This window comes from Ambystoma mexicanum, chromosome 10 (assembly GCF_040938575.1).
Source record: "Ambystoma mexicanum isolate Mex_15411 chromosome 10, UKY_AmexF1_1, whole genome shotgun sequence".
Taxonomy (NCBI): Eukaryota; Metazoa; Chordata; class Amphibia; order Caudata; family Ambystomatidae; genus Ambystoma; species Ambystoma mexicanum.
The window spans coordinates 738,965,026-739,982,843 of NC_090932.1; the positions used below are offsets into that span (position 1 = coordinate 738,965,026).

The following is a 1,017,818-nucleotide window of genomic DNA, read 5'->3' on the forward strand; positions in this document are numbered from 1 at the left end:
TATTTTACATTGAGTTCATGCAAATACTGTTTGAATTCCTCCCCCCTGAAGGGGGGCCCATTGTCACTTTTAATGGAGGTTGGCAGACCATGGGTTGCGAACATTTTCTCTATGGCCGGGATGACCACCTCCGCTGCTGTGGATTCAACTATTTTGACTTCTGGGTAGCGGGAGTGGTCGTCGATTGCCACCAAAAGGTAGAGGCCTTCCCGTAGCTTGCAGAAATCAATGCTAATGGCCTCCCATCGGGCGCGGCCACGTTCTGCTGACAGAATTGGTTCTGGTTCCGGTGGGGCCCCAGTTATCTGGCATGGTAGGCACGTGCTTATGAGTGTCTCAACCCGGTCATCGATCTGTGGGAACCATACCCTGTGCCTGATCCGAGCTTTTGTCTGTGCCATCCCTTGATGTCCCTCGTGGGCTAATGCCACTATCCTGTCTTGTATGCTCAATGGGATGATGATGCGATTTCCTCTTAGCAGCAGTCCGCTCTCGGTGATTGACAAATCTTGTCGGACGGTGAACATGCCGGATAGAAAACCCTTCGCTTCCACCGTTCTGTTGTGTGTGTGCTTCATGAACGTCTTCCAATTGCCTGAAATGATAGCATCCTTCACTAGGTCACAGCAAGGATCTCTGTGAGTCTCCGACTCAATGTCCTCGATGCTGACGGCCTTTGGCCTCATGGCGCGTACCACCTGGCATATATGCTCCTCGGTCTCTTCCGCCACTTGGACTTCTTGTGGGGTTGCCACTCGAGGATGCCTTGAGAGGAAATCTGCCGGGTTTCCGCTGCCCGGCTGGTAGACCAGTTCAAAATTGTACTGCTGAAGGTGGAGCAGCCATTTGGTGATCCTTGCTGGCGGGTGTGACGACGTACCCATGAAAATGGGTAGTAGGGGTTTATGATCAGTGATCATCGTGAATCGATGTCCATATATGTAGAGATGAAAATGCCGACACCCCCACAGCACGGCGATGGCCTCCTTTTCAATGTGGGAGTATCTCTGTTCTGTCGCCGTGAGGGCTCTCGAAGCGTACGCGATGGGCCTTTTTTCCCCCTCTTTAGTTACTTGCATCAGGATGGCTCCGAGCCCTACTGCGCTCGCATCCACGAACAGTTCTGTGGGGAGCTCAGTGTTGTAGTACGCCATTTTTGTGTCGACGGACAGGGATTCCTTGATGTTTTCAAAGGCCTCCTGGCACTCTTGCCCCCACTCCCATTTGGCATTCAATTTGGTCATTCCGCGTAGGGGTGCAGAAAGAGTGGCCAAGTTTCAGATGAACCTGCTGCAGTAGGTGGCCATGCCCAGGAAGCTGCGTACTTCAGTGGGAGTCATTGGCGGGCTTGGGGCCTGAATGTCTGCGACGTTCTGGGGATCAGGGGAGATGCCTGTGCTGCCGAATTTGTAACCAAAAAAAGTGGTTTCAGATCTGAGGAATTCGCACTTTTCCCTGTGGATGGTTAATCCAGCGTCTTCTAGCCTGCCCAGTAGGGTCTGGAGCCTCTTGAGATGTTCTTCACTGTCAGGAGCGTGAATCAGGATATTGTCGCTCACATTAAGGACACCGGGTATGCCCCTGATGACTTCTTGAATGGTTTGTTGAAAAACTTCGGCCGCTGACGATATCCCGAAGCTCAGGTGTTTGTACCTTCGCAGCCCTAGATGCGTTGAGAAAGTCGTGATGTAGCGAGAATCCCTGTGAAGTTTGAGCTGGTGGTACCCCGCCTTCAGATCAAATTTGGAGAAGACACACGACCCTGTAAGGTCTGCCACGATTTCATCGATCGTCGGTGTGAAGTGGCGTTCCCTTTTAATGGCAGTGTTCGGGAGATGCATGTCTATGCAAATCCGGACTTTTCCGGGCTGTTTGGGCTTCCTTGTTACCACCATTGGAGAGACCCATGGTGTGGGCCCTGTGACCTCCTGTATGATGCTGGCATCTTCCAGTGCTTTGAGTTCTCTCTCCACTTGTTCCCGCATGTGGAATGGTGTTCTCCTGTGCCTTACTGCACTCGGTTGTACCGATTCATCAATATGCAGTCTGATGGTCTTGCCTTTCAAACACCCTATCCCGTCTTGCAGCTTGGGGTATTGACTTAAGATGTTTTCCACCTCTTTTACCTCATCGACTTGGCAGATGAACTTGACCACCCCCAGATCCTCCGCTGCGTCCCCACTCAGAAGGCTCTCGATCCCCGCCTTCACGACCTAGATTTTCGACCATAGCCTGTTTTCGCCGTGGACCAGAGTGGTGCGGAACCTGCCAATGACTGGTAGGGGCTTCCGGCTGCCGTACACAAACAGCAGTGTGTCCGTGCTCTTTAGATCTGGTTGTGGTTTTAGTGTCTGGAATATGCTTGTGGACATGACGTTCACCGAGGCACCCGTGTCGATGGTCATCAGAACCTGCTGGTTTTGGATGGTCACTACGCACTTACGCCTTCGGACAGTCTTTCTCTGTGGTGCTTGACCCTGGTTCAATGCAGACACCAGGTAGATCTTCCTCCCTTTTCTGTCTTTTTCCTTAGCGGGGTCATGGTGCATGCCCGAGACATCATCGCTGTCTTCCTCCGTTGAGGAATTGGCTGCATCGACCCTCCTTGCGCTGCCTTGCTTTTTCTTCTTGGTCGCGTTCTTTTCCTGAGGGTTCTGTGAGGGCTGTGCCGTGGTGCCCACTGACCTGCATACTTTCCCATAGTGGTCCTTCCTGCCACATGCTCCGCATGTGGTACCTTGCGCGGGGCAGTTTCGTCGGCCAAGTCGCGGTCCACCACACCAACCGCATTCCATGGGCCCTGGGACACGTGGTTGCCACTGGTTTTGAGCGTAGCCACCGCCAACCTCGTCCCTTGTGAATTGTCTGTTGGTGATCTGGGACACCATAGCTGTGGTGAGGGCGGGTTGCAGTTTGTGTAGCGTGGCCCCCATGTTGGCAGCCCTGGTGTGTGCCAGTTCCCTTTGTCATCCCAATTCGAGGATCCGTTGGAGGGGAATGCCTCTCTCACTAAGCACCATCTGCCTCAGCTTTTCCGATTGGATGCCATTAATGATTTGCCTCCGGATCTCTTTCTCGACGTTTGTAAATTCACAGGACATGGCTAACTTCCTTAACCGTGTGTGGTAGGCATCCAGTGTTTCATCCTCTGCCTGAATAGTAGTTCAAAATATGAATGTCTCATAGTCCGGGTTTAGTTGTGGGAGGAAGTGCGCCGTTAGGGCATCTTTTGCACTCAGATATGCATCCTGGCCATCGTCAACGTTTAGGGAATTGAAAATGCGGAGTACCTCATCGCCCACGCTTAGCAGCAGGTGCGCCTTCATCTTCCTGGCAGTCGTTATGTCCTTGCATTCCATCGCCATTTTGAACTTTTGGATCCATAGCTGCCACCTGGGTCCACTTGACGACGGGTCTGTGAAGGGGTCGAATGGTTGGACCAGTGCCGATGAACCTCCTTGTGGGCGAGGCTGTGGTGATGACATTGACAGGTTTGCCGTGATTCTTGATGGCGTGCCGGGTCCAGAGGTGGATGTCCCGGTCGCCATGTTGTGGTGCTCTTGTTCTTCCTCGGTGTGGGTCCTTGGGCGAAATCCGCGGATTGTACCACTGCGCAGTGGTGGCCAGATCCGGCGCTCACCTCATGTGCTCCCGTCAGATCAGGCAAGTTATGCCAGTTCCGGGCCTCCCGTGAAGTTTCCTGGAGCTCCAGGTCCCTGGGGAGGTGGATGGGGGACCAGGTGCTTCCACGTCTGGATGGGGGAAGGGGGGCTCCCTTCACCTCGTGCCTGGTGGATGCTGGTATGTTGCATCTGCCCTTGGTGAGCGGATGGCACCGAGAGAGAGAAGGAAAAAAACATTTTGTTTTTTTGGGGTGGGGGTCACGTGTGTGGTGCCCCCCCCCACCGGGTGTCCAAAAATGTATGTGCGATGGTCGTGGGCCATCTGCATTCCGTTGTTCGCTGAGCGCGTGTGTCTTACGAGCTCCACCTCATCGCCATTGTTGCATGGAGGCCCCGCGGCCCCGTGCACGGGGGGACAGGCATAGAGTGAAGATAGGCCACGCGGCCTGTGTCGCAGCTCCGGCGGGAGCTAAATAAACACGCAGCACACACTGGGATGATCTGCCCGGAACTGCCTCCCGTACTCGGGGGCGGGGCTTTTATTGGAGAGCCCTGCGTCACCGCGTAGTGGGACGCAGGGCGGATGCAACACCCTCGTAGCAAGTTAAAGCAAACCCCCTCCCCCACACACACAAAAAAACCCGCATCCAAGTTGAGCTCATTTAAATGTGTGACAGCCAATCAAATGAAGTTTCATTTTTAAAGACACATGGAACCCTTTCACCTTTTACAAAATACTTTGGGGTACAGCAACTGCCTCCATGTTACCAGTCAACCTTCTTGTAACGCAGTAATACATTTGTTTCTCTATTTCCGTGTTTGGGTAATAATATGTGCGCTATATCGCCTGCAGTTCAAGCTTCTTTTCCCTTCCTGTGGGATATACAGACGTGTTATAACCCCATCGCCTTCTAACCCCAAATCCTCCACCTCAGCCACTTGCTGGCAAAGAAGGGTTTAGCACTCCTCAGTGGGTAATTATAGTTTAAGCTGTGTGATGGTGTTACGCTCTGCCACTTGCCTTTACTGGTGGTTAACCTAAGGGTTGTACCGGCAAGACTGCAGGAGAGAGTCACGTAGCTGTCAGGTCAGTGGATTGGTCTCAGCCCAATCAAAGTATTCACCTACCGGCCCACTGTACAAGCAGACTAATTAATGTGTTGCATGCTTTGTCCTGCAGCTGGCCTTAGAGTCACATGAATTACCTGCCACTGCAACAAAGCAGTAGGATCTGTCACCCAAATCTGTAGGCGGTAGGACTTCTTAAAAAGCAGTAACCTACTGCCTAAATCTGTAGTGTTGGCAAGTATGCAAATGTGCGACCCAGGGTACAGCTGCATTTGCTATTTATAAACCCACAAAACCTGCTAAACCTTGCCAAACACAGCATTCAATAGCGCAACGCCTGAATGGGAGGTCCTGCTCTTGTGGCAACTGTTCCTTTCCTGCCTCTTTGCACAGGGGCTACCTGGCTATGGTAAATTGGATACCTCTTGTGGTTGATATTGCCAACATCTCAGTGGGTGTCACTGGATGTTACACCCTTAGAAAGAAGGGAAGTGTTGAGTCGTCCCTGTGATGGGTGAATTAATTTCTATACGAAACAAGGTGGTTCTCCCATTCCTTTAGAGGAAGGCAGTGCTTCATTCACTCACTTGCAGGGTTAACTAATCGCCTGTGTAATGAAAGATTTCCCAGGTGTAGGTTGCTGTGCAAGAATTGTTTAACAGAAAATGGGCCCTGTGTTTTAGTACATCTAGGGTAGGTGCCTCTCTTTTCTTTTACTAAACTTAAAGGTTTTACAGCTGCCAAAGATGAGGAAGAGGCTACCTATGGACCAAGAATAGTCGGAAGGTGGATGCAATGGTGATGTAGAACATTCCATGGGTAGAACTTTGACCCAAGGAAAGAGGATTCTCTGTTTAGCCACTGTGGTGTGAAACTATTGGAGCATAATTTCATTTTTGGGATAATGTTATCTAACTTTGTGTGTCCCCCAAAACTTTGGCTGGTTCCATGTTTTATTTGCCTTTCTTTTTGTAACTAGAGGGGCATCTACTCATTTACTCACAATAGAGGGACGACACTCAACTAATATTCAGGCTGCCCTCTGCGACCTCCTCTCCCTCTCTCATCTCTGATTGCCTAACTGCCATTCAAGATTGGTGTGCCGCCAATGATATTTGTATGAATGCCAGCAAGACGGAGATCCTCCTCATTGGCACACCTTCACCATCCTTTCCCCTCACTCTCTGGATGGCCTCCCTTTCCCCTCCTCCTACCCCCACCTGCGAGGCTAAGAACCTCTGGGTCATCTTTGACTCCACACTTTCCTTCTCCGCCCACATCTCTGATGTCTCTAAAAAGTCAAACTTCCTATTGCACCTCCTCAGAGGTACTCTGCCTTTCCTCTCCTTCCCCCAGAAGCTCATAGTCTCCCAAGCTCTGGTTCTCTCTAGGTTGGACTATTGTAACAGCCTCTTTCTAAATCTACCTGCCTCTACTCTCCGCCCTCTGCAACTAATCCAGAACAGGACTGCGAGACTTGTCCTTGGCCTCAAGACCTGGGATCGTATCTCTCCAGCTCTCAAATCTCTCCATTGGCTCCCAGTGGATACAAGGATTAAATTCAAAACCCTCTACATTGTCCACAAGGCTTTCTGGGCCTCGGTCCAAAATACCTTCAGCTATCCCTCCGCAAAAACCTCCCCTCTCTTCGCTCCTCCACCGCTAACTCCCACATGGTCAGTCGTTTTTCAAAGAAACGAGCTCGGGGTATATCGCTTTCTTTGGCTGGGGCCTCCCTCTGGAATAGCCTCCCTGCCACTCTAAAACTTGAGGAGAACCATCTTTGGTTCGGGAAGCACCTCAAGACCTTCCTCTTTGCTTCTGCCTTCGCTGTCCCTCTCCCCTGCTGATCTGCTCTCTCTTGGCACTGTGCACCTGGCCACCCTCTGTCCCCTAGGCCCACGTACCTGATCAACCTGCCACCCGCCTGCACTGCCTCCTGGCCACCCTTTGCACCAGGGACTGTATCTGTACCCATACAGTGCCCCGCCCCCCATTTTCTTCTTTTTCTGCACTTATTCAGATTTACCCATTGTGCTGCTGCCGTAAACACAGCACTTACCACTTGCTGGCTGCACTACCACTGTTTATTGCCTCTATTTTCTATTTCACTTTATTTATTATTATTTATCTGTTCTCCTTTGCTCTGCACTTTCCACTCTCCCCCTTCCATGCACTTTTCCCCTTTCCCTTTCCCATGCACTTGAGCATTCTCAATGTCACTGGGCCTAGTAAGATTGTTATTGTGTTATCCCCTGTTCCCCTCCCTTGCCCTGTCTCGCTCTGAAACACTTGTGTAGGAGCGCGATACAAATAACTTTTGATATCATATCATAGCATACTGAAGCCCCTTTGTTACTGCAACAGTTTTTGTTATGTGCTGCTCTTAGTATCCCATATGGCTGCCTGTGCAGGTTGTCCACCCATTTTAATCCCACGAGGATTCTAACACGGTGTTGGAGAGTAGACTGGTGGCAGCTGAAATTTAGTTTTGGCTACACCAGGGTGGTAGCATTTTACCACATTAGTAGCCAAATACACTTATATAGTAGAAATTGGGGCATACATGTTAATTAAAAAAAAACCTCCTTGCCATTTTGTTTTGTGCCCTTTCAATCAGTGTTTGGACCACGTGGCATGGGTAGAATGGCAGTTTTCCTGAAGTTGGTTAATCGACAAAGGTGCATTCCTTTTTGGTTTAGAAAGTGGAAACTGGCTCTGAGTTGCACAGGCAACCCAACCTTCGTCCTGTGTTTTGATAGGGCGAAATAATTGGAAGTCTACCCTACCTTTGAGAGACCCCCCTCTTTTTTTAATATTTATGTTTACTCTCCTTTTTTCTCTCTCTCCCAGCAACAGGAAAGGTAAAGGGTGACAACATGTACTACTAAGTCCCACCCATCTTCCTGTCTGTTGTTGATCAAAGTGTCTCTCTGGTTAATTGAGCTCTCTGTGACTCTTGATCAAAGCGCAGTTCTCCCTTTAAGTTTGTGGTGAGAACAGACTTTTGTCTCCCTCAAATCACATACTTCGCCACTCTGAAAGGAGGCCCCCCAGCAGGGGGTGCCTTCTGTAAATAGTTGCCCCAAACATCACATTCACTGCCCTTCATACAGAGGGGTGGAAGCCAGCTTCAAGTTGACACATGCATATCAAAGAGGTTTTAGTGTCCTGCCCTTTCTGTCACTTCTGCGCTCAGGCCTATCACAGGCCTGTTTCAATTAACTCATCAGTATGCGCTGCCACCAGCAGAACTACAGACAATGGAGAGGGCAGATCCATGGGGCCTTTGATCTTTTAAATAGGCTGGCCAAGGCCAGAGGAAGGTATTGCCTTCCCCTTTCCTGGATGCTTTGATGTGCCCGTGGCTGTCACATTCCAGCTAAATGTGACAGGGAGGATTGCACCTGTAGGCTGTCCCCACAATGTGTGCAGATTAGCCCCACACAGTTTCTGAGGTTGATCTCCCATCATTCATTTGAATTACAAAATGTTAAAAAAAAGCCTAGGCGAGCGCACACTCCCAGTGCGTATGGTCGAATTCCTCAGATGGTATCTGTAATGTAAGACAGAATGTTACCAATATGTCCTCATGAAACAAATGATAAAAATGGGAAATGTGTACTACAAAATGTAAGTTTGAAATAGAAATAAAGACAAGTACACCTCAAAATACTTATTCTTTTTCCGAATGTTTGATAACAAATGGGGGTTGAAAAAGCCTCCACACCTGCCTCTGCCAACTACCACCCATCCCCACCCATATTTTCTTTTTGGCTGCGTTGCTTCCAGAAGGCAAGAAGAAATCCATTAGGCCCTTAATTCTATAAGTGTAATCAGCCTTTATTTTATTAAAAATGTATTGTGTAGCCCCCCCGCGCGTGTGCAATCTCACTCTCCTTGCCTTCCCCAAGCCCAGCCTGGTCATTCCCTCCTCCCGCACCCTCCCTTGATTGGTTCCCCTACACCTCTTAACACAGCTTCCCAGGGCAGCCCCGGCAGATAAGGGCCTAAGGCTAATGGCGGTTCCTGAAGCAGCGGCCCCAGACAGTGTTTGCAGGTTTCAGCAGGGGAGGCCAGGGGCCAGCCACTTACATACACCAAACCCCAACCTCTATTCCCCTCCTCCTGTGGCACTCCACCACTTAATAAGCACGCACTTCTGCTTAGGTAGCCCTACACCTAAGTCCAAGAGTATCCTACAGAACCCACAATTACAGCCAACTAGCAGTGGCTGCAAAGTCACCCCACCAGACAAGCAGTTGCAATAGGCCACAGCATCCTGACATAACTCACGACGAATAGGCTGCCATCAACCAGCATCAACGGATAAGGTAGGAATAATGTTCTATCTACAACATATACAGACGTCATACGAAATCGCCTGTACCAAACTGCATTGTGAAGCTTAGGCCTCTCTCCCACTATACAGGACCCTTCTAGGTGTGCTGTATTGAGACTGCATTCAAACTGCATTCTGAAACATAGGCCTCTCTCCCACTATACAGGACTCACAATCTCATGTGTGTTCTCCTGTACCAAACTGCATTGTAAAGCTTAGGCCTCTCTCCCACTATACAGGACCCTTCTAAGTGTGTTCCCCTGTATTTGAAACTGCAATGAAACTGCACTCTGAAACGTAGGCTTCTCACCCACTATACAGGACTCTCAAATCTCAGTGTGTTCTCCTGTACCAAATTACATTGTGAGGCTTCGGCCTCTCTCCCACTATACAGGATCTGTCTAGGCGTGCTCCCCTGTATTTGAAACTGCATTCAAACTGCATTCTGAACTGTAGGCCTCTCTCCCATTATACATGACTCACAATCGTATTGTGTTTTCCTGTACCAAACTGCATTGTGAAGCTCAAGCCTCACTCCCGCTGTGCAGGAACCTTCTAGGTGTACTTCCCACTATCTGAAACTGCATTTCGAAAACTACATCTGAAACTCAGGCCTCTCTCGCACTATACAGGACCCCATTCTAGGTGTGTTCCCCATACCAAATTGCATTGTCAAGCTCAGGACTCTATCCCACTGTACAGGTCTCTCAAGTCTCAGTGTGTTCTCCTGTACCAAACTACATAGCGAATCTTGGGGCCGCTCCACCTCAATACAGAACTCCCGACTCTGGGTGTCCCCTCCCGTCCCAAGCTGCATTGTGGAACGTAGGCCTTCCCGCCGCGTAGAACTCACATCTGGGTGTGTTATCCTGTACCACACTATACCTAGGGGTGCTCACCTGGGCCTGAGCTGCATTTTGGAACCGGAGGCTCTCTGCCTCTGTACACTAGAGCCAACTCTAGGTGTTCCCACCTCTAGCTTGTACTGTCAAACCTGCTACACTGTGAGGTTGAAGCCTCTCCCGCTGTCTGGCTGTTCCAGCCTAGGTGCACAATAGTTGTCTAGGTGTTCAATTGCTGCCTGACACTCTGAGAGGCCTGGACCTTCCTCCCGATATCTATGCGTCTTAAAATGGGGCATTAATTACCACCTACTTCTCCCAAACTAAACTTCCCCTGTCACCTAGGGATCCCTAACCTGATACTTGATCACAGCCTGCCTTCTGCGAAGCCTAAAACCTTTCCCGATAGCTAGGTGTCCCAGTCTTGATCACTGCCTGCCTTTGCGGAACCTGGACCCACCCGCTGCTGTCCAAGGATCAGGAATTGAGCTGTTCAATCATCGCTTGGCTCCCGCCGAAACCTACATCCCTTCAGACATCTGATATCCTACTCCCAAGAGTACAACTCATTGTAAACCACCTGCAAAACCTAGGCTCTCCACCTCTTACTTCCCACCTGTCTGGATATTATCAGTACCTGCCATAATTGAATTCTAAGAACCCGACCCCTCCTGAACAGCCAGCAACCACTAAAGCCAGTAACTACTACCATAATCCCCACCCTAATTTACCACACCCATAGCACATAACCAGCCAGGCCACCCTCCCACGTACAATACTCCCCAGGTCAGCCATCCCGTTGTAAGAGGAACACTCCTACCCAACAAACTGAACAAAGACCATAGCCCACAACCAGCCTCGCCACCCTCCCACGTACAATACTCCCCAGGACAGCCCTCCCATTGTAAGAGGAACAACCCTACCCAACCGACTGAACAAAGACACACCCTCAAAGAACTTCCAGATGCAACAACCTAAGACGATTAAAATCAACACCAACTTGGCACAAGGAACAACCATTGGACAACTGCCTCTATTAACCCAAACCCCAGACCAACTCCCCCTCCAAGGATCTAAAATGCCCCGACGCAGAATTGGATGCCGACAAAGAGAAAAGGAACACAATACAAATAATACGGATGCACAAGCTCAACCGCCCCCAGCAGAAGACGCCTCCAATACAGAACCCACCCCGCCAAACAATACTATCGACAGAACAAACATCGTAAGAGCAAATTCCTTATACCTTACACCGTACCTCGCACCAACCAAAGAATCTAGATACTTCAATGACACCGACATTTCCAGACGGATAAAACCCTCCCCGAACAACCGAACAAAAGAAGAGTGGAACCAACAAGAGAATGCGATGACGCCAACCTCCTTTCCCCCTACATCATAAGAACAGAAGGGCACTATCGATACCCAAATCAAATGACAAGAGATGACGAAGCAATAGAAGTCAGCAAACCAATTATCAATCTCAAAGACCGATTCAACAATGAAGCCGCCTTCACAGAACTTCAACCAATCAGGGTCAACATAAAAGCACCCCGACTAAACACCCACAAATCAAAATCGGGAACAACAAATAAACCAAATCTCACAAAAAGATCTACTGCAATCTAATTAAAGCAAGATCAATGTCAAAATATGCCACTGAAATCTCGGACCACCTAAGTGACAGAGGCATCGACATCCTTTTCGTAACCGAAACATGGCTAGATGACAACTACAACATGACCCTCAATAACTGCCTGCCTGATACCTTCAAGTGCATCCAAGCAAACAGGAAAACCAATAGAGGTGGTATGCTGGCAATCATCCACAAGGAACACGTGGAAATTAAAGCAGAAGACCCATTAAACATCAATAAATGCGAATCCCTAATCATACGTCTATCAACAAAACCAAGAACAAACCTGAAATTCATACTGGTATACAGACCACCAACGTATGATGCAGCCTTCGTAGACACCTTCATAGAAGCAATCTCCAAACTAGCTATCGAGCATAAGCACATGACTATCCTCAGAGACTTCAACATCTGGTCTGATGAAGAAACCACAACTTCACAAAAACGTCTTACCAGCACACTAACAACGATGAAACTACATCAGCTGGTTAAAGGAGCAACCCACATGGCAGGACATATACTGGATGCAATCTTCACCAAGAGAAAATGAATTACCAAAGTGCTACCAATTCAGATCCTCCAGAGCGACCAACTCATCATCCCCTTTTATAATCACACTGCCCTCCCAATAATCAAGAAACAAGAAAAGCTACCGATCAGCATGAAAAGAAACTGGAGAACCATAAGAAACTCCAACTTAATGGAACTACTGGAGATCACCAAAGCACAAGCAACAACTATGGATGAAGCTCACCTAGACACTAAAATAGATATACTTCACAACTGGATCACCACAACAATTGACAAGATCGCCAAAGAAAAACCTTTCGATCCATCCTGCAAAAGAGCAACAGCAAAATGGTTCACATTACTACTAGGTGCCATGAAAAGGAAAAACAAAAACTAGAACTAGAATGGAGGATCAATGATGACTGCAGAAAAAAATTCAAACTTCAACAATGTACCCGGTCATACAAAAAGGAAATACAAAAAGCAAAAATGAAATACTACGACAACAGGATCCTCAAAGCACCAAAAACGAAATAAAAAACCCACCCGGCTGCAACAACGCTCCAATACCATCGAGGAAACTAAGCACTGACCTCACGGACCATTTCAAAAATAAAACCATGACCATCCAACAGACCATACAAAACAGACCATGCAACCACAACACTGAAGACACCCGCCAATGCAAGGAACACCGGAACAAACTATGAAACTTCCCACACATATCAGTGGTGACTTTCGTCAAACTGGCAAATCAAAGCAACAAATCAGGCTCCCCCCACAGATCCCTGCCCCCCTGAAATCTACAAATCAATCCTCTCACAAGGAACACCAATGGAATATTACAGAAACGCCCTCAACCAATTCATCACAACAGGAGGAGTGCCACAATCCTTCAAATCAGCATACATCAAACCACTCCTCAAGGATACAGCGGGAAACGTAGAGGACCTCTCCAATTACAGACCCATCTCCAACATCCCCTACCCAGCTAAACCTCTGGAAACACACATATATAGAACAACCCAAGAAGTCATAGATAGAAGAACACCGCCTATTACACCAGGCACAAGTAGGCTTCAGACCAATGAGAGGAACAGAAACAGCACTTATCCCAATCTGGGATGATCTAAAGGCTAACGCAGACACAAACAACAGCACCGCCCTGATACTTTAAGACCTCTCCGCAGCATTTGACGCAGTTAACCATGACATCCTTATCATGAGACTGGAAGAATTCGGAATCAGTGACAACGCCTTACTATGGATCAGATCCTTCTTAACAAATAGAACAAACACAATATGGATGAATGCTTTCAGATCAAGCCCAAGAGAATCGTCATGCGGAGTTCCACAAGGATCCTCCTTCTCGACACTACTATTCAACATCTACCTGTCTCAACTAATTAAAATCATCGAAAGACATGGCCTCACCTGTTACAACTACGCTGACGACAGACAAATAGTCTATAAAATACAAGACTCACAAGAATAGAACTCAACACTAGAGAACTGCCTTCGTGAAATATACAACTGGATGAACTTAAACTACCTCAAACTCAACCCAGGCAAAACAGAAATAATGATCATCACAAAAAATGGAGTAGACAACCTCTACATCCCATGGCCAACAGAACTTGGTGAAACCCCAGCCCCATCACCGATTGTAAAAAACCTGGGAGTCCTGAAGGACAACAAACTCACCCTAGAGCCACAAGTAAATGCCCTAATCAAGAAATGCTTCTTTCTACTTCGAGCGGCTAAAAGGATCCTACCATTCCTCTCATTCACCAACAAAACAACTATCGTCATCGCTCTCATCATGTCCAGATTAGACTACGCCACTAGCTTATATCTAGGCATGCCTGAATGACTCCTAAATAAACAACAACGCATACAAAATGCGGCGGCCAGAATGATCCTTAAACTACCTCGAAGAGAACACATCACACCAGCGCTGATAACGCTACACTGGTTACCCATCAAACAGCAGATCAAGTTCTAATCAATGTGCATAATGCACAGAGCAACCAACAACCAAGGTGCAGAGTTCCTTAGAAGAAAAATAAATGTACATCACACTACAAGACTACTCAGATCCAGTAGCGACATCGATTTGGAACCCAAATCATACATCAATAGAAAACTCAAAGGCTCCTACTTCTCTCACCTCACGCCAAAACCCTGGAACAAAATACCGAAGAACATACGGAACACAAGAGATCACCTACAATTCAGGAAACTCCTACAATCCTGGCTCTTCACCCAATAACTAGAAAGAATGCCCACAGGGACATACACAACGGAACGAGGCTGAGAGAGGAACCTATCCCTTATTCCCTAAGCATTCGACCCTTAATAGAAGTAAGGATATTACGATTTACAACATATCCACTTATCAATTGAAAGATAGAGCACCTAGAATCATACCAAAGAACATCCACAGACCAATGGGGAAGGAAGGCAAGGAATGTTCCCAGAAATAGCACCTTGGCCCACACTGTAATCACAGGCAGCAATGGACCACTAACAGTAAAAAGATAGGAAGGAGCAGGGAATGATAATAGAACACCACTACCTAGGTAGGGATAATGCTCGCCCACCCGGGTGTACTAAGCTCAATAACTTAGCTGGGGACCTGCCTCGCCAATGCCCTAGAAACTAGAGAGTCAGGAAATGGAAGAGAAAGAATATACCTACCCAATGGGCCACCGACAGTAAATAGATAGGAAGGAACGGGGAATGATAATATAACACCACTATGGAACTAGGGGATAATGCTCACCCTACTGGGTGTACTAAACTCAAATAACTTAGCTAAGAACTAGCCATGGCATCGCCCTAGAACTAGACAGTGAGGAAAGAAAGAGAAAGAATATACCTACCCAGTATGACAACCGGATAAATAAAACAAAACTACAAGGATTAAGAGACATATAACCCACTAACCAAAACCTCAAATTTCCACATACTTAACTCACACAAAAACCCACACAACCACTTCACTCGCAGCAAATCACAAGCCCTTCACCACACTGTAACAACAAACAATCAACACACAGACTGCAAAAACAACAGCACATGAGGACTTGCTTCGATCCTATATTTACACCCAAGCTCAGCGCATGGTGAAAAACCGAACTGAAGCTGCCAACAGGACACCACCTTCTCACTTTCCTATGCCCTCTTCACCCACTAACCCAACCCCACCTGTTTGTTTACCGATCTGCCTGAGCACCTGGAGACCAACTCCGTTGTTGACGGTGTGCTATATAAATACCTTTAACATTAACATTAACATTCCGGGATAGCTCAATTGCTCAACTTTCCCCCACTGAGTGTAAATCAGCCGTCATTGCATTCACGCAAGCCTGCGTCCCCCCGAATGTATTTAAAATGAACACTTCTGCCCTGCCTCGGGCATTGAACTTGGATTGCCAGCACTGCAGGCACCAAACATGCCACTGCACCACTGTAGCACTGCTCGCCTTACAAACCTACACTGCAGCCTGTTACCGTGCTGCCCCTCCACTGACAATAACCAAAATAAAAAAGGCACTGTGTGCTTCTACATCCGTGGGTGCCCTAACTTATCCAAACTGCGGAGCAGTGCCGTTGTGAAAACAGATGGATGCAATCATCCATGCGGTCCGCTGCCAGTGTAATGCCATTTAGCACAAAACCTTCACTAAACACACTGAACGTGCATAGAGCACGACAAAACATGCATATCTTTTGTTCAGGCTAACGGTTTATGTCTTTAAAAGCAAGAAAGGCTAGATCCACACTGTCAGAAAATCCTACCCTGTTAATTACGCTCAGTAAGCAGGCATAGTATTATCTGACAGCAAATGAATGCAAGAGGCATACATCATGTGGCATCAATAGACTCCTTATTAGAAAACACCTCAAAATATGTTGATAATTTTCTGTTCCCTTTTGTGGAAACTTTACCCTCTTATACCAAGGACACAACAGCTTTTTTGAATCAAATTGTACACATTCCTTGGCAACCGGACTTTCTTCTGGTTACATTGGACGTAGTTTCCCTATATACCTGTATTTTACATTCTAAAGGCATAGATGCGGTTAAAAGATTTCTGTCCACCAGATCACTAAGCTATCGAGAACACTCACGTATGCTTTTGGACATGTTGTCTTTTATTCTGACCCACAATTATTTTATGTTTGATTCCACGTATTATAATCAAATCTGCGGAACAGCAATGGGCACAGCAGTAGCCCCAACTTTTGCAAATCTGTACGTGGGTGCATGGGAGGAGGAATTCTTTTCCAATGATAACCAGAAGAAACATACAGACAAAATAATTATGTGGCAAAGATACATGGATGATTTATTCATCATCTGGAATGGAACAGCAAATGAATGGATTTGTTTCTTTCACAGCTTGAACCAAAACCATCAGAATCTGAAATTTACAGAAACAACACAACAAGTCGGAAATAGTCTATTTAGACATAAAAGTGAAAGTTATTGGAAATAGTATAAGCACAGAGCTACACAGAAAAGAAACAAGTACCGATACACTTCTACATGCGACAAGAGCTCACCCACAATGCCTTAAAAATAGCATTCCGTACGGTGAATTCTTAAGGATTAAAAGGAATTGCAGCGAGAATGAATTGTGGGAGATCAATGCATAAAATACTGCAGCAAGATTTCTAATGCGAGGATGTAAGAAAAGAATCATAAGTAAAGCCTATGACCGCAGTTGTAATAAAAGTCAGGAAATTATTCTAGCAAAGAGCTTGCATAAAGAACAGTCAAAAGATCAACAGAAACAGGACTCCATTATTAGATTCATTATGACGTACAATTCCGGAGCTAAAGAAACAAAACAGATTTTCAACAAGCATTGGAATCTTTTGAAACAAGATTTTGACATTAGTCCACATTTGCCGTCACACGCCACAATAACCTATAGGAAGCCACCATCAATACAAACAAAACTGTCACCCAGTATGTTTCAGTCACCCAAAAAACAGAGCACTAATACCTGGTTAACAAAAAGATTAACAGCTTTTTACACTTGTGGTAAATGCAAAGCGTGTCGCTATGGAATAAACACCAAGGCTTTTTTACACCCTCGAACCAAAAAGGAAATCAAGATTAAACAGGATTTGAGGTGTTCCACACAATTTGTCATTTACGTAATTACATGTTCATGTAATTTGTGGTACATTGGTAGCACAAAACTGGAAGCCAAGCTACGGATATTACAACATTTACGTGCAATCAAGAATCATGATATGTCCTATCCACTTGCCAAACATATTGAAGACATTTATCAGAATGATATTGGATCCTTCAAATATTTTGTCATTTACACAGTGGAGGTACACCCAAGAGGTGGGGATAGATTATGAAAATTGACACAAATGGAATCCAGATACATAGTGGATTTTAACACCAAGTTTCCGGGAGGTCACAATCTTGATGAAGAATTATATGTATTCTTGGGATCCTAAAAATATGACTACCATGAAAAATAGACTGTGTTCCCACCATCAGATTAAAAAGAAATTATCTTTATTTTAATATATTTTGTGTGGATAAAAAATTAGTTAGGGTGCATAGTACACTAAGTATGAATCAGACGTCCAAGCATCTGTTTTCAGTTTTTGCATTTGTTTTCTTATTGGTTTTTCTTAAAAGTTTTTTCAATTTACTGCTTTATCACTTGTAAATAGGAGAGAATAATTTGCACTTATAGACAAAGTATGCTGCATTTGCAGGTTCACAATGTGCCAGAATCTTATATCTGTGAAATTCAAAGGGAAATATTTTTTAACAATACGAATAGATTTGATGGGATTTTAAGAATCATGACCAATATCTTCATGAAATAGTGTCAATTCTAATTTTGGAGACCATTTCGTCATTATGTTTACTCTTTGGTTTTAACGTGTGATTTGTTTACCAAGCACTATGCACTTTAACTTTTAACCCTTTTTACTATAAAGTGACTCCATTTATAATATTGTGAGTTAAACTAATAAGTATGTTTTACCTGTTGGTAGTAACATGTGATCCGGGTATAAAGCACAATGCACTTTAAGATTTTTTAACACAAAATAATCTACTAGGGACTTCTACATGCCCTATGTATCACAAGGATAACCTGCAAGGGCAACATACAGTCTCCCATTTTATATTGACACTTATAGAAATCATTTTTTTAAAAAAATATTTTTTCAAATATATAATTTGAGCGTGAAGCCCGCAAGGGTAACACACAGTCTCCCATTTGAATTAATGATTTTTGTACAATCTTCCCCGATTTTGTAATGTTAAAATACAAGTTGGTCAATCTACATTATAGAGGCACCCGCAAGGGTAACACACAGTCTCCAATTAGATGTAATGATCTTTTTTATAAAATCCTCTCGTCTTTCAATGTTAAAACTAAGTTGGGCTAGGTACATCATAGAGGCACCCGCAAGGACAACATACAGTCTCCATTTTAAATTAATGATCTATTCATAGATCTTTTTTCTTTTAAATGTTCAAATCTAGTTGGTCCATTAATATTATAGAGGCACCTGTAAGGGTAACACACAGTCTCCCATCCCAATTTGTGATTTAGCCACAGATTTATAATATTCATAGTATAAGCACATAGCACTTTAATGTTTAGCAGCCCAACAGTGTTCCTATAGCACATAGCACTTTAGTATATAACATCAATTACAATAATAAGGCACTGTGCACTTTAATGTAGTTATATAAACATACAGCTTCTAAGGGTCATCAAGATGTGATTAGTAGCACTGAGCAGTTTATCATACCCACTAGGGACAATGAAACTCAGTGAATACTATAACAAATGCAAAGAAATTATTTTTGCTTTCATCATTTATTGATAAATACTCGAATAGAATGAATGCATTGTTAATAATCCAATATAACATTGTTATCAGTAGTTCCAACCACTTTAGTACGAATCCACTGTGATAATTAAGTGCGGTGAAAATCATGGGATATGTACAACATGTATGCGTCATGTGTATTGTTTAAATGTGAGGCATTAAAATAGAACAAAAGCATTGGCAAAAAACATTTAAAAATGGCCGTCTGTTTTCTATAGAAAAGGTTTGGATAATATACCAACACACAAGAATGCTAAACATTAAAGATGGACTTATACCATTTGTCTATAATAATGCAGTCCTCTCTCCATTGCACATACCAGACGAAGCCCGAGTAGGCTGAGACACGTCGTTCTTTCTTGCATGCTGCTGCTGCCTTCCTTGTCCACATACCTTTTTTACTAATAAAGGACTTTCTGGCTGCACAGCAAACACGGTCTGTGTTTGGATTTATGAGGACTAATGAAGTTTTTCAAGACAATTATAATTACAGCAGGAGTGCTGTTGCACCCAAGACTGAATTCCAGTCTCTGTTTTGTATCATGTTTTCCATGTAAACAAATAATTCGGGAAACCGTGGTCATAATTTATATTTGTATTTGTTTATTATTTATATTGCGCTCCGAACCCCGAGGTAACTGGGCGCTGGAAAACTTGGGTGTTACATGCATAGAAAAAGGAACAACAACAGTTAGGAAGACCAAAGGTTACAATTAGATCGGATGACAAACTTTACAAGTAAGCGCAGGCGAGATAGGTACACATAAAATGGAAGTCTAAATGGCGGCAGCATAGAGACAGAGGCAAGTGCCTCATTGGATAGGCTTGTTACTAAGCCAGCTTTTTATTCCGGATTTTAAGGTTGGGAATGAAGGTTCCAGTCCGTAAGCGAGCGGTATGGAATTCCGGCGCTTGGCTGCTTGGACTGGGAAGCTAGCTCCTCTTGCGGTTTTTAGGTTGAACCTAGGTACTGAGAGGCAATGGGAGAGGGCAGATCTGGTGGGACGAGATGGTTGGTGCATGCTGAATTTATCTGACACGTATTTGGGAGCTGTGTTTTAGAGGCATTTGTGCGTGATTGCCAGGGTGTGAAGAGTAATTCCATTGCAAACTGACAGCCAGTTGGCGTCCGTCTGAGAGTTGAGATGTGGCTGGATATAGGAAGGTTAAGTGCTGCTTTCAGAGAATTATTTTGTAGGAACTGTAGCCTGTTTAGATTCAGTTCAGAGGAGCCTAGGAAAAGTGTGTTGCCGTAGTCAATTTCTGACAATGCTGAGGCTCTAGCAAACGTTAAGCAACTGCTAGTGGACAGGTAGGATTTGCAGCTGTAGATTAACTTGTTAGTGTAAGCTGTGGAGGATGCCACGGAGCTGACTTGTTTCTTATGGGACAGTGTTCAGTCGAGGTAGACCCCCAAGTTTTTATTTCCTTGGCGACTTTGATCATGTTTCCATCAAATACTGAAGGATGTGTACCTTTGGGTTAGTCTGTCCAAGCGTGCCTGGGGGCCGACAATCAGGAGCTCGGTCTTATCATCATTAAGGCACAGACTGTTAGTGACAATCCAGGCCTGGTTTTCTAGGTAGATATCATTAATTAGCTTGGAATCCTCGTCATAGCGGCCAGTGAGAGGGATGAGGACCTGAGTGTCATCTGCATAGTTAGTGTAGAGGACACCCAGGTTATCCGAATGATCGAAGAGGAGCTTTGTGAATATATTATATAGCGTTGGTGACACGTAGGAGCCTTAAGGGACTGCACAATGTATATGGCTCAGATCAGCTGAGGGAGAAAAAACTCTGTAGGTTCGATTGGATAAAAATGTTTTGATCCAATTAGAGGCATTGGTGGAAAAGGCTGCTGCTGTGGTAAGATGTCCAGTTAGGATTTGGTGGTCGACTAAGTCAAAATCCGCAGACAAGTCTAACAGCAGGAAAATCGCTAAATTGCCTTTGTCCTTTGCTTCGTCCATCTGGATTTTCAAATCCAGGAGAGCTGTCTCTGTTCCATGTCTTGGCCTAAAGCCGGATAATCTAAGGATTAATACATTATTTTTAAGATGAAGGGGATGGTCGTAATAGGCCTGTAGTTTTTTGGAATGTTCGGGTTTAGGTTAGGTTTTTTCAAGAGAGGCATGACCCAGGCCTCCTCAAGATTATTAGGTGCTCGACTAGTCTTGAATGATGAGTTTATCAGTGTGGTAATGAAAGGGGATAGCTCTTTAGCTCCTCCTTAATGATGGAAGCTGAGCAGCTGTCTCCTTGACAGTGTGAGGGTTTTAGGTTTTTATTAATGTCTTCCACTTCTTTAGGTGTCACTTGAGAGAACACAAAAGGTGGGCATTGAGGGAGTCTTTGTTCAAGCGCTAGTTTAGCGTGATGGCTATTGGAAAGGTTACTCTTTTCAGATCCTATCTTGTTTTGTAATAACGTTATTTTGTCAGCTAAGGCTTGTTGGATTTTAGTGCACCATGCTGCGTCCTTAATGCAGTCCTCAGTAGGGGGTGCTGGTGATTATAGTTCCTTTAATATGCTAAACAGCTCTTTGGTGCTTGATTTGGCGTTATGGATTCTGGTGTTGTAGGCTTCTTCTTTTGTGGATAGGATAGCAGCTTTGTAGGATGCAGCCGCTGTAGTAAACATGGTTTTGTTATGACTGGTGGGAGATTTTCACCATGTGGTTTCCGCCAACCTTTTGGTGTTCCTTAGGATTTTGAGCTCAGGTGTGAACCACTTGTTGAGATGGGTGATTTGTTTGACTGTTTTTGTTTGGGAGGATCAGAGATGTTTAAGGCTGATTCAAGTGTAGCATTGTACAGGTTGACTAACTTGTTTGAGTCTAGGTTTTTATACTTGGACGCATCCAGGATGTTGTTGATAAGAGCCTGGAGACTGGTAACAGTTTGTAGGCTCTGTGACTGTATGTTTGAAGCCGAGTTGGGAGATGGAGTTTTTTCCAAGGCTCGGGCATGTGTATCATTAGGGTCCTGTAATCCAAGGTTGAGGTCTCCCAGGAGGATGGTTCTGGAATCAGGTTTAGTGTTGGCGGATAGGAGGTTGGTGATGTCTTCATCAAAGGAGGAGATCGCTCCGGGAGGGCGGTAGATGAGATGTACAAGAATAGTTTGTGTGGGTGAAAGGGTGCGTTTGACTGATAAAAGTTCTGCAGAAGGCATGTTGGTGTGGGAGGTGGCTCTGAAGCCCAGGTGGGTTTTTGTGATGAAAGCCACTCCCCCTCCTTTGCCTGAGTTTCTGTCAGCCCTGATAATAGTGTATCCATCAGGAAGGGCTAATGAGATTGCTCGGCCAGCTGCCTGATGGAGCCAAGTTTCCGTAATGGCCAGGAAGTCCAGACGGTTAGCTGTGATAAGGTCAGCAATATTGAGGGCATGGGCCACTAGGGGGTGAGCATTGATGAGTGCTCCTTTGATGGTGGGCAGCAGAGGAGTGGCTAAGGCTCCTCCTGAGCTCGGGTTTACTGAGGATGAAGGTGCTGTGGTCGGTAATAGGGCTGTCGAGATGGTAATGGGTGTCAGTGAGTTAGGAGGCTCAGACGCTACTGCTGAGCAGATGGATGGGAGGCGCTTCTTGGGATTGGGCTGAGTGTATTGAGTGACCATCCGTAAAGTCACCTTGTGGTTGGGGAAGCATGAGCCTAATCTCTTGTTTCTCATGTCGACAGGACATGGGATAAGTGGAGTGGGGGTTGAGACGAAGCGCTGTATCCTTTCAGTAGGACTGAGTAATGGACTGGCTACTGCCTTAGTGAGGGTGCCAACTGCAGCAATGTGATTTTTGCTAGGTTGGAGAGGTGGGAGGAAGTTGGTTGGGGTGATGGTGTGGAATAACGGGAGGAGGGAGACCATGGCAAGGGAACTCTGTGGAAGGTGGCCATGATGGTGCAGGATCAGCCGAGGATAGGATAGGAGAGTTAGGAAAAGGAGCTGCTAAATTATAGTGAGGGTAAAGCGGATGTTGGGGCTAAATCGCAATAGATGCAGAGAACATGATCATGTACTATTAATTGGGCCGGAGCATAATGCTAGTAAACATCAATGTCACAAAGTCTTGTGAGGCCAGGACGCATAAGGTGATAGGCTAGTACAATATACTCATGAGCATCTGATCATTAAACTTGGAATAGTCTGGTACATATTGCTCAGGTATCAGGCGGATGGGGTTGTGCCAGTATAGGCCACGACAGTAGTCTAGTAAGTAGGCATAAGTTAAATGCAGCAATACAGTTGGCAGATGGTCAGGCGTGGTACTGTTGGGTGCAGTGGACTGGCCATAGGCTTATGAAGCCTGACGCTGTGAGCAGATACTTTTTAAACAATTAAGGCAATGTCCAAAACAAATAATGCAGTGACCAGGCAGGCTAACGAAGTCTGACACGGTGAGCAAATACTTCAAAACAATAATAAAGTGTGCAGAACAATTGGTGCAATGTGCAGGCAGGCAGGTTAATGAGATACCTAGCGCCAGTTTAGGCATTGTGATGCCCAAAGGCTTACTTAAAGGTTAGGCTGCGTGACCTTTAAGTAAGCCTGCTTCTGCAGTGCAGTTAGCTTCCTGTTCCTCGGGTCTCACGGATTGTGGCTGGTAGCAAGTGTTCAAGTGTTGGTCGCTGGCTACAGTGTAGCAAGTAGGCATGGCAGGACTTGTAGGCTAGGAACAGTCTCTAGAGGGGTGGGCGTAGTTCGGAGTTGATGGTAACACAGAGATAGTTCATGTAGCAAAGTCTTAGAGGGTGGGCTCCAAGCGCCCTGTGGCAAACAGGGGCAAACAGGGCCTTATCTTAGAGGGCCTTCTCTGATAATCTACACCCTTGCATACAAAATGTTCATTATAACATGAAAAGAATGAAAATAACACACAAATATCAATGAACTAGCCCCACCCCCATCACTCAAGCATGAAGCGGTCTAATTACAAACGTGAACTTTAACTAAATGAAAATAAAACATGGGCTGCTTCAATTTTTTAACAAAAACCAAGCCGATCTCTACACGCGTTGCAAGCTAAAGCAACCCCCCCCCACAAAAAAGGCATCAGTTGAGCTGATTTAAATGTGTGACAGCCAATCAAATGAAGTTTAATTTTTTTTATTTTAATACATTTTTTTTTGAATTTTCGTATAACAATAATATTATTTCAAACACAATGCAGATGTCAATGAGGACTAAGTACACGAAAGAAAGAACATCGAGATGTTCTTAATAACCATACTAGATATATAAAATATGTTCGACAATCAATTTGGTCAAAATTAGAGGATATGGAACCCAATACTAGAGGAAAAACTGCAAAAAGTAACTTCTGCAGAGGTAGTAGGCAGATAGGGGAAGACAGACAAGGAGACAGACAAAAAAAAACACAAAAACAGAAGGGAGACGAGGGAGGGGAGGCATATAAAGACAATATTACAATCAGAATTTCATGAATGCAATAGTAGTGGTATCAGGCATAACCTATAAGTAGATCTGTTAAAAAAGACAAAAGGAGAGTTGAATATACAAGTAGATGTTCAAGTGCCATGCGTAGCTGCATTAAAAGAGTCCAGGTAGCGAATTAAAAAAAAACGTTTAGCATTGTACTTAGAAATAGAGTTTAGATTGTTCACCATGCATAGTTCCATTCTTTGTATGTGGCAGATGTGGTTCCACCATCTCCTAACAGAAAGGGAACGGAAGTCTTTCCAATTGGCTGTAATGAGTTTCAACACAAGGACAATAAATAGATCATACAGTTTGGCGAAGTCAAGTGCGAAATTGGTATCAACAGCCAGGCTTCCTAAAAAGATATTAAAAAAAGATAGTGGAAAATCCACAAAAAAAAATAGTTTAAGGTACTTCCACATATCCTGCCAAAGCCTGAAAATAAAAGGGTAATTAAAAAACATATGTTCATAAGAGGCTGGAGCGTAACCACAAGACCAGCATTTATCATTACCATCAATCTTAGATTTAGCTAGTTTTACAGGAGTAACACTGAAATATATTTCATTTTAGAAAAGAGAAGGGACCATGTGCGGTCCTCAAAAGTGCAACCAAAATCATTTTCCCATCTGAGACGCACATGGCAAACCACAGAAGTTGAGGCAAGAATATCGTAAAATGTAGATGCTCTGATATCGGAGATCATGATAAACTGCAACCATCTAAAAGTGTCTGGTGAGGGAATATCATTAGAAAAGTGATGGAGTGCATCAAGGCAAGAATTTACTAGATTGTTATAATAATTAATGTCTGCATTGGAGAGGGAGAATTTGGTGTTTAATTGTTGAAAAGAGAGAATGGAAGGGCCATGAACAATTTGTTGAATACATCTAATGCCTTTTTTCAACCACGATCTCCGATTCAAGGCTCTATTATTAATCACAATATCCTTATTGTGCCATAGGAAAGGGGAGAGGCACTTTTCAGGAGTTTTAGTATGAGGAAAGAGAAAAATGTGTAGGTCTGAAATGGAGGCTTTAATGGGATCAGAGATAGCCATGGAGGAATGATTAAATATGTAGATAAGGTCAGCAATTTGAAAGGGATGAACCATATGTTTCTCTAAAGTACACCATAGGGCAACATCAGGTATTTCTGGGCATGCAAACCAGCACCGGGATTGCTTCAGAAGAAAAGTGATATAATTTAAAATCAGGGAACCTTACCCCACCCATGGCGTAAGGCCCTTTCAGCTTGGCAATGGCGATCCTTTTACTTTTCCCAATACCCCAGAGAAAATTAAGTAAAATAGAGTAGATGGATTTAAAAAAGGAAGAAGGTAGAGGGAAAGAAAGGAGCTGCAAATAATATAAAACAATGGGGGAGAGCATAAGTGTGATTGTATCAAGCCGTCCCCACCATGAGAGATAAAGGGGGGAGCATCTAGAGGTAAGGTCCTTGAGTTTGTCCAGCAAAATCTGAGTATTGAGTTTGATAGTATCATGGATCGTTGAAGCAAAGCGAATACCTAGATATTTGATAAAGACATTACACAATTTGAAGACAAAGGGGTCAATATCATGTTTGAGACAATAGGGATTTAGGGGTAAGATTTCAGATTTGTCTTTATTAAGTTTATATCCCGATACTTGGCCAAATTGATGTTGAGTATTAAGTAAGTTGGGGAGATGGAGTTTAGGATTCTTAATAAGAATAAGGATGTCATCGGCATATGCTGCAATTTTAAGATATGATGTTCCCCTTGAGATACTAGGAATATTTTTGTTGGATCTAATTAGTTCTAATAGTGGTTCTAGTGAGAGAATATACAGGATTGGGGAGAGATGCCAGCCCTGTCGAGTACCTCTAAGTACAGGGAGAAAGGAGGAAGATTGACCATTGATACAGATGGAGGATTTTGGGGAAGAGTAGAGAAGTTTAACAAGGGAAATAAACTTATCACCACAACCATGCCATACTGTCAAGGGTACCAGGCAGGTAGTTGGGGCAAGCTGGGTGGAGGCTTGGCAGACCTGGCATGGGCACACAAAAAGCCCATAGCAGATACTTCCACTTCATTCCTTCCTAGTGTTTGTAATAAATTCCTGGTTACCACTTCCTGTTGCCAAACAGGAAGGGTATGACAATTCATGAGCACTCTAGTGTTTGGGTGTGGCTGGCTATATAAGCCACACCCAAGATTCTTCCAGTGCTTTGTGTTGCTTACTGTGAGCTGGATCAGCAAAACACTTGCCATGCTCTGGATCAGCCAGCTTCTGCTTACCTGCTCCGGATCATCCTGCTTCAGTTTACCTGCTCCGGAGCATCCTGCTTCAGCTTACCTGCTCCGGAACATCCTACTTCTGTTTACCTGCTCTGGATCCTCCCACTTCTGCTTACCTGCTCCGGATCATTCTGCTTCTGCTTACAGGTACTCTGTGCTTTCTCCACGCCGCAGCTATCTCCGGTCAGGCGGGGACTTCAACACTGGCACCTGTAAGAACAAAGAAGAACAACGTTAGCACGCGCACTTCAATAACGCTGCGCATACTCACTGAATCTTCCCACAACGCTGGAATCCAGGTCAGTTTTACGAGGGCACAAACCCCTACAAAAGAAAGAAGAGACATTAGTCATTGCGCTCGCCCCAATAACGCAGAGACTATTGCACTGCGCTCCCTCTCATAACGCAGTACATACTTACCACAGCCTCCGTGCAAACTTACCAGACCACCAAGTCTCCGGTAGCGCTGAACCCAGACTTGAGGTGCTAATATCACATAATCCACTCCTGCAAGGGAAAAGGGAGAGACCTTACCAGGCGCACTCGAATTTAAGATGCTGCGCTTACCTACCAGCAGCTGACTTATACACGCAGCGCTACTCACCCACAAAATATCTTGGCAAACAAGACAATACGGACAATTCAGGACACTAAACATTCTCCGCGCAACGTTCACTTGTGGAAAAGACTTTCTAGCCAGTGAAGAAACTGGCGCCTTCAACACTCTGCCTCGCTGTGAAAGCATATAACAGCGTGAGGAATCTGAACACAGCCAACAGACATTGGCATCATTTATATGAGTGAATCGTGCCCCTGTGAATGCAGGATTGAGTGCTCACCTTACTAAATATCAAGGTAAGCCCTTAGGGGACATGACAGAACACGTAAAGTGAAGGGAAGGGTCCAGGGGAACCGGATGAATTCAGGTCTGAGTGTATATCTTGTATTTGACAGGAATCCCTCCGGGTGAAAACAGGGGAAGTGAGAACTCGGGGTCAAGGGAGGCTTATCCATCGCTCCTGCAGAGACACAGGTGAGTGTGACACATTGTAAGGATTAAAACATAAAGTCCCAATTGACACTGTCGAAAGCTTTTTCTGCATCTAATGCAATGGCCGCATAACCTTGTTTAGCTTTTTTATCTTTTGCTGCTAGGTGGATGGAATCCAGTAGTAGCCTGTCATTGGAGGAGATGTTGCATCCTTTTACATAGCCAACTTGGTCTGATTAAATCAGCACGGGGAGAGAGGATTCAATTCTGTTGGCTAGAATCTTTGCAAAGATTTTACTTTCAACATTAACGAGGGACATGCGTCGATAATTACTGGGAAGCGTTGGGTCCTTATCTGGTTTAGGGAATAGTATGAGTAGGGCTTCGGAGAATGAACCGGATGAGGATTCATGAGATATAAAGTAGGAAAATAGAGTTTTATATTTGGGTGTAAGGGACTGAGATAGACTTTCATAAAAGTCAGTGGAGAGGCCATCCGGACCAGGGGCTTTTCCCCTGCCCAAACCCTTAATGGCTCAGGTGATCTCTGGAAGTGTAATATCATTATCTAAATGAGAAAGATCAGTTTGAGGGTTAAGAAAATCTGTTAACATTATTGAGAAATGAAACGATATTATTATGAGAAATAGAGTTGTCAGAAGTATATAAATCTTCATAAAACTTTTAAAAACATTTTAGTATATCATCGGGTTGATGATGTGAGGTGCCTGATGTATCCATAATATGGGATATACAACGTTTTTCTTTTTTGTTTTCAAGTAAGAGGCTAGCGCCTTGCCAGCTTTATTGGATGTCTGGTAAACTTTTGTTATATATTTGAGAATGGTCCCTGCGGCTAGATCAGTAATCTCATTGTTAATTTTGAATCGTAGGGCCATGACCTGACGGAGATTATCTGAGTTAGAGTTGTGATAATAATGTTGCTCAGCTAGGGTGAGCTGGGAATAAAGATCATCCAGATGTTTTCTGCGCAATGCTTTTTTTTCCTGTGTAGGCCATGATATGGCCTCTTAGTGAAGCCTTAAACGCATTACAATTATTCACAGCAGAGGTGTCACAGTCTTGGTTATCAGCATAGAATTGTTGAGCAAATGATTGAACGGATTGAACGGATTGAAGGAACTGTGGATCTTGTAATAGGAAGTTATTAAGTTTCCAACAAGATGAGATCTTGTTAACATCTGAAAGACTAAAAGAGGTACATACAGGGGCATGATTAGAAATAATGATGTTGGCGATCTTAGGTCAACTATGGAACTTGTGAGGGTTTTAGTGGAGAAAATGTAATCTAGGCGTGAGAGTGTGTTGTGAGGGGTTGAGTGAAAAGTATAGTCGAGTTGCGTGGGATGGGATAGCCTCCAAGAACCGATAAAACCAGTTTCAGCAGACACCCCAAAAAGGACTTATGAGATCTGGTAGTTTTGAACACACAGCTGGATTTCCGATCCAGAAACAGGTCAAGGACCTGATTGACATCACCACACGTGATTAAATTAGGGGAGCTATTTTTAAGTATCATTTGTTTGACAGAGATCCAGAAATTGGGATCAGGTAGAGTAGGACCACAGATGTTAAGGATGGAAACATGTGTAGACTTCCTGGTCTAGAATTTTTAAAGGTAGTTTCTTACTTATTAATATGGCAACTCCATTTTTCTTGGCAACAGCTAGGCTGGAAATGACTTCTTTGACCCAAAGGGATTTAAGTTTCATAGCTTCTTTGCTCGATAAATGTGTTTCCTGTATACAGGCTACAGATGGATTTAATTTATTAAGGTGAGATAACATCTTACTTCTTTTAATAGGATTATTGCAGCCTTTAATGTTCCATGTAACACAATTAAAAATCATTTAACCATTGGAAAAATTATAGAAGCAAAGCCAGAGACCATGGTGAGTACCTGGAGTCAGTATAGTAGAAATGCATTTATGATAACACATACCCAGGGGATGACACATAAGGAGAGCACATAGGGGATCAGGAAAGGGGGTAGAGGGTCTGATTATAGATTATATAAATAGAAACAAAAAATAAAGAAGAATAGAGAGATCAGACCAGGATATGGGGAAAATGAAGGGAGAAAAATGTGGTAGGGATAGGTGACGCCTGCTGAGTCATCAAAAGGAAAAAAGAACGACCCACAGTGGAAGAAGGACGCTACTACAACACTCGTCCCACCAAGTTATGATAAAAGGATAACAATGGCATCAAGTGAGTTACAACAAGCAAGTAAATGAAAAAAACAATCATGTTATGAAAGAAGTAGAGGCATTAGCAGGAGAGAATGTGTCCATGCCTTCTGTTTTAATAGAGCGTATGAAAGCCCTTAGGTCAGCGGGATCATCAAACACGGCGGTACGACATTCGTGTGTAACTTTAAAGGAACATGGATGGTATAGCCATACGAATATTAAGCTGCTTCAGGGCTGGACGAAAGGATAGGAATACCTTTCTGCGTTGGGCCGTACTTCTGGCAACATCTTGTGAGATGAATAACTTGTTACCATGCCAGATAAGGATTTGCATTCCTTGGCAGTAGATAGGATGTGCTGAAGCTGGGAGTATTCAAGAAAATGTAATATAATTGTTCTGGGGGAGGGATGAGAGGTAGTGGAGACAGTTGGTTGACCAATATGATGAGCATGCTATATATTGAATGCAGTCTCCAGGGGTAGATGAAGTAAGGCTGGTAGAATAGTTTGCAAAAATGCGATGGTGTTAACTCCTTCTGAACCCTCCGGCAGACCTGAAATTCGAAGATTGTTTCATCTGCTATGGTTTTCTAAGTCTTCGTTGTGTTTCTGAAGATCTTTGACAGACTTCTCAAGCTGCGCCACTCTGGGGGAGACATCCTGCCCTAGACCAACTCTTCTTTCCACCTCCTCCATTCTATTTTCGAAGCTCATCCATCTGTCATCTAATTGTTGTAGTTTTAGATTTGCGGTCTCAATGAAAGGTTTAAGGGCTCTAATTTCTGATAGAATGGCTTCAATAGCTGGATAAGAGATAGTTAGCGGGGGTGGTAAATCACTTTTAGGTCTTTTAAGGTTTGTTGAAGAGATATTAGATTCTTTTGTCGAGTGTTTGTGCTGGTAGCCATAGTAGCAGCTTTTAGTGGCAAGATAATATTGAAAGTGGAGACACTAATATAAAGGTGCTAAAACTTGAAGGCCAAACAAGGCATATGAAGAGGAGAACCAAAGGCTGAAGTTCAGCAGAATGGTGGTAGCACCACCACTCATAGTTAGGGACAGCCTTTAGGATGATATGGAATGACGTATTCAATTTAGAGAAGTCACTTGGTGGTCAGCTGTTGAGGTATTATATCTTATAGTTTGCAATTATTATGTCCAGATTATGCTGACTGCCTATCTCCTGTTAATGGAGATCAAATGGAATAGACAGATAATAATAAGGAGCAAACTAAAAACGGGGATGAGTAATGCAGCACCACCAATTGAAATGTTGTATTAAGGCACTGAGCCACAGTGCTCAAACAACTGAATTAACTGTAGCGCAGGTCTGTGTAGCCATCCGCAAGAGAGCACCACAATCCAAGCAAATTCTGTAGTTGCCGGTAATAGTAGAAGAAGAAGCAACGTTTTGGGTCATGAAATTCCACAGCGCATCCAGTTACATATATTGAAATACTGGCGTAATTGTAAACTATTAGGTGACCAAGCAGAGACCTTTGTAAGTAGTCAGAAAGAACATAAATTATCTTAAATAGTCTCAGCCAATGGTTAATGTAGTGAGAGGTTGTAGAACCTAAAAGAGAATGACAATAATATGGGCAATGCCGCTTCCCTGCTTTGAAGTATTATGAGGAGAGGTGGCACACCAATGGAGGCTGCACTGAAGGTGTCCCGCAAACAGCACTACCTTTACATACATAAAATAGTAAATAGAGCGTTGTATAAAACTCTCACTTAGATAAAAGTGTATGCAGTTAGCTTATAGCACCAGTGGTGGTGTTGCTGTGAAGGAGGAGCCGCTAAGGCCAAGGCCGGCACATCACAGTGGGTGTGATGCCGAATGTCTCCTCATGAAGGGCGGTCATACCGGGGAGTAGCTGTCAGTGCGATGGTGTCGGACCATGGAAAAAGCTCCCAAAGGGCGGAACAGCGCCAGAGCTTTAGTGATTGCTCACGGAACGAGCCTGACGTAATCCAGCAATAAAAAGGTTAAAAAAAGCTAAAATAAACAAACTTAATGCCTTAAGTAAATAACGGTGGGATGGAGCAGCTACACAGCCATCTTCCTCAGCCTTCGACCACGCCCCCTGAAGTTTAATTTTTAAAGACACATGGAACCCTTTCACCTGTTTTACTCCCTGAGGCACTATTATGAAAATGAGTGGGCATTTTGTTCCTCCCTTTATTCATCCATTGTGCTGCTGTTTCATACCATGCCCCTTGACTTCACTATGCGAAAGCACCAGCAGTCCCAAAATGCATTTTACCCTTTTATACACAACCCAAAGCTAACAAATGGGCCCACCACTCATATACACTAGCCAATCTACAAGTCCCAGTATGCAACTTGTTAATGTCACAGGTGACACAAGTTCCCTTTCAGACACAAAACCAGATGAAATAACATTTCTCATCTGAGCTTGAGACCAGGAAACATCAACCTCTGCAATCCCCTGCAAAGCCTTTGCTTGCCTTCCGCTGTACGTGACTTTTTATATTTTTCTCCCACATTTGTTACGTAAAGGTAACATTTTGAATCTCAAACTACTAACTAAATGTATTTATTGGAAGAGTGTTTGCATCTTTAAGAAGTTGCAGGCAAAATTCCTTCTTCTGTATAGTTTACAATTAAATTATATAGTTTGGACAGACACATATAAAAAGAAACATATTAAGTCCAAACATTACACTTTCTTTAGACACATGTATGATAAAGTCAAGAGCCCTGATTGTCTATGTGATATTATATTACCTCCATTTCTCTCCTTCTCGTCCCAGTACTTACTTTTGCGGCCCGCCTTCAATAACAGGAACTTTTATACAATTACAATATACAGCCCCTCCCTCCTCCAGGTGGTATAATTCCTGCCTTCAGACTACACTTTCAAACAGAGAAATTGGAATAATGAGGCCCAGCCTCGGTATCTAACATTGCACATAAAACTGTCAGCAAGATAAAGTTCTCTCGTCGTCGTTGCCACAAGGTGACAATTTTTTATCCTCTGGACAAGGACAGCAGCACTGCATGACTTTGAGGGGGCAACAATGGTGGCAGTGTTTGTACTCTCCCCTGCACATGCAACCGAAAACATTGTGCCTGAGTCGTACCAGGCTCCCTGCTAGTCAAAGGGACCCAGATTACTACGGGATAGATCTATTCAACCTCTCTGTTATTGTTGGCATTGAAGGGGTTGTTTATGTTGACACCGAAGGATAGGAAATCTACCTTGCGTCTGGACACTGGTAAGGATGGCCTAGCTGGCTTCAGGACTCACCACAGTTACCTTCATTGATGCTAACGGAACAAGTGGGTGGCGGTTTTGCTGTTACTGTGCAGCTCTTCTCTGAAGTCATGAGCTGCATACATGCCACCATTCTGTGACCAAAAATCTGTAGGAATCTTGAAGTTTCAAAAATAGTAAAAACCATAATGATGGCATTGCAGGAAATGTCACATCAATTTTACCCAATGAAATGGCAAAAAATACAGCTGATAGTTAATACCCTCCGATTATCACCAGCTGCCCAGGCAGGAGGAGCTGAAATATGAAATAGCCACTGAAAAGCTATAAATCCTTTCATGTCAGCAAGTGCCTGTTGTGGAGGAATGGGTGTAAAAAGGCAACACAGTGATAACACTTCTCTATACTCCAAGGGAAGTGATGGCCGCAATGTTTCCCGCAAATATAGCTATTAAGGCATGCGTGCAAAGTGCATATTTAAAGCCCTAGAACTATAAAGAGAAATATAGTGCTGTGTTATTGCTGGCTGGCAACATGGGGCAGTTTTCTGCCCGTCCCCACCCCCCGAGGCTAATGCATGGTCCCTTTCAATAGTAAAGGTGGAAAGCCCCTGATGCCGTCCAGTGTGCTCATGGGCCAGAGAAGTACCATACCTGGGCCCATTCTCACACTCTTCGCGGTCCCAGGATGAGCCAGTGAGACATAAGCCACCCTGGACCCTCACCATCCCATTTCAGTGAAAGGGAACTCTGTCATGCCAGCATTATTTGTCCCAGATACTACAAAGAGTCTGCCTACGATTTCCACTCCCTGTAGGTGGGGCGGGGAGGAGATGTTCAAAATTGTGCCAAAGTTTAATGAACCCTTGTTCTCCAGTGACTGACAGCAATTGTTCACCCGTGGTGAACATTTATGGCCTTAGATGTAAGGTGCTAGGACTGTGCAAAGTTTAGTTGTGGGACTTCTCTTACACACTTGACTTGTGAAGTGTAATGACACAACCTGTCCATATAATTTATTGTAGTGATTATACAAACTTAAGTAATTTACCATGCCTGCAGAGATCATTGTAGATCAGTGCTGGATTAAACTCTGTGGAGGCCCCTAGGCAGTCCAAATGTTGGCCCCCCTTCGCAAAAATAATTGAGAAACGTATTTCATGCAAATCTGTTGTTGATGGCGGATATTTCATTCCTGTGTTGTGTGCATGCAAAATGCTGCTTTTCTGATAAACTCTGCCTTAATATTGGATGCAGAGGGGAGTCTGTGAGATCACTGGGTTTCAATTTGCCTGGCTTGCTCAGCGGATCGCGTCTAGGGGCGCTAGGGATTGGCAGATGCCCGGGCCGCCAGACAGTGGGACACCAATTTAATAATTCATGAGGAAGAAGAAGGGCTTTGGTGGAGCAGGCCGAGTGGGTCATCCGTGGGGAGGGAGAGAGATGTGGTGCGGGGGGGCGGGTCAGGACCCAGGAGCCCTGTGGTGAGCAGCACGCAGTGGGCCGAGGGGTAGAGGCAGTACCTCTCCGATTCTGGCCTTCATTTTGATGTTTTATATCTTTGTCTTCTGTCTCTCTTTCATCTTCACTTCTTCCTGCTCACATGTTCTTGCTTTTTTACTTCTCACAGTTCCTCTTTATCGTGCCCAACCTGTTCCCTCCACTCATTCCATTCTCTAACCCTCTCCTCTTAGCTAGCTGCGTTGTCTCCGCTGCAGCCTTTTCACCCAGTCGATTCTCCCTTTCTCGCCTCTTGCTTGTCCTCTGATGACGACTTACTACTCGTCCCCCTGCTGGTGGCACTGCTCCTGGGCCTGCCTGTGTGCTTCAGCCATGATGTGTCGTAGACTCACTGAGTCTGTGCTTGGGCCCTGGCTGGGGCATGAAAGTAGAAACTGAAAACAATTGAAAATGCTGCAAGTCAGACTCGACCGGGAGGGGTCCACACGCAGACACGGGCAGAGAGAGACCAATAAGATTCTTTTTTTTTTAATGATAACACGGCGCAGGAGCTGCAAATTAAATACAAAATACTATTTAAATCCAAATTAAATACAAAATCCAATAGGCACAGGCGCTTATAGTGAGTGGGGCCCATAGGCCGGTGCCTACTTGGCCTAATGGGTAATCCGGCACTGTTGGAGACAACGGTTTACAGCTAGCAGCTCTATGTATTTACAGCAGAGCTGAGCACACAGTGACTGACCATATTCAGAAGAATTTTGTGAGACACAGACCACTGGCTCGGAGCTCACAGCACAATGAGGCAGGCAGCACAGAGAGAGGCATGGGATGGCAGGCGTCACACTGATGCTCTGACACTGCCGGACCTCAGGGTGCGCAGGGAAGAGTTGAGTGTCTTTTTCACGTTGCCAGGCAGCGCAATTCTATCAATCAAAACAATGGGCCATTAATATGGCCATCTTCAGGATGCTGCTGTGGACCTCAGGCAGTCAGGCCTACGGGAGCTATGATAAATGAAAAATCAGAAGGTTTTGACAGGAATATTGGTAGGCAGTAGGACTGTTTAAAAAGCAGTAGCCTACTGCCTGAATCAGTAGGGTTGGCAAGGGTGGAGCTGCGTGGTGCCGGTTGATTAATGTTTGGCCCAGGATGGAGGACACCCCGTCCCCGGGTGTAGGTAAGCAGTATTTTGCACTACTCCAATGGGGCAGTCGGCTGGAAATGGGCTTGCCAGGGTTTCCTCACACTGCACTACTTCTACAGGGTACTGGGCTGGAGGTTGACTTACACTGTACCCCAGTTCTCCTGCAGGAAACACTTTCCATCACATCTGCAATGGAAGAGCCCATTATGTCAAAAAGAAATAAGAAGAGTCACTTTAATAACACTGCTACAGAACAATGTCCAAAAATCTTTCCACATATCCCTAATATTTAAATCTGTAAAACTGGGTCTAATACATTGAAGCCAATACAGTATGCATTACATCAATGAAACTCATTTCATTTAATTGTTTCATTCACCTAGCACTCACAGCTTTAATTCTTCTTATTCGCTCAAACACAAGTTTCTCTCTGGGGTACATAATGTCCCATTGGCGACATCTTCCCCCATTCAAGTGTCTCTTGAAAAACACTGCTGTGACAAGAATACATACTGATTTTGGGTTTCATTACTTCACCCTTATTACAATATCCTGTTACATACAAATACAAATCATGCCAAATACACAAAACAGTGGTCCAACTAACACTGGTCAGACCTCATCTCCATACCTCTAATCTGAATCAAACAGTACTAGAGAAGTTAATGCTACAGCCCAAACACTCACAGGTTTTATCTTCACAATGAGGAGAGACCTAGCTATGGCCATCACTGTCCTTGGAGTGAGAACTGAACATATTGAGAACCAGAGCTACACCATGAGACCTGACATGTTCTACTAGAATGGAGTTCTACACAAAGAAAACCAGGAGCTGATCTGGCTCTTTAATACCTACCTTGCTCAGCTGGCACTCCTCCTCTCCTCCTTCTACCCCAACATCCAGTGTTATGAAGATGTGTCATGCGCCGCCCGTGGAAGTGTTGGCAACAATGGAGGTACATGTAGGAGGAAGATGCATCAGTTCCATCTAAATTAACAGTCTAGACTTCCACTAACATGGCTGCCGCATCTATATTGGTGGTCAGTGACCTCAGCTCTCCACATTGTATCCATCTATTGGGGAATACGCTGCTAGCTCTCTGTTCCTGGAGTGCCAGATACCTTTTTTGCCTTTAGCATTTCTCTTTCCCGCTCCGGTTCTCTGCCGGAGTTCCTTCTCTGCTTTCCTTGCCTTCACGTGTCTTTACCATCTTAGGTTAGTTTTCTGTCCTTACAGTTCTCAGTCTGTCTGCCGTCCCTCGCAGCGCCTTTGTGTAATTCACCACTCCTCGTGGCTCTGTTGTTTATATTGCTCCCTTGCAAGTGACTATACAGGTGCCAGCAAGGAGCATTCCGTTGTTTTCAGCATGGGCTGCAAGGATCGTTTTGCATCCGCTTTACTATGGACTATCTTTTTTTTTGTTGCAAAACTGTAATCAGCAAGATTACTGGTATCACTGGGTGGCTCCTCCTCCTCACGCAACGTACTTTTTCAAAATGCACTAGCTTGTGCCCCCGTGCGCGCGCCTCCTTGCAAGTGACCACGTAAGTGCCAGCAAGGAGCCTGTTTGTCTGTTGGCCATCTTCGCAGGCGCGTAGGCCCGGGTCTCACTTGTGGTACTTGCTGTATGTTACTTTTCCCCTGTTTGGTTTACTGTAGAAATTCTTCTTAAAAGAAGGGTTTGGGTGTGGTTAGAACGATGTCAACTAAATATTCTCATAGCCGTAGTGGACCCAAAATGAGGAAGGAATCACAAAATGGCTCACGGCCACATGATGATCTAATATCTTTACCGCTAGTGTTTACTCCAGGTGGAGGAGTTATGAAAATGGCCCAGGATATGCCATTACCCCCTTCACCATTGACCCCAACAGATACGGTCATCTTGACAGCAATTGAGAGTGAAAACTCAATATTGCTGATCGAGTCTGGTGTCACTGAGCATAGTCCTCGAGCACGGGAAATGGCGTTCCTCTTGTGTCACCGGGAAAAGGATTTGAGGAAATGCCGGGATCAGTACTTTCTCGTAGTTCAAATCTTCAGGTCTTGGACAAACTTGATAGCTCCCTCCTGGCTCTATCACAATATCCTTTGAGTCAGGGGGGAGTATGGGAGATATCTTCGAGACAGAGTGAGGTAAGAGGGTCAGGAGAGGGGATGGAGAAGGGTGAAGTAGAATCTCTCCAGGTAAACATTTTGGCTGAACTGAAACTTCACACGGTAATGTTGGAAAAATTGATTTTGACAAGGGAAATGAAGAGAGGTACGGATGAGCAGTCCCAAACTCTTAGTACATGGGAAAAGCTGCCTACTATGGGGATTCAAGTTGGGGTGGGGACCTCACCAATAGACTTTATCAGAAAGCCTGCCAGAGTTTCAACTCCATGTTTAGGGGAGTGAAATCAAGATTGCAATAATGCCAATACTAGTACTAGTCCCTGGGGTAAAATCTTGAGCCCAGTGTTTCTCTCCCTTTTAAAAACCAAAGAATCAGTCACAAAGAAAAACAAAAATAATAAGCGTTTGACAGGTAAAGGCCAATACAAGCCTGCCAGGAGTACCTGGTGTAAGCTGATCAAAGAAGACATGGTAAACTCTGAAAGTACATTGCTTCTTGATACATCAGAAGAGGGGGAGTTTATTTGTAGTTGTGAAGGGGGTACCCTCGCAATGGACACTATTTTGGAATACCTGAAAAACAAAAATAAAAATAAAAATCAGAAGGGGCCCAATAAAGGGCAGACTTTTGAAAAACACAAGAGCCACATAAAGGGGGACCTATTCAAATTTTTCCCCAAAAAGTCACTAAATGAGGTAGCGGGGAAGTCGGTTGGCTACCCTGTTTTGTCCGGGTCCCTTCTGGTAAAAGGGGCTGAGGGACAACATGTCAATGGTCCAGAAAAGGTAACGGTTGGTACTTCACCGAAAAGAAATGTTTCAAGTAAGATGGATGTCATCACAATAGTTACACCTATGAAGTTTGTGAATTTGTGTGAAAGAGCACCACTAAGGGAAGAACGGCAGTGTGAAGCGTCCAGGGCTATAGAAAGTTGTCCTAAATATTGTAGCACTCCTATGGGTCGGGGTTTCCCAGCCATAACATCGGAGAAGGCGAGGGGATCTCCTAACTTGAAAATACATGGACAAATTAGTGGCACAAATAAATCAGAGATAAGAGTGGGAGATGATTCTGACATTGAAGACATGATAAAGAAAGTAGTGAGGCAACTAATGGTGGAACTGTCTGAATAGCAAAATCCCCTAACAGCTCAAATGACTATTCCAGATACTCGGATGTTTGAAATAAAAAAACATGAAAGTAAACAAACTCAAGTGGAGAAGCAAAAAATGCCTCTCGACCGAGTGATCTCTTTTGCTCCAGGAATTTCTGGAACCGAGAGCTCTAAGGTTGGAAGTCAAGCCAGCCAGTAAATTTGGACAAAAACAGTGAAGGTGGGATGAGTGAAAAACCATTGGGTACGGTCTGGAAAGATCCAAACAAAGACACTAGTATCAATAGTAAACGCCAACATATCTGGAATCAGTCAGTGAGCCAAACATATTCTAACCACAATCATGATGAGTCAGAAGGGAGACACAAGGGAGCCAAAAAGGCACAGATTAGTGATCTGGAAAATGTACAATGGAGACAATTATTGTTATTATTATTATTATTATTAACCATGCCAACTGGACTATCCCAGTGTCATGGTGTATTACCTTTTTGAATATGGGGGGCCTGAGTCCTTAAACAGGTCTCGAATCTTAAATCTGTTAAACGAGATTCCTACTTTGAGAGCGTTGTCCTCTACGGACATAAAGTTGGTTGACTATATACATCCTGAACGGCACGATCATGTGAGGCTTGTACTGAATACCACTTCAGTGTATGAGGCACTTTTACAACAAACTGAGGTGTTTAACAAATTGGGCTATGACATCTTGTCGTTTTCTCCGGGTTCTTTAAGAGGGGAAAATGACAATATCACTCAAGCGAGAAGGGAGACTAGCTTAGAGGGCGGTATGCCTACAGCATCTAGCAGCTCTCAGGGGAAGGGGGAGGATGTCAAACCCCGGGGTGAACTCCCAACGCTCCTCCTCACCTGTATCCTCAACTGAACTGTCTGGTGTTTTAGTGACCTTCTTCTTGCGTGATTTCTTCTGTTCTTTAGGCCTTTTCTCCTTTTTCTGGTGAATATAGGGACAAGCTCCCTCGGAGGCCACATTGACCGGTAAGGTTAACCAGGCCAGGTGAATTCCAAGGAGCAAGCGCCCAAAAATGCAGGGAAAAAGCCTCCTGGCCTAAAAAACCCTGGTTGATGTGTTGTTGTAGTTGGCCCAAGATTTTTGAAAATAACTGGAGATCTGAATCGGTTCTTTAGTCCATGTAGGTTGCAGTTCTTGCAGGATGTTACGAATAGCTCCAGTAGAATGTTAGGAATAGCTCCGGTGGTAGAATGTTAGGAATAGCTCCGGTAGAAAGTTAGGAATAGCTCTGGAAGAGGGTTGTCAACCGGCAGGGCACAGGAGTCTGACGTTAGAAGTAATGTCTTGCAGATAGTGCAATTCTTCTAAGAAATGCCCCAAAAGTAATAACGTAGCAAAAAGACAGAAAAAAAGAAAAGATGTAAACCGGAAAGAATACAATAGAAACAGAAGCCAAAAGTACACAACGGAAACTCGAAGAGAAAAGGAATCAATTAAGCAGGAAATGCCACTCACGGGCGCCGTACGTTCGGAAGTATACACAAAATACTTATGGCGCCGCGAATAGTATGATGACAGTAAAGAAGCTGTGGCTCCGGAGGAGCAATGAGGAAAAGCCAGCAGCCGCTGAACAAAGGAAACGGACAGAAAGGTAACCACAACCTCCGAAGGCAGATGTCCACGGCGGCCGCGGTTAGAAGGCAGGATGCCAGAGAGTTAAGAAGGAAAGGGAGAAAACTAGGAACCAAAACAGAGTGTGCCGGCTAGTAAAGCATTCCAAAGTTACCTGAAGGAAGTAAACAACACCCGAGTTGTGGAATAGGAAAGCCGGCTGCAGGTAGCACGGGAAAGGAAGAATAACAAGCACGTGAGTACTCTGTGTGAGAACAGAAACTAGCAGCGAATACCATAGACGGATACAACGCACTGAGTGTAGCACTTCCCCTGGTGTTATACAGCTGGCAGCCATCTTGGAGGAAGACTAGACCGTCAAGGTGGAACCATAGGCCGCCATGTTAGGTGTATCTCCATTTCTGCCAGCACTTCCAAGGACGGTGTATGACAGAGGATGACACTAGCTGGCGTTGGTTGGCTCTAACACTTAGAGATTCTATCCACCAGTTGAAAGATCTGAAGGCGAAATTTTAGTAGCTGTGAATTTTCGATCCTCTCTTGAAATGTGAGGGGCCATGCTCATTTGGAAAATTCTATCGATCTTTGTTCTCAGTTTGCAAAATATTTGCTTTTATGCTTTCAGGAGATCTGGATGACTTCTTCATATTCATTGGATGGCTTTGAATGTTATTATGAACTAGCCAAACAGCATACTATAGGACATCCAGCAGTCGGTCTCTTGATTGCTGTGCAGTTGGACATCAATGTTGATTAATATTGGTGAAGGAATCTTGACTCTTAAGTTTGATATCCAGACTCTGAATTGCATTGTACATATACTGTTGATGAATGTTTATTGGTCGCCTAAGAATGACTTGGCATTGGTTCTGGGTCTTGTGAATAACTTTATTGTGGAAGAAATGTCAAACTGTACAGGATTACAAGTTGTAGTTGTGGGTGACTTAAGTGTACACTTGGAAACTCCCCTTCGGCACAAACAGAAGGTACAATCCTGGGTAAAGATAAGGCTCAAGGGTATTGGGCACCAATGTTGCCAGTTAGCTCCATGGGTGGAAAGATGGTAGACAGAAGGAACAGTGGGGTATTTTTTTTCCAAGTTGGGGGCTAATGTCTGCAAGAGAAATGGAAGGTGATTGCTGTAATGTTCCAACCTGGACGGCGGGATTAGGTCATCTGTAATAGACTATATATTCATGACCAAATCTTTGTCTGAAGTTATACTATCATTTAAAATGTTGTCATCTAGTCTGAGTGATCACAGCATGCTGGAATTAGTTTGGGAGTTCGGGGAGAAACCAGAAACCAGCTACTGTAAGACAACTAATGTGTCTAACCAGGCTAAAGCGAGGCTCAGTTGGCACCCCGGGAATATAAGGAACGTTAATGTACTTTTTCAGAAAGAAATTGAAAAAACCACAATAACTGAAAAACGTGTATTGTTTACACACAATGATTTTGGATTGTATACAAACAGATTAATTGGAGCTGTAGACAGTAAAATGATTACTAGATGTCAACGGGTAGTTAAGCATAAACATGGGTATGACAACCTTGTAAGAGAAAAGAAAAATGAATGCAATAGGCTGGTCAGACGGTAGAAAAATTCTGGTCAAAGCATACAAATTGGATGAAAAACCATAAGATGATTTTATTGCAGGAAAAGAATGAAATATTTTTGGCTGCCCTCAAAGATGGCTCGAATAGAAGTTTTTGGCTGTTAATTAATAAATCTAGCAAATTGCCATATCAGAACAAGCATGGTTTGGTCATTTTGGAACAATTTATGGTCAAAATGCTACACCGATAATTTGGGATTAAATTAAGAAGCTATCATGGGATATTAAATTTACAGTAGATGAAATAGAATATCAAATAAAGAATGCAAGTTCCTCTCGGGCTGCAGGACCTAACATCTTATCTAATGTGCTGATGAAGGGGGACAGTGGGATATGGGCTAGAGCTCTAACATTTTTGTTTGATGATATTATAACAACTAAAACAATACTTTCATTTTGGCACTTCTCTTACATTATTCCTATTTATAATAAATGTATTAAACAGGGTGACAAAAAACAACCTAAAAATTATCGCCCTATTGCGATTCTGGACGCTGAATCCAAAATGTTTGCAGGGTTAAATTTGAAAAAAATCAAGGAATGGTGTGACACAAATAACATCTTATCAGGGCAGCAGTTTCGTTTCAGGAAGCAAATTGGAAATGATGCCGGTGGTCTATTACTGAATATTCTACAGCAAAAGGCATGGAGAGTTGGGTCAATTTGCCGGGAAATATATAATCTATACTAATACACCATCATGAGGAGTCGCAGGTTTTAGTACGTTTGAATACTGAGGGTATGTTGACTACCCCAATAAAAATTGTCAATGGTCTGAGACAAGGGTGCATATTTGCACCCACACTATTCAACCTTTATGTGTCAGATGCAGGTTATTGTCTGGATGGGGTTTCTTTTGCACATCCACAAGTCGGTGGGAAGAGAGTCGCATGGTGTGCTTATGCAGAAAACTTCCTCCTCTTTGAATTAACCCCAAAGGGTTTGCAGTATATGATAACAGCTTTTAGTACCTATGTTGAAGAGAACCATTTACGAATAAATGAAAGTAAAACAGTTATTATGGAGGGATTCCAAGATGGCTGCCGACACCAGGTGACGTGTGTCGACGGCGCTCCTGCCTCCTCACCCTTTTCGCGAGGCTCCACCACCCCGTGGGCATTGAGGAGCGGAGAATCCTGCTGACCCGCTCCTTCCCGCAGCTTGTGGCGGCCGTGGTCGTAGCAGTGCGTAGCAGCAGAGAGAGAACGGAGCCTTCCGAACTTGGAGGCTGGCAGCTCGGAGGGGCCTGCGGCGGTGGGCGGGAGAGGAGTCCCGCGCTTGTGCCCCCCGGCGGAGGGAGGAGTAGTGCCTGTGTGGCGTCGGGGGACGGCTGGCGGCTCCTATAGCGGCGCAAGCCTTTCCCCGTCATTCGGGCGGGCGCACCGGAGCTGTTGGTGCTCTTCGGCGGCGGCCGTGGTCGGCCGGACCCAGCTGGGAGAAGCGGGAGACTTGACACCTGACCCTGGTGCGCTGAGTGAACTTGGAGGTGCCGCGGCGGGGGGCACCGCTTGGATCCTCGGTGCCCCTGTCTTGAGGCCGGCCAGCAGTGGGGCCTCCAGTGGAAGCGGGCCCCGATTTGGGCTGGGAAAGAACCACCGGCGTGCTTGCTGGCAGAACAGAGCGGCCCAGGACGGGGACGCGGAGGTGGAGGCCCGTGGTGAGAGTATTGGGCCGGGCGGCGTTCAAGAGTCATCAGGAAGGTGCGGTAAGAGGTGGTGGGTGCGGGGCCCAAGCGGTATCGGGTCTGAAGGGGGTTTGGAGGGGAGCCCCCTGAGCTGGTGATATTGTGGAGGAGAGGGGGGGGCCCTTCTCTGGGCTCGAGGGGCCTCGTGTCATGATCTCTGCTTCCAAAAGGTCAGGGTTTTCCCAACTCCCTTGGAAGCAGATCCATAACCCAGGTTCCGAGTGCCAACCAGTCCCAATTGGGACCTTTTGGACCCAGTCCTGGCGCCAGTGGCACCAGGCTCATAAATATGCCCAGTCCCAGCGCTGGAAGCGCCGGGCTCATAATGCTTGGGTGGACTTACCTGCAGCAGACCATGCTGCTTACTTGCCTGCCAGTTTGGCCTCTGATCCTCTTCTGTTTGGAACTACTTTTCCTGTTGGGTGGGGCAGGAGCCACTCCCTAGATTCAGAATACTGGAACTCTTCTGGAAAGCAGGAACTCTTTTCTTACCTAGGCGTGGCTGTGGAAGGAGACACCTAAGCACTACAGGAGGCTATTTAAACCACACCCGATGGATGAATCTTGCTTTTCGTTATTCTGCATCCTCTGCAGCAGAACGTTCATCGTGTCTTCTGCATCTGATCCTGGGCCTAAGGAAAAAGGCTTACCATCCTGAATCCAGTCTTCAGCAACACCTATAAAGACAAGAAAGAACAGGTTAGCAGTACGGTCTTCAGTGACAGCTCTTCACTTACCTGATCCATCGGCTGTCACCAACGCCTCGCGCTGCATTCCAGCATCTGAAAGACAAAGGCTTACCTACTCTTCGTGCGCTCCGGAGGTCTTCACACTGCATTCCGGCATCTGAAAGACAAAAGCTTACCAACTCTTCGCACGCTCCGGAGGCCTTCGGCGCTGCATCCCGCATCTGAAAGACAAAACAAGGTGCGTTTAAAGACATTGGGGAACTTTAATACTCACGTGCCATTACTCCTTTCCACATCTAACCCAGTGGGTATTCCGGCACCCTGCAGCCGCTCCGAACTTGTACCTGCAAAATAAAAAGACAGTTAGAGCGCATCGTGAAGCAGGCAACAAGCGCTTACTTACGTGCTTCCAGGCGCTTCTATTCTTCACACGGGCTCCATCTTCAACTCACTTCAGCCCGTCATCCGCCATCGCCGGAACCCTGCAAAACAAGAAACATCATTACTAAAGACTTTAAAGACATTAGAATTACTCGAAACTTACCGTTCGTGCAGTAAACGACGGACAGCAGTCCTCTGAAGTCAAGAGGCCTGCTCCCCTTATCCAGTGAAGAAACTGGTTACAGCACCCTGCCCCGAGGCAGATGGAGAGCACGGCGTTCACTTACCTAAGGTGAGAGCGTTAACCTTTGGGGTTCTACAGGAGAAGAGAAAGGGAAGAAGAGAGAGACATTCAATAACCCAGTTCCTTAATCCCATATTTTCTATCTGCAGACATCTTACCCTTCAAGTCAGACATACAGTGCACAGAGGTCCAGCCCAAAGAGCCAGCCGTGTGTTACACATCACCTTTGCAGATACGGTATACGCCCAGTCAAGACCGGCGCCTCTACGGGAATCAGGTGAGCGTTACACCTCGCCCCCGCTGCGCCATCTGAGGACTGGTGCCTGCTCCCCGGGTTCATCACGGAGTAAGGGTGCTACCAGAGCCCACAGCCTCGGAGGAGAGGATTGGGCCGTCTCCTGCAGGCATGGCCACTAAAAACAAAAACAAAGCGGGCAAAAGTGGCTCATCTCAGGGGGATGCCCATGGCCCCATTCTATCCCTGTGTCATGATCCATCGATAACGCCCTTTCTGGTCTTCCTGGTCCCTGGCACGTCGGGGGTTACTCGCTGTAGTACACCCAACATGGCCGTATATACGGAACGCGGTCTATCGACCTTTACGTCCTAGTCAGCACGTTCTATAAATTAGCCACTCCCCTGCGGCTCCACGCGTCTCAACGCTACCGTTAGCTGTGGCTTGACGTGTGTCGTAGTTTGTACTCCTGGAACTGAGTTGCTTCCTGAATTCCCAGAACCCGTTCCTTCTCCTTTCCTTCCCCTCTCCTTGTACCTGTATCCTTCCTCGTTTCACGCCGGCCGCCCCCGAATGCTGCCTTCCTTCCTGGTCTTCCTGGCGTTTCCTTGATCCCGGACGAAGAAGGTGAACGAATCCTGGAATCCGAAAAGACGGCCGAGCGGGTTATACAAGACCCGAACAGCAGGGAAGAAAACCCCAGCGAAGGATTCCACAAAGCAGCGGAAACAGGTGAGAAAAAGTGAAACCTGTGACACCCTGTGGGCGGGCAAGGACTCGGTGGAGGAGCGCAGAACCACACAAGGGGGTGGCATGGACCAGGAGCAGGCGGATACTTCGGAAGGGGCTGCCTCCATCTCAGGGCAAGATCTTCATGGGGAGATGCTCTCACTGCAGGCGTCCCTGGCGAAAACTTTTCAGGAGCAATTTCAATTGATGCGGTCGGACATCAACCAGGCATTGGTGGAGATCAAGCAGGAAGTGAGTCAGCTGGGGGAGAGGGCGGACATTGGGAAAGGCCTGCAGGAGTTGGGCAAGTAGGTCATGGAGATCAGCAAAGTGATCGAGAGGCTTGACACGGCAATGAGGAACTTGGAAATAAGATTGGAAGATATGGAAAACAGGTCTTGAAGGATCAACATCAGGCTGAAGCTTCTGCCGGAGACGGTACAAGATAGTGACCTAAAGGAGTCAGTTCAGGGGATCTTTGCGGAGCTGATGGGAGAGCCCTCGTTGGAACGGATCGAGCTGGATAGAGTCCATAGAGTCGGGCCCCTCAACAAAAACACTAATGCCAGGGCACGTGACGTAATAGCAGCATTCACACGGTACACTCAAAGGGAAGCGATTCTCAGAGCCGCTAGAACAAAAGAACCGGTAAGTTTCAATGGCCAACGCATTGAGCTGTTTCAGGACCTGGCTAGCAGTACTCTGCTCAAAAGGCGATTATGGGGCCCGCTTACCGCGAAGCTTAAAGAGAAAGGGATTAGGTACAGATGGACTTTCCCTTTTGGTCTCGTCTTTGAATGGGCTGTCTCTCAAAAACGAATAACTACGATGCAAGAGGGTGCAGACATTCTGCAAGTGGATCTGGACCAGGAGCCGCACGGGGGTCGGGGTGCGGCGGGCCCGGGGGGCACGCCAGGGGGAGGTAGTGAAGTGTGGTCCAGACCATGGGAATGGTCGGTGGTTGGTGAAGGGAAGAGGAGGAGGCCCGCACGGCGGAGAGCCCCCGGAAAAAGGGGGGGGAACGGGGCCAGTGGGGGAGGAAAGATCTGGGAGCGAGGAGAGTTGAATCGGTCCCCGACAATAAGATGGGGTGGTGGACAAAAAGGTTGTTTTTGGGTCTTTTTGAAGTAGAAGGGAGGGTGGGAGCTAAGAGCAAACATCATGGGATCGGTAAGTGTGTGGAGGTCTAGTGGGGGAGGGGAGGGATGGGATGGCCTGGAGTTAAGGTCTTCAGGGGTTGGGAGGGGGGTGGAGGGAGGGGAGCTGGGGGCGGTTCCTTCGGGTGCTGTCCAAGGGGTAAGGTACACAAGGTCCATGTAGTCAGATGCTGGGCATGGAGCGAACGAGAGGAAGGCGGGCCAGGAGGAGGGGATACAATAGGCGGGAGACGATACTTCATCACAGTTCAAATGGGTGACGCATAACGTGCAGGGCCTAAACACTCCGCTGAAGAGGAAAAAGTTGGAGCAATTTACGAGGCAGGGAAAACCCGACTTTCTGGGGTTGCAAGAAACCCACTTGCTTCGCAAAGATCAACATCGCTTAAAGTTAAGGGGGTTCGATCAGGTTTTCCAAGCGTCTGGCCCAACGAAAGCAGGGGGGGTAGCGCTGGCCATCAGGAGTACGGTGAACTTGCGGATGGAGGATGTTCTAAGGGATAAAGGGGGTAGGTACGTCGTTGTTAGAGGCAAAATTGCAGAAGAAATGTACACAATAGGGGTTATTTATGCGCCAAATACAGGGCAGGATTCCTTCCTCCGTGGCCTTTTGGGGAGACTAGGGGACTGGGCGAGGGGCCAGGCGATCCTACTGGGTGATCTAAATATTGCATGGGACAAGCCTAAGGATAGGTCGGGGCAGTCCGGGGACCGGGGAGGGGGAGCGGTGGCCTCTGCGGAGCTGAGGGACAAGGTGATGAGCATGGGGCTGAGAGATGTTTAGAGGGAATTAAGAGGGGACACGGAGGGCTATACCTTCCTCTCTGAAGTCCAAGGGACACAGTCTAGAATTGACTATATTTGGGTCTCAGCTGATTTAGTAGGCAAGGTCAAGGAGATAGAGGTGGGGCCCATGGGTATAACTGACCACAAAACGCTCACCATGCAGTTGGACCTGGGAGAGAGGAAGAGGGATTTGTGGAGTTGGAAATACCCGGAGTACCTGTTGAGGGATCCCTTGATAAGGGAGGAGCTAGAGGGCAAGATGCGAGAATTCTTTGACAGGAATAAGAGAGGGGACACGGGGGAAGCTATGAGATGGGACGCGTTTAAGGCCATGATGAGGGGGGAAATTATAGCAGCCAAGGCAAAAAGACAGAAACAGTTACAGGTCCTGGAGTCCCATCTGGAGGCTGAGGTCGAGGAGGCGAGAGGCAGGGTGGCGGCGAATCCCAGTAGATCTAATCAGAAGGGCTATAGGAGGGCGGTGGGGCAACTGGGGATCCTCTGCACTAAAAAAGTGGAAGGGGCCCTGCTTCTTGTGCAGCAAAAATTCTATGCTAAGGGGAATAAAGCGGACGCCCTGCTAGCTCGCCTCCTTCGGGGAGCGGCCACAAGGAACACTATCACGGCGCTTAACTCAGATTCGGGGGACAGGCTTACTCGAACGGAGGACGTTCTAGAAGCGATGGCGAAATTTTACGAGTCCTTGTACACGTCGCAGCACCCCTGCGACCAAGCTCAGGAGAAATTCCTGGAAAGGGTTAACTTGGGTAAAATTGTGGGGAAGGCGCAGATCGCTTTTCAATAGAGCATAACGGAAGAGGAAGTGAGGGGGTCATCCGGAAGTTGACCGCAGGTAAGGCCCCGGGCCCCGACGGATACTCCGCGTCTTTTTATAAGACTTTTGCCGGAGTGCTGGTACCGCAGTTGACATACCTCTTCAACTCCTTTAAGGATAGCGGGCAGATCACCCCTTCCATGAAAGAGGCTAAAATCTCTTTAATCTTGAAGGCGGGCAAGGACCCTCTTGAACGATCCTCCTATAGGCCAATAGCGCTTATTAATGTAGACGCTAAAATATACACAAAAATCTTAGCGAACAGACTGGAGGGGCTTCTCCCGGATCTGATCCATCAGGACCAGGCGGGATTTGTGAAGGGGAGGTAGACAGCGGAAAATATCAGAAGGGTGGCCCATCTGGTCGAAAAGGTGGAAAAGACTAGTACCCCGGCGGCACTTTTATCTTTAGACGCTGAAAAAGCGTTCGACCGGGTGGAATGGTCCTTCCTTTTCAAGACCATGGATAAAATGGGGCTAGGGGGCTCCTATCTACAGATGGTTAAGGCGAACTATGAGGGTCCTTGAGCAAGGGTGGTGGTCAATGGAACCCTTTCTAGGCCGTTCCACCTCCAGAGGGGCACAAAGCAAGGATGTCCCCTATCGCCCCTACTTTATGCGATCTATCTGGAGCCCCTCCTGCAGGCAATTCGCGACTCGGAAGGGATATGGGGGATACCGTTTGGGGGTAGGCAACATAAAGTGGCAGCCTTTGCGGACGACATGCTCCTTGCCCTGACCAACCCCATAGAGTCAAGTAGGCAATGCAGGCTGTTGTTGGAGGACTTTGGGGAAGCATCCGGGCTGCGCATAAACATGCATAAATCCGAATTGATGGCCCTGACGTTGGAAAGGGAAGACAGGGAGGCGCTGAGGGAGTCCACGCCTTTTGCCTGGCGCCCAGGGGGCATTACGTATTCGGGAGTGAGAATTACCCCGACCCTAAAGGGGTGGTACGGGGCGAACTTCCCCCCAATCTTGTAAAGAATTAAGAAAGATCTCCTTCATTAGCGAAATCTTCAGATCTCCTGGTTAGGGAGATTGGAAGCTATAAAAATGGTCATTCTTCCGAGGTTGCTTTACCTCTTCCAGGCTGTCCCCCAGGCAGTCCCGGCCGGCTTCTTTAGGGAACTCCAGGTGTTGACGAATGAGTTTATATGGGAGGGGAAGAGGGCAAGGGTGAGTAGGCAGTTGCTTATGGCCCAGAGCAGCCGGGGCGGTCTAGCGCTTCCCAATTTTGTCAGTACTACGAGGCAACCCAGTTGAGGGTGATCAAGGATTGGTTGCGGGAGGGGGAGAGGATTCACTGGGTGCAGATGGACAGGGCGGTTACGAGGCATGAGCTTAGGGAGGTTCTGTGGCTACCCAGACAACACCGGCCGGACCATATGTATTTGAGTTCCATTACCAAATTGGTCGCGGACAATTGGATAGTCTGGTTCGACGTAAGGGCATCACAACATTCCCATCCCCCTTTACCCCTAACTTCAACAATAAAGACTTCACTCCTGGATTGGAAGGGGGGCATTCAGGATCTGGTGGGAGGGTGGCTGTCGGTGGATACGAGACATGTTCATACGTGGGGAGATCAGTACTTTTGTGTATTGTAAAAGGGACTTCGCTTTGGGGGAGGGGGAAAGGCTAAAATACTCTCAGTTACGGCATTGTCTCCTGCACCCCACGAATAAAGAGGCGGCCACGAGACAGCTCACCTCTTTTGAGAAATTCTTGACGACCAATGATGGGTCGAAGGGCCTTATCTCGCAACTTTATAAGATTCTTGATGGGGCAGTCCCAAGGCCACGGTGGGCGTTTATGGGAAGGTGGGAAGGTATAGTGGGCAGGGAAATGGAGCATTTGGAATGGGAACGGCTATGGAAGAAGATGCCTAAACTGGCAAGAGCCTCGCAGATCTGAGAAACCTGGTACAAGATACTATATGGGTGGCATTACACCCCAGCTCGTCTGTGTAGGATCTACCCGTGATTATCGGGGAAATGTTGGAGGGGATGTGGCCAAGAGGGCACTGCGGAGCACATCTGGTGGGGTTGCCCGAAAATAGCCCCGGGAGGACGTTAAACGGGCAATGGTCCGATTGTTTGGATCGTAGGGAAGCATACCTCCGGAATGGTCCCTACTAGGTCTGAGACAAACAGCAGCCACGAAGGGTCCAAGGGGCGGGGAGAGAGCGAGGGTGATGCTCACCTTAGCGGCTATGACAATTATCGCTCAAAGATGGAAAAGTCCTGATGTCCCGCTGTTCCAAGACTAGTTGGGTAAAATTTGGGAGATGGTGGCGTTGGAATGGGCCTCATACGCAATTAATCACGCAATACAGAGCTTTGTGGGGGAGTGGGGGGAGGTCCTCAGTTTTCTTAGGGACGACTTCCGGATGGGCTGGTGCCCGCAACGTCTGAGGCTTTTGGACTTGGAATAATCCTATAGGACCGTCTAGAAGGAGCTTCGATCAGCACACTCTTTGGACAGCATCAGGGGGGTGGGGGGTGGAAAGGGGGGGTTCTTTTGGTGGTTCTTTTGGGGTATGTTATATTTGTTGAAAATTTCAATAAAGAGAATTTAAAAAAAAAAAACAGTTATTATGAAACTGACCAACTGCAAACTTGTGAAGGGCTTTACTTTGTATATAAAAAATTAGAAACTAGAAGTTAAAAACTCAATGAAATATCTGGGATGTCCTATTTTCGATAAATTTAAGAAGTGTCAGTATGAAGAACACCTGCAGAAGAAAATATCTTTAGAAATTATACAAATGAAGAAAGTAGAACAAAAGTATGGAAGATTCACTTTGATCCCACTAACACGGTTCTGTAATTTGAAGGTCATTCCAAAGATTACTTATGTTCTAGAATTATTTCCGGATGGCACTATTACTGACATAAGGAAGTACGAGTCCAAGATATGGAAGACTATACTGTTTTGGCTCCCGAAGTCAGTTCCGATTGAGGCACTGCGGTATGACTTGGGGCTGCTTTATTTGAGTTATCATGTCCTTTGGTGCCAATGGTCACTGTATGAAAAGGTTAGTTGTCGATTCAGTGAATAATCTTTATAGAATTTTGGGGGAGGGATTAAAAGTGGGTCACCTACAGGTTGAAACAGTAATACAACTGCAGACATTATGTACTAAAGCGCTTGAAGATTTGGGACTCACCACTAAAAACCTCATCGCAAATACAGTATGAGTTAAAATGCTAGTACAGTACGCAGGCTGCGCTGCAACGATGGACAAAGTAGCCTCTATGACATTATTTACTCATTTGGTTACACATCAAAAGAAGTTGGGTGGCATGGAGACTTACTTGTGTAGGTTTCCTAACAAATGGTGGAGAAATGCCTTTATGAGATTTCGGTACAAGGTTTGTTTGACAGGAGAAATAGTGGAAATAAGATCGCGGAACAGGTCTCCTGGGTTACAGAACGAAATGTATTCTTGTCGATTTTGCAAAGACAAAGAGATGAAAGAAACACTTGTACATTTACTTTTGTATTGTAAGGTATTACTCCAGCAGCGTATCAATGTGTTTAAAAAGTTTGTTCCAAACTTCGAATTTGTAAACTCTGATGTATTGTTGTGGAATATGTTGCACGGTACATCTGTATCGTTAAAAATTGCTGTGGTTTATTTTTTGTCCCAGATTTGTGGTGTTGTTTCAATTGGGGTGGTTAGTAGTAATGCTGCATAAAGGTTGCCGGGTGAGGAACAACTGGGTAAATAAGCATACCAAAGAATATAACTGAAAGAGGGTGGGGGTTGGTTTTGTCTAAAATATCAAAATTTTATTAAGGAAGAAGGAACCGAAAATACTTTTCTATATTGAAATGAATTTATGTTCGTTTGTGCCATACTTCAGTCTGTAGACTTTTTCTTTTAAATAAGTATTTATGAAGTCTTTTATTCTTTTTTTTCTTTTTTGTAGTTCTTTCTATGAATTAATTGTATCAATGATATAATGATATGTTTTATTTTTGTAGAGATTTGCTTTGCAAATCATAAACAAATAATACACATTTTTTAAAGTTTATCTTGCCGCACCTCGCGGCTCCCTCACTGTCGACCCGCACCCTTGCAGCTTTTCCTTATCTTTTTCTTTCGTTCTTACATTCTCACTTATCCTTTCAAGTGTGCTTCTGACTATCGTGCACCTTGTACTTGGTCCCTCTTTGGGGTCCTGCTCTCTTCTTTTTTAACTTCTTTTTATTGATGGTCTTGGCAGATACAACTCACTTAGCAGTCACAATATCATAAATATATGTTATTGTGTACATTAGAGTTATATTGTAGTACATTAACATTTACATGGCAACATCATCGTCCAAGGACATTTCACAAAAATACGCTCGGAGCGGGGCCCATATGTCCTGGGGCGGCTAGTTACAGTCATCGTATGTTGTTCCTTGCACTCATTCACGTCTGACAGTTCTTGTAGAAAATGTTCAATGCTTGGTGGTAAAGGATTTTTCCAACATGTTCGAATGCACCTTTTCGCAATTACACATGAAACATTAAACCGTTGTCTAATGGTCTCAGCACACTTGCCGATATCCTCGAATAAGTATTTTTGGGGAGTCATGGAGGCCGGGATCTGTGTTATCTCATCTATCACTGTTGCCACTTTTCCCCAAAACTCAGCCACCACCGGGCATTCCCAATACATAGGAAATTACCCACACTGAGGTGCTTTACATTTGGGCAGTCTCCAGTGCCCTCAGTTGTGAATTTAGCTATTTTGGCTGGGGTATAATGAAGTCTGTTGAGGACTTTAAATTGTATCACACGTGGGCCTGCATTCATCAATGCGGTTTTGGTCAGCATGCAGTACCTAGACGATTTCTCATCTGTGATGGTCGTCTTTAAGTCTTTTTCCCATTTAGTCTACACCTCATCCAGTGTGGGGGAGTGTGTCTGTGTCAACGCATACAGGTTTGAGATTCCCAGTCCAGAGCCGGACGTTGCTGCCTGTAAGCATGGATGTACTGGGAGTTCATCTGGGAAGAGTGGCCAGTGTGTGCTAAACACTGATTTCATGCTGTAATATTGGAGTGTTCTGAGCGCCCCTCCCCCCACTATTTCCAGGAATTTGTTCATACTCACAAACTTTGGGAACATGTCATGCATTTTGATTTCCTTGTGTGGATCCCACTGCCATTCTAGTGACTTATCTAGTGTTGGTGGGATGCCAGGGTAATTCCAGTGAGGGACATCTGGGTCATATGTTGTGTCTATTTTTAATCTTTTATATAGTGTGCCCCATACTCGAACCGTAGTTCTCACAGGGTCATAAAGACATGTGTCTTTGTAGTTAGCATTAAAAATAATGGACCGTAGGTCAATAGGGGAAGCAGCGAACTTCTCTAGCCATATGTGGGGTGAGCGGTCAGACAGGTCATACCAGTGTTTAACAAATTGCGCCTGCGCTACATGAAAATACAGTTCAAAGTATGGTGCCACAATTCCCCCGGAGGAGTACGGTTCAACCATTTACTCCCACTTCATACAGGCGGTTTTGCCATCCCAGAGGAACGTTACAGCCATTGAGTGCAGCCGTGTAAAGAAGGCTCTCCCTGGCCATATAGGTATGTTTACAAAGAGATAGAGTGATTTAGGGAGGAAGATCATTTTCAATATGGCTACCTGGGCGTACATTGATATGGGAAGCTTGGCCCAGGTGTGGAGCTTGGCGCTGAGCAGCTGCAGGACTTGTTTGTGATTGTCTGTATATAGTGTCTGTTTATCCATGGGTAGTAGCACTCCCAAATATCGGATATTTTGAGGTGACCATCGAAGTCCTGAGGTTGTTGTCGGGCATGTGGTGGCTGGCGTCAGTGGAAAGAACTCAGATTTCCCTCTGTTGATCTTGTATCCTGAGTATTTAGCGAATTTGTGAATATCAGCTATGACAGATGTCTGGTTGGTTCCAGGATCTCGAATATATAGAAGGGTATCGTCTGCATACAGGGAGATGGATTGGGGCGGACCTGACATTCGTATCCCTTTGTCCCCGTGTTTCTGTCTTACCCATAGTGCCATTGGTTCTATGGTGAGCGCAAATAATATGGGCGAGAACGGGCAGCCTTGTCTGGTGCCTCTGCCCAAAAGGAATAGTTCCTAGACTGTGTGGTTCGTAAGGACTCTGGCGCCCGCTGCTGTGTACAGTCATTTAACGTATTTTACAAAGTTGGGGCCGATTCCAAATTTCTTTAACACTGAGAGTATGTACACCCATGACACCGAGTCGAATGCCTTTTCGGTATCTTGGGTACAGACACCACACTTGCTTGGGGGTTTATTTGCACCATTATACCAAACAATCTGCGTAGGTTTAACGCAGTGTATCTTGTAGGTATAAACCCGCATTGGTCTGGATGGACCAGAGTCAGCATGCTGGGTAGCAGCCTATTTGCAAGTACTTTTGCGAAGACCTTGTCTATAAGACGACATGTCCTGTGGAGGGCGACGGGGTTTCGGTAGCACCGTTATTATTGCTTCCCTCAGTGTTTCAGGGAGAATACGCCATTCCAGTGATTTCTCCCATACCTTTAGCATTATGTGTGCCAGTTCGGTGGGAAACTCCCTGTAAAGTTTGATCCCTAAGCCATCAGATCCTGGCGCTTTCCCAGATGCCAATTCCTTTATTGCTTCGATAATTTCTTCTTCTGTTATTGGTTGTTTAAGAGCCAATTTGGTCTTTAGGGGGAGCGTCGGGAACTCTAGTTCATCAAGGTATTCATGTATATCCAACTCAGATTTTACGTCCCGGTTGGAGTATAATGAAGATTACCCCTGCTAGCTGCGCAGGGAGTATTAATTCTATTAAAGACTAAGGAGGCGAGCATTATGCTTCATCTTCCTTTATTATACTCTTCAGCAGTTCAACAAACACATATAAAACCTTTGAAAAGTGTCCAACAAGCTTTTCTCATTTTCAAACTACAAAATCCATGAGTCCCTGTAGTCCAAGCCCTCTCAGCCAGTCACAACCCACTTCCTGTGCTTGGGCTCCTCCTCTGCTTTTACTTGCTCTGAAACTCTCATAACTTCCATAACTTGATCCTCGCCAACAATGCAAAGTCTTCCTTAACTTAAGAACTCAACTGACGGCGAGTCGCCGACCTCCTGCCTCCTTTTCTGTCTTCAGTTATTCTTCTGCTCTTCCCCTAAAAGGCAATATAATAGTAGATTTTAGGGTGGAGTCTATGTAGTGTACTTACTATCATAAAACAATGCAAATATATATAGACAGTACAATACTCGGGTGGGAATTTAATGCTCGCCTCCTTAGTCTTTAATATAATTAATACTCCCTGCGCAGCTAGCAGGGGTAATCTTCATTCTATGACAAGACTGGAGGCGAGCATTATGCTTGTTCAAAGCTCCCCAACACCGTACCTGCTAAACTCTCTGCTGGTTTAAAATAAAATTCTTTAAACGTGCGCTCACACGACCAATCTGCTGCTAACATGATTTCACTTAAAGACACTCCTGCTCTCACGGCTCTCGAGGCCATAGCTCCTCTGACTGAATGAGCTCTGTACATGCTCACATCCAAACCTGCTACTTGCATAATCTCTTTGACCCATCTTGCTATGGTTGCTGTAGCCACTGCGTGAAAAGGCTTCCTCCATGCTATTAGGAGCTGTGTTGTACCTACCGCCCTAAATTCTGCCGTCCTATTCTCGTATTCCTTAATGCAACATGCAACGCACCATTTTGCATTACTCGGGAAGTGGGGATAATGAACCGTAATGGTCCCTGTCTTGGTCCTCTTGACTATTGAGAAAGTCACTCCTTCCGGACTGAAAGACGTTCTGGTAATCTCCAGTGCCTTCACCTTTGACACTCGCTTGCAGGAGACCAGACATAATAGCATAGCTAGTTTACCCGATAGCTGCTTGAGGGAGAGATACTTAACTGTTGGCCAATCTGATAGGAGTCGTAATACTACTGCCACGTCCCACGTTGACCTATACCTGGGCTCTGGTGGTACTCTAAATTTTGCACCTCTGATGAGCCTTACTATTGCCAGGTGCTCACCTGCCGGGGCTCCCTCTATTGGCATATGACCTGCAGAAATCGCCGATCTATATACTCCTATAGGGCGAAAAGCTCTACCTTCTTGCAACAAGTTCGCTAAGAAATTCAGTATTTCCACTACAGGAGCTGAAATGGGATGAACACTTCTGTACTTACACCAGCTTGTCCATTTAGCCCAAGCTGCGTCATAGCTACTCCTTGTGGATGGAGCCCAGGATTCAGCGATAAGCTCTGCAGCTTGCGTCGAAATTCCTGGCAGTGCCCAGCATCTCCTGATATCCTGCATGTGGCTAGCAGGAGTGTCCCTCTTACTCTCAGAGGATGATATGACCCAGCTGGGTCCATGAGCAGTTGCTCCCCTTCGGGGAGGATCTTGGGTATGTCCGTCACTAACTCCATTAGTGTTGGAAACCATACCTGAGATTTCCACAAGGGCACTACCACCACCAGCTCCGCTTTCTCCCTCCGACATTTCGCTAGAACTCTACTCAGCATTACGAAAGGAGGAAAAGCGTAATGAGGGCCTCCTGTCCACTCTTGCAGGAAGGCATCGGTACCCTGTGCTCCCGGGTCTAGTCTCCAGCTGAAGTAAACTCTCGTCTGAGCGTTGAGCCGGGAAGCAAACAGGTCCGTGTGCAAAGGGCCCCATCTTGTGTTCAGCTTCTGAAACACTGCTGGATCCAGTCTCCAGTCGCTGGAGACTGTGAAATAACACGAGTTCCAATCCGGTACTACGTTCAATGTACCTGGGAGATATTCTGCTGTCACTGATGTTTCTGATCGTAGGCAGAAGTGCCACAAGTCTTTCGCTAGCTCCGCTAGCATTTTGGACCTTGTACCGCCTATGTACTGCCGATATGTTGTCCACCTTCAGCAGGACACAAGATTTCACTCTTTCTCTCGTCAATGCCTTGATCGCGAACGATCCTGCCAGTAGCTCCAGGCAATTTATGTGGAGGCGAAGTTCCTCTACGCTCCACTTCCCTCCGGTCTGAAACGATCCGCATCTGGCACCTCAGCCCTTCCTGCTGGAGTCTGATTCTATAATCAGGTCCAGTCTGTCTCCGAAAATGGCTCGCCCATTCCAGGCATCCATATTCTTCAACCACCACTCTAGCTCCGTAATGGACTCTGGGTCCAGCGGCACTAACTGATGATACTTCAGACCCTGTTGGAGGTGCCTTATCTTCAACCTCTGCAGCGCTCGGTAATGCAAAGGACCTTGGATAGATGCTGCGAGCAGACCCACTATCCTTGCCAAGGTTCTGAGTGATACTTGTCGTTTCTCTAAGCATGCCCTGATCTCTCTCTTGATATCTCTTATCTTTCGAGGCGGAAGCTCCAATGTCGCTTTCTTGGCATCTAGCTCAAAGCCTAGGAAATCTAACCTTTGCGCTGGCGTGGTATCGGACTTCTCTGTATTCACTAGGAATCCCAGTGATCCTAGAAGGTCCTGCACCCATTTTGTCTGGTATACCAGCACCACGCGATCCTCTGCTAGGAATAAGAGATTCTCTAGGTAGATGATCATCCTGACGCCTTTCTCTCTGATCGCTGCCGCTACTGGCTTCATCAGTTTCGTGAAGGCCCAAGGTGCTGATGCAAGCCCGAATGGCATCGTCCTGAATTGCCAAAACCGTCCTTGCCAGCGAAAGCTAGAAACGGTCTGTACTCCTTGAGTACTGGGATCGTCAGGTATGCGTCTTTCAAGTCGAGGCGCGTCAACCAGTCTCCCTCTCTCAGGGAGTCTCTGAGCTGATGGATGCCCTCCATCTTGAAATGTCGGTATATGATCCATCCGTTCAGCTCTTTGAGATTTATAACCGGGCATACTTTCTCCTTCCTGTGTACCAGGAACATGTTGCTCACGAACCTAGGGGTTGACTCGCATCTCTCTATCGCCTGCTTGTGCACTAACTGCGCTAGCTCGCTGTCTAAGCATGCTTGTTCTGCTTGCGCTAGCCCCTGATTCTGAGGTCTGCCCTGCTGTCTTGGCTCTTCTATAAAATCTAGCTGCAAACCTCTGACGGTTTGCAATATCCAGGCATCGTTTGAAAGTGCGCGCCAATTCTCTAAACATGCGCGTCCTCCCCCCTACGGGAGGATACTGACTCACTCTCACCTGGTGTAAAACCTTGTCCTCATCCTGTTCCTCTGGACCTGCGTCCTCTCGAGAATCTCCCCCTGGACGGGAAGAAGGTGTCTTGGCCTTTGTTCTCCCAGTATTGTGCTCTGGGGTTTTGGGATCTTCATCCTCCATGATTGCGACCAGCTGCACGACCCCTGGAGCGGCCGGTCCGGCCAAAAACTCTACTTGGGAAGATTTTGCGAATCGATGCCTGAGCTTTTTCTAGTGACGCATATGTTCCGACAAAGCGTCCCATCTCCTTCCCAAATGTCTCTCCAAACAATAGACCCTGGGCTCCTTCTCCTGCTTCATATGATGCCAAATCACTAAGTTTTGAGTCTATTTTCAGAAGGAGGCCTCTTCTCTTCTCTGACGCGATGGCACAATTCGCATTTCCGAGGAGGCAGACCGCTCTCTGCGCCCAGCCGGCGAGAGCTTTGGGGTCCACTTCCTCCCCGGTATCCTTTGCCCTCTCAGCGTGGTCCATGATCTTGGCTAGTGGTCCAGCTAGGTCCAACCCCTTCTCCTGGCAGCTTCTCCAGGATCTGTCAATGCCTTTGCGGGGATCCTTTGCTGATTTTGAAACAAAAGTTAGCATCTTTGGGTCGAGTTCGGGGGTCTCCGCTACCTTCTCTGGGAGGTCCGGCCACGGACACTCTGCCCGTAGGCGTTGCCTGACATCCTTATCCAGCGCCTTGCGTAACATTGCCGCCATATATTCAGTTACTCGGGGGGATGGTTGCCACTCTGTGGACCTTGGATTCTGGATGCTGTCCGGGTCAAACATGTTGTCATGGGCTTCCAGAAGGTGTTTCTCCTTCCCCGCCCTCTTGCCCCCACTGGGAGCCACCCAGTCGTCGTCTGTGACTTCTTCATCACCCTGCGAGGTCTGATCATCTACTGGCTCCTCTTCCGAGCCTGGGTCTTCTCCAGCGTTATCCTCCCCTGGAGCGGGGGTCATGAGGTGTGGCACTGATTGACGCTGTAGATAAGCCTCTTTCAACTTTGCAAACGCGTCTGTCACCTCCGGGGCCTTACCTTCTGCCCCTTCTAAAGAGCCCTGGGGGTCGTCAGAGGATTTCCTCTTGAGGGCTATTTTACTCCCCTTGCTCCCTTTTTCCAAGGGTTCCGTGGACGTGTGCTTCATGTTTTTGGTGCTTGTACTGGGCTGGGAGAGCATAGTCTCCAATGTCTCCAGTCTCTCCTGTAGGGGCCTGACCCCTTCCGCCACTGCATCTATAAGGGAGGTTCCCAGCACATGCTTAAAACTGTCAGCGAGGTCCTGACACTGCTCCTCCTCGCTCCACTCGGATTCTGACATCCTACTGCTGTGCTGTGTGCCCAAAATACCTGAGACAGGTGTCTTAGCACGCCCACTGCTCCCTTAAGATGTTCTGATCCTAATATGAATGTTTAACTTTTTTTTTTTTTTTATACTTTTCCCTGTGGCTGCACCAACATGAATGTCTTTTGCCTTCCGGCTGCTGCGAGAAAACTCGCTTCTTTGCGCTGTCTTCCTGCTGTCTTAGCAGTGAAAAAGTGCCCAGGACTCTCCTGTCACCTGCCGCACCTTCCTCACAGCTGATATCGCTCAGCTGGTCATTTCGAGCGCTGCGATCGTGTAATCGTTGGATCTGTTGACTTGAAAGTCTTTAATAATGCTCCTGAGAGCTGCCCGTGTCACTCGGCTGCTGCCGTACTACCGGGATACCGTCGCATAAGCGCGACGTTTGGAACCTGCGCGCAAGGAAACTCATGCTAAGCCCCTCCCACCCGCGGGTGGGGGCCTACTCGCGGGAGTGCTATTCGCTACTGTCCCGCGCAGAGCTCCGCCCACCCGCGGGTGGAGGCTACCGCAACGCTCTTCGGCGTGCTTCTAAGATCGCGGGCACCGGCTCCTCCCACGCAAGGGTGGAGGTCGGTCCTCGCGAGTAGCTGCACTCTGCTGCGAAGTCTGCGAGGCTGGCTGCACCCCTGAGGTGGTGAAATTGCGACACGGGGTCGCCAGCCTCGCGGACTGTACCTACGTACTCACCTGCTGAACCTCAGCAGTGAGGTATAATCCTGCGACTGCAACGCGTGTGCTATAAAATATATAAACAATACTGTATTGTACCGTAGTACGCGTGCCTTCCTAACCGCACAGTAAAAACTTCACATTTTCTGTTGCTGAAATACTGACGCGCATTCGAATATACACAATGACCTTCTTTCTTAACATTCAATGACCTTCTTTCTTAAAATTCAATCACCCCCTTCTAGTCCATTCACACAGACACACGGATAGGGAAAATTGTGGTACTTATCTGCTTGAAGAGCAGTAAAAGAAGAGGAGGAGCCCAAGCACAGGAAGTGGGTTGTGACTGGCTGAGAGGGCTTGGACTACAGGGACTCATGGATTTTGTAGTTTGAAAATGAGAAAAGTTTGTTGGACACTTTTCAAAGGTTTTATATGTGTTTTGTTGAACTGCTGAAGAGTATAATAAAGGAAGATGAAGCATAATGCTCGCCTCCAGTCTTGTCATAGAATTCCCTGTAAAATGTAGTAAATTCATTGTTTATGGCCTGTTCTCCTGTGATCACCCCCCCCTGTTGAGTTGATACTCGTGATTAGAGTCTGTTGGCGGTCGGCCTTGATGAGGTTGGCTAGTGATCTGCCTGCTTTGTTGCTTTCCCCACATCTGTGTGCTCAGATTGGAGCTGCGATATATTGGAATCCCTGGTTGCTAACCCGTCAAACTCTTTTATGGGTTTATTTATTTTTGCTAGGGTTGGTCTGTCATGGGTAATACTATAGGTGATTTCCAGCTTTCGGAGTCGGTTCTCGACATCCGCCAGCTCCGTCGGACAGATTTTAACAAGCCTTTCGTTTTTGATATTAGCACCCCCCTTATTCACACCTTGAATGTTTCCCAGAGGTTGGAGTATTTATCAACCGTTCCTGCATTGTTGGTAAAAAATTCCTCTATTTCCATGTGTAGGGACTCGACTACATTTGGGTCTTTTAATATGTTGGAGGCCATTCTCCAGCGTTTTGTAGGTCTTGGGTATCCTCGAATATCAGTTCTTGTGTCACAGGGGAGTGATCAGATAGTGTGCAAGAATGGATTTCGCATTTCCCCAATGAGTCGGAGAGGGCATCGGAGAGTAGCCAATAATCTATACACGATTCTGAATCGTGTACTGTGGAGTGTTATGTGTATTCTCTCGCATCAGGGTGTAATTCCCTCCACCCGTCTATTAATGACAGATGTGGTATGATTAGTGGTATGATTTGGTTCAACACGGTCCTCGCTTTAGCTGGCGCCCTGGTTCTTGTGGAGGACCTATCAAGTAGTGTGTCCAGGACCAGGTTAAAATCCCTCCCCCCATAGAATATTAGAGTCGTCTAGGGTGACGAGTATTCCCAGGACGTTCAGATAATAGCCAGGGTCATGGGTCATCTATGTTAGGGTCATATGTGTTAACTAACGTGATGGATCTACCTGCCAATTTCCCCCATACAATTATAAACTTCCCCAGGGGGTCCTCTTTATGTCCTGGGACCTGGAATCCCAGCGAAGGATGTATTATTGTTATCACTTCTCTAGCCTGAGTGGAGTATTCAGTATGGTATCTTTGCTTACCCCAGGATGGTAATATGTTGGTGTTCCCAGGTCCCTGTGTGTGTTTCCGTTAGGGTTGGCTCTTATACTTCCATGTGTGCTGAGACAGGATTGATGTCACCATCAGAATGTAGGCTGTGAGTGTGGAGTGTGAGGTTGGAATGTTTGGCCTTGAATTGGTTCCAACCCAGGCCGTTACAATATGTGATCCTGGGTGGTGGGAGCCAGCGGGCTTGTGTTCCGGCTCCTGTCCCTTTCCTCTTTATCTCCTAATAACTATGATGACATCTGATCCTTGTAACAGAAGAACCCTAATAAAGTAACCACTATGCGTACCTGGCCCGTGTATCCTGAGTGTCCCTTGGAGTGAACCCTATGACCAAGAGCCGGTCATAACAGTTTCCTGTAGTATGTCTGGCTGTAGCAGCACTGTTCCTAGTCCCACTGGACTGGCATCAACCACTAGTTCTGATTCTCTCTTGGGATCAAAATATGCCATAGTTTCTTCCCCGGTCAGTGCTGCTTTGATAGCGTTGAACGCCTTCTGTTCCTGGGTGGATCATTCCCAAGTGGCATAATTTCTTCTGAGGGCCCTCAGTGGCTCGGAGAGTGAGGCCAGGTCCCGGATAAACCACCCACAATATAGCTTACCATCCCCAGAAACCTTCGAATGTCTGAAGGGGATTCTGGGGGTGCTGCCTCACTAATGTCTCGTACCTTCTCCGGGTCTGGGGAAAGGCCACCAGCAGGGAACACGAATCAGAAGAATTTCGATTCTGTCTTTAAAGAACTTGCACTTCCCTTTGTGAAGTGTCAGGCCTAGGTCTCAGATCCTCTCTAGATTCTTCTCGAGCCTTTTCACGTGCTCTGCCTCGGAGGATGCGAATACAAGAATGTCATCACTTAAGTTTATTACTCCTTTTAGGCCCGCAAGTGCCCCTCGGATCACATTCTGAAAGTCTTCAGCAGCCAACGAGATACCAAAACTCAATCTCTTGTATTGGTATAGGCCCTCATGCGTAGTAAAGGTGGTTATGTAATGGGATTTAGGATGCAGCTCCAGCTGTTGATACCTCGAGCAGAGGTCAAGCTTGGAAAACACCTTGGCACCCTGAAGTTCATCTACGACATAATTGAGCGTCGGTGTCAGGTGGCGCTCACGTTTGATGGCCATATTGGGCAGCCGCATGTCCACACAGATGCACACCGCCCCTGGTTGTTTGGGTTTGGCGGCCACTACTATCAGGGCCACCCAGGGAGTGGGGCCTTCAACCCTCTCAATTATATCCATGTCGATAAGGGTTTGTAGTTCATGTTCTACCTGTGCACTTAGGTGAAATGGGATCCGCAGATGTTTCAGGGCCATCAGTCTCACAGATTCGTCAATGTGAAGACGTATGGGATCTCCCCGTAACTTGCCTACAGCCTTGAATATATCGGCATATCGCTCTGTGAAGTTGTGTATGTCATACAGGTACACAGACATGACAAAGTGCACAATGTTCAGGGCTTCAACGCCACAAAGCTTAACATAGAGTGTGGACTGACCTATGTCACGAAGAACATGGCTTTGTATCAAAGCACATTTCCCTGGCCACCACCCCATCCCAGTTCTATGTCACCAAGGCACGCTTTGATGCTACAACCTTATTCCCCAAATGTGATTGCTGTGCTGGAATGGGTGCATGTGGCATTGGCTGCATTTCAGGCAGAGAAGCAAGTATGCAGCAAAAGAAAGCAGCGCCATTCAATGAACACACAAATTATATGTGATGCTGATCTGACAATGAGAGACTCTTGTGCCAATTGTCTGGTTCCGCCAATGATTCCATGGCCCTGCAAAACAGCACCATGCCACTTAACATGGATGCCCACAGGGGATATCGAACATGCATATTCTGCAAGTAGTGTGGAGGGTCAGAAGAAGGACACTGATAAGATTTTATTTATTAACTAATACATATAAGGCCTGTCTTTTCCTATTGCTATCGGGTGTTCCGTACCTAAATAAATAACCAAGGTGCTTGTCAGTCAACAGGAAATGTCCAAATTAAAGAGTCTGCTGTCCCAACACAATAATCCTAACTGACCCAACCACTATTCAAAACCAACTAATGTCAGGAGAATGACTCCCTTCTCCTGATGATGCAGTGGTCTGCTTGTATTTTTAGACTGTATCTTCTTAATATCCAATTTTTAAATAGTCTCTGGTCACCTTTTGTGTCAAATCTTATAACTCCTTTATAATGACTTTCTGTTTTCCCTTATCCTTAGGGAGTGCTCTCCAAGTGTCTTTTCCAGCACTTTGTTTTGGCTTTTGATCGAGCATGTTTGGTCCTGTGTATCCTTGTGGGATATATTTTCTTAGTTGGGGTATCTCTTCTGGATGATTAATGTTCTCTCTCACTTTCTTTCTTTAGCTTTGGTTTATCCGTGGTATATTTTATGTTAATGGCTTCTCTTGTCTTCTTTTTATTGTTTTTTTCTCTTTGATCTAATCCATTCAGTGCTTTTCGAACACAAACAGATGCTCGCCTTTTCCCAGGGTGTTGTTACCCAATTTGTAATAATCTCTTGCTCAAAGTTTCTTTACTCTTCTTTCCTTGTTTACGACAAATTCTTCAACCTGGTATTTAAGGTTTCGCCCCTTCCACTGGGACGAGTTGCCTTCACTTCATAGCCTCATCTCTCTAATATATTTCTCTCTCTATCTCTTGAATGGCAGACTATTCTCCCCTCTTCCCAGGGTAATCTTATCCACAGTTTAACAGTCTCTTTCACAGGTTTACATATAATACCCTTTTCCTTAGTGTTACAGTTCAGGTTTGTCAACTTTGCATTTTGGACTCTGTCAATTTCACTTTGATGAGTTTCTTCGGTTACATAACGAGTCCCACTTGATCTCCCAATCCTTCCGTTCTCCCCATTACCTTTACTATCACTGGGAATATCTCTGCTGCCTGCAGTTGCTCGGGACCTTCTCTCTCTCTTAGTTTCTCTGTCGGCTTGCTCTCAACAGCGTCTGAGTTTCGCTCCTTTCTCGTCCGGCAATCCAGTGACCCGTCTGGTAACTGGCCCGGTGGCTGATGTTTCTGCGGGGTGGTGTTGGCATAGTCAATCGGGCAGAGTGCCCACCAGGGATCTTCACTGATCATGCCACAACCAGGATTCGTACTCCAGTTTCCTCAGTTCTGCACTGACTGTACACGCTGGGCCTCCAGCATCTGCTCTTTCCATTCAGAGCAGTTCAGAACTTTGTGGGCTCTGTGGCTCCTCGCAGCTCCACCTCTCGCCTGTGTCACGCTTCTCGCATATACATTTCTCATTCTTCTTCTGATTCAACATGTCCTCTATATTCAAGCTTCTCGTCACAGTCGATTGAAAATGTATTCTTAAAGGGACAGATTTTGTTCCTCGATGATCATGGCATACGTTAACTTTGCCTTCAGTCCAGTCTCTTAAATTGTTGTTGTTTTCCCTCTCATATAGACCCATGTATGCCACCATGGGGAATGGCTTAGGGAGTTCCTGACAGGAAATAGAGTTCTTGTCTCCTAAGAAGAAGTCTCTCCCAGAGAGGTCTCACTTGCCTGGACCCCTAAGGAGGATCTTGCAGGGCTGGCTCATCTCCCTAGCCTCAAAGGGGGAAGCTTCCCCTTGGGGAGAAGGGACGCATTCCCTTGATTCATCACAGTAGCAAGACTGACAATAAAATGCACATGTGGAGTAAGTAACAAGAAGGCAATGAGAGGTGTGGCCACAGGACAACGGCCGTACACATGTCATGCATGCATGCCTAAATCCTTGTCATATATGTTGCACATGCCCTTATGATAGCAAGATTCCATGGCCCTGGCCTCCCAAAACCCCTGAGTATTGTGATAGCTGAAGTGCTTTGTAGGCCCTTGGATGTGACTGCAATTGCCATAATGCCTAGCAGAGGATGCCTGAAAAAGGCCATAACCAATAATCACCCCATGCACATGAGTGGGCAAAATAGTCTGGGTTCCAGACATGCAGTAATGTATAGGCCTGCATTCTTGGCCATACCTAAATCTTTGTAGTGCCCAGGAAGGCATTACAATTACAAGAGCAACAAGCAATGCACAGCATTAGTAGCATAGATTACCCGCAACAGTCCAATAAGTGGACATTGAGTATGGGTGATGTTGCAATTGGGATAACGACCTGCAATACATTCACCATGGAGCTCAGTTGGTAGTACTCTTTGGCCATTCCCCATTCTAAGACACACCCACCACCAATGTCATGGAATTATGTATACCTGGCATTAAAAAAAGCCTGGCAACAACATAGAATGATGACCACTTCTACAACAAACACTCCAATCATAAAATACTTGTCTTACCTACATAGATGACTCTGGATATTCTCTGCTGCCATACTGATGACACCCATCAGGAACCTTGCAAACCCACAGGGGGTGGCCTACAACAAGGCAGACAAACAAATAAGGGTGTCTATAGAGCTGTCAGCGTCGGGAACCGCCACCCAGAGTTACTGATGGGGCAGAGGGTGCAGCTGTGGGATTAGAGGCTCCTTTGGAGACTGCCCGCTGCCACATGCACAAGGAACCACAACACTCAGGTTCCTGTGCAGCAGCCTCAGCAGCACACACAGCATCACAGCAGCCAATGCAGGGATGCCGCAGCCAAACCGCAGAAGTAAAGCTGCAGAACATTGCGGCTCAGTGCTTCTCAGCTGGTGTTCCACTCTGTGTGTCACACCCAAAGTGGTGCTGCCTGGCTCCTTCTTCCTCCTGTTTTGTTTTCTAGTTTGACCTGGATTGTCCTGCTTACCTGCCTCTTTGGTTCCCCTGATCGATTTGGTACTTTGGTGTTTTTTTATCCTGTGTGGACTCTTCCTGGACTCCCTCCCGGATCATCCTCGTCAGATTTGCTGATTTTGGATGGATTTTCTCCTTTGTAGGACTTGGACCGCTTCCTGTATTTCCTACTGGATCACCCTGATTGGACTGATTTATTGGTTACTTCTTTTCCTCTGTATTTGGAGTGTTGCTGGATTGTCTCCTGGATTACCCTTGTCTGGATTGGGGCCCTTGTACCTTCTCATCCTCTTCCTTCATCCAGAATGTTCTCCCGCCTGCATTCTTCATATTCCAGGTACCGCTGTTCTCCCCACCTGAAGGTAAGAAAAGGGGTATGTGAGGAATTTGCCTTTGATAATGAAATACTGACTATACTTGTCATCTTTCCTTACAGCTGGGACGAGCCTGGTGGCATTCCTTCCACCTTTTCTCCCAATCTCACTTGTAGGGAGTTCCTTTCCTACCCTCTTATGGCACAGTTGGGAGGAAAGTCTACACCCCCCTAAGCGCAATTCAGTCACTTTGCATCAAGAGTGCAGATTAAGACTGCGTAAGGGAAGATTCCCCAGCCGGGGTACTCATGAAAGGCCTGAGGAAATGCAACAATTGTTAGGGTCTGTGCAATGCTGCATTACATGTGCATAATGAGGAATGACCCCATTCATCCAGAGGAAAGCAACTCTCACGCTGACTCCAATGCTGATGAAGATGCATGTGATCACAGGCCACCTCAAGGAGGACATGGAAGAGAAGGACGCTTCATCCTTCAGGAGCTCATTGAGAACTATTTTCGAAGTCCATATGAATACATTTGAATGCACAATTATTCATCACTAAAATCACATCAATGCAGACATCAAATTACCACTCAATTATTTTGCTTGAAATCTAACTATTTTATTGAACAGGGACATACCCATGTCCACTCACCACCCTCATTCCCATCCTCATCCCCAAAACTCAACCAACACCAACCAGTCTCAGTCCCATGCCCATGCCCACCCACATCCCCAACACTGCTAACTACCCACCACCCTCATCAACAAAACCTATGCTCGCCAAACACCCTCATGCCCAACACCCATGCCCACCAACCACCTTCATCCCCATCAATCATGTACACCCACCACCCTCAACTCCAACATCCATGAACACCCACCACCCTCATCCCCAACACCCATGCCCATCCAACACTGCTGCTGCAAAACCAATGACTCTGCTATGGCAGTCCCTACTTTCATCTGCTCTTGCCATGTCCTGGCGTATGTGCTGGAGAGAGCGACAGTATCCGATGTGATCTATAAACCAAAGTGCTGGGGAGAGAACTGTGAAAATGGCAGAGATGGAGTTGCCTGAAATGCTGGAGTGTGCGCGTAAAAGCTCTCAGTACTGTTTCAGTGCTGGCTGACATGGCCTCAGTAGGCTCTTGCACCCTCTGCCCAACCAGGGTATTGGCAGAACTGCTATCTGGAATCCTTCTGCTCTGCTTCTCCATGGCACTGGGCACCAGTCTAGATGCCCCCTGCACGGCATCCCTCATAGCCTGCGAATTGCACACTTGTTCTTCAGCAATCCTCACCATGTGCTCCTGGCGCTGTTCAATTACATTCATTCTTTACCCTATGATGTCATGGGTATATTGGGGTACCGGGGATGGAAGGTTGTGGGTCTCCTCCCTCCCAGATGCATGTGTGCCATGCACTGCTGTGTCATCATCATCAGTGGTGCAGTCGTAGTCATGATGGTGGTGCCACTGTGGTGCATGACCACTGGATAAGGGTGAGGAATTGTTGGGGGAAATGGAATGGATGGGAGGGTGAGGACTCTGGTGGGTGAGTGTCCATGCTGAAGCTGGCTGGTGCACACAGGGCATAATAACAGGTACAGACTGAACAGAACCCAAGTTTGGTGTGGTTGCAGTGGTGGTCACACGACAGGCCACAGTGGTGGTGTTCACTGTGGTGGTTTTATGCAATAGTGTCCCTGATGCCTGAAGTGGGGATGGTGCTTGTGGTCAGTGTGTCCATGGGCACTGTGAATACAAATGTGGTGGGGGCAGGCAAGGAGATGGCTGTAGCAGACTTGCCTGATTATTTCCCTGACATGGCAGATCCACTCCGTGTGTCCTTGTATGGGTGGCTGGAGGATGGCACTGGGGAGGTGGTAGAAGAAGCTGCAGTGGATGTGCTTGGCCCCTCACCTCTGCTTGCCTGCCTTGGGTTCCTGTTGGGAGAGATGTGACATGCTTTCACTTGGCATGTACTTACAGAAATCCTTATTGTAAACAATCCGACTCATTGTAGGTGGCTGGATGTCCCTCATGTTAGCAAGGGGCAATGACATTACACTTTGGACATTTGTGACTGGCATTCTGGTCACCATGCACACAATGATGGGTATGTTGCTGCTATGGGATGACCTTGCATAGGACGGTTTCGTTTAATCCAAGGGGAAGCCACCCTCTTTGGGACTAGGGAGGTGAGCGTGCTACGCTTAATATCCCCTAGGGGACAGGGTAAGCAGGATCACTCTGGAGCTGACTCACCCTTAGGGGACAGGAAATCACCAGACAGGGACCTTTATCACCATTCCTTCCCCCCAGACACTGACAACTTTGTAGGAAATATAGGAGTAAAAGGGTAGGTTAACCCTAGGGCCCCTTTAATGACTAGCATGGCTTCTGAACCCAATTTTATGCAGACCTCCTCATGGAAAACAAGAAACTGACAAACCAGTTTCCTGGCGGCACATCAAAACAAGAACCCATCAGGAAAAAGTATGCATACAGCCTGCAGAGTTCAAGAGCGCTGAAGTGCACATTGGGAAGAGAGATGCCTGGTGAGAGATAACGTCAGATGTGGCATCATGGTCAGCAATCCAGCTAGGTAAGTGAGAAGAGAAGGCCCTGTAGTCCGAGCTCTGTGGCATGGCTGTCAGAATTACCACAGGATGCCTCAGGGGACCAAGGTAGAGCCCGGAGGAGCCGCCCACTGAGCTCTGCAACAAGCAAGCAGAAGTGGAAAGAATACTCCGGTCAAGGCAGCGTTGGGTGGACGAGTCGCTCGGATGGGTCCATGGCAGGAGGAGGTCCGAGCGGACTGCCTGTCCTCTCTGGGAGCACCGCTGGACAACCCCAGATACGTGGGCACTCCAGGAGAACGGGAAGTGGACGGCAATACGAGAAGGGGACAGAGAAGGAGGCCGAGTTGATTGGGTGGGGAGGTAGCAAGAGGAAAGCCTGGAGATGGGAGAATTCAGAGAAACCTCAGAGTGTGGTGAAAGGAAGAGAAAAGCCCCAGAGTTGGGAGAATACCGAGAACCTCATGAGTGGGGTGGAAGCAAGAGAAGCATCCCTGAGAAGGGAGAATACAGAGAAGCCCAAGATTGGGGAGAAAGTGAGAGAAACACCCCATAGATGGGAGAATACTGACTATCTCCAGAGTGAGGAGAAAGCAAGAGAAAAGTCCCAGAGTGGGGAGAATACAGAAAAGCCCCAAGGTGGGAAACAAGCAAGCAAGCGAAACATCGCTGAAAGGGGGGAATACCAAGAAGCATCAGTGGGGAGGAAGCAGGAAAAATTCCCCGAGAGATGGGAGATTACCGAGAAACCCCAACCCAGAGTGTGGAGAAAGAGCGTGAAAAGCCTGAGAGAGGGAAGAATACAGAGAAATCCCAGAGTGGGACGAGGAAGTGGGAAAGGGGGAAGAAACCTGAGCTGCCCTAGGGTGGTGAGAGGGCATGAAACAAGCCCCAGACGGGAGAGACTACCAAGAGACACTGGGGAGGGGGTGAAAGGACAGAGCCCCAGAGTGGGGGAAGAAGGAAGAAATCCCTGGTTGGGGAGTAAAAGGAGAGCGAGACAGACAGAAAGAACTAGTTGATCCAGGACAGCACTTCAGCAGTACAAGAACTACACAATCGGGGACTGTTGACACAGGCAAGGGCATATGATAAAGGAACACAAGTGTAGTGGTCAGAAGCCTGTAGCCAGCCTCTTTTCAGGTGATGGCCCAAATCCATTTGTTACTTTATGTTTTCTTTTGTTGAGGGATAGGGAAAGAGCTTAGGTTAGACTAGGATTCAGAACAGAGGACTGCATGTATGTTTGGACACCTTGCCATCCTGATGAGCACCTCTTTTTACTTTCTTTATTTAGAAGGGATTAGGTACATCAGTTATCGGAAGAACTAGGTCTTCTTCCTTTAACAAGAATATAAAAGCATGTGAGAAACATGCCTCTTTGTCCATCTCCTGATTCTGATTTACCACACAATGTTCATTGTCTACAATGCATGTGGCTGCTCTGCAGCTCACATGTGTGTATTGGTAATGGTGGACCAGTGTGGATTGTTGGTACTTGCCATGTGCACCCTGATTTGTGTATCTTACATATTCCATTGGACTTGTAATTGCTGCTTATTTGTATAGTCATTCAGAATATGAATGTCTGACAGCATTTGCAGTGACGACAACTATTAGTTTGTGGTCTTCTAGGTCAACTCTCGAATTTTTTTTCGTGTGTGTGTGTGGGGGGGGCGGGGGTGGGTGTGTGTGTGTTTGTGTGTGTGTGTAAGTGACTAAGAGGGGCCATGCCCCACTATTTAGTGTAGGGCCAATGGGTGGTTTGGGGAGTATTCTTTTGTCCCCACCACAATAACACATCCCAAGAGCACAGGACTTCCTCTACTCCTGCTATAGACCCTTTACCCCATTCAATATGTAATGTAAAGGTGGACACCATCGTCTGTTTCCATGTGCCATAGGGAAAATGCTGCACCTCACTGATGAGACCCAACAAGGCCAAAACATGTCTGGGCTTGCTTGTGCAGAGGGGACCTGGTCTAGCAGTTCGGGCTGGGCTGCTATCATTGTTGGCAGTACCTGACTGATTTGCATATGGCTGGACCCCTTTTGCAATGGCGCAGACAGGCTACAAAACGATGGTGTGGAAGGTTGCCCAGAGCAATGCCAGTGGTTCAGATTCATTCAAAACCTTCCACCCATCACTTTTGTGATTATAGTTTGTCTCACTATGTGAGAGAGGGTATGCCCACAGGTGGGTCCCTTACTCGCTGTGCCATAGGGAACCAAGCTGCACCTCAGTGAGGTAGCCCAACAAGGCCGAAACAAGTCTGAGGTTGCCTGTGTTTCATGCAGAGGGGATCTGGCCTAGCATTGGTGGCAGTACCTGACTGATATACGTATGGCTGGACCCTTTTTGCAATGGTGCAGACGGGCTAAAAAGCGATGGTGTGGAATCTTGCCATGAGCAATGCCAGTGGTTCAGATTCGTTCAAAACCTTCTACCGATCACTTTTGTGGTTATAGTTTGTCTCACTATGTGAGAGATGGTATGCCCAGATGTGGGTCCCTTGCTCGCTGCGCCATAGGGATCCAAGCTGCACCTCACTGAGGAGGTCCAACAAGGCCGAAACATGTCTGGGGTTGCTTGTGTTTCCATGCACAGGGGACCTGGCCTAGCAGTTTCGGCTGGGCTGCTATCATTGGTGGCAGTATACGACTGATATGCATATGACTTGACCCCTTTTGCAATGGTGCAGGCGGGCCTAAAAAACGGTGGTGTGGAAGGTTGCCCAGAGCAATCAATGCCAGTGGGTCAGATTGATTCAAAACCTCCAACGCATCACTTTTGTGGTTATACTGTGTCCATGTGAACCTGTGGGAGTAAGGATCTTCAGCAGATCCTACCTGTCCTGCCAACTACCGCCCTATTTCCATCACCCCGTCCCTGGGGAAACTGCTGGAGTTCTGGCCTTGCCCCAACCCAACTCGCACACTGAACTTGTAGATGGTCTCCATGACCATCAATCTGGATTACGAGCATCCAGAGGCACGGAAACTGCTCTTCTAAATACCTGTGAAGTACTGCTCACAGCACTGGACTCCAACTCCCCAGCTGTTCTCATCCTACTCAATCTCTCCTCTGCCTTTGACACGGTCAACCATTCCATCCTCATACAAATATTGCACGATACCCTTTGTATTTCGGAACGGGCAATGGATTGGCTGACATCCTTCCTAACTGACCACTCGTCACAAGTCATCCTGGGCACTCTCCTCTCCTGCCTCCTTCTCCACCTGTGGTGTCCCCCAGGGTTCTACACTCTCCCCTTAGATCTTTAACATCTACCTTGCTCTGCTGGCACGCCTCATATCCTCCTTCTCCCCCAAACTCCAGTGTTATGCAGATGATACACAACTCTTTCACAACTCTTTCACAAACTTCCTGCTGACCCCCTTGCACCTTCCATCATCCCTGACTGCCTATCTGTCATCCAGTCCTGGTGTACCTCCAACGATATCTGTGTCAACGCCTGTAAAACTGAGATCCTTCCCTTTGGGACCCCTGATCCCTCTATCTTCTCTTCACTCTGGCCTACCTCCAAGGGCTCTCCCCCTGTTCCTTCTTCTCAAGCCAGAAACCTTGGAGTCATCTTCGACTCCTCTCTCTCATTCCTCCCTCACACTCAGGACATTGCCAAGAAGTCCCACTTTCAACTATTCCTTCTTAAAGGTATACTCTGTTTTCTCAGTTTCCCCCAGAGGCTCAAAGTGACCCAAGCCCTCATTCTCTCTAGGCTTGACTATTGCAATAGCATCCTCCTGAATCTACCTTCTTCCACCATGCGACCTCTCCAGTTAATCCAGAATAGGGCAGCAAGACTTAACCTTGGCCTTAAGCCCAGGGACCACGTCTCTCCTGCCCTAAAAAGTCTTCACTGGCTCCTGCTTGCTGCTCGGATTAAATTCAAATCCCTCTGCATCATCCACAAGGGTGTCTGGGCCCGGTGACCACACTATCTTCAACTTTATCTCATTGAATATTCTCCCTCTAGACCTCTACATTCCTCTGGCACCAACTATCTGTGTGTAAAGAGTTTTGCTAAACAGAGAGCAGGAGGTCGATCGCTTTCCTCAGCTGGCTCCCTCTTATGGAACAGCCTCCCACTCCCTCTCCGCCTTGAGCAGGATTTCCTTAAATTCCAGAAGCTCCTCAAGACTTTCCTCTTTACCTCCTCCTTCCCATCTTCTCCACTCTTCTAATTTTACAGTTGCTGTGATTGGTGTCCTGGGCCCATATGCATCCTCGGGGCCCCTGACCACCCACACTCAATCACCCCGGCTTCTGTCTACCCTCAGCACTTGCCTTGGTACTCCCTCCGCCCTGGAGGCTCACACTTACACCCAACGCGGCTCCAAGCTGTGTAGCACTAACCACACCATACACTTCATCTGTTGCTCACCCACAAGCACAGACACTCCAGCACCTACCCCCTCTGCCCTCTTCCTTGCTGCTCACAAAGCATAGTAGGCTCCACCTTTTTCCTTTCCTCTCCACTGTTTTTGTTGTGTGTGTATTGTGTGTGTATTTAATGTGTTGCACTCCCTTGTTCCCTCCCTTTGCCCTGTGGGTGCTTTGAAACAGTATGTACTTGCTGTATAAGCGCGTAACAAGCGATCAATAAATAAATAAATAAATAAAGGTATTGAAATGAGAGAAAAGATTTACCACTTTGAGTTCCCAGTGCAATTTCATTCCTACGGGCACTTCAGACCGTAAGCAGAACACAGCGCAGTCGCTGGAATGGTCGCAGATTTTCTGCAGACTTGGGTTTGTGCTTCACCATGTATGTGTGTGATTGAGGTTTCCAAGAGGGCAGACTGACCTATTAAAAACTTAGTCCATGTTGCAGACACACGGCAGGGAAATCATTCAACACATGTGAGCCTTTACCACTTGACCAATGCAAAGCCAAGAACAATAACCACTCACACCTGCAGCCTAAAGATAGCAACCCAGACTGGAGGAGGGGGTGAGGCGCTATGAAAGCTGGAACAAGCAATGTTATTGGGATTTATCCCATAATCCACTGCCAGTTTCATGGTCTCCATGTGCTCTGGAACAGCTGAAAGAGAGGGGGTGGTGAAGTTAGTGAAGAAAGAGTGGACAATGCAAGATAGCTTTGCTGTTGTGTCCATGCATGCAGACTGGAGGCACCCTGAAAGTTGGTTGTGGGGCTGTAGTCTTGTGGTGTTCGATGCATGTTGTGAGGGGTGTTCATTTGTCATGTGTGGGTGACTTGGTTGGTATGCATACTTTGTGCTAGATCATATGCCCCTTCTGGTAATAATGCTGGAAGAAATGCTGGTAACTGGTAGTTCAGGCCCCTACTGACAGTAAAATCACTGATGCACCGGCACTGTTAGCAACGGTGCCAGTGCTTCGTGGAGTCCCGGTGGACTCCACGGAAATGGGAACTTACCATTCTGCCACTGCCCGTAATAGTCCAGTATTACCGGGATATTGGGCGACGGAAATGGTAAGCCAAGCTTGCCAGTAGGCGCCGGTAGCACTGCCGGCCTACCGGAAGTCTCGTAACGAGGCCCAAAGACTTTCTAAAGGAAGTATCCTTTTTTTTGCTACAGCTTAATGCAAGAGATAAGTAGTAACAGGAACACAGACAACCATCAGGCACATCCTTCACTCCTGCCCATCTCTCTCATCTGATCACACTGGAACGCATGCATTCTGCAGAGCACGCTTCATATGTTAACATGCACGCCCTTGCATTCTAGACAGCACATCATTGCAAGGCAGGCGGAAACAAGATCTAAGACCTAACCCATCTTCACTCTTAAAACAACAATGGGAAAGCGCAAAATATGCTCAAAGTAACTCACGAGGCAAGGGGAGTTCACATACAACAAACAGTGTACAGGCTGTAACAGAAGCCCCTCCTCACCCACAAGTACCTCAGCCACCATATACAATTCTAGAACACAATCCAGATGGAAGCATGCCACTTTGTTTACAGACAGCCAACAATCTGAGCCCTCAATACACGCCAACAGAGAAAACATATGCACAGCACACATACCCTCGCTCACAGTGCAATACAACAAACTGAACATGTATTGCTTGTAAACATGTACTCCTAGTGCACCAGCATGCTCTGAATGTGCAGCAAAAATCCTCGACTTGTAGTCATTATCATCTTAGTAGGAATTACGGCGCACCAACCTCTAGTAAGCATAGTGCCCCATTGGGTGGCTTTACTGTCCTTCTGCAGATGCTCCTTCTAGTAAAGAAGATGTACAAAAGGAAATCTTTATTTGTAGTTACATCTTAAGATAGTAGGTAGCTAGTAACAGGAACGCAGACAACTATCATGGCCATCCTTTACTCATGCTGAGTAACTCTCATGTGGCCACACTGGAGCACATCATTTCCACGGACCACACATCATGCAGGAAACATTCAGCACTCATATGTTACAGACAGGGCATAACACATGTTCCCTCTTAAGCCACATAGGAGAACAGGTTGTTAAACATCTCACCCTTATTACCATGGAAGGAAGCCAGGCATTATTTGGCTCCTTAACTTATAAGAGTGATCATTATGAAACACAAGAAGCCTGGAGAGGGCTGAAGGTGGCCAATGTAAATACTCTATATTACATAATTTACAATGTTCTCAATTGCGCATGACTAGTTTGGTGGTATAATAGAAGTTAATGCTGCCAAATGGAACTGCAGTTCCCACTGGTGGTAACTGGCACATCCCCTGTGTCGACATATGGAAATACTACCAATGATGATTTCGTCGTGAGCACAAATAATACATAACTGTTTTTCTTATTTTTTTTAGAAGGGCTACCGTTACTGCTGGTGGAAATTATGTAACGGGACGAAGAAGACTCAGTGGAGGCCCTTGCTGGAAAGCAATGCACTGGCCATCTCATCTTTCTATGGTCACCAATCCTTGAAACAGCCCAAAAACATACCAGTAGACACCGAGAAGAGCATGGGCACTGATGGGCACCAGCAGATAATAACATTCTCTGGAGTAGCAATTTCAATCCTTATGGATAAGGTAGAGAAAGAGGCGGACTGCAATACCAGGTGCACATCAGGTTAGAGATAGAGCCTGCATTGTTTTTCTTTGCCTAATAGCCAATTAAATGTAGTTTCATGTCTGACGCACAAGGAGGCGGCCACGTAGAAAAAGACGGACAGAAGTGGCTGGGACCAATGGCCTGGCATCCCCTATGGAGCAGGTAGCCTATTTATAGGGTCGCAGCAACCAGCCATTTGGATTTTTACATTATTTAATTTACGTCACTGACGAAGCTGTGTGCCTTCATAAAGTGTTGCTCATACGGATATTGCCAGAACATTCTGTGGCAGCAGAGTACTTTGCTGGCCCACTTCTATTTTTGTGGAAATAAAACTTTGTTTTCCTTGCAAGAGGTGTGCTGGGCCATTTTTCCCTAGTAGGTTGTATTTTTTTCTGGTGTGATCATTGAGGGGTTTTTCTACAACCTACAAAGCTACAGATTGTGGAACTTTGGAGCCGCTTCAGATGCTTGCTTGCAGGGTATATGGAAATGGGTGGTTGGATCCATTGCAGACCCTGGAGAGTACAACATAAATGTAATTTGTGCAAACAAGGTAAAACCTCCCAATGTTTTGTGTCTAGATGGTCCCTGCAGGGACTGTGAAATGTTCACCTCGCCTGACCCCATAGAGTCCATTTTAAGGATTATACTTAATCTTCTGGTACGTGTGACACATGCAAGTGAAGAAATTGACATTGGCAGGGCTGAATTGAAGACAGGGTGGGTGATACCCTGCAGATAAAGTGGAGCTGAGAGGTGTGCATTATTAAAACAAGATATCATGCACAAGAGTCGATGGCCTGCACTTCATTCCAACATGGGGTTTAAAATACCCTGCCATATAATAGTGCAGAGTGATTGTCAAAAAGGTAGTAACCACTTCTCTCTACAAATTCCATATACAGTTATTTTAAAAGATGTTCACAGTTTAGTTGTTTTAAGTAATCCGTTTTCAATGATTCTTACATATACTACATAATTATTTATTTAAAACATATTTTCAATCATATTCTATGTAATTACAAATTCATAGAAAATGACAGACAATATTTGAATACAGCACAGAAATATATATTATAATCTTTTTGACGAGTAAATCTTGAGTGGAAGTCTGTGTTCTCCACTACTATGGCAACTCAACGCGGTTCTAGTCAAATCTTGACCCCTCTTCAGGAGATGGAACACTTGTCTTCGAACAAAGATTTTAAATTAAAAAGGTCTTGCTAAAAAGTTGATTAAATAGTTATCAATAAACACTGTATCTCGCAGTATTGAACAAACACAGATAGAAAAACATGAAATGTACATCTGAACCCGTATCACTTGTACTTTCGTACTGCTTGCACACATGACCATAACTTGTGAACGCCTTGTCTACTTTCATTGTGAATGAAACATTGGGCCCACATCATGCCCCTACACAACAGTACCATCATATCCATGGCTCCATTACGGGACGTGCAGCTTACAGTCAGAAAATAGAAAAAACATTGCAAATCCTAATTTGCCAACCAAATTTTTAGGACTTTCTATACAGGCCATACATATATATATATAATATATATAGTAGGTATGGAAAGGTAAGTAAATGTGGGTGGAAAAAGAAATAAAGTTCTGAACAAAAGGGAGAAAGTAAAAGAACGACAAGGTTAATAGTAGGGGCTAAGAAGTGTATGGCGGGTGGCACCTATATCACGGAAAAACGAAAAAGGTTGTCAAAAAATGAAACTTTTTAAATACAACTGGGAAGTGCACCTCGGTCCCCCATGCATTGATGATCATATCCTGTGAGGTGGGGCTGGGTGGGTTGGTGACATCATCTGGCAATGAGTGACTACAGTACAGATGAAACATTCAACAGTACTCTCTGCATCGCTCACTCCCAACACCATGCATCCCTATCCCACCCAACCATGGACCATGTCAGATGGCACAGGTCACACCGGTGGTTGATGATACACACGACCTATGCTATGTACCCATCTGAAATGTGCATCTGTGCCTTGTATAAGATTTCCTAAAGCCAAGCAGCAACTAGCTGCATGCCATTCTAGCAGCAACCAGGAAGGTGAAGGGAGCAACACCTCTGACATGTTGGCAAGGGAACCGCCTCAACTGCAGCAGGGAGCACAAGCAAGGCCCATTTGCCTGCCTGCATCAGTTACCACATCTATGCCTGCCCCAGTTACCAGATATGTGCCTGCCTCCTTCAATGCTGTTGATTCAGAGCTAGGTGGTGTCTACACCTCCCTAGCTGCCCCCAAGCCTTCCGCCCCTGCCAGTGGTCTTAGTAAGAAGGCCAAGAGCCTGGAGCAAACCAAGGCAGCCCTCAGACCAGATACCACGACCACACCCTTTACATAACTCAATGCCATCTTATCCCTCCCTCTCCTTTCTCTGCTGATGCCACACGGTGTTTACTACACAGATGATATGTCACAGTGTGCTAGACCAATCCTTGCCAGGGGAGTGGCACAAAGGTACCATGGAAAGAGGGGTGCAGCATATCTTGAGGACCATTACCCGCAGAATGAGTCATCATTCCGGCACCCTCGCCAGTCCTCCCACACTTGCCTCAGGGCCTTGCTACTGTACTCGGTCAATTACCCATTGAGAATGGCATCTCTCAGCACTTACCCAGTTTCTGACCAACTGGGCGCATCTGTGATTGCCCACCCCGCACTTGTCCTCCCCCCCTCCCCTGTCCTGTACCGTTTGTGCATTTGCACGATCTGAAAAGATTGTCTATCTTTTTCCTCCCTGTCTCCCCTCCTGCACAGTGGCGCCTCTATGCTCTTGGAAAAACTGAAGATTCGTCCTCAGACCTATTTGTGGTTATCTACACTGTTAATTGTATTTATGCACTTACTGTGCCTGGGCAGACTGGTAATCGTTCAGAAACTCAAGGCCTCTGAATGACTGTTTTTTTTCTCCCCTGTTCCCTCCCTCCTTGAGCACCTTGAAACACTTGCCTTGCATATAGGCGGTTTACAAATAAACATTACCATACCATACCATCACATCAGTATTTTGACATGCCTGATGATGATTGTGATAACATTGCCAGTACTGCTGATGTTGGGTCTGTGTGAAGAGACCTCAGAGACCTAACCCCTACCTTGGCAGAGGAGCTACCGCAGACCACCCTTGTTGGCATCTAACATTGGCTCAATAGGATCCATCATAGCCAGAGCATGATGGAAGATTGCTTAGGCAACTCCCCCACCTACAGTCAACGCAAAATACTGTAAGTTGGGCATAACAGTGGTACCGTTGCCACATATCGCACCTGTGCCAGCCCATTGCCGCTTCTACTGGACTACAACATTGGTGTAACAGTGAATGCGTGAGAATAGGGACTCCATGACATTGGGGCTAGAGCATGTGCCTGGTGTGATTGAAAGGATGGAGCGGCCCCTCATTATGTTCAAGTAACTTGTCCATTTGGGGTACACTGCAAGTTCAACCTCTCCCACGCCAAATGAGGCCTCTGTGGTTAGTAGTCCGAGACTCAGGTCCTAAAGGAATGCCAGCATCCAAACCTGCACACCACCACAAAGTGGTGATCAGCCACAAAGACCATTGGTGTAGTATTTTGGGGAGGACAAAATGGGCAGTGGGAGTTGGTCGTCGGAAGTGAGAGTGACAGAAGGTGGTTGCTGCAAGACAGGAGATGGTGTGAGATGTGTGTTGCAAAAGAGGGGTATTAGGAGATGGGTGTTATTTGTTTCATGATGTAGTTAATTAAGGCATAGTCTAGCAACAATGAGCCAAGTAGTATTTCTGGTTATCAAATGTGTTGTGATCTACCACACATGGAAACAAAATTTCCGCAAAGCGAAGTGGGTGCATCAGAAAAGGTTTTCAAGCCGTTCGTGACGTATGATGCTGCCATTACACCCTTCTGGAATCCCACTCTGATGCACCATGTGATCTCAATCCTTCTCTTCAGAAGCCTGGGGTGGATGTCACCCTGTGGAGGCATACTTACATTTCTATGGCTACACATGTTGATCAAAAGCCCTCTATATGCAGTACCAGATTCTCACATGGTGGTGGGGGGCAGGGGGGGGACATTATATATCGGTATTACCCAAATTGTTCGAACACAATTGTTCGAATGACCCAATTGATCGAAAGTCAAGGGTCCGAATTGACCTTTGCACAATTGACCGCATATATATATATATATATATATATATATATATATATATATATATTTATATTTTGCTTTGGATATATATATATATATAAATATAATGGGGGGTTGCAGGGGGTTTCCCCCGCAGATATGTAACAATTGACCTTCACAATTCGGTCAATTGTGCAAAGGTCAATTGTGATTCGAACAATTGTAGTTCGAACAATTCGTATACATCCTATATATCACGTCTTCCAGTGCCCATGGGCCTGGTAGCTGACAACACCCTGAGTCACCTTCATGAGATGTGCTATTTAATGTTCTGAGTCGACATGTCTTTCAATGAAGAGATATTGGTAGGTAATCACCTGGATGCCACAAGACATATATGTGTTGTAAGCAATTCTCCTACTGGGGACAGCCAAGCGGGGTTCGTTGGGGTGTAAGCATGGCTGCCATGTTGCCCATCTTAGATCTGTCACACCTCCAGGAAATGGTGGCTTCAATCAATGTGCTCTGGTACTTGTAGTCCTGTTTTCTCATATGTTGCAATTTGCCCACAAATCTATGCATGCAATGCCGAAGGCCTGCTCTAGCTGTCGATGTGATATCTTACATTGGGCCAATTGGCATCTGGGGTGAAAGGGCGAAAGGATAGGTGTATTGGAATCCTGCACATTCTGGTCAGGCTCACAGTCTACCATTAACACTTGCTTCATTGCCACATGTCCACCCCAGATGCCAATTGGGATTTGAACCTGCGTCGGCAGGCTCGGCACTGATGTCAAAGAGAGCGCTCTACTCGCTGCCATACCTGCTGCCAGCTCTGCCTTTGTCTTGCTGGGTGTTGGACCCTCTGCTGCTGTTGTCCTTGTCTGGGCAACTCAATGAAGAGCAGGAGCTCGTGGAGTTCAATATTACCTGCTGCTACAGGGTGCTCAGTGTGGATACCTGTTTGAGTTTAAATGTGGCTGCTATATGCCTTGTTTGATGTCTTTTTGCGTCACCTGTGCCCTATTTTCCCACATCTGGCTTCATTTACCTCCACAGCATTAACCAATGTCCACATGCAGATTTTAAATGGTCACCCGGCAGACGGTATTATTGAGCTACCTACAACCAATAGTGCAATCCTGGTGCTGATTCAACCTAAATCACAAATATATAAAGAAGTGAAAGATTTTACATTATTTTAGGAAATACAAAATATCAACTGCTTTCTTATAGTGTGCTAGAATGAATGGAAGGTTCGTGGGAAGCGCCTTCCATTTTGATGCATCCTTCTAGAAATAGCACGCCCTTTTCCGTGTTTTCTTTATGGTAGGCAGAGCCAGGTTGCAGCTGCAAGAAAATCTGAAGGCCCTGCATAGCATGTACCATAGACATTCCTTGACGAGGCAGTGAGTGCTTCTTTCCTTCAACAATTCGATGTCAAATATGCAGGGAGTCATTTTGTACCGGGCAAATGGAGGCATAAAAGGAAGGCTTATTGCTTAAATATATTAAGAAGGTAATGGGTGAACCATCATTTAGGCGAGAGGCTTAAAGCATAAAAAGGTGTATAGCATGGCAAGGGATCTCAGAAGCGATCAGGGCTGACAGCAGTTGAAGCTTTTCTGAGCAAGTTGGCCATGCATGGCGCGAATTGTAGTGTTAGACTAAGCGGCCAATTTGTCACACATACCTTGAGAAGGGGTGACGCTTGTAACAAGGATGCATGATCATTCATTTCCAACATTATTTTAAACAGTTCTTTATGTGGGATAGAAGCGTTTGTAATGCGGTCAGTGAAATATTTACTTTCAGCTGGACGGACAGACTTCTTGTAGCCTTTCAGATTTACCATGCACATTTCTTTAAGCGCCAGAAAGTCGTTGTACCTATACTTTCGTTCCGAGGCTCTTGCCATGCCCCTACTCTGTCTCGGTTCTGTGGTGTTCTATGAGAAGGACTATTTGGGGGAGGCCAGCAGTGGAGTCACTTTGCTGAAAATGTTGGGCGGGACATGACATCTTAATGAAAGGGGCTCCTGCCAAATGAGTGGGGCAAAATGGTGTGCACAAAATCTGGGGTGACAAACACCCAGGCCGTCCCTAAAGGTATACCGATAGAGGTCAGAAGGGTGTGCTGTATGAGCCTATCCCTCAAGCTGTTAGATACCCATGGCAGTAAGAAAGGCAAAGTATCTGTAGTATATATACACATTTATACATTTACAAATACTAATTTCCCCCTGCCCCCTCCTATGCAGAGCAATTGCTCTGGGGGCCTACTGCCACAAGTACCTGCAATGAAGATTCTAACCTGGGCCTTCTAAGATAGCTGTCGGGTTTCCTCAGTGTAGCTGTGACTCTCCACCTGCCTCCCAGCTGCTGTCGGAATGGGCCACCTTGCCTGCAAAACCCTGATTGGCATAGGAGCTGGCATGCGAACGCCAGCCGCATCAAAGGGCCATCATCTAAGGGTCTCTACCCCCCTGTCTGGCCCTGTCCAGGCCTGCAAGGGCCGCGTGCCGCAACCTCTGCTCAGACCACCATCTTTCTTTGCTGACTGTCCCGCATCCACTGGTAAGCATGCAACCCCCTGAACTTGGCCTGCTCCATCCTCTCACTGCCACCTCACACTTTCGGACTTCCACGTCTCCTACTATACACCGGGATCAAATCAACTTTCAGAGCACACTCAGTCTTCTAAACTTTTCTCAAGGTCGCCAGCACGCTTCCAATTGCAACGCTTACGGCTTATTGTCTTTCTTTTGCATGCTGATCTCTCAGTTCTCTGTACTTTTGGCTCCTCATCCCTGCTAAAATGTTATCAACTACTCACCCTTATGCAGAGTGCCCTCAGCCACCACCCCACCCTCCTTCTTGTCCTTTCCTCTTTTCTCCCCTGATGAGGTTGCTCGACCAGTCCGATCTATGAAAGCCTCATCAAAACAGGTTCATCCCTGTTCCTCTAAAACCATCAAGGACCACATTAACACCCTCGCTCCAGTCCTTGCTGATTTTTGCAACCACTCCTTTGCCTCAGGATCCCCCCCGAAGCACTCCCTTGTGCATCCTCTTCTCAAGAAACCCACAGCTGATCCTTCTTGTCCGGCTAACTATCACCCAATTCCATCACTCCCTTTTCTGGGCAAACCCCTGGAAAAATTGCCCATCTCTCAGTTTAACCTTCATTCCAATTCTGTTGGCTGTCTCCATGACCACCAGTCTGGCTTCAGAGCTGCCAGAAGCACGGAAACTGCTCTCCTGAACATCCGTGAAGATCTGCTCTTCAACCTTGACTATAACATTCCCTCTGCCCACGTCCTCCTCAATCTCTCTTCTGCCTTCAACACCGGTCAACCATACCATCCTGCTCAACCGTCTCTGTGCTAACCTGGGTATCACTGATCAGGCTCTGGCCTGGCTGACCACTTTCCTCTCTGATCGACCCTCCCAGGTCCAACTTGGGTCCTTCATATCATCTATCTTCCTCTCTACCTGTGGTGTTCCCCAGGGGTCTAACCTCTCACCCTGGCTTTTCAACCAATGCCTTGCAACTCACAACCACTGCATTGCCATTTTCTGCTCAAAATTCCAGTGCTACGCTGACGACACTCAACTCATTTCCAGGCTGCCTTCGGCCACCCCCTCTCCCTCTCTCATCTCTGATTGCCTAACTGCCATTCAAGATTGGTGTGCCGCCAATGATCTTTGTCTGAATGCCAGCAAAACCGAGATCCTCCTCATTGGCACACCTTCACCATCCTTTCCCCTCACTCTCTGGCCGGCCTCCCTTGGCCCTCTTCCTACCCCCACCTGCGAGGCTAAGAACCTCTGGGTCATCTTTGACTCCACACTTTCCTTCTCTGCCCGCATCTCTGATGTCTCTAAAAAGTCAAACTTCCTACTGCACCTCTTCAGAGGTACTCTGCCTTTCCTCTCCTTCCCCCAGAATCTCATGGTCTCCCAAACATTGGTTCACTCTAGGTTGGACTATTGTAACAGCCTCTTTCTAAATCTACCTGCCTCCACTCTCCGTCCCCTGCAACTAATCCAGAACAGGACTGCACGACTTGTCCTTGGCCTCAAGCCCTGGAATCGTATCTCTCCAGCTCTGAAATCTCTCCATTGGCTCCCAGTGGATGCACAGATCAAATTCAAAACCCTGTGCATTGTCCACAAGGCTTTCTGGGGCCTGGGTCCAAAATGCCTTCAGCTATCCCTCCGCAAATACCTCCCCTCTCGAGCTCTACGCTCCTCTACCTCTAACTCCTTCAGGGTCAGTCGATCTTCAAAGAAACAAGCTGGGAGTAAATCTCTGTCTTCGGCTGGGGCCTCCCTCTGGAACAGCCGCCCTGCCACTATAAAACTTGAGGAGAACCATCTCTGGTTCCGGAAGTACCTCAAGACCTTCCTCTTTGCTTCTGCCTTCGCTCCCCCTCTCCCTTGCTGATCGGTTCTCTCTTGGCACCGTGCACCTGGCCACCCTCCGGGCCCAGGTACCTGCTCACCCTGCCACCTTCCCGCACTGGGGTCTGTATCTGTACCCATACAGTCCCCCCCTTTTTATTTACTGCACTTATCAGACCTACCCTGTCTGCTGCCTTAAACCCAGCACTTGCCAATTGCTGGCTGCACTACCACTGTTTGTTGCCCTTATTATTTATTACTTATGTATTCATTTTTATTTATCTGTTTCTCCTTTGAGTCGCACTTTCCACTTTGCCCTCCATCCATGCACTTTTCCCCTCCCCCTCTACCATGCACTTGTGTGTTCTCAATGTCACTGGGTCTAGTAAGATTGTTGTTTTGTTCTCCCCTGTTCCCCTCCCTTGCCTTGTCGCGCTCTGAAACACTTGTGTAGAAGCGCAATAGAAATAAAATATCAATATCAATAACACCACCATGATATGCACACCTTACAGTGCTTTTGTCTGCAAAATTCGGATATAGGTGTTCATACATCTCTGCAACCAATTTTGTTTTTTGTGCTTAGAGTCCATTGTCTGTAAAAGTCAAACTTAGGTATCCATTTTCGTTTTTTGCTTAGGGTGCCTCTAGAGTGCCATTCATCTGGGTGAGACCTCCTCCTATGCTCACCGCTTATTTACTTTCAATTACTTGCAGAGTCCTTACTGTGCGGCAGCCTCTTTGCTGTTGCCCCTCTCTCCATGAGGGTCAACAACAAGCTTGCCAGGCCATGTAATCATACCTATTTGACCCATATGCTGCCTGATGTAGCCCCTGTAACATGAGGAGAGGCTTTGCCAGTCTACGTAATAGTACCACTTTGACTCGTATGCTGCCTGATGTAGCAACTTGTAACATGAGGAAGGGCTTTGCCAGTCTATGTAATTGTACCTATTTGACTCATATGCTGCATGATGTAGCCCTCTGTAACATGAGTTGAGGCTTTGCCAGTCCGTGTACACACATAGTTTTTGGTCTGTAACCATATGCTTATTCTTACACTTCACCAAAGTACTTTGCACTTTCTGTAACTAGAGCCTAGATGCTTGAGCGCTTTGTGCGCTGAAATAAATGCAAATAAATAAATAAATCATGGGAAATCCAAATTTTACATAATGTTTAATCTATTAAACTATTTACACTTTTTTTTTAAATCAAACAACATACATTGTTGCGGAACTGCCCAGTTTTCATGAGCTCAAGACATCTTTTGGTAGAAAGCAACACTTATTCAGGGTTGCATGGTAGGAATCACTATTTCCTTTCCAATCCTCCCTCTTCCTCGGGTCCTGAAAAACCCTCCTGCCAGGACCTGTCAGGGCATTTGAGCTGGTGCTTCGGACTTCCCTTCAGTAGAGCATATTTTCTTTTCACCCCACTTATCCTTGGTCTCTTCTCTGATCCCTTCTCACAAAGGTATGAAAGAGAGCTGATGGGCAACCTGAGTTCAATTATTTGAATTCACCTCCCTGACAGTATCTCATGCAGGTCAAGCCTTGTGTTGTCCAACTTTTAAGACAGGGGTACAAATGAGGAGGCACCCCACCAATTGGGGGGGCACTAAGGACAACTACTAGAAGAGACAGGTGCAGGGCAGCTTCTACTAAAAGATCTCATAAATCAACTACAAGCCTGCAGCAACACAACACCAGTTTAGCGAGTTCAGGTCCACCTTCAATGAAGCCGCCCTGACAGAAAACTTGGGGCTGCTCTGCCAGAATCTGCCTCATGTAGCCCAAGTGTTAGATGTACTCTGTTGCCTTGGGGTGCGGTGTAAGTGCTTCCAAGGGTGTAACCCTAAGTTGTATAGGCTGGTAGTGCATAAAGGGCACTGTATTCAGAGTGCATTGTTGTAGTGTGTTGGAAATGCAATGGTAAGACTAAAGCAGGCACGGCATGCAAAAATACAAAAGTAGTGAGTTGGTATACCTGTAAAGAATAGAACAGAAGGTGGGCTATTCTGCTTCCATAACACTGAATGCCCTAATCTCTTTTGGGAACCTTGAGTAGACACGTGGACACAAGGCAGTCAACATCCTACATTAAGGGCACATATCATTCGACACTTAGCTCCGCCCCTCAGTCCCACCCATACCACTGACAATCCGGCCTCTGTCCATCCCACACCACTGACAATCCAATCCCCAGCACGCAAAGGGGTGGCAGGTTGCAGTTTGGGCAGGGGCCTCCCCAGTGGGGAAACTGCTGCTGGCTGATGTGCACCTTAATTTATGTTCTCCGCGCTATAAAGAGGCGGGCAGCACATGACTACAGCTGCAGAGTGCCAGGCTTCTTTATTCATTTTGTATTTGAGTCCATCTGTTACACTGCAGAAACCATGCCTGCGGCAACCCTCTCCTTGTCCCTGCTGCGTGAGTCTACTTCAATTTTCCTCTTTTACCAAGCCCCACAGTTGCACTGACGAGAGGGAGGACATTCTTCTGTGCTCTCTGGTCCCCAGAGAGCAGTGCCCGGCAGGCCCCAGCATGCTGGTTACTAGTGGGAGAGGCTGGGCCCTGCTTAACTGGAGAAACAGCTTAGTGCCTCGTAACGGGTTTGCGGTAAAACAGATGGCAACTTCATTTTTAGTAACTTCCATTACGCGCATGCAGAGATGGATGTGGTATGGCCCCCAGCGGGTCGTATACCTGGCGGGCCTCCCCACCCCGCTCTAACAGATGGCATAAAGGCACACTGCTCTCCGTTCGGGCTCCGTGCGTGCTCTGAGGCACTACAGGACTTGCTGCATCTATTATCTCCCACACGTGACAGAGTTATGTCACTCCGCTGCGTGTGTTTCTTAAAGGAACTCCACACTCCTCCTTTTTCATAACGAAACAAATAACAAAACATTTTTCGGCATAACTACTTCATAACTAAAACACACAAACAAATCAACTGAGTTCTTCAATTACTTAGAACAGAGGCCAGTGTTTGGCCCATGTGTCCAGCACATAATCTTCCAGGCGAGCAGGTCTCCCCCTCCCTGCCCACTGCTGATACCCCCGGCCTGCTTTCCAGCTTGGCCTCTCCTCACCTGTATCTCCTTTGTCCAGGGAATTCAGATAACGATCAGTCCGCCCACCTTCATCAGACTCTTCTGCACGCCTCCTTCCAGGAGACACTCCCAGCTGGTCGTTGTCCCGAAAACTCTCAAAGAAACTTGCATTTCTCGTGACAGTTGCGGTCCTGTCAGAGGCAGATACCATGGACCCCTTCACAGCTACCACGTTCATGGGATTGTGTTGATATGGCAGGGACAGTTTCCCTTGCGGGTGCCAGTTTCTTACAATTACTTTGTCTCCCGGCACAAGTTGACTGGGTCGGAGTCCTCTTCTCACATCATCACTCTCATTCCTGGACCTCCTTTCCTCCTCCACTCATCTTTAATCACTGCCGGTTCCCAGTCCCCTGCATCTGGCAGAAGACCTCTCGGACATTGGCCGAACAGCGCCTCCGCCGGCGTCACCCCTGTGGAACAATGGGAGCATCGACCGATACTCCTTCAGGAACTGGTAGAGGGCCCTTCTGAGACAATATCCTTGGCCATGGGTGATGCAGAACACCTTGTTGAGAGTCCTCATGAATCTTTCTGCCTCTCCATTCGCCCATGGCCATGCTGGTGTGACCTTCCAATGGTGTATGCCATACTACTGCATGAGTTGACTGAAGCTTTCTGCTTGAAAAGGCAGTCCATTGTCCCAGCACAGCACCTGGGGGAACCCATCAGTTGCGAACACCTTTGCTAACGCTGCTGCCACATCATCGGATGACACAGACTCCAGCAACTCTACCTCTGGCTATCTCGATCACTGATCCACTACCACCAGAAAATGGGTGTCCCTTCCCGTGGAGCCAAACTCTGCATGCAGCGCCTCCCACGGCTGTGTGCTTCGTGGCCTGGATTCAATCATGGGCTCCCTCCGTGTCGGGGCCGCCCTCTGGCACCATACGCAGCCCGCCATAAACTCCTCAACCTTTCTTTCCAGGTCCAGAAACCACACTTTCAGCCCCTGATGACACCAGTGGGCCAGTTCAATCACCTGCTGGACCTTACTTGCAGGTATCACCATCATGTCCCCACTAAACAGCAGACCCGAGTCTGCAAATGCCAACTCAACACGCACTGTCCACAACTGCTCCAACGTCGTACAGGCTTCTTGAGTTCTTCTTCCAAGGCCTTCCAGAAAAGTCTTCCACTCCCCTTTTTGAAGGGCCCCTCTGAGAATGCTAAAGCACTCATCGTCTCCTGAGGCTTTCTCCAACTACTGCATTAGCATGGAGTTGGGAGTGGCGGACTCCATGATGACTTGTACACGTTCCTCAGCCTCCTCCATGTTGCTCACTTCACCAGCCTCCCTGTCCTAGGGTTGTCTAGAAAGGAAGTCGACCGCACTGTTCACACCGGGTCAGTACACAAGCGACACTCCATATTCTAGTAGAGCTAGCATCCACCGCTCAATCCTCACTGGAGGTATGGAAGACGACCCTGCCATGATGGGCAGTAGGGGTTTGCGGTCTGCCACATCCGTCACAGGCCTGCCTAGTACATACAGGTGAAAATATTTGCATCCCCAAAGTACTGCAAGAGATTTGTGCTCAATCTGTGAACATCTCTGCTCCATATCCGAGAGGGCACAAATGCAATGGGTCTCACTTTGCCTCTGGCGTCCACCTGTGTCATAACCAGCCCTTGGCGGAACGGGCTGGTATCAACCACTATTTCCGAGGGGAAGGACGGATAAAAAAATTGCCAATGTGTCCTCAGTCGTGATAGCCATTTTGCTGTCATGAAACGCTGCTTGCTCGAGCGGACCGCAGGGCCAGGTGGTATCTTTTCTTGTGAGGTTCCTCAATGGCTCTGAATGTGTGGCCATATTCCTTATAAATCACCCACAGTAGGTCACCATTCCCAGGAAACTGCGAACCTCAGTTACCATCTCTGGGGGCCTTGCCTCCATGATGTCCTCGACTTTGTGGGGGTCAGGCGACACACCCCCTACCTTGAATACAAATCCAAAGAATTTGATCATGGTCTTTAGGAACTCACAATTTTACTTGTGTAACGCTAGGCCCAGGGCGTGGATGCATTCCAGGGTCTTGACCAGTCGTGCCATATGCTCCACCTCCGATCTTGCAAACACCAAGATATCATAGCTGATATTTATGTCCCACTCCATATCAGACAAGCGGCCCTTGATGATGTTTTGAAAAACCTTGGTGGAGGATGACACAGCGAAGCTAAGACGTTTGTATCTGTATAGCCCTTGCTGCGTCGTAAACCTTGTAATGTATCTGAAATCAGGGTGTAACATGATCTGGTGATACCCAGCCCTCAGATAATGTCATCAATTGTTGGGGTTAAATGTCTTTCCCATTTGATTGCCTTGTTGGGCAGCCGCATGTCCCCGCAAATCCTGATGCATTCAGGTAGCTTGAGCTTCCGAGCAATGACAATAGGTGATACCCAGGGCATTGGACCTTTGACCTTCTCAATGATATTGAGGTTGATAGGATTTGCAAGTTCTTTTTCCACCAGCTACCTTAGATGAAAAGGGACCCTCCTAAGATGTTTCAGGGCGACAGGTCAGATGGACTCGTCAATGTGCAGCTTGATCGGTTCCACCAGCTGTCCGATTCCAACAAAAAGGTCTGCAAACCTTTCTAACACCTCGTGCACATCCTCCCCATACACACTGTAAGCAAAATTCATGATCCCCAAGGCCTCAGCTGCAGCACATCTTAGAAGAGTGCCTGCACTCACATCTGTGACAAAGAACCGGGCCTTGATTGAACTGGTGCCATGCTCTACCTGTGACACAAATGCACCCAACAGCGGAATCGCCTTCATTGCGTCATAGTGCACTCTCGCCATGACATTGACAGAGGCACCTTTGTCTACTAACACTGGAATTGGTGACCCATCCACCCGCACCATACACTTTAGCTGTTCCCTGGCCTTCTCTTTAATCACGCTCACACTGAGCTCACGGTGAGACGCTTCCAGTGCTTTTCTCTTGCTCGCTCTTTTCCCCCCCTTTCAGGGTCCTTCTCCTCTTTTCCTCCTTCCTCTCCGTCTCCCTGGCGGCCCCCCTCATCCGCCGGTTTCTCTCTGCTTTTGCGTTTCGGCGCTTACCTGCTTTCTGCCAGTGTTCTTGCCCTCCTTGTCACTTTTTCTCCGGATGAATCTTCGCTTGGTTTACCTCGAGGATTCCTGTTGCAATTGAATTCTACTATTACTACGGCTACATATCTCATCACAAGCCACGGTCAGCAGTTCTACCGCGATCCTTGGTTTTTTTCCGCCTTCGGGCTTTTTCCCCTTACCCACCTGCACACGGGACCGGAGCCAAGGTGGTAACCAATTCAGAGTTCTACCACGGCTTCGTTCCATGTCAGAGCTCTTACAACGAAGAGTAAAAAGGATTACCTTGCCCACCGACACGGCGTCAGAGCGTCAGACCCTGAAGACTCAGGTGAGGAGAGTGGTGCATCGGGTGGGAAGGCGAAGCTTTCGTACAATACCCCTACGGTAACTTTGAGTCTCACACAAGAGTGTGACAGTTTGCAACGCCAGAAGATACCAATGGCTACTCCCGAACAGCTGCAGGATCAGATACAAGAGCTATGGAAAGCTGTGCAGTCCCTTTCTCAAGAGCTTCAGGCTGTTAAGGCAGAAAATGTTGTATTAAAACAATTGGTTTCAGGTAGAGAACCTCCCCCTCCCCCAGAATTGCCACCTGTGGCCCTACCTTCGGGGAAGTTCGACGGTTCTCCCAAAAAGCTTAAAGAGTTTTTGGAAGCTGCCACTATTTACTTCACTTTCCGCCCTCGCATGTTTTCTTCTGATCAGGCTAAGGTTGGCTTCCTCATTTCGGATATGGTGGGCAATGCCCTTGCATGGGCTACTCCTCTTGTGACAGGAGAGGATCCCGTTCTACAGAATTACGGGAATTTTAAGGCTCTTCTCAGAGAATCCTTTGAAAGACATGAGCTCACCTACACTGCTTGTGAGGATCTTTTGGATGTAAAACAGGGATCATCAGACCTCCTCACTTACATCACTAGGTTTAGGACCCTGGCTGCAGGGGCTGGCTGGCCTGAACAGGCACAATTTGCCGTTTTTCGTAGAGGTCTTAAAGAAGAGATAAAGGACGAATTAGCCCGGTCTCCCCGACCTGCCTCTTTTTCGGATCTTTTATCCTCGGTCCTACAGATTGAACATCGACTCCAGGAGAGACGTAATGAAAAAAGACCTTACAGAGAAAATCCCTCTACCATCGGTACATCATCCAACACTCTTCCTCCATCTTCTAAACAGAGTGAAGAACCTATGCAGATCGGAACCACCCGATCACCACTCACCGCGGAAGAAAGAAGAAGACGGAGAGAAAGAGGTCTTTGTGCCTACTGTGGGTCTGACAAACATCTGCTCAAAGACTGTTCCGAACTACCTCAACGGCGTTCGGGAAACAAATCACCCCGGTTTTAAAAGGGACAGAAAACCAGTGGTTATCTAAATCTTCCAGTCCCTACGTTTCATTGGCAGTATCCACAAAGAAGACGCCAGAAGATCCCAGACTCATGGTTATCAATATCAGCGTGATGATCCAAGACCAGCTCGTAGAGACTTTGGCACTCTTAGACTGCGGAGCAGCCGGTAACTTTGTTGATACCTTATGGGTTGACAAGGTGGGCCTCAAAAGGCTAGCAACACTCGAAGACCAGAAGGTGGAGGGTGTAGATGGTACTCCCTTGTCTTCAGGACCTATAACGCAGACCACCGAGGAGCTAGAAGTCCGGATTTCCGAGCATGTGGAGAGTCCAAAATTCGACATCATTAGAGCTGCCCATTTTCCTGTTATTTTGGGGATCACTTGGCTCAGGAGACATAACCCACAAATAGATTGGGTATCTAATTTGCTACGTTTCGAGTCTGAGTTTTGCAAGAAGCATTGTATTCCTCAACAATCTTATTTACAACTACAGGTCACCCCCGCTTCTTGTCAAGAATCCTCTACTGTCCATAATATGGCACATCTTGGTGAGACTTTCAGAGAGGTTTTCACAGAAGTCAAGCCAGCACCTTTACCACCCCATCGTCCTGAGGACTGTTCTATCGATCTTGAGCCTAACGCCTTGGTTCTGTTCGGTCGTATGTTTTCCTTGTCCAGATCCGAGAAGGAGGTCTTACGAACTTACCTGGACGTGAATCTTCACAATGGCCTCATCCAACCGTCAAAATCTCCTGCCGGGGCTTCCTTATTCTTTATCTCCAAGAGGGATTCCAAAGAATTACGACCTTGCATAGATTATAGAGGTCTCAACAAGGTCACAGTCAGAGACCGCTATCCCATGTCACTCATCACACACATTCTTGAGGCGGTTCAAGGTGCTCACATTTTCACTAAGTTGGATCTTCGCAATGCGTACCATCTATTGCGCATTGCTAAGGGTGATGAATGGAAGACTGCTTTTCGAACACCCTTCGGATTGTTCGAATATAGAGTCATGCCCTTTGGGCTAGTTAACGCTCCCGCAGTTTTCCAAAGATTTATGGACCGCATGTTTTCGGATCTCTTATTTGTTTCAGTGATCATCTATCTAGATGATATTCTTGTATTTTCCATCAACAAGGAAGAACACGAACAGCATGTACGGACAGTACTTACTCGACTTAAGGAGAACAGTTTACTGGCCAAGCCTGAGAAATGCCAATTCGGGGTCTCAAGCATTCCCTATTTGGGGTTTATTTTGTCTGACCGGGGCATCTCCATGGACCCTCGCAAGGTGTCCGCCATTTTGGAGTGGTCTTCTCCCACCTCTGTCAAGGAGGTTCAGAGATTCTTGGGTTTAACTAACTTTTACAGAAGATTTATACCCCGGTTCTCCGAGATGGTGTTACCCATAACAACACTTCTCAAGAAATCTTCTGGAACCTTTGTGTGGTCCTCGGCGGCAGAATCTAGCTTCAGACATCTCAAGACTTTGTTTTGCTCAGCGCCCATATTGCTCCAGGCCGATCAAACTAAACAGTTCATCGTGGAAACTGATGCCTCTTCCGCCGCCATTGGTGCTGCCTTGCTCCAGGAGTTCGAAGGTATTGAACACCCAGTGGCCTACCTCTCTCGCACTCTGACCATCAGTCAACTTCACTATACCGTCCTTGAAAAGGAGTTACTAGCTATGAAATTGGCCTGTGAGGAATGGCGACATCTGCTATTGGGTGCCAGTATTCCCTTCGTCATACGCACGGACCATAAGAATCTAAAGGTCCTGCAGTCCCTCGAATGTGCCAACTCTCGCCAAGCGCGATGGGCTTATTTTTTTTCCCAATACGATTTCACCATTACCTATTTACCAGGCTCTCAGAATGTCCTAGCCAACGCCTTGTCTCGTAAGGAGTTGGTTACTGACTCGGGTCGCCTCTCAACCGAACTTATGTTTCCATCTACTCGCATAGTGGCACCTCTACATACTTTCCTACAGGAGGTCAAAGAGGCTTCCGACTCTGAACCCTGCATCAGAGATAAACGCTTGGCGTCTCAGTTTCGCACCAAAGACGGTCTCTGGTTCTACAAGAACCGACTTTACATACCTTCAGGACATCTCCGCAAGAGGATTCTCTACTGGTGCCACGACAGCCGAGTTGCAGGACCACGAGGCCAGGCTAACACCATTGAACTCATTAAACGCTTGTTTTACTAGCCCAACCTTCAACAAGAAGTCCAGTCCTACATAAAGGCATGCCCGGTTTGCGCTATGGCAAAGAATCCAACAAGCAAACCGTTGGGTCTCCTTACTCAGCCCGACTTACCACAAAGGCCATGGGGGAACTTGTCTACCGACTTCATTGTGGATTTACCCTTATCCGAGTCCTGTTCTTGCATTATGGTAACAGTTGATTCATTTACCAAGATGGCCCATTTCTCTCCATTGGAGGGCTTACCTACGGCTAATCGCATGGCAGAAGTTTTTGCCAGAGATATATTTCGTCTTCATGGCTTGCCCGATAAGATTACTTTGGACCGTGGTAGCCAATATATTTCTAAGTTCTGGAAGGCTTTGTGTTCTCGTTTAGGTATTGACCGTGCTCTTTCCTCTGGGTACCATCCCCAGACTAATGGTCAGACGGAAAGACTCAATTCCACTCTGGAACAATATCTCAGGTGCTACATTAATAGACTCCAGGATAATTGGGTACAACTCCTCCCCACGGCAGAATTCACATACAACAACTCTAAACACTCTGCCACGGGTATCTCTCCCTTTTACTGCAACTACGGACTTCATCCCAAGTCCATTTGGCCCATTGCTTCCCATACCAGTAACTCTCCTGCTACTGAAGCCGCTTTATCGGAAATTTCTGAGGCTCACCGGACAGACAGAGACAGTCTAGCGAGGAGCCTTAGAACCTACAAGACTCTTGCTGATCGACATCGCCAAACTGCCCCCACTTGGACCAAAGGGACGAAGGTATGGCTTTCGACCAAATACCTACCAAGGTGGATCCGTTCCTCCAAGTTGTCTCCTCGATTCCTGGGCCCGTTTCCCATCCTAGAAAGAATCAACCCTGTAGCCTACAAGATTCAACTACCCTCCTACCTACCTACCTACCTCACATTTCTACACACCAAATGGCAACACAATCATTAAGGGAAAACAGTTAAGAGATATACCTCCTTTGCCTTTTGTGGTAACGTGGGCTGAGGGAAGGCTATACTCTCAAGAGGGGTGTGAAAGTGGCCAAGTATCAACCCAAACAGCGAAGTCCAAACAGTCCAAAATGAAGAAGGTTCCAATCATGGTCCGATTAAAATACTATAAAAACCTGCCACGTAGAAAGAACACAAAATATGCAAGCTAGCATGATGCATTACTCAGGGTAATGAGAAAGGGGGAGAAAAGGCAATGAAAACCACAATGTTCAAAGGATATGTACTTGAGTTGCAAACATAGATTAATGTGGCCTAGTCAGTCTCTAGGGGCCAAAACATCCCAAGGGTGCAGATATCAGTCAATTATATCTCTGCAGTGTCTTGGTGGTTCAACCAGGGCTCATGTCGAGGGTACACGCGGGTGGACGGAGTCCACCCACTTTTTTCAGAGGGAGACTCAGTCCCCACCCCCATCTAAAATGAGAAACATTGAATGTCCTCTTTGAATTTATGAATTAAAGCTGACCTCGGGGCTCAAAACACAATTGTCAGGTTTGTAGGCTGGACGCTTCACCACTGCACTATACAACTTGATGAAAAATAACAAACAACAAAAGGTGAAATGTGCCATTTCAGTACTGTAAAATACAGGGAATTTTTGTTATTGTTTAAACCTGCACACCTTTTAACGTTTTCAAAAATACTATTAGAAGAAAATATCCTCTCTTGGTTTTGTGTGTGTGTGTGTTGATTTTATGAAAGGCAAATGCCATTCGTCCTGTGTAATTTAGGTGGTTATGCAAAACCAATTTAATGAAATATGCATATTTCACCTTGATATGCAAATTTCTGGTGACATCACATCCCTTTGCGTTTATTTAGTCCCCCACTTTAATTTTTAGGACTTGACCTCTGGGTTCGACAATGGTGAACCCGGCTTCTCTGTGCCGGTCGGCAGTTCGAGGCAGTACGATATGGAGCAGTCACAGAGGTCCAATGGCAAGCAGATGTCAAAGTGGGGGTTGATCTGAAGAAAACTGCAGTTCATACCATTATTCAGCAATGCGGATTGTGAAGGTCATCAGGTTCGGTTCGGTAGACGAGGTTTGATGTCAGATGGCTGATGACGGGATGCGCAGGCGAGTCGGTTTAATGCAGAGGTTCGAAGAATGCAGTTTATGAAGAACAATGGGATCAATTTGATCGGCAAATCGTTAGGCGATGAAAAAGCTGGAGATCTGAACAGTGGTCAGTGCAGTGGACATGCTGCGGCACTTCGTTTGAGCCAAGGTAACAACATGCTTCATATGTTGCAGTGCAGTGGCATATGGGTTCGAACACGCGGTAGAACGTTTTTAAGTTCGGCAAGTGCCAGAGGCAGCTCGGACGGGTCCTAGTGGTTCAGTTTTGAATGAACATGCTTGAATCACAGCTCGTAGTGGTTCAATGGCAAAATGGCATGACACCTGGCTGTCTTGGTTCTCAGGAGCTGTGAGTTCAACTGCAGGGTCTCAGGGATAAGATGAGTCATTTTCTCAGGCTCCCAAACATGGGGAGGCTGGCGCCCACTTTGCAATGGGTCCTTCAGTACGGTTGAGGTCCTGGGCAGCAGTGCAGCTGGCAGAGATGCAGGTCTTGTGCCACTAGCAGTTTACCCCAATGGTTCCTGGGGTTGGTTAGGGGATAGCAATTGCCTCTGCCTTGGAACACCTGCCTTCACCTCACAACTGGAGGACTTTGTAAAGGACTGCTCTCCCAACAGGGTCCAACAAATTCTTCTTCAAGGTTTGAAGCCCAGAGATTATTCATAAAACGGTGGGAGACCCCTTACTTTAAAGGATAAAGCCCCCAGGTGATTGAACTAAAGCTAGCTTGCTTTAGGGTCCAATCCCTGGTCTTGGAACAAGTGGGCATTGCCTTCTGACTTCACACCCAAAGTGCTTTGTGCTACATGAACGGGAGAGGACAGAAAGAAAAAATAGAGGTAGAGAGAAACAAGATGGTAGGACCTTCCTCTAGCTGTAAAGTGTTCCCTCTGTCTGCATTAACCCGCCCCTTCCCTTCGCAATAGAATCTAAGGTCTTTAGATATGCAGCACCCTGGTGTGAGGATGCTCCTGTTGGGAATGGGTGAGGCCATTGATTTCTGTTTCCAGGACAGCTTCCTGTGGAGTGTACATCTCTCTGGGGACGGTGTTACCTGCCCTGGCAAAGGAACAAAGTGAGGCAATCCCCAAGGCTACAGTCCTGCCAACAGTGACAGTGTCTAGCCTGTCCGGGGAGAATACACATAAACCTTTCACTGCTGAGCTGGGCTCACAAGGCTAACACATGTGTGATATCAGATTGGTGTGGCTTGGATACCTATGAGAGATGCTGACCACCATACCCTAAACTCGGGTATGGCTTATATTTACAGTTTTGTGTGCCACCGTGACTGCAACATCACAGTCATGTAGTGTTTGGAACAGGGGTACATATCTTAAATGCAGCACATGCATCCCAAAGACACTCTCAGCTGGGACCAGCTCTGTGCCACTGGAGAGCTGGTGCTGCAGATTAGGCTACTGATGGAGCAGGGCACAAGTGTACACTATAGTTTTGTCATGGAACTTTATGAAAGGGAAATCTGATCAGCAGATTTCCCTTCCTGAAATGAAATTGCCCACATCATTATCTAAACTAATAACAATCCAAAAAGCTTAGGGTTATACACCGTTGCCAGGTGGCAATTCCTCACACATCTTCCCTGAGCATAGATAGGAAAGTACGGTAAATTGATAGGGAACACCTTTGGACCCATTCAAGTGTGGCAGGCAAGCAAATAGGATCAGAGTGCCACATGCACGGAAAAGGCAAAAAGGGAAAGAGCAAGACCCAGGCAGCCCAGCCCAGCCTGCTTAGCCTGGCCCACCTCTTCAGCCACCCACAGTATCACACACTGTAGTCACCTGCCCAGCACCTGTGGAAGTGTCCCAGGAAGAGCTTCACCTCATTGCATATAGCAAACTGGTGCCAATGCACATTATCAACGAAAGAAGACATACACAGTGGATCTGCCTGCCACTGATCACACCCTGGATGACTCTCCCACTAACCCACTGGATGCCCATCATGCCAACGTTGATCCCATTGACAGCCATCATCCAGTTATTCATCTAGAATGGGTAACTGAACCTTTCACAGTCTGGAGGGCCACAGAGAATGGGAAAGGTGTGCCCCAGGTTGATGTGAAAGAGGCCCAACAGAAGGCCATCCTAATGCGCCTCAGGGACAATGAGTCCAGTATGGAGCGTCAGGATGACATTGCCTCAAGGAACTTGCCAATGATGCAGTTCATCAAATAGGCCATCATATGCCTTGGAAAGAAGGTGGGACAGCACAGTGCTGGTATATGTTCCTTAAAGGGTGCCATGGCTACAGCAGCCCAGCAGAGACAATGGATGAGGGAGTTCACAACACAGGAATTCGAAATGCTGTCTCAAATTCTCAGAAGGCTAGGGCAGCCCCTTGTCCACCTAAGGACTGCTGTGGTTTCACAACCTACACAATCAATGTGTGCAACACCCAGAGGAATCTGAGGTTGAATATTCTTCGTGTGGCTTCCCAACCCATTCCTCCCCCCCCACTTTGGGATGATGCAGAGGGAGGAGTGTGGGGGTATATTGAGGTTATGGTGTTGGAGGTGGAAGGGGTCCGAGAGGTGCATTGGGGTGATGCACTGGGAGGGGGATGGAAGAGTGTTTTGGGGTAATTCAGTGGAGGTGAGCATTGAAGGGTGTGTTTGAGGGATGCTGTCAGAGGGGGAGAGTGGAGGGGTGTTTCAATTAGTGTTCACAGTCATGTTGACGTACTAACAATAAAGGTGTGTTGGATACATGTAAGAATATATAACATCATGTTGCTTTTTTGTCAAAGATTTAATGGTAGTATGCATGAATAGCAGTGCAATCTCTTGAGTATTACATGTGGCATTTTCAGAATGAGTACATCAACAAGGGTTGCCTGAGGAGTACAATCCTACATGCAGGATTGCACGGACAGGTGTACCAACATACATGTGATGTTACTGTTGTAGGGTGTGTGAGAAACCTTAAGGTGTCTCACCCTCTATTCCCCAGGGATCTGTCATCCAGGTGGCCAGGACACAGCCATCGCTTTTGGATCCAGTTCCTGGGGATGGACCAGTGTGGGAGGATCCCCTGGATGAGGGGTCTTCAGGGAGTGGAAGTGGCACACCGGATGGCGAGACACAGTATCCCCTTCCCTGTAACACCTTTACCCCATCCTACCAGGTAGGCTACTTCGGAACTACACCCCAGCCCCCATTTACAACACAAATGCTTTCTCACGGATAGCTCACTTTGAGAGAAAACGGACTAACACCGAGCCATATACCTGGCGTGCCCCAATACAATGGTCAGGCAGGGTCAGGTAATTACTGATCATTGCACACGCCTGACTTCCATCACACTTCCTCACACAGATAAAAGGTGGAGCACGAAAGCACAATCTGAGCGAGGCAAAGCACATGAGGAAGCAGCAGTTCAAAGATGGCAGTTTAATACAAGGCGAAAGATGGCAAGACCGAAGAGGATTGCAAGAAGGGAAGTACCCTTGACCGTAACTTTCATGAGCCTTTGAGGATAGGAAACATAAGACCCGGAATCAAAGCTAAAGAATCCTGCATTGTGTGCCGGAGGTACCCGGGGCTCTCCTGCATCGATAGTCAAGGCGGGGAGAATCGTTTGCCGCTGTGGTACTGTCCTTGGCTGCTACAACAAAGCAGCACCAGTGAATTTGGCAGTGAGGGTGAGTTGGGGAGACTGATACCAGACAGGTCTATATTGAAGCCAAGGTTGCAAGCGGCAACATTGTATAGAGAAAACTGAAGAGGACAGTGTGTGAAGCGAATGCAGCAAGCTGCACAAATGTAATTAAAACAGCAGATGAGTGACTGAACAAACATTATGTTAAGAGGATCTGAGCCTGGGTCAGGGGGAGGGGGATCTGGGGTAAATATAAAATCACCGACATTTAGTAATTGTGAAAATCTGAAAGAGGAAAAGCAAGAGACTTGAGTACAGAAGGCCCTGATGCTAAGGACTGTCGGAAGCGGCCTCAGAGACGAGGAAGAGGTGCGGCTTGACACGTCAGACACGTCAGAGTGAGATCTGAGTGCGGTCCTTTACTCTAGCACGCTGGGCTAGGTTGTGTCGAGCGGTCGCGAGTGGCTCATGAGCACTGTTGGCTTCCCCGGTGCTTTCTTGCTGTATCGGGGAGGTGGGCCCCAAGGAAGCCGCATCTACAGTGCCCCGGAGCGCTCCTCTGGCGTTCGGTGCGACGGCCCAGTGCGACGGTGTCCTTGGAGGACGAACGCACCCCCAAGGATAGGCGGAGGAGCGGAAGGGCTGCGGTGCAACGGCTGGGCTGCGCCGGGCTGCACCAAGTGTGGCATAACGCCGGATTAAACCGGTAGTAAGTAGAGGGGGCTCGGGGCACGGGGTTAGGGCACTGCCCTGGCTCTTTCCCCATAGCAGGCTGGTTTGCTTTGCTTTGCCCAGGTCGCCCCTTGTCTTCTTTTTTCTGGGGCGCCTTACCAAGTAGGGCTTTGAAGCCCAAGGAGTATTGGGAGCTCACCTCAGAGAAGGGTTGGCCAAGGACTAGTCTGTGGTGGTCTTGGAGGTCCCTTAAATAGCGAAATTGCCCTGTGTCCTAAGGGAGAAGGTAACTAAGAAGCTCTTCCCCGGACGTGGGGAAAGTTGCCCGGCATTGGGTTTTGGTAGTATATTGGATATCCTTTAGAGGAAATAATACTGTACTCTGAGGAGGAAGAGACTCGGGAGATTCACCCTGGGGACTGCGGGCTAAGGCCTTTGACCCGGATTATATAGCTTATGTTTCCCCCTCTGTGTGGCCTGGAAGGCACAGTGTAAGCGTTAGGCAGCCCTCCCGGATTCCCCAACCCTTTTTAAGAACTATTCCACTCAGAGATGCAGCGGGGGAAGAGAGCTCCTCATTCAATCTACAATTTGAGGAATAACAAGCCGCAAGCTATGAAGGAGATAAAGGAGTCCAATAGAAAAGGGGGTAAACGTAAGAAGAATGCTAAACATGACCTACCTGTAGCACAAGGAGCCATTACGGAGTTCTTCCCGGTGAACCCTCCCCCTGAGATCAATTCCACTATAATTGACGAAAGGGCAGCACCAGTGAACAGGGATGGCCTGTCTATTAATTCTTCTAACTTGGATGATATTGATAATAATTCCCTCTTGGACCTGTGTCTGACAATACAGAGAGGAATACAGCCTTACACCCCACAGACTATGTCAAGTGGCTTACCGTTTCAGAAAGTAAACAGCACGAATGCTGTTGCAGGGGAGCATAACGATGCGGGATGTTGTGAACGTCTATCTACATCTCCGAACCTTGCAATGGCTTCGATGGAGGATGAGCCGGATCACGAGACAATGGGGGGCATTGGATCCCATCCCAGTTCTACTCAACTAGCTGAGCTCCAAACGTCGGTAGGTGCCCTCCAATTTGCCTTGAAAATATTGCTTCAGATGACGGGTCGTATCCTGGCAAACTCCAATTCCATCTCACTAGCATTGGAACTGAAGGATTTACTGCGCGAGGATGCGGAAGACAATTTATCAGTCGCTCTGCAAATAGCCGAGGAGATGGAAGGTCAGGCATCCGAGAGGAAGGAGAGTGTGGCCCATGAGGCACCGGACAGTAACATCTTGATTGAAGAAGTCCCCATAGAGGCAGCAAACCAAGATCTGGAGCATAGTCCTCGGGGCCCCCTCTCACGGAAACAGCGTAGACTGGCAAAGAAGGCTCTTAAACATAAGCCTGTTAAAACTGGTCTTCAACTCCCTATTGTAGGAACTGGCCCTTCAATTGAAACACGTTCTAAAAATGCTCGGAAAAGAATGATGAGAGCGGCATCACGGGTGGCAATGAAAAAAGGTCCACTCTCAGACTGGCTGATGCCCGAAGAGAAGCCACATGATGTGGACCCCGACATAACAATTGGGGAGGGCGCTGAACCAGAGTTTGAATCAAGCATGTTCATTCAGCCAGAGCCTACACCTGAGGGACGGTTATTGGTGGAACTACTTGAGCATATACCTCCAGAGAAAACGAAGGATGTGCAGGAAACCCATATAAACCGTATATGTTTCATTAAGAATTTATATCCTAGGAACAACAATTCCTGGTTGGCACGCTCAGAGCTACTGACTAGATTATATCACATCCCTCAACTTCGAGTGTTAAAATCAGAGGATTTTTTGTTCATTGAACCCCTGTCGGGCCCTAATCCCAATGTCTCTGCTATACATTGTGTGTTCCTGAACACGGCACAACTGCTTAGGAACCACAAAGAAGAGCTGAGAGCGGTAGATATTGCCATTGATGTGGACCCGCAGGAGAAAGATCTTTCTGTAATCCCAGAAGGACCAGTATTACCACCAAATTCGGTAAATGACCCTAAGATAGTGTCAGGGAGAACCCTCTATTGGCTGAAGTACAACAGGCACTTAAGTCCCTATTGGAGTCTCTTCCCCAGTTGTTACAGAAGCATTGAAGCCTATCATTACTGTCCTGGAACTGTAGAGGCTTCTCCCATCTATTGAGGACAGAGGGCTCTGCAGATCTTCTATCCCATCATAGCTGTGTTTGCCTGCAAGACACTTGGGCATTGGACTCTCTCTATCTGGATGGCTATGTTACATACCAATCACCTGCACAACGGGGAAGCAAGGGACGCCCTTATGGCGGCCTACTCACGGGGGTTGTTAACACCATGATGTCTCGAAAAATTCAATGCAGAGCTGAGGATCAATTATTGGCAGTGGAAGTTATTTACCCCCACGGTGAGGGAAGAGTTAAGTTTCTTCTTATCAACCTTTATAACCCACCTGGAGCAGTAGTAAGTGACTCTCTACAAGAGGCTTTACAGGATCTATTAACCTCCTGGTCATTGGGAACTAGGAATGCCGCAGTCATGGTAGTGGGGGACTTCAATTGTCACATGTCCGATGAAACTCCTATAGCTTCTAATCCAGGCCTCAGCTCCAGATGTCTGATGACGCACGGAAAGAGGGACAAGGAAGGCCTGGGGTGGATGCAACTGTTCGAATCTTGGGACTTGGCTATGATCAATGGCCGCACCTCGGGGGATAGGCCAGGGAAACACACTTGGTCTAACGGATCATCCTGGAGTACATTTGACTATATATTGATGTGCCCCGAGATGCAGTCAAGAGTGGCTGATATGTGGGTAGAGCCCAACAGTTGGAGCGACCATGCGGCATTAATATGTACATTCCAGACCCCGCTTCCTGATACTCCTAAGCTAAACATCGGAAGTATTTCAACTAACTGTTCAGGAACTAGAATAGTTTGGACGGAGAAGAATGTAAGAGCGGCCTCTGAAGCACTTAATCTGGATGTGGCAGATGGTCTGGGTGATTTCCTGTGTATGTCTGTAAATGAAATTGAAGGGTGGATATCAGGGTTTTCAGATCATCATGCCGCTATCAAAAAGGGCTATATTTTGAAAGAGGGAAGTGCTCCTCTCCCGTATAATGGGGAAATTAGGGATGCCAAGAGAGGGCTTAGAAGAATGATACGTAGCTTAAAATGTCAGAACCTTTCTGGAGTCTTATATCGTGAGAAATTAAGAACGGCCAAAAATCGATATAGAGCAGAGATAAAGGGTATTAAGAGAATAGAGAGAAACAATTGCTAACAGCGACTTGTTAAAACTATCTGTTCTAGAAACTCCCGAAGTATATGGGCACTCTTAAATGAGAATAGAGCGAAGGTTAAAGGATCTGTCGCTAATCCAATCAATGAGAAAATATGGGAACAATTCCTCCTTTATCGCAATGCTGAGGAAGATGGGCCCGAGAGTAGCTCAATGGGGAAGCCTCCTATCCTTCCCCCTTTTGACGTTTCGCCTGGGGCAATATATAACAAAATTGTCATCCTCAAGTCTTCTAGAGCTCCCGGCCCAAATGGGATTGCGAATGTAGTGATAAAAAAAACCCCGTCCTTTTGGGCGGACTTATTCTCTGTACTTTTTAATAAGATCTTTGTACTGGGGAAAATCCCCCGATCTTGGCAAACTGCTATTCTGATCCCGGTGTTTAAAAAAGGCAACCGCACAGATCCAAACAATTACAGGCTTTTATCCATGCTGGATGTCACTGGGAAACTTTTTGCCTCTCTTCTGCTCAGTGAAATGCAAAAATGGGTAGCGAACACTGGTATACTCAGTAGATTTCAATGCGGTTTTAGGCGGGGTTTTTCTACATCGCATAACCTTTTGGTAATGGATATATTGCGTACGAGGGCGCTTAGTAGGGGTCAGCCCCCGTTGTACGCACTCTTTATTGATTTTAAGGCCGCTTTTGATTCTATTCCGAGAGCAAGGCTTTGGAACAAGCTAGAAGTGCTGGGTTGTCCTACAGGTTTGTTATATTACCTTAGATTGCTACACCAAGATACATCGGTGTGCCTCAGACTCAACCAGGAGGGCAACTCGACCCGAAATGTGATGCAAAATAGAGGGGTCAAGCAGGGCTGCGTTACAGCGCCTCTCATATACAACCTGTATGTACATGATATCCCTGCGACTCTTGCTGAGGTAAATAACTGCCCACCAAAAATAGGCGAAGTTTTATGTGTGGTGTTGGCGTATGCCGACGATTTGGTAGTCCTCGATAACACCATTGGTGGCCTTAGGCGTTCTGCCCATACTCTCTGGGAGTACGCTAAGATCAACGGCCTGACCATCAATTTGGAGAAGACTAATGTGTTGAGATTCACTAGGAAAAGAGTAACCCGTGTGAATTTGATAGTCCATAAACATTCTATTCTGTACGCCCCGTCCTATCGCTACCTAGGAGTGGAAATGGAGCCCCTAGGTGATTATGCTCTATGCAGACAGGGCCGTGTTACTAGGGCCCTTCAAGTAATCTCACTTATTGCATATTTCACTAATAAACAAGGGGGCTTTACTCTGTGGGGGACCCGCCACCTTTACATGCAAGTTTTCGCACCTATGGTCATATATGGCCTTGAGTCGCTGCTGACGGTAAATCTGGCGTGGCTCCAAGTGTTAGAGGGAAAGTTCTGGCGACGCATGCTGGGGCTTCCCCCGGGTGTGCCGATGGCCCTGATAAGATTAGAGTTGGGCCTCCCTTCACTTAAGGCTATGTTATTGAAAAGAAGAACCGGGTTCTATCTTAAGATGACAAGTGGATCATCCAATCCTCTATTAGTAGTTCTACATCAGGAATTAAGCAAAAAGCATACCACCTCGTCTTTCTATAAAGTTATGGGCAAATTCCTTAATGAAATTGGCTGGACTCATAGAGGGATAAGTGTTACTAAGGAAATGTTAAATGCACTTGGGAAAAAGGTGGACCTGTGGGACTGGCTGGAGAATTTTGCCCATTTAGACACTCTTAAATCATATCACTTTGTGAATTATAGAGTGTATAAGTTCATGAAACCGCAGGCCTACCTTTTTCTCTGTCCCACCAGAAGACTCCGTCGTTTCATCATCTTGTTCCGATTAGAACAATTACCGACCTTATCCATCACAGGAGCACGGGAAAATATTCCTGTAGTAGAACGAACATGCCGGATCTGCAAATCCCCCTTGTGCTCAGAGACAGCCAGGCATCTATTAACTCAATGCCGGGCACTGAAGAAGACAATTGACCATTTCCTGGGTGAATTTGTGCATGATCCGCTCACTATACATGAATTCTCATTCCGGCAGTATTGTACCAATACCTGCAACATGCACTTATTCATAGCACTCTATAATATCTGGCAACAGATAGAACTAGGATTGGGGCTTTAAGTATGCTCAATTATCATTTTACATGGAAGAAGCCATGGTTCCAGCTGGGCTCTCTTAAGTGTATAGGACGAGCGTAGTCACAGGTCTTGCTGTGACCTCTCAGGACTAACAGTGGCAAGATGCATCATATCATATTCATATGATCGAGAGCTGAACTAAGGCTCGGGTTGGAATGGGATCGTCAACTCAAACAAAAGCGGCCTGTATTTGGGAATGCTATGGGTCATTGTGGGACCTAAATATACTGTTTGAAGGGTCCTGGAGGAAAACATGCAAGCTCGTAAAAGTATTTGCAAACAACATAAGGAATGCATCTAATTACTGTTTTTCTCCAGCTTAGATCTCCTTCTTTAATTTTTTTTTTTTTGCACTATATGTTATATGGAGCGTTGATTTATGATTGATGATTTTATGTGTATGATTCTATGTGTATGATTTTATGCTAATGTTTATTAATATATGTGTAAAGTTTGAATTTATTTTCAACCTATATCACATTAAAGAATTTGATTTGAGTTTGATGCTAAGGACTGTGCTGTGCTCGAGTGAACCGCCTTGTCCTGTGCTGAAAACATGGGGAAGGGAGGCCAACGACCTAAACATCCTGACATATCATTTTGTGAACACTTCTTTCTTTTCGTAACACTGCTTAGCACACATTTCTTTTCTATTTAGAGGTAAGGATTGGCAATAGGTTTATTAGTATAGGCCCTTTTATTTTGACAAGACACCACTAGGGCTGCGTTATTATTATTTGATGGCCATAGCTTGCTCCCATCTGTAGATTTAGGATTAAATAGGCATTTTTCAAACCCTTTTTGAAGTTCAATAAACACTTGAACTGTGGTCACTTGTGTCTGTCTTACTGTTGATACCATGCCTTCATGCATACGGTGTCAGAATGGGATGTGATTAAATGATAAAAATTGAGAATCCATGCTGATAATTGTTGTACCACAAGAAGGGGAAAATAGAATTGTTGAACTCCTTGACTCTGACCATGTATTCACTTATAAAGAGGTTTTGTTCTCTCTGCTGCACATCCCAACTGTTCAACAAGACTTGTTCTTTAAAACCCAGTTGTTATTAGACACACTCCCACCCACTCATTATAACATCCAACAGCTGGATCGAATAATATTAAAAACACTGCCAGCCCATGCCTTCATTAGACCTAGTGCCATAAATCCCCCTTCTCCCGAACCTTTATTTTTTGGTACCAAGTTACCATCAGTCCCTGGTCCATCACAGTTAGAGACCAACCTATCTAAGTAATTCCCTTCGGCGGAATCAGTCTCAGAAGAGTCAGACGACTTTGAAAGCTTATGCGAAGGAGTTGAGACCTGCTTCTTTTCAGATTCAGTAAAAAACACAGAAGGACCCTTACTCTACCGTAAGAAATTGCCAACCTAACAGCTGGCATGCCCCAGCTGGCTGCCCATCAAATCCAGGGTGACGCTAGGCTTCACGAAAAGTTGATGAAATTGGTCGAGTTACAAGCCAGACCCCTGCTACCACAGGAGATACTTCAACCATACCTAGAAGGCGAAGATCTGGGCAACCTCTTTCTGAAATTTGAACTATTAGCCGAGCAGTAGGGGTGGGAAGAAAATCTTAAAAGATGTTACTTAGGGCTCCTGTTGAAAGGTGAACTACAAACGGCCTGTCAACTACTTAATCTTGCACAGAGAGCCACCTTTATATCCATAAAAGAAGGGCTATTGAAAATAGTAGGCCAAACCTGTAAATCTATTGGCAAAAAATTGAGGGCCATTAGAATAAATCCTTAAGAAACCCCCCTTGAAATGGGTTAACGTGTTAAGAATACCATCTCTCTTTAGATTAATAACAAAACAATGGAAGAATTGGTAGAAATTATTACTTTAGAACAATTCACCAATTATTTGCCCCCTTTTCTGCAAAAAACTGTATTACAATTAAATCGACCTACCCTAGCCATGGCCATTGAGGCTGCCCAAAACCACTCGGATGCAGCCAAACCCTTTCAATCGGTACATCGAGGTGAGGAACAGAAAGATTACACACCTACTAACCGACCCCCTAGCCCCAGTTAGTAGATAAGGGAGGAGGGTCATATAAAATCAAGGAATGGATACCGAAGGAAAGAATGGAAGCTAAAAGACCTGACCCTTGAAGTAGAGAAGAAAGTAAAAGGGAGGAACATAAAGGAAGCACCCCCCACCCCCCTATCTGCTTTTCATGTAGAGAAACTGGTTATTTGGCCAGACACTGTCTGAAAATTTTAAAAGAAGAGCCTATGGAAATAGGCTGTTCAAAAGGGAAAGAGCGGGAAGAACCAGAAGAAGATCTGGAAACCTTCAGCATATATTTGTGTCCGTCTTCTGCTGACTTCATATATGAAAAGGCCAGGGTAAATGGGAAACAAGTGAAAGCATTAATTGGCTTGTGGTAGCAAGCAAACCGCCATAAGGGCTGATTTGGTCACACCAATGGACCTTGAGAACGCTACCCTAGTTAGAGTTACCTGTGTACACGGGGATAATGAAATATACCCCTAGATACCTGTGTACATTAACATTAGGGGCGAGTCATGTCTGATATCCTCAGCCATCATTCCTGGGCTCCCCAAAGAAGTCATGGATCATTTAATGCGGAAATGATGTCAAAGGTCTTTCCATCTAGCCTGGCCACCACGGAAGGCATTCACTGTACGAAAACATTACTACCGGAAGGACCTGTAGTGGACTCAGACTCAGCAAATGACAAACAAGTCGAAACCAACAAAGCATTCATCATCGGCCTTGAAGGTAACTATACATCTTTGGGGGACAACCGCATCAATCGATCATTTACTACTTGGGCTACTAACACGAATACTGCAACTAAGGATGCTCAAATCGGAGGACATTCTAAGAGTTTCATTAGCAATAAAAAATAACTACAGGGACATATGTTATTTCAGCTCTGAAGCTGTAATGACATTTTTATGGTTGAGCAGAAATGCAATAAAAGACGAAGGAATTACCCTAAGCACCTTTGAAACTGAGGTTGATGCAAAAGAATTTATCACATATGCAATCCCTTGGGTTGAAGAGACCAGAGTCACTCAAGGATATGTCCAGAATCAACAGGGTTGTGTTGATCGTGCAATCCAGGAACTATGAAACATAGCAACAAATACGAATGGTATACCCTGGCTCGGACCAATGTTGAACTCAATATTCAAAGGGAAAGATATGCCGACCAAACCATAGCCATACAATGGCGACAAACTAAGAGTTCTTTCATGGAATTCATGCAGATACCTTAATCAAATGAAATGGCATGCAACGTTATCAAACCTTGATCGACCAGCCATTATATTGCTGCAAGAATCGATGAAAATTGACAAATTCACTTTGCCCAGATACACCACGCATTGCTCTCCTGCCAATAGAACCAACTAAGGTCACCCATCTGTAGGCATCGCAATTGCTGTGGACAATTCTTTAAAGTTCAATTCAAAAATTATATGGGAATCCGGGGATCTTTTGGGGATACTATTGAATACAAATATGATACATATATACCCAAGCATCCCCTGGCAATTATAATTACTACTTTATACTGGAACCCAGCAACCACGACAATCAAAGCTACATTAGATGAGGTAGACAATTGCCTTGAAACTACAACAAAAGAATACCAAGCTGCAGAATTAATATTTGGTGGGGACTTTAACTCCGATTGCAGGAAGCTCTCCGGGGTGGAAGGAAGAAAATTGAATGTATTGTCTAGGAGCAGAGGAAAACAATTTAGAGAATTCCTTAGTGACTGGGATATGTGATGGTCGAGACTGAACGTATCAATACCAGGAGCACATGGAAGGGGGCCAAAAAGTTCGACGATCGATTTCATATTCATAACACATAATCTCTTAACAATAACAATTCCGCTAATAATTAATGAAATAGTATAAAGTGACTATGCTCAAATTCTCATCAATTTGAAACTGAGATGTCCGTCGCTGGAAACCGATCCTTCCGTTGCATTGGCAGAATTAGATCGACCTCTACTATCTTTTAGGTGGAGCCAGAGCCTATGCAATCACTTTGTCAAACAGGTAGCATGGCAAATTGAAAAGCTACATCAGGAAAAAGGAAAATCAATAATAGACATGGCGAACTAACAATCGGAAATAATAAAAGCTGCCTTAGCACATTTTAGTAAAAATCAATTAGATAAGCAACATTTACACCCATATGATCCCACTTGCAAAGCATTGAAGTGGGAAAACAACAAAGCCCTGAGGCAACTGAGAAATATTACAACTGCAGAAAACCATCAGATATCGCGCAACCGGATTTTGAGTGCATACAAACAGGATCTTAAACATGCACGGATATTAAGGCACAATGAGGAAAATTGCGCATTAATAAGAGCCATAACAGATCATGACACGCGCACGATATGGCGCACAATCAAAAGCAATAGCAAACAAACTCCACTAGTCATGCCAAACTGTATATCAGAACAGGTATGGCAAGATTTTATCACTGTGAAATTTCAGCTCCCACACAAATTCATAAATGTCCCACGAATAGTACTTGATTATAATGACATCTGTCGCCTGGATTGGTCAAAAGACGACATTAAGTGGGCCATTTCTAAACTCACCTACTCTAAAGCAGCAAGCACGGAAGCTTTTCCACCATGCTTGTACAAAGCAGACCCAGAACTTTGGGTCGCACTGCTAAAACGAAATTTCAAACCATTATCGATTTGGGAACTATCCCGCTCTCTTGGCTAACTTCAAACATTGTACCAATATTTAAAAAAGGAGATCCTGCTCTACCAAAGAACTATCGCCCAATCTCTTTGATAGACACAGAGGCAAAGATCTTTGCGATCCTGCTACTATACAACCTCGAAAAGCACATTGAAAATAACTCTTCATACTCAAAATACCAAACTGGCTTCCGGATAGGAATGAGCAGCACACTAAACGCCACAGTCATGGCGCATGTGATTACGGGAGCCAAAAAGAAAACCTCGAACCCTGTTTACATCGCCCTGATTGATATGACATCATCATTTGATAATGCTGTGCGGAACCTGCTCTGGAAGAAATTGTCTGATATGGGAATTCCAAAGGTGCTCCTATATTGGTTTATAACATTACACTCTAACACCTCCTATAAAATAAAAATAACAGCAGAAGGAAGAATTACCAAGCAAATTAGTACATTTGTGGGCCTAAAACAAGGATGCAACCTTGCAGCAACCTTTTTTAATCTATACCTTTCAGACCTTGACAGGAAATGGCATGAGGAAAACTTATTTTCCGTGAAGGTCGGTGCTATCCAATTAAAATGGATCACATTCGCTGACGATATTATAATCTTTGACCCAACGCCAGCAGGACTTCAACTAAAACTACAGCTATTTGAAGAATTTGCTATGGATCACAATCTAGTTCCCAAACCTGCAAAAACAGCCATAATGAAATTCAGTCCCAAGCAAATAAAAGGAATATATGAGTGGAAGATTTTGGATACCACGATACCCTGCATTACAAATACGATCTATCTGGGATATAATCTGTCGGAACAAAACTCAAAAGCATACTCTATGCATTGAACATATATCTATGTGATATGAGTGCGATCCTAGATCAATTACAGGGCACTCTGTTGAAGTCCGCTATGCACCTTCCAATGTCTCTGCCTAATGCTATATTACGCCACAAATTAGGTCTAGTGGCTCTATCTGGTCGATGGAAATGGAGAATAGTCACAAATTATGCATAAATATACTTTCCTCAAAAGAACTCCTTGTATGTGGATATGAAAAAAACCCTAGAACTGACCAATTCTGTTTCAATTGCTCATTATCATTCCAGAAGCCGGGCAATATTGAATGAGTTACACATCACGGTTGATGATGTGTACTATCGTCCAGGCTATGCAAAGAAAACATTATTTGAAATGGGTTAGTATTTTACTATAGAACAAATTGTCAAATATAAAATGTACAAGGAATATAATGCGTACATTAAGAAACGTATTCCTCAATATGACTACATTAACCTATTTCCTTGTAATCGCACGAGAGCAGCATTTTTACGGTATAAATTCAACTTATATTACACAAAAGAAAGAACTGTAAATTGGAAGGAAAAAGGGAATAAAAGCATTAGCACTAATTGTCGTTTTCCTTCATGCACTGAACCTAATGAAACTATGAAACACTTGATTTTATACTGTCCTCACTTTAAGACCATTAGAGCAAAATTACTAATGCAATTTGTAGATATACAATATGAAGATTGTTCAAAATTTTTGTGGGCAAGAATGATGCAAGGATCCCACAAACCATTAATATATGCATTGGTAAGTTTGTGTAAATTTATAGAGAAAGAACTTACAATCTATATTAATAATTAAAACCGGGTTGATGTGAAGATATTTTAAGTCGTGTGGTTTACGATACTTTACAATCCTATCATAAGTCATTTGTAATTTGTTTTTAATTGGTGAATTTACACATGTAATTTGCAACCACTCTTGGACCTAAACACCTCGAGGGACAAGAAAGAAATATCTGGTACTTAGGTCGAATGCAAGAATTTGTTGTTGGATGTTATTGGACCATAATGAAATGTAATGAAATTTAATATGTGTTTTATTAAGTTTTATTGAGTGTTAACTGATTTGTAATCTAGATGAAGAATATTATGATGTATGATGCAAATATGTATGTATTTTTGATACATTTTGTAAAGGTTCTATTTTTTGTTACTGAACCAATACCAAATGAAAAAAAAAATCTAAAAGAGGAAAATAACTTATTGTTTATTTGGTAGCATCAGGCCCTCTGAATGAAGAGACTTTGATAATGAAAGAGACTTGAGCACAGAAGGCCCCGATGCTAATGATTGAACTGTATACTCGTGCTAAAGAAGCCAGAGACTGTGCTTCGCTCGAGTGAACCGCCTTGTCCCATGCTGAAAATGTGGGGTAGGTAGGCCAACGGCCTGAACATCCTGACATATCATTTTGTGAACACTTCTTTCTTTTTTGTAACACTGTTTCCCACACATTTCTTTTGTATTTAGAGGTAAGGATTGGCAATAGGTTTATTAGTATAGACCCTTTTATTTTGACAAGACACCACAAGGAATGCATTATTATTTGATGGCCATAGCTTGCCCCCATCTGTAGATTTAGAATTAGATAGGCGTTTTTAAACCCTTTTTGAAGTTCAATAAACACCTGAACTGTGGTCACTTGTGTCTGTCTTACTGTTGATACCATGCCTTCCTTACAGGTGTACCCAATGGCCTCACATCCATACTGCCTCTACTGAAGTTGGTGGCATATCTTTGTGTTTGTGCCACATGAAGCTTCCAACATTCAGTTGACAAGTTGCATGGCATGTCAGTCCAAATTGCTACACTTGCTCGCACAACCTATCCTCTTGGTAACCATTAATGTATTAAAGGGTCTTCAGATGAAATTGCACAGTTCACCAGCATCATATTTGCCCATGGATGCACACATGCCATATAGTAACGAGCACATGCAAGGGAAATCAGGCGACAGCACATCCTCAATGTCTTGAAGACCTGTAGAACCATTCATGGCATTCCTGGTATTGTCAGGAAAATGTTTCACAACCTCTGCATGGTGATCTACCCATCCCACTCATTGCACTGGGGACTGCACCCCTTATTCCTCTTCATTGGCACTCTTTGGAGGGATGTTTACTTAGATGGGCATGGTAGCGTTTCACCTTATACACAAGTTGTGAAATAGCCAACATTTTATCACAATCCGCCCACCCTTCTGTGGTGTGTATATAGATATATCAGTATTCCACCACTTAGAGGAATCTGCCTTTGAGGATTCCGAAGGCCATCTATGTGCTGCTGTGCAGCCTGCTATGGGCTTTGATTTAGCATCGCTCTGTTGACTGCTTTTGGTTGTGAAATGGTGTCAGGAGCCAAACCAGGCAGGAATTCCCTGCATCACTGTTTCTATGGAGGAGAGGGTTCATGTCAATGATTGTGTAAATATTGTTTCCTTTGACATGCCCTTATGGGAGCAAGTAGCAGGGCGTACAGTCCAGACGGTAGAATGTCATGAATTGTGTTGGTAAATTCCCAAGGGGATGGTGTAGCCCTGTGGATGGGTGGCCTCTGCCATCTCCTACTCGCTTGTAGGGTCCTTCATCTCCTAACAGCTTCTTCTCTCCTGTCCTAAACAAGTACGTACAGCTCCTTCATGTGCAGTTGCAGGGCTCTGCTATGCTGCATGGAAGTCTGTGTGTGTTGTGTGAGGTTTGGGTGGACCTTTTCTATCATTTGTGGGGGATTGCCTGCAACTGTGTGCCATTTGGTCATACCTGGCTCTCATTACCACCCCCATCAGTTGGAGATAAAAGTTGGAGGTGTTTTTGGTATTATTTTTGGAGGCGTTGGGATGTACTGCATCCTTTCGTTCTGCTTGTGCGCACCCAGTGTTGAAGGTATCCAGTATATCACTGATACTACAAATATTACATTCTGATACTTTGCTTCCAGGGTTTTCACATGTGGTGTCGAACTCTGAAATATGTGGAATGGTAAAATATGCTGTTTGCAGAAATAGTGTATGTTTTACACAGGACCCACGGTGATCATCAGAGTGTGAGCTTCACATTGAAATAGTGGCTTGGAGAGCCCTTTTCTTTCTCTCTCTCTCTCTCTCTCTCTCTCTCTCTCTCTCTCTCTCTCTCTTTCTCTTTCTCTCTTTCTCTCTCTGTCTCTCTGTCTCTCTTTCTGTCCCCTCCTTGCAGGATGCAGAGGAGATAAGGCAGGACTTCGCTTTTTTCCTTACTGTCTGGCGCCAGAGGCGCCCAAACTCAAGATTGTAGATTCCACACTTGGGTAATAGCAAACACCTATGAAATTCCAAAGGGGAACCTAAAAGGGCTGTCAGGAATGGAACTCCACTGTCCCCAACTCTCCTCAGGTGATTGCCCCATCGGGCACTGTCATGTTGCAGACATCCACATCATAATGTGTGAGGCGGCGCTAGGGTGGGGTGTAGGCTGCAGGAAGTGACGTGATGAGGCAGGAAGCCTTGGGGCATTGTCAAATAAAGATAGAGTTAAAGCCAGTAACGACTGCGTGGGCCTCGTTACTTTATCACGCCCTGCGCATGTAATCATGGTGCCCCCCAGCGAGCACTGGCACTGTTACTCCAGTGCTGAAATTGGCAACGAAGGGGTCGACCCAGACGTCCCAGTGGGCTTGGCAGCTGTGAGAGCTGTCCTGGAAGCTCGCTGCAGGAGCAGCCTGCGTTTGTTTTCAGCCCAGGCAGTGATGGTGAGTCACAGGTTGCAGTGCACTTTACCCTGGAAGCGGCGATGAGAAAAGGTGCCTTACTGAAAGTGCAGCACATGTATATGATGAAATGTAATATATGTGGAAGTAAGATCTCATTCAGGGAAAGAATCCTCAATCTCTCCTGGTGACTAGTAGAGGAGGGGTTATGTATGGGAACTGGTCAAAGAGATCGCTAAGGAACACAGCCCCACATTGGTCTTACAAGTGAACAAAACCCGACTGAATTCTTGATTGACACTGGTGCAACAGTAAATGTCATGAGTGAGGAAGCCTGCAGCCTGCTCCCGCACCCGCTAAGGCTAAAACCATCTACGGTGGACATATTCTGATATGGCTCCAACACACCATTGCCGAGCAAAGAGATGTTCACAACAGTCTGCGCCCACAAGTCCCACACGGCCCGCGTCCAGTTGCACGTGCTCTCCGCCGAAGCCAACAGTGGGTGCATTCTGAGTTTCCGAACAGCCATCGACATGGGCCTTGTCTACATCTTGTACCACATGATGGCCCACACATATCTGAACCCAGATGGTGATGTTGGAAAGGCATTCTCCAACCTCTTCAAAGGTCTTGGCAGCTATGGAATTGCAATGTGCGACTCCACATCGACCCAACGGTCAAACCGGCTGCCCAGCACTATCGGGGCATCCACATAAACATCCAGAAGCAGGTGGAAGAAGAAATCAGGTGCCTACTGGTTCTTAACATCATCGAACCAGCAGTTGGACCCACCCATTCGGTCTCACCAATTGTACCTGTTCCAAAGAAATTGGCAGAAGGGTCCATTCGCCTCTGTGTGGACATGCGCTGACCGAATGTAGCCATACAGTGGGAACTTCACCAGGCCCCCAGAATCACGGACATGATCCACCTCATCAACGGGGCGACCATGTTCTCCAGCTGGAACTCAACAAGGGCTACCATCAGCTGCAGCTTGCCCCAGAGACCCGCTACATTACCACATTTGTGACTCACATGGGACTAGATAGCTATAAAAGGCTAAACTTCGGGATATCCTACGCAGCAGAAATTTTCCAAGCAGAGATCCACCAAGACATCAAACATATCCCGAATTGCCTTAATTACAGCACTGACATTTTGGTATTTGGCAAAACCCCTCAGGAGCATGATGACATCCTGCATTGGGTTTGTATGGTGCTGGAAGCAGCCCGGCTGACCCTCAACAACGATAAATGTGAGTTCAAAAAAATGAACACTGAAATTCTTTGGACACATATTTTCGACACGGACAAAGCTGCGCTGCGCATCCAATGAATGTTTCTGACCTGAGACCATTCTTTGGTCTTGCAAGTTACTGCTTCCGTTATCTGGAGCACTATGCTACGGTGAGAGCCCCACTCCGAGAGCTGGCTAGAGATAACCAGAAGTTCATCTGTTCCCTTGAGTGCGAATCCAGCTTCGAGGCTATTCGAGCAAACATTGCATCTGCCACATATATGGCATATTTCAGTTCATCTAAGGTAACAGAGGTGACTGTCGACCCCAGCCCAGTGGGCCATGGCGAAGTGTTGGCCCAATATGACCCCAAGACCCGGCACATCAAAAGGGTTGTGTCCTAAGCCAACTGCAGCCTGATGACCACAGAACAGAAGTACTCGCAGGCTGAGAAGGAGAGCCTGATGGTCATCTGGGCCTGCAAGCGTTTTCATCTTTTCCTCTTTGGGATGGCTTTCACAGTCGCCATGGACCACCAGGCCCCTCTTAACATCTACGGGAACCCAAAAGCACGACTGCCCCCACACATTGCGAGATGTGGTCTTCGACTCCAAGACTACATGTTCACCATCTGCCACAGACCGGGCAAGTACAAGAACCAGGCCGACTACCTCTCACGTCATCCTGCAGATACCCAACAACCAGAGCACTCCATTGCAGAGGCCTATCTGCACTATGTCATTCACCAGATGAAGCCATTCCCTGTTGCATGGAAAACGCTCGAAGAATCTGCAGCCGACGCAGCCCTTTCCATCATTGCACAGTGCATCGGTCAAGGGAGACAAAAGCACCCAAAGGACATGGCCAAACACCTTGACGGTGCGTCTCAAGAAGACACCAAGAACATGACGCTGTTGCAGGAAGAGCTCACCGTTGCTAAAGACCACATTGTCATGAAAGGGTGCAAGATTGTCCTAACCAAGTCACTGTGCCAGCAAGTCATGGATCTGGCACATGAGGAGCATTGTGGGGTAGTGTCCACAACGAAGCTGCTCTGACAAAAGATATAGATCCCAGGCCTGGACAAGCAAGTTGAAGAAACTCTGAAAAACTGTGCCATTTGCTGTGTAGTAGCACCACCTCCACGGCCAAACCATCTGGGACAGAGTCTGGGAAGAGCTGGCAGTCGATTTCTTTGGACCACTCTGAGATGGAACGTATGCTTTGGTGGTGATGGACGGATATTTAAGATTCCCAGAGGTGCAGATTGTGCCGTCCATGGAAGCGGTGGCTGTCATACCAGCTCTGGACTGCATAGTGACAGCATGTGGTATTCCAAAAGTCATTGGGCCTCATGCCAAGTTTGCAGGGCCGGAAATAAGGGTGGCAGTAAGCTCACCGGCACCCTTGGATCCGGACCAGCAAACTTTGGTTTGCCTGTCGGTGCCACTGTGCCCCACAGGTCTGCCCTGCCGGGCACATCGGTCATGGTAGGCAAAGCCACCACGGAAGCACCGGCACCGTTAACAACGGTGCCGGTGCTTCCATGTCCCCACTCCCACCGAGTCCTATGGGACTCTATGGGAGTAAGGATTAACAAAATTTCCTGCGCCTGAGTTCTTGGCCTCCAGACTTGTAATAGCCCAGGGGCATCGGGAAGTCAGGCCCCAGTACATTTTTATAGGTCTGGCGGCAACCCGCCAGTAGCACCGGCAGGGTTACAGCCGGTCCCCTAATAAGGCCCATTGTCTGACAATGGTCCACCGTTTACCAGCCTGGACTTTGCCAACTTTGCGCAATATATGATATGATTGGTTATTTATAACACGATTAATACCCAGAGGTTTCTAAGCGCGGACCCGGGGACCGAACCTGTGCTGCTCCTTGTCATCTTGCTTCCAAGGCGAGCACGTTGCCGCTGAGCTATCCTCCCGAGACTAATATATGGTGTTCAAGCACCAAATATCACACCCATTTGGCCTCAGGCCTGCGGCATGGTCAAGTGTTTCATGGGGAGTATCAAGAGAACGCTGCAAGTCGCCCACATGTCCCACAAGCCTTTTGAACAGACACTATATGAACTTTTAAGAGACTATCGACACACGCCGCACAGCACCACAGGCAAATGTCTGGCAGACCTTATGTTTGGGCGGAGATTGAGGATTGGGTTACCTCAAGGCCCCCTCGCTCAGGGGTCCACACCCTCTAACCAACAGATCTGAGAGAAGGACTCGAGAGAAAATTAAGATGAAAGTGGCAGCTGATGTGAGAAGGGGTGCTCGAGAAAGTACTGTTGAAGTAGGAGGCAGAGTGGTGGTACGCCAGACACGACGACAGAAAGAAGACTCCAGGTTTGCGCGAGGACCCCTCACTGTCACACATGTGAAGGGCACCATGATTACAGCAGAGGACAATGATGGATGTAATATCACCCGAAATGTATCCCACTTTAGGGAATATAGAGGAGACATGAAAGAGTGTGACAAGCCATGGGATGAGCCCACAGATGCCTTGTCCCAGGGAGAGTCGGTTGATTCTTACTTGGGAGGTGAGGAGGCGTCTGATGAACAATGGAGGGATATGTAGCTCAGCCCCTCTAGACGCAGTTCCGGCTGCACCGTGAGAGGGACAGCCAGTCAGGGCCAGGATCAAACATGTAAGACTTGTTTAAGAAATGGGTTAATATGTTGACTTTGTTTAAGAAGGGGGAAGGTGTCACGTTGCAGACGTCCACATTATTATGCGTGAGGCGGGCAGGTTGCAGTAAGTGATGCGGCGAGGCGGGAAGCCTCGGGCACGGTTAAATAAAGATAGAGTTGAAGCCAGTGACGACTGTGTTGACCTCGTTACTTGATAGCGCCCCGCACATGTAATCTCAGTGCCCCTCAGCGAGCACTGGCACCCTTACTCCGGTGCTGACAGGCACGTGTGCAACATTTCTTTATATGCCGCTCCTTGCACAACACAATATCCAAGGCCACTGAAGATCCAGATGTCCCTTGCCTGGGGACAAAACAAGTCCGCCCAATGTTGTGGTATGGGTCACAGAATTTAAGCCCACATTTGGGTCCAAAAATGAAGGCCTTTACATTTTTCTACAAAAGCTTTTCTTTTTGTTTTTTTTTTTAACAAAAAGTTGATTAACACAGCGCATTTAACACAATACACATTTCAGAAATAGTTAAAGAGACTGGCATTATCTTCCTAAATGACATTACCCACATGTTTTGTTTACATTTTCTCTTCATGCATTTTTCAATATTTGTTCTTCCTCTCATGTGTCTGATTCGTTATTCATAGATGTCACCTGGTTTGCGATAGGGTTAAGCACAGCATTGGATAGCTTTTCGCCTGCGACAGGGTTTCTAACACTCCCTCCCGTGGATGACCGGCAACACTATCACTATTCCACCGAGACCCACCTACAGTGTATTACAGCCCATTTACCTCGCACAGTTCTGCTCTCCGAACATGCACAGATAGAGCTGAAATCAGCCCCATCATTAGGCAGCAGTTGAGATTACAGTGTCTAATCAGTTTTAATGACTGATATTCAGCATTCACCAGTTCTACATGTCTACCACATGAAGTTCTAACTGACACATCTGATGTGCTCTACGGGCTCTTACTTTGGGGGAATGGAATGTTGGTCTGTAATTGCTCCGTGGATGACTTAGTTTTACATTCCTATACATTCATTTCTCTGGTATGTGATGCATGATACATGGATAGATGTTATGTTATTAGGATTGATACCCCACCACCCTGCTGTGTGTATGGTCTCCATGCCTCTGGCGGATCTGAAAGAGAATAGGTGGATTAGGTTTATGGGGCTTGGGGAGGGGAAAAAAGCAATGGCCCTTTGCTCCTGTGTTGATGTGTGCAGAACTGAAGGACCGTGAGCCCTGCATGTCAGTGGGTTTTCTGGATGTAGCTCATGGTGCAAAGGTGCATCGTCCAGGACTGTGGTATGTAGGTTGGTTGAAAAAGTGCCGTATTCAGTTGTTTGCACACTGGTCGGAGGGATGGTAACTGTGTGTGAATGGTTTACATTTAATGTAAGTGCAGTATTTTAGTACTTGAGTAGCTAGTAGGTAGTGTTAGAGGCAGGCTGCAGGGGGGCATTAGGGAGCAGATAGAGTTTCCTTGCTGAATATTGCATGGGAGCTTGGGTGCCATATGGTAACGAACTAGAGTTGATGGCCCTCATGTGAACTGGGGAAGAGATAAAGTGGTGCACGCTGAGTTACAGTGGAAGCCTGTAATCTGTTGGACCTCTGATGGTATAGACACATAGTCGCCTACATTGTGACTATGTTTGCGAGAGCCAAAAATTGTGTTTCCTCAATGATTGACCGATGTTCAAAGGGGGTGAGTATGCCAGGGGCCTCAGTTCAATGTGTTGGTTTGTGTAAAATGCTGAGGACTTCCAGTTGCTAGGTTATATTTTAGTCGCTAACTTGTTGAAAAGCCTAGTCTTTATTATTTCCATGAAATTAAAGCAATCATGGATTGTGCATATTTCCTTTGGCAGCATGGTTCAGAGTTTGGCCATCATGTTGGAGAAAGCCACTGCTCTGCTTCTTTGTCTGCATAGCACTTGGTCTCTGTTAATGTGTCATTTGATATAAGTGTCATTTATGGTTAGTTTGGGTGATTGTCTTGTGGAAGAATTGAGTCCCACTACCCTGTAGGGCTATGTGGGCAATGCAAAGGTCGTTCAAGTGGATTATTTTTTTACCGATAGCCAGTGAAGGGCTCTTAGCGCAGGCATTTTGTGCTCCCTCCTGTTGAGTCCCAGCAATAGCCTTGCTGCTTTGTTCGGAATGCAATTAAGGTTTTTTAGTGAGGTGGTCTGGTATGCTTGACGTTTTCTACAAGGAGGGCCTTTCTCCTGCAGTGTCTGATTTCTTTCTACACAACCTATTGGCTGCTGGTAATGCAGTTTACAACTTTCTCCCACAGGGTTTTATGAAGGCATCATGAATTACAACACAGACAACAGATTCAAGATTAACAAAAAATGCTTTCATTAACTTAAATGTCAGGATGGTTTAAGGCCTAACTTGCCCTATGCTAAGGTGGGATTGCCCTACCTAAAGAAACTAAGGATAGTCTGTGTCAGTAAGTTCAACTTAAAAGTCTGTGTCTAAAACTTCTGCTTTCTCTCACACCTAAAGCAAAACAATGTGTAGGGATGTCAACCATAAACTGAGCAGTGTTCCAAAAGTAAAGTTCAGAGTTATTTCCAGCTCAGGGCTTCTTCTTCAGCTCCCTTTGCCCAAGTACAAACAAGTTCACCAAAGTTTTCAAGTTACCTTCTCTTAGACTCAAGGTAATGCAGTTACATACCTTTCCCAGGGTTCCCTTCCCCAAGTTCAATACAGCCTCATCACAGAAGGTCTCAAGGTTCCCTTCCCCAAGTACAATGTCACAAAAGAAATGGTGTTAATGCTCCGTCCTCAAAGTGATTTCCAACAATTCTTCACAGCTCAGGGTTTCCTCCCCCAAGGTTTGAATGCAACAATAGTAGTTTTCCTTCTTGAAACGTTGCCTATTTATCTTGACCTTTTCCAATACGTTTGGGTTCTCTGGTCTGGGCACAGTTGTCAGACCACACGGTCCACCCATCAGAGGTCACGCAACCACAAACGCTTAGTTCTCCTGCTCACACATAAGCTCTTCTGTATCTTGCCTCTGTGTTTGAGTTTCCTTAACTTGACTTCCTTGTGTCAGCCTTTTAGGTTTTCCATAGAGTACCACATATCTCTAAACCAGTCCTTGGCATCCTTGTTCTGTACACATTCAATGTCTCATTGTATTTCAGGGTCTTATTCACACTTCACTGTTGGAGACCCTTTTTCCTACTTCGTGCTCCGCTTCTTTCAAGTATGTAGGTTACTGTCCTTTCAACATGGTTTGAGGGTTCAATCAGTTTGCTATTCAACAAACAAATGGTTACTCAGACTTGACTTGAACTCTGTAGTCAGAGCCCTTAATTCAACTTGATTTGCTACTTTGTTTCAGTTTGTTGTTCAATATTGGCAATTACTGTTTCTCACGCAACTTGCTTTTCTTGCATTCACCAAGTATCACAGATTCATCTGTAATTGAAGCATGTATTCCTTCGGCACTGCTCTAAGCTTTTGCAGCCTGCCCGGAGCGCTACTGTCTCTGAGTGGTTTTCCCAGCACTCATCAGTCATCGGCTTCCTCCCTCGGTGGCTCTGACTGCTTTTTTTCTTTGCTCTGGTTGCTGTTTCTGTTTCTGCGAGCCATGCTCGCCTGTGAACTGGAGCTTGGCTGCAGCAGGCACCTCCTCTGCTTCTGCGAGGCCAGACACAGCGTCTTCTTGCGCTGTGGCTTTGCCGCAGCTCTGTTTGCTCCCACTTTTCATCAGATTCTCCCCACGGCTTGGGTATATCGGCCGACATCCCGGTTTCACCTTGGCTCCCACCACGGCTGCCTCCAGTCTTCTGGGGTTTCCTGCTATCTACCTCGGCAGTTCCCCAGGTCTCTCTCTTTGTTCACTTCTTGGTTTATCCTTTTATACAGCTGTAGCCCTTCAATAGGCTGCAGGTGTGTACCATTGTCCAATTCTGTCTGACTTTGATTAAGAGGACATGGCTGATCCCCACAGCTTTAAGCGGGCATCTTCCTCGTCCCAGTGTTAAAGTGGACATGGGAGTTGTTAGTGGTCATGACTCCTAGTCGTCTCTTCCACGTCACAGTACTGTTAAAAGATAAAGGTGGGGAAATGAAGGTAGATGATTTCTAATAGACCATAAAGGCTTAGGGGAGGTTGCGTTGACTTTCTAAAGTAAAAGGGGGATACCATGTCACTTCCTGGCACTCACTTAAGGGCACTCCACTCCTTTTCCTCGTCCTTCTAGTACATCTGGACTGATAATATTTCCTGTTATTACAAGAGAGACAGAGGGTATGAGGAGGGTAGAGAAAGAGTGGACATAGTGGCAGCAGTGGAAGAGAGGAGGTTGGACAAGTAGGTAGAAAGTAGTGGAGCGGGAAAGAGATAAAGCGAAAGAGAGAGAGAGGAAAATGAGTGTGAGAGAGTGGGAGAGAGAGAGGGAGGAGGGAGAGAAGTAAGGAATGTGGTGAGATCACGACACAGAGGCAGAGAGGTGTAGAATAAGGAACAATTGGAGTGAGGAGGAGAGAAAGAGAAAGGGAGAGGAGAGAGAGAAAGTCAAGTGGTGAGAACTTGAAGAACTGACCATCAAGACGGGAAGAATCAGAAGACTATGAACTCTTAGGAAGTCCCAGAGGGAGAAAGTTAGAAAAGGCCACAGACTTAAGGCCTTCCTGTAGAAGGAGTCTCAATCAAGATAGTGGGGTGATCGATTGATGGCTGTAACATCTGGGAGATGTTACAGGGAACTATGGATGACTGGGCCACGGTGGAGGGGGCCCACATGGAGGTTGAGAAAGATGTAGGAACCTTCTTAGTGTAGTCATCAAAAAGGTTTCTGGAACACCTACTGAAAATAACAAACCCTGGACTCTTCCTATTTGGTGGTTGAATTCTTGTGGCTATCTGTGACAATTCCCAAACATCTAAAGAGAAAATCAGACAATGTCCATGCTCAATTGTTTACTTTCGCACCATCAAGTTGAGAGTTTATATTAGAGGAACATAACTATGGGTGTCTGATCTTATGTGATCAACAAAGTATATGAGACACTCTCTAATTATCATGTCTGGGACCCATATCAGACCTTTGGAACTATGCCCGGTAGGTGTTTTGGTGTACTCCTTTTTTTTAATCATCTGCCGAATTTCTTTCTCTTGTCTTCCCACTCCCTCCCTGGATTGTATGGAGGGATATAGAGGTTTGAAACCTCTCTTAGTTGTTTTGGGGAATTTTCCTGATCTTCTAGTCCTCTGTCACCCCCTGCAGGTCTCCACTCTATGTGCGCTGTCCTGCCATATTTCCTGAAATGCAGAACATTGAATGGACGCCTAACCAACTTATTTTGTTGAGTGGGTCAGAAGGTGACTAGGGGATGTTGGCACACAGAGGGGTTATCTGCTTCTCTTCCGGCCACAGGAATTTAAATAGGCCCCATATCATTCTTGACTTTCCCTACAACTCCATCCAGACCGTTTGCCTCATCTGCTTGAGTTTTTTCTACTGCAGAGCCCGTCGGCGGAATTTGGGCTCTCGTGAAGCCTTATTATTACAATATTAGTGAACAACCTGCCATTGGCGAATGGAGTTACACTTTCATTCCTCACCACACAATTTTTAACTTACGATTACGTGTATAGTTATTTTCTCTTTTTAATGTTTGTAATGTATGCTCTTTTGCTTTAATTATCTAATTTGTCTCTCTGCAACTTCCTTGTCGTGCCTATCTGCCTCTTGGGAGAGATATGTGGCTTTATGAAAAACAATAAGCATAATGAAACAAGCATAAGCCTGTTCTTCCCCTCTGCAATAAGGACTGTACTAGCATGTAATAGGAGATAAGTCTACAGGTCGTAAATACTAACATAGACATTAGCAATCCATTGTTACAATAGGTTTACAGTATGTACACAAGTCAACATACTCTGCTTTCCAAACAGCTTGACATGTGAACAGGGAAATTAAACATCAGGGCATTCCAACTAACAACTTCCCAATTCATGTAATGTAAATAGATTTCCATCATGCTCCAATGAATTTTGTCTCACAGTAGTTTCACACCTTGATCAAGCATTCGAACCATGCACAACTTACACGGGTACGTGGTATAGTCTGAAAACATTGGTAGGGCCACCCATTTTCACCAGTGACTCATGATAACGAGGCTGCAGAACACAAGACTGGGAAATCATAACTGTCTTCTAGTTAGACTTGAACCACGGTTGTTTCTACATGTGCAATACATGCACATGTTAAACTCTGAGCAGCAATATTTACATCCATCTCTTGGGACACATGCCCAGTATAAGAAGTTATACCTCCATCTAAAACACAAATGACATAGGAGTGTGTCATCAGTTCACTGCATGCCACACGTCGCTCTATACCCTGGCAATGGAAATAGTGTCACAGTGCTCATTCTCTTTATGCAGTATAATGGTTTGCCTCCGAAGAACAAAATCTGGTGAATAAAACATGGACTGAATTGCTCAAGCTCGAAATTTCGCCCCAAAACTTTAAACTACTAAAAGCTGATATGAAAATTGTGAATATGAATGAAATAATGACTGCTTCCAGAATGTAATCAGAACAAACATGACAATAAAAGACCAGCAGGTCTCCTACACCAACCAGCACTACCAACAAGACCCTGGGAAATCATTGCCACAGACTTTATTGTAGAACTACCTTCTTCCAGAGGCTACACGACTATAATGGTTAGCATTGATTTATTCATACATATGGCTCCTTTTATGCCTCTATACAAGCTACCATCCTCATCTGAACTCGCTGGGATTTTTCTAGAACATATATTCTGGCTTTATGGATTACCTTCCAAAATCTTTTCCGACAGAGGACCCCAGTACATATCCCAGTTCTGGAAACAGCTATGTCGTATATTGGGAATTCAACGTGCATTGTCTTCAGGTTATCACCCACGGACCAATGGTGCTACCGAACGACTAAACCAAACCCTGGAAGAGTATCTTCGTTGTTTCGCCACCAAAGTCCAGGATGATTGGTCACTCTTAATACCTGTGGCCAAATTCGCATACAACAATTCGAATCATTCTGCTATCAAGACAAAGTCCTTTCTTCTGTAGTCAAGGATTTCATCCTTCAGTCCTACCATCCGTTCTCCCATATCCTACCCCAGTTCCGGCGGTTGATTCCTGGATTGAAACACTAATCAATGTGCACAAAGAAGCAAAGGAACATCTAGAAAAGGCCCGAAGAGACGTGAAACAATATGCAGACTCCAAAAGAAGGCCTGGGCCTTCCTATTCAATTGGCGAAAAGGTCTGGCTATCCTCAAAACTCCTTCCTCGGCACCTACGACCAAATAAATTGGCTCCCAGGTATTACGGCCCCTTTTCTATAAAGGAAATTGTTAATCCAGTGTTCTTTCGACTCCGACTACCAGAGTCATGGAAAAGGATTCATCCAGTCTTCCACACTTCTTTGTTAAAACCATATGTTCAGCCCTCTCGAACTGCTCCAAGATCTACCCCAGTGATTGTCAATGACCAACTCGAATATGAGGTCTCCAGAATTTGTGACTCTAGGTAACGACGTGGTCAACTTCAGTATTTGGTCAAGTGGAAAGGGTATCCTCCCAGTGAGAACACCTGGGAACCCGTGTCAAACATGAATGCCCCCCGGCTGATACGAAGATACCATCTCATCCATCAAGGCAATCCCAGAGGAGCAAGGTTTCGGAGGAGGCATACTGTCATGAACCGCCGCCTGCGCCCATTCTGGACTTCGTGGTCCCTGACCCATTGAGGACTGAATTCTGTGATCCTTCCAACATGGGCGTTTGGGGCGGAACGCAGCTTTCCAGTCTTTACGCACTACGTTCAACATTCGACAAAACAGACACACCCCCGCGGCTCTGCGCGTCCCAACGCTACCGCTCGGAGCAGTCTGACGTGTGTTGCCAGAGTTCGCTCGGGACTTCCTTCCGAGCCCTGTTTCCCGATTCCTTGAATCTACTTCCTCCCTTTCCTTTCCTCGAACTTACCTTTACGCTTCTTCCGAGATCCTCGCCTGCGCTCGGGTCACGGCGTTCCGTGCCTCCGAGCTCGGACTTTGTCTCCTTCCTGGTTCCTGGTCCTGGACATTCGAATGCCTCCTGGAGTAGGACCGCTATCCCCACGCTGGAACCCGACGACCAGCACACGGGTCTCTACAAATCCCGGACCGGGCGAAAGAAATCATCAAAGAAGGTTGCAAGCAAGGAAAGACAGGTGAGAAGGGGAGAGACTTGTGACAACAAGGGAATCATGGCACAGACGTAATATTTCTTGTTGTAGGCCTTTGACACGGGATGATACCCTGTAAAGAGAGGCACAGGACACCCAGGAAGGGTTTCGGGTGGTTGTGCCGAAGTAAGATGGACAGAATAGTACACACACAGCTGAAAGTAATGAGAACGAAGAGTAGTCAAGTGTAGCAAGGAATAAGGTACAACAGAATGGATTCCCTCTAGGGGTGTATGCAGATATAGGAAAAGAGTATTCCACGGACCTTAGGAAAAACTCTAGCCTTCTGCACAGTTTGCTATAACAGAGGCCCACGCTGTTTGCTCATGACTTGTAACAACAGCTATGGGTGTCTGTAACATAGAAACGAGACAAGGGAAGGGGCAGAGGTTGCCTGATGGAAACCAACAGACAAGCTCTGTACAAAAGGGTCTACAAACAGTACAAGAGAAGATACTTACAGACAAATCCAGAAAAAGGAAGTTGATAGCAAACTAGCAGAAGGAAATGAAGGGAAAGTCGTGTAACAGGATTGGATAGCAGAGGACAGTAAGGAACAAGGTTGAGAGCTCAGAGGAGCAGGAAAGCAATGAGCAAGCCCACAGGAGCAGGGCTGTAAGGTAGAGAGCCCAGAGGGAAAGGGCTTAGGGCAGCGTAGTAAAGCAGGCTGCACGGCAAGGAACCCAGAAGGGCCGGGCAGCAAGGAGTGAGGCCTGAGGGGCAGAGCCGCTGACCGTAGAAGGTTGCAGAGGACTGTAGAGGGCTGCTAGGCTGAGAACCCAGCGGAAAAAGGTAGGTAGTAAGCAGCGCAGCGTGATCGGCTGCAAGGTAGGAAACCCCGAGTACAAGGGCTGTTGGTAGCAGAGAGAAGCTCAGAGGAGCAGGGCCGCTGACTGTAGAAGGTTGCAGAGGACTGTAGAGGGCTGCTAGGCTGAGAACCCAGCGGAAAAAGGTAGGTAGTAAGCAGCGGAGCGTGATCAGCTGCAAGGTAGGAAGCCCAGAGGACAAGGGCTGTAGGCAGCCGGAGTGAGGCAGGCTGCAGAGCAGGGAGCCCAGAGGACAAGGGCTGTAGGCAGCCGGAGTGAGGCAGGCTGCAGTGCAGGGAGCCCAGAGGACAAGGGCTGTAGGCAGCCGGAGTGAGGCAGGCTGCAGAGCAGGAGCCTGGAAGACCAGGGCGGAAGGTAGCAGCTGAGCGTGATCGGCTGCAAGGCAGAAACCCGGAAGGGCAAAGGCGGAGGCTGGAAGGCAGCAGAGCGTGATCGCTGCAATGTAGAGAGCCCGGCAGGGCAAGGGCGGAGGCTGGAAGGCAGCAGAGCGTGATCGGCTGCAATGTAGAGAGCCCGGCAGGGCAAGGGCGGAGGCTGGAAGGCAGCAGAGCGTGATCGGCTGCAATGTAGAGAGCCCGGCAGGGCAAGGGCGTAGGCTGGAAGGCAGCAGAGCGTGATCAGCTGCAATGTAGAGAGCCCGGCAGGGCACTGGATCCAAAGCCGGAGTAAGGAGGAACCGCATACAAGATCCGTAGCTCGAAGCAACAAGGTGCCGAAAAGACTCCTAATGCAAGAGACTGAGCTCCTGCAGGCAGCAGCTTTTATACCTCCCAGCCCAGCACAGAGGCAGGCTAATTGGTCGCACCTGGCTAAGCACACCTGCAGACAATCGGCCACCTCCTTCTCTGTTCCTGAGCTGGTGGAAGCAGAGGAGATCCCTAGGGCTTCTGGGGATTGTAGTTCTGAAGATGGCGAATAGGAATGGCCAGGAAAAGATGGTTATAGCCAAGTGCATTGTGGTAAGTGTAGTTTGTTGGGAAAAATAGAAAAGCACCAAAGTCTCGCAAATGGGAAATAAAGTCCATATTGATCGTAAATGTATGCGCCCAGGGCGCAGGCATGACAGCCTTCATCTGGTAAAAAATTCTTCTGGTCTTGGATTAGAAATCCTTGCTTATGGATTAGTTTGTATTTCAAAATAAGATGTGGGTGAGAGGATACTACTTCCCTTGATGTGTCTTTGATCTTTTGTAAAAGATTTTGTACTACAGACACACATACGGCCTGAGGGAACATAGGTTCCGACCTGAAGGGGGATTTTTCCCCGGCTTCTCTCTGGGATAATGCGTCAGCCATGAAATTCACCTTGCCAGGAATGCAGGAAAAGGTGATGCGAAAAGGTGAGAAGAAATGCCCCCAACAAGCCTGACGACTGTTACAGGTTTGAACGTATTGTAAAATACGCAAGTTATGATGATCAGTTCTTACTTCTACAGGATAACGAGCCCCCAGCAGTAAATGCCTCCACTCTTCAAATGCCCATTTTATTGCTAATAGTTTATTTTCTAACACTGTATAGTTGACAAACGCTTGGGACAGAGTCTTGGATAAGTAGGCTATGTGCTGTTCTGCATTTGTTGCGTCAGCCTAGAGGAGGACTGCACCCAGTTCTTGATGAGCTGCATCTGATTCAACAATGAATCCTCTTTGTTGGTCCGGCATAGCCAAAATTGGTGCTCTCGTAAAGAGTTCTTTCAACTTCTCGAAAGATTGTTGGGTCTCTTGTGACCAAAGAAATGGCACTCCTTTTTTGAGGAGATGCGTGAGTGGTTGAGTAAGAAACGAGAAATGAGGAATAAAACACCTGTAAAAGTTGGCGAAGCCCAAAAACCTTTGGATTACCTTTACAGACCTTGGAGCAGGCCACTCTGTGATGGCGGAGACTTTGGAGGGATCCATGGAAGTACCTTCGCCAGATAGGACGTATCCCAAGTATGTGACAGAAGAGCATTGGAACTCGCATTTTTCAATTTTACAGAAGAGATGATTTTGCTGTAAGCTAGAAAGGACCTCTTGCACATGTCGGATGTGTTCTGAAATAGTAGAAGAGTAAATTAATATGTCATCTAGATAGAGGATTACGTAATGTAAGGAGGTATCCGCAAATATATGGTCCATGAAACGTTGGAAGACAGCTGGGGCATTAGATAATCCAAATGGCATTACTCTGTACTGGAAGTGGCCGAAAGGTGTGCGAAAGGCGGTTTTCCATTCATCACCCGATTTGATACGGATCAAGTGGTAAGCTCCACTCAAATCTAATTTGGTATAAATGCGCGAACCACGTACTGCCTCCAAGATATCTGGAATGAGGGGCATCGGGTACTTATCAGGGATGGTGATCTTATTAAGTCCCCTATAGTCGATGCAGGGGCGAAGTTCTGTAGTGTTCTTTTTGGGTATAAAGAACAACGAAGCAGCCGCCGGGCATGTTGATTCAGTTATAAATCCATTTTGTAGATGTGTATGAAGATATTCTTTGAGGACTTCTTTCTCTTTGGCGGAAAGAATATACATTCTTCCAAATGGAAGAGGACTATCCGGCAATAAATCAATTGCACAATCATCTCTTCGATGCAGAGGGAGTTCCAAGTATTCGGTGTGTGTGAATACAGACTGGTATTGTTGATATTCGGGAGGCACTTGGTTGAGTGATGTGTTAACAGGACTCCACTTACATGTTTCCTGGACTTGTTCTGACGGGGTAGAAATCGGTTTCAGGCATCTTTGGACACAGCGTTCTGAACCTAGGAATAGTGTTCCAGCCGACCAATGAATAAAGGGATTATGTTGTTTGAGCCAGGGTAGACCAAGTATGATGGGATAGTTGGCTGTCTTTATAATGTCTAGATCTATAGCCTCATGATGTGAAGTAATGTTCATGGTTAGGGAGCTAGTCTGATCTATAATAGGTCAAGAATGAGAGGACTGCCATCTCCACTTTCCAAGAGAATGGATAAGGTTTTGGTGATTCTAGGGATGCAATGCTTTTGAGCCCAGGAGTCATCTATACAATTCCCAGCAGCTCCATGATCTACAAGTGCTGGAACATTTTCAAGTCGCATATCACCCCATGAGAGGGAGACCCCTAACACCACCATTCCACTAGCAGATTGAAAGCACTGAGAATCAGCATCTGCACTAAAAAGGGAACTGGTCTTTGTTAGCGTACCCCGCACCGTTGTTCCCCCTACAGCCGGGAACTGTCATTTCCCACCTTTTTAGAAAGGATGATGGGGCATTCTTTTACAGTATGATTATTTGCCCCGCAGTACATGCAGAGTCCGAGTGTTCTTCTTCTAGAGCGTTCCTCCGATGAGAGAGGACCTCGAGTGCTTCCCAGCTGCATTGGTTCCTCAGTTACAACAACAAAATCCCACAAAAACGGCTTCCTCCCTTTCAGGCTATGGGTTTGTCTGTCGCATCTGCCAATTACACATACATGCTACCCATTCAAAATACAGGTAGACACACAAAACTTTAAAAAAAATAACACATATTTTAATGTCTATCACAATCATAAAAAAGCTATACAGCTCAAGTAATACATATAAAAAAGACCCTAATGGTTCATATAAACAAAATAAATTATTTCTTCACCATTTCATAGAGTATACATCTGAAAACCCATACAGTTTGTACAATAGGGCATAATCTGTGGACACACCTTCAATGTGCGTTCTTATTACACTGTTCTATTCTTTTTTGGAGGAGACATAAGTGCCAACGCTAAACATGTGTTTCTAGAATCTATGCTTTCTTTAAACCAGAATACAGTTAAATCAATTTCCTTTGTATTTCTTCATAGATTCTGTCTTCAGGACACTGTTTCTTTATCAAGTAGTCATATTTTAAACGTGTTGTATACCGTGGGCACCCTTGCGTTCCCACTATCAGATTTTCAAAAGCGTCAAGATGATGCATACAAGTCTTTCACTTTATTTTCTTAATGTCTTCTTTCAGTCACTTGTGCTCTAGAGCCGCATATCGCTGACATGTCATGGTCTACCGCCAAAATGAGAAAACCAGTCGCCTTCCTCGTTCTATCAATACTACGTCTCGTAATCTTCAGGACTCTGCAAACCTCTTATTATAAGAGTACACACAGTCCTCGTTTGTTCCCTTTACAAGGCTGCTACACCGAGGCCAACGATCGCGTATCTCACTAGATCACCTGACCGCAAAAACGCGTCTCCTGGTTCCTCGGTTGACATAGCCTTTCCTGGCATTGAAAACCCTTCCAACATTGGTCGAGTGTTCCGTCCCTTCTTTTTCTCCAGATGTCTTTCCTGGAGTCGATAATCTAACTGCATGACTAATAAATTCACTCATATTTTTGTGTCGAGGGACCCTCGAGACTTCATCTTTTAACTCCTCTGTGAGTCCCCGCCTGAAAATGGTTATTAAAGCATCGTCTGCCCAGGCCGTATCGGCAGCCATCTGTTTAAATCTGGTGATATAAATTAAGATATCTTGGGAGCCTTGTTTTAGATCTAAGAGGCGTTCTTGGGAAGCTGTAGTCACTTCCTGTCGCCCGAACATGCTTTTGACGCTATTACAAAAGCCAGGATACAAATCCAGAATTGGATTATTACTAGTGACTAGAGGGGTGGCCCATGCTAAAGCTATTCCTGTCATTTGGAAAATCATATGACCCACCTTATCCCTATCTGTAGGGAAAAAGGCTGCCTTAAAAGCAAATTGTACAGTGCAAGATTCCAGAAATTCTTTAACACGATAGGGGTTTCCATCAAACTTACCAGATGAGAGAGGTCCGGGAGGAACCTCTGAACCCTGGGCTGAACGACCTTGTTGTCTTAGAGTAGCGTTCTCTTGTTTAAGTTGTTGGACCTCTGCAGATAAAGCCTGCATAGCGACCATAAATTGGTGAGCCTGTTGTTCCATTGTGCTAATACTTTCGTATTCCTGATACTTGTAATTTGTAGCGATTGTGGTATAAATATATTTATTTTTTCTTTTTAAAAGGGCGTTGCTATCTGTTAAATCCGTTCCAATGGTCTCATTTGTTTTATATCAATGTGTGTTAATTTATCTCTAGATTACGCTCACATTCACCACAAAGGCACAGTATGAATATCATAATACGAAATCACTAACCTGAAGCTCCACTAATGATTCGGAGAAAGGAGTGATTCATCTGATACTCTCTCCCTGCACCAGTAATATTAGTATAGGGTGAAAACACCAGGGAAACCCTCGTGGGGAAGAAAACCCTTGCTGTTTTTGAGAACGTAGGTGTCGGTGCCAGACGGGTCTCTGAGGTGGGAGTTCAAAAGGAAGGATGTTTGCAGCTATCAGACGGGGGTTGTGCGTCTTCTTCGAGGCTAAAGAGAGAGGAGACAGTTATTCCGGATTCGGGGATAGGAGGAAGGTTCTCAAGCGAAGAAAAGCAATCTTACCCCTGGCTTAGTGTCTTGAACTTAAAGAGAGAATGTGCCGTCGTTTCGACTGCAGCGAGAAACAAGCCTTTGATGGAAACTGAACAGGGTGAGTATGAGAGGAGGTGCAGATGGAAAGATCAGGAGGGTAGAAACAGACGTACCGGAACTTTCGAACAACAGGAGAATTCAAGCTCTGACAGGTTACTGCACTACGAGACCACCAGGGCAACTGGGAAATGTGGTTCGATTCCAGTACGGGTGTGTGTCGGTCTAGGATGAGTAGATAAAGAGGTAAGTAATGTTTGAGAAATGTCTAATTAGTCTCTGAGTACTAAACTGAAAATGAATGCCTACTTGAATTGGGTGAAACCCAGAAGATTTCCTGATGGTTTGTGCTGAGTAGTAGACGCTCGCTATTCACGAAGAAAGGGATAGCGTTCCTAGCGAAAAAGAGAGAAGAGAAAAGTAAAGGCCAGATTCTGCGAAGAAAGAATTTTCATGAGAGTCTAGTAAGCGATACTCACGAAGCGTGGCTCCTGAAAACAGTAGCAACGGGATGCTGTCTCTGATCCGATCCCGGAAGTACCCTTCCTGCTCGAAGGGGAGGAGCTTGATCTTCTGCTTTCAAAACAACTAGAGAAACACTCTGTGGTGTTGCGGCCATCTTAGGAGAAAGGGTCCGTATATCAGAAACAAAACGCCAATGGCGCCATAGCGACCAATTCCTGGGGCCACCTCGAGCATGCATAACAACAACCCCTTATCTTCATTTTCGAATATAGGGAGACTAGTTGATACCTCAGCAGGCAGTGCTCCCCCTTCAGGTGTTCTTCTGGTATTACTAATAGTGCTGAGTGCAATGTGGCCAGTGAACAATAGCCCCTCCATGATGGTGGGAGGTGCAAGTAAGCTTGTTGGCCACAGACAGTAGTAATCCATCATCACCGATGTTTCTTTCTTCATGCCCGTGATCAGGAGAGTTTTATTGCAACGTTTGTTCGAGCCAACAAAGACTGTACCCTTGCTGCGGAAAAAGAATCTATATTCTTCTTCCTTGTGTACTCGCACCAGCTTTTCCATTGTTGAAATCCACGTCAGCTTTGCGATATGCTCTGTCCAGATTTGTGCACAAAGATTGTCCACTCGTGCTATCTTTTCCCTGCTATATGTTACCAGTCCTTCTGCCAAGCAAGGTAGTGTGGTGTCCTGCCATTTATTATTTACATGTTTATGCCCTTCCACCATCAGATATGGTAGCTCCGCATACTTGGTGTCTTTTGAATCGCTGCTGCACTGTACAACATCTGAACCCACCATTTGCAGTTGCACACTATGTGCCTGAAACGTTCCTTTTATTCTGCATATCGCAAGTTGAACTAGGCATTGTGCCTCTTTAATTTGGACTGCTTTCAGTACTGACACCTTGGGAGACCCTGAGGTGTGCGGAATGAGTGAACACACATAACAGCTTCCATTCACAGCGTTTCTTCCCACACCACTCATGTCAGAATACCACGAGTTGGTAAAGTCGTAATGGCAAATATCCTCAAACACATCCAAACCCAGCCTTGATATGTGTCATATCTTCGTATTTCTCTTTTCATTATTCTATACATGCTTTCAGGGATGGCAGCTTTAATAGTGCTATCGGAAATAACATTATATCGTTTCGCATTGGTAGACAATCTACTACTTGCTAAAAAAAACCTTTTCACTGCTCCCCCACTGTTGTTTTGTGCTTGTTAAATTCATTTCCATTATTATTATTAGTGTTGACATTATTACTAAAATATGTAACTCTGCTCATATTATTAACTTTTATATGTTTTGTCCCATTCAGATAATATACAATCCCATTCCCGTTCCCCCCTTTATACGACCTTCCCCATAACACCCTCCTAATTTACAAAGAGATCTATCATGTCAGACCTATTCCCCACACATGGGAAGGCAATGCTGACATACTATTGGCCAAACTGCCTCTCTCTCCTGCCTCTCTCTCATAATAACACAATCAACATTCACGTCATCTACCGGCCCCAGGACTCCCAGCCGATTTACAAGGGCAAATCACTCACCTTCTCAGCAAAACTTTAAAAAATCCACCAAAACCATACTCCTAGGTGATCTCAATCTAGGTTATAATGATCCCAATGACAAAACAGCAATCTCATTCCTTAAGGACCTCTCCAACATAGACTTTGCACAATAAGATATGTCTCCCACCCATTCCAAAGGCAGAACTCTGGACTGGTTGGTCGACCATAATAGCAACTCTTCCATCACCTCGAACACCTTCCACCCATGGACAGATCATAGCTGCATACAATTCATGATCCCCACAGCACCTACTACTAAAACCACAATACACAAATCTGCAACTTTAACAAGAAGCTCCAAAAAAGTAACTGCAGACAACCTACAGCCAATTCTCAACATACCGTGCCTTGCTCCGACATTTTCACAAGACCCAAATATCTTAGCAGATATTCTTTGGGTCACACTCACCAACGCAATCAACACTATTGCTCCTTTAGAAGAAAAAAAAGAAAAAAAGTCCTTCCACTCGAACTCATGGTTCACAGATGACCTCCAAGCTCTACGCAATAACAAACGCCAGGCGCAAAAAACCTGGCTGGCCAACCCTTGCGACGTTACTAAGGATCTATTCAATGACATCGCTGAAAAATAAAAAGATGCCATTTTTAATGCCAAATCAGATGCCTGCAACCGTCGAATATCAGACTCCAAGTCTCACTCAAAAGAACTCTTTACCATCTTTAAGGAGCTTACAGTTCCTCCCATCTCCGCTGACGAGATCATCAAAGAAGCTTGGTGCAAAAGTATCCAAGCCACAATCTGCTAAAAAAATAGACCTTCTACAAAATAAAATCCTTGACCACTACAATACCTTACCAAAATTTAATCAGTCTACACAATCCCCACCAAACGCAAAACCAGTAACTTCCCTAAATTTGCCTTTAATGACGTCTCAGAACTAGAAGCCATAGACATTCTGAAACATCTGAAACCCTAGAGCTGCAAAGGCGATGCATGCCCTCCAAAGTTAATCAATGACTGCTCTAAACAACTTGCTCCACTCATTACCGCCTTCATTAATGCCTCCTTTAAGTCATGCTCTGTCCCTGACAGCCTCAAAGAAGAGTGGGTTCACCCCCTTCTAAAAAAGCCGACTCTAGACCCTACGCTGCTCAACAACTACAGACCCATAACGACAGTCCCTTTCCTTCTAAAAATATTAGACAAAGTGGCACACAGCAAAATCCAACTCTACCTGGAAACAAATTCTATCTTAGGAAACAGACATTCAGGTTTCCATAAAAGTCACGGAACAGAGACTGCTCTGCTGTACCTAAAAAAAAAAATAACTAAGATCCTGGACACAGGTAAACCCGCCCTCCTCCTAGACCTCTCAGCGGCGTTCGATGTAGTGGACCGTAAAACCCTCACCGCACACCTCACTCACTTAGCACATTTCTCAGACCAAACTATTTCATGGATAACATTCTTTCTAGAAGGAAGAGCCATGAAAGTCTTCTCACATACATCTAACGCAGCACCCACCATAATACACTACGGTGTCCCACAGGGCTCATGTACAGCACCCACACTGTACAACCTCTTCACAAAGCTTCTTTTCGATAAACTTGATGCACTTGGAATCGCATATACCAACTATGCAGACGATACCCAAGTGCTCCTTCCCCTAACAGGCTCATATCACACAGACGCCCTAGCTCTAAAACATATATACGCCACCATTCAAGCCTGGATGGCCACAAATGGCCTATGTCTTAAGGGGGATAAGACAGAGATCCTTATTCTTGGCCAAAAGTCTACACTTGCTAAGTTAGATAGTCTCTATGTCAACTCTAACATAGACAACTGCACCATTCCAGTCTTATCTTCTGTGAAAGCACTAGGGGTCCACATTGATGCAACTCTGTCATTGAATAAACAGGTCAGCGCCATTGTGAGCCGTTGCCAGACCTTAAAACCTCGCACAAACCCCATTGAGGGAAAACCTCAAGTACTAAAAATTTAGCAGCAGACTTGGCATCCAGATGTGCACACAGCCCTGCTTCCACCCATCTTGAGAAAGGGCAAACTACTACAATGAGGTACCTAGTTCCATTACAACGCTCACCCATATCCGTGTAATCTATGTGTAATTCACGGAACGGCCCAGTAGGGCGGGGCAAGGTGCCCTGTAACATCCGTAGTGTCATCCCTGTACTGAAACTTTGACATGTGATGCAATGTATGACCAGTTCTGTAATGCTTTCCTGGGTGTTTGGTATAAACCAGTCTTCCTGTATATCTGCTACTATGTGTTGCTTCGAACTATGGGATGGGTAATGTAACTGTTCAAAGGCTACTGCTAGCAGCTCCTGGGGCATTACTGTTTTCCAAGAGCTCTCTTGTCTCCATAAAAGATCTGTCGGAGATGGCTTACAACCTCTCAATGACCACAGCTTTTTCTCCCTTTCAGATGCACTCCCTTGTAGCTCGAGATGGGCAATGCTGTGTAAGGTGCTGGAGGTTCGCCTGCAGATGGGGCAATCACAACGTATTTGGCGGGTGTTTTATTTTGCAGGTATGCCACCATTTTGGTTGCCAAGTCAGTGGCTGCATTCCCCATCAATATTTCATCTGTTCCATGAGTGTGAGCAGCGCACTTGATACCCGTCACAACAGATGGGTGGGATAATGCTTCTATCAATATTTGTAGCAATGCTGCATGCTGCATTGGGGATCCGTCTGCCCTCTGAAACGCTCTGCTCTTCCAGTGGGATAGAATGCTGTGTACTGTTGTTGTGACGTATGCCGATTCCGAATATATTGTGACATAGCTCCCTTTAGACGCTCCTAATGCTTCAATGAGCTCTATGAGTTCAACCGTCTGTGCAGAATAATGCATGTGCAACCTTTACATGACCATCGTCTTATACTCTCCCTCCTCAAGTTGTACCACCGCTGCCACTGTCCATCTTTGCCATCCTGCTGATCAATTGTGGAATACCTGTCAACCAAAAGTATCTCACACTCAATGTGCAGTCCCTTGCTTTGGGAATGTCGTTCTACTCCCCCTCGTATATGGCACAGTCGTGCATCGTTTAATCTTCTGTAGTAGGCATGTCTGTTAAAAAGGTGGCAGGGTTCACTGTTTTGCATCTAACCACATGAATATGAGGTTTAGAAACAATAATCTCATACGCTGAAGATCTTTGTGTAGTCAGAGTAGATTTCAACCTCTCTAGAATGACAAACAAAATATGTTCGCACTTACAACATAACTGAACATCCCATTACAATTGTAGAACTTTTCTCTATCGCCAAAGCAGCAGCTGCTAAAGCTTGTTCACACGTGAACTGGCCGTGCATTACTGCATCCAAAGTGCTGCATTAGTGCTCTTCTGAGTCAATATTGGTGCCATAAACTAACCATCTGAATGTGAAAACAAGTAAAATTCCTGCATGTAATCCTGGGTGTCCAGTACGGGTGCTGAACTAATGACTTCTGTTAAATCATCAAACTGTTTAATAATGTCTGCTGTCCACTGTAACTTGTGGTCCTTTTTTTGTGCTTCCTTAAGGGCCTGCAAAAGTGGCCTTGTGTATGCCTCATAATTTAGAATGCATGCCCCACAGTAGTTGCATAGGCCCAGAAACATCTGTATTTATTTAACTGAGGCGGGTCTGGGGGTGGCGCATACTGATGCTGCCCTATCTGGTAGTATTCTTTTACTGTTTACTGATTTGAACTTCCCCAGATAGAGCACCTCCTGATGACAATATTGTAATTTGGCCTTGTTGACCTTGTACCCCTTATATGCCAGCAATTGTAGAAGTGAAATAGGGTCCCTTGGGCAGTGCTGCACTGTCACTACACACAAGCAGGTCATCCACGTATTGGATAATCATGCTAGGCACCTAAATATTCCCTAAATCAGTATGCAGCATTCTGTTGAATATGCTCGGGCTCTTGCAGTACCTCTGAGGTAACCTAGCATGTTCAAACCGCATCCTGCCCTGTGTAAATGCCGTGAGGTATCTTGAATCAGATAGAGTGGAATTGAGAAGAATGCATTTTTCAAGTCCACTACAGTGACATATGTGGCTTCTTTGGGAATGCTACATAAAATTGTCGCAGGATTTGGAACAACTGGAAATTCTTTCTGCACCACATCATTGATGGGGCGCAAGTCCTGGATCATTCTCCAGTTGCCCCCTGCTGATTTCTTGACAGGGTATATCACCATGTTACACAGAGGCGTTGATGGCACAATGATCCCCTGGTCCAGTAGGGCCTGCATTGACTTTCTAATACCCTCCTCTGCCTACCTCGATAATGTATATTGTCTTACCCTGGACAGCACCGCACCTGGCTTCAGTGTTATACGCACAGGTGTCATGTCTTTCATTAGTGGGTAAACAGAAAACAAATATCGGCTCACAACTAAAAACTTCAGATCAAATATTAACAGTGGTAACAATGTTAGAACATAAAGTGTAAATCGTGTATCGGTGCTCCAGGCTATGCTCTCGCTACTCCCAAGAGAGAGCTGAAAATTCAAGTGCATTAGTTACCACAGAAACCTCTATGGTAAAAGGCCTGCTCACTCAAATCGAGATCAGAGTCTCTTCCTGATCACTTAGTTGTGATTACTAATGTTTTCATTAATAAGTGCATATTCAAGAAAAACATGTAGTTAGTGTGTTTAAAATAAACTGTATTGTAAAATCATTCAGTTTTCCACAAAATATGTAAAGTAAGATGAATTACATCATTCATAGGTACAAGAAGTTGTATCTCCAAAGTTCATTTATACAGAGCAATAACTTGCAAAGAAAAAAGTAAATATAATAGAGCAAAATCTCTGAATTTTTCATCTGTTTGAAAATTCATAACAATATACAATCACATATTTATATACACTACGCGTTTTGGGGTTTCCGTGACCCCTTCTTCAGGTGTAAATGTTGATTGTATTTCTTCACATTCTAAAAAAATATTTGAAAAAAGACAAAATCACTACACTGTCTCATTTACCATGTGAACACCCATGAATTGAAAAGGGCAAAACGGACTTACTTGACTAAATTTAGTAAGTATAAGTTCAATCTGCAACTTCTGAGCTTTAAAGGGCACAAGGTGCAATTGGCATGGTGATATTCTCCTGTGCAGATATTAGTCATTTGTAGCTAGAAAAACAACCATTTTTTTATACAGACCAAGTTATTGTTCTGTATAAATGAACTTTGGAGATACAACTTCTTGTACCTATGAATGATCTAATTCATCTTACTTTACATTTTTTGTGGAAGACTGAATGATTTTAAAATACAGTTTACTCTAAACACACTAACTACATGTTTTTCTTGAATGTGCACTTATTTACGAAAACATTAGTAATCACAACTAAGTGATCAGGAAGAGACTCTGATCTCGATTTGAGTGACCAGGCCTTTTACCATAGAGGTTTCTGTGGTAACTAATGCACATGTCTTTCATTAGACACACATTGTGTGGATTTGTAGTCCACAACTGTGAAGGCACGTGTTGTAAATCTTCGTCGAAAAATAGGGGTGGAGTCAATACTGCCATCTCATTATATCACAGGGGATACAAATCTCTAGTATTATTTCCCCATCTTTGTCATTATTGTCAAACAATTCATTATCCATCAGTACCTTTAGCTGTACTGTTGGATCTACACAGAGCACTGTGCGCCACTCACACCCATCCCTGTCCATTCAAACACGACAACCCTCTTGTTGGAAACCAACAACCCCTGCAAATCCAGCAACAATATCAATCCCGCCACCACCTCAGGTGACACTGCTGTCATTGCGTGTATTATCAACATCGTTCTTATAGAACACATCACAGGCATGGAGCAAACTATACCATGATCTGTAAATTATATCGTCATGTTTAATTTGCTGAGCAGGTCTCTGCCTAGAAAATTAACAGGGGAACTTTCAGAATAAAGTAAGGGCACCTGCAATACCTTCCCTCCCACCTTTATGTCCAGCTCCTCAGTGTATGGAACCTTAGAAATAGCCCCCTGATAAGGGAACATTTCCCTCCATGATACATGATTTAGTTACAAATGAGTCCACCATAAATATGAACTGTTTATTTCCTATCACCTCCCTCACCAAAGTTTCTCTTCAGGGTGGATGGTCGTTGACAAAACCGGACATCCGAGTGCTCTCTGTGGGCTGTCCTAATCAGGGTATGTGTTTGTCCCAGAAAACGAGACGGGTTTGCCCCCATCACTGCTGGTCCTCCAAAGGGAGCGGTATCCCCAATTGGTACCCTGGTCACTGGGGTGGCACTGCCCTGCTGTTGCTGTGGCGGATGCCGCACTTGCATCTCAGCTACTTGAGGCTGCCGATTATATGTTTTGTGTTGCCTCTGTGGATACTCTTGGTTCGTTCTGATACCCTTCACCCTGTTGTGGATACCCTAGTCCTTGGAGCTCCTGGTCCTATTGCTCTGTCCCGTAATCATACCCCACTGCAGGCCTGCTCTGCATTCCCTTGTGAAATGCCCCCACCTTAAACAATTCCAACATTGGGATGGTCCAAACCCACCCCTTTTAGGTCCAAAACCTCCTCCTCTTACTCCTTGGAATCCCCCACTTCCTCGCTGTGGCCCTCCTTGTTGTCACTGTGGGCTGGAATACTGTTGCCCCTGTCCCACTGTCCTTGTCCTCCTTCAGCCCAGAGCGCAGCAATAGTGGCGCTCACAACTTGTTGGGTACTCTCTGTCCCCTCTACCTGTACAGGCATAGACACAGGCACCTGAACGGCAACTTTTGCCAATTTTTTTTCTATCAGCCTCAGAGCTGTTTCCTTCTCCCATTCCTAAATCCTTTTGCAATGATGCACTATTGTGCTCTGTATTTCCGGCCACCCCTTTGCCTCAATACCCACAATGTTATCTAAAGCCTTCTGCACTTCCTTTGGCAAACCTCTCTTAACAATAAAATAGAAGAATGATATTGAACAATCTCACGGTCTTCCCGTCTCACACCCTCCACATTTCTTGCAATTTAAGAATTAATTTTGCTGGATCCTCATCATCTCCCATTGTACACTGCATCAGGGACTGTAAATCAGGGGTATGCAGGAAGGCCCTCCGTAACGCGTCCCATACTTGTGCTCTAATTCCATTAAACGGTGCTCCATCATGTTCATCGTCCCTAGGATATACCCGGATATCCAGCTTTAACCCACACACCCCAGCTTGTTCCCCAATTATAGCAACCATCAAGCTCTTAAAATCAGCTATTGGCAGGGGCACCCCTGCTGTTTGCTTTTCAAATTCAGATATCTACTTGCTGGCCCCTGCTGTGAGCTGTGGGCTGGCCTTAATTACATTGTTCTTATCCATCTGGGGCCAGGGCACATACTGTGTTCTCCCCATCCCCTTATGTATTGGGGCATCTGCATCTTTACCCCACTTCTCATGCCCCTCTTCACACTTCCCCTTTTTCTTACTATCACCATCCGGCCGGTACTATTCCTCAACATGCCCTTCCCCCACGTGCCTACTGCACGAGGGGTACTCTCAACCGCCACTTCACCCTTTCTTATTCTTCACCCTGGTCCTCAGTGAATGAGTCACTACCATACTCCCCTCATCATCTCCCACCACCATATCTGATCCGAAATATGCCAATTTACCCTAGCTTCCATCCTTTTCTACACATACATTTTTTATTCCTCCCTGATTAATCCCAAACAACAAATCTCCTGATTTCCATTCCCCTGATCCATCTTCCGGTGCCCCTACGTCCCTCACCTCTCTTGATGATTCTTTCATCCTGTTCAATATTGTTAACAACCCCGCCAATCTGTTTTCAAGCTCTCTTGAAAACTGACACTCAGGGATGCCGATGCTTCAGCCAGATTTGCGCATTGGGGTGGGGGAGCGGTAGCCTGTGGCATTACCAGTGCTGAAATGGTCCTTACCACAGTAGAAGGGGTCCCTGTCATCACGGGTATATAGATTGGATTTGTGTATGCTTCTGTGGGATTTGCTGTCAAAGGATATAATTCCCTGCACTCCAGTGGCGCCCCACCCTCTCCTTGTACCTTCCTGCATTTTCCATCCCTCTGTCTCTGTGCCGCTACTCCATTCCACTGATGTTCTGTGTCTTCAAACATACACCAGAGATCTAAAATTTCTTTTCTTTTCTGTAGCTGCTTCCCCTTATATTTAGCTACTAAGTTGTGGACATGTATTCCAAGATGCTCTTGTTGGGTGAGCCCTGCCCTGGCCATGGGCAGGAAATCCCCCCTCCTCCTGTCTCTGCAATCCACTGCTTGTAATATTTCTCCACCCTGTCATGATACAGTGGCAGGGCCTTATACATTGGTTCTATTGGTATTCCCCCCTGCTAGTGATGTCTATCTCTTGCTGACCCCGTATATTCTTGGTAACACGCCGCGCATGCTGCCGCTTGCTTGCAACCAAAAGAAAAAAAATCAACCCCACCCTTTTCTATCCCCCTTCCTTCCTTGCACACATACACCACTCCACGAAACCATCCAATGCCACACCACACCGCAACGCACACAATTACCACCCCATCCAGGGCCTGTCCTTTACCCAACAAAACATGAATATAATAGAATACAATAACAATGTAAAATAACAACCACTACTTATTCCAGTCCTATTATAAGACCACTAGTTCTATTTCTGTATTTCTCCTTCAAATAATATGCAGTTTTGTGGCCCTACCTTCCCTTCCTTTCTGAGGAGTGGCTCCCTGCCTTACCTTTGTCTTACGTTATAATTCCTCACCGAAATAGTCTCTTCAAAGTACAAAACCAATAAAAAATAACACACACCACACCCATGTCACATCAACAACCTCATTCTCACACTTACCCATGCATCAGTCCACTACTTATCGCTTACAAGAATCTACTCACATGCTCACCAAACTCCTCCCTCACAGGGTTCCAACACCGGCCTGCACTCTCCTCTGAGCCACGGCTGCTTCAAAGAGCAGAGAGGACTGTTCTTAAAATGGCTGCTACTAAACCACTCGGAACACATGTTTTTTCTGGACCTATCCCTGTAGGTGGGCACTGCTCCTTCTGGAGAAGCTACTTGGAATTCTCTGCAAGTACAGAGGGGGCGCTGAGATCACATCGGGGTCACCAATTGAATGCAAGTCCCTGAACGCTCACATCAGCGAGAATACAACCGCCTAGGGAGGAAAGGCCCAAGTCAATCTTGTTAGGATAACAAGTTTAATCTCACACGCAGATGAGAGCAACAGAAAATAATTCTGCTGCTAAGAAGGTTCTGTCGAAAAGTAGTACAAGCAGAATATTATAAAGAAAGACATTGTCATACATGAAGCAATACGTAGAGTAAAATCCAGCGCAGATGGTTGGTGTGCACCTATAACGGATCTGCCTGCTCATTAAGGGATGCCAGGCCATTAGTTCCAGCCCAATCTGTCTGTCTTCCATCACGTGGGTGCTGCAGTGATCATCTTCTTCTCTCGTCGAAGGTCAAAGAACAAATTAATTATAATCCTACCATATGACTACTTTATCACTCATACTGTGCACTTGGCAGGCCTTAAGACGGGCCCAGAGGAGGTTCTGATGCAATCTAACCTTCACACACACATTTCACTCACTCCTTTCCATGCCATCCGGCTCCAAGGTCTCCATCCTCGTTTGAACTATAAAGTATCCCTCCCAGCACCTCGCAATATAAATCACAAAATTGTCGCTTCAATGATGTGCCCTGTCCGTCCTCTTTGAATATTTCAAGACTTTGGGGTTGGTGGTCAAGGGGCACCTGGTGCCATGGAAATCAGGGGTCTTAGGTTTTAGTCAGTTATATGGGGTGTAACTCATGGTCGCCTGGAGATGGGCCAGTGTGAGATAATGTGCACACCAGGCGCCGGTCTGTGATCATGGCCTTGTAGGGCACATTCCTCTCGAACATCTTTGCAACACTATTAGAACAATGAATAATCATTGTGGTGGTTGGGGGTGTGGGCTGTTCTCATGGGAGCTCGGGCATGGCTGGTGATTTTACTTGTCTCGCAATTTGAGCCCAGTGCATGTAATACCGCATTTGCCACGCAGGCCTTCCCTTCTACCTATGGTTACTAATATCTATGCAAAATAGCAATGCTGCTCGCACCATATGCTCTACTATGTGGATAGACTGTAGTTGGTTATTTTTGGGGTGGGATCCTTCTAATGCTGGGAGGTGGTCTTCTCACCGACCCCCTCTTCCCTTGCCCATCATAGTGCTTCAAATGCATCTTGCCCAACTCTAAAGCGCGTAGGTGGGTGGGGCGGGGCTGCCCCTTCCCAACAGTCTGCCTCAGCCTGCCTGAAAGGAACAATCATGATGCTGAAAGTCCTCAGACCCACTGGGCTCTTGCAAAATCAAGTGGCATGGCTTACAAGGACCATGCGGAAGCAAAGTTCTTACTCGCTCTCATCACAAAAGTAAACGCTGCACAGCTACAGATTTCAGCCCTTAAAATTACACAAGTACGCTCATCAGGTTCATGTTCAATTGCTAATAGATTTGCAAACCAAGAATTCTGCTTTGGCACGAGAAATGACAGCACTCCTGTGTGCTCTATATAGCCTCCTGACACCTAGCATAGTGACTAGCCAGAACTTTATTGCCAGACATCAAGATGGTTTTATTCACCAAAAATATAGATATTAATAAGCCATAACATAATTTCACTTCCACGACCTATAGACGGTAAGGCTTCCATCCACTACAAACGACGACACTCCCAAGTACTAAAGATGGCGCCACACGCAGGCAATGGTTCCAGCTCTGACAGGTTGCCGGATACCCAATGGCCAGGACTGGCTACACTCTAAGCCGGTCTAGAAGGCAGTGTTCATTACCAAGAGATGGCTGCATTCCCAGGCACTAGAGATGTTAGGGTTTCCAGGCATTATATGGTTGCATTCCGAGGCAGTACAGCTGGGGCAACATATCCAGGCCTAAACATTGTTTTATGGCACTATTTAGAATACTATATTCTAAACAAGGGGTAATTTCTTAAAGTATTAATATTGCAGACACAAACTGCAATCCATGAGTATGTGATTAGTGTCGCTCAAAGTGTCAGATTTACAGTATAGCCATGTCACTCGAAAACACCTTGAAAACATTGAAATGTGAAACATATGTGAACTGAAATCTTGGCAGCCCCAGATACATTTAACAAGCAATTAAAAATGGGTGCATGTGTGCTCACATTTGGGTTTTCGGGAATGCTGATGTTTTGTAGGTGGGCTGTCAGGTGTGACATGCTGATGGTGATTTAAAGTGTTCCTGAGGGCAGAATACAAAAACGTTGCGCTTGTTCAAGTCCAGTTGTGCATGGTATTAACACTAGTTTTCCATAAGACAAACCCCCTTTGCTTGCAAATCATTTTTGACCAAGGTAAAGTCTGCCCGAGTGCTCATATGGACCGCTGTTAGCAGTAGGTCAAACTTTGCCCTGATGCAAAAATGCATTGAAAATGTATGTTTCTGGTACTAGAGCAATTTTTGCCCTTGTGTGAATACTAAGGCAATATGCGCCAAGCTGGCGGGCCCAAACTGTAGGTAACGGCCCGCCGCCCGAGTTAAGGGCCAGAGTGCATATCGCCATTAGCACCCGTGTAGTTTCCCTACACGGGTGCTAATGGTGTATATGTGAAAGAAAAAAGAACTTCTGCTCCTAAGATAAGTGAAATGATGTATAATCCTCAGGCTCACATGTAGGTTCCAGTATAATTCCTTTATTACAGCTTCAGTCAGTTACATTAAGATAATACATAGATACCCACTGGCTCCCATCACCCAGGCTGGGGCTCTCCAACTGCCTGCCTCTAGAACCTTCTAACCACACATTCTGTTACTCACACATAAACATTCTCTCAGTCACACCCAACATTCTCTCTTGCATCACAGGCTTCTGCAGTCATCCATTCCAAGAACTATATAAACACATCTCCCTTCCTTCTAGATCTCACCACAACAAAGCACATCACAACACATCTCCCTTCTTAACAATAAGCAACACACACACACACACACAACACACACACACACACACACACAAATATCATCTGCATGCACCAACTACTATGCAAGAACACAAAAGCAAGTGGGAACCATATGTCTTAACCCTCCTACAAAGCAGGAAAGTACCTTTCATCAAATAACACTCCTCCCTAGCACTCTTCAGCATGCATAACCAGAAATCAACATACTTTTTAGTGAGCGGTGCTGCTCTGCAGATACTGCAGCACACCTCGCGGATCCACGCTACAATTGGGTATAGATACACTGCCACACCAAAGTTCTTGGTGCAGACATACCCCCTCACTTCTCAAAACATGTCAATACTAGAACACGTTGGGACACCAAAATCACACTTCATAACTCTCAGATTCACAATGTGTTAAACCATATCCATGTAACATGTGCAGCTGTAAAAAAAAATTAACATTTTGTCATGGCTCTCTCTGAACCTTAATCCTGAAATCCTTCAAAGGAATTAACATGTGTCCACAGTAGAAACAAATTGGTATTTCTGGATGTGCTATTCAATGTGGAGAACAATAGTTTAACATCAAAGTTATTTAGGAAAGAAACAAGATCGAATTCTACTCTGTATGCTATGAGCCATCACCCTATTACACTGAAAAACTCAATTCTCTATAGAGAGTTTCTGAGAGCAAAAAGAGCATGTAGTAAAGAACTAGACTATCAGGCAGAAGCCAAGCAGATTGGCAAAAGATTTGTTCAACGAGGCTACAATAAGAGTGTAGTCACAGACTGATTTAATAAAGCAGAAGTCACAAAAAGATCGGAACTGTTTGTGGCACATGCCAGTAAGAAAAAGGAGAAGTTAAGATTCATAACAGGGTATAATCATCAAGCCAATAATGTTAAACTAATTATGAAGAAATATTGGAATGTGCTCCTGACAGATCCTGACCTTAAAAAGGTGTTAGATGAAGTTCCTAATGTGACATACCGTAAAGCGCCCACATTAAATAATATACTGTCACCAAGTATGGTAGTTACGGAAGCCACAAAGTCAAGCCACTTTATGAAACAAGACCTGGTAGGTTTTCGTAAATGCGCAAATTGTGAAATGTGCAGTTTTGTATCTAAAACTCCATTTGTCAGTTCTAATGGTTTAACATGGAGATACAAACATAAAATGACATGCATGACAAAATTCACAGTATATGCTGTTACGTGTACGTGTGGTCTTCATTATATTGGATCGACTATAGGAATGCTCAAGCTTAGGATTCTTCAACATTATAGAGCCATTAAGAATGGAGATTTGACCAACCCTTTGACAGGACACTTTACAGAGAAACATGGTGGTAATGTGATGGAAATGTCATTTGTAGGTCTTGCTCATGTCCCACAACACAAGAGATTGGGGAACAGAGAACTGAAACTTAGACAATTAGAGACATCTATAATCTGTAAATTTGACACTCTAAGACCAAATGGACACAACATTGATCCAGAGATGTTTATATTTCTCCAATAGATTTGATCTATGTCTATTAGTTTGTATGAGGCATGGGGAACTTGGTTGGCATGCTTATATCCTATTGGTGTTGTTTTCTTAATATGAGGGAATGGTCAATTTCAATGGGCAGTGAAGGTCACACTTGTGTAGTTTTGCATTACAACTCAGGGTTAGTTGCACTAGCACTTTATCATCCAATATAATGTTGGAATTTGAAAACCTGAAGCACTTGCACCTTGCAAATTTTTGTGGTTGCTATGCTGTCCGTTGTCCCTTGCGTTCATTCTCATTCAGAGAGATATCATTAATCATATGGACATGTTGAATGTTAAGGGGAAAAATATGCAAAACATGAGAAATGTATGGACATTCTGTCTCTATTAGTATGCACAAGTCACGGCATGGGACCATGTCTGCTGTGGTGAAGATATGTATTTTGCACAAATAGGAATAATTGTTCAATTGAAATGTACTTTATAGGTGAATGCTGCTTTAGTGTAATTTTAAAATGGAATTTATTTCAAGTATACCTCAGTATTGTGCTAGAGACTGAACTATGCTAGATATAGTATTTCTCCACCAGAGGAAACAATGGAGAGCTATGGATTTAAAAAGGGTTTGTTGCCCTGCCGTGCTTAGCTTGCAGCACAACACTACAAACCCAGGGACATAATGGATAGACTCTCGTCAAGGAGATGAGGTCTACCCATGTTATAGAAAGGTGCACTGGCGCAATTAAAGACAATATTACGTATATTGAAAACAAAGACTTTTAACTAAGGAAATGCGGCGTTGGGCGAATAGCTCATTTCCCCAAAACTCACATATCATGCTGGCATTTAATTTATGGCCAGCGCACTGTGTTCATAGTGAACACACTGACTAATTAGTCACTCCATTATGGCGGCACGCTGAATGTGGTTCACTATGCGGTATTATGTGATCATGTGATCGGATATGATAAGAAGGGGGAGGAGTTGCCCGCCCGAGTTGCTTTCCTTTTGTTTTAAATTTACTATGTTTTCATGGATGTGGAGTTTGATCAGCCTGAGGAAGCTTGGTATATCCAGGCAGAACGCGTGGTGATATTCCACCCTGGATTAGTGTCGCTCAAAGTGTCAGATTTACGGTATGGCCATGTCACTCGAAAACACCTTGAAAACATTGAAATGTGAAACATATGTGAACTGAAATCTTGGCAGCCCCAGATACATTTAACAAGCAATTAAAAATGGGTGCATGTGTGCTCACATTTGGGTTTTCGGGAATGCTGATGTTTTGTAGGTGGGCTGTCAGGTGTGACATGCTGATGGTGATTTAAAGTGTTCCTGAGGGCAGAATACAAAAACGTTGCGCTTGTTCAAGTCCAGTTGTGCATGGTATTAACACTAGTTTTCCATAGGACAAACCCCCTTTGCTTGCAAATCATTTTTGACCAAGGTAAAGTCTGCCCGAGTGCTCATATGGACCGCTGTTGGCAGTAGGTCAAACTTTGCCCTGATGCAAAAATGCATTGAAAATGTATGTTTCTGGTACTAGAGCAATGTTTGCCCTTGTGTGAATACTAAGGCAATATGCGCCAAGCTGGCGGGCCCAAACTGTAGGTAACGGCCCGCCGCCCGAGTTAAGGGCCAAAGTGCATATCGCCATTAGCACCTGTGTAGTTTCCCTACACGGGTGCTAATGGTGTATATGTGAAAGAAAAAAGAACTTCTGCTCCTAAGATAAGTGAAATGATGTATAATCCTCAGGCTCAGATGTAGGTTCCAGTATAATTCCTTTATTACAGTTTCAGTCAGTTACATTAAGATAATACATAGATACCCACTGGCTCCCATCACCCAGGCTGGGGCTCTCCAACTGCCTGCCTCTAGAACCTTCTAACCACACATTCTCTTACTCACACATAAACATTCTCTCAGTCACACCCAACATTCTCTCTTGCATCACAGGCTTCTGCAGTCATCCATTCCAAGAACTATATAAACACATCTCCCTTCCTTCTAGATCTCACCACAACAAAGCACATCACAACACATCTCCCTTCTTAACAATAAGCAACACACACACACACACAACACACACACACACACACACACACAAATATCATCTGCATGCACCAACTACTATGCAAGAACACAAAAGCAAGTGGGAACCATATGTCTTAACCCTCCTACAAAGCAGGAAAGCACCTTTCATCAAATAACACTCCTCCCTAGCACTCTTCAGCATGCATAACCAGAAATCAACATACTTTTTAGTGAGCGGTGCTGCTCTGCAGATACTGCAGCACACCTCGCGGATCCACGCTACAATTGGGTATAGATAAGTGTATCACCAAAGTTCTTGGTGCAGACATACCCCCTCACTTCTCAAAACATGTCAATACTAGAACACGTTGGGACACCAAAATCACACTTCATAACTCTCAGATTCACAATGTGTTAAACCATATCCATTTAACATGTGCAGCTGTAAAAAAAAAATTAACATTTTGTCATGGCTCTCTCTGAACCTTAATCCTGAAATCCTTCAAAGGAATTAACATGTGTCCACAGTAGAAACAAATTGGTATTTCTGGATGTGCTATTCAATGTGGAGAACAATAGTTTAACATCAAAGTTATTTAGGAAAGAAACAAGTTTGAATTCTACTCTGTATGCTATGAGACATCACCCTATTACACTGAAAAACTCGATTCTCTATAGAGAGTTTCTGAGAGCAAAAAGAGCATGTAGTAAAGAACTAGACTATCAGGCAGAAGCCAAGCAGATTGGCAAAAGATTTGTTCAACGAGGCTACAATAAGAGTGTAGTCACAGACTGATTTAATAAAGCAGAGAAGACACAAAAAGATCGGAACTGTTTGTGGCACATGCTGTTACGCCTCGGCAGGCACGGAGGAGGATTATAGCCCTTCGGAAGGGCATGCGTCACATTGCAAATCCATTCTATGCCCACTGGCAACTGCCCTGGAAAATAGTGGCCTCGGCTCACTCCGCGGCGCCCTGCGGCAAGTTGAACTACGATTCCCAGCATTCCGCCTCCCGCTCTCAGCAGATGGGCGATGATACGTGAACCTCGGTTTCGTCCGGTTCCGCCTTTCCCCTTCCCGATTTAAACCGCACAACCAGGAAAGTCGCTGCTTCTGATTAAAGTTGCATCCCGGTGTTTAGAAGTTCCGTCTTCGATCCTACTATAATTACTCGTGTACCAGACCTAATTCCTCCTTCACGGACTGCCTCTGCCTGTCGATTTGGAAAAACTACTGAACCGTGTACCAGACCTATTTCCTCCCTCATGGACTGCCTCTGCCTGCCGATTTGGAAAAACTACTGAACCGTGTACCAGACCTATTTCCTCCCTCACGGACTGCCTCTGCCTGCCGATTTGGTAAACTACTCACCTGTGTACTAGACCTCTTTTTCTCCCTCACGGACTGCCTTTGCCTGTCACCGAAACCATCACCTACAATTCTTATGGTTGTTGTTCCCATCATCTCCACAATCAGACTTCCATTGGACATCCTCCAATAGTGCACAGGGACGCCTTGCAGAGAGTGCACCCACTCGACTCTAGCGCGGCCCTCGTTCCGCCCGGGTTTAGTTCCCTAACTAACCTTCCCCATTTATTATTTTGCACTTCCGTTTTTTGGACTCCTTTGGGATAACTCAGACTCGACAACAACATCCGTGGTAAGGGTTCTCTAATTTATGATTCTATACCTCGTAGCCTAGCGACAACTATCATTAGTGTAGGTTACATTCTCCTTTCTTACTTATAGGTGGTTCCGGTTGCCTTAAACAAGGGGAGGGCATAGCTCAGGTACTACTAGAAAGAAGTATCAAGGGAAAGGATTCTTCTTAAAGTTCCAATTGCTCACCTCTTGTTTTTTCCTTTACAGCTGGGTTCTTGGCGGCGTGTCCTCCCCGCCCTTTTGAGCGATCAGTCCATCTGCCTGGTCCTACCCAGCAGAGGGTCATATCGTTTAAAAGGTCTTGTGCCCTCACAGAGAGAAGGCTAGGTTGGAGGCCCCGACCTAGCTCTTCAATCAATAGTGCAGTCCTGCGTCTTCCGGCCACCGATTGGTTTACTTCCCGTCCGGTGAGTAACACATGCTAGTAAGAAAAAGGAGAAGTTAAGATTCATAACAGGGTATAATCATCAAGACAATAATGTTAAACTAATTATGAAGAACTATTGGAATGTGCTCCTGACAGATCCTGACCTTAAAAAGGTGTTAGATGAAGTTCCTAATGTGACATACCGTAAAGCGCCCACATTAAATAATATACTGTCACCAAGTATGGTAGTTACGGAAGCCACAAAGTCAAGCCACTTTATGAAACAAGACCTGGTAGGTTTTCGTAAATGCGCAAATTGTGAAATGTGCAGTTTTGTATCTAAAACTCCATTTGTCAGTTCTAATGGTTTAACATGGAGATACAAACATAAAATGACATGCATGACAAAATTCACAGTATATGCTATTACGTGTACGTGTGGTCTTCATTATATTGGATCGACTATAGGAATGCTCAAGCTTAGGATTCTTCAACATTATAGAGCCATTAAGAATGGAGATTTGACCAACCCTTTGACAGGACACTTTACAGAGAAACATGGTGGTAATGTGATGGAAATGTCATTTGTAGGTCTTGCTCATGTCCCACAACACAAGAGATTGGGGAACAGAGAACTGAAACTTAGACAATTAGAGACATCTCTAATCTGTAAATTTGACACTCTAAGACCAAATGGACACAACATTGATCCAGAGATGTTTGTATTTCTCCAATAGATTTGATCTATGTCTATTAGTTTGTATGAGACATGGGGAACTTGGTTGGCATGCTTAAATCCTATTGGTGTTGTTTTCTTAATATGAGGGGATAGTCAATTTCAATGGGCAGTGAAGATCACACTTGTGTAGTTTTGCATTACAACTCAGGGTTAGTTGCACTAGCACTTTATCATCCAATATAATGTTGGAATTTGAAAACCTGAAGCACTTGCACCTTGCAAATTTTTGTGGTTGCTATGCTGTCCGTTGTCCCTTGCGTTCATTCTCATTCAGAGAGATATCATTAATCATATGGACATGTTGAATGTTAAGGGGAAAAATATGCAAAACATGAGAAATGTATGGACATTCTGTCTCTATTAGTATGCACAAGTCACGGCATGGGACCATGTCTGCTGTGGTGAAGATATGTATTTTGCACAAATAGGAATAATTGTTCAATTGAAATGTACTTTATAGGTGAATGCTGCTTTAGTGTAATTTTAAAATGGAATTTATTTCATGTATACCTCAGTATTGTGCTAGAGACTGAACTATGCTAGATATAGTATTTCTCCACCAGAGGAAACAATGGAGAGCTATGGATTTAAAAAGGGTTTGATGCCGTGCCGTGCTTAGCTTGCAGCACAACACTACAAACCCAGGGACATAATGGATAGACTCTCGTCAAGGAGATGAGGTCTACCCATGTTATAGAAAGGTGCACTGGCGCAATTAAAGACAATATTACGTATATTGAAAATAAAGTCTTTTAACTAAGGCAATGCGGCGTTGGGCGAATAGCTCATTTCCCCAAAACTCACATATCATGCTGGCATTTAATTTATGGCCAGCGCACTGTGTTCATAGTGAACACACTGACTAATTAGTCACTCCATTATGGCGGCCCGCTGAATGTGGTTCACTATGCGGTATTATGTGATCACGTGATCGGATATGATGAGAAGGGGGAGGAGTTGCCCGCTCGAGTTGCTTTCCTTTTGTTTTAAATTTACTATGTTTTCATGATTGTGGAGTTTGATCAGCCTGAGGAAGCTTGGCATATCCAGGCAGAACGCGTGGTGATTTTCCACCCTGGAGGGTGAGTGTTGTTTAACCTGTATGCCATGGGGAGGTTTTTGACTTATACCTGCCCTTTATTGCATATTTCCACTGTTGTTTTTTTTTTTTGTATAATGAATAAAAACAAAGTGTTTTTGTAAGAAGGTGTTTTGGTCTTGAGTGCTGGGAATTTTTGTGGCATGTTTTGTGGTTTTTTTTGTAGTGCTACAACACTCCATACACATGTGTTTCTATATATATATTACATGGCCTGCGGTGGTGGCCATGTAGTTATGGTTAAGTTGCTAGACCCATAGGAAGAGCACTTTTTGGGCTGCTTATAACTTCGCTCCCCCTGGATGAATCCTCACCAGACTGTGCATAACAAGTATATGGCCCATTCTGAATTATTTTGCAAAGTTTGCTGAGGTTTGGTCCGGGGAGGGGGCAAAGTTATAGGGGGTCCCAAATTTCTTTTTTTCCCATATACTGAATGGAGAAATTTTTTTGATCATGCCCACAGCCCAAACCGCTGTACGGATTTTGACCAAATTTGCGGCAGGAGCGGCGGCTTGGTCCCGAAAGCGGGCTTTTGTAAATTTGGTGAAAATCCGTCCTGTAGTTTTTTCTAAATGACCAAAAAGTGGGTCTCAAAGAATTAGTGATATCTATGTCCGCTCCGCAGACACACTTCCCCGTTTGCTCCGCGGACAGGACACCGATTGGATATTCGGCTTGCGTCATGTCCGCAGACACGCAACGTGTTTGCTGATTGGTTGGGGTGAAGCATGAGGTGCGTCACATTGTTTCGATGCGCCCGCCATATTGGATCCGTGGACAGTGCAGTGTGGAAGTGAGTATAAATCCAATTGTGGGGAGTGTGTTGGTGTGTAGGAGTGCTTAAAGCGGGTGGGGGAGTAAGAGATGGGTCAAATTATGTATTTGTTTAGGTGGGAGAACGCCGTGATGTGTTTGCGGTGTCCGCGGTCACTGCGGTTGTCCGCGGACATACTAAACACTGGGCGCATTACTTTCTATTTTACTTTACTATGATGTTGGTTTTGGGTCGTTAGTAGAGCATTGGGTGAAGAGGGTATGTATTGAAAAGTTTGTGCGTTGGTTGTAATTATTCTTTTAGAATTTTAATTGAAGTGGATAGGTTTTGAGGTGGATGTGTTATGTTTTTGCGTTGCGGTCATTCGGTAGGTGTTTGTTTCTATGGGTGTATTATGCTGCAGTTGTTCTGGCCAGGGCCTAGAGTCTTGGGTGCATGGCCTTTGGCCATGCACCCAAGACTCTAGGCCCTGGCCACAACCACCGCAGCATAATACACTAATGTTGCCAAAACTTTTGACTGTGGTATGTGTGCTGCTTAGGGGATATATTTTCAATGATGGGAGTACTGATTGGCAGTAGTGTAATAGTGTTTATGGGGTAGTGAGATCATCTGTGTTAGTTTGTTTGTTGGATTGTGTTCAGAATGTTGGTATTGAAGACTGTAGGCATTTTGGGTTGTATTTATGTTTATTGGTGAGGTGTTCCTTTGCATGGTTTTGTTATGTTGCAGTGTTTGAGAGTCCAATCATTAAATACTTACTATTTCCTTTGTTGAGGCTGTATGTAGAGTTTTGGCCAGGCCATGCAGTCAAGTTGGCAACAAACACTGCAGCATAAGATACCCATGGAAACATTTTGGATTGTGATCTGTGGTCAGGTGTTTATTTGAATGGGTGTGTTATGCTGTGGTGTTTGTGAGTCCAATCATTATATACTTACTGTTTGTGGTTGTAGGCAGTTTTTTCATGACATGGGTAATTGGAGCAGACATTCTTTTTCAATCTCTGTGATAAAGAAAAGATCACATGTTAGTGTAGGTAGTTTATAATGAGTTATTGCATTGCATAGTAGACATTTCTGTATTTTGTCGACCCTCATAGTTAGTACTTTAGAAGTACTATAGTTCAAACCAGTGTACTGTGCAATTTGCTCAGTTCCTGTATTTGTTTATTAAATCATTGGGTCTGTGGGAAAAAAAATTCATGCTGGATTAAAAAAAAAACTTTCTATGTTGTGATACAATATATTTCTTTCACTGATTTTAGGAGGAGGAATTGAATAGGTGTATAGTTTTTGATTTGGAAGTGGTGGTAGTATTGTTGCAATTAGATAGCAGTTGGTGTATTCTATTTGTTTATTTCTTTTTCCATTTTAGAGAAGGATTGCACTGTCTATGAGAGCTTCTAGGATTCGTTTTCTACAGTAGGTTTAAGGGTTGTGCATGATTTCTCTCCTGTTTTTATAATGTTCTGAAGGACTCTGTGGTGGAACATTTTTTGTAAAATAATTTTTTTGGTGTGCTTACTTGCGGCTATATCAAGATTTATAGGTGAAGTGTTAGCACTAGGGGTAGCTGCAGTCGTGTTAATCACTTTCTGTTTTGTTTTCCATTTTGAAAGAGGAGGCAACATTTCTGTACTGGAAGCTGGTTTTGTTTTGCTTAGTGATTGTATTAGCTGTTTTGTTTGAACTTTTTGTACAAATTCTGCTAGAGGTGGATGCCTATTTTGGAGACTTTTATTTTGTCTACTTTTGCGTTGCTTTCTACGGAGTTGCTTTTTGGTAGGCATTCTTTGGGGTCTGTTGGAGAAAAAAAGAAAGTGTGGGTTGGGATGTTGTGCAGTGTATGTGTGCTTTGTGCATGAGTGTCTGAGTATGATGGTAAGGATGTATGTAGAGGTGTGTAATTGAATAGACAAAACCAAAACTTCAGGGTGAGAGGTCACACAGTTCCAACAATATAACAAAAATGTACCAGTCATTTCTTACTGCATTTCCTTTTACAAAATGTATTTTAATGACATCTAGGTAATGTAATTGGGGATAGAGCACCCTGAGATATTTTAAAAAAAAAAAACAATACAAATAGGTATGAACCAGCGAGACAGGCTGGATCTCAATGTGATAGAAATAGAGGACTGCTACTATTGGTTGATCTTTTCAATTGTGCAGTCACAGGAATAAACATAAACCCACATAAATGGACATATATACAAAGGAACACATAAACAATGTTTCAAATGTGCACTGTGTAAATGGTGATATCGTCGACACAATGGTGTTTCGGCCTAGAAGAGCAGTGCAGCTATGTGAGCAGGCCTTCATCAGGACGTGTGGAGGGATGGAGGTCCCGGGGTCTCTATCGAAGACTTATCCAGTGCTAGGGTAAGTAAGATAATCCATCATGGGTATGGACATCAGTTGGGCATTTTATGCGCCGTTGAGGCAACAGATGTGTACCTCAAATGGTAAGATGTGTCTTCTTGGTTCGAGATGGTATAGACAATCACTGTGAATAGTGGTTCCTGTCCCAGATTGTCGAAACGGGACAGAATATTTTTAACTTAAAGTGTTCGTCTGGGCCAGGCAAGGAAGGGCAGCGTCTCTGGAGACGAACGCCGTGCACGCCATGATGGATTATGGCGTGGATCACCATTTAAACATTGCACATTTGAAACATTGTTTATGTGTTCTTTTGTATATATTTCCATTTATGTGGGTTTATGTTTATTCATGTGACTGCACAATTCAAATGATCAACCAATAGTAGCAGTCCTCTATTTCTATAACATTGAGACCAGCCTGTCTCGCTGGTTCATACCTATTTGTATTGTTTTTAAAAAATATATCTCAGGGTGCTCTATCCCCAATTACATTACCTAGATGTCATTAAAATACATTTTGTAAAAGGAAATGCAGTAAGAAATGACTGGTACATTTTTGTTATATTGTTGGAACTGTGTGACCTCTCACCCTGAAGTTTTGGTTTTGTCTATTCAATAATACCCGCCTGGGTTTTTCAGGGCTCTGCCAGGTGCCCTTTCTCCAATCGAGGTGTGTGATTGTGCAATGGGCTGCTACTTCAGGTTGGGAAGTCTGTTATCGTATTTGTGTGTTACTATACTGTTGTTCAGATGACAATACAAAGTATGCAGCTGCTGAGGGGCAAGCATTAATACTGAACCTAATGCTGCAGGGTGTATACAGTTGTTTGTTCTACAGTACTAAAATTCTACAGTGTTTGAGTAACAGTTAGAACATTATGGCATTATTGCACATACTTTTTTGGATGGAAAGAGTAGGTTTCTTCTGAGTTCTGGTTCGTCTTGTTTTATGTATTCTGCAGGCATATCATCATTCCAAAATGGGAACATTTGTGCAATCTTTTACTTGTGATGGAATGACTTTCACAGATTTTGGTCATGCAATATTTCTCGGTAATATGCAGACCTCAATCAGGAAGTTGTTGTGAAGTCATGTAACAGATCAAATCTGAAAAAAGCCTTTAAAAAAGCCTGATAAAATCTGCACAAATAAAAGAAAAACAAAAAAAGGCTCTTTTCAGAGCCAACCTCAAAGGGGAAGTGGGGCACACTATTTAAATTTTCATTCCCCACTCTCAGATTTTAGGATTTGTCCGCGGACACTGTGGTTGTCTGCAGACAGCGCATATTACATACAGGGATTTTGAGGTTGAGAGGCATGCAAAGGAGACTTAGCAGAGCAAGGGACTGGTCAATAAGGTTTACTGGCTGTGATGTGTAAGGAGAGACTTTGTCAGAAAGTCTTTTTCCTGAGAGGAGAGCAGATGGCTATGGCTCTGTCTTTCAGAAGGCAGATTGTCTGGATTTTGGGAGACTCATGGATAAATTGGTTGGAGGTGCATGCAGATCGCTGTGGAGTGGAGTGGCTGCACATCTTGGATTCCCTCATATGTGGAAGTGGACTGGATTGGAGTACATGGAATGAAGTGGCTGGATTTGGTATCTCTTTGTGCTACTTTGGTGACACAGTGTCATCCAGACATTATAATTATTCATTGTGGAGGGAACAGTTTAGAACATGTCTATGGAATCTCTTTGCAATTTGCAATGAAAGAAGGACTTGGGAAAGTCATGAACATGTTTCCAAACTCCCGAGTAATTTTTTCTCATATTGCGCAGAGTCAAATGTGGCTGCGTTCTTCTTCATTTGGTCCACAAATGGAGAAAGCGAGGCGCAATGTCAGCAGGGCTGTTTGTGCCTTTTTGAGAGATGTTGGCATGTCCTCTTTTCACAATGAAAATATTATGTTTCGTAGTACACACATTTTTCGCAGAGATGGAGTACATCTTACTTATGCTGGCAATCAGATTTTTCTGCCAAACATACAAAATGCATTGCCACCCTTTTTGGAATTATAGCAATCCATTTTGCAGTAGGTGTTGACCATTCGAAGTTTTCGAAACACAAAAAAACAACACAAAAAGGCTCTTTTCAGAGCCACCACTTCCTCCCAGAGAAAAGTGCAATGATTCTGATAGGGCAGCCCCCCAAAAATTTTAGATGTCCACAGACTGTCCACGGACTTCTAAAAATGCACAGGTTCCTGCAGCATTTCATTGACACTTTTATTTTTGAACTGTGAAAGGCGTCTCTGAAAAGAGCCTTTTTTTTTGTTTTTGTTGTTTTGTATTTTTTGTTTTTTTTTCAGACATGACACATAAGGAAAGGAAGGGAAGGAAAAAGGAAGGGGCTCCAACCACGGGGATAAGAAAGGGCAGATGGAGAGAGGAAGATGTAGGGTGGGCCTTATTCAGGTAGTAGGCAGTCCTTCTCATGCTCCCGGACCGCAGCCTCAAAAGCTCTTCGAAGGGTATCCCCCCTGCAGTGTACTGCGTCGCAGTACATACACAATACTGTGACCCTCGAACGGTAAGGGTCAACAGCATCACGTATGGGGTGCAAGGCAGCTGGAGGGATGCGCTGCCTCACAGGAGTGTCTCTTGTGGTGGCAGGAGCGGAAACGTAGGATGCTGCAGGGGAACTCAACCTACTACATTTATCGCAAGGTACAACCTTATAATTAGCCCCACCGTGGAACGACCTTAGGTGTCGCTTCATTGAGGTAGTACCATACCTGTACAAACCCGGTTTGCTGTGACTCAGCACCAACTGGCACTGAGTGCAGCGCACCGTGTTTGCACGAGCTTTCAGTACTCCATCAAGAGTGGCAAACAACCTCCACACCCAAGATTCACGGTGAGTGCTAGTAGTAAGGACTTCCACTACCTCATCCTCATCATCCTCTTCATCCTCCTCTGCATCCTCACACCTGTTCCCCTCTGCAGGTCCTTGGGGAGGTGGTGGTGGTGGAGGGGCTAGGGATGGTGGTGAGGCAGAAGCAACTGCAGCAGGAACAGCCATGGATGCCATCTCCAAGGTTCTCAGGAACCACCAAGAAGTCAGCAATTCAGAATTACAAAACAGCAATCCAGCAATGTGGAGTAGTGTCTCTGCTGGAAGTGCAAAAACAGAATGATACTTCGAACACCAAAAAAGGACTAAAAAAGTTCCAAAACGTATGCAGACCGCTAGGGACATTGTCTGGGACATGTGCAAGGGTGCACTTTCACAGAATAATACCTGTCTAGGTGTCCAGGGGCCTGAACTGTGTCCGCGAACAAGGACCCACGCTTAGTGTGGGTGCAGTCACATGATGACGTTGCGGACACATTCGCGAATGGGACAGGTGTCCGTAGGACACCAAATGCGCGGGGCCGGGTGAACGCATGTGTGGAGGTGTTCTACAGACAGTGTTTGTGTCCCCGAACTAATTACAAGTGTGACACACATGAGGCGGACAGTTACAGACAGGCGCAATGTTCGTTGGACCCAAGGGTGTGATACGCATGCATGCGGGTGTTCTACGGACAGTGTTCAGGTCCCCGAACAAATTAAATGTGCGTCACAACTTTGCGGACAGGTGGACGGTTAATGTGTTCTATGGACATATTAATTCTGGTTGCGGACAATGCGAACAGGGGGTATGTTCTTAGGACACCTTATTTTGAATAGTTGCAGACATGCGGACGGATTTAGTGTCCTGCGGCCACCCCCATTTTGATTACGGACAGTGCGAACAGGTATAGTGTCCTTAGGACACCCCCATTTTGGTTAATTGCGGACATGCGGACATCTTACGTGTCCTAAGGACACCTCCATTTTGATTGCGGACAATGCGAACAGGTATAGTGTCCTTAGGATGGACATCCCGGACACCCGCGCTGTCCACAGACACCCTAACTGCCTTTTTAAAGAAAATAAGACTCAGGGGAATATAGTAAGAGCACACATATTTCATTATTGTATAAAAATATAAAAATTATGAAAGAGAGGGGGAAGCAGAAACTGATACAAATACAGGGGAATTAGTGATTTGTACATGTTGGATAGTAGGGGAGGAAGGGATTGAAGTCTCATCATAATGTTTTTCTTGCTGGGGAGTTTTTGGGGATGGTTGGCTGGGACGTGGAGAAGGGGTACAGGTACATGTGGGACAGTGATATTTAATTTTTTCCTTTATATAGTCCTCCACAAAGTTTTTTAAAAGAATGAAATTTGTCATTAATAGATCAATTTTTTGCTCTACACGCTGCAGCTGATTTTCCAAGCTTTCCGTTTCTGTATTTTTTGTATTGTCTGTATGGTATGTTAACAAAAAATATATGTTAAGTACACATAAAGTAATGGTTATTAATTGGTTTATTTAGAGAAGTGTAGTGTCTACCATTAGTATCACTGTTTTGACTCATTTCGTCCCGAGGAACATTTTCTTCTAGCCAACTCCAAAGTATTAGGCATTTCTGTGTAAAACAAAAATACTTTTAGTGTACCCTAATACAGAAAGTTTATAAATATATAAAATGAATGTAGTGTGCTCATTAGTTTCTTTTTAAGTTTTGCTGTTACTGCTGCGTAGGGGTGCTGTTGATGTTTGCTGTGCAGTTTCTGTGAGGTAATTCTGCTGAAGGCATATTTATTTTCTTTTGGTATGTTGCATATGCTATGTAATTGGGACTGTTGGTGTCTTACATATACAGTTTGCACTTCTTATTTATTATTGAATGTAATGTATTTATGTGCTGCTTTTTGAAGATGTTCAGTGTTTTTATTGCATGATACAACAATGTAAGATACCCCCTGAGTTTTTGGATAGTGTTCATGTTGACCACACCGTCCGCAGACATGCGCACGGTCTGCACACATCAAAATCACTAGCGTGGGACAGGGAGCTCAGTATGTTCTATGTTACATGTATATAAACTAAGGGAATCCTACTAAACACCTATCAAATTCATGCTATCTATATATATATTCACTGAAAAAACTTTGTTAAAGGGGCATTATGGTTAAGTTGAGCTACTAAACACATTTGAAATTCAGTGAAAAAACGTTGTTAAAGGGACGTTATGGTTACAAGTAAAACTGAAAAATCCCAGAAATTCACCAGTTTTGGTAAGCTAAGCAACCATAACTCACGCCACCACCGTGCACTGCTAAGACTAACACCCAGGACATCAAAGATGACATCACAAATGTCATGAATGACATCACTGATGACATCACATGTGCATTTACTTTTCACGAAAAGTCTGTACAAGGGATTCTTATTGTTATGTTGATGAAAGTGTAGATATATAATATATATATATATATATATATATATATATATATATATATATATATATATATGCCTCATTAATCTCCCTCACAGACCACAGTGTGATGTGCATAAATAATATACAAAGGCTACTGGTGGTGCGCTGCACACACTACTTCCGCTTCTTCCACTATAGCATGACATCTCCTTTGCAGAAAATGCGCATGCCCATCCCTCCAGCACTGTACATCAGTTTCATTACGCATGCCGCTGCAAAGATTCTCACGTTGCAAAATAACTTGACTTCCCTTTTCTCACAGCAACAACCCCCGCAGCACTTCTTCATTGTGTCAGGTAGTCATTCACATGTAGCTTTAACACTTGTCACATTGCCAAGTACACCGCCTTGACAATTTCCCATTCGCAATCTCATCAGCAATTTCCAACTACCCAATGTTTTGCTGCGTTATCGTCTGCATTTCTCTTGGCATTCCTCTTGGCAAAACACACAGAACCTCCCGCATCGCTGTGCAAAAGCCTTGGTGAACACTCAACGCCCGTCTGCAGAAATCACATCAGCGAACCCCTTAATCTTCCGGCACCAGCTCTTCAACACCCATGCCATCTTACATCATCACGCACCTTCACGCTCGAAGGTACTTACCTCGAGTGCTGGGTTGGGCTTCCCTTCATGTAATGTAACAGAGCCTTGGTTGACAGCGTGTTACAGTGCTCCCAGGAATTCCTTACCATCACCATCCCGCTCGGCACTCGCTGATGTCATCATTTGTCCACTGGCCAACGGAGCCCAAAGGAGCCCAAAGGAGCTCCAGCTCCCAATTACTTTCCTGACGCGGGCGCATCGTCAGGCGGGACACAGCTGCTATTTGCAGCCTGGCTTGATCATCGTTGCCACGGGTGTCCTCCTTTACTTCCTTGTTCTCTTCGGGCAAACTACGAATTACAGCATATTTAGCATTTTACTTGGTGCTGGACACTGTTTTTATACCTCATACTTCTACAGGAGCCCCACACACCTTTTTTCTTCTGCCCTGGTTAGCGCCTTTGTACCCTGGGACTTCTAGGGTTATCATGTGGGTTGCAGCTCCCCCTTTACTTCGCTCATGATCACCAAAAGGGTCACACTTCCTCCCCTTTTCTCAGCACTGCGTGATCTAGTGGGGCAGCAGCTACCCTTTATACCTTTGCTCACAGCTGAAGCTGCCTTTATACTTCGCCCTGGGCTTAAATGTTCTATGGATCATTCTATTACTTGCTCAGAGCTGCAGCTTCCTTTGAACATCACCAGGGTATCGTACTCATGCTTGGCCCTGGGGTTTCGTCTGCCCTGGTCGTCTGCAGACCCCAAGGTCTTGCACTGGGGACTTGAGCTTCTTTACCCCGGGGACTTCCTGCAACTCCCCCTCTTCTTTGCCCTGGGTGATGGGGCTTACTTGTGGGGGCAGTGGTTCCTCTTTCTTCTTTACCCTTGCAGCAGACTGGTCACCTGCAACTTCTGTTTTACGCCAGGTATGTCCGTTTCCCGTCTTCAAGAAGACCAACTCGTCGCCAGTGAAATGATGCATGATCCTCAGGCTCACAGGTAGGTCCTAGTAGAATTCCTTTATTATAACTTCAGTCAGTTACATTAAGATAATACATAGATAACCATTGGCTCCCATCACCCAGGCTGGGGCTCTCCAACTGCCTGCCTCTAGAACCTTCTCACCACAAATTCTCTTACTCACAAATAAACATTCTCTCAGTCACACCCAACATCCTCGCTTGCATCACAGGCTTCTGCATTCATCCCAAGCACTATATAACAGTAAGTTTTATTTTTTCTTTAAAGAAAACACTCTTAGCACCCGCATAGGAAACTATGCGGGTGCTAAGAGATGAAGTGGGAGCAGGCGAGGGAAGGGGGCGGCGGCTGTACAGGCAGCTCAAAACGCGGGCTTGTACCACACAGTGCAGCCCGCATTCTGAGCCTCGTTATTGGCTGGCGTCCCCTGCAGGGGGCTAATGTGCAAAATTGTACTTGAATTGGTGAAAGGTTTCTGTAATATGGCCCGAGGTACACCAGGTCTGCATCATTTGCCTCCTCCGTGGAGATTTGCTTGTATGGCTAAAAGGCCTGACTTGCTTCCCCACATATATTCATGGGTTATCTGTAATATAGGCCTTTCCTTTGTAGAAACTCATCTCATATTCTGACTAAGGTTTCCTGCGCTCCACAGCACATGTTCAAGCTTGTGAACTAAGCAGTCCTCCAACAACTACTGTATGTTCTGTTAAACGATCTTTGAACTTTTTAAAGAAATGAATGTGACAAAGGGTTGATTAAATGCCAACCACTGCCTTGTACCTTTAATTGGAACATTTAATTGTTCTGTATTTTGTGCTAAAGACTGTTTTAACAATAACCAATAACACCAAATTATAACATTCGATTGAAAGTTTCAGATTGGGCATTTTGCCACGTAAATAATAAATATCAAAGCTGTATCTCACCAATAGAAGCTTTTGGGTTGAATATTGTTTGCCACGATTAATGCTTTGGTATTCATTGTTTTCATTTAGAGGCTAATTAAAATTGCCTTTTGAGGTGTTTAAGCTTTCAGTGCTCGAATCTAGTGCCCCTGTGTGTTTTACATATTTCCAAATAATGATTTATTTAAATAAATACGAATACTTTGGGTCTTCACTGCGTTCATCCTGCATTTCGGAAGAAGAAGACACTCAGGAGAGTGCCCAACCCCACCGCAGTGTATGCGGTTCAACCCGCCTGAGCATCATCCACCCCTTCCTGTACACCCACTAGCACGCTAGTTGCTGATTGGGCTATGAAAGCACCTATAATAGCGCCCGACTGAAGCCAAGATGCGAAGCCAACACCCAAAGGGCGCGACCTAAGGCCAGGTAGTCTCTCTGCAGCTCTCTGCTGCTCAAAGCACGATATGCGAGAGATCTCCTGCCCAACGCGCCCCAGGCAATCCCATCTGGATGACCTGACCGGAAGGCCGCAATCGTCCTGCACCACGATCTGTTCCATGAAAAAGGATTGTGCCCTTTCCATAAATGGTGTCTACCAGGCATTGGTTAACTCCCATACCGACTATATCACGGTGGGTGGCGTCCCCCTCCCAGTCTTAGGCTATGCCGATGATATGGTTTTAATTGCCCGTACCCCCAGAGCTTTACAATGCCTGGTGGATGTCTACACCCAATTTATGGCTTCCCATAAGCTGACTGTGAATTCACAAAAATCAGCAGTTATGGCATTTAAGAGTTCGGGTGTTAGACATCTCAAGATGCGCACGATATGGAGTGGAGGCAAACCTATCCCGAGATTCACCAGATTTCATTATCTCGGAATTTGTTTTACGGAGAATTGGCGAGGGTTTGGCCATAGATAAGCAATGTATGAGGATGAGACAGGCGCTTGGGGGTTTGTCCCGCTTTCAACATAACTGCGTGGGGCACCCAATCAAATTAATTCTCGAAGTATACAGGGCTCAAACAAAAACTGCCACTAATTATGGGGCAGCACTGTGGGGTATGGAAAGGATTCCAAAAATCGAAAATGTGGAGAACTCCTTTCTTAGAAAACTGCTTGGGCTACCACAGTCTGCTCCATACTATGGGACACATTTAGAACTGGGATGTCCACACATTGCCGATGAGTGGCTATTGGCTCCAGTCTCGCATTGGCTGGCACTATGGGCTAACCAGAAAGCTGCTCTTTCACATAAGATCATAAGAGCCCTAGTGAGTAGCTCAGCTGTAAAGAAAATCCCCTGGCTTATGTATATCCAGAAATGCATCAGACAGTTAAATTGTGCTAATCTTGTCTGCCCCTCAATCTTCTTGACCCCCTGTGCGGTCAGGGCATACAAACAAATGTTTAATTTCATTGTGGTGGCAAATAGGGAGTCCGCTGCCTTGGGTATTCTTGCAAACAGAAGGCATATTGTGTTAACATCTGCAGACGCTATTCAGGCGTACTTGCTCCACAGTGATAATCCTGCAGATCGCTGGGTCCTGACCCGAGCCCGGTTTGATTGCTTATGGCTAGGGGCACGAACAAAAAGCTGGACTCATAATGTGCAACCTAGAGCTTGCACCTGCTGTCAGTGGCCATTGGAGGACCTGTTACACTTTGTGTTGTTTTGCCCACATTACACAGACCTAAAACAAAAAACACTTCTGCCACTACTTAGGTCTGCTGGCTTGTCTCAGGCTAGGCCTGCTTTATGTTATCTGCTTTCAGCCGCTACGATGCCAGTGGCCTGGGGCATGGTGGATTACTTGAGAATGGCCTGGTATCGCAGAACTAAATTCACTGTCCAAAATATGATTGAACCCTGAACATTTTATTGAATCGTTTGGACGCTTCCTGTGGATTTTACCTTGATTTACACACATGCACATTTTAATCTTTCTTATATATATGTAATGTTTGTAAGTTTATACCGTGGACTTTTAAAAAAAAAAATGTTGAATTGGATTTTGTATTACTATGCAGTTCTATTTTGTGTATGGTTTATGGATAATTTGCTTCTGAATAAACTTAATATGATGATGATGAAAAAGGATAACGACATCTACAAAGACATCGCCACAGACAAGACTATTTCCTCATGCACACTACAAGGTAAGCGTGCCCTTCTCCAGAATCCGCTACAAATGTCCATGCTGTCACCAGCCCGAGCTCACAACCAACTAATGACAGACGTCCTTACCGGATAGCGCACAATCCGCCTCTGACCATGGCCGAACCAACTAATGATATCCACTCGCAGCATGACACAGCTCAATCTGTTGTGCATAAGACCACCCAAGTCATACGGCTCACTGCCCATTGCTCTGCAACTCTCCATCCAGTTAACCCCACATCCTGCCTCCCCTACTCCTCGCGCCCACATCCCACAGGCCTAAGAAACAAAAGGCTCCGTACTGGAATCAGCAGTACTCCGCTCACTGCTTCACCATCCATCCATATCAGGAATGGTCGACTAGCAAGACATACCTCTGCTGCCTCTACTAAGAGCCTCAAAAGGCACCTACCCATCAATTTATGGAAAACCACTTGCACGCCTCTGTTGCCAAAACCACTACCATCTGAGCCATCCCAGAAAGCATTACCGGCCCTACTTGCTTCTTCCCTAACCCCCACCAATTGCCTTGACACCCAGCAGGCACTGCTTAAAGCAGCCTTTATCAACGCAAGATCGGTGCATGCCCATGTCTTGGACATCCATGATCTTATCATAGCTCACAATCTAGATCTCCTAGCCCTTACTGAAACATGGCTTCATCCTGCTTCTGGCCCTGCACTCGCACTAGCTATCCCAATAGTATTCAACATCTTTAGAGCGGCCAGGCAGAATGCCAGGGGAGGTGGGGTTGCCTTGATTTACAGAGACAATATTAAAATCAGAGACTTTCCTCACAATCTAGAGGGAAATTGTGAACTGCTCTCCCTCGAAATCACCACATCCCATACTAGCTCCATTCTACTGAACCTACTATACCGAGCTGCTGGCCACATTGGCAAGTTTGAGGATGTCTTACTACACCCCATTAACACCAGCCTTAAACCCTCGACTAGATCGATCCTGCTAGGAGACATGAATTTGTGGCTGAATGACCCAACATACATTAACGCCTCCTCGCTAGCTAATGCCCTCAAGGCACTAGGTTTTACACTTAGGATAAACTGCATAACCCACAACCCACAACAAAGGCTGCACCCTGGACTGGTTAGGGGAAATAAACTGTAATATATGTGACATCTCACCATGCCTGTGGTCTGACCACTTCATCATTAACTTCAATATACCTCTAGCTCAGGATGACCGCAATACTGGTATCCCATTACAACCAAACTGTGCGCGAAGCTCCCACAAAATCACCAAACATAGCATATCACCCCTTCTCTCCAACCTCCATCCTGAACACTTGGTACACAGGGCCTATAACCATATGCACTGGGAGATCGGTATACTAAAACTATGGAAACAGCTGTAAATATGGTTTCCCCACTAATACCTCGCAAAGCTAAGTCTATATCCCATACCAATTCTTTGTTCACTGATTATCTTCAGAATTTAAGAGCAATCAAGTGTCAATCTGAAGCAATCTGGATAAAACATCAAACTGAAGCCCAAAAAGAGATGTTCAAATCTGCGGCTAAAACCTACAAACTTGCCATTACCCAAGGCAAGGCCACTTGCTATAATGACAGAATCATAAATACAAAATCAAACCCTAAGGAACTCTTCACGATCCTTAAAGAGCTGAAAGCACCAGCACCAATGTGACTGTCTTTTATCAAAGATAATACCTGGTGTGCAAACATCCAGGAAGTGTGTTAAATAAAATCGCTACCCTGCTAGAAAAAATCCTTGCTAAACAAACATCCCTCAAAGCCCCTCGCCTTGCCTACCACTACCTACCGCCCAAACCCAAGTACCGTTCCATTTCGCCCTGTCACTGAAATGGAAGCATGACAAATATTAAATAACCTAAAACCCTCCAGATGCAAAGGGTACATTTGCCCCGCGTCAGTCATCAAAGACTGCACCAATACCCTCATCCCGTTCATCACCAGCTTCATCAATGCCTCTTTTGCCTCCAGTAGGGTTCCTACCTCACTGAATGAAGTGTGGATCCTACCACTTCTAAAAAAAAAAAAACTCACTTGAACTGGCCTAGGCGAGCAACTACCGACGCATTACAACAGTGCCTTTCCTGCTAAAAATACAAATACAGAGCTACTTAGAATCTAATCAAATCCTAGGCCTGCACCAATCGGGCTTTGGAGCAGGTCACGGAACAGAGTCAGCCCTGTTAGACCTAAAAAAACAGATGACTTCTATTGATGCATGGTGTATAGTGAGAAGAGTGAGTTCCACGCAAGTTAAGTGATGGTGTTCCTAATGTGGTGATCTACACAATTGTTCATATATTGTATGCGAGTCAGTGAGCTCAAACCTTGTTGATGTACGGTTATTACAGGCTACTAACATTAATGTAGGATTCGTAGGCGATATCGATGGTCGGCTTGAGCCATTCAAAGATCTGGTGGGTGTTTATGAGGAGGAAGACACAGCATGGAATATATTGGATTTAAAGGTGAGATATCCAGTAGAAACCTACAAGACAGCACTGGAAATAGCATGCATTCTAGCTAGTTTGGGACTAAGAGCTTGCAATAGCAGCCTCGCCAGCGATCCACCGGCAAGATCAACATTTATTTACGGCAACAAATAATCCCACAGAGATGACATTCTTTTTTTTAGAGAATACATTCTTATTAGTACCAAGTATTGGCCTTTGACCAATGAGATGTTTGTTTACAATCACACTGACAGTGACCATCGACCACTGTGCGCAATATTTAGGACGGGCAAAGTGACACCCAATCTAGCACTTAGTTCTAACATTGGCATACCAGGGAATGCAACCCGAACATTAAAATGGGCAGACATAGTAGAAAGTGAAAGAGAATCCAACATATACCATGCCAAATTACCCTTTCCCGAAATACTCGGCTCAAATAACCTCAGCTATAGTGAGACTGTCACAACATATGAAGCTATGATCTCTTGCATAGCACCATATGTAACAAAACCAGAAAGGTTAGTGCATGCGAAAGCTCTAAAACATAGTAAATGGTTTGATACGGATTGCTGAAAGGCTAAAACCGCACTTAACATGGAGATTGAAAAAAAAAACACAGGCCTGGGAAATTTGACTCTGAGCTCCTTAAGGACATCCGATAAGAGCTTAACCAAATCTAAGAAAAAATGACTTTGTAGAAAATGAATGCCAGGAACTCCTGGTAGCCATAGAAGGTAAAAATAGCTCTGCATTCTGGAGTAAATTTGCAGGCCTATCACTCAGGGAAACAAACACAATCCATGGAAGTATCTCAGAAGAGACATGGAGAATGCCTTTAACCAAACTCTTTGCCTCCCATGGTTACAAACCCATTCTGGAAATATCAGAGTATGTAGGTGATCTTGTAGAGAGAGATAGCCCAGAGTTACCACTTACTGTGAAAGAGGTCGAAGATGCAATTCAGCTTCAAAAATGGGTGAAAGCCCCAGGTCCTGCTATGGCACCTGTTGACTTATTTAAGACAGAAGTAGACCTCTGGGCCCTGGGTCTCCTTACAATCTTCAATGCCGCTGTCAAACAGGGTAGAGTACCCAGCTCTTGGACCGATGTAATCATTTTCCCACTATATAAGAAAGGAGAACGAGATAACCCGCTATTAGCGCCATGGCTGCATCCAAAACCTTACCGACTCCGCCCTGGTGAATGGAGCAATTACCCGTCCATTCCAAGGTTGGCGGGACCGGTAATTCCCCATTCACCAGGGCCCTTCCCCATTCCCATTTGAGCCCCCATAGGGCTCAATGGGAATGGGGAAGGCGCTAATAACGGTACCGTAAATTGCGGTACCGTTATTAGCTCTAAAGTCCCTTTGCGGGTCCTGTCCTTAACGACTGGAAAAACCAGGCGTTAAGGGAGGACCCGCAATGGGAACTCATAGTAGGGCGGTAAGGGATTACCGGCACCGGTGCCCTTACCGGTGCCGGTAATCCCTTACCGCCCACCTCGTAATGAGGCCCCATGTCTCAGCATCACGGAGAGCACTCCATTGGCTTATGATGGAGGACCGAGTAAAGTTCAAGGTGGCGTGCCTTATGGATAAATGCTTCTTTTACGAACTCGCACCTAAATACCCGAGAACCAGAATCCACCATTATCAGCCAACCAGAGATCTCTGGTCTGGAGACAAACTTCTGGTGGATATTCCTCAGGCCGAACTGATTTCGAAGAGGGACAGGAGATTCTCTGTGTTTGGCCCAAAGCTATCGAACCAGCTACTAATTGCCGTACGATCATGCCCATCATTAAAAGGTTTTAGAAAGGAATTTAATACCTTCCTATTTAAAAGAATTTAAGAGGTAGGGGCGAGAACAGCGCTTCACAGTTAAAGGTTGAAATATTGTTACCAGCTGCGCCCGAATGCAGTTTATTATGCTTGGTGCGCGTCTGAAATAACCAAAATCAAAATCAAATCAAAATCCAACTTAGAATGCTGCAGTTAAATGTAAAATATATATGGTCCATCATCATGGCAGGTTTTGTACTACTTGCATGAAGGCATGCTTTATTTCACATTCTACACTCTCTATGTGGTACATTTTTGAACAGCATGCCATTTAACACCATTCTAAGGGAATCTGGCTTTCTGACGTGTCATGCTACAGCATGTTTTTATAAACATAACCTATTATCATGCCAGAACTCGAATTAGTGATATGCACATGAACACCTTATTCAGTGTTCTATGCACTTTAGGTGACATGTCTTTCCATGTTGCGCTGCCAATGAATTTTAATGTAACTTGGTGGATTGGTGTTGAATTATACTGTGTTTTGTACATACTTGTGTATTGTTTTATGGATTAATCTGAAATACATTTTTAGAAACGATGAATGTATGGTGTGTGTATGCAAGTTAGCTCCACCCTTGTTAATAAATGGAATGTTGTTGTAATGGTTTTATTTCAGCAACACAGCCATGAAAACATTTGCAATGAAGAAATCCATAGTGTCGCATATACAAATGTCTACATTTAACATGGTTAAAAATCTTAGTCATAAACCCAACACTAGATATATATAAAAGTCTCTCCAAAATCATGCGGTAAAAACAGCCTGATACTTGTGTAAAACAAATCGGATACAAACCCCCCACGGCAAAGATACTTGGTACCTAATTCCCTCACTTCATGGTTTTTCTAACCTAACGCCATTAAAATGCATTAGAATCCGATTGTAAATGACTAAAACCAATATCCGTATTATTTTGCCATTTTCCCCCATTTTGCAGTAACTTTATAACAACAACCTGATGCAAAATACATCCGTTGTCAAAAGGGAGTTTCACATGCTAGCCATTATAATTCATTTTAGCAATATTCTTTATATCACATTTGAAATCGATTGAGTTTTCTCTCTTAAAAACCAACTCCTAAAAATCTAACGAGAGGTAGCGAATACCACGTGCTGACGTGACCACACGATTGTTTACAAAAAGCCACTGCCTCTTTAGTGTTTCTAAAACTCTCTGTAATACACAGTGGGGTTAAGTTCAGACACCTAAGTCCATAGGTCACAGGAGAAAGCAAAAGGAAGTGGGTAATGTTTTCCTTTTGATCTCCACAAAGTGGGCATATACGTTACTCTCATTCAGTTTCCACTTCTTCGTCATAGGAGCCAACGGTAGAATTCCCAAACTAAATCTCACATACAAACCCCTCTCACGGATAGTCCAAGGCTGGTCCGAATAGTTCTCAAAGCCAACTGCCAATTTATTGGCAAGATATTCTGAGCCAGTCTGCAGAGAGGACGCTTCTTGCAGTAGACACATTTCTGATTTCACTACTGCATCTATTAGTGCCAAACATATTTTGCTATCTATTCCTTGTGTGGTTTCCCACAGCGAACTAGCTCCCAAAGATGACAATAAATTCTTCACATGGCTCACCGACTTATAAATGTAATGTAATATAATTTTTTCATAATGTTGCCATTGGTATGGACTCAAAGCACTGTAGGTGAACATTCTTGTGTGACCGTAGTCCAAATTATGGGAAAATTGGTCAGCAGAGTTTAGAACGCATGTGTGCATTTTTGCCAAAGCGAAGTTGGTTAGGGGTGGCCAGATCCCTATGGGTAGGGTTGGTCAGATCCCTACTACCTACCCATATTGAGCTGGCAAGTGGACGGGTGCTTTGAAGTTGACAAGATAAGAGTGCAATAGTAGTAGACTCATTATATGTCCAGCTAGATCGAATTTTTGTTGTGGGGGATAGCTGCATTCTAATGGCAGAAGCGTTGTGCAATGTGTCTTTGGGAGTGGTGTATGGTTGCAGATGTGTGCGGGTGTGTGCGAAATGAGTATGCTCTGTGATATAGGACTATTTTGGGAAAGCAAAAACCCCCTTTATTAACTGTGTTCTGCATCAATCAGAGGTATTCTGACCCTTTAGTTTTTCCCCGCCCCAAAAACTGTTAAAACGTTTTGAATTTTACTGGGGAGCCGAAATTGAAGCATATTGAAAAGCTATATTAACTTAGGCAAGAGGGTCCGTTTATTATTTATTTTATTTATTTATTTTTCGAATTTGTAAAGTGCACTAAACCCGTAGGCATCAAGGTGCTTTGACAATTCCTATTTTCCCCACAATGACAGGTGTAGCCCTTTTCATTTCTGACACACAGGGCCTCATTACGAGTTTCCTGGTATCCCGCTGGTAATTCTGACAGGATAGTGGGAAACTGTCCTTACTGTCTCCGCCGCCCGATATCCCTGGGATATTACAAGCAGCGGAGTGATGGTAAATTCCCATTCCCTTGCCGTCTCCTAGGATTGCTGGAATAACCGGCACCGGTAAAACCGGTGCCGGTAATTGCTGCATTTCTTTGCCATTAGGGGCCTGATCTAACAGCAGGTCCGATGTGCCAGTCCGGAAAAAATTCCGGAGCACGAATTACAAGCATTTCTTCCAGACCAGCTTGTAATGAGCCCCATATTTCGAATTTGACAACTTTATCAGTACATTTTCTGATCAGTGAGCTAGTGAACACCGCTGCTGTTTAAACATTGTGCACATGAGGTAGTGAGCTCCCCTAATCTTCATTCATGGTGAGAGTTCTGTTCCAAGTTCCACCCTTGTGGAGCAAACAGTTGGAAAATGTGAGGTGCCTGCCTTATATAGGGTGCAAAAATCTCACTCCCTTACTGACAAGTTACTCTAAACATCTTGCATATGGGGACGGTCAAAAGGTCAGCGAGGCATTGCGATAACAGAGAAGGCACAGCAGATCTTTCTGGAAGGATCCAGCCTTTCCCCTGCTAATGCTTACCTGCTTCTGGCAGTTTTGCCCCACCCCCCACTTTTCTCGTGACTCAAGGTGAAAGATGCGCTTTGTTACTCAGTAACGGATGTTACCCCATGACCATTTATTTGTACAGCCCGTTGGCCGACAGCAAGTGGAATGTGAAGCCCTACCCCCAGTCGTCAGCAATGGGACCTGGACACATGGAGAATACTTGTACTACAGACAGCAGCGCAACTGCCTACGAATGATGCAATAGTGTGTCTCTGCCTTCTGGATATGTACGCAGGCAACACAGCTATAATTCTCTTATAGTAGGATCTGTCAACATTGCTGGCAACTAGCTATGAACACGTGGTTTTCTCAACCTAAGGAACAAGACCTACATCTGGATAAATACTTTTCACATATGCTGCTATGTGGACGTAACTTCCACATAGTTTTGGAAAGTGCGATGGAGTACCACCCTTTATTCGAATTAAAAGACGACGGGTGTCAGACAAAAAAACGAAAATGAAGTTTGAGATCCAACACAAAGTGAGTTTGAGGGCCAGTATGGCATGGACTCGAACGGTTCTTTGAGTAGTTGATGTGCCCAGGCCATTGCGCATTATGCAATCATTTGGTGAATGCTGAACGTATGCTGTCATCCAAAAAGAAGAATGGAAGCAAAAGTGACGAAAAACATATGTGTGACATATAACAAAAATACATGTTCGGAAGTTGCCTGTGAATGGGAAGAGGTTGTCGTGCCTGAGTTGCAGAATGGAGTAAATCTTCATTATGTATTCCAGTGTACACACTTTTAAAAAAATGGACTAATCCCACTTTTAAGCAAAGCCAATCGTTTTTGCTTTTGTTCGATGAAAATCATCTGTTTTATTGACAAGTATCGTCATCGTAAGCTCAGGTACTGACTGACAACATAAGCCAAGTATAGACATCACTATAACTTGCCTATGTACTCATACCATTAGCCACTTTCTGCCCTAATAGGAATCATAATGTATGACATCATATGAAGGTTTGTGGGCCCAGCTATAGGATAGAGAATTCAGTATAGTCACCTTAAATGGATCTCGCCCTAATTGCATCATGGGACCTGCGGTCCCCCTTGAACACTCCAGATCAATCTGCTGTATCCTTGTATTCACTGAATGATTTTAAAACACAAAGAATGACCTTTTCTTATGTAACAAACTCAGAGGTGAGGTGCCTTAACACGTGGTATTGCCCTAGCGACCAAGATGAGTACAAGGAGCTTAACGAAGTCCACGACATCATTGCCAGATGGTAATGCCCTTCCGTGAAGGGCATTAGAGCGATTAGTATCCTGAGACAGGCTGAAGGTCAGGAGCTCAGTTTGGAAATTCATTTAGGAGTGAGAGGGAGAAGAGATCAACAAGCAGCTACATGTACGGGATGCCGGTAAGTAAGATGACGGGGACTGCAGCAAAGGACGATGATGTATGGTGTGGGAGTGAGATGTAAGTACAGAGAGCGGAGAGGTTGGTGACGTTGGTCTGACACCGAACTTCAACCAACAAGATTCCTGCATGCAGAGACCAGAGTATTTATCCAATGTAAATAATACATGGTTGAGTGTAAAATCAGTTTTTGAAATTATTCTGTTCTCTTCGCCTCTCCACACCCAACCAGCAACCATAAATGGAATAAAGGAACAGGGGGGAACTCTTAATGATATCTTTCAGGTAGTTGTACAGCTCTGAAGTCAAGTTCCAGTCTCCCCTCATGAGCAATCAAGTAATTGAAGTATCCTTCCTGGGAGGAAAGTAAGAAGGTAGCTCAGGAACCAATCAGTACTCTGTGAGTGTATAAAGGTAGTCTTTATTCATCAGCAGCAGTTACAAGTCAGTTACCATGAGCAGGAGACTATCTAGCAAACCCACCAGTTATTCATCTCCCCTCTGCACCAACTGACACTCTTGGAACTCTCACACCACACTCTGCTGACATCACATACAACAACATTCTACAGTCACTCAGCAGCCAGGATAGTAAGGCAGTTTCGGTAAGAAACCCTTGCGAAAGTGGTGCATGGCTGCCATTCAGAATGGGGGTTGCAGGCCCTGCTGTAATTGCACTTGGGGAGCAAGCAACCCTTTCAATATTTCACAGTAACCATCCCTCACCACTCTGGAGCTACCTCTTGCCTCAAGGACATGCAAGAGGTTGTAGTCCCTGCTTAACCCTGTACTGTAAGGCGCAGAGCACGAGGAATTTTGACTCTGACACTTTTACCCTCAAGTAACATGCGTGTGCTCTACTCTGTCCCTCACGGCACCCACATCAAATGACTGGTCAATCTTCTTATAAAGAATGACTGCGGCCTCAACCGGGTTCTTGCACTTCTTCCACTCATTAAAGTGAGGGAGCCACGCCAGTAACAAAGCCCTTCCACTCATTAAAGTGAAGGGAGCCACGCCAGTAACAGAGCCCTGGACTCTCCTATATTTATAAGCATCTCTTGCAAAGCCACTTCCCACTGTGCTGATGCTAGACTGCAAGGTCTGCTTGATGACTCCATTATATCTCTCTGCCTGGCTATTGCTGCAGGGATGGTGGTCTTGTGGTGTTGGATACCACGCTACCTCAGAAAGCTGACCATTACCACGGAGTACAACGATATCCCACAGTGTGATATTCTGTATTCTGGGAAACCTTCCCTTTCAAAAACTGCTTGCACAAAAAGATGACCTTAGCAGAGCTAAGTGACTCCACAAAACCCACCTCTGACCTCTTGCAATAGTGGTCCATAGTGCTTTGTGGAGGCAAGGCCCCACTTAATATGCTCCCACCTTGTTCCATGTACCACACAGCAGTTCCACTGACTCAATTGAAGGGATCCTCGACCTGAGCCCTTTTTCACTTCCCCTACATACAGCGCACTCTTGCACCAAAAAATCCACCACATGGCCCAAACTGGGCTACCATACTTTTTTAAAAAAAACTTTTTTTATTGAAATTTCAAAGCATAAACAAAACTCAAAAAAACTTTATTAACACACGGCAGCAGTCGATCCTCCCTCCCACTCTTTCCCAAAACGCATTTACCAATAGGCCCATGACATAAACCATCAAGCACAGACATATCAAGGAAAGTAAAAGGAATAAAAGGAAAACTCAGAATCCCCTCATCATCCGGGTTGATTGGGTGATTGATGATCAGCGTCCTCAGAGACTCCCCCAGCATTGGACAGCATATATGTCACATATGGGCCCCAAATGTCTCTAGGTTTAGATGCAGGGTGTGCCATAGTCCCATAGTCCCTCTACAGTTCATGGCAATACGCAATATCCGACTTCCATTGATCAAACCCCGGGAGGCGATTTCTACCCCAGTCCATGGTGACTCGCTGTTTAGCTAATAACAGCAACCCCAACAGCCTTCCGACTAGTTTGGGAAGATCCAAGGTGTAACCAAGTAATCCCACCATAGGGTTCAAAGGCAACTCTTCACCAGCAATGTCCCCAATCAAATCGAATACTTTCACCCAAAAGGAATACATCTTTGGGTAAGACCAAGCCACATGCAAAAAGGTTGTTGGGGAGATCATGCTTCTTTGGCAGGCGTCCGAGGCTTTGGGGAAAAACCTATGCAGATCCACTGGAATTAAGTAACATTTATTTCAACTGAATTAATGCATAGTTTCTGTTAATCGCCACCTTGCACGTTTGCATGCAACAGAACCACCATACCTCGCTAGAAATAGAGATTCCTAAATTCCCTTCTCATTTTACCTTGGCCTCATCGGTCATTCCTGACCTCCCATTTATTATAATAGTGTACAACCGAGAGACCTCTCTGGAGCTGGTCTCTGAACTAATTAACCCATGTAGTGTAGGCGAGGTCGGGGGCTACCACAGGAAGCCAACAAACCGATCCTTCAAACTCACCCGCACCTAAAATACAGGAAGACGTCCAGTGCAGACACCTCCCCTTCGTCTTAAATTCTTCCAAAGTGATAAACGTACCATTGGGAAAAAGATCCTGCCAACGTTCAAACCCCAACCTGACCATACATTGCACAAACCTTTTCTCCCTCGTCAGCGGGATCCCTGGCACATATTTTATCGGGAGGAGAGGTGAGTAAAGAAGATCACCATGTGCTGAGCCCTCAACCCGCTTCCATGCATTGCAGGTTAGGTCCACCATATTATGCGCCCTAGTGTTTAGATGCGGGGAGGTGAGAATAATTTCCCTCAGAAGAGCAGGGGCCACAATCGCTCTTTCAATTTGCACATTAGCTCTATCAGGTTTAGGGTCATATCAATGCAATAGATAGGATGCCTGAGCAGCTGTCCAGTACGCCTCAGGATCTGGTAGCGCTAGACCCTCCTTTTCCAGGGGTGCCACCAGCTTATCCCAACACAGCCGAGCCTGCTGTCCCTGCCAAATAAAGTGAGTTATAACAGTCTTCAATGATTTAAAGAATTTTGCAGGGATTGGTATGGGCACATTGAGAAATGTATATAAAAATGTAGGCAACACAATCATTTTTATGAGTGATATACGCCCGAAAAGGGACAGTGGCAGGTTCAACATCTCTCCAGGAGCTTCTCAGTACTAGCTAACTTAACCGCATAGTTCTCCTGGTAAAGCACTTCAGGAGATCTAGCCACCATCACCCCCAGGTATCGAGTGCTATCAACATGGCACTGAAACTGGAACTGATCACGAAATCTCATGGTGCCATTGGTCATGGGGAACAGTACCAATTATGTGGGGGGAACAGTACCAATTATGTGGGGTTAACAGTAAGTCCAGAGAACTGCCCACCCACCAGAATATCCCTCATGATAGGTGCCAGGTTAACAGCCGGGTTTCTGATGAACAGAATGAGGTTTTCCGCATACAGGGATATCACTAATTTGTGTGTATAGAGCTGCATCCCTCCATCTAGGTGCTTTGAGCGGACCAGCTCCGCAAGTGGCTCTATGGCAAGAGCAAACAACAAGGGGAACAGCGGACACCACTACCGAGTGCCCCGTCCCATCTCAATCAGCCGCAATAGCCTGCCATTCACTCATACCAGTGCCACCTTGCCTTTATATAACAAGGAGACCATCCGAAGAAATTCCACCCATCCCCACGCGCTTCAAGACAGCAAAGAGAAAGGCCATTCAATCGAATCAAAAGCCTTCTCAGCATCGAGAAGGGCTGCTATCACAGAAGACTGCTGTTCCAAAACCGAAAGGAGACCAAATATCCTCTGAAGGCCATAGGACGTCGACCTCCTGGGAATAAACACCACCTGGTCCACCTGCATACACTTGGGCATTATCGGCGCCAGCCTGCTGGCCAGCACTTGGCGAGAATTTTACTGTCACATTTATTAAAGAGATTGGGCGATATGACGCACAGTCTTCCAGGTTTTTTCCAGGCTTCAACAGAAGCACAACCATGGCTGCTCGCATGGATTCTGGTAAAACACTGTCATCCAGCGCCTGTTGATACATGCAGAGCATATGGGGAACCAACACGCTAGCATACTCTTTATAAAAGTCAGGTGAAAGCCCTTCAGGTCCTGCTGCTTTTCCAGCAGGGAGCGATTTTATAGCCTCACGGATCTCACTCTTATTAACGGCCTACTCAACCACCCACATTCATCCTGTGCAAGCCAATACAACCTGATCTGATCAAGGTAGGCATCAAGTGCACTCTGATCTAACATCGCCCTCGAGGAGTACAGAGCGCCATAGAATTCCGTCAGTGCCCCAGATATAGCAATCATTGCCAGAGATTCTCTTTCCATTAGAAAGATAGAGAAATCCCTGCACAACAACAGTGACTACCTCCAATTCAAAATCAACCTTTCTCCCCACTGTACCATTGATGTTCACATTGTCTATCGCCCTTCAGGCCCAATAGGTGACTTTCAAGCCTCTCTCATCCACCTCCTTTCAGACAACCTTAAAAAGAACTCTAAAGCCGTTCTCCTTGGGGATGTCAATTTAGGCCTCCTTGACTGCAAGGACTCAGCGGCTAAATCCCTTGACTCAGCCCTCAAGGCACTAGGCTACAAAAACACCGTCTTCAGCCCTACCCACACCCAGGGACGAACTCTCGACTGGATTGCACAGCACAACTGTCCACTCACCATCACTGGTAACACGCCCACCCCGTGGTCTGACCACCATATCATCACCTTCAGCATCCCCACCACCAGCCCCTCTACCCCGGCACCCCAACCCTTGCCACCCTGCCTCGCAAGAAGCTCCCGTCAGCTCACGAAGGAAAGGTTACTGCCTTTCCTCCAAGGCCCAGCCTTCAGACCTCCTTTCTCCACAGACCCAGAAATACTTGCAACAGCATATGACAGTGCCATCAAAGGAGCCATCAACTCCATTGCCCCACTGAAACCCCGCAAATCCAAACCCACCACCCACTCCAACTCCTGGTTCACCCCAGACCTTCTGACACTCCGCAACGAGAAAAAGGTTGCACGCACACAATGGCAAACATCCCACTCGGACAAAGATAAGATGATCTTCAAAGCCATCTTTACCAAATACAAAAACACAATCACCTAAGCAAAGGCTAAATCCTTCGAATCCAGAATCTCTGAGGCCCAATCTAGCACTAAAGAAATCTTTGCTATCTTCAGGGAACTAGAGACGCCCACTCCTGCCCCCCAGAATTTCAGCAAAGACAAAGCCTGGTGCGACGAAATACAAACTGCCATGCAAGCCAAACTGAACCTCCTCCAAAAGAATATATTAGCCACTAAACAAGCCATGCCTAACACACACATCCCTGTCCCCCCGCCAGCATCCGACCCCCCCAACCTTTCTCTTTCAAACTCATACAGCAAAAAGACATCATCAACATAATGAGGAATATCAAACCCTCTAACTGTAAAGGTGATGCATGCCCAGCTACCCTCATCAAGGACTGCACTGAAGCACTAGCTCCTTTCCTGACAGCCTTTGTCAATGCCTCCTTTGCCACGGGGAAAGTCCCTGCCTCCCTCAAGGAAGCCTGGGTCCGCCCTCTATTAAAAAAACCAACTCTTGATCCCACATCCCCTAACAACTATAGACCCATCACCACTGTCCCATTCCTCCTCAAAATACTGGACAAAGCAGCATATCTGCAGGTTCAGCACTTCATTGAAGAGAATAAACTCTTAGGTCTCTGACAATCTGGCTTCCGCCCCAAACACGGGACTGAAACCGCGCTACTTGACTTGAAAAACCAGAAGGACGACGGCAGAGACATGGGCAAACCAGCACTTCTCCTACTTTTCGACCTATCAGCGGCCTTCGACCTCGTAGACCATGACGTCCTATGCCACCACCTCTATGCCACCGCTAAATTCTCCTCTGAGGCCACAGCATGGATCACGTCCTTCCTACAAGAGAGAACCATGCAAGTATTCTCTGACTTAGCCTCCGCCTCACCCACCATCATCCTCTGTGGTGTGCCCCAAGGCTCCTGCCTCTCCCCCACTCTCTACAACATCTTCACACGACCCCTCTTCCTCATCCTCGACGTCATGGGTATCTCCTACACCAACTACGCTGACGATACCCAGATCCTCCTCACCCTCACTGGCAACTATGACACTGACTCACTGACCCTCAACACCCTCTACAACACCATCCAAGCCTGGATGGCATATAATGGACTATGCCTCAACTCCGACAAGACCAAACTCCTCCTGGTAGGCTCCCCCGACACGCTAAAAAATCTAGACTCCCAATTCAGCCATTTCACCATTGACTCCATTAAAATACCTGTCTCAGACTCGGTCAAAACTCTTGGTGTCTACTTGGATTCCAACCTCTCCATGGACAGACAAGTCAACACAATAGCCTCCTCAGCTGCGTACCACGCCAAACTGATCAACGGAGTCAGACCCTTCCTCTCCAAAGAGAATTGCACAAACATAGCCAGAGCAATCACCGGCTCCAGGCTAGATTACTGCAATGTACTCTTCCTAGGAACCTCCAACAAAAACCCTGAAAGGCTACAAATCATACAGAACAATGCCCTCCGCGCTGCCCAAGGTATCACAAAAAGAGAACACATCTCTGAGGCCAGAAAACTAGCCCATTGGCTACCAATAAAGGAAAGAATCATCTTCAAAGCTTTGACACTGGCCCACAAGTGCATCCACCTCACCGCCCCGGTCTACCTCTCACAAAGAATCTGCCCCGTCTCCTCCTCAAGGCCAACCAGGTCACCATATACCAACATGCTCTGTGTGCCACTAGTAAAAAGAGCCAGAGCTGGAGGATCCAGCTTCCCTTATCTCGCACCATCACACTGGAATGCCCTACCTCCCACAATCCGAGGTGAGCCCTCCCTCATTGCCTTCCGGAAAGCTATGAAAATTATCCTCTTCACATAAGGTCTCTCGCAGAACCATGTTTGCCAATAAACTGCCTGTAATGTAATAACCAAAGATGCATGAGCTGTAATGACTAATCTGTTTGTAGCAATCATAATGTGCCAACGACTGCTACCAATCCTGTACCCCTGTAACTAAGTTCCTGCAAGTAACAGCGCCACAATGCCCCTGGGCTGTCTGTGCGCTAAATAAATAAATAAATAAATATCTCCTTGTCCGTCTGTACCAAGCGTCTTGTACGATCCACGATTGCAGGTATGTGAGACCTTGCCATCTCCAATTTGACCATGTGTGCCAGTAAGGACCCAGTCCTCTGGCCTTCACCATCACCTCACAGCCGCTTTTTTTTTTTTTTAATATATTTTATTAGTTTCATAACATAAGATAACAAAACTGGCATCAGTGGTAATAGGTCAAGCATATCGAAAAAAATAAAGTCCCCAACTCCCCTCCACCCATCCCTCCTCTCCCCTTCCAAGACCACGGTTAGTTCTTCGTTCATCATGAGTCCATGCCCGGGCCTGGGTCGCCTTCCCCGATTGTCTCACCTTCCTGCGACTCTGGATGGAGCAGGGGTACTGTTAAGGCCACCCAACGGTGTAGCTCTTCGCTAGAATCAAGTCTCTGCACTTGGATCGCCGTCTCCCATGCCGCGGTTTCGGCTGTGATCCACTTCGCAAGATCTCCCCACCATAGGGGCATAAGCAGGCCTCTGGGGCTTTTCCACCCCATGGCTATACGCCTTTTGGCCGTTATATATATAAGGTCTCTAAGCTTATTGAGGGGTTTATTCTTCCTGCTGCGCCTATACCCGCCCAGGATACATGCCAAGGGTTTGTCCACTTCAATGTCAATGTCTGCACCAGCCACTCTTTCATTCACTTGTGTCCAGAATTCTCTAATCACTGGGCATCCCCAGAACATGTGGGTGATACCAACCTTGGGCTCACTGCATTTGGGACATTATTGGGTGCCCGCACCGGTAAATCTTGATATAGCTTCCGGGGTGAGGTACGCTCTGTTCATAACATACAGTTGGATGAGCTGTAAGCGGGCGTTTCGGGAGATTTTTTTGTGGCAGTGGGTTATATCACCCCAGGCTTTGTCTTCAAAAACAAGGTTTAATTCGGTCTCCCATTTGTCCCGGCATTTGAGGTCATCTTTGGTGGAGCCCCATAGTAAGGCCTCGTAGATACGTGAGGTTTCGTGGCCCCCCTCAGCAGCGTTCAGTATCGTTTCGATGCATTTGTTTTCATCAGTCTGGTCGATAGCGACAGGCCATCTCCTATTCAAGACCTTTATGACCGCTCTGTGCAACAGAAATTGCCCGGCCGGGAGGCCCGTGGCATCGCAGAGATCCGGGAAGGCCAAAACCGCCTGTTCTTGGATTAGGTCCCCCAGTGTGGCCACCCCGAAGGGCTCCCATTGTGTACGAGTCTCAAGTTGCCCCCAGGAATGGTTGGACATGAGTGCTGCAATGGGGATCTGTGGGGAGTACGGATCCTCGGACCCGACTAGCTTGCAGGCCCTTTTCCAGAGTCGGATCCCCAACTTAACGAGGTAAGGGCAATGTTCGAGGGCACTCTTTCTGGTCCACAGCAAATCCCTAAGTAATAGCTGGGTGAGGGCCGGCTGGAGGAGGCGAATGTCTGTTGTGCTTTCATCGGCCATCCACCGCACAATGTGTCTTAACTGGCTAGCAAGGAAGTAGAGTTCGAAATTGGGGATCTTCAGCCCACCCCTCTCGTATGGTCTCTGGAGAGTCTCCAATGCCACCCTGTGCCTGCCTCCCTGCCAGAGGAAGCCCCTACAGAGTTTGTTGAGGTCTTTAAAGAGCGCGGGGGGATGTAGAAGGGAATGTTAGTGAAGTTATGCAATAGGCGGGGTAGGGCGACCATCTTAAGGAGGCCCGCCCTCCCGGCCACCGAAAGCAGGAGCCGCCCCCAAAACTCCATGGATTTTAAGAGAGAGTCTTTGGCCCTAACGGTGTTAAGAATATGTTCCGTGCCGGGGTTTCGATGTATAGTTATCCCCAAATATTTGAACAATGTCGCCTGCTATTCGAGGTCTAGGGGAGGGAGAGATCCATAATCTTCATTGTGTAGTGCAGCTAGGGGGTAGAGGCAAGATTTACTCTTATTAATCTGGATCCCAGTGTGCTTGTGAAAGCTGTCCAGGGTTTCAAGAATGTAGGGTAGGAGGTGTTCAGGGTCCTGTAAGTACAAGAGGGTGTCATCAGCGTACATAGAGACGAGTTGAGTCGTTCCATCTATTTTAATGCCCCCCATCTCCATATTCCTGTCTCAGGTAGGCTGCTACAGGCTCAGCGGCAATGATGTACAACATGGGGGACAGAGGGCAACCCTGACGGGTGCCTCTGTGTAGGGACCATTTCGCAGAAAAGGTTCTATTGGTTCGTACCCTTGCAGTGGGGTTGGCATAAACCAGCTGGGTCCATTTGAGAAATACGGGGCCTATTCCCATCTTTGCCATGGTAGCATATAGCCATTCCCACCTCACGGAATCAAAAGCTTTGGTGGCATCCAGTGACGCCACTGCAAGTTTCTGTGGTCTTCCCTCGGTACTATAAATGAAGTGATGTAACCTACGCAGGTTCTCAGTGATGGATTGTCCGGGGACATATCCGGTTTGGTCTTGGTGAATCAACAGTGGGATCACTCTGCGTAGTCTGTTAGCGAGCAGTGCTGTGAGGATCTTGCAGTCTACATTTAGCATAGAGAGGGGCCTGTATGAGGCACAATCTGCCCTGTCCTTCCCTGGTTTGAGTAGGGGTATTATCACGGCCTCGCTCAGGGAATCCGGGAGGGCGCCACGCTCCAAGGCCTCATTATAGACCTGAGCTAATATCGGGGCGAGTGTTTCCTCATAGGTTTTATAGAACTCCCCGGGGAGGCCATCCGAGCCTGGGGTTTTCCCAGCTGGTAGCGATCTAATTACCACCCTGACCTCGTCGGGAGTGATGGGCTCGTCAAGGGTCTCAGCCATATGCGAGTCTAGTTTAGGCAAGTTGATGACGTCGAGGGCGTCTTCGATCCCTGTGTCAGAAGGGGGGGTCTCGGAGTACAAGTTGCGATAGTAGTTAGAGTAAACCGAATTAATTTCCTGTTGGGTATGCACGGCAGTGCCGTCTGGTGTGAGTATGTGGCAAATGGGTGGCCTGGGGGTTTCCCTTTTATAGAGCCAGGCTAAGAGTTTCCTGGGTTTGTCCTCCAGGGCATGGACTCTTTCCGTGTGTTTGGCGTAGCTTAGTTTACCTAGGGCTTCCCAGTGCTTTAGGCAGGTTTGTCTAAGTTCGGTAATTTTAAGTAAATGATCAGGGGATGGGTCAGCCCTGCCCTCGAGGGCACACAGGTCTCTCTCGGCTCGTTCCAACAGGGTTGTGATGGATCTCTGGGCACCCCCAGCTACTGCGATCATCTCACCCCTCATGACCACCTTATATGCCTCCCAGGCGGTGCTCATGTATTTAACGCTATGAAGGTTGTTCTGCCAATATTCTTCAGTACCGTCTCTTATGCGCTCTCTGAATGCTGTATCTAGTAAGGCTTCAGCTCTCAATCTCCACGTGGGAATGGGGGGTCTTGGTGGGAACACCTCCCAGGTGACCAACAGGGGAGAGTGATCGGACAGTACCCTCGGCAAATAGTGCGCGTCAACAAACGCAGACTGTTGTATCTGGCTGAGAAAAATATAATCTAGGCTGGTATGCACGACATGTGGTGGGGAGTAGAAGGAGTACTCGCGTTGCTCCAGGTGCTGGTCCCTCCAAATATCACTGAGTTGCAATTGTTGGACTAGTTTGGAAAGTATTTTGGCCGGGGGGGAGGGGTGATCGTGTTTATTGTCGGATCTATCGAGTAGAGGGTCAAGGGTGCAGTTATGGTCGCCTCCCCATATCATAATTCTGTCCATATATGGGGTGAGCCGTGTATAGAGGGAGTGGAAGAAGACAGTTGCGTCGTGGTTGGGTGCGTAAGTACTAACTAGGCATAGCTCTTTGCCCTCAATAGAGCCACAAACCACAACCATCCTCCCCTCGTTGTCCGATTTAGTACTAGTAAGCCTGAAGGGGACCGTGGGGGCAATCCAGATCAAGACCCCTCTGGCATAGGAGGAGTAAGCGGAACCCACTAGGGTGCAACGCCAGGTTTTGGCCAGGGCATCTAGCTTTTTGGCAGTTAGGTGAGTCTCTTGGAGCATGGCGATTCCGACCCTGCATCTCTTCAAGTAGGATTGGACGCGTCGTTGTTTGACGAAGCTGTTCAGGCCTCTGACATTCCAAGTAACAATCTTTACTGTGTCAGCCATGGGTGTTACGTAGACGGACATGTGGGGCCAGCAGGACTCGGGATCTAGTTAGTGCAGCAATGCATATCGAGGGCTTCCGTGGTCTCGGTAATTTCCGTTTGTAGTTCCCAACTGTAATAATAACTCCCTGTTTCCCACCCCCCATTTTAACTGCAAACAACTCAAACATAGAACTAGCCCAGCGAGGTCACCCTCGTTATGACAATCCCGTTTCTGCTCCGTAGGACCGTGCATAGGTCTCCAGGTGCCCTACGGGTGGATATGTACACCCAAAAAAGGGAAGAAATTTTCCAGGGGGTGGAGTGAACCTTGACTCCAGTGTCTCCATGTAAGGATCTGATCAGCTGTGTGGAAGCTCAATTCGCCCGCCGGCGGTGGGTAGAGGCTGCATGATTCCTATCGAGATGGCGGGAGAAACGTTATCTCGGTTTCCGCTTTCTACCATCGACATTAGGTATTTGCAGTCCGTCCATCCAGTCTCTGGCCTGTGCCGGAGTGTCGAACAGGTGTCCCCTATTGTTGTGCAGCACTTTAAGTCTTGAAGGGTACAGGAGCATATAACGCAACCCAGCTGCCTTGAATCTGGCCTTCGTGTGTATAAACTGGGTTCTGTTCATTTGAACCTGGAAGGTATAATCAGGGTAGATAGCGATTGTGGCGGAGTCCCGTTTGATTTGACCACCTGCTCGGGAAAAGGCCAGGATTACCTCTCAGTCCTTGTAGTTAAGAACTTTTGCTATCACCGGCCCGGTTGGGGTACCCGGTGGAGATTTCTTAGCGAGGGATCTGTGGGCCCTTTCAATGGTGAAGCCTTGGGAGAGTTTACCAGCTCCCACCTCCTGTAGCAGGAGGTTCTCTACCTAGTTAGTGGGGTCGGAGCCCTCAGAACCCTCCGGCAGCCAGAGGAGACGAATATTATTACGACAGGCTCTTCCCTCCGCCTCCTCTGCCCTATCTTCCAAGTTCTTGACCCTTTGTTGGAGCTCGTCGACGTCTCAGAGGAGGTGCGTTTTGGATTTGGTATTTTCTTTAACTTGTGTTTCGAGCACCTCAGTCCTGCCGGCTAAGGAGCGGACATCCTGGCGCAGGAGGCACAGGTCTATGGCAACGGAATCGATTTTATGTTCCATCATTGTTTGGAGTAGTCTGATGGCTTTGAGGAGCTGGTTTTTACTGAGTTCGGGTGTCGCCGTTGCCGTAGGGTCTGATTGAACGTCTGTGGTCACTCTAATCGAGCTCTCAAGGTTCGGAGATTCGTGGCTGCGTAAGTGTCCATGGTGGTCTGTCGCTGCTTTGGCCTGCCGTTTTTACCAGCCATCTTGTGAGCACACAGTCCACTCACGCCGAGGGCGCCGGGGGCGCAGGTGGTAGGCCACTAGTCACAGTCACGGAGGGGTGTTTCTCACTGTTGCTGCGGGGCCCACAAGGCAGTACTGCCCGGGGCCGAGGTGAAGGTGTGAGGCTGCTCGGGCGTCCCAGGGGGACCCAGGGGTCGCTGTAGAGGGGGGAGAAGCTTCGGCCCAGTGAGGCGGGAGACAGCGCCCGTTTCAGATGTCAAGGAAGGGGTAATACGCAGGCTGCTCGAAGGTGGTCATGCTCTGATCCCTCGCTGTATTACAATTGTGTGGCACCCCTTTTCCGTGGTGAGAGAGCAGTGGGGCCTTTAGGCAGTGATTTCTGTGCGCCAAGGTGGGGCTCCGCACTTCCGAGGTGGCAGGTGGCGGGGTCAGGGAGTTGCGCAGTGCCCACACCCCGTCCTGTGGGTGTAGTCAATGTTGGGCGGCGGGTCAACTATGGCCGCCCGTGGGCTCACCAGTTCTTGTGGGTGCACAATGCGCCGGGCTTGGGCCGCCCTCGGTGTCGACTGCAGGGCGCAAGGCGGTTCCAGGCGACGGGGGACTACTGGGATCCACTCCTGCGACTCTCCCTGATGTAGATTCGCGTTGGCGGGGGGGGGAGGGGGCTGAGGTCCCAGCAACTCGGGGAGGCCAGCCCCACAGCAGGGGGACGGAGCACTATGCGCCCACGGGTCCTCTATCTCTCCGCTCCCGAAGCACGAGTCAGGGCTGGTTACCCCCCGCCCCGCTTACCTTCACAGCACCGGCCAGCCGCTGGTCTTGTCAGGGCTCTGCGGGGCTCCGCCACGCTCCACGGGCAGGACACTGCTGGATGGAGACCCAGGGGCCGGCCCGCTCCGTCTGCGAGCACAGTTGCTCCGCTTCTCTCCCTCGACCCCGGTGCAGGCTGGCTGCTCCGGCTCCTCTATGCGCTCCGGTGGGCGACGTCCTCTGCGGTGCAGGCGCGCTCCGGTCCCTGGAGACTCAGGACGCGGGAGCCGCCATTTTCGTTCTCTGCTCCGGCACTGCTCACTCGGCATATGACGGTGTTAGTTGTCCCCAGCCGACGGATCAAATGATTGCGGATGGGATCCGGCGGCGAACTGTGCAAGTTGCAACGTTTAAAAGCTAGCGAAAATACATGAAAACAGCTTATGATGGCACATCGGCGCGGAGCTCATAGGAGACACGTCCGCTCTACATGGCAGTTAGCCACGCCCCAGCTGCATTTTTTATTGAGGAACCTAACCTCACGTTCCACTGCATCTCGGTAGAGCTTTAGTTCCTCACGAAACCTAGCTTGCGTTCCATCGTTCACCCTGCATCAGCTTCCAACTCTTTTAATCGAGCTTCACATTCAGCCAGCTCCATCCTTACGGCCTTAAGGACCCCCGCTTCCTTTGCCAAACAGAGCCCGCTGATCACACATTTGAAAACCTGCCAGAAGGTGGAGTGCGGTTACACAGTCCCCTCATTCTCTTGAAAAAACTGGATAACCCCAACCCTAATTTCCTCTCCAAACACAGTGGTACGTAGACCCTCATTTAAAAAATAAACAGCTTCTACCTTGATGTAACTTCCCAGGAACAGATTGAAACGCCAGCACAGGGGAATGGTCAGACAGTGTGCGTGCCAGAATCTCAAATGAGGAGAACCACCCGGACACTCCGGCAGAGACTAAGAAGAAGTCCAGCCTAGAGGCTGAGCCATGTACGAGGACTGAAACATATATCCCCTCGCCATGAAGCAACTTTCAAAATATCCACCAACCCCTCGTTCGCACAGATCTGCCCCAATTTCTCAGATGGCTTCGGCACGCTTCTATAGGGGGATCATGTCCTGTCCAGTGTACAATTGCTTACAGTGTTAAAGTTGCGTGCCCAACAGATCACACTCTCAGAGTACTTGCGTAGATGACTTTCTATGAACTCCAGTGACTCAACTGAGTCAGTGTTGGGACCATAATAGTTCACAAGCGTGAATCCCCTCCCTTGGATCAACCCAGTGAGAATTAAAACCCTCCCTTCCGTGTCCCAAACCACTTCAGTACAGCAGAACCCAACCTCTCCTCTAACTACAATACAGACCCCCCGAGAGTAACTAGAGCATGAAGAGAAATATCTGTGACATCCCCATGCTTTAGCAAATCCAGCCTAATCTGCCGGAGTCAGGTGAGTCTCCTGTATAAATGTGATGTCTTCATGATGCCTCTGCGGCAAATAAGACCGCTAACGTTCAACATCATACACGTAATTCCGTTATTAGTCATCCCACCTCAAAGAAGGAATAGTACAGCCAAGGGACACATTCTCCACCCCCCACAGGCTTCGGCATCCAGTGGCAACGAAGACTTTGTTAAAGGGAAATAGAGCATAGACAGACTACATTTCTGGCGTCCACCTCCACCTACCCACCTGCCTGACCCCATACCAGTGAACAGTGTCTGTCAAGCTGACTGATGTGCGATATAAACCATACCAAGCCAAACAATAAAACCAAACCTCCCCAACTACCCTCACCCCCAACAGCCACCCCAACATGCTAAAAACATTCCCCCCAATCAACCCTACCCCCACCAACAACTTCAATGTGCCAGAAGAACCCCCACTCACTCTGATTCCCCACCTCCCACCCCCACTGACAACCCCAATGCGCCAGTTAAGATCCCACCGCCTCCCCAATACATACCCACCGAGCCGATGCATGGGGGCTATTCAAGGCTTTGCCATCCCCCACCCACATTACACATAACTACTAAGCCCCTTAGGGGATTACCATGCTGTGCCAGTTTTTCTGATCATAGATTATAGCCACCTTTTTTATTTTTCTGCTGGCCAGGCAAATTGAGTTGTTATTCAATGCTGATGTTATATGCAAATTTAAATTTCAAAGAAATGACTCGCCTTACTTCACAACTTTACTCACCGATTTACGAGCACAGGATAACCACAGGCTCTCCTCAGCTACTGCAGATTGCCTTACACTTGTAAACACACTTGCCTACACATGACGCTGCAATAATTATCAGCAGCAGGCAGCTAATAGGTGGCCGATCATCCAGCCAAAAGCAACCCACACTCGACAAGCGGTTCCGCCTCAGTTAGCAGTCGCCCAAGTGTGGCTATTTGTTTATGATGAAGGAGGGCGGTTTGTTGGTAGGTCAAGTTACCTGTGTTGTGTAGGGCCCTCCGGATCACCCGGGCCGCCAAACAGATGCTGTAGGCACGCAGCAGGGTTTGGTGGCACACGCGTTCACGCGGCTGGAGCAGCGCAGGGGCACCCTGCTCCGACACTCAGATCAGTGATCACAAGGATCCACTGCACGACAGCCTGGGGTCACACAGGCTTATGGGGTTTCCTGGGATCACCCAGGCACAGCAGATGGGTCTGTGGGCACACGGGCCAGGCACCTATAAAGGCTATGAGCACATGTTGTAAACGATGAAATAATGAGCAGGAGACAGAGTTGCCGGACAGAGTCTGCCATGGTACTGCCGCATGTGCTGGCATGAGGCTCCCTTTATTAAGGGTACGTCATGACGTATTCATGACTGGGATTCTTAAAGGGGACACCACCACACTCCTCCTTTTCCATAACCAACAGCCGGTCTGATAGCACAAAGAGTAGAGCGATCGCTTTGACATCTGTGCAGAGCCTGCTGACCCAGGTTCGAAACCAGGCAGGGCCCAACTCAGCCTTTCATCCTTCCGAGGTCGATAAATGAGCACCACACACGGTGGGTAATAATAAGCAGCACTCAGATACCTGAGGGTTCGTAGCGCTATATAAATGCTAAATTATTATTATTAAACATAACAATAACCATATGCATCAAACATGCGAACTAACATTACAACCGTGGATGCATTCCAGTCTGTGCACCCCTTCTGATGTCTGGGACAACAGTGCTCTCATTAAATGGTGATCCTAGATCCCTGGGTCAAATTTCTCAATCCGCTTATGTCATGGAGTCTTCCCCCAGTCTCCTTATCGAGCTTTCCCCTTGGATTGATGCTAAAACTCCTACTCATTCTGGTAAAACTCCTGCTCATCCTCCCGTGCACAAAACAGGAAGAAAACATCCTCATCTTCTTCTTCCCAGATGGACCTTCTTTCCTCTGTTGGCGCAAGCTGAGCCACCCATGGTCTGGGCTGTGGCCCTCCCACTCTTGGTCAGATATACTCCCTTGAGGGAGTAGCTGGTGATGGTGCTTGACAGACCCTTGCAAAATGGTCTGCCTTTCCACACCTCCCACATGTGTGTCCTTTGGCCAGACACTCATGAGCGTGCAGTAGGTCTAATCCAAACTGGGGGCAGGATGTGGCACCTCCTGCACCAATGTCCTTCGTGGGCCATTCACCTTTCCTGAAGGACCTGCTTCCCTGTGCCTTCCCTACCACACAGACCTTCTCCAGATTCATCTTCTACATTGACACATCCATAGCAGTTCACGAGATGCCCTATAACCAGGATCCTTGCCAGCGTTATGTCGGACTCTCTGAGGACCTGCCTCCTCAATTTGGCGGAGCTACAGGCAAAGATGACCTCCTGCCTGATCTCATCATTCTCGTTTCCTAACACACATGATATTGCAAGGCGCCTCAGTCTTCCATGGAATGCGTCGAGACTCTCACCATCGTTCTGCTTTGCTAACCTCAGCCTGAACCGCTATTAATCCAGGTTAATGACGGGCATAAAGTACTCATTTAGTACCTCGATGGCAGTTGCATATGAGGGATCTCTGGGCCATCTAAGTGTCTTAAAAAATTTTTGTACTGCTGGACCCACAGGGTATAGCATAGTCAGCCGTTTCGCCTGATCACTGACCTCGTCGGCGTCGAAGTATAGCTCAAGTTTTTCGACCCACGAGGTCCACGGAGACCAAAGGCTGGATGGGGCCCCCACTATGTTGAATTCACTCAACAGTGTCAGTTGTCCCTGTTGATGGTGCGCTCTGCCATCCACTTGTGCTCCACCCCCTTCATCTCCCATGACAATATCAGGGGTTATGTCTCCTCCACGTCGACTGGGTGTACGTTAGGCGGTGCCACTTGAGAAGAATCACCCAATAGCAACTCTGTTTTGTAGAAGTTGTCAAAGTAAGTACCAGTTGTAAGGAAGGCATGGTAACACAAGGATGCATATGACACAAGAGGTACAAGTTTCAAAACCTTTATTAAATTCTTAAGGTTTGGAAAAAAAACTCCTACTTTGCCCCATAGCTATAATGGGAGTAGTCTCTACCATCAAATGATAAAAAAACACAGTCCTAGTCAGTATGTCAAACCATAATGGCCTATACAAAAAAAACTAATGCCTGCCCTATTGCTTATACAGAAAGTATGTAAAGGGGAATGTGTATGTATGCAAAGGAAAGTCAGTGTTAGAACATAAAGGATCAAGATGGCTGAGTCAGCTCTCCTCCCCACATTGGACAGCACGGAGCAAGGCGGCCCCTGTAGACAGGATGACACACTCTGGCTCAGGTTATCAAAATAAGGCAGTTCAAAACATGGGTCGAGGCCCGTTTGGCCTTCCACATTAGAGTCACTTGAATTCCCCCAAAAGTTGTTTTATAGTTCAACAAAATTCACGTGGGTCTCCCTCTGTTGGACTCGGACCTCTCAAGGCATCAATAGTTCACGTAGGTCTCCCACAGTCAGGCTCGGACCTCTCAATCAGAGCACTTGCAGGGGTTCCCTTCGCCAAGCTATATTCACACTCAACAAAAGTACTTGATTCAACGTAGATCTCCCTTGGTCGGGTTAAGACCTCGCAATCACAGCAGTTGCAGGGGTTTCCTTCCCGAAGCTTTATTCTCACTGAACAAAAGTACTTGATTGAACGTAGATCGCCCTTGGGCGGGCCCGGACCTCCCAATCACAGCACTTGTAGGGGTTCCCTTCCCCAAGCTTTATTCACATTTGTTAGGTTTTCCCTTCCCATAACTTATTTCATGTTCTATGTCTCCCTCAGTCAGGCTTAGACCTTTCACCGATGTCAAAGACTTTCGAATGTGCAAGGCTTTTCCACAAACCTCCCCAGGACCACTTCAACTTTCACTTCAGCTCTTTCTTATGAAATTTGCCCCTGTGTCTCTTGGTCTGGATAGTTCCACAACACAATAAGAAAAGTGCAAAAAAGTATTTCTCTTAAAACAATCCCTTTTAACTTCCCCTTTCGTCTGGGCTAATCTTGACTATCGCGTATTTCAAATTTCATTGATATGATATGATATGGCATTTGTAACGCGCCTATCCACAAGGGTTCCCTTTGTTGCTTTATAACAAACATCAAACATTTTGCAGAGACTTTCGATTGGGCTGTTTCCTTTTGCCGGATAACTCTGCTACTCGGTATCACTGGCCTCATAGTTACCGCTGACTTTAAAGTTCACTACAGGTTTGCTTTCTTTCGCGTATCATCCGCACGCGCTATCTTGAATTGTGAGATTCACTGTTGTGGCTTCAATCTTTCCTTGACACAAATTGGCCTTTCATGTCTTTTGCTAACTCTGCGGTTGTGTGTATTATTTTCTGCTCTCTGTGGCTTTGATTCACGAGTCAAGGTTAATACCACAGGCTTGGCCTCGCCTCCCCAACTCTGCCGTTCACCCGGGAGGGTTGCTGGCATCCTTGAAACACAATGCAAGCCTCTGGTTGTCTGGGTTTTGGCTACACAACTACTACACAACTGACTCTCTTGCTGTGAATTCCATCTATCAAGTCATCCAAGCCTGGATGGCGCAGCACGGACTCTGTCTGAATGATGAAAAGACAGAGTTCCTCATTCTCGGCTCACACCAAAGACTTAACAAACTAGACCCCCTGTTTAATTCCTTCACCATTGATGGCAACACTATCAAGGTCTCCAACGATAATAAAACATTAGGTATTTACATTGATTCCACTCTATCCATGGCCAGGCAAACTAACGCAGTCGCCTCTGCAGCTGCCTACACCTGCAAGTTGATCACAGCCAGTCGTCCTTTCTTATCCCCATCCAACTGCACTATACTAGCTAGGACACTGGTACTGTCAAAAATAGATTATTTTAATGCCCTCTATCTAGGCACCAACCTTTGTAACTTAAACAAGTTACAAATTATCCAAAACAATGCCATCAGAGCTGCGTTAAATATTCCCAAGAACCGACATATCTCAGACACCAGACGTAGTATACGCTGGCTCTCAGTATCACAAAGTATCTCCCTGAAAACACTTGCTCTCACTCACAAATGCCTCTCTAACCAGGCACCCAGCAACCTTGCTAACAGATTCGCTCTCCATAGCGTTAACAGACCCCGCAGAACTGCTCAGATTAATTGCCTAACCATACCATGCTTCAACCTTCAGAGAGCTGGCGGGTCCAGTTTCCCAGTAATGGCCGCTAAACTCTGGAACTCGCTTCCTAATCTGCTAAGAGAGGAACCCTCTTTCCTGAGATTCAAAAACATGGCTAAAACCTGGCTTTCCGCCCAAGACTCACCCCCGACCACTCGCCAGCCTCCTTTCATTCGATAGCCACCACCCACCTTTGTGCAAATACGAAACTGTTCATCCTGTACTTTCTGTGTATGTATATAACTGTAAATTACTGTAATGATATTTCTGCCTTTATCATGTTGTAACCTAAGTGATGCGCCTGGATGCCCTTGGGCCTGGTGCGCTTTATAAATAAAATAAATACAAACCAACGGCTAAATGAGATATGAACTTTTTTTTGTTCGATTTCACATGTTAAACAATTGCTAACTTATTGGAATCCCTTTGTTTGACCCCACTGTTCAGATTGGGATCACAATGTATGCCGTGAGCAACTGCCTCATGCTATCAAATAACTGAGCATTTTTTACCATCTCTCAGACATGCCCTGGGTTATTATTGGTTCTCTTTGATGGTAATGTCCTGTGTACACTGTATCATGGCTTATCGGTTATTAGTACATTGTAATTATTGTGATACACCTAGCAATTTGTAACTCGCCATCTGTGACAAATAACACAACATGTCTCAATCTTTTATCAACATGAACCATAAGCCTAATGAGATCACTAAGTAAAGAAGATCATTATTCTCTTGCCCGACTGTTATGATTACATATGCCAAACGTGACACACAGTGTGTATGTTGTTGAGCCCCATTCATCGACAGCACCTCTAACTCTTTTCAACTTATTATTTTTCGAATTCCTCCCGATTGACACCACATTTCTTGTTTTACACCATGACTACTACGAGCCATTCAGTTTGGCACCCTGACCTCCATTTTGTTCCCCATTGTGGCAATGGCTCTTCTATTAGATCAGGTTCCGGCTGTTTTTTCAAATAGTTTTTTCATATTGTTTTTTCAAATTGTATTTCCTAATCGTGTTATATATTGCGATTATTCTGCACCGATTACCCTTTTATGCGAATGACACTGCGGCGCGCTGTGACGCACCCCTACTATTTGGAAGTTGTTGTCACGAGATGACACCCTGTAAAGAGTGGCACAGGACACCCAGGAAGAGTTTTGGGTAGTAGTGCCGAAGTAAGGTGGACAGATAAGTACACACACAGCTGAAAGCAATGAGAACGAAGAGTAAACAAGTGTAGCAAGGAATAAAGTACAACAGAATGGATTCCCTCTAGGGGTGTATGCAGATATAGGAAAAGAGTATTCCACGGACCTTAGGAAAACTCTAGCCTTCTGAACAGTTTGCTATAACAGAGGCCCACGCTGTTTGCTCATAGCTTGGAACAACAGCTATTGGTGTCTGTAATGTAGAAACGAGACAAGGGAAGGGGCAGAGGTTGCCTGACGGAAACCAACAGACAAGCTCTGTACAAAAGGGTCAACAAACAGTACAAGAGAAGATACTAACAGACAAATCCAGGAAAAGGAAGTCGATAGCAAACTAGCAGAAGGAAATGAAGGGAAAGTTGTATAACAGGATTGGATAGCAGAGGACGGTAGGGAACAAGGTTGAGAGCTCAGAGTAGCAGGAAAGCAAAGAGCAAGCCCACAGGAGCAGGGCTGTAAGGTAGAGAGCCCAGAGGGAAAGGGCTTAGGGCAGCGGAGTAAAGCAGGCTGCACGGCAATGAGCCCAGAAGGGCCGGGCAGCAAGGAGTGAGCCCTGGGGGGCAGGGCCGCTGACCGTAGAAGGCTGCAGAGGACTTTAGAGGGCTGCTAGGCTGAGAACCCAGTGGACAAAGGTAGGTAGCAAGCAGCGGAGCGTGATCGGCTGCAAGGTAGGAAGCCCCGAGTACAAGGGCTGTTGGCAACGGAGAGAAGCAGGCTGCGCGGCAAGGAGCCAGAAGGACCGGGCAGCAAGGAGTAAGCTCAGAGGAGCAGGGTAGATGAATGTAGCAGGCAGCAGAGGACTGAAGAGGGCTGCTAGATTGGAAGTCCAGCGGACGAAGGCTGTAGGTTGAAGGCAGCGGAGCGTGATCGGCTGCGAGGCAGGAGCCTGGAAGACAATGGCGGAAGGTAGCAGCTGAACGTGATCGGCTGCAAGGCAGAAGCCCGGAAGGGCAAAGGCGGAGGCTGGAAAGCAGCAGAGCGAGATCGGCTGCAATGTAGAGAGCCCGACAGAGCAAGGGGGCAGGCTGGAAAGCAAAGCAGAGAGCCCGGCAGTGCAAGGGCGGAAGCTGGAAAGCAGCAGAGCGTGATCAGCTGCAATGTAGAGAGCCCGGCAGGGCACTGGATCCAAAGCTGGAGTAAGGAGGAAGCGCATACAAGATCCGTAGCTCGAAGCAACAAGGTGCTGGAAGGACTCTTAATGCAAGAGATTGAGCCCCTGCATGCAGCAGCTTTTATACCGCCCTGCCCAGCACAGAGGCAGGCTAATTGGTTGCACCTGGCTCAGCACACCTGCAGACAATCGGCCACCTCCCTCTCTGTTCCTGAGCTGGTGGAAGCAGAGCAAATCCCTAGGGCTTCTGGGGATTGTAGTTCTGAAGATGACGAATAGGAATGGCCAGGAATAGATGGTTATAGCCAAGTGCATTGTGGTAAGTGTAGTTTGTTGGGAAAAATAGAAAAGCACCAAAGTCTCGCAAATGGAAAATTAAGTCCATATTGATCGCAAATGTATGCGCCCATGGCGCAGGCATGACAGTCGTATCATACATACAGTTCCAGTTTGTCATGCGCTAAAAACCATTGTCTATAAAGTTAGTGTGGTTTTCCAAAAAAAACTGGCGTCCACGCCAGACTGTGACGACTGGGCCACTGATTCATTTCTACACAGCTCTTTCCCGGCCGCCGGGTAAGTATCTCCCCATTCAATCTCAGTTTTAGGCATCTTTGCCGGCACCCGACGCATCACCTTTGACTATCAGCATGTTTTAAAGAATTCCAAGTGCACGTGTCTTTCGGCAGCTAGATTTACGAAGCCTGATCGTCTCACGTCCATTCGAATGCCTCTCCCGAAGAGTTGCTAAGCAACCCTTGCTTCCACAGCCCCGATTCTTTCGACTCTCACCTCGGCAGATCTATGATTGAGTTGTGCTTATATGCCTGACAGTAGAAGTTACTAGGCAACTCGCACGTCCCACGGCACGGCTAGTGAAACTGTTTATGCATTGCTTCACTGCCGTTTAGCTCGTTTCACCTGTATTCTGCCGATGCCTGTACAGCCCTCCCTGTGGCACTACACTGAGAGGCTCTCTCATTGCCCTGCAATGCACTGCGCACCGTCTGATTAACCCAGACTTGAAAAGCAAGTTTTCATCGCCTCGCAGGTGCTGAGATGAATGCCTCTTACAGCACAACCTCATCTTCAAACGCAGGTTGTACGTTTCTAGTATGAACAAGTCGTTTTCTCACTCGGTTTTTTCGAAATGTCCCATTTAGGACCCAGCTGAGGACTGTTGCCTTCAAGCTATGTGCAGTTTTGTCCTGCATACCTCCTAACGAACCTGAATTGAATTCCTTTACCTTTGTTATTACTTACAAGCAGGTAAATTCTAATCTTCTAACACTGAACGTTTTTCATACTTTTAGGGGATTAACACCCCGCTATAATATCACCAACGGCTAATCATAAACCTCCTTCACCCTTTGTAGCCACCTCCAGAGCTTCTGAGAATATACACCGGCACATGTGACAGCTGGCATCATTAGTTTTCCAAGATGCCTTCATCTATCTTTAGGTAGGTGTCAACCTGCAGTCCTTTGTCCACCTTATCCAATAGGGTTTAGATCAGACTTTTTACCATATCTTATACTCGGTTTTCTTTGTTTAGACCTTCTCTACACGTCTCTCGACAACACCGCCCCACTGTGTCCTGAGGAAAGTTCGGAGCATTATACAAATTGTGTCACTCAGAGAATTTGTTGGGAAATTGTATCCGAACTAGAAACACACAATATGTGTCGACAGTAGAAATGTGCTGCTAATGTTTTACAGTACATAGAACACTGTATCTGTTTCTAACTACGTGTATTGAATTGCATGATTTATGTATAGTGAAAGACAATGATCTCCACTTGCTCATTTGCGATTTTACTATGCTTCTTGATTTAGAATAAACTTTGTTTTATCAGTATTTTCTCATTTTGTTAGTGAGCTTATACATGGCTAGTTCAAGTAGCTTCTAGCCTTCTGCAGGTTTTCCAGCACTACCTGTGTGTTGAAGGGAGTGGTACCCTTCACTCTGTCGCTCTTCTGTTCAGCATACAGTATCAACAAAAAGCAAATCACAGAAGCGCCACACTCAAGACCCAAGCCCCGAATGCCCCAGCTTCCTTACGGTGGAGGTGCAAACTGTAGTGATCAATAAATGTGTCAGAGTCAGACCCGATGGGGGGCGACAAATGTCCTGAATATCAACCCCACACGCCTCTGCCCAAGAGGAAGCCATCCTCCGTGTAGACCTGCCCTGTACCCCAGCGAGAAGGAGAGAACCCACAGAAGAATATGCCAAGGAGATGGCATCCTGCACCACTGGATTGTGGGCACAGATGCCTTCACCCCAGGGGTAAGGCCACCAAATGTTACAAATAGGCTGCAGGAGGAACGAAGACCTTACTGCGTTCCAAATAAACCAGGACAGCCCTCCTGTCATCCAGAGTAGACCAGCGGCCCTCCTCCGAGGAGGAGGGAGAGGGGGAAAAAAGGAAGGAAGGACAATCTCCTGTGAGACGTGAAATTTGGTAACCACCTGAGGAAGGAAGAAGGGGTGACACTTAAGGAAAAAGGCATCAGGGGAGACCACTGATGGGGCGCTTTGTAGGAGAGGGTGTCAATCTCACCCAGCCTCCGCGGTGAGGTGATAGTCACCAGGAAGACAGTCTTAAGGGTCAGAATCTTAAGATGCACCTCCTTCAATGGCTCAAAAGGAGAGGACAGCAGAGCCCATAGAACCAAGGGGAGATCCCAGGGGGCAACCCAGAAGCAGAGATAGGCCTGGCCAAAGAGAAACTCTTGAGAAGTCTCCCCACCAAAGAGTGACCACCCACATCAGTACCCCAAAGGAGCGGATGGCAGCCCAAGGAGCACGCAGGGTGGAGACAGAGAGACCCATGTAGAAGCCTTCCTGGAGAAACTGTAGGACGGGAGTCCCAGAACTCAATGTAGAGGAACAGCACTGAGCCAGGCACAGGACATAAAGTGCCCCCAGTGACGCTTGCAGGCCTTCAAGGTGGAAGGACGTTGGTCATGTTGAATGAAGGACACACCTCCACAGTGAGACTCACAGAAACTAGACAAGCCCTCTCAGTTTCAAAGCCCCCCGGCCAGGTTCTTTGGGCCCACCACCCTGTCGGCAGAGAACCAAATCTAGACCCCCTAAGAGAGGAAGCAAGGGTGAAATCACCAGGTCCAGCAGGAGGGGGAAGCAACACCTGCGGAGCCAAAGAGAAGCAACCAAGATAACCTCTGATTGAGAATCCCTGATCCAGGCAGCAACTTCTGGATGAGGGGAAGGGGAGGGAATAAATAAAGAAGCCCCGCTGGCCAAGGCGAGGCCATGGCATCCATCCTCCATGCCCCCGGGGAGTGGAACCTGGAGAAGAACCGGGGAAACTTGGCAGACAGCAGGGAGACAAATAGATGCAGAATCGAAAGACCCCAGCATCCAGCACACACTCTGAAAGACCACAATCCGCAGCACCCAATCCTCTGAAGGGAACATCCTGCTGAGGCAGTCCGCCACCACATTGTCCCGACCTCTGACAGGACGATAAGGACAGAAGGTGAGTATCTGCTCAGGTACACAGAGGGATGGCCAGAGTCCCCAAGAAACATGAGCGGGAGCTCCTCCGACGGTTGACACAGGCAAACAGGGTAGTATTGTCTGATAGCAAGAGGACCACCTCATCTTGCAACACCTAGGCAAAGGCCCTTAGAGCACCGAAGGCTGCCGCTAGCTCCCTCCAGTTGGAAGACCTGGACGCCTCCACGTTGGACAATAGTTCCTGGTGAGTTTGTCCCAAAGACACTGCATCCCACTCCAACTCGCTGGCTTCTGTGGTAATGATGATCAGAGAGAGCAGACAGAGAGGAAACCCCTTTAGAAGATTGGGCAGATGGAGCCACCACTGGAGCGTGTCCCGGAGGGAGGGAACCACTGGAATCGGGGCATTGAAGTCTAGAGAGGATTCCTTCTAGAACCTTTGGACGAGCAGCAAGGAACGAAGATGAAGCCTGGCCCAGGGGACATGGAATATGCAGGCCGCCATTTACCCAAGAGCTTGAAGGAAGTCTCTGGCCGGAGCCACCTTCCGAGAAAGAAGAACCAGGCAGTCCCTCAACTTCCAAGCCCTTGCGAGTGGAAGAAGCACCGACCCCTTGCCATCCAGTACCTGTCCCTGATAAACTGAAGTCATGAGAGGGCTGTAGGTGAGACTTTCTCCAGTTGACGAGGAATCCCAAGGAGTGCAGGAGGGCATAGGTATTCTCTACATGACGAAGCAGAAGGTCCACTGAACGGGCTTTCAGGAGCCAGTCGTCGAGATATGAAAAAACCTGAATCCCTGAACCTTGGTGAAGACACAGGGTGTAGATTTGAGGCTGAATGGCAAGGCTCAGAACTGGAAATGACCCCTCCCCACAGCAAACCTGAGAAACTTCTGATGAGAGGGCCAGATGGCAATGTGAAAGTAAGCATCTTGTAGATCCAAGGATGCCAGGAAATCCAAGCCTCTCACTAGCGGAACAACAAGTTGAAGACATTCCATCTTGAAACGTTGAGTCTGAATGTGAAGGTTCAAGGACTTGAGGTCTAATGTTAAGACAGTATGACCCCCCCTAGGGTTTTGGCACCAGAAACATAATGGGGTATACTCCCAGACCCTGCTCGCTCTGTGGAACCAGTCATATGACCCTCTTGGAGAGCAGGTCCTGTAGGGCCTGATGCATAGTCAACCTTTTGACAGGGTGTCTGGGGAGGGACGTCCGAATTGTGCCAGATGGAAGAGGAGGGGGCCCAAATTACAGCTTGTACCCCCAGCACCCCAGCCGATTGACCCAGGCATCTCCAGAAAGACAAGGACTTCAGTTGACCCGCAACTGGCCTGGCGTTAGGACTTCTGCTGGTGTGGCGGGGAGATCTGACTGGAGCACCATTTCCTTCAAGTCACAAAACGACCCTGTACACTAGAGGGACCCCTAGAATGCAGGGGTGCCTAGAAGTGACAGGCCCCCTGGAAGCAGGAGCTGACTTCCTCTACAACTACCCTGCATGTTTATCAGCTTTAAAAACCCTGTGCACCTTGTCCTCAAGGTTATCCCTGAAAAACATGCGGCCTTCAAAGGGAATCTTCATCGCCGTAGACTTCCGCTGAGAGTCCGTCCTCTAATCCCTGGTGTGAAGGTGCCTGTGACCCGCGACGATGGAACCCATGGACATGGGTTCCATGTAATAATGTCCCCACAAAAATATCGCCATGCAAAAATATCGCCGAAAAATGGCCGCTTTTTGTGGGGACATTATTGCATGGAACATGCGGGGGACACCCCCGCAACCCCCAAACCCTTTTTTTTTCTTTGGCTGCCCCTATCCCCATATATATGGTCACCCATATGATATCGCCACAACCTTTTCCCGGCAATATTATGTACGGCGACCATATATATGGGGATAATATTACCTGATACTTGGACATGGCAGCAGCCTTCACACCATCATACGCAAGGTCTGACAAAAATTCCACTTGAGCCTTGATCGCCTGTAGAAGCGGTGTCGGGTCAGAGCCATCCTCTGCAGCCTTGATGGCAGTCTTTAGGCCCCTGAATGCAGCTTCGGCCGTGTAGGAGGAGTATGTGGCAGAATGCAAGACAAGATGGGCACCCCCATAAGCCTTCTTCAAGGCGCGGTCCACCTTCCTATCAGTTGGGTCCTTGATGGCATCCTCTGCAGACATAGAATACCTCCCCACCACGTTAGGGATGATGTCATCGACCTGTGGAATGGCAGCCTCTTCCCCCTGTAAGGGATATAACTTAGCCAAAAATGTGGGTACCGCAGTCTTGTCAGGTTCAGTCCATTCCCGATTTCAGCCTTCATCTCAGCGAGGCATGGAAGGCCTCTCTTGAGCGTGCATTTGAACTGGGGTGGAGGTGGTCTAGCACCCCCCGACCGGGTCGGCAGAGGCTCAGAGTCAGGAAACCCCATATAGTAGGGCACTTCCAAAACCCAACAGAAACGTGGGAAATCAGTGTTGCCGAGCAACAACCATTCCACACAATGATGCCAAACAGATGCGTGTCCCCACATATACAGGGAACAAGCAATCAAGTTCAGGGCAAGGAAGGGGCCTGAGCCCCAACACAAGAAGTGCAAATCATATCAAAACCAAGCTCCATTGTGCTCTCCCCCATCTCCTTACCTCCACCGGGGTGCAATCACCCCGAGCCAGCAGGTCCAGCAATCCAATCCGCTCTGCGGACAGGAACATCCGGCCCGCCCCTGACCGGGGTGGGCCTCCTCAACCACCATCCTCGGCTATGCCAGCGAAGGTTCCTGTCCAGCAGGGACCCTCCAGAACAAACGTTGCCATGACTGAACGGTCCCCTGCCCAGCAGGGGTCGTTCGACATCAGAGGCGTCATAAACGGTCCATCCCCTGGCTATTCCATGGTAGGGGGACAAAAATTAACTGAACTGTTGTGGCTCTGCGGTAGTGGGCTATTATGCCCAGAGGTGGGAGGTGGTGGGGGCGTGGCTAATGGAAATAAAAATAGAAAAGGGGTTCATGTGGGAGGAGGGCCACCTCATACTTGAGTACTGGGACGCGGAAGAGTGGACGTAGAGGTAATGGACCTTAACCGTATGGATACAAGCCAGTGCGCACAGCCCTAAATACCAGCAATCTACATATAAAACACAAAGACATACTCAACACAACAAACCACACAGACACCATCCCAGGCATTGGACCTTACCCGTACGGATACAAGCCAGTGCACGCAACCTATCCATCTGCAAGCCAACACACATAGATGCCAGTTCCTCCTGGTTCTGGAGCTAGTCTATCATTCTTCCCTCACTAACCACACCAGCCCTCTTTCTTGCAGAGCCACCAGAGTGCCTGGAGACTGTCCTTGGGTGGTATTGGGTGCAGTATAAATAAACATAACATAAAGAGCCAGGTGTGACAGAGAAGCCGTAATATATACCACGGTGGCCTGTCCCTCATTTGCATGTCCGTTAGATCAGAGCTGCCACCCGATACTCTTTGCTTCTACGTGCTCGTGGGGCAATATCGCATTCACATGCAACTGTGGGTTCACAGCACATTGCGTCCTTATATGACTAGAGGTTTGGTCTATGCAAATTGCCCAAATGGGTAAATTGTTTGTGGACGGATCACAGGAGATCAATGTATAAGTGATCCTCGAGTCCAATGGAAAGGTAAGACACCTCTGCTAAGTACCATAAATCCGAATCTCAACCTGATTCATAGCAACAAATGAAAACAAAATCTCAGGGAAACTGGCGTTTTTATCTCTGAGGTTTGCGAAATTACACCGGACAGTTCCTTCCCAATCTGATAAGATAAAATATCTCCTGCAGGTGTGGAAGCGCAGTAAAATGACGAGATCAAATCCCTGCCACCTTAAATACTGCCACGACGAAAACATAACACTTAAGGCACGTGATGAAGACACGTTGCTAGTGCCGTTCCTCTAATAGACGCTAGGCAGTCACTACACTGAGTTGTAAGAATCACTTCCGGTTCAAGATGGCGCCTTCCAGGCCGGTGTTAGCGGGTGGGTTTGTATAGTGTTACACACAGTTACTGTTAAAGTAAATAACTACCGGTGACTGTAGATTGACATACTTACGGACAGAAACCAGGGAGCATAGGTGGAGAAGTGAGAACGTCTCAAGAGCCGAAAGACAGCATGGCAGTGGATAATAATTCACACGCGTGGCTGGGGCATTGACGAAAATCGGGTGCAGGAAAGTGAAGAGCGGTCTGGTGATTAATACTAATAGTAAAGCGGCCCAGGAATAAATGAAATTCGCTCCTAAACAAAGACTGCAGGAGAACGCGGCGAGTGGCCCGTGGAATGTTAAGCTTGTAAATGGGCGAAGATCACTGAAATTATATGCATGTGTTTAAAAATACCTGGGTGAAAAGATGAATTCATTTAACAGCAACACTACTGTATCTTTACTTGTCAGTTGTCTTCCTCTTTATAAATCGTTGGTATAGCCTGTTTAACTGCACTTTATACATCTGAAGTTTACCAAAACTCCAATTTTCAAAATGCCTGTATTTGGGAAATGAAACCCCTGGGATTGAGCGGTGTCTCTTGGTCCCTGTAAGTGGTATAATTTGTGAGCGCATGTACTGGGCTAATGCATACTGGTAGTTTTGTATGTAGTGGTATTTTTACAACTGCCCAATTGTTGCAGCAAGCTAACAGGATGCTATGTAGAATGCTCTGTGAAACCTGGGCGAAGTTTCTCGGTGCATTTCATTTTCATGTCATTTCATTTTGTCATTTGTATTGTGCCTTTAAACATGGGTATGGTTCCAACGTGCTGTAGGTTGAACACCCTCGCAAAGTGTCATTCAAGTTGTAAGTGAAAGAAGATGCATGCATGGGTGTGGCCGCACATTTGGCTAATAACAAAGTGTGGAGTTAACGGAAAAATGAAACGGTTATAATCAAGTGAAGGGCTAGAAATTGTATTTTCGGCAAATTCTGATACATTTGGATTGATAATTTATGGTGGGTGCATGCATCCAGTTATCATTAAGTTGCAACATTCACTTTTAAAAAGCATGCACTGAACACCAGCTGACGTTTTAAAATTACGTAAGTTATTCTTTACACACAAAAAATAATAAACGTATTAGTTGTTAATGCTCCCATTATACTAGCATGCAGTGTAATTTACTTACAATAGTAATTTAGGGCCTCCTTCAAAATGTTTTTAGTAAAACAATAATCCAAATGAATTTGGTTTATTGTATACATACATTCCCACCAAGTAGGAAGGTCGAACACCCTAGAGTGGGGCATGCCTGTGCGAGAATAGTGACTGTTAGTAATTGGAAGCAAAAATAGTTTGCCTATGTTATTTTATTTTGCATTTATATAGCGCCTTATGTACCACTGGTATGATCTCAAGGCGTTGGTAGGTTGAACACCCTCGGGAACCGAAGTTCAAGTCAGTAGAGAGAGAGAGTCATAAGGTGCGTGTGAGCACTGGATATGTGTGCAGCGGTGTTGCATTCCTGTGATAGCTGCTTCTTAGCGGTAGGTGTGGTGGTTGGGAGATTAAGAGTATGTGTTCGTTCTGGCAAGGTTGTTATCCAGCCCGATTCTGGCTGCGTTAGGTCTGAGGAGAACGCCTAGGCTGGAAGGTGTGTACCAGCTGTGTTTTAGTGGGGAGTATGTGGCAGGTGATGGTATGAGAGCAGCTATACCGAATGGTGTCATAGTCAGCTATACCGAATGGTGTCATAGTATCGCTGTGTCCTAGTTGAGTGATGGTGTAAAGGAGAGAGTGAGCGTGGAGAATGTGATAAGGTGGTTTATATCTTGAGATCAAGCACACTCCAGTAGTTCCATGCACTTCAGCCGTTCCGTGCAGTGCAAGCCGTTCCATGCACTCCAAAACATTCTATGCACTCCAGCCATTCTATAACCTTCGGTTGTTTTATGCACTACAGATCGTTCTATGCTCTAGAATCTTTTTTTTCTTTCTTTCAGTGTCAACTCCGTGCTCTGTTGCGTGCGTTCCATCCATGTACTTGACCCGTTCCATCCGCCTACTTGACCCGTTTCATCCTCATACTCGACCCGTTTCATCCGCATACTTCACTCTTTCCCTCATCCCATTTTCTCTGTTCCTTCCACATATTTCATCCGTTCCATCCATACACCTCACCCGTTCCGTACACCCACTTTCACTTGTTCATTCTACCTATTTCAACCGATCCTTCCGCATACTTACCCTGTTCTTTTCACCCATTTTCTTCATTCCTTCTACACATTTCACACGTTCCTTCCACATACACACTTCACCTGTTCCATACATTTCACGTTCCATACATCCACTTTCTCTGTTCCTTCTACCTACTTCACCCGTTCCTTCCACATACATTGCTATTCCATTCACCCACTTCCCCCGATTCTATCCACCCATTTTGCCCGATTCATCCACGTGCTTCATCCATTTCCACATACCTCACCCGTTCCACATACTTGGTCCGCTCCACCCAGCTCGTCCGCTCCACCCATTTCATCCGTTCCACCCACATGCTTCATCAGTTCAAACCTTATACTTCATTTCTGCCACATACTTCACTTGCACCATCCGATCCACTCACATGCTTCATCAGTTCAAACCTTATACTTAATTTCTCCCACATATTTCACTTGCTCCATCCACTTCACCCGTTCCATCCACACACGTGACCCGTTCCTTCCACATACATCTCCCGATTGCTCCATACTCTACACACGCTCCACACTCTAGATCTGTTCCATTCAACATACTTGACCCGTTCCTTCCACCTACATCACCCGTTCCACCGTATACATCACTCGCCTGCGCCGCACTCTATGCCCGCTCTATGCCCGCTCCATGCTCTAGATCCACTACACGCTCTAGACCAGCTCCAGACACTACATTTGCTCCACACCTTCCATTCCACACCCTACATCCACTCGACACCCTATATCTGCTCAAAACCCTACGTCTGCTCCATGCTATCATCTACCCCATAGCCTACCTCTGCTCCACGCTCTCATCTGCTCCATGTTCTCATGTATTCTGTGCTCTCATCCGCTTTACGCTCTCATCCGCTATACGCACATCATCCTCTCCATGGTCATTCATCTGCTTTACCGACTTATGATATGATATGATATGGTATTTGTAACGCGCCTATACACAAGTGTTTCAAGGCGCGACTTCATCTGGTCAACTCACTTCGTCTATTCATCACGCGTAATTCGTTCAACTCATGTCATTTGTTGCATGCACTCGATTCGTCCCATGTTCTCCATCTGTCCCATGCACTACACTTGTTACATGCACTTGAATCGTCTAGTCTATTTGTTTCACTTGTACCATGCCCTATATCCGTTTCATGCACTCTGTGCAATCATCCGTATCATGTATTCATCTTTCCATCCTCTCTACTTTATTCTTCTTGTCCATTTTGTTCCTCTCGTCCATTACATTCATTTAATCAATTTCATTAATTTCAGCCACTTTACTGCATTCGTACAACTTATATTTTTTAACCTGTTCACTGATTTGTTCCACTTTACTCATTCTATTTTGTTTGTCCTTTTAGTTTACATTAGAGGTTATTGGTTTTCGATTTATCGCTTGGAATCAAGATGTTGGAATGATATTTGTTATTGTTATTTATGATCTAGACGTTTGGGCTAGTTGAATTGCTGTTATCCACTTTATTCCTCTCGTCCACTTTGATCTTCTTGTCCTATACATTTATTTCATCCATTTCATTAATTTCAACCGTTTTATTGCTCTTGTACAACTAAATCTTTCTGTTGACTTCACTGCTATGATCCTTTTTACTCATTCTATTTCGTTTGACCTTTTTTAGTTTACCGTAGCGGTTATTATCTTTCGAATTCTTGCTCGGATCATGATGCTGGATTGTTATATAGGATCTGGCATTTTGGGCTAATGTCATTGAGTTGCTGTTTTCCAGTTTGAGTCACGGGTCGGTTTTAGGGGAAGAGCCATGTTTTCAGTAGTTTGCGGAAAGACAGGAGGTCTTCGGTGAGTCGGATGTGGGGTGGGAGTGCGTTCCACAGAGTGGGGGCCAAGGCGGAGAATGATGATCCACCTAACTTGACTGAGTTTGTTTTTGGTATGACTAGGAGGCCGGCTGAGCTTGATTTTAGGGTACGAGCCGGGTGATAGGGTTTTAGTTTGTCTTGAAGATATTGAGGTCCGGTTTTATGCAGTGCTCGGTGAGAAATGCATAAGGTTTTGAAGGTGACCCTTCGGGCAACCGGAAGCCAGTGCAGAGTTTTGAGGGCTGGGGAGATGTGGTCTCTTGGGCCAAGCGCTAGTAGCAGTTTGGCTACAGCGTTTTGTGCTCTTTGTAGTTTATTCAGTTGTTATGCATGCGCTCCGAGGTAGAGGGGGTTAGCATAGTCAAGTCTTGATATAACAATTGATTGGACAGCGGAGAGTCTGTTGGGAAAGGAGAGGTATGGAAAAATGCGCCTTAGAGTTTTCAGGTGGTAGTGGCAGGACTTTGAGACATTGTTATCTTGGTGCGAGAGGGTTAGGTCAGAGTCTAGGGTGCATCCAAGGTTTTTCACTGAATTAGAGGGTGTCGGCGAGTTGCCCATGGTAGTGGGTGTGGAAGAAGTTCGGTGTTGCCACATACCATGATTTCTGTTTTGGAGGGATTTAGCAAGAGGTGGTTTGTGTTCATTCAGAGATCTATGTCCAGGAGGCGAGGTCTGGTCGGCAGTTGGGTTTTGGGTTTAGAAGTTTTAGAATTAGTTGAGTGTCATCGGCGTAGTTGTAGCACAGGATGTTGTGTAAGCGAATTATTCTTGGGAGGGTGGCCATGTAGAGGTTAAACAGGAGGGCTGATAGGCATGCTCCTTGTGGAACTCCGGTGTCGACTGGTCGGGCTTGGGAGCAATATGTGGAGAGTAGGGTTATTTGGTTCCTATTATTGAGGAAGGGATGCTATCCATTTGAGGGCGGTTCCATGAATTCTTAGGGAGTGGAGGCGGTCAAGCAGGATTGAGTGGTTGATTGTGTCGAAGGCGGCGGATAGGTCAAGAAGGATTAATGCGGCGCATCCCGCAGAATCTGCAGTTTTTTTAAGGTCATCCCAGATTGAGGTTAGGGTGGTTTCGGTTCCGTGTTGGGCTCTGAAACCTGATTGAGCGGGGTCTAGGAGATTGTTGGCTTCGACAAAGGTATTTAGTTGGGAGTAGGCGGTTCGGTCAATGAGTTTGGCTAGGAATCTGGTGTTTGAGATGGGGCGGTAGTTTTTGGGCTCGAGAGGGCCGAGGCAAGCTGTTTTTATAAGAGGTTTGACATGAACAGTTTTGAATGTGCGGGAAAAATTCCAGAGGAAAGGGACTCGTTTATTATGGTTCTTGCATGCTGTCCTGCGCAGGTAGATGCAAAAATTTCTTTGAGGGTTGTGACTGGGCAAGGGTCCAGCGGAAAGCCGGATGGTTTGCGGGCAGAGAGATGTTTGAGAAATCGGTCAGTTGATATTGGACTGAAGGAGCCGAACGTTGGTTGGAAAGTGGTCGCAGGCGGTGGGTTGGTTGGTATGGAGGGAGGCTTGCCTGGTGGGTGTATGAGAGAGTTTGTTGGTTAGAGTATTTGTTCTTTCGAGAGCTGTGGTGTAAAAGTGGAGATAGAGTGAGTCACACAGTGATTGTGAGGGGGTCAGGAGGATGGTGATGCATGATGGCTTGGTGAATTCTGTGATGATTTTGTGAAGTTCTTTGCTGGGGTTTGTACAGTTTAGGAATTGGGAATTATAATGGGCTTTTTATGCTTTCTGGATTTCAGCCTTGTATTGGCGAAGGTGCTGGGCCAAGGTCGATCTGCTGAGCAGGGTTTTGTCTTTCCGCCATTTGTGTTCTAGGGATTTATGTAGTTGTTTAGTGGTCTTCAGTTCAGGTGTGAACCATCTAGGGAAAAGGCCACAGCAGGCTGATAGTTTGCAAGAAGGTGTGAGCCGCATTAGTGAGGTGTTGAGTCAAAGGCGTCGGGGGGGGGGGTTAGTTGTTCATGGAGTATGAAGGTAGGGGGTGGAGACTGAAGGAGTGCGTTGGCTAGGTCGAGAAAGATTATTAGTTTCTTCCAGCATTTGCGTAGATCCGGAGGTTCGGGTAAGGGGAGCGGGTTCGGTGAGCGAATGGTGAAAGAGACAATGAAGTGATCGGACCAGATGAGGGGGTGGGAGGATTTATATGTATCAGGTTGTGGGAGCTGAAGATGGCATCAAGTGTGTGTCCTTTATAGTGAGTCGGGCCATTTATGTGGGGTTGGAGGTTAATCGCGTCAAGGCCGTCAACCAGAGAGTGTGTCATAGGGTTGGTGGGAATGTCAAGCCATATTTTGAAATCTCCTAGGAGGGTTAGGTTGGGATGGTTTAGTTGGAGGGTGGCAATAGAGTCGCAGAGGTTGTTTGAGAATTGTCTATTGTAACCAGGCGGTCTGTAGATTATTAGGAAGCTGTGGGAGAACAAAGGGGGGGGGGAGAGAGTTTTACGAGGAGTGATTTGCAGGAAGGAATGGATGGCTGGTTGTCGATGACCGTCACGTGGAAGTGAGATTTGAAGGCAATTGCTATTCCTCCTCCTCTAGAGGGACGGTTTAGTGGGATGAGGGAGTAGTCTGGGAGCAATGCTTCATTGGCGATCGGGGCGAAGTCGTCAGAGAACCAGGTTTCCGTGATAAAGACCAGGTCCGGTTTGTCAGAGGCGAGGAGGTCAAAGATGCTGTGTCTGTTTTTTGCTACAGATCGGGCATTAAAAAGGATGCAATTAACTTCGGTACAGGAGGGTGATGAGGGAGTTGTAGAGGTGGGGATGGGGCTGGAGGTGGTGGAAAATGGGGGTCTTGTGTGGGGGGCATAGTGGTTGATGGGAAGAGTAGGCGGGCAGTTGATTTGGTGGGTTGGGCGGGGAAGGGTTGGACTGGCTTGACGGGTTGACTGGATTTGGAGTTTCGGTTGTGGTCGGTGAGAAATCGAGGGAGAAGGGTTTTAGGTAGGGTGAGGCAGGGGGAGGGTGATGCTGGTCGAGATTGGGAGGATGAGGAGGTGGGTCTAGACAGGAGTGGCGATGAGTACTGAGCAATTGAGGGAGACCAAGTACGTTTCCGCTTCAGTGTTTTTGCTGTGGTTGAAGTGAGAGAGGGTAGGGGGTATGAGGGGGAGAGGGAAGCGGCTACGGTTCTTGCCAGGGCAAGGCGTGCAATTTTTAGGGAGGGGAAGGAGTGGGCTTGTGGGCGGATGATGGTGGCAGTTGATGAGGGGAGTGGGGGGTGTATGGGAGTGGGGGGGGTGTATGGTAGTGGGGATGGGAGTGCTTGGGAGGTGAGGCTGGCTGTTGGTCTGGTGGGTGGGGGAAGCGGGCATGATGATAGTATACGGGTGGGAGGAGGGGATGGGTGTGCTTGGGAGGGGAGGTGAGGCGGGCTGTTGGTTGGGTGGGTGGGGGAGGCGGGTATGATGAGAGTAGGCGGGTGGGAGGAGGGGATGGGAGGAGGAGTGGTCTTAGGATGGTTGGCTCGCCATCGTGCTCCTCTGGCTTGGTGTTTGGATAAGGGGTGGGTGGGGGATGTGGTGGAGGGCAGGATGGCTTGGTGGGGGGTATGGATGGTATGGCAGGCGGGAAGGGAGGTGGGCACGAGGAGGGCACTTTCGTAGGTCTTTGGTGGGTTTGGTGGACTCATGCTTTTGTTAGTTTGAGCTGTGTTATAGTTGGCATTGGATGGTTTCGTTCACACCTTCCCACTACAACTATACCATCGGATGATAACTGTATCACAGGGTTATATTATTCGCCGTTTCTAGGTACAACAATACCACAGGGTGGGATTATTCACTGCTTCTACGTACAACTAAATCACAGTGTCTATTTAGGTTATCTAATTAGCTAATAGGCCGACTTACTAAATGCAATAACACCGCAAATATGCCATTAGGTAGACTTTCTAAGCGGAACTAAGCTATCAATTATATGCTATTATGTACACTTTCTGAATGTAGACTACCCCCACAGAGGTGCTGATAGGCAGACATTCTGAATGCACTTATACCACAGATAAGCTATTTAGAGGGACTTTCTAAATGTGGATAACACTACAGATATGCTATTAGGCAGATTTTATAAATGCAATTATACCACAGATACGCAGTTAGGCAGACTTTCTAAATGCAATTATACCACAGGATGCTATTAGGGACATGTTCTAATGCAACCACTTCTAGGAGCAACTACACCACAGATATGCTATCAGGCAGATTTTCTAAATGCAATTAGTCCAAGATATGCTATTAGGCAGATTTTCTAAATGCAATTACACCATTATATGTTATTAGGCGGACCTTCTAAATGCAGTTACATCTAGATATGCTATCAGGCGGACTTTCTAATTGCAGTTAGACCAGGATATGCTATCAGGTGGATTTTCTACATGCAATTAGACCAAGATATGCTATCAGGCAGATTTTCTAAATGGGCTTACATCAAGTTGTGTTATTAGGCGGTTTGTCTAAATGCAATTAGACCAAGATATGCTACCAGGCAGTCATTTTAAATGCAATTACACCAGGATATGCTACCAGGCAGTTTTTCTAAGTGCAATTACACCAGGATATTAGGCGGACTTTCTAAATGCAATTAGATCAATATATGCTACCAGGCAGTCTTTCTAAGTGCAATTACACCAGGATATGCTAATTAGGCGGGCTTTCTAACTGCAAACTAGAACACAGATATGCTATCAGGTGGACTTCTAAGATATGCTGAAGGGCAGACTTTCTAATTGCAAACTAGAATACAGATATGCTATCAGGTGGATTTTCTAATTGAAATTACACCAAGATATATTACCAGGCAGTCTTTCTAATGCAAACTAGAACACAGATATGCTATCGGGGGGGATTTTCTAAATGCAATTATACCAGGATATGCTATCAGGCGGACATTCTAAATGCAATTACACCATGATATGCTATTAGGCAGTCTTTCTAACTGCAAACTAGAACACAGATATGCTATCAGGCAGACTTTCTAAATCCAATTACACAAAGATATGCTATCGGGCAGTCTTTCTAATGCAAACTAGAACACAGATATGCTATCAGGCGATTTTCTAAATGCAATTACACCAGGATATGCTATTAGGCAGTCTTTCTAACTGCAACTAGAACATCGATATGCTATCAGGGGGATTTTCTAAATGCAATTACACCAAGATGTGCCATCAGGCGGACTTTCTAAATGCGATTACAAGAAGATATGCTACCAGGCAGTCTTTCTAAGTGCAATTACACCAGGATATGCTATTAGGCAGTCTTTCTAACTGCAACTAGAACATCGATATGCTATTAGGCGGATTTTCTAAATGCAATTACACCAGTTTGGAGGTAGGGTAGCAAGGCATGAAGTAATTGCTTCAGTCCCTGCCCTTGCCTCACTTACTTATTGTTGGCTTCTTGCTTCTCCTGCAGATACCTGCAGATACGATCAGAAGTCGTCACATTGGAGCTGTCCTTTGCCTTAGGTCCTTAGCTGATGGGATACCGGGCAGAGGGCTGCCCTGGGAGAGCTGTAAATGGGGCAGAATCTTTCGTCTTGACCAATTGGATCAGGGGTGGGCGGGATGGTTGGTGTGGTGGAGGAAGGGAAGGCCGCTGCAGCCAGGAAGTGGGATCAGTAGATGAATGGAGTCGGGGGAGAGAGGGCCAGCAAGCGGGCTGGGTCGAGGCCTGCAATGTGGATTATTGGGCAAAATCTAGGGGGCAGCCGTGCACCAACAGCAGGGTTCACTCACCTGGGGGCCTGGTTGAAAAAAGTAAAGTACGTGCATGAAAAAGCACAAATCCCAGCTTGTGCAGGATCTTCTTGCGCTCATCCCAGCACAGGTCCAGGAGTGTTGTGGGGCTGTGAACTGGTTGGACAGGCTAGGTGATCAGTATCGGCAACATGTGCTAAATAAGCCACCCATCTCGGAGGTCTTCAGTTAACCCCTGCAGCTCAGCCAGATGATGCCTCCACAAAGGGTGGCCAACAGTCCCGTGTATGTGGGACGTCCCGATTTCAGGGGCTGTGTCCCGTGTCCTGTACACAGTCTATCCGATGGGTAAAAGTCTAGACTTTGCTCCTCTGAAGTAGGATCAGCTGTTGAAAGAATTCGTAGCTCGGACTTCACACTTGTTCGTATTATAGTTCAAAGAGCATGGAAGCTCATCCATCACCTTTCCTGTGAGGTTCTACTTTACAAAAAGAGATATTGGAGCTCAAGGGCATAGATACAGGGGTGCCTGGGAAGGACTATTGTCCATTAGGAGACAGGAATGGTGGGTGATTATAAATGGGAGGGGAGCATAATGCAGCATGCTCTGTTGAATAATGGCTCAAGCAGGATCCCTCATTGCTTTGCATTTTCTGCAGGATCACTCCTATTGCTTTGCATTTTCTTCGTTTAAGCTTGCATACCTTTGTAGGTTGCTACTGTAAATTTTCATTCATGATGGGGAAAAATAAAGCTATAATCATTCCTTTTTGTTTGCAATGTTTCTGTAACAATGTATATGACAGTTTACTTTCGGATGTGATTTGATTCAAGACATTGCTGTAAAGAGTGATGATTTTATTATTTTTAGGGTATTATTTGCACGTGGACCTACCTTTGGGAAGCAACAGTGCTTTATAATCATAGCTGGAGGAACATGATGAAGGAAGTAGAAACAAGGGAGCCGGGAGATAACTGGGTAGGGGGGACAATTTGGTAGCAAGGGATCTACAAGCAATCGGGGGAGGAAACAGTGGGGAGAAGATCACCCATTCTCAGGTAGGGTGGAGAGTGTATGGACCTAGGTGTTAGGCACTAACCATTCATTGAAGAGGGAGGGGCCTTGAGCTCCTTCCAGAACTGTAGAAGTGAGGGGGCAATCTGATGTTGACGGGAGGTGGTTCCAGAGTTTAGGGGCATAGACAGAGATGGCCTTGTTCTTTCCTTCTTGTCAAGTCTGCTCATGGCCTTGCCTCTGGTGGATCGTAGTCCTCTAGAGATGCTGAGTTTCTCAGTGAGGTAGCATGGGGATTTCAGCGTGACAGCCTTGTAGATGATGCAGCAGGATTTTAAGATGATACAGGCGCTGTGGTTATGTGGTCGAATTTGCATAGTCCTTTGAGACATGCTGAAGCATGCAGGACACATCTCGGGGGGAGGTGGGGTGCCAGAGAAGTTGCAGGAAGGCCTTCCAAAAGGCATTATTTAATCTCTTGAAATCCAACCCCCAACAAATATTTATGATATATGTGTGGACAATTGCTTAAATTGCATATTTGACCCAATTCCTGGTTTTGCAATGTATGTGATCTTGGGCAAATAGTTTAATCTCACTGTGCCTGATATGCTAAAACTTGGAGTCTATAGAAGTGATTTCGTTTTCAGTTTTTGCTATTAAAACATCCTCATGGTTTACTGAACTGTAGAGTTGTTACATATTAATAATAGGGAGCATTCACATATTGCACACCCAAAGTTATTTATCTCTTGGCTTAAACGCAGAAAGTTATTTTAATGTAACCAATGATGCCCTAGAGTCTCAAAGACTCCTGACACTTTTTGTGGTGTTATTTTCCGTGATGTCACTTTTGATGATGGCAATACATATTCAAGTTAAGAGATTTGCATGTCTTTTGTCGCATATGGCCTCAGAAGTCCCAGGACAGTCTATAATCGAAAGCTAGCTGGTCAATGCTCTGTATGCATAACGGACAGTATTATTTTGTGCTGTGTTCATGTTAAAATTCCTTTTAACCCAAAAGTTACTTTTAAAGTGCATGGGTGTGGATGAAAGGGGGTGCTGAATTATGCCACCTGAAAGCGTGCGTGCCACAATGCTTCTGATGGCACCACAACTAAAGTGTCCTGCGACTATTTTGTAAGCTTGACCACCCTCCCTTATATTTCCCTTAACATGTCATGCTTTCCTGTAACCTGCAGCTGAAATTGCCAGGAATACTTTTCAAAAAGTTGCTTTCTTTATTCCTGGACCGTGTGCCCTGAGCCTTTCAGGAATGTCTTCCGTTTATAAAGCAGTGCTTTAAGTCAGCTTAAAATAGATGAAGTATCTAAAGCGTCAAGCAAGAATGTTTTGGGGCACTTGGCCTAAAAAGTGTAACTTGAAGGCCACCAGACTTCCCTAGTATGCTCATTTTAAACCCTGTTGCTTACTCATACACCTAGTTGAACGCCACTCTTGTTTTTGTTCTTAACTAATCGGCAGCAAAGGAGGAACTAGGAGTGGGGCAGGCTCCCGCACGTGTTTCTCCACTTGCCTATACCTTCAACCTTTTGGAAAAAAGCTAGTCCCCTTTTCCTTTTCCTTCGACAAGTTCTTGCTTCCCAATTAATGATTCTTCCTCCTGTCCTTAAACCATAGATGCTATCTGTGTTTCCTTTGAAATTTGTATTTTGTTTTTTTTTTTCAACTTGACTTTTATTAATTTTGACATTGGATGCGAACATACAGGTGGATACATATTATGCATTAAGAGCTATTTCACGAAATTGTTCCAGTCCACCTTAACAATATTTAACAACATTATCGTTCATTGTTCCTATAAGAAGAAAATGAAAGCCACTCCCCCCTCCCCCCCCACCCTCCCTCCAATTTCTCGAGTCTCCTTCTTTCGAGGCATTGCTACTTTGAATCGTGGAAGGCTGCGTGACATTCATCTTCAATTGTCTAGGTCATCGATCTCCGGTATGGTCTTGGTCTGTGACAGGCATGGGTTGTTGGCAATGGGTCGTTCGGCGTTCTGCCATTGTTGGCGTAGGTTGGGTGCTAATTTCTTTGCTGTGTTGAGTCATCCGTGGTTGAACGTGAGATATATTGTGCAGTGAAGTCGCACCAGGCTTCCTCTTGTCGTGCGGCTTTGTCATGTAGTATTGCCGTTATTTATTCCATTGTGTAAATGTTTGTGGTGATCTGTATCCAGTCCTTTTTATCAGGTAGGTGTGAGGATTTCCATTTTATCACTAGGGCTGCTCTTGCCGCGAGTAACAGGGGGGATATTAGACCTTTTACCCTGATCAGTTTGCCATCTTCTTCCTCAATACCAAAAAGAATCGGGAGGGGTGACAATTCCCTCTCTATGCCGTCCAGCTGTTTGATCCATCCCAGGACTTCTTGCCAGTAGATGCAGACCTTGGGGCAGGTCCACCACATGTGCCAGTAGTCAGCATTCATACCACATTGTCGCCAGCATCCCGGGCTGGAGGTCTGGAACATTTTGGACAGACTGTATGGATCGTACTGCCATCTGTGGAGCAATTTTATAGCGTGTAATTTATACTGGGCTGCGATTGATATTTTGGATGGCGTCTCACAAATTTTGTCCCAGTCCTGCTGGTCGAACTCTCTGCCGAAGTCTCTTTCACATCTTACCTTGATACAGCTGTTTGGCGTGTCGTCTTTAGTAATTAGAGCCTTGTACATTCGTGCTATGAGGCCTTTGGAGGTGACAGTCGTGTCTAGGATCGTCTCAAAGGGCGTTAGTTCTCTCTGTGTGGTGGCCTTCCATTCCCTTCTGGATAAAACGCCTTTCAGTCGCAGGTACAGGTAGACTGGTATTGGGTGAATTTGGAGGGTTTCCCCTAGTTCCGTTATTGAGATGAATTTCCCTTTTCTCCACAGCTGACCGACTCTCTCGAGGCCGGCATCGAACCAAGATTGATATCTAGCGTGTTCCGGGATTTCTTCTCTGATCCCGGGGGACCAGAGATGGCTTAGGGGCGAAGGCCACGTGGTGACTCCCAACATCGCTTTCCCCTTCTTCCATATGTTCCACATTGTGCCCAGTATCGGGTGGTTGGGCAGTCTTCTCGTAAGTTTCAGTCGGGGGACCCATAGCCATTCTGCCAGAGTTACGGTGGGTAAAATGTTGTTGTCCAGTTGGAACCATTGGCGGTCCTTCCTATCTCGCAGTTGTGGGATTAAAATTCTGAGCTGTGTGGCTTGATAATAGCGTTCTATGTCTGGCAAGCCCACTCCTCCTAGGTACTTTGGGTAATATTAAAACATCGTAGGGGATTCTGGGTTTCTTCCCATTCCACAGAAATTCTAGTATGGCCTTTCTGACTTGTCTGAAGAAATGCTCTGGGATTGTGATGGGCAAGACCTGAAAGGGGTATAGAAACCGCGGGAGGGACACCATTTTGATTAGGTTTAGGCGTCCCATCCAGGAGATTCAGTGGTTTCCATTTCTTTAGATCAGCCTTGAGGGCTTCGAGAAGCGGAGGGAAATTTGCTTCGTAAAGGATATTTTTGTTTTATATAGCGCCTTAATCCAAGGCGCTTTACAGATAACAAGTAACGCATAAAACATGGAACAGTAGAAGCAAAACAGTAAATATGAATCAAACTATAAAATCGGTATTTAGAACAATTTGCAAGTAAGAAGGGAGAGGAGAGGAGAGGAGGGGGTAGAGAAGGATCGAGAGGGAGAGAGTAATGAGTGAAGTGAGCAACAAAAGAGAGTAGGCCATATGAGAGACGGGGACAGATAAAGATAAGGAGAACAGAGAGAGGACAGGATGATCACTCCTTTGTGGGCGTGCAACACAATTCTGGTTTTCAAACGAAAATAACCTTCTTATCAACCGATGGATGAAGCCGACCATAGAGCTTGAACTGCTCACTGAAAGGTGTTTTCGCTGCTTCTTATCTTTACTCCTTCAGGTGTTGCCTTTGTCCATTATTGATACCCAGAGGTGCAAAACAAGACATCACTGTCAAGAACTGGAAAATATACTTTGGACACATTACTTATCAACATAGCTTGTTTTGTTGGGTACCTGTTAATATACACGTCCACACCAAGTAAAATGACAAATCCACCTTTTATTCTCGAATACATTAATCAGATTTTACCCTAAAAAAAATCCATCTAATTACATGGGGTAGAATCAATTGAGCAACCATCTCTGTATTAGAGTGACAATTCTTCATGACCAATATAAACACCATCATTAGTGTGGTACTTTCACAATAATCTGATAAATTGCAGTCTATTTTCAGCTTTTGTTACAAAATTGATTATTTTAATATTACAGGCAGGAGTTTCGGTCATCTCATCAAAGTGAAGTTAATATCTTAATGTGGTGTGTGTTCTATTAAGACCCACAGAGTCCAAGATCAAATACCCAATTAGTGGACGGATTAGGACTTGTAGCTGGGCAAGGAAAGTATCAATAATAGGTTTGAAGCCCGTCCTTGAACTATTTTAAGGGGAGGGATTATCATTAGATTTCTCCCTTAGGATATTGGCATGTAAACTGTCTGCAATTTTAATTGTGCAGAGGTGGCAAAATAAGTAACTTGCACCAAATCTATACATTTCCCTTTTCTCTTTTTTGTTTGAATTCAGGATGGATTCCAACTCAGTCAGGGCTTGCGAGTTTTAATGAATCTGTAGCTGAATCTTATTATTTTATACTTCACATTCTGTTTTTACACCCACACTACTCTATGCAACTATACATTCTCATTTTTCATCTCTCCAACTTTCTCAGTGTCCCACCAACAACAACCTATTTTAGAGGTACAAATGTTAAGTTCGAAGCTACTAGTTAGGCTTAAAAATTCACTTGCATCCTTAGAGCTTAACATACACAAATTGTGAGGCCTGGCATATTCAATGCTTTTGTTATGGGTGTAACTAAATAAACAGTATGTCAAAGTGATTTCCGGCATCTTTGATGTAGAGTTAAATCCAGTTTGCTTACTGGTAAAATGTTTCAAAGCTATTTCATTCTGCTAGTACCAATTTTAGATTAATCAAAAGCATCTGTCTGTGCTCCATTCAGATGGTGAATCCACGGTGCCACCCTTGCTGGGGTAAGGCAGCTCCCTGCCTGTCGGGCATTTATTATTATTATTTTTACCATCCAATCGGTTAATTTGGATTTTATTTGTGATCGCTGGCCTTTAGGCAGGCTTACTGAGACATTTGGACAATTTCAAGCCCTGCATACGATTCTGATGAATTGCATTCTCTCTGGGAGCCAATGAAAGGCATTCAGCACATGTCATATCTGTGACTCTTGTTTGCGCACATGAATATTGATGCTGCCTGTTTTTTGTGTTTCTTCAGAAAGGTGTCCGAATGATTTGGAAAGCCTAAGACACTCAGACAGAATTAGCCCAACACCGAGCCTTTTGTTGGCAATATAACTGCAGAGTTGTGCCTGTGTTGAGTAATTTTTGTTGCCAGACTCATTTAGTGTACTATTTTGATTACACCTTTTACTTGCCTGGACTGATGTGATTCTGTTAAATCGTACACTAGACAGGGCTCACATTTTGCACTAGCCATTGGGGATTAGTAATTGGTTCTTGGTGAGCAGGAAATGGTGTCCTGTTGTTATGTGGCACATTGAATCAAGTGAGTAACTTTGTATGCCTGGCCAGTGGTCTGCAACGTGACATTTTGAATCCTGAATTAGGTTCCTGAATGCGTGCGCCTGGAAAGGACCAGTTTCTTTCACATGATCTCTTTTACTCGTCCTGCTAGTGGGCTCAGGAACAAGGTTGTGGACTTCGAGCATTTTAGGCAATTCCAGTACCATGTTATCCAATGTACCACGTTTGTCCCTGACCGTTTATTTGTTGTCTGCATTCATATTGGTGTTAAAAGAGCAAAGATGTCAGTCAAAGTACCTCAATCTTCATGCAGCTCATGAAATATGCACTATGGTTTGGTGCAAACAATTGGTTTGAAATGAATTGTGATTTCCATATGGAGTGCTTAAAATGTTTTGCGACATGAGTGCACGCACATATATGATGATAAAACTTGCCACTTGATCACTATAATGCACTTTGGAAGACTAATGAATGTAGAAGCATAAGCTATAATTTGGCCGTTTGCTCTCTTGCTTGTCCTTGCACTCTCCTCATTCACTGTCAATATCAGTTGGTGCAACACAGTTGCTTCCTTTTGCCCTCGCTGGATAACGTTTCAGCTTTGTACAATACGAATATTGGCTTAGGTGATCTATTATACTCCTGCACCTCTTCAATTTTAACGACCTACCACATTTCTTTACTACTTTTCTGTAAAATATATGTACAGAAATATCCTTGAACAATAGAAGTGATGGCTGGAAGGTTTCAAATTAATCTTAACCTCTGGCATTGCTCTGAGCAACCTCCAGACCATTGTTCTTCACCTGCCAAACCATTCCAGAAAGGGGAACAACCATAAGAAAATTGGGCTTGATCCTACCCCAAAAGGGGCAGTCCAGCCCAAACTACTTGGTCACACCACTTCTGCATGAGACCACAAGCAGCCCCAGACATGTTTCTGCCTCATTGGGCATCATTAGTAAGGTGTAGCTTAGGTCTCTAGGCCAGCAGGCACGGGACCCACGTCTGGGCATACCCGTGCCACTCTGAGAGACTACAGAAAAACCAGAAGTGATGGCTGGAAGGTTTAAAATGTATCTTAACCTCTGGCAATCGCTCTGGACAACCCTCCAGACCATTGTTCTTTGCCGATTCTCGTATACCTTCAATCCGTTCAGACCGCAGGATAGTAGACATTGGTTGGCAGTGCCATCTTGACTCTTCAAGCTAGTCTGACTGTGCAAGCCTTGTTTGTGTGCAAGACTGACTAGAAGGCCGTGTGGAGAATTCTGATCCACAAGTGAAGGTAATTGAATGCATTGGAATCACCAACCCCAATTTTGCGACCTTTGGGCGGCCTATTGGAAAATAATAATTGTGTATCTAGTCATGGAAAAAAAACACTATATAAACATGCAGGGCCTGCAGTTAGAGCAGAAAGTTGTCAATCCCAGGTGGGCTCTTACTGAAAATGCACTACATATATACAATAATACAGTAATCTAAGTATATAGCCCCAAAGTTTAAACAAAATGTACATAAATGAATGCTTGCGTGAATCAAACGGGAAAGGAGCCTTCGCTGTATAATGCTGGCTTGCCGTATTCAGGATTTGGGCCATGTGCTTTACTGGAGACCTAATTTCTTGGCATTGCACCCTTTTTATTTTCCATTCCCTTTTTTGAGGGTTCTTCCTTAATGACAGATTTCAAATGGATTTTGAGAGGTGGTGTGGATAATACTGTTTTAATATTGACGTATCTGGCAAGCTTTCTGACCTCATTAAAGGAGCTTCTCTAGATCACTCATAGGTGAAAGCTTGTTAGAAAGCACTGCTACTCTCTCCCCTTGTATAGGGTTTGCGTTGGATAGCCTCTTGCAGCACCACATCTTTTTCATTCATGTGAAGCTCATTAGGATTTGTAATGCAATGTCCTCTCTCAACTTCCCCACTCTGTACTCTTTCTGTAATGCTGGTTTTGTTTCAAGCTGTTTCCATGAGCATGTTCTCCACAAATCTGTACATCATAACGTTGGTTTTCTTTATCCCATCTGGCACACTCGACACTCTTAGACAGGTGTCATTCCTTTTCCATAGCCTTCAAACATAGCTCTTTATATTGTTGGTTTTCCTGCGTTATCTCTTTGTGGGAACTGTAGCACATTTTGGTTCTACCAAGCAGTTAGTGAGCCTACTTTCACTTTCTTTCACCTTGAAGTTTAAATTCTTGAGCTCTGTACCTAACACTTCCATAATAGCGTTGATCTCTCCCTCATCGAGCGGAGTCTTCCTCAGCATTCGCTGCCTTTCAGTAATTTAATAGTATTGAGTGCCCCCTCCTACCATCATTCGTTAGCCTGTTGGTGCCACAGTCTACCTGTTTCTTTTTGATGCATGTGACTTGTTTTGATCCTGTTTGATCCAAGCTGCCATCTTCCTGGAGCCAAGTTCAAGTGCTGTAATCTCTGTTATTTCCAGGCACAGCTGACCCAACAGCAGAGCTTGCTGCTATATATTCTTAGTCTCTTCCAGGAAACCCCCATCTGACTGTGCCTTCAATATAATACAAAATGGTGCAAGACATCTTCAAGTGGGCGCTTACATTATGAAGTAGTAAGATGTGATTCTTTTTAAGTTCTCCAATGCCTTTTGTCTTTATGAAGGATATCCAGGCCCAAGTAGCAGTGAGTGGCTATTTGTCAGATCCATTCGAAATTCAGTGCAGGGCTTTCTACGCTGCTATTTGGACCTCTGTTTTTGTCTCTAAGAAAAGCACCCCAAGTACAGGGTCATAACGATAAACATGAAGGAATAATAAGACTTTCATATGTTATACTATCCGTCGCAGAAGTGAAATCTTCCACCAAGCCCCGACTGACTCATTTGGTTAGTTATCTAGATAAAAAGACAATTGGTTGATGTCTAAGTATTATCCTGGTCCTGAGCTATGAAGCAGTCAGGCTTTCAACAGTGGCTGCTAGCTTGGGCTGATGGAATCCTCACCTTCCTGGGGATATCACCTTCATGAGAAACAGTTCTCTGTGAATATCACCCTTGCACTTGAGGGACTGAATCAGAGATTTTGAACAGTCGTCTCTCCCGTTGTGCGACTGGGCTAATATCTATCTTTTGGTCGAAATCCTTACCAATATGCCGGCTCCTTTTTTGTGAGTTTCGTGCCGCTAGCTGCTGAATCCTGTTCTATCGACCAATGTCCTCCTGTACCCGCACCTCCTGCCATTTTGTGTGCTTCCTGGACAGCCTGGTGCTGCAAATATGGAGGGACAAGCCGTCCAGTTCGCTGTACATCCGTGTTTTGGAGTGCTGCCTGGAGGTGGCACCCTTGTGCGCTGGAGCCTCCGGCTGGTGGCACCATGCAGAAATCGGCTTGCTAACTGCACAACAACGTCCAGGATCGGTGGACATCTCTGGGCCGGAGACAGTTTTGGGAGGCCCATGCCGACCCACAGCGGGAGGAGCACCATGCCTGAATGTGTTGGGTGATCACAGTTGGGAGCGGAGCCTACTCCCACACATGGGCCTGCTGCTGGGGGCAGGCCTGGAGCCGCTGGCATAATAATGGGCAGCAATCACTGGTGATCCCCACAGGCCTGAGCAAACTGCGTGGGAATCCTCTGCACAAGCTCAAATACACATGGGCAACGCCTGGATTGGGGCTTCAAATATGGGGGAAAAGTGTGCTAGCAGAGGCTCCCATTCGAGATAAACGCAGCATCCAAGAAGCGGAAAATGTCTACAACCCCTGCCCCAAGCTGGAGCATGGATTTGAGGGCGCTTCTGCACAGCAGGAAACACTCTTCAGCCGATTTTAAGAGATTATGATGTAGCTCAAGGCTGGCATTGGCAAGCAGAACAAGCAAAATGGACACACTCGCTAGCAAAGTCTATCTACTCCAAATGAGGCTAGATAAACATGGTGGTAGGCTGGACGAGAATGTAAATGGGACATCTGACCTGGAGGACGTCTCTGCACCCACCTCATCCAAGATCAATTCAGTGGAGGACACACTGTAGGCTGTGGTAACCTGGCAAATCGTGCCCAGGGGAAAAAGGGAGGATCTCTGCGTTGGAGAAATGCTAGGGCCCACAGAGGGGTTTGTGGAGAAGATGCGCAAGGGACTATTGGTCAGAAAGGATTGTAATCACTGCTCATTGTGGAGAGAGCACATAGAATCCAAGTCACCAGACCAGTTCCAAGGCTCCACTCATCCCTGAGGTCCTTTATTGCTATATTCCTTTATGATCGGGATACGGACACCATTCTAAGACTGGTGAGACTGAAGTATGATCTGAACTTGAAGGAAACCTGATTCAGATATTTACAGATTTATTTGCAGCGTGACATGCATCTCGGAATTCCTTTGCAGGAGTAAACCGCATGTTGTAAGACAAGAAAATTAAATATTCAATGCTGTTTCCTGTCAGATTACGAATATTCAATGAGGGCAAGCTTCAATTTTTGCTTCCAGAATCCACAAGTGAATTTTCCGAAAAGCTATACACTCTGAAACTTCATGCAGGCCAGAACGCCAGGAGAGCGATCGCTACTGGACAACGTAGGACAGAAGGCCTGGCTGGTGTGAATCCATGATGAACAACTGGGTGAAAAGATAGTCCAAATTAAATATAGTGATTATTTAGTTTCGTGTATTCTCACGTGGGTAAATCAGGACCGCTACAACATGGCTACGATGCATATAGATGTACGAGTTGTGGCTGGTGCTATGGTCGAATCAAGCGCCCCCTTCCAGTCACTAACAATGTTTTTTGATGGATGTTTGGGGTGAAGTTTATTCCCGTGAAATGGGGTTGCCCATTAGGGAGTGGACAGGGGGGGGTCATTGGTGTGATGGTTTATTGTTCTTGTTGCAAAGGCTGGTTGCAAGAAGTAGTGCAATGGCTTTGGCTAGGGCTTTGGGCATGCAATATAATAGATATGGCTACAGGGGGATACATTGGTAGGACACCAAGTGCTCTGAGCACACAAGTGTCGGAAGATGCAGGGCCAAGTGGGGATCTGATGGTCTTGCAGGATCTTTTGGGGGTAATTTCATCAGAAAGAGTGCAAACGGCTAGAAATCGAGCAACTATAAAGCTGGCCATAAAATGAACGTGGCGTTCATTCAAGATACTCACTTTACGAATGCCACATAGTTAAAGTTTGGTCCTCAATTGGGATGTCACTGATACTATTCATCCAGCTCGTCCCATGCTCGAGGTGTAGCAATACTGACACACAGCTCCCTGGTATTCAGGCTCCAGGAAATGTCAAAAGAAGAGGGGCAGTTTGTAAAGGTTAGTGGACATATAGACAGTATTCCAATAACTTTTCTTATATGATACAGCCCCAACACTGACACCCAGAATTCTACGATTGAGCTACAGATACTGTTGACGGTGGGAGACTCCGATTGTTTGGGGCAGGGAATTTAACACCATCCTAGACTCCAGGGTAGACGGGTCACCCACTAAAATGCACCCCAGAACCTAGGGCAGCTAATAAAATAAAGCAGTTATGTCAAGTATATGATTTGGTCAATACATGGAGGCTGCAGCACTCTAGCAGAGACCTTCCATTCTTTGGTGCATAACACTGCACAAGCATCAATCTTATCCTAGCCTCCAAAACGGCCGCACATCTAATTGGAGATACTAACTCGCACTTTGAGACCACTATCCTGTGGCTCTGGAGATAGGAATTCCAGGAGCAAACCAGGCATTAAGGGGGCAGTGATTTAAGCCGGACACCCTGAAAGACAAGGCATTTAAAAAGGACCTTCCACTTGAAGTTATGTTCTTCTCTGAGAATGTAGGATTGGTAAAGTCTTATAGTACACTATGGGAGGCTTTTGTGCTAAATAGGTCTGCATCTCCAAAGAGGTTGGCATTCTATGCACAATCGGAGCAAACCTGGCGACAAATTAACAGAAACGTAGAGAGCAGGTGAACTATTATATTGAGTAGAATAGAGAAACTCTGAAAGAATTGGGCAAGTTCAGGGAGAACATAGCAAGGGAAATTAAATTCCTAAGCAAATAACACCAAAAACCTGGAGCATTATTGGCGAAACTGCTTACATTTGGGAAGACATATATTGATGATATTAGTGATGGTAGGGGCTTTCCAAGGGACATCGGAGATTTTTGAAAAAAATGTACAGTGGTCTCTGCATGCCCAAAGAAGAGAGGTCCCCTGCACAAATTCAACATTATCTGCAAGATATCCAGTAATTCTGGTTAATTCCAATTCAGGGAAGGCACTTAATCATGCTATCACAGTAGATGAGATATTGAGGACCATAAATTGCCTTGCAGGTTCTAAATCGGTTCAATGTCGTAATCCTGCATTTTAAAGACTGAACACAAAAAAAGATTTGTTTTTTGGCCGTTTTTGTGCAGGCATAAAAAATGCGGTGTTATTACTTTGAACCTCCCTCCTGTGTATTCTCTTGTTTTCCACTCACCCCCCACCCACTTCCAAACACGTATTCTCCTTACACATTCATACAAACACATACACGCACACAGGCATACCGTTTCAAACTTACCTGTCACTCTTGCGTCAAGTCTGCTGCGTCACACAGACCTGTCAGCCCCTGCACGCACTCGTGCGGCAGGGCTTGACAGTCCGATTTAGAAAGACCGCTCCGTGTAAATCTATCTTTTTTCCATTCGGAAAAAAGAAAAAGGTATTTTGACCTGGGACCTCTGAATCACCCGGCATATGTGATATAGACTTTGGAATTTTACAAAGCCATCTCACACACTCTAGCCCTGCACCCTGTGAAGGTGTACCAAGAGGCTATTGAGACAGGATGTTTGCCCCAACAATGATAGAGGCCAGAATTATACTATTGTTAAAACCAGGAAAGGACCATTGTTCCCATTGGCCTATCTCTCTTATAAATGTGGATAATAAGATCTATCTGAAGTTCCTGGCCAATAGGCTACTCCTGTGCATGCAGAGCCTTGTAATTTTAGATCAAGCAGGATTTATCCACGGAAGACATGTCTTCTGGCCGAAGGCAGTTTTGGGGGATTTTTAATCTGCTCATTGAGGAGGTTTTGGCAATTTCGGTACTCCTAGAGACAGAAAATGCATTTGATTCGATTGAATGAAAATTCTTGTTTGCAGTCTTGTTCAAGCTGGGGTTGGGGGCGGGGGGTTAATTTGTTTATATGCGGTCTATTCTGTACAAGTTCCCCAAGGCTAAGGCGTATATAAACGTTCAATTGTTGGATTCTTTCTCATTCGGTAGGGGCACCAAGCAAGGCTGTGCTCTCTGGCTGCTGCTCTTTGCCCTGGCTATGAAGCAACTTGCGACTCTGCTAAGAGACCAACATTGGCATAGTGGCAGTCACCTATACACCCACAAATTGATTATATTGTTATACGTGGATGACCTGGTGTTATTTGTAAAAAAAATCCCCAGGAGAACCATTCGCCTATAATGCATCAAATAGGTCTGCTTAGGGGGGGATACTCTGGTCGGCGCATCAGTCTTGAGAAGTCTTTTATTTTCCCCTTAACTGAGGGAACTGTGGCGATTGACAATAATGTGGGTTTAAATGGGAAAGCACCAGATACCTTGGGCTAGAAATTGCAAGAGATCCTCTTCTGATTTTCAAGGAGAACTATGGGATAGAGATAGAGAAATTGAAAATACAGGTGCAGAAATGGCGTTGTGTACGTTTGTCTCGAATTGGGAGGATTAAATGATTCTACTCCACAAACTTCTGTATTTGTTTTTAAATGTATCTTTCCCGGGTGCTTTTTGTACTACCTCAGAAGTTTACTGCATGAATTAATATGGGCCGGAAAGCAGGTGAGAGTAAGCTGATAATGCCACTGAAGAAAGGCGGACTTGCTCTGCCAAACTACAAAAATGAGTACATAGCATCACAAGCCCACTTCTATTATTCTGTAACCCGAAGGGCCAGGCAGACCACATGTACAGATTGAGAGAGCAATAGCACCACCGGCTTGGCTACATTTAGTGATTTTACTTGCCCCTGGAAAAAAAAAAGGAATTAAATAAATATTGTAGCCTGAAAGAAGGAAGCAGCCAAACAGGACGTTGTAAATTTATATTCCCCATTATTACCAATGAAATATGTGGCTAGAATGGAAATAACACATGGGAACATTTTTTTTTTTACAGTTGGGCACGAGACTCGGATCACCACGTCCGGTGACTACTTTCTGCAGGGTTCCTTTTTAACACTTGGCGGCCTTCCAAGAAAAAGGGAGGAACCTCTTCACTAGACATTGCTATGTATTTCCGTCTAAGAAATGTGTTCAAAGACAAATTTCCGTAGACAAATAGGGGGATGGGAGGCACAACAGAATGTCAAAGGTTCTCCTGGAACGTGTAGTACTGGGGGACTTATAACTAATTCGTTTAAATTTAGTAAAATGTGCTTCAGGTGCAGCTGAGAAGATCTCGTGGCCACTCAGAATCCAAAAAATGAGACGCAATACAAACACTGGGCGTTGCCGACCAGTAGCCCTGTGCAGCACTCCCAATGGGAAGTAATCTCCAAAGATATTTCACAACCAAGTGGGGTTCAAAAACTCCTAAAGGGAGTCAGTTAGCCCAGGTAGTTGGTAGTATTTAGTGATTTTCACATATGCATATTCAAACTTTCATCCGCAAATTAAATTCACCTCACTGACAAGCAAATCAAGGATTAATTTCTTGTATGTTGAAATCTACATCAAGGGATATAAACTGGAGACCAGGCTCTTTACGAAAGCCACAGACAAATAGCCTTCTACTAGCTACCAGCTTCCATCCCCACAGGACAATAGCCAGTGTACCATTGAGCCAGTTCTTACGGTTCCGGAGAAACATCTCGGAGGACTCTGAATATGTGAGACAAGCAGCCACACTACGTCAAAAGTTCAAGGAAAGAGAATATAATCCATCTACTATCTCAGGAATTGAAGATAATGTGTCCTCCATAGAGAGAGACACTCTACTCACCCCGAAAAATCGAACAAAAGATGACTGCATGGTGTATGTGACCACATATTCAGCTCAAAGTAAGAGAATTAGGAACATCCATAGAAATTGGCCAATGCTACAAATGGACCCTCAAACAAAACCACTCTTCCAACAGCTTCCCATCTTTGCATACAGATTCAGTAAGGCCTTAAGAAGTAGTCTGATCAGAACTGAAACCCCTATGGACAGGCAATTTCCACAAAATACAAAGGGACACAACTGTGTTTTAACTGCCAACATTGCAGCAACATCTTGCCCGGCAACACTATTTCACATCCACATACAGGAAAACTTATTATACTTAAACACTCATGCACCTGTGATTCTACCAATGTTGTCTATGCATTAAAATGTCCTTGTGTGTTCTATTATGTAGGAATTACCACAAGAAAGGTCAAATTGAGATGGACCGAGCATAAATCCAACATACGGACAAAAAATGTCAGATCACCGGTAGCAATGCACTTTATTGAATCAAGACGCTCTATTGCCCAAATGAAACGTATGATTTTGGAACATGTGAAGGTGGGACCAAGAGGGTGAGACATCCATAAGAAACTGTTACAAAGGGAGATCGTATGGATTGATTTATTGGACTGTCTTACTCCCAGGGGTATGAATTGCGAGTTTGACCTTATGTGCTTCCTATAATTTGATTGATTCCTAATGCTCAACCTCTGAGGGTACTGGGGACATCTTGAATACTGTACTACATAGTACTGTACTATGCATGGACATTCGCTTAATACCCCCAGCGAAGTTGGTCACCTAGAGTGTGAACGGTCTAGGAACCAACAGTTATGCGTGTAATTATGTTGCCTACAATGTACACTTTTTGATATATAGCTCTGAACGAATGGTACTTGGCCTATACAAACTCATGCTTTTGTGTGCAGGAGACATGATGTTTACACATCTGTATACTACTTACCTTGTGACCCACATGCAGATAGGTTCGAGGGACTCTCTCGTACGTCCCTGTTGGGTCCCCACTACTCAGCGAGAGGGGGAGCCCCCACACAGTTTACTTTAACTGCGGTGCCCCTCCTCTCGCTATTTAGCCCTTTAAGTGCCATGGGTATTTCTCCCCAGTGCCAGGGCCTTTTTTGGTGGTTTCGGTATGGGGCCATTCAATGGCTTGTAACTTTCCTGTTACATGAGATATCTCGGGCAAATTTGGCTCCTTTTTTTCCCCACATGTAGGCGGTCGTAACGCCATCCAGGAATCCGAGGTTGCTGTAGGGGGGGGTGAGAGAAAATAACCAAAATTGGGGAACTGTTTGGGTTTTTTCAAAAATGCCAATAAACTGATGTACAAAGTAGCCTGTGGTTTTTCCCTTGTAAGACCTAGGAACAAATGGTTTGCTGTGCTGAATTCCCCAATTTCCTGGCTTTCAAGAACAGGTTGAGTGGAAACGGAAAAAAAATATTTTGATGTGGTTATCAACCGTTTTGTGAGAGGTAGGCGATTTTGGCCATTTTTGCCAATTGGATGTGCATAGACGGAATGGAAGAAAAGGGTAGGAAAGCCGATTTGGAGGACGGAAAGGCATATATTTCTGAAAATTAGACAAAATTGCAAGTTTAGGAAGGGGTGATTTGCATAGGTCAGGCAACAACTAGGTAGGGGAAACTGCCATAGATTGGGGGAAAAGCCGGAAAATGACCGAACAAAAAGGTGTGTTGGACATGGTTGGCTTGATACGGCAATGGCTTCTATGAATTTTGAGAAAAGCAATGCTCCGCTACATTCCCCCGACTCTTGCAGTTAGAGTACACATTTTTTGTAGTGTTTTACAAAACAAGAACTACCACAAGCCAAACACTGAGCCATGGTACACAGGAGTTTTACGCTCACGGCCTGAACAGACGCACTTAGCATGTGTAAATCGGGAAAACCAATGTGGTGAGGAACAGCAAGCATACATTTTTTGAAAGAGCACAGTCAGACCTTTTCAAGGGTAGGTGACTTGTGCAGGTTACAAAAGTGTATGGTGCCTAAAGCAGCAACTAAATATAGGTCACATTTGGGAAATGAAAGGGTTGTGTGACAAAGGCACCAAGGTCAAAATGTTATGAAAACCACACAAACACAACACATGGCCTACCGTCCCGCGTTCCCACAGGTGTCCCGATGAAAACGATACCTCACATGTGTGGGTGCACCTACCTGGCCGCCAAGGGGAAAGCATAAAACACAAGTAACCCCAAGTCTGTTTTCAGACCGGAATTTCAGACGCTCTGCCGACCGGCACAACATACAGATATGGGCCTCGGGTGTCCAAGCCACCAAGGAAAACAGGGAATCCCATGCATTTCTGAAAAGAGGACACCCGTGGGAATCCGCAGAGGTATGATTTGCGCACATCGCCCCAGAATTTATTACCCAGACACCCCCGCAAAGTCCGAAATGCGGGGAAAAAAAATGCATTTTCCGCACATTTCGCTCGGCTCACCCATCGAAACACGGCCCCAACAACACATGGCCTACCTTCCCGCATCCCCACACGTGTCCCGATGAAAACGGTACCTCACATGTGTGCGTGCACTTACGGGGGGGCGCAAAAGGAAAAGGGTAACCCACTGGTAACCCCAAGCCTTTCGCCACTGCCCATTTTGTTCATGTGGGCAAGCTACAGATTTGGGCCTAGGGTGTCGCATGGGGTTGCCCGTTTTCCTTGCTGGCATTCATTTGCTAAAAGAGGACACCCGTGGGAATCCACAGAAGTCTGCCTTTGCGCAAATTGCCCCTGTTTTTATTAGCCACAGTCCCTGACAAAGTGTGATATTTGGTGGGAAAAAACACAATGTTCACTTTGTCTGGGGTTCTGGGTAATAAATTCTGGGCCGCTTCGCGGAAGTCAGACCTCTGCGCATTCCCACGAGTGTCCTCTTTTGGGAAATGCATGGGGTTCCGTTTTCCTTGCTGGCTTCGACACCCTAGGCCCAAATCTGTAGGTTGCCCACATGAACAAATTGTGCTGTGGCGAAAGGCTTGGGGTTACCAGCTGGTTACCCTTTTCTTTTTGAGCCCCGGTAGGTGCACCCACATATGTGAGGTACCTTTTTCGTCAGGACACCTGTGGGAACGCGAGAAGGTATGACATCTGCTGTTGGCGACATGTTTCGGTGAGTGGACACAGGGAAATGTCTCTGAAATTGGCTGGAAATTAGGACAATTCTCAGACATTTTGCTCTGGCCACTCACCGAAACACACCGCCAACAACACATGGCCTACCTTCCCGCACCCCCACACGTGTCCCGATGAAAACGGTACCTCACATGTGTGGGTGCACCTACCGGGGGCGCAAAAGGAAAAGGGTAACCCACTGGGAACTCCAACCCTTTCGCCACTGCCCATTTTGTTCATGTGGGCAACCTACAGATTTGGGCCTATGGTGTCGAAGCCAGCAAGGGAAACAGGGAACCACATGCATTTCCCAAAAGAGGATACCCGTGGGAACTCGCACATGGCCAAATTGGAGGGGCGGCCCATCTCATGTAGCCCTCCCCAGGGGCAGATAATGGGGGGGGGGCTGTCCTGCACTCCTCCCTGGGCTCAGGCGTCCGTTCCTAGGAGCAGATATCTGGTCTCAGGGAGGGCTGCATGACATGGCACCCTCTCCATTACGGCTGTGGGGGATGGGGTCAATGCCCCATCCCATTAGAAACTTCCCAGACCCTTTGGGGTGCCCCACAGCCACTCCTAAAAAGCGTTCCACCATTTTCCATTTTTTTCTTCATTTACGAAACTTGCCTTGGTGCAGAGGGGCACATTGGTGTGCCAATCTGGCCCCGGGGTGTCCAAACCTTACTGCCCCACCCACTGGGGTGCCTGTCCCACCATTTTTGGGGGCCCTCTCCCCCTTCACCCCAAATGGGTGGCAGGGGCACCTCATGCAGTCCTCCCTGGGCCTCCTACAAACGGCTGCGTGAGGTACACCCCCCTACATTTGGGGTAGGGGGAGATGGCCCCCAAAAATGCTGGGATAGGCTCCCCAATGCATGGGGCAGTAGGGTTTGGGCACCCTGGGGGCAGATTGGCACACTAATGTGCCCGTCTGCGGCAAGCGAAGTTGGGTAAACAAAGAAAATAATACAAAATCGTAGGCTGCTTTTTAGGGGGGGGGGCTGAGGGCCACCCTAAATTAGCAGCGAATGTTATACTGCAACGGGGGGTGGCACTCACCCCCCCCACCCCAAATGGAAGGCCCCACCTCATGCAAGCCGCCCTGGGGTCAGATATCTGCTCCTAGGAAGGGGCATCTGACCCCAGGGAGGGATGCATGAGGTGGTGCCCCGCCTATCAGACGCCAGGGAGGGATGCATGAGGTGAGGCCCTCCATTTGGGGTGTGGGGGAGAAGGCCACCCCCGTTGCAGTAGAACATTCGCCGGCAATTTAGGGTGGCCCTCAGCCCCCCCCCCCCTAAAAAGCAGCCTATGATTTTGTATTATTTTCTTTGTTAACCCAACTTCGCTTGGCGCAGATGGCCACATTAGTGTGCCAATCTGGCCCGGGGTGTCCAAACCTTACTGCCCCACCCACTGGGGTGCCTGTCCCACCATTTCTGGTGGCCCTCTCCTTACCCACTCCGAATGGAGGGGGGCACATCATGCAGCCCTTTCTAGGAGGCTCAGGGAGGGCTGCATGAGGTGTTCACCCCCCCCACCCCCAGCCATTTGGGGTGGGGAGGGAGAGGGCCACCACAAAAGGTGGGGCAGGACCCCCAATGCATGGGGCAGTAGGGTTTGGGCACCCTGGGGGCGGATTGGCACACTAATGTGCCCATCTGCGCCAAGCAAGTTGGGTAAACAAAATAATACACAATTGTAGGCTGCATTTTGGGGGGGCTGAGGGGCCTCCTAAATTAGCAGCGAATGATGTACTGCAACGGGGGGTGGCCCTCACCCCCCACCCCAAATGGAGGGCCCCACCTCATGCAACCCTCCCTGGCGTCAGATAGGGGAGGCCCCACCTCATGCATCCCTCCCAGAGGTTAGATGCCCCTTCCTAGGAGCAGATATCTGCCCCCAGGGAGGTTGCATGAGGTGGGGCCCTCCATTTGGGGTGGGGGGTGAGGACCATCCCCCATTGCAGTACATCATTCGCTGCCAATTTAGGGTGCCCCTTAGCCCCCCGTAAAAGGCAGCCTACGATTTTGTATTATTTATTTTGTTTACCCAAGTTCGCTTGGCGCAGATGGCCACATTAGTGTGCCAATCTGCCCCCAGGGTGCCCAAACCCTACTGCCCCATCTATTGGGGGCCTGTCCCACCATTTGGGACATGGACATTTTCTCACAAAGACCTCCAGTGATTGTCAGGACACTCTGTCCCCCACAATGTTGGTTGCAGGCTTTTCTCCCGCTGTCTGAGTGCGGGTAGCATAACTGCGACGCACATCGTTACCATGGCAACCGCAGACATGGCTCCGCCACGGATGTTTAAGGGCCACATGAGTTTACTAACTAGTGCTCTCCAAATATAAAGATCTTACAAATTTAACTATTTTAGGACATCCGTTTGGGAATCTCCATTCGTCAACAGTGTGACGATTACCTGAGAGACAGCTCGTTTGGGAATCTCCATTCGTCAACAGTGTGACGATTACCTGAGAGACAGCTGCCAAGTACAGACTTGGAAGTCCCACACGAAGATGGCGTCTTCACTGGGGACGCACATGCGCGGCGTCCATGGAGACCATTTACAAGTAGCAAAGGCTCCTGCTCCTGCTCTGGCTCTGAATTGCCAGGTAAGCGAGGGGGGGACACGATCGGTCCAGACCTTCTTAATTGATACAGGCATACATCTGCAGATGACCAAGTGTCACGGCATCCATAACAGCCGATTGCACTATACCTACATTATCTTCCCGTTATTTATATGACATCATCTTGTATCTAACTTCAAGTTTTTGCTCTCAATGGACGAGAGTTCTGACATCTTTGTTGTGAGTGTACTCTAGTAACTGGCCCTGACCCTAGTTCCCTCTAATTAACAGACATCCATTTGAGAGTCTTTACCCGCCATCACCACTTCGCTTCCTGGGGACTATGAGGTGTTCTCCAGAGCGAATGACTACCAATTCATTCCTTTATTCTACCACTAAGGTTAGTGTGTTTTAATTATTCTTCTACTCCAACTACTCCTCACTCTTAGAGATCTAATAACTATATTCTTATCACTTGTAGGACTAATCTAGAGAAATATCTGAACACACCACATAGGAGTGTTTGTCAATGTTGAAGACTGTTTGAGCAGCATATATTGTATTGCTCAGAACATAACAAGATGCCATGTGACATGATAGAATCTCCACATAGTTATTTTTAAATATTCTTTTAGGTGAATTTGAGCGTTTTTTTCAGCTCAACTCTGTTTCTGTTTTCTGAAATACTCAATTGTACATTCTTGTCTGGAGTTGTATTCCACACTGTGTGCTTAACAGTGTGGTGGAAATTAAATGTGTGATATAAAACACGATTGCTTACCTGTTTTAACCTGCCATGAGTCAGTTTGGTGCTTTCTGGCTTTGTTCTTGCAGGTGGGCAGGAATATGTGAACATTGAAATGTTTTTTATTAAAAATTATTTTGTAATGAAAAAAAAGGAAAAGGTTTGAATATGCATATGTGAAAATAACTAAATGCTACCAACTACCTGGACTAACTGACTCTCTTTAGGAGTTTTTGAACCCCACTTGGTTGTGAAATTTCTTTGGCGATTACTTCCCATTTGGAGTGCAGCACAGGGCTACTGGTCGGCAACGCCCAGTGTTTGTTTTGTATCTCAAAGAAAAATTTCCGTCATAACCAGTCCAACACCCCCCCCCCCATCCCGATCTATACACTACTATACCACACCATAATGGCACATTGTGAAGGTAGATTGGTTTCAAAGCTTTACAGGAGGCTTTTTGCAAGACTCTCGCGACAGGAGGGACACCCTTGAAGCGTAAGTGGGCGAATGTTTTGGGTGTTAATATTCAAGATGCAGAAGGTCAAACATTACTGGGCAAACCAAGTCGATTTTGCTGAATGCCAGGTACAACCGATTTTATTCTGTTTTTTTCAACAGACGTACTACACCCCAGCCAAACTACACAGATGCTACCCAGGGGTCACACATTAATGTACCCACTGCAAAGTCCCACACACTGACTTTATTCATTTAGCTTGGTCATTTGACGCAATCTTTGAGTTTTGGAGCAATGTATTTTCTGTCCTGGGACACATTGTCAAGGAACACAGAATTGTCACCAGTGCTCCAGGTAGGTTTTGAGGTAGGAGTATTTTACTCCCTATTTTTAAACTTTTGATAGTACATCCAATTTTCAAGGGAGTGAAAATGACTTTTCTCTTTGGCAAGAGAGAAACAAGTATGTGACATCAGGTTTCTCTCACAATAAATAGATAAAGCACAGAGTGCAGCAGCACCCTTCCACCAATTGAACAGCTGAGCACGGACTCTGAGATTCCCTTGCATGCAAATAATCTCATGGTCAAATGAGAAGTCAGTAAATTATTGAATGAGCCAATAACCATCTCGTTGTTTAGATGTTAGAAATGAAACCATTTACTTTTTTGTTGTTTTTTTTTTGTTAATATCACAGAAAGCATTCAATATCACACAGTGTGTAATTTCCTTCTCAAAGGCTAAATGCACACAGCCCAGAGAGCAAATGTCTTGTTTTCAGACTTCTTCACTACGGCATGCAATTTGGTAAATTTTTTGGTTAAATAAACTGAACCAGTGCCGAAAAGCATTCGTTTTTTTTGGTGGAGTGCTGGTCGGAAGAAAGAGCTTGTCTTAGCTGTTGCCGTTAACTACCTGGACTATGGGTCCCAGCCTCCCTGCGGAGGTGACTGTTGGGCTCGGCCCCTGGAGCTGCCTCTCTATCGGGGAATAAAGCTACTGCTGAAGTGGCACACACTGCGCGTTGTCGCCACACCATCATCTACCTGTGCGGCAGTGCCAGTCCCCCTCTAGGGGAGCTTTATGTCTTAACTCCACTTAGAGGTAAGCCACCAGCTCCCCTAGAGGGGGTCTTTCATACTTGGCGCTTGCGGCACCACCGCTCGTGTGCTCCCAGTACTGCCAAAGCTGTCTCACACCCTTCGGTGTACGCTATTAATAGAATGACTAGATTCTTCCTAGCACACACTTTGAGTGATTCCGCGATTACTGCTGATTTAGTCGCCCAATTGATGTCCTCACTGGGGTGTTAGGGCTCAAAAACAGCGGAAAGCATTTCCAGAGCCATTCAGATGAGCGACCTGATCAGAACATTTGCTCTGATACAACGGTGATGGCCTCTGATAGCTTGGTCTGTCCCTCCAGGTTACCACAAGGCCCATCGGTCACGGTGATGGCAGATCAGCAGCCTTCGGTCAACTCTGCTCAGGTTGAAATTATGATGCATGTAACCATGAACGAGTCCTTCTACCTGTATTGAATTCAACCATTGACGAGAACGGTGGTGGAGTCACCTCTGAAATCCTTGCTGACTCTTTGGGCACAGCACATGTTAGTAACTCCACCTCTTAGTTTCGGTGGAATCTGAAGGTTCTGTCACCCAGTTTATGTCTCTGGTATCTCTTTTGAAAGTCTTAATTAAGAAATGAGACGCTATCAGTAGTACAATTCACACACCCGTATGTTGACGACAAGAGCTACTTCACAAAAAATGCATAACCCAATTTATAATGTTGCGTGCATTCTGGATACATCTCTAGAAATTGTGCCTGACACGGAGGTTGATCGCTCTTCTCCCCCTTTTTACTGGTGTGGCTCAGAGTTGTATTTTGATGACAATAATACTTGGCACTTTCCATAGCACATAGGAAACATCACATGTTATTGCAAGTGCTACAGCCTCAGTTTCAATTCCTTCAGAATCACAAATTGTTAACTTTGCATTCGGTGGGCCAAAATGTAAAAACAAAGAAACGCAAGAGAGCTGCTAGCACATGTCTCTCCTATCTTGTTCCAAGTTTGGAGCCTCCTCCCACGGGTGCATTTTTATTGATATGCCTGATGAAGAGGCCAGACTGACTCGATATAAAAAGCCGCCACCAAGACTTCGGATAACTTTTGTTCAAATAAGGCCAGTACTCGAAGAAGGGCTAGGAAGAAAAAAAAGTTGGCAGCGCCTGTAAGTAGCTCAAGTTTTTCTACACGTCACCAGACAGAGGACCCCAAAAGATATTCTATCTCTGTCTGGAGTGGTATACAATTAAAGCACCGAGACCTTATACAAACCACACAAAAGTATACATGCTCCTACCACAGCTTTCTTTTTTAATGTGTTTTTATTAATTTTTATATAAACACAAAAAAGAACAGAAAAGCAGTTCCAAGGCCGTGCCTCATACAGTGACATCAGTATTCAAATCACACTACTACATAACTCTACTCCAGACCCTCCGCCCCCCTTACTACTCCATCCCCACACACATGTCCAAAACCCTACTTGGTGTCAATTTTGTCACTACTAATGAAACTGGATACCCTCAAGCTTTACTGAGGTTCTACACCCCTCTCCATCACTCTGGTCTCTACCTCGAACAAGGCTTGTAACACCACTTCCCATGCCATAATCTCAGTTATATTTTCTCCTTGACTAAGCTGTACTGCCCCCCACTATCGGGCACGTCCATGCCTTCCTCCTCGCCTTTGTTCCTGGGGTAAACCTGCTCTGCAGCACCTGGAAACCGTGAAATTCGCTGCAGCGTCATATATGCTCTGTGTAATCTGCAGCTGAATCAATTGCCATCTCGTGTTTCGCGACACCTTCTTATGGTATACCAATACCCCTGCCCATTGTGCGTCTGTGAAAGGGGCTCCCACGTCCTCCACCCCTTTGCTCCTTATTGCCAGGGGGTATGGAAGGCCTATTGGTTAACAGGAAGTCATATATCCTTGGTATGGCGTGCCCCCCTTCCGATTTGTCGTACAAGTATCTACAAAGGCATGCTGTTCTTTCAATTCACTATATGCCAGCTGCCTTCGCATTATTTCCGCATTAATAGTGTTGTGCAACAACTATTGGCCTTTGTCCAAGCCTGTGTGGTCAACCAATTCTTCTAAGGGAATAAATGAGACATCCTGCAATAGATCTCCTATCATGGCCCCCCGTGAGGTTACCAGTGCGCTAGTATCTTTTGTCTCACCTGCGACGCGGCAGCCACTAGTGTGACCAGAGGAATCTGGACCGAAAACGTGTCTGTGAGCCCTCTCACCGCTAATGCTCTAGCCCACATCCTCACTCCCAAGGACACTAAGACAATGATTCATAGAATAAAATAGCGCTGAAAAACGGGCGCTTACGTGCAAAACGCGCGCAAGCGCCCGTTTGTTGATTCATGGAACACATTGCGCATGGCTTACCGGAGACTTGCGCTGAATCCACGCAAGTCCAACACGTCACTACGATACCATGAACGCCATGCGCGAGACCCCCAGCGAAGGCGCATACCGTCTATCGCAGTCACCTAAAAAGGGGGCGGAACACGTGGAATGGGGAACACCAAGCGTAAATGTGGGCGTCACGTGGGAAGTACCACAGAAAATACTTGCAACGCCCACACGCGTGCTAACAGCACATATTCATGGAATTGAACATCGATTGCACCCATGTGGCTCTACGTGCACCTAGGGCCACAGAGCACTTCTATTGCAATCACAAGCACTGGCATTCCATCAACGTGCAGGTTTTATGTGATACCAAGGGAATCATTACCTCTGTATATGCTAACTATCCAGGGTCCACCCATGATGGTTTCATATTAAGAATGTCACCCCTACACCGGGCCCTGGAAGCTGGGAGGCATAGCAACACATGGCTCATTGGTGAGTACAAATGCCTTTGCAAATGAATGCATGTCTCACACAGACAAAACCACACTACTGACAACCCATCTCACCCCTACAGGGGACAGTGCCTACCCTCTGAGCACCTACATGTTGACGCCAATACGGAACCCCACCACACCCCCCCCAGGTAAGATACAACACAGCCCATATTGCAATAAGGGGCATAATGGAGCGCACATTCGGAGTGCTAAAGTCACGCTTCCGCTCCCTTGACCACTCTGGTGGTGAGCTAATATATGCGCCTCCAGTAGTGTGCAGGATCATTGTGGCAGCATGTGTCCTGCACAATGTTGCAAGATGGCGTGGCTTACCGGTGGACATGGTGGTGGCCCCACATCCCCAACCACATGCACGGTGGCTGCGCATGGGAGGGGAAGGGCACATAGGGAGGCTGCCCGTACCCAGCTTGTGGCTTAATTTTTCACCTAAAATCCAACCCCTGCGGAGTGCACCCAGCCCTGGCACATTCCAGGTGATAATCGATGACAAAGGGACAATCATCTGTCCCAACCTTACCACCCTAAGAACCTGTCCATGGAAGTGCCACATTGTGTGCATCCCTTAGAACATAAAGCAACGCAATCTGGTGTGCACAAAAGTAGCACATGGAAGATGTAGCATGTCACTAACACCATGGCAAAGTACACATCTAAATGACGGTATGTCACCTAAACCATCCTACACTCCATGTCACCTGGTCGCCACACCTTGCCATGGCATGCAATGTCAAAAGTGTAAATCAAAGGCCATCACTCAACTCCACTGTCATAAAGTGCTCAACAATCAACGGAACCAGTTCATAAACAAGTCACTTTCACACATAAAACTATCAATGTACACAGGGACACCAATTGGGCAGTACAACACACCAGATACACAGGCCAGAATAGTGAATGTCTGACAGTGACCAATCATAATTGCACAAGTGCCTCAACATGTTGTAACTTGCACATGCCATCCTTCCATCATTTTGGGTGGCCCTGATAACTAAAGTGGGCAGGGAAGCACATACATACCGAAGGCCAACAATAATACAGATAGGCAAGCCAATGCATGAAGATGGAACCTGATTAAAGGATGGATTCCAATGTACAAACAAAAAGGGATGGCAACCATGCACTGGACATACAATCATGAATCCACAGGCCGGACTTGAGACTGGCCACAGATAGAAAGGAAGCCCAATGGGTCTGTGTAAGTTACTGTCACACGCTGTCCTCTTTGCAAGCCCATGGAAAGGTGAAGCAGGAGTGGCATATGTGTCTGGACCCAAGGCACAAACACCAACACAAGACAAGCCTCTATGGGTCCAGCTGGAACCTACAGTGGATGCCCTTGGATGCCACGCAAAGCAGCACACTGTCACATAAATGCACAATAGACAAGAAAAATAAATAAAAGGCCAAGGTGGCCGGGGGCCCTACCCAGGAGGGTGGAGGGACAGGGTGCACATCAACACCCAAATGTGCGGGTGTTGAGATTAAAAAAACAAAACCCCTCCATGGGTTCATGAGCCGCATGGCTATGATGGATTGAGAGAGCTGCCGCTGTTGTCACCACCCTCTGGTGTAGCATTAGAAGGTGGTGGTAGTGTTAAGGGAGGATCACCACACATAGCCATGGCCTGTTCCTCCATGGCATCGGTCATGCGGGACTGATCTGCTTGCATCTGCAACATGATGGCTCGGAGGTCCCCATGCAACACCTCACTGGATGCACAGAGTTCCTCTGTGATGGTATGAGTTCCATCTGCTGCTCAGACCATCTACTGCGGGCTTCCTCAAGTGCAGTCAGTGCAATTCTGAGGGACCTATACTCTTCCCTCAGGGCGTTCCTGTGTCCACGACCCTCTGCATCCAGGGATGCCTGCAGACCCCCCGAGTTCTGCCCATAGGCTCCTGTTGCTGGCCTTCATGTGCCGCCGGTGTGAGCGGCATGTGGACCGCATTGCCTGCAGCTGGAGCTCCACCGGTCTTTCTGGGGGCATCATGGAATATGCCAACCTTTCCATGCCCTGACCCAACATCTCATAGGAAGTCCACTGTTGCCGTGCAACACCATACATGGACTGCTCCCACACAATATTTCCAGCTGACACACGGCCACCGCGTTGGCGGACCCCGCGCCCGTCGGACCCAAGGGAACCTGGCCCTTGATGTGATGTGCCTGTCTGTGGCTGCAGGACTGCATCCCTCCCTTAATCAGCTGTCCCAGGGCCAGGAGCCAATACTGTGGAGCGTGACCCTGCATCCGTAACCACCACAGACTGATGTACCAACACTGACTGGCCCTGTGAGGGGTCTTCACCCCCCTGCAGACATTTTGGACACAACAGCACCCACATTTGATCCACTCACCTGCGACAGTGTTGAAGCCAAATCTGGTTCACCACCAGATCCAAACGAATCATCAGAGGTGGAGTCCTACTGAGTCGGGTCAGGATGGACTGTAGCATCAGTGGATCTTCATGTGCTACCACACCACGTCCTCCACTGGTGGTTGGTAGCGGCTCAGTATCCTGTGCCACCTCCAGCTCCTCCTCTGCATCAAGTGCCTCATCACCTGCACATGTACAGAAAAGGAAATGAAGACCCATGTTAATTGCATAGCTCACTCACACAGCTACCACAATGTTCACATGCAACATATTAACCTGCCATGTCACAAAAAACCACGCAAGTACACTGTGTAAATGTAATGGAATGGAAGGGAAGTGAACTATGAATGCAGCCATGGATGTGTGATCAAGGGCTCAACAGTGCATAGCACCTGCGTCACACACAAGCACCTGACGTGCAATACTCAGATGCCGCATAGACATGAATGAACTACCAAACAGCATGAGACGGATCCTCATGGCTATAGTCCCAGAGCCATATACAATAGTTGTAACATTGCATTACATTGTACTCTCAAAACCAAAATACACAAGTGTCACAATGTGCAACGATGGTAGGGTGTCGGAATAGAGTGAAGACAAGCACACTGATACCATGATGCAAGCTCACATTGACATCACGCCAGTGAGTAGGCATGTTGAAGGGGATACCTGGGTTTGGAAGTGAGAGGGGACACTGCAGAACATGTGAGCACCCTCAATTTCAAACATTAATACGTCACCAGTAATGCAAATGTTGTGGCCTGTTGGCAATGGAAGGGCAAATACACACATCAGGTGAGAAGTGGCGGTAGTGGGTTGTAGGGATACAGTAAACACACATTAAGTGCAAGGGATGGCCGGGATGCAGTGCATGGGTGAAAACGTGGGCTCGGCGGACCGTGTCGAAGATCAGATTGTAGCCAGGTCACTAGTGCATCATCTCAGTCATCATGGACTCCAGCAGGGGAAAGGAGGAGAGAGAGTACAACACATGAGGTAGCCTCAGATGTGCCTAAATACCTGGAGAATATTCACCTCCAGTTCCATAGAGCCAGAGAGGCTGTACCAGAGAGAGGGCCCAGCCAAAGACGGACATCAACCACCAACTCATTGCAATGAGGAGCTACTGACCAAGAGTGATTGTGAAATGGATGAGTGAAGACTATGACAGGTAAGCAAATCTTTAAGATGGAGTTGAAGTAATATTGGCCCCAGGATAACGAAGGACTTGTGGACAATGCACAGGGTTCAGGAAAGAACAGTCGTAGCCACTGGGAGACAGTGGCATCATCACAGTCCTCCTCTTCCTCCCACCATGCCAACGGTGTGCGCCCCTTTCCCGCTGCCTAGCCCCCTAAGGTAGTGTTTGTTCTCAAAAGGCGTCTCACAACTCTGGGTGCGAATCCATGCCTGCCTTCCCTTTGGTGTGTTATAACTTCAAAAACCACCCAAATGTAACTTAGAACTTTAAACAATAGTCCACCGGCGCTTTGCCCGCTTGGGCTCAGGCGCTTCTCCTGTACCCATCTCTACCTTCCTGGGTAACGTGCTGCAGCTCGATGCCTTAAACATGGCATCTTAAATTGCGTTGGGGGCGTGAGGCAGTCTTTACTGGCAGCGATCGCTTGGGCACTTTGTCTGACCTTGTGCCCTACTTCAGCTTGCTTCTGTAGTTTACTTCCAGAATCTCACGTCCTTCTCCTCCCAGCCGTGCAGGAGGCGAAGCATCCAGAGGCTGAGTAGATGGTCTCCACCCGAGACCCCTGCTACGGATCGGCGTGGCTCATGTTTGAGAGCTGCAGTATTCCCTGCGAGTCCATCCAGGTTTGTGCATCCTCAGTGCTCCAAAAAAGTACAACTCTTGGTACGACTCTGATTTGGCTGCCCTTAAACGCAATTGTAGGGCAGCTGAGTGGAAATGGAATTCGTCAGGCGAACCATCTGACCAACTGGCATTCCACCTCCTTCAAAGGCAAAACCGAGACTGCATCCGCTCCAAAAAAAGTCTTTATTCATGTGTGCATCTCTGCGGCATCAAACAAGATGGCCAAACTTTTCAAAGTCTGTAAGGGACTGGCCACTCCTACAGCAGCCTCTTCTTCTATCACACCCACCCATGATCTTTGTTCTGCCCTGGCTGCACATTTTGTCACAAAAACCCAAGACATCCTTTCCTCCCACTCTTCCATGTCACAGCACACACCAACACTTGGAGCTTCCCTTGGCCAAGTACGGTGTATGAAGGCTTCATCCAAATGGTGGACCCCTGTCCTTACCCTTACCCCTACCCTTTCCCCTCCCCTGCAATCTCTCCTTTTCCACTGTAATTTTCCCAACTGCTCCTAAACACTCCCTTGTGCACCCTCTGCTCAGGAAACCCTCTGCCGACCCCTCCATTCCGGAAAACTACCGCCCTATCTCTATCACTCCTTTCTTGGGCAAACTCTTGGAGAAGTTGGCTATCTCTCAGCTGACCCACCACACTGAATCTATTGGTTGCTTTCATGACCATCAGTCGGGCTTTAGAGCATCCAGAGGCACGGAAACTGCTCTCCTGAACAACTGTGAAGACCTGCGCTCAAACCTTGGCACTAACACTCCCTCTGTCCTCATTCTCCTTGACCTCTCCTTTGCCTTTGACACGGTTAACCATAACATCCTGATCCGCATGTCTCTGTGACACCCTGGGAATCACAGGTCACGCTCTGGCATGGTTAACCTCCTTTATCTCCGCCCATCCCAGGTGGAACTCGGAGCCTTTCTCTCAACTATCGCTCTCTCAACCTGTGGCATTTCCCAGGGATCTAACTTATCTCTCTGGTTCTTCAACATCTATATGACTGCTTTGGCATGTGTGATTGCCACTTTCACCTCTAACTTCCAATGCTACTCGGATGACACACAACTATCTTTCAGGCTACCCTCAGCCGTCTCCTCCTCCATGCTCATTCATATCTGACCGTCTGTCCGCTATTCAGTCTTGTTGTGCTGCAAATGACCTCTGCCTCAACGCCAGTAAGAGTGAAATCGTTCGCATTGGGACCCCTGCTCCTCTTTTCCCACTTTCACTCTGGCCGCCCTCCCTTGGCCCTGCACCTGCACCCACCTGCGAGGCTTAAAACCTTGGGGTCATTTCGACTCTACTCTCTCCTTCTCCTCTCTCATTTCGTATATCTCTAAAAAATCTATCCATCAGCTACACCTCCTCAGAGGTACCCTACCCTTTCTCATTTTCCCCCAGCGGCTCACTGTCTCCAGAGCCCTAGTTCTCTCTAAGCTGGACTACTGCAACAGCCTCTTCCTCACCCTCCCGACTTCTGCCCTGCGACCTATGCAACTCATCCAGAACAGAAGCATGAGACTTATCCTTGGCCTCAAGCCCAGGGACTGCATCTCTCTGGCACTGAAATCCCTTCACTTACTCCCTGTGGCTGGAAGGATCAAGTTCAAGACCTTCTGCATCTTTCACACAATGCGTTGTGGGGCCTGGGACCTACCTACCTGCAATGCTGACTCCATAAATACTGTCCCTCTTGAGCCCTCTGCTCATCTTCCTCCAACCTTCTGTGAGTGAGCCGGTTCTCCAAGCAGAGATTTGGAGGGAGATCCTTATCCTCAGCAGGTGCCTCCGTCTGGAACAGCCTCCCTGCTGCTCTATCTTGAGCTTGATCTTCTTAAGTTCCAGAAACTCCTCAAGACCTTGCTCTTCTCCTCTTCCTTCTCTCTCCCTCTGTCCTGCTAACCTAGCTCTCTGTCCTTTCTCACTCTCCCTCCTCTCCCCTACAGCTTGCTGACTGGCTGCTTGGTGTACCTCAGAGTCTCACAGATCCCGGGCACACCCACCAGTCCTCTCTCGCACTTGCCTCAGGGCCCTACACCCCACCCACCCTTAATGCACTTGAGAAATTACCCTAGAGAGTGGCTCTCTCTGCACTTACCCAGTCTCCACCAACTGGGTGCACTGGAACTCGCCGTCCCTGTGACCGTCTGTGCACTTGCACAATCCGAATACACTGCAAATGAAGATAGTCTGTCTGTTTTCCCCTGTCCTCGCCCTAAATGCATTTGATAAAAACTGCATGAATCGCCGGCAGGCCGATTTGCTGTCTCTGCTGTTAAATGTATTGTATGCACTTACTCTGCCTGTGCAGACTATTATTGTCTCAGAATTTCAAGGGCTCTGAGCGTCTGTTGTTTTTCCCCTTACTCCCACCCTCCTTGAGCGGTTTGAAACACTTCCCTGTGTATAGAGCATTTACAATTTACCAAGAAGAGCGACCTTCCATTGTGCAGAACCTTCAGCTTGGCCGGTTAAATTAGCATGCATCACAAGTTTGCTCAGCGTAAGCGTTCCTTGGTTGTGCCGAACGTCGCCCTGCGTCGTTGGACCAATGCAGTATAATCAGGGTAAATTGCTTATTTTGAAGATCCTCTGGTGATAATACCCCCCCTCTCTGGAGAAGGCCAGGATCCTTTCTCTGTCTTTGTAGTTCATGATCCGTACTATTATCGGGGTCTCTTTGCCAGCGACCTGTGTGCTCTCTCTTGACTGTGAATCCTTGCATGAGGGTTCCCTGTCCGACCTCCTGTTGAAGCATCTTCTCAACGTAGGATGTAGGGTCCCTGCCTGTTTCCCCTTCAGGGAGACTGAGTATCTTAACATTGTTCCTTCGTGCCCTACCTTCTGCATCTTCTGCTTGGTGTTCCAGGATTTTTACTCATGCAAGCACGTCCGCTACCTGGGCTTGGGTGGTGGTGATGTTGGCAGTGTTATCTTGCACTTTTATTTCTGCAGTGCCCAGGTGGTCCGCCAGTGCACGCATATCTTGGCGCAGGTGGTCGACGCCCACCATGACCGCGTCAATTTTGTGCTCCAGCGCCATCTGCAAAGTCGCTATTGCTGCCAAGATAGGGCCCTCTTCTTGCTGCGTCACCTGCTGCCTTCTGGTCGTGTCCCCTGGGTTCTCGGGCTATTTTGCATCTCCTCTGCCTTGGCCCGTGCAGGCTTCTATTACTGCTTGTCTTGCCTTCCGTTTGCGGCCCCTATCAGGCATCTGGAGGCTGTGTTCGCGCCTGGTCAGCGTTTGTTGTGTCAGTGCTACCCTCTACCAGGTCCTGGAGTTTAGTGGTGCACTCCCAGGTCAGCCTGGCAGCGTAGGTGGCCTCTAAGGTTTAGTGGAGTGTCCTTGCCGCCCCTTCCAAGGTGGCACAGCGCAGGCTCTGCCCCTCAGCCTACAATATAGCCTTTTTTGCTGTCTCACCCTTTCTGGAATAGCCCTCCCTTCTGAGTTGCGGCTCCCCTCTTTGGGTGAAGGCTTGAGTGGACAGCGCAGGTGGCTTGGACAGTGTATGTTGCTCCCAGGATCACCCTCTGTGTTCCAAGCAGGCCGCGCTTCCTCAATGTAGTGGTCCCACTGCCCAGCTCCTCACCTAATTGTGTTGCTCCTCTCCGGGTACTCCCAGGATCCCATCCACTCCTCCTTTAGCTGTGCAGTGGTTGTGTGCCTTGCTGGCTGAGCGCCAGCTGGATCAGTGCAGGCCCCTCCTGCATCATGCAGGGTACTAGCGCCTTTATCAGGATCCAGGTCCTCAGGCTTGTGGGCTTTCAGCACTCCCTTCCTCTGTGTTCTCGAGTGCCCAGGTGTTGGCCAGCAGGGCCCGGACCCCTCACGTCCCTTGAGGGGTGTCTCTGTGGCCCGCCCACTTACAGGGCTGGTCCCCGCTGTGCGGGCTGGGCAACTCCAATGGAGGGCGGTACGAACCCTCCTTCCCTGCATTTGTCCCGCTCCTGCTGGGACCTAGGCGGTATCCACCTTGCTCTGCACCCCCGCTCCGGGCTCGCACAGCAGGTCTTCCGGGTGTCGGCCGGTGCACGGCTGTGGGTGCTGCACTTCACCCTCTCCGGATCTCGACCCTGGCCTCAGGTGTCACGCACAGCTCACTAGGCAGCCGCGGCCGCCATGATGGATTCCGTCTCTGCAGCTTTGTTCTTCCTCATCTGTTAGGATTTTGCTCTAGTGGTGCTCTGTTCTGGTCAGGGCAGCCTCCGACGTCCCGCCTCGGCAGTTAGGATGTAAAACAGGGACTTTGCCGAGCATATGTTAAGGATCATGGGGGAGCTGGTCTAAAAGACGGCCACACTGCATGGTGGATAGCCACGCCGCCGTCGATTCGTACAAACTTATTGATGGATGCCATAAATCTCTCAGCGTCTCCATTGGCTTGCGGCCAGTACGGTGTGATGTGGTGGTGCTGACTCCCATGTTGTTGATGAAGCATTGAACATCTTTGCTTTTAAACAGAGGACTGTTCATTTTGAGTGATGAGGATATGCAGTGGACAGTAAACATTTTCTCTAACTCTGTTACGACGAAGGCTGCACTAGTGAAGTTGACAGTTCCGACCTCTGTGTATCGTGTATACTCGTCCACGGGCCACCAGGAGGTAAGCTTCATTGGCAATCGTGCACAAGTCTACACTCATCATGTCTCATCGGCGCTCGCTTCTGGGTGGGAAGGCCATGGGCTCTGGGGGTCTACGTCTGCATGTGGCCAGACATGATGTGCAGGTTTTTACAGGGGTTATGACTTTCTGCTGTATTTGCGGCATCCACACGACTTGAGGAAAGCCTGTGTCTTCACGATCCCCTGGCGTTATTCGTGCGCAAACTGGAGTGCTCTCTCTTGTATGTTGGTGGGTATTACACTGCGGTCTCCCTTGAAGATCAGGCCTTCTGGGGAGACTGACAGCTCATGTCGGATCCCGAATAGAGCTTACATCATTTCCTGTGCTTGGGGTGTCTGGTGGGTGATGGCTGTGAGGAAGGTTTTCCATTCGCTATTTAGTATGGCCTCCGTGTTAATTTGGAGACAAGGGGTCTTTGTCTCAACCGCTATTTCCTCCAGCCTCATTGCTTTTGGTTTGGCACAAGCGATTATGTGGCATACATGCTCATCTCTTTTTTTGGCTGCTTCGCATTCGTTGCAATGGTGGATCTGGGCTGTTGAAACAGAAAATCTGCGGGGTTGTTGGCCCCTGCTCGATACTGTACTTCGAGGTCGAACAGCTGCAGTTGGAGCATCCAGCGTTCAATCCTGGCTGGGGGGGTACGGTGCTGACTCCTTGAAGATTGGGACTAAAGGTTGTGAACTGTCAGTATTTTTACTGGGTGGCCTAGGATAGGATAGGTTATCTATAACGCACTTAATACCCAGAGGTTTCTAAGCGAAGCGCGGACCTGGGGATCGAACCCGTGTTGCTCTGTGTCGTCTTGCTTCCAAGGTGAGCACGTTGCCCCTGAGCTATCCTCCCAAGACAAAGGATGTATACATGAAAATGTTTGCAGCCCCATATGATGGTGAGGGCCTCCTTCTCTATGTGGGCATAATTTCTCCCTGGGATTGAGGGCTCTGCTGGCAAAGGCGATGGGAACTGCAGTTCCTTCCCGGTCTGTCTGTTTGAGAACTGCTCCATGGCCAACGGGGCTAGCATCGACCAGTACTTCTGTTTTCCGCGACTTGTCAAAAAGATCCATGGTGGCGTCGCTGGATAGAGTGTCTTTGAGTTTTTGGAAGGCTGTGCTGCCATACCTAGGAAGCTGTGGACCTCTGTTGCGTTGGTGGGGGTCTGGGTGTTTTTGATGTCGGGTATGACGGGATCTGGGGACACCCCTCTTTCATTGAATACGTATCCAAAGTGTGTGGATTTTCCGAATTCGCATTTTTCTTCATGGAGGGTCAGCCCGGATTCTTCTAGTCGCTTCAGTGTTGCAGCTAACCGCCTGTTATGTTCTTCCTCTGTTTTGCCATAGACCAGAATGTCGTCACTGACATTAGTAACTCCAAGGAGGTCCTGTAGTACTTTTCTTAATTTCTTGTTGGAATACCTTAGCTGCGTAGGAAATTCCAAAGTTGAGCCAGCGGTATCTTCTTAGCACAAGGTGCGACGAGAAGGTTGTGATGTACCTTGATTCCTTCGCCCAACAGATCTGATGATACCCTGATCTCATGTCTAATTTGCTGAAAACGGTGGCGCCTGTTGGGTCCACAATAAGTTCATCCACCGTCAGGGTAATGTGCCTTTCCCGCCCTATTGCAACATTAGGCAGGCGCTTGTCAATGCATATGCGTACAGCTTGTGGCTGGTTGGGCTTCGCTGTCATGACCAGGGGGGACACCCAAGGCGTGGGGCCTGTGGTTTTTTCAATTATTCGGAGGTCTTTGAGTTTGTTAAATTCTACCTCGATAGCTGATCTCATGTGGAATGGGACCCTTCGGTGCCGGACAGTCCCTTGATTCCACTGTGGGGTCGATATGAAGTTTCACCGTCCTCCCTTTTAGGCACCTGATACCTTGGAATGGCTTCCTGTGTTTGGCCAGCAGGTGCTCAACTTCTCTGGAGTGGATTGCGAATGTGAATAATATCACCTCTAGTCTTTTGATAGTTGGACAGCTGAGTAGTGTCTCAATTCTGGCATTGACTGCATAAATGCATGTTTTGCAGCTCTTCCTGCTGTACGTGAGGGTGGTTTTGAAGTACCCTGCGACTGGCAGGATTTTTTTTGCGAATAGCTGTATGATCTTGCGCTGCAATGTTGGTCTGGGGTTTAGCTTTTGGAACTTTGTGGTCGGCATTACATTCACTGTGGCACCAGTATAAATCATCATCATCTTCACCGGGATGTCTCCGACTGTTACCATGCAGCTGCGGTTTACTGTTCTGGGGTTGTTTGCGGTGATCCGGCTTGACTGCTGAAATCATGTGACCTTTTTCTCATCTTGATTTTGGGTAGCGGTGTGCACGGTCTGGTGAATGTTCGCTGCCCAATTGGTCGTCATTTCTGCTGCTGCTGTTGGTGTTGTCTCCTTTGACTGCTCGGGCTTGCCATCTGCACGTACTGTGGGTCCGGTTGGGCTGCCTTTGTGGGCGGTGATCTGGTTGCCATGGGCGGAAGGGTTGTGCGTTCCTGGATCTTGGATCGCTTTTCCATTCCTGGGCTTTTCTTTGAGGCAAATGTTCTTTGGCTCTTTGGGAGTTGAGGCATACTGACGCATAGTGGTTGATTTTCCCACACTTGTAGCATGTGGTGCCATATGCCGGGCATAGTTCCCCTTTGTGTAGTTGGCCACCACACCATACGCAATCTCTGGGCATGCTCGCTGCTTGTCCCTGTTTCGGTCTGTTCTGCCGCAGTGCATTGATGGTGGTCATGCTGTTCTGCAGTGTTTCTGTGTCGAGTGGTAGGCGACTGATCATCTGTTCCATTTCTGCCACATGCTCGTCTGTCCTCTCACGTTGACGTCCAATGGTGGGGATTGTGTCTAGTGGGAGATTTGTCTCAGGATGGTTCTACGAAGCTTCTCGGAGGAGAGGCTATGTGTGACTTGTTGTCTAACTGCAAATTCTTCGTCGGGGAAGTCCCACCAGATTGCCATTTCCCGGAGCCGACCATGGAAGTCGTCAATGCTTTCTTGTGGGTGTTGTGTTGCCTGGCTCATTTTGAAGTGTTCACAATCCGGGCTTAGTTGGACTTAAATGTTCTTGTTAGGACAGTTTTCTCAGTCTCATAGTCGTCCTCGGTTCTGCGGTTTGTAAGTGCGTTAAAGAGTCGCAATGCCATGGTGCCAAGGTTGAGCATGAGGAACGTCTGTTTTTCTTTGTCAGTGGTCTTGCGTGATTTTAGGCTCAGTTCTAATTGTTGGATCCATAGCTCCCGCCGGAGCGCTGCCCAGGGGCCAAAGGCTCAAATGGCTTCATGAACGTGCCCTGCATGGTATCTAACTGCATGCTGGTGTCCAGGTTGTGGTTCTGTGGCCTGGCTAGTGTCGCAGCTGGGTCTTCAACCATGGTGTGGCTTTATGCATGTATAGGTGGTGCTGGGTGCACAGGGTAGCACGTGTGCCTGTCGGGGTGCGTATCCCAAGCACTCTGGGCTGGCTCCTCATGGAATGGGCCCTTCTTGGCAGTGTTATGTTGCCTTACACTGATGTTGGGCAGTGTGCTGCCCCTGGTGGCTTTGCAGGGTGAACAGCATGCATGCAGGCCTATGGTATGGGCCTGGGTGGCCAGTCATGCGCTCTTGAGCCTATCCCTGGTGGCGTGTGGTCTGCAGCACTGTGCTTGCTGGCGTGGTATCAGCACCAGTTGTAGGGAATGGGCCCTCCGATGAGTGCTGCACCTTGTGTCTACTCACAGCTTTTCTCTGTTTGTGCTGCAGCTATTTCAGGGGCGTGTCAGCGAGCCAGCGTTGCGCCGCATCTGGTCAGGGGCAGCAGCGGGTGGGCTCTGTCTATGCCTCATCACCAGTGTGAAACTCTGGAGGGCTGGCAGGCCTGGACGCGAAACGGCGGTGATAATGACAGGACACATACACAGCATCAGTGTCGGAGCGCGGAGTCCCTTGGCAGGCTTTCCGGCTCTTTTATTAATCCACTTCACGTGGTCTCTCCCTACCACGTCATCTATCACATCATGTGATCATCACACCCGGTACACCTGCATTTTTATCTGGCTCCTCCCCACCCATGCCCACTCATAAAGATGTTTCCCCCCTTCCCTGACCTTCCTCTCTCCCCACTTAGAACTCCTCCCCGACACTTCTCGCTTTCCTTCTTGGACGTTTTGCATATGAAACGTCAATTGTGCAATTGTTAGACCAATAATTGTAAAATGCAACAAACAAATACAAAAGTGACAGGAATATTCATCCAATCGGTATCTGCGTGACACTGCCATGTAAGGGTGATGCAAAAACACGATTGGGTGGATGCTCGTCAGCGAGGAACAGCAAACCCAAGTATACTTATGCAATTCCGAAAGCCCACAGTAGTAAGATTTTTGTGAAGTTTTGCATAATACCCGCTCTGTCCTTTTAGTAGAATCACGACTGTACTTCATAGCCTTACTGAAATTAATCTGCGTTGCCGTACCTATTTTAATCCTCCAACCATGGGGAGCCCGGTTCCTATTTATAATCCCAGTTAATATTTCAGAAAGTAGGGTTTTGCCAGGTTCTCCTAAGTGCATGGCTACACAGAAATAATTACATGGCTGTTACTTGTGGAAATGTAGAAGAAAATTGTCATAAAACCTACTGCATATGGCTATTCTGGTTTGCTCTTACTTTCATTATTGACTTTAATATTCCAAAAGTACAGAGGCAGCCACCATTTATTTATATTTGCTTTTATTTTTTTATTTTTAGCAATTTTAGCAAAGGTAGATCGATTTTGGCAGATTTCAAGTGTTGGTGTGTATTACTTCCTGCTCTTGTCACAATTAAGTACAACCACAAATTGGAACATTTAGGGTTTTCACGCCACGAAATTAAAACCTGTTTAGCCATCGGGGTTTAAATCCTTTACACTTGTGGTGTGGAAAATGTCAGACTTTTACTTTTTCAGTGGGTCTGGTGGTGCTTTCCTATCTATCGTGCACCTTCTAAACCATTGCATTGTCTTGGACAGTTAAGTGTTCATGAATGTAATACTTATTGTGACCAATTACTTTTTATTTTAGTGTTTCAAATTGTTTGTTGTTCAGCGTAAACTATATTCCTCAAAAAGTAACCTCTAGCTTTCATTGTAGTGTGACTAAGGAAATGTGTGTAGTGCTTGTATTTGCTTGCTTTCGGTCACACACTTTTTTTTTTCTTAAACAGTACGGGGCTCTGAAGGAATCTACTTGGTGAATGGCTCTCCAAGTTTTACAGAGCACGCATCTTTTCCAAGGTAATATTAAGCTTTTGGGAAAAGTGCATTTTACAATGTTTTTTTTAATTTTTGATTGTTTCCGTTAGGAACTGGATAGCTTTGACCTTGTTGTGAAGTTATATATTTAATCCTATGGAATGTTCAGTAATGTTCCTGATTGAATAGCTTGGTTTGATGCTCCAAACATCTTAAAACATAAGTAGCAATCTTTCTGTCTGATTTTTATTTTAATTCTGCAAAAATAATGTGTGTTTGTGTTATTGCTTGATTTTCTGCGAGTTTCACTTTTTTATATTTCCAGTTGCCATTGGTTTCAACAGTGGGGCGGACAGGCAGACCTTTATTGAATTTTCGCCCCTTCTGTTAATGTTACATTAAGACTTGCAATTGTAGCTATGTGTGTTAAAATGTCTCAAATGTATTGGTGAGGCCCAGGCAGTGACGTGAAGTCACCAGAATGGGTAGGGTATTGGGAGTGATGTCATGTGACCATGGACTACCATGACTTCCTAGAAAGTGACATCACAGACTAAAGTACAATAGGTTACAGAACGATAAGCCTTAGTAAGCAAGATAAAATTTGAATATATTTAAAAAGTGTTGATCCAAAACAGACAACAACGTGATATGTTAGGCTATTTACTAGCTTTCATAATCTCCAGATTACTTAATCGGGCATAGAAAGAATTACAGTCTTGGAATAGCAGGACAGTTTCAGAAAATATATATTCTTTAGACACTGCTTCCTGTAAGGTGGCATTGTACTATTAATAGTAAAACTATGTAAAAGGGGCACCACTGTTTTCCAACTCCTTAAACCAAGTGTGAGTGAGTCTTTTTTACACAAAGAAATTACCCCTCACATATCCTAATTTCAGCACTAAGGAAAATAACACACAATGATGTATTTGTCTAGGATGACACAGTAAGTCAGGAAGCCAGGGTTGTTTCCCGGTTCTGCAGTTTGAAATACAGCCAGTAGAACACTGCTAGACCATGTGATGAACCTTGAATGAGACGCAGGCACAGAGGACTCGTAGTGATTGCTGTAGACTTGCAATAATAAAAAGGGTTGAAAAAATGTCCGACTGTCCCTGCGCTTGGAGGTGTTTCCCTACCTCAACCAAAACTAAGTGTCTGTCCAGTGTCATGTCATGTGTCTGAAATCTTACATTGGCCCTCACACTTCAAAAATAACTATAAGGTGCTAGGGGTATTGTCTCTGGCCTAGTACGTGTACAAATGTTCAACTTCAAAAGAAATGGCAAACTCCAACAAAAGGTTCCAAATGAACAAGGTTCACAGATCCAGGGGATAACTCCCTTCTCACTGGTTTTCTTCCAACGCGCAAACAGTACACTTCCTAGGAATTACTCCCTTCCCCAGGTTTCGTTTCACAACACAAAACAGTTCAAGTCCTGGGAATGACACCCTTGCTCAGGTTTCCTTCCACAACAACAGAAACAGTTCAAATAAATCAGAATGTTAAGGGCATATGTCTTCCTTTATGATTCCCTTTTTCCAAAAATAAATGATGTAACTCAAAGGCGATACCCAGACCCGCAGGATGCCTTGTATACTCCCCTGCCAGGCTCCTTTTGATCTTAATATTAACTCAATTCTCTCAAGGGCATGAGTTTCTCGTAGGGCTTTCTTTGTTGTTCACTATCACTTTAATAAAGTTAACTTTGCCTGGTATACTCCTGCCAGGGCTTTTCTTTATATACTTGACTCTCACACTTGGGAACTTGTCTTTGCCTGGTATTCTTCCCTGCCAGGTCATGTATTTCCCCAAACTTTTGACTTGCAGTCTCTTTCAAATACTTGATCTTGCCTGTTATACTCTTCTGCCAGGACTTATATGCAGCTTTCTTTCTTCTTGCCCATAAAAGTTATATTTGCCCATTATCGATTTGAAAATTCTTGTTTGCGTTGCTTTCTGTACTTTCAATTACTTTGTTTCCCTTTCTTACATATGGGACCAGCAACCTGTTTGCGGTCTGTTTCAAAGCCCCTTTGCTCTTTACAGGCTTCACTTAGTGTCTCTTTTGCTATCTGTGTGGAGTGGCATACACCCTCTAGCAACCTTGTAACCCGTTCTCCTTCCGCCAGGCGTACCGGATGATTTAGGGGTCTCTCGTATTTATTGGTTCTCTCTCCTTTCGGGTTTCTGTCCCAGCATGCAGTCCATCAGTTGTTCTTTTGCCATGCCTCGTTCTGTGGTACACGACTCCCTCTGACACTTGCTTTCTGGTGGCGGGCCTCTTGTCATTCGCTTTCCCCTCATGCTGGCAGGATTTTCTCAGCACCGCTCTCCTTGGCGTGCTGGGTTCCAGGGTGCTGACCCGCGTCTCTCCAGCTTGCGGTGTCACTATGCTTCGGGCACTTTTCCTTCCCGTTCCTGTTCTCCTTTTCCTTGTTGTCCACCTGTGTCAGCTGGGGTGAATTTAAGCTTCACAGCAAAGTGGGGCACCTTCCAGAGACTAGACTGTTGCATTGGCTTCTTGGTCTTAGCCATCTTCATTGCTCCGGTCCTCTTCCTCATCCCAGTAACCCCCCATGTATATGGGACTTAAAAACAGTTGTGGGCATATTACTTTGACAGGTATTATCAGTAATGTTTATAGGTAACTGATGGGGAGCTAGCACAATAAGCCATAAAGGCATGAGACATGGAGGGGATATGCCTAAAAGGAAAAGGGGTATGCGTTTTCATCGGACAATGTCATGTTATCCCCGTGAGGGTCGCCACTAACCACGTGGTCCTCCCTCATATAGCTGCTCCCAGGATCAGGTAGCGGCTGCCGTCCCTGGGCCACCTGGGAAGAGGCCACCCCGGAAAAGAAATGATGACATCATTGGATTCATCACAACCATTTTTATCTTAAGTCATTGATTCCTCCTTAGTTGTCTTCAAAGGCTAAACTAGGACTGTGTTTAATAAAGCTGACCTGTAAAGCACCAAATGCCATGGTAAATCAACCTGACAAAAGTAGTCTTTATACAGGTATGTTAGGCAAAATAAGCTGTATTCACTCTAAAAGGACAAAAGAGCAAGACAGAGAATGCCCATCTGTAAGGTCAATACAAGATAATTAAAAAAAGTAGTTGGAATGAATATTCATCTTGGTCGTTTTTCCATAGTATATTATCCAATGCATGGAAGGAAAACAGTGTGTTAAAATCCATGAATAACTATTTGAGATGTTTGCATATGTCAACTCACAATTGAAAATTGATTAGTGTTGTGTTTTGAGATGTTTTCAACAGTTTATACTGTAATATGCAAGACAATGATGGTAATATTGCTAAATAGTCAGATACAAGTTAAAATTTGATAGGTCTCACAAGTTTATTTATAAACTCTATGCGCACAAAGACTCCATTAGCACCCGGGGTGGTAGGAGCGGCCAGTTGGGTTCCAGGAAATGCAGGCTGAAGCTGTGAATCTCAGCCAACGTTCTATGGAACTCGCAGGCTGCCACTCCCGCCGTGGGCTGCCATCGCCCCCCATCCTCCCTTTTTTTCCCCCCTCCAACCTTTACTTTTCCCAATCCCCCTCCACAGTCCCACTTACCAAATTGCCACCGCCGCACCAGCAGAAGCTTCCCGCCTCGCTTTTCCGGCCACCATGGTAATACAAGAGGGGCTCCGTACAGAGTCCTGCCTTCCATGATGGCCATTTTGGATACATATTTTCATTCATTTAACGGGACGCTTTGGTAACCCGGGGGGACGTTAGAACCCTGTTCCAAAGGCTGGAACGGGGGGGTAACGGCCCACAGCCCTCGTTAAACGCCCTCACTTCGCTTGTGCCGTTCTCTCAGGCTACCGAGCCGTTAACCCCATTGCAGCCCTTGGAACGGGGTGCTAATGCCATATTATAGACCTGTCGGTCTATTAGAATGTTCACAATGCAGTCTATATTCCGTGTTCTAGATCACATTCCAAACATTAGGTCTTGAGCAGCACCCTACGTTCATTCTCATTCATTTGCATTTGCGCAACTATATGTGCTCGCTTATTGTCTTACAGGCCTTGGCAGGAGTCATGATTATGGGATAATGACCTTTCCCAACTTGTAGCCCACAGCTTCGTTTGGGGCAATAACTTAGGCCCATGACCCTCTATCATTTACAAGGCTTAATTAATGACCTGTACAGACAATGAAGACTTGGAGCGTTTTTGTAATGAGAACAAATTCTGTCAATGTCCACCTGCAAAACTGCAATTTTCACTTCTTCCCCTATCCTCAGTGTGAAAGAAATGCAAGTATCAGGCTTTGTTTGATAATCCCAAGGTTTAACAATCTACAGGTAATAATAGAAATTTTGCCTGTAACTCCAAACATGGATGTACCAACAAGCGCTTCCACCAGAAAACAAGTGATGTCCGATAGGACCCTTCATGCCTCTAACCAGTATGACTGCAGCATTGTGCAGGCCCAAAACATACGTAGCAAATCTGGGGTTTGCACCTGGTCCATCTACCCCCACATTCTGAATTGAATAGTTCGATTCTGGCAGGGGTATAATAAAATCTGTTAATGATTTGAAAGTAGACTAGTCTATATTTGAAGTTGAAAGACCGTTGTTTTGTTAGTCTGCACACACTCGACCATTGTTCGTTTGTGAACCCTATCTGTAAGTACTGACTCCATTTGAGTCTATCTTTTGACTCTAACTGCAGGGCATTCTGTGGTACTAGGTTATGTAAGCCAGATACCCTTCTCTTCACCGCTGCCGAATTAATTATGTGTGATAAATGTGTGGGGAATGGGTTCCGATTGGAAAAAAAAGGCCATTGTGCCCTGATTGAAGCATGCATACGTTTGTATTGCAATATGTGCAATGCCCCACTCCTAGCCCTGACTCCCTCCCAGTCAATGAAATGACCCTCCACATGTTACCTACCGTGCACACTTGTTCTGCCTGACAGTCTACGATGATCCTGATGTCCGTGCTGTGTCTTGGGGACGGATTGTGCCACAGAGGGATGCTTTTATCATATGGGGCAAGAATCTCCACCTGGCGGAACAGCTTCCTCCATGCAAGAAGTGTGGATCCCACTGGATTTTGTGATGAATTCTGTGGAGTTCTCACAAATACCCTACCTAAAGGTTCCTCCCAGGATGCCAGGGGAAGGCACCCGTTACCTGATCCTGACCCTGGGGGTGGTATTAGTCGGCAGGATCACCTAGGAGGAGAAGGGCCCCCAGGGAATTGGAGGACTCCGTTGGGAGTGAAGCAGTATTTGTCTTCTTCAGAGGGAGGGATTTCCGTGACTGCAGAATATGTAATGGCATGTTGTCGGAGTGAGGTTTCCTTTCCCAAGGCTATACATCTTGTTGGTTGTAAAAATTGTCATAATCCACATAGGAAACAGAACATGAATACTGTGGCTTCTTATACATCTGATTCTCCCTTAAAACGGAATCGATCCTTTATCAAGAGGAAAACTTCCCTTCCCAAAGTTGACCACATTTATAGTAGTTAAAATTCTTGTGATCAACAGGAGATTGAAAGGTGATATCAGAACATTAAAATCTTAATATCTGATGAAGCCAACTCTCCTTTAAATTCGAACCAACCATTGAGCCCTTTTAAAACTCTTGTTGAAGGTGTTAATTAATTATAAGAGTGAAGTGAGTAAAGTTGAAGACAATATTCTGAACAAAAGAAGTTATCAGAACATTACAGACTTTAAGTCCCACAATGCCCAAAGTAGTGGGGCGAGGCAGAGGGATTTAGAGGTATTAGACTACAAGGCGCAATCTAGTGGTTCTAATGATCCACACCTGAGTGGGACCTTTGAATATAGGACCCCCTCAGGTGCAGGCCATTGGAAGTAGAAGGGGGAGTGGTTGCAGTGGAAGATAGGTGATAGAGACGCTGGTGCCGCCTCTCTGCCTCCATCCCACCTTTGATGACCTTGTATGCAGAGGTTTCCTGACGGGATGCGGTGCTGTGAATAGCTTTCCCCCTGGAGAGAGAGGCTTTCCTTATTGTGAGTTGTGCTCCAGTGGACGGTGAGCACTGGAGTGCTTCAGGAGCGAGGAATGCTCCTTTCCCGACCAGCACAGGGTGCAGGAAGTGAACCGAAGCAGTTTGTCATCCAGTAGGCGGCAGAGGACGCAGGAAGGCACTGTGGCAGTGGAGCGAGCGGACGCGTATGCAGCAACCAGTGAGTTCACAACTGTTGGATAATCCCAGTATGCTCCTTAATCGCCCGCTGGCCATTATTGATTATTTTGAATACTGACATAAAGAAGTTGAAGTGGAATGGCAGAACTTTGCGAACAGACAAGAAAGGAACGGTTATGATTATTACTATAAAGGTCAACGTAATTGCCAAAGCCAAGAGCGGGTAATACTGAAGCAAGCTAATTATGACCATTGTTGCCAGAGTGAGGCAGAGGCAATAGTTGAAAAAGACTTCTACAGGTATTGTCCTAAGTGTGCACCGCAAGTGTGTTGGCTGTTGAGCTGGAACGCTTTTCTCTGGCTGCTGCGGTGTTGGGAAACGTTTTTTGCTGTATTCTCGTTGCCATGGACAAGAGGAAGCTTGCTTCTGTCTAACTACGGCAAAACTGCTGTGGACCTTTCTGAAGTAATTTTGAAGACTCTATGTTAGCTATTCTCCATCACTTACCTTCTCCGTGTACTTCTCTGTGGACCCTGGGCAGCTCTCTTATGGTATACTTTCCTTTGTTGTGTTTTAGTTCTCGTGCCGTTACGGTGAGTGGCTCCGCCCACTTTGGCTCGTACGGCTACATGAACGCGGCTCAGGCGCACCCTTGCGCGCACACCAGAAGTGTGCACCGCAAGTGTGTCGGCTGTTGGGCTGTTAGGGTGGCTCGGGTCTGGGTTTGGAAGTTCACTATTTGAGCTGTGTAAGAGCTTGTTGGTTGGGCTGACGGGTGTTGTTTCGGGGAAATAAAATAGAAACTGTGGCGTAGTCGACACGTGTTGCAGGTTGAATTTTGTGAATATCCTTTAAACTGTTATTGCTATATTAGTACTTTGCAACCTGCACAATGAAGAGGAATAAAATTCCCCCACAAGAAAGGAGCCGAGGGCTGATTTTTTTTTTTTTTTGTGGCAGTAAATATCAGGCGAGCAAGTCTCGCACGGGCTGTTGCACTCCTGCTCCCTCTACCTGGTGCAGAGGTGGAGGAATTTTTACAGTTTGCCCAGGATTGTTCGAATGCCCTAAAAAATACCTCAGGCTTGGTAGATGATTTCCAACCATTGTTTTTGGAAGACTCATTAACTGGCACATCTAAGGATATACGTGATTGTTGCTTCTTGCCACACAGCGAATCCTTTTTTGACACGCCTATAATCTTTTCCATTGCTGATTCTCATGGCGAACACAAAACTGACCTAGTCACTGAGGAAGTAAATCCTTGCTGTAATGGGTTTGATCTGTCTACTATGATAGGTATCTTTTTTTATTTTATTATTATTATTATTTTAATAGACTGATTCTAAGCGAATTACGCAAACAGAGCGAAGTTCTTGTAAAAATCTCAATTGATTTTGATGGCGTTGCCAAACATAATCAGCAGCGTATACAAATCAATGTGGAAGACAAGTGATTTGGGGAATCAGTCTGTTAATGAGGAGGACAGGCTATCAGTTGGAAATGCCAACCCCACAAGAGTATCGGCTGATAAGAGGGAAATAATTGTAAAAACCTATTCACATAGTGGGGCGGCGTACGCCCGAGGCTTCAGTGAATGCAGGGCTCAAGGACGGCGTATGCAATGACGTCATTGAGGTGGGACCTGTGGATGGGGGTGGAAACCTTACTACAAAAACTTCAGGGAAAAATGGGGAAACAGAAATAACGATTAGATCTAAAAAATAATTCATCTAGGAAATTTCTTAGGGATGTGGACTTTAAACATCTAATTGAGGAAAAAACTGGTGTAGCGGGGCACTTGAAAGCTCCACAGTTAAAATCACCTACGGTCTGTATGAAGGCTTTGGGGTGCCTGTCTGTTGCACTTTCCACTGATCTTGGCATTCAGAGCTTGTACCTGGATGGTGATGATGCCCTTTCAAATGTCATGAAAAAGAAGAAAGACTTATCTAATTCCGAGAATCTACTTAAACCATCTGAGTCTGGCGTGAATGATATGTTACTTAGGAGGCGAGCGCAAGAAAGGCACAGGGCATTCTAAGACAGGAAAGAAGACATACCTAAATTAGAGAATCCTAAGGAGGGAGAAAAAAGGCCTAGGTTTCACAGTGCAATATAATACTAATAGGTGAATATTATACAAAAACAAGTAGGGGGGGGACCCTGGGATTAAGAGACTGAAAGTTGGACGGGGGTTTGTAGGAAGGGAAGCTTGTGAGCTGTCCTGGTAGATAGAGTGACAACTGGGGTCTCCTGCAGACACAACGGGAGCCGCTACTGTAGGGGGGTACCGGGCAGAGGGCTGCCCAGGGGGTTCAGGAAGAATATGGCACTAGCCAATCACAAAGGAGGGCAGGGAAGCACTACAGAGGATCGGGGAGGGAGGAGTAGGGAGCGGGCCTGGGGCACCGGAGAACAGGGCAATCGGCCCACAATACATCAAAATCCCAACAAGGGGCTCACCAGTGAAGGAGGGGGGGCAGCAGCAGCGGTCTCCCGCTCAGCCAGGTGGAAATGGCGAGCGTGGAGTACCGCTAGCTGCTACCGTCAGCAAGGCCACGCACAGGCCAATCACAGAGGGCGAGGGAGGGTGGGGAAACACAACAGAGGATCGGGGAGGGAGGAGAAGGGAGCGGGCCTGGGGCACCGGAGAACAGGGCAATCGGCCCGCAATGTATCAAAATCCCCACGAGGGGCACACCAATGTAGGAGGGACAGCAGCAGCAGCGGTCTCCCGCTCAGCCAGGTGGAAATGTGCAGGAGGGGCGGCAGCGGTCTCCAAGGGAGGGGGGGACAGCCCTGATAAGTGCTTCTGGCCAAATGAAGTGTCAAGGAGCGCATGTCGTTTGAGCGTACCTTGGTGAAAGGCTTTGTTTATAATCTAATCCAAGATGTAAGATTGGGCCCAAAGCTGCATTTCTCTAGGATTTTGAAGAGGGACGGCCAAGACAGAGAGTCAAAGGCCATCTGCGTGTCGAGAGAGACCACCACTGCATGTGCCTTTGGGTCCACTCGGGACAGCACGTTGAAGAGTCTGTGCAAAATCTGTGATGTGGAGCGTCTCAGGGTGAAATCCAACTGGTCCGGGTGTATTAGATGAGGCATAAGGGGTAAAAGCCTAGTTGCTTTTATTTTGGTGTACATGTTATATCCACATTAATGAGCGATAATGGGCAGTAGGAGCTGCAGTCATCCTCTGGCTTATCAGGTTTTCAAAGTAAAATTATTATGACTTCTCGCAATGATTTAGGTAGTACCCCTTTTGAAAGAGATTCCTCCCAGTGCTGTAAGAGATGCAGGCTAGTAGGTTGCGAAACTCTTTACAGAATTCGGGTCCTACCCAGGTGCGTTACCATTAGGCAAATTCCAGATTGCAGTTTTAATTTCTTATAGCGACATGGGACTTCCGAGTAAGGAGCTGGCCGAACTAGAGAGCAGAGAAATCTCAGTGCCATATAGGTATTGCTCTATTTCGGATTGACCACTTCCTCGAGATGTAAAGTTCTGAATATAACTGATAATGGGTGTCATTTTCATCTGCGCTGGAGTTCAGTACTGTTCCCTCTTCAGACGTTATGAATGGGATTGTTTTGCTACCAGTCTTTCCTAAACAGCTGGGCCAATAATTTACCCAGCCCATTCACCTCGCAATATCGTCTGGCCATCTGAGGCCTCCAGAAATTTTAGTTCCCTTTGGTGCGCTTCGCAGAAAGTGTCTAATACAGTTTTAATTTCCAATTGTAAGTGTGGTGTGTTCTCTGTAGCATGTCTGGTGTCAAGCAATTTCAGCCAGCTTCCTGCAGTGTGGATATCATTCCTCAACGTTTTTAGGATGCCAAATTCAGTAGACATGCGGATCCCCCACACAACTCTTTAAAAGCCTGCCATAAAGAGGTGATGGATGAGATCGACCCTACGTTGTGCTCGAAATATTGAACCATTTGGTCATGCATATTAATAGAAAACGCTGTGTCCAAAAGAGCAAATGCTTTAAATCGCCATGTAGGTTTGCGGCCTCCATCGCTCGAGTGGTTTAAGATCAGCTTGATGGGGGGCTGGGAGGGGAGTGGTTGGAGAAAATTTTGGGGAGGCTGTTGCATGTCCGAACCATATTTAATATCTGCGATGATAAAAGCCACACAATTCTGGAGTGCATGCCATGCACTGAGGGGTAAAATGTGTATTCCCTGCCCCCCTTATATAGGACTTTCCACACGTCCATGTAGTCTCCATCTGTCATGCAATGGTACATGTTACATTAGTCAATGATTGATGCGTTCTGCCTGTCCAATCAAGTGCAACATCTAGAACAGTGTTCTTGTTGCCTCCTCGGATCACTGCGGCCGTGGGCAATCCAATAGATAAAGTGCACAGGTCCTTGAAAAAAGTCAGCATCCTCTATATTCGGGCTGTAAACATTCACCAACAGCACTTCCGCCTTGTTCAGTTTACCATGCACCAGTACATATGTGTATCAATCTTGTTGCCCAGCACTTGAAACTTTTGTGATCTATGTATGAGGGTCATTACTCTTCTGGCGCGGGAAGATTAGGATGTGAAGAACCTCTGATTCCCCCCACTCCCGTAACGTTTCTAAAAAACGCCAGCATGAGCCGCAATAGCATGCACCTTTTGTAAGAACATTACCTGGGTGCCATGCCTCTGAGCGTGTGCCAGTATCTTGCAAGCTCTGGTCACATTGCCCAGACCTCTTATATTCCAGTTAATTAATGTCCCATTGGTTACATTACGTGTCACAGCCATATTGGGCAGCACACAATTGACATCCCTGCTCTGTACCAACATCTCCTTCACATATATCAACCACTAAGTGCCATTTTTTGTTAATGCCACTTGCACCCCAACTAGTCCCCACCCACCCCTGATACTGTGTCAGTGTAACGGTGCCCACCCATACCCATTATTCAAATCAAAAACCAATGCGTTTGCATAGCGGTTAACTGTTTATGAGCACAACACTGGTTGCCTAAAGGTGAGGAGTTATTAGTGTTGTACTATACAAAGACACATTCCCACAATTTAGTAGACAGGATCATAGGATAGCAGGTTGCACAAAATGCGTGTACTATGGCAAGTCAGAAGGAGGACACTGTTAGAATATAATAATGCTTTGTATTTCTCTTAACCATAAGCAAATCCCTTTTTGCGATCAAAACCCTGTTCTTGTAGCAATGTTCAAAAAGGGGTCACATTTAGTTTAGTTTATTATTTGTATAGCGCAGCCTAACCCTGAGGTAGCTAGGCACTTGAACATGGAACATATGTTAGAGATGCAGTACACAAGATGTAGACATTTACAATCATGTTAAAATGTGAGCAACGCAGGGACGTTGATTAGACCGGTTACAGAATGGTCATGGTGGAAGGCAGCAAGATAGTACACGTACAATAGTAAAACGGGCACACATCTTAGTCCGGCTACTAGTGAAGCAGTTCTGAGAGGTAGAGAGATAAGGTTGCTGGGAAAAGAATAGGTACTTCACTTTGGCTCTAAAAGTCCAGGAGGAGGGATCAGCTCTGATGTCTGTTGGGAGTGAGTTCCAGCACTAGCTGCTAGCACCGGAAAGCTCGAACCACCAGCTGTTTTCAGGTTGAACTTGGGTAGGTTAAGGCAGTGTAAATTAGGAGCTCTGGTGTGTCTGGTGGAACTATGCCTTGAGAATGTCAGCTATGTACTGGGGTGCTGTTGACGACAGGCATTTGTGAGTGACGACAAGGGTACGTAGTTTGATTCTGTCACCTACCGGTAACCAGCGTACTGCTTGTCTAATAGTTGAGATGTGATTAGCACGTGGTATGTTTAGAGAGCATTGAAGAGCATTGTTCTGTAGAACCTGCAGTCTGCAGTCTGTTCAAGTTGTGATTAGTGGAACCAAGAAATGTAGTGTTACAATAATCCAGTTTTGACAAGATTAGTGCCCTAGCGAGGGTGAGCCAGCTGTTGGTGGACAGAAAGCGTTTGCATGCATTCATTAGTTTGTTAGTGTAGGCTGTGGTGGAGGCTGTGGAGTTTATTTGCTTTTTAAATGAAAGTGTTGAGTCGAGGTAGACACCAAGGGTTTTGACCTCTGGCAACCTTAATGATATTGCCGTCAACGGTGAAAGATTGATAACGGGGGTCAAGTTTGTGGAGACGGGCTTGTGTGCCGATGACCAGCAGTTCAGTCTGGTCATCTGTTAGACCGAGACTGTGAGTATCCATCTAGGACTGTATTTCTAAATAGATTTTTTTTAAGTTTTATAGTATCTTTTTCATAACATCCTGCGAGGGTAATGAGGACCTGGGGGTCGTCTGCGTAGTTTGTGTACGTGACATCCAGATCATCAAGACGATCAAAAAGGAGCTTAGTAAAGGTATTATAAAGCATAGGTGAAACACAAGACCCTTGGGGGCCTCTGCACTGGATATTGACTGGGTCTGCCGCAGCTGACGGTGAAAAGACCCTAGTTGTCCTGTTAGAAAGGAAAGATTGGATCCAGTTAGTGGCATTGAGAGCGAATGCAGCAGCCGAGGAGTGGTGGTTGGGCAGGATTTGGTGGTCAACCAAGTCAAAAGCTGCAGATAAATCCAACAAGAGCAGGATGACCAAACTGCCCTTGCCTTTAGCTTCATCCATTTTTAGGTCCAGGAGGGCTGTTTACGTCCCAAGCCTGGGTCTAAAGCCGGACTGTCGCCAGCCTAAGAGGTTGTTGTCCTCCAAATATTGCTGGATTTGGAGATGGGACACTCTGTCTAAGATCTTCAGGAGTAAAGGGACAGTCATGATGGATCTGTAGTTGGTCGGTGTGTTGGGGTCCAAGTTGGGTTTTTTGAGTAGGGGCATGACCCAAGCTTCTTTAAGGTTATTGGGAACTGAAGAATTCTAAAAGGAGGAATAAATCACTGCTGTGATGAAGGGTGCCAGTTCTTTGGCGCCTTCCTTGATAACTGACGCTGGGCAGGAGTCTCCTTGGCAGTTAGGTGGTTTGAGGCTCACAATTATGTTTACCACTTCTTCCGCAGTTACTGGGGAGAAGTGGAATGGAGGGCAAGAGGGCAGGTGTGGGCAGTAGGGGCAAGGCTAGCCTTTTTTGACTTAGCTTGCAAAAGTGCTATTTTATCAGATAAGGCCTGCCAGTATTCATAGAGTAAATCAAATGTACATGTGTTTGTGGCTTTTTCTGTCATTATAAGAACGTGTTATGACAGAAGAAGACTGGGTCCATCTACATAACATTGCCCTGTCAAGACTTTAGATTGCGCTACTGAGTGCCCATTTACTAATCTTGCAGCAGCCACGTATTCTCTGTGCTAAATGCACGCCATTTTGTAGCTCCTGCTGCACAGGTGATCCCCAATTGCCTGCCACTTCCCATGCCGAACAGCTTGCTCCTCACTGTATCCCTCCCTCTGTATTATGTGTCCACTACCATAGCCTAAAGTGCTATAGCCTATCCTCCTGCCATTGGATAATGCATCTACTGCTATAGCCTATTCATTCTACCCTCACCGCATCATTGCCATTGCATGTATTAGTATGGGGACAGCCCCACACGTCTCACCACTGCCATAGTTGGGTATCCTACCCCGTACTGTACTTCCTGCAATTGCATATTTACTATGGGGCCCAACCTGCATGTTTGCTTACTGCCATAGCTGAGTAGCGTGCCTTTTTCAAATGCATATCAATGACATTTAAAATCACCCTCGCCTGTACGAGATGGCCATTTCTCTCCGTAACTCAGATGACATCGCCCTACCCCCATTTTACCCTCCCTCTCCTGCCCCAAAAAAATTGCTCCTACTTTTCTTTATTTTTTTATTTTTTGTTTTTAGTGCTTGTGCACCTTTTACAAATATAAAATTCAAACAAAAACAATAGCTCCTACTTTTCCTGTGGATGCCATAACCAGACTTCCGGACTATCTTGCTCACAGACTTTACAGGCTAGGGTCCCGCACCAAACCCCCACTATACCTAAGGCGTGCCCTAGGCCAATGGTTCTGAGGAACCTCATGCCTGCCATACGCTCTTCACGCACCAGATGCCAACTACCCCATGCCCCAACCACCCCTAAAATCACGACTAATTCACCCCTTTAGGGGTCTTGTCACTCCATGACAACATTCACACCACATCTAAGGTCAGCTCATTTCTCCCTATGAATCACTCTACTACTCCCTGCCCACCAGGAGGCCCTTAACCACCTCCTACAGCGCCCTTAGCCTCTCCCTTAACCAATAACAGCACCACTTTCCCTCCTCTCAAATGCACCCTCTTACATGCACGTTCCCTCCCCGCACATACCACCGAGATCCCTGACCTTCTCATCAATCTTGACCTTGACAACTTAGCCATCAGAGTCCTGGCTTCATGATGCAGCCGGTCCTGCTATTGCATTAGCTCTCCCACCTGGCTACAACATTCACAGACCAGACAGACAGCACATGGAAGGGGGTGGAGTTGCTATCATAGTCAAGGAAGCTCTATCCCTCAGAGTAGTCCACTCCCCATTGGAATGATATGTTGATACTATCTCTGCTAAACTTTCCATATCTCCTAACTGCACTATTACCATACATACTGTCTACCGGCCCTCAGACTTTCAGGGTAACCTACTCGATCTCCTAGGGGATAACTATAAAACTTCCACCAAAACCCTTCTACTTGGTGACCTAAACATGGGCCTCAAAGACCCTAAAGATAAATCAGCCAAAACACTTGCAAAGGAACTCAAGGACATGGGTTTTGTGCAAAGTATCACCAGCAAAGGTCAGACCGTTGACTGGGTCGCCGACCACAACTGCTCCGCCATCCTTGGCTCCAACACCCCATGCCCTTGGACTGACCACCAACTCATTCAATTCAACATCCCCAGAGCCACTGCCTCTAAAACACATATGCCTCTACCACCAGTAATGGCTAGAAGTGCGCGGAAACCTACCCAACACAACCTCTTACCCTTTCTTGAGGCACCCGCTCTCAATCCCTCATTCGCCAATGACCCTGGCTTGTTAGCGGAACTTTACAATGATACCCTCAAAAAAGCAGTTGACGCCATTGCCCCACTAGAACCAAAAAAAGCCAAACAATCGATAAACATTTACTCTTTGTACACAGCAGAACTTCAGGCATTACGCACCCTCAAACGCAACGCCTTGACCAAGTGGCAAGCTAATCCTAGTGACTCCTCTAAGGATGAATTCAAAGTCTGCCCACTATAAAATAAAGGCCATTATCCAAGCTAAGGCCAACTCTTTCAACACCAGAATAACAAATGGCAAGTCCAACTCCTGCGTCTAGCTCAGATGACATTGTTTAAGATTGAAGCATCAGCCATGCTCAATAAAATGGACCTTCTGCAAAATAAAATTCTTGCTCACCACAATGCCTTTCCCAAGCCCGGCCCACCCTCGTCGCCTATCAAAAACGCAAAGCTCCAAGACAAGAGCCTATTCTCCTTCAGAGATGTTACCGAAACAGAAGTCATTGACCTCCTCAAACACCTAAAACCTTCCATTTGCAAAGGTGACATATGTCCAGCTAATGTCATTAAAGATTGTGCTGAATCCCTTGCACCCTTTCTTACAGCGTTCATTAATGTCTCATTCACATCTGACCTTGTCCCGCCCTATCTCACAGAAGCTTGGGTACGCCCCCCTCCTAAAAAAAAAATCCCCAAACGATTACCGCCCCATTATCAAGGTTCTGTTTCTCTTAAAAATCCTCTACAATGCAGTCAACAATCAAATCCAGCACTTTCTCTAGTCCAATAGCATCCTTGGTAAGAGGCAATCGGGCTTCTGCCAAGGTCACGGCACAGAATCTGCGCTACTCGACCTAAAAAACAAATAACAAAAATAGTGGACAAAGGCAACCCAGCCCTTCTTCTCCTCGTTAATGTATCTGCTGAATTTGATCTGGTGGACCCCAAGACATGGATGGACCAGTAGACATCTCACCAACGCAGCTTAATTTTCCCAAGAAGCCACTACTTGGATCACTTCCTTCTTAGAGGGAAGAGCCATGAAGATCTTCTCCAACCAGGCTTATGCAATACCAACTACCATCCACTGCAGAGTCCCTTTGGGCTCTTGGACGGCACCAACCTTGTACAATCTGTTCACCAAACCCCTCTTAGACAATCTGGACACCTTCGGCATAGCATACACAAACTATGCTGACGACACTCGGGTCCTCATTCCTCTTTCTGGCTCTTAGGAACAAGACGCCAAGTCTCTTCACAAGATCTACGCCACCATTCAAGCCTGAATGGCAGCTAATGGGCTCTGTCTCAACAAAGACAAAACTAAGATTCTCACAGTCGGCCCTAAAGAAACTCTTAGCAAACTTAGTAAACAATATAGCGCCTTCACCATTGATAACACTATCATCACTGTCTCACCGTCAGTAAAGTCTTTAGGGGTATATTTGGACTCTACGCTCTCCATGTCATGCCAGGTGAGAGCGATCGCCTCCTCTGCCTCATTTACAACTAAACTGATAAATGCAGTTAAACCTTATCTGTCCAAGTAGAACTACCTGCCAATAGCCAGAGCCACCATTGGAGCCAAACTAGACTATTGTAATGTCATACTAGCTGGCACTTCGACAAAAAAAGCAAACCGCTCCAAGTCATCCAAAACACAGCGCTTAGAGCGGCGTTCAACATCCCCAAAAGAAATCACATCTCGCGTGCCAGGCGCGCCCCTCATTGGCTCCCTGTCAAAGAACGGATCACCTTCAAGATGTTAGCCATAACTCGCAAGTGCTTGTCGCTCATAGCCCCCCTACGTGTCTGAGAAAATTGTCAGAGCCACCTCCTCCAGACCTGAGAGCTCGCCACGCCAACCAGCATTGGATGCATCACCACAATAAAAAGGGTCAAAGCAGGAGGCGCCAGCTTCCTTCACATTGCTCCTAAGCAATGGGAATGCCTTACCAAACGCCATCAGGGCAGAGACCTCACACATGTCCTTCAGGAAAACCCTAAAAATATCGCTCTTCAACTAACCCATCCAGTTTTGTATCCTACGGTCCTTTTCCATTAGGCTTTGTTTGTATTACCTGCTCCTGTGAGTCATCCCACCTCCACACACTACTATTAATTTTTACCTTACTGCTATCAGGTTCACTGTAACCACGAACCACAGTCGGGCTGTGTCTTTTTTGTTTGTTTCCCCTGTTCCCTGCCCCAGGTCTGTTCACTTCATGTATCGAAGTAAGCCTGCTTGTAACAGCGCCGCGATACCCTTGGGCTGGTTTGTGCGCTATACAAATGTAAAAAAATAAAATAAAATAAATCTGGAGGGCACGTTTTAGCTGCCTGGCCTTTACTGATAAACTCAGGTGGAATACGAATTAAAGCAGGACCTCCCATTCAGCGAATTGTGAAAAGCTTTTTCAGTATGGTTTAATTCTCTTAGCTGAATGCTATATAAAGGGTGACCACACTAAGCAAAGGCTAGTTACACACTAGTCATAATGTTCAGCCCTTCTATTCTTGTTAAAAGCACAAAAGGTATCTTTTAAAGGTTATGCAAATAGGGTGACCATTGTTCGAACGAGGGGCAGGTGGGTTCTGTGTTTAAGGACCTCAAACATAAGTCACCGACCGTGCACTGGTGGATAAGTATGCGATTGAGCCATAAGCAAAGTTTAGACTCTTGACATAGCACGAACATCTGTTGAATATGCAATATTGTCCTGCCCTCTTGGGATTAGGTGAACTATTGTGCATGTAGTTTAAATATATTTGCGTTATCTTTTGCAAATGAATAACAAATTACCTATGTTGATGCAGGCTTAGTTTTGTATAAAAAAGCGATCTGGTGAACCATTCAGGCACTTCACTTCTCCACTCTCCATGAAATACTGGTTGTCGATGAACATGAAGTCCGCTCGAGTGTAGTATATGTGTGTATTAAACTTTTGCCTTGCAATCTTGAAACTCTGTCTCAGATGCTCTATTTTGGTTGAATTTTAGTGCTTAGAAGTCTCAAAACACGGACTCTCATAGGACATGGTACACAATATTTTATTAAATTAACACTATAGGGTCTAACCTATCACTATGGGTGGTCCCTACCTATGTCACTCACTAAGGTGCTTATCAGACAGTCATGAACGTCCAAAGAAATACGTTGGCTGTATAAAACGACCCTACCACTATGAAAACTAACTTAAGTCAGGAGAATGACTCTTTTCTTCTAAAGGTACTTCTAGTACCTACCAGTCTGTAGGATTCTCTTTAAAACATAATCTGCAAATAGTCTCTTGTGACCTCTTGGATCAGTCTCTTTAGTTCTTAAAATGGGCTGTTGAGTTTTTACTCCTCTTTGGGAATACCTTAGGGGATCGCTTATATGATCTATGCTTCTCGCTGTTGATCTCAGGTTATTCTTACAAGGTATTATTGCTCTATTAGGCTTTCCCTCCTAGTAAATTCTAGTTCAGCTTGTTTTGGTGTACTTGACTTTGTATGTGGCTCAATTGTCTAGTTCCTCTAAACTCTGGCTCATACCTTTCTTTCTCTTTGATATTATTTTCTTTTCATAAGGAATATCAAGTTACTTTCCCCTTTTCCCAGTGTATTACTATCGACTGTTCTCTCATTATTCAGATTTTCAGTAATCCTTTCTCCTGTCTCACTTCATGGGTTTCAAGCCGAACTGTACTGTCCCCCCCCTTCCAGGGTTTTGTTATCCACTGTTCTTTTCTCTCAGTATTCAGATTTTCAAGAATTTTTTCTCTTGTATCACAACATTTTGTGTTCATTTGTTTCCAGGTTAACTCTTTCATATCTTCTACTGAGACGAGTTGCTTGTGCGGTATAATGATTCCCTCTGGGCCTCCCGTGCTTCCCGTTCTCCTGGTTACCTTCGCTCTTGAAAGAGAATGTCTTCGGGAGCCTTGTTCCTCAGGGACCTTCTCTCTGATCATGGACCGCCATAGCCTTTTCTTTGTTGGCGTTTCCCTCCTCGTGCTCTGTCATTTCTTTGCGGTGTCCCTGTGCTCCAATGCGTGACCAGACGCCCTGTGACTCTATATTGCAGGCCCTCAACCGCAAGCTCCCTGTTCCGACGTAGTGCCCTCTCAGGGACCCCAACAATGCGGGCATAGTTCCGATGTGATAGCGACTCAAGGTCATCACACTTCACTTCCTTCATGACTTTAACCAGCGTATTTATGGTTCCTTGTATATTTATGATGGTGTCCTCAGCTGAGCTTATTCTGCCTTCCGCTTCATTAATCCCTTCCTCAAGCTGCGAACGCATGGAGGCGATATTGACTGTAATATCATCCAACTTATTATTGACTGAGTAGAAGCACTGTTGCATGGAGGTGAGGATCTGCTGCAAATCTGGTGGGATCGATGTCTGTTCTCGCAGCTGGCTTCCCTGCCCCTGTGTCGGCCTTCCTGTGTGAGTGGTCCCGGGTTTAGGTTTGGGCTTGGGCACTGAATGGGCATATTTCACCATGCTGTCCTGTTTCTTGCCTGCACATTTAGTCACTTCTCCAACTTGAGTGGTGCAAGGAGAAGCTGCTGTGTGGTGTACATGTCATGATGCCTACCCCCGGGGAACCAGACCAGGTCCAGCAACCCCTGAAGCAGGCATCAAGTTATTTTGAGCAAGCCCAAAAACCCCTGTTAGGGGCTGTTTGGGTGCAGTCCTTGCGCCTATGGCGCCAGGCTCATATGGACAGTCAGTCCTGGCACCATAGGCGCCAGGCTCATAGAGTAGAACTTATCTGATGCAGACCATGCTGCAAGCTTACCTGATGCAGACCATGCTGCAGAGCTCCAAGCCAAAGTAGGCTTGAAAGGGACTATTTTTCCTAGGGACTATTTTTTACTCGGGTGGGGCTGGGGAGGAATACTTACCTGGGACTACTTTGGAGGCTATTTAAACCACGCCCGAAGAGCAGCACACGCTTCGCGTTAATCTGCATCCAGCAGCGTAACGCTCACCGTGTCGGCAAGCCTGCATCCAGTCTTCTGCCACACCTGCCTCTGCAGCTCCTAGAAAAAAGGAGGAACAGAAGGAGAAGAGGTTTGAATAAGAGCAAAACCTTCGATCCTTACCTGAATTCCGGATCCACCGCACCTTCGAGCTGGAAGAAAGAAGCATTTTACGTGAGCCGCCTCGCCTGCTGCAGTGCCGCGCTGAACTCACCGGCCTTCGCAGCATCCTCACGATCCACCGCATCCTTCTGCACGTTCCCGCCGCACTCTGGCACCTAAGGGGAACACAGGAACAGCAAAGGTGAGCCAAGGGAATAAAGAGAGGCAATGGTAACTACCCCCAAAGACTTACCTGATTACCGCCGGGGGACTATTCCTCTTCACGGTTCGGCGCAGTCTCCATTGCATCCTCGCCGTACCCTGACCCCTAAGGGGAACAAAAGGAAAACAAGTTGAGACGAAAGGACAAACAAGGGGAACTCTTCTCACCACAATAGACTTACCTAATTTTACCGCCGGAGGCATTATTCCCCGAACTTCATATTTTCTCTCCACACTTGAATAAGGGAGCAAGCCGCAGGTTACATTCTGGCCTTATTTTATTGAACTGTGTAGGATAAGCCAAATCCTTACCTGAACTCCGTCAGCTACCTCGAGGAACTCTTCGCTGGGGTCAAGCTGCAAACTGCAAGGAATCGGACAAGAGTGAAAGTCAGACATGTGAACTCTTACGAACTACATACTTTTCGGAGTCATTATTGTTCTGGAACTCACCAATTCCTTCGAGCCAGTGAAGAAACTGGTTATCAACGCGCCCCTGCGCTCAATGCAGGATGGAGAGCTCATCTTTTCAAACCATCAGGTGAGACTATAAGAGGGGACATCAAAGGTGATCTGTGGGGAGAACAGCGGGGGTGGGGGGGATTTATGCTCAACTCCACGGGTGGTTAATTCCCTTTCTCCATTTGCAGAAGAATATTCTTACGGGCCAAGCAGACAAAGCTAGATGGGCCAGTCCAATCCGTCATCTTGGCCCTACGCGTCACATTGGTGAAGACCGCAGCTGTCCAGTTCAGATCGACGCCTCTGTGGGAGCCAGGTGAGCGTAACAGTACATTCCTTATCCAGTAAGGCATGTAAAGAAGTGCATGCGTCCTGGGCACTGATGATGATGATGTCCCCCAACAGTAATTGTGGCATGGTCCACTGTGTGTAGTGCTTTGGCATGCCTCTGATCATGCTTCGGGCCATGAGTTTCGCTGCTCCCCAACCGGAGCCTAGGCGGTCCCCCGGTGAATCTGGCCAGCGTCTAGCCAAGTCCCAAAGCATCACAACGCCTTCACTCCCTCCTCCGCTGCGGCCGTCCCCTACTTCGAGCGGGTTCGAGCCACCAGGATGACTGGGAAGCACCATCTGCCACTGTCTGCTCTGCCTCTCGATCCCCCTTAGGGATTGGAATTAGTAGTTGTGATCATCATAAAACTTCAAAATACAAAGATCTGGTGCAAACCTTCCATGAATAAGGGCAACCAGATAATGAGTATAGAGAGGAAAAGAATTCAATTTGCTTTCAAATGTTCACTCAAAGGTTAATCATCAATTTATTCATCTTGATATGATATGGCATTTGTAACGTGCCTATACACAAGTGTTTCAAGGCACGACGAGGCAAGGAAGGGGGAACAGAGGGAGGACAGACGCCGATTTTATTAGGCCAAGTGACATTGAGATCGCACAAGTGCAGCAGAGGGGGGAGGCGAAAAGTGCCTTGGGAAAGGGCATGGGGTAGTGCTGTAAATGGGACCAAAACAATAACAAGAAGTGTGGCCAGCAGGTGGCAGGTGCAATGGTAAGTGCAGACAGCAGGTGTCCAAAAGTTCAGGTAGGGGGACTGTAGGGTTACAGATACAGACCCAATTGCAAGGGTTGCTGGGAGGCAGTGCGGGTGTGCAACTGGGTGGGCAGGGACCTAGGCCCGAAATCAGAGGGTAGCCAGGTGACTAGTGCAGTATCAGACAGGAAATCAGCAGAGGAGAGGAAGAGAGAAAGCAGAAATAAAGAGGAAGGTCTTGAGGTGCTTCTGGAATCGGTGATGTTCTCCTCAAGTTTCAGAGTGGCAGGGAGGCTGTTCCAAAGGGAGGCCCCAGCTGTAACGCTTACCTGAACTCTGCGGGAACACCACTAGCACTCTTCTTAGTGAGCGATGCAATCCTCTAATTAGAAACCTTCCTACAGCGATGGTGTGCCTGTTAATACACAGAAATCCCTCTAAGAAAAGACTTCAAGTTTTCATAAAGCAAGGGCACTAGCTCAATGTTGCAATTGTATTGTAACACTCTTCATCTTTAGCTTCTGCTTGTTTATGGTGGGCTCTCCATCCTGCTTCTGCGCAGGGTCGCTTATTCTGAAGAATGGACTGAGGTTGGACTAAATGGTAGGTGTGTGTGAGTAAAATCAATGACTGGGCAAGGGAGATTATCTGGAACTGTTTATGGGAATTGGCAGAGAGAAACTAGGAGAAAAAGGAACAGGATGTCGGCAACAATTCCAGAGGAACACCTTAGGTTTGTGAAAATACCAGCTAGTCCTATACTGGTTACTGCCTAACAACCAATAAATGAATGGCCTAATTCTTCCCCGTAATAATAGCTGACACAACCTATAATATGGAGAATGCCTTAGGAGGAACGAACCCAGTGTCACTGCCTACCCATCCGGAAACGCACCGCGAAGAGAACACTCGGAGAGCAGTCAAATAAACGTTCTAATATGTATGTGAAAAGTTCTAAAGCGGAACATAAATAACTTGCTCCGCAAGGTGAACGCACATAGGAAAAACATCAACACAATGCCGTGACAGAAAAAACTCTCAATACGCAACAGAACACTTCAAGGCAACAACATCTGTGAAGAATAGTTTCTGTGATAATATGCCATGACTGGAAAAGGCGCTCTATGAACAATGGCGCACTTCAAAGACAGCCAAGAGTAACACCGTCTGCTAGCGGTGACAGGAACAGCTGACGACAGGAATTACTGATGAGGGCACGGAGGACTGCAGAACTGAAACTATGAAGGAAACCAGGAACTAAACTAAACGTAGTAGGGGAAATACTAGAACTGTGATGCTGAGGTGACTGGAAGTATTATGACAGAAATTCCCTCTGACGGAGCGGACCGCAATAAGCGTTAACTGCATAAGCAGAAAGACGCGAAGCGCGGAGCAATCGAGGGGAGTGGCTTAAGTAGGGAATGAGTAAAGATGCCTAGACCCATACAGTGACTTCCACGAACAAATGAGGCGCCCATGTTTGGAAGTCAGGAAGTGACTCCTTTGCTTGCTCCATCACCATTGAGTCTGCACTCAATCCATGAATGGTAGGCGCAGGACCAAGTTTTCTTGGAACTTCTTCTGGGAGTTTTGGCCGTGATCCTGACACCAGCCGAAGAAAGAGATCTACCACCAACTCTTTGCTTGGCAAAGTGACTGACCTTGAGGAAGTAGGAGGTGGAGGAGTGAAGAGCTTGTGTAGGAAGGTATTTACAAAGACCGAGTTGGAGGTATTGAGGTCCCAGGTCCCAGGCCCCAGAAGGCCTTTTGGGTAATGCAGACGGTGTTGAACTTAATCCTTGCAGCCACTGCTAGCCAATGCAGGGATTTCAGTGCTGGAGAGATAAGATCCCTGGGCTTGAGGCCAAGGATAAGTCTTGCAGGCCTGTTCTGGATGAGTTGCAGAGGGCATAGAGTAGAAGCAGGCAGATTTAGAAAGAGGCTGTTGCAGTAGTCCAGCCTAGAGGGAACCAGAGATCTAGAGACAGTGAGCTTCTGGAGGAAGGAGAGGAAAGGAAGAATGCCTCTGAGGTGCAGTTGGTAGTTTGACTTCTTGGAGACATCCGAGATGTGAAGAGAAAAGGAGAGTGTGTAGTTGACGATGACCCTGTGGTTCTTAGCCTCACGGGTGGGGGCAGGAAGAGGGCCAAGGCAGGCCGGACAGAGAGTGACAGGAAAGGAGGGTGCAGGTGTGCCGATCAGGAAACTCTCTATCTTGCTGGCATTAAGGCAGAGATCGTTGGCGGCACACCACTCCTGGATAGCAGACAGTCGGAGATGACAGAAGGAGAAGAGGTGGCAGAGGGAAGCCTGAAAACGAGTGGAGTGTCGTCCGCATAGCACTGAAAGTTGGAGCAGAGAGCATCAATGCGGTGGGCGAGAGGTGCCAGGTATTGTTTGAACAGCCAGGGAGAGAGGTTAGACCCCTGAGGAACACCTCAAGTAGGGAGTGAGATAAAGGAAAGAAAGGACTCAAGTTGGACCTGGGAGGGTCGATCAGAGATGAACTAGGTCAGTCAGGCCAGGGCCTGATCGGTGATACCCAGGTTATCACGGAGACGATTGAGCAGGATGGGATGGTTCACTGTGTTAAAGGCGGAAGAGAGTTTGAGTCAGATAAGGACAGAGGGGAGATTAAAATCAAGGTTGGAGAGCAGGTCATCACGGATGTTCAGGAGAGCAATTTCTGTGCTGCTGGCAGCTCTGAAGCCAGACTGATGGTCATGGAGACAACCAACAGATTCAGTGTGAAGATTAAATTGGGAAATGGACAGCTTTTCCAGGAGTTTGTCCAGGAAAGGAGTGATGGAGATAGTTAGCTGGGCAAGAAGGGTCGGCTGAGGGTTTCTTGAGAAGAGGGTGCACAAGAGAGTGCTTCAGAGGGGAAGGGAAGAAACTAATACCAGTTACCAAATTACAGGTAAGTTTAAAGATGCACACTATATTCAGTGAACAGTAAAGCGTGCATGAATTAATATAGTACAGTACAATTTCAGTGTTAGACAGCAATACTTAAAGAAATAAAACAATACAAACAAATCACAATTCATAACAAACAGCCACCCTACTAAAGTGCAAGACTTAAGTGTTAACTATACTAGAATTGTATAGTCTATGAAGTGAGACTATTATTAACCCAACATGTTTAATTCCTAGCGGTACATTGACCGATATTTTTGGAACTTCTTCAGGGTTTTATTTCTAGAAAATATTCTTTGGTCTTGTAGCAATTGGACTTTATAACACGTGTCTTTTACTCCCTATTTTTCTGTAGCATCCTGTATCATGGAAAGTATACAAACAACATATTAGTAACTGTTGTTCTTCTTCTATTTCAACTAATAAAAATATCACGACTAATGGTCTTAATATAGTACCAAATCAAGCTCACATACTTACCTATTCATAATTCGCTCAGTAGGTATGTAGGAGAAGTTACATTTCTCCAGTGTCTTTCCCCCTATGGAAACATAATGTGGTCCATTCTATACCTAGGAACCAGCCAGTACACATGTTGGCTCTCTACATGTCTTCTCTGTCTTTTTCTAGCTCCTGGGTGCAATTTAAAATACTTTCAGGAATTAATAATAATGAAGCAAGAGTCTGCTACAGGGTGTGAGATTGGATTAGCAGGAACTAAAAGCAGCTCCTATATGTCCAGCATGAACAAGTGACCAGAAGCAACCACAGCGGGACACAGAGCTAGTGCGTAGCTTTCCACTAATCTAACTTTCACAAAAGATTCAAAAATGTCCTTCCCCCCACACCATTATTTTTGACCCCTTATGTTTTAAATGTTTGAAATGTTGCATAGATATATCATAATGTTTATTTAGAGATTGTCCGAAAGGCACAGCGATAAATTCACCCAGGCGTGTTTGTTATGCATCAGTTGGCATGGGGAGCCAAAAGTAGCTCCTGGTAACTGTTGGTGTCAAGCTAACCAGTCTTTTCTAGGCTGCAAGCTGGAGCTAAATGGCTCCCAGCTCCCCTCAATTTCGAACCCTGCACTAGTTTTCAGATAACGGTTCTACTTAATGAACAGAGTAACCCCGGACATGGCCGATTACCTATGTGCTTCCCTAACCTCTCTCCCACTCCAACTGGATAACTTCTCCATCAGCCAATTTGATAATTGGCTCTCTGAAGCTCTTAACCCTCTCGCCCCTGTCACACCCTTCTCCAACAGACAATGCCCCTCCCCGAGACACCATTGACCACCTCTCCCTCATGGACAGACTCCACTCCCTCTGCATCAGTGATGAAGCCTTGAAGTGGATCTCATCCATCCTCTCCAGCAGATCCCAAATAATATACATGCCTCCATTCTCCTCGACTCTACCCCCTGCCACCAACTGAGCATCACAGGGTGCCGCTTTCTCGCCCCTGCTCTTTTACCTCTACCTGAGCCCCCTCCCCGCTATCATCCACTCACGAGGCCTGTCTTGCTACAACTACACAGATGACGCCCCAATAATCGTCATGATATCAAAGGGCCCCTTTAACACCCCCCCTTGCTTCTTGCCTCCCGGAAATGGACTACTGGATGACTGAATACCGTCTCCTTCACAACCCCGGAAAATCGGAAATCCTGATCTGCGTGAAAACCACCCTCTTCCCTCCCTCCACCCCACAGCCGCCCTCTACCTTCACCACATTAAAGAACCTTGGATGCACCATGGACATAGATCGGACACTACCAGATCACATTAACTCTGTGTCAAAATCCTGCTATCTACACCTACGCATCCGCCGACACATCTTCCCCTATCCGACTTTCCCCACACAGAGTTGCTGCAATCACGGGCATCTTCCCTAGACTATGCTAACACTCTATACTTTGGCACCCTGTATCTCAAGCTGCAACGGTTCCAAAACACTGCTGCAGGGCTCATTCTTGCCCTAGGCCCAAGAGAACACCTCACACCCGCTGTTACTGTCTACCGTCGGGCGTCAATCTACCTTCAGGGCTATGTGCATCATCCACTGTGCTCTTCACACCACTAGTCCAGAATATCTACAACACAAGCTCACCTCCCCCCCACATGCCAAATTTATCATCCCATTTGCCAAATCGACCAGAAAAGAGGGATCCTCCTCAACCGTCCAAGCACCCACCATGTGGAACTCTTATCTCCTTCAGCATCCACCTCATTGATGACCACCTTGCCTTCTGGAAAGCACTCAAGACCTGGCTCTTCCCTTCTGCATCTTGACAGACCTAGTCCAGCTCATGGGTGAACTATCACACCCAGACAGGCAGGTGGGGGCTTTGAGTCCCAGGTACATATCGCACTCCATCTCAATGGAGGATAACTGTGTCCCTCCTGGCGCATGGCCACCCACTGTCACTACCCTCAGCCCTGATCCCCACTGGCAAGCCCATTGGCCAGGTGGAATCAGGGCTTGGATCACTAATAAGGCCTGGCATCTACTTCTCAGGCCTCTTGGGGCCAGTCTGGCACCTTTGGCGCCAGACTCATCAGTAAGGAAAGACATCTGCTTGAGGAACTACTTTATTTAGGCTTCCAGCCAACATGGAGGCATCCACATAGCTTGATTCCTAGAGCCAAGCTATGCGGTCTAGTGTTTTGGGTGTGGTGGCCTAGGGACTACTTTACCTGGACTACTTTACAGTGGCTATTTAAACCACACCCGAACAAGACAAAACGCTTTGCGTTACTTTGCTTCTAGCAACGTGACGCTCACCGTGTCCAGCTTTCTCATGAGCCTGGTGAATTCCGGACCTGCAGAAAAACCAAGAACATAGTTAGCAGCAGAATCTTACCTGCATTCATCATCCTTCACTGCTCGCAGCTCCTGGGCAGCTCTGTTGGTGGAGTTCACCGCCTGGATCGAAGGATCTGAGAAAAGGAGAAAGACATCATTAAAGGAGGTAGTGGAGACATTACAACCACAAAGCACTTAGACTTACCTGGTTGGTTGCTTTTCGGCCGGCATAGCTCCGGAACTCCATCTGCGCTGGGAACTCACCGCGACCTACGAAGAGAGAAAAGCACAGGTCAGTGAGGACAAGACATCGCTGCGCTACGCAAAGCGCCTCCTTACCGCATCATAGCGCTATAGCGCGCCATCGTCTCCCGGTGAGAACCAGCATATCCAGTTCTCCAAGTGGACACTCCGCGCTCCTAGGGAGATAAAAAAAAGACATTTAGAACAGAGAAAAGGCATGCAAGAATTACGCCATCAATCGCAATAAGACCTACCTGAAAGACATTCAAAGGGCAGCAGTCAGTGAAGTAACTGGACTGCCGGCGCCCACAAAAGACAACGCGCCCCTGCCCAGAGAGCAGGACGGAGAGCCCACCGATTCCGACAACCAGGTGAGAAGAGAACCTGCAGGGGCTGGAAACACAAGGGAGGTGGGGGAAAACTTAGCTTGGCCGCTCAGTCCTAATATAGTCTTCATTTCCAGGTGGAATCCCATCGACTCCGAGACCACACCAGGGAATCATCGGGAAGGGCACCAACGACCAACTGGCTGGGTGGTGTCCCCGTGGATACCAGGTGAGCGTAACACCCACCCAGATATTTTTTTTTCATATTTTTTTTAATATTTTGTAACGACAATTCAACATGGAAAGAAAGGGGTAAACCAAAACAAATAATCAAAGAAAAAATAACCTTGCACAGATTAGTCTGCAGCCCCTTCCCCTCTCCCTCCTCCCCCAGTAGCTCCGCAGTGATCGTGTTCATAGGAGGTTTGTTCACTTTCGGTTCAGTCCTTGATAGGTATGATGTTTCATCGGGATCCGGGTGTTGATCTCAGGGCTGAGTTTTGTGATGAGATTGAGTCAGTGGTGGACATCAGGTATGCGACATAAGGACCCAAGATATCGGGAGGCCGGGCATGGAATGGTAGTGTTTTCATGGAATTTGTTTGTGTCTTGACAGTACGCCACGTCTTTTAGCCAGTTCTGCAGGTTGGGGAGCGTTTTATTCCACAAAGTTGTGGTAGTTATGCGTGCTATTTACTTTGTGGAAAGGGGCAATGTTGCACCACAGAGTCGTTGTCCACCACAGCCACGGTGAGGGGGCAGGTGTTTCACAATCTCATGTATGTCCGCGGTGCTGTTTGAGAGTTACTATTGAGACATGGATGCTGTGGATCAGCATTACTTAGCGGGTATGATGAGGCCCTAGCCTGTGCCTTTTGTATGGCACGCCGGAGAGTGTGGGCTTTTGGTGTTGTGTTGTTGCCAGTGCGCTTTTCGGGGCTCCCTTGCTGGGCGCTGTTAGGAAATATTTCATAATTGTAGGTAATTTTCCTTCCATGTGGCAACCCCCAAACTTTTTGCTTTTGTTTTACACTCTGATCTAGACTTTGCCGGAGAAGCGCAGCCTTCCGTCGCACTCCTCTGGGCTTTTGCTCCATTCTTACGGGGAAACTGACATGCCCTTAAGACAGTCAGTACCGGGAGACTTTGTTTCCCTTAGTCCTTTCCTCATGTTGCAGCTTTTGAGCAACATGAAACAAGAATGCACCGTAACTTACATTACCGCGCTCTTGGGTCTCTAGTCATTCCAATGGCCCTAGAAACTCTCGCTGGACTTATCATTAAATGTGCAAGTGTGTCACAGACGGGACTGGTGGTAGCTATCGTTTCTTTGTGTTTTGAACCCCTTTTTGCCATGTTAACCGTGCTTCCCGCGTTTGGCCCAAATGGGTGGCCTGGCCTCCAAAATGGCCATGCCACAAGGTTCTTTGTCCTGACCGCTGACCGTCTTGCCCCTTCACCTTCCCCCAGGTTGAGCCGACCCAGGGCAGTCCTTATTTGGTCATGCACTTTCCCGCGAAACAACGCTTTCGCTGGCTTCTGCATGCCTTGTGTGTGCCTCCAGGATGTTGGCTGGGATGTCTGTTCCCAATACACATCCTGGGTGCCAGAGAGTCCATGCCTGGGACCACCGTGGTCTGCGATAGGTCCACGTATGGTGTGAGTGTTTTGTGAGCAGATCTCCCATTGGGTCCTCTCCGTTTTGGCGCGAATGGAACTCTGGATAAGAGGAGGCTGGAAACACCACTACCATGTCGATCTCCTGAGTTCTCACGTGCAACTAAGAAGCTGAGTCGAGGAATCGCTGGTGACCCGCTGAAGGTTTGGCACCCTGCACTGCTGTCGTCCTGTGAGACCCCTCTGCCTTTGATCGAACGAGTAGGCGTGTACTGGCGCTTCGACCCTTTACAATAGTGGGAACAACTATTCTCGGCATCTTCACCAAATCCTGTACGTAAGCCTTCAGAAGCGTCCCTGGGCCAGCCAGTGGACTGACCAGCCTACACAGGAACCTTGCTTTGTCACCGCCGCCTGGCTTACTGCTAATCCCGTGTCCTCGGCACTCTCACACGATTCGTACACTTGGCATCCCCAGGTCTGAAGTGAGACATGTGCTTTGGGAACGGAATACATGCGGTTGCCGAGTTGTCCTGCTATGGTAACAAACCTGTGCATGTTCGCTGCATGTGGGACACCCTCGACCCTGACTCCTGCTGTCGCGGAATCTACACGGCGTCGAGACATCCTGCTGATCGCATCTGAACCTGCCAGTACCGAAACGGAACCGGAGAAGCCTGGGTCTGCCTGCATCGGGGACCGGTGAGTAGTCAATACCCTAACCAGTCGCCCTCCCGCAGGAGCCTGTGGCTCTCCACCGCTGTCGTAAACAGCAACCCTTTTCCGCACTCGCGCCCTGCTTCTGCCCACAAGTGGAGGCCGCGCTTGAGTAGCGGGGAACTGTTCATCATCGTTTTGTTCACCTCTCTGAACTGCCTGATCTCCCTGAAGAGACTCTCCTTTGCCCGTTGGCACCCACGTGTGCAGGTACTTTTGAGCACAAGGCTCCACTCTTCGTAGGGCTCGGACTTCCTTCTAGTTAGGTGGCCTCTGTTGTCGAACTGGGTCTAACGATTACTTGCACTGCCTGTTTTCCTCCCCATCTAGCTGGTCTGCATATTTCGTGCTTCTAACTCTTTAGACCCTTTGGTCTATATATTGTATATACATTGTATTGCTTGTGATGTGTTGGTTTATTGGAGTTTTACCGTGATTCTTTACTATGGTCGATGTTACAAAGGCCTTGTAATAAATGTGTCTATATTTTTAATATAACACCTGTCTGGAGTAATTTGTAAGCGTCCTTGCTTTGTGTGCTCATTGCGGGCTTTGTCACTCTCACCCCTCTTGAGACCTAGTCTTGACCGCCGCAATCGCTACCCTGATTGGTCTGGCTTGTCCAGAGGTTACCCTGTTCCAAGAAACTAAGCTGGCCTTCTGAACCTCTGCTCCTCCAGGACAGAGTTCAGAAATCCGTCTTAACAGGCGCTGGTGTTTCTTCTCTGTTTTGGGGGGAGTTGGCTTAGGTCTGGTGTGCTGTTGCAGGTAGTGGTCCCCCGTGCTTTGTGCTGGGTGGGTGTCAGGGTGGCGCCGTATTAGTGGCCCTTTCTGGGAGACAGCTTAGGAGCTTTTTTGCGCGCACTGTGTAGGCTGCTGGATCTTTGGGTGTCGCCCAGTGATTGGCTTGTGGCATTAGGGGTTTCTTCAGTTCAGTTTGATGCTGTTTGTTCCCAGCCCGTGGTGGTAGGGGTGCTGTAATGGGCTTATGTCTGGACTGCCACCGACTCTGAGATTCTCCCGGTGGGCTGGGGGTTCTGTCGCTTGGCGCGCTGTCTCTGATCCCGGGCTTGGGTTGAGGCTGGCAGCAAAGAGGCACGGTGCGCGCAGTGGCGTCTCAGGGCATGCGGTGCTGGCGCCGTACCTTTTGTTCTCTGGGGTGCCTCAGGTGTTGCTGCTTGGTCTCTGCCAGTGTTCTGGAGCCTCTTGAGGCGCCGAGGGATGGGGGCTCCAGCGTCTCGCCTTCTATATTGGATCCGGCCCTTCTGTCACTGGGAGTCCGTCCACATCGGTTGTGTTGTCTGTCTGGCTGCCGACTCCTCTCCTCCGCGCCCAGCCACCTAAAGAAACCGCCAGCGGAGGGCTGGTCACGGCAATCTGCCGAGTGTTTTTCCTTGGGTAAGCTTCTGTTATGTGCTTTCCGGGTTATGCCTCCCGCCGGGGCCTCCGAACAGGGCTGTCCTGTCCCACTGCTGGGCTCTGCGTCGCTGTCAGGAGAGTACGCCGGGTGATCACTCCGTAGCTCCCAGAGCAGGCAGGCCTCCTGTACATGCGGGGGCTAGCATTTGGAGTTCTGGTTCCGCCTCCTTTGATGGCTGTCTCGCGGGGTCCGAATCGGCGCTCAGCCACTCCTCTGCCCGTGGCCCTCCAAGTCGGCCATGCGAGGTCGGGTTCTGTGGCCTGCAATTTCCTCGGTCGCGTTTTCTGCGTCTGGTTGCTCGGTTTTCTCTCCCGAGGTGTAGTATGCAGCCGGAGTTCCGATGCTGGGTCGGAGTCAGGGGACAAGTACTTTCCTCACCAGATTTGCTGCGATTAAACAGGATTTATGGGGAGCCACACGGGAGCTCGCTAGGGAGTGGCCATCTAGGTAGGCTCTCTAGCGCCCTCTCCCACCCACCCAGATACATCTGCAACAATCCGCTACTCGTACTCAAATTGCACATCACCTCTGCCACTCGAATGCAGCCAAGTCCCATGAAAGAATTCGGTCTAGCTGGAAACATAGTCTCCTTGACCTGCATACTCTATAGACAGTCCATCTCGGCACTCATCCACTAGCCAGATCTTCCCGCAACGGCCGGCTGTCAGGTTGCTCTTGGCTAGACCATGACTCTCGGAAGTCTTGAGATGTCGTGCTCCACCTGCCGAAGGGCCAAGCCCAAGAAACCAATAAACAGCTTGCATGACTAGGGCTGCCAGGCAGGAGTGCTATGGGACCCTGCCCCTCTCCAGCCCCCCATCTGGAATTAATGGCAGAGAAACAGGAGCTATAGAAATGACAAGGAGCTAAATATAAGTAAGTGTCCTGGAAGACACAAGGTAGATGCAATAATAGTGTAACAGAGATAATCAAAGGGGGTTTTACCAGCTACTTTGCAGCTCCTGGGTTCAAGGGAACTCCTGCGAATGATCCAAGTGCCTTTTAAAAGCCTATGTTTTAATCTAAGCCTAATTACATGTGACCATGGAATTAGAAGGCAGTTAGATGCGCGGGTCCTCAGTAACAAGGATACATTACCATTGCGAGACACCACTTAGTGTTACTGAGGTCCTTTTATGTGGAAACAAAAGCATGCAAAGTGAGGCAAGAAGAAAGGGCGTTCCGCTCTGTGACGTCAAGCGTTGCGTCCCGTAGCCGTGGAAGCATTAATGGAGACTGCAGCGTCGGGGATCCCCCAGATGCCACATCACGATCTAGCGGACATGGAAAGACTTCCCGGGTTGCTGTGCCCACCGGGAGGGATGGCGGCCAGTCACTGGTGAGTTGCTGTAGAAACGGACTGTTCGCCCGACTTCAGGCAGGTGCACGTGTGTATCCACGTATTCCGCAGATGGATCCTAACATCTCCAAACCACCCCGCCCACAGGCCACCCCCGTCCCGAGGGACCTGTGGAGGAACATGGCCCCGATTTGCCAGGATATCGATCATGGAATCTCTTAGCCAGGCGTGGTGCCATAACATCATGGTGAGACACCCAAGACAGTTCCTCTACCGCATACCCTTCCCAACGAATCAGATATTGCAGAGTATGACCCCGATATCGAGAATCAACGGTGTACTGCACCTTGTTTTCATCTTGGGCCCCCACGGCAGAAAGAGACGAGAATAGGAACCCTGGGATACACCCAGGGTAGGAAACATGAACAACTGGATGGATTCTATACTGAGAGGGTAATTCCATGGCAATAGGGTTGATGACACAGAGATTAGAAACAGGACTGATACATCGGGGCTTGAATTTCTTGGTACTGGATGGGAGTTTGATATGAGTAGCAGACAACCACACCCGATCGCCGTTCTTGTACGGAGGGGCGGGTATGCTTTTCTTGGCCAAGTAATGCTGAGCATGTTCTCGTGCTAGGTGTAAATGTTTTTGACTGGAACGAAGTGCGGCAGAGATACGCAGTATCTGCTATTTGACAGAAGGTACCCTGTAATCGAATGTTCTCAACATAGGCAGGGAAAGGGGGTGATAACTAAAATATTCATGAAAAGGCATATCGTTCAACAAGATGCTATACGAGTCATTGTAAGCAAATTCTGCCAGTGGAAGATGATCTGCCCACTCTTCCTTGTTTTTCCATGGTATAACATCGCAAGTATTGACCAAAGGTTGATTCACGCTCTCACTCTGACTGTCCGTCTGAGGATGGTAAGCTGTTGAGAGGGGATGTTCGATACCCAATCTTTTACAAACCTCTCTTCAGAAGACCGAAAAACTGTGATCCCCGATTTGTAATCGGGACTCTAGGTATGCCATGTAGACAGGAAACGTGTTGAATAAATAGGCTGGCAAAAACGGGGGCAGAAGGTACATTTTTCAAGGCAATAAAATGTGCTGTTTTTGTAAAAGAGTTGGCAACTGTGAAAATGGAAGTATGACCCTTGTCCGATGGGAGATCAATGATAAAATCCAGTGAACAAGTATGCCAAGGACCTGTGGGGACTGGGTGAGGTAGCAGTAGTCCTTGGGGTCAGTGTCTCAGGACCTTAGCCCAAGCACATGTCCCACACCCTTTAACATAATCCCTGATGCCTTTTCTCATAGTATTCCACCAAGCAATCCTTTGCAGTTTCTTCAAGGTCTTCTTTACACCAACATGCCCTGCTCTGGTAGGTCATGACAATATAGTTTCCTGACTTTATTTTGTAGGTAACCATAGTTTAGTTCTATGAAACAGAAGGCCTTGTTTTTTAGTGTTATCAGGGTCCTGACTGATGAATGAAGCTTTATCTGGGGGAGTGGGGGGCATAGTCCTTCTTAAGGGCTTCTTCATAGGAGGAGAGGGCCGGTGAAAGGACCCCTATGATTTTTTCAGGATGTAATAAGGGTACGCCTTCCACCTCGTCTTCCTCAGGTTTATAAGCCCGTCGGAGGGCATCGGCTTTAGTATTCAAATGACCTGGTTTAAATGGAACAATAAAGTCGAACCTGGCAAAAAAATGTATCCAGAGATTTTGACGCTGCTTCTTGGACCTAGCAGTCTTTAAAAATCCTACATTTTTATGATCAGTGAAGACCGTGATCATGTGACAAGCACTTTCTAATAAATGTCTCCAATTAAGGAAGGCTTCTTTGATAGCCAGCAATGTTTCTGTGTAGGTGAGAAGGTATGGGAGTAATAGGATAGGGGGTGAGATTTTTTGGTATCTGTTTGTGTTAGGATGCCCCCAAGGCAAATTTGGATGCATCTGTTTCTACAACATAGGGGAGGTCAGGTTTGGTTAGTCTCGGAACCGGGGCTGTCGTAAATTTCCTCTTTAAGAGTTGAAATTCTGTTTCTGTGTCCAAGGTCCACAGATATGTGGTGCCTTTTTTCAATAGTTTGGTAAGGCGAACCAGTGTGCCTGAATAATCGGGCATAAACCTTCTGTAAAAATTAGCAAAGACCAAAAATCGTTGTAACTCCTTAACTGAAAGCGGACTAGGCCAGTCTAGAACAGAAGAGATTTTCTTGGAGTCCATTTCAATACCTTCAGGTATCAATATATAACCCATATAGGAAATGCGACACTGATGAAAGAAACATTTGGAGGGTTTTGCGTATAGACGGTGTTTCCTCAAACGTTGAAGTACTACTTTTACTTGACACACATGCAGATCATAGGACGTTGAGAAGAGCAATGTCTCATCAAGCTAAATCACCATGTATATATCTAAAAGATCCCTAAAGATCTAGTTGAGGAAGAATTGAAAAACCATAGGGGCATTGCAAAGGCTGAAGGGCATCACAAGATAATCGAAATGGCTGAATTTGGTGCAGAATGCGGTCTTCCATTTTTCCCCCTTGGCCACTCGGATTAGATTATAGGCCCCTTTTAGATCTAGAGGCAGAGGGTAACAGTTTTTAACTGTGATGTCATTTAGATGCCGATAGTCCACACTGGGCCATAGTTCCTCCTTGTCCTTTTTTGGAATAAAGAAGATGGGGCCCCTGCAGGGGAGGTGAAGTGTCTAATGAACCTGTTAGCAAGATTGGCATCAATATAATATTTGAGATTTCGGTTTTCTTTTTCTGATAATGCGTATATCCGACCATACGGAATCTTAGCATTAGGTAGGAGTTTGATGCAACAGTCATATTCCAGATGCGGCGCAAGTTTATCTGCTTCTTTAGCATCGAAAACATCACTGAATTCTAAATATTTCGGGGGTACCTGGTTCACAAATGATCAGAGCTTGTTGGGGGGGGGGAGAATGGGATTCAATGGCAGGCTTGAATCGCCGGCACAAGCCTGCGCTCCAAGCTGCCTGATGGCTGGCTCTCCCCGCCGCCATCTCCACCTTAAACCCCAACCCTCAGTCCCATTTTATTTTTTTCATCCCCACCCTCTCTACTTACCCTATTTCGGTGGTGGCGGGTGCCGCTGTCGCATTTGCTTCTTCTCTTCTCGTCCTGCAGGCCGCCATGGAAAGGGAAGACGGGGCTCTGTATGGAGCCCCGCTTTCCTTTTCAATGGTGGCCATCTTGGAAAAGGATTTTCCTTCCTATAGAGGGATTTCACGCACGTCCCACTGTAGGAAGGAAAATCCTTCTTTTTTTTTAAATAATTTTTTTTAGCATCCAGGGTTACTCTTTTGGCAACCCAGGGTCCTAATGGCCTTCATAACCCCGTTGCAGGGCCTGGAACAGAGGATAACGGGCCAGAGCCTTTATTATCCACCCTTGCTTTTCTTGGGCCGATAACTTGGGCTGCTGCTCTGGTATCCCCTGTTCCAGGCTGTAACGGGAGATGAACGCCACATTATTTCCTTTTAGCATAACACAAAATGCATCATATTGAGTCTATCTATTTTATTGAGAAATGTAAAGTGTCTATAAGGTTATTTTTTTAGTTCTATTTTTAACTGTGAAAGGTGGTTCCTTAAGGAATCTTGTATTTTTTTTTTTTTGCTAAAAAAAAAGAACAACCTTTCTGAGAGCATTGCAATGGTTGGATTTGGTGTTGTGGCGCATGGAGGTGGTCCCATAGGAGTACTGTCCCGGTAGTCCGCGACTGAGCACTCACTGCATTTTACTTTGGTAGCTTTAGCCTTTGGTACATTCCGAACAGTGGTAAAGAACTGCCACACCCATGATTCTCTGTGGGTGCTAGAGGTAGGCACTTCCTGTACCTTATCTTCTTGCTCCTCTACTTTGTCTTTGGATGTACTGTGCTTTTTTTGTTGTGTAGGTCCTCCAGCTGGTGGTGGTGGTGGTGGTGGTGGTGGTGGTGGTGGTGGTGGTGGGTCTTGGGGAGGAGGGATGGTAATAGCTGATGCCATTTATAAGATAAGTAGTAGTTTTGATAATATTCTTGCAAGTATGTGCTCTGTGCTAGATTGTTAATGGATAATGAGTAATAGGTGTAGAAGCTGTGCAAGGGTACATTTTGATCTTGAAAGTTCATAGATCAGCAGAAAATGCAGTTCCAAACCGTTCGCGAAGCACGGACGCATTCGCGGACACATCATCATGCCGCGTGTGGACACTACCCGAAAAGTCTGCGATGATGAGACATTCGCGGATGTCGACGTACACAGAAAAAGTTGCAAAAAGTGTATAGAAGTGTTCAAAATGATGCTAGAAGGTAGGGAATGGCAGAGTCTTGACGTGAAACTTTGTAAATTGGACAAAATTGTTGCTATATTGGGGTATGATATTAGTAAATTGTAGGATATTAAGGGTGCACTGGTAACCTATGAAATTCACTGAACAAACTTTAGTAAAGGGACGTTATGGTTGCAAGTCAAACCAAAAAAACACAGAATTCACCAGTTATAGTAAGCTAAGCAACCATAACTCGTGCCACCACCGTGCACTGCTAAGAATAATACCCAGGACAAGAAAGATGACATCACACATGTCATTGATGACATCACATATGACATTAATTTGAATAAACCGTCCCTACAAGGGGTTGAGTTTATAATGTTGGAAACAAGATGTTAGGGGTGATTAGGAAAACTATCATGAACTACTTGTGTTAAAGAATGTGTTCATGAAAACAAATGATATTCTAGTGTTAGTAGAGGAACCTAATCATGCATGCATATAGTCAATGGTTGCAGCATGCACCATAGAAGTATAATATTTTTAATCTGGTAATTTCTGAGAGTAAAATAATAAATGCTACCTTGTGTGATTTTTGAGTGAATAGGTAACAATTGAAAACTTGCCACACTTGTGTTAGTTTAGTTTATTATTATTTATATGGCGCACCATACCCTGGGGCATCAGGGCGCAAGCAGACAAGGAAATACTCAACTTAGTTACAAGTACATGAGAGTAGGAAAAAAATACAGAGATATGCTGAGCTTAGTTACAGATATGCTCAGCTAGTTGCAAGTACATGAAAGTAGGAAAAAAAATACAGACATCAACAATGTTACAGTAGGCAGGTATGTACAAGGAGAGGTCAAGGAACAAGGGGAGCAAGGGACATGCTCCTGCATGGTCATAGGAAAGTAATATACTGTTATGTACAGTGTGGGATATCAGGTCAAGCAGGTTAGAGTAGTTAGCTGTCATTGGCTCTCAGCCACCTAGTTAGGTTCTGTCTAAAATTGGCGAAAGGCTGAGGTTCTCTGATGTCATGGGGGAGGGAGTTCCATAATTGCGCAGCCTTGACAGGGAAGCTGTTTCCTCCTATAGTGGAGAGTTTGAAGAGCGGGACTTGGAGGCAGTTTGCGTTGGCTGTTCTAGTTGGTCTGGAAGAGGTTCCCACTAGGTTTAGTAGAAAGAATACATATAAAAACGCAAAATGCATACACATTTGAGGTACATACAGGGAAACTAAAGTAAGGAAGAAAGAAACAGCACCAAAAAATGACAATAACATTAGAGTAAATCATCATGTACACAAATTGTGTGTTTGAGGTATGCTTATTGCCCATGTATGTGCATTATGAGATCAGATTAAACTCTAAGGAAAGTACTTTTAGAACATATAAAAAGGTTAATATGTAGTTTCATAGCACCTTTTTTAAATTTTGCAAATGCTCATGGTCCGTAAAAACAAAAAACTAGCCTAATCATGGCAGTAAACAAAAACAAGTGGTCCAGATATGTGATGCCATCAGTGATGTCATCAATTACATTTATGATGTCATCTTTTATGCCCTGGGTGTTAGTCTTAGCAGTTCAGTGGTGGCGCGAGTTATGGTTGCTTAGATTACCATAACTGGCGAATTTCTGAGATTTTTTGGTTTTACTTGTGACTATGAACGCCACTTTAACATTTGTTCATAGAATTTCATGTTTTTATTGGTGCAATTTAACCATAACGTCCCTTTTTAACAAAGTTTTTTCAGTGAATATATATATATATTCAAAAGATGTTATGGGGTTAATTCTGGTTTAGGCCGAGTCCCTGGAGTACATTTGAATCTCCAGCATAGACTAGGTGTAGCATATAGATCTGTAGCAAATCACAAGATGCAAAAAAGAAAAAGGTGCCGACAACAGACAGAATAGTGAAGGCAGAAGGTCAACGGTATCGCCATCTTTCAGGAGTCTGCTGTAAACAACAGGTTCAAGCTAGGAGTACAAAGTGCAGAGTTGCAAAAGGAAAGGAGCACGAGTGACTATCACAAAGGCACAGTCATGTATCTCGAGGTCAGTAGTGTTGGTGTGTGCGCGTCTGACCTGACAATAGGGTGGGTCCCAAAACCAGCTAGGGAGCAAAATAACCGACCATGAGGGAGGGTATGGTTAAATGAGATGTCATTACTGGATAGCACGAGAAGTGGGTAGGAAGCCGGACACTCATAAAGTTCAGCCATGCCAGGTGGGGAATATTTCAGTGGTAATACAGAGGAGTAAATATCCCATTGGAAACAGTAATGTAAAAAGGCTGATTGTAGTAATCAGACATAAAGGGAAATTATGAGCAATTAAAAAGGGAAGGATATATTTAGAGTTGGGGTTAGTGGGAAGGTAATGAGAGACTTCTATAAGAAGAACTCGGGTATTGGCAAAGCCAATATAACTGGCTTTGCTTTGTAACTTTAGAGGGTAGTATTGTTTTGTAAATCCCCTATTGGCAAACGAAGGTTTACCTACAATTTGCAAAGCCAGGCCATTGATTTTAGCACCTGGGTGGTGGGAAGGCCTTCCGCCGACTACCCTGGCATCCCTAAAATGTGTTTTTTTTTTCAGTGAAATAAACGTAAGTTAAGAATATCCTATTCAACAACACCTATAAAATTCGGTGGATAAGGAGAGTGAGAACAGTCTGAACTCTGAGTCACATATGATGTACATTTTTGATCTCGTTGGTGACTCCTGATGTGATCTCATGTATGTAATTATGGGCTGAGTAGGGGGAATGACTCGGAGATGAGCAATGTCACTTCCCGCATCTGCCGAGTTTCATGCGTTTGGTTGCAATGGATTGGATCGCCTCAAATCTGTTCACTAAAATTCTAAAGTTTTTGTTATGCTATATCTTCTCCAGAAATCTGACCGCTTTGCAACAATTAGGTTAAAAGAACGTAACCCATATCCCCTCCTAGTAAATAACCAGACCCTTCCTGGCCATGGCGTCTGGCCAAGAGGCAGCAATTGGGATTAAAGACTAAATTGCCCTCTTGCCCTGGTCTTCGGCCGTGGCCCTTATCCCCTCACTAATAAATAACCGCGTCCCACCGTCCATGGCCAGTGCTCTCTCTCCTTTATTTCATTTCCATGATATATTCCCCCAAAATGTTCCATGGAAACATATCCATGATGACAGTGGGGTTGCCTTGAATTCCCGATGTCATAGTTCTGCAGTAATGCAGCATTTGCCTGTTAACGTGGTAATGAGATAACGCTTAAAACGGGCCTTTCCCATCCCCACTGCCACTCTATTTGAACACTCCTCGTTTTTTAGGTTCCTCTCAACCCCTCCCCTGTGTAAATGACTCCCGACACTCTCTGATTATGCATTCCCCCACACGCTTTCATGGGGGTCTGCTGTGGGGGAGTGCAGGATGAAACAGCTTTTTTCAACGTAGAAATTGCCAGCCAAATTCGTCCAACGAGTGAAAAGCTATCAGCAGTAGAAATAACAATCGCACACTGATGTCGCACAAGTGGTAGAATGAACCTACAAGCTGTATGTGATGTGTTGGTCTGACCAAGCGGCAGCTGAGTCGTCGTTTTGCCCTAAAAAAACGTATTTAAAACCGCTAGGAATCAAAAGGCATTTTGCAGTGTGCTTGTTAACTTTATTGCTCTGTCATCAACTTCAATATGCGTATTATCTTTTGAATAATAATGTGACAATTATTTCTGAGAAAAATATATATTTCTTATAAATGTGATAAACGCATTACATAATATTGGCTACAAAAGAGTACAACAGAAGATACAAAAAACGGAGCCAACTGGGCGTGTGTGGAGGATCTCTCTTGGCAGAGCTCCAGTACAGGCCTAATTTCTGCCCCCTCCCCCTTCTGGATCACTGGGGTGGAGTGGGGTGGGCATGGCCTTGTGAGGCTATGACCGAGAAGGCAAAGTGTTGAGGAGGCTGGGGAATTCCTCTTTAATCAGAGAGAGAGGCACATGGGGATTTGAAATCAGTGATCGAATCCACCTTAACATTGAGGAGTAGGCGGCAGATGCCGCCCATGAACCCTTCAGTAGGGTCATGTGCTGTAACCAGCTTCCCTGAGAGGGGGATTGCTGTAGTGAAAGGCGGGGAAGAGAAGCTGTCTCTCTCTAAGAGGACAACTGTTAGAGTTGAATCGGGACTGCATGCAGAACTCTCCTAGCACCCCCAACACCCCAAGAGAATAGGAGCAACATTGGCAAGGAAGGAGGTGGAGTGCAACATGTGAGGCCTACGTCCCACTGCTTAGATGACAAAATGGGGCCTCGATTGCTTGAGTGCCGGAGGTTAGCGCTGCTAGATGGATTTGGAGACTCCTAGGCTCTGACTGACCCAGTGGAGCTACCTGTATCGTGCACTCGATCAAATAAATACCGTTACTTTGGAGATAGCCTTTCGGCATCTATCTGGTGTTTTCCCAGTAATGCCTCCTCGCTCAACGTGCCAGTCGGATAGCCGTGCCTTAACAGAGCTGGCCAGGGGGCCATTTGTGAGTTAGCCTTTGTAAGAAACCTGTGCGGATGCACTGGGGCTGGTCTGGGAGAAGACAATGGAGCGCAGCACACATCCCTCACTGTGAATTGGTGGCGTTTTAATATGGCATGCATGAAACTACAACTTTAGTTGAAATGTAATCTATTAATGAAAGGCACTCTCTGAATCATGGAGCAGCTGCTATTTATGGATTGGAATTTGTGTTATGCTTTCATGTGAAAATAACGCTGGAATAAATACTGTTTATGAAACGATTCCCTGATACAAAAAGCACTAGCCGCTTATTCAAGGACTGAGTTTATTTACTAATCTAACTCCAATCCTAGAATATTTGGAAGAGTGCTGGATTGCTGCATGGGTGCAGTAAGAAATAGTTTCGATAACATTATTTATATTGGTGATTTCATCTCTGGGTACCTTTTATTATATTCTTCAAAAACGCTGTGATGGGTTTTCTACTTTTTTGCTGCATTTAATTTATCAAGCAGCATATACCGAATAGAAGATCCAACCTTCACTGCACCTTGCCGAGTTGCACTTGCTTCTAGAAATGGTCGATGATGCTCTATGGAGCATTCCCGTTGATGCACTCTTTCTGCATCACAGAGCAGCTGATTAACCCTGCGTTTTTCTACACACACTGCTTCACGAGCTCTGACAGAGTTAAATCACACTTTACGAGACCGAAAAAGGAAAGGTTAGTGTGATGGTAGGGGTTAAAGGCGAATGGGTAAGCACAATGCAAAAATGAAGGTAAGGTCAGAAAAGGGCTATGGAAAGTATGCTGGCAGGGTAGCAGCAAAACAGCCCCTCCCCTTACTCACAGAATAATAAAAGGGATTTTTGTTGGTACTTGATGGTCTGTGATTTCTTTACAGAACACCATTTCTGGGTGCCGTTTTGAGGGAGATTCTGCATCCTTTTGCCTCATTAACAAGCCTCATCCAGTTTAGGTTATTTCTGCTTTTCTCATAGGCCTGTTCTGGTTGCTGTTACTCCGGAATGGAAAATAATGAAACTCTGTCCTTATGTAAACCTAGGCCGTATTTTATTAGAATAAAGTAGTCTTTAATTTGCATCCTTCCTTTTTCCCCAAAATATGATGCTTGTAGCTTTACCGGCAATGCAGCATAGGAAAAATGTTTGAGCTTGATAGACATTTTTATATCTCTGAAGGTACATGGGTACTTATAGCAGAAAACAATAGAATGTACACTTGGCAAACAATACTTGGAAACCGATGTACCATGAGAGGAGAAATGCGCTTTGTCCATTCATATCTACCACAAGTGTGTTTCTTTTTCAAATAAATATTGCAATTAAAAAATTTACTTAGAAATATAAGCTGCATGTGCTGTAATGTTGATGCATGACTTGTGTATTTTTTGTTTAAACCTGCTTAACTGAGTTGTATTCGCTATAAGTCAGCTAGAACCCCCCCCCCCCCTTTTCCCCACCGGATGCCATCCTGAAAGACAAAGCCTTGTGTAATAAGATCCAAGACACCTTCACCAGCAAAATTATGCAGCTTCAATCTAAAATTCAAACGAAATAAGCCATGCTACCTGTGGCTTGCCACCCACCTTGCCCAGCTTGGGAAGACATACCTCTGTTTACCTTCCATCCTATCCGCATCAGTGCCCTCGTAAACACCATTGCAGGGCTTAAACCATCCCGCTGCAAGGGGGACACATTCCCAGCATCCCTGGCCAAGGAATGCGCTGAACCTTTGCTCCCTCTCATTGCCCCAATCATCAACTCTTCCTCCACAACCTGCTCCATCCCACTTGCACTGAAGGAATTCTGGATCTCACCAGTCCTGAAAAAACCCAGCCTGCCCCAAGAACTACCGCCTCATTACCACAGTCCCCTTCCTCCTCAAAACCATGGACAGAGTGGCATACATACAAATAAATACAACCTTTCCTAGAACACCACCACATTCTAGGCTCCCACCAATCCGGCTTTTGCCCAAAACATGGGAGTGAAACAGCACTCCTTGACTTAAAAAAAAAAAAACAGCTTGACCATGCCAACGATATGGGCACCCGCTCCCTGCTCCTACTGAATGACCGGTCAGCAGCATTCAACCTCTTAAACCACAAGACCCTCTGCCAAGTCTTGACGTGTGCTGCCTACTTCTCCCGTGAAGCCACCAATTGGTTCACCTCATTCCTGTCGAACAGATCCTCTAGAGTTTTGCATGGGAAGCCACTGCGGCCCCTTCACCCAACTGTTCTGGAGTACCCCAAGGTTCATGGGCGTCCCCAAGCGGCTGTTTCACCCCCTCAACTCCCTTGGAATATCGTACACAAACTACGCTGACGACACCCAGATTCTTATAACCCTCTCCAGCGACCAAAGGACAGACCCACTCAGAATCAACAAAACCAACCGATCTTGGATGGCTACACACAGCCTCTGCCTCAATGATGAAAAAACTGAACTTGTTCTCATTGGGCCTGCTGCCTGCTTGAAGAACCTACCCCAGGAGTACAAATCATTCATCATTGACAGCCACACAATAGTTGTTTCCCCTCTGTCAAGAACCTTGGTCTACCTCAAATCTTCTCTAACTTTGACTCGCCAGGCCAACCACATTGCATCAGCATCGGGATATGCTAAAAGGCCAGTAAACCCCCCCCTCCCCCCTCTCTACCACTAATCGCCTGGAAGTTGCCCAGCCACTGGTAGGCTCGAATCTTCACTACTCCAACTCCTTACTCTGCTGCACCTCTGAGAAGAACCGCCGCAAACTACAAACAACTCAAAACAATGCGCTCAGAGCTGCCCTTGACATTGGCAAATGGGACCATATATCTGATGCTAGAAAAGCAGCCCACTGGCTCCCAGTCAAGGTCAGAATAAACTTCCAAATTCTCTCTCTCTTACCCATCAATGTCTTTTGAACGATGCATGCAGATACCTCGAAGACAAACTCAAAAATCACATCTCAGAAAGACCTACAAGATCCACCTACAGACACTGCTAGGTTGTACCAAGGATCAAGCGCTCAAAAGCTGGGTGATCCAGCTTACCAGTCTGGGCACCGTCACTTTGGACCAAGCTTCCCCCTCACTTGATAGGCGAACCCTCCTACATTGTCTTCCGAAAGCATATCAAAACTCTGCTTTTCAACTAACTCCTCCCCACCACTTCTCCACTTTTGTCTATTTGCCTGTAACTAGCGCCTAGATGCCCACTGGCTTTGTACGCTGCTATAAATATACAAATAAATAAAGTGGAAAATATGTTCGATTTTTATTCCAAACAGTACATCATTTTGTCTTCTTTCTGTGCTTGCTCTGATGCAAAGCAAACTGTGTATAAACTGTATGTTCTCAGACATCGTAGGTTCGGCAGACCACGCAAAAGGCATCCTATCTTCAGAAAGGTGCTTTGTTTCCTATAGTGGTCATATCCCTAGGCCCTAGCATCTAGACCTCAAAGTCCCCCATTGATCTCAGGGTGGTGTCTCACATCTTAGAATGCTATGCTAAGACAGGGAAAGGTCCTCTCAAGGATGCATGCTTGTGCTTGGAGGCCACGCCTGCTTCCTTGTCCCTCTGATGCCAAGCCCCTCAGTATTTAATTTGTAGATCAGCTATGTGGATTTCAACTTTTTGCGTTTCATGAGTTTTTTTCACCATAAAAAATCCAACCTAACCGAGCTCCTGGATCTCAGCAAACCACAAGCAACCACCATGGAAGAAGCTGACCTAGACCAAAAAAGTTACCCTACTCCATACCTGGATCGCAACAACTCTAGATGACATCGCCAAAGAAAAGCCCTTCACCCCATCATTTAAGAAAACAACAGCAAAATGGTTCACCCCACTGCTCAGCGCCATGAAAAGAAAAAAAATGAAAACTAGAATCTGAATGAAGGACCAACAACACCACTGCAAACAAATTGAAATTCCTGCAACAGATCTGCTCATATAAAAAGGAAATACAAAAAGAGAAGAGGAAACACTACAACAACCGAATCTTCAGAGCACCAAACGCCCAAAAGAACTCTTCAAAATCATAAACAAAATAAAAAACCCACTGGCCTGCAACAACACGCCAATTCCATCGATGAAACTTTGCGATGACCTAGGAGACCACTTCAAAAGCAAAATAACTTCCATCCAACACACCATACAAAACAGACCAAGCGATCACACCTCAAACCCCGTTGACACCTACGAGGAACATCCAAACAAGCTACGAAGCTTCCCAGAAATATCAGTGGAGACTTTGTCAAACTGGTAAACCAAAGCAACAAATCAGGCTCCCCTGAAGACCCCTGCCCCCCCGGACATATACAAAACAATTCTCAAATAAGGAACCCCCATGGAATACCACAGGAATCTCCTCAACCTCTCAATCTCAACAGGTGAAGTACCACAGGCCTTCAAATCGGCTTACATCAAGCCACTACTCAAAGACACAACAGGAAACGTAGAGGACTTATCCAACTACAGACCCATTTCCAACATACCCTACATAGCCAAACTGCTAGAAACGTACGTCTACAAAATAACCCAAGAATTCATATAAGGAGCAGTGCCTACTTAGACCAGGCACAAGTTGGTTTCAGACCAATGAGAGGAACAGAATCAGCTCTCCTCTCAATATGGGACGACCTAAAAACGAACGCAGACTCGGACAACAGCACCTCCCTGATCCTCCTTGATCTATCCGCAGCATTCGACACAGTCAACCAAGACATCCTCATAAAGAGATTGGAAGGACCAGGAATAACAGACACCGCCATACTATGGATCAAATCCTTCCTAACAAACGGAACCGAAACCGTATGGATGAAACCTTTTAAATCCAAACCTAGAGACTCAACGTGCGGAGTACCACAAGGATCATCTTTCTCCCCGCTTCTATTCAACATCTACATGTACCTATTAATCAAACTCATCAAAAAACACGGCCTCACATGCTACAACTACGCTGACGATACTCAAATAATCTTCAACATACAAGACACCCGAGAAGAAAAGACTACACTAGAGAATTGCCTTCGTGATGCATTCAAATGGATGAACCTCAACCACCTCAAAATCATCCCAGGCAAAACAGAGATAATGATTGTTTCAAAAAAGGGAGGAGACATCAGCTACATCCCCTGGCCAAGAGAGCTCGGCTCCACACCAGCACCATCAACTGTAAAAAACCTAGGGGTCCTGATGGATGATAACCTCACCCTAGAGCCACAAGTAACCGCTCTTCTCAAGAAATGTGTCTTCCTCCTGCGAGCAGCAAAAAGGATCCTACCGTTCCTGTCATTCGCCAACAAAAAACTTATCATCGCTCTGATCATGTCCAGAGTAGATTACACCAATAGGCTATACCTGGGCATGCCCGAACGACTTCTAAAGAAAACTACAACGCATACAAAATGCGGCAGCCAGACTCCTCCTCAAAGTACCCAGAAGAGAACACATCACACCCGTGCTAAAAATACTACACTGGCTGCCGTTAAAACAGCAAATAAAGTTCAAGTCCATGTGCATCACACACAGAGCAATACACAAACAAGGCGCAGAATTCCTAAGCGAAAAACTACGCCTACATCAACCAACAAGAACACTGAGATCAAGCACCGACATCTGCTTGGAACCAAAACCCTATAACAGAAGAAAACTCGGAGGATCCTCTATCTCTCACCAGGCACCGAAAACCTGGAATGACCTACCTAAGAATATACGGAACACAACAAACCACCTAGCGTTCAGGAAACTCCTCAAATCATGGCTCTTCACAGCGTAACCACGACAGCGACGCACTAGAATGCCCACCCCATTAAACAACGATGAAAATAACACTGACGTCAGTCACTCCCAAAATGGACATACACAGAACCCAAAGAACGGACCCCACGACAGACCATAAGATATTATGGGAAATAGCCACAAAAGGAGGTCACCATAGACTGATCACATACTCGGACCGAGACGAAAGCCCTTAAATGACTCATCCACTGCCTCCCGGCCGTACCATATCCAAACCCGAAGCAGACACATTTAGATAGAACGTTTGTGAGAGTAGACCACAACACCAGCTCCAGCACCCAAGGAGGAGAATAGACACCCAACCCACATTAATCAATTCATCAGCATTAGAACACCTACAGCGCTCACTAGAATAGAATGGGGAGGAGCAATTAGAACACTTAAAGAGCGCGTTAGAACAGCACAAGGAGCGCCTCACACAAACCTAAAACCCTGCAAGGCGTAACCCCTTTGCCCACCCTGATGAGATTGGGAGGATTGGCGAGCGCCACACTCAGCGTCCTGAATGTTAGCATGTTAAACCTCATAGAACCCACTAACAAAAAACTCTCACAACCATCTCTCGCACAACAACCCGCACGCACTTCACAACACTGCAACAGCACATGAGGACTGACATCGATCCGATACTTTCACCAAAGCTCAGCACCTGGTGTATACCGAGTTGAAGCTGCCAACAGAACACTACTCCTCTCACTATCCTAGTCCAACTTCACCTACTAACCCATCCCACCTTCTTGTTTGCAGATCCGCCAGTGCGCCTGGGGACCAACTCCGTTGGTGACAGTGCGCGGTACAAATACCTTTCACATTTAACATGAGTACCTCACCATGGATATGTCTGCTACCAAGTTGGATGCTCCAATCGGTTAAGTCGCCTATAAAAACATATACAGTTAAACTTGGATTATATATGTATATGTGCTACATGCCCCTCAAAATCAAAGCTCTCATGATTTTAAATAGTCCATATGTGGGGAAATAGGCTACTGGGTTAATGACATATGAGTGTTTTACATGCAGGTTACCCATACTGGGACTCTGGTGCTGGTAGCCTCATCACCATCCCTCTAGATGTATCTGTCATGCCTAAAAAAGACCAATCTGTTACAGATATGCCTGAAGAATGGTTTCGAAGGGAGAAAGAGATGGAGATGGACCTATCCAAAGTTCTCACAAATGATGCTTTGTGTTTTTGTTGTTGTTTTTTAATATTTTATCATCAAAGCTGTGAATCGGGGTCAGAAACGGCACAGCAATGGCATTTTCTATTTCTGCATTTATTAATACAATTTCTTACATTTAGGTGTTTTGTCATAAATCTTTAACATCTGGGTATTGATCGGACACGTGACATACAATTCTTTCACATGACTTGATGACTGGTAACCTTTATTTCTTGTGCTATTTTAATGCTTCCTTTTAAAGAATGAGTATCCTTCCACCTCTTTTTGTTCATAAAAGATTATTTTCTCCAGCGTACACGTAAAATGTTTACCTTTGCTGAACTGATTACATCATTGTTTTTTATATTCATTATAATCAACGAGTTTAAGGAAATACTGTGGCAATGTTCTTTTTAAACTGAATTTTAGGGGTATAAACTAGAAACGTAATTTCACAAATATTAGAGGCAGAAGTATTTACTGAAAAGAAAATGTGTTGGAATTAATAACTTTACTTGTTGCCTCGTTCTTTTCGTCTGAAAACCGACATACTTGTTACTTTTGCTTAAACTAAAGCAGGGAATGCGGTTTTCTCCATCTTCTCAATAATATTTACTGCTGACAAAATAACCCATTTTGTGCTAGCTGATACTTATCAAGTATGTTCATGTTTGTGTTCAGCTGATCATTATCAACCATTTCCTGAAATGTTTTGAAAAGGTTTCAACCTGTTTTTTTTAACTTTGTCTTGTGGCATATTCTTTTATATGAAATAGTTACTCCCTCCTCAGACAGGCTGGGCATTTTGTAGGGATGTTTTTTTCTAACCCTTTACCAATTTGACATTCCCCCTTTTCCAGTAATTTATTTTCTTGACCCAAATGACATTGCCTTGTGATAAACTCAGGCGCTCATCAACATATGTATCGAGCATAGTTTAAACACTTTAGTTGTTAATGTGCTTTTCAGCTTCATTGCAGCTTAACCAACCAATCACATAAATGCAATTTACAGTTTGAAATAACTACATATTACATTTTAATCTGTTTCAACTGCCCCAAATTGTAGCAGAAAATAACGCACTGGTAGATTTTCATTTGCGCGGATCACACTGTGATAACAGAAGTGTTGGGATGGGGTACCCCAAAACATGTGAATGGCCCAAAGAACGATATTTTGATCTGTGGTTCCTCTTAAAGTACAGCAGCCTTGCCTTTCTAAAGAGTATGCTTTTTCGATTGGTTGGTGGCCACTCACTGGTCATATAACTCCTATCATTTTGAATCTGTTGCATCAGCTTCAGCTGTTAGATATTTATCTTTCCAGAAACCTTTGATTCAATTGCTCCTGCCCTAAAATGTCTCCATTCTAGGGGATTGGGGTCCTCCGACGTATTCCATATCTATGACAGTAATCACCACAGCTGTGCTGCTTCGGAAAATCTTTCGGCGTCTGCGTCCTGCGTCGATACGCTGTCCTCAAGGGCCTCCGTCGAGCTGACGTCACCGGATGTTATAAGTAGGACGCACGACGCCGGTAGCCTCTGTTCCGTTTTTTCCGCTAACGTGTTCGCTTTGGAGATCTCGGCGTGCCTCGACTCTTCTGAGCACGATTCGCGGGAGAGGTCCTGCTCGGGCAAGGGGAATCGTTCTAGTCATGCCCGTTCCAGGTCCCGGTCCTCGACGCCCTCGAGACCGCGTGAACCTGTGAAGTCTTCGAAGAAGAAATCGAGGCCTGCGGCGCTGAGGTCATCAACGGACTCTCTCGAGGCTCCGCCTCCGAGGAAGTCGTCGACGTCATCGGCGCCTAGGCTGTGGAGAGACACGCTCGGGGCTTTGCCCTCGAGGCCTTTGTCGAAGCCGTCGATGCTGTCGGCGCCGTGCTCAACGTCGATTCTGTCAACGCCCTCAACGCCTTTCGAGGCTGTTTTGTCAGAGGTACCCCTTGGCACGGTGGAACCCCCTACAAAGGCTCTGGCCAAGGTGAAAAAAAATGTCTTTATCCCTTATTCTGTGCCCACATTCCAGCCTCTGGATTATATTTCTGAGGTGGATGAGGGTTCTGAAGATGGGTTGGTTCAGGACACGGTACCAGACGAGATTATATCTGGTCATAGCCAGATTGAGGACTTGGGTCAGTCGCTGCACAACGCCAGCGGTCTGGACACCTCTCCCGAGGTTGAGTTATGTAGGCCTGAGCCTGGCACCCATGCCGAGTCCTCGTACCGGCGCCTTATGTCGAGGGTCACTGATTACTTGGGTGGTCTGCGCCACCAGTGGATTTTGTGCAGGATATCCTCGACCAAGGTCCACCGACTGACCCGGTACTGCCTTTCCATATGGCCTTGCATAGAAGGGTGGCAGCGGCTTGGACTGCCCCGGAGCGTCTCCCGACAGTGAACAAGTCTTTGCCGCAAAGATACTGTCCAGCCAGTAGCGACCCTTGCTACTTGACCACGCACCCCACTCCGGAGAGTTTATTGGTGCAGGCGGCTACGGCCCCAGCAAAGCAGGCGTCGTATCCTACCTTTCCTTCTGATAAGGACTACAAGCGTTTTGATGGTTGGGCGAATAAAGTGTTTTCTTCAGGGGGTATGGCTCTTCAGGTGGCCAACTCTGTATGTGCCTTGTCACGTTTCACGCACACTCTGTGGAACTGTATTTCCTTAGCGGCTGAACATATTCCGGAAGGGGACGAACGGGATGGTTTTCTTGATACTATACAGGATGGCAAGGATGCCATGTTTGATTCCGTTCAGTCGGGTCTGGAAATGGCAGACTGTGTCAGCCGGTCCATGGCGGCGAGCACTGTAATACGCAGGTTTGCGTGGTTGCGGAAGTCTGGGTTTGCTCCTGATGTGCAAACCCAGCTCCTCAACATGCCCTTTGATGGTGAACATCTTTTTTTTTTTTTTTAATAATTTTTTATTTTCAAAATAACACAATACAAACCAAACTTGCAGCATTATACATTGCAAACTGTAAACATCAATTAATACCGTATTACTGCACTTAAAACCCCCCCCCCCCCCCCTCCCCCGGGAGCTTATCAGCCTTACAGTTCTGTGTACGCTTGGTGCGGCCGGGCGCCGCCCCTCCTGGAAGCAGCAGGGTCCATTTCCGCGCCAAAGAGTCCCGTGATTAACATTCTCCAAGCCGCCAGGTTGCCCATTTCTTCCTCCCCACAAATACCACACGCTTCCTGCCATACCCCCGTTTCAGCCTCCGCCCACTTCTGCAGGTCCCGCCACCATATCTCTATTCTTGGCCAATGGCGTTGCTTCCAACTCATAGCTATCCTTCTCTTAGCTAGTACATACGCCAGGTCTCTCAGTTTCCCAAGATGTTTGGTGTTCCGTGGTCTAGGGAACCCTCCCAGGAGGCAGGCCCAGGCCGTGTCAATGCGTAGCAGAACCCCCTTATCTGCCAATTTCTGTGCCACTTCCCCCCAAAAGCCTTCAATCACTGGGCAGGACCAGAACATATGTGTCATGCCTGCGTCTACTTCATCGCATTTCGGGCATGCTTGTCTGCCTGCGTTCGCAAACTTAGCTATTCTCTTCGGGGTCATATATGCTCTGTGCGTGATGTACAGCTGTATTTGCTGCAATCTAGCATTCCTGGACACTTTCTTATGGTATCCCATGGCCCGTTCCCACATCCCGTCAGTCATCTGTACCCCCACTTCCGCTTCCCAGTCAAGCCTCAAATCCATCAAATCCTTCCCCACCCGGGTCATCACCACCTCATATAGTCTAGAGATCTCATGCCCGCCCTCTGATATATCATATATCGTTCCGATCAGTGCATCTGGATCTTCCGCCAGCACCGTCTCCGGCCAAGTTTTGCGAATGATCTGTACCAGCCTTAGATATGTAACATATTGGCCCCCGTGCAACCCTGTTTCTTAACCCAGGTCTACGAATTCTCTAATGGCCCCATCCTGCCATATGTCTCCCAGTGTGGCCAGTCCAACCGTTTCCCAATATGTCCTGATAATTTTCCTGAGCTGGCTGTCCCCCATAGTTAGGGCGACCAATGGCACATGCGGGGAACACGGGTGCGGGCTCTCAATCAGCTGGCACATTCTACGCCAAATTCTCCACCCCAGCAGCAACATACCTGGGCATCCTTGCAAGTCCGACCTAGGGACCCAGACAACCTCTTTTAGATAAAACGGGGCGCAGTCCCTCCCAACCAGCCTAGACTCAGGAGTTTCCTCATCAGAGAGCCATCTGGTCACGTATTGCAGTTGGCTGGCCACATAATAGGCCTCAAAGTTTGGCAGCTTGGTGCCTCCCCTATCGTGGAAATTTTGCAGTTTCCACAAGGCTACCCTGTTGCGGATGCCGTGCCACAGGAAGTCCCTGCATACACTATCAAGTTTGACAAAGAACTTCCTGGGTATGAAATATGGTGTATTACTGAAAAAGTGCAAAAGCCTGGGCAGGACCACCATTTTAAGCATCGCCCCCCGGCCCACCATTGCCAGCGGCAGCTTCTCCCAAAACCGCATACTCTCGCGGATTTTCTTTACCGCCGCCTCGGCATTGTGCAAGTGTTCTTCCTTCACAGCATGATATACATCGATTCCGAGGTAGCGGAAAGACTCAGTCGCCCAGGGCACGGGCAACACCGGCAACCGTTCCAGAGGGACTCCAATAAAGCTCCCCAACGGAAACATGCTTGATTTGCTGGGATTAACCGCTATGCCGGACAACTCCGCATACTTTTCCATGACCTCTAAAATGTACTGGAGGTTTTCCTCCGGACACCTCAGGTACAACAACAGGTCGTCAGCATATAAGGATATCAAATGGTTCTCTCCCCCCACCTCGATGCCAACCAGGTCATACTGTTGTCTGAGGTACACCGCCAGGGGCTCCAGGGCCAATATGTACAGCATCGGGGACCACGGGCATCCCTGTCTGGTGCCTCTGCTAAGTCGCCACCTTTTGGATATCACAGATCCCGTGCGCACCCTGGCCAGTGGCTCGCTGTACAGCAGTTTCGCCCACCTCACATAGCCAGGCCCAAACCCGTACCTCTCCAAGGCCGCCAGCAACCACGGCCACCTCACTGAATCAAATGCCTTAACTGCATCTAGGGACACCACCACCATCTCTTCATCGCTTCTATTCCCCTCTTCAATCACCCGGTGAAGTCGCCTGTGATTGTGAGTTATGTTCCTGTTGGGGACATAGCCCGTCTGATCCGGGTGTATCAGTTTACTGATGACCCTACGTAGCCTGTTGGCCAGGACCGCCGTAAGGATCTTGCTGTCCTGGTTCAACATCGACAGCGGCCTATAAGATCCACAGCTTTGTCGGGGTTTATTAGGCTTGGGGAGCGGCCCTATCAGCGCCTCTGAGCGTTTCCGGTAACCGACCCTTCTCGAAAGATTCATTGAACATTTCTAGCATTGGGGGGAGTACCTCTGCTCCATACACTTTATAAAACTCACTAGGGAGTCCGTCCGTGCCCGGGGTCTTACAAGTGGGCAATCCCTTCACTACCTCCTCCAGTTCCTCTAGTGTAATAGGCGCGTCCAGCTCCTCTTTCTTCCTCACTAATCCTGGGCAGCTCTATGTCTTCCAGTGTAGTTCTGATCTCTGCCTGATTTTCTCCCCCTATGTCCTCATACAGTGCTTTATAGTAATCAAGGAAGGCTGCATTAACTCCTTCTTGGGTGTCTACCTCCTCTCCGTCCTCTCTAACCATCATCCTGATCGGGGGCCTAGGGGTTTCTCTCTTATATAGCCAAGCCAGTAGGCGGCCAGTTTTGTCTCCACCCGCATGCTGCCTCTCAACATATTTTCTATAGTTAAGGTTACAAAGCCTCTCCCAAAGCTCCGAACACCGCTGCTGCAACTCAAGTACTAGGTCTGCATCCCCTCCTGCCTTGCTACATTCGCGCTCCAGTTGTCTCTCCGCCTTCTCTAACTCCATCAGAACCCCACCCTGCAGGCCCTTCGACTTGGAAATAGCATCCCCCCGTAACACAACCTTGAATGCCTCCCAAAGTGTGCCCGCCGAATCTACACTGCCCGTGTTAACCTCAAAGTACCGCTGGATCGCCTCCCTGATGTCCTCCCTAAAAACCGTGTCCTTAAGCGCCTCCGCACGGAGGCGCCATGTAGGTATTCGTGCACGAGGGCGGCCATACTGCCAGGTCAGCACTAAGGGCGAGTGGTCCGATAGGACCCTCGCTTTATATTCAATTTGAGTGGTCGCCAACACCACTTCTGACGTGGCAAAAAAATAATCCAATCTCGTGTGTAAGCGCTGTGGGGCAGAGTAGTGAGAATACTGCGAGGTACCAGGGTATTTCAGTCGCCAAACATCCGCCAGCCCAAAGTCGCCCAGTAATGTCTGTAGTACTCTGGCCGCCGGGGTGGGCCGATCAATCCTATCATCGGACCTTTCAGCCCTTGGGTCGAGAACACAGTTAAAATCCCCTCCCCAAATAATCGCTCCCCCCACACATGTGCCCAGACGGGTGCATAGGGTCCTGAAGTATGCGGCAGCATTCTGATTGGGGGCATATGTGTTAATAATGCAAACCTCTCTATCCTCCACCAGGGCTCTGAGCATAACCAACCTGCCCTCCGTGTCCACCTCCTGCCACGTGACTCTGAACGGAACGTGCGGTGCTACCCAGATTAGCACTCCCCTGGCATAGGCAGAGTACGGGGAGCCCACCACCATGCCACTCCACTTTTTCTCAACCAGTTCTAACTTGTGTCGGTTCAGGTGTGTTTCTTGCAATAGTGCGATGTCAATCCTCTGCCTTTTGAGGTACAACATAACTTTATTCCTTTTTAAATAACTGTTAAGTCCCCTAACATTCCAGGTGACAATCTTAAGGTCTCCCATGGCAAGCTCGTTCCCCCCTGTCTCCCATGTAGCGACCCCCAACCGCCCCCATGACACAGATAACGTTTTGGTCCAGTAACCCCCTCATATAAACTCAAACTCCCTTCAACTATATACACAACTAAATCCCAACTCCCCTCCCCCCACCCGTGCCTTCCCCAACATCACACACCCCAACTGCTGCCCAGCTCCAGCTTCAGAGCTCAGGCACATCTAGCTCCGCAAACACCGATCGGCGAACGGAGCCCAGTAGGGTGAGGTCACCCTAGTGGTCACCCAACTAAAACTATTGTGGGGTAGAGCGTATCGCCCCGTAAGGCTCCCAATCAAATAAAAATTCACAGTGTCCTGACAAATAGTGCGGTCATCTGACCTTCTTTACCGAAAGTGTCACACCGACTATATTCAAGTCCCACGAGCCACGCCATCTTGCAACGCCATGTTATGATTCCCGTGTCTCTTCCGAGCCCTTTCTGGGCCGAACTTCTGGTTCCTGGGGGCATCCATGCGCATCGAGCCATCCCATGGCATCCTCCGGAGTTTCAAAAAACAAGGTTTTATGTGCATGGAAGACCTTCAATTTTGCAGGATAGAGTAACATATATTTGTGGCCCGCTTCTCTCAGCCTCCGCTTTACAGACCCAAAGTTCATGCGACTACGCTGTACAGTCAAAGTATAATCTGGATAAGCCGTGATGTTTGCCGCTCCTCTCGTGATCGTCCCTCCTTTGCGGAAGTATTCCAGTATTCCCTCCCGGTCGCGGTAATTAAGGATTTTGGCGATCACAGGCCTAGGCGGGTTCCCGGGAGGTGGCCTCCTAGTTAGGGCTCTATGTGCTCTTTCTACCGCAAATCCTTGAGATAGGGCCCCTCCAGATATCTCCTGTAAGAGCATGGATTCGATGAAATCCGTAGGGTCACGGCCCTCCATCCCCTCCGGTAGGCCCACGATGCGGATGTTATTGCGGCGGGCTCGTCCCTCAGCCTCCTCCGCTCTGCTCTCCAGGTTGCCCATCCTTTGTGTCAGGGCATGCAAGTCGGCCTTATGAGTGGCGCAATCTGCTGTATTCGGGCCAACTTCTTTTTCGAGGGCCTCCGTGCGCTCCGCCAGGGTCCTGACATCTTGTCGTAGCAGATTAACGTCCTCTTGGACCTCTCCAACCTTGCGATCCAGTGCAATCTTCAGTTCCGTAACGGCCAGTTCCAACTTGGATTCCCAGGCCGCCCTCAGTTCCACAATCGCCGCCAGGATTTCTTGGTTGGTGCACGAAGATGTCGTGCCACTCCCAGCCAGCGCTTCCTTACTTTTGGTAGTGTCCTGGCTCGGGGGAGTTCTAGTGAAGTCATCTAAGGTAGACTGTTTCCCCTTCGGCCGCACCGGCCTGTTCGACATGGCTCAGAAAATCGATCGGTTGCTAGAATAGCAAGTTTGTGTACAGTGCACCGTCACAGCTAGGCCACCGCACAACTCGCCTCTATTCCAGTCCCGGGCCCCGGTCGGCCATTTTGAGTCGCCCTTTGTTCACGGAGTCTTTTAACTCATAGCCACCGATCTCCGTCGCTCTTAATCCGATTCTCTCCAAAAGTTCACAATGCGTGGCCAATACCTTCACACACCATCCTGTGTGTCGTCGGTGGTCAGCGATACGTCGTACCGCACATATTTGCCCGGATCGTTGCAGGATCTCGGGAGCTCCTCCAGGACGCGTCCTCCTACATGGCTCTCGTAGCCACGCCCCCCTTGATGGTGAACATCTTTTTGGCAGAAAGGCTGACGAGAGCCCTGAGAGGTTGCAGACCTCAAAAGCTGCAGCAAAGTCGTTGAGCGGTGCAGTTCGCCAACCTCTGCCTTTTTGTCCTAGGGGACCGCAATGGAGGGGAGGTTCCTTTCGTTATTACACTTCCTTTAGTAAATTGAGAGGAGCTGCAAGTCAAAGGGGCCACCGTGGCAGTTCCAGAGGTGGAAAACGGGGTACTCGAGGTGCCAAAGCCTCTCGGGCAGTTGCCTCCTTGCCCTCAGGCAATGCCGCAGCCGCTTCAGCTCAGTCATGAGGCCAGGCCCCATGGTTGGCCGGTTGGGGGAAGGCTGGCGCAGCATCTTGTAGAATGGCGTGCCGTTACTTCAGATGTGTGGGTTCTGGAGATCATAGCCCACGGCTACTGTCTTCCTTTTCGGCAGAGGCCTCACGACAATCCACCAGGGAATCTCTCTTTGAAGAGTCCGGGTACGCTCCTTGCGCAGGAAATAAAAGCCCTGCTGGAGAAAGGCGCCATAGAACTGGTGCCTGTTGCAGAGAGGAACAAGGGATGGTATTCCCCTTATTTTTTGATTTTGAAGAAAGAAGGGGGATTGAGACCCATCATGGACTTGCACGGTTTGAACAAACTCCTCAGGAAGGACAAGTTCAAGATGGTTACTCTCTCTCAAGTCCTCCAGGCCCTTCAACTTCAGGACTGGTTGGTGTCTCTCGACCTCAAGGACGCTTACTTTCATGTGCCGATCCATCCCAAGCACAAGAAATACCTGAGGTTCGTGGTTGGCGACTCGCACTTTCAGTTTCGGGTCCTGCCGTTCGGATTGACCTCCGCCCCAAGGGCTTTCACCAAGCTCATGGTGGTGGTGGCAGCACATCTCAGGAAACGGGGGATTCACATCTACCCCTACCTGGACGATTGGTTGATCAGGGCGAGCTCTCCCGAGCAAGTCCTGGATCATCTGTCCGTCACCTGCCACTCCCTCCACAAGCTGGGCTTCTCCCTCAACTTAAAGAAGTCGCACTTGACGCCAACTCAGCGGCTCCAGTACATCGGAGCAGTGCTCGACACTTCCTTGGGGCAGTGTTTTCCTCCCAGGTGAGGGCTCTTCACATTCAGCAGATGGTACACATGTTTCGACATGCCCAGAGTCTCCCGGCGTTCGAGTTCTTGAGGCTACTCTGCCTCATAACATCCTGCATTCTTCTGGTGACAGAGGCTCGACTGCGGATGAGATCTTTGCAGTGGACTCTGAAGATGCAGTGGTCACATTCCTCCGGCAGGATGTCAGACCCCGTTCAGGTGCTGCCCTCGGTCGCCCAGGACCTTCTGTGGTGGGCCGACAAAGGCAATCTGATGAGGGGGGCTCCATTTTGGCTCCCCTGGCCGGAGGTGACGATCGTGACGGACACATCCCTCACGGGTTGGGGAGCTCATGCCAACGAGTTGACAGTCGGCGGTTGTTGGTCTCCGTCGGAGTCCAGACTCCATATCAATCTGTTGGAGCTGAGGGCCGTCAGGCTTGCCCGCCGACAGTGCAAGGAAAGAATGTTCTGATTCTGACGGACAACACAGTGGCCATGCACTACCTCAACCAAAAGGGGGGGCAGGGTCACTTCCTCTGTGCAGGGAGGCGATGCAGCTCTGGTTCTGGGCCATCCAGCAGGAAATTTCGATCTCGGCAGTTCATCTGGCCGGAGACGAAAACGAGACTGCGGACACTATGAGCAGGCAGAGCACGATTTCTCACGAGTGGGAGCTGGCTCAGGAGATTCTCCTGGAGATCTTCGCCCTTTGGGGGACCCCTCAAGTGGATCTCTTCACCTCCAGTGTCAACCGGAAGTGCAAAAGGTTCTGCTCGCGGGAATTTCCTCCAAGAGGAGCCTTAGAGGGCACGTTCGTGGTTGAGTGGTCCTTCCCACTGCTGTATGCGTTTCCTCCAGTCCCTGTCATCCTGCAAGTGTTGCGGAGTTTATGGAGGTTCGGTTCCCGGATGATCCTCATTGCTCCGGCATGGGCCCTGAGGACGTGGTACCCCGGACCTTCTCGACTTGTCCATCTGCCCTCCACGTCGTCTTCCCTACAGAGACGATTTGCTCTCACGGGACGGGGGTCAGGTTCTCCATTCAGAGGTCGGATCCCTCAACCTTCACGCTTGGCTTCTGAAAGGTTGAGGTATAAGGATTGGGACCTCCCTGAAGACGTGATGGAGGTGTTGCTTTCGGCCAGACGGCCGGCAACAAAGTCCCTGTACCGTTGCCGTTGGAGAAAGTTCTGCGACTGGTGCAGGGTTAAGAATGTGGATCCTTTTTCATGTGACATTCCTGTAGTTCTGTCTTTTTTGCTTTCTTTGGCCCACAGGGGCCTGCAAGTGGGTACCATTAAAGGTTACCTGGCGGTGCTGTCTATATTTAAGTGCTCGTCTGAGAAGTGTTCTTATTTTAAAATCCCTTTAATTTCTCAGTTTCTGAAAGGGCTCACTAATATGTTCCCTCCGTCACCATTCCAGGTGCCCGGTTTGAACCTTGTTCTCAGGTTTCTAATGGGTGCTCCATTTGAGCCTTTACATTCTTGGCCTTTGAGACTGTTAACCCTTAAAACTGTATTTTTAGTTGCGGTCACTTCTGCTCGCTGAGTGAGTGAGTTACAGGCACTTTCAGTTAAGCCACCCTTCACTGTGTTTCATAAGGACAGGGTTTTGTCCTTAGAGTTCGTCCTTCCTTTATTCCAAAGGTGGTGTCGGAATTTCATTTAAGCCAGAAGGTTATTCTTCCAGCATTTTATCCTCCTTCACATCCTGGTTAGGAAGAGGAGAAGCTCCATAGGCTGGATCCCTATGAGAGCTTTAAGCTTCTACATTTCACGCATGTCCCGGGTCAGAGTGGACGATCAGCTCTTTATTGGTTACTCTGGAAGGCGTTTGGGACAAGCTATTACTAAGCAGACTTTGTCTCGATGGATTATCTTGGCAATTTCTGAATGTTACCGCTTGGCGGGTAAGGACCCTCCAGTAGGCTTACGGGCCCATTCGACTATGGGTATGGCTGCCTCTACTGCCCTGCAGAGGGGTGTGCCTATTCGTAACATCTGTGATGCAGCCACCTGGGCTTCGGTCCATACTTTTGTACGTCACTACTCCCTCGATTCTATCCATGGGCAGGATCTGGCCTTTGGCAAGGCGGTCCTTTACTCTGCAATTTGATTGGGCATTCTAAATTTGTATATTCTAAATTCTTTTCCCACCTCCTTACGTTGGTACTGCTTTGGGAGTCTGTCATAGATATGGAATACGTCGGAGCACCCAATCCCCTCGTAGAACAAGTTACTCTCTTACCTGGTAACGTTCTTTCAATGGGATGGTCCGACGACTTATTCCATATCGCTCCCTCCCTGCCTACCCTGCTACAGAATTTCTTATGCGATTGCAGCTTACGTTTCCGCAAGGCTTTCTATGGTCATACTGGCAGAAGATTGGTGCCACACGTTCTGGGAAAAAACTACAACTGAGGCTACGGGCGTCTTGCGTCCTACTTATTACATCCAGGTGACGTCGGCTCGACGGAGGCCCACGAGGACAGCGTATCGACGCAGGACGCAGAAAGATTTTCCGAAGCAGCACAGCTGTGGTGATTACTGTCATAGATATGGAATACGTCGTCGGACCATCCCATCGAAAGAACGTTACCAGGTAAGAGAGTAACTTGTTCTTCTCAATTAATAGACCAAATAATAGATTCAAGACACTTTAATACAGCAAAGCCTAAGAAAAAGGATTTCTCCTCCCTCAACTTGGGCATTACCAAGTCCTCCCCGAAGAGGAACAGAAAATCTTCAAAGCTCAATACATTTACAAATCCATATGAGGGTGTGACATGGTTTGAGAACATTACTAGTTATGGGATCAAAACACACGATTCAGACAAGTTTTCACATACTGTGCAGTTATACTGTTACATGGGAGGCCGAAAATCAAACCTAAACATTGATGGAGTCATCATCTTGCACACGCATTTTACTTTCCATCTACACTGTAGAGCATTTTCTGTTTTGTACACTGGTGGACTCTACTTGCACCTGTTGTGTTTATTGCTGAATTTTCACAATATGTTTTACTGGATCAAATTGGTGAATCCACAAACTTATGAACACTTACTTTGATTTCTGTGGTAAGTAGGAATTTTCAGCTCATATTGTAAATATGCGCCCTTGTGTGTTAATCATCCCTTCTGCGACAACTCGATTTTGTCTTTGTGCCAAAGATGAAACCAAAGAGTAAGGTCAATATTGACCTTAGAAGGCGCTAGCGGAATAATAAAACACCTAACCGCAAATCTCAGTAAGGCGACTTCTGAGGATCCAATATCATCTAATAATGGAGCAAATAGGTGACCCAATGGAAGTATAATCATACAAAATCACTGGCTTTTTAAAGACCAACCTGGAAGCATCCGCACTCAGGGCTAACTCAGAGTATTGCGGATGACATCCCCAAGCCATGACAATGATCCTTAAGTCAGTGTACATAGTTGGCCGCTAATTGAGAACAACAATTCGCTATTAAATATGTGCCGCTAATATGTGCCTGAACCTATGTGGCGACACGACTGGAGGCACTGATCATTTATTGGAGACACAAGAACCGTCACAGGCTTTTGAAAATATCGTAGGTATTAATCTACTTGCATCCCCAGACATCTCTAGTCTGAGAGAGGTCACAACCTCTACGGCAACTTCGGATAGTGAAATAGAACCGTTTACAAAATCAATACTCTCAACATTATTGAAGGGGGTTACAACCACCCACATGAGCACGATCGCTGCAGCGATTGACTGAGTGTTCCCCTCTGTTCGTCAATCGCCAAGGAACAGAGACCTTAATATTGTCCTTGCGACGGTTGTGGGCATCATTTTAGCAAACATTACCGACGCAGAAAAACTGAATTTAAGTAACACGTCCTGGGACTGCTATTCTATTCCGGCATCTACTCCACGCTCTGACCAGAGTTTGAGAAGGGGAACCACTGATTATGAATGTCCTACTACTGTCAGTGAGATCAATGTCAACAGGGAAGCAAACCTCCCCACGTAAGAAAAATCTGCGAGGGTCTCAGATGTACTAATTTTGGAGACACATACCTCACTAGATCTATCTGACCAGTCTGATTACATAGATGGGGATGTGTCTATTGGATGAACAAAAAAAAGGGAGAAGACAAAGAGGTAGGAGGAAAATAAAATATAAGGTTGAAAGAGCTGCAGTCCAGCCCACTGGGAATGTGGGTCACACAAAATAGTTGGACCCCAAAAAAAACCTTCATCTGATTTGGTTAACTTGATCTCCCCTAATCCTTGCCCTAGGAAAATAAATGATTCTTGCAATAAGGGAATGCCCCCTGAAAGACAGGTGGCATTGTCTCCCAGAGGAACCTTGGACAAGTGGGTGCACTTCAAGGAAGCCAATCTTCGCGATGATCAAAGAGAAGGAGGATCTGGACTTTCAATCTCAGGGACCTTTGTAAAACAGGTGGAAGAACATAGAAAGCCAATTGGTCCGACCTTTTAAAAACACAGGGATCTTTTGGAAACAAGGTAAATGGCGACAGTAAAGGGGCCCATGACCCAGGAATGCAACCCATCGGGAAATGGGTAAAATGTCTTGACATCAAGCCCACGATTGAAAGCCCTTTTGTGAATAGAAGCATCCTTTTAAATCTACTAAACCAAGTTCCCTCTTTAGAATCGATTGCAACGACAGACATTGACCATGTAGAATTTCCAGAGTTGGATTGCCAAAAAAAATGGTGACTGGTGGAGTCTGTTTCCCCCCTGGTTGTGGAACTTCTCTGTGCCAACTTTGAAATAATACATAGATTGTGATTCAATTTGATAATTAGCTGTAACCATCTGATGGTTTCAGAACCAACAGAGATTATTGCACCTAAATGGAGTATGGACTCTCATAATAAGAAGGGACATGGAACTGAAAGATCCAGCCTTCTTTCATGCATGATGAAGCCCTCTGCTATTAAACGAGGATGCCACCTTTTTGAAAGATGGATGCCGGGGAAAATTCCCCATCAAGTGTGGTTACAAGCAAGTGCAAAATTCTTTCATGGAACTCAAAGGGCTTCCGTTTGTTTCTGTGTGCTAAATTGGGTTTGAAAGAATTAATGAGTAATGCTATTTTTACTTTACAGGAAACGTTCTCTACCTCCACCTGTGATAGATGGGTATAACCTCATACATCAGTGAGCACGCACCCAGGGTAGAGGGGAGACCGGTGGCAGGCCTTTGCATTTGCGCCAAGTCAGATTTTGGCCTCACAAAATTCGAGGCAGGGCCATATTGTCCTTTTGTGATTTAGCGCAGTGGTAAAATTATTGCCCTCTCACTTAAAAGAGATATTAATAATTAATCTGTATGATCCCCCAGGGAAAGTGCACAGCCTAAAAATTAATTCAGTATGAGATAAAGGCCATATTAGATAATTGGCATGGCACCATGAAAGAACCCCATTCTATCGTCATGGGAGACCTTAATGACCAGAGCATTATTTACCCAGAATCGATTAAATCGGAGTTAAATGAAAATGGCTCTTATACTGCCTCGAAGAGCATCCACAGAACTGCTTTGGAGATAGACAAGAGGAAGCTAATCAGAGAATGGGCAGACTATCTTGCAGAGTTGATCTGAGGTTCATGGAAATGTCCAACGAGAAGGAAGATGTCAAGCTTTACACTTAGTCCAAAAGATGTGCCTTTACTCACCTAGATTACATCTTTGCCAATCACTTAATAAAAAACATATCATCAAATATGTGAGTCATAACGGGTTGAGTCACTGTGCCGTGCTTTTGTTGACTATACTACGATAAAGTAAAAGTTACCCGATAAATGGCTGATATGACGACAAGTTGCAATGGTAACAGATTGGAGTGGATGTATGGAGGGAGAGGAGGGCCCCACTTATATTCAATCTATTAGTAGTAGGATTCTTTGAATGAGTCATATTCAATAATCAAAATGTTTTTGCCTGGAACTGCCAGTCCGTAATGGTCCCATAGCACAAGGACCAGCAAAACTTGAAGTATCCAAAAACAAAGTAACTCTACTTTGTTAGGAATGGCGCTTCTCCATTAGCCCCATGCGTTTGCTGTTGGATTTATAAAATATTAGGTACGCCTAACAGTATTTATCAAAATTAAGTAATTGATTCAAAAAGTGTATCTCTTAAAGCAGGATATGTTTTATTCACATTCCTGAAGTTTTCCTTAAAATAACGTGATTGTGCACATCGACAAATGGGTTTCCATCTTGTATTGCCTATAATACACGAGTGCCAATGCATTTCGGATTAAACCTTCTTCAGGACGGTATTACGGCAAAATCAGTGTTACGTAACTCATATTATATTCATATCTTGTAGAACTTCAGACAACAAACCATAACATTTCAATTGAATCAATATGGAAACACATACCATATCATGTGTAGAAAACATTCATGCGCATAGGAAAAGAAAAACAAAATGGAAACACTGATTAGTTAGCTTGCAGAATGATGCATTCTGTCCGGAGATTTCAATTAATAAACTTGTCCTACCTGAGTCATGTTAAATTCTTGTCTATGTACGTGCCTGTACAAAGATGTATCTATAAGATAGAAAAACCAGGTGTCACCCTACTTCTAGTGTAAAAGAAGACCGCACAATGGGTCTATTGTGCAAGCCATTCTTACCGATCAGCTTCTGCTCGCGAGTCTTGTGAACGGAGAGAGCCGCTGGAAAGCGCCCTCGCGGCGGGTTCACTTTCCTTTTGTATGTAACCATGGAGACGGTACGAGGCGTCGTAGTCCAGCTGGAGTACGTACGCCTTGCGCCCCACCCCCGGGTGCAAGCCATGGGGCGGGGATGTCTCCATGGAAACAAACGCCTTTAGCAGGAATCAATGTACTCGTATTCTACATAAGTTAAAGAGCGTGCGTGTGATGTAACATGTATAAATGCGTGTATCAAAAAAATGCGGTATCATGGGAGGAAGATAGTAAGATTGTATTGTGCTCGGGGAACTAGGCAAGTTTCACCGCGTGAGTATCCGTGGGTGTAGTTAGTTGTGCATGGCATGTACAAAAGCTATACGTTGGTCACAATTGCAAGTCAAGCCAAAACAGGCCACCGGGTAGAGCACCCTTCGGTCCTAGTTGTGTAGTTAGAATATCATGAGTAACAAATATCTGTTCTGCGACTTACACCCATATAACATTACAATGTAACAAGCATTACAAAAAGCACATGAAATTAATTTCTTCGTTGAGCCCCCTTGGAGTCAAGGAGCTCAGGCGGTCAATCCAAAAGGATTCTCTGTGGTCCATCCTTTTCTGAAAGTTCTCGTGGATATCTCTTTTGGTTACCACTTCCAAAATCACAAATCGGATCTGAACCAGGTTGTGTTTTCTGTCATCCTAATGTCTCGCCACAGCTGAATTGGGGTTATTGTTCCTTATGCAGGACCTGTGCTCGTTCCATCTTGTTTAGGCTACCCTTAAGATTTGTGATTTTGGAAGCTGAAAGGCACTGCCGAATGTGCAATAAGGCTACGGAAAACAATTAGGCATGTCTTCATCCAATGTAACCATTATTTAGAGAATTAAAGGTGGAGCTATCGCCGTTTTATACATAACAGTACAGAGTTTGATTCTGATCAGTATTGAAGGGGCGGGGTGCACTGTCATTGCAATAGCGGCATTTCACATATGGAAAGAAGCTATAAAAATTATGGCGGCACAGGGAAAAGTAATATAGAATTGTTGTGAATATATAAGACACGACTGTAGCATAGCATTTTAGTTTATGCTTTAATAAGAAATTAAATGTCTTTCTTTTTTAACTTGGAAATGCCAAAGGGTTTTGCGGAACCATGCAATAAGGAATGTTTGTTTTTATGTCATTGCAATGGAATATGTTATAGAATGTATTGTCTTCATCTTTTTTGATCTTTGTCTTAAGCTAGTGTTGAAGATTGGGGTTTACTAACCAATAAAACAATTTAATTTAAATAAAAAGTTCCTACTGCCATTTCTTTCCCCCAATCTTAGACTTTTCAAATTCACCCCCATTTCATGGAGCTTCACAGTGGTTGTCTGCCAAACTGGCAACCTTAACAAATAATATATGTATTGGACCTCCCATTTAGCTGTTAAGAAACTGATTAAAGGACCACCAATGACCGATTTACAAAATGTATGCTTGGTACTCAGACTGCTAAATTCTCTGACAAGGACAAATGGTCATTCAGGACGTTATGAAGGTTTCAGAAGTAGACAAAGTTCCTTCTTAAGTGGCCTGAGCAGGAATTAGCAGAAGGCGTGTTTCACTTGGGTACTTGGTAGAGGGAGACACCTCTGAGGAAAGCCCCACCCTACAAGGGCCAGTGACTCTGGATCTCTCTCCTTACCCCTTGCAGGGACATGGTGAAGCAAACTGGAGACAAACTAGCTTGTGTCCTCTTTGTCTTCCGCCGTCAATGATTCGATCTGCGCACTGTACCCTTTGCTCTGCTGCTCTTGCCTTTTGCAGAATGAAGTGGACTTGAAGCAAGGCATGGGCATAGCTATGGCTGCTCGTGTGCTTTTACTTTATTCTGCTTGCCCTGTCAAATGCTTCAGTCTTTCCAATATAGTAGATTAAACGTACCAGGTGTTTTTTTGTTTTTCTTAACTATAGAGGCCTATTAGAGTACAACAGGTAGTATGGTGAGTTACTTGTACTTTGTTGCCTAGATAGTCCAGCACTATATTCTTATAAACATTTCTAATATTAAGATATGATTCCAATAATAGCTGGTTACATTTACAAGAATGTTTTATTTGCTTAATAGTTTGCCGCCTTTTTGAATATTTGCATTGTGTCCATTTGCATGCATTTGTGTACAAGATGGATACTCTAATGTAGACACACCTATTTCAAATGAAGAGGAAACACTTTCATACATTGTGAATTGTTGATTAATTCTGGCGTGTTCAATTAAGGCGATTTCCTTTGTGTTTAGGCTGAGATACCTTAGAGCGTCAGTGATATGCCCAGGATCTCGACGTGCTGGACATGCTTTAGGAGGGTAAAAAGATACTTTGGGGTCGAAAGACTCAAAATGTAACAGATCTGGCAGAACAAGACCTGAAGTTCGTGCACCCTGCTAGGTGAAGCTAGATCCCTGAGATTACTATAAGAAATGTTGTGCTTCAATTAACTGCAGCCTGCAGTGTGGAACAATCTTCCCAGCCCAAAGATCATTTTGAATAACCACAAAGATTGACATGAAGAATCCCTATATGTGTGAAAGCTAGCTTCTGTATCACAGATTGCCTTGAAATAAAGTATGAACTAAGATGTGTTGTGGTTCATTTTTGGATTTTATCTTTCAGGGAATCTGGAAAAAGCTGCAAAGTGTATGCATTTAGCAAAGATGGAAAATTATTTGCTTGGAGTAATGGAGAAAAGTAAGTTTTTTTTCTCTTTTGCACATTGGACTGAATTGCTGCTTTTATGATTAAATTGGTGACATGCTCAGTACGACCATAGTAATGTGAGCAAGTTGTGAAGAAAATAAGAAACGTTAAAGTCTCACTTTTTATTCCGTTTACATTTTTTATAAATGGGCCAAAGAATTTTAGTGAAACATTTTCTACACATTTCTCCACTCTGGTATTGTTTAAAGATGATCAATGTACATTTCTCCTTAAATAGAAAGTGTATATAATTTAATTAGGTTAATGTTCATATTTGATCTCCTCTGTTGGGTTGTAGTAGTTCTTTTGGTCCTAAGTACTCAAATTGCTGTGCTTCTAAATGGTGCAAGATGATTTTAAGTACTCTACCGTTGGTGAGCCGATGTACTCTTAAGGTATCCTTTGATGCGTGAATCCCTCGGTTCACTTAGCTCTTGACTCAATTCATGTATTCTTGACAGAAATCAGGAGTTGAGAATGTGTGCCAATTTCTAAGATTCTCCAAGATGCTTTTTATTGGAGCCCTTATTTTGTCCGTTTTTAATCTCGTACTTATGGATCGTTTTCCGACCCACCTCTTATTTTATATGCACATGGTAGAGTCCATGTTTTTGGGGTTATATATTTATTTTTTTCATTTTACACATTGTTAGCTGCAGAAAACAAATTATGCTATTATGTCGAAATTGGCAAATTATTACCAGATTTATTCACACTGGATACATTGAATTATTCACACTGGATATATTGAATTACCATGAGTGCGGTTTGCTTGGAGCAGAGTTCTCTTTGTGATCTGTGGTATTCTGTCACTAGGTAGTCCTTTTTTTCTCATGTGAAAAGACAAATCTATAAACACTAATAACGGAAATGCCTCTTTAAAAAGAAAAAACACTTTGCTGGAAAAATAAGTTTTGTTGGGGCTTGGGCACCAGATTCTTATTGCATGTGGTTATGGGACTCCTAATTTAGAGGCGAAAATCAATCCAGTGTCACAAGTTTAGTCATGATTTTTGAGCAATCGTGTTTTCCTGAAAAAGGCCTACCATGGTACATTTTTACAGATGGACACAAGGACATTATTTCAGTTGTATTACCAAAGTAAGATCGTTCATCCTTAATGGGATGCCTTATTTGACGTTACCCCGGTGTTGTTCTCTTTCTGCTCATTGTATGTTTAACGTTCAAAATTATTTTTAGTCTCTAATATTGCGAATGCTTTTTGATTGATCTATTCTTTTGCCTTTCTACTGGAAGTGAGATGTCCTTTTTTGAACCTATGGGAGTTTCTCAAACCTTTGGGAGTTTGTTAATTTTTACTTTTTATGGATGCATTGAGGTAATTTACAGAGCATAAAACATAATACGTTCCATGATATAGTTTCACTGTTGACTTATTGAGGAAAATATGAATGGGTCTTTTTATACAACGAGGATTTCATGTCTTTACATCTTTCCTTTTATTTCATTGTGTGGTTGTTTGTTTGTTTGTTTATTTATTTGTATAGCGCTCTTGACCCAGGGGTATATGTGCGCTTTGAACATCAGGTTACAGGTAACAGAAGGGGACAATAGTACAGTAGTAGTAAGGCATAAGAAGGTTGACAGGAAGGCAGTTAGTGCATAGATAATAGGCAAACAACATAGGAAACATTTGAACATTAGGTATGCATGCATACATACATGGTTGGTAGGTTATTTGTTGAGTAACTTTGTGAACTCATTGGTGCTGGCGCGTTGCTTTTTTAAGTGTACAAATGCGGAGGGAAACCTCCCAAGCTGACCTCCATTTTTTTTTATATCTGTACAACTGGACCTTAACACGCCCACATGTATATATATTTGTATAAATATGTAAGAAAAACAGTGCCTCTGCACTAATAATTATTACAAAGCTGCAAATACACACCAATGTGCAAACAACGAAGTTAAGATCTGTCCCCACAACTGGTAAGAGGGTGATGCTGCATCCTACTTACTGTGGTTTAAGAAAAAGCAATTCAAAAGGTGCTTTAGAACTGTTTGTTTAGATGGCCCTTTTGAAGATGTGTTGTGCAGCATTTTGGTATAAAGTTAAAGGCAAGGGGTGGTGTCGTTTATAAAATCTGTTAAATCCGTATTTTCTATAAGAATACAAAGACCTAATTGTTCTTTTCAAATGTATTTCGAATTGAACCGCTGAGTTCATAGTGCAACACTTTATATTTATTGTATTTATTTAATGAAAATTACAGGGAAAACAGTGCATTTCTGCCCCAAAAATGCGTACACAATTATTTTACGGTGATTTACGGAGTGGAGGACCAGTGTCCTCAACAATGCATTAGATGATGTGGAAATAAGACCAGATGATGCAGGGGTGGTAGAAACATGAACCAGGGCCAAGGAGTGGAATATTAATGTTTGTGGGTGATATTTGGAATTGTGTGCCGACGCTTGCGTCAGACACTGGTGCATTTTCAAGGCAGAGAAGTAATCTCCAGCATCATTTTATTCTAACATTGTGCGTGATAAAGGCGTTTGTATTTGAGTTGCTAATGGGGGTGTCTTAGAATATCGATCAATGCATTGTTACCAGCACAGATAATGTCAGCAGCATGATGACAGCATTCATGCCTCCTGGGTTGTGCAATCTGTTAAGTTTAATGAGATGCCACATCAATGTACTTGCATTCAGTAGGAATGTATACTCTTTAGTTTCACGGCCACATTATTATTGATGCTGGCGGAATGGGTGGTGGTTTAACTGACCATATATGCACTGTGGCCTCGAACAGAGATTTTCCAGACTTATTGGTGTAGGAAAATATTAATTCTATTAATGACCCAGAAGCAAGCCTTTTTCTTCATTTCTTTATTTAATCTCAATCAGCCAAGTTTCAAACTAATAAAATAAACTCTGAAACTAACCTATCTGTGATACTCTGGGAAACGTTTGTCATTAAAAGAAACGTGGTGACACATGATCGATTCTGCCAGTAACAGTCTTTGTAGATTAAAATGTCCCCATCGGGATCCTTCCCATCAACCCTCCTTTTAAAAAAATCTTTATTCATCATTTTGCAAGAGAACTGCCCACCTCCCATCTTGCTTAGGCCGAAGCCAGAGTCTACAGACGTGGGTTCACCTTATTGTATATGTGAGCTACAAGATGAGTTTTAACTTCAGTTGTCACTAGGAAGTGTGTAATGACTGAGTACCTTGACTCAGAGGGAAAAGCAGGAATGTAGCCCTTGAGTGTGTTTTAGCCTGTAATATAAGATGATTAGCAAAAGGATTAGCAAAATATTGATGGGGGCCTTCTTGTGTACCTAACTGGTCGAGCGTTGTAGAAACACCCTCCACAAATACATCCCCAAGCATACCCACCCCCAATGCCCCAAGGTGTGTTGAAAATTAGGTTCGAAAGTAATATGCAAGCCAGGTGTTTTATAGAGTGGTGAAAGTGGAAAATTAATCTGCAGAACATTTGACTGCAGTGGGTATTGCCTTCAAAGTACTATCCCATGGTTGCAGTACCCCCTTACACATTTTAGCCTCACCTCATGGCATCACCTCATGGCATGCCTGATGGTTTGACATCCTTTCCATAAATAATTGTGGGATATCATTGTGTTCTCCAAACCACCAGACGGCGTACTGCACCTGTGCTGCTTAACAATATTTCTCTACGTTTGGTGCTCTTAGGCCCCCAGATTCATAAGACAGTGCTGGATTATCGTAGGTAATGCTTGGGACCTTCACTATTATTAAGGTATTTAGCCCAGACATAGCTTCGGGAGGCAATGAAGCACTCCTAGAATGAATGAAACAGTGAGGGAAGCAGATATGCAAGGGAGCGGGTAGCTAACAACTCGGGAGGGTGAGGGCTGGCAATTTGGCAGCAAGGGTTCTACAAGCAACCACATGACGAAACGGTGAGGAGCAGATAACCCAGTCTCAGATAGAGTGTGGAGTGTGTGTTGACCTAGGTGTTGGGGAGTAGCCATTCCTTGAACAGAAGGGTCTTGGGCTCCTTACATAAATTTTATAAGTGAGAGGGTGAATCTGGTGTTGATGGGAGCAGGTTCCAGAGTCTTGAGGAGCATGCTGAGTCGGCCTGTCTTTTGGTTCTTTCCTTCCTGCACTGGCTGAGTCCAAGTCTGCACATGTCCTTACTCCTGGTGGACCTTAAGCCTTCGGAGATGCTGAGTTGCTCAGTGAGGTAGCTTGGGGAATTCAGGACGACAGCCTTGTAGATTATGCAGCAGGATTTGAAGATGATACATGCTTGCAGCGGGAGCCAGTACAGTTTGATGAGGGACAGGGTGATGTGGTTGAATTTGTGGAGTATTTTGAGGAGTTGTGCTGCAGCATATCGGACATATCTCGGAGGTACCAGGGTAGTCGCCGAAAGGCCTTACAAAACAGCATTGCCACCATCCAGGTAAGAGAGGGGGTGAGGTCAAGACTCGGACAGCAGATTCCTTGTCATGGGCTGTTTGAAGGAGAGATGTGTGTTGATGTCTAACCCAAGGGATTCGGTGCAGGTGGCCTTGTTTTGTATGACTGCAGTAGATTGAGGATCATATATTTTGACCATGCTTAAACTTTTTGTGGGCAGACAGAACATTTTATTATGTATTGCCATATGGAGAATTATCATTTTTTAATAACTTTATTTAAACAGTTGCGGTATACAACATAGATAGCTTGATGGAACATATTAGTACATTTGGCATTTAGTAATCAGACAAGTGGCTCTCCTCGGGCAGGGGTGTGGGGGTGAAGGTTCTCGATATGCGGTTGTCTTCAGGGAGAGTCTTTTTGTCTGTGGTTGATGAGTTTGGGCTGGGTAGTCCTGTTCATAGTCCAGGACTAGTGTCCATATGTTAGTAAAATGGTGGAGTGTCCCTTCTTTAATTGCTGTGACCTTTTCTGCTACCAGGATATCCCTGATCTTAACCCACCAGAGTTGTAGCAGCGGGCCATCCTGTGTTTTCCATCTATGGGCGAGAGTGATTTTGGCTGCTAGGAGGAGTTGGGTGATTAATCTTGCTTAACTTTGCTGTCGCACCGGTTCTGAGGTAGATCTCCGGGAGAAGTGTCCCTAGTATTATCACCGGGCAGTCCCACCACATGTGAAAGTTGGAGCCGGAGGCCCTGTTAGGCAAGAATTTATGTAGTAACCCTGTGGGAGACTACACAACCCTTGTTCTTTTGGTATTAGATAATCCACCAATTGCCTGTACTACACAAGTTGGTAGTGTGACTGAGCAGCCAGGCTTATCACAAGAGAGAGAGTGTGTGTAGTAGGCCATACCCATTAATATTTTATTTTCGAGGAGTCTGTGATGTAAAAGGGCACATATACTATGAAAAATAGGAATCACAGACTTCCTTCTACTCCTGCGTTATCGTGACTCTATGTAGTCGGTACCAAGCTAGTATCTAAGAGTTAACAATTCGTTTTCCTCTTGTAGACCAAAACAACACAATTTTATGAATATAACAAGGAACTGTATTTTATTCATTTGTGTATCAAAGTTCCTGTTTTTCCAAAAAGTTTCCTTTCTCAACTTAAAAAACATGTAACATATGACAAAATCACATTTGACACAATTACTTTTCACACATTTGTTCTGGGTTAGTTATAACACATGGCATCCGCAGTATGCCATAGAGTAGCAACTACTCTATCTCAATAATTACAGAAGTTCATTTTGTTGATCGGACTTCTTACACAGAGTAACATATAAGGGGATTAAAAAAAACAGAATAATCGCATGTACAGTTGTTGACACAAGGAAAGACAGGCATAGTTTATTCTTGTCTAAAGCATCTAGACTGATGTCATTGGATGTTTGTTAAAGGCCCTAATCCTTGTTTTTAGAATTTTTTAGAGCTCCTCTGCTATACCCCCTTTATTATCTCTGAGAGGTGCTAACTTCCTGTCACCTCTATTGAGTTTGTGGTTTTTGATGGATGTATAGACAAATATAATGTCGACGCAGTGCGCTTCGGCCCATTCGGTGGAGATGGACCACATCCAAACTTTGTGGTCTTGTCGTTTGTAACTGGGCCTTCGTCAGGACAAAGATGGATAAGCTTGGATGGTCCTAAGTCTTTTAACCCCAGGTTAATTTACAATCTTGTTCAGTGGACAAAGCAGAGACCGGGTGTAGTGTAGAGGTGTCGCCTAATCACGCTGCATATCGGTACCTTTCCCTTAGTTCTTTTCGTGTAGTGATTCACGTGCATTAATTTCAGGAGTCTCTCATGCGTTGTCACCCAACTCCTATTGTTTCTTTTCTAGGAACACCATATGGTCTTGTATCACCCTGTGGTAGTTCACGTGGTGGAATCAAGGGTAGCTGCAGTTCATCGTGTTAGTATTTTGGAAACGCCTGCTATTTCTCCTTAGTACCTCTGGGTCCTTTCTTTGCACCGGACATCCACACGTCTGTTTCCTACGGAGGCGATTACCCCATCCGCACCCCAGCCAAATCGCGTGAAAACTCAGCGCGTACCCCGTCCGCACCCCAGCCAAATCGCGTGAAAACTCGGCGCGTACCCTGCCCGCACATCAGCCAAATTGTGTGAAAAATCAGCACGTACCCAGTCCGCACCCCAGCCAAATCGCATGAAAACTCAGCACGTACCCCGTCCGCACTGAGTTTTCTCGCGATTTGGCTGGGGGCGCTGTATGCTGGTCTAGGGATGGCATAGGGGCTTGCGCTGTGTTGGGCATTTTACTTACTTTTTACTGCACGTGGGGGCGTTAGTAGCACTGCTTGATGATCCTTGCACCACGGCTAGTGATGCCTCAGTAAATCCATGAATACGCGTTCCGCGCAATAGTTTCTTTGCGCCATGGCTGGCACACGCTCCTTCTCGGCGCGCATCGCTTGAACCTTTTCTGCGCTGGATTCTATGAACCAGGGCCCAAGTTTGAATCAACCAACTTTGAGCACAGACTCTGTGGAATGAGCCCAATAACTCAATCACTAATCCTAATGTTGGTTTTATATTTGAAGAGAAGGTTTACTGGAGGACGTGTTAATTTTTGATTATATCTGTTAATCTCCATTATGTTTTGTTTCAACCAAATTTTATTGAGACTTCAAAGAAATGACCACAACAGCTGATCATGTTTTCAGTACAGGCTTAAATCTTCAATTGTATAAACTTAAGTAAACAAAAATACTATCTCCATCTTTATCCCAGCCTCCTTTCCTTACCCAAAATTCAAATATTGTTGTCTTTGGAAAATTAAATATGCGCTAATATAGAAATGCATCAACGGAGGATTCTACAAGTAAAATCATTCCATTCCAAAGCCCTGAGCCTATGCCGGCACATCCATCTATTAAAGGGGTAGTTCACTCTGAAATGATATTGTTTAAAAAGATGGGCCATATTCAAAAATATATATATATAACAAATATTTTTCAAGAAAGTTCCTATGTAAAATTTTAAGGAAATGACTCATTTTAAGCACTTGGAGGCATCCATTTTGTGAAATAATGAGCCTCCTGTGCTTAAGTTAAACTCTACTCTTGCGGCAACAATAAAGCAAAAGCCCTCTACTGGGAGCTTTTTCTTATTACAGCCAGAGAGCAGAGAATTCTGTCAGCCCCTGCATGTGTTCCAGGTGAGGTTTTTTTTTCTGCTTGTCTGCTTTCCCGAGCTCTGTCGGCCCGGAGGAGCCCAGGAGACTCAAAGCGAAAGCACCAGCAATTATAAATGCAGCAGGGAGCCCGGGAGACTCAAAACCAAAGGTGCAAATTATGAATACTTTGCTGGACGCCGGCAGAGTACATAATTGCTGTAACATTTGTTTCAGTTCCCCATGCTCAGGAAACTTGAAAACAAAGACACTGCAATTATGAAAACTCGGCCGGCAAAGTATTTATAATTGCTGTGCCTTTCATTTTATGCTTTCTGTACTTCCCTGTGCTTGGGGAGCACAGAAAACGTAAAATGAAAGTGAAGGCATTTACTGTGGCAGCCTCCCCTCTTCATGTTAAGCACTGCTCTCTTTGCAGTAAGCAAAGCTCCCAGTAGGGGAGCTTTTGCTTGATTAGTGCATCGAGAGCAGAGCTTAACATGATCAGAGGATGCTGCTGCTTTTACAAAATGGATGCCCCCATTTCAAGACTTTGAGCCTCATTTCCCCAAAATGTTACATAGGAACTTTCTTTACACACATTTTTTATATATATTTTGATTATGGCCCATATTTTTAAACAAAACTATTTTTGAGTGAACTGCTCCTTTAAGTCCAATTTCATGAATGGCGACCAGATGGCATTGACATAAAAAGAAGCATTATATACATCACTAGTGATTGTATTTCACGGTTAAGAGGTGCCAGACTCTGGTAAAATGCATTGCGTTCAATGGTAAATCTTGTTTACTCCAAAATTGTGGTATACACCATCTTTAAGCTAGCAGACGTTTGGAAGCTAAACTGGGACCCAAACGATCCTAAGCAATGTTTTTTTCTGGACTATAGCCTAGTAACAGGTAGGCTGTGGTAAAGGGGATAGGAAGCCCCCTTATCGCTGAAATGATATATCGAATGTGAAACCAAAAATGTTGCAGAGCGCAGCACTCCAAACATACATGAAAATAGGACCCTCTGTTCCCACATCGCATCCAAGAGAGGACTGATCTGTGAACATACTGTTGATCTAAGTAGCATAGTGTGGCAGGACCATCAATGGGAAAGTTTGAATTGTACATCCAGGGCTGGGACCAATATCGTTGCTGTGCGCAATCCCTTCCAGAATCTCTCAAAGTCCTGTGCAGTTAGTTTGCTAAATCCCTCTGACATGCAGGATGTATTTTTTGGGACCTAATTGTATTGTGATGATCAATATTTTATATAAACTAGAAATGAAACCTTGTTTGAGACAGCTCCTTTTGAGTCTTTTTGATAGGACTGTTGAGTGTAGAACCACCTCATCTTTTATATTAGTACACTGAGCAGTGTCTAAACTGGAAATCCTGGTATCTGGCTTTGCCTTCTTAGCCAAAGTCTGCCTTACGTTCCATTAAATTATTTGACTCCGCCATGAAAGAGAGTCCCAGTTTGCGAAAATCTTCCCACTTGGAATTTGTGTGTCTCTAGACTCAGGGTAAATGATGCATTTTTAAGAATGAGCTCAAATGGAGTGGGAAATAATGATGGCTGGTGCTCTGTTTACATCCCCCCCAGAGAGATTCAACTTGGAAGATTCATGGTCACCAAACCAGTATTTTCTATAATCCTGTTTTAGCACCAAGATTATTCAAGCATGAAATCCCTGCAATGACAATGCAAACTAATTATAAAACAATCTTAAATACACAGAATGTCCTATGACACTTTAAACTTGATTTTAAAAACATCCCTTAATTTGTGTTCCCTCATTAACCCCTTCCCCCACCCCTTTGTTCTTCCACACCTATACCACACTTGGTTCTTGGGCCACTGCGTTCCCAGATTTGACTTTTTTCAAATGCCAGGTGGTATGGCCGTTTGTTGCATATGTACATGACCCATGTCCTCTCCTCAATCAGCTATTATGCCAGCAGAATCAACAGATATTATAATGCAGTTAAGTTACCATAGAACCTTATTTTAAGAAAAATGCCTCTCTTCTATTGCCTCCAATTGTCACTGTAATATTTTCCCTCTGTTTTTGAAAGTCTTTTTCTTCAGGCTGTTCCTTGATATTTTGTTTGTTGTAGAACATGAATTTGCAATGTGAATGCTGGGTGTTATGATGGCTTGGCTTTTAATTAACTCGTGCAATCTCTCTGAACTAAAATAACTTTTTCTTCCTTTAGAATAAACATTGTGAATGTTGCTGATGGCGCACTGCTTCACTCCTTTGATAACCCGAAGGTCGTTGGCCTTGAAATCTCCCCAAAGAACAGTGTCCTTGCTACTTGGCAGACCTATGTTTGTAAGTACCTGTTGATTAAGTTGTCTCGTTTAAAATACGTTTGTAAAAATCGATATTTTAAAGGCAATAGTACGTTTGTGTAGAAAACTGTGAGTAAACTCTCAAGCCGCGTGGCCATTTGTCAGTTATGCAAGCAATGAGCATTGAATTTGTAGGTGCATAGTAAATTGTAAATTACGTGGAAAAACAAACAGCTTGCTTGTCAAAGTGGAATTGCATCAGATGGGCTTTGGTTCCTTGCCGCTTTACACAAAGCAGCATGCGGCCTTAGTCTGATAAACAAACAAGTTCCTCTAATCCTGTACATTTGTGGCGTCCGGTTTGGAATGCGTTCAGCCAACTATTTGCTCCACGCACGAGTTTTGTCTCGTGTTCTGAAGTTTAGCCACGTGATAATCCTTAAATGCTTTGTTTTCTGATGCAACAGCAGTCAAAGCTTTTTTTTAAAGTGTATGCAACTGATGCACTAGCCTTTGCATAGGGAGAAAGCTGAACATTATCCAATATGAAATCTGGGGAAAGGTTAATGGTGCAACCAGATTCATAGTACAATCCCTTTCATCCTTGCATGCCACCGATGTGCAAACACTCGACATTTTGTATAGTATGTATTTTCAGTCAAAGTGGCCAGTAGACTAAGTTTATCGTGCCTGGCGATCGCAGAGGATTTGATGTCCTTAAAAGTGCTCAGCGTGATTAACCAAATTATTAACAAAAAGAAATACCATTTTAAATTGCTCAGAGACTTTGTAGGGTAAGAGGAGGGGATTCCATCGCCATAATTTAAATTTAGTTCCAATCTGGTGCTAAATGAGCTCGGGTGGCGGAGTTATGTTTGCTAAGCACTCTGCCTTTTCAACAGCACAATGGCAGGAAAGCGGGTCACAAAACGGAAAACCTCTTCTAGATCCCTTTTCAGTAAATTCTCACTGATTATAGATACAGAGAAAGCTGCCCCCTCCTCCCCCCACCAGCAGCTTCAGAAATGTGTATTTCTTTACATTATCAAACAGGAAAACGATAGATGTAACCTTCGGGGCAATACACTTTCATTTAGACTTTACTGAGTAGTAATTCTGCCACTGTAAGGTATAGGGCCATACACATCTATATCTATCTTCCTGTGGCAACCAGGAGGAGGACTTGGAACAACGGCATACATGTTTTCTAAGGATTTTTACTAAACATAAAAGAACTTTTAACTTGCCCTATTTCCATGAGGGAATTTCCTACCTATAAACTAAAACTAATGGTGCTTGCCAAAGAAAGAAGTCCTTGGTCCAAAATCCTATCCATCTAATCTGGCCCTACCACTTTGGAAAACTGAACTAAAAGAGAGGGCGGAGCAATGACCTCTACCTTCAGCTTCTGCCTGGCCCTATCACTGGGATGGTCTGTCGATGGTTTCAAGTTCATAACTATCAAAACAAACACGTTCACAGCTGTCTTGCAGGCTTTGTTAGTCCAAATAAAAGTTCCCCTGTATGATTTCCTCTTCCTCCGGAAACGTTTTTTCTCAAGACCTCACCAGGTTCCCTTGTAATACAGTTCTCTTTATCACAGCCTTGTGCTCCTGGAATCCCCAAAGTTGTACAGCCCTACAGCGTTCTGGCACACTTGGTTTCTCTCAATTCCCGTAATGCGCACACAGGGATTTTGCTCACTCAGGATTTCTCAGGCTCCCACAACCTTGTCGGCTTTCCCAACCTTGATACAAAATGTTCGTATTTATTTCACTCTGCTTCACCTTGGACGCTTGCCTGATTGGGTTTCTCAGGTTCCCTTAACCTGGTCGGCTTTCCCAACCTTGATTCACAATGTTTGTACCTTTCTCGTTCTGATGCACGTGGGCACCTGCCCACTTGGGTTTCTCAGGCTCCCATGACTTTGTTGGCTTTCCCAGCCTTGCTTCAAAGTGTTTATACCTCCCAGTGGTAGTCTCTCTGTGGGAGCGTTTGCTTCCTGGTTGCTACTTTTCTTTGCAGCTAATGTCTTTTGGGCATAGAGCTCAGGGAACCAGACTCTCCCCGCGAGCTGGTCACAATGTCTGTTACTGGCTCTGAGCCCACCACAGTGTGTCGTGGTCACACCACCAGAGTAAACCGGTAGTTTTTGCATTTGTCTCTTCCCTCCTCTTCCTCTGACCTGGACTTCGAGGTTGGGGGAAACGCCAGCATTCCGGCATCTGGCTAGCATTGGGGATCGCTTTGCATGCTGCAGCTGGCTCCACGGCCCATTGTGGTTCCGCCCCTTGAGGGCAGAGAGGTAGAGTTGCAGATCCTCCTGCGAGTGGGTACGCCTCCATTTGCACAGCAGCCGACACATTTCTGTTCAGAGAGAGCGTATGAATGGCGTGACCCATGGTTGACGATTCTGAGACTTAGGGGTGAAAGTAAGTAGTGAGAGGAGAATGAGTTGTATAGTAGGGATTGCAGGCTGGAGAAGGCAGTGTTGGTGGAAGAGGTATCGGATGTGAAGAGGGCGAGTAAGAACTGTAGGCCGAAGAGAAAGGGGGAATGGCAGAAGGTTTAAATTTCCTTTTAGTAATAGGTGAAGCAAGTGGGGAGGAAAAGGTCAGTGGGTGGAAAGGAGATGGTGGTGGAAACAATTGAGTGATCAGATATGGATGGTGTGACAGTGTATTAGTGGCTGAGAGAGAGGTGGTGATGAATAAGAGATCCAAAGAGTTACTCCCTGTGTGGGTAGGTAGGTTATGGACAGAGTGGAGAGCATGGTGACTAAGACCAGACTGAAGTTCAGATTTCTGAAAAGTGGTTGGAGAGGAAAGGTTAAGGTCACCCAAGAGCATTAGGTGTTGTTTAGTGGAAAAAGAATCAAGGAGATGCCCAAGGTCATAAAAGAACGGTAAAGTGGGACCAGGTGGGTGATAGATGGAGATGATGTGAACCGAGTGAGGCAGAGCAATAGTAGAGCTGGTCAATTCAAAAGAGGTAGGAGAGGACGTGGCATTGGAGATTTGTGACACATTGAGGCGGAAAGAGAGTAGGTCTCAGACGCCTCAACCTCTGCCATTCAGTCGAGGAGAGTGAACAAAGGTTAGTTTGGAGTCGTGTAGGGCTGCCAGAGTGGCAGTATCAAGTGGAGAAATCCAGGTTTCAGTGATTGCATGAGGGTCTAGGGGCAGAGAGCTGGAGTGAAAGTAGTCAGTGATAAAGGACATTTTGTTGCATACAGTCTGAGCATTCCAGAGTGCAATGTTCAGTTGTGATGTTAGGAAGAGAAGTTGAGTCTCGGAGCAAGAGAGACGAGGTGTATAGGTGTTAGAGGAGGTATGGTTAGCTTGTCGGCTTTGTTTGTTAGAAAGCGAGGGACGAGAAATGGACTAGTGGGAGTTTCAAGTTGTGAGTTTTATAATAGGGATAGGAAAGGAGTAGGTTGAAGGAGGACTGGACAAAGCATAGGGAAAGGTGAGTAGGAGGAGCAGCAGGAAGAGCAGGAGTGGATGCATTATAGGTTAGTAGCACAGTGTAGAGCGATAGCACAGTAATTTGGAAGCTTTGGGTACTCACTGGTGCAAGGAACTAATTGTGGCAACAGTAAAGACAGACACAAGTGATCACAGTTCAAGGGTGTTTATTGAACTTTATAATGGGTGAGATAAACACCTAATCTAAACCTAAATCTTAGATGAGAGCAAGCTACGACCATCCAGTAATAATAAGGCAGTCCTAGTGATGTCGTGTCAAAGAAAGAGGGCCTATACTATGAAAAACCTATTGCCAATCCTTACTACTAAATTACAAAAAGAGTGTGGGATAATGTTCACCAGAAATGAAGAAGTGTTCACAAAATAAGTCAGGATGGTATGGCTGGGTCTCCCTTTGTTACGCTCACCTGGCTCCCACAGAGGCGTCGATCGGAACTGGACAGCTGCGGTCTCCACCATTGTGATGCGTAGGGCTGAGATGACGGACTGGACTGGCCCACCTAGCTTCGTTTGCTTGGCCCATAGGAATATTGTTCTGCAAATGGAGAAAGGAAATTAACCACCCGTGGAGTTGAGCGTAAATCCCCCCACCCCCTCTGTTCTCCCCACAGATCACCTTTGATGTCCCCTCTTATAGTCTCACCTGATGGTATGAAAAGATGAGCTCTCCATCCTGCATTGAGCGCAGGGGCGCATTGATAACCAGTTGCTTCACTGGCTCGAAGGAATTGGTGAGTTCCAGAACAATATTGACTCCGAGATTCCCGGTAAGACGCCGTAAGTATAAAGTTCGTAAGAGTTCAAATGCCGGACTTTCACTCTTGTTCGATTCCTTGCAGGTTGCAGCTTGACCCTAATGAAGAGTTCCTCGTGGCAACCGGTAGTATTCTGGTAAGGATTTGTATTTTCCAACACAGTTCGATAAAATAATGTCAATATGTAACCTATTGCTTTCTCCCTTATTCAGGTGCTGAGAGAAAGTATGAAGTCTTGGGGAATAATACCTCCGGAGGTAAAATCAGGTAAGTCTATTGTGGTGAGGAGGGTTCCCCTTGTTAGTCCCCTTGTTTCACCTTGCTGTCCTTTTGTTGCCCCTTAGGGGCTGGGGTTCGGCGAAGATGCAGTGGAAGCTGCGCCGACCCGTTAAGAGGAATAGTACCCCCGGTGGTAAAATCAGGTAAGTCTATGGGGGGGTAACTAATATTCCTCTGTGTTTTCCCTTGGCTCACCTTGCTGTTCTTGTCTTCTCTTTAGGTGCCGGAGTGCGGCGGGAACATGCAGGAGGATGCGGTGGAATGTGAAGATGCTGCGAAGGCCGGTGAGTTCAGCGCGGCGCTGCAGCAGGCGAGGCAACGCGCATAAAATAACTTCTTTCTTCCAGCTCGAAGGCGCGATGGATCGGGAATTCAGGTAAGGATTAAAGGTATTGCTCTTGTTCTAACCTTTTCTCCTTCTTTCTCCCTTTTTCTAGGAGCTCCAAACTCGAGGCGGGCGTGGCAGAAGGCTGGATGCAGACTTGCAGTCACAGTGAGCGTTACGCTGCTGGATGCAGAATAACGCGAAGCGTGTGCTGCTCTTCTGGCGTGGTTTAAATTGCCCCCAAAGCAGTCCCAGGTAAGTATTCCTCCCCAGCCCCGCCCAAGTAAAAAATAGTCCCTAAGTAAAGTAGTCCCTTCCAAGCCTCTTTTGCCTTGGAGCTCTTGCAGCATGGTCTGCATCAAGTAAGTTTGCAGCATGTTCTGCATCAGGTAAGTTTTAATCTATGAGCCTGGCGCCTATGGCGCCAGGAGTGACTCTCCATATGAGCCTGGCGCCATAGGCGCCAGGACTGGACCCAAATAGCCCCTAGCAGGGGTTGTTGGGCTTGCTTAGGATAACTTGATGCCTGCTTCCGGGGTTGCTGGACGTGGTCTGGGTCCCTGGGGGTAGGCATCATTACACCCTTCTCCACGTTTGAAGCACAGGACAAGACGGGACTCTTGAGCACAGCACACTCCCTGACCTCGTCAACACGAGGTTCACAGTTCAATCATATCAAAACCTTCAGAGGCTAAGTCTCTTTCCTGTAAAAAGTCTTTTGCCTTAGAAGGAGTGCTGATTCAGAATAATAAACAGACGTTCTCTCTGTGATCTTGCACTTTGGGCGATTGCTCTTTGTCCCTCAGGATCTTCTTCCACCGGGCTAAGATCCTCCTCGCAGTTTGGGCCTCCCTCCTTCGGGTTCACAACAGCCTTTCCTTAACACAGTTCATGTATTGCTTCCACAGTTTGTTTTACTCATTTTCATCAGAAAGCAGGGTTTTCCTTCTCCTAGCTTTCTTCTGGCATCCCTCTATCAGGGTCACACTACTTGCCTTATTCCACAGTTCACAATCTTATCAGAAAGCGGGGTTTCCTTCTTCTAGTTTTCCTCTGGTAAGGGGTCAGAGACTTCCGATTGTACTAAGGATATAACGTGACCCTTGTAGGACCACTCTGACCCCTCCCGCCACCCTTTCCTAAGACCTTCTGGTTCTTGTAGTTTCAAAAACAGGTCCCAGTTGGAGTCTTTTGAATGAGCAGCCATGTGGCACCTATACCTCAACTGGGCTTTCTTTAAAGTTCCAATACACAAGTTCTTTCTCTTGCATTCAAAATGTTGCTACTTGCAACCTTGGGCTCAACACAGTTCGGTCTGCTATCGGATTCCTCCGACTCACCGGCTGTGCTGAACCCATTTGCTTCTTTGTTCTGTGAAGTCAAGTATGTTACCACGGTAGCCAGCTTTCCCTTCCGCCTGAGTTATCAATGTGGGAGGCCTCCGTGTCATCTGCGGCTTTGCACACCAGCTGTAATTCTCGGTCTTATGATTTCCTTGTGGAGGATTTGCATCTCTGAGTTGAGAAGGGCAAAGGCGATTCCCCCTTCGTCGTCCTTCCAGGTCTCACCGCATTTCTTCTCGGTTTGAACTACCGGTTTAGTGTAGCTGTCCCCTCGTGCATTCGCCCTTGCTTGAAGTGTGCTTCCATTCTCCGCCTTTTATCTGAGTGGGAATGGTAAAGGGCCATCAGGTATGCATGGTTGTCAATTGTCTGACTGCATGACCTGTGCATTGGGACATGTCAGGTAAACAGCTCTGGTGTTAGTGCGCTGTCTGTTATAATGTAAGAAAGTGTTTGTGTGGGGAAGGGTGGTTTGGGGGGGAGAGCTTCCAAATATCCTACCGGGTAGGATGGGGAAAAGGTGTTACAGGGAAGGGGAAACCCCGTTTCAACCCTCGGTGTCCCACTTCCACTCCCCGAAGACCCCTCGCCCGGGTGATCCTCCCCCACTGGTCCACCCCCAAGAACTAGATTCGATAGCGATGGCCGTGTCCTGGCCATCTGGACGACAGGTCTCCGGGGACTAGCGGGTGAGACACCTTCTGGTTTCTCACACTGGTGCAACAGGGACAAAGGCAAAATCAATGGCTCATAGGTTAAGAGGCAGAGGCTGGTCTTAACCCTTAGCTGTTCCACCCTTCACTGGGATGTCCCTGGCTGGACACCCTTAGGAAGTTCAGAAGGAATGACACAATCTCTTCTCCCCTTATCGCCTAGTCCATCAGTGGTTGGTCTCACTGATATTGTCCCTGCTGTTGCAGGGAATAGGCGATTCCTTCTGATTGGTGTCCTAATTCGTGATTGCCTGTGTTTTTATGTGTAACCCTATATTACAGTACATGTATTTCAGTAAATCTGTATAGTATATTCTCTTTGGGAGCTGGCTCTATTGGGGGACTATACCCATCCACCATCGTTCCTTTCTCATTGAGTGAAGCCCGACTGCCCTGCCATAGCTACCAATACAAAGGGTGGTCTATATTCTGGTTGAAAAACTGTATACCCTTAAGATCGATGGTTTCAGAACCCTCACCAGAGATTCTGTGGACAAATCTCCCTATCAAAGGGCAAACGTTTGCAAGACATTAATGGGCGCATTCACATCCTATGTGCAGGCTGTAAGTTGTCTGATTTGAGAGTCTGAGTGGGGACTATTGCACAGCTAAGAAATGGCTGCCTGAATGTGAAGCTCCGGGCCGGGCTATATCCTGAACAAATATACATCCTAACAGGTGCTACCTTTCATCACGAAAGCAAGAATTACTTGCTTCGGAAGGCTTTGAGCTGAGGTTGTCACGTTTTAAAACGCCTAAGTTCTGTGGTGGCAGAGAAATTCGGACACAAAAGGTTGCTGACGGAGACAGAGAGCATGGCCGCCTGAGCCATCCATAGTGCGAAGCACCCTGCTGAAAGAAAGAACATGGTGCCATGGGCCGAGCTGACAGTAGCGAGGTGCAGTGAGGCCAGGAGTCACCCTCCTTGTCTATGGGCTGATGCAGCCGCCAGCGTTGACGAGAATCGCGGTCGACGGAGCTGAGCAGGTCCTACGTGTGGTGATCAGTGCTGCATCTGCCCCAGCTACGAAGCCCCAATCGATTACAGAGCGGATTACCCCTATTAATGAAGACTGCAACACCACAGTGGGATGGCGCAGCTCTCACTGGGATTTCCGAGTGGCAGCCCCCACAACACACGGGGAGCAACTGCAAGCATAGCATAGCACAGAGGAACGCTGTAGGGGACACGCAATAAGAACATACGCTGAGCTGCAGCTGAACATCTCTGCTGCCTAACAGACCCAACTGATCTTGACATAAGTACCCGCTACCTCGGAAAGACCTGTTGGAGAGTGGTGCTGGAATTTCCTGATGTGGGCTATAACTGCAGGAGGTCGGAGCTGCGCCCAAAGGCCCCCGAAATGGATAATTGCTTGGCCGGCTGATCTGCCATACAACCCTTCAACCTCCATTGGTCTCCCGGGGAGGCACATAGTAACATCCCTGTGTACACCACTGCTGTGGTGGTGTGAGCCACGTCCATACGTTGGACTGTGGATACCGAAAAAGAGCGCCTAAGGCTTGAAAGGTCCAGGAGATCCTGCTGTGAATACCGGACATTGCAGAAAGCCTGATCAGAGCAAGACTTCTATGAGATCTGATGCGGCCATGACCGCTGGAGGTACGTGCTGTGCCCAGGGACCCCCGGAGAGGACAACGGATGGCCCGATTGTCCTGCGTCGACTAGGCAATTGTCCCCTGAATGATAGCCCTCTGCTCTACCCCACCATTGTCCCAGCGTATGCTAAAATACATCCTTGTTCCTATAGAGACCACCAAAAAGAATGTGTACAACAGACGCTGGATATAAGGGGCAGGATATCACTGTACAACTGACGCCCTTGTTTTTTGACCCGAAAACTTGTTCATCGGCTGGTGGAAGGGTTGCCGGAGGGAAGGGAAGAAAAAAAAGATATATATATATATATATATATATATATATATATATATATTTCTGAGGCTTGTGGAATCTGCTTAGATCACATGCTGTGCATAGGCCGACATCTAGTGGAAGCTGCGGAGTATTACAGTTTGTTTTTCGAAAGTCGAAAATGGGCGTCGACACAGGCGTGCCAGTAATACTATCCCTAGTGTGACGTCCACTGTACCCAAGATCCCTCACGCGTCTAGGATCCTCAGATTGTTTTTTTCCGCCATACTGGTCGGAAGCATCTTGCGGAGTTCCCTGGCCTTAGCCATACTTTTGCTGTTATTATAATTATAATTCTTATTCATTCCCTTCCCCACCCCAACGTCGACCCTCGACCTCGACGACGGCTGGAGAAGTCATCGACCGTCGACTGCTGCACGACGGATCTGGGCCTCGGAAGGCCGCTGGCCTCGGCCCGGGCCTAGTAGGCCGCTGGCCTCGGCCCTTACAAGTAGGGAGAGTGGGGGGTGGTACATACTCTTCACTCTTATATATTCCTACACTTAGCAGCCCGCTGCCTTAAGGTGCGTATGGAGGGTACCCCTTTTCAATTCTGCCCCAAGTGCAATCGCAAATACCCTTGGGTCGACAGGCACGCCACGTGCAATCTCTGCTTGCCGAGGGATCACCCCGAAGCGAACTGCAGAGCGTGTAGTAGGTTTAAACCTAAGACACTTAAGGACCGTTCGACAAAGCGTTGGGCCCACCACGCCAGGCAGGAGGCCATGGCAGCGGAGGGCGCCTTCAGCGATGGCAGCGACGCCGTACTTTCGGACGGTGAGGGCATTATGGCGTCGAAAGACAGCCGGCAAGCGCAGGTCCCCGACCTCGGAAGGTCGTCCGGCAGGGCGGCTATGGGGAAGACCCCCGGCGACGCAAGCGCTACACACCTAACACACACTAAACACACTAAGACCAACCGGACCTCGACGACGTCGACTTCCCGGAAAGAGGCACAAAAAGAACGGTCCGACTCGGTGTCCTCTGGGCGCTCTCGATCGAGATCACCTCACGACGCAAGGCAATCATCCACTCTTGCCAAGAGTGCCTCGCTACACACATTAACGGAAGTCGATCGTCGGGAGACGAAGACGACTTCCACCCCCAGGCCGCGCTCCAAGATACCGAGACCGCGGTTAACACCAGTGAGGCCCCACGCCCGAAGCACACAGATACCTCTCCAGACCCTCGGCGCCAGGCGTCGAAAGTCTCTGGGGCCTCCAAGGGACAGGGAAAACATTTTTCCACGCACGGGGAGGGGGGGAAACAGCGTAAAGCACAGCCTTCCACTCCTGTAAAGCCATCCTCTCACCCTAGGCAGACAAGCAAACACAAGTCTACCCTTGAAAAGTCCCATAAATCAGCACCTACTAAAGTAATACCCTGTTCCAGGGAATGGTCCAGTGAAGACATAGACAGGGTTATGTCTAGAATGTCGTCCTTGGCTGATTTTTATGATAAGAACCCAGAACATTTTCTTTCATATAACCCTCAAGGGGCCACACCCTCAGGCTCCTCCGATCCTATCCCGCTAAGTAAAAAGCCCCGGTTCGAAAGACCTGAACCCTTCGACGTTCAGCCTTACTCCACTCCATATTCTACTCCACTCCCCAGTTACCAGGGACAGGTTTTCCCTGAAGAGGACCAGGAGTTTGAAATTATGGAAGAACAAACCGGGACAGATTACTATGCAGATGATGAGGACCTGGAGGAGGGAGAAGATGAGCAGGAAATTTACAGAATAGATTCCCCAGTACAAAGCGAAGCCCCAGTTACCGACTCTCCAGTTGATAACCAGCCCCTCCTTAACGAGGTTCTCGCTCGAGCAGCGGAACATTTCCACATCGACACCCACGGTGTACAGGAGGAAAGGGACTTCGCGGAGGAGTTTGTAGGAGAGAGGAGACCGGTCGCTCAGACCATCCCTATCCTCAAATCCATCCAACGAAGAATAGATCCTTCCCTGGTGAATCCTAACCTCACCAGAGCGGTCAACCCCAGAATTGAAAAGATTTTCCGGGCAGCCCAGTCTGACCCTCTGTATATAAGGGGACATCTTAAACCAGATTCCCTAGTGGTTACCAACACTAGAAAAAGGGCTGGCACGCCCTTATCTTCATCAGAAGCTCCTCCCGACAAGGAGAGCAAAAAACTTTACGGGTTTGGCAGGAAGGTAGCCTCAACGTCCGCCTACCAAGCAAGGATTGCGAATTCCACCACCCTGTTGGCTAGTTACAACTGCCATCAATGGGAAGAAGTCGCGGCGCTCATTGCCTCTGCTCCAGAACCGTTAAAGGGCCAGCTGGCTCGAATCTCGGCAGAGGGGAGAGCCGTGTCTGGTTGCATTTTAAAAGCAACTTTCGACGCCGCGGACAACGCAGGGAGATTGATAGCAGAAGGTACTGTTATCAAGAGACATGCGTGGTTACGGCAGTCGGGATTCAAGACAGAAACCCAGGCTTCTTTAATAGACAAGCCAGTGGAACCCGACCTATTGTTTGGGAAAGCGGTCGAAGACGCACTTAAAAATGCCAAAGATGAATATGAGACTCTCAAATCCCTTGGCCAGCTTACCAACAAACCCCCTAACCAGAGGGGGAACAGTAATTTTCGTCGCCCACGCGGCCAAAATTCACAAAGAGGCAACTATGCCCAGGGACAGGGTACACAATGGAATAACAACCAGCAGTCTACCCAGAGTTACGGCAGGGGTAACAAGAGAGGTCGTGGAAGAGGCAGAGGCAGCCCCAACAAGGGAGGTGGCACGCCCCCACCAAAACAGTGACGCTCAGTTCAAGGTCCCTTGTCACGCAACCCCAGTAGGGGGACGCATTTCCACCTTCACCCAGGCTTGGGAAGGGATCACCTCAGACAGATGGGTGCTGTCAACAGTATCCGCAGGATATTGTATAGAACTACTGCAGCGTCCCCGGAACCATCCTCCACGACAAAGAGTGCACTCCCTAGAGCATCAGAGGATCCTTCTCGAGGAGATCGCCACTCTGCTAGAAAAGGACGCGATAGAACTCGTCCCAGGACACCAGGTAAACAAGGGTATCTATTCAACTTACTTCCTTGTGCCAAAGAAAGATTTGACAATGCGCCCAGTATTGGACTTACGGCCTGCCAACAAGTATGTCAAGCCCCAAAAATTCCGTATGACCACGCTACAAGAGGTAATCCCCCTCCTAAAAAAGGGGGATTACATGGCAACCTTGGATATGAAAGATGCTTATTTTCATATTTCCATGCTCCCAGCGCACAGAAAGTACTTGCGCTTCAAGGTGGACAGTCGCCACTACCAATTCAAGGTACTGCCCTTCGGGATAGCTTCAGCACCAAGGGTATTCACCAAGGTACTGGCGGTGGCAGCTGCACACCTACGCAGGGAGGCAATCCCGGTGTACCCTTATCTGGACGACTGGCTCATAACGGGGGAAACCCCAGGAATTTGCAGGTCAAACATTCAGAGGACTATCGACCTCCTCCACGAATTAGGCTTCTCTATCAACGAGAAAAAGTCAAGTCTGGGGCCAAGCACCTCAAAACAGTTTCTAGGAGCTATCCTAGATACTCAGAAAGGATTGACCTTCCCTTCGGAAGAGAGAATTCGGAATATACTTCTGCAAATTCCGCATTATCAGTCAGGTCAACAGATAACAGTACGCAAAGCTATGCGGTTACTGGGCATGATGGCGTCATGCATTTACCTGGTCCCCCACGCGCGTCTGCGCATGCGTCCCATGCAGGAATGGTTGGCGAAACAGTGGTCTCAGGCAAGTGGTCAGTGGGACGATCTAGTGGTCGTTTCGCCAACACTCGTACAGAGCCTACACTGGTGGACAAGAGAGAATCTCGCAAAGGGGAAACCCTTTTACGATCCCGAAGTACAAGCCGTGGTGACTACAGATGCATGCCTGACTGGGTGGGGAGCTCACCTCCTCCACCACACAGCTCAGGGTCTCTGGTCTCACTCAGTAGCCAAGAACCACATCAATCTGCTAGAGCTTCTGGCAGTATTCCGAGCGCTAAAGGCGTTCGAGCCCCATCTACTGAACTTGTCGGTGCAGATCAGGACGGACAGCACGACAGCCATGTTCTATCTGAACAAGCAAGGGGGGACTTGTTCGCCAAATCTGTCCAAGCTTGCCCAGAAAATCTGGATATGGGTACTCAGACGGAACATCTTCCTGTCATCGCAACATGTTCCAGGGGAGTTCAATTCCCTAGCGGATGCTCTAAGCAGAGACTCCCTCCCAGAAGAACACGAATGGGTCCTTCACAGAGACGTAGTAGAAGATCTCTTCTCTCAGTGGGGTTTCCCCACTATAGACCTATTCGCCACAAGCGAAAACAAACAATGCCCAGGATTTGCATCCAGGTTCCCCCAGCCGGACTCCCAAGGGAATGCCCTGTGGATGAACTGGTCAGGGATGTTTGCGTACGCTTTTCCACCAACTCCTCTCATCAGGAAGGTGGTGTACAAGATGAACAAAGAATCGATGACGCTCATCCTAGTTGCTCCCATGTGGGCGAGACAACCATGGTTTCCACACCTACGCAGGATGGCGGTGTGCGAGCCCATCAGACTCCCAGCCTGGTACAACCTACTGTCCCAGCAACAGGGTCAAACAGTGCATCAGGAACCCAACTCTATGAACCTAGCAGCATGGCTCCTGAAGTCATAGAGTTTGGACATCTCAAATTACCACAGAGGTGTATGGACATTCTAAAGGAGTCCAGGAAACCAAATACAAGGCACTGTTACTTTGATAAGTGGAAAAGATTCGTTATCTGGTGCCAGAATAAACAAATCAACCCGGTTGATTGCACTCCTTCCAACGTTGTGACATACATGCTCCACCTGCTGGATGCAGGGTTGGTTTTTAACTCGCTGAAAGTACACCTGGCAGCCCTCTCGGCTTACACCACATCCCATAACAAGGTCTCGTGGTGGAAAGTACCAGTGGTTAAAGCCTTCATGGAAGGAGTAAAGAGACTTCACCCTCCTATTTCGAACCCACCGCCAGGATGGGACCTCAACGTGGTGCTAGCTAAGCTCATGGGACCCCCATTCGAACCCATGCATAAAAGTAGTCTCAAACACCTGACTTATAAAACGGCCTTCTTAGTAGCCATTACCTCCATAAGAAGGGTCAGTGAAATTCAGGCTCTGTCAGTGCAGGATCCTTTCTTTACTATCCACAAGGACAAACTGGTTTTACGCACACACCCTAGGTTCTCACCTAAATTCATATCCAAGTTCCATGTAAACCAGTCCATCGAGCTTCCGGCTTTCTTCCAAAACCCGCAAAGCTCGGCTGAGGTGAAACTACACACCCTAGATGTGCGTAGGGCGGTCCTATACTATGTAAATAAAACCAGACCGCTAAGGAAAACAGATCAACTGTTTGTCTCCGTAGCTACAGGCAAAGAGGGGGATCGCGTCTCTAAGGGCGCTATCTCGAAGTGGATTATCAACTGTATACAGCTGTTACTCTCTTTCTGAAAAGACTCTGCCTTTTACGCCAAGGGCCCACTCTACTAGAGGCATTGGCGCCACTCTGGCTTTCATTGCAAATGTTCCCCTCGACACCATTTGCAAAGCAGCTACTTGGAGCTCTATTCACACCTTTACTCAGCATTACTGCATTGACACTCATTCCAAGACAGATACACAAGTGGGACAAGCGGTTCTAAGACACCTGTTTGCTCATGACCCTTCTCACATCCCACCTCCTTCTTCTGGTACTGCTCGCTAATCTATGCACAGCATGTGATCTAAGCAGATTCCACAAGCCTCAGAAGGGATACATTACTCACCGTAATCGTATTTCTGATGCTTGTATCTGCTTAGATTCACATGCGACCCACCCTTCCTCCCCTCCGAGAGAAGGCGCATGATTACTTGTAGTCTTACCTTTCTGTCTATCTGCTTGGATTATCTGTACTCACGCTACTCCTCATGCTTCCTCATGTCGGGAAAAAAAGATACAATCTGAGGATCCTAGACGCGTGAGGGATCTTGGGTACAGTGGACGTCACACTAGGGATAGTATTACTGGCACGCCTGTGTCGACGCCCATTTTCGACTTTCGAAAAACAAACTGTAATACTCCGCAGCTTCCACTAGATGTCGGCCTATGCACAGCATGTGAATCTAAGCAGATACAAGCATCAGAAATACGATTACGGTGAGTAATGTATCCCATATATATATATATATATCACAGCCACGCTAGTGGCTGTGTAGTTATGGTTAAGTTGCTGTTTCCATAGGAAGAGAACTTTTTGGGCGGCTTATAACTCCGCTCCTCCTGGACGAATCCTCACCAGACTTTCCAAAAAAAGTATATGGGCCACTCAGAATTGTTTTGCAAAGTTTGGTGAGGTTTGGTCCAGGGGGGGGGGGTCCCAAAACTTTTTTTCCCCCATAGACTGACTGGGGGGAAAACTTTGCGCACGCCTACAGCCCAAACCGCTGGACGGATTTTCACCAAATTTGCGGCAGGAGCAGGGGCTTGGTCCCGAAAGCATGTGAAAATCTGTCCAGTAGTTTTCTTTAAAATGACCAAAAAGTAGGTCTAAAAAAATTAGTGATATCTGTCTGCTCCGCGGAGACGCTTCCCTGTTCGTTCCGCAGGCAGGACACCGATTGGCTAATGGCCATGCGTCATGTCCGCAGACATGCGACGTGTTCGCCGATTGGCTGGAGTGAGGCGTGATGTGCGTCAGATTGTTCCGATGCGCCCGCCATCTTGGATCTGCCAACAGCGTGGCGGCAAACAGAGGCAAAATGCAGTTTTGGGGAGTGTTTTGGTGTGCAAGAGTGCTTGGGAAGGTTTAGGGAGGTAGAGATGGGTGAAATACTGTATGTGTTTAGGTGGCAGGTGCTACTGATGTATTAGCCATGTCCGCAGTGTCCCGGATGTTTGTAATTACTGAAAATGAGGGGTGTCCTAAGGGGATAGTATTCCCGTCCGTGCTGTGCGCAGGCAAGTTGAAACTGTTCTAAGGACACGCGTGGTGTCAGCAGACTTTAAAATTGAGTATATGGCGCAGTTAAAATTTTTCAATCTATGGGTGTGATACTGAGTTATAAGCCACCATGGGTGTGATATGCTGCAGTGGTTGTGGCCAGGGCCTAGAGTCTTGGGTGCCTGGCCACAGGCCGTAGGCCATACACCCAAGACTCTAGGCCCTGTGCACAACCACCTGATAGATATTCGATTCTATGGGTGTGATATGCTGCAGTGGTTGTGGCCAGGGCCTAGAGTCTTGGGTGCATGGCCAAAGGCCATGCACCCAAGACCGAAGTTATAAGCACTGAAGTTATAAGCCACCATGGGTTTCATATACTGCAGTGGTTGTGTCCAGGACCTAGAGTCTTGGGTGCATGGCCATGGGCCATGCACCCAAGACCGAAGTTATAAGCACAGAAGTTCTAAGTCAGCATGGGCGTGATATGGTGCAGTGGTTGTGGTTGTGATATGCTGTGGTGGTTGTGGCCAGGGCTTAGAGTCTTGAATGGACCAGATAGTTCTCTGTCCAAGTCATTTTTTCGGAGTGTGTTGCTTCTTTGAATAAGTACCTGAGTTACTTTGACTAATAGGTTCTTCTTTGGTTGTGGTAATTGATGAAGTATTGGCTTCTTTTACTCTCTTTGGAGGATTTGCAGTCAGATCCTGTTGCATTTCAGTTTGCATTACTTTTCTTTTAAAGCGTTTTCCTTTTTGTGGAACAGGATATGATTTTAGATGGGGGGTGTATAGTGAACGTAGTCTATTGTATTATAAAATGCAAGGAATATCAGTGTTAACTTGCATCAAAGTTGATTAGAAATAGACCCTCAAGTGTATGTAAGCGTGATAATGCAACGTAGCTCATGCCTTCTTTAAAGACTGTGTTACCAATATCTATCAATGCTTTGTCTATGGTAAGACCTCGGTGTAAAGACCGGTAGGGGGTGTCTGTACTTCTGCTCTCTATATGGTAGAGGAGAGGCACAGGAGACCCCAGCCAAGATTCTCTAATATGGTAGCAATGGACGAGCAATCAAGGCCTAGCTTCTCAGGAGGTGATGCAGGCTGGTTCTTAAGTACAGTGTATTCCCCAAGCCCCCACAAAGGAATGTCCACACACTGTATTACTGAAAACACAGTCTTTATATAATTAATTCAAAGGTTATGTACACTTATCACAATAACGCACCTTGTGCTCAGGAAAATCAATAATGGTAAATATCTACAATTCTAAAGTGGTACCACTAGTATCAGACCTCATTAAAGTGCATCCACAAAAATGTCACACAGATCAATAAGTGAAACCAGCAATAGAGGGAAGAGAGAAAATAAGGGGGTTGAACAATAGGCAAAATACTGGCCCCTAACTCTAGACACAGTTCTGTGTGGAGATCCCCCCACCTGGGCAACCTGTAAAAGAAAGAGATCTAACACAAGCCCAGTCCATATGTTGTTCAATAGTCTTATTTTCTCCTACAGTGTTTTTACCCCCCCAATGTACCTGGTGGAGTCGAGTCCTTCGAAGAGGCGTCGACGGATCCTTCTTGAGCGACCCCCTTTCAAGCGGGAGTCACGGATCGTCGAGAGGCGTCGAGAAACGTCGAAGAACTCGGGGTTTGGCGACGGGGAATCGACGGCCCTTCTTGAATGCCTTCCCTTTCAAGCGGGAGGCACGGGGCGTCGAACGTCCGTCGACGAACGAGGTAGAACGATGTCGAAGAGGCGGCAGCTTCGTCCGAGCGGTGCTCGTCGGCGTCCTGCAAGGCGGAGGTGTGCGGGGCACCTCGATGACAATAGTTCTGGACCGCAAAGATTGTAGAGACGGGAGCCCAGCAAGGGCGTCGGGTCGTCCGAGTCTTTGAGGTCATTGGGTGGCGGGAAACCCACCGGCAGGTTTCTCCTCGGCGCATTGGTCGTCCTCGACTTTCTCCGGCAGGATAAGCGGTCGACGATGCGGTCGAGAGAGTCCTTTGATTGAATGTTCTTAGGCAAAGGAGCGGACAGCTCCGGTCGTCGGCGGCACGGCGTCAAGTGCTTCCCGGGGCTGGGCAACACAACTTCGACGGGCCTCCAGCGGTTACACAAACCTGCGAACCCTTGTCGACGGCAATGGACTTCGACGGCGTCGATGTCCGGGTGCTTCACTTCAATCTCCTCGGCGCTCCCGTCTTCCAGGGCGCTTCGGCGAAGATGGAGCGGTGCTCGATGGTCCCTCGGAGCACGGGAAGAGGGCGCCTTACCAGGTCCTCTCTCGGGTCAGTCGTCGACGATTTCGACAGCCTTCGGATCGGTCGAAGCAAATGCCACAGCAAGTCTTCTTCTTCCAGCTGGACGTCGAGGATCAGCAGTTCCAGTTACTCTTAGAGTGGAGACTCAGCTCCAGGATGCTTCTGAACGTTCCTGAACGTTCCTGAACCCTGAACAGTGGTGAGAGGTCCCCAGATATACTATTCTGTCTCTCATCCACACTGCTGGCCTACACTCAGCAGCCAATAATACAGAGGGGCATTCATGCAGTCAGTCAGCCAATCAGGCACACAGTGCATTCAGGCCACACTCCTCCCTTTCAGACACTCACAACAAGGAATGTGGATTGGGACAAGTACCCAGCCATTCAACACTACACACTGCATTCAGGCCAGTTTCGGGCAGGGCTGTCTCAGTCTTTGTCTCACATGCCAGAAACCAGACAACCACAACAAGGAGTGTATATTGGTCACGCACTCCATTCACCCAGGTCCCACCCACAGGAGGTACCCACAACATACAGTCACTGGGAAGGCTCCAGTCAGTCTAGCTGGGCCTTCACAACAATACCATATATGGAACTTCCACCCAACAGCCAGTCAGGGGGAAGGGACAGAGTCAGGGCTTCCCAGGACTTTGGGAAAAACAAGATAACAGGCAATAGAAAGCAAGAGGCCACAGGGGCCATCTTGTTTCCTATCAGGAATCAACTGATTCCAATGGCAGGGCCTGGGTATCCCAAAATGGAGGACACCCAGAGCACCTGTCAAATTCAGCATGGAGCTGCCACCAGCCCATACCCTGCTCTGTGGGCCACCCACAGGTGCCCAAAAACATACACTAGGGGCACAGGGTTGTACCCCTACCCATGGGTGCCATAAGGGTATCCCATGGGTCTGTTCACCAAACCAAAAGAGAGCGCTGCACTGCCTAGGAGTCCCAACTAGACTCCTGGGCAAAAAACATGACAGAACACACGGTAAAAACAGAAAAAGGACAAGGATTCAGAGGCCCTGTCCCTCAGATGCATTTCCAGCATCACACTCGGGATTTATGAATGGTGACTGCATATGCAAGAGTTAGAGTAAATTGTTCTCTGCGTACATACATGTCTTTGAAGAGAAGGAATCGAGCTGTTGAGCGCCCTATCCTTTTTACTTCTGAAAGTTTATCAAAGAGAATATTGACAAACTGAATGTTGTCACGTGGATATGTTTGAAAGCCAACAACTGTACCCAGTGCGCCATTAACTAGTCCTTGCTCCACGTCAAGGTTACGTTTAAGCATTTCTCCAGCATGGGGTCTGGCATGGATTCACATGCTCATGAATATTCCCCGTCGTCAGGCTGGGAATCCTCGGTAAAGAAAAAACCAGTATCAGTTTCGTTTCTGATCTGTCTTTCGTAGTAATAACCAATCACTGGTCTCTGCGTCATACTGACCACAGCCAATGACTGCCCTCTACCTAAGCACCGCCTCTGGCAGCCATCTTCAGATTTTTACCGCACGTTCATGTGTTGGGATCCTCGTGCTATTGCTCTCGAGCGTTAGTGCTATTTTTTCACGTTTTTTTCTCAAAACTTCGTTTTTTCCAGTCAAAAGAGCCTCAAGCTCCACCGACTCTCCATCCGATCAACGGGGACCCGTGTCGGATTCGTCTGCGCCCCTCAAGGGTGAAGATTTCGTCGAGCTACGTTTTGGAGGACTCCAGAAGCTTCTCAGGCCCGGACATGGCCCAGGAGAAGGGAAGCTCGACGCCCGGAAAGCTGTTCAGGGTCTGCCCTGGATGCCAGCTGCAGAACGTCTTTAAGGAGGACGAACATTCCTTTTGTCTCTACTGCTTAGATGAGGACAAGACGCACGTGGAGAAGGACTGTGCGTTTTGCGGCAATATGTCGGAGCGGACCATGAAGGACCGCCACCAACGCCTCGCCAACTGGCTGGAAGGGAAGAGCCCGTCAGGCGAGAAGAAGAGGAAGAAATCCGAGCGGTCTTCTAAGACCTTTGAGGACGCGACGGGGGTCCAACACAAGGCCAAGCACCGCGAGTCCGCTGGCACCGGGAGCGCCGAACGGTCGGGCTCTACGGGCGCCAGGCAGGGCGCACCCTCCCCGGCACCTTCAGCCACGAGCCAACGCTCTGGGTCGGGTAAGAGGAAGGGCGAGCACCCGGCGAAGCTCCTGGAGAGGCCCCGGTCGAGCTCGAAAGCCCCATCGGAGGGGGAGCGAGGCAGTGTCCCCCCCCCCTCAAGGATAAGGCGGTGAGCGCACCTAAGGTGGTGAAGGCCTAAATCCATCCGGCCAAGCCCTCTATCGATACTGTCGCGGCGGCCCTGGCTCAGCCTGTGGAGGCTACACCAGTGGTGGCGACCTCGGGGCTCAGAGTCTCCCTGCCACCTCGGAGGGAGTCCTCTTTTGTGCCCATCGATAGGACCCCCGTGAAATCCCCGGCGGGGAAGAAAAAGGGGGGGCAGGGCGTCGCAGATTCGGCTTCAGAAGAGCTGATCGAGGTCTTAAGCCATGGCCTTGGCGTGGATGAAGACCGGCCCGTCGGGATGGATCCCGACGCAGGTGACGACATCGTCGAGGGTGCCGACGGGGCCCCTGATCGCCCGTCGGATTCCCCGCTGCCAGCGCCGCAAGACAACTCGGCGGCCATTTTGTTGGCTATACAGTCCTTATGCTCAGAGATAAGGACGAGACTACCGTTGCCGACGGAAGAACCTCTCCCGTCGGGGGATCCTGAACCGGGACCTTCTGGTGTTCCCCCGCCCAAGAAAAGGAGGATTCACCCTCCACCTCCTTTTCAGCCGTCGCGATCCGTCCAGCCCTCCTCCCCGTCCACCCGAGGGGATGATACGGGGATTGACACGGCAGCGACGGGTACGGACGACGAGGTATACGACGAGGATCTCCCGTCGTCACCTCCCACCAGGGCTTCTCCGCCCGACGAGATTGGATCGTTCCACTCCATGATCGCCAGGGCATCCGAGCTTTTCCAACTCTGCCCTGAGGAGAAGAAAAAGGAAGGATTCCTTTATCAACGGCGCTAGGCCAAGAGGAAGACGGTCCTCGCGGTGCCTCTACTGGACGACATTTGGGATGAGGGCCTCGCCCTCCTCAAGAACCCTTCCACGACGCCAGCTAGAAGAGACCGGTAAGAGAAGAAGTACCGGGTCCCGGACGCGGCCCCCCTGTGCCTCCGGGCGCAGCCTACCCCGGACTCCGTCGTCTCCGCGGCGGCCAGGAAGAAAGCGGGGGGGGTGCGGCCTCCACATCGACTTCCCCACCGGACGGCGAGGGAAAGAAATTGGACGCTATGGGACGCAGGGTCATCTCGTCTGCAGCGACGACGATTAAAGCGGCCAACGCCTTGGCTATCGTGGCCCGCTACGACAGGGAGCTATGGTACAAACTGGCTCCCCTGCTGGACTTCCTACCGGACGACAAGAGGGCGGATGCCCTGGAGATCCTACAGGAAGGTGAGGTGGCGTCGGACCACGCCATCACTATTGCGACGGACATCGCCGACACTGGGTTTCGCCAGTTGGGCAACGGCGTGTGCCTTAGGCGGCGTGGATGGCTCAAGGCTACGGACTTCCATCAAGACGTACAGACCAGAGTCCTGGACATGCCGTTCGATGGGAACAACCTGTTTGGGAAAACAGTGGACGATTCCCTTCAGGCCATTAAAGCGGACACTGAGACGGCCCGGGCCCTGGGGGTTCTACAGCAACGACGGACGCCCTTTCGGAGCAGCGGAGGCAAGGGCGCCTCCAAAGGTTCCGGCGGCGGTTTCTCTACCTACCGTCAAGCGGCCCGCTCGTCGTCTCAGGAGGCCTACAGAGGACGAGGCAAGTCTGGCGGACCCCGCCGTCGTCGCCAAGGAGGTCAAGGCGGCAAAGCCTCGTCGAAACAGGATTGAACCGGCCGTGGGGTCGGGCCCCCACCGAAGCACCCCGGTGGGAGGCCGGCTGGCGAGCTTCGTCAGCGTGTGGGAGTCCATCTCCACCGACCGTTGGGTGCTGGACGCCTTAGCCCGGGGCCACGCGCTCGAGTTTCAAAGAAGGTGCCCGCGCGTCCCCCCCGTGGCCAGGAAAGAGCTTCACGTCCCTCAGCTTCTCCTGGAGGTAAAGGTGTTGCTCAGGAAGGGCGCCATCGAACTCGTCCCAAAGAGGCTTCGGGGCTCCGGAGTTTACTCGAGATACTTCCTCGTGAAGAAGAAGACGGGAGGATGGCGCCCCATCCTAGACCTGCGACGTCTGAACAAGTTCATCAAGGCGCAGAAGTTCCGGATGGTCACCCTCCAGCACGTCTTGGGTCAGCTGGAGGAAGGAGACTTCCTGTCGTCGTTGGATTTGGAGGATGCCTACTTCCATATTCCCATCCTAAAGGGGCACCGAAAATTCCTCAGGTTTGTGGTCCAAGGGCGTCACTACCAGTTCAAAGCCCTCCCCTTCGGACGGCACCCAGGGTATTTACCAAGTGCCTTGAACCGGTGGCGGCGCAGCTGCGCCGCGAGGGGATCCACGTCTACCCCTACCTGGACGACTGGCTCATCCGAGCCAAGACGAGGGAGCTCGCCGTGGATCACACGGCAAGGACCGTCCAACTTCTCACGGACCTGGGATTCTCTGTGAACTACGCCAAGTCCCACCTGGTACCCGCGCAAAACGCACTGTTTCTGGGAGCGAAGCTCGACACAGTGTCCCTTCTGGCCTCCCCGTCGGAGGAAAGGACCAGGTCCATCCTGGGCAAGGTACAGCGGATGTTGGTTTCCGACGCGGCCAAGGTGAGGTCCATCAAGTCCCTCCTCGGAATGATGTCTTCTTGCATCTACCTCATTCCCATGTGCAGGCTCCGGATGCGCCCGTTGCAGGAGTTCCTGGACGCGCGCTGGATCCAAACGACGGGCGGCTTCGAGGAGGGGATCACACTCGACGAGAGTTTCCGCCGAGCGGTCCGGTGGTGGGGCACCCGCGCGCATCTGACGGCGGGCATGGACTTCCAGACCCCAGACCACCAGGAGACAGTGACCACGGATGCCTCCCTGGAAGGGTGGGGAGCGCACACCGAAAATCTGCACGCGAGAGGCCTTTGGCTCCCGACGGAGAAGTCCCTCCATATCAACGTCCTGGAGCTCTGTGCAGTGTTCTGGGCCCTCAGGTCCTTCCTTCCGTCCCTCAAGGGCAAGGTGGTGAGGATCTTCACCGACAACACCACCACCATGATTTACATCAGGAAACAGGGCGGAACCAGGTCCCCAGCACTGTCCAAGGAGGCGCAGGACCTGTGGCATTGGGCCGTCGCCCAAAGGATGTTTCTGGCAGGGATAAAAAACACCATCGCCGACTCACTCAGCAGGGAGCTGCGCTCGTGCCACGAGTGGGAACTACGGCAGGATCTAGTGGATCGCCTCTTCCGACGGTGGGGCACACCCCAGATCGACCTGTTCGCGACGGCGACGAACTCCAAGTGCCGGAGGTTCGCCAGCAGGTTTCCCCAGGCGAGGAGCATGGGCGATGCTTTCTCGTTCCCCTGGGAGGGCCTGTTCCTCTACGCGTTCCCTCCTTTGCCACTGCTAATCCGGCTCGTCAACCAGCTCAAGAGGTCACGGTACAGGATGATCCTCGTCGCACCTGCGTGGCCGAGGCAGATATGGTTCCCGGACCTTCTGGACTTATCAGCGTCCCCGCCAATCAAGCTGCCGGTGGACGCGGATCTACTCTCCAGGGAAGGAGGCGCCATCCTCCACCACGACCCGAAATCGCTGAACTTGCAGGCCTGGCTCCTGCAGCGCTAGAGTTTGGAGGATACGACATACCGGCCAACTGCAGAGAGGTTCTTGCAAAGGCCAGGGCGTCCTCGACTCTTAAATGCTACGGACACAAATGGAAGAGGTTCTCTGTCTGGTGCCACGCACAGAAGATTAACCCTCTACGGATTACGGCTCCCCAGGTACTGCCGTACCTGCTGACGCTGGCCAAAGCTGGACTGGCACACGCGTCCATCAAGATTCATCTTGCTGCGATCTCCCGATACACCAGAACCACGGGCCGGACGTCCTTGTGGTCTCATCGTCTGGTGAAAGAGTTCATGAAGGGACTGTTCAGATCGTTCCCGCCGGTGAAGGCTCCGGCCCCGGCGTGGGAGCTCAACGTGGTGCTGACCAAGCTCATGGGACCTCCGTTCGAGCCTCTGCACTCGGCCCCGTTGAAGTTTCTGTCGTGGAAAACAGCGTTTCTTGTGGCCATCACCTCCGCACGACGGGTGGGAGAGATCCAGGCCCTTTCCTGCAAGGCCCCGTACTTGACTTTTCACGACACGAGGGTAGTGCTCAGGACGCACCCCTCCTTCATGCCCAAGGTACCGTCGGACTTCCATCTCAACGAACCCTTGGTGTTGCCTGTGTTCTTCCCGTCGCCTTCGTCGCCGGCTGAGAGGACTTTGCACTCGCTGGATGTGGCTAGAGCGCTGAAGTTCTACGTGGACCGCACGAAGTGTTTTCGGAAGACGTCACAACTCTTTGTGAATTTTGGACCTGTCAATCAGGGGAAGGCTCTCTCGTAGGCTTCCATTTCCAGATGGCTCTCCGGCTGTATCATGTACTGTCATCGGTTGGCAAACCGACCGCTGCCTGGCCGTCCGAGAGCCCATTCCACCAGAGCGATCGCAGCCACCACGGCGTTCCTTTCTGGTGTGCTCCTGCTGGACATATGCAGGGCTGCTACGTGGAGGTCGACGCACACCTTCACGAAATTCTACTGCGTCGATCGGGATTCCAGGGAGGAGTCCAGGGTCGGCCAAGCAGTGCTGCGCAACCTGTTCGCCTGAGGTGAGCCTGGTGAGGAGGTAAGATGCTTAATGTTGGGTTTGATGTAATGCTTAATGTTGAGCCTTTGCCACCTCCCGTGGTTGTGCATGTGTGTACTGCTATGTATTCTTTATTCATGAGCATGTGAATCCATGCCAGACCCCATGCTGGAGAAGGAACAAGTTACTTACCTGTAACTGTTGTTCTCCAGCATGGGTCTGGCATGGATTCACATGCGAACCCTCCCGCCTACCCCTCTGCGGCTCTTCACTTGGTCATACTGCCACTTCACGTGCTTCCAAATCTGAAGATGGCTGCCAGAGGCGGTGCTTAGGTAGAGGGCAGTCATTGGCTGTGGTCAGTATGACGCAGAGACCAGTGATTGGTTATTACTACGAAAGACAGATCAGAAACGAAACTGATACTGGTTTTTTCTTTACCGAGGATTCCCAGCCTGACGACGGGGAATATTCATGAGCATGTGAATCCATGCCAGACCCATGCTGGAGAACAACAGTTACAGGTAAATCACTTGTTCCTACTCTAAAGTTTACAGATAATTTTAATATTTTCTCCAACCCAGCTGTGTTGGAGACATAATTTTCTAAGGTATTTAGTCTTGTTGAGGCTTGTTGACACATGGGTAGTGTCATACCATGTACGTCCAGTTTGTCTGTGGAGCAAATTTCAATTATTGGTTGCATTTCTTTTTTCAACATTGTTTCATTGAATTTGGAACAGCCTGAAAGAGTTGGCATTAAGGCCATACAATTGACATTTTTGTGCGCAAATTGTTCCATAACATCAGTAGCACATGAGTTATCGCTATAAAGTGCATGGATGTGCCGGGTTTTTAATATTGCTTGTGCTTCTTGAGATAGTACACCAACTCTAATACTTTTAAAAATGTTGGCGTAAATGAGGTCTGCAGATTGGCGCATGTTTTCTGTTAATTCTCTGTATTGGAAATGTTGCCAAAGGTTGACATTTCCTATGCTGCCAACAGTTTTGCGGCAGAGTTTGTGTCCTAAGGTTTTAGAAATAGGTTCACCTTTCACTGGTGTCAATTGAAGAAGATCTCCGAAAACAATAATGTGTTTTCCTCCAAAGAGTTCTTTGTAGTTACTTCTTGCAGTCTGAGGTGAATCAAAGCCAACATTAGGTTGGAGACCGTGCTCACGTCATCTATTAGTAGCATTTTCATTTGTTTTAATACTCTGCATAGTTCCATTGCAGCTTCTGTAGAAAGTTTGTAATAGTCTAATTTGTTTTGGTATTCTACTGGAAGGAGTAGTAATTGGTGTAAATTGACACCGCCTATGTTGTAGGCAGCTAAACCTGTGGGGGCAGTTACAACAGCTGACAGTTTGTTGTTTGTCAATTGTTGAAGGAACTTGCTGATGATTTTGATTAAGAATGTTTTGCCTGAACCAGCTTCACCACTGACATACAGCAATATAGGTTTGTAATTTTGGCAGGTACATTCTTTATTTTCGTGTGGTACACCATGTGCAATTTCTTTTGTTACTTCTTCAAAAATGGTGCGCTGGTCTTTAAGTTTTGATTGTAGTACAGTTAAGTCTTCTTATCTTCTTCATAGTGACACATAGTGTTTTCTACTTCTGTCATACCCAATTCTGCCTCATTTGCTATTAGTGGCTGTCCCAGTGGTTCTTGGCTTCCTGTTACAGAAGGTGGACTACTGTCGGAAGTGTCCTTATCTAGTTGGGTCTGGAGTTCTTTTTCGTGTTGCTGCTCATTGTGCAACATTGTTTTGTACTGCGTAAAGTTCACATCGGTGATAGTGCTTTCATTTGCTTTGAAAGCGTCTTCATAGCAGTCATAGTTATCTAGTATCTCTTCTTCTTTTCTCCATGGTTTAAAAAGTTGTAGCAGGGACATGTAATATAGTTCTTTCTGTTGAGGAGTTTTTAATGACAATTAGATATGATTAAGCTTTGTTTAGTAAATTTCACTAAGCTGCCTTCCCAATCTGTCACTCTATATCTACCTTTGTTTTCATCTGGTTTTATATTATTTTTGTATGCAAAGTTTTGGGCTGTGTGGTATAGACATATGGTTGCCAATGTGGTACTCCTGTTCGGGTAGTGTGTGTCTAGTAAATTGTTTTTCAAACTGTCTTGGCTGCTGGTATCATTTTTGGCTATTGTTTCTATGTCCTCATATGATTTGAGAACTCTTTTTCTAGATTTGGCAGGACCAAGACTTAGCCATACTATATTTTCCGATTTTCCATGCAAAGCAGTACCGGTTAAACAATCTACAGCTTCATAGGCACCACATTCTCTATGAGAGAGCATTTTTATGCCTAAGCTGTGCAATTTCTGAGATAGTGTTTTCTCTGATGATAGGTCTTTCCAGAGGTCTTGAAGCTCTGTTTTTTCTGCTTTTGTTAAGTAGGCTGTAACATATCTTGCAGAATTGTCTGCAATGTACTGCACATCTATGTTTGCATTCCATAAGAGGGAAATGTCTGCATTGTAATCATTGATATATTTTGATTCTTCTGTTCTTTTTATGTAATGCGTGTTCTTAGGTGATTTACTTTTAACACTATGTCTAACTGAAGACATGAAGTTGTTCACTTCACCTGTTTCTGTAACTGGTCTAGGGAAACCAAAGCAGCATTTGGTGTAGTATTTCCCTTTGTTTTAGTATTTACGACAACAATATTTGCCACATTTGTGTCTTTGAAATTGTACAATTTGTGCATGAAGGTCACTATGTCTCGTTTGTGAAGGGATTTCACAAGCGACATATTTTTGGATGACCTGCAAAACAGTGGCATCGCTGTCCTGACCAAATTTAGGAGCATCTTTAATCCATAAAAGCATGTGGATATGTGGTGCTCCTCTGGCTTGGTATTCTATTCTCCAAAAGAAGTGTTGCACTTCTGCGAGGGGAGGAACAGTTTTATTATAAATAAAGTGTACCATAGCAATGAAAAGATGGTGGAAATATTCTGAAACATTAACAGGATCTAGAGAGCAAAGTTCTCCAGGTGTTAGTATATATGTGTTTGTTTTGTTTTTGTTTGATATGTGAAGGAAATCATGTAAATCTTCCCATGCATATTCTGCACAACTTAATGTAACAAACCAAGTGGGTGGTCCAAGGTTTCTGATCATACAACGTACATCTGCGTGACGTCGGAACCAGTATTCTTTCGTACCACGCAAGTTTGCAAACAGATTTGTTATGCTTGATTGTAAAACCTCATCTTTTTCTTACACTTTTTGTATTAATTGCGTAGCTGACATATTTTGAAAGTGGGTTCCCGATTTCAATATGTGTGCAACTCAGTAACAGAGTTGCTAGTTCACTTTCAAAGAGTAGGTGGAATATGTATTCCACATTTTGTCTAAATCTGGGATACGAATCTTCAGAATACATTCGTAATGAGCGGTATTCTGATGCTGTTATCTGAGTGGGTCTATCATCGTACCTTTCTCCTTTGCCAGTAGGAAATAGTAGAGGAAAAGCATGTGCTTCTATACTTTCTTCCCATATGCTCATTGGTGATCCTTTGGTTTGTCGCATTTGGTACATTTCTAGTGCATGATCTATGCTGTCATTAGAGTGTAATGGATGAATTTTATAATGGTCTAAAATATTGGATACTGCAGCAGGATCCAGAAGTTCAAATTGACCAGTTTCTGGTGACTCTTGAATTATTTCAGTTGTTTCCTTTAAGTTTTCTTCAATATTTATTTCTTTGTAGTATTCATTCTTTCAAATATTGCAAGGCTTGTCTAAGTTTATGTAAGTCCACAAGATGTTGCCACATTTTTTTGTCTTTTGTTGGTACACCATTTACTAGGAATTAAAGATTGCTCTATTGTACATTGCACTTTCAGAGTGTGCACAATTTCTGTCAGATCTAATGGTAAATAAACTACTTTGCCACAAATGCCTTTCACCAATTCAGAGGAAGGTAATTTTGCTGTTTTTGGTTAAAGGCGTATTATTGCTTGAAATGGGTGTACTGTTTGAATTATGATGCTCTCATATAAATTGAGTTGTTGCAGGGGTTTTGGTAGTGGGAATAATTCCAAGTTATTTGTGATAGCACGTGAAGGAGTTTGGTTGTTGTCAAGTTTTGTAGTGCAGTAACTGCAAACTATTAAGGGGTCACTTATTTCGTATTTGTTTTCTGCTAAAATGTAGAGAGCTAATTCAAACAATTTTTGAATCTTCTATTTTGTATGTTACGTCTATAGTTTGTGTTACTTTTGTAAAACGTTCTGCGGACACACACACACACACACATACACCACACCACACCACACCACACGGTTTGGTATTTCAGTGGATGTACTTTTAAATTTTAGTATTCCTTTTTTTTTTATGTGTGTAGTAGAAGGTTGCCATGTGCAGATTTGTTGCTAGTCTGTTCTAAAGCTATTGCATTTTTTAAGTGGCTTTCACTTCCAAAATATTTTCTCTGGATACCGTCGATTTCTTCTTGTAGGTATTTGGGTGTACCATGTAGAAGAGTGTTATTTAAATTGACTAGTTCTAAAGCAGGACTTTTATCATAGTACAGTTTATACACTAGATTTCTTACATTTGAATGATGTATTGCTATCCTTTTGATATCATGGAAGGTGCTTTTACAAGTAGGTCCTGAATGCAGGCTAATGAATGTCCTAGTAGTCCTATGTATTTGCGCACTGGACAGGTATCCATATTTTGCAGCACTTACATTTTAATTTTGTCTTTACCTTTCACATACTGAGTGAGGAACGCGTGTAAAGATTTGAAAGATTTGTTGGGAATGTTACACATTGACGTGCACGGCCATTGGTATACAGACGTTCTGGTTCAGTCGAATGGAGAGGTAATTCTGAGTTTCCTGGGGATATTTTTGTAAGCAGTGTTTCTTGTTCCATGATGGTGGTATTAATTTTTTTCCTAACCTCGTCCACTGCTATGGATGGCAATTGTGTTTGTTTGGTTTTGTTTGTATGCTTCTTCATTAAAATATGTTTCGAGGGGATTGGGTCCTCCGACGTATTCCATATCTATGACATGTAATCACCACAGCTGTGCTGCTTCGGAAACTTTTTTCGGCTCCTGCGTCGATGACGTTGATGCGCAGTCATCGAGGACCTCCTCCGACGTCATCCGATGTGATAAGTAGGACGCACGACGTCCATAGCCTCAGTTCTATTTTTTCCGCGAATGTGTTGCTTCGTGAATCTCGGTTAACGCCTCGACTCTTTGGAGTTCTGTTCTTCGAACCTGTTCGTTTTTGTGAAAAACCTTCGTGTGAAGATGTCTTCTACTTCGTCTTCGACCCCGCGTCCGGGCTTCAAGAAGTGCGGGGAGTGTGGGTCCAAGATGTCGGTGACGGACTCGCACGACGCCTGCCTCTGGTGCCTTGGGGAGGCCCACGACACGGATGACTGTATCGACTGCCAGTCACTCACGTCCAAAGCCTTACGCGAACGTAAGAAGTTGTTGTCGGTAGGTCGGGTGTCCAAGCCCCGGAAGTCGAAGTCTGCTGGGCTTTCGACGGATGATTCGAGGGGTGACTCTCCGCGTCATCGTCGGAAGTCTCGTGGGTCTCCTTCTAGGAGTCGGTCTCGCCACTCCTCAGCCTCTTTGAGGCATTCTCGGAAGCGCCGACACCGGTCGTCTTCCAGGTCCTCTTCGGAGGACTCTGCCCGGCATGTCGCTTACCCCACCAGCCGTGCGACGCCGGAGGAATGGGCTTCCTTCGGGAAGAAAATGCTGGCGATTCTCGAGTCGCAGGGTACTAAGCCGTCCGCGCCCCCGAGTGGGGTCGGTCGTGAGCGGTCGAGAGACACCGCTCGCAAGAGTGGTCGGCACGAGTCACGGGAGAGGTCCCGTTCGGACAAGGAGACTCGTTCTCGACGTACACGTTCCAGGTCCCGGTCCTCGACGCGTTAGAGACCGTGTGCACCTGTGAGGTCTTCGAGGAAGACATCGACGTCTGAGGCGTCGAGGGTGTCGACAGGCTTTCTCGAGGCTCCGGCTCCGAGGAAGTCGTCGAAGCCGTTGACGCTCAGGTCGTCGAAGAAAACGCTCGGGGCTCCGGCTTCGAGGGCTGTGTCGACGCCGCCGATGCTGGCGGTGCTGCATCTGACGTCGACGCCGATCCTCTCGGCGCCGATGCCTGTTCTCTCGACGCCGGCGCCGATTCGCTCGACGCCATCGACGCCTTTCGTGTCGGAGGTACCCCGTGGCACGGGAGAACCCCCTAGAAATGCTCTGGTTAATAGCAAGCACTCTCGGGTGCCTTCTTTTCGCCACCTGGAATATATTTCAGAGGCGGATGAGGATTCTGATGGCCTGGTTCCTAGTCCGGTTCCAGATGAAATTGTCTCAGGCCATAGTCAGTTTGACGATTTGAGGCAGTCACTGCATGATGCCAGTGGACGGGACACCTCTCCAGAGGTGGAGTTTTGTGGGCCTGAGCCTGGCTCTCATGCCGATTCCTCGTACCGGCGCCTTATGGCTAGGGTTTCTGAGTACTTGGGATGGTCTGCTCCCCCAGGGGAGTTTGTGCAGGATGATCTAATGGACATCCTTGATGTTGGTCCCCCAACTGACCCGGTACTGCCGTTCCATATGGCTTTACAGAGAAGGGTGGCGGCGGCTTGGACTGCTCCGGAGAGTCTCCCGGCGGTGGGCAGATCCTTGTCGCGAAATTACCGTCCAGCCAGTAGCGACCCCTGCTACTTGACAAGGCACCCCACTCCGGAGAGTTTGGTGGTGCAGGCGGCCACGGCCCCGGCAAAGCAGGCGTCGTACCCTACCATCCCTCCTGATAGGGACGACAAACGTTTTGATGGCTGGGCGAAGAAAGTGTTTTCTTCTGGTGTTATGGCGCTTCAGGCGGTCAACTCCATTTGTGCCTTGTCTCGTTTCACACACTCTCTGTGGAACTGTGTTGCGTTAGCGGCTGAACATATTCCCGAAGGGAACGAACGGGATGGTTTCCTTGCTATGGTCCAGGATGGTAAGGATGCCATGTGCGAGTCCGTTCAGTCGGGTTTGGACTTAGCTGAATGCATCAGTAGGTCCATGGCGGCGAGCACCGTGATACGCAGGTTTGCGTGGTTGCGGAAGTCGGGGTTTGCTCCTGATGTGCAGTCCTGGCTCCTCAACATGCCCTTTGACGGTGAACACCTTTTTGGCAGCAAGGCTGACGAGAGCCTTGAGAGGTTGCAGACCTCAAAAGCTGCAGCGAAGTCGTTGGGCGCTGCAGTTCGCCAACCTCTGCCTTTTCGTCCTAGGGGACAGCAGTGGAGGGGTGGTTCCTTTCGCTATTACTCGTCCTTCAGTAAAGCGAGAGGATCTGGCAGTCAAAGAGGCCAACGCAGGGGTACCAGAGGTGGACGACAGCGTACCCGTGGTGCCAAGGCCGCTCGAGCAGTTGCCTCTTTGCCCTCAGGTAACGCTGCAGCCGCTCCCACTCAGTCATGAGGCCATGTCCCATGGTTCGTCGGTTGGGGGAAGGCTGGCGCAGCATCTTGTAGAGTGGCAAGCCATTACTTCAGATGAGTGGGTTCTGGAGATCATAACCCACGGCTACTGTCTTCCCTTTCGGCACAGGCCTCGCGACAATCCACCGGGGAACCTCTCTTTGCAGAGTCCGGATCCGCTCCTTGCGTAGGAAATTCAAGCCCTGCTGGAGAAAGGCGCCATAGAACTGGTGCCTGTAGCGGAGAGGAACAAGGGATGGTATTCCCCTTATTTTTTGATTTCGAAGGAGGACGGGGGATTGAGACCCATCATGGACTTGCGAGGTTTGAACAAACTCCTCAGGAAGGACAAGTTCAAGATGGTTACTCTCTCTCTCAAGTCCTCCAGGCCCTTCAGCTTCAGGACTGGTTGGTGTCACTCGACCTCAAGGATGCTTACTTCCATGTGCCGATCCATCCCAAGCACAAGAAGTACCTGAGGTTCGCGGTTGGCGACTCGCACTTTCAGTTTCGGGTCCTGCCGTTCGGATTGACCTCCGCCCCGAGGGTTTTCACCAAGCTCATGGTGGTGGTGGCAGCGCATCTCAGGCAAGCGGGGATTCACGTCTACCCCTACCTGGACGATTGGTTGATCAGGGGAGCTCTCCCGAGCAAGTCCTGGATCATCTGTCCGTCACCTGCCACTCCCTTCACAGGCTGGGCTTCTCCCTCAATTTAAATAAGTCCCATTTGACGCCAACACAGCGGCTCCAGTACATCGGAGCAGTGCTCGACACTTCCCTGGGGCTGTGTTTTCCTCCCCAGGTGAGGGCTCTTCACAGTCAGCAGATGGTGCACAAGTTTCAGCATGCCCAGACGCTCCCAGCGTTCTAGTTCTTGAGGTTGCTCGGCCTCATGGCATCCTGCATTCTTCTGGTGCCAGAGGCTTGCCTGCGGATGAGATCTTTGCAGTGGGCACTCAAGACGCAATGGTCGCAGTCCTCCGGCAGGATGTCGGACCCGGTTCAGGTGCCGCCCTCGGTCACCCGGGACCTTCTGTGGTGGGCCGTCGAAGGCAACTTGATGAAGGGGGCTCCGTTTTGGCTTCCCTGGCCGGAGGTGACGATCGTGACGGATGCATCCCTCACGGGATGGGGAGCTCATGCCAACGGGCTGACAGTCAGCGGTCGTTGGTCTCCGTCGGAGTCCAGACTCCATATCAATCTGTTGGAGCTGAGGGCCGTCAGGCTAGCCCTGAAGGCTTTTCTGCCGACTGTGCGAGGAAAGTGTGTCCTGATCCTGACGGACAACACAGTGGCCATGCACTACCTCAACAAAAGGGGGGGGCAGGGTCACTTCCTCTGTGCAGGGAGGCGATGCAGCTCGAGTTCTGGGCCATCCAGCAGGAAGTCTCGATCTCGCCAGTTCATCTGGCCGGAGACGAAAACGTGACGGCGGACGCTCTGAGCAGGCAGAGCGCGATCTCTCACGAGTGGGAGTTGGCTCAGGAGATTCTCCTGGAGATCTTCGCCCTTTGGGGGACCCCGCAAGTGGATCTCATCGCCTCCAGTGTCAACCGGAAGTGCGAAAGGTTTTGCTCGCAGGAATTTCCTCCAAAAGGAGCCTTAGTAGACGCGTTCGTGGTGGAGTGGTCATTCCCGCTGCTGTACGCGTTTCCTCCCGTCCCCGTCATCCCGCAAGTGCTGCGGAGGTTACGGAAGTTCGGTTCCAGGATGATCCTCATTGCTCCGGCGTGGGCTCGGAGGACGTGGTACCCGGACCTTTTCGACTTGTCCATCTGCCCTCCACGTCGTCTTCCCTACCGAGACGATCTGCTCTCACGGGAGGGGGGGGGGTCAGGTTCTCCATCCAGAGGTCAGATCCCTCAACCTTCACGCTTGGCTTCTGAAAGGTTGAGGTATAAGGATTGGGACCTCCCTGAAGACGTGATGGAGGTGTTGCTTTCGGCCCGAAGGCCAGCAACAAAGTCTCTGTACAGTAGCCGTTGGCGTAAGTTCTGCGACTGGTGCAGAGTTCAGAATGTGGATCCTTTTGCATGCGACATCCCCATGGTTCTGTCCTTTTTACTTTCTTTGGCCCACAGGGGCTTGCAAGTGGGTACCGTTAAAGGTTACCTGGCGGCGCTGTCCATCTTTAAGCGTTCGTCTGAAGAGTGTTCTTACTTTAAAATCCCTTTAATTTCACAGTTTCTGAAAGGGGTCACTAATGTGTTCCCTCCGTCACCTTTCCTGGTGCCCGGTTGGGATTTAAACCTGGTTCTTAAGTTTCTTATGGGTGCTCCGTTTGAGCCTTTACATTCTTGCCCTTTGAGGCTGTTAACTCTGAAAACTGTGTTTTTAGTTGCGGTTACTTCCGCTCGCAGAGTGAGTGAGTTACAGGCACTTTCAGTTAAGCCACCCTTCACTGTATTTCACAAGGACAGGATTGTCCTTAGAGTTCGTCCTTCTTTTCTTCCGAAGGTAGTGACGGAATTTTATTTGGCCCAGAAGGTTGTTCTTCCGGCATTCTATCCTCCTCCGCATCCTGGTAAGGAAGAGGAGAGGCTCCATAGGCTTGATCCTAGGAGAGCTTTAAGCTTTTGTTTCACGCATGTCCCGGGTCAGAGTGGACGATCAACTCTTTATTGGTTACGCTGGATTGCGTTTGGGGCAAGCTGTGACGAAACAGACTTTGTCTCGCTGGATTATTTTGGCCATCTCGGAGTGTTACCGCTTGGCGGGTAAGGACCCACCGGCTGGCTTGCGGGCCCATTCTACCAGGGGTATGGCTGCATCTACTGCCCTGCAGAGGGGTGTTCCTATTCACAGCATCTGTGATGCAGCCACCTGGGCTTCAGTACATACATTTGTACGTCACTATTCCCTCGATTCCATCCGAGGACAGGATCTGGCCTTTGGCAAGGCGGTCCTTTGCTCTGCTATTTGATTGGCTATTCTAAATTTGGATTCTAAATTCTTTCCCTCCTCCTTGCTCTGGTACTGCTTTGGGAGTCTGTCATAGATATGGAATACGTCGGAGGACCCAATCCCCTCGAAGAACAAGTTACTTTCTTACCTGGTAACGTTCTTTTGATGGGATGGTCCGACGACGTATTCCATATCGCTCCCGCCCTGCCTTCCCCGCTGCAGAATTTCTTTTGCGATTGCAGCTTACGTTCCGCAAGGCTTTGTGTCTGACTGGCAGTTGACTAATGTCACACGTTCTGGGGGAAAAAACTACAACTGAGGCTACGGGCGTCGTGCGTCCTACTTATCACATCGGATGACGTCGGAGGAGGTCCTCGACGACGGCGCATCAACGTCATCGACGCAGGACGCAGACGCCGAAAAAAGTTTCCAAAGCAGCACAGCTGTGGTGATTACATGTCATAGATATGGAATACGTCGTCGGACCATCCCATCGAAAGAACGTTACCAGGTAAGAAAGTAACTTGTTCTTCTGTGGTCGTGGTGTGACTCCATTCACCTCCACAGATATTTAAGAAGATATTTTTGTTGACATTCCGTTTATTGAGAAGTTTTTTTTGTAGTTTAGTACTTAGTTTTGTTAGTGGTTTCATCCTGTTTAAAACTAAAATAAATAACTTCCTTTTGAGAACGATTGCACTGTCTACGAGAGCTTCTAGGATTAATTTTCTACGGTAGGTTTTAAGGGTTGTGCATTATTTCGCTCCTGTTTTTATAAGATTCTGAAGGACTCTGTGGTGGAACATTTTTGCTAAAATACTTTTTTTGATATGGTTACTTGCTTGTATATGAAGATTTATGGGAGCAGTTTTAGCAGTAGTGGTAGCCGACTTCTTGTTAAGCATTTTCTGTTTCGTTTTACATTTTGATGGAGGAGGCAACGTTTCTGTACTAGAAGCTTCTTTTGTTTCGCTAAATGACTGCATTAGCTGTTTTGTTTGAACGTTTTGTACAAACTCTGGTAGAGATGGATGCTTATTTTGGACACTTTTATTTTCATTTGCTCTATTTCTGCGTTGCTTTCTACGGTCTTGCTTTTTGGTAGGCATTCTTTGGGTCTGTTGAAAAAAAAATAAGGTATGGGTTGGTCTGTTTTGCAATGTATGTGTGCTGTGTGCATGCATGCGTGTATGAGTTTGATGGGGAAGATGTATGTGGTGGTGTGTGAATGTGCATTGGGCAGTTAAACAGTGGGTTGGGAAGGCTATTATTCTGTTGTATGTTACTACTCTGTGGTTCAGATGAGAGTAGAAAGTGAGCTAGTGGTGGTGAGAACAATTAATAGTAAATTAAATGGTATAAAATTGAAACAGTTCTTTGTTTTCTAGTACTAACATTCTAAGGGTTGAGTATGTTGTTTGTTTTCCAAAAAAACAGGGATTTGTGTGCCATTCTGCCTGCTAATCTCTGTTTAATAAATGGGGATTTGTGGGCAGAATGGTTCAGAAATCGATTTTTTTTTTTTTTTTTTTTGGTGCACAAATTACATGAATGAAACAGTGTTTTTGAGGAACAGTAAGACTATAAAGGTAGTATTGTACTTACTTTTTTTTGTGGAATGAGCAGGTTTCTTCGGATATGTTTGTAGTTTAGATGCTGCCGATTTTCAGGAGAGTGGTCTTCACTGCAATTGTAAAAGGAAGAAGTTAGTAATTTTGTGTGTTTATAGCACTGATGTTAATGTACACGTTGATTTTTATGGTTTTGTGGTAGTATTCTTGTTTGATATCTGAACATTGTGTATGCATGCATTTCATTTGACTACGTGCAGCCTTTATATGTTATTTACAGTATGTTAGTGCAAATGAGTCGAATTTTAAGTTCATGAAATTCACTTGTTTTTTTACAGCTGTGTTGTAGATAGCAGAGAAGTTTGGAAGTTATAATAGATAGGAAAAACTTTAATAATTTCATATTGTAACTAGACATGCGAACAATGGGGAGCACCTGAGAGGGAGATTTCACCACAGCAATCGGGAACATTTATTTTTCTCATACGATTGCATTGGGATTAGCATTAATTTAGGCGGGAGACAGTAAAAAATTGTGACATGTTTCAATGAAAATCTTGAGTCTCGCGTTTAAATCGGGAGCGTTGGCATGTTTGTATTGGCTATGCAGATTTAGTGGCATTACTATACATAACATAAGAGTTGTACATGTACTCTGAATAAAATATGCATGCCTGTATTTTGTAATCATGCATGTGGATATGCATGGAGCTGTAAGCAGAAATCTTCGAGACTTGTACAGTAGTTTTTGTAGTAGGTGCTTTCCAATGATATGAGACTTGTACTCAGAGTGATCAACAGTACATTTGAAGTGCAGAACTCTGATGATGGAGTTAGATGTAGAGGTCTTGGATGTGATTGGTGGATGGTTGTGTGACTGCTTAGCTGTATCCAATGATGGAATGGAATCGTGAGTGATGTGGAAAGTGTAGAAGGGCTGACTAAGAGGTACGTGCCACGGGGACAACGCAATTGTCCGCGGGTAGGACGTGCCACATACGGGGTTTTCTAGCAAATCCAGCATGGAAAGGGGACTGTAGGGATCAGCCAATCAGATGTTGACATTGTTGATTTGTGTAGAAAGAGAGTGTGTGTAGTGAAGATGGCAGAGGTGGAGAAAGTCAGGGTGTTGGTGCTCGGAGATATGTTTGTCCATGGTTTACAGCAGTATTCTCAATGCAGGCATGCAGCAAACAATTTCAATGTTAGAGGAGTGGAGGTGGTGTGGAGCGCTGTGACTGACTGCAATGTAGAGGCAATTCTCCAAGTTTGTAGAGATATGCGTAGGATGAACAATTCCCCATGTGGTAGTTTTGCACTATGGTGCTTTCCATTTGGGCTACGTGAGTTACCCTACTTTGTTGGCAGATGTGGAACAGTTGATTCAAGCAGTAATCAACATCCTTCCAAATGCAAAAGTAATTTTTTCTGGATTAATACCTAGAGCAATATGGGACAACAGTTCTGTGTTTTGTCCTCAGCACAACATTGCTAGGTTTGCAATCAATCGAGGCATGCATGCTTTCATGCTATAAGAGCTGGTATGTTTTTCTGTAACAACGAGAATATTGTTTCGAGTAATTCGGCTTATTTTGAAGCAGATGGTGTTTCTTTATCTTTTTTGGGAAATGCCATGTTCTTTTGGAATGTAAGGGTTGCTTTGGAACAGGTTATGTGAAGATTTTAGTTGTAAAATAAGAAGAAAAAAACCCCCAAAAAATACAAAATAACATGTGTCTGTCAGGCATCTGCAAAAAAACGGCTCTTTTCAGAGCCCACCTTAAAGGGGAAATGGGGAACACTGTTTAAATGTACATTCGCCACGCTCAGATCTTCTACATGTCTGCAGACATGGCGGTAGTCTGCGGACAGCGCGTATTACATACAGGGATTCTGGGGTGGAGAGGCATGAGAATGAGCAGAGCTAGGAATTGGTCAGTACAGTTAAGTGGGTGTGTTGTGTACGGAGAGATTTAGTGAGGACATCTTTTTCCTGAGAGAAGAACAGATAGCTCTGGCTGTGTGTTCTCGAAAGCAGATTATCTGGATTTTGGGAGACTCATGGATACATAGGTTGGAGGTGCATGCAGAACTTTGTGGTGTATCTGCAGATCTTGGATTCCCTCATGTGGAAGTGTACTGGCATGGAGTGCGTGGAATGAAGTGGCTGGACTTGGTACCTCTCTGTGCTACTTTACAGACAGAGCGTCATCCTGACATAATTATAATTCATTGTGTAGGGAACAGTTTAGGACATGTGCCTGGAATTTCTTTGCAATTTGCAATGAAAGGACGACTTGAGAAGGTCATGGACATGTTTCCAAATTCCCAAGTAATGTTTTCTCGTATTGCACAAAGACAAATGTGGCTGTGTTCTTCTTCATTTGGTCCACAAATGGAGACAGCGAGGCGCAATGTCAATAAGGCTGTTTGTGCCTTTCTAAGAGTAGTTCCCATGTCCTCTTTCCACAATGAAAATATTATGTTTCGTAGCACATTCATTTTTCGCAGAGATGAAGTCCATCTTCTATATGCTGGCAATCAGATTTTTCTTTGAAATGTACAAAATGCATTGCAACAACTTTTTTGTAATTATAGTCCTCAATTTTGCATTACATGTTGATGAATCCAAGTTTTTCAAACACACAAAACACCACCAAAAGGCTCTTTTCAGAGCCACCACTTACTCCCAGAGAAAAGTACATTGGTTTTGCTAGGGTTGCACCCCAAAATTGTATCTGTCCGCGGACCTTTAAAAAATGCGCAGGGACCTGCACTGTTTACTTGATAGTTCTATTTTTAAACTGAGAAAGGCGGCTCTGAAAAGAGCCTTTTTTTTAAATTATTTTTGTTGTTTTATATTTTTTTGGCTTTTTTATACACAACACACTAGGAGAGGAGGGGAAAGGAGGGTAAGGAAGGGACACCAACCATGGGGATAAGAAAGGGTTGGTGGAGAGAGGAAGATGTAGGGTGGGCCTTATTATTTAGGTAGGTAGGTCTTCTGGTGGTCGGTTACCGTAGTCTCGAAAGCACTTCGAAGACTCTCCACCCTGCAGAGTACTGCGTCGCTGTACATACCCAATATTGTGACCCTCGAAAGGTAAGGTCAACAGCATCGCGAATGGCCTGTGAAGCAGCTGGAGGGATGCGCTCTCCCACAGAGTGTCTCTTGTGGTGAGAGGATCGGAAACGGAGGATGCTGTGGAGAAACTCAACCTACTACGTTCTTCACAAGGTACAACCTTGCGAATGTCCACACCGTGGAACGAAGTTAGTTGTCGCTTCATGGATGTCGTACCAAAGTTGTACGAACCATGTCTCCCACGACTCAACACCAATTTGCACTGGTTACAGGTGACCTTGTTCGCACATGCTTTTGGTATGTTACCATGACCGGTAAACAACCGCCACACCCAAGACTCCCGGCGAGTGCTGGTAGTAGGGAGTTCCTCATTCTCTTCATCCCCGTTCTCTACATCCTCGCGCGTATTCCCCTCTGCAGGCCCTTGGGGAGGTGGTGGTGGTGGAGGGTTTGGGGGTGGTGTTGAGGCTGATGTAGCAACATTAGGGTTGGTGAGGTAATCTCAGCTACAGCACTAAAGGCAGCAAACGTCAATCTGTAAAATAATTTGGATTGTCTAAGTTCTTTTAAAATGTTGGGCATCCGGAGTCTGCAAATTAGGACACACGCTCAGCGTGGGTGCGGTCACATGATGACGTCGAGAACACGTCCACGAAGGGAACGGGTGTCCGTAGGACAGCAAATGCGCAGAAGAGGTCGTGCGCATGCGCGCAGGTGTTCTACGGACAGTGTTCGGGTCCTGAAACTAATTAAAAGTGCGACACAAGTGAGATGGACAGTTACGGACAGGCGCGATGTTCGCAGGACTTGCGGGTATGGTGCGCATGTGCGTAGATGTTCTGCAGACTGTACAGCCAGGTATAGTGTCCTTAGGACACCTCCATTTTGTTTGACTACGGACATCCTGGACACCGCGCCTGTTCTATGGACAGTGCCATCTTGGTTGCGTACAGCGCAGACAGGTATAGTGTCCTTAGGACACTTCCATTTTGTTCATTTACGGAGAACCCGGACACCTGGTGTGTTCTAAGAACAGTTCCATCTTGGTTGCGAATGGTACAGAGAGGTGTAGTGTCCTAAGGACATCCACATTTTGTTAATTACGGACAGGCCGGACAGGCGCGCTGTCCAGACATTTTACCTGTTTTTAAAAAAATGATAAGATACAAAGAATCTCTTTACAAGATAACATTTTTTTAATTATATGCATATATACAAATTATGAAAGAGAGGGGGAAGCAGAAACTGATACAAAAATAGGGGATTAAGGGATTTAGGGGTTTCGAGAGGATGGATGGGAGGGGATGATGGGATGGAAGTCTCATCCAAACGTCTATTTTGTTCACGGTTTGGGGATAGTTCACTGGGACATGGAGAGGGGAGGGGGCACAGGTACAGGTGGGACAATGGTACTTAATTTTGTCTTTGCTGTGGTCCTCTACTAACTGCTTCAAACTATTGAAATTTTCCTTTAGCATGTCTACCTTCTGTTCAATGCGTTCGAGAGTCTTTTCCATTTGTGTCTTTTGGAGTCACATTTTCAATCTTTGTGGTCTGTAAAAAGTAAGCATATATATGTTAAGTACACATTAGGTAATGATTATAAATTTCCTATGTATTATTATCACTGTCTTCAGACATTTCCCCATGTGGAAAATGTTCTTCCAGCCACTCCAAAGTACTGCACATTTCTGTGTGAAAAACAAAAATATATTATTTATACTGTACCTCACACACAAAGTAGAGCAATCTATACAAAAAATGAAGTTTACTTACTAGTTTCTGGTAAATTGTATTTGTTGTGTTGTGTAGGTCTGTTGCTTCTAGCTCTGCAGTTTCTGTGAGGTAATTATGTTGCAGGTATATCTTTTTTGTTATGGTATCCATTTTATTACATATTGTGTTTCAATGGCTGGTTTATGTGTTAAATATGTAGGTTCCACTGCTTATTTATTAATATATATAATGTGTATATGTGCTGCTTTTTCAACTTGTGTAGTGTTTATATGGTATGATAGAACAATTTCAGATACCCCCTGCATGTTTGGGTAGTGTTGATGTCGTCTGTGACCGTCCGCGGACATCAAAATCATTGGCGGGGTGTTCGGTATGTTCTAAGTTAATTGTATATAAAGTAAGGTAACCCTAGTACACATCCATCAAATTTACACTATAAAAATGTATATTCAGCAAAAGAACTTTGTTAAAGAGATGTTATGGTTAAGTCGCGCTACTAAAAACCTATGAAATTCAGTTAAAAAACTTTGTTAAAGGGAAGTTATGGTTCCAAGTAAAACCAAAAACCCCTCGAAATTCGCCAGTTATGGTACGTTAAGCAACCATAACTCGTGCCACCACCGTGCACTGCTAAGACTAACACCCAGGACATCAAAGATGACATCACAAATGTCATTGATGACATCACAAATGTCATTGATGACATCACTGATGACATCACATGTCTGGCTCCCCCTTTTTTCCTTTACTGACATATGTAGGCTACATGGTTTTCTTCAGTAACAGTCAGGAACTAAACATTGAAAAGGTACTATATTTGTACACTTATCCTTCAAGTATGTTCTTACAGTAATACCCTTAGGGTCCATTCACACCATATGAAACATATACATAGGAGAAGACACAGACTTGAAAGACAGCAATCTTTTCTGTGCATGAAGATAATCAGTAGGGTTATCAGCACTTTCGGATAGTCTGTTGTTTTTTTTATTACTGTACTTTCCCTGTGTATGCTCATATTTGTATACATTGTAGTCAAACTACTTTCCTTAGGGTCCAGTCACATAATGTGATACTTATACATAGGGGAAGTAGCAGCTTTGAAACGGAGCAATCATTTCTCTGCATAAAGATAATCAGCCACGTTATGAACACTTTCTGGTACTACTGCTGCTTTTTTGCTGAGTTCACTTTCCCTGTATATACTCATATTTGTATGTGTTGTTGTCTCTTTGTGTTTTGTCTGTAATAATGCAATTATCTAGTAAGTGGGTTTTATTAGCTACCTATTACATGTTTCACAGTACGCAAAACTCTAATAAGAAAGCAGTTATCATTTCATTATTCAACATGTCAAGATTATGAATAGTGCACCTTCATCATGTATGCTACACAGAATACCTATATTTCTGCATGAGTAGCTTAGTATACTGGATAGAACTTCATAATAGAATGGTAGTTACATCAATGCATTGCTTAATGCACTAATTAGCTCATGATATTTATTCCAATGACCCTTAACACTTTTTTGTATACATTATAAGAATCATCCCTTGTACAGACTTTTCATGAAAAGTAAATGCACATGTGATGTCATCAGTGATGTCATCTTTGATGTCCTGGGTGTTAGTCTTAGCAGTGCACGGTGGTGGCGCGAGTTATGGTTGCTTATCTTACCATAACTGGCGAATTTCAAGGGTTTTTCAGTTTTACTTCGAACCATAACCTCCCGTTAACAAAGTTTTCTTTTTACTGAATTTGATAGGTTTTTAGTAGCGCAACTTAACCATAACGTCCCTTTAACAAAGTTCTTTTGCTAAAGTTCATCGGTTTGTAGTAGTGGCACGTAACCATAATGTAAAGTAACATCTGACTTCATTGCACACCTTGCAGAGAATGCCACATGACCATATGCTGGCGCACAGCACGGTGATGTGTCCGAGAATCCGTACACACTTAACAATAATTTAACAATAAGATGTATGCCTTGTGGACAGTGTGGAAATAATGTTTTTACTGATGTAGGAACTTCCACCTTCAACATTTCCCTTGCACAGCTCCAACACTTATTCGTAGTCAGCCATTAACAATGTAGTACCCAGTACATACTTTTAGCAAAAGTACTAGTTATCTGAAAACGACATGAGCTAAGGCCATCCCTCCTCCCCAAGAAACAGCACCACTGCTGTAATGAAGGAGCATGAGAAACACTGCCCCTACCTTACAAATAACACACGCACAACATTTTCCCCCGTCCACCTAACCACCATATTACTGTTTGGTGCCTCTTTGCTCATTTCCGTCCGCAACTTTCCTTCTTAGCTGTCCTTCCCAAAAAAAAAGCCATCCATAAACAAAGTAAATGTTCCTTTTAAGAACCACCTTTCACAGTTTAAAAATATATTTTTTTAAAATAGCATACACTCTACTTTATATTTCCCAGTAAAGGACATATACGCAATAAGATTTGCCATTAACAATCTAGATTTGCAAAGCAGTAACGTGTGCTACTTAAAAGAGGATTTGTCGTTCTAACCTGGGACGCCTCTGGCGTCCCGGATTAGAAAACAAAATCCTTTTCCAAGATGGCCACCATAGAAAGGGAAGGCGGTTGTTCCATACACTGCCCCTCTTTGCTTTCCATGGCAGCCTGCAAAAAGCAAAAAGGAAGTGCTGTTAACGTATTACAACAAGCACTTTTTTCCTCCCTTTCAAATGTATCCTAATGTCGAAAAACTTTACTACAAAGCCAGTCCCAGGTGGACATGGCCACTGTAATCCTATCTTTTCTCCCTTCTGGTCATGGCCAGTAGCCACATTGTGCGGATCATGACCTTCTACCATGACCCCGACATTCTGCCCACTCCCCATGGCTGCAGCCTACCCCTCAGTCAATAAACGTATACCCCTATGTTTTTTAACTACATTACGACGCTTGTGTAATACGAAAACACATCTCGTCACATAACCAACCCTAATGATATTGTACACTTTTTTTGGATGACGTTCCTCTCCAGCGTAGCCAAATGCACCTATAAGCACCTACGTGCCGTGACGCAGAACCTGCAAATGAACACACAGCGACGTACAACATAGCATGTTACATTTTGAAATAATAAACTGGTTTTTAAAAGAAAACATTAATATTTTAGAGTTTGTAAAGTACTTTTATTTCACAATAAACTGTCTGAGACCATCGGACTATTCCCATTTTCAATCAAATAGTAACTTTGTTTCTTCGGTCGTCATCGAAAATGTTAATCGTGAGGCACACATTGAGCTTTTCGCATACACAAAGTATTCGCTTTCGATAAAGCAACCGCTTCGGACGCACAGTGATTTCCAAGACGTCTGCATGAACTTCAGCCTACACCACCATAAAAGATGTTAATTTACTCCTAATGGCCACTCCAGCCTATGGACAAATGGGTCCGGGCCGGTCGTCCCACAAAACAGTGATGGTTAGGCAGCAGGTCACGTACGTACATCTGGCGTGCAAAGAAGCCATTACTTGGCATCTGGAATCCATGGCAATCACAGTACGGCAGAATGTAGCTGTTCGGAAAACATAACAGAAAATACGTATCAATACCCAAACTTTACCAAACAATTTAAAAAAAGACAAAAAGAACGTGGAAACTGATACACAAATCGATGTGGTCATACATGACATTGGAAAGAAATAATAGCGTTGAACATGGGTGAACCTAGTAATAGCCTACAAACGTCGAGAATCTGCACTCTCCATAAGTAAGTAAAAAAAAAATGACAACTACATAAAAAGATAGTACCTCAATTACATTGCCAAAATTATTGTTCTGGTAATAAAAAATTAAAACTCGTTCCGGTGTAGGGACGTCAAAAGTAAACTTACACAATATTTACTGTCTCCATTGTCTTAGTTAAACCCAGACAGCAATGTACTTGCCCCAAAGAATCTTCTTGAACTGATATTACGTGTGTCTTACAAACGTTTTGAATACATAACCTTATCAAATGGTATTTTTCCAAACTTTCACTCACTGCATTCTTACTGAATTCTCCCTTTCGCTCAAGGTCAAAAAACAATTGACCCTTATGGGTTCATTCGGATGCGTGGGCCTACTGAGCTCGCAATCAAAAAGCAAGCCAAGTGACCTTCACTCAGAATGAAAATACATTCTGACTTTGCAACAACATATCTGAATGCATGCATGAGAACTGCTACTCCCATACATGTGCAGACCCGCTGTTTCAATCAAACAGTGTAGGTGGCTTCCTCAGATTTCAAACTCTAGGACGCCAGTCTGACTGCAATATTATTTTAAATACATTGTAACACAGACGCAGTAAATCTTCACCTAAACTTAGTGGACACTATATTGAGCAGCAACTTCCAATTTACCGTATGACTTTGGTGACAAGAAAACACCACTTTTTGACTTCCTGCTGCCACATCTCATCCCAGCCTCATTAACCCTCACCTTCAGAAACAATATTTCATAAGGTTAACAAGTGCAAAGGTGGGTTGTTTTATATGTGTTAGCGGCGATGTCCGCGTACACCAAAACACGAATGAAAGATGGCGGGCGCAGCAAAAGAATCTGACGCACTTCACGCCATTCAACATCCAATCAGTGAATGCGCCACATGTCCGCGGACATGACGCTACGGATTAGCCAATCGGTATCTTGTCTGCAGAGCAAACAGGGAAGTGTCCGTGGAGTGGACATAGATATCACACATTTTTTGAAACATACTTTTTGGTTGTTTTAAAGAAAACTACTGGACGGATTGGCACCAAATTTACAAAAGCACGCTTTCGGGACTAAGCTCCTGCCGCAAATTTGGTGAAAATCCATCCAGCGGTTTGGGCTGTAGGCGTGGGCAAAGTTTTTCCCCCATTCAGTCTGTGGGAAAAAAAGATGTTTTGGGACCCCCCCCCCTTTAACTTCTCCCCCTGGACCAAACATCACCAAACTTTGCAAACCAATTCACAGTGGCCCATATACTTATTTTGAAAAGTTTGGTGTGGATTCGTCCAGCGGGAGCGGAGTTATAAGCCGCCCAAAAAGTGCTCTTGCTATGGAAACAGCAAATTAACCATAACTACACGGCCACTAATACATACATATTTCTGAGGCTTGTGGAATCTGCTTAGATCATATGCTGTGCATAGGCCGACATCTAGTGGAAGCTGCGGAGTATTACAGTTTGTTTTTCGAAACTCGAAAAAGGGCGTCGACACAGGGCGTGCCAGTAATACTATCTCTAGTGTGACGTCCACTGTACCCATGATCCCTCACGCGTCTAGGACGCTCAGATTGTTTTTTTCCGCCATTCTGGTCGGAAGCATTTCGCAGAGTTCCCTGGCCTTAGCCATACTTTTGCTAAATATTGTTAAATTTACCCATTTCTCCACCCCAACGTCAAGTCACCGAACTTCCACACTCGACGCCGGCCCGGAGAAGAATTCGAACGTCGACAGCTGCACGACAGATTTGGGCCTAGGAAGGCCTCTGGCCTCGGCCCGGGCCTTGGAAGGCTGCTGGCCTCGGCCCTGCAAGTAGGGAGAGTGGGGGTGAACATACTCTACACTCTTTTGGTAGATAGGTACATTCTTATATATTCCTACACTTACAAGCCCGCTGCCATAAGGCGCGTATGGAGGGTACCCCTTTCCAATTCTGCCCCAAGTGCAACCGCAAATACCCTTTGGTCGACAGGCACGCCACGTGCAATTTCTGCTTGTCGAAGGACCAACCCTCGGCGAACTGCAGAGCGTGTAGTAGGTTTAAACCCAAAACACTTAAGGACCGTTCGATTAAGCGTTGAGCCCACCATGCCAGGCGTCAAGAGGCCATGGCAGCGGGGGGCGCCTTCAGCAATGGCAGCGACACCGTGCTTTCGGACAGCGAGGGCATTATGGCATCGAAAGACAGCCAAGCGCAAGTCCCTGACCTCGGAAGGTCGTCCGGCAGGGCGGCTATGGGGAAGACCCCCGGCAACACAAGCGCTTCCCACAGCACTTCCACAAAACACATGAAGTCCAACCGGGACTCGACGCGCACGTCGAGTTCTCGGAAAGAGGCACATAGAGAACGGTCCGAATCAGCGTCCTCTGGGCGTTCTCAATCGCGATCGCCGCATGGCTCCAGGCAATCATCGACTGTTGCCAAGAGTGCCTCGCTCCCCAAGGTAACGGAAGTTCGATCGTCGGAGGACGAAGCCGACTTCCATCCCCAGATCGCACTCCAGGAGTCGGCGCCCGCAGACCGCGATACGGCGGCTCCCGAACCCCTACCTCCACACTCGAAGGATAGGGACACTACCCCCGAACCTCGACGCCAGGCGTCGAAAGGCTCTGTAGGGGCGAAAAAACAGGGAAAACACTCTTCCACTCACGGGGAGGGGGAAAAACAACAAAGGAAGCAGCCTCTGCCTACTTCCAGGTTTTCTGCGATCACAAAACCCCCTACTCAGACAACCAAGTCTAGTCAGGATAAGTCGGAGAAACTTCCAGAAAGGGTCATCCCCAGTTCTAGAGAATAGTCTAGTGATGACATAGACAGGGTCATGTCAAGGCAGATTTTTACGCAAAAAACCCAGAACACTCTCTCTCATATACTCGCGATGGGTCAGCACCCTCAGGCTCTAAGGATCCTATACCTCCAAGTAAAAAGTCCCGGTTTGAAACACCAACACGGTCTTCGGACCCCTTCTATGTACAGCCCTACTCTCAGTATCAAGGAGAGACATCCTTTTGTGAGGATCCAGATTTGGGCATGTTGGAAGAACAAACTGGTACGGGCTACTATGGGGATGATGAGGACCAAGAAGAGGATGAGGACGACCTGGAAACCTACAGAGTAGATTCCCCGGTAGAGAAGGAACCCCCGGTTACCGACTCCCCTGTCGACAACCAACCTCTCCTGAATGAAGTGCTGTCTCGAGCAGCTGAACATTTCCACATTGACACCCAGGGTGCTCAAGAGGAGAGGGACTTTGCCGAAGAGTTAGTGGGAGAAAGGAGGCCTGTTGCTCAGGCCATCCCTATCCTGAAGTCTTTTCAAAGGAGAATAGACCCTTCACTCATAAATCCTAACCTCACCAGAGCAGTGAACCCCAGGATTGAGAAACTTTTCAGGGCAGCCCAAACAGACCCACTGTATATAAGGGGGCATCTGAAGCCGGACTCCCTAGTTGTTACAAACACCCGTAAGAGGGCTGGAACACCCTTGTCATCGTCCGAAGCTCCTCCCGACAAGGAGAGCAAGAAACTGTATGGGTTGGTTAGGAAAGTTGCCTCCACTTCCGTATACCAGGCAAGGATTGCCAACTCCACCACCCTTTTGGCCAGCTACAACTGCCATCAATGGGAAGAAGTCGCGGCACTCATAGACTCTGCCCCAGAACCCTTAAAGAGCCAGTTGGCACGAGTTTCGGCAGAGGGAAGAGCTGTGTCCGGTTGCATTCTAAAGGCAACCTTTGATGCCGCGGATAACGCCGGCAGATTGATAGCAGAAGGAACTGTTGTCAAGAGACACGCTTGGTTAAGGCAGTCTGGATTCAAGGCTGAAACCCAAGCATCATTGTTAGATAAACCGGTGGAGCCGGATCTGTTGTTTGGTAAGGCGGTCGAGGACACGCTGAAAAATGCCAAGGACGAGTATGAAACACTCAAATCCCTAGGCCAACTAACCAATAAACCCCCTAATCAGAGAGGGAATGGCAATTTTCGTCGCCCACTCGGCCAAAATTCCCAGAGAGGATCTAACTATTCCCAGGGGCAGGGTACACCGTGGAGCAATAATAACCAACAGTCTACCCAGGGTTACGGCAGGGGTAATAAGAGAGGACGTGGGAAAGGTAGAGGCAGCCCCAGTAGAGGAGGTGGCACGCCTCCACCAAAACAGTGACGCTCAGTTCAGGGTCCCTTCTCACGCAACCCCAGTAGGGGGACGCATTTCCAACTTCACCCAAGCTTGGGAAGGGATCACATCAGACAGATGGGTGCTGTCCACAGTATCCACAGGGTACTGCATAGAACTGTTAGAGCATCCCCGAAACCATCCTCCACGACAAAGAAAAGAATATATTCTTTGGACCACCAGAAGATCCTCCTCGAGGAGATCGTCAATCTGCTAGCAAAGGACGCGATAGAACTCGTCCCGGGACACCAGGTAAACAAGGGTATTTATTCAACTTACTTCCTTGTGCCAAAAAAAATTTGACAATGCGCCCAGTATTGGATTTACGGCCTGCAAACATGTATGTCAAGCCCCAAAAGTTTCGCATGACTACCCTCCTAAAAAAGGGGGGATTACATGGCAACATTGGACAGTCGGCACTACCAGTTCAAGGTACTGCCCATCGGGATAGCTTCGGCTCCAAGGGTATTCACCAAGATACTGGCGGTGGCGGCAGCACACCTACGCAGGGAGGCAATCCCGGTGTACCCTTACCTGGACGACTGGCTCATCACAGGGGAGACCCCAGTAATTTGCAGAGCAAACATTCAAAGGACAATCGACCTCCTTTTCGTTTGGGTTTCTCAATAAACGAGAAAAAGTCAAGTCTCGTGCCAAGCACATCCAAACAGTTCCTAGGAGCTATCCTAGACAATCAAGAGGGGTTGACCTTTCCTTCTGAGGAAAGAATTCGGAATATACTGCTGCAAATTCCGCAATATCAGTCCGGTTGCCAGTTAACGGTACGCAAAGCAATGCGTTTGCTGGGCATGATGGCGTCATGTATTTACCTGGTCCCCCACGCGCGCCTGCGCATGCGTCCCATGCAAGAATGGGTGGCGAAACAGTGGTCTCAGGCAAGTGGTCAGCCAACACTTGTACAAAGCCTTCACTGGTGGACAAGAGAGAATCTGTCCAAGGGGAAACCCTTTTTACGATCCTGAGATACAGGCGGTAGTCGCAACCGATGCATGTCTGACGGGGTGGGGAGCTCACCATCTCCACCACACAGCTCAGGGTCTCTGGTCGCACTCAGTGGCCAAGAATCACATCAACCTGTTAGAGCTTCTGGCAGTATTCAGAGCACTTCAAGCGTTCGAGCCCTACCTGTTAAATCTGTCAGTGCAAATCCGGACGGACAGCACTACAGCCATGTTCTACCTGAACAAGCAAGGAGGGACTCGGTCGCCAAATCTGTCCAAGCTTGCCCAGAAAATCTGGATATGGGCACTCAGACGGAACATCTTCCTGTCATCGCAACATGTTCCAGGGGATCTCAATTCCCTAGCGGATGCTCTGAGCAGAGACCCCCCTCCAAGAGGAACACGAATGGTGTCTACACAGATAAGTCGTACAAGACATCTTCTCTCAGTGGGGTTTCCCCACTATAGACCTATTCGCCACAAGCGAAAACAGACAATGCCCGGGATGTGTATCCAGGTTCCCCCAACCAGTCTCCCAGGGGAACGCCCTGTGGATGAACTGGTCAGGGATGTTTGCGTACGCTTTCCCACCAACTCCTCTAATCAGGAAGGTGGTCAACAAGATGAACAGAGAGTCGATGACGCTCGTCCTAGTTGCTCCCATGTGGGCAAGACAACCGTGGTTCCCACACTTACGCAGATTGGCGGTGTGCGAACCCATCAAACTTCCGGGCTGGTACAACCTACTGTCCCAGCACCAAGGTCAAACAGTGCATCCCCAACCCAACGAACCTGGCAACATGGCTCCTGAGGTCAAAGAGTTCGGACATCTCAATTTACCACAGAGGTGTATGGACATCCTAAAGGAATCTAGAAAACCTAACACAAGGCACTGCTACTTTGACAAATGGAAGAGATTCGTTATCTGGTGCCAGAATAAACAAATCAACCCAGTTGATTGCACTCCTTCCACTATTTTTACATACATGCCCCACCTGCTGGACGCAGGACTGGTTTTTAACTCACTGAAGGTACACCCGGCAGCCCTGTCAGCATACACCACTTCCCATAACAAGGTGTCCTGATGGAAAGTACCAGTAGTTAAAGCCTTCATGGAAGGAGTAAAGAGACTTCACCCTCCTATTTCAAAACCACCACCAGGATGGGACCTTAACGTGGTGCTATCTAAGCTCATGGGCCCCCCATTCGAGCCCATGCACAAAAGCAGTCTCAAACACCTGACTTACAAAACGGCCTTCTTAGTAGCAATTACATCTATAAGAAGAGCCAGTGAAATTCAGGCTCTGTCAGTGCAAGATCCCTTCTTTACTGTCCATAAAGATAAACTGGTTTTGCGCACACACCCTAGGTTTTCACCTAAGTTTATTTCCAAATTCCACGTGAACCAGTCCATCGAGCTTCCGGCTTTCTTCCAAGACCCACAAAGCTCGGCTGAGGTGAAACTACACACACTAGATGTGCGTAGGGCGATCCTCTACTATGTACTATGACGTCACAGGTCCATTTACTTTTCAGACGAGGGGTTGTGAATGTAATTTTAGCAAAAAAATATCAGGGATTATCGGGACATGTGTAATAAAGTACATACTTCATCACACAATGTAGTGTTTTAAAGAAAATTCCATTGCAGTGTTCTTTCCAGTACAGGAACCTAATCATAGAGAAATGTAGGTATTGGCTGCAGCAGACACCACCAAGGTGCTAAGTTTGTACTTTCCAAAGTTCTATACTAAAAAGGTGAATGTTTCTGTATCACACTTTTCTAGTCTGTGAAACATGTACTAAGTTGCTAATAATGCATCACTTGCTACATATGTCTAGTAATTCACACAAAACATAAATGGACTACAATGCATACAAAGATGGGGCTTACATGTGGAGAGTAAAGTAAGCATACGAGACGCAGTATCATTACCAACTGTGTGTAATCTACATGATTATACTCACGCACAAAAATGGTGTCTGTGTTTCAGGCCTGCTTCTTCCGCTATATATGTACATCATAAAATGTGATTAAATTCTAAGGAAAGTAGTGTAAGAACATGTGAGAATAGCAATATTTATAAATGTAATACCTTTTGAAAGTTAAGTTTCTGACAGTCAGTAAATAAACCCACCTGGCCTAGATATGTCAGTGAACAAAAACGAAGGGGCTACACATGTGATGTCATCAGTGATGTCATCAATGACATTTGTGATGCCATCTTTCATGTCCTGGGTGGTAGCGTTTGCAGGGCACAGTGGTGCGGGCAGTTATGGTTGCTTAGCCTACCATAACTGGCGAATTTCAGGGGTTTTTCGGTTTTACTTTGAACCATAATGTCACGTTTATAAAGTTTTTTTTTTTTTAGTGAATTTCACAAGTTTTTAGAAGGGGAACTTGATCATAACATCTCTTTAACAAAGTTTTTTTTACTGAATATACACTTTCATCAGGTGATTTTGGGAGTGTTATGTACTATAATTTCCTTACTTTATATAGATGTAACATAGAACATACTGAACCCCCTCGCTAATGATATTTGAAAGGCAGGGACTGAGCGCCTGTCTGCGGACGGGCGCGGACGTGGTCAACAGTACCCAAACAGTCGGGGGATATCTGGAATTGTACTATTGTGCTATATGGAAACTGCAGAACTTTGAAAAAGGACACACAAAGACATTATAAGTACTAATAAAAAAATAAGTGAACCTAAACGTCTGAAACAATAATCATGCATTTAATGACCATGTAGAATAAAATGTATTATACCATAACAAAAAGGTATGCCTCCAACGTAATTACCTCACAAAACTGTGCAACCAGGAGGGACAGTAGACGCACACAGTACAATGAAGAGAAATTACAACAAAATAGCAAGTGAACTTCATTTTTCTTGTGTGTGTATTTTATTTGTATGAGACGCAGAAAAAGTAATGTATTTCTGTTGTTTTGACACAGAAATGTGCAGTACTTTGGAGTGGCTGGAGGAGAATTTTGTGCATGGGGAAATGTCGGAAGATAGCGATAATAATGGTACACACTACTCTGCATAAGCAAATTAATGATCAGTATTTTATGGTCATTTAACATATATATATATATATATATATATATATATATATATATATATTTATTTATTTTTAACAGACCAGGTAAAAAAAGAAGAAAGGCCAACAAACAACACAGAGGAAGATAGGCTGAAAAGGATGGAATTGAAAATGGACATACTAAATGACAATTTTAACAATTTTAAGGCAATTTGTGGAGGAATTTGTTAGAGGAAAATATGATATCACTGCCCCCCTTCTCCATTTCCTAGTGAACCATCCCCAAACCTTGAAGAAGAAAAACGTTGTGATGAAACATCCATCCCTTCATCCCCTCACAACTCATCCCCTCAGAACCAGCCCGTATTAAACCCTAATTCCCCTATATTTTTTTCAGTATCTGCTTCCCCCAGTATTTCTTTTGATTTGTGTGTGTGTGTGTGTGTGTGTGTGTGTGTGTGTGTGTGTGTGTGTGTGTGTGTGTGTGTGTGTGTGTGTGTGTGTGTGTGTATGTATGTATGTATGTATGTATGTATGTATGTATGTATTGGAAATGTTCTCATGTTAGTTGCAGTGGAAGGGTGTGAGGCAAAACATTTTTTTTAAAAAGTTAAAATGTTCGCGGACAGCGCGCCTGTTCCAGCTGGCCGTAAACAATAGAATATGGATGTTCTAACGGCAATACACATACCCCTACCAATGGCATCCAAGATGGAACGGATCTTAGAACGCACCATCTGATCAAGTTGTGCGTAAATGAGCAGAATAGGGCGTCCTAAGGAGATTATACCTCTCTGTACTGCTCACAAACAAGATAATTAATGTTCTTAGAACACACCAGGTGTCCGGGATGTCTGTAAATGAACAAAATGGGAGTGTCCTAAGGACACTATACCTGTCCGTACCGTCCGCAGCTAAGATCGAACTGTCCGTAGAACAGGCGCGGTGGCCGGCATGTCTGTAGGCAAACAAAATGGAGGTGTCCCAAGGACACTGTATCTGGCCGTACAGTCAGCAGATCATGTACGTACATGCGCACAACACCCATAAATACTGCGAACAGCGCGCCTGTCCGTAACTGTCCATGTCACTTGTGTCGCACTTTTAATTACTTTCAGGACCCAAACACTGTCAGTAGAACACCCACACCCACACGCATGCGCACGTCCGTTACTCTGCATTTGCTGTCCAGCGGGCACGCATTTCCTTTGCGGATGTGTTTAGGACGTCATCATGTGACCACACCCACGCTGAGCGTGTGGACTCATTTACGCAGTTTGTCTGCTTCCGCAACATTTCAAAAGAACCTATGTAAACATGGTTAATTATTTTACAGTATAAAATTACCATTTCACATGTCCCATACAATGGCCCTACCTTTGAATGTAGTGTTTGGAATTTGTGCAACGCTTTTGAGTGATCAATAAGGTCATGAGCCGCACCCCTCCACCCCTATAAATGGCCACACCCCCGAGCTCATCTTCATTGTGCTTCTGGCTATAGCAGATTCACTTGTGCTGCCTTTACAGCTGTAGCGAACTTTAGCCGACTAATCCTTATGGCATCCATGGCTACTGTTGCTTCATTAGCCTCAGCACTACCCCCAAACCCTCCACCGCCACCACCTCCTCAAGGGCCTGCAGAGGGAAATACGGGTGAAGATATAGAGAGCGAGGAAGAAGAGGAAAAAGAGAATGAGGTGGAGGAACTCGGCACTACAAGCACTCGCCGGGAGTCGGGGGTGTGGCGGTGTCATGATACCTACCCCTGGGGACCCAGACCAAGTCCAGCAACCCCGGAAGCAGGCATCAAGTTATTCCAAGCAAGCCCAACAACCCCTGCTAGGGGCTATTTGGGTGCAGTCCTGGCGCCTATTACCTGATGCAGACCATGCTGCAAACCTACCTGATGCAGACCATGCTGCAAGAGCTCCAAGCCAAAAGAGGCTTGGAAGGGACTACTTTACCTAGGGACTATTTTTTACTCGGGTGGGGTTGGGGAGGAATACTTACCTGGGACTACTTTGGAGGCTATTTAAACCACGCCCGAAGAGCAGCACACGCTTCGCGTTGTTCTGCATCCAGCAGCGTAACGTTCACCGTGCCTGCAAGTCTGCATCCAGTCTTCTGCCACGCCTGCCTCAAGTCTGGAGCTCCTAGAAAAAGGGAGAAAGAAGGAGAAAAGGTTAGAACAAGAGCAATACCTTTGATCCTTACCTGAATTCCCGATCCATCGCGCCTTCGAGCTGGAAGAAAGGTTATTTTATGCGCGTCGCCTCGCCTGCTGCAGCGCCGCGCTGAACTCACTGGCCTTCGCAGCATCTTCACATTCCACCAGCATCCTTCTGCATGTTCCCGCCTCACTCCGGTACCTAAGGGGAAGACAAGAACAGCAAGGTGAGCCAAGGGAATACACAGAGGCAATATTAGTTACCCCCCATAGACTTACCTGATTTTACCACCGGGGGTACTATTCCTCTTCACGGGTCGGCGCAGCTTCCACTGCATCCTCGCCAAACCCCGGCCCCTAAGGGGAAACAAAAGGACAGCAAGGTGAAACAAAGGGACAAACAAGGGGAAACCTCCTCACCACAATAGACTTACCTGATTTTACCGCCGGAGGCATTATTCCCCGTGACTTCATACTTTCTCTCAGCGCCTGAATAAGGGAGAAAGCAACAGGTTACATATTGACATTATTTTATCGAACTGTGTTGGATAATGCAAATCCTTACCTGAATATTACCGGTTGCCATGAGGAACTCTTCGCTAGGGTCAAGCTGCAACCTGCAAGGAATCGGACAGAGTGAAAGTCAGACATTTGAACTCTTACGAACTACATACTTACGGCGTCTTGCCGGGAATCTCAGAGTCAATATTGTTCTGGAACTCACCAATTCCTTCGAGCCAGTGAAGCAACTAGTTATCTACGCGCCCCTGCGCTCAATGCAGGATGGAGTGCTCATCTTTCCAAACCATCAGGTGAGACTATAAGAGGGAACATCATAGGTGATCAGTGGGGTGAACAGCGGGAGTGGGGGGGGGTTAACGCTCAACTCCACGGGTGGTTAATTCCCTTTCTCCATTTGCAGAAGAATATTCCTACGGGCTAAGCAAACGAAGCTAGGTGGGCCAGTCCAGTCCGTCATCTCGGCACTACGCATCACATTGGTGGAGACCGCAGCTGTCCAGTTCAGATCGACGCCCCTGTGGGAGCCAGGTGGACATAACAGGCGGTTGTTTTCCGTTTTTTGGGAACGTACCAAAAGCACGTGCGAACCTGGTCAGGTGTAACCAGTGCCATTTGGTGCTGAGTCGCAGGAGACCTGGTGCATACAGCTTTGGTACGACAACCATGAAGCGACACCTAACTTAGTTGCACAGTGCGGACATTCGCAAGGTGGTACCATGTGAAGAACGTATTAGATTGAGTTCCTCCACAGCATTCTCTATGTCCGATCCTCTCACCACAAGAGACACTCCTGTGGGGGAGCGCATCCCTCCAACTGCCTCACACGCCATTCGCGATGCTGTCGACCCTTACCTTTTCGAGGGTCACAATATTGTGTATGTACTGCGATGCAGTTCTCTGCAGGAGGGAGAGTTTTCAAAGTGCTTTTGAGGCTTCGGTCACAGAGCACCAGAAGAACTGTGCCCTACCTAAGTAAAGGCCACCCTACATCTTTCTCTCTCCACCTGCCCTTTCTTATCCCTATGGTTGGTGTCCCTTCCTAACCCTCCTTTGCCCTCCTCTCCTAGTGTCGCGTGCTGAAAAGCAATAAACTGGAAAACAACAAAAAGTACAAAAAAGGCTCTTTTCAGAGCCGCCTTTCTCAGTTTAACAGTAGAACTATCAAGCAACGGTTGTAGGCCCCCGCGCATTTCTCAAAAAGTCAGCAGACAGTCGTAGGACGCACAAAAATGGAGGGTGCAAGCGGAGCAAAACCAAAGCACCTTTCGCTGGGAGTAAGTGGTGGCTCTGAAAAGAGCCTTTCAGTGGCGTTTTGTGTATTTCGAAAACTATGGATTGGAAAAAATGGATTGCCAAATAGGTGACTATGAATCCAAAAAAGGTCGCAATGCATTTTGTACATTTCAAAGAAAAATCTGATTGCCAGCATATGTGAGATGGACTCCATCTCTGCGAAAAATGAAAGTGCTGCAAAACAAAATGTTTTCATTGTGGAATGAGGACATGCCAACATCTCTTAGAAAGGCACAAACAGCCCTATTAACATTGCGCCTCGCTTTATCCATTTGTGGACCAAATGCAGAAGAACGCAGCCATTTTTGTCATTGTAAAAAAAGTATTTGGCAATTTGCAAACATGTCCATGACCTTTGCAAGTCCTTTCTTCGTTGCAAATTGTCACTGGGATCCGAGATATCCTCGTCAGAGAAAGTTGTTTCCGATTCTCCACCCTCCCCTAGCTCCTCACCTTCTTCTTTCCTTTCCATACCCTTCTCTCCTTTGCTTCTTGGTCGCTAATTTTTTTTGTGTAGATAAGGATGGCCACAGAAAGGATGCCACTGTGCTACCCGAAAATGGTGCCCGGGCCCCCCCTCCGGGAATGCCAAAAAAGGGGAAAAAGCACTAAGGCACAAAAAACCCCTGAGCGACCCCTGAGATGTAGTCTTGAGACGGGGCCAGGCAGAAGAGATGGTCAGTGGAGAAATTCTGGAGGCGCTCCGGAGGAAGGCAGTCCAAGAGATAAAGGGTGATCACTGGGAGTAACCCAGTTCAAGGAAAAAGAACCAGGAGAAGTCAGCAGTCCAATAGCAGACCAAGATCCGGTACACTGGGAAGCAACAGAAGAAGGTGTCCAAGCGGTAGAGTAGACAGTCCGAAATTAACGGACCGGGGTCCGGTACACAGGGAATCCAGCAGGAAGATGAGAGGAAGCAAAGGAGGAGACGGGTAGAGGAAGACAGAACGGAGAAAAGGTAAGGTTTACAGAGTGAAGGTAAGATGGGATGGGGGTGGGCTAGAAGACTGGAAGGAGAGCAAGGGGGAATGAGAGGAACAGAAAAAACAGGGGGAGTAAAAAGCTCAGAGCAATGAGGAGCAGGCATGTAAAAGAGGAGGAACGGAACCCGATAGGGATCGGGAACCGACAGAGAAAATACACGAGCGTGAAAGCTGCGATAAGCACCGAGCGTAGAGCACTCTCGGAAATGGAAACCGGAAGCGTTGCAACGCGTCCGCGATCCGGAAGCGAAAGGCTTTAAACTTCCGAGTTGCGTCAGCGCGCAACACTAGAACGGTGCTAAAGGAGAACGTGACGGGTGAGCGGAGCGTGTGAAGGGCTAGTATCTGCGCCACCAGCGATTCCACAGGCTCCACCCGCCTCGCAGCATGACAGTATGCCCCCTCCTTATAGCTCCTCCGCCTGGTTTAATTGGATGAAATAAATGAAATTTGCGCAGGAGGGAAGGGGCTGTAATATGGGAGATGGGTTCCCAGGAGTTCTCCGAGGATGGGAAGCCTTTCCATTGTACCAAATATTCCAATTTGCCTCTGCGGTACCTGGAGTCGCAAATCTGAGCTACCTCATATTCCTCCTGTGTGGAAGCCAAAGGCATAGTGACTCCCTCAGCTTGACGAGTTCAGGGGTCGACATGAAATCTTTTAGCTGTGATGAATGGAAGACCGGATGGATCCGGTTAAGGGTGGTTGTAAGATTGAGACGAAAGGACACAGGGTTGATTTTTGGTATAATCTTGAAGGGCCCTACGAACTTACGAGAAAGCTTGGATGGATGGGCCCATCGTGGGAGGTATCTCGTGGAAAGCATAACTTGAGTTCCCACTCCGCAGCCAGGGACAGGTTGACAGTGTTTATTGGCTTGAGACCTGTATCGATCTTGCGCTGCCCTAAGGCTTTCCCCTGCCTTCTTATGTATTTCTCTAAGTAGAGGGAGAGAGGAATCTACAGATGGCACGTTGGTAGAGAGACAGGAGATGGGAAGAATAGACCGAGGATGGTAGCCATAGGTACAGAAAAATGGACTGAACCCTAGAGCAGAATGTAAAGAGTTATTGTAGGAGAATTCAGCCAAAGCCAATAATGAGCACCAATTGTCCTGCTGGGAGTTGGCAAAGCACCTCAGGTATTGTTCAAGAGTTCCATTTAGCCGCTCACTTTGTCCATTGGACTGCGGGTGAAAACCCGAAGTGAGAGCTCTTTCAATACCCAGCCGCTCACAGAGGGCTTTCCAAAAGAGGGAGGTGTATTGACTGCCCCTGTCAGAGATGATTTTAGAGGGTATTCCGTGCAATCTGAAGATATCTTGGAGGAACACTTCAGCCATTCTGGCGGCTGTAGGGACTCCGGGCAAAGGGGAAAAGTGAGCCATCTTGGAATATGAATCTACTAGCACTATAATATACGTGCATCCCTGAGAAATGGGCAGATCCACTATGAAATCGGTTGAAACAGAGCTCCAAGGGCCTTCAGGTACTGCACAAGGTTCAAGTAATCCGATCGGTCATTGGCGGGAAGACTTGCTTCGAAGACAGACGATACAAGACTGGACATAACGATCCACATCCTCCTTCATTCTCGGCCAGTAGAAATGTCGTTGTAGATACTCAAGGGTGCCTGTTCCGCCTCGATGGCCTGCAAGTTTAGAGTCATGACATCAGCTCAAGGCCTTCTTGCGAAAGGCGGGCGTGGGTAAGTAGAGTCTGCCCTTTACCAAGTAGAGACCATCTCTTATTTCATACGCCAGATCTTTAGGATGTCTCTCAACCTCAAAACGCCCTCCCGACTCTTACTTTACCTGTCTGAGAAATGTGGAAACCACTCCGATACACTTGGGTTGAGGGAACATGTGTTCAGGAGGAGAGTCTGAATCTGGTGAATAATCACGACGACGTGAAAGAGAATCTGCCAGCACATTAAATCTCCCAGGGATGTAAGTGATGTGGAAATCAAATTGGGCGAAGAAATGAGCCCAACGGGCCTGTCGGGTGTTATAACACTCGAATTGCTTCAGGACCTGCAGGTTCTTATGGTCGGTCCGGATGGTAAATGGATGTCTGCCTCCCTGAAGGAGATGACGCCATTCCACACAGGCAGATTTCATGGCTAGTAATTCACGTTCGATTACAGAGTAGTTTCTTTGACTGTCGTTAAGAGTCTTAGAGAAGTATGCGACTGGATGCTCTACTCCCTGAATTTCTTGAAGTAGGACAGCTCCTATGGCAGCTGATGAGGCGTTGGTTTCAAGGACGAAGGGCAGATCTTGATCGGGCTGCAGTAAGATGGGTGCAGTACAAAATGCATTCTTAACGTCTTTAAAGCTGTCTTCGGCCTCAGCAGACCATCTGAATGGGTTCGAGGACTTCTTGAGAAGTGAAGTAATGGGTAGGATCTTCTGAGAAAAATTAGAAATGAACCTCCGATAAAAGTTAGCCAAACCCAAGAACCTTTGGATTTCTTTTACCGAAGAGGGTGAAGGCCATTCTAGTATGGAAGACACTTTGTTGGGATCCATTGAAATACCCTGGTTAGACAGGATAAACCCCAGATAGGGGATAGACGAAGCTGAAAACATAACATTTAGCGAGTTTGACCGATAAATGGTTATCTCTAAGTCTTCGGAAAACCTCCTTGACATGGCCTTCGTGTTCTTCAGGACTGTTGGAGTATACTAGGATATCGTCGAGATATACTAGAGTGGTTTGACATAACAAATCAGAAAACAGTCTGTCCATAAAACATTGAAAAACTGAAGGTGCATTCACCAACCCGAACGGCATCACTTGATATTCAGAGTCCGAACGGAGTCCGGAAGGCAATTTTCCATTTGTTTCATTTCTGTATACGGAGAAGGAGGTAGGCGTTTCTCAAATCAAGTTTGGTAAAAATCTTGGCTCCGTGGACAGCTTGTATGATTTCTGTTATCAAAGGCATAGGATATCGATCCTTCACAGTGACCTTATTAAGGCCTCTATAGTCAATGCATGGCCTCAATTCCTTGAATTCCTTCTTGGAAATAAAGAACATGGAGGCCCCTGCGGGAGACTTTGAAGGTCTTATGAGGCCATTGGCCATGTTGCTGTTCAAATATTCTCTGAGATATTGTTTCTCCTCTAATGACAATGGAAATATTCTGCAGAATGGTACCAGAGCTCCCGGAGTTAATTCAATGCTACAATCCTCAGGGCGATGTGGAGGTAGCTCGATGGGTTTCTTCTCTGCAACTACCTCCGTAAACTCCTTTAGGTAATGGGGCAAGCAATGGACGGTCTTGGTCCAACAGCTGTTAGTAGTCTTGACCGTTTCAAATTTTGGTTCGGGTAAACACTCAGATTTGCAATAGGTGGACTGAAAATTCAGTACGTTTCTTAACCAGTCAATATTGGGGTTATGCTTGCATAGCCAGCATATTCCCAGGATGATGGGGAAGTGCGCGGCTCTGATGATGTCAAAAACGATCCTTTGAGTGTTGTATCGACAAGGTAAGTTCTTCTGTGGTGTGGGTGATCAAGCCAGAGCTCAATGGTTCACCATCCACCCCTTCTACTTTCTGGCCTTCTTGTTTGGCAATTCTTTTAACACCCTTTTGTTCAGCCCATTGGGTATCTATGAAATTGCCGGCTGCCCCACAATCCAGTAGAGCCAAGGTAGTCACTTCAGTTGACTCTAATTTAAGAGTAACCGTGAGAACCATCAAACGGGAGTCTTCTGAGACTTCCGACGAGGAGACAGATAGAGGAGCATAAGGACTTGGACCAGCCCCTCGGTAGTGAGTCCCAGCACTTACCGAGGGCGAGCGTTTCCCGACCTCCTGGGTGAAACATCCGGGCAGTCACGTAACATGTGTAGATGCCCCGCAATACATGCACAGGCCGCCATCCCTGCGCTGTTTGCATTCCTCTGGTGTGAGCGGGGCTCGAGTCGTTCCAATTTGCATTGGCTCTTCCTTGGTGGTTCGTGGGAAGGGTACGGACGTAGCTGGGTGAGTTTCTGAAAGAGGGGGTACATTTATCTTGGTTCCTTTCTTTTCCATGCGTCGTTCCGCCATGCGGAAGTCAATTCGGAGGGTAGCCGTCAGGAGTTCAGCAAAGGATACGGGTCTTTTAATCCTGGCTAGCTCATCCTTTAAGTCTTCTCTCAGACCTCGCCGGAAAATGGCATACTGAGCCTGCTCCTGCCAACCAGCTTCGCTGCCACCTGTTTAAAGGCGGTAATGTACGTCAGCAGATCTCAATTTCCTTGACGGATATCAAGAAGATCTTCTGATGCCAAGAAAGTGCTTTCTGTATGCAGAAAGGTCCGCTGCATCAAAGCTTTGAACGCGTCATAGTCCTGCAGGACTGTGTCAGGCTGGTTCACAAGCGGGGTGGCCCATGCAAGGGCGTTACCTGTCATATGAGTGATCATAAACCCCACCTTGGCGTGGTCCGAGGCAAAGGTTTGGGGGTGAAATGAGAAGTGTACATTGCAGGCAACCAAGAACTCTTTGACCCTTTTTGGTGAGCCATCAAACTTGCCCGAAACAAGTCGAAGCAGTGGTAAGTCAGTCGAGGGTCGTTCTCTCTGTCATCCTTTGCTGTAGGGTGGCATTAGCGGCTATTAGATTCTGCATCTCCACATTTAGACTCTGGACTGCTGCTACAAGTTCTTGTACTTGCTGCGGCGTAGCCATCGTGATCTCACTCTTTGGGCGTCACAGGGATCAGAGATATCCTCGTCAGAGAACGTTGTTTCCGATTCTCCACCCTCCCCTAGCTCCTTACCTTCTTCTTTCCTTTACGTACCCTTCTCTCCTTTTCTTCTTGGTCGCTCCTTTTTTTTTGGTGTAGATAAGGACGGCCATGGAAGGAAGCCACTGTGCTACCCGAAAAGGGTGCCCGGGGCCCCCCCTCCGGGAACGCCAAAAAAGGGGAAAAAGCACTAAGGCACTAAGGCACAAAAAAACCCTGAGCGTCCCCTGAGATGTAGTCTTGAGGCGGGGCCAGGCAGAAGAGATGGTCAGCTGAGAAATTCTGGAGGAGCTCCGGAGGAAGGCAGTCCAAGAGATAAAGGGCGATCACTGGGAATAACCCAGTTCAAGGAAAAAGAACCAAGTCGGCAGTCCAATAGCAGGCCAAGATCCGGTACACTGGGAAGCAACAGAAGGTGTCCAAGCGGTATAGTAGACAATCCGAAATTAACAGGCCGGGGTCGGTACACAGGGAATCCAGCAGGAAGATGAGAGGAAGCAAAGGAGGAGACGGGTATAGGAAGACAGAACAGAGAAAAGGTAAGGTACACAGAGTGAAGGTAAGATGGGACGGAGGGTGGGCTAGAAGACTGGAAGGAGAGCAAGGGGGAATGAGAGGAACAGAAAAAACAGGGGGGGTAAAAAGCTCAGAGCAATGAGGAGCAGGCAAGTAAAAGAGGAGGAACAGAACCCGATAGGGATCGGGGACCGACAGAGAAAATACACGAGCGTGAAAGCTGCGAAAAGCACCCAGCGTAGAGCACTCTCGGAAATGGAAACCGGAAGCATTGCAACGCGTCCGCGATCCGGAAGCGAAAGGCGTTAAGCTTCCGAGTCGCGTCAGCGCGCAACACTAGAACGGTGCTAAAGAAGAACGTGACGAGTGAGCGGAGCGTGTGACGGGCTAGTATCTGCGCCGCCAGCGGTTCCACAGGCTCCACCCGCCTAGCAGCATGACACAAATTGCAAAGAAATTCCAGAGACATGTCCTAAACTGTTTCCTCCGCAATGAATGATAATTATATCAGGATGAAGCTCTGTCTGTAAAGAAGCACAGAGAGCTACCAAGTCCAGCCACCTCATTCCACGCACGCCTTGCCAGTGCACTTCCACATGAGGAAATCCAAGATCTGCAGATAGACTGCAACTTTCTGCATGCACCATAAACCAATGTATCCATGAGTCTCCCAAAATCCAGATAATCTGTTTTCGAGCACACAGAGCCATGGCTGTCTGGTGTCCTGTCAGGGAGAAGACATTTCCAGTAAATTTCTCCGTTCAGAACACACCCACTGACCTTTACAGACCAATCCCTACCATCGCACATTCTCATGCATCTCCACCCCAGAATCCCCGTTGGTAATACGCGCTGTCTCCAGACTACCGCCATGTCCAGGGACACGTAGAGGATCAGAACGTGACGACTGTACATTTAAATATTATTCCCCTTTTCCCCTTTATGGTGGGCTCTGAAAAGAGGCGTTTCTTTTTTCATTTTTTTTTATTTTTTGGGCAGATGCCTTACCTGGCACCTGTTATTTTGTATTATTTTTAAAATATTTTTTCTTCTTACTTTACTCCTAAAATCATTACAGAATCTTCTCCAAAGCAAGCCTTACATTCCAAAAGAACATGGCATTTCCCAAAGAAGATAACGCAATACCATCTGCTTCAAAATAAGCCGCATTACTGGGAACAATGTTCTCGTGGCTGCAGAAAAACATACCAGCTCGTACCATGAAAGCAAGCATGCCGCGATTGATGTTACACCTCCCAATAGTTTGATAAGGACAGAAAACAGAACTGTTGTCCCATTTTCCTCCTGGGAGTAACCCAGAAAAAATTACTTACACAGTTGGAAAGATGTTAATGACTGCTTGCACCAACTGTTCCAAATCTTCCAACAAAGTACATGAACCCACGTAGCCCAAATGGCAAGCACCGTAGTGCAAAAGTGCCAGATGGGGAGTGGTCATCCTACGCATGTCTCTGCAAACTTGGAGAATTGCTGCAACATTGCGATCACTCTCAGCGCGCCACACCACCTCCACTCCTCCCACATTGAAATTGTGTGCCACATGCCTACTTTCGGAATAGTGCTGTAAATCGTGCACAAAAACATCTCCAAGGACCAAAACCCTGACTCTCTCCACCTCTGCCATCTTCAGTATATGCACCGTCTTTCGACACAAAAGAACAATGTGAACATCTGATTAGCTGATGCCTACAGTCCCCTTTCCGTGCTGGATTTGCTGTAGAACCCCGTATGTTACACGCCCTACCCGCGGACAAGCGCTGTCTACGTGCGGCACGTAACTCTTAGCCAGTCCTTCTACCCTTTCAACATCACTCGCGAATCCATTCCCTCATTGGACACAGCTAAGCAGTCACACAACCAATCCGCCAATCACATGCAACATCTCTACATCTAACTCCGTCATCAAAATTTCGCACTTCAAATGTACTATTGATCACTCTGAATGCAAGTCGCATATCATTGGAAAGCACCTACTTCAAAAACTACTGTGCAAGTGTCGCGGATTTCTACGTACATCTCCATGCATGCACACATGCATGAGTATAAAGTGGACGTATGTATATTTTAATCAGAGAACATGTGCAACCCTTATGATTTCATGTAAAAAAAATTAATGCCACTAAATCTGAATAGCCAATACATACCAACGCTCCCCCTTTATGTGCAAGATTTCCGATTTTTCATTCACAAACCGCACTACTTCTTACTGTCTCCCGCATAACCTATACATACGTAACACTCCCTATTTTAGCGCGAAACTCGATTTTCCATTAGAAAATGTCACAATGTTTTACTGTGTACCGCCTACATTCATGCTACCTCCAATCCGATCGTACAAGAAAAATAAACGCTCCCAATTGATGTGGTGACATCTCCCTCTGAGGGTCTCCCGATTTTTCAGATGCGTACTTATAATATGAAAGTAGTGGATTTCTTCCCATCTACTACAATGACCTATCACTTACAAACCTCTCTGCTATGGACAACACAGCTTAACAAAAACAAGGCATTTTCATAAACTAAAAATTGTACTCATTTGCGAATCACGTTCAACTAACATACTGCAAATAACATACAAAGGCAGTACATAGTGTAGTGAAATGCACACATACACTCTGCTGAGATGTCAAAGGAGAATACTCTGACGAAAGATGCAAAATTAACGTGCACAGTAACATCACTGCTTTAAACACACAGTTACTAACTTCTACTTTTTACAATCACAGTGAAGACTACTCTCCTGAAAATCAACAGCATCTACACTGCAAACGACATATACGAAGAAACCTGGTCAATCCTCAAAAAAAAGTAAGTACAGTATGACCTTTATATTCTTACTGCTCCTCAAAGAGACTGTTTGGGTTATTTATTTTATTTGCGCACCAAAACAAACATTGATTTCCGAACCATTCTACCCACAAATCCCCATTTATTGAACAAAGAATAACGGGCAGAGTGGCTCACAAATCCCTTTGTTTTTGGAACTCAAATAACATACAGAAGCCTTAGAATGTTAGTACTAGAAAAGAAATAGCTGTTTCAATTTTATACCATTATGTTTACTATTAATGCTTCTCCTCACCACTAGCTCACTTTGTACTCTCATCTGAAGCACAGTGTAGTAGTATACAAACATATAATTAGGCTCACCAACTCATTATAACAGGCCAGTGCACATTCACACACCACCACAAACAGCTTCCCCATCAAATTCATGCACTCATCCACACAGCACACATACATTGTACAACAGATCAAACCATGCCTTCTTTTTTTCAACAGACCCCAAAGAATGCCTACCAAAAAGCAAGTCCGTAGAAAGGAACGCAGAAATAGAGCAAATGAAAAGAGCAAATGAAAATAAAGTGTCCCAAGTAAGCATCCATCTATAGCAGAATTTGTAGAGAACGTTGGAACAAAACACCTAATACCGAAACTGTACCACCTCCTATCAAAATGTGGCACGAAACACAAAATGCTTCACAAAATATCGGCTACCAGTACTGCTAACAATGCTCCTATTAATCCTGATATAGTAACAAGAACCCATAGTAAAAAAAGTATTTTAGCAAAAATGCTTCGCCACAGAGTCCTTCATAATCTAATAAGAAGAGGACCGAAATCATCCTCAACACTTAAAATCTACCATAGAAAATGAATCCTACAAGCTCTCGTAGACAGTGCAATCCTTCTCAAAAGGAAGTTGTTTAGATTAGTGTTAAATAGGATGAAACCACTAACAAAACTAATTACTAAACTACAAAAGAAACTTGTCAATAAACGGAATGTGAACAAAAATAACTTCTTAAATATTTGTGGAGGTGAATGGAGTCGCACAACAACCACAGAACCATATTTTAATGAAGAAGCATAGAAACATAATCAAACAAACACAATTGCCATCCATAGCAGTGGACGAGGGTATGAAAAAATCAATAATACCATCATTGAACAAGGAACACTGCTTAGAAAAGTATCCTCTGAAAACTCAGAATTACCTCTCGATTCGACTGAACCAGACAGTCCAGTATACAAATGGCCATGCACATCAATGTGTGACATTCCTAACAAATCTTTGTCAGTTCCTCAATCAGTATGTGAGAGGTAAAGATAAAATTAAAATGAAAGTGCTGGAAAATATGGATATCTGTCCAGTGCGCAAATACGCAGGACTACAAGGACATTCATTAGCCTGCATTTCAGGACCTATTTGCAAAAGCACCTTCCATGATATCAAAAGGATAGCAATACATCATTCAAATGTAAAAGATCTAGTGTATAAAATGTACTATGCTAAAAGTTCAGCTTTAGTATTAGCCAATTTAAATAACACTCTTCTGCATGGTACACCCAAATACCTACAACAAGAAATCAACCGTATCCAGAGAAAATATTTCAGAAGTGAAAGCCACTTACAAAATGCAATCATTTTAGAACAGACTAGCAACCATTCCGCACATAGCAACCTTCTATTACACACATACAAAAAAGAAATAAAGAAAAAAAGAAATAGTAAAATGTAAAAGTGCATCAGCTGAACTACCAAACCGTGTGTGTGTGTTGCTGCAGAACGTTTTACAAAAGAAACACAAAAAATATAGACGTATCATACAAAATAGAAGACAATAAAAATTCCAAATGGTTTGAATTAGCTCTCTACCTTGCAGCAGAAAACAATGACAAATAAGTGAATCCCTAATATGTTGCAGTTACTACACTACAAAATTGGACAACAACCAAACTCCTTCACGTGTGATCACAAATAATTTGGAATTGTTCCCACTACCAAAACCCCTGCAACAACTCAATTTATATGAGAGCATCATAATTCGAACAGTTCACCCATTACAAGCAATTATACGCCTTCAACCAAAAACAGCAAAATGATCTTCCTCTGAATTGGTGAAAGGCATTCATGGCAAAGTAGTTTACTTGCCATTAGATCTAACAGAAAATGTACACGCTCTAGGAGTGCATCGTCCAATACAGCATTCTTTAATTGTCTTGGTAAATGGTGTACCAACAAAAGACAAAACAATTTGGCAACAACTGGTGGACTTACATAAAGTTAGACAAGCCTTGCAATATCTGAAAGACAATAACGAATACTACAAAGAAATAAATATTGAAGAAAGCTTAAGGGAAACAACTGAAGTAATTCAAGAGTCATCAGAAACTGGTCAATTTGAACTTCTGGATCCTGCTGCAGTATCTACTCTTTTGGACCATTACACAATTCATCCATTGCATTCCAATGAAAGCATAGATGATGCACTAGAAACTTAGCAAATGTGACAAACCAAAGGGTCACCAATGAGCATATGGGAAAAAAGTATAGAAGCACATGCTTTTCCACTGCTATTTCTTACTGTCAAAGGCGTAAAATATGATGATAGACCCACTCAGATTACGGCATCAGAATACCTCTCATTACGAATGTATTCGCAAGATCCCAGATTTAGACAAAATGTGGAATACATTTTCCACCTACTCTTTGAAAGTGAACTAACAACCCTATGTTACGGAGTTGCACACATTTTGAAATCTGGAACCCACTTTCAAAATATGTCAGCTACACAATACAAAAAGTACAAGAAAAAGATGATGCTTTACAATCAAGTATAACAAATCTGTTTGCAAACATGCGTGGTACAAAAAAAAGAATACTGGTTCCGACGGCACGGAGATGTATGGTGCATGATCAGAAACCTTGGGCCACCGACTTGGTTTAGTACACTAAGTTATGCAGAATATGCATGGGAAGATTTTCATGAGTTCCTAGGCATATCAAACAACAACAAAACCAACATAGATATATTAACACCTGTAGAACTTTGCTCTCTAGATCCAGTTAATGTGTCAAGATATTTCCATCATCTTTTCATTGCTATGCTACACTTTATTTGTAATAAAACTGTTCCTCCCCTCGGAGAAGTGCAACACTTCTTTTGGAGAAAACAATACCAAGCGAGAGGAGCACCACATATTCACATGCTTTTATGGATCAAAGGTGCACCTAAATTTGGTCACAACAGTGATGCCACTGTTTTGCAGTTCATCCAAAAATGTCACTTGTGAAATCCCTTCACAACAGACACATAGTGACCTGCATGGACAGATTTTACAATTTCAAAGACACAAATGTGGCAAATATTGTTGCATATACAAAAGCGAAGGGAAATACTACACCAAATGCTGCTTTGGTTTCCCTAGACCAGTTACAGAAACGGGTGAAGTGAACAACTTCATGTCTTCAGTTCGACATAGTGTTAAAGGTAAATCACCTAAGAACACGTATTACATAAAAAGAACAGAAGAATCAAAATAAATCAATGATTACAATACAATCATTGCCCTCTTATGGAATGCAAACATAGATGTGCAATACATTGCAGACAATTCCACTGCAGTTGCACGATATGTTACAGCCTACTTAACAAAAGCAGAAAAAACAGAGCTTCAAGACCTCTGGAATGACCTATCATCAGACAAAACACTATCTCAGAAATTGTACAGCCTAGGCATAAAAATGCTCTCTTATAGAGAATGTCGCGCCTATGAAGCGGCAGATTGTTTAACCGGTACTGCTTTGTATGGAAAATCAGACAACGTAGTATGGCTAAGTCTTGGTCCTGCTAAATCTAGAAAAAGAGTTCTAAAATCATATGAGGACATAGAAACAATTTCCAGAAATGATCCCAACAGCCAAGACATTTTAAAAAACAATTTACTGGACACATTCTATCCGAACAGGAGTTGCACTTTGGTAAGCATGTGTCTATACCACATAGGTCAAAACGTTGCATACAAAAATAATATAAAACCCGATGAAAGCAAAGGTACATATAGAGTGACAGATTGTGAAGGCAGCTTAGTGAAACTTAACAAACGAAGCTTAATTAATCATGTCAAATTGTCATTAAAAACTCCTCAAAAGAAAGAACTATATTACATGTCTCTGCTACAACTTTTTAAACCATGGAGAAAAGAGGAAGAAATACTAGATAACTATGACTGCTATGAAGATGCTTTCAAAGCAATTGAAAGCGCTATCATTGATGTGAACTTTACGCAGTACAAAACAATGTTGCACAATGAATAGCAACACGAATAACTACTTCAGGCCCAACTAGATAGGACACTTCCGACAGTAGTCATCCTTCAGTAACAGGAAGCCAAGAACCACTGGGACAGCCACTAATAGCAAATGAGGCAGAATTAGCTATGACAGAAGTGGATACACCATGTTTCACTATGAACAAGCTATAGAAGACTTAACAGTACTACAAGCAAAACTTAACAAAGATCAGCGCACCATTTTTGAAGAAGTAACACAACAAATTGCACATGGTGTACAACACGAAAATAAAGAATGTACCTGCCAAAATTACAAACCTATACTACTATGCGTCAATGGTGAAGCTGATTCAGGCAAAACATTCTTAATCAAAATCATCAGCAAGTTCCTTCAACAATTGACAAACGACAAACTGTCAGCTGTTGTAACTGCCCCCACAGGTTTAGCTGCCTACAACATAGGCGGTGTCACTTTACACTGATTACTACTCCTTCCAGTAGAACACCAAAACAAATGAGATTATTACAAACTTTCTACTGAAGCTGCAATGGAACTACACAGAATATTAAAACAAATGAAAATGCTACTAATAGATGAAGTGAGCATGGTCTCCAACCTAATGTTGGCTTTGATTCACCTCAGATTGCAAGAGGTACGGAAAACAAAGTACGAAGAACTCTTTGCAGGGAAACACATTATCGTTTTCGGAGATCTTCTATAATTGACAACAGTAAAAGGTGAACCTATTTTTAAAACCTTAGGACACAAACTCTGTCGTAAAACTGTTGGCAGCATAGGAAATGTCAATCTTTGGCAACATTTCCAATACAGAGAATTAACAGAAAACATGCGTCAATCTACAGATCTCACTTATGCCAACATTTTAAAAAGTATTAGAGTTGGTGTACTATCTCAAGAAGCACAAGCAATATTGAAAAACCGGCACATTTGTGCCCTTTATGGCGATAATGCATGTGCTACTGATGTTATGGAACAATTAGCGCACAAAAATGTTAATTGTATGGCCTTAATGCCAACTCTTGCAAGCTGTTTCAAATTCAATTAAACAATGTTAAAAAAAGAAATGCAATCAATAATGGAAATTTGCGCCACAGACAAACTAGACGTACATGTTATGACACTACCCATTTGTGAGCAAGCCACAACAAGACGAAATACCTTTAGAAAATTCAATCTCCAACACAGCTGGTTTGGAAAAAAATATTAAAATTATCCTTAAATTGTAGAGTAATGCCTAAACGTAACCTTGACGTGGAGCAAGGGCTAGTTAATGGGGCACTGGGTACAGTTGTTGGCTTTCCAACATACCCACGTGACAACATTCAGTTTGTCAATATTCGCTTTGACAAACTTTTAGAAGTGAAAAGCATAGGGCGCTCAAATGCTCGATTCCTTCTCTTCAAAGACATGTATGTACGTAGAGAACAATTTTCTCTAACACTTGCATATGCAGTCACCATTCATAAATCCAAAGGTCTTACCCTAGACAAAGCATTAATAGATATAGGAGAAACAGTCTTTAAAGAAGGCATGAGCTACGTAGCACTATCATGCTTAAGTACACTTGATGGTCTGTTTCTTATCAACTTGATGCAAGTAAACTGAACGCTGATATTCCTTGCATTTTAGAACACACTGGACTGCTTTCACTGTACACCCCCATCTGAAACAATATCCTGTTCCAGAAAAAGTAAAACGTGGTAAAAGAAAACTAATTCTAACAGAAATGCAACAAAATCTGACGGCAAATCATTCAAATAAAACAAAAGAAGCGAAAATGTCAACAGTTACCACAAGCAAAGAAGAACCTATTAGGGAAAGTAAATCAGGTACTACTTCAAAGAAGGAACAAAAACTCAGAAAAAAGCACTCAGAGACAGAACTAGGTGTTCCATTCAAATTTTCAAATGAAACTGGTGTAAGTTGCTATGCAAATGTAGCAATGAATATTCTATTTCAATTGCCACCAAGTGTTAACAATATTTACTTACACAGTACAGACCATTTGTGTTTGCAAATGTTAGTCCTTCATAGAAACGCAACAAACAATCCTGACTACACGTACAGTGTTCACTGAATAAGACAAGAATTGGACTACTGTGCTGGAATGGTGAGATTCACTATAAGCTCACAAGAAGATCCACAAGAATTTCTAATGTACTTACTACAAGTACTGTAAAACAAAAACATAACTGTAAATGAAATCTTCCGGATTTCATACATATGGAAACATACATGCACTCTCTGTAACAATGTGATACAGGAACAAATCCCAAATTATCGATTTGTATATATATCCATTCCTAATTGGGAATCCATTCCATTTCAGCAACTTGTATGGAATGCAAACCATGGCAGATTATGTGCTATGTGCAATTCAGATAATCACTCCACCTTATGAGACAAACACATAGTAACTACATAATACTTATGCTTCTACGTTACAATTCAGATGGTACCAAAAACAACTGTAAACTGACTGGATTCACACACGGTCAAGTGTCACTTGGAAAGAAAACCTTTACAACAATAGGTATAATCTACCACGCAGGAGCTACAACCAATGCAGGTCACTACACTGCAGATATTAAAAAGAAAAGTGGATGGTTCGAATGTAATAGCACCATTACTCTAAAGCAGAGATTGCCAGCTAATCTTACCAATGCATATTTAATCTTCTTAAAGCCAAAATTTAATAACTAATGTGTACTACAACAGTAACAAAAATTCAATTAAACGACTATAAACAGTTAGAATACGCCAACAGGAATCTAACTGCCCAAGAGTGTATAACAACCACACAGATAAATGAATACCGCAGATCGGTAGGAAAAAATGCACAGTTAGAATACGCCAACAGGTATGTAACTGTTTTTAAAAATCTGCAACAAGCCAACAGACATAACATTAATCAGAAACACTCAAAGAAAACAAATAAATAGTTTGTAGCATAGCAAAGAAAGGGTTTTTTTAATCCAACAAGGATTTTTTCCCCCAGTCCCAAGGATTAGAAAAACAAACACAGAAACTGAGCAAAATGAACAGTACACTGGTTTGTAAACTAAATATGAGGGTCCAAAAAAAAGGTAAAATGTCTATTGTACAATGTAATAAGTCTTCATGAAATACAAACACTAACATGCTCTTTTCTTTTATCACAGAAATTAAAAAAGGATATTTCCGCCAAGTACTAAAGTCACGTAAGAAATATATGGATTTTCAGCAAAGTAAACAGTAAGTATAATTGCACACATATAATTGATCCCCAACAAGGGTGAAACACGTGTATGGAGTTGCTGGTGGTACTCTCGTTCAGGTTGGAATTGCCATTGCATTTCGGTGCTGGACTGCCCCTGGGCAGGACAAAGACTGATATGCAAATGGATATTTCCCATCTGTGAAAGGCACAGTGAGTAAAAGCAGTGGCTGCGAACTCTCAAGTGGTTAATAACCACTGAACAGGTTATCAGGCCTTGTTCTGTCGAGAGAGGGGCGCCCGCTACCTTTGCAAACTAAATTTCAAGGAACCTGGGATTGGTAACCCTAGGTCTCCTGGGGGCAACCAGACGTGGTCTCCCTCTCACTGTGCTTAGAGAGGCATTAGCTTCACCTCACTGATGATCCCCAACAAGGGTGAAGCACGTGTATGGAGTTGCTGGTGGTACTCTCGTTCAGGTTGGAATTGCCATTGCATTTCGGTGCTGGACTGCCCCTGGGCAGGACAAAGACTGATATGCAAATGGATATTTCCCATCTGTGAAAGGCACAGTGAGTAAAAGCAGTGGCTGCAAACTCTCAAGTGGTTAATAACCACTGAACAGGTTATCAGGCCTTGTTCTGTCGAGAGAGGGGCGCCCGCTACCTTTGCAAACTAAATTTCAAGGAACCTGGGATTGGTAACCCTAGGTCTCCTGGGGGCAACCAGACGTGGTCTCCCTCTCACTGTGCTTAGAGAGGCATTAGCTTCACCTCACTGATGATCCCCAACAAGGGTGAAACACGTGTATGGAGTTGCTGGTGGTACTCTCGTTCAGGTTGGAATTGCCATTGCATTTCGGTGCTGGACTGCCCCTGGGCAGGACAAAGACTGATATGCAAATGGATATTTCCCATCTGTGAAAGGCACAGTGAGTAAAAGCAGTGGCTGCGAACTCTCAAGTGGTTAATAACCACTGAACAGGTTATCAGGCCTTGTTCTGTCGAGAGAGGGGCGCCCGCTACCTTTGCAAACTAAATTTCAAGGAACCTGGGATTGGTAACCCTAGGTCTCCTGGGGGCAACCAGACGTGGTCTCCCTCTCACTGTGCTTAGAGAGGCATTAGCTTCACCTCACTGATGATCCCCAACAAGGGTGAAACACGTGTATGGAGTTGCTGGTGGTACTCTCGTTCAGGTTGGAATTGCCATTGCATTTCGGTGCTGGACTGCCCCTGGGCAGGACAAAGACTGATATGCAAATGGATATTTCCCATCTGTGAAAGGCACAGTGAGTAAAAGCAGTGGCTGCGAACTCTCAAGTGGTTAATAACCACTGAACAGGTTATCAGGCCTTGTTCTGTCGAGAGAGGGGCGCCCGCTACCTTTGCAAACATAATTGCACACATGGCATACATATTCCAATCTGCACGTCTAATCTATGGTAGTAATATGGTGCAGTGGCTGTAGGCAGGGCCTACCATCTTTGATGTATAACCTACCACCTACACTCTGCGGCCAAGCAACCAAGGCTATAGGTCATACCCACAACCAGCGCAGCATATCAAAACCATGGTGCTTATAATTTCACTACTTATAAGTTTACTCTTGGGTGCATGGTCTGCAGCCATGCACCTAAGACTGTATGACGTGCACACAACCACCGCACCGCACCACAGCACACCCATGCTGACTTAAAACCTCACTGCTCATGACTTCAGTTTTGGGTGCATGGCCTTTGGCCATGCACCCAAGACTCTCAGTCCTGGCCAGAACCACCACAGCATATCGCACCCATTCTGGCTTCTAACTTCACTATGTATAAATTTGGGTTTGGGTACATGGCCTTCGGCCACGCACCCAAGACTGCAGGCCCTCCCCACAACCACCTAAGTGATGTGTGATACTACGGGTGTATCGATAGCTTTGACATGCTGCAGTGGTTGTGGCCAGGGCCTAGAGTCTTAGGTGTATGTCCATAGATATTTCAATGCATGGGTGTGCAGTGGCTTATAACTCCAGTGCTTATAACTTTGTTCTTGGGTGCATGGCCTTCGGCCATGCACCCAAGACTGTACACACTCCCCACAACCATCTGATCGATGAGCAATACTACAGGTGTATCCATATCTGACATGCTGCAGTGGTTGTGGCCAGGGCCTAGAGTCTTGGAAGTATGGCCTACGGCCATGCACCCAAGACTCTAGGCCCTGGCCACAACCACCGCAGCATATTACACCCATGGACGCTTATAAATCATTACAACACCCATAAAATGAAACATTATAACTGTAGCAAGTGCTTACAACTTTGTTCTGGGGAGCATGGCCTTCGGCCATGCACCCAAGACTGTACACACTCCCCACAACCATCTGATCGATAAGCAATACTACAGGTGTATCCATATCTGTGACATGCTGCGATGTTTGTGGCCAGGGCCTAGAGTCTTGGAAGTATGGCCTACGGCCATGCACCCAAGACACTTGACCCTGACCACAACCACTGCATAATATTACACCCATGGTCGCTTATAAATCATTAGCACACCCATAGAATGAAACATTATAATTACTCCATGTACGCAACTTCAATGTTCGCTAACACCACGCGTGTACTTGGAACAGTTTCAAGTTCCCTGTGCACAGCACAGACTGAAGTACTATGTCATGATGCATACCCCCGGGCATCCAGACCACGTCCATCAGCCCCGGGAGCAGGCATCATGTCACCTTGAGAAAACCCAGCAACAACTGCTAGGGGCTGACTGGGTTCAGTCCTGGCGCCTATGGCGACAGGCTCATATGGGACATCAGTCCTGGCGCCATAGGTGCACACTTACCTGATGCAGACCATGCTGCAAGAAGATCCAAGCCCATGTGAGGCCTGGAAGGGACTACTTTACCTTAGGGACTATTTTGTTACTCGGGTGTGGTCGGGGAGGAATACCGACCTGGGACTGCTTTGGAGGCTATTTAAAGCATGCCCGAAGAGCAGCACACGCTTCGCGTTATTCTGCATCCAGCAGCGTAACTCTCGCCGTGCCAGCAGCAGCATCCAGCCTTCAGCCACGCCCACCTCGAACCTGGAGCACCTAGAAAGAAGCAAAGAGAACAAGAGTATTACCTGATTTCTTACCTGATTCCGGATTCATCGCATCTTCAAACCAGAGGAAAGACTTTGTTTTAAACGCGTCGCATCGCCAGCAGCAGCGCCGCACCATATTCACCGTTCCACGCAGCATCTTTTCGATCCGGCGCTGTCTCCATCTTTACATCGCCGAATCCCGGCACCTAAGGGGGACAAGAAACAACAAGGTGAGCAGAGAGAACAAACAGAGACAATCTCTTTAGCCGCCATATGCTTACCTGATTTTACCGCCGGAGGTATAATTCATCAGCACGCCACATCTTCTTATGCCGCACCTGTAAGATAAGGAGAAAGCAGCAAGTTTAACCCTTGGCATTATTTACCGGACAGTGTTGGGTAACACAGACTTTTACCGGAGCGCTTTCAGCTGTCAATCTTCTTATTGGGTCAAAGCTGCAAGATAAAAGAAGAATTGGACAGGAGTGAATTCAAGACATTTTGAACTCTTACGAACTATATTCTTACGGCTCTTCGCCAGGACCTTTTGGAGTCAGGATTCGTCTACAACTCTTCCAATATCTTCAGGCCAGTGAAGTAACTGGTCATCAACGCGCCCCTGCGTGCTTCGCAGGATGGAGGGCTCATCCTTCAAGAATATAAGGTGAGATTGCTGAGAGGGCGCTTCAGAGGTGATTAGTGGGGAGGACAGTGGGGGTGCTATCACTTGAATCCACAAGTGGCTAAATCCATCTCTCCACTTGTAGGAGAATATTTCTACGGGCCAAGCAGCCAAAATTAGGAGGGCCGATCCAGTCAGTCATCGCTGCACTACGCATCACGTGGGTGGAGGCCGCAGCAGTCCTGGTCCGACCGACGCCCCTGTGGGAGCCAGGTGAGCGTAACAACCATCCTTATGAGACCCCTCATTTTCTGTACTTACAAACATCCCGAACAAGGCGGCCATAGGGAATACATCATTAACACCTACCGCCTGAACAAATACAGTATTTCACCCTACTCTTACTCTCTGAACCTCCCCAAGCACTCTGACACACTAAAACAGTTTTCGAAATAGCATTTTGCCGCTGTGCTGTCGGCAGATCCAAAATGTCGGGCGCATCCAAACAATCTAACGCAGAACAAGCCTCACTGCAGCCAATCGGCAGAGACGTCGCATGTCCGCGGTCATGACGCCAGCCCCTTAACCAATCGGTATCTTGTCCGCGGAGCGAACAGGGAAGTGTGACCGCGGAGCGGACGTAGATAGCACTAATTTTTTTAGACCTACTTTTTGGTCGTTTTACAGAAAACTACTGCATGGATTGTCACCAAATTTACAAAAGCATGCTTTCGGGACCAAGCCCCTGCTGCTTCCGCAAATTTGGTGAAAATCCATCCAGCGATTTGGCCTGTAGACGTGCGCAAAGTTTTTCCCCCATTCAGTCTATGGGGGAAAAAAAGAGGTTTTGGGACCCCCCTGGACCAAAAATCACCAAACTTTGCAAAAAAATTCAGAGTAGCCCATATACTTTTCGCCCAAAACTTGAGGGAGAGGGACCGGGCCAGCTGACTGCTAAGCTATATACAAGTTAGATCCTTTGTGGAATTACTTAGCAAACCAAACTGATAACAGAAAGGCATCCTTGGTGCCACCTATCGACAATGACAAAAGTTGCCAGTGGCAAGAAGATAGGCCCTATGTATTCATTTACCAACTATGCAAATAACAAGGGGGCTCCTGGGAGACACTCTGCCAGACATGAATCCTGGTTTACAAGAGCCTTACCCAGAGGCTTTAGCGCACTATCTTTCACAGAGGAGAAATATTCTAAACACATCAGTCTTTGTCCTGCCCTGGGGCAGTGTTATTTGCATATTGAAACTTTGGGTCTCACCCTAAGTTACTAGGGTTATCCAGACGTGTACCCCTTGCTCACTATTCTTAGAGAGGCACAGCTACACCCTACTGATGAGGTTCAACCAGACCGAAACACGTGTCTGGGGTTGCTGTTAGTACTCTTGTTCAGAGAATTGCCTGTCATTTCGGTGCTGGACTGCCTTAGGGCAGGACAAAGACTGATTTTGGGATATTTCTTTTCTGTGAAAGATAGTGAGCTAAAGACTCTGGGTAAGGCTCTTGTAACCAGGACTCATGTCTGGCAGAAAGTCTCCCAGGACCACCCCCCCTTGTTGTTTTCATTTACCAACTCCCAGACCCCGGCAGCAAACATTGCGGCGCCCACAGGTGGTTATGCCCCATCCTCAAGTGGGAATTCTAGAGAAGAACACCTATTACTGTTCAGACAGGCTTTTTATCGGTAAATGTCAAACTTGATATAGTAGCAATAATTGGGTCACTTAAGGCGAAACTAAAGAAGGAGAGTGCTCGGATATCGGAAATGGAAGCTAGAATAAGTGTGACTGAGGACAAGGTAGATCAGCACGATTGTGACATAACACACTTAAAGGAGGCATTGCTCAAGATAAGAGGAAAATGCAAAGATTTGGACATTTTCCAAGCAGTTCCTGGTGGAGCGGGCCGATCTCACCCTGCCCGTAACGTCCAAACCGGGGGCCCCTCCTCGCACCATCCTAGCAAAGCTGTTGAATTACAGAGACAGAGACTTGATCCTTAGGATGTCCAGAGAGATGGGAACGTTGAGGTATGAGGGAAGTAATATGCACCTGTATCCGGACTTTGCTGCAGGGGTACAGGCCCAGAGGAGGTCATAACGATCCGGTAAAGAAACAGCTCCGACTGCGTCGGATTCCGTATGCTTTGATCTTCCCAGCTAAATTACGGATCTAGCATGGTGGCAGGGCACACTTTTTTGAAAACCCCACTGAAGCTATGAACTATGTTGAATCTTCAATCCAAATTCCCCCCCGGACCCGGGATATAGACCAGAACAGAGTCCCAAGACCTGATGAGGGATCCAGCAAACTGACCTATGTAAGATGTTATATACTTTATGCGTTGCAATGTGAGATGGAGCAATTGGGTAGCATCAATACATGCAAAGTTAGAATTGGCCGGTCGGTGGGAAGCGGTTGTGGCTGACATAGTTGCTGCAGCATACGCGCCTCTGGATGGTTCCCTCCATGGGAGGGGTTCATCATCTAATTGGGGTTGATGGTGTGGGTGGTGGGCTGGGTCCGATTATTGCACAGTTTAAATCACACGAATTAGAGGAGGATTTGCCTGAATTGTTAATCGGGAGTTGTGGCGTGAACAGCTCCCTCAGACAGGCTGTTGGTAAGGCTTGGGGGTGAGTAGGGAGGGGGGGCAAGGTCGGGGTTGTTCGGGGATGTTAAATGTTTTGAAAATAATGGTCATGTTGCGAAGAAATGCAAGAAAAATAAGTGTGCACACAATGTACTGGGTGGACGAGGTCTTTGTAAATGGCAGGTACAAGTCCCATAGGCAAAATTTTGCAGATAAAGCTGCTGACCTGGAATGTCTGGGGCCTTTCCAACCCAGGCAAGGCACGGAAAGTCAATTCATATGTGTCAAGACATGTTCCACAGATCCTGATGTTACAGGAGACACATGCTCTGCAGAAAGTTAACACCATCTTGCCAACACGTGGGGCCCACTACACAGAATATTCGACACAAGCCAGTGGTGTTCTCACTCTTATCCTTCCCTCATTGGTCTTCAGGTTCACGAGAAACAAGGTTGACCCTCTAGGACGATATGTACTTGTGTGGGATGAGATTACCGTGCACCCAACTGTGTTAATATATACTTATGGGCCTAACCTGTATGACTAGAAATTTTACTAGGAAATTGTGGACATGCTTACTCCACTTGATGAGACCTGGGTAATCTGGGGAGGCGACGTTAACACCATCCTTGGCACGTAATTGGATTGATCTTCTACGGCCCCACGGATGCTTACAAAGGCAGCTAACACATTACATCAAATTCTGTTGCATCTGCCCCTCATTGATGTGTGGAGAACACTTCACCCACATGGTAAGGAATTCACGTATTATTCCACAATGCATGACATGGATTCCCAAATAAATTATTGGTTATTAACCACTTCTATTGCCTATATGGTTCAGAGCTGCGATATACTCCCACACACGCTGTCTGACCGCTCCCCAGTCGCTCTTACTCTTGAAATATTTGATCTGCCTCCACGTGCACCACAATGGAGGATGCCTCCTGCAATCCTTGAGGACCCATGTGTGACCGAGGCCTTACATACTGAAATTGCAGAATTTTTTGTCAATAATGTTGGATCCGTCCATACCCATATGGTGCTTTTGGAGACTTTCAAAGTTTGGATCAGGGGTATTATCATGTCCAAATCTACTGAATCACTTAAAAATATTAGAAGAGAACTAGGTCAAATCTGGCAGCTCAGGGAACACGAAAACAATTATAGCACAACACATAAGGATGAGACCCTAGCACGCATTCAGGACCTATTAGGTGAATTCCATAAGTTAGCAGACAGGGAGATATTGTATATGGCCACCCCAGTGAGAGCTTGCAGATATGGAGAGGGGAGGGATCAGGCTTGTATATCACTTGCCAACCTATTAAAAACAGAGAAACTACTGCAACACTATTGCTGGGATTCAAGCTGCAGACGGTACAACCATGACCCGGGAAAAGGATATAAATGACACATTCACACATTTTTATTGCATGCTGTTTTCCAACAGAGATGAGGTCACGGAAGATGAACTTTCTATATATCTAGAGGATTTGGGACTCCCCACTATCTCGCCCGAAACTAAACTCACTCTTGACCAACTGATAGCACAGGATGAGATTGTTAGTGCCATTAAGTCGCTGGCATCCAGGAAGGCTCCTGGATCTGATGGCGTTGGGATTGAGCTATATAAGGAATTCCACCAGGAATTGGCTCATATCGTGTTGGGGGTATGGGAAGAGGCCATGGAGCAGGGCGCACTCACGCCGTCGATGCGTGAAGCCATTATAACTGTGTTGCTCAAACCACACAGACCTCCACTTGACATGGCCTCATACAGGCCTCTGTCATTGATCAATACGAATGCAAACATTTGCGCGAAAATCCTGGCAACAAGGCTTCTCCCCAGTATTCCCCAGTTAGTACATCCGGATCAATCGGGTTTCATTCCCACAAGGTCGACTGCTTTGAATCTCTGCCGCTTATTTGTGGTGATGGCTCAGGTGAGTCCTGAAGCAAAATCTGTAGTGGCTGCCGCCACCCTAGAAGCCGGGAAGACATTTGATCCTGTGCCGTGGAGATGTTTGTTTAAGGTGCTCCGCTGCTTTGGGATGGCCCTTACTTCCTTAGTTGTGTACAACTCCTATATAACAATCCAGGAGCAAGAGTCCTAACCAGCCAAACACTTTCAGCATTATTTCTCCTTGGAAGAGGCACCAGACAGTGCTGCCCCTTTTCCCCCCCATACTCTTTGCCCTTATCGAGACAGGTACATGGACGTAGGGGGATTAGAATAAGCTGGTCTCCACAAATATCATTGTATACTGATAACACACTCCTATATATCCAAGACCCACAACGCAATCTTGACCCCATCATGCAGGACATCCACACATTCTCTCAATATTCCGGCTATAGAATAAATGATTCCAAATCAGAATTGTTTCCTATCACACCCATTACCACACTGCCACCCAACATTGGTGGATTTACATGGGCACCCATTCGCTTCTGATCCCTGGGTATTATGTTATCAGGTGACCGACAATCATTGTATACAGACAATTATGAAATGTACATGCAACAGTTATCTAAAAAGCTGCAGCTATGGGCAAAGCTCACAATCTCACTATATGGGAGGGTAGCAATTTTAAAAATGGTGGTCCTCCCACAGCTGTTATGTTTATTTTGCAATATCCCTTTGTGGCCAGGAAGGACCTTCTTCACCAGGCTTAAATCAATAGCTACTACATTTGTCTTGGGACCTGGGATGGCGAGGATGAACTGGCATAAACTAGCTGAATCATATACAAGTGACGGCCTAGCAGCATCAGATTTTTGAGCTCTACTACTTGGAATCACAAGCCCAATTTGCAAGGCATTGGTGTAATCCTGACAATACGGTTACACACATACCATTCGAGAGGTATGCCGTGTCCCCCACCGACCTAAGTACAGTTATATTTAGTGCACATCATAGAGATTCCTGCGCATTAGACCCGGTTAGTACCACTGTCGGCGCATGGTCAAAAATGTTCGTATAACTAAATATGGAGACGCCCTATGACCGAGAAGCGCCATTATGGTGCTTTCCTAGACTATTACCCACTTTTGATGAGACCCTACAAAAGTCCTGGGATCCTATTAAACAAATGAAAATAGGTGACTTGTATCCTGAGGGAGAATGTCACTCAACGAGACTTTGTAAATACTATTGGGGGTGGATAGTTGAACCTGTTGCAATACCACCGAATGAGGACTGCATTCCACAAGAGATGGCCATCATTCCTGAATCACAAGAATGTGTAAGAGCCATTATGTCTAGGGAGGGTACGAAATGCGATGTGTCCAGGCTGTATGGGTTACTGCAATCTCATGTCCCTTCTCAAAACTCCATTAAATTAAGTTGGGAAACTAGTGTGGGAACCCTGATTGGGGATGACAAATGGCACAAATACTGGCAGCTAACCAAATCAGTATCTTTGAATGCTGGGTTGCGTTTGATTCAGTTCAAAATCCTGAACCAACTACACTACACCCCGCCTAGAATGGCCAAATTCATGCCTGACTGTTATGGCGAATGTTTAAAATGTGGTAGCCCACATGCAGATGCTTTCCATATGTACTGGTCGTGCCCTCTAATTGCATCATTCTGGGGCAGTGTTGCTGAGGCATAAAGGATATGGTTCACATTCCATCCTGTCTGGCTCCGCTTAAGTACCTGTTTGGTGATATTGGTAAATCCTCTGAAACCACAAGAAGGTTGTTTAATTTTACTTGTGCTGTGGCTAAGAAATGCATATTAAAGTGTTGGAAATATAAACATGCACTCAAAATAAATAACTGGCTTCGCGAGTTAACCTATGTTAATGAGGCTGAAAAGCGATTGGTTCTCTCTGTACCCACAACGTGCTGCCCAAAGGACATTTTGACCCCGTTCAGGATGTATCTGTGTGAAATGGCTTCTGATAGTGAAAGTGTTTGAACCCAATATGTTATGCTTGCAGAAAACTTTCAGATGTTGATAAGTTGCACTGTTGCACACTATATGTTTACATCATTGTATTGTGTTGCTGGTAACATGACCATTGAATAAACAAAGTTTTAAAAAGAATTGAGAGTCAGGACACAAGGTATTCATATTCTCAAGTAAAGACATTTATTCAATATTAAAATGAGTTGGGAAAACTGCCTAACTGGCCCTATCCTAGGAGGAATTCCCTCCTTAAAAATCAAAACTAAGGATCAGTCTGTGTCAGGAAGTTAGTAACTGAAAAGCCGTCCTTGTGTCCAAACGTCCTATCCTGACCCTCACACTGAAACAAAACAACAAAGGGTGCAAGGACATATCTTTTTCTTGATGTTGGCAATAATTTTCAAAACCAAAATGTAATAATGATGCCAACACAAATGTTCTACAATATAGAGACCCTTGGATTCAGAGGGTGCGTGCCTTCCCTGGGTTTCTTAAATAGGATGGCAAAATGTCCACTTTACTTATTAGTTACTTTGTTTCTTCACTGGACTCAAAGTTCTTGTTTAAACCACAGGTTTTGCAGCAGTCTTTCTGTAAGATTTCATTCAATCTCGATCACCTGGTATACTCGCCTGCCAGGAATCTTTACCTAACCTCAGCTGGCTGGTGCTAGTTTGCCAGGACTTCTCTTAATTGATTCACAGTTCCTCGGTTATACCAAAATGGCCTATAACATGAGGTACTTGATATATTTGCCTATGGTAACACTTGTTCAAACATCTCCCCCACACTGGTATCTCATGCACTTGTATTGGTTTGGGGGTTTTCTTTGTACTGTGTCTTGTCTGCATACGAACATTCTCCTTATTCTGACTGTATCTTACCTGCATGTAAACATTCTTCTTATGCTCTTCTAATCGTTAGCAATCTCATATTTATCAAACTTGAGCTGGCGCGCTTGTTGGGATGGCCAGGGATCCACAGCTGCTTTGGGTAGACGCACCGGTCTCTTCCAGCATCCCCATACTCTGCCTGTGCCGTTGTGGAACAGTGGATTTGTTCGCTTTCCACTCTGGAGTCTGTGGCAGTCTCTCCAGCGTTCTTTGCGGCACCGCGGTCACACGCTGGCTTCCCCTCTCGCTCTGGACTGACGAACGCTGCCTCAAAGAGTGTCCCGACTTCCAGGAGCTTCTGCGCAGCTCCTCACATCTCTGTGGCTTTTTCTGCTTGTCTGCATCATCCCTCCTTTTGTTCCGGTAACCATCTCTGTGCGTCTCGTGCTCGTGATGCTCTGCCTGGAGTTCACCGGCCATTCCTGCATGCTCGACTTCTGCTTGCGGTCACCATATTTTAAATGTCCCATGCACTGTGGGCTTTGCAAAACAACTATCCTGCACGTTGATCTTTGGGCACTTGTTACTTTGCACACACTCTCTCATCCTCCGCCTCGCGTACCTGAGCGATTATGCGAGTTGGAATCCATGAATGTGATTGGGCTTCTACCTCTCAAATGGTTTTCCTCAGGATGTTTGCAATAAGGCATATTAGAAACAGAAGGTGGTACCTCTGAGTTGTGGCTTTTTGGGCCAATGGTGGAGCTTGACTAGAATGACAATAGGCCATTAGGAACTAGGATATCAAAGAGTCTTCCTCATAGGAAAAGGGGGGAATACCACATCTTGACCAATGGAGCCAAAACGTCTCCTTATAGTTGTCTCCTTGGTAGTTGTCTCCTCCCATGTGATCCTCCCTCATAAAACCACGCCCAGGACCAGGTAGCGGCTGCCATCTCCTGGCCACTTGGCAGGCGGTTACCGCCGGGGGATCAGTGATGACTCCATTGGATTCATCACATGGCTCTCCAATACAAAGTGATTTTCTACTGCAAGTGATCCACTATCTCTCGCACAGTTCGTCTTGCCTATGTTGATTCTGCTTCTGATCAGTCCAATGGTTTCACCTCTAGTATTCTCTCTCTGCCTTTCGCGTTAAGGACTGACCCCTCCGAGTATCTTTTCCAAAGGTGATTGCCTGGTTTGTCTGATTTTCCAGGGCCTGAGCGTCATAGGCTCAACTATGCACTCAGCACCTCCCTTTGTTTCTCGTCTTAGTATGATCTTTAGTAAACCTCAATATTTGTTTTTTTCTGCCCCATGGACATAGCAGGAGTTTCTCTGACAAAATCAGAGCTGTTACGTGGATTGGATGTTGTGACCCTCTTGAGACAGAAATATATGTCTAGTGAAATGCATCAAACCCACCATACAGACATTTGATTCATTGGTGGTGGTTTTTAAGATAAATGAGAGGTTACAAGTACTGACCAATGTGGCTAATTTGTTTCTTCTTTTTTGTAGCGGGTAAAGATGGAGCATCAGGAACACCTAACCTTCAACTCTACTGTCTCAAAACTGGAAAATGTTTACGGTCCTTTATCCAAAAGAAGATGCAGGGCTGGTAAGCAGTGCACAATTCTGACACTTTCACCCACACCTGTAAAGATGTTTTAAAATGCTGTCTTTGTTAACCAGCAATATGTTTTGTGAGTAGATGCTATCAATGTTTGCAAACTTGATTAGTCGCCCTTGCGTTCTAGTTCTCAGAGGGCATCTTACTACATTTCCAGCCGTCCATCAGAGCCCATTTATTTTGTGGAGCATTGATCAATTTAAATGATTGTAACGCATAAAGCCTTGATTTAGCGAATTTCTTTTCACCTCTGAAATTAGTCTTATTTTTAATGGCTTCTTAAACTGGACCAATAAAAGTATGCCCTTAAAAATGAGTAAAAAGCAAGTTGTATATTGTTGATACATGGTCTGCCAAAAGTAAGCATACCAATCATTTAGTAAAAGCAGCATGACAGTAGCAATGATGAGATAGAATAGAACATCTTTTTCATTTTTCATGGGTGTGCACCATTGTGTTGCAACAAAATTTAAGTTTTGTCATTAGAATGTTTACATCATCTTACTTCAAAATGTCTTGAATAGATAGTGATACTGGCCATGTCAGTATCATTTAACGCTTATCTTTTTTACGTTTTGTGAGTTTATATTGTGACCCTTCAACATACAGAACATCTCACCTTTGACAGATGTTACTAACAAGAAAATGTACTAGTAATGTTTTACTGTAATCTATAACATAATTTGGTCTACTTGACACAATTAAGAGATGCTTGCTGATACTAATAAGGTTGATTTATATTATCACTGGTATCCCTAATGCATATTTTTAACCATTTGTAATCTGTAGGTTGATTGATTCAATGCAGAGTTCTGGGAACACCTAGTGGAAAAGCAATCCTTTAGTGCTGGTAAAGTGTCTATATTAGGTTAGAGGAGAGCCAAACAAATGTTCTGCCAAGGGCAGCATTTTGCTAATTCTATCTATGTGTGGTGGTTCTTGTGCTAAAAGAGGTTTCCAACTGTTCATGTACAGTCTTAATGCTGCTACAATATTTGATTCAGATACCAAACTCTGCAGGAAGTTTGCCATTGTTGTCTTGGTTATTCAAAATGTTTTTTTCCTGTTAAACAAGCCTGCCTGAATAGTATGTTTTACAACCGGGCCAGATAGTGTGCAATTCTTTATTAATTAGATGTCTATTCTGGGCTGGCAAAATCTACTAATCCACTCATGTTAGCGAGGAGATTTTACGAAGAGCGAGTGCCATTTGGATGGTACTCGACCTTGCTGGCGAGTAAGGGGATATTTTAAACTTGTGTTTGCTATTTACTGCAAACAAACTTAATTTGTTGTAAATAGCAAATACAAGTTGCACTGTGCATGACTGGCCTTTGGCAGTGGCGTCACTAGAAATCATTATTGGGGTGTGGGGGAAAAATAGAACATGGGGAAGGTGGGGCGGTGGCACATGAGCTGAAGATCATCAGCCCAAACTTGTTTAAATATACCTATAGGTTACCAAACAGGTTTCAAAAATTTGACATTAAGCATGTTCAGAGTAGGTTTAAGACCATCAAAGTTTTCCATCAAGTTAATATACATCCTTAAATGTTAACTCTTGTTCAACAGTTGAAAAAAAAAATCCCTATGCATCCAGCAAGAAACTGCATTCGTTTAACTCCGACATCACTCCCAGCACAGCTTCAAATAATGTGTTGTTGGGGGTGGTATTTAGTAGAAGAGACATCACTTCCAGCTCATCTTTAAATAATAGCACGTCAAAAAGAGAGCTTAACTCGTACCTAATTGTCAAATGATAGTCAGAGACAGTCCGTTTAACAGATGTAATATTGCCTACAGGCACAGAGTTGTAGGAAGAAATAACCTGATTCTTCCTTTCTGCCACTCTTATTATACCTCAGGACTTTACCTATGCATAGTCAGGCTTCACACTGTGCCCTTTTGCTAATCACTAATTTACTTACTGGACGCAATAAAGACAATCGCACCCTTTCACAGTTAGATACTTTATATTTTTCAGTCCCATCAGCAAGAGACGGTCAACTCTATTATTTCAATTACTGAGCAGGAATACAAAACACAACAAAGCATTCACCATAAAGCACATGTACAAAAACATTTTATATTAGCATGACGTTTCAAATGTACAGGTTTTTCTTTTTAACCTCAAGGTTACCAAAAAAATATGAGCATTACTTTTCCAGTGCACTGATGCCCCCCCTCACTTATCATTGGATAGTATGTCTAATTATTGCCTCCTTTGTGTGAAAGGACAAACCCCGACCCAAGACTTCAAACCCTGGCTACTCCATTAATCTTTTGGTACCTTAAAGATTAAGGAAGTGTGCCTTTTGTGTTCACTTTGGCACCCTGCAAAAGGGGGCCTGCTTATTTGTCTGCCTATTTATACTCACCATGCAAATGAGTCTCGTTTTAGGCTGTCCTTCAGAAACACTGTCTCACACTTGGCTTGTGATCTCCCTTTCAGCAGCTAGGCATGCCTCAGCCCGTCTTTGCTAGGATACTGCCCCGGAGTCGAATCACAGCCTTCAACAAACTCCCTGCAGCTTCCTCCTCCAATCCTGCTGATTGGCTGAGCAGGATCACCACCCCTCCTCTCTTCTGACCAGAGGATGCAACATATCTTTTCGGGAATCTTTGGTATTTGACATGTTGCTCATCCGTGGCCAGGAGGTGGGTTTCTTGTAGGCAGACTATCTCGGCCTCTAGTTGGGCGAGGCAGTGTTCCACAGACTTCCATTTTCTGAGGGAATATAAGCCCTGGGCATTCCAGGCGGTCATAGTCAGATTTATTTATGGTGTGAACCCATTTGGGGATGATCTGGATGCGGATGGTGGGTGCTGTTAAACGCTGTCTCTCACCGGCCTGCGCGGGCGGCCGTTGATTGATTTGGGTCCTGTTTTGGTGAATTGTGCCCCATTCAGTGTCCACCCCATTCCTCCCCCCCTCCCCCTCGTAGAACAAAACTTGGTAGTTTGGGCCAACGCATTCTGCTGAGTATGAGGCCCTTGGCCCTCTGCTGTATGGCGGTGATAGCTGCATGTAAGATTAGTGTATTGCTTTGCTTCGGGGGTACGATGTGTAGCTCGCGGTCGCGGCTGTCATCTGGAATTTGGTGGTGCGTGTTTGGTCTGGAGATTCGGGGAGACCGGTGTCGCCCAACTTTAGCCGACTTTACTTGGGCGTTGGCCTCTGAGTGGGGGGCCCCTGATTCTCCTGCGCCGCCCCTCAGTGCGCGACCATGAGCGGTTGGGCTCCTTTGGTTCTTCCTGTTCTGAGGGATCGTCTTCGTTGTTGGTTCCATCTCTCGTGTCTGGATTCAACAGTCTCTCTGCTTTGTGTACTTTGCGTATGTGGCGGACGCTCCCTTCCAGGTGAAGATTAGGGCTGTGGGGAAGCCCCAGTGGTACGGTGTGCCTGTCTCCCTCAGCCATTCTGTGAGTGGTTTTAGTGCTTTTCTTTTCAGAAGTGTGCTTGAGGCGAGATCTTGGTATAGGGAGATAGAAGCATCTCTGAACAGTATTCGTGGAGAGTTTCTTGCCTCCAGCATGATTTCTTCCTTGACTTTGAAATAGTGTAGTCTGGTTAGGACATCTGGCGGGGTTGAGGAGTTGGCCCTAACTCTGGTTCGGTGGACTCTGTCGAGCACCAGGGGGGAGTCGTCCGGTAGTGTCGGGATAAGCGAAAGAGGTTGCTTACATAATGCTCCAAATCCGCCTCCGGTATGAATGTGGGGATACCTCTCAGGCGAATATTATTGCGGTGGGAGCGGTTTTCTGAGTGCTCCTGTTTGAGTTCAAGTGCTTCACACCTAGCTTCTAACATGGCTAGCCTGTCCGCCCCCTTCTCGATCTCACAGCTGTGTTCGCATATGGATGTTGCGACCTCTGCTGTCCTGGTCTCCAGTTCCCCCACTCTCACCTCCAGAAGCGTGATGGTGCTCTTCACCTCTCCGGTGCCCCTCTGGAATTCCTTGGTTAATGCTGTCAGGAGGTCCTGGAGGTCCGATTTCGTGACCGCCTGGTTTGGGACTTCCCGATGTAATTCCACTTGTGTGCTCTCGGCAATTGTTTCACCTAACTCTGGGCGGTCCTCTCTTCTGCATCGATCTGGTGCGGGGGTGGCTAGCAGGGTTGCGATGTCCGCTTGCTTGGCTGACTTTTTGGCCATAGTGGATTCCGGGGTGACACGCGGATTGGCGTGCAGCGTGCTGGGGTTATCGGGGCGAAGGTTAGTCAAGCGTTCAATCGTTAGGCTGGGGCACTGAGCTGTGTCCGTGTGTGCCTGGTTGCCTTTGATGGGACCCTCCACGGGCCGGAGCTCACCGTTGTTAGGAGGTTAACTTTCGAACAAATTGCAAATCATCCAGAACAACCCCATAAGAGCGGCTGTAAACTTCCCGCGAAACCACCACATCTCGGAATCTACATCCAATCTACACTGGCTACCTGTCAAACAGAATATCATTGAAAGCCTTAGGCCTTACCCACAAATGCCTAGCCAACCAAGCCCCCATGTATCTCTGCAGCCGGCTATCCCGCCACGCGCCTACCCGCCCACAAAGAACCGCCCAGACCCACCAATTAACTATACCTAGGTTCAAACTACAAAAAGCGGGTGGATCAAGCTTCCCTGTCCTAGCATCCAAGCTCTGGAATGCTCTCCCCCTCACCATTAGATCAGAAGAATGTTTTAGTGCCTTCAAGGCCAAAACGAAAGCCTGGCTCTTCACTCAGCCTTGAAACTCAGACCTCTTATGTACCCGGGAGCCTTGCCCTAGCAAAGCACCAGTTCTATTCCCTACTTTATAAATATTGTATATTGCTGTATGCTCTGAAGAGTTTGTACTGTATCTACTGAATTTATGTATGCCCGTTATGTAACCATGTCTAAGTTGCGCCCTGATGCCTCCGGGCCGGACGGTGCGCGTTACAAATAAAACAAATACCTCCTTTGATGTTAATGCGAATGATCTGGGCCTGTGGCTATTGGCAGATGACGTGCTTCATGGGCTGTGGGTCAGTTCGGAGTGTCCGTAGCTTTATGATGCCCCTGTGGGCTTGTATGGTGATGGCCCCGGGTCCTTCCTGAGAAAGGTTTGCCCACTGCTCAATTCATTCCCGGGGGTGTGGGTGGGGACGTAGGGGGCCCCGTTGGGCGGGCTAGTCCTCCTGCTATGAGTTTGCAACATGACAGGTGCTAGGACTGCGCGGCTGGCTGGGCCTTCCGCACAGCCCCCTAGCCCACTGTGGAGTTGAGAATCTTCAGACCCCCCGGTCCCAGTTCCTGCGAGGTTTGTATCCTGCAGGTGAGCATTCACTGCCCCTGCAAGATGGGGGTGGGGATAGTGCTGCAGGGGGGGCCCGGCCCGCGTCTGCTTCTGAATCTGGCTTCCCTTCAGCGGTGAGCGCAGGTCGGATGTTGGTGAGGTGGCCCGCCTCACTGTGCTTCACTGGGTTAGTGTATGCCGTATTGATGGAGGCCCGGGGCCGCTGCGGCTGCTCCCGTCTGGGGTTCTGCTGATCCTTGGGCTTCTGCCTCTCACAAGCTGTCGGGGACCGCTGTTAGCTCAGTGGGTGGAGGCGAGGGTTGCTAGCTGTGCCCAGCCACGCTACGGCTCAGTTCCATCTCTGCGCTGGGGGGGTGGGTGACCAGGACCACCCCAACCTCCCGTCTGCTGTTCACTCCCGCGGGTAGGGCTTCGGGGTGGGGGGATCACCTGGCCACAGCTTGCAGCTGCCTGACCCTCCGCCTCTCATCTTAATCACTCAGTGTCTTGCGCTGGGTACTGTAAGTTCTCTGGATACCCTGGGGAGTGAGGTGGGTGCCGACCTCCTCTTCAGTTTCCACTCGTTAGTGGTGCCCCACTGCACTACGGTGCGTCTCTGTTGGTCCCTGTTCCCAGGGGGCGCTCGGTGCGTCTCCGACTCAGGCCCAGTGGCTCCCCTGGTTCGTTGTGGCTCAGAGGTCTAGTGGCCCCCACGCCGGTGTGCAGCGCTGTCTGGTGCAGCCGCTTGCTGCGGGCTGGCGGCGCCTGTTTGTTGTTTGCTATAACGTCTGGGCTCTTTGGCTGGAGCCGTCCATGGCTAGTGCACTCCTCCGCTTGGGTGTAGTGTGCAGCAGGCAGGTGGTTCACCCACTCCGGGGGCTGCTTATGGCTCAGTGCACCTCCGTAGCTGCTAGGCGGGTTTTATGGTGCCGCCCGACGTTTTGAGAGCAGGTAACCTCAGCCCCCTCAGCCCTCCGGTGCCGCTTCAAACTTGATTCGCCATCCGTTCCAGGCGTTGAGAGGTGCCCGGGGTTAGATCTTTTTGTGCAGGGCCACTTTCATCTTCTGGAACCTCGTCGGGATGCTCTATAGAATGCCTATCACCAGAGCATTACGGTTGGATGCATGGCATAAACCGGGAGCTCTTATGGAGCTGATCTGACCATCATGGCTCCAAGCCACGCCCCCACATATGTGAATTTAAATCTGTGCATTTAGGACAATCGATAAATAAACATTAGGACACATCTATAAGACAATTAAAGCATATAGTGCCATAAATAATGGACAGAGTCCTATATTTGCATCTTATGTGGAAGTTATGTGGAAGTTAAATTTGCAGAACGCTTTGTACTAGCTCCCTGTTGCCTAGTGTTATTAGCTCCTGGTCCCTGGTTAATGTTGTATACACAGCAGCTGCTTATCTATTCTTAATTTCGCTCCCTGATTTCCCCAACACACATTCATGATGTCTTTGTTGACAAAATATGCCAGTATAAAAACATTTTCATGCTATGCCCATACATTTCCATGCTGGCTGCACCAATGTATGCCAGTATTCCCATATAAGATCATACTCCTGTTTTCTTTGCACATAATGGCAGTAATGACACACTAAGAAAACATGTCCACTCTTTTCTGCCAATATATAATAGTACCTCACACAAGACCATACTCAAGTTGGCTTTCGCTTTAAAAATGTCATGCCACAGTATGAAACCATGTCCAAACTGGCTGCACTAAAATGCCAATCTAGCCACGTAATAACACTGATCATACAAAATGTCATGCCACATTGAGAAAGGTGTATACTGGCTGCACCAAAATGCCAGTCTAGCAACGTAATACCAGTTATGCTTAATTTATCATAGATGCCTAATACAAATCTAGCTACATAATAACACTTGTCATGCTTGCACACTAGCCCCCTGTGTGTGTGTGTGTGTCTCTCTCTCTCTCTCTCTCTCATATATACATGCTAGTACAAAAATGCAGTGCCTGTGCCCCCTCCCCCTCCAGCGCCTCAGATTCACACAATGTGAGTATTTCTTCATGCATGGCGGTGGGGGTCCAAGGGTCAGGCATGGTATTTTTAACTAAAAATAATCTGGGTAAGACTCTCGAAACCTGGACTTATTGGCCTGCACAAGGACTCCCAGGACCCCCCTTGTTTTTGCATAATTAAAGTTACTTTGTGTCTCACCCTAAGTTATTAGGGTAATCCAGAAGTGTACCCCTTGCTGACTGCTGGCAGAGCTCCACCCTACTGATGAGGTCCAACGAGACTGAAACACGTGTCTGGGATTTCTGTCGGTACTCTTGTTCAGAGCAGAATTGCCTGGCATTTCAGTGCTGGGCTGTGTTCGGGGGTCTATTGGTGTGGGCAGGTGGTCAGGGTGAGTAGGCGATGGGCCAGCTATGGCCAGACGGATGAGAAGGCCTTGTGATGGGGCCTTTGGAGGGGCAGGCATTGCCTGTCAGCTTCCCAAGATTGGGCCATTAATTGCGGGATGCGGCCAATCCGCCTCTAGCCTGGGCCCAGGTTGGGTCAGGCAGTCAAGGTGTTGGACAACTTCATGCGAGGCAGCAGCGGCCATTTTAGCAGGGAGCTTGTGCTCCAGTGATATAAAGGCATACAATGGTAACGGCCTGGTCGGCTTTGCACTGCTGATGCTGGAATTTGTGTTTTCCATGTTAGATGGCATCAAAGGGCAATTTAGCTGTGCAGGATGGAATGAAGTGAGCCCAGTAGGGCTTACCTGGGTAAAGTTGGTCTTCGAGGTGTCCGCATCGGATTGCAGCCACGGACAAGATGGTGCTGCAGGAGTGCCTGCGGTGGTCTACACTCGAATCTGGGTGTAGTCGTTTGTATACACAAATACTTCAAATTGCTCAAGGATTTCAAAAGATAATGCATTGACTGAGGTTCAATGAGTGCATCAGGAGTTACATTCTCTACCACAGCTGCTCTGGCTGAAGGAAATATCATGTCCCCTTCTTTTCCTAGTGATGTTAATCATCTTTTACTGCTGTTCTGGCATCATTTTTCTTCCTCTGTAATCTTTTTTGTGAACTGATGACTGCGGGTCTCTGCCTTTGAGCCAGTTCCTGGGTGCTCAGCTTTCGGCATCTGCAGATTTTTGTGACGTTATTTGAAGTTATTACAAATATTACACAAACGCTTTAAAGAGAATGGGACTGGACTGATACCTGCACCCAAGTTGTTTTGATCTGATAAGGATCTACAACTGAGCACGGATGACTGTTGGGCATCGGCCTTTGAGTCTGTGCACTAGGGTTAATTTGGGGGAAGATTGGGTAGTGCGGCCACTACATTTGACTCTTTTGTATGTTGGAGGCATAGTTTCCTTTTGTTTGTTTATTTATATAGCGCTCCAAACCCAGAGGTATCTAGGCGCGTTAGAAGATTAGATACATACCAATAGGGGGTAAATAAAAGGTAAAGAGAAAAAAAAGGAAAATGTGACCATTTTGATATTATGTCAAAATGTACATTACGGTCGGGTGTAGTATTCCACTTGGAGAGGGGAGAGGCTGCTTCCTCTGTGAACACCCCCAAGCATATGCCTGTCATGACAACAAAAATGCATCTTTCGACTCTAGGGGAAGGTGATGAGGTTCATCATCTTCCTGAGTGGGTGGGAGAGACTAACCATTTGCAATTAAACTTTACTTCTCATGTTGCCAGAACGATTGAAAGAACTTCGCCGGATTTGGGAAACCAATGGACTGAGGAAATTGGCTCTTCCTGTTTCACCCCATCTAATGGCTGATCAGGGAGCGGCAAGAAGGTGGCTGCTTTGACTTTGGGAGTCTCCAACTGCCGAAACAAATTGAAACCAACATCCATGAGATGCATTTTACCAGAAACTTTGCGGTTCATTCTAGTAACTCAGAATCTCTCTCCTACAGGCAAGCATATTCGCTTTCATGCGGTGCAGCCAGCTTCTACTCATAAACTTCCTGATACCTCACTACTATGTCCACACTCAGCACCTTCGAATCTACGACAACAGAAAATATCCACTGATTTGTTTGTTTTTAAATTGCGCCAGGTCCATACTTTTCTGTTTAAGGATGGTTTAAGGAAAAAACAATGGTCTCAATTTTGGGGTTTCTAATATGAGGTATGAATGGTGGGAGGTTGGCACTGTTGGGGTTCCCCCACAGAATTTAAACAAGGCTTTGTCTGCGAATCTGTCTCTTGAACGGAGAGGTACTTCAAAGGAGATTACTGATTTAGAACGTCTGTCGGGATGTGAGGCGGTCAAGTTACTGGTCTCCAGTGCAATACTTATGACAATAACTTGTGAAAGCTACAGACCATTGGAGGCGAATACATTCGGGATCTCACCAGAGTACCAGATTTCTGAATGACAGCATTTATCTGAGTCTCGGGTGGAACCATCAGGGGCAGGGGGGGTTGGGGGGGGGGTCGGTGGGACCAACAAGTCGGCCCTGGCCCAGGAGAGTCCATATGAGTCAAGGGTTTGGGGGTCCCCATTAACTCCCAAAACAACTGGACGGCGAGTAGTGGAAGCTGGAATTGCGAATCAAGGTATGATCAATGAAACTGTGATCAAGAATAAAAACAGAGTCAAGAGACCGTGGTCTGGCCTTCACACAGATAACCAGCAGTACGGGAAATGTCTCAATCCCCAAGCTTAACATCTCCCACAGACGACTTTAGGAACAAATATCCTGTGGTCATTAATCAAGGCCTGACACAAGGAAACACCTCGGGTCAGTTTGCGACAAATGCTAACAAAGAATTAATAGCGTTGTATGAACAGCAAGAACTGGTTTCTAATGCTGTAAGAACTAATACTGCTATTTTGAATTCGCTAAATGAGAAACTGTAATTTGTGGAGGGATTTCTGGGGGGGTCACTCATCCAGAAAGGAGTTTAATTCTGAACCATTTTGCTGTGCCCCTAAATATGGGGCAGGATGTGAAATTAAGGGAATAGTGGCAATACCAAACAACCCAGGAGTGATGGTGGGAGTGGGAGAATGTATCAAGGAACATGCTATTGCTCTCCTGACTCACCTTCACCTTTGGTTGATTGTCTGGTTACCTCACCCATGTTATTGAGTGGGGATTCCTTGATGGAGGATTTGGCAAGGGAGGTGCAGCATAATACGGTGGAGGACTGTGTTGAAGTTCCTGTTGCAAATCATTTCTCTCCTAAATCTTTAAACCACACTGATCAGATGGAATGGATGGGGGGGGTTGTTGCCCCTGATATGGAAATAGTGTCTTGCAGGCAATAATGGGGGAAGAGCCATCACAAGAGGGTGTGGCGAGAGTCTCCTCTTCATTAATTTTACAACAGAGCAGCAGAAAAAAGAGGGTCGCACAGGGTAAAAAAAGAAAGAAAAACTAAAAATCAGTCTCCACCAAGATCGAGATCTGCAAACAACTCCAAAAAACATGTGACTCAATTATCTATAACTGATAACATTATCGTTTTAAATGTGAAATCTAGTGAAATTCTGGGCCAGGGAAGCGGGCAGTTTGGTACATCTAATACACAGGCGTGTGGGTTGCTAATTCAACAAAGAAATGAAGCAGGGGAAAGACAATGCACTGCCTAACATGGGTAGACAAGTGGGTATTCATTCGCTCCATGTGCAGACAGAGAGATGGGTTCTGATCCCATTATTATTGAAGACAGTGAGGCAAATTCTTTGTCTTCAATTATTTCCATCCCTCCGATGGAACAACCTCCACTGCTACTGCAGAATTTCAATCTTTAGCAAGAGGACAACCATCAAAATTAACCTCTTTCTGGGCTTCTGAGTCTATTAATGGTAAAGTCATTGATTTTACTGCGACTTCTCTGTCTCCTCTAATGTGTAACATATTCTCAAACCTGATAAGGCAGATTTATCAATGATTCCATTAGGACAACTACCAGTGGTGACGACTTTGGGGTCTCCTCAGGCAATTTACCATCTATAATTGGTCTACCTCAAGTCACTTCTCAGACACCTTTTGCACAAATTGAAGTGACAGAACTTAGTGGTGAAGACTTGAATTCCACTATTCCCCCTACAAATTGTTCTCCCAAGATATTGAGAAGGGAGGTGAATAAACAAAAGCATGGTATGGTACGTGAAAAGTAAATAATTTACTTTGATTCCTACCTTGTAATATTTGCACTCCAGGGACATCAAATTTATTTATTTCTCTCTGGCTTGTAATAATCGCATGGTGTCTCATTTTTATTCGGACATTGTGGCAAATCTGGTTTGGGGACAGAGGGAGATATTACAAGGTCTAGGCAATGACTTGATTAACTTTGCATCTGGGGATGCAGCCAAGATGTTTTTGGCTCCGCCTATTATTGCACCTCTATTGCCAACGAGCCTGGATGGATTCAACACGTTGGTTTTGACCTCCATCCAATCTGAGTTGCCATCCATCTCTACAACAAAGGCAGGTCAAGATTGGTTATGGGTGGAGTCTGCCATTAAAACCCTCTCTGGGATTAGATTTGCCCCATGGAATGTCTGCAGTTTGAAAAACATCTACGTGTATGGTATGCTTTGGCAGACTTTCACTACTACAATGTTCTTTTCATTCAGGAAAGCATGCATGTGGGTAACTTTACCTTGGAGGGGTACTGCTACTTTTTTGTTCCGGCTTTGATTGGGGAAAAAGAGTAGGCCCAGGGGCTGCATGACGATAGCCATAGACAAATCTTAAATCTAGTGTATGGTTTGCAGGGGAGAAAATCTTGGCGCTACAGGTGATTTTTCCTTATACAGTGACAGAGGCTCTCTTGATCATTGTATATTGGAACCCTTTGAGGGATTCCATAGAAGGTTTTCACTCCCGCCTAACAGATATATTTTACTCCTGGTTGACGGTGGATCATCAGCACGCTATGATTATTGGAGGTGATTTTAATGCCCATTGTGCTGAGGCACAAGGTTACAGCGCGCCTTCCTGCTTTCCCCTTAAGTGTTCACTAACCTTGACGAGGGGGATGCTGTGGAATACTTTTATGTCAGGATGGGATTTGCATCAGTTGGAGGCAACTCGTAGAAAAAATCAGCATATTTACTATTGGCATAGAAGCGAACTGGACTCCTGGATAGATTACTTTTTTGTTTCTTCTTTTATTAAATCCCAATGTAGCAATTTGGATTTTTGTGATCCGGGAGCTAGTTATCATTGATAATTAATTTCAAATGGAATACATCACTTCATACTTATGATCTCTGTCCCATGTTGGTTCCGGTCAAAGTGGATAGAAATGGTTTAACCTGTCGTTGGGATACTAAGCTCTATGCTAAACTGACTAACCATCTATTTCATTCAAATGGATTGTGTCCTCCAACGCATTCCTCATCTTTGACATGTAGTGTCCATAGCTCGGCTGCTTTGGACATTTTTTGGCAGAGGGTGCCCTGCGTCAATGGCGTTGGGTCGATGTCCCTCGAAGGCCTCTGTCGAGGGTGACGTCATCGGATGTTATAAGTAGCACTCACGGCGTCCGTAGCCTCAGTTGTTTTTTCCGCAAACTTGTTTGCTTCGTGAAACTCAGCACGCCTCGTACTTTCTATTTGCTGTGAAGATTTTCTTCAAAATGTCTTTGTCTTCCACTCAGACGACACCTCAGTCCGGGTTCAAGAAATGCTGGGACTGCGCATACAAGATGTCCATCACAGATCCGCATTGTGTCTGCCTATGGTGCATCGGCGGGGGCCATGACACGGACACGTGCTCTAAGTGACAGTCGATTACTGGAAAGGACTTGCGGGAACAAAAGGGCAAACTTAATGTAGGCAAGGTGTCCAAGCCCCATAAGTCCCGACCTGCTGGGACTTAGACCAATGAGTCGAGTTGTGACTCTCCTCAGAGGAAGAAGGCCAAGCGTTCAAGGTCCAGGAGTGGTTCCGGCCACTCGTCCTCGTCGAAGCTCTCGAGAAGAAGGCACCGCTGGTCGCCTTCTTCGTCATCATCTTCAGGCGGCACCCTGAGAGGGTGCGTTGCCCCGCCCAAACATTCGACGCTCGCTGAGTGGAAAGCTTTCCGGGTGAAAATGCTGTGGCCTACTTATGAGGTGATTGCTGTAAAACTGGGTCACCTGAACATTCATTGGCTGACCTTCACGGACGACATTATTTTTGATAGAACTCCGCAGGCCTTCAAATGAAATTGACATTTTTTCACCTTGATAACTTAAAGAATAATCTTAGGGTTGGTGGCTCGAAATCCAAGATAGTGGTTTTCTCATCAAACCGATAACCGAAAACCATGTGGTGGTCCTTGGGGACTGAGAGGGTTGAGCAGGTTGCCTGTATTCGCTATTTAGGCTATACTCCAACTAATACATTGTCGGTTGACATGTGGAGAACCTTGTTGAAAAACAAGATGGGTCCCATACTGTCTCACTTGAAGATGATTTTTAAGAAATTGTGTATTTTCACTTGTTTACCAGTTAGTACTGCCTTGGTAAGATTGAGACAGTCTTATTTTACGGTTTAGACATTGCATCACAAAGCTTGGTCCTTGCCTGAATCATATCCAGGGTATGGTGTGGAAAAATGTATTGGGCCTTTCGAGCACAATTCCATGTGCAATTATTAGTCATGAACTGAATTTGATCTCCCTTAATGCCTAATTCCACTGGAAACAGTTGTCAATTCTTCACACTTCTTTTTCCTTCTCGCAATTCCCTTTTTGAGGATTTCCATCAGATTGACTAAATGTTCTTCAAAATCTGTCATAGGTCTGATGGGGAAGTTGTTGGATCGTATAGGGTCCTCTGAGGTCGAATTGGCTGGAATTCCTGAGGCAGTGAAAGCCAAACTGTTCTGGGATGACTGGCGATTGACTATTGAAGCCCTGGGATCTTATACATCTTACCAATAATATGCCGGGTTTCCTCAAAGGTTTGGTAATCTTTTAGTATATCTTAAATGTTTTCCATGTTCAGAGGCCTGCACTACATACATGCGATTTAGAGTCAACCAGATACAGTCGCAGGACCGGACCAAACATTGGGGTGAAGACCTGCATTCTATGTCATGTCGTTTTTGCAATTTAATCAGCAGCACAGAAACTTTAAAACATTGGATCTTGCACTGTGATACTCGAACTGCAATTAGACTGACTTCTTTTGCCAAAGAAGGGGATAGTTTATCCTCAGACAATTCAAAGGAGATCCTCGGGTCAAGGCTGACGTGCAGGCCCACGCTCCTTTTCTTAAAACACTTAGGTGATGAATGTTGTTACAGAATAGTGTTCACTATGTTTGCCCATGTTTAGGCAGTCAGTTTACCTACCACTGACCTTGATAAAGCACTCTTATAGCGCAAGGCATGTTTCTGCAATACACCCCAAATAAGCATTATATGAAATGCAATAAACAGATGGTACACCCACAACCATTGCGTTCTCAACATTCATTTAGATGTGCCTGTGGTAATACATAGTGTTCCTATTGCACAATACTGCTCTTGAATATTTTGTCTCACTGATAACCTCTCAACACAAAAGAACCGAACCGAGGTGCGTACCCACTTAAGGTAGTCTGTCTCCTGAGTGCCCCACCTCCCACATCTGTCAGACTGTTCTGGTTGCATTTCATGCAAACTGTGGCGCATGTGAAACACCCTGTGAATGTATATGAAGTGGAGATGTGTATGATGCTTGATCAAATTACACTCCACCTGTTGACAAATATGTTAATCTTGCATGCTGATTTCCAATCAGAGTGATTTAGCCTAGAATAGTAACGCCTCTCTTCGGATGTGTTCCTTCTGTTTAAACTTCTCAAAGCGACTAAAGGCACTGTCCTCAAAGATATCCCAAAAACAAGTCATAAACTCGGCCTCGTGTGTTAGAGGCAGACCAGACATACTAGTTAGTCAAAATAGAGGGGCAATTGGGTTCTCCTTCTCACTCGTTGTGCCTGCTTAAACCATGACGTGCAGTGTATGGGTTGAGTTGATACCGCCATCAAAGATTCACTTTTCTCTAAATACAAAAGACTTAGACCTAAGATGTTAATTGAGACTCTTATATCCTTTGCAGAGGGTAATATATTGTGCATGTGTGGATGATAAGAGATGGGTGACAGCGCAATTGGAATTGCATCTAATATGATTTTCACAATGACCTAAGAGCTCAGGGTAACTATGAACGTTATTTGTCTTGATAAATCACTGACCTTTGTATCAAGTTGTCTGTAGTATTCTATATCATGGCTTCATTTGTCCCTAATAGATTTTGGGGAAGCACCAATTTTCGGTAGAGGATTGAACATCTTGTGCCTACGCCAGGCAAGTTTGTTGCATGGGAATACGCTTTGGCTGACTATATATGAACCAGGCACTTATGCTTAGCTGGAACATGAAAAGTATGTGCAAGTCATTACAGTTACTCTCGTTGGTGCCCAAGCACATGATCTTTGGTATGCATGGAGTTTGGGGATAAGTAGGAACCACAGTGCAAGAGTAAGGGAGTGCACGTTTAGAGGTTGAATGCTATTCAAAACGTACTCGCAGATACTGCTTTGGGGGATGACAACCACTGATTTTTTGGTGATAGGCACCTGAAGGTTGCTTGTGCACATTCAGGTGATACCACACTGGACCACATGATTTATTTAGTCTTTGAGGAAGCCAAACGGCAATACAATGTACTGATTTTGTTTTCTTTTTCTCTTATTTTCGTTTCTCTTCCTTCCCTGTTTTTTCTCATTACGATTTTCTATTTACTATTCATTATTCATCTCATCTTTTATGAATACTGATTTAAAAGGACCATGGGTTCGTTTGTTTCATTTTTTCTCTGTGACATATGTATCGAATTGCGAATTGAACATTGAATTGCACGATGTGGGAAAAACATTGGAATAGATTTCTTATCTGGTGCTGACCATTGCTTTGACACTATCTTTATTTTTAAATATGCTTTCAATATTTGATGTGTATTCTTAATATGTGGCATCTTTATTGACTTCAACCAACTATGGTTTATCATGCATACCCCCTCGGACTTCTCCCCCCCCTGTTTTCTTTCCCGTGGAATATGGGATTTTCTGTTTTTGTGAATTTATGGGGCATTTTAACCATTGTTATTCAGAAATGTATTGTATTTCTTGTGTTATATAGGCCCAGCCTTGAAAAGGACCCAAGCGGGTCGAAACATGTGTTTGCTTCTAAGTGGGCAACAAATAAGACCTTTTAATGTGAAATTAAATAATTAACCCAACAGGGGCACTTCATATTCATGGTTGGTATTTCATTTTTAGTTGGTACAAGAACACTCAGCAATCTGGGTTGAACTATCCTGGAGCTTAGCTTTAGGTATCCTTGACGCAGCTAATGCCTTTTCATTGGTAAAATGGCAATGTTTAAAGGGGGTACAGATGATTGACACGGTGTTAGACTTGAGCAGTCAAAAAATAGAGCTTTAAATCTAGAAGAGCTAATCCCCATCAGAACGTAGCAGTCACACGATTTCCCATTTAACCTGTAGTTATTTAACTTGGTAGTTGACAGAAAAATGTTCGGGAAAATCCCTTGGGATTTTGATCAAGAGATAAAGAAATCTGAGCAGCATTACCATTTTAATCAGTGAGACCCTGCCAATAATTGACAAAGGGAGTTTAATCCACCATTGCAGTTAATTGCCCTATCCACAGGACGGCTGACCCAAAGTTGTTTCTAACCATGAGCTATATAGCTCTACTGACAAATTCCCAAAGGTTTCTTACTACCTCTGCCTTACATCTGATCATATCTGTTAATGGGTACATCTTAAAGCAATTAATGTTCAGGCCAGAGAGGTTCACACATTTCTCAACTGCATACAATAGGGGTTAATTGCTGGATTCTTGACAAAAAGAAAAATGTCATCTGCATACAAGAACATTAATTTTATGCTTATAAAAGGGAATTTCCCTAACCTTAATATACCTCAATGGTAGAGCTCACCAGGGCCTCGACTGCAAGGGTGACCATTGGTAGGAAAAAGTAGGGGCAAGTCTACCTAGTGCCCTGTGCCTAGCAACTCTGGCAGCTATCAATCCAATATAGAAGCCGTTTTAAGTTTCATCCCATTCGCTCAAGGACCTCTGTCAGAAAAGGAGGGGGGATGTTTATCTTCCCTTCTTCATTTAGAAATTTTAATATAAAGATGATCACAGTGGGGCGTGGCTAGCGGCCATGGCCTGAGGTCGGCTATCTGTGCAGCTCCCGCATGATCCTGCTCCATTGATACTTGTACTAGCCCAATTTCACACAAAATTGCAAGAAAACAGGGTTTGATGCTGTGTGGACTGGTGCTGCATGCAGGTCGACTTTGAAACACAAAGCATGCAGGAGAGCGTAGTGGTTGAAGATTGCCGCGAGAAGACCCAAGATGGTGGCCACTGTGTCCCAAAGAGTTGTCAGAGAAGCAAGGAGTTAACAGCTCTCTATTGACAAGCGATTGGAGTGACAGAGCGGACCAGAAGGCGGTAAAGTGGGCACGAAGCCAGTCCGCGCGACGGAGTGCCTGTGAGGAGTTCGAAAGAGCTTGAGGTGGAAGTCGGGTGAGGGTGCCTGCCCGCTCGCTCCGGTGAAGGGAGAACGAGAAGTGTTCGCAAGGTGTGTGGGTTGTGTCGGCTCTGTACACCGAGGTGTAGTGAAAACGCCCCGAGGACGAGACAAGAACACGGAGGCACTGGGGCTGGAGGAGCAGTATTGGCATCCTCCCTCGCTGTGAAGTGGTGAAGACTGGGAGGGAACAGTCCAACATTAGCAGACCAAGACTCAAGCTGCTGCTGGACGTACCCCATACAAGTCACCTCGAGACGTAGCATGGTATGAGCGCAGGAGGGGTTGTTGCAGCACTAGGAGGAAGACTGGGTAGAGTTCTTCCTGCGAGTTAAACACCACCACGGACACGCTGTTGTGTCGTCCGCACCAAGTTGGCTCTGTCTACGAATCCAGATGCCTGATGGTAGTCGCAAGGGGAAGGACAGACAGACATATATAGAAGTCTATGTGCGCAAAGAGTAAATAACGTAGCACAGCAGGGAAACTTGGAGGTAATGGCTGCACCATCGCAGGTGACCCTGCAAGAAGAAGGCCCTATACTGGCAGCAATAGCTGCGCTGAAGACGTCATTAGAGCACATTTATTCGGTTATCGTGGATGTCGGTCTACTGCGCCAGGACGTGCGTGCATTGGCAGATCGCTTGAGTACTGTGGAGCGAAGGGTGCAGGATAACAGGACCAACATCGCCAGCACTCGGACCCAAGTGGTTGACGTACTTGAGCGAGGGAAGATCCTAGAACACTGGGCGGAAGACACAGAGGGAAGCGCATGCAGTAACAATGTCAGAATATTAGGGCTCCTTTAAGGAGGGGAGGGCGGAGTTCCTACGGCTTATATTGAGACCATGCTCAAGCAGAAAGTGGGCCCGGGCACACTGATGCAGGGGTTCACTGTTGAGAGAGCACACAGATCTCTGATGAGGAAGCCTCCACCGGGTGCCCCTGCGAGGCAAATCATAGCAAAGATCATGAACTACAAGGACAGGGAAAGGATTTTGACCTTCTTCAGAGAAGGAGGAACTATAACCAGGGGATCGTCAAAGCTGCCAATCTATCCACACTACACTGTGCTAGTCCAATGGCGCAGAGCAATGTTTTTGATCCAACGAAGGATCGCTTAAGACGAGCAAACATGCGCTACATGTTGATTTATCCGGCCAAATTGAAAGTCTTGCATAACGGGAGGTCGCACTTTTTTGAAACCACTACAGAGGCACACTCCTGGATGGACGTGCAGGGGATACTGCAGCCCACGAGCAAGGACAATAACGCGCCCTAATGTGGTGGAAGGGGAGCAGCCTTTAGTTTTTTTTTCATCCTACAGTCCTGCTGCAAAAAGGCTGGTAAATATGAGAAAGAACGCAGGAGCATATGGTACCGGACCAGCATGGGCACCCAGACGGCCGCTGCAGATGCGACTGTAACAAACCCTAGTTGTACTTTAAGATGCCAATTTTGCAGCGTCGAGCAGCTGCACGTCAACCGGAGGGGGGGAGGCGGGGACAGGAGAGGTGGCTGGGCCCGAGCAAGCAATTTACTGCTGGGCTGTTGTTTGGTTGGTAGTTATTGGGTTGTTACAGTTATTGGGGACTGGGGGATGGAGCTACAAAACGACTGGAGCGGCGGTGGGCAGGGGATTTGGGGGGAGGGGGGGGGTTTGTCTGAGGCCAATAGCAAAGGGGGCAGAAGTGCAAGACGTACAGGTGTTAGCAGACAAGTGGAAACGTAGAAATTGGGTGGTCGGAGAGGAATGCATAACAGTGAAAGGTAACAGATTGGGTGTGGCGAGGGGGGTGTGGACACAGGAAGAGCTCTTCGGCAGACTGCTAGGGCGATGGGAATCAAAGGGCCTGTATGCGTGCGGCTTTGGTAGGGCGTAGGGAAGTGACTGTAATCACCTAGAATGTGAGAGGCCTCAATAACTACGTTAAGGGACTGCAAATATGTAGCTACCTGGCTAGGAAGGGTATTCAAATAGCACTGTTGCAAGAAACACACCTGACCGGAGACAGGCAGGTCATGCAGGCTAGAAAGTGGGGAGGCAAGCTATATGGCTCACCTTTCTCGGGATACGCAGTGGAGGTCCTAGTCTGGATTGCTCCGACAGCCCCCTTCCAATTGCTGGAGTTTAAAAAGGATCATAAGGAGAGGCTGGTGGTTGTGCATGAACTGTGGGAAAGCAGGGAAATGTGTGTTGTAAACACCTACGCGCCAAATCACGATGCCACAGTGTTCTTCGGGTCATTGTACTTGTGCAACCATGTATAGAGAGGCGACATGGGTGTGGGGAGGAGATTATAATTGTACCCTTAACCCTGTATTAGACAGATTAGACACCAAACACACACAACGGGCATCACCGGCCAAAGCTCTAGGCAGCCTGCTGCATGATTTGAGATGGGTGGACATATGGAAAGCGAGGCACAGGGAAGAGCGGGCCTACTCACACTTCTCAGCTCCTCACGTGGTACCCATACACACAGATTACATGTTCACAAGATCAGAAAGGCTGGGTGACTTTGTGTACATAGAATATAACGCCAGAACACGATCCAATGCCCCAATGATAGCAACATGGCAGAGTGTGGCCCCGAGACCCTGGATACCTACCTGGTGCCTGAGTGCGGAAGCCATGCAAGATTAGTTGTTTAATGACTACTTGAGAGACCAGATAGAGGAGTACTTTAGTATTCACACAGACAGCATAGCGAAAATGAGCACAGTATGGGACGCATTTAAGGCGGTCCTGCAGGGAAAGGCGATAGTGAAGATGGGAGGCCTAAGAGCAGATATACTAAAAACCCTGGGAGACATCGAGAATGAGATAGCAAGTGCAGAAAAAGTTGAGGGAGGACTGTCTGCTGTGTCGGGGCCAGTGATGGAACTAAGACAATAATGTGTGGGAGCATGGGAAAGACTGGGACGCTTTGACTTTGTGAAAATACACTCAAAATCTGCATGCAGAGGGGGACAAACTGGGGAGACGGCTGGCGTGGCTATGCATGCGGGAAGAACCAAGAGACTGGATTAACGCCATCACTGATGTACACAGGGAGCTAGTCAGAACGCGGGACGGGATAAATGAGGTGGTTTTTAGATTCTACAAAACCCTATACACGGACGAGACAACAGAAAGGAGAGAGGACATAGAGGAGGCCTTGGGGCAAATAGACCTACCGAAATTGGGAGAAGACCAGGTGGATGCACTAGATGCCCCACTGAGACTAGAAGAAATCAGGGAAGTGTTAAGAGAACTCCCGGCCTCCAAGACCCAGGAACTGGATGGACTCCCAGGGGAGTTTTACAAAACATATGTGGGAATACTAGCACCTAGATTGCTCCATGTCTATACAGAAGCATACAAGCTAGGAGTACTACCCAGCAGTCTGAGGGAAGCCACTATCATATCAATCCTTAAACCGGGTAAATCACTGCAATGCTGTGCATCGTACAGGACCATCTCTATGGTGATCCAAGGCTGCAAAATTTTGACGGCAGTATTGGCAAACAGACTGAGGAGAGTAATAGGGGACCTAGTACACACAGACCCAACTGGGTATGTCCAGGGCGGAATACCACATGGAACGTACAGAAACTACACCACGTCATAGACCGCACTAATCATCTGACGGACTTAAGTGCAGTGGCCTCATTAGATGCAGTCAAGGCCTGTGACTCGGTCCGCTGGGACTGGATGGTTGAGGCTCTGGCACATTTCGTAATTGAAAAAGCTTTCGTGAGATGGGTAAAGCCGATATACAAGGCACACAGGGTCCGTGTGAAGACAGGCAGACAGACCTCTGAGGTGTGGGAAGCGCAGAAGGGCACCAAGCAGGGCTGTCCACTATTGCTGATGCTGTATATTCTAGCATTGGAGCCACTGGCTGTGTTCCTCAGGAAGGAGTATGAGGGGGCGGGATAAAGCTAGGCGGAGTGGTGCTCCTAATCTCCTTGTACGCAGATGACATGCTCCTGTATGTAAACAGGCCAGATGACAATTTACCGCACTTGTTGGATGTCATTGACCAGTTTGCTGAGCTATCAGGGATCAGGGTGAATAGGGGGAGGTCCTGCCTGTTCCTGCTTGCAGGGCTTAGAGACCTTGACGAACAGCACCTGTCCCGACTGGGACTTCGTTGGGAGACTAATAACTTTCACTATTTAGGCATTAACGTGTGGCTTGACCCAGTGGCCGAATCCATGAAGTTCTCGAAGAGTCTGGCCCTGGCAGTACCGGGAAAAGCGGCCCTCTTGAAGATGGCCATACTCCCCCACCTCCTGTATTATTTCACTAATGTCCCTTATAACATACGTGCAATCTTCTGAACGTGTTGGTGTGAGACTTCTTGTGAGAGGGAGGGAGAAATAGAATTGCTTAGAGCACCCTACAGAGACACTATGGTGCGGGCGGGATGAAAGTACCCCCATTCGAGTGCTACCTGGTGGGGCAGCTGCAACATGTGGTGCGCTTGCTGGGGGACAAGGCTTCACAGGACATTCTGCTATTACAACCTTTGCTGAAGCAATATTGTTTGAGGGAAGTATTTTGGGTTATGATATCATGATATAATATGATTAGTTATTTATAACAAGCTTAATACCCATAAGTTACTAGGCGTGGCCCTGGGGATCAAACCTGTGTTGCTCTATGTCGTCTTGCTTCCAAGGCGAGCGCGTTGCCCCTGAGCTATCCTCCCGAATACAAGGAGCTTGCTCTAGAGAGACCACCTCTGCTGTTGCAACTGGGGCAAAGACATATGACAGAGATGCTGGAAACACCTAGGTGACTCAGATCCTTTCTCTGTGCCTATTCCCCTGGTGGGAATCATTGGTTAACTGTGAGATGCACTGGTGCAAAATAGAAGACAATGGGAGGACAAGGGAATAGCCACGATTGGGGACCTAATAAGAGAAGATAAAATAAAAGATTTCCAGGCCCTGGTCAGCGAATATGGTATACATGAAGGGCAATTACTGCTATACTTAGGCATGGTCAAGAGAATTGGGAAAAGATGGCTTGGTCCGCAGAGTGAAGTGGGGACCAACGGGAAATTAGACACCATGTACAACGTGTCAGAAGAGGGGACACATGGTCTCTAGACTATATGATTTGTTCCTGGGCAGGTTGGGTGCGCCAGAGCTGAAGGTGCACAGTAAGTGGGAAACGGAATTAGGAAGAGCACTAAGAGATGCGGAATGGGAGAGGGCACTGCTCTACACCAAGCTAATATCAAGAAAGGCCTGGTTTAAACTCGCCCAATTGTATGTCACTCAGAGCATATATGACTCCATACAGGGTGTCCCTCATGGCAAAACGTTGTGACCAGGCCTGTCTCAGATGCACACAGGAGAGAGCGGACCTGATACACATGTTTTGAGTGTGCCCGGTAATATGGACTCTTTGGGGGGACGTAGCGGAGAGGGTGGCACAGGGTGGTATCCAGATTTGGCCCCCAGAGTATGGTCTATTGGGATTGTTCCGTAGGGGTGGGAGACCAAAGGCTCACTTGACCAAAATTAAGGATTTGGTTTGTGTATTAGTGAAACGTAGAATTGCCATGGCGTGGAAATTGTCTGAAAGCCCTAATATAGAAGCCTGGTGGGCGGATCTAAGGCGATGGTCACTAGCAGAGTCAGCTGTATGGTAAGGGAACGCATGAAGGGAATGAGGCTTGGAACGCACTGGTACAGAACATGTTCGACCTGGGAGAAGATGAGACTTCAAGGCTGCATGTTCGTGGGGGGAGCTTGCTGCAAGAGCTGGGATGAACAGATGTGATGGGGGAATATGCAGTTTGGTGGGAAGGAATTGTTGTGGGAAGTGGTTGACCTGCCCGAAAGCTGAGATTGGGGTCAAACGACAACACCGCCCCCCACCCCTTCCCCCGGGGAAACACCTGAATCGATATATGCCTGTATCCCTGGAATGACGGTTCCATGCGTTTATAATGACAACCAAAATAATGGCATACATTTTCAGTGACACTTTAATAACAAAAAAAGACTAATTTCTTTTATTTGGGGGGACCCCCCTCCAATCCACCTGTTTCTTTAGCGGTTTTACCCTCCCCCCAACTACCCTCACCCCTTTTAATCCCTTAACCCACCCCCATATATACTTTTACTAAATAAATCCGACTTTTTTCTTTTTTGTTGTTATTCAGGTGCCATTTAAAATGTGTCGTATTTGTTTTCCTTAATAACACTGCATACCTGGAATGACATGGTGAAGCTAGTCTGTTTGTTGAATAATTTAAAAAAAAATGTTAACAATAAAGACAGTTTTCTCTTCAGTACAGACTAGAGCGCTCCATGTATCATTTAACAGCTACCTTACTTTTCAACTATGATTTTAACCTTTTAGCCATGTTTATAAACTCCTCTGACCCATTACTCTTTCCTATCACATCCATGCTATAGCTCAACATTTGTATACCCCAGCCTTTTTAAAGATGGAAATACCCCTGATAAAAATTGTGCGTACTTCCCAAACAATTGCATTGGACTAAACTGAGCCTGTGTTTGTGTTGAAAAAACATAATTTTGTCTTATGCAGTTTCTCGAAATGCCTGGTCTGTCAACACATCTCTTTGAAACCTCCACCCAGCCCTATTAGCTACATTGGCCTTCAGAGCAATACAAGTCAGTACTGGGCAGTGATAATGTTTTGAAAGGGTGGAACACTCCTCTATATAATGCACCAGCCTATCTAATGGCAATTAGAAGTTGATTCAAGAGGTCACATTCTTCGCTAAGAAATGGAACATCTAGTACCTTGTTGAATTGGGGGTCCTCTAGGTATCGGGCAGCCTAATAAAGTGCCCAAAACATTTTTGCTCACCTGTGATGTTTGAATGCCTTTAGCTCCACATTTAGACATATTCGGTGATATATCAGTGTCTACCTCCATAAAATCTCAGGTTTCTATGTCGTTTTACAGACATTATTTTTTCACAATAATTATTTTTGAAGAAATTATTTTGAAAACACTCATCGAAATGTGTGTTTTTATATTGGGTCGGGGTCCCCCAAACCTTCCCTTTCCTATATTACCCTACCCCAATCCCTCCCAACCCCTTAACCTCCCTCTATGTTTCAATGCATTTTCTTGATATGATACATTTTATTTATAGCGCGCCCATACCCAAGTGTTTCAAAGCACGACGAGGCAGGGGAAGGTTAACAAGGGTGGACAAGACAATGATCTTACTAGGCCCAGTGACATTGAGATCGGGCAAGTGCCGGGGTGGGGAAGGAGGAAAAGTGGCAGGGGAAGGGGAGGAGGAACAAGTGCAGGACATAGGATCTAAACATCAAGAAACAAGAAGTGCGGCCAACAGGTGGCAGTGCAAGGTTAAGTGCAGAACAGCAAGGGAAAGATGGTGCAGGTAGGGGGACTGTAGGGTTACAGATACAGCCCCAAGTGCAGGGTTGCGTGGAGGCAGTGCAGGTGTGCAGCTGAGAGGGCAGGGCTGTGGGCCTTGGCCTGTATTTCAGAGGGTAACCAGTGCAGCAATCAGACAGGAGGTCCGCAGGGAAGACAAAGAGAGAAGGCGGAAGCAAAGAGAAAAGTCTTGAGCTGCTTCTGGAACCAGAGATGGTTCTGCTCAGGTTTCAGAGAGGCAGGGAGTCTGTTCCAGAGGGAGGTGCCCGCAGAAGTGAGAGATCTGCCCCCAGCACGTTGCTTGGAGAAGCGCCTGACCCTCAACGTTTGTTTCTTGACCCAAGTATATTTGCAGATTCAGGTTTAGCGGGAATCTGATGGGGCCGCTGAGTTGTGGCATATGAGCTGTTAGTAGAATTCGTGGTCTTGATGGGTGTCTGATGGGGCATCTGATTCAAACATCCTGAAGTTGGACACAGTGCAACAGGACAGATGTGTTTTCTTTGGTTTTTGCTGGTTTAGCAATTGGATCTCTGTACTTTCCAGTATCAAAGGGAGGCTAGGGGGTATGGGATCTCTGCTTCGTGGTACATGACCTTTGCTGTAATCCCCAAGTTGGGAGTTATCCTGGGTGCACTGTGGAGTGTGATGTTGCATCTATGCTTCTTTCCAGTTTTAAGGGTACCTTAAGTTCCTGTTTTCTAGGTATAGCAGTGGGGTATCTTGCTCATATCCCATATCCTTTGTTGTGTTGTCTGGGTTGGGGATATTGTCCATTGTATTCAGTTTCTTTTATGCCAGCAGCTGCCCTGTTGTAGTAGGTTGGGTATGTCCATACTTCCACCAGTCTCTGCTTCATTTTAGTTGTGTACTAGCATATTTCTTTCCTGTAATTTGTTAGCCAGTTTTTCCAAAGGTTCTGAAAGGTCAATATCTCCTTTTGTGAAGTTTGGGCATGGTGTTTTAGTCTTATTGTATGGAGGGACATTTACCCGACTTACTGGGTTATGCCCTCTTACCCTGTTCAATTAATAAACCGTATACCAAAAGTAATTTCTGCTTATTTTGGGTTTTAGGGTACCTAGAGTTCTTGATTTCATAATGCATGGTGGGGCATCCTGGGCCGTCTTTCTGTGGATGCTATACAGAGTGTATGTACACTATAATTTTTATAATATCATGTGATTAGTAGTCGCATGGCCCAATGTTACTACACACAATGCATTATCGCAAATTTAGAATAAAACAAATATTCAGTTTTTGAAACCATCTGGATATCTTTCATCCAAATCTTTATTTTATTTTTATTTATTTTTTATTTGCGTTTGGTTCAAGTAAACTTGGACCTTTACAAAAGAAGCAATTGTTACAAATACACATAAACAAAACATTAGAAAATAACATCTTCTTTCAATTAATTCATGTGTTCATATGAGTAAATTTGACTATTTACACCTATAAAAAATTTTAAAATACTGGCAGGCATGTTTGGACCCGATTATAACTCGGGCACAACAGACTGCGACTAATTAAAACATCAAATTAAGAATCATAAAATCCCATTTATAAAGGTAAAAGAAATCTCATTAGGTCTCATATCGGGTTATTTCACATTCAATGTAATCACAAAGTTGGAGTAGTGCATATATTAGAGGTTTGTATTCACCAGCCATCATTCTTGCCAGAGTATTTCTTCACAGTGCTCAAAATTTATATTGCAGAATTTCATTAATAGATTAGATCTCCTAATTCTAAAGTAGGGACAGTATAAGATCAGATGTTTCAACGTTTCAGATTGTTCTACACAGGGGAAAAAATGACATTTTCAATCACTTCATGGACAATATCCTTATTCCAGTGTTTTGTCCTTTCACGTGTGTGAAGCAAATTTAATTTAAACCACATATACTTCTTTCTGTAGTTTTGACAAGGGAAAGTCTCAATATAAGAGTATCTAGGAACACGTTTCTTGGTATATTTACAGTACTCATGATACATTTTGTACTTTCCAATTGCTGTGATAGTTTTACACCAGTCCATTTCAAACAGTTTCTTCTTAGCATAGGCTGGTCTAAGCGATAGGTCATCAATTGTTATATTGAGTTCATCGAGACAATGTTGCATTTGACGATGAAAAGTATTGATCGAGGGAGTGTTCGCAAATTGGATATTTGTTTTAAAATCATAATATAAAGAATTGGGTTGAGGGAAGCACATTTTGGAATAGTTACAAAGTTGACGCCATTTCCTTCTTGATGACAGTGCTATTAGACCCAATTCATGTCTTAAGACACAGTTGGGAATGCTTAGTGGAAGGTTCAGTGCTTTTTAACAAGGATCCTTGGAGACTATCTAAGCACTTATCCATCGCCGTAAGACAGTTATCCAATGTGTACAGAAGAAAACTTTCAATTGTCAAGGTCCAGAAGTCTATTATCTGAATTAATGAATGTTTACAATATTTTACATAAATTAACTTCAACTGCGAGAGCAATGGGCGGCTTTTAAGTTTTAATAAAGTTGTCCAATATTCCATTGTTCGCCTCATTTATATTATAACCCAGGTGTATAGTATCCTCAAGTAATGGTCGGATAGTTTGCTGTAAATACCATCTAATGTTTTTCATTTTTGACTTTGTGCCAAATTTCATAATGGCTGTTTTTGCTGGGTTGGGGGATAGATTGTGCTCCCGTGCAAAATTCTCAAAACAATGAAGTTTATTTTGTAAACCAATTAGAGTTGGATCAAAAATGATTATATCATCTGCAAAGGCGAGCCATTGCAGACGTAATGTATCCAGTTTTACTGACAAGAGACTTCTTTCAGACCAAAATGCATCCATGTCTGCAATGTACAGATTGAAAAAACAAGCGGCTAGATTACATCCTTGTTTCAAGCCTAGTGTGGTTCTTATCAGAGCAGTTGTTCTCCCTTCCAGTGATATACGTATCCTACCAGTAAATTAGACCACCAGGGATTCCCATTTTAAACATTTTTTACCACAGCAGGTTACGTACTAGGCTATCGAAAGCTGCCAACATATCGATCATGGCCATATAGACCGGGTATGAATTCTTGAGTTTTGTGCCTGCTTTTATATGGGCCATGATTGTTGCATTTAGAATGGTGCTCATTTCTTTGCGAAAGCCTGTTTGAAATTTAGAGTACAAATCCAAATTCTTGATTTCTTTTTCTAATTCAAACAGCAGTAGTTTTGCAAAAATCTTGGCTTCTGTATTGATGAGTGAAATAGGACGATAATCTTCTGGAAGTGAGGGGTCACCCTTTTTAAATATTGGTATGATAAGAGGAAGTCCATGATTGCGGGATCTGTCCAGTCGTAATGATGTTATCAAACTTATTATTTAAGACTGAGGACCATCACTCTTATAGATACACGGTGGTAATCTGTCCGGTCCTGCAGATTTTGTGTAGGATAATTTGCTTATTGCCCATATTATATCGGCGTTTGACCATTGGTATCGAATAAGGTCGTTATAACAGAGCAATATATTAGGAAAATTCCTAAATGCTTCTGGCAATTGAAATTTGCGTGTGATGTAATTGCACCAAATGTCTTCAGAAATCCAATTCATCATAGGAGATATCACAGCATTATCTTTGCTTTTTATGGTTTGCCAGATTTTTCTCGTATCATGTCTGCATATGGCTTTTATTAAGTTACAGTGCACTCTGCTGTAGCTTGAAATTCTCAGATGTCTAAGATTCTTTTTATATTTTGCTGTTATTTGTTTGTACGCTTTCTGGCAGTTAAGAGAGCTGAAGCCCCGTTTCCTTAGAGTTCTCAATTCTTTGTTTTTCTCACGTTTTTAAGATTTATTGGTCTGGTCAAAGGAATGGGTATAACATTTGTGCTTGCACTTAGTATGGAAGTATTGTAGGGCGGAGTGAACTATCCCAGAGAAGATTATCTCCATATTGACAGTGGATATAGTCTGATCTTTTATAGTATCGTGAATGTGTTTCGATACATATGCAGAGAATTGGTGGCATAAGTTTTTGTGGTCCATCTGAGTGAAATCAGAGTGCGGTCCATCTCTAAGTGGACTATAGAAAGGTCTAACGGTAAAAGGGTGCAATCAAGCTTGAATGAGATAGATAGCTGGGCATGGTCACCATAGAGGATAGGACTAATGTCCAACGGTGATGCTAGCTGCATAATGTGATGGGAGAGGAATATATAATCAATCGTTGAGGAGATATCTCCTCTACTCCATGTCGGGCGGTCATCTCGATCAGCACCTTGCATCACATCAATGTCCCAATCTTCAAAGTATGAGTTCCAAAGAGAACCCCTCTTTCTCATTAAGTGTTTACCTTTTTTTAGTTGGTCTTTCAGGCCAATACGACAGTCTGAGTTAAAATCTCCCGCTAGTAAAATATCACAATCCCCCAATTTTATCAACTCTGTCTCGAAACATTGGAGGATTCCAGTATAAGCTTATAGCTAATATCGCTTTGCATTTCTTTTTAGAAAATGTCAGAACAATCGCTAAAATATTCGATGTTTCCCATATTAATTTGGAGTCAATTCCATACACATCATTTATTGTGATCGCTAATCCTCCAGATGGACGTCCCAATATTGAATGTTTTGCAAGGGAGCAATATGTGGTAAAACCCTCTATAATAAAAGCCTCTAATTTCATCATTTCTTGAAGTAGAATTATAGTGGGATAATCTGCAGGAGAAAAGTGCTAAACCAATTGAAAAAATTGTGAAAGTCGCATGAGTTCCACAATATGATTTTTAGGAAACCTGTTTTCGATGGCTATTGTTGGTTAATGTTTGATTGTGTAGTTAATAGTGACTTTAGCATGGGTTCAAGCCATGCAATGTGTTTATGTTCGGCTAGACGGGCCAAGAGGTCATCGGTGAGGACATTTTTAGCAACATGGGCTACATTCCCCGCATTATTGGATTCTGCGTTTTCCCTGGTATCTGGTGGAATATAGGCGAGATAGTCTTGGGCAGTAAGTTCATCCAGGAAGGTAGAGAGGGCAAGACCTTGGTCTCTAATTTCTGCTCTGCATGACCAAATAAATTGGAGTATGTGTTCCGAAGACAAAGAAATTGAACAATTGGTATTCACCATTGCAAGCGAGACTCTGAGAATGTCCTCAGATTTCAGGTTTCTAAGTTGGAGAATATGAGAGAGTACTCCCAGCAAATTGCAACGATTTAAGGGAGGGGATCGTGGGTCATGACTAAGCGGTTCAAAGCCAATAATGTAATGCATGTCCTCAGGAGATTGAGCTAATGGATGTGAGTTTTGAGAAAGGTCTCCTTTGCTATAAGGAGCCTCATTGGATCGGGTGTACGTTTTTTTAATAATAGAAGGGACTGCTACAGGGTTAGCCTGTGTAGAAATTTTCAAAGAAACGGGCTGTCTGGTTGTACCAGTAGCTGTTTCTCCATCTTGGATAACTTTACCCAGTGCCATCAAGAGCTCTTCTCTCAATGATTGGGAATTATTTATTTGTGACTCGTGATGTGGAGTGTTAAGTGAGGGAATAACTGTTGGAGGTTGCAAAGAGCTTTTAGATGGAAGGAGTTTTAAAATCTCCTCAGCAGCGATTTCCTCATTTTCAATTGCTTTTCTCAAGGATCCTAGAATTGATTCACCAACTTCATCTTTTGGACATGTTGTATCCGTCAATGGAGGCGTGTTAGAAGAACTTGTACCATGTGAAGGCAAATAAGGTGTATTTGCGATAGTTGGACAAAAGCTGAAGCTATCAGAATTTGTTTTTTCCGCGAGTGATTTCAACATCACTGCTTCATCTGGTAAAAACTGGACTTTACTTCTTCCATTGATGACCATTGAGGCAGGCTTTTCAGTTAGCGGAGGTATTAAACTCTTCTTTAGGTCTGTAGTGCAGGCTGCACTATGTTTTTTTTCGCTTGCAGACTTTGAGCTGGTATGACCGCAGGGACTATAAGGGATGAAATTTGGGAACTCAAATCACTTAGTTGAGGATCGTGTGAGGTGCAACTTCTTCCGGTTACTGGGAAGTAAGCACTTAAATTCGATTTTATTGCTTTTAGCGGTAATTCACACCAGTCAGCTTTGGTTTGTTTAGTTCGAGAACATGAGTTGTGTGTTTGTGTAGCACTAGGTCGCTCTGGCGGCATTTTTCTTAGAGGAAATTAAGTTATTTGTAGGGGGCTGTGCCATGGGAATGCATTTCGCTGGGAGTAACATATATTGACTCTTTACAGAGCTGTTCAACATCAATGGGGTCAACCTCAATCATTATTGTTTCGGTCTCACTAACAGGAACCCCTGAAGGTATAGTTTTGGCGTCACTTACTAGTTTGTTTTCAGGATGAGGTGTATTTTTATTCTGAAGTGCCTCCTTTCGCCTTTTTGCATAGCGTTTTACAGCACATAAATGAATTTTTTGGCATGTCTTGAGAGAAACCCATTATTTGCTTCAGGTTCACAAGGAATCTGCTCCTCATTCTTTTGGTTTTCCATGGCTTTTAATAATATTGAGGGACTGTTTGGAGATTCAACGTTACCTTGAGAAGACGGAGTGGATACATTGAAGGCCACTTTTAGCTCATTTATGGCCATTCTCAAGTTTTCCAATTCTACCATGACAAGACGGTCACAAGAGTTCAATTACGTAGGAGGTGGAATTAAAGCGGATGGGGCTACAAGTGGTATAATTGTAACTTCTTCCCCAGGTAGGAAATTACATTGTGATGCCTTATGGTCACTGGATCGATTGTTGGTATGGGTCTGTTTTCTTTCAAATTCCTGTTTATTCATGATCATTGATTCCCATCCCAGTATGAAACATTCAATACGATCCATTTTAGAACACATCTGTCTCATTGTGGATTTTATTTTGCGCAATTCTAAATGAGAGATTGTCCCTTATCCAAAAGGTTGAGTATTTTGATTATGACTGGGAATGTATGTGGTTCTCTCCCCTCTATAATGTCCTGGTGAGAAGAGTGCATGCAGTCTTCATAGTCAGAATGGGTCTTTTGAGGATGGCTGGACTCGGGGGAGAGCTCAGCATCTATGATTCCTTATTTACCTCGTATGTATGAGTAGACTCAACTGGAGTCTTAAATAGTTGCTTACTGGGATGGTGTCTCCATTCGGGGGAGTGAGACAAGTGGAGTGAACATCCCAATTGATTTTCTCACTTTTGAGTCAAGAATTGCCATTTTACTTGTACTGTCTTTAAAAGATTCTCGCATTTGTTTTTCCCTCAATTTCAGCATTAATTTTTAGTACAGGTTCTGTATGCATTTGGCAATGTGCATCAAAGGTAGCTGCATAGAGGGGTTCGCTAAGTCTAGTAAAGGAGTGCCTGTGCAATCGGCTCGACATAGCAGGATTTTCCTGCACAAAGCATTGAATCAATACTCGTGCTTGTGATTAATGGAGCTGCTGTGTCCATCTTGCGGCTGCGCAACCCAGTCGCCATAGGGTTGTGAGATCAAACGTGATATCTCAGGAGAGTTGTAATAAGTAATTGGATAATCTCCGTTGCCTGTGCTTATAGTTAACAGAGAATTAACGCGGCATCAGGAAACTATTAGAAATGCTGAACAAACAATAAAGGAAACATTAATGCTTACTTTTAGTGTGAGGCAGCCCACGCGAGTGTTCAGTTTGATGTTGTATTTAAATGGGGAATGAAATGGTAGGAGAAGGGAGGTGGAGTAACATGCCGTTCTCTCACCGAGCCAGCGAACAGAAAACGGTGCTGCTTAGGGCGCGTACTTAATGTGCGAGCGCAAATGCGCACGGCTCGGTGGTTAAGAGGACTTCCGGGTGGAGGGGGCGGGCCACCAAAAAGATCCAGGAAGTGTCCAAGTAAGTATCCAAGTAAGTCCAATGCAGGTACGACGTCTTGCAGGGCAGAGTGGAGTTCCAGCAAACAGCTCCATTTAGAGCACGTACTTAATGCGCGTACTTTCATCCAAATTGATTAAGACATAAACAGTCACATGCTATAAATGTAGTTTTATGCTCGACGTGGTGGGCTTAATAGTATGCAGAAAGTGAAAATCGAATGTTCAGCTAACCTCTACTTTTTTGTTGTTCTTCGCAGGTATCCGTGTTGGTCAGATGACGAATGTTTGTGCGCCAGGAATGTAAACAATGAAGTGCACTTCTTTGAAAACAACACTTTCGGTATACCAACATCCTGCTTTATCTTTGGCACATAGTGCAATCCTGTTTTACATCTGTGCTTATATTTGTATTGTATTTGTTATTTATATAGCGCTCTTTCCCCATTTGTATGACCTCAATGCGCTTTGTGGTTGGAACGCCCTCGGTGACTGCAGTCAATGTGTAGGAGGTTCTAAGAGTTTAGATTAAGAGATGCTTGTGTGCATTTTCGCGGGTTTAGGACTTAAGTGGCTGGCTAGGCTCCTGTAAGAAGCCCAGAGGTCAGGCACGTGGGCGGGCGCTGTTGGTGGTTTAGGATAGAGTGCTATTGCTGAAGATTCGATGTGTGCCCAGCTGTATACCAAATTTTATTTTTGTTGGAAGTCTCTGTATGCTAGTGGCAGAGGTTTTGAGGTACTTCTGGGGTTTCAGTGTGGACGGCTAAGTGCGCTGCTAGACCGGAATGGCCGAGCCATAGCTGCACTCTGTGGTGCATGGATGGATGGCCGTGCCTCGGGCCTGTATCCAGACATGGTGTAAGGTATATGTACCGTATGCTTTGATGTAGTTTGGCTGCAGTGTTCTTTTTCTTTGTCCATTGTGGACGGAATTATCTCGTTATTCGTGCTCTCTCTGGAGCGAAAGTTTGAGCAGCAGGGCGAGTCCCGTATGAGGGAGGGTGTGGGGGATGAGTAGGATGATAGGGGGAGAGGGAAGTTTGTTGTGGAGTGCTTTTGCGAAAGCAAAGCGTGAGGGAGGGGCACCTAACAAAGGGTATTACAGAAGGAAGTATGGCGCTTTAGAATCTGGATTTTGGGATTTGGGTGTGGTAACAGTGAATGGTTGAATGCAGTGGCACCTGGATTTGGGAACAGCTGGGCGGTGGGAGAGACACCTTACTGGGGTACAGCAGTAGACTAGACACTAAATAGATTGGCACCTAGATTTGTAGGCAGTGAAGTACAGTGGTACCTGGTTTGGGACAGCTGTATAATGGGAGGAAACGCCTAATGGCGTAGCACCAAGTTAATGAACTATTGCAAAGTGAAATATCCTCTTCTGACTGTCCCCTTTTTGCAGGTTGTCTTAATGAAAAGCATAACAAATTTGAAACGTTTCTGAACAACCAAAAATATATTATAATTATTCTGTCACTAGTTACACCACACCAGCCTCCTGTTAATGTCTGAATATAGAGCTCGGGTAAGCTCTTTGTTAGATCCATTGCATGTTCATTTTTGGAAAACTGTAGTGTCAGCCAACCACTCAGCAAATTGTAAATTGCTTTTGATTGGGCCATTGCATCACGCTACACCCCCTTCAAGCCATATCTTTGTATCTGCCTGATGTCCGCAGTATTTGATGTTGGCAGGGGCTGATGTAGACATAGGGGATACAGCAACATATTCTTATTGTATAGATCGCTTCAGAAAATGCTCAGTTGCAGCAATTGAATGCACTGCAAGTACAGCCTCCCTGGAATACAAAGCCCAGGCCATTATCTGTCCAGACTAGAGCATTGTAGCCTCCCACAGATGCATCTTAGATACACAATATGCAGTAGCAGTTGGCATTCAAAAAACCTCTCATAGTAGTGTGCTTTGGCACCAACTTTTCCAACGATCCACTCTATGGCAATGTAAGTGATGCTGCCAGTGCATATAGTGAGTGAACCAAAAACATATGACCTCCATTTCTTTTTTCTGTGCTCTCAGCATGCTGCAACAGAAGGATTTCTTGAGAGACCTTTTCAACTATCACTTGTCACAGAATGCCCTAACTACAGTTGCCAGGAATCGTCACAGGTTGTATTTGGAATTATAGGCAACAAAGGGTTAAATTGGCTTCCTTAAAGGATAGTTCCGGGACTTTTTTTTTATTGTCCCTACGGTTCGGCCATGTGTTTTTAAGCATAACTCGGTAGATCGTAGAAAACTTTCCTATGGACCTTACCCGACTTTTCGTCCATTAACGCACTCGAAATCAGCCGCCATTTTCTGATAATCCTATCATTTCCCCCCATCGACCTGGCTCACCTGCTTTTGTGGCACTAAATCAAATCCCCCGCCCCTGAGCCTGACATCAGCAGACGCGTACCGCCCATTTCCCAACGCCAAAGCACGTTTCGTGTCAACAATCGCTGCGCCTCAGCTAATGAAGTGTCGCCATGGAAATGGCAGGACGCCTCTTTCCTCAATAAGTATAAACACACCGTTTCACAACACACAGCAGCAGATTTTCTATTCCATTCCTCTCTCTGTGTTACTTTGAGTATTCTGTGACTCGTTTCTGTGCTCTGGTCAGCTACATTCGCCGCTTCTAGGCCTTGTGAACACCTGTACCATCTCTGTAAATTATTTTACTTTCTTTACCACACAATGGCTACAATAATGCCGTATATGTACGAGCCCGAGTACACCGAGGAAGAACTACTGGAAAGGCAAGCACGCGAAAACGATGGGGATTCGGGCGGCAGTTGGGGGGACCAGTCAACGGATGAAGAGCCTGGACCATGTCGCATGGACGGCGTCTCCACCTGGTGCACGTGCAATCGGTGCGAGCTAATGCCAACTGAGGAGGAGAACTGCTGCTGCCGTGAAAATTCCGGGTGCTTGGCCTACATTTCGGAAGGCGAGCCAAGTCCGCAATGCATCACCGAGCTGCCAGAGTTCAGGGAAGCCTGCCTCTCACGGACCGTGTTGAGGATGATGATGGTGCTTATGCACGAACTTCGCGGCACTGTTCGTCCGCGTAATCCGAGTAACGAGTAAGTATACTCTGGTTGTGATGTCAGTGATGCCACTACTATTTCATGGTCGTCTCCCACATATAAAATTACATCTACATATCATTCGAACGCATGTAAATTGGTTCCATATTGTGCATTTTCTAGATAGAATTTTTTTCACAGCAGAATGACATTTTTTTACCTGAATCGACAGTGATAGGAAAGTTTTGTCATTTTAATACAGTTTGCATCTTTCATTTTCACAGGTGGTACAGGCTGGTGGCCTATCGTTGCTTCACTTGGTGGCTTCACGGGAGGCTCGGACACCGCGTTCGGAGAGTAATACCTGCCTGTGCGGTACTTGCCATTAGACAACATTTCCCCAGCGACAGTGGACAATACCGCAGATTTTCCCTAGATGTGCTACAACCGGAACTTTACAATGTGTAATGTTTATTATTGTCATTGAAATTAAGATCTAAAATAAAACCCAACATATATTTTAACAATGGTTGTTTTGATTTTTAAATGAATCTAGTGTGTCTCCATTGAATAGTCTTCCTGTGCCTTGTCTTGTCACACCACATGTCTCCGTCCAGCATCCTCCCTCACGCTGGCCGCCCACCTTCAATCCACATAACCGTTGAACCCATATGCAGCAGACATACATATGTTATTTTGCGGGTTGGCATCAAGCCTCCCGGCCTTGCCTCCTCCCCCAAAAATACTTACCACACCACTTTGTTCAATCGTTGGCAATAAAAGGCCGTTGGATTTTATTGATACAAAACATGGTTATAGGTAAATAATCAATATGGTTGATCATAATAAATCATCCTTTTGGGCACCGGGTACAGAGATGACCCCCTCTGGCCCGTGCCGCCTTGCCACCACAGGCCAGCCTGCTGCTGACTAACTGCCTAGGCATCCAGGGTCTCCAGGGTGAACTGCACCCATATATTCTCCTGGGAGGGTGAGGTATTTATAAACTCACCCCCCTGCCTTCCATGTACTAGATCCTGCAGCCTGCCTCTTACAAGCAGTTAGATGGCCTCTCCTTGGTGAGGCCCTGCGGCAAACGAGTCTTGTCTGCACGACCACCGCCCCAATCCACGCCCCGCCCTATCAAAGGCAGTTCGCACCGGGGTACTTGCGCTGGCAAGTGGAGCTGTCAGGGAGCGATAAAGGCCAAGAGGTGCCAAAGACCATGTACACTTCAAAGTGGTCTATAGAGCATGGGTTGTTGTTCCCATGTCTACCTCCAGACCCCGTGTCTCCTGCCAAGCATCCCCCCCTCACGATGGACGGCCCCCTGCAAACCGCATAATGCCACGACATATACACGTCATTCATTCACAAACACACCCCTGTTTCGAATTCTTTATAACCCACTTCATATTTCTAATGAGAACTTCTTTGCGCTTTGCTAGTCAACCCGTGAAGGTGCTGGTTATCTGCTCTTCGTCTCTGTGAACTTCCGTGACCACTTCGAGGAAACTCGTCAGTTTGCAACCTGTGAACTGCTCCCTGTTCTACGACAAGAAACTACTCTGATCCCTGCATCTAACTGTTTGTTCGTCAAGGTAAGGCCATGTACCATAATCATTTTGCGTCCAATTTCTTTTCGTTCAAGACAGTACATGCAAGGAACTAGTCACATGTTCTGAGTTTAGTGAAATTATTTTAGTTCCAAGAACCAAAAAGAACCTTGCATTGAACCTTTTATGTGTCATTTAATTTTTTAACACATTGGTATTCATAGAGAATTGTTGATCTTTACTTTTCAGAACTTTCCACAATGCCTGCCTGTTCCATTGGCGGTTGCCCTTCGAAGACCCATAATAAATCTGAAGGTATTATAATGCATGTTTTCCCTAAGACAATAGATCAGATAAGAGAATGGGTCCGATATTGCGGATATCCACCGTCTGAGCTTGAAAGTAGAGTCCTAGAAGTCTTTGCGGACAAGAGGGGTGATCGATACCGCATCTGCAGCAGGCACTTTAGCTCAGACATGTACTCCACATCATTGCTAATAAAGAAGAACACAACGCGAGCGAGGCGAAAATTGCTCTCAACCGCTATTCCCACTCTATTCGTCCACATCCCTCCACTGGTGAGTCAAGTTTATGTATTTATCTCTCGGCCTTGCGGTAGTGTGTAGCATTAGCTAACAATAATTTCCCCATGTATGTATCCACTCAATATTAAGGCGGAAGATTCTCCATCCGTGTCGTTATTGCAGTCATCAGCCACTTCAAGCGCCTATCGGGTAATCTTACTTGGCTATTCTGCCACTGACTTGTTTTAGGCATGTAAATCAATAGTTTTAATTTATCGTGTAATTATATTACCTAATGGTACACCCTTGTACTCGTCCTCTAGTCTTTGTTTTCAGTTATAATTATTGTTATCCAAAATAATGCAAGTACTGTCTTTCAGGGAGATGCTGAGGAGTCCAACGTATTGACGACAACCGTTGATGTCACTCAGATGCTCGAGGTACGTTTCCGGACAGTTCCATCGATGGAGATCATCAGATCTTGCATTCTTGTAGCGTGATTGTTACACACAATGTTTCTTTCGTTTTTAACCATTGATATGTCCTTCTGTCGTCGCCCTCCTATGTGTCTTCTTTTTTCAATATTGTGTTCATTACTAATGAAAGTCCTATGTTTCAGGGAGTCGATGGAGCATTAGTCCAAGAAGAAGGGGGAGCATGCAGTTACGGGTCGGTGCAACAGCTTGCAGAAGTGTGCACCGCAGTTACATCGTCCCTTGATGTTCTCATGCATTTCGAGGTATGGATACTGACAGTTCGATCAAGCGAAATCATATGACGTGATTACATCCGCTATACTTCCTTCTTTATTAACGCAAGTACTATGTTTCAGGGAGATGACGGAGCTTCTTCTACAAGAACATCACCCCTAGTAGTTGATGCAGATCTCTGGGTGGTGACACTTCCAACGATCGAGCAAATCGAATCATATTTACATATCCATTATTTATTTTAGACAACTGATCGTTTGTGCAGGTCTATTTAGATGAGCCGTTGACGCCTGCACAAAGTTTATGTTCTTTTTAACAAAATAGAAAACCATACTAATGCAATTACTGTGTTTCAGGGAGTTACTGAAGCATCATCTTCATGATATCATCAATGGAAGTCTATCAGGAGCCCGAGGTATGGATCTTGACAGTTCCATCTAACTAGATCAACAATGCGTGAATAATTGTCGTTTGAATGTTCTACACAAAGCGTTCATTCGTGTTTTGCTATTGAGATGTACGTGGGTATTGGTCCCCAAGTACATTTTTGTGTTTTCAATATTATTATACATACTAATGAAAGTTCTATGTTTCAGGGAGGCGATGGAGCGTCAGTGCGTGATGGATGTGCTTATCATGAAAATATAGTCGTTGCAGCGCAAGAGGAAGTGGAGACATGCACACACGAGTCGGAGCAACAGCGTCCGGATGTTGAAGTTCGAGGCAAGAAAGTTTCAAAGAAAAGAAAGCAAAAGAAGGTTAGTGTCCTGGTCACTATATTATGTTGTTTTTCACTGTTAATAGTTCTATACTGTAAGTTGTGTTTAAACTGAACATCCCTTTTCAAATCTGTCCTCTAGTTGCGAGTGGGTGTACCAACTAGATCTACACAGACAGTGAAGCGAACAAGAGATGTTGCTTGTCAAACCTTTTGGCAGGGACTTGAGACTGGAGATGCATCGTGCCAATGGGAAGAATATGAAGTGATTGACAACGGAGCTATACCACCACAAGCCATTGATAGTGAATGTCCTCCTGGTAGTTCGGATGCAGTCGGAGATCAATTCACAGAATCCACACCCGCAAAAACTAAGACCGCGAGAAAGTTGAAGAAATTGTTTTATTCACCCATCACCGGAGAAGGAACAGATGATGCAATGGAAGAGAATGAAGTGGACGACAATGAAACACCATCAATATCACTGAACATAGCGGAAGACGATATCAGAGATTCTACCTTTCATGTGAGTGACATGTCCTCAACGTTGCAGGCCGAACCAGCTGGGATGCAGAGTGACAGTATAAGGAAAGAGGCCAAATTCATTGTATTCGATAGTTGTTTGATTGATATTATTATTCGGATGAAATGTGGGCATTCGGTTGGTGGGGAAGTATGTGGGGAGCCATTGATTAATGTGACTCGTGCAATTCGAGGCACTAACCTTAAAATACATGCCACCTGTACAAAATATCATCCTTTCTCATGGTCTGCACAACCCATGCTGGGGCAACTGCCAGCAGGCAATCTACTTTGTGCAGCGGCTGCACTTTTTAGTGGTTCAAGTTTTAAAAAGTTAGTCTTTCTTTCAGTTTGTGGGAATCCATTTCATTGTGAAAACTCAGTTCTAGAAATACCAAACAGATTATCTATTTCCAGCCATTAGCGAAGCTTGGAGAATGGAAAAAATGTCTATTGATAGTACATTCGCGGGCAAACGGTTCAGGCTAGCCGGTGATGGACAGTGCGACAGCCCAGGATTTTCAGCCAAGTACTGCACCTACCACTTTCAGGACATGGAAAGTAAGAAAATTGTGAGTTCGGTGGTCGTGCAGGTGTCGCAAAGTACATCCTCAGTGGCCATGGAGAAAGTTGGCTTTGTAGCATCATTGCAAGAACTACAATCGCGGGGAATGGTGATCGACCTGATAGCCACGGACAGACACGTTTCCATTGCCAAGACAATGAGAGAAGAGTACAAAAATATAAATCACCAATTTGACGTTTGGCATCTTGCAAAAACAATCAATAAAAAAATGTCGGCTGCAGGTAAAAAAAAAGATATGCAAGGTATTTCACAGTGGTCCAAGTCAATCAGCAACCATCTTTGGTGGAGCTCAAAAACATGTGGAGGGTCGTTGGAAATTCTACTGGAAAAATGGCGGTCAGTAATGCTACACTGTAGCAACGTTCACCACTGGAACACAAACCAACATTTCCACAATTGTGAACATGGCCATTTGTCCACAGAGGAGGCACGGAAGAAGAAGTGGTTGATTCCTTCATCACCCACTCACAAAGCCATTGAAAAGATTGTATTTGATAAAACTATAACAAGAGATTTGAGGGGACTCACGGAATTCTGCCACACAGGAGATTTGGAGGTGTTCCACAATATGTGCCTAAAGTACAGTCCAAAACGATTGCATTTTGGCATGGAGGGCATGATAAATCGGACTCTTCTAGCGGTCTTGGCACATAACCCTAATGTTGGCCGTCAGCAAAGTAGGACGACCGGAACTTTAGGGACGCTTCGCTACAATAAGGCCTTCACTAAAAGAAGTAAACAATGGGTGATCAAACCAGTGTTTGAGGATATGCAATATGAGTTTATTGAGAGACTTATTGTTGATGTCCTAGATAGGCACATACATGGAGTTGTGAACGAACCTGTGCAGGGGACAACTGCATTGCCACCCAACATTGCCTCTGTTCCATGTCCACCTAAAGCAGAGCTCATTGAGAAATACACATCACGGTTTAAATGATTGTAATTTGATTGTCTGTTCTCTCGAGTCTCCTCATGTCGCAGGCCCATTGAATATGTGTAGCTATGTATTGTGTAAATCAAAGTGATTGCTCAGTGTACATGCAATGTGTCTCTCCACCCTTGCCCCTCCCTTCACCGTGCAGTAGTGCAAACCACCCGGGTGTCACCTGTGACTTTGCTCTCGAGTCTCCTCATGTCGCAGGCCCATTGAATATGTGTAGCTATGTATTGTGTAAATAAAAGTGATTGCTCAGTGTACATGCAATGTGTCTCTCCACCCTTGTTCATTTGCGCATTAAATTAAACCAAACAGTAATATAAATCATTTTTCAAAAAATATAGAATGTCTCCGTATTTATGGTTCGCTGGGGCTGCAAATGCACGCAGACAAAATGCAAAGATGGAGTGTAAATTTCAAGTCCTGTGAGATGGCCTTACACTGAATGTAGCTTACTAGGAATGTGTGCTCGTTCAAAGTGAAGGTCAGCTGCTTTGATTTTTTGCTCGGGTGCCGGAATGGCCCACGACTCAGTATAAGGTTCTATTGTTATTTGACCTTGACAGGCCGGGACCATCCCGAAAGACTTCTTTTTGGGGGTGTGGGGCAATAACGTAAGAAACGATAATGAATATAATTTCAGAAACGAAAGCCATTTAATGTTCGTTCATTAGAAGAAATAACGTCGGCATAGAAGGAGTGGTATTTCGGGGCTGCCCTACGCACAGACACAATGGAAAATGCAAATATAATGTAAGTAACTCTTTTTAGATGAGTTTATACCGCAATTTAATTACTATACAGTAGCTTTAAAGACGGGTTGTACTTGTTCGTTCAATGTGGCATATTGTTTTGTACCGCGCACTATCTTGAGGAGAACAATCTCCTTTTACGGAAGCACCTCAAAACCTTACTCTTTGCTTCTGCTTTCTCTCTCCCTCTCCCCTGCTACAACTGGTCCACTGTCTGCGACCTCAGTCCTGGGCCCTTCCACTCTCCACCTGCACTGCCTCCCTGTCAACCCCTGCACTGGGGGACTGTCTCAGTATCCTACAGCCCCCCTTCCCAGCACTTGTTCTGCACTTACCTTGCACTCGCCACAAGCTGGCCCTATGTATTTATTATTTTATGCTACTTACCTTGTACTCCACTTCCCCCCTCCCCTTGCACTTTTACCTTCCCCCTACCCCTGCACTTGCGCGATCTGAATGACACCTGGCCTTTTAGGATCGTTGTCTGTCTTCTCCTTGTCCCCCCCCCTCCCTGCCTCGCCACGCCTTGAAACACTTGTGTATAGGCGCGTTGCAAATGCCATATTATATCATATCAGTGACAAAGTGGTCCACTGACGCTCAGGCGGCTCTGAAAAAGGCGGAGGAGAGGGGGTGGGTTACTGGAAATGACGTATAATACCCAGTTGCACTGTCCTAGCTATGAAATAATTTCCCGACCTAATATATAAAATGAATAATTTTAATAAAGATCTGATGGTGAGACTAATTTCATTTTTTATGTTTTCAAAACAGGTACATCCTTCATTATTGTATGTGTCACGAGTACCAGACACCGGCGGATGGGTTTTTCAACCGCCAGTTGCTTCTCCGCGTGAACAACGTTACCACCCTGACCATTTTATGGGACGATCGCCAAGTACAAGTATGCCCTTACGCGGTACTAACGGCTAGATGCAGCATACAGACCGTTGTGGTGGCCTAGTGCCTCGTTGTTGGAACAGCCATGCGATTATCAGTGCGACCGAAGAACTCATTTTATCGTAAACCAACACCCTGTGTACTGCACACGAACATCGCTTGCCTCAAGACGAACTATTTTGGATCGAGAGCAAAGAAAAATGCAAATCGCTGAATATTCTCTAAACATTTGATGTCCAATAAATGTACTTTGCCAAATGTACAATCTTGCCGTTTGCTTTTAAACCACAGTTTCATATTCCGAATTGTGGCGCTGTATTGTGAGATGATCTAAGACCCTGTGTACAGCAAAGGAACATCGCGTGCCTCAAAACGAACTTTTTGGAACGTGAGCAAATAAAAATGAAAATCGCTGAATATTCTCTAAACATTTGATGTCAAATAAATGTACTTTACCAAATTTACAATCTTGCGGTTTGATTTAAAAGTACAGTTTCATATTCCCAATTGTGGCACGCTGTGTTGTGAGCTGATCTGTGTTGATTTCCGGGTTCTGTGTGGCGTCGCGTAGAAGACGCCTGGGCGCGTTTGCCTACGCAGCACAGTCACGTCACGGATAGAGGCGGGGAATATGAATGTTTTGATAGTCTGTTTCAGGGGCGGGGGATTTGATTTAGTGCCGCAAAAGCAGGTGAGCCAGGTCGATGGGGGGAAATGATAGGATTATCAGAAAATGGCGGCTGATTTCGAGTGCGTTAATGGACGAAAGTCGGGTAAGGTCCATAGGAAAGTTTTCTACGATCTACCGAGTTATGCTTAAAAACACATGGCCGAACCGTAGGGACAATAAAAAAAAAGTCCCGGAACTATCCTTTAATTAGCTTAGGTTGTTCATCATAGAAAATAGTTCAATTGGATGTGCCGGCTGCAAAAGGGATCTGAGAAGTGGCGCTAGGGCCACCCAGCTTACTCTTACCTCCGGAAGGGTTCCCTCCCTAGCCCCCAGGTGTCCGTATCCCAGGGTTAGTGCAAGTGACTGGTAACCGGTAACCCCTATTGGCTGGACACCTTCTCCTAATGGTGGTATCTCTATATGCTGGCTGACTAACTCTCTCAGGGACTTCCTAACGTGCCCTACACTATCGATGGTTACTGCTAAAGGGGGTGGTGTATATTTGTGCCACTTTATCTTCAAGCCCCTCCTGTCTCCTTGCTACTCTTTTCCTCCTCAGTTCCACTCCACTCACCTAGCCTCCCCATGTCGTTCTCCTCTATACCTTCCTACCACTCTCCCCTCTACTACTCTACCTTCTCCACACTACTAGTACTCTTCCCAAACTTCCGCACATCTAGTCCTCACCTCCACCCTTTGATTTTACTCCTCCATCCATCCTTCCTGCTACCAATCCCTCTGCACTAATCCTGCTCTTCTTCACTTTGCTGCCCTGAACACACAACTACTACTACTCTCTTCTCTACTGTACTACTCTTCCCTAACCTCAGGGATGTGGGACCCTGCTCACCCTTCCACTACACTCACTGTAACTACTCTCACCTCCTCCCCACAGTACCCCTCTCCTAGCACCCGACTCCTACATCCCTCTATATTAGCCTCATTCTCTCCTAACATTCGCTCCCTCCCGTTGTTGTTGGGACATGGTGCCACCTCAGTCAGCATGAGTTTCCGTTTTCCTGGTCGTTTGGTTCCCGTCTGGATTTTTTGGGCTGCATGCTGTTACATTCTGGGGGATGGAGTCCAAATATAGATATGAGGGAACCGTGGCCAGCATCTGTATTGGGGGAGACAGAGCGAAAACACTGTTAACATCTGTGGCACATGGATTGGTGAGGGTCCAGAAACTGGTCACCTCCATCTGTCATTTTCCATATCTGGGCTTGGGCTGGTTCTGGCTGTGGTCTTAGTGATCCTCCTGCCCTAGGTTGAGAAGGGGCCCCCTGACCCGCCCGCTTGACAGGGTAACGACTCCTGGCCGTGCCCCACACTATGCTTGATAGTAAAAAGGCCTTGGGATTTAAACACTACTAATTTTCAGGCTGCCCTCTGCCACTTCCTCTCCCTCTCTCATCTCTGATTGCCTAACTGCTGCCATTCAAGATTCGTGTGCCGCCAATGATCTTTGTCTGAAAGCCAGCAAGACGGAGATCCTCCTCATCAGCACACCTTCACCATCCTTTCCCCTCATTGTCTGGCCGGCCTCCCTTGGCGCTCCTCCTACCCCCACCTGCGAGGCTAAGAACCTCAGGGTCATCTTTGACTCCACTCTTTCCTTCTCCGCCCACATCTCTGAGTTCTCTAAAAAGTCAAATTTCCGACTGCACCTCCTCAGAGGTACTCTGCCTTTCCTCTCCTTCCCCCAGAAGCTCATGGTATCTCAAGCTCTAGTTCTCTCTAGCTTGGACTATTGCAACAGCCTCTATCTAAATCTACCTGCCTCTACTCTCCGCCCTCTGCAAATAATCCAGAACAGGACTTTGAGACTTGTCCTTGGCCTCAAGCCCTGGGATCGTATCTCTCCAGCTTTGAAATCTCTCCACTGGCTCCCAGTGGATGCAAGGATTACATTCAAAACCCTCTGCATTGTCCACAAGGCTTTCTGGGGCCTGGGTCCAAAATACCTTCAGCTATCCCTCCGCAAATACTTCCCCTCTCGAGCTCTTCACTCCTCTACCTCCAACTCACTCAGGGTCAGTCATTTTTCTAAGAAACGAGCTGGGGGTAGATCTCTGTCTTCGGCTGGGGCCTCCCTCTGGAACAGCCTCCGTGCCACTCTAAAACTTGAGGAGAACCATCTCCGTTCCGGAAGCACCTGAAGACCTTCCTCTTTTCTTCTGCCTTCGCTCCCCCTCTTCCCTGCTGATCTGTTCTCTCTTGGCACCGTGCACCTGGCCACCCTCTGTCTTTTGGGCCCAGGTACCTGCTCATCTGCCACCCCTTGCACTGCCTCCGGGCCACCCCTTGCACTGCCTCCGGGCCACCCCTTGCACTGGGGTCTGTATCTATATCCATACAGCCCCCCTATCAGACCTACCCTGTCTGCTGCCTTAAACCTAGCACTTGCAAATTGCTGGCTGCATTACTACTGTTTGTTGCCTTTATTATTTATTTATTGTTATTTATCTGTTTATCCTCTGCTTCGCACTTTCCACCTCTCCCCCCTTCCATGCACTTTTCCCCGCCCCCCCTCTCCCATTCACTTGCACGTTCTCAATGTCACTGGGCCTAGTAAGGTCGCTGTTTTTGTTCTCCCCTGTTCCCCTCCCTTGCCTTGTCGTGCTCTGAAACACTTGTGTATGAGCGCGATAGAAATAAAATATCAATCAATCATACAGACCCTCACCACATCTCCTTTTTTTTCTCAATTCTTTTTATTCCGTTTTACAAGATGTAACATCAACCTATTCAAGTCATACAAGGTTTTATGGTTAGCCGGGTCGAGGGGAGCAATAAGGCACAATCTAGTATTTAGCTGTTGCATGCTTTATCAGGTGTCCCCAAGACCTAGACACAGCCGTAACTCGCGTCAAAAAATAATTTGCAGTATACTTCCTAACTGTTTTTTTTCCCCCTCCCACCAAACCGCGAATGGGGCTCTGCAAAAGCGCACTCCGGTCTCTTAACTGTAAATCAAAAACCATCACTACATCTGGTGATGTCCAATGTCTATGCTTGCCCGGTTGGTTGGTTACTCTAGGTAGCAATTGTGTTGTCTGAGGGCCTTGGGGTCACTATGGGGTATTTTTGTGTCTACCCATTCCAGACATAGGGCACTACAAGGACCCACGGGTCCCCCGTCTGAGACTACATTTGAGTTGGTTGCTCCTACGTGATCCTGTGGGGACCCTGGTTGATCTTGTGATCATCTTTGTCTGGAATAAGTCAAAAAGGGGAGCCATTCCGCATCAATATTATTATGCGATTCTGGGAGGGCTGTCGACATGCTCTCCATGTCATAGATGGTTGTGTACTTTGTGAAGCCATTCTCTGAGTGTAGGGGGTAGGAACTCTTCCAATGTACCATCATTATACATGCCCTAGCCGCCAGTAGTAAGTTACCCTCCATGTGTGAGAGTCTGGAGTAGGTCTCCCTGTCATCATTTAACCCAAAAAGAAGCAGCAAGGAGGGGTCAGAGGTCTCTCAATCCCATCTATAACCTTCACCCAGGCCATACGTGTTTGGGAACCTATTACAATGTGGCGAACTGCTGTTCTTGCCATGTGTTGGCCCTGAAGGCCATATATGAACATGTAATGAAGTTGGCTTTTGGTAGGCTCCTGCACAAATCATGGGATATCCCCCCCTACAACCCCCAAAGGACCCTTCTCCGAGGAGGGTAGGACCACCACACACACCAGTGAAAGAACCCTCTTCTGAGCGGGTCCATGGAAACCTACATAAAAAACACCAGAAACATTTCCTTTCGATGAGTGAATCAATTCATTCTTCATCTTTTTATAAGAAAAAGAAACATTCCTCCCTGCTGTGTAGTGGGTAAAATTCTGCCTACAAATGTTTGTGAAGTTCTTGGCACCAATGATTGCGTTCTTGGCAGGGACTCCCCACGCCTCTGAAGGCTGGCAGAGGATCCTAGGTTGTCGACAGCCAATGCTCGGCAGCTCGACATGATCATGAAGAACAAGACTCTTCGGAACTTCTCTGGGCTGAAGGGACGAGTCTGATTGACAGTCTTTGAGTGCCGCTCTATTAATGACCTTGATGTAGACGAAAGAGGAATTTTATTCTGCTCTTGCAAGATGCTGATTTCTAAACTGCAGTCTTGTGCGAAAAGTATTTTGTGGCAATGTAGGGCATTTCAATGAGAAGAGAGATGGTATTCCTTATTGGTTAGAACCCATGGAATGACCTCTTGAACAACCCCAAAGAGTTCATCTTTGAGAGTGGCCTAATAGAACTGATGGCTGGTTTCAAATAAGCCACTGTCCTGGTCACTACGCAAGTCCTATATATAATGCAGCTTCCGTATGACTGCAGACAAGATTGTGGAAGCACTAGACCCGGGCACTCCCTCGAGACTAGTAGTATGGCGTGAATTAAGATAATAAACTCGAAAAAGGACCATCCAGGGAGATGCGGCTTCCCTTCAGTGCTGAAATTGCAGATCCGGTGCTTGAGCTTTGGCAGCGCCTGTTCTCAACATCAGCAGTAGACAAAGACTTCTCAAAAAAAGCATTGGTTGCACTGGATGTCCTGGCCTATCTCTCTAAACATGCCACACCTGAAAGCATTGTAGTGCAAGATTTAAATGCAGCGGTAAAATTAAAGAATTAGATGCCATGGGGAAAAAGATTCTAGGAGCTGTTAGTTTTGCTCATATTCCCATATTCCATTGAAGGTAACCTCAGAAGCAGCAGATATTTGCCAGAAGGTAGTGGATAGCAAGAAGCTGCTTTCCATACTGTGCAGCCAGTTCGAGATACGGTTGACTGTGCAGCTCGCTGCAAGCTTGCAGCATCACTTATAAGTAAGGCTTCCAGATTTCCGTTATTACTGATTTATTTATAAAAATTAAAAAACGGAAAAACAGGTGTTTCTCTCTTGTTCACTATGATATCACTCACACATCACATGCCAATCTCATTTCACATTGGCAGGATGGAGAGTGTAAAGGTTGTATAAAAATAGCATTAAAGTTGTTCTAATTGCTGACAGCATGTATCTGAAGGCAGCAGCAGACAAAGGAGCAACTGTTTGTTCTTATGGAAAACATGCAGCTAGCAATTGTTTCCTGTATGGCTGCATGTGTGCTTTAATAAATGCATTTTTTTATTGGAATAGAAACACACTGGTTGCAAATTATCTTTTTATATGACAAAATATAAATGTGGATAAATACAGAAAAAAAGACCCAAAAAGTAAATATGGATAAATACAGACGGAAATGACTGAAAAATAAATACCATGAAAACGGGAGCCCTAGTTATAAGGTATTCATGGATACAGACTTGAGGATTTGCCCTCGATGTCCAGGTGAAATTGCTAGACGTGCCCTTTGATGGGGTGAATCTTTTTGCCGTTAAAGCACACTAATCCTTTGAGAGGTTTAAGGCTTCCAGGGCTATGGCACAATCTTTGAGTCTAGTGGTGCAACAATCAGAGACTTTTCCGCCTCCTCGCCTTTTTCTAGAGGCCATGGTTATAGCCACTTCACCTCATGTAAGGCTACATGATTAAGACTAATTTCTTTGTAGCCCACAAGTGTTCAGCAAAGATGCATCCATTCTGGAAGAGGCAGGGGATCACAGAAAGACCAGTCCTCTGATGGCACTGTACCGTCTTCCTCCTCAACACCAAACTCTTTTTGAGGCATCCTCTCCTCTGCCAATGCTGATAGGGGCTACCACTTCAGATGTTTGGGCAATCCGAACAGTGTCACAAGGATTCTGCTTTCATTTTCTGAAAAGACCTCCAGACCATTCCACCTCGCTGGGCTCTTCTCCGCATGACGCTTTGCTTTTACTGGAAGTACTGTCCCTACTGGAGAAGGCTGCAATAGATTGCATACGGGGAATGGGAAGTGGGTAGTACTCGCCCTATTTTTTTGGTTCAAAACTAAAGGAACGGTGTCCGAATATTGAACCGGAGGCCCTTGAAAGGGTTACTTGGGAAAGACAAGTTCATGGTGGTGATCATGTTCAAGATCCTTTAGGCCCTAGCGATCCAGCATTGGCTGGTGTTGTCATACCTCCCTAAGACTTATTTTCATGGGCCTATTTATCCAAAGGAAGTGCCTGATGTTCATGATAGGCAACACTCATTGTTAGTTGAGCTCTACCCTTAGGGTCGACCTCTGGCTTGAGGGTCTTCACTAATTTGATGTTGGTGGTGGAAGATTGTCTCAAGAAGGCTAATTGGCTCATGAGAGCTTGTTCTCCGGAACATGGGTGGTCTCCTCTCATTACTGTGTTCCTGCAGCTCCAGTTCGTCAGCACAGTCCTTGACACTTCCCAGTGAAAGGCTTCTCCACTTGAGGACAGGGTTTCAGATATCTCCCAGATGGTCAAAGGATGATTCCAATACAATCCGTTCTTGCTAGCCTCAACCTTCTTTTGCCTATTGGACCTCTAGGTAGCCTACGTTTTCCTGGTGTCTGAGGCTTGACTGAGAAAGGCCACTGAATGAATGGACTTTTTGTTCCCGCTGGTCCCAGTATTTGGACAACATGACAGACCACCTTCATGTCTTGACAAGGGGAGCACAGTGAGTCCTTGATGTAGGGCAGTAGCCATGAATTATCTCAACAAGGAAGCGGGTGTATGGTCGCTGTCCCTGCAAACAGAAGCACTGTGACATTGGGACATGGACCATATCTCTGTCAGTGGCCCATCTTGATGGAACAAAAAATGTGGTAGCAGATGTTCAGAACAAGCAGGGCTCAGCATCCCAACTGTGGGAGCCGTCCCATGTGGTCCTTCTAGGGAACTTCAATCTCTACGTAACCGTGTTAGGTGCACCTGTTTGCCTCCAGTGTCAACAGGAAGTGGAAGTTGTTCTGATCCAGGGAATTTTTCTTGAGAGGGGCAGTGAGGACACGTTTCGAGTGGATTGGGACTGGTATCACTTTTATGCATGCCTGTCAAGTCCCACCATCTCACAGGTTCTCAAGATGTTAGAGGTTCTGGACCACAATGATTCCGATATCCCCGGATTGGGCTCGAAGGATGTGGTACTCTGATCTCCTCTAATGGACTATCTGTCCTTCTTGAAGTCTCCCAATTGAGGGCAAACCTTTCTCCTGATTGTCAACACTCTCTTAACTTGTATGCTTGGCTACTGAGCGGTTGAGATACTGGAAATTGGGTTTACTGGAGTCTTCTAGATTCTCCTTTATGCAAGGATGTCTGTCACCAAAGCTATTTGTAGCTGTTGATAGAGGAATTGTTGCTCCCGGTGCAGATAGAGGGATCTGGACACTTTGACCTGTTCCATAGCACTGCAATTTTTACTGTTTTCGGCCCGGCAAGGTTTACCGGTTGGCACAGATCAGGGCTATTTAGCAGTGATATCAGTCTTCAAAAGTATGCCTGAATGAGACTACTATTTTCCCATTCCCACAGTCATTCACTTTTTAAGGGGCTTAGTCAATCTGTACCCAGCACATCAGTTTGTGGTTCTGGTGTGAGATGTGAACCTTGTTCTGCCATTCTTGATGGGTTCACAGTTTGAGCCTCTCCATTCTTGCTTTGAAGTTGTTCACACTACAGGTGTTTTTTCTTTCTGGTGGCTAGCACCTCAGCAAGGAGGGTTGGTGAGATAGAGGCCCTGGTGGTGAAACCTCCTGACTTTTTGAGAAGTCTTCAGGTTCGCCCCACTTTCCTGCCCAAGTTAGTCTCTGTTTCGTCTGAACCCTCAAGATTGACCATACCCTGGTCTACCCTCCACCACATACTTTCAAGCGGAGTAGAGATTACACAGGCTGGACCTGAGAAGGGCATTAAGCTTATATGTGGCCTGCAGTGAAAGTTTCATAAGGATGACTACATTTCTATTGGTCAGGCAAGGATTGGATGTGTCTATGCAAACATTGTCTAGATTTTGTGCATCTAAGTATTACGCTTGGGCGGGCAAGAAAATGACTTGAGGACTTTGAGCCCATTCCACAGTAGGTTGGGATGGTCGCAAGGGGCAAATATCTAATGCTGCAAGGTGGGGGTGCCGGCATTAGATATTTGGCACGTGGTGACGTGGTCCTTGCTACATACGTTTGTGAAGTGTTATTGTTTGGCTTCCCAGTCAGCTTTAAATGCTGTTTCTGGAAGGGCGCTTCAGAATTTCTTTGTACAGTAGGGCTGTCCTCGCTCCCTTCATTCGTCCAGGACAGTTGTGGAGCCATTGGGTGTTTCTAAGACGAGGAACATGTGCATAGGTCGCAATCCATGCGAAAAACAAATTACATATCTCTAGTAATGTTCTTTCTGATGGATTCTCCTCCCATAGATTTTTCATTACCCTCACTGCCTACCTCGCTTACCGGAGTGCTCATCGCGCATCTGAGTCTGGGGGAAGAGAAGTTTTTCAAAATAAAATAAACACTTTCTTTAGTCCAACTTTTTTCTGAGAAAAATGAATTATGATCATGTTGCGTTGTGTGCTCTACACATACACTGGTGGCATCACTTCTGAAGTTAATAAGTGGATTGATTGCTGGAGGACACTACGCCACTATTGTGAAAAGTATTTCTGATTGCAACTGCTGATTGTGTGTCTAGATGAGGAATCAGTGGGAGGAATATCAGAGTGTTTTTGTGGGCAAGTTATTTGTTGTTCAGTGTTTACTATCTCCATGTACCTTTATACGTTCTGACATGCTATACCTTCTGAATGGCTATGTAAAAAAAATGAATCCACCCATCCATAAAATAATGGAGTCTGCATAGTATTCAAGATCATCATTTGTATAGCACTTTTCACCATTGTTATGGTCCCAACACGCTGTAGTCTGAACGCCCTAGGGGAGGACCATAGTCCAGGTATGGGAAATTCGCCAGAAGAGTTTAGAATGTGTGTTTGTGTTTTAGCCAATACGATGGTAGGTAAGGGTGGCCAAGTCCCTGCTAGCTACCCATGTCAAGCTTCCATCTGGATGGGTGCTGAGAGGTTGTCTGGAGAGTAAGCGAGAGCAGGAGAATAATTATGTGTGCAGCTAGAATGAATTTATATTGTGGGGGATAGCTATATTCTTATGGTGAGGTGCTCTGCAAAGTGTCTTAGAGTTGTGTATGATAGCAGATACGTGTGGGTGGGTGATGGTGCCTTCGGCTAGTTTCCGTAAGCATGGAGTGTGATACGTACCCATGTGTGCTGACTGGTTTCTTGGTTATGTAGATGTAGCTGAATTTATAAGGGGGTGAATTGAACACGTGGGTACATTCTACAACATTGGCTAAATAAAATGTACTTCATTTGATACATTGGGTACACTCTAAAATAAATTCAGCTAATTTCAGTACATTTTACCTAGATTCAATACATTGGCTACACTCTAGAATGCGGCCGGTTTTGATACGTTAGCTACACTTTAAAATCCATCTAGATACAATACGTTTGATACTTTATAGCAGTGGCTGGCTTAAATGTCCAACTGAAATGTAGAGCTGTGGCTAGCTCAGGGGTCCAGCAAAGATTCAGAACAAAAGCTATGTCCTAATGTACAGCTAAGATAAACTCAGATGTCTCCCTAGGTTAAGTAGTTCAGATGTCTAGCTAAAATTTAGAGCAGTGGCTAACTCAAATATCTCGCTAAGTTTAAAAGCAGTGGCAAGCTCAGAAATCCAGCTGAAGTCAAAGCATAGGCAATGATCTAGTGTACAGCTAAAATGTATAGTAGAGGTGGATGCAGATATCCAGCTAAATTCAAAATGAAAGCTATATTCTAATGCAAAGCTCAATTTAAACACATTGCAGAGTTCACCTGGATTCAACACAATAGCTAACTTCAAAGCACAGCAAGATGTAAAGCAGTGGCACACTACAGCTATCACCTGGATCCACACAAGATATTTAAATGGTACCCGAATACCATGGTACAGTCATAGGCTCTATCACAGGGCTTACATATCCTGCTTTAAGGACTCGCCAGACACATAAACACTGTATGTGCACCCCAGAGAGACCGGATATCCATCCGGGTCGGCACACCCCATTTTCCCTATGTGGCTAATCTCACATTGCTGGGTATGGTACTCCACTGTTTGGTGGAACCCCTTCCATAACTAGGGCGTAGGATCCTTCTGTATTCTGGCTTAAGCCTACTATTGATGCCTGTGTAGATCCTAATGTAGAGTGCTGCAGCCAGGCAATTGTCCTACGGAAGGAGAAGGGGATTGGACTGTGGACCTCTATATCAATGTTTTTTTCTGCTTCTGAGTTCCAAAGCCACAACACCAGCGAGAGATACAGCTGTATTTGTCTTTTTTAACACTATTTGGGCTCAGCCCTGAATTCACATCCAAGTGACGATGGCCAGGAGTAGTTTGCAAAGTTTAAATGTGACAATCCTGATTGGGTAGCCACTAGCATTTCAAAATGGATGAAGCCATGTGAGTGAAGACTTGGCAGCCTACCCGCTCCCATTCCCTATAAATGTGGAGGGTCTGCTCCAGTCACCTGTGGAGCCTTGCTGGTGAGCCACTGAATGAGGAAGAAGTCACTGTCCTAAATACTGACGGAAGCCTTCAGAAACCTACAACCTGTCAAGATCCACCTTGAGAGCAAAGCTGTACTCTAGTAACTGCGGATACCACCCTTTTGTGCTCATTTTCCCTGACTAGGGGAGACCAACCCTGTGTATGTCTTTAAACGTTTTCCCTCAAGTAGACTGTGCTTGCCCTCTCTGCACAGATTTTTGACAATGATATGGGAAGAACATAGGAACCTACATGCCTGGTAGCTGAGTGTGTGACCTGCAGCTGAAGGCAATGAACAACTGAAATGAGATCTACTAAAAAGGAAAGAGCTTGCATCCTGGGAAATGTGTTAATTCCCGAGTGCCGTTGCTGGTGCCCTTCTGCAACCTTCCACCACCACAGTTGCGCATCCCGGCCAACTGGACAAGGCTGTTCTGTACTTTAAGTTTAGGTCTCGTCCTCCACCATCGTCTTCGTGTTCCTCATTATCGAGGATCCACCTGCATCTGCTTCCCAACATTGCAGGGACCTCTGGACACCCTGAACCACACCTCTACAACCTCTGGTACCCATCAGAAATATCCATCGACTATGTCCAGCCAAGAAACCCTCAGCATCTCTGACAGTGGACACCTAAGCTTGTGCCAGTCCTAAGGAGCCAACATTATTTCCATATGAACTGAAGCAATTGAAGGCGCCTTTAAAGTTGCCTGACTAATCCCAAGCACAAGTTCTATTCCCATCCAATGCAACCGTGCGGCATGAGGTCCACTGACCACTGACTGCTCAGCTAATCAGAATTCGGTCTGTATCTCCAGCTATTAAGATACATGTTTACCTGCCGCTATAGATGAAGATGTACTTACCCTAATGCTAGTGTGGCAGTCTTATTGATGGAAGAGATAAATATAGATTATTAAATAATACCATAGTCCATGCATATAAGTCTTATTGATGGTACTCTGTTTTTGGCTGATCCCCTGTTCCTCCCCTAGTGATTGCTTGGTCTAGCAGCTCAACCACTGCCAACAGTAAATGGGACAAGAGCCCTAGGCAGAACCCCTATCCTACTTGGATGATTTGCCCATTTAGACCCTATGCGAGTGCTTTAGGGCAGGTTCCTGGAACACCGATCCCCCATGCACCACATTGGGGATTACTGAATGTTTCTTTTATCAGAAGAGCTTGTCATAAACATATAATTTTCCAGCATCTTATATTTCTGTACAGGTGAGTGGGATGCCAGGACACACTAACTGTGTAGTTCTTTCTTGGCACTGACGCCCTTCATTATTCTAATTTACTAATTATTGGCAACTTTAATATTTGGTGTGACGTTTCCGACAATCCAGACTGTATGAAGCTTACTGGTATTCTTCAAGACCATGATCTTTTGTTACTCACAGTTTCTGCCTCCCATAACCTTGCCCACTGTTTGGACCTAGTTCTGTTTAGAGGCAACACGTTATCTCCTCAGGAAACGATACGAGTTACCTAGTCTGATGCTTGAAAATTAGCTCCAGCTTAATCCTTCTAAGACTGAGGTTCTTGTGTTCGGCCCAAAAAAATCAATTAACTAGTTTTCCATCTGTGACACTCTGCCCTGTTTGACTTCCCAATCACATTTTCTACTAAGGTTAAAAATGTTGGTTGTATTTGGCAGGCAAACCTATGCTGCAATTTGCATAATATTGAAGTGGTTAAATCAATTTATTACCAATTCAGACTGTTGAGACCAATTTTGCTTCTTATTGCAGAATCAAATATTCAAGATTGGATCAGTAGAATGGGATGACACTAACTAAATTTTAATACATATCAAATTTTATTCAGTAAACTCATCACAAGAAAAATTCATCTTAATATCATAAAAATCGATAAACAATTGATACATATCATTCATAACCACATACCGGACTCATTCAACATTCACATATAAAAACAACCACGTGTTAAATACATCAATGCACATTGGAGAAATTGTTACACCAATTCTTTTTCGGTTATCACAATAACCAATGACCCAGTCCCTAGTATCAGGTGTCGTACTATATCCGATGCCAAATTTGGCCAGATATCTCTCACAACAAAACGTCGACACGTGTTTCGGTCGGAGACCTTCTTCAGGACGTAGGGCTTGGAGAGAATACTCTGCCCTATTCTCAGCGTATATGGGCCCGTAATAGATCTAAAAATAATAATAAAAACAAAGTGTCATCCCTATTTCTTAAAGTCGGTGACTAATAATGTCACAATGTGCTAGAGTTCAATCAACACATAGGCCCCTACTCACCCCCAAGTTCCAACTCAAGGGAAGATGAACGGGACAGCGGAAAGTAATCCTCCACTTGCAACAGTGTATATGCTGTACCTGTGGAACCAACAGAAACACACCTCAGTGTTCTTAAAAGAAGCTGAATACTCAGTGTGCATACCTGTAACCATACATAATATATAATAAGAGTAAAAACACTTACAAGCACCTATGGTGCAGTTTGGAGATCCTCCAAAGGATGCGACCAACCAAGGCTCCCTCTAGGACCCGCGTAATAACAGCCGGATCTTCCTAGTATCTATTAGTCACTAGGCCATCCGCGAGGCTAAAAAGGAAGCACATAATAACCATGCCTGAAAAAAGCAAGAAATTTGCTCCTCATGTAACATTAACAGCATATATGGGTTCCCTTTATTGCAGAATCAGACAGTTCTGCCATCATAGAGTCCCTGGTCAGTTCGAGGTTGGAATTTTGCAACACCCTATTATTGGGTGTTCCAACAGGTTAGATTCATCACCTCCAGGTTGCTTAGAACGCTGCATTAGTCCTTTCCAGAATCTTCCTAGATCTGCTCCTATTTCTCTGTGTTGCATGAACCTTCACTGGCTGCCTGTCCAGAAGATGATTCTGTTTAAGATCCCCCGTCTTATTTTTTTTAAGTGTGTTCATGGCACTGCCCCAAGGTATCTAGCTTCTAAAATTTCTACCCATTATCCAATTCGCTCCCTTCAATCGACTGGTAAAAATCTTTTATCCATTCCGTTTTCTTTGTGCATCGTGGAGACAGATGTTTTTCAATCAGTGGCCCCGTGCTTGGAATCCCCGGTCTACCAAACTTTGAAAAATCGACTCTCTGCCTCTGTTTCAGAAAATGCTGAAAAAATATTTGTTTCAGTGACTTTGCCTACCTGGTTGCTTCATTTTCTATTCCTGTTTGAACTTTACACCTGCGCCTAGATGCAGTCGCTGCCTGGTTCCTCATAGATTTGTGCACTATAAATTCAAAAGCCAAATAAGATGTGCTGACTAAACACAGTTGCAAAACAAAAGAGGTGATGGCTGGAAGGTTTAGAAATACGTGGAACCACTGGCAATGCTTTGGGCAGCCATCCAGACCACCACTCTTCACCTGCCAAGCCATTACAAAATGGGAAAGGACCATATGCAAATCAAGCTTGGTCCAACCCCAAAAGGGTCAGTCCAGCCCTTCTGCATGAGACCACAAGCATCCCCAACCATTTTTAGGCCTTGTTGGGCCTCATCCATGAGGAGTAGCTTGGGTCTCTATGCCCAGCAGGCGTGGGACCCACATCTTGGCATACCCACTTTGGGTGACTACAGCAAAATAAGAGGTGATGGCTGGGAGGTCTTTCTCCTTCTGTAATTGTTTGTCGGACAGAAAAACAATGGCGTGGAGGGTTGCCCAGAGCTGTTCGCATTTGGTGTATAGATGCCTTACAAATAAAATAAATGAGATTCATTCTAAACTTTCCAACCATCACCTTTTGGTTTTGCTCTTGACTAACACGGTCTCCACCAATGTTACACAAACAACCTAAGTATCAATGATAGATAAGTGTTCATTAGAATTGGGCACATAAAGCTGTATGCATTGGGAAATATTGCATGCGTAATCACATGGTACTTCTGCCACTGACAATTGTAAGTACACAAGTAGTGCGAGTGTTAGTTGTGTTTGTGTGTGGGTGTGTGTAGTTTGGCTAGCCGATGTTGTGTATATTACAAGGGAGGTGTGTAGGAGGGGGGCAGGAGAAGGGTGGTTAGTACAGTGGGTACTCTCAAAGTTCTTCTTGGTGGCAAATCTCCACGATCTAAATGTGATGCAAGGATAATCTTCACATTCTATCTAAATCGGACGAATGTCTAATCTTCATGTTAATGAAGAGGTTAACAGAAAGTACTTGAACAAACCCCCATATATGAGATGTCAATGTGGGGTAAGTTGGAACAAGTAGTACCTGAAGTAAAAAAGGTATAAGCAGTGAAGATGTGTAACTGGGTTCTACTTGGAAAGAAAGTGAACATTGTAGAAAGACCTGATGAACAAAGCACATCAGTCATTTAACTATTTTGGAGAAAGTAACCTGGCAGGAGAGTACACCAGGGGATCTACAAATTCAAGAAATGGCTATTCCTTGCAGGGGACTATATCAGTTAATACATAAAGCATATAAAAGAAAGAAACATAGAGAAAGCTCCCTGGCAGGAGAGTACATCAGGAGATCTGAAGAGTCAAAGGAAGAATTCCTGGCAGAGGAGTGTACTACTTGGAAAAGTAGTGTGGAAGAGAAATTGTTGCACTCCTGTCATTTATGAAGTAGTTGTGAAAACCAATCAATGTTCTATCCTTTAAAGTTGAAAAAGACTTATTTTGCTATCCTTCAAACAGTGGTTCTTGGAGTTCCAAAAAAGAAAGGTTCTTGGAGTTCCAAATTGTGTCCCGCTAGCAGCAGTGTTTTGTACGAGCTAGTAATCTCTTTGCTGCAAGCAAAAGTTAAGTGGCAACTATTGGGTCTGTACATGAAAATGTGTCCCCATGAGAAGTCATTATATAGCGAGATACAGAAGAATCTGCATGTGATCACTAGTAAGGCTAATTTTCTTAGAAAATGTGTGGCCATTGTAATTAAATATTGGATAAATTTGGAAGCAATTTGATAGATCTGGAATCTGCTTTGTGGCAGTGGGATTGGTCAAATGCTGTGGACACATTCCACAGGTTTTCCTTCCTTATCCATCTATCATTGGAACACAAAAAAAGAGTGCTACATACTAAAAAGGTACTACTGAGGCGCAGGATATGTATTGCTGATTCTGTGGTGATAAGGACTCAGTGGAAACTTTGAGACATCTTTTAATTAACCGTACTGCTCTTTCTTCTCTGAGAATGAGTTATATTAAGAATTTGGGATTGAATTTAAATTTTGTTAATGATGATTTTATTTGGAGTAAATGTTGTAAGGTCCACCCGACCTCACTAGGTATAGCATTGTTGGGTTTTGTGAAATATCTTGCATTATATAAACAGGAAAAGTGGATATAGCTCTCTGGGTGGTAGTGATTTTAAAATTGATTAATTGATGTGTGTGTCATAGTCTGTAATACTGAGGCACCCTTGGTTTAATTGCACTGCAGTTTGTTTTTAGAGAGGATGGTTTTGTAGACTTTTAATTAAGACATTTGTGTATAGGTCATGCATCTTTGCATTGAGATAATCAACTGTACTGTATTTCTTTAAATAATGCGGGGTGGTCTGCGGGAGTGTTTTAAGAGAACTAGATGATGGAGTTAATTCATAGATTCTGTAATCCTTGGATGATTTTATGTGGAACTGTGATATTAAGTGATTGATGTAAGAGGCGTGCTGCTTTTTTGTCTTTTTACTTCCTTTTTTGAAAGTGTATTGGTCTGAGTATATTGTTCTATTAACTGTTAAATGTAATTAATTTTGTAAAGGTTTGAATAAACCATATGCAAATAAAATAAAAAAAGTTGCGCTGCAGTTCCTGCCGCCATAGGAAGGCTGAGGTCTTTTCTATATATTCTCCTCTCACTACAGTCTTACTTGCGTCCCACACCACCCTCCAATTCATATCCACCCCCCCTCCCCCCCCCCGAGTCATTTTCCTGAAAAAATTACTCATCACTGTTTCAATATGAGCCCTCAGCGCGGTCTCTCTCAATATCAGCTCATTGAGTCTCCATTGTTTCCTCTCCTCCCTAGGTGGGTCTGTCTAATTCAGTCCTGAGTGTGACCGGGGCGTGATCCGTTAAATATCATACTCCTTTTTCTATTTCCAACACCTGCGGTATGAGTGTTGCTGACACCAGGATCATATCCAACCTGGAAAAACCTTTAAGTGCTGCAGAGAAATGTTTATAATCCCTCCTGTTTGGGTGGAAGAATCTCTGCGGATGACTTCCTACTTTTTGATAGGATGTGTATAGGTCTCCAGCGTCTCTTGAGGGCTTTTGAATGTTTTGCCAAGGACAATTGTTTAACAATCCCAATGAAACAAAGATATTAGAATTCTCAAAGGGTAGTAAGCATAGTCTCCATGCGTGTTTTTTGAACAAGACCCTCTTGAATAAGGAAAAGTGTTTTTATGTTTGGCGTTTATGATTTCTAGTCGACCGCATAAAACGCGTATTATTTCCGGTCTGAATCGTAAAGCCACGTTGTTGACCTATAAAATGAAGAAAATAAATAGGAAATATGGTTGCTTCTCTATTTGGCCTGTTTAAAATGTTCACAAAGGGAAAGCATGCCCGAAAATGACATATGGAATGGTATTGTGGGGATCTTCGCTGTACATACATTTGGACAGAATTGAGGGAACTGTTTAGAGAAAGGTTCTTGGAGTTCCAAATTTTGTCCTGCTAGTAGCAATGTTGTACGAGCTAGGAATCTCTTTGCTACAAGCAACAGTTAAGTGGCAACTATTGGGTCTGTACATGGAAATGATGTGTCCACATGAGAAGTCGTCGTATAGCGAGATACAGAAGAATCTCCATGTGATCACTAGTAAGGCAAATTTTCTTAAGAAAATGTGTGGCAATGTAATGAAATATTGTAGGAAATTGGAAGTAATTTGATAGATCTGGAATGCAATCCGTTAAAAGTAAACTCTGCAGTGTGGCAGTGGGATTGGTCTATTAAACCCAGATCGCTAAAGAATTTTGAGAGAGCCTGGTGACATCTATTATTATTAGCCGTGGGCGAGGGGCGGCATCTTGTCCAAGGATGGAACCATCAAACATTTGAAATCACTGGCCATAACCACCTGCCAAGTTTCACAAGCAGTGTAGCAATGAATTGGTCTTGGCACTCGTTAGGGGCATAGACGCCACCAACGTTAACTTGTGGCCCCTCAATAGCCCATTTAGCAACAAAAACATCTCCTCCGGGCGTTATAGAGAAACTGCTATTTGAATCCCAGTTCCTTGCCCAACAAGATCGCCACCCCTTTCCTCTTTGTTCCACTGGGGGCAAAATATTGTTTAGGAAATTATGCCTCATACTAATTTCGCCCTCTGGGAGTAAGTGCACTTCTTGGCAAAAGACAACCAAGTCTCTCAGCTCTGTCAGCAACCCGCCTCAGGATCAAGCATCTTTTATCAGGTGAATTTAAACCCTGGACATTCAGAGTAACTACATACAGCGTAGCAATCAGCTGTCAACAATAATGCCCGTTTCCCAGGTGGAGAACCCTCCCAGAACCACCTTGTCAGTGCAACCCATGAAATCACCTGCTATGCCACATGTAAAAACAAACAGTAAACTCCCCCCCCCCAATCTTTGAGAAAAACAACGTCCCCAACAGTTTGCAATCGTTCTTCTCCCTCCAGGTCTTGATATGCATCCCAGGTGTCATCCGAGGCAATGTCCAGCACCCCATCTGATTGTGCTCCTCTACCCCTCCTTTTCACCCTGTCGGAATCCCCCTGCACAGTATAAGCCTCTTTTCCCTAGAGTACCTATTCCAACCCATGAGCACAATTTCACATAACTACATCAAGTGTAATGCCTCAGCCCACCATTCACCAGCCCATTTCAAAGCCCCCACAGGCACCTCAAAAATAAGATATCGTTATACAGCAACAAATCAGGTGGCATCCATGGAAGGCCCACGCCCCTTGCCTTTGAGATATGGACGTCCCAACTTCCTTCCCACCTTCGACCAGCGGGAACTGCGCCCATTAGCTTCCTTGTCCGGTGAGACCTCAGCAGACTGTAGCTCTACCTCGTGCCCCATAATGTTAATCTCTTCTTCCTTTGAGATATTGAATGATTTGCCCTGGAGCTCAAATCGTAAGCCTGATGGGAAAGTCCATCGATAGCGAATTTTCTTTGCCTTGATCCAGCTAGTCACCATAGTCGAACGTTTCATTAGAGTTGCCTGATCCAGGTCCTGGAATAGCGCTATAGAAGAGTCCCGAAACCGTATCTGTTCCTGGTTCTTTGCTGCCCTCATTACCTTCTCTTTCACCTGAAAGAAATGGACTCTCCTAAGCACATCCGGTATCAAGTTTTTGGTCTGCTGGTAAGAGGTATAGACCTGGTTTGTCCGCAGGAGTGTTGAGTAGTTGGCGGAAAAGCACGTGCACATATTCAGAGAGATCTGAGTCTGGAACACACTTTGGGATTGCTCGCAGTTTTATATTATTGCTCCGCAATCTGTTTTCAGCATGCTCCTGCTTATTCATGACCATATCCAGTTGTTGCTGTATCCATTTGGTTGGCCAGTTCATCCTGCTCGAATCCCTGCTTGCACATGGTTGTTTCCACCTCATCTACATGTTTCTCAAGCGCCATCATTTACTTATCTAGGTCAGCAATTGATTAAGTCAGAGTAGATGGGCTGTCTTTTTATTGTTTTTTGATCTCGGCCAGCAGACCAAAAACGTCTGACCTCTTAGTAGGTGGATCTGAGTAGGGGCAAGCAAGGCATACATTAGATTTCCAAAATTGATAAGCAGAGTTTGCTAAATAAAATCGTCTTGATTAGCAAACAAACCCATTTGATTAGCAATGCTGTATCAATATTTGAAACTATAGAAATCCACACACATCCATTACTGCGCCACAACAATATATTGTTCAAGATCAGTTTTGTTTGTTCATTTTCAGCCTTATTTATTTTTGATTGCAGCCCATATTGATGACACGTGTTTCGGCACTTTAAAATTGCCTTTCTCAAATCTGTGCAATTTTTCTTTTACAAATTATTTTCAAAACAATCTTTCGTTGCTCATGATTTCTCTAATACCGTGGGTGAGACATGTGAAAAAAGTCCCGTCAGACTCGTGGACGAAGTACGTCCTGAAAAGTCACAATTCCAGCATCAAGCGTCGTGTGTTTACTAAGCCTAATAAAGACAAGTTGCCCAGATTTGAGAAAGGCAATTTTAAAGTGCCGAAACACGTGTCATCAATATGGGCTGCAATCAAAAATAAATAAGGCTGAAAATGAACAAACAAAACTGATCTTGAACAATATATTATTGTGGCGGAGTAATGGATGTGTGTGGATTTCTATAGTTTCACTTTTGACAAACGAAGTGGGGGAACTCTGTGTCTTCGTTCTCTATACACATCATTGCGACACGATTAAGTTATCACTTTTGTATAAAGTCGCGGAGGTTCAAGAGTGCAGCCAGAAAAGCTCCCCAAGTTTGCTACTGTATTAATATTTGTAATGCCACCAGAAGTTACTTATACCATACAAATGAACGTAGCAATTTAGTTTAACACTAAAGTTGGACATTAGAGGGATAAGTCAGACCTTTCAAGTTCTTTAAAATTCCACTAGACCTGCAGGGCGAGTAATTTCGTTTACCCACTCGACCAAAGAGACATGCATTAGACCCATGGCAACAAATGACAAATTCAAATGTGCTTTCTGTAAAATTGGCCATGTCACCACAATCCCACTTTAATTTGCGCCACACAGAGGCCAGCCCTGTACAGGGAAGCTTTTATTTTCACAATTACTGCAAACAAATTAACATTTAAATAAAAGTTTCAAACATCCCCTGCAAATGGTACTGGGCCTACTTAAAATCTACTTCACTATGTGAGTGGGTGAATATACTTTGCAAGCCCTGGATGAGTGTCTCTAAAAGGTTAGCTTCATGAATAGACAACAATAGATCTGATAAAAAGGCTCTCAAGACATTTTGGCCAGCTCTCTCTACTGCAGGTGCTAATATATAATGTAATTAAGGCTCCCTGTTTTACTGTATTTATCTTTTCAACATTGCCATCTGTATTTATCCATAATTATTTTTTGCTGTGTGGACAAAGTCGCTACTAGTATTTTTCCACATATATTAAAATTTGAAAAATTAAGTGTCTTTAATACAGTTTACGCAGTGCTTGGGTCATGTACATCAAGCCACAAACCATTTTCACCTGGAGAAGCATCCCTGCAGACATTTAAAGGTTTTGAAATGGAAAGAAATGAATGGTTTAGGTCTCTCCATTGTGTTACTTTCCACATATATTGAACTAAAAGACGTGCTTGACAACCTAGAGGGCTAAGTCAGAGATCTTAATTGCTGCTTTTTATTTTTACATATAAATACTAAAAGGAAACGTAGTGATGTCCATCTGTATTTATGTGCAAAAACAAAAGACTTGGAGCCTTAAATGTAATCATAATCCTGGAGGCTACATTGCTAGTGGTGCAGTAGATGTACCGACTAGATGGAACTATTGATCACTGCTATGCGTAAACATCTAGTTAGCTTTGTCTGTTCATTATGTAAGAGGAAAGAAAGTAAGAAACTAATCAGAGTGGATGATTTAGCAAGCATAGAAATGGGCAAACGAGGTGGAATATTGTTAGTGGCTATCTCACTTTCAGGGCAGCTGGTATAAAGCAACAGGGTTATATAAGACAAAATGTCAAGGAGTACAGGATCAGCTTGTGAGTTGAGCACCAGTTGAAAGCTGCATGTAACCAACAGGTTACGGAACTAAGTTTGCCATCAAAAGCATTTGGCTGTTTGATCATGTACATTTTCAAAAGTGTCCACTCGTCAATACGATGTATCTTCCCCAACAAAATGAAATATAGTTGACACTATGATGTTTAGATACACTAATCTACACTTTACTGTAAAGCATGGAGACAATGCAGTGTTTTACAGTGGTTGCACTACTGTAATTATGCATTATGCAACAAATAACATTCTAGAAATGCAACTGAATGACTGCATTTGAAAAAAATGAAGTTAACACATACTTGTCTTTGGCAGACAAGATACCGTTAGCTTAATAAAGGTATTATCCCGATTACTTCTAGTTTGCATTTATTTGAAAAAGAAAAACAAACCTTGCTTGCATATTCACACATGCCTTTGGCACATAAGGGTGGAGGAGACTGCTGCACTCTCTCCATTAGCCCTTTTGAACTTGAAGTGAACTGAGAAAAGAGGTTGGAGGGAGCCCTGAAGGCAAGAGAGGAATGTAGGGTGATCTGTGCTGTCAATGAACAGGGTACATTAAATAGCTAGGTTTGCTACACGTGCCAATAAAATAAGCAAACCTACAGAATTTCATAGCAAATTGCTACACAACACTGCTCATTTTATGCCTTGATTCCTGGAACACATCCGACACCAATCAGACTAATTTTATGGAGAAGTGGCATACGCGATCCCAGACAAACACTTATTTCCAAGTCCGCAGATTGCCTGCCTTCTATTGGTCACGTATTCAAGATGAGGTTCCCGTCCACCAGTGCACCTGGGAGATATGGTCTTTCAGGCCCATCCGACACTACGTTCTTCCCCGTTAGCACTAGGGAGCATACATCAAAAATTGGTGACATTGCGGAATGCTCCCCACTTCTGGATTCAATGGAGCGGACAGTGTGATTTTTGTTGTAGTGTGAATTCAAGCACCTGTGGTGGGAAGAAAAGAACACGGTTGAAGATAACTGAGGTTCCTTGCTGCGTGGTCCAAAGGGGCTCATAGAGGAAGGACAGGATAGATGTGGACAGTTAAGCATATATAGATTATTTCTGTTTTTTCTGGGTTGAGGCCAGGGTTCATGTTCATCCATGTTCACAGGGTGGCATGGCCAACAATTGCCCAAGTCTGACAGTAGGTCCAGTAGAATGAGGACAGATCGTCAGTTTCAGTTTATTAGAGGAGTGCACATTCAGTGCCTCTTGCCAAATTCTCGATGGATGGTATTGAAGTAGGGCATTCACTGCACAGATGTTCCAGAGTTGAGAGATGGCTATCTTCTCCAGGAATTTCCCAATAAACCAAGTGATGTAGATGGGGTGGTAGATAGCCAAGATAGCAACATTGTCTGGAGGTTTCTTGAGCAATGTCAGATAGATCCTAGGTAAAGATCCCAGCCTGGCAAGACCTATTACAAAGAGCAGCTAGCACATGGGCCAATATAGTAATGTTGTCTTTTGTAGTGATTGGTGGGTAGGAGAAGACCTGCTAATCTGAGACTTACATTTGCTTGAATGCTTTGTGGATTTCTGTGGGAAAGACTAGTTTGAAGAGGGGATTTAGGCGTGGCTAGCTGAACTGGGGGAAGCCTAAGGAGGAACTTTGCCAGGACAGTGATTTTCACTCTAATCTTGGTGGACTTGAAGTGGTGGGCTACAAACCAACCTTTTTCATCTGCATTACTATCATTCATCAGTATGTTCTGACGATTAACTAATTGACTTGTTCAGGTGGGTAGCAACTGGGCATTTCCATGTGCAGAAATTGTAGCTGCTCTACAGCAGCGTGCTCAATATTAATCTGCTAGCGCTAAAAGCAGTCTTCTTGGTTTCACATGATTGTTTTATGCTTTTTTGAGGTAAAAGGAGCCTGATTCAGCTAAACAATGCCACTGCTATGTCCTTTTGAGGAAGCAATTGGAGCACCTGCTCTGCGCCCCCCTCTGAGTTGTGTTCGACCTCTGCGTCCGGTGAGAATGTGAAGTGTTCCAGTTTTGAGTCTTTGATGGGATTGGAGCCCACTTCACTCAGAGGCTTTTCAGCTGCCTTGGCACAGCCTCTTCTGTTATGCCTTTTCTCCCCTTTCTTTTCATTTTGACTTCCTTATCGTTCTAAAATAGTTTTTGGTAAGCATCCCTCCTTTTCGAATCCTTGATTTGCAATGACTTACTTCCGCCTCTTGTGTTGGTAATGAATTACATTCTTCCATTCTTTGAAGTTTGCTTTTATTTTTACCTGTTTGCATTAGTCCTGCTTCCCTGTATGGGCCATGTTGCCATTTTCATAAGCTTATCTGTTATTCCCAGACCAACAATCACTCCCTGAATTAACGGTGTGCGGGTCTTCCTTTGCGCATGTTTCAAATGTTTGACCCTCATTTTTGGAGTATGACCGTTTATGTATTCATGGTATGTACCCAATACATCCCCCGTCACATGTTTTAGCAGTGGTTGGCGATGTGTTGCACCATTCATCTTGTTTCTGTAAATAACCACACTTTTTTTTTTCGTGGCAGTGACTTGGGTGCCCGTTATGGCCTAGGTGTGCATTTGTCACTTCGGTAGGCGAGGCTAGCAAGTCACCTTGCTAAATGTTTTTTTGCATGCAAACCAGCGTCCTACTCCAAACTTTGCAATCAATTTGTTCTCTTTTCTTGGTCCGTCCATCATGATTACAGCTTACATGAGAGTACCTGTTACTTCCAGCCTAAGTACTATTCATTTGGTCCTGGTGAAAAGCAATTGCTCCATCAACCAATCGTCCACTAACATTGTTTGTAGACGTCCATCCAACGGGAGTCAAATAAACCCCACATGGAGGGGCCAGAACACAAATATATGATCTCCTTAAAACACAAAATGCAATAATTAATGTTAAGCATATCTAGGTGATGACACCACTTCTTCAGATTCAACCTTTTGCACTTTGTTCACCAATTTGTCATTCAAAACCTTTAGAGTAAAATTAGAAAGGCTTAGTGTTAATACCCTGTTTCCAGAGTCTTTTTGGCAGGCAGTAATCAGCAATCCATTTTGAGTATGAACACCTTTGTATAAATAACAAATTTGAAGCAATTGATCTAAATGCAAGAAGTGCGTTCCAAAGAACATTGCCATAGCACAGCACTATGGGTGGAGAAGCACCACAAAAATGCAGTACCGAACAGTACATTCATTCTCTGTGCCAAGACCTGACTTTTGCATTTCTGTTTTTTCAGATACAATTGCAAATAAACTACTTCTGCAGAAGGTTAGCGAGTTTGAATTGTCACCCGGACCACCGCCAGTCAAGGTAAACATGCTGCCTGCACTAAATGCCTTTCCATGTTGTTTTCTCTCCTCTTTCGGAGCACATGGCCACTTTATTTAGTACTTTTATACAATAGTCACCTGTTTCATACTTCATTTTTTGTCCATTTAGATTGCAGTTTATGTGCCTGGAACCAAGGGTGCACCCTCTTTTGTGCGTTTGTACCAGTATCCCAACTTTGGTGGTCCACAGGCTGCATTGGGCACTAAAAGTTTCTTTAAAGCTGACAGGGTGACAATGCTGTGGAATAAAAAAGGTATGTTCAAGACTGTGTTGTTTTGCCTATACTTTTCTTTACAATGTACTTCCTTAGCTAAGGAGATATCTCTTCAAATGTTAATTTCTGTTCAGGAGTAAACCTTTTCTCTTTAACATCTCAGACTATTTTGTCTGCTGAGATTTACAGGTCAGAAATTGAGGACTGGAGTTAAAGAAAGTACAAAATATACTTTGGGGATAACCATGCTGTCCTACATTCCTCCGCTGTCTGTTTTGCTTTTTCCATGAGGTATTTATAGTCGGTCACAAATAGTGTTTTTTTTCTCTCAACATACTGCTACGTACTGTATGGGTGTCACCCCATTGGGAAGGTACCATAGCCATTTGCGCTACTACAGTGCCTTCACCCTTCAGTTTTAAGGATTGCAGGAGTGCGGATGCAGCGCTCACTTTTCCTTGCCCTACAGCACCACTTGTCGGTACTGTTTTCACATTGACGTGAAAGGTTTCTCTCACTGCAGTGCTTTGTTTTCTTTGCATGTGCTTTCCTCCATTGTTTTCCATTTTAAGATTTCGGTCTCCTGGCTTTTAGAAACTCGGTCCCTCCCGGCTCATGTTCTCCCAGTGTGCTGTGTTACACCCCCTTCCCGGCATCTGACCCACACTTTTCCGCCTAGAGTACCACCGGCCCGACCCCTGGTGGAACGCTTGCACAGCATGTGACATTACACCGTATCCTGTTGTTTTATCGACAGGAATGACTTCTAAATAATTTACTTTGAAGTAATTCCTTTGAAAAACACATTGAAATATATAGGGGTTGGGGAGGGGTTTGGGGTAGGGGTTCTAGTATAGGGAAATTGAGGTGTGGGGGGAACCACCCAAATTAAAAAATAAAATGCTATGAGTTTTTTCGAAGGAAGTACGTCCTGTTGGCAAAACAACATGGAACTGCTCAAATGAAGGGCCCTAACGAACCTGTTACAATGCTGGAGGGAGATTTTTTTTACTTTACAGATGTTTCTCCAGACCATCTGAAGAAATTTGAAAGAAGACCAGAACGAACAAGGTGAGTGCCCACTTGTTTTTCAGGATACCTTAGCAGTTGGAATTTCTCCCTGGAAGTTTCAGTGGCTGGGAGTTTTTACATAGATCCTTCGGCAACTTCCAGATTTTTCTGCACTTAGCGCCAAAGCTTCTTGAGGTACCCCTCGAGGTCCGAAGCACCGCTACTGCCGGGTTAATTCCCATTGGGTCTAAGGAAACTGCGTGCTTTCCACATCGCCTGCAGGACTTTCTATGCACCGGACTCCCGCCTGGCATTGTTGGTTGGCACGTCTCTCCACTCGCCGCTGCACATTGCTGCTCTGATGACTTGAAATATCTCGTCACTGTCGGATGCTTCAGCTATCTCGTGACGTGCCAGTGCTACCGGCAAGGCAGCCTCCACAATGTTGCGGACCGTTTCGATGCAATCCACCACTTCGACATTGTCTCGATCACGACCAGCCCCAGGGTGCCTGGACAAGTAATCTGCCGAGTTGTGGGTGCCCAGCCGGTATTGCAGTCTTACTCCATACTCGATCAAGGACAACATCCACCGTTCAATTCGCAGCGGTGTTTGGAGGATGTCCCAGCCATGATGGGTATGAGTGGCTTGTGATCGGTGATGACCACCACGGGTTTGCCCAAGATGCACAGTCGAAGTGTTTGCACCCCCATAGTATGGCCAGGGCCTCCCTCTCAATTTGTGAGTATCTTCTCTGTTTCTGTGAGAGCTTTTTTTGCGAATGCTATGGGGCGCATATGTCCATGTGTGTCCGCTTGTATCAGTACAGCGCCCAGTCCCACTGGGCTGGTGCTACAAAGATTTCCGACTCTCTGTCTGGGCTAAAGTAGGCCATTGTTTCTTGGCCAGACAGCGCGTTCTTGATGTCTGTAAATGCCTTTTGTTCTTTGGCAGTCCATGTCCATACTACATCTTTCTTCATCAGGGCCCGCAGGGGCTCTGATAGAGACGTCAGGTCACGAATGAACCTCCCGCAGTAGTTCACCATGCCCAGAAAGCTTCTAATCTCGGATGGTGACTCTGGGGGGGCCGCTTCGCAAATGGTCTCGCACCTTCTCTGGTTCCGGAGAGACGCCTCTGGCGTGGAAGACAAAACCGAAGAACTCTATGCGGTCTTTGAGGAATTTGCACTTCTTGCTATGTAGCGTCAGGCCTAGACCTTTTAGTCTGTCCAGTGCACGTTCCAATCTTTTCCAATGTTCGGTCTCCGGGGGCGCAAGGACCAGGATATCATCGCTCATGTTGACTACCCCTTTTAGTCCCGCCAGGGCTCCACAAATGACATTTGGGAACGCCTCTCCCGCTGACGAGACTCCAAAGCTCAGTCTTTTGAATTGATATAACCCTTCGTGGGTGGTGAAAGGTGGTAATGTAACGGGACTCTGGGTGAAGTTCCAGCTGATGATATCCCGATCTTAAATCTAACTTGGAAAACACTTTGGCCCCTTGCAGCTCACCCACGATGTCGTCCAACTCTGGGTGTGAGGTGTCTTTCCCTTTTGATGGCGGTGTTTGGTAGCCGCATGTCAACGCAGATGCGGACTGCTCCGGGCTGTTTGGGCTTGGGCGCCACTACAATCGGGGACTAGGGATGTAACGGTGTAACGGTATACCGTTAAAGATACCGTGAACCACTTAATTGAACAATAATAACCGTCACATTGTTTATACCGGTATACCGTTTATACCTTTAAGTGTGCTTTTCAATCTGATTTGGAAAGGCTGCAGTAAGCAAGTGCTGCACAGTCTTGGTCTTGCACTGTTGGATGTGCCGTCTGCCAAGTAGTTTCAGTTGGAGCAGTTTTTAATGCCATTCCATAAACCACACTTGCCTGACATAAAATCAATATGTTAGCAATAGGAAGAATAAATATAGTGCCAAGAAGGAAAAGGGTTTACTTTGGGATGGCGGCTTTGGGATTTATATATTTATAATGGATATTGTTTGCTAAACATATGACAATGGGGGATTTCCCTGGTTCCATCATTGAATTTACATATAATCAGTCACACTGCGAAATTCACTCAGCTCTCTGGGTATTCCCTGCTGCCATACCAAAGGGTAACATGTCCGTGATTACTGAACACCTTTTGGCCCGCAAGTAAACTAAAGGCTGTAAAGTAAAGAGAGCGTGTGTGCGTATGCGCACAAGCGTATACTACCATCAGCCTCCATTGATCTGTGGCATGCAGGTTATCAAGATGGCAACATGTTCATCTTCACCAGTAGCCAGTGGGGGGGCTAAAAGCCTAAATGACCACTTAAGAAAAACTATTCAGTTTGCTTTGCCAGTCGCAGCAGGGCTCCCCCCACAATCCCCTCCTCCTCTTCACACGTGTGTTTGGTGGAAGCAAGGGGTGGCATTTCAGTGGAAAGTATGTTGAAAAGCCCAATTCTGGCCCTGGGTGCCTGGTTTTGTTTGTGATGATAAATCTGACAATTTATGACCTTTTAGAAAATATTTGTTAAGATTAGTTAACTCCACCTGCTGTACCGCGATAACCATGATATACCGTCATTTGGCAAGAAGGTTATCGTACCGTTATAAAACTAATACCGTGACACTCCTATCGGGGACATCCATGGTGTCGGGCATTCTACCCTTTCAATGATGTCCATGTCAATCAATGATCCATGTCAATCAATGATTGAAGTTCCTTTTATACTTGTGCCCTTAGATGAAATGGTATTCTCCTATGTTTTAGGGCTGTCAGCCTCACAGACCCATCGATATGTAGTCTGATCAGGTCTCCTTTCAGCTTAACTACTCCATGGAATATTCTTCTGAGGCGGCGCAGCTTAATAGAGAATGTGGGCTTACATCGGTAACAAAGAACCTTGCCTTGATTGTGTTTTGTCCATGGGAGAAGGGAGCTACGAAGACACTGGATTGGCAGCGGTGTGCCCCCCCCCCCCCAAAAGTGTATATCCTTGCTTTGGAAGGTTCAAGTTCAGGAGGGTCTCGGAGGGCCTCATAGTGCTCTGCTGCCAAGACACACACCAACGCACCCGTGTTGATCAAGACGGGCGTTGGTATGTCCCCAATGTTTACCATGCATGTTGGTTGTCTTCTCTTATTTGCCCCTGTGGCAATGTTGGAGATGAAAAAGACTTCCTCCTCTTCCTCTGCAATGTCTAGTTCCTGCACCCCTTGTTCGATGTCGGCTACATTCCTAAATTTTCTGGGGTTTCCCCCACTCACTCTCGCTGGCCCCCTCGATGTGGTCACCGGAACAGATGCTCTACACACCCTTGCGCAATGTCCGGGTGTGCTGCATCTTCCACAAACTCTCGCCTTCACCGGGCATTCTCCCACGTGAGGCTGGTCATACCCACAGTATTGGCAGGACTGCGGGCTAGAAGATGTCAGACGGCCCTCAGATCTTTTCTCGGCCCAACGTGACTTCACTAGTGCGGGCCGACCAACAGCGAAAGCTTCCTCACTCCTACCTGGGCGCACCGCAGCGTCCATTTTAGCTCCCCTGTTCTCAGCCAGTTCATACGCCTGCCCAGTGTCCAGGATCTGTGTTCGCGCCAGGTCAGGCTCTTGGAGGACCTGTCTCCGCAGTTTCCCCTGAGCTGCAACCTTGGATTAATTGATTCCGCACCATCTCTTCTTCATTCACCGACCTACAGGTGTTCGCCAGGTGCCTTAGTCTTGCACAGAATTGGTCTAGGGACTCCTCTCCCAGCTGCTTCTCAGCGCACATAACGAATCTATCAGGATCCATATTCGCCATGGGGAGGAAATAGTTCTGGAGGGCCTTTTTGACAGCAGCATATGTGGTCACCTGTAGGTTTAAAGAGTCAGATATTCTGTTTACTTCCGTTCCTGATGAGTACACAAGTGTTTTGCATCATCCTCTGTCTCCCCTGTGGCTCTGAAGAACATTTCGAGTTTTTTCACGCACAGCAGCCATTTAGGTCCAAGTTTGGAAGGGGGCCCTGACGTGTCGTACTCTGGCATAGACGCCAAAGTACCTTGTTGCCTGCATGGTACTGGCGCAGGTGCGACAGCTCCATCATCCTGCTCACCCATATCAGTAGACTGCACAAAAAACCTCACTGTGTTACCAGTCCCAAAACGGCCAGGTGCCCACACTCCCTTGTTGAGATGGTGTATGCTGTCTCTTTTTGTGGTTGGGCTCCTCCTCCACAGTGGTAGCCTCTCAGCTAAAAAGTGTGTCCCAACTGACCTTCCCCTCCTGTGTTTTGAGGCAAGAGACTGCAATCCAACAGCTCTGTATGGCAGTTTTGCCAGAGTGACAGCTTGTTTGCCAGCCAGCACACGTGGGGTGTCTGTAACACCTTCAAAAAGTCTTTGCCACGGCCATCAGACATATGACGGCCATGAGGGTTCCAAAAATTGCTTTTCATCCAACCACGAACGGCGCACGAGCACCCTTTCGGGCCGCAACCGTCGTGATCAAAGGAGTTAAGATGGCCGCCAGCTTCCCGCGTCGGGTCCGTAGCTGCGTAGCGTGACGAAATACTTCTTCCGACTTGTAAGTGTCTTCAAAAGATGTTGCATCCACCCACGCAGGGCTACCTCGTCGCCAGTGTTAGCTTTGAGCCATGCCCCAGGCCTCCCCACACATACACACGCATACCAGGTAGAGATACGCAGGACACGTCTTGTCGGTATGGGCTCCCAGAGACAACTGCCGTCCCGGGCCCTCGTTTATTATCACCACGCATGCGCGAGCCGTAACGAGGCTCGCGCATGCGCATAACTTGTGCGTATTACGCAACACCTACCACTTAGAAAAATGAAACAAAAATATAGACCAGAGTAATAGCCTCTGTTTTGGGTTTTGCTCGGCTGAACTTCTGGGATCTCTTTCCAGAGAAGGTTTTAAAAGTTCTTCAGTTTCTCACAATTCCGTCTTCCATCCTCTTCACAGGTTTTGAACGGCCAGTCTTAAATCTTTATAGACTTCTGCCACATTCCCTTCTTTACAGGGAAAAAGGGTCTCCTTATTACAATGTCACAATTTTTGACTTGTGTTTGATCATTTTAAATGTTTTGGGCTTGAGCATGTGAGCCCTCGAGGTCCACTGTTCCCAGTCTTACTTGATATATTTTATATTTCCAGGACTCCACAAAGCCCTTTTGGCCCTCTAGTAGGCTTGCTTTAGCAGGGCTTCTGTTGGACCCCGCCCCCATTCGGATATTCCTGGCTCCTGTAAACGTTTTGGCTCTCCTGCATGGGGTATCAATGTCTCTCTATTTTCCAGGGCTCCCCAAAGCCCTTTGGACTCTGGTCAGCTTACATTAGCTGGGCCTTAGTTGGGCGTATACCCATATCGAGCATTTGGCTTTTCCTGGGTCACATAACAGGTTTTCCTTCCCCAGTTTTGAATACAACTGCTTGCCCCTCTCAGCTGCGTTACCTCTTCAGGAGCATTTGCTTCCCTTGCTCTGCCCTGCTGAGCAGCTGATGCACTTCTCTTGAAGAGATCGGGCGTCCAATCTCTCTGCTGCGGTCTGGTCTCGGTGTCTAACAGCTTGTATGTGGTCGCGCCACCAGATGTGATGGTCTCTTTACTGTCTCGGTCTCTCTCGAATTCTGGTGTCTTGCTAGTTATACGCTCCACACCCTACCGCCTGCTATGCAGTCCAGCGTGGCCCCGCGCCTCCAGGACATCCTCCCTTCAGAGGCTCGTCTTTTTGTAGGATTCTGTCCTCCATTGCAAGTTCCTCGTTTTATGTATGTCATCACAAACAAAAGGGGTGTGTCGTTCCTCTTTGATTGTGGAGCTCAGGCGAGATCCAGCATTACTTGAAGCCAAAGAGATTGAAGCCATTTTACTACCAGGGGAATCCAAAACAGAAGTAACTACAGTCTTTCCAAGTACACAGACCATGTATTCTGGACAGGGAGTTCCTTACAGGAATGGGAGCCCTTGTCCCCAAGAGGGGAGTCACTCCCAGTGAGGTCCCATTTTCCCAGAACCCTAGGGAGGGTCTTGCTTAGTGGCCTCACCTCCTTAGACTCAAAGGCGGTGGCTCCCCTAAGGGGAGAAGGGATGAATAGTCCAAATTCATCACAGTAGTAAATTAGTGGCGTTATATCACGGTGGCCTTGCTTTCAGCCTTCTGCAACAACGGAATGCTCCTGTGAGTTTGGTCACTGCAGTGGTTGGGGAGAGTGGCGTTTTTGGGAAGGGTGGCCAGGCTTTGCAACTTTGTGTCATGAAAAGAGAATGTTCATGAGAATACAGGCATGGATGCTGTTGTGATGTGTGCAGATATGCATGTGAACATGGATAAGGATGTGGCGAATTATGTGAATGTTGCTGGTCATGGGGACGATGACCTCGACAAGGATGGTGGTGTGATGTTTATTTGAAGGATGTACATGTGGCCTTGGGTAGTGATGCAGATAATGAGGATGAAGGACATGGTGGTGTGGATAGTGATGATGATTTAGATGCTTCACTAGTATTGTGGACAAAAACCGTGGCATGGATATAAACATTAATGTAGATGTGGATGATGAAGTAGATGTAAATAATGTTTGTTTGGATGGTGATGTGGAGAATTATGTGAATACAGATGGTGGTGATGTGTTAGGATATGGACTTGAAATAGATGTGAAAAGTATTGTGGCAATGTGAATTGTCATGTGACTGGAGATGTGGGAAGTGTGTTGATGTGGATATAGAAATGGGCAGTGATGTGAATGACAAAAGGTTCTCGTGAGTATTATGCTGTGTGTATTGAGTAATTAGCCTTGTCATAGGAGGTAGAAACTTGAAAGGGATAGACATAGTTCACAGACCCTTTCTATCTTCATTTAGAGCATGAGTAGTATTGCAGAGTCTCCGCTCCAGCCAGTTGTTCTGGAGTGGATGATTGGTATTGCAACTTCTCGCTCCGCCTCCTGTAGTGGCATCCCCTTAGTGGTTGGCTGGGTTGCACGCCTAACCCAGTCTATGCCAAAATCCATATATGCCAAGGCATGGTGGATTGAGGTTCACAGTTTACTTTGTACGTTGAGCCTACTGTGCTGTATAATTTGAACTTGTAATGATGGCCATATGTACATGCCGTCGTTGTGCATGTAATTGCCAAATGTGTATGAGTGTACATGTGATTTTTTAGTAAATGTGCTTGTACAATATTAGAGCCCACAATTGGCAGTGTCTGGAATATAGATTGTCCTTTTTATACATGTTGCTTACCAAACTCGTTAGTGCAGCATCCCGATTCCACAAATTGGTCCATGCCAGGAACCACATATTTACTGACGTATCAAATTACATAGCGTCCTGCACCCAACACATACAATTGGTGACTAGAACATTGCATTCCTTGCCATCTCTGCCATCAAATGTCTGTTGCATGCAATGGTCAATGTAGAAATTAATGAAATGTCCTTCTGCAAAGCAAAGCACTGCTTTTCCATGTATGTTCAGACTATGGTTGTTCGAACTCCCAGACAACTTGAAGGGCTTCAAACCTTAATAATGGTCGTTTACAGAGGTTAGTATGATTGAGAGCATTCTGCTGTCATGTAATCCACTGCATTACAGGCTTCGCAGATCGTTAACTTAGTTTGCATCATGCTTGCTCAGTAGGGCAAGAAAGGTGTTCTGCCTCAATGGCCTTTATCCCTTTAACTGCTAAACCCACCAGCAAGTTCTGGAATTGTGCTATTAAAAGTATGGCAGCTCTTTTAAAAGAGCCATACTGTCCCAAAAATGTTTTCTACAAATGCGTCTACTGTAATATTGAAATTTTGGCTACCCGAACACATAGAAAGGAAATGAAGACAAAGCAGCACTAATGAGAAATGTAGATGCTCTGCCATTAAAAGTACAGCAGCCTTGCTGAGAAGTACTGCTTGATTCTTACACTGCTTGCTGGTGTTCTGCATACCTAGGCAGGATTGTAAAAAGAGAGAACCAACTGCATGGCTAGTCAGTTCTGCACCTTTATGTATCGGAGGTACCTTTTAGCGTGCAGAATTTAGCAAAAGTATAGATTCAGCACATCCTCGTAGTCAGAAAAGGGTGCTCACTTCAAGGAACTCAATACTTTTGCTTTTGTCAATGATGGTTATATTGTTGTGACCTTTGACATTAACTTTTCCTTTTACCCTGTGGGGTTTCGACCAAGAAACCCCATATATCTAGGAACAGAATGCCATCCCTTTATATCCAGAAAAATCAAACTTGGTGGCAAACAATAAGGACATGTATTCCCTGAACTCTGCTTAATCATGTCTCCCATGTTTTAAAAAAAACTATGCATATAGAGCAGGAAAATATATGTAAGGAATCCTTATTGAGCTTAATTCCCGAGGACACGCCACTAACTTGGCTCGCCCTAAGGATTTCCGAAAGTTGGATGCATTCTGTGTTACTTGTGGTGACACATCTCTGGGCTATCCGAAATCTAAGGCTTCCATTGCCCTTCTGCACACACAAACGGGAACCACCCTGGGGCCCTGCAGCTCATTCATTGGCAATCGATCTGCAGGGTGCAGTTTTGCACACCCTGTCTTCGTTCTTCAAACATTACTGCATGGATGCTAGCTCCCATGCGGATGCAGCTTTGAACCAGGCAGTATTGAGGGAACCTTTTTCTTAATGTAGTTTGTTCTTCCTCCCATTGGAGGTGCAGGGCTTAATGCTTTCAAATCTCCCATACAGTATAAAGGAAAGGGAAAATAACATGGAAGTAAGGGAAAGTTACTAACTGTATTGACTACCGTACTCTTAGTCCATAGTCCCCTTTCCCCCATAAACCCTCCTTCCCCAAAAGAGTTAGTTAATATTACCAAAGCCGTCGAGTGTAAAAAGGGGACAGACTGTTTAGTGCTAGAGGGTGAAGCTGGGAGCATGAGTGAAACACTGGCCGCTCCCACACGTGCCGTTCATTTTAAAGTGGAAAGCACTCTTGCAGTGGAAATGGCTCTGGTCCTGTTCCCAATGCGGTAGGCCCTAACATTTGGAGTAAAGAGGATGAAGAGGACTTTGACTAGGAGAACAGGAGGCACAACATTGAGTAATTTTGTCTTTATCGCATAAAGAAAACTATTTGCATTGCTCTTTAACTAAGGTCTTGTGAATATTTATTTGTATTTATTTTATTTATTTATTGGTTATTTGTAAAGCGCCTATACAACAAATAGTGTTTCAAGGCACCGCAAGACAAAAAGCGGGGGCGTGGGTGACGGGGAGGAAAACAATAATGGTTCGACTAGGGCTTGTGTTATTCGGGTCATGCATGTGCAGTTACAAGAAGTGCAGGGGGGAAGGACTGGGGAAGGGACAGGTGTAGGTAGGGGCGGAAGGGATAGTGCTTGGCGGGAGGGAGGAGTGGGGCAAGAGGAGGTATCCAAGGGCAGGAGGGAGAGGAAGAAGAGGCACCATGAGGCTAGGCAAGTGCTAAGGGGAGGCCAGGTGGACAAGTGCCATGGGATGCAGGGCATGAGGACCACATGCTAAGTGCGAGGACAGGGGTGGACCAGGCTCAGTAGGGATGCATACCCAGTCAGGCTTCTCAGGGGAAAGGGGTCTGGAAGGGCCAGTGCAGGTTAGGAGTTGGGGAGGGGTCAGGAAGACCGGGTGCTGGAGTAGACTGGGCAGGAGGGGCCTGGTTCTTTGTGGAGCTCACAAGGGACCAGGCAGCCAGTCAATGCGACGGAGGGGGGCATTAGCAGGGTAGGAGAAGAGGGAACGAAAAAAGAGAAAAGGAGGGTATTGAGAAACTTCTGGAACTTAATGCGATCCAGCTGAAGCCTGAGAGGGGCAGGGAGACAATTCCAGAGGGAGGCTCCTGCCGAGGAAAGAGGTCTACCCCTCACTCTCTGCTTGGAAAAGCGTCTGATCTGCAGATAGTTGGAGCTAGAAGACTGAAGGGCTCTAGCAGGGAGGCATTTAGGGCGAGAGAGTTGGATGTGTAGTGGGGTCCCTGGCCCCATAAAGCCTTGTAGATGATGCAGAGGGTCTTGAACTTGATCCTCAAAGCCACTGGGAGCCAGTGGAGAGATTTTAGGGCTGGTGAGATGCAGTCCCTGGGCTTGAGGCCAAGGGTACGTCTTACAGCCCTGTTCTGGATTAGTTGAAGGGGGCGAAGGGAGTATAAAGGCAGATTGAGGAAGAGGCTGTTGCAATAATCCAGCCTGGAGAGGACCAAAACTCTGGAGACATTGAGATTTTGGGGGAAGGTGTGAAAGGGAGAATGCCTCTGAGGAGGTGCAGCTGAAAGTGGGCCTTCTTGGCAAGGTCTGTGATGTGAGGAGAGAAGGAGAGAGAGGTTGAAGATGACTCCAAGGTTTTTAGCCTCACCAGAGTGTGAGGGGAGTGGACCCATGGAGGGCAGCCAGAGACTAGGAGGGAAGAAGGGAGCAGGGGTCCCAATGAGAAGGGTCTCAGTTTTACTGGCATTATGGCAGAGATCGTTAACAGTGCACCATGCCTGAATAGCAGTCAGACAGTCAGGAATGAGAGAGGAGGCAGTGGAGGGAGGCTTGAAGGAAAGCTGCGCGTCGTCCATATTACACTGGAATTGAGGAGAGAAGGTGGAGATCAAGTGGGCCAGAGTGGCAAGGTAGATGATGAAGAGCCACTACGAGAGGATAGAGCCCGAGGGACACCGCAGGTAGAGTGTGTGGTGGAGGAGAGACAAGGGCCCAGTTAAACCTGGGAAGGTCGGTCGGAAAGGAAGGTCAACCAGTCCATTGTCAGGACTGTGATGCCAAGGGTATCATGGAGCAGATTTATAAGGGTGGCATATTTGACTGTATCAAAGGCAGAGGAAGGATCGAGAAGTATAAGAATTGAAGGAGAGTTGGAATTGAGATTAGAGAGCGAGTCTTCACAGGTGTTCAGGAGAACAGTTTCCGTGCCTCTGGCTGCTCTGAAGTCAGACTGATGGTTGTGGAGACAACCAACAGATTCGGTGTGGTGGATCAGTTGGGAGATGGCCAGCTTCTCCGAGAGTTTGCCCAGAAAGGGGATAATGGAGATAGGGCAGTAGTTAGCCAGGCAGGAAGGGTGGGCAGAAGCTTTTTAAGGAGAGGGTGAACAAGGGAGTGCTCGAGGGGTAATGGGAACGAGCCAGTGACAAAGGAGTGATTGCAGATATCAGCCAAGGCTGGAGCACGGGAGGCAGTATTGCCCTTGATAGTTGTGGAGGAGCAGGGGAGCACCTGTTTGGAGGAGACTTTCATAGAGAGGACTTGTTTAGCGACCTCATCCGATGCAATGAGGAGGAGAGAAGAGACGAAAGAGGCCAAGGGAGGACAGAGAGCGGGTGAAGGAGGAGGGAGGGGAGTAGAAGAGAGTGAGCACAGGATGTCCTGAGTTTTGTATGTGGAGTGGGAGGCAAGTGCAGTACAGAGGGCCTGGGAAGGCAGAGGAGAAGTAGAGACTGCAGCAGGATTGGTGAGTGGCTTGCAGATTTTGAAGGTTAGCAAGGGCTGTGTTTGTGTGAGAGTCAGTGGCTGGAGCGGGAAGGGGAATGAAAGTGGCGGCGAAAGCAGCAAATGACACTTGCTTCATCGGTCGAATGACAAAAAAGGAGACTGGCAATGCGGTCAGAGGCTTAGCCGAGGGCCCAAGAGATCCAGATGAGAGAGAGAGAGGACAGGAGAGCATGGTCTGACCAGGTGAGAGGTGTAGTGAGAGGGTTGGAGATGGGGATGTCTGCTGAGATAAGAGCATCCAAGGTGTGTCTGACTGAGTGGGTCGGACCAGAGGGGAGATTGGTGAGTTAAAGAGTGTCGCAGAGACTGCGGAAGAATCCAGTGGAAACATCAAGAGAGCCGAGGTGATTTTTGAAGTCTAAGAGGAGGAGCAGCCTAGAGGTAGAGGCCAGGAGAGAGGAGGTGAGCTCAGACCACTCCGAAAGGAAGAGGGATACCGGGCGAGGGGTCCTGTAGATGGTGGCGTGAGTTAGCGAAAGGATAGGAGAGACACCAAGCCTGCAGACAAGGCATTCGAAGGAAGAGTAGCACTGAGTGTGTAGAATAGTAGCTGGGACCCATTCAGGGGAGATCAGGGCCACTCCACCTCCAGGCCATTTAGGCCTGGCCTTAGAGAGGATCTTGTAGAGTGTAAAAAGCAGTGACAGAGCTGGCAGTGTACCACGTCTCAGTCAAGGTCAAAGTGTTCAAGGAGGTGACAGATGTCAGAGGAGTGATGGTAGCTAAGTGAAGCTGTTTACCACATTTGAAGGTCTTCCATGGAGGGGTTACAAGGATTTGGTACACCCGTCAGTGGCTGTGAAGGGGCGGCCGGAGGAGGAGTGGCAGGAGAAGAGAGGAAGTTGATGAGAGACGGAAGATGCCTATCAAGAAGGAGGTTAGGCTGAGAGCCCTGGGCCAAATGATGCATCTAAAGGATGTGAAGTGTGCCAAGAGCACCTCCCATCTGGTGCCACCATTAATGGGCAAAGAGGAGAAAGGGGAGAGGACTGAGGCTAAATGAAGAGTCCATGGGTCAGGCGAGGGATCGACAGAGGATGTCGGTGACAGTCTGCCTGGAAGAAGAGTTGACGTCACTGATGCGCAGGCCTGGGTTGGAGACCAGGAGATCTTTCTTAAACTTTTTCCTTCCAGGGTTCGAAAGAGAGGTAGGATTGGTGATAGAGGAGCCATTAGAGTAAATAGGGGAGATGGAGCGCATGATGGAGGGAGAGGGCAGAGAGATGGAGGGAGAGGGCAGAGAGATGGAGGGAGAGGGCAGAGAGATGGAGGGAGAGGGCAGAGAGATGGAGGGAGAGGGCAGAGAGATGGAGGTAGAGGGCAGAGAGATGGAGGGAGAGGGCTGGAGGGAGATGGCTGGAGAGGGCTGGAGAGGGCTGGAGAGAGGGATGGGGAGAGAGAGACACAGAAAGACAGACAGCACATTGCACGATGAACTCACTAGGCGGCCTAGCAGCAAGACAGGGAGCATACAAATCAGATGTACGATGTCCCACAGGTCGCAGAAAACAGAGTATTGCACTGCTCTGCAACAGAGGAGGAAGGAAGGTGAGCTCAGAGGAACTTCATACTATGTTCCCTGAAAATTATGGTTTTCTTATAGGTGGCGTTTCCAGCAACAGTCACTGGTGGTTTCCCTGCTGTTAATCTGTCAGGCTGTGAGCCAGCAAATAAATGTTTCTGCTGTTGTAGCCTGTTCTAGTCTTTTCTGGGTCGCTATTGCGATAGGACATGGCTCACATTGGGTCTTGGTTGAAGTGTTCCTTGGTTCTCAATTGTTTTGACCCAGTCTGGGATTTGTCAGTTGCTCCCACAGAGATTCAGGGATTTGCAGTTCACTGGAACCATGTCTGCTCAACCAATTTAAGCATCACACCATCAACATAGAGATCTCCAAATACTCGGATGGAAATAGAGATAGGGCCATGCACAGCGACAGCACTCATGTTGAAAATATTGTTATGCCTGCTGTAGAGCATGACTCCGCTCCCCAGCAGTGCACACATCAGCACCTGGAAGCAGGTAACGAAAAGGGGGCCTCGGAGGCGGGATAACAGGCAAGACTCTGTTAAGGAAAGTCACACCCACAGCTCGCAGGATCCCTTTAATTAATGTTAAGTAAAGATGCCAATTACAGTGCATAGTGGTGATATTACCTTTCCCTCCTGCTGTGGCCTCGACGTTGCAGCTGGCAGGGCAGTGCTGAATTCTCACACCGCCATCCCAGGGTCAGGCTCCCTGCACAGCAGGTTCCGCGGGGTGCTGCCAATCTCGCTCTGATACACGGCCATGGGGTTGTGCTGGCAAGGACTTGCGTGGTAGCACACCCCTGGTTTCAGGGGCGATCTCCTGTATCACTACGAGTTAAACTCTCACTGCCCCCTCCACCTCACCTCTCGTATGGTCCTGATCCCTGCCGCAACCAGGCTTCACACCACCAGGCTGCGTTTCCCCTTTCGGTGACGGTGTGGCTGTGCGACTACTCCTGCGGATCCCGGGAGGCGTTGTGGGATGTCAAGCCCTGTCTGGGCACACACAAGACTTCCACTGTCCCATGTAGGCGCCTGTCTCAGTCGGACTCTATGCAAGTCGGTTGATTTCGGCTGATCCGCTGCTGCGTCGTCAGAGCAGAACTGATCAGTTTTCCTCATGAGCAGCTCTGGGGTAGTAAGGGACAAAAACAACCACTTTGACTGTAAGTATGAGGCCGGGACAAAGCTCTTTTGGCTCAGGTCGGCATCCCTGGACATTGCTCATTGATCCAAGCTGTTTTGGGTAAAATGTGATGTTTCTTTAAGTTCAACGCTATCTTTGAACTGCGGATTTTCAGCCCATTTCTACCAATCACTATATGTCCATGTGTTGCTTCTTATTTCATGTGAAAGTATTCTAATTCATTCTAAGGCTATTTCTTTACATCTATCTGTTGATAATCATCTGACCAATTAAGTTTTCTTGGCCAACAGGTACTGCCGTGTTAGTGACTGCGAGTACAGAGGTGGACAAAACTGGGGCATCGTATTATGGCGAACAGACGCTGCACTATATTGCAACAAATGGTGAAAGTGCTGTTGTACAGCTTGGTATGTATTCCTCAAATGTTATTAGTATGCTGTTTGTTGTGAATGTTACTTTTCCCTCTGTCATTAATTAACATTAGAGCTTAGAAACACTGTAAATATGCTACAGGTCGTAATCACTTTGTTTCAGCCTGTTGTGCAAGACTATAGCCCTTAACTAGTAGGCTGTACTACAGAATGGGGTAATAAATGCTTCCGTAGTATTCAACTCCTCCCCCTTTTCCTCGCGTAGTTCAGAAATAATTCATAATATCAGGTAGCAAGCTCCTGGCCAGCCATAAGTCACTTGCCACCTCAATGCTATTCATACACACAGCACACCATTTCATACTCGCTAAGAGTCAAATATCACTAGCCAATGGCGGGTACAATTTTTGCACCCTGATTTCATTGTCTCCTTCCATTGACAAGTGAGTCGAGCAGTAAAGATTTATTTGGCTCCAGTGTGAAATGTTATACACCTGTTGCCACCCAGGGGACCCTCCTTCTCAGATTTTAATCGGGCTTTTCTTGGGAGTTCAGTTCTTCAGCCTCCCTTGGTATCTGTGGGTACAACCTCCTGTAGGTACTACTAGCGGTACTTCTGCCTTGTACTTGGCAACATTTCTGCTCCAGTATTGCTTGCAGATGCCCTGCTTCGGTCAGGTAGCAGTCAACCTGTTTCCCTGGGGAGCTGCGAACAACATGTCTGCTTCCTCTCAGCTTCTTCATTGTAATAGTTTTTCCTATCTTTTTATACACCTGGGCCAAGGGTCTTTGTGCAAGCCAGCCTGGGATTGGACTTTCCTGTAATTGACCTGTCTCAGGTATTTTGATTGGCCCTTTCTCCATTGATCCTTTAATTGATTTTTAGTCAAATTATTGTTCTCCTCTTCATATTGGGTGAATGGCAACTGGTCTGTCTTGGTCTCAATTGCCTTCTCTCAGGCTTTAAATGTGCTTCGTGACCACGGCACCATCATGGAATCAGTGGTGTGCCTGTTTGCAGCTTCACAGTTGTTGATTTACGTGGAGACAGCTGGTATGGTTTTTTCACCTGACCGCATGATGCGGTTGGGATTCTTTCTTCCCTCTGAATATTCACGTATGTTTGTTCCACCGTATTCACTCTGTTCGGGGAAAGCTTTAATCACTGTATGCCTCCATCAAGATACAGGACTGTTGGGACTTGTAGTTTATTCAACATTTGATGTGCCCGTGTTCACAAGCGGAATTGTAGATACTGTGTTTCAGAGCGGGTGACAAGTCCAGTAAATTCCACTTCATCCAGCCTCCCGTAGGCTCATCGGGTAGCAACCGGTCTGTCTCAGAGCCATGTGGTTTGGATCCCTCCCACCAAAGGATGGGAAGTTCTTCTATTTAAGCACAGTACGGGGTTTGAGATGGGCTGGAGTTCGGGGTGATGAAATCCAAGATCTGATTGCTGGCTGTAGGGCAAAGTGTTACCGTGCAACAATGGCCCATGTTAGCACAGCGATGGTTACAATGTCTTCTTAATAGTGGCATTATTTACAGTTACAATCCTGCTATATTGGGCAAAGCCAATGTGTACTATGGTACAATACAACAGAATGTCCTGGCAGGGAAACAAGAGATTGCTCTAGCGAGATAAATCACTAGATTTTGAACTCGGTGTAAATAATCCACAGAGTTTATTTACACGTATCTCACCTGAATTTTTTAGGGAAGACATTTGGCAATTCTGCATATATTTAAGCAGAAAAGGTCATAGTTTATCCTTTGCTATGTCACTTCAAATACATTTATTAAATTGATATACGACAAAAAAAATGTTCACATGTTTTTAGACATCAATACGCGTGTAAAAAACAAAGATGTATAAAAAATGTTTAATACAGGCTCAACCTAGAATGAGTACTGTAGGTAAATCAAAGAAAAAGGAAAATCTAAATGTTAATACAATCCCAAAAAACTATTTGAACAGTTAATAAAGCAGAGAGATTACAAACATTACAATTTATTTTGCCTCTCTATCTAAGTAGACAACTTATGTGTCTTGCTTCTGATGTTGCTACATGAATTCAATCAAACAGGGGTCTACGTAAGGCGCTAGTATGTATGTAACAGTAGCGCAAGCTCCTCTGTTGTGGGAGTCAATCAAACACATGAGGCTGTACATTTTGGCGGTCTTGTGCGGATATGTACTATGGTGGCAGTACTTGTATTAATGGGCCACACCAGCAAGAGTGCATTCTTCAGATGCTGTAACTCACTGGCGCTGAGGGAGTCTCTAAAAGAGACTATAAAACAAGCTTTTTTCCCCATTTTCTGCTCAGTGCAAGCTTCATACCCAAAAGAAATGCATGTCCAAATTGGTACGTCACTCATATTTTGCAGGCATTTTACAGTTATGGTGAGTATTGAGACAGAGGAAAGCCAAGCCCCACTGTGCATTGTGCGCATAAGAGTTGCATGCTTGCATCATTCTCAGACATCTGTTAAATATATAAATCTATGTCAATGTTTGTGTTTCTAAAATGCTCTTTTATTTTATGCAAAGCAGCCAAGAACTAATGTGCCTTTATCCCCATACCCTTTCCCATTGGCTAGTTTACTGAATGAGGGAGATTTGTTTTGGATTGTTTAAATACAGAGTGAGAGACTATTTAATTTATAAGCAGCAACAGAGCCCTTTACAAGTCATGGGGGTGGGCTACACAATGAGGGAAGCAGATTGCAAGGGATCAATACAAGGGAGTGAAGACCAAATACGTGGGCAATTTGGCACCAAAGCTTCTGCAAGTAACCAGCGGAGGAAAATGAGGGAGAAGTTCTCCCAGTCTCAGGTTAGATGGAGAGTGGAGGTGGCTGGACCTAGGATTTAAGGAGAAGCCATTGCTTGAAGAAGATGGTATTGAGCTCTGTCCTGAAATGCAAAAGCAAGGGGCGCATCTGGTGTTGACGAGGAGGAGGTTCCAGAGTCTGGAGTTCTGGAGTCTGGAGTTCTGGAGAAGGCCTGTCTTCTGGTTCTTTCCATCCTGCACAGGCAGAGTTCAAGTCAGCACATGTACTTGCTTCTTGCCTCTGGTTTATTGTGACAGTGATGTTTGTGTGGGTGATGTGCGAGTGTGCGCAATGCAAGCATGTGTTTGGGGGCTGAATAGTGGAAGTTATTAATAGTGACTGCGCTGACTTAGTGTTTGCAACATCATCCAATTTGTTTTACTGATCATTTTGAAATAGATTGTGGCTGTCGCTTCAACAACATGATTTACATTGACCATACAAGCCTAGATTGTGTTTGCAGCATCATTAGTTATTTACATTTATCAAAATGGCATAGGTTGTGAAATGCTCCTGTGTAATGTTGGTGACATGGCATCTACTACATTATGCATTACCCTAGATAACCTATTGTTAAATTGTATGCATTTTTAACCAACATGTTGTCAAATACACAATTTTAACAGATTTAAAAAGTAATATCTGGAGCAACACTCAATTTCCCCTGCATTGCAGCTCCAAACATGATCTGAGCGCCGGTGTTGGTCTCACTTGCCCCCCGCCTCCCCCCAATCCTCCACTCCTCCCAAACCCCTTGCCTTTGCTGCTCTTTCTATTTTTGGCCTATCCCATCCAAAACACCTCACATTACTGACTTCTCCAGGGAGCCAGCAAAGGGACAAGGCATAGGATGACTACTGTTTGCGTGGCATCCAAACCCTGGCCCTGCCACTCGTTGTTACCTACAGCATCTCCAACCAGGTATTGCATAAAACCATTATTCCATCTATTACTGCCAATTTCATTTATTTTTCTGTTATAGTATCTCACTGCACAGCTAGATTAACTGCTGCAATGTTGCCTGAGCACTTCATTTTATAGTTCGATTACTTTCCGACTGGAGAATTGTTTTGAATAGCCATTTTGAAATACATATTTTATCAGTTAATCTGAGTGCATGGCTAGATTGTGTTCCTTTTCTACCAGAATTTGCATATTTTGGTTAGATTATCATGCTGCTACTAGAGATTCTCATTGCATAGCTAAACATATGCTTTTTACAAACAGATAATTTTAATGCATAGCTAGATTAATTCCTCTTCCTCCACCAGAGAATGGCGTTGTACAGTTAATATAACGATCTTGCTGTAGTAAATCACATTGAATAGTCAAATCATGCTCCTTAACTGTTTGACAATGTTGTTGTGTATCTAGATTAATCATTTTGCTGCCTGAGAATCACATTGTGTATTTAAGATTAACTCCCTTTCGGCAAAGGATTGGCTTTGTATAGTCAGCTAGAGTAAGTCCCAGGTCTCTGTAAACTTAGACTGAAAAATTATAACCCAACAATGTGATACTCTAAGGAAAGGTGGACTGTGTGTAGGATCGATGTTCTTCATGCTTCTGTGCTGTTGGCAAAGACTTTGATTTTTGACTAGTCCAAATCACACGACAATCAGCTTTGTCATGTGGATAGAGGGTCTCACACGCAGACACTCTAAATGTGTTTCCCAGTTCTTTGTTGTATAATTCTGAGTCTGTGCTTCCACTGGGCGATATTTATGGAAACAGGAACTGTATTCTGAAAGGGGTATCTCTTGAAATAGTGATCATGTACATGCTTGACTTTTCACAATTTGCTTTTGTTTTTCAGCAAAAAACGGACCCATTTATGATGTAGTGTGGAACTCAAATTCAACAGAGTTTTGTGTTGTGTATGGTTTTATGCCAGCCAAAGCAACAGTTTACAATCTCAAGTGTGATCCAATTTTTGACTTTGGCACAGGACCACGTAATGCTGCGTATTATAGCCCTCAAGGACATATTCTAGTTTTGGCTGGGTTTGGAAATCTCAGAGGACAAATGGAAGTGTGGGATGTTAAAAACTATAAACTTATTTCCAAACCCCAGGCGTCTGATTCTACATTTTTTGCCTGGTGCCCAGATGGAGAACACATTGTTACAGCTACATGTGCCCCACGATTGAGGGTTGGTAATGGCTACAAGATTTGGCACTACAGTGGCACTGTTCTGCATAAATATGATGTTCCCCCAAATGAAGAACTATGGCAAGTTTCATGGCAGCCTTTTTTGGATGGAGTGCTTAAAGCAAAGCCAATAGTTTACCAGGCAGTTGCCGGCAGTTTGCCAGATCCCGAACCTAAGGCTGCACAGGCATATCGACCACCAGCCCTCAGAAATAAACCTGTCACTAGCTACAATCTGGTATGTATATCTTGCCTCGATTTGTGTTTAATAGAAGTTTTGTAAAGGGCATTGTGAAATTCTAAAATGAGATGCAACTCTATCCAAATGTAACTTCATAATTTCCATCTTTCCCTTAGCAGAAGTACCCAATACTAGCCCAAGACACAAGTTTGCTATGGCAACGTGTCATATATATGTACCTCTCCCAATCCGAATGTATGTTTGTTTATTGAATTTATATAGCGCTTTAAGCCAAAGCGCTTTACAATATAACAGACACAATAGTGACAGAAGCATATTTACAAACATGAACAGGTCATTAGAACAATAAGTAGAACTATTTACAAGGGGGGATGGCAGGGGGGAGGGTAGACGAGGGGGTAGAGGAAGGGGGTAGGTGAAGGGAGTTAGGGTGTAGAATTCGAGCTAGAGTGGAAGGGAAGGGAGGGGGGTGATCAGGTGTCCTCATTGCCCTTAAGTAGTATTTGTTACCAATTTAAGGTCAGAGGGGGAGGAGAGAGGATGGGGAAAGGAGGGGGGGGGGCAAGGGTAGAAGGGGAGGTGTAGGGAAGGGAAGTCAGGGGGTAGTGAAGAAGATGGGCTTTCAGGGAGTGGCGGAAGGATGAGTAGGTAGGGGTGGAGCAGATGGAGAGCGGGAGGGAGTTCCAGTGTAGGGGGGCCAAGAGTTGGAAGGAGCGGAAGCGTGAAGAGGCACATGGGGTACAGTGAGGAGGTAGAGGTTTGCTGAGCGGAGAGAGCGGGAGGGGGCGTAAAATGAGAGGAGGGAGGAAAGGTAAGGGGCGCCAGGTCACGGAGAGATTTGAAGACAAGACAGAGGAATTGACATTTCAGTTGAGAGGAAGGGAAGCCAGTCAAGTTGAGAGAGAGGGAGGAAGAAATCGTCTTGAGGGCCGGGGAGAGCGAGAGTATGGATTGAGGAGTGGTAGATGGATTTTAGGGGAGTTAGGTGAGAGACATGGAGTCCAAAGAGGATAGAGGAGCAGTAGAAGAGGCGGGAGAAAATAAGGGAGGAGATTAGGAGTTTGGAAGCATGGAATGTGAGAGAGGAGCGGATCTTGCAGATGTTATAGAGGTGGTGGCGACAAGCTCGAGTTGTTAGAAAGATGTGGTTGGAGAAGGATAGAGAGGAGTCGAGGTGGAGGCCGAGATTGCAGGCATGGGAAGATATGGGGAGGTTGGAAGGTGGAAAGTGGATGAAGGGAGAGGGAGAAGGGGAGAGAGTTAGGAGGGAAGAAAAGCACCTCAGTCTTATCAGTATTGAGGGAAAGAAAGTGGGATGACATCCAATCTTTTATGGCCATGAGGCAGGAAGAAAGAGTGAGGTGGAGGTCAGATGTGAAATAAGAGAAGGAAAGAAAGAGTTGGGTGTCATCAACGTAGAAGTGGTGGGATATGCTGAGAGAAGGGAGGTATAGAGAGAGAAGAGAAAGGGTCCCAGCACGGAACCCTGAGGGACGCCATAGTTCGGGGGGATGCTGGAGGAGGTGCGGCCGCCCCAGGAGACAGTGAAGGATCGATTGGAGAGGTAAGAGGTGAGCCAGGAGAGAACAGAGTCTTTGAAGCCGAAGGAGGACAGAGTGCTAAGAGGTAAGGGGTGATCTACGGTATCAAAAGCTGCAGAAAGATCAAGGCGGATGAGAATTGAAGATTGCCTATCGTAGCGAGCAGTGAGGAGAGAGTTGAGGACATAGGTGAGGGCAGTCTCAGTGGAGTGTTTAGGGCGGAACCCAGATTGAGAGGTGGAGAGGTGGGAGTGGGATGAGACGAAAGCAGAAAGTTGAGAGTAGGCAAGGCACTCGAGGAGCTTAGAAATAAAGGGGAGAAGGGAGATTGCCTGGAAGTTGGAGGCAAGAAGATGGGGATTATGGTAGCATGTTTGAAATCTGAGGGAAAGGTGGCGGAAGAGAGACACATGTTGAAGGTGGTTAGGTAGTGAATAAGGAGGGGGTACATTTTGGGGAGATGGGGATGGGGTCAGGGGGGGCAGCAGTAGGGTGAGTTTTGGACAGGAGGTGTGAGACACATGCAGGGGTGATAGGAGAAAAGGTGGACAACTTGGCAGAGCTGGGGGAGGAGGAAGAAGAAGAGAGGATTTTGGATGAGAAGAAGCTGGCGAAGTCAGAGGGAGAGAGGGGAGAGTTCGTGGAAGGGTCGGGAGTGGGAGGGGAGAGAAGCCGAGAGAGGGTCTGGAAGATACGGCGAGGATGAGAGGCTCGCAAGTGGAGGAGGCTAGAGTAGTAGGAACGTTTGGCAGATGAGAGGCAAGAGTTGTAGAGAGAGTGATATGAGAAATAAGAGGATTGATTAGTCCGAGAAGGGGATTTGATCCAGCGTCGTTCGAGGCGTCTGAGGAGGGCGGCGCATGGACAGAAGGTGTGAAGAGAGCCAGGGTTGGGAAGGCTTGTGAGAAGGGGAGAAGGGAGTGAGAGGATAGAGTTGGTCAAGACTGGAGGTTATAGAGGAGGACAGTGAGGAGAGGGCGTTGTCTGCTGAGAGGGAAGCAAAATCAGAGAGGGGGGAAGGGAGGAAGAACATGAGTCGTGGAAGAGAGTGGTGTTAAAATTGCAGAGGTCGCGACGAGAGAAGGAGGGAGAGGTGGGGGAATATAAGGGGGGAGAATGAGAGCAAGGCGTGATCAGAGAGATAGCTGGGAAGAGACGATACAGGGGAGGAAGAGTAAGAAGAGAGAAAGATGAGATTGAGTGTGGAGCCAGAGGAGTGGGTAGGGGGGGGGTAGGAAGGGGAGAGAGGAGGTAGGAGTCAAGCAATGAAAGAAGAGGAGAAGAATTAGATGTGGATGAGCGAGGGAGGTTGAAGTCGCCAAGGACTGAGAGAGGAGTGGGGGAAGGAGAGATGAGAGAGAGAAGATGGTCAAGGTCTTCATAGAAGGAAGAGAGGGGACCAGGAGGTCTGTAAATAATTAAGAAGGAGATCGTGTGAGGATAGGTGAAGGATTTAAAAAGAAATTCAAAGGAAGAGAAGGTGGGGGAGGGTGAGGGTAGGGGATGAGGAAAGACATTTAGGGTGATAAATTAGGCCGACGACGCCTCCGCGACCAGACGGGCGTGAGACATGAGAGGAGGAGGAGGAGGAGGAGGAGGAGGAGAGAGATGCAGGGACTGTGAATGTATGGTGCAAGCGCCATGGTTAAATCTGGATACAGATGAAACATGTTTAACACCCAATGCTTATTGTCATCTATTCTATGGGTTCTCTTGTGAAAACTCGCATCAGGCTTTGCAGGCACTGCAACCCAATACTCTGCCTGTTCGTTGATTTGGCTGCTCCCCTATTCTGTGTGCGCCTTACACTTGGTTGGCTTTTAAACCTCCTCAGTCATACTTCATTGCCTTCGTAATGTTATCAAAACATGTCAGTACTGCCTTCAGGAAAGGGACTGCAATTGGATTTCTTACTTGTTTGTATTCACTTTGGGGACTGCCTTTTGGTGTGCAATTTGGAACTGAGCTTTTCAAGCATGTAACATTGCCGTTTGTAACTTTTCAACTTGCTCTCATATAGCTACACTTTGAGAGAAGTCATATATTGGACATTTGTAAGGTGCAACCTATCACAAAAGGAATTAAGATAACTGGCATGATGTCTGATGGAGGGGAAGGGAAGTCCGACAAATGTGGGGGAAGTGCTTGCCGATTTTCATCATCCTGAATTGTTTGTGTCTCTGGATTTGAATTTGTATTGGAAATCTCTTGCCTCGCATAAAAGATGAATTGAATGGGGAGGATATAGTAGATTCGTGGACGAGTAGAGTTAGAGGTGGTGCAGGCTTGTGTGGAGACATGAGATTTTCAAGATCAGTTGCAGTGTTTCCAAAGATGGATTTTTTAATTGGAATCTATGTTGGAGATCATTCTGGCAGGAAAGTACAGAAGAAGTTTAGATAGCATAGCGTAGCACTAGTCCAGCTTGGGAGTGATAAAGGCTTGAAGAATTGTGCACATGCCAGAGTTGGAGAAGTACCACATGATGTGTTCTCTGAGATTTTCGTCCAGAGAGGATGGCATTTATATTCACTTAAAAAGAAAGGAAGTAGTTGATAGTGACACCCATTCTCTTAGCTTTTTTGTTTTTGGCAGTTTAATTGAAGGTGAAGTGAAGGGTCGTAATGACTTTCGCTGAGCTAATGGTGAGAAATTCTGTTGCATTGATGTTTAAAGTGAGCATGTTATCGGACATCCAGGCTTTGGGCACGACAAGAGTGGAAGAAATCTGGTCTGCTAAAGAGGACAAAGGGCAGTAGGGAGACTTGGTGGTGTGGAGGGGTTGGGAGGGGGCACCATGGACTGAGATAGCGGAGGGGACTGAGTAAGGCCCTTGGCAACTTGGGTGTCAGTTGGGTAAGGAGCAGTCTTACACCTGACGAATGTTCAATGAGATATGCCATGGGCTGTCGAAATTAGGCTGCTTAGTAGAGTTTTAGAGTTGAGATTGTCGCAAGGGACAGACAAATCTGGGACAGCCAATATGGTTTGAGCCATGGTCTTTTTAAAAAGTCAGGGAGGATCCCGTGAAAGGTGCTGAGGTTTCAAAGTTTGGAGATAATCGGGAATTGTGCTGAGCTTACCTATTTGAGAGGTCTGGAGAGCAGCAATCAGCTGTCGACCCAGAGTGTTTCACTTTATCAGTAGTGTACTCTTATGTCCCGTCCCCTTTCCTCCATACTGCATGGGCATCCCTCGCGAGGGACGGGAGACGGAACCTTTTTCACCAGAAAAATCTAATTCCCCTCTAAATTTGGAGGCGCGGCCCTTGGAGCATGTGTTGCCCTGACTCCGCCCTCTGGCGCCACACCTCAGTCCCCTTTTCCGCCTCGACACGGACGGGCCGAATTCACCAGCGCTCCTGGGTTTGGCTTCGGCCATGTAACTCTACACGCGGATTCTTCCTCTGTAGCTTCTTTTGTCTTTTTTCAATAGGTACTCGGTCCTCAGACGCCACAGCTCCTCCCTGGCGCATGTCGACTTCGACAGGGTTCAGCAGGTGCTCATCCTGCAACAGGCCCTTTCCAACTTCAGACCCCCACGCCCTCTGCCTATGTTGCCTTGGCCCAGACCACGGTTGGCAAGCCTGTTCGGCGTGCGGCTCGCTGTCCTCGAAAGCGCTGAAGAACAGACTAGCCAGGTGGAGGGAGCTCTTTCAGCTGTCTCCTTCTGAGGATCTCAAGAACTTCGTGACGCTTCGATCCAGGGCTGAAGTAGGGCCTTTATTTTCATCCGCACCCCGCAAGGGAGACTCCTTCCCACGGACTCTCCTGCGTGGGAGGGGCCGGTCAGGTCCTTCAACCAGCACACGCACTGAGGCTGTCACAGCTACAGGTCTCAGGGATTAGGGGTCCTCGGATCCCCCCGGTGCCAGTGTTGAGGGGCCGCTAGGCTCTTTTACCGGGCTTGCACCCGAGGGGCTCCGCCCTTGTACCGGCATCATGGCAGAGGGGCTACACCCGGTTACCGGCAACATGTCCGAGGGGGTGCCTGAACGTAGCTCTAACGACCCCCGGGTTGAGGTGGATACACCTACCGGGCACGGGCCCGAGGCCCGAGGAGCGGGGCAAGTCGCACGCTGCTCACATACGTGACTTGGCAGAGGCTTGCATCAACGAGCCGAGCAACTCGTCGCAGACACATGGTAGGCAGCTGAACAAGATGGCCAACGTGCCAGAAAGACACCCGTTCGATGCCTCTGCAGGACTTTGACGAAGAACGAGTATCGAGGTGGGACTGGCATCAACCAGGTACGTGGCCTATGGCCTACCCTTCTTATGCGCAAGGTTTTTTTCCCCTGCGTCCATATGTACAGGGTCGGCAGCGGCCTCAGCTGCCTCTAGCTAACCCGTCAGTCCCCCTCCTCCTCCTCTTCGGCCAGCGAGGACCGGATATTCAAGAGGTTCCTCGGCCTCATGAAGTCTCCAGATATGGGGGCTATCATCAAGGACGCAGTCAGGGAAGTCCTTCCTGCTATGCTAGCGGCACCACAGACGCCCCCTCCGGCTCCTCTGCCTACTCCGCAGGTGGTTCCATACCAGCCGCCTCCTCTTGCTCAGCCTGAGGCAGCGGTCCCTTCGCCCCTGCCTCCGGCTCTGGATACTCCTCCTCAGGATCCCCCAGCGGAATACCTGGGCCTCCCCCAGCCCCAGGTAAAACATCCAGCAGAGGGCGGCCTCACTGAAGTCCTCACGAGGCACCCTTCTGCAAGAACGGGAATTCCACTGCAAACCAATGTAGTCTCTCTCGCCAAGAAGGGTTGGCTCAAACCCCACTCCGTCCAGCTGGTCAACCGCCGCCTGGACACCAAGTGCAGGCAGATGGAGGGGGATACACTCTTGCTCTCCTCCCATCCTCAGCCACACTCATCGGTGATCGCTGCAGCATCGCTGTACTCCAAGCCTCAGTCATCCTTGTCTTCGTCATCAACGGCGTTGTTAGGCACGGAGGAGAAGATCTTGGAAGCATACAGTAAGAAGCTGTATTACAATGCCTCCTTGAACCTGCGACAGGCCAACGCAGACGCCATGCTGGCAGCCACTAACAAGAGACTATGGGGGGAAATTGCCGACTTCCTCCCGGAACTCCTCTCCCACAGCCAATCACGTGTCAAGGCGGGGCTAGCCAAGGCCAATCTCGTGGCTCAGGATATCATGGAGTCCACGCTGGCACACATTGATTCCTCTGGACGTGCCATCTGCATTGCCACGGACATGAGAAGGATGACCTGGCTCCGGGCAACCAAGTTCAACCCGGATGTCCAGGAACATATTTTAGACCTGCCGTTCGAGGGTAGTGACCTCTTTCACTCCAGCACAGACGAAGAGCTGGACAAGAAGAAGAATAGCTCCCACGCAGCTAAGTTTTTATCCACTCTGACAAAGACCCCACCCAAAGCGTACTCCCAGTCTCAGCAACGCTCGGATAAGGGTCGCTCATCTGCAGGCTTCCGCGGATTCCAGGAACGGAGGTCCAGGCAGCCGGAAACGCTCACCGACACCTGGTCGGCGCAAGCATCAAAAGGGGGAGAGGGGCGCGGCAACAGCTTTTTCCAGTCCCCCTCCTCCACCTCGGCCTCCGAGGGTAAAAAGTCATGACAGACCCACTCGGGTCCACGTGTCGCCAGTGGGTGGCAGGCTTGCTCTTCACGCACACTTTTGGCGACATAACTTTGTGGACTCCTGGATCCGGTCAGTATTATCCTCGGGGTACTGTCTACCTATTCTTGCCTCTCCTCCTCTTCTGCAAGTTGGGACAGCAACTCTTTTGGCGGAGATTCGGTCACTCGTCCTGAGCCAGGCTGTGGAGGAAGTCCCAGCCTCCCAGCAAGGCTCTGGCTTCTACTCCAGGATCTTCCCCATTCAGAAAAAGAACCAGGCTGGCCTGAGAGTTGTACTGGACCTTTCCACCCTCAACCTCGCCTTAACTCTCCAGAGGTTCAGGATGGTGACGTCTGCTTTTATTGCAGAGACATTATGCAGGGGAGACTGAATGTGCTCCCTGGATCCGAAGGATGCATAGCTACACGTCTCGATCTGGCAACCCCATTGTTTTTTCCTCCAGTTCAGGATCATGGGTTGCCATTTTCAGTACAAGGTCCTCCCTTTTGGCCTCAACTCTGCCCCCAGGGTCTTTACCAGACTCATGAATGCGGTGGCAGCCCTCCTCCGGGCCCAGGGCCTCCATATATACCCCTACCTAGATGACTGGCTCGTCAGAGCTACATCTCAAGAAGCCGTTCACGACTCCTCCCAGGCACTGATGAACACGCTACACAGCCTGGGCTTTTCACTGAATCTCAGGAAGTCACAGCTACAACCCACGAAGTCTTTGACCTTCCGGGGCCTCATCTGGGACACAAATCATCAAGAGCCCCATTTCTCTCCACCCGGACCTCACATGTTGGTCCAAGGACTGCAACCTGTGGACGGGCAAGCCCTTCAGGCCCCCCGTTCAGCAGGCGACGATTACCACACACCCCTCCCTCGAGAGCTGGGGATCCACCCTGGAGGATCTCTCGGTCCACGGCACGTGGACCTGTCAGGAACAGATTACCACATCAATTGGCTGGAACTGAACGCCTTCTGGTTAGCGCTCAGAGCCTTCCTCCCACGTCTCAAAGGAAGGGTTGTCCTCATCCAGACAGACGACTCGACCAGTATGTACTACATCAACAAACAAAGGGGGGGACCAGGTCCCCTGCCCTGTGCAGACTGGCGATAAACATGTGGGAATGGGCCTTGGATAACGAGATTTTCCTCACAGCAGTCCATCTTCTGGTGGAATCCAACCTTGAAGCGGACAGGCTCAGCAGGTTGGGAGCGGACAACTAAGAGTGGCAGCTGAACTACCTCGTTGCACAGGCGATCTTCCACAGATGGGAATGAAATGCCCTCAGTTCGCCTCCTGGTAGGGGCAGGGCCTAGGCTCCCTGGGCGACGCCTTATGGATCCAGTGGAACGGCATGTCAGCATACGCCTTCCCGCCCTCCACTGATTCACAGAGTGCTTTGCAAGTTCAAGGAGTCTCACCAACTCAACATCATTCTGATAGCCCCGTGGTGGCCAGCCAGGCCGTGCTTCTCGGAGCTGCTCAGCCTCTCTGAGGTCCCTCCAATCCACCTCCCGACAGACTCAGCACATCTTCTGACTCAGCAGGGGGGCAGGGTCGTCCACCCCGCCCCTCAGAAGCTGGCCCTCACAGCGTGGTTCCTGAGCAGGTGACGTTCAGCCACCTCAACCTATCCCAAGCCAATCTGGAAATCATACAGGGGGCTAGGAGCAAGGCTACCAGAGCCCAGTATAAAAGTAAATGGACCAGGTTCTGCCACTGGGTGCACTCCAAAGATATCGACCCACTGGCTTGTTCATTGGACGACGTGCTGTCGTTCTCGGCGCACCTCGCCAACTCAGGTGTGCAGGTGGACACCTGCCACACATACCTCTCAGCCATTGGGGCCTACAGGAATTCGGAGGAAGGGGTCTTCTCCTCCTCCAACCTGATCGTCAGGAGACATTTGGCCAGATTCTCTAGACTCTACCCACCCATCAGAAAGCCACACCCCGTGTGGGATTTGAACCTGGTCTTGGGCGCCCTCGCGCACAATCCGTTTGAGCCTATGGCATCCGCGGACATCAGACTGGTCACCAATCATGATGGCTCTGCTAGTCAGCCTCACATCTGCATGCAGGGTCGGCGAGATCCAGGCCCTAGTCGCCTCAGAGCCATACACTACCTTTCACAAGGACAAGGCGGTCCTGCGGACCCATCCGGCATTTCTACCTAAGGTGCCATCAGCCTTTCACTTAAAACGAGGAGATCGTCCTTCCTACATTCTTTGCTGACTGGAAGGACGAGCCTCAAAGGGTTCTGCACTGCCTAGATGTCAGGCGGGCCCTGAAATTCTATCTGGACAGGACCAAGGACTTCCGCAATTCAGATGCCCTATTCATCACTTTTGGAGGCGCCAGGCCATCAGGCCTCCAAAGCCTCCATTTCCTGCTGGATGGTCTCGGCCATCAAGGAAGCGTACCAGGGCCAGTATAGACCCCTTCCGGCGAATATGCATGCCCATGTGGTCAGGGCCAAGGCAACGGCCATCGCCTTTCAGCGCCATGTCCCCTGGCAGGTCATAAGCAGGGCGGCCACGTGGGCCACCCCATCGGCTTTCTGCAAGCATTACTGTGTGGATGCCGGCTCCAGGTCGGATGCGCCTTACGGACAGGTGGTTCTCCAGAACCTGTTTGCTTAAGGAGTGTATCCTCTCCACCCAGGGGCTACCTTCAGTTGTAATCTCCCATGCAGTATGGAGGAAAGGGGATGGGACGTAAGAGTAATTATAAATTACTCACCGTAATGACTAACGTACTCTGTCCATAGTCCCCTTTCCTCCATACGTCCCACCATCCTCCCCCCCTAATAATCTGGTGTCATTATGCAATGATATATCTATTGTCGATGCGTCTTTGGGGACTGAAGTGTGGCGCCGGAGGACGGAGTCAGGGCAGCGCATGCTGATTCCGTCTCCTGTCCCTCGCGAGGGACGCCCATGCAGTATGGAGGAAGGAGACTATGGACTAAGAGTACATTAGTCACTACGGTGAGTAACTTATAATTTAAGAGCGATCTCACGTGTAGTGGGGGAATCTATATTTAGGCCTGGTGGTGGGGAGAGGAGGGAAGGGAATGCATGAGTTATATAGGATTTTAAAGTTGGCAATTATTTTGAAACGGTCTAATGGCGAAATTCTCCAGTAAGAATAGTTCTTTGGGGTCTTTTAAGCATTTATGAGGAAGTTGAGAGATTAAGGAAGAAAATCAAATCCTGACTGCAGGGCAGTAAATAGTTTCAGGGAAATTAGTTACTGCTTAAGTTCATACCATGTAATTTTGAGGTGCAGATTTGAGGTGTCTGTAACAGACAGAGAGAGGAGGCAGCACTAAGTTACAAGTGTGACTCCATGATTGTCAAGTCTGCAGAGGAAAACTTTAAATTAATGGTTAGTGCAAAGGTTCCTCAGTGCCGATGCAGACAACCATTGGGACACGTTTGCACTGATTATGTCTACATTGAAATAGTTGCTTCAATTTGCTGAAAGTTGTTTTGTGTACTTCTGCTAGTTTGAATGTCTGTGAATTCAAGTTACACACCACTGCCCAATGCTGTGGTGCACTTAACTGTTAAATTAATGAGTACAGAAGGTGATCCCCATCAGTGGCGTTACCAGGCTGTGGCCCACGGTCAGTTTCTATAGGCCCAACCTGTCACGTTAAAAACAGGGCAGGTGATGAGTGTGGCCTGGGAGCTGCTGCTGTTCTTGAGTTAACTAGAATACTGATCACTGCTCTAATAAGTGAGCACAGTTAAAACTCTGGGAGTGCTCCCACCGTGTTGCCTGATAGAAAGAAGTGTACATTTTACAAATAAAAATAACATATGATATTGCGTAGTGCACTGCTGACGCACTGGGTGCGCTGTCAGGCTGTTAATGTCAAGGTCTGAATCAATCATATCTTTAATGCAGTCTGTGTCCACTGTAATACATACAGTTTGTGTGTTCACCATAACTCACTTATGTCACATTTTCACCTTTCTTTGGGGAATATATTGATTGTGTGCCAAAATCAAATTTGAAATCTATGTTCAGTTGAGTTCCACAGTGGTTCAGAAGAAGATGGCTAAGCACGCTAAGCACTTGTTGCTCCGATCTGTGTTCATAGTGCCAGTTCTGTATGCACATATTACTGAGATTGCTACCTTGATTGAGGAACAAGCTCTTGATGTTCTATTTATAACAGAAACATGCCTCGCAGAGCTGTCGCATGTACTTTTTCATGATTTATTCCCAGACAATTTTCTAATTCAACATTTAGACAGTGTGGGTAAACGGGATGGGGACATTGCCATTATTTATAAAGATGTACTGTGCATTTCCCATTTTAAAACACTTGATTGGGGAAATGAATCACAAGTGGGGCAATTTACTATTGAGCTATCTCCTAATTCTGCCACTCCTGTAATACTAGGCTAAAGGCCCCCAGGACCACCTAAAGAATTGTTGGAGTGTCTTGATTTGTTTCTAACTACAGTGGGCAGTAAACATGATGAATTACTGTTATTAGGGGACTGGAATTTATGGTTGGATGATCGCAACCATACAGGTTCTACGGAAGTTTGGGATATTTTGTAAAATCATGGCTTTTGGGCCTTTAGGAATAACATCTACTCACAATAAGTCATTGCCTAGATTTGATCATAGTAAGAGGTATTTGTACTTTTTAGACAATATACCGATTCATTGGTCAGATCATACGCTCCAATTATTTGTACTGGTAGCCAAACTGAAGGACTCTTGTAGTCCTAAATTGGACGCTGGGATATTAATATGGAGATGCAAAGATTTGGATAAAATATCTGCGTTGGAATTGCGGAACTCATTGTCTCTGTTTGATACTACATTATCCAGTGAATAGTTCTTTCTTACTGGAACTGAAGTTAGGGAAGATATCTGTTCTAGGGCAGCTCCAAAAAAAGGATTTCGATGTCCTGGTATACATAAGACCTGTTACCACTACGTAAACAAGTTAGTCAGACAGGACTTAACTGGCAAAGACATTGAACAGAAGAAAATAGCGTTAAAGCTAAAACATCTCTTAAGATTTATAAAAAGGCTTTGTTTGAGGCAAAACAAAAATAAATTCCTCCACAAAGAAATCTGTGAAGCTGGAAATCATTCAAGAGAACTTTTTTCAATCCTTTCCAAATTCCAACACCTGACTAGTAATAATTTGTCTATTATTCCATCATTGACCCAGGCCAATGCTTTTAATAGCTTTTTTGTAGATAAAATTGCTACAATTAAGAGCAATATTGGAGCTTTGAATTCAACTCCTTTCTCCTCAGTGCATTTGAGCACAAATTTAGATATGGGAGATCACGAGCAAGTGGCCCATCCTGTAAAACAGTTCAATTTCATCATGTGACAGTAGATAATATACATGCAATGATGAGAATGTTTAAACCAACCAATGACTGCCTATTTCCCTAACCAGCAGTTGCGGCTAGACGTATGGCTGGGGAAATTGCTCCTTTTGTTACAATTTTCGTAAATAAATCATTAGATCAAGGATCAGTGCCTAACATGCTCAAATACACTACACTGACCCCTCTCCTAAATAAATCTAATTTGGACCCACTGGTTCTCCAAAATTATTGCCCTATTGCTGGTATTTCATGGCCGGGGACGGTGGTGTCTCAACAACTGCAAGCATTTGTCGAAGAGGAATTCCTTCTGGACCCCTTACAGTCCAGGTTCTGTCTGAAATTCGGTACGGAGACGGCTTTGTTGGCAGTCTATGATGAACACTTGAAGGTGGCTGATCAGGGAAAGCTTTCACTTTTGGTGATGCTTGACCTGTCAGCCGTCTTTGATACGGTCAACCACACAATCCTTTTAGAGAGGTTAAGGACAGTTGGGAATTTTTCTGAGCATGCCATTCGGTGGTTTGGATCTTTTTTTTACAACAGCGCCTACAATGTGTTAGATTAGGAGCCTTCACGCCAGATCCGTGCATCATGGACTGTGTGGTTCCACAGGGCTCATCGTTGATGCCACTTCTATTCAACTTATATCTTCGACTGGTTATGAAAATTTTGAGACGTCATGGAATAAGTTTCCAATCATATTCTGACGATACTCACATTTTTATCACAGTTAATAAGGTTGAGGTATCTTTTGCTAAAATCGGTGACTGCCTTCAGGAGATCAGCGAATGGATGGCCTCCAACCAACTGCAGTTGAATGCAGCCAAGACAGAATTTATTCTGTTTGGCTCTGGGAAACGTTCAGCTATTATAAAAAAACCAGCCACTTCCCAAGCTATTGGGAGTTGAACTTAAATTTTCAACTAAAGTTAAAAATCTGGGCTGCATTTGACAGGACAATATAGGTAGTGAGAGCCAGGTTGGATCCAAGGTGAAAGCCATCTTCTACTCCTTGAGACTCCTCCGACAAACTCTCCCATTTATTCCAGAGGGGGATCATCCTATGGTGGTGGGAGCACTTACAAATGCCCACCTAGACTACTGTAACAGCAAATTGGTGGGTGTCCCAAAAAAACAGCTCAGCAGACTGCAAAGGGTGCAGAATGCAGCGGTCAGGCTGGTCTGTGGGTTAAGCAAAACCTCCTATGCATCACCGTCACGCCATTTGCTTCACTGGCTATTGGTTGAGGATTGCATTAAGTTTAAAATAGCCTGTCTGGTATTCAAGTGTCTGAATGATTTAGCACCAGATTACTTGAAGGATAAACTTGAGCAGTATGAACCGTCCAGATTCCTATGTTCCGGGATCAGGCTTTCTTAGTCATCCCCCCATCTACATTTGTGTCAAGATGGGATAGAAGATTCGCGGTTTTTGGACCTAGACTTTGAAACAGCCTACCGAGGGAATTTAGGACTATGGTTTCCCTGTGTCAATTTGGAAAAAAACCCTGAAAACATTTTTGTTTAAATAAACTCTAGTCAGTTTTGTACAATGGTCATGTCCTCTGGACGTAACTGTGCTGCACTTATGGATGAATGTGATCGAATTTTCAGCAAAAGTCATCTGTGCCATTATACTGTTTGTTCTGTTTTGAGCACGTTACAAATTCTCCAAATCAGATCAAAATCAGTCGGATCACAGTTCCAAATCCCGGTGAGGCAGACTTTGCCTTTTCCATCTTTGAGGTTGATAAACTTGATTAATGGATACTTTGATAACACCACCTACCTTACCACTAGAACAGAGCACCTGCGCCAGCAAAGCCTAGTTATCAGCCAATTCAAAATACTTTATTTACGCATAGTCCAGAAAAGCAGAAAACATTAAAAACTGTACATAAATACATTAAAAGCCCAGCATATATCAAGTTAAAAAGGTGATAGATGGAAAGGAATGGATTTTAAAGGCTCAGTTAATCAAGGAGCTTAGGTTTGACCCTTCTTCTTGTCCAGGCCCTGAGACTGCAAACACCACATCTGGTTGGCACAAGCTCCTACAGAAGGTCTTGACAATGTCTAGCGTACTAATACCATAGTTCTTCAGAAAGTGTTTTGGGTTGCTTGTGCACATTCTAGAGTCACCCCTTGCAAATGAACAAGAAGTGCTGGACAGATACATGAATGATTTTACAGAAGGGACAATCTCAGTTCTGTACCACAGGTTCATCAAAGGGTGTATGTTCAATCTTAATTTCATGAAGTGTGCACCCGCATATGGCGATTTTATATCCATTATGTAACTCTCAAACTCCCATGCCATTTTATTTGCCAAATACAACCAACTGGTGGCTAAAGATAAACAGTCAGCTAGCTATCTTTTTGCTAAGGATCCACTCTCTGTATGGATCTTTAATGACCGAGTTACCACTTCACTGGATTAGTCTTGGGTTAAACCAAAAACGTTTCAGGTTCAAAGAATGCAATATTGACCTGATATAGGCCAACCATGGGAGGTTACTGCCTACATCACAGTTCATCAGGTCCTGGTTAGACCACAGTTTTGCCCAATACAGCAGTGTTTTCAGAGCAATTAATGATGGGGGTCAAACCAAGTTCAAAGTGCACAAGCAGACTAGGTGCATTCTTCGGGAGAATACGCAGCTTTTTAAATAATGTTTTTTGTGGGATTTAAACAAGAGATTCTCGAATGGCTCCATAGTTCTGCTCCTTATATTGCTGCCCCACAGCCTGTGATCTGTATATTTCCATTGCCGGAGGAACTGTATTATTCCCAAACTTCTTAGCAAAATTTAGGATGGCTTTGCATCTTCGAGGGTTAGATTTGTTTTGTTAGTGTGTTGGCCACACTTACCATTATTGGAAAATCTAAATTCCAAATGATCGAATATCTTTACCTCATCGATTTTAATACTTCCTATTTGTATGGATAGGCTGGTATATTTCACCATCAATGTGCCACATGTCATCAGTTTGGTTTTGCTTGGATTAACAGTTAAACCCTTCACATTGCAGAATTTGACAAACTAGCCTGTTCGTTTTTTAAGACCACTTGGCGTTTGGGAAATCAAAACTGCGTCATCCGCCAATATGAGAATACTATTTTTATTTCCTCCTGGTTTGGGTGCGTTAGCGTGATCAGGAGATCTATAATTTACAATATCATTAAAATAAATGGGGAAGAGTGTGGGAAACAAAACACAGCCCCGCCTCACACCCTTCTCCACTGAGAACTGTCTGGTGCACCTCCCCATTGTTCCTGTACCTGGCCTTAGCAGTATAACTAATGTGCATCTGCAAGATTGCTCTGAGCAGCGAACTGGGAATGTTCTTGCTTTGGAGTGCTTTCTGCAGTTCTGTGCGAGGGATAGCATCAAAGGCTGTCTTCAGGTCTATAAAATGTAGGTACAGCGTCCCTATGCTAGATATAATAAACACAGCATCAGCATGGCGCAGGTCTTGACCTGGTGCCTCCTAACATGGTTTGTAAACACAGAGGAGCCATTTGCAATGAAGATCATACTGCATTAGTCATAAGTGGTGATTGCGTACTAGAGTTGGATGCAGTGGCGCCAATGCCAATTTCCAGCTTTGCCACCGGACTATACTGTGATACCAGACAGATCATCTTGTCTCAGTGTATAGTACTGTACTATCTTCAGTGAAAGAGTTTGCCTTCTAACATTGTGATGGCATTGTTTAGCCTATTGCCTGGTTTTTCTTTTTCATGCAGGACATTTGAGTGGAAAGATCGAAGAGTCGCCCACATTTCTGTTTATCAAAAAGAGTTGTTTTTGCTACAGTGTCCAAAGTTGTATCTTCATATCAGGAATAACCATCTGCAAGTCTGTGTCTAACTTACTGAAAGAAGGCAAACTTATCACACAAGAAATAAGACCACTGTTCACGGCCAATGCCAGACTGAATCGTCGGAATGTAATATAAAGAAATCCATTGTTTGATCAAGATTGTAGGAGAGCAAAAGAGAATCTGATCAAAAGTGTGAAAAATGTTGCTGAAGGGGGAGGGAGGCAGTAACAGCCGTTCCCTTTATATGAACAGGCTAAAGATCAAGGGAGGAGCACTATAGGGACACCTGGAATGCCCTCCTGAATGCTAATGCAGAAATAGACTAAATAAGATTCTGGAGCCTTATAGGGACGGGAAGCACTGAGGGCCAAAAGCAAATCCAGTATAACATTCCGGAATCAGTCTGGTATTCGCACATTTCATCGCTGTATGCAGATTATAGAGTTTTTATGGCTCCAGGCTATCCTGTTACAGCCGATAGTGAAGAAGATCCTGCCCCCCCCCCCTTAGGCTAACACAAGGTGAAGTTATCACTGCTCTCGATAGTCAAAAAGCACCTAGCCCAGATAAGGTACAGCCTGATTACTATAAATCAGGGCCCTTGATATGGGCTCCTTAACTCATCAATTTTATTAATGCAGCCCTGCCAGCAAATCTTCCCCAGACATGGACGCGGCCCGGAAATCATCCCGTTGTACAAAAAGGGCGATGGAGAGGACCCTGGGCACTACCTCCCAATATCCCTGCTCGATGCGGAGGGTTTGGGGGAAGGTTTTCGCCAAGGCATCGTTGGTCTCTCTGGAGGCCTGGATGGAAGAAAGAGTGCCAATAAAGTTTGGACTCTCTACTACAGAGCCAGAAAAAGCTGGAACAGCAAATACAAGCCGTAATGAGAGTGGAAGGAGATACTGGGACCTGAAGCAGATCTTTGGTTATGAAAGTTTCTTGGACGTCGTATGCCCAAAATTCTCCAGAGCTCTATACCTTATGCTTCGGTTGGACATGTTACCTTTGGCAGAATTACTACACAAATGGAACTGTGATTTTCCCCAAAAATGCCCCTCTTGTGAAAACGAAATGCATTTTCTTTTATTTTGCCCTTCTTATCATGTCACTAGGAAAAAATATATCAAGCTGTTATTTAGCTGCATAGCAGTCAGAATTTAATTAACCCCCTTAAGTGCAATGGACGAGTTTGCTTGTCCTTTTTGCATAGACTTGCATAATAGCCTGGCACTTAAGGGTTAAATCAATACAGATTTAGGTCAGGTCATGCCACCAAGATGGCCCTAGTGGGAGACTAGTATGACCTCCTTGAAGCTGCAGACAAGGGCGAGTTTACCATGCTAGTCATGCTTGACTTGTCTGCAGCACTCGTCACAGTTGATTTTGATTTGCTTAAAACCAGACTTCCATCACTTGCACATATATCGAAGGAAGCCATTAAGTGGTGTGAATCATGTTTAACCGATCGCTGACAGCACATTAAGTCTGGTCCTTATTTGTCTGATGCACTACATATCACCTCTGGAGTTCCACATGATTCGTCACTTTCACCTCTGCTTTTTAATATCTATGTTTATCTCCTGCTTAATATATTTAGGCAATTTAACTTACAGTATCACTCAGACGATACCCAGATTTATGTTTGCTTAAACCAACAAGCAGAGGCAGTGGAGCGACTGGTAAAGTGCGCTGAAACAATCCACTGTTGGATGCTTGAAAATAAACTCCAACTGAATCCCTCAAAAACTGAGGTTGTCATTCTAAGCCCAAAAAATAAATTGTCTAAGGTTACATCTGGGATCCCCTGCCCTGATCTGTTTGGGCTGCCTACCAGATACAGTCTGTAAAAAATATGGGCTGTGTATGGGAGGCTTGCTTAGGTTGTCATCTACATGTGAATCAAATAATAAAGTCCATGTATTTCCAACTTAAGCTTCTAAAACCTTTACTGCCCTTCATTTCTGTAAAAGATCATCCCACAGTGGTAGGCGTCCTTACTAACTCAAAGTTGGACTATTGTAATGCCTTAATATCTGGCATCCCAAAATATCAGGTTCAACGTCCACAGGTGGCCCAGAACTCAGTTTTACGTATGATTTCTTCTTTACCACGGAAAGCCTCTATCTCAGAGTTTCTAAGAAGTCTAAATTGGCTGCAGGTACCGCAGTGGATAGAGTTTAAGATTCTGTGTCTTGTCTTTAAATGTATTCCTGGGGTGGCCCTGTGTACCTTCAAAGATTCTACACTTCCAGCCAACCCATAGTTTATGATCTAAAGGACAGGGACTATTAGTAGTTACTCCTGCTAGAACATCTACGCAGGGAGATCGGCGGTTCTCTTTTTTGGCCCCCCGTGTTTGTAACTCTCTCCCGCAATGTTTGCGTTAAACTCAATCTCAATGCAGCTTTCAAAAACTGTTAAAAACCTATTTGTTTAAATGAAAAACTTCTGGTTATATTAAAGAAAGCTGTTTAAGTCCTTGCTAAATCAGAAAATTACATATACGCATTATAAATACTCAAATCAATGAACTGTAAAGAATGATTCGGCACTGTGTGTTAATTGTAAATTTGATCTGGCAGTGCACACGGTTGTAAATTATTTAGCGAGTGCTTGGAGGGCAAGACTATGTTGCATTACCTAACACTTTCATTTGCATAACAATGGGGGTGAGATTGGGAGTCACTTTGTGAAAGCTGTTCTTTTGTAATTATGAGTCTTACTATTTTACTAGAACTACACTGTTATTGGGCATATCACTTTTAGCTATATTACGTACTTTTTAAACCTGCATCTTAGAGATTTAATATGAATTTGTATGATTGTTTTTAATCCTTGCTATTTTTATATGTTGTGTCCTTGTGAAATGTATGCTGTTAATTGTTAAATGTCGGGAGCGGCTGCTTTTGTTGTTCGCCGATTCCCGATAGTGATGCAGGCCTTGCAAATCATTAAAAATCCCACGAGACCTGCAGGGCGAGTTCCTTAGTTTACATACTCGACCTCAAAGAAATGCGGCAAGTTGACTGGTGACAAAATATTTACCTGTGCTTTTTGTAAAATTGTGCATGCCGCCATAAGCACACTTCATATTTGGTGCAATGCTGCCAAGCATGCACAGTGAAACTTGCATTTGCCAGTCTCTGAAAACAAAGTCCCCACTCTTGCCAGCAAGGTCGAGTATCCTGCAAATGGTGCTCGCCCTTCATAAAAACTACTCGCCAATGCTAGTGGGCTAGTAGATTTTTCAAGACCTGTAATGGCAGCTTGGCTTGACGAGCTCAGCGTGTTAGTTACGCTACAGTCCTTTCCTTCAGCCCGCTTGTGAGGGACACGGATGCGGGCTCAGGTACGGAGCATCTCCGGCAGCCTCTCAGGTCCCCACAGAGAGAGCAACCATCACAGCCCAAGCCGTTGAGGGGCATTGGGGAGTGCTGAGGACCACTGAAGAACCAGCAAACAGCTAAGTGCGGTATTGGGCTTTTGTGGCATGCCACGCTAGAATGGTGGTGAGGGGGGGTTTCACCAGTTCTTTCTGGCGGTCTTCAGTGAGTGCAAGCAGCACCTGAACAAATTCAGGAGTTACTTACCCCCCACCTCCCACCAACCCCTCCCCTCCTCCTATATGTTCCTCATCTGCCGGATGCGGTTAGCTTAAAGTCAGAAGCGGTTGTAACTGTGTGAGAACGTGAGTTGCAGGCACAGTGCCCAGTGCGGCTTGGCTTGCCTTGGTGTGATGCGGTACGGCCAAACTGTGCTTGTATCAGGTACTTCTCTCTCTTGCTGTCCGTGCAACAGAGAGCAAAGCGTAAACACCATTTCGAAGAGGCTGAGATTGCGCAGTGAAATAACTAAGGCTGGCAAACTCCTACGTAGTCACCTCCAACGTAAAGGAGTTCCTAAAGCAGAAAAAGAATAAAGTGTCGACATATACACATAACACGTCCCCATTGCGGCAACCTCAGATAGCAGGGATTTTCGACGTTGTGAGTAAAGGAGTGAGTTCATTGGAAGGTAACTCACAAGCTAACCTCCAGTCTTTTCCCACGAGCCATGACTGACGGTCAATCAGCCATGGCACAAGCTCCTTGAGCGGCCGCACTCGCCCCAATTGAGTCTTCAAACAATCACCTCACAAGCCCAGCACCCGAGATTGATAATAATGGCTCTTTGCTTTAACTCTGTTTAGAGTTCAAAAGTAAGCCACTTTGTCCCGGTGACATTGGTCAAGACAACATACCAGGGACAAACCTATCAAGTACACCAAAACTGCAAGCTCTGCTCTCCCCCAGGGAGAAAATTGGATGCCACCGGGACCACATCATGTATCACTGAAGTAGCCAACCCAGAGAATGGTATCACCAACACCCAGGGGGAGAGTCTTACCCTTGGACTCCTCTACTTGTCTGTTGGACTTTATAAATATAGCCACCTGTAACAAGGAAGATGCTTGTAATGAATTGTCCATGATGAAAAGCACATCGACTCCCGAGAAAAAGGCTAGAGGTGTATACCACGGTGTGTCTGCTCCCCCGGACGTGGCTTCTCAGCTGCCTTTATGCATTTGTAAGATCCCGGAGGATGGATCTTCGAGATGGGTGCTACTGAGAGGCCCGCTAGACAAATGGGTCCGCCCTCGACACTTGTCACCCCTGGCAGGAGAGCCATTGCTTATGGCGCCATCAAGGAAGGGGAGTAAGGTTTGAAGCTGGGTACAGTAAAACAAGAATACAGTCCGGTGCCCCAAGACTATGAAAGCCCCAGTACAGAGGGGTGTGACTCAGGAAGTTACCTTGATTGATGATGGCAATGCCGGGAGAAGTGATCCGGCCAGCATGACTACCCAACTGGGGAGACCAAAAGCCTGTCCAGTATAACACAGAGCCCTATTGCTACAGTAAAGAGGTGGTGGAAGTGTTTCAACCCCGGACACCATTTACATGGCACCTAACCTAGGTACCACATGAAAATTGAGTAATTGAACCCCACGGTGCCCAGCCCTTTCTTAAATCGTACAACCTTGCTAGACTTGTGGGAGCATATCCCTCGCCTATCCATGATTAGCACTACAGATCTGCTTGTCATTGACTTACCCAAATGGGACAGTAGTACAAACTGGGCATTGATTAAATGTGCATCAGCGACGATAGTAGCATAAGCATGTTTCTGTGGGGTCCAATTGGCAAACCTGGGTTTTTACTTGTCTGTCGGTTATGAGCGGTTAGTTAAAAGGGCCAATACCTATGTTGATTTTGGTCAACCTCACATCCCCCCTGTTTCGTCGGCAAAATACCCTGGGGTAGCTAGACCTTTCGCTCCCTTGTATGCCACAGAGAAATATGTGATTAAAAGTGGGGAGCCATTTAAGCGACCACAAGGCCAAACACTTAACTGGGGGAGCAGGGTCGATGAAATTATAACATTGCAAGTTGGAACACAAGAGGTTTTTCCCACCTGTTAAACACAGATGGATCAGCCTCACTGTTGGGAAAATTTGACGTGTTCCTCTTGCAAGAAACCTGGCTTGATTCCACAATACATATTGAAGGATACCACCTCTATCAGACAGTGGCCAACAAGGGACAGCGCGGAAGACCTTATGGGGGATTAATAATTGGCGTAAGCTAGAATCCAGCTACATTAATCCAACCACCAAGAGTAGCGAAGTACAAGCAGTTGAACTAAGATTGGGGTAAGGGGATGAGAAATGCTCTTCTGTGATTGTAAATATATATATATATATGTACCCCCTAACTCCACTTTCCTGGATTTTGCACACAACCCCCCGGAGGAACTGCTAACTGGGGTTGGGGGGAGCAAGTGACAGTTAACTAATAATCCTAGGTGGAGATTTGAATGTCCACTGCATGGACGAACATGAGGCAGCACAGTATCAAAATGTGTTTGAAAGAAATGAAATGATGCAGAAGGGCAGTAATTATTTGGGCTATCAATGGGTGAATTTTCTAAAGGAAAAAGTCCCTGTACTACTTTTTTGGCAATAACGATTGTCTGGAAAAGGCAGTTAAGTGGAGGGCTGTGCCTAACACTTTTAGCGATCATTCTATTTTGACCCTAACAATAATAGGCCAACAGCACTTTGGGAACCCTTGAGGCGCCTGGGTTTGTCTCTAACAACTCAGGCAACTGTATACGGTGGGCCACATAAGTAAGGCAAATAGTGCCATCTCTCAATTTAACACCTAGAGAAATACTTAAGCAGAATGTCTGGCAACGAGATTGAGCTGTGGCTGAAGGCTTTAACTACGGAAACTGGATGGGACACAAAGGCACCACAGTAATTACTGAAAAGCACTCCAACACGTTTGATAGAAACATTTGAAATGCTAAAATGGCTTTGAAAAAGAAATTGGGTTAAGCATTGCCGGTGCTCGATTATGAATAGCCAGTGGCAAAACATGATTGCTGATCTGTAGAGTCATGAGAGTAGGACAATATGGAGGATATTAGCCTCAGCTAAAGTCGAAAGGGCACACAAACTTGTTAATCCTATTAAGGAAAAAACTGGTTAATGCACCTTGGTCCAGGCTTCACTCCTTACAAAGATAGAGGCCCAGTATTATGCCCGGAAGGCTGGCCATTGACACTCTACGAGGGCGATCTTGAGCCGATGATTCGAAAATTAAAAAGCTCTAAGGCTCTGGTTCCCAATGGCCTCGCTAATGTCATCTTAAAATTCGACCCGCAAGGATGGGCCAAGATTCTTTCTATTTTATTTGCAAGGGTCTGCCTGGACCAATAAATATCTACCTCCTGGAAAGAGTGTATCCTGTTAAGTATTTCAATCAGGCGATATACCCTGGTCTCAGCTTAGTATGCAGCGCACAACCAAAATGCTTATTTTATTATATATATATAGGTTCAATATTTTGAGTGATACACCACTCATCACACCCCTTCTCAAATACCACAGGTCACAATGGACCAGGAATCAGGCTGGTTGGTAAAGGTAATATTTATTTATTTAAAATTCCAATCAAACATATGCTTTTTAAGATATGGAGCAGCAATCACTAATGTGGTAATAACAAACAAGAAGGAATGTAATGCACTTAAATTCACTGTTTAGCAACACAGATGGAAAACACCAGAGAAAATAACACTTTTAGCTTGTTTGGAAAGATAGCACTTAAGTTAGGATTTCCACCTGCAATATTCCTCAACCCACAAATAAACAATTCTAAATAGATATAAGGAAGCAGCAAGCAATCAGGAATAATGAGTAAACAGAATTCGAATCCAGCTTTCCCTCCCCAAACAAGAGAGAAAAACGGATTTGAAACCCTACTGTTTAAAATGACATTTCGGAAATGGCTGAATAAAACACTGAAATGTGCAGAAATCCTTAAATCAGTACAAATTTCTATGGGACCAACATTGGAAAGATACTAGCAGTCATGAACAATAGTTTGAGCAAAAGTAAATACTTTGAATTTGAATGGAAGGTTGAAAATAATTTAGAATAAAAATCACACGTGTAAAACTTTGCTAAAATGTTGATTCCCCCCTAAAATTATAACCAAACGTTTTTTAATAAAAAAGGGTGAAATTCTGATTTTGTGTGTGGTTTTTGGGTTGGGATGTAGCTATAGGTCTTAGAGTTAAAATGAGGTATCCAGCCATTAAACAGAGGGAAATATGCAGTGTAGAGTAAGAGGCGTTTTTAGAAAAATTGGGTGGTGAAAACAGAAAAGAAACTCAGTTTGGACAAGAAAATATTTACTATAGTTTTACTCTAGACTAGAGCATTCCGGCTAGAATACCAAAGAGGGACACAGTAAGCTCTGGAGTTGATTCAGGACTTCAACCCCAGATCCCCAGCGCCCGCCCTGGTGGAACCAGTCGGATCACTCGAAATAGGATTGATAATTTAGGATTTGCACAAAATAAAAATGACTAAAGAAATGGCGCTTAGCAAGATAAATCAAGACAGTATTGCAATAAGGATTATAACAATGTTACAAGTTAAGGTAAGGACAGGATGGTTTAGAGATTGGGATAGGACAAGGCAAGGTATGCTATGGTTTTCTATGATTCCTATTAATACTTAGTCCACTTTAATTTAGGATTTTGGACAGTCAAGGTTTCTGGTCATCCCACTGATCGGGTCTAACCAAGGACAGCTGGGCAAATCTGGCGGAACAGTGTCAGCTGGGCCCTTATGGTCACCGTACTGCACTGGTCTGGCAAGATCAGCGGGATGGTGAGTTTGGAGCAGGCATGCATCTAGTAGCAGCAAGCCAGACTGGATCAGGATGCTTCACTTGCGTTTTTGGGATTTTTAGAATTTGAGGCCTAGCTGAAAAGGGGTTTAGCAATGCATAGGCCTTGGCTTTGCAATGAAAATCTGGAATCGGGATCAAACAGGATGAAGAAATCAGGAACAGGACGCCACACAGGAATTCAGGAAGAAAGTCAGGAATCAGTGTGTCTGTGTGTTGTCAGGTTCCCTTATTTATCATGCAAGATGACATCACTATAGTATATGTTAGAGGCAGGCTTACTTCCCACACCCATAATGCTAGGATTGGGCAAGAGCATAGTTTCCGCCTTGCCCACAGCTGATTGGATCACAGAAAATGGGTGTCATGTTTATTAGGTGATTTTTACAATGTCTAGAAAACTCCCCTAGCTACTGGAACCAAAATCTAATTTTGCCATAAATACATATTTATGCAGTTATAACCTCTGAGAAAATCAGATACACAGGTTACATATTTTGTGCGTCATATTTCAATCCAAATCCCAAGTCTGTGGGACCTGGTTTTTGCCTTTCTGCTACATTTTGGCAATTTTAACCATGAAAGTGGCCTAAAATTCCCAACTTTTGTACACAGATGTGCATTTACCTCTGGGATATGTGGACAAAATGTTATGTTCGCAACATAAATACTTTCCCAGCAATCTGTCATTTTTTACAACTTCTGTTCCTTATGCAGTAATGAGTTCTATCAAGTTTTCAAAGAAAGAGCATAACATTAGATTTAAAACTACACACTTTTCATATTTTTTCTTATTCTTGCTGTAAAGTTAAATGGCTTTAAAGTTCAGTTACAAAATAACCTTTAAAACCAAATGTCACTTGATCAGTTTTTTTTTCCTTTTCCCCAACTGCAAGCAGCTGTCAATTCCTTTGAAGCAGGATGAGGGGCCTCTCTCTTGATTGAAGTTTATATTGCCCCTCACACTTGACTGGTGAGAGTCACAGCCTGCTATTGTTCCAGCCTGGAGCAAAGACGAATGTCTGATGAGCTGGGGAAGTCCCTTTGTTCCCGGTGCATTCAAAGTCCACCAAACTAGCAATTAGCGCTTTCCTGTGCCAGAAGTTTGAGGTGTCACCCTTTCTCAGGGCTAGCAACTGGCAGAGCAAGTTTTTTTTATATAGTTTACCAACTTAGCCTATTGGTTTTAACATCTTGACTTAAACCTATGGAATCACCAGTTTATAGATGTACTTATTATTTATTTTTTTTTACCAAATGTTTGTGAGGCGGTGGAGGTGGCCTCTATTTGCGGCCATTATTTTTTCAGCAATGAAAATGTCCCAATGCTTCAGCCACCACAGGATCATTAGGGGGCCCTCTGGGGATTTCCATGTTCGGGCAACCGTGATTTTCGCAGCTAGGAGCAGTTGCGTTATGAGAGTCTCCCACCTGCCAGATCTCGGGTATATGCCTGCGATAGGGGTCCCCAGTAGGATTGGTTCTAGTTGCAACGGTAACGTGATCTCAGTAATGTCTGCAATGGTGGCTATACACTGGGACCAGAAACTCTCCACCACTGGGCATGACCACCACATATGCAGGTAGGTGCCCTCCATGCCGCAACAGCGCCAGCAAAGCGGGTTCAAGGACTGGTTGAAGCGATGTAGTCGCAGGGGAGGGTAATACCATCTGAGCAGTAGTTTATGTGCACATTCTAGGTTGGTCACGCAGAAGGAGGACGATTGCGTACGAGCCCAGATGTCGGACCACGACTGGTCTGGAATCGGATGTCCTAGGTCCGTTTTGCACTGCGCCATATAAGTTGCTTTGGCTGCAAGCAGATTCCTCTGCAATAGTTTGTGTAGTGTGGAAATTCGCCCTCGGCTTGGTGGATCAGCGGCCGTTAGTTCGAGGGCATCCAGATCTCGAGTGGCTGCAGTGCGGATCTGGGGTTGCGAACACCAGTGTCTGATTTGGATATAAGAGAATCGATCAGTCTCAGTCAGGCTAAAAGAGCTATTACTTTGGGCGAACGTCAGAGGCTGGGAGCTTTCGAATAGCTGACTTAAGGAGCTGAGGCCCCTGGTGATCCAGTTTTTAAAGTTCGATGTTGTGGTCCCCGGGGAGAAGGCTGGGTTGTAGAACACTGGGCAGGGCTTAAGTCTCTTGGGATGCTTCTAGCTTTGCTTGCCCAATCCAATGCCTTTAGTGTTTGTTTGGTCGACGATAGGAGAGATGGCCATGTTCGTCGCACTGAGGCTGGCAGGTGCAGCAGAAAACTGAGGGGAAGGGGTAATCGGGATTGTTCTACTTCCATCCATTTGGGCCGCCCTGACGCGATGGTCCAGGCTCGAGTATGAGCTATCTGCGCCACCATCTTCTACCTTTGCAGATCAGGGACCCCTAGGCCTCCCTGGGTTGGGGTGCACATCATGGTGCTCCGCGGGATGCGTGACTTTTTCCCCCCTCCAGATGAAGCTAAAGATCTTCCTCTGTAATTGTTGCAGCGGGGGGCGGGGAATAATGGTGGGGAGGGCGGAGCAGGCGTAGAGGAACCGCGGTAGGAGATTCATCTTACAGGCCGCAAAGCGACCTATCAGCGAAATTTCCTGTGAGAGCCAGCGATCCAAATCATTCTCCAGGGTCTTAAACAGGGCCGGGAAGTTTATCTGGTAGGTGTCTTCGGGCGGGCGGGGATCTGGACTCCCAGGTAGGGGATAGATTTATCACTTAATGGAATCAGGCAATGGGTTCCGAAGGACTCCTTGTCCGCCCGATCCAGGCCTATTCCCAAGGCTGCTGATTTCGTAAAGTTTATGGAGAATCCCGAGACCCTGGCAAACCTGTGGATTTCCGCCAGGGCGGCCCTCAACGACTGGGAGGTGTCTGTTATGGTCAACATCACATCGTCTGCATTTAGCGCAATTTTATGTTGGGTAGGGCCTACTTGGAGGCCTTTAATTCTGGGGTTACGACGGATCCGCTGGGCCAGAGGCTCCATCACCAGAGAGAAGAGCAGAGGGGAGAGAGGACATCCCTGCCTCGTGCCGAATGTTAGGGGGATCGAGCTGGATAATGGGCCATTCACTCGGAGGAGAGTATTTGGAGCTTGATAATTCGCTAGGATGAGCTTCGAGAAGAGTGGTCCAAGCCGGAAGGATTCCAGGGCGAGACGGAGGAACGACCAATCTACTTTATCAAACGCCTTGGTTGCATCCAAGGCTAGTAGGGCCAGCGTTCGCGAGTCTCGCCTGGCGATTTCGATCAGATTAAGGACCCTACGGGTATTCTCCCTGGTTGCTCTATTCATCACAAAGTCTGTCTGATGTGGGTCGATGAGGTCTGGGAGAATCTTCGCCAGGCGGTTCGCCAGGACCTTCGAGTAAATGTTTGCATCCAGGTTTAATAGCGAAATAGGTCTATATGCTGTGATGTCTCTAGGGTCTTTTCCTGGCTTGAGAGCTAGCACCGTAATTGATTGTTGCTGAGAGCTAGCACCGTAATTGATTGTTGCATTGACGCTGTGATAGAGCCCGAGGTCGCGAAGGAATTAAAGAGTGTCGTCATGGGGGCCAACAGCTGGTGCCGGAAAATTGTGAAGAATCGAGGCGAGAACCCTTACGGGCCCGGGGCCCTTGATTTCAGGCTTTTAATAGCCTCGTCCACCTCATCGCTGGTGATCGGGGCCTCCAGCTCTTCTCTTCTTGCGGTGGTGATGTGAGGTACGACAGCTTCCTGCAGGTAGGCCTCTTGTTCCTCCTTGGATCTCGGGGTAGCTGACATTGTCTCTGCGAGGTGAGCTTCTGGAACCCGCAATTTATCCCGGTCAGCGAACTGCACTATGTTCTGGGGGTCCCGCAGGCCTATAATCGTGTTCCTTCTCTTGACTCTCGCTAGCTTGTCCACAAGAAATTTGTTAGCTTTGTTACCTCTGGCATAGTAGCTTTGCTTTGTTTTGGCTAGGAGCTGAGCGGCATCCTCTGCATAGTGGGCCTCCAACTTGTTCCGGGCTGTCTGCAAGACTCGATAAGTTCGTGGGGACCAATTTTTAGCTTTACATGCTGTCTCCGCCTCTTGCACCTTGTCCTCCAGGTCACGACGGAACTGTTGCCTTTGTTTATGGTAGGCTGCATTTCGGGAGATCAAGACCCCTCTCAGCACTGCCTTCATTGCGTCCCACGTGTTCGCTGGAGAGGTATCTTCGTTCCTGTTTACTTCGAAGAACTCCTTAATAGCTTTGGCCACCACGTCTCTGGTTGCCATATCGCCTAAAATAAGGTCATAGAGGGGACCATCTGCATAGGTGGGGCCGGGTCAGGATCGTGGGCTCTGAGCATTAGGATTATTGGGCTATGGTCTGTGAGGATTCTCGGCCCGATGGAAACCTTGTCTGTGAATGCTAGAACCTGAGGGGAAGCCAGGAGGAGGTCGATGCGTGAGTACGTTCTATGTACGTAAGAATAAAATGAGTAGTCCCGTTCCTCGGGATGGAGGACTCTCCAAGTGTCAACTACCAGTGTCAAGTTCTGAATAGCTTGAGAATCGCTGTTGCCAGGCCAAAGTCTCTACGAGCCGGGGGGGGTGTGACCTGCCTGTCAATGTGTCAGGGACTGCGTTGAAATCTCCCCCAATGATAGTTTGGCCTTCCGCAAATGGCGGGAGGGTATTTTCTAGGCTTGAATAGAATTCCTCCTGCCCCTCGTTAGGAGCGTACACCGAGATCAGCGTGTAGAGTTGGGCGAAGATTCGGCATTTGATCGCCACGAAGCGGCCATCCGGGCAGAGCATCGAGTCTAGGATTTGTGGTCTGAGGCCCCTGGCAAACAGAATCGCTGTGCCACCCTTCTTTGTTCCATTCGATGCTAGGAATTGCAGCAGGAATTGCCGGTCGCGTAGCCGCGTCAAGTCGGTCGGGAGCAGATGGGTCTCTTGGAGGAAGATAACGGAGGCCTTGTCATTCTGTAGGCGCCTCAGGATCGCTTTCCTCTTCTGTGGGGCGTTGAGGCCCCTGACATTCATTGTCAGGAATTTCAGTTTCTGGTGCGGCGGTGGGGCCTCCTGGGTCTTTCCAGGTGGAGGGAGCTGGTCTGAGCAGGAGGGACGGCAGTTCTCAGTCATCATCTAGAGACTTAGACTCAGCATGGGGTTCCTGTGGCTGCGTTTTATATATCCTCCAACGGGAGGGAAAACTTTTAGTCGGGTGGGGGGCCGGAATTTCCAACACGGTCCCATCCACGGCCAACGGGGCCATAACTGCACTCCCAGCCAACAGGGCCAGGATCAAACCGCATAATTAGGTTTGTCTCCAAGGGTGGATCGGTGACATACTTCTTGGAGTGGGGCATGGGCCGCTCGGGGCCCGCGGCGTCTCTGACATTTTCTTGAGTTTATCGAATCGGAAATTTCATGATCGCTGTGCGTGGTAGGGTTACTTTACTTTCCGGCGTCTCTGAGCTTTGGACCAGGGTTGCTGTTGCTGTTTCTGGGGTGATTGCTCCGCCTCTCCCGAGGGACGTGTGGGACTATGGGCCGTTGAGGACTCCGGAGAGTTAGCATGCAAAATGGACTCCGTGTCCTCTAGATGACTTATCTTACGCTGAACGCCTTGGAACGTGAATTGAAGCGTGGACGGGAACAATCATCGATGGTGTATTTGCTGGGACTGCAGGAACCCTGTTAAGGGCTTCAGGGCACTTCTTTTCTGCAGGATCATCAGCGTGAGGTCTTGGAAGATCTGAAGTTGAGTGCTCATGAACAAGAGCTCATCGTAAGTACAGCTTATTGTCGAGATGGCCTCTTTGGTGGAGTGGAAATGGACTCTGGTGATTACATCTGGAGGACCGTCAGAGTCCGCTCCACATCTTGGGCGCAATCTATGAGTGCGGTCTAGGATGAGCTGGGATTTGTCCATGTGTGGAAGGAGGGCTTGGAAGAAGTTGCCTATGTACTCTGGTAATTCTTTGTCTGGGACCGATGACGGGACCCCTCGGATACGCAGGTTATTTCTTCGAGCCCTGTTTTCCAGATCCTCCTGTTTAAACTCGAGTACCTCATTCCTGTTCTGTTACACCTGGAGGTCTAGTCTCAGCTCTATTAAAGTGGCATCGTGGCTCTGGGTTTGGTCCTCCACCTCTCCCAGTCTCTGCTCCGCTTCTGTGAGTCGGTGGTCTGTTTGATCCATCCGTGTAGACAGTTCAGTCATGCAAGACCGGAACTCGGCTTTGTCCTGCATGAAGGCCTGGATGTCATCTCTAGTGGCTAGCTTTCCCTGTTCTTCGGAGGCATTCTGTGGGGCTAGTTTCAGGGAAGGGGCTGACCGCTTCGTCTTGTCTGCTGCCAGCAGCATGGCGGTGATGTCCGAGGACTTGGTTGCTTTAGGCTGTTTCGACATTCTGCGTGGATTATGGGTCCGAACCTCCTGGGGCGGCGGTCTTGGGGGTGGCTCCGGTCAGCTATTCCGCAGGGGATACCCATAGTGGTAGAGGCTCCGAAGCCGTCAGTTGGCAGTAGACTGGGGTCCCAAGGGTGAACGCGAGGCGTCGATCACTGGCAGGAGAGGCCCCACTGTCGTAGGGATGGAGGTCCAGGACACTCAAGGGGCAGCGAGGACTGATGGGCAGGGGCGCCCCAGGAAGCCACTGGGTGGCGGGGCGCTGCGAGGATAGTGATCTCAGAGGCTTATGATGTTAGGATCCCAGTGGCGCTGTAATCGCCAGTTCAGCGCCTCGGGGCGGCGGAGCCAGGCAGGGAGCCAGGAGATTCTTGTTGGATCCAGGGGGGAGAAAAGGGGGGGGGGGCTGCCGTCGCTGGTGCGGGGCCCCGGGCTGTGCACAGGACAAGGGTCGGTGGGCCGGGGTGCCCCTGGACGATGTGAAGGGAGACCCAGCAATGCACAGCCCGGAGGCAAAATGGCTGTGACCGCTTCAAGCGACCACGGGATGCCAGCACCCCCCAGAGCCCTGCTGCTGCGCTCTCACCTCCTCCAGGGCCTGAGGACCCCAGCCGCCGCTCTCAGAGATCCCAGGGGCGGGACGGAGGCCACACACCGCCCGCCGCACTCGCTCTTCCACGAGTCGGTGGGCCGGACCCCCACGCAGCGCCGTCGCAGCCGCTGCCTCTGGCTGCTTCAGGACTCCACTTCGGCGTCTGGGACAGGGCAGGGATGGATTCCCGCTCGCTCCTCGTCACGGCGAGGGGCTCGTCTCGTCCCACATCTCGGATGTGCCCGGCGCGAAAGTGAGGCCTTGCCGGTTCAGGGGCTAGCAGGGGGAAACGGGGCCTCGCCGGTTCACATCAGGTGCTCTGAGACTTCAGGAAGCCATTGATCCGCGCGACAGCGCGATCCGGTCCGAAACCATCGAATGGTAGCTGGTGGCCGTGGGCTCCGGGCGGAGGCCATCAAGGAAGCAGCCTCATTGCTGGCGCTCCTCTATAGATGTACTTTTACCAGCAACAAATCCTTTCATATTTCTAAATAAGCAGGCCTTTACAAAACAATTGACTTTTAAATAGGCGATTTTATCTCTTCAATCAGAAAAAGCACATTTTACTATTTCTTTAAATTAGGTTTTCACCTCCAGCAAATACACACTTTCTGCAGCTATAGTTCTTTTCTGCAGTGGTGGAGTTGTTTTGCAGCATGGATACATTTAACAGGCATCTATTTAGAGTCTTTCTCTGAGTAGCTGATTCTTGAAACTTTGGCAAAGAAAATAGACACTTGTCCCAGTGTAAAATGAAAACAAAGCCCCTGGTTGATTCTTCAAAGATACTTTTGACAGGAGCTGTCATTCAAATGAGGCCCGGTTCCTTTGAGATACAATTAATGATCCTGGACATTGCAGGGCCTTTTTAACCACAGTGGTTCATGAGAAATTTATGAATTTAGCGCCAAACAGCACTTTTAAATGTTGACAGAGATGTCATTTTAAAGAGGCGTTTTGGTTTTCAGCAAAGTAATGCTGCCTCTTTCACTTCATTCCATGTTAAATGTTGCAGAGCACACTGGCACATTCCTGCAGTGAGTACTCTGTCCCACCCCACCTGAAATGTATGTGGCAGGGTGATGCAGCCATTTTCTGGTTGTTGCAAAAACGCAAGTTTAGAGATCTTGGCGCACACAGGAGTCAGCGCGGCCATTTTGCTGTTTCTTGCACCACTGCAGCAAAGTGATACAGCATAGCACAGCTGAGTGCATCAAAATATCCCACAATCCTCATACCAGTCTATAAAAAGGGGGACAACAGACTGCTTCTGGAAAATTACAGATTGTTCACACTTTTGGATGTGACGAGGAAAATCTTCTCGTCATTAGTCCTGGAGGACTTGCAGAAATGGATCAAGGAAAACCAATTGCTGCAATTCACTCAGACAGGATTTAGACCAGGTTGTGCTACCACGCACAACTTTAGGGTCTTGCATAGATTCACAAGGGCTGCAGACGTGAAGGGCTGGTCGGCTCTATACATCGTGTTCGTCAACTTCTGGGCGGCAATCGACAGGGTCAACTGGGAGAAGCTATGGAGCAAGTTGAAGGAGTGGGGATGCCCCTGTTGGTAATTGACGAAATTGAGAGACCTGCACTCTAATATGGGGGCAGGGAGTGAGGTTGGATGGCGCGGGGACCACCATAGCATGTTTTGAGATTAACACTGGAGTTAAATAGGGATGTAGCATGGCCCCCCTTTAATTCAATTTGTACTTGGCTAGTTTAACCACGCGCCTATCTAAGGCTGGAGGCTGTTTCCCGAAAATTGGGAGAGTCCCTATAGCGTGTATTTTATACGCAGACAATTTTTTCATGTTTAATCATACCTTCTGTGTTGCAAGGGACATGTTCACAGAACTCCTAGTGTTCGCAACTGAGAATGATCTGTCAATCAACATGGAGAAAACTAAAGTTATGTTGATAGCCCCCGGGAAGGTGAATCACCCTTCCTCTGATACAGGACTGGGTACTCTAAATCACGTTGATATGTTTACCTGGGATTAGAAATGTGTGATAAGAAGGATTACTCTTATATTATTGAATCAAAAAAAGGAAAGTCTAGGAGATTGAAATCTATTATTGATAAATGTGCTTGCAAGACAGCCGGCTACTCGTTAGAGGGGATAATTATGCTATATTAACAAAATTATTGCCTGACAATCTTATATGGGCTGGAGGCCCTGGTTATGAACAATCTAAGATGGCTAGACACTCTGGAGTGCCTATTTTGGAGACGGTTATTAAAACTACTGGTGGCTACTCCGGTGGAATACCTCAGATTTGAGTTGGGGTTAGTCTGTCTTAAGGGATCTATTGCTGATAAAAAGAGGTGAACTATTCCTGAAAGCTTACTCTCGGCCAAAATGTCAGCTGTTAGTGATTGCTGGTAGAGATAGGAGGACTACTATAGGAAGTAATGGGGTGGATATTCTCACATCTGAGCGAAGAGTTATTCAAGTTAATAAATTGGTTTCCTGGCTTTAGTCTTGGTACTTGCTTATGAAACGTTGAAAGCCATTTTCCATAGAAGGGCTGAACAATGGGATTGGGTGATATGAAATGGCATTTATAACGCGCCTATACACAAGTATTTCAAGGCGCGACGAGGCAAGGGAGGGGGAACAGGGGGAAGACAGACAGCGATCCTACTAGGCCAGGTGTCATTCAGATCGCGCACGTGCATGGGAAGGGGAAGAAGGAGAAGTGCAGGGGGTAAAGGGGAAGGGACAGTGCAGTACATGAGATAAGACAATAATATACAATAAGTAAAAGTACGGCCAGCATTTGACAAGTGAAAGGGTAAGTGCAGACATCCGGTGTCAAGTGCTGGAAGTGGGATTGTAGGGATACAGAAAACAGTCACCAAGTGCGGGGGTTGCCAGGAAGGCAGTGCAGGAGTGCGACTGGTGCGGGAGTGGACCTGGGCCCGAGATCAGAGGGCGGCCAGGTAATCAGTGCAGTTTCAGTGTCAGCCAGGAAATCAGCAAGGGAGAGGAGGAGAAAAAGCGGACGCAAAGAGAAAGGTTTGAGGTGTTTACGCAACCGAAGATGATTCTCCTCAAGTTTCAGGGAGGCTGTTCCAGAGGGAGGCCCCAGCCGAAGAGAGAGATCTACCACCAACTCGTTGTTTTGAGAAGTGACTGACCCTGAGGGAATTGGAGGCAGATGAGCGAAGAGCTCGAGAAGGAAGGTATTTAGGAAGAGAGGGTGAAGAATTACTCAGATCTATAAACGCTTCGATCCTACAGGTACAAGGCCAATGTAGTACATCATTACCTGAAGACCCAAACCTACCTCCGACAGAGCCCCAGCCCTGCAATTCATAACATAATGTTGAAACTGTGAATAAACCAGCTGCCCCTCTTAGTGTTAACTGGTGCCTTATTAGCACTATCGTTGGAGGCTAGGACTTGCAGTATTTTTAAGTTCCCAGGCAAGTTTGAAACCCCTCCCCCCCAACATGTATTTACAGAGTGTAAAGACCTGGGGGTTGTTTACATGCGTATATGGGGCAAATATGGCCACAATATAGATTCTATTAGAACAAAGACATTTTGGAATTACTGCTTAAACTCTGAGACAGTGTGGGTACATATCGATCTATATTGGATGTGGAGACACATTGTGACCGCTTCACATCAGGAGGGACTAGTAGCCAGTTAATTGAGTAGATGGGGCTTAGCAAATGTTTGTTTGGTGAATGACTACGTAACATGTACTTAATACAGAAGGGTAGGCAATGTAGGCATGGAAGTTGTGGTTTTTAACTGTTTTTACTATTTTATAATGTTGGCACTCTTAACGTTTTAGTGTTTAATCTTCTTAAAGTCGAATTTCCTATACTCGTAAGCCCTTATTGCCTACGTTGCCCATAAGTGGCCCGTCCGAGACGATGCATGTGATGTTTGTAACATGATTATTTAATGTGTATATTTTTTAATGTTTCCCTCAAAACTGAATTGGTGATATTTTGTTTTTAATTACAATTTTAAATCTTTTCTGTAAAGATTCTTTTAGAATCAAATACACATAAATAAGTAAATTGTTTAGATAATGTATTATGAAATTGATTGATTGTGACTTGTATGTCTTACTACTTTTATGGTCAGCGGACCAAAATAAAGCATAACATAACATGTCCTGTCTATGGTTGCATTTGGTTCTTTAAAATTCAGTAAACAACCAAGATGATATCTTTAAGCTTCACATCAAATTGGGAACATTTTTTTTTTGTTTAACCACTTTATTTTATTTGGTTGCAGTCATGGGGTGAGCAGTACAGTACTACATATCTGGCGCAAGTCATTCAATAAGCAATACAAAATATGAATATCCCCTTCCCCACCATTAGAACTTGCCGCCCCTGTGCCCGATTCTCCCTAAGTCTGATAGAAGTTGGCCAGGAAGATCCCACTTCTGTTATTGTGCCGGAAGAACAGGCTTGGATGCTGCGGCTTGTCTGTTTCTGCAGAAAAGTCTTGATCATATTCCAGGATTGTTGGCCATCCATCTGTGAATCGGTGCAGTAAGCCCTCTTAGACCGCTGTGACCTTTTCCGCCACCAGGAGGTGCCATATTTTGACCCACCATAGGGATATTAGTGGGCCCTCAGGAGTTTTCCAAGTATGGGCGATTGCGATCCTCCCCTCTAGTAGGAGTTGAGTAATAAGCCTGGCTGTAGTCCTGGATTTTGGGTAAACCCCGTGGATCGGAGTACCTAGGAGGATCACTTCAAGTTTTTTCGGAGGTTTGGCCTGGTGATGACTTCAATTACGACGATTACTTCTTCCCAGAACGCCTGAGCAGTAGGGCAGTCCCACTACATGTGTAAGTGCCTTGTGACCCACAATTTCACCAGCAGTGTGGGTCCAGCGAGTTCTGAATTTAGTGGAGCCGAGTTGGGGGATAGTACCAAGAAAGAAACAATTTAAGGGCACATTCTTTGTTTGTCACACAGGTCGAGGAGGATTGGTTTCTCGCTCAGATATCCACCCAGGGTATGGTCCTCTATCGTGCAACCCAGGTCTTTTTTACATTGTCATATATGCAGGGCGGAGGGTCCTCCTGCAGCAACTTGTATAATGTGGATATGTTCCCCCAGTTAGTCCCTCCTGCAAAGGGCGTTCAATGAGGCCAAGGATACGTGTGGCCCTTTGTCGAACCAGTGGGTGCGTGTACCAGTGACGGAGTTGGACATAGGGAAACCTGTCGATCTCGGTTAGCTGAAATGTCCCCTTGCAGTTTTCAAAAGTACGTGACTGGCCGTTTTTAATAGCGTTTGCCAAGGTTTGTGGCCCTCCCCTCGTCCAGTTCTTAAAGTTTGAGGGTGCATACCTGGAGTGAAGATTGGATTGTCTAAGACTATGGTGTGCGGATCCAATCCACTTGGGATGCTTTTGGATTCAATCGCCCAGGTCCAGATACTCACTGTGGATTTTGTGGATGAGAGAATGCCGGGCCAGAATTTTCATGAAGATTGGGGATGTATTGGAGGGAACAGAGAGGCAGCGGCAGTTTTCACTGTTCCATATGTATCTGTTTTGGCAGGTCAGTTGGGTGGAAGAGGGGCACTCCTGGAAGCATGCCAGTTGTGCAGCTACATAATATTTGCGTAGGTTAGAGCCCCCAACCCACCTTAACAAGCATTGCCCATCATTAACCTTTGTGTGATCCTGGCTTTCTTACTCCTCCTTATAAACTGTAGTATTTTCTGTTGTAGGCGAAGGAGAGGGGGTAGTGAGATTGCCATGGGAAGAGTGGAGCAGAAGTATAGGAACCGTGGAAGTAAGTTCAATTTACAGGCACTAATCTACCCCATTAGTGAGATTTCCTGGGTGGCCCACCTCTTTAGATCGGTTTCCAGTTTTTTAAAGGGGGTCGGGGGATTTACTGCAGGTATCCAGTTAATATGTTGAAAACATTTTTTCGAATGACAAAAATGTCGAAAATATTTGACTGAAAAAAAGATTTCGAATGTATTATTTTTAATTTACAATTTTCGAGAGTAAAAAAAAAAGGGTTTAAAAAGGGGTTGGGGGAACCCCCCCCCCATTGCAAACAAAAAATAATAAAAAAACATTTGAATTTTTTTTTCGGTGAAATGTTTTCGACATTATGGCATTCGAAAAAATGTCATTCGAAATAGTCACTAGGAACCTTTACTGCATATACCTCTCCCGGTAGGGCTGGGACTCGCACCCCTAAGTAATCTATAGATTTCTTGTTCCAGTGCATAGGACTGGGGGCTCGGAGGGCATCCGTTTCCTCTGAGTTCAAGCCCCCCAAGGCTAACGATTTATGATAATTAATAGCGAACCCCGCTACCCTACCAAACCTATATAGTTCCAGAAGGGATTGTTGAAGAAAGGGCTGGATATTTGCTAAGGTGAGCAGCACATCGTCCGCATAATGGGAGAGCTTATGGTGTGTATGGCGTACCCGGACCCCTTCGATAGCAGGGTTGTTCCGAATTCGCTGGGCTAAGTGCTCCATTACTAGGGCCAAGAGTAAGGGGGATAGAGCGCACCTTTGCCTAGTCCCACAGGATAGCGGTATGGGCGCCGTTTGACCTTGGTTAACCCGCAGAGCAGTTTCTGGTGATCTGTAATTGGCTAGTTCCGAAAGAGTGGGCCAAACTGAAAGGCCTCAAGGGTTAATTGCAGGAAGGACCAATCAACTTTGTCAAACGCCAGTAGCACCATTTTGTGGCGGTCTGAGGCCGCTACCTCAACCAAGTTCAAGGCCACACAAACGTTATCCCCTGTGGTTCTTCCTGTTCTTCTGCCTAATATGAAGCCAGTTTGGTCTGAGTCAATTATTTTAGGTAGGGCTGAAGATAAAAGGTTGGCCAACACTTTAGAATAAATATTGGCGTCTATATTGAGTAATGAAATGGACCTATAAGAGGCACAATCCCTTGAGCCTTTGCTGGGTTTCAGTAGCAGGATGGATGAGGAGATCTGCATCAGTGGGGTTGTAGAGCCCAATTGCCAAAAAGAGTTAGAGGGACGTAAGGGAGGGCTGGGATTTGAGAACGAAAGAACTTGTAGAATCTAGTTGAGAACCCATCAGGGCCACAGGCTCTTGTTTTTAAGGATTTCCTCACTAGTAATTGGGGAGTCTAGTGCTTCCCTGTCTACCTCCGTGAGGTGTGGGAGGGTAGCCCCTTCAATGTATCGTGTTTGTGCAGCCGGGTTGCGGGGGGATGCTGTCATGGTTTTGGTCAGGTGGGCTGCTGGTAACTGTAGTTTGGCCTCTTCTGCATATTGGACACTGCCCTGCGAGTCTCATAGGCCTATTATTATATTTCACCGTTTTATTTTTGCTAATTTCTTAGCCAGGAATTTATTAGCTTTGTGATTTTTTTGCATTCTATCCTTGTTTGGTTTTGAGGAGGGAATTGACTGTTTCTTCGGCATAATGGGCTTCCAATTTGTTTCAGGCAACCTGCAAGGAACGATGGGCTTTAGGAGACGGCCCCTTTTTATGTTTCCCTTCCGCTTCTACTATTTCCCTCTCTAACCAGGTTCGGACCTCCAGCCTGCGCTTCCGATAGGCTGCAGCGTGGGCTATGAGTTCCCCTCTGATCACAACCTTCATGGCGTCACATGTGATTGCAGGTGAGGTAAGTTATGTGGGGTTCTTCTGAAAGTAGGCCCGAATGGCTTTGGTGATTGCATCCCTAAGCACTATGTCATTCAGGATCAGGTCAAAAAGGCTCCATTGGGTTCTCGGGTGGACGGGGTCTCGGGGGGGAGGGGGTGATAGCGTAATGAAATCAGGATGTCAAGAGGACTGGAGCATGGTCAGATAAAATCCTAGATTTTATAATCACGTCATCGACGTAGGACATGAGTTGGGGGGGGGGGGGGGGGTTACAGGAGTAAGTCCTGGGAGGATAGCTCAGCGGCAACGTGCGCGTCTTGGAAGCAAGAAGACACAAAGCAACACAGGTTTGATCCCTGGGTCCGCGCTTAGAAACCTCTGGGTGTTTAAGCGCATTATAAATATGCAACTAAGACAAAAAAAAACACAATTCCGCAACTAAAAAAAAAACTATTCCTGTAACAGCGCCTCGATGCCCGCGGGCTGTGTGAGCGCTTTAAAACATGTAAAAAAAATAAAATATTAGAGAAATCCTTCTCTCCCGGGTGTTGCACGCTCCAAGTATCAACCACCCCCAAAGCTTTAAATAAGTGAAGGAGACCCATAGCAAATTGGAAGTATTTTGATGTGGGTGGGTGTGTTTTGTCTATCAGGGGGTTCCGGAACCCCATTAAAGTCTCCCACGATGACCACCTGACCCTCAAGAAAAGGGAGACACTTATATTCCAATTCCAGGAGAAAGGCTTCTTGCCCCTCATTGGGGGTATAGACCGAGAACAATGTATATAGTTGGCCAAATAACATACCCTTGACCCCTGTGTCGCGGCCCTCCGAGCTGTACAGTGTCTCCAGTTCCCTGAACGAAACCCCTCACGCCAGAAGAATTGCTGTGCCGCCTTTTTTCGACCCACTGGTGGCTAGATATTGAGTTGGAAAGTGTCTGTTTCGGAGGTGGACAAAATCAGGTGGAAGAGGATGAGTCCCTTGCAAGAATACCACTGAGCCATTAAGGTCCTGCAGGCATTGAAGCATCGATCTGTGCTTTGCAGGAGCGTTTAGGCTCTTAACGTTGAGCGATATGAAGTTCAGCTTCTGGTGGGGTGGAGGCATTGCACAAGAGACTGATTCCGCCGTGTGAGGGCGATCCGGGTAGATCTCATCCACCATCTAATCTTGTCACGGCCCCAACTCCATTCAGCAACTGGGTTTTTAACTTAGAACTCCAACTGGTAAACTGAAACAGTAGAACAACAATAGGAATGGGCTTAGCGCCCCGTTGGTTGGTTTCTGTGTGAGAGCTTACCCACGTCTGGGGGTAAGCCACGTGAAGCCGGGTACCCAGATAAGCTTCATTGATTGGTTGTGCCGGTTCGGTTGCTGGGTGGTCATGCGCCAAGGCATTTCCGCTAATGGTTTAGCAAGAATTAATTCAAGTTTGCTGGGAGAACAATTTCGATTTTCGTCCTCTTGTTACTTCCACGCAGGTGCTGTGTTTCTTCAAGGGAGCGTCTATCTTTGATGATGTAAGGGAATTGGAGGGGCAACCCCCGCCTGCATTTGCGGACGGGCGTCTGGCAAAATACCTTCCGCCTCATCCAAAGAACTGATGGTGCGGGTTGTGCCATCTAACGGGGAGCAGCCAGCGGTACCTGACCTTTTGATCCTGCAGAAGGGTGGTCAGCGGTTTGAGCATTCTCCTCCTCTGTACCATGGCTGTTGCAAGGTCCTGGAAGATTTGGAGTGATGCCCCCTGGATGGTCAGCTATCCATGCGTTCGGCTTGCAGTCTTGTTTGACCGTGAAGAAGTGGATCCTTGCAATCACGTCCGGTGGAAGGTCCGAAGCCGATCCCATGTGGGAGCTCAGCCTGTGGGTGCGGTCTAGGAGCAACATAGTCTTGTCCGGATGTGGGAGGAGTGTTTGGAAGAAGTCTCCGATATATCTGTTTAGGGCTTGATCCGAGACAGTTGAGGGAACTCCTCTGACCCGGAGGTTGTTCCTGCGAGCTCTATTTTCCATGTCTTATGTTGCATGGCATTGCTTTTCCCCTCCAGCGTTTGAATCCTTCATTGTAATTCCGCTACTTTCGCTGCCAGGTCTGTTATTTGGTCTTCCACCTCCCCCAGATTCTTCTCCATGTCCAGCACTCGTTGGTCCAGGCGGTCGACCTTTGATGAGATCTCTGTCATACAATTGCGGAACTCTTAATTTCAGACATGAAGGATTGTATGTCCTCTTTCGTGGCTAGTTGTCCCATGGGATGAAGTGGAGAAGGGGGCTGGGTCCTCGCTCTTCATCTTGTCTGTAGGTTGTGATAGCGCTGCAATGTCTGCTTTTTGGGGGGTTTTACCCTGCTTTGCTATAGCTGACATGCAGCTGGAGGCTTCCCCTGCGATGGAGGCTGAAAGTGGGGAAAGCAGTTCTGGTGGAGCCAGGGTGGGCCTCCAAGGTAGGCTGGTAAGGTGGGTGTTATGGACTGGGGTGGCTGTCCCCTTCCTGATGCACCAGCTGTTACGGGCTACTACTTCTTCTCATCTGGAGTTTCCTCCAGCACCTCCGCCAGCCTTAACCTTGAAGTGCTCACTGGGGGCTCCTATTTTCACTCCCCCACTGTGCGCCACAGAGAGGGCGTTCAGCAGTACATTGTGAACGGAATTTCTTGCTGCACCTCACCTGCTGAAGTGTAGGCAGTTTGGCCCCAGGCTTAAAGATTATGGTTATTTGGCTGCCCCAGGTGCCGCCATCTCCTACTGAACAGGACCTGGACGGATTAGCTGTCGCCATGCAGCCCTGCTGCTATGCTTCTGCTGATGTGGAGCTCACATCCCGTTCCATGGGCGGGCAGGGCTGTCAGGGCTTTACCCATCTCAAGGCTCAGTGAGCCCACTCCCTAGACCCCGCAGCCCCTGCTCCAGGAGCAACGGGGGTGGGGTAGGAGAAGAGCAGCCGAGCCGTGTGTCAAGGCTCTACGTCAGGCGGCTGCCATTCTGCTGGAGGATCGTCGCGGATGCAACTGAGGTACCGCTGCTTATATCTGTTCAACCAGCTGATGCCGCACACCATTTAAGCTCTGAGGGCACCAACCGGGAGTCAGAGCCAGCATGGGCTTCGTTTATTCTGGACTTCACGCAAAGGCCATTAAAGCATCGTCAGTGCTGCTAACCACGCCCCAGGAAAATCTTTTGAAAGGAAATCTATGTACAAGTTCTGAGGCTAATTAAAACCATACACTTCATAAATTGAAAGGTATAGTGAACATCAAAAAGAATGGTTTTAATTTCAGGCAATGAATTGAGTGGGAGAGTGTGTTACAGTTAGTTCTGTAAGGCAAACAAACAACATCCTAGCATTAACCCATTCTCAACCCACTAACCCGCTCCCCAATCCAATCCTGCTCCTGAAATCCATTACAGATGGTCAACTCCCCGACATCGGAAGGCACTTACCGGGCCTTTCAGCACACTATTCCCACCTTCCATAGAACAATGGGGGTATTTGTCTCAAGGGATTAGTCCACCCTTTATGTCCATAAGGTGTCACATGCTGGACCTCCTCCAGGGTGTACCATGGTGGTGCATATCGTTACTTCCCATCACATCCTTCTTAGATGAGGGGCATAGGGCCTAAAACCCCATGACAGTTTTTAGCGCGGTTGAACAGTCTGTTGTTGGCTGGATAAATTGACATAAAACCTGTGGCCTTGCCCCAGTCACCCGAGGCAGGCCAAATGTTCATAGTTGATGCATTTGACGCATGCGCTGGCCAGATGCTAACAAACAGCAATGCTTGGTCCCTTACCAATGTCTGCTAAGATTTAGGGAAAAATGAATACTAAGTTAAGGGTGACCTCATGTTGGAGTAGCAAACATTTTTCGTATGGATTGTGTCCACCCACAAATTCCTCATCTTAGGTATTCTTTCCTGAAGTAGCAGATCTCACAAACGTTTCTCGGCAGTGGGCGATGTGAAGCTAGAGTGCTGACGATCCTCAGCGCTCTTGTCGTTAAATATGGACATATCAGCATCGGTATAAGTAGCTTGCACAGCTCCCTGTGACCTTGGTGTTTTCAGTTTTCCCAGTGCACCCTGCTAACAGAGATTTCAGATATCTGCTGCTGCAAGAAAGAATATCTAAGAGGAGGAATCTGCAGGAGGAACATCCATCAGGAAGAACAATATTGTAGGTAAGTAATTTGTTCTTCTTTCTGTTCTATCAGAGAGTTCTCCCAATCCTGATTGCTGTGAAAAGGTGGTGGAGTAGAGAGATTGGGTGGGGTAAGCTGGGAAGGGAAACATTCTGGGCACTGAAAGATGAGGGGACGGGAGGATTTGTGGTTGCTAGTAGCATATAATGGCAGCAACTTGCACTGCCTTTCAAAATAAAATGATTAAATACAAAAACTATTGACTTTGTCAATGCTTGTTTTTTCTTTGTATTGACATTATTTTAGTTCTTCAGCATTGGAGCTTTCATACATCACCCGAGAGCATAACGCCACTGGTAACTAGAGCAGAGACCGCAAAACAACATATTGGTTTAAGTGTTTTTATTAAGAACATTGAGAACTGATCAGGACTGTGTAGGACAAACGGTGAACAGGTAATGTATGACAGAATTGGTAGTGCTTCTCAGGGAGCGGGCCAACATAGAAAGTAAACTCCCCACCCCTTCTATTCTCCATTGCTCCCCAAGATGAAAGTTCTGAGTGTCGCAAAGTTCCAAACACTGTGTTACAGTATTCCAGTTTACGGTATCCCATTTTAACCAAGGGTTCCATAGTAAAGTTGCTTCTTGTGTCAAAGTCCAACAAAAGTCTTACAGCCGTAAAGAAAAAAGTATTTGGTTCTGCAACAAGCGTTCCAAGAGTCCCTCTATCCAGGTATCCAGAAAAGCTTCCCAGACTGTTGGTCCCGGTCATCATGTCTGTTTGGCTGTTGCTTGTGCGGTCCGGGAGTTTGGCTTCCAGCTTGTCCTGAATGAACCTGACCCCTGGTCTGTTTTGGAACGCTCGGGTAGAGGAAGACTGAGGGTCATAGCTATACTTGTGACCTCCCCGCCACCTCATTTGGGAAGCCCTCTTGGTGCTGGACCCTCTCTTACATTATCCTCCTCCATCACTACTTGCTGTACTATTTTCTTCCTTTGGGCTTTGCAGCTCTTCCAGATGCCTTATCCTTTTGTTGCCATCTCTGTTTGTCACTCTGCAGGGGCCTACATTCCCCTCCAACCCACTGTCTTTGACCATCTGAGCCCCATCTTCCTCCCTATCTTGCACTCCTAGCTTGCTCCTCTAAGCACCACTCTGCTCCTTTCTATTATACCTTCGCTCATCCCATCAACCTGCCCCCACTCTGGCACTTCTTCACTCCTTCAAGCATCCCCTCCATGCAGCTAGACCGTTGCACTAATTTGCTTCTACAAGCACCATCCTTCAGCGATTGAGATAAGCATTTGATCAGTAGGAGTTAAAATCAGCTCCTGGGTATCTAGCATTGCACAGTAAGTAGGAGCTTCCTCTAGGGAACGAGGAACTAGTATAGAGCATGCCACAAATGTAACTCCAGTATGTTATGCACACAATAACTTTATCCATTACACACCACCTGTTACGCCTTAAATGTCTTCTATAGTTAGCATAATGCTCATTCGTACACATTTGCAAATAGAGTAATAAGGATGGAATTGGGGCTGCAGTCGTTAATGTCCCTTTGGAAAATGGCCAGATGCAAATTTCGTCTCAAAATCCGTAATTCTGACAATGTAAAAAGATCTCTGCTGTGCTTAACATTGGGGCATGCAAGGCTGAGATCTAGTAGTATAGTTTATAAGGAACTGCTGCACACAGTGAAGGCCCATTTAGAAGAAATTGACCTTCACCCCCGGATGAGCACAATCACGCCCTTTTTCCTAAAATGTTAAGTGCAAAAACAGTGGCATGGGATTGTGAACAGTCCATATCTAGGTTAGCAAACATAAGACAATATGTTCTGTATACACTTCAAGGACAGTTCTCAGAAAAACCTTGTAGTTATATGATGAAAATGCATAGCCCGGCCTCAATACGCTTTATTATGTATCTGCGCATGAGTATTTTACCAATACGTGAATATGTGGGAGCATGGAGGGGTGAACAGCTGGAGGAGCGATTGTGCCGCATATGCAAAGTTAATATTGACACCTCAAGGCATGTACTTATGGCCTGCAATGTTCTTGATAAGGAATATGTTAAAGGTTTTAGTAAATTTGCTTGCTACTGCTCCAACCAGTTCTGGGGATCTATTTTTGGTACGGAATCTCTGGTTGTGACTTCTGCGGCAGCACACCATGTATTGCTCAAGGCAAAGGAATTATTGGACTTTTACCCTGTATGATTAAGTTTAAATGCATAAAGGTAGATAGGCTGTATGTGAGGTTGCAATTTTAAAAACATTTATGCTGTTTTTTAAATCTAATATTTTGTATTAGTCAATTTGTATGGATTGCTTGTGTTTTTGTATAGATTGCTTGTGGATTTTCTTGAAAATGTGCTTATTTCATAAATTTGATAAAGGCATGTTTGTGTGGCACCAAATGTGCTCGTAGGTAGCGGTTGGTTTCTAGAGAACCAGGCTCTCCCAGCAATTCTGAACCCTGGCCCCTCTCGTCTTTTGCTGCCTCCCTCAACTTAATTGCCCCCCTCCTCAGCCCGCTAGACCTTACATGACAATGTTCTCACCTCCTCCTTAACCTCTTCCACCTCCTACCTGAACTCCACAACCTTCTTCTGGCTTTCTTTCACCTCCTCCTGGCACTCCACAACCTCCTCCTTTCACACTTCAATCTACTCCACCTCCTTCTTACACTCTGCAACCACCTTCAATAAATCTCCCACCTCCTAATTTTCCACTAATCTTGGCCCCTTTGGCTCCTCACCCTACCCTCATCTTATTTTGCTCCTCCAGTCCCCTCTTTCAACCTCCATACTCCTTCCCCCTACTGCTCTCTCTCCAAACTCACTCCTCCTGCTCCATCTACTGTCATTTTTCCTCCAAACTATATAGTGGCCTGGCCCTCCCCTATGTTGGCTCTCTGGAGGAAGGCTTGCTCCTGGGAGTAGGGACTAGTAGGACATGTCTGTAATTGGCCCTCCTTTTGCTACTACCCCTGGGTTAGGCCTAGTGAGACTGTCTAGCAGCCATCTTCGATTTTACACTGGTTCCCTGCCTAGTCATGTCCGTTTGCTTCTTGGCAATACAACCTCTCCCTGGGACCTGTGGTGGCCATGGGCATGTTTGCTGGGTAATTTCCAATATTTTGTCCAGATTCGTGGACTTTAAAAAAAAAATTTTTTTCCATTTCTGGATTTCAGAGGGCCTTGTAAAACTTACTAGGGGTTGAGGGAACTACTGGACAAAGTGTGAAAATGCCACTATGGGTACCACATCTATATTTCATCTGTGCTTTAAAGGAGCCAGGTTCTATTTTTACATGCAGCGTGGGCTGTACGCCTGATTTGCATATGGTTTTTCCCCTTCCGTAATGGCTTGGCAGGCTGAAAAACAATGGTCTGGAGGGTTTCCCAGAGCTTTGCCCGTGGTTATGATTAATTCAAAACCTTCCAGCCATCACCTTTCTGTTTTGCTAAAGTCACCCCGAGTGGGATTGGTATGCCCAGACATGGGTCCCGAGTCTGCCAGGCCTACAGACCCAAGCTACTCCTCACTGATGAAGCCCAACAAGGCTGAAACATGTCTGGGGATGCGTGTGGTCTTGTGCAGAAGGGATGTGACCTAGCAGTTTGTGCTGGACTGCCCCTATTGGGGTAGGACCAAGCCTGATTTGCATATGGTTTTTCCCCTTCTGTAATGGCTTGGCAGGCTGAAAAACGATGGTCTGGAGGGTTTCCCAGAACTTTACCCATGGTTATGATTAATTCAAAACCTTCCAGCCATCACCTTTCTGTTTTGCGAACGCCCTGCGTAGGGAGCCTAACCAGTGAGGCTGCGTTTACAGTTCCTGCCTCAACTCCAGGAGAATTGTGTGTATTCTTTTTTTTTTTAACATGTTTTTTATGATATTATTATTTTAAAGTGTTTTACAGTTTATAAGAAACGTTTACACCATTTCAACTTAAAAAAGGCAGTTGTGCCATTATAATCAAAACATCTTTTTCATTTCCAAAATCAGCAGATCACCAAAAAATGAAACGAAGAATATCCATGCGGACCACAATTCTACCTTATAATTTAATATTCTCCTTTAAGAAACCTAAATCAAAGTGTACTCAATTCAGTGTCTTCCCTCCCCAACCCTCCAGTAAAGGACGCCCCCAATTAGTCCAAATCTCCTTCAAGGCCACCTCCCCCTGTGACATTCTGCTTTTGAACTCCATAAATATATGTTCTAACAATTTAGACAAGAGATATTGTTAATGCCTGATTAGAGGTCAACATCAGTCTTACCCATCGATTATGGGTCAGAACCCGAGCTGTCAAGTGGATAAACCCACCTAAAAGCCGAATTCTCTGGTTCGTGAAGTATGGACACTCTAATAACAAATGGGCCAGAGATTCTGTTGGGGCCAGCGTGCATGTGCGACAGCCGCCCAAATTCAGTTGGAAGGCCAGTTTTTGGACCTACGGCTTCTAATGTCGCAGAGCATTGAAGCAAAATTTGAGATTTAAGTCCCTATATTTTATTGATGGGAATGTTTGCAGGTATAGTCTAAGCTTTTCCGTTGGAAGAAATAAATGATAATTATCTTTGTACAGTATTCTTTTTATATTAATAATATTTATTGTGATTTAGCTCAAAGAGCTTTACACTAAAAGGTGATGAATGAAAAATAACATACACATCATAACACATACATAACAATTATCTTTACAATAAAGCTAAAAAAAGCATTCCTAAAAACCAATCAAACTCAGTAATTAATTCATCGTAAATTCATCATGTGTCCTAATAGTGAACAGACAAACAAAGCAAGACAGATGACAAAAACAAACAAGCGATCAATCGATAAAGCAATAAGTTGTCTTGTCCTCTGTACTTGCACAGTCATTATGGAATGACCACAATAAATGGACACTTTAGTTAGTAATAATCAAACAATTAATCGTTCACTGGGTTCAATTGAAGTAATCTGCGGTTCGCAAATTGTAAAAATAGCAGATGGCAAATAACAGCCTTTCCCAGTGCTAACATGTAAATTCCCCAATTTCGACTTCTCTACAGCAACAAGGTGACTTCTGATCGTACTTCCAGACAGGTATATACCTTATGGCTTAAACTTCACAACAAACGTTCTTTTACACATTGCCATACTCTTTACAGTGCCAGTTGTGGGGGGCGGTGGATTGTACATTCAGACAGTAAGCCCAAAATGTTTGTTTTAATAGACTTGTATGAATATACCAGGTTAACCAGATTATACATATATGTTGTGCCCAGCTTCAGACACTCTGTAAGTACGTGTTTGGCTGTCTCAAGCTTATGTGGAAGCCTGCAAATCCGACAGAACCGCTCTCTGTCGTATAGACCTAAACAAATAACAGTGGCAATTCATGTATACTTAGAAATAAGATGCCTAACTTCCGGGTCAGGACATAGTAGTAGGTAAGGCGGCGGCTTCATATATAGGTGAATTATCTCAGGTACAGTCTCCCAACTTTTTTAGGTTAGCTAAATGGGAGTAGTTTTTGGACCAATCCCATCGAATTAGTTTCTTTTTGAAAACCCTTACCATCTCCCCAGGTGTCCTGTTAATCTCAAAATTAGGCTGCCATTCCATCTGTTCGAAAAGCTCCTTAATCAATATATCATAAATCCTTGCCCCAAAAGCGGGCTTTCTCGCTTGATTCTTGCCCATACACGTAAATAGTCCACACTTAGGATTCATTTTAGATTTTATGTGTAAAAAAAAAAACCTTCCTCGAAGTATCATGCCATACAGTGATGTAAAGCCCAATTCCAAATGGACAAGTTGAACCGGAACCCGAGGGTCGCAGCCACAGAATCTTACGCCAAAATGCTCCCTCGATCTAGTCCAGCCAAGTTAAGTCTAATAACGTTAAGGCCTCAAGACCGTATAGTATTGCTGTGCATAAGCATTGTTTGTAAAGCAGAATAACCTGAGCAAATGAGAAGCCATCCTGAGCCTTGCACACCATTAATATTTGAGCTGTGAGTTGGTTGTCTCTTCGAATGTTGTTCTCAACCATCTTTTTAGATCTACATGATCGCTATTTCTATCCCAACGTATTCTCTTCTGTTTTTTCACAAATTCGCTCTGAGTTATCCAGTGAAATCAATTACAAGTGTCCCTCACACCTTTTGTGAAATTTGTACAGAAAGGGAAATAAGGGCCAGACTACCCTTTAGGAGATCATGTAGGTAGGAGCACAGAGAGTAATCATTGGCCTCCATAAGTTGTGTATGCAATGACAGACTTTTTTTTTATGTATTGGGCCCACCAGGATGTCGGACCCAGTTCCAGTCTGATTGCACTTATAGGAGTGGACTTGGGGGTCCCAAAACTGCCTTCCATTTTTTTCCTTCCAATCTGTACAAAAATCTTCTATTAGAAAATGGAATCGGCTTGCATCCATATAAAATCATTGCCGTAACCTATAGCTTAAAAAGCTAAGTTAGTGGCAGCAATGGGAAAGCACAGAGCTTATTTTTTCGCACCTTCATCAGTGTGATTCTTGTGCTGATATTCAATTACATTTTCTCTTTTTGTGATTGTAACTGCTTCTTTGACAATATCAAGAAACCCAAGTAATTTATGGTAGACACGTGCCTAATACCGATCTGATTTACCTTCCAAGAATAAGATTGCGATTTACGTTTAGAAGAATAGGACATTACATTTGATTTATGAGGGTTAAATTGTAAGTGATTCCTTCCCAAGGACCATTGTACTCCATCCCGAAGCCTTTGTAGGCTGACTGGAGTGTAGTCCAAGAGTAAGAGGTCATTGTCATAGGCAATAATGTTAACCCTGAGGTCCCCCCATACCGTTCAACAGTAAACAGTCCTTCCACAAATCCACTAAGTATTAAAAGGATAGGAGCCAGTACATACCCCTGTCGAACTCCTTTCACAACAGGAATAGAATTGGACGGATCTCTGAGCATTTAGTCTCACATTAACTGTATTATTCCTGTAGAGCAGCTGGATCATTCTCAAAAGACCCTGGATAGAAATGTCGATATTGTCAAAGGCTGCCGTCACATCCAAGACTCCCACTTACAGTGATTTACCAAAAACCCTGCCTATGTGAGAAGTGCAGGTGGACAGAGCTATTGCACTTATCAGTCTCCCCACCCCCTACTTAAAACCTGTTTGTAGGCAAATTATTTTCCTCAGCCCACTTTGTTAGATCTTTTCTAATTAGTTTTGCAAAGATTTTAGCTGAGGAGTCTATAAGGAACGATTTGGCGATAATTAGCTGGATTGGTTCTATCACCAGTTTCAAAAATCAGCACTATGTTTGCTTTTTTTCCAGGAGCTAGGGCAATCAGCACCTGCCGCGATATGGGAGAACAGTCTGAATAGAGTGTCTGACCATAAGGAGGCATTTTCTTTAAAAAAACAGATTAAACATCCCATCTGGTCCACGTGCTCTAGAATTTTTCCATTTATCAATTGCCAAGATAATATTGGTCCTATCAAAGTCAAATTCCCAGATGACGGGCCCTGGGGAATCATTACCCCCCTGTATTTATTTCTCCAATGCCTTCTCTGTCTACACTTCCTCAGGGACTTCCTAGATTGTGCCTACACTATCCAGTGGTTAGGTGTATAAAAGGGGTATTGGATTTTGCCCTCTAGACACACTGCCCTGATTTTCTCTCCTTCCCATCACACCCACCTATTCCTCTCTCTTACTTCCTGATGTTCTCGTCTCACTAATATCCTTTAACCGTACCCACCTGCACTCTTTCTACTCCCTATATCTGCCTCATCTGTCACTCCAATGTCTCTTGACCTTTCTGAGCCTTGCCTCCACCCTTTGATGTTACTGCTACTCCCTCCTCCGCTCTGCTTCTCCCTCCTCCACTCTGCTTCTCCCTCCTCCACTCTGCTTCTCCCTCCTCCACTCTGCTTCTCCCTCCTCCACTCTGCTTCTCCCTCCTCCACTCTGCTTCTCCCTCCTCCACTCTGCTTCTCCCTCCTCCACTCTGCTTCTCCCTCCTCCACTCTGCTTCTCCCTCCTCCACTCTGGTGGTACGCTTCCCTCCTCCACTCTGGTGGTACGCTTCCCTCCTCCACTCTGGTGGTACGCTTCCCTCCTCCACTCTGGTGGTACGCTTCCCTCCTCCACTCTGGTGGTACGCTTCCCTCCTCCACTCTGGTGGTACGCTTCCCTCCTCCACTCTGGTGGTACGCTTCCCTCCTCCACACTGGTACGCTTCCCTCCTCCACACTGGTACGCTTCCCTCCTCCACACTGGTACGCTTCCCTCCTCCACACTGGTACGCTTCCCTCCTCCACACTGGTACGCTTCCCTCCTCCACACTGGTACGCTTCCCTCCTCCACACTGGTACGCTTCCCTCCTCCACACTGGTACGCTTCCCTCCTCCACACTGGTACGCTTCCCTCCTCCACACTGGTACGCTTCCCTCCTCCACACTGGTACGCTTCCCTCCTCCACACTGGTACGCTTCCCTCCTCCACACTGGTACGCTTCCCTCCTCCACACTGGTACGCTTCCCTCCTCCCTCTTTCACACTGGTACGCTTCCCTCCTCCCTCTTTCACACTGGTACGCTTCCCTCCTCCCTCTTTCACACTGGTACGCTTCCCTCCTCCCTCTTTCACACTGGTACTCCCTCTTCCCTCTTTCACACTGGTACTCCCTCCTCCCTCTTTCACACTGGTACTCCCTCCTCCCTCTTTCACACTGGTGCTCCCTCCTCCCTCTTTCACACTGGTGCTCCCTCCTCCCTCTTTCACACTGGTGCTCCCTCCTCCCTCCTCCACACTGGTGCTCCCTCCTCCCTCCTCCACACTGGTGCTCCCTCCTCCCTCCTCCACACTGGTGCTCCCTCCTCCCTCCTCCACACTGGTACTCCCTCCTCCCTCTTTCACACTGGTACTCCCTCCTCCCTCTTTCACACTGGTACTCCCTCCTCCCTCTTTCACACTGGTACTCCCTCCTCCCTCTTTCACACTGGTACTCCCTCCTCCCTCTTTCACACTGGTACTCCCTCCTCCCTCTTTCACACTGGTACTCCCTCCTCCCTCTTTCACACTGGTACTCCTCCCTCCTTCACATTAGTACTACTCCCTCCTCCACACTACAACTCCATCCTACCTTCTACTGAAACATCCTCTCTTCACTCACACAATCACTTTGCATTCACTCCCTCACCTAAACATGCTTGCCCAATCATAACCAGGGATCTAGATGAAATGTCTAAGTGAGTTTATTTTACTGACCATTTTTTTAAAGTTGGGAGTAAAATAACTTTTGGAGGAGGAAAAAGTAAGTCCCAATGGGAGTATTTTATAATTGTATAAAAATGCCCCTGCTTTCACAGACATCCTTCGGGGCCCCCTAGTTTCAAGACTGCTGCCTTAACTGAAGACTTCAAATGTGTGTCTGGCAGCAGGTTACATTTTGCCTTTGATGGCATCCATCAGCTTTTACTGTGGTTTTGTCTGTGTTACCACGTTGCTGAAAGAGCATTTAGCTTTTCAGTGGCAGTTTAGTGTTTCAGCTGGCCTCTGGCTGACTGCCCCCTGTGGGGATATATTGACCCACTCAACAGTATTTCTCCACATCACCAAGCTGCATTTGCGGATAAATACAGCAAAATGGCTGCGCTGGTCCTGTTAGCACCATGGCCTCAAACTGCGTTTTGCAGCAAAAAAAGAATGGCTGCACCGTCCTGCCAAGCACACATCAGGCAGGATGGAACAAGGGGACACACTGAAGGAGCGTGCCAGTGTGTTCTGACACATACATATGGAATAAAGTGAAAAGGCAGCATTGCTTTGCTGAAACCCCAAAATTCCCATTGAAAAGGAAACTTTTTCACCTTTAAAAAATGCTGCTTTGACGCTAATTCCATCTGTTCTTTCTTAAACCACTGTGATTAATAAGGACCTGCCATGCACATTTATATCCCCATTTTGTTTCAGCAAAACCAACATGACCCCTGAATGACAAGCTCTGTTAAGCCAAATCTGAAAAAAGGCCCAAGAAACTTCACTTTCTGACGTGCACAGGAAACACTTTATTTTGTGCTGCAAAGTGTCAAAGGAATGAACCCTGAAAAAGAAATCATAGTTCTGTGCACATGTCCATTCCAGGAGACCTTTCCCTTGTACAGGCTGTTGTGTACAAGAAACTAACTATGGCTGCAAGACAATATTGGAAAGTCAGATGGCAAAATTGAATTTGAAAGGAAATGCTAGCAGTTTTCACCCCATGTGTAAAATGGGCTTTGCAAACCAAAGAAAAATAAAAGCCTGTTTTAAAAGGAAAGTAATATGTTGAATGAAAGCTTGTCTGTGCCTAGCAATGAGAAGGGGTTGGCTGCTGGGAAACACATATGGGCTATTTCTATTCCACGGGCTTGTTTTGTTGATTTCGGGACCAAATAAATTAAAATAAAGGTTTTAAACTTTGGCTAGATTTTGCAAGCTTCCAAAAACAAGTATTCTAGTTAGCAGTGCTAAGGCTTCCCCCAAGGAAGGGAGCCACCATAAACTTCCAGGTCACAAAAGTGATAATTGCTAGGTTGGAAAACTGACTGACCAGGACAAAGAAACTTCACTTACTAATCAGACTTAAGTCTGGGCAGGGGCCTCTTTCAATAGAAATTCTGGGACATCAAAGTGCGAAGTGGATAAGGGGCAATAAACCTTCAATCAAGCTTGAAAAAAACCCACATTGCTTTGGGGGAAGTGACAGTTGGTGGTAGCTGAACAAGAAAAAAATGGTCCAGTGGCAGGACAAAGGACTGCCATTTGCTTCCAAAGACTATTTTATAAATAAACTTTAAAGACTTTTATCTCTGCAGCAAGACTTTGTAAAAATGTAAAAATCTTGCAGTTTAAAAGTGATTGTGTTTTTATAATTTGAGACATTGTAGAAGTCACTGACACCTTGGGAATAGAAATGGCAAAGTATTGGGGATTATAAAAAAAGAAGTGTCAATGATACCAATGCAAATTTTTACGCTTACATCCCTTGTGATAAACCACACATGTGTATAAAGTTATGGAATTGCAGGCCGAATCTTTCATAGTCAAAATTACCAAAATGTATCAGTGGGGCGAAACAATGTTTCTCAGAGTTGGAATGGAATGGTCTGCATAAAATATGTAACCTGCTCATGTCATTGGGTAATATGCCACAATTGAACAAATGTGTAAATTCTGTTATGACTGATTTTTGGCAAAAAGGTCTGTGGGAAGTTTTTTCACATCATAAAAGTACAACCCCTAAACTGAGTCACATCCTAGGGGAGGCAGCCAACATTGATTGCCCAATCCAGTTGGTAGAGGCGTGTTTAGCAGACCCTGCCAAGCCATATATTTCGATGATGTCACTATGCATTATAAATAAGAGTCCCTGACAAGACTCTAGATACCACTCTTCCTGAAGTTCCTGCACTGTTCCTGTTCCATTCATCATCCAGATTCCAGACCCACTACAAGGCCAAAGCATTGCTGACCCTACTCCAGGGCCCACTTCAAAACACAAGCAGTGCTGATCCCATTCCTAGCAAGGCCTCAATTCTGAAAACCCACTAATCTCCCATTAAAAAGGGGAAAGCTGTGGTACCTTTTGCATCCTGAACCAGCCTGGCTTGCTGCCTACTAACTGCATGCCCGCTGCCATCCTGCCATCCAGCTGACCTTAAGTATCCAGTGACCAGAATTGCCATTCCAGAAGTGCCATCCGGTGACAAGAACTGCCCAGCTGTTTGGCAGGCGCGCCGCCGTGTATTGACCAGAACCATTGACGGCCAAAAAATCCCCAAACTAAAAGTGGACTGTAAGTATAAATCACCACTGCATAGAAATCCATAGTATACCGTATCTCACTCACTAAGTAATCCTATCCTTATACTGATAACTTGTTAAAACTGTCAGAATTATCCGTGCAACCCTGCCCTTGATTTCTAGTGCTAGGGCCAAACTCTTTTCAATTTTGTCTTGTGTAATCCTATGCCATTAGTCATATTTCGAGTGATCGTACTGGTTTCCGCCAGGGTTGGGCGCTGGGGTGATAGGGTTGAAGTCGCGAATCAACCTTGGATCTTACTGTGTCCGTATTTGGTGATCTAGCCTGAATACTCTAGTGTCGAGTAAAACTGTTCTTGTCACAACGGATTTCCTTTCCTATTTCACGGTTTCATTTTACTCTGTGCGCACCTTTTTATATCTTGCATAACTCATCCAATTTACAAGCTAGAGACTTACTTTTACGTCCATATTATCCCTGTGATATACCTATATCCCCAGCCCAAACACCACACTCAAAATCAGTGTAGTTTTTAGTAAAAGTCTGTTTGGGTAATTTAAGGCGGGAATTGAAAAATGCAACTTTTACACGTGTCATTTTGCTTCATATCTGTTTTAAACTTTCCACTCATTTTCGAACTGTATGTTTTTGGTAATCCATTCTTTGTGATTGTTGGTGTCTTTGCATTGTTGCTTTAGTGAGGAATTATATTTGCTTCAAGGTTTTTAACACACATTCATTATTTATTTGTCCATTTCAGAGTATCATTTCATAACATTGCAAGGGGTTTAAAATCCATGTTTCTCTCTTATTTGGGGAGGGAAGGTCAGATTTGGATTCCGTCTCCTGTTTGTTATTCCTGATTATCTGCTGCTTCTGTTTATCCACTCAGAATTGATTATTTGCGGGTTGAGGCAACATTGCAGGGGGAAATCCTAACTTGGGTGCTATCTTTCCTAAACCAAAAAGTGCTCCTATTCCGCTGTGCTGTGTATCTGTTCCACTAGAAGGTTAAACCCAGTGCATAGCTCACATTCTCATTGTAATTATCACCCCATTGGTGATAGCTGCCCCATATTAAAAAGTGTATGATTACTTTTGAATTTTAAAATAAATAAATATTACATTTTACCAACCAGCCTGGTTCATGGTCCATTGTGACCTGGGGTATTTGAAAAGGGTGTGTGATATGAGCGGTGTACCATCCCAAAATTGAATATGCATAATATAAAGAGATAAGCATTTCAATCGTGCGCTGCATACTAGGCAGAGACCAAGGTGTGCTTTGCCTGATTGAAATCCTTAACACCCCTGAGATTATGGTGCATTTCTTGGTATCATTCTTATTTAAGCAATCCAGGGGCGGGGGCGGGGGGGCAAACATATTGAAATGGGCCCCACAAGCCCGTACAAATGTCTAACAGGCTCTGTGAACAAGCTCTAAACTTGCTTGGGGACGCCCTCTTTTGGCACTGTGTATTTCCACACAGTGCAGTTGTCGCAGACCCCACTTTTGCATGCCCTCTTGACCATGGCAGCAGGGTGCAGGGACCCAATACCTTGCAGCAGCGTATCTTGGATATATCGTCATCAAAAGCACTTGAGTGCAGTCAGGGGCGTAATGAAACCTAAATAGCTGGGTGTGGGGGCTAACCCTTCAAATGTTGAGAGAGGCGCAAACTTCAGAGACAGTCACACAAGTTTTGTATGCGTTCTAATGAGACTATTTATTCTAGTGCAGCTTCAAGCAGTTAACTATCTCCTTTAAGTCGGAAAGCACCCACTTAAGGACTGCTGTGAGAATGAGGGCCCCCTGTCACCACTCCACCCTTAGAATCACTCCTCTGGCATGCAATTATTAACCCTGCATCACGATTTCAATTGCCTAAAAATGTATGCATCGCAAGGCAGGTGCTAACAATGAAATGCTTTACGTCATTTTTTTAATTGGCATTTATCTGGTTAAACAATAAACGTAACCTTTGTCCACATTAAGCACAAGTTAAACATGTAAGCTTTTAGCTTATATATCTAGTTCACATGAATCGGATTCAGTTTATCCCGAGGCTCGTTCTTTATGGTCCACTTCCCATTCTGTTTTTAAAAAAAATATTTTGTCGAGGAATTTCACCAAGTTCTCTCCACCAGTCTTCCAATGACCGGGCCCCATACTTCTTTGTTACCTGTCATCAAGTTCAGTCTAGTTTCTCGCATTGCAGGACAGGTTAGTACAAGGTGTTAAAATGTTTCAACTTCAGATTTCTCGTTGCACACCCTACACCAGTTCTCTATTTTACTGCCTTTTCTTCCACTTACCCTCGTCAGAAATAAGTTTAAACGAAACCTCAAGAATTGTGCCCTGAAGTACCAGTTTGGGAAAAGAGCAAGATGTCTGGGAAGAGAGTTTAACGTTCTCAGTTCCAGAAAGGGTTTCCCAGAAAATGTCAATCTTTGACGCTTTTCCTGGGTAGTGATCCAGTCACGGATGTAAATCTTCTTATTCAATTTATCTGGATTATTCCACAGTGTTAGATCTGATTCATCCAAGTCCAGTATAATTGCTTGGCATATGTGGCTCTATTCTGTCAGTGTGGTGTAATTGGATTTTACGTTACTAATTGTCGGGTCTTGGTTAACAGTGAAGCCTGGGCGCCACTTAACATCTGTGGCCTGTTCTGTCCGGCCACGGCTTTGTAGTTCGGCCAGGTCGAGTCAACATAGCGCAACATTTCGGTAGTGGTAGATCAATGGTGTTGCGCAACTGAGTGCAGTGCCAGTTTTTGATGAAAATATATTCAAGGGATGCACGGCCTGCCCAGCAAGTCAAGCTGACAGCCGTAGATGTTTATAAAGTTGTATCGCCATCTAGCGAAAATTGTAACAACTGCATTGTAGCTTCCTTTTAAAAAATGTTTCAGCTTTTCAGCCACTATTTGATGGTGCAGGTTTCCTACTTTTGATTAAAATGCCATACAAACCTAGCCTGATGGAATTGCGGCCTATTTTGCACAGATTCTGCTTAAACATGATTATCTCAAAGCTCTTACTGATGCATGTTTCTTAACAAAAAAACGTGTGAGGTACACACTACACAGCCCTAAAATCGCCAAATGTTTGATGGCCAATGCTGAGTGTTTTAGGTTGAATGAACGGGTTCCCTTGGGAGCCAATTCAAACACTTGAAGGTTGCAGTAACGTGGACGCGGGATTGAAGGCCAGGGATAATTCGAATTGATTTATTCATGTGTAATTGTATGTAACTGTGTGTAACAGTAGTTGAGAGATGAAACTGTTGCGGGAGCCTAGGAAAATTGTCGTAACATTGAGGCCGTACAACATAATGCAAGCAGTGAACCACGCCCAATCTCTATGAACAAGCGTTTCATGTAGAAGCTGAAATTAATTGGGCACTACACCACTCGACATCCATAGAAGGCCATGAATAGAAAACATTTGCATGTTTTAGAAACACATGCATTTCATTGAGTCCCTTATCCACCGTCAGTACCAAGTCTGTTTTGCTTCACAATAATGTCACTTTTAAGTCCTACTGCCTCTTTGGTTTGATATTCTCCAGCATTGGATCTTTCACGAATTCACATCTTCGTGAATATTCCCCTTCGTCAGGCTGGGGAATCCTCGAAAATATTAAAGATGTTTTGCTTTAAGCTTACAAACTGCTTTGCACTTTTATAGCCCATTGCTGTCACGTTGCATCATAATACCCCAGCCAATAACATCCATCCTACTTAGCTCCACCATTGGTAGCCATCTTCAGGTTTTTTACTGCACGAGTCCTTGTTGTTTCGGTCATCGAACTTTCGACTTTTGTCCCATTTTTCAGATACTTTATTTCCATCATTTCTTCCTCTTCACTAACTTTAGTGACTTACCGGTAACTGGGACCGTTTCCCGTCAAGATCCAGACCATCTTTGGATCTCGCCATGCCTTGCAAGGCCTTCTTCTCAAGTTTGAGGCCTTCAATACTCTCTGGTGGCAGACGCCAGAAAGAAAAGCTTCTTCAAGGCGTACTCCAAGTGTCTCCTCAAGGGGACGACCACCATGACAAATGGCTTGTATTGCCTGCACCTGGACCACAATGTGGATACCTGTCCCATTTGCCAGTCCTGTTCATTGAAAACCCAAAAGGATTGTTATCGAAGGTTGGCGACTTGGCTAGAGGACGGCGCCAGAGCCTCTGACATGGCCTCAGTTCATAGTCATGCCTCTGCCAGGATAGGCAGGCCTGTGGAACAAACTTCCTCTTTCAAGAGGTCGAGATTGCATCAGGAAACTTCCCTGGGAACAGGACGCAAGTCGCACAGTTCGATAGCTCCCCCGCTGATGACCGCGCAGACCACTCCATCCACTTCATCGATGGCTCTGTCCACGCCTGCTTCAACCACGACAACGTTCACGACTAAAACACCATCTTCGTCTCACTTTTTGGAGAAATGACGTCACTCTACGTCCGCGTTGATGACTCCATCGACAAGCACCCCGTCAACGAGCCACCGGTCACAAATCGATGTTGACACCAACACTTTGTCAATGACGGCACTACCATTGCTGCATCCAGTATTTCTTTGCCTCCCAGACTCGCTACAGCACCGTTTATGACTTTGCAGGCCCCAGTGCTCGCTTCATTTCCTAGAGGTAGCAATGTGGACAGGATGATGGCCCTCGAAGTCCAAGCCACTTTTTACCCTGCTACCTGCCATGTCGGCTGTAGCAACACCACCTGCCCAACTGTTGCAAGAGGGCAACATTTCAGAAGAAGTCCTCGGGAGGCTTTATTCTCTGACCAGGAGGAAGTCCATGAGGACCCATACCCAATTCTTCAATACCTGGTCAACCAGCTCAGCCAATTTGACCAGCTATTCCACCCACTGCAGAGCCTACAGTTCCCTTGGGGAATATCACCGGCACCAATTCCACAGGTTCCCAGGTACTTGTCCCTGGATATCCTGTCCACATTACAAACGCTGGTCACAGAACTACAGCACTGTCTACCTCCTCCAGCCCCTGAGGGTTCACCTAGTGGGAGTCCTCCAGCTTTGCATTCACGAGAGGGCTTGGTTCCACCCTGCGCACTGCCGAGGCCACAGTTCTCTGTCCCGGTGACTACCCTCATGGACATGGATACTGGTCCTGACATGGACACATCCCCAGACACGCATTCTACTGATGATTATGAATGTACGAAGCAGCTGAAGCTGGATATCGAATATCAAAGATGAGGAATACATGGGAGGAACATCCAGTCGACAGACCGTTATCAGGGGTAAGTAACTTGTTCTTCTCTATGCATTCCCTCCAGTTACGCTTCTACTGCGAGTACTAAATACACTCAGTCACTGCAAGATGATCGTCATTGCTCTGGCATGGCCCCATCAGATTTGGTACTCTGACCTTCATTTGTCAGTGGCCCCTTGTGTCAAAATACCTCCACTACCAGACCTACTCTCCGGAGACGGAGGGTCCATTCGGCGTTACGAACCAGCCTCTGTGAAGTTGACTGCTTGGCTCCCGCAGTCCTAGAATTTGTACAGTTCTCATTACCTTTAGAATGCAGAAAGATTCTGGCAAAGATTAGAGCTCCATCTACTCTATCCTGCTACAAGCACAAGTGGAAGTGCTTTACTGTATGGTGTAATTCGCAACGGCTCGACCCGCTTTGCATCAAGGCTAATCAAATCCTGCCATATCTTCTGTCATTGGCATAAGCAGGGCTTTCACACACATCCTTTAAAGTACATCCTGAGGCTATCTCTCGCTATACTCGCACAGCTGTTAACCTTCCCTGTGATCTGAGATTGGTTAAGGAGTTCCTCGAGGGTATGTTTCGGGCATTACCTCTGGTAAAGACTGCAGCGCCAGCGTGGGAGCATTAATGTGTTTCTCTACAAGTTTGTGTCCTTTAGTTGAGTCCCTCCACCCAGCTCTGTTATAGTTTTTCTGATGCTTGTTAGTCTGCTTAGAAACACATGCTGTGCATATGGTCCGACATCCAGTGGTAACCGCAGAGTATTGCATCTTGTCTTTGAGGGACCGAAAGGGGACGTCGGCATAGGCGTGTCTGTAACACTATCCCTATAGTGACGTGTGTAGTACCCAAAATCCCTCACGTGCCGAGGTCCCTCAGATTGTTTTTTTCCGCCCAGATAACTGGTCGCCCTATAGCTGAGCTCTTACTAGAGACATTGTTTATCTTTACCGAATTGTCGGTTTATTCCCCATTAAGTCACTTCGGCCAATATGAATATCTTCGACGAAGACTAGGGGGGAAATCGTCTACGGCCGTGGATTTCGGCGCCTAAGATCCGCGGCTGGATTTTCCACGTGGTCGGGCCCTATACAGTAGGGAGAGAGGGGTCGAGTGGCCATATTGTTTAGTATGTCTTTCCTCCTTTCCCCTCTTTTCCCTGTTGGTCTGGTCATCCTTCCCTTTGGCTATGGAAAGGACTCTTTTTGGATTCTGCCCTAAGTGTAGGGTCAGATATCCTTGGAAGGACGAACACAGGCCGTATAACGCCTGTCTCCCTCTAGAGCAGCGGTGTGCGGCGTGCAAACTCCTTTGGCCTAAGACCCTTAAGGAGCGCTGTGTAAAGCGGTGGGCCGCGTACGGTATGTCACGCGTGGAGCCCCCTTCTCCCACCGCCACGCCAGCTGAAAGTGACGGGGGTACTTCGGATGACCAAACGTCCATTTCGGATGTTATAGACCTTGAGGCGGATGTTTCTAGGTCAGCCACGCCTGTCCCCGACCCTGTAAGGCTCGACTCTGGTGTTGCTACAGGGACTACACCCGGCGACAGGGGCGTACAAGCGCATCGCACTAAGCACACAACCCCTACGTGAATTTCAACGCCTTTGTCGAAAAAGGCGAAAGCGCCAACGGGGCCGCCAAAAACTTCACTGGTTCCCTCGGATCGTTCAGATCCAAAGCCTTCCCCGCATCCGCAGCAGTGTTTTGCGACTGGGCAATCTAAACAAACTAAGGGCGCTACTCCGAAACCTACATGCGTCGAAGTGCGGGAGCCCGACGCTTTGACCTCTATGGCCTCAGTAGGCCTCTACCCGGAAAACTGACCGCGAGGCCCCCTAGCAGCGCGGACGGTGTTGTGACTGCTGATAAATCATCAGAGCCTTTGTCTCACGAAGATTCGGCGACTATCGAAAGTAGCATCGGAAGAATTACGGTGGCGGTAGGCCTTACTCCGGTTCCGCCTGAGGCTATGGGACAAGCCACGGAATAAATGTCGGCGGATTGGGTTCCTGATTGCGATGAGGCTTACGCAGACAGTCGAGAGCCTCTTTCCGACACCCTGAGAGGTTCTGTTCGACGCTGCGGTGCGGGAATGTAGTTTCTCCTCACGTAGGCCCGTTTGGGACCTCTAAATGGACTACGGAAGAATTCGAAGGGTGTATGGATCGGCTGGAGCAGATTATCAGTATTCTGATCATCCTACCCCAAAAAGGGCTCGGGTAGACCCTAATCTCCAAATCCAAGAAGATCAGTCATGTTTTCCAACAGGAAGACGTGGTCCAGATGGACACATATAGAGACATCTATAATGAAGAAGAAGCTTCTTTTCTCAAACTATGAGGAAGATCAATAGGATACTACGGACAACTGGGAGGAAACCCAGCAGGAAGGTCAAGATCCATGGACACGGCAAGATCAGGACACTGATGTTTTGTGCCTAGACTCTCCTCCGTCCACCCACAGGCCTCTCCTGTAGATGACCAAATGGGATTCAACTCCATGTTGAAAAAAGCAGCTGAATACTTCAAAATTGCCACTCAAGAGGCGGTACCTGAGCAGGATTTCGTGGAGGATATCATTAAGGAAAAACCTCCGGCAAGTCAATCCATCCCCCTCCTTAACTCTGTTAAGAGACGGGTAGCTCCCTCATTGGTGTCACCTGCTCAAACACAGGCAGTGAACCAGAGAGTCGAAAAATTATTTCGGCCTTCTCCTTCTGACCCTCTATACATCAAAGGGCACGCCATCCCAGATTCACTGGTAGTGACTACCACTCGAAAGAGGGCAGGGGTACCCCTTGCCATGGAAGAATCACCACCGGAAAAGGAGTCTAAGCGGCTGTATGACCTGGGAAAACGTGTCATGTCAGCAGCGGCATATACAATACGGGTTGCTAATAATACTACTCTATTAGCAAGCTATGCTGATGCCCAATGGACTTTGCTCCAAGAGGTTTCTGAACCCGCCAGATCAAAGCTTCTCGCCATTGTAACGGAGGGAAGACTGGTTAACCAGAATGTGGTGAAGAACACCCTGGGCACTGCGGAAACTGCAGGCAAGTTGCTTGCTCAGGGGACCCTACTGAAAAGACACGGTTGGCTGCGTACATCAGGATTTAAACCTGAGACTCCGGCCTCCCTAATTAATAAACCCATTGAGGAGACTAACCTCTTGGGGAAAGCGGTGGATGAGGCTTTGGAAACCGCCAAGAAGGAGCATGAGACTTTAAAGTCTCTGCAACAAATTACACAGAAACCCTCCTCCCAGAGGGGTAATAACTCTCGGCGGTCCTTTCGAGGGCAAGCCCGTGCTGGTCAAAACAACTACGGCACGGGTAACTTCAACACAAATCAAACATTTGGAAGCCCCACTTACTACCCCTCAAGGGGTCAGAAACGCGGCAATGGTAGAGGAAGAGGCCCCAATCCCAGAGGAGCCACAGCCTCTGTTCAGAAATGACCGCCAAGTCCAGGTCCCCTCCCATCTCACCCCGGTCGGGGGGCGATTAAAATCTTTCCTCATGGCATGGGAGGGGATAACTTCCGACCAGTGTGTCTTAAAGACGGTCGCCTCGGTTATTGCGTGGAATTCGCCCGACCTCCACAGTTCAGACCACCGCACTCACGGCGCCTTTCACCGGAACATCTGGAGATCCTGATCCAAGAGGTGGAAGCACTGCTGGGAAAGGACGCCATAGAAGCCGTCCCTATTCTTCAGGTAAACAAGGGTATTTATTCAGTGTACTTCCTTGTACCCAAAAAGGATCTCACCATGCGCCCTGTTCTAGAGCTGCGCCCAGCGAACAAGTTTATAAAATCCCAGAAGTTTTGCATGGTAACTCGGCAGGAGGTGATCCCATTGCTGAAACAAGGGGACTTCATGGCAACATTGGACATGAAAGATGTATACTTTCATATTTCAATGTTGCCAGCGCACAGGAAATATCTAAGGTTCATGATCCAGGACAAGCATTACCAATTCAAGGTACTCCCCTTTGGCATCGCCTCGACGCCAAGGGTGTTTAACAAAGTCCTGGCAGTGACAGCAGCACACCTGCGCAGACTATCAGTCCCAGTTCACCCTTACCTTGACGACTGGCTCATCACTGGGGACTCGTTCAACGCTTGTTTTTCAAACACCCAAAAAACAGTAGATGATCTCTTCAGCCTGCGTTTCTCAATCAATGAAAAGAAATCCAGTTTAGGCCCCAGCCAAGTAAAACAGTTTCTGGGAGCTCTAATTTGGAAGGGAGACGGTCTCGTCTTCCCCTCCTACGAGAGGGTTCAGAACATGCTTTCTCAGATCCCTCAATATGTAGCCAGTCGGGAGGTGACGGTACGCAAAGCATGTGTTTGCTAGGGATGATGGCGTCATGCATATACTTGGTTCCCCACGCGTGGCTTCGCATGCGCCCCATGCAAGAGTGGCTCACCAGCCAGTAGTGTCAGGCCAGCCGACAATGGGAAGATCTGGTAGTTGTCTCGCCAGCCCTCCTTCTCTCTCTGCAGTGGTGGTCAAGAGAAAACCTCTTGAAAGGGAAGACCTTCACCACCCCTGCAGTGGAAGCCACTCTCACGACAGACGCATCTCTCACGGAGGGGGCTCACCTGCTTCAGCAGACAGCGCACGGAGTGTGGTCCCCTCAAGTAGCGTCCAACCATATAAACTTACTGGAGCTATTAGCGGTGTTCAAAGCATTGAAGGCCTTTCAGACATAACTGCAAGGGAAGACAGTGCTGATTCTAACAGACAGCACCACAGCAATGTATTACCTGAACAAACAGGGGGGCACTCACTCTCCAGGGCTTTCCAAGCTGTCCGAAAACATTTGGATATGGCCTCTCAAACACAGGATGTTTTTGTTGTCCAAACATGTTCCAGGGGAACTCAATCTTCTGGCAGACGTACTCAGCAGAGATTTTCCTCTGACAGAAGAATACGAATGGCGACTGCACGAAGACATTGTGTCCAATGTCTTCGCAGAATGGGGTTTCCCAGAGATCGACCTGTTCGCTACTCAGGAGAATGCCCAATGCCAAGACTAAGCCTTCAGGTACCCCCAGAACCGATCCAAGGGGAACGGTCTCTGGATAACTTGGTCGGGGAAATGTTTCTACGCTTTTCCCCCCCAACTCCCCTTCTCAACAAGCTAGTGCACAAGATGCACCAGGAACCAGTTACCATGATACTGGTGGCCCCCCCATGTGGGCCCTCCAACCGTGGTTCTCTCACCTGATGGAAATGTCCCTCTCCCCACCAGTCAAGCTACCCTCTCCGTACAACATGTTGTCTCAGGACAGGGGGGAGACCCTACACCCATGCCCACAAACTCTGAATTTAGCAGCCTGGCTCATGAGATCATAGAGTTTGGACACCTGCAACTCCCTCAAAGGTTCATGGACATACTCAGGGAAGCAAGAAAACCTAATACACGTTATTGCTATGCCAGCAAATTGAAACGTTTTGTCATCTGATGCAATTCCAAGGGCGTCAATCCCATCGATTGCTCACCCTCACACATTGTGCTGTATCTAACCCACCAGTTGGACACTGGGTTAGTCTTCAATTCCCTAAAGGTTCATCTGGCTGCTCCGTCAGCCTACACCACATCACAACAAAAGGTATTGTGGTGGAAAATACCGGTGATTAAAGCCTTTATGGAAGGGGTTAAGAGGATTTATCCTCCCATCTCTCACCCAGCCCCTGGATGGGATCTGAATATGGTTTTGACCAGGCTCCTGGGAGCTCCCTTTGAGCCTATGCACAAAGCAAGTCTGAAAGACCTGATTTATAAGACAGCCTTCCTAATGGCTATCACTTCTATCAGAAGGGTTAGCGAACTACAGGCTCTTTTTGTTCTAGACCCCTTTGTTACAGTCCACAAAGATAAGGTAGTTCTGCGCACACATCCCAGGTCTGCGCCTAAATTCATCTCGAAGTTCCATGTGAACCAATCCATAGAACTACCCACTTTCTTCCAGAACCCTACTAACATGGCCAAAATAAGCCTTCACACATTAGACGTGCGTAGGGCAGTCATGTTATACCTGGAAAGAACTAAACCACTAAGGAAGACTAAACAATTCTTTGTTTCAGTGGCAGCTGGTAGAGAAGGGGATCCTGTCTCTAAATCAGCTATCTCAAGGTGGATTGTCAAATGCATCACACTATTACACTCTTGCTAAGAGAGAACTGTCCTTCATGCCTAGAGCACACTCTACTTGAGGCACTGGGGCATTCATAGCATTCATTGCAAATGTCCCTCTTGAGTCCATTTGCAAAGCAACAACCTGGAGTTCTGTACACACCTTTACAAAACACTATTGCCTAAACACTCATTCTAGGTCTGATTCTCAGGTGGGACAAGCAGTACTTAGACATCTTTTCTCTACTGTTCCTTCTCACAACCCACCTCCAACTCCGGGTACTGCTCGCTAGTCTATGCACAGCATGTGATTCTAAGCAGATTAACAAGCATCAAAAGACATGCATTACTTACCGTAATAGCATTTCTGATGATTGTATCTGCTTAGATTCACACGCGCCCTCCCTGCCTCCCCGCTCGGGGTGGAAGGAACATGGACGTCTTACTACTTTCTCTCTTTATGTACTCACTCACTATAGCCTTGGACTCCCTCATGGCAGAAAAAATACAATCGGAGGGACCTCGGCGCGTGAGGGATTTTGGGTACTACACACGTCACTATAGGGATAGTGTTACAGACATGCCTATGCCATCGTCCCCTTTTGGTCCCCGAAATACGAGATGCAATACTCTGCGGTTACCACTGATGTCGGACCATATGCACAGAATGTGAATCTAAGCAGAGAGAATCATCAGAAATGCTATTACGGTAAGTAATGCATGTCCTATCATGGAAGACTGCTTTTCTGGTGGCTATTACATCGGCCTGACAAGTTGGAGAGCTACAAGCTGTCTCCTGCAAGCCTCTATACTTAACTGTTCACCAGTCCAGGGAGGTTCTAATCACTCATCCTTCCTTCATGCCAAAAATTCCATCAACCTTTCACATAAATGAGTCACTGATTCTGCCCATATTATTTGGCTCTTCCAAGTCTTTGCGGACTGAGCATTGCACTAGCTGGACGTTGCCCATGCTTTAAAGTTTTATATCGCAAGCACAGGGGACTTTGGCAAAACGTCACAACTTTTTGTGACATTTGGACCTGTTCAAAGAGGAAAGGGCCTGTCAAAGGCTTCCATTTCACGCATTATCATCTGCCTGCAAACAGGCCTCAGCCAGGTAGACCGATGACACATTCCAACAGAGCTGCAGCTCTACTACAGCATTCCTGTCTGGTGTTCCCCTGCTTGACATCTACAGGGCCGCTACGTAGAGGTCTACCCACACCTTCATGAGATTTTACTGAATTGACTGGATTCCAAGGAGGAGTCCTGTATTGACCAGGCAGTGCGTTGCAAACCTACTTGTTTTAGGTGACTGTTCCAGAGGTGAGTTTCCATTGCTACTGTGGAGCTGTACAATTTGCCTCTAGGTGCGTGTATGTATTGCTGTGTAATCGTATTCATGAGCATGTGAATTGTGAAGGCATCATTAAGCAAGACACAGACAACAGATTCAAAGTTTAAACAGAAATGGTTTATGAACTTAAATGTCAGGATGGTGGAAGGCCTAACTTGCCCTATGCTAAGGTGGTAGTTCCTACCTACAGAAACTAAGGATAGTCCGAGTCAGTAAGTTGAACTTAAGTCTGTGTCCAAAACCTATACTTGCCCTCACAACTAAAGCTAAACAATGTGTAGGAATGTCAGCAACAAAAGAACCAGTGTTCCAAATCAAGTTCAGAGCGTCTTCCAGCTCCTGGCTTACTTTTCAGCTCCCCTTCCCCATTTTCAAGACAGTTCCACAAAGTCCCAGGGTCCCTTCCTCAAGAAGACAACACCGTTCCCAAAAGAAAGGGGGTCTCAAGGTTTCCTTCCTCAAGACAGCCACACAGTTCATAACGTTTGAGGTTTTCCCTTCCCCATGACTTCAGCTTGCCAATTTGTACTTATTCTCAGTCTCTCAATATTCAAAACCAGTTACATGTCAACTTTACACTCCTGGTTTCTTGACAGTTCATACAGATTGCCTTCTTCTGCTTCACTTTAGCAATCTCTTTCATGCATTTGGATTTGCTCTCAGGCCCACACAGTCCACCCATTAGAGGTCATGCAACCGGAAACCCGAGGCTTTCTTGCCCACACAGGTTCCTCTGTAACTGCACCTGTGTTCTGGTTCACATTCACTTGAATTTCTCTTTGCCAGCTGTTTAACTTGCCATAATGTGTTTTCCTCTTTGCCAGTCTCTGGACTTTGCCACAATGTGCACTTTCATAAAATTCATTCTGTGGTGCTCTCGTTCCTTCACCACATTGCTTTCATACTCTTCAGCAATATTCAATCTTTCCTTTTCACTGCATTTCATAAGATTCATTCTTTGCTTTCAAAAGCCCTCGTAGGACAAGGCCGCGGTGTTGAGCGATGCAGGAGCGGCTGCCTGACGATACGTAGCACCCAATACTACGTTGACGCCTCCAAGCCTTTAAGAACTGAGGATCGGACCCTCTGCAGCAAAGCCCTTGCATGACATGGCCTCGATGGTTAGCGACGCAGGTGTGCAGGAGACCCTGCCCGATAATACATAGCACAAATCGCTACGTCCACGTCTCCAAGCCTTTAACAACCGAGGATCGGACCCTCTGCGGCTAAGCCCTCGCAGGACAACGCCACAGCGTTGAGCGACGCAGGTGCGCAAGAGATGCTGTCCGACGATACGTAGCACGCAACGGTACATCCACACCTCCAAGCCTTTATGAACGGAGAATTGGACCCTCTGTGGCAAGCCCTCACTGGACAAGGCTGTGGTGTTGAGCGATGCAGTAGACGCTGCCTGACTATAGGGTAGCATGCAATGCTGCGTCCACGCCTCTGAGCCTTAAAGAACCGAGGATCGGACCCTCTGCGCAAAGCTGTCGCAGGACAAGGCCACAGTGTTAAGCGACGCAGGTGTTTGGCGGCGATGGAGTTACGGTGCAGATTCTGAGCGCAGTTGACTCCCCCCTCCTTTTGCGCAGAGGGTTAGTAACATTCCACTCCACGCAACCCCCTGACCTTGTGCATCTGTCCCATTCTCCCTCTTGCACAGGCGTTGTTCCTAACTCGCATTGTTCCATGCTTCTCGCTTCCACGTGTTCCGCCCTTCTCCCCTTGCCGCACTCACTCGCCTTGCAACCTAGGCCCCATTCCCCCTGCTATGCATGCCACGTACGTTCCCTCACAACTTTGCCCAATCCCCCTGACCCCTGTCCTTGCACCTGTGGCCCCTCGTAACATTCCCCCACTTCCTTGACCTAGCGCACCCCTCTCTGCGATCGCCCCCATGCATTAAATCTCGGTGGCACTCCCCATGCAAATTGTCCCAGCGCTGCTCCCGCGCAACTAGCTCATCCTTCTCAGCGTTGCTCCTCACGCTACCCTTACCCGCCTCTCCTTCCACTCCATGCTCCCCCGAGCTGCTTCCGGTGCATTGTTCCCTGCCTGTACCACGCATCCTACGCCTTGTGACCACTGTATTGTTTCAGTTCACTGTTTTGCATTTCACTACTGTATTGTCTCCCATTGCATTGCCTATATTCATCATACTTCAACGTCTCCTTGGACTACCAGTGTTTTGCTTTGTTGGGCTACTATTATATGGGTGGGTTCAATTAGATGTCGCAACATGTCCACACCCCAATTTTCACGACCGGTTTCGACGTTTTTTGGATCATTTATCAACGTCTTCATCAGGAAAAAAAAAGTTTTACAATCTTAGAGCTGCCCAAAGCAGCTTCCAAGTTGTCAACCTCTTCTGTAGCCATGGCCAAGTTAGCCTTAGGTCAGCAGAGTCACGTAAGGGACAAAAGGGATGGCGCGAAGAATTCGTTCAATCGCGATTTCCCAACACGATTTCGGCTTCCCAAGCAGACACGAGCCCCAGAACACAGAAGGAAGGGGCAGGAAGAAAGTTGGCTTGGGCGGATCTCAGTCCTAAATGCGTTCTGAGAACATCGCAGAAGATGTGCATCTCCTGCACGGGTACCACATCGGACTCTTAACCGATGGCGGTCCAAGTTCTCCGGTTTTTCGCAACGCCAGGTATATTTTTATTACTTAAACATGTGTATGGATGCGTGTATGCTTTTGTTATGAGTGAGTGTCTAGTGATGGATGCTCGTGTGAATAATAGTGATTACTGTATGAATGTGCAGCACCTTGCATACACACATAATCATGTTGATTGTTTTAGGCCTAGTGGGGCCCAGAGGACAGGGATGTTATCTTTTTACTGGACATCTATCATAGATGCCCAGTATAAAATGCCATGCCTGCCCTCATGGCCCCCCACCACCAATTTCAAACTGTTTGGCTATTTACCAATTTTCTTTTTTAAAGTATGCTCTACAATTCAACATTTTAACCCATTATTTAAAAAAAAATCACAGGGGGGAACCTCCCCCCCCCCCCAAACTCCCCTTTATTGGTTCGGGCTGCCTCACTGTGCTCGGTCGCTATGGCATTTTTGGGGGAAATAGTTATGCCCCTCCACTTAAAAAAAAATCACCATCCGCCACTGGCCCTCGGACTATGTTGAGAACGAGATGGGGGAGCACAGGGACTGTAGTGGGAGCACGATGAGCGGGAACCATGGGATAGTGGTGGGAGCAGAGTGGAGAGAGCCCAGGGTGTGTGATGGGGTGGAGAGAGACCATGGACTGGGTAGGAGTGGGATGAGGGAGCACAGCAACTGTGATGGGATCAGGTGACGGCGCGCAACGCATTCTGTCCATTTGGCATTTCTGGGGGGGACCCGGCCTACAAAGTTTGAAGACCACTGGTCTGCATGCTGCATTGCTTGCATTTCTCTTCTTCCCCTCTAGGACCCCTTTTCGGCGACCAGTTGTGTATTATGTACTGTACTTGAATTCTCTCGCCTTGAATCATTGTATTGTCTACATGCACCACTGCTTGCATGTCTCTTCTTCCCCATCTAGGGCCCCTTTTTGGCGAGCAGTTGTGTACTCTGCATCTACTTGCATTTACACGCCTTGAGTTCCACTGTAGTGTACTATTGTTGTGTGCACTGTTCTCTCCACACACGCCAGGACCCCGCAAGGCCCTAGTGTTCGTGTTCTGTGTTGTACTTCATGCCGTCCTCTTGTGTGACCCCCCTGTGTGCCTCCTTCCTGTTCGCCTGAGCGTGTGACCTCCCTCCCCTCCTGCTTGGGCTGTCCCCTCCTCCCTTTCCCCCCTTTACTCTCTGCACCCTACATGGTGATCTCTGTCTCCCCTATCTTCTCTAATTACTATTCTATCGACTATCCTATCCCTCTCACTAAGTCTGGCGGGAAGAAGCTCAAAAGAAACATCCTGGTCTCCAACTAAGGCCTCCCCATCGCTGATGCCTACACCAGTGCTTCCTCTAGACAGACCCTCACGGACATCCTCTTTATCGTTCCCTCTCCAGGCCTATGGACCCCACATATGGTCTCCGTTCCCTCTCCTTTTTCCTCCTCTCCCATTAATGGTGGCACTCCGTGAGAGGCCCTCCTGGCCCCCTTCCAATCCTCCATGACCATCATTAATGTTTACTTAAATGGTACTGTCTTGGTCCAGGGCCTTCAGGCCAATCTTCCCCTTTTTGATAGATGCTTCCTGCGTCTAATCAACTTCCTTTCTTCTCCTGCTACTGCTATCTACCCTTCTCTGGCTCCTCTGCCGCCTTCTTCCTCCTCCACCTCTCTGGTACCCTCCGCTGCTTCTGTGGCTGCTCTGCCTTCTCCTCCTTCCGCCACCTCTCCAGCATTCTCTTCCTCCTCTCTGACTACCCTTTCACCTCCTCCTTCTTCCTCTGCCCATTCTCGGGCACCTCTAACACTTCCGCAGGGCGTACCTCATGCCTGTACCCCTCCATGGAAGTCTTTCAAAGGTGACAATCTGTTCCACGTCGCTAATCTTAACTCTCACTCCGCTGTCAAACATTCATCGGACATCTGCCATCTCCTGGAAGAGTTTCATTTGGATGTACTCGGTCTCACCGAGACTCGGTTTACAGCCAGCTCTGTCACAAGTTTTGACACTCTCCTCCCTGATGGCTACAAGATCCTCTGAGCCCAGAACCAACCGGCCTGGTGGGGGGAGTAGCCCTGATCTTGCCGGAGTAGATTCCTGCTTCTTTCATTCCTACACAGGCCTACTCCTCCTATGAATGCCTGGTCTGCAGGCTCTCTATCTCTTCTGGCCCCTCTCACTGTGGCCACCATCTACAGGAAGCCTGACCAGGTCGCCCTCTTCCTCCGAGTGGGCTGACCTCTACTCCTCCCTCCTTGCATCTACCTCACAACTTCTCCTCAGAGACCTTAACATCCACTTGGATGCTACTAGCCCCTCCTCGGGGCTCTTTTGCAACCCCTGTGACTCTCTCTCTATTCTACCCTCTGGCCGGACACACACTGCAGGGCACACCCTGGATGTTTTGATCTCCTCCGACGCCCCCCCCCCTCCTCCAATCCCCTCACTACTCCTCTCTCTTGGACAGACCCTTTTTTCTCTCCTCTCACTTGTCGCTCTGCCCCTCAGGCTAAGACATCCCCAGCACTTCCACCCACCTTCTCAGTCTTCCGACCCATGAAGCGTGTGTCAGTGCAGGCTTTCACTGCTACTTCTCTCCTCATCCGATGCCTTTGGCTGACTCACACTCTGTCCTTTCCAACCTTCATCTCTCTATCTCAAACACTCTTGATGGCCTTTCCCCTGTCAGGAGGATCCGTTTGAAGCCTACATCGAAGTGCAACTCTTGGTATGATTCCGACCTCGCCACCCTTAAACACAAGTGTAGGGTGGCAGCGAGGAAGTGGAGGGCATCAAGCACATCCTCTGACAAACTGGCCTGCCACCTGCTCTGAAGGCAATACAGACTCTGTCCTCTCTGCGAGTCCACAATCAAGCCCACATCTCCCCAGCCTCTAACAACTCTGCCGAACTTTTCAAAATCTTTAAGGAGCTGGCCAATCCTACTGCAGTCTATACCACTCCTGTTCCCTCCTAGGCCGTTTGCACGGCCTTGGCATCCCATTTTACCACTAGAACTCAGGACATCCTGTCCACTCTCTCTTCCTCTACCCCTTCTTCATCTCCCTCTACCATTCCAGGGCCCTCTCTGGCTGGTTATCCTCCTTCCCCCTGTTCACTCCCGACAATGTTTCTAGACAAGTCTGATCTATGAAAGTTTTGTCAAAGCAGGTGCTCCCCTGCTCCTGCAGAGCCATTAAGGACTACATTGACACCCTTGCTCCGGCCTTGGCCGATTTCTGCAATCACTCTTTTGCCACTATAACTTCCCCTCCCCCTTAAGCACTCCCTTGTGTACCCCCTTCTTAAGAAGCCTTCTGACGATCCTTACTCTCTGGTAAACTATCGCACGATCACCATCACTCCTTTCCTGGCCAAACCTCTGGAAAAGCTGGCCATCTCCCAGCTTAATCTACATACCAAATCTGTTGGTTGCCTCCAATGACCATCAGTCTGGCTTCATAGCAGCCAGAAGCACGGCAACTGCTCTTCTGAACACCCGTGAAGACTTGCTCTCCAATCTTGACCCTAACCTTCCTTCTGTCCTCATTCTCCTTGATCTATCCTCTGCTTTCGACACGATCAACCACGCCATCCTGCTCAATAGTCCCCGAGACAAGCTGGGTATCTTTGGTCAGGCCCTTGCCTGTTTGACCTCCTTTCTCACTGATCGACCCTCTCAGGTTCAACTTGGGTCTTTCCTCTCTTCTGTCTTTTTCTCTCTCTCTACTTGTGGTGTTCCCCAGGGATCTACCCTCTCTCCCAGGCTGTTTAACCACTACCTGGCACCTCTGGCCCATCGCATCTCTACCTTCTGCTCTAACCTTGTGTTATGCGGATGGCACCCAGCACTCCTTCAGACTCCCCTCAGCCTCTACTGCTCCTTCTCTCCTACCTGACTGTCCGCAATTCAGGAATGGTGTGTTGCCAACAATCTCTGCCTTAATGCCAGTAAGACCGAGATCCTCCTCATTGAGACTCCTGCTCCCACCTTCCCGCTCTCACTCTGGGCGCCCACCCTGGGCCCTCGACCTGCTCCTTCCAATGAGGCTCAGAACCTTGGGGTCATCTTCAACTCCATCCTCTCCTTCTCTCCTCACATCTCTGACATCTTTAAGAAGTCACACTATCAGCTGCACCCCCTAAGAGGTATTTTTCCTCATCTCACTTTCCCCCAGAAGCTCATTCTCTACAGAGCCATGGTCTTCTCTAGGCTGGACTACTGCAACAGCCACTTTCTAAATTGGCCTGCCTCTACTTCCGCCATCTGCAACTTATCCAGAACAGGACTGCAAGACTTGTCCTTGACCTCAAGTCCAGGGATAGTATCTATCCAGCCTTGAAATCTCTCCACTGGCTCCCTGTGGCTACGAGGATCAAGTTCAAGACCCTCTGCATCGTCCACAAGGCTTTCTGAGGCTGGGTAATACACTACATCCAATATTCTCTTCCTAAGCATCTTCTTTCTTGAGCCCTACGCTCATCCACCTCCAACTCTCTGAGGGTCAGACACTTCTCCAAGCAGAGAGATGGTGGTTGCATGTGCACTATACCCATTGTAATGAACTCATGGTGGCAACATTAAAGACAGACACATGTGATCACAGTTCAAGGGTGTTTATTCAACTGTAAGAATGGGTGAGATAAACACCTAATCTAAACCTAAATCTAAGATGGGAGCAAGCTACGACCATCAAATAATAATAAGGCAGTCCTAGTAGTGTCTTAGTCAAATAGAAATGGGCCTATACTAAAAAAGAAACTATTGCCAATCCTTACCGCTATACTACTAAATAGTGTGGGATAAAGTTCACAAGAAAAGAAAGGAGTGTTCACAGAATGATAAGTCAGGATGTTATTGCCGGGGTCTCCCTTCCCTACGTTTTTAGCACGGGACAAGGCGTGACTCTTGACCAGAGCACACTCCTAGGCTCCTCCAGCACAAGTTTACTGTTCCTTTCAACAATATCAGGACCTTCTGTGGCCACGTCTCTCTTACCCAAAGTCTCTTGCCTCAGGGGGCCGAAAGACCAATAACAAGCGAAAAGTTCCTTCGTTTACTCTTCATGCTGGGCGATTTCTCCTCACCCCTCGATCCCCCTCAGCCAGGCTCTGAACCGTCTCTGTGTTAGCCTCCCCCAGTCGGGTTCACTACAGCCTTTCATTCACAATATCATCATCTTGTTCCATTCAAGAGTCTCAATGTCTTTTTAAACCACTATTCACTGTGGACATACCTCAGCCGGGTTCACACTTGTCATCACAATGTTCTCGGGTGTATCCTTGCTCACCCCAATTCGCAGGCATCCCTCAGCCGGGTTCACGTTTGCCGATTATCACAGTTCACTTAGTTCTAACACAGTGCAGGATTCACTTCCCTTGGTTTTCTCTTGGCATCCGTCTGTAGGGTTAACACAGCCATTCTAACACAGTTCATGATTCTATCATCTCCTCAACAACGTGGGTTCCCTGCCCCTAACTTTCTCTTAGCATCCCTCCGTCGGGTTCACACTTGCCACAATTCCTTTAGACTCCTTAGGTTATCTTCTTAGCTAAATCCGGGTCTCAGCCCCAAGTCAGTCTTTCATTTAAGCCCCAGTCGGGCTTGCCCTAAAGCCTCCAGCCAGGCTTCACACAGTTCAGTTATTTCAATGTTCTCGGGTGTATTACTGTTCACTCCATTTTGTAGGGATCCTTCTGTCGGGTTCACATTTGCCCCCAGTAACACAGTTCACTTTACTTTCACCAACATGTCGTCAAAGACTTTCAACTTGACTCTCGTATGACTACTTTGACACCTCACGCCAGCCTCCCCTAAGGCATCTTGGTTCTTGTAGTTTCAACATTAAGGCTTCAGTCAGAGTGTCTTTCGAATGAGCACACACGTGGCGCCGGACCACTATGCATCTGGACCGTTACTGGGTTTTCTTTAGAGTTCAATACACATGTTCTTTGTTTATACAATGTTGTCTCTTGCAGTCTTGGGCCCAGCACAGTTCGGTTTACTATCGGTTCCCTTCGGCTCTCCGGCTGTGCTGAGCTTGCTGGAGTTTCTTGCCTCTGGAGTCAACGACTGCACCACAGCGGGAAGTGCTTCACCCTTCCTTGGCTATCAGCACAGGAGGGTCCCCTGTACTGTTGACACCTGTCGCACCATGCGCCAGCTGTACTTCCCGGTCTTATGATTCCCCTTTCGGAGGCATCGCGGGTCTGGGTTGAAAAGGGCAAGGGTAATTCTCTCCTTGTCATCCTTTCAGTTCTCGCCGCCTTTCTCCTCTGTTTGAACGCCGGTCTGGTATAGCTGCTTCCGCATTCAGCCTTGCTCAAAGTGTGCTCTCGTGCTCCGCCTTTTATCCCTGTGGGGAAGGGAAAAGGCAGTCAGGTTTGTGTAATTATTGGCAATTGCCTGACTCTGCCTGACCCTTGGGTTGGGACATGTCAGGTAAACGGCTCTGGTGTTTGTTCGTTGTCTGCCACGGTGCAAGAAAGTGTTTGTGTTGGAAAAGAGGGGGAGGGTAGAGTTTCTAAGTATCCCACAGAGTAGGATGGAAAAAGGGTGCCAAAAGTAAGGGGGTGGTTGATCAACCTGAAAAGGTGAGCTTTGTAGGGTTTGTGAAATGGATAGGGGGGATGGTGTTTAGTTAAAGCAGACTGGGAGTCGTGAAATAATAATCAGAGGGACGGGGAGAAAAATTACTGGGCGTACTCGGGTAGGCAACAGGATAGGAGGGATCCTGGGAGATGTAGCTTCTCACTGCAATTGGGTTTGGGTTCCTAATGGGTTTACCATAGTTGGAGGGGTTGTTGGATTCGGGTAAGGGAGATTCATTGGGTGGAAGGGAGGTCGATTTGGAGCAGCCTACAAAAGCTTCAGGGACTTAGTCCCTTCTTCCTCTAGATATAATACTGCGTCTCGCCTGGGGGATTCCCCCGAGCATAACTCCAGGCTCCCCTACCCAGGTGATCCTCACTTGCTCCTCCACCCCCAGGGTTGGGATCTGAGAGCATCAGCCCTTCCCTGGCCAGCTGAATAAGGGCTTCTCAAGGTCGACCTGGGAGAATACCCTTGGGTTTCTTACAAAGCAGAAGGAGCTAATACTCAAAGCAGCCAGAACAGCAGCACTGATAATGTACAATGGGGCAGAAATTGAGCTTTATCGGGACCTTTCACTGGTGAGACTGCCAAATCGAAGAGACATGCAGGTAGTGGTGAAAACACGTGGAATCCGGTATAGATGGTCCTTTCCATTTGGCTGTTTTTTTCCTTGGAGGGTAAACAACACAGAATAACCTCAAGAGAGTCTGGTATGGCATTGCTTCAAATAGAAGAGGAGGAAGCCTCAGGTTCGTGGAAGGGGCTGCAGCCCGTCAAAGCACCCTACCAAACAGTCTAAACAGATTAAGCCATGGGAATGGTCCTTACCAGAGCGTCGCAGAAGGAAACGTAAGGATTCGCAAAGGGAAGATTGCAAGCCCGTTTTAGAGGTCCAACTTCGCAAACTTCTATATAAGGGTACTTCAAAGAAACAGCCAAGATATGCTGAAGGCACAATTTAACACAACAGAGACAGAGCGTCACATCTTGGAATTCATCTGTTCAGGTAACAGATGGGGGTGCTAGGATAACGCGCACCACTCTGCCCTATATTAGTCAGTGACTCACAGCCAGTGGTTAGTGCCTGGGGATACAGTAGGTAATGTGATTCACCCCAGGGTACACTTTGGGGGAGGTAAAAGGTGATGCTTGGGGGAGAGGGTGGGAATGTTTGCGGAGGACGGTGGCGGGTTGCGGGGAAAGCTATGGGAAGCGTCAAAATGCTTTAGTGGACATGTAAGCATATTTTGCAGCCATATAAGAATCCGATTGGGTTACACAATGAACATTAGGGGGCTTAATACCCCACTAAAGCGCAGGAAATTAGAAGCTTTGAGGCGCTACCAACAGGATTTGCTGGCGCTTCAATAAACCCATTAATGGCGTGCAGACAGACGTAAGCTCTGCCTGCGTCAGTACCCTAATCTTTTACAAGCAAACGCTGAAGGGAAAGTGGCAAGAGTGCTTATAGCAATTAGAGCCAGCACCCAAATCAAGGTCCTACGTACTAAGATTCATAAGGAGGTCAGATAAATCTTTACAATCTTGGAATTATCCTCAATTACACTGACAGTGGCTGCTATCCATGCCCCGAATTTAGGCCAAGAAGGTTTTCTGAAAGTTACCCTGGGTCATTTGGAATCTTTCATGAAAGGTCAAGTTTTGCTTTTGGGTGATTTCAACATGGCATGGGACCACGCTAGAGACAATAGTGTAACAACATGCTACACTCAAGGTTCACCTTCTTGGAATTTCAAACTAAAATGTGAACAACTCTCTCTGGTAGATCTGTGGATAACTCTTAGCGCCATGGACAAAGGCTATACATTTTACTCACACATACACTGCTCTTTTTCACACATAGATTATGCCTGGGCCCCTATTTCGCTGGTAGGTAGTGTAACGAAAATTACGACTCACTCAATTACAATATCGGACCACGCACCAATGATGATACTTACAGGTACCTAGGGAAAATCAGAGACTCTGGGCATGGAGATTTCCATCCGAATTACTACAAGACCAATTTATCAGAGATAAAATTGCTATGCAAATTCGGGAGTTTTTTTTTTGTTAAAGCTGGTACAGGAGACTACTCTCAATGTAATATGGGATGCCTTCAAGGCAACTTTATGGGATACCTTAATTGCTGAAGAGGCTGCTAAACGCAAGCAGAAAATGGCAGTCGAATTAGAACTGGAGGAGGAACATAGACGGGTGATGAAATAAATGGAAAAAAACACTAGCCCGTCTATAGAAAAGGCGTTTAGGGCAGCATGGGGCAGGCTTAATCTTTATCAAACCAAGAAGGCAGAGCAATCCTTGCTTTTCCTTAAACATAAATATTATATTAAAGCCAATAAGGTAGATCGATTCGATTGTTGGCTATTCAACTTCGCTAAATAGTGACATCTCGCATTATACAGTAGATTCGGCTTCCTTAACACCTCAAATTCTCGCACATTTTCATTCATTTTATTCAAATCTATACTGGCCAAAACTCCAGGACTTGCACTCTCAATTAGAATACCTGGAGACGGTTGTCCTTCCTAGTGCGATGTCTATTGATGTAGAGCCTCTTGGACTTGATAACACGCAAGAGGAGGTTCTCAGGGTCATTGGTGATCTTCCATCCAATAAATCCACCAGGCCCTGACGGATATCGAGCATTGTTTTATAAAAACGTCCCAGAATGAATTGGCTCCCAAATTGACTCGGTTGCATAATTCTTTTGCCTACTCGGGTACTGTTACCCCTACTATGGATGAAGCGAAAATAGTTATATTCCCTAAACCAGGTAAAGACCTGAGAAGTTGTGGGTCTTATTGTCCTTTTGCGTTAATAGACTTAGACACGAAGATCTACACTAAAGTGTTAGCCAACAGGATGTAGGACCTTCTTCCCTTATTAATACACTCGGACCAGTCATGCTTTATTAAGCAGCGATAGACACATGACAATATAATAAGAATGTGCCATATTTTTGAAAAAATAGAGAAGAAAAAGATCCCAGCAGTTCATTTATCCATAGATGCAGAGAAAGCTTTTGATCGAGTTGAATGGTCGTTTCTCTTTCTCACCCAGGCAAAGATGGGGTTTGGCCCAAAATGTATTGATAAGATCAAGGCCAATTACAAACAACCAACTGCGAGATTACTAATAAACGGTCATATATCTTTCTATTTCACTACATCGGGCACCAAACTGGGCCCCTTTCACTGTATACACACTTCACTTGGAACCATTACTTGCTAGGGTTAGACAGACAAATTACTTCCGGTGAATTGACTTTGGGGGAATTCCCCATAAAATCATGGTTTATGCTGATATGTTTCTTCTGGCTTTGGATCCCGTAAACGCGCTACATGCGGCGACAAGAGAATTTGTGACGTTTGGAAAGGTAGCAGGTTTAAAAATAAATGTGTCAAAATTGGAAATCTTAAATGTATCCCTGTCTCCCTCCCAAGTGCGGGTGTTGCGCTAGTATACACAATTTGGCTGGGCCCAAAATGGGATCAAACTGCTAGGGGTGACTATCACTCCTACAATAGGTGGGTTATATATAGCAAACTATCCCCCCTATGTTAAACAGAGTCAAAACACAACTAGTAAACTGGGATCCCTTAACTATCTCTTGGGTTGGTAGAATTAATTTTGTAAAAATGATTACAATACCCAAAGCCTTATATATGTTTCAAGCATTACCAATTCGTGTTCCCGCCACATTCTTTTAAGACTCTGCATAAAGCAATCAGCATTGATATGGAATAATGAAACTCCTAGACTGGCTTTACGTACGTTGATGATTCCTACATTAAAAGGGGAGTTGGGTTTTCCAGACTTTTTGAAATACTATCACGCAGCTCAAATCAGGGTTTTTAAGGCTTGGTCCACGGACGACTCAGAGAAAAGGTGGGTACAGATGGAGAAGGCGTTGGGTGGCCCTCAACTGGGGGATGAACTGTGGCTGCCTAAATAAGACCGACCCCAGAATATGCACGCAAGCACTATTACGAATCTGGTTGAGGAAATCTGGGATATATCCATCAACAAATATCACTTGATGATGTATCCTTCCTCCTTTTACGCCCTTATTTTATAATCCCAAATTCACTCCATGTCTGGAACCGAATGCATTTACAGAATGGAAACAAGCAGGTTGTAGGAGTGTGAGAGATGTGTTTCTGGGGAATTACTTGAAATCTTTTATTCAATGAAAACAGGAGCTAGGTCTTCGGGAAACTAGTAGATTTTGATATTTCCAAGTTAGACTTTGGATCCTTGCCCCACCAGTGAGGAAAGCGGCAGTAAGAGAATTCACACTTTTTGAAAAATGTGTGACGTCCAACCCAGGGAACAAAGCTCTCCTTTCAAATATACACAAAATAATGGCTGACACCACTTCTAGGATATCGTTAGGTTGCAAACAACGTTGGCATCTTACACTGGGGGAGATGGTGCCAGAGGATGAATGGGATTCATTATGGACTTTTATACCTGAATATGCTAGATCGATCCAGATAAGGGAGTTATGGTACAAATTAATGGTTCAATGGCTCTACACACCATCTCGTTTACGGAAAATGAAACCTTCTATTTAGGACTAATGTTGAAGAGGGTGCGAAATGGTAGGGGATTGGAAACACATTTGGTGGGATTGTCCTGGGCTGGAGCAGTACTGGAAAGAGGTAAATACATTTCTGATGCTTGTGTAATCTGCTTAGATCACATGCTATGCATAAGTCAACATCTAGTGGAAGCTGCAGAGTATTACACTTGTTTTTCGAAACTCAAAAATGGATGTCGAAAAGGGGCGTGCCATTAATACTATCCCTATGGTGACGTCCCCTGTACCCATGATCCTTCACGCATGTAGGTCCCTCAGATAGTTTTTTTCCGCCATTGTGAGCGGTTGCATATTTGCGGAGTGCATTTCGGCTTACGCCATTGACCTTTATAGTTAGTACTTCTTTCTGTCCTTTACCGACGCCGTGTGTCAGCGCTGTGAAGTCCTTTTCACTGCGTCGACACACGGCGTCGGTAGACTCCTGGAAGACGACAAAGCTGACCGTCGGACGAAGATTTCGACACCGCCACCCGACCTTGGAAGGCCCTTTCGGACCCGGCCTTACAGTAGGGAGAGTGGGGGGGTGGTCATAAACATGTATATTACCACCATTTCCCATAGTTACCCAGCTGTCTGCCAACAAAATGGCGCGTACTCCCTTTAAATTCTGCTCGTCCTGCAATAAGAAATATACGTGGGTCGACAAACACAGGGTGTGCAACCTTTGTTTGCACAGAGACCACGACGAGGCTCATTGTCGGGCTTGTAAACTGCTCAGACCCAAGACCCTCAAGGACAGGCGGACAAAGCGTTGGGCCCATCACGCCATGCAGGCAGAGGCTGCCATCTGCCATGGATGTTGAAAGGGCGTCCAGCGAAGACAGCGACAGCATCCCTTCAGACGGCGAGGTTCACGGGGAACCTTGACGTTCCCCAGTGCCAACCCCCGACCCTAACAGACAGGCCGGCAGTCCTGTTATGGGGAAGACACCCGGCAGCAAGGGCCCAACACTCCCCCAAAACACTAAACACACAACCCACGGCGGTGCAAGCAAAGTCGCACCCCGAGAGCCGACGACAAAGGGCAGATCCTCTGATCAGAAGTCCTGGGAGCAGCCCGAACGGCCGCCTCATGACAAGCCCGCTAAAGCAAAAGACGTCGGACACAAACCCCCCCAACCCACCGCCCGGCCTTGCGGCGTCGAAAGTAGCCGCGCAAGCCATCCCCCGCAGTCAAGACTCGACCTACACCCGGGGACAAGCCCAGGCCGTCAGGATTGCCCTGTTCTGCTGAAGAACAGACCCCCCAAGGTCCCTACCTCCCAAACAAGTTTCCTCCAAGAGCAGGGATCATAGAGAAAAGCACAAGTCCAGTTCCTCTAAGGATAGGTACTCGGGGGGGGGGGGGGGGGGGGTTGGGGGGGGGGGGGATAGGAGAGACAGGCCTAGAGAGCAGTCATCCACCCCAGACAGACCTAGAGAGCAGTCATCCACCCCAGAACATGTGGTTATTCCTGTCCAAGACACTTCTGAGGAGCCAGATCAAGCAGAGCAGCCTGATCCTATCTATGTAGATGAGGAAGAGCTATATCCCACCTCTAGCTCTACTTATACCTCAGGGGCTATCCCCAGTTCTGCCTCATGGACCTCAAAAGAAATTGATAGTCATGAGTCGTATGACTTGTTTGGCTAATTTTTTCGATGAACATCTGCATGTTCTCAGAAATCTTGCCAATACGCCTGCCACTACCCAGGCGTCTTGCTCAAACACAAAAGACACAGCCTCTCATTCCCAATTACCGGCACAACCGGCTAAGAAAATATCTTTTCCCCCAGTGGAACTGTCCGTGGAGCCAGTCCCCAAAACTCCCCCCATCTCCTCTGCCCGTACAACCTGGATGCAGGGGGTGATGAATATATGGATGAGGATGAGCCTTATTATGACGATGTCGAAGAGTAGGACGCCGGGGTGCATGGGGGACTATCAGGATCAAGATGACAGAGCCGGTAGTTTTTGCAATGGACTCTCGGGTTCCGCAAGACCCTCCTTTACCCGACTCCCCGGTGAACAACCAGACCCTGTTCAATTAAATACTCCTAAGGGCTGCAGAGCATTTAGGGATCGAAACGCAAGCGATCCAACAGGATAAAGATTTTGCAGAAAATATCTTGGGCGACGAGAAACCTGCAGCCCAATTTATTCCCCTGCTTAAGTCAGTCCAAAGAAGGATTCAGCTTTCCTTAGAAAGGGCGAATGAAACCAAGGCGGTAAACCCTAGAATTGAGAAACTCTTCCGCACAGCGCCTTCCGACGCTTTATATATAAAGGGCCAACTTCGGCCAGACTCTTTGGTAGTCACCACTAACAGGAAGAGAGCTGGTACCCCCTTGGCATCCTCCGAAGCTCCAACGGACAAGGAGAGCAAAAAACTGTATTCCATGGGTAGGAAAATAGCGTCATCAGCGGCATACCAAGCTCGGATAGCAAATAATTCTACCTTAATATCCAGTTACGACTGCACCAAATGGGATGAAGTGACAACCCTGGCAGAGTCAACACCAGAGCCACTTAAATCCAAACTCACCCTTCTGGCTGCCGAAGGCAGAGCTACAGCTGGTGTTCACCTGAAAGACGCGGCGGATAATGCTGGCCGCGTGATCGCGGAAGCCACAAACTTAAAACGCCACGCCTGGCTTAGGCAGTCGGGGTTCAAATTGGAAACTCAAGCTACCTTACTCAACATGCCTGTTGAGCAGAATGTGTTGTTTGGTAAAGCAGTTGAGGACGCTCTAAAGTCCGCTAAGGAAGAATACGAGACACTAAAAAGCCTTGGCCAACTGACAAACAACCAGGCCAAAGAGGTGGCCATAATTTTTGTCGCTTTCGGGGTCAAAACACACAGAGGCACCGGATATAATCAGAGCCAAGGTTCCACATGAAACACCAACCAACAGGCTATTCAGGGTTACCCCAGAGGTCAGTGCAGGGGTCGTGGAAAAGGGAGAGGTTCCCCCACCAGAGGTGGAGGGACACCCTCCAAGCAATGATGCCCTGCTACAGGTCCCCTCCGATGCCTCCCCAGTCGGGGGCGAAAATCCTTTTCACCCATGCATGGGAGGGTACAACATCGGACAAATGGGTGCTGTCGACGGTGACAGGAGGTTATTGTATAGAACTCCAGGGAAGACCATCAAACCTCCCACCGTGCCAGAAAAAAACCATCACAGGAAGAACAACTCATCCTGCTGGAGGAAGTCAAGGCTCTACTCCTCAAGGACGCCATCAAAGTTGTGCCATACAACGAGGTAAACAAAGGGTATTTATTCAACGTACTTCCTTGTTCCAAAAAAAGATCTGACCATGCGCCCGGTACTAGACCTGCACCCTGCAAACAAGTTTGTCAAGCCACAAAACTTTTGCATGACAACGCTACAAGAAGTAATCCCTCTGTTGAAACGGGGGGATTACATGGCAACATTGGACATGAAAAGATGCTTGCTTTCATATTTCAATGTTCCCAGCGCACAGAAGATTCTTGCGGTTCAAAGTAGCAGGCCAGCACTACCAGTTCAAGGTGCTGCCCTTTGGGATAGCCTCGGCTCTAAGGGTGCTCACCAAGGTACTGGCTGTGGTGGCAGCGCACCTATGCAGGGAGTCAATCCCAGTGTACCCTTACCTGGACGACTGCCAGAACACGGGAGAAACCTACAATCTTTGCAAGCTAAACACGCAAACAACTATAGACCTTCTCTTCCAATTGAGCTTATCAATAAATGAGAAAAAGTCAAGTCTGGTACCAAACTCATTGAAACAGTTCCTAGTGGCTGTATTAGATACAAAAACAGGCTTTGCTTTCCCATCAATGGAAAGAGTACAAAACATGCTTCGGCAAATACCCCAGTAATGCGTCTGCTAGGTATGATGGCGCTGTGCATTTACCTAGTCCCCCACGCGCACCTGCACATGCGACCAATGCAGGAGTGGTTGGCGAAACAATGGTCTCAGGCAAGTGGTCAGTGGGACGATCTAGTGGTTGTTTCGCCAGCACTGGTTCATAACTTACGGTGGTGGTCAAGGGAGAATCTGCTCAAGGGGAAACCTTTCCACAAACCGAAAGCGCAGGCGGTCGTCACGACAGACGCGTCACTTTCCGGTTTGGGGGGGGTCCACTAACTTCACCCCACAGCACACGGCCTGTGGTCACAAGAGACCGTGCAAAGGCACATAAACATACTAGAGTTATTAGCAATCCTCAAGGCACTACAAGCCTTCGAGGAACATCTGATGAACCAATCGGTACAAGTCCTAACAGAAAGCACTACCGCTATGTTTTGTGCCAACAAACGGGGAGATACACACTCTCCAAATGTGTCCAAGCTGGCGCAGAAAATATGGGAGTGGGCACTCAAACGAGGGATGTCCCTATTCGCCCAACAGGTTCCAGGGGTACTCAACACTCTAGCGGACTCTCTCAGCAGAGATACACTGCCAAAGAGCACGAGTGGCAACTGCACGCCGGCGTAGTAGACCACATCTTCTCTCTTTGAGGCTACCCCTTTCTAGACTTGTTTGCTACAAAAGAGAACAAGCAATGCCCAGACTTCGCGTCCAGATTCCCCCTACCAGACTCCAGGGGGAACGCCCTATGGATGAATTGGTCAGGGAGATTTGCTTACGCTTTTCCCCCCGACCCCATTAATCAGCATGGTAGTGAACAAAATACACTGGGAACAGATGATACATATCCTAGTTGCTCCTATGTGGGCGAGACAACCATGTTATCCACATCTGCGCAAACTGGAGATGTGCGACCCCATCAAACTCCCGTACCAGGTCAACCTGTTGACTCAGCACGGGGGGTCAACAATACATCCACAACCTCACTCTTTGAACCTGGCAGCATGGCTCCTGAAGTCATAGTTTGGACCCATTAATCTTCCACAACGGTGTATGGACATCCTAAAAGAAGCACGGAAGCCAAACACCAGACACTGCTATTTCCACAAGTGGAAGAGATTCGTCATTTGGTGTCAATCTATGCAGATAAACCCCTTAGGTGTACTCCATCACACATCCTTACTTGCATGCTCCACCTGTTGAATTCAGGGTTGGTCTTTAATTCTTTTAAAGTCCACCTAGCAGCTTTATCAGCATACACCACCTTTCAAAGTAAAATCTCATGGTAGAAAGTGCCAGTCATTAAGGCATTCATGGACGTAGTACAGAGACTACACCCTCCGGTCTCTAATCCCCCGCCTGGTTGGGATCTAAATGTAGTACTAGCAAAACTCATTGGACCCCCCTTCGAGCCTTTGCATCAGGCTACTCTTAAACACATAACCTATAAAACTGCCTTCTTAGTGGCAATTACCTCCATAAGAAGAGTCAGCGAACTCCAAGCCTTGTTAGTGCAGGACCCTTTGTTTATCATTCATAAAGACAAATTAGTTGTACGGAAGCACCCTAGGTTCTCAACTAAATTCATTTTCAAGTTGCACGTAAACAAGTCCATGGAGCTCCCGGCCTTCTTCCAGAAGCCAACAAGCTCAGTTGAGGTTAAACTCCATAAACTAGATGTGAGGAGGGCGGTTCTCTACTACGTAGATAAGACCAAACCGCTTAGGAAGACTGATCAACTGTTTGTCTCCATGGCTACAGGTAGACAGGGAGAACGGGTTTCCAAGAAAGCCATCTCTGAATAGATAGTGAAATGTATACAATTATGCTATTCATTATCAGACAAAACACTGCTTGTAACACCAAGAGCCCACTCCACACGAGGTACCGGGTACACTAAAGCCTTCATTGCAAATGTCCCCCTAGACGGCATTTGCAAAGCAGCTACATGGAGCTCATGTCATACCTTCACTCAGCACTACTGCGTTGACACCCATTCCAAGACAGATACACAGGAGAAGCGGTTCTAAAACATCTATTTGCCGCTACTCCTTCTCTGGACCCACCACCTTCTCATAAGACTGCTCGCTAATCTATGCATAGCATGTGATCTAAGCAGATTACACAAGCATCAGAAGGAATACATTGCTCACCGTAATCGTATTTCTGGTGCTTGTATTTGCTTAGATCCACATGCGACCACTCTTCCTCCGCTGAGAGAAGGTGCATAGATGTTTCATGAGCTTTTTATTTATCTGCTTGGAAACTCTGTACTCACGCTACTCCTCATGCTACCTCATATCAGAAAAAAACAATCTGAGGGACCTACACGCGTGAGGGATCATGGGTACAGGGGACGTCACAATAGGGATAGTATTACTGGCACGCCCCTCGTCTACTTCCATTTTCTAGTTTCTAAAAACAACTGTAATGCTCTGCAGTTTCCACTAGATGTCGGCCTATGTATAGCATGTGAATCTAAGCAGATGCAAGCACCAGAAATGCGATTACTGTGAGTAATGTATTCCATATGGTCCAAATGTTGGGTTTACAAGAAACCAGGTCTTTGAAATCGTGTCTGTTGGTGGTGGTTGAAGAGAATTTTTGACACAGTCCTAAACATACATTGAAAGCCTTCACCGTATTGCAATTGGCGGCATTATTGGTGATTGCCCAAAAGTGGAAGTCGAAAGACCCCCCCCATATTAATGAATGGTTTTCTAAAGTCTGGAACTTTCTGGCATTAGAATGGATAACGTATTCTATGCAAGGGGAATCACCCTAACATTGCCATGGTCTAGAATGTTGTGTTCAACTTTTTGCAAAAAGACTATACTGTTGTTTAATGCCCTCAGAGTTTGCGCAGGAAACAAAGGGCATCCTGCCACAAATATTTCTCTTGGCCGTACTCTTACTCGTTTAGGATTTCTAGTAGTTTTTTCTAAGAAACGTTTTCTAATTTTAGGGCAAGTATCAATCTGCCTTAACTTGTCCACAACAGAGCTGGAAATGTATTTGTCAATTTAATTTCACAGTAAATATTGCCAGTTCTACAGAGATGATTCTAGCATTTATTAATTTGCCATAATGCTAGAGTTTGCGCATACTGGGAATTTCTTAAAAAGGCAGAAATTGATTGAATTTGTATTATGGCTTGTTCTGCTGTTCATCTTTTTTATACACAGTAGGATAGGGGAGGGTGTGTGGGCTTGGGGTAAGGGGTAATATAATTGTTATTGCAAGATGCCAATAAAAACATGTAAAAAAAAAAAGAAAGATATGCTAGAACGCGAATGTTATGCCGGGAACACGTAGTACAATTTTAAAATGTCCTAGAGCAGTAAAGGAAAGTGTTAAAAACTGGTGCAAGCCTTTTACACCTCGTCTTTACACTTAAGTTACTGATCTGCAGCTTTTAACATGAGCTCCAGTGAGTGCATTGCCCCATTCTGTAAATAAATAACAAGTGGAAAAGGAGAGGGCCACAAGAAGCAATTTCCTGCTTTGCATAAATCAAAGGTACCTTACTCAACATGCCTGTTGAGCAGAATGCGTTGTTTGGTAAAGCAGTTGAGGACGCTCTAAAGTTCGCTAAGGAAGAATACGAGACACTAAAAAGCCTTGGCCAACTGACAGCGTATGGTTGTCGGAGCCCATTTGAACCCCTGTAGGCCCACAGAAGGGGGGTGATATCTGTTAACGGAAAGAGTTTGGATTTACTGCAGTCCACTCGGAGACCCGTCAACTCCCCATAATTCAGGATATCTTGAATAATGGGCCTTAGATGGTCTTGTGGATTCGAATGTAGATTAATGCATCCTCTGCATAGAGGGAGATGATTTGCAGTTGTTGCCATGCGGACCCCGCAGTGTCTGTGTTTGTATTCTTAGTAAGTCTGCCAAGGGTTCACTTATAATGGCAAAGATTAGGGGCCCTAACCAGTGGAGCAGCTTAAAGGAGGTGTAAGGCTTTGAGGAATCACCAAAAGACTGAGTCGAATGCCTTTTGGATATCTAATGTGGCTGCTACCGCATGCGCATTAGGGTCAATCTGCGCCAGTATATTAAAGAGGCGTTGAAGCTTAAGAGCCATTGATCGGTCAGGGATGAATCCTGACTGATCAGGATGGGCAATGTACGGCATAACTGGCATCAACGGAGTAACCAAAATCTTTGCAAATATTTTCACATCCATATTGATTAAGGACAGGGCGGTATGAGCTGCACTGGTCTTTGGGTTTACCCTGTTTCAACAGAACCGTGATGACTGCTGCTCACATGGTGCCTGGAAGTGATTGGACTCAGCTGACTCGCGCCAGACCTGAAGGAGTTATGGGACAAAAGTTTCTTTGGAACACTTATAAAATTCAGCTGTTAGGCCATCCGTGCCCAGGGCCTTCGCAGCTGGCAGGTGTTCAATTGCCTGAGTAATGCCAACCATTGAGATTGGGAGATATAGAAGGGCCTTAGTATCTAGTGATATTTGACTGAGTGGGAGTGTGTCAAGAAACCTGTTGATCTCTTCACGTGTGCATGTGTCTCTGTTAATGTAGAGGTTCTGATAGAACCGTGTGAAAACCCCATTAATGGCTGTGGGCGTGTGGACCAGGTCGTCCGATGTGTCTCGTACGAGTGGGATACAGCCGCTGCCAACTTCTTGCCGTGCCTTGCGACCAAGCAACCTTCCAGGTTTATCACCATCTCTGTATTTCTTAGCGGCCGTAGGGGTATTCAAGAATTTTACTTTGGGTTCTGTTTGGGTTCTAAAGGCATCCACAGCGTGGTGGTCCCTGGTCAATTCCCGCTCCAGTTCACACAGTTTATTCTCCCATTGTGTTATACCATATCGAATTGTCTTGAGGACACTAAACCTAGTTGACATCGCAATGCCCCAAATGTAAACCTTGAAGGCTTCCCAGAGTGTACTAGGCGAGGTCACTGAGCCTACATTCTTATCAGAAAACAAGTGTACGTGGTCGTCGATAGTGGATGCAAACGCGACATCCTCCCGGACTAGTGGTATAAATCGCCAATTGGTGCGAGGTCTAGAGAGCATGGGCAGGATCAGGGAGAGGATAACCGGAGAATGATCAGAGTAGGTGCGAGGAAACATGGCGACCTGCACAACCCCACTGAGCAATATGTTCGAGATGATCCACATGTCAATGCGGGAGAGGGGAGTCATGGACGGAGGAGTAGAAAGTGTATGCGCGGTCAGCAGTGTGGCGTGCTCGCCAAGCATAAACGAGTTCTAGGGAATTCATACCTTCCCTGATAGTGGAAGCAGCTCGGGTCGGGGCTCTGTGAGTGCATGTGGATCTATCTAATTCCAGGTCTACAATGGTGTTAAAATCCCCCTCCCCCATAGGATTTTATTTTCGCGCTCTGAAACACTTGTGTATGAGCGCGATATAAATAAAATTTCAATTAAAAAAGGATAGGAACCAGTGGATACTGAGCAAGCTCATGCAAAATGTCAGCATAAAATTGAGGATTGCCTACATTGGGACCGTATACATTCATCAACAGCATTTCCCTGCCTGCATGAGTCCCATACACCAAAACATACCTACCGAGCGGGTCCGCTCTCGTGAGGTTGCATTGAAATGCGATAGACCAGTGTATCGATATCATAACCCCCCATAGCTTGTGTAGAGTACGATGTGTAAAATCGGTTCTTCCCCCAATTTCTGGCAAATCCTTCGCAGATTGGTGAGAGGGCATGTCTCTCTTGTAAGAACAGGATTTGGACCTTATGTCTCTTGACGTATAAGTGTAGCTTCTGCCGTTTAATCGGGTCACATAGGGCCCGGACATTCCAACTTAGGCAAGTTATATCTCAAATCTGGGTGTGAGGTAATCAGTGTTACTCGCCCTCGTGGTGTCGAGATCCAGCCTTTCCCACACTGTCAGTCCGCTCCTCCCACGCATCTCTCCATTGTATGTGAGCGTTGTGCGTGTCAAGTGCAATTTTATCAACTTTAATAACCCCAACCAACCCTTGCCACCCCCCTCCTTCACCTCCCACCCCAACTTATCAATACAACATTGCATGAAGAAGCTGCTACTCTGACCCACCCGGTCGATCAGGTCTAAGGTACAGATAGAAGGATAAATGTTCACATGTTTCTTATGAAATTAACCCCAACCGGGGTGGGGGTGATCAACATATTAACAGTTGATGCCAAAACAAGTAAAATAAATAATTAAAAAAGGCGCGTACTTTCAACCTCCCCGCGACCAACATGAAAATTAGCAGTATGTAACATTTGGTCATGTAGGGCAAACCGCAGGGTGTGCAAGCATGAAAGGGAGCTAGACGCTCCAAGACCCAATATGGGTTGTGATCACGGTGGTTAGGGTGCTGACAAGGCCTCATAAAGGAACTTCATGGCCTCATCGGGCAATGTGCAGAGCCGCTTTTTGACCGCCAAGAAGGATTTCCTTACTTGCTGAACGGCTACCGAGAAGTCAGGGTAGATGTGTATACTGTTTGAGCCCAACATCAAGTCTCCTTGCTCACAAGCTGCACAGAGGAGTGCACCGCGGTCGCGTTAGTTGAGAATGCGGGCGATAATGGGTCATGGAGGCGCCCCGGGGCTGGTCTTTGGTGCCAGGGACCTGTGGGCCTGCTCTATTGCAAATGGTGGCTATAATGTTGGATTCCCCAGGAGTGGGAGTAGGGTAGACTCTATCCACTGCTCCAGAGACGTTCCCGTGTTACTTTGAGGAACGCCTATGATGCGAATGTTATTACGGCGGGAGCACGACTCCAGGTTGTCGTCGTTCTTCACTGACAGCAAGCTCGCTCCTCATGATGGATACATCGTCCTCCACAGTGCCCACGCGTGTTTATGCCTCCGCTAAGTCGATGGTCGGTCTTGTCAATGCAGGTATTTATAGAGTGAATGGTCGTGGTCATATCATCAAGTTTGCTTTGCACACCTTGGCGAACCCATCCTGCATGCACAACATCATGCGTTGAATTCCAGTGGGTTCCGTTGGGAATGCTGCTTTATCCATGTCAGTGGAGGATCCGCCATTTGTTGATGACTTGGGGGCGGATTTGGTATATTGGTTTATGGAGCGTTGATTTTTGGCACTCCCGTTAGTCATATTGTAAGCACTTTAGGGCAGCGGTCCATGGGCCGGTAGCGCAGGATGGATGGTAGGTATCTCAAGCCAATTATTGTTCACCCGTGTCGTGGGCTCTGTTTATGGGGTCCCGTACCACCCTGCAGTGGTGGTGTAAGGGAGTTGAAGTAGGTTGGAGAGAGGCTTGGGTGTCCACACAGGGTTGGGCAGAATGGGAGCGTGTCCGCACCACTGGCCCAGGCTTTAGCTGTGGAATGGGTTGCCGTGCCGCCGACAATGAGATGGCCGTCGGTGTCTCGTCACAGTGGTTGGGCAGTGTGTCTGAAGCGATGTATTGTGGCAGGATAACAGAAGTGGCCCAGAGGGCTCTGTGATTCCAATGGGAGCACTGAAGGCGCTCCCAAAGCATAAGGCAGCGCGGTTCCGTGTTCACTGTACGTCCGAGTGGATCGGCCAGTGGTTTAGAGGCGGGGCTCTACAGTGTGGTAGGCAGAGGCTGTAGGGTAGCACAGTGAAATTCAGGCCTGAAATAGAGTAGAGTTCAGCAAGCATGGGCTCCAACGGTGTAGCAATGTGCCATTCGGTGCCTGCTATTAGGGCACAGTCTAGATTGTATGGTCTGTGTAATAAGCAGCGCCCTATCAGGAATGCTGGTCCAAAGAGTGCAAGTGTGTGCTGGGACAGCGCAAGGAGCACTCACAGGGTGCATAAGTGTCCAGCCGGGGGTCCGTCGCCTCAGTGTAGGCCAGGTCGGTGTCCCGAAAGACCTGACCAATGCTCCAGGTAATGGGCTGAAGCGGCAGGGCCGCTCCAGCATTTAGTTTGCAGGGTAGCTGGGGTTAGGAGATAAGTGGAGCCCAGATAGCAGAGGTTGAGGAGGTTGCCAAAGATATCGCTTCAGGCAGTTGAGCGGACCAGCGCGATGCGCCTCATGCATAGCTGCACATACCTCTGCCATGGGGGTTCCGGCGTCTCCACTGGTCTCGCCTGCACGGATGGTGTTCGGTTGTAGGGATCAGCCGGTGGAGAGAAGCTCCGGTGTCCCTCAGCTTGTCCCCCACTGCAGGAGAACCGCGGTGGTCCCAGGCAACAAATTCATGTAGGCGTGCCACAAGGTGCAGGAGGCTGACACAGCAGGCAGTGCGGTCCCGTATCTCGGTGGCCGGGAATGCGTACTAAACACCAGAGAATGTTGCAGGCATCAGAGTCCCACGCAACAGATAACGATCCCCAGGAGGGATGGGGGAAGGAGCGAATCAACAGGGCTCCGGCAGATCAGGGCGAGCTGCACCAGGATTGTTGGACGTGTTGGGCGGTCTGCACGGCCCGCCGAGGCGCGACAGCCGTGTGGTGTGCGTCATCCCTCACTCGCCCTGGAAGCCAGGTCCTCGTTCTCTCATCAATACCAGGATTGGACCGGAATGCCACTGGAGACTTCGGAAGTCCAGTATCTGCTTCAAGGCACTGCAGTGTTACTGGATGCTGGTGAATTTTCGTCCGATCGACCGTGGGGTCGGGAGCTCTAAACTTGAGCCGCCATCTTGGTCACAGTCCAACAGCGCCCCGCCTGCTCTTGTTTTGTGATGGTTTGTTTGTTGAAGTTGAGTTCTTGGATGTATCAGGGTGCAGAAAGTTTAGGCTTGAGGGTGCGTTGTTTCACTGGTACATGGCGGTTGATGTTGACTATGAGGCTGGTAAGTTCTTGGAAGAGCGAGTCACAGTTTTGGTTCATCGGGAGTAAATCAGCCTATGTGAAGTGGAGGTTGGAAAGGTTTTCCGTGAGAGCCTCCACTGGGAAGTTCTTGAATGATCTGACTGCTTGCTTTCAGGGTTTCTGATGGGTTTGCTTGACTGGTGTGGTATGACTAATGTCAAAGGGTATTGCAGGTGGTCTGACCAGTCAAGCAGGATTGGACAGCTGTAATATAGGGTGGGCCGAGTGGTATATGAGGTTGAGGATATTCCCTTTACTGTGAGTTGGGTCTTTTGTGTGCTGCGTAAGGTTCAGGGTGTTGGACTAGGCAGTGGGGATCTTATTTCATTGATTTGGTTCCTGGGTTGCCAAGGATGTTGAAGTCGCAGAGGAAGATGTTGTTGGCATGCTTTAGAGACATGGCGGGGACCAAGTCCGTGAAGTTTTCAATGGAGATGTTAGGCTTGGGTGGTCTGCGGATAAGTTGATAAGTGACTGCGAGAAGTGTCATGAAAGATTTTTGAAAGCGCCAAAGGCGACGGCGTCCAATTGGGTGCATGGCCATGATGCCTTGTGAATGATAAGTATGTGCAGTTCCTAAAGGGAAAAACCTTATTTCGAGGGGATTGGGTCCTCCGACGTATTCCATATCTATGACAGTAATCACCACAGCTGTGCTGCTTCGGAAAATCTTTTGGTGTCTGCGTCCTGCGTCAATGACGTCGATATGCCGTCATAGAGGGCCTCCGTCGAGCCGACGTCACCGGATGTTATAAGTGGGAAGCACAACACCCGTAGCCTTAGTTCTGTTTTTTCCGCGAACGTGTTCGCTTCGGAGATCTCGACACGCCTCGATTCTACTGAATCCTGTTCTTTCGGTTCTTCGAACCTGTTTTTTCATTGAATATTGTATGATGTCTTTGGCTTCGTCCACCTCGCGGTCCGGGTTTAAGAAGTGTCGGGTGTGCGGGTCCAAGATTTCACTGACAGACACGCACAACGCTTGCCTCTGGTGCCTCGGGGAGGACCATGAAACGGATGACTGTTGACTGCCAATCGCTCACATCGAAGGCCTTGCGGGAGCGTAAGAAGAAGCTGTCGGTCGGTAAGGTGGCCAAGCCCCGGAAGTCGCGTTCCACTCGTCTTTCGATAGATGATTCGAGGGGTGACTCTCCGCATCGTCGTCGTGAGTCCGGGGGTTCTCGGTCTGGGAGTCGGTCCCGCCATTCCTCTGCCTCTTCGAGGCACTCCAGGAAGCGCCGTCACAGGTCGCCTTCCCTGTCCTCGTCCGAGGACCCCGCCCATCGGCGGTTTGCTTGTCCCAACAAGCATTCCACTCCTGAGGAATGGGATTCCTTCCGAAAGGAGATGTTGGCGATTTTTCAATCGCAGGGCTCCGGTCCGTCCGCGCCGTCTGAGGACGCTGGCTGTGGCCATGCTAGAGACACTGCTCGTCCGCCTTCTGGCTCGAGCAGTCGTCACGACCACCTGTCGCCTTCGAGGTCCCGGTCGGATAATGATGGTCGCTCTAGGCATGCCTGTTCCAGGTCCCGGTCCTCGACGCCCTTGAGACCACGAGAACCTGTGAAGTCTCCGAAGAAGACATCGACGCCGGCGGCGCCGAGGTCGTCGACGGACTCTCTCGAGGCTCTGCCTCTGAGGAACTTGTTGATGCCATCGGCACCCAGGCTGTCGAGAGACATGCTTGGGGCACCGCCCTCGAGGCTTGTGTCGACGCTGTTGGCGCCGCGCTCGACACCGATTCCGTCGACACCCTCAACGCCTTTTGGGGATGCTTTGTCGGGGTTACCCCGTGGCACGGTGGAACCCCCCAGAAAGGCTCTGGCCAAGGCTAAACATGTCTTTGTTCCTTTTTCTATACCCTCTTTCCAGGCTCTGGATTATATTTCTGAGGTGGATGAGGGGTCTGAGGAAGGTGAGGTTCCTGCAGAAGTTCCTGATGGCCTCCTTTCTGGTCATAGCCAACTTGAGGACCTGCGCCAGTCGTTGCACGACGCCAGTGGGCTGGACACCTCTCCGGAGGTGGAGTTTGGTAGGCCTGAGCCTGGCACGCATGCCGACTCCTCTTACCGGCGCCTGATGTCGAGGGTCACGGATTACCTGGGGTGGTCTGCCCCTCCCCCCCGGGGATTTTCAGCAGATTGATCTGACCGATATCCTCGACCAAGGTCCACCAACTGACCTGGTACTGCCATTCCATATGGCCTTGCAGAGAAGGGTGGCTGCGACTTGGACTTCTCCGGAGGGTCTCCCGGCAGTGAGCAAGTCCTTGCCGAAGAAATATTGCCCAGCCAGTGGTGACCCCTGCTACTTGACCACGCACCCCACTCCGGAGAGTTTGCTGGTGCAGGCGGCTACGGCCCCCGCAAAGCAGGCGTTGTACCCTACCATCCCTCCTGATAGGGATGACAAACGTTTTCACGGCTGGGTGAAGGTGTTTTCTTCTGGGGGTTTGGCGCTTCAGGCTGCCAACTCTGTTTGTGCCTTGTCTTGTTTCATGCACACTCTGTGGAACTGTATCTCCTTAGCGGCTGATCATATTCTCGAAGGGGAGGAACGGGATGGTTTTCTTGCTATCGTGCAGGATGGCAAGGATGCCATGTGTGAGTCTGTTCAGTTGGGTCTGGACATGGTTGATTGCGTCAGCCGGTCCATGGTGGCGAGCACCGTAATACGCAGGTTAGCGTGGTTGCGGAAGTCGGGGTTAGCTCCTGATGTGCAAGCTCGGCTCCTCAACATGCCCTTTGATGGTGAACATCTTTTTGGCAGCAAAGCTGGCGAGAGCCTTGAGAGGTTGCAGACCTCCAAAGCTGCAGCGAAGTCGTTGAGCGCTGCAGTTCGCCAACCTCCGCCTTTTCGTTCTAGGGGACAACAATGGAGGGGAGGTTCCTTTCGATATTACTCGTCCTTCAGTAAATCGAGAGGAGCTACTAGTCAAAGGGGCCACCGTAGGAGTGCCAGAGGGGGTACTTGAGGTGCCAAGGACGCTCGGGCAGTTGCCTCTTTGCCCTCAGGCACTGCCGCAGCTGCTTCAGCTCAGTCATGAGGCCATGTCCCATGGTTCGCTGGTTGGGGGGAAGGCTGGCGCAGCATATTGTAGAGTGGCGTGCCATTACTTCAGATGTGTGGGTTCTGGAGATCATAGCCCACGGCTACTGTCTTCCTTTCCGGCAGAGGCCTCACGACAATCCACCATGGAATCTCTCTTTGAAGAGTCCGGATCTGCTCCTTGCGCAGGAAATTCAATCCCTGCTGGAGAAAGGCGCCATAGAACTGGTGCATGTAGCGGAGAGGAACGAGGGATGGTATTCCCCTTATTTTTTGATTTCGAAGAAAGACAGGGGATTGAGACCCATCATGGACTTGCAGGGTTTGAACAAACTCCTCAGGAAGGACAAGTTCAACATGGTTACTTTTTCTCAAGTCCTCCAGGCCCTTCAACTTCAGGACTGGTTGGTGTCTCTCGACCTCAAGGACGCTTATTTTCATGTGCCGATCCATCCAAAGCACAAGAAATACCGGAGGTTCGCGGTTGGCGACTCGCACTTTCAGTTTCGGGTCCTGCCGTTCGGATTGACCTCCACCCCAAGGGCTTTCACCAAGCTCATGGTGGTGGTGGCAGCACATCTCAGGAAAGGGGGGATTCACGTCTACCCCTACCTGGACGATTGGTTGATCAGGGCGCGCTCACCCGAGCAGGTCCTGGATCACCTGTCCGTCACCTGCCACTCCCTTCACAAGCTGGGCTTCTCTCTCAACTTAAAGAAGTCCCACTTGACGCCAACACAGCGGCTCCAGTACATCGGAGCAGTGCTCGATACATCCCTGGGGAAGTGTCCCTCCCCAGATGAGGGCTCTTCACATTCAGCAGATGGTGCACAAGTTTCAACTTGCCCAGACACTCCCGGCGTTTGTGTTTTTGAGGTTGCTCGGCCTCATGGCATCCTGCATTCTTCTGGTGCCAGAGGCCAGGTTGCGGATGAGATCTCTGCAATGGACCCTCAAGCTTCATTGGTCACAGTCCTCCGGCAGGATGTCGGACCCCGTTCAGGTGCCGCCCTCGGTTGCCCAGGATCTTCTGTGGTGGGCTGTCGAAGGCAATCTGATGAGGGGGGCTCTGTTTTGGCTGCCCTGGCCGCAGGTGACGATCGTGACGGACGCATCCCTCACGGGATGGGCAGCTCATACCAATGAGTTGAAAGTCAGCGGTCGTTGGTCTCCGTCGGAGTCCAGACGCCATATCAATCTGTTGGAGCTGCGGGCCGTCAGGCTTGCCCTGAAGGCTTTTCTGCCGACTGTGCGAGAGAAGAATGTCCTGATTCTGACAGACAACACAGTGGCCATGCACTACCTCAACAAAATGGGGGTGGGGGGGGCAGGGTCACTTGCTCTGTGCAGGGAGGCGATGCAGCTCGGGTTCTGGGCCATCCAGCAGGAAGTTTCGATCTCGGCAGTTCATCTGGCCGGAGAGGAAAACGAGACGGCAGATGCTCTGAGCAGGCAGAGCGTGATCTCTCACGAGTGGGAGCTGGCTCAGGAGATTCTCCTGGAGATCCTCGCCCTTTGGGGGACCCCTCAAGTGGATCTCTTCGCCTCCAGTGTCAACCGGAAGTGCGAAAGGTTCTGCTTGCAGGAATTTCCTCCAAAAGGAGTCTTAGGAGACGCGTTCGTGGTGGAGTGGTCCTTCCCACTGCTATACGCGTTTCCTCCAGTCCCTGTCATCCCGCAAGTGCTGCGGAGGCTAAGGAGGTTCGGTTCCCGGATGATCCTCATTGCTCCGGCATGGGCCCGGAGGACGTGGTACCCGGACCTTCTCGACTTGTCCATCTGCCCTCCACGTCATCTTCCCTACCGAGACGATCTGCTCTCACGGGAGGGGGTGGTCAGGTTCTCCATCCAGAAGTCAGGTCCCTCAACCTTCACGCTTGGCTTCTGAAAGGTTGAGGTACAAGGATTGGGACCTTCCTGAAGACGTGATGGAGGTGTTGCTTTCGGCCAGACGGCCGGCGACTAAGTCCCTGTACCATTGCCGTTGGAGAAAGTTCTGCGACTGGTGCAGGGTTCAGAATGTGGATCCTTTTTCATGCGACATTCCTGTGTGTTCTGTCTTTTGCTTTCGTTGGCCCACAGGGACCTGCAAGTGGTTACTGTTGAAGGTTACCTGGCGGCGCTGTCTATATTTAAGCGCTCGTCTGAGGAGTGTTCCTATTTCAAAATTCCTTTAATTTCTCAGTTTCTCAAAGGACTCACTAATGTGTTTCCGCCGTCACCTTTCCAGGTGCCTGGTTGGGATTTGAGCCTTGTTCTGAAATTCCTTATGGGTGCTCCGTTTGAGCCTTTACATTCTTGTCCTTTTAGGCTGTTAACCCTTAAAACTATGTTTTTAGTTGCGGTCATTTTCGCTCGCAGAGTGAGTGAGTTGCAGGCACTTTCAGTTAAGCCACCCTTCACTGTGTTTCATAAGGACAGGGTTGTCCTTGGAGTTCGTCCTTCCTTTCTTCCGAAGGTGGTGTCGGAATTTAATTTAAGCCAGAAGGTTGTCCTTCCGGCATTTTATCCTCCTCCACATCCTGGTAAGGAAGAGGAGAGGCTCCATAGGTTGGCTCCTAGGAGAGCTTGTTACTACATTTCACGCATGTCCCCGGTCAGAGTGGACGATCAGCTCTTTATTGGTTACGCTGGAAGGCGCTTGGGACAAGCTGTGACTAAGCAGACTTTGTCTAGATAGATTATCTTGGCAATTTCTGAATGTTACCGCCTGGCGGGTAATGACCCTCCGGTAGGCTTACGGGCCCATTCTCCTAGGGGTATGGCTGCCTCTACTGCCCTGCAGAGGGGTGTTCCTATTCGTAACATCTGTGAAGCAGCCACATGGGCTTCAGTCCATACTTTTGTACGATACTACTCCCTAGATTCTATCCATGGGCAGGATATGGCCTTTGGCAAGGCGGTCCTTTACTCTGCAATTTGATTGGGCATTCTAAATTTCTATATTCTAAATTCTTTTTCCCTCCTCCATACGTTGGTACTGCTTTGGGAGTCTGTCATAGATATGGAATACGTCGGAGGACCCAATCCCCTCGAAGAACAAGTTACTCTCTTACCTGGTAACCTTCTTTCGATGGGATGGTCAGACGACGTATTCCATATCGCTCCCTCCCTACCTGCCCCGCTACAGAATTTCTTATGCGATTGCAGCTTACGTTTCCGCAAGGCTTTCTGTTGTCATACTGGCAGTGGTTTGGTGCCACACGTTCTGGGGAAAAAACTACAACTGAGGCTACGGGCGTTGTGCGTCCTACTTATAACATCCGGTGACGTCGGCTCGACGGAGGCCCTCGAGGACGGCGTATCAACATCGACGCAGACGCCGAAAGATTTTCCAAAGCAGCACAGCTGTGGTGATTACTGTCATAGATATGGAATACGTCGTCGGACCATCCCATCGATAGAACGTTACCAGGTAAGAGAGTAACTTGTTCTTATCACACAAAGGCTTCATTTATATTAAGGAGCGCTCAAAACATTGACATTTTGAAAATGTTCATACGCCTGAAAAGTGGAGAGAGCTATCGCATTAAATGAAATTTCCTACAGCTGCAAGCAAAATCATGTGCCAGGTGCTGCATAAATCGCTGTAAAATCAGTTGCAAGGAAAAGGCAGCATCCTCTGAAGAGAGCAGCAAGAAAATATTTTTTAAAAAGCTGCATTGATTTACCAGACTACACAGCTGACCACCTACTAATGACACGTGCAATGAAAATAAGGCGTCAACAAGACTTGCATCTGCCAGCAGCACTGAGAACTTTTGAAAATGTAAACATTTGCTTAAAACATACGTTATGGTTGAGGAATTAATTGCTGATGTGTGACAGACTACAAAGTGAGAGAAGAATAATAGCGTTTTCAACCAGCAAAAATATTACAATGCTCAAGGAAAGTAGTTTATGGCAAGTGAACAGCACATTCAGAAGCTGTCCGGCTCAATTTCACTAGGTCTTCTCAGTGCATGGTCATTACCAGGGAACAGTGATAGTGTTAATGCATGTCTTATTACCTGGCAAGGCTTTAAAAGCATACATAGATCTATTGTCAATAATTAGGGGGAGAATAGTCAGCCAACCTAAACAATATTATTTTAGATTTCAAAATTCAGGCTATTAAGCCAGTTAAAAAATAATATTCCCTGCCACTACCATAACTGGTTGTTTTATACACTTGGTGGAAAGTACGTAAAACGGACCTTCAACAAGCATATTTGCTACAACCCAAATTACAATTCTTTCCTCACTAGCTTTTGTCACTCCCAATAGTGTAGTTGAATACTTTTTTGGAAGAAAAGCAGTCACAGCCTTTGATTTTGTTGGTGGCAAACAGAGGAGGTTGTATTAATTGGCTTGCAAGTCAAGGTGCTCAGCATAGCAACCGCACCTGACTAATCTCTAACCTCCCCGTGATTGCCCTGTATCTATTTCGTTTCCCAATCAAGTGACTAGAACGAGTACGCCATGTCCCAGTTCCTAGACCTTCTGGCATGCCTGCCCTGTCTAAGCGAGAACAGTAGGCTTAGTTATAAATGGGATAGTTCTTCATATTTTTCATTGAATGGGTGCAACATAATTCCTACCGGGGGTGGAGATTACTTCTGAGAAAATCATTCTGGGTCTGCCAGGGGGCGTTCGACCAACCCCCTAGGACTACTTCCGTTGTAATACAGCAGTTTATTTTCCATGCAAGTTTAGACCGGTTAGATTCGTTGGAGGGGAGGCCATGTCCTTGTCCCAATTACCCCAAGAGGGGAACACAGCAGGGCAGTCCTTTCAATCAAGCATGGGTACATGTTTAACATTGCCTTCAGCCAAAAGGGAAGGGATGCCTAATAGAGGTCTGCTAAAGGAAAAGAAAACGATGGCTATGCAGGACACAAGGGGAGGGGTATTCAGAGCTGTATAAACAAGAAAACCCACCCTCCTCGTAATACCGCTACTTATGTTCTTGAGTTCACTTAATTATTAAAAATGGTCATCTGCTTCCACACTACCCCTTTTGCGTTACTAGTACAACTATACGTTTCATTTTCCTTCTTTTAAACTTTATTTTTTTTGTTACAATGAATAGTATTATGAGGTCCAAGCCAATTAGTGTCTCCCTAAATTACAAACTAAAGCATCAATACCTATTCAACTTGAATGTTTATCAGGCTCTCAATCTCAGTTTTGAAATGAATTGATGCTTAATACAGCCTCTGCAACATAAGGATAGGATGCATGTGCTCCGGTGTTAACTTCGACCTGGGCCAGGAAATACTATTTACTGTCTTTGTTCCTCTGTCTACGGCAATATATTCATCAACAGAATGTGATCAAGTCAGACGTACAGAAGCAGTAGGATAAGGTTTCTCTGTCCTTTCATTACCAACAGAACATATTACATAAGTAGTACATAAGGTGGCAGTGTGATTGTCAATTCAAAAGGCTTTCTTCTACTCCCTCTGTATAACTTCTATCTCCAGTAGACTTATAAATTGAAAACTAGTAATCCTCCTAACCTCAGACAATAACTGTAACAAATTATCAGACTGCTGTGGCATCAGTTAAGGCCACTTCGACTGTATTTCCAAATGTAGTGTCACCAACCTTCTTACCTCTGCTGTCCAGTGGCGACTTTGTATCTTCAAAAAGTGTATGTCTACCAAGGGAGTCGAAACCAGTTCTATGCAGACATCTTTCTTCTTAAATAACTTACCATGCAGAGTAACCCCTTGTGCTATTCCAATCCAACAGACGGTAATACCCACCAGCCATACCTGTCATCTAACTAACTTACTCAGGCATTGCAGCTGGAACCTATCCCTAACCACAGGTCGGGAGTTGTCCCTGGGTCAGACGTTAAGTATCGTGCAGGACTTCCAGGTGGTTGAACGTCGGTTCTTGCTTAATGGAGCCCACAGACTTTTCATAGTGCCTTTTGCTTTAAAAAGTACAGGCTTGTTTCTTACAGGTCCAGCCACAGTGTGAACAGAAGAAGTAGCAAAACATCTAGAGTTGCTAGCCATCTTCAAAACCCCTCAAGCTTTTCAAGATCAGCTGGCAGGTGAAACCTTTCTCGTGTTCACAGACAGCCCCACAGCCATGTTCTAGATAAACAAGCAGCGCAGGGCACACTCTCTAAGTCTCTCCAAGTTAGCTCAAAGGATTTGGAAATAGTCTCTCTGCCACAACATATTCCTCCCGTCTCAACATGTTCCAGGGGAACACAACTGTCTGGCAGATTTAAACAGAAGTTTACAACTGCCCGCACAACACAAGTGGTAAATAGATGCAGATATTTTACACAACATCTTCACACAATGGCAGCTACCAGGCATAGATCTCTTTGCAACACACTGCCCAAACTACGCATTCAAGTATCCACAAACAGGGTCGAAGGGGAACACTAACACTCTGTGGATGAATTATTTAGGGAGATTTGTGTACTCTTTCCGCCCAACACCACTTCTGGACAAAGTAATCCACAAGATGCACCAGTAACAAGTCACTTTTATCCTGATAGCACCAATATGAGCATAGCAGCCATGGTTTCACACCTGCTCCAGATGTCTCTGCACACCACGATTACACTGCACATTTGTGGCAGACTACCCCTCCTTTTTGACGGATCAGTGCTTAACATGAGGCATGAATGTTGGTCATAATGACCACACAGTATCTTCACCAACTGTTGTCAGTTAAAAACATTGTTTTATTATTTGCACTTCACACAACACATTAAAAATACTTCAATTACCATTCCCAATTATTACATAAATACTTAAGGATTATACATACATAAAACAGTACAGTGTGCACCGTTTCTCATCATATGCAACAACAAAGTTCTTTGGGGTCAGTATGTCAAGTGCCTATCATGCAATACAGTACTTTGCAAACAAAATATTTAAATTTTACCACTTTATGATGAGATTTTCTATCACTGCTTCCTTATGAATTAAATTTGTTACATTCACACGTAGCAGGGTAAACTCTCCTACTCACTACCGTACTCCACTTATATCGCCCAATTCATTTGAGTAAGGTAGTGAGTAGGAGGGTTTACCCTGCTACGTGTGAATGTAAGGGATTTCATTTTTTGCACATTGTACTTTACTTGCACATGCTGAGAAATCTTGCACATTGTACTGTTTTTTATAGTTTCTAACTGACAACAGTTGGTGAAGAAACTGTGTGGTCATTATGAGCTACATTCATGCCTCACGTTAAGCACTGATCCATAAAGGGGGAGGTGTAGTCTGCCATGAATGTGTTTAATTTTGGTGCATATCCCTTGGTTGTAGCAGGCCCCTGTGAACAAAGAAAACCCTATTTTGATACCCTTATTCATTCATTTTGTCATATGTATTGCGCCTTTTGCCATCATTATGGCCCCAATGCACTGTTGGTTGAATGCCCTTGCAAGGACCAGAGTCCAAATTTGGGAAAATCGGGAGGTGCTATTATGCGTGCGTGTGTTTCAGCCATTAAAGATATGTGAGGGTGGAATTCCAAGATGGCCGCCAACACAGTGTAGACGTGCTGACGGCGCTCTTCCGAACCCCGACTGGTGTGAGGTTCCCATTAGCGGACCCCGGCAGAGGCGAAAGGACCCCCCGCGACCTCGGGAGGTCGTATGAGCAGTAGGGAGAGAGCGGCGAACAACGTTGCCGTCTGGTGCGAGGTGGCGGCGGCCCTCGGTGACCGCATCAAGGAGGGAAGACTGCCTGATAGGCGGTTTTGGGGCGAAAGCGGGACGAGGATCCGGCGGTCCTGCACCACGGCAAGAACCCCGGAAGCACCCTGAAGATAGGCAATAACCGGTGAGAAGGTGGGACCCTGCAGGCTTCATGGTGTTGATGCGCGGGGACGGCGTCGGACGTGGTCCCAGGGCCGGGCAGCCCGCCAGTGGAGTGCCGCACAGCGGAGGGGCCGCGGTCGCGGATAACCCCCAGCGGGAAGAGATCTCCAGAGTCGGCACCTGGGAAGCCGCGGAAGCAGCAGAGTGCTGCACGGCAGCGAGCCTGTGACCCCCAATGGAGTCTGACAGGAGGAGGAGACCGGCCCCGTTGGGGCCCGGGAAACCATGGAGGTGATAGAAGGTTCGGAGAGGCAGCGGGAGCATCCCAGAGGCGGCGGAAGTCAGGGTGTCGGGGTGCAGCAGAGGGGGGTGCCGTTATCAACCGGCATTCCCCCGACTCGCTGGAGAGCCCGGAGGCTGAACTGAAGAGAGGCCGGTGAGTGTGTGAAGAGGCGGGGGTGCCCCGGCAGCGGGAGACCGGGCGGCGTGGGACCTGTGACCGGTAGCAAGGTGCCTGCGCAGGAACCGCTTTGGCTCCCACCCCAGTAAACAAAAGCAAGGCTCCATTTAAAGGGACATGAGGAAGAAGCCCACCGTGCGATAGGAGGGGGCTGGAGCCCATTTGTCAAACGGTTAGAGAAACCCCCTCCCCTCCCCCCCCCACAAGCACAGGGAGGCAGCAGGTCTCCGGGCCCCAGACAATCAAGGGGGCTGTATAAGAAAGAGGAGATCCGAGTCAGCGTGGATATACTAGGGGAACACCGGGAGAGACAGAGTTCAATGCGCATACAACGGAAGGTGGTGCACTTGCCCACACCATTCTCCTATTGAAGCTTCGGTCTCTGCGCAAGCTGCCCGAAATCACTGGGGCTTGCTTGGAGTTGAGAGATGAGTTGAAAGTAAGGACACTTGAACGAGTGAGGCGCCCTGCATGATAACGAACCAGACGCAGGAGGTCTGGAGTGAGCAGCCGGGTAAAAAGGGAAGGCATAGCGGCGAAAAAAGCACCACATTCTGAAACATAAAGGGGGGGACTACAGAGAAGCGGACTGGCAACGGGAACGCCCGGCGGGGAGACGGAGCAGCATCGAGGAGGGGAAGAACGTGGATTATGACTACAAAAGCCAAAGGAAAAGGGGCTAAATTGGCTCATGCCCCAGGAGACGCCTCGGGCACCCTCCATGCAATGTGTCCCATGCAAAATGCAAAGGATGGGGCCAAAAACAGTCGGAAAGAGATCATAGAAGGCAATGCCCAGGGGGGGGTATCTACCTTAATGTCGAGACAAGAATTTCTGGGCGAATTGCGCGCTCTACAAACAAACTTGGCGAAGACTTTTCAGGAGCAATTTCAACTTATGCGTGCTGACTTAAATGAAGCCTTAGGAGAGATCAGACAAGAGACGCAGAAATTGGGGGGGAAAGGACAGACCTCCTGGAAAAAGGCCTCCAAGAAGTGGACAAGGACACTATGGCTAACAGTTAAGCTATCGAGAGACTGGACATAGCAACTCGGAACCTCGAGATTCAGATGGAGGATATGGAAAACAGATCCCTAACGATCAATATAAGGGTGAAAATGGTACCAGAATCAGTGCCCGATAAAGATCCTAAAGCAGTGATTCAAGAAATGTTCGCAGATATCCTGGAAGAAGAAAGCCCAGAGACGATTGAGCTGGACCGCGTGCACAGAAGAGGGAGGCTGGCCAGAGAACAGACAGCAAACCCCAGAGATGTTCTGGCTGCTTTCACCAGGTACGCCCAGAAGGAGGCAGTCCTCTGAGCGGCAAGAACACGGGAACCCATCATGTTCAAAGGGCAGCAGATTGCGCTGTACCAGGATTTGGCGAACAGCACACTCACAAAAAGGAGACAAATGGGTCCACTACTAAAGGCACTAAATGAGAAAGCCATCCGATACAAATTGACTTTTTCGTTTGTCCTACTTTTTGAGTGGGAGGGGAGCGAGAGGCGGATCACCTCTGTGCAGGAAGGGGCAGATTTACTTCAAATAGAATTGGCGGAGGCTCCCACGGGCTCTGACACACAGCGAACAATCAGTCGGTCGAGGCCGAGACCCTGGGAATGGATGACAGTCGGGGAGAAAAGAAGAAGAGGAATAAAAGAAGGCAGAATGCCGCGAAAAGAAAAGACCAGAGAAGACGTGGATGGAACACAGGCGGATCTCTGATGAGAAACAGTGGTAAAAGGGGTGGTGGGCCTCTAAAAGGTGGACTGAGGCTTTGGGGTTGCTGGGAGAACAACCATTTTGGGACCGGAAAGGGTGGGAATTGCCGAGTTAGGAGTGGAGGGTCAGCGGGAAGAAATTGTCCATTGTCCTTCCAGGGGGGGAGGGGATGGAGAGGAAGCGGGTGAGGGATGGGGGCTAAGGGGATGGGGCAACGGGACATTCAGCAGAGGAGAGAGCGGAAGGGCCGGGGCACCTTTCAAGTGGCTAACGCATAATGTGAGAGGATTGAATACCCCTCTTGAGGAAAAAGTTGGAGCAATTTACAAGGAAAGAAGGGCCGGACATAATGGGGCTACAATAAACGCATCTTTTGCATAAGGACCAGGGGCAGCTGAAGCTGCATGGGTTTGATCAGAGTCTACATGCCCCTAGCCCAAGTAAATCAAGGGGAGTCACCCTGGCCATCAAGAATACGGTTAACTTTAGAGTCGGTAATGTAATAAGGGACAAGGAGGGGATATATATTGTGGCCAGGGGGAGGTATAGGGATGTCCCCTATACAATAGCAGTGGTGTATGCTCCGAACTCTGGGCAGGAACAGTTCTTGCAGCGAGTGCTGAAGGTGCTAGAAGAACAAGCCTGGGGTCAGATAGTCCTGATGGGAGACCTTAATATCGCCTGGGACAGAGAGCGGGATGGGGCGGTGGACAAGTAAGAGGGGGGGCGGTAATGTCGGCGGAATTGAAGGATAGGATTGGCAGGATGGGGTTTAGGGATACGTGGAGGGAATTGAGGGGAGAAGAGAAAGGATATACCTTTTTATCGGGGGTTCACGGGGTCACAGTCCAGTACTGATTATATCTGGGTTTAGTGGGTAGGATTCGGGAGGTGAGCACGGGACCGATAGGGATAGCAGATCATAAAACGGTGTCAGTCACTATGGAGCTGGGTCGAAGGGACAAGGGGGTATGGTATGGAAATATTCACAGTCTTTTTTAAGAGATCCGGAGGTCCGGGGTGAAATCAAAGAGAAGATCAAGATTTTCTTTGCCATTAATGGGAAGGAGGACACTAGAGAAGACATGCGATGGGACGCATTCAAGGCCACTCTTAGGGGGGGAACTTATAGCAGGAGCCGCCCGCCGAACTAAACAAATGAAGGCATTAGAAACGCAACTTGAAGCTGAGGTAGAGGTGGTAAGGCAGACGGCGGTTAAGACTCCATCTAGATCCGCTATGAGGGAATATTGAAGAGCACTGGGGCAGTTAGAAATTCTCTGAACTAAAAAGGCAGAGGGGGCTCTACTCGCAGTGCGACAGAAGTTCTATGCAAAGGCGAACAAGGCGGACGCGCTACTAGCGCGGTTACTTCGGGGGGCGAAACCGAGGAATACAATCACAGCATTGAAAACGGGCTCAGGGGAACGGGTTACACGGTTGGAGGAATTGCAGGAAGTTTTAGTGGGGTACTATGACTCCCTCTATGCCTCTCAGAACCCTCAGGGCGGCTTGCGGGAGGGGCTCCTCAAAAGAGTGCAGCTACAGAACATTGGGAGGGAAACACGGGAGACCCTCAATCAAGAAATCACAGAGGCGGAAGTTCGAAGGGTGATTAGGGCCCTACCGGCAAACAAGGACCCGGGCCCAGACGGCTATACTGCTGCCTTTTATAAAATGTTAATTACGCAGCTAGCTCCGCAATTAACCTCGCTATTTAATACACTTCGGCAAACAGGTAGAATTGCCCCCTCCATGGAGGAAGCAAAGCTAACCCTCATACTTAAGCCAAATAAAGACCCAGAAGAAAGAACATCCTATAGGCCTATCACATTGATAAATATTGATGCCAAGATATTTACAAAGATCCTAGCAAACAGACTTGAAATCCACCTTCCAGGTTTGATAGACCCCTATCAGGCAGTCTTCGTCAGGGGTAGGCAAACGGCTGATAACATCAGGCGGGTGGCCCACTTGGTGGAAAAGGTGCAGAGAACAAACACTCCTGCGGTCCTTTTGGCAGAAGATGCGGAAAAGGCATTTGACCACGTGGAGTGGTCTTTTCTGTTCCGGGTCATGCAGAAAATGGGGTTTGGAGGGGAGTTTGACTATTGTTCAAGCTAACTACCAGGCCCCAATAATTTGAATAGTCGTGAATGGCACGACATCGAGACCGGTAAGACTGCAGAAGGGAACAAAACAAGGCTGCCTGTTATCTCCAATACTTTATGCAATTTATTTGGACCCTCTCTTGCAGGCAATACGGGAGGCGGAGGGGATACAGGGCATTCCTTTTGGGGGGGGGGGGGGGCAGCAAAAGGTGGCAGCGTTTGGTGACGACATGTTGCTCGCCCTGACCACACCAATCGATTCGATCCAAGTTAGTACGTCCCTGTTGGAGGAGTTTGGGGAGGTTTAAGGGCTGAAGATCAATGTGAACAATCTGAAATATTGAATCTAACACTAAGGGGTGGGGACTGCGACGCGCTGAAAGCAAGCACTCCTTTTACATGGAGCCCGGCAGGGGTTAGATACTTGGGAGTTAGGATCACCGCAAACCTGGCAGGTTGGTATTCAGCCAATTACCCCCCGCTTCTGAAGGAAATTAAAAGGGACTTCCAGAGATGGAGATGTCTCGGGGTATCGTGGTTAGGGCGGATTGCCGCAGTTAAGATGGTCACACTTCCGCGACTGTTGTACTTATTTCAAGCCATCCCACAGCCGATAACATCGGGCTTCGTTAGGGAATTGGGAATGTTGACCAATGGATTTCTATGGGAAGGGAAAAGGGCTAGGGCGGGCACTCGCTTATTGATGGCATCTAGGGGTGAGGGAGGTCTGGACCTACCGAATTTTAGGCGGTACTATGAAGCGGCACAGCTCTGGGTCATTAGGGAATGGCTGAAGGGCGACGTGGGTATGCGAGCAAAATTATGGGTGTGGATGGATAGGGCGGTTGCACACCGTAATTTGGCAGAGGTCTTATGGCTGCCGAAACCGCACAGACCGAGACATCTCTGAGAGCTCTAGAACTAAGCTTATGGCAGATACCTGGGATAAATTGGCAGGAACCAGGGGAATTACGACGTTTCCGTCTCCTTTCACCCCTATCTCTGGCAATGGGGACTTCACACCGGGAATGGAGAAAGGGACATTCATGCAATGGCAGGAGGAAGGCTGCAGGAAGCTCAGTGATATGTTTTGAGGAGGGGAGTTACTGTCGTTTGAGGACTGTAAACGGGAATACGCAATACAAGAGGGGGAAAGATTAAGGTATGCACAGATACGACACTGGGTGTTACACCCGGGGGTCAGAGCTGCGGCTACTAGAGAACCAACGAAATTTGAAAACTTTCTGCTATGCAATGATGGAACGAAGGATCTAATCTCTAATTTATATAAGATTCTGGATAGCACGAATGCAGGTCACCAGTGGGCATAAGTGCAGAAATGGGAACGTATCCCGGGGAGGGAAATACCTAAAATGGCAAAAGCTTCCCAACTGCAAGAGCTTGGTATAAGATATTGGTAGGGTGGCACTACACACCGGCTCGTCTCCATAAGATCTATCCAGCAACTTGCTGGAAGTGCTGGAGGGGTTGTGGGTTGGTGGGTACAGCGGAGCACATATGGTGGAAATGCCCTAGGGAGGTACAGAGTGCGCAGGATCAGGCTTTTGGCCCTGGAGATGGAAGAACACCGGTACAGATCCTCATAGGCACTAGAGGCACCACAGGAGTGGGGGAGCCCAGAGCACGGGAGAAAGCGAAAGTGATATTAACATTGGCGGCTATGATAATAGCCCAAAAATGGAAGAGGTTGGAAGCCCCCATGATTCAAGACTGGCTACGAAAGATCTGGGAAATAGTAGCTTTGGAATGGGCAACGTATGCCATGGACAATAAGGTACAGAACTTCGCCGCGGACTGGGGGGAAATAATGACTTTCCTTAGAGACGACTTTAGAGTGATGTGGTGCCCGCAGCGTCTGAAACTGCTAGATTTACAATGACGGGGGAGACTGGGCTCGGAAGGGAGGCGAACCAGAAACTGAATGATCGTTGCCTCGGGAGGGTGGGGGTTTAGGGAGAGGGAGGGGTGGGTGGCGGAATGTTTTCCATATGTTGTAAAATTTAATAAAAAGAGTTTTCACAAAAAAAAAGATATGTGAGGGTGGTAAGACCCTGCTCATCATGTCTGAATGGTGTGTGGATGTGTGCTTCGAAGGTATACTGTGAGCTAAACAGCGTTGGATTGTGTTTAAGGAGACCGAGAATTTTGTGGGAAGCTAGAATTTGAATTTCTGTCGTTAAAGGCAACTTCATTCGTATGGCAGAAGTGTTGCGCAATAGTGTTTGTGTTATATGTGAGCGCAGGGTGTGTGGAATGAGCCTGTGTCTTCCACTCGGTTAAGAAGGTGCGCTGTGTGACAGGAGAAATTTGGGATAGCTGTCCAAACAACAATGTCTTCATCCTGTGTTCCATTTATGTACCTTGCACAACTGGGCTAAATGCACGGTAAGGCTACCTTACACAATTAGGCTAAATGCAAGATAAGGCTAACACAAACGGGCTAAAAGCAAAGCAAAGCAAGGCTACCTTACACAATTAGGTTAAATTTAAGATATGGCTAACACAAATGGGCTAAAAGCAAGGCAATGCTACCTTATACAATAAGGCTAAATGCCAAATATGGCTACCTTACACAATTGGTCTGAAATGTTAGATATGGCTGACTTACACAAATAGGCTAAATGCAAGGTAAGGCTACCTTACACAAATAAACTAAAATGGCAGATATGGCTGACTGACATAAATGGGCTAAAAGCAAGGCAAGGATAACCTCACACAATTAGGCCAAATGCAAAATATGGCTATTTTATGAATAAAAAGTCTCTGCACACCAGTCAAACTACCGTGCCCTTAAAGCAAACTACCAAAATCAAGGGAAAACTCTGTCCAAGCCCACAAACACTGAACTTGACAGCTTGACTCCTGAAGTCATAGTTTGGGCATTTAAACCTGCCACAAAAATGCATGGACATTTTAAGGGAAGTGCAGGAACCCAACACGAGACACTACTATTTCAACAAGTGGAAACGCTTTGTCTTTTGGTGCAAAATACGCAGCATCAACCCCATTGACTGTTCACCTTCACATATAGTACTCTTATCTGCTTTACATCTTGGACTCAGGATTAGTCTATAAATCCCTTCACGTTCATTTAGCAGCTCTCTCAGCATTCAACACCTCTCAAACTAAAGTGTCATGGTGGAAGATAGCAGTAGTTAAGGCATTTATGGAAGGGGTTAAAAGACTACATCGCCCCCAATTTCAAATCCAACTCGGGATGGGACCTTAATGTTGTACTTTCTAAACAGATTGGTCCCCCTTTTGAGCCAATGCATAAAACCAGTCTTAAACATCTCAATTACAAGACTGCGTTTTTTGTCGCCATTGCCTCGATAAGAAGGGTCAGTGAACTGCAAGCCTTCTCAGTTCAAGATCCTTTAGTTATTGTTCATAAAGACAAAGTGGTTCTTAGAACACACCCACATTTTTCTCCAAAATGTATATAAAAGTTCCATGTTAACCAATCCATAGAACTTTCAGCCGCCTTCTAGAACCCAACTAATTCAACAGAGAAATGCCTCCATACATAAAATGGTAGGAGAGCAGTAATGTGCTACCTAAACAAGACAAAACCACTAAGGAAAACTGATCAGTTATTTTTTTCCATAGCCACAGGTAAAGAAGGGTATACTGTCTCTAAAACAGCTATTATTGTCAAAACGGTTATGGTGTAGCCTTAATGAGTTGCATATATATATTGCTTGGGGTGTAGCTTTAAAGGCATATAAATATATATGTGTGTATTATGTGTTCAATAGCTATGGAATGCAAATATGTCATGAAGAGAATGCAATCTTGTGATGGCTGGAATGTAAGCATGTCATTTTATGAGATAACATTCTAATTTACTGTGATGCTGTTTACTTTCATTTGCATTCCATTTTAATCCGTTGCTGTAGTTCAGAGTTCCTGGTTGTAATGTTATGCAGCTGGAGGTCCTTTTCATTTAAAGATAACTTAAATAAATAGAAATCGAAGTTAACGTGTGTCCGGACGTTCGTATTTAACATTGGCGACGAGGATTCATTAAGAAGAAGCAAGCCAGGACCTACGCTGCGCACCTGTGCCCTGCCGTGAAAGTCTGAAGTGCCTGCAGTGCCCCCACGGCTACTACGCCATGCTACATTGCAGCCGCTCCGTTATGCTGAACGTTGCAGCGTCCCAGAGGTAAGTGATTCCCATCCACTCCCAATGCTTCCCCGACCTCATCGCACACAGCCATAGCCATGTAAGCCCCCTCCTCCCCCGACGCGGCCCTTCATTCCCTTTCGCTTCAACCTCGCGCTGAATTTTAAGCTGCCTCCCTGCTGCTTCTCCCATTCACAGACTTATACCGTATTTCATGGTAAAGCGGCGCACTGTCGAATAAGGTACATGTCATCCCACAAACAAAGGAAGTTAGGATGAAAATTGAAGATTGTGCATAAGGAGGCACATGAGAAGAAGGAGAATCAGCCACAGGGGAATATGAAATAGTTTACCAGTAAGTAGGAGCAAGAAGGGACCAGAGGCGCACGCCAATTAAGAACAAAGGTGTGTAACACATGCCAAATAAGGACAAAGGTGCAAAACAGGAGTTGATCAGCAGCAGCAGGCATCACTACAATAGAATCACCTTTATAACAGTAATCGTTCGGAAGCAGCAGCAACAAGCAGCTATCAACAGTAGTACCATTTCAGTGCTCATATAAGAGGAAGTGTTAGGAAGCGACAACCCACAGGAAAAATAATATCTGTAGCATAACTTTGCTTGCTTCACACTTCAACTAGCCCACTGGAACAGTACCATAGCCATGTCAAATGTTAGTGCCCCACCCACGTTTATGGCAATTCCAGGGCCAATAAAGATCAAATGGGCACAATGGAAGAAAGGATTTATGCATTATTTAAAAGCAGCTGGTGGTAATTCTTTTTCAAATGACAGAAAATGTGCCCTATTAATGCATCACTTGGGCTACGAAGGACAGAGAATCTTTGAGACTTTGCCACAAATTGCAAGTGATGGTGAGGGAGATACCATATCTGAACTTGAAGGTGTGTTTGCGAAAATGGATCTACATTTTAATCCAAAAACAAGCACTATACTAGAAAGGTGTAATTGTCGCATGAGATTGCAGGAATCAGGAGAATCAGTTGACTAGTATATTACTGCACTCCGCCAATTGGCATCTTCGTGCAAGTTTCAGGGAGCATATAATGAACATCTACGTGATCAATTCATGATGCATTGCAGCTCTGATCGCATACATGAGGAATTATGGCTCAAAGATGAGCCCACATCGGATGAAGTATTAACCATTGTCAGAAGGGTTGAACATTCATTCGCTTGCATTGCTAAGTTGGAAAAGAGAGACTCCAATGAGATGAAGGCAGAGGTTTGGAATGTGCATGAACAAAAGAGCAAGAAGAAGTTTAGATATAAGGAAAGACAGCCATACTGAGGCGGAATTGAGACAAAGAACAACAAGCAAAAGGGAGAACAAAGAGAAAAAGAAGAACGCCTATGTTATCGGTGTGCCAGTAGCACGCATTTCGCTGCCTCAGTAGTTTGTCCAGGAAGAAGAGCAGTGTGTTCAAAATGCAAGAGTAAGGGACATTTTGCAAACTGTTGCAAAAACTACCAACATGCTCAGAAGAAGGTTTTATATGTCACTGAGGAGGAAGGACGGAAATCATCTGATGATGAAAATGAATTTCCGGTGGAAAATGTCATTGTTAATACTATTAACACTGTTAATGCTGTGGAAGATGTGGATGATGAATGTGAGCACCCTTATCCGAGTGTTAAAGTGGATGGGAAAGAAGTATGGATGTTGGCAGATTCGGGATCAAAAATAACACATGTCGAGAGAGTTATTTGAAATGGTTGTAAAGGGGGATATACAAAGACTCTTCAAGCCCGACATTAGGCCTGGCGGCTACAATCGGGACCCAATTGATCTTTTGGGATATAGCAGGAATCGATTTGAATTCAAGGATCGGGAATGTGAAGGAAAAATGTATGTAACCAAAAGAGGTCTTACTTTGTTGGGGTGGAGGGACCAGAAAAAATTGAAAATCAAATTAGACCCGAATGGTGCTGAGCAGGTGTTGCAAGTAGGCGAATCCATCACCAGTAAACATCCCATGGTATTTAAGAAAGGTATTGGCAAAATAAAAGGTATACAGCATCAAATTATCTTAAGGAAGGGAAGTGTGCCTATAGCTGCAAAATTGAGGCCGGTGCCTTTGGCAGTAAGAGAAGGCGTCAAGGAGGAGCTTACTAAATTGTTGAAGTTAGATGTTATTGAAAGAGCGGGAGGAGTAGACTGGACTACTCCATTGGTAGTTGTTAAGAGCAGCTCAGGCAAACTCCGCTTGTGTGTGGATTTACGACAACTCAATAAGTGTGTGAGGGTGGATCGCCACCCCATCCCAAATTTGTCAGAGATGCTTTCAAGAATTGGGCAAGGGAGGGTATTTTCTAAATTGGACATGGCCTCTGCTTATCAGGTGGAATTGGAAGAGCGGTGCTGTAAACTCAGGGCATTTGTGTTACGCTCACCTGTGTCTTTTCTCTCCTTGCAGGTTGCGATGTTCCTCGCTGAGCGCCGTGATGTTCCAACGGTGATACTGACCAGGAGATGACTACGCAGGTAAGAATTGTGTGGCTTTCTTCGTTCCTCGCTGAGCGTCGTGATGTTCCAGCGGTGATACTGACCAGGAGATGACTACGCAGGTAAGAATTGTGTGGCTTTCTTCGTTCGGGAGTAAACGTGAGTAAACGCTTACTAATGCTGTCTTTCTCCTCTTTCCAGGTTATGGTATTCCAGGATGCATGCCGTGCCGGATGATGGAATTCGTTCCTTCAGGTGAGTGGAACTGAAGTCGGCGATGGATTGAAGACAGGATACTCTTCCAGGTAAGTTTTGTAGTGTTCTTTCTCTCTCTGCAGATCCTTGGTTTCAGGTAAACTGGCATCAAAGAACTGGACACAGTGAGCGTTACGCTGCCCACAGCAGAATAACGCGAAGCGTGTTCTGCTGTTTGGGTGCGGTTTAAATAGTCTCAGGTAAAGTAGTCCAGGTAAAGTAGTCCCAGGCCTGCCACACCCAAAAAACTAGACCGCATAGCTCAGTTCTTTGTAACTGAGCTGTGTGTGTGTGCCTCCATGTTGGCTGAACCCCCCCAAGTTAAATAGTCCCAAGTATGTAGTCCTATTCTAATGTTGGTCTTCATGATGGTTATGAGCCTGGCGCCAAAGGCGCCAGGACTGACTCCAAGAGAGTCTTGGATGAGGTTTTAAGGCCTTTGACCTGGCCCTAACTGGAAGGCTGACTTGCCAGTGAGGGCCAGGGGGTAAGGGTCATGACAATTTGTCTCCCATGAAGGAGTATTCCAGTTTAAACGCATGCCGTTTGGGCTTGTGGCTGCTTCGGCAGTTTTTCAAAAAGTCATGGACAGATTGGTAAAATCAGAGGTGTATATTGTATTCAGGATGATGTGCTAGTTTGTGGGAAGAATGAGGAGGAACACAACAACATCCTTGATAGAGTTTTGGAAATATTTGAGAAGAATGGCATTGTGTTAAGGGAAGAGAAATGCAAATTTGGTGTTTCTAAAGTTGAGTATTTAGGCCATGAAATATCGATCAATTGGTTAAGACCAAAAGAGAGTTTGGTAAATGCTATAAAAGATATCAAAAGCCCAGATGACAAAGCAGAGTTGAGATCTTTTCTAGGGATGACCGAGTTTTATCAAAAATTGTGTGCATAACTATGCTAGTAAGGTAATTGAACTAAGAAAATGGCCGAAGAAAGGGGTTGAGTTTGTCTGGTTGCTTAAGTGTGAAGATGAGTTTGTTAGATTAATGAAGGAGATTGATTTGGCACAACCGTTAGGGCAGTTTGATACGTGCCGCCAGAGTAAAGTCACGGTTGATGCATCTGAAATGGGAATTGGAGCAGTATTATCTCAAGTGGATGATAATGGCAAGGAAGAGATTATAGCGCATGCATCTCGAGGATTAAGGTAAGCCGAATTTCGATATTCTGTGCTGGAAAAAGAGGCTTTAACTTGTTATTGGGCCATGGAGAAATTTAGGAATTTTATTTGGGGGACATGTTTTATGTGGTGTACCGATCACAAACCCTTAAAAGAAATTTGACGGCGAGAGTGCAGGTGAATGGAGAACTTCCGACTCATTCTCCCTCACACGGGGGACGCGACAGGCATGCCCACTCTCCCCTTTAATATATGTGCTGACGATGGAGCCCCTGGCCATAGCGGTCCGAGCTCACCCCAACATTAAAGGGATTAAAAGAGGAGAGGTGGAGTTCAAGCTCTCCCTGTTTGCTGACGATATTCTTGCATACCTGGTGGAGCCCGGCACCTCGCTCCCCCCCGCCCCCTCTTGGCCCTGATGACGACCTTTGGCCAATTCTCGGGGCTAAAAATAAACGCATCAAAATCAGTGTTACTCCCTATGAGGGCTCGGGACCCGGGGCTGGACCACCGGGATGGGTGTGCGGGGATTGTGGTGGGGAAGAACTCCATCAGGTACTTGGGTGTACTCCTCACAAGGGATCTCTCTAAACTGGCTTCGGCGAATTATGCGCCCATTATGGCAGAGATAAAGTCAGACCTGAGGAGGTGGGGAGGTATGATCCTGTCCTGGTACGGGCGCATGACAGCGGTGAAAATGAACATCCTCCCAAGACTGCTGTATCTTTTCACGGCACTCCCAACGGGGGTCCCCGACCAGATGTTTCGAGACCTACAGAGGGCAGTCCGAGAGTTTGTTTGGCAAGGGAGGAACCCGAGGATAGGGAAGGCCATTCTAACGTTACCTAGGGAGGAGTGTGGTTTCGGGCTGCCGGACTTCCTTCTCTACCACCGGGCCGCCCAGCTAAGGGTCCTGTTGGAAAACATGAGGGAGGGGATGGGCACCTATTGGTCTTATCTGGAGGACATGGATGCCCACCCTCTGAAAGTACGCGACCTTTTGTGGCTGCCACGTAAACACATCCCAAATAAATTGCAGACCCACCCAACCCTGGGCATACTCTGGTCGATTTGGAAGGAGGGACCCACAACTGCGCACCTCACGTCCTGGCCCTCCCCGATGTCTTCGCTCTGGGGCCACCCGCTCAAACTGGGTAGCAGGGGATTCAGGAATGCCCAGTCCTGGTCGGATGGGGGGCTGGAATGGGCGGGGCAGCTGTTCAAGGAGGGTGAGTTCCTTGAATACGAGGAGCTGCGAGAAGCGCTTGGGCGGGGGTCTCTTTCAGTCTTTGAATATCTGCGCCTGAAGGGAATCCTCTGTGACCAGACTTGGGGCCTGAATCTGCGGAGACAGCTGACCCCCTTTGAAAAGTTATTAGACACGGCCACAACGAGGAAGGGGGTAGTATCCAAAATGTACCAAATATTGAACACTGTTAACTTGGAAGGGAGGAGAGGGTTTGGTGGGTTCTGGAATGACCTGGCAGGAGAGGCTCTCTCGGAAGACGCATGGTCCAGGGTGTTTAAAATAGCTTTCCATGGGAACCTGTTCACGTCGGACATGGAGCACAACTTTAAGATTTTACAGGGATGGCATAGGGACCCATCTAAGTTATCCAAGATGTTCCCGGGGGTGTCCCCCAGTTGCCCAAGAGGATGTGGCCAAGTGGGGACGAGTGGTCACATGTGGTGGTCCTGCCCTAAGGTACAGGGGTTCTGGGAGAAGGTACGGGGATGGATGGCGGAGGTCACCGAAGAACTTCTCCCACTCAATCCACTGACGATGTTGTTGGGCCTCCCACCGGAGGAGGCGGAAATATATAGGTACCCAAGAATGTGGGAGACCATGTTGCGAGCAGGAAGGGTGGCCCTAGCGCAAAGGTGGAAAAGTCCGGAGACCCCCTCTAAGGAAGACTGGCTAAAAAAACTGAAGAACATGTTCCTCATGGACAAACTGACAGCCATGGTAAACAACGAATCGAGCACCTTCCAGGCAAATTGGTATGGGGTTTACCAGGCATGGGGGTGGGAGGCTCACTGACATTACGTGGACAACACGGGGCGGGGGGCGATGGAGCCCGGAGAGAACCACTCAAGAACAATGGGGTAGCCCACGGCCCGGGAGACAGCGGATCCGTCTAATCCAGCATTTAAGGGAACGCACAGCATGGCTCCAAAGCACTGAACTTCGAGTATGGATGACGACTCCTGTGATTGGTTTTTACGATGGGACTCTGATCTGGGGGGAGGGGTGGAGTTGGTGAGGGGGGAGGGGGGGAGGAGACTACGGGGGTTCGATGATGTTAATGTGATACTCATACTGCTCCCGGTGTTGTCATTGTTTCTTTTTCTGAAAAATTACCAATAAAACCAAAGTTTAAAAAAAAAGAAAAAAGAAATTTGAGAAAATAAAGGCCTAGTTAAAGTGTCCAGAAGGGTTGCCGGATGGATTACCCGTATGCAGTGTCATAGTTTCGTGGTTAAAGTAATTCCAGGCAAGGAGAATGTTCTAGCAGACAGTTTGTCAAGGTTGAGGAGACAGGAAAATGACTTATGTGTTAATAATATGGAAATGGTTTTTATTAATACTGATGGCATAGTGCCTAAGGAAGAATGGTTGGAGCAGATGGACAAAGAGAATGTTTGAAATTGGTAAATTCTTATGTAGAATCGGGTGTATGGCCCAGGAAAACCAAATTGGAACAGGGTACGGTACCATTGTGCGAGGTCAGAAATGAGTTAAGTGTGGTTGATGGTATTTTATTTAGATGGGAGCGTGCGGTGGTCCCCAAAATGTTATGAAATAGTTATTGATTTAGCTCATACAGGACACATTGGCATTAGCAGGACAAAGAGTGTTTTACGAACCGACTATTGGTGGCCTGGTTTTGATGGGACTTAGAGAGAAGACTTTTTGAGTGTTCTATGTGTAAGAAAATTGGAAATGGAGAAGTTGCAAGACAACAACCCCTGGCAGAGGTGGATGTACCGGGTAGAGTTTGGAGAGACGTGGCTGTGGATATTCTAGGTCCAGTTGATGTAGGGTATGGAAGGGGAAAATATGTATTTGTGCTGGTTGATCTATTTTCGCGCTGGTGTGAGTTCAGCATAGTAAGAGAGATAACTGGAGAAGTCATAGCAAAGGAATTGCAACAGGTATTTGCTAGGGAAGGTATCCCGGAGAGCATTCTTAATGACAATGGGCCTCAATTTATTGGTGGGTGTTTTGTCAAATATGTCAAAGAATGTGGAATCAAACACAAGAGGACTGCATTGTATCACCCGGAAGTTTTTTTTAAGTTGTTAGGTGAGCCTGGAATGAGGATCTTTGTTTTTTCCTCATTCAGGCAGAGGCCATGGGTTGCCATCCATGCCTGAATGAGGGTATACATTTTATTTACTAAAGCTGTATCCGTACCGAAATTGCCCGAAAGGGGGATGAGGATCTGGGTGTCGTCTGCATAATTTGTGTAGGTGACACCCAGTCTGTCCAATTTGTCGAATAGAGGTTTAGTAAAGATATTGTACATCGTTGGCGAGACACAGGAGCCCTGTGGGACTCCACATGTTGTCTGGATAGGGTCTGCAGAGTCTAAGGTGGAGAAGATTCGCATACTTCTATTGTCGAGAAAGGATTGAACCCAGGCTATAGCTTCACTTGAGAAGTGGGCTGCTGATGCTAGGTGTTTGCAAAGTACTGCGTGGTCCACTAGGTCAAAGGCCGCCGACGGGTCAAGGAGGAGTAGCATAGCTGTGTTTCCTTTGTCGTTAAGTTCGTCAATTTGGGCTTTGAGATCTATAAGTGCGGTCTCAGTGCTGTGCTGAGGTCAGAAGCCAGATTGACGAGTGCCAAGGAGTTGGTTAGTCTCCAGGTATTTTTGAATTTGGAGATAGGCCACTCTGTCGATTATCTTCAGGAGGAAGGGGACCGTGGTGATGGGCCTATAGTTAGTGGGGACAGAGAGGTCCAGGGTTTGTTTTTTTAGCAGGGGGAGAACCCAGGACTTTTTTAAACTGCTTGGGACTGTGCTAGATGAGAAGGAGGCGTTGATAAGTTTGGTGACGAATGGGGCTAGGTCTCTGGCGGCATTCTTGATTATCTGGGCCGTGCAGTAATCACCTTTGCAGTTTGAGGGTTTTAGTGAGCCAATGATTTTTTCAGTTTCATGAGTAGAGACTTTAGCGAATTTAAAAGGTGTTAAGCTAAGATTGGGATTAGTCGTGGGTGTGGGTGTACTGGGCGTTTAGCTGAGAGGGAGCAAGGCTTTCTTTGGGGTAATTTTGGATTGTAGTGTTTTCACTTTATTTGCGAAGGCGTTTTGGATATTGGTACACCATTGCTTGTCTTTGGGTACGTTGTCAGGTGGTTGTATAGGAGATCGGTATTGAACAAAAACCATCCAAATGTGTTATTCTCTGTCCAAGAAAACCTTACCTTTCACACCCAGAGCACACTCAACACGAGCCACAGAGGCTACTCTGGCCTTTATTGCAAATGTACCTTTAGATGTCATTTGCAAAGCAGCTTCTTGGAGTTCATTTCACACCTTCACACAGTATTACTGCTTAAATGCACATTCAAGGAGTGATTCACAGGGGGTCAGGCAGTGTTAAAACACCTGTTTGCTGCTGTACCTTCCAACAACCCACCAGCTTCTTCAGGTACTGCCTGCTAGTCTACGCAAAGCATGGGATTCTAAGCAGATCCACAAGCCTCAGAAAGCATACATTACTTACAGTAATCATGTTTCTGATGCTTGGATCTGCTTGGATTCACATGTGCCCACCCTTCCGACCCTCATGTAGTTGAAGGTACATGGACGTCTTACACCTTTTCTTTATTTTCCTGTACTTGCGCATACACTTCATGCTCTCTCATGTCAAACAAAACAATCTGTTGGACCTCAACGCATGAAGGGCCATGGGAACAGTACACGTCACACTAGAGATAATATTACAAACCTGCTCAGTCGGCGTCCCTTTTCGAACTTCGAAAACAAGTCATGCAATACTCGGCACCTACCGCTACATGTCAGCCTATGCAAAGCATGTGAATCTAAGCAGATATAAACATCAGAAATACGGTTACGGTAAGTAATGTAGGGCTCAATGCTAGAACCACAAATGTTTTCAGGGCTATACTGCACTGATGATCGCTAAGAAAGGTGAAGCCAAGTATGTGCTTGTCCGGACAGCTTTTAAAAATGTCTTTCTTGGGTTGATTAAGCTATGTATTAAGTAGCCCTAGCCTGTAAGACAAATGAAACAAATGAAACTTCCTGGAGAAAAAGGTTTGCATTTGGGCGAATTTGCATACCCACAATGCCTTGCTGATGTGGCTCGGAATTGGATTGGATCTGTGTACGTCAAGGAGCAGTTGAATTCTATACAGTAGCCGTGGGCTATGGTTGAGAGTACCCAGCGGTCTGATGTTATTCCCTCCCATGCTGGCAAGCCTAATTGCTCTAATATTACTACAATGCTGATTTGGCACAGTATAACAGCATTTCTCCAGCATGGGGTCTGGCATGGATTCACATGCTCATGAATATTCCCCGTCGTCAGGCTGGGAATCCTCGGTAAAGAAAAAAAACCAGTATCAGTTTCGTTTCTGATCTGTCTTTCGTAGTAATAACCAATCACTGGTCTATGCGTCATACTGACCACAGCCAATGACTGCCCTCTACCTAAGCACCGCCTCTGGCAGCCATCTTCAGATTTTTACCGCACGTTCATGTGTTGGGATCCTCGTGCTATTGCTCTCGAGCGTTAGTGCTATTTTTTCACGTTTTTTCTCAAAAACTTTGTTTTTTTCGGTCAAAAGAGCCTCAAGCTCCACCGACTCTCCATCCGATCAACGGGGACCCGTGTCGGATTCGTCTGCGCCCCTCAAGGGTGAAGATTTCGTCGAGCTACGCTTTTGGAGGACTCCAGAAGCTTCTCAGGCCCGGACATGGCCCAGGAGAAGGGAAGCTCGACGCCCGGAAAGCTGTTCAGGGTCTGCCCTGGATGCCAGCTGCAGAACGTCTTTAAGGAGGACGAACACTCCTTTTTGTCTCTAATGCTTACATGAGGACAAGACGCACGTGGAGAAGGACTGTGCGTTTTGCGGCAATATGTCGGAGCGGACCATGAAGGACCGCCATCAACGTCTCGCCAACTGGCTGGAAGGGAAGAGCCCGTCAGGCGAGAAGAAGAGGAAGAAATCCGAGCGGTCTTCTAAGACCTTTGAGGACGCCCTGGCGACGGGGGTCCAACACAAGGCCAAGCACCGCGAGTCCGCTGGCACTGGGAGCGCTGAACGGTCGGGCTCTACGGGCGCCAGGCAGGGCGCACCCTCCCCGGCACCTTCAGCCACGAGCCAACGCTCTGGGTCGGGTAAGAGGAAGGGCGAGCACCCGGCGAAGCTCCTGGAGAGGCCCCGGTCGAGCTCGAAGGCCCCATCAGAGGGGGAGCGAGGCAGTGTCCCCCCCCCTCAAGGATAAGGCGGTGAGCGCACCTAAGGTGGTGAAGGCCTTAATCCATCCGGCCAAGCCCTCTATCGAAACTGTCGCGGCGGCCCTGGCTCAGCCTGTGGAGGCTACACCAGTGGTGGCGACCTTGGGGCTCAGAGTCTCCCTGCCACCTCGGAGGGAGTCCTCTTTTGTGCCCATCGATAGGACCCCCGTGAAATCCCCGGCGGGGAAGAAAAAGGGGGGGCAGGGCGTCGTCGTAGATTCGGCTTCAACCTCGGAGGAAGAGCTGATCGAGGTCTTAAGCCACGGCCTTGGCGTGGAAGAAGACCGGCCCGTCGGGATGGATCCCGACGCAGGTGACGACGACATCGTCGAGGGTGCCGACGGGGCCCCTGATCGCCCGTCGGATTCCCCTCTGCCAGCGCCGCAAGACAACTCGGCGGCCATTTTGTTGGCTATACAGTCCTTATGCTCAGAGATAAGGACGAGACTACCGTTGCCGACGGAGGAACCTCTCCCGTCGGGGGATACTGAACCGGGACCTTCTGGTGTTCCCCCGCCCAAGAAAAGGATTCACCCTCCACCTCCTTTTCAGCCGTCGCGCCCCGTCCAGCCCTCCTCCCCGTCCACCCGAGGGGATGATACGGGGACTGACACAGCAGCGACGGGTACGGACGACGAGGTATACGACGAGGATCTACCGTCGTCACCTCCCACCAGGGCTTCTCCGCCCGACGAGATTGGATCGTTCCACTCCATGATCGCCAGGGCATCCGAGCTTTTCCAACTCTGCCCTGAGGAGAAGAAAAAGGAAGGATTCCTTTACCAACGGCGAAAAAGAGGAAGACGGTCCTCGCGGTGCCTCTACTGGACGACATTTGGGATGAGGGCCTCGCCCTCCTCAAGAACCCTTCCACGACGCCAGCTAGAAGAGACCGGTACGAGAAGAAGTACCGGGTCCCGGACGCGGCCCCCCTGTGCCTCCGGGCGCAGCCTACCCCGGACTCCGTCGTCTCCGCGGCGGCCAGGAAGAAAGCGGGTTGGGGGTGCGGTCTCCACATCGACTTCCCCACCGGACGGCGAGGGAAAGAAATTGGACGCTATGGGACGCAGGGTCATCTCGTCTGCAGCGACGACGATTAAAGCGGCCAACGCCTTGGCTATCGTGGCCCGCTACGACAGGGAGCTATGGTACAAACTGGCTCCCATGCTGGACTTCCTACCGGACGACAAGAGGGCGGATGCCCTGGAGATCCTACAGGAAGGTGAGGTGGCGTCGGGCCACGCCATCACTATTGCGACGGACATCGCCGACACTGGGTTTCGCCAGTTGGGCAACGGCGTGTGCCTTAGGCGGCGTGGATGGCTCAAGGCTACGGACTTCCGTCAAGACGTACAGACCAGAGTCCTGGACATGCCGTTCGATGGGAACAACCTGTTTGGGAAAACAGTGGACGATTCCCTTCAGGCCATTAAAGCGGACACTGAGACGGCCCGGGCCCTTGGGGTTCTGCAGCAACGACGGACGCCCTTTCGGAGCAGCGGAGGCAAGGGCGCCTCCAAAGGTTCCGGCGGCGGTTTCTCCACCTACCGTCAAGCGGCCCGCTCGTCGTCTCAGGAGGCCTACAGAGGACGAGGCAAGTCTGGCGGACCCCGCCGTCGTCGCCAAGGAGGTCAAGGCGGCAAAGCCTCGTCGAAACAGGATTGAACCGGCCGTGGGGTCGGGCCCCCACCGAAGCACCCGGTGGGAGGCCGGCTGGCGAGCTTCGTCAGCGTGTGGGAGTCCATCTCCACCGACCATTGGGTGCTGGACGCCTTAGCCCGGGGCCACGCGCTCGAGTTTCAAAGAAGGTGCCCGCGCGTCCCCCCCCCGTGGCCAGGAAAGAGCTTCACGTCCCTCAGCTTCTCCTGGAGGTAAAGGCGATGCTCAGGAAGGACGCCATCGAACTCGTCCCAAAGAGGCTTCGGGGCTCCGGAGTTTACTCGAGATACTTCCTCGTGAAGAAGAAGACGGGAGGATGGCGCCCCATCCGAGACCTGCGACGTCTGAACAAGTTCATCAAGGCGCAGAAGTTCCGGATGGTCACCCTCCAGCACGTCCTGGGTCAGCTGGAGGAAGGAGACTTCCTGTCGTCGTTGGATTTGGAGGATGCCTACTTCCATATTCCCATCCTAAAGGGGCACCGAAAATTCCTCAGGTTTGTGGTCCAAGGGCGTCACTACCAGTTCAAAGCCCTCCCCTTCGGACTACGGTCGGCACCCAGGGTATTCACCAAGTGCCTTGCACCGGTGGGGGCGCAGCTGCGCCGCGAGGGGATCCAAGTCTACCCCTACCTGGACGACTGGCTCATCCGAGCCAAGACGAGGGAGCTCACGGCAAGGACCGTCCAACTTCTCACGGACCTGGGATTCTCCGTGAACTACGCCAAGTCCCACCTGGTACCCGCGCAAAACGCACTGTTTCTGGGAGCGAAGCTCGACACAGTGTCCCTTCTGGCCTCCCCGTCGGAAGAAAGGACCAGGTCCATCCTGGGCAAGGTACAGCGGATGTTGGTTTCCGACGCAGCCAAGGCGAGGTCCATCAAGTCCCTCCTCGGAATGATGTCTTCTTGCATCTACCTCATTCACATGTGCAGGCTCCGGATGCGCCCGTTGCAGGAGTTCCTGGACGCGCGCTGGATCCAAACGACGGGCGGCTTCGAGGAGAGGATCACACTCGACGAGAGTTTCCGCTGAGCGGTCCGGTGGTGGGGCACCCGCGCGCATCTGACGGCGGGCATGGACTCCCAGACCCCAGACCACCAGGAGACAGTGACCACGGATGCCTCCCTGGAAGGGTGGGGAGCGCACACCGAAAATCTGCATGCGAGAGGCCTTTGGCTCCCGACGGAGAAGTCCCTTCTGGGCCCTCAGGTCCTACCTTCCGTCCCTCAAGGGCAAGGTGGTGAGGATCTTCACCGACAACACCACCACCATGTTTTACATCAGGAAACAGGGCGGAACCAGGTCCCCAGCACTGTCCAAGGAGGCGCAGGACCTGTGGCATTGGGCCGTCGCCCAAAGGATGTTTCTGCTGCCGTTTCATCTGGCAGGGATAAAAAACACCATCGCCGACTCACTCAGCAGGGAGCTGCGCTCGTGCCACGAGTGGGAACTACGGCAGGATCTAGTGGATCTCCTCTTCCGACGATGGGGCACACCCCAGATCGACCTGTTCGCGACGGCGACGAACTCCAAGTGCCGGAGGTTCGCCAGCAGGTTTCCCCAGGCGAGGAGCATGGGCATTGCTTTCTCGTTCCCCTGGGAGGGCCTGTTCCTCTACGCGTTCCCTCCTTTGCCACTGCTAATCCAGCTCGTCAACCAGCTCAAGAGGTCACGGTGCAGGATGATCCTCGTCGCACCTGCGTGGCCGAGGCAGATATGGTTCCCGGACCTTCTGGACTTGTCAGCGTCCCCGCCAATCAAGCTGCCGGTGGACGCGGATCTACTCTCCAGGGAAGGAGGCGCCATCCTCCACCACGACCCGAAATCGCTGAACTTGCAGGCCTGGCTCCTGCAGCGCTAGAGTTTGGAGGATACGACATACCGGCCGACTGCAGAGAGGTTCTTGCAAAGGCCAGGGCGTCCTCGACTCTTAAATGCTACGGACACAAATGGAAGAGGTTCTCTGTCTGGTGCCACGCACAGAAGATTAACCCTCTACGGACTACGGCTCCCCAGGTACTGCCGTACCTGCTGACGCTGGCCAAAGCTGGACTGGCACACGCGTCCATCAAGATTCATCTTGCTGCGATCTCCCGATACACCAGAACCAGGGGCCGGACGTCCTTGTGGTCTCATCGTCTGGTGAAAGAGTTCATGAAGGGACTGTTCAGATCGTTCCCGCCGGTGAAGGCTCCGGCCCCGGAGTGGGAGCTCAACGTGGTGCTGACCAAGCTCATGGGACCTCCGTTCGAGCCTCTGCACTCGGCCCCGTTGAAGTTTCTGTCGTGGAAAACAGCGTTTCTTGTGGCCATCACCTCCGCACGACGGGTGGGAGAGATCCAGGCCCTTTCCTGCAAGGCCCCGTACTTGACTTTTCACGACACGAGGGTAGTGCTCAGGACGCACCCCTCCTTCATGCCCAAGGTACCGTCGGACTTCCATCTCAACGAACCCTTGGTGTTGCCTGTGTTCTTCCCGTCGCCTTCGTCGCCGGCTGAGAGGACTTTGCACTCGCTGGATGTGGCTAGAGCGCTGAAGTTCTACGTGGACCGCACAAAGTGTTTTCGGAAGACGTCACAACTCTTTGTGAACTTTGGACCTGTCAATCAGGGGAAGGCTCTCTCGAAGGCTTCCATTTCCAGATGGCTCTCCGGCTGTATCATGTACTGTCATCGGTTGGCAAACCGACCGCTGCCTGGCCGTCCGAGAGCCCATTCCACCAGAGCGATCGCAGCTACCACGGCGTTCCTTTCTGGTGTGCCCCTGCTGGACATATGTAGGGCTGCTACGTGGAGGTCGACGCACACCTTCACGAAATTCTACTGCGTCGATCGGGATTCCAGGGAGGAGTCCAGGGTCGGCCAAGCAGTGCTGCGCAACCTGTTCGCCTGAGGTGAGCCTGGTGAGGAGGTAAGATGCTTAATGTTGAGTTTGATGTAATGCTTAATGTTGAGCCTTTGCCACCTCCCGTGGTTGTGCATGTGTGTACTGCTATGTATTCTTTATTCATGAGCATGTGAATCCATGCCAGACCCCATGCTGGAGAAGGAACAAGTTACTTACATGTAACTGTTGTTCTCCAGCATGGGTCTGGCATGGATTCACATGCGAACCCTCCCGCCTACCCCTCTGCGGCTCTTCACTTGGTCATACTGCCACTTCACGTGCTTCCAAATCTGAAGATGGCTGCCAGAGGCGGTGCTTAGGTAGAGGGCAGTCATTGGCTGTGGTCAGTATGAGACCAGTGATTGGTTATTACTACGAAAGACAGATCAGAAACGAAACTGATACTGGTTTTTTTTCTTTACCGAGGATTCCCAGCCTGACGACTAGGGAATATTCATGAGCATGTGAATCCATGCCAGACCCATGCTGGAGAACAACAGTTACAGGTAAGTAACTTGTTCCATTTACATAACCTCTTTCTCCTCTCTCTTCCCCGACTGTCTGTCTGTTCGCCATTCAGGCATGGTGTGCAGCTAAGGACCACTGTCTTAATGCCAGGAAGATGGAGATCCTTCTCATTGGGAGACGTGTGCGCTCTTTTCCTCCTATCCTCTGGTCACCCTCTCTGGGCCCTCTACCTCCACCATCATGTGAGACCAAAAACCTTGGGGGGTCATCCTCGATTCCGCTCTCTCCTTCACCCCTCACACCAAGAAGTCCCAGCTCCAACTCCTCAGAGGCATTATCCCTTTCCTCACCTTCCCCAGAAGCTCAATGTAGGGCCCTCCACAGGCTGGACTACTGCAACAACCTCTTTCTCAATCTCCCTCTTTCCTCCCTACGCCCCTCCAACTAATCCAGAATAGGGCTGCAAGACTTATCTTTGGCATCAAGCCCAGGCACTGTCTCTCTCTAGCCCTAAAATCTCTTCACTGGCTCCCGGTGGCTGCAAGGATGAAATTCAAGACCCTCTGCATCATCCACAAGGCCTTCTGGGGCCTGGGACCACGCTATATCCAACTTTCCCTCCCTATATACTCCCCTGCCAGAGCCCTACACCCCTCTAACAACAACTCTTTGACTGTCAAATGCTTCTCCAAGTAGAGAGTGGGGATAGGTCTCTCTCCTCGGCTTGTGACTCCCTTTGGAACAGCTTCCCTGCCCCTCTCAGACTTGAACCGAACCTCCTTAAGTTCCAGAAACTGCTCAAAATTCTACTTTTTTCTACCTCTTTCCCTTCCCTGTTAATCGCCCCACTGCCGCTGAGAACGTGATTCCAGGCCTTTCTTCCCAGTCAATACCAGCACCCTCCACCTGCCTCCACTGCACTGCCCCTGTGGGCTGGCTCTGCATCCCACCCTTGGGAGTCGCCTGCACTAGCACTTAGCCGGAGGTTGCCTCCTTGGCGCCCCTTGGCACTTCTCTCCCGACCTGTCTAGCAGCACTTGTCCACTCCTCTGCCCCCCCTTACCCTTCCATCCCTATCTCCTGCACTTCTCCTCACTGCATGGTACATTCTTTCAGTAATATTCAGAGTCTTTTTAGTTAAATCTTTGAAATATATATGCCAAATTTCCTCCGAAACAGCCAGTGGTAGCTCTGCTTGAGGGCAACACAGTTTTCATTAAGACAACCTTTTCAGAAAGAGCTGGGCGCAAAAGTAGCTAAAAGGTAAACGTGATGAATTTGTATTCTTTCATAAAAATATTAAGGTTTGTTTTTGTATATGCAAATGTCACAGAAAAGAGCATAGCATTTTGGGTGATTCCATCATAATGTGTTGAAGAGGTAAAAACATAAAATGCTAGGTTTCAAAGATTGCTGTTAATGTGTAAGATGTCCTAATATTTTGAAGTGCCAAGTGTTCTGTTTTGGTGCATTTGAGCGGTTCACCTGGATTTATGATTACAATGTACTTCATACATAGACTAATTATTAAATCTGTAATGGATTCTCACTTTTAATATGCGCCTTTCATGTCTCTTGCCCACTGAAATGCAGATATCTTGGCCAGATGGATTAATATTTTAAATTGTTGCATGTTGTCTATTCCACAGCATGAGGATGAACCACCTCAAAGTACAAAGCCACTGAATACAAGCAGTGAGAAACCAATGTCAAAAACAGCACTCAAAAACCAAAAGAAGCGGGAGGCCAAGAAGGCTGCTAAACAGGTGCTTGCATTGTTTAGTTTGATATTTAACTTGAGTGATGGCTTGCCAGGAATGTATATTTAATCACACTGTGCAATGTTGCCCTGTTGTTTTTGCAACTTTATAGTTCTTGTTCACAATATAAAACTGATTTGTGTAGGGTTTATATTGTGCATCTTCTCTACCTCATCTATCCAATGAAGATACATGTCAGAAATAGCAGGTTGCATTCCTCATTTACATTCTATGTAGAAGTTCTTATCTATGTTTGGTGTATGTTAAACTGTATAAAATATAGCCACCCTTCAAGTACAAACCTGAATATTTACATAATCCAATAATGCTTTTGACTTAAGAAAATCTTGAAATGTGAAGTCTCAGGAGGATAGCTCAGGGGAAATGCTCTTGCCTTGGAAGCAAGGCGACGTGGAGCATCACAGGGTCGATCCCCCGGGTCCGCACTTCGAAACCTCTGGGTATTAAGTGTGTTATAAATAACCAGTTATAAGAGCCTGCAGCAGTACAGTTTCCTGATCATGCAACAAAAAGAAATTCTTCTTAAACATTGTGTGGCGATTCAGAATGAGGACACGGACACTTTGAGGATATTTCCAACATTTGCTCATTAAAGAATAAGGATAAGGCCTTATTTTCCCTATTGCTTTAGAGTATTCCCTACCTATTTTACGAACTAAGGTGTTTGTCAGTCGTCAGTAAAAGTCCAAGGGAATAAGTCTGCTGTCCAAAACTAATGCTAACTGACCCTACCACTATTCTAACAAACTAAGGTCAGGAGAATGACTCCCTTCTCCTGATGGGTGCTTCTTACACTTCACTTCTTTAATCTTTTTGTTTCTTGTTAATGTTCATTTTTCAAATATTATCTTGTTACTTTATGTTCCAGTTCCTGTACTTCTCTTTGCAGACTTTTGGCATTCCTCTCCTATTTAATGATAACTTTCTTTGGTCTTGACCAAATCCTTTGATTCATACTAATGTACTCTGGTTAAACGTGGAAAGTGTCTTTTGCTAGGTGGTGTTTACAATTAGGCTTCAACCTTGGCGTAGTCTGTCTTGTATATCATTTATTCCTGCAGATTCTCTGTCCTTCACTTCATCTTTCTCTGCTGCGTTCCCCTCAATATTCAGAATTACTTTCTTTGGCCTTTGTCGAATCCTTTTGGTTTGAAGTAATATGTTCTGGATGATCGTGGAGCATGTCCTTTCCTATTTGTCTGTTTTCTATGCAAGTATGCTTCAACCTTTTTTAGCATGGTCTGTGTTGTATATTACTTATTCCTGAGGCTTCTCGCCCTTCTCTTTAAAATAATATTTCTCTGTTACGTTCCCTCAACTTTTTGTGAGTAACTGGGTGTTTACCCCTCTTCGTAGGATAGTGTAACCCATGTTCCATTCATCCTTCTCTCCGGATTATTTATGATCTTTATTCTTATATCAACACTGTTCAAGTTCATCAGTTTTAGTTTTATGACTCCATAGGTTGTACTGAAACGAGTCTCTGTGCTTGCTTAATGGGCCTCCTATTCTCCCTGTTACCTTTAGTCTGTTGGGGGATCATCACCGGGACCTGTAATGGTGTGCAACAATATCATCTGCTTTGTTCTTTGTCGATTCTCTTCTGTTGGAGTCTTCTCCTTGCAGTTCTTTCGCTCTCTTGGCCTCTCAGTATCATGTCATTTGCCAATTCCTGCTCAGTACAATGTTGGCATTGTTAGACTGGAAGCCTGCCCACCGCAATGTCCTTGTGTTCATGCCAGTGACCCAATTTGGGCTTCACTCGCCTCTGCTTCTCTCTGCACACTGTGACTAGTCCGTAGACCTTGTCCCTTCTCCTATAAGGGAGGACCCCTCCCATAGGGTTGGGGAGGGTGCCACAGTCCAATAGTCTCCCTTGGGGTGGTGCACCGCAGGAGGATCACATGGCTGGGGAAATCCTTTATGGGACGAGGGATGATGTCATAAGGAGAACACAGTATTTGAATACCCCTCTACCCACTCCCTCATTCTCTAACATAGTCCCTCCTTCGTGCATTTATATGTGTAAGTTAAAATATTCCCCTCTTTACAAGACTTTAAGACTGAGACGAAGAAGAATGAGAACAACTTTGAAGGAGCTAGAAATATCAACGGTACTGCAAGGAAGAGGAGGCACGGAGCAATACCAATCACTGCACAGAAATTGAAGGAACAGTCTAGTCAATATAGACCATATCTATGTATAAAAACTAAGGAAGGACTCAGACCGAAGTCGAGCCCTCCCAGGAGGAATCGCGAGGTCAAGTAATCAGGAATAAAACACTGACTGGGATGCCGAGACGGGAACACGCTGCCACAAGCAGGGTCCAGCCTGGAGAGACCACTCCAGGTTGGTGGAACAAGAAGTTCCTGGTGTCGCCGGTAGCCAGCAAGCGTGCAGAGCAGACAACACTACAGCCGAACATCCGTTACCTCTGCAGAGCCGCCGCAAACCGCTGACCGGCGAGAAAGCAGTTTGGCAGCACGGGTGCCCTGAAAGCACTGTGTACTGAGGAAAATGGTAAGCAGGTGCGAGTGAAGGTACATGGGTCCCAAAGTGATGCTGTGGGTGCAGAATGCAATGAAGAGAGCAGAAGCTAAGTGTTGGTGACCCTGACTATCGAAGTGGATGCAGTTCGGGATGTAATCCAAGCCCCCAGTGTAATCATTATAGTCCCATTACCTGGCAGGCTAGTATACCTGGTGGACTGCAGAGAAAAGGAGGCAAGTGCAAGTCTGGGACCCTCACCCATAAAAACAATCAAGGCCTTTCAAGCAACCATTACAGTCACGATTCCTGGTAGGCTAGCATACCATGGGGCTAAAATACAGAAGGAGTTGAAAAGAAGCCAGGGGAAGGGAGTCACCCCCCTGATATTTGTGGACCCTGTAGAAAGCCAAGAGAAGGGAGGCAGTCTTTTGGCTCTTTGAAGAAGTTGGAAAGAAGCCAGGGGAAGGGAGTCGTTCCCCAGATGTTTGTGAACACTTTAAAACCACCAGGAGAAGGAAGACATTCTCTTGGTCATTCGGAAGTTCATTTTTGCACATGTTATTGAACTTTATTTTTACGAACTAGAGAGGAACTTTTGAATTGCACATCCAGAAGAAGATTCCCATTCACTTGAGTATGAGTTTTTAGTTTAAGGGCATGAAATAGGTTTGACACAACAGTGGACTTTTCTTTCTTTGTACAGCCTGACATACCCCTTTAGTTATTTTTTTGAGGCAGAAAAACCTCTCTCAGTATTATGGATAGGTAGGCATTTCCCAACCCTAATTTCTTTAGTAAAGGTCTGTAGCAATCATTCACCAATGTGTCAACCTCTTACTAATACACCCTTACAACACGCTGGGCTTCCAGCGTTTGTTTCCCGTGTTCAGAGCACTTCTAAACGTTGCAGGCACTGCTGCTCTCTCCAGCTCCATCTCCTCCAGATCTTAAGCTCCCACCGGGCCTCTCCTGCCTGCGTGTACGTTCCTCCCTCTCTGCTGAATTCGGCCTGCACACACTCTTCAACCTCCTTGTCTCGCAGTTAATTGGATTTTTTTATAGAGATATTTTAGTTTTCTTCTTGGTGATGGCATAAAATTGCTTTCTCTGTAACCAAGTCTTGGGACTTAACACTACTTTGGATATTAGATAGTCCCATGTAGGGTAGGCCATCAAGTGACATGGTTTAGGGAGACCTTGTCCCTTGAGGCAGAGTCTCTTCTGGTGAGGTCCCACTTGCCACTACCTCTAGGGAGGCTATTGCTGAGCGGCTTGTCTCCCTAGCTTCACGGGGTCGGGGTGGGAGCTCCCCCTTGGGGAGAAGGGACAAATTCCCTCGATTCGTCACAATTGGCTGAAGAAACAGTTATTGCTTAGGTTTTATTTCTGCACTTTGAAACAGTAGATGTTATGCAATTTCTGTGTTTTTAACACACAACCCAAAAACTAAATGTTTCTCTAGGTATAGCCTCCGATGTGCTGTTGGAGACAGGTATGTGCATTTGATCAAAATTACATTGCACAAAATTTTTTTACACAAAATCCAGGGGAACAATTCTTCTAAGGTTGCAATTTGTTAACAACAGTAGCGGGGGACAGTTCTACAGGGTTATTCCAAACATTTCTGTTGTCAACAGTAGGTTGAAAATCAATAGTATCAATCACTACATCTTCACAAGCTCTAGTTACTCACTTTTAAAATACTTTATCAGATATTTGCTAATTGTCCAGTCGGTTTCTTTGCCTTTTCCTTTCTTTAAAGAGGCTTGCAGGGGAGGTGCTGGCCACTTTGTTTTAATTTTTACACAGCTGGCAGTTTAAGATAAAAGCAGGTGTGGGTTTTAGTGAAACCTACTCCTGCAGTTTCTTGGAAAATGACAAAAAACAAAATCTACATGCAAGAAAACGGTGAGTAGCATTTGACTGAAACAGTGCACCTTAGCACTGCACACTTTTAATGGGATATACTGTTTCTGTGCATCCCTTAACCACTCTTATCTTCTCTAAACTTGATTATTGTACCAGCATCCTCTTTGGTCTCACGATCTATGCTTTCTGTCCTCTCAACAAGATCATTAACTTCGCTACCAGGACTCTTGAACTCCCTCACTTCACATCTACTTCCTCGTACCATCACCATGCTGGATGGATGACGATGCAAAACAGGGCCAGATTTAAATGGCTTCACCTGGTTTACAAATCTATCCACGGTAAAGCACCACTGCATCGATCATCCTCTATCCAACTCTACAAGAAACACTTGTGTACAGGCGCGTTATAAATGACATATATCATATCATATATCATACAAGCCTTCTCGTAATCATTGTTCTGCCTCCTTGACTACCCTTTTGGCTCCTTGCCCCTCAGTTCTTCCTCTCCCTTCCACTCCTTCTCTCTTCTTGCTCCACTTCCATGGAATTTTCTTCCCCCAGACATCTGCGAAACAGTCCACTCAGATTTGTTCAAAGCCAAACTAAAAGCCTACCTCTTCACCTCTGTGTTGCCCTCTTAACCTACCTCTCAACTGCCTAGTAGCTAACATTTTACCCTTGCTTCTAACCTGCCTTTGTCCCTCTCTTCCTCTGCCTCCACTCTAGCACTTGACCCATCATGGTCACATCCCGAGCACATATGGCCATACCGCCTACCTGCACTTAAAAATGTCCAATGTTCATTGTGCTTAATCTATGTATATCTACTTATGTATTGTCCCAGGGGACTGCCCATTTACTCCCCCCACCCCCCACAACCTGTGGGGGGTTTGTTCCTCAAACTCACCCCATTGTAAGAATCTCACTGCTTCCTGTCAAATCTGATTTCTTATGTATTGTATGTTTTTTTGTGATCAAAAGAGCATTGTTCCTCCTGTATATGAATAAATTAAAATAAAATATTAATGAGCGCAGACATATTACCAGACATGCTAACGTCAAGGCGCTTACCACACAGGAAAAACCAACAGTTTACATAACAATTAAAACAGGAATTTGAATATACATAAAACAAATTCCGTGCCCTACCAATATTCAACAGTTTTCCATCTGTCCTAATTGTAAGAAATGTTAAAGGACAAAGGCAGATTTTCTTTTTACCTTGCCTTAAAACTTCGCACTTTGAGACTATTTCATATTGAGATTGGAAGACCATTCCAAAGGCAGCAGTTCAAGGTGCTGATCATTTTGCCTCCAATCCTTTTTGCGTGTAAATTTAGCCAATTGCACTAGATCTTTCCCGCTTGATCAAATCACTCAAGCGGGGACATGAGGCTTTACAAACGTGGCAGGGTATTTGCGCGCCGTTCCCTGAATGATTTTTCCAAAGGTGGGCACGTGCAGGGAAGTGTGGTCTGCGGTGGGGGACTTTGGAACATTGGCAGAAGTCAGGGTGCACAGAGCTGGTTTGGTCTTTCTTGACTACCTACGGATGTTGCAGAGAAGGTGGAGGAAGGTTCCCTTTACAAACCTGTTGCCTGCGCAGAGTGTGCATGGGCAAGTGCAGCGAAGTGTGCCCTGTGGTGGCAGACTTTGGAACTTTGGCAGCAGTCACAGTGCACAGAGCTGTTTATTGCCGAGGAAAAGGAGGAAGGTTCACTTTAAAAACCTGTTGCCTGCGCAGAGGGCGTGCGGTGCAAGTGTTGTGAAGTGGGGGCCAGGTCGGCGTGGAGGCTACAGAGCAGCTGCAGCAGTATTAAGGAGGCTTTGACTCTGGGTCTTAAAGAAGTCGCAAGATTCAAAGTTGCACTGTATGTTTATTTGATCTTCTATTTTCTTGAGCATTCGATTTCCCCTGTTCGGTTAGCATGTTTTGCTCTTTTAACAACTGCTACCAGAGTTTTATTTCTGACTACACACTACCACCATATCCCACCGGCTCTTCAGCTTCCCATTTACAATGTACAAAGTAACAACACCATGGCTAACGTGAAATCGGAAGCCTATAATCATCCAAAGGGTTTTGAAAGTATAACAGTTTAGGAGAGGCTTTGCACACTGGATTCCACAATAAGAAAGAAACAAATAAAAATCGCTGACTTCTGTCAGTGTAAAATAACATCAGATCTGGCAAATCAGGTTGAGCTTTCCAATTTGGTGCAACCTGCTGAGTTGGTAGAAAAAGGTATTACACATTGGACGAATGACATCAACGACACCATTGCACCTTTGATTAACGCAGTTATGTTGCAAACACACTAGGGAAAGGAGGACTCTATAGTCCTTGACGCATCATTCTTACATATGTGTCGAGATTTGAAGGCAGCTTCTCAGTTGGGTGACCAAATTGTAAATCATGGAAATCAAGAAACTGTAGAGGCTCTTGTGCATGAATAAGGTGCGCCTCAATCCACTCCGCTGAATATTTTTTCATCGGGATTCCTATACACCCTGAAATATTCAGCTATGCAGAGAGTCCAATATACTTCCTAATCCAGATATGTTTGGACCCGCTTCTATATCTGCACCGCATTTAGTCTTAGAATCACTTTGAAGACTGTGTGATAATATTAAAGTCCTCTGTTGAAGAAAACTCTGCTAAATTGGCGACTATTTACAAGAACTTAAACGTACTGGAGTCACAAATTTTATCGCCTTATATTAGTGTTCATGGTTCGGGCCCGACCTCTGACAAATCTGTGGTCGTGGTAGATATAGGGGAGGGCCTGGACAGTCCTATTCCTTTAGTAGACTGCCAAATAAGGCCAAGGTTTTCCCCAGATCTATTTGCAACAGACAACGAAGGTAATGAAGAGCCATCTGAGCCTGTAGTCCGCAATTATGTCATTTCCTGCTTGGTGCATGAATATAACACGCCTATAACGGAGGGAAACAGAGGGAAAAAACACAAGCTAAGGCATTGCTGTGGTAAATAACCAAGAATGAATACATTATAAAACATTTGTCGAGAAAATTCCTTTACTTGCCTGTTGAAGGTGAAATTATTGACTTATAAAATCAGCTGAACATCTCTTGAGATGAGTAACTTCAAAGACGGCCCAGCATCAAGAAATAATGAGGCAGTGAAGAAAACTAATAGAAGGAAAAAGAAGGGTGGTGTGCCAAACCAAAAAAAGATTACCACCTTCCTTGTCCCTCAGACAAATATTGAACCTACACAAGACGGCTGTGAGTTTGTTACTGCTGATGTCTCTATTAACCAGGAAACTACGACTCCTGGGCACTTAAATCTTACCACCACCTCTTCTGTTTATAGGCCCAGTCCAATACACAAGCAACAACCTGCCTAGATAAAGGGGAGGTCAATTTTAATAATCAAGGCCATATAAACCAACACAGTAGTTTAAAGGAAACTAGGGGCTCTTAAGATATTAGAACCATAGTCCTGAAAAATATAGTCCAAGTCAATGGACGTTTTAAAAATGAATAGAGCCACCCTTCTTCGTATATTTGCAGATATCCCAGAGATTTGCAGAGAGTGGGATGTTCCCTGCCTAAAGAAACTTACGGGAAGTCTTTGTCTGTAATTCCAAAATGAAAGTCTGTCTGTGTCAAAACTTACGCTTGTCCTCACGAATATAACAAACATGATGTGGGAAACTTCTCAACAAAATGAAAGTGTCCAAAAATAAAGACAGCTACTTTCAGCTTGAGTTCTTCTTGGGTTCCCTGTTTCAAGTTCAACATTGTTCCAATAAAGGTTCAATTCAAAACTGTTTGGTCAAGTTCTGAAATAACTTTCTTCAAGTTCAAATGTACCACCATTTATACAAAACGAAGTTTTGGGACTTCTCCTTCCCAAAGTTCAAACGTAGTACAGTTCACACAAAATAAAGGTCCTGGGACTCCCTTCCTCAAGTCTTTAACATAAAATTCGAATGGATTGTGTCCTCCAAAGTATTCCTCATCTATGACATGTAATGTCCACAGCTGTGCTGCTTCAGAATTTTTTTGGCACAGGGCGCCCTTGCGTCGGGTCGTTTTCCCTCGAGGGCCTCCATTTGAGAGTGACGTCAAGTAGCATGCACGGCGCCCGTAGCCTCAGTTCCGTTTTTTCCGCAAACGTGTTTGCTTTGAGAACTTGCGTGCCTCGTGTTTCCTATTGCATTCGGTATTGTACCATCTTCTTCCACCCCGCCGACCCTGAGGTCGGGCTTCAAGAAATGTCCGGACTGCGGGTACAAGATGTCCATTACGGACCTGCATCGTATTTGCTTGTGGTGCCTGGGCGAGGACCACACTACGGATGACTGCTCAAAGTGCCAGTCGTTGACCGCCAAGGCCTTGCGGGAGAGTAAGGGGAAATTGAAGGTAGACCATGTTTCCAAGCCCTGTAAGTCTAAGTCTGCTGGTCTATCGACCGACGAGTCGAGGGGGGGACTCTCCTCGTCGGAAGAAAAAGAGATCTACGTCCTGGAGTGGTTGCCACCACTCTTCCTGTTCGAGGCGTTCCATGAAGCAGTGTCACCGTTCGCCTTTCTCGTCGGATGATGACTACCTGAAAAAGGCGGCCTGCGCCACTAAATCTTCCACCCCCGAGGAATGGGAGTCTTTTCAGGAGCAAATGCTGCAGATTTTCCAATCTCAGGGCACAGTTCCATCCGCGCTTTCATTGCGAGCCGGCAAGGAACAGTCTCGACCCGACACTCATACGCCCTTGGGCCCGGGTAGCCAGCGTGATAAGAATCCGGAGCTGTTGAGGTCCTGTTCGGACAAGGCATCGGGGGGTCTTCGTCTCCAGCAAAACTGTTGAAGCCTGTGAAGTTGTCAAAGAAGGTGTTGACGCCATCAGCTCCATGTCCCTCGAGTGAGTCTGTTGGGTCTTTACCCCGGTCAGGCCATCAGAGCCGTCAACGCCATCGGTGCAGGCTGGGCAGAATTTACTGATGGAAGCCCTTGTGGCTGTGGATCCTCCAAGGAGGGTTCCTTCGAAGTCTGTGAAGCCTGTCCCTGAAAAGAGGTGTACTTCTCTCCATAGGAAGGAGTTGTTTCGGCCTCTCCAGAATATTTATGAAGATGAAGAGCGATCCAATGAGGATGTGGGTCCTTTTGGTCTTCCATATGGGACTCCCAATGTTCCCGAATTTTTCATTTCCGAGGAGAGTCGGATTGAGGATCTGCGTCAGTCCTTGCATTTTGCCAGTGCCCTGGACAATTCTCCCGAGATGGAATTTGGTAAGCCAGAGCCTGGAGATCATGCTTAATCTTCTTATCAGAGACTGATGTTAAGGGTTGTAGAGTACCTGGGTTGGTCCAGGCCTCCGGTAGAATATGAACAGGATGACCTTACTGACATCTTGGATCAGGGTCTGACCTGGTGTTGCCATTTCATGTGGTATTGCAAAAGAGGATGGCTTCTTCTTGGAATGCACCACAGTCTATTCTGGCGGTTAACAAGTTGTTGTCAAAGGAATACCGCCCATCCAGTAGCGACCCCAGCTACCTGACCGCACACCCCACTCCCGAGAGTTTGGTGGTCCAGGCGACAACGGCCACCTCGAAGCAGGCTGCTTACCCTACCATCCCTCCTGATAGGATCGACAAAAGCATGGATGGTTGGGCGCGCAAGGTATTTTCTGCTGGGAGTATGGCACTGAAGTCTGCCAGCTCCACCTGTGCCTTAGCAAAGTTTTCGCACACTTTGTGGAATTGACGAGAGCCTTGAGAAGTTGCAGACCTCGACGGCAGCTGCCAAATCTTTGGGCGCTGCTGTTCGACAACCTCAGCGTTTTTGTCCTACGGGACAGCAATGGAGGGGTGTTTCCTTTCGCTAGTACTCCACATTTTGAAAGGCAAGAGGTATGGCCAGTCAAAGGGGCCAACGTAAGTTCCCTTGTGGTGAATGAGGTAGGGGTGCCAAAGCCGCTCAGGCAGCTGCCTCTTTGCCATCAGGCACTGCCGCTTCCAAACCGCTCTGAGGCCTTGAGTCATTGTTCTCTAGTGAGGGGCAGGCTGTCGCAGCATCTCGGAGTGGCAAGCCATTACTTCAGATGCGTGGGCTCTGGATACAATAGCTCAGGGTTACTGCCTCGCTTTTCTTTGCAGGCCTTATGACAATCCACCAGGGAAACACTCTTTGAAGGTTCTAGATCTGCTCCTTGTGCAGGAGATTTTAGCCCTGCTGGAGAAAGGCACTACAGAACCAGTGCCTGTGGCGGAGTGGAACAAGGGTTGGTATTCCCCCTTATTTTTTGGTACCCAAGATGGACGGAGGACTGAGACCCATCTTGGACTTACGATACTTGAACAAGTTCCCCAGGCAGGACAAGTTCAAGATGGTCACTCTTTCTCAGATCCTTCAGGCCCTCCAACCTCAGAATTGGTTTGTGCCATTGGACCTGCAGTATGCTTATTTTCATGTGCCGATCCATCTCAAGCACAGAAAATACCTGAGGTTCGCAGTTGGCGGCTCCCATTATCAGTTTTGGGTACTGCCATTTGGGCTAACCTCAGCCCGAGCGAGGGTCTTCACCAAGCTCACGGTGGTGGTGGCAGCACATCTCAGGAGAGGGGGGATTCATGTCTACCCCTATCTGGATGATTGGCTGATCAGGGCGCGTTCTCCCAAACAAGCCTTGGATCGTCTCAACGTCACCTGCCACTCCCTTCACAAGCTGGGCTTCTCCCTCAACTTCAAGAAGTCGCATATGACACCATCCAAACAGCCCCAGTACATAGGGGCAGTTTTGGACACGTCCTTGGGGATGTGCTCTCCACCCAAGGTGAGCGCTCATCACATTCTTCAGATGGTCACAAAATTTCAACAAGCCCAGAGTCTCTGGGTTTTGAATTCTTAAGGATGTTAGGCCTCACGGCATCCTGCGTTTTTCTGGAACCAGAGGCCTGCTTGAGAATGAGATTCCTTCAGTGGGCACTACGAACTAAATGGTCCCAATTCTCGGGCAGGATGTCGAATCTCCTTCATGTTCCAATCTCGGTCTCGCAGGAGCTTCTGTGGTGGGCTGACGAGAAAAATCTCATGAAAGGAGAACCTTTTTTTGGCAGCCTTGGCCAGATGTCACTGTAGTGACGGACGCTTCCCTGACAGTGTGGGGAGCCCATGCCAACGATCTGACCATCAACGGTCCTTGGTCTCCCTCAGAGTCCAGACTTAACATCAATCTTTTGGAGCTGAGAGCCATCAGACTGGCCCTGAAGGCTTTCCTGCCGTCTGTACGGGGGAAGAATATCCTGATAATGACAGACAACACAGTGGTGATGCATTACTTCAACAAGGGAGAAGGTGTAGGGTCACTACCTCTGTGCAGGGAGGCAATGCATCTCTGGTTCTGGGCAATTCATGTGGTAATCTCCCTATCGGCGGTTCATCTAGCCGGAAAGGAGAACATGGCAGCGGACGCTCTGAGCAGGCAGAGCGCAGTCTCTTAGTCTGGGAGCTGGCGCAGGATGTCCTTCCAGAGATCTTCACCCTTTGGGGAACCCCTCAAGTGGATCTGTTCGCGACCAATGTCTACTGGAAATGTGAACTATACTGCTCAAGGAATTCTCCCCGAGAGGCGCTCTAGGAGACGCGTTCGTGGTGGACTGGGAATTTCCACCCCTTTATGCGTTTCCTCCAGTCCCTGTCATTCCTCGCGTAATAAGGAGGTTCAGAAAAACCATGATCCTAATTGCCCCGGATTGGCCTAGGAGAACGTGGTACCCAGACCTTCTGGTCATATCCATCTGCCCTCTGACTCGTCTTCCACAAAGAGAGGATCTTCTCTCGCAAGAGGAGGGTCAGGTTCTCCATCCGGATATCAGGACTTTCAGCCTTCACGCATGGTTTCTGAGAGGCTGAGATACAGGGATTGGGACCTCCCGGATGACGTAATGGAGGTTTTGCTTTCGGCCAGAAGGCCAGCAACGAAATCTTTATACCTCTGCCATTGGAATAAATTCTGCAGCTGGTGTAGAGATACGAATATTGAGCCTTTGTCATGCAATACACCGATGGTGTTATCTTTTCTGTTGCATTTAGCAAATCTGGGGCTCCAGATTGGTACGATCAAAGGTTAACTAGCAGCGCTTTCCATCTTCAAGCGCACTGCTGAGGAAGTCTCCTATTTTAAAATACCTCTGGTAACACAATTCTTGAAGGGGTTAACTAATGTTTATCCCCCAACTCCTTTTCAAGTCCCCCTGTGGGATCTAAACTTAGTAGGATAGATCTGAGCGATTGGTGCTCCGAACATACCTGCAACTGTATTTTAGTGGGCTGTGGGCTTAGCACCTTATCCCTTTACCTCAGAGCATGCAAATCCCCTCCCTCGGGAGGCACTAACTGTAAACTGGTACTCTGATGCACTCTGATGAAGTGTTAGTATTACTAACCTTTACTTGGTTAACCTACATGACTGCAAGTTCCTTATTGTTTCTGGCGATTGTATTGCCTCCATATAATAAGTAGTTTGTCCCTTCTTTCATGTCTTTTTATGTTTTATATTGTTGTGTGACTGTTGGTTATGTTGCGCCATCATGCCTACGGGCCCATTGAGCGCGGTACAAATGCAATAAAGTAAAGTCAAGTCTTAATGTTTTTAATGGGTACTCCAATTGAGCCTCTTCATTCGTGCCCATTAAGACTGTACCCCTCAATACAGTCTTTTTATTGATGATAACATCTGCACGAAGGGTGAGTGAGCAACAGACTTTATCCTGCAGACCTCCTCACACTGTCTTTCACAAGGACAGAGTTGTATTGAAGGTGAAGCCTAACTTCCTCCCCAAGGTTGTTTCTGAATTTCACATCACTCAGAAAATAACCTTGCCATCCTTTTACCCTCCTCCACATCCGGGGAAAGAGGAAGAAAGGCTGCACAGACTCGACACAAAGCGTGCTTTGAGTTTTTACATTAGCAGATTTGCTAAACTCAGACAAACTGACCAATTGTTTGTGGGTTACACGGGTTATAAATTGGGCCTAGAAGGTGTGTAGTGAACGTGCACCACCAACGCTTGGTATATAATGGTTGAGGTTAATCCAAATTTAATGGAATTAAAGGAGGGGTGCAAACCCGCTGGAAAGGTGCCTCCGTGGAATGACGCACAACGAAAATGAAGGGTAGGGACCAAGGTCATTAAGCCAGCGCTGCGGGCTGCACTCCCAATCACCACAGCGTGGTGTGTATGTTCAATGTTGCTTAGTCAAGAAAAATAATAAAATACTTATGATTTTCAAAAATGTTGAAAAATATAGCTGTTTATTCTTATTTTCGTATTTGGCAACTGTGCATCTTGGTAAAGGCAGATGTGCAGGGTGAGCTCAAAAATGGCCTATGCATTTCAGAAACTAAAGTCCTTCGTCAGGGCCAGCTCATTCTTAAATTATTAATATATTCTTAAATTCATAATATATAAACAACGATAGTTGAGTGTGAATACAACGTTCATCAAGTTAATTCGCAAAAAAATGTAAAAAAAAACCCATAAGCAAAACAATCAGCAAGTACATTATCATGATTGCAATTTTCCAATATACCGGGTATACCGGGTATAGGCACCCCATGTACAAAAAATGTAATTACCCGAAATCAATAACACCAACCGTAGTTAATTATATGTATATGGAGACATAAACACATACCAATGTCATACATAGTAATAAAATAAAGCAAAAATACATACGCGTGAAACCGTGACATATGTGAAATAGAATTTGCATGTCATTAAATCACCGTAATGATGAAGCATCAACAGGAATAGAACAGAAAGAAAGGGTAGAAAAATGAAAAAAAACAATTAGCTGCTTCTCTCTCTATGGTGGTCCAGTGAAATCATAAATGGGATAATACACTGACCTGGCCGTGTATACAGCTTAGATTTAAGTATTACTGTAATCGTCAGGATAATGGTTCCTGAAGAATGTTGATAACCGTGTACGAGCTCGGTCTGAAAAAGACGTGTACTTTAATACTTAGCCCTCTCATGCGTGAAATGTTCGCAGAGCTCAAGCGTCTCTAAGTTATTATGCAGTATCGAGTAGAGAAAGTGCCTTACCTGGCAACGGCAGGTGAATGAATCCACAGAGGACGCCATAGGAGCGCGCCCTGCCTGTAACTGATACTAATACTGTGTTTACCTAAGGTTGCCATAGGAACGTCTGAAGCCGTGTTAGAGACGGCGGCCATGATGGAGAGGCTACTAATGCGTGTTAAAAGTATAAACAATCCAGCATTGTGATGTTACATTACGGTCGAAGCTGCAATAATGCCAGCTCTGACAAATAAATTAAACTCTAGAGTAAGAGTGGTAGAGCACACATCTGGAAAAATGATAAATGGGTACAAAGAGACGTAAAAACGGTAACGCTGAAGATCGTGTACAAAAGCTCCAAGTTGAACACTTCTAGGTGTACTGATGTCGTATAATACACAATACGCCAATGGGTGGCTACGTACTGAGAATATAAGAGCAAGTGCTAATGAGGTTCATAAATCAGAAAGTAGTATAAGGGGAGGTCCACCGAGGGGACCAGTACCATGTGAGCTAAATGTTGAGTTAAGTAGTGTGCGCTCCAACTCATTGATAACTTCAATGAGAAGTGAAAAAGAGGAGCAAACTGTGAAAGAGTTAAGTGCAAGGTCTTGCATCTAAGATATCTAAATCTTGAATCGAAAATATCTAAAGAGGAAAAGAAAAACTGTGAAAAATAAAACAAAAACAGAAGGGGACATGCTGGAAATAACCAGGGCTATTCCAGAAAATGTGTGTAAAACTCCCTACATCCAGTGTTAGCTATGCAACTAATCACGAAGGTAGACGTAAAGCATACATTCTTCTTGTTAATTTATACCATGTGTGGTGTTTCAAAGAACAGTCTCGGTATGACTGTAGTTCCCAAGGGGTATTACATATTGCATCATGATAATTATTGGTGTGACTACTCATGCATCAAAGGAAACAGCTGAGGTTGAATTCTTCATTCATCCCGTTCGGTGATAATGAGTCGAGCCTGTCTATCCAAAATGCCTCTTTCTGTGCTCGCCATTGCTTAATGTCACGGGATTGGCTTTTAGGAGGCATAACTTCGAGTACCAGAAATCTCAGTTGGCTCACCGTATGTCCATTATCGTTGAAATGCCTAGCAACGGCTGACATTCTGTTCTTGTTTCTGATGTTGGATTTATGTTCATTTATTCTAATGCGGATCTTGCGTGAAGCCTCTCCTACGTAGTATTTCCCGCAGGGAAATCTGATTGCATAAATTACGTTCTCTGAAAGACATGTTGCATGTTGTCTTACTGTAAGTCTTTTGCTTGTTCGTGGATGTGTGACAGTGTTGCCTTTAATGATGATGTTACAGTTCCCAAAACTCATACACGGATGTGTTCCAGGGAATTTGTCAGGTCTCATTGTTGGTGTCTTGTCTTTAGTGTTAACTAACAGATTCCGTAAATTGTTACTCTTCTGATAAGCAAATATCGGTGGTGCTGGAAACAAATTTGCAGTTCTTTCATCGCTGGTAAGCACATTCCATCTGTTGTGCATTATCGCTTTGATCTGTTTACTTTGGATAGAGTATTTAGTTACAAAAACAAATTCAGGACCGTCTTTCACTGGTTTTTTTACTAATAGTTGCTGACGTTCTTGCGCATCTGTCTTATTGCGAGCAATTGCAAGATTTGTTTTCAGATACCCTCTTAGTTGCAATCTTTCTTGTAGCTTCTGCAGTTATAGGTGACAATCTTCGGGATCACTTACTATTCTTTTGATTCTTAACATTTGTCCGTACGGTAAATTCTGAAGAGTCTTGGGAGGATGGAAACTGAGCCGATGCAACAAATTGTTCCGATCTGTGGGTTTCGTGTAAAGAGTAGTGGTTATTTTATTTTCTTGGATGACTGTTTGTACGTCAATATAATGAACATTAGGGTTGCCTATGTCTATTGTGAATTGGATGCGTTGATCAATTCCATTCAGGTATATTAGAAATTCTTGAAGATCATTCTTGCTCCCTGTCCATATGCCAAAGATGTCGTCTATATAGCTAATCCATGTTTTCAGCTGGTGTTTCCATCTTGGGTTGGACAATATATGTGTGGTTTCAAATTGATGCATGAAGCAATTGGCGTATGCGGGTGCCATGGTGGCTCCCATCGCAGTTCCTGATATTTGATTGTAATATTTGTCATCATACTTAAAGAAAGAATTCTTGGAGATGAAATCAAGCAAAATGATGAGAAATTCTTTGTTAGCTCCAATCTCTGTTGTTTTAAGAAGAAGAGCTTCCACTGCTTGTTGCACAAGGTCATGTGGTATGCTGGTGTAAAGGCTGACCACATCAATCGTGAATAGGATGTCTTCTGGAGTAAGGGAAATGGTATCTAATATTTGAAGAAAATGTGTCGTATCTTTAACGTACGTGCTCGTAGATTGGATGATGGGTTGAAGAAAGTCTATATACGTTCCGAGTGGTTGTAAAAGACTCGTCGTAGCTGCCACTATTGCTCTTCCGGGCGGGTTGTTCAAACTTTTATGAATTTTTGGCAAAGTGTACAGATGAGGCATTACTGGGTATGGAGTGAAGAAGTATGCTTTTGTTTTTGAGCTAATCCATTCATCTTCAACTGCCTTGTCTAGAATTTCTATTAACCTTTTTTTGGTCTCTGATGTAGGGTCTCGCGGTAGTAGTTTATACGTGTTGGCGTCTGATAGTTGCCGCAAACACTGAGTTATATTGTGATGCGTCTTGAATCACAATTGCTCCGCCCTTGTCAGCAGGACGGATGACAATAGAGTCATCGCTAAACATATTGCGTATTTGTGATAATTCACCTCTGCTGAGATTAGACCTTTTGGGTGTTTGAAATTGCATCTTCTTTAGGTCACTAAGTACCATTTTTTGAAAAATGTCCATTGCCGGTACCTGTATTGGTGGACAAAAAGTGCTACTTGGTTTGAATTCAATGTACTCAGATTCAGTGGCTGTAGTAGACGATGCACTCTCTGCGAAAAATGTCTTCAGCTTTAATTTGCGAATTAGTTTGAATAATTCAATTTCTGTCTGGAACTTATTGGTGCTGTAAGTGGGTACAAACTTTAGACCTTTCTCAAGGGTTTGTATCTCACGAGTAGAGAGGGTTCGTTTCGAAAGGTTGACCACTAACTGCGATTCGTTTGCAACCTTGTTTGCATCCTTTGATTTCCTCTCCCTCCCCCTCCTTGTCCTCTTCCTCTGTCTAAAAAACCAGTGTTTGTGCGTTTAGGTTGCGTTGGTCTGGTTTCTTGAGGTGATGTATTGGCCGGTTGGGGATCTGTGGTCGCTCTCTTCTTGTTCTGGAATATCTGAGTCAAAGCTACTGTTGCCACTTGTATTTTTATTTGGGCGTGTACCTTGTTGTTGGTATTTGTCAGCCCAAGTATAGACCTCGTTGTTAAGATAGTCAAAAGTGTCTCGGCGAAACTTACCTATTTTCCGGCCTTCTAGCCATCACCAAACAAATCATCTCTAGGTGGATTATTTTAACAATTGCAGAATGTTACAAATTTGCTGGTAAAGACCCCCCACCCCCTGAACACATAAGGGCTCATTCGACCAGGGGTGTTGCAGCTTCGTCAGCTCTTCAAAGGGGAGGTGACATAAAGGATATTTGTGCAGCTGCCAAATGGTCGTCTGTACACACTTTTACAAGATACTATAGTCTGGATTCCTCCACTAGCCAAAAATCTAAATTTGGAAAGGCAGTACTGCACTCTGTGGATACTTAGTTACTTACATTTTACTCCCTCCTCCTGATTATATTATTACTTTGGGAGTGTATCAAAGATAAGGAATATGTGGGAGGACACAATCTATTCCAAGAACAAGTTACTTAACCCATGGTGACGTTCTTTCGACTGGATGTTCCTCCCACATATTCCTTATCGCCCTCCTCACAGTAAAACTTACCTTGTGGTTAGTATGCGCTTCCTCAAGGGTAGTAACCGTCTAACTCAAGACAGTGCTTCGCTCTTCAAAATGGAACTGAGAAACGGACGCTGCACGCGCTACTTATACCTGTGATGACGTTGACGTCAAGACGGAGGCCTTCGAGGGACATCAACTCGATAGGCATCGATGCACAGCACCCTCTACTGGGGGGAAAAAAACGAGGCAGCAAGCTGGATATTAGGGAATATCAAAGATAAGGAATACGTGGGTGGAACATCCAGTGGAAAGAACGTTGTTATGGGTATGAAACTTGTTCTTTGAAAACTTTCCAGGCACCTACACAAGGCCATACCCCTGACTTCAGCACCATAGAGGACTGCTGTATTCAATTTGGATTGCAGCACCTGGAGTCAGTTGTCTAAACATTTCCCTTCTGAGAGCCACTGTGCCTGCTTCGCCATTGTATTTACATGACTTCTCCATGTGCCACTGTTTGAGAAGAGCAGACCCAAATATCTATAGTCATTCATGCTATTACTGCGTTTTCAAGCCCCCATTTAAAAGTCATAAAACCACAATTTTTGTTTTCACAAGGTTCAGCTTAAGGCCATGCGCCTCAAAGTAATTATTAGTATGCTCCAGGCTCCGCTGTAATCCTCTGGCTATCAGAGCCATGAGGACAATGTCATGAGGAACAGAAGCAAGCTTAATTTTACACTGTCTAATAAAGGGGTTATCAAACCTTGCGTGGCATTATGGGTATTACAATCACAGAGATATAGAGAAAATAAAAGTGGGGTCAGAAGACATCCTTGCTTTGACCCCCTTATTAGCACTAAAATTCCTTTACTACCCTTAATGCCTATCGCACCTGACCGTCAGTGAAGTATCTGCAAAAGTACCTTAATTGATTGCAGGAGCCCAGAGGAAACCCCAATTCTGTTTAGCTTATCCCATAGTTGCGTTCGGTTGATGAATTGAAATGCTTTGGAGGGATCTAGAAAGGCGGTAACCAGGCAGTTCTTCCTTCTTTTTGTGTACTTCTCCACTATCGTATTCAGAATAAAGCACTGGTCGATAGTGGAGAATCCTTTATGAAAACCAGCCTGCGTATCTGGAGGGACAAAGTTCTCCATAGCCCATTCCTCCAATCTAGCCACTAAACATCCTGCAAAAATCTAGTTAGAAACATCAATTAAAACAATTGGGCGGTAACAATGAAGATCGGTCATGTATCCTTTTCTAAATCATGGGACGACTAAACTCTTTTTCCTAGAGGAAGGTGATGTACTAGCGGAAGCAATTGAATTAAAAACCTGTAGGAGAATGGGTGTCGACCATTCACTGAATTCACACAAAACTTCTGTCCTGATTCTGTCCATGCCTGCTGCTTTACCTTTTGGGGGTTTTAATTGTGCTTTAATCTCAGCATGCAAAAATAGCTGCACTTTTCCCATCTCACTCTTACCTAGAGGGATTAAGGGACTAAATTGCACCTCCACCTCTGGGTCAAAAAATACTTCTTCAAAATGGGAGACCCAGTGTTCTGAGTTGATGAGCCCCACATCTCCCTCCTTAGCAGCCTCACACACTCTTGCAACTAGCCTCCAAAAACATTCCGGCTTGTTTTGCCTCACTGTCCTACCAAGAAGGTCCCACTGGGCCTCAGTAAATTGACGCCTTTTATATTTTAGCAGGTTCTTATAGGATGTTTTGAGTGAGTGAAAATGGCCTGCTGGTGTTAAATGTTGCTGTGATACTTGCTGCAGTACCCATTTTAACTGTCTACATTCGTCATCCAACAAGGGGGCGTCAGTTCTTGAGAAACCTCTCATCTTTCTGTAATCAGGCGAAATATGGGGGGAAATCTGATAGATGTGGGCATGTAAGAGTTCAAAAAGCTGTATCACCTCACAGTGATGTGGGGCACCTAAAAGCTTATCCCGTAACGTAATGATAACCTTATCTCGAAACAAAGTTAACATATCTGAGCTCTGAATCTTTCTCATTGGAACTAACTGGCACAGATCGGCTATGGGGCAGGCCTTTTATCCTTAGATCACGCCCATCTTCCACCATACCACCAATGGGTTGTGAACACTCTCTGGTCGATTATATATTTTGAAGCCTTTGACTTTACTAAAGGAGAAACAATCAACCAGGCAATAGTCCGTAATTGTTTTCCTTCGGCCTGCCTTATAGGTTGGTTTTGGAGGAACATAAGCCACAAACAAATATTTAGGCTTAAAAGACACATTTAAAGGACCATAGCTGAGCGCTTAGATCTCTTTGGGATGCCACAGATTTCATCCACCCTAAGCTTATGCTGGGTCATTCCCCTATTATGGCCCAATTTAAATCTCCAATCAGTAAAACATTTTCGGCCTCCACCTGCTGTAAATCCCTCGGTAGAAAAAATTCTTCATTGAGTTTACTAATATTTTTTCATTTAGGGGGTACATAATTATTTATCACTGTTAAATTCTGCTCTAAAGGGTCTTTTTTTCAGATATTGACACTGTTAATAAGACGAGGCTCTCAGAGACCTGGCAGACTAATGATGAATTATAGGACTTGTACACCATTGTCGCCAGAACCTTCCTCCATCGTCCCCTTTCAAATTGGTAAACGCTTTCTTTTGCTTGCCTGGAGAAGTATAAAACAAATCTAACTTGCATTACTATAAATTTGTGTCCAATACGTATGACCATTTTTACTTTGCATGTCTCGTAGAGGTTCACTGATGCACCTTTTCATGCAAATTCTCAGACACACAGAGTTAATGTGAATATGTATATTTGTGTGTCACCAGTTGTATTGGGAAGGCAAAGGTAGCTCCTAGTAGCTGTTTGTGTCATGCTAACTAGACCAGGTTCTCCATGTCAATGTCCAGTAGCTCAATAGCTTGCATCAATTTCTAACCCATCTGGTAAATCCATTCATCATGATGAGTCTGCCTAGACTCCTATATAATGGATCTATTGCTACACTCAGAACGGTGGGTTACTCTCATGAGAATGCATGCTCACATACTTATTCAGAGAGGTTTTTGTTTGTTCCCAGATATCTTGCGCATAAAGATAATAAAAAAGGAGGAATGCTTATTCCTAGTGTTATAATATATAATTATTTCGGCTTTTATTGATTAAATGATCTGTGTGGTCAGCCTGTATGTGTTGGGTTTAGTAGCAAACAAGTTTTTAAGTTTGCATTTCTCTGTGAATTTGTAGAGATCTATTTGCAAGTCCACAAAGTTGTTAGTGTTTGTCAGGGAGAAAGATAGTCCTCTGTAAAGTAGGTAGATTTCTGCATTGGTGAGTTCCTTTGATGAGAGAGTCAAATGTTCCGTTTTCTTTAAGTGAAAGTGATCTTGTCATTCTTTTTCCTATTTCTTTTTCTAATTTGTTGTTGCTGTTTAACCAGAGAGATTGTCTTTCTTATTGACATTTTTGCTGAATGTTATTTTAACATATTATTGTATGTTAGGTGATTGCCCTGGAAACCCCAATAGGCCCGTCCGCTCTGATTTTAGTCCATGCATTTACCCAACTTTTAAGTTTTCTAAATGTAATTGATATGACCGTTTATTTCATTTTGGTTCTGCTAGAAGCTCAAAATAACAATGTGTCTACTATGGTTTTTGTGTACAATTTAAAAATAAAGTTGAACAGGGGGGGCGCTGTTGTGCATGACTGCAATGGCCGCCTGATATGAGCACTCCGGCCCGACTAATATACTTTTGCTAATAAATCCTGCTTTGGAGCCGCCTGCGGAGCAACAAATGGCTAACTGTATGGAGTGAAGCCTTGGGCACACGTAGTTAAAATCCTAACTACGGCAAAGCCATATTCCCCAAGTTACACCATGTTTACTGTTTGCCGCAGCTGGGCAGAGGTGTTGGCTGCACTTGAGAACCAGGGACCCGTCGGCCCACGTCGCAGGCGCTCCATTTTACTGGATCATAGAGAGGAGAGTGGCCTGCCGTGGTGTTGCGCTCAGGTTCGGCGACCGGCTTGGGGCGGGCAGACGAGTGAGCTACCCCACATCCGTATTCAAGGATTAACCCCCCCGGGCTCGTATCCGACGCCTGGTGATTTGTGCGCTGAGGAGCGGAACTACTGCTGCAATTACACGGCCAGAGCCGGCGGACTGAAGGTCGCTGGAGGGAGCACCTGCGTTGGTGCTCGGGCGAGGGGCAGACGGAAGCTACATCCTGGCGGGCCGGACACTTGGTTCTGGGCCGCGGCGAAGATCGGCCCCGCGGCCCATTCCGGGTGCGACGTCCACGACTCAGACATTTAACCAGCAAGGCCGCGGTGTAGCGGGTGAGGGGACGCCGAATGGCACGCCCTGGGCAGTCCTCGCCGATGCAGTGCATCTGATCGCTCCCCGCTGCGAGCGCTGCCGGAGCGGGGCGCTGGCTGGCGCTGCCTTGAAGATGAGCCCATAACCGACGTTGGATGTGGGAAATACGCAGATAACAGCCTATCCATGGTCTGGGGTACTGTGTCGACCGCCAACACACGTGGACCCGGAGCAGTGAGCGAACGAGAAAACTACTCCTACTGGCCGACATGGTGTGACAGACATTGATCCATTTCCAAGCACATATGAACAATCAATAATACGGTGCATCAGCAATAATATACATGTACATTGAAAACAGTAGTGGAACTGGCCACATATGAAAGTTGTCGGTGAGACTCTCAGTGGAATTGATACGATCCTATTAAACTGTGCTACAAACATTTTAGGACATTGAGCAACTGGCACATTAGAACGTGGGAGAACACAGTCCACTCGCGCTACTCACATTGCGTGTACAGGGGCTGGACTCACCTCTAATTAGTGGCTCATTTTCTCTGTGAGCCCAAACAGAGCTGCTCTGCTGAACTGTACTAAACTCGGATACGACTGGTTGGCACGTACAGTGCTCCTGTGGGACCGTGGTTGGTGGCATTACTTGACTGCACGTCTGAGAGGCTCCAAATCCGGGCTAGAGGTAAGATTGGGGTGGCACACGGCCGTAAGATCAGGAGCTGCGGGCTGGTGTCGCACCGATGCGGCCATGGAAGCTATGGGCAAGATGGAGGCGCTATTAGGACTCTACGGCTTGTCTGTTAGCGGTCTAGCCTTTTTTTTGCTACGGGCATATATGGAAGCCACGCCCCCTGCGAGTCGCGTTGCAACTTGCTTTCGCTAACTTTTGTATCGTTCCTTACCAGTGCCTTCCTAGATTTCCTCCCGTCTCAGCATTTCCCCTTTTGCTGCTATATATTTCCTCTGCTGCCCTATCCTGCTCGCCGGACCTTGGTTCTCTTCCTTTGCCTTCCTTGCATATCATTCTGTTTACGTTTTCCGGCTTTGTCTAGTTCTGTTTCTGCTATCTGCTTTGCGCTGCCGCAGACCTGCCTTCCCCGGCGGCCGGGTTCCGACTTGTCGGCTCCCACCCGCTCGGGGTTACTTTCACTACATCTCCGTTCTCTCACTCTCTCTCACTCTCTCTCACTCTCTCTCAGACTCACTCACGCTCTCTCGCTCTCACTCACTCATTCTCTCTTGTGCTCTTTTTCGTTCTGACTTCTGGCTCTCTCTGATCTTACCTGTTTCTCCGGTAGTACTATTCCCGTGCTTACCCTTCTTTGTCCGCTTCCGTGTGTACTGCGGAAGTCCTCTTCAGCGACTCTTCCTTACCTCTCCTTCCCGGGCTCCTTCATCCAGAAAAGCCCCGCATCAGTGCCGCTATCCTTTGGAGTTACAACCAAGATCATTGTTGAAAGTCCTCACCTGCCTCTGTACCTTCTAATCTACCCGGCCATCGTCATCTGCAGCTACACAGGGTTTTTTCTGCCTTTCAGGCTTTTTCCCTGTTTGAAGGAGCGGGCTCCCCAGGGTTCACTTGACTGTTTGTTTTATTAACGATCAAAGTGGCCTCGGGAGGAGACCGCCCCTATCTCTTTGAACGTAAGAAGGGGAAAGGATCTCTAAAGAAGGAAGGGGAAGAAGAGAAACCTCCAAAGGACCGGAGAAGGAGGCAGAAGGTACTCAGCCACAGTGAAGATCCAGGTGAGGCGATCCCTGGGAAAGGAGCCTTGGGTAGTGACAGCTGGTCTTTGACACTCCTGGTTCCCGAACTACCCGTCTTTTGAGTTGAACCCATAGGGTCCCTGGAAGGTTGCAGAGGGCGGAGGCCTCAGGTGTGCGGGACCCCCCCGCACCCCCCTGGGCTGGGACCATCCTGTTATACCCCGGATTTGTTGACTGGCCCGCCAACACTGGGGGAACCTCTGAGTGTAATTGAAATTAAAAACCAGATTGCAGCCTCGGTTCAGTGACGCCAACTCCTCCCGACACCTTGTTGTGCTTTTGTCTACTGCGGCAGTCGATATGGGAAACACACGGAAGCAGGAAAAAATGGTGGAGGGAATGGGTGCTAGGAAGAAAGGACAGATGGACTTGTTCACCAACAGTCAGGCAACAGACCCTGCGCCGGAGTCATCAGCTGCAACTAGTTCCCACTCAGACATAGATGGTGGCGACAGAGTAGACCGGTTGATGGCCACAGTACAAAATGACTTCTTGGCTATTAATGTCAAACTGGATGACATTGTTACTACCATCGGGTCATTGAAAGCAAGGGTAGATGAGGAAAGCTCGCGAATCACTGAAGCAGGGAGCAGGATTGGCGCCAACGAAGATACCATCACCCGGCACGACCGAAACATAGCTCAGCTCAGAGAAGGTCTGTCCAAGATGCAGAACAAGTGTGAGGATCTCGAATCACGATCCGAGAGGAACAACATTCGGATTGTGAGTGTATCTGAGAAATTTGGCAAGGGCGCAATGGAGCAGCAGGTGGAATCCCTCCTTAAAACTCTTTTTGGAGCAGACTCCTTCTCGGACCATTTTTTGGTCGGGAGGGCGCATCGCACTCTGGGTCCTGTGCTGAAACCCAGGGCTCTGCCTCGCACGATCATCGCACGCCTCCTCAATTATAGAGACAGGGATACAATCCTTAGAATGGCAAGAGAGCTAGGAACACTACAGTACGAGGAAAGCTGTATTAATATCGCCCCAGATTTTGCAGCAGGAGTGCAGGCCAGTCGAAGATCATATGAACCAGTCACGAGGCTGCTGAGAGCACAAATCCCATACGCATTAATATTTCCAGCCAAGATGAGAATCCACCATGGTGGGAGGGTGCATTTTTTTGAAACCCCGGCCGCTGCATTGGCCTATGTTGAGGCCTCTATACCCTTGTCCCCCAGAGACCTGCACCGGAGAGACGAGATCCTGCTGATTGACCAAGGAATGCACTGATATCCTTTCTTTTGTTTGCAATGTTGCTTGGTCCCCGAGGGGGGTTCCACGTATTGTTGATGACGGGTTGTGAGCCCGATCAGGTGGCCACGTGATGGCAACGTAGCGCCCTCAGGAGAGTCCCCACAGTTTAATAGGGACCATCTTCAAGTTGGGGTGGATAATGTGGATGGGGGGAGGGTTATGGGAGAGAGAAGGGCATGGTTTGTTAATGCCTACTGGATGATACAGGGTTCTGGTGGGAAGTTGGGGGACATGTATGTTCGAAGTTTAGTACATTTGTGGCCTCTCGGATGCTGGTGCTACTCTCATCATGCAAATGCAAGAACTATCAGGGACAAGGGTTCGTCACAATACACCTATATGAAACACTGGTGATGAGCTAAGGATACACTTATTGTCATGGAATGTCCGTGGGTTAAACAATCAGATGAAGGCTTGAAAGGTCAGGACCTACGTCACTAGACATGGCCCTCAGATTTTGATGCTACAAGAAACTCATGCACAAGGGTCAGCCAACATGAACATATTGCCCAAATGGGGCAAACTAAGGTATTACACAGATTATTCCACGCAATCCAGAAGAGTAATCGCAATCATACACCTCTCGCTGGGTTTTCAGAGCAAGGGTCATAGGATAGATCCACTGGGGAGATATATGTTGGTCTGGGGGGAAATTACAGGTAACCAACAAGTAACATTAGTTAATACCTATGGTCCCAATATAGATGACCAAGGCTTCTACCTGAATATATTTGAGATTCTCAATTCACTGGACACGTCCACTATAATATGGGGGGGAGGGATTTAATGTTGCTCTTGATCCCACACTAGATAGGTCCAGTAAAGGCGCCCACCAAGACAGCGCTAACACTTGGCCAAATCCTGCCACAATTGTCATTAATGGATGCATGGCGCGAGTTGAACCCTGACATTGGGCGGTACACATATTACTCCTCGGTGCATGACTCTGAGTCGCGTATTAACTATTGGTTCCTCTCCTCAAATATGTTGGATGCACTGAAGAATTGAGATATTGCCCCGCACGCTATCTGTTCACTCCCCTGTGCTGCTGGAACTTATGCTGCGAGACACCCCCAGACCTGTAAGGAGATGGAGAATGCCCAGTGGGATACTTAATGATCCAAATGTGGATGAATCCTTGCATAGTGAGATAGCTGAGTTTTTCGCTGATAACATAGGGACGGTGGATCTGTTCTCCACAATCTGGGAATCTTTCAATGTTTGGGTTAGAGGAGCTCTGATATCGAAATTCATGGGTCTCCTTAAGTGTGTACGGCGGGAGCTTGGGGAGGTTGAGAGCAAATTAAACACCTTCTAAGAAACTTACAGTCCCACACAATACAAAGACACTCTTGCTGAAGTACACAAACTCCTTAGAGCCTTTGACAGCCTGGCTACTAGGGAACTACGATATATAGCAGCCCCTACTTGGGCATGCAGGTATGGGGAGGGGAACAAGGCCGGGAAATCATTGGCCAACTTGATAAGACCTGAAAGACAACTGAACCCGATCGCCAGCATTCGAACAGCCCAGGGAGAGGGGGCGGGGGGTCACGAGGGAAGAGGATATAAATGGCGCATTTGTTACATTTTATCTGAAAATCTATGCAAATAGAGATAAGAAGTCTTGCACTGAGATAAAGACCTACTTGGCGCCGCTTGATATCCCGAAGCTCCCATCCGAGGATAGATTAGCGATTGACCAGTCGATCACTGCTGAGGAAATTACTGAAGCAATTAAGGAGCTTTTGTCCGGGAAGGTGCATGGATCGGACAGACTGGGTGCTGAATTCTATAACGAGTTCCAAACGGAACTAGTTCCTATACTGCTGATAACGTGGGAGGAAGCCCTAGAGAGAAACATATTGCTCCCGGAAATGAGAGAGGCTATAATAACCGTACAGCCCAAGCCCCAACGTCCACCGCAGGACATGTCGTTTTCCAGACCCCTTTCGCTCATTAATGCCGACGCTAAGATATTTGCAAAGGTACTGGGGACCCGGATGCTACCAATTGTACCTACTCTGGTCCACCCGGACCAATGTAGGTTTATCCCTACAAGGTCCACTGCCTTAAATTTGTGTAGGCTGTTTGGAATAATGGCACAAATATACCTGGATAGATGCGCAGTCGCTGTGTCCCTCGATGCCGAAAAGACCTTTGACTCGGTTTCATGGGTCTACCTCCTTTCAGTACTGGAGGCATTTTGAATAGGACCTAACTTTGTCTGGTATGTTCGGCTGCTGTATACTGACCCTGCGGCCAGATTGCTAGCTAACCGGATCATTTCCGAATTGTTCCAATTGGGCAGGGGCACTAGACAGGGCTGTCCATTCTCGCCCATATTATTTGCCTTAACCATAGACCCTATGGCAGCGGCCGTCAGATTGAAACATGGGGATAAAGGGATAAAAATGAAAGGCTCTACCCAATTAATTTTGTTATATGCAGACAATACGTTATTATATATCCGAGAGCCTGAAAAAAACATTGAACCCATAATGGCAGATGTACATGAATTTGCTGATTATTCTGGTTATACCATAAATAATGCTAAGTCGGAAATATTCCTGCTTACCCCTGCTACCAAATGTTGAGTTATGACGTGTGGACTCAAGTGGTCAGAACAACATTAGATACCTGGGAGTTCTGGTTTCTAGAAGTAGACACACTTTGTACTCGGACAACCACGAACATAAATTCCAATTGCTCAGTACTAAATTTCAGATGTGGGGGCGCCTTCCCATCTCCCTGTATGGCAGGGTTGCAATTCTCAAAATGATCTTTCTCCCCAAATTACTATACTTCTTTGTGAATGTGCCCATTTGGCCTGGCAGGGACATTTTCGCTAAACTCCGATCCATGGTAGTAACGTTTCTCTGGAATGGGAAGACGGCTGGAATAGGATGGGAAAAGATGACTGAGCCATACTGCACTGGAGGCATTGCTGCGCCGGATTTCGAGCTCTATTATTTGGTTGCTCAAGCACAATTCGCAAAATAATTGATCAGATACGTCACCACATACATGGATAGAGAAACACACCAAATCTCTCAGACATTCAATCGGTAATTTTCAATGCGCGGCATAAAGACTCATGCGAATACGATCCAGTGAGCTGTACGGTCCGGGCTTGTGGGACGATATACAAGCGGCTGAAATTAGACACACCCTACAATCCGGAGGTTCCCCTATGGAATTTCCCAGGCATCCCCCCAACATACGATGTACATTTACAGGAAACCTGGGACCCCAATAGAGAAATCAAGATGGGTGATATGTTCCCAAATGGGAAGTTTGTGACTCTGGAAGACTTTGTGAGTGCGGTGGGTGGAGGGCCACTTAAAACACTTCAGTACTATCGGATGAGATCTGCATTTCATGAGCGGTGGTCACTCTTTCCTGATGAACCCCCCCACCCTACACCCATGTCTACAATTGGCTACAACGAGAGAGGGTCTGGGGATTTCCAAGTTGTATGTATCGGTGCAGACTCACCCGACAAACCGGGTCGAAGATAAGTGGGAGGCAGACCTACAAATGCCTATTGGTGAGGAGAAATGGGGTAAATACTGTGCGCTTACAAAAAATGTGTTCACTCAACACCAGTCTGCGTCCGATCCAGTTTAAAATCCTGAATAGGCTACATTATACACCGGCTAAAGTGGCCAAATTTACAGCAGACTGCTCAGCTGACTGTCCTAAATGTGGACTGCCTCAGGCAGGATCCTTTCAAATGTATTGGGAATGCCCAGCTTTGGCGGGTTTCTGGGGAATGGTGGCTGGAATGTTGGAAGAAATTACCCAGATTCCCCCTGCTTTGACGCCTCAAAGATATTTGTTTGGGGACATCGGTAAGTGCTCGGAAACAACTAGAAGGTTATTCAATGTCTCCTGTGCGGTGGCAAAAAAATGTATTCTGCAAGCCTGGAAAAGTCCCACACCGCCAAACATCAATACTTTCCTTCGTGAATTGACTTATGTTAATGAATGTGAGGAGCAATAGGTCTTGACCCAGCCCGGTACAAGTCGACCAAAGGACATTTGAGCCCTCTCTAGGGTGTATTTGTGTGAAATGCTTTCTGATGACTAAACCTCCATGCAACTTGTATCACATTATTGCGATTAAGAGATGCATCCTTGTATGACGTGTTGAATATGATGTGGAAATGGCGCTGTTGTGTCTGATGTGACCACTAATAAAAAGATTTTTTTAAAAAGATTTAAAAAAGTTGAACAGGGCATAACTCTGATGACCCCCTTAGTCCGTTTAATGTATTCTTCTGGCTGTAACCCAGCACAATAATATTGTGCATTTCAAACGTCTTTCTATTCTGAAGTTAAATAAGAACGTTGCATCATTATGCTACAAAATAACCCAGTTTGTTATTTTGTATTATTTATTTCATTTTGGGTATTTATTGACCACGGATCTAGCTCCAGAAAGCAACAAAGTACTGCACATAGATTGGGGTTCAGGCATACATTAGATGGTTACATGGAGGTGGGTAGGGTGTTGTTACAACATAGCATTTATTACTGCCATGTCATGTAAAGTAGCAAGTAATAGTTATTTTTACATTTGGTGAGGAATATGTAACAGTGCTAAAAGGGCACATGGTGGTAGAATACATTGGGCTGTAGATGGTGGTCGGGTGGTATACTGGGAATGGTGGGCTGGAGGTTTATCTTGCAGGGTATAAAGAGGGGGCTCTTGATTTATTAACTGAACTACTTAGGTTTGGGGGGAATCTGATGCCAAAATGTATGAGGACCCACAGTTTCGGACGCAGACTGAAAATGCTAATTTCCTGCTTCTCTTTATGCATTTATGTTGCTCTGCCAAGGTCCTGACTTGAGAAAATCTACTACCAGAGATTGCATCTGTCTGCCTGATAGTAGGGGGCGTGCATGGTGGCAGCTTTGTGTATGATGATGATGCTGCTGACTTTGAAGGTGATGTGTTCTTTTAGGGGTAGCCAGTGAAGTTCAACAATTTAGGTTGTTATCTGATAAGGCCTTAAAATGTCTACTCGCTGCTATCCATTGGTGAGTGACAATTGACTCTTGGCGATTATAACATGGGGTGCTGGGTGCATGTGATGAACTGAGGGGCCGAGTGGTGTTTTATGGCTCGCTAGTTGCCTGCAACTTGAGCACTTTACCCCTGATGTCGTATTTGCAGAGACCTCAGAGATGCGCAGCTATCTGGACGACACTATTCAAAGTGCTACAGTATTTCTGGGTAGGTCGGTGAACAAGGAGTTTCTTCTGTCCAGCTGATATCGGACTATTGGCTGTATCCTGGACCTAAAGCAGATGTTTGGTAGGAGGGACTTGATTTTTGGTAAGGGGGAATACATAATGTGTACCATGCTTCTTGAGTTTTTATCGTTGTGTTGTTTTGAAGGAGAGGTGGCGCTCTGAGTCAGAGGGAGACTCAGCAGAGGTTATCAACTGTGTGGTGAATCCCTCCAGGTTCATGGTGGATAGAGATACTTGGATGTGGGAATTGTTACATGATATTGGTAAGGAGCAGGAATTTTATTTTAATGGGGTTCAGTTTGCGGTAGATGCTGGAAACCAGATCTGGATCAGAGCGATTCATGCCTTGAGTTGGTATATGTCTTTGATGGATTATATTCAGTTAGAATAGAGTATTGTCTGCATATTGATGTAACTGGGTGTTGTTGCTGATGAGAGTTGCTAAGGGCTCCATGTAGAGGTTGATGGTCATGGGTGAGAAGATGGATACCTGTGGGATTTGTAGAGCTGGTGATCTGTGGGCATCCTTCCAGACAAATCGACAACAATCTACAATGTAGGAGGTGAAGCATCATATCTCTGATGCTGGTGCGGCTGTAAAGTATGTTGATGAGGGTTGGTTTAATATGTGGAGACTGAGGAGGGATCAAGGAGTACCTGAAGGCTGGGGTGTCAGAGTTGTCAAAGATGAAGTGTTTCTCATCCATCTCTTGAATGGCAGATGTTTTTGTGCTGCATCCGAAGCCTAATTGACAGATCAGTAAGAAACTGTTACCAAAGAATGTGTGCCACCATACAACCTAGTGTAACATGTTCTCAGCACCAAAATATACTGAGGTGGATTTTCTGGTACCCTGTGGTTATTGAGGCACTGTGTCGTTAGGTTCGGTTCTTTTTTGTTCTTTTTGGGGCAAGTTCTGTCTCGGTTCTCTTTTCTTGTGAATAACTCAACATCGAAGATGTGAATTCACCGAATGACATGTACTGGCAATTGTGGGATCCATTATCTTATTTTTTTGTATTATTAATTTGTTTTATAATGCCAAATCTCATTTAACTTTTCCAATCGCTTCTTATTGTTAATGGTTTGAGGGTTTTTTGACATTGATGGGCATTTGTATGTAAACAGATTGGGTATGTTTGGAACAAACATAATGTTCAAAATTGAATTTGAGATTTGTTACATATGGTTCAATAAATGTATGGATTTGTCTTATGAAAAAGTGATTACATTGCTTTTTAAACCTTTGCGAGACCAACAATTACTTTTTACATGTATTTCACTTTCTTGTCCACATCAAGCTGCATTGACATCTTCCTAATGATAGTAATTGCACATGTACTACAGTGTGCATGTTTATCGATCCATTGGTGCTCAAATTCATCATTGAAAATATTCATTATTATGTTGGTCAAGCATGTTTAACATAAAAATGTTTTTAATGGCTCAGGAAGGTAAATCTGATGCAGTGTCAGAGCCAGTGTGTGAGCCAGACCACGAGCCAGACCAACACAGTTCACTGAACAGTGCAACCGTTGCAGAAACCTCTGGAGATCCTGATGTAGACAAAAAGATAAAGAACCTCAAAAAGGTCAGTGTTTGCTTTACTCCTATTTGAATGGGTTATAGACCTGCAACAATCTCCTTTCTTGAATCAAAATAAAGCGATTAATAACGGAACTATGCCTCACTCATAAACTCTCGCCCAGTAAAATGATAGGTAATTTTATTACTGTCTTGTTATTGTATTTATTTTATTTTAATATTTAATGCACCATATACAGATATCATTTCAAGGGACCAGGGAAAGAAAAGGAGAAATAGAGAAACAAGAGTAGAAAGGTACATAATGGCTTTTTTGTGTGGAAACCGCAGTCCAGGTGCAATTAAAGCATATCAACGTTTGTTGGAGGTGTTAAAGAGCAGTGATGTAGTTAATATAGCATAGACGTCTGGTTGTATAACAGATTACTTCAATTCTGTTTTTTTAAGATCGTGCCATTTAAGCCAATCTTCCCTTCTATCCCACTCCTTCCACCTGAAACCAAGCATTGATCACTGAAAGCTTTAATAGAGCCTGCAATCGACTTATTTTCTGTTCATCTTATAGGTACTTCTGGGAAGCATAGTATTTGTGCAGGACACATTCATCCCATAGGAGTATATTGGTGCTATAGACATACAACATGTTTATTACTGTTCGTTATAAGTTTATATTTATAATGCATTTGAATCAAGACATTCTATAAAGCTGAACTTCCAAATATTTCTCATTATGCTTTACTTGCAAAATTAGTGAAGGTATAGAAGTCAAAATGGTCAAAGGGGCATGGCGTTGCAGTCTAAAATCCCTTATTTAAATAGAGAGGGTGAACCAAATATAAGCCCTGGGGCCAGGTGAGGTATAGGATGACCTACAGGTATAGCTATTATCAGGTTATCAATCTGAGGAAATTAGGGGGGATATGGTAGAAAAACACAGATGCAGTGACTTTTTTAAAAGTTACTTTTATTTATGCGTAATGTGTTTGTAAGTTGCAATGTATTGACTTACCTGACTGTACCAACATGTCCCCAATGCGGGGATCACCTAGAAATGTCAGCCTAATGACAATAAACAGGACTCCCCTGCCAGGGATGATCGACTTGCCTGCTTTGAAGATTTGTTTACAGGAGCTGTGGCACATTGAAAATCAACCGTTAAAACTGTGTGAGACTTCGAAGGCTATGACTGCAATGTCCCCCTTCCCCCCACACCACCCCAGGGCTCAAGAATCTCGTCTCGACGGACCTGCTGAATACTTGAGTAGTCTATGTGGGGAAGCCAGCATAATTCACGCACCACTACATAGGAAAATGGGATACTGTAGCCCTGCATCAAGCACCGGCAGCGAAGAAAATGAGTTGTTGTAGCCCTATCAAATATAAAAGGCACTGAGGAAACCATGGGACACATAGGCCAGCCATTCACTGCCCTGGCAGCTGTGCATGGGAGGGAAAGTAATTAACCCCTGGCAGACCGTGGATTGTAATCCGTTATGATGGAGGCAACCCTTAGGGGACAAAAGAGGTATTGCACATAGAAAAGGAGATTTGCATATTGAAATGGACTCTTTTTAGTGATACAAGCTGTTTATATAGGGCAGTGCAGATGCAAATATTTTAACAAAAGGGGGATTGCGGAATGGATTGAAATGGGGGTGACATCTGTGCATATCTAACCAAACCAGCTGTGGCAAGATTGGTCCTGCCTAGCAGCACTCGTCCTATACAAAAGGAACAACCACCAGGCATTAAAAACACGATGCTTGACCTTGAAGATGACGACATGCAAACATTTGATGGATTGGAGTTTCTGTTCCAAATACACCTATTGGGCGTTCCATCTAAAGATGTCGGCTCAGCGAAGCCTATGAGTAAAATGTCTTATCCCACCTGTGCCTCTAAATCTTGCCAAGTCTCCCCAGGCTTTACGAACAGGCAACCTCTTGACATTGAGTATGATCTGCAGGGCTCACAGCAAGCACTACAGATACAAGGTCTGTTTTTACAAAGACTGCATCCTCCTTTGAATCGAGTAACCATCCTACAAATGCTACAGAGCATTGTATCATTGCAAGTCATCGGAACAGAGGATATGGCAATAGTGAATCAACTGGGTCATGAAACCCGATTAACATCAAATATTCTTTTTAACTCTGACTCGATATTAGATTTTATTATGGCATACTAAACGATTTGTTCAAACGTTGTTACCAATGCTGCAAAGTCAACGTCCCCCGGATCAAATATCCCAATCCTAAATATAGGCTTATTTTCTCACGACATGCACTTAAACCTCCCCTATGGTTAGATGGGTATGGGGAAGACCTACTTCCTGTAAGCCACTTGACTACTATTAACACCAACAACGTTGTTAAGATGGCCCAGGAAAGTCCCAAATTAACCAGAGGATTTGGAGTCAATCCAAACCGGACTCGTAGACAAAGTGCAAAGTCAAATCCGGCTTTATTATGATCCAAATAAAGCAGAGACAGCATACAAGCATTGAAATCTTGTTTCTCTTGGCACATCCATTACAAACAATGATTTAAGTTTTACAATTTCGAGTTTACAAAAACCTATGGGGATTGGTTAGTGGTGGTGGCTACATATACACTCTATAGAGTTCAAACATCTAATTGGGTCATTCTTGCCTGATGGCTCCTCCTGAGACCACGCCTATATTGATAAAGGTTAAACTGTCATATCTCTACAACAGATAATTGGTTGGCACCTTACTTCATAGGCGGCATAAAATTGGGGTTTCTAAAGGGATGGCTTCTTGCTAACCAGCCTTGGATATTTGACAGGCCGTCAAGCCATGAGCCAGACAAAGGGTGGGGGGTAGAGAGGCCCATGGACTGTTAATTGCTCATTAAAGAAGTTACCATCCCTCATTCCTAGGCCATGAGACAGGCAATTGTATTTGACCTTGTGTGGTGCCTCGTCTCTGTGCATACGTGTAGGGAGTACGGCAGGTGTTCTATATGTGTTAGTTTCTCATGAATAGGCAGTGTTCTTCAGTTATGGGTCACGTGTGATTTCACTGTGTATGAAATGGGATGATCTCCTATTTTTTGGGATTTCAGCTACTACTAATGCGTGTGCTGTGTTTTCTGTTGCCACCTGGGACACTATTGAGTTATTCTGAATGGTGTCTTTTGGCTTGCTGTATTACTGCACATGGCCTACAAAGGCTGGTTGTGCTTTTATAAAACTTAAATTAATCTGGGAGTATCCGGCCCACGTCATGGTGGGTAATGTAGTCCCATAATGTTCCTACCTACATGGCTGTCAGGGTGTGGTGTGCCCTACGCCACTCCTCAAATGTCATGCCTACATCCATGGATCTGCTTAAGCTCTTCAGCATTGACTTTCCCCTAACAGCCAGCTGTCTGCCCACGCCCTATGGGGGTGGCCTGCAGGGACCGGACAGGACTTTCTCCAAAGGGGCTCCTGTCGACTGCTGTTTGTTGCACGTAATCTTGTTCTCCACAGGTCATCTCCATAGCCTATGGGGCCCCGGTGGGGACCCCTCGACAGTCCGATGACGCTGTGAAAACCATCACCTCTGCTACAATCTGTTAAAATGGCCCAGGAAGGGCCCAAATTACCCAGAGGACTTGGAGTCAATTCAAACTGTACTCAAAGACGACATGGAATCCTTGTCCCCTCTGGGGATAAGGACAGTCACCTAGGGTACAGCCCATTGAGCAATGGCACTCCCCACCATTCCCCAGCCCCCCTCTCCATTCAGAGCCATTTTATTGAGAGCAAAGTGTGATGAATCAGATCAGAAAGAATCATCACTTATTTCCCAGCAGTGACCTCTCCCAGTGTGACCAGGAGACCACAACAGTGTGCTGTTCCTGACACTGGGGGCAACTATATGAGGTAGAATCGCCTACGGGAGGGTAATTCTCAAGGGAGGGAGTCGACATCATTGGAGGAAGGTGCAGACCAACCCTTCCCTGGTAGGGATATTCATTCTCTTTCGCCAAAACCCATAGGCCAATCTTTACATTCAAATATGCCTTCCACATATCGATCTTCCAAGACTGACTTGCCTTCTAAAGCCATTAAGAAATGTCACCTGGATCATTATACAAGTTATCAGAAATGGACTACAACTCCGAAATGACTGAGACGAGGAAGGAGACAAGAATAATGAAGATTGAGGGAGCCTGGATTCCAACGTACTGTTCTGGTCATTGATGTGGTACCAGGACACATAAAGTGGCTACAGTTTATATGGAGTGGGCGAACCATAGTGGCGAGAGTCTTTCTCCTAGAACAAATAGGGAGTGTACATGCTGGCGACAAGAACAAGGTGGAAGAGGTGGTAAGCAGAGAGACTGTGTGCAGACCGGAATGGGTTTTGGAAATCCCTGAAGCTGTGGGGGCAAACTGAGAAGCCCGAGTGAGGACTTTTCACTGGTGTACAAATCTATGCGTCAGTGGAACACGGTATAGTAGCTGGAAGGTGCTGCCTGCACCCTGCAATGCTGCGTAGAATAATGAAGGAGAATTTGGTCAAGAAGAGCATGGCAGAGGAACGTTTCCTTACCTGCAAAAAGGAAGCAGACTCTATAACAAGGGGAGGCGAGTTCAGTACAGCCCAGGAAAGATAACGTCTATGCGGAAGAATGCAAACCACGCACCACAGATTGACAGAGGAGGCTGGAACCACTAAACCAGAGCAGCAAGGAAGAGAGAAAAGTCCTGATGAAAGCAAGGAAAACTGAACCAGTGAGCCCATGGGAAAAGGCACGTGCCGCCAAGGCATGGGAGTTAGAAATTTAAGAGACCCTGGTCCTCTGATGAGGCATAGATACATGGAAATAACGAGAATTGTATGCAATCAGGGCATGCTGAGTATGAGTGAAACTCTAAGAGAAACGTTTGAGAGACAGGTCGGGAAAACCGAAGGGTGGAGCCTTTGGGGGATAAGAATGAGTTTAGCAGAAGTCCGGGCAAAAGAGTTTACCTGGCAATCACAAGTGTGTGGACATTAGAGGTCCTGGCAGGAGAGTACACCAGGCAATTCCAAATGTGTAACAAAGAAAGTCCTGGCAGGGGAGTTATACCAGGCAGCTGAAAAGCATTGTGTTAAGTTGTATGTGCCAGTGTTGCACTTGGCCAAGAGAGGCCCAAAGAACTGTTCTGAAAGAAGCCAACATTGTGAAATAAAATAGTTGTTGTGCAAGTGTTATACTTGGCCAAGAAGTGCCCAAGGAACTGTTCTGAACAAAAACAGAGTAAAGAGGAATTCATAGGATGGGTTCATAGGATGGGGAAACGCCCTCTGGAACCAAGGACCTTTTACTTTGAGAAGTCCAGAGAACAACAGTGTATTAACCTCAAGAAATAAAGGATCCAGGGGAAGGGAACTACTCTCTGGAACCAAGAACTTAATTATTGAAGAAACTTTTATCATTTTCCTTTATTAACACTTTTTCAACCACTTAAGGTTAAAAACCGTTCCCTTTTTCACCTTGGAGTTAAGTTTGCAGTGTGAGGGTCAGAATAGAACTTTGGACACATGACAGTTTTGTTTTTTACATCCCGACACGGACAGATCATTAGTTTGTCTTTAGGTAGGGAAATTCCTCTTAGAGCAGGATCAGAGCAGCCTTTTCCCAACCCCTTTATTTTCAATAAAAGTCTTTAACAAAAAACATGGCAAACTTGTGTCTGTCTTTCAATAATGACTCCTTACAAAACCTGTGTATGTTTGTAACACATGGGATATAGCTAAAGTAGAAAGTACTCAGACGAAGAAGAGCATATAAGACACAAAGATCATGGACTTGGCTAGTACTGGTACAAGGTGGCCCTGAAGAGGCATGAAGATCAAGTTGTTAACAGAAACAAAGGACGCTGACAATCAGCCAGGGCGGGACTAGCAAAATTGTATAAGAAAAGACGACAAACTAACAAAGCTGTCAAGCCCAGCTGGGAGAGGCAACAGGTGTGAAAACCAGCAGGACTTTCAAACACTGTCGGTGTGGACGAGAGATGTGTCGGGGACTCTAACAATTGTGTACCTAGCATGCGAGGAGAGCTTACTCGTCGCAGTGGCAACAATAATCCCACTGACCACCAGAGATGGGTCGGGGACCCTAACTATTGCAAACCAAGCCTCTAAGGAAAGCTTCCTCGTTGTAGTGGCAACAATTAGCCCACTGACCAGCAGAAACAAGATAGGGACCCTAATCATTGCATACCAAGCAACCGAGGAGAGCTTCCTCATCGCAGTGACAACAAGCCCACTGACTACCAGACACGGGTCAGAGACCCTAACAAGTGCAAACTGAGCATCAGAGGAGAACTTCCTCGCTGCAGTGGCAACAGTAAGCCCACTGACAACTAGAGAAGGGTCTGAGACCCCAACAAAAAGTAACTAAGAAATCGAGAACTTCCTCATCGCAGTTTTGGCAGTAAGACCACTGACGAACAGAGAAGGGCCTGAGACCCCAACATTGGCCAACTGGGCAATCCGAGGAGAACTTATTTGCCGAAGTGTCCAATATAAGCCCATTGATCACCAAAGAAGGATTTGGGACATTGGTAACACCAAAAAAGAGTAGCAAAATATACTTCAAGCTGAAAGTCGTGAGAAAGAGCTTGTTAATCATCAGGGGAAGGGAGTCATTCACACTGGCCGTATTGTGAACTATACAGACCAGTACCAGAAGAACAGTAATTCTCCTGGTCAAGAACTGGGAGTTGTCCTAAAGATGCCAGGAGAAGGGAGTCATTCTCCTGGCCTAGGACGTGGACTTGTGTAAAGGCTGTGTGGAACCCGCAAGCCAGGGGAAGGGAGTCATTCCCCATGGCCTTTTTGTTGCAAGAGAACATTCTTTTAAACACTATCCAAGTATCGGGAGAAAGGGAGACATTCTCCTGAAGAAGGAACTTTCTGTTGGATTATTCTTTAGGTGAAGTGTGAGGGATAGAAGTAGGTTGTGACCCAGGGGGCGTGGCTAGGCAGCCAGTGGAGTAGGTCGCCTGAACGGACCGCTCGCTCCTGATCCTGTGAAGATCCAGCTATATTGCAAGCGCTACGACACAAACTCAGTGGAAAATTGGAGGAAACGTGGGGGAACACTACAGCAGTGCAAAGCTGCGAGATTGGAGCTGTGCAGCGATCGTAGGAGGGCTGTGGAACGAGACAGTGTGGTCTGCCGGAGGTGCCTTTGTTCAACATGGCGGTCGCAGTGAGGGAGTGAGCGCGGTTGGACAAAGAGGCTGCAAAGCTGGGCAGCGCTCAAGATGTGGCCATGGCATGGCCTGGGAGAAGACGGTCCCTGAGGGGGCAGCCGCACAGAGGCAGACGACCGCCCGGCTGCTGGAGAGTCCGGATCGGCAAGAAGAGGAGTGAAGAGCGCAGCTGCACCCGTGGGAGCACCAGGGACCTCACATCGAAGTGCAAGCAAGTGAGGGTTAGATCCTTAGAGTCCCGGCCCCCTTGGGGTGAGACTGGTGTGTGGAGTCGCACACGGGCTGGCCCGGGCTCTGTAACTGTGAGAAGGGCATTGATGACAAAGCCCCGGAACGAGCATACTTAACAAAGGTTCCGGCGGCCATTGCTCCGGTGAATCATTAATAGCCTGATTGAGTGCCAAAATCCTCGCACATAGAGGACGGAGTGGGGACTGTGCACGACGGAGAACTGGGCCGGCGGGTGAAACATTAACACGCTTATTGGGTTCTGCAGCCCTCGCTGCATAGAGAGCAGCATGCGCGCCCCAAAAAAAGGGTTTGGAGCCATAAAAGGAAATGAGAGCGACTGTACTGAGGCCACAGGCTAGACAGTGCTCTGGATCCATGGACTTTGGGAACTCCACAGGCGAACATACTGGGTGGGTGTATTGAACACAAGGAATCAGCCTGCATGGGTTAAATGGAAGGCAGCCCCTGTACTCCCCAAGTAATGTGTGTTTACGCATGGTGCAGCAGACTAATTGTGACACTAGCAGCATCATCCTGCTGACCTTCCATGCTACAGCAACAGGCTTGAGGACACAAGCCATACCTGGTGCAGGGCCAGGATAAGACAAAGATAATACACCCAAGTGCGCACAACCTGTGTTTGGTGCTATGGGAGGCACAGACTCTCAGGCCACTCAAGTATAGGGGTCAGAGATTGTGTCAGTGGAAGCAAGTGAATCCCTACGACAGCCACACCATGGAGGGCCCCAGATAGCGCTTAGCAACAACTAAGGCACTGATACCCACTCCCAGGTACCCATGACGGGGGCTAGGGGCGGAAAAAGGCAGAGGACGAGTACCAAGAACTTGACAGGCCCGATGCATCCCACATCAGCTAAGCTGAAACCAAGCCAACCCACGTTGGACGGCCTTGCTAAGGCCAAGCAACAGCCCCCTGGAAGTGACATGGAACCAGCGCTGGGGAAGGGGTGCAAGACTATGGAGATGCACAACCAGGTGATGCAGGCAATAGCAGACCTGAAGGCCTCTGAGCGTGCTGATTGCGGTAGTACAAGTAGATGTTGGCCTGTTGCACCAGGATGTGCAGAACTTGGCGGAGCACACTGCTACCCTGGAGACCCAATCGAAGTAAAACACGGGAGCGTTCCACGAGACGCGGGCAGATGTCCACATTCTACAACAGAAGGTCAGCCTCCTGGAAAATAGAGTGGAAAAAGCAGAAGGGCGGGCGCGCCAGGAGGAATAATAAACGCATAGTAGGCTTGCCGGAGGGGGAAGAGGGTGCTGATCCTACGTCCTATATTGAGAATATGCACCTTCAGGAGATTGGGCCTGGAAACCTCACGCGAGGTTTCAAAATCGAAAGGGACCACAGGGCACTGACAAGACGCCCACCCACAGGTGCACCGCCAAGAACGATCATTGCTAAGGTCTTGAATTATAAAGATCGGGAGAAAATATTGGCATATTCCAGACAGGGAGCTGAAATCAAAAGGGCCTCGGCAGCATTGGCGGTTAATCCTGATTATACCTTCCAAGTCCAGAAAAGCAGAGCGCAATACGCAGCAGCTAAAGTAAGGCTCCGTGAGGCAGGACTGAAGTATATGTTAATTTATCATACGCGACTTAAAATCATAGATAAAAACAAGATCTGATTCTTTGATCTCCCAGAGGAAGCGCAGGCATGGATAGAGCCCGGGGGGCAAAGGGGGAGACAAAGCTGATGAACGACGTAAGGGAAGCTCTACACAGCCAGTGGCCAGGAGCGTCTGAGGTAGCCGGACTGGTTCAAGGTGAGACGCAGTACCCCGAGTACTCTGCTACCAGAGGGGCTCCCAATGGCAGCGGATCTCTGGCTAGAAGGATTCTCCTTGGATCACACTGTTTGCACTTGCTGTCTAGGCACCTCTTTTGTACATGGTGGGGCTTTGTCAACATACACCGAGATGAGGAGGATCGTACTCGTGGCTGCTGCCGCCACACCCCCGGAGTCCCTTTTTTTCTTAAGGGCACTTGTTTTTGTGCCTATGTGCTGTGCACTGGCCAGAAGCATGTTGGCTTGTGGTGAGCGCGAGAAGTGGACATCCCTGAGCAACGGGAACGTACGTAGCTGGGCTTTTGTTTATTGTTGGGGATGTTGGGACAGTTTTCTTGAGAAGGGGTTTGCCATAAGCTAATGAAGATGTATCGTGTATCACCCTTTTTTGGAATACCTCATAAGAAGGAGGCTGTGAGGGGCGACCTGTGGGGGAGGATACGCTGGGCAGAGTGGAAGGAAAGCCAATGGCAGGATCTGTAAATGTCCTCACATGGAATGTGAGGGGTTTGAATGCCTATGTGAAAAGGAACAGGGTCTATTCATACCTCAGGAGATGCACATTGTATATAGCCATGCTGCAAGAAACCCATTTAACGGCTGAAAAGCAAATATTGCTAACAAAGAAATGGTGGGGACGGGGGGCAGGTTTGGGGTTCGAAATTTTCGGCTTAAGCACGGGGAGTCCTGATATGGATCGCACCCTTCGCATCCTTTAAGGTCACCCTTAATGAGGGTAGCATGGTGGTGGACACATGCTTGGTCAATACGTATGCCCTTAACCACGGGGCGGTTCAGTTCTTACAAACCCTATATCCCAGGTTAGGTCCTTACAGGACTAGTAACATGATATGGGGAGGAGACTTTAATTGTACCCTAAACCCTCTCCTGGACAGATCAGACGTGAAATATACCAGACCGGCTCCGCCAGCCAGGACCTTGCAAACGCTTTTAGATTCCTTCACCTTGGTAGACCCCTGCAGGGCTTTTCACATAGACACCAGGCATTACTCGTACCACTCGACACCACATGCGGTGCACACGAGAATAGATTACTTTTTTGTGGGATGTGAATTAGCTCCTCTTATCATGAATGCACAATATAAAGGCCCCCTAGAGCCCCGATCCCTACGTGGCAGCTTAGGACTGAGTCACTGCAGAACCCCCCCATTCCGGGATTGCATTAAAGACTGTATCACGGATTATGTTTTGCATAACAAGGGGAGTGTCTCTAGTGCAGGGACCTTTTGGGAGGCGCTGAAGGTAGTGACTGGAGGAGCGGCCATAGCAGGATCAAATGAGGTCCAAGCAAGCATAAGCGGAGATCTGACCTCCGCCGAGGAAAGCTTGAGGCAATTAGAACAATCCCAAGAGCAGATAGTGGACAAGAATGCGAAGATCTTTACACTAAAACAGAAGTGTATGGACTGCTGGGAGCAGTTGGACAAACATGATACACAGAGATGCAACATGTAGAAGGAGATAAACCAGGCCGTTTGCTGGCTTGGCTGTATAAGAGCGAGGATTAACAAGGGCCTGTATACTCTATATACACGAGACAAAGAGATCTGTGCCATACCCAGAAGGGTGTCAATGATGCGTTTTTGGAATTATATCTGAACGTTTATCAGGAGAGATCCCGGATACCAAGGGCCCACATAGAGGAAATGCTGGATGAGATAGTTCTTTCAATGCTGAGCCAGGAAGCACAAGATAGTCTAGATGAACCCATCTCCCTAGAAGATATACTGAGCACGATTGTGGCCCTGCCAACGGGGAAGACCCCCGGGATCGGATGGGCTCCCTAGCGAGTTCTATAAACAATACGCCCAGGAATTGGCCCCCCACTTGCTTAGCACCTCTAATGACTTCTATGATGCGGGGGTTCTCCCGCTGAGCCTGAGAGAATCTATTATCCTACCACTCCTTAAGCCTCACAAGCCTCCTGAAGAGTGCAGCTCTTATAGGCCCTTGTTGATGCGTAATCAAAATAGCAAGATACTTGCATCCATACTCGCAAATCAAATGAAAAAAGTGATACATAGCTTGTTATTGCCGGACCAAACGGGCTACATACCAGGACATAGCATGTCCTGGAACTTGAGACGATTGCGTGATAGATATCACAGCATCCTGGGATATGCTGTGTGCCATAGCCACAGGTTCGGGTTTGGGCAGGCATATATCAAGTGGGTGCAGCTTGTGTATACTGGACTGATTTCTAGGGTCAAAACGGGGAACTGATTTCGTAGGTTGTCCACTGTCGCCACTGCTCTATGTCCTAGCTATTGAACCCATTGCCCAGTACCTTAGGGCGAAATATGCAGAAGCAGGCATTGAAATAGAAGGGACGAAACATCTAATATCTCTGTATGCGGATGACACACTGGTCTATATTTAGAATCCGTAAGATAATCTAGAAATATTATTGGCGGCAATGGCACACTTTGCGAATGTCGAGGATAACGATTAGCATGGATAAGTCAGCCCTTTTTCCCCTAGCAGGACTGTGTGGGTTAGACGCTTGAGCGTTGCCTCCGCTAGCTCTAAGATGGGAAATGACCATGTTTCGGTATCTGGTAGTCAACGTGTTTCATGACCCTGCGGTGGATCACACGCAGAACACGCTGAGGGCCTTGGAGGGGGTGTCCAAAGCTCCATGAAGTTCGAGGCTAGACCCTTTCACTGATGGGAAGGGCGGCTATGCTGAAGATGGTAGTGGTGCCCAGGTTGCTGCACTTCTTTGTGAATGCCCCGTTTTACATACCTAGATATATTTTTTGAAACTTTAGACAGCATTTGTAGAGGGTTCCTGTGGCAAAACGGGAGGAACCGCATAGCGTTATCAATAGGCTGCAGGCCGAGTTTTGCATCAAAGTCCTGCAGTTTGAGCTATACTATGTGGCGGGGCAGTTGCAGCTTGTAGTGGATTGGCTGGCAGACGACTATAATCCAGGCACTTTGTTGCTGCAGCCTATAGGGTTGAACTATTACTTGAAAGAATTGGTGTGGATCATGAGTCCCCGGGGAGGCCAAAGGCCGAACTTGGTGTCCCTAGTAGTGAAGATGTGGGATAGAGCTTTGGTGGTAATGGGGCTCACAGACCCAATTTATGTGCAAATTCTGCTGACTCCGGTTGTTGCACTTTCGGCGCAAAGCAGGAGGTGCGTACGCACTAGATGGGAAACTTGTGGTATGGCCACAATAGGGGACTTTTTGCATGATCTCTCCTTTGTACCCTTTTCAGAGCTGAGAGAACGCACTGGACTACATAAAGGCCAATATTTGTTATATAGCACAATCAAGGGGGAAATAGTGCGCAGATGGCCCGCATATAGTGAACTGATGGGGAAACATGCAATGGTGGATGTCCTATATGACATGGCTGAAGGAAGGCATACTGTATTGCAGCTGTATAATCCCTTGTTAACTAGTGGGCCTCCCTCTCCTCTAGCGATACAGGGTAAATGGGAGGAAGACTTGGGGGCAGTGTTAACGGATACACAATGGGCACAAATGCTGAGATACCATAAAAGGGTGTCAAGGAATGCAAGACTGCAGCTCAAACAGCTGCTGGTGACACACAGGGCATATATGACCGCTCAAAGGATTTCGAGGTTCCCAGGTGCTGCAGAACAAGAGTGCCCCAGGTGCCCGGTGGGAGACGCTGGCCTGTTACATATGTTTTGGGCGTGCCCAGTAGCAGGATTATACTGGCAAGGGGTGGCAAATAGACTACAAAGAGGGGGCTGAGTCTGGATGTGCTTTCCCCAATGGCTTTCTGACTGGGCAGCTTCCTGTGCCCTTAGGGTGCTAGACATGGCCATAAGATGAAAGATTTGGCATGTATCCTTGCCAAACGTGGAATAGCCATGGTGTGGAAATCCCCTCGGGGTCCAGCGTGGCGGATTGGCAGCGGGACCTTAAGCGGTGGGCAATGACGGAAACAGTGGCATGGAAGAGGGCAGTATGGGGCAGTCAAGGTCAGGCCACGGCTGACTTTGCAGCATGGGAGACCTTGTTGCATTCTTTGTTTGGGGTGGAAGTCACAGAAGGAGGGGAGGCGAATTGAGTCGGACAGCGCCCGAAGGAGTGTTAAATATTGCATGGCTTACTTCTTTTCCATTTTGGGTAGATACCACAAGTATTTTAGGCAACAGGAGGGGTGGGGAGTTGAGAGGGAGGGTAGAGAGGCTGGGGAAGGAGTTGGGGTAAGATGCAAAAATGTTAAATGTAAACAGATGTTGATGATGTTTGGAATATGTTCAAAAGAATAAAAACAAATAAAAAAAGTTAAAATAAAAAGTAGATTGTGACCAATGGTCCCTCTAATTATTTTTCTCTCATTGCGGAAGTCATTGGCTTTTGTGTGCATATTATTTTTTTCGTGTGCGCAACTGACTAACAAGGGAAGCTTTTTTTTCAGCATGAGTAGCTAGTGAGCTATCATCTCCGAGCATAGTTTGGAGGGGGAATGTTCCTCTCCCAACCTCTGCAATTATTTTCAAATCGGTGTAAAAGGTACATCTTCCCACGCTTTTCCTAAGATTTATGCTAAAAAAATGTTTTATATGTGATTATAAAGCGAGCTCATCAGCCAGTCCAAGACTTCAAGATCTGCCACAGTACCAAGCAAAAGTTCTCCTATGCACAAAACACATTACATGCTCAGTATAAACAATAGTTTAGTTGTGTCTATTAATTTGTTTAAACTACTCCCTAAGTGCAGATGTGGGTGGCTTTTGTGCGCACATTATTTTTAATTTATGCAACTGACTAACAAGGGAAGACATTTTGTGAGCATGAATAGCTAGTGACCCATCATCTCTGAACAGTGTTTGGAGGGGAATTTCCATGCCTCTACAATTCTTTTCAAATCGGTGTAAAAGCTACATCTTGCCACCCTTTTTCCAAAGATATAGGCTAAAATGAATGTTTCATATGTGATTATAAAGAGAGCTCATCAGCCAATCCAAGACTTCAAAATCTGCGGATTACCATGAAATGATTGAGAAAAAAATACCCAATGACAAATTACTGAATTGTTTTTGGTCTTAATTGTTTTTAAATAATGCCGGGGGATACCCCCTGCCCACCCACCCCCCACCCCCCACCCCACTTCCTCCTACCTTCACCTATTCCCTTCACCCACTCCCATATATATATATATTAATACAAATGGACAGAAATCCCCAACAAATTCGATCAAATAAATGTGGTCATTCCTCATTAGGTAATGTTGCATTTGATTATTTCTGCAGCTATCTAAATCTGCCACAGTACCTAGCAAAAGTACTCCTGTGCACAACAAATAATTGTATGTTCATTGTAAACAATAGATTAGTTGTGTCTATTGATCTGTTGGCACTGCTCAGAGCCAATGCAGAAAATGTGTTATGCCGTTGGAAATAAAAACAATCATGTAAATTACAAAAACAAAATATTGCTCATCACAACTGATGTGGCCGGCAAACAATTATGACATGATATATTATTTGCCATTTGAAACAATGGCAGCTAAAAAGAGTGTGCCAGAAAACATGGGCCTGGATTACATGCCTCTTATAATGTCTTTCAGAATGATAATTGCATCAGAATAACTACACCAACAAGAGTATATTAAGAATTAATGTGCCGCTGCTGACCGTCAACATCACATTGTTTTGTGAACAGAGCAGTGACAACACTTACTCAAAACCAGCTCTATAGATAAGAGGCATACATAACACCCAGTTGTGTTCCCTAAAAACAGGACATTTTGCCCTACAAAAAACTAGACAGTACAAATAAGCCCAATGGAAATTGGGAGACCATGAACAAATCAGAGCCTACCCACCAAGTACAAGTGATATTTATGAATCTCTGACCAGTAGAGTAGCACCATCGAAAGTAGCTCTAATAATATTACGGCTTGATCTCAAGAGCAATTTTAAGGGGAAAGAACATCTTTTAATAAGCCTTTTGGCAAAGCTAATAACTTGTTCTACTCCTTAAAAGATCATTTGATTCCAAGAAGGAAGTAAAATCTGATCATACCGCTGCGTGTAACCCTTACATAGGAAGTGAAATGACTGGGTACATAATACAGCCTATAGTTATTTCCCCCCCCCCATCCTTTTTTATGAAGCTTCTTTGAAGAAAATTGCATACATTTGCAGTTTAAGTTAATAGCAGCAATGCTGCGAGTTACAACAGATGGAGGAGTGCCTTTTTGTGTAACTAAAGGCCTCTCTTCTATAATATACTGTTGCCAGTTAAACAAGAGGCATGAGGATATTGGAGGCACTAAACACAGAAAAAAGTGATTATATTGAAAAGCCCTCAGCAACTGAGCATAGAAATGAAACAGAAGGTGCAGTTTCCTAGACTATTACTATAGTGTACTATCTTTTAATTTAAATAAACACATTTCCTTTGCAGTACTGTACTGGGCAAATATCTGATATGTTTTTTTTTTATTTAAGTTGCTGTTTTGTCCATCCTCCCCCTTCGTTGCTCCCCACCCCATGGAGTTTTCTCGTATTCTCCTGTGTTCCTCACACCTGGATGATGTGCTGGCCTTCAATACCAGTTGACAGAGCTCTATAAAAATAAAATGTGAGGAAATGTAGCAGTAAAACAATATCTGGGATATTTGCATACCCACAAAACTTTGCAAGCAAAACATATTTAAAGTCTCACTGTGATATTATGGGCAGTTTAAGAAAATGTCATGACCATGCATACGCTCAATTATTTTGCAGTGCAAACCAAATTTTTTGCAATATCCATAATATTGTTGGGTAGGATTATACAAGTGCTCAGTGAGACCCTGTTTGTATAGCAGAGAATTACCATAGCATTTGTTAATTTCGAGGGAATTGGATCCTCCGACGTATTCCATATCTATGACCTGTAATCACCACAGCTGTGCTGCTTCAGAAAATCGTCTGCGTCCTGCGTCGATGACGTCGATACGCCGCCCTCGAGGACCTCCTCCGACAGCCGACCTCACTGGATGTTATAAGTAGGATGCACGACGCCTGTAGCCTCAGTTCCGTTTTTTACGCAAACGTGTTTGCTTTTGAGATCTGGGCACGCCTCAACTCTTTGGAGTTTCTGTTCTTTCTCGGTTCTTCGAACCTGTTCGTATTGTGAAGTATATTCTTCGTGAAGATGTCTACCTCATCTTCCACCCCGCGTCCGGGCTTTAAGAAGTGCGGCGACTGTGGGTCCAAGATGTCGGTGACTGACTCACACAACGCCAGCCTCTGGTGCCTCGGGGAGGCCCATGACACGGATGACTGTGTCGACTGCCAGTCGCTCACGTCCAAAGCCTTGCGGGAGCGCAAGAAGTTGTTGTCGGTAGGTAAGGTGTCCAAGCCACGGAAGTCGAGGTCTGCGGGGCTTTCGACGGACGATTCGAGGGGCGACTCTCTGCATCGTCGTCGGAAGTCCAGTGGGTCTCGGTCCCGGAGTCGGTCCCGCCACTCCTCTGCCTCTTCGAGGCACTCCCGTCCTCATCCGAGGACTCCGCCCGTCGGCGGGTCGCTTAACCCACCAAGCATGTGACGCCGGAAGAATGGGCTTCCTTCGGGAAGAAAATGTTAGCGATTCTCGAATCGCAGGGCACTGGTCCGTCCGCGCCTCCGAGTGGGGTCGGTCGTGATTGGTCGAGAGACACTGCTCGCACGGCTTCGGGCTCGGGTGGTCGGCACGATTTGCGGGAGAGGTCCCGCTCGGACAAGGGGAATCGTTCTCGTCATGCCTGGTCCAGGTCCCGGTCCTCGACACGCTCGAGACCGTGTGCACCTGTGGTGTCTTCGAGGAAGACGTGGACGCCGGTGGCGCCGAGGTAGTCGACGGACTCTTTCGAGACCTTGCCTCCGAAGAAGTCGTCAATGCCATCGGCGCCCAGGCTGTCGAGGGACACGCTCAGGGCTCCGGCCTCGAGGCCTGTGCCGATGCTGTCGGCGCCGAGTTCTGCGTCAACGCCGATTCACTCGACGCCTTTGGAGGCTGTTTCGACGGGGGTACCCCGGGGCTCGGTGGAACCCCCTAGAAAGGCTCTGGCCAAGGTCAAGCATGGCTTTGTTCCACATTCTGTGCCTTCTTACCGCCATTGTGAGTTTATTTCAGAGGTGGATGAGGGCTCTGATGATGGCATGGTTCTTGATACGGTGCCAGACGAGATTCTCTCGGGCCATAGCCAGATTGAGGACCTGCGGCAGTCCCTGCACGATGCCAGTGGGCTGGACACCTCTGCGGAGGTGGAGTTTTGTAGGCCTGAGCCTGGCACTCATGCCGACTCCTCGTACCGGCGCCTTATGTCTAGGGTCACCGAGTACTTGGGATGGTCTGCTCCCCCAGGGGATTTTCTTCAGGATGACGTTACGGTTATCCTCGACCAAGGTACACCAACTGACCCGGTACTGCCATTCCATATGGCTCTACAGAGGAGGGTAGCGGCGGCTTGGACTGCTCCGGAGAGTCTCCTGGCAGTGGGCAAGTCATTGTCACGAAAATACTGCCCATCCTGTAGCGACCCCTGCTACTTGACCAAGCACCCCACTCCGGAGAGTTTGGTGGTGCAGGCGGCTATGGCCCCGGCAAAGCAGGCGTCATATCCTACCATCCCTCCTGATAGGGACGACAAGCGTGTTGACGGCTGGGCGAAGAAAGTGTTTTCTTCAGGCGGGTATGGCGCTTCAGGGGGCCAACTCCGTATGTGCCTTGTCACATTTCACGCACACTCTGTGGAACTGATTCCTTAGCAGCTGAACATATTCCCGAAGGGGACGAGCGGGATGGATAACTTCCCTTGGTTCAGGATGGCAAGGATGCCATGTGTGAGGCCGTTCAGTTGGGTTTGGACATGGCAGATTGCGTCAGCCGGTCCATGGCGGCGAGCACCGTGATACGCAGGTTTGCGTGGTTGCGGAAGTCGGGGTTTGCTCCTGATGTGCAGGCCCGGCTCCTCAACATGCCCTTTGACGGGGAACATCTTTTTGGCAGCAAGGCTGACGAGAGCCTTGAGAGGTTGCGGACCTCCAAAGCTGCAGCGAAGTCGTTGGGTGCTGCAGTTCGCCAACCTCCGCCTTTTCGTCCTAGGGGACAGCAATGGAGGGGAGGTTCCTTTCGTTATTACTCATCCTTTGGTAAAGCGAGAGGAGCTGCCAGGCAAAGGGGCCACCGTAGGAGTGCCAGAGGTGGAAACAAGGTACTTGAGGTGCCAAGGCCGCTCGGTCTGTTGAATCTTTGCCCTCAGGCAACGCCGCAGCCGCTTCAGCTCAGTCATAAGGCCATGTATCATGGTTCGCCGGTTGGGGAAGGCTGGCGCAGCATCTTGCAGAGTGGCGTGCCATTACTTCAGATGTGTGGGTTCTGGAGATCATAACCCACAGCTACTGTCTTCCTTTCCGGCAGAGGCCTCAAGACAATCCACTGGGGAGTCTCTCTGTGAAGAGTCCGGATCTGCTCCTTGCGCAGGAAATTCAATCCCTGCTGGAGAAAGGCGCCATAGAACTGGTGCCTGTAGCGGAGAGGAACAAGGGATGGTATTCCCCTTATTTTTTGATTTCCAAGAAAGACAGGGGTTTGAGGCCCATCATGGACGTGCGCGGTTTGAACAAACTCCTCAAGGAGGACAAGTTCAAGATGGTTACTCTCTCTCAAGTCCTCCAGGCCCTTCAACTTTAGGACTGGTTGGTGTCTCTCGACCTCAAGGACACTTTTTGCATGTGCCGATACATCCAAAGCACAAGAAGTATCTGAAGTTCGCAGTTGGCGACTCGCACTTTCAGTTTCGGGTCCTGTCGTTCGGATTGACCTCCGCCCGAGGGTCTTCACCAAGCTCATGGTAGTGGTGGCAGTGCACCTCAGGAAAGGGGGGGATTCACGTCAACCTCTACCTGGACGATTGGTTGATCAGGGCGCGCTCTCCCGAGCAAGTCCTGGATCATCTGTCAGTCACCTGCCATTCCCTCCACAAGGTGGGCTTCTCCCTCAACTTAAAGAAGTCCCATTTGACACCATCTCAGAGGCTCCAGTACATTGGAGCTGTGCTCAACACGTCCCTGGGGCAGTGTTTTCCTCCCCAGGTGAGAGCTCATCACATTCAGCAGATGGTGCACAAGTTTCAGCTTGCCCAGAGTCTCCCAGCGTTCGAGTTCTTGAGATTGCTCCTCCTCATGGCATCCTGCATTCTTCTGGTGCCAAAGGCCAGGTTGTGGATGAGATCTCTGCAATGGGCACTCAAGCTCCAGTGGTCTCAGTCCTCCGGTAGGTTGTCGGACCCTGTTCAGGTGCCGTCCTCGGTCGCCAAGGACCTTCTGTGGTGGGTCGTCGAAGGCAATCTGATGAAGGGGCTCCATTTTGGCTACCCTGGCCGGAGGTGACTATCGTGACGGACGCATCCCTCACGGGATGGGGAGCTCATGCCAACGAGTTGACCATCAGCATTCGTTGGTCTTCGTCGGAGTCCAGACTCCATATCATTCTGTTGGAGCTGAGGGCCGTCAGGCTAGCCCTGAAGGCTTTTATGCCGACTGTGCGAGGGAAGAATGTCCTAATCCTGACGGACAACACAGTGGCCATGCACTACCTCAACAAAAAAAAGGGGGGGGGGGCAGGGTCACTTCCTCTGTGCAGGGAGGCGATGCAGCTCTGGTTCTGGGCAATCCAGCAGGAAGTTTCGATCTCAATAGTTCATCTGGCCGGAGACGAAAACGAGACGGCGGACGCTCTGAGCAGGCAGAGCGCGATCTCTCACGAGTGGGAGTTGGCTCAGGAAATTCTCCTGGAGATCTTTGCCCTTTGGGGGACCCCTCAAGTGGATCTCTTCGCCTCCAGTGTCAACCGTAATTGCGAGAGGATCTACTCGCGGGAATTTCCTCCAAAAGGAGCCTTAGGAGACGCGTTTGTGGTGACGTGGTCATTCCCACTGCTGTACGCGTTTCCTCCAGTCCCCGTCATCCCGCAAGTACTGCGGATGTTACGGAGGTTCGGTTCCCGGATGATCCTCATTGCTCTGGCGTGGGCCCGGAGGACGTGGTACCCGGACCTTCTCGACTTGTCCATCTGCCCCCCACGTCGTCTTCCCTACCGAGACGATCTGCTCTCACGGGAGGGAGGTCAGGTTCTCCATCCAGAGGTCAGATCCCTCAACCTTCACACTTGGTTTCTGAAAGGTTGAGGTATAAGGATTGGGACCTCCCTGAAGACGTGATGGAGGTGTTGCTCTCAGCCAGACGGCCTGCAACAAAGTCCCTGTACCGTTGGCGTAAGTTCTGCGACTGGTGCAGGGTTAAGAATCTGAATCTTTTTGCATGTGACATTCCCATGGTTCTGTCTTTTTTGCTTTCTTTGGCCCACAGGGGCTTGCAAGTGGGTACCGTGAAAGGTTACCTGGCGGCGCTGTCCCTATTTAAGCAGTCGTCTGAAGAGTGTTCCTATTTTAAAATTCCTTTAATTTCTCAGTTTCTGAAAGGGCTCACTATTGTGTTCCCTCCGTCACCTTTCCAGGTGCCCGGTTGGGATTTGAACCTTGTTCTCAAGTTTCTGATGGGTGCTCCGTTTGAGCCTTTGCATTCATGCCCTTTGAGACTGTTAACTCTTAAAACTGTATTTTTGGTTGCGGTCACTTCTGCTCGTAGAGTGAGTGAGTTACAGGCACTTTCAGTTAAGTCACCCTTCACTGTGTTTCATAAGGACAGGGTTGTCCTTAGAGTTCGTCCTTCCTTTCTTCCAAAGGTGGTGTTGGAATTTCTTTTAGGCCAGAAGGTTGTTCTTCCGGCATTTTATCCTCCTCCACATCCTGGTAAGGAAGAGGAGAGGCTCCATAGGCTTGATCCTAGGAGAGCGTTAAGCTTTTATATTTCACGCATGTCCCGGGTCAGAGTGGACGATCAACTCTTCATTGGTCACGCTGGCAAGCGTTTGGGACAAGCTGTGACGAAACAGACTTTGTCTCGCTGGATTATTTTGGCTATCTCCGAGTGTTATCGCTTGGCGGGTAAGAACCCACCGGTCGGCTTGCGGACCCATTCTACCAGGGGTATGGCTGCCTCTACTGCCCTACAGAGGGGTGTTCCTATTCGTAACATCTGTGATGCAGCCACCTGGGCTTCGGTACATACTTTTGTACGTCACTACTCCCTCAATTCCATCCGTGGGCAGGATCTGGCCTTTGGCAAGGCGGTCCTTTACTCCGCAATTTGATTGGGCATTCTAAATTTCTGTTATCTAAATTCATTTCCCACCTTCTTGCATTGGTACTGCTTTGGGAGTCTGTCATAGATATGGAATATGTTGTAGGACCCAATCCCCTCGAAGAACAAGTTACTCTCTTACCTGGTAACGTTCTTTCAATGGGATGGTCCGACGACGTATTCCATATCGCTCCCTCCCTGCCTTCCCCGCTACAGAACTTCTTATGCGATTGCAGCTTACATTTCCGCAAGGCTTTGTGTGTCAGACTGGCGGAAGACTGGTGCCACACGTTCTGGGAAAAACTACAACTGAGGCTACGGGTGTCGTGCGTCCTACTTATGACATCCAGTGACGTCGGCCGTCGGAGGAGGTCCTTGAGGGCGGCCTATCGACGCAAGACGCAGACGCCGAAGATTTTCCGAAGCAGCACAGCTGTGGTGATTACATGTCATAGATATGGAATACGTCGTCGGACCATCCCATCGAAAGAACGTTACCAGGTAAGAGAGTAACTTGTTCGTCTATGCCAACGGAATTCTGAGAAAAATAGGAAAGCATGCAGGTTGTGTGAAAAGCAATGTAGTTGTTTGAATATTCACTGCCTTAATGCTATCTATGAGTAGCACCAGGCATATTCCATACCCAATCCCTTATAGACCAGTAGATGATATTGCAATGTTGCTCCCCACTTAACATTCACAATGCTAACATAAGAGGCTGAGCATGATATTTGCCTCCTCAAAATCCGTTAGAGGGCAAATTAATATTGGGAGTTTTATAATGCTATTACTTGTGAGGGTACCTCTTCAAATTGTCTCTGTGACATATGTACAAAGAATAGGAATAATGGTATGAGGTTACACAGCCACGTAGTTTGCTTACTTACAGTCAGTATTGATATCTGAGCTGACAGTTGGGTTACGTAGTGTGGGTGACACGTTTGCTAAGGCACCATTGGCTAGGGAAATTCTGGTGCTTGTACTTTATTCATATTACAGCCAACATAAAACTACTGTTGCTTGTGCCTTTTTTTATCTCTTGAGAAGTGAGGGTTGTCTGTCTGCGCTGCTAAAACTCTTCTGAGTGTACCCAGAGTGTACCCAGAAGGAAGCTGGTTATGCACACTGCTTAGAGGGAACATTGGGTGTGACACAGAACGGTGGAGTTTAATTTTGACATTCTGACAGACCCTTTACTATTAGTTTTGAGGCTGGGAAAACTATCTTAAAAGATCGGGATAGTGGGGCCTTTTCTGCACTAATAAAAGTTTATAACTGCCACCAATGTGGCACGTCGCAGCCCTGCAGATGTCCAGCCGGGGCACACTAGACAGGAATGCCGTCGTAGCAGCGATCGCTCTGTCAGAGTGGGCTCTGGGACGGCCAGGCAGTGGTCGATTTGCCAACCGGTGACAGTGGGTGATACAACCGGAGAGTCACCTGGAAATGTAAGCCTTGGACAGGGCCTTCCCATGGTTCACAGGACCAAAGTTCTGAAAGAGCGGAGAGGTTTTCCGGAAACTCTTCGTGCGGGCCACATAAAACTTCAGCGCTCTAGCCACATCCAGCGAGTGCAATGTCCTTTCAGCCGGCGACAAAGGCGTCAGAAAAAACACAGGTAACACCAAGGGTTTGTTTAATGAAAGTCCGACGGCACCTTGGGCATGAAGGAGGGGTGCATCCGCAGCACCACCCTCGTCTTGTGGAAAGTCAAATAAGGTGGTTTACAGGAGTGGGCCTGGATCTCCCCCACTCGTCGTGCAGAGGTGATGGCCACGAGAAAAGCTGTTTCCACGACAAAAACTTGAGTGGTGCAGAACGCATAGGCTCGAACGGAGGTCCCTTGAGTCTAGTAAGCACTACATTGAGCTCCCACGCCGGAGCCAGAGCCTTCACCGGCGGGAACGAGCGGTATAGTCCCTTGACGAATTCCTTGACCAATCGGTGCGACCACAAAGGTGGTCATCCTGGGGATCTGGTGTAGCGGGAGATAGCCGCCAGATGAACCTTGATGGAGGCAGCAAATATGGAAGAACCTGAGGAGCCTTGACCCTCAGTGGGTCGATCTTCTGGGAACACCACCAAATAGCAAATCTCTTCCTAAAGATTATTCGGAGCGTTGGTTGACCTGAAAGAATTGTGTTTGCATCACAATAACGACTGTGTTCTAGTGGGTTATGGGTCGAGCACTTTACCCATGTTCCTTAGGCTGTGTAAATATCTCCCCAAAGGGTCGTCTAGGTGTAATCTAATTATCTGATGTATATCTATGTTATGGGAATAACTCATTTATGTAGCTTTCTTAATGTTCTTTTATTAAGTTCTTGATGCTTACCATCCTTTGGGATGTTGGTTTACACTTTCCCATAGGTTGTTCTAGAGATTTCTTTGTTTTTAGTTTTTTGTTATTCTGTACAATCTGTATTGATGGTGTTTTGTTTTTTGTTGCGCCCGTCAGCCTTCGGGTACCTTGGTGCGCGTTATAAATTATTAAACATAAAATTGAGTCGGTCAAATTTCAAAGTAGACAATGCTCTAGCCTTGGCGAGAACTTCCTTGCAGTCCGATGGGAGATCGTAGTGCACGAGCCAGGCTTTCAGGTTCAGAGACCCTGGATCGTGGTGAAGAATGGCGCCTCATTCCTGGGCGAGAAGATCCGCAACCACTGGCAGCTTGACTGGTGGTGCTGCTATGCTGACAAGGTCTGGGTACCAGATCTGTCTTGGCCTTGCCGGTGCGACGAGGATCATCGACACTGAGTATAATGATGACTCAAAGTAATAACGGCAACAGAGGGAACGCATACAGAAAGAGGCCCTGCTGGCAAACCTCCGGCACTTTGTGTTCGTCGCCGTCGCAAACAATTCAATCTGGCGATTGCCCCATTTGAGGAACAAGTTCTCCACTAGGTCCTGCCGAAGTTCCCACTTGTGTCAATAGCGAAGCTCCCTGCTCAGTCGTCAACCCTGTTCTTTACTCCTGCCAGATGAAACGGGATAAGGAACATCCCCTGGGCGACGGCCCAGTGCCATAAATCCTGCACCTCTTTGGAGAGCGTCAGGGAACTGGTGCCCCCCTGTTTCCTGATGTAAAACATTGTGGTGGTATTGTCTGTGAAGACCCGCACCACCTTGCCCTTGAGAGACGGCAAGAACGATTTGAGGACTCAAAACACCATCCATAGCTCCAGAACGTTGATGTGCAACCCCCGGCAGCCACAGGACTCTGGCGTGAAGACTTCAGTTGTGGGCTCCCCATCCCTCCAGTGAGGCGTCCGTAGTTACCATCTCCTGATGTGGTAGGGCCTGGAAATCCACGCCTCCGGTCAGATGAGAGCGCACGCCCACCATCTTATCACCTGATGGAACCCCTCGTCGAGAGCGATCTTGTCCTGGAAGCATCCGGACCCTTGAATCCAACGGGCGGCGAGGAATTCCTGCAGTGGCCGCATCCTTAGCCTGCAGAGTCGGAAAAGATAAATGCATGACATCATGCTGAGCAGAGACTTGATGGCCCTCACTGTGGTGATCTTCAGAGCGAGCAGCCGTTGCACCTTGCGCAGGATGGCCGCCACCCTCTCTTCCGACAGGGACGCCAGGCATGACACTATGTTGAGCCTAGATCCCAGGAACAGCGCGTCCTGCGATGGAGTCAAGCAGGACTTTGCAGAATTCACAGAGAACCCCAGATCTGCCAGTAGACGGCCGGTCCTCGCCGTGTGGTCGACACCGACGCTCCTTGAGCTGGCCCGGATGAGCCAGTCCTCCAAGTAAGGGTAGACGTGGATCCCTTGGAGTCGCAGATGTGACGCCACCGGCACCAGGCACTTGGTGAAGACCCTTGGCACTGACTTCAATCCGAAGGGAAGGGCCCTGAATTGGTAATGCTTCCCCCGAACGACAAAGCGCAGAAACATGCGGTGTCCCTTGTAAATTGGGATGCAGTGTCCCTTGTGAATTGGGATGTGGAAGTACGCATCCTCCAGGTCCAACAACGACAAAGTCTCCCTCTTCCAGCTGTCCGAGCATGTGTTGAAGAGTGACCATTCTGAACTTCTGGGACTTGATCTATTTGTTTAGTCGTCTGAGGTCGAGAATGGGCCTCCAGCCCCCGGTCTTCTTTCTTACGAGGAAGTACCTTGAGTACACTCCGGAGACGCTGTGGGACAAGCTCTATCGCCCCTTTCTTTAGCATGGCCCGAACATCCAGCAGCAGCTGAGGGACGTGCTTTTCCTGACGGCCACCAGTGGTATTTGGGGACACTTCCGTTGAAACTCCAGGGTGTGTTCGTGGGCGAGAGCTTCCAGCACCCAACCGTGGGCGGAGATGGTCTTCCACACACAGACGAAGTTTGCCAGCTGGATTTGTTTAGCTCCACTGGCTCCTTGTGGATCCGAGGATCAAGTTCAAGAACCTCTGCATTGTCCACAAGGCTTTCTGTGGCCGGGGACCACACTACATCCAACTTTCTCTTTCTAAGCATCTTATTTCTCGAGCCCTCCGCTCATCCACCTCCAGCTCTCTGACCCTAGACGCTTCTCCATGCATTGAGTGGGGGGTAGATCTCTGTCCTTGGCTGGGGCCTCCCTCGGGAACAGCCTCCCTGCCTCTCTCAAACTTGAGCAGGACCACCTAAGGTTCCAGAAGCAACTCAAGACCTTCCTTTTCGCTTCAGCGTTCTCTCTATCTCTCAGTTGCTGCTGTCCCTGTCTGCTGTGCATACTGGTTCCATGACCACCTACTGAATTTATGGGACCAGGCTCCTGCACGACCAGTTGCCCTTGCACTGCCTCCGGGCCTCCCAACCGCTTAAGGGACTGTATCTGCAACCCTACAATCCCCCGACTCTCTGCACTTATGAGCAACCTCCCGGCAGCACTTACGAGTTACTTTGCACTCTCCCTTTCTCTCTTCCCCCTCATCCCCCACCCCGGCACTTCTCCCCCTCCGTCCCCCCACACATCCACAATCTGAATGGCACAAGGCCTAGTAAAATCATTGTTTTGTCCTCCTCCTGTTCTCCTTTCCTTGTCTTGCCGCACCTAGAAACACTTGTGTACAGGCACGTTATAAATGACTTAATCATATCAAATGTAATCGGGTTACAATGCTTCACTTACTCTCACTTAGTTTACTTCTCATCTAAGTGACCTAATGCTTCAAAGACTATTTCCTAACTCTGTGCTCAAACTCAGTCAAGAACCTCTTCATTAAATAGTGTTTCAGGCTCCAGAAATGGCTGTTTAAAATTGCCCTTATTATATTTCCTCGATCCTCCACCTTAACCTAGTCACCTCTATCTTAACCTAATCGACGTATTCATTGTTAGCCTTGCTCCAAGGTAAAACGTACTCTGTCAGCAACCCAAAGGTACTGAGTTATAAATACCTGTGGTACCATTCTACGTTAAAGCAGCACTGCGTATAACTCATAAGCACCCAAAGCCTGCCGAAACAATCAAAATACTTCACTGCAGAATGTGAATATCTGGTATTGACAGACTTTACTCATGTTTTACAGAGCTGTTGTGAAAAATTGGAATTCGACAGTCCACACTTGTTGAAGATCTGGACAAAGAAGATACACTAGTGAGAGCTGTCTTTCAGTAATAAAGACACATTTACATTAAGCCTTTATTACTAATAAAGACAGCAGGACATTGATGGCGCCCAAACCTATTGTACTGGTGCTGAGTTATAGTAAGGTTTTGATTTTAACCTGCAACTGTTGGACACGGTTTCCTCATGTTAGACATGTATTCTCTTGCTTTGCAGCTCTCAGAAATGTTTTCCCAGCAGGGGGCTGTCATGCGCACGGGCGTCAATGGCCGTTGTGTCGTCTTTGTGACCGAGCGTGATGCTGATGCGGGTTCAAATAGCATGTTTGGCGCCCATGACCTACTTTCCTTTTCTGCACATACCCAGCATTCTACTCGGGAACTTTTTTCAGAGAAATACTCGGACGCAGTTATTTTCTTAAAAAATGTTATCGAATGTTTGTAGACTGTCATCGTGTTTACTCCGAAACCCTCCAGTTTAAAAAATAAATGCCATGATTGTGGTGCAAAAAATGTTGCTCAACCGTCCCCACCGAGTTAGTCTGCTGTGCCTCGGTACCAACCACATCGTTTCAGATTGTGGATCGTGTCAGGTTATGACACCAAAAGCCTAAAAGGAGAGAGTCTTCAAATTGGCCCTTGATCACTCAGCTTCGAAGTCTCCAAGTATGACACCATCAAATATCCGACACGACAATGAGAGTTCTGCGGCCAAAAAATCAACTGATAAGGAGAAAAAACAGCAGAAAGAACGCAGTAAGAGAGGAGCGACTCCTGTCATTCTTCTTCCTGGTTGAAGGAGAAACCATTAGTCTACCTACTTATCCCCAGAGGGACAGGTACGTTTCCTTTTTAAATCCCCCTCGGCAGAGAAGTGAGAAGATTTTTGCATCAAAATGTATTTATTTATTTATTAGAACAATGCAAATGATGCAGATCCTTGAGATAGCATGTCTGCTCATTCTCTTTCCCTCCAGGAAGAAAGCCATCGAGCCCACCGTGCCCGACATGGCCGGCAGGGATTCAACTCACCAACCACCTTGTGCGCCCAAGAGCCTTAGACCGGTGAAATCTTTGATCCGACTGTCGATGCCAGTGATGGCTGATGCATCTTTAGACGTACCATCAGCTCAATCTGCACCTTTGAAATATCCATAGGATTCCTCATGTAGGATAATTCCAAAATCTACTAGGGATTTTGTGTCCTCTTTTCAGGACATTTTTAATGAGGATGATGACCCAGTCCCCTTTGTTTTCGAACCCATGGGACTTCCGCGGGCAAGCAAAAGAGGCTGTCTGACTTAGCCTTATCCTTGCACAACACAAGTGGTTTGGGCACCTCGCCTGAGGAGACCCTAGAGCGCATACAAAAATGACACATAGGAGAATGATGGCCAATGTGACGGATGCCTTTGGTTTGCCTTGTTCAGAAATTCAGACGTCCGAGCAAAGCTACTTGCAGGCCCTTTGATGGCACACATCTCTTTGGATAAAAGACAGATGACAGCCTTTAAAAATGGCAGGCGTCCAAGGCTGTGGCAAGGGAAGTCCTTAGGTTCAGCGATAAGGCAGCCTGCTCAACCTTCCACTCAATGGAAGGGTAAACCTTGTAATTTTTACAATCATGGATGAAAAAGGTGAACAGCCCGCTGCTCGTCAAGTCAAAGAAGTTTCTCTCTACTTCCAGAAGTAGAGAAGGTAAAACAGTCTGTCCCCTCCAGTGTGGCCCCTGCCGCAAAACCTCTTTGAGGACTTATGCCACACTACACAGGTAGGGGGGCGTCTGTCACACCACTAGCTAGAGTAGTGCATCATTACTTCAAACGCATGGCCGCTTCAGGTAGTCTCCCAAGGTTACTGCCTCCCATTTTTAAAGCACCCTACATATTTCCACCGTCTGGCCAGACCACCTCCTGTTCCAGACCCACTGCTCCTACAATAGGTTTCCTCTTCTTCTGGAGAAGGGCACCATTGAGTTGGTGCCTACACAGCAAAGCAATTGGGGGTAGCACTTGCACTATTGTTTGATCCCAAAGAAAGACGGAGTCTCGACCCATCCTGGATCTGAGGTGCTCCTCAAAAGTTCCTCAGGAAAGACAAATTTAAGATGGTAACACTCTCGCAGATCCTCTAGGCCCTAGACATTCCGGTTTGGTTGGTGTCACCCGACCTAGAGGATGCTTACTTCCATGTGCCAATCCATCAAAAGCACAGAAAGTACCAGAGGTTTGTTATAGGCAGTACTCATTACCAGTTAAGAATTATGCCTTTCAGGCTTATCTCTGCCCGTGGGTCTTGGTGAGTGGTAGCCAATCTCAGGAAAGAAAGGATCCACGTTTTTGCCCTACCTTGCTGATTGGTGAATCAGAGCATGGTCCCCGGACCAAGCACTGGATCATCTCTGTTGTGCCTGCCACCTTCTCCGCAAGCTGTGCTTCTCCCTCAATTTAAAGAAGTCTCAGTTGACACCTTCTCAAACGCTCCAATTCGTCATCAGACCAGGGTGTCTGTACAGACATTTGAGGTCTCTAGGGTTATGCCCAATTTCTGTCTGGCAGCAAACCCCTCAACATCCTTATAAATTGCCTTACTTCATACCAGATCCTTAGTTTGTCATGCATCAGAACATGCAGATTATATACTTGAGTCGCAGGTTGATCGGTTTCTCTCGCAGTTACTCCAGATGGATATAACATTATACGAGTTGACCGTGGTAGGCCTAGGGGTGGAGGAGTTGCCCTGATTTACAAAGATCATCAAAAATGAACGGTACAGTAATATTGAATCTAGATTACTGTGAGTCTAAGATGGTTAAACTTAATATTGATGCAACATCCACCCTGAGTATATTAGTATTCAATCAAAGTTTATTCAGATAAAATCCATAAACCAATACATAAAACAAAATGCAAATGAACAACTATACAACATAACATTAAATATTTGTTGATAAAACAAAATAAATACAATCAATATAATCATTACCAGAATCTACATGCAGCATGACTTTAAACCTAATAACAATTTATTTAAGAACTTAGATAATAAAATGGCTGAAAAAACCCACATATGTAGCAATAGTAAACTAAAGCATCCAGGGTAGGCTTTCTCAGATTTCAAGCTCTCCTCAAATACATGATGAAGCACCAAGCAACAATACATGGTTGAGCCTGTAATAAAATTATAAGTTTGTAAATTTTGCTTGCCTTAGCAATGGCATAATTGTCTGCTTTCTAATTGTAGCATGAGCAGAATAATACAAAATGCAACAGATCCTCAACTGCATCACCACAGCACAGATAAATTGAGTTCTGCACATGACCCTGTCAAGTCATGGTATTTGCTCGCAGCATCACCAAATTAAAGCGTGCTCTGGTCCACACCCAACGATGTACCGGATTGTTACTGTACATGAGAAGACTAGATTACATCTGTCCTCGTTATGATTACATGTTTCCCATTTGACTCAAGCGAGTATGCTATTGACTCATGTTTGACTTTTGTTATATAACGGAAACCCATTTTATAGGTTTTGCACTCTTACCATGTTATCGAGTTCACAGTACACAAATGAGTGGGGGCATTCACATGTTTTGTACACTCGCCAATGAACTTCAACCATGGTATCCTACCCCAGGAATCACCGAGCATCAACGCTGCGATAATGTCTTGAGTTACTAAGTCTCTATGGTTTGACCATCAACCAAGCCAGTGCATAAAAGGAGGTTCATAGCAGTCGTCTCCAATGTGGTTTGCACCAAGCTCTGCATGTACTGCAAAGTTTGCAGCCGAGCATGGGAGACCCAATAATTTCTTGAGAAATGTGTTCTCAATTACAGCTACATTTTCAAATCCCATAGGGAAGCCTCCTAGTTGGCTACTGGGTTTGTTAGCTCGCAGTATACCTCTGTGATCATTCTCAATGGTTGCCCTTGACATAGCTTCATAAAACGTGATGCGCCCCCCAGTGCCTGACTCATTATACTACTTTGCTTACATATTTGCGCTAGCCCCCTCCAATTTTCAGAAAAAACATATACCCTAGTAGTCAAATTGTGTTACTCAAGGAAATAATGAGCCATTGCTAAACATAATGTGCAGCTTCATTTGTTTGTATCTCCCTTAAAAACCTGCCATGACAGCCGATTTACTTGTATTTATATTTAAATCTAAGTTAGTCATAAATTATGTGTAAACAATGAGTTTTTGGAGGACATTCGGAGTTCGAGCAATAATAAGTGTCTTTGGCATATGCTAAAAGTGGAAATGCTTTCATGTCGATCCGAGGATAGTCTTCCTCTGAGTCCACAAGGGCTTTGTACAGACCGTTAATGTACAGAGTGAATAAGATTGGGGCCAGTACACAGCCCTGGTGAACTCCTGTCACAACATCAAAGTAGCTTGTGCTCTGTCCCTGCTGTAAGGAAGGCATGGTATCGAAGTAAAGACAGACCTAAGTGATCACAGTTCAAGGGTGTTTATTACACTTTAGAATGGGTGAGATAAACGCCTAATCTAAACCTAAATCTAAGATGGGAGCAAGCTACGACCGTCAAAACATTATAATACAGTCCAAGTGGAGTCTAGTCGAATAAAAAGGGCCTAGACTAAAAAACCTATTTCCAATCCTTACTGCTATACTACAAATTAGTGTGGGATAATGTTCACAAGAAAAGAAAGAAGTGTTCTCAAAATAAGCCAGGATAGTATAGCTGGGGTCTCCCTTCCCCACGTTTTTGGCACGGGACAAGGCGGACTCTTGAGCACAGCACATTCCTGGGCTTCTCCAGCACAGTTTGTTTCCAAAATATCAGGACCTTCTGTTGCCAAGTCTTTCACATGAAGTCTCTTGCCTCAAAGCACCTGATGTGCCATAAACAACAAAAACAAAAGTTCCTTCGAGTAATCTTCACTTCGAGGGGATTGGGTCCTCCGACGTATTCCATATCTATGACCGGTAATGTCCACAGCTGTGCTGCTTTGGAAAATCTTCGGCGACTGCGTCCTGCGTCGATGACGTCGATGCGCCGTCCCCGAGGACCTCCTCCGACGGCTGACGTCACCCGATGTGATAAGAAGGACGCACGACACCCATAGCCTCAGTTCCGTTTTTTCCGCGAATGTGTTCGCTTCATGAATCTCGGTACGCCTCGACTCTTTGGAGTTTGCTGTTTTCAATTCTCGGTTCGTTGAACCTGTTCGGTTTTTTGTGAAGACCTGTTCGTGGCGATGTCTACTTTGTCTTCAACCCCGCGTCCGGGCTTCAAGAAATGCGGGGACTGTGGGTCCAAGATGTCGGTCACGGACTCGCAAACGTTGGCCTCCCTCAGTCGGGTTCACTACGGCCGTTCATTCACAATATCAGTAACTTGTAACATTCAAGTGTCTCAATGTCTTTTTAAACAATCATTCACTGTGGACATCGGCTCGGTCAGGTTCACCGTTGTCGACACAATGTTCACGGGTGTATCATGGTTCACCCCGATTCACAGGCATCCCTCACTCGGGTTAACTTTTGCCAAATACACAGTTTACTTTGCTTTATCACAATGCTTTATCACAATGAGGGATTCACTTCCCTTCGTTTTCTTCTTGACAATGTTTCAAAGACTTTGGATTGTTCAAGGGGTTTGACTTGACCCTTGTATGACTACATTGACACCTCACGCCGGCCTCTCCTAGGGCCTCCTGGTATTTGTAGTTTCAGGAAAAAGGGGACCAGCCAGAGTCTTTCCAATGAGTGCCCCTGTGGCGCCAGACCACTCTGCAGCTGGTCCTTCACTGGATTTTCTTACAAGTCAAAACACACACAAGTTCTTTGTTCATACAATGTTGCTGTTTGCAACCTTGGGCTCAACACAGTCCGGTGTACTATCAGCTCACTCCGACTCACCGGCTGTGCCGAACTCGTTGGCCTTTCTTGCCTCTGGAGTCAAGGACGATACCACCGCGGCAAGCGCTTCTCCCCGCCTTGGCTATCAGTGCAGGAGGGCCCTGTGTATTGTTGACATCTATCATACCACAGCCCAGCTTTAGTTCCCGGTCTTATAATTTCTATCACAGAGGCTTTGCGGGTCTGGGTTGAAAAGGGCAAGGGAACTTCCCTCCTTGTCGTCCTTTCAGGTCTCGCCACTTGGGATAGATGCTTCCTCGTGCATTGGGCCATGTTCAACGTGTGCGCTTGTGCTCTGCCTTTTATCCCTGTGGGGAAGGGAAAGGGCAGTCAGGTGTATGTAGTTATTGTCAATTGCCTAGCTTTAGCAAAACCACACAATGGACCAGTAGAATAGGGAATGGTGCACATTACACATTTATCTTTTTACAAATACCAATAAATGTCACTCAATAAATTTGTATTCATTTTATTATCACAAACATATATAAAATATCAAGTTTAAAAACACGTCACAAAATATTTATCAAAAAATTCTACTCGCACTCAATCATTCCTACCATTCATTCACTGTTTTAAAATGTATAAATCACACCTAACTCGTTAACCCCTTGGTCAACAATTAATCTATTTCTATATGTAAATGTCCTCTACCTCAGTGGCAGATGGTACTTTCTGTGTTTAATCAATTACACAGATTTGAAAAATAGTCTACATATGTTTTGGTTGACTAATTGAAAATCACAAATTTGTTCTCTTGATAAAGCAACCTTCTTCAGGATCGTAATAGGGAATTAAATCATTCCCCTGTAACCAAGTAGGGTGAGTTCCACCACCTAAAAAACAATGCAACATATTAGTGATATACAAATTGAACCATCCCCTCATTACTTTCTTTCTTACTATTAATGTAACAATATGACTCTTAAAAAGTAGTCATTAAATCTCCCTCTCTGCAATAGTATCTCATATACAGCAGAGAGGAAGGTATTTGGATTTAATCCTATTCACATCCTCACGTGGAAATTCACGAGTCTCATTCCACCATAAGAATGCAAAAAAACATCTTTTTTATCCACTTAAAATGTAGAACTCTATAACTAGAATACTTATTCGAAAAAAAGGCAATAGATGGCGTTTCTGCTAACCTCGTCGTGTTAATTTGAAGATATATCATTAGTCAGATGGAGAGGGCTTCTTCTTAGCCTGGTTGGAACTCAACACATGGACATCAAATCATAACATACCTATTAGTGTCCTACAGAAATAATATGTTAAAGAATCTCTCTTTAAAAGGAGCATAGCCTGACATAGTCCTAATATGGAAATGGAACTTACATTTACAAACGTTATTTTAAAGAGTCTGTCTCCTGATTCTGTAGATGTTTACAGGCTGTCTCGTAAACGATGGCATCTGCATACAGGGCGCACCCTCTGTATTAATATGTCATATTAGTCTGCAGCCACAAATATCCTGTGGTAACATACAGAAATATATCACAATGACTGTATCTTTTAGAATTCTCAGTGATTTCATATTCATTATTAAAATATAGCATGTTTCTCCCTAAAGGCAAGCCACTCGCCCCCCCCCCTCCTCTATCTGCTATCTATACTTCGTTCCTTTGCCAAAGATTTGCGCTTTACGCCCGGTTCCATTATGTGAGGTAACTTCCTCACAGTTGTCTATGCATTGGTATTGTCCAAAAAAGCACACCCTGCTAGGAAAAGACCAGTTGCACATACTCAATATTATCTCCCTCTCAAACATTGCGACTTAAGCAAGTCCGACACACGTATTCACTCATAGTATACCTTCTACCTGAAAGGGTCTCATAGGAAAGCAACTTACCTTCAGTGGAAATAGACCTCTTTCGTTCTGTCGTCTCCCGTCCGCCTTTGTTTAGTGCAGCCGCCGTCGCGCAAAGATTTCAAACAGCGCCTAGCTCAGTGGTTGCTTTATACAGTGAAGTATTGAGGTAGAAAGAGGACTAGGGACGCCCCGAGTTAGCGTTTTGCTCTATATAAAGGGTCATAGTAATGCTACTGCAATAAACTCGCAAAGTAAAAGACTCAGTAAATAGATCATATATCCAGAATATAGAGCAATACTAAACAAGAATACTGCGCTCTTCTATACTCGAATTGGAGACATGGTGTGATGTCAGAAATATCTCCCATGAAAGTGGACAACAGAAGCAGATGTCGCAAAACCATTGCCAAAGAGCAATGTAAAAACCTCTTCCTAAATTAGCATCTAGGAACATAAAGCACACATATGAGCTAAAAAAATGATGTTTTGTCATAATCTTAGCATTAACCAAAAATGATTTTGAACACATAGCATATTTAATTTTTAAATATATAAAAGGTTAACATTCAGACTTAGTCATCTTGTAATCAATGTCTCTTACTTGAATGGCACAGCATGCCGTTTTTCTGCGACAATGTCAATCTCTTGCTCTACAGAGAAACACAGTACTATACCAAGTTGGTACCTGAAATATTTTAGTGAGTTATGAGTGCATTCACTCCACAGCGATATTAAGGCTGTGTTTTACTGTGTCTAGGCGGTAGATCCAGCGCTGTTCTATTTTATATAGAATCACCGGCATATCTCCACCCCTCCTTTGTGGTTTAACATGTTGGAGTACGAACCATTTTAGATCCATCTCTGTGTGTTTGTTGTATAAAATGGTCCACTAGCGGCTTGTCTGCCACTCTATTGCGTATGCAGCTTCAGTGTTCTCCTATGCGTCGTCTTACTTCTCTTGTAGTCATGCCCTCATACACTGAATTATGTAGATTACATTTTTAGTTCGACAATTGGTGTGTGTTCTTAGCTTCCACCAAATTTTTCCATAGTTTATTTATTTTTATTTTGTATTTGTAAAGCGCCGAGCAGCCCAGAGGCATCGTGGCGGTGTTTCAAGAAAGTGTCTTAGTTACGACAGGTACATGGAAATGCATGGGTTACAAGTATCAGGTGCTCAGCGTGAGATCAAGGGTAAGAGTTACACAAATAGTCTTGTTTTGATTGCTTTTCTGAAGGCAGTGTGGGATTCAATATTTCTGATTGTGGAAGGGAGCAGGTTGCAGTTGGTGGCTGTTAACACCGGGATGCTTGAGCTGCCTGCCCGAGCTTTGCGGCTTTTCGGAATGGTGAGCCGGTTGGTGTAGATGGCTCTGGTGAGTGTGTTCGAGGGGGGCGCTGAGAATCTCTGAGCGAGGTATCGTGGAGCGGTATCATGGAGACATTTGTGAGTAAGCGTAAGAGTTTTAAAGAGGAATGCGTTCCTTCACAGGAAGCCAATGGACCGATTTTCTCATGGCCGAGATATGCTCTCTTCTGGAAATGCATGTGGCTGCTCTCAGGGCATTGTTTTGCACTGTTTGGAGTTTCCTGATGTTCTTTGCTGACGTGCCTAGTAGAAGCGCGTTGCAGTAGTCGAGGCGAGATCCAATGATTGCTCTGGCGATGGTGAGGAAGTTTTGCGTTAGGAAAGGTCTGGCAGCTGTGATACGCTTTGAATGGTAGGCAGCTGCTGATGATATTGAGTTTACCTGTCTGGTCATGGTGAGATTAGAATCCAGACAGACTCCCAGTGTTTTGACTGACTGAGATATAGGGATGCGAGTGTTGTCGATGAGAAAGGAGTCATATTGTGAACCCATCTTTCTGATTATGTTGGGAGAGCCAATGATTAGGAGTTCAGTCTTTTCACTGTTCAAACAGAGCCAATTCTCCGCCACCCAAGACTGAATGGTGGCATAGATGTTGTTTTCCCTGTATGTCTTTACACTTCTGTAAGGGGGAATTTACGCAGCAAATTCCCAGAACCTCTGAGTCTCTTGAAGAAACGGCACCTAAAAGATCATCCCATATTAATACTGTATAGGCCACCTAATACAACAGCAGATTTTGAAGAGCAATTGCTGGCTATCTTGAGTGCTTCCTTGAAGTCATCCTAATCTTATTGTAGTTGGGGACTTTAATCTTTGGCCAAATAATCCTTTGGATTTGCATGCAGTGTGTCTGTTGAAATTGCTGGAAGCATCTGTTTTTTCACAAAATTTGAAGACTCCTACACATATTGGAGGAACACATCCTGGATTGGATACTAACCAGAAATAATAGGATCTCACCTGTTAAGGTGTATGTTTGTCCTTGTTCTGACCACGCATGTATTAGTGTTTTACTGCCTCATTCTTTGGTTCCTCTCTCTCCTGGGGGAATGAAACCTGTCATGGTTAAAAATACCAGGAAAGTGACCTCTGAGGCTTTCTCTTCTGTGGTGCTCCCCCAGCTTGCCAATATACCCAATGACATGTCTTTGTGAAATCTTACAAAGCACTTGGAATAATCACTACCAGTGCTTTTGATACCCTGAACCCTCTACGACCTATTAGGCCCAAAAAGGTATCCAAGCATAATTATTGGTTCAACACTGAGATATTAGTTCTCAGAAAAAATAAACATACAGCTGAACGGAGCTGGAGAAAAATCCTGTGACTCCATACCTGCAGCCTACAAGGTTGTCGTCAAAAAATATAAAGAGGCTATTTTGATAGCCAAGAAAGCTATTTTTAATGACAGAATCACTACCGCCAAATCAAGTTCACATTAACTTTTTTTTATCCTGCATGAATGGAGTGAAGCAACATGAGATCTGGTTTTGCGGTTGATGGTGGTTGGTTCACTCTGAAAGTTGTTTGCCACCAAGGCTTTTGCTAATCGTGTTACGTCGTTAGTGTGCCATCTTTCCTGCTTCATTGATTAAAGACGGTCTTCTTCCATTGCTACCGTGGGTGACAAAACTGATCAATATGTCCTTTTCCAAAGCACAGGTTCCAAATTGTCTGTTGTATGCCTGGATTTCTCCTCTTTTAAAAAAAGTTAATTTGGATCCAGCTGTAATCACCTACTATTGCCCCATAACCAATGTGCTGTTTCTGTTGAAAATCTTTGACCAAATGGACTATCTCCGGTATTATGAATTTTCTGAACAACACAGAATACTGGGTTTGGGCCAGTCGGGTTTTCGCTCGAAACACGGTACGGAACCGGTGCTGTTGGATTTAAAATCAAACATTGTAAAAAGTGTCGATAAAGGTCAGATTGTACTCCTTCGGTTACTTGACTTATCAGCCGCTTTTGACTTGGTTGATCATGAGCTGCAGATTGACCGACTTGTTACAGTAGGGAAATGTTCAGACACTGCTGCAAGGTGGTTTAGACCCTTTCTTGGCCCTAGACAAGCGATGGTCATCAAAAATGATTACCAATCTTCTCCTGTGCTTTTGACTTGTGGTGTCCCACAGGGATCTGGTCTTCTTCCCTAATATTTAACATTTATATCAAGTCCTTGTGTGACGGCACCCAGATTTGACTTCAAATTTCTGGGGTCTATTGCAAGGGCGTGGAAAGGGTCATTCAATTTTTTTGGCAATCCAGTCATGGATGGCGCAAAACTCTTTAGCTCTTAATAACAAGAAGATTGAGTTGCTGATCATTGGGACTTGTGTGAGGTTAAAGAAAATAGATCCCCAATACAGTAATTTTCTGATTGCAGGTAATCTAATCCCTGTTGCCCAGCTCATTAAAATGTTGGGAGTCTTCTTAGAATCTCAACTAACATCTAACAAGCTTGTTACACATTTAAGTTCACCATGCTCATATGTTATTTCATGTTGATTATACCATGCGCCGCTATCACCCAAGGGCAGTCTTCAGGCATTTGCGTGGCTCTGCAAGAAGGGAGGGCTGGGTGTGCTAGTTGTGTTACGATGATAGGATAGGTTCAGAACCAGGAGGAACTGGTGTCTGTGAGTGTTTTGCATGTGGGAGATGGTTTGAGAGGCCCTGTGTGTTGTAGCCCTATGGGTAGTACTCAGTGCCTCGGAAGTGTGCTGGTGTTTGTGTTGGTGTGTGTGTGTCGTGCTTTCATATGGTGGATTTTGGTTGTGCGCATTGGCCAGTTGTATCCATAAGGTCCAAATTGGTGGATAGTTACGTTTGTGTACGACTATCTATTTTGTTGCCGTGTAGTTGATGGATTTATGGACTAAGTTCCGGGGAGTTCTCTCCAGGTTTGTTTCCAGAATCTCAGAGAGATGGTGGGGTGTGAACATTAGATTGAATTCTTATGTGTTTATGTGTAGTGTGGCTAGCCCCTAGTCAGAAGTAGTGGCATTGGATATGTTGGAGGAGCTGGAAGGGGAAGTGAGTTGGTAAATCGGTCGGTTTGGTGAAGCCTCTGGTGTGAGTCATCCAGTTGTAGATTTCTGAGAGGCATTTATTTTGTTTCTGGATCGTGGTCGTCTTCACAATAAGTTTTGTGTCATCTGCGTAGTTGTCGGCGGCTACTCCATGCGTTCGAGTGATTTTCATCAGGGGGCACATGTAGATGTTGAAAAGCAGGGGAGAGGGGCTGGATCCCTGGGGTACTCTGCAGTAGATATTTTTGGTGTTTGAAGTGAACAGTTAGTTATAAGTAGGTTCTTTCGGTTCGGTTTTTGAGGAATGAGGTAAGCCACCTTAAGGCGGATTCCTGTATGCCGCAATGCATCCGTCTTTTTATAATGTTGTGTGGCTAATAGTCAAAAGCAGCAGACATGTCCAATAGTATGAGGGCTGATTGGCCACCATCTGAATTTATTTTCAGGTCGTCAAATATCAATTGGAGCGCTAATTCTCTTCCTCTCCTTGGTCTGAAGCCAACTTATGACTATTCAAGTATTCTGTTTGTTTCAACGTATTTAAGTAGGATCTTGTACACATGGGTTCTTTAGGATCTTTGCTGAGTAGAGCAAGTTGGATATCGGTCTGTAGTTGCTCAGGTCTTCTATGCTTTGATTCCTTTTTTAGCAGTGGTTTGATATGATGATTTGAAGGCGGTTGGTAAGATTTGTGTTTTGAGTGATAGGTTCATCCGGTTCGCCAAGTTTCGCTCGGGTTTTGTGCTTGAGGATTTCTTTGAAGATGTCTGGGGGTCAGGGTCCCTTGTGGGGAGGTGAGGGGGTCCTGCAAGGTTGGTGTTTTTGATCAGTGTGGCGAAGGTTTCTTCTGTGATTGGTTCTAGGCGGGTGAGTTTTGCTGTAGTCTGCGATTCGTCCCTTGTCTGTGGTACAGCGGTTGTAGTTGTATTAGCCCGGGTTGTGTTGACAGTCTGCTGGATTGTTTATATTTTTGATCTCAGGTGGTTTAGTGATGCTGCCACAAAGTGCTTGTGGCGGGATGACGGATTTCCTGCAGGATTCTTTTTTTTATTATCTCTTTGATGATTCTTAAGAGTTCTTTCTGTGGATTGTTTGCCAATTGAATTCTTGTGGCGTAATATTTTTTTTGCTTCAAATTCTGTTGATTTATGTAGTCTGAGTTGTCTTTTTCATTTCATTTTGTCGAGTTGTGAGATCTTGCTGATCGGCACCTTCCTGTGCTGCTCTGGTTTTTTTTATTTCTGTTGCCCATTCTCGCTTCTGTCTTTCTTGTGGCGTGGCATGGTGTTTGTGTTGTGGGTTGGGTTCCTTTGAGGGGAAGTCCTCTTTGGATTGTTATGTTTCCTGATCACTGGGACGGAGTCTTGAATGTTTGTGTTTAGTTGTTGCTTGTGGAACCAGGGGTTGTCCACCCTCATTGTTCGGTCATTTACCGGTTTTCCTTTGCGGGTTCGTGTGGCTTTCAGGGGCATTTTGGGGGAATAGTGTGGTCCTTTGGTGGTTGTTGTAGGGTCCCCTCTGTCTTGTTCCGAGGCTTTGGAGTTGGTGAGTCGGCCAGTGCTTTTTGGCTAACTTTGGGTGGTTTGGTTTTGCATTGGTTCAGGCGAGTTCAACACCTCTGAGTGGGGCTAATTAGGGTGGTTGGGGTTTAGGGTTGACGGTGAGGCGTAGTTCCGTCTGATAGTTATAATTAATTGGCAGCAGGCATGAGTGGGGCTGAGCTACATGAATAGCTTGCAGTGATAGAGCTTGAGGTTCAAATACAACAGTAGAGGGACAACCGCTGGTATTAGGATAACTGAGTGGATTGGCAACCCCTGGGTAGGGACAAAGCAGTGGAGGGGGGGAAACACCTAGGATTGGAACACACTGCTAAGGGGAGGACAGTGTCTAAATTTGAGTTACAACACTTAATGCAAAACACCTAGATTTGAGAAACCTAGCAAGTGGGAGAAAAGCCTGAATTGGAACCACAGCAGTAAAAGCAGCCACACCTAGATTTGAGATACCTGGCAAGTGGGAGAAAAGCCCAAATTAGAGACACAACAGTAAAAGCGGCTTCGAGGGGGATTGTGTCCTCCGACGTATTCCACATCTATGACAATAATGACCACAGCTGTGCTGCTTCGGAAACATTTTCGGCGTAGGCGTCCTGCGCCGATGAGGGTCGATGTTATATATAGAACGCACAGCACCCATATCCTCAGTTCCGTTTTTTCCGCAAACGTGTTTGCTTCGGAATCTCTGCGCGCTCGGTTCTTCTACTTTGCATTGCGAAAATGTCTTCATCTTCTTCTACCCCCAAAGTCGGGCTTTAAAAAGTGTCGGGACTGCGGTTCCAAAATGTCCATCACGGACCCACACGACGTCTGCCTCTGGTGCCTTGGCGAAAGCCACGCCACCGACGACCGCGATGACTGCCAGTCCCTGACATCGAAGGCCTTGCGGGAGCGGAAGTAGAAATTATTGGTAGGTAGGGTTTCTAAAATCCGCAAGTCGAAATCTGCTGGGCTTTCGACCGACGACTCAAGGGACGACTCTTTGCATCGGCGTAAGTCCAGGGGGGGTCTCGGTCTCGGAGTGGGTCCCGCCATTCCTCTGCCTCTTCTAGGCATTCACGGAAGCGCTGTCACCGGTCGCCTTCCCTGTCCTCGTCGGAGGACTCCGCCAGACGGCGGGTGCCTTGTCCCACCAAGTATTCATCGCCAGCCGAATGGGACGCATTCTGCCAGCAGACGATGGCGATTTTCCGATCGCAGGGCACCGTTCCGTTCGCGCCTTCCAGATAATCCGTCAAGGAACAAGCTAGAGCCACCACTCGCACGCCTTCAAGCTTGGGCGTTCTGCGCGATCATCGGGAGCCGCTGAGGTCCCGATCGGACAAGGTTGATCACCATAGCCGTGCCAGGTCCTGGTCCTCGACGCCCTCGAGACCGTCGGAACCTGTGAGGCCTTCCAAGAAGGCATTGACGCCGTGTCCGTCGAGGGACTCTCGAGGCTCCGAAGTAGTCATCGATGCCATCAATGCCGAGGCTGTCGAATGACACTCTTGGGGCTCCGGCCTCGAAGCAGTTGCCGAAGTCATCAGCGCCTCGGTCGACGTCGACGCCAATTCCATCGGCGCCCTCAACGCCTTTTGAGGAGAATTTGCCAGAGGCTCCCCGGAGGGCTGTGGAAACTCCAAGGAAGGCTCTCAGTAAGTCAGTGAGGCCTGTGTTTGAGCCCTTCTCTGTTCCTCCCTCCAGGATGGATTTATTCCATCCTTTGGATTACATTTCAGAGGTGGAAGAAGGGTCTGGTGATGAGGAGGTGGTGGTGCCTCCTGAGGTTCCTGATGACCTATTGTTTGGTCACAGTCAAATGGACTACCTCAGTCAGTCCTTAAATGACGCCAGTGGTCTTGACACCTCTCCGGAGGTTGTTTGGCAGGCCTGAGCCTGGCACGCATGCCGAATCCTCGTATAGGCATCTCATGACGAGGGTGACTGAGTACTTGGGGTGGTCTGCACCATCTGTTGATTTTCTTCAGGATGAACGATTGAATGATTTTCTGACGGCTATCCTGGACCAAGGTCCACCCACTGACCCGGTGTTACCATTTCATATGGCTTTGCAAAGAAGGGTGGCGGCGGCGGCTTGGACTTCACCGGAGAGTCTCCCGCCAGTGAATAAGTCTCTTCCGAAAAAATACCTTCCAGCCAGTGGTGACCCCTGCTACTTGTCAGCGCACCCCACTCCAGAGAGTTTGGTGGTGCAGGCGGCTACGGCCCCAGTGAAGCAGGATGCGTACCCTACCATCCCTCCTGATAGGGACGACAATTGCTTTGATGGTTGGGCGAAGAAGGTATTTTCTTCAGGGGGTATGGCTTTAAAGGCAGCCAACTCCGTTTGTGCCTTGGCAAGATTCACTCACACTCTGTGGAATTGTGCATCTTTGGCAGCTGAACATATTCCCGAAGGTGAAGAACGGGATGGTTTTCTAGCCCTCGTGCAAGATTGCAAGTATGCCATGTGTGAATCCGTTCATTCGGGTCTGGACATGGCAGACTATGTCAGCCGGTCCATGGCTGCAAGCACCGTGATACACAGGTTTGCGTGGTTGCGGAAGTCGGGGTTTGCTCCGGATGTGCAATCCTGGCTTCTCAACATGCCCTTTGATGGGGTCCATCTTTTTGGCAGCAAGGCTGACAAGAGCCTTGAGTGGTTGCAGAGCTCCAAAGCTGCAGCGCAGTCTTTGAGCGCTGCAGTACGCCAAGCTAAGCCTTTTCGTCCTAGGGGACAGCAATGGAGGGGAGGTTCCTTTCGATACTACTCTTCCTTTGGTAGATCAAGAGGAGCTGCCAGTCAAAGGGGCCACCGTAGGAGTACAAGGGGTGAAAACCAAGGTACTCTAGGTGCCAAAGCCGCTCGGGCAGTTGTCTCTTTTCCCTCAGGCATTGCCGCAGCCGCGTCCGCTCAGTCATGAGGCCATGTCCCATGGTTCGCCGGTTGGGGGCAGACTGGCGCAGCATCTTGGAGAATGGCGTGCCATTACTTCAGATGTGTGGGTTCTGTAGATCATAACCCACGGCTACTGTCTCCACTTTCGGCAGAGGTCTCGCGACAATCCACCGGAGAGGCTCTTTGAAGTGTTCTGATCCGCTCCTTGCGCAGGAAATCTTATCGCTGCTGGAGAAAGGTGCCATAAAACTGGTGCCTGTAGCGGAGAGGAACAAGGGATGGTATTCCCCTTATTTTTTGATCCAGAAAAAAGACGGGGGGTTGAGACCCCTCATGGACTTGCGTGGGCTGAACAAGCTCCTCAGGAAGGACAAGTTCAAGATGGTAACTCTTTCTCAAGTCCTCCAGGCCCTTCAACTGCAAGATTGGTTGGTGTCTCTAGACCTCAAGGATGCTTACTTTCATGTGCCAATTCATCCCCAGCACAGGGAGTACCTGAGGTTCGTGGTTGGCGACTCGCATTTTCAGTTTCGGGTCCTGCCGTTCGGACTGACCTCCGCCCAAGGGTCTTCACCAAGCTGATGATGGTGGTAGCAGCATATCTCAGGAAAGGGGGGGATTCCCGTTTACCCCTACCTGAACGAATGGTTGATCAGCACGCGTTCTCCCGAGAAAGCCCTGGATCATCTGTCAGTCACCTGCCACTCCCTTCACAAGCTGGGCTTCTCCCTCAATTTGAAGAAGTCCCATTTGACGCTGACCGAGCGGCTCCAGTACATCGGAGCAGTGCTCAACACATCCCTGGGGCTGTGTTCGCCTCCCTAATAAGGGCTCATCACATTCTGCAGATGGTGGACAAGTTTCAACGTGCCCAGAGTGTCCCGGCGTTCGAGTTCTTGAGGTTGCTGGGCCTCGTGGCATCCTGCATTTTCCTGGTGCCAGAAGCCAGGCTGCGGATGAGATCTCTGCAGATGGCTCTCAAGATGCAGGGGTCGCAGTTCTCCGGCAGGATGTTGGATTACGTTCAGATTCCGCACTCGGTCGCACAGGATCTTCTGTGGTGGGACGTCGAAGGCAATGTGAGGAAGGGTGCTCCGTTTTGGCAACCGTGGCCGGAGGTGACGATCGTGACGGACGCATTCCTCACGGGTTGGGGAGCTCATGCCAACGAACTGGCGGCCGTTGGTCTCCGTCGGAGTCCAGAGTCCACATCAATCTGTTAGAGCTGCGGGTTGTCAGGCTAGCCCTGAAAGCTTTTCTGCCGTCTGTGCGGGGGAAAAATGTCCTGATTATGACAGACAATACAGTGGCCATGCACTACCTCAACAAAAAAGGGGGTGGGGGCAGGGTCACTCCCGTTGTGCAGGGAGGTAATGCAGCTCTGGTTCTGGGCCATCCAGCAGGTGATTTCGATCTTGGCAGTTCATCTGGCCGGAGATGAAAACGTGACGGCGGATGCTCTGAGCAGCCAGAGCATGGTCTCTCACGAGTATGAGCTGGCTCAGGGGGTTCTTTTGGAGATCTTTGGCCTTTGGGGAACCCCACAAGTGGATCTCTTCGCCACCAGTGTCACCAGGAAGTGCGAGAGATTCTGCTTGCAGGAATTTCCTCCAAGATGAGCCTTAGGGGACGCGTTCGTAGTAGAGTGGTCCTTCCCACTGCTGTACGCGTTCTCTCCAGTCCCCGTCATTCCGCAAGTGTTGTGGAGGTTACGGAGGTTCGGTTCCCGGATGATCCTCATTGCTCCGGCATGGGCCAGTAGAGCGTGGTACCCGGACCTTCTAGACATGTCCATCTGCCCTCCACGCCGTCTTCCCTACCGAGACGATCTGCTCTCACGGGAGGGGGGTTGAGTTCTCCATCCAGAGGTCAAGTCTCTCAGCCTTCTTGCTTGGTATCTGAAAGGCTGAGGTATAAGGATTGGGACCTCCCTGAAGACGTGATGGAGGTGTTGCTTTTGGCAAGAAGGCCCGCAACGAAATCCCTGTACCGTTGCCGTTGGAGGAAGTTCTACTACTGGTGCAGGGTACAGAATGTAGATCCTTTCCAATGTTCCATTCCTTTGGTTTTGTCTTTTTTGCTTTCTTTAGCCCACAAGGGCCTGCAAGTAGGTACCATTAAGGGGTACCTGGCGGCGCTGTCCATATTTAAGCGCTCGCTTGAGGAATGTTCTTATTGTAGGATCCTTTTGATTTCTCAGTTTCTAAAAGGGCTAACTAATGTATTTCCACCGTCGCCTTTCCAGATGCCGGGATGGGATTTGGATCTGGTTTTCAAGTTCCTAATGGGAGCTCCGTTTGAGCCCTTACATTCTTGCCCGCTGAGACTATTGTCCTTTAAGACTGTATTTTTAGTTGCGGTTACTTCCGCACGCACAGTGAGTTGCAGGCACTTTCCGCCAAGCCACCTTTCACGGTGTTCCATAAGGACAGGGTTGTCCTTGGAGTTCGTTCTTCTTTTCTTCCGGAGGTTTGTCGGAATTTCATTTAAGCCAGAAGGTGATTATTCCGCCGTTTTATCCTCCTCTACATCCTGGTAAGGAAGAGGAGAGGCTCCATAGGTAGGATCCTAGGAGAGCTTTGAGTTTCTATCTCTCACGGATGTCCCGGTTCAGAGTGGACGATCAGCTCTTTGTTGGATACGCTGGAAGGCGTTTAGGTCAGGCTGTTTCCAAGCAGGCCTTGTCCAGACTGATAATTTTGACGATCTCTGAGTGTTACCGTTTGGCAGGTGAAGACCCTCCAGTAGGCTTACGGGCTCACTCTACTAGGGGGGTGGCTGCTTCCACCGCCCTACAGAGGGGCGTTCCGATTCACAGTATTTGCGAAGCAGCCACATGGGCTTCTGTCCATACCTTTTGTGAGACACTATTCCCTGGACTCCATCCATGGCAGGATTTGGCCTTTGGTAAGGCAGTCATATATTCAGCAATTTGATTGGGCATTCTGAAATTCTAAATTTGTAAATTATTTTCCCACCTCCATATGTTGGTACTGCTTTGGGAGTCTGTCATAGATGTGGAATACGTCGGAGGACACAATCCCCTCGAAGAACAAGTTACTTATCTTACCTGGTAATGTTCTTTCGATGGGATGTTCCTCCGACGTATTCCACATTGAACCCTCACAGCCTGCCCATCTACAGAATTTCTTATGCGATTGCAGCTTACATTTCCGCAAGGCTTTCTGCAGTCATACTGGCAGGAGATTGGTGCCACACGTTCTGGGAAAAAAACTACAACTGAGGCTACGGCGCCGTGCGTCCTATATATAACATCTGGTGATGTCGACCCTCGATGGAGGCCCTGGAGGGACAGCGTATCGACGCAAGACGCATACGCCGAAAAATGTTCTGAAGCAGCACAGCTGTGCTCATTACTGTCATGGATGTGGAATATGTTGGTGGAACATCCCATCAAAAGAACGTTACCAGGTAAGATATGTAACTTGTTCAACACCTAGATTTGAGATACCTGGCAAGTGGGAGAAAAGCCTAAATTGGAGAGACAACAGCAAAAGCGGCAACACCTAGATTTGAGACACCTGGCAAGTGGGAGAATAGCCTAAATTGGCGACAAAAAAGTAAACGCTGCAACACCTAGATTTGAGACACCTGGCAAGTGGGAGAAAAGCCTAAATTGGATACACAACAGAAAAAGCGGCAACACCTAGATTTGAGACATCTGGCAAGTGGGAGAATAGCCTAAATTGGAGACAAAACAGTAAAACGCTGCAACATCTAGATTTGAGATACCTGGCAAGTGAGAGAAAAGCCTAGATTGGAAACACAACAGTAAAAGGAACAGATAAGTAAAGCCACCTAAAGATTGGAACGCTATAGTGATGGAACAAATATTTACTTGTCGGCTAACTTTGGTGTGGTATGTTGTGTTCTATAAGAAGATTGGTATGGCTTTTGCAATACATTAATTACTGTACTCCCCACCCGCACATGCTTACCTTGTTAGTCGCTGCTGGTTGATGGCTGGCTTCACAAGCTTGAATGGGTTAACACGGGGTGGAGCTGCTTCCTCTGAGCTGCCCTTTGCCTTGGGGCCATTAACTGAGGGCTGCCCGGGCAGGAGCCTGCACTGGGAGTGTCATTAACGAGGTGTTCCTGGAGCTGGGGGAGACTGCACAAGTCAATCAGTGGGAGGAGGGCGGGAAGGCGGCCTGGGAGAGGGAAGCAGCAAGGAGGGGGAGCGGAAGGGAAGCAGGCGCTGCATGCGCAGGGAAATGATTCAATTAAAACCAAAGCAGATTAGAAAGAGAAAAACAAAACAAAAACAAATTACTCTTAGATTTAACGAAAACGGGAGCTCTGTAGCACAGGGATGATGCTCACCTGGGTTCACGCACACAGAGTCCTTGGTCTGTCTGGTGGTGGGGGGGTTTGCTGCAGAAGCCTTTTGCCTTCAAAGAAGCTTACAGTGTGGGTAGGCTGCACAAGGCAATCAGCGGGCAGAGGACAGGAAAGTAGGCGGGCTGGGAGACAGACGCAGCAAGGAGGGGGAGCGGGAGGGAAGCAGAAACCAAGTGCACATGGAAACTATTCAATTAAACCCAAAGCAGATCAGAAAGAAAAAAGCAAAAAGAAAACTAATTTTGCTTAAATTAAACAAAAACGGGTGTGCTGAATAAATTGCTGTAGCAGATACAACCTTACCTATCCGTGCAGAACAGGGCAGTAGGGGCATCTGCCACTGTCAATGTAAAGCTTGACTACTGTAATAGTTTGTTGGTTGGCACTTCAAAGGCCAATATTAAGAAACTGCAAACTGTACAGAATGGAGCAGATTGTGCGGTATGTGGGCTCGGGAAACAAGTGCATATGTCGGCTGGACGGACGGATGCGATCCCTATTTCTCCCCCAGGCAAGGCTTTCCCTCTCGAGCCGAGGGCTTTACACATCCTGCAGATTGTCACCAAATTCCAGAACGCCCAATATCTGCCAGCCCTGGACTTTCTACATTTGCTCAGCCTCATAGCATCCTACCTTTTCCTGGTGCCAGAGGCTCGGCCGAGAATGAGATCGCTCCAATTGGCCACAATCTCAGTGGTCCTAGTTCTCTGGCAGTATGATGGACTTGATTCAAGTCCCGAGCAAAGTCGCTCCAGTTCTCTTGTGGTGGACTTGCACAAAGAACGTGATGGCGGGAGAACCATTTTGGCAACTGTGACCAGAGGTGAACATACTCAGACGCATCTCTGAAAGGCTGGGGCACTCACCTGAACAAGTTGATGGTCCATGGCAGACAAAACTTCACACAAACATGTTGGCGCTGAGGGCAATCAGAGTGGCACTATTGACCTTTTTGCCCTCCGAACAGGGGAAGACTGTCATGATCATGATGGACAACACAGTGGCCATGCACTACATCAACAAGAGAGGTGGTGTAGGGTCACTCCCGTGTGCAGAGATGCAATGCAGCTCTGGTTCTGGGTGTTACAGAACGGGGTCTCCCAGTCAGCTGTTCATTTCGCCAAGGAAAGAGACTATGATGGCAGGTGTCTTGAGCAGGCAGAGCTCAGTCTCCCACAAGTGGTGGGAGCTGTGCAAGGAGTTCTTCTAGAGATCTTCGCCCTTTGGGGAAACCCTCAAGTGGATCTGCTTGCCTCCAGTGTGAACATGAAGTGCAAACTTTTCTGCTCCAGGGAATTTCCCCTGAGAGGCGCACTAGGGACACATTGATGGTGGAAACTTCCAGCTCCTGTATGCGTTCGCAACAATTTCCGTCATCCCTCAAGTGATCAGGAGGTTGAAGAGGTACGGAGCAACAATGATCCTGATTGCCCTGTACTGGGCCGGGAAGACGTGTTACCTAGACCTCTTCTGTACATGGCCATCTGTCCTCCACATCGTCTTCCCTGGCGGCCGGACCTTCTCTCTCAGGAGGGGGCGGGGGGCTGGTTCTCCACCCGAGAGTAGACACGTGCAACCTCAGCCCCTGGCTTCTGAAAGGCTAAGGTACAGGGATTGGGACATTTCCAGAAGACGTGATGAAGGTGTTGCTTTCGTGCAGAAATCCTGCAACCAAAGCTCTATACTGCTGCTGTTGGAAGAAATTCTGCTGCTGGTGCAGAGCACAGGATGGGTATTCTTTCTTATGTGACACTGAAAGGGTGTTGTCCTTCCTACATCTGGCAAGACAGGGCCTTCATGTCGCCACCATTAAAGGCTATTTGGCGGCGATTTCTATTTTCAGGCGCACGCCAGAACAAGGGCCATACTGCTCAATCCCCTTGGTGGTCCAATTTTTAAAAGGCCTGACTAACACTTTCCCTCCAACCCCTTTCATGGTACCGGCATGGGTTTTAAACTTGGTGTTAACTTTTCTCATGGGTTCCCCATTTGAGCCATTACATTTGTGTCCTCTGAGGCTACTGTCTTGGAAGACAGCCTTTTTGGTCACCATTTCTTCAGCCCAGAGAGTAAACTAATTGCAGGCCCTGTCCTGTATGCCACATTTTACATTCTTTTCCAAAGACAAGGTGACACTTAGAGTGTGCCCATTGTTCCTTCGGAAGGTCGTATCAAAGTTTTACCTGTCACAGACAATCTGTCTGCCACCCTTCTAGGACACGATCCATTAGGAGATCAAATGACTTACCCCTGGTAATATTCTTTCTAATGCTTGTGAATCTGCTTAGAATCACATGCTGTGCATATAGTCTGACATCTAGAGGTAATCGAATGAAAAGGGACGTTGACCTGGCCATGTCTGTAACACTATCCCTGCTGTGATGTGCAGTGTGCCCATGATCCCCGCGTTGTGGCCCCACCCCCCCCAGATTTTATTTTCCCACCATACTAGTCGGTAGCTTTAGTTCAGAGCTCTTGTTAATGAAATGTATTGCTATATATTGTCTTCGCTGCACCCTTTCAGTGATTAGACTTGACTGTTTCCCCGTTTTAAGAATCTCCGGCTGAATTCTCAACGGCTGTTCGCCCGCGGCCTTCACCATCAGGCTTCATCCTTTCACAGTAGGGAGAGTGGAGTACCTTTCTTGTCGGCATTACTCTTTAGAGAATGCCTTTTCTTGATTTTCCCTCTTCCTTCCCTTGTCTGGCTGCTATTTTTCTACTTGATAATGGAGAGAACTCCATTTGCCCTTCCTGTAATAGGAAGTTTCCTTGGAGGGACACTCGCAGGGAGTGTAGTAACTGCTTACCTTATGACCATGACGGGCAGCACTGCAAAGCCTGTCGACTCTTTAAGCCTAAAACACTTAAAGAAAAGCGCATGAAGCAGTGGGCAGCCTATGCCACGGAGGCTGAATCAGATTGCACGAGGACCCCTCCAGCAGCCAGGGCTCTAGTCCGGAGGCAGAAGAAATTGTTGTAGAGTAGGCCGACTCCCTAGCTACTCGGAGACCACCCACTGGCGACAGGGGCACACCCGCTCACATCACCAAGGCTAAGCACACAACCCCACTGCATCCCTCGACAAAATCGTAGAAGAAGCCAACGGCACGTGCAGGCCTGTCGAAATCTTCGGTGGAACCTGTTTAACCTTCCGGTTCTCAACCTTCTGCGCCTCTGCATTTGGCGCATGGTTGCAAGTCTTCAACTACACAGGGTGCTTGCTCTAAAGTTTCGAAGCCGGTTTCAGACACGTCGAAATACACACCGAAACACGTGTCCTTAAGTAAACCACACCCTAAATTAAGGAAAAAGTTGCCCACAGCACTTCCACAGCCAGCTTCATGTGATTCTGGTCCCCCGACAACCCCTGTTTTACTTCAAGACTATGCCCAGGCCTCTTCTCCAATGTCAGTCCTTACAGGTTCAAAAGGGTCCTATTCAAGAAGTTAGCTTTCCTACTCAGTGAAGCTCGAACTACAGGCTCCTGGACTAGGGCAAGGTTCGAGGAATGTATGGAAAAGGTCTCTTTGAGTTTATTGATATCTCAGACAGGTTTGATATGAATACTCACTTCTTTGAGGATGACCCTAGGCCCTACAAGTCTTCTAGACTTCGGTCCCCTATTTTTCGCTCTACCTCTCCTGTACTTAAGATGTCTGACCCCTCGGTATATTTTTCAGGATGATCAGGATGAAGGTATTCTATGTCCAAGATCATGATGATGCATGCCAAGATCCTGCCATCCAGGACTCAAATGACCAGGGGGCTTGGCCCACTCTCCTTGCTCATGAGGCAAAGCCTGGCGATATCTTTTGAGACGCCACACCTGTGGCCCAAGGAGGCTGCCCCTACTGACAACCAACTGCTATTTAATAACATTCTTAAGGAGGCAGTAGACCGTTTCAAAATTATCGGCCAAGAGGCGGTGCCTGACTCTGACTTTGTGGTAGTCATCCGCAAAGAGAAGATACCAGTGAGTCTACCAGTGAGTCAATCGATCTCCCTTCTCAACTCCATAAAGCAGCCTATCGCCCCATCTTTACTCTCACCGTCCCTTACTCGGTCAGTGAACCCACGCATTGAGAAAATGTTTCGACCCGATTCCCTCAGATCCCCTCTATATTCAGGGACACTCCATTCCGGATTCCCTGGTGGTCACCATGACCAGAAAGCGTGCGTGCATTCCCTTATTTCGGCTGAGGCTCCTCCAGACAAAGACTGTAAAAAACATGTTTCCTTAGGCAAAAGGATAACGGTTCTGTGGCTTATAGCACCCGCATTGTCAATAACACCATCTTGCTTACCAGCTTCAGTGATATCCAGTTGGGTCTGGTGCAGAACGGACTGCAGAGTGTTCCTGAACCAGCTAAATCACAGCTGCTCACTATTGTACAAGGACGACGGCATGTCACTCAGAATATTTAAAAAAAAAATGTTAGACACCACTGAGACAGCTGGCAGAGTGTTAGCGGAAGGGACTCTTTTGAAACTCCATGCTTGGTTGAAGAACTCGGGTTTCAAACCCGAGACACAGGCCTCACTTTATCAATAAGCTCTTTTTGGAATGGTGGTGGTTGATGCAATTGAAACAGCAAAGAAAGAACATGAGACCCTAAAATCACTCAACCAGATTTCCAGCAGGCCGTACGTGCAGCACATGGTTTTTAATGCCTGCTGCTCCTTTCGGCGGAAGTTCTTCTCTAGACCTGCACAGGGTTCTTATGGTGCATGAGGTTCACCCTGGTACTCTGGCAAAGGAGCATCCCACACATATCAAGACCCTCAACAGCAGGGGTTTCGGCATTGCAAAGACAGGGGTAGGAATGCAGCTGCCAGATGCTCCCCTGCCAATAAATGACTCTCCGGTCCATGTTCCCTCCCATGTATCGCCAGTAGAAGGTCGGATCACATGCTTCAGCCACGCATGGGAGGGGATCACTTCAGACAAGTGGGTGCTCAAGACTGTGGGAGAGGGTTATTGCATTGAGTTTCTTCAGACACCTCGGTACCATCCGCCAAAGAACAGAAGGAATGTCTGCAGACCATCTGCTCATCCTTCAGTCAGAAGTGGAGGCCCTTCTGCAAAAGAGGGCAATAGGTCGAGTCCCAGATCATCAGGTAAACAAGGGTATCTATACAATATACTTCCTTGTACCCAAAAAGGATTTAACCATGCGCCCTGTCTTACATCTGCGCTCTGCAAACAAGTATGCCATGCCTCAAAAATTCAGGGTGACCACTCTGCAGGAGGTAATTCCACTGCTGAAGCACAGGGATTACATGGCCACCTTGTATATGAAAGATGCATACTTTAATATTTCAATGAAGCCAGTGCACAAGAAGTACCTAAGGTTCAAGAAAGAGAACACTCACTTTTAATTCAAAGTACTCCCCTTCAGGGTTGCCTCAGCCCCAAGAGTTTTTATCAAGGTTCTGGCAGTGGCAACTGCTCACTTGTGCAGACAGTCTGTTACGGTGTACCCTTCTCTAGACGACTGGCTCAGAACAGGATACACGCATCAGGCATTACTAGAGAACACCTAAAAGACTGTAGATCTAATCTTTAAACTGGGAGTGTCTATCAAAAACAAAAAATCAAGTCTTGTCCCCAGTCAAGGGAAACAATTTCTGGGAGCCCTTATTCGGACAGAAGACAGACTTAGCTTTCTCTCCAACGAGAGAGTCCAAAACATGTTGTTCCAGATCCCTCAATATGTGGCTGGTCCTCAGATAATGGTACGAAGAGCCATGCAGCAATTAGGAATGTTGGCATCCTGAATTCTCCTGGTCCCACATGCCCGTCTGCGCATGCATCCTATGCAAGAGTGGCTTTCGAGCCAATGCTGTCAAGCAAGCGGTCAGTGGAACGAGCTAGTGGTTGTCTCGAAATGTCATTGTTCTATTAATGCACTGGTGGACGAAGGACAACCTTCTAAAGCGGAAATCATTCACCACCCACTGCAGTAGAGGCCACTCTCACCACAGACTCATCCCTGTCAGGATGGGGAGCTCACCTTCTCCACCAGACAGCACACGGTCCCAATCTGTAGCAAACAAACACATCATTCTGTTAGAGCTACTATCAGTGTTCAAAGCACTGAAAGCTGTTCAACAACAACTACAATGGAACACCGTTCTAGTCCTAACAGACAGCACCACAGCCATGTTTTACATAAACAAGCAAGCAAGGTGTCACACAGTAATAAAGCATTTGGAAGTTGGTACTCAAACACAAAATATCCTCATCTCAACACTTTACAGAGGAACACAATCTTTTTTGCAGACATGCTCAGAAGAGACGTTCAGCTCCCCATGGAGCACGAGTGGCATTTACACGAACACATTTTGCAGAATGGGGCCATCCAGACATCAACCTCTTTCCAACACTGGGTAACGCACAATGCCCAGAGTATGCCTGCCGGTATCCACAAAAGATGTCCAAGAGGAGCGGTCTCTGGATCAAATGGTCGGGGAAATTTGCTTACACCTTTCCCCCGAACTCCTCTCCTCAACAGGATAATTCACAAGATGCACCAGGAATCAGTTACACTAATCCTGATAGCACCAATGTGGGCTCGTCAATGTGGTTCCCGCATCTCATGAGAATGTCACTTTGCCCTCCGGTGAAACTGCCTTACCCCTACAGGATCAGGGGACGACACTGCACCCATGCCCTCAAACTCTCAACTTGTCAGCATGGCTCCCGAAGTCATAGAGTTTGGGCATCTCGAACTGCCTCAAATATGTATGAGCATTCTTAAAGAGGCACAAAAACCAAATCCTAAGACACTGTTATTCCAGTAAATGGAGACGTTTTGTCATTTGGTGTGGTACTCGTAACATCAACCGTGTTCATTTTTCACCCATACACATAGTTCTTTATCTAACTCACCTCCTAGACTAGGGACTAGTTTTTTACTCCCTAACTCAGTGAAGGTCCACCTTGCTGCCCTCTCTTTTTACACCACCTCTCAAAACAAGACTTCCTGGTGGAAAATCCTGGGAATCAAGGCTTTCATGGAAGCGGTGAAAGACTTCACCCACCCATTTCTTATCCGATGGGACTTGAATGTTGTCCTTATTAAACGTATTGTCTATCCTTTTGAGCCAATGGGCTAAGCTAGTCTTAAGGCTCTCACCTATAAGACTGCTTTTCTGGTGGCTATTACTTCCATTAGGAAAGTTAGTGACCTGCTGACGCTCCCAGTTCAAGGTCAATTTTTTACTATTCATAAGGACAAAGTGGTTTTGCGCACACATCCATGCTTTACACTGTGAAGGCATCATGATGCAAGGCACAGACAAAAGATTCAAAGTTCAAAATAAAACACTTTATTAATTTAAATGTCAGGATGGAAAAAGGCCTAACTTGCCCTATGCTAACGTGGAATTTCCCTACCCAACTGAAACTAAGTAAAGTCTCAGTTAAAGAGTTCAACTTAAATGTCTGTCTGTGTCCAACACCCTCACAACTAGATCTATACAATATGCAGGGATGTCAGTAACCAAAGAAAGTGTTCAAAATAAAGTTCTGAGCTTCTTCCAGCTCACAGCTTTCTTTCAGCTCCCATCCTCACGTGTAAAATAGCTCCACAAAAAGTCTCAAAATTACTTTTTGAATGGATTGTGTCCTCCAAAGTATTACACCTCTTTGACATGTATCTTGACAGAGATTTTACGGCAGAGGGCGTCCTGCGTCGATGGCGTTGGGTCGATGTCCCTCGAAGGCATCCGTCGAGGGCGACGTCACCGGATGTTATAAATAGGACGCATGGCGCCCGTAGCCTCAGTTCCGTTTTTTCCTCAAACGTGTTTGCTTCGAGAACTCGGCACGCCTCTTGTATTCTTTGTGAATATGTCTTCATCTACCCCTCCGACTCTGCGGTCTGGCTTTAAGACTTGCCGGGACTGTAAGTCTAAGATGTCGATTACAGACCCGCATCTCATTTGTTTGTGGTGTCTGGGCGAGAGTCATGACACCGACGACTGTTTGAAATGCCAGTCGCTGACTGCTAAGGCCTTGCAGGAGCGTAAGGGGAAGTTACAGGTAGGTCGGGGTATTAAACCCAGCTAGTCCTGAATATCTGCTAAAGGGATGTCCACTGACGATTCGAGGGGTAACTCTCCTCGTCGGAAGGAGTCCTGGGGATCTCGATCCCGGAGTGAGTCCCGCCACTCGTCCTTGTCTCGGCACTCCAGGAAGCAGCGTCACCCGTCGCCTTCCCTGTCTTCGTCGGATGATGGTGCCACGAGGAACTTGGCTTGTCCCACTAAGTCCTCGACTCCGGAGGAGTGGGCGGCCTTCAGGGAGCAGATGCTGGTGATTTTTCAATCCCAGGGCACAGTTCTGTCCACGCCTTCGGAAGAAGCCGGCAAGGAACGGTCTTGGTCCGATGCTCGTGTGCCTTCGGGCCCCGGTCCTTGGCGCAAAACTAACCGGGAACCGTTGCGGTCCCTTTCGGACAAGGTTCAGGTTGATCGCCAGAGACGTGCTAGATCCAGGTCTCCGTTCCCAGCAAAACCGCATAAATCTGGTAAGGGCTCGAGGTCGGCGTCGACTCCGTCGGCGCTGTGTCCGTCGGATACGGACGTCGAGGCTTTGCCTTCACACCAGCCCTTGTCCGTCCTCAACGCCTTCAGGGCCTTTTGGCAGGAATTTGCTCTAATGGAGGTCCCTCGTACTGTCGATCCTCCAAGGAAGGCTACATCCAAGTCGGTGAAGCCTGTTAAGGAATCCAGACCCACTTCTGTCCCTAGGCAGGAGTCTTTCCTTCCTCTGGATGATATCTATGAGGATGAGGAGAGGTCTGATTTGGAATTTGACCATGTTGAGCCTGATGTGGCTCCTGTCTTTTCTGGGGACAGTCAGTTGGAAGAGTTGCGCCAATCACTCCATGATGCCAGTGGCTTGGGCACATCTCTGGAGGTGGAGTTTGGCAGGCCTGAGCCTGGGGCTCATGCAGAGTCCTCATATCGGAGACTGATGGCTAGGGTTACAGAGTATCTTGGTTGGTCTAGTCCTCCAGATGCATTTGTTCAGGATAGCTTGACTGATATTTTGGATCAAGGTCCGTCCACTGACCCGGTGTTACCTTTTCTTTTGACTTTGCAAAAAAGGGTGGCGGCTGCTTGGCAGACCCCGGAGTCTCTTCCAGTCGTTAACAAGTCGTTAACTAAAAAATACAGCCCTTCCATTAGCAACCCCAGCTACCCATCCACTCACCCCCCTCCTGAGAGTTTGGTGGTTCAGGCGGCTACGGCCACCTTGAGGCAGGCGGCGTACCCTACCATCCCTCCTTATAGGGACGACAAGCGTTTCAATGGTTGGGCATGCAAGGTGACTTTTGCGGGGAGTATGTGCTGAAGTCTGCCAACTCCACTTGTGCATTGGCAAGATTTTCGCACACTATGTGGAATTGGGTCTCTCTAGCGGCTGAGCATATTCCCGAGGGGGAAGAAAGGGATGGGTTCCTTGCTCTCGTACAGTATGGCATGGATGCCATGAGTAAATCCTTTCAGTTTGGGTTGGACACGGCCGACAGTGTTATCTGGTCCATGGCTGCGAGCACCGTTATATGCAGTTTTGCGTGGCTGTGGAAGTCGGGGTTTGCTCCAGATGTACAGGCCCGTCTTCTGAACATGCTCTTTGATGGCTCTCATTTGTTTGGCAGCAATGCTGACGAGAGCCTTGAGAGGTTGCAGACATCCAAAGCTGCTGCTAAGTCTTTGAGTGCAGCAGTGCGTCAACCTCCAGCCTTTTCGTCCTAGGGGACAACAGTGGAGACGAGGTTCCTTTCGTTACTACTCCTCTTTTGGTAGGACGAGAGGAGCCGGCAATCAAAGGGGCCAACGTAGAAGTACCCGTGGCGGTCGGGGAAATAGAGGTGCCAAAGCTGCTCAAGCAGCAGCCTCTCTGCCTTCAGGCGCTGCAGCAACCACTCCAAAACAACTATGAGGCCATGTTCCATTGTTCGCCGGTTGGGGGCAGACTGTCTCCGCATCTCGAAGAATGGCGAGCTATTACTTCGGATGCGTGGGTTCTGGAGACAATGGCCCACAGCTACTGCCTGCCATTCCTAAAACGGCCTCACGACAATCCACCGGGGGGAGTCTCTCTTTGAAGCTTCTGGATCCGCTCCTTGTGTAGGAAATCTTAACCCTGCTGGAGAAAGGCGCTATGGAACTAGTGCCTGTAGCGGAGAGGAACAAGGGATGGTATTCCCCATATTTTTTTATTCCAAAGAAAGACTGGGGACTGAGACCCATCTTGGACTTGAGTTGGTTGAACAAGTTCCTCCGGAAGGACAAGTTCAAGATGGTTACTCTTTCTCAGATCCTTCAGGCCCTTCGACTTCAAAATTGGTTGGTGTCTCTGGACCTACAGGATGCTTACTTTCATGTGCTGATTCATCCATAGCACAGAAAGTACCTGAAGTTTGCGGTTGGCAGCTCGCACTTTCAGTTTTGGGACCTGCCATTCGGATTGACCTCCACCCGAGGGTCTTCACCAAGCTAATGGTAGTGGTAGTAGCGTATCTCAGGCAGGGGGGATTCACGTCTACCCTTACCTGGATGACTGGCTGATCCGAGCACGTTCTCCCGAGCAAGCTCTGGCTCATCTCAGTCTCACCTGCCTCTCCCTCCACAAGCTGGGCTTCTCCCTCAATTTCAAGAAGTCGCATCTGACACCTTCTCAATAGCTCCAGTACATCTGGGCTGTGTTGGACACGTCCTTGGGGAAGTGTTCACCTCCCAAGGTGAGGGCTCATCACATTGTACAGATGGTGGACACATTTCAACATGCTCAGAGTCTTCCGGCTTTGGTATTCTTAAGGTTGCTCGGCCTCATGGCATCCTGCATTTTTCTGGTGCCAGTGGCCAGACTGCGGATGAGATCCCTGCAATGGGTCCTCAAGATGCAGTGGTCCCGATTCTCAGGCAAGATGTCGGATCACGTTTAGGTTCCACTTTCGGTCTCGCAGGATCTTCTGTGGTGGGCCAGTGAAGGGAATCTGATGAAGGGGGAGCCATTTTGGTAACCTTGACTGGAAGTGATGGTGGTGACGGATGCTTCTCTCCGAGGATGGGGAGCTCATGCTGACGATATGACAGCCAGCGGTCGTTGGTCTCCATCGGAGTCCAAACTCCACATCAACCTGTTGGAGCTGAGAGCCTTCAGGCTGGCCCTGAAGGCTTTTCTGCCGTCTGTGCGGGGGAAGAATGTCCTGATCATGACGGACGACATGACAGACAACACAGTGGCCATGCATTACCTCAACAAAAAAGGGGGGGGGTCACTCCGGTTGTACAGAGAGGCGATACAGCTCTGATTCTTGGCAATCCAGCAAGGAATTTCACTCTCAGCAGTTCATCTAGCCAGAGAGGAGAATGAGCAGGCAGAGCATGATCTCTCACAAGTGGGAGTTGGCTCGGGAAGTCCTTCTGGAGATCTTTGCCCTTTGGGGAACCCCACAAGTGTATCTGTTCGCAACCAGTGGCAACTGGAAGTGCAAGAGATTCTGCTCAAAGGAATTTCCTCCGAGGGGAGCCTTAGGGGACGCATTTGTTGTGGATTGGTCATTGCCACTTCTGTACGCGTTTCCTCCGGTCCCCGTCATTCCTCATGTACTAAAGAGGTTGCGGAGGTTTGGATCCCACATGATTCTCATTGCTCCGAATTGGATCAGGAGAGCGTGGTACCCAGACCTTCTAGAAATGTCCATCTATCCTCCACGCCGTCTTCCCTACTGAGAGGATTCTCTCTCTCTCTCTCTCTCTCTCTCTCTCTCTCTCTCTCTCTTTCGCTCTCTCTTTCGCTCTCTCTTTCGCTCTCTCTCTCTCTCTCTCTCTCACGAGAGGGGGGCAGAGGGGTGTGTCGGGTTCTCCATCCAGAGGTCAAGACTCTCAACCTTCACGCTTTGTTTCTGAAAGGTTGAGATATAAGGATTGGGACCTCCCGGATGACGTGATGGAGGTGTTGCTTTCGGCCTGGCGGCCGGCAACCAAATCCCTGTACCGTTGGCGTAAGTTTAGCGACTGGTGCAGAGGACACAATGTCGATCCTTTTAATTGTTCCATTCCCATGGTTCTGTCTTTCTTGCTTTCTTTGGCTCATTGGGGTCTTCAGGTAGGTACCATTAAAGGTTAACTGGCGGCGCTGTCTGTCTTCAAGCACTCATCTGAAGAATGTTCTTATTTTAAGATTCCTTTGATTTCCCAATTTCTTAAAGGGCTCACTAATGTGTTCCCCCCGTCCCCGTTTCAGGTGCCGGTTTGGGATTTGAATTTGGTCTTGAAATTCCTGATGGGTGCTCCGTTTGAACATTTGCACTCTTGTCCTTTGAGACTGTTGTCTTTCAAGACAGTTGTCTTTCGCGGTTACATCTGCTCGCAGAGTGAGTGAATTGCAGGCACTTTCATCTAAGCCCCCCTTTACTGTGTAAACCACCTCTCTGCAATCCCCAGCGTCTTGGCGTGCAGTGCACGGCGGACCGACTCGCAGCAGTTCCCTCCAGCGGCTCACCTCTCCCAAAACAAGGTTCCCTGCTGGTCACACAGGCCTCCCTGCTGCTTCTCTTTGTGTTGCTTTCTCTCCGTCATTGTATGCACCTGCCACCCTTTAACAGGTTACAGGTGTGCTTTCCCAATTAAGCTTGCTTGACCATGATTAAGGGGACATGCCTGACCTTCACAACACTTTGCAGGCATCTTCTTTTACCAAACTGGTGAAATGGCATAGTGTTTATTACTCCCAGGTGCCTCTCTCTCGTCTCAGTACTGTCAAGTGTCCCATGAGGGGAAATGAAGGGAGCTGACTTACAATAAATAACCCATAAAGGTTGGGGAAAGGTTAGGTTGGTATTCAATAGGGAAAGTGGGATACCATGTCTCGCCTGTGTACACCCCGCTCCCTATCCCCAAGGACCCTCCACCCAGGTGATCCTCCCTCACGTCGCTTCCCCCAGGGTCGGGATCCAAGAGTGGTGACCTTTCCTTAGTCACCTGAGAAGATGATCCAGGGTGTTCTGGAATAAGAATACCCTCAGATTTCTAACATACCCTTGCCCAATGCGGGTTGGACCGGGGTGCTTCACATGGAAACGGTGAGAGACAGTCTACGGTATCTTGCTCTTGGCCCTTGTGGTGTTCCACTGTGAAGCAACAACGTTGACAGTCCAAGAACCCCTACATATCCCTAAAGCTGGATTCTGCTCTCTTTTCAAACTTGGGAGGCTCTAGTTTCTTTAGCCAATGATGCCTAACTCTGAGTCTTAGATTTTACTTGGGCCACCTGTGAAACCAATAGTTGAATTGTGGTAAATCAGTTCCCAGGACTAACCGGGCTGGCCATTTGGAATTCACTGCTACAGTTCTATTTCTCCAGCATGGGGTCTGACATGGATTTACGTGCTCATGAATATTCCCTGTCATCAGGCTCGGAATCCTCAGTAAAAGAAAAAACAGTTTCACTTTCACTTTCAAACTGTCTTTCTCCTTTAAACCAATCACTGTCCTCCGGGTCATACTGCCCCCATCGAATGACAGTCCTCTCCCTAAGCCCCTCCTCTGGCAGCCAAACCTTTGATTTTTACTGCACGCTTCAGTGTTGGGTGTCCTCGAGTTTGCTCTTCAAGCTACTTTTACATTTTTTCGTGGTTGTTGGAAAAAGGTTCTGTTTTTGTTCAGAAAGAGCCTGTGTGCTCTCTTCGCCATCTGCTGACAATGGGGATCCGTTGTTGGTGAATTTCAGTGCCCCTGAAGGGTGAACATCGTCGAAGATTCCAGTAGGCCATTGGGCCTACTTTGCGCCCTCTGACCATGACGAGGAGAAGGAGGGAACGTCCCTCTTCAATCCCTGCACCAAACGCGGGCTACGGAATGTCTTTGTGGAGGATAAGCACCTGCAATGCCTATACTGCCTGCATCCGGACCACAAGGAGGTGGACTGCGAGATATGCCTTGGCTTCTCCAAGAAGACGAAGGACAGGCACAAATAGGCTGGCGGCGTGGCTTAATGCCAAGGCCTCTGCCCCATGCTCCAAGCAGGGTCATGCCTCACCCAGGACTGGCCGGTCCGAGGAGTGGTCTTATAAGTCATTTGACGGCGCCTCATCCGTGTGGGCCCACAATAAGGCCAAGAGCCGCAAGTCTGAATCCATCGGGTTAGCTGCGGAAGCGGGTCCCAAGGTGGATAGGGCGCAATCGACATCCCCCTCCGCCTCCGTTGCCAGCCGGCAATCAAGCTCCTCCTCGAAAAGGAAATGATCTACCCTGGCTAAACTGCGGTGGAAGTCAGAAAAGCTGCGGACGGAGAAGAGGAAGGCTGAACAGCCCAAGCAGGCCCAATCGGCACAAGCCAAGACTTTGCAGATGATGGAGTTGGTGGCGGCGGCTACCACAACGGCTATGGGCGCTGACTCCTGAAGGTAGCCCAAGCGGCACAGAAGGTATCTCTTCCCCCAAGGTGTGACACCGCTGCAGTGACTTTCTCAAAGTCTGCTGGCATGCCAGAAGGGGGGGAAACCAGCTCAGGCCCGGTTCAAGCCCCTGCGAGGAGGTGGAGGGGGTGAGGAGGACCCGAAGCAGCACTCGCAGGCCGTGACCCAAGCCCTGTAGGTCTTGTCCATGGACAGCGACTGAAGAGGACAACTACAGCGCGGGGCCTCGTTTCCCGATGCCGCCAGCTCAGTTGAGGGGCGTGTCTCTGGACATTCTGTCAACCCTGCACACCTTGGTGTCAGAGATCCAGACAGGGATGCCCCCATAACCAGCTCCGTTGGTCCCCCAGGTCCCCGATCAACCTCCGACCAAGATGAGGAAGCGTCATCTGACGCCCCCATTTCAGCCTCCGCGTCAGGCCCCTTCTCGCCTGCAGACCCACACACGGGTACGTGTACTGGGACGGACACGTCCACGACTATGGACAATGAAGATATCGCTGCAGCGAACGGCGAGTCTCCGCATTTGGATGCTCCACCCAGGGTGTCCCCTCCGGACAAAGTGGGATCGTTCCACTGCATGATCTCCAGAGCTTCTGAGCTTTTCCAGCTTGTGCCGGAGGAAACCAAGAAGTAGGGTTTTTTGTAACAGGCGAGAGGCAAAGAGGAAGACAATCATGGCAGTGCCCCTTCTAGACGACGTGTGGGAAGACGGCCTGGCCCTCATGAAGAACGCTTGCTCGGCTCCAGCCTACCAGGATAGGCTGGAGAAGTAGTATTGGGTGTCGGACTCTGCACCCAAGTGCCTGAGGTCACAGCCATCACTGGATTCGGTTGCATCGGCGGCTGTGAGGAAATGATCGACCAACCCATCCTCGTCATCTTCGGTCCCTCCTGACAGTGATGGGGAAGAGGATGAACGCCATGGGAAGGAAGGTGATTTACACTGCGGCGTCCACTATCAAGGCGGCCAAAGCACTGGCGTTCCTAGCCAGGTACAACAGGGAGCTGTGATACAAGCTGCGGCCTATTCTGGAGTTCCTCCCCGCCGACAAGAGGATGGAGGCAATTGCGCTCTTACAGGAGCGGGCAATAGCGTGGGGTCAGGCATTGGACGTCGCCGACACGGGGTTCCGGCAGATGGGGAACAGTGTCTGCCTTCGTCGCCAAGGCTGGATGAAGGCCACAAATTTCCGGCAGGAGGTTCAGGCGAATGAAGGTGTTGGACATGCCCTTTGACAGAGAGAACTTGTTCGGGAAGGTCGTTGACAAGCCCCTCCAGGCCATCGAGGCAGATGCGGAGACGGCCTGTTCCCTGGACATTTTCCAGTAGCATCGCTCTTTTTGCTCCTCCAGAGGGAAGTCGAGCAGGTCTGCCAAAGGTTTCTCTGCTTTGAACCATCAGCTCTCCAGATCCATGACCCAGGAAGCCTACAGAGGCCGTTCCCAGGCCTAAGGCAATGGAGTACAGTATCACCGTCTCCCGCAGGGCAGGACGCTGGTGCTAAACCATCCGGGACCTTCCGGCCCCCACGCGTGCACCCTGGTGGGAGGCCGGCTGACTATGTTCCTCAGCAAGTGGAAGATCACAACCAACAGATAGGTGCTGGATGCTCTCGCCCAGGGATCCAACTTGGAGTTTCAATGCAGGTTTCCACGGATTCCTCTGGTTGCCTGTCAGGAGCAGCACACCCCTCAGCTCCTGGAAGAGGAACGGGCATGCTTCAAAAAGAGGCGATAGAGCTAGTTCCCAAACAGCTCTGGGGCTACAGAGTCTATTCCAGATACTCTCTGGTCCGAAAGAAGACCGGGGGGCTATAGGCCCATCCTAGACCTGCAACGTCTCAACAAATAACTGAAGTGCCAAAAGTTCAGGATGGTCACATTACAACGCATGCTCGGCCAACCGGAGAAAGGGGACTTCTTGACGTTGCTGGACCTGGAGGACGCCTATTTCCACGTCCCCATAAACAAAAAACATTGGATGTTTATGCATTTCATTGTGCAGGGACAGCACAACCAGTTCAAGGCTCTACCTTTCGGATTGAAGTCGGCTCCCTGAGTATTCACAAAATGCCTGGCGCCTGTGGCGGCCCATCTACGTTTGCGGGGCATACACATATACCCATACCTCGACAACTGGCTCATCCGGGCCCGCTCGCAGGAGTTGGCCATTGGACACACAGAGACTACCGTCCAGCTGCTGACGGATCTGGGATTCTCCATCAACTATCCGAAGTCCTGCTTAACACCATCACAGAACGTGCTGTTCCTAGGCACCAAACTCAATATGGTGTCCTGCCTGGAGTCACCCTCGGAGGGCAGGGTAGCAGACATGCAAGGGAAGGTACAGCATCTGTCATAAACGAAGACCGACATGGTGCGGTCCATAAAGTCACTGATCAGCATGATGTCCTGCATCTACCTCGTCTGGCTCTGCAGGTTGTGGATGCTACCCCTTCAGGAGTTCCAGGACGCCCGCTGGATACAGGTGTCTGGAAGTTTCACGGACAAGATCCCTCTCAACGACTAGTTCTGTCAGGCGATAGAATGGTGAGGTGTCTGCTCCAATATCGCCCAAGGGTGCTGGATTTCAAAACGCCCCATACTAGTAGACGGTCACCACGGACGCTTCCCTGGAAGGCTGGGGAGCCCACACCAGACCTCTGTACGCCAGAGGCATGTGGCTGCTGGAGGAGAAGGATCTCCGTACCAACATCCTGGAGCTACGGGTAGTGTTCTGGGCCCTCAAGTCGTTCCTTCCATCTCTGAAAAGAAGGTGTTGACGATCTTCATGGACAAAGCCACCATGTTCTATATCAGGAAACGGGGGCACTCTATCCTCGTTGCTCTCCAAGGAAGCACAGGACTTGTGGCACTTGGGCGCCGAACAAGGGATGTTCCTCATCCTTCTTCACCTAGAAGGAGTCAAGAACACCATCGCAGACTCCCTCAGCCGGGAATTGCGCTCCTGCCACGAGTGGGAATTCGGCAGGATCAGGTGGACTGCATTTTCGTCAAGTGGGGCAGACCCCAGATTGATCAGTTTGCGCCGGCGGTGAACTCCAAATGCCATAAATTTGCCAGCAGATTCCACCAGCCGAGGAGCCTAGGGGGGACGCGTTTTCTTTCCCAATGCGAAGGGCTGTTTCTGTACACGTTTCCTCCGCTCCCTCACCTGCTACAAGTCATCAACGCACTCAGTGTCGATACAGGATGATGCTCATTGCCCTGGCTAGGCAGAGGCAGATTTGGTACCCGGACCTTCTCAGCCTGTCTGCGTCGCCTCTGGTCAAGCTGCCAGTGGTACCGAATCTTCTCACCAGAGAAGGAGGCACAATCCTGCATCACGACCCGGGATTGCTGAACCTGAGGACTTGGGTCCTGCAGCCCTAGAGTCTGGAGGATACGAGTTGCCCACGGACTGCCGGGAGGTCCTTGCCAAGGCCAGGGTATCCTCGACCTTGAAGTGCTACAGTCACAAGTGGAATCGTTTTGCTGCGTCGTGCCGGTCATTGACGATTACCCCTTTGAGGGTCACGGCCCCACGGATCCTGCCATACTTGCTACCCTTGGCCAAGGCCTGTCTGGCGCATGCCTCCATCAAGGTTTATCGGGCGGCTATCTCCTGCTACACCAGGTCACCAGGAAGATCTTCACTTTGGTCCCACTGACTTGTCAAGGAGTTTCTTAAAGGGCTTTTCAGATCGTTCCCACCGGTGAAAGCTCCGGCCCCGGCGTGGGAACTCTACTTGGTTCTGACAAAGCGCATGAGGGACCCCCTTTGAGGCGCTTCATCAGGCCCCGCTCAAGTTTCTTTCATGGAAAATGGCTTTCCTTGTGGCCCTCGGCTCTGCCAGCAGGGTAGGTGAGATCCTGGCCCTATCCTGCAAGCAACCGTACCTGACTTTCCACGAATCGAGGGTGGTGCTGCATACGCACTCCCTCTTTCATGGTAAAGGTTCCGTCGGAATTCCACCGCAACAAGCCTTTTGTGTTACCTGTTTCTTTCCTGAAAACTTGTCGCTGGTGGAAAGGGCCTTGCGCCATCTAGACATTGCTCGTACCCTGAAGTTCTACATGACATGCACGAGTTTTCGGAAGACTTCACAGCTGTTCGTGAACTTTGGTCCTGTGAACCATGGGAAGACATTGTCCAAGGCTTCCATTTCAAGATTGCTCTCAGGCTGCATCACGCACTGTCATCGGTTGGCTAACCGACCGCTGCCCGGCCGTCCGAGAGCCCACTCTACCGGAGCAATTACTGCAACGATGGCATTCCTGTCTGGTGTGCCCCTGCTCAACATCTGCAGAGCTGCTACGTGGAGGTCCGCGCAAACCTTCATGAAATTTTACTGCATTGACAGGATTCCAGAGAGGAGTCCAGAGTTGGCCAAGCAGGGCTATGCAACCGGTTTGCTTGAGGTGAGTCTGTTCCAGGTGTATGTGCAATTGCTTCTGTTGAGCCTTGCCACCTCCCGTGGTGTTTTGTTGTACTGCTATTATTTATTGTTCATGAGCATGTGAATCCATGCCAGACCCATGCTGGAGAAGGAAAAAGTTACTTACCTGTATCGTGTTCTCTAGCATGGGTCTGGCAGGGATTCACATGCAAGCCCTCCCTCCAACCCCTCTGCGGCTCTCCTTGATCATACTGCCACTTTACGTGCTTACCAAATCTGAAGATGGCTGCCAGAGGAGGGGCTTATGGAGAGGACTGTCATTGGATGGGGGCAGTATCACCCAGAGGACAGTGCTTGGTTTAAATGAGAAATACACTTTGTAAGTGAAAGTGAAACTGTTTTTTCTTTTACTGAGTATTCCTAGCCTGACGACTGTGAATCCATGCCAGACCACTGCTGGAGAACAATAATTACAAGTAAGTAACTTGCTCCTTATTTTTCTTCCAACAATAGTAATGGAGATCTGGGTAAACGGGTGATTTTCCATATGGCCATGTACACAGGTCACTGTCACTTTTCCTACGTCTTTCCACCCCTGGGGAAGTAACTCTGTTCTTAAGACACTTTCTATACTTGCTGTATCCAATTTCGCCCAGACAGTTTTGTTCTCTAGGGTAAGACGGATTTTATACATGGTTTTATTTCCGGTATATAGAAAGGCATGGGTTTTTCTTTGGTTATTATGGTTCCTCCCCTTTTCCCCAGACATTGGGTGTATAAGAGGTTATTGGATGATGACTTAATTCTTTCTTCTTTATTCCGTTTATCCTCGTTAAATAATTGTGCTGATGGAATGGAAAGGAAATCAATCTGGTTTAAAGGTCAATATTTTGTGGGTGGGGGGTCCATATCCTATCTAGAGAAACCACCAGGAAGACCTATGGTAGCAGGAATGAACAGTATTTTGGAATCGCTAGGCAACTTTGATCAAAAAAACCAGCACCTATATAAAAGACTCAACACACCTGAATCGACTATATTACACGCCACACAGGGTGGGCAGATTTACACATTGCCAGGCCCACACTTGCCCCAGATGTAACTCTATGAACGCAGACCACATGCACATGTTCTGGGCTTGTGAAGCACTAGGCCCATACTGGAAAGCCATCATAGAAGCCCTCTCTGAGATGAGTCCCACATATCTCCTGCACCGCTGCCGGTCCCGTTTGGTGTGTGGGATGAGCCCGAACTGAGAAAGATGTCCAGATTTTTAAACGCTGCAACTATGGGGGCCAAAAAATGCATCTTGCAGTGTTGGAAACGTTGCTCCCCCCCTTCATTTGAGAGGTGGCTAAAGGCCTTCACCTGGACTCAAATGTATGAGGAGGACTACATCAATACCCTTCCGCTGACTTCTCGCCCCAGAAATGTCTGGTCTGAGTTTTGCAGCTATCTGAACGGCAAGGCAGATATTGAGCTTCTATCATCCCCCTTTCCCGATGAAGTAGACTTGCTTATCTTGTAACACACTGAACTGTATTGCCAAGTGCTTACATCTGCTGACCACCCTTGCATTTGTAATAACATTCATGCATCTACAAGTTATGTGGTTTGTACAATACGTTGGTTGTCTGCTCTCGCTTCATGCCAATAAAGAGAAGTTTAAAAAAAAGACTCAACACACTTCCTACAATATCTCAACGAAATACCATTTGATTCTAATAATATTTGTTTCACGATAGACGTCAAAAGCCTATACACATCCATCCCTCACGATTTAGGAAGAGAAGCAGTCGAATGGATACTGTTACAGGAGGAAGAAATACCAGCACAAAAAGAATTCATCATGACTCTATTGGAATTCATAGGAAACAACTCATATTTCCGTTACAAAGACAAATACTTTCTATAAGTTGCATGCACTGCAATGGGGGCTACTATGGCCCCATTTTATGCTAATGCATTCATGCATAAATTTGAGACAGAACATGTACTTCTTAATCATATGTGGCGACAAGACCTAGCCATTTGGATTAGGTACATTGACGATATTTTTGGAGTGTGGACGAACACAGAATCTAAACTACTTGAATTCTTCAATCACCTCAACAGAATAGACCCAAGAATCCAATTCACACGAGTATTCTCGAAACACCATACATTTCTTGGATGTCTAAATGAACATCACAGATGACAAATATAAAACAACTATATTCCGCAAAAGCTCAGATCACAACAACTTACTCCAAAGACTCAGTTTCCTCCAACGAGCCTCATCAAAACTTTGCCATACAGTCCACTGTTATAGGTGAAAAGGATAGTAAGTGATCCAATAGACTACCAAAATGAGGTTGCAGAAATGGCTAGAAATTCCTTGACCGGGGAAATTCAAGACAAGTCGGGGCCGCAAAATTACGTGCAGCAACACAGAACAGAGAAGTCCTGTTGAAATCTAAAGCAAAGACAGACACTATAACGCCACTGGTTTTTGTGTCAAAATATTTGAGACAAAGTAATCGCATCAAAACAATAATCAAGAAGAATTGGAACACAGTGACATGTGACCAAAGAGTTGAACATTTATTTAGAGATATTCCTACCTTTGCCTACCAACGCAGTCAAAATCTCAGAGAGACTTGTGAACACAAGACCTCCACAAAGAAAGAAAAGCACTGATCGCATAGGTACCTTTCGTTGCCGGAATTGCACTAACTGTGGATACATCATTAAAGGGGAATCAGTCAATCACCCCTACGCAGGAGAAAAAATCGGATTTGAAGAGCTTTGCAACCTGTGACACACACAGCATCATATACGCTACAAAATACCCATGTGGCCTCTATTATGTAGGTCAATCTCAAAGGGCGGCCAAAACAAGATGGGAATGAGCATAGATCATGCATATGTAATCAGAATGTCACCTCGGCGGTATCCAGACATTGGAAAGAAAAAAAACACAACCTGGCTCAAATCAGATCTGTAATCCTTGAGGTAGTGCAAAGAAAATATTAACATGAGAACCCATAAAAGAGACTCGATCAACGAGAAACATTTTGGATTGACAGAATCAGCTCATTGACACCAAAAGGGTTAAATGAGGAGATAAACTATATGTACTATCTATAACCACATGGATATCGATATGTTTGTCCTCTTTCCACATACTCTTGGCACCAAGTCTTGCACTCTTTTTGCTTATATACCTTTAACCTCATGGTTGCACCGATTGTTACCCACATTTAGGTGGCTTTACATTATTATGAGATTGCTCAGATTGAATCATGTAGACTGGGCATTTTCCCCATACCTGAATTTAACTGTTTGAAAAACTGTTTGAAATTTTGTTTTTTATTTTTTCTATGCGTGCCGTATTTTTCAAAATTGGGACACCAAGCAAACGTGTTTCTGTATTTATGCATATATTTCAATCAAACACACACGCACCATGGATAGAGCCACGCCGAGTGTTCCTAAATATAGAACCTCACTCGCACATATGGAGCTGTGCTTTGGTTTAAGTTAAAATTTAGTACTCGAGCCTCGTTTTGAAACTCTTCCATTTGATACAAAAAGCATAATAGTATTTTCATCAACAACATCAGATGTTGTGAATATTCATATTGGATCATGCAGCCAGTGCATTACGCCCTGGCATTGTGCTAAGGCTTTGTACGTTACCATGGCGACTTCCCGGCCCATCCGTGACCCCACCAGGGGTGGGGCGCGAGGCATACGTGCTCCAGCAACCGTGCGGGAGCACGAGACCTTTTACCGTCGCCATGGCGACATATAAATAGTAAGAGTCGGCGCGCACCCGCGACAACGTGACTTCGTTCGGCTCCATTCTACACAGAATACTGACGAGAGGTGAGTCCCAGTCAGACTGGAGCCCACACAAGATACGCACAGAGAGTTCATAGGTTGATTGATGTTCTTTCTCTACAGATGCCGCGTCACTTTCAGTGTGTACACTGATCACGTTAGAAGATACTTTGTAAGCATAGAACGGGGTACGATCAAGACTTCAATTCTAGATTGTAAAAGCGCTATTAAGGCAACCACTGAAATGCAAATGTAGTTGACATGCATTTTTTTCTTTCTTCTATCTTGTGATTCGGGGTGGCACCAATCAATGAACTTATTTGGCACACATTGGTATGTCATTTTTGAATTTTACAATCCTTTAACGCCATGGTTATTGCGCTATATGTTTGCTTCTATTGTGAATCTGTTCTGTCAAATGCCATAGGCTTGAAATAACAGCACGATACTAAACACAAGTGTACTGCCCTGAAGATGGTTTTTATCGAAATGCATTAGCATATGTACACTTAATGGCCTTTTGCTATTATTGTTTTGCCTCACTACTCGAAATAAGACTAAAGGTTTACACAGGAATTTGCATTAAACAGTTCCTGGTAAACGTATAAGAATCATTTTCATTTCTTTCATTTTTTTCATAAGCTTCAGAAGGAACTTAATGAACTTACAGTTACCAGAATAACAAATGTTTTAACTCTTTGCAGCTCCTTCGGGGGCCAACTGAGAGTGCCAGTACTAATAAGGTGGAGCCACCTTATGTATTTTCTTGGGTCCATATCCTCTACAGGAGTAGCATTCTTGGTGGTAGTTAAGGGGTAGGGTGATAATAGGAGGACACCCTCCTCCCTTTGCTTGTTTCTGTAGGAACTCAGATGTTGACTAGTCCTGCTCTAGTGTCGGCACAATTTGAGCAAGGAGAATAGCAACCGGGTCTGGTGAAAACCATCAGATGTTTGATGGTGACTCGTTGGGGCTTTATAGGGTCTCGACAAGGTTTCTCACCATGACTGAGTTCTCTTTAAGATCAACATTTGGTTCCAGTAAATTATTGATTGGGATGTTTGGGGTGGATGGTACTTGCTCCTTCTGGTCTAAAGGACAATGCCTCGAAGAGGACTCCCATTCTTCCCATGAGGAATTTAGCCTATCTCTGGGAGGTGTGGGGGGGGGGGCTTGATGATATGGGGGATAGTATATTCTCACAAATGAAGCTATCTCTCTCAGGCATAGTGGAAATATTATCCAAAGTGGAAATAGAAACATTTTAGGTTTGAGGCATTTCATATTCCACTTTCCTCAAGGGAAAAAATATCTCCTGTGTTGTTTGAGGATCCGGTTCTCTTAATGATGGTGTGATGGGGAGATCATTTATGTTTAATGGACAATATCTTGCACCATGCCCAGGCCCTTTACAGAGAAGCCTCTTCGGTCTTGGGTAGGAGATAGGTGTAGAGAGGATGGAAGGATTCCATTCCCATCTCCTATCATGAGTTTGTCTGAACCTGATCTCACTAAGTCCTACAACTCTTGATAACTAGAAGCCATTTGGATGTCCAAAGGACATGGTTCATGTAGGTAGTTAATTGGTTCCATGTGTTAATTTCCCGGCAAAAATATCGCCATACAAAAATATTGCCATATTTTGGCTGTGATATTAAGGCATGGACACCCCCGCAACCCCCACATTATTTTTAAAGGAGCGGGGGGACACCCCTGCAACCCGTGCGCCCAACTATTATCCCCCCAAAAATATTGCCTATGGCCATTCCAGACAACCATATATACAGCAATATTTTTGGTGGGGATAATATGTAATGATACCGATTAATTTGTCTGCATGAATAACAGGAGCCCGTACATCTTATGATGCTGGAATAGAAGAAAGACTCTCACGCCCTCTCCTTGTTTTGTTTGTTTTATTCATTTTTTGTGCGCACCAGACCCAAGGGTAGCAGGGCGCAATGACAAGAAAATGCGAAACTTACAGGTTACATCAGAGCACAGTGTACATTAGAAATTACATTAGGGCACGAGGTTACATCAGAGCACAATGTACATTAGAGATTACAGTAGGGTCACACAAATAGATACAAAATATACAAGTTCAACTAGGTCGATCAGAATTCCAACTGTATGGAATGATGGTCTATTGATAAATATCAGTAGGAGGTAGATAACACCGGTCAACTAAGGTCAGTCAAGGTAAGGAATTGAATGACTTTTTTCCTGAAACAAAGGTGGGGCAGGTCCGCTCTGAGGTCGTAATCTTTACCTCAGGCTCACTATCATCAGAACCATCAAATGATTCTAGTTATAATTGGTTATTAAAGGGTATTCTTGGGGTGGGATGGTATTAGGACTGTAAGTTCCTCGCTCATATGTTTCACAGCCAGGTGACGAGAAGTGGGTTGAACTTCTCCTTCTGTCTCACCCATTTTAAAGTCTGTGGAGAAGGCGTTGACATATTAATCTCCTCCTACTTTAAGGAGAGTGACTTTTTCCCTCAGTGTTAATAAATATGAACAGCTGTTGGTCTTCCTGAGAGTGTCATTCTTATCTTGATCCCTCCCCATCTCTACTTTTGGTATTTTACAAAAATGTTCTAGGTTTGCCTGGTGAAAGGTTTCCGCTATAGCTTCTTAGACCAAGCATCCCATCAAGTCACCCCTTTGGATTTTAATTGGGTTGGAAGAAAAATGTATTAGTATAAAGTCTAGTCTATTTTCACGTAAGAGAAGAGGCAATATCTTCCAATAATTTCCCCTGCCTGGCTAACATACATAATCATGTTACAGGGGAGGTCTACCCAGAGGTTTAAGGAAATGATGATCTTCTCCCTAACCATTACCACCCCTTCCTGGTGACAAAATAGATGGTAACTGTTCCCCTCCACTGCTTTCCGTATAGGAAGAATGGTCTGGGCTACCAATGATTGTAAAGTTATTCTCATCTTTCGACTTAGATGGGTTCGGGTCTCACACTTTTCCGACCTTCTCGGGCATAGTGGTCTTGACTCAACAGAGTGGAACCACTCAACCTCTAACCTTTGGGGAAAAAGACTGGCTGGGAACAAAATTAAGATTGGCCGTCTCAACTCTCTCAAAGTTATTCTCAAGGTTAGAGACCCGATTGACTAATTCTCCTCCTGGTATCTATTCCTCCCAGTTGTTTGGGTACATTTTAATGAGTAGTGGATCGGAGGCTCTAATAACTGTCACTTTCAAGAGTTCCCCAACTTGTATCAGTTGAGCCATATCCCACAACTGACACCATTTGTGAAGGCATCATGAACCAAGACACAGACAACAGGTCCACATTTCAAAATGAAACACTTTATTAACTTAAATGTCAGGATAGAAAAGGCCTAACTTGCCCTATGCTAAACTGTCCCTACCTAAATTAAACTAACAAAAGTCTGAGTCAAAGAGTTCAACTTAAAGGTCTGTAAGTGTTCAAAACGTATACTTACCCTCCCAACCAGATCTATACCATATGTAGGGATGTTGGTACCCAAAGAAACAGTGTTCAAAATAAAGTTTGGAGCTTCTTCCAGCTCGCAGCTTTCTTTCAGCTCCCTTCCCCAAATGTAAAACAATTCCACAAAAGTCTTAAAATTACCTATCTTATGTTCCAGGTGATCCATTTTTAAACAATCCTCAGGGTTCCCTACCCCAAGTTACAAGCAACACAGTTCAAACACAAAAGGGTCTTGAGGCACTGCATTCAAGACGAGTGTACTTCCTAAAGTCTCAGGGTTCCCTTCCACAAAGCTTTTACTTCACCATCACAATGTTCTTGCCTCTTATGACTCTCCGTCACCCTTGCACCCTTTTCCATATACTGTTTTCATGTGGGCATCTTGGCTGTTCTCTTTATTTCCTTGGCCCATAAAGCTTTATTTCCTTTCTTTATATAATATGTTACTTCAGGGTTTCTTTTAATTCTGCTCTCAATATGCATTCATGCTGTTTGAAGCTTTCAGTCAATTCGTTATTCAATACACTTTTCTTTTGCTTAATTTTAAAGTTATATTCAGTTCGATCGTCAATGTACGTTTATTTTGCTTAATTTTAAAGTTCCATTCTGCTCGGAATTCAATATATAGTGACTTTGCTTAATTGGAACGTTTTTATTCAGTTCAGTATTTAATGTGCATTCATTTTGCTTAATGTTCAATTTCCATTCAGTCCGGTGTTCAGTATTCATTTGTTTTACTGAGACTTTCAAAAACGTTCTTCCTGAGACACACAGCCACACCGATAAAAAGTATTCCTTCTTGTGCTTTAACAATCAATAATAGAAATGTTTTTAACCAGATACTTTCAAAAATACTCTCCCTGAGACACCGACCACTCCGATACAAACTATACTTCAACAGTGGAAATGTTCAGGCACTCGTGCACCAAGTTATCCCGGGTTTCTCATCCGCCAGAAGCTCAACCAGTCTCATTGAAAGCTTTCATTGCCACACAGAGCACACATACTTCTGCTTCTGCTGTCAGGGGTCCAACTCCTGCCCCTCAAACACTCCTGTGTCGGTTCATTGACAAAGGGGAACAAGCACTTCTGTTCAGAGGGAAGGAACGGCCTTTCCACTTGGCTCCCTTCTCTGCCCGCTCCACAGAACCCCAGATCCCATGCCACGCTTCATGAGACCACCTCTCTCTACAGTCCCCAGCATCTCGGCATGCTGCGCACGGCTGACCAACTTACAGCAGTTCCATCCGGCGGCTCGCCTCTCCCAAAATAAGGTTCTCTGACGGTCACACCGGGCTCCCTGTTGCTTCTCTCTGTGTTGCTTTCTCTCTGTCGTGTTACACATCTGCAACCCTTTAACATGTTGCATGTGTGCTTTCCCAATTAAGCTTGCCTGACCATGATTAAGAGGACATGCCTGACCTTCACAACACTTTGCAGGCATCTTCTTCATCCCTGTATTAAAGTATTGAAATGCCATAGTGTTCATTACTCTCAACTGCCTCTTCCTCGTCTCGGTACTGTCAAGTGTCACAAAAGAAGGGGAAATGAGGGGAGCTGACTTTCATTGACCCATAAAGGTCGTGTAAAGGTTAGGTTGGTCGTCAATTGGGAAAGGGGGATACCATAACTTGCCTTTGTGCACCCCACTCCCAATCCGTAAGGACCCTCCACCCAGGTGATCCTTCCTCGCTGCTTCAGCCCAGGGTCGGGATACAAGACCAATGGCCTTTCTCTGGCCACCTGAGAAGAGGATCCAAGGGGTTTAGGAGTGAGAATACCCTCAGGTTTCTCACAGCACCTAAATTCATCTCCTGGTTCCATGTAAACCAGTCCATTGAACTTCCATCTTTCTTTCAGAATCCCAGTAACTCGGCTGAAAGAAGTCTCCATACACTAGGTTTTAGGAGCGCAGGGATGTATTACCTCAATAAGACAAAACCGCTTAGAAAGACAGATCAATTCTTTCTCTCCATTGCCACTGGTAGAGATTGGGATCCTGTCTCGAAGTTGGCAATCTATAAATGTATCATTAAATGTATCCAGATGTGTTACTCTCTGAGAGCCTTACTTTTACACCTAGAGCACATTTTACTCAAGACACAAGGGTACTATAGCTTTCATTGCAAACATTCCTTGAGATTCTATTAGCAAAGCGGCTACCTGGAGTTCTGTTCACACATTTACATAACATTACTGCTTAGATAAACATTCCAAGACTGATTCTCAAGTGGGCCGGGTGGTGTTAGCTGCTGTTCCTTCACACATTCCACCACCATCTCCTGGTACTGCTCACTAGTCGATTCACAGCATGTGATTCTAAGCAGATTCACAATCATCAGAAGACGTACATTACTCACCGTTATCGTATTTCTGGTGCTTGTATCTTCTTAGATTTACGTGTTTCCTCCCCTTTTGGAGTTGAAGGAACATAGACATCTTGCACCATCTTTTCTTCTGTACTTGTTCATGCATTCTCTTTAGGCTCCCGCATGGCAGAACAAAAACAACCGGGGGACCTCGCCGCATCGGGGATCATGGGTACACTACACGGCACAGTAGGGATAGTGTTACAGACATGCCTAGGTCAACATCCCATTTTGGTCTTCGAATAAAAGATGCAATACTCGAATATTACCACTAGATGCCGGACTATACGCACAGCATGCAAATCTAAGCAGATACAAGCACCACAAATACGATTACGGTGAGTAATGTATGTCTTCTACTGGATGTTCCTCCCACAGACTCATCACCCACCCAGCCTACCCCATGGCTAGGGAGCACTCTACTTTGATTATACAGTGACTCCCCTTTAATGCTCAAACAGTACATTTTTGTCTGTAATCCCCAACTTGGCTGTGCAAAGGGAAAAATGAGAACTGAGGTCATGGGGCACTGAGCATGCTATTTGTACCCGCAACAACGTCCTGTTCGGTCAAGAAGATGTCGACTCGACGGCCATCAACACCAGTGTGCACAATACCCCTTGCTGGGAAAAAATTTGAGAGCTGCAAAATGGGAGAACAAATATCTAAGATGAGGAATCGATGGACGGAACATCCAGTAGAGAGAACTTTACCACGGGTATGTCATTTGTTCTTCCACCTAGGTTTTTACAAATGGGGTAGACCCAAACCTCGAAAAACTGTTAACAGACAGGAGAGGTATATCATTTAAGATTTACATTTTTGTGCATTTTAAAAATATATATGGACTCTGAATGACTTTGTCTGGTTGCGCAAATAAATATGGTCAAACCTCTTAAAATAATGTATGTAGTTATGTTTGATTAGTTAAGATTAGTCTGGAGTATTTAGTAGAGTGAGATGAATGTTGAGAGGTGTTAGCAGTGTGCCTTCTATGAGCGCCTACATAGTTTACTGTTGATCTTGCACTGTATATAGTTCAGGCCATGTTTATATATAGCATCTATGATGCCGTTGGTAACCATTGTACATAGTTATTGTGTTCCAGGCCTAGCATCCATGGAACTCTGGGGGAGACCTGCAGTGTGGAGAGGTTCCAGGTGAGACAGTTGAGACAGTGTGCTGATCTGGGAGGTCGCTCTGGGAGGTTGAGTTACCTTACTACTCATGTTTCTTGGAAGTTGTTCACCCGTAACAACTGGCAAAGTCTGGCTGGGGATCAGCGACCCTCAGCTACTGTGCCTGCTGACTAGAAGCTGTCATCCTGCGGTTGGCAGAGCTTAGAGAGGGGCTCCGAAGAGGTTTGGAGCAGCCTGCCCCAATGCCTGCACTTCCTGGAATCAGATAGAAGGGTACGGCGGGAATTCCACAACATCGACATGGTGGAATAAGCGTTGGGGGGGCTCCTGAGCACCCCCTGCACCCAGACCCCATTGGATATTGCGGGGTGGGTGAGCTGCTTGTGTGAGCCACGGGACTCCAGGGGCAGTTTGACCGGTGAGAGCGGAAGCGTTCACAAAAGCGGGAGGCATAAACACTTGCAGAGCACGTGAACGCTGGGAACTTACTTGCAGTTCAGGGTCGGCCATCATGTCTGTGTGCGCGCTGCTCCTTCAGAGCCTCTGCGCTTAGGGAAGCAGCTGGCTGACTTAAACGTTTTCATGGTAACTAGAGGAAAGCACCCGAGAACGTGCAAGCACGTGCGGCCATCTTGGGCAACGAGGCATCAGCAAACAGACCTAACAGTGATCTGGAGCCTGCCCACTCTCATGCACATCTTCCTCGGTCCAGTATTCTTGAAAGAAACTAAGTAAAGTGGGAGGCAGTATTTGCTTGCTTTGCACACAGCATAGCAAATGTAAATTTGCCAGTGGCAAAGAAAATATGCATGGAGCAGTACATTACCTAAGGGAATATTAGCCCAATTGGAACTTTGATTTATGTGAACAATTTCCCGCATCTCCACAATTAATTGAACACTGACATGGCCAATGTTCCAGGGCCAGTATTCTTTTTAGCATCACCAGGAGAGCCCAAAATGAGGTAGTCTGAACGGAGGGATGGTATTACCGAGTACGTGCTAGCAGTGTTTGGCCCTAATCATTCGAATGCTAGGAAAGAGGCATTGCTGTCCCACTGTTTGGAATCTGCTGGACAAGATGTTCTTAAAAACCTTCCAGAACCAGTAGGTCTTGGTGATGTAGGACATAATAAGAAACAAATTGCGAAACTGGATAAACATTACGAGCTGCAAGAGAATATAATCCTTGCACATTACCACTTAGCCACCAGGGAACAAAAAATTTGAGAATCCATTGAGGAATTTGTCACGAGGGCTGTCTGTTAAATGTTGTTTTACCCACTGCCAAGAGGAACATATTTGTGACCAGTTAATGATTAAATGCATTAACAATAAAAATCAAATAAGAGATGTGGAGGTAACTCAATTCCACCTTAGACAGGGTGATTGAGATTGCGAAAAATATTGAGCCCACAGAGTTCTGCATTAAAGAACTACACTCGGGGAAGAACGATGAGGGCCACAAAGCAGGAATGGGAGAAGGTGTGGTAAATAAAATGACCAAGATGGCCCAAAAGCAATGGTCTGAGAGCGGGAAAAATGGAGACAAGAAAACAAAAGATGTAGCAAAGGAAAGTGATGGGGGAATCCAGAGGTGCCAAGAGCGTTGGGCCTCCATGGGGTCTTTCCAAAGGAGAATCCAAATTTGCACTAAGAAGGAGATATTACAGGTGTGGAAGTGGCACCCGTCTAGCGCGTGATAAGGAGTGTGTAGCGGTGCACATAATTTGTCGAGAGTGTGGTCACAAAGACATCTGACCCGCTGTTGCAAACATTTTAAGTCGTTTGGTCAAGTGAGAGAAGTTTACGAGGAGGAAGACACTGATGAATATGAGTACATGGGAAAGGAAGTTAGCAACTCTGTACAACCAGTTTCAGGAAAAGTAGAGCAAGAAACCTCAAGCAATGGTTGCAGTGAATGGGGTGCAAATACCCATGTTGATAGACAGCGGGGCAGACTACACTTTGATCAGCAAACGGGCATGGAGAAACGAATTCAAGTGTTGCACCACGGAGGAGACCAGAATCGGAGCAAATGCTTATGGAGATGTACCCATCAATATTGAGGGTGTCAAAATATGTATTGCTCAAGCACCGTTGTTGGCTGAGTTTGCAGAGGAGAGGAAAACAATAGTATACACAGGTGCGAGTGATAGTGGTCTTGGCGCAGTGTTTATGCAGGAGCAGGATGGAGAACTGGTAACTAACTATTGCCCTTGCATCAAAGATGCTGAAAGAGGTGGAGAAAAGATACTCTATGGTGGAAAAGGAGGCCCTGGCCTGTGTGTGGGCAATCAGCAAGTTCAGAATGTATCTCTGGGCTCAAGAGTTTAGGGTGAGGACTGATCGTAAAACTCTGGTGAGTATTTTTAACAAGGGTTGATTAGGAGTGTTGAGAAAAATCCTGAAATGGGTGAGCAGTCTACAAGGATTGCAGTTTCAGGTGGAGCATGTTCAGGGGAGAAACAGTGTTTTGGCAGACGCATTGTCCCAGTCGGCTGTTGAGTATCCTTTGGTTGGGTACAAAGATGATGGTGATGGTGATGATGGTGAAGAGGGAATTTCTGGGATTTTTCAGGTGCAGGAGTACATTAAACTGAAGGACATGCGCCAAGGATGTTGTGTTTCAGATGGTGTTGGATTTGTTGTGTGTTATTTCCAATTCATGTGGCGATGAGTGTATTGTCTGTTCTCCAAACTGCACTGGTAGGCCTCTCCCACACTGTACAGATGTCTCAAACTTAGCAGGGCGGCCGTGCCCAAAGTGTATTTCTCTGTTCTCCAAACTGCACTGATAGGCCACCCCACACTATACAGGTGTCTCAAACCTAGCAGGGCCGCCGTGCCCAAATTGCATTGTCTGTTCTCCAGACTGCACTGATAGGCTTTTCTCCCACTATACAGGTGCCTCAAACTTAGCAGGGCCACCGCGCCCAAATTACATTGTCTGTCCCCCAAACTGCATTGATAGGCCCCTCTCCCTCTATACAGTTGCCTCAAATTTAGCTGGGCCGCCGTGCCCAAAGTGCACTGTCTGTTCTCCAAACTGCACTGATAGGCCACTCCCACACTATACAGGTGTCTCAAACTTAGCAGGGCCGCCGTGCCCAAATCTGCATTGTCGCTAAGGGAGACGGAGACTAAAGAGAGCCACTGTTAGAACCCAACTACATAACTATACAACCCTTAACTCCACCCTTACACCCCGACCAAGACAACAACTAAACTAAAACAACTCAGAATCGTACAATGCCGCGCAAACGACCCACCCAGAGGGAAAGAAGAGAAGAAAGAACAAACACCCCGAAACTTCAACTAAGAACCGCAACAACAGAACACACCCCCACAGACAGGTTCAAAGATCGGACCAACACTGAAAGAAGAGACAAATCCCTTTACCTAACTCCATACCTCACTGAGACCTACTCACCAGATCGAAACAACACGACACCAAAACCAACTACACTGAACAACCTACCAACATCACGAAGAATGACAAACTCCACCAGATACAACATGCGCACAACTGAAGCGATAACACCATACATCACCAAAGCAAGAAGAACCCACAACCATGTCCCCTGGAAGACGAACCAGATGAAAACAAAAACCCTAGGCTAAACCTAGAAGTACTACTTGAGAACGCTGACAACCCGAAACCTGCTCCTGAACAAGATCAGAAAACGACCCTAGCAAAAAAAGGCAAACCAAGCTACACCTCTAAACTCCACTGCAATCTAATAAATGCAAGATCCATGTCAAAACACTCTACAGAGATCTTCGACCTACTCGACGACAACGGCATCGACATCCTCTTCATCACAGAAACTTGGCTAGACGACAACTACAAAATCACACTCCAAAGCTGCCTCCCAGCAAACTTTAAATGCCTTCAAATAAACAGGAAAAACAGAAAAGGAGGAGGCATCGCAATAGCATTTAAAGAGCAGCTAACAATAAGAACAGACGAACCACTCAACATCCCCAACTGCGAGTCCATGGTCATACACCTAACAACTAGCCCAAAAACCAACATAACATTCATCCTGGTGTACAGACCCCCAACTTATGATGCATCCTTCGTCGACAACTTCATAGAAGCCATAACCAACATAGCCATCAACCACGAACACCTAATCATACTGGGGGATTTCAACATCTGGTTCGAAGACAGTCATGCCAACTCCCAAAACTCACTGATTGAACAACTCGCCACCATGAAACTACGACAACTAGTAAAAGGGGCAACTCACTCGGCCGGACACACCTTGGACGCAATATTCGCAGAGGAAAAACTCATCACCATGGCACCGCCGATACAAATACTGTGGAGTGACCATCTCATCATCCCATTCGTAATCACTCTGCCTACTCAAGTCTACATCCAACCTCCCAAACTCACAGCCACCACAAAAAGAAACTGGAAAGACGTCAAAAAAGGCAACCTATTCGAACAACTGGAGTTAACCAAGCCCTCAACAACAGAACTAGACCTAGCTGACCTAGACGGGAAAGCGGAGATACTACACAAATGGATTGCAGATACAATCGACAAGATGGCCCCAGAAAAACCATTCACACCATCAAAAAAAAGAGCAATGGCAAAATGGTTTACCCCACTACTAAGCACTATGAAAAAGGAAAACAAAAAGATGGAAACTGAATGGAGGAAAGATTACAATCCAGACAAAAAAACAATGTTCCAGAAGCACATTCGCGCATACAAGAAGGAAATTCAAAAGGCAAAAAGAAAGCATTATGATGACAGAATCACAAATGCCACCAACACACAAAAAGGAATGTTCCGTATCATTAAAGAAATGAGAAACCCACCAGGCTGTGACAACACCCCAACCCCCTCGGAGAAACTATGCAACAACCTTGCAGACCACTTCAAAAAGAAGATCAATGACATCCGACAAACCATCCAACAGAGACCAACCAGCAGCGACTTACAACCAAACGAACCCAAATCAGAACCGCAGCACAAACTCAATAACTACCCTCAAATATCAGCAGAGGCATTCGCAATGCTAATAAAACACAGCAAGAAAGCGGGCTCACCGATGGATCCCTGCCCCCCGGACATCTACAAATCAATCCTCGGACAAGGAACACCAGCAGAATACTTCAGAAACCTTCTAAATCTATCACTGGCAACAGGGACAGTACCAAGGATCTTCAAATCGGCTTACATCAAACCACTTCTGAAAAACACAAGCGGGGACGTAGATGACCTCTCCAACTACAGACCAATCTCCAACATCTCCTACCCAGCCAAACTCCTTGAAACCTACGTATACAAACTAACCCAAGAATACGTTGAAGAACACCACCTGCTAGACCAAGCTCAAGTCGGCTTCCGACCCACAAGAGGTACAGAAACAGCACTACTATCCATCTGGGATGACCTAAAAACAAACGCAGACTCCAACACAACATCTGCCCTTATCCTGCTCGACCTCTCAGCAGCCTTCGACACAGTTAGCCATGACACCCTAACCAAAAGACTAGAAGACATAGGCATAACAGACACAGCGCTACGCTGGACTAAATCATTCCTAGCAGACAGAACTGAAACCGTCTGGATCAAACCCTTCAAATCCACCCCACGAGTCAACGACTGTGGAGTACCACAAGGATCCTCACTATCTCCATTGTACTTCAACATCTACCAAACCCCTGTAATCAGAATCTTCAAGAAACGCAACATCAAATGCTACAACTATGCAGACGACACTCAAATCATCTACAAGATCGAAGACACCCAAGCCGATCATTCAAACCGAACAGACTGTCTAAAAGAAGTCTTCAACTGGATGAATGCCAACAACCTGAAAATCAACCCAGGAAAAACAGAAATCATGATCATATCCAAAGACCAAGAGAAGGAAACCGCCATCCCGTGGCCAACAGAAATGGGATCTATACCATCACCATCTAAGGTAGTAAAAAATCTGGGAGTCCTGATGGACAACACCCTAACCTTAGAACCGCAAATAAACGCAACAGTCAAGAAATGCTTCTTCCTCCTCCACACGGCAAGAAAAAAATACTACCTTTCCTCTCCTTCACACACAAAACACTCACCATCCTCGGCCTCATCATGTCAAGTATCGACTATGCAAACAGCCTCTACCTCGGTATACCGGAATACCTACTGAAGAAGCTACAACGGATCCAAAACACTGCAGCCAGACTACTCCTCAAACTATCCAGAAGAGACCACATCACCCCGGCCCTAAAAACACTACACTGGCTCCCAGTAAAACGGCGTATCATCTTCAAAACAATGTGCATAACGCACAGGGCAATCAGCGGACAAGGAGCCGAATTCCTACAAAAAGAAATAACAATCTACAAGCCAACGAGACCACTCAGGTCAACCAACGAAATCCGACTGGAACAAAAACCTTACATCAAGAAGAAACTCTGAGGCACCGCTTTCTACCACTTAGCCGCGAAAACCTGGAACAACATCCCAAAATTGATAAGGAACACCAAAGACCACCTTAAATTCAGAAAATTACTAAAAACCTACCTCTTCAACACCGGAGACTAAAACCGAAACAACAATAAGACAAACGAATCATCAAAAAAGGACAGTGACAAACCGCTAGAACCGACAGAAGTACCCTGGGCACCAGCAGGGCTGACGCTGGACACAGGGGTCCACCCGCGAGACCCAGAGAAACGGATACAACTACTCCAGCCAACCCTTACCATCCCCCACCGCCCTCACAGCCACAACTAGGTCCCACGAGGCTGTGGAACAGACAAGATACCACCAATCACCACACAACCGGGTGTATGGACAATAGCAGCGGCGCTAGTCATGTGGAGGGGGGGAGGAGCATGCAAGGTTATTAAGGGAGCGGGCGGAGGGGACAGCTAGATCCTCAAACGGCCTCGAATGGAAAACCGGGCACGTACCTCCTGAGGCCCAGGGTGTACAAGCATCCCGTCGGGTAAGATTACACGAGCCCAACCGGTTTCAGTCCAGGATAGAGATGACTAACGAATACCATTAACAATTTCCTTCTCTGCATACACCTCTCAAACTCCAAACCAAACACAACCACAAACCTCTAGCGCAGCAAACCGCACGAACTTCACTACACTGCAACAACAAAACAAAAAAACACAGACTCGCACATCAGCACACGACGACTACCGGCCGCATACACCCCAGGCCCAGCCGACGGAACCACCGGGCTGAGGCTGCCAACAGCACATCACTGCAATCTTGCACTTTTCCAGCCTCCACCCACTAACCCACCATCCCCCCCCCCCTCTTTCAGAGCCGCCAGAGCGCCAGGGGACCACTCCGGTGGTGATAGTGCGCGGTAAAAATGACCTTTAACATTAACATGAGAAGGTTAGAGAATACAGGATAATGAACTGTATGTGAAGGATTCATACTTGTGCAGGGGTCACAAAATAGTGGTTCCTGAAGAGATGAGTTGCTGTCATGGACCTGGGTCATAGAGGGCATTTGGGTTTGGCAAGGACAAAAGCATTGATTTTTGGTAGCCTGGTGTGGATAAAGAGGTGGAGATCATGAACGAGTATCCTGATTGCATAGATGGTGACAAAGGCATCAAGGTGTGTAAGCCACCCATGAAGGTGCCCGAGAGTCTGTAGGTACGATGGGACGAAATTGCATTGGGCTTGTTTGGCCCTTTCAATATTGGAGGATCCAAGGATACTTATTTACTGGTGGTGATGGACATGTTATCTAAGTGGCCTGAGGTTTTCACGCAGGTGTTTATCGGACAATGGTACACAATTGGTATCTAAGGAATTCAAAGCATTCTTGGAAAAGTATGGCATACAACAAGTGAACACAGCTTTGTATCATCCCAAGGCAACGGGTGCGTGGAAAGATTTGATTGCACGTTGATGGATGTTATCACGATTGCTGTGGCCACAGGTGGGAATTGATAAGGGCTGTTATGTAAAGACCTTTTCAGTATAGGGGTTGGCACCGTTTGAGTTCTTAAGAGGAAGAAAGCCCAATAAACATTTGTGCCCAGGGTGGATGAGCAGATGAGGGAGAAGTTGCAGGTGAGTCGAGAGAAAGCAAAGGAGAGATTTGATGTGAAGAATTTCTGCAAGTTGATTCGTTTATGCCCAGGTGATTTGATTTTAGCATTTATAGAGCATACCCCGTAGGGTCCAAGCAGAAACTGCATGTAGGCGCAGATGTTAAATTCTAATAGATCATAAAGCACATCGAGCCATCACTTCAAACTCGGGTTCATTGCTAAACAGTTACATGAAAAGGTGAGTTTTTAGTAGTTTTCTAAAGGTGAACATGGATGTGGTCTGTCGAAGGTACAATGGAAGGGAGTTCCAGGACCGAGGCCTGAAAGATGAGAAACGCCTGTCGCCCCACGTTTTTGTTTTGACAGATGGAACTGTCAGAAGGTACTAGTCTGCAGAAAGGAAAGATCGGTTTGGGCAATAGGTTTTAATTCTTGCGGGGCGTGGCTTGGGCAGCCATGGAGTAGGACGTGCTTCCCGTGTAGCTCCGGAGGATCCGACAGATGATCCGTACAAACTACTTTTGAAAGTGCGCCATTGGTTCCAGAATCGAGCACACACGCATGGGAATGGATGATTCGCTCATTGTATGAAGATCGAGAAAATCGTAAGCGGGAGTCTGGAGGAATTGCTCGACGAGCGACGGCTGCTGTTCGGTCCATTGTCACACAAGATGGCCGACAACGAAAGAAACGAGACCAGGGTAAGAGGCCGAATAGAGGCGACGGCCAGGGGGAAAGAACGACAATGGCGAGGTGAAGGTGGAACAAAACCCCCGGAGGTTGTAAGCCTTGAGTCGTGAAAGCTGGGGTGCTGGCCCGTACGGCAGGGGCCCGAGGGCAGCAGAGGTGTGAAAATGCGGGCCGCACCACGACAAGCGCTCGCTTGGCATTGAACTAGTAGCAGCGAGAGGAGGTGGAGGATGCGACTGCCCGGAGACCACCGCGACAGTCGGTAAAGAACGGAAAGTACGGTTGGGGAGACACTCGGTCGCTGAATCGTGATAGGGGGACCCAACAAAAACCGGAAATGGCGGCGCGAGGGGCCGTGGGCAAGAATAAGAACAAACAACCCACGATGGACATTTTTGCGAAAGATAACTGTCTCCTGCGGCCACCGCAACCAAAGGCCCGATGGCACAGGCTGAGGACGCGACAGCGGCTGATAATCATCAGATTTTGGAAGCCATTACGGAGCTGAAGGAATCTTGGGGGGTTGTGATGATGGACCTACGTACTTCCCTGGAGGCTAAAATTGAAGCAGTGGGCATCGAAGTCTCCCTGCTGAGACAAGACGTCAGGGGACTGGCGGAACGCACAAGCAGCCTGGAGGGCGCAGTGAAATCGAACACAGACACCAGCACTAACAATACAAAGGAGATCCATGTCCTCAAGCAACAGGTGGCCAACTTGGAGTCTCGAGCAGAAGAAGCAGAAGGGAGAGCGAGGAGAAACAACATTCACGTGGTGGGTTTGCCGGAAGGCGAGGAGGGCCAGGACCCGACTGACTACATCGAGAACTTACTCCTACAAGAAATCGGGGCCGGTACACTCTCACAGGGATTTGCAGTCGAGCGTGCACATCGAGCCCTCATGCGGAAGCCGAGACCAGGGGCCCCTCCACGAGCGATAATTGCCAAAATACTGAACTACAAAGACTGGGAAAAAATATTGGAGTATTTTCGGAAAGGCGGAACAATCGAGAGGGCCTCGAGCACTGTCACGGCATACCCGGACTACTCTATGCTGGTCCAAAGGCAGCGGTACAGCTATGTAACTATCAAACGGAGACTGCGGGTGGCTGGGATAAAATATATGCTGCTGTACCCTGCGAAATTGAAGGTAGTTTATAAGAGCAAAATGCATTTTTTTGACACCAGAGGAAGCGACGACGTGGTTGGATCTGCAGGGCTGCCCGGACCAAGACACGGAGGAGACACAAAATGGACGTGAAAAGTGACTCAGACACGGTATGCATTTTGCTATGGCGGCGAGCGAACATCCCAAGGGCGCCTAGGCGAAGGCTGAGAACGATGGGCCTGGCTGTAAGGGGCTGATGTGTAGTTCCTTGATGTGCTATTGGAGCGGCAGGGCGGTAGCACCCTACCCCCCGAATTGTAGTTGTAGTTATAGTAGGTTGGCCACTAGGGCGGCCTCACCCTGTGGAGCTCGAGTACAGGTGAAATCCGGAAAGAGCTAGATGCGGGGGAGCCTGAGATCCAGGGATGGAGCTGGGCAACAGTTGGGGGGGGGAGAGTGTTGGGGAAGGGATGGGGGAGGCGGGGGGGAGAGGGAGCAGGAAGTTTGGTGTAAAAAAAAAAATTACAAAAAAAACAGTTTTAATTCTTGCGGTCAAATAGGCTGGTGCAAGGCCATGAATGCGCTAAAAAACCAAGCATAAAACCTTCAACAAGATTCGCTGATGAAATGTCAGTGAAGGCTCTTCCGATATTGTGAAACTGTTGCCTTCCTTGGCAATGAAAAAATCAGCCTCATTTCAGAGTTCTGTGCAACCTGCATGCTCCTAATTTGGAAATTTTGGACACCCATGAGAATGGCATTGCAGTAGTCTAGTTTTGAATTTGCGAGTATACCTACCAGAGTTGGACAGTCCTTTTCTGCAATGAGAGGCAGGATGGGCTTGATAAGTTTCAGATGGTAATACATAGATCTAACCATCAGAGGTTACAATCCATGCTAGATTGCCTGATGTAGTCAAGATTTTGAACTGTATCTGAAAATGTTGTAGATGTTGTAAAATTGAAACTTCCAGTTAAAGTAAGGAAGGAAGACTCCAGATGTTATAAGGAAACAGAGTTGGTCAAGGATTTGGGTGAATCGAACATGGTTAGAGGTGGAGGTGTATGGAGCAAGTTGAGAATTGCTTTAATAAGAATAGGGGAGCTGAATGGTGTTTGGTGGAAGGAAGGGCGGGCGGTGTTAGGAGTGTGCCTTCTATGAGAGCCTGCATAGTTTACTGTTGATCTTGCACTGTATATAGTTCAGGCCATGGTTATGTATAGCATCTATGGATGCCTTTGGTAACCATTGTACATAGTTATTTTGTTCCAGGCCTGGCATTCATGGAACCTGGAAAGTCTGGGGAGACCTGGAGTATGTGGAGGTTCCAGGTGAGACAGTTGAGATGGTGGGCTGGGCTGGGAGGTCGCTGCTCAGGACCTTAACCAAATAAACTTGAGTTATCTTGCTACTCATGTTTCCTGGAGGTTATTCATCCGTAACAACATGTTTGGAAATCTTCTAGTCGCATTAGTCTGATCCAAGGCTGTGAGTTGAAAGGTATACCCAAAATAAGCAACTTCTTTTAAACCTTATTTTAATATACGTGGATTCTGGGCAAAGGTTCCTATTTGTCATCTGCCGGGAGACAATGGGCCTCATCATGAGTTGAGCGATATCCCGGCGCTAATTGTGCCCGGATTCCACCCAACACAATGAGCATTACCGCAACTCGGTCCCACGCAATTTGCACCGGATCCCGATTTGAGGGGGGAGGTAAATCCCCATTCCCATTAGGTCTATTAGACCCAATGGGGGTTTCTTGGCACTATTAGCGTAAAATGGTGATTTTTACCTCCAGCAAAAACCTGGAGGTAAAACTCCCATTTTCCTCCCAACTCTTGATTGGGCGGGGCAGTAAATGCAGCAGTGATAGCGTTACCGCCGCATTTTAACGCTCCGCCCAACTTGTGATGAGGCTGATGTCTGATGCAACTGTCAAACGAAAAACAAATTGTTGATGGGTGTTTGTTATTTCCACATTTTGAGTCGGCTGTCTGTATTTCATCATTTGTTTGCGTGTATTCAGATCTAGGATCTTTCATGTATATAATAATCACGGTACATACCAAATAGATCAAATGGTACCCTAATTAAGGTCTTTTTATGTATGGATCTTAAAGGTGTTCTTTTTTTTCTCAAGAAACTAAAAGCCATCGATCAACTGAAAGAGCAGCAAGCATCTGGCAAAACTCTAGAGATTAATCAGGTATTGCAATTCACTGTTACTTCTAATTTGGATGCATTGTGTATTTGTTTTATGAGAATAATCCTTTTAAAGCTTTTTGACTAATGTTTTAAAGTTCATTGTAACATACAATATTCGTTGACTGTGAGTCCCAATATGCGTCTTTCTTTTAAACTGCAAATGTATCTCTCCTCCTATTTAACATTAGTCAGGTGTTTCTGTATTCAAACAATCTGTACTATTTAATACTTGAGCTTTAATATGTGCAACTGAATTTTCTTATGTATTTGTGTACATTTTACCTTCATTTTATATGTGCATACTATATGGTACACTGTTGTCATCTTAAGAATGTTTGCTAGAAAATTGGTTCTCCATTGGGATGGTCCTTAACATTCATAAACATAAAATATCTCTGCTTATGTGAGGCATTTCCAAACATTTTCTGAAAGAACAAATTCTTCTCAAGCATTTGTCTATCTGATGTTTGGTTTTCAAAAAAACAATATTTTCCAGAATTAGGGCCTCATCACGAGTTGGGCGGTAAAGCTGGCGCTATTAGCACCGGCGCTAATAGCTCTACCCCCAATCCCCCCGGCGCTATTAGCGCCCGATCACGGGTTTGTCGGAAGGGTTATTACCCATTCCCCATTGGGCTCATTCATGAATTCCTCATTCCCCATTGGGCCCAATGGGGAAAATTCACGCTATTACCGCCGGCGGATTTTCCGCCGGCGGTAATCGCACCAAAAATCGGCAATTTTGCCGCAGATTTCCCCCCAACTCGGAGCTGGGGGAAATCCGCCAAAGCCATGATCTGGCGGACCCTTAAATGCAGAGGTAATAGCTATGCGGGGAACGCCATGTACTGCTTTTCCCATGGTACAAGGGCAAAACTGTACTTCATCAAGTATCATAGGATCTTGTCTACTAATAATAAAAACTGTCCTTATTATCCTGCGCAAGCTCATCCATGCCCTTTTTCTTTGCTGTGAGGCATAACATAACCACCAACTACCAAAGAATCTCTGAACCGCCAGTTAAGCAGCTGGCAATAACCACTAGCTTGAATTTCCTGCTCTGTCAAGGACTTGTCATACGGAGGACCATCACATGATGATTTCACTTCCACACCTGCAAAGGATGAGTTACAGAGCTTCAGCAACAATGTATAAGCAACAGCAATATTTCACATGAAGCACAAATAGGCATTTAGCAACCATAACATTGTGATTATAAATGCATAAGGGACACCTGCAGAGCTTTCCAATGTCATTATTTCCTATGAGTAACCGCTCAGCCAACCAGAACACCCATTTAGTCTAAAGCCAAATAACTGTTCTGTTGTGGTTCGGGTTTCTAACTCTAAAGTAACAGAGATTCACCTAAGCGGATGGCGGCAGCATTGACAGTAGTTGGTACATTACATCTTGGTTGATTCTCACCCTACAGTGGTTATAGCATGGTATGTTGTGAGCAGTGATTTACAAGCAAGTGTGCTTGCAGGTTTGGCGAAGGGAGAAGGGGAGCGCTGGTCGGTTGGTGGGCATTGGGCATCATGCATATACATCTGAGTTAGTAACAAGTAATTACGCAAGGGTGGGCCATATGTCCTTAGGTTTGCAGTTCGTAGTTTGCATTGAGGACCAGTGTTCTTCCATATCTAATGCCCATGTAAGTGCCCACAGCGCCACAGTTGGGCAAGTGGGGCGCAGCCACAACAGCAGTATACATCGAATTGGTAATAACATACAGAGGCTTGCAGTTTGTGATAACTACGCTATAGTAGTTCGAATTGATGAAACAAACAGTTTGACGGGGTGTGTTCTATAGTGCAATTGAACATCTCTGACATGGTATTGCAGACCCCATTCCAGTATTTTCCCAGTCTCTGGCAACTTCAGAGCATGTGAAGGTATCCCGCACCATCAGCGTGACATCTCTTCTGGGGCATAGATCAGAGTGGGTGTGTGAGAAGAGGTGTAGTATGGCCGGGGTGTAGTGGAATCTGTGTAGTACTTTCAATTGTATTAGTCAAAATCTGGAGCGGAGGGATACTGCACGGATCTGTAGGCACATGGATTCCCAGATGTTGTCAGTGATGTTCATTTCCTGGTCCCTAGCCCAGGCCTCCTGGAGCTTGCTCAAGGGTTTGCTGCTGAAGCTTTGCAGCAGGTCATATAGTATGGCTACCCCAGCCCGTGAGGAGGTCCCTCTCATGATGGCTTCTAACAGTGGCTCGTCTGGTGGCTGCAATGGAAACTCAGCCCAAGTTTTTTCTTGCTGCTCGACGGAGTCCAGCGTATTGTAGCCAGCGCAGCGTTTGTCTACGTAGGGGGTCTGGTAGGTCCTGAAATCCAATAAAGGATTCCATGTTATACTTGTTGCCCACCGCCATGTATCCATCTGCCGCCCATTTTTCTGCTATTTTGCTTATTTTAGGGAGTGATGGGTGGGGGAGGGGAGTTACATAGCAGCAGGCCTCTATGGTATAGATGGGGGTTGTCTATCATTTTCCATATCTTGCTCCAAGCCAACGCTGTCGTAAGAACTGGGTCGTTGACTTCAGGTTCATTCCATTGCGCTGGTAGTATCAGCGAGCGGACATCGCGAGTACCAACGGCATGTCGTTCAATTTTCAGGTGTGGGTGTCTTGAGTCTTCGTCCAACCAGTAGGCTGCATAGTGTGCCTGTGCAGCGACACAAAGTCTGAGGCGGCCAGGCCGCCGTGTGCATAGGGTCTCGTCAAGGTATCCCATTTAAGCTGTACCGTGCAAGCGTGTCAGATGAAGCTGTTAATCGATATTTTTAGTGTATCAAAGAATATTGCTCCCAGCCACGACGCTATATTTGAAAATTGTATAGTAGTTTTGGGAGGATAATCATTTTGAGGAGTGACACTCGGCCAGCTATTGTGAGTGGGAGTTTCGCCCAAGCATGACATTTGACTGTTAGTTGTGGTAGATATGCACCATAGTTGCGGGCATAGAGGGAGGTGTTGTCACATTACAATTACCCTTAAGTGTTTCATTTCCAGTGGGGACCAGGGAAAGCCCATAAGGTCTGGTGGGGCGATGGTTGCATCTGTAAGTGGGAATAGCTCAGATTTGCGAGTATACGCTCAGCCCAGACAGGATTTCGAAAGAGAGAACATCTTGCATAATTGGTGCCAGGTGTGTCACTGGATCACGTATAATAGGGCATTGTCTGCATATAGTGAAATTATTTCTGGTTCCCCTGTTAGTTGGATCCCTTTCTGTGCTTTCTTACTGTGGATTGCGTCTGCGAATGGTTCCATCACTATAGCGAACAGTGTGGCTGATAGCGGGCAGCTTTGCTGAGTCCCGCTACATATGTCAATGAAGGCCTAGTACCGCCCACATAAACTGCCAGGACCCTGAGTCGAAAGCCTTTTGTACATCCAGAGCAGCTGCAACTGCCTGCGCCTCTGGATCGATCTGTGACAAAATGTTAAAAAGGCGTCTCAGCTTGAGTGCCGTGGAGTGGCCAGGGACAAAGCCAGATTGAGCTGGGTGAATAATATGTCCCATATAGGGGGCCAAACGTAGTGCCAGTACTTTAGCAAATATTTTTGCATCAGAGTTTATAAGTGAGAGAGGACAGTAGGAGCCACATTGCTCAGGAGACTTATCAGGTTTAAGTAAAACGGTAATCACTGCTTTGCATAGCATGAGGTGTGGGGGAGGGAGTATGCCTGAGGTACTGGCTTCTTCCCATAGGGCGATTAACCTGGGATTGAGGCAGGACTTGAAGTGTTTGAAAAACTCCATTGTAAGGCCATCTGTGCTAGGGGCTTTGCCGGATGGGAGAGCCTTGACAGCGCAGGATATTTCTTCGGGGGTGATGGGGTGGTTGAGGTTTTCCCTGGCTTCATCAGACAGTATCGATAACGGGAGGCTATCTAGGAATGTTTCTATATCTGGGAGGGTCGCCACGTCTGAATTGGTGTACAACGTGGAATAGGAGGAGTGAAATACTCTGTTTACTTCTGGTGTGTTATGAAACGTCTGACCCGACGCATCTTGCACTAATGGGATTTGGTGATTGCCTTTTGCTTGCTGTGCCATCCTAGCTAGTAATTTGCTGGGGCGCTCGCCTTTGCCATATTTCCTCGCCAGGACCGGGTTGTCTAGGAACTTCAGCTCCGTGTCCGCATGTGCCTGGAATTTGTCCAGTTCGGTTTTTAAGTCTCCCAGTACCAATCTGTTGGGTGCAGATGCATATGTCTGCTCTAGGTGGCGCAGTTTAGTTTCGCTATTGTGAATATCCCTGTTTTGAGTATCCCTGATTCAGTTGCTAGCGCAATGCTACGTATGTACGCCTTAAAGGCTTCCCAAAGAGTTGCATGATTATCAGAGCCAGTGTTTACCTCATAGTATTCCTGGACTAATTTTTCCATTTTGGCAGTAAAGACGGAATCTAGCAATGATTGCGAATTGAATCTCCACTGCCTTCTTATTTCAGGTGTTTCTCCTAGTGACAGTTTCAGTGTAACTGGAGAGTGGTAAGAGAATGTTCTGGGTAGTATGTCGGTTTTTTTAAGATGGTTCGCTAGTGTGTCAGATATGCACAGCACGTCTCTTTGGGAGTGGGAGTAGTGCACTGTAGAGTATTAGGAATATTTACGTAATTTACTACCCTCAGGCGTCCACCATCCCCATTTCACACAGACCCCTCTGCAAAACTAGGGCAGCCCTGGATCCTGACCGGTCAAGGTCTATTTCCATTATGGTATTAAAATCTCCTCCCCACAGTACGGGCACTAAGGGTTAGAGTGCCAGTAGCCCTATCAGCTCCGAGTAGAATTCGGGGTTGTAAACATTGAGTCCATACACATATAACAAAACTATTTCCTGGCCGATAAGTACGCCATGTAGTAGCACACCGTGTCCCAGTGGGTCTATGTGTGCCTTTCTATGACTGTACTGTATGGATTTGTGGATAATGGTCATGGCCCCTCTGCATTGAGACGAATACAAGGTATAGTAGCGTTGCGTGCCCCAGTTTTGAGCAAATCTCCCTCTGCCCATGGCCAGTGTTTGAGTTTCCTGTAGGAACCTTATGTGTACCTTTTGTCGTTCAATGTTTAGTTGAAATTGACACATTTTTGTTAGGTTTCCCAGCCCACGCACGTTCCAGCTCTCAAAATTTACCGGTTCAGCTTCCATTGGGCCACATTATAATATAGTCACTGAGTTTCATTGTGGTAGATGTTAAACATGCCAGCGGAATCGCTGCCCAGTACCGTTGCTTGCTATCAGCAGAAACACATGTCAAGCACATTTTTCAGAACTATTCCAAAACTTCCACTCCCATGCCTCTCCCAAACCAAAAAATGAACAACCCACACTGAACATCCCAACAACATTTGCAACTTTGCATGGGGGGCTGTACGTGGATTACAGCATGGCATCAGCGCAGCTTAACATTGCGTCAACGAACCAGGTTACGGGTGCATATTTTCAAGTGTACGACCACCGAGTAGATAGGCAGTGCAGAACTCGTATAGCAGACAAAACACTGACTCGCGTGCTATCACCGTTGCTATCAACGTCTCAGGATCTGTGGACATGGGTTTGAGAAAGCAAGAGCGCTGGTTAAGGTCATCCTGGGAAGTGCTTGTCTATGAACCTCATGGCATCCTCAGGCATAGTGAACAAGTACACCTTGTTGCAATGTTCTATCCTTAGTTTAGCCAGGTAGAGCATGGCATACTTCACATTGTGGTCGCAGAGCCTCTTCTTAGTGGCATGAATGATTTATGTTCCTGTGGCACAGTTGTTGAGAAGTCAGGGTATAGGTGGATCCTATTGGAGCCTAGTAGTAATTCTCCCTTGGCTCTTGCGGGGTATAGTAGCGCGTCTCTGTAGTTTAGCGCACAGACTATTATCAGGCGAGATGGGGCTTCAGGTTTGGGTTTAGGAGCAAGTGTGCGATGGGCCTGTTCTATGGCAAAATATGGTGATACTTTAGGGGCATTGAGCAGTGACATTCGGGTACGCTCCACATATTCTTCCATGGGTCCTGCAATGTTGTCCTCCGTCACACCTATTATTTGCGTTCTTTTTGCCAATGGATAGTACTTGTTTTGAGAGCGAGGTGACGTCTGCTCTTAGGGCCCTGACCTCGTCTTTGGTCATACCCACTCTGGTCTCTACTTCTGTGATGCGGGCATCGGATTTGCCCATACAAGATTTTATTGAGCTAATAGTGCCGCCAGATCGTCTAGTTTAGTGTGTAAAGCAGTGAACCCCTTTCGCATGTATTCCATCATGCTGTGTAGCTTGCTGAGTTTATGTGGTTCAGCCACACTACCAGATGCTCCTTCAGTGCAGTCAGCTCCCTAGCCAGTCCTGGGTGTGGGCTTGGTGAACATATTTATTGAGCTTTGCTTTTTTCTCGGTCCTTTTGTCATTGTGCTGCTGGTCTGCAGAAAGGGCAGTGTGTGACTGTAGTGCTAGGGGGAACCTTGGTGGGGCATCTGTGGCAGTGAGGTTGCTATCCGTTGGGCAATGCAGAGGGTCTGCTGCACGTAGTTTGTGTGTCGATATGAGATTTGGTCACAATCACTGAGGCTTGTCAATCAAGCGTGTGGTGTATGCAGCGGGAGAGGGTGCTGTTATTTACTTGCTTTGCATCCTTCTGTTGTCCACAATACACTGTGGTACGGGTTAGGTAAAGTGCATAAGTATTGCAGCACAGTTTGCAACAAGGGGTGAAGAATGGTTACATTGAGGTCCTATTGGCACCTAGTTTGGTATTAGGCATGTAGGTGGTCTGAGTTGGAGTAGCAGCGAGTTCTGTTGCATGTAACTGCAGTGTGCCGATATAGAGTTGGTCACAACCACCAGAGCTAGTCAATCGAGCTTTGTGGTGTATGCGGTGGAAGTGGTTACTGTTGAACACTTACTGTGAGCCACTCCGTTGCCCACAATTTTCTGTAGTATGGAGTGGGTGGTGCGTGGTAGTGGTGCAGCGCAGTTAGCACCAAGGGATGTGGAATGGCATACTATGATGCCCTCTCAGCCTGCTAATTTGTTGTTAGGTGTGCAGGTGGTCTGAGATGGAGTAGTGGCAAGTCCTTCCCACAGTGGGTCCCCAAGGTTGGTCACAGGATTGTGGAAGTCTGCACCTTAGCCGCATCTGGTGGTTAGCCGTGGGGACCGAGTGCAGCCTACAGGTGGAGAGCTGGATGTGCTAGTGTTAGGGCTCTGACAGTCGGGGAGCAGCTCAGGGACCAGTCAGGTGGATGGTGCCGATGTCGGGTCCCTCCCGTGTGAAGAGTGTGACCGCCTCTCGGCCCAGCCTCTGCCAGACGCAATCTGGGCAGTTCGGATAGGGATCAGTACTCACCGTCAGTACCGGCGATGGTTGATGCTGTCCGCTCGCCCACGTATGCTCTGATAGACCTCTGCAGTAATGCCGGTCTTAGGGGGAGTAAAGGCAGGATTTCGTGCATCAGGGGGGTAGTCCAAGGAGTGCACCCGTGTGAGGGTCAACGGGTGTCGGTGCCTCCAAGCTTTGGTGTCACTTGCCGTAGCTGTTGGATAGGTCCGGCTGCTTCGCAGGAGCTGTTTGCAGTGTCCCTTAATACGGAGGTGGCGGCCCTCTGGAGAGGGTGGGGCACACGGCCCGGCCGCTTCGCACTCACAGCCTCGGGGGAGCCAAGGGTTGCAGCTGCATCTCAGGAGAGACAGTGGGAGCCAGACTCGACAATTTTGTCGAATGGGTATTCCTCGGGTTGGGCAGCTCTTCCGTTTTGTGTTTTGCACCCTGTAATGGAGGATATGGGCTGCGCAACAACGCCGGGCTGCAGAGCTCCCCTCTCAGGTGGGTATCTTAGTCGAACACAACAGCGCACCCCTCCTCCCATCAAATCTGATGTTTTATCTATTGTGTGTTGTATTGTGTTCAAAAGAGGTGTGTGTGTGTGTGTGTGTGTGTGTGTGTGTGTGTGTCTGTGTGTGTGTGTGTGTGTGTGTCTGTGTGTGTCTGTGTCTGTGTCTGTGTCTGTGTGTGTCTGTGTCTGTGTGTGTGTGTCTGTGTGTCTGTCAGTCACACACACACCAGTGAAGAAACTTCTGTTGAACGGACGTTAAGGTGAAAGTTTTACGCAACAAAGCCCCCTTAACTTTTGGGCAGCGTATGCCACAATGATGACATCAGAGATTACATCACTGATGTAACATTGCTAAAAACCGGTGGTAAAAAAAATCTAGATACACTAACAGGGTCCATGGCACACAATGGTGTCATGTGTAGTATACCTTCTTTGCTTGGATCACTTTCTCGAATCCAGTCTGCAAAATCATCCAACCATACTCAGCACAACTTAGTCACAAACCAAGTTGGAGGACACAAGTTTCAGAGCATACATCGAACCGCAGAATGTCTTCTATAGCAATATTCTTTGATTCCTCTCATAGTAGGAAGGATATTGGTAATTTTGCCTTCTAGGACTTCATCCTTTTGTTTGTACCATCTAATTTGCAGAAACATTTTGAAATCTAGTCCCTGTTTGGTGTATGATCAACAGAATAGAACTTTGACCCCCCGCTGCCGGGGTGGACATGGCGTTTAACTGGCTGCCAGCCCGAGCTTTGGTAGGCCCAAGCGGCGGGCCGTCAAACGCCATGCCTGCCCGGGCGACGAGGTATGAAAAGTTATTCACACCTCGGGATTTCCCAGGGTGCGAATAATTTTCTTTTTTTTTTTATTCTGGCAAGAGCACCTATCCGTCGGAATGAAAGAAAAGCCCAAAAAATGGCTGCCGCCATGAACTTAGAAAAGGGACCTGGATGACGGCAGCCATAGGAAACATGTTCTAAAATGGCTGCCGTCACCTGAAAAGAGGGACCTGGTCCCTTTTCTATTTTTATGGCGGCAAAAATGTTTGTAGAATCTTTTTTTCCATAGACCGCAGCGGGAAGTGAAGGCGTAATCGCACTTGGGAAAGGCGGATTGTGGTTGGTCAATTAGCAGCCTTTCCTGGGTGCGAATAGCACAGTGTTTAAAATTCTCTTTTACAGAGTAAGTGAAAATTGTATTCAATATTGGTGTGGAATCTGGAATCCTCCGAATATATACGTGCACAACGGTATTCCAAGGAATAAATAGGTATTTTCCGACCATCCAATCTGTCACATTTTCCGGTGGGGGGGAAAAGCATAGGGAAACAGCCAGCTTCTAAAGTTCCCCCTCCTGACCCCCCCCCCACACTGACTGGTGCCCCTTTGTGCTAGTTTCATTTGATATAATTCAAGACTATCACCCATCTCTTCTTGCAAGTGTAGTTACCTTCAGCAACAGTAAGATGCTGAAATTGACCTTCACTGTTCTTCTCTGGTAATCCAACATCAAGTATCGACAAGTCTGGTAAATTCAGGCTGTCTTTATACAGTTCATTGCGACTGACTAGAAACTGTAAAGCTCCCTTTATCTTTGTGATATCTAGAAGCTGTTGCCATACCATTCACCAAAAAAAAGAATCATCAATATCATGTTTCACCCAGAGAGTGGTCACATTTTCTTGCATATTTAGAGGTAAATACACACCTTTACCTTTCATACCTTGCACTAAGGACTTATTTGGGAGTCTCGATGTCTTTGTAGTCTAACAATAACCTGAAAAGGATGAACCGTTTGCAATGCTATAACCTCAAACATGTTCAAATTTTGAAGCACAACCAGAGTTTCAGGTACATCCATGTTCTTCAATATACTTCTTGCAGGAATCTTTCCTATTTTTAAAACAGTTCAACAGTATTTGCACACAAATACTGCATCACTTGTAGTGAATCACACCTCTACAAACAAATACAGATAACGTTTCTTCTAAACATCATATGCACAGTCTGTTACTTTGTCTTCAAGTTTTAGAGTTTGTAACATGTGCGTAGACAGTACACACGAACATATTCAGGTTTTGCACTAGAAGACTGAAAAACTCCCATTACTTGGCCATACTCATGAAAAATGTACTCATGAAAAAATGAAATCCTTTGCAAGGATAGCATCATCAGGGCCACTTCCTACAAGTGATTATTCTTCATGGAAATCATATGAGAGGAGTGGTTTTTACCATCTTAAAGTTAGAAACTAAACTTTCTACACTGCGTAGTCAACATCTTATTTAACAGTGCAAGTGACATACATGGTGTTTTGCACTCATACAGTTTAAGAAGATACTGTATTTTGCTGTTTTTGTGCTTTTATGGTGAAACTGACATCTCCCTTTCTCAAGACAAGCCAGAGTGGCATCCATTTTCTGAAGCATCTTAATTTGTCATTGTACCGTTTCATTTTTGTGTAAATGTAAGAATTTCTTTAAGACTGTCCTTGTCAATATTACACAAGGAAGTACATTTTCATACTACATTTTCTTTTCATACTTGTATTGAACCCTGCTCTTCTTCATTTGCTTTTGATTTTTAGATTTCTTCTCTTTCAGAAATCATATTACCTTTCACTTCATAATCGTGTCCAGTTTCTGCAATAGCAAGCGTTGCATTGCATTTTTGAATTTTTGTTTTATTTGCTTGTATAGCGCACCGAACCCTCAGGTGTCTGGGCGCATTTCTTAAGGTAAAACATAGTTACAGAATATGTACATATGACAGAGTGGGGCAATCATGTGTACAAAAGTAGAAATAAACATTTACATAATTATACAGTGTGGATATATACAGCATGTACAGGTGCATGACATAGCTTAGGGGTAGAACAATCATGTATGCAATAAGAAATATAAAAATATGCAACATTTGTACAGTGAGGAAAATACAAAATATTACAAATGTAACTCAATTCACTGAAAAATCTGTATGTGAAGTGTGTATTGTGGTGTGATGGAGTAAGGAGGCTGAAAAGATGTTCTCGTTTTGGCTATATACTTTTATTAATACTCAAAGAAAGTAAAACTGTCTTTTCCTATCTCTAGAAGGGTTCTCCAGCATGGGATCTTATATGGATTGAGATGCTCATAAATATTCCCTGTTGACAGGCTGGGAATTCTCAGTAATATTAAACAGTTTTGCTTTAAGCTAAAAACTGCTTGTCGCTTCTATAGCCTATTGCTGACGATTTGGATCATACTGCCGCAGCCAATGACATTCGTCCTCCTAAACTCGACCCCTGGTGGCCATCTTTACAACATTAACGCATGTTTTTGTGTTGGGAGTCCTGGTGTTTCGCTCCTCGAAATATCACTGTTTTCCTATTTTTGTGAAGAAATGGTCTTCAAATCGTCTTCAGGTCATCTTTTCAGTCACCGTTGTGTCTTCCAGCAGCGGGGACCCGTTGCTGGAGGGGATCCTTTCCATCGTCTGATCTCCAAACCGTGTGAGACTGCACGCCCATGCTTTGGGCCTTTCTACACGCACCATGGCGGATACCACAAGAAAATGCCTCTACAAGGTCCTGCTCGAAATGCAGCCTGAAAAACATCTTCATTGAAGATCAGCATCTCAAATGCATCTACTGTTTGCAGCCAGACCACAACGCAGACAGATGTTACATCTGCCAGGCCTTCTCTTCCAAGACGCGGAGAGACCACCATAGAAGTTTAGTGCCATGAATTGAAGAAGGGGCGCCTCTGACTCGGCCTCTGTGCAAGTTATGCCTCATCCAGGGCCAGTAGGGCCAAAGAGCGTGCTCCCTCTGGGAAGAGGTAAATATCCTTTCAATGACACTTCCCAGGGGAAGATACCAAAGAAGGCTGTCCTCTCAAACTCTGACTTCTCCATCGATGAGTACCGCACCTCCGCTGCCCTGCTCTGAAAAGCACTGGTTGTCGTCGCCCTCCCTGTCGACGGGTAGCATACCTTCAATCGGCCAGATCCCATCTGCAAGAAAATGTTGACACCAGCTGCAAAAGCATAAGGCTTTGTCATCATGGACCCTGTCGAGGGACATCTTGGTTGAAGGACTTGTCTGCTGCTACACCGTCAACGACCTCATCCGCCAATGCTGTCACGCTATCAACGACTGCTGCGTTGCAACTTCATTCACGAACAGTGGCCTTCCATCGAACGACTTCTGCCGCAAAGACCACCATGGTCACTGTTTCCATGATTACCCCACCCAGTTGCACTGCCGCTGAGGCCTCCATCGCCGGTACCAGCACCATCGGTGGCGGCACCATTATCTGCATCACATGCCCCGTTGATTGCCTCCTTTCCTAGGGTCACTAGTTTGGAGATGGAGATGCCTCCTGCTCTCGCATTCCTCCAAAGACCATCCAAAGCTACACCACCCTTTGCACTGGCTCCACTGAGTCCTCCCAGAACATCATCCCCAGTCCGTTATTCAGTCCTTCAGAAGAGGACCTATCAGGATTCTACTCTGACCAGGAGCGCGCTCATTGAGGTCCTGATCCCATTCTGCCTGTAATTTGGCAAGGGGCTTAGCCGTCTTGGCCTACTAGCCCTTGACATCATGAGCCGGTCCAGACTCCTATAGCACCTAGGGATATATAAATGGACATTTTGACCACTCTAAACATGCTGGTGTCAGAAATCCAGCGGCGTCTCCCTGCAACACCCATGCCTGCTTCAGCAAAGAGTCCTCCGATACCTTCCCGAGCCTGCCTGCCCCCTCCTCATCCAGCCCCGGTGGTTCCTAGACAATTGCCTGTTGCGCTTCCTCCTGTGATAGAAGAGGCAGCTCAGACAGACACTGATACCATCATGACCCAGGATACACAGGGGACTGATGAGTTTGAAGACTATGTTCCCGCAGATGGAGAACATCCTGACATGCTCTCCTGGGACTCTCTGCCAGATAAGATAGTCTTGTGTCTTTTGATGATGTCACGGGCTGCTAAGCTGTTCAACCTCACTCCTGAACGAAGGCTTCCTTTTTGAATGGCGGGTGTCCTCCAGGAAGACTATAGTTGTGGTTCCCTTCCTGGATGACTTTTGGGAAGATGGCCTGTTGCTCATGAAGACCCCTAGCAGAGCCCCTGCTAATAAGGATCACTGAGTAAAGAAATACCGGGTTCTTGACACAGCCTTGAAGTGCCTCAGATTCCAACTATCACCACACTCTGTAGCCTCTGCTGTGGCTAGAAAAAGGTCCTCTAACCAATCTTCCTCTGTTATGGTTCCTCCTGATCAAGAAGGGAAGAAGCTGGATGTGACTAGGAAGCACATCATTACAACTGCAGTGTCTATATTCAAAGCCGCCAGCGCTTTAGCCATTCTCTCTCGAGATACGACAGAGAGCTTTGGTATAAGTTTTTGTCCCATCCTTGATTTCCTACCGGATGACTAAAAGGGCCTAACTTTGTTACACAAATAAGAGGTAGCCTCCCACCATGCGATAAGTCGCCCTGGACATCGCAGAGTCAAGCTTTCAGCAGATGGGCAATGGTGTGGCCTTTCGCCACCAAGGTTGGCTCAAGGCCACAAACCTCTGCCCAGACATGCAGACGAAAGTGGTGAACATGCCATTCGTTGGTGAACACCTGTTGGGAAAGGCAGTCGATGACACCCTCCAGTCCATAAAGACGGACACTGAGACGGCACATTCATTGGGCACTCTTCAGCAGCGGAGGTAATTCTTCCGGTCATCTAGGGGAAAGATCACGAGGTCCTCGAAAGGATACACCTCACCCTATCGCCAACCCCCCTGTTTCACTACATAGGAGGTGTATAAGGCACTTTCCCAAGCCTACAGAAGGTGAACCCAGCGTCGTCGTGCTCCAGCAACCAGAACACAATTGCCAAAGCAAGACTGACCCAGCCCAGGGCCTGCACCCTCACTTAAGCACTCCAGTAGGAGGCCAGTTATCGTAGTTTGACAAGCTGTCGCACAACATTTCCACAGACAAATGGATGCTCAATATCATCCAACATGGTCCCAACCTAGAATTCCTGGACAAATGCCCTCACATTCCTCCCATCCACAGACAATAGCAGCACGTAGCAAAGCTACTAAAGGAGGGTCAAGCCATGTTAAACAAAGGAGCAATAGGATCAGTCCCTCTGCGCCTACGGGGCTTCGGAGTGTTCTCTAGATACTTTCTGGTGTGTATGAAGTCAGGAGGGTGGATGACCCATTCTAGACTTGCAGCACCTAAGCAAAAATTCGGGATGGTCATGTTGCAGCATGTGCTTGGCCAACTGGAAGAAAGAAATTTCCTGTCGACCCTCGATTTGGAGGATGCTAACTTCCACATCCCCATTCATTGCAAACACTGTAAGTTCCTGCCTTTTGTCGTCGAGGGAAGACCTTACCAGTTCAGCCCCAATGGTGTTCACCAAGTGCTTGGTTCTGTTGGCAGCACACCTGCATCGTGAGGGAATCTACGTCTATCCCTACCTAGATGATTGGCTGACCCGATCCCGCTCTCATGTGCTGGCAATCCAGCACAACGTGTAGACCATCCAGGCCCTAACTGCTTTGGGATTCTTGATGAACTATCAGGAATCCTGCATCGTACCATCTCAGAATGCGCTATTCCTGGGGTCCCGCCTCAACATACTATTGTGTCTAGTGACTTCTTCAGAAGACAGGGTAAAGGCCATCCTGTGAAAGGTCCAACAGCTATTCACGGCTCACGTTGCAACAGCTAGATCCGTTAAGTCTCTGATGGGGATGATGTTCTCATGCATCCATCTAGGGCCCTTTTGCTGACTACCGATAAGAGCCCTTCAAGAGTTTCTGGATGCCAGATGGAAACAAATCACAGGCTCATGGAACAAGATCTACCTCAATCCTGCCTTCCGTCAAGCCCTACATTGGTGGTCTATTGGCCCTCATCCCTTGCAAGGAGCTCGCTTTCAGACCCGTGTTCATCAGGCAACAATCACAACCGACGCCTCTCTGGAAGGTTGGGGCGCCTACATGGGCCAGCTGTATGCCAGGGGCCTCTGGCTTCCGGAAGAAAAGGAGTTGCATGTGAATGTCCTTGAACTACGGGCCATTTTCTGGGCTCTGAAGTCCTTCAAGCCTCGGCTCCAGGGGAGGGTGGTCTGTGTCTTTTCGGACAACACAACCACTATATTTTACATCAGGAAACAGGGGCAAGACTATTCTCTCGGCAGAGGTGCAGAACCTGTGGTACTGAGCCATCACTCAGCAGATGTTCCTTGTTCCGTTTCACCTAGCAGGCATTCACAACACCATCGCAGACTCGCTTAGCAGGGAGCTACGGTGCTGCCACGAGTGGGAACTCCAGCAGACCCAAGTATCTCATTTCTTCAGCAAGTGGGGTTGCCGTCAAATCAACCTTTTTGCCATGGCAGCCAACTCCAAATGCCAGAGGTTTGCCAGCAGGTATCCTCAGAGCAAGAGTCTAGTAGACGCCTTCTCATTCCCTTGGGAGGGCATGTTCCTATACACATTCTCACCATTCCCCCAGCTGCTACGTGTGATCAGTACACTCTGACCATTCTGCTGCAGGATGATCCTCAGTGCGCCGGCATGGCCCAGGTCGATCTGGTATCCAGACCTTCTCCACCAGTCAGTGGCTCCTGCCATCATGCCATCAAACTGTCTCCTCTTCCAGACCTCTCCAGGAAAGGAGGGTCAATACTGCACCACGACCCCAAGTCGCTGAGCATAGCGTCCTGCATCCTGCAGCCCTAGAATTCAGACACTGCTCGATACCTCTGAAATGGAAGAACCTTCTAGCTACGGCCAGAGCTCCATCAACGCTTTCCTGCTGTAAGTACAAGTGAAAATGCTTTACAGTGTCGTGCCGCTCAGAGATGATCTCTTCACTGTGAGTCACTGCCCTTTAGCTTCTGCCTTATCTGCTCCTGCTTGCTAAGTCTGGGCTAGCCTATGCTTCTATCAAGGTGAATTTGGATGCCATATCCCGCTATACTCTGGCTCCTGGCAAGCTCTCCCTGTGGTCTCATAGACTTCTGAAGGAGTTTCTCAAGGGCCTCTTCAGGACGTTCCCTTCAGTGAAAGCTCCAGCTCTGGCTTCAGAGCACAATGTAGTTTTGTCAAAGCTAATGGCTTCATCTTTTGAACCAATGCATTGAGTATCTTTAACGTGTCTATCTTGGAAGACGGCCTTACTAGTGTCTATCACCTCAGCCAGGTATGTTGGGAAAATTCAAGTTCTCATACGTAAACTTCTATATCTGTCATTTCATCATTTCAAGGTTTTTTTTGCGGACTCATCTGTCGTTTATGCCTAAAGTTCCATTGGACGTTTACTTGAACAAACCTTTGGTCTTGCCGGTTTTCTTCGCGAACGCGTCTTCACCGGCAGAGAGGGCGTTGCATTCACTGTATGTTTGTCGTGCCTTGAAGTACTATGTGCCATGCACCAAATAGTTTCGAAAGACTTCTCAGCTTTTTGTTGCTTTCGGAACTATGGGACATGGGAATGCTCTGTCTAAGACTTCCATCCCCAGGTGGCTCTCTGGCTGTATAACGCATTGCCATCGTCTGGCCAACAGATTGCTACCGGGCCGGCCGAGAGCTCATTCCACCAGAACCATTGCAGCAACTACAGCTTTTCTCTCTGGTGTTCCCTGCTCAACATCTGTGGGGCTGCTACGTGGAGGTACACCCACACCGTCACACGATTCTACTGTGTTGACAGGGCTTTCAGGGAGGAGTCCCAGGTTGGCCAAGCAGTGCTTCGCAACCTGTTTGCATGAGGTAAGTATGTTCCATGGATAAGTGTATTGCTTCTGTAGATCCTTGCTACCTCCTGAGGTTGTGTAAGTGTACTGCTGTGTAATCGTAAGCAAGAGCATGCAAGACCCCATGCTGGAGAAGGAACTTATCTGTAACTCCTTTTCTCCAGCATGGGTTTTGTATAGATTCACATGCAAACCCTCCCTCCTTCCCCTTTCTGGCTCTTCTTGGTTCTTACTGCCACTTTATGTGCGCAACCAAATCTTAAGGTGGCCACCAGGGGTGGAGTTTAGGAGGACGAATGTCATTGGCTAAGGCAGTATGACCTAAAATGACAGCAATAGGCTATAGAAGCGGTGCACAGTTTTTAGCTTAAAGCAAAACTGCTTTAATGTTCCCAAGGATTCGCAGCCTGTCAACGGGGAATATTCATGAGCTTGTGAATCCATTTAAGACTCTTGCTGGAGAACATGAGTTACAGGAAAGTAACTTGTTCCTTCTCCAGCATGGGGTCTGGCATGGATTCACATGCTCATGAATATTCCCCGTCGTCAGGCCGGGAATCCTCTGTATAGAAAAAAATCAGTATCCGTTTCGTTTCTGATCTGTCTTTCTTAGTAGTAACCAATCACTGGTCTCTGGGCCATACTGCCCCCAGCCAATGACTGCCCTCTCCCTAAGCCCCGCCTCCGGCAGCCATCCTCAGATTTTTACCGCACGTTCAAGTGTTGGGAGTCCTCGTGCTGTAGCTCTCGAGCTTTTTCTGCGTTTTCGTGCTTTTTCAGGAGATTTTTCTAATTTTTCGGTTAAATAGAGCCTCAAGCTCCACCGTTTCTACATCCGATCAACGGGGATCCGTTTCAGAGTTTTCTACGCCCCTCAAGGGTGAAGATTTCGTCGAGTTACGCTTTTGGAGGATTCCAGAAGTTCCGAGGCCTACCCCGGACATGGCCCAGGAGAAAGGAAGCTCGACGCCCGGGAAGCTGTTCAGGACCTACCCTGGATGCCAGCTTCAGAATGTTTTCAAGGAGGACGAGCATTCGTTATGCCTCTACTGTCTCCATGAGGACAAGACGCACACGGAGAAGGACTGTGCGTTTTGTGGGAACATGTCGGAGCGGACCATGAAGGATCGCCACCTCCGTCTCGCCAACTGGCTGGAAGGGAAGAGCCCGTCAGGCGAGAAGAAGAAAAAGAAGTCTGAGCGGTCTTCTAAGTCCTGTGAGGGCGCCCCGGCGACGGGGGCCCAACAAAAGGCTAAGCACCGCGAGTCCGCGGGCACCGGGAGCGCCGAATGGTCGGGCTCCTTGGCTGCCAGGCAGGGCGCAGCCTCCCCGGCGCCATCAACCACGAGCCAACGCTCTGGCTCGGGTAAGAGGAAGTCCGAGAACCCGGCGAAGCTTCTGGAGAGGCCCCGGTCGATCTCGAAGATTCCGGCAGAGGGGGAGCGAGGCTCGGACCCTCCCCCCAAGGTGAAGGCCCCAGGCGTCCAGAAGGTGGCGATGGCCTTAATTCACCCTGCTAAGACCTCGATTGAGGATGTCGCTGTTAAGACGGATTTCTGAACTCTGTCCTGGTGGCGCAGAAGTTCAGAAGGCCAACCTAATTACTTGGAACAGGGTAACCTCTGGACAAGCCAGACCAATCAAGGTAGCGATCGCGGCGGTCAAGACTAGGTCTCAAGAGGGGTGAGGGTGACTGAAAGCCCGCAATGAGCACACAAAGCAAGAGCGCTTACAAACTACTCCAAACAGTTGTTATATCAAAAATAGATACACATTTATTTTAAGGCCTTTAAAAACAATGACCGTAGCGAGAAAATCACAATATCACAATACTAAACCAACACATACCATATCAACACAATATATATACAAATACAACAGTCGCTAGCGTTATAAGCACGAAATGTGTAGTCCACCTGAAAGGGAAGGAAAACAGGCAGTGCGATAACGCTTTAGACTCAGTTCGCCTTCAGAGGCACCTAACTAGATGGAAGTCCGAGCCCTGCGAAGAGTGGAGCCTTGTGCTCAAAGTACCTGCCACGCCGGTGCCCATGGGCAAAAGGAGAAGCTCTTCGGAGGAAGTCAGGCAGTTCGGGTTAGTGCACAGCAGAAGGAGAACAGGTTCCGCAACTCAAGCGCAGCCTCCACAGCGGGCAGAAGCAGAGCGCGAGTACGGCCAAAAGGGTGCTGTTTTTACACAGCAGGGAAAAGCAATGGGCTACTGCAGGAGGGCGACCAGATCCTAGCTAAACTACTCACCGGTCCCCGAAGCAAGCAGACCCAGGCTTCTCCACGTTAGTTTCAGCAGCTGGCAGGTTCAGAAGAGCAGGGAACGCCTCGTAGTCGTGTAGAGCAAAAAGACGTCCCAATCGACGAAACCAGCACAGTTTGTTGCCGCAGCAGGACAACGGAGCGGCCGTGTGTATTCGAGCCAAATGTACACTCCTCCCTTCAGACTTGGGAACGCCAAGTGTACGAAGCGTGGGAGAGTGACAAGGACTCGAAATACAACACAACCTGGCGGCGGTTACAGAGCAGGACTCCCTTGTAAGCTGGTCAGTCAACTGGATGGCCCAGAGACACTTCCGAAGGCTTACTTGGCAGGAGTTGATGAAGTCGCCGGGAATAGCTGTTCCTGCTATTCCAAAGGTCGAAGCACCAGTACAGGCCTTCTGGTTCGATCCAAGGAGGAAAGGGTTTCACAGGACGACAGCAGTGCAAAGGAGGATTTCTTCAGCGGGTCACCAGCGATTCCTCGGTCCAGCCTCTTGGTTGCAGGATACTTGGCTCCTGTATTCCTTCGTTCGTGAGAACTCAGGAGATCGACATGGTAGTGGTGTTTCCAGCCCCCTCTTATCCACGGGTCCCTTCGCGCCAAAACGGAGGGGAGCCAATGGGAGATCCGCTCATCAACACACACACCATACGTGGACCAATCACGGACCACGGTGGTCCCAGGCATTCACACTACCCTAGACTCTCTGGCACCCAGGATGTGTATTGGGACCAGACATCCCAGCCCACACCCTGCAGGCACACAAACGACATGTAGAAGCCCGCGAAAGCAACCACGTTTCGCGGGAAAGTACATGCCCAAATAAGGAAGGCCCCGGGTCGCTCGACCTGGGGAAGGTGAAGGGAGCAAGACGGTCAGTGGACAAGACAAAGGAGCCTCGTGGTCTGGCCATTTTGGGAGCCAGGCCACCATTTTGGGTTCAGTGCGAAAAACGTGCTCAGAACGCCAAAAGGAGCTCAAAATAAACAAAACGATCGCTGCCACCATTCGAGTCCCTGAATGACTTGCACCGATCAAATACCATCCTAAAAGAGTATCTAGGGCCTGTAGAAGGCTAGAGACCCAAGAGAGCTGTAACTTAGCTTACAGTGCCCTCTTGTGTCATGTTGCACTAAAGCCGCAACACGATAAAAGAAACTACGGGAAACAGCGTTCCCCGGTACTGACTGTCTTAAGGGCATGTCAGTTTCCCCATAAGAAAAGGAGCGAAAGCCCAGAGGAGTGCGGCAGAAGGCTGCACTTCTCTGACAAAGTCAAGAACAAGGTGAAAAACAACAGCAAAAAGTTTAGGGGTTGCCACATGGAAGGAAAATTACTTACAATTACGAAATCTTTCCTAACAGTCGCCGTGGCCCTGGCTCAGCCTGTGGAGTCTACACCAGTGGAGGCGCCCTCAGGACCCAGAGTCTCCCTGCCACCGTGGAGGGAGTCGTCTTTCAGGCCCATTGAGAAGTCCCCCACGAAGTCCTCGTTGGAAAAGGTGGGGGAGGGGTTGGTGGCCATCGTGGATACGGACACGACCTCTGAAGAAGAGCTCATCGAAGTCGTGGAAGAGGCCCAGCCCATCGGGAGGGATCCCGACGAGGGCGACGACGAGAGCGACGGTGTAGCCGACAAGGCTCCTCAAGAGCCCTCGCGCCTGTCATTTCCAGCGCCGCAGGACACCTCGGCGGCCATTTTGTCAGAGATTCAGTCCTTATGCTCGGAGATAAGGACAAGGTTGCCCCTTCCCCCGACGGAGGTACCTGAGCCAGACCCGACGGGGGAACCGGAGCAGGGACCTTCAGAGAGTCCACCGCATAAGAGGAGGACGACGCATCCTACGCCACCTCTCCCACCTCTGCGGCCTGCTCTGTCTTCCCCCCGGTCTACTACCCACGGGGATGATACAGGCACGGACGCGGCTACGACAGGTACAGATGACGACGGAGGCGACGACGGGACGTGTCCCCCGTCGCCCCCTGCTCGGGCGTCCCCGCCCGACGAGATTGGATCCTTTCATGCCATGATTTTCAGGGCATCCGAGCTTTTTCAGCTCTGCCCAGAAGAAAAGAAGAAAGAAGGGTTCCTTTACCAACGGCGCAAGGCTAAAAGGAAGACTGTCCTCGCCGTACCGCTTCTTGATGACATCTGGGATGAGGGGCTCGCCCTCCTCAAGAACCCTGCCACGGCGCCGGCAAAGAGGGACCGGTACGAGAAGAAGTACCGGGTCCCCGACGCTGCCCCCTTGTGCCTTCGGGCACAACCTACCCCGGATTCGGTCGTCTCTGCGGCGGCAAAGAAGAAAGCTGGGGGGGCATCGGCCTCGACATCAACTTCCCCGCCGGATGGCGAGGGCAGGAAGTTGGACACGATGGGACGACGGATCATCTCATCCGCAGCGACGACTATCAAGGCGGCCAACGCCCTGGCTATCGTAGCCCGCTACGACAGGGAGTTGTGGTTCAAAATCGTCCCTCTGTTAGACTTCCTTCCGGACGCCAAAAGGGCTGAGGCCCTTGAAATCCTACAGGAGGGGGAGATTGCTTCGGACCACGCCATCACGGTGGCAACAGACATCGCCGACACCGGTTTCCGTCAGTTGGGCAACGGCGTTTGCTTGAGACGACGAGGATGGCTCAAGGCCACGGATTTCCGCCAGGACGTACAAACCAAGGTTTTGGACATGCCCTTTGACGGGAACAACCTGTTTGGGAAGGCGGTTGATGAGTCCCTTCAGGCCATCAAGACAGACAGAGACTGCCCGGGCACTGGGAGTGCTCCAACAACGACAGCCGTCCTTTCGGAGCTCCGGAGGCAGACAGGGTGCCTCCAAGGGATCCGGCAGTAGCTCCTCCACGTACCGCCAAGCGGCAAGATCGTCGTCCCATGAAGCCTACAGGGGACGGGGCAAGTCAGATGGTGCCCGTCGTCGTTGACGGGGAGGTCAAGGAGGCAAGGCGGCAAGGCGGCCTCCAAACAAGATTGAACCGACCGTGGGGTCGGGCCCCCGCCGAAGCACCCCGGTGGGAGGCCGGCTGGCGAGGTTCGTCAGCGTGTGGGAGTCCATCTCCACCGACCGTTGGGTGCTGGACGCCCTGGCCCAAGGGCACGCCCTCGAGTTTCAGAAGAAGTGCCCTCGCGTTCCACCCGTGGCCAGGAAGGAAAATCACGTCCCTCAACTACTGTTGGAAGTAAGGGCGATGCTCAAGAAGGGTGCCATCGGACTCGTCCCAAAGAGGCTTCGGGGCTCCGGAGTTTACTCAAGGTACTTCCTCGTTAAAAAGAAGACAGGAGGATGGCGCCCCATCCTGGACCTACGATGACTGAACAAGTACATCAAGGCACAGAAGTTCCGTATGGTCACCCTCCAGCATGTGCTGGGACAGCTGGAGGAGGGTGATTTCCTGTCGTCGTTGGACTTGGAGGATGCGTACTTCCACATCCCCATTCTAAAAAGACACCGAAAGTTCCTCAGGTTCGTGGTCCAAGGGCGGCACTACCAGTTCAAGGCCCTCCCGTTCGGATTAAAGTCGGCACCCAGGGTGTTCACCAAGTGCCTCGCACGGGTGGCGGCGCGGCTGCACCTACATGGGATCCACGTCTACCCCTACCTGGACGACTGGCTCATCCGGGCAAGGACAAGGACGCTTACCGTGGAGCACACTGCGAAGACCGTCCAGCTGCTCACGGACCTGGGATTCTCCATCAACTTTCCAAAATCCCACCTGGTTCCGTCGCAAGTCGCCCTGTTTCTGGGAGCCAAGCTCGACACAGTGGCGCGGGTGGCCTCGCCGTCGGAGGAAAGGACCAGGACCATTCTGGGCAAGGTGCAGCGTCTGCTGGCCACGGACATGGCCAGGGTAAGATCTATCAAATCCCTCCTCGGGATGATGTCCTCCTGCATTTATCTGGTGCACCTTTGCAGGCTTTGGATGCGACCCTTACAGGAGTTACTCGACGCCCGCTGGATCCAGTCGACGGGCAGCTTCGAGGACAGGATCCCTCTCGACGAGACGTTCCGTCAGGCGATCCGGTGGTGGGGTACCCGCTCCCATCTGTCGGCGGGCCACGGACTTTCAGTCCCCAGCTCACCAGGTGACGGTGACGACGGACGCCTCCCTGGAAGGTTGGGGAGCACACTCCGGAGATCTTCACGCGAGAGACCTTTGGCTCCCAGAGGAGAAGTCTCTCCACATCAACATCTTGGAGCTCCGCGCGGTGTTCTGGGCCCTCAGGTCCTTTCTTCCGTCCCTCAAGGGCAAGGTGGTGAGGATCTTCACCGACAACACCACCACGATGTTCTACATCCGGAAGCAGGGCGGAACCAGGTCCCCGGCCCTATCCAAGGAAGCCCAAGGGATGTTTCTGGTGCCTCTTCATCTGGCAGGAATAAAAAACACGATCGCTGACTCACTCAGCAGGGAGCTGCGCTCGTGCCACGAGTGGGAACTACGCCAGGATCAAGTGGATCGACTCTTCCGACGATGGGGCGAACCTCAAATCGATCTCTTCGCAACGGCGACGAATTCCAAGTGCCGGAGGTTCGCCAACAGGTTCCCCCAGCCGAGGAGCATGGGCGATGCTTTCTCATTCCCCTGGGACGGCCTATTTCTTTATGCGTTCCCTCCGCTGCCATTGCTGCTCCGGCTCATCAGCCAGCTCAAGAGGTCCCGGTGCAGGATGATCCTCTTCGCACCGGCGTGGCCGAGACGGATCTGGTTCCCGGAGCTTCTGGACTTGTCAACGTCCCCACCAGTCAAGCTGCCGACGGATGCAGACTTCCTCTCCAGAGAAGGAGGCGCCATTCTTCACCACAACCCGGAGTCGCTGAACTTGCAGGCCTGGCTCCTGCAGCACTAGAGTTTGGAGGGTACGACATCCCGGCCGACTGGAGAGAGGTTCTTGCAAAGGCCAGGGCGTCCTCAACTCTCAAGTGCTACGGACATAAATGGAAGAGGTTCTCTGTCTGGTGCCGTGCACAGAAGATTAACCCTCTGCGGATTACGGCCCCTCAAGTACTGCCGTACCTACTGTCGCTGGCCAAAGCTGGACTGGCTCACGCCTCCATCAAAATACATCTGGCTGCAATCTCCCGATATACCAGGACGACGGGACGGGCGTCCTTGTGGTCTCATCGCCTGGTGAAAGAATTCATGAAGGGACTATTCCAATCATTCCCGCCGGTGAAGGCTCCTGCCCCGGCGTGGGAGCTTAATGTGGTGCTGACCAAGCTCATGGGGGCCCCGTTCGAGCCTATGCATTCGGCGCCTTTGAAGTTCCTGTCATGGAAGACAGCTTTCCTCGTGGCCATCACCTCCGCACGACGAGTGGGAGAGATCCAGGCCCTATCTTGCAAGCCTTCATACTTGACTATTCATGACACGAGGGTGGTGCTGAGGACACACCCATCCTTTATGCCCAAGGTACCGTCGGACTTCCACCTCAATGAGCCCTTGGTGTTGCCAGTTTTCTTCCCGTCGCCTTTGTCGCCGGCCGAGAGGACTTTGCACTTGCTGGATGTGGTTAGAGCGCTGAAGTTCTACGTGGACCGCACGAAGAGTTTTCGGAAGACACCACAGCTGTTTGTGAACTTTGGGACTGTGAATCAAGGGAAGGCTCTCTCGAAGACTTCCATTTCCAGATGGCTCTCCGGCTGCATCATGCACTGTCACCGGTTGGCAAACAGACAGCTGCCCGGCCGTCCGAGAGCCCATTCGACCAGAGCGATCGCTGCTACCACGGCGTTCCTGTCTGGTGTGTCCCTGCTGGACATCTGCAGGGCTGCGACGTGGAGGTCGACGCACACCTTCACAAGATTCTACTGCGTCGATTGGGACTCCAGGGAGGAGTCCAGGGTCGGCCAAGCAGTGATGCGCAACCTGTTCGCCTAAGGTGAGCCTGGTGAGGAGGTAAGAGTTGCTTAATGTTGAGCTGTTGTATTGCTTAATGTTGAGCCTGTTGCCACCTCCCGTAGTTGTGCATGTGTGTACTGCTATGTATTCTCTTATTCATGAGCATGTGAATCCATGCCAGACCCCATGCTGGAGAAGGAACAAGTTACTTACCTGTAACTTTTGTTCTCCAGCATGGGTCTGGCATGGATTCACATGCGAACCCTCCCGCCTACCCCTCTGCGCTCCTTCACTTAGTCATACTGCCACTTTTCGTGCTACCAAATCTGAGGATGGCTGCCGGAGGCGGGGCTTAGGGAGAGGGCAGTCATTGGCTGGGGCACTATGACCCAGAGACCAGTGATTGGTTACTACTAAGAAAGACAGATCAGAAACAAAACTGATACTGATTTTTTTCTATACCGAGGATTCCCGGCCTGACGACGGGGAATATTCACGAGCATGTGAATCCATGCCAGACCCATGCTGGAGAACAACAGTTACAGGTAAGTAACTTGTTCCTTATCCCTGCCTCAACAGATAATACTTGGGTGCTCGTCAGGATGTCCGTCAACACCAAAAAGTATCGTCCTCTGTCCAAGCCAACTCCTCTATCCCTACCATGAAGAAATGAAACCATCCAATGTTCCAGGCTCCTCTTAACAAAAGCACCAGGAGAATGATTCCCTTCTCCTGGTGAAATCATCCACTCTTGGATGACTCAACAGCAGTCTCTTCTAAAAGGGTCTGTTTACCAAAAGCACTTGGTCCAGGAGAATGAATCCCTTCACCTGGTCTCCTTGGGGGATTTTTCAAGACTGGTCCTTGATATTCTCTTGAACACATTTTTAGAAGTCCTTTCACTTCCTCCCAAGGATTAATAAACAACTGAGTTAATCTTTTCTCAATTCTTGTTCTTACAGTTGATAACCTCTTAGGGCTTCTTGTATCTTGACTACAGGGGAGATTGCTCCCGGACAGCTCTTGGTCCTTTTGATCTCTTTCATGCAAGTTGGGTATCCTACTTTGATGAGGGAGTTCACTCCCGAGGCACTCTTGATATCTAGGTCTCTTGGTGTCACTACTGTTGCAAGGAAGTTCGCTCCTTGAGATACTCTTTACTTTGAAAGTAGGCTTGATGTTTGGGGAGGCTGTCCCAGTGAGTCTTTCCTTTTCTCTCCTTGAATATCATTACTGATGTGACGGAGTCTATTTTATAGGAATACTGAACTCTTAGTCTTTTGTGCATCACTGTGACGAGGGAGGTTACTCCTGTGTAACACTTGATTCTTGGTTCTCTGGTTATCACTGTGATGCGAGAGATCAATACCGAGTAACATTTGACTTTGGTTCTTTGGGTATCACTGTGACGATGGGAGATCACTCCTGAGTAACAATTGACTCCTTATCTGACTTGAACATTCCCCCAGATCCCACCCGGGACCCCCACAACTCCTGTTGCCTTGGCTGGAGTACATCTGCGGGGTCTCAGGTCAGCTTCCCGCTCACATGTGTCTCCTGTGTGTCTTTCTTCCTTGGTTCCGGTCGCAGTGCCGCTTTGTGGCACCCTTCTGCTTGGGGCGGTCTGGGTGCAGTTTCTGTACCGCTTTGTCCACCTCCCGAAGTTCGCTTAACCACAGATTTCCTTACAGTGGGTGTTGGAGTCGGGTCCGTTCCTACTCAGAGGGCCTCTCCGCCTGCTGCTGGAGGTTCTCCCTCTCGGAGGCTGACTGCCTCTCGGTAAGTCCTTTTCTTCAAACTCGAATGTCCTGGGCCGGTATATCGGGATGCCAGCTTCCCTTGCTTCGGCTGGAGACCAGCTTCCTGTTCCATGAATCTTAGTTCTTCAATTTGTACTTTATACAGTTGGGTCTGCCCCTTCGTAACATCAGTCTTCGTTCCAGTTGTTTCGACGTCTTCATGCTTCCTTGAAGCCACCTCATCACAGTCACTTGGTAATTTATCCTAGGGTTGTTCTTCATGTTTCCCTGCATCTTCTTTGTCACAGTTATGTTGGATCTTGCAGGTGATGCAGAAGAAACTTTACAACGGCACACTGTAGTACTCTCAGGATGATCATTAGATGGCTTAACCAGGGTCGTGGGTTGTAAAGGAAAGGCTTTAGGGAGAATATTCACGGTATGGGAGTCCTTATCCCCGTGAGGGAAGGCTCTCCCTGTGAGCTCCTCCCGCATGTTCAATCCGCCTCAAGCAGGACTTTTGGGTAGCAGCCTAGCCTCGGAGGGAAGGGCTCCCCTATGGGGAGAAGTGACAAGATCCCAGGATTCATCACAGTTTCCAATCTCCTCCAAACACATCACAAATGTTTTCTTGTGTAAGTACACAAATTGATTGAACTTTTTCGTAGACTCCCTTTGTGATCTGTCAACATTTTTTAATTGTTCAACACAACAATGAACAATTTCCTTTTCATGGGAATAGCCTTTGCAATGATTGCCTCCAATTTCTTTTTCTGCAAGAAACGCTTGAGGACATGAACACAAACTGATTTCACACTTCTCCAAAGATTTGAAAACACTCGAGAGTGAAAATAATTTGTATGCACATTCTTAATCCTGTCTCTTAAAAGTAAAGCAGTACTTGATTTTCTTTTTCTAATTATCTGCCATTTCTTCATTCGATGTAATGATGTTGATACTCTATTAACAGTCTTACTTGAAATCAGAGTAGTTCCACTGGGTTCAGTAGTTGACATGGCTTCTCTCTCAAATTGTACGTTTTCCCATAACTCATTACAGCTTTATACAGAACATGAAACATCAGCCTCAACATTTTAAGATATATAAACTTTACTTCCCTGCAAATACTGTTCCTTTCTTCTTTTGCATAAAGCCCATTTCTTTGAAGGCATTGTAGAAAATAAAGAGCATAATACTTAAACTTCAAGACCAATGTGCACACAAAGTATTGAATATACAATCAGTGTAATATATGCAGTCAAAAACTGTAATTAACTAACAGAATAACATTATTTTAAATACAGCTAATTGGACAGAGTCTGGGTACTATTAGCTGTTAGATATGGTTACCACAAAATTCTACTGTTCTGAAATAAAAACATACACTTATGCATGATACGTAGTTTTCTGCTATTGAGTAATTATTTAATGCCAACTGTAGGACAAAAATAATCTCCTACAACACCGGTAGCAGGCAGATATATAAAAAAGGACACATAGCTGAGGCGTAGTTTGTACCCAACCCTTCATGCTCCATACTAATCCCTGTACCCGTTCACATCCACTAACTACCACTACCCATTCAAAACGCATCTTTCTGGTAAGTCTTTCCACTCGATGGCTTCTTTAGACACACTATGTGGTTACTGTTCACACTCAATATATATTCTTGAAAGTAAGATGTAACAAAGTGAATTGGTGTTGATACACACAAACAAGTGTCTGCTTGGCCAATGCTTTAATGCGTTCCATTTACACCACAGCTAATGCGTTCCATTTACACCACAGCTCAGATTCAAGCCTAAAAGAGAGAACGGCTATTCTTGAACTTGCATGCAGAATATCTGCTGAAATAGATTATTAGCACTCTTACACAAAACATAAAGGCCATGCAACCTACATCTTTCAGTATGTTATGACCTACAACTTCCATAATCCCTCAACATTCACTGTACCAGATAAATCTGATTTAAATTGTACAGCGTAACAACAGATTACAGAGCCCAAAATAACTTTCTTTATTACATTCCTATTGTATACCCTTGGAGTGACCTTCACCTTATGTTACGAAGACCTCAGGACGTAGTAACAGCACTTATTCTTTTCATAAGATCAAGTGTGCTAATGATACTAACTTACCACCTATAGTAAGCAATCAATAGGAATCCCACCAGTTCTAGCTATTAAGAAGGCATGAGAAATGCATTTGTCAGGTACTGCCGTAGTTATATGAAGTGGCCATTGATGGCAGCACCTCCAGAAAGTTGCAAGTACCTGAGCATATAATAGCAGTGGCTGTCAAATGTCTAATAGTTATACATTTTCTAAAACTATTAGCTTTGCCAATGTTCTTTTTTTTTCTTCACTCTATACTGCATTTAACAATGCTGAAGATCCCCATGGGGTCCACCTACATTTTACACAGCAGCTTAATGCAGGCGCCCCCATAGCGATCCATTCTACATGCTCCATGCCATGCAAGCATGACCGGAAATGTGCACAATTATAATTGAGTCTTCTCTGACAGATTTCCATGTTGCTTAGGGTTTAATTTGATGTGGGAACATTGCCTACCATGTGCACATACAAGCAACTGTTCAGAATTACAAATGCATCTTTCCCAATATGCAATCATGTCTGTAACGGTTACATTTGTATTGTGAGTGCTGCTTCCCATGTAAGGATGCCAAACAGTGTTCACAATAAAAAATAACCTGGCTTATCATGTCAGCATGCCAGCTACCATTTACTCACTTTGCAATATAGAATGTAAATGTGTAAAACTAACCCATGGTGTACATACATATGCACCTGTTGATTTACCCCCCACAGAGCAAATGCAAAAACGTGGCAACAACCACCTAAGAAAATCTAACTAACATATCCGGTCACCATCATGAAATGATGTCTCGGAGCAAAATGGGATCCAATCAATTTAAAAACATACTAGACTACAAAACATAAGCTTTGTAAAAAAGCAGGAACTTACTGAGTTTAAAAGCACATTTAAAGCCACCTTATTCCTTATCAATTCTTATATATGTCCCCTGAACTGTATAAAGAAAACTACTTAAAAATGTTGAAACTATACTTTAAACCCTACCACCCACACTACATTATATTATTATAAATGTAAACATACTATATAAAAGCCCACATTCTCCAGCATGGGGTCTGGCATGGATTCACATGCTCATATTCACCGTCAGGCTGGGAATCCTCTGTAAAAGAAAAAATAGTTTCACTTTCACTGTAAAACTGTATTTCTCCTCTAAACCAATCAGTGTCCTCTGGATCATACTGCTTCCATCCAATGACAGTCCTCTTCTTAAGCCCCCCCGCCCCCTCCTTGGTGGCCATCTTCAGATTTGTACTGCACGCTTTAGTGTTGGGAGTCCTCAAATTGCTCTCTGAGCTAATTTCGTGTTTTTACTTAACATTTTTGCAAAACAGTTTGATTTCGACTGATTTTTGCTTCATCATCTTCGATGAAGGATAGAGATCAGCAGCGGTGCTCTGCTACCAGCGAAGATCTTCATCCACCGTCGGATCATCGAAGTTCCGAGAAGGCCCGGTGTTGGGGCCTACTTTGCGCCCATTTCACATGGCTGAGGAGAAGGAAGGCCGCAGCCTCTTCAATCTCTGCGCAAAGTGTGATTTAAGAAACGTCTTTGGAGAGGGAAGCCTCCTCAGAGGGAAAGGGATGCGGGGTAAGCCGGAGCAGATCTACTCTAGTACCGACGAGGACAACGATCCTGTGACGAATCAACTTCCCGGGCCCGGGGATGAATATCGGTTTCTAAACCAACAATCAACCCCAAACCTCTAGTACACCAGAAGGGATCCGAACAGATTGGAGTACAAGTGAATTATAAGACCTCCTTGTCCAATTTTGTTAACATGGACAAGACGGCAGGCTTATCTCTGCAAGTTCGTGAATCGTTGGTTAGTTGCAACACAGCGAAAATACAATTATTACCGAACGATAAAGGGGACTGTCCAGTCAAAGTTGTATAAAAATATCTACTTTATTATTTCTACAACAGACCGTTCTAGAACACTACAAAATACAATCCACCATGTAAAGGAACACAGATGACAAGACAGTTTAACGAAGGAAAGGGATGCACTCTGGATACTGACAGGAGGGTAGTTGGTAATGTAATCAGTCTTACTGTTCAAGGTTATTTGGTTCCAGCACCCAGGGGGCAAAGCATTGTAACTGTCTCTAGCGGCCTTCGGAGACGGATCAGGGGGGCAGAACCACAATGTACTTGGTGCTGAAGGAGTTCTTGGTGCTCAACAGCGTTGAGGTGGTTCCAGGGCGCTTTGCAGCCCTTGAGACAGAGTTAGTGGCGGGAGAAAGCTGCAAGTGCCAGGCAGCAGGCGAGGCTGGACGGACGTCTGCAGGCTGTCCGGCGCGGCAGCTCGGGCCAAGAATCCCTCTCTTTGTGCTGGTTGGCGGATCAGGAATGCTGGTTAAGGCGGCTCGGACGGCTCCTGTGACTGCGGCATGACAGCAGTCAGCAGTGCATCCGGATGCAGTTCGAGGACTCGACTGTCTCAAAAATGTCCTTAATAGATGGACGCTGGAGGATGCTTGTGTGGCACTCCTAGCTAATTCGCAGGGCTCATGTCCTTTCAAGGCAGATAGCCCAAGTCTCAGGAGAGTGATTACAGGCAACAGCCTTGTCCTTTGTCCAGAGACTGTCCAGCACTTCACACCTAGTAAGCTTGCTGGCAGAACCTAAGAGGGCACGCTGTGTGCTTGCTGGGTACTGGTTTCTGGAGCTGTTGGGCGGGTCCTCTGAGTCCGGTATCTCCCTCTGTTCCCTGAGAGATGTTTAGGGGATGGATCTTGCTTCCCTCTTGGAACTCCAGACCTTCCTTCACTGGTGGAAAATGTAAAGTAGACTGTACCTTCAGCCCGGGTCCAAATGAGTCCTCGTTACTCCTTGCAAAGTCTTCATATGATCTGCTAAGTGAGGGGTTCAGCCCTCTTTTAAAGCCAAATGGGCCCCAGTGTTTGGTGCAGGCTAAGCCTACCTTAATGAACCAATCCTGGGTCCCACCAACAATCTTCTGTTATCCATGAGGTCAGGACCAGAAGGCTCTGCAACAGGACAGACAAGGGGTGACAACATATACCTAAGTCCCTCACATCTTCCTGTCTGTTGTAGATGAAAGTGTCTTGCTGTTTAACTTGGCCCTCTGTGACTCTTGAATAAAGCACATGTTTCCCTTGAAGTTTGTGCTGGGAGCAGGCTTCCTCTCCCTTCCAAATCACATCCTTCGTCCCACTGAAAGGTGTCTGCTCTGCAAGGACACCTGCGGTATCTGCTGGACTCCTACCACCTTTGACTATCACTGGTCTTTCTGCTTGTTACTCCCATGTTATCATCCTGATGCACAGTGCTTCTTAGAACCCTTTGCTAACATCCGAATACCTGATTGGAAAGTCAAATCTTACTGCTTTTGCTTTTTGCTAGAAAGTCAAATCTTGCTGTTTTTGCTAAATTCTCAGTATTTTGCTTGTATAGTGTTGCTTCTCTGTAACTTGCCAGCCCAGTGACCTCACCACTCTTTTGTCCCACACATACCTGCCTTCGCCCCACCAGTTTCTCTATCATCTCCTCGCTTCCACCCCCATGGTGCTTGTTAGGGAGAATTCTCATTCGATGGCTAATTTCCCTCACCTAGTGAGTCCCCCAGCACCTTTGCTGGATTTCTGGACTTTTTTTCCACTTGGTAAGAGTGTGAGACTTTTTCCCACTCTTACATGTGTTTTGCCATGTGTACTCCTACTGTTTGTGTGATCTTGAGCTCTGGAGCACACCACTCCATGAGACCCACTTTTTATGTGTGTCACACAGCACCTTCAGTGCAGTGACACAGGGTTGTCTTTGAGACTTCCCTCTGACTCCATTTTTCTGGTGCTGACTACTGTCCCCCAGAAACAGGTAAAGTTGCCATTTACTTTATGTAGTCATTTAAAACTACAGACTCAGTACACCCCATCTTACATGGAGTACTGAAAAGGGTTAATTCCTATCCCTTTTTGTCAATGCCTCTCTGAGCTTTGTTTTGCTCTTTTAACATTTAGACTTGGATGGTGGCAGTGGTATCTACCCTAACTTTTCTACCATGATTATATTATATAAACGTGGTATTGTTCCAGGCTATTATAGTAGCCTCGAACATAAACCTGCTGGACCAAATACTCTTTCTTTTGGCTCCGGTTGGGTTTATACGCCATGTCTTTTTGTTAAAGTCCTTCTTGTGATTTACTTTGCGCGGCAAACCAGGTTTGCCTTCTTTGTTCACCGTCTTTTGGCGGGCTTCTGCGAAGAAGCCCTCCTCTTGGTGCCTGGGTGGGCTGAATGTGAGGGAGGGGGGTGTAGTCACTCCCTGCACAGGCTATCCTAGGAAACCCAAGTCACACTTTGCCATGATTGGCTGAGGTGGTTGTCCGGCCCAGACAACCCCCCTGCTGTGTGATTGACAGCCAGACTGTGTGAATGGGGGATTTTCGCATTAAAGGCAGGACTCTTGGGCTAGAAGTCAAAGTCATCACTGGAACTGCAAGGAAACGAAGAGAAGCAGAGAAGAAGACGGCTGTTGCAACTACCGAGTTCCGGTGAAGCCCTGCTGTAGTCCTGAGCTATCTACCCTTCAACGACAAGAGAAGATCCAGTCCGGAATCTTCTTCCCTTGAGCCTGGTGGGATCAACCAGCTCATCTTCCACAGGCAGAGGATCCTCTTCTTGGTCGAAATTGCTGCACACTGCTGTAGTGGTCCGGATAGCCATCTGTATAGCCTCTCCTGTTTAAAAGGAGCGCACCTTTTATTCACTGTCGCTGCTGCTGGCCTCATCCCTGGGTAGTGCAGCTCACTCCAGACATCCTCCTTCTTGTCCCCTCGACTGAAGCTCCAGGAACCGTGAGTCTGCAGGAAACTACCAGGAACAACTGCCGTGGCACCAGCTTCTTCAAAGAATAAGGTACTGTGTCCAGCTTCGAGGAACTAGGGTGAACCCTTTTCTCCTCATCCAAGGCTTGCCCTTGTCTTCCTTCCCTCTTATAACTTTTGCTTCCTCGGTTGACAATATCCAAGTACTCCTAGCAACATTGAATCGTGAACTGTCTGACTGTGTGATCCTCGACAACAGGAAACCGGTTCCACTTGACACTGGCACAGGCCTATTGACTTTTATCTTTCTGTCAGCAAGTGTTCTCTGATTCTGTCTGCCTTGACAAAAGTATTGCCTTTGATTTTTGTCCGCAACCCTCTTGTGTTAACTCAGGTGCTAAGTGTGTTTTAACTCTGGTAACATTTCTTCCCGCGGGAATGTGTATCTTTATTAAGACCGAACTGTCATTACTGTCAAAAAGTGATCGCATATGTATTCCCGGTAACGCCTTTTGTTTCATAACACCGGTCTGTCAAATCCTAAGGTACTTACCTTGAGTTGTTCTGCACAAGGAGAATTGGTTGTGTGTAGTGTATTTTTCGTGTGGTTTTAATTTAATAGAAGTGAAGTGTTTTGCAAACAGATGGTCAAAAATAAATGTACTTTGACTTTTTAACCAAAAACCTTGTCAGTGTTTGCTTGAGTCACAGTAATTGTAGTCCTTTGTGTAATCTCTACTACTGCTCATTTGTTCTTTAGATATGTCTGGCTGCTCCGCTACTGCCACCACTTTAACAGTGTAGTACAGGCTTGTGCCAAAGGTGAACATGTATTGCCACTTGTAGTCTTAATTGTGTGTAGTGGTCCCTAAGGGCACTGCACAGGATTCTGCCTAACACTGCTTTCTGTTTCTCCTATCTTTTCCAACTGCTTCTCCATTGACTATCCTTCCCTTCTCACTAAGTCTGGTAGGAAGAAGTTCAAAAAGGATATCTTGGCCTCTAGCCCTGGTCTTCCTATCGTCGACAGCTACTCCAATACTTCCTCCAGACAGACCCTCACTTCCTCTTTGCCGTTCCATCGCCGGATCTATGGACTCTTCATATGATCTGTGCTCTGCCCTATCTTCTACTCTCCCATTAATGGTGGCACTCGCTGGGAAGTTCTCATGGCTTCCTTTGACTCCTCTAAAGTAATCATTAATGTCTACCTTAATAGCACTGTTATGGTCCAAGGTATAACAGCAGGCCAATCTCCTCTTCTTTGATAGGTGCTTAACTCGCCTCATCAATTTCCTCTAATCCCCTGCTGTCCCCTCCTCTTCCCCCTTTGGCTACCTTGCCCCCTCTCTCCTCCTCTGCCCCTTCTAGGGCTTTTTCTCCTCCGCAGGGCGTACCTCTGATTTCTACCCCTCCCCGGAAGGTCTTTAAGGCTGGCAACCTTCTTCATATTGCCACTCTCAACTTTCGCTCTGCTGTCGAACACTCCTCTGACATCTGCCACCTCCATGAAGAACTAGACTAGACCTTGATGTCCTTGGTCTTACTGAGACATGGTTCACGGCCAGCTCTGTCACAAGCTTTGACACTCTCCTCCCTAATGGCTACAAGATCCTCTCTGCACCCAGATCCTCCCGGTCCGGTGGGGGGGCTAGCCCTGATCTTTCCTGAGTGGATTCCTGCCTCTTATCCTTCCCACCCAGACCTACTCCTCGTTTGAAGCCTTGTCTGTAGGCTCTCTCTCTCTTACCAATTCTCTTACTGTGGCTACCATCTACCGGCCTCCTGGTCAAATCACCTAATTTCTCTTTGAGTGGGTGGACCTCTCCTCCTCCTTCCTGGCCTCTACCACTCAACTCCTCCTCGGTGACCTCAATATCCATTTAAACTCTCCTTGTTCCTCCTCTGTACTCTTAGGTGACCCCTGCAACTCCCTCTCCTTGTCCATCCTCCCCTCTGGCCCGACTCACTCTGCAGGGTACACACTTGATGTCTTGATCTCCTCTGACCTCCCCCTCTCCATCCCTCTGACCACTCCTCTCTCCTGGAGCGATCACTCCCTCCTCTCCTCTCATCGCTCCCTCTCATCCCCCCAAGCCAAGCCTAACACAACACTGCCACCTACCTTCTCAGACATCCGGCCCATGAAGCGTGTATCAGTTGAGGCTTTCGCTGCCCCCTTCTCTCCCCCCCCTCCACCTCTGGCTGTCTCACATCCTGACACAGCCCTGTCTCTGCTCTACTTTTCAATTTCTGATACTCTTGATGCTCTTACTCCTGTCATAAGGATCCATTTGAAGTCCAAAGCCAAGTGCAATTCCTGGTATGACTCGGACCCCGCTACACTTAAACGTAAGTGTAGGGCGGCTGAGAGGAAATGGAGGGCTTCTTGTTCATCCTCTGACAAACTGGCCTGTCGCCTGCTCCAAAGGCAATACCGACTCTCTGTCCGCACCAAGAAGAGAGTCCACCTTCATGCTTGTGTCTCTGCGGCATCTAACAACTGGGCCGAACTCTTTAAAATCTGCAAGGAGCTGGCTAACCCTGCTGCAGTCTCTACCCTTCCTGTTGCCTCCCAGGCTCTTTGCAATGCCCTTGCCTCTCACTTTATCTCAAAAACCCAGGACATCCTGTCCACCCTCTCCACCCCTGCCCCTCTTCTTCCCTTTCCATCTGTGCTTGCTGACCCTCCGTCTGACACCCCCCCACCCCCCTTCTCGTCCTTTGCTACCCTGATGAGGTAGCTAGACAAGTCCGATCTATGAAAGCCTCGTCAGAACAGGTTCATCCCTGTTCCTCTAAAACCATCAAGGACCACATTGACACCCTCACTCCGGCCCTTGCTGATTTTTGCAACCACTCCTTTGCCTCAGGATCCTTCCCCGCTCCCCCTCTGAAGCACTCCCTTGTGCATCCCCTTCTCAAGAAACCCACAGCTGATCCTTCTTGTCCGGCTAACTATCACCCAATTTCCATTACTCCCTTTCTGGGCAAACTCATGGAAAGTTGGCCATCTCTCAGCTTAACCTTCATTCCAATTCTGTTGGCTGTCTCCATGACCAATAGTCTGGCTTCAGAGCTGGCAGAAGCACGGAAACTGCTCTCCTGAACATCCGTGAAGATCTGCTCTCCAACCTTGACTCTAACATTTCCTCTGTCCCCATCCTCCTCGACCTTCGGACACGGTCAACCATACCATCCTGCTCAACCATCTCCATGATAACCTGGGTATCACTGATCAGGCTCTGGCCTTGCTGACCTCTTTCCTCTCTGATTGACCCTCCCAGGTACAACTTGGGACCTTCCTATCATCTATCTTCCTCTCTACCTGTGGTGTTCCCCAGCGGTCTAGCCTCTCGCCCTGGCTTTTTAACCAATACCTGGCAACTCTCACCCACTGCATTACTATTTTCTGCTCAAATTTCCAGTGTTACGCTGATGACACTCAACTCATTTTCAGTCTGCCCTCAGCCACCTCCTCTCGCTCTCTCATATCTGATTGCCTAACTGCCATTCAAGATTGTTATGCCGCCAATGATCTTTGTCTGAATGCCAGCAAGACGGAGATCCTCCTCATCGGCACACCTTCACCATCCTTTCCCCTCTCTCTGGCTGGCCTCCCTTGGACCGCCTTCTACCCCCACCTGCGAGGCTAAGAACCTCAGGATCATCTTTGACTCCACACTTTCGTTCTCCGTCGACATCTCTAATGTCTCTAAAAAGTCAAACTTCCTACGGCACCTCCTCAGAGGTACTCTGCCTTTCCTCTCCTTCCACCAGAAGCTCATGGTCTCCCAAGCTCTAGTTCTCTCTAGGTTGGACTATTGTAACAGCCTCTTTCTAAATCTACCTGCCTCTACTCTCCGCCCTCTGCAACGAATCCAGAGCAGGACTGCAAGACTTTTCCTTGGCCTCAAGCCCTGGGATCGTATCTCTCCAGCTCTGAAATCTCTCCATTGGCTCCCAGTGGATGCAAGGATTAAATTCAAAACCCTCTGCATTGTCCACAAGGCTTTCTGGGGACTGGGTCCAAAATACCTTCAGCTACCCCTCCGCAAATATCTCCCCTATCAAGCTCTTCGCTCCTCTACCTCTAACTCCCTCAGGGTCAGTCGTTTTTCACAGAAATGAGCTGGGGGTAGATCTCCATCTTCGGCTGGGGCCTCCCTCTGGAGCACTCTGCCACTCTAAAACTTGAAGAGAACCATCTACGGTTCCAGAAGCACCTCAAGACCTTCCTCTTTTCTTCTGCCTTCGCCCCCCCCTCTCCCCTGCTGATCTGTTCTCTTGGCACTGTGCACCTGGCCACCCTCTGTCCTCCAGGCCCAGGTACCTGCTCACCCTGCCACCCTCCCGCACTGCCTCCGGGCCACCCCTTGCACTGGGGTTTGTATCAGTACCCATACCCCCCCCCTTTTTCTTCCTGCACTTATCAGACCTACCCTGTCTGCTGCCTTAAACCCAGCACTTGCCAATTGCTGGCTGCACTACCACAGTTTGTTGCCTTTATTATTTATTTATTTATTATTTATCTGTTCTCCTTTGCTCCGCACTTTCCACTTCTCCCCCATTCCATGCACTTTTCCCCTCCTCCTCTCCCATGCACTTGCGCATTCTCAATGTCACTGGACTTAGTAAGATCGATGTTTTGTTCTCCCCTGTTCCTCTCCCTTGCCTTGTCGCGCTCTGCAACACTTGTGTACGAGCGCAATAGAAATAAAATATCAATATCAGACAGGCCATTCACTGCCTTTCATACGGAGAGGTGGGAACTAGCTTCAAGTTGACACATTGCATACCAAATGGGTGTTAATCCCGCCTTTTCTGTTGTCTATTCCGGCAAACAAGCCCCTTCAGGTTTGCTTCAATTATCTCTCATTAGTATGCACTGCCACCAGCCAGAGGACAAAGGGAAAGTAGATCCATGGGGCCTTTGATATTTAAATTTGGCTGCCCATGCTGGAGGAAGGTGTGCCTTCCCCCTCCTTGAGATGCTTTGATGTACCCGGGGCTGTGACATTCCAGTTGAATATGACTGGGGAAGAGGGCGCCTGTAGGCTGTCTTCCCGGAGTGGATGTGACTATGCGTTTTGTGCGGGAAGCAGATGGCCTGTGTGTGGACTGGCTTCCCACAGCCTTTGGAGGTTGGTCTCCCATCATTCCTTTTCACTATTAAAAAATCAAAAAAGCCCAAGCGAGTGCAGATCGTCGAATTCCTCACGAGGGATGCTGCTCGTACCATGGAGGGGGAGGACCTCAGTCCCCGGTGCGGAAGAAGAGACACATTAGCACAGATCCGATCTGTTGGCTCCGTTTACCACTAGACCTAGGGACATGTCTCTGGCCATTTTATCCACCCTGCACACACTGGTCACCGATATCCAACTAAGGCTACCGCTGTCTGGGCCGGCACCTCCAGAACCTCCTAGGTTAAACACTCCCCCGCAGAAGAGTAAGTCCAAGGGGGAAGAAGGGCGTGGGTCCTCAGCATCATCCAATCGCTCCTCCTCCTCCACCTCATCACGACAAGACTCCTACCAGAGCTGCAGATCTACACACGGACATGGGCACGGACCCAGCCCCGACGGCTACTGGTACCTACCAGGATGACTATTTCATTGCAGCGGACAGAAAGACTCTGCACACGGACGAGCTCCATAGGGGCTCCCCTGTGGATGAAATCAGATCTTTTCATTCGGTCATCTTGAGGGCCTTGGAACTGTGTCAGTTAGTCCCAGAGGAATGAAGAAGGAGGGCTTCATATACCAACGACACAAGTCGAGTAGGAAGACCATCATGTCCGTTCCCTTCCTGGACGACATCTGGGAAGAGGGCCTACCCCTTATGAAGAATCCAAGTACAGCCCTGATGAAATGGGATGGATTGGAAAAGAAATACAGGGTACCAGACTCAGTGCCCTGGATCCTAAGATCTTAGCCCTCGCCCGATTCAGTGGTCTCTGCCGCAGCTAGGAAAAGATCAGCAAACCGGTCATCGGCAGCCATGGTACCGCCAGACCAGGAGGGGAAGAAGCTGGAAGCAATGGGCAAGAGGATAATTTACACGGCAGCCTCTACCATCAAGGCAGTGAACGCCCTAGCCATTTTGTCCTGTTATGACTGGGAACTCTGGTACAAGCTGGGCCCTATCCTGGACTTCCTACCCGAAGATTTGAAGGTTGAGGCACTGGAACTCTTTCAGGAGGGTGAAGTGGCCTCGGATAATGCCATCTGAGTGGCGGTGGACGTCGCAGACACAGGTTTTCGCCAGATTGGGGACGAGGTGTCTCTGCACCGTCAAGGTTGCTTGAAGGCTACAAACGTCCGCTAGGACATTCAGATAAAGGTGCTGAATTAATGCCGTTCGACAGGGAAAACCTCTTCGGGAAAGGCAGTCGACGAGTATTTGCAGGCAATAAAGACTGACATAGAGACGGCACGTTCCCTGGGAACTTTGCAGCAGGGACGGTCCTCGTCCTTTCGCTCCTCCAGAGGAAAGCTAGGAAAATCTTCAAAGGGTTATGTACCACTTACAGGCATCCCTTGCGCTCTTCCATTCAAGAAGCACACAGAGGAACTCTCAAGGCAGCGGAGGTCAGCTGCAGTGCGTGCGCAAGGCAGAACACCTCCCCCAAGCAGGCCTGAACCGGTCGTTGCTTTGGGCCCTCACTTACGCACTCCAGTTGGAGGTCGGCTGATGAAGTTCATCAGCACGTGGGAAAAGTTCACCACGGACAGATCGGTGCTGGATGCTCTCGGACACAGGCACACCTGGGAATTCCAACGCAAGTGTCCTCTTATCCCTCTGGTTCAGCGGCAAGAACTCATGGACTGCAGGAGGTGTGGTCCATATTACGGAAAGGGGCAATAGAGCTCGTCCCCAAGCAACTCTGGGGCTCTGGAGTATATTCCAGATACTTTCTAGTTCGAAAAAAGACTGGGAGATGGAGGCCGATTCTGTATCTACGTCATCTCAACAAGTACTTAACGTCTCAAAAGTTCCAGATGATCATGTTGCAGCATGTACTCGGCCAGCTTGAGCAGGAAGATTTTCTGACATTGTTGGACCTGGAGAACACCTACTTCCACATCCCCAATCACTAGAAGTACTGCAAGTTCCTGCGATTCGTAGTTCAAGGTCAGCACTACCAGTTCAAGGCTCCGCCTTTCGGTCTGAAGTTGTCCCGCGAGGGTGTTTACGAAGTGCCTGGCCTCGGTGGCGGCACATCTTCATCTGCAGGGCATCCATGTATACCCCTACCTGGACGACTGGCTGGAGCATGCCCGCTCATGGTCCCTTTCAAGGGAGCACACGTCGAGGAGTGTACATCTGCTGACGGAGCTGGGGTTCTCCAAAAACTATCCAAAGTGTTGCTTGAAGCCATCTCGGGGCCCTCTATTCCTTTGTGCAAGACTCAACACAGTGACATGCTGGGTGTCTCCCTCGGTGGAGATGGTGAAAACCATACAAGGCAAAGTGCATCGCTTGTCGTCTGCCCAGGCAGCGACGGTGCGATCCACCAAGTCCCTTCTGGGCATGTTGTCCTCCTGCATAAACCTTGTTCGCCTCTGCAGACTGCGCATGAGACCTCTCTAGGAGTACCTGGATGCGAGGTGGATGCAAGTATGGGGGAACTTTACAGACAAGATCTCTCTCAACAAAGAGTTCCATTGGGCGATACAGTGGTGGCGGTGTTTGGCAGCATCTCGTCCAAGGAGCTCCCTTTCCGGTTCCTCCTTACCAAGAGACGGTCACCACGGATGCCTCTCTAGAGGGCTGGGGAGCCCACACCGGACAGTTGCACGCCAGAGACTTCTGGCAACCGGAGGAAAAGGACCTACACATCAACATCCTGGCACTTCGGCCATATTTTTGGCCCTCAAATCTTTTCTGCCAACATTGAAAGACAGGGTGGTGAGGATCTTCAGAGACAATACCACGACCATGGTCTACATCCGGAAACAAGGGGGGGACCCAGTCTCCGGCACTCTCCAAAGAGGCCCAGGACTTGTGGTAGTTGGCCATTCATCAAGGCTTGTTCCTCGTTCCATTTCACCTGGTGGGAGTCAAGAACACCATTGCAGACTTGCTCAGCAGGGAACTGCATTCTTGCGACACGTGGGAGCTTTGCCAGGACCAGGTGGATCTGCTGTTCAACAAACAGACAACCCCCAAATCAATCTCTTAGACGACGGCGAACACCAAGTGCCAGAGGTTCGCCAGCAGGATGATACTCGTCGCCCTAACGTGGCCGAGGCAGATCTTGTATCTGGACATAATACGCCTGTCAGTGACTCCGTCGATCAGGCTACCACTGTCCCCAGACCTTCTCGCCAGAGAGGGAGGTTAGGGGGGCGATTTTGTATCATGACCCAGTCTCTCTGAACCTGAGGGCTTGGCTCATGCAGCCCTAGAGTTTGGAGGTTGTGCTTTACCGACCGAATGTAATGACATCCTGGCCAGGGCCAGAGCCTCGTCAACATTGAAGTGCTACGAGCATAAATGGAAACGCTTCTCCATGTGGTGCCGGATTCAGAAGAATACCCCTCTGCAGGTCATGGCTCTGCAACTTCTGCCACACTTACTTTCCTTGGCCAAAGCGGGACTGGCTCATGCCTCTATTGAGGTGCATCTCGCTGTCATATACAGGTACAGCAGGTCTCCGGGCAGACTTTCAATAGGGTCTCACAGGCTTGTCAAGGTATTCCTTAAGGGGATCTTCAGAACTTTCTCGCCGGTGAAGGCTCCTAGCCCGGCTTTGGAGCTCAATGTTGTGCTGACAAAGCTCATGGGAACGCCCTTCGAACCGATGCATCAGGTTACGCTCAAGTTTCTCTCATGGAAGGCGCCTTTCCTCGTGGCTATCACCTCGGCCATGCGGGTCGGGGAGATTCAGGCCCTGTCTTGCCAGCAGCTTTACTTGTCTGTCCACACTTCAAGGGTGGTACTGCGTACACACCCCACCTTTATGCCAAAGGTAACGTCGAAATTCCAGCTCAACAAACCTTTGGTGTTACCTGTCTTCTTTCTGAATCCATCATCGCTGGCGGAGAGGGCCTTGCATTCACTGGATGTTGTTCATGCCTTGAAATTCTACATGGCACGTACGAAAGATTTTCGGAAGACTTCTCAGTTGTTCTTCAACTTTGGAACTGTGAATCAGGGAAAGGCCTTGTCGAAGGCTTCCATTTCCAGGTGGCTCTCCAGCTGTATCCTGCACAGTCATCGTCTGGCTAGCAGGCAGCTGCCAGGCCACCCGAGAGCTCACTCCACCAGAGCCATCGCAGCTACAACGGCATTTCTCTCTGGTGTGCCCCTGTTCAATATCAGCAGGGCTGCTGCGTGGAGGTCCATGCACACCTTCAAGAGGATCTACTGCGTCGACAGGGATTCCAGGGAGGAGTCCTGAGTCGGCCAAGCAGTGCTACACAACCTGTTTGTTTGGGGTGAGTCTGTTCCAGAGGTGAGTATTTATTGCTTCTGTTGAGCCTTGCCACCTCACGTGGTTGTGTATATGTACTGCTGTTTAATCGTTATGCATGATCATGTGAATCCATGCCAGACCCCATGCTGGAGAAGGTTTAAGTTACTTGCCTGACACTATTGTTCTCCAGCATGGGTCTGGCATGGATTCACATGCGAACCCTCCCTCCTTCCCCTCTGTGGCTCTTCTTGGTTCATACTGCCACTTTACGTGCTTACCCAATCTGAAGATGGCCACCATGAGTGGGGCTTAGGGAGAGGGCTGTCATTGGATGGGCGCATTAGGACCCAGAGTACGGTGATCGGTTTAAAGAATAAATACAGTGTTCAAGTGAAACTGTTTTTTCTTTTACCAAGGATTCCCTGCCTGATGACAGGGAATATTCAGGAGCATGTGAATCCATGCCAGACAACAATAGTTTACAGGTAGGTAACCTAAACCTTATACCACATTTGTATCTTCACAAACATGAAACTGTAAGAAGCACATATTTCTGCCTAGCCATATCAATGAGCACACACCTCCCAAGCTTTCAATGTATAAGTGTAATTAGAAAATAAATTACTGGCACCCTTCTAAGTGCTACTTTTCTGTGCCAAAATACTTCTAACCATATTGCACAAATATAGTATTCACTCTAGAAAATCCATGAGTTATGCTTCAATGCATTCCATTTGCGCCACAGCTCAAGCATTTGTATGGCAAAGAGGGCAAATGAAACACTACTTGCCTTTACACTGCTCCATTCTTCTGTGCCACCCAAAATGATCCAGCATGTGTGCTGAAATGTAGTAGCATTGTTACCCTCAACTTAAAGGCACTGCAACCTGCAGCTTTTCATAGGTTCTGAACTACAACACCCATAATCCCTCAACATTCACGTTACCAGCGAAAGCTGTTAGAAAGTCTACAGCAAAACATTTCACAGCAAAAACGTGCAGAACCCTAAACACCTTCATTAGATTGGTGTAATGCATTCCTATTATATACTCTTGGAGTGATCTGCGCCTTAAGTTATAGAAGGCTCACGACCTATTAATTCTTTGACTCTTTTCATAACATAACGTGAGCTGATAATGGTTAACTTGCACCAACAGCATTACGAATTCCACCAGGTCTGAATTTTCAGTAACCATGGCAAATGGATTTCTCAGGTACTGCCATGCTGATGTTAAGTTAGCCATTGATAGTTACATCAGCAAAATGGTATACATAACTCAGCATATAATAGCAGTGCTTGGCTAATGTGAAATAGTTTGCTTTGCAAGTGCTTTTTTATATACTGAATACTGTATCTAAAAATGCACAACACCCATATGGGTTGCAGCTGCTTTATACAACAGAATAAAGCAGACACCCCCATAGGGATCCATTGTACATGCTCCAACCCATGCAAGAATGGCAGGGAATGTGTACAATTATAAGTGAACCTTGGCAAACAAATTCCCAATTTTGCGCAGCAATTCATTAGATGTGAGAACAATATTTACCATGTTCACGTGCTAACAACTGTCCAGGATTGCTATTACATACTTCCCAACATGTAAGTAACCTATCAGTAGAAAAGCCTTCAATAGAAAAACATCCCTAATTAAAATATTGCGACTGCACTCTATCCATCCATTATAACATTTTCCCTTTGCTGTAAAACGTATTACAAATACACATCTCCACCTCCAGCCCTTGAAAACACTAGCAACATCCAGCACTGAATCTGATTATGCACAGAAATTGCACTTGTAAAATGTAATTGTTTTTAAATGGAAATAATGTAATATAACTCGGCAGCAAAAGTGGAAGTGGACCACCAAATGTAATTCTAAAAGTGAGAAATCGCTGAGAAATGTGAAAAAAGTAGTTTCTGCTTTCACCAGAGATTGCAAACATATGTGGATATCCAATAACAACATCCAGTTTTACATGTCTAATCTTAACCGCGATTATATTGCGACTATATAAAAAAACACAACACTCACTACATTTTCAATATGAATAAATACATTCTATAGGTGGCTCTTAAAAGTGCTGTTGTGTTTCATATCATGATTTATTTTATTGGGCATTTGTAAGGTGCTTATACATCATGAAATTGTGTTTCAAAGCGCCCACAGGGCGAAGGGAAGGAAACAGCAAGGCAATGGAATATAACCGTGTTGATCAAGATACAATAGGGAATTGTACGATCGGACCGAAGAAAAAGGTCTGACTGTACAAAAAGTCCGAGAATGCATACCACCAAAGGTCCGAACACCAAAAGTTTGAACCTTGGGTGGTATGCATTGTAGGTAAGTAAAAATTTTCAAAAATGGGGGCTTCGGGGGTGCCCCCCGCAACACCCCGCTCACTATACTTTACAGGACCCGGTGGCGCTGGTTCCTGATCACGGAAGTGAAAGGGAACTGGCGCTGCAGGGACACAGCATGAAGAAAAGGTAAGTAGGGTTTGTTTATGTTGGGTGGGGGGGTGTTGAGGGTGGGGGTGTGGGTATGTAGATGTAGTGATTTGTAGTGTTTGTTTGCATGGGAAATGTACAAACCTTTGGTGGTGTGTAAATTTCCCATGCAAACTTTTCCGTCACTGACTTTTCTGTGACAGAAAAATCACGCAGATCCTACAATAGCGGTCCGAATAGGCCATATGAACATTCAGAGCGTGCAAGTGCAGAGAGAGAAGGGATAAGGGAGGGGGTGAGTGCTGGGGGTTCCACTGAGGGGGGAAGTGCCAGAGAGCCAGTTGGAAAGGCAACAGGTAAGTGCCAGGCAGTGACCACTTGGTGGAAGAGGGGTCACCAGCTGATAAAATAAGTGCAAGCCTGTAAGACATCACAAGCCAGTTGGTGCCCGAAGGCAAGTGCAGGTGGAGGGCGGATTCTGCGGATGATTGGACAGGCCAGGACCCAGAAGTACACATGAGGGCCCAGGCCACCAATCACAGCGACTGGGGGGGTTTAGCACGAGAGGGAGATGGGGAAAGAGGAGGAAAAGAGGAAAGTCTTGAGGTGCTTGCGGAACCAGAGGCGATTCGGCTGAAGACAGAGACAAAGTGGGAGGCTGTTCCAGAGGAGGGCGCCAGCCGAGGAAAGAGAACGGCCACCAGCTCTCTGCTTAGAGAAGCGCTTGACAAGTAGAGAGTTGGAGCCGGAGGATAGGCGGCATCTGGAAGGAGATTTAGTAAGAGCAAGTCGCAGATAGCGTGGTCCCTGGCCCCAGACAGCCTTATGGATAATGCAGAGGGTTTTACATTTGATCCTTGCAGCAACTGGGAGCCAGTGGAGAGATTTTAGGGCTGGAGAGATGCAGTGCCTGGACTTGAGGCCAAGGATAAGTCTTGCAGCCCTATTTTGGATTAACTGGAGGGGGTGGGGAGAAAAAGAAGGTAGATTGAGGAAGAGGTTGTTACAAAGAACCCAGGATAATGTGGGAGGGATGGTCTGTGAGGAAGGTCGTCAGCCAGTCCAGTGCCCGGTCCGAGATACCAAATGTATCATGGAGCCGCTTTATGAGGATGGAGTTGTTGACTGTGTCAAAAGCAAAGGAGCGATTGAGTTGAATTAGAACAGCGGGTGAGTTGGAGTAGAAGAGATGCAAGCAATTCTTCAAGGATGTTCAGGAGAGCAGTTTCCTTGCATCTGGATGCTCGGTATCCAGATTGATAGTCGTGCAGGCAACCAACAAGCTCAATATCATGGGACAGTTGGGGGAAGACCAACTTCTCCAGAATCTTCCCAAGGAAGGGAGTGATAGAGATGGGGTGGTGGTTAGCCGGACACGAGGGGTCGGCAGAAAGCTTTTTCAGGAGGGGCTGCACAAGGGAGTGCTTGAGGGAGGAGGAGAAATACCCAGTGGCAAGTGAGTGATTACAGAAATCAGGGAGTGCTGGGGCTAGGGTGTCAATGTTGTCCTTAGTAGTTCTGGAAGAACAGGGGGAGACCTGCTTGGATGAGACCTTCATAGAGCGGTCAACTCTACTGACCTTGTCCTAATAGGACAGAAGGAAAGAGTAGATGAGGGAGGGAGTGGGGCTGAGGGTGGCAGGGGGATTGGAGGAGGGAGAGAGAGAACTCAGGCTGTCCTTAGTTTTAGCAGTGAAGTGGGTGGCCAGTGCAGTGCAGAGGGCCTGGGATTCCTCCAGCTCCAGGCCCAGGGTAAGTGTCCTCCGCCCTTGCAACCCCCACCACGCTTATAGTGGTTTAAAAAACTGTAAATGTTGTGCTCCTGTGTGCTCTTGTCCCCCCATGCCACCTCACTCTGTTTCCCTCTTCCTGATCAGCCTCCACCCGCCTCCCATCCCGGCCTCCACCCGCTGATTTGGCCAGAATGGCCTGGTGCTTTTGTTTTTCCTGGTCGAATGACCTGCACACTGGGCCGAGCCACATTCCTCCAGGCCCATGGTAAGTGTCCTCTGCCCTTGCTACCCCCACCACGCTTATAGCGGTTTTAAAATTGTACTTTTGCACTCATGTGCTCTCGGGTTCCTTGCAATCCCCACCACGCTAATAGTGGTTTTAAAATTGTACTTTTGCACTCCTGTGCTCTCGGGTTCTTTGCGACCCCCACCATGCCTATAGTTTAAAAACTAATTTTCACACTCCTGCACGCTCTTGTCCCCTTCCGCACCTCAATACCTTTCTGTGGTCGGCCTCCCATCCTGCCCTCCACCCACTGATTGGCCAGAGTGGCCTAGTGCTTTTGGTTTCAAGGGTCTAATGCCCTCACGCGGGTCCAAGCCATTCTCCAGCTCCAGGCCCAGGGTAAGTTTCCTCCGCCCTTACAACCCCCATCATGCTCATAGTGGTTTTAAAATTGTAATTGTGCACTCCTGTACACTCTGGTTCCTTGCTATCGCCACCACGCCTTCAGTGGTTTAAAAACTGTAATTTCTGCACTTGTCCCCCTCCCCACTTCACTCCCTTTCTCTCTTCCTGATTGGTTTCCACCCGGCCTCCCGCCCCCCACCCCCTCCACCCACTGACTGGCCAGAGAAGCCCTTGTAGGTCAGGCACCATGGGCAGCCCCTGCCCGATCAGCCCTCGGCTAAGGGCCCCCAGGCAATGGGCAGTAGCCAGAGAAGCAGCTCCAGTCTGTGTTTGCTTGTGTTCGTCTGGAAGTCAGCGGTCAACCAGCAGCGACTGATAATGTAAGTGCGGTCTGGGTGGGCAATAAAGCAATTACTGTATTCCACTAAAGCCCTACCACTCTTATTACCTTATATAGCACAGCAGACCGATGTTAGCCTGCTAGCAAGTCATTTTCCATTTGCTGCTGTGTCCCATTCTTAGGTGGCTCTGCATTTGCTGTTGTCTCAAATGTAACATTTTCCATTTATTGCTGTCTCAAATTTAGGCAATTTTCTCCCAACGCTCAGGTATCTCAAACTTAGATGCTTCTACATGGATGTAGCCCAGCCGTATAAGTGAGCCACATCTTGCACTTAGCCCATCTGTGTTAGGAGGCCTTATCTCACATTTAGCCCATTTGTGTTATTGAGCAGTATCTCCCATTTAGCCCATTTGTGTTAGTTAGTGAGCCAATCTTTCGCTTAGCTTATCTGCGTTAGGGAGCAATATCACGCACAGACAGATCGCGAGGCACAGGGAACACATCACCCCTGGAGGAACCTGCAGGGGTGGTAATTGCTACACAGCAGAGTGTACGACAGGGTAAGGCATAATGGGCCAGTTAGTCAGAACAGCAGGTGTCGGAAAGGGTACTGCCACTAACCAATCCTACTAAAATCTCACCCTTATGCATACGCCTTTCAAACTCTGAACTAAAGACAACCATACCTCTATAGCGCAACAAACCGCACGCACGTCACAACAATGAAACAAACCACACATAGCCTCGCCCAACAGCAAATGGCGCTACCAAACCGAAAAAGCACATCTGCACTCAGTGAAAAAGTATTGACCAAACTGAAGCTGCCAACAGCACATCACAGCTCTCTTGCTCTTTTCTCCCGCTCAGTTCTACTAACTCACCCCATCTCCCCTCTTGCTTTACAGGTCCACCAGAGCACCAAGAAACCACGCAGGTGGCAACAGTGCGCAGTATAAGAACCTTTAACATAACATAACAAAAGTATACCCAGAAAATGGTATTCTACTCAGAGAACCCCTCTCCTTCTCCAATTCTACTACTGCATTCCTTCAAAGAATACAAGAAAATCTAACATTTCTTTGTGCTCTTTTCATAAATGTTTGTTTTAGTTTCCTTTTGCCAAACAGAATATCCTGTGCTCCCCCAAAAATATCTGTCCACAGCTTGAACACCTACCTCTTTGTTCAAACACTCCATCTAAAGTGATATGGTAAAACCAGAAAAATCTGATTAGCCAGTGCTTCTCACACACTTGCCCTACACCTTCTACATCGCTGTTCTTTCCATTCGCAAGTTCGATATTCCTTCACAATCGTCTGAAAAATTAGATTAATCACTTGACCAACCCAGTGAAGGAGTTGTCAGAATCTGTTGATGAAATTGTTTCCTTTTTTCCACCTCCCAAAAATATATCATAAACGTCCACCAGTAGAATGTATAAAGTATTAAACTCCACATCTGCAAATAACACACCTCTCCCTGAAGACAAAATAAAAGAACCAACACCTTCCAATACCACAACTTCTTGCAAAATACACATTTTATCAATCGTTTCAACCTCATAATCTCATTGGTCTAACTTTTCACCTTTGTGTGTATTATCACAGTTACAATAGATGCAGCTTTCACTTTATTACTGTCTCTACTAGTGTAGATGTTATAGCTGCGGAAATCAAAGCCTACTGAAAATGCATGTCATCTAATTGGCTGGCCCCTAACCGCGGCTACACGGCCGATACAAAACAAACTTTAAAATGGCACTTGCCAAACAACCACTCCAGGCCATGCCACAATCAAACATTGCCAAATCGTTCAAAATGTAAAAAAATAAATTTACTGGGTTGCCTCGACCCATTACCCTGGCTATGAGAAGTTCACTCCCATTGACTGGTGAGATCCCCACCGGCTACATGGTAATCTGAACCAATGTGCTATTACCGCGGCTACCAGGATTTTTTATTTTTTGCCCATAGACATTGTATTCCCGTGGCTACACGCTGTTCTGAAGCAAACTTTAAAATCGCCCTCTGGATACAAAAATCCCTAGCCCACGGCACAATCAGATATTTCTAGGCCATTGAAAATGAAAATGTTTGTTTTTTCTGGCTCCTCCACCCTCCAATGTGCACAGCCTGCTATCGCGGCTATGAAAGGTGCACTACAATTGGTCAGTAAAATCCATCCAGCCATATTGTGTTGCGGCTATGAAAGCAATGCTTCCATTGGCCTATGCCCTGCATGTGTCATCGCGGTTATACGGACATACGCGTAATATACGCGACCTATATGGTGATCTGAAACATGTGTATATATTTGTTCTTATAGTTACATGATGATAGCCACACCACAAATAAGCTTCCTTGGACAGTTAATATCCTTTTGGGGGGTTTTCCTCCATTTATTCTGCCCATTACCACAGCTACGAAACCACGCCCACCGGAACTTTGCATGATTCTTTCATTGCTTTTTGTCTTTGGATGAGAACCATGCCACTCCACTGCCAATGCAAATTTCCACCTAACAAATCCTATTTTTCCTATACCTATTTACTGTTCCTTATTCATAAACCTCTCTCCCTTGCCTTGTCATCTGTCTGTATTGTCCATTCTTTGTTAGCATTTTTTTTTATTTTTTGTAAACCTTTTCTTTAGGTGGTATTGTATTTTGTGTACTCCTTTTTTTTATTTTATTTTTTCGTTATACACTTTCCTCCCTGGTCCTGCGTTTTCCACCATGGAAGGCCATCCATTAAATTGTTTTAGTTGTCCCTTTTTCTGGCTGTTGTCCTCACCTGTTTTGATGTTAGCTCCAAGATGCCTCTGTGCGGGTGTTGCGTTAATACGTTCTTTACAACATAACATCCAGTGACAGCAGTGATGAGGACATCCAACAGGTATCCTCCCTATGGAAGATGAAGATGTCGTTGGGTCGCAAGGTGCCGCAGCGGGGGCAGTGCAACGTCCCATCACGAAGCCTGGGCACCTTGACCCTTATTGAGCATCTTGTCCGGGTGCACTTGGATGAAGTGGATAAGCCCTACCGGCAGGCCCACCAGAAGCAGAAGGTGAAGGTCCACACACTGCAATGAACACACGGGCCTGCAATGTACCATCCACCTCCTCATCTGTGATGCTGGAAATGCATTGGAGGGACAGGGCCTCCTTGACCTTGCCCTATGCCTCCTTAAACTTTGAGATATGTTTATTTTCTGCGCATGAGTCCAGTCTGAAACCCTGACAATGTAGGAAAGCCCCTAGACGCTCAAATCAGAAAAAATACAACCCACTAGGGAAAAAGGCCCAATACACCTCTTGCAAGGATAACAAGTTTATTACTACACACAAATGGAAAGCGCCAACAAAGAAAGTTGTGGCAAAATCTGCATGAGCAGCACATTATGAAGATACACAGCTTCATCAGTGACATCATTACATACAGTAAAACGCTGCACGGCTGGTTGGTGCGACCCTACACATAGGTTACTGGCTCCATAGGGGACGCCAGGCCATTGGTCCGAGCCCCATCCGTCCATCGTCTTCCACGTGGGTGATGCTGCAGTCGTCATTGGTCAGAAGGCAGCCAAGTGGCAATCATATTGCAAACAAAAAACGCATCTCTATGTAACAGTGCACCTGGTACAAGCAGAACAGGGGACCAGGGGGGAAAGCCGAGGTCATACTAACTTGCACACTTGACTCCCTCCCAGACAGGCCGACATTTCTTCAAGGTCTTCCACCCTCGTTCTGGGCTACAATGTCATCCCTCCCTGCACCTCGCTGCACAAATCATGTGACCTAGACGTGAAGGCAGGAAAGCCCTGTTTTTTGATCTTTTTGATTGATCGGGGGTCTTACAGGTTTAGTCAGTGGTCTGGGGCTGGCTGGTACCTTGGAATTCTGAGGTCCTAAAGCTAGGGCATTTGGGTGCCATACATTAGAATTGGGACTGTGGGGGTCGGAGGCCCGTGCCCTCCTCTTCATGCGATCGCATTGTTCGCAGACACTCATCCCTCCTCCCATGGCCTTGCAGTGCACATTCTTCCCAGGGCGTGAAGGTTGGCAACATTTTAGGACAATTAAGGTTTTATGGATCTGTGGATCTCTGGCCTTTTCTCATCAGTGCCTGGGATACAACCTATTCCTTTACTTGTGTTCGCGGCCTGGGGTGGTGACTAACATGCTGCATTTAAGCTTTGGCCTACAGTATGGCTGCTAATATCTAAGATGGCTGCTTGTGCACTGCATCTATAAGGCATGCAATAATGTAATCATACAGAAGCCTTTAAGGGTACTCCCTACCCCCTGGTCTTTTACAGTACCTGTGGCGGCCTTTGCCTTTTTCTGAAGCGATTGGGGGTGTGGGGAGATCGTGCCCCCTTCCCAACAATAGTGATGCTCTTCATTTTGTTCTTGATGAACAGTACCCATGGGATGCCTTGTGGGCTCTCATGGGTAGGGGTACAACCCTGTACTCCGAGTGCTTGTTTTTGGGCACAGAGCAGGGTATGGGCTGCTTTGGGCTCATGGCAGCTACATGCTGACGTGACAGTGGCTCGATGTATCCACCATTTTGGGATACCAAGGCCCTGACATGGGAATCAATGGATTCCTACACAGAGGCAAGATGGCCACTAGTGGCCTATTGGATTCCTTTGCCTTACCCCCTTGTTTTTCAAGGCTCTGAAAAGCCCTTGCTCTGCGGCCTTGTCCCGAGTGGATGCTGGGTGGAAGGACCATATATGGCTCTGGGGCCGCCTCCTGCCAGGGGTTGCTTTTTGTGGGTACACCCTTGGGGTGGAGCCTAGCTGAATTGAGTGAGTAGTCAATATGCATTCTGTTTTGTGAGTGTCTAGTTTTGGTTGTGTGGCACAATTCCTGAGCCAGCCCTGACTGAAACTAGAATGAATACAGTGTGGTGCACTGAAGGGTGGGGGAAGAGCCCCAGTCCACATCCTGTGTTGTGGGGGTCTGGTTTCTTGTGAATAGCCTGAATGCCTGCGAGCCTCATTGGGTGCTGCCTTCATGAATGCACTTGAGTGCGATTGGCCGACTGAGGCTGGCTCAGCCAGAGTGAATGGGGAATGTTTTGTATAACAGGGGCCTCCCACTCCCCTCCTTGTCAGACGCTGTAACAAGAAGCCTAAAGCTAAACTCATCTTAAGCTTGCATCCTGGAGTCCAGCTAGAGGAAGACTGCAAACCTTCAAGAAATCCAAAAGCTGCTGTGCTGACTCAAGGACTGAACCAGAGAGGACATGGATATTTGACCTCTTCCCGAGCTACAAGGGAATCTCGTACAACTGTTGCTCTTCACCTGAAGTGTCCTGGAAGCCAGTCATCTGTGCCTGCTGTCTGGAGAAGGGATCTTCGTCAGTCTAGAAGCGGAGTGCCTGAACCTCTTGAAGCCAAGAAGTTTGTCTGTGTTGCCCAGGGTCCGGAGGAGTGTTCCTGACCGCTGGAAGCCATGTTGCAGAGTATCGGCCGGAAGATGGGGGGTACCCTGGTATAGCGCTGCTTGAAACCCAGAGCTGCGAAAGTTCCAAATCATTGAAGAATCCTTCAAAGGACATCCCTGCCACATCTGTCCACTTGTCCACACCGTAGAAGGTCCAGGGTTCCTGTCTGCAATGGAGTGTCCACCGGTGCGTTTTCTGCCACCAGCATCCGAAGATGATGTCCCGAGTGTCCAGACTTGGTGAGGGTCCGCAGTCCAGTCCAGTTGTCGTGTACAGGTTGCCAGAAGCCATCCTGAGGTCTGTGCTGGGGCTGCAGCACCAAAGATCTGAAAGGCAGTAAACCGCAAAATCCGAAACCAGACACCTACTTCTGCTACTGCACCCTTCGCCACCAAAAGTCATCCAAGGCCACAACAGATCGTATCTTCTTCAGCCAGGCCTTGTCGAGGTCTGCTTCAAGTTTCACCTTCGTGGTACATCCACAGCCAGAGTAATGACCCGCCAACGGAGACCACTGCAAAGACCGAAAGTACTGCGTTTCCGGCACTGCTTGGTTCCTTTCTTCTTCTCGTTGAGTAAGGCCAAGAAACTCCACCACTTCACCTGCCAAGGCACCCAAGGGACTGTGACGAGGAAGAGCATCTTCCATCCTCAGGAATTATCATGGTGTCCCAGATTCATCTCAGATCCCGTACTCCTGTGGCTTTCCAGGCACTTTGGGTAGTGGGTCCTGTAGAAAAAGAAGCAGAGCATTATTGCACATATTTGGACTTGCCTGTAATATACAAGGTAAAGTACGCCTTAACGTTTCCCTTACAGGTTGCCCAGGTTGGGGAATCCTCACACAGTATTACCCATCTACTTTAAAGAAAGCATTCTGCCAATGTTCCTAATCTAACCTGCCTTTCTACAGTAATGTCCATGCCATTATCGAATGCTCTATGAGCCCTATGCTTTTTAATAAGTGTCAACAGTTGGTGTATTCTTAATTGAATCTAAAGTATATTGTGGTACAACATAGATGTGTATATGTTTATTATAATTAAGATAGTGTTGCCTGAGTCCAAAGTGTGTTATTGATGTATATATCTACTTGAACCTTATTTTATATAAATAATAACTGTTTTAGCACGTAAACTAGTGTGTGGACATTCCTTTGTGGGGGCTTGAGGATTCACTGTACTTAAGAACCAGCCTGCATCACCTCTGTTGAGTCTCAACCTTGGTTGCTTGTCCATTGCTACCATATAGAGAACCTTGGCTGGGGGGCTCTGTGCTTCTACCCCAACTGTATAGGGGACAGAAATACGGATTGCCCCCTGTAGTCTTTACATCATCCACACCACCAGCTCCGGCCACATCTCCAGCAGATTCTGGGGCCTCGCAAATGCAGTGCCTTGCACAAACTGGACCATTACTTGCGGTGTCCCACAAGGATCTTGTGTCTCACCTACTTTGTATAATATATTTACAAAGCCCCTATTCGACAAGCTGGACCATCTGGGTGTCACCTACATTTTACGCAGATGACACCCAGATACTCCTCACCCTATCCGGCAATTACAACTCGGACGGCAACTGGATCAATGAAGTCTTCATCATTCAGGCATGGATGGCCACACGTGGCCTCTGCCTGAATGATGACAAGACCGAACTGCTCCTTGTCGTCTCACCTAACACCATCCGGAAACTCAGTCCCAGCTACACCAGCTTCACCATTGACGGCAACACTATCCCCATCGCCAAAAGTGTAAAAACCCTTGGTTTCTACCTAGACACGAATACCAACCTCGCCAAACAAATTAATATGACTGCCTCAGCCACTGCCTACACTGGTAAACTAATTGGGGCCTGCAGACTGCTGATTTCCCCCAACAACTGCCTCACTTTAGCCAGAGCACTCATACAATCCAAACTGGATTACTGTAATAGCCTTTATGTAGGCGCCAACAAAACGGTAATTAATAAATTGCAAGTTCTACAAAATAATGCACTCTGTGCCGCCCTAAATATTCCCAGAAGAGAACATATCTCGGCTACAAGAATCTCATGCAAATGGCTCTCCATCCAACAAAAAATAGACCTAAAAACCATCTACCTCACTTACAAAGCTCTTAACCACCTAGCCCCGCCCTATCTAACTAACAAATTTACATTAAGACAGAATACCAGAACCACTAGATCCTCTAATACACTACAACTGACGGTGCCGAAATATTCCCTCAAAAGAGCTGGTGGATCCAGCTTCCCAGCTCTAGCCTCACAACTGTGGAACACCATTCCACTGGATATCACATCCACCCCCACCTTCCAACCTTTCAGAACGAACGTCATCACTTGGTTACTCAACAAATAACCAACTATGTATGAATGTATGCATACCTAATGTACGAATGTATCCTTTACTATGTCTGCCTATTATCTCTGCACTAACTGCTTTCTTGTCAACTATACATATGCTTCACAACTGTACAAATGTTCCCTACCTTTGCCTGTAACTTGATGTTTAAGCACCCATATACCCCTGGGTCAGGAGCGCTATACAAATAAATAAACAAACAAACAAAAGCACCCGTACCCCTGGAGCCGTGCCTGCTGTCATATGACCAGCTGTACACCTGTCCAAGTGCATGATTTTATGCCTCGTGTGCCGCAACCGGATTACCGTAGGAGGTCCACCCTTGACTAACGGCCAGTTTACACCGCAAATCACCAACAGATCTGCCACTGCTAGGCTTTTCTTTTTTCTGCTCAAGTGGCAATGTTTAACAGCAAAAAAAACTGTTTATAAAAACCCTCCCAAAAGTTTCCTTTCTTTTTGCCCCTTATTAGATGTTCCGACCCTAAAATTCTGCCCAATCAAGTCCCCACCTCCTCTTTCCACTCCCAAACATTCTTTTAAGAACCACCCTTAAAGTAATACACAATTGGAAAAAAGGCATGGACTGTATAAATGGATTGATAAACCCTATATCATCCAGTTAATACACTGTGTCAATAGAAACCTATGTATGGGCCCAATTTTCCATAACCACGGTTATACAAAATGCACCATTCAACAACTGTTTCTTTTAAGGAAACCGCATATGTGCACTTCATATCATTTCAACACCTCAAATGTCTCCCAATGCATAAAGGCACCCTCCCCAAACCCACTCTGCCCCTCCTCATAATCCCACAGCACTACCTGTTAATATTCACTCGATCTTTGTTCTGACGCACTTCCATTACAAATATTTAACATGGTAACCGTGTTAAAATAACTGCGTTCATCTAGTCATGGTTAAAGAAAAATTACTTTGTTCGAATCTCATTATCCGCTCCATCCCAAACTCCCCAATTTCACATGGTGTCCCCCTCCTCGCCACCACTACCCTGACAGTTTTCAATACTTTTTTCACCTCTCAATAGCCTTATTTACAACTTTTCATTTGTGGCTAACCCAAAAATGACTGTGGTTCTCTCTGGCATCGAGCAAAAAAAAAGAAATGGCGAATTTTCATTTCTGAAAAGCCTCTCTGCTGCAGTACATCATGGGAGGTATAGCTCTAATTTTGGGAGAGGGAGCACCCCCTTTCACCATCAAATATTTTGAAAACTACTGGACGCATTAACCCCAGACTCCTCCCAGCAATCAAGTCACTTTTTCTCTATGGCAAAATAAATGTGAGTAAGCCGAAAACCGCGTTTTTTTGCTTTCTTAATAACCTTTTCATTGCTTAACAAATCTTTCTGAAAATGTTCAGTCTGGTGGGAGGGAGGGTCATGACAAACTTTATTTGCAAAATATCCGCCAAATCCATCATGCAAGTCAAAAGTTATTAGCAATTACATTTTTGGATTTCCTATGGAACTAGCGTCACACCTTAACTATAGTGCAGCGAGCGCTGCACTATTATATTTATATATATATATATATATATATATATATATATATATATGTGTGTGTATATGTCTATGCATATAAAAGGGGTGGCCGAAGCAGTGAGAACTCCCCAGTCCAATCCTGGTCTTTCTGGAACCAGGGAGAGCAGCGAAAACATTGCAGACAGTGGAGGTGGTGTGCAGCGTCCTAGGTGGGCAGTCCCGGAGTGCCAAAGAACGGGAGAGAAACGCGGCAGTCCCGCAGCGGAGAGAACATTGCGGCGAGGAAAGCAGCAACCAATTGGATCGCGTGGAGGCCCTCCCCCTGCTGCTCCATCATCCCCCGATCCCTCCAGCAGGACAAGGAGAAGCCGCCTGGGAGCTGAGAGATCCGGGGCCTGTCGGCGCCACGGACGCAGAAGGCGCAGCGGGTCCCCGCCCACACAACAAGGCAAGCTGAGAGATCCCCTGTGCCGCGGTGAGGCAGGGCTCCTTGCTGACCAGGAGAGCCGCCCGCGAGAACTCGAGAACTGATAAGACCACGGCAGCAAGTGAAAAGTGCGCAAGCACCCGGGACTGCACCCCCTCCCCATAAAAACAAGTGGGAGCGCCTGACATCACAGCAGCTCACTGGGGGAAGAGACTCTGAGACCAAAGCGTGATCCTCCAAGACAGAGCACTCAGACTGGGGATACACTGAACAGTGCCCACCAGATCCCCAACACCAGGGGAGCCTGACTTGGGACAGTCGAGGGGCTGTGGCCCAGATCATTAGCCACGAGGTGCCAATGGGAGGCCCCCCCACGCTGTGCCTGCAGAGACTTTGCCTCCAACCATCACGCACACCAAAATGGGATCGGCTCTTGGCATTGCACCGAGCCGGAGCATGCAGGGGCCACCTGGCATAACTCCTTCAGAGATCTGGGGGCTATCTGAATAGGGTGATAGCAAGAATCCAAGGAGCCAACAGTAACAAGGAGGAGAGGCAGAGCGGGGAGAAATCAACCTGCCCAGCCAGGAGAGGTGGTCACAGTGAATAGGTGTGGGGGCCGTGGGAGAATGCTTAAGGCCCGACCCTCGTTACAGACCCAGTGACAGACTCAGACCAGACAGACTGTGCTGACCCTGCGTCGCAACGCTACCCGAATCAGAGATGAGATGGGGCGGGGGGCACAGTAATAGCTGGAACCGACTGGCAAGGGGAGCGAACTAAGGAAGAAGGAGACTGAAACCCCTGGGGGAGAGGGACCAGAAGGGGTGAGAACCCCACCCCCCCTCAACCCTGAGGGTGAACGCATCCCTCCCTCGTACCCCCATAAAAGAAAGATACCAGCACCTGGTTGGACGACCTTGAATGAGTTGGAGAGAGACACTCCAGGAGTTCCGCTATCAGGAAGCAGCAGAAAGCCGAGGCGGACCAAACCCAGACAGACTGACAGATTAAAACAGCAGAACTGCCAGAAGATTCTAATGCCCACAAAAAGAGACATTGTTGCCATACTGCATGTAATTAGGGACATGCGAGTGGACATTGGACATAGGATCGAAAAGATAGACTAAAGAGTGGATAAAATGGAGGACCGGCTACAGGGACTGGAGGCCAAACATCGGTCAACATCCTAGAAACACAAATCGCCACCAGATTGACCGCCTTGGAAAAGAAAGATGAGGAGAGGGCCCTGCAAATGGATGATTTCGAAAACAGGGAATGGAGGAATAATCTACGGTCCTTTGGCCTGCCAGAGGTGGAGGGGGAGACAGAGAGGCATATATGCTGACCAGTCAAGGACGTGGTGCGCCTCCTGTTCGGAAATGAGACAACTGACCTGACCATTGACAGGGCTCAGAAGGTGGGGGGCAAGCTGGAGGCCCGCGCTCTGTCCTCGTCCGTTTCAACTAGTATGTGGAAAAGTGAAAATCTTGGAGCTAGTCAGGAAAGCCTCAACCATTACTTATAACGTGACGATTACGATCTTCCAGGACCTTTCTGCATTCACTCTGGCAAGAAGGCGGATGTGTGGCCCCCTGACGCAATGCCTACATGAGAAGGGAATTCGATATTGATGGGGTTACCCCTTCTCACTTTCAATCGAATACGGCCAAGGATTAAGACTGGTCACTGAAGAAGACATCAAAGGAGCGATTCAGGAGTACATGGAGACCACAGATGACCAGAGATGGCCCACCAGAGAAGCAGCGAAAGAGAAGAGTGGGGGAGGAGGCGCAAGGGACAGGAGACAGATCCGGGGTTAAACACTCCTCCAAACAACTACAGCCTATGAGACACTGATGGATGGGGCAGGGCCCGGATAGATCCATTCATGTCAGGACCTGGTTCGTCTTCCCCTGATAACAGCAAGTATGGGGGAGTGAACCGCAAATGTGACATGGTAACGATGTGAGAATCGCTCTGAGGGAATAGGAGTGGTGGGGGATAAGAAGAGCGGTTTCTGGTGGGTTGGGGGAAGATTTGGGGGGGGGCTCTATGAAAGAGGTATCCACGAGGATGGGCCCGGGGGGAGCGAGCTCACTGGTGGCCCAGTCAAGTACCAGAAATGGTCGAACTCTTTGGCTAGGTGCCGGGGAGGAATGGGTCTAGGGGTTTTGCAGTTAGAAAAGGGGGGGGCAGTTGGGGGACAGGCTCCTCCAGGTGGAGAGGGAGGGGAAGGAGTTGGGCAAGGGGGGAAAAGGGTGGGGAGTTGTTTGTGGTTTCAAGTACACAGAAAACTCGGGTAGCGGGGCAGCGGCAAGGCGCAATTGGACCCGGTAACAGTCTGGGAACACCGAAAGAGGACAAGATTAAAGAGATGCTCAAACGCCCTAATGGCTGACTGCCCGTTCTGGAGATAGGCACCCTAAATGCCAGAAGAATAAACTCACCTTCAAAGAGATCCCTCCTGGGCAGAGAATTTAGGCGGGCCAAGCTAGATCTGCTCTTTCTCCAGGAAACTCACTGGGTGAGGGGAAGGAATCGGTCATTCGGGGTGAAGGGATATAGGGGGAAGTGTATTATGCCTCTTTTAAAACTAAAAGAGGGGAGTAGCAATTGTCATGGCCAACGATTTAGGCTGCAGGATGGAGGGGGTGATCCGGGACCCGGATGGCCGATACCTGCTCATCAAAGGGGAATTACAGGGGGCCCCCCTTACAGTGGGAGTGATTTATGGCCCGAATGAGGGACAAGTACCTTTCTGGGAAGGGGTCAGAGAAAAACTGAGATTATTTGTGGAGGGCGCTCTTATAGTGGCGTGTGACTTCAACATGGTACTAGACCCTGGTAGAGCGAGGAAAAGAATGTCATCACAAAAAAACCTCAGCGTTAGGACTCCACATCCCAGAGTTTCCACAGAATCAACCATGAACTGGGCTTAGTGGATACGCTCCCTACCTCATTAGTGGGAGATCCCTCCCCCCCCCCTTCACATACTATTCAAAAACCTATGAAGCATTCTCTAGAATCGACCACATTCTGGTGGAGGACGCTCTGCTTGCATATACACAAAACCTGCGGGTAGACCCGGTCCCATGGTCGGATCATGATTTCTTGCGGGTCACCCTGATTAGGAGGTGGGGGGAGGGGACGCCGGCGGAGTGGGAGGTGGAAATGTAACAATACTCTTTTCAGAGACACGATAACAGCCCACACGGTTTTGGAAAGCATAGTGGAATATTTTGGGTTAAATGAGAATGGGCAGGTCAACCCGCATATCCTGTGGGATGCTTTTAAAGCCACCATTCGCGGCGTCGTAATAAAAATAGGGGCGCAAACACAAAGGGAGAAGGACAGCCAGGAAAAGGCCCTACAGGAGAAAATAGCGCATGGATGGCTACCTGGTGGATCCATTGCCCCAGAACAGGCTGCTGCCATAGACCAATATAAAACCCAGCTTAGGGATTCATTGTTGAGCAAGACCGAACAGAGTCTTCAGTTACTTAAAGAAAAGTATTATGAAAAGGGGGATAGGGCGGATAGACTACTGGCATGGCAATTGAGAGAAGTCCAGAAAAGCAAGATGGTTAGAGCCATGAAAATTGATGAGGAGACACTATGTCCTGACACCCCGAGCATAGGGGGAGCCTTTAAGCGGTACTATGAACGATTGTATAAATCAGAATTTAACGGCGAGGATGCTCTTATTGAAGACTTCCTAGCCAAGATACCTATACCGGGACTAACACGTGATGCAGTGGATAGACTAGAAGCCCCGGTAACAGAGGAAGAGATTGTCCAAGCAATAAAGGCAATGAAGGGAGGCACGATGCCGGGGGAAGACAGGTTCTCGATAAAGTTCTATAAGCTGTATCGTTCCACCCTGGCCCCACACCTGGCAGGGGTCCTTAATGCAGTCCTCGAGTGAGACAACCTTCCTGAGTCAATGATGAGAGCCATTATAAAGGTACTGCCACGGAGGGTAAAGACCCGACAGAGTGTTCATCCTATTGGCCAATCTCCCTACTGAACACGGATGTCAAGATCTTGGCGAAGGTGCTCGGTAGAAGGATGGAGGGGATAATGCCGACCCTGGCCCATGGCGACCAGGTAGGCTTCGTTAGATGATGTCAGGGCTCGGATAATATCCGGAAGACGATTGACCTAATGCACTATGCAAGAGAGGCCAACCTCAACGCCAGTCGGCTTTCCCTAGATTCAGAGAAAGCCTTTGATAGAGTGGAATAGAGGTACATGGCCGTTCTCCTACAAAAAATGGGATTTGGGGAACACATGACAAAGTGGGTGGGAGCGCTGTATAGGGCGCCCACTGCGAGAGTGCTAGTGAATGGGGAACTGTTGGCTCCTTTCAACCTAACCAGAGGTACGAGACAGGGGTGTCTTCTGTCCCCCCTTGTATACGCCCTTACAATGGCACCTCGAGCGAAAGCAGTGAGGAGCCACTTGAGAATACAGTGTATTCAAAGGGGAGAGGTCAAATTCAAACTCTCCCTGTTCGTGTACGACATGCTGGGGTACCTTGTGGATGCCCGGCGACACTTTCAGTTCTGCTCTCACTAATTGACGCCTGCGGGGTCTTTTCAGGTCTAAAAATTAACAAATCGAAATCCAAGTTGTTGCCACTCCGAGAAGCTGACCCGGAACTTGACCCAGTGAACTGTCTCTTAATGGTCAAAGTTAAGAAGGTAGCATTCCAATACTTGGGGGGGGTACAATGGACCAGGAATCTAGCAACGCTGGCAACAACTAACTATGGCCCATTAATGTAAACCATTAAAATGGATTTAAATTGTTGGGGCAGCATGATTTTATCATGGTACGGCCGTATGACAGCAGTAAAAATTAACGTCTTGCCAAGACTCCTGTATCTGTTCACGGCCTTTCCCACAAAGGTACCGGAGTCAACTTCTAAGGAACTCCAGATAGCAGTGCACAAATGTATATTGCAGTGCAAAACGCCTACGACCAAGTGATCAACTCTCACCCTTCCCAGGGAGGAGGGGGGCTTTGGTCTTCCAGACTTCCAGCTATGCCACAAAGCAGCCCAACACAGAGTACTTCTGGAACAAATGCGGGATGATCCGGGAGCATATTGGTCTGTTTTAGAGGACATGGAAACGCGCCTGGTCAAAGTGTGGGATTTGTTATGGGCCGCAAATAAAGCTATACCAAGCAGATTACTCGACCACCCCACCCTAGGAGTACTGTAGTCGGTGTGGAGAGGGGGCAAACACACAGACAACCTATCGACATGGCCCTCCCCATGTCCTCTATCTGGGACCCCGACATAAGATTGGGAGACAGGGGATTCCGTAACTCCCAAGACTGGTCGGTTAAAGGGCTGGAAAGGGTGGGATAGCTGTTCCTAGAGGGAGAATTCCTTCCATATGAGGCAGTGGCAGAGATTCTGGGAGCTGGGAAGATCTCAGTATTTGAATAACTTCGGTTGAAAGGGCTCCTGACCGACCAGAAATGGGGATTGAAATTGAATCGGCCACTAACTCCGTTCGAGAAAACAATAGACTCGGCCAATATGCGGAAATGGACGATCTCCAAACTGTACGTGGTAATGAACGTTAGCGACAAAAAGAATAGGCAGGGGTTTAAACAACATTGGAATGAGCTAGCGGGGGAGGAACTCACGGAAGAGGTGTGGGGCAAGATATACACGATAGCGTTCCATGGGAATCTCTTCACAGCAGACATGGAACACAACTTTAAGATTCTCCAGGGCTGGCATAGAGACCCCCTTAAGATATCTAAGATGTTCGCTGGGGCATCCCCACTGTGTCCAAAGGGGTGCGGTCAGATTGGTTCAAGAGGACATATGTGGTGGCATTGCCCACAAATACAAGCTTATTGGGAGAATCTACTGGGGTGGATGGCGGAGATCATCGGGGAATCGCTCCTGCTGGAGCCTCTGCAAATGCTATTGGGGATACCACCAAAAGATGCAGAGACGTATAGGTATCCCAGTTTGCGGGAGACCATGTTGCTGGCGGGAGGGTGGCTTTAGCCCAGAAGTGGAAGAGTGCAATAATCCCAAATAAAGTTGATTGGTTGAATAAACTAAAAAATATGTTCCTGATGGACAAACTGACCGTAATGGTGAATGATGGGCTGGGTGTTTTTAGGTCAGCCTGGGACGGTGTCGGACAAAAATGGGGATGGGATGTGCATTGTGGGAAGGGGGACTCCGGTCCATCGTGGGGGAGCACAATCATGTCAAGTGGAAGGAAGGGGAGCTCCCGGGGAAAATGCAGGGTCGGGAACGACCGGACAAACAATGAGCAGGATGCCCTAGACGGGGCCAACATTCTAATGAGAACAATGTCCAAGAGGAAGAAATGCCAATAATGGCAAGTACGATCGAGCGGAGGGGGAGCAATGTCCCCGAAAAGGGGAGGCAACTACGCTGATGAATGTCCCCAAACACACCGATCAAACGATCTAAGAATCCACCAATGTCTGTTTGAGGGAAGAGTGAGGGGGGACGAGGAGGGGCGAATGTGTTTTTCATGAGGACTGCTGATGCTTTACTGTGACATGTAACACACGGTCCATGTTTTGTTTGTTAAAATGGCAATAAAAACCGAAGTTAAAAAAAAAAAAAGCAAGCTCCAAAACAGCTGGCTTTGCCAATGATTGTTTTATTCTCTTTTTTGTCTTTTAATTGTTTGAAGAAATCAAAACTAATTACCCAAATTAAGTTTCAAAAGAGGCTGATTCCAAAAGGTCTTAGTGGTGGAGAGAGTCAAACACTTTGTCTTGTCATCCCACCACCCCTGCTACCCATGCCGTTTAATTTTGAATTCGCTCACTTCTCCATGCTTACAGCAAAGTAGCACATTCACACCTAAACAGACAGTTAGTGAACAGTTGTAGGTTGGTCACTATAGAGTTTACCCCTCCCCTCTTTTACCGGATAATATCAGTCCCAAAACGTTCACTTTAGTTCCCCATGAAAGTGATTGTTAACATTGCTCCACTCTGTTAAACCCTGCCACTGCAGCCCAGTCACAACCTATACTGGCAGACAAAGAACAGAACTTTTATACTAAACGTTGTTTTAGTTCCAGTCTGAAAAATACTGTTCAAACATTTGATCACTTGAGCAGCATGTACAGTGGTGCCAGTAAGTGAACTTTGAAGTATCGGACAAGTCAGGCCTTCCTCTATTTCTGAGGCCCACTGTCCTCACCTTTGTTCTTACAATGTTTGAGGGTGACCACGCCCAGCTTAACAAGAATAAAATAAAACATTTGCTGATGCAAAGGCAGAACCTGTGGCCCCCTGCAAAAACTCCAGTCCCACCCAAGCCTTCCTCCCCTTAATCACCCAGATCAATAGCTGGTACGACACCCCTGTACACTACACACCTTTGCCTCCTTAAATTACACTGTACAGCGGGTAACCTTTAGCTCAACTACTGCATGCACTTTACCATACTGTGCTGCACTTGCTCCTGCTACCGTAATACCATTTTTGCCAACAGTTATAGTATTTACCTTTTGTATTTACTGCGTGACTGGAACAGTATAAAAGATGAGTAACATAACATGATGGTATGAGCATTCAGAATCAGGCCTACAGTCCATTCACATATTGGTTGCTTCCCCTTTGTGCTGCATGGTTTATCGTTCAGTGCAGATGTTTGTGGTCAGAACCTGCCACTCACATTTTCAAATGTGCTGCCAGAGTACTGCATAGTTGGTGAGCCTATGCACACATACAAATTTCCCCTTAACCTTAGTCCACATAAACTCAATAGATTTTATGTCTCGAAATTATGGGAGATCGCGAACCCAAGTGAGCTCCTGTTCTGCCTTAAAGGCTGCTGCAGAGGAGTGCTTGGGATGTTAGTCCTGTATAATATGTAATTTGTGTGCGTCAACCGGGTAATACCGCCTAGCATGTATAAACTGCCCCCTCATCATTTTGTTTGCTTTAAAGAATGGGGTCTCATTATGCCCTGTAATTTGCAATTAATGTTTCTGGACCCTTCTTGGAGATGCCATCCCATGCATGTACTTTGATTGGATGCTTCATTGCAGGCCTGTTTAGAAGGTGTATTTTCCTCCTGAGGTGACATCCTGTTGAATCGTTGTAAGGTATTGGCAATCTCCTCCTTGAACAGACAGATGTCTCCCTCTGTCTCCCTCCAGGCCTCAACGTGGGCCAACTGCTTTTCCTGATTGGCGTTACAGATCATAGGGTGTAGCATGCAGTCAGAATGAGGCGTGGTTAAATAAAAAGAAATCAGCAGTGTCCTGGTTACCACTCAGATGTACTGTAACTGAACTTCTGACCTCCACTTCCAGCCCAGAGCTGATGAGCATGCTAGAGTACACTGATATTGAATTTCCTCTGGTGATTTTTCTCTACGGTCCTCCCTTCTTGTTACAGCAGTTCATCTATTTTGCACAGATCCATAAAGTGAAGCATAGGTGAAAGGGAAGTACTGTAGCAACAGCTATGAAAAAATGTTAAGTCGACCATCTTAAATACAGACGGTTTCTATGTATGGGTGCTGCCACTGAATAGAGTACTGTTCAAACAGTACTTTGGTTACAGTGAATCCATTTGGTTGTTTATAGGTCCAGAAAAAGGGTTCCAACCATTTTTTTAAAACCCGTCTTCCAAAACTGGCATGAGGGGACTAGGAAGGGGATCCATTAACATGATGCCTGTGGTAGATCCCTAGCACTTTTGCTACCCCACCATCGACGTTTAGTGGCATGCATATGACTTCATCAGAGCAAGCATCCTCCCCACTCCACACATCTGTCTGTCACTCCATAATTAACTCTTCCCATTCCTTGACGCAAGGTGTTTCCCCTTCTTAGTATGGGTTAACCTTTACTATACAATGCAACGGTGCTTGCATGCTTGGTGTTGGTTTTATACATGTCTGTATGCATATATGCATTCCCACAGCCACTTAAAGATAAAAGCATGAGACGGCCTGCTTGAAGACCCTCATCAAGTGGTGCTCAAAAGCTGAAGAGTATCAAGGTTGCGTCCCCAGCCTTGGAATTTCACCCAACTTTTGAAAGATAACCTATCCGTGTCTCCTGTTGCACAGTCCTTGTATCTTAAACCCTGTGTCCCTGTCTATCTTGTCTAACGGGACACAGAAATGGTCGTTCTGGAAAGGTGGTGTATGTACTTCAGAATGCTTGAACACTGTTTTATGGGTTTAGTATGGGGGGGAGAATACTGTGTCATTTCTAGTGGAGTCACCACTTCCTCCCGATAGTCATCCCCTCCCTCATAATACCACCCTCCAGGTCAGGATCAGGTAGCGGCTGCCATCCCCAGGCTATGTGGGAGTAGATCATTACTGGGGAATCAGTGATGACTCCACAGGATTCATCACAGCACACAGCCGGAGCACGCCGGGATCGCCGCTGGGTAGAGGGGGCTACTGACAAGCTTGCGAGACAGGCGCTCAAAGGCGGGGCAGCTCCCCTGGCAGTCCTGGAGCTCTGGATGGGAGCAATTGAGCTTTTCCCTCCATGGAGGGGCGGGCACGCTGAGACCTCTGTTGGGCGGTTAGGCGGATGACCCGCTTGGGAGGCAGGCATCCAGGGGTTGGGGCAGCCCGTGATGCCTCTCACACCCCCCCCCCCCCCAAAGCTGTCCTGGAGGTCTGGCCTCATTGCCTTAGACATAACAATTCCAGTTCCAGGCAAGTCTCTTCGAGCCAGTCCTGGGTTTGACTTGTAGGCCCACCCTTAGAATTGAAAAGACGACCTACAAGTTCAAGCATGCAATTGGAAGCAAAAACCACAACTGGTTGGAAGAGACCACTGGAACTGGTGAAGTTGGCAGCTATGCAACATTGACCTATTAAAAGTGGTCACTGTCTTGACCCTAGATCAGAAAATGTAAAATTGTGTTAGAGCAGACATTGTTGGCGAACAATGGTTTTAGTTAATTTGCATGGTAAATTAATAGGGCAGGGAGTAATGTTAACTTAATTCTCTTCTACTTTTGTCATGCATTGATCTGTAGCTTCTGTTGTATATTAACTTAAAAGGTATGGACTTGTCAATGTTGAGTGCAGAGCTGGCCAATAATGCTATATATTGACCTGCACTTGAAATATGGGACCAAGATGCAGGTGAAGACGCACACAGAGGGCAGCAGAAAATATCTTACAATGTTTACCAGATCCATGGTGAATACACTCTTAGTTCGTCAATGTTCTAGCACTTACAATCCCACCCTGCAGTAGTAGCTCCTATGCTATTTACCAGACCCTGAAGTTGGTTGTCCATTCTAAGAGATTGTAAAGCAGCACTAACTATTAAAGTAACATGACTACATTCTGAGCGATCATTTGGTTGTCCAACTCACAATATTCAAATTCCTACTTTATCTTCATTTTCATAAGGCTGTGTGGATGACATTAGTCCTTAAAACTCAATAGTAAAGACTTTATCAACCCCTCGGTCTTCATATATTGTCCTATGTGATCCAGTATCCCTCTTAAATAACTCTTCTTCCTTTTTCCAGCTTGAGAAAATTCAAAAAGAGGATGAACTTTTAAAAGAACTTGAAGATTTGCAACTTGGGATTTGAATTCTTGAAGAATAGATGCATGCACTCCGTGCAAACAAAGTTTTGAATTCCTTGGTCATAAAACTACTTTTGACTGAACGAATAAAGGATTACAGTTTCGACAGATGCACATTTAAATACGATTGTTTGGGGAAAAAGTGGTTAATTAAATTTAATGGATCAACCGTTTCTGCCATTATTGATACAATTCATGAAACAATGTTTACGTTTGGTTATAACCAAATAGAGGTATTACTCTCGCCCGGATGATGGCCATTTCAAAATGTTTGTTTTTACAATTTTTTCCAGCGAGCACCTGTTGATCACCACATGAGCCTACTTCACATTTTACAGTTTGTAGCAATGGTGTTTCTGCATCACTAAGCAGTTATTCTGAAACATGGTGTAATTTATTTCCAAAACAGTACTATCATTGATGGAATTGGGGTACCGGTCCTCCTGTTATTTTTCTGTATAGACCAAAAACGTTTAAACCCTAGAATAATACCAATATTGCTATTTGTGGCACATGCAGGTATTGTTTGATACTACCGTTATTGCAATAGTTATCAATGCTCATGGTAAAAAAAACCGAACAAATTGTGCAGGTGGTAGTACCACACACCTTTTAATTAAAAAAAGAAATGGGTATCCATTTATTTTCTGTATTAACTGCATGTGTTTTATTTCTTTAATTGAATTGCCTAACAAAGTTAAATCTTCTTATTTATAAAGCCAAAAGCTCTATGCAAATCAAAGTTTATTTGGTTTACTGTTTTCTATTACCGCAGAATGTTAAGTGTTCTCTTAAGTGTATTCTAATTTTAAAACTAATGTGTTGATCATGCTCAAACTACATGCTAAATCAAGTCCTAATTTAGAGCATAAGGGGAAGGCTAATATGGTTTTATGCATTTAAGGAACATTCATCGATTTTTGTCTGTGGTTTGCCTTAAATCAAAATCATTGTATTAAGACAAATAATGTAATCTCCCTAATCACCCACTCACATGTTGGACTGCTATTGCATTTGCTACCTTTCTTGTGAACAGTATTGTAAGGTAAGCAATAATGCAAACTACATTAAATACATATTTTGGCATTCATGCCCTCTGCATTTTGTGATGTGGTGTTTTAACTTTCAAAGTAATAAGGTTCTATAAATGCAACAAGATGGTATTTTAAGCATACACTCTGCAACAACATGTTGAGGTTTATTGTGAAAGGTTATGTGCCCACAAAAACATCCAGCACAAAATGTCATTAGAGGCCGTCAGAAATGATGTCATTTCATGGGTAGAGATCAAGTATCTCTTGCTCGCACTCTCTCTGTTGGTGATGTTCTCTCTTGCTCTTTACATATACATTAATTAAGCAATAGGCCACAAGCAGGGTAGGCATTAGCACTTCAGGTAATGCCCCAGGCCCATAGTTACAGGCCCTCGAAGGCCCTGGGGCATTGCCTGAAGTGGTAATGCCCCCACTATGAGGGGTCTATTGCTATTAGTATCCTGCCCCGTAAAACCGGGGTACTAAGAGCATTTTTCTGTTCTGAAGCGCTCCAGCGTTTCAGAATGGAAAAAACAAATGGCAAAAAAATGGCTGCCAGGGAAGGGAACACAAAGTCAGTTTTCCCTTTCCATGGCGCCCACTGAAATGAAGTGTGAACAAATAAACAAAATGACCACCATGGAAAGGGAGAAGGAACTACAGGTAGTCCCTTCTCCATTTCCTTGGCGGCCATTGAAAAAAATAGGGAAAAAGGTAAACAAAAAAATGGCCAACATGGAAAGGAGAGAAGGGACTATGTGTAGTCCCTTCTTCCTTTCTATGACGGCCTGTCGCGGATTGGGAGTGGACGCGCTGGGGACTGGCGTGTTCCCAGCGTTTCTGCTCCCGAAAAGGACAGATGAGAAGATAAGTGGGGTTGGGAGGGTAGGGAGGGAGGGAATTCTGTGGATGGCGGGGCGAAGAAGGGGGGGACAACACATGCCTCGTTCCCTGTTGGGGGAGGATGGCAGCCTCTAGCCATGTGGCGGCTCGGAGCGGTGCCTCCTCATTGGCTGAGTGGCTGCCGCACAACCCCACCAGGGACAGAATAGGGAAGGAACACTGAAGAACAGCACTGGAGTAGAGGGATTCACGGGCGGGTAACGCCTGATCGGGATCCAATGGCGTTCGCGTTTACATAGAACGCAGCTCTTCGCCGGGTACTATTCTGTTTTAGATTCACCTTCTATGCAATTTTCTCCATATAGTGGTTGTTCTGGATAAGCACAAGTTATTAACTGAAAGTTAAAGATTGGTGTTGACATGGGTGTTATTGTAACACTGTCCATATGTGCAAGCTACCCATAATGCTCCTTTGAGTCACTGCCTGTCAGATTGTTCTGTTTCCACCATCGGTTTGGTCATGGAGTAGAGATGCAGAAGGGTGTACAAAGCTTTTTGTTACCATATGAAACACAGAAAGGCCAGAGCATATTTCAGAAATCTGGCCTCTAGCTATATGTCATGAGGACACTTTTTATTATGTTCCTTCAAGAGGGCAAGTTCACAGGAACACTCATTCACACAAAGCACTGTAAGGGTGCAGATGTAGATGCGGGACACAAAGGTGGCATGCTTGTTGGCATAAACGTTTATTTAACAGAAAAAAAAGGAAGAACACAATCTGTCAATATAACTAATAGGGGTTTCCCAGCCTCAAATAAAACTAAGGATGTCAGAATGTCCATCAAAATTAAATAGTCCACTCTCCTGTGTCCCAAACCTATTTCTGTCCCTTATACTTCAAACAAAAACTATAGAATAGGTTACACCCTGATTCTAGAAGGGTGGCTCCCTCCTTCTGGATGGTTTAAGGCAGTTTGTCAATGATAGGGGAATATCTCCTTTCCCTGGCCCTCACTAGGCTTTTCTGTATAGTTCCACACAGGGGCGTGGGGGAGGAGTCCCCTTTTCCCCAGGGCTACTCAGGCGGTACTTTACAGTTCAGCAAAGGTGGGGGAAATGTCTCTTCCCCAGGAATTTCTTAAGGTCTCCTTCAATAATCTCAATGATGTCTTGATTTTTATCAGAGGATCCATCTTGCGTCCTCTGATCTTTTCTTGACTTTTGCCAAAGGAAATTTCTCTCTTCCCCTGGTCTTCTCTTGACTTTTACCAAAGGCTGCACCTCATTTCCCCTGGTATTCTGACTTTTGTCAAAGGATATCTCTCTCTCTTTGGTTCACTATCCTGCCAGGCATCATCTCGAATGTACCATTCTCCAATTCTCTCAAAATACGGGTCCAAGGCCCTTGTCTCTCTTCTAGTTTCTCTGGGGTGCTCTCTCACCCAGTATGTGTCTGTTTTGTTTCTCTGCTCGGTCCCACTGAGGTGAGGAAGATGGTTCCGTACTCCCTCCCAACTACAACCTGTAGGGGTTCTCAGTACCTTCCTGGCCCCCCTCTGCATATCTTCTAACGTGGTCCGCAAGGGCGGCTGTCCTCGTCAACACCAGCAAGCTTCTCTGGCTTGCCCTTGGCTCTCGGAGTCTGCTCTCAGTTTTCGGCAGCTCTGCCATGCTGGTTTTTCACTGTGCGTCAGGTCTCACCTGGACTACTCGGTTGGCTTCCTTCCTGCAACCGGATGTTGGGTTTCCCAGCCTTCAGGTGGGTTTAGGCTCTCATCCTCCTTTTCGGATTCTGACTTCCTTCTCCATGTGCCTGGGTCTGCAGCGCGTCCTCTCTGCGCTGCCTCGCTTCCCAGCTCGATACTCCTCTGGGGCAGGACTGACGATGAGGCAAGTCCTTAATCAATTCTTATGGTTAGTCGGTTCTTGAATCTCGACTAGCTAGTATGTTTGTCTTGGTTCCGCTTAGGGCTCTTCATTGCCCGGCTCTTCTTCGTGTCAGTACTTATGGAGCCATCTACTCCCATACTTTCCTCACTCTTCCTCGTCACAGTATTGTCTATCTTTTAGACAGGGCTACTATGCATGAAGTAACTAACAGAAGAAAGAAGAGACATAGAGGATGGGGGTACTTGGGGCCCTAGCCCTGTTGTGCGATACATAATGTAGGGCAGAATGGTGGTTGACATACCGCGTTGTCCCTTGATAGTCATATCTTCTCCCACAGAGTGTGGTCCCCTCCCATAGGATCCTCCTGCTGAGTATCAATCAGAGGGGGACTATCGCATAGCGGCCTCACCTCCCTGGCCCCATGAGAAGGATCCCCCTCTGGGGGAAGAAGTGATGACATCAAGGGATTCCTCACAGTACACAAAGCAATGGCTAGCGTCAACCTCCTTATGAAAGAAAGGGAGGCAAAAAAGATTTAGGAACCACCCCATCTTTAGTGTCCTGTACCACATATTTGCACCCAGAAAATTGCCAAGTGGAAAAAACGCATCAATAAAGTGGAAGATGTAGGGGAGTGGTATTTCAGCGATTGATGTGCAAATGCCTCAATTGTTTGACTCCCATTTTTTGGCACGCTCTCTAAAGCTCTTCAGGTATTGTTCTGGGGTATTCTAGAACTTCCATAGGACTATGTCCTTCATCTTGGTATAGAACTACCTCACCTCAGGAGTCAACTGAATAATGACATCAATTCCAACCGTTGGTAGACAGATCATAAGGGCTAAACCCCAAAACTCCACCACCTCCTGGATGCAGAATTCTAGCTCTAGCTTTTAGAGCCAGTCAAAAATATCTCTACCCTCCTCATAATTTTGGATTAAATCCTTGGGGGAAGTGGTGCCTAGACTTTTCTTAGGTGCCACCACTGGAGGGACTCCCGTCCCCACTGGAAATTTTTCATTCCTGCTGGTTCTCCAGTACAAGTCTGCGCAGCTCAGCGTGACAAGATCCCTCTGGTTCTGTTCAACTAAAGCTGCTTCAGCATTTGTCCCTTCCCTCTCAGTACTCAGTTTCAGTTCTGGTAGAATAACTTCTTCTCTCTGTTTCTTCCTCTCGTCCCCCTGCTTCTGCTCCTCCATGGCCAGCTTTCTTTTCTCTAGGAGGAACTCTTACTCATGTTTCCCCAGTCCGACTCACACAAGATTTACTGAAGGCCTTTCATTTCACAGAAGCTTGGGACCTGACTGTTACGCTCACCTGGTATCCACAGGGATGCCACCCAGCCGGGTTACTCGCTGGTATGCTTCTCAGTTTAGCCCAGATGTGATCTGCGGGGAAGGTTCTGCCTGAAAATACAGGAGGACTGTGTTCAAGGCTGACTGACCGGGGTAAGTATCCTCCCTCCACCCCCGTATGATTTCAGCCCCTCTGGGACCCTCTCCTCACCTTGTGGTAGAGTTAGGCGTGCTCTCCGTCCTGCCTTCTTTGCAGGGGCGCGTTATCTTTCATGGGCGTGTGCGGTCCAGTTACTTCCCTGACGCCGGCCCGTTTGATATTGTTCAGGTAGGCCTTATTGCTGTTCTTTAGTTTTGTTGCTATCCTGCATGCCTTACTTTGTTTAAAAATCATCTCTTTTTTCTCCCTTCGGTATGCAGAGCTTCAGCGCGGCGAACTGGCTTGGTTGAGCTCCGCTGGTAAATGATGGCGTATTAGGAGCGCTATGATGCAGTAAGTAAGCGCTATGCGCAGCGCTGCGAAGTCTGGCCTTTGCTAACCTGTGTTTTCCTTCCTTGTAGGTCACGGTGTTCTTCAGCGCGAGTGGAATGTCCGAAGTGGTGCCAGCCGAGAGGCGACCAGCCAGGTAAGCCTTTTGAGCAGTTTGTAACTTGCAAATGTCTCTACTGCTTTCTTTAATGTTGCCTCTATCTTCCTCTTTCAGGTCGTTCTGTCCGGGAGGCGTGCAGATTCGAGAAAGCTGTTCTCAGTAGCTGCGAGTGGCTAAAGATGAAGACTGCAGGTAAGATGCTGCTGCTAATGATGATCCTTTTGTTTCCTTGCAGGTTCTGCTTCTCCGAGGTTCGAGGGAATAGCTGGACACGGTGAGCGTCACGTTGCAAGCTGCAAAGTAAGGCGAAGCGTGTTGTCTTGCTCGGGTGTGGTTTAAATAGCCCAAACAAAATAGTCCAGGTAAAGTAGTCCCTAGGCTGCCACACCCAAAACATTAGACCGCATAGCTTGGTTCTTTGGAACCAAGCTATGTGGAAGCCTCCATGTTGGCTGATAACACATTAAGTAGTTCCCAAGCACATGTTTTTCATGGTGTATGAGCCTGGCGCCAAGAGGGTTTTGGAAAAGGATTCCAGGTTCGAGAGGCCCGAGTCCTGACTCCACCTGGCCAATGGGTTTGCCAGAGTGGGTTTTGGACGAGGGTCGTGACACTGACAGAGGCCTGAGGCGGTGTGGAGTCTGGGAAACTACACTACCCTCTCTCTAGACGGAATGTTGGGAAGCGGCATCGCTGCCCCTTTCCTCATTCTCTGCCACACAGGCCAGAAAGATGGGTAACTGAAATGGGGCTCAGTATTGCTAATGGCCTCCTGCACACCTGCCACCTTGTGACTTCCTCAAAAGCTTTCAGGCTTTTAACAGTTCCGTTTTCCTACCCTTACTGCCACATAGGAGTCCCCTTGCTTGGCATAACCCACACAGTTTACCTACTGACAAGGTTGATACGGATCTCATGTCAAGTCCCATGATAGTAATACAATTTCTAAGGGATTGGTTCCCCCGACTTATTCCACATCTATGACAGGTAATCACCACGGCTGCGCTGCTTTGGAAAATTTCCTGCGTCAATGACGTCGATATGCTGGCCTCGAAGGCCTCCGTCGAGCCGAAGTCACCTGATGTTATAAGTAGGACGCATGAAGCCCGTAGCCCCAGTTCCGTTTTTTCTGCGAACGTGTTCGCTTCGGTGATCTCGGCGCGCCTCAGTTCTTCTGATTTGTATTGGTTCTTCGAACTTGGTTGTTTGTAAAGATATCATGTCTTCTTCGTCTACCCCGCGGTCGGGCTTCAAGAAGTGTCGGGACTGCGGTTCCAAGATGTCGCTTACGGACCCGCACAACGTCTGCCTCTGGTGCCTCGGCGAGGACCATGCCACCAATGACTGTGATGAATGCCAGTCTTTGATGTTGAAGGCCTTGCGGGAGCGGAAGAAGAAGCTATCTGTAGGTAGAGTTTCCAAACCCCGAAAGTCGAAATCCGCTGGGCTTTCGACTGACGAGTTGAGGGGCGACTTTCCGCATCGGCGCAAGTCCGAGGGGGTCTCAGTGCCGGAGTGGTTCCCGCCATTCCTCTGCCTCTTCTAGGCACTCGCGGAAGCACCGTCACCGGTCGCCTTCCCCGTCCTCGTCCGAGGACTCGCTATACGGCGGGTAGCTTGCCCTACTAAGCATTCCTCTCCTACGGAATGGGACGCTTCGTAAGGAAATGATGGCGATTTTCGAATCGCAGGGCTCCGTTCCGTCCGTGTCTTCGAGAGAAGCCAGCAAGGAACGCACTAGGGCCACCGCTCACACGCCTTCGGGCTCGGGCGGTCGGCGCGATCTTCGGGAGCCGTTGCGGTCCCGATCGGACAAGGTAGATCGCTCTAGCCATGCCCGCTCCAGGTCCCGCTCCTCGACGCCCTCGAGACCATCAGAGCCTGTGAGGTCTTCTAAGAAGACGTCGACGCCATAGGCGCCATGTCCGTCGAGGGACTTTCTCGAGGCTCCGCCTCCGAGGAAGTCAGCTCGGGGCTCCGGCCTAAAGGCCTGTGTCGAAGCCGTCGGCGCCTTGCTCGACATCGATGCTGATTCCGATTCCGTCAGCGCCCTCGACACCTTTTGTGGAGGCTTTACCGGAGGTACCCCGTTCATCGGTGGAAACTCCGAGGAAGGCCCTGAGGAAGTCAGTGAGGCCTGTATTTGATCCTTTTTCTGTGCCCTCATCCAGGGATTTATTCCAGCCTCTGGATTACATCTCTGAGGTGAATGAAGGGTCTGAGGAAGGTTTGGTTCCTGATGAGGTTCCTGACGACCTACTGTCTGGTCATAGCCAGTTGGAAGACCTATGTCAGTCTTTGCACGACGCCAGTGGTCTTGATACCTCCGCGGAGGTGGAGTTTGGCAGGCGGCCTGAGCCTGGTACGCATGCTGAATCTTCGTACAGGTGCCTCATGTCGAGGGTGACGGAGTACTTGGGGTGGTCTGCACCACCAGTGGATTTTCTGCAGGATGACCTGACCGATATCCTTGACCAAGGTCCACCCACTGACCCGGTGCTGCTATTTCATATGGCCTTATAGAGAAGGGTGGCGGCGGCGGCTTGGACTGCTCCGGAGAGTCTCCCGGCTGTGAGCAAGTCATTGCTTTAAAAATATCATCCAGCCAGTAGCGACCCCGGCTACTTGATTACGCACCCCACTCTGGAGAGTTTGGTGGTGCAGGCGGCTACGGCCCCAGCAAAGCAGGCATCGTACCCTACCATCCTTCCTGATGGGGACGACAAACGTTTTGACGGTTGGGCGAAGAAAGTATTTTCTTCAGGGGGTATGGCTCTGCAGGCAGCCAACTACATGTGTGCCTTAGCACGTTTCACTCGCACTCTGTGGAATTGTGTATCGTTGGCGGATGAACATATTCCCGAAGGGGAGGAATGGGATGGCTTTCTTGCCCTGGTACAAGATGGCAAGGATGCCATGTGTGAATCCGTTCAATCGGGTCTGGACGTGGCGGATTGTGTCAGCCGGTCCATGGCGGCGAGCACCGTGATGGCACAGGTTTGAGTGGTTGCGGAAGTCGGGGTTTGCTCCTGACGTACAAGCCCGGCTTCCCAACATGCCCTTTGATGGTGAACATCTTTTTGGCAACAAGGCTGACGAGAGCCTTGAGAGGTTGCAGACCTCCAAAGCTGCAGCGAAGTCGTTGAGCACTGCAGTTCGCCAACCTCCGCCTTTTCGTCCTAGGGGACAGCAATGGAGGGGAGGTTCCTTTCGATACTACTCTTCCTTTGATAGATCGAGGGGAGCTGGAAGTCAAAGGGGCCAAAGTAGGAGTACCAGAGGTGGAAAACAAGGTACTTGAGGTGCCAAAGCCGCTCGGGCACTTGCCTCTTTGCCCTCAGGTACTGCCGCAGCCGCTTCAGCTCAGTCATGAGGCCATGCCCCATGGTTCGCCGGTTGGGGGAAGGCTGGCGCAGCATCTTGTAGAATGGCGTGCCATTACTTCAGATGCGTGGGTTCTGGAGATCATATCCCACGGCTACTGTCTTCCTTTCCGGCAGAGGCCTCACAACAATCCACCAGGGAATCTCTCTTTGAAGAGTCCGGATCCGCTCCTTGCGCAGGAAATCAAATCCCTGCTGGAGAAAGGCGCCATAGAACTGGTGCCTGTAGTGAGAGGAACAAGGGATGGTATTCCCCATATTTTTTGATTCCGAAAAAAGACAGGGGATTGAGACCCATCATGGACTTGCGTGGTTTGAACAAGCTCCTCAGGAAGGACAAGTTCAAGATGGTTACTCTTTCTCAAGTCCTCCAGGCCCTTCAACTTCAGGACTGGTTGGTGTCTCTCGACCTCAAGGATGCTTGCTTTCATGTGCCGATTCATCCCAAGCACAAGAAGTACCTGAGGTTCGTGGTTGGCGACTTGCATTTTCAGTTTCGGGTCCTGCCGTTCGAATTGACCTCCGCCCCGAGGGTCTTCAACAAGCTCATGATGCTGGTGGCAGCGTATCTCAGGAAAGGGTGGGGGATTCACGTCTACCCCTACCTGGACGATTGGTTGATCAGGGCGCGCTCTCCCGAGCAAGTCCTGGATCATCTGTCAGTCCCCTGCCACTCCCTTCACAAGCTGTGCTTCTCCCTCAACTTCAAGAAGTCCCACTTGACACCTACCCAGCGGCTCCAGTACATCGGAGCAGTGCTCGACACATCCCTGGGGCAGTGTTCGCCTCCCCAGGTGAGGGCTCATCACAATCTGCAGATGATGCACAAGTTTCAACATGCCCAGAGTCTCCCGGCGTTCGAGTTCTTGAGGTTGCTCGGCCTCTTGGCATCCTACATTCTTCTGGTGCCAGAGGCCAGGTTGCGGATGAGATCTCTGCAATGGGCTCTCAAGCTGCAGTGGTCGCAGTCCTCTGGCAGGATGTCAGACCCCGTTCAGGTGCTGCCCTCGGTCGCCCAGGATCTTCTGTGGTGGGCCGTCGAAGGCAATCTGATGAAGGGGGCTCCATTTTGGCTACCCTGGCCGGAGGTAACGATTGTGACGGACGCGTCCCTCCCTGGATGGGGAGCTCATGCCAACGAGTTGACAGTCAGCGGTCGTTGGTCTCCGTCGGAGTCCAGACTCGTATCAATCTGTTGGAGCTAAGGGCCATCAGGCTAGCCATGAAGGCTTTTCTGCCGTCTGTGCGGGGGAAGAATGTCCTGATTCTGATGGACAATACGGTGGCCATGTACTACCTCAACAAAAAGGGGGGGGCGGGGTCTCTCCCTCTGTGCAGAGAGGTGATGCAGCTCTGGTTCTGGGCCATCCAGCAGGAAATTTTGATCTCGGCAGTTCATCTGGCCGGAGACGAAAACATGACGGGGGATGCTCTGAGCAGGGAGAGCACGGTGTCTCACGAGTGGGAGCTGGCTCAGGAGATTCTCCTGGAGATCTTCGCCCTTTGGGGGACCCCACAAGTTGATCTCTTCGCCACCACTGTCAACCGGAAGTGCGAAAGATTCTGCTTGCGGGAATTTCCTCCAAGAGGAGCCTTGGGGGACGCGTTCATAGTGGAGTAGCTCTTCCCACTGCTGTACGCGTTTCCTCCAGTCCCCGTCATTCCGCAAGTGCTACGTAGGTTACGGAGGTTCGGTTCCCGAATGATCCTCATTGCTCCGGCATGGGCCAGGAGAACGTGGTACCCGGACCTTCTCGACATGTTCATCTGCCCTCCACGCCTTCTTCCCTACCGAGATTATCTGCTCTCACGGGAGGGGGGGGGGGAAATCAGGTTCTCCATCCACAGGTCAAATCACTCAACCTTCATGCTTGGCTTCTGAAAGGTTGATGTATAAGGATTGGGTCCTCCCTGAAGATGTGATGGAGGTGTTGCTTTCGGCCAGAAGGCCCGCAACAAAGTCCCTGTACCGTTGCAGTTGGAGAAAGTTCTGCGACTGGTGCAGGGTTAAGAATGTGGATCCTTTTTCATGTGCCATTCCTGTGGTTCTGTCATTTTTGCTTTCGGTAACCTACAAGGGCCTGCAAGTGGGTATCATTAAAGGTTACCTGGCGGCGCTGTCCATATTTAATCGCTTGTCTGAGGAGTGTTCTTATTTTAAGATTCCTTTGATTTCTCAGTTTCTGAAAGGGCTCACTAATGTGTTCTCACCGTCACCTTTCCAGGTGCCCGGTTGGGATTTGAAACTGGTTCTAAAATTCCTAATGGGAGCTCTGTTTGAGCCTTTACATTCTTATCCTTTGAGACTGTTGACCTTTAAAACTGTATTTTTGGTTGCGGTTACTTCCGCTCGCAGAGTGAGTGAGTTGCAGACACTATCCGCCAAGCCACCCTTCACAGTGTTCCATAAGGGCAGGGTTGTCCTTAGAGTTCGTCCTTCTTTTCTTCCGAAGGTTGTGTCGGAATTTCATTTGAGCCAGAAGGTCATTCTTCCGGCATTCTATCCTCCTCTGCATCTTGGTAAGGAAGAGGAGAGGCTCCATAGGTTGGATCCTAGGAGAGCATTAAGCTTCAACATCTCACGCATGTCCCGGGTCAGAGTGGAAGATCAGCTCTTTGTAGGATACGCTGGAAGGCGTTTGGGTCAAGCTGTTACTAAGCAAACCTTGTCCAGATGGATTATCTTGACCAACTCGGAATGCTACCGTCTGGCGGGTAAGGACCCTCCGGTAGGCTTGAGGGCCCATTCTGTTAGGGGTGTGGCTACCTCCACTGCTCTGCAGAGGGGTGTTTGCATTCGTAACATTTGTGAAGCAGCCACATGGGCCTCTGCCCATACTTTTGTAAAACACTACTCGGTGGATTCTATCCATGGGCAAGACTTAGCCTTTGGTAAGGCGGTCCTCTATTCTGCAATTTGATTGGGCATTCTAAAATTCTAAATTCTTTTCCCACCTCTATACGTTGGTACTTCTTTAGGAGTCTGTCATAGATGTGGAATACGTCGGAGGAACCAATCCCTTCGAAGAACAAGTTACTTTCTTACCTGGTGACGTTCTTTCGATGGGATGTTCCGACGACGTATTCCACATCGCACCCTCCCTACCTGCCCCTCTACAGAATGTCTTATGCGATTGCAGCTTCCGTTTCCGCAAGGCTTTCTGTAGTCATTCTGGCAGAAGATTGGTGCCACACATTCTGGGAAAAAATTACAACTGAGGCTACGGGCGTCGTGCGTCCTACTTATAACATCCAGTGAGGTCGGATTGACGGAGGCCCTCGAGGACAGCATATCAACGTCATTCACGCAGGACGCAGACTCCGAAAATTTTCCAAAGCAGCACAGCTGTGGTGATTACCTGTCATAGATGTGGAATACGTCGTCCGAACATCCCATCGAAAGAACGTTACCAGGTAAGAAAGTAACTTGTTCACCTGGCAGTGAATCTAACGTTAATTGGAAACTTGTAATTTGGCTGACTAAGCTATAGGCACAGACTGTCCTAAATCCCAGCCGCTGCTACCAGTGTGACAAAATGAATGACTTATGTAGTACAAGGATGGGTAGTAGTTAAACCGCCTACTCAGCCCTCACACTTCTACAAACCAACAGTGATCCCAATCATAAAGATAAAACGGACACAATTAAGAGATATTCCTCCTTTGCCTTTTGTGGTAACGTGGGCCCATACAAAGTCTATGCTCTCGAAGGGTTTGAATGTGATTCAGTAGCAACCCAGACAGGAAAGTATAACAGTACAAAATAAAGGTAATGATCTATAAAAATATATTTCTGATGTTTGTTAATCTGCTTAGAATCACATGCTGTGCATAGGTCCGACATCCAGTGGTCACTGCGGAGTATTGCATTTTGTTTTTTGTAGTCGAAAAAGGGAACGTCGACAAGGCGTGTCTGTAACACTATCCTTATAGTGACGTGCGTTGTACCCACAATCCCTCACGCGTCGAGGTCCCTCAGATTGTTTTTTTCCGCCCAGCTTCTGGTCGCCTTACGCGGAGCTCCTAGAGAGACATTGCAAATACTTACTACGGACCTCGGTCCTTAATTATACTTATTATATTGTTAAAGATCCCTCCCCTCGACGTTAGCTGTGAAGCTGTTTCTCCGCCAAGCAAGTTTTCGACGGAGGGGAAGAGACGGAGGAGATCCTTCGGCGCTGCCGAACACGTGGCCTGGCCTCGCCGGCCAACATACAGTAGGGAGAGTGGGGGTTCGAACTTTTATCTTCTCTTTGAGAATGTCTTTCTTTCTCCCCTATCTTTCCCTTGGGGTTGTTATCACCAGTTATTATTGCCTCAGCTATGGAGAGGACACCTTTTAAGTTTTGCCCACGCTGTAGGGGCAAATACACTTGGAAGGACAAACACAAGCTCTGTAATCGTTGCTTGCCCCTCGATCATAAGGAGGACAGCTGCTCGGCCTGTAAGCTCTTGAAACCAAGAACTCTTAAAGAACGAAAAGTTAAGAGGTGGGCGGACTACGCTATGTCGAAGTCAGTTTCCTCACCCGCCGCCGCTGTTACAGAAAGTGACGAGGAGGGTGATAACTCGACGTCCGTTATGGAAGTCATTAACCCCCAGAAGGAGCGCTCGCGCTCCTCGACGTCCGTCCCCGGCCCCAATGGGCTAGGCTCACGCCCTGTTTATGGGGATGAACACCCCGGCGACAAGGACGCACATAGACCCCATAGGCCTAAGCACACAACCCACGGCTCTTCTTCGTCGAAGACGAAGGATCCATCAGCGCCGAAGGGGACGCAGGGCACTCCGGCGTCTACCTCAGACCGTAAAGGTCTCAAGCCCCACCCGCAAGCGCAGCCGCGACCAGCGATTGGACTTTTATCAAACACGGGCGCTACCTCAAAATCATCCGACGTAACGCTCCATAGAGCGGCCGTCTAGGAACAACGCGTAACGCAAGCAACGTCGACACCAGAGCCCTCTACTGACAAACTCGTTGTCGAGAGCCTGGCGAGAATTGTTTCCGAAGACAAACGTAAGCGGACGACGAAACAAACGTCGAATACCGCACAAAAAGCTATGGAAACGCCGAAAAAGCGCAAGAGTAGCCAGGAACTGCCCCCTTCATCTAAGGGCACTTCTGAACTACCGGAGGGCTTTTCAGAGGGTGACGGAAACCTTTCTTCGACGTTGTGGGAGCGTTCTAAGCGTTTGGAAGGTGAAGACACTGATTTCCCCCCTCTAGACTATTCAGGGGTCCCCCATGAGACCCTTGAAAGACTCCATTCTTGTATGGAGAAAATGGAAAGGTTTTTGGGAAGCCAAAACCCACCCACACCCAAAAGACCAAGAGAATGGCCCCAGGATGACCCTAGGGTCAAGATTCCTAGGCTGGTTCCCCCTTCTACAGACGTATATGACCTCACTGAAGAGGAGCAATACCTCCAGGAAGATGAGGAGTGTTTGGGTGGAGATGAAGAACATGAGGAAGAGGGGTTTGAAGAAGATCCTTACACTAGTGCAGGAGCTTTTGAAGAAGATACAGCTACCTCGCAGCCCTGGCAATCCCCATCAGTGCAGCCTTGGCAATCCCCATCAGTGCACTCAGACCCTGATGTCTTCCACCCTTCTCCTCCCAAGGATTCACCTATTGGAAACACCTCTCCCATAGATGACCAACCTTCACTTAATGCACTATTGCGTAAGGCAGCAGCGCATTTTGAAATAGACACAGGGGAGACTCTTCCTGACATAGACTTTGTAGAGAAAGTTATTAAAGAAAAAGCCCCGGTTAGTCAGTCTATTCCGCTCCTGGCTTCTATAAAGAGAAGAATAACTCCTTCCCTTTCCAATCCTGCCTTAGTCAGAGGGGTCAACCCTCGGATAGAAAAGCTCTTCAGCTCTTCGTCCTCTGACCCTTGGTACATCAGAGGACATTCTATTCCGGACTCCCTCGTAGTTACTAATACAAGAAAAAGAGCGGGGGTACCACTATCCACTAGTGAGGCACCACCTGACAAAGCGGGCAAGAAGCTCTATGCACTTGGGAAGAGAATCACGACCTACGCCGCCTTCTCAACTAGGATTGCAAATAACAATTCCCTACTAGCTAGCTACGCAGATGCACAGTGGAGCAAGCTGCGCAGCGAAGCAGAGGACGCACCAGAACCCCTGCGTTCATGCCTGTTAGCTATAATCTCAGAGGGAACTCTTGTAAACCAGGGCATCGTAAAGAACTCCTTAGATGCCGCAGAGACGGCTGGCCGTTCCCTGGTTCAGGGAATACTTCTCAAACGCCATGTCTGGCTGCGCAATTTGGGATTTAAGCCGGAAACCCAGGCTTCCCTGATAAATAAGCCCATAGAACAAACACATCTGTTTGGGAAAGCAGTTGATGAGGCCCTAGAACATGCGAAGAAAGAGTTTGATACCATCAAGACTCTTGACCAAATTTCTAGGCCCCCTAACAGACGCAGCTATGGCAATAGACGCTCCTTTCGTGGCCAACGCCAGCAGCAAAACCAACAGCAATTTTACTCTACCAACTGGCCCTCTAACCAGGGTAACAACACCCAGTTCAGTCAAAGAGGCCAACGCCGTGGCAAAGGAAGAGGTCGCGGCTCCAGCCCCAAAGGTTCCATGCCCAATACCAACAAATGACCCGAAGATTCGGGTCCCCTTCCATGCATCACCGGTCGGGGGCCGGCTAACATCGTTCCTTTCAGCATGGGAGGGAATATCGTCAGACCGCTGGGTATTATCCACCATAGCCCACGGATACTGCATCGAATTCAACGGTTCCCCGAAGTACAGACCCCCACGGAACCGACGCATGACACCGGAACACCTCACCATTCTTCTTCAAGAAGTAGAAGAGCTACTGAAAAAAGAGGCTAGAGAGGCTGTCCCCCTATCTCAGGTAACAGAAGGTATTTATTCAGTGTACTTCCTTGTACCCAAAAAGGACTTAACCATGCGCCCTGTATTAGATCTGCGCCCAGCGAACAAGTTTGTCAAACCCCAAAAGTTTCGTATGGTGACCTTGCAGGAAGTAATCCCACTGTTATCACAAGGGGATTACATGACAACACTAGACATGAAAGATGCATACTTTCATATTTTAATGTTGCCAGCGCACAGAAAATACCTCAGGTTCAAGATAGAGAACAAACACTACCAGTTCAGAGTACTACCCTTCGGAATAGCATCTGCACCAAGGGTATTCACGAAAGTAGTGGCAGCGGCCCACCTGCGCAGGTTATCCATCCCGGTATACCCTTACCTCGACGACTGGCTCATAACAGGGGATTCTTACGAAACATGCTTCTCCAATACCCAAAAGACCGTAGACCTTTTGTCCCAACTGGGCTTCTCCATCAACGAAAAGAAGTCCAGCTTAGACCCCAGCCAAATCAAACAATTCCTAGGGGCTCTAATTCGAACAAAGGACGGCCTCGTCTTCCCCTCCAACGAGAGGGTCCAAAACATGCTGTTTCAGATCCCCCATTATGTGGCAGGTCGAGAGGTGACGGTACGCAAAGCAATGCGCTTGCTAGGGATGATGGCGTCATGTATTTATTTGGTACCTCACGCGCGCCTGCGCATGCGCCCAATGCAAGAGTGGCTCTACAGCCAGTGGTGTCAGGCCAGCGGACAATGGGACGATCTAGTGGTGGTCTCGCAGGCCTTGGTTCTCTCGGTGGTGGACAAAAGAAAACCTGTTATTAGGGAAAACTTTTGCCACACCCGCAGTGGAAGCCACTCTAACAACAGACGCATCCCTTACAGGATATGGGGGCTCACCTATCCCATCAGACTGCTCACGGAGCGTGGACTCCGAGCTTAGCATCCAAGCATATAAACCTGCTGGAACTACTAGCGGTGTTCAAAGCACTGAAAGCCTTTCAGGAACACCTACAAGGAAAGACAGTGATGGTCCTCACAGACAGCACCACAGCCATGTACTACCTCAACAAGCAAGGGGGCACTCACTCTCCAGGACTGTCCAAGCTGTCCCAGAATATATGGAAGTGGGCTCTCAAACACATGTTCCTACTATCACAACATGTACCAGGGGAACTCAATCTGCTAGCAGACAAACTCAGCAGAGACTTCCCCCTGCCCGAAGAGTACGAATGGCAATTGCACGAAGACATCGTCTTAGACGTCTTCACGCAATGGGGGTTCCCGGAAATAGACCTGTTCGCAACTCTGGAGAACTCACAATGCCAAAGTTACGCCTCCAGGTACCCCCAGAACCAGTCCAAGGGGAACGGTCTGTCGATTCAATGGTCAGGGAAATTTGTTTACGCCTTTCCCCCGACTCCCCTTCTCAACAAAATGGTGCACAAGATGCACCAGGAGCAGGTTACCATGATACTAGTGGCCCCAATGTGGGCCCGCCAGCCATGGTTCGCTCACTTGATGGAGATGTCCCCATCTCCCCCAGTGAAACTTCCCTGCCTGTACAACATGCTGTCACAGGACAAGGGCAGGACACTGCATCCATGCCCTCAGACCATGAACTTAGCAGCCTGGCTCCTGAGATCATAGAATTTGGACATTTACAACTCCTGCAGAGATGTATGGACATCCTCAGGGAAGCCAGAAAACCTAATACTCGCCACTGCTATTCTAGCAAGTGGAAAAGATTTGTCATCTGGTGTAAAGGTAAGAGCATCAACCCGGTTGACTGCTCTCCCACTAACATTGTTCTGTACTTGACCCATTTACTGGATTCAGGTCTAGTCTTCAATTCCATTAAAGTCCACCTAGCGGCACTTTCTGCATACACCACTTCCCAACTTAGTGTCGTGGTGGAAGATACCAGTTATCAAGGCCTTCATGGAGGGGGTAAAGAGAATACACCCTCCGATAGCTAACCCAGCTCCCGGATGGGACTTAAATGTGGTACTTTCTAGACTCATGGGCCCTCCTTTCGAACCCATGCACAAGACAACTCTTAAAGACCTCACTCTTAAGACTGCTTTCCTAATAGCTATCACCTCCATTAGGAGAGTAAGTGAACTACAGGCTCTTTCTGTACTAGACCCCTTCGTAACAGTTCACAAGGATAAGGTGGTTATACGCACACACCCAAGGTTTGCACCAAAATTCATATCGAAATTTCATGTAAACCAGTCAATAGAACTACCAACCTTCTTTCAAAACGCTTCCAGCTTGGGAGAAAAAAGTCTGCATACACTAGATGTACGCAGAGCTGTCATGTTCTACATGGAAAGAACCAGACCACTGAGAAAGACTAATCAGTTCTTTGTCTCTGTGGCAGCAGGAAGAGAAGGAAATGCAGTTTCAAAGTCCACTATATCTAGATGGATTGTTCAATGCATCACTCTCTGTTTCTCTCTTGCTAAGAGAGAACTACCCTTCAAGCCAAGAGCACATTCCACTCGAGGCACTGGGGCTTCCATAGCATTCATTGCAAATGTTCCCCTTGAGTCCATCTGCAAAGCAGCTACCTGGAGTTCTGTGCACACCTTTACAAAACAGTACTGTCTAGATACACACTCTAGATCTGACTCCCAGGTGGGACAGGCAGTATTAAGACATCTTTTCTCTACTGTTCCTTCTCATAACCCACCGCCAACTCCGGGTACTGCTCGCTAGTCTATGCACAGCATGTGATTCTAAGCAGATTAACAAACATCAGAAGACAATGCATTACTTACCGTAAAAGCATTTCTGATGGTTGTATCTGCTTAGATTCACATGCGCCCACCCTTCCTCCCCGCTCGGATGGAAGGAACATAGACATCCTTTTCTATATTTCTCTTTTCTGTACTCACTCACGTCTAGAAGGCTCCCTCAGGGCAGAAAAATACAAACAGAGGGACCTCGACGCGTGAGGGATTGTGGGTACAACGCACGTCACTATAGGGATAGTGTTACAGACACGCCTTTTCGACGTCCCCTTTTTTCGACTACGAAAAACAAAATGCAATACTCCGCAGTGACCACTGGATGTCGGACCTATGCACAGCATGTGAATCTAAGCAGATACAACCATCAGAAATGCTTTTATGGTAAGAAATGCATTGTCATACTTTAATTAAACACACCATCTGCAAGAAAACTAATTGGAACATTTTTATAGAATCCACCCCTGTGGAAAGAACAGAGAATATGCAAGAAAAGAGCACATGCAGCTCTCTGTGCGAATACATGGATGAAAAGCAATTTAGTGACTAGTGTTCTTTTTAAATGATATGTCTTGGATGAAAAAGGTGCACAAATTGCCTAACCAGTCTCTAGGGCCTAAACTGGACTAAGGGGTGTGGCAATTACGGGTCAATAGTAGCTTCTTGGAGGTTCAGAAATTGTGAATCGGGCTTCTCCGTGCAATTTGAAGCGGTTTGAAGGAGGTGATCACGTTGTTTCAAACGGGGAGCATTGTCGAGCAGGAGCTTGTTGTGGTTCGAAGTTCACCGGCGTCGGTTAGAATACGAAGATGCTGGTGATTGGATGCACTGTTCAATGGATTGCTTTTCTCCCGCAGATTCCTCCTGAGAGTTAGCTGCTCGTAAAACTTTTTGACAGGGGGCGTAGTGCATCGCCACTCGGCCGTTGATCCGTCTTGACTCAATGCTCCGGTCGTCGTCTCTGGATGTGGAGTCGATCGTCGTGCATATACTATGTCACTAGGACCCTGAACCGCAGTTTCGTTTTTGCACATGCTCAGCACGTTGCCCAAAGAACGGCTCTTCTCGTGAGAGGAAGCTTTTGACAACATTCTAGTATTCGACAGCTATTCGATACGCGATGTCCGCTTCTAAACCATCAGGCTTCAAATGATGTCCCAATTCTAATTCTAAGATGTTGACCGACATGCACAGTGTGTGCGTGTGGTGCCTAGGCACCAAGCATGCAACAAATGTAGGTTGTGTCAGAAAAATGAATGCAAAATCCTTGAGGGAATGGGCTGCAAAATTGAAGTTGGGCCCCCCGGCGTCGAAGTCGCCGGCTCGTTCCATGATGAAGTCATCCGGGCATGACATGGAGGCCCCACCCCGGAGAAAGAGGCCAGGACCGTAAATGGCCTTAAAGATGTCACACTCATTCCTCATCAGCCTCTTCCCACAAGAAGAAACATCGACATCGTCGGTGGCATGATTCAGATTCGTCCGAGGAGAGCGGTAAGTCTCTCTCTGGCAAGGGCACCACTAGAGCCGAGTGGGAAGCCTTAAAGGGCAAATTCTCGAGATGATGAAGGCGGTCACTGCTGGTATGGGGCAACCCTCAAAGCAGCAGACCATGTCAGTCCTAGCTCTGCCTGGTCTGTCCGGCGACAAGGAGACAGCGTCGGGCTCGATTAATCGATGACGCCTGAAATATCGGCACCGGTGCGCTCGGTGCCATCCACCCCTAAGCCATTGGAGATATCGGTGCTGATCATTGAAAAGTCGTACATCCCTGAGTCAAGAACTTGGCGGGGGTGGCGGGGATGACTTTGAGCCGATACTGGGCTCTATCGCCGATCAGGCTGATGTCCTTGCACTGGCAGGAGATTTTGCAAGATGCCAGCGGGTTAGAAACCTCACCAGAGCTGGAAATGCAGACAGCTCAGCTCTATGGTCTTGCTAACGCCTCCTACAGGCAAACTGTGCACAGGGTGGTCGACACTTTGAAACTTTCTGCCCTTGCTAAGCCGATTTTGGCTTATGCGCTCACAGACATCCTCGATGTGGGCCTGCCTACAGAAAGTGCGATTCCATTTAACCTGGCAGTTGCTGACTCGATTACCTCACTGTGGCAAAGACCATGTTCTGCTTGCCCAGTGGACTCTGAGTTAGCCAAAAAATATAAGCCGGCAAGAGGGGACACCACCTACTTGTCCACCCATCCCACACCAGAAGGATTGGTAGTGCAAGCGGCCATAGTATCCTCTAGGGCCTAGGCCCTCAATGTCTAATTTGCCAGTGGACAGGGAGTCAAAGAAGTATGACGCTTTGGCTAAGAAAATCTCAGCTGGCAGCATGGCCCTCAAGGCTACCAATGCGTCATGTGCATTCGCCAAGTATACCCATGTCCTCTATAAGAGGCGGCAGAATATATCCCACAGAAGGAAATGAGGGAGGGGTTCCTCCGCTTGGTTGAGAATGGCTAAGGAGGTTTCTCACCAGGCGCTACAATCTGGTCTGGCTATTGCAACGGTCAGTAGGGCGATGGGTTCTGCAGCAGTTCTGGGGAGACAAGCTTACTTACATAGCTCAGATGATGACCCTAATGTCCAGGACAAGCTCTTGAACATTGCCTTTGATGGCGAGCATTTGTTTGGCCCCAAGGTGACTGAAAAGTCGCTGAGTCTGGCTGTCCAGCAACCAGCAAAGTCTTCCTACAGCTTTGCCTCTAGGGCTAGAAGCAGTTTGCCTTTTTTGGAAGAAAAACTCAGCCTGTGCAACCTAAACAAGTGCAGAGGCGTTTCCTGCGCTCTGGTTGGGGAAGGGGAGCCTCTAAATCCCAGCAGTCTTAAGCAGCAGCGGTGGGGTCGATTCCGGCCTCAAAACCGCTTTGATATCTCACCTCACGTTTCCCAGCTTGGTGGGAGAATTGGAGAGCTTGTGCCACAGTGGCGAGAGATAAGACACCTGGGCACTGCAGCTTGTTCAATGGGGTTACTGTCTGCCCTTCTTGCAGAGACTGTTGGACAGACCACTCCTGCTTCTCAGGAACAGGATCTCCAGTAAGAACTGAGAGCCCTGTTGTTGAAGGGTGCCGTGGAAGACGTGCTTCCCGAGCAGAGATGATCGTGCTGGTATTCACAGTATTTCCTGGTGCCCAAGAAGGGGGGGGGGGATTGTGTCCCATTTTGGACCTCAGGGCCTTGAACAAGTACCTGAGGAAGGACAAATTCAAGATGGTGACGCTCAGAGAGATTCTCCAGGCTCGTCAGTCTCAAGATTGGTTGGTGGTGTTGGATCTACAGAACGCGTACTTTTATGTACCTATTCACACCCGGTACAGGAAGTTCTTGAGATTCCTCATTGGGCACATGCACTATCAGTTCAAAGTGCTCCCTTTTGGGCTGACCTTTGCTCCCAGGGTCTTCACCAAGCTGATGACCGTGGTAGCGGCTCACCTAAGGAGGTCAGCGTTCATGTATTTCCATACTTGGACGACTGGCTGATCTGAGGGAAGTCAGCGGAAGAAAGTTTTCTCTCACCTCAGGGACACTTGCTCGCTACTGCAGAAGCTGAGCTTCTCTGTAATTCTTCAGAAGTCCGAGACGACGCGTGCGCAGAGGCTCCAGTTCATCGGAGCAATGCTGGACACTCGGGTAAAGAAACCTTTCCCTCTGTTAGAGGGAGTCCTCCATTTAAGACAGGTGGTTGATCTGTTCCAGAGCCACCCCAGCTTGCCAGCCATTTCCTTCCACTGCCTTCAATGCCTCATGGCATCCTGCAACTTTCTGGTACCAAGAGGCCAGATAGAGAATATTTGTATTGTGAGTATGCTGTTTGGTCCCTCCCCTCCCCCTTTCTTTTTCTGTTTATCTAATTTTGCTGCTTATTTATTTGGCATTATGTACAGCACTATGTTTCAATCTATAATTGTGGAATATGTAATGTGGTATTATAATTGGTTGTTTTCTATCCGCCTTGCACATTTTGATGTGTTCTATTGGGCCGTTTTGACCAATATTTTTTTTCTGATTTATGACATGACATATATGTGCTGTAATATCATTTAGATTCATTTTATGGTATGTGAAGGAATTAAGACAAGCCTGAAAAAAGACCTGTGGTCGAAACACGTGTCGGCTGTGCGCTTATGACTTATCATTGTTTTTTGATTAAATTGGATGTTTAACATACGTACTGGTATCAGCGCATTGTGGTTATGTACCTATTCAATGCTTGTATTTAGGACCCTGGGAGCATAGGGTCAATTGTGTCCCAACCACCCGCAGCAGATCTACACAATCAGAATGAGGATTAGACCTAATAGGACTTGCATCTAACTAGCCGGTGCAAGCGCTTTGGATCAGAGTCTTATGCTCCACTTTTTTGTTGAATTACTCTAATAGAGCACTACGTTTAAAAATGTAAAGGTAAACTGCTTTAATGTTACCAAGGGTTTTCAGGCTGACGACAGGGAATATTCAAACAGCATGTGAAGCTATAAAAAATACCAATGCTGGAGAACATGAGTTACAGGTAAGTAACTTATTTCATACCCGCATCTGGATTTTTTTCTTTCCGTTTATAATGATTTGGGTTTCTCTTATTCAGTGACCCTATGGATTTTTAATTGTTTTGATCTATTGTAAACTTTCATAATTTATGAGACTTATTGTATAATCTGTTTTCATTTTTTGGGGAAATTCAATTAATTCATGTGATTTGTTATTTGTGTTATACTCTTGTATATTGTTATGATTGGTAGGTTTTGCTTTTTGGAATTCGTTTTCTGAATAATGCTCATCATGATGACGATTCTACTAGCACTTAATGGAGGGAAACAAGTTGTTGGTGGCCAATCACAGTCCCTTCACTATGGGTCCCACTCACCCGTGCATTTGCATTGTGGAGCGAGTGCATCTAATTCGCTCCACAATGCAAAGGAATACTTGCAAAATTGTAGTATATATGTTTGCCAGGAATCTTAGATTCCTTACAAATGAAAAGTCTAGTGTCCCTGATACAGAGCACAGTGTTGTGCATGGGCAAGAACTGGGGTCATCTGCCCTCCAGACCCTTGACACATGCAGCACTGTACATGGTGCAATGCAGACCTCAAGGCAAGCAACCGTGACATTACCACCTTCATTGTGGCAAATGGGTGCTGTTAAACACAATGAAGCCCTCTTCACCCCGCCCTTCCCGTCTCGGACTGCAGGCTTGAGTCATAATGCTGACCCCCATCCCAGGCCTGATTTGGAGGAGTAAAGGGAGGCACCTGAACAAATCACCCCTTTGTCACTTGTACTATTCACCTGCATCATATCATCATGAAAAAGTGGAGCCCTGGACTGGAGAAAGAGAAGGCCTCATAATGGCATAATGGGCCAAGGGATATGTTAAAAAAAAAAAAAAAAGGTGTGTGTATATGGTGGCAGATTGCCGATGAGAGGAGGCTGCCTGTGCTCGCACTAATGCCCATTAAGGAGAGGTTAGTGGGAGCGCCATCAGCACAAATGTTTGTTTTACTACGCTATGTTGGCATAGTTTAGGCGCAGGCAGCATGGAATGGTTTTACAGGGGAGGCGGGGGAGACTGGAAAATGGGGCACAAGCAGTATGACCATATTTTTACAGGGCACTGTTGGCAAATATTGAGCCAGCATGAAAACATCTCATTAGTGCCAATGCTGGCAAATAGTGTTAGTTCTTACATGGAAATGTTAGCATATAATGTGCACAGCCCAGCATACAAAGGTTCTCTAACAGTCGCAAAACTAGCATGCATTGGGCACAGCCAGAATAAATGCATTATTGGCATATATCGGGCACATATAGTCAGATGTTCTTACAGATTCAAATCTGCCATGTGTTTGACACAGACACTTTGGGCTTGTTCTTACAGTGACATTCTGACATTATATATATATATATATATATTTATATTTTCAGTGAAAAAACTTTGTTAAAAGGGACGTTATGTTTAAGTTGCGCTACTAAAAACCTATCAAATTCAGTAACAAAAAACTTTGTTAAAGGGACGTTATGGTTCAAAGTAAAACCGAAACCCCTGAAATTCGGCAGTTATGGTAAGATAAGCAACCATAACTCGCGCCACTGTGCACTGCTAACACTAACACCCAGGACATCAAAGATGACATCACTGATGACATCACATGGCTGGCTCTCCCTTTTTTTCCTTTACTGACATATCTAAGCCACATAGTTTTCTTCAGTAACAGTCAGAAAGTAAAAATTGAAAAGTTACTATATTTGTAGATTTAGGGTCAAGTCATATCATATGAAACATACATATAGCGGAAGACACAGGCTTGAAAGAGAGCAATCCTTTCTGTGCATGAAGATAATCACTAGAGTTATCAGCACTTTCTCATAGTTTTATTTTTATTACTATACCTTCCCTGTATATGCTCATATTTGTATACATTGTACTCACACTCCTTTCCTTAGGGTTCACTGACATCATTTTATACAAATACATACAGTAAGTAGCACCTTTGAAACAGAGCAATCATTTCTCTGCATAAAGATAATCAGTTAGGTTATGAACTCTTTCTGCTACTACTTCTGCTTTTTTGCTTACTTCTCTGTCCCTGTATATACTCATATTTGTATGTGTTGTTGTCTCTATGTTTTGTCTGTATTAAGTGTAATTATGTATTAAGTGGGTTTTATTAGCTACTTATTACATGTTAGATTAGGAATATTGCACCTTCATCATGTATACTGCACACACTGCCTAGGTTTCTGCATGAGTTGCTTAGTATACTGGATAGAACTTCATAATAGAATGCTATTTATATCAATGCATTGCTTAATGCACTAATTAGCGCATGATATTTATTGAAAGGATCCTTCACACTTTTTGGTCAACATTATAAGAACCCCTCCTACAGAGTTTTCATGAAAAGTAAATGCACATGTGATGTCATCAATGACATTTGTGATGTCCTCTTTGATGTCCTGGGTGTTAGTGTTAGCAGTGCACGGTGGCGCGAGTTATGGTTGCTTATCTTACCATAACTGCCGAATTTCAGGGGGTTTTCGGTTTTACTTTGAACCAGAACGTCCCTTTTAACAAAGGTAACAGTAACAGTCAGGAACTAAAAATTGTAAATGTACTATATTTGTAGACTTATCCTTCAAGTATGTTCTGACAATAATTCCCTTATGGTCCAGTCATATCATATGAAACATATACATAGGGGAAGAGACAACCTTGAAAGACAGCCATCCTTTTTGTGCATTAAAATTATCAGTAGAGTTAGCAGCACTTTCTGATAGTTTTGATGTTTTTTTATTACTGTACTTTCCCTGTATATGCTCATATTTTTATATGTTGTACTCACACTATTTTCCTTAGGGTCCAGACACATCATGTGATATATATAGATATGGTAAGTAACAGCTATGAAACAGAGCAATCATTTCTCTGCATAAAGGTAATCAGTTAGGTTATGAACACTTTCTGCTACCATTGCTGGGTTTTTTCTTACTTCAATTCCCTTGTATATATTCATATTTGTATGTGGTGTTTCCCTTTGTGATTTGTCTATAATAATGCAATTATGTAGTAAGTGGGTTTTATTACCTACTTATCACACGTTTCACTGTACGCAAAACTCTAATATGACAACAGTTATCATTTCACTATTCAACATGGCATGTTTATGAATATTGCACCTCCATCATGTATACTGCACACAATGCCTGTTTCTACATGAGTACCTTAGTATACTGGATTGAAGTTAATAATAGAATGCTATTTATATCAATGCATAGCTTAATGCACTGATTAGCACTTGATATTTATTCCAATAATCTTTGACACTTTTTTTATTAACATTACACTAAGAATCCCTTGTACAGACTTTTAATGAAAGGTAAATGCACATGTGATGTCATCAGTGATGTCATCAATGACATTTGTGATGTCATCTTTGATGTCCTGTGTGTTAGGCTTAGCAGTGCATGGTGGTGGCGCGAGTTATGGTTGCTTAGCTTACCATAACTGGTGAATTTCAAGGGTTTTACTTGGAACCATAACGTCCCTTTAACAAAGTTTTTTCACTGAATTTCATAGGTTTTTAGTAGCGCAACTTTACCATAACGTCCTTTTCAATGGATGAAGACCACTAGCATCCTAGGTTCTCAAAGTGGGAACCCGGGGTGGTAAAAAAAATATTTTTCTTCCCAAACCGGAACGCCTGCGGCGTCCTGGTGTAGGAAGGAAAATCTTTTACCAAGATGGACACTATGGAAAGGGAAGGCGGGGTGTATAAAGAGAACACAACAGGGCATAGGTAGGGGGAACCAGGAGGGAGACACGGGGCATGAGAGGGGTGTGGGGGGGTAACAGGAGAGAGACATGGGGCATGAGCGGGGGATGGGGCTAACAGGAGGGAGACACGGGGCATGAGCGGGGGGTGGGGGCAACAGCAGGGAGACATGGGGCATGAGCAGGGAGTGGGGGGGTAACAGGAGAGAGACATGGGGCATGAGCAGGGGGTGGGTGGCAGCAGCAGGGAGACACGGGGCATGAGCGGGGCTCGGGGGCAACAGCAGGGAGACACAGGGCATGAGCGGGGGTGGGGGGGGAACACGAGGGAGACACGGGGCATGAGAGGGGTGGGGGTAACAGAAGAGAGACACGGGGCATGAGCGGGTGGTGGGGGACAACAGGAGGGAGAAACGGGGCATGACTGGGGGGTGGGGGGCAACAGGAGGGAGACACGGGGCATGAGCGGGGGTGGGGGGCAACAGGAGAGAGACACGGGGCATGAGAGGGGGTGGGGGGCAACAGCAGGGAGACACGGGGCGTGAGCAGGGGGTGGGGGAACACGAGGGAGACACGGGGCATGAGTGGGGGTGGGGGGCAACAAGAGGGAGACACGGGGCATGAGCGAGGGGTGGGGGGAACACGAGGGAGACACGGGGCATGAGCGGGGGTGGGGGGGTAACGAGAGAGACACGGGGCATGAGCGGGGGTTGGGGGGCAAGAGCAGGGAGACACGGGGCATGACCGGGGGTGGAGGGCAACAGGAGGGAGACACGGGGCATGACCGGGGGGTGGAGGGTAACAAGAGGGAGACACGGGGCATGACTGGGGGTGGGGGGCAACAGGAGAGAGACACGGGGCATGAGCGGGGGGGTAGGGGTTAACAGGAGAGAGACACGGGGCATGAGCAGGGGGTGGGGGGGGTAACAGGAGAGAGACACGGGCATGAGAGGGGGTGGGGGTAACAGGAGAGGCACGGGCAGGGGGTGGGGGGCAACAGCAGGGAGACACGGGGCATGACCGGGGGTGGAGGACAACAGCAGGGAGACACGGGGCCTGACTGGGGGGTGGGGGGCAACAGGAGAGAGACACGGGGCATGAGCGGGGGTGGAGGGCAACAGCAGGGAGACACGGGGCATGAGTGGGGGTGGGGGGAACACGAGGGAGATGGGGCATGAGCGGGGTGTGGGGAGGGCAACAAGAGGGAGACACGGGGCATGAGCGAGGGGTGGGGGGAACACGAGGGAGACACGGGGCATGCGTGGGGTTGGGGGGTAACAGGAGAGAGACACGGGGCATGAGCAGGGGGTGGGGGGCAACAGGAGGGAGACACGGGGCATGAGCGGGGGTGGGTGGAACAGGAGGGAGACACGGGGCATGAGCAGGGGGTGGGAGGGGAACACGAGGGAGACATGGGGCATGAGCGGGGGGTGGGAGGAAACAAGAGGCACAGGGCATGAGCGGGGGTGTGGGGTACAGGAGGGAGACACGGGGCATGAGCGGGGGGTGGATACAGGAGGGAGACACGGGGCATGAGCAGGGGGTGGGGGTGAACAGGAGAGACACGGGGCATGAGCGGGGGGTGGGGGGAACAGGGGAGACACGGGGCATGAGCGGGGGTGGGGGAAACAAGAGAGACACACGGGCATGAGCGGGGGTGTGGGGTACAGGAGGGAGACCTGGGTAATGAGCAGGGGATGGGGGATACAGGAGGGAGACCTGGGTAATGAGCAGGGGTGGGGGGAACGGGATATCCGCTCCTCTGTCCTCCGCAGGCCACCATGTACCGATGGCTGGCGTGTCTCCTGCAAGTCTGCAGAAGCCTGGGATGTTCAGGAAGTGTAATCCACATGAACCTCACACAGCCCCATTGGAGGCCCCGCTGTCCTCTGATCTTATCGCATCGGAAATTTTCACTTGTTACGTTGTGGTAATCACTTGTGAAGTCTGAAGTCACCGCAGAGCTTGCCACAGATGCCAATATACGAACAATAAACTAAGATGGCGGGCGTCTCTGAAAATAAGACACACTGCACGCTTTACTGCAGCCAATGGGAGAGCACGTCAGATGTCCGCGGACATCACGCAAGTCGTTTGCCCAATCCCCGTCCTGTCCGCGGAGCGAACAGGGAAGTGTGTCCGCGAAGCAGACACAGATATCACAAATTGTTTTCACTTACATTTTTGTCTTTTTTTTAAAAACTACTGGATGGATTTACACCAAATAAGAAAAAGCATGCTTTCGGGACCAAGCTGACGCTCCTGCTGCAAATTTGGTTTAAATCCGTCCAGCGGTTTGGACTGTAGGCGTGACCAAAGTTTTCTCCCCATTATGTCAATGGGGAAAAAAAAAGTTTTGGGACCCCCCTATAACTTTGCCCCCCCTGGACCAAACCTCACCAAAGTTTGCAAAAAAAATTCAGAGTTGGCCATATACTTTTTTTGCAAAGTTTGGTGAGGATTCGTCCAGGGGGAGCGAAGTTATAAGCCGCCCAAAAAGTGCTCTTCTTATGGAAACAGCAACTTAACCATAACTACATGGCCACTAGTGGCCATGTAATATATCTATCTATCTATCTGAGGCTTGTGGATCTGCTTAGATCACATGCTATCCATAGGCCGACTCCTAGTGGTAGCCGCAGAGTATTACATATTTTGTTTTCAAAACTCGAAAAGGGACGTCGACAAGGCATGCCAGTAATACTATCCCTAGTGTGACGTCCACTGTACCCATGGTCCTTCACGCGTCGAGGTCCCTCTGATTGTTTTTTCCGCCATCAGTGTCAGGCGCATATCGTGGAGTTCCTTCTGGCTGACACCATTACTTATAAATAGTTTAAGGTTAGACTTTCTGTCCTTTCAACCACTGTACACCGTAAGACATCCGGCGGCGGCTTCTCAAGGACAAGACCATTCGTCTGTCACAGCGACCCCCATCTCGGCGAACATTGTCTGCGGCCTACCTAGGCCCCAACGGGCCTCGGCCCTATACAGTAGGGAGAGTGGGGGGAGGTCATAATCATCTCAGTTTTTATTTTTTTTATTTTTATTGTTGTATTGTTAGTTTACATAAAACCTTATACAACATTTCACACACAAGCAGTATACACTTCATTTTATAAAACATATATACAAATATATAAAATGAAGAAAATCCTAAAATGCCATACAGGGGAAAGAAAAAAAATGTCATCAAAATCACAAACAGTATCATAAAATCTTTTTTTTAAAAAAATCTCTCCGAGCCTTAAAATTCAGATTACAATTGATTTTCTTTTCTTTACCTTTTTTGTTTTCATTACCATTATTCCCTATAGAGACATTACACGTTAAATTCCTCATTTTTTTCCTCCAATTCCTCCATTATATTTTGGAGCAGTAGATTCAATGGAAGAATTAAGGAAATATTTACACCCCACATACGACAAATCTAAAACAGATGGATAGACATTTCAAGATCCCCATTGAATCTATCTTTAAGATAGAGTGCTCGTTTAGACTCAAAGTAGGTACATGTTAAGACAAGGTGCTTAAGGGTTTCTAACGTGTCAGTTTCTCCACAGAAACGACATGTGTAGCTTATTTGGTTTTGATTAAGCACCTTTTCTTTATGTACCCAATGTTGAATTCTTTCTAAAGGTGTCATCTGATTGAGTCTAAAACGCATAAATATTACTCTCGCCCTATAGCAAGGGAATCTTTGTAAATAAAGGGGAATACATTCCCTTGCGTGCCCAAAGTTAGCATATTCCTTATAAGTTGAATATGACTCTACGCCATTTACTGTGTCCACCCAATCTGCCTTAAATAAAAGTCTCTTAACTAGTCCAGGTCGTTGAACCAGGTCATCTAAGCAAAAACCTAGAGTATCTAATAAAGAATTCATTCTATCACTGAATCCTCTGATAGATTTTACTGACCTGGATTTAACGACCTTATTTAACAACTCATATAGGGTGTTTACAGGTGGATCATTCATTTTTCTAAATAAAGATAATTGTCTCCACAAATATCTAGCTTTGAGTGAGATAAGACATAACTCATGGTGGATAATGGCGTTAGGGATTGCCATAGATAGGCCCATTACTTCTTTCCACATTTTCCCCTGGACCACATTCAGATATGAGCTCATATACTGGGTACAGATGTCCAAAACATACAAAAGAACCGGCTCACATTTCGCAAGATAGAAATGTCTTATTGGTAATAGTGAAAATGTACATACCCTAACCCTCAGAAATTTCATTTGAGTCTTTAATTTAGACGCTTTTTCTACTAGACTCAATTTCCACATCTTCAGGCTAGATTTATTGGAAAAATTATAGCCTAGGTATGTTATAGCATGGACATGTTCCAGGGGATCGTCTCCCATCTTCCAAATATATGATTTGATAATTCTCTTCTTAGAAACTACAATCGTTCGGGATTTCGATGCATTAGGGGAGAGATTGTTCATCACCGCATATTGATAGAAAATATCCATCTGTCTACGAAGGCCACGTGGGGTACGGTCAAAGAGAGTAAAATCATCAGCAAAGGCCATCCACTCGATAACCAAACTCCCCAACCTAACCGGAGCAATGGAAGGTCCCTGCCACATATCCTCCACATCGCTAACGTACAGGTTGAACAGCGTGGGTGCAAGTGAACAGCCCTGATTGACCCCAACCTTAGAATCAATGGCATCGGAAAGAGAACCTTCATGGGTTAAGCGCACCCTGACCGAGGTATTCCTATGTAACAGAGCCAAGAGTTGGACAATCTTATGTGGAAAATTCATTGCTAACATTTTAGTCCACAATCTTGCTCTAATAACCCCGTCGAAGGCATTAGAAAGGTCCAAGGATGCCATAAAGACTTCACCCATGTTGGATTGATGGACTGTATCTCTTAAATGGGCCAAAATATTCCCATTCAGGTTGGTTCCTAAGCCTTCTCTAAAGCCAACCTGAAATTTGCTAAAGCAAGCATTCCTTCAAATCACTTTATTAAGGTCCCTTAAAAGTAAAATACCAAAGTCCTTACTAGCTGCATCTAAAAGGGCGATTGGTCTATAATTCTGGGGCTTGAGGACGTCCCCTTTTTTTAAATATAGGGACAATAATACTTTGGGCCCAGGATTTAGGGATGATATGATTTTTAAAAATATCATCAAATATGGGTTTGAGCAACTCTGCCCACATTTCAGGGGCCGCCTTTATGACAAAAGGGGGGAATGCCATCGGGACCCGGCGCTCTAGATGGTTTGAGTTTGTTAATAGCCCACATAATATCCTCAATATCCCACAAACAATCACCCACCACTGGGGGACCCAAGTCCAAATCCTGTTCCCTAGAGAAGGCAGAAGGCAAAGCAAACCTTTCCTTTTAATACGAGCACCACACCTCCGCTTGGATAGGGCAATCAAGTCTGTCTTTTATAGGCATAAATGTAGTATTGACAGTTGCCCAAAGTTTTACATCTCTGCCCTTGCAGAGATTATACATCATCAATTGGTGCGCTTCAAGATATGGATCCATTCTCAGGGACTTAATCAATTTTTTGTGTTTCAGGATAATTTTTTTCTTTCTAAGCTGTGGTTCAGAAAAGGAGATGGGTAGTTTCTTCAAGGCTTTAATATCCCTATATTTAATGCGCTTGGAACTTTGGATTCTAGAGTCACCCACCCTCCCCCTTGGTTTCAACACCTCCATATCACTTGTCCTACTCATTTTGTAAACACATGACAATATAATGTTGTAGTAGGATCCCCCCAAATCAATGTCATTTCCCTACTAATTTGATGCAACACTAGGGACAGGTTCTCCAAAACCAAAGTATTGAATTTCATAATCATTTTCTTATTCCATGCAATCCTTCTCCCATTATTTTCAACCTTTAGGCCCAAAAGCATAGGATTAATGTGATTACCAATATTTGAAAGTGAAAGACAAAAACATAAGGGAATGTGGTCACCCAACTCTACCTCCATATGTGTCAGAGAATGCATATTCCACTATACTCTTATTTTGCCAGACTGCCATCTTTGCACACTATGGAAAATAAACGTTTTAAATTCTGTCCTTAGTGTAACAGAACTTTTCCCTGGAAGGATTCACACAGTGTGTGTAAACTTTGCCTCCCTATGGGTCATGCTGAAAATAGTGCAAATTCTGCAAACTGTTTCGGCATAAAACTTTAGAAAACCGAAAGACTAAACGCTGGGCCCACCACACCATGCACAACGAGGCCGCCATGGACATTGAGGGAGCCTCCAGCGATGGCAGCGTTGGCCTCTTAAGTGGTGCCCAGGGCGAACAGGCCATCCTGCTCGCGATCACCACACAACATACTTCTGAAACAGACATCTACGTCTATTTCTGACACTTCGTCAAAATCAGGGAAGCACTTGGGCTCCAGCGAACATAAGTCAAAAGACACGTCGACGGCTCCTGGTAAAAATACAAAAATGTGTGAACGCTTTAAGAAACATATCTCTGACACCCTTATTAAAGATAAGATATCGAAACATTTTAAATCCTTGATGCACCTACCCTCAAAATTACAGGGTTCTAAGGATAAGGAATACTCTACTCCCAAGGATAGCCTTTTCAAAGGCAATGCCCCACAAGCAGCCCTCTGCTCTAAAGCCTTTGACTGCACCTGTCCCAATATTGTTGGCATCCTCCCAATGGACACCAGAACATTTTGATAGGGTGATGAAAAGAATGTCTAGTTTTGTGTATTTTCTGGATCAACACCCAGAACAACTTCCCAACCACCAGGGGCCCCCTCAAGGCGAAGCAACTAGCAAACGACCCAATGCCACCTCGACATTTCTCATCCTAGTACATCTACCTACCAGATTGCGTCTAATGATCTATACTATGACGACACTCAAAGTTCCCTATACCCTGGCTCACTAGCGTACCAGTGAGACCAAGGGGACTTGAATGGAGCAGACAATTACTATGATGATGATCATCCAATCCCCAGACCATACCGACCAACCAGTGGCTGATTCCCTGGTAGACAACCAACTGCAGTATAACGATCTTCTCCTACGGCTGCAGAACACTTTAAGATAGATACCCAAGAGGCTCAAGTCGATAAAGACTTTGTTGAGGACATCCACAGGGATAAGAGATCTGCAGCACAAGTCATTGCACTGCTCCAATCTGTCCAAAGGCAGATTCAGTCTTCTTTGCTTACCCCCAATCTAGCAGGAACAGTTAATTCATGCATCGAAAAGATGTTTAGGCCAGCTCCAGCAGACTCATTGTATATCAGGGGACAGCTAAAGCCTGACCCTCTTGTAGTGACCACCACAAGGAAGAGAGCAGACACTCCCTTAGCCTTCACCAAAGCTCCTCTGGACAAGGAGAGCAAAAAGATGTACACCTTAGGCAGGAAAGTGGCTTCCTCAGCCGCCTACCAGGTGAGGATAGCCATCAACACCACACTGTTGTTCAGCTACAATTGCCACAAGTGGGACGAAATCTCACAGCAACTAGATTCAGTCCCAGACCCCCTAAAGACGCAACTCCTACAAACAGTCGCTGAAGGGAGACGAGTAGCAAGCTGCATCCTTAAAAAATCATTTAGCCGCAGCAGACCATGCAGGGCAGATTGTGGCAGAGGGTACCCCTAAACGCCACCCATAGTTGCAGCAATCCGGTTTCAAATTGGAGACACAAGCCACTCTTTTGAATATGCCCATTGATCCCAAAGCATTATCCGGCAAATCGGTTGAGGACTCTCTTAAGAGCGCCAAAGAGGAATACAACACCTTGAAGTCCCTAGGCCAACTCACAAACAAACCATTTGTGCAAAAAATGAGGTTCCAACACATGGCGGATTAGAGGGCAGAACTGCCAGTGGTCCTCCAGGGACACGCTTCATCTTGTGGTTCCTCACAGCAACCTTGTCAAAGGGGCCACACAGAAGGTACAGAAGTAGAGGTCAATCTTCTCCTCATGAGGGGGCTCTACCCTTCCTAAGGAATGACCACCCGCTACAGGTCCCCTCCCATGCCTCCCCAGTAGGAGGTCGTATTTCCCACTTTACCCACACATGGGTGGGAGTATCACTTCGGACAAGTGGGTACTTTCCACCGTGGCGCGGGGCTATTGCATAGAGCTACTACAAACACCAGCCACCCGCCAAGACAAAGACAAACCTCACAGGAACAACAGCACAAGAACAGCACATCCTGCTAGAAGAAGTCAAGGCACTGCTCCCAAAGGATGCCATAGAAATAGTCCCATCAAATCAGGTAAACAAGGGTATCTATTTAACGTACTTCCTTGTGCCAAAGAAAGACGTAACTATGCGCCCTGTCCTGCACCTGCACCCTGCGAACACCTATGTCAAGCCACAAAAATGATGCATGACAACACTACAAGAAGTAATCCCACTGCTAAAACAAGGGGACTATATGGCAACCTTGGACATGAAAGATGCATACTTTCATATTTCAATGTTTTGTATTTGTTTTTATAGAGCGCTTTAATACAAAACGCTTTACAGTTTAACATGAATACATAAAACATGAAACAGTAGAAGCAATAACAGTATATATGAATCAAACCAGTAAAAAGCATGTAGAACAATTTGCATATAAAGATGGAGGAGGAGGTTGGGAAGGAAAGGAGGAGGGAGAAGGTGAAGGGGGTAGGATGACTCAGAAGGAAGAAGGGAAGAGTTAGGAGAGAAGGGGGAAGGTAGATTGAGAGTTATGATAGGGGTACAAGAGGTTAAAGGGAGAAAAGGGAAGGGGGAAAGGTGTCGGGGGTGGGGGGAATGAAGGAGTGATTTCAACGAGGAGCGCAAGGAGGAATAGGTGGGGATGGAGCGGATAGAAAGAGGAAGAGAGTTCCAGTGTAGGGGAGCAAGGGGCTGAAAAGCGCGGAAACGAGAAGCACAAGGGGGAAGGGGAACAGAAAGTAAGAAGAGATCAGCAGATCGAAGAGAGCGGGGGGGTGTTGAATGAGAAGAGAGGAGAGATATAGAGGGGCAAGGTCATGAAGAGATTTAAAGACAAAACAGAGAAAGTCAAATTTAAGCTGGGATTGGAAGGGAAGCCAGCCTAGGTTAGAGAGGGATTTGTAAATGGAGTCATGAGGAGAGAGAAGACAGAGGGTACGGTTGGCACAGTGGTAGAGGGATTTGAGTGGGGCTAGATGGGGAGAGGGGAGTCCGAAGAAGAGAGAAGAACAGTAGAAAAGGCGAGAAAAGATTAGGGAAGTGATTAAGAGTTTGGTAGCATGGAAGGTAAGAGAAGAGCGTATTTTACGAATATTGAAGAGATGGTAGCGACATGCACAAGAAGTGAGGAAAATATGATGGGTGAAGGAGAAGGAAGAGTCAAAGTGAATCCCTAGGTTATGAGCTTGGTAGGAGATGGGAAGATTAGAAGGGGGGAAATGAATATAAGGAGGGGGAGAAGGAGGAGGAAGTGTGTTAGAAGGAAAGAATAAGACTTCAGTCTTGTCTGTGTTAAGAGAAAGAAAGTGAGATGACATCCAGTTTTTAATGGCGGTGAGACAGGAAGAGAGATTTGGATGTAGGTCAGGGGTGAACGAAGAAAAGGAGAGGAATAGTTGGGTGTCATCGGCATAGAAATGGTGAGAAATCCCGAAGGATGAGATGATGGGGACAAGGAGAGAGGTGTAAAGAGAGAATAAGAAGGGTCCAAGGTCAGAGCCTTGGGGAACTCTGTAGTCCAGAGGGAAAGTAGGAGAGGTTCGACCACCCCAAGAGACAGCAAAATGTTCCCAGCGCACAGAAAATTCTTGTGCTTCAAAATAGCGAATCAACACTACCAATTCAAGGTGCTAACCTTCGGCATAGCCGCTGGTCCAAGGGTATTCACCAAGGTACTAGCGATTGTGGTGGCGCACCTATGCATGGAATCAATCCCAGTGTACCCTTATCTCGACGACTGGCTAATAACAGGGGAAACCCCTCAAATTTTCAAGCAAAATACCCAAAGAACCATCAATTTGCTGTTCCAATTGGGATTCTCAATCAATGAGAAAAAATCAAGTCTCATTCCAAGCAAGACCAAACAGTTCTTAGGAGCTATCAAAAAGATGGAAGAGGGCCTAGTCTTCCCGTCAAACCAAAGAGTGCAAAACACACTTGCAAATACCTCAGTATATAGCCGGTCGCACAATACCTGTACGCAAAGCAATGCACTTGCTCGGGTTGATGGCTTCATGCATTTACCTGCTTCTGCACGCACAGTTGCACGTGCATCCAATGCAGGAATGTTTAGCGCAACAGTGGTCTCAGGCAAGCGGTCAGTGGGACGATCTAGTGGTTGTTTCACTAACCCAGTACAAGCGCTACGCTGGTGGACAAAGGAGAACCTGTTAAAGGAAAACCTTTTCACAATCCCTCAGAGCAAGCAACTGTTACAACAGGCGCATCACTCATCAGGTGGGTAGCCCATTACCTCACCACACAGCGCACAGCCTGTGGACACATACCACAGCCCACAATCACATACACCTGCTGGAGCTGCTAGCACTGTTCAAAGTCTTACAAGCCTTTCAAGTGAACCTAGCGGGTCAAACAGTACAAGTCCTAACAGACCGCATCACTGTCATGTTTTTTATAGAGAAGCATGGAGGCACATACTCTCCAAGTCTGTCCAGACTAGCCCAATAAATGTGGAAGTGGGCACTCAAGCGGAACATGTTCCTAGTGTCACAACACGTTCCAGGGGAACTCAATTCTCTAGCAGACTCATTAAGCAGAGATCCACTACCCGAAGCGCACAAGTGCCAACTCAGCACAAAAATTACAGACAATATTTTTTCCCTCTGGGGCTTTGCTCCATTAGACTTGTTCCCTACAAGCCTCAACACACAATGCCCAGACTTCGCATCCAGGTTTCCCTAACCCAGCTCCAAGGGGAACGCCCTGTGGATGAGTTGGTGAGGGAAATTTGCCTACGCTCTTCCCCAAACACAGCTCCTGAGCAGGATAGTCAACAAGATGCACCAGGGACAAGTTACCATAATCCTGATGGCGCTGATGTGGGTGAGACAACCTTGGTTTCCGCATCTGCCCAAACTGGCGATGTGCGATCCAATCATACTCATGTGCCCCTACAACATGCTCACCTAACACAGGGGGACAACGTTACAGCCACATCCTCAATCTATGAGCTTTGCTCCTCAAGTCATAGAGTTTTGTCATTTATAACTACCTAAAAGGTGTATGGAAATCCTCAAGGAGGTACGTAAACCAAACACCAGAAACTGTTATTTTAACCAATGCAAAAGACTTGTAATATGGTGCCAGTCAAAAGATGTAAACCCTATCGAAAGTACTCAATCACACATTCTTCATTACATGCTCCACTTACTAGACTCCGTCCTAGTATTCAACTCAATCAAGGTTCACCTAGCAGCTCTATCCACGTACAGCACTTCTCGAAGCAAGGTGTCCTGGTGGAAAGTCCTTGTCATTAAAGCATTCATGGAAGGAGTAAAAAGGCTTTACCCCCCGATTTCAAACCCACCTCTGTAGTGGGATCTAAATGTGGTACTTGCAAAGCTTATAACCCCCCTCCCACCTCCCCTTGAGCCATGCACAAATCCAGCCTTAAACCCCTAACATATGAAACTGCTTTTCTGGTGGTCATCACCTCCATAAGAAGAGTCAGTGAACTACAAGCTTTGCCAGTGCAGGGCCCTTTCTTTGTTATCCACAAAGACAGGTTGGTACTAAGAACACACCCTAGATTTTCACCTAAGTTCATATCTAAGTTCCATGTCAACCAGTCCATTGAACTTCCTGCTTTCTTTAAAAATCCTTCTAACTCAGCTGAGAAAAACCTCCATACACTAGATGTAAGGAGGGTGGTTCTTTATTATGTAAACAAGACAAAGCCGCTACGAAAAACAGACTGTCTCCATGGCACCTGGCTGAGAAGGCGATGGCGTTTTTTGAAATGTGATCTCCAGATGGATTGTGAAATGCATACATCTCTGCTACTCTCTATTAAACAAAACTCTGCCTTTCACACCAAGAGCGCACTCTACCAGGGATACAGGAGCTACTCTGGCCTTTATTGCAAATGTCCCGCTGGACGCCATTTGCAAAGCAGCTACATGGAGTTATATACATACCATACCTTTACTCCGCATTACTGCATTGACACACATTCTAAAGCAGATTCACAGGTGGGACAAGCAGTGCTAAAACATCTATTTGCCGTTGTACCTTCTCACATCCCACCACCTTCTCCATACACTGCTCACCAATCTATGCATAGCATGTAATCTAAGCAGATCCACAAGCGTCAGAAGGGATACATTACTCACTGTAATTGTATTTTTGATGCTTGTATCTGCTTAGATTCACATGCGCCTACCCTTCCTCCCAGTAGAAGGTGCATAGATGTTTTCTGTCTTTATCTACTTTTATCTGTTTTATTACATCTGTATTCGCACTACACTTCATGCTAGAAACCACAATCTGTAGGACCTCGACGCGTGAAGAACCCTGGGTACAGTGGACATCACACTAGGGACAGTATTACTGGCACGCCCTGTTGCCATCCCTTTACGAGTTTCGAAAACAAAAAATGTAATGCGCTGTGGCTACCACTAGATGTCGGCCTATGCATAGCATGTGAATCTAATCAGCTACAAGCATCAGAAATATGATTACGGTGAGTAATGCATCATATATATATTTCTGAGGCTTGTGTAATCTGCTTAGATCACATGATGTGCATAGGCCGACATCTAGTGGGAGCTGCAGAGTATTACAGTTGTTTTCGAAACTCAAAAACGTACATCTACAGGGCGTGCCAGTAATACTATCCCTAGTGTGACGTCCACTGTACCCATGATCCCTCACGCGTCAAGGTCCCTCAGATTGTTTTTTTCGCCATGCTAGACGGACGGCTATAGCAGAGTTCCTTTCGATGATAAGCCATTGACTTTTAGGCAATTACGATAGTTTTTCTTTCTACCCTTTCATCGGCTGCCGAAACACCACGCCAGTGAAGAAAGAAAACTGCCTGTCGGAGACCATCGCGACGGACCGTTTGGCCTTGGAAGGCCGCCCCGGGCCTCGGCCCAGACAGTAGGGAGAGAGAGGGGGGAGGCTATTTTAGAATGCATATTCTCCCCTTCCTACACTTTGTTCGCCCAGCTGCCATTTCCATAACCCATAATTATGGAAAATACACCATTTAAATTTTGCCCTAAGTGTAATCGTAAATTCCCCTGGGTCGACAACCACTTAGTTTGCAATTTGTGTCTCCTAAGAGACCACGTCAAAACATCTTGTCGAGCGTGCAGACTCTTCAAGCCTAAGCCGTTAAAGGACCGCTCCACAAAACGGTAGTCCCACTACGCCAGGCAACTCGAGGCCATGGAGGTGGAGGGAGCCTTTAGCAATGGCAGCAATGCCGTACTTTCGGACGGTGAGGGCATCGGAGTAGCTTCAGCTACTCAAGCGCAGACCCCCAACCCCGTAGGACAGGCCGGTGGCCATGTTCTGGGTACTACACCACCAAACACATAAGCCCCAGTCGACATTCGACAGATGAGTCGAATACTCGACACCCCGTGAACGGTCCACCGAGTCCCGGTCCTCTAGGCAATCTCGATCAAGATCGCCACACGACAGGGTTCAACCGTTGAAAGACGGCAAGGGTTTTGCTCGTAAAACCCCATCCGAAGGCCGATCGTCCGCGGACGAAGCCTCGGCTCCCACACCCGAAGTTCAATGTTCATCGTCCGATAAAGCAGCAGGCCCCAAGAAGTCTGTTAAACTCTCCTGGGCCCCAGGGTGGGGAAAACATCATAAAAAGTCCTCTAAGACCCCTTATAGGGACAAGAGCCCTCCTAGGGAAAAACACTTCTCAAAAGGGAATATTATCCAAGCCCACAGAGAAAACTAAGGAATCTATACCTTAGGTTATACCTCCCACTAATGAGGATTTGGGTATTTCCCCTCAATCTGTTGTGATCCCAAGTTCAAAGGAATGGTCGTCACAGGATATTGATAGGGTTATGTGAAGAATGACCTTCATGGCAAATCTTTATGAAAAAAACCCAGATCACTTTCAAAGTTTCCATTCCGCTGCTGCCACCTCAACCCCTTTCGGCTCTCAAGCATCTGCCTTACCCTCTCAACCCCCCTTCTAAGGGGTCTCGCTCAAATGTCTCCTTACAAAGCACAGTTATAGGTGTATATGACCCTGAAATAGAACCAGAAGACCAGGAGGATCTTTCTTTTGTGGAAACATCTGACCCTCAACCTAATGAAGAGGATACAGATTAACTTTATTATGGGGATGATGAACACCCAGGCGCAGACCAGGAGGCTAACATGTACTCCATAGATTCCCCTCTTAATCAGGACACTCCAGTGGTCAATTCCCCTGTCGATAATCAACCCCTCCTCAATGAAGTCTTAGCCAAAGCGGCGGAACACTTCCAAATTGACACACAGGAGGTACAGGAGGGTAGAGACTTCGCTGAACAAGTACTGGGGGACAAAAAGACAGTAGGTCAGTTTATCCCACTACTGAAATCGATCCAACGCAGAATACAGCCTTCCTTAGAAGCACCCAATCTCACACGGGCCGTTAACCCACGTGTGGAAAAACTATTCAGGCCTGCACTATCAGACCCTTTATATATAAGAGGCCAATTGAAACCAGACTCATTGGTTGTTACCATGACAAGAAAAAGAGCAGGCACACCTCTTGCTTCCTCCGAGGCCCCACCAGATAAGGAAAGCAAGAAGATATATGCCATGGCAGAAAGGTCGCTTCCTCTGTGGCCTATCAAACTAGAATAGTCAATAATGCTACACTTTTGGCAAGGTATAACTGCCATAAGTGGGAGGAGATCTCTGCGTTACTTTTGTCTGCCCCGGAGCCACTTAAATCACAACTAGCTCAAGTGGCAGCAGACGGAAGGGCTGTATCTACCTGTCTCCTTAAATCAAACTTCGATGCAGCTGACAATGCTGGAAGAGTCATTGCAGTGAGGACTATTATAAAGAGGCATGCATGGCTTTGCCAATCAGGCTTTAGGCCAGAGACACAAGCCACTCTAATAAACATGCCAGTGGAACCTAATGTGCTCTTCGGCAAAGCTGTGGACACTCTAAAATCTTTAGGTCAGCTCACAAACAAGCCTACTGGTCAAAGGGGAAACGGTACTTTTCGCCGTTTTCGGGGCCAACATTCACAGAGATGATCCGACTACAATCAAGGCCAAGGTTCCTATGGGAATAATCAAGGACAAGCCTTCCAAGCTATCCACGAGGACAACGCAGAGATTGTGGTGGTCGGGGCAGAGGCCCAGCTCGAGGTGGCTCCCCACTTCAGAGCAAGTGACATTCCGCTCCAGGTACCCTCCCATGCATCTCCAGTAGGAGGACACATTTCCAACTTCACCCACGCATGGGAGGGTATCACCTCGGACATTAGGGTGCTGTCCACGATAGCAGGGGGCTATTGCATAGAACTACTTCAACATCCTCACGACCACCCCCCATGACAGAAAATCCACTCAGAGGAAATTCAGCGGATCCTTCTGGAAGAAATAACAACGCTTCTATTAAAGGACGCCATAGAAGTGGTCCCAACCAACCAGGTAAACAAGGGTATTTATTCAACTTACTTCCTTGTGCCAAAGAATGATCTAACAATGCGCCCTGTATTAGATTTACATCCTGCAAACAAGTATGTCAAGCCACAAAAGTTCTGCATGACTACGCTACAAGAGGTAATCCCGCTACTGAAAAAGGGGAATTACATGGCAACACTGGATATGAAAGATGCCTATTTTCATATTTCTATGTTCCCAGCGCACAGAAGATTCTTGCGTTTCAAGATAGTGAACAAGCACTACCAATTAAAAGTGCTGCCCTTTGGAATAGCCTCGGCTCCAAGGGTATTCACAAAAGGTACTGGCGGTAGTGGCAGCACACCTGCACAGGGGAGCAATCCCAGTGTACCCTTAGCTGGACGACTGGCTCATAACAGGGGAATCACCTCTGATTTGCAGACAAAACATCCAAACAACAATCAACCTCCTCGTTCAATTGGGCTTCTCAATCAATGGGAAAAAATCGAGCCTAGTGCCAAACACTTCCAAACAGTTCCTAGGAGCTATCCTAAACACAGAGGAAGGATTGGTCTTTCCTTCAGAGGAAAGAGTAAAAAATGTGTTACTGCAAATACCACAATATCAGGCCGGCTGCCAGATAAGGGTGCGCAAATCAATGCATTTAATAGGCATGATGGCATCTTGCATATACCTGGTTCCTCACGCGCACCTGCGCATGCGTCCCATACAGGAGTGGTTGGCAAAACAGTGGTCTCAGGCAAGCGGTCAGTGGGACGATCTAGTGGTCGTTTCGCCAACACTTGTACAAATTCTTCGCTGGTGGACAAGAGAAAACCTAACTAGAAGGAAAGCCTTCTACGACCCTGACACACTCACCTGTGTCTCTGCAGGAGCGCTGGACGAGCCTCCCTTGACCCTGAGTCTTCACTTCCCCTGTTTCACCTGGAGGAATACCTTGATCTTTAGTAGGGTGTACACTCCATCCTGCATTTGCAGGGGCGCGATTCACTCATGTGATTGGTGCCAATGTCTGTAGGCTGAGTTCAGATGGCGAACGCTGTTTTATGCCCCCACAGTGAGGCCGAGAGCTCAAGGCGCCAGTTTCTTCACTGGCTAGAAAGTCCTTCCCACAAGCGAACATTGCACGGAGAATGTTGAGTGCCCAAAAATGTCTGTATTGTCTTTGTTTGCCAGTATTTTTGTGGGTGAGTAGCGCTGCGTGTAGAAGCAAGCTGCTGGTAGGTTTGTGCAGCGCCTTCAATTCAAGCGAGCCTGGTAATGTCTCGCCCTTTCCCATGCAAGAGAAATTATGTGGTATTGGCGCCTCGAGTCCGGGTTCAGCGCTACTGGAGACTTGGTGGTTAGGTAAGTTTGCACTGAGGCTTTTGGTAAGTATGCAACGCGTAGAGAGAGAGAGCGCAGTGAGTAAGCTCGCTCTGACTAATGTCTCTTCTTTCTTACAGGGGTTTGTGCGCTCGTGCAACTAACCTGGATTCCGGCGTTGCGGGAAGATTTGGCGAGTATGCGCAGCACTACTGATGTGCGCGTGTTAACGCTGTCCTTTGTTCTTACAGGTGCCGGTGTAGAAGTCCCCTCTTGACTGGAGATAGCTGCGGCGTGGAGTAAGAACCAGGTAAACTGAAGCTGAATGATCCGGAGCGGGTAAGCAGAAGTAGGATGATCCGGAGCAGGTAAGCAGAAGCAGGATGATCCGGAGCAGGTAAGCGAAGCAGGATGATCCGGAGCAGGTAAGCAGAAACAGGATGATCCGGAGAAGGTAAGCAGATGCTGGCTGATCCAGAGCACGGCAAGTGTGTTGCTGATACAGCTCACAGTAAGCAACACGAAACACTGGAAGAATCTTGGGTGTGGCTTACATAGCCAGCCACACCCAAACACTAGAGAGCTCATGAGTTATCATGCACTTCCTGTTTGGCAACAGGAAGTGGTAACCAGGAAGTTGTAACCAGGAAGTTACTACAAACACTAGGAAGGAATGAAAGGAGGGATTTGTTATGGGTTCTTTGTGTGCCTATGCCAGGCCTGCCAAGCCTCCACCCAGCTTGCCCCAACTACCTGCCTGATACCCATTACAGACCCACAGATACAGGCAGTGGTCACAACGGACACCTCACTGGCAGGGTGGGGGGCTCACTACCTTCACCCCACAGCTCAGGGTCTGTGGTCTCGCACTGCAGCTCAGAACCACATCAATGTGCTGGAACTTCTGGCAGTATTCAAAGCCCTTCAGGAATTCGAACCCCATTTAACAAACTTGTCGGTGCAGATCCTAACAGACAGCACCACAGCGATGTTTTATATCAACAAACAGGTGGGTACACCTTCTCCAAATCTATCCATACTTGTACAGAAAATCTGGAAATGGGCACTCGGACGAAAATGTTCCTGTCATCACAACATGTTCCAGGGGAACTCAAAGCTCTAACACACTCATTGAGCAGAGATCCCCTATCAGAGGAACACGAGTGGCGTCTACACAAAGAAGTCGTAGAACACCTCTTCTCTCAATGGGGTTTCCCAATAATAAACTTCCCCACAAGCTAAAATCGTCAATGCCCAGACTTCGCCCCTGATTCCCCCAGCGAGGCTCCAAGGGGAACGCCCTATGGATGAACTGGTCAGGGAAATTTGCTTACGCATTTCCCCCAACTCCTCTCATGAGGATGGTGGTGAACAAGTTACACAAGGAACCGATGACTCTTATCCTAGTTGCTCCTATGTGGGCAAGATAGCCGTGGTATCCGCATCTGCGCAAACGGCGATGTGCGACCTCATCAAGCTCCCGTGCCAGTACAAGCTACTCTCCCAGCATGAGGGACTAACAGTGCACCCACAACCACAATCAATGAATTTGGCAGCATGGCTTCTGAAGTCATAAGAGTTCGGGCATCTCAATCTACCGCAAAGATGCATGGATATCTTGAAAGAATCAAGAAAACCAAACACTAGGCACTGTTATTATGACAAATGGAGACGATTCGTAATCTGGTGCCAGACTAAGCAGATCAACCCCATAGATTGTACTCCATCTAACATTCTAACCTATATGCTCCACTTGCTAGTTGCAGGGTTAGTGTTCAACTCCCTAAAAGTCCACGTGGCGGCCTTGTCAGCCTACACCACTTCCCATAATAAGGTCTCATGGTGGAAGGTACCGGTCATCAAAGCATTTATGGAAGGGATAAAGAGACTCCACCCTCCAATTTCTAACCCGCCGCTAGGTTGGGACCTCAATGTGGTACTCGCTAAGCTCATGGGACCCCCATTCGAGCCTATGCACAAGTTTAGTCTCAAACACCTGACTTCTAAAACTGACTTCTTAGTAGTCATCACTTCCATAAGAAGGGTTAGTGAATTCCAAGCATTGTCAGTGCAGGATCCTTTCTTTACTATACATAAGGACAAGCTGGTTTTACGTACTAACCCTAAGTTCTCACCTAAATTCATCTCCAAATTTCATGTAAACCAGTCAATTAAGCTACTGGCTTTCTTCCAGGAGCCCAAAATCTCTGCTGAGGTTAAACTCCACACACTAGATGTGAGGAGAGCGGTCCTCTACTACGTAGACAAGACCAGACCGCTAACACCGACAGATCAACTGTTTGTCTCCATAGCGCCAGGCAGAGAAGGTGACTGCATCTATAAGAATGCCATCTCTAGGTGGATAGTCAGATGTATCCAACTGTGCTATTCCCTATCAGATAAAACACTGCCTTTTACGCCAAGTGCCCACTCAACAAGAGGTACTGGAGCCACTCTGGGTTTCATTGCAAATGTCCCCTTAGACAGTATTTGCAAAGCAGCTACATGGAGCTCAATACATACTTTCACTCAGCACTACTACATTGACACTCATTCCAAGACAGATACACAAGTGGGACAAGCGGTTCTAAGACATTTATTTGCTCATGATCCTTCACATCCCACCTCCTTCTTCTTCCACTCTTCGCTAATCTATGCACAGCATGTGATCTAAGCAGATTCCACAAGCCTCAGAAGGGATATATTACTCACCGTAATCTTATTTCTGATGCTTGTATCTGCTTAGATTCACATGCGACCCACCCTTCCTCCCCTCGGAAAGAAGGTGTATGGATGCTTCTGAGCTTGTCTGATACGTATCTGCTTGGATACAACTGTACTTGCGCTACACCTCAGGCTACCTCATGTCAGAAAAATAACAATCTGACGGACCTCGAGGTGTGAGGGATCATGGGTACAGTGGACCTCACACTAGGGATAGTATTACTGGCACGCCCTGTCGACATCCCTTTTCGAGTTTCGAAAAACAAACTAATACTCTGCAGCTTCCACTACATGTCGGCCTATGCACAGCTTCTGAATCTAAGCAGATACAAGCATCAGAAATACGATTACGTTGAGTAATGTATTATATATATATAGAGTATTGTTTATTAATATAGCCCCTATACACATCAGTGTTTCAAAGCGATATATATATATAGGGCACACCCTGCATTAACATGTTTTGTAGTGGCAAGACAGGAATATATTGGGTGCAGCCATCATGAGTGTGTTCTTACAGTGGAGAGTTAGCATTTAATGTGCATTATCTGTCAGGAAAATGTGCTCCTACAGTAACAAAATGAAAATCTGTTGGGCAGGGATAGAATGAAAACGTTCTACGCAGGCAATATTGGCACATTTTGGGCACAGCTGTCATGCAAGTGTGATTGTTCAGTGTCTAAACAGGCCTATTTTGGGCCACAGCCATCAAGAAAGTGTGTCCTTTTAACTGTACTACTGGGATATATTGCAAAAAAGGTAGCAGGCGCTCCTCTCCAGAAAGAACATGGCATGATAACCTGTTCTGAGATGAGAGTTTGCTGCACACGCGTTTTGCTCACTGTACCTTTCACAGATGGGAACTAACCATTTGCATATCAGTCTTAGTCCCACCCACATGGGCAGTCCAGCACCGAAATGCTATGGCAATTCCTCTCTGAACAAGAGTACCAACAGCAACTGGGATATATTGTTTGGCACTGGCAGGATTAAAATGGGGTTTTCAGGGCAAATATATACTGTAGGGTAGTGGCAACATGAACATTTGTTGTACAGGACAGTGTTGGCATATATTGTTGAGACAGACCGTGTGTTTTTTCATTGGGCACACTTGAAATTAAAATGTGTTGGAGATGTGCCTTCTTTTGGAATTTTTCATGTGTTCCTCTACTGAAACGATTGTATGGGTTTTTTTGCTTACATTTTCTGAAATTTAGACTATAAGAAGTGCCATTACAATTAATGATGTTATGTTAATAAGCTTTTGTACTGTTCCCCCATAGCCTTAGTGTTTTTTTGATGCAGAAGTTTGTCCGAATAATATTGTGATATTGTGCCCCCACCCGGGGAACAATACTGTGGCCTGAGATGGGGTAGAGAGAAAGCTGAAATGATAGGCAACACGATAGTAAGCAAGCAAGAAACAAACATACTAGAAAAGTACAAAGGGGTTGAAGGGAGGGTGTATGATTGTTATTATTTGGGTATTTATTGAGCACAGACCTAGCTTCGGGAAGCAATGTAGCGCTTTGCAATCATGGGGGGAAGAACACAGTGAGGGTAGCAGATACAAAAAGCAGCTGGGAGCTAAAAGGGGTTGGAGGGCAATTGGTAGCATGGAGAGAAAACAGTGGGAAGCAGATCAGAGTCTCACGTAGGGGGGGAGTGCATGGTGCGGTGTTAAGTAGGTGCCATTCCTTGGGAAGGTCTTATGCTCTTTTCTAAACTGTAGAAGTGGTGGGGCAAGTCTGATGGTTGATGCGAGGAGGTTCCAAAGTCTTGGAGCATAGGGAGAGAAGGACTGTCTTCTGGTTCTTTCCTTTCTGCACTGCTATAATTCAAGTCTGCACATTTTTTTACTTCTGGTGGATTGAAGGCATCCAGAGATGCTGAGTTTCTTAGGAAGGTAGGTTGGGGACTTTAGGGTGACAGTCTTGTAGATGATGCCACTCAATTTGAAGATGATACAGGATTGCAGTGGGAGCCAGTGCAGGTCGATGAGGGTCGGGTTATGTGGTTGAATTTGCATAGTCCTTTAATTAGTCTTGCTGCAGCATGCAGGACACATTTCAGGGGTGCCAGGGTAGTCGCCAGAAGCCCTTTCAAAAGGGCATTGCCACCATCCAGGTGGGATAGGACCATGGCTTGGACAGCAGATCTGAAGTTGTTTTCTGGGATGAAGGCTTGATTTTCCACATGAGAGACAGTTGGTACCAGGCAGTTTGTGTCTTCCTTGCTATGTGCTGTTTGAACGTGATGTGTCTGTTGATGTTGAACCCAAGGGACTTGGCACAGGGGGCCAGCTGGGGTGTGAATCTCCTTTGAGGTTCATAGCAGAGAGCAAAGTCTGGATGTCGGGGTGTTTGGTGTTGTTGGTCAGCAATAGGAATTCAGTCTTGGAGGGGTTGAACTTCAGGTAAGCACTGGATATCCAAGACTGGATTAATGTGAGGCAGGCCTTGAGGTTGTGGATGTCTTCGATGGGGGATATCTTGAGGTAGATCTGCTTATTGGTAAATGTGGATGTTGTGTGGAGGGGTGCATATGTACTCTTTGGTAGAGGATCAAACTGATTTTGATCATAAGAGGGATACCACAACCCATGATGCAAGGCAATTTTCCATTAGGGGAGTTTTCAATACATTGATGGTGTGGAACTAGAATTAACACATGGTTATGTGATTGACTTGCTTAAAGTATTGAAATGTAAAGGGTTTGTTGTCAGATAAATGATTTAAAAGGAATTCTCAGGGTGACACCCTCGTAACCTTCTGAATTCTCCAAAATGGTCTGGGCTTCCTTGCGTCATCTTGGGGGAAACGTTTAGACCCCTACACTAAAATCGTTTACCAACGGCCACTGATTGACAGGCAGGATTTAATCAGTGTGCTATAGTCGGATTTATCAAAAGCAACCAGTTAGTCAAAAGGCAGAAGCATATTATCCCTTAATCCAGTATTTTCTTAGCATCATCTACAAGCTGAAAAATAGCATCCTTGCGTAAGAACAGAAGTAAAGGGAAATTGTTATATTTACCATGTTGCTTGCTAAGTGGCTCTCGGGGAGTTTCCCAGAAAAATGACAGGAGTGGTTCGCCACCAGACCACCACTAAGCGCTCACAGGTCACCCTGTCTTCCAAGATCTTGGCAGTCTTGACAGTTGAGCAGATGAGAATAGCAACATACTCTGTGAATAACGGGTGACGGAGAGTATGTTGAAACTAAAACCTGCATAGAAGTAAATGGTAACAACTAGTGTTGTGTCCTTGCTCTTCTGACGGTATTACATCTGTGGTCTGAGCATATCCAAGCCAGGTCACTGTCTGTTCCTTCTTCTTGCTGATCTTCTCAAGTGGTAAGACTGTAGTGCACCTCCAGTTTGGTCAAATCCAAAATTGCAAGAATAATGTAACTGTCAGGGCGCATGTATATTTTGTTTATAATGCATCCCTTCAAATCGAGCTTAATAACTTATAAATTCAAGAAGACCTGCATTACTGCTATTTTGAAGAAGAAAAAAAAGAAATACCCATCACAAATAGAATTTTTGAAGCAACGATACTGGGCATGCGGCTCTATCCTAAAACGACCGCTACACAGAAAGCAGCCGCCGCCTCCACAACTGTCAATCTGGGGTATGCCCAACAAGGGGAACTGAAGCAAAGCTGATAGACCTCGGCGAGAATGTCCTACAGAGCCTGTATAATAACCAACCAGCGGCTCTCAGCCGCTTCTCTTGGTCAGCAGCATATGACATGGTTGTCCACAATGTACTTCTTCATTAAGTCTAGAAACATTCAACTTTGGGTACACTGATCTAAATTGGTTTACATCTTTTTTGTCATGCAGATCCTATAAGGTCAAAAACAGAATCTCCCACTCACCCTCGTTCCAAACACAAAGGTCCTTCGAAGATCAGCCAACTCCTCCTGGCTTTTCAAAACCTACAGGACACCTCACATCTCACCTGAGTCTTCCCCTTCTAATGCTGCAATGATGACCACGTTAGATGCCAATAAATCCCACCCCACTCCCATATCTATCTGCATCTCCCAAATCTTCAAATGGATAACATACAGCTTCCACCTTCATGAACACAAAATAGAGTTCGCAATGTTCAGGAAGATGATGGCTACCCATCCCTTTTACCTGGTTTAGCGCTATCTCTGTGAAACGATGTCTCAGAATCCCTTGAATGCCCTGAACCATTCATGAGATTAAGAAAAGAGAACGGTTTGCGAAATAGTGGGCATCACTGCATAGCATCTGGAGCGTTTTGAGTAGGACACCCCTTGTATTCTCCTACTGGAAAGAGAACATTCCGGACCACCTGATAAAACGAAGAAAAGTGGTCTTTCTCTAAACAAAATTATCGAATGCAGCATTTTTAAAGTAGAGCCACTTGACAGACGAGTAGAATGAAATGTTAGTACAGAGTTGATTTGGGACAAACAAATCGAGCTCGTATGCAATTCAAGATACTCTATTCAGCAAAATAAACGCCATGAAAATATAAAAGAAAGCATAGTGAGAAACAGTGCAATAAATATCTACATAAAATGAGATATGAGTGAGGTTGTTCACAAAGTTCAAATATGTATTACAAAATGAAAAAAAAAAATCCTGACTGCCAGTGGACATCAACCATCCTAACTTGTATCTTTGTATGCAAGTTATTTAAAATCCCATTTTGTAATATAAAAATTCACTCCTTTTTACACTAGATTGACCTATACAGTTCCAAGGAAGCTATGTCCCAACAAAGCCACCATGATTAATACTATCATGTTACACTAAAATAATTGATATATTTCCAATGAAGCTATATCGCAACATGTCCCTCATAGCAATACAATAAGTACAAATGCCAGACACAAAAAAGGGACCACATACTTATTAATACCCAGGCTATTTCTAATTCTGACTATATTCATTCGGTAATAGTTTTAAACCCATGTAATATATGTCAGGTAATAAAATGATATAGCACTGAGCTTGCATATAGTGTTGAATCCTATATCCCTTGATAATGGAATTAAAGTTCTACTAACAGTCAAATAAAAAAAAAATCCCGGCCGCGCATGGTAACACTGCGTAGTCACTACGCAACATCCCTCCTTTTCCCCCAAACAAGAAACAATTATAACACATGCACCCAACAACAACAGTTTAAATGTATATGAACAGTCTTCCACCTGTTATGAGGCAGGGTCCATGATAAAGTCTTGAAACCTCTGCGGCGGCTTGGGTACCTTTGGGCCTCCTCTGGGGGCGTCTCGGGTGTCCCGGGAGCCTCTGGTGGTCCATCGTCCATTGGTGGAGATCCTGCTCCGGCCCCTAGTCCAGGCACGTCGCTCCTTTAGGGGGAGGGCGCAGCCTCGATCCGCTTGAAGAACCACACATTACTCGTGCCTCGGGCATTGGCCGCTGTTGTCATGACCCACAGAATGCGCCCCTTTTGGACTTCATGGTCCTTATCACAACGGGGCTTGCACTCCTTGATACTTCCAACCTGGCCGTCTAACATGGAACGCCTTCCTCTGTCTTACGCCAGACATAGCGTATTTTACAAATAGGCCGCGCCCCCGCGCGTCTCAATGCTATTGCAAGCAGCGACTAGACGTGTGCTCCGTAGTTCGCTACTCTGTTATCCTTGTTCCTGGACCTCCTAATTCCATTCCCATACCCCTCTTCCTTCTTCCTTGTTTCCTGGACTCGTGCGCCGTGTGCGCACCTTCATCGTTCCTGGATTCCGGAGTATCTGAATCCCGGAACTCTGAACGCACGCTGGAGTCAGAAGAGGCTCGCGCGGGCTTATACAAGACCAGGTCCGTGCGAAAGAAGACACCGCCCAAGAAATCCTGCAAGGATCGCTCCCAGGTGAGAAAGGGGGAATTCCATGACAGTTTGAGACGCCAAACGACCGAACTCGAAGTCGACATGGAAGTGGCTGTTCAGGATCTCATGCGGGGCATGCAAGAACTAACAACCGAGGTACAAAATTTAAAAGCGGGAAACACCGCTCTCAAACAATTAGTTCTATCCCGTGATTCTGCCACAAAGGAAAGTGTATTGCTGGGCGGCATTGTTGACAAATACGATGGCTCGGCAAAAACCCTTAGTGGATTCCTTGATTCTTGTTTGGTTCACTTTACTTTTAAGCCCTACTACTTTTCAACTCCCAGGGCTAAGGTGGGCTTCATAATTTACACCTTTCCGGAAATGCTCTAACCTGGGCTACGCCCTTAGTCAATTCTGGTGATGCCCTCCTGGATGATTATGACGGTTTCATACAAGCCCTTAAAACCATGTTTGACCATCCAGAGCAGGTCTATAGTGCCCAGGAGCGCCTCCTAGACTTTCAACAGGGATCCCAGGATGTGCTTACGTAAGTAACCCGATTCAAGCAATTGGCCAAAGAAGCCGACTGGTCTCCTGAAGCAAGTTTTATTCTGTTCAGAAGGGAACTGAATGAGGAGATCAAAGATGAGGTGGCCAGAGTGGCTCGCCCAAGCTCATTCCAGGCTCTTATGGACCTTGCCATGCAAATAGATTTTCGTATCCAGGAAAGAAATGCAGAGAAGAAGAAATCCAAAGTAACCCCCCCCGAAGGTATCCTTCGAGACTACCTCCCAAACTGACAATAATCCAGGGTCAGCTACTGAACCAGAACCTATGCAAATAGGAGCCTTCCGTGGATCCATATCCCCGCAAGAGAGGATGAGAAGGATTCATACAGGGTTATGCATGTACTGTGCCTCGGATAAACACCTGGTTAGAGAATGTCCTCTAGCCCCTCCTCGGCGTTCGGGAAACGCCAGCTCCCGATCCTAGATGGAGCAAGGCTTCGGGAGAGAGATGTTTGCGCCACGTCTATTCCATCCTTGAACTCTCCTGGACAAAACAGCCTAGTGATTTTACAGGCCCTCATATCGCCATCCAAGAATCAGACCTATTCCATTTTGCCCTTGGTTGACTGCTGAGCTATGGGAGTATTCATTGATCAAGATTGGGTTTTTAGTCACCACATTCCATACGAGACTCGAAGTACCATGCAACCGGTGGAAGCGATCGATGGAAGACCCCTCACTTCAGGACCCATAAGCTTGCAGACTAAAGAGGTCCAGCTTTCAATAAACCATCACCAAGAGCTGATCAGATTTGACATCATTAAGTCTTCTCATTACCCCATGGTCCTGGGTATGCCCTGGTTACAGAAACATAATCCTTATATCAACTGGGCAGCAGGATCCTTATTTCTCGGATCTGAGTTTTGTATGTCTCACTGTCTATTCCTGGAATCCTCCTTGACACCTTCCAAGGAGCCATCAATAGATCAGCAAGTACCACTCAATATCGTACAGGTTCCAAAGGCCTATCAGAGTTATGCTGATGTCTTTTCAACTGCCATAGTCCAGGCTCTACCCCCTCACAGACCTGAAGACTGCGCCATAGACACAGAACCTTCAGAGGTGATTCCCTTCGGGAGAATGTTCATTCTATCCGAACCTGAAAAAAGAGCCCTACGAGAATACTTGGATACCAACCTTGAAAATGGCACCATAAGACCATCGAAATCCCCTGCTGGAGCCTCGTTGTTCTTTGTTCCTAAAAAGGACACCAAGGAACTTAGACCTTGCCTCGATTATCGAGGATTAAATCAATGCACCCTCAAGGACCGCTACCCCTTACCCTTGATCTCAGATATCCTGGAAGCGGTGAGAGGAGCTGTAATCTTCACGAAACTGCATCTCAGGGGTGCCTATCATCTGATTCGTATCAGGGAAGGAGACAAATGGAAAACAGCTTTTAGAACACCCTTTGGACACTTCGAATATCTGGTCATGCCCTTTGGACTTGCTAATGCCCCTGCCGTCTTTCAACATTTCATGGATAGGGTGTTCTCTGATATGCTGTTCCTCTTCGTCATCGTCTACCTGGACGATATCCTGATCTACTCCAAGGACCCTCTAAAGCATGAAGAGCATGTGAAAGCAGTATTACGACGACTACGTGAACATAGACTCCTAGCCAAACCCGAGAAATGCCTGTTTCACATCACCTCTGTTTATTACATAGGATTTGTCCTTAGTCCAGAAGGAATTGGTATGGATCATTCGAAGGTAAAGGCCATATTATCTTGGCCGGCTCCCACTTCAGTGAAACTAGTTCAATCCTTCCTGGGGCTTGCCAATTTCTACCGGAAGTTCATACCCACCTTTTCTGAGATTGTTCAGCCGATCATTGCACTCTTGAAGAAAGACACTCCCTTTCTCTGGTCTAAACCTCAAGACAAGGCATTCCAACGTTTAAAGACAGTCTACCCAAGCCCCACCCTAGCCCAACCCGACATTAATCGGCCATTCCTAGTGGAGACGGATGCCTCTAACTACGCCATAGGAGCAGTTTTGAAGCAAGAATTTGAGGAGAAGATGGAACACCCCATTGCTTACCTTTCATGAACCCTGACTCCCAGTGAGACACATTATTCCGACCTGGAAAAGGAACTGTTAGCCATCCGGCAAGCCTTCACCGAATGGCGACACCTACTCCTGGGAGCGAGACATCCAGTCCAGGTCCGCAAGGACCATCTGAATCTTCAAGTTCTACAATCCTTGGAGTGTAGGAACAGTCGTCAGGCCCGTTGGGCCTTCTTCTTTGCCCAGTACCAGTTCCACATCAGTCATGTCCCTGGATCACAAAACATAATTGCTGACGCCTTATCTCGACGTTCTGAATATGAAACTATTGAAGATCGGACCTATCCCAAGATGTTTCCCCATACGATTTTTGTAGCTCAAGCACTCAGTCTCCTGGAAGAAATTCGGATGCAAACCCAATCCTCTGAGCTCTGGAAGGATATTTCAAGGAAGAATCAATGGAATCTGAGAACCAGGGTTGGATATTTGTTCAAGGATAATGCTCTAGTCATCCCCACGCAGAAATTACAACAAAGGATAATAAACCTCTGCCACTATACCTTTCACTCCGGACATCGTGGCATCACCTACACCCTCCTTCTTATATAAAGACAATTTTGGTGGCCTAGAATGAAGACTGACGTACAACTGTACATCCGAGCCTGCTCTATTTGTAGTCAGAACAAACACGATAACAAGAGACCGGCAGGTCTCCTACTGCAACCTACACTACCAACAAGACCATGGGAATTCATCGCTACAGACTTCATTGTGGAATTGCCACCTTCCAGGGGATACACGACTATCATGGTTACCATTGACTTGTTCACTCATATGGCTCATTTTACACCCCTGTATAAACTACCATCCTCATCAGAACGTGCTGGAATCTTCCTGGAACACGTTTTCCGCCTTCATGGACTCCCTTCCAAGATCATATCAGACTAAGGACCTCAATACGTCTCACAATTCTGGAAACATCTCTGTCGCATTCTAGGAATCCAACGTGCTCTTTCATCAGGTTATCATCCACAAACCAACGGAGCTACGGAACGTGTGAACCAGACCCTGGAACAATACCTTTGTTGTTTCGCCACCAAGGTTCAGGATGACTGGTCGCTCCTAATACCTGTGGCTGAGTTCGCATACAACAATTCTGATCACTCAGCGATTAAGACCAGCCCCTTTTATTGCAGTCAAGGATTCCATCCATCAGTGTTACTCTCTGTTCTTCCACATCCCACACCGGTTCCTACCGTCGACTCCTGGATGGAAACACTCATCAATGTACACAAGGAAGCCAAATAACACTTAGAGAAGGCCAGAATACATACTAAGCGATATGCATATTCTAAAAGAAGACCAGGGCCTTCTTATGCAGTTGGTGATCAAGTCTGGTTGTCCTCAAAGCTACTACCCCGGCATTTACGACTAAACAAATTGGCCCCCCGGTACTATGGTCCATTTTCCATCAAGGAAATCATAAATCCAGTCTCATACCAGCTCAAGCTACCCGACTCCTGGAAGAAAATTCACCCAGTTTTTCACACTTCTTTATAAAAACCCTACATCCGATCCACCCGGAAATCTTGCAGACCCCCTCCTGTGGTGGTGGACGACCAAGTGGAATATGAAGTGTCCCGTATATGCGATTCCAGGTATAAACGGGGTCAGCTTCAATACATGGTGGAATGGAAAGGATATCCTCCAAGTGAAAGAACCTGGGAACCAACTTCTAATCTGAACACCCCTCGATTGCTCAGAAGATACCACCTCATACACCCGGGAAAACCCTGTGGAACGGGTCTCCGGAGGAGGCATGCTGTCATGACCCACAGAATGCGCCCCTTTTGGACTTCTTGGTCCTTATCACAACGGGGCTTGCACTCCTTGATACTTCCAACATGGCCGTCTAACGTGGAACGCCTTCCTCTGTTTTACGTCAGACGTAGCATATTTTATAAATAGGCTGCTCCCCTGTGGCCCAGCGCGTCTCAATGCTATTGCAAGCAGCGACTAGACGTGTGCTCCGTAATTCGCTACTCAGTTATCCTTGTTCCTGGACCTCCTAATTCCATTCCCATACCCCTCTTCCTTCTTCCTTGTTTCCTGGACTGGTGCGCCGTGTGCGCACCTTCATCGTTCCTGGATCCCGGAGTATCTGAATCCCGGAACTCTGAACGCACGCTGGAGTCAGAAGAGCCTTGCATGGGCTCATACAAGACCAGGTCCGTGCGAAAAAAGACACCGCCCAAGAAAACCTGCAAGGATCGCTCCCAGGTGAGAAAGGGGGAATTCCGTGACAGCTGTGACCATGGACCCCTTGATGTGGGTCACCCCCATCGGCTGTGCTTTGTACGGTAATGACAGCTTCGCTTCCGGCCTTCTGTTCCGGACCAGCACCGTGTCCCCCACTGCAATCGCCTTCTCCGGCAGGCTCCGCATGGCGCTTTCCCGCTCATTCTGGACAGCCCTTTCCGCTCGCACTCGGTTGTCGTCGATCACCCCGGGCAGCGGCCTTCGACCTCGGGCAGTAGGCCCCTGGGAGCTCGTTTGAAGAGGGCCTCCGCTGGCGCGACCTCGGTAGACTGATGCGGGGTCGTGCGGTATTCATGCAGAAATTCAAACAGGTTGCGTCTGAGTTCCTCCCCTCCATTCTGCGATATTCAAAAGACTTTATTCAGCGTCCGCATGAAGCATTCCACTTCTCCATTAGCTCTGGGCCATAGTGGGGTGACCTTCCGATGCTTGATCCCCCTTTCCTCACAGTACTGAGCAAACTGCTGCCCCTGGAACGGCGCACCATTATCTGAACAGATCTCGATAGGGAACCCGTGGGTGGCAAACATCTTCTCCAGGGCCAGAATGGTGTGGTCGCTGGCCGTGGATTCCACCAGCTCCACCTCGGTATAACGCGACCACTGGTCTACCACTGCCAGAAAGTACATTCCTCGGCCTGTGGACCTGAAGTCGGCATGCACCGTCCCCCACGGGTGTTCACTCCTTTCCATGGCCTGGATGGGCGGCCCTCTCTCCACTGGACTCGCCGCCTGGCATGGTATGCACGCCTGCACGAATTCATCCACCCTGCTCTCCAGGTCCGGGAACCACACCTTCAACCTGCGGCGTGCTTTAGTCTTCGCGGTCCCCTGGTGTCCTTTATGGGCGAGCTGCAGCACCTTATCCACCAGTGCTCCTGGGACAACGATTTGGTGCCCCCTCAATAGGAGACCGTCGTCAGCCACTGATAGCTCATGGCGTGCCATCCATAGAGCCTGAAGATCCTTCCGTGCACCTTAGTCCCTCCTGGCATTGTTCATGAGCACTTCACGCTACTCTCCACTGGCCACGGCCTCCTTGATAATCAGGAATACCTCGTCCACATTCGACGCATCCGCAATCTCTTGGCACGCCAGGGCTACAGGCAGCGCCAACTCCACCACGAGTTGTACCACCTCCACACAGTCCACCACCTCAGCAGAGTCTCGGGGGCGCACGGCCCCCAGGTGGCGGGACAGATAGTCCGCTGGATTGTGCATGCCGGGGCGATACAGCAGCTTGACTCCGTATTCCATGAGCGAGAGCATCCACTCTCGATGCGTGGCAGGGGCTTGGACGATGCCCCAGACATGATCGTAATCAGGGGCTTGTGGTCCGTTACGACGACTACTGGCTTGCCCAGGATGTAGATCCGAAAATGCTTGCAGCCCCATAGGATGGCCAGGGCTTTGCGCTCAATTTGCGAATATCTCTTCTCCGTCTCGGTGAGCCCCTTGCTGGCATAGGCAATGGGTCGCTTTGGTCCCCTGTGGGTCCACCTGCATGAGGACCGCCCCCAGTCCCACCGGGCTGGTGTCCACCACGATCTCCGACTCCCGGTCCGGGCTGAAATACGCCACAGTCCTTTGCCCCGACAGGGCGTTCTTGATGTCGGCAAACACTCTTTGTTCCTTCTCCGTCCAGGTCCAGGCCACATCAGCCCTGGTCAGAGCCCGCAAGGGTTCTGACAGCGAGGCCAAGTCGCGAATAAATCGTCCACAATAATTGACCATACCCAGGAAACTCCTTATTTCTGCGGGAGATTCCGGCGGGGCTGCCTCTTGAATGTCCCGTACCTTCTCCTGGTCAGGTGAGATGCCCCCGGCATAGAACACAAACCCGAAGAATTCTATCCGGTCTTTCAAAAATTCACACTTTTGCCGGTGCAGGGTCAGTCCCAGGCTTCGGAGTCACTCCAGTGTCCGCTCCAGGCACTTCAGGTGCTCTGCTTCCGAATGTGCGAACACCAGGATGTCGTCTGACATGTTGATCACCCCCTTTTAGCCCCGACAGGGCTCCCCGGATGGCGTTCTGGAAAACTTCTGCTGCCGACGAGACCCCGAAGCTGAGCCTCTTGAACTGGTACAGCCCCTCGTGAGTCGTAAATGTGGTAATGTATCTTGACTCGGGGTGAAGCTCCAGTTGATGGTAGCCTCGACCGCAGATCCAGTTTGGAAAATACTCTTGCTCCCTGTAGCTCGCCGACAATGTCACCCAGGGTGGGCGTGAGATGACGTTCCCTTTTGATCCCCATGTTCGGCAACCTCATGTCCACGCAGATGTGGACTGCTTCCGGCTGTTTGGGCTTTGGGGTGACCACAATCGCAGACACCCACGGAATCGGGCCTTCCACCCTCTCAATAATGTCTAAGTCAATGAGCGATTGTAGCTCCTTCTCCACCTGTGCCCTCAGGTGGAACAGGATTCAGCGATGTTTGAGGGCTGTTGGTCGCACCGACCCGTCTATATGAAGCCTGATGGGGTCCCCTTTCATCTTCCTGACCCCTTGGAAGATAGTGTCAAAAAGCTGTAGTAGGTGCTCTATATCGGTTTGATAAACGGCCAGCATGAAGTGCACTATATTGAGGGCTTCGGAGGCAGCACAGCTTAGGAGAGAGTGCGGGCTTACACTTGTCACAAAGAACCTCGCCTTGATCTTACTCTACCCATGGGACACTGGCACCACAAACACTCCCTGGATTGGAAGTGGGGCGTCTCCCCCAAAAGCATATATCAGCACCTTGGATTCCGACAACACGGGAGGGCCTGGGAGAGCTTCATAATGTTCAGTTGCTAGCACACACACAGACGCGCCCGTGTCTATAAGAACCGGAGCGGGGACCTCCCCGATGTTCACCGTGCACGTCGGTTGTCGGCTTCCTCTAGGACCAGTGGCAATGCTCGAGATGAAAAAGATCTCCTCTTCCTCCTCTGCTATGTCCAGGTCCTACATGCCTTGCTCAACCGACGACACACCTCTCACTTTCCGGGCGTTGCTCTCTCCTATTCTCGCTGGCCCCCTCGATGCCGTCACCAGGGTGGATGCCCTGCACACCCTCACGTAATGTCCCGTTGTGCCACACCGGCCACAGACTCGCGTCTTTGCCGGGCATTCTCCCACATGTGGCAGGTCATAACCACAATAGGGGCATGACTGTGCATTGCTAGTCGCAGGAGGACCATCCCCCCGCCTTGGTGTCCATTGCGCCCTCCCTGGGGCAGGGCAGAGCGCCCTATAGCGAAAGGTTCTTCGCCCTTGCCAGGGTGCATGGCCGCATCCATCTTCGCCCACCTGGACTCCGACAGTTCGTAAGCTCTCCCTGTGTCAAGGATTTGCTGTAGGGTCAGACCAGGCTCTCTCAACACTTGCCTCCTTAGCTTCCCCGAACTGCACCCTTGCTGGTTCCGTACCATCTCCTCCTTATTCACCAACCTGCAGGTGCTCGCTAGGTGCCTCAGCCACGCACAGAACTGGTCCAGCGACTCCCCCTCTTGCTGCCTCTCCACACACATAACGAATCTGTCGAAATCGACATTTGCCATGGGAAGAAAATGATCTCGGAGAGCCTGTTTCACAGCATCATACGTGACCACCGGGATGTTGAGAGAGTCATAAATTCTGTGGACCTCCGTGCCTGCAGAGTACACCATGGTGGCGATCTTCGTTTCGTCATCCTCTTCCCCAGAGGCCCTCAAAAACATTTCCAGTTTCTTGACCCACAGAAGCCACTTTGGCCCCAGCTTGGATGGTGGGCCAGTGGTGCCAAATTCAGGCATGGGGGCTAATGTGCTGTGCATCCTGCGTGGGACAGGCGCAAGGGCACCCTCTTCTTCTCCTCCCTCACCCATGATGGCAGCAGGGCAAAGTACTTACAGACAGGCGCTCTTCGAATGTGGAAAAATAGCCCAGTCACTGGATGGGAGTGTGGGTGTCCAGCACCACCGGATGATAGCAAAAGGCCCTGTGTACTTGGTGTAGAAAGTTCCAGGCACCTCCTTTCACAGTCAGGGACAACCTCCCTTTGTCCTTCTTTCCTTTTTTTTTTTTTGATGCCACAGCCCTACTGCAAGCTAGGGCTGTGGACAGTTCCAAAAATGTGCTTCTCAGCCAAGGGGATCGCAGCCGGCGCACGAGCACCCACCTGGGCCGCAACCGCTGCGATCCGCGTATGAACAAAATGGCCACCAGCCCTACGCGTGAGTCCGTGCCGACACGGAGTAGAGCCTCTGTTTCCGACACTTTCGGAGCGGTGATACAGGGCTCCGGTGTCGTCCTCGTCGCCAGTTTTATATGGTGTGGCCTGCCCAGGGCCCACACCCGCACTCGCACACAGGCATACACACCAGCTGCAGGGACCACACGGGATGCGTATGTGTTGCTCAGGCCCCCGGCTGCAACTGCCGGGTTGACCGTCTTTATTGTCAACGCGCATGCGCAAGCCTTGCTCCCGGCCGCGCATGCGTAACACTGCGTAGTCACTATGCAACAGTCGGGTTGGAGGTGTATACTGGAGATCACCATCTTGGATTGAGCTGAAAATCCGGACCCGGCAGGCTCATTCAGGGACTGCGGCAGGCATTTGCCTTACTCTTACTGGGGGCTCTGCAGTGGGGGGCCTCGAGCCTGACCCTTACGCTTGTGCCTGTACTCGTGCACCAGGATCCACAGGGGCAGCTGCTGCTCGCAAGGCACAGAGGAGCTGTTTGAAAGCATGGGCAGCACAGAAGACTTATGCTGGGCTTGTGAGGTGTCCTGCCTTGCTCGGGTCCGGCGCTAGCAGGAGATCAAAGGCCTCTGGAGGGGAATAGGACGCTATTTATAATGTACTGGGCTGTGCACCACTGAAGTGTGAGGGGAAGTCCAGGGTAGAAAGTGTCTTGGGCCACGATTGGTGACCATGATGGCGCTACTGGCCCTGCTCCATACCAGTGAGCACCACAGATGTAAGGAAGGGAGCTGGAATCTCTTACAAAGAGCTGACACAGGCAGCATGGAGGGCACTGTGCACTCACCATGGTTAAGGGACAGCAGCAGCAACAAAATCTTGAATAATGCCTGGGGGGTAAAAGCAGGAAGCCCAAACAGGTGCAGCAATCTGCTGGACATACTGGAGGAACCACGGGGACAGACCACGCCATTACTATTGAGTTTATGGGCCTTAGGAACGTTCATATGGAATGGAATGGGCTTATACCAGAGTAATTCTGAGTCCAAATAACCGAACCAACTCTGGAAGATGGCAAAGTACGGTTTTATTAACAATTATGTAAAACAGGGTGGTTACAACGAACATCAACGGACGGACGCTCAGTCTCTCAATTATCTCCACACAAAAGATGGTTCTTATACACACAACAGCGTCAGAGTGATGTCGTAATAACAGCGTCAGTGATGTCATACTATGAGGCAATAGTGAAACACCTGTCAAGGGTCGGGATTGGTTAAGGGAGACATCTAAATATACATTTCTATAGGAGCTAGGATGGTTATTGGCTGCGTGTTATTGTTAGGCAGAATTATATGCAGTACCCTTTAGGAACACTACACACAATTAAGACTACAAGTGACAGTACAATTTCACCTTTGGTACAAGCCTGTACTACACAGTTATAGTGGTAGCAGTAGCAGAGCAGCCAGACTTATCTCAAGAGTAAGTGAGCAGTACAAATAGTTACACAAAGGACAGCAATTACTATAATTCAGGCAAACACTGACTCATGGTTTCTAAGTAAAAGAATATATATTTATTTACTCAACAGTTGTATAACATTTCACTATTCTAAGCAAGTTAAAAATCACAATCATAAATACACCACAACACTTCCCTTAAATTCCAGACAAGTTAAGCTCACAAAATGAAGTGGGAGCAAAATGGCACTCCAGCAATTTAAAAGGGAGGGAAAGACAAATTTATTAGAAATTAGGGAAAACCAACAGGTAAGTACTCGGGGCAATAGAACAAGAGTGACTACATTGAGATCATCAGCTAGAAAAGGCTTAGGGCCAACGTCAATGGGTCAAAAGTCTTCTGCTCAAGATCACACAGTTCAGGCTAGTTCGCAGTAAAGTTCGTGGCACAGATTCCGGACGAGGTTGGTTGGTAGAAAAGATAGTTCAAAGAGAAGAGAAGGACAAGCCCTCGGATTGGAGAAAGATTTCAAACACTTTCACCGCGGCTGACCGAAACGGACAACTGGATTTGCACAGTACCATAAAAGGAGAGGGAGCTGTAGCTGAGGTGGACGTTCCAGGTGGTTCCTGCAGGCTCACGGTTCCTGAAGCGACTGTTGGACTGACACGAAGTAGGAAGACTGCAGGGTCCTGCCCCACCCAGGGAAGAAGCCAGCAGCAGAGCAAAACAATGAATAAAAGGTGCGCTCCTTAAAACCCAAGCAGGGTCCGACATTCCTGGCTATCCGGCCCACTGTAGCTCTGTACAGCGAATTCAACTAGAGGAGGGGTCCTGGCTTGTAGTTTCGGCGAACTGGTTGGTCCCACCAGCTCAAGGGAAGAAGTTTCCTAGAGAATCTTCTCTGTCGTCGGATTCTGGCGATTCGGACCTGCAGCAGGTCTTCACCAGGCAGTTCGGTCGTGGTATGGGTCCTCTTCTTCCAGTTCCTCATTGGTTCTTTCGTTCCAGTGGCGACTCTGCCTTTCCAGTCCCAGAGACCTGCTTTTTATGCAGTTTTCCACCATTCATACAGCCTGGCTGTCAATCACAGAGCAGGGTGGCTGGCCTGGCAAGGCCAGTCCCCTTAGTCAATCAGACCAGAGTGCGACTTGGGTTACCAAGGGAACCCATGGCAGGGGTCCGAAGATCCCTCCCTCACATCCTGCCTACCTAGACTATCAGGCGCCTTAAGGAGGGCTTCTGTGCAGAAGCCCGCGAAAAGACAGCGAACAAAGGAGTCATCCCTGTTTTGGCGTGCAGAGAAAAACACGAGAAAGACTTTAACAAAAAGAAATGGCCAATAAACCCAGCCGGAACCAAAATAAAATGTATTTGGTCAAGCGGGTTTATGTTCGAGGCTAATATAATAGCCTGAACCAATACCACGTTTATATAATATAATCGCGGTAGAAAAGTTAGGGTAGATACCACTGTCACCAGCCAAGTCTTAATGTTAAGGGAGTGAAACAAGGCCCCAAGAGGTAGAGACAAAAAGGGATAAGAGTTAATCCTTTCCAATACTCCATGTAAGATGGGGTGTACTGGGTCTGTGGTTTAAAGTGACTATATAAAGTTAATGGCAACTTTACCTTTTTCTGGGGGACAGAAGTCAGCCCCAGAAAAATGAAGTCATTCGGAAGTCTCAAAGACAACCCGGTGTCACTGCACTGAAGGTGCTGTGTAACACACATAAAAAGTGGTTCACATGGAGTAGGTGAGGCTCCAGTGCCCAAGATCACATAGAAAGTAGAAATACACATAGCAAAACACATGTAAGAGTGGGAAAAAAGGCTCACACTCTTACCAGGTGAAAAAATAAACCCTAGAAATCCAGCAAAGCTGCTGGGGGACTCTTTAGGTAAGGAAATCAACTATTTATGAGAATTCTCCCTAACAGTTATCACGTGGACAACTTATGCCTACCTCTTAAAAACATGTCATTTCTGAAATATTAGATACACAGTTTCTCATCGTTCTTCAAACGATAAGGTCCTTCGTTATATGGATTAATACAATTGGTTGGCATGCTTGTGCCATGTCTGGAACATTTGGTTCATTTAGCAGCACGTGAGCCCTGACCCAGGTGCAGGGAGATATGATATAAAGCTACATCACCACCCAATTAGCCCATCATCTCTCATCACCCATGCCTTCTGCCATGAATTTGTCTTTGTACTTGGCCTTGCAGAGTATCCTTGTCTTTGAGAATACACAGGAGTGAGGGCACTTGCTATCGTGTCTGGAACTCAAGTTCAAACTCTATTTCCATCCTTGGCTCACGTGACAGGAGACCACGATTTGGTCAATTTTGCAGCCTTTAAATGCTCTAAATGAATTAAAGCTTGGCATTCTTTGTATTCTTTCTTGCACCTTAGTGTAAGAAGGTTTATCCTTGCACACTTGTTATTCTTCATAGTAGACAGCTAACCTCGATTTCTAGAATCTTGACTTCAGGCTAGGCAGCCTCACCACGGAGCTCCATGAGCCTGCTATTTTTGCTGCAACAGAGTTTTCCACTCTCTTTTCAAGGGTTCTAGCTTACTTGATTCATGATACCAATGTACAGTTCCTATATATGGGTGGCTTCGCCTGCATTCTATTCACTACTCATAGCTAGCTTCTATGATGACTTAATCTACTTTGCGTTTCGGTGTCTGTACATTTATTGAACGGTTGTTTTCTGCAACACTTCGTGCACGTGTAATCTTTATTTTTTTACAATTGCGAGTTCACTCGATCCTTACTTCGTCATTGGTGTTCAAGATCTATACATCATCTTGAGCCAGTATCTCGAGATGTCCGGCACACCTTCTTATGACGTCACCAGCTCCTCTTCTTTGCTCGTTCTCATATTCCTTCAGGTTGTCGTTACTTCAGGGGTACATTTGATAAGGTTCTCTTAATGGGTATCTTCTTCCAAACACTCGCTGCAGTATTGACACGACATCTGGTGTCAAACACGGCATGGTCTCATATCTCTAAAACAGGAGAGGTAGGGGGGTGGGTTCCACTGCAGATGTATACAGCTGCTCCTCTACACTATGGAGAAACTTCTGGAGATGATACAGGAATCTAGGACCTCCCTTGAAAATAAAGTGCAGACGGTGGGCATTGAGGTGTCCTTGTTTAGAGCTGAACTTAGGAAACTCACGGAAAGAGTTGCAGAAGCTGAGAGGAGAGTGGGAAAGGTGGTGGACATGGTCCTGCTGCTACAGGGCATGAATAATACTCATACCGCAGTGACAAGATCTCTGGAGAAGAGGGCGGAGGGTTGATCAAGTAGGAGTCATGTGAGAATTGTGGGGGTGGTGGAGGTTGATGAAGGTCGGAGTATCGAACTGTTCTTAGAGTTCTTAGATCATGGACACCCTGAAGATCAAGGGACTTTCAAAATGGATCTCAATCGAGAGGGCGCATGGGATCCTGGGCAGGAGACCTCTGGTGGCTGCGCCTCTGCGGGCAATTGTGGCAAAGCTCCTTAATTTGTATGACAGCGATGCTATCCTACAGGACGCTAGATGGTGCTCAGTTTATATCCTGGGTGGCTCAAAAAAATCATGGTCTTCCCGGATTACACTGAAGAGATGCAGAGGCAACACAAACAGCATGACGCAGTGAGGAGAAAACCGAGGGAACCTAACCACAGATAGATGTTTTATCTGGCCAAACTGAAGATGTTGTGGAGGGCTGCTCCTTCTTTTTTCACAGCCCAAATGAAGCATGGGACTAGCTAAAGTTTAGGCCTTCTTGATGTGCGGGGGCCAGCAGTAATTTTAGGACGTGCTGGCTGTGTCAGATCGAGCTTCACACAAACTGCAACAAACACGGTTGCTGATACCCCCAACGGGAGGGATACTTGTGGGTGTGGATGGCACCCTGATCATGGAGGAGAGGTCACGACCCAGCGAGAATGGCATTGAACAGGATGATGGTCTGGTGGACATACAGAGCTAGAAAATATGAGGCGCAAGAAGAGGCTGGATATGCTACTGCTATGTTGTTGTATGGCTAGAACTGCTTGCTCATAGGGACCCTGCTGGGTAGGGGGACTGACATTGTGGCCAATGTGCCACCGTGGATATTCTGGGGAGAATGGTATCAGGTTTCTGAGGGTTGTTGTATCGATAAACGTACCACAGAGGTGACTGTGAGGCCTTCCTGGAAAGGGGTTGGGGGATTCTATTATTTGCAGGGTTCTGGGTAGGGCTCTGTATTCCTCTCGACTTGCAGCAACGTTTCACCCATCCTAGTATTTTGCCTCTGACCTAGTCTGTGCCCCTGTGGTGGCAGGGCTTGGTTGAATGGGGTGGAATCTTTGTTGGAGGTATTTCAGGGTGGTTGTGCTGGGCCTCTTAGGGAGGGGATGGGGTTGTCTACTGGTTGGGTTGTGGACAGGGGGAAGAGGCAGGATTGTTGTCATTGTGTTGGTTGATTTATTAGTGGGTTTCCATAGGTTTGATGGGTGCGCATTGGTCCGCAGGGAGGCAGGTTTTGTTACATAGTACTCTCCTTATGGCTGATCTGAATGTGGTTAGTTGCAACTTGAGGAAAATCAACAATGTGACAGAGGCGCAAAATACATTTATACTTAATCAGTCATAAAGTAGACCTGGCTGTTTTACAAGAGATCCACCTCAGTGCACAGAGGCTGGGTAAATTGTGTGCTAGATGGAAGGGACCGGTTGTCCGGACCTCCTTCTCCTATACCATTTGGGTGCTATATATTGTTACTGGGCATGTATGCCCCCGTCGTGGAACAGGCTAAATTCTTTGAGAAGATGCAGGATCTGATAGTTAAACATCGAGACGACTGGGTGCTGTCGGTGGGGGATTTTAATGATGTGCTTAACAAGAAGCTAAACACTAGAAGCATGAATGTACGGCCTTTGGGGGTGGCATCCAAGACACTGTTCAGAATAACATCTGACTAGTGCCTGCATGATGATGGGGATTGAAAGATGGTGAAGAGCTTAGCTACTCATATTATTATGTGGTGCATGGCTCTTATTCTTCAATAGACTATGGCCCTCATTATCAGTTTGGTTGTATCCCACTGGTAAATCTGGTGGGATACCCCCAAACGGACCTACTGTTACCGGCACCCGATATGCTAACGTTTCTGGCATTTTACAGGGGCCGGCAATAGTAGGTTAATTCCCATTCCATGGAGTTCATAAGACTCCATGGGGGGAGGGACTGCTGGTATTACCAACAATGGTAATAACCGTGTCGGTAATACTGGCTGTTTTTTGCCAGTGGGATACCTGACTTTCCTCCAGCTCTTGGCTGGAGGTGAATCAGGCCACCCCACCGGCAAACTTGTAGTTTGGCATTGCGGGAAAAGTGGCATTAATGGAATTATTGCCACTTTTTTTCCTGCACGTCAAATTTATAATGATCCCCTATGCCTTTGTAGGGAGGAGGAGCCCGAATCGATAGCAGCAACAGATTTCCTGGATAGGTCCCTTGTAGACCATGTGCTCTTGCTACTAGGGATTCCAAGGAGGGGGCCGTATACCTCCCATCCCAATGTGGAGATTTGATAATCTCATGCTGATGGACACGGTATTCACATCTTCCCTGGGGGATCAGATTCAGCCGTTTTTGGATATTAACTGGGGAGCTATTAGACATAGATTTACTGAATGGGAGGCTCTGAAGGTATTCATTATAAGGGGGGGAGATCTGCAAAGATTGGGCTATGCAGAGCCCTGTCGGCCATGGTCCAGACCTTTGAGTGAACGGTGGTGATCCTGGAAAGTGACTGGACAAGGGGGAGACGTTGCGCACAGAACTGTTGGCTGCTGCGAATGACTTGGAGGGTGCACAGGACCGATTAATGATTATGCTAGATATTTAGCGAGACAACACTTGGAAGGGGACAAGGCTGCTAGGCTCCTCACCTGGGTGGTCCAAAAGGAGGGGGACAACGCATGTATGATGGGGTTAGAGATGGGAAAGGCTGCGTGGTCACAGAACAGGATGGGATTAGTGAAGTGTTCCATGGCTTTTATAGTGATCTGTATGCAGTGAAGATAGGATTTGGCAGAGGGAGGGCAGAATCCTGGCTGGATGAGGCTGCATTGACTAGAATGACCACGGAACAGAATGGTTTGTTGGGGGCACACTAGGGGCACCTGAGGTGGAATGGGCTATAAGAGAACTTGTGCCTGGGTAAGACCCCTGGCGTGGATGCCTTAATAGTGGAAGTGTTCACACAGTACAAGGGGGTACTTGTCCCAAAGTTACGAGAAGGCTTCCTGTAAACCAAGGAACGGGATGCACTCCCTGGATTTATGTTGGTGGCCTTGGCGGTTGTTCTCCCTAAAGAAGAGAGAAGTGGCACGCACTGCACCTCCTACGGGCCTTTATGTATGACCAAAGTGGATGTAAAGATCTTGTGTAAAGTTCTGGCTCGCCGACTGATGCCGATTATGCAAGGTCTGGTGCACCCAGATCAGACGGGGTTAATTCCTGGTAAGAGTACTACGCATAATCTGAGAAGGTTGTCCCTGATGCTGGACAAATATAGAAATGCCACAGACAAACTGGCAGTGGTCAGCTTACATTCTTATAAGGCCTTTGACTTGGTTAGATGGGAATTCCAATCCATGATGCTGGAACTATTGGGATTGGGATCACAATTTGTTGAATGTGTTAGGCTTCTGTATGATGGCTCAACGTAGGGTCCAAGCTAACAAAGCTATATCCGCTCCTTGGCGAGTACATCAAGGCATGCGACAGGGGTATCCACTGTCGCCATTGATGTTTGCGCTGATTATAGAACCACTGACACAGGTGATCCACTGGAGACACGAAGTGGTGGGACTGTCTATGGGTGGGGTGCAGCACTGCATCTCCTTGTATACTGATGATGTGCTCCAGCGGCTAATCTGGAGGGGGTTCTGGTGTCGGGGGAGGAATTTGGGACACTGTCGGGGCTGGTGTTGAACCACACCAAATCTGCCATCTACACCATTCTGGCATGGTTGGGAGATGACCTTCTGCCTACGGATGGATATCCCTGAGGGAGTGTTAAAATATCTTGGTATCTGGGTGAGTGCAGATTGGGAGTGGGTGTACCAGAAGAATATTGAGCGGGTGGTAATAGCCTTTGGTAAGGTTGCTGAATTTTTAGCGCAGTTCCCATTATCGGTGATGGGATGGATGGCACTTGTAAAGATGATAGTGTTGCCACGATTGCTGTATGTCTTCCAAATGATGCCCATGCCAGCAAATTGTTTCCAGGTGTTCCATATGAAATTGTCCAAGTTGCTGTGGACGGCGTGGATGTCCGAGGGTTGCCTTGGCTACAATGCAGTTGCCTGCTGGTAAAGGTGGAATCAGGGTGCCAGATATCAGGTCAAATTACTGGGCTTCTGTGCTCCAGCACATGGTGGATTGTTTTTTTCACCCTCATGCAGAGTTACTCACCGACTAGATTGAGGTAATGATCCTACTATAAGTGATTTCAATCCGGCACTCCAACTAAGTCAATGCCTAGTATGGGATGCCCAATGGAAACCCTTATTTATATATTTTTATGTCAAAGTTTGTTTAATTCTGGATGATGTACCCTTATATAACGCCCCTCTCTTTGAATTCCCCCGGTCTCACTGAACCAAGAAATAGGTTTGTTTTGCAAATTAAAAGATTTATTTGAAGAATTTAACAATATATATATCACACTTTTATGAATATGAATAATATCTGAATATCACACTTATGAATATGAACAATGATCAGCAATGGGTAATATTACAATATCAACAATCTCTTTAATCAATTGGGAGTAGGAATAGGAAGAATCATGTAGCAGAGAATACTTTGTATGGTTCAAGGAAATGCAATAATAGGAAAGAATGCAACACAGAAATAAAACTTGATATGGCTTCAATCAAAAGTGAAGAGATGAATGAGGCACACAGGTATCAGGAATAACAATCCACAATTGCAATTTTAATCCCAGTTCCCCCCAGCAAGCAGAGAGAAACAGGGCTGATTTTAAACAGGTCAAAATGCTTTTAAAGGTGGTTGAATTGAATGGTAAAAATGCTAAAAATGATTTTAATTTGCTAAATTGAATTCAGAACAAGTGAGAGTTGCTTTGGATAACTCGCAAGACTGGGATGTCAGCCTCATCTCTTCTGATTCCACAAATGGCAAAGTTCAGCATCTTTTCCTCCATCATGGGTGGATCGATCGGTTCTCCTCTCCAGTTCTGATGGGAGTATTGAGCGATACTCCGGGCCCCTCGGATCTTTTCTCCCGGTCCCCGGGTAATCGTCCTTGGTTAGTCTCCATGGTTTCCAATAAACTATAGGTTATCTCTCCTAGGATGACAAAGCAAAAACATATTTGTAGACATTTCCCTACCACTATTAATGTAGTGGGGCGGACACATACATTTGATAAATCAGGAGACATTTGCATTATTGTATTTTATAGGCTATAGGTGGAATATTTTAGAGTTGGAATTTTATGGATCTGGAGTGGCCCCCTCTGGGGTTCCAGAAGACTTCTCCAGTTGCTGCAGAGTGTGCCTAGGATGGCAACACTTTAGCTGATTAATATGGACCCACTTATCTTCCCCTTCTGCCAAACTGCCTTTGGGGATGCGGATCTTGTAGGCGACTGGTGAGATTTTGTCTACAATTTCAAAAGGTCCCCTCCAAGTAGGCAAAAATGTGCATTGTTTGGCCTGGTTCCTTTGAAAATTGTATAAGTAGACCCGGTCTCCTACATCGTATTCTTTTCTGGTAATCTTTAAGTCATAGTGGGTCTTCATGCTGTCGGCAGATCTTTCTAGATTTCGCTGAGCATAGGCAAAAGCATGTTGAAGGTGTTTTCTCAGATTTTCAACATACTCATGAGTTGTGGAGGCATTGATCAATGTCTGCTCTTGGGTCCTGTAGAGAAGATGCTGGGGAAGCACCATCCTGCGTCCAGTCATCAGCTCAAACGGTGACATTTTTGTTGCAGATGAAGGGATAGTTCTGAAGTCCATTAGGACAAGAGGTAATCGAATATCCCAACTTGGCCCAGAATCTGCCACAAACTTTTTAAATATGCTCACAATTGTTCTATTGTATCTCTAAACAGCACCACTAGAGGCTGGCCGGTAAGCAATATGTAGCTTCCTTTTAACCCCAAGTATCTCCCACATCTTTGTCATTACTTTGCTGGTGAAATGGCTACCTCTGTCTGACTCAATCCTTTGGGGTAGTCCAAAACGTGAAAAGATGTGGTTGATCATCAGGGCAGCTGCTGTTTCTGCCTTGCAGTTTGGGGCCGGGAGACATTCCACCCATTTAGTAAACAAGCATGTCACGGTCAACATGTGCTTGTTCTCCCTAGAGGAGCGAGGCCCGATAAAGTCGACTTGCAAATCGGACCATGGCAGTGTCATCCCCCTCTTTTGGAGAGGCACACGGTGTGTGAGGGATGTTGGCTGAAATTGTGCACACACAAGACACCCCTTCAAGTATTGGTCAAGGTCCTGCCCCATGTGTGGCCAGTATGCAACCTCTCTTAAGATTTCAAGTGTTGTATGAAACCCCCTATGACCGGCTGTGGCCGCATCATGGGCGTGATTTAACATCAGGCTTCGGAATGAGGTAGGAACCACCCACTGATCATAGCCAGCTAGGGATTTCCTCACCAACAAACCGTCTTAGATTCGGAACATTTTTGGACATTTCATCAACACTCTGAGGTCCTCTTTCCCTATGTAATGGGTATCCGTCAGGGGAAAGTTCTCAAGGTCCTCAATGTGTTGATAAAACTTACCAATTATTGGATCCCCTTTTTGAGCCGTAATCAAATCAGCATCTGGGGTCTCCTTACTCCATTGTGCAGTTGAGAGATCATTGTGAGCATTTGTCTGGGACATAGTGATAGCAGTGACCTGGTTTTCCCCCAACAGGGACTCGATCTCAATTAGATCCCCTTGGATGGCCCCGGTTTTGGCCAGTTGATCAGCTAAGTCATTTCCAGTTTTGTCTGGTCCCTCTACTTTGGAATGACCCTTGATCTTTTTCCAGTAGATGGTCATCCCATTCGAGGTGACCAGATCATCAATATTTTGAATTAACTTCCCATGTTTCAAGGGTTTGTTATTAGCACATAACATGCCTCTGGTTTTCCAATTAACCAGGTGCTCCACGAACCCGTTCGGTACATAATACGAATCGGTGATTATGACCAGTTCTTGGAGTTGATGTTGGACAGCAGTGCGGATGGCTTGATGCACAGTCATCAACTCTGCCACTTGACTACTTCGAGGACCAATCTTGTACCCAGCAGAGGGTTCTGGGGTCTCATTCACCCATGCATTCTCTACACCGGCCACAAGCTCTTTTTCCCCGTTGTTGTCAACATGGTAAGAGCATCCATCCACATAGACAGTGGGCATTCCCTCACACTTGTCTTCTTCAAAGACGTTCTGTGGGGAATTGAGGTATGCCTCCATGTTGTCCTTGATTTTTAGACTCTCGTCCTCGAGACAGTTTTCTCTGGCACAATCATGCAAGTCAGCCAGACCTTGCGCGAGGGGACTCTTCTTGTTTTGGCCATATCTGACCTCCACAGGAAAGCCTTGCATTGACAGAATCCAGGAAGTAATTCGGGAATTACTCACATTTCCGGCCCCGATTCTGTCACTTTGGAGATATTGCAGAGGCTGGTGTGGAGTCTCCACTATGATGTGTTCCCCCTGGATAAACGGGCGGTAATTCTTCAATGCCCACACCGTTGCCAGGAGTGCCTTCTCACAATCGTTCAATTTTTCCTCCACAGAGGATAAAGTTTTGCTCGCATAGGAGATTACTTTATTGACCTTGTCATGCATTTGGTATAATACTGCAGTCAAGCATGTATTAGAGAACCCTGTCTTCAAGAAGAACTCCTCGTTTCTGACAGGGTAAGATAGGCAAGGCGCTTGTGAGAGGCTTCTTTTGAGTTGTCTTACTGCCTCGGCTTGTTCTGGACCCCATTCCCACCTCACCCCCCCCCTTCAAAAGATGAATCAGGGGTCTGGTGATCTCTGCGTAGCCCTCAATGAACTTCCTACTATAATTAGTCAGTCCAAGGAGGCTCCTTAGTTCCCACAGAGTTGTGGGGTCTTTCAATTTCTGGAGTGCTTCCACTTTCTTTTCCTGGGGACAGAGACCCTGAGGAGTAATCTCATGCCCCAAGAAATTTACACGGGTTCTACACCACTGTGCCTTTTGAAAGGAAAGTTTTGCTCCGGCGGCCCTCAACAGTGTCAGAACATAACGGATCTCTGCATCATCTACGTAAGCCAGGTTACCCCTCTCACCCAGGTCGGGCATGGCCTTATGTAGAAAGATGTTGAATTCATTGTCGGAGTTGATGTATCCGAAGGGAGTCTGGGTCCATGTGTACTGCTTCCCTCAAAGGCCAGCTTGTATTGGTCCTCCCTACTGACAGGTACAGTCCAGTATCCATTGGTCAGGTCTATTGCAGTGAATACCTGTGACCCCTGGATCTGGGCCAGCCCTTGGTCAATGTAGGGAAGAGGCCATCGGGAAGTATGGACCTGTTTGTTGAGCTCCCTAAGGTCGGCGCAGAGTCTCCACTGGCCGTTTGGCTTCAATATCCCCAGCACCGGATTATTGAAGGTGCTGTGGACTGGACGGATTATCCCACGGGACTCAAGGTTCTTAATTATTTCAGTAAGGGACTCCATTGATGCGAGAGGCAAGCGATATTGCTTCACAAACACTGGAGTTATGCCAGGGTCCATGGGAATTATTGTTGTGTGGATGTCGGTGCGACCACAGTCATATGAGTCCACAGCAAAGAGATCTTGAAAATCCAAGAAAACTTGTTTCAACTTTTGCTTCTGCTCCAGAGTCTCACAGGCATCAGCTAGGTTGACTCTCTCTTCAACCATCTGCCTGAAGCCTGGAAAGACTTCTGGTTTCGCTATCTCAGCGGCCTCCTCCTGCTGGGTGGAGAAGTCCCTGGTCAGAGTGCTTATTTGGACTGGTGGCTTCAGGTGGGAAAGGCAGCCCTCATGGACCTGGAAAATCACCTCATCCCTCCTGAAGTCACAGGTCACATCTTCCTTGCCATAAGGGCAGGAAGTGTACACCAGGAAGTTCCCCCCATGCTGGGTAAAGATCCTATCTGGCGTTGTGTTGTCATCACTGTCACTGTCAAAACAGTCCTTGGGGATTTGTCCTAACAGTTCATTTCCTAAATCAATGGAAAAATGGCGGTCATCAACCACCATTCCAATAATGGTGCCTGCGGCTAGAGTGATACTCTTTAAGTCGCTGTTATCCACCACTATTGGAATGGTGTTATGTTGTATGTTGACTAATGGTGTTGGGTTTACCCCCAACCCTTACTGTTGGAGAGAAGCATTTAGATGAATATAGGCATCAGAGTTTTTCAATTTCTGTCCTCTTTTAACTTTCACTTCCAGGGAGAATTGTCGGGTCCTTTCTGGGATGGTGACTTCCTCTCCAATCTGAATTTCAACTGCATAAGGCAGCAGTTGAGCTGACCTAAATGCTTTCTCTGGATCATCAAAGCCCCTGGGATTATCCGCTAATCGGGAACAAGCTTTTAAGTTTATTAGGTCCAAGCTAATGGCAAAGCGATTGAGAATGTCACTGCCTAAGTAAAAGGAGGCAGTGACGTCTCGCACGACCCAACAATTATGAACTATGCTCTTGTTGCCTATGGAGATTTTGAGCATACACCTGCTTGGCAGGAGATGTTTGGAATTTGGTGTTTCCAGATCCATTTCCCATTTGTCTATCAGTCTAAATGTGGGAATGGCTGGATCTTTTGGGAGTTGGCGGAACATGGCTTTGCTGATGAAGCTCTTACCGTTGTTCACACACACTCGGGCGAGAACAGAGTCCTTCCCTTCATTTAGCTGAACAGGGATGAACAACTGCTCTCCAATTTGCTTAATATCAGCCAAGGTCTGAGCTGATTTCACATCTTTCTGGACTATAGGAGTGGGAATGTCTGATTGTGGATTGGTAAAGAATTTCAGAGTGTTTCCTTCCAGTGTGGAATACCACCTTAGACTGGAAGGAAGGTTAATTTTCAGAAATAGAGAGGACCCCCCATCACCAGTCTGTTGTCCTACTGCTATTACTGTCACGTCTGGAATTTGGTTGTTCTGGAAGTGAAATTCTACTTGGTCAGATTTTTGTTCAACCATGTGGCATGTGCCGTTTAAACTAACATGGTTGACGCTCTGTTTCAATTTTATTGGTTGGCTAGTCTGGGTCCAGAGGACCTTGTTTACACAGTCTATTAGGAGTGACAACCTTCTCAGGAGGTCATTCCCTAGTAACAAGGGGTGCCCTCTGGAGTCACAACTATGACCAGGTGCTTCACCTTGTGTCGCCCAATTTTAATGTTGAAATCCGCAGTCCCCTCAACGGGAATTTCCTTCCCGTCAAAGTTCTGAAGTTGTCCAGGAAGAGAGGTGAGAGGAATTTGATAATTCTCACCCCTTCCTGAATTAAGTTTATCAAAGGCCTTTTTGGACAGAAGGGTAGCTTGGGATCCGGTGTCCACCAGTGCCAAAATTGTACCCTGCCCCTGTATTTGTACCGGGGCATAGTATCTTCCCTCCTTCTCCGCAAGGGGGCACAGATAATGTACATTTTTGGACAACTGGTGAGTGAGTTTTTTAGTTTTGGACATTGAGAGAGAAGAGATTTGGGCAGAATTCAGTAGGGAGCCTAGGGAATCTGAAAGAAAAAGGTGGCAACTAGAGATGGGAGATGTTTTGAGTTCCCCTGGTTCTGGGCCGCCCCCCCCTTTTTGGAGGCAGTCACCAGGATGGGTTTGAACCAGGGGATTTTCATGCTGTTGGTTCTGGGGTTGGATGATGGGCGGCGCTTGCTCAGTCCCCAAATCTACCCAGTCTGGATTTGAATCCTTTGGGATCCATTTTTCTTTGGGAGGAGTTCCCCCATCTCTGAAGGAGAAGATCCTTTTCCCAGGATCCTCTGGGGATCCCTCTCCTTAAAATTGGAAGATCTGTACCTCCTCCTCAAAATGGGTCTGTTCGGGTCCTTTGTTTCTCCAACCCCCCCCTCTGCTCCTTGGTTGGCAGACTTTCAGGGGCAGGAGATTTTGTTTCCGGTTCCTGGGTTTCCAGGGGCTGTTTACAAATGGGGAAGGAAGCTTCCTCCCTGGGAACCGGTGGGTTGTAGGGGTGCTGCCCCCGTCATTGTTCTGGAGCACCAGGTCCAGAGTTGGAGACATTCTGTGCCGGCATGCTCATCTGAGGGTTCTGCTGATCTGTCAGCATGCGACCCAGATCTTGTGCCATGTTTTGGACCGGGCGCTCTAACTGTGAAACCCACTCAGGCTGATACGGGGTTCTGTTTTCTCCCCTGGGCTGATCCCGGGAAGGGTAGCTATCCCTTCTCTGATAATACCCCGGGTTCGGAAGATTTGGGTACCCCTCCACCCTTGGCCTCCCCTCTCCCGGATTAGGTTGTCTGGGTCAGGAAAGTGGGGAAAGAAGGATGGATTGTTCTGGGGTTGGAAGTTTTGTGGATACCTAGGGAAAAAGTTCTGCCCCAGGATTTGGGGAATTTCTGCCCTTAGTTAGGAGGGAAGTTCCCTGGGTTAGGTGCCTGGTTGGACCCCCCCCCTTGGGCTGGAGGAGTCCACACATAACCCAGGATGGGTCGGTTCCCCTTGTAGCAGGGACTTACATAGTCAGGGGAGTGAGGGACCACATTTGTGGGACTACCTCCTTGGCTCCCTGTCTGTGACTGGCCCGAGGGCCTTCTGGGCTTGGGATTATTCTGTTGTGCAGGCAAGTTTTTAGGCCCCCCCATCGCCAAATCTAAAATGGGGGCAACCTTTACCTCTGCCACTTTAGCAGCAGCAGGGGGGTTGGTTGTTTTGGGGCTTTTTTGAGTATTCTTGTCTATGGGCTTTTGCACCTCATAGATCCGGGTGGCCTGTTCAATGACCCAGTCTAGTGATCTTTTCTCGTGAAAATCTCTCACTAGCTGGGTCATGATGGACTTTGGTAGAGCGTGGAAAAAAGTATTAAATTCTCTGCTGTCCGTGCGCACCCTTCTGGTAGTCTGCGCAAAGGCACGCTTTAGTTCCTGTACAAATTCTTGTGGGGCCTGATCCTCCCCACATTGTAAATTGTAGGCTGCCTTGCGAGCCTCTTGGGGATTTCTGTGAACAGAAAAATGCTTTAAGATGGCCGCCCTATATGTGGACCATCTTGAATGATTTTGGTCCTCCAGCCCCGCAAAGAAACTGGAGTATTCTGGGGAGAATGTCCATTTCACATACTGCATGCAGCTACTGCTGTCTTTCAAATGTAAAGTCTCCATCATGCTCAAAGAGCTCTAAGTGTTCCCAAACGGAATACTTAGCGTTTTTATGATAAGGCGTGATGACGCTCCTTATTGCCTTGATTTGGTTTAAGGGGTCCTGAAGCAAGGCCCTTTTTGCCTTATTGGCCTTCTTGGTTCGGGTAACCCTGGTCCAATCCTCCTCTGACTTTGAGGCACTGCTTCCAGAGGTGCCCGTTTGATCTTCTAAGTTCTCCCGGATTCTGCGAGCCTGGGAATGGCTGGCAGAATGTGGGGACCTAGTCTTCTGTGTCCTGGGGCGCTCCGAGGAGTCTTCCGATTCCTCCTTGCTCCCAGGATTTGATGGGTACCCCCCCCCCCACTGTCATAACTGGGCAGAGGTCTTTAGGATGCCTTAGTGGGCCTACTCTCCTGGAGTTCCCCACTAAACTTCACAGTACTTGGGTGCCCATACCCAGATGCCCGCCCATCCATACCTGGGAGGTGTTGATCTATGAGCCCCATGCTTCTAACTGGATAGTAATCTGCCATCACCGTGGCCCTGGGCTCATGTGTGCCAGGGGACATGGGGGTGGCAGAGTCCAGGGACTGGGAGAGATGAAGGCCTCTGGTACTAGGGTTCCTGAGTTTATGCTCAGGTGTTTCCCTTTCCCAGCGAACCTCATCTCTATCAGCCCCTGCTCCCTGTTGCCATGCAAGAACCAAAGCTTTCTGTTCCTCAATCAAGGCCTTACTAGTCTCCATCAGTCTCTCTTACATGGCTATCTGTCTGAGGGGCCTATCATTGTTCTCGCAGAGAGCCTCATTTTCTCTCTGTGCTTCCTGGTTTGTCTTTGAATACTGGGCCAGTCTTTGCTGCAGGAGGTTACTGTCCATACTGGCCTGCTCCTTCCTTGCCAGAGCATCTTCCACCCTCCTGGTGTGCTCTAACAAGTTTTGATGCTCTTTTTGGAGGTCACCCAGTCCCTGGAGGGCCAGGTGATTTTCTTCCAGTTTCTTCCAGTTTCCCTTTTAAGTGACAGACTTCCTGGCCTAAGGTGTCCCTTTCCTGCGTAAGAGCCCGCCTCTGTGCCGCCAGGTCGTCCCTCTGCCTTTGAAGGGCACCAGCTTTCTGGCGCTCTTCATCAAACTCTGCCTGGGTATCCAGGTCTTTCAAAATCAATGTATTGCTATCTGCCTTCTCTCTATCTAGGTGGCTTTGCAGGGTGGCTACCTGCTCTGTGCATGCCCTGTTGAAATCCAGTTGTTGCTCTGACTTTTTCTGGCTCTGCAGTAGGGAGTCCAAACCTTCTTGGTACTCCTTCTGCAAGGCCAGAATTCTGGTATCCTGATCTGCCTTTTCCTGTTGCAGGATACCCATGTCCTCTTTTATTTTAATTATATACTGTCTGCTTTCATTTTCTGACTCCTGGCTCCTCTGCAGCCTCTGCTCATAAGAGTCCAGATCAGATTGGGCCTTCTCTAATGCCATCAGTTGCCTACTTGCCAGATCTTGGCCTTCAGCATATTTCTCCTGTATGGCTCCCATAGATACATATAAATATGCCGCTATCTTGGCAATCTTATTTTGCTCATCCTTGGCCTTAGGGGCCATATATAGTTCACTCAGGGCCACATGTAAGGGACCCTGATCTCTCCAGATATCTAACCCAGTTGCAGTGATCTGTTGTGTGATTGCCTTCTCCTCCCCTTCTGATTAACATGCCAATGTGAAATGCTCTCCTTTTGGTGGGAATGAACAAGGTGTGAGATTCTCAGGGGAAGAAGGCCTCTTTGAAGTTTTAACTGAATCAGGTTACCTTCTGGTCAATTGTAACATAGTTCCTTGTGAAAGAAATATATGTATTAATTTAAAATAAGCAAACCCATCTTTACTTCCAGTCCTTTTTCAACATGAAAATCAATGTGTGGCACTCTTATATGGCATTTTGATGGAAATCTCTTCTTTGGCATAGTTTGAGTTCAATGTTCAACTTTACACATCATAAGTTTTACATCGCCGGCTTCTGAAAGAGGTGAGTAACGGTACTACACCCATTTTTGACAGATTTCTTCCAGCTCGAAAGTGGACTTTGTTCAGATAATATATACTTCTGTGGACATTGTATTTATGTGGATTCTCTAAGTAGAATGATGTTCGGCACCCAACAAGGAGGTTGGATCTTTTTGTGTGGTTTGTGAGCCATGATTTTTGCACATTTTTGACAATCAAGAAAACGGATTTCCAAACAGCTCTGTGTTTCGTTTTGGCAATCAGCATTTCTTTTTCAAGTGATTTCAGGCTACTTTGTGGGTAGCCCAATGGTGGGTTTTGGCAGTGGTCTCCTGTGTTACCACTGACATAAGCAAAAGGGGATGGCGGCCTATATTTCAGATTTTTCCTGCGCACTTTCTGGTGATTTTTAGCGAGCAGCATGCTTTCCGGTGGCCATTTCTGAGGTTTCTGCTGCCAGCAATGCACAGTAATGTTGCAGGACCTGGACCAGTGGGTTGAGACATCCCACAATACGAACTTGCTGACAGGCTATGAAGCTCTTTGGGCGGATTCTTCCGTTCATGCCGGAGATGCAACTAACCAGCAACAGGTTGGGTTATGTCAATAAGGGTAAGGACTGGGGTGGGATAGGCTGCGTGAAGGAGGTGGTGGGGGGGTTGGCAGTTGACGTCTATATAGAGGAGAGAGCTATTACATTCCAGGAGTTGAGGATGATGTACCTGAGTGTTTGCCTTAATTTCTTAGTCTTTGCCTAACTGATAATAGGAGTTAGAACTATGTGGAGGGGTTTCCTGAGAGAACTCTGATACATGTAATCAATATAACGCTATTATAACTGGCAGATGGCGGCAAAAGTGTCTCTGAGTCCTATGCTGCTGAAAGATGCAAAAGGACGTTGCAGCGATGGGTATGAAACAGAAATAGGAGGCAGACATGGGGACCAGTTCACTGGCGCGGAAAGGGGCAGAGACCTTTTGCATGCGAAACAGGTGTTCAGAAACATACAGTTCCAATGGATCCAATATAAACTTGTTAGGCCATGCATTTGTTTCTCCAGTAACTGTGGCAAGAATGACGCCAGGCACTGATGCCTCTTGTTGGAGGTGTAAGAAGGAAGTCAGGTCATACCTACACATGTGGTCAGGGTGTGCTTTGAATAAGTCGCTCTGGGAGAGATTGCTGGAGGAACTGTTAGAGTTGATCGGGATCAGGGTCTAGATGACTGTGAGGCTTGTAAGGATAGGTAGATGAAATTAAATGACTAAGGCGTTGTCCTTGGGTCTGATTATGGCCAAGTGTACGATAGCAATGGCTTGCAAAGCTCTGAGGGGTCCTAAATTTGTTGATTGGCGGAGGGATGTACGGAAGTGCGGCAGGGCAGTAATTGATGTAGCCAATTCCAGGGGTACGCCAGATGGCAAGGCCAATTGGTACAGTGTATGGCATGAACTGTAGGACCTGCTTCCGGCTTGTTCAGACTTGAGCTCCCCCCCCATAGACCATGTGATGAATGATTGGGAGATGTGGGGCTTATGGGTAGCTGTTTTGAAAATTGGTCATTCTGCATTTCGAAAGACATGTAGTAGGGAGAACCTGGGGGTGGGTATGCTCCCTGTGGTGTGCGACATCGCTGTTGAAATATTGGGATATTCATATTGGTTGGGGGTGGGAGGGGATCAGAAGGGAGTGGTTCACCACATGAAGAGTAGTGCTCTGTGCTGACTTGACATCCAGCTGAGACTAGGGGTTGAAGAGGTTATATAGCCACTGATTAGTGAATGTGTTTACGGTAAACTGAACGATTTTGCAATGTTGGTGTCTTTCTCTCTGATGATGAAAAGGGAGTCGATGCAACTATGTCATGTAATGTGTTGAAAACCCCAATTATAAGATGTTACAAAAGAAAGTTACCCGTATTGATTGCAATTAGCCTATTCTTAATATAGGAAAGGCAAGGGATTTTATTTACCCTGCCTTTATGATAATTATGTAGTGTTGCACAGAGATTTGTTGAGGTTTCCATCCAGTGGCATAATGGATCAATGGCAATCAAATCCTTCCGAAACCCGAGGCCTAATTCCTGATGGATTGTAACTGTTGGAGCATATTGATGCAAAGCTAGAAGGTTACGTAAAAAATTGTTGTCAATAGTCTGTAATTGGGTTACTGATTCTGTGCAACATGTTTTGGTACCAAAAGGTGCATTGGGCATTGGTATAGCCTTCTAGTTTAGGGGCAACGCTCTGGTCTTGTAAGCAAGACTACACTGAGCAGCACAGATTTGGTACCCAGTCCAGCAAAGGGACAATAGAATCTGAATAAATAACTTCTCAATTAATAGCAGAAATTTAAAAACATGATTAGATGTTCCAATACCCTCTTCAAAGTCTGAATGGGTTTCTCTAAGGATATTATTTGCATTAACTCGATCAGTAAAAGCAAAAGTAAAACCTACTCTGGTATCTTGGATGAACCATTCAGCAAAGAAATGGTATGAAACCGCATGGAAGAAATGTATTCTCTTTCTTATAAATTGGTACAGTACCCTCACCCTCGTGATTCCAGCTACAAGGAATGGAGTTCAGATGTGCAATAGCATTAAATTAATGTAAAAGAAGAGTGGCCCAAAGGTCAGGATTGAATTCATATGGGTCCAGTGGAATTAAATCTGAACCTGGGCTCCCGACATCTTTCCTGAAAGAAAATCCTGGAACTAGTTAATCCACTATTTAGCTAGCACATTAATTTGTTTATATTGATTCACTTTGGGATTAGAGGTAGTAGCCACCGCTCCCCAGAAATGCTGATCAACATTTCTTCTAGTAGCTGATGGGACATATTTCCAAGCTGTCTGAGCTAATTTATACTTCCTTTCTCCACACATATTCTTATATTTCCAATTTTTTATTTCTATCAAAAAAGGATCTTCATATTCAACTATCAATGCCTACCATAGCATATCCCTGGCCTCATTGCAAGAATTATTGAACCAGTCTGTAGTTTGTGCATCTTTCCTTTCTTTGGACTTTTTTTTTAAACACTTTTTATTATTTTGCATACAAAGAAAGTAAGAAACAGTTCAACGTAGAAAAGAGACATAACACAAAAACACGATTGGATAACACCACCATGTTCAAACAAATCTTGTCCCATGAGAAGTACTGTCAAATGAAAAAGAAGTAAATCAAACGTCCAGTACAATGGCAAGTATTCCAGTTTGCTAGAACATATCCCCCCTCCCTATTCACCCCATTCCACTCCCCCCAATTCTTCTCCAATTTCTCAGGACAGCCCCTAGCGTTATATATTCTCTTCTCCATGGCCATACATTAGTCGATTTTAGTGACCCACTGTGTCAATCCTGGGTGGTCTGCTGCCCCTCACTGCGCTACCACGGTTTGTTTAATCAATCCAACGGCCGTGGACACAAGCAGTTTCTCAAATATGGTGAAGCCAGTTTCTCCCCACACCCCAAAGAGCAGTAGTCGTGGGGGCCCAGGTATCCTCAGTCCCGAAACAGAGTGGACCTTATACAGACAGTTCTGCCAGAAGATCTGACCTGTGGGCATTCCCAGAGAATTTGAAAAAAGGTGCCCTCTGCCCCCTCACATCTGAGACAATTAGCATGATCCGCCAGCCCCACTTGAATAAGGCAGTGCGGGAATAATAGACCCTATTTAGTACTTTCAGTTGTATCAGCTTTATACGGCCCAATATACCAATATCCCTTGGGAACATTAGGGCCTCCACCCAGGCCTCTGGTTCCAATGGGCCGAGATCCGTTCCCACTGTGTCTTAAGGGTCACCAAGTCTTTTGCAGCAAATGTAGTGGTAAAGTGTAGAAATAACCTTTGTACTTATGCACTCCAGGAGAAGATTTGCTTCTATGGGGGAGCACGCTGGCACATCCCAAAGTGACTGGAACTGGGCCGATAGGGCATGTGACAGATGTAGATAGTTGTATCTCTGTCTCCTGCAAACTCAATTTGTCACACATCGCCAGGAAGGGGATCAGCCCCCTCACACCACCACTCACTACATCCTCCAGATGCCACACCTTACATATCCCCCAAACCCCTAGTCTGCCAATCTTCCCCACTTCCGGGACAAAGGTGTTGTTCTATAGCAGTTGAACAAGGGTAGCCCTGAAATTCTTTTGGACAATTTGAGTGCAATAAACTCTGTGGCTTGCTCGTAATTCACAATAACTAGGCGATAATCTATCCCCTCAGTTAAACATCTTATTATTGCGGAGGGAACATCTGTCAGTGCCACAGATACGATGGTGTTCATATTTGTCTCGGAAGGATAGCTCAAGGGCAACATGCTCGCCTTGGAAGCAAGACGACACGGAGCAACATAGGTTCAATCCCCGGGTCCGCGCTTAGAAACCTCTGGGTATTAAGTGTGTTATAAATAACCTATCATATCATATCTAACATATCAATATCATATCAAAGTTACTCCATCAGCAGGGAACGGTCACTTTTATGGACAAAAGTTATCATAGGTGCCCTTCATGTCTAGAGGAGTGGTTAAGGTGAGGGGATTTGGTTCCTTCCCATTGAAGCATGGACTATCATACCACCAATTTCCAGTGCTGAGCTGAGATTACAAAATAATCTATCATGGGTCCCCCAAGCCCATAAATGTTTGTTTTTCCAGATTGTATGAGATCTTCCTTTCATACGAGATGCTTTTCCATAAGAACAATATTAAACATTAATCCCCCCCTGAGACAAGCACTAGATTATGAAAGCACTACAGGAGGAATTTCCCATGCCAAATCTTTTTCAGTATAAAAAATATCTGACAAAAACCCATTTGCCAATTTCATAATAAAATCCCCACCTATTATAATAACCATTCCTGAATTCAGTGTGATATACCCAGTCATGATACATCTCACACACAGAAGAGTGAGGGGGAATTTTAGAAAGCGTTATTAAAATGAATTGGTGGATAAGATTGATCTATTATTGTCTACCAAAAGGAAAGAATTTCCTTTGAGTCCTCAATCTCCCTTTCAAATATTGTAAGAATGGATTTCTAAACTTTGGGCAGGTGGACAGATGTTTAGGAGGCCACCCTTTTTGGAAAGCCGGGATTACTTTCGGTAGCTTAAGCCACACCAATCAAGGCAACATGGAGAATGGTCAAGGCTTAGTCTCAGGAGAGGTAGTGGGGTCAGTGGGCCACAATGAGTGCACACAGTGAAACACCGAGGATTATACTTAGTTATACAAATATGCTATTTATTTTTGACCCAGGACAACACATGAAAAATGAATATTTGCCAGGTAAAGTATCACACAACACTATCTACTATAGAACATATATACCGTGACATTAGTGCACATCAATTACTTCACCAGTACCTGCAAAGGAAGAAGGTAATTTAGTTAGCACCAACACTCTTCAGAAATTACAATCCTCACTTTTAAAAGTCCAGCCCTAAAATGAATGGGGCCTTGTGCCCAATGTTCAACATGTGCGTAAAAGCGCACAGGAATGCGTAGTGTTCACAAAGTTCCAATACTTTTCGGAGACTGTGAGGAAGGATTTAAAAGTCAAGTATGTATCTGTTAATGCTAATTTAACTGTCCACAGCTTTCGGATGGCTTTAGACAGTAAGTACTGACCAAGGCAAATAGTGAAAAAATGTAGCCCAAAGTTAGAAAACTCTTTGGATGATATAATGCCACTGGTAAGTATCCTTACTACTCACCGCCCTTACTTCGGTTTTGGTCTAGACTTGGCAGGTCCGGAGGCGGTCACCAGAGGTGAGTTTTAACGCCTTACTTTGGGTTCCCAGATGCTGCGGGTGCATAGACAGGTCCGGCTGGTCACAGGAGCTGCTGCACTCTGTTCCGGAGGAAGCATGTGAAAGACACCCTGCAGCACATCTCAGCACACTGGAATTGACACAGGAAACTAGTCTTTGGTGACCGTCACCGTTACACGGCAACGTAAAGGGATTCAGCTATTATGCTCTGACGCAGCCTTCTATCTCGCAACCCAAAGGTGCTGGGAAGACGAAATCCGGCAGAAGGGCATCTTGTGGGATACGCGGGCAATCCCCAAAGCCCCAGGTCAAAACGGGATGGCGGCGCTATCACAGTAGCCCAAATTCGAGCTGGACAGCCCACTGGATGGCCCAGGGACACTTCCGAACAGGCTCACTAGCAGTGTTACTAGGGAACGTCGGGAATGGTTGGTGCCACCACTCCGAATATTGAAGCACCAATGAAGGCCTTTGGAGATCAGTCGCCAAGCAGGGCTTTTCTCGGACAGCAGCAGGATTTGATTGTCATGCCTCGTCAAGTGCTTCTCAGGAACTTCTTCGGATAGTTGGCTCCTTCTTCAGATCTCCTGGACCGGCTGCAGGGCTCGTTTTCTTATCCAAAGTCAGGTGAATAAACAGACCCTCCGATGGCAAGATCTGCCCCACACATGCACATCAGTGGTGTTCCAATCAGGGCCCATGGTGGGTCTCATGCACGCATGCACACCAGACTTTCATGTGCCAGGTTGTAGATTTTATTGGCCAGGAGTCCATGTGGACATGAAGAATTCTGTCGCAGCCTGTGCCTTATGACAAAAGCTGCACAAACTGGCACCAGCCCCCTTGCAACCTCTTCCTATTATTGAGGTACCATTATTGAGGATTGGAATGGACATAGTAGGTCCTCCAACGTATTCCACATCTTTGACATGTAATTTCCACAGCTGTGCACTTCAGAAACTTTTTCGGCAGAGCGCGTCCTGCGACGATGACGTCGGGTCGATGTCCCTCGAAGTCCTCCGTTGAGGGTGACGTCACCGGATGTTAGAAATAGGACACACGGTGCCTGTTAGGCAGAATCCTGTGCAGTGCCCTTAGGGACCACTACACACAATTAAGACCACAGGTGGCAATACAAGTTTTACCTTTGGTACAAGCCCGTACTAATAAGTTATAGTGGTAGCAGTAGCAGAGCAGCCAAGCTTATCTCAAGAGTATATGAGCAGTAGCAGAGATTACACAAAGGGACCACAATTACTGTGACTCAAGCAAACACTGACTCAAGGTTTCAGGTAAAAAATATAAGTACATTTATTTTTAAACCATCAGTTATAAACACAACACCTCTATTAAATTTTAAACAAAACCACACGTCAAATATACTACAACTAACCAATTCACTTTGTACAGTATGTCTCAAGGTAAGTACCCTGTGTTTGAATGAACCGGTGTTATGAACAAAACAAGATACCGTGGATACTGTTGCGATCACTTTTTGACAGTTCGGTCTACTCAATAAACGCGTATCCGTGACATGAAATGCTACTGGGGCAAAAACACACTTAGCACCTGAGATACCCAGAGGGAGTTGGAGGCAAAAATCACAGGCAATATTTAGGTTAGGCAGACAGCATCGAGAAACACTCAAAACAGGAGTCAAAAGTCAATGGGTCGGAGCCAGGGTTAAGTGACACCGGAGAACTGTTGCCGAAGATCACACCGTTAGACAGTTCACGATTCAACATAGCCCAAAAGTACTTTGATATTGTCAATGTTCGGAAGCAAAAGTTATAAGAAGGAGGGAAGACAAGGACGAGCCTTGAGGATGAAGAAAAGGGATTCACCCAGTTTCCTCGAGTAGAGCACAGTACCTTATTTCAACGGTGCAGCTGGGGCCCTGGCAGTTGTTCCTGTTGGTTTGCCGCAGACCCACGATTCCTGGAGCTTCGTTGGGAAGGAGGACGTCTGAAGGGGGTGTGCACCACACAGGGATGAAGCCGGCAGCAGCGACAACGAATAAAAGGTGCGCTCCTTAAAAACAGGAGAGACTCGGCAGGGGGCTCTCCGGACCACTACAGCAGTGCGCAGCGATTTCGACCATGGCGGAGATCTCTGGCTGAAGATGATGAGCTGGTTATCCCCACCAGGCTCAAGAGAAGAAGACTCCAGACTGGATCTCCTCTTAGTCGTCGAAGGGTAGATAGCTCAGGACTGCAGCAGGGCTTCCCCGGGATGGGGTAGTTGCAGCAGCCATCGTTCTCTCCGCTTCTCTTCGGTTCCTTGTAGTTCCAGAGGCGACTCTGACTTCTAGCCCAAGAGACCTGCCTTTTATGCGTAAAAACCCCCATTCACACAGCCTGGCTGTCAATCACGCAGCAGGGGGGTTGTCCAGCCGGGACAACCAGCTCAGCCAATCATGGCAAAGTGCGACTTGGGTTTCCTAAGATACCCTGTGCAGGGGGTTACTACACCCCTCCCTCACATTCAGCCCACCTAGACACCCAGGCGCCTTGAGGAGGGGTTCTCTGCAGAAGCCCGCCAAAAGACAGTGAACAAAGAAGGCGAACTTAGTTTGCCGCACAAAGTAAAACACAAGAAGGACTTTAACAAAAAGAAATGGCGAATAAACCCAACCGGAGCCAAAAGAAAGACGATTTGGTCAAGCGGATTTATGTTCGAGGCTAATATAATAGCCAAGAACAGTACCACGTTTATCTAATACAATCGCAGTAGAAAAGTTAGGGTAGATACCACTGCCACCAGCCAAGTCTAAATGTTAAAAGAGCGAAACAATGCTCAGGGCGGTACAGACAGAGAAGGGGTACAGATTAGCCCTTTCCAGTACTCCATGTAAGATGGGGTGTACTGGGTCTGTGGTAAAAATGACTATGTAAAGTAAATGGCATCTTTACCTTTCTCTGGGGGAGAGTAGTCAGCCCCAGCGAAATGGAGTCAGAGGGAAGTCTTAAAGACAACCCTGGGTTACTACACTGAGGGTGCGGGGTAACCCATACAAGAACAGGGGCACCTGGAGTGGTGTGCTCCAGTGCCCAAGATCACACAATGAGTAAAAACACATAGGCCAAAACACATGTAAGAGTGGAAAAAGGATGTACACTCTTACCAGGTGGAAAAAATAAACTCCAGAAATCCAGCAAAGCTGCTGGGGGACTCACTAGGTGAGGGAAATTAGCCCTAGAAGGAGAATTCTCCCTAACAGTGCCTGTAGCCTCAGTTCTGTTTTTTCCGCAAACGTGTTTGCTTCGAGAACTTGGCACGCCTCGTGTGTTTCATTGTAGAAATGTCTTCTTCTTAGACCCCTCCGACTCCGCGGTCTGGCTTCAAGACTTGCCGGGACTGCAAATCTAAAATGTCAGTCACCGACCCGCATCGCATTTGTTTGTGGTGCCTGGGCGAGAGTCATGACACTGACAACTGTTCAATATGCCAGTCGCTGCCTGCCAAGGCCTTCCGGGAGCGTAAGGGGAAGCTTCAGATGGGTAGGGATTCTAAACCCAGTAAGTCCTAAAAATCTAAATTGTCCAAATGGTAGTCCACCGACGACTCGAGAGGCGATTCTCTGCGTTGGGAGGAGGCCCGGGGTTCTTGGTCCCGGAGTGGTTCCTGCCATTCTTCTTCCTCATTGCGGCATTCTAGGAAGCGCCGTCACCGGTCGCCTTCCCCATCCTCCTCGCAGGATGGAGCCACGAGGAAAGTGGCATGCCCGATGAAGTCCTCTGCTGCGGAGGAATGGGCTGCCTTTAAGGAGCAGATGTTGGCGATTTTTCAATCGCAAGGCACGGTTCCAGCCGTGCCTTCTGATGAAGCCGGCAAGGAACGGTCTCGTACCGTGGCTCGCACACCTTCGGGGTCGGGTCCGCGATGCGACTCACATCGGGAACCTTCGATGTCCTGTTAGGACCAGGCTCAGGATAGTCGCAAGAGATGTGCTTCCAGGTCTCGGTCCTCGTCCCCAGCGAGACCATTGAAACCTGCTAAGGGCTCAAAGCCTACATCGACTCCGTTGGCGCTGTGTCCATCGGATTCGGACATCGAGGCTTTGCCTTCTTATTAGCCCTCGGCGCCGTCGGCTCCATTGTCGATGTCGATGCTGAGGCTGTCGACTCTCTCGGCGTCGAAGCCTTCGGTGCCCTCGACACCTTTGGGGATTTTTGCCCGAAATTTGCCTCTGGAGTTCCCTGATACGGTGGCTCCTCCGAGGAAGGCTACTGCTAAATCTGTGAGGCCAGTGATGGACTCCAGGCCCTCTTCTGTCCCCAGGCAAGGTTTTCACCTTCCCCTGGACGACATATATGAGGAGGAAGAAAGGTCTGACTTTGAGGACCCTGTTGAGCATGATGTGGCTCCTGTCTTTTCTGGAGACAGTCAATTGGAAGAGTTGAGACAAAACCTTCATGATGCCAGTGGGTTGGACACTTCTCCGGAAGTGGAATTTGGCAGGCCTGAGCCTGGGGCTCATGCTGAGTCATCATACAGGAGGCTCATGGCTAGGTTCACGGAGTATCTGGGCTGGTCCAGTCCTCCTGAAGATTTTTTACAAGATGATCTAACGGACATTTTAGATCAAGGTCCGTCCTCTGACCCAGTGTTACCGTTTCATCTCACTTTACAGAAAAGGGTGGTGGCTGCTTGGCAGTCACCCGAATCTCTTCTGGCTGTTAACAAATCGTTGAAAGAAGTACCGCCCTTCCGTTAGCGACCCCAGCTACTTTATCCTCTAACCAGACTCCCGAGAGTTTGGTGGTTCAGGCGGCTACGGCCACCTCGAGGCAGGCGCCGTACCCTACCATCCCTCCTGATTGGGACGACAAACGCTTCGAGGGTTGGGCTTGCAAGGTATTTTCTACGGGGAGTATGGCGTTGAAATCAGCCAACTCCACTTGTGCCTTAGCAAGGTTTTCACACACTCTGTGGAACTGTGTTTCTCTAGCGGCTGAGCATATTCCCGAGGGGGAAAAAAGGGATGGGTTCCTTGCTCTCGTGCAAGATGGCAAGGATGTCATGTGTGAATCCCTTCAGTCGGGTTTGGATACGGCCGACAGTGTTAGCCGGTCCATGGCTGCGAGCACCGTTACACGCAGATTTGCGTGGTTGCGGAAGTCGGGTTTTGCCCTTGATGTGCAAGCCTGTCTTTTGCACATGCCCTTTGATGGCGCACATTTGTTTGGCAACAAGGCTGACAAGCGCCTTGAGAGGTTGCAGACCTCAAAAACTGCAGCGAAATCTGTAAGCGCAGCTGTGCGTCAACCTCTGCCTTTTCGTCCTAGGGGACAGCAGTGGAGGGGAGGTTCTTTTTGTTACTACTCCTCCTTTGGTAGAACGAGAGGGGCCGCCAGTCAAAGGGGTCCACGAAAAAGTACCCGTGGTGGTCGGGGAAATAGAGGTGCTGACGCCGCTGCCTCTTTGCCTTCAGGCGCTGTCGCAGCCGCTCCAAAACAGTCATGAGGCCATATCTCATGGTTCGCCGGCTGAGGGAAGACTGTCTCAGCATCTCGAAGAGTGGCGAGCCATTACTTCGGATGCGTGGGTTCTGGATACCATAGCCCACGGCTACTGTCGCTCCCTTCCTAAAGAGGCCTCACGACAATCCACCGGGGAATTTCTCTTTGAAGCTTCCGGATCCGCTCCTTGTGCAGGAATTCCTGACCCTGCTAGAGAAAGGTGCCATAGAACTGGTGCCTGTAGCGGAGAGGAACAAGGGATGGTATTCCCCTTATTTTTTGATCCCAAAAAAAGACAGAGGATTGAGACCCATCCTGGACTTGCGTTGGTTAAACAAACTTCTCAGGAAGGACAAGTTAAAGATGGTCACTCTTTCTCAAGTCCTCCAGGCCCTCCAACTTCAGGATTGGTTGGTGTCTCTGAACCTACAGGATGCTTACTTTCATGTGCCGATGCATCCAAAGCACAGAAAGTACCAGAGGTTTGGGGCTGGTGACTTGCACTTTCAGTTTCGGGTCCTGCCCTTCGGATTGACCTCCGCCCCAAGGGTCTTCACCAAGCTAATGGTGGTGGTGGCAGCGTACCCCAGGCGAGGGGGGATTCACATCTACTCCTACCTGGACGACTGGCTGATCCGTGCGCGTTCTCCAGAGCAAGCATTGGATCATCTGGGTCTCACCTGCCGCTCTCGCCACAGGCTGGGCTTCTCCCTCAATTTCAAGAAGTCACATCTGACACCTTCTCAACCGCTCCAGTACCTTTGGGCTGTGTTGGGCACGTCCTTGGGGAAGTGCTCGCCTCCCAAGTTGAGGGCCATCACATTGTGCAGATGGTGGACAAGTTTCAACATGACCAGAGTCTCCCGGCTTTCGAATTCTTAAGGTTGCTCGGCCTCATGGCATCCTGCATTTCTCTGGTGCCAGAGGCCAGGCTGAGGATGAGATCCCTGCAATGGTTCCTCAAGATGCAGTGGTCGCAATTCTCAGGCAGGATTTCTGATCCCGTTCAGATTCCAATCTCGGTCTCCCAGGATCTTCTGTGGTGAGCCAACAAAGGGAACCTGATGAAGGGGGAGCAGTTTTGGCAACCGTGGCCGGAGGTGACGGTAGTGATGGATGCTTCCCTCACAGGATGGGGCGCTCATGCCAAAGACTTGACTGCCAGCGGTCGCTGTCTCCATCGGAGTCCTAACTCCACATCAATCTTTTAGAGCTGAGGGCCATCAGGCTGGCCCTGACGACTTTTTTGCCGTCTGTGCGGGAGAAGAGTCCTGATCATGACGGACAACACAGTGGCCATGCATTACCTGAAAAAAAAGGCGGGGTAGGGTCACTCCCGTTGTGCAGAGAGGCAACGCAGCTCTGGTTCTGGGCCATCCATCAGGGAATTTCGATCTCGGCAGTTCATCTGGCTGGAGACGAAAATGTGGTGTCAGACGCTCTGAGCAGGCAGAGCACGGTCTCTCACGAGTGGGAGTTGGCTCGGGAAGTCCTTCTGGAGATCTTCGCCCTTTGGGGAACCCCACAAGTGGATCTCTTCCTCACCAGTGCCAACCGGATGTGCGAGAGATTCTGCTCAAGGGAATTTCCTCCAAGAGGAGCCCTAGGAGACGCATTTGTAGTGGATGCATCTCCTAAGAGAGAGAGAGAGGTCAGGTTCTCCATCCGGAGGTCTGATCCCTCAACCTTCACACTTGGTATCTGAAAGGTTGAGGTATAAGGATTGGGATCTCCCTGATGATGTGATGGAGGTGTTGCTTTCGGCCAGAAGACCAGCAACAAAATCCCTGTACCGTTGCCATTGGCGTAAGTTTTGTGACTGGTGCAGAGGACAAAATGTTGATCCTTTTCAGTGTTCCATTCCTGTGGTTTTGTCTTTCTTACTTTCTTTGGCCCACAGGGGCCTTCAAGTAGGTACCATTAAGGGTTACCTGCCAGCGCGGTCTATATTTAAGCGCTCATCTGAAGAATGCTCTTACTTTAAGATTCCTTTTAGTTTCTCAATTTCTTAAAGGACTGATTCATGTGTTCCCGCCGTCCCCTTTCCAGGTGCCGGTTTGGGATTTGAATTTAGTTTTGAGATTAATGTCTTTCAAGACAGTGTTCTTGGTTGCGGTTACTTCCACTGGCAGAGTGAGTGAATTGCAGGCACTTTCATCTAAGCCGCCCTTTACTGTGTTCCTGTCATGATGCCTACCCCCAGGGACCCAGACCACGTCCAGCAACCCCGGAAGCAGGCATCAAGTCTAAGCAAGCCCAACAACCCCTGCTAGGGGCTATTTGGGTCCAGTCCTGGCGTCTATGGCGCCAGGCTCATATGGAGAGTCAGTCCTGGCGCCATAGGCACCAGGCTCATAGATTAAAACTTACCTGATGCAGACCATGCTGCAAGAGCTCCAAGCCAAAAGAGGCTTGGAAGGGACTACTTTACTTAGGGACTATTTTTTACTCGGGCGGGGCTGGGGAGGAATACTTACCTGGGACTACTTTGGTGGCTATTTAAACCATGCCCGAAGAGCAGCACACGCTTCGCGTTATTCTGCATCCAGCAGCGTAACGCTCACCGTGCCTGCAAGCCTGCATCCAGCCTTCTGCCACGCCCGCCTCTAGTTTGGAGCTCCTAGAAAAAGGGAGAAAGAAGGAGAAAAGGTTAGAACAAGAGCAATACCTTTAATCCTTACCTGAATTCCCGATGCATCGCGCCTTCGAGCTGGAAGAAAGTAGTTATTTTATGCGCGTCGCCTCGCCTGCTGCAGCGCCGCGCTGAACTCACCGCCTTCGCAGCATCTTCACATTCCACTGCATCCTCCTGCATGTTCCCGCCGCACTCTGGCACCTAAGGAGAAGACAAGAACAGCAAGGTGAGCCAAGGGAATACACAGAGGAATATTAGTTACCCCCCCATAGACTTACCTGATTTTACCACCGGGGTACTATTCCTCTTCACGGGTCGGCACAGCTTCCACTGCATCTTCGCCGAACCCCGGCCCGTTAGGGGAAACAAAAGGACAGCAAGGTGAAGCAAAGGGACTAACAAGGGGAACCCTCCTCACCACAATAGACTTACCTGATTTTACCGCCGGAGGTATTATTCCCCAAGACTTCATACTTTCTCTCAGCGCCTGAATAAGGGAGAAAGCAACAGGTTACATATTGACATTATTTTATCGAACTGTGTTGGAAAATACAAATCCTTACCAGAATACTACTGGTTGCCACGAGGAACTCTTCATTAGGGTCAAGCTGCAACCTGCAAGGAATCGGACAAGAGTGAAATTCAGGCATTTGAACTCTTACGGACTTTATACTTACGGCGTCTTGCTGGGAATCTCGGAGTCAATATTGTTCTGGAACGCACCAATTCCTTCGAGCCAGTGAAGCAACTGGTTATCAACGCGCCCCTGCGCTCAATGCAGGATGGAGAGCTCATCTTTTCAAACCATCAGGTGAGACTATAAGAAGGGACATCAAAGGCGATCTGTGGGGAGAACAGCGGGGGTGGGGGGATTTACGCTCAACTCCACGGGTGGTTAATTCCCTTGCTCCATTTGCAGAAGAATATTCCTACGGGTCAAGCAAACAAAGCTATGTGGGCCAGTCCAGTCCGTCATCTCGGCCCTACGCGTCACATTGGTGGAGACCGCAGCTGTCCATTTCCGATCGACGCCTCTGTGGGAGCCAGGTGAGCGTAACAGTTCCACAAGAAGACAGGGTTGTACTACGAGTACGTCCTTCCTTTCTACCTAAGGTAGTTTCTGAATTTCATTTGAGCCAGAAAGTGGTTCTTCCTTCTTTCTATCCTCCTGCCCATCCTGGTAAGGAAGAGGAGCATCTACATCGGTTGGATCCCAGGAGAGCTCTGAGCTTTTATATTTCTAGGATGTCCAGGGTCAGAGTGGACGATCAACTCTTTGTGGGATATGCTGGACACCGATTGGGCCAGGCTGTTACCAAACAGACCTTGTCCAGGTGGATTACCCTCACCATTACTGAGTGTTACCGATTGGCGGCTAAGGACCCGCCTGAAGGGTTAAGAGCCCATTCCACTAGGGGCGTGGCTACTTCTACTGCCTTCCAACGGGGAGTTCCTATTAGGAACATTTGTGATGCAGCCACATGGACTTCTATCCACACCTTTGTTAAACATTACTCCCTGGATACAATCCAGAGCCAAGATATGGCCTTTGGTAAGGCGGTTGTGTATTCTGCCGTCTGATTGGGTACTCTAGATTCTTTTCCCTCCTCCATTTTTCTGGTACTGCTTTGGGAGTCTTTCAAAGATGTGGAATACGTTGGAGGACACAATCCATTCGAAGAACAAGTTATTTACCAACTGGTAACGTTCTTTCGATTGGATGTTCCTCCAACATATTCCACACCGCCCTCCCAGCCTGCCCCTCTGGAGAATTTCCTAGGCGATTGCAGCTTGCGTTTCCACAAGGCTATGTGCAGTCAAGCAGGCATTGGATTGGTGCCACACGTTATTGGGGAAAAAACATAAACTGAGGCTACAGACGCTGTGCGTCCCATTTATAACATCCCGTGACGTCGCCCTCGACGGAGGCCTTTGAAGGCCATCGACGCAGGACGCCCTCTCCCGAAAAAGTTTCTGAAGTGCACAGCTGTGAACATTACATGTCAAAGATGTGGAATTCATTGGAGGAACATCCAATCGAAAGAACCTTACTAGTTGGTAAGTAACTTGTTCTTCTCCAGCATAGGGTCTGGCATGAATTCACATGCTCATGAATATTTCCCGTCGTCAGGCTGGGAATCCTCGGTAAAAGAAAAAACAGTTTCACTTTCACTTACAAACTGTCTTTCTCCTTTAAACCAATCGCTGTCCTCTGGGTCATACTGCCCCCATCAAATGACAGTCCTCTCCCTAAACCCCTCCTTTGGCAGCAATTTTCACTTCAGTGTTGGGAGTCCTCGAGTTTGCTCTGCGAGCTACTTTTATGTTTTTTCATGTTTTCGACAGAAAAGGGTTCTATTTCTGTTCCAATAGAGCCTGTGGGTCTTTTCTCCATCTGCCGACAGCAGGGACCTGTTGTCAGTGAATTTCAGCGCCCCTCAAGGGCGAAGATCGTCGAAGATTCTAGAAGGCCATCGGGCCTACTTCACGCCCTCTGACCATGACGGAGGAGAAGGAAGGAAGATCCCTTTTCAAGCCCTGCACCAGGTGCGAGCTATGAAATGTGTTTGTTGAGGGCAAGCACCAGTAATCCCTCTACTGCCTGCACCAGGCCCACAAGGAAGTGGAGTGTGAGATATGCCTCAGCTTCTCCAAGAAGAGGACGGATAGGCACAGTAGACTGGCAGCGTGGCTGAACGCCAAGTCCTCTGCCCTGTGCTCCAAGCAGGGTCAAACATCACCCAGGACCGGCCGGTGCGAGGAGCAGTCTTCTAAGTCCTTTGTGGGCGCCTCATCCGTGGGGACATAAGACAAGGCCAAGAACCGCAGGTCCGAGTCCACCGGGTTCACTGTGGAAGCGGGTCCCAAGGTGGACAGAGCGCGATCAATGTCACCCTCTGCCTCCATTGCAACCAAGCTCCTCCTCGAAAAGGAAATCGGCCAACCCGGCTAAACAGCGGGAGAACCCAGAGAAGCCGCGGATGGCGAGAAGAAGGCCGAACTGCCCAAGAAGGCCCAGTCTGCACAGGATAAGATTTTGTCGACGATAGAGCTGTTGGCAGCTGCTCTCGCGACGGTTAAGGGGGCTGACCTTGTGAAGGGAGCCACAAAATGGAAAACCGTCTCAGAACCCGGTTCCTTCCCCCTCAGGGCGGATAAAGGGGGGTAGCAAGGAGGCCCCGGAACAGCCCTCCCAAGCCGTGGCCCAAGCCATGGAGGTCTCGTTCACAGACGAGGACCTGGAATCCTTACACACGTGGAAGAGAAGGGTGACGACGACAGTGCAGGTCCTAGTGTTCCGATCCCGCCAGCTCAGCCGTGGGATGTGTCTCTGGACAGCCTGGCGACTATCCACACCTTGGTGTCTGAGAGCCAGAAGAGGATGCCACAGGGTCCGGTTCCACTGGTCCCACCGTCTCCCGATCAGCCGCCAGTGATGAAGAGGAAGCGGCATCGAACGGCCCCATTTCAGCCTCCACATCCGCGTCGGGTCCCCTCACCCCAGTGGACCCAGACACAGGGACGTGGACGGATACGGCCACAATGACGACAGACGACGAAGATATCTTTGCAGCAGGCGGCGGGTCTCTGCAACCTAGGGCATCCCCACCGGATGAGGTGGGGTCGTTCCATTCCATGATTGCCAGAGCCTCCGAGCTATATCAGCTTCTGCCCAAAGAAACCAGGAAGGAGGGTTTCTTATACGAGAGGCGCAAGGCCAAGAGGACAATCATGTTGGTGCCCTTTCTGAACGACGTGTGGGAGGACTGCCTGGCCCTCATGAAGAACCCTTGCACGGCTCTGGGCAATCGGGATAGGCTGGAAAAGGATTACCGGCTGCTGGAATCTACACCCAAGTGCCTGAGGTCGCAACCATCACCGGATTTGGTGGTGTCAGTGGCTGTGAGGAAACGGTCAGCTAACCCGTCCTCGTTGTCTTCGGTCCCTCCGTACGGCAAGGGGAAGAAAAAGGACACCATGGGAAGGAAGGTGATTTACACTGCAGCGTCCACCATTGAGGCGGCCAAAGCACTGGCGATCCTAGCCAGGTACAACAGGGAGCTGTGGTACAAGCTGGGTCCGATTTTGGAGTTCATCCCAGACGATAAGAAGATGGAGGCAATCACTCTCTTCCAGGAATGGGAGGCGTTGGATCATGCCATACCAGTGGTGTTGGAAATTGCTGACACAGGGTTTCGGCAAATGGGGAACAGTGTCTGCCTTAGTCGCCAAGGTTGGATGAAGGCCACGAATTTCCGCCAGGAGGTCCAAGCGATGGTACAGGACATGCCCTTCGACAGAGATAACCTATTCGAGAAAGTCGTCGACAAGTCCCTTCAGGCCATCAAAGCAGATACAGAGACGGGCCATTCCCTGGGCAACCTCCAGCAACACTGCTCTTCCTTTCGATCCTCCAGAGGAAAGTCAAGCAGATCTTCTATAGGTTTCGCCTCATTGGACCATCAGCCTTCCAGATCCACAACTCAGGAAGCTTACAGGGGACGTTCCCAGGCCTATGGTAGCGGACAACCGCGTTGCCGTCGCCCGCAGGTGCCGAAGCAACCCCGAACCGGCCAGAACATCAGGCCCCCACCCATACACCCTGGTGGGAGGCTGGCTGGCGAAGTTCATCAGCGAGTGGGAAAAGATCACCACCGACAGATGGGTGCTGCATGCTCTCGCCCAAGGACACACCCTGGAGTTTCAACGCAGGTGCCCCGGATCCCACCAGCGGCCCGTCAAGAGCTGCACATCCCTCAGCTCCTGGATGAGGTACGGGCCATGCTGCTAAAAAAGGGGCGATAGAGCTAGTTCCCCAGTGACTCCGGGTCTATTCCAGATACTTCTTGGTCAGAAAGAAGACAGGGGGCTGGAGGCCCATTCTGGGCCTACGACATCTGAACAAATGCCTCCAGTCCCAAAACTTCAGGATGGTTGCATTGCAAAACGTGCTCGGCCAACTGGAAAAAGGAGACTTCTTGACATCTCTGGACCTGGAGGACGCCTACTTCCACGTCCCCGTTCACAGAAAGCATCAAATGTTTCTACGCTTTGTAGTGTAGGGACAGCACTACCAGTTCGAGGCCCTACCTTTCGCCTTGAAGTCGGCCCCCAGGATGTTCAAAGAGTGCCTGACACCAGTGGCGGCCCATCTACACCTACAGGGCGTACACAAATATCTGTGCCTTGATGACTGGCTGATTCGCACCGCTCGCAGGAGCTGGCCCAAGGACATACAGAGACAACCATCCGGCTACTAACAGATCTGGGATTCTCTGTCAACTATCCAAAGTCCTGCTTGATGCCATCACAGAACGCGCTGTTTCTATGCGCCAGGCTCAATACGGTGTCTTGCCTGGCGTCTCCCTCTGAGGAGAGGATAGCAGCCTTTCTGGGGAAAGGTGCAGCAGCTGTCATTGACAAGGACAGCCACGGTGCAAGCCATCAAGGCATTGCTGGGCATGATGCTTTTCTGCTTCTACCTCGTCCGGCTCTGCAGGTTGCAGATGCACCCTCTCCAGGAATTCCTGGACGCCTGCTGGGTACAGGTGTCTGGAATCTTCACGGCTGTTGCTCAACAACGAGGTCTGGCAGGCGATAGTATGGTGGGGCATCCGCTCCAACATCGCCCAAGGCCCGGGTCCAGACCCTGCCATACCAGGAGACGGTCACCATGGACGCCTGCCTTGAGCGATGGAGAGCACACAGCGGACGTCTGCATGCCAGAGGCCTGTGGTTGCCAGAGGAGAAGGATCATCATATCAACATCCTGGAGCTACGGGCTCTGTTCTGGGCCCTAAAGTTGTTCCTCCTGTCCCTGAAAGGCAAGGTGATGAGGATCTTCACGGACAACACCATCACCCTGTTTTAAATCAGGAAACGAGGGAATTTGATCCCCGGCACTCGCCAAGGAGGATCAGGAATTGTGGCATTGGGCCATTGGACAGGGGATGTTCCTTGTCCCGCTTCACCTGGCAGGAGTCCAGAACAGGATAGCAGACTCCTTCAGCAAGGAACTGTGCTCCTGCCACGTGTGGGAGCTTCATCAGGATCAGGTAGACCGCCTGTTGACAGAGTGGGGCAGGCCCTAGATAGATCTGTTTGTGACAGTGCCAAACTCCATGTGCAAGAAGTTTGCCAGCATGTTCCACCAGCCGAGGATCCTGGGGGACGTGTGCTCCTTTCGTGGGAAGGGCTTTTCCTGTACGCGTTCCCCCGTTGCCACTCCTGCTACGAGACTTCTCTGGCTCCCGGTCTCAGCACGGATTAAATGCAAATCCCTCTGTATCATCCACAAGGCTATTTGGGACCAGGGACCACTCTATCTTCAATGCTTCCTGGCCAAATACTCCCCTTCTGGACTCCTCCGTTCCTCTGGCACCAACTCCCTGTGTGGTAAGTGATTAAGAGATAAGAGCTGTTGGTCGATCACTTTCCTCGGCTGACTCCCTCCTGTGGAACAGCCTCCCTCTGCGTCTTGAGCACAACCTTCTTAAGTTCCCGAAAAAGCCTCAAGACCGTTCTCTTTACCTCATCCTTCTCCTCCTCTCTTCCCTGCTAATCTTAAAGCAGCGTGACTGATGTGCAGGGCCCTTGTGTCCTTGGGGCCTTGACCCCCCACATCTCTCATCCCAGCCGTTGTCTTCTGCTGCACTTACCTGGGCTCACCATACCCATGGGTGGTTGCACTTACGTTGTTCTCCTCTTAGCACTTACCCTGAGAACTTCTTCATGAGCATCAAAGCACCTATCCCTCCCCCCCTCTGCACTTGCACGTCCTGAACACTCACAGGGCATAGTAGATTTGTCTTCCCTTCCTATTATTCCCATTATTTGTTTGTACTATTAATTCAATAATTTATCCTTGATGAAATTCATTGTCTACCTTCCCCTGTCCCCACCCTCTTTGCCCTGTGGGTATTTTGAAACAGTTTTGCTAATTACATAAGCGACTAACGGGTGACCAGTAAATAAATAAAATACGCTCAGACGGTGTCTGTGCAAGATGATACTCATCGCCCTGGCGTGGCTGAGGCAGATTTGGTATCCGGACCTTCTCAGTCTGTCAGCGTCGCCCCTGGTCAAGCTACCGGTAGTTTTTGATCTTCTCACCAGGGAAGAAGGCGCAATGCTTCATCACGACCCAGGATCACTGAACCTCAGGGCTTGGCTCCTGCAGCCCTAGAGTTTGGTGGATACGAGTTACCTGCAGACTGCAGAGAGGTCCTTACCAAGGCCGGGGCATTGTCGACTTTGCAGTGCTATGGTCTGTGAGAAACCAGAATATGTCTCACCCACTGGTCCCCAGAGATCTGTCATCCAGGTGGCCAGGACACGGCTATCGTCATTGGATCCAGTTCCTGGGGGTGGACCAGTGGGGGAGGATCATCTGGATGAGGGGTCTTCAGGTAGTAGAAGTGGGACACTGACTGTTGAGACGTGATTCCTTGTAACACCATTTCCCCATCCTACCCTGTAGGATACTTAGAAGCTCTACCCCCCTGCACCCCTTCCCGACAGGAATACTTTCTTACACTGTAACAGATAACAGACTAACTCCAGAGCCGTTTACCTGACATGCTCCAACACATGGGTCAGGCAGAGTCGGGCAATTCACAATAACCATGCACACAAGATGGCCCTTTACCTTCCCCACGGGGATAAAAGGCGGAGCACGAAGGCACACTTTGAGCAAGGCCAACCGCAGCATAAAGCAGCTAATCCAGGACGGCAGTTTAATCGCACACCCAAGGCAGTGAGGCCAGAAAGGACGACAAGGAGGGAGATGCCCTTGCCCTTTTCAACCCAGACCTGGAAAGCCTCAGAAAGACATAACATAAGACCGGGATGTACAGCTGGCGTCTGGAGCAGCAGATGTCAATGGTGCACAGCGGCCTCCCGCATTGGTAACCCAGGTATGGCGGCCCGCTGGCTACTGTGATACCACCCTTGACTCCAGAGGCGAAGACAAGCCAACAGGTTCCGCACAACTGGCGTGTCAGAAGGAGCTGATAACGAACCGAACTGTGTAGATTCTAAGGTTGCAAACGGCAACATAGTATGAAAGCAAAGATCTGACTAACAAAGAACTTGTGTGTTTGTGAACTTTAAAGAAAGCCCAGTTAAATTCCAGGCGCAGAGGGGTCTGGCGTCACGTGGGCGCTCATGACAGGGACCTGTTTTTTTTTTATCGTTTGGAGCAAGAAATTAACAATTGCCACAACCTAAAGACCATTGCATAAAAGTTACAGCATTCAACACGAGTCATCTTGGTTATACTTAATTGGATGGACAATACACCAAAGAAGGCAATCAATCCCACCCCCAAGAGCCTGCATAGCTCGTATAGTTTGTTCCTCCCACGGGTTCAAAAGTTACTTCGTTTCAACCGGATACAGGTCAAGTTTTGCCAGGCAAGTTTAAAAGTCAACGTTGGGTATTTAAGGTCATAGTCCAGTAGAGGAGTCCATGTAGACAGAAACTGGTGGATTTTTCCCTCCTTTGCTGCCGTTACCTTTTCTGCCACCAGCACGTCCCATACCTTAATCCACCATAAAGAGAGGTCTGGGCCTTTTATCTATTTCCATTGGCGGGCAGTTGTGATGTGAGCTGCCAATAGCAAATGCATCAATAGTTTCGCCCGTACCCCAGATTTAGGGTACACCTCGTCGTATAGGGCCCACAGGACCAATGTTTTGGGACACATCAGGAGTTTGCTTCCCATGATAGATTATTTGGTCATCACAATGGTTTCCCAAAAGGACTGAATCGGGGGGGGGCAGTCCCACCACATGTGGCGGTAAGAGCCTAACGCCCTGCAGTTCAGCCAGCAAGAGGGGGGAATCGAAGCCTGGAAGTGATGTATCTGAACTGGGGGATAATACCGAAATAGGAGTTTCAAGGCACACTCGTTGTTGGTCACGCATCTGGAGGAAGAGTGTCCCCTGGTCCAAATTTCTAACCACGCTTGATCTTCCAGTCGGTAGCCCAAGTCCACCTCCCAGCAGCTCATGTAGTCTGGACGGGAGGTCAGAAGATTTGCCCTCAGAAGTTTGTACAGTTTAGAGATACCACCCATCCCCAGACCCTCCGAAACTGTTAGTTCAAGTGGGCTTAGAGTTTGTGTGGCCTTTTGCCTTATTACTGGATGTGTGATCCAATGGCGTAACTGAACATATGAGAACCTGTCTGTTTCCAAGAAGTGGAACGCCTTTTTGCATTCCTCGAATGAGCGAGATTGGCCTTCATCGAATAGCTGCGTTAGTGTTTGAGACTTCTCCGGCTCCAGTTCCCAAAAGCTTCTGATTGCATCCCTGGCGAGAAGGTCGGATTGCCAAAGACTGGAGATAATGGGCCTGTGCCTCTAGTGATCTTTTTCCATTTTAGAGCCTCGTCCCGTGACTTCAGACTGATCTTTGTTGACGAAAGCAGATTCTGCCATTGTTTCTGTGTCGCATGAGGGATAAAGGGTAGAAAACAAAGTGGGAGAGAGAGTTTAGATTGTTCTATCTCCACCCATTTTGTAAGGGGAGACCTGGACATCCATGTCAACAAGTGCAATATCTGTGCCACCTCCACATATCCCCCTAACCTGGAACTGCCCATCATCACCTTTTTTGGGATCCTTGATTTCTTACCCCGCCATATGAACCCCAAGAGTTTACGTTGGAGGTGGTCAAAGATCGTTGTTGGGATTTCTACCGGGAGGGATGAACAAAAGTAGAGGAGGCGAGGGAGTAAATTCATTTTAACTGCTGTGATGCGGCCCATCAATGAAATCGGAATTGTACGATCGGACCAAAAAAAAGGTCTGACTGTACAAAAAGTCCAAAAAGTTTGAACCTTTGATGGCATGCATTGTAGGTAAGTAAATAAAATGTAAAAAAATGGGGGCTGCAGGAGTGTCCCCCGCAACACCCTGCTCACTATACTGTGTGGTATAGTGTGCGGGGTGTTGTGGGGGACAGCCCTGCAGCATACCCGAAAGAAAAAAAACACAGGAGCTGTGGGGGTGTCCCCACAACACCCCGCTCACTATACTGTGTGGAATAGTGAGCGGGGTGTTGCGGGGGAAACCCCTGCAGCTGCCCATAAAAAAAAAGAAAAGGATCCTGCGGCGCCGGTTCACGATCACGGAAGTGAACGGGAACTGGTGCCGGAGGGACACAGCGTGAAGAAAAGGTAAGTAGGGTTTGTTTATGTTGGGGGTCTCGGTGGGGTCTGTGTAGGGTGTGGGTGGGGAGGTGTTGTGGGTGTGGGTGGGAGTGTGGGTATGTAGTGATTTGCAGTGTTTGTTCGCATGGGAAATGTACGAACCTTTGGTGGTGCGTACATTTCCCATGCAGACTTTTCCGTCAGACTTTTCTGTGATGGAAAAATCACGCAGATCCAATTAAATCTCCTGGCCTGCCCTTCTTGCTAGGTCCTTTGATTGAGGTGGGGGGGTTGGCCATATAAATATCTTTTGAACGCCTAGATAGTCGACAGATTTGATGTCCCAATGAATTGGGCAGAGGGATTGGAGAGAAGTGATGTCCAGTGGGGATATACCCACCCCGATTGCCACCAAGTTTCCATAATTTATTTCGAAACCTGCTACTTGGTCGAAGGATCGGAGTTCTTGATGGGGCTGCTTGGTGGGAAGACAGAATATTAGTAATAGAGAGTAATACATCATTGGGATAAAGGGACACCTTGCGGGGAGAATCCCAAACCATGACCCCTTGAATTGATACATTAGTACGTATGTGTTGTGCCAGCAGTTCCATGATTAAGGCAAACAAGATGGGGCAGAGTGGGGAAGCCCTGTCGTGTTCCACAAGTGAGGTGGATCGGGGATGATTGTTCCTGATTAACCTGGAGTAGAGTATTCGGGGAGGCATAATTGGTTGCAATCATTCTGCTGAATTGGTCTCCAAAACGAAAGGCCTCCAAGGTTAGGTGCATAAAGGACCAATCAACCTTGTCAAACGCCTTAGTAGCATTGAGGGCTAAAAGGACTAATTTTCCTTTGTTCATAGTGGTAGCTTCTATTAGGTTCAGGGCTCGCCTAATGCTGTCATCCGTTTTCCTTCCCACGGCGAAACCTGTTTGGTCTGCATTAATCATTGTGGGGAGAAGAGGGCCTAAGCGGTTTTCCAATATCTTCGACTAAATGTTTGCATCGATATTCAGCAGAGAGATTGGCCTATAAGAGGCACAATCCCTCAGATCCTTACCGGGCTTTGGTAATCATATCATGGTGGGGGTTTGCATGGGCGGGTCACACTACCCACTTCTCTAAAGGAATTGAAGAGGGTTGTTAGAGGGGGGAGCTGTTGGCTGCTAAAGAGTTTATAAAACTTTGGTGAAAAACCATAAGGGCCTGAGACTCTAGACTTCAGGGATCTTATTACCGCCTCCACTTCCTCCTGCTGAATTGGGGCCTCTAAAGACTCCATATCCTCCCGGGATAGGCCAGGCAGGGCAGCTTCCTCAATGTACCTTCTCTGGGCTGACAACAGGGACTGAGCAGTCTCTTTGACATATAGGGCCTCTAGTTTATTTCGGGCGATGCAGAGGGCTGAGTGGAGTTTAGGGGACCAACCCTTCTTATATTTATCCTCAATTTCTGAGATTTCTAGCTCAGGTTTGTTTTTTCCGTTTGTAATAGGCTGCCGTATGAGCTATTAAGATACCCCTAATGACTGCTTTCATGGTGTCCCATGTCATAGCAAGGGATGTCAGTTCTGTGGGATTGTCCCTAAAATAGTCCCTAATTGGCTTTCGCTACCCCATCCCTCAGGGGGGCTGGGTCCCAAGCTCTAGCTTGCAGAAGAACCGGGGCATGGTCTGAGAGAAACCTAGGGAGCAATATCCACTCTGTCTATGAATGGCATGAGCTGGAGTGATGCCAAAATCAGATCTATGCGGGAGGAGGAACACTAAACTTGTGAGAAAAAAGTAAAGTCCCTCTCCTCCGGACGTAATACTCTCCAGGCGTGAACCACTCCCAGGGATTTGAACACATGGAGAATACTCAGGGTGATTTTGAAATCTTTGGAGGAGGGGCCATGTGTTTTGTCGTTGTTAGGGTCAGGGACGCCATTAAAATCTCCCCTGATAACAATCTGGCCCTCGAGAAAGGGAAGGAGGGACAATTCTAGTCCTCTAAAGAAGTATTATTGTCCTTCATTCGGGGCATAGATTGAAGTTAGCGAATATAGTTGACCCAAGAGCATACCTTTCACTCCAAAATATCGGCCTCCCGGGTTTCGGAAAATATCCAACTCTTCAAACTGGATGCCCCTCACCACCAATATCACTGTCCCCCCTGTTTTAGACCCCTCGGAAGCCAGGAATTGGTCCGGAAAGTCTCTGATCCGAAGGCGGGTATAGTCTTCTGGGAAAAGATGGGTTTCTTGTAAAAAAAGTCACTGTTCCCTCCAAGTCTCTTAATCGCCTCAGGATAGTTTTCCGTTTTACTGGAGAGTTCAAACCTTTCACATTTAGTGAAACAAAGTTCAGGTTCTGGTGAGGTACTGCCGGGCTTTATTTCTCCACAGCTGGGGGTTGGGTAGGTTTCAGCCGCCATCCAACATAAGATAATTTTTGGCACCCTGCTCCAATCGAGGTTTTAACTGAACGAACAAAGAACAACAGAAATGGAGTCCAAACAGTGAACTCCAAAGTTTCAAGTTGCCATAAACCTTCGGCATAACACCCCAAGGGACTTCAGGTGACATACTCCTTGAGGTGAGGTGTGGGCCGCGTGAAGCCCATCTTCAGCTCTGCATTGTCCAGTTTTCCCATGGTGCCAGTTGCCGGAACTTTAGATGCTGGAAAAGAATTAGTGGATCACTTCAGCAAAATGTCATTTTAAATTAGGTGTGAGAGGGAGGTTTTCCTGCGTTGCAGCCTTTCTGGACCTTTGACCAGGTGACCCATCACAGTTTTATGTTGGAGGCCTTCGGCTCCCACGAGAGTGCCCAGAGAGGAGCCATCCCTCTTGTCCGGCGAGGTGGCAGAGAGATCCCCTCTGCATCCTCCAGGCATGAAATCAATCGGGACACCCCCTTAAATGTGAACTGCACGGAGATGGGAAACAGCAGGGGTATCTGATCTCTTGGTCCCACAATAAGAGAGTAAGGGGCCAGAGCATTCTGCGCTTCTGTATCGTGGCTGTCGGAAGATCTTGGAAAATCTGTAGGGGGGGAGTGCTAAAACGTCCTCTCGTCCTCTCGTTCCGGGTGCATCCTACTGCCAGAATCTCTTGTTTCGTCGTATAGAAGTAGACTCAAGTGATCACGTCCGGAGGATATTCCGACTCTAGACCCCTGCGGGTACACATTCTATGCGTGCGGTCCAGTAGAAGTAGGGGGTTTGTTGATAAGTGGCAGGAGAGATTGAAACAGATCCCCTACATACTCTGTCAAATCTTGGTCTTGGACTGATGTGGGTACCCCCTAATCCGAAGATTATTTCTTCGGGTCCTGTTTTCCATGGCCTCTTGTTTATATTCCAGGATCTAATTCCTGTCCTCCAAGGTACAGATTTTCTGTTGCACCTCCAGCAGGGTGACTATGTGATCCCGGGCTTGTTCCTACACATTCCCCCAGTCTTTGTTCCATTTCCACCACCCTTTGATCTGTGTGCTCTAATTTGGTAGACATTTGTGCCATGCAACTGTGGAACTCCGTTTTGATGTCAAGCATGAAAGATTAAATGTCCTCCTTGGCTAGTTGCCCCGAGGGGCCAGCCAGAGCCCAAGGCATCAACTTTGCCAACTCTGGCTTCTTTCCTTTCTCCACCGGGAGTAACATAGTTGAAATGACCACACTCTTCTGGGCCTTAGGGTGTTTAGACATAGTGAAGTTCCTTGATGTGGGATCCCACTTTGATGAGGTTATCCTTGTCACTGATCTGTTAGGGTCCCGAAGTGGCATATTACTTGTCAGATGCCTCGGAGGAGTAGGGGGGGTTATCCCGTCACTCTATGGTCCCGTGGGTGGGTGGCTGTAGCACGCTGCCCTAGGTGATCCCTGCTGGGGGCAGCGGATTACGGGGAAATCTTTTATTGGGCCTTCGTGGAGACTTCCACTGCCAGGGGGTGGAGCCGGGCTGAGATTAATCAGTGGGGAGAAGGGCCGAGCTCCATGCTTCTGCACTGCGGGGGCACGAGAATCCAGCCTTATGTGTCTCCACCCTCTGGCAAGCGGCAAAGAAGTGCTGCGAGGTATCAGCGCCCCCGGGGATGGAGCGGGGGGAGGAGGAGCCGGAGGAGCCGGTCCTAACGTGTTCATTTTCATCAGTTTCAGGAAGGCATTTCATGCTGCGTGCTGCCGTTCCCCTCCGGAGCAAGTGTTTCATATGGGGGAGAGTGTGTGCCCCCAGCCTGGCGTTGGAGCCTCTGTGCTCTAAATGGATATGGAGGGGGGAAGGCGTGTAGGTCGTCCCTCACTCCGTGAAGCCTCAGGTACGTGCCTCCATCTAGAGGGCAGGCGTCTGAGCATAGTTGTGAGCTATTAGTGTCCCGAAGGGTGGAGGAGCGGGGGGATGGAGCTGATGCTGCCGCTCTTAGCCTCCGTACTCCAGGAGCACTTCCACCCATTGCGTGTTTCTGGACCCTACTGTGGAAGGACCCCACCCAGAGGTAAGGTACCATGCCCCTCACCCGGAGCTGCAAACTCATAGTGAGTGGCTCCGGAGGGGAGGAGGGTGCGCAGGTTGTTATGTGCTTGCTACCTTTGTTGGATTGCAGTGGAGAGGGTGGCATGAGGTGTTGGAGTGGTCTTACACGGGTCACGTCAAATCCTTTGTACAATAGCAAGTCTCTGCCCCATTGCAGAGAGAAAGCTTAGGGAAGGGAACCCACCAGCCCCCGCTTTTGAGAAAGGTTGTGAATTAAGACAAGTGTGAACCCGACGGAGGGATGCCAAAGGGAGAGCTAATGAGAGTGACCCCATACTGTGGTAAAGCAAGTTGAACAGTGTATCTGACAAGAGTGAACCCAGCAAAGGGTTGTCTACAGTAAGAAATTGTTCAAAAGGACATTAAGACTTGGACTTGCACTCTTTTTGTAACTTAGAGGTAAGGACTAGCAATAGGTATTTTTTCCTATAGGCCCTTTTTATTTGACAAGACGCCACTAGGACTGCCTTATTATTTGATGGTCGTAGCTGGCTCCCATCTTAGATTTAGGTTTAGATTAGGCGTTTATCTCACCCATTATATAAAGTTCAATAAACACTCTCGAACTGTGATCACTTGTGTCTGCCTTTACTGTTGCCACCATGAGTTCCTTACGTATGGTGTTAGAAGTGGGATGTGACACAATTGAAACAAATTGGGGAACCCTACAATTTCAAAAATGTAGTCATTGAGTTTCTGACCGTTCTGTTCCCACAAAAGAAACAATAGGTTTCGATATTTGTAGCAGTAGGGAAGCTGTCATTCCCCCGGGGAAAAGGGCAATGATTCCTATCAATTTAGTTTGGATACCCCATCCCGGGTGTTATATCAGGCTAGCCCCAAAATTGGGCCTAGCATGGAAGTTTGGTCTAGACGTTTTAGCAGGTGTCATCGACCCAGACTTCCAAGGCGACGTAAAGGTTCTCTTACAGAATCATGGCGAAATCCCATTTCAAGTACGTTGTGTGGACCAAATGGCCCAAGGAATTTTTGAAAAGGCACTATTCCCTCAGTTTAAAGAGAGCGAACCCGACAAAATAGACTGAGGAACATTGGGCTTTGAGGATGCTGATAAACTTTTTAACATCAAAGAAACATAGGGGAAGGTATAGGAAAAGGAAGCAACTTTTACCTCTTTAAGCAGGGGATGTTGTGCAGTAGAGAAACATCGACCGAAGGGTTAATAGAAGACAGTTGGTTATCCCCAGGACCCACTGAAAGGTTGTACTAGAGATTGCGCATTCCCACTTTACCAGGGGTCACTTAGGATAATCCAAAACCCAAGCACACATTAGTGGTAAATTTTACTGGCCAGGTATCCACGCTGATATAAAGACCTTTATCCGGACGTGTGAAATTTGTCTAAAAACTAGCACACACGTCCCACTGCCTGCCTCTTTCAACCCTTTACCCATCATGGAGGTCCCCTTTTCAAGGACCTTTAGAAATATCCAGATTAGGCCACAAAACGTCCTCGTAATTGTTTATGCCACTAGATACCTGAAGCATTCCCAATGCGAATTAATACCACACAGCAAATTCTTAAAACCGCCTACCGTATTTTTCCAAGGTTGGCTTTCCCAAGAAAATATTGACTGACCAAGAGTCGCATTTTATGAGCAAGCTCATGGCAGAGGTGAAAGAGTTACTCCATATTATCACCTTAAGAACGTCTGTATACCATTCTCAAACCGATGGTTTGGTAGAAAGATTCAACAAGACCTTAAAATGTATCCTGCGAAAGTTGGTAGACAAGGACAGGAATAACTGTGACTAAATGATCCTGTGGGCACTATTTGCAGTGAGAAAAACTCCACAGGCCTCCACAGACTTTTCCCCTTTTGAGCTGCTGTATGGCAGAGAGCCCAGAGATGTCCTGGACATGCTCCGGGAAACCTGGGAAGAAAGAGAAGAGGGGCCCATTCCCATCTCGCAAACTGCTACCCGAACGCAAGAACTTATGATGCTTGTTCGCGATCTAGTCAGTACTTGTATTGAAAAGGCCCAAAGCCAACAAAAAGCGAACAACGACAAGAAAGTAAGCTTGAGATAATTTTCTATAGGACAAAAAGTGTTGGTCCTATTACACACCTCAGAAAACAAGCTTGTTTCTAAGTGGCATGGGCGCTGCGAAATAGTAGAACGAACAGGAACCTGCACATATAAAGTAGCCCAATCAGACAGAAAACAAAAGGTCAATTTGTACCACATACATCTCTTAAAGGAGTGGAAAGAGAACCCATCAGCCACCCATGCCAAGGTATTATCTTGTTTGGTTCCGAAAGATATAGACAACTTTGAACTAGTTCCTCCCGAGTTGTCTACACAAAAACAACATCATCTAAAGGATGTCATTACATCTTTCCCCGATGTATTTTCAGACAAACCAGGAAGAATGAAATGCACTTACCACTATATTAGAACACCCAAGGGCAAAGTGGTACATTTAAAACTGTACAGACTCCCAGAAGCCCATAAACAGATAGTGGTTGAGGAAGTAAACAATGATATAAGCTAATATTATTGAGCCCTCTTGCAGCCCATGGTCCTCCCCTGTCGTGTTGGTAAATAAACCTGACCATTCCTGGAGATTCTGTATAGACTTCCGTCAAGTCAATGCAATATCCGATTTCGATGCATATCCCATGCCACGCATCGAAGATCTAATTGATAAACTTAGGACAACCACCTTTATATCCACCCTATACTTAACAAAAGGGTATTGGCAGGTACCACTGTATGGGCCAGATAAAGAAAAGATGGCATTCTCCGCACCCTTATGATAATTTCAATTTGAAGTCCTCCCTTTTGGCTTACACGGCACACCAGCCACTTTCCAACGCCTAATGGATAAAATCTTACGTCCCTATTCTGACTTCTGTGGAGCTTATATTGACAATATCGTCATTTACAGTGAAACCTTGGAAGGCCATCTTTTCCACCTACATACTGTTATGAGAGTTCTCACACAGGCCGGCTTAACTGCTAATCCATCTAAATCCAGACTGGCACAATCGGCTGTAAAACACCTTGGGGTTTTTGTAGGGAATGGAAATGTACACTCCCAACATGAGAAACTGAGAGCCATCCTAGATACACCTACACCCAAGTCAAAAATGGATCTTGGAGCCTTTTTAGGGTTAATAGGATATTACAGTGGGTTTATCCCAAATTATTCAGACAAAACAGCTAGGCTAACAGATAAACTTAAAAACGCTGAGCCCCAGAAACTTCATTGGTCTGAAGAGGATGATATATGTAAACCCCCACGTGTCACTGTCTCCTGCGCCCTGGGAGACAGGTGGACAGGACCATGTTTGTAAATAGCAGTGGTAAGCCGTGTAAGAGAGAGAGAGCGCATCAGCTTCAATAACACGCAGTATGTCCCATTCCTCTGTGCTAAAGAGCTCCACCGAGGACCGTACCAGGCCTGCTTGCACTCTCCCCTTTACAGGGTCGAGGAAGCGAGCACCAGAGTGAGCTTTCAGCCCAGCACGGGCTGGTAGCGCCCATGTGTGCGAGCCAGTTGATGGGACAGACGGTAGCGCCTGTGTGTTCGAGCCAGTTGATGGGACCGACAGTAGTGGATGTGAGTCTGCCTTTCCCCTCTCCGTGGTAGGAGTGGAAAAGTATACGGAGCAGGCAATAAAGTGTCACCTGTAGGAGCTACAAAATAATATTGTCTGGCCGCTTTCAGCCTTTGCGGCCAATGTCATGTTCCTGTCGCATCTTAATGAAGAGAACGTAAGAGAGTGTAAGGGGGGCATGGATTAGCTGGGTATATTGTCAGCGGCGTGTTCTCGTAAGCAAAATTAGAGAAAATCCTTAAGGACAGGGGTGCCTGTTTAGGCATCTCTGTTTTATTGCTGTACGTGTGAAGCGAAATTAGGCTGGCAGCTCTTGTCAGATAAGTGCTTGCTTGCATCACAGCACTTCGCCTGACTGTGCTCCTCAGATTCCACCTCTCACAGTTCCCACGCCAGGAGTTATGTTCATTGCAGGGGATTCAGGGGGCATCTAGGTAACGGCCCAATTGTGGCCTGGACAACCAAGGTACTCTCATGTGGGATATAATCTCCCAGGATACAGGGTACCACTTGATGGGTTTGTCATAATATGAGGAGGTGTTGATGTTAGCTGGCATCTGAGGGGAAGTGCTAAAATAATGAGTGTTTATTCATCAAATGTGACAAATCTTGCCTGCAAATGCCCCTCATGAAATTAGAGTTTATTTATCAAATGTGACAAATCTTGCTTGCATATGCACCTCTTGAAAGGAAAGAGAGTTTATTTATCAAATTCCCCTCCAGGAAATGAAGGAAACATTTATCTAATGTGAATAATCTTACTGGCAAAGGATCCACCTCCCTGTGAAACAGTTGGTTACTTACCATACGTGAAAGAGGATGCTCTAAGGTACTCCCACCAAAGGGAAAACAGTTTTGTAATTATCAAATGAGACTGACCTAAGTCATAAGTGTTCCCACAGTATTATTTGTTCATTGGTTTAACCATCCTTACTGGTCTTGCTTCCAGCAACCACAATGGGGTAAAAGAGAACCAGAACTATTGGAAGAAATGATAGTATGGCTGCTAAATATTTTCTTACGCGGTAACAGACAATGACTAACCCCAGAGCTGTTTACCTGACATATCCCAACTGACAGGTCAGGCAATTGACAATAACCACGCACAACCCAGACCTGCGAAGCCTCCGATAAGACCCGGGATGTACAGCTGACGGGTGCAGCAGATGTCAAAGGTGCACAGGGGGCCTCCTGCATTGATAACCCAGGCAGATAGGCACGCTGGCTACTGTGATACCGTCCTTGACTCCAGAGGTGAAGACAAACCAACAGGTTCCGCACAGCCAGTGAGTCAGAAGGAGCCGATAGCGAACCAAACTATGTTGAGCCCAAGGTTGTAACCAGCAACATAGTATAATATTAATAATTTAGCATTTATATAGTGCTACTAACCCTCAGGTATCTGTGCCCTGCTTATTATTACACACGGTGTGTGGTGCTCATTTATCAACCTCGGAAGGATGAAAGGCAGAGTTTGTCCCTGCCAGGATTCGAACCTGCGTCAGCAGGTGCACGGATGTCAGAGCGAGTGCTCTACTCGCTGTGCTATCAGACCAGCTAATAGATGACACTGATCATTTAATTGCGGCTGTAAAGCACATTCCTACAAGCCTTATTTATTAAAGTTGTGGAAACCATTGGATCCTTGAAATAGGTCAGTGGGTTAAGATCCTGCAGCAGAGGTCTTGCTGCAGCTTTCATGGAAATCACTGCAGTCGCATCATTAACCCACAAAGCCAACATTCCACAGAAAGCCACCAGGAGAAAAGGTGAGCGTGATTCTTTATCCATTGCATAACGCACACACCAATAACAGGACGGTTTATTGCAAACGTTGAGAAGCGTTGCCATTATTGGCTAACTGAATTAATATTAAAGGAGCAAGGAAGTTTAAAAGCTGGTTTAGGCACATCTAACATTAATCTGTCCCTACTCAATCCCCATCAACCATTTAGAGAGATAGACCAGTCATAAAATCCTGCCAGACCTTATTCTCCACCAGAATCATGCTCATTTTGTTACACAAGATAAGAGGCTGAGCCGAGACAGAATTTTACCCGTTCCTCCTAGCCTTTCATAGAAACTTACCGGTTATTAAATCTCCCATTCTATCTTTGTTGAGTTACTTGTTATGCATTTCATACAGCAATATTCTAGGCCTCTTTCTCACTTACTCAATGGGGCAACGTGCTGGTCTTAAAAAAAGATTTGAATCCTTAAACAAAGGTTTGAATCCTGGATCCACGCTTAGAAACCGTACTCGTATCTGTTTTAAGTGTGTTATAAAAAAAACAATACATAAATAAATGGTGAAGTTTAATTTTCTCCAGTGGAAATTAAGATCTGCAAGTAGCAGGCTTGAAGGATAATGTGGGCCCGGATGCCATAAATGGTGTAACCCTCACTTTGAAACTGATTATCTTGAGAGCTCTACATAGAGAGGAGTACATTCAAGCAAAGCTTTCAGCATTGAGAAGTGGCCCCATAACTTGTCTGACACCTCCCATCCAGCCATGGTTGTTCCTTCTATAGCGATTTTGCATTCTGGGATTTGTGGTTTAGCTTTTCCAAAATGTGTGTACCACAAATCAAATGGAATTGGCTAAAACGCAAACATGACCAATTGTCCGCTTCTTTCCCACCACTGCCTCCTTACTCTATAGGGTGGTTCTCCCACGCCACGCCAGGCCAGTCGGGTGTCAGTCAGTGCTGCATCCTGGTAGTGGTAGTTTTGCCTTTCCTTTATCATTGCAGAGCTGAAAGTGACAGAACGCAAACAAGGGGGCGTTCATAGATGCCTTATTCACATGTGCGCTTGACACCTTGAGGCGTCTGCATGGTCTGCTGTGAGTTGCTTGTGTTATTATTAAAAGTTGCCTACTTTTTTCATCATTTGAAACAGCACCCAGAATGTTTTGGTGTAAATGAAATGTGCAGTTCCGCAAATAGTACTTTGTTTGCTTTCAAACACGCAAGAAGCTTTGAAAATGTATACACGTATGCAGTTGACCTTTTCTTTCACCAATTAAATTAGTGTGACTTGTTGTCTGGACTCGGCTTTAAAATGCATATAGGCCATCACAATTAGCTGTCCCAAATTTAGGACTTTCCAAGAAGAGTTTGCATTTTGCACATGAAAGAGTAATTGAAAGCTGAACTTGTCCCCATGACCTATTTTCCATTAATTGGGGCCTGCCTACCAGACAGCACGTATACAACAACAGAGCTGTGAATTTACAGCTCCATGGAACAGCAAAGAATGTAAATGTAATTGGTAGACTATCTGGCAGGATGTCCATTTCATGACATCTCTGGCTGACGCACCTTAAAACCCCACGGCGCTGCTGCTGCTGTTGCTGTGCCCAGTCTTGAAACTCCAGATGGCTGTCTCATGAGAGAGAGAGATCCGGGTCTACTGTGAAAACAGGACACAGCTCAAATCCGGGCAGGTGGCAACTCTATTCAGTAATCACGCGATTTCATGGTGAAGGCACCGGCTCCTGGGTCTAGGTAGGAGAAAACAAGGTTGATTCATATTTTCATTTGTCTTAGGGTGATAAAAATATGCTGTTATGAAAGCAAAGATCTGACGAACAAGGTATCCGGTCATTTCATGTAAAACAAAGCATCGACAAACCATACCATTGAAAAAAAAAATCGAGAAAAAAAACATTGAATGCATGTTTTTCAATGGTAAAGGGTTTAGTAAAAATGTGTAAACCTATTAAAAAGGTGGTTTGGGGGGAACCCCCCCCATAAAGAAAAAATGCAGTCAATTTTTTTTTTTTAGATGCTTTTGTGTCAATGGTATGGTTTGTCGATGCTTTGACTGTCGATGCAATCACTAGGAACCGACGAACAAAGAACTTGTGTGTTTGTGAACTTTAAAGAAGGCCCAGTTAAGGTCCAGGTGCAGAGGAGTCAGACTCTGACCGGGACCTGTTTTGAAACTGCAAGTACCAGAAGGCCCTAGGAGAGGGTGGCGTGAGGTGTCAGTGGACCTACAAGGGTCATGTCAAATCCTTTGTACAATCGAAAGTCTCTGACCCATTGCCGAGAGAAAGCTAAGGGAAGGGAACCCCCACCCCACTTTCTGCGAAAGGTTGTGAAGTTGTGAATTAAGGCAAGTGTGAACCCGACGGAGGGATGCCAAAGGGAGAGCTAACGAGAGTGAATCCCGCACTGTGATAAAGCTAGTTTTACGGTTTATCTGACAAGAGTAAACCCAGCAGAGGGTTGTCTACAGTGAGAAATTGTTCAAAAGGACATTAAGACTACAGGAAATTGCAAGCTGCATTTGAAACACCGTAGTGAACCCGACGGAGGGAGGCCCAAGTTTCAAGGAAGATCCGAACCTGGCAGAGGGGAGATCCTAGGGGCGAAGAGCAATCGCCCAAGGTGCAAGACCACAGAGAGAATTTTTGTTTGTTGTTTTTGAATCAGCAGTCCTTCTAAGACAAAGAGACTTTTGCAGACAAAAGACTTAACCCGTGAAGGTTCTGATAGCATTGAACTGGAATTGTGAGCCTCGTGGTGGAGAGGCCCAGGAGTGTGCTGTGCTCTGGAGTTCCGCCTTTTCCCATGCTTGAAACGCGGGGAAAGGGGACCAAGCATACCATCATGACTTATCATTTTGTGAACACTTCTTTCTTTTCTGGTGAACATTATCCCACACTCTTTTTGTAACTTAGCAGTAAGGATTGGGAATAGTTTTTTTAGTATAGGCCCTTTTTATTTGACAAGATGCCACTAGGACTGCCTTATTATTATTTGATGGTCGTAGCTTGCTCCCATCTTTGATTTAGGTTTAGATTAGGCGTATCTCACCCATTATAAAGTTCAATAAACACCCTTGAACTGTGATCACTTGTGCCTGTCTTTACTGTTGCCACCATGAGTTCCTTACAGTATCCAGCTGAGAAGTGGCAAAAGTGAAAGTGTGAAAAGGTTATATCAAGAAGAGAACAAGTAAATTGTGAATCAAAGTGGACCTGCAACGAGTCGAGCAAAATCCCATGCACAGTCAAAAGTCTTCAATCTTCTTAAATTAAAGTAAAATTTGGAAAAGTAGGTAATGTTGGTCCGAGCCCAGCGGAGGAAGATCAATTGAAAGCTTTGTGTTAAAGTGGGTCTGAGCCTGGCAGAAGGGTCCCCGGGGTGAACAGGAAATCACGAGAGAAGGTTTTGTGTTAAAGTGGGTCTGACCCCGGCGGAGGGAGACACGGGGTGAACAGTAAATCACCTGAGAAGTTGTATATGTGAAATCCTAAGACGAAAGGAACTTTAGTGTTTATCGTGTTGCATCAGGCCCTTTGAAATGAGAGACTTTGAAAGGCAAACAGATTTTGGCGCGGAGGCCCCTGATGAGGTTTTGAACGGCATCCTCGTGCTAGAGAAACCAGCGTGTGTGCTAAACTCGAGTGTGCCGCTTTGTCCTGTGCTGAAAACGTGGGGAAGGGGAGCTGACGGCTCAAGTACCCTGACATATCATTTCTTGAACACTTCTTTTGCATAACATTGTTTCCCACACTTTTTGTATTTAGAAGTAAGGATTGGCAGTAGGTTTATTAGCACAGGCCCTTTTATTTTGACAGACTCGACTAGGACTGCGTTATTATTTGATGGTATTATTTGATTGGACTGACCACCACCTTATCAATTTCACACTATCTCTAGAAAAGAAACCCCTGCCCACTACGACCATCTTGGACACCATTGAAATAAGGAATAAACGGAACCTAACTATAGACTGCCTCACCCTTCTCCTGAAGGATGCCCTGTCCTCCCTTCCCACCATGAGCACTAACCCAAACTATCTTGCAGACCTCTACCACAATTGCCTTAAAACCACCATTGATTAGATAGCCCCACTTATAACCAAAACTAGACGCCCAGACAAGCGCACTATCTTTTGGTTCAATGAAGAACCCGTGGTACTCAGGCGGAAAAAGAGATCCCTAGAACACATCCACAAAAAAAACGTATCCGCTGAGTCCTCTGAAGCACTGGCTGAAGCGAACAAAATTTACAAAGCTGCCATTATTACTCGCAAAGCTAATGTTCTTAACACCCGATTAGCAACGCTTCATCAAATTCAAAAGAGCTCTCCACAATTCTCAGAGAATTGGAAAATCCTGTCCCACAAACTACTCAAGTGACCTCCAGTAAAGCCTGGTGTACCACAATACAAAATGTGCTAGCGTGCAAAATACAACTACTCCAAGGAAAAATATTATCCAGAAGAAACCTTCTGGCCAATAAAAACACACCCCTAGAGACAATAGACAGCTCTAGTCAAAAACCTAACACTCAATTCAAATTCACCACAGTATCCCAAGAACAAGTATTAGACTCCATATCCAAGCTAAAACCTTCCAATTGCAAAGGAGACAGCTTCCCAACTCACCTAGTAAAGCTGTGCGCTCCTACTTTTAACCCAATCATTACCAAATTCATCAATCCATCATTTAGCACCAATCTGGTCCCTCCATGTATCAAAGAAGCTTGCGTAACCCCGCTCCTTAAAAATCTCTCCTTGGACCCCACAATCCCGACTAATTACTGCCCCATAACCACGGCTCCCTTCTTATTGAAAATCATTGATAAAATGGCCTATGCACAAATACAATCTCATTTTGAAGAAAACAACCTCCTAGGAGCTAGACAATCGGGCTTTTGGCCTAACCATAGCACCAAATCAGCACTCCTTGATCTGAAAATCCAGATGGACTCCATAAGAGACACTGGCAAACTCTGCATCCTCTTATTATTAGATCTATCCGCTGCATTCAACCTAGTGGATCATGATAAACTATGCGCCACTTTGGCAAACGACTTCCAATTTTCACAAGATGCCACCTTCTGGGTTAAATCCTTCCTGGCAGATAGCACATCCCTAGTCTCCATTGTCAGGGAAGCTACATAACCCATACTAGTACCACGAGGAGTCCTGCAAGAGCCATGTCTATCGCCCACCCTTTACAATGCTTACACCAAGCTATTATTCGCTGCCTTGGATGCTATGGGTGTCATTTATAGAAACTTTGCTGATGACACCCTGTTACTCACCACTCCGAATAGGCCGAAGATGCAGAGGAGCGACCTTGGAGATGATGGTGGTCAAGAGTCGATAGTCAGCCTTCCATCCCAGCTCCCCTGAGTACAAGACTCAGGCTTCCTCAAAGAGGGGCTCTTTTCTACAATGTACCTCTCTGCTGTTTCAGTTGGGACAGACAGAGGTGTCAATTGAATAAAAGAGCGGGGAGAACACACACCGCCAATACCAATGCTGCAAAGGTATACAAAGATATTAGACAGAGTTGAAATTTAACCAAGTAAACAGAACAGTTGTATATAACGGGAAACTACCTAGGTAAGTATTGGAGTGGAGCTTCCCCGGGGTGGATCTACAAGAAATATAACATAATAAGTGGGATGTTCTAAAGAGCCTTTGAAGTATCAGTTCCAACTTAAATATATATATATCGAATTGGTGGAACTAACCTGAATAAGGATATTTTGAGGAAAGGAATCCAGGAAACTGAAAACAACGAAAGGAGAAAATAACAAACAGGAATGTTAGTATAGGGAAGTAGCCCCGAACGGCACGAGGGTCGCACTAGTGCCGGGTTGGTGCAATTTCGGCAGAGCGTTTATATGCACTTGAAGACAAGTTCACAAGACAGTCACTCAATGTCCCAGAATCCAACAGAAGACAAATATCCAAACAAGTTGTGGAGAGAAAATAGTAGCAGAGACGGGATTTGCCAATTAAGTATGTACCTGAGCACACATGCATCCAGAGTAGAAGTTGAAAGGTTCCGGATAGAAGACAGCAAGTCCTCCGCTTTGGTTCCGTATGCAGAAGCGGCATCCTGAACTGAAGTACCGCAAGAGACAGAAGGGAGCCGGATCCAGTAACGTTCCGAGTCAAAAAACCAGACGAGCACGACAAGAATGAAGGAGGAGACAAGGCCATCCGGTAGTCAGGCAAGGGTCGAAACCAGGAATTCAGATGAGGAATCGTGTGGAGAAAACACAAAGAAGTAGAAGTAACGGGCGTAACCGCTTGTAGCTTGTTACGCTAATTAGCAGCATCGAGCCCCTTGAAAGACGGTGGTTTTATAGTCGTAAGGAGGTGTGTCTTGCCATACGTCTTCCACGTGCAGGACGTGTCAGCTGACCCGGAGTCCGTCGTAGTTTGTACAGACGCCATGGCAGCCTGTATCTGGTCCACAGAGGAGCTTGTAAAGAAGTCGTATTCTGCAAGGAGGCCCACGGGGAAGCCCAAAGTGTAACACACCCAGATCCTAATACCCTTAACTGGGAATTACGATCAGGACACTAGCATGATCAACAAAATATATGCGATTATTCAAAGCTGGATGACTACTAACAGCTTATGCAACTGTTACAAAACAAAGCACTGAGAGCAGCCGTTGGACTAAACAAATCTGATCACATTTCCGCCAGCAGGAGGGAAGCCCACTGGCTCCCCATCAAAGCCAGAAACCTCTTTAAAACACTCTGTGTCACGCACAAGTGTCTTGCCAAAAAGGCCCCTTTGTACATCAACAATGCTGTCACCATGAACAAAACCACCAGAACCTTAAGATCCAACAACAAGGCACACCTCTCTATCCCACGTTTCAAATGTACTAGAGCTGTGGGTAGCAGCTTCTCAGTAATGGCACCCAAACTCTGGAATACGCCTCCACATCAAGTCAGATCTGAGCCCTCACTCCAATGCTTCAAGAAGACACTCAAAACATGGCTATTCAATACATTTGAGCCCAATAGTCCCCCTCCCCTTGCGTACTAGGACAGAAATTGCTAGGCATCCCCTCAAATAACTATCACTTTACACCCAACTGACTGCTTGGAACGCCTGTAATCTCTGTACCGCCACAAGTACTGATGGATTTGTCTATGTATTGTAACTGTTATATATATATATATATATATATATATATATATATATATATATATATATATATATATATGTGTGTGTGTGTGTAAGATATCTGTAACTACGGCGTGACACCCAAGGGTTTGGGCGTATTATAAATGCAATACATTTTAAATAAAATAAGTAGCTTGCTCCCATCTTTAGATTTAGGATTAGAGAGGCGTTTTTCAAACCCAATTGAAGTTCAATAAACACTCTTGAACTGTGATCACTTGTGTCCGTCTTACTGTTTGATAACATGCCGTCCTTACATATGGTGTCAGGGTTGGGATATGATTCAATTGACACAAATGGAGGATCCATGCTAATAATCATTGTACCACCAGAAGTGGAAAATAGGATTGTTGAACTCCTTGATTCTGATCGTGTATCCACTCTTAGAGGTTTTGTTTTCCCAGCTTCACGTCCCAACAGGACAACAAGATTTATTTTTCAAGACTCAGCTATTATTAGATACCCTTCCACTTTCCCACTATAACATCCAACAGTGGGATTGAATAATCTTAAAAGTACGACCCACAAATATCTTCATTAGATCTAGCGCTCTGAATCCACCTCTTCCCGAACCGTTTCCTTTTGATACCAAATCAGCTTTGGTCCCTGGTCCATCAGGTTTAGCAATGAACCTGTCCCGATCTTCCCCTCTGTCGGAATCAGACGACTTTGGAAAAATATCAGAGAGACTTGAGACCTGTTTTTTTTCTGATTCAGAAAATACGACAGAAGGAACCCTTACTTCGCCGGAAGACATGGCCCAGCTGGCCACCCATGAGATTCAGGCCAAAGCTTGCCTTCAAGAGAATTTAACTAAATTGGTTGAGTTACAGGCAAGACCCCTATTACCTTAAGGGATACTACAACCATACCAAGAGGGCGAAGACCTAGTGAGTTTCTTTTTAAATTTCGAGTGATTAGCCGAGCAATTGGGATGGGAAGAAAGCTCAAACAAAATTATTTAGGGCCTCTGCTGAAAGGTGAGCCTACGTAGGTTACAACAAAACAAGGTCCTGGTGTATCAGAAGGTTGACCCATATAGGGTATAAATGAATTAGAATTGTTTATCTGGTCCAAAACCTATGCCCTATGGTCGCTATTAGACCACTACAGTTGTGTTGTGCCCTATGGTCACTAACAGTCCACTTTAATCTGTATCCGGCTGCACTCACCCACTCGACCTAGCCAAACCACTGCCTAGAATTATTCATTGTATCTCTGGCCTGCACCTTCCTAGTTAGCATACCTGAACCTTTGCTGCTGAGACCTGTTTAGCATTTGATTCTGCACCCACCTAGTCGGCCTAGCCCTGAGTCATTGTTTACACGTGCTCAGGTACCTCTTAGCCAGCTTAGTTGAACCTCTGCCCTGTGACTTGCTTGCATTTACTCCTGCACCTACCTAGCACCCACGGTATAGCAGACATATTGCCACAGAGTCATTGACTACATATATCATATCAGCACTTAGTATCTAGGTGGCTCTTATTACCAGATTGCTCCTATATGTTAATACCTCGAGCGTACATTGTGCTTCATACCTATTACCAACTGCTCCCACTAACTACTAATGTGGCATCTCAGATAGACCTCCTTATATAACTATGTATCTACCAGCCATTTACACAGTCCTATTGAGGACTATCCTACATCTACTCATTATGCTAGATGTTAGCCTACCTAACACCTTGCCTCCTCTGACATCGGTAATATATCAAACTTGTAACTCTCCAGGCCAACACCTATATCCCAGCCGTGGATCCCTTGAGACACCCACCTCTGCAACACGTCCATGTGATACACTTAGTAGAAACCTTAGACTCCGCGCCAGACTAACCAAACTGCATGAACCCCCCCGTAGGTCTCTTCCCCCTACCAACATCAAAACTAACTGCCAGAAGATCTGCAATCCTCGCTATGTTAGACTACCGCCCCCACCTAACTCCAATACTTGCCCTACTCAGAACAATAAGCTCACTACAGCTAATACACTCACCAGTCCATCCCCCCAAGCCACAGAGATCTCCAAAACCCCAACTATCGTTGGAGCACTCCTGAACGTGAGATCGCTTGTCGCCCATGCCCTAGACATTGCTGACCTAATCTCAGAAGGCAACTTTGACTTTCTCGCTATTACAGAGACTTGGCTACACAATGCAGCAGGACCTTCGCTCATGCTAGCCATCCCAGATAGCTACACGATAATCAGAAATGACCGAGAAGGTGCAAGAGGCGGCGCCATTGCCATAATCTCCAAAACAAGCCTCTCACTTAGACTAGTACCTACCCAATCGTTCCAATCCTGCGAGACTTTATCTGCTAAACTCCAGATAAATAATAATCAAACTCTCACTATCCACCTTTTATATAGACCACCAGGCCCTTCAGGCACCTTTGATGAGGATCTCCACAACCTGCTCACTCATAACTTCAAACCTTGTTCCCAAACAATCCTCCTTGGAGACTTTAACTTAGGTTTCCATGACACTACAGATACCAATGCCACAGTGGTAGCCAACACTATTCACGCACTAGGCCTATCTCAAAGAGTTGACAAGCCTACGCATCTGAAGGGAAGAACGCTAGACTGGATAGCCGACTGTAACTGCTCAGCCACTATCCTATCCATAAGACCCCTACCTTGGACAGACCACTCTTTAGTGTCCTTTAACCTAGCCATGTCTAGACCTAACCATACAATCCCTCCAATAGCACCGCCTTGCTTAACCAGAAATAAAAAATGCATCACGGTAGAGAAAGTGATCCCAGCTATACTACCGACCCTCAATGCATTATCAGCTAACCTATGCCCCAGCACCCTAGTACAAGAATTCAATAATATCATGCTCGTCACCCTAGATAAACTGGCACCTCTCAAACTCAGACCAAGCAAACCTAAAGCCCACCTAAACAAATGGTTTACTCCACAATTGAGAGACTTGCGCATCTTGAAAAGAAAAAGTGAAACCACTTGGAGGCTCTGTCCCTCAGTCGACAATAAAGCCAAACTAACCTCTCTCTCTCCTCAGCTTACAAAAAAGAAGTTTGCCAGGCTAAACGTAACTCATACGATAACCGTATAGCCAACTCTAATTCCAGCATGAAAGAGCTCTTTTCTATTTTAAAGGAACTTGAGTCCCCGATCGCCACACCGGACGCCTGCACCAAGGACAAACCTTGGTGCACGGACATCCAGCAAGCCCTATCACACAAAATTATTACTCTCCAAAATAAAATCCAGCAAAAAAAAGAAGTACTTAAAATTCAGGATTCCCCAAAAATGCCCAATACCAATAATCCACTGGCGCATAGTGACTCCGTCCACTTCGCCAAATTGACCACCTTGGAAGTAGAAAAAATTATCTTGTCGCTTAAACCATCTAACTGTAAAGGTGACCTCTGCCCAGCACAGTTAATAAAAGACGCTGCCAGAGATTTATCGCCCTTTATCACCAAACTGATTAACGCCTCCTTCGCCTCAGCCACCATCCCTGCCAACCTTAAACAGTCCTGGGTACTTCCCCTACTTAAAAAGCAGTCATTAGACCCTCTCATCCCTACTAACTACCGCCCCATTACTACGGTAACGTTTCTTCTCAAAATTCTGGACAAAGCCGCTTATAACCAAATTCAAAAGCATCTGGAACTACACAACCTCCTAGGAGAGAGACAACCGGGCTTCCGTCCCTTACATGGAACTGAAACAGCCCTTATTGACTTGAAATCCCAAATTGACGAGCTTCGAGACAAAGGAAGAACAGTACTTCTGCTACTCCTTGACCTCTCCGCCGCCTTTGATTTGGTGGATCACAAAGTCCTCTGTAGTCACCTGGATTCCGCTGCCCATTTCTCCCCGGAAGCCATCAGATGGATTGAGTCATTTCTGAGTGAAAGAACAATGAGAGTCTTCTCCCCCTCGGCAGCAGCAGATCCCACCCCTATTTTATGCGGTGTCCCTCAGGGCTCCTGCGTCTCCCCAACTCTATATAACATCTTCACCAAGCCCTTGATTGATGATCTGGACCATCTCGGTATCACCTACACTAACTATGCAGATGATACACAGATCCTCCTCCCGCTTTCTGGGGATCATGCGAGAGACACGGAATTGGTGAACAAGGTATATCTTATCATCCAGGCCTGGATGGCCACCCATGGCCTCTGTCTGAACGATGATAAGACAGAGTTGATTATCCTGGGCACTCAAACTAATATAAAAAAATTAGGTCAGGAATTCTCCTCATTTAACATAGATGGGAATATCATCCAAGTGTCCAAGGACGTAAAAACCCTGGGATTCTATCTTGACTCCACCCTATCTCTTGACAAACAGCTAAAATCCCTTGCCTCCTCCACGGCTTACACGTGCAAACTGATAAGAGCCGGTAAACCGTTCCTATCCAACAAGAGCTGCTTAATCCTGGCTAGAGCCTTAATACTCTCTAGGATTGACTATTGCAACGCTCTCTACGCCGGAGCAAATAAAACTATAACGCAAAGACTACAAATATTACAAAATAATGCCCTGAGAGCAGCACTAGGCATAAACAAAAGATCCCACATCTCTGCCACTAGACGCCATCATAACTGGCTGACCACTGAGAACAAAATAACACTTAAGATGTTATCCCTGACCCATAAAGCCCTCAATAACTCCGCCCCCAAATACCTGATTGACAAATTCCATAGGAGAACATCCTCCAGACCGACTAGAGCTGTCAATTCCAACTGCCTGACAATACCGAACTTTAGACTTCAGACGATAGGTGGCAACAGCTTTCAGGTAAAGGCTGCAAAGATTTGGAACTCTCTACCACAAGACCTGAGAGCTGACTTACCCTACCTTCACTTTAGAAAAAATGTCATCCAACTCCTCACCTCGACTAACCTCAGCTGATCTCACTCGACTGTTGTCACCTTCAACCCGATTGCCCGCACTCGAACCTTGTATATATTGTACTATCTGTGTCCCACTTATATTTTGTAAATACTTGTGCCCCATGACTTCACAGTTTTCTCTACTGTACATTTGCTAGGATGTTACCTGTAATTGGATGGACCTTTCTCAAATCCGTACACTTTGTATTCACTGTATTTTATATTGTACGCTATGCTTCGATGTAACTTGTAAGCTTTGCATTTTCTTGCCACTGCGCCCTGCTACCCTTGGGTCTGGCGCGCATAAAAAGTGAATAAAACAAACAAACAAACAAACAAACAAAACCTGTATAACTAGTGTCATTTATACACATTACATGCGGTAAAAAGTAGAAGTCATTCCTTCACAAATGAGACATAAACATTATGGAAAATGCAAAGTAAAAGCTTTATGTAAAAAAAAAACAAGAATAACATACATGATGAGGTCTAACATGTACAAACATATAAAATCAGTGATATAAATAGAACATACAATTATTTGGTGTAGATTCATTACCAAAATGAGAACACTTAGTGGGGAACATTAACATAAATTTGTTCTTCGTCACTTTTGGATTACAAATAAAGTCTTAACAAGTGAAAGTATAGAATTGAAAAGACAATTGTGTTACTGGTAAACTGTGTTCTTACTAGTTGATCATAAGGAAAACAAATGCTCCTTATTGTTGTACAATTGTATTAAAACAAATGAATTAGTTGTTTTTATATCCCAAAATCAAAAGGTTATTATATATTGGGATTGGGTCTGAACCTGTCCTGATCTTCCCCTCTGTCGGAATCAGACGACTTTGGAAAAATATCAGAGAGACTCGAGACCTGTTTTTTTTCTGATTCAGAAAATACGACAGAAGGAACCCTTACTTCGCCGGAAGACATGGCCCAGCTGGCCACCCATGAGATTCAGGCCAAAGCTTGCCTTCAAGAGAATTTAACTAAATTGGTTGAGTTACAGGCAAGACCCCTATTACCTCAAGGGATACTACAACCATACCAAGAGGGCGAAGACCTAGTGAGTTTCTTTTTAAATTTCAAGTGATTAGCTGAGCAATTGGGATGGGAAGAAAGCTCAAACAAAATCATTTAGGGCCTCTGCTGAAAGGTGAGCCTATGACTGCCTTCCAGCTACTTAACCTTGATGAGGGGTCTACCTTTATATGCATAAAAGGGGGACTTCTAAAAAGGAAAGGACAAACCTGTAACTTCGATCAGCAAAAAATGAAGGGCCATTAGACTCAACCCCGGGGAAACCCCCCTTGAACTAGGAGAACAAATTAAAAATGCAGTCGCCCTCTGGATTAACAACAAAACAATGGAAGAATTGGTAGAAATTATTACTCTAGAGCAATTCACCAATTCTTTACCACCTTTTTTGCAAAAGGCAGTACTACAACTGAATCGACCCACCCTAATCATGGCTCTTGAGATTGTCTAAAGCCACGCGGATGCAGTCAAAGACTTCCACTCGGTACATCGAAGTGAGGAGCGGAAGGATCGCAAGTTTACTCACCGCTCCCAACTCCAGGTACTAGATAGAGGGGGAAAATCCTATAAATCCAAGGAATGGATACCGAAAGAAAGAGTGGAAATTTAAAGAACTGATCCAAGGGGTAGAGAGGAAACTAAAATAGAAGAACCTAAAGGAATGAAACCCTCTCCTCCTATCTGCTTCTCATGTAGAGAAAACTGTCCATATGACCAGAAACTGTCCTAACAATCTAAAGGATGGACCCAAGGAAATAGCATGTCTAAAAGGGGAAGAGTGGGAGGAACCCGAAGATCTGGAAACCTTTAGCATATGTTTATGTCAATCTGCTGCTGACTTTATGTATGAAAAGGCCATGGTAAATGGAAAACATGCAAAAGCATTAATCGACTCAGGTAGCAAACAGACCGCTGTAAGGGCCGATTTGGTTACAACAACAGACCTCGAGAATGCAACCCCAGTTAATTACATGTGTACACGCCAATAACGAAATATACCCCAAAATATCTGTGTAAATTAATATCAGGGGAGAGTCATATTTGGTATCATCAGCCATTATTCTTGGGCTCCCCGAAGAAGCCATTGTGGAAAGAGACTTCCCTGCGTTCTCCACTCTTTGCAGGAACTTCCAACTCCCCATAGGGAATTTATACTCCAAGACCATTGGAACTCAAACTGTTACTCCCAAACCTCTCCCGTGTGGGAATGGAGGGAGACGGAACCCATTGAGCCTATCATTTACCAAAAGCCTTCCATAAAATATGGAGAGCACCCAATTCTAGAGTCAACCCCTCAATGCCAGTTTATGTGATGCATTCGGGAGACAAATGGGAACACCTCACCTCTACCAGCATGGAAGAAAAGAAACGTGTGGACTACGCGTGTAACGCTCACCTGATTCCCACGGAGGCGCTGATCCCGGCTGGGCTGCTATCGTTTCTTCAATTGAGAAGCGTAGAGCTCGGACGACTCTCAGGACTGGGCTTCCTCTTATCGAATGTCTGACTTGCAGGGTAAGTTTTCAGCAGGTGGAAGAAAAAGGGTTAATCACCGTTTGATGGGATTCCTTCTCCCACCAATCGCCAGTTTCTCCCAAAGTCTAGCTTTCTACTTGTCTCGGCGAGCTCTCACCTTAGGCGTATAAATGCTGAGCTCTCCATCCTGCTTCTGGTGCAGGGGTGCGTGGATTCCAGTTACGTCACTGGATGAGTTCAGTGTTGAGGCTCAAGTCTTTTGTGGCCTTAGTTGTGGCACTGGTGCTGGGATGCCGAAGAGCGATGCCGCCGTTACTGCACGAGCGGATGCCTGTAAGTATACTGTAGTCTTTAGGCTTTAAAAATTGGGCACCTCAATAATGTCCCTTTTCCTTTGTTTCAGGCCTCGGGATGCTGTGGGCGTAGTTTTCCGTTGCGGATGCACGTCAGTATAATGTTCGTTGGCCGCTTTTAATGGCACCTCTAATAATGTCCTTTTTCTAGTTTTCAGGTGCCGGGATGCTGCAGGCTTTATATCCGTTGCCACTGCACGTGCCGATGCACGTAAGTATAATGATCGTTGGCCACTTTTAATGGCACCTCTAATAATGTCCTTTTTCTAGTTTTCAGGTGCAGGGATGCTGCGGTTGATGCGGCCGCTTCTGCGCGTGCAAAAACTGGTAAGTTAAGATGAATGCGACTGCCTTCACCCGAACCCCTTTTTAATTATGTCCTTTGCCTTTCAGGTGCAGAGAAGCTGCCGAAGAGAAGGCCGCGGTTAGCTCTGTTGCAATCACGGATGGATCAGGTAAGTGGGCGCGGCTGCGAGCGAGTTGCACTTTTCTAACCTTATGTTTATTCTTTGCAGGTTTTGCCGGTGACTGGATTCCGGGATCTGGTAAGTATTGTTCTGTGTCTTTCTTCATCCACAGGTTGCTGCGCGGAAGCTGAAGATGACTCTGGACCTGGAATGCAGGAGCCGACTCGGTGAGCGTCCTGCTGCAGAATAACGCGAAGCACGTGTTTTCCATCGGGCGTGGTTTAAATAGCAGAGAAGTGCTTCCAGTGTGTGTTCTTCCACCGGTTCCACCCAGGTAAGAAAAGAGTTCCTGAATGGAGGGAATAGTTCCTCCCAGCCCTGATGGCTGGGGACTTCAACCAGACTGGATTGTTCTGGGTAAATATGCAGCATGGTCTGCCTCAGGTAAGTCCACCCAAGCATTATTACACTATTTATCAATATGAGCCCGGCGCCTATGGCGCTGGGACTGAAACCCTTCATGAGCCTGGCGCCAAAGGCGCCAGGACACGGTCCAAAGGGCCCCTGTAGGGGTCTGCAGGGTCCGGAGTAGTGGAAGACGGGTCTGCTTCCGAGGGCGCTGGGCCAGTCCTGGCCCCTCGGGAGTAGCGCCCATGACAACGCGAGAGTCCTTGGATACATTTCCCTCTTGTTCTATCCAGGATCTTCAAATCGAAGAACCTAGGAAAGGACCAAGTATATCCACCTCCCATAGGGGGAGGGCATGTGAGAAACCAGAAGGTGTCTCACCCACTAGTCCCCGGGGATCTGTCATCCAGGTGGCCAGGACACAGCCATCACTTTTGGATCCAGGTCCTGGGGGTCGACCAGTGCGGGAGGATCACCTGGGTGAGGGGTCTTGTGGGACACCGGATGGTGAGATGCGGTATCCCCTTTCCTGTAACACCTTTACCCCATCCTACCAGGTAGGATATTTAGGAACTTTACCCCACCCTTTTACAACACAAACATGTTCACACTGACAGCCCGCTATGAGAGAAAACAGACTAACACCCGAGCAGTATACCTGACGTGTCCCAATACAATGGTCAGGCAATTACTGACAATCGCACACACCTGACTTCCATTAAGCTTCCCCACACGGATAAAAGGCACAGCATGAAAGCACACTCTGAGTAAAGCAAAGCACATGAGGAAACCGCAGTTCCGAGACGGCAGTTTAACTAGAGAAGAAAGATGGCAAAACAGAAGGGGGTCACAAGGAGGGATGTTCCCCGGTCCTTTTTGACAAGGAACTATTACTTTCATGAGCCCTCGAGATTGGAAAGATAAGACCAGGAAAACAGGCTGACAAATCCTACGTTGTGTGTCGGAGGTATCCAGGGCCCTACCGAGTCGATAATCAAGGCAGGGAGAATCGCCAGCCACCATGGTACTGTCTTTAGCTCCAAGAACAAAGCAGCGTCAGTGAAAACACAGCCAGCGAGTTAGGGAAACTGATACAAGACCAGTCTGTGTTGAAGCCAAGGTTGCAAGCAGCAACATTGTATGGCGAGCGCTGGAACGAACACTGTTTGAAATACATATACGACGCAAGTAAAGCTGAACTGCTGATGAGTGATTGAACTTTGAAACCAAGATACAATACCTTCGACAGTGGTCCGGCACCACATGTGCACTCAATCAAAAGTCTCTGTAATGTATCCAGCTGAAAGTGAAAGAGTTGCAGAGAAATGGGAATCACAGTGGTCCTGCGACGGGTCAAGCTAAATCCTGCAAACAGTCGAAATTCTTTGATGTTGATACAGTAAAGAAAGTTTATGACAAAGTAGATAAAGTTGGTCCGAGCCCGGCAGAGGGAGATCAATTGAAAGCCTTGTGTTAAAGTGGGTCTGAGCCTGGCGGAAGGGGACTAGGGGTGAACAGAAAATCCCGTGAGAAGGTTTTGTCCTAAAGTAAGTCTGAACCTGGAAGGGGTGGGGATCTGGGGTGAACAGAAAATCACCTGAGAATTGGTACATGTGAAATCCTAGGAATAAAGGAACTTTGGGGTTTTTTTTGTCGTGCTTCATGCCCTCTGAAAAGGATCTTTGAATGGAAAAGAGACTTTGGCGCAGAAGGTCATGATGTTGAAGTTTTGAACTGCACCCTTTTGCTAGAGAAGCCAAAGACTCTGCTAAGTTTAGAGTGTGCCGCCTTGTCCTGTGCTGAAAACTTGGGGACGGGATACCAATGGCTTGAATATCCTGGCATATCATTTCTTGAACACTTTTCTTTTGCATAACATTGTTTCCCACACTATTTGTATTTAGAAGTAAGGATTGGCAATAGGTTTATCAGCATAGCCCCTTTTATTTTGACAAGACACCACTAGGACTGTTATTATTATTTGATGGTTGTAGCTTGCTCCCATATTAGATTTAGGATTAGATAGGTATTTTTCAAACACGATTGAAGTTCAATCAACACCTTTGAACTGTGATCACTTGTGTCTGTCTTACTGTTTGATACCATGCCTTCCCTGTAATATGGGCCCGAAGGAACTGTGCACCCAAATCAAACAGTCGTAGTTGTAAGGATCACATAGAATGCTGCATTGAAGTAAAGTGAGATAGCGTGCCACCAGTTTGAGTAAAAATGTTTCACAATTCAAGTACTGCACGTTTACAGAAGGAACTTAAAATGGCAGTGGAAATATTTATTTAGGAAAAACCCTGCATTATTGTATTGTCCTACCAGTAAGAAAATGTAATTTAGCAATGGCATTTAGGGAAAAGGATATTACTTTAAAATTATGGTGTTCGTTATAGAGAAGTTAGCATCACAAGTGCTAGGAAAAACCAAGTTGGGAATAAAAGTGCTAGAAGGGAAATACCAAAAGGTGCAGCATTAGAAGTGCTGCCGTTTCGTTGACTTTGGCCCTTTTGTGTTTTGTCTTGTGGCCTAAAAAAGGGTTTAGGGTATAGTGATAGAAATGTGCACTTAACTACTTTTTAGAGGGTGCACAGGAATCCAGGTATGTTTTTACATCCATATTTCCCCCCCCCCAAGGAGTTTCTAGTGGTCTAGGATATTGACACCTATAAAGGGTAATGGGTGCATCGGGATAAAAGTATCCTGGTGTTAAATGAAAGGGATCAACTGTGTATGTTTGGGTCCAGCACATAAGGTGTGCCTCGCTAGAAAGAGGTGGTATTAATCAAAATGCTTACAAGGTGTGCCTCATCTGAAAGAGGTGGTATAGAAAGAAAAAGAAACTTTGTGGAACTTTTGAGCATAGTCAGGACTATAAAGATATTGGAAATGAACTCGTTCAACATTAACTGCAGTTAAGAATGTGTATTTATAGAAAATGTTAGTCTGTTGAGGATCATACATATTCTTTAGTTATGGTTAATAGCTTTTCATGTTATTTAGAGTTAAGGGTACTACCAGGAGTACCCAGTGAATTTGTCATTTGCACAGTTTTCTTTGTGAGCGTAGGTGTACAGTGAGAGGATGAGGAGTGTTGGTCACAGAGTGAGTGTATGATTGGGTCGTGTTGGTCAACTGAGTGAGTGTATGATTGGGTTGTGTTGTTCAACTGTGTGAGTGCACATTGGCTTGGTTTGTAATTGGGTTTTCACCTGGATAACACGTGTTGCATGGTGAATGAGTGGGAAGGTTGTTCTGGTGTGAGTTGTTTTTGTGAGTGATGGAAAGTGAAGGATTACACACCTCACTTGGTTGCTGTACTAGGTGTTGTGCTGCACCACCTGCTGGTATGTGTGTTTGGTTGTATGTGGATGGGCTTCTTCGCACCGCCTGGGCTCTAAACCCACAATGGGGTGAATCCTAGTTCTGATTGAATGTCAACCTGTGGTTGCCCCCCAGCAGCTGCTGGGTGTGTCTGCCGTACTGGATGCTCGCTTAGGTTCAGGGTGTTTGGTTGTGCACTTGTAAGGGGTGGGGGATGTTGTGATGTGCTGATGTTGTCTATGAATGCTGTGAGAATGTTGGTGCTAGGAATGATTGGCAGCTCAGTAGAATGTTGGTGAGTGTTGCTGTGTGTGAGTGTTCTGAGAGTATCAGTTAGGCTCGAGCTGGCTGTGCTAGAGGATGGCCGGTGGCTGGTTTTAACTATGTCTCTCTGTCATGTTCATGTAAATACCTCAAGAGTAACAGAAACCTGCAACTGTATATATGTAAATAAAGCTACCTGGTTTCTTCAAGAAGTGTCTCAAATCTAGTCTGTGTCTGGACTCCATCCCTGCCCACCTGATCTTAACATCGGTCACTGATCATTCTCCATTAACATGAATAAGCCTGCGTAAAGACATCAATGCATGATCTATGCGCTGGTTCTTAGACATGCAGCCCTATTGTTTTACAGTAGAACATCGGAAAGGGAGAGATCAGGGGAATGTAGATTTCCTTTCCCATTTCCCAATATATGCTGAACCAGCAGCATTAGGGCCCAGGTGAAGAGAAATGATAAGAAACTCAAGGAGGGAGCGTGTCCTTGGGTTTGCGAACTGTAAGAATCTTAAAGAAGAGCCATACCTTTAAAATTCATATTTGTGGTAAAGAGAATCCACAGGAGGAGCGATGCCCTTAGAATTCTGAGTTGTGTGTTTAAGAAGAAGAGAAATCAGAGGGAGGGAATTATTGTCCCAGAGAGATATGAACATTTTCTGTTTGAAGCCTTTTTGTTGGAGTTGAATCTTTTGGTTGGATTTGAACACTTCAAAGACAATGGGCCTCATTACGAGTTTGGCAGTAGAAATCTGTTTTTTCCATGGTGCCGGCCCCACTGTTTCTGGCAACTTGTGACGCCGGAAACATCGGATGATCACGGGTTGTCTGGTGTGCACATTCCGGCATGCTGGAAACGGTGACATCGGCATCACAGAAACACAGTAAAAAGGGTCCAAAAACAACAGCACCTTCGCTACTGGTGTCGGTGCCCCCGTATCCGGCATCACAATGGCAGAGCCAGTGTCACTGGAAACAGCGTTACCGGAATTACCGTGACCGGAAATAAAGTGATCGCTGGAACAGGAAACAGTCCGTCTGCCATCAGAAAAACACAATGCATTGCAATATGCAGCATCCACTTGCCATCCGCCCCTTCTAACTGCATCACTCGAAAGTGGAACATGTTGACTTGCATCTGTGAGACCCGGAAGTGCAAGCCGCACTTCTCAGAGCCAGAGCTGAACATGCTATCGGATACCATAGTCCTGCATGCAGGGGAGTTATTCTCCACTGATCAGCACCGTCAAACACTGCAAACTGTGCAGAAACGCCATATGGGAAGAAGTGGCACAGAGGGTCTTTGCAGTGGGGACAACCCCACGCACAGTCAGGGATTGCCACAAGCGGTGGGATTACCTCCGCCTGAGGGTCCAGAACCTCCTCTCATCAGCACACCTCAGGCAAAGCATGGCCACAGGTGGTAGAACCTCCTCACCAATTAGACTCCTGTCGTGGGTGAAGTACAGCAGTGTGCTACACATGGAGGCGAAAGAAGGGGTTGGCGCTGCGAAGGCCAGAGCCGGGACACCCGACAAGGCTGGTGAGTGCACGTAGCCCCAAAATACTGAACAACCCCCCAGCCACCCTGCCCCCACCACCGTACCACCACATCACTGCAATGGGAGTTGCAGCATCCCCATCCCCCAGAATACACCCTGCAGGCACACACCCCCACACATGAACCATCACCCAGTGCTTTGTTGCGGCCATACTCCCTGGCCCCCTCACAATCACCTGTGCCTGTAATACATGATGAACACAGCACAGGCACCCTGTACTGCCAAGTGTCGAGGCATCTTCCCCCACAAAGACACACAGCACCCTGCCACAGTGTACAGCATGTGTGCATATCATGCCACCACTGGCACCAAGACACAATGTTGTACCTCAGCTCCACCTACACATGTCCACCCTCCCATACAAAGGCAATGACACGTGTACCCCAAATCCCTGCCAGACATGACTAACAACCCCAATACACATAATGGCCCTGCAACTGGGTCATCCATCAGGCCCAGCCTTGCCCCCATGCCTCCACATCCCAAAACCCTACACTCCGACAGAGCTCCCATCCCACCATCCCCAACAAATGCCAGGACACCATGCCAGTAGTCCCAGTACAGCGGTGTATCATGTACCAACATCCCACAGCCTGCAGCTGAGTCAGCACAACAGAAGCATGTGTGCACCATGTCATGTTCAACGGCATGTCCCCTCTACAGCACACCTCACAACCTACACATTGCATGTTTCTCTGCATCTTGAACACATACTGGTCCCCAACATCATGCCTTTCTTCCACCCTCTAGCACCTCATCAGACAGCGACGTAGTGCAACCAGGCACCTGAAGGGGCACCAGACGCAGATGGCGGACAACTGCATGGACCGCCACCACCACTCAGGACGCTGCAGCAACCACTGCGACAGTCACAACTGCCACTCCAACCCAGGCCGCACCTGCAGTGGCTACACCGGCTGCCCCCTCCGCCCTGCCAGCACCTGCAGTTGCTACACCGGCTGTCCCATCCACCCTGCCTGCACCTGCAGTGGCTACACCTGCTGCCCCCTCTACCCTGCCAGCACCTATGGTGGGGCAATTGCCTGCATGGCCAACAGCAGGAGGATGGACACTACCCCCACTGCAGCAGCTACATACACATGGCCATGACTCCAGCGCAGAGGAGGCTGCTGTCGAGGCAGGAGATACCACAGGGGACAGCACCGACCATACCACATATGAGCGGCCTGATTTCAGCCCCAGGGACCTCTCAAGCCACCAGCACCCATGCTTCCCCAGCGTCAGGAGTCCTGCCTGATGAGTGGGGAGGCTGCCCTGCTACGCACAGAGGGCCAGCTGATGCAGGAAAGTATGCAGGCCACTTGGCGGCAGACTGCATGTGACCTTGGCCGTGCCGCATTTGTGCATTTGTCCTCAAGTCCAGAAGTGTCCACGAGGGCAACAGCATCATGTCGGCCATGACGGAGTCGATGGCAATGTCCTTGCAGGCGGCCCTAAATCGACGGGCCAGTGACACCTCACACATGCCATCCACAAGCTCCACGCCCACCGGTTCTCTCCGTGGCAGCCCAAGCTGGAGGTTGGTGTGCCTGTTAGGCACACGACACAAGGGCAGCCCAGGTGGCAAGCAGTTCGGTAAATAGGCCAAGGACTATCATGTGCCATTGGTGTGTCCTGCGGCGAGACATCATGGACAATGTGCCATGTGTTGGCACATGTTGGGGTGTGAGGAGGGCTAATTGGGGAGGTTTCTAGGAGAGATAGTTGAGGAGGGCTAGTTGGGGAGGGATATTTGGGGTGGGGGTGTTGGTCAACCTGTTATTTGTATCAATACACTGGGTGTTGCATAGAAATCATGAGTGGATGTTCATTTTTCATGTGACTGTCATTTATTTTGTGGACGGTATAGATTGTGGTTGATGGGCTAGCCCATGTGCATGTGTGATGTGCTCAAATGTAGTGTCTGATCAGTTCATAATGTGCATCACACCCAACCATGGCATCCCTGCTATGGGGCAATGCAATTTTATCCTCACTGTCAGTGTCATCCTCTGCCTCCGCTGGGTGCATATCCATGTCTGGGGGAAGGGGAATGTTGCGCCTGATGCACATGTTATGTAACATGGCACAGACCAGGACTATCTTGCTCACCTTCACGGGGCTGTACATAAGTGCACCCCCAGACAGACTCAGGCAGCAGAACCTTACCTTCAGCAGCCCAAAGGTTTGTTCTATGGTGCACCATGTCCGGATGTGTGCACGGTTGTAGGCATGGTCGTGCTGGTCTTGCCGTTGCCTGACGGGGGGGGTCATTAGCCATGGCATCAAGGGGTATCCTGCACGACCTGCATGGGAGGGACACAAGGGGGACAAAGTCATTGTGGTGGTAGTGTCATGGAGGCCAAGTCTATATGTTGGTCTGTGTCACATGGGATTGGTACAAGACGTAGGCAATGGCACAGATGATCCTGGTATCTGGTGCATTATGTTTAGGGCTTCCAGTTTCCTTTTCGTACTGATTTTCTGTATTTATTTATGTGCATTGTAAATAAGGCTAAAACAGGTCTCTCTGTCTGGTTCTCTATGACGTCACTCATGCATTGCAGGCCAATTTTAGTACAGATTGGCGACAGGGATAGTGCAATAGTTGTATGGAATTTGCAGTGAAGATCGTAGATTTGCTCACAGCTTAGATTTTAAGGCAGTAGGAGTCCCAGGAGCAATCGTTTGTTGACATGAAATGAATGAAGCTAGGATTTCTGATTCTTAGTGATCCGGCCACGGGTGATTTTGCTGCGGCTGGAATGTTCGCATGAGAAAGGTGCGAACTACCAAAAGTTTGCACCTTTCTCATGCGAACACACTTACATACAACGGGGCTGCAGGGGTTTCCCCCTGCAACTCCCGCTCACTATACTCTAAATTATAGTGAGCGGGGTGTTACGGGGGACACCCCTGCAGCTCCCGTTTTTTGTTTGCTGGTGTGCTGCAGGGGTGTCCCCCCAATACCCCGCTCACTATGCCACACAGTATATTATATATTTTTTTAACTTACCTGCAATGCTACCACCAAAGGTTTGAACTTTTGGTGTTCGAACCTTTGGTGGTAGCATTTTTCGATCGTTTTGTACGGTCGGACCTTTTTTTCGGTCTGATCGTACAAAACCGGATTTCTTTCCTAAATGTCTGCATGCGTACTTAAATGAATGCAGGTTAATACTCCTTGTGAATTATGGTTTCATATGACGCCACAGAAATGTGGATGAATGCAGAATGAAATGCAAGTTAATATATGGCATACACCCTAAGCCTTAATCATGATGCAAGGGGGGTGGTTTCGTTCAAATTTCCCTCACCATTTCAATCCCACATTGCCCATTGACCCTATGGCAACAGCAGCTTCTACCATGTACATAGCGTGTGCTACTTCTGGTTCCGTTTGCATGGCGTACAATGGTCATCTCACCCATTCCTTCATCTGTGTTCCAACATTGCTATGCTTAATTTCACATGCATATGGGTATATGCACTTGTGGCAAGCAGGTGATCTGGCTACATGCTGTGGAGTACAGTGCTGGGGCGAGGGGTTATATTAGTCTCACATGGCTGTGGGGCAGGTGTTGGGTTATGTGCACAGTGTGTAGATGCTGAGGTGGGTGGTATGGGTGAAATGCTTTCTGGTAACTGTAGGGTATGTGCTGTGCCTGTCTATCGGTGCAACAATAGTGATAGGGTGTGCTCCATTTGCCCATCCACCACATGCATGACATGCCCTCCCAATCACGCATGCTATCCGTGTACATGACATGACATGACATTGCATTAGGCCCATGCACTGTTGACAGTGGACAAACCACCCTGCCCTTTCCACAGTGCACATGACATGCTACTTTGACTCACCCAACAGCCATGTCCGGTCTCTGCTGTGTCGTGCCATGTAGCCGGGGAGGGTGGAGTTCCGCAGCACCATGGAATCGTGCATTGAACCTGGGTAACGTGCGGAGCAGTGGGTCATGAGGTCTGCATCGGACACAACCTGCACATTCAGGGATGATGTTGGGCATGCCTGCCAGGGCATGGAAAGCCACTTTGGTGGCATTCACCTGGGCTGGTGTTCTGGGGAGGGCTATGTGGTCTGACACGTGCTGCAGGAGTGCATCTAGGACCCTGGAAAAACAAGGTTGGGATAACCCGTGCAGCTCTCCCAATGTGTGCTGAAAGGTGCCAGTGGCCAGGAAATGTAGCACTGATACCACCTTGACCAAAGGGGTATTTCAGTCCTGATGTTGATTAGGCTGCTGATGTCATCATAGATCATATCAACCATTTGTGTAATGGTTTCCCTGTCCAGCCGATACAGGGTGTGGATCTGTGATGCACTCAGGTTACAGGGTGTGGCCCTTAGGCAGGGAATTGGTGGCATCCTGCGGGGTGCTACCTGCTGGCCATTTCTTTTTTTTATTTCTTTTTATTGTTTTCTGATAACATTGCAACAACAAAACAAAACACTTGGCTGTGTCGGCTTAAGATTTGTCCTTATCTACATGGGAGTCGCAAACAATATTGTACAAGTAGCTATTATAGGCATTACCACAACATATAACCCAGGGTGGGTTTGTTCTGCTTCCCGTCTCTCATTTGTCAGTCAGCCTCCCCAGCCTAACCACCCCACACCTTTTGAAATGTCTGTGGACATCCTCTGGCCTTGTAAATGCGCCGTTCAAGAGACATGCATCTGTCCATCTCGGCAGTCCATTGGCTAAATCTCGGATGGTCTGAAGAACCCCACATCATTGCTATTATTTTTTTTTTACAGTCCCCATGCAATGGCTAGAAACACCTTTTCATATCTTGTGTACCCCGCATCCCCCCAGACTCTACTGCCAGTTTGAGAACACATGGGATCGCTGACCCTATTATTTCGGACAGTTTCCGGGCACATTTCCCCCAAAACACTTGTACCTGCGCACATAAGATATGAAAGAAGATACCCCCAGCTCTACCACATCTCAGACAGTTATCTTGGTCTGTCACCCCCCCCCCTCTTACCAGAGCCGTTTGTGGGGAATATACCCTATGGAATATTTTGTATTGGATCAGGCGTAACCTGGCCGCCATCCCGATTTCCCTCGGGAATATAAGTGATTCGCCCCACTCCTCTGGTTCCAGTATCCCCTCATCCCTTCCCACTTGCCTCTAAGTTGGGATAGCTCCGGAGATCCAAAGGCTGTCAGTACCTGATATAAAGTTGAGATGACCTACCCACCCATGCGCTCGGGGAAGACATCCGCCTCCAGGAGTGAACATGTGGGTACCTCTCCTAGAACAGGGAACTGAGATCTCATTGCATAGGTTAGCTGCACATATTTATAGTGGTCTCTCCCTGGCACCCCAAATGTGGCCTGCAAGATCGTGAAGGGAATGAGGGCCCCGCTCGAACCATGTCTGCGAGATTCCTTATCCCCAGTTCTTCCCGCTTTTTGAAATGCCCCATTTTCCTGAGTTCTGGGAGAAACCTATTGTTTCACAGAGGCTAGTCCAAGGTGGGCTTTTTCCCTTACCCCATGTCATGGTGTGCTTCATTCCATACTTGCCTAGTGTGTTTGATTCGTTGGGGGAAGTGCTACGTCTGTGGCTTTGACCCTGTATAGTATCTGTTTGGGTGATTTCCCTCCTATCCATCCACTCTCTATCGCTACGTCCAGGAGCCCTGCATCCCTATGCAGCCAGTCATTTATCATGCCCATTTGTGCCGCCCAGTGATTACCGTTGGAGGCAGGGAATACCCAGACCACCCTCCCACACCGAGCGTTGGAGTGTCTTAAGTGAGATATGTGGCTGTTTCCCTCCCCAGAGCAATCCCCTCAGGGAGTTCTCAATCACGCCAAAGATAGCACTAGGAATCGCTGTAGGGGCATTATGCAGAACATACATAAATCTGCAAAGGGCTAACATTTTGAACAGTGCCGCCTTACCCATCAGTGATAGTGGGAGCATCTGCCAGTGAGCCACATCGGACGAGAACCTGTCCATTAGCAGGGTGAGGTTGAGTCGCAGGTAATCCTCCAGGTAGGGACCCAGCTGCACGCCCAAGTACTTGAATCCAGAGATCGAGACCGGGAAAGGGCAATCTGGGATAATGGCCCCTGCACCCCTAACTAGTGGGAAGAGTACCAATTTCTGGTGATTTACTTTGAGCCCGCAATAGGTTTGATACTCCCTCAGTGTCTTGACCAATGTTCGACAGGAGGTCGTTGGGTCTTCCAGGTATATCAGGAGGTCGTTGGCGTATAGCGAGACCCGGTCTTCCCTGCCCCAGGGCCAAGGGCAGCCTACCCACTCTTGGTGCTTCCGGAGCTTGATCACCAGTGGTGCAATGGCCAAGATGTACAGCAGGAGGTACAGGGGACATCGCTGCCTTGTCCTTCGTTCAAGAGGGAACCCCTCCGACGCCATCCCATTAACGCTAACCGAACCTCAGGGGCTGCATGTATAGTAGGCAAACCCACCCAATGAAGCCTTCCCCTTTCCCACAGCGCTTCCCATCTCACTGAGTCAAAGGCTTTCTCGAAATCAATAGCCAAATGCGCAGCCAGTGTTTGCAGCTGTGCTTTTTGACTAATTGCCATCTGCACCCTGCAGATGTTCATGCACGTGGATTTAGTGGGCATGAACCCACAGTGGTCGGGGTGCACTACTGAGTCTATGACCCCCTAAGAGGCGGCTGGCCAGAACCTGTGCTAGCACTTTGGCCTCACAATTTATTAACGATATCGGCAGATACGAGGCACAATGCTCTGGATGATTTCCCTGCTTCGACAGGACCACTATGCAGGCCTTTCTCAGATCCAGGGGGAGGATCCCGTCTACTTTACGATGTTGGAATAGAAGGTGCATCGACTGTGGCCAGCACCATGTGGCTCTTTACTTCTGGAGTGGCTGGCTTTCTTGTTCAGGCCCCTTAAAAAAATAAGAACAGGAGTGCCACAAGTTACACTGACCCTAAGTAAGAAAGAATAGGAATACCAAATAATGTGTCTTTCTGGAATTCTATACAATAATTGCTAGACTCATTAAAGGTTTATTTCAAGCACACTTCAGGGGGTGAGTCACTGCTTTAGTATGTTCTTAAACACCTCAACTCAGCCTTTCATCCTTCTGAGGTCGATAAATGACTACCAACACAGGTTGGGTGATATTGGGTGTATATTTTTTCTATTTAAAGCGCTTAAGCGTAAGTGCTATATAATAACTGTCTGTGCGAATCTGAGTTGTTAGAGCATAAAACTGAATGTTTTATTTATGTAATACTCTTTTAAATGATCACTCATTGATCATGACAGAGATTACCACCTGAAGAGAAGAAGGGTGGAGGAGAGTTGACGCAGGAGGCTGGGAGAGTTAAGGAGGAAGTGGGAAAGTTATTGGACAAGGTTGGGGAACTGAAGGAGGAGTTGGGAGAGCTATTGGAGGGGGTTGGGAGTTTAAGGCGGAGGTTGCACATTTAAGGAAGAGGAGGCAGTATTGTCAGAGGGGGTTGGCAAAGTCAAGGAGAAGGTCAGCATTTGTTGGAGGAGGTTAGAAAGTTGAGGTTAAAGGATTTTAAAAGGAAGTGGGAAGATTGATAAAGTAGGTTGGAGAACAGCAGCAAGGAGGTGTGTGGCATTAGGGTGGAGAAAGGAGTTTGAGTAAAGGAGATTTGTAGGAGGAGGTAGGACATTTCCTAAAAGAACTACAGGAGAGACATATTTTAGGAGGAGGCAAAAAGCATCAGCAAGATGGATTATGCTAGTGGGGAATCCATGATCTGGAGGGGGGATTTCACAGTGGGAGTAGGTATGAGCTTGCAGTGTGGCAACACGGAGGGCCAGATCAGCTGAGGATTTAGGTCACTCAAGGAATAGAAAATACCATATGCTTGGGCCTGTCAGACAATGACTCACACTCTGTTTTCTAGGTTTAATATTTGTAACACACCAGAGGCCCATGGGCAAAAGAGGCATACACATAAACAAGCCAGCCCAAAGCAAAAGTACCAGATCGCAAGACAAAGGACAGCCTGACTAGCCAGGTATAGAGGTTACCCCCAGGGACCTCTCTAGATTGAGAATTGAGGGCCTAAAACAGTGATTACTATGAAGCATGTGTAACCAGCCTGCACCCGATACCCAGGGACTACTCTGGAACCATGTAGATTCCCCACAATTTGTATGCACAGTAGGGAAGGACTTTGTATGGGATTCTTGACCTCTCCACGCAAGCCTGCACTTAAAGACCGTAAAGGGGAAAGCTAGGGATATTTGCTGTAGTCTCAACACAAGAAGACAATTACCTTGGGCCTTCTTGTAGCCTTTATTAAGATCGTTTTGCACCCCAGGGATCCCCTTTGTATTGATGAATAAACTCTTAAAAGTACCCATTTTAGAGTGTCTTGTTTTTTGATCTTGGTGCTCGTCCTGAGAGTGGGTTTCATTTTGTTAGGAAGGAGCCTAGTGCTTTTCTCCAGTCCCAAGTTTTACAAGCGCTTTAGAATTAGGCAAGACTTCTGTTAACTGTTTTCTAAGCACTACAAGAGTCCAGGGGGGAGGAGGGTCACTAAATAAAGATAGGTAGGATTTAAATATAAGGCACAAATAATTATTTAGATGGCTACATTTGTAAAACTGTTAAAATGTAGTTAGCTTTGCTTAAAGCACACAGTGAATACAGCCTGTGCTAAAAATAGACTACAGGCATTGTGTCACCGAGGCTAGCTCTCACAGAGCACACAGTGGCTGAGCAGCTGTTTCTGTCCATCAAAAGCCCATGCAGACTAGGAATAGGAGTGTACAAATTCAATGCACGACAGAATACTTTGGGGAAAACAGGTTTTTTTGTAGAAATTATGGACCAGATAAAATATAATTTAACTGAATGAAGAGTTGAGAGAATGGCGGGAAGATGTGTTTATGTATGAATGTTTATAACTTAGCAAATGATGCTAAATAAGAGCAACAATGTATTTCTGCAGAGGAAGCATTATGTTAAAGTAGTCTGTCCCAAACGGCACGCAGCCATGCCAGAAGGAGGAACTGCAGCATCCCTTGAAAGACAAGAAGGACAATTTTGGATGAGCTCTGCCGTTATCCAGTAACCAAGTCAAGAGTATTCCAGCCCCAGCACCAGTCTTCAGGACCTGGGAGCCAGCCAAGGAAGACAGAATGCTGGTCAGAATGGCAGAGTCCTCTGCCATTCACCTCAATCCTCATCTTTGTAAAGATTAAAGTTTATCTCTTTCAAGATAGACTAATGGCCGTAATTCCCTAGAGGGGTGTATTTACTCTGGTTTGAGCGTGATCAGGGGGTACCCCAATATTTAAGGGGTACAAGTATGGCCTACAGTTCAATTTGTAAACTCTGGTGAGGGTTCTGCTGGGATGCGCTCCAACATTGTCATTCTTCAGACATGTGCCCTAGCAGGAGAATAATGAGAAATTCCTCTGACCCTTGTGCAAGGAATGCACGTTTGTTTCTTTCAGTATGTGAGGTATTGACATGGGTACATTGTATTCATGCAAGTTCTGCAGATCCCCCAACTTCTTGCCTTTGCTTTCCTCAGCACTGTTGCAGGATGGAACAAAGAAACAATCCCATTGTACTGATTGATGCCATGTTCCCCTTTCGTTTGCTTAAAGGAAACATGTTGAATAGCTCCTGCATTAAACTTGGTTTCAGTAGCGGGAGCTTTCTCTCCTCTCAAGCCCATGGAGCTGATTTCTTTTTCTATTGTTTCCTGACATGTGGAGCTTTTGGGCTTGATAAAGGGATCTCCTAGTTGTTTCATATAATAGGCCTTTTTTGGGTCTCTTTTAGGACTTGGAGGGAGAGGATTAGCTTCTGGTTGAGCGTGAGCTCGTGCTAGGTTGGGTGACCCCTTCCCAATGCTACTAGTGCTGTAAAGAGTTCCCTGTCACCTCTCTGGTGTAACATTTGGGCATTCTTCCACTTTTATAACCTCTCTATAACTGCTATATTCTCCCTCCTCACTGTTACATTCACTGTCTAGTTAATCCTTCCACCTCTAATACCTGCCTAGGGCCAGACTGCCTCCTCCGAACCTTCCTATGCTGACTTTCTGTTATTTTCATTTGATGCAAACTTCTTCTCGCTCTCTTGTACTACCTCCTTTTGATCTTCTCCAGGTTTCATTTTAATCTCTCTTGGCACCTCCTCCTGATTTTTCCCAAACTGCTTCTCAACCTCCCCAACAACATTCTTCTGATGTTCCTCAAATGTCTGCTTTGTCTTTTCTATTATCAGTGTCTGATAGGCTTCAACCCTCTTCTCTCTCGATTTTAGCACCCCCCCCCCTCCTGGTGTTCCCCAAAAACCTTTTCTGCCCTTTCCTAGATCCTCCTTCTGATGTTCTCCAAACTGCACCTCCAACTTCAGATTGTCCTCATCCTCTTTCATCAGATGTTGATCAACCTCATCAACTTCCTCCTTAGAATATCCTCTACCTTCCTCACTCTCACCATTGTCTCCTCCAGATCTTTATCCTAAAGCTCAACAATCTTCTCCGTGAGTTTACAAATCTCCTCTTCAATCTGAACTCCTCCTGAATCTTAACCCTCTCTTTATAATATGAATCACCTCTCTAACTTAACCCTCTGCCTCCTCCAGATCCTTAACAACATCCTCGCTTCTGTAAGTAACTCATGGTGGCAACAGCAAAGACAGACACAAGTGATCACAGTTAAAGGGTGTTTATGAAACTGGAAATGCAGGGTGCAAAAACACCTAAACTAAACCTAAATCTACGATGGGAGAAAGCGTTGACCATCAAATGAAAAATAAGGCAGTCCTCGTGGTGTCTTGTCAAAGTAAAAAGGCCTATACTAAAACAAACGATTGCCAAATCCTTACAACTAATTACAGAAAGAGTGTGGGATAGGGTTTTGAATAGAGAAAGAAGTGTTCTCAAATAATATGCCAGGATGTGATTTCCAGGGGTTTCCCTTCCCCACGTCTTCAGCACGGGACAAGGTGGGTCTCATAAGCACAGCACACACTCGAGCATTCCCCAGCGAGAGCTGACATAGTTCCCTTTCAGCTATCAGGTGCTCCGTTGGTTAAAGTCTATTTATGACTAAAAGTCTCTTGCCTTCGAGGGCCTGATAGTTCAACAAACAAATACAAAGGTTCTGTTCCACGTATGGGTTTGGGTGAAAACTTTACCCTGGGTCTCCTTCTTCTGGGCACCGACCCATCACAAGGTATATTCAATAAATCAGTTCCTTCATCGAAATTTGGGTGCCGACTTTTCACCCCTGGATCTCCCTCGGCCGGGCTCGGACCCCAAATGACCATTGAGACAGCTCACATCTCCTTGTCTTATCATGTCTCTTGCTTTCTTGACTCTTAATGTCCTTTTGAAAAACTCTTCAGGGTTCACCCCTGCTTGTCGGCCTCCCACTTCCGGGTTCACTCTGGCCATCATTTGCACAACAGTTCACTGTAGGTGTCCCTCAGTAGGTTTACACCCGTCAGCACACCGTTCACAGGGACCTCAGGTCTCGTCCCTTTTCGTTATCATCACTCCGCCGGGTTCACTCCTGCCAACCTTTATAACACACTGTTCATGCCCTCATTTCACCAAGCAGGATTAATTTCCCTTTTCTTATATCAACAGTTGGCCGGTCAATGACTTTCGACTGTACGGTGGATTTGATAAGACCCCCGTATGACCACTTTGACCCCCTTCTGCCTTTTCCTGCGGCCTTCTGGTTACTGCAGTTAACAGTCAGGTAATCGACAGAGTTTCCTAAGTGAGCCACCACGTGGTGACAGACTTTTCTGGTGTTGGTCCCCCCCCCTCTATCTTCAATAGCTCTTTGTTCATTCAAAGTTCAATTAGCTGCTTGCTACTTTCATTCAACACAGTTTGGTTTCTTTATCAGCACTCCCCTCGACTCACCGATGAACTGCTTTGCTTTCTTGCTTGTAGAGTCAAGGTCGGTACCAATGGTCCATGCGTCTCTCCCTTGCTTGGCTGTCAGCGGAGGAGGCGCCCGGGTACCATTGACATCTGTGGCAACACACGCTGGCTATTGTTTGCTGCCTTATGATTCCTTCTCTTGAGGCGTCACGGGTCTCTGTCGATAAGGGCAAGGTCACTTCCCTTGGTGTCCTCTAGACTTGCGCTGTCTTTCGCCTCCTTTTGAACTACTGGACTGAGTTAGCTCTCATGTTGTGCGTTCTGCCTTGCTCGTCGTGTGATCTTGTGCTCCACCATTCATCCCTGTGGGAAAGAGAAGGGACCTTCAGGTGTGTGTGATTCCGGTTAATTGCATGACTCTGCCTGACCCTTGGGTTGGGAAATGTCAGGTAAACAGTTTTATTATTTGTCCGTTGTCTGTCACATTGCAAGGAAATATTTGGGCTGGAAAAGGAAGGTGGTAGAGTTCTTGAGTAGCCTACGGGATAGGAGGGGGAAAAGATGTTATAGGAAATTATAGCCTTCATACAAGGGGGTATGGTAAATTTAGAGGGGCAAGATTTGAAGGGTTTGTGGAACAAACTGGAATGACCGGAATTATTGTCGGAAGATTAACAGGAGGGATTGTGGGCACAGCAGTGTTTGGTTCAAATAGACTGGAAGTGTGACAAACCATACTCACAGGGACGTGGCGAAAAATAACTAGGAGTGTTCGGGTAGGAAACAGGAAGAAAGGGGTTGTGGGAGATGTGGTTTTCGAGTCTAATGGTGTTTTTGCCAGATGCGGAGTGGTTGTTAGATTTTGATCAGGGACATTTTTTACAAGGAAGGGATGTTGGTGTGGAGTATCCCATAAGGGTCTCTGATAGCCCGTCTTCCTCAACGGTCTCCTGGGGTATTTCCTCAAGCACAACTCCGGGCTCCCCTACGCAGGTGATCCTCCCTCGCTCGTCCACCCCCATTCCTGGGATCTGAGAGTGCCAGCCCTTCCCGGCCACCTGAATAAGGGATTCCCGAGATCTACTTGGTAGGATACCCTCAGGTTTCTCACACTACTTTCACCAAACTCGTTTAGATGGTCACCTCCAGCCTCTGTCATCTCAGACAGCTCCTTCTTGTATTCTCCAGTCTCCTTCTTCAATTTGTCAACCATCTCTAGCAACCTCTGGACCATCTCCTTGACTCTGCTAACCTACTCTGACAGTACAGTTGCTTCCTCCTTAAACTATACAACCACATCCTGCAGCTCTCCCACCTCCTCCTTGTGCACCTCACCCACTTTCTTAACCTCCCCTGACACTGTCTTTCTGATATTTCCACACTCCCTCCTCAGAAATGTTAGCCAGCTTCTTTTTTTTTTTTTACCAGTTCTATTTTTTCAAAGGAGGCATAGGCAGTTCCAACATACAACAGTTTATGCCTTTTAATACCAATACATAACTAGAATCTACTTTCAGAATTTGACATTGTAAATTGCGGAGGAATTGCCTCCAATTTTCATAAACGTTTAACTTCTACCCCCTCCTCCCTTCCCCCCATCCCCTTTTAGCCATCAAGTCTTTGGTCTCTCTCCTTTTCTCCTCCCAGGTTCGGCAAGTGGGATTTTGACCTCCCACAGTTCCTCATCGGACGTGGACATTTGTGAGAATTTGAGGTTTAAAGTTGTGGGCTTCCCTGTCCTCCACATAGTCCTGGAAGGGGTCCCAAATAGACAGGTATTTCAGATATTTCCCTGTTTTTAGGGCACAGATTGTTTCCATTGCCATGATTCCCCAGACTTAAACCCACCACCAGGGCGTTGTGGGGCCCTCTTTAGTCTTCCATCTTTGTGCTAGTGTCATTCTCGTTGCTGTCAGTAGGTGCGTTATTAGGGCGGCCTTGTTTCCCGATGCAGCGTATCGACCCTCTTACACTACTCCCAATAAGATTATTTTTGGTGACAATGGCAGCTCTGTTCCTGTTATGTCCTTGATGAGCCCCAAGATTTCTTTCCAGTACGTTACCACATTTGGACACGCCCACGACATGTGGTACAGATCACTTCTCTCCCCACATTTTCTCCAGCATTCCGGGGGGATTTGACGTTTATTTTGTGTAGGTGGTAGGTGGACATATACCACCTGTAGCAAAGTTTGTACGCGGATTCCTTGATCGCCGTAGATTTAGACAACTTATGCCCTCTCGACCAAATCTGGCTCCATTCTTCTTCCATAATCGATTCCCCCATGTCCTTTTCCCAGTTCTCCTTGTATGGGAGTTTATCTGCTGTTTGTGCCTTATCCAGTATTCTATATAGTCTAGTTATCCCCTTCATAATTGCCCCCTCCTGCATTGTTAGTTCCAGGCCAGACGGAGTCCTCACACCTGCCTTTTTCACCGATGGGTGGGAAATCCAGTGTCGGAGTTGCATATATTTATATCTTTGATTTTCTCCTAGTCCGAATTTCTTTTTGCAGTCTATAAAAGACATAGGGGCACCCTCGTGGTACATATCCCTTAAAGCAGTGCCTCTGCTCCTCTCCACCCCTCCCAGAATTGACGCTGGAGGCCCGGTGTAAAGTCTGCATTATGCGCTAGGGGGGAAAACGGGCCCAGTCCCTGCCGCATTTTCTTCACTCGCAATGCTTGATTCCCGCTGCGCATTGATGCTCTAGTGGCTTCCAACAGTTTACCCACTCTCTCGCGGGCGTCAGGGTTTAAGAATTGCAGAGCTTTTAGCGGGATTGTGGTGGATGCTTGTTCTATCCTACACCACCCTTTCAAGGTTTCCTGACCCGCCCATTTAAGCATTGGTGACAAGTGAGCTGCCAGTATGTACCTCCCAATGTCTGGAACTCACATCCCCCCCACCCCCCGAGGAGCGCAGGGCGTGTCAAAATCCGTCTTTGGATCCTCGTTTTTTGTTCTGCCAGATGAAGTTAAATATTGCATTCGGGAGTTCCCTAGTTAGTCGCAGAGTTATATTGCCGGGGATCGAGCTCACTAGATACAGCATGCGGGGGAGCAGAGTCATTTGTATTTCTGCGATTATTCGATTCTTACAAACCAGGATAATTCCTGGGAGTCCCATCTTTGCAAGCCGTCCTGGAGTTGCTTCCAGATGGGCACGATGTTTGTATTGAATAGGCTCCTTGTTTCCCTCGTTATCTGGACCGATAGGTATTCCAATGTTTCCTTTTCCCATGTTAGAGGATATGCTTTCTCCAGACCCGCTGTCATGACGCGCGCTCCATGGAAGCTATGGAGCCAATGGAAGGGCTGATCCCGTTCCTCCACCAGCGGTCTAGTCTCCCACGCACTGCACATCACCGTCATGATGCATACAAATAGGCGTCACACGCGGTAGTCGACGCGTTGCAACCTTGCTTTCCTCGCCAGGGTCTTATGCTAGTGCTCCTCTCTTGCTCCGCTTGCGAATTCCCTCTTGCTTCCTCTTGTCAGTCCGCAGTCATTGCCCGCTCAACTCCTAGCCCTTTTTCTCTCATGGTGCTTCCTCCTCTCCTCTGTTCCTCCCGCTTGAGTAGCTCTTGTTCCTTCTCCCGCTCTAGTGCTTTTCTCTCCCTGTTTTGTGCGTACATCTACCATTGTACGCTCCTTCCCACCGCAGCCTTCTGCAGTCCTCTTCCTCATTCCTTGGCTACTGTATCCATCCAAGCAGCGCTCAGGATACCCACGCTAGCCCGACTCCAGCAGTTTCTTCTGGGAATTGAAGTCCTCTCATCTACTTCAACGGAAAGCCTCCAGCCTTGACATCCGTAGTGCCGACTACATTCCAGCACACCAGGGTTTTTCAGCCATGCTTTTCCCTGGTTTTGGGGGGCGGACTCCCTGAGGGCCCCCTCTGCCTTGCTGTCTGCCAGCAGGCAGGGTGGCTTCCAGTGGGGCTCGTCCCAAACTCAACAGGAAAGGACTGGACCTCTGGAGAGAAAGGAGAGCCATAGACACAGACGGTTCCTCAGAAGAACCAAGTACAGGTGAGGAGGAGGAGGAGGGAACCAAGGAGGGTATTTGTCAAGCACCCAATACTTCATCGCATGACAGTTTGCAACGCCAAAGGATGGCTAGCTTAGAGCACTATCAAGAACTGGTCAATGCCATACAGGGGATAACTGCTGAGCTCCAAACCATGAAGGTAGAAAACACCGCTCTTAAGGCTGACAATGCGGTTCTGAGACAACAAATGATTCTGAGAGAAGAAGTTCGGGGAGATCTCCCACCTATGCCTTTACCTTGTAGGAAGTATGAAGGGAACCCCAAGAGGATTAAGGAATTCCTCGACGCCTGTAGGGTATACTTCACTTTTCGCCCAAAGATGTATGAATTCGACCAGGCAAAGGTTGGCTTCCTCGTCTCAAACCTTGGGGGTAACGCTCTAGCATGGGCCACCCCATTGGTTACAGAAGCTGACCCTGTGCTGAATGATTACAATGCCTTTGTACTACGATTCAGAGAACGCTTTGAAAGGACCGAAACTTTGTACGCTTCTTATGAAAACATACTAGACCTTATACAGGGTCTTTCTGATGTACAAACCTATGCCTCGAACTTCCAGAGGATAGTTTTGGAGACAGGATGGCCTGACTCAGCTAAGCAAACTCTCTTTCGGAGAGGGCTACATGAAGACTTGAAGGATGAACTCTCTCGAGTAGCCAGACCCTCCTCCTTCCAAGAACTGGTAGCCCTGGCCTTCCAGATGGAATTTCGAATTTCCGAGAGACAAGCAGAAAGAAGAAAGACCAGACCCAATCCGCCTTCTACACCTTCCTCCTACTCGCCAACCGCTCCAGACAGATCTCATCCCCAGACTGAAGAGCCCATGCAAATAGGTGCAGCGAGGGGTCCCCTTAGTGCAGCAGAAAGAAAGAGACGAAAAGACCTAAGCTTGTGTATGTATTGCGGTTCTGAGAAGCACCTTCTAAGAGACTGTCTGGACGTACCTCCCAGAAGATCGGGAAACGAAAGACCCTGACCCTGAGCAGGGACACGGAAGGGGCTTCGCTTGCTAATCCCTGTGTTACAAGTCCACCCATAACATGTACCCCCTCAAACCAACTTATGGTCCTAAAGATCGACCTGGAATGGACCTCAACCCAAGCAGTAGAGTGTCTAGCAATGCTTTACTGTGGTGCAGCTGGGAACTTTATGGACGACCGATGGGCCAGTAGATACGCCATTCCTAGGAGAGAAAAACCTCAACCCATACCCGTAGAAGGAGTGGATGGTACCTCCTTGTCTTCCGGTCTCATCCGACAAGAAACCACAGAAGTCATGGTTAAGATGAAGACTCACCATGAAACCCTGATATTTGATCTGATAAAGGCAGCCCACTTTCCAGTGATACTCGGGATACCCTGGTTAAGAAAGCACAATCCGGGAATTGACTGGGTAACTAACATTGTAGAGTTCAGGTCAGACCTTTGTATGCAGTCCTGTTTGAAAGAAGAAGGGCAACATTCACATCAGGGTGACACAGTGCCAGCGAGGAGTATTAACTCCATTCCTGTTACCTATCAAGAATTTACCCACATCTTTGCAGACACTCTTCCCAGACCTCTTCCTCCACATCGAGCCGAGGATTGTAAGATCGATCTTATACCTAATGTTGTGGTTCCATTTGGGGGAATGTTTTCCTTTTCCCTCCCAGAGAAGGAAGCATTAAGAGACTACCTAGCCAGCAATTTACAGAATGGCCTGATACAAGAATCAACTTCTTCGGCTGGAGCTTCTCTGTTCTTTATACCAAAGAGGGGAACCAAGGAACTCAGACCATGTATTGACTTCAGGGGCCTGAATAGCCAAACCATTCGAGATAGATACCCGATGCCTCTGATAAAGGAGATCATGGAAGCAGTGCAAGGGGCAAAATGGTTTACCAAACTAGACCTCAGAGGGGCCTATCATCTCCTACGAATCAAACAAGGGGACGAATGGAAGACCGCCTTTCGTATTCCATTAGGTCATTTCGAGTACAAGGTAATGCCCTTTGGGTTGGTTAACGCGCCAGCCCAGTTCCAGAGATTTATGGACAAAGTCTTCAGTGATCTTCTGTTTAAGTCCACGGTAGTCTACTTGGATGACATCTTGGTTTACTCTCACACTTTAGAACAACATCGTCTACACGTAAGGGAAGTGCTCAAGAGACTCCGAGACCACCACCTATTAGTCAAGCCAGAGAAATGTCTTTTCGAGGTTTCTACAGTTCCGTATCTGGGCTTTATTCTGTCAGAAAACCGCATTGAGATGGACCCTAACAAGACAGCATCTATTAACAATTGGCCTGTTCCCAGCTCAGTCAAGGACATCCAGAGGTTCTTGGGGCTGACAAATTTCTATCGGAAATTCATCACAGGCTTCTCCAACACAGTCCTACCTATAACAGCTTTGCTAAAGAAGGGGGTGAAGTTCCATTGGACGCCAGAAGCAGATTCCGCTTTTCATCAGCTCAAACAAGCATTCACCTCTGCACCTATCCTCAGGCAGCCTGATCAGTCTCAACCCTTTATCGTAGAAGCTGACGCCTCACAAGGGGCTATTGGAGCAGCTCTACTACAACAGAAGGAGGATCAACTCGAACATCCCATTGCCTATTATTCCAGAACACTCACCTCCAGTGAAAGAAACTATTCGGTGATTGAAAAGGAACTGTTAGCAATCAAACAGGCTTGTGAGGAGTGGCGTCATTTGTTGCAAGGAGCGAGATACCCGTTTCAAGTACGGACTGACCACAGGAACCTAAGTATTCTCCAACAGATGGAATGCAGGTACTCTCATCATGCTCGTTGGGCTTATTACTTCTCCCAATTTGATTTCATACTCACATACCTACCTGGCAAAGACAATCACTTAGCTGATGCACTCTCCCGCAGCCACCAAGAAGGATCAGGGAATTACCCCGAACAGGAATGTCTGCTCAATGGGAAGAGATTCATAGGAACAGTAAATAAATATTTACAACAGGTTCTGGAAGCCCAAAAGACCACCTCTCTTCCAAGAGACCCCTCTTTAACCTACAAAGGAGAATACCTGTTTAAAGATGACTTGCTTTACCTGCCCACCCAAGATCTCCAGAACCAAGCTATTTCGTGGTGCCAGGATCTGCCCATGGCTGGTCACAAGGGACATACTGCTACACTGGAACTACTGAAGAGGAATTTCTGGTGGCCAAAGATGAATAAGGACGTTGTGGAGTATGTCTCTTCCTGTCCCATATGTGCTCAAAGCAAACACAGTACGGCTAAACCATTGGGGCTTCTACAACAAGATGAACCACCTGCCGGACCCTGGCAACATATATCTATGGATTTTATCGTTGAGTTACCCAAATCGGGAGGATGTTCAGCTATCATGGTAGTGGTCGACTCCTTCAGTAAGCTGGCTCATTTCATTCCCCTTAGAGGCACTCCTTCTGCCACTACCACAGCGGACGTATTCTTAAAGGAGATAGTCTGTCTCCATGGTCTACCATCCTCAATTGTGTCTGATAGAGGAACACAGTTCACCTCCAAGTTTTGGACAACCTTGTGTAAACAGTTGCATATTCAGAGAGCGTTGTCTTCTGGCTTTCACCCCGAAACAAACGGACAGACCGAACGCCTCAACGCTACACTTGAACAGTTTCTAAGATGTTACTGCAACCAGACTCAGGACAACTGGTATCATCTCTTATCGGTTGCAGAATTCTCGTATAACAACACCAAACATACTGCAATAGGAATGAGTCCTTTCAAATGTACCTATGGGTACGAACCCAAACACATCCCATTTCCTACAGTCCAACCCACTAATGTCCCTACCATAGACCTACTACTGGACACTCTTAAACAAACTCAGAAGTCTGCTCAAGAAACCCTGTTAGCCAGTCGCCAGACTTACAAGAGATGGGCTGACAAGAACAGAAGACCTAATCCCGATTGGAAGAAAGGAGACAAGGTATGGTTGTCCACTAAATACCTCCCCAGGAGAGTCCACCCAGGTAAATTCACTCCGAGATATATTGGACCGTTGTCCATAAAACAACAGATCAATCCTGTGGCCTTTCGGTTAAACCTCCCGCACTCTCTTCGAAGAATACATCCAGTATTCCATACCTCGCTTCTTAAGGATTATAAACCTGATCCTTTTTCGAGAACCTCCAGAAGAAAGATACCCAGTGTGGATGATGACGCCCAAGAGTATGAGGTTTCACGTATCTTGGACTCTCGTTACAAACACGGAGTCCTACAATACCTCATACTGTGGAAAGGATACCCTTGGACGGAAAGATCTTGGGAACCAGCCAAAAATCTACATGCCTCCAGACTCCTACGCATATTCCACAGACACCATCCAGGCAAGCCTGGAGGAAGGCCTTGGCGAAGGGGTTATACTGTCATGACGCGCGCTCCATGGAAGCTATGGAGCCAATGGAAGGGCTGATCCCGTTCCTCCACCAGCGGTCTAGTCTCCCACGCACTGCACGTCACCGTCATGACGCATACAAATAGGCGTCACACGCGGTAGTCGACGCGTTGCAACCTTGCTTTCCTCGCCAGGTTCGTACGCTAGTGCTCCTCTCTTGCTCCGCTTGTGAATTCCCGCTTGCTTCCTCTGGTCAGTCCGCAGTGATTGCCCACTCAGCTTCTAGCCCTTTTTCTCTCATGGTGCTTCCTCCTCTCCTCTGTTCCTCCCGCTTGAGTAGCCCTTGTTCCTTCTCCCGCTCTAGTGCTTTTCTCTCCCTGTTTTGTGCGTACATCTACCATTGTACGCTCCTTCCCACCGCAGCCTTCTGCAGTCCTCTTCCTCATTCCTCGGCTACTGTATCCATCCAAGCAGCGCTCAGGATACCCACGCTAGCCCGACTCCAGCAGTGTCTTCTGGGAATTGAAGTCCTCTCATCTACTTCAACGGAAAGCCTCCGGCCTTGACATCCGTAGTGCTGACTACATTCCAGCACACCAGGGTTTTTCAGCCATGCTTTTCCCTGGTTTTGGGGGGCGGACTCCCTGAGGGCCCCCTCTGCCTTGCTGTCTGCCAGCAGGCAGGGTGGCTTCCAGTGGGGTTCGTCCCAAACTCAACAGGAAAGGACTGGACCTCTGGAGAGAAAGGAGAGCCATAGACACAGATGGTTCCTCAGAAGAACCCAGTACAGGTGAGGAGGAGGAGGAGGGAACCAAGGAGGGTATTTGTCAAGCACCCAATACTTCATTGCATGACACCCGCTATCTCTTCCCACTTTTCTGTAATATTTAACGCTTTGGATTTGGAGTAATTTATTGCAAAACCTGATATGCCAGCAAACTCATGTAATTTTGCAATAACCCCAGGTAGCATGTTTTTGGTGTCTTCCATGTAGAGCATTGCATCGTCTGAATATAGCGCGATCTTGTGTGCAGAACTCCCATATTTCATCCCTTTGATGTCTGGGTCTCCCTGTCACAGGTTTCCCCCCTTCTCACCTGTCTGTGTTGTTTGTTCAAGTTATTCGATGAAGTCTTCTTTCGCACCGTTCGGGTCTTGTATAACCCTGTGTGTGGGTCCTCGGGTTCCAGCGTGCGGTTTGTGTCCCGTCTCCAGGGAGCGTTCAGATGTCCGCGAAAAAAGTCCAGGAAATGGCAAGGAGCGCACTCGGAAGGCGAGTGCGAAGGAAATCCAGGAATGCAAGGTGAGGACAAAAAGGGGAGGATGAAGGAGGAGGAAAATTAGGGGACCGGGAACCAGGAATCAGTGGAGACCGCTATACGAACTACAGCAGCACACGTCTGACTACTGCAAGCGGTAGCGTTGAGACGTGCAGGGCTGCGGGGGCGTGTCTGCTTTGTAGAACGCAGAGCGTACAACACGAAGACTGGCAAACAGCATTTCACGTTCAGAGGCCATGTTGGGAGTACTGCTGAGTTCAGTCCCCTATGGGTCAGGGACCACGAAGTCCAGAAGGGACGCGTTTGGTGGTTCATAACACTTCCCTTATCTGGACTGCCAATTGTTCCATTGCCATTGCAAAGATCAGCGGGGAGAGGGGACAGCCCTGACGTGTGCCTCTCCTAATGTTGATCTGTTTCGAGCTATGGCCATTTACCATAACATTTGTGGATGGGAGCTGATAGTTTGCTAATACCGTATTAATGAATGGTGCCCCGCACCCAAATCCCTCCAGTATTAGCTTTAGGTATTCCGAGTTTAGGCTATCAAAGGCACACCTGGCATCAAGGGCCGCCACTGAAAACCTTTGGTTCGTTCTCGTTCCCCAATCGATTACATCTATGGCCCGCCTAATGTTATCTTGTGTGTGTCTCCCTCTTATAAAGCCAGCCTGGTCCTCGTGCATGATTTCTGGTAAGACTCATCAACCTATTTGCCAGGATTTTTGCGTAAAGTTTTGCGTCTGTGTTTAGGAGCGCAATAGGACAGTAACTAGCGTATTCCACTGGATCTTTGCCTGGTTTTAGGGTTAGTATCGTGACTGACTTCCCCTTGTCTGCCGAAACCGATCCTTTGTCTCTGATTATGTTGAAAAGGCAAGTAAGGGGGGGGGGCTAACAGTTGTGTGCGGAACGTTTTATAATAGCCATTTCCCAAACCATCTGGGTCCTGTGTCTTATCTCCAAGTAGGGATGCTATCGCATCACTGACCTCTTGGGCCGTTATCTTCTCCCAGAGCGTGTTTCTGTCTTGTTCTGTGAGTTGTGGTAGGGGGGTTGTGGACGTGTAAGATTTCCGGTTTGCTTTGTCTAGGTTTTCGCTTCCTAGTAGCTAATTTCTCCTAGTCTACGGTGCACATTTCCCGCTGTCTGTTTTTCAACCTGGTGATGTTATTGCGTGTCTTTTGTTTCCGTAGTTTGGCCGCAAGGAATTTATTTGCCTTCCCGACGTGTATGTAGTAAAATTGCTTGGTGTTCAACAGTGTCTGTGCAACTCTATCCGCAGTATGGTTTTCTAGCCGGGCCCTGACCTTCCGTAGTTCCTTCTGTGTCTTGGGTGTTTGTCGGAACTTGTGTTGTTTTTCAGCCTCTCTCAGTTCTCCTTCTAGTTTTTGTATTATGAGGGCCTTCTCCCTGTAGTATGTCACCGCTTGTGCAATGAATTCCCTCCGCAATACTGCTTTCCCCGCATCCCATACTATTATCCAATCTGTCACCCCGTTATCATTCTCCTTAAAGTAGTTGTTTATGGCACCTTCCATGTATGCCCTGAGCATGATGGCTCTCAGGATCATCTCATTTAGCCTCCACTGGGGTCGGCGTCTATTTCCGCATCTATTCAGTTTAATGCAGATCGACACTGGGGCGTAGTTCGAGAGGTATTGTACCCGGATTTCTACTTTTGTAATACGGGGGATTAGGGATGCCGAGACCAGGTTCATGTCTATCCTAGAGTAGCCCCTATGTTCTGCCGAGTAATGTGTGTATTCCCTGTTTTCCCCCTGGAAGAATTGCCATGCTTTGATCACCCCCAAGTCCCTGAAGAGCTTACCCAATGCTTGTCTATTCTTCTGATCTGCTAGTGTAGGGGGGAGCATTTTGTCTAGATTCGGGTCCATCACGCAATTAAAGTCCCCACCTATAATTAGCTGGACTTTGCACCAACCTCCCACTTTCTGCAGCAATTTGGTGATATAGGTGTCCTGTTTTTCATTGGGAATGTATACCACTAGTATTGTGCAGGTTTGGCCCCTGATTGTGCCCCTGATTCCCAAATATCTACCCTCGCTATCTCTGATCATGTGTTTTTGGAATCCCAGGTCTCGACTGCATGGAATTGCCACCCCTTTTGTCCTTTTGCCACTTGAGGCGAAGTACTGGAGGGGGTACGTCTTACTTCTCATCCTTTTTTCAACCTTCTGGAGGAGGCGAGTGTCCTGAAGGATTGCTATCGCTACGTGCATTGCTTCTAGTCTATCCAGGATTGCTTGGCGTTTATTAGGGTAATTCAGTCCCTGCACATTAAGTAATATTACTGTTGCTTCTTCCATTGTGATGTGGTCTGGGTTGTTGCCCTAGTCTCACTTCTTGCCTCCGGTCTGGGTTTCCTTTTCCCCTTAGATTGGGACCTCCTTTCCGCCCTCGGACTCTAGGCCTATACTTCTTCTGTGCATTGTGCAACTTCCCCCTCCATCTACCCCTTCCCTCCCCATCCCTACCCCTTTCCCACTCCCTCCCCCACCCTGTCCCTGGGGTTTCCTGTGGCTGGGGTTCCTGAGAATCCTCCCGACGGTCCCATAGGGGCATTGGGCCACATACACCCCCCAATTTCTGGTATGCCAGGATCTTCCCATATCCTGATTCGGTTCCAAGATGTGGTGTCCTCCTACCTCCGTCCAGACTCTTCGTAAGTAGATCTGTGCGGGATTTGCCTTATGGTCTGTTTCGTATTATGTGTCCGTTTCCTGGGCTGCCGCCAAGTGTGTACTCCTGCTGGTCCAGTCATTCTTGACTCTTCTGGGGGCCCATTAGTTTCACTCCTTTTCTCTGCCTTCTCTTTTCTGTAGACCATTCCCATGGATTGTCTGGTTTGCTTGGGGAGTTTCGCTGTGGTCTGGTGTCGGTTCGATTTTGGTTGTCTTCCAATTGTAATAGTGAAAGGCCCTCTTCACAGGTACTGATTCTCCTCTGTTTTCCTTCCCATGTAAAGGATAGAACGATGTGACTAACGCCAGATCTTGATGAAGTTGTATACGACTGCCATTGGTCGTGAGGTCATTGTGGGTTCTCGCTGCTCTCTGGATGTCTTCTTTCAGGCAGTAGGACGCCATAGCTATCAGTACATCCTTCTGTCTCGCTCCCGGATCGTTATTCTTGGGGCCTCCCTGGTGTATTCTATCAAACTCAATCTTCTCAGCTTGGGTGTCGTTAATCAGGCTGCTGAAGCATTGCTGCATGGTATCTTTCAGATCTTTATCTAGCACTGATTCTGCCAGGCCTTTGACCCTGATGTTGGACCTCTGTGAGCGGTTTTCTAGGTCCTCTGCCTGGATTTCTAGGTTGTTTTTTTTGCGTTAGCCATCTGATCCAGTAAGATACTGTTCTGTTTTGCTTCCTCTGCAATACGTAAAAGTCTGTTTTCCACTACGTCTACTCTTTCCCCAGTTCCACCATTTCTTTACTGACTTCCTGCAGACCTATCTCGTGCAAAGGACTCCCTCACAGCAATTGATCTGAAGGGCCACTCAATGGATTGAAGAAATGGGATAATGTGTATATATAAGGATGGGGAGATGTAATTCCCTCTCTGTGTCCATGAATGGAGAAGAGAAGGAGGAAACTGAAGTGACATGGAAAATAGGGAGCAGTTTAGTCCATACATGCCAACCCTCCCAATTTAGGTAGGAGACTCCTGATTTTTCAACTAAAAATATTGCTATATTTTAATTTCTACGGCCCAAAATAATTCGAACTCCCAATTCAATCCTATGGGAACATTCAATTCTCATGCTTTATGTAATGAAATCTCCTTCCCAAGGTGCTTCAGAATGTTGGCATGTATGTTAGTCTAATATTGATGGAGATAAGAAATAAAGAAGATGCATTTATCCAAGGCGCCTTCTATTATTATGGTTGTCTCAGTCGTTTATTATGGAAAAACTTAACTGTGTTGACATATTCCCACCCCAATTTCAACTGCATTACACCATACATGCCTATGTTATCCATTCCCTTCAGGAGACAGTTTCAGTCCTGATTGTAACATTGCATTCTGGAATTTGTAGTCCTTAATTTATAATGGGGAAATACAAATTTTCAATACTAACGTAATAGAAAGTCATGATTCTATTAATGACACAGAGGCAAAGGATTATGCTCAACTCTACTCTTTACTTCTCAAGCAGCCAATTGAAAAATTCACATCATTAAGTAGAAACATGAAAGAACTACAATTCCCTCAAACATTTACAGAATGTTGTAGTTTGTCCTTAATTGGTCCTTGTTTCTCATGTGACTTTTGTGACCAATCACTGTTCTTATACACCTACAACTTTCCTTGACCTCCGTACATCTTCCTCTTTCCTTTGTTGATTCTCCAATTTATAACTTGTGTCCCATTCATTTATCGCCAACAACTTCAACTATTATCCTTTCCTGTCCTTCATGTTCCTGAAGGTTTGGGATCTACACCTGTCAAAACATGCATAACACATATTGAGAACAACCATAGACTGGGTGGGCAATCGCATAAAATAATACATCAACTTTTTAATTATTCCTTCCACTTATTTGAACCATTCACTCCATGCCATTTCATTCCGCAATTGAAGGGTGGGATAATCCTTCGCTTCTGTGTCTTTAATAGAATCATGACTTTTTATTACGTTAGTATTTAAAATCTGTATTATATGTCAAGACCCGGAGCCTCGGATTATGCTTGTTCAAAGCTTACTCACCACCAACGTAGACACCTGGTCGATAGGCCGGAAATACAAACATTTCAAAATCAACTTGTTCGACCTGTCAGCTGCTTTCAATATGTCCTCCAGACGAACTCCCACCCTGAACACCTCTTATCGGATGTGCTTCATATTGATCTATGTCAATGCCTGCCTGCTGCACGTACCACTTCACCCATCTGGCTAAAGTCGATGGTGATACCGCTGTAAATGGTTTCCTCACAACAATTAATAATACAGGTCTGAGTTGTCCTGACATACTCTCATAAGCCGCCAAACATCTAACCAAACATAATTTAGGTTGTTCAGGGAAAGCTGAATATTCCAGTCTTAATCCCGGTTTTTGTCCTTTTTGATATATAAAATGTGACACTTGTCGGCGAAAAGGTTCTCCTGTCAACCTCTAGTGCTCTGACATCCGAAACCTTTTTGCACGGGATGAGACAAAGCAGAGTAGTCAACTTTGCCCATAAAGCCTTCCAGGACAAATCTTCATTGTCCAGCCATGCCTCAAATAACCTCAGCACCTTGCTAACATTGCACATATGAGAATATTTTGGTGTTGGGGTGTTATGATTTTTATCCCTTTAATTAACCCTCAAACTAGAGGATGTTCACCTATTAGGTTACCTTCTACCCTCTCATGACCATCTGAAATAGCTGAACAATATGTTTTGATTGTCCAGTATGCCTTACCCTGCGTAACCAAGGCAGCCAGAAAATTCACCATGTGAGCTACTTCAGTTCGTATGGGATTAACGTCCCTCTCCAGGCACCAGCTATGCCACTTTGACCAGACATTTTTATAAGCCTTCTTTGTTTCAGGTGCCCAGGATTCCCTGATGAGTATCTAAGCCTCTGCCCAAACTCCTGGCCTATTCCTGGATCTCCTAAATTTGCCCATGTTAGTAGGCTCAGACTCCCTATCTGCACTAGAGGGTGAAGCTTGACTGTCGGCCCTTGTATGATGGATTCTATCTGGGGAAGTAAAATTGGTTTGTCGTACGACATCTCTAACATGACCGGATACCTGGCCTGTCCTCCCCATTCCGAAGTCACTATGACCATTCTCGGTTTTTGTCTCACTTGTGCCATAGCCTGAGGGATCATGGCGAAAGGTGGAAATGCGTACTCTGGGGCTGATCCCCAGACCTGGAGAAAGGCATCCGTTGCTGTTGCTTCTGGTCTCCAGCTGTAAATCTGTGTTAGTTTCCTGTTCAATCTCGATGCAAACAGGTCTGTCTGACAGGGGCCCTGACGTATCATGATCGCTTGAAACACCATACCGTCAAGCTGCCAATGACTGGAGTCGCTCAGGTATCTTGAATTCCAGTCTGCCACCTGGTTCGGAACACTCGGCAGGTGTTCCGTTGTCAAGCTGATATTCCATTGAAGACATAAATGCCATAAATCTTTTGCTAGCTCCGCTTGCATCTCAGACATTGTCCCGCCCAGGCGATTGATATACCCGACTGCAGATATGTTGTTGTCAGGAACTGCAACCACGTGGACTATGAAAACCTCCGTCCCGAAGCACCAGTCAGAGAGATACAATAAACTCACTGACCGGTTATTAGGGCCACAGGTAGGTGAGAGCAGGAACACAGGACCCCGGACTGCTGCATAGAAAGGCAGGGGTTAAGTACTAATAGGATATTGCAAGAATGGTACCACGACTAGATAAGAACACCTACCTAAATAAGGGTGATGATGTATTGTGAAAGAGATCCTGTCCCTTCATCTGGGGAAGTTGAGGGAATACCAGTGGAGTAGGAACTGGGAAGTGGATCCAGCAGCAGCAGAACTAAGTCGGCACTAGCGTGACGATTCTGTTATCCCAAAGGATCCCGGAGGGCTGCCAGAGAATGTAAGTTGAAAGGAGCCGTAGCAGGTAACTGCAGGGAGGGACAGAGACGCTGTATAATGACAGTCACAAAGAGGGCTAGACTGAGGCAATCCAGATAACAGTCCGAGTTCAAATAATCTTGCAGACCAATAACAGAGCCAAATGTAATCCGAGTGCAGTCCAGGAAACAAAGCAAAGTCGTTAGCAGCGACGGGTGAACAGTTCCAAAAACGTGAGGCAGAAGCAAATCCGGGGACGAAGCAGAAGTCCAAAAACCAGAAAACAGATCCAAGGTAGCAAGGTCGAGGAGCCGCGTAGCAACTGTTGCAAACAGCTGATAAGCAAAGTTGTAAGCGAGGAACTTCCTTATGTACGTCCTGTTCCGGTCACGTGATCAGAGTGTGCGTGGTCAAATGATTGGTTCCGTGTTACGTGGTGGTGGTTTGTGCCTCGTCTCCATGGTAACCACATTCTCCATTGCGGCCAGAAACGCAATGGGCGCCGAAAACGGCGTGAAAACAAGCCGTCTGAAAAGGAAGAAACAGAACGCCTGCATTATGCCGCCGCTGGGTGCACGCAGGGGATCTCAAGGTAGAGGGGTTGCCTGGGGTAACTGGAAGTAGGGGAGGAGCTACACTAGAGGGATGTGATGTGGAAGGCATGACAGAAACTCCCCACCCCCCGAAAAGGCCCACAACCTTGTGGGCTGGTAGGATTGTCCCTGTGAAAACAGGACACCAAAAGTGGGGCGTTCACATTTCCCGCAGGCTCCCAGGACCTCTCCTCGGGGCCAAAACCCAACCAATCCACGAGGTAAAACAGTTGACCCCTAATGAGACGGGAGCCAAGGATAGCGCTGACCTCAAATTCCCCGGGAGCACATGGAGAGACCTGAGACGGTGGCAGAACAGCCCGGGTACTGGGAAGGAAAGGTTTCAGAAGGGATGTGTGAAAAACCGAATGGACCTTCCACGTGCTGGGAACCGACAAGCGATAAGCCACCGGGTTGATCACCCTAGAGACCCTATAGGGGCCCACAAAACAAAGCAATATGTATTTACAACCAGGAATACCCAAATGCCTTGTCGATAACCAGACCTTGTCACCAACATGGTATGACGGAGCCGCAGTCCGGTGTCTGTCAGCGGCTCGACACATGAGGGCCTTAGATTCCCGGAGATGGGACAGTGTCTGGTCATGAATGGCGGACAGGTCCCTGATGCAAGCATCAGCGGCAGGGGTGCCAGAAAAAGGAAGGTCAGAGAAAGGCAGTGTGCAAGGATGTTGGCCGTACAGAACATAGAAGGGGGAAAAAACCAGTGGAGGAATGGGGGACATTGTTGTATGAGAATTCAGCAAAGTGCAACACACCGATGCCAGGAATGCTGAAACTACAGGGATAAGCAACGTAAGTACTGTTCGAGAGATTGATTGACCCGTTCAGTCTGGCCATCAGATTCCGGATGATAGGAAGAGGAAAAACAAGCATCAATACTGGTGAGTTTAGTGAGGGACCGCCAAAAACGTGTGAAGTAAACTGGGAACCCCTATCGGAAATGAGAATTGAGGGGAGGCCAAACAAGCAAAAGACAGAACAGAAAAATAAATCTGCCAATGTGGGAGCAGAGGGCACCCCGGTACAGGGAATAAAGCGGGCCATCTTGGAAAAAGAGTCAACCACGACCCAAATGGTGTTGTAACCCTGCACTTTGGGAAGGTCTGTCATGAAATCCATGGATACAGTATGCCAGGGACGTAGCGGGAGGAGTAGTGGTTGAAGCAAGCCCAGGGGTTTGCCTCTCCGATTCTTGCACTGGGCATAGATGGGACAGTTATTGACATATGCAGAGACGTCTTTTGCGCATAGAGGGCCACCAACACAACCGCTGTAGTAGAGCCAGGGTGCGCTTCTGACAGGGGTGTCCATTGAAAGGGGTGTCATGTGACCAATCCATTGCACGGAGACGAATGTCGGGAGTGGGCAAGAAGAGTTTGTCATGCAAAAAGGGTAGCCCGTTGTGAACTACTAAGTTCCAATCCTGTAACAGGTCGGGAGTATGGGACATCCATTGTTTAATGGAATCGAGTAGAGGATCAGGAAGGGTACAGAGACAAATGACATGTTGTTTGCCTAGAAGGGATTCAGGGAAAACTGGGAGAAAGTCGCCACCAGGGAGACGTGACAGGGCATCTGCTTTGCCATGCGATGCCTCACAACGAAATCATAGGCTGAAAAGAAAAGATGCCAGCGTACCTGTCGACTGTTGATGCATCGAAAGGTAGCCAGATCCTGCAGATTTCTATGGTCTGTGTATATAGTGATTTGGTGTCTGGCGCCTAATAAGTGATGTTGCCATACTTGAAAGGCGTCTTTGATGGCCAATACTTCTTTTTCAGTCACTGTGTAGTGAGATTCCGCAGCCGTGAATTTACGAGAATGAAAGGCCACGGGATGAAGATTTTCCTTGGATTAAGTCCAATAGTTCAAGGTTGCGGGTTTGTGCTTTGTGATGGGTGTCAAAGACACGAGTCATTTCTGCAACCAGTCTATCAAAGTCGTAAAGTACAGGGCTATCACCTTCAAGTAGGGGGTTGGCCCAGGTGGCAGCTATACCACTTAAATGAGAAAGCGTGAAGGCAGCCTTGGTAGTGGAATCTGGAAATGCTTGAGGGCGACAAAGAAAGTGTAACTTGCATTGATTGATAAAGGTGCATGTTGGGATATTGCTTTTATTACTTTACTTAAACGTTACTTGTATTACTTCATTTAGATTTAGATTCAAATGTCACATGTGTTCATGCCATCAGTAGTTGTGCTCTGCTTCATTACTTATGTATGCCATTGTGAGGTAATGCATTCCTTTCAGATTGTTGTGCTTTGAGGTATTCTGTTTGGAGTCAGTTGGTGCAGGTTGCTGGAGGCAGTGCCTGCTGTCACAGACAGATACTTAATAAAGTATCAAAGTGCCATCCTGGTTTGGACATCAATTCTTAACATTGGCGACGAGGATGGGATTGCTTTGAACCCCTTCGTGCGACGGTGCTGGCGCAACCGTCTTTGTGGCTGTGCAGATCCCTTATCTCCCGGCGGCCGTGACAGCAGGCAAGAGGTAGAGCCGCCAGTGGACATTAAGGGAGATTTCCAGCTAAGGCAAGTCAAGAGTGCGCTGCGCTGCAAGCCTGGGTTGAAGGGACCCCCTTTTCTCGAGCGCGCGCACATACTGAGGGATTCCCCAACGCATTGGGAAGGTGAGCTGGAGCGCGAGCACAGGCTCAACATTGCGATTCGAGCCGTACACGGGGAGAGAGCGGCTGGGCAGGCGCTGCAGCCTTAAAGCCCCGAACGGCGTTGAGTGCAGACTCCGCTCCCGCAACGGTGGCCCCGCCCCCCTTTGGCCTTGCAACGGTGCATTACTAAAAAAAAAAAAAAAAAAAAAATCTGTCATATGGTGATATTTATCTTTGCTGAAACATCCTACAATACGTTATATGCAACATCCTGAAATATATTAATTGTGACTCAAGAGTGGAAGACCAAAGTTGCAACTACCGTGTCTCTGGTCACCATGGCTGCTTCCATCCCACCCCCTCTCTCTTTTCTGAATGAACCAGGCCGGCCTGCAGTCAGGTGGGATAAATGGAAGGATGTCTTTGAGAACTATTTAGTGGCCATGGGGGGGACAGATTTTCTCCTGCGCGCAAAAAGGCTCTTCTAATACATAATTTGGGAGTAGAAGGACGAAGAATTTTTGATGGCCTTACTGGAAACCAAGTGTCAGGATCTGACGATATGGATGAGTATGAATTGGCTCTGGGTCGCTTGCGAGACCATTTTGAACCAAAGAAGAATGTCAGTTTTGAAAGGCACAAATTCTTCCAGAGGACACAAGAAAAATCAGAACCTGTAGAATCGTACATTGCATGCTTGAGGTCCCTGAGCTACTCCTGTGAATTCGGACAATTGAGTGACTCGTTAATCAGAGACCAATTGATAAGGTGCACCAACAATGTCAGAGTTCAAGAAAAACTCCTAGCCAAGGACATGAGTCTGGATGAGGCGGTGGAGTTGGCCAGGGGCATTGAACAAACTTCACAGTATGTCAAGGAGCTCAGGGTGGACAAATCGATCACACCATCAATGGCTGTGTGCACCCTGGATCAAAGAAAGAAATCAAATACGTTCAGTGGAAAAAAAGGGAACTGGAATATAAGAAGTTCTTGTTCTCGCTGTGGGAGTCCCAGACACGGCGCAAACTTTCCATCGTGTCCTGCTAAGTTTGGTGAATGTTTCAAATGCAGGGGCAAGGGACATTTTGCAAATGTCTGCAAGGTCGCTGCTGTCAGTTATGTAGAACACAGAGCAGAAGAAAACAAAGAAGAAAACATTAGAAGAGGATATGACATACAGGAAGTGGCGGATGTGAGAGAATCAATCAACAAGCATGTTTTTGAGATATCAGCTTTGTCTGGGGAAACGAAGGGCCCAGTAGACGCATTTCTTGTTGATGGCTAAGAAAGTTCGAACACCATATAAAGCTCAAAAACAATGCACAGCCTGTAGTACACAAGGTGCGGCAAGTGCCATTGAAAGTGAGATTGCAACTCAAGGAAGAGCTCAAAAATTTGATTCACAAGGGTGTCATTGAGCCAGTTACGGCCACGGAATGGTTGTCGCCCATTGTCTTGGTGGCCAAAGCAAATGGGAAACTAAGGTTGTGTGTTGACCTTCGCAGCTTGAACCAGAACATCATAGTTGAGAGACATCCACTCCCTAACATTTCTGAGACTTTGTCAACCTTGGGTGAGCCAAAGTGGTTTTCTGTCATTGACCTTTCGTCAGCATACCATCAAGTTCCATTATCCAAGGAATGCCAACATCTCACTTCCTTCATCACACCCGAGGATGTGTTTAAGTATAACCGCATGCCTTTTGGATTGGCCTCTGCAGCCTCTGTTTTTCAGAGAGTTATGGAAGAAGTACTCAGGGGTTTGAGGAAGGTCACAGTCTTTCAAGATGACATTCTTATTTTTGCAGAGGATGAGCTTGAACATAATGAAATATTGAGAGCAGTGTTAGTTAGACTCAAAGAAGCTGGTTTGACTGTGCAGAGAGAAAAATGTAAAATTGCCGTAAGAGAGGTGGATTATTTGGGCCACAGGATCTCAGGTGACGGAATTTCACCCAAGAAATCCCTGGTGGACAGCATCAAGTATGCTCCCCAACCACAAGACAAGGAGCAGTTACGCTCTTTCATGGGCTTGGCGGAGTACTACCACAAGTTTGTCGACGGCTTTGCCACCATGTCCTCGCCTCTGAGGGATTTGTTAAAGAAAAATGCTAAGTACATATGGACTAATGAATGTCAGAGTGCTTTCAGGAGGATCAAGGATTGTATTGTGGGTGCTCCCTCCTTGGGAGGGTTTATTGCCAATAGGAAAACTGTACTAGCAGTGGATGCGAGTACCTTGGGCTTAGGTGCTGCTCTCTCCCAGTTTGATGATGGCAAAGTGGAACACGTTATTGCTTTTGCTTCACGTCCTTTGAGGGGTGCTGAGGAAAATTATTCTGTTGTAGAAAGGGAGGCTCTAGCAGTTTCATGGGCTGTTGAACATTTCAAATTTTATCTCTGGGGTCAACCTTTCACTGTGAGGACGGATCATAAGCCATTGGTTCAATTGCTAGGAAGTGTAGAATGGGCAAAGGGTTCCCCTAGAATATCCAGATGGATGGTAGATTTACTGGCTTATGACTTTAAAGTTGTGTATATACCTGGAAAAGACAACATAGTGGCAGACTGTTTGTCAAGGTTGCCTGTACAAGACAACGACTCTAGGGAAGTAAGTGTGGAGCATGGTCTGAGCATTTATGAAGTAGAATATGAAGCCATAGGGAGAGATGAGTGGAAGGATGCTGACGGTATGGATGAGATAATAAAACAAGTGAAAATATGGACAAAAATAGGTTGGCCCAGGAAAGATCTCATTGAAAAGAAATATGAAGGGTACTATGGCATAAAAGAAGAATTGAATTTATCAGAGGATGGTTTTCAGCTCAGGAAAGGACTAAGGGTAGTTCCCCCTTGTAATATTCGGTCCAAGTTAGTTAACATTGCGCATCAAGGTCATTTAGGCTTGGGGGGCACCAAAAGACATATCAGGCAATCTTTCTGGTGGCCAGGAATTGATAGTGAGGTCGAGAAATGCGTGAGAGGTTGTAGAGAATGTGAAAAGAGTGATAAGAGTAAGGTTATTAGGGAGACTCCCATAAGACCCGTAAGTGTTCCAAGTGAGCCATGGAAAAAGGTTGCGGTAGATTTGATGGGGCCTTTACAAGATTTAGGAAATGATTTTAAATACTTGATTGTCCTTGTGGATTACCATTCTAAATGGGTGGAGTGGAAGGCGATAAGAGAGGCTAACACTACTCAAATGAAAACATTTTTTGAAGAGGTATTTTATAGAGAGGGATTTCCAACAGAGATTGTATCGGACAATGGCGTTCAGTTCTGCTCTGACTGAATGGTGGAGTTCTTTAAAAAGTTTGGAATCAAACATTACAGAACCGCCCTCTATCAGCCTAGGGCAAATGGCTTGGTAGAGAGAGCAAACCGATTTATAAAAGGAGGGCTACAGTTAGCTATGGTGTCAGGTCTAAATTGGCAAATTGTGTTACGGGAGATGGTGTGGAATTACTGCACCACCCCACATTCGGTTACCAGAGTTTCTCCATTTATGTCCCTCAAAGGTAGGCAACCAGGGACCAAATTGTGTCCGGGATGGTTAGATTTGGCAAAGAGTACTTATGTGGACAGGACCAGAGTCATGTCACTTATAAGAGAGGCTCAGGATGAGTATGTAGAGAGGGCGAATGCTGAAAGGAAGTCCAAAACAATAGCTTGGAAAAAAGGAGACATGGTTTACATAAAAAATCCGAGAAGGTCTCCTAAGTGCATTGAAAGTAAATTCATTGGGCCCAAAAGAATTTCCGTAGTGAGAGGAAATGTAGCCATCATGGAGGGAGGGGAATGCTGGTCCATGTCAAGGTTGGTGAAATGTAACAACAATGGGCCAGTTGAAGATTATGAATGCACTGAAAATGACAATGAGGATAATATGTTATCGAGTTCAAATGCAAACATGAGTGTGAACAATAATGCATTAAGGGATAGCAATGTAAATGTGAATTTGGAGAGAGTGAGGAGTAAACCTACCTGGTTAAGAGATTATTATCTTAATTGAGTTCAACATTGTAAGGGAGGAGATGTGTTGGGATATTGCTTTTATTACTTTACTTAAACGTTACTTGTATTACTTCATTTAGATTTAGATTCAAATGTCACATGTGTTCATGCCATCAGTAGTTGTGCTCTGCTTCATTACTTATGTATGCCATTGTGAGGTAATGCATTCCTTTCAGATTGTTGTGCTTTGAGGTATTCTGTTTGGAGTCAGTTGGTGCAGGTTGCTGGAGGCAGTGCCTGCTGTCACAGACAGATACTTAATAAAGTATCAAAGTGCCATCCTGGTTTGGACATCAATTCTTAACAGTGCAGAATTTTCGGGGATCTCCCAGAAATTTCTCGGGGGCTGCCAAGGGAAATGGGGTAGGGACATAGACAGGGGTTGGTGGACTGGGACTACTGGGAGCACTAGGAGGTGGTTGTGGATCCCCAAATTCTGGGTCTGCGGGCAGGGTATGTCTTTCATTTTGGATGAGATCCAACCTTTGATGTATGGCTGCCGTAGCGGCTGACATATCTGCCCGCAGGACCGTGATAGCCTGAACTAAAGCGGTTACCGGGTCTCCTGCAGTGGCTTCCATAGTCCAAATAGCGGTTTATCAGTCTTTCAGGAACTGCAACCACGTGGACTATGAAAACCTCCGTCCCGAAGCACCAGTGAGAGAGATACAATAAACTTGCTGAACGGTTATTAGGGCCACAGGTAGGAGAGAGCAGGAACCCGGACCGCAGCAAAGAAAGGCAGGGGTTAAGTACCAATAGGATATTGCAAGAATAGTTCCACGACTAGAAAAGAACACCTACCTAAATAAGAGTGATGATGTATTGTGAAAGAGATCCTGTCTCTACACCTGGGGAAGTTGAGGGAAGACCAGTGGAGTAGGAACTGGGAAGTGGATCCAGCAGCAGCAGAACTAAGTCTGCACTAGCGTGACGATTCTGTTATCCCAAAGGACACAAGAGGGCTGCCAGAGAATATAAGTTGAAAGGAGCCGTAGCAGGTCGCTGCAGGGAGGGACAGAGACTCCTTATAATGACAGGAGCCAAGAGGGCTAGACTGAGGCAATCCAGATAAAAGTCCGAGTTCAAATAATCTTGCAGACCGATAACAGAGCCAAACGTAATCCGAGTGCAGTCCAGGAAACAAAGCAAAGTCGTTAGCAGCGTCAGGTGAACAGTTCCAAAAACGTGAGGCAGAAGCAAATCCGGGGACGAAGCAGAAGTCCAAAAACCAGAAAACAGATCCAAGGTAGCAAGGTCGAGGAGCCGCGTAGCAACTGTTGCGAACAGTTGATAAGCAAAGTTGTAAGTGAGGAACTTGCTTATGTGCGTCCTGTTCCGGTCACGTGATCGGAGTGTGCGTGGTCACGTGATTGGTTCTGCGTTACGCGGCAGTGGTTTGTGTCTCGTCTCTATGGTAACTGCATTCTCCATTGCGGCCAGAGACGCCATGGGTGCCGAAAACGGCGTGAAAACAAGCCATCTGAAAAGGAAGAAACAGAACGCCTGACAAAATTATGCTGCCGCTGGGTGCACGCAAGGGACCTCAAGGTAGAGGGGTTGCCTGGTGTAACTGGAAGTAGTGGAGGAGCTACACTAGAGGAACGTGATGTGGAAGGCATGATAGTTGTCCATCATGAGTAATATACAACATCCGGTTCTCTCCTGGGGCCATCATTGCACTGCAAATGATGCAGTCAATAACTCGAGGCAATTGATGGGGAGAGTCAATTCTGCTTCTGACCATCTCTGTCCTGTTGTCAGATCGCTGCACCGGGCTCCCTAGCCGCACCGGCTGGCATCTGACTTCATTATAATATCAGGGATGATCCAAATATTGCTCTCCTGTTCCAGGCCTCCATATGCTGATACCACCAAATCAGCTCTATCCTCGCCTCCTGCGATACATATTTCAACCTCTCATTGAGAAGTTTTAGGTTATCTGCATACATTAGTATGTCATCTTGAAAACATATAATGCCTTCATCTCCATTAAATAGTTTATGCATGATTTTTTTAAACACAGAAGCGGCAGAAACAAGTCTGAATGGCATCCTCTTGCACTGATATAGACCCTCAGATGCAATGAACGCAGTCAACTTTTTAGACTCATTATGTCATTTGACTTGATGATAAGCCGACGCTAAATCCAAAGTAGAGAAAAATGTTGCCGGGCCAATCGTGGATATGATTTCTTGTATATTGGGAAGCGGATGTCTCTCTGGAATCACGCATTTATTGAGCTCCTTCATATAGATGCATATTCTCAACAACATTCTTCAGCCTTTTTCCAATATCGGTATCCTTCCCCATCCAAGGTGGTACCAGTTTCATGTTAGCTTTCCGACCTCTGCTAAACTCAAACGTGGATATACCAGTCATGCAATGTGGGGCGAAACGGTGTGCAACAATCACATCTTTCACAGCCTTCTCCCAATCTAAACCACAGGACCGCGCCCAACGAGTCGCTTCCTTCAGAACATTGTTGCAGCGTTCTGCAAGTCCATTGGTCTGAGGGTGATAAATGGAATTCTTTTTACAATATTCCTCCATTTCCTTTGAGCGAAACTGAATCCCGTTATCTTTGATAATGACCTTGGGAACACCCTCCTGCTCACAGATTTCATCCAAAAATCCAATGACAGTCTTTGTGGTAATGCAAGGCTTAATTGACACCTCTACCCATCTAGTCAATAAATCAATTACAACTAAACAAAAGGATTGTTTCCCATTGCTCCATGGTCTTTCAGGAATACCCGTCACGACCATGGGATATTTCGCACACACACAAACCTTATCACTTCTATTAGAAAGGATACGTTCACAGACAGTTCTTTCAATTTGAAGGTCCCATCCTGCCCACCAATAATCACTTCTTATTCTTTGCTTCATCTTGATTATTCCCTGATGACCTTCATGGCCCAGGTCTATTAACCTCTGATGCACACCCAATGGTGGAATGATCCTGTCGCCTTGCATCAACATTTCCCCTTGTATGCTTAATTAATCAACTACGTTCCAAAATGGTAACAAATCCAGATCTTCAAAATGACACCTCCCGGGAGGACAATATTCTTCCAACACTTGTCGTAGTTTGTTTAGCAAAGTATCTTGTGCCATCGCTTCCTCCCATTGCTCTCGCTGCACAGGCACAGCATCTACACCGAAAACTATCTCTGAGTCATCTTCTTCTTTATCCATTTCTGTGATACTTGTGAGCTGAGACAGTCAGTCTGCAGCAACATTTCTTACCCCTGGTACGTATTTAATTGTACAATTGAATTCATGCAGTTGAGTTACCCATCTTCTGATTCGACCTGAAACTCTGTCGAGCCCTTTTGACATAATTATTTCGGCTAGAGGCTTGTGGTCAGTAGGAAATTCAAACTCCATGCCCCAAACAAAGTTTCTGAACTTATCTGCTGCCCATTTAATGGCTAATGCCTCCTTTTTAATAGTGGCATATGATCTTTCAGCTCCTTTCAATAGCCTGGAGGCAAACACTATGAGAACTTCTTTTCCATTGTCCTCCTGAGTGACCACAGGACCCAAACGTACATTGCTGGCGTCAGTGGTAATAATGGTTTTCAGATCACTCCTAAAAAATGTTTAAACTGGGGCTGTGGCCAATGCTAATTTGATGGAAATAAATTCTTCGCATTATCTGCTCCATTCAAAAGGTACCTCTCCCTTTGGTGAGATCATGCAGAGCAACTGTGTGACCAGCGAAATCACAAATTAACTTCGAGTAATACTCTGCCACTGCTAGGAAGGTTCTAACTTCTTCTTTTGAGACAGGTCTGGGCATATTTTCTTTTGCATCAGCCAGTTGTTTCCTAGGGTGTATGCCCTGCGCTGAAATGACGTGACCTAAATACTCAATTTCTGGCCTGTTGATTTTACATTTCTGTTTGCTCAGAGTCATCTCCACCCCATTTAACTTCTGGTACACATATTCCAACCTCTCATTGTGAGGTTTTAGGTTATCTGCACACATTAGTATGTTGTCTTGAAAACATATGATGCCTTCATCTCCATTAAATAGTTTATACATGATTTTTTTAAACACAGAAGCGGCAGAAACAAGTCTGAATGGCATCCTCTTGTACTGATATAGACCCTCAGGTGCAATGAACGCAGTCAACTTTTTAGACTCATGATATTATTTGACTTGATGATAAGCCAATGCTAAATCCAAAGTAGAGAAAAATGTTGCCGGGCCAATCGTGGATATGATTTCTTGTATATTGGGAAGCGGATGTCTCTCCGGAATCACGCATTTATTGAGCTCCCTCATATAGACGCATATTCTTAGTTTCCATGTCTTCCTCAGCACAACAAGCTGTGACCCCCACTCGCTGGCATCAATGCTTTGTATGATGCACTGGTCTTTCAATTTCTTTAGTTCTATCTTCACTTCTTCCCTCATCGACAGAGGGATACTGCACAACTTTTGGGCCACAGGTTGGTGATCCCTTTTTTATTTTGATCTGATTAACAAATCCACGTAAACACCCAATCTCATCACAAAATACCTCCTTCCTTATTTCCTTCATCGCAACATCCTTTGCACTGGAGTTTTCCACTGAAACCACCGACTCGTCAGCATTGGGATCTAGTCTTTAAGTTTACGCTGATGTGTCCAACTTAACAGTGGTGTCCTCCCTGCTTTTGTAACATATATCTTTCTGTTGCCTGTTCTGTCCTTGAATCTTAGCATTGCCCAGAACCATCCAATCAGTTCAATCCTCACTCCACCATATGCCCGGGTTGATATCAATTTCATTGAGAAACTCATGTTTCGACTTATCCCAATAGTTCTGTGGTAGCAAAGTATACTTAGCACCCAAATCTATCATCATGTGTACTTCTGCATCATCTATGAATACTGGGGCTTTGGGACTGTCTATCTCTTCATTGTCATCATCATCAAGAACCATAGATACACATTCTTCTCCCTCGTCGTCGCTGGGATCGCTTCCTATCCATTTAGTGGATGTACTTTTGGTCTTGCAACACTTTGAGAAATGATTTTCAAAGCAGGGCAATCTGGGTCATCTGCCCAATGATTGACATTATCACATCTAAAACAGCTGCCTGGGCTGTTTCTCCTGGGGTTATTCACTCTTTGTCCACGAAATGACAGCCTACCCCTCCTGTCAGCCTTCCAGGATGATCTGCATGCTCTCGCCAATATTCTTCTTTTGGCAGCAGCATCACCATTGATCATGGCAATTGAGTCATTCATGTTGGATGCATTTAAAGATTAAATATTTGCTTTGACATCTTCTGTCTTTACATTCAATACCTTCACTCTGCTCTCTAACATTTTGACACACTTCTCTGTGTGGTCTACTTTCTTTGCAACAAGCAACGTCTAACAGTGGGTAGTCTTCCAACCAGTTTCTCTCTGGCTTTGGCATTTTTGCATTACAACATAAACTGATCCCTCAAACGTTCAAGTTGTTCATTAAAATTGAAAGTCCTCGCTAATTTTCTCAAACATGTGATGTAGTGCTCTACGCTCTCCCCTTCCTCTTGTGCCCTTTTGCCAAATGTATAGCATTCTAAAATGGTACTGAGCTTTTTTCATAATGTTTACCAATTTTCTTGACTGTCCTTTCATATTAATTGAGATAAACATCCTCAGCTTCAGGAAGATCTGGCAGGTCCTCAAGTTTTTCTTGTCCAGCGTGACCTATGCAATGCAGCAAGAGGGACTTCCTTCGTTCAGTACGAAAAGTTTGGCCACAAACCACGTTGGCGTTGTGTTCGAAGGACATTATCCATCTCTACCATGGCATGGTGGGCTCCCCCACTTCGGGCAGAAAAAATGCGGGTGGAGGTACACTGCTAAATGTCATAATATATATAAAGTTGATATTGGTGGGATGTGTGTGTAGACTTGACTGCCGTGAATTAATAAAGGTGCTGAGCACCATTTGTGGCCTTTTTTAGTGTCCCTGTCGAAACGTGAGGCGATATTAATGATGTGTGTGATATGATAATTAATCTGATTGTTGGACTGGTCTTTAAGGCCTTCTTTAAAGATTCAATTGAGAGGTGTGGCCTCTCTGTCTTGACTGACTTGCAATGAGTTTCAATAGATTCCCGCAGTTTCTGTAATTATTGCTGCTGTGGTTGTCGATTTCCAAACTTTAGTGAGACTATGGAGAGATGCGGCCTCTGTTTTGACTGATTTACAGTGGGTTTCAATGGATTCCCGCAGTTTGTATAATTCATGCTGCTGCGCTTGTCAATTTTCAATAGACTTCAATTCCTAGTGTCCCCTGCATTGTCACTTAGCAGAGTGGGATGTGTTAATGAGCCTGGGCTGAAGATGGCTGCTGTGCGATGAGAGTAAGGATGTCTCAAGGCTTGCCTGACTTGTCTATGGAGGCCCGCGCTTATTGCAATGTTTGAATGGGAACTACGGTGGCCCTCTACTGGCGTAATATTGGTGCAATGAGGTGGATATTGTTGTCTCAACGCAGTGCCGGACTGCCAATTATGTCGGCGCCGCAGAGGGTTTTATTTTCTCACCTTAATTTGATCGTTGATAGGAATGAGAGACTCATTGGCTGGCTCGCGCAACAGCCGGCATGGTGGGGCTCGTAGCAGAGCGTTGTCCTTGTTGCCACTTGCAGTATAAAGAAGTGTATCGGGACACCAGAGGTGGGTAATAGGGGAAAGATTTATTGTTTAACAGTATAATATATATCATTAAGTAAAGGGGAATATGAGCCCCACCGGACTCCAGCATCTTGTCATCCGTCTCTCCTAGCTCGCATACTCCGCGTCACAGAACCTCTGTGACATGAGCCGATCCGCGCAGCAGTGACTATCCCACGGGGCAAGCTGAGTCCACCACTACAAGTATGCACGCCAGCTTTGTAAAGCGCACACTTCACACACTCTGAACATCAAACCATCTCACAACAAACACTTCAAATTATTAATCTGCTGCTCAAGCAGCAAAGAAAGGGGAAGATGTACAGAGCAGGGTGACCAGATGTAAAAGTAAAAAACTGCCCCTTTAAGGGAAGAGCACGCCGCGGAGTGACGTTGCACTCCGCCGCGTGCACTATAAATAAAGAGGGCGTTCCCGGCCGCGTTAGTGCAACCGGGGAGCCTGAACACAGCAGACGTCTGGAGGCTGAGTCTGTGGGGGGTGTTTGGAGGCTAACGGGCATCGCAAGTGGGGGCACTGACAGACCCCCAACAGTGGCGACGAGTCTGGTATGTCGCCTGGGCCCGGCGGTGACAACTTGAATAATTTTTTTTAGACAGAGCGGGTGAAGAGGCTTGTTCGTTCCATGCCGCTGGCTGGGTGGATACCACGCGGCAGGTGGCCATTTTGACAATCAGGCAGTGGATAATCATGGCGCTTTTGAATGTTTTAAAATTTTTGGCCGAATTACACTGAGTGAAGGCGAGGTGCTGGGGGAAAACTGCAGAGGCCTGCTTGATCCCTGGCTCAATTTTTGGGACACCTTTGTTGGACTGTGGATCATCCACACAGTTCTGCAGCTGGAGATTTATCTTCATCATCATCATCATGACCAGCTGCTGAATTTAAGTCCGAACTCTGGACTGGTGGACTTTGTGGCCTGCAGGGCCTGCTACAGATCATCATCATCATCATCAGGTCTGGACACTGGACTCTGTTTGAGCGGTTGGACTGGTGTACTCCACGGCCTCCGAGGCCTGTGCTGGCTGGGTGAGTTGCGGCCCCTGCCTCTTTTGTGGGGGTGCCTGTGCGCTTTAACCCATGAGTGCACCTGGTGATCAAGACGGTGGACAACCTGCGGACCAGCAGATACCTCAAGTTCTGTCTCCAGCTGTGGCACAACCAGCTGTTCAACCGTGTGCCTCAAGTCATGGCACAAATGCGGGCCCCTGAGGCACTCTAGCCAATCCAGGAGTTTGATGTGTCAGGCCCTCCATCCAGTCTGGGGCCCAGATGGAAACGGTGGGTCGACCGCCTGGACATGTACTTCAGGGACACCATAGAGACTAATGATGACCGTAAGCTGGCGACGCTGCTGTATGCTGCAGGGTCTGCAGTGCAGGAAATATTTGAATCACTCCAGACTGCCGATGCCTCGTATGGTGTAGCCAAGACAGCTCTCTGCATCCATTTCATCCCATTAGCCAACAAAGACTATGAGCGGTTTGTAATGTTATTGTAAAATGAGATTCTGGACACATTTTATGGTCATCTCAAACGCCTGTCTCTGGCGTGTGCATGGGGTGACCCTGATGGTATGATCAGGACCCTCCTAATCCAGGCTTGCTCGTCAGTGAAATTATGGCGACAGGTGCTGGGGGGAACCAGTGACTACCCTTGCTCGCATCCTGGCGCTGGGGTGTTGCCATGAAGTCTCAGAGGCACATGCATCCAGGATGGAAGCAGGAACTCGCCCAGTGAAAACGGAGGAGGTATGTGCAATGGGGCGTGGCAGCAGAGGTGCCAGGAGGCCCAGCAGCAACTTCTGTGTCAGGGGCGGTAGAGCTGGAGAAGCATGCCAGAAGTGTGGCTATGACCTGCCCCACCCTGCCGAGTGTCCAGCGGTGGGAAGAACCTGTGGGCGGTGCACTACGGGTGTGCAAGGCATCTCTGCCAATAATGGTGCCCAGAGGCCCGGCACAGTCTGGCTTCCTGCGTCAATCTCGCCCACCGAATGTGGCCCAAGTCGACCAAGGAGAGGAAGGTGCCCAGGTGGACGAGGAAGAGGAAGAAGAGGAGGAGAACATCTTCTTTGTATCGAGTGTGGAGGCCCTCAAGTCGAAGAGCAGACAGCAACCACAGTGCATTGTTGCAGTGAACAGGTCCCCCGTCCCGGCGCTGGTGGACACGGGTGCGTCTCTCAACGTGATGGCCCGAGGACATTATAATGAGATGGACACCCCACCAAGGCTGGTCACCCCCAGAGATCGCATATTTACGTTCGGAGGGTCCGAGCCCATTCCACTGGATGGGGCGTTTGTGGCCAAAGTAGAGCATGCAGGGTCAAAGATCACAGCAAGATTTTACATGACGCCAGTTAGCACTAACACGCTGCTGAGCTGCGCCGTGGCGGAGGATCTGGGCATCGTGAGTTTCGCTTACTCTGTATACATGGAAGATATTCACGACCTGCTGGACAAATACTCTGGCCTGTTCCAGGGGATTGGACAGATGGCTGGTGATACGGTAAGGCTACACATAGATGAATCCGTGCAGCCCATCGCTCTGAAACACCGGAGAGTGCCCTTCCACCTGAGCAAACTAGTGGACAAGGAGCTGGACAATTTAGTAAACTTGGACATCATTGAAAAGGTTGAAGGTCCCACACCATAGGTGTCCCCTATAGTGGTGGCAAGGAAACCGAAACAACCCGACTCAGTAAGGATTTTCGTCGATATGAGGTTTCCCAACAAAGATATACGGAGGGAGTGACACCGACCATCGAAGAGATTATTGTGGAGCTGCAGGGAGCTCGCTTCTTCTCGAAGCTTGACCTCAGGGCCGGATACCACCAGGTCGTCCTACATCCAGAGTCAAAGTACATAATGACTTTTACCACCCATAGAGACCTATATAGGTATAAGAGACTCAGTTTTGGGGTGTCTTCGGCAGCCAAGGCATTTCAAAATATCATCAGAGGTGCCCTGGCTGACCTGGACAGGGTATTGAATATCAGCAACGACATCCTGGTATTTGCAAAGACTGAGGTAGACCGTCTACGCAAGCTGACCAGGACTTTTGAGCGGCTGCAGTCGCTGGGCCTTACCCTCCACCGGGAAAAATTTGAGTTCTTACGGCCAACCATCAAATTCTTTGGATTCATGTTCAAGCAGGGTGGCGTGTCACCAGACCCCAGGAAGGTAAAGGGCATTAAAGAGGCCCGACCACCGGAGAATATGTCCGAGGTGAGGAGTTTTCTTGGGATGGTGACATACTGCAGATGATTCATCAAGAATTTAGCATCCAGGTCGGAGCCCTTGAGGGCCCTCACCAATAAAGAGACAGTGTGGCAGTGGAGCCCTCTTGAACAGGCAGCGTTTGAAGACATCAAAGGCGCCCTCACGGCTGAAGACACAATGGCGTTTTTCGACCCTGCACTCCTGTCGGAGATAATTGTAGATGCCAGCCCGTTTGGCCTGGGGGCCGTATTGACGCAGATCAGCCCGGATGACAGCGTCCGCCCAGTGGCATATGCAAGCAAGGTGCTGTCTGACACCGAACAGCACTACTCCCCGATCGAGCGGGAGGCCATTGCCGTCCTGTGGGGGTGCAGGCATTTCAGGCTGTATGTCCTAGGCCGGCCTGTGACTGTTGTGACTGACCATAAACCGCTGCTTCCCATTCTGGCGGGGTCATCGTCAAAACCGCTGGCGAGAATTGAACGATGGATGCTCGCACTCCTTGAGTACGGAGTTTCGCTGGTGTATAGACCCGGCTCCATCAATGCGTCGGACTACTTGTCCCACCACCCGGGGAGCGACAGCGGAGATGCACCGGACGCATGTGCGGAGGAAGCGGATGACCACGTGCAGATGGTGGTGGAAGCAGCCCCCCCGAATGCCATGCCGCTAGAGGATCTGGAGGCAACAGCTGCCCAGGATGTATGCTTTCGCATCCTGAAGACCGCTATGCAACAGGGGTCATGGAAGACGGTGCTTGAATCCCTGGAAGCAAAAAGGGTGCTGGAACAACTGTGGAAGGTGAAGGAAGAACTGTCATTCTGAGCCACAGGGCTCCTGTTGAAGGGCGACCGAATCGTCATCCCCCAAGCTAAGACCCAGGAGGTAATAAGTCTGGCCCATCAAGGACACCATTGGGCTGCGAAGACAAAGGCCCGACTACGCCTCAAAGTGTGGTTCCCTGAGCTGGAGCAGCGGGTGGATGAGCATGTGGCTGCATGCATCTGGTGCCAGGCAGTGTCCCCCATACAACGAGAGCCCGCCATTGAGACAATGCCCAGAGGGATGTGCCCGTGAGAGGTGGTACACGCGGACTTTTGGTCCACCACGCAGGGTACACACTTCCTGGTAGTGGTGGACGAATACTCCCGATACCCAGAGGTTGAATTCGTCGACTCTGTGGCATTTGAACATGTGGTGGTGGCCCTAGAGAAAGTCTTTGCCTCTCATGGTTTTCCCCATACCTTGTGTTCAGACAATGGGGCGCCCATCCAGTTGGAGTGGTTCTTGGAATTGATGGACGGTTATGGGGTTCAACATCGGAAGATCAGCACACTCTGGCCAAGAGCCAACGGGGAGGCGGAAAGGCTCATGCAGACTTTGAACAAGACATTCCGCATAGCACAAGGCATAGCACAAGGCCAAGGCCGGTGCCTGAAAAGAGCGCTGTACCAATTTCTGAGGGTCTGTCGGTCCACTCCCCATACATCGATGGGGGTGGCACCGGCAGAAGCCCTGTTCAAGCGGTGCCTCGGGGACTGCTGCCAGAGGTTGTGGAGAAAGAACCTGGGGCCATTGATGACCAGCAAGTGGAGCGTGATCGCCGGCTGAGGACCGAGCAAGAGAATACGAGGAGAGGACTCCGCCCCCAACACCTGCCACCTGGGGATGAGGTGCTGATCCAAAATAGGCACCCCCACGGGAAGCTGTCCCTCCGCTATGAACCTGAGCCGCTGGACGTTGTAGCTGGGAAAGGATCAATGAGGACACCATCCGATGGCAAGTCGTCAGTCACCAGGAATGTGAGTTTCTTCAAGAGACTGGGTGACACAAGGACTGATACACCCCAGGAGCAGGACAGTATGGGTGTACCCGACGAGGGTGGAGGTGCTGGACCGGTCCCTTCGTCTCCCGCTGAGGGAACGCCTGGTGATGGATCTCCCATGCCGGAGGCGAGCAGGAGGTACCTTCTGAGGACAGGGCGAGGGAAATCTGCTCGCCTCATCGATTACGTGGTAGGACAAGTATCCTGACCGACCAGCGGGTCGCTGTAGTCATAAGGGGGACCCAGGGCAGCTGTGATTAAAGGGGTACCGCAAGGTGCTATGTTTCTCATTACATTGGTTTAATGTGTTGCTGTTGTTTGAGTTGTTAATGTAAATTTTGTTGTCCTCATGAAAAAGGAGGGGTGTGGTGCTGCCCCTTTAAGGGAAGAGCATGCGGCGGAGTGATGTTGCACTCCACTGTGTGCACTATAAATAAAGGGGGCGTTCCCGGCCGTGTTTGTGCGTCTGGGGAGCCCGACACAGCAGACGTCTGGAGGCTGAGTCTGTGGGGGGTGTTTGGGGGCTCACGGGCATCGCGAGCTGGGACACTGACAGACCCCCCAACAGCAACTAACATAAAAGTAGGACTAACTCTTGAAAGTGGCTGTCAAGGCACTATACTTCAGTAGCGTTTGGAGAAGGGGGTTTAAGTGTTACTGTTAAAATAAACACATACTATAATAAATGTATCACAAACTAACACTATCTTTAGTTGTCAAATGTAGCATGTATTATGTGCGAGATTGTGTATTCCTGCCTGCCAGCCAAGAAGACCTACTACAAAAAAACTGGGACCACTGCAGTTTCCAATGGGAACATAATCTTGAGAAAGGGGGACAGAGCAGCAAATACCGGGACGTTTGGTCACCCTAGTACAGAGGTCAAGAGAAGGTGTAGGTGTATAAGGACGGTGATTAGTCACAAAAGTCACATGAACAACAAGGACCAATTAAGGGCAAACTACAAAATTCACTATATGTTCGAGGGAATAGTAGTTCTTTTATGTTTATA

The 1,017,818-nt window shown here is 46.8% G+C and overlaps 1 protein-coding gene across 1 annotated transcript; it reads left to right on the forward strand.

Annotated features, from left to right (window-relative positions):
* The first annotated feature begins 208,245 nt into the window (after positions 1–208,245).
* EIF2A (eukaryotic translation initiation factor 2A) lies at positions 208,246–835,597 on the forward strand. Its single transcript, XM_069618378.1, has 14 exons — positions 208,246–208,349; positions 258,667–258,736; positions 326,876–326,950; positions 336,776–336,894; positions 423,603–423,702; positions 457,038–457,120; positions 492,173–492,246; positions 492,376–492,520; positions 507,961–508,077; positions 512,696–513,267; positions 643,944–644,060; positions 676,455–676,595; positions 766,121–766,186; positions 834,446–835,597. The coding sequence occupies exons 1-14, from the start codon at positions 208,322–208,324 to the stop codon at positions 834,509–834,511; spliced, it is 1,773 nt and encodes a 590-aa protein (XP_069474479.1). The 5' UTR covers positions 208,246–208,321; the 3' UTR covers positions 834,512–835,597.
* The last annotated feature ends 182,221 nt before the right edge of the window (positions 835,598–1,017,818 follow it).

Bases quoted from the DNA above. Each gene is read 5' to 3' on its own strand.
- EIF2A (XM_069618378.1), top strand. From the start codon at position 208,322: ATGGCGCCTTCCAGGCCGGTGTTAGCGG. The intron at 208,350-258,666 runs GTGGGTTTGTAT...TTTCTTAAACAG, and splicing joins TTCCAGGCCGGTGTTAGCGG to TACGGGGCTCTGAAGGAATC. The intron at 326,951-336,775 runs GTAAGTTTTTTT...TTCTTCCTTTAG, and splicing joins GCTTGGAGTAATGGAGAAAA to AATAAACATTGTGAATGTTG.